Source organism: Equus caballus, chromosome 9 (genome assembly GCF_041296265.1).
Source record: "Equus caballus isolate H_3958 breed thoroughbred chromosome 9, TB-T2T, whole genome shotgun sequence".
NCBI lineage: Eukaryota > Metazoa > Chordata > Mammalia > Perissodactyla > Equidae > Equus > Equus caballus.
In genome coordinates, this window is record NC_091692.1 from 17,617,732 (window position 1) to 18,746,919 (window position 1,129,188).

The 1,129,188-nt window shown below is 38.3% G+C and overlaps 12 protein-coding genes, 5 long non-coding RNA genes and 1 other non-coding gene across 63 annotated transcripts; 13 read left to right on the forward strand and 5 right to left on the reverse strand.

The window, feature by feature from the left end:
* Positions 1-8,190: 8,190 nt before the first annotated feature.
* CPA6 (carboxypeptidase A6) lies at positions 8,191-277,757 on the forward strand. The gene is made up of 11 exons (XM_001494527.5): positions 8,191-8,924; positions 112,475-112,550; positions 192,349-192,473; positions 199,767-199,881; positions 201,811-201,912; positions 204,089-204,193; positions 231,521-231,631; positions 232,123-232,213; positions 269,761-269,963; positions 274,034-274,118; positions 277,218-277,757. Exons 1-11 carry the CDS (start codon positions 8,809-8,811, stop codon positions 277,403-277,405), a joined length of 1,317 nt encoding a protein of 438 aa, XP_001494577.1. The 5' UTR covers positions 8,191-8,808; the 3' UTR covers positions 277,406-277,757.
* Positions 277,758-328,499: 50,742 nt separating this feature from the next.
* ARFGEF1 (ADP ribosylation factor guanine nucleotide exchange factor 1) lies at positions 328,500-477,737 on the forward strand. 2 transcript variants are annotated; one of them, XM_023648500.2, is made up of 39 exons: positions 328,500-328,762; positions 372,387-372,417; positions 373,079-373,235; positions 374,487-374,633; positions 376,354-376,533; positions 382,263-382,539; positions 385,890-386,000; positions 404,176-404,351; positions 405,287-405,420; positions 411,951-412,185; positions 419,699-419,798; positions 419,908-420,047; positions 420,155-420,263; positions 421,225-421,426; positions 425,361-425,472; positions 425,789-425,994; positions 426,268-426,352; positions 430,293-430,464; positions 432,786-432,937; positions 437,148-437,276; positions 438,199-438,357; positions 438,603-438,753; positions 443,428-443,518; positions 451,731-451,771; positions 451,866-452,035; positions 452,400-452,551; positions 452,690-452,862; positions 453,772-453,932; positions 454,864-454,994; positions 456,823-456,952; positions 457,896-458,031; positions 458,114-458,252; positions 459,943-460,015; positions 466,144-466,276; positions 470,469-470,608; positions 472,376-472,544; positions 473,679-473,817; positions 474,815-474,932; positions 476,278-477,737. In XM_023648500.2, exons 1-39 carry the CDS (start codon positions 328,639-328,641, stop codon positions 476,440-476,442), a joined length of 5,550 nt encoding a protein of 1,849 aa, XP_023504268.2. In that variant the 5' UTR covers positions 328,500-328,638; the 3' UTR covers positions 476,443-477,737. The 2 variants fall into 2 exon arrangements, 1 of the variants encoding a protein (XP_023504268.2); XR_011421556.1 differs by lacking the exons at positions 466,144-466,276; positions 470,469-470,608; positions 472,376-472,544; ... (1 more) ...; positions 474,815-474,932; positions 476,278-477,737 and adding an exon at positions 462,523-465,252 and having other exon boundaries at positions 459,943-462,248.
* A 262-nt stretch (positions 477,738-477,999) lies between these two features.
* On the reverse strand, positions 478,000-639,993 carry CSPP1 (centrosome and spindle pole associated protein 1). Of its 11 annotated transcripts, XR_011421173.1 has the most exons (31): positions 637,631-638,002; positions 622,454-622,562; positions 620,486-620,585; positions 596,779-596,882; positions 591,142-591,222; positions 589,463-589,561; positions 588,045-588,484; positions 579,763-579,861; positions 578,012-578,082; positions 571,057-571,150; positions 569,732-569,789; positions 567,829-568,037; positions 565,572-565,693; positions 565,133-565,211; positions 522,876-523,005; positions 521,115-521,262; positions 514,038-514,190; positions 510,897-511,009; positions 510,080-510,229; positions 509,257-509,403; positions 506,270-506,374; positions 504,446-504,512; positions 503,760-503,877; positions 498,847-498,986; positions 496,122-496,262; positions 494,160-494,206; positions 490,325-490,388; positions 484,161-484,270; positions 481,525-481,663; positions 480,255-480,371; positions 478,803-479,668 (listed from the first exon to the last, which is right to left on the reverse strand). XR_011421173.1 is itself a non-coding variant. In XM_070221327.1 (30 exons), the coding sequence occupies exons 3-30, from the start codon at positions 622,550-622,552 to the stop codon at positions 479,457-479,459; spliced, it is 3,540 nt and encodes a 1,179-aa protein (XP_070077428.1). In that variant the 5' UTR covers positions 622,553-622,562; positions 637,631-638,044; positions 639,682-639,993; the 3' UTR covers positions 478,803-479,456.
* LOC111774930 (uncharacterized) lies at positions 600,956-608,280 on the forward strand. Its single transcript, XR_011421559.1, has 2 exons — positions 600,956-601,083; positions 608,093-608,280. It is a non-coding gene; the product is annotated as an uncharacterized lncRNA (long non-coding RNA).
* A 107-nt stretch (positions 639,994-640,100) lies between the features above and the next one.
* COPS5 (COP9 signalosome subunit 5) lies at positions 640,101-656,817 on the forward strand. Of its 3 annotated transcripts, none has more exons than XM_070221213.1 (8): positions 640,101-640,391; positions 642,864-643,098; positions 644,061-644,189; positions 644,851-644,916; positions 645,456-645,541; positions 650,480-650,591; positions 654,028-654,176; positions 656,578-656,817. In XM_070221213.1, exons 1-8 carry the CDS (start codon positions 640,177-640,179, stop codon positions 656,660-656,662), a joined length of 1,077 nt encoding a protein of 358 aa, XP_070077314.1. In that variant the 5' UTR covers positions 640,101-640,176; the 3' UTR covers positions 656,663-656,817.
* LOC111774931 (uncharacterized) lies at positions 648,993-714,088 on the reverse strand. 2 transcript variants are annotated; one of them, XR_011421560.1, is made up of 5 exons: positions 713,817-714,088; positions 697,118-697,224; positions 693,423-693,602; positions 649,918-650,013; positions 648,993-649,163 (listed from the first exon to the last, which is right to left on the reverse strand). It is a non-coding gene; the product is annotated as an uncharacterized lncRNA (long non-coding RNA). The 2 variants fall into 2 exon arrangements; XR_002810270.2 differs by lacking the exons at positions 648,993-649,163; positions 649,918-650,013 and having other exon boundaries at positions 692,664-693,602.
* Positions 668,671-712,920, forward strand: PPP1R42 (protein phosphatase 1 regulatory subunit 42). Of its 11 annotated transcripts, none has more exons than XM_070222180.1 (9): positions 668,821-668,954; positions 671,642-673,143; positions 674,548-674,762; positions 676,678-676,844; positions 677,565-677,703; positions 679,456-679,572; positions 696,042-696,159; positions 700,027-700,228; positions 712,801-712,920. In XM_070222180.1, the coding sequence occupies exons 3-8, from the start codon at positions 674,637-674,639 to the stop codon at positions 700,179-700,181; spliced, it is 822 nt and encodes a 273-aa protein (XP_070078281.1). In that variant the 5' UTR covers positions 668,821-668,954; positions 671,642-673,143; positions 674,548-674,636; the 3' UTR covers positions 700,182-700,228; positions 712,801-712,920. The 11 variants fall into 11 exon arrangements, 10 of the variants coding, with proteins under 10 accessions (XP_014583469.1, XP_070078282.1, XP_070078285.1 ...); XM_070222179.1 differs by having other exon boundaries at positions 668,860-668,954; positions 670,547-673,143; positions 679,441-679,572; XM_070222182.1 differs by having other exon boundaries at positions 668,860-668,954; positions 670,547-673,143; positions 700,027-700,139.
* Positions 714,089-714,204: 116 nt separating the features above from the next.
* Positions 714,205-723,454, forward strand: TCF24 (transcription factor 24). Its single transcript, XM_023648505.2, has 3 exons — positions 714,205-714,479; positions 715,080-715,492; positions 721,007-723,454. Exons 2-3 carry the CDS (start codon positions 715,103-715,105, stop codon positions 721,118-721,120), a joined length of 504 nt encoding a protein of 167 aa, XP_023504273.1. The 5' UTR covers positions 714,205-714,479; positions 715,080-715,102; the 3' UTR covers positions 721,121-723,454.
* A 3,205-nt stretch (positions 723,455-726,659) lies between these two features.
* On the forward strand, positions 726,660-750,946 carry LOC102147707 (uncharacterized). Its single transcript, XM_070222697.1, has 5 exons — positions 726,660-726,734; positions 747,575-748,084; positions 750,164-750,280; positions 750,544-750,657; positions 750,786-750,946. The coding sequence occupies exons 1-3, from the start codon at positions 726,660-726,662 to the stop codon at positions 750,179-750,181; spliced, it is 603 nt and encodes a 200-aa protein (XP_070078798.1). The 3' UTR covers positions 750,182-750,280; positions 750,544-750,657; positions 750,786-750,946.
* LOC111775119 (small nucleolar RNA SNORD87) lies at positions 750,384-750,468 on the forward strand. The gene has a single exon (XR_002810619.1). It is a non-coding gene; the product is annotated as a small nucleolar RNA SNORD87 (small nucleolar RNA).
* MCMDC2 (minichromosome maintenance domain containing 2) lies at positions 750,838-791,732 on the reverse strand. Of its 6 annotated transcripts, XM_070222187.1 has the most exons (16): positions 791,311-791,654; positions 789,654-789,716; positions 789,018-789,209; positions 788,796-788,926; positions 788,658-788,717; positions 787,131-787,326; positions 786,368-786,490; positions 786,144-786,248; positions 783,458-783,583; positions 781,604-781,841; positions 777,517-777,722; positions 771,911-772,077; positions 766,510-766,689; positions 763,046-763,188; positions 758,928-759,037; positions 750,838-753,278 (listed from the first exon to the last, which is right to left on the reverse strand). In XM_070222187.1, exons 3-16 carry the CDS (start codon positions 789,109-789,111, stop codon positions 753,112-753,114), a joined length of 2,046 nt encoding a protein of 681 aa, XP_070078288.1. In that variant the 5' UTR covers positions 789,112-789,209; positions 789,654-789,716; positions 791,311-791,654; the 3' UTR covers positions 750,838-753,111. The 6 variants fall into 6 exon arrangements, 4 of the variants coding, with proteins under 4 accessions (XP_070078288.1, XP_070078287.1, XP_001494482.5 ...); XM_070222186.1 differs by lacking the exons at positions 789,654-789,716; positions 791,311-791,654 and adding an exon at positions 791,690-791,732; XM_001494432.7 differs by lacking the exon at positions 789,654-789,716 and having other exon boundaries at positions 791,642-791,706.
* On the forward strand, positions 776,277-785,331 carry LOC138915514 (uncharacterized). The gene is made up of 2 exons (XR_011421562.1): positions 776,277-776,449; positions 784,695-785,331. It is a non-coding gene; the product is annotated as an uncharacterized lncRNA (long non-coding RNA).
* An 11,502-nt stretch (positions 791,733-803,234) lies between the features above and the next one.
* SGK3 (serum/glucocorticoid regulated kinase family member 3) lies at positions 803,235-922,720 on the reverse strand. Of its 13 annotated transcripts, XM_070222188.1 has the most exons (20): positions 922,567-922,683; positions 918,309-918,509; positions 916,681-916,913; positions 858,526-858,742; positions 853,740-853,823; positions 847,815-847,887; positions 840,277-840,352; positions 834,136-834,223; positions 829,334-829,383; positions 828,504-828,542; positions 826,824-826,881; positions 822,114-822,197; positions 821,872-822,003; positions 818,023-818,135; positions 817,896-817,932; positions 817,200-817,286; positions 815,058-815,153; positions 812,941-813,096; positions 809,168-809,257; positions 803,235-805,091 (listed from the first exon to the last, which is right to left on the reverse strand). In XM_070222188.1, exons 4-20 carry the CDS (start codon positions 858,601-858,603, stop codon positions 804,921-804,923), a joined length of 1,512 nt encoding a protein of 503 aa, XP_070078289.1. In that variant the 5' UTR covers positions 858,604-858,742; positions 916,681-916,913; positions 918,309-918,509; positions 922,567-922,683; the 3' UTR covers positions 803,235-804,920. The 13 variants fall into 13 exon arrangements, with proteins under 13 accessions (XP_070078289.1, XP_070078290.1, XP_070078293.1 ...); XM_070222189.1 differs by lacking the exon at positions 918,309-918,509 and having other exon boundaries at positions 922,567-922,696; XM_070222192.1 differs by lacking the exon at positions 828,504-828,542 and having other exon boundaries at positions 922,567-922,677.
* A 35,065-nt stretch (positions 922,721-957,785) lies between these two features.
* Positions 957,786-985,775, forward strand: VCPIP1 (valosin containing protein interacting protein 1). The gene is made up of 3 exons (XM_005613087.4): positions 957,786-960,952; positions 970,931-971,017; positions 980,845-985,775. Exons 1-3 carry the CDS (start codon positions 958,240-958,242, stop codon positions 981,711-981,713), a joined length of 3,669 nt encoding a protein of 1,222 aa, XP_005613144.1. The 5' UTR covers positions 957,786-958,239; the 3' UTR covers positions 981,714-985,775.
* Positions 985,776-996,925: 11,150 nt separating this feature from the next.
* On the forward strand, positions 996,926-1,031,285 carry MYBL1 (MYB proto-oncogene like 1). Of its 4 annotated transcripts, XM_070222197.1 has the most exons (17): positions 996,926-997,515; positions 1,005,876-1,005,981; positions 1,006,307-1,006,378; positions 1,008,292-1,008,384; positions 1,009,696-1,009,916; positions 1,011,503-1,011,677; positions 1,013,867-1,013,941; positions 1,014,489-1,014,593; positions 1,018,176-1,018,409; positions 1,019,512-1,019,880; positions 1,022,236-1,022,378; positions 1,022,804-1,022,918; positions 1,026,188-1,026,304; positions 1,026,393-1,026,497; positions 1,026,943-1,027,122; positions 1,028,646-1,028,770; positions 1,030,209-1,031,285. In XM_070222197.1, the coding sequence occupies exons 1-17, from the start codon at positions 997,496-997,498 to the stop codon at positions 1,030,219-1,030,221; spliced, it is 2,268 nt and encodes a 755-aa protein (XP_070078298.1). In that variant the 5' UTR covers positions 996,926-997,495; the 3' UTR covers positions 1,030,222-1,031,285. The 4 variants fall into 4 exon arrangements, with proteins under 4 accessions (XP_070078298.1, XP_023504279.1, XP_023504281.1 ...); XM_023648511.2 differs by lacking the exon at positions 1,030,209-1,031,285 and having other exon boundaries at positions 1,028,646-1,028,842; XM_023648513.2 differs by lacking the exons at positions 1,026,943-1,027,122; positions 1,030,209-1,031,285 and having other exon boundaries at positions 1,028,646-1,028,842.
* Positions 1,031,286-1,083,925: 52,640 nt separating this feature from the next.
* LOC111774933 (uncharacterized) lies at positions 1,083,926-1,087,443 on the forward strand. Its single transcript, XR_002810275.2, has 3 exons — positions 1,083,926-1,084,065; positions 1,086,152-1,086,213; positions 1,087,312-1,087,443. It is a non-coding gene; the product is annotated as an uncharacterized lncRNA (long non-coding RNA).
* A 125-nt stretch (positions 1,087,444-1,087,568) lies between these two features.
* LOC138915515 (uncharacterized) lies at positions 1,087,569-1,101,161 on the forward strand. The gene is made up of 2 exons (XR_011421563.1): positions 1,087,569-1,087,846; positions 1,098,894-1,101,161. It is a non-coding gene; the product is annotated as an uncharacterized lncRNA (long non-coding RNA).
* On the reverse strand, positions 1,088,207-1,111,958 carry VXN (vexin). 2 transcript variants are annotated; one of them, XM_023648518.2, is made up of 7 exons: positions 1,111,220-1,111,919; positions 1,106,845-1,106,900; positions 1,099,262-1,099,409; positions 1,095,414-1,095,475; positions 1,095,219-1,095,285; positions 1,092,503-1,092,594; positions 1,088,207-1,090,662 (listed from the first exon to the last, which is right to left on the reverse strand). In XM_023648518.2, the coding sequence occupies exons 1-7, from the start codon at positions 1,111,284-1,111,286 to the stop codon at positions 1,090,636-1,090,638; spliced, it is 519 nt and encodes a 172-aa protein (XP_023504286.1). In that variant the 5' UTR covers positions 1,111,287-1,111,919; the 3' UTR covers positions 1,088,207-1,090,635. The 2 variants fall into 2 exon arrangements, with proteins under 2 accessions (XP_023504286.1, XP_001494799.1); XM_001494749.5 differs by lacking the exon at positions 1,095,219-1,095,285 and having other exon boundaries at positions 1,111,220-1,111,958.
* Positions 1,111,959-1,129,188: the final 17,230 nt, after the last annotated feature.

The following is a 1,129,188-nucleotide window of genomic DNA, read 5'->3' on the forward strand; positions in this document are numbered from 1 at the left end:
AAGTTTTACTTTTTTACTGAAGGTCTGATTTTGGGAAGATAAAAACAACAAAAATATTATCAGAAGAGATTTAGACATTTAATTAAGATAAGATGATGGGTGCCTGGGAAACAATACTTGTTACCTATTTAATTGAAGTGACAAAAAAACAAACATAGAAGGTAACATGATTGCAAAAATGTTAGCTCTTTCAAAAATGAGGACCCTTTGTTCTCTTTTTTGTTGTTGTTTTCTTAAATACCCCAGGATATAATAAAGTCAACAGAAAGTTACTCTGATAAGACAATCTTTGCTATGCAGGCAGATGACACAGAAAGATTAACCTTTCATATTATAAGAGAAAGCAATGAGCAGTAAACCATGGAAGCAATCTCGTCAACACTGAGCAAACTTTGCTAAGCTATTAACGCATTCCATAGCTTTTCAGATTCACGTATTATAAACCAAGACAAAGAAAATTTACATCCCATGCTTAGTCTTTCATTGTGCTCTTTAATATTCTAGAACATACTGGCACTTTAGGATAAATCTGGCAAGGCCGCGAGAAGTAATTTCGTAAGATGTTATTAGCATACAAGGCTTTCATCATTACTACCTTCAAACGAATCGATAAAGACTCAACGTTCTCAGTTTCAGTTTCCAATATAGTCAACACCAGCAGTTAAAACCCACATAAACAACTCTTTGGAATCCTCGATAAGTTTTCAGAGTGTAAGTGGGTCTGAAGAACAAAAAAAGAAGAAAAAAAGAAAAGAAAAAGAACAGAGAAGTATTATTTTCAGAGAAAAGTATTCTTTTCCTTGAAAAATAGAAGCACATATATAGTTATATTTTCTCTGTAACTATTGCTCTTGGTATAGTCTCAACCACCTATATTAATTATAACCTTTAACCAAAGGAACTATTTCTCAGAGAAAACCTGGAGTGGATAACGGAGAACTGTCTGTCACAAATCACCATTTTAGCCAACAAGCAGAACTCCTAAATACACATAACACAACTTTCTACAGGCACATACTTGCTACAGCCTTAGATATCTTCTGAAAGTGGCAAAAATTAACCAAAGATATAACATATTTGTGGCATATTTAAAAAAAGAATATAAACATAAAATTATGCTTAGTAATCCATGTTTCACTAGTCTGTCTGTCTTAGAAATGATTTAGGTATCCAGTGTTTATCCATTAATTAGCTCAATTTGATCAGTCTAAGCTTTCAGTTTCCCTAAAGATCTTTTTTTAATTGAGATGTGAATCTCATACTATAAAATTCATATTTTGACATGACAATTCAGTGGTTTTTAGTATATTCAAGAGATTGTGCAACCATCACCATTATCCAATTCCAGAACATTTTTATCATCCCAAAAAGAAAATCCTGTACTCACTAACTGTTGCTTCCCATTTCCCCGTCTCCCCTACTCTTGGAAACTGCTAATATACTTTGTGTCTATATGTTTTACCTATTTTGGACATTTCATGTAGATGGAATTGTACAACATGTGGCCTTTTGTGTCTGACGCCTTTTGCTTGGCATAATGTTTTCAAGGTTCATCCATGCTGCAGCAAGTGTCAGGATTTCATCCCTTTTTATGGCTAAATAGCATTCCTTTGTATGGATATACCACATTTTGTTTACCTATTGATCAGTTGGTGGACATACGAGTTGTTTCCACTTTTCAGCTATTGAGAAAACGCTGCTATGATCATTTGTATAAAAGTTCTGGTATGAACATATGTTTCGAATTTCCTTGAGTAGAACCTAGGAGTGGAATTTCTGGATCATATGGTAACTCACTATTTAATTTTTGAAGAATTACAAAGCTGTTTTTCCACAGCAGCTGCGATATTTTACATTCATACCAGCAATGTCTAAGGATTCCGATTTCTCTATATTCTCGCTAATACTCATTATTGTCTTTTCTTGATTACAGCCATCCTGGTGTGCACGAAGTGTTATCTCATTGTGGTTTTGATTTGCAATTCCCTAATGACTAATGATGTTGCGCATCCTTTTCATGTACTTATTGACCATTTGTATATCTTCTTTGGGGAATTGTCTATTCAGACCCTTTGCCCATTTTCACTTGGTTATTTGTCTTTTTATTGTTAAGTTCCCTAAAGATCTTGGAAATTACCTTCAAGCTGACATACTACAAAATATGATTCCTATTGAAATAAGTGTTTGTCAAAATAATGATTCAATTTATTTGTACACAAATTCACATTTTTCATAACCAATCACTACACCTGTATAATTTTAGAGAAAGTATGGTCCAAATAAAATAAAAAATGTACTCATGTTATACTTAACATTGACAAATCAGAGAAAATATTGCTGTTGTTTATTATACTAAAATTATTCAACCAGTCTTATTTGCCAAAGGTTTGTCTTAATTATGTGAACTTGGATTCTTAAAATGTTTCTGAGTTAGTTTCTGCAAGAGTCCTTCTTGTTTTTTAATTGTAACACATTGAAAGTATTATTAGTTCAAGTTTCCTATTTTCTTGGAATTTTCAGGACATTCAAAGTACACTTATTTATCTCTATAAGCCAACTGGAACAGAGCTCCTTTATTTTTCTGTTTACTCTTTCTCTGTCCTTAGAACCAAGAGAACATTCTTCTCTCCCCGCCTTTATGAGTGTCAGTGTCTGAAGATGAAACATGACTGCTTGTCTGACTTCTCTCATTCCTCAGAACAGCTTTTCTTTCTCAGGACAGGTTCCATCACCTATTCTTTTGTTCCTTGTTATATCTGAAATTTCCCCTCTATCCAGTCCTTTCTGTGAGTTTGGTTCACATCTGGATCTTTTCTGTCATTACATTGTTTCCATTCTTATTTTTGTCTTTTTTTTTTCATCATCCTGCACTGCCCTAGGAAAATGAATAGGAGAGTCATTCTTCAATCATTTTCTTTAATATTGCTTTTGACTTTATTCTAATCAAACTTCTTAAATGTCTGTCTCATGCTCCATCCATCTCAAATTTCTCTTAATTTTCATTAAAACACTTAACGTCACAAATGGTATAGCATTAAAATACTTAATGTCACAAATGGTGTAGGACATCCTTTCTCTGTCATTTGATATAGTAATTTTTACAGTATTTTTATCTGCTATGTTTTCCCTATCCTATTTCTTCATAAGAGCTTTGGGACAGGTATCAGGAAGGAAGGAAAATGGGAAGGAGACTGGAAGAGAGGAAGGGAGATGTGGGGGGCTGGAATTGGCCAACCCAAGATACCTCTCTTGGGCATGAGGATTATTTTGGGCTGGTTACTTTTAAAAAACTGCAGACAGGAGAGAAATTCGAGAAGTAGAAGTTACCCTTTGTAAGAGACATTTACATTTGCAAGGGAAATCTCCATCTGTAAATGTGCCTCCCTCTCTGTACCAGGAAGAAGGGGGGATGACCTTATCTCTAGAAACTCTTATCAGCGATGAAGGCAAGGACTTAGATCTGCATAATAATCATACTCTTGTTTACTGTGCTTTTCTGGTAATCTCCCATAACTGACTCCCCCCACCCCCAACATCCTCCTTTATCTTTAGCTGAGGACGGTATTTAAGGTGAGAGCTTCCGCCGTTTTGGCAAGTTGCTCAGTTTGCCTGAGTCTCTCCTATGTATACATGTCATAAACCTTTGTTTAATTGTCTCCTGTTATTCTGTCTCATGTGAATTTAATTCATTTTCTGGCCAGAAGGACCCAGAGCAGGTAAAATGTCTTCCTCCCTACAGAGAGAAAGAAGAAACAGCAAAGAGAGGGAGAAGATGAGGAAGTGTCCTCTGCTGCTTTGAATCAGCAGATAGAACTCCTCATTCCCATCTTCCTGCACTAAAATACTTTGGTTTTGCTCCATAAAACATCTTTGTAACATAATTACACGGGCCTAAAAATACAATAATAGGTTTTTCCATCAATAAGCCTTGCTCTTCAAATTGCTCTTTCGTCTGAGTGGGTAAGACTCTTGGTGAGAGACCCGGCCAAGGACAAGCATATAGTCTGGGATTCTGGACAAGGACTCCCCTAACAGCTGAAAGCATCAGCTGAGCACTGGGCTGGAAGTTAAGCCAACAACGTTGTTAGTGGATGTCGACTGTGGACCCAGCAGTCCCCGAGATACTGTGGAATACGAAGATGTACACAGTAGAGTGCCTACCCTCAAGCAGTTTATAATAAATGGTAACATTGGATTACGTGTCAATACATGCTAGAACATAAGAATGGATGTCTCAATTCAGAAAAGGTGAGCACTGTGGACAGAAATGAGCTGGAACAGTTTCATGGAAGACACTGACTTTAAGAGCTGGGTCTTGAAGGGATGGAAGGGTTCGTCTGGATAGAGGATAGGAAGCTGGATAGAGATAGCCATTATTATCAAGGAACCGTGGAAAACAAACCCAGAGGAAGGAAAAAATATGGAGTATTCAGGGGATACTGAAGTAGTTAAGAATGAAAAAGTTTTCATGGGCCTTGAATGCCAAACTGAGGAGACTGAATGTCACTCTTTACCCTGTCTCAACTTAAGGAATTACAGTAAATTCTGAACAGGAGTCCTTTGCATATGCTGTTCCCTGTGCCTGCAATGGTCTTGTCCCCACCCCTCACTCCCTCCACACTCTCACCACCCTTTTCTTGGTGCAGTTGCCTCCCTCTCATATTTGGTTTCAGTGTCTACCTTCTCAGAACACACTACACATGCCATCCACTCCCTCTTAACTTTCTATCACAGTATCTGTGATTTATCTGCATATAATTAATTGAACCACCAAGTGTGGTGATGTTTTTATTCATTTGCCCAACCCCTCCACCAGCATTAAGTGTCACAAAGTCAGGGACCATGTCCTCTGTGTTTGTTTACCATGTTTCCTTGATCATAATGACCATCTCTATCTAGCCTTCCCATCTCTATCCAGCCAAATCCTTCCACCTCTTTCAGACCTAGCTCGTCAATCTCTTCTATGAAACCGTTCCAGCCCATTTCTGTCCTCAGTGCATCAAGAAGAGAGGAGGGCCAAATAAAGACCCCCATAAAACATCCACTTTTTAAGCAGTCAAAAACTAGAGAAGGAACCCTACGAAAGAGAGGAACAGGAGAGGACAATATGGCCAATCCCAGGGGAGAAGAGAGTTTCAAATGGGCTGGTAAACAGCCTAAGAAACTATACAAGGGGCTGGCTTGGTTGTCTAGCAGTTAATTCACAGGCTCCACTTCCATGGCTGGGGTTCACCAGTTCAGATCCCAGGTGCGGACATGGCATGGCTTGGCAAGCCATGCTGTGGCAGGCATCCCACATATAAAGTAAAGGAAGATGAGCATGGATGTTAGCTCAGGGCCAGTCTTCCTCAGCAAAAAGAGGAGGATCGGCAGCAGTTGTTAGCTCAGGGCTAATCTTCCTCAAAACAAACAAAAACAAAAACAAAACCATGCAAATGCAGAGTGGGGTGAGAAAAAAGGGTTTTCCACTTAGAGATCACCATGGATCTTTAAGAGAAAGTTTCATCGAGGTGGTAGGGATGGAAAACAAGTTGTCAGCATTCAAGATTGTGCTTTTGAGAAGCTGGAGAAAGAAAAAGGTAGAGAAGTAGCTTGTGTTTGAGGTTGGGAGAGATATGGATAGTTGACAAGAGAAAGATTAAACACAAAGGGACAAGAAGGGGTAGCTGATGCTGAAGACAGCTGGGAGGGAATGGTTAGCAATGCCTTGTTAAAGGAAGCTTCAGAACATTCCTCAGAGAATTGCCAAGACTGCATAAGGCAGTAACCTAACTTCACATTTGCTATTTTCTCACAAGTTAGAACAACAGCAGAAAGCCATAAAAGAGATCTGACAGGCAATAAGGTGCCTGTTAACGCCGCATTGAGGAACGAGCTCCAAGCCAACTGCACTGGCACGGCTGCCTGTACAGAAAGCCCAGCCACACCCATTTACCTTCTCCTCAAGAGAGCTTTACCAAAATTCATCTACAACGCTCTCACCATATACTTGAGAAGGATTTGCAAAATCTCCCCCCACAGCATCATAGAATTCCAGATCTGAAAGGGACATTAAAAATTATCTAATCACCAACAATGGACCCAAATCAAGGATGACATTTTCCTTTCCCAACGAGTTTCCTTTTTTTCTCTGCAGGATAATATTTCTTTTAATAAAGCTCACTCTTAAAATCTGACAAAGGCATAGGCAATAAATAGAATTTCTCATCTTTCCACCCCCAAACCTCTGAGTTAATAATTCACTCTCAGTGCCTTAAAAATGGGACTTTTATCTTTGAATCCATCTGTAAAACCATTCTCTTCTCCTCCCCACTTGCTAAGTGGACACCATTTATCACTCATTTTATGGGTGCTTATCTACCACAAGAGAAGTTTGATCAGATAACCTGGTCCTTAGAAAAGCAGAGGAAGATTGCTAGGAATGGCTTCTATTGTTTGAGAACCTCTCTTTGATCTGAAATTTTTAGGAAGGTTATAGGATGTCTCCAGGGTCTCTTGCATTTTTGATGGTCCGGGAAATTATTACCTTAGTCTCGGGGGTCTGGAGATCTTTTGTTGAAAATGCTCGCTGGATCTAATCCTGCAGGATGATTTGAGGGTGAGCTTAATCCCCAAGCAGAGACTGAACATTCCTAGTTTAATGTTGTGATATAATGTGACAGATTTATACATTGTTCTGACATAATGAAATGCAAAGAGATGAACTATTTTATTTACAAAGTAACCTCTTATTTCAACAGTTCACTGGCTGTCGTATAGGCTTTCTTGCCCTCTTCAAAAAGGCCTCAGGAAGCACCCCTATGAGCCTTCCAGAGCAGGCTCATCAGTTTACAAAGACCAGAGCGCGAGGCCATGACGTCAGGAAGGAAGAAAACGACGACATAAACAAGAAACAAAACAGGGGACCCCTGGAACGTCCGCTCCTCAAAGGCGTCCATAGAGTTCTCTGCTGCCCAGGTGTCTTTTCCTGTCTCTGGACACAGAAGCCACAGAGTAAATGTTGAATGAATCCCTTCCCAGGTCCGTCATTCACTTAACAAACAGTGTTGATCATTCCTTCAGTGAACATTGCGTTCCCTCTTGGAGACGTAAGGAAGTGCGTACAAAGATGAAATGGATGCAGTCTACATTCACTGAGAAGGCAGCCTTGTGAGGAAACCAGACTTAAATGCGATGTGCTGTGCCCCAGAGGACATGCCAGGTGTTAGGGAAGGCGACACAGAGAAGAGATTAACTAAACTAATCCTGGGGTAGTTAAGTAAACTTCGGAGAACTATTTCAAATGAAAATAATTTCAGCTCTGTTGTCAACCAAACTCCTCTGAGTTTGGTTTAACTCCCCAGGTAGATAACAGAGGGAGAGATTTGGTGCTTTCTCTTCTAACAGGTGCTCTGACTATAATATCGGAGGGTACAGGAGTTCTTGGCTACGACTCTTGAGGAAATTTGAAAAGTAAAAGAGTGAGAGTGATGGAGAGATGTTGCCTCACTCTCTCTCTCCCAGAGCAAGACCAGGCTGTGGCATGAGGGGTAACAAGAGGCACCCTAGATAACAATGTTCTTACTTACTAGAGCAAAGCATATCCCCCTAAAATGGGTTTTCTGGTGTACTGGGGTATAAGTGGATGCAAAGAAGCCTCTTCATCACCAGCGTGGGAAAAACAAGACAGAAATGCTTTGCTCCAAGATTTCCCTCCACTCCTGGTTTTCAGAGAGAGAGAAGCAGCAGACCTCATTCTAGAGTAAAGCCTAGCTACTCAAAGTGTGGCTGGAGGATCAGCAGCACGAGCATCGCCTGGAAGCTTGTTAGAAAGGCAGAACCTCAAGCCCAGCCCCAACCTACTGCCTCAGAAGCTGTAGTTTCACCAGATCCTCAGGTGGTTTGTATACACGTTAAAGAAGCCCCGTGCTAGCCCAGCGTGGCGGCTGAGCGTTGGAATCACCTGAGGAACTTTTGAAACTACGGATCCCACCCCAGGAATTCTGATTTAAATGGTCTGGCTCCCTAAATGATTCCAAATGTGCAGCAGAGGGGGTAAAGCACGGGGAGGCCTCCTGTTCCCTAGAAGAACCTGTGAAATAGCCGCAGGTGTGGATGCTGCTGGTGTGGCATGCACACGGAGGGCTCCCTGAGGCCCGGTGAGCCGACTGTCCCTTCCGCCTATAGGTAGGAGCGGGACTGAGGCTGGCTGTCCGTACCCAGGTGCCCCAGCGTAGCCCTGTGTACATGCTCATCAAGACTATTCCTGAGCATTGCAGGATGTGGAATCCGTGTAGGAATTTATCACAGTAGATCAAAACATTAAGCCTGGAATGTTCTATGCCTGCGTGTTTAAATCACCCTCAAACAAATCATTTGCAATTAGGATAGGGTCCTCTGCTGTAGAAGATAATAGAAGGAGAAAGCTTATCCAAAAAAAGTGAAGGGCCTAAAGTTGGAAAGCAAAAGAAGAGAAACAAAACAGAGAAGAGTTAGCCAAAGGGAGCAGCACCCAGGGAAGCCCTGCCGTGAGTCAGCAGAGGGGAGGCCCAGCCCCTTCTGGGGGAGCCTGATGAAGGAGCAGCCTCGGAGGCTGGGCTGCCTGTGCTGCTGCTTCTCGTCCCAAGACGAAGTCTTCAGAGCAACTTCCCTTCCTTGGCTGCTGAAACGCTTTTTCCCGTGGCTGGAAAGAAGTGTCACATTTTGCTCACTCCCAACTCTTCTCCCCCACACCCTCCCAGAGAACGTGAGCGCGTGTGGAGGGGGTGCAGCAGCCCCCTCCAGCCTCGGGTGACTGCCGTAACTTTCAGCTCCTCTCACTGTAACACGATGAAGTTCCTCAGGGAGCCCAGGAGCCGGACAGCTGCTGCTCTGCCTCTTTGCTTGCTCTTCTTGAAGATTCTGCAACCAGGGCACAGCCACCTTTATAGCAACCGCTATGCTGGGTAAGTGGAGGGATTTTCTTGCCCGGCACGGCTTTTGAGTTGATGAGGGGGCTGGTTTGCTCCTGATCGCGCCTCCTTTTTCTGGTCTGTGGTCTCTGTGTGAATCTGTACACTTTCCTGGTCACCTAAAATAAAATGTGCACACAGCTCCCAGCTCTGTGGTCAGTTCACTGAGAGAATATAGTGGGCGCAAGTCTAGCTTCTCGTACTTATAGGGCGCCAACCTCAGCTGTGGATCAGGGGTGAATGGGGTTCTGTCTTTGGAGTAGCCACAGCCACTATTTGCAGTATTTGTCTTGGTTGATGCTGGGCTGGAAGAATGCTGTTGTACCACGTGAATTATGACCTAAAAACTAAAGCTTCTCCTTTGGAATTGTCTGCAGGAACAGTGGGTTGAAATTCACCAGTGATTAAAAACTAAGTGTGATTTTTTTTAAGTGCTTGTTAGCCTACAGAGTGATTATTAGGTAGTTATTAGAAAGATTTTCAAACCTGAGGGATACAAATGAGTCAATCCAAAAAAAGCAGAATAAAAGTAGCCAACTGTAAAATTATGGGTATTTTGCTGAAGGAAAAAACACCCAAGGGAAAAACAATTCATTTCGTCCCCCTCTGTAGGTTACCACTCTTTGTGTTTGCCTTTCAGAAGCAGGCACAGGGCTGCGTAGGAAGCAGTGTGTGACTCTGCAGGTCTTAGGATGCTGAAGGCTTGCTGTGGAATATATAGCACGTGCCTTGCTCACATTTGTGAGGGTCGTTCTTCGAATGTGGAAATTTTGGCTCTCTTGCATTTTAAAGCTGAGAGAACCTTAAATAGGTCCTGTAGTTCAATTCCTTTCTACAGAGGAGGAAAACTAGTGTCTTAAATTTTTTTAAATAGTCTACTATCCATTCAGTAATTACTAGTTGAGGAAAGCTTTCGTACGGATCTGGATTATGACCAGGCAGTGCCTGGTCAACTTTTATAGCAAAGTTGTTCATTCTAGGAATAGTGTAGAGAAGAATTTGTAAGTGTGACCCTGGAAGAGAGAACTGTTTCCGTTTCTCCTCTGAAGAGTCTGGGCTCTGCTTTTAGAGCTCCCTGAAGACAGTGCTTCCAGAGGAAACTTAAAAACATATCCTCAGTTTTAGGGGGTACAGGATAGGGGTGGAGGCATTGGCTGAGATAAGGGCTAGAGATAGTAAAAAAAAAAAAAAAAAAACCCCAATTTTTTTACTCCGGTTTTCTCCGGAGAAACAGAAAGGAGTTAACCTCTGAGGGCTGCTTCAGACACATGGTCCAGGCTTACATCCTGTCATTTGTCACCGCCTTGAAGATGTGGGTAAGGAAGCTGCATTTAATGACCGATGGTGCAGGCTGAGGTTGTGGAGGACGTCGGGCCGTGTGAGGAACGTAGATCACAGATTTGGACACATCGTGTGACGCAGGACCTCTCCTCCACTCAGCTGTGGCCCTGTCCACGATTATTTCAGTGTGTGGTGCTCCTCGATGACAAGGTACCAGGCTGGCTTCAGCTGAGCAGGTGTGCGCCCTTTCCTAAGCACCAGTTAGCAGAGGTAATGAGGCCGATGGCGGCGCCCTTTTCCTATAGAATTTGCAGCGACTGGCCCCTTTCTGGAGGAAGTTGCGCTACCTTTTCTGTTCTGCACTGAAAGTAGTCGTGGCCATTTCCTCTTTGGCTGCTACATAATAAGTTAGTCCCAAATGCATAAATTACCAGATGTCTGAAAGGTGGAAGAAAAAAAGATGAAATAATGAGAAACTGAAGGGAGCCTTCACTCACAGCAGAAGCCTAGAGCTTCTTTAAAGTCAGAAATATTTCTGAGCCCGCTCACCATCAAAAATGGGGGATTTTAACTCACCTTCATTAGATGTCATTGTCTCATCACCAAAGATAGACATGCTGCTTAGGTTTGGGATTATTTGGCTGTATCTACTCAGGAACTACTTTCTGGGAGTCTAACCCTTCAGCGAACAAGAACCTGAGGGGAAGGCATGCTAGAATAGTACTCGGCATTATTTTTGCTGCTCATCCAAAGTTATAATTCTAACCACCTCATTTTTATCCCTTAAGTGATTTGTTTTCGTTTTGTTGCTAATACTTATGGAGCAGCCATCGCTTGCATTTTTATAAAAATCTTTTTGTTGGTCTTGGATGAATCTCATATGTGATTATCATTTGCGGGACTCTGTGCATGAATAAAAAATAGACACTCAGGGCAGACCAGCATGCCTCCTGAGAGCAGCTCAGCCTTCTTTCTATGTAAACTGGTAACAACTGTGTAGAGCCAATTGGATAATAGATGCTTAGTAAATAAGTAATTTAAGTGTCTCCAAAAAAAAATTGTAGAGAGACTGCAAGGAAATCTTGTTACAAAAGCTGATGCTGCTTTGAATAACTATGTTAAATTCCACGTTTACAAGGGAGATTTAAAAATACACAGAAATGGAATAAAGGGAAGTGTGGAAAATAAGTTGACTTCAAATAATATTCATTGATACCATACTGTCAGAGGGCTTCGAGGGCAGGGCTAGAGATGAAGTCAGACATTTCAGTGATAAACATCAGTCAGAGTGAGACTCCTACACAGGCCAGCATCACTCTGTTCTCTCCTCTTCCCTCATCTCCCGTATTCTTGGAAGCAGACCTACTTATTTACTATCCTGTGATATTGAGGGCAAAACAATGAGGACCTTCTGCATCACATGAAATTAGGGTCGATTTTAATTTTTATTTTATTTTTAGTGATGTTTAGGAATTTAAGATAATGAAGCAATAAATCCTGGCAATGCTGAAGAACTAAAGTGGCTTTGGGTTTTTTTTTTTTTTTTTTTTTTTGAGAACTGCTTGTTCAGTGCCTCCTTCATGCCAGTCCGTGTAGTATAATGTTTATAAGTCTTGAAGTTCAACTGCCTGGGGTTCAATTTCTGCTTGCCCACACTTATTAGCTCTGTTACCTTGGCCAAGTTCCTTAACTTCTCTGAGCCTCAGTATCCTTATCTGGGACACGGAGACAATATTAGAAGCTTCCTCGCCAAGTTGTTGTGAGGATAAATGCAGTAGCGTGGGTATCGCGTGGTTCTTGGCACTTAGCTATTTTACCACCCTGTTAAGTACTTACTAAGACCAATACTATAAACGTTTATAAAAATATTAATAATTTCCTTAGCAATCTTATGCAGTTTTTGGTATCCTCATTTTACAGGTAAGCTAAACAAGGTACAGACAGTGTAACCCAAGTTCAGAGCTAGCTAACGCAGGGTTGCTGTGAGGGCACAGTTGGGATTCTAAACCACCTCTGCCTGACTCCACAGACTCCTCACTCTGCCCCCATTCGGGTATAGGAAGGAATTGTTTTTAAGAAAAACTGAATATTTAATGTTGTTTGGGGAATTAATAGTTTCAGGATAATAAAGGAAAAGTGTAGATTATGTAGGTTAAGAGTTTAATGAGGTTATGGTTACCCTCCCTAGAGGGACAATGAGTCACCGATGGTAAGTCATTATTAGAAAGGCAGGCAGAGACCATAAGGGATAGAAAAGTGGAAGATGGAGGAACTTTAGATTGTCACCAAAAAAAGTAGCACAGGAAGTGGCCATGAGTGTGTGCCTTCAACCAAACATCATTATGAATGCCTACTTGTGCCAAAGCCCCTGATAGCTTGCAGTGTAGTACAGAAAATAGCCCATTAGCACACACTGTATAAGTGCTGCATAGGATGAGTGGACTACTACGAGGATGGATAAGAGAGCTCAATGAACAGAGAAGGGAGGGGTGGAAATCCCTTCCGAGGCCTCACCTATTCTGGTCACCCAGTGTTCCTGTATCTCAGCTTGGGGTGGACAGGGGACTGACTTCCAGCCACCAGGGCTGCTGCTTGGGACTTGAACCCACTGGCATTGGATCTGCCTGCAGAGGCCTCATGGACCCCTCCTTCCTCCCCCAGCCCTGCATTTGTTGAAGACTCCTTTCGTGTCTCAGGACAATTTCTTCCCCTCCGCTTTCTCAGGAGAGCAGCTCCAATGACTCAGCCGTTTCCCATGACCACAGCTCTGTGCAGGGCTGGTGACAGCCAGCCAGCTGGTGCATCTGCTTAGTCAGTGTCCATGCTGTACCCACGCCCCTACCCCCTGTCCTTCACCTGCCAACCCCCACTCCCCAGTCATTTGTCAAGTTCACTAGTCATCCATGGAAATGAGGTATGGAGATTCAGAAATTAGACTTGAAGGAAATAAGATTTTGTTAAAAAAAAAAAAAAAAAAAGGCAGTTTGGTCCTCAATCCTGTAAGCAAAGAGGCCCCAAATTGAGGTGTGACATACTGAAGAGAGGAGGCCTGTGAGAAATACACTGACTCAGTAGAACAGATTCGACTTCAGGGAGATGGCATTTGTTTTCCACTTCACCTCTCTGGCTGTTCCCCTCTGTCTCGCAACAGCAGCTTTTAACTCTTTTTTTCTTCCTCTGATGGTGGCTTCCTTTAATGCTCCAAGCTTTCGGAACCCTGGGACTAGAGTACAAGAGATCAAGCCGGTCATATGAATCTGGGAGTTATCGTCGATGTTGGCAGTGAAAGTCCTTTTCAGACAGGATGGCTGTACATCTCCATTTGCCCAAGAATGGCCGCTTTGCCAGGGACCATCCCATTTTGCACCTGCTGTTCTGGTGGAGTAATCGGCGATGCCCCTTTCAGTCTGAGCAAGGTCCTGATTTGGATGGTAAATTGTGGGTTCAGCCTTTTTACTCTTCACTCTGTTTGCTTCCTTAATGAGCTTTACTTCAAGTCTTCAACTACCCTCTTATTTCATTCTTAAGGAGCAAACTTATCTCTTATTCCTTCCATTTCTGTAAAAAGTATCCTTTTTGTCCTCTCCTCTCTGTCTTGTTACAGCCACCAGCCGTAATCAGCACTTGTTTATCTCAGCCTAGGTTAAGGTAGTTTTCTCCTAACTGAGCCGCCATTCTCTAGTCCTTGCTCATACTGATGGTCTTACTAAAATAAGACTCTTGTTATATTATACCTTTGCTCAAAGAGCTACTTTGGCTTCCTATTGCCAACTACATCAAATCCAGAATCCTCTGCCTGGCTTTCAAGGCCCCTATAATCAGGCTCTCTGGTTCTCCTGCCTCTCTTTCACTCTTCCTCAGCCCCCAAAACCCTCTGTAGTCAGATCGAAGAAATAGAGAGCTCAGTATTGCTGATCTTTAACAAGCAAAGCAGGAAGGCCCAATGCATAATAAGAGCCTAAAGCAAGGAGAAGCCATCTCAAATCATGAAAGATAGGTTGAAATGTGTGAGCTATAGATAGATGTAGGTTTGGGCATTAGGAACTATGAAGGATGTATGCTGGGTTCTAAGGTTGGTATTAAACCTTTCCCCCACAAGTCAGTGTGTGGTTAATGGAATTGTTCTCCAGTGCCTCTGGAAGGTGTTTTTGTTTTTTGTTTATTTTTTTTTTTAGCTCTTGGCCCTTATTAATGGTAGAATATTTTTAGTTTTCCTTACGCACTAGCTCAAAGTGCAACCCCTAAGTGCTGTCTGTTTGTCAACTGATTATACCAAAGCTTTCTTCCCTGTGGAGTGTTCTGTGAGTTGGCGCCTCCTGCTTGGCTTGTTCAAGACGTGCGGTGCTGCAGCCTCTACTCCTCTGACCTGAGCTCACAGGCAGACTGTGCTCCATGGGGACCAGCATTCCCTCTGCCACTGAGCTAGCGGAAGGAGGAGTGTTTCAAATGCTTCTGGGCCACTTTCTCCTTGGAGCCTGATCTGATAATGGAGCCTTTATTTTATGGCGCCTCCATACTTTCTGGGGAATACCATTAAGCGTAATCACTTCCGCCCCCTGGAAAGCAGTGAAGGATGTTAATGTTTCAGAACTTCACAGCTTATATTGTGAGAGCCACAAAAGCATTACATGTTTATCTGTCACCATAAACGGGATTACTAAACAAAAAAAAACTCTTTTGGTGACTTGTTTTAGAGTCTTCATTATGATCAATCAGTAGATAACTGGTTTATAGGATTAGGATTTGCTTTGCCAAATAAATGCCTTCTCAGTCTGTCTCTGGGCAATAGCTTCTTTATGATAAAGTGGAATGCAGAATATGAAGCTTTAGGATCTTGTTCTGGGTAGTAAATTTCCTAAAAATTAATTATTTTATTAAAGGTTGAAGCAAACTTCTAAGTGGTTTTCGTTAACAAAATTACCATTTTTCTTTTTTTTCAGTGTGCTTTGAAAATAGTAAAACATTTTCTTATTTTAGTGTCTATATTATAAAGGATACTAGAAGATTGTTTTGTTTTTGTCTTTTTTGCTTTAAGAAAGAATCCCAAAACTTAATGGGATTTATTAAATTAATTAATTAAACAAGAAATTTTTTTCTCTCTCATAAAAATCCAGAGCAGGTATAGTTGGTGGTACCAAAGACCCAGATTCCCTCTGTCCTATACTTCTGCCATGCTCAACACTCAACTTGCAAATGTGGTTCAAGAAGGAACCTTCTAGGTCTTGCCAGCCAACAGGAAAGTGGAAAGGAATAATCACTCTACTTTCCCTTAAGAGCACAGTCCAGAAGTTCAAATATCACTTCCTACTGGCCATAATCAGTTAGATGGCCTTAGCTGCAAGGGAGGCTGTGAAATAATATCTTTAGCCAGGACAGGGTGGGGCAGATCTGGGACAACATACTGAGATATAACTAGTAATCTGTCTCTCAGTGGTCACTCTGATAGTTAACGATTATCAACCCATTCTCCCCTCCACTTGGTTCTCCTGAAGAAACAATGCATCCTAATAGGCTTTTAGAATTTTGTACCTCAAGCTGATTTAAAGTGTGCATTTTTATTCTGTAAATGGTCTCTTTCAGTCACAGAGTGTCAGAACTGAAGGAGACAGAAATCACAGTCCAATCTCTTTATTTAACAAATAAGGAAGCAAAACTCCCAAAAGGCAAAAGGATTTGCAGAGCTGGTGGTAGAGTTAGGACTAAAACCCAGGTCAGCTGAGTTCACAGCATTCTTTACAGTTGACAACACTATCTTTGGTGAATCCAGGAATCTTCTTACTGTTTCCTATTCCCTAGAGTTGTTGGGGATGAAGTAAAATGATTTGGCAAGGCTGAGCAGTGTTTACTGAGGGAGGATTTAATTTCACTTCTATAAATATTTGTAGGGTACCTGCCCTCTGCTAGTCTGGGACAGCAGAGATAGAAGGGCAATCCATGTGCACAGTGTAATGAGTAACTCAGGCAAGTAAACAAACAATTCCAACTCTGGGATCACTGTGCCCTCCAGAGAAGACCCTTGGTGCCAGTGAGTGCCGGAGAGGGTCACGTAATCCAGACTGAAGGGTGGAGAGAAGTCAAAGAAGGCTTCTTGATCGCAACGTGAGTCTTCAAAGACAAACAGGAATTTGAGTGGATTATTAAATATGCAGGGTATTTTACAGTTTCTTTTAAATGGTTGGTGCTCAAAGAACACGGCCCCTATCTCAGTCAGAAGGAACAAGTAGAAATCAGGTTAAGGCTTTCCAGACACAGGGAATATATTGCCTGTGCCAAGAGCTGCAGTCATGCATTGTCTAACGATGGGGATACATTTTCAGAAATGTGTCTTGAGACAATTTTGTTGTGTGAACATCATAGAAAATACTAAAGGGGAACAAAATTTGCCACCTCAAAATGTGTCTCTTTAACATGAGAATAATTTCAGGCTGATTATTTTTTAAAAAACAAAAGACTCGAAGTTTTTCTTGTTACCTCCCCCTTAACTGCCTAAAAGAATTCAGATTAAAAAAACCTGTCTCAGGAATCAAGCTATCACCTTAGCATAACATGAACCAGGTGGTAGACAGAGAGGAACCTAGAAAAGTCTGTTTATTGGGCTCCCCTCTGTATTCTTCTGTTTCTGTGTGGCCAAACACTTGTTTTCCAAATGTTTGCTCCTTTTCACCTACCTATGAATTGCCTTGCTTCCCTTTGAAGTCCCTGACTCTCTCTACCCCAACATCTTCTTTTGTCTTTAGCTAAGGATAGTATTTAAGGTGAGGAGGGCTTTGGCCATTTTGGCAAGTTATTTGGTTTTCCTGGGTTTCTCTCATGTATAAATCTTATTAAACTTTTGTTTTTCTTCTGTTAGTCTCATATCAATTTCTTAGACCAGCCAGAAGAACCTAGAAGGTCAGAGGAAGATTTCTTCCTCTCCTACAGTACTTACACAAACATGGATGGTACGGCCTACTACACATGTAAGCTATATGGTACTAATCTTATGGGACACCATTATATGCAGTCCATCATTGACCAAAGCATCATTATGCAGTGCATGACTGTACAGGTGAGAAAGCTTGGTCAAGTCTAGAAAATCAGAGCAATGAAGTATGGATAAAATAAAGGGTATTCTCTTGGTGGGAGTAATGAGAGGTGAGGTAAGACTTCAAGGTCATGAAGTACCTTAAGCCCCATAACATGAAGTTCTGGATTCTCCCAAAGGTAAGAGGGTGCTAGTGAAAAATTTTAAGCAGGGAATTTAGATGATTAGGTTTTGTTGTTGTTTTTAAGAAAGCTCCCTTGACCATCCTTGAGAAGGCGAACCTTGGGGGCTGAAGATTTGGAGGCAAGAAGACTGGGATGTTGTGGTGATCATGGTAATACACGAGAGCCTGGGCCAAGCTAGCACCTGGCTTATGGCAGTGACAATCGAAGGAAAGGAGGTAACCAGTTAAAGAGAGATTTAGGAGGTAGATTTTCACAATTAGGTAACCAAATGGAGAGAAGAAAGAGAAAGTAGTGTAAAGTGATGCTCAGGATTGGGTGACAGGACTGGGCTCTTTGCAGAGAAAGTAAGTACTTTTTCAGATATCCCTTGTTTGAGGTGCCTATAAAGTGCACAATTGGCTAGGTGGATCTGAAGCCCAAGAGAAAGATCTAGAATGTGAAATAGATTCCAATAACTGATGTGTAAAGAGAATTTCTTGAAACCTTGGGTGTAGAATGGAGCACCCAGGAAGCACTCATTACTTGAAAAGAATAACCAAAACTTGAATAGAACAGATGGGAAAAGCCAGAGAATAAACTAGTAGAAAGGCCTAGGAAGAGAATAAGAAACCTAGGAAATGTCAGTTAAAGGAAAATAAGACATCCAAAAAAGGAGAGGTCAGTCACATCAAGTTCTGCAAAGTCATACCCATTGGTTTGGCCATTAACAAAATCATTTGCCATCAAAGGTGCTTTTGGCAGGTTGGTGAGTGAAAACTAGACCATGGTAGGTTGAGGAACGAATGAGATGTGAGGAGACTAGCAGCAAGCGTAGACCATAATTTCAAGAAGTTTATCCATGAAAGAAAGATGGTGACGGAGGTGGAGAATCAGTAACTAGAGTTGAAGAAGGGTTTTGTTATTTTCTTTTTACTTCTTGAAATATTACAGATATGGCCATATTTTGTGCCAGGTAGTAGGAATAAGAAAAGAGGGAGAGACTAGAGATAAAGGAGGAGAGTGATGGAGTTAGATCTCTGAAGAGACAGAAAGCTAGCTGGCATCTCTTTTCTCTGTAAAGGAGGAGGAAAGGTCCAGGCCCTATGAAGAGATAATGGACAGGGAACCTGATAAAAAGGGAGATGATTTAAATATAAAATGTTCCTGAAGGGGCTGGCCCTGTGGCCCAGTGGTTAAGTTTGCACACTCCACTTCTTTGGCCCAGGGTTTTGCCGGTTCGGATCCTGGGCGTGGACCTGGCACCACTCATCAGGCCATGCTGAGGCGGTGTCCCACATAGCACAGCCAGAAGGACCACAACTAGAATATACAACTGTGTACTGAGGGGGTTGGGGAGAAGAAGAAGGAAAAAAAAAAAAAAAAGATTGGCAGCAGATGTGGGCTCAGGAGCCAATATAAATAAATAAATTTAAAAACTGTTCCTGAGGGAAATGATTTGAACTTTCAGAAGGACCACCAAGCATTCCTGAGGGTCCAGCAATGGTAGAGATGAGTCTGTAGTCATGAACCCAGCTCCATGATTTTCCTGAGGATCATTCCATGTTGCCTCATGTTGCCTGGAACACGCCACCATTCACAGTTTAACCTATTACAACTTCACAAAAGAGTGAGGACATATCTTTAAATAAGCCCTCAGGAAGCCAAAAAGCAAGTCGATTAAGCTTAATGTCAGAAATCTCCCTATCCCTTCTCTGCCTTTCTCTTCTCTGTGCCTGCAAGGTTGGCCTCTGTGGCCTGTGTCTGGCTCCCTTCCCCAGCAGAAGAATGGAGGGCAGGAGGAGAGAAAGCTAGGGGTATTTCTGTCCCTCCTTCCTGGTTTCTGTGCCACAGTCCCAATAGTAGCTGTTAGCCTCCACAATAATGGCTCCTGCTGGGCAGCCCCTCCTTCAAGGGCCAGCTCTCTCTGCCCTCCAGGAGTGTAATTTCCTTCCTTCCTTTGTCCCTTCAGGCCCAGGAATCACTAATCTCTGGGTGCTTCAGCATCCCTTGTCTGTTCCCTTTCCCTGCCCACATCTCTGTAAATAGTCCCTTTATTAAAGTCTCTTCAGCTGAATCATCTGAGTAGCATTCTGTTTCTGCTGGGACCCTGGCTAGTAGAGAAACCAAGCTGTTATTGAAAGCACATAGAATATGTGTTTAGCTCTGAAGATTTGTGTTAAAGCAATTTCTGGAGCTCAAAATGAAATAGGACAGAAATGAAACAGCAACGGAAGAAAAAATAGGTAGGAAAAGGCTGCCACTAATTTGCATTTCTCTAGCATTGAATGAAAGGATAAAGTACTTTGTAAATCATAATATAATATAAGGTATTATATTAGGTAAATTATTCTGTCCAACATTAGTTGGAAAGGCTGTCATGTAGACACATCCCGTTACAAAATTGATTACCTTTCCATTACCGTCTATCTTCCTGGGGAATTAAGTAAAAGATCTGAGAAAACATCTTAGTGTCGTCTTAACCAAACGAATGGGCCTCCCTTCTCTCCTGTCAGTTACCTGAGAACCAAAGGTACCATCTCCTCTTCCATCTTTCCAGTCCTCCCATCCTCCCTCATTCCGTGAAACTTACTGACCAAGTACCCAGAGTACCAATGACGACCTACTGACCATCATTCCTTATCCCCAGGTAGGGTTAGGAATCTTCAGAGTACAGACAGTGGCAGTGTCTCTGCTTCCTGGGGGCTTATGTTTTAATCCAATGATCTAAACTGGAAAAAACAAATGAAAATACAAATATATTAGGTCAACACAACCCCTTCCTGCTCTTTCTCAACCTTTGTTTTCTTAACACACACATCGTGTATTTTTATAGCATTTCAGTCTTGTATTACCAACTGCTAATGAATGAACCTTCTACAGGATCACACGTTTTGTCACCAGATGAGAATGCTGGTGTATTTTTGCATCTACAGAAACTGTAACCATTTGCACATGTGACCTCATTTGCTGTATTTTCATCTCCATCTACCTTTCAGATTGTCCTCTTCTTATCAGACTAATTCATGAATAACCTAAATGTCTACTAGTTCTTTTTTGTGATTTTTGTGAACGCAGTGAAGACACAAGGTTTCTGATAAGATATGGTTGGGGTCCTATTACATCCTATCAATCATGTTTCCATGGAATGTCTGTAATGTGTGTACAATGTTGTGATAGCAATGTATTTGGCATCAAAATTGCTAAACATATGGAGGATTGGAGACATTTGGGACTGGCCCGTGTAGCAGGATATTTGGAGTAGCTGGAAACTTGCTACTGAAAAAATATTCTCAGCCCTTGACTTATAGGGCAGAAAAGGAGCACACATGGGGGAGGCCTGTTCCCTAAATTTTCAGGTCTCTGTGTGGAAGCAGAGGGAAATGACTCCAGGTGACGAGTAGAAAATCATTTAATATAATATCTGACAGGAAAACCACTTTGGTGTTTCAGAGAGAAACATAGTCTGCCTTATTTCCTCTCCCTAAAATGAGGGTTTCTTTTTTCTCTTTTTCCCTAGAATCCTAGTTGGCTGAGGTAGTTCATTCTTCACAACAGCTCTTCCAAAAAACTCTCCAATGACTTCAAGCCCCTAGTCGACCTAACCCTCCCTACCTCCTACCCTGACCCCAAAACTTTTACTAATCGAAGCATAGAAATATAACTTTTCCTTTACTGATCAGATGGAGGTGATGTGGCATCTGACCTGTTATCTTGGCCTCCATCCTCTCTACTTCAAACTATACAGATCCCTTACCTGCCTCTCTTCTTTCTAAGACACTATCTCACTCATTTTGTCCACGCTATTTATTGAGTGCCTGCAATGTGCCCAACACTATCTTTTTTTTTTTGAGGAAGATTAGTCCTGAGCTAACATCTGCTGCCAATCCTCCTCATTTTTGCTGAGGAAGACTGGCCCTGAGCTCACATCCATGACCATCTTCCTCTACTTTATATGTGGGACACCTGCCACAGCATGGCTTGCCAAGCAGTGCCATGTCCGCACCCAGGATTCGAATCAGCAAACCCCGGGCTGCCAAAGCGGAATATGTGCACTTAACTGCTGAGCCACCAGGCGGGCCCCTCAACACTATTTTAAAGCCTAAGAATACATGGATCTGGGTGCTAGGCACATAGCACTGCTTTAGCCACTAGTAAATAAAGCAGTCTCTCATGGAGCTTACATTCTAATGGAATGACAGGAAATTAATAAACCATAGTGTTAAGTTCTGATAAGGGTTATGAAGCTAAATAAAGCATAAAAAGGGGATAGAGTGTCCAGAGAAGAGAAGAGAGGACTAAAATGAGACCAGGAGCCATGAGACAATCTGAGGGTATAAATTTCCCCACAGGAAACAGCAGGTTGGGTGGGAGCCTGTGTGGCATGTCCCTGACAGTGGTTCTCAGACCAGCAGTATCAGCATCTCCCGGGAACTGGTTAGAATGCTAAATCTCAGGCCACGCCCTCCCCCCCTCCCCCCCCCCCCCCCCGACCCCCAGGAACTCCAGGGCTTTAACCAGCGCTCCTGGTGATGGAAGCTAAAGTTCGAGGACCCCTGTGGAGGACAAGCGCCAAGGTGACATGGCTGGAGTTGAGCCATTGAGGGGAGTGGCCCCTCACCCTGTGTTCCTGCTGCTCCCCTGCATATAGCCCTCTGCTTCCTCTTAACACTGTGAAACGTCTTAAAATCACCTCCACTCCCTTCCTTTCTGCCTTTGTCTAGGTGACACACGTTTCTGGAGAAGCCCTCCCTCCTCCACGCCTGCTTGCCTTTCATGAGCCACTTTAAACGCTACTCCTCCAGCAAGAGTTCCCTGATCCCACCAATCAGCTCTGATTGCTGCCTCCACTGAGAGCCTGCAGCACTCCATCTGTCCTTTATAACCATCAGCACACGCTGCTGGGCATTATAGTTGTTTGTGAATGTCTTATCTTTGCAGTTATAAGCAAGTTGAGAGCAAGGTGCTATATCTTATTCTTATCTGTATTCTCTCAGTCCCCAAATAGTGTCTAGTGTATTCAGCAAAAGTTTAGATGGATGGAGGGAAGGAGAGAGGAAGGCAGGCAAGGAAGGAAACTAATTATGAATCAAACTGCTGACATTTGCAGGCAGTTTTGCCAGACTAGATTTCATCAATAAGTCGTGAGAAATAGAAACCATTTGCCCCTTGCGGCTGCAGGAGGAATGGGGGATCCCTAAAGCTAACACCCCCATGTGCCTAAGCACGGTATTCCTCCTCCTCGTGTCACGGCTGCCTGCTCGATGTGTTTCAGGTGTCATTTGCACAATTATCCACGTTTGGTCTCAGACATTTTACTTATGCAGGCTCCTAAAATTGCTCTGAGCAGCATTCTGCCTTGGGGAGATCTCGGAGGCTAAACCGCTCTTTCCTGGATACTGCCACAATGGGCACCAGCTGGCCAGCGTGCGTATCAGCCGTTGCCTCTTACCAGATTTAGGGACGTGATCCTTGCCTTTTTGTCATTATGAACTCATCTGAGATTATAGAGCACGCCTTAATCATCAGTTCACGTTGAGTTTAACATCTTCTCTAGTCTTTGAATAATTTTTATGAATCAAAGGCCTTCTAAATGATCTCTCAGAACTTTATTGTCCACGTTCTTCCTTTTAGCCCATCTTTTTCTGACTCTTTAGATGTCTTGATGCAATAAGAATATGTTCGCTTACAATTCCTGTACTCAGTTCCCCTACTCAAATTGCCATATAAACTCCAGGGACCCCAGAAACGGAAGGGCCCTGGAGAGTAGAGGTGGGCTGCCTTTGAGCTAACAATAAAAAGCTGAACAGCAGAAGTGATCAAATAGAGCGCTGTGTGGTTCAAAGTGTCCTCAGGCTTACAGCATTTCCTGATTGGAGCTCAGCATGCTTCCCATAGCGACAGTCAAGCTTTAGTAAAATCAGTAAATATCCAGACAAATTGTGTGATATCAGGTGGTCTCCATGAGAAAGGCTTGAAGTCTTAGAAAGCCTTGAGTTAAGGAGTTATGGACGAAGTAGGAGGTGATGAGGACCAGCTGAGAAATAGCAAGAGGAAGGTCCCAAGGTTGGAGAATTACTCCCCAGTTGTGAAACTAATACATAGTTTCTCAAGAACACGTGTGACGTGCCAAAGGACTTGCCACCATCTTGGCCTCTTTTTTGTATGTGAAAAAGCGTTTGTTTTTTCCTTTAATGCAACTTATATAGACAGCATTTAACTCCAGGATGAATAGCTCACCATGGGCCCAGCTATTGGTAGGTTAGTTCTTTCTAGGAAAGGGATCTTAATAAAAAAAAAAGTTAGATAAAATGGTAAAGTGAAATTATCGCGAATTCAAAGCTTCAACTCTCCCCAAATTAAGCATTCTAAACCAACCAGTGGAAAGAGGCAAAATCAACATGATGACCCAGTCTCATTTCTATAATAGCAAATTGCGAGTACTTAAAAGAATGATTTACTGAAAATTTTTATGGTAAATATTTAACAAAGCTTTTGTACTCTTACACATATTGTACAATTTATTTAAAAGTTATTATGCATGGCTTCTGGAAAACATATCATATCTGTAAGTATTAATTATTTGAAATATTCTTCTGTTCATTTCATAGTACAGTGGAAAGCCATTTCTTCATTTCACCCAACTAAAAATATCCATTAACTTCGAAAAATAGAAATGGCTAAATTGGGGCCCATGAGAATAGCACACCCTAAGTAGTAAGACCTGAAACTTTCTTTGCCTTCTATCACTATTAAGAACAACACAGTCATTGCTTTCACAGTTCACGTGGCAATTCCCATCTCCTGTACTTTGTGGAACACCTTCTGTCCTTACCTACTTGTTTTATCAGGCTCTGAGCAGCTGATGAGGATACCCATTTAATAATTTGGCTAAGGTTTGTAAGCTCATCTTTCTTGCTGTTAACAGAAGCAAATAATTGTTTTCCATAGCATTTGTCTTCCAGAACATCACTTAACTTCCTCCTGAGCTCTCAGAACGCCCTTCAGTAGCACTTACCATTTTGTATTATAGCTATCTGTTTAATTGTTTTTCCTGACTAAACTACGCTCTTCAGGGGGAGGAACTGGTCATTCTTCCGTCAAGTCCAATCCCTACACAGACTGTAGTTCACTAAAACTACAAATAAACTGTAAGTTTTATTGTCATTACCCCTCTACCCACTGAAGTTGAACCACAATAAGCTGCCAGTATTTGACTGTTCTTCATCTAAAGTAATAGCAATTTCCTATGGTTCAATGTAATATAAGCTTTAACTAACTCCGAAAAACAAGGACCTTTTTTTCATGCTGTCACAATCCTGGCAGCTTATATGCAGATTTTCCATTAAAGCACCAAACAAAGATCTGTCAAGTTTACAGAATGTGTTTCCAGAGCTTCTCGAACTTTAATGTGCTGACGAATCAGCAGGGGATCTTGTTAACAATTCAGATTCAGTGTCAGGAGGGCTGGGGTGGGGCCTGAGACTCTGCATTTCTTAACAGGCTCCCTGGTGCTGCTGATGCTATGGTTCCCTGGCCAGGCTTAGTAGCAAATTTTTGGATCACAGGCTGAAGAGTCAGGAAATGTAAGTTCTAGATCTACGATTAGCTATCTGTGCGACTCTAGGAAGCCGCTTAATCTTTCTGGGTCTTGCTTTCTGTAGTGTGCAGGGGTTCAATGAGCTGGTCTATTCCTTCAGAGTCCAGTGTTTATGAGCTGCTGGGATCAGGTTTACCCATGTGATCTGAGAGCCCACATAGCAGAAAGGTTAGGAGAACCAGCTCCATCCTCAGACCGCCCGGGTTCACATCCCAGCTTCTCCACTTTCTAGCTAGGTGACCTTGGAGGGACTTCTTCATCTCTCTCTGCCTCAGTTTTCTCATCAGTAAAACTGGACTAATATTGAATTAGTCCGTATATGTGAAGTCCTTAGGACGGAGCCTCACACATATAAACTCAATAAATGTAATCTATTTGCAGCATTAATACTTTCTGTAGTTTCATTTCTGAGAAGCTTTCCTAATGGAATTATCTGAAATGTAGGCAAAGTTTGAGTATATGGAAAGGTATTTATCACCAATTTATTTATCTGTCAACATGTGGGAAGCTACCTGTATGTTCAACAATAAGAGAAAGGTTAATTACAGTGCATATTAAGGAATGTTTTGTGCCCCTTGTAAATGTCTACAAATAATTTTTAATGCTTGAGATACAATATGAAATGGGCAGAAAACAGGATACAGAGCTGTATTCACAGCTCAAGTGTAACTATAATTTCTTATATATGATATAGTGAACTATTTGTTGTTAGTGCCGTCCAGTCAATCTGACTCCTAGCACCTGTGTACAGCAGAGCAGATCCCTGCCTAGTCTTTCTGTGCCATCCTTTCCCCTTCTGGCACTGTATCAGACAATGCTCCGCTGCTGTGCATGGGGTTTTCACAGCTCAGTTTTTCAGAAGCGAGTGGCCAGCTCCTTCTTCCTAGTCTGTCTAGTCTGCAAGCTCTGCTGAATCCTGTCCACCATGGGCAATCCTGCTGGTATGTGAAATACGGGTGGTGTAGCTTTCAGCATCACAGCAACACACAGCTGCTACAGTATGACAACCGACAGATGGGTGGTGTGGTTCCATGACCGGGAAACAAACCCAGGATGTGGCGATGAGAGCACCAAATCTTAACCACTAGACCACCAGGGCTGGTATAGTGAACTATATCTGGGAAAAAAGTGCCCCAAAATATTAAATGATTATTATGACTAACTGATAACATTACAGGTGATTTTTTTCTTCCTCTCTCTACTTTTTTCTACATTTACTAATTCCACATGAAGCATGAACAACTAGTATATTCAGAGAAAAAGTAATTTTTAAACACGTAAAAGTCCACCCCCCCCCCCCAAAAAAAACCTCAACCCTATAGCAAGGACTTCAGCTTCTGTGGTGCCTTATGCCAAAACTGTTCTAGAAGCATTGCAAATAAGAATCAGAAGTCAGTAAATTTAATATAACACTCAGTGCCAAACTATTGACTGAAAACTAAAGCACGTTCATTTTTTATTTCTGAGCAAAAATGAGATTGTTGGGCATGCCAGTGAAGCATTAAATGACCAAAGCGGCTGCCTTGCTGCGTGTCACGTACATACTGGGGAGGCTGCACGAGAGGAGCGGGGCTTAAGGCTTTTCAGCTTAGAATAATACCAGAAACAACCAGCGTCATGCTGATGTGTGTGTTTCAGTAGATGGGTTCTCAAATAGAAATTCTTCGGCGGTCTCAACACTACCATATGATTAAATCTGTATTTAGGTTTTCGTTTAAAAGTTAACACAGTGGGTCAGGAAAAAGCATTTCAAGTGACTGGAAGGAGAATCCATTACACTTTTACATGTATTCCCCTATGACATGTATTTTTCCCAGCCTGAGCTAGCCCATTATATTTTGAGAAGAAATTCAAGAAAAATATTTGCTAGCGGTTTCCCACACCATCAATTTCTCTTTAAAGCTGCCATGATAGTGATAATCAGAACCTAATCCAGGTTGAACATCTTTTGATTTTCCAAAGAAGATTAAGAGCTATTTCATCTTGCCTCTATGGGGCACGGATTGAGAGGAAAGTTTGTAATAAATTCTCTACCACTACTCCACTGCCTGATAAAAATCCCTCATCCTTAATTTTCCTCTGGCTTTTTAGTACTTTGAACTTCTCGCTTTTTGAATAGACATCACCTACGATCTATGAATGCTCTATTCTCTCCCTAACCTGTAACCTCAACCGAAAACTACCAGAAAAAGAACTCCTGGATAAAAACTACTTTTCAATCACTTGCAAATCATTTTTCTTTGCCTCCCTCTCTCATACGTTCTAGAACCTGGATTAAAGAGATTTTTCTCTTAAAACACAAGCTTTTGCTTAAAGACTATTGGAAAAGGTGAGCTTTGCAGCTGCCTTTGTGGCTGATTGTGGTGTAACTGAAGGTGACTCGTTGCCATCCAGGAAAAAATGGTCTCCAAAGTAGGATGCCAAAGAAAACATTATATATCTAACATTTATTTTATCTCATCCTTATTTTAATTTATATTTTTGTATGTTTTATAATACAGACAATATAGCGGTACATTAAATGGTACACGTAAAGGACATTACACATATAGAAATTGGGAGTGCTCACAATGTTCAATCACAGACCTTTGAAACAGAGGTGGTAATGATCTCAAAGTTCCATTAAGTCAGCCAAGAATAGCGTATACTGGGACCTATATTCATTTATTTATCAAATTTTCTTTGAGCACCCATAGGATGTTGGGAATAAATAGCTAGGAATAAGACAGCCAAGCCCCTGTTCTTGTAAAGCTCATGTTTTCATGAGGGAGACAGACAGTTCACAGGTGAACAAACAATAATTTGATTCTTACAACAAGCAGGATATAAATAAGCAAGATGCTGAGACTTTCATTTATTCATTCAACAAATGTTTTAATCATCTGCTATGTACCTAGTAGTATGCTGAGCATCCTGCACAAAATAGATGTGGTCCTTGTTATCATTGAGTTTACACTCAAGCCAAGGTGGCAGATGTTAATTACAACTGTGATTAATGTTATAAAGGAGAAGTAGTACAGAGAGCTACCAGTTCAGAAGGAACTGATGACTAATAAGAGAGGAGATGCCTTTCTGAGGATGTTGTGTACAGCAGATGAGAGTGGCGAGAGATGTGCTGTCTCCAACTAGGGAAAAAGGAGCCAAGGGTATATGATGCTCCCCTAATCACTGATTATTTTTAATCGTGTGCTTTTAAAGGGAAATTTGGCCCAATATGTTACTGTTGCTTGTATGTAATACCTTAGACTTTGCAAAGCACTTTCTCATGGACGATCTCAGCTGCTCCTCATCTGCGCATGTGGCATCCAAGTAAGAGCTTTAAATTCTGATGTGTATGAAAACAGCACGGATGCCTTTCCTAAACTCAGTTTCTAAACTCTGGGACTGAATGTGGTCCTTCCGTTGTAGGGCGCGCCTGAAGTTGTGAAATGGTACTCGCTGGGGCCCTTTGCTTTGTGCACAGAACTTTCTGAATATCAGCCATTGGCTTCAAGAGGCAGTTGGGCTGCTGTGAGTTGGCTGCAGAGTTGAAGGGGAGCTTGGAGGGAAATATCAAGAGGAAAATTCAGATGTGATTCATTAGCTGTGTGAGGCTTGCCAGAGGCAACGGGCCGCGTGAGACAGCAGACCCAAATGCCAAGAAGCTCCACAGGCAGAGAATGGATGTGTATAGGACAAGGTCATGTAGTCAATACTCTGATGTGAACACACACTTTGTCTACATTTTAAGTACAGGAGTCTTCAGAGGCTGTGCGTGAGAGTGGAAAACCATCACTGGATACGTATCCTTAGCTCATTTTTCTTTTTTCCTTTTGCCTTTTTTGTATCAATTTTTTGAGAGAACCATTGTATTAGGGATATTAATTCTTTGTATCATATATACATATAGCACACGGTTTTTTACCAATTATCATGTCTTTTGACTTTTTGTGTAAGGCAAAAGACAATATAAACAGTTTTTTTAAACTGAGTTCATAATAGTTTACATCAATGTGAAATTTTAGTTGTACGTTATTTCGTGACTGTCGCCACATAAGTGCCCCTTCACCCCCTGTGCCCACCCCCATCCCCCTTTCCCCAGTAACCACTGAACTATTTTCTTTGTCCATGTGTTTGTTCATATTCCACATGTGAGTTGAAATCGTCTGGTGTTTCTTTCTCAGTCTGGCTTACTTCGCTTGGTGTTATACCCTCCAGGTCCATCCAAGTGGTTGCAAATGGGATGATTTTGTCTTTTTTCTGGCTGAGTAGTATTCCATTGTGTATATATACCACATACGCTTTATCCAATCATGGGTCAGTGGGCACTTGGATTTTTTCCATGTCTTGGCTATCGTGAATAGTGCTGCAATGAACATAGGGGTGCATTTGTTACTTTGGATTGTTGGCTTCAAGTTGTTTGGGTAGATACCCAGTAGCGGGATAGCTGGGGTCATATGGTAGTTCTATTTTTAGTTTTTTGAGGAATCTCCATACACAGTATTAATGGTTTTAAATTCAAATCTACCCTTAATTTTTTCTCGTTTGTGGCATTTAGATTTATCTTGTTTAAAATGTAAAATATCTCTTCTGCTCAAAGTTATACAAATGTTCTGGGTTGTTTTTTTTCCTTCTGATTTTGTGGTCTTTAGGCCTTTAATCTACCTGGAATTACTTTGTACATGATGTGAGGAAAAAGATAACTTTATTTTATCCTAGAGGGCCATTCACAGAAGAGGATGTGCAAAGAGCCAATACACATGAAAAGATACATTTCGCTCACAGGGAAATGCGAATTAAAGCAATAAAATGTCATTTTGCTTATATCAGCTTAGCAAAACTTTAAAAGATTAAAAATGTTCAGTGCTGGTGAAGGTTTGGAAGAAAGTGGAACTCTCATACAGTGATGGTGGAAATGTGAAATGGCTACACGTTCCTTGGAAAATAATCCAGCAGAATCTAGTAGGAGTTAAGATCCTTGCACCCTTGTGCACAGCAATCCCATTCCTTAGAAAATACTTGTCCAAAATAAAAGAACTAGCATGTGTTACAATGTTTATTTGAGCACTATGTTTAGTGATTAAAAAAAAAACCTGAAAACAGACTGAAAGTCCCTCAAGAACATGAATGATTGGAAAAACTATGATATATCTGTCTAGACCATGGAATATAATGAAGCTATTACAAAGAATGTCTCGGGCACACATCAACCTGGAGGAATGTGTGTGATATATTATTAAATGAAAATAGAAAGTTTTAGAGTAATGTTTATGATCTTATTTTTTGAATTGTGCTAGTTTTTACATTGTAAGGATGTTTCTTTGGGACGTTGTTTGTGCTGATTCTTTTTTTCTGTTTAGGAGGTGAGGAGGAGATGGTGGCTGTGGTATTTCCATGAAGGTAGATTACCTTCTTCCTTTAACATTAAAATGATAGAGTAACAGGAGAGATTGAATTTTATCATGTAATTATGTATTTCATAAGAACTAGACTAGGGTACAGGGCCAGCCCCATGGCTGAGTGGTTAAGTTTGCACTCTCCACTTCAGTGGCCCAGAGTTTCACCAGTTTGGATCCTGGGTGTGGACCTAGCACTGCTCATCAAGCCATGCTGAGGCGGCGTCCCACATAGTAGAACTGGAAGGACCTACAACTAGAATATACAACTATGTACCGGGGGGCTTTGGGGAGAAGAAGAAAAAAAAACAGATTGGCAACAGATGTTAGCTCAAAGCTGATCTTTAAAAAAAAAAAAAAAAAAAAAAAAAGCACTAGACAAGTGTAGAGGAAACTTCAGTTCTGTTTTGATTTCCATGTCTTGGGTATGTCATTGTGTTTCTAATATCTCTTCTTCCAATACATGTGCAGAAAAGAAGGAAATATCAAATGCTTCAAATGCCTCTGAAATAAGGACAAAATAGGGCAAGATGACAATGTTTCCTCCGAAATTTTTACATTTGCTATAGTTAAGACTGAGATTTCCAAGTTCTCAAATTAGTATCTGTTTCAGTCCACTAGAGAAGGGCTATCGTTTTCTCATTTGGGAAGGATACAGTGCCTTGATGCCATACTTAGCACAACGAAAATGTAAGCTCGCCCTGGGTCACAGCCTTTATTTCACAGAATTTTCCAGTCGTAGAATAATACATCTAGAAAGAACCGAGCTGACCTCAAAGCTAATTGCGTCTCAGAATTACCTGCGGATTTAACAAGTGTAAGTACAAATACCCCAAATGTACCCCAAATGTACTAAATCAGAGTATCCAGAAATCTATCTTTAAATGATTACCAAGCGATTCTGATGCATCGCATCTATAGACTAGTGTTTGTGAACTACTGATGAAGTTTATCAAATAAGAAGGTCCAGCTGGCTGCCAAAGGTAACACAGGTGGTGAAGGCAGCATTTGTAAAGCCCCTAAGGAAAAAGTACCTTTCAGTTCTAAGCCCTCTTGCACAGCTGGCAAATTGTGTAAAATTCAGACATATTTGCAAAGTTTCATTTTTTTTCCCACATGCTAGAAGCCATTGATCCTTGAAATGGGGTTTTTGTTAAAGTAACATTCCAGCTTTGCCATAAAAAGTGTCACCCTGAACCTCTGTCGTTAATCTGCACCTGACCCTCTCAGTCAGCGTCGCGATGCTGGTGTGTCCTAGGCTTTAGCCACAATGCATATACTTTGGGTCAAATACTTGAAGTCATCAGGGCAATACTATCCTTTAAAAACTTTACAAAAGTAGAGCTAGTGTGCAAATCTTAGTTGTATATTCCCCTACTTACTTTTTGAGTAATGGACATGTGACTTATCCAAAAGTTGAAAGAAAATCTATTAACACCAGACTTTCTGAAACCCTTGAAGAACATTACCACTAACAGAGAAAGAGAGACCAAGTGGAAATGAAACCTTTCAGAAAGACTGAGACAAAGCAAATGGCACACGTGGTATTTCTCTTTAGCCTCTAAGGCAGTAAAGTACCAGATGTCGTACAACAAAGTCAGAGGGGACCGCGTAACCTAATGGGCGCAGCCAGAGTGCTCAGCCTTAAAAAGCTCTTGTGCTTATGAAAACAAGCAACCTGGCACCATTAACTCCATATGTTAGATTTAAGGCTTTTTTGTTCCAGCCTGCATTTGATTTACTTAAACATTTGTAATGCTTACCTTTTGTATTAAAAGAGAGACTGTAAGTGAATGAAATGTTTGTTCAGCCCCTGATATGGGGCCTTTCACATAGTAGGTTGCTTAGTAAATATTTGGTGACAGTATTACCTGGTACCTTCTAAATGTGCGGTTGGAAAAGGAAAGATCAGCTGAAGTGAAGTTGATCTCTTAAGTTGAATAAGCTACACAAGGTACACATGGACTTCATTCCCTAGTGGTGCAGCCAGGAGAGGACCAACCGGTGAACAAAGCCCAGAGCAAAGCTGTGACTGAGCACAGAGTCCCTAATGCAGACATATTAAAGCGAGCCGTTTGTTAAGTTCAAGGTATACAATGCAGAGAGCTAACTATAAGATTGCCAAGTCCATTCCTTCTTAAGTTCTATTTCTGTGACAGTAGCCAAATATGGCATTGCTGACATCTCTCTGAGCACCTCCTTGGTCTCCATCACTGGATGCCTCTCTGACATGATGCTTAGGTTACCCCTCAGTCTCTGTGAGCACTGTGTTCTCTGTCTCAAAGATGCTGATTGTTTGAATGGCTTTAGTTTTTGCCTGTGTTCTGATGAGTCTCAATCCTTTCTTTCCAGCCCTGGCTTCTTACCCATAATTCAGTCCCACATGTCCACTTGACTGCTGGACACTGACATGTGGGTGCCAACTTCTCTGAAATAGTTCGTCCTTTTATTCTACACACATCTTCCCTGCCTTTTTCCCTATTCTCAGTCAATTGGGAGAAATCCAACCACTCAGGGTCAAAACTGCTGTCGCTTTTCTTTCTCCTGTGGTTCAGTTGCTCACCAAGTCTTATCACTCCTTTTTCCTACAGTCTCTTCTGTTTCATTTCTCTCATGCCACCTTCATTATTTCATGCCTGTGTGACCATAATAACCTCATAATTTGCCTCTCTGCTTCCACTTTCACCCCCTCCAATCCGTTCTGCCCATCAGTACCAAATTAATCTTCCTAAAGTGCCTTTCTATTATATTGCTCTGCTGATCCAGAACACATCAGTAGGCTGTGACATCTCAGGAATCATGTCCAAACTCATTTGTCTGGCATCCAAGGCCCTCTACAGCTTGGCCCTTTCCTTTCCCCATTTTACCTCTTTTTTTCACGTCAAAACAAATCTGTGTTCTGATCAGAGTGGTCTGCCTATTTCCCCAAACATGACCACAGCATGCCACACTCCATTCAGATCACTCGGGATGCTGTCCTTCCCTCTGACCTCCCATCTGAAATGTTGCTACCCTTGCTCTCTGGTCATGATAGAGATGGAACTTTAAACTAAGCAAGCCCACAGAGACTCTCTCTCTTCTAACAGCTTTTGTTTTGGGTTAACTCTAGGCACCTTGAGTGTAAAGCCCATAATATGCCTCTCCTAGTGTTTCATAAACAGTAAATGCTCAAAAAAATTTGTTTTGATTAGATTTAGAATCTGGTGCATTGTCTTGATCATGATTCTCAATTCAACTGCCCAAAACAATGAAGGAAAAGAAAGCCAAAAGAAAATATCGGCAGCTGGACTCAGTTTTATTTACCCCCACCTAAGTTTCAAACAAGAAGATCTGCAAATTGAATTTAACTCTTGTCTCTCTCTTCAAATAATCCACATCTCCTAAAACTGGGCAATCTGTATGTGCTGGGGGGAAAGTATCAGCCCAGATAAAGATGTGGAGGAGAGACTCTTGCCAAAGGAAGTTTTCTGACTTCCCAACTTGATAAAATTCTCGTAGGGGGATTTTCTGACATGCGTATGTACCCCTTACTGCAGCCAGTACATAACCCATGGTCAATCTCTAGGTGAGGGAGGAAATGTGCATAGACCTGAATGGTTTCCCTAAGATTTTGCAAATTCTGTTATCCTGACCCTTATCCAGAAAAATAATGACTTTACCTGGTTGTGTTTTCTTTAGCCCAAACTAGCTTTAAAATATGTATATATCAAAGAAAAACACAATTCTTAAAACCCTTGTATGTTTTCCTAATTGTCCCAAACATGATTGATTAGGACTTAATATATTTTGCTGTGGGGAATTGGGTAGTTTTAAGAATAGGTTAAATATTCTAGAAAATAGGGGCCAGCCGTGGCCAAGTGGTTAAGCTCATGCATTCCGCTTCAGCGGCCCAGGGTTCACTGGTTCGGATCCTGGGTGCGGACCTACACACCACTCATCAAGCCATGCTGTGGCAGCATCTCACATAGAAGAATTAGAATAGCTTACAACTGGGATATACAACTATGTACTGGGGCTCTGGGGAGAATAAAAGAGGAAGATTGGCAATAGATGTTAGCTCAGGGCCAATCTTCCTCACCAAGAAGCATACTTTAAAAAAAAAAACTGGAAATTATGAAACTAAGTTTAAAAAAATTCTATAAAATAGTGGACCCAGAGATTGGATCTGAACCAAAGTAGGCTGGCTTGGGAGAGTGCAAATGTAATTCTTCCAGAAGGCAACAGAACATAATGTTACACACACCCACCTCTTTGTCTTTTAGTGTTCTAGACTCAGTCCCCAAAGCCTGCTTCTGCTAACAGTATACCAACAAGGCTGAAATCAAGGCCTTAGCAAGGCAGCATTCCCTTTGCAGGGTCTAGGGGAAATCCATCCCTTCCTTCCTCCAGCTTCTGGTGACTACCGATTTGTGGCCCCCTCACTCCAAACTCTTCCTCCAGGGTCACATTGCCTTCTCTCCCCTTCTATGTGTGTCAAATCTCTTGCTCTCTCTTGTAAGACACTTGTGATTGCATTTAAGGCCCGCCCAGATAATCCAAGGTAATCTCATATCTCAAGATCCTTAATTTGGTGTCATCTGCAATGTCCTTTTTTGCCACCTAAGGTGATTTTCACAGATCCCAGGGATGAGAATACGGATATCTTTCAGGGGCCCTCATTCAGGCTATCGCAATGATTAACTATTAACATTTTATTTATATCAAATACTACATAATTAAATTTTTAAATTACAAAGCAGCAAGAATATTCTTAGAGGAATACACACCATATGGTTAATGATGCTTCTCTCTTGGGAGTGGCATGATAGGGAATTTTCACTTTCAGTATTATATGCTTTTGAAGCATTTTGCTCTTTTCCAAAGAGCATGTGATTGATATGTTTCTGTTTAGGGATAAAACAATAAGGATTAAAGAGGAAAAAAGATACTTCCGGCAATATTAAAGGAAGCAAATGACGCCCCAATTGGGAATCTTTATTCTTGATCTCATAGCATTTATTTCCAGCACTCCCCCCTTCATCCTGTGCAGCTGCTCTCCTTTCACTCATCTATGCAATTTGGATTGAAAACACACTTCAGGCAATTACATCCAAACTCACATTTGCTCAGCTTCAAAGTCCCTGCTGGTCCCTCTATTGCAGGCTGACTATTTTTCCTAATTTCCTCCTTCAAAGACCAAAGAAAGGAGTTTCCAAAAGGCAGGGGACAAGGAGAAGAATTGGAAGGAATAGAAAATGTATTTTTTTTGATCTGTTCTCTGAGATCTTTTTGTTCTTAGAGTTTTCTTCCCTCAACAAGGGCTGCAGTGTCCTACTTCATGGGGACAAATCGACTCCTCCTTTGTGTCTAAATCCCTACCATTGGTGGAAGAGGTTTTTTTTGCTATACTGCTATGTATCATTCACTCACTTTCTCAACCTATGTTCTTGGTGCAGTTGCTATTTTTCAGGCACTGTAAACAGTCGGCTAAGATGCAATTATGACTAAGATAAAGGCCATGCCTTCAGAAGTCAATTTTTCCACTTTTCCCTCTATCTGCCGCCAAGCTCCAGTGTCACTGGCTCAAGATGCATACAGTTCACTGGTGACTAATAATGTCTTCATCTCTCTCTCCTCTAGCATCCAGTTTCTTTCTAAATGCCTCAGAAGGCCAGAGTCCATATGTCTGATAACCAAACTGAACATTTTCAATTAGATAGCAATGTTGTTTCTTTCTAAAGGAAATTTCATTATGTTAAAGAACAAATTTGGAAACCATAGCTTTTCTATAAGTGTATTAACGAATTATAGTCACTATTATGTTATGTCTATTTGGCCATACCAATAAAGGTATTTGCAGTTTTGTGTGACAGAGGAATTTTCCATTGTTTTGGTAAAATAACCAACTGTTTTAACAAGTATATGTTATCAGGCATTTAATTAAATCAACTTGGTTTATCACTAGGTGCATTTATTGTACTGTCTAATCACAGAGGTAAACACAGCTGGTATGGGCATGTGGTTGGAACACTCTAGAAAATGGAGGTGGGAAATCTGTTAAAAGTTGCCAACAATATCTCCTTTTATTCACTTTAAACTTTGCAGAGAGGGGCTGGTTTTGGTTTTCATTGACAATGAAGGCAGCAGCAGAATAGATACTTTTTGAAAGAAAGGAGAATCATGTAGATAGATGAATCATAGAAAACATGTACAGCTGAGCTTCTCAAACTTAATGTGCAGAGAAATCACCTGGGGATTTTGTGAAACTACAGATTCTGATTTAGTGGAGCTGGGCTGGGGCCTGTGATGCTGCATCTCTAACAAGCCCTCAGGTTATGCTGATGCTCCTGGAGTTGGTGGTATAGACTAGCAAGACCAGGAGGAGGCAGTCAACTTACTTAGGGCCACTGCTTTTGTGAAATCAAGAAAAAAAAATCTACAGTTTGAGATGCGTAAAGTCACCATACCTCCTCTTTTTAGGTGCCAAAACGATGGTATCTTTTTTGGTGACTTAAAGGGGCTCTAACCCAGAGGAGGTGCCTTTCTGATACTGCAAGCCTACGATAGCATCTCAGATCTTGTAGCTGCTTTAAAGATGTATATATTTTTAAATTCCCAAAAGATACTATAAACTCATTGAGAGTAGAAACAGGATCCTGACAATGCTGAATGCATATTAAACATTCAACAGATGTGTCTCTAATTGAATATTATGACGACTCTGTTTCTACGAAGTATTACCAGTAAGTCCAGTCTATGAGCTGCCACTTTTGCCAATAAAACAGCTGAGAAAGCTTAGGAAGGCACTTAATTCTAAGCTTTAAACGTTAACAGGGATTGAAGGCAGATTTTAGGTTAAGGCTCAGTATTAGAATACCGGGAGATCCCCTAAGCTCTCTGGAAGGTTGTCACCACCTGAGCACACCTGTTTTTTCTATCCTCGCCATCAGGATTGCGCTTCTCTTTCAACACCCTTGACATTACTCCTCATTCAGAATGAATTCTCCTTTGCAATCACTTTCCCTTCTGTTTATTTGTATATTCCTAATACTCTACGCGCCCCCCATGGGACAATCCTCTGCATCTTTAGAGTGCAGGTGGGTGAAGAGACCATGGGCAACTTGTGTAACCCAGCACCTGCCATGAGGCATCTTGTTTGTGTACTGTAAGCAGATGTATTTACAGTCAGATTCAAACTTAGAAATATTTTGAATATTCAAATGAGAACCTTCTAAAGAACCCCATTTCTAGACAACAATTTTATCCGTGAGACTTTAAAAATATTTTTGAGATCACGTTATATGAATTTGGAGCATGTATAAAATCTGCAGGATTAAAATTCGTTTGTGGCTAGAACTTGACAATCACCAGAGCACCTGAATTTCAGCTTAGTCCTTGTGCTAAGAGATAGAAGCAGAAAGTAGATAAATAGCAATTGAATGCAGCTATAAATGGGAAATAGATACAGAAGTTAATTTAATACAGAAAACTAAAGTAGTCTTCCACTAGCCAGTATACTGTAAAATCAATCGTCTCTTAGAATTAAAGAAAAACTGAATGAAGCCATTTTAGACTGAGAAGCACTTTAGAAATGCTGATTGTGTCAAATGCCTATGATGGAAACTGCAATTGTAAGTCTGGGTGTCTTAGAAACAACGGATGAAACATTCCCAGGCTGCCTATAAACTTCCCCGGGCACTTACTGTCTGGTGGTTCTTACACAGAATGTGTGTGTGCGGGGTTCCACAAGCTTAATTGCTGGAGTAGGAAGAGATTTTTCCCCTCCTGTATTTTGAAAAGCAGAGCCATGAGCCGATTACATGGAGGAAATGACTTGTTAGGGTCACCCGTAAAAACTTGAAATGAGGACAGGACATGGCTAAGTCTCAGCTGCAGACAAGCTACTTGACCAGGTTCTCTCGATTCAGGCTTGCTTTATTTACCAAAGCAAAACTCCAGGTAACTATCATCTGTCTATTGAAATGGTCAATATGGCTCTTGAAAAATGAGTTGTCCCTAGTGAAGGAGCTAGTCTCTAAAATGAGTTTACTTTTTAGGGAGAAGTCTCTCTGAGTAGCCTAACATCTCCGTTTCAGTGACCACAAGCATGGGCCCTCTCTCTCTGGCCTTCTTGAAGGAACTTTCATAGCCCTTGTGAAGATTCATGCTCCCAGTTTAAGCTTCCCAAAACAAATCTTAGTGGGTCTTTATCTTGCTTCTTGTGAGCAAGACAATGTCCTACTCTATGGTGAATCCACAGGCACTTGAAATGTGTTCCATGTGTCTCTGTGCTTTGTGATAGCGTGGGAAGCCCTGCTGATTCACATGCTTTGCTGATTTCAGTCTCTGACAAATTCTCCCTGCTCCAGCCCCAGGAGAGCTGGCAGTCTGCTGAGGGTGTGCTGGTGTATCCACAGCTTGGACTGGTGGCTCTCCAGGTGCTGCCAGACCCTCCAGGACATAAGACTGCAGCCTCCGTTGTCTAACTTTACTTTCTCTACTCAAGCTGTGCCAAGGCCTGGGTGGGGAGCTCTGCTCCTGATGCATCCCTGCCTCAGCCCTGGAATTATGGATGCTGTTCCCAGCAGCTGAGCCATCTCCATAGGGTTGAGTTGAGATTATCTCCACCACGGCAACTACAGGTGCTAGTCCAAGAGTGCATATCAGTGTGGATTGCTGCACACTTACCAGGCCAAAGGGACTCAGAGAGAGGAATAGAGAAAGAGAGAGATGCTTATGATGGTCTGGGATCTGTCCCAATGCAGGTCAGCTTAGACCCCAAAAGGTTACATGGCTTTGTGAATCTGTCCACTGCTCTGTTTCTCTTTAAGGTAACTAGGCCACAAGGGTGTTTATTGGGGTATCACAAGACTCTTTTTCCCTCAGCCACCACTTCCCATCTGATGTTCGGCTGACTGGCTCATCATCAGACACCCTCTCTCTTTCTCCTGAATTCTCTCCCGTGGGCTCTGACATCGCACTTTGAGAAATGGCTTATGTAGGGTGTCTCCCTATCTTGCAGATAAATGTGTGTCTATGTATGTATGCTGGTGGGGACCACTTCAAACCTGGAGGCTTCTCAGGTTTGAGTCAATGACCTGATGCAAATAGATACTTAGGAGGAGAGATGGTGCCCAATTCCACAAATTGGATTAATCTGAGTGTGATCCCCAGCCCAAACAGAGCCTCTGCTCCTGTCTCTTGGGGCCCTGGAAATGAGTCCTGTTACTTATGTTTGTTTCAAATTCTCCATAGAAACCCTGATGAATCTGATATTTTCTGTGTTATTTATCATAGATAGTCTGGGTTTTCTAACAAATTAGCATTTGAATTGTTGCGTACTTGGTAAGGGTTTATTGTTTGCATGTAACAGAAACCAATTTGATCTACTTTAGACCAAAATGGGAAATTTGTTTCAAGGACTCAAGCAGGGCTCTGGGGACGTCAAGGCACGAACACAGACCTTTCCTTAAAAGCCCTGTGCTCATCTGACCTTTGTTTGCAGTCTCTTTGTATCACAGTTGAAATCCTAAATTCTAGGCAGAAAGAATTGGGTGTCTGTCTGGCCATGATAAAGCCAACTAAGGCCAGGGACACAGTTTCAGGTAATTCAAACCAAACACCTCAGGCCCAGCCCTATAGACAAGGTGCAGAGATGGGAATCTCTGTGGATAAGCCTCTCAAAACTACTCTAAGGAGCATTCATTCATCTTTTTGTTTTTTTATCTTTAAGACAACAAGTAATGATCAAATGACAACAACTCTTTAATGTGTGGTTCACACAAGAATGTTTCAAATGTTTTTCAGAAAGAAAAAAAAACCTTGAAAATAAATCCCGTGGTTCTGAATTTGGGTTCCCTGGACTCATAAAGATGGGTTCTGGATGTTCTTCAACTGCTCCAGTATTTCTGAAAGGCTTTCATTTATTTACCAGGATAAACATGCACGAGATCATTATGACCTTGAGTTCTTTTGATTTTTGACCAAAATGGTATTAACTTGATGTGGTAATACTTGTGTCCTCATGATGAGAAACATTTTTTATATATAATTGTCGTTACCAAATGATGGAGAAATTATTTAAACTTGGTGTAATAATAGCAAACAGTTAGGCGTTTTTGGTGTGCCTGCACTCTCCCAAGTACTGCAGACGTGATCTTTCCAAACCTGGGGTTCACAAAACGGCGGGGGGGGGGGGGGGGGTGTGGGAGGGGCATTTAAGTGCCAGTGAAGACTGGGAGCCACTGACCTACGTCTTCGGTTGCAGTCCAGCATCAGCAGGAATTCTGAGGCAGAAGTAAAAGCATTCCACTCTTAACAGGGAGTTACAGTTCTTCCAGGAAAACTTCTGGAACGAGCCTTCTCTTTCTTGCCACCCCTGAGTTTGGTTCTAGCCACAGTTTACACATCCCTAAGTTAAAGGTTAGCAAGTTATTTTTGGAACTAACAAAATTTACCTGCTAATTCTGGGATATTTTTCTTCCCATGTAATGACATAAAAAATGCAATGCCCTTGAAGTAAAATTATTTTACATTTTCTTTTGTCCATATGTTTAGTTGTGGAGGTTTTATATCATCAAAATATATTTACTGCAAACCCCAACCTAAGTCACTGGAAGGAAAGATGAAGACAGATGACCCAGGTTATAAAAATCATCCTTAGGGTGAAATTGCTCCAACTTTACCCATGCATTTGTTGATTATACACATTGTTTTAAACCTTGGAATTGTAGCTCTAACGATTCATTTGTCTCTGAAAAAATACCGAAAGAATTACAACATCCATTGCCTTGCAAGTCTTTTGCAAACCCAAGAACTACAGAAGACTGTCTGGGGAAATGCCACCCAATGATTGCTGGAGAAAATGGCTATATTGATTCAGAACAATGCTTTATATTAGCTTAGCAAATACAGTTTGAGGTCAATTACCAGAAATAGTAGTTTTTCTTTCAGAGTTTATAAACTCCCTGGTATTTATACAACTGAAAGAATGTATGCTATTCAACTTGTGACCGTGGTTATTCAGGGAGCCACTTTAAGTAAGTATATAAACATCTAGCTCCAGGGACCAGCAAAGATACCACAGTTTCAGGTCTGTAAATAGTGCCACTCTATTAAAGCTGCCATATTACTGTTTAAAGCGAACTAAAAAAATGTCATTTGGAGGAATAGAAAAACCCTGGTTTTGTAAGCCTCATAATTGTATGAATCAAAATATAGTATTTGACCAGAGAGTGATAAACTCCTTTTGAGTTGTAGATTCCCTGTGTGATTGTGATGAATGTTATGTACCTCCTCCTCCAAAATAGAAGTACACACAAAATTTTACATACAATTTCATGGAATTATGTAATAGGCACAAATTAATTAATTTGCCTGTTTTTCTACTTAAACCCTTTTTCATTGCCTTTGTATGGCTACAAGTGCCCAGCAGCCATAATGTTATAGCATTTGGGGAGAGTTGTTCTAGCAGTGTGGCATTTGATACCATGCTATTCTTCTCGGCCTTTCAGTTTTTATTGTTGACTATGTAGTAGCTCGCGTTGCTCACCTTATGTGGAGTGGCCTGCCATGAGCTTCTTGTCTTTCAAGTGTATGGTTTCCTCTAGAAACTTAGTGGAAGCCGTATTCAGGAACTGGACCTAGAAGGTAATAACAGAACTTCTAGGCGCCATTCTTGCCTTTCCCAACTAATTCCATTGTGGTGTCATTTAGCTAAAATAGCCTGTGTATCAATGTCTTTGACTTTCCTGGGCAGTTTCAGCTATCATGTAGGCCCTGTGTGGCACAAAGAACTTAAACAATATACTCCTGTCTCAAGGATCTTACAAATCCAGCTGGAGAGAAGAGACCGCCAAGTAAAACAAGAAAATAGTTACTTATTCAGTATTGACACAGAATAAGGAAAACTAATGATATGTGCTAGTTGATACTAACAGCAAGTATAAAATTAGATCATTATAAACTTAATGAGTATTTCTCAGAGTGTGTTCCAAAACTTATTTGGTCATAACTCCTATTTTATAACACGAATTAATATCCTAAACAGTGTGCTGGGGAACCCTGAACTAGAATTATCATGAAAATTTTCCTGAGGGAGAAAGACCTTGAGAAATAGGTAGGATGTGAGTCAAGTATGGTCCAGAAAAACTTGTACCAGAATCACCAAGGGTTATTTGTTTAAAATAAATTGCTGGGCTCTTTGTCCTATGAAATCATAATTTCTGGTGTGGGGGCCTTGGCTGTGTGCATTTTAACAGCACCTCAGATTATTTTCATGGACTGTCAGGCATGAGAAGCTCCATATGGACACACATAATGAAGAGGGAAAGCATTCATTACCATCTACTCAAATAATATTAAATAAAATACTCTGGGCTCTTTGAGTTTACTCTCAAAACTTGAAAATTTATAAGATTTTGCATATAGTGACTTCTACCAAGCTATCATTTGCTGAGCCTAATAGAATGAACACCTGGTATTTCTGAAACAGTTGTTTGAGTTCCATTTTAGTACAGAGTTTCAAACATTTGTTTACTTCCTGCCAAAAAGCCATGATTCAAATAATGTAAGTTCTTTTGTGTACATGTAAGTTACACACATATATACATAATTTCCTTTGATTTTTATTGAAACTTATGTGAAGTGTCCATAGCTATATATGTCAGACTTCATAGAAATGAAGCAAGGGAAGGAAATAATTATGCAGTAAAATGAGTTTCGGTTACATTTTTTCCATGACTGCAAAATCCTGGGTAGAATTTGAGGACCAGCTAGCTCTAACGCCCAGGAGGGCTCCTGGTGAAAAATTCCTATTTATCTTTCCTCAGTGAAGAGCATTTGTGTGTGTGAGTGTGAGGAAGGTTGGCCTGAGCTGACATCTGTTCCTAATCTTCCTCTTTTTGCTTGAGGAAGATTGTTGCTGAGCTAACATCTATGTCTTCCTCTATTTTATGTGGGATGCTGCCTCAGCGTGGCTTAATGAGTGGTGCTAGGTCTGTGCCTGGGGTCCAGACCTGCAAACCCTGGGCCATGGAAGTGGGGCACACAAACTTAACCACTGCACCACCTGGCTGGCCCCAACATTTTTTTTTAAGTAATCTAAATCCTTCTGGTTATTAAACAGTTGGACTGAGGGCTTTTCCCTCAAGAGGGAAAAGGGAAGGGAATTTACTTTTATTGGGTCTCTACTAAGGGTCTCGTCCTTTATGTCATTTATCTCGTTCAATAGCCAAAACTACTCAATAAGGGAAGTGATATGTCTTTAAGTCATTTTCACAGATTAAGAAATTGAAGCTAAAAAGTTGAATGGCTTGCTTAAGGTTTCATAAGTGTTAAGTGGCAAAGCCAAAATTTTAACCCTTCTCGTGTGCCTTGTTTTTCCCATGAGAGTACATTTCCTTTGAGAACAGCAGAAATCTCTAGACACTGTGTCTCTAGCCCAGGAGTCTTTCTTCACTTCCTTTCCACAGAACTTTCTGTGAAGGGCAGCAGCCCCCAGCAGCTCCAGCTTGGGTGGGTTTTCCTGCCCTGGGAGCTCCCACCAGCATCACGATGTTCCTAGTATCTCCCACACCCCAACAAGCAGTATGGAGCAGTCAATACCAACATGGACTTGGGTTTGACAATGACTAGCTGCTTGATTTTTGGTAAATTACCCAATCTCTCTGAGACTGTCCTCTCAGTTGCACAGTGGGAGTAATGTCTACCTCATAGAATTATGCAGGTTTCTTTAACAGCTTTATTGAGGTATAATTTACATGCAACAAAATCGTTCAATCTAAGCATACAGTTCAATGAACTTGGTAAATGTCTTTAGCTGGGAAAGCACCACCGTAATCTAGTTTTAGAACATTTCCATCACCCCTGAAAGTACCATGGGTCCTTTTTCCAGCCAATCCCCAAACCTACCCTCAGTCCCAGCAACCATTTGTCTGTTTTCTGTCACAATAGTTTTGCCTTTTTCAGAATATCATGTAAATGGAAACATACAGTACGTAGTCTTTTGTGTTGAGTATCTTTCACTTACCATGATGTTCTGTGGTTCATTCATTTTGTTTGTAGCTTGTATCAGTAGTTTAGCCCTACTATTGCCGAGTAGTATTCCATAGAATAGATATACCACATTTTTTCCCTCTCTTTATTGATTGGTATTTGGGCTGTTTCTATTGTTTGGCTATAATGAATAATGCTACTATAAATAATTAAGTATATAAATATTTGTTTAGACATAGGTCTTTATTTCTCTTGGGTAGATACCTACAAGTAGAATTGTTGGGCCATATGATAAGGGTATGTTTAATGTTATAAGATTCTGTCAAACTGTTCAAAGTGGCTATACCATTTTGCATTCTCGCCAACAGTGCACAAGAGTTTCAGTTGCTCAGCATCCTCACCAACACTTGCTGTTGTCGGTCATCTTTCTAATATCAGTTATTCTAGTGGACATGTAGCGGTTTCTCACTGTAGGTTTCATTTTCATTTCCCTAATGGTCAATGACGTTGAGCTTCTTTGTACTTTGTGGGCTATTCATATATCTTCTTCTGAGGAGTGTCTTATTCAAATTACATATCCTCTTTTATGAAGTGTTCATTCAAATGTCTTCTTTTGTGTAAGGTCTGTTCAAATATTTTGCCCAATTTAAAATTGAGTTATTTGTCACATTGTAGTTTGTAAGATCTCTTTATATATTTTGGAAAAACATTTCTTGTTAGATATGTTTTGCAAATATTTTTTCCCAGTCTATAGTTTGTTTTTTATTTCCTTGATGGTATGTCTCAAAGAGCAAAGTTCTTAATTTTGGTGAAATCCAATTTTTCATTTTTTCTTCTATGACACAAGAACAAGTCAGAAAAGAAAAAAATGCTTCTGGTGTCACATATAGGAAATCTTTGCCTAACCCAAGGTCACAAAGATTTGTTTTCACATATTTTCTTCCAGAAGTTTTATAGTTTTAAAATAAGTTCTCACATTTACCTTTATGATCCATTTTGAGTTAATTTTTGTGTATAGTGTGAGGTAAGAGTCAAGGTTCATTTTTTTGCTTGTGGGTAGCCAATTATTCTAGCACTATTTATTGAAAAGAATTTTCCTTACACTATTGGATTACTTGTCCCCTTTGAAAAATTGGCTGAGCATATAAACATGGGTCTCTTTGTAGACTCTCATATTCTTTTCCATTGATCTATATTTCTATTCCTATGCCAATACCAAAGTATTTGATTACGTGATTTTATATTGTCTTGAAATCAGGTAGTATGTCATCTAAATTTGCTCTTCTTAAAAATTGTTTTGATATTCTCAATGTTCTTGCCAGTTTCTCAGAAAAAGCAGACTAGGATTTTGACTGAAATTGCATTGAACCTACGTATCTATTTGAGAAGCGTTGCCATCTTAATTAGCTGTCCAATTCATGAACACAGTGTGTATCTCCATTTGTTTAAGTCTTGTTTAATTTCTCCCAGGGATATTTCATGGTTTTCTGGGAGATTTTGTACATAATTTCTTAAATTTAGTCCTGAGTCTTTCTTTGATGTTATTATAAATGGAATTGCTATCTTTCATTTTTGGAATTTTCACTGCTAGTACATAGAAATAATGTACATTTTTATATTGATCTTTGTTTTGGCTTCCTGTTGCTGCCATAACAAATTATCATAAACTTAGTGGCTTAAAACAGCACAAATCTATCTATTCGCTTACATTTCTAGAGATCAGCAGTCTGGAATCAGTCTCACTGGACTAAAACCAAGGTGTTGGCAGGGCTGGTTCCTTCTGGAGGCTCTCAAGGTGAATCTTTTTCTTTGCCTTTTTCAGCTTTGAGTGACCACCTGTCCTCCTTGGCTTACAGCCCTTTCCTTCATTTTCTAAGCCCACTTTCATCATCACATCACCTTCTCCTCTTCTGTAATCGCACCTCCCTCTGCCTTCCTCTTATAAGGGCACTTGTGATTACATTTAGGATCCACCTAAATAATCTAGAATAATGTCTCCATCTTAAAATTCTTAACTTAATTACATCTGCAAAGTCTCTCTTGCCGTGTAAGGTAAAATTCACAGGTTCCAGATAGAACCTGACTGTCTTTGGGGCCATTACTCAGGCTGCTTTATGACCTCGGTAAATTCACTTAGTAGTTCTAGTGGGTTTATGTAAATCCTTTAGGATTTCTACATGTACATCATGTCATCTCTGAAAAAAGATTTTTACTTCTTCCTTTCCTGCTTGTATGCCTTTTATATCTTTTTCTTATTTGAATAGCTAGAACTTCCAGTAAAATGTTCAATAGAGGTGGTGAGACAAGATACCCTTCCCTTGATACTAGCCAGAAGGCAATCTGTCTTTCACCGTTAAGTATGATGTTATCTCTGAGTTTTTCATAGATGCTCTTTATAAGATTGAGGAATTCCCATCTATTTCTAGTTTGCTAGTTTTTTTTTTTTTTTTTGTCATGAATGAATGCCAATTTAGTCAAATAAGTTTTCTCATCCGTTTGGTGATGACCACAGAGTTCTTCTCCTTTATTGATGTGGTCTATTCCTCTATTGATTTTTTTTTTTCCTATTAAGACAGCCTTTTATGTCTAGAATAAACCCTACTTTGTCACGTGTATTATCCTTTCAAATATTGTTCGATTTAATTTGCCAACTGTTAAAATATTTTTGCGTCTATGTTCAGAAGAGGTATTCATCTATTGTTTCTTTTTTCTTTTATGTCTTCGTCTAGCTTTTATATCCAGGCAATACTTACCTCATTAACATGTTGGGGAATGTCATTTTCTTTTCTGTTTTGTGAAAGTTTATTTAAGGTTGGTATTCTTTTTCTTAAATGTTTGTTTCAAGTCACCAGTGATGCTCTCTAGGCTTTTGCCTTTCTTTATGAGAAGGTTTTAAATTACTAATTTAACTTCTTTATTTGATAAAAGCACATTCAATTTTCCATTTCTTCTTGAAGCAGTTTTGGGAATTTTGGTCTTCTGAGGAATTTTTTCCTTTTCTCTAAATTGTCATACTTGTTTGCATAAAGTTATTCATAAAATTCTTTTATTAGCCTCTTAATGTCTGTAGGATCTATAGTGATATTCCTTCTTTTATTCCTGATACTAGTAGTTTATACCTTTTTTTCCCCTTGATCAGTTTAGCTAAACATTTATCAGGTATTTTTCAAATGTATTTGAAAAAACTTTTTTTTTCAAAACAACTTTTGCTTCATTGACTTTATTTTCTTTTTCATTGATTTTCACTTTGATCATGATTACTTTCTTCCTTCTTAATTTGTATTTGACTTGTTTAGCTTCTTAAGATGTAGTCTTTGATCCCTTATTTCAAACCATTCATCTTTTCTAATATAAGCATTTAAAGTTACAAATTTCCTTCTAAGCATTGTTTTAGGTGTATGACACATATTTTAATGTATTGTTTTTATCTTCATCCAATTCAAGATTATTTCCTAATTCTCCCTGCAATTTATAAAGTTGTTATTAATTTCCAAATATTTGGGCATTTCTTCAGATTTTGTTCTGTCATTGGCTTCTAACTTATTTCCATTGTGGTTAGGAAACAAATTCGGTATGATTTTGGTTCTTCAAAATTTATGGAAAATTTTTTATGGTCCAACATATGGTTATTCCAGTGAATATTCCATATGAACTTCAAAAGAAGGCATGTTCTGCGCTTGGTTTTGCGTAGTGTTCTGTAGCTGTCAAGTTTTTCAATATTGTTATTCAGGTTTTCTCTATTCTTAATGACTTTTCTCTCTACTTGCTCTATCAGTCACTGAGAGGATGGTGTTAATCTCCAACTGTTGATCTGTCTATTTCTCCTTTTAATTCTGGCCGTTTTTGCCTTATGTATAATTGTTATATCTTCCAGCTGTACTGGCCCTTTGAACATTGTGAAATATAACTCTTTGTCTCTAGTACTATTAGTTGCCTTTAAAGTCTATTTTTTCCACTCCAGCTCTTATATATTTGTTTGCCTGTTTTATTTTTTCCATATTTTAAATTTCAACCTATTTGTGACTTTGAAGTGTTTTCATAGACCGCATATACCTGTATCTTGCTTTTTAAATCCCAGTTAACAATCTCTGCCTATTGACTGGAGTGTTTAGTCCATTCCTGCTCATGTAATTGTTGATATGGTTGGATTTAGTTCTATCTATTTTATTGTTTGTCTTCAGTTTCACTCATCACCTTTTTCTTTCTCTATTTCTCTATTCTCTCTGTAAAATATTTTTGGTATGCCATTTTGATTTTTCTATTAAATCTGTGGCTCTATTTCCTTGTCATTACAATATGCATTTTTTGACTTCTAACAATCTGTTTCAAGTTAGTACTGGCTTTTTTACAGTAAAATACAGGAAGTTTGCAGTGGTATAGATCTAGATATCCACTCTTTTTGCTATTGTGTCTAATATACTCCATATATATGTTTTAAAGGCAATAATTCAATTTTATTTTTGCTTTAAGTAGTCGTATATCTTTTTAGAAAGTTAAGAAGTGAAAGAAAAAATCATGTGAGTAGAAGTATAGGTATGCATATGTATGTCTATTTGTACACACACACACACATACATACACACATACGTACTTTTATACACATACACCTATACCTCTGCCTGTATCTATATCTCCATTTCCTGTACCCTTCATCTCCTCCTCTGGATCTAAGTAACCTGTTTTTTTCACTTCCCTTTAGCCTGAAGGCCTTTTTTTTTTTTAACATTTCTTATGGCACAGGTGCCTTAGCAATTAGTTTGCTAAGTTTTTGTTTACCTGGAAGTGGCTTTATTTTACCCTCCTTTCTCTGGAAAGAGAATTCTTGACTGACAGTTTTGTTTTTCTTTCATCACTGTGAATACTGTTCCAGTATCTGTGGTCGCCGTTGTTTCTGATGAGAAGCTGGCCACTACTCGTTTCACCGTTTCCCTGTATTCAATGAGTCATTTTTATCTTGCTACTTTCAAGATTTTTTCTTTCTCTTTTGAGTTAAAAACTTTGACTTTCATATGTCCAGGTACATTTCCTTTGGTTTATCCTACTTTGGATTTACTGAGTTTCTTGGATCTGTAAGTTAATGTTTTTCACCAAATTTGGGTAGATTTGAGCCATTTTTTCCTCAATTTTTTCTAATCTTTTCTTTCCTCTCCTGGTGTTTTAATTACATGTGTTTTGCCATGCTCCACATTGACCCACAAATATTCAAGGCTCTGTTTACTTTTCTTCAATCTTTTTTCTCTCTGTTTTTTGGATTGGATGATTTCTCCTGATCTGTCTTCACACTCATTGGTTGAAAATTAGAAAAAAAACTATAGATAATACTTGTAGTGACTCTGGACTCTTTTGGTCTTTTGAGGGATGTTGGCTTTTTTGTTATCAAGAAGCCTGGAGTCAAAGGGAAATCTCCAACCACTGATTATATTAGTTTCTTTGGTCTGGCTCTCTAGGGGGTCTCCTCTGCACCTGAATAGTTTAGAGTTCAGACAACAATTTGGGTAGAGATTATACTCAGAGACTTCAAGCTAGAAAGACTGTCATCCTCTTCTACTGTATATGGATGGCAGCACACATTCAGAGGGTATAGCAAATTCACAAGCTGCTCTTAAATTGTTTTTTAGCTTCCCTAGAGTATCCAATAAGCATGCATAGTTTAGCAGTCAGCAAGCTGTAAATGGAATGTTTATTGTATCAGCTCTTCTATAGTTCTCTCACATCCAAAATCTCCCTTCAAATTTCTAGCTACTTTGCCACTTCCTCCTAACCAAGTCTGTCACCTTGAGCTGAAAAGCTGTGGATTTTCACTGCCCAAGCTGGGCAGTTGGTGGAGGATGGGAATGATCCCAAACAAAAAAAAAGGGAACTTCAAACCCATAGTTCTTACTCAACACAGTAGCAGTTTCTCATGAGTAAACATTTCTCAAGGCTTGCATACCTTTGGTTAATTTCCAGAAATAATTGTCATTGATAATTTTGTCCAGTGGACAGTCGTTTTCTATGGAGAAGAATCATCTGAACTTCTCACACTGTCATTACCAGGAGTCCATAGGATTATTTTAAGGATGGAAAGAAATAGTGTACATACAATTGGGTACAGTGGCTGGCACATGGTAGGTCCTCAATGAATGACAGCTATTTCTATTATTGTTATTATTACTTAATACAGTCTAGGGTCCTCATTGGGCCCTCAGTATCACTCATTCATCTTCTTCTCTGGAAGAGAGCTTCCAAACTATGTGCTGGGAAATCCATCTCATCAACTCCGGGTGCCTGTCACCCCACCTCATCCAAGATTCCAGATTCCTCAGTTTACCCAAGTGTCTCACACAAAGATTCTTTTCTATATGCGCCATGATATGGAGAGGTTTAGGAAGCATTACTCTACAGGACAGCCCAGAGTAAGGTCCCTGTTGTGTCTTCTAGATGTGCTTTCAAACAGGTCTTTCAGGAACAAGTCTTTTAAGGAACTTTGTCAAAGTTCTCTAGAACAGGAACTCCCCTACTCTAAGAAGTAATTTTGATGACTTGCAATGTGCCAGGCCCCCTCTCCCACCTTCTGCTAATTCCAGGAGTAAACCAGAGGTCCTGACTCCCACGTGGTCCATGGTACGTTCTACATTCTAGGAATGTCCTATTTTTCCTGGTAATTTATGCACTAGGGGATTGGAAATAGCCCAAATTAAGTTTGTTTGATTTACCAAAAATATCTGTGTGTGTATGGGGAGGAGGCAGGGGGAACTCTAGTAATAGTTCTGAAAATGGTATCATTTGTTCCCTAAGATAGCACTACGGAATCGAGGAATGGTGATCCTGGGTCACACAGTTTACAAATGCTGCCTGGAAAACAAAGCAATTTCATTTCACAGTTGCCTTCTGTTTGAGGCCAGTCTTTGCACGGTCGCCAGTGCAGATATTGTTGCAGCCATTGGCCTTACTAACTAGAGATGTACAATGACGGTGGTGTTCTGAGTCATTGTTCACATTTTTGCTCGAGTTCCTATTCTTGCTTGTGTAAATTAGCCCCTCACTAGAGTCCTTTGTGCCTTAGGCTTATGGGTCTGTGCTAATTGATATGACTCAGTATATGTCTACTTTTATGACTCTGGCGTATTATCGGCTAATAAATATTACATGTGACCTACCTTGAGTATTAATTTCCACAGCTTATCTGAGCCCCAGTTTGAAGCAAGGAGATCAACACTTTTACAGAGACCTATGATTTAATGGTGGAGAAGTAGACTAACTTCTGACTAATAGGACCATGTTTGCTGTTGCCACTTAATAAACCCGTTAGTTAAGGGTCAACATTTCCATGTGATACTGCCGTTAATGAAAAACGGCCTAGCATGTCCACTTTTGAAATATAGCTAAGGAAGACGTGATTTACACATAATAAATTATTGTAAGAAAGATAAGCTTCACTGTTAAATAATCTTAATTGAGAGAAAAATGTTTACTATTGGTCATTAAAATGCTTTCCAGAAAAGTTTTAATAAAATAATACAGTGGGGCCAGCCCGGTGGCATAGTAGTTAAGTTCCCAAGCTCCACTTCAGTGGCCCAGGGTTCATGGGTTCAGATCCCAGGCAGCAACCTACACACTGTTCATCAAGCCATGCTGAGGCAGCATCCCACATACAAAATAGAGGAAGCTTGGCACAGATGTTAGCTCAGCGACAATCTTCCCCAAACAAAAAGAGGAAGACTGGCAACAGATGTTAGCTCAGGGCCAATTTTCCTCACCAAAAAAAAAAAAAAAAGAAAGAAAAAAGAATATAGTAGTGAAATGCATTATTTTAGACTTAGAAAAATAAATTATATTTCAAGCAGCTGCCAGCACATAGTTCACACTTGAACAAGCGAAATATGTCTTCATCACACTCATTTCACCACTCCCTTGTTCTTTAAATCTGTTTTTTGTCCCTTCACAGGCAACTGTTAGGACAAAAAGATGATGTGTTAATTAAACAACTCCAGTGTAGTTCATAAGGGAATAATCCTACATCAACCAAAAAAGTTCTGGAGTTGGTACCAAAGCTCTGTTTGGAGTTTCGTTTTAATTTATCAGTTCACATTTGGTCCTTGCAGGTAATATTCTCCTTCTAAAATGGGCCTGTACTAATACTTGGTTATTTTCTCTAAAGGCCAACTTGCTGAAATCTATTCAGCATATCAAAAGTGCCATGTATATACAACATTAGAGAAATTAAAAAACATAAGTCTGTGTAGTAACTTGGTCAAGTATTTAACAGATATTTACATCTTGAATTTAAATATCACAAGCCATCCTAGGCACAGAAATAAACAAGAAGCATTAGAGGTCTGTTTATGGCCCACGACACAGTTTGATGGGGGCTAGGGGTGCCCTGTTTCACAGAGTCACTCAGGGATCCAAGCTCTTTTCACCTTTTCTGCCATCTACTCAGGGCTCAGTCTTGCAATAGGTCCTCTGCACCCAACAGCGAATGAGGAAAGAGAAGCTGAAGAAGATCTCAAAGGAATCTTCAGGGGCCAGGCCTGAAAGAGGCACACATCACTTCCAGCCACATGCCGTTGACCAGACTGGTCACCCAGGGCCTTCTAGATGAAAGGAGCTGAAAGATATAGTCTGTGGTGTGTCAAGGAAGGGCATAAAAACAAAGATATTGAGTACCACTAATCTGAGTTACAGGCATAGAGCTATGCACTTACATAAATCCATAACATGGACTCTGTTTGAACAGATGTATGAGGCCAAAATGTCCTATTTCTAAAAACATGAGACAAATATTTGTTTCTTATGTGAATTTCCTGTTGTTTTCTTTGTTCTTGTAAGGTTCCCTTTTTCATTAAAGGGGAAAAAGAAAAGTGACAAATGCTTGCAGTTTTCAGAATGTAATTTAAGTTAATGTAAGAGTTTTATCCTTCAGGGAATACCGTTTAGTTAGACATGAGTCATTCATTGTTTATTATCGTGTTCATAAAAAAATAATTTGTACAGTAAACCTATTGGAGATAACTTGTGCCACACTAACTACATAATACAGTTAGACTTGCCGTCTCAAGTTTGTATTCATTGGCATTTTGTTGTCTGTTGAAATATATCCCATATTTGAATATGTAATTGACTCCTTGCAACCTATCCAAAAGTTAGATATATATTCAAGTCAAATTTTTAAAAAAATATGTTGGTTCGTTATGGTGTTTTCTGACTTAACATTTTCAACTTAATAAGAATTTCCTTCTATAGTTACCTCTCCTAATGTGTCCTGTATCAATTCCTTAGGTTGATATGGCTCTTTATATTGTTTTTGAGAGTTTAGTAGGACTCAATTTCAGAACTTCTGACTCCTGAATACTAATATTGCTTCACACAGCAATTGTGGTCTACAATAATGTATCTTTGAATAAGCAGTGTGTTCATTTGAATGTGTGACTAAAAATATCACACATATCCAGAAGAATGCTAAAACCAAATTTCTTGACATATTAAGTTTATTTGATGTGATAATTATTCATACCGATTTTTAAACTTCTAATTTTTGATAGTAGTTAATATTCATGTTACTCTAAATTATTTATTTCCATTGCCATTGACAACTTTAGATATATTAACCTCTAATATATTAGCAATTGGTAAGAACATGAGAATATTTTATCAGGACCAGTCCAGTCTCAGGGGTTCTGGAATTTGATCAATATTGAGTACCTATAAGATACAAAGGTTAGTAACAAAAACAACTGTATTTAACAAGTTTACTTCCAAGTTCTGAGTGGGTATGAGAGCTAATATGTGTATATGTACACGTCTATAACCAGAGACCCAGGTATGAGAGTAGCTCCCAAAAATGAAAAGTCTTTGGTGAATTTTAGTAGGTGGAATTTATGGAATGCTTCACAGAGGAGGTGATGTTAAGAGCAAGATCTTCAAAAATAATGAGTAGGCTTGTAATAACTGATAAGATAGTATATTCAAATTTGAGAAAACTATAGTAGCCTACTGGGGCCTCCTTAATCACTGGACATTATACCTCTCTCTATCTCCAGTGTCCAGCACAGTGATCACAAGAGTTTGTTCTAGAAATGGATGGATGGATGAGCAAGCAAACAATGTATGTTAGGGTCATTTATTCTTTTATTCATTGAAAAAAATAAAAAAACAAAACAAAACTAAGGACTGTATAATGTTATGGAAGACGGGATAGGAAAGAATTTCCAGATTGGGGCATGCTCTCAAGTTAACGTCATAAAAGTGTTTTCACTGGGTTAGCCCAGGTGGCCTAGTGGCTAAATTCAGTGCACTCTGCCTTGGTAACCCAGGTTCAGTTCCTGGGCATGGACCTATACCACTCTGTTAGCAGCCATTCTGTGCTGGTGGCCCACATACTAAAAAATAGAGGAAGATTGTCACAGATGTTAGCTCAAGTAAAATCTTCCTCAGCAAAAAAAAAAAAAAAAAAAGTGTTTTCTTTGACACAAACCTCAAAGTTAAGGATATAGACTGCAACTGATTAACACATGCATAAAAGTCCACAGTAAGGTAGCTAGAACTTTGTGAGGTTGTTCACGTTTCTAGGCTTTAAATCATGGGGTAATGAGCTCTGTAGTTCATAGCTGCATTGAGGAGGAGTACTGCCGTATATTTGCCCTAAAACCTGTCTCTTTCAAGAATCAAGGAGTGTTGCTTTTCTTTTCAGGGATTTGGCGAACAATTCTAGAGTTGCACTTCTCATCTCCTTATTTCCTATTTCCCTCCTTGCCTCATCGTCTGGACATCCTACACCTCCTCGGTCCCTCGGGTTTTTTGGTTGCCCTTATCTTAGGCACTCTTCAAATCTGTTTTGTCTTTCCTGAAGTGAAACAACCAGAACTACACACAGCATGCCACATGGTGGTTTTTTTAATAAAAGTAACTGCTTTTATCCATTTCATTTCAGGAAATCCAGTCCCTTGTTCGGCACCAACACAGTAGTATATCTTGAATCCTTGCATTGGAATCATGCTTTACGGCTTATGTTGTCTCATTTGATTTGACAATAACCCTCTGGGACAGGGACAGCTGCTATAGTTATCTTCACTTTACAGATAAGGAAACTGAGGCTTAGGGAAGTCAAATGATTTGCCCAAAGTCATAGTAATAGATGATAAAAGAGCCAGAACCTGCACCCCTGGACTCTAGAGCCCACAACGATGATGATGATGATGATGGTGAGCTACCATCTATTACAACTTATTAAATATGTGGTTCTCAAATACTAGGCATAGCACTAAGTACATTCTATGTTTCCATATTCAATTCTTACAACCCTATTAACACAGCGTTCAAAACAGTTAAATGATTTGCAAAGGGTCACAGGGCTAGTAAACTGCAAATATAGAATCTTAGCGAAAGAATGTCTGCCAGACCCCAAAGCTCCCCTACCTGGCTCAGATCCTTTGACTCTGAGTCTATGGTTTTGTTCTTGGTGCATCAGGCAATGACTTCAGAAAACAGTCCTGGGTCATGTCTGATAACTTGGGGCTTGTCATCCCACAAGTAGATATCTACAGGGTGACAATCATCCCAGTTTTCCCAGGACTGAGGGATTCCAAGATCATGGGGATTTTTGTCCGAAAACTGGAACATCCTGGACAAACCAGGATGACTTGGTCATTGTAATTATCTGGCACTCTTCTGTCCACTAATGCATCTTGTGGAAAATTCCTAGTATTTATCCCAATTAATTTGCTATTTTGTTTCCTGGAAGAGCTAATTTATCACTGGAGTTAAGATGTTGCCTCTAAGAAGCAAGGAAGGAGGAATTTGAGCCCTCACAGGTATAGGTAACTTTGAGTAGACCGTGAGATTCTTTTGGCCTCTGAAGACCCAGAGTGAGACTACATGTGGGTATCCATTAGATAGTAGAATTTAGTTTAATTGGGTTTTGTTCTTCAGAATTGTTTTTCTGAACTCTCTCACACTAACTGTGTAAAAGTCAGTTCTATATATTTTCCCACCCCCTACTGTCTTAAATTTTATGATTTCTTTTATCTTTTTGAGAAGCCGCTCTCAATCTCTTGTGTATTTAACTATGTTCATAAATTTATTCCTTAGCTGATGTGTCCCCTAAGAACAGCCTCAGCACGTAAATGTTCTTTCATACACTTTGAAATTGCAAAAATCCCCGCTCGGAGCACAACCATTAAACATGTAAACACAAAATTGAATAGAGTTCTGTTTTGTTTTATTACAGCTTTACTTGAGAGCCTACAGGCTAAGGCGAAGGCTCGGGCAGTTTTCTTCTGTGATCTAGAGTGGGTCTGTGGACAGCCAGGGCAGAACCCCTAGGCCGAGAAGCTCACAATTCCTTCTATCACACTAGCCTCCTCCCCATTATATGTATGTAATTCCTACTTCCTTTTTGGCTACGCATATATAGGGTCATGTAAATAAAAGATTTTTTATAATGTTAGTGTATACTGGACAAAGTTTTATATCAGAGTTGAGTAATTAAACAACAGATGGGTGGTAACAGCCCAGGCTAAGGGGAAAATGTGACCAAAAAAAACAGATTCTAATGGCTTGATCTTCTGCCATGGTGATATCTCCCAAACAGAGAGTTGAGCTGAGCCACTCCTGCTGGCTACTCATGTGGGTACTGCTTGGTTAGAGAAGTCAGAGTAGAGAGGGATCGTGTAGCGCTCTACTGGCACCAAAGAGATGGAGTATTAACCAGAACATGAGAGAATTTTGCCTCATGAGTTTAAATGAGAGCATGACCAAGGCAAAAAGAGTTCTAGCCATTCATTCATTGAACAAGTATTTATTGAACACCTACTAAGTGCCAGGCATTATTCTAGGCACATAGGCTATATTATGGTGGAGAAGGGATAGACAAATAAATGTATCAGGTGGCTGTAAGTACTGTAATGAAATCCAACAGGGTGAGGAGATAGAAAGTGAAGGGTGGAGGTGGAGTGCTATTTTAGCTGGTGAGGTTGGGGAAGGCCTCTCCGATAAAGTAGTGACTGATTAGAGCTATGAATCAAGTGAGAGAGCAAGTCGTGCCCCTGTCTAGGGGAAGAGTATTCCAGACAGAAAGAATGGTCAAGATAAAGTTCAACACTTTTGGTCACCTCATGATAAGGAGATGGTGATATATACCACAAACTAGGACACAGAGCTAGGAGGTAACCATGAGAATAACGACCATGGATTCTTTTACAGGCACCAGGAGCTGTTATTACATCACAGTAGTTAACAGTTTTAATCGTCAATACAAAAAAGTTAAGAACCACTGGGCTAGCTACATCAGGAGGATGGCTGAGAATCTCCGAATAAAAGACATGGAAAATAAATTCTCTTAGGCTACTGGGAACTGTATGATATATCAGGATACCCAGCCACAAAGGACCCTGCCTTTTGGGCATCCACAGCTCCTGAGAGAAACTGGGCAAGTGCCTGCTCCTTTAGGGTTGAAGCTGCTTGGGACCGGTACTAGAGCCTAGATTCCCAGGCATCAGGTCAGTCTTGAGCTGGGGCAAGGCTGAGGTGTTTATGCTGTTTCATTGGCCTTCAGCCAAGGTTCCTTGGCACTCCTCAGCCTGTTGTAAAATTATCCCACATATAAGCCTACTTGTGATTTGTTCCTAAGGGGAAAGGGTAAAGGAAGGTGAGGACTTAAAAACAACAGTTCCGACAGCTCATCACCCTGAAGGTTTGCAGAGCTGGCAGGTTATCAGGGATAGGAAACTTACATTTGCATTTTTAGTGAGAGAACATGAACAGGTCAGAGAATGACCATGAAATATTTATTAAGCTCCTAGAAGACACCTGACACAGTGATAAGCTTAAGCTTGAGGGTAATGATGTGTAAGACAAGCTTCTGATGTCAAGAAATATATCACCTAGTGAGGAAATATCAGACTTGCCTATCAAAAATTAATTTTTAACAGTGAAAAAAATTTACTCCTGAGCTTTTTTCTGAGAAGATGTTAAGTTACTCAGAAAAATTAAGTTACTTACAAAATTACTGTCTTGGTAGGCAAGACAGTAATTCAGACAACAAAAGCCAAAAACTATAGAAGCTTCATCGACTAGGGTCCTAAAGGATCTGTAAAGGAAGTGGGACTTAAACTCTTTCTTGAAAAACAGATCGAATTTGAATAGGTATACAGGAAAGTATTCCTCATGGGGAGAACATCATAACAGGGCAAAGACACTGTGATGCGCAAGTAGTGTTGGGAAACCCTGTTTAGTTCTACCTGGCTGGAAGAGTAAAATAAGTTTGAAAAGACAAATGGAAGTCAGATTGTGGAAGGTCCTGCATGTCAGACTAAGAATTTGAATTGCATCCTGAAGCCAAAGGAGAGCTTTCACTGGTTTTGAAGAAAGTCGTAGTGTATAAAACTTAGTGTGAGTTAAAGTGAATGAATTGCAAGTAGCAGAGCCTGAGGACAAGGAGAGAAGTTGTTAGAAAAAATTACAATAGTCAATATAGTTGAGGTGTCAGATGACATGATGTGATATATTAGGTGAGTTGTACAAAGATTGACAGAGAGGGTTAAAGAGGCGTGGCAACTTCTACTTTTGACCAAGCTGGAGTAGCAGGGATTGGATAGAACCTAATGCCTAAAACAACTAAGAAAAACAAAATATATGAAACAACGGTTTTCAGATATTAACATCGGACATGACAGGCAGTGATGCAATAGAGTAGGAAAATATAAGCCATAATGAGAAAAATCAATTAATAGAAACAGATCCACAAATGCAACCAACAATAGAATAAGTAGACAAGAACATTGTAACAGCATTCCGTACATTCAAGAAGGTAGATAAAATGTTAGCATGTAAGTAGAGACATTGAAAATATGAAAAAATCAAATTCTAGAGCTGAAAACTATAAGGTCTAAAATGAAAAATACTCTAAGATCCAAGAAGCTCAATGAACCTGGAGCGCAAGAAACATGAAGAAAACTACACCAAGGTAAAACATAATCAAATTGCTTAAAATCAGGGGTAAAGACAAACTCTTAGAAGTTGGAGGAAAAAGATTCATTATATATAGAGGGACAAAATAAGACAGTGGATGTTTTTTCTCCCCAAATTAATCTCTAGAATCACTGCAATCCCAATCAAAATCCTAGCAATTTTTTTAGAAATTGACATGCTAATTCTAAAATTCATATGGAAATGAAAGGACCTAGAAAAACAATTTTTTAAAAGAACAAAGTTGAAGCACTTAATGATACATGATTTGAAAATTTTTTAAAAAGCTATGGTAATCAAGAGGGTATGGTATTGGCATAAAGATAGACAAATAGAACAATGGCTTATTTTGACAGTTCAGAAATAGAACCACACGTATATGGCCAACTGATTTTTTACAAAGGTGCAAAGAAAAGGAATGAACAAAGTCATCAATAAATGGTACTGGACATCCTTATGTAAAAAAAAAAAATCCATACATGATACCATTTACAGTCATGCACTGCATAATGACATTTCAGTCAATGACAGACCGCATATATGATGGTGGTCACATAAGATTATTACCATATAGCCTAGATGTACAGTAGGCTATACCACCTAGGTGTGTAAGTACACTGCATATTCACAAAATCATGATCACCTAACGAGGCATTTCTCGTTGAGATGAGTGACTGTACAAAAATTAAGTCAAAATGGATTATAAGCCTAAATGTAAAACTTAGAACCATAGAACTTTTAGAAGAAAACATAGAAACTTTAGAAAAAAACATAGACAATCTTTACAACCTTGGGTTAAACAAAGATTTCTTAGATCTGATACCAAATACTCTATTAAAAAAAAAAAGTAACTTCATTAAAATTAAAAACTTCTGCTCTTGGAAAAATGCTGTTAAGAAAATAAGACAAGCCACAGACTGGGAGAAGATATTTATAAAGCATATATTTGATAAAGGACTTGTATCAAGAATATATAAAGAACTCTTGAAACTCAATAAGAAAACAAACAACCCAGCAAAAAAAAAAAAAAATGATTTGAACAGACGCTTAACCAAAAAAGATATACAAATGGCTAAATTAGCACATGAAAAAGTGTTCAACGTAATTAGCCATTAGACAAATGCAAATTAAAGCTACACTGAGAGTAAAAGAAGACTTTAAGTTTCGGACTTTGGGGAACTGTAAGATTGATGGTGTATATGATTGCTAAAATAGGAAAGCCAGTTAGGGCTGGAGGTAAAGGATTGAATTTTAGACATCTTCCTTTTGAGTAGAACATTCAGAGTGAAAATGTCTAGCAGACAGATGATACAGGACTAAAACCTGGAAGACAGGTCATGTCTGGATATATAACTATTAAAAATAGAGCATTAAGAAGAATCTTTACCCAAATGATTTCTTTTCTGATGATAGTTGTTTCTATGTATGTGTATGTGTGTGTTTCATTTATGCTCACATGTGTAGTCAAGTGAAAAGCTTATAAGGTTACTGCACAGCCTTGGAAGTAGAAAGCACTCAAATGTTTGTTAGTTAAATTAGGTTCGGTTTGGATGGGAAACAGATGGCATTCTCAACTCTCATCTCTTCCTCTGTTCAGAGTGACATAGAGATAGGAATCCTGGGAAAAATGCATTTTGATACTAATCTTTAGAAAAGGACAATGAACTTCTTTCAGTGCAGCCTGCAGGCAAGAGAGATTTCTATGTATGCCTCATCCTCCATGGTTACCATCAAAAACAACACATAGTGCCTAGCACCCCCCACCTCCAAGTCTGTGTTATGATCACCAGCAACAATTGTTACCAAGTAGTGACATGTTGCACCACTTACAGAGGAAGTGGTGCAACATAAGGAAATGAGACAGTTAAGTCCTAACATCCTTGGATCTAAGCCTAATATTAGATTGAACTAGGTGAGGAAATGCTCTCAGGAGAAGACAGCCGTTGACACAAGAACAAACTAAAACTCAGCAGTATGCTGCTTAATTTGGTGAGGGTGTTTTGGTTAAGCAGTTTTCCTTGCTTGTGACTTCTTATCTACCAAAAGTATGACAGCTATGGGTCCCCCTGGGTGTTTTGCAGCTCAACTACTTTATGTAGACGAAGAGATTTCCACTCTGCCATCCCAAATATCAAACCAATTAGCATAAGCATTTGTTGATCTTTAAGTAGTAAAAAGCATAGTAGTAGTGAAGGCAAGGATATGAAATTGAAAATGTTTAGCTTAGCACATTATCCATAAAAAGGCTTTCAGAGGCATTACAATCCATTCAAAACAGATGCCTAGAAGCATTTTGTCTCAAGAGTGTTTTCTCTTCCAAATATCAAGTAAGATTTTTAACACAGAGTCATATGTTTGATTTGAGCAAAAATGTCCTTTCTATAAAAAGCCAGGGTAACACCAAGGACTGTTTAATGAAAAAGCTTTCGTGGATAGAATACATACAGTATTCGTTTGGTTCTTGGAACATTTGGGGCTATTTTTTTAATGTGAACTTTTTATTGGCATAATATACAAGCATAACATACAAAGTTGAATGACTTTTCAGAAAGTGAACATGTTCACGTAATTGATAACCAGACTAATACACAGAGTATTACCAGCACTTAGAAGTTCCCTTGAGTTCCTCCTGGTCCCTGCCCCTCCCCTCAAGGAAACTGGCCTCCTAACTTTTAACACCATAGATTGGTTTTACCTGTGTCTGAACTTTGTATTAATGGAGTCATTCTCTTTATGTCTGGGTTTCTTTCACTCAACATTATGCTCAGGAGAGGTGTCTGTGTTGGCACATATAGTTGTAGTTTATTCGTTCTCATACCACAATGTACCCATCCTGTTGATAGACCTTGAGTTGTTTCCATTTTGGGGCCATGATAAACATTACTCTATAAACATTCCTGTCCCTGTCTTCTGGTGAACATGTAGATGTATTTCTGTTGGGTATATGGTAGGAATTGCTGAGTCATTGGGTAGCTTTAGTAGATACTACTATAAATTATTTTCTCAAATGGTTGCAATAATTTACACATTCTTCAGCATGCTTTCTAGTTGGTGTACAACTTAGCTAACACTTGGCATTTACCTTTCATTTGAGCCATTCCTGTGAATGTTTGGTGGTGTCGCACTGAGTTTTAATTTGCATTACTCTGATGACTGGTGACGTGCCATTTTATGTTTATTGGCTGTTTTGGATGTCTTCTTTCATAAAGTGCCTATTCAAGTTCTTTGCTCATATGTCTGTTGGACTATTGTTTCTTGTTGAGTTATAGAAGTCCTTTATGTATTTTGGATATGAGATATTTTGGGATATATGTAGTGTAATTATAATTATAATTTATAACAAATTATAAATATCCTCTCATTTTATGGTGTCTTTTGTTAAACAGAATTTCTTCACTTTAATGTAGTTTAATTCATTAGTTTTTCATGTATGGCACTTTTCTGTTCCTTTTAAGAAATATTTGTCTATCCTGAGGATTTGAAGATATTCTCCTGTTTTTTTGAAAAGGCTTTATTGTTTTCTCATTTAGAACTACAGTCCATATGAAATTAATTTTTTTTTTCCTGTGGAAGATTCACCCTGAGCTAACATCTGTGCCAGTCTTCGTCTAGTTTGTATGTGGGTCACTGCCACAGCATGGCCACTGATAAGTGGTATAAGTCTGCCCCAGGAACCGAACTCAGGCTGCTGAAGCAGAGTGTGCTGAACTTAACCACTGGGCCACATGGCCAGCCCCCACATGGAATTAATTTTTGTATATTGTATGAAATAGTCAAGATTTATTTTTTTTCTATATGCCTATTCACTCTTGCCTAGATATTTACCACCCTAAGGATTTGATTATTTCTCTCTAGTAGAGCAAGGACAATAACTCCCAAAGAACAACTTACATATTTATGTATATATACATACACATGTATGTATGTATATCACACATGTATCACACTTATGTAACATAACACACACACACACACACACACAAAGGTGCAGACTGTGCTCCAAACATTCATTTGTGAGTTGGCTTTTTGATGCTTCTATATACATTCAATGTTGTTATTGATAGTTGGTTTCCAGGACAGCTTACAAAAGGCTCCTTGGCTCCTACTGTTCCAAGTACCTCGTACTGGTATAGTGGAAAATGCAGTCAAATTCCAGCTCTGGACCCCACAACATCTTTCCCTTCACTAGCAGAAAGATAGTGCTTTGCGAGTGAATAAAGAGATGGACTTCGACAGGAATAAGTATGAAGGAATGAAGTAGCTGCTGTTGAACAGTAATAACTCATTCATTAATAATTTCTGAATAGCAAAGTTGTCTTCTCTTTTCAAATGTTCTGAATTGAGAAACAGTGAGTACCTCTCACGGAAAGACAGGAATTGGATTGGCAGATTCCAGGCCCTCCCTGTAGAACATTGAAGTTTGTTTCCTCCACAGCTCCTAGGAAGGGGTCCACATTAACGGACCTCAGTGTGGAAGGTACCCGTAGCATTGTGCAGTACAGTTCCGTACAGTGGCCCTGCTGGGATGGAGATTGATATAGCTATAGAGATATGTCATACACATTTTCCAAGATATCAGGGAAGAATTGATGCTAGAATTGGAATGTCAAAATTTGCCTATATAATATCCTTATAAATAGAGATAAGTAAGGATTTCAGCATTCTAAGGCTTTTGTACTGGATGCATTTTAAAGAGCAATATACTTTCATAAAAGAATAGAGTTCATAATAAAGTCTAACACTTCAAGTAATGTAAACTTCTTTTCCTATATCTGGTGCTAAAGTTCCGTGCTCTAAAGGAATGCCCACTAGGCATGTGAAAGCCCGTCTAGGGAAAAGAATTCAAATGAACCTATTATAACTGGTGCCGGTTATTTCCGTGCAATTAATCTATAAAAGTTTTATAGCATAGCTGAGTGTTCAAGTTGAAAGCCAAATGGCAGTACAGTAACCCTCTTCCCAAAACAGAGTGAGCTGACACTCGCTACCTTTTGAAGTTACTGCAGAGTTGCTATCATCAGCTTAAAAAATAAAATCATATCTGACATGTCCCAACAGTCACAGAGAGTAATTAAGACTGGGGGTTTAAAAGAAGATGTAGGCTTGCCTGAGCTTGGCATGTAAGTAAATGAGGTCTGATTTCTTTGACACCTTATTTGCATGAGGGTTAAACCTGATAAATGCAGACTCTGTTGGACGCACTTGCCAGGAAGTGAAAGCACAGCTGCCCCGCTGTATTTATGAACTGTCCGAAAGACTTGTATCTGTGCAGCTTCAATAATAATGTTCTCACATCCCCCCACTAACACTCCGTAACCCTATTAAAAAGCAAACGACCAATAAAATACTCCTCTAATCATACAATTGACGTACAAGTGGAGTGTGTCACACCATTTCTGAAAGCGCTGTAATTTAGGAGTGCGGCTCTTAGCCGAAAAATAAGATTTTGCTGGTCTTAAAATGAACAAGACCTTGACCTCTGCCAAAGGAGCGAATGTGTCTCAAGGCCCGGGTGCTCTGCAGTCTCAGGGTTGTGAGTGGGTAGTGCATCACTGGCTTGATTGGAGAGCTCACACAAAGTCACCTCCCCAGCCCCACAAATGGCTCTCACATCAAATTAGACTCAACTTTCACCACAAAATGTCATTCCAGTGGGCTGAAGGATTGCCTTCTTTTAAGACAAATACCCAAGAAATGGGTCCCTTGGAAATGCTGAGTGAATTAGGCAATCAGATCTTCTCCACTGGGAATTAGTCAGAGTCAGTTTTGATGAGTAGTGGGTGGGTGAAAAGACAAGGTACCAGTATCTTAAGAATTGAATTAGAAGAATTTAACTAGAATATAGATTGTGGGGGATAGTGGGATGAGCAAAAAGAGGGTCAGAACTACCTCCAGCAGGTGCAGGTCATCAGCATCGCTTCCAGGATTGCAGGCAGGCATCCCCTTGGCTGTGGAGAAAGGGAAAGGTCCCAGCAGGAACGAGGAGGGCAACCGAGCTCGCAAAGGGGCAGGCAGTGTCTGGTTGGAAAACATGCCCAGATCCAGGACCACTAAGGTTATCATCTTTGTTTGGGAGCTTTAGCTTTTCAGTGAATCTGCAAAGAGAATCAGTCATACAGTCTCTATCCCAATTCAGAGGACTTTAACCAGAGTCAGATTCCTGCTATGGATTTGACTCTGATCAAGAGCGGTTTTTCAGTTGAGATCCCTTAGACGATAACAGGCTTGCCTTAATTACAGCTGTGGGATTTTAGCATTAAAGCGACCTTGGCGTGCTAGCATAACACTGCGCCCAGAGCAGACATCTTCCCTACGTTGTTCCTGGAAAATGCTCAGGCAGCCTCTGTAGTACAGACTCCCTCCCAGGCTGGAGCCGTGAAATCAGACAGACCTCAGTTCACATCCTGGCTCTCCCACTCACTAGCTGTAGGATATTGAGCTGAACCCCTGTAAGTGTCAGATTTCACAACTATAGGATAGAGTTCGTGCTTCCTGCATCATAGGATTGTTCTAAGAACTAAGTAAAATGGTACATGTAAAATAGCACAGAATATGGTCTATAGAAAACGTCCAACAAATGGTAGCTATTATTATTGTCTACTTGAATATTCTCCTGTTATTTACCTTTGCCTCATAAAGCAATTCTTGCTAGAATGTTTTATGTACAACAATTTTATTAAAAGCTTCTCGAGGGAAAAAGCATTTGTTTGCGTCTTTTTGCCTCTCTATAGTGTCTTTGTTCAACACTGGACTTGCGTTGCCTTGACTAGTGCCTGGTGCACGGGAAGCACTTGATACATCTTTGCTAGATGAATTTTGCTAAATTAAGTCTATTTCATTCCATGGGAATTCTATTATTTTCTAAAGATGAAAATAATCAAACAATTGAAAGATTACAAAATAAAAATAATGCAACTTTGAACACTCAAATTGAAATTTTAAATTTTCTATCCTAGTATCAGAAAATTTAATATCTTTCATTTTGCCCCTTTAGAATCTGATTTTAATGCTGCCAAAAAGAGTAAGAAAAGGGGATAGTTGTAAGAAAAACAAGACCAAAGAATTTAGGCCTGGCGTGATATCCCTGCTTCTGTCGTGAGGCACAAGTTTTTGTCTCCTTTCTGCTTTCTCATCTTTTTATATTTCTCCCTGGGCTGCATTTGATTAGCAGCCCAGTCTACCTACGCCTTCAAATCACATCTAGCTGCGTTGTTCCTTACTGCGGAATTTGCGATAGCTCCCCAGTCACAATCGTCCACAACTTTTGAAACTCCCTTTGTTATATGAAGAATTGATTTTTTTCTAACTTAGTGAAATGATGCCTTCCTAAGTAGTGGCGAAAGTATCCTATTAGCTTAAAGCAAATGAGGCAGTTAGGACTTCTTTGTTCAAAAAAGACTCTGATTTGGCATTTCATAAATTTTAAAAGCAAAACATCATTTTATGGGACTTAGAAAAAAGCATCTTGATTGTGTTCCGAGCAGGACTTCAGACTGGTTTGATGCCTCAGCTAAAGGCCTTCCAACCAGGACACTTTCTAAACGAAATGTAAATTGCTCCGGCTTTTGCCCCTACATGTTCATGTCAGGCCTCAGCTCTCTGCCAAACCTCCTCTTGAGAATCCTGAGGTGCTCGAGACACTTGGATGGATTTGACTTGATGCTGGAGGTAGAGTAAAAAGGACTTGATGATGGATAGGATGAGTGAAGAAGATAAAATAAAGGGTGACTTCTAAGTTACCAGCTTGAGGACCTGGATAGATAGCGATGTCATTTAGTGAGATGGGGAAACAAATGGGAAATGAACTGCCTTGGGTTGCACAGAAGGATACAAGGGTGATCCAGAAGATTTGCAGGTAGTGGGAGAACATTGTGTGCAGGAAGTGGAATGAAAATATGAGTTCAAAGAGAGATAAAGGGATGTAAAATTTCGAACTGTTACACGATATTTGGATTCCTTTTGATACATTTAAAAGTGTGATATATTTTTAATGCCAATATTTACAGTACGCTGAAGGACTATATCCATTGCAGCTACTTAAACTTATGATGAAAAATATTAGATGCCAACTTTAAAACGTTTGAAGAGAGAATTCAATATTCTTTTAGAGTGTATGTAAGCAAAATGTTTGAAGACCACTACCGAAGAAAAACTAGGTAATATTCAAGCCTGCACAAAGAAGTTCTAACATCAAATGGTTTTCTTAGCAATGGAAAAGTAAAAGCTTTTTCTGAAGCCGCCTGCTTCTGCGGCAAACTACACACTAGTGGGTTTCAGATTCAAGGACATCATGTTCTTTAGTCAGTTGGCAGAGCTGGTGCCACAAATATATAAAATATGAGGCCAGAATGAAGGCTGTGAGGAGGCAGCAGTATCCTTCAAGTAGCTCAGCATGATTCTTAATCACTTCTGTTAGCATCACCAATGAACCCTACGGAACGCTAGCTGACATTAAGGAGCCAAAATATTGTCTCCCTGCTAGTATTAGACAGACGTGTACAGCAGTTTGATCCACTGAGAAGGATCTTTGTGAAGAGCGGCTCCTGTCAAGTAAGCTGCTGGCCGGGGGGAGGGGGCACATAAGGAAGGAAGGTAAAAGGATGTCAGGGGGACCCGAGGCCCAGGATGGGGAAAGAGGAGCATAGTTAACAGACAACTGAAAAACCAATGTACCGGCAGATCTTAGTTCCAAGAAATGTTTAATGAGCACCTGTTATGAGCCGGACACCATTGTGGGATATAAGCAAGATTGAGGTGATTGTTTTCAAGGCTGACCACACGATCGATCATTTTTGAAAACAGCTCTGGGCTCCACGGCCACCACAATCACTAGTCAGAATAAGAATTCACATCAAACATAGAAAAATAGTGTTTTTCCTCACCAAATAAAACTGAAGATACCTCCCAAGCCACTATCTTGAATTGAAAAAAAGAGAAAAGTGGCAAAACATATGTGAGTTTGTGTTTGTGTATATAGAGGAGCTATTAACGTACGAGTATGTCCTTTCTCAGGACACTCAGAATCATGACAATGATGTAGGTAACATGTGCATGTTAAAATAACTATTTGATGTTTCGGTCCCATTATGCCCTCCTAGATTCCCCTCCAACTTCCCCTGCCTTTATTTCTGTGTCCGTTCAGGACTCCTTTGGGCTACTTTCCAGCCCACAAAGCAGTTCAGGTAACCTGAAGAAAACAATGCATAAAGACATAGACTTGGTATTGATTCGCTTCCCTGTAAACACACACACGGGTGTGTCTCATACATCATCGCTGGTAGGCAAAGAAAACACCATGGCCCAACTGTTAATAGATACTGTAATTTGCATTGGTTTTTCTAGTAATTGTGATAAACTCGTGTTTTGTTTTACTCTCTTGGACTGTCCCTATTGGGCTCCCAGAGCTCAGGAAGCGCTGCATATGGGGAGGGTGAGGTTTGCTTACACCAGTAATAAATAACTTGTCAGTGATCTAATCTGGAAACAGCTTTGATTTTAAAAGCATTATGTTTAACTCTGCTAATATGTATGTATTTTGTGTCTTAGATAAATAATGGAAGAGATTCCTTGGACCCCTCAAAGAGTGTTATTCCATATGGACTAGTTTTCCAGAAACTGAGAACAGCGTAAACATCAATACTTTTATTTTATCTATTTTAGTAGGAAATCATTCTAAAATGTAACATATCCTAACTGAATAAAAGGCTGATTTTTAACTGTCATCAGTTATTAGAGACTGTTAAGTGCTGAGCTCTCTTGGTTTCCATGTTGCAAGGCTCCCAGATGCTCTGTTTTGTGTCCTTATATCAGTTTTGTATTTCTTTTTTGCTCTTCATTGCCCTAATACAAGCAAGAAGCACCAGATGTCTGTGGTAAACTCTTTAATCCATTTTGAATGTCTGTCCTTCTGTTACTCCAGCCTAGTAACAGGAAATGATAGATGCTCACAGAGAAGGAAAGGGAAGGAGAGAGGGGAGGAAGGAAGTTATTAGCTGAGAAACTAGATTACTAAACTAATTAGAATTGTTTCTAAATTAAATGTAGGTAAATTCCTGGCGAATCCCATTACCTGACCACAGATTCTGTAATATTGCTCTTGGCTGCTTGGAAATGATATTGACTGACTTCTTTTCCCTGGGATGAGTTGTGGAAAGATTCTGTGTATGTTTTTAGATGTATACATGTAACTTGATCAAATTAACCATCTAACCCTTTGTCAACTTGCTCACCTCTTACTCTGCTCAGCCCACGTATGAAGAAACCTCTGATGTCTATATTCAGTTAAATGATATTGTTCTCTTACATAGGAACACGTAAGAACAATCATATTGGTAAGGGGCTCCTTTCAGCCTCTGGTAATAAATACACTCATTTACAAATGTGGTCGTGAATAGCCAATTTGCAATTAGCACAGGAATAAATCAGCTGGTAACTCTAACTATCTTTCCTTGGTGATTTCCTACGTGGTTTTGGCAGTAGATCTTTGGCTAATGGAGGAAGAAAGCTGATAGATAACTATATTGGTTTTCTAGGATCTGCCTTCAATCCATGCTTTCACTGATACTAGAGTGATCTTCCTCCGTGACTCTGACCCACAGATGCCTCCTCCTTTAGCTATCTATAGGCGAGCCTATCAATTCTAGCATTAGTTCAAACACTGCCTCTAAGGTAGGCGTCCCCCATATAAAGTAGAGGAAGATGGGCACGGATGTTAACTCAGGGCCAGTCTACCTCAGCAAAAAGAGGAGGATTGGCAGCAGATGTTAGCTCAGGGCTGGTCTTCCTCAGGAAAAAAAAAAAAAAAGAAACTTTCCTCCCAGGAAGATTGGGGTGCTCTTTTCTCCTTTGCCCCCATGATACTCCATTTTAGCAAACATATTGTAATGTAATTGTGAATTTGCATGTCAGTTTCCTCTCTAAATTATGTGCTTCATTTTTGCATACCTAATACATGGTATAATGCAGTGCGCCCAGTAAACATTTAGAAATATTTTTTGAATGACTGAATATTTGGGGAATTTGTTATCCTAAATCTCCAGAGGAACTTCTGATACAAACAATAAAACACTTTCCAACAGATATCCATTCTTCCTACTAGAGCATATCTCCTGTGGGATATGCTTTCTATCACTGAGATATATTAATTTTGAAATAATAAGTAACTAGAGAGCAGCTACTGTAATATAAAGAAAGAGCTAGTTCTGCATTTATGAACAGTCCTATTATAACTTAGTGAAATTATTTAATTCGTTTTAATTGGAGCGGTTCTTTCACTCTAGCAAAGCAGTAGAGAATTTCCTGTGTGTGTAACTAACGGACGACAGATGAGGAACTGTAGTGTTGAAGTCTTTACTGGGTGTGAGTATATGTTTATAACTCTGACTATATGCTGTCGAAGCGAATATAGAGAATATAGATTAATCCATTTCAAGCTATTGAGATTACTTTGATAAAATATATTTTACCAGTATGTTGCAACAAAAACAATTTCCTAACCATAAAATGAATAAGTTTAAACTTTATAATTGTGAGGGAAAGTATGTTGAGCAAAGCCTTTTTAACTGGATTAACCAATGCCAACTCAATAAATATTGGAGAGCCTTCTGTGTGTGCAGAATAATACCATGTTAATACCGTATAACCACTCCCTTTTGATTTGTGGTCGTAGCAATGACTGACTAGATGTGAGAAGCTATGTCCTCCCAGTAGTCTAGAGGGCTGGAACCATGCTTGTTCATCTTTCTATCCCTAGTACCTAGCACCCAAGGAGCTCCCTCCTAAGAGTGAGCAGCCCATTATGGCAGCCATGGGGGGCTGGGCATCTGGTAATGACCATCACTCCAAGCTGTGTCACGTCATTTAAAGCTGAGATGTATCTTTTCTTCAGTTGGGATTAAGCCAGTTTCAGATTCTCGTACCAAAAGAAATTGGGTAGAGAGTCAGAGGACCAGAAATCTAATCCCAGTTTCACTCCTAACTCTGAAGTTCCCCCTCAGATGAGCCACCTAACCTCCCTGAGCCTCCCTTTTTAAATCCGTAAAATGAGAGGAAATGGGAAGATCGGACCCAGAGTCCTCTAAGGTCTTACGCAGCTTTAAAATTCTTTTACCTGTAACTTTTGGTGGGGAAATTGGAAAGGAAGTTTGGGTGATGTTGGCACGGGGCTTTTTCCCACAGGCTAGGAGTTAGGTTACCTGGGTCCTGCTTCTGGCACTGATAATAATTAGTTTTGTGACACTGGCCTGTTTTAGGAGGACTTTGAGGCTCAGGGTGAGCTCTGAGGTCCTTTCCAGATCTGAGAATAAAGAACCCAGTCGCTAAGCCACCTGTGACATCATCGAACATGAAGCCTTCACTGCTGATCTGAAATATTGGGCACCATCGGACATTCCTTGGCATGCTGAACCATGGTTTCTCTCTCAAAGGTCATCAAAGCAGAAACAGGAGTCCACCATCAATTTCAATTTTTAAAATGCTTGATAAAAAACCATACAAAAGATAGGTTCAAATTCTCCTTGGGCTAGTAGGTGTGGTAATTGATTAATTCATGGTATATAATGATTATTTCATGGTAAATGGTTAGCTCAGGCTATTAAGAAGATTTTATTGGCAGTTAAATATGTCTAATGAAAACAGGAAGCAGATTGCTAATCATTATAGTCTGCTAGACCAAATTTTCCAAAATATAATTTCTTTAAAGGAAACAATAAATAGGGTCTTTAAAAGTGGAAAGGCGATAACCACTAGGCTGAATCATTATGGAGTGGTCCTTGTATAGGAAAGTTAAATAAATTCAGAGCCTGTGTAGTGCCAGATGATCAGTTTTTTGATTCCAGATAATTACACACTTACTGAACATCTTCTGTAGGCCAGGCTCTGCTTGGCACTGGTGACGGTAATAACCACAAGCTTATGTTCAAGGAGCCCACGGCCTGAGAAGAAAGGAAATACAGACTTGTAAACCCTATAATTTATAATACTGTGTAGAGCAGGTATTTGCTCCAGCTCTGCCATCCTGGAGATAGCAGTCGCTAATATTTCTCAGGCCTAAGACCCCAACCAGTAACATGTTTGGGGGACTCAAGAATGATCAAGAGTTTCAACCATTCTTATCAACCCATAGTTCCCATATCCTGTCACCGAGACTTGGCCCTTCCCTTTCTGTCAATTCCCCAGATAGCAGGGCTGCAGTCTTTACCTAGGGCCACTGTGTCAAAGTCGATACACTGTGTAGCCCCTGTCCGCAGTCAGTACTGCACGGAGCCCCCAGCGCCAGGTGCCTCACTGTGCTGCTGCTCTGGGTTCTGGGGTAAAAAGTGTTGCCTAAGAATCCGTCCAAGATCTGCCTCCCGTTGGACCACTAACCCTCCATGTTTCCTTCCTCCTATCCACAATAGCAAGGAGGAGCCAAGGGGACTCTTTGTCTGGGTGGGTTCCAGGGCTGTGAGCTCTCAGGCAAGGTCTGCCTTCTGTCCAGCTTCACTGGCTGCTCCCAGGACCCTCCACTGCTTAGAGTGACCCTCTTTAGCCCTCTGTCACCAATACCTGAGGTCTTTTGGGACCTGCTTTCCTGAGGGAATTGGTAACATCTTACTCTGGAGAGCTTGCTGAAAATCTTCTATCTACTTCTGTGACTCTCCTCACCAAGCAAGGGCTTGCATCCTCTACACTGGGGAAGTGGAACAGAAAAGGATGTACAAAACCAGCACTGAGGAGGGAGTCATCACCTGCATCTGGGCAAGAGGGAGAACTCCTGACGAAGTCATGTCTCAGCTTTGTTCTTTAAAGCTGTGAGTCTGCCATGCTACACAGCAGGAACAGTATAGTGTGTTCACAAAACTCTTAGCAGTTCAGTAGTTCAGTAATGCAAGTTATAAGACTGGGAACAGCAAGAGATGAGCCTATAGGGATGGCGGAAGTGCACAAACTCTAAGACACACGTTTGTTAATAACCTATGGAAGGTTTAATACTTGCCAGGCACTGCCATGAGTTTATCTGTATTAATTCAACTCATCGGTACCACAACCCAATAAGATAGACTCTGTTATACCCATTTTACAGATGAGGAAACTGGAGACTAGAAAGGTTAAGTACCTTGTCTAGAATCACACAGATTGTCAGCGGCAGAGATGGAGCTCAGACTCCAATTTTTTGGATTCTAAAGCTCATACTCAAACTTTATTGCCTACACCCTTGAGAACCATTGCTGTCACAAACAGGGGCCCACTGGCAGTTCTAGAACAAGAAGAATGGTACAATAAAAACAGAGCCATAGAAAGAATAGTGTTGTATATATGGGAAGCTAGAAAAAAGCAAGAAGACCAGAAAGAGGAATATTTCAATGCATTTGGACATTCTGTAGACAATGAGAAATCACAGGTGTACGTGATTAATCTGAATGTCTCCTATTTATAATTTTAGAGGGCTTTCAAAACAGTTGTGTACAAACTGTATTTTCTATCTTTTGTTTTCAAACTTTATAGTTGGAGATATTCACCCTGACTGTTTCTTGAGTGATCTGTTCCTGTGTCACTTTTTCATTCGTTTGGTGTCATGCTATTCAATTTCGGCAGTGGAAATTGAGGTCAGAAAATAGAAGATTACAACTTCATGTAGAGAATCAGTCATGTAAGGTGGAGAAGATCTTAGCTGCACACAGCTGTGCCTATTAAGGAACCCAGGAGAGAAAAGTAATGGAATAAAAGCTTAGCACGCTTTTAATCTGAAGTGTTTTCAGGTGTTATGGTATTTTTTTGTTTGTTTTTTCTTGAGAAGGAATAGAAATCTTGTAGAACAAAGCTGCAAAATTGGTATCGATAGTCTATTTGACCTGTAACAGTGAAGCCTGGTGACCTTGTTTGGGGAAGAATAATAACTTCACAAGTAAGAAGATAGTTGCTTATGATGTCCTGTGTTACTGTGACCATTTTCTTTCTGTTTTTCCCTTCCCTAGGTAGTACCTTGGAAGTTTTTATCTCTTTTGGTTTAGTGTGCAGTAAACTAAGTGTTTGAATATAAGGCTCTTTTTCTATTCTTTAACACATTCTACTAGGCTTTCTAATAGGATGAGCCATAATTACCCAAATACAATCAGAGTAATAATTTTTCTTGGTCTTATAGCTGGTACTACATCTTAATACCTAGATGAGAGGGACCCACGTCCTGGGTATCACTGTCTGGCCCTCCTCCAACTACATCCCCATCCTACTTGAAATGAGCCCTTTCTGTTGACAGTTTTGGGAACCTCGGGGACCTGGAGTCCATGCTAAAACAGCCTCAAGCCCACTTCCAGGGCCCGCAAGAGACTTGCAGCCCTAGGCCCAAGTGGCAAGAAGGGATAGATATTTGTGTGGGCTGTGTCTGGAGCTTGGATATGCAGACTGGTTATTCATAAGCCAAGGCTAGGAGAAGGCAGCAGATGGGCAGCAGGGTAAGGGCCAACTCCCTCTGTGCTGCTCCATTTGGGCACCATACTCCATGAAATCCAAGAATTCTAAATTTGAACCTGGATTTCCAGGCTGTTAGAAAGATATGCTTGTCAAGGTAAGAGGACAGAACATTTTACCATCTTCTTACCTTGATATGTGACTTTTAATATGTACACACTTGGCATGAAGGTTTCCATTTACACTCTTGACTCAGGCCCTACCAGTGTTATGGGTAGGTCTGGGTTGACACCTGGCCCCAAACTATTGAATCAGATTCTCTCACCTTGGAAGGTGGAATTGGGGGGCAGCAGTCTTAGTTCCTGCTGGCCACTTGAGCTGAGAACACCAAACTTAGGAGCTGTGTCATATCAATTGCATGACTGCCACAGCAAATGTCTCTCGACTTTTGGAATGAGAACTTTGGAGGTGCTCTGGTTCCTATTCTATCCAGGACTTGATTGCTCAACTTTTCCTTAAATTCTATAGGATAACCCAGCGCCCTTCCTGTAAAGGCCCTTTCCTGCCACCTTATTTTGAAAAGGGTATCCATTACTTGCTTCACATAATCTGTGTTTCCATCTAGATGGCAAGGATTAATAAATTCATTGCTTACTAGTCTAAAATGTTATGTTGAAGACTTTCAATGCCATTCTTAAAAACTGTACCTGTTTCATCAAGCAGTAGAAAGAGGCTAGTTGGATGGCTCTTATAACTGGCTACTAACAGACGGGCTAAAAGAGTTATACTATCCAGGCTTTACCAAATCGACTACACCTACACATTGTTACTGGAAAGTGACCTTTGCTGGTTTTCGATTATCACTTCTGTTTTATATTTGCCTTGAGATTTAGACCTTATTCTCTGAAGCAGTGCAGTGTATACATTTGGTTTTCATTTTTCAGGTTCTGGATAGAGAACTCTTCATAGAAAGGGCAGGCAGTAGGGGACGGCAGCTCCCTCTTCTAGAGAGGTTTGAAGGGATAGGCTTCGTCACCAACAGTGGCCACCAGACTCACCAGCTGCTTTCTCAGAGGAGAGGCTCCTGGCTGCACCAGTTCTTTTTTTTCCTCCCATCTTTGTCCTGTTGCTTCTTCTCACCTCAGTGTGACTCAGCGGTAATTGAGAATGTCAAGAAACTAATTTTTTCTGAAGATTGGTGGGGGAGAGGAGAGATGTGCTTTTATATTACTGACACCAAATAACTTTCCAAGGTGCTCACTGCATAACTCTGTGTCCCCTTGAGACACACGTTAAAATAACACAACGGAGTACTTTATCATAAAGACAAAATAAGCGGTAAATCTTTAGATGCAGGAGTAATGTTCTCTCCCTCAGAATAGATATGTAGGAGGCATCTCATTTTTTTAGAGGTACATCACAAGTTATGACTTTGTTCCACAAAACCCGGTGATTAGTGTTGGCTCCTACGATGGAGATACAGTTGGAATGGACGTCCCCGGGAGGTTGTGGGTTTCGTCACCTCATGCTTTCTTTGTAGATTAAATTTCCCCTCATGCTCCGAGAAAACATAGAAGCCATCAGCAGAGAACGCTGACACATGCCACCCTCTCTAACTCTAAACTTACAGACAGTGCAGCCATCCTGAACTCCTTCCTCCTCTCAGAGGGAAGAGTAAAACTCCTTGCCTCTGGTTCCAACTACCTGCTTCCTCCGAGACTCTCCCTAAAGTCATTGTCTGAGAAGGTTGTGGTGGCCCAAAGGGATGGCCAAGATGGTGATGCTGGGCTGAAGGAGTAGAATTTAAAAGAGCTTAGGTATATCCATACAATGGAATATTATTGAACCTTAAAAAGAAATGAAATTCTGACACCTGCTACATCATGGATGAACCTTGAAAACATTTTGCTAAGTGAAATAAATTGGACAAAAAAAGACAAACATTATATGATTCCACTTAAATGAGATTCCTGGAGTAGTCATGTTCATAGAGACAGAAAGTAGAATGGTGATTGCCAGGGGCTGGTCGGGGAGGGGAGGATATGGGGAGTTGGTGTTTATTCTCTCTACCCCTGCTTGCTCTGTTTCCAATTTCCCATTTCTCAGAAACTTCTAGAATATATTCCCTGTGCTATGTAATTGACTCTTCTTTTACTCCAGATTCTCTTGTGCTATAATAGAGCAGTCCTCGTGTTGAGATGGGCTATAGTGACATAAAGTTTGCATAAGACCCAAAGCCTTACTGGATGCTTGAGCTTTGAGGGGACTAGCCATGTGGCCAGTCTCCAAGGTGAGCTGCAGAAACTGTAGGAGCAAGATGCTTCCTTCTGTGTGAAAAGGATAACTTTTGAAGAAATCGCTTTAGTCCACTCAGATCACACCATTCCTCTGCTTGAAACTCTCTGGTGACTTCCCCTCTCCCTCAGATTAAGAACCAGAGTCCTTGTACTGCCCTCCAAGGCCCTGCCTCTCTGACTCCTCCTTCTGTTCTCCCCTTGCTCACTGTGCTCCAGCCACACTGGGCTCCTTGTTATTCCTTAATTGCCAGGTGTGCTCCCATATCTGAGCCTTTGCACTTGTTCTTGCCTTTGCTTGGAACTTTCCTCCTCAAAAGGTCCGTGTGGCTTTCTCACTCATCTCTTTCACGTCTTTACTCAAGTTTCACCTTCTCAATTACATGCTCCTTGACCACCATACGTAAGATTAGAAGACCCTCACCTGGTGCTCCATATGAAGCTGTCCCTGCTTTCTAGTCTCCGTAGTGCTCCTCGCCATCTTGCAGACGGTGTAGTTTACTTACTTAACGTGTGTATTTCCTCCCTGACCTTTGTGAGGGATTTTTGCTCATTGCTGTTTCCTCTTTGCTATGAACAGTGTGGCATGTGGTACACACTCCATGAATACTTGAATAAATTATTAAGTACAAGATTGCACTAGCGCTTTGCTTCCCTGAATGTTTAGAAATCATTGAGCCAGACAAGAAGCTCTCTCCCTTTACAATAAAGTTGTAAGTAGAAACTATATAGGTCCACAATAATCTCAAGTTTCTGTGACAAAACTAGGGGATGTTAGTCCAGATTACCAGCAATAGTACTGATACCAAAGTCCATAACCTCTCAAGTGAACCATAATGAAGTAAACCTATATTTTCCAGAAAACCCACGTCCTTCGAGAAATCAATGGAATCAGTCACCATATCAACTGCAACAACTCAATGATATGAATACCAAAGGCAGCTTGGCATTTTTCTTTGTGAATAAGTAAGATCAGGAGAAGGTAGAAAGCTTTGCATCATTACTGTTCATTACAACTGCAATATTTACCCCCTACCACGTGCCAAACACTAAACTGGTAGTTAAGGTCATTTAAATCTCACCATCCTATTAGTAGATGTAATATTTTCCCAGAAACCTGAGGTTCAGAGAAGTTATCTTCCCACGTTTGTGCTGCCAGGTGAATCAAACAGGTTTTCTGGATGCAAAGCCTAAAGCCTTTCCATTATGTTACACTGTCTCCTGAAAGAAGAAAATCAGACCACTTAGGATTTGGTTTTGCTGACCCTGAACTAGATTGAAATTACCAAGCCTCTACAACTGCTTTCTACCTGGATTATTAAAACGCTGATTACAGAGATGAAACTTTTCCGCAGTACAGGGGAATGATATTTTAAAGGTTGCTATCTTTTCCAATACATTTTTTGAAAATCATCTTGGCTTATCACTGGGGAAAACCTCTAAGTGATGAAAGAAATGCTATGAAAAGAAAAGGCAATGTATCATAAAATGTGCTTTGCATCTTGATAACAACATGTGATTCATTTATTGCTTATGATAAATGTGAAAATAAGTTGTTTTGGTGGAATTCATGAATAGGACAGCTTTGGTAATGCGAAGTCTTGCTTCAGCATTCAGCTGGTTGAGTACCTTGTTGAAATGTAGAGTAGAATCTTGGGGCAGTTTTCCCAATATAATTAGTTTTGTAGTTTATTAAAATGTAGATTTGAAGTTCTCCAATATGTAATATATTTTCAGTAATAATCCAAGTGCTGGAAAACTCTCTGAAAGAGGCTTGGAAGAAAGTGATAATGTTTTATTAGTGTGCACCAGAGGAAAAAGACTTACCTATCTTAGAATAGCCATTACAACTTAATCTATTCTGATTTTTCCAACATAAACTGTATTCTCAATGACTCCAGCTAATCTTAACTGAAATAAATGGGTTGGTATATTTCTTTCCCACCTTAGGTGGTGCTCAGTTACACATGTATCACATTGCTTTGTCTCTTAATTAGCAATTTCTCTAGTTTGAATAATGACTGGCAGCCATAATTTAATCGAGGACTCTCAGCATCCCCTGGTAACTGTTATAATCTGAATTTGAACTCTGTTATGTATCTGCTTCCAATCTGTAGGGAGAATTCTGGCCCATTACAAAGCAAAAAGAAAGTGTGTGTGTCTGAAGCATAAAGTGTACGGGAGTGAGGGGTGCAAGAAAAACCTGGAGAGGAGGGCAGGGGCCAACTGGGATAGGGTTTTGCAGGCCATGCTAAGAATTTGAGACGAATCTTATCTTTCATGAATGGGAAGATACTGAAGAGTTTTGAGCAAGGGGGAATGGAATGCCATTTGCATTTTTTAAAAATTGGTTTGCCTGCCTCGTGGAGAGCAGGTTAAAGGCGGGCAAGAGGGTAGCAGAGAAACCAGTTAGGAGGCTGCAATTAGTGGACCAGACAAGAGAGAGCAGAGGAGGAACAGTAGAGATGAAGAAAGCAAGAAAACATCAAGATCTGTATCAGAAATAGAATGTACTAGATTTGGTAATAAATTGGATGTTGGGTTGAGGGAGAAGAAACTTTCAAAGACAAGACTCTGGTTTCTGGCTGAGGGGCGTCTGAATTTTTGGTACCGTTTAACAAAATGGAAAAGTGGCTTTGAAGGAAAGATTAACATCGTTGCTGAATATTATGTTTGAGATGTCTGGGAGATGTCCAGAAAGAGACAATTAATTAGACATACAGTCAGATATGTGAGCGGGAACTAGAAAGAAAGTTTTGATATAGAGATAAATTTGGAGGAGTTATCAACATACAGATGTATTGCCTAGAGAAAGAGTTGTGGAGTGAAAAGAGAATGAGGCCCTGATAAATGACATTTAGAGGCAGGTACAGGAGGAGGGCCTGTGGGGAAGTTGATTTCATACGTTACATCTATGTTGCTATACTTTTAACAAATGCATATTACGCACCTTATCAGGTCCTGGGCATGTCAAGATGCGCTAGAGCTAATCCCTGACCTCAGGAAGCTTCCACTGCAGCCAGGGAGAGTCGTGGAAAGAAAGCATTACAATCCAGTGATGTATATGTCATTACTTGCGTCATACATAAGTGCTGTAGCATTTACGCTATGCAAGGTCCAAAGGTGCCCTCACTCTGGGTTAGATAGTAGAAGATATCAGAGATGCCTTTACAGAAAAGCCCTTTCCTGGGTGTCACAGGATGAAGGAAATTCCTCAGACCAACAAGATGGGGCGGAGTTTTCATTGTAGAGGGAACAACAAAGACAAGAAGGATAAGTCAGCACACCACTCTCAGGAAACAAAAAGAACTCTTGTGTGGCTGAAAAGCTAGCACGTGGGATGGGTAAGGAAGGCAGGAGAGGAGGCTGGTTACCATGTAATTCCATACATGATGGAAAGTGGAAGGGGAACTTAAGAAGCCAGAGTAGTGGCTGGCAGGAGGCAGGAACTCAGTAAATATTGATCTAATGAATACATGGTCAGATTTTATATCTCTTAAAGACACTATTGCTGGCGGCAGAGAGAGTACAGTGGGATGAGGAGAGAGTGGTGTAGGGAGTCCATGTGGAGGGCTCCTGCAGAATCATCTGTCATCAGAGCTTGCATGGAGGGAGGACAGGAGGGAGACAGAGTATATAGAAGAGCTGTTTAGCTATCCTGAGTATTACCATTATTCTACAAAAAAGAAAAAAGAAAAAACACTTCAGACCCTCCAAGGTTTAAAGAAACTTTGATTCAACAAATATTTGCTAGAGGCACACCAGGAAGTGGGAGCAGGGCTGGTTGTCGGAGATACCTGTGAACGCAACACCTCGGGTGTAGACCCAGCCTACCCTTAGGTAGGTACCCCAAGGAAGGTGGGGTGGAACAGTTTACTTTCGCTGTTGACTGATGAAACCAGCTCTTCTGACATAGCTCACCTTTTAGAGAAAGTGAGGAAGGACATTTTTTAAATTGCTTAGTACATTGTGTAGGTGTTTATTTAGTTGCTTGCTTGCTTTTTACTTCTTTGTCTTGTTTAAGAATTCTCTGGCTACATTTACTCTCCAGCAACATGGAATTATTTTGCAGAGAAATATGATAGTTGATTCCAACACAGTCTCAAGTCTGTTATCACAAGACTTGAGGATTTTTTTTTTTTTGGCGCTGTGACTTCCTATCATTAAGTATTTTTAAAAGTTACCTTTTAAATTTATTTTATTTTATTTATTCTTTCTGGAGGGAAATGGAAGAAGAGGCCTCTACTTCTGGCCTTGCTATATCCCCAATCCTTCCTCTCTTTTGTGTCTTCCTTCCCCTCATCCAGATCTGCACTCATGATCTTCTGAGCCACCTCTCCTGTTCTTCCGAGGCTGAACCTGGAGATAGCGTGTGTTTAAGCAAAATAAATCTAATGAGAAGAGGTGGGGAGATGGGAGGTAGGTGTAGAAGGTGGGGTAATAGTCTTTGTTTTTTGGTCTCATATTCGAGAGGAAAGGAGAAAATGGCATCATATTACCTCAGTTTCCCCAACTCAGTTAGCCTTTGAGGTCAAACTACTTGGAAATACTTTGCATAGATCCAGAGGTCTAGACATAGGGACATACTCATTTGGCTCTGGCACCGTGTTCTGGACCATCAAGGAATGCCACCAAACTCATAAAGACCATCCTTACAATCCCAAGGGCTGTAGGTCCAAACAGAACCTCGTTCTTGCATAGCATTTGACCATTTCACAAAGAGCCTTTATTTCCAGTCTCCTTCAGTCCTCCCAAGGCTCTGTTACAGACGCAAGGTTTCACCATTGTTAGGTGGTTGTCTATAATGGACATATATAGATGGACTTCGGGGAAATTAAGTGACTGACGTAAGCCCTGAAGCCCATTTTGATGATCTGAACTCAAGTGCTCTTTCCACCTCAAAACAGATGGCATAATGTCAGGTTTACCACAGGGCGTCACACAGTGATACCACATCACCAGGAGTCCTGAGTTCTTTGTCATAATATGTGCTCGCTAAGCATTAAATTATAAATGACCTAGATTTGGGGCTAACCAGTAATTGCTGTCCTGATCCGTGTTTCCTGTTCTGTGGCATTTGTGGGGATGTTTGGAGGGAGAAGAATGGGATACCGGAAATACAAGAGTCTCAGACAGAAACTACTTCAAACCAGCAGTGTTTAGAGTTATGGTTTCATTACGGGTTTCATGGAAAATTAAAATGGTTTCTGAAGTCAGGGGTGTGAGGAAAAGTCAGCTGTGCCTCTGGGTGATCTGGGCCCGGAAAGGACATCCCAGCCAGCCCTTCTCCTCCAGACTTCTTTTCTCACCCAACCCCCTATATAATCTGGGCAAAGAAGGCAAAAATAAATAAATAGTAACAATAATAATTATTTATTGTTATCATAATAACAAAGTATTGTCATGAGTAATAATAATAATTATTTCTTCAACTGTCTGCCCTTGTTTGCTTCTGCGCCTCCACAGGGACTAGAAGGAGGAGGATTCCAGCACACGCTGAAGCCCATAAGCCTCATGCTAGTGTCAATGTCGGGTATTTTCATCCAGGAGGGTGGGTGGATAAGAAATAACCTCAAGGAAAATAAAGCCAGGGATGAACTAAGGGGAAGATTCTGTTACAAAGAGATTTTTTTAATTTAGAAAGAAAATCCTTTTCAGTTACTTCCTTCCATCTTTGCCACTATGAGCTCCTCAGAGCTGTGTCTCCCTGCCTTCTGATTCACACAGTGGTGTCGTTTGCAGAGATTAAACACTCCTTTTTAACGGTGCCATTACAGTCACATGGGGGCCTCCCTGTCATTTCCAGCGGAGCCCATCCTCTTCTCTTCCAGGAACTTCTGAAGGGCCTCAGAGCCAACCTGTGTGATCTCCCGAGATAGTACATCGAGAAGACAATCCACTTTCTTTTCTTCACAGATCCTGATTAATGCAGAACAAAAGTGTTCCAGCAGAATAAAATGCGATTTTTAAGAGGTTTAGAGTAAAGACTTTAAGTGTGTTTTCTGGCCAACCATAATGGAGTTTTCGAATTAATCTCAAGAGGGACATATATCCTCCTGTCTTTCCATCAAAATCCGTTTCTCCTTATTCCTAACAGTTACATATTTCACAACGGGCATTCTCTCTCTTCAGCTCATTAGAGCAGGTGAAATCACAGAAACCGTGCTAATGGCAAACCTGGATCCCTTTTATCAGAAGTTTAACTGCTATTCCAGTTGGATGATGCAGCCAGAAGACTTGCGTATACTTTTTTCCCAGTATCTAATTTTACAAAATAGAAGCATCTCAGCACTCTGCTTTTTAGAACAATCAAATTGTCTCCCTCTGCAATAAGAATTCCTGTTACATCAAAGAAACCTCAGGCGCGTTGAAGAACGGCACAACTGAAACACTCCAGGCCATTTTAGGTGTTTGAGAGATTAAATAATAATTCACCACTGCGTAACTTTATAATATTGGAAGAGTGCCTGTATATTACCTAATTTGATCCTACTGACGGTGCTAGAATGAAGGGGCAGCATTAGCCACGTCTAATAGAAAGATCACAAGGGTGAAATCATTTGCCCTGAGTATCACAGCTAGGAATAGAAAAGCCAGTACTAGAACCCAAAGTGCAAAACCAGAAAATTAGGTGGATCCGGCTGCCTATTGTTGCATGCCCTTGAGGCCCGGGGTGATGTAGGAAAGGAAGAGGCTAGATTAGATTCGATGTGTCAGAATAATTTCGTGATGTCCACAGCCTCTCAGAGAAGGACGTTGTCACAGAGATTTTATGGATTGGCACCCAACTTGTGCAAAACTCTCCTCATCAGTTGCCCTCAATTCTGTTCCAGCTCACATATTATCAAAGGAAGGGGGCGTGAAGGGGGGCAAGAGGGAAGCCAGTATGGGGATCCGAGGTTTCTGATATTTGCTATCAGGAGCCCAGCCTCCTTTTCATATTCCATGCTGCACAATACGAATAAAGCCATTCACATTCCAGATATCTCCCTCTATTCCAGACTTCCAGAATCTGATAAGATTTTAAATCTGTGTTTCTTCCCAGAATCTGGTAACCATACAGTAAAAGTCTACGTCACGTAGATTTTGTTCACCAAATGGAGAAAATTAAATACCTAGTAAGAAGGCACTAAAAAATTCAGCCTGAAGAAGAAGGTATTGAAAAGTGAAGGCTTTTTATCTAATCACAAAGCCATTTAAGCTTCATGTGAATTCCTTTTGAGGAGACGAAGAAAAGAAATACATTTTAGTTTTTGCCTCTGAACATAGCTGACAACAATTCTTTGACTCTTCAGCTTCTGTGTGGTTAATTTTAGACTGCTAATATTAACATCCCCTTACCAATTATTCTTAATTAAACTTATTCCTGAGCAGCTGTTAAATGCTAAAAATCTGCATCCTCAGAGTATTCTTCCAGAAGGCTTTGGTTCGTAGGAGCCTGACAAGGTTATCCTCCACTCCCACCCCTTCAGGTTGCCACCTCTGTAATTAAAACCTGCCAAATTACCCCCAGCAGACATCCCACCAATCCTCTGTGCAATTTGAGGACAGTTGGACAAGAGCTTTGAAAGCAAGTGCACGTGGGATCACATCTTGGTTTATATGTGAATGTTGTGGATTTCCTCACTGTAAAGCAGCCATGGATTTCTACGGTGACTCCCCTGCCATCGTTGTCTCTCCAGCTGCAGGATTGAGCCTTGATAGCAGGAACCAGTAAGCACATAGCATTCTTTGGCACCATGATTGGTTCAAGGGTGGGCTTGGCATCTTACTTGATCCAAATATAGTGAAGTTTAGGACTCTTTTTCTTTTAGCAGTTGGAAAAGAAAAGTAATCTCTTCTTTTTGAAAATGAGGTGTGTGGATGTAATGCCTGGAACTGCTGCAACCATTTTGTGACGTTAAGGAGAGCTGATTTGAGTGACTAGAGGTATGCAGAGCAAAGAGAACTGTGGAGAAATCAAGCTGGAGCCCTGACCAGACTCTGCTGACCTATTGCTAGACTTTTCATTTAGAAGCAGATAATTTCCCTTTATGCTTCAGTGCAGTCAGAGATGGGTTTTCTGTTAATTTGGAACCAAAAGCACCCTAACTGATGTGGCAATTACACAATCACATTTCTTAACCCCAACAGAAGTGTTCTAGAACTGGTTACATTTATAGAGCCAGAGAGTCCCACTACCAAAAAGGAAAAGCTTGATCTTTTCTCCAGGAAAGAAACTCAAAGGGCTAAGCCACCCAGCTTCATGCATAGAATCACCACATACGTACATACATGCATGTATGCACACACATACATGCACACATGCATTTATTTAATTAAGGTCACATTGGTTTGTAATGTTATGTAAATCTCAGGTGTACATTGTTATGTTTCGATTTCTGTGTGGACTACACCATGTTCACCACTCGAAGTCTAATTGCCCTCTGTCACTGTACACGTGTGTCCTATTACCTTTTTTTCCCTCCTCCCTCCCTCCTCCCTCCCTCCTTCCCCCCTGGTACTCACAAATCATTCTCTGTATCTATGTTTGTGTGTGTTCTTGTTGCTTTATCTTCCATATATGAGTGAAATCATCTGGTATTTGACTTTTTCCATCTGATTTATTTTGCTTAGCATAACACCCTCAAGGTCCATCCATGTTGTCACAAATGGCAAGATTTCACCTTTTTTATGGCTGAGTAGTATTCCTGTGTATGTGTGTGTGTGTGTGTGTGTGTGTGTGTGTGTGTGTGTGTGTGTGTTTTCTTTATCCATTCATTGGTTGATGGGCACTCAAGTTGTTTCCAAGCCTTGGCTATTGTGAATACTGCTTCAATGAACATAGGAGTGAATATGTCTTTTTTAATTAGTGTGTTTGTGTTCTTTGGATAAATACCCAGAAGTGGAATAGCTGGATCATTTGGTATTTCTATTCTTAATTTTTTGAGGAATCTCCAAACTGTTTTCCATAGCGGCTGCACCAGTTTATATTTCCACTGGCAGTGCATGAGGGTTCCCTTTCTCCACATCCTCCCCAACACTTGTTATCTCTTGTCTTTTTAATAGTAGCCATTCTGATGAGAGTGAGGTGATATCTCATTGTAGTTTTGAAGGAAATAAGGGAGGAAAAAAAAGAGGGCAGATCCAGAGTTTGGGGACTTTGCTAGCTCTTCAGTCACACAGGGCAATAACAAAACCCGACTCCCTCACTCTTTACACTTTATTAATTCTGTGTCCTCACTTCCCTTCAACTGGTGCTGTTCCTTCTCGACAGACTGTTTGTGGTTTTGCCTCTTTCTCTTAAGTCTTTGCAGCCACCATTGCGCTTCAGGGAACTTTTTGTCAGACTGAGCTTAAACTTCAAGGTGGTTCTTGTTTCCTAGAAATTTTCAGATTCAAAAGAAGTTACAAGTGCTAGTAGAGACGCAGTTCTCATGTCAACAATTGCTTATAGACATAGTAAACAATTTTGGACAAAGTGCTGACAAAGTGATCCTTCTAAGACACTGAATAACCCTTGACAAAATTCAACCCTAATTCTGAATGCTCCTGTGTATATATAGGTAACTGTTGCCTCAGTTTACTATTTCTTCAAATCCTTAAAAGATAGAAATAATCAAATATACTACCTTAAAATTTAGCCAGGTGCTAAAAAGTGATGAGTTAAATGAGATAATACATTTAAAGTACATAGAAAAATCTTGATAAGAGTAAGATCTCAAAACCTATTGGGCATCATTGTAATTTATTATTGTTGGGATTAAAGGCAATATGTCAAACATTACAAGTGAAAAAGTTCCCTGCAGACTGTTCGATATGGGCAATTACTGTAAACCGAATTATCCTTCACAAAAGCAGACAATTCCATATTGACATTGCATTCAGATGTTTCTGATATGATTCGAAAAAAGTTCTAGATAGCTTTGTCAACATCCCCAAAATGTTTTAAGCAGAGAAAACATAAAAATTTATAGCTATCAAAGTTTTATACAACTATCTTAGTCCCTGCATGAAAAAAATTCAGTGCCTGCACTCTCAATTTTTTTCCAGCTTTATTGAGATATAATCAACATATAACATTGTGTAAGTTTAAAGTGTACAATGTCACGATTTAATGCACGTATATACTGCAAAATGTTTACCACAATAAGATTAGGTAACACATCCTTTACCCTACGTAATTACCATTTGTTGTTGTTGTCATGATGAAAACATTAAAGCTCTACTCTCAGAGCAATTTTTACGTATATAATACGGTATTTTTAATTATAGTCACCAGGCTGTACATTAGATCCTAGAAACATATTCACCTTATAACTGGAAGTTTATACCATTTGACCAATATCTCTCCATTTTTCCCGCCCCTCAGCCCCCAGCAACCACCATTCTACTCTGTTTCTATGAATTTGGCTTTTTTAGATTCTACATACAAGGGACATCATCCAGTATTCATCTTTCTCTGTCTGACTTATTTCATTTAGCATAGTGCCCTCGAGGTCCATCAGTGTTGTCAGAAATGACTGAAGTGCCTTCTTTTTTTATGGCTGAATAATATTCTATTTTTTTTCTTTATCCATTCATCTGTTGAGTGGACATTCAGGTTGTTTCCACATCTTGGCTACTATGAATAATGCTGCAATGAACATGGATCATGCATTCCCAATTTTCCATACTGTGTTAATTGCACATCCACCCAGCACTAAAACAGTCACCTCTAAAAATGTAAAAACCGTTCACATACCACAATGTGAGTGTGTTTACAAAAAAAGAAAAAATCCTCCCTCCCCAAACCAAATTATAATCATCAAAAAAGAAAGTCTTCAAACTGAAAAACACATTTAGCAAGAATATAAACAGATCCTGGTTTGTTTTCCCAGTTTCATTGATTATATGCCCCAGTTCTGTTCTCACAGTCATTTCAGTCAACTCTTATTTTTGGTTAACAAATAAAAGGCTGATTTAGAAAGCCGGTTTCACAGCGTTCAAGGGAGCTTTTTCCTTTAGCTGTTTTATCCCTTTAATATGCTAGAAGAAAAAAAAATTCTGCAGGAAAAATTTCCAAGAAATATTCTTAAAATCTCTTGTAGAATTAAGGCCTCATTAAAAGCCAGTGCCCCCACTTTTTTAACCAATGTGACAGACGCCGCGTTGGCTCCCTGAGCATCTATTCCAGCATCCTTCTTGTGCGCCTTTCTAGCCAGCAGAGGCTACAAAAGCCCAAGCTCCCTTGCAGCGAGGATTCCAGATGTGATTTAAGTTCTGTTTGCTCCAGACTCAAATTTGGAGCTGAGTAAGCAGGGACGGTGTGACACCCAGACAGCCGTCTACGTATGAGGTACGTCCGATGACTTGGCAGCGATGCTGTGCTCTACCCGACTCTAGTGCTGCTTATGATTTCTGCTGGAAACTCAAGTCATAATTTTACAAACAGAACGAAGGAGTAACTAGGAAAAGAGAAAGTCTGGCAAACAGCTTCCAGGAGATCTGCATCCTATTTATGATATTTCCTCTATTCTCTAAACAGCCCGTGCAGCACCATACACAGGCGATACAAGTGAATGAGTATCACAGTCTTAAAACTAACCATATGTTGATGACTCTTAAATTTATACCTCTGGCCCTAACTTCCTACTAAGCCCCAAATTTGTATATCCAACTGAATCCTTAACATCACCCTATCAATGTCTACCATCATCTCAAATTTAACATGTCCAAAAAAAAAAGGAGCTTGCTATTTCCTGCCACGCCGACCTCCAGCCTTCTCAATCTCAGTTAATGGCCAAAATGTAGGAAGCGACTGTGATTTGTCTCTAACCCTCCTGTGGTTGTGTAAATCCAGCGGTGAATCCTGACGGCTCTTCCCTCTAATATGTCCTGGATCTAGCCTCTCTCCCACTTCTTTAGCCACCTCTATCCTAGACCATGGCGGTCATCCTAATGGCCATCTTGTGTTCCCCTTTCTCTTCTCTTCCCCTATTGTCCATCTCCACACAGCAGCCAGGGTGATATTTAAAAGTATAAATCAGATATCGTTCTCCTGGTTAAATCCCTCTAAGAGCTTCTGTTGCACTGAGTGCAAAAGCCGAACTCCTCCCCACGCCAGCAGGGCTCCCTCACGTCATCTGCCCTTGCTCCCTCCCCATCATCGCCACCTTCCTTCACCCCTTCGTCTCTCGGCTGCAGACACACAGACTGTCATCTTGTCCTCAAACAGGCCAAGGGTGTTCTGGCTCAGTGCCTTTGCCCTCGTGTTTTCTTTGCTTAGAGCACTCTTCCACTGAATCTTGTTCTGCTAGCTCATTGTCATTCAGGTTTTAATTCAAAAATTGATTCAGAAGTCCCTTCCTTGGCCACCCAATCTAAAATAGCACCCCACTACTCCAGTTGCTATCTAATTACTCCTTATTTCATTCATAGCTCTCATCACTACATGAAATTAATTTGTTTACCCATTATCTGTCTACCTCACTGTAATGTAAGCTAGTTGACAGCAGAAAATTTCCTGCCTTATTTGTCACTGTATCTCCAGCACCTAGAAAAATGGCAGTAATAAATATTTGCTCAGTGAGCAAATATTTTGCTTCATCCAACAGGTCAATTTTTTTTTTTTTTTGGTGAAGACGTTCACCCTGAGCTAATATCTGTTGCCAATCTTCCTTTTTTTTTTTTTTTTTTTTTTTTGCTTGAGGAAGATTCGCCCTGAGCTAACATCTGTGCCAATCTTCCTCTATTCTGTGTGTGGGATGCCTCCACAGCATGGCTGATGAGTGGAGCAGGTCTGCACCTGGGATCCGAACCCGTGAACCCAGGCCACCAAAGCAGAGTGCACAGAACCTAACCACTTGACCGCAGGGCCGGCCCCCAGTAGATCAAATATTAACATTTTTAAATAATACCTCTGAGCTCTTCTCTCACCTTCTACAAGAATGCTTTTCTTCCCTCCCCAGATTTTCTCCTGAAAACTCCACAACACCTACAGGGAGGCTTGCTCAATCTGAGGAGTTACCATCTTCTCAAACAGAGAACTGGAAACCAGCCCAGATAGCTAAGGAAGCCATCTCCCAACTTCTCCACTCATGTCACCCCCCCATCAAAAAAAATTTCAGAAAATAGTGTATCCTTACCCATTTTTGTTTAACATGGTATCATCTGAAAGACTTGGGAAAATTGAAATATTGTTAACTTCCTTATGTCTATGCCTACATAATATTTGACAGAAAGGTGTTATCACGTTTTAAAATAGAATTTTCTCTAAAACTTTGATGATGCAGATATAGCTCATTTAGGAAGCCATGTGCTCTGTCCTCTAATAGGCAAAGGCAAACTTCATTGTCAAACCAGTCAGTCAAATCAGGCTTAGTTTTTATCAGGAAAGTCTGCCTTCATCCTTGAATTCGTACTTTTGTGTTAGTGCGCAGCCAGTTCACAACACTCTTCCTTATTAGTTTGAATTCTAAGATAAATGAGTAGATAAGATACCAAGCTTAGCCATGAGTTTGTTGCCTGGATAAAATATGTGTCATCATCTTCAGTATGTTTCATGGGTGCTCTCTTTGTTTACTCTTCGGGAACTCTCTTTCAGGAGTGATGTATTTAGTTGTTCATAGGTGATAGAAGCAGCGAGGTTGTTGGATGTAAATTGTCATCACCCCTGTTTCTTACTCTATGACATATCTGGAAATAGACCTTCCCATCCTATTTTTAATTCCCTAATGGTATGGTATGATATCAGAGAAAGGCATGAATCCCTACCATGGGCTTATGGTGCCTTATTTAATTGTTTTATTTGCTATCCCTGAGAATTTTTCACCCTCAGAGCAAAGCACTACAGTAAAATATAGAATGTATTGAAGCTTTGCCTCCATTCTGAAAAGTACAAGGTATGTGGTTGTGAAGGATGGTAGGATGTGAAAGGACAACTAGAATAGCAACTCCTCCTCAACTTTAGCTGTATTCTCAGGCAGATCTGTTTTAGGAAAAGTACACAAAAAGAGTTGGAAATTTATTCCTTTGAAAACATCCATTGACTTGTTCACCTTGGAAAGTCTCCATGTACCCCTAGGGGTGTGAGTATTCAGCTTAAAAACATCTGGGCCAGGAAGCCCTGTTCCTTTTGGCTATTGTTGCCATCACTGCCACATAGTATTACTCCTGACACATGCACTCAAACCAGATTCTGTCCCTTTGTTCACTGCTAGTTGATCTGGGCAAACATCAACCCCAAAACCTGAAAGTCCTCACCATCTGCAATCTCTCTTCAAGTTCTGGTACAGAGACCTGAACTTGGGCATATCTAGCAACAAGAACAAGATTGCAAGAGCTCTGCCTGTGCAAGAGGCACGGAATTTGCCTCAGTTCACAAGGAACCCAAGACTTCACATATCAGAATTACCTTGCTCTTGAGAATTATGCAGGCTCATACATATAACCTGCCATTTATTTTACCCCAGGCATGCTGGCAGTGCCAAGGTGGCTATACTGGAATGGGTTTATAATAGCAACCATGCCTTCCTCAAGATACCACCTCTTCTCTCAATCTGCATCTTGATATGAAGAGTGGATGATGTCACTTTTGCTTAGACTGTTTTCCGTAGTGGCTGCGCTAGTTTGCATTCCCACCAGCATTGTACAAGAGCTCCTTTTCTCCACATCCTCTGCAAAACTTAGCTCTTGTCTTTTTAATAATGGTCATTCTGATGGTTTAACGTGTTTGCATTTCCCTAATAATTGGTGATGTTGAACATCTTTTCACGTGCCTGTTGGCTATCTGTATATCTTCTTTGGGAAAATGTCTGTTCATACCCTCTACCCTTTTTTTTTATTGGACTGTTAGGGTTTTTTTGTTGAGTTGTGTGAGTTCTTTACATGTTTTGGGTATTAACTCCTTATCAGATACATGATTTTCAAATATCTTCTCCCATTTGGTAGGTTGTCTTTTCATTTTGTTGATGGTTTCCTTTGCTATGATTTTAGTTTAACATAGCCTATTTGTTTCTTTTTTCTTTTGTTTCCCTTGCCTGGGGAGACATAATATTCAAAAAGATACTGTTAAGACTGATGTCAAAGATGGTAATGCTTGTGTTTTCTTCTAGGATTTTTATGATTTCAGGTCTTACTTTCAAGTCTTTAATCCATTTTGATTGAATTTTTTAGTATGGTGTAAGATAGTGGTCTATTTTCATTCTTTTGCATGTGGCTATCTAGTTTTCCAAACACCATTTATTGAAGAGACTTTCCTTTCTCCATTGTATGTTCTTGGCTCCTTCATTGAAAATTAGCTGTCTGTAGATGTGTGAGTTTATTTCTAGGCTCTTGATTCTGTTCCATTGATCTGTGTGTCTGTGTTTCTGCTACTATCATGCTGTTTTGATTACTATAGCTTTGTAGTATAATTTGAATTCAGGGAGTGTGATACCTCCAGCTTTGTTCTTTTTTCTTAGGACTGCTTTGGCTATTTGGGGTCTTTTTTTGATCTGTATAAATTTTAGGATTCTTTGTTCCATTTCCGTGAAAAATGTCATTGGGATTCTGATTGGGATTGCACTGGATCTGTAGATTGCTTTAGGTAATAAGGACATTTGAACTCCTAATTCTTCCAATCCGTGAACATGGAATATCTGTCCATTTCTTTGTCATCTTCAATTTCTTTCATCAATATCTTATAGTTTTCAGTGTTTAGGTCTTTCACTTCCTTGTTTAAATTTATTCCTAGGTATTTTATTCTTTTTGTTGCGGTTGTAAATGAGATCGTATTCTTGATTTCTCTTTCTGCTAGTTTGTTGTTAGTGTATAGAAATTCAACTAATTTTTGTACGTTGATTTTGTACCCTGAAACTTTACTGTACTTGTTATTTGTAATAGTTTTTTGGTGGAGTCTTTAGGGTTTTCTATATACAAACTCATCCACAAATAGTGACAGTTATACTTCTTCCTTTCCAATTTGAATCTCTTTTATTTCTTTTTCTTACCTAATTGCTTTGGCTAGAACTTCCAATCCTAGGTTGAATAAGAGTGGTGAGAATGGACATCCTGTCTCATTCCTGTTCTTAGAGAAATAGCCTTTAGTTTTTCACTGTTGGGTATGATATTGGTATGATATATGGCCTTTATTTTGTTGAGGAACTTTCCTTCCATATCCATTTTATTGAGAGTTCTTATCATAAATTGATGTTGAGTCTTGTCAAATGCTTTCTCTGCATCTATTGAGATGACAATGTGATTTTTATTTTTCATTGTGTTAATGTGGTGTATCACATTGCATGGTTTTCAGATGTTGAATCATCCCTGCATCTCTGGAATAAATCTCACTTGATCGTGGTGTATGATCCTTTCAATGCATTGTTGTATTTGATTTGCCAATATTTTGTCGAGGATTTTTGCATCTATGTTCATCAACAATATTGGCCTGTAATTTTCTTTTTTTGTGTTGTCCTTGCCTGGTTTTGGTATCAGGGTAATGTTGGCCTCGTAAAACGAGTTAGAAATCTTCCCCTCCTTTCAGTTTTTTGGAAGAGTTAGAGAAGGATACATATTAAACCTTCTTTGAATGTTTGGTAGAATTCATCAGAGAAGCCTTCTAGCCCTGGACTTTTGGTTTTTGGCAGGGTTTTTTATTATTCTCTCAATCTCTTTACTTGTGATTGGTCTATCCAGATTCTCTTCTTGATTCAGTTTGGGGAGGTTGTATGATTCTAAGAATTTATCCATTTCGTCTGGGCTATCCAATTTGTTGGCATATAGCTTTTCATAGTATTCTCATATCCTTTTGTATTTCTGTGATATCTATTGTAATTTTTTCTCTTTCATTTATGATTTTATTTCTTTGAGTCTTCTTTTTTTCTTAATAAGTCTAGCTAAGGGTTTGTCAGTTTTGTTTATCTTTTCAAAGAGCCAGCTCTTAGTTTCATTGATCTTTTCTATTGTCTTTTTAGTCTCTATTTCATTGATCTCTGCTCTGATTTTTATTATTTTCTTCCTTCTACTGACTTTGGGTTTTATTCTTTTTCTACTTCGTTTAGGTGTAGTGTTAGATTGTTTAATGAGATTCTTCTTGTTTGGTGAATTAAGCCTGTGTTGTTATAAACTTCCCTCTTACTACTGCTTGTGCTGCGTCCAGTAAGTTTAGGTATGTATGTTCTGTATTAGGTCTTTTTCTCCAGGTATTTTTTTATTTCTCCTTTGATTTTTCTTCATTGATCCGATAGTTGTTCAGTAGTGTGTCATTTAGTCTCCACGTATTTGTGACTTTACTGGCTTTTTTCTTGTAGTTGATTTCTATTTTCATAGCATTGTGGTCAGAAAAGATGCTTGATATCATTTCAGTCTTTTTGAGGAGTGCCTTGTTTCACAACATATGGACTATCTTTAAGAATGTTCTATGTGTACTTGAGAATAATATGTATTTTGCTGTTTGAGGATGGAGTATTCTATATGTATCTATTAAGTCCATCTGGTCAGTGTTTCATTTAAGGCCAGTGTTTCCTTGTTGACTCTCTGTCTGGATGATCTATCCATTGATGTAAGTGGGGTTTTAAAGTCCCCTACTCTTAGTGTGTTACTGTCAACTTCTCCCTGTAGGCCTGTTAATAATTCCTTTATGTACGTTGGTGCTCCTATGTAAGGTACATATATATTAATAAATGTTATGTCTTCTTAATGATTTGTCCACTTTATCATTATATAATGTCCATTTTGTCTCTCATTATCTTTTTTATCTTGAAGTCTATTTTGTCTGATGTAAGTATGGCTACACTTGCTTTCCTTTGGTTGCCATTTTCTTAGCGTATCATCTTCCATCCCTTCATTTTGAGCCTATGTTTGTCTTAGAGCTGTGATGGATCTCCTGGTGGCAGCATGTTATTGGGTCTTGTGTTTTACCCCATCCAGCCACTCTGTGTCTTTTAATTGGTGAATTGAATCCACTTACATTTAGGGTGACTATTGATAGATGAGGACTTAATGCTGCCATTTTATCTTTTGTTTTCTGGTTGTTCTATATTTCCATTGTTTCTCTTTCCTTGTGTTTATATCTGCTATTTCAGTTTGGTGGGGTTTGGTGATATGTTTCTCAGTTTCCTCTTTTTTTTGTTTTATGACTCTGCTCTGAGTTTTTGTTTTGCGGTTACCATGATGTTTGTCTAAAAGATCTCAGAGATGAGAGAGTGCTTTTTCTGCTGATAGCATCTTATCTCCATTTGCCCATGCAGATTCCATCCTTTTCCTCTTCCCCTTCTACGTTTTTGTTGTCAAAAATTGTCCCTTTTACTTTTTTTACGATTCACACCTGAGCTAACAACTGTTGCCAGACTTCTTCCCCTCCTGCACCCCCCCATACCCTCCCCTCCCCCCCACCACTTCTTATTCTCCCCAAAGCCCCCCAGTACATAGTTGTATATACTACTTGTGAGTGCCTCTGGTTGTGCCACAGGGAACACCGCCGCAGCATGCCCTGATGAGCAGTGCCGTGTCTGTGCCCAGGATCCAAACCAGTGAAACCCCAGGCCACCAAAACAGAATGTGCAAACTTAACCACTTGGCCACAGGGCTGGCCCCAAAAATTATCCCTTTTTGTGTTGTGAGTTTGTTACCAAACTTGGAGTGGTTATAGTTATTTTTAACACTTTCTTTCTCTTTAGCCTTTATGTTATAATAGTTCACTAACCTGTGCTGGTGTAGAGTTGCAATTTTCTAATTCTAACTGTCTATCACCTTGCTTAAAGCTTTGTATACCCTTGCCTTTTTGTTTCAGGTAGGAGAGCTCTTTTGAAGATTTCTTGTAAGGCAGGTCTAGTGGTGATGAACTCCCTCAGCTTTTTCTTTTTGTGTGTGTGTCTAGGAAAGCCTTTATTTCTCCTTCACATTTGAAAGATAACTTTTCTGGATAGAATATTCTTGTCTGACAAGTTTTATCTTTCTATATTTTAAATATATCATTCCACCCTCTCCTAGTCTGTAGAGTTTCTGCTGAGAAATCTGATAGCCTAATGGGGGTTCCTTTGCAAGTTACTTTCTTCTCTATCTGCCCTTGATAGTCTGTCTTTGTCATTGACTTCTGACAGTTTTAATATAATGTGTCTTGGAGAAGGTCTTTTTGCATAGAGATAATTAAGTGTTCTAGCAACTTAGTGTACTTGTATATTCAGTTCTCTCCCTAGATTTGGGAAGTTCTCAGTTATTATTTCTTTAAGATCTCTGTTCCCTTCTCCCTCTCTTCTCCTTCTGGGATACTCAGTATCCTTATGTTGCTTTTCCTAATTAAGTTGGATATTTCTCACAGAATTTCTCCATTTTTTTAAAATCTAAGTTTTCTCTCCTCTTCACCTGAATCATTTCTAGTTTTCTATCTTTGGGGTCACTACTTCTCTCTTCCTTATGGTCTGCTCTATTTCCAATGTATTCTACTTTATTCTTCATCTCATTTATTGTGTTATTTAGCTCCAGAATTTGTTTGGTTCTTTTTTTAGAGTTTCAGTCTCTGTGGTGAAGTACTTGTTCTGGTCATTAATTTTATTCCTGAGCTCATTGAACTGTCTTTCTGAGTTTTCTTTGTACCTCATTGAATTTCTCTATACCAGCTATTTTGAATTCTCTGTCAGATCACAGTCTTCCATGGCTTCAAGTTTGATTTCTACAGAGTTGTCATTTTCTTTCTGTTCTGCCACATTACTGTAGTTCTTCATGGTGCTTGATGAGTTGTTCCTCTGTCAGCACATTTGTGGTAGTAAACTTTTTATTTAGGAAAGGGTTTGTTTACTTTGATTCTGAGCTGCTTCTGGTTGTATTTGAGAGCCTGCACTTTCCACCCTCCACTGCCTCTGCCAGAGTTGTCAGTGCCTCAGACATTGCTGGTGTCTTGCTGCTTACAATGTCACTGCAGTCATGGGTGTCACCACTGCATTCACCAGGCTGGCGAGCACCTCTACTTCTTCCTGGGTTGCCTGTGTTGTGGGTTCCCCCACTGTGGCATGGAGGAGGGGGAGACTGGGGCACGAGTGGGAGTCACAGGCACCTCTGCTATGTCCAGGTTTGTTAGGTCTGTGGGCACTACAGCAGCACTTGGTGGGGGGCCAAAGTTGCAGGTGTCCCTGCAGCTGGGGGAGACTGGGGTGATGGACTCCACTGTTGCTATTACCTGGCTCTCTGTGGGCTCTCCACAAGCTCGGGTGCTGCTGCTCCTGGGTTATATGGGGGTGCTGACAACACCACTGTCAGGAGCACTGGGTTCACAGGTGTTACCACTGCTGCCAGGTAGGCCAGGGTCATGGGCAACACCACCACTGCTGGGATCAGGGATTCCCTGGGTTGTGAGCCCCACAAGGGTTCCTGAAGCCTCTGGTCTCCAGCACCTATGTTGTTCCTGGAACCTCAGGTCACAGGCACTGCTGTCACTGCTGGGGGTCCAAGGTCTTGTATGCAGCTTCTCCTGCTTGCAGGGCTGGTGTCACTGGTGCTGCCACCAGAGGCTGGGTTGTGGGCATGACTGCAGTTCCTGGAACCTCAGGTCATGGGCACACCTGCCACTGTTGGGGGTATTGGGGTCTTGGATGCAGCCGCCACTGCGGAAGGGCTGTTGTTGGAGGTGCCACTGCTGGTGGAGGTGGATGGGGCTAGGTCGCAGGCACTGCTTCAGTTCCTGAAACCTCAGGTCACAGGCACTACTTGCCACTGCTGCTGGAGGGGGTTAGGCTGAGCTGCCAGTGCCACTGTGGTTCCTGCAGCATCTTGTCTCCAGCACTGGTGCTATTCCTAGAACCCAGGTGATGGGCACTGCTGCTGCTGCCAGGGGTATTGGGGTCTTGGATGCAGCCCCGGTTACTAAGAGGGCCAGGGTTGAAGACTTTGCTGCCAGGGGAGGGGGTGGGGTCACAGGTATCGTCACACTTCCTGGAGCCTTCAGTCAAGGGCCTGTAGTAATTTCTGGTGTCTCTGGGAGTGTGGGCAGTCTAGATTCCTGGTGCCTTCATTTATGGGCATTACCTCAGTTCTTGGGGCCTCTGGTTGCAGATGCAGCCACAGTTCCTGGAACCTCCAGTCTGCAAAGCTGCCACCGCTGCTCCCCTGATTCTACCACCTCCGGGAGGTCCCACTCACCTTCAGAAGATGTCTTGATCTCTGAGGCATTCTGGTGTGGTGTGCAGAGAGTCCTTTGTTGGTCTGTGGATGTCCTATTGGTTTTAACTTAGAGGGGAGAGACAGAGTGAGCAACTTACTCTGCCATGATGCTGACATCACTCTAATGCATCTTGTTCATATTGGTACTAATCTCCTGGTTGATACTTAAATATCTTCTTTCCATTTGTGGCTTGACTTTTTACTTTATTTACAGTATATTTTGATGAAAAGAAGTTCTTAATTTTAATATAATCTTCGCACATGGTTAACCACTTGTCCCAGTTCTGTTTATTAAAGATTCCATCCTTTCCCCACTGATCTCCAACAATACTTCCATTACTGATCAAGTTTCTCTATACATGAGGGTCTATCTCTGATCTCTTTGTCTATCCTCATGCCAATTCCACATTGTCTTTATTGCTATAGTTTTATAATAAGTCTTGATATTTATTACGACAGGTTGCTCACCTAGTTCTTCTCAGGAGAGCCTTACCTATTCCTGACCCTTTCCTCGTTCAGTATTGTTTAGATTCAGCTTATGCAATTCCACACACACAAAAAGTTGAAATTTTGATTAAAATTGCAGAGTCTACAAATAAATTTGAGGTAAAATGATATCTTTACAATATTGTCTCATACAAGAACATGGTATATTTGTTTATTTAGGTCCCCCTTATCTCTTTTACTGAAATTATATAATTTACTCCATAGAATAACTTGCATATCTTTTGTTATATGTATTGGTAAGTACCTTAGATTTTTGTAGATAGTATATCTTTAAATAATATTTTATGTGTTGATAATTTGTAGAAGTTCAAATGAATTTTTGATTTTTAATTATATATTGGTTTACCATGCTAAATCCTCTGACTACTTGTATAACTACAGATTTTTCAAAGTTTTCTATGTGGTTGATAATGTCATCTATGAAAACTGGCCATTTTTTTCTTCTTTCCAATTCCTTACTTTTTATATTTTGTTCTTATTGCACTAATTCTGTTGAACAGAAATGATGATCATAAGCATCCTTCTCTTATTCTTGTGATTTCAAAGAAAAAAAGCCTTGAGCACTTCACTGCTGAGTATGATGTATGCACATTAGAAATATCATAGATCATCTCACTCTGTTACATATCTCTTAACTTTCATATTTTATAACTTTTTTTCTGTACATTTTCAGTAATTTCCTTATATACTTTCTGGTGTCCTAATTCTTCAGCTGCATCTAATATGCTATTTAAACTGTTAAGCTTCCAATTTCATTTACTATATGGTTTAATTCAGGAAGTTTAGTTTGGTCATCTTTGTAGACCCTTGTTTGTTGGTCATATTTTGGATCCCTCTTTCATCTCCTGAGAATATTAAATATGTATATGTGTGTATATATATATTTACTGTATCTCAGGGGTTGGCTAACTATGACCCACAGGCCAAATCCAGCCCTCCAGCTGTTTTTGTAAATAATGTTTTACTGAAATGTGGTCATACCCATTTGCTTCGTATTGCCTTGGTTGTTTTCACCCTATGCTGGTAGAAATGAGTAGTTGCAATAGAGACTGTATGGCCTGCAGGCCTGAAACAGTTACCACCTGGCCCTTTATAGGAAAACTCTTCCAACCCTTGCTCTATCTGATCATTTCAACATCAGTAGGCTCTACAGGTCTTGTTCTGCTCTTGGTTGTTTCTACTGACTTTAGCTCATGGTGGCTTATTTCCTCATGTGCTTTACAATTTTTGATAGTGAGCTCATATTTATTGGAACTTTATTTGTGGAAATTCTCTGAGACTTGGTTTTAATCTAGATTCCTCCAGAAAGGATTTGCATTTTTCTGCTAGGAACCTAGGGACAAGTCATGTCACAAGTGAAGCTCCCCTGGGAAATGAACTCTGAAAGGAAGGTTTTTATGGAAGCACTTTATTGAGGAGTGCTCTCACAAAAATATAAAAATCTATAAGGGAATGGAGGAAGCTAAGGATGGAGGGAGAGTTGAACTGCACTGCAGTTACAACAGATTTCATGGGGATCAGTAAAGCGGAGTTGGCCCTTCAGCAACATCTCAAATTAAGGCCAGGGGATCAGGCCTTTGTACCTTAGCATAAACTAGTGTTTGCATGTGGGCTGCCCCAGAGGAGGCATCTTAATCTTGGGTGAAGCACCTCCCTCCAGCTGAAGGCAATTCCTTAAGATAGGCTCAGCTGTCAGCCATCAGGCAATGCTCTTCTGCTGGAAGAAGGAAGTTTGTAGTTTTTTGGGCCACACAGGTAGTTGACATTTCACTCCTAAGCCTACTAGATGGCTAGCCTGTAGATTTAAATTCTTCATAATGACTATATTTCTCTTCTCTATCCAGAGCCAATTGTAAGACAGGCAAGTGTCCCTACTCTCTCCTTTCACAAGTCATTTTTTTTCTAGTCATCTTTTCATTGAGTTTGTTATCTTTAAGCCTTTCTGTGAGGGTCTCTGATCTGAATTCCTACCATGCTCAGACTCTGGGGCATCAGTGATTATCAGTCATGGTAGCCACTGGTCTCAATCTTAGCTTCTCTCTCATTTTTGGCCTCTTAGGCTTTCTCTTACTCTATTACCACCCAACCCATGCATGTTAAAAAATACATCACACACAAACGTATGTATTCCAGTATTGCTAAGTGCTTTATACTAGAAGGTGATTTCAGAGTATAGTATATTTATTCCAACAAATTATGCTAGCAGATAGATTTCCAGGTGAATTTTAAAAACAGTCACATTTCAAAACCACTAAACTACTGTATGCCAATGGCTGTCAGCTCAGTGGGGCCCAAATCTTCTTAGTTTCAAGCATCAAAGTCCTTCTATATGGTTCTGTGATCATTCCAGCTAAATCTTTTTTATACGTATTTTCTATGTAATTTATAAAACATTGATCACATGCTGTCTTATATTACAATAATAGTATAAAGTATTATTTGTGTCTTTTGTATCCAACTAAATTATACGTCTCAAAAGTTCTTCCCTTACACTTTGTAACTCTTTTCCTTTTTCCTCTCCACCAGGGACTTGCATGGAGTAATTGCTACACTAGATATCTGTCGAACGAATTTTTTGTTCCCCGTTGTGGTAACAGTTATTCTTAAATACTACAAGAAAGACCAAACTGAAGTATCATATAGTGATTTGATACAATATATAGAAAATCCTTGAGATATAATGAAGATAATATCTTACTGTAAGAAATTAATTTAATGACAGGGTTATATTTTATTGCTTTGACCTGTGATAATGAGAGAAAAGGAAATTCTCAAACCTTACAGTGGAAGCCAATTTCAGAAATTTAAAAGACGATGCAGTTTACAAAATGCCAGTTTCAATTCAAGTGTGAGCTACCATGGTAGGTATTGAATCTCTTGAGAAAATTTCTGTTATAAAGTGAAATACATCAGTAAGGCTTTTGAAGGCTGTGTGTTTTTCTTTTCTCTGCTCTTAAAGAACTGCAGCAACAAAAAAAATAAGAAGAAAAAGCAAGTCATCACTTCTCCCCAACTTTAATCCAAGAGTGAAGTCTAAATATTCATGTCCTAAGCAAACTGCCAGAGGGAGCTTCTTCATGTTCTGAGCACTTTATATTGCAACTATAAAGCATGACCAAAGAAGGGAGAATGCATTTAGCGCTCTCGAGTATTCTCTGCCAAGTTGTCTCTTATTTATTGCTTTTTAATGAAATTTTTCATGTGCATCAAAACATAATCTTTCAACAAAGGAAATGCAGCTCTGAGACTTCAGCACTTTATAATAGAGAATCTACATGTGAACATTAATTTTTCTAAATGAGGTTAGCTAATAAATTTCTTTGTGGTTGGGCGTGAGATTTTTTTAAATAGGTGAACATCCTATTATCAACTCTTCCAGGGGATGCAAGCTTTCAGAAAATTCAGCAAATATATTAAACTTTCCTATTTTTCTTGCAGATATGAGATGACGGTTAGCTATTGAGCACCCTACATCCTTCCTTCTGAAAGCACACAGTTTTTTAAGTGACCATCAAAATTAAAGGGATGTTTTAGAGAAAGATGTTCAGAGAGGAAAGACAGAAAGCCAGTATGTGTCTTCCCACCTGTGAAGACTTTGATTTGAAGTAAATTTAGTTATTCCATTGGTTTCCCTTATCTCATTCCTTAAAAATAGCCAAACTAAGTAAAATTACTGTTATCGTGCAGGGTGATTTTGGTTACAAGTAGGAGATAACCTGACTCAAACTGGGCTACCCAATAAAGAATTTTTTTTTTTATCTTACGTAACAGGAAGTCTAGAGGGTAGGACAAGCCTGAAGGCTGATTGATTCAATAAGGGCACTGAAGACCCAGGATGTGTCTCTCCACTCAACGGTCCACAGAATCTGCTTCACCCTAACGCTCACTGCCTGCATAATTACAGGCTGCCAGGCGCAAGGACGGTGACAAACTTCCTTTATATTCAAAAAGAGACTGCATCTTTCTTCTCCCAACCATGGAATAATAATCCTTCCCTTAAATCTGATTATGCCAATTTATAACACATGTCGATGTCCAGACTAGCAAAAGTTGCCACGGAATCTCCAAACTCTGATTGGCTCATGGAGACCCATTCCTTATGTGAGGGTGGGCTGAATATCTGAGTGAATCAGTCCAGTGTGGGTTTAAGAAGGGGACAGTAGATTTGGAGGAGCAGCCCAAAGCATCCATCACAGTCATCTAATCTGATACCTCCTGAAGGACAACGTTAGACACTTTTCTCTACATCTAGGTAAATTGTGTCTTTAGAAGAATTGAAACATGGAGCATGTGTAGCTTGTTCAATAGAGAAAACATGTATACGAAAGTTTCTCCAAAATTATTTTCCCTTTTCAATTTATATAAAAATGTAGGAATAATATGTGTGTTTCTCAGATGCCAAAGAGCTGCCTGAGAGGAGAGGACAAGGTAAGTCCCAAATTAAGAAACTGATCAATGATTAGATCAAATACCTAGGAAAATGTCAAGAAACAAAAACACCAGCAACAACAAAATAAGGTTAAATAGATCCATAACCAAATTGCGTTTTATGTTTCTGATGTTCACAATGAAACGTACTGGGAGAAGCATCTGCTTTCAGTGCTGCAAGTTCTAAAAGAGGAGAAAAATCTGTTCCTGCAGAGGTAACCACAGTGGCCACTATGCGCTGAGAGGCTGTGACAAGTTAGGCATTTCCCAGGCGATATCTCATTGGTGCTGTGACTGTAAGCCCATCACAGGCAGGAATTGCTCTATCCCTAGCACCTGCCACTGTGCTTGGCACATTATATGTGAGCCTGACGAAGGTGCTGAACAAAGCAATTCTCACAAAGTCCTTATGCAACAGTATATTGCTGTTTCCCCGATTTAAAGATGAGAAATGTTTAAGCAATTTGGTCAAGTGGTGAAGCCCAGACTGGAATCCAGCCTTACTCTCTTTCTTCCCTACCTGAAGAAGGAAATGGATCACAGAAGATAAGTCTAGTGACTGGAGACAAGAATGAAAAAATGGAGTATATGAAGTTTAAACGTTCTTAATACTGGTACATTTGTTAGGTTTAAAAAAGACATGCTCCAGTTCCGTCAGATGATAGAAATTTGTTATAAATAAACACAGGGAAGAATGGGGACTGTTTCCAAACCAGGCCCCTGGAGCCTAAAGGCTCATTCACAAAGGGTGATGTGCCCAGTGCCTGCGCTCCCTGCTGGAGAACTTTGCTGTTGTGGTAGCGTGGCTGTTACCTCCGTCAACTGCCACTGCTCCTGATACTGCAAACTAACTAATTTTTTCTTTACGTCTCAAGTGCAAACTGTCCAACAGAGTGAGCCCAACTGGACAGGACTCACTCGGCATTCCGCTGTATTGTCCACTGACTGCCTTTAAGTTAGGTGTCAGTTTAGACGTGGTCCCAAGGGAAGGAGTCACAATATGCCAAGCAAAGACTACCTCAGAGGGAGACTATGGACAGCTCATACATCCTGAGACCATAGTTTCCTCTTGAGAGAATTGCATTCACTCTCCTGTTCAACAGATTAGAATATGACAGAATGTGGAGGACTCAATGGATGCAGTTGGGAATCCTCAAAGTACGAATTTTCAATAAAGTGAAAAATGCTGAAAATGCAAAACTGTCATATCAAACATCTATATTGCCCTATACATACCTGATGCTATGTGTCAGGTGTTATTCTAAGCACTGGACATGCATACTCATTTAATCCTCACAGTAACCCAAGAATTAAGTACCAGTGTCCCCAATCTATAGATAGAAGGACTGAGGCACAGAGAGGTTTAAAACCTTGCCCAAAGTCACACAGCTAGCACAGCAACTTGCCCCCAGAGTATGTGCTTTCACCACCCTGTCATTTGTTTTAGTAGATAAGTGAACTTTGTAGAAAGAAGAGGAAACTTCCCAAATGCCAAACATTTGGGGTAAAAAACAAAGTTAAAGTGGAAAGGAAATCTTATGCACTGTGTTTCTGGGTGTCAGGACTATGAAAAGGGGCCCTCAACCCAAGGCTGGAATTCTAGTTCCTTTAACCAGCAGAAGCAGGGAGCTAGAAGCAAGTCTATATAAAGCAGGGAACCCCAAAGTGTGGAGAAAAACTGTCCCCTCCAGCCGGAGAAATGGAGGGTGGTTTTCATCTATTAGGAATTTGGGGGTAGAAGATGCCTCTGAAAAGTAGCTGCCACAGGCCTCCACCATGTGTGGGTGTGAGCTCCTAATTTGCACTCAGCATGATATGGGAATTGCGGTTAGAAACTTGGCCCTGGACCCCTCGAGACAAGCTCCATGTCACTTTATAGAGACACTTCTACAACCCGGAACTCCCACAGAATAAACCCAAAACGTCTTGAGTTCCTGCTCACACGGAGTTTAGAGCTTAGAGAGAGAGACATTAAACAGATGATTGATGACGAGTGTCGTGGTAGGAAATGAATACCGTATTGGGGGACTTTAGGAACAAGATGACTAAAATCCCCCAGACATCAAGGGATAGCTCCCTGAGGACATAGCCGTTAAGCAGCCATCTTCAGTGTGCGTGCCTTTGCTGGGGCTGTGGTCACAGTACCACTGACTGGGCAACTTAAACCACAGGAATTTATTTCCTCACAGTTCTGGGACTGGACGTCTACGATGAGGGGTTGGCAGGTCTGGTTTCTCTGAGGCCTCTCTCCTTGGCTTGCACATGGCCGTCTCCTCCCTGTGTCTTCATAGTGGCTTCCCTCTGTGCCCAAATTTCCTCCTCTTGTGAGGAAACCAGTCACACTGGATTAGAGCTCACCCTAATGAGCTCATTTTAACTTAATTACCTCTTTGAGACTCTATCTCAAATACACTCACATGCTGAGATCCTAGGGGGTTAGGACTTTCACATATGAATTTGAAAGGGACACAATTCCTATACCCACAGTTAGATGCAACAAAAATTGCAGATGATTTTAACAAAACATGGAGCAAAGAAGGTGGAAAACGTGGGAAGGAGGGTGATCAAAAGATCTTATTAGGATACTATCTTGTTCAAGGGAGGAAATTACAAAGACATTAATTCTAGACATGAGAGAAGAAATACCTGTTAAAGTATGTTTATGAAATTTCTAAGAAAAAAACCACTGAAAAAATAGAAATAAGATGTACAGCTTGCAAACCAGTAGATAAGTAAAAGTTGGCAAAAAACAAATTAACTCCAAGACAGACAAGACAAGGGAAAGAAGAAGGCAACAAAACCCTATAACAAAGAGAAAAAATCATAAAAATAAAGCCACGCATATTAGGTATTACAATTAATGTGAATAAGTAAAATTTGCCCAAGTCAGAAAGTCTCTTACTGGATTTTTAAAAATGTAATCTAGCATTTTGATGTTTGAAATGGAATTCATGGTAAAGAGCATTAAAAGAGCCAAAGAAGGATTTTTCTAAGGACATTTTGTTCAAATAAAAGTTTTATTCCTTCCAGAAGATACAGTAGTCATGAGCTAATATATAGCTATATATCATCAAAATACATGAATTGTAATTTTGAAATTTGAAAATAAATTGACAAATCCAAAATCACAGTAGGTATATTAAATAAAATTCTATCAAAAATTGTCAAATTTAAAAAGGAACAGTTCAGTGGTTACCAGGGGAAGGGGGTGAGGTGTGGGCACAGGGAGTGAGGGAGAGCACGTGTATGGTGATGGACAAGAAATAATGTACAACTAAAACTTCACAGTGATGTAAACTATTATAAACTCAATTAAAAAAGCTTTAAAATTTAGTGGACCAAAAAGGATAGAGAAGATCTAAATAACAGAATTAAACATGTTTAATTAGTGTATGTAGAAGTTTTTAACATTCTTCAAAAAGCAGCTTGGTAAAGAGGAGCTAAAAACTGAAATTGTCAAACAATCTCATTTAAAAATGCATCAAAAGGAATAAAATACATAGGAATATATTTAACCAAGGAGGTGAAAGAACTGTATGTTGAAAACTATAAGACACTAATGAAAGAAATTGAACACAACACAAATAAATGAAGATATTCCATGCCCACAGATTGGAAGAATTAACATTGTTAAAATGTCCATATTACCCAAAGCAATACACAGATTCAATGCAATCCCTATCAAAATTCCAGGGACGTTTTTCACAGAAATAGAACAAAGAATTGTAAAATTTATATGGAACCACAAAAGACCCTGAATAGGTAAAACAATCTTGACAGAGAACAAAGCTGGAGACATCACACTCTCTGATTTCAAGCTATATTACAAAGCTACAGTAATTAAAACAGTATGGTATTGACATAAAAACAGACACATAGATAAATGTAATAGAATAGCCCAGAAATAAACCCCTGCATATACAGTCAATTTATGACAAAAGAGCCAAGAAGATACAATGGGGAAAAAACAGTCACATTAATAAATGATGTTGGTAAAACTGGACAGCCTCATGCAAAAGAATGAAACTGGATTTAACACCATACACAAAAATTAACTCAAAATGGATTAAAAACTTGACATAAAAGTCCTAGAAGAAAACATAGGCAGTAAGCTCTTTGACATCAGTCTTCATGTTGATTTTTTGAATCTGACACCAAAATCAAAAATAAATAAGTGAAATTACATTGAACTAAAAAGCTTCTGCATAGCAAACAAAACCACCAACAAAAGAAAAAGGCAACCAACTGAATGGGAGGAAATATTTGCAAACCACCTATCCAATAAGGGGCGAATATCCAAAATATAGAAAGAGCTCATACAACTCAATAGCAAAGAAAAAGTCTGATTAAAAAATGGGCAGAAGATCTGAATAGACATCTTTTTAAAGAAGACATGCAGATGGTTAACAGGTATGTGAAAAGAAGCTCAACATCATTAATCATCAGGGAAATGCAAATCAAAACCACAATGATATCATGTCACACCTGTTAGAATGGCTATCACAAAAAAAACAAGAGATAACAAATGTTGGCAAGGATGTGAGGAAAAGGGAACCTGTGTGCACTGTTGGTAGGAAAGTAAATTGGTGCAGCCACTGTGGAAAGCAGTGTGGAGTGTCCTCAAAAAATTAGAACTAGAACTACCACACGATCCAGCAATTCCACTTCTAGGGACTTATCCAAAGAAAATGAAAACACTAACTCAAAAATATATATGCACCCCCATGTTCATTACACCATTATTTACAATAGCCAAGATATGGAAACAACCTAAGTGTCCATCAATGGATGAATAAATAAGTTGAAGTTGTGGTATATATATACAGTTATGGGTTGCTTAAGGACGAGGATACTTTCTGAGGAATACAACATGAGGTAATTTCATCTTGCAAACGTCATAGAGTGCACTTACACAGACCTAGATGGTATAACCTACTACTCCCATAGGTTATATGGTACTAAGCTTATGGGACCACTGTCATGTATAGCCCATCGTTGACTGAAACGTCTTTACGCTGCACAGGACTGTACATTGGAATGTTACTCAGCCATAAAAAAGAATAAAATCTTGCCATTTGTGACAACATGGATGGATCTTGCAGGCATTATGCTAAGTGAAGTAAGTGAGATGAAGACAAATACTATATGATCTCTCTTTTATATGGAACCTAAAAAGAACCAAGCTCGTAGATACAGAGAAAGGATTGGTGGTTGCAGATGATGAGAGATGGGAGAAATGGGTTGATTGGTTTTGTTTTTAGTTTAAATAAATTGAATTTTTTAAAAACTGAAATTACCAACTTTTAGTCCTGAACATCAGTGAGAATATTACATATTAAAACATAAATAACAAAGTAGATCTAAAGAAAAAAGTACATATTAATAAAGATAGAGGCAGAAATTAATGATATACATAAACAAAAATATAATAAAAACAAAATGATTCTTTAAACAAATCTTTGGTAAGTCTGATTAAGGAATTTTTTTTAAAAACACAACGTTAGGATATAGAAAGAGGACAAAGCTACAGATAAAAGATGTTTTAAATCATAAGATATTTTAATTAATTTTTAATAGCTTATATTAATATAATTTATATAAATAAGTGAATGGTTTTCCTGGAAGTGTAAATTACCAAAATTAACTCAAAAAGTCCAGCAGAAAACTGAATAGATCAATATCCACCAAAGAATAAAGAAGGTAGATATCTAACCCCTGAAGACCAAAAAAAGGAAGAATTCGTCCCACCTTGAAAAATTTTGAGTGTATTCTACAAAACAATCAGAAACGTAATTCCTGTGTCAAGTTGTCAAAGCATATTACAAAGATGGAAAATTTCCCAATTAATTCCATAAGGCTACTATAATGCTGATGCCAAAATTAGACAAGGGTGATTCCAAATGAACATTTATTTTAAGTTTATTAAAAAAGTCTAAAAGTTTATGCTTTTAGCCAGTTTATTAAAAAAGTATCAAAAAATTATTTTCAAAAAAGCCTTCCTTATGAATATAGGCAAATTTTAAAAATAGTGTTTTAAAGCTAACATAATTGAGTCAAAAATAAAAGCAAATTCATATTATAAAATGCTGCGTGTGACTGTGTACACGTGCAAATACAAAGAAGAGAATCAGGAGTGAAGCACAAATTATTAACAGTAGCTACTAGGGGAAGATTGGAGGTTGCAAGAGAACTGGGAGGGGAACTTTATTATCTGTAATATTTAATTTTTATAAGCATGGATTCATAAACTGGTTCTGTAACTTACAAAGAAATTTAGAGTATGATAACGGAAATAATCATGAAAGGTCATGCCAGGAGCCAGAAGGAAAAATCTGGAGCTTCACATCTATGTCTTTCAAAAGGAGGCTGAGGAGGACTCAAGTTGCCCATAAAACAGAGGTGTTCTTCCATAGGTGTTGCAAAGTCAAGGCACAGCGATGAATATGGAAGGCATCAAACTCAAACACAATCTGAGAACCTTAAAATGAAAAGGCAACTGGGAGTTCCTCTCTCACTCCTTCAACAAGGAAACTGAGGCCCAGAGAGATTGTAAAAAGTTGGAGGTGATGTTCTCTTGCCGAATTCTCTTCTTTGGGTGCATACATTCTCATTACACCTCTAATAATACCTTTCAAATTCATTAAACGTATTTAATATTGTCTCACTCGTGTGGTTGCTACTGTGCATAAGGATTAGTAGTCAAACTTACAACCAAATTTGATGTTGGCATTATAGCAACATAACCTCATTTGTCCTGTAAGGCAAGGGGACAAAATGTGAATATATCATGAGTTAATACATATTAATGATTACGGGGCAATTAGTTATTTGGGATATCCAGCTGCCTCTGTACTACATCCTTAAACTGTAATTAAAAATTCATGTGCTCTGTTTCTCTGACAACTTTATATAGTCTCTCGAGTTAGAAATATCTGGCTTACAAACACAAGTACATATGAGCAGCTGGTTGCCCAGTCATCTCGCTAACCTCAACCCATATTCAGACATTCGATTTTCTCATCTTAATCCCAAAGGGTAGCCAAGGGGTCTTAAATGGATGTTGCCACCTAGCGGTTGAAAAAACGGATAAATTATGAAGGAAACCTCTCATTCACCTTCTCTGATAGTTGTGCCCAGTAGTTTTTCTCTCTAAATTCTAGGAGCTACTTCAATTCCTGTTGGTGGTAGGAGGTTATTGTTCACTACTTCAAAAAAAAAAAAAAAAAAAAAACTAGCTATCAGATCTAGGGAGAGTAAGCTTTCTGTGTGGTGAAACAAATGGGGCATTTGGGGGGCATCTGGTTTTACATGCTAAATAAAGAGCCCTTGTTGGTTTTTGGTTACTGGTTAGTCTACCAATATAATTTATTAGTTTACAAAAAATATAACAGTTCATGAGCTTCCCTAAATAGCTTTCCTTGTTTTCTGTTCTTTGATAAGTAACCACATTTCTCAAGTCACACCTCAGAATTTCCACAAGCTGGGATGCGGTGAACTTTTTGTGATAAAAATGACAAAGCTAGGTTGGAGCAATCACTTTCAGAGTTAAATAATCCCAGGGGTGGTCCCCTTTTATCTTACACTCACAGAAGAGGAACCGATTGCCAGGGTGAATTATCTGTCATTTAAAAATTAAAAAAAAAAAAAACACATCCCAGGGCTGTAAAACAGCTACAGATTGCTGTCTTTGCACTCCTGAGGAGCCGACAGGGCCCCAGATGGAGGTATTTGTCAGCAAGCTGTCAAGGGATCCATCGCTCGCAAACAACCGTATCACCCGGCAGAGTTGTCTTTCTCTGCCAAGAATTATATTGGGTCAGGTGGGAGAGGCTGGGATATGATGAATCTGGGAAAAACAAGGGTCAGAGAATCGTGTCCCAGAAATGAAAAAGAGAAAAGGTGCAATTACGTTTAAGTTCCAAAGGTCATTTTTGGAGTTGTTTTACAGGGACTTGATGATTTTTTTCTCTCCCTCTACTTTCTTTTATTCTTTTCAGAAAAATGGTCTTTGTGACACTGAGAGGTGGTTTTGTGTGATTTTGAGGAACTGAATCTCCAAAGCCACGTTAGGGTAGAGTGTCTAAAGCAGGCTAAATTATCAGCAGCAAGCCAAGGGCGTTGTAATTGACAGGCCTAAAGAAGGTATAACAAGATCATTAACAAAGCTAAAGTGGTTGGAAATGCACACACAGACAGCCCTGAAGAATCATTGTCCCACAAATCTGAGAGTCTTCCTTGGGGTCTAGTGCCCTCCATGTGAATCTTACCTGGTCTTGGAAACTGCCTTTCATCTAGGTAGTAAAACCATGGGAAAGCATGCAAATTCCATCCCTATTTTGGTACCCCTTTGAGGCTGGAGAGAGAAATTTTGGGTGAACTACTAGAGTTTTTGTTTTGTGCTTTATATATATGGTACTAATAATATTCTACTTTACTCACAGTCATTATGAAATGCCATACAGGGTTATGAGAAACATTCATTCCTATTACACTTTATTTAGTTCTTCCTTAGTTTCCCTCTGTAAGTCAATTATTCTCAATGATCTCCTTTATGCGAATCCATGTTAATATTTAATAAGTATCTACTCTACGCAAAATACATTGAGCCGTTGTGATTATTATATACTGGAGGTGTGCTTCCCAACCTGTCCTCATTGTGACTTAACTAGAAAATGGTAATACCCATCTGGCACACCTGGTGGGAGAGGTCACCACTGCAGAGAACTCTCTGGCAGATAGTGTGACACCGCAAGTTGTCTTAGGCAATTCAGAATCTTTGCTGAAAGAACCTTATAGAATATTCAAATATAATTTCAAGTGTGGGAACATCTTAATGGCTGTAAAAATTGATTTTAAATTTTTATCACTTTAAAAATTTTACAGCCATCAGTATCTCATGGCACACCTGTAAACAATTGATGGTCCTCCAGTTTGGACCCACGTGCCAGTTGGGAAGCTGCATACTAGAAAAATAAGATGGCCCATACAGATAGGCTTATCTTGACTGTTCTCAGTGTGGGAAGAAGCCAAACCAGAAATGTTCCACAGTGTATGGATTTCATTGTCCTCTCATTGAAAGTCACATTCTTTTCGGCATTAAGCTAAAAAAGAAGAAAACTTTTATTTTTGCTTCCGTCATTAGGAATTTTCTTTCTTGGTATCTACTCTGAGCTATTCATGAAAGTTCTTGTCCCTGTGGCCGCTGTCCCTGTGTTTTTCGCCTTTCTCTGCTTAAGTGCGAGTTTGTAGTCTTCAAAAGCTGTTGAAAAAACAAATAGTTTTAAGATAGGGAAAAAAGACCAATGCAATCAGAGAATAACAAGAATTGGATAAAATAGCTGTGAGCCAGTCCAAAGTTTTGCTGTTTTTCTTCTTAAATGCAGAGGCAGTTTTTTAAAAGGTAAGAAGATAGAGATGGCTAAATCTTTTTTTTTTTGAAAGGTAAATATCACTTTTTTTTTTCCTTTCTTACAGTGATAAGGTGATAAGACTTATTCCCACTACAGAAGAGGAAGCATATGCACTGAAGAAAATATACCACCAACTCAAGGTAAGAGAGTGTCCGCTCACTTATCAGTATGCTTATAATGTGTTTACAGGGCTTTGCTGACTGGAGTTCAATAATTGGAATTAATTAGCCAAGGGAAGAAAATGCTAAGACAAAACTTGAAAGAGCTTTTAATAGATAGTTAAGGTTACTCAAAATATTATTGTATATCTGACCCATTATCTATTTTCTAGTTCATTTATTTTCCATCTCCCTTAGTAGAATGTAAGCTTCATGAGAGAGCTTGTCTATTTCTGTTCATTGCTATATTCTCAATGAATAGAAACTCAGTAAATGTCTTTTTTAGTGAATGAGTGAATTTAGTTTATAATTTTCCAGGATTTCACTTTTCCTTCTTGAAATCTTCCTGCAGGTCATCTCGACACTTTCCTTCTAATTAAAACTTCAAGAAGAAGTGAGTTGAGGAAAATAAAAGCCAGAAATTCAAGTTAATTAGTTTTGCTATGTTTCAGTGAATCTGATAAGAGAATTTTGCTGGCAAAGGTTGAAGGGCTCTGATTATTCAATCTTTGATGAATTTTATGGATTTTAGAGTTAGAGTTAGTTTCACATCTCCCCATTACTGCATATAATTGAGCGTTAGCTCTAGCTAAAGAGTTGTGATGAGAAGTATAGTGATGAGCTCTTTTCTATGCCTACCAAAAACTGAAGCTGACCCATAAAATATGTGGTGGTTTAGCTCATTTTAATGGATGGCAAAGAGGCCTCGCTAATCTACAAAAGGAGCTAGAAAAACCTGTATCCTACATGACCGAAGTACAATCTACCTGGAGAAGGTGTTAGGTGGGTAAGGGAGGAAGGACAGACTCAGTGCCTTCTGGAGATATTTATAAATATCAAACTTTTGGTCTTTTATTTTTGGTTTGATTTTTCTCTTTGACATCTTCCCTTCAAATATTCCATTTATTTGCAAATGAAGTTTTGAACTTTTAGTTCATCGATTTCCTTTCTTCCTCCTCATTCCTTGCCACTACACATGCACTGTCGAGTTTAAGCTTGGTGTCATTACAAGGACCCGAGGTGAGGATGCAGGAACTCATCCCCAAATTGTGATTTTATCCAATAGCAGAAAGCCTGTCTCACCAGGTATTTCCTAAACCCCTTCTCCTCCACAAAGGAATCTCTGCTTCTGGATACTGACATTAACCTTCCTCTGGTCTTGTGTGATCAGCCTCCTCATGACAGCCTTTTCAGCAGCAATATCTGAATGCTATCTGAACAGCCCACCAGGGACTCAAAAGTTGCAAAGATCAAGGCAAGTTTCAAGTGGAAATTTCCATCTCCATTGAAATTGTGTTTTAGGTATGCCCTTGGAAAAAGAAAATAGCCACTTTACACCTTGGAGTTGAGTATCTCACAGAACAAATATTCTGAACCAGATATTGGAAAAATGATTTGTCGAAGGATTTTTTTCCACTTTGTGAATATATTGACATGGTATGCTTTTCAAAGTTATGAAAATAAAATTGCCTGGTTATATATGTGATGATCACTTACCATTGTCAAAAGCAATAAAATTACATCAGTGAGGACAGTGAGGGTTACTTACAAACTCTTGTAAATCATAATAGATGGAATAAAAGATGTTGAACATGGATAGGACTGCGGACACTGATAGCATTTATACTGTGCCCTTTTTTGTATATACTTAAAGAAAAACATTCCTGCATATTTTTTTCATTTAGTCTTAAGGAAAGGCAATAAGATGGGGGAGGAAATGGTTTGGATGTGAAGGAGCTTAGAGGACAACTTCGAGAAGGGAGGAACAGGGGGCTGGTGAGGAAGAGGGCAGCAGAGTGAGGGAAAGAAAGGGAGTTAATACAGTCCCCAACCTAACGATGGTTTGACTTAAAATTTTTCAACTTTACCACGTTGTCAAAGCCATACGCATTCAGTAGAAACTGTACTCGGAATTTTGCATTTTGATCTTTTCCTGGGCTAGCGATATGTGGGATGATGCTCTTTCACGATGCTGGGCAGCGGCAGTGAGCCACAGCTCCCGGTCAGCCACGAGATCACAAGGGTAGACAACCGAGACACTTACAACCATTCTGCACCCACCAGCCATTCAGTTTTCACTTTCAGTACAGTATTCAATACATTACGTGAGGGATTCAACACTTTACTGTAAAATAGGCTTGTATTGGATGATTTTGCCCAACTGTAGGCTAATGTAAGTATTCTAAGCACATTTAAGGTGGGCTAGGCTGAGCTATGATGTTCTGTAGAAGTATTAAACACATTTTTGACTTACGATATTTTCAACTTACAATGGGTTAGTCAGGATGTAATCCCATCATGAGTCAAGGAAGATGCATATGAGAATGTTGACGATGCTCTAGCAATTCTGTCCACAGAGAATTACGTCCAGCCCCTCTTAGTCCCTGTGTGCCCATCAGAGTGCTACGTGCTTTCTATAAATTGCCTCATTTTAACAATTCTATGAGATGGGTACTATTAGTATTGCTACGTTACAGATGCAGAAACTGGGGGAGACAGACAGAGGTTAGGGTCATGGTGAGGAATTGAAACACAGGCCCTCTGGAACCAAGGTGAGGCCTGCTGCTTGCTTCTGGTCTGTTTACTCTGATAATCTGCATGATGGAGAGGATTAAGGCTGAGTTTGCTGGGCAGTGGAGCCTGGACTCAGTGTGAGCCTTCTCATGCTCTCGTTTACTTTTATTCCTTGAGTCACCAATACCACCCCCAGCTTCGATGATTTGCAGGACCTACTCAACCTATAGTCCTGCTCACAGCTATGATTTATTATAGCAAAAGGACACAAAGCAAAATTAGCAAAGAGAAAAGGCACATGGGTGAAGTCCAGGAGGGAACCAGGCACAAGATTCCAAGAAGTGCCTCCCAGGGGAGTCAGACAGGATGTCCTTAATCCGCCCAGCAGAGAGTGGTGGTAACACGTGTGAAATTGTCTACCAGGGAAGCTCATTATAGACTCAGTGGCCAGGGTTTTTATTGGGGCCTAGTCACGTAGACTGCCTTTGCCTGGCACATACCAAAATTCCAGACTCCCAGAAGGAGAGCAGATGTTCAGCATGAACTATATCATCTGCACAAACAGTTTGGGCACAGGAAGCCACTCTTCCCAGTTAGGGTGTGGGAACCCTTCAGAAATCTAAGTTCCCGGAGGCCAGTCATGGGGCAATCTTGCAAACAGGCTTTTCTAAAGACAGCAGTTCAGGCCTGCTAATTAACTCTTTTCTGCATATGTCTTCATTTCCTTTCCCTGAAGAAATGGTTTCATTGGCCTAAAGTTTGAGGCATTGAGCTTAAATAAATTTCTATCTAAAAGCATCATGTTAACTTGGTTTCACTTTAAATTCAAATGATTTCATCCACTCACACTACTGAAAGCAGCGATTCTGGCCCGGCAGAGAAAGCAGCCTGCAGAGAAGAAAGAATACGACTGTCTGTCACCTTGTGCCCCGTGGAGCTGATGGGACAGAATAGGGGCCGTAGTTAGCAACAACTCACACACCTTGTGCATTGCCTCCGAGGGAAGAGAGAGAGGTTGCCAGGAAGCTTTTAGCTGCCTTCTTTCCCAAAAGCAAAGTATAGTAGGCAGAATTCTAACGTGGCCCCAAGATTTCTGCCCCCTGGTGTACAAGCCTTGCATAATCCCTCCTTTGAGGAGCCTATGAATATGATGGGCCAGATTCCCTTGACAGATTATATTATGGGCAGAAAGGAGATTACCTTGGATGGGCCTGACCTAATCAGATGAGCCCTTTGACAGCAGAGAGTTTTCTCCAGCTGTTTGCAGATGAAGTCAGAGAAGTGCTCCTGATGGTCTCAAAGACAAACCAAACTACTCTGTTGTGAACTCTCTCCGTAGACATGTGATAAGAAATGATAGGGGCATCTAGGAGGTGAGAGCCATCCCCAGCTGATAGGAAATGGAGATGTCAGTCCTACAACCACAGGCAACTGAATTCTGCCACAACTATATGTGCTTGGAAGATGACCCTGAGGTCCAGATGAAATCACAGCCTAGGTGGTGCCTTGGTCTTAGCCCAGTGAGACCCTGAAGAGAAAATCTAGCCAGATGTGCCTGGACTTCTGACCTACAGACTGTGTGATGATAAATGGCTGCTGAGTTAGTGGTAATTTGCTCTGCAGCAATAGAAAACTAGTACACACAGTAAGGTAACAACCCTACATCTTGGGCTTTGATGACTCTTAGTTTAACAGCATGTACAAATGCTTTAAGTTAATTTTTCTGATTTCACTGGCTATAACCAAGCAACTTTGGGAAAGTGACAAGTGATTGGACTACATGCTCAGGCTATAAATTCAGTGTCTTATCTGAAACATGAACAAATGCAAAATGTATGTGCAAAGTTGAATGGAATCCGAGAAGGTCCGGGCAAAGCATAGCTAATTAGACATAGAACTGCTGTTGCAAAGCTGGTTACTTTCCTAATTAAATTTTATGGTTTTGCTGAAGAATTAAAACAAGAAAGTTAAACAGAAAACCATGCCTCCAGAGAACTGGATTGAGAAAGCGCCAACCAATTAAATTGTTAATTAACAGCATAGCCATGATTTAAATAAAGTTATGATGGAAGACAGTTTGCAGGTGAGTAAAATTAGAGTCTGAACACCATGTTCTGCCTACATTTCTTCAAAAATTCTTTGTGCTCTGAAGGAATAGAAATGGCTTTATGTAAGATCACGGTCAAAGTTTCTATTAGAGAATTTGACACATCCTTGTTGAAAGAAAAATTAATGATGCTTCTGTTTCTGGTTTTCTCATAAGAGAGCAATAGAATAAAAAACTGTCCTGTATCCAAAAGTTTTCATTTTTTCAAACTAAAACACAGCCTCAAAAATATCAGATGGCTCGTCAGCTGTCACTGAGTGACACATTAAGAGTCATAAAATTCCATGGGGAAAAACTGCCCTTCGTATGAGGAACACTTCAGCCCTTGTCCTTGGCTCGTGTGTGAAATTCGCTGCTGCCTTTCCCACGTGTGACTCTCCCTCCTCAGCACTGTGCTGTAGTGGGCTGCTCTCTTCTCTCATCCCCCTCGGTGCACTCTCCAGTCCTACAGCTGGACCTACATGAGCTTCAGGACACCTGTGGTCCCCAGGCTCTTACAAGCTCAAACATCCAAATGGGTGGTTTAATTGATTGCGAAACCTGTGAAGAAGAAGATGGGTGATAGATTCATGCTATAGGAGTTATTTCTTCCAAATTTCATTAAAAACTGATGTGCCATTATAGGATCTCTTAATCATGGCTGCAGTAGGCAGAATTTCAAGATGGTTCTCAAGATTCTTAGCCCTGGTGTACCGGCACCTTCTCCGAGGTTTTCCATCAAACGCTAATCTAGGTACTTCTGTAAGAGGACTTTGCAGATGTAAGTAAAGTCTCAAATCAATTGACCTTAAAATAGGCAGATTATCCGGGTGGGCCTGTCTTAATCATGTGAGGCCTTTAAAAACAGTGTTTTCTCCAGCTGATAGCAAGAGGACATCAGAGAGAGGCCCTCCTGCTGGCCTGGAGGAAATCAAATATCCAGGTGAGAACTGCCACATAGGAAGAAATTGCAGGAGGCCTCTAGTTGCTGATATGGGCTGTCCCTAGTTACAAGAAGGGGAACAGGAACCTCACTCCTACAGCTACAAGGAACCACATTTTACCAGCAACTGGTGAGAATGTACGAGGATCCCAAATCCCAGATGAGACTGCAGCCTAAACTGACACCTTGATTTCAGCCCCGTGACACCGGAGCAGAAAATCAAGCCACTTCTGACCCACAGAAATGAACTAATAAATCTGAGCTGCTAAATTTGTGGTAATTTAGCAATCAAAGTCTAATACAAGGGCCTTAAAGAGCAGGTGGCTTGGGAGCTCACTGAAGATACACAGAAGCACTATGAACGATATTGAATGCTAAAAGAGAGGAGACCAAAACTTTAATCTGTCAATGTGTTTGGGGCAGGAAATAGCATTTTCATTTTTTTGTTAAAGGCTTTGTAAAGTAATGAGGCAACCTTACTTTTGCTTTCTCTGGCATGATTTTTAAAAAAGAGAGAAAACTCGTTAAAATCCAGGCAGATTTCCAAATGCAGTTATAGATTAAATTTCAGGAATACAAATTTCAGACATAGAATGCAGTTTCTCCCTCTGTGTGAATATGGTAATTAGTATACTCAATAACAAAATATATTACAAGAAACAATACAATATATCGGAAAAACAAGAATACATTAGAAACATTCTTTCAAAAGTAAGAAAGCCCTCTCTGGTGTTCTGATGATGACTATCCCAGTGAGTCTTTAAGTTGCTCAGCTAGGTTGACAACATGACCTTGGGCTAGTACCATAGTATTTTAAGTTAACCATGTTTCCTTTCTGTTTGTAAGACTTTCTAGTTTTGATGTTTAAGCAACCTGTTTTGAGACTAGTTTTTAAACTTTAAAAGTAATTGTTCTTATTGGACAATATTAACTGCCATTCCTAAAGCACTTGTAGCTGCACAGTGTGAAAGGTCAGGTCCAGCACAGTCTCCCATAGAAGGTGATCTCAACTGGGCTCATTCTTGCATCTGCCATCACCTGTCACTGTCTCACCTGTCTTGTGGTTGGCAGCCTGAGGGCTGGGATGACAAGACAATTGGACCACATTTCTCACATTTCTCTACGTGGCTGGCCTGGGTTTATTTACTCGAGTGTCCAAGAGTAAGAGAGAGCAAACTGACAAAGCTCGTTGAACCAAAGCTTGAAACAGATAACATCACTTCTGCCACATTCAACCAGCCAAAAGAAGTCACAGGGCCAAACCAGATGCAAGGAGTGGAAAAACAGGCTCCAATTCTTGATGACGTAATTGAAAGCTGTGAATACAAACATGAGCAAAATCTGTAGTCATTTTTATATCCACCCCACTCTGTATTTCCCACCCTCTCACCTCCCCACCCCCCCACCCCGAGACATCCATTCCAGTCTGTCACCAGATCCAAAGTAGAAGATGGCAGCTACCTAACTTCTCTGCGCTCTCACTGCCACTTAGTTCTGGCCCTGATCATCTTTAGCCTGAAGTGCACCAGTTTCCCCAATTGCCTTTCTGTCCCTCACGTATGACACCTATTTGTCCTCCATACTGTAGCCAAGGTGATCTTTCTGAAATGAAAAACTGACCATGTCACTTCTCTACTCAAAACCTTTTAAGTGTCCTCCATTGTCAACAGCAGTCAATCCCAGCCCAGATTACACATTGAATCTCCTAGAAAGCTGATATCTGGCCCCACTCCCAGAGATTCTGACTCAATTGCTTGGGTGAAGCTTGGTTATTAGTATATTTTTAAAAGCTCCCTAGGTGATTCCATAGGTAGCCATGGGAGTAAACTACCAGCCTAGGGTATAGACTTCAAACTCTTTGGCATGACACATAGGGCCCTTCAAAACCACACCCTGCCTGCCTCTTGAACATTTCTCAGCATCCATCACTATCTTGGCTCAGTGTTCATCACCCTAGCCCTACTGAACTCGTTGTAGTTTCTCTCCTAAGTGCCTTTTCTCAAGCCATCCCTCCTGTCCAGAATGCTCTTCTCCTCTTTGCCCACCTGGTGAACATCTTTGAAGGCTAAAGCATCCAGGTCTTGAATTCTTTGATCTTCACTGAATTCTACAGACAGTTATATCCTAGCATCTACGTCATTTTGTGCTTATATTATCTTTTCTCCCCCAACCCATCCCCAGAAGAATGAGTTTTTTACAGACCCTGAAACTCAGTGGATCTCTGAATTGTGTACGGTGAATAGGAAGGCATTGAGGAAGAGAAAGGAGGACTCTTCAGCTGATGCTAAAGAGGTTTATGTGCACAGTCAGGCCCTTACCCCCAGGAGCACAGCCCAGCCCAGACTTAGAAGAGACCATCATTCCTTCTTGACCCACCCCTTGGGTTGCACTTTTTTTTCTGTTCTTACAGGACATCCTTTGTATTTATTCTTGTGATTTCACCTGGAAAAATAACAAGAATTGGAGGGTATGATTTGCTCTTTGTCAAATGTGAATTTCTCCTCATTTCTACTTTTAAAGGACATCACCATGTGATCAAAGATATGGAAATGGATGAAGTTCCTTTTCCAAGGGCAGAGACGAGGCTTCTTAATGACTGAGAGGTTTCCTATCAAGTGTACAGAATATACTTTGGTGCCATTTCTTGGACCCGTGAACTTACAGCAACCTTTGCATATTCATCAGCCACAGCCACAAACCTTTTCTTGATTAAAGAAGTTTCCTGTTTTCCATCATATTTTTTTTCTACCTGTATAAATGTGGAGTCATTTCCCCTGCTTTACTTGGTTTTAGAGGTCATTGTTGATGAGAAGGATGGAACATGGACCACAGCCTTTTTTAGAGAAATGGGTTCTGCCCTAATGGCTGATATCAGGGCACAAGCATGTAAATGAGTATCAGTGACCTAAAGGGATTGACTGTCACCATCCAAATGCACTTATTAAATATTTAACCACGTGAGGTCTTGTACAGGTCAAATGTGAAAAGCAATTAGCATCATGATTAATAAGAATTTGACCCCTGGAGTTATACCTCTTGGGTTCATGTCTAGACTCGTCGATATACTAGTTGTATGAGTGTCAGAAAATTACCTAATTTCTCTGTACCTTATTTCCTAATCTATAAAATAGGGAAATCCAGAAAGAGCTGATCATTCCCACATCTGTGCTGAACTGTAGCAGGAACACAGCCATCTCTAGGCTGCAGCTACTCGTTCACATGTTATGTCTCCATTACCAGACAGACCCCTGAGAGCAGACTGCTTACCCTTCTGCTTTGGGTGGAATCAATGTCTGATTCATCTTTGTTTCCCTGGTGCCTGGCAGTAGTAGGCACTCAACAAATCTTGAATGAATGAGCAAATGGAATTCATTCATCCATCTACTTCCCTATAATTATAATAAAACTCTAACTCGGATTCTAATCAAGAACATATGTATGACTGAATAAATTTTAAAAAAGATAAAAAAAACCTAACTATAGGTAGAAATAAGAACTACCGTAGAATGATGGGTTAAGGGAGCGTCAAGGAACAGGCGAGGATGTGAGGTAGGGGTAATTATCCATCTCTTCAATCACTAAAGAAGTTGTATGGAGGAAGTAGGATTTCTGTAAGAGCTTGATGGTAAGTTTCTTGAGAGAACCATCTCTGAGATCTGCAATCTTCCATTAGAGCCTAATGTAACTAAAATTTTGCCTTCGGGTGCTGACTAACTCGGTGAATACAATAATGCTAATTACCAGAAATATTTTAATTTGAAAATCAGAGCTAAGGTGTTCTGCCTAGGAGTCAATTTGTTGTTTTTTATAATCAGAAATGTCTGTATCTCCTTAAGCCTCTGACATACTTGATCAACAAATCCATTCCTTTCTTGTAACCTAAAAACAGCTACTAAGGATGCCTATATGGCAATTCTCTGTGCCCTAAAAAAATTCAGAGCAGCTTCTGCATATTTATCAGCCACAACCACAAAGACTTTGCTTGATTAAAGAAGTTTTCTGTTTTCTACCATTTTGTTTTTCTAGCTGTTGTGATTAAAATTCCCATGGTCGCACAAATATATTTCTTAGATCTTTTCCTGATAATTGCATTTGCTTTGAGGCTCATGAGTGGATTATCAAGAGTGTTATTTTAGTCTCTCACATTTCAGTTACATTTTGAAAATGGACTGTGATCTGGGCTAAGAATCAGCATCGTGTTCTTAAGAAGAAAGGAGAAAATACAGAGCATGACACATAATCTAGCAGGGGGAAAAAACTGACCCAGTGTAGGGATTGGTGATCTTTGAGAAGACTTGCATCACAAGTCTTGATTGTTTATCCCCTTTGAGAGATGACGTTGGGAACAGAGGCAGGAGTGCACCTGTGTTAAGGGACCAGGCTAAGCCTTTCGGTGAAAGTATGATGGATGATATACCAAGGGAGCAAGCCTTGGGCTGTCAGGCAAGGAGTGAATAGATGGAGGATAAACAATGGAAGGGCAGGATATATTCTTCTTCTCTCATTCAACAGTCCCATCCCTCCTAGTCCTAAAACTCCAGCCTCCATACCCAGAGCCTGGCTTAGAGTAGACAGCCCATTCATTTAGTCAACAGACTGTATTGAGCAACAAGATCAATTGAGGTCCCATCAGGCGACAGAAACCACCCCAATAATTTGAACAGAAAAATTTTAATATAAAGCAGTATTAACTAGTAAATGGTGACTAACTTCTAAAAGGGCGTAAGAGAGGAAATTCAAATTCAGAGAGCAGCTGCTACCCCTAGGGATGAGAAAGAGTGCCCAGGAAGTGACTGAGAACTGGACAGAGCCTCTTTCACTGCCCTCTACTCCGCGGCTGAGGTTCAGGCCTTGCTGGAGTCAGCAGCCCTCTGAGTGGTGGAGAAATTTGCTGGGGTGCCATCAAGCTAGAGCTCGTCTCAAGGAAGCTGCATGCTGGGGTGTCAGAAAAACTTGCCAGAGAGTAAGAGTAGCTGGGGCTCCCATGTGCCACCAAAAGCCATGCCATAGGAGGAGAGAAAGCACACTGGAAGCAGAAAAAGCACCTCCTTCCTCTGCTGCGTCTTGCAATGTCTCTCTAAAGCCCTCCCTTGACAAAGCCTCACACTGATCAGCTGTCAAAGCAGAATGTTTACAGGGTCTGGCTCAAGTATCACAAAGCAGGACAAAACAGAGTGGATTTGGAGTTGAGAGGCAATAGATTGAAAACTGATCCCCAGGCATATGGTGGTTAACAAGGTAAATTAAGGCCTTTGTTCTCACTAGCCCTGCCCCTGAAGAGGAATATGGAGAAGAGAAAAGGCCGCAGCAAGGGGTGGGTGTTAAGGGATAACACAAAACCCCTCTCCTCACCCAAAAAGAGAGAGGTAAGAGATTTAACAATGATTATACTTTTACTACGTGCTAGGTACTCTGCTAAGTACCAAATATATATATCGGCTCATGTAATCTCCACAATTTAAAGAGAGGTTGGAATTATTATCCCAGTGTTACAGATGAAAAAATGGAATCGTTCTGTTTTTCCATTCCACAGAAGACTTTTCCAATTTAAGCAGTTCCTTTTGAACATGATTTAAGAAGTTTCACCTGAAATCTTTATCAGCTTTCGAAAGACTTTTGCTGAGATTATTTTCTGGCCAGCTGGGAGTAAGAACAGATGCTGAGAAATGTAGAGGGGTTGAGATGGGGAGTCCAGAGGAGGGAGCTGGGAGCATGGCCCACTTCACAATTTTGTCCAAAATTGGTATGGTCCTGGAGACTCAGCCATCTCTCCTGCCATCTCCGGCAACCTGTCTTGATTTTTTATTTCTTAATAATGTGTTTAAACTATCTAAGCATGTTTTATCTTAGTGTCTTTAAATAATTGACAAAATATTTTCTGGTATAAATATGTGACTAATGGAGCAGGTGCTGAGAGAGTGGGAGAGAAGTAGTGGCAATGAGCATATTTCTATTTAACAAATCTAAAGTTGACTCTAATTATCACAGTTCTTATTGTTTATCATATGTATTTGAAAAATTATTGGGGAAAACAGTTTGCAGGTTAAAAAAGAAAACCACAACATTGATTTGGGAACAGCAAAATCTCTTAGGGTCGTCTAATTTCTTTCAGGAGCATAAGACCCCATTACTGGTCAAGAGGTCAATTGATCAAGGTTGGTCAAGATAAATGACATATACTAACTGTTGGTTTTCACAGAACTTAGGATATTGCCTAATTTATTGCTTAATAAATTGTAAAAACAAAGTCTAGATCATACAACCATAAGTGGATTCAATCTCAGATAATGAATATAAGAGACATAAGCCATAAAAGTTAATTCTATGCCCAGTAATATTCAGCCTTTTTTCTTCATCAAACCTAGGAATAGTGGTCCCTAGGGAATGCCCATGAAGCCAGGATGTGGCATCAATGGATAAGGAGGGAGCAGTTATTTGAGGAGGTTATAATCAGAATTCCAGGTAACTTTAATAAAACAGTAGAAGGTTCAGAAACATAGAAATTAAAGTTCTCTTAAGGACAAGTACAGAGTAATGCTTGCAAATTTTTGGACTATAATTCATACAGAAGGGAAAAATCAACCGTCATAGTGAAATGTGGGCTTATAAACAAACAGTGTAGAGTTACATGTCTCTAAGTTGGTGTGCCTGTTGGGATGCAAGGACTCTGGGCTTTCAGAGATTCCTGGAGTGACCTTTGTATGGCAGACTTGGTTATGCAACGAAATTCTGTCTTCTCTTTTTCCTGGGCGCCATGTTTCCAACCTCCCTTGCAATTACTTAGGGTTAGCCATACGACTAAACGTAGCCAATGGAACATACACAAAAGTGATGTGGGCCATTTCTGGGCCAAGACTTTAAAGGAAGGAAGTTCCCCCTCCATGCCTTCTTTCCTCTTCTGCTGCCTACATGACAGTAATAACAGAGCCCAGGAGGATAGAGGAGACTTGATGGAAAATTTCTGGATCCCTGAATCCCCACATAGAGTAAAGCTGACCACCCACAAGGTATACCCACGTTTGTCTGTTATGTGACCAAAGAACAAACTTCTCTTGTGTTTGAATCATTATTTTGCAGTTGAGCATTGTAGGGAAAGAACAATAGTTTTCCCTCAACCCTTCTAAGTTCTTTGCTGAGACCCCTGCAATAAAAAACAGATTAACAAGAAAAACAAATAGAAGTTTATTAACATGTATGCATGGGAAATACCCAGGGAAAAGTGAGTAACCCCCAAGGGGGCTTAGAATTCAGACTTAAATACCATCTTAATGGACAAAGGAAGAGAGGATGTAGGCCTTTTAGAGGAGAGTGAAGGAATTTTAGGAAAGATGAATGGGCCCTTAGAAGAATAGATGGGAGGCATGATAGTTTGTGACAATATTTGTGTGGGTGTGGTATTAATTTCTGGTCTCCTCTCCTGTGATAAGAGTCCATCTTCCCTGGTTGATAAAACTCCTGGGGAGGGGATTTAGGACACTTGAGTTCCTTTTAGAGGCTGTGTTTTGAAGCAAGTAAGAGAAGTAAAGAGAAAACCTCTCCCTACGTTTGCTGTTTTTCAAGTGCTGACAGCTCAAAATCATCAGCAGCCACAGCAGCACAATTTGAGGTGGCATGTCCTGAACTGCTACATATTTTGAGGTGGCATGTTCTGCTCCCCTTCAGCATCATCACAAATATTACATAAGATGGTACATGAGAGAGGCACCTTAACAAAGACAAAAACATATGACGTTAGTTCAATAGTTGGGCAGTAGGTGGAAGGAACATAGATATCACAATCTGGAAAGAAAGAGACAAGTGTTATGTAGTAAGAAAACGTTTGGTAACGTGTGGTAGAAGTATCAAATGACCACAGAAGCCAAAGAAAGTGCCTATTGATCCTATAGTCCTAAGGAAACTAGTTGCAAGTCCCCAGTCTTAGTATGCGTTGATTCTTCTCATTGCTTACAGAAAGGTACTACAAGAAAGAGCTGAGTTCATGCAGGAATTGACCAGTTTATAAGCATAAATGAAAGGTGGTAGGGGTATAAAAGGGTAGTAAAATCAGACTGATTCTAGATCCTAAATACGAGAAAATAAGACTGAAGAAAGTTTTGAGAAAAAAAAAACTTAAAAAAGGTTTTAAGATTTCTCAGGTTCACCAAGTGACTTTGAGTAAGGGAGTTACTTTTCTACCTTTCCACTCAAACCTACTGCTTCAAAAGCCCTTGTAGTGGCTTCCATTAATTTGGAGAGAGGGGGCAGCGCATGAGGACCGGGAAACAAAACATTATATTCAAACAGATTTAAGAATTATATCTAAGAAAAAGCTTAGGATATGGTTGCTGTCAAACGAAACTTAATGAAAGAAAATATACCAGAAGCCTACCTAGTTTTCTGAGAAAGGGCCCAAAATATCACAGACTTGACCAAAAACAACAACTTTGCTAGATAAAGCCTTATACAACTAGGACCCCAAACTTGAAGAAGCCAGAAGCAGCCTGCAAAAGCTGCCTGCCTTCAAGGGGCGCATACTCGCCAACATCCACTTCAAACGCAGCCTGGAAGAATGAGGGGCCAAAGAAAACCTCCAAGAGAGGGTTGGAGAGAACTGTGACGGGACAGATAGTTCCAGAGAGTGGAGCCTGGGTCCAAGCAAGGACCTTCCTCCACTGCTCCAGAGCAGGGAGTCTTTGTCATGTCCACCCAGATAGATGTCATCATTACATGGGTGCTGGTGATTGCACACACTCCCCATTCTGCCCTGATCAAAAGGAGATGTTATTGTGGATGTCCTGTCTCTACTCACCATTGCACACGAAGCAATAGGAGGTGCGGGGGCAGATAACCTGCCTTTTAATTTGTACATTTCAGAGTATAACGAGCCACATCTGGACCTACTGAAGAACTGTGCTAACGGAAGGGGACTTTGGGTAGTCTCCTCAAGCAAGCACCTAGTGACTGAAAGAAAACACTGACTAGACACCAAAAATCTAATCCTTGTGGTTCATATTTCTTAGCTTCCCTTACAGGTCGGAGTTCCAGCCGGAGGAGAGTAAGCTGAAGTGGAGGATGCTGTCTACAGATAAAGCCTTTGTAGCCCCTCCTCACTTTCTGTCCCTGTCCACTGGCTGTACAAGGACTGTGACAAGGCCTTAGGGTATAGTGGGGCCACGAGAAGAATGGAGCCTGGTCCCTAAATCACTACATGATGGAAAGCTACCCACCAGTAATGAACAACTGTCTCAGAAATGAGGGGAAACTTTTGAGTTCGAGCCAATCTACATTCTGGGTCTATTTGTTGCTGTACCTAGTGTTACTCTGACAGAACTAGTACTTCTTAAACTACCCCATCTCTGGGACTCCTAGCCGTAAGCTCTGTGAATCAACTGACTATTACAGGAGTTTAAATTCCACAAAAGCTGGTATAGCCTGAGAACTTACAAATGTACTCGTTCCCTCAACAGATTTTAATCGCATACCATATGCTGGGCATTGTGTGAATCACACACTGTGCTGTGAGGATACAGCAGTGAATACAAACTGGACCTTCAGACAAGGAGCTCAGGGATATTCATTAGGTCATCCAGAGCAAAAGAGGACAACTTCGTATGAACCTCTACAGATTTATTCCAAATTTATCCATTACACATATTCAAAGATCTAGCCAAACTTGCTTATCCACTGTTCCCCAAATATGTCCCAGTCTCTGGGCCTTGTTTATATAGATATATAAATAGCAATCTAAAATGTATATTCAGTGACTACCATGTGTTGGACGCTCTAAAAACTGAAGGCTACAGTAGTAAACAAGACCAACAATAATCCTTATCCTCATGAAACCTATCTTCTAATGAGGGGAGATTAACCAAAAAAGAGTAAAAAATATAACATATCAGATGGTCATAGTTGTAGGGAAAAGTAAAGCAGGGAAGAAGGTTGAAGGGCATGGAGCATAATTTTAAATAGAATGGTCAGGGAAGACATCCTGAAAAGATGGCGTTTGAGCAAAGGTTTAAAAGAGGGTAGGATGAGTTGTCATTCCTATACCTTCAAGAATACTCACGCCTCCCTCATATACCTGTCAAAAGGGCCAGCCTCAGTTGCTAACTCATCAGAAGCTTTCACCGACTGCCACAACTAGATGTGTCTGTTCTTCCTGAGCCGTTGAAGAACTTTGTTATTCTCTTGTACAATCTGTTCTCAGATTCTGGTTTTCTTGCTCAAACATATGTTCTCATTCACTTGCAAGTTTGGGGGACCAATGAACCAATTTGATTAGGATAACCTAAGGTTAATCGATTTTAGCTCTCTTTGCCTTAACCCCACACAACCTCCAACACCACCCGACATATTTAGATACTGACATTTTCTCAACAAGTTTGCACACTTTCCGACCAAATGGCTGCTCACACACCACTTCCACATACAAATACTACTTTTCATGCCTCATATACAAAAGATACATTTTTTTAAAAAGATGTATAGTACATTTTTTAATCTAAACGACGAAAAATGTTAATAACACCCGTAGGCTTAATAACTTGAGTCAAGGGGAGGGGATGGTGTAGAGACAAAAAGAGACAGATGTGGGAGGCAGTTTGAAGGCAAAAGCAAAGCAACCCAACATTTACAGAGTTCAGGTGCAGTTTGATCTGGGGTTAGTAAGGAGGCTTTAGAGAGAACTTAATGCTTAGCGATTCAAGTACCTTGGTTATTCCAAAAAGAGGGTACAAAGAAAAATCTGATTTTCCTGGGAATAGTCTTCAGACTGTCACATTGAAAATGCACTACCACAACCCCAGGTTACCGCAAAGGAAAACTTAGTAAATACTAACTACAGATCTGAACGTTCGCAATGGTCTTCAATGAATCTATAATTGTTTAATGTTTTTTAACAAAAATTCATGGATATGCTGTAAGGACTGTCAGCTTCATTTAGTATCCACTTTAAATTTATAGATCCTTTCTTCCTTTGAGTAACATCCTTTATTGCCCTTGGAAAACCATAATCCTGAAAGAAGTATAATAAAGTGCAGAATGAACTCTTTCAAGAATAAATGTTTGTGATTTAATGAGAAGTTAAATGAATTTCTAAATTTTTCTCAAAGAATTTTGCAAAAAGAATTGCTAAAATTTAAAAAGTTTGGGAAAATCCTGCACCCATCTCTATTTGGGAGGTAAAGAGTACATGTGTGTAACTGCAAGCTCAAAGGGACCCTCTGTACTTAATTTAGAAACGTTTCAAGAATGCAGTTCTTATGGGATAGAGGGATAATTCATAGAAACAGAATGATTCTTGAAACTGAAAGTGTTCTGTTTAAGTTTGTGTCACACTTAATTTCTTGCTTGTAATGAGAACATTGACTTTTTTTTTAAGATATAGAAAGCACAGGATTATTAAACTATTATATAACATTGCTATCAAGGGATTCCAAACTCTTTGTAAAATGTTACTTAATTTAATTCTCACAGCTCCCCAGGAGGTAAAGAAATGACAGGTGGTGTTTGTGACAGGGTTTTATCTCATTTTCTGCTAGCAAATGTGAGTCACTGTTACTCTTGAAGCTGAAACAGAGCTATAATTTCGTAACATTTGGTTGAGGCACTGACCTGACGTCATTCCACCTCTCTCCAAGTTGGGCAGTGATGTTCCAATTTTGCTCTTATTTCTCTTTTCTAAGGTCTGGCAGTGAACCGTCAGAGACCATGCCTTCGTGTAGAACTGGATGAGAAGAGGGAGAGGAGAAGCCTTTTAGTAGATGGAAACTTCTGTTTCTATTTTAAGAGAAGTAAACATTTAGGGTGTTGGGTCTCAGTACATCAGTGATTCTGCTAATAAATCATTCCTTTTTCTCTTGACACGTGTAGAGTTCAAATGGACTTATAAAAAGTTAATTTATTTTTGAATATGTAACACAATACATTGATAATGTTCAAAATTCAAAACCTTGAGAGAATACACAGAAAAAATCTCCCTCCCACTCTTCTCCTCTAGTCACACAATTCTTCCCACAGAGGCAACCAGCGTTACCAGTTTCTTACAGACATATTTGATACAAGTCCAGGAGGTGAGGAGAGGGAATAGATGAAGATAAATACACAGTGGTCCCTCAGTGTCCACAGGGAATTGGTTCCAGGACCCTCTGCAGACACCAAAATCCTCAGATGCTTGTCTCATAGATAAAATGGCGTAGTATTTGCAAATAACATGTGCATATCCTTCCCTATACTTTAAATTATCTCTAGATTACTTATAATACCTAGTACAATGTAAATGCTATGTAAATAGTTGTTCTACTGTATTGTTTAGGGAATAATGACAAGAAAAAAAGCCTGTGCATGTTCGATGTGGATGCAACCGTCCTAGGCCGTTTGGTCCCTGGTTGGTTGAATCTGTGGATGCAGAACCCATGGATTCAGAGGGCAGATGTATATCAGTATATAGATAATTTCTCCTCCTCCTTTTTCCTAACTTATAACAAAAATATACACACTGTTCATATATGCACTACTTTCTTCACTTAAGACATCTTGGCAATTATTCCATAACAAAACACAAAAAGCTGCCTTATTCTTTCTTAAAGCTACAGTCTTCCTTTGCATAGATAGACAGCGTTTCTTAAGCCAATCTTCTACTAATGATATTAAGATTGCTTCCAATCTTGTGCTAGGGTGAACATTTTGCAATGAAGAACCTGGTAGGAAACTCATTTCACATGTGAATAAGTAGGATAAGTTCTTTAAAAAAAAATGGGATTTCTGGGTCAAAGAGGATGTGTACTTTGATTTATAGATATTTTTCAAATTGCTTTCCATAAAGACTTTATCAATTCACATTCCCACCAGAAATGTCTGAGAATTTCTATTTCTCCACGTTCTTGCCAACATAGTGTACAAACTGTTTAACTCAAAGAGACACTATAAAGTGAATAATCTTTTCCAATTCTCGAAGGAGAAATTTGATGTATCAAAGGATATCTTATGTTTTCATAGGACCACACATTTAAAATAACTTGCACATATCTTGACATAAAATTGCTTAAAAGTACAGGTCATAGCCCATTCAATATGACCATAACTTTGCCAAAACGATTCTGTGTGGCAGATTTCTAAACCTCAGCCAGCTACCAACTTGTTTCAAGAACTACTTAATAGAACACGTTTCCTGTACCATCAAAGAATCTGAACAATACATCGGAGCTTCTTGTACCGTGATTCGGTCACTTTCAGGAAAATGTGGAAATATGTAGCTAGTGAAAAGTACTATTTTATATATGGTATTTAGAAAATATCATTTTATATACAGAAAGGAAAATATTATTTTATATATGGTATTTAAAGTATATATCCACAGAGGGGGTAGGCATTTCAAAAATATCTGTGGGCTGGTGGTTGTGATATTACAAGTTGAACTACAGAGAAGTTGTGCCGAGTGAGAAATTAGTTTTTATGAGATGTTTAAATGTATGTTGCATGTGCCAGCACACGCTGGTTACTACATTATTTATATAGCATTTGCAAAGGTAATTGAGACATCTGATATTCCACATGGGGACTTGTACTCAGCTATAAATTATGTCACAGACGTCGTGTAATAGTTCTCTCCACTTACAGCAATTACTGGAATTCTCAAGATTTTACACACACATGTATGTACACATATGCCCCAGAGCCTCATTGTTCTCCATAGGGAGTCGTGTTTGCCAAAGTTCTAAAGTATTAGAACTTCTTCAGTTATATAAAAATATTTGATAAACACTGTAATATCAGAAAAGGTTAGTATTTATTCATGGACTTCTCTTTAAAATGTTTGTAAAAAAGGAACTATTCTTTTTGGTTATATTAAACTGGAGAGATTAAAACATATCTAAACTATTGGACTACTGGGGGTGAGCATGATGAAGTATACTCGGGAACTGATAAACAATAATGTGCACCCGAAATTACACAATGTTATAAACCATTAAAACCCAATAAAATTACTTTAAAAAAAAGTCTAAACTGGTATTACAAGATGTTCGTATGGCATTAGAAACTGCCTCCCACTTACACCCTTATAATACCAAACACTATTGGACCCCATGTGAACTGGCTACTAAGAGCAAATTGTTCTTTGATGCTCTTAAGAAAAGTGTCCCTAGAAATATTGCCTTGTGCCTTTACTAATTCATTTCGGTTAGCCAGGGTTTGATAACTATTGTTATCAAAATGTGGTTAAGAAGGGATAAGATTAAGTATTTACTCTTGACATATTTTACATAATAATATGACTATAAATGGTAATCCCTGCAGCAGGATTTTGCGGAGGCTCTAGTCTAGCATTTCTCAAAGAATAACGTCATAGCTTTCTCAGGATTGCAATTCTTTCAATATGGTGCCTTAAAATAAACATTTAAACATTCTCCACTTCAATTGGAATGGTTTGACCGTTTCAGAATACTTTGATTTATGAGCAAATCAGCATTGGCTCATAATTGTTTTAATAGGTTTTATTGTTATCTAGGTATGGTGAAGCCAACAGGTCAGCAGATGACTACCATTGAGAAGATAGTTTATTACACTCACAGATCCTGAGAGTACACATTACGCCATTGGGGGTGGTGGTGAAGATAATATGGGGAATCACCAGGATCAGACACAAGGGAGAAGGAGGGTCTATAGGCAAGCACCTTTATTGTGTTTCTGCAGGAAGGAACCGGTAAGGAAGGGTAAACCAGTTTAGGATTGGCGAGTTTGAAGAATTACAGCAGGCTCTGGAGCACAGGGGTGTGTCCCTGATTGTCTGGTACCTGGGCCTGGGGTAACTGGGGCGGTGTAAATCAGTCTGGAGTATGAGAGCCCAAGAAGGGAGGTGGTTGAGGGTGTGGACTCTGGATTGGTTGGTTTGTATTTGAAAAGCATACTCCCAGGGGGAGGACTCCTCCCAAGGGGTAGGAAGGGCAACAAAAGAGGCAGGGGACCAAGGCAAGGTAACTCAGGCATATTATCAGGTTGTCCAGAACAAGGTGTAGCCAGCATATGCATGCAGGGCGGATGTTAAAGCACCAAGTTTAGAGAAACTTGGTAAAAGCATCAAGTTCATAGAACGTGGTTAATGTAATAACGCAGTCACTTTTAGCTGAGCACTACTGGCCTCTTCGCTATGACTGTTTGACCTTTATGGCACTTACCTATTACTCTTAGTATTTTTATATATAATTATATATGTGTATGTAATTATGTGTATATATGTAATACAAGAAATTACACTTTTGTGTATAATGAATCCTTAGTCAAAGCCAAGTAGCATAAAGTACATTGATGTTAAAATACTACAATGTAATATGGAGTATTATAATAATTCAGATAAATGACAATTCTTATAAAAATTCTCTTTGAGATTATTTTCACCAGACCTATAAATTGCACAAATATGATTTTAATGATGTCCTATAATACTTTTCAATGGCCCTAGTACTTTAAAAAAAATAACGTTTAAAAGAGGAAATAGTGTGATAATATTTTCTACTCTTGCTTTTCCTTTTTGTTAATATAGAATACCCACACATTTGATGTGTTAAACGTGGGAAAGGGATTGTAAAGAGTAGCCTGAAACCTCTCAGCTCATCATCTAGAGAAAAGGGTATTTATTTAGAAACAAAAATTATTTTTTAAAAAGCCATTCAGGTGTATGATCCTTTAAATGTATTGTTGAATTCAGTTTGCTAATATTTTGTTGATGATTTTTGCATCTGTGTCTATCAGGGATATTGGCCTGTAATTTTCTTTTCTTGTAATGTCCTTGTCTGGTTTTGGTATCAGGATAATGCTGGCCTCATAAAATGCGTTTGGAAGTCTTCCCTTCTCTTCTATTTTTTTGGAAGCGTTTGAGAAGGATTGGTGTTAGATCTCCTTTAAATGTTTGGTAGAATTCACCAGTGAAGCCATCTGGTCCTAAACTTTTGTTTGTTGGAGGTTTTTGTTACTGATTCAATCTACTTGCTGCTAATCAGTCAGTTCACATTTTCTATTTCTTCATGATTCATTCTTTGTGGGAAATTACCCATTTCTTGTAGGTTGTCCAATTTTGGCGTATGATTATTCATAATACTCTCTTATAATCCTTTGTATTTCTGTGCTATCAGTTTAACAACTCCTTTTTCATTCTTTATTTTATTTACTTGAGCCCTCTCTATTTTTTTCTTGATAAGTCTAGCTAGAGTTTTGTCAATTTTGTTCTTTTCAAAAAAACACAAGTTCTTAGTTTTATTGATCTTTTCTATTGTCCTTTTAGTCTCTATTTCATTTTTTTCTGTTCTGATCTTTGTTATTTCCTTTCTAATAACTTTGAGCTTAGTTTGTTCTTTTTCTAGTTCATTGAACTGTAAAGTTAGCTTGTTTATTTGAGATCTTTCTTATTTATTTTTTTTTAAAGATTGTCCCTGAGCTAACATCTGTTGCCAATCTTCTTTTTCTTCTTCTTCTCCCAAAAGCCCCCCAGTACATAATTGTATATTCTAGTTGTGAGTGCCTCTGGGTGTGCTATGTGGGATGCCACCTCAGCACGGCCTGATGAGCAGTGCCATGTCTGCACCCAGGATCCGAATCAGCAAAACCCTGGGCCAACAAATCAGAGTGCGTGAACTTAATCACTGGGCCACAGGGCCGGCCCCTTTCTTATTTCTTAATGTAGGCCTTTATCACTATGAATTTCCCTCTAAGCTAAGAGAGTATATCTTAAAAGTTTGCATCATAAGAAAAAAAAATTTATAACTATGTGTGGTGTTGGATATTAACTAGACTTATTTGTGATGATCATTTTGCAGTGTATTCATACATCAAATCATTACGTACTGCACTCAAATCTTGTTGTGCACTAGTGTTATATGGCAATTATATCTCAACTTTTATAAAAATCAATTGCTTTTTTAAGTGAAAAATTCAAGAATCTCAAACATCAAGATGTGGAAAAAGTTGTCTATTTTTTTTTTTTTTTGAGGAAGATTAGCCCTGAGCTAACTACTGCCAATCCTCCTCTTTTTGCTGAGGAAGACTGGCCCTGAGCTAACATCCCTGCCCATCTTCCTCTACTTTATATGTGGGACACCTACCATAGCATGGCTTGCCAAGTGGTGCCATATCCGCACCTGGGATCTGAACGGGCAAACCCTGGGCCACTGAAGTGGAACATGCAAACTTAACCACTGCATCACTGGGCCAGCCCCAGTTTTTGTTCATTTTTGATGGCATAACAGGGAGATCAATTTCCATCTATATTTTAATATGCGTTTGGTTCCCAAGTCAAACCCAACATAATATGTTAACTTAAAATATACGTCAACAAATTATTTTGCCCTTATATGAAGCAGCATTTGTTAATTGCTATATAGGAAAGGCAAAGTTTTGTTTTTCCATATTACCAAAGACTGAATTTAAAGTTAATTTTATAATACTGATTTTTTAATATTCTGATCTAAAATAAAATACTTAACCTAAAAAATACTACTTGGGTAATGCACACCAATACTCCTGCTCAAGACAACTAAATCTGCATTAAAAATAAACGTTTTCTTAAAAAGATCAAAAAGCAAATAAGATGATGGGGAATTATTGAGTAGAAGTCCAGGACAAGATGAAAATCCAGAGAGGTAAGACCAAAGTTTGCAGCCACTTTTGCTCAAGACATTTGCTGACCCAGGAGTGACAGCTAAGTCTAAGTGGCCATTTTGACAGTTCACAGAACTTGCCAAGAGTAGAGGCTCTGGTAAAGCATCCTATGCTTTGGGTTGAGATGTTAAAGAACTGCATCCTAGGAGTAAGGGTGAACCAGAAACGAGTAGCCCTGCTTTGAAACATCTGGGCAGTCCAGAAAGTCTCACATCCTGAATTTAAATTAAGGTGATTCCAGATAACTAGTGGCCCTAGAAAACAAACAAAAATCTTCTCTGAAAGATAACACCATTCTCGGCCTCAAATTATTTCTACAAATAACTTTTAAGAAATATTGTCTCCACACAATCAAAAAGAGACAAATATGTGAGGAAATAAGATAGCGTGACTAGGAACCAGAGCAAGGGAGCAAAAATAGATCTACATGGTTCTGATAGTGGTACAGAATTTAAGCTAACTGTGCTCAGAGATAAAAGTTTAGGCTTTAATGTCAGCAAGAAACTGTATAAAATGATAATGAGAACTAAACACAAAAATAGAAAACACAGAACTGAAAAACAGCTGGAATGAAGAACTCAAGGGATAGTTTTAACAGCAGATTAGACACAGCTGAAGAGAGAATTAATGAAATGAAGAACAGAAGAAAATGCCCAGAGAGAAGCATAAATAAACCAAAAGATGAAAATATAAAATACAGAATAAGAAACATAGAAGATACAATGAAAAGACATAATTAATTGGAGTCTCAGAAGGTAAGGAAAAAGGAGGAAAAGCAGTACTTGAAGAGGTAACACATAGTCTCAATTTATGCTCTCACAAGATATTTTTCAATTTCAAAGGCAAAAAATAGTACATTTTCAGTGAAGAAATCAGACACCACATTAACCAGGTAACCATAGTTAACATCACCCTTAGTGGGATAAGTCAACATCATGTGCCTCCTGAAATAATGCACTGAGGGCACAACATCACTTCTGTAATATGCCTGCCAAAAATGGTTAATCTGAATCTAATCATGAGAACATATCAGGCAAACTCACATTCTTCAAAATAATTGACCTGTACTCTTCCAAAATGTCAAAGTCATGAAACAAGGAAAGACTAAGGAACTCTTCCAAATTGAAGGAAACCAAGGAGCGATGTCAAATGAAACTGTGATCCTGGATTGGATTCTGGATCAAAAAAGGATATTAGTGAAATAATTTGCAAAATCTGAATAAGGCATATTGATTAGAGGATAATATTTTATAGACTTTTTTTCTAATTTTTAGAATTGGTTTATAGTTACATAAGAGAATGTCCTTGACTTTGGAAATATAATCTAAAGTATTACGAGGTTATTGGGTATCATGTCTGCAACTTAAAATTCCAAAGCAGGGTTGGAAAAATAAAAAGAAGAAAGAAATTCATACTCAAATATAGTGAAACTACAGAAAAACCAAAGACAAAAAGAAAACTTACAGCAGGAAGAGGTCAACAGAATGGAGTGAGGAGGACAATCTATTTTCATTCAGTGGAGCAAGTGGGTTAATAGCTAATTTCTCAGTAGAAGCAATGAAAGCCAGAAGTCAGCCACATGATAGCTTTAATTGCAAAATAGTCAGGAGTCACTTAACAACTGGGATGCATTCTGAGAAATGCGTCATTTGACAATTTTGTCCTTGTGCAAACATCATTGAGAAACCTAGATGGTATAGCCTATTACACACCTAAGCTATATGGTACTAATCTTATGGGACCTCTGTCATATATGAGGTCCATCATTGACCGAAACGTTATACGGCACATGACTGTAATAAGAACAACTACGACAATAAATGCTGTCAAGTGACAAAACTAAAACAATAAAAAGTTTGATGTCCTTTATTCAAGGAAAAACAATCCATGGGTTAGGGGACTACATTGCCTCACAAGCAGTGTAGCTGGAGCACTCTTCTCAAGCGATTTTGGGAAAGAATAAATTTTATAGTGTTAGAAGAGGCAATGCAGAAATGGACATGACTGGATAGCAGGTCAGGGATTTCCTTAAGGCTAACAGGTCCCATTTCTAGGGTAAGGTCAGCTAGCTAACGCTGAGTTGGAGGGTTGTGATTGGCGTATGTTTGGTTTCCTTGACTGGTGTTTCCCGTAAGTGCAGGCTGACTTATGTTTAGATTAGTGACGTGGGCTGGGACTCTGGGGTGGCCTTTTTTGTGGGTCCCTATATACAAATTAACTTTATCAATGCCAGCCTTTAAGTATATACCCAGCAAAAATATCTCTCAATAATGGAGATCAAATATGTCAGACAAAACTGTGAGAGTTCATCAGCAACACTCGCTAACGAGATGTTAACGAGTGTTCTTCAGGTGAAGGTATAACTTCCAAACCAATGGAGAGAAAAAATAGAACAACAACAAAAAAAAAATCAATCCCAGAAATGACAAGAATACTGAGAAAAAGTATCAAGGAACAGGTGAGGTGATTAGAAAGAACTTGTTAAATAAAAACTACAAATAAAAAACAAAAGTGACTGCTATAAAAAGCAGGAGAGCGATCTCCTGTAAGGGTGCTATGGCGGTTTTAGTTGTTAACCTAGGTGTGGTTACATGGATTTTCACTTTATAATGGTTCTTTAGCTCTATGCTTGCTTTGGTGTTTTATTTTGTAGCAAAATGTCTTTAAGTCTTGACAACACTATCTCAGCCTCTCCTTATCATATACTACATAAAAATAATGAAATGGCCCTTCAAACGCCTGAACGACCTCACAGGGTAGGTTTGAGGATTAGAAAAGCTCTTACCCATCCTCCATTAAAGACCCTACCTGCACCTCCAGGCAGCTGCTTTCGGAGATTCATAAGATCTGATTTTCTGTAAACTGCAGCCCCACAGCCTTTGCTTGGATGTTAAGTTTCTCTCTATATTCTGTTCTCCTCCATGCCACCTCCAACAAGCCTGTGTAGCTGTCTTTCAACAAGGTATATTGTTCATTAGCAAGTGTATAATTTCGTTCACACAAAGTTCTGAAGTGAGGATGCTCTGCTGCCTAGAACTATTTGTTAATGTAGTTTTGATCAAATCCTTTGTGAAAAATAGACTTTTTCATTTAATTTTTTAAAAGGATTTGATCACAACTGCCTCAATAATTTGCTAAATTGTTAAAATGTCCTCACCACCCAAAAATAACTTAAATTACAAAAAGCTAAATTAATAAACAGACCTATAGAAATTTTGAAATAGGCTAAAAAAATGTTGGAAACATTATAAAACTACCACATTCGTAGCTACTGTACCTGAAGTTTCTCTATACACATCCGGATAACTGTGGCATGCCAGCATCCATCTCTAACGTAACTCTGACTTCTAGTCTCCCTCACTCATGATCTTAATAAACCAATTATACTTTGGGCCTGAGCCAAAATGAAAACTCTAAAAGTAAGAGTGACATTTAGACTCAGCAAACAGCTCTATTTTTGAGGACAATTTTCTATTTCAAGGGGCATTTTGAATTTCCTATTCATTGAGCAGTTCTCTTTTTTAAATACAGCTATTTTTGAAATATTGTTTAAGCAATAGAGGGGCTAAAGGATCCCCGCCATGATTTCAGTGTAGTAATTAGGAATTACATTCATTTTAACCCTCAGGCTTATTTTTCCTCTCCATACAGATTTCCCTCTCCGCTCCTGGGTTCTCCTTCCCTCTCTATTTCAAGTACCTTCCCTTACTTTAGTTTGAAGACATTAGATTTAAATTTTCTGGAGGATGAAAACTGGACCCTAAATAATAGTCTGGAGGCATTTCAACAGTTCTTTTCATGAAATTACTGAAAGACAAAGCTAATGGCAACCAAAGGCTCAGAGCTTTTTCTCTTCTCATCTAGATGACACAGTGCTTTGTTAAGACCTCTGGTTCAGAAATGCTGCAGAAGTATTGTTTATGAGGACAGATTATGTGTCCGAATTATAAACTGTGTGAATCAAATATATACCTATATTGCATATTAAAACATATATGCAAATATTGCATGTGTGTAATGATGTGACCGGAAAGGTATAGTTAAAACTTTAAGCTTAAACTCAGGGTTGAGATGCAACCCAGAGAAAGGGTTAGCTGAAATACTTAGTTAAAACCATCTGCCAAGGCAAGAAGAGAAAAATACAGAGGAGAGAGGTGAACAGTGCCATAGTCGGCGAGGAAAGAAAGCAGAATCCCCTACATGTGAGCTGTACAGACGGGCCTGAAAAGTGAGGCCTCTGGCTGTGGATGCCCCTGTCAGACCTCTGCCCAGGAGACAGTTCCCACAGTACTGCCTTCCAAGAACTATGAGAAGCACCCCCACTGCTCCGTGGTTGCCAGCAGCCCTAAGGGGCTGCTCAGACTTGTATCCCTTCGATCATTGTGGGCGGGAGGGGTTGTATGAGGAGAGGGTCTCTGTTCTTATACCAAAACATAATGTTCTGCACTTTCCTTTCCCTTTTTCCTACTCTGAGTCTTTATTGTTTGCTGTTCTCTGGGTAAACAAAAGAGGGAGGACGATAAATAAACTTTTAAAAGAAGCTCTTTGCCCTTGGTCCCCAAATACCCTTCAGGCAAAACTTTCTGCTACAATGATCCTTTGAGTTTTTTAAATTCAACCACAGCATGACTTGTATCTTCTTCTAAAATATGGAGGGTGTGGGGAGGGTGCTATCAAGAAATTCTCTGTAAAGGGCCAGAGAGTAAACAATTTGGGTTTGAGGGCCACATGGTCTCTGTCTTAACCACTCACCTCTGACATCATAGCCCAAAAGCAGCCATAGACAATATTTAAATGAATGAGCATAGCAGTGTTCTTATGAAATTCTGTTTATGGCTGCTGAAATATTTCTTTACTTTTAAGCCATTCTTGGCTTGGGGCCACGCCAAAACAGGCAGCAGGCCAGCTAGGGCACTGGGCCATGTGTAGTTTGCTGATCCTTGACTTAAAAGGTGAGGTCTTTTTACCCCATTTTAATGCTTTAAAATTAAGAATGAGGGTAATTGAATCTTTGGTGATTAGGTTTAGATATAGGTTTTGTAATCGTTGGGACATCTGTATGTGTTTGATATTTATTGTGCCTGTAATATTTAAGAGAATTTGACACGATAGAGAATCTGATGGATTAGTTTAGGGGGATTCCAGTTAAAATGTATAAATTATAGACGTGACTTTAAGTTGAAAGTTGGTAGGGAATTTAACTACACTTATAAACAATAATGGAATGCTTGGAAGAACTTCAGAGTCTCTATAGTCATAAGTTTAATAATTTAAAATTTATAAGTTTAATTTATGTTGTTTAGGTAGAAAGGATTTACTTGCCTACGTAGTAAACTTGCCTGGTCAGGCATTTGAAGTAAAGTTCATTGAATAACTTTCTAAATGCAATGTAAACTATTTAAACGAATTTGATAAACTAAAGGCTGATTATTTAAAGATGTTTATCCTGTGCAACTTAAATTAATCAAACATTAATCAAAAAACAAGGGAACGTAAATCTATTTTAGATATAGATTTATAAATGGAATAATAAGATTGGTATGTCGAACTTAAAAGTTGATGAAAAGAATGTTTTTAATTATGTAACAGTACTAAATCGGTCTTTCTTAAAAATGCACGTAACTGTGGGGCTGGCCCAGTGGTGTAGTTGCTAAGTTCACGCACTCCACTTTAGCAGCCCAGGGTTCGCCGGGTTTGGATCCTGAGCATGGACCTATATATCACTCATCAAGCCATAGTGGCGGCATCCCACATACAAAATAGAAGAAGTTTGTCACAGGTGTCAGCTCAGGGTCAACCTTCCTCACCAAAAAAAAAAAAAAAAAGCAAGTAACACACTAATCCTTTCTGTGCTAAACCTCTTGGACTTAAAACTCATGATAATAAGAGGGACCCACAAGGAGCACAGTGACAGGAGGAGGACACTAGTTACAGCCAAAGTGGCCAGTCTCTCTCTCTCACTTACGGTGAGCCCGCTTGGCTGGTACCAAATTGGCTTGTGCCCATGCTGCTGCATTAGTACTGTGTCTCTATAATACTCGCTCTTGATCCAAAGCAACAGCAAAGCCAATCCAAACCACCAATAGCCAATCAAAAGTTGTGGGTAGGGAAGGTGATAACGTTGCTTTTGAGCACTTGGAGAGAGGAGACCCACAGATGTGTTTTTAATCTTCAGCATGATGCCTGCAAAACAGCTGATAACGGTATCACTGTAATTTGAGAAAAAGCCTCAGCATAGAAATGTACAACAGAAAAGTGATGTCCATCTAAACTTGCCATCAGCTTAATCCTCAGTCTTTTCTGAGCAGATTTTAGAACAGAGATCAGCAAACGACAGTCTGGGACAAAATCTGGCCTGCCACCTATTTTTGTCTAGCCTTCAAACTAAAAATGGTTTTTATGTTTTTTAATAGTTAAAGTCAAAGCAAGAATAGTATTTTGTGACACATGAAAATTATATGCAATTTAAATTTCAGTATCCATAATAACGTTTTGTTGGAACACAGCCACGCCCACTCATTGGCATTTTGTCTGTTGCTGCTTTCACAGTGGCCAAGTTGAGTAGTTGCAACAAAGACCATACGGCCCACAAAACATAAAATACTATTTGATCCTTTGCAGAGAAAGTCTGCCAACCCCTGCTCTAAGTGGAACAACTTTATCATCTCCAGTGACTTGATGTCCTCAGTGGACAATTCACGGCTGCAACATATTTCTTATCCAGGTGGCCAGAGTTGACCTACTGGCCAGAGGTTTGAGGTGGGCTACAGCCCTTGGGACTGCAGACAGGCAGGGTGGCTCTGTCTGCCACACAGGTGCTCTTCATCCCTATTATTTGAGTGGTACTGGTTTCTCCTGGATTGTTACTCTCTCGTGAGAGTTAGATTACGCCTCATCTCTTGCTTTCCTTTTGCTCTCAAAAAATTTTGGTATCTGTTATGACTCACAAGACACTTTAATCCCAACTCTTTGTATCTTGAATACCTCTTACACCTTTGCTCTCTTCAAAGAGGATAAGGAAGACGCCTGTTCTTCAATCAGTATATAGGAGTAACCCATCTTTCCTACGTGGAACCTCCAGATTCTCCGCCAGTCAAGACTTAAGAGACCAGATGCAAAGATAAATTTACTGTAAAACTAATAAGCCCAGGCTTTAGGATGCCTCACCTGGATAGGCCCCTTCCTATGGTTCACATGCTCATGTGTATTGGAAAAGTAAGATTTCTGACTGTCTTGTTTTGAGACCAGTGTCTCATTCTACTTTTTTCCCTCTGTCACTTGCGTCCTCTTGTCTTTGGAAAGGTCGCGAATATTTGGGAGATCTAGCTGGAAGGGGGAATTTGGGATACATTTAGTTGGCTTAAGGGGGATTATATTTATGTGACTTGAAGTTACTTGGTCTGTAGTTACTGCTAGCTGCCTTCTTCCACCAACTATGCCAACACAGTGACTTTGTGGCAAGGGTAGGGGAAACTTAAAGTGATACAAACTCATCCAATAGCGCCCAGTATCAGAAGGAGTGTTAAAGAAACAAAGTTTGAAATGTATGAAGCCAAGCTACACTGTAGAATAGTCTTCACATCATCAGATATGTGGATCTTTTTGTATTATAAGTAAATTGTAAGGAATATATTTGTTTCTTATCACCATCTGGTCAAAACAGACATACTCTGCTGTCAGAAATATGCTTGATAATGAAGCACGTACAATTATAAATGCACCATATGTTTTTTATGGAAATCATGCAAAGTCAATTTCTATGTTTTTAGAATTCGTTTTCAGAGCATAAACCTGTAGCACTTCTGCCAACATCAAGTGTATCTGTGTGAGAGGTCACGTGTTTTCTGCATCCCAATGTATCGTATCAAATCTTACAGTGTGCCCAGCACGTCTTGGCCTGATTAAGTCTGGTGGCCAGATAAAATGCTTTGCAAAACTGCCACTGACTCAGTTCAGTGGTCTGAAGAAACCAGTGTTTCAGAGGCAAAATTATATGCATTCATCAATAAGTCAGTGATTGCTGTATAAGAGTAATTTGATTACACAGCTATATAGTTCAATACAAAGTAGCAGCAATTTAAAACACAGTTGAATTTCTTTTGGGACTGTGTTAATTTTGTATTTTTTAAGACGACACTGCAAAATTGTTTGAGCTTCAGGTCCCACAAGACCTGGATCTGCCCTGGCCAGGCCCACCCATCTGATACCCAGTGTGAGAGAGGAGTTGCACTGGTTTGTCCACTCTCTTTACCCTATTGTCTAAACCATAAATAATAGCACACATTTATGAAGATAGACGTGGGTAGGGGAGACACTCTGCTATTACTATGATTCTTACTCTCTACATGTCTGTTCCTCTTTCAGTCTCTTAAGATGCCAACTAATAAATTATTTGCATTCTTATGTTTCAGGTTACCAGTGCAGGAGGTCTAACTCACCTTTTCATGCCAGGCCACAGTATAGGTTCTTGAACAGCCTATGGAGTGGGCACCCTTTTACTCCAAACAGTGGCCATTCTCACGTAAAGAACAATCTTGTGCCTCCCCAGCACTCGTGGGTGTCTCACTTTAATATCTCCAGTACACTAACACGAAAGAGGGTTGATGGGTAGTATTAAGTGTCCTGCTGAGGTTGGAGATCATGCAGTGGACCAGTGTCCACACTCCCTGCATTTCTCCTGCAGCTCTGCCCCTGTGCGTAGGGATGGGAGGGTGAACTGGAGCATTGGTCTAGAGTTGAGGTTTGGTGGTAAGGGTGCAACAGCAGGGGGTTTTATGATGAGATTGTTTTAAATGCTGTCAACCATAATGTCCAGTGAGTGAAGAAAGAATGAAGGCTAAGAGGGAACTGGAAGTCAGGAGAAAGCAGAGGGATCTAGAGACAGGATATATAAATGAAATTAAAATTCAGAAAGGTGAAAGCATGGCTGGGAATTTGTGGTTCAAGAATGGGAAATTGAAAGTTAGGATTTCAGAGGTATTACAAGGTCTTGTCCTTAAGTGGGTGTCTGAAGTGGGGTGGAGATTTGCGTCACTGAAGTTGAGAAGGTGGAGGTTCAGGTGTCAGATACGGACACTGATAGCTTCTAGGATGTTGTCTGCAGGTAGGGTGCTGACTGCAGACTATGAGGAGGCACCGCATTCCTGTGCATGAGGGAGAGTGACTACAAGGTCAGTACAGGGCAGCAATGAGTCAGGACAGATGGTGGCAAATCCAAATAGCATTATCTTTGGAGGAAGACCCTGTTCTTCTACAGGAAAACTAAAGAGTAGTAGTATCGAAACAACAGAGGGGAGAAGGGAGAATGCCAAGCAGGAGAACAGTAGGAGATAGACTGTTAACTCCCCTGAGATCTGAGCTATTTATCCAGAGATGAGGATGTGCTTTGGCCCTGGAAGGCTCTTCAAAAGCCATTTGTGTGTCTGGCAGAGAAATGAAAATCATAAATCAGCTGTAACCATTTATGAGTGAAATTCTCTCTGAAAATTTAATTCAGTCTTGGCAACAGCAAAGGAAGTGTTCCCTTGTCATGGTGACCCTTGTTATCCGAGTATTTACAGGAGGCCTTCTCCAAAGCGGCACATGGGGAGCCTGGTATTCTTGGAAAAAACTGTCAGAGTGAAGATGATGTTTCAGGGACAGAGCTCATCTCCCTGGGAGTCAGGGTGCCTGAGACAAACCTGCCTTACAAATCAAGCCACATTTTCAGAGTACACTCCCAGGTAGTTGATTGATACCAACTAATGATTTGCTCATTCTATTTTCCCTCGGAAAAAACTAATAGCAATTTGGCAAGTGGCCACCACTGAATTTACAGTCCTCACTGTCAATTCTTTCTTTCTTTCTGAGGAAGATTAGCCCTGAGCTAACATCTGCCAATCCTCCTCTTTTGTCTGAGATGGACTGGCCCTGAGCTAACATCTGTGCCCATCTTCCTCTACTTTATATGTGGGACGCCTACCACAGCATGGCTTGCCAGGCGGTGCCATGTCCACACCTGGGATCCGAACCAGTGAACCCGGGGCCGCCAAAGTGGAACGTGCGAACTTAACCACCGCACCACTGGGCAGGCCCCTCCTGGTCTTTTTCAAAGCCATTCATCCTTTGGAAACAGAGTGCTGTTTGTGTATAAGACTTTTTGGCTCCATGTCCATTAGCTGCTCTGTTGCTCTATTTCCAGAGTGTCTCGTACTAGCCACGCACCTCATGTGTAGAGCAAGGTGCTTCCTTTGATCTATCATGTCAGCAGCAAGGAAGGTTTGTAGCCTAACAGAGGTCTGACTGAAAGGACAGACTTCAAAGTGAATGTCCTTTTCAGAAATAAGCACACTCTACCAGATCCGTATGGGGTTTTTTAATCACATGCTGCCAACAGAATGTTCCTCGTCACTTTTGTTTTTCTATGTCCCTTTATCCTTCCAGTCTTCCCCCTTTGAAGTATTTACACACAAGCTCTACATCCGGGTTTTGAGGGGGATTCTGCAGTGGTCTCAAGCAGACCTAACAAGGGAGCAAGAGCCTCGAAAACCAGACCAGGGCATGGTCCCAGCTCTTCGCTCTAATTGTCTCCCACCTGCTCTCTATTATCCAATGGACTTGTTTTGGAGTCATGCTGATTTAGATATCCATCTCTAGCTTTAATGCAAATAGCGTGACTGATCTGACCAAATGTTACATACTAAATGAGGTTTAGAAGACCATACTGGGATTCTCAATTCGTTTTTCAGTAAATGCTTTTGACATTAAGTAGGATAATCCTTATGAAATTCCTTTAAAGGACAGCACTACTCTTTGTTGTTTACAATGATTGTTCTGATCATTGTTTAATTAGGATGAGCATATTGCCACATTATGGATCATTTTACACTTAAAAATGCAGGTTATATTGGCAACCTTAATCACTAATTAAAATATATTGACATCATACTTAATGTGTAAAACGAGCTGAATTAAGCCTTTTTAACTTAGAAAATTCCCCTTATGCCAGAAGAGTGGTTGGAAAAAGACATTTATCCCTTCTAATGGATAATGATGGCATAAGCATTTTACTGATGTGATGGTTACAGGAACATTCTGTGCATTTGATTCGGCTCTGTGCGGCTCTCCCTATAAACTGGAGAACTCATGTAAGAGAATTCGGTTATGTCAAAGAATGTGTTCTTGAGGCCCAAGTAGGAAGGCTGAATTAAATAAACTCATACCTTAGATGCAGTCTTTTATCTCCAAAACATAAAAAATTTTTAAAAAATACCCAGGAATAGCTTTAACAGCCACAGCTCAGCTTACATCCCAAAGGAAGCACGGGCCACAAAAGAAAAAAAAAAAAAAGCTTGGGAGAGTCATAGGCAGAGAATAGAGAGAGAGATTTGGGTTTGACCACTGCAGACCTTGGCAAGCTTTGCTCCTAGAGCCGGAGACAAATTGCATTGTCTTTTCTTTTTCCTATGAGGACATTTTGTCTCACCAAGAAGATGGTCAACTCTTCTGGGGCAGTTATGTCATTCTGTATGGTAGCAGGTGCCTCTCTGAGTACTAGAGATACAGCTGTGAACAATTTATGCAAAGTCTGCCCTAGGACCTCCTAACTTATATTCGATAGAAGCAATTTGGGCCAATAAAAAGCACAGTAAAATGCTCTTTCAATAACAAACAATCACATAGAGACAGAGATTGGATTGGTGGTTACCAGAGGGGAAGTGGGAGGGAGGAGAGCAAAAGGAGTGATTAGGCACACGTGTGGGGATGGATTGTAGTTAGTCTTTGGGTGCTGAACAAGATGTAATCTACATAGGAATCAAAATATAGTGATGTACACTTTTTATATAATGTTATAAACCAATGTTACTGCAATAAAAAAAGAAAAAATATATTAAATAAATGAAGATAAAAAATAAAATGCTCTTCCATACTCTTGTAAGCAAGACAGCATTGAAGAAATGGCTTGCCAATGAGCTCCCCAACCATCCCCAAAATGTGCAATAGCCTTCCAGGCCAAGAGGATTGCTTCAGTCATGGGAGGGGAAGTGGATCAATTATTCCAATTGTGCCTCAGAGAATGCAGTGGAAATCAGTTAAAATTAACATCAAGGGCAACGTTGAAGGACAGAGGCTAACAAGCAGAATTGCAGCTTTAGAAGGAAAGTGTGGAAACGGAAGTTGGAGAGAAGTGGCCTTACTAGGGGAGAAGAATGAGGTTCTAAGGCTGTGAGTCTCTCATCTTTTTGCACAGCTCGCTCATTCCTGCGCTCCACAGCCTGCTGTGTAGAATGCTAGTCGGGAAAAGGAACTGGATACGGACAATTTCTTCTCCCTACCTGAAGCCCAAATGGGTTACTCCAATAGCAGATTTCTCAGCTGAAGCCTCTTAGAGAATGAGAATGACCTCCCTGAAAGAATTTCAGAGCTATGCATTCCCATTTTCTATCCAAAATTTTTAGGGAAAATTTAATCATAATAGCTAACCTTTCTTGAGTTGTTACTATTTGCCAGGCACTCTATGTTCTTTATATATATGATCTCGTTTAATATAAAAACCTCAGGCAGCAAATGCTACTAATAATTCCAGGATTACAAAGCTAGGAAGCAGCAGGGCAGTGATCCACCTGCAGCTCAGGCAGCTGACCACAAGCCTGTGTTCTCAAACATCACGCTTAATTTCCCCAAGGACGGTTGCCTAGTGTTTTGGCTAACAGCAAAGCATATATTTTTAGAACTCTTTTAATTAAATAAGGAAAGCATGATTTCACATCCTTTTTAGCACTGTTTTTTTCTCTTGTCATCTTTCTAATTTTTGACTCAGTTTTACAAACATCCATTGAGCAACTACTGTGCGCATCACAGTGATCGTTGCTGTGGAAACACAGCATCTGCCCCAGAAGAGCGTGCCCTCTTGTGGGTGAGACAAAAGTATACAGAGGAAACAGAGAGCCATACCACTGTGATATACTGTACCAGCAAATACAAGAAGGTATGGTAGCAGCCGCATGCAGAAGTACAGAACAAATGCAGAATGAGGAGCTGCGTCGAAAGTGGCATCCCTCTCAGAACAGTCACTGGGAAGACTTCGTGTTCTCAACCATCAACACTTGCTCTGGTGCTGGGAAGTGTTTTTTAGGGCTAAGAAAGGTACAAATCTTGAATAAGACCTAAGCAAAGTATAGGACTTTGGGTGTCTGAGTGGAATGTGCAGGGAGGAAGGGACAGAGACATGAGGAAGAAAGAATAAAAGTGCAGAAGGAGGAAAGAAGACATCATAAGCCAAAAGGTGTGTGTCTATACATTTGCTTCCGCTTATGAGGTTAGAAGGACCTAGGTGGGAGAACGGGACTTAGAGCTCTCCTTCATGGAGCCCCAGTAACTTACTGTTTCCCTAACCAGTAATGGCACTGCTCCCCTCTGTCTGCCAGAGACTGCATCTCAGAGCAGTCATTAACCTTCCAGGGATCATCTCGAAATCTAACTTACTGTTTTAAACCTGTAGAATTTGCCCTAACAAACTCTCATCTGCCCAAGTCCTTCCGTGCCAACAACCTTACCCTACTCTCCTCTGGACAATTACAAATAGCTTCCTAACTGCTCTGCCTTCTTTCAGGGTCACTCTGAACCAATCCCAATCCCTTCGACACAATGCAGATTACCTTCCCTGAAGCATAGTTCAGAGCATCACTATTAGCATAGCTTCATCATCATCATCGCGAGCACTGCTACGTGGCAGAAAGTATGCTGAGCCCTATACTTACATAATCTCATTATTTCTCACAAACATCAGCTTTATTCCCATTATACAGATGATGAAACTGAGACTCAAATAGTCGGAGGTCACATAGCTTGTTAAAGACAAAATCAGCATCTGAATCCTGGTCTAACTCCAAAGCCCAATTTAGCCACTTTTGTATTCTGCCTCCCATTTCTGAGTTCAAAAACTTAGTTTGTAAGGCAATGGGAAAGTCCTAAATGTGTTTGAACACACCACTTCTTTACATGGAAAGGTTTCCTCCTAGACATCTCTACCCATCGAAGTTCTCCCCAAATTCTATCTCCTCCGTGAAGACTTTTCTAACCACTAACTACACTTAATACCTTTGCACCCAACCTGATGGTGGTAACATTTCACTTTAAGAAGAAAAGCAGAAAAATACAAGGGAGAGTATATCTTTCTAATAACTCCTTTTATTTTGAAACAATGTTAAACTTACAGAAAACTTGGAAGTATAGTACAAAGGGCTTTTTTCTGAACCATTTGAAAGTAAGTTGCCCCATTACATGGAACGCATCAGAGAGCATTTCCTCCAAACAAGGGCATTCTCCTAATAACCACAATAGGACCCTCAAAATCAGAAATTAACATGCCTTAAATTAATGTGCTTTACTACGATTTAATCTTCAGATCCCACTCAACTTTTGCCAATTCTCCCAAAAATGTCCTTTACAGTAAAAGCATCTGGTACAGAATCACACGATTGGATTAAGTTGTCATATCTCTTTAGTTTCCCTCGGTCTGAAACAAGTCTTTCTGTGACTTTCGTGACCTTGGTACTTTTGAAGATTTCAAGCCAGTTATTTTGTAGAAAGTTTCTCAGTTTGGGTTTGTCTGCTGTTTCCTCGTGACTTGGATCTGATCTGGTTATGCTGCTTTGAGGGAAGATCAGAGAGCGCTGCCATGTCTCACTGCATCCTATTATCTGGCACAAGTTTCAATGTGTCCCGTGGCTGATGACGTTCACAGTGATTCCTTGACTGAGGAGGCATCTGCCAGGCTTCTCAACACTGTTTTTTCTTTACATGCTTCGTCAGGGCACTTTGAAATTATATAATGTCCCACTCCTCATAAAACTTTGAATTCATCTAAGTATGTAGTTACTTATATTAATATGGACTTATAGCTTTCTATTTTTGTTCAATAAATTTAATGTATTATCATGATCTATATTGATGTTAAGTTTGTACTACATTAGGCCAGTGGGAGCCCCTTTAAGTTGGCTCCTGTGTCTTTTTGACGTAGTCCCATCATTTGACTGCTTTCTTTCTGGCACAAGAGGAAGTTTCTAACTCATCTTATACTTTCTTTGTCCCAGCCCTGGAATTAGCCATTTCTCCTCAGAGTCCTGGTTTCTCTTAGTTGGAAAATGGCATTTAGAAGCCAGAGTCTGGGTACCAGTTGTACTCATTGATGTTGGGTGGACAGAGCTGTAGAATATATGCATGCACGTGGTGTGTGTGTATATTTGTGTATATATATGTATATACATACATTCTGATATTTACATGAATATTCTTTTTGTGTCTACTTTTATATTGGAAACCATGGGTTTACGTTAATGTCTATTTTAATTTTTGTTTTATTTTTATTTTGTTCTTTTCCATGCTTGTAATTCCCTTCTTTGGCACTGAGAAACCAGCCTCCCATTATTCGGAATACATTTTACTTATTTGACCAATCTCCCTGTATGTAACCCATTCCCATGATTCCCCTGCCTTTACACACACCCACACCCACACCCCCACCCCCACCCCCACACCCACACACACACACACACACACACACACACCCCAAATACCCTTCTCACCATATCTGGGCTCGAAAACCCTATGCCAGGCTACTGCTACCCCATGTGGAAACTTCTTAATCCACTCAAGCTCTGACCCCCAGGCTGAGTACCCATCCACATGGGCACTCTCCTCACCCTACCTGGGATCTAACACCCTTCACCTGGCCAAACCCTCCATGTGGATGCCCTCATGACCCTTCCCAGGCTCTGACGCCACACACACTCCCCTCGCTCCTCCAGTGTGACACCCTCCTCTAGCCCCTTCCTACGGAGACATCCTCGTCACCCTGCCCAGGTTCGGAGTTTACATACCCCAATTCCAAACAGGGACACCTACCTTGCTCTGCCCTACCTTGTGGCTTTAGGAATGTTCAGGAAGGGAAAGAAAGATGAGGAGGAAGAAAAGGAAACAAACATAGACTTTGAGGTAAAATAAATTTGTCTTTCAGTCTTTACTGCCACTTAAAAGCTTGACAAACGGGCAAGCTACTGACCTTCTCTGAGCTCTTTTTCCCTAAGAAAGCACATGGCACAGTCCAAAGAAGAAAGACTTTGCAGTCAGAGAGACCTGGGTTTGAGACTTTTTTCTGCCACTGTATTAGTCTGTTTAGGCTGCTATAACAAAATACCACAGACTGGGTGACTTATAAACAACGGAAATTTATTTCTCACAGTTGTGGAAACTGGAAATCCAAGATCAGCATGCCAGCATCGTCAGGTTCTGGTGAAGACTGCTGACTTCTCACTGTGTCCTCACTGACAGGAATGGGCCAGGGGAGCTTTCTTGGGCCTCTTTTGTAAGGGCAGTAATCCCATTCATGAGGGCTCCACCCTCCTGACCTAATCATCTTCCAGAAGCCCCATCTCCAAATACCATCACATTGGGTGTTAGGATTTCAACATATGTATTTGGGAGGGGGACACAAACATTCAGAATGTAGCAGCCCCTGACTAGTTCTGTGACCTGAGGCCAATCACTGGCATTCATTTATAAAATGAGAGTTGCTGTGGGGATTCAGTGTGATCATGGATACAAAGTGCCTGGCACTGGCAGAAATTTGGCAACTGCTATTGTTTTCTGCAAATGGAAATACCAACGTCTATGTTATAAGGTTTTGTGAGGATTGGTGATAAGGGATGTGAACAACCTGGCACGCAATAAATGCTTCGCATATAATTGTTGTTATTATTTATGCCTCCTCTGTGGCACATATATTCTGCCTTGTAGTTATCTTTGTACATATATTCTCTCGATTAGGTTGTAAATTCCTTGAAAGCAGGAATCTTATTATGCTCATTTTGTATCCTCAGCAATGCTTAGTGGAGTTCCCAGCACGTGTTTTTTCGCTAAATTAATGGAGGGCTTTAAATCACTAACATTAAAATTTGAGAGTTTTGTTCTATAGGCAATTTGCAGTAATTATAAATTTTGGGGGTATGGTAAAGACATCAAAAGTGTTGTTAAAGAATGCTTAATTGCATAGCCCCATATAAGATGAGTTAGAATAGGAATTGGAAGTGAAGATTTAGAAATTGTCTATTTATTCGGTCAACTATATAGAATCTTCCACATTTGCACATTTATAATACAGTTTCAAATAATCAGGATTTGGTGTGGCAAGCTGCATTTACTCTCCAAACAATAATTATTTGTTTTAAACATGGGTAGGGAAATGTTTTTCTTGGTAATGTCTGGAAGAATGGAGGAGTAGAGAATGGAGCTGAGCAGGGGGCAGCATAGAGGCACTGAGTCACAAAAAAGCTGGGAAAGGGGATCTAAAAGAAAAATGGGAGATTCCTAGCAGTGCATTTCCATTTTGTCTAAGGCCCTGATGTCAGCTGGTATCTCACTTAGGATGCCAATACCCAGGTTAAAAAGTAGAGAACAGTTGAAAAGTCAGCAAACCTCAACCTCCTCCAATTCAACAGCTTTTCCCACATGTGAGCCTTACCTCTAGTGGAAGAAAAGAGTAAGTAAGAGAGAGAATGAGCAGAACAGGGCCCCTCAATCTTGAGCATCTTCCCCTCCCCAATTAACAACATAGTTTATTGCATTATACAAAGGATTTCTCTGTCCACAGAGGCCATTTCTCCGTACCCCAAGGAAGATCAAAGGTCTTGCAGAACACTGTTAACTCGTCTCCTGCTTTTGAAAGCTTTGTTTTTCTTTCTAGCACGTAACTGTACTAAAGATAGGAAGTCTAAAAAGTCCAAGTTTAAGGACGTGTAGCTCTGTCCGTCTGAGGGAGACTGTAGGTCAGGTTAGCAATACTAAATGTCATAAATGATAGAGTCTAGCAAGCCTTTTTAGAGAAGCATTGTTTCTTTTGTAATTACAGTGTTCTCTCCATTTCCTTGTGCCATATTTCAGAACCATAGCCCTGCCAGAAGTCCATCTGGGAAACAGGATTTTTTTTTTTGTCCAGATCATCAGCACTAGGAAGCCCTGGTGTGGAAGGCTGTGTTTATGAGCCTACAGACAAATTTCCCATTTCACCGTCTTCTCTCAATGACAGAGTGTGATGCCTGTGGCTGTAGCTGTGATGTAGAAGGGATTTATGCTAAGGTTTGTCAAGGCCTTAAAAGGTGAGCAGAGTAGAATAAATAAGAAAGAACGCTTGCCTGTATCTCCACACTTGCAAAATTTTAATAGACTTGGGATATTGACAGTGGAGAAAGTCAGTTCTGCCATTCCTGTAATAAAATGAGAGAACATGAGTAGAAATCTGAGGAGTGTATGTTTATAAATCTAAATCCTCTACCTCAGAAGGGAGTAACTATAGGATATCAGGGCCATGGGGCCGTGCAGGGGTTTGTGGACAGCCTGTTATCATTGTCCTGAGGCTGAATTTGAAGATGAGATTTGGCTTGTTCGCTTCTTCCACCCAGTTTCCCCTATGTGTGTGTTTGGGGGAGGAATAATAAATACTTTCAGAGGGAGAATATGAGTCCTGGATGATCTGTCAGTTCGGAAATCACTCCCTGAATAATCTAGATAAAATTTCATATTGATCTTATCAGGTCACGTGTATACAAACACTAAGTGGTTTAGAAACAAACGTCATTGATGGCATAGTTATGTTGCAACAAGAGTGTGCCAATATATGGGGGCAAAGAGAGATGTCAGCTGACTCAATGAAATACAGCTCTCCAAAAGTGCAACGTCTTAAATCGGACCCCAACATTAGTGTCATGACACTGTAATAGTCAACCCTCTGATTCAAGTGGGCCTCAAACGCATTTTGAAAAGCAAGGTGAGTCAGTATTAGATAGGCTGGTAAGACTTCTTGGGCCAATATAATTTGACAGGGCTTTATTAAAAGTAAATGTCATTGATTTCACTGACTCTTGAACTTTGCCTTAAATTTTTGGTTACTTGACAAGATTGCACCTTTTTCCTTTTGAACAAGTGTTCAGGGCATGTTTATAGGCAAACACCTTCAGGCTCGTGATGCAGTGTGACCAGACAGGATGAACACCCATAAGCCTGCAAGATTTAGTGATGTGCGTTTGCTAGGATCAAACCCATTGGTGAACCATTTGCAACAGCTCTTCTCTGCTCTGACCGTGTCTTGCGTTGTCAGAATCTCGCATCAAAACTGTGCTTAACCCCCTTGCTGCTGATCTCTCATCCCAAGATGACTTACTGTAGTGCATGAAGGGTCCATTTATGAAAATAATTGTCTGCTTGTTCTGAGTAGGCTTAGAAGAATAAAAATTTATATTTAAGTACTTTGAGTTTCTGGGTTCCTTTGAAGGATAAAAATAATCAATTTGCATTGATTTGCATATTTTAGTACCAAAAGCTAAATTCATTTTTTATTCAATAGATAGTTAAAGAGATGGGATAATCAACAAGATAGACAAACTCGATGCCCTTAGGGGCTTATATAATAGTCATGGAGAAGAAAACAGGCAAATGAAGAAGTAAACAAAGTAGTTACAGATTGTGGTAGATGCTTTGAAAGAAATAAATGGATTAAATAGAGAGACTGGGTTCTCTGAAAGTTCAGAAAGTTTAAAATGGTGATAATAAGGCTATAAACTGTCATACGAAGGTCTCAAGAGAGAACATTCCAGGCAAGATAATTGTAAGCGTAAAGGCAGGTTTGCCTAGCTGAGCTTAGTTGTTTGATGGACAGAAATAAAGCCAGTGCAGCTGGATTACAGAAACAGAAGGGAGAGCAGTGAGATGTGAGATCTGAGAGGGACAGCCCAGGGCAGGTTCATACAAGGCCTTGGAAGAAAGGATAAAAATTTAGGGGCTCTGTTCTGAGGACAGTGGGAAGCCATTAAAGGTTTTCAAGTAGGGGTTGGCCTGGTTGCATAGTGGTTAAATTTGGGCACTCCGCTTTGGCAGCCCAGGGTTCATGGGTTCAGATCCCAGGGATGGACCTACACACCGTTCATCAAGCCATGCTATGGCAGCATCCCACGTACAAAATAGAGGAAGATTGGCGCAGATGTTAGCTCAGTGACAATCTTGAGGAAGATTGGCAACAGATATTCTCTCAGGGCCAATCTTCCTCACTGAAAACAAAAACAAAAACTTTCTAAGGAGAGATGTAATGTTATCTAAAGAAAAACACTCTTTCTTCCAGGAATGGACAAACTTAACCATAACACAAGACCAGTGTTGAGAGTGGTCTATCCCAAGGTTTAATAACTGTGATGAGAAGCCTAGTTTCTCCTGAAAACTTAGAGCAACCAGTGCTAGTGTCTATTCCATGCTTAATGCTAGACTCATGAACCAAGGGAATACATTAGGGTTACTAGACATCAGAAGGTTGCAGGCAGGCTCCCGCAGAGCCAGGATTCAGACCTCAGAGGAAGGGCACTTCTTGGCTGACAGTGGTGCCCCAGGAGCTCTATGCAGACACCCTGCAGAGCTGAGATGAGACCTCTGAGGATGGAAGGGTTTGCTGGCCAGATGGTGCTGATCTGAACCTGCACAAGGATGCTGATTCTGATAGGGTAAAAAACACTGCAAGTTGAATCCAACCACCACTTCTGGAACCAGCTGATTAAATAACAGATACACAGCAGGCAGCAGGGAAGCAATTTCATTATTGAGTGAAATGGAAGCTGCATGCATCACTTCCACTCATATTCTATTGGTCCAACAAGCATAAACAGGTTTCAGAATAAATACAATTAATTCTTGGTAAGCATGCCATTCAACTGGTTCACAGATGTTCTATAGAGACCCCAACCATTCAACAAGTCTTGGGCACTAGTCAGTTTCCTTTCCAGAGAACATGTAGAATGTCTGTTAATCTGCAATGGGTTAACTGCAGTACAATTCAGTCTGTTCAGGACACTCTCTAACTTCTGGCAGTGTTCAAGCCTTACCCTTTGTCCCTACCTCCAAAAGCAAAGAATCCTATCATGAGCCAAAGATAAAATGTAGCCAACCAAGAGGTACAGTCTCAATGGAACAGGTAAAGAACCACAAATGGGACTGAACAGGAGTAAAAGTTCTTTTTAATTGTCCTCTCTCTCCCCCAACCCTTGCAAGATCTGGCAGGACCAAGGTCAGGAGACACGGAGAGAGGTGGCTGGGTAAAGTTCAGCTTCAGGCCTTAGGAGGAAAGGGCCTTGTTCTCTTTCTACAGTCCAAGTGCTAATCTCAAGGGGCAAGATCAGGCATGATCGTAGGACAAGAAGCCTAAGCAGCAGACTATCAGCCTCTCTTGTCTGGGTCTAGGGCTAAAGGAAGGGAAAGGAGTTTGACATTCACGACGGTCCTCTCGGTCACCAAAGTCTGGGTCCAGAGAGGGAATTGGGAGGAGAGCTCTAGCTTGCAGGAGAGCTCTAGCTTGGAGGAGAGCTCTAGCTTGCAGGAGAGCTCTAGCTTGGAGGAGAGCACGCATTCTTCCTGGAGTGTGCTCACAGCAGTGGTGCTTTTGTATGCATCAGTTTAGCTAAGCTGGAACTGTGCTTCCCAGAATTCCCATCCAATTCTGAGTTGGGATTGGCCACAGAAGAAATGGCCAGAGATAAGCAAGGCCAAGGTAAAGCAGAAGCCAGCTTTCTCTGAGGTCCAAGTCAGGGGCCAAGCACCTGCAGCTCACCCACGTGGTCACTGACCTCCCAGTTCACCGTCACCAGGTCCGTGAGGCAGCAGTCCAGCCCGCAGCTTCTCAGGTCCCTCTAACTCTCCTCCTTCACCTTAAGTTCTGTGCAGGCGCACATGCAGTTCTGTAGCACAGGGTGCCAGCTCTCTCTGCAGGCCCTCACATGGTAGAGGTCAGAGGCAACAGGGGACAGGTATATTCCACTTTGTCCTCCCTCTGCCCCAGCCCTGCTGACCTGCAGTGGCTCCAGGCCCACCAGGAGACCAGAGGCAACACCCTCTGATAGACTTGCTCCCAGCTCCCACAACTACATAAGGTCTAGTTCCCATGCTAAGTCTCTTATTCCGTATCACTTCCACTTGAATACAATAAACTAGATTATGCTGTGGAGGCAAATTGAACCTAAACCTTAACAACAAAGTTTATTTCTTGCTCACAGTCCATCTGCAGCTCTGTCCTGCATCTTCACACTGGGACCCTGGCTGAAGGGGCAGCCTCTGTTTAGAGCATCGCTGGTCATCGTGGCAGATGGAGGAAAGACAGGGAACTACACGCTGCTCTTAAGGCTCTGCCTGGCAAGGACTCACACTACTTCGCCTCTTGCCTCACACTTCCTTGGCCAAAGCAGTTCCAACAAAAATGCCTGAATTCAACAGCAAAATGGGTGAATGTAATATAATGTTCGTGTGGTTTTTTCTGAAACCAAATACATGTTGTTTTTCCACATCAGTTCTGCAATTCTCCAACACCAACTGGGTGTCCAACAGTTTCATTCCGTTCTGATACTGACTACCAGAGTTGGCACAGACCCCATAGGTTAAAGGCTCAGTGCCACCAGACTGCTCCTCCTTCAGCTGCTAGCTGCAAATGGGGTGCCCAGGCTGCCCACATTTCTGCCCAGCCAACTGCAAATTCAGGGGTTCCCATGACCCTCTCCTCAGGTTTAACAATTTGCTAGACTGACTCACAGAACTCAGGAAAATATTACATTTACAAATACCCGGTTTATTATAAAGGATACAACTCAGGAACAGCCAAATGCATAGGACAAGGTATGGAAGAGGTGGCACGGAGCTTCCGTGTCCTCTCTGGGCACACCACCTGCCCAGCACTTCAATATGAACACCAGCTTGGAAGCTCCCCAAACCTCATCATTGAGGAGTTTTTATGGAGGTTTCTTTATGTAGGTATTGAGTAGACCATTGGCCATTGGTGATTGAATTCAATCTCCAGCCCCTCTCCCCCCCACCCCCCCACCCCCGCCAAAGGTCAGGGGATGGGGCAGAAAGTTCTAACTGCCAATCTTTTGGTTGGTTTTTCTGGCCCTACCCTCCATGAGTCATCTTACTGATGTACAAAAGCCAGTCTATTCCAAGGGTTTTAGGAGCTCTGTGCCAGGCACCAGGGACAAAGACCACATATTTATTTTTTATTTTACTATAATACGTCACGATAATAGATAAGTAGACACACACACACACACACACATATATCCTTCAGGAATCCAGCATAGTTTGTAGAAAGTCAAGGAATCAGATTTGCAGATCACCATCGTCTCTCTTGCCGTCACAAACTGTTGTTCACTCGGCAGTACTTTGGGGACCTGAATTGGGCACAAGCGCTATATTTGGGGTTACTTTAAAACCAAGTCTTTATTTTATTTTTAGTAGCTCTCTTTGGGGACTAACATGCTACATTTTACTTCAGCTGCAAGATGATAAAATATTTATTTGAGAAACGAAGGAGTTGAATATCAAGTCATTTCTGAATCTTGAGACCCAAGAGGAAAATGCTTGTTTTTTCCCCTCTAATGTCTCAAAAAGAGACAAACTTTAAAGTGGCTGTGAGGGATCGGTATTGCAAGTGCTTGAGAAATAAATTAAAGGATTGTTACAGGTATTCCCTGTGTGCTCATAAAACTACTTCTGGCTTTTAGCTATGATATAATCAATATCTCTTATAAAATGATGTTACCAGAAGGTTTCTTCTTGTGTTTCAAACAAACAGAAAATTAATTGAGACGTTAGAAGATCATTGCTCTTTACCCATGAAATTATTTATCTATTTTTCTCCTAGAAGGCTACAAACTTATTGAGTATATGGACTGTATCTTGTTCATTTCTGTATACCCAGCAGTTACCTTAGTGCCTGGCATAGAAGAGATGCTCAACATGCTTGTTATATAACTATATTTTATCTATTTTAAGATGCATAGGTTTTTCACGCGCTAACATCTCTGAAATAGGATACATCTTACAATTGATAATGGTTTAAGTCACTGTCAGCCGGCTGTGAAAATCTTCAATTAATACCTCCTGGTAAAATCAAGAAAGCATCAGATTCATAGCAGGTTAAATTTGATGAAGTATGGGTAATTAATAAATTATTAAATATTACCTTCCTAGAGTTGTTTATTATAATATTGAGTCAAACATATTTCATAAAAAGATTTCATGAGTATGACGTTAAGTATCCTTTTACAATTTTACAGCCTCATAAATGATATAATTTAACTCAAAATCTATCATTGTCTTTTTTTTTTAACTTCTTACTTCAAATAAAATTATAACTCTACAAATGGAGCTTATCATTTTAACCAAGTTGATTGCTTTTATCCTGCCATATTGTTAGGTGAGAAATGGGCCCTTCTCTTCAGAGATTTTGTTGTCTTTTCATTCATTCTTTTATAATTTACTCAAAAGTATTAATACATGTTTTACATTAATTTGTGTTTTGTATTAATCGAATTATTAAACGTTGAATACATATAGTGGATAACATATTCTGCTAACAGCCCTGGAGAAGAGGAGTTTTTTCTATCCCTATGCCATCCGAGGCCCTTAAGCCACAGCAAACCTCCACTAAGCAAATAGCATCTATCTTAAGTGAAGTGACAGTCACTACATTGTGACCAACACTCTCCCAAGCTTTAGTAGGTAACCGGCTGCTGGACCTCTTCTATTTATGAATTTTAATTTACTTATATGTGTATGCTGCCTTGTTTGTCTAATTCTCCACTTGGAAGCTTATTTTAATAGCTCAGGGAAAAAAAGATTTCATTATAAACTGCATGAGCGTATTTGTTTAATTTGAAAGGATTTGGAAGAAAGGAAACTAAGAGGCATTTTTTTAAAACAGTGTGTTTGTGTGTTGCAAATGAAGTAGATAGATGAAAGGAAGAAAAAGAAGTCTGATTTTTAAGGCAACAATCTGCTTATTATAGCAGAAGATCAGAAATGCCGACTGAATTCTTCAGTGGACCATTTCATCAGCTGGAGTCATGACAGGCTTTCACATAATCCCAGTGGTCTGTGGATTTACATAAAGGGAACTCCTTATATTATACATAAAAAGAAAATTCAAATGTACCCACTCTTTTCCAATTTTTAAATAAAAGATAGGTTTGTTACATGCTTAGTTGCATGCCAAATATGGAATATAGGTTATTCTCAGCTAAGGGCCAAAGAGGCCTTTTACGAGTAGTGGATATTGCACTCTTGGGCATTTATCCCAGAGAAATGAAAACTTATGTTTACAGCAAAGCCTGTACACAAATGTTCATAGCAGCTTTATTCATAATAGCCCAAAACTGGAAAGACCTCAGTGTCCTTCAGAAGGTGAATGATTAAACAAATTGTTATACATCCATGTCATGGAATGCTACACAGCAATAAAAAGGAACTATTGTTACATGTAACTATTTGGGTATATTTCAAGGGCATTATACTGAGTGGAAAAAAGATGATCCTGGAAGGTTATATACTATATTATTACATTTATGTAGCATTTTTGAAATAACAGAATTATGTAAGTGGGGAACAGATTAGTGGTTTCCAAGGGTTAGGCATTGAGGTGAGGGAGGTTGTTTGTGTGGTTACGAAGGAATAGAACAACACAGCCCTGTGTGGATGAATAGTTCTGTATCCTAGTTGTGATGGTAGTTACACAGATCCACACACGTAATAAAGTTGCATAGAGCTACCTACACAGACACACACCACACACACACACTGGCCACCTGAAAAACTGGTGAAATATGAATTATCCTGGTTGTGACATTGTACTATCATGTACATGTACATTTCAAAATGTAGATATCATATTATGTGTTTTTTACCAGATAAAAAAAAATTATTCTACACCTTAACCTGTGATGAAGGTATATTGTTTCTCTGAGAACCCCTTAATAGCATTTTTGGTCACCTGTCCTTACATCACCTATAAAGTATTTCTCTTGACCTGACCTACCTTTCCCCAACCAATAACTGCGCAAATTGTGACAGATAAAACATGTTATGACCTTGCATCATCAAGCAACCAAAAGACTGTAGTAAAACAGCATTAAAGGAATCAGAGAGCTTGTGTAGGAGCATGGGAGGGAGACCAAAATGGTAGCGGGTGAAGGAAACTTATGAAGAAAGGTGACAGATGAAAAAGCGGACAGGAGAGAAAGTATTTCATCCAAATTGCGCGCACCTGACTCTCCCTGAAATTTCTGTTCTTCCAGGGTTCCCTTTCCTTTGATATCCAAACACAATAACTCAGGCCCAGGGGTAGTCCCCTACAGAATATTCCTGAGAATTCCCAAGGAGGTCTTGCCCCCTCTCCATCTAAACTGACTTGTCCCTAACCATTTTTGGCCACTGTTACCACATTTCCATGATGCAAAATTGTATAAGCCCATTCTCTGGGTCTGTTTTGAGACTGTCATAAAGGAATTAGGATTCAGAAAAGGAAACTTTAATTTGATCAAATCTGTGGAGCTTATCCCAAGACTATTAGATTCACTCTGCCACGGGAATCCTTTACTATTCCTTGTAATCGGTCTCTCCCCTGCAATATGTCGTTGGACCCCAATCTACAACGGATCTGTTTCCAAAGAGTCTGTCCCAGAACAGAGAAGGGAATGGAAGCTTTGATTTTTTTTTTCATTGACTTCTGTGCTCTCATAAGACATCGCCAGAACCAACATAAATACTAATTAATCTTACCCATGAGGTATTCCCTGTTTTACAGACCTGATGTGACCAACCACTCTATTACATGTTCTTAACACTATGAAAATTCAAATTAAGATTTTTAATAATTTTCTTAACACTTTTTTCTGGATCGTGGGCCCCAAGAGTAAATTAGCGTCTATGAATCTGTCAAAAACTTACCTGTAAGCCCCCAATTCCAACAGCAACACCAAGGCCCCTCCTAAAGGGGGAACAAGAGTACTGGGCAAAGTGCCCACTCCCCATGTTCCAGGACCTACCGCGTCTCCCCACAGAGACACACAGCGCAGTAGGAATGTTGGGCAGTCCCTGTCCTTAATCCCTAATAATCTGAAGGCTTCAGGCAAATGAAGAGCATTTACTCCTGGTAGGAAGTTCGGTAATTCCATTTCAAAATGACGCTAGGAGTAAGATTGCCTGAGCTTCAGAATCTTTCAAAGTCTCTTTTTACTTCTTTGTCTCTCCTTTTTCCTTCTTTCTTCTTTTACTCAGAGAACCATCTAAATCTTTAGATAAATAAAAGCAGTGTATTTCTGATTATTTTCTGTAGGCACAAGCATTGTTGCTCTGAATTTTTAAAAGCCTTTTCTTTTTGAAGTACTTTTATTTATAATTTTTTAACATAATGCTCCATTTTGCCTCTACTCTGTCATTTTGCTTTGCTTTTTCAAAATAACATTAGTCCCAGTATCATTGTGTACATCTTAAACACCAGGGAATTTAATATTAAAAATTTATTTTTGCTATCCATATAGAACATTTTTAATGGTACAAACTCATATCATTATGAGTATGAGTCTAATCAAGTGCCCTCTCATAGGTATTCTCCCTTTTTTGTTCTTTGGTTGTTATCTTTGTTATAACAAAAATAATATGTCCTGGTCTAGATCAAGAACCTAGCAACTTTGTTGTTAAACATTTCCCTGAGTACTGTATAGATTATATATAAGGAACAGTCTGAAACTTTATCATTCTATTTTCCTTCCTTCCTTTTAAAACATGATCTAAGAGTGGAGCAACCATGTATTACTAATTCACAAAGTAATATATAGTCACTCAATAAATATTGTTAATTACATTAGTTATTAATGGAGAATTCCATTTTTAAAGACCTGTGTAATTCTATAATTTATTTGTTAGAAGTATAGAAAGTTAAGAATTTATAATATGCTTATCTTAATTCCTTTTCAGTTTTATATGTATATATATACACACACACACATATATGTATTTAAGCACATACTATGAACTAGGAATGTTCTTAGAATGAATGGGGTGTAGTTCCTGTAGAACTTGGCCATCAGCATCGTCTTGGAACTTGTTAAAAATGTAAATCCTCAGACTCCACCCCAGATCTACTGAATCAGGAGCTCTGAGAGTGGGGCCCAGCAATCAGTGGCTTAATAAGCTCTTCAAGCTGGTTCTGATGTGTGCTCGAGTTTGAGGACCATTGATCTACAAGAAACAAAAGCAGTTACCATGCAGTGTTGAAAGTGTCATTGCAAATGTGTCTACACAGCATTCTGAAAAAGGGAAGAAACAGCAAAAAACTGCCTTAGAAAGTTAAGGAAGGCTCTACAGAAGAGGTGATGCTTGAGCCAACCTTAGGAGTGAGTAGGATTTTAGTCTTTAATTGAACAAATCTTTATTGAGCACATACTATCCTAGTTACTCTGCCAGACTGAGAAAGTTTAATAAAGCAATCAACAAAAGTCGTTGAGCAATAACTCCGAGGCAGATTTACAAGGAAGCTAACCAAGCTGAAGCTTCAGCCTCCCTCCCTTGCCTGGGACCCTTCCAATATCCTGTCTCTATTTTTGTCATTATACAAAATTATGAGAATACGTAATTGTGTGCTCTCTTTCTTACACTGAACCCCCCCAAATTGTGTAAGCCTCAGATCCCCCACAGAAACTGGAGCTACTTCACACTTGCTTTGTTTGGGGTAGAAGGGAGATAGTAAGGCAGCAAACAGGACCTTCCAGCAAAGGAAACCATATATGCCAGACGATGGAAGCAGAGAGTGATGAGTTTGTTGGTGTGACTGGAGTGTGGGTGAGTAGAGGGAAATGAGCTGAAAAGGTGCATTACCAGAGGCCTTGGAAGCACTGCCAAGGGATTGGACTTTATCCTCTACACAATAGATAACATTAGAGATTTTTCAGTCAGTGCCTGCATTTCACAAAGGTAACTATAGAAGGAAACAGACTGATGAAGGGAGAGACTAGAGCCAGGAACATCAGTCAGCAGCATAATGAAATAGACCAGGAGGGAAATGTTGAAGGTGTAGGTTCAGGCAATAGGAATGAACCTGGGGACCAATTGGAAGATAGACCAGGAATAGGCATTAAAGGTGACTTTTAGATTTATAGTTTGGATGGTTTGGGTGCATTATAATGTAGATAATAAACCTCTCAAAGAAAAACATGAAAGGAGCAGTGGATTTCATGGAGAAAATAATGAGCTCCATTTTAAACAGTTGGGTTTTTCTACATTATGCTTCTATCATTCTGAAATATATATAATCCTAATAACTACTTTTGAAAAGAGCTGCACATTTGGAAGAAAAATCTCTTATACATAGCCCCAGTGCCTTATAATTATACAATATCATTATTCTAAAAATTGTTATATTTTATAGTCATTAATTAAATCACTCTTTCTTTCTAAAGAACGTGAAATGGGATTTAAGGATGCAGGCAAAAGGCTGTCTTGCTGATAAAATATGAATCAAGCAGCATTTAAAATAATTTGGCACCATCTTTGCTGGCTAGAAAAATGGTTCTAAAATATCTGCAAATAGCTTCTATGATGAAATGGTCAGAAGACTCCCCACTTATGTCATTAAATAAAAGGTAGCAGAACAGGTAAGGTGGAGAGGTAACAGTAAGCTCAGCTTGGATCCAGGTGGAGGTTGGGGGTTAATGGAAGAAAGTGTAAAGTTGCATATCGAAGATAGACGTGACAGAAGCAGTGAATTATATCTGCAATCCACATCAAAGAATCCTGATATCATTATATGGATTAAATATTTAGCAAAGCATGAAACAGCATGATGTCTCAAGAAAAAGGTCATCTAAAATATCCCTAATGGATCGTTCACTGAGATTATTCAGAGAGTGTCAACTCCTCAAGGATGAGGGACATCTGCTTTTGGTGCATGAGCTTTGCAGTGCCTGTTAGACTTCACGACTTATTCATTACCATTTAACAGGAAAGCCATTGGCAGAGCACCCCACTCTTAATTTAGTGCTCTGTTTGCTGGGCCATGGCACTGCTAAACACAACAGAAAGAAGGAGTGGGTGCTCCGGAGTTGCCATGAAAGTCCTTCGGCCAGCTTAACATCCATCAAAGAGTTCCTTGCTGTGAATTCTGAATTGATACACCTGGGATTCTGACAGTATCCTGACCACATTTCTACTCTTAGGATTAGAAATACGTCTCTCTTTTCCTGGATTTATCTCAAACCTGGTTAAAGTTAATTCCCCTAGTTCTCTAAATCTTTTATGACTCTGCAGGCTAAAGGTGATTTGAGGTATTCATACGGTTATCACTTGCTCAAGTGGCACATGGTTAAGAATGTTAAAACATAATAGTGGCGGGAGGAGGAAAGGGAGTTGTTGTTTAATGGGGATAGGTGGAGAGGTTCTAGAGATGAGCTTCACGACAATGTGAATATACCTAACACGACTGAACTGCACACTTTGAAAAATTAAGGTAGTTAAAAAAATAACAGTGGAGTAAAAATTCTCATTCTTATCATGTATTATGCCACAAGAAATCCCAGACTCTTAATGGCTACCTCAGATATTTAAGATTCCCCCAAAGAAATGTACCTCTTCCTTTCCATACTTGTTTTTATAAAGAGTTCCTGGTTTGATTCTTGGGTCTTTAACTGTATATCTGTCAAAGGAAAATTGAACAACATATTCAACTGATAGGCATACAATTTGAATGTGGGTTAAAAGAAGAACTGTGTATCTGTTGCTGTAAGAAGTTGTGTAATTCGTAAAACAAACCCCTTGATGTGGTGCAGAAAAGCAGTTCTTAATGATTCTAAACTCAAAGCAATATCTGTCCATTCTTCAGTATTCCTCTTCATGGAGGAAAAAAAAAAAAAACATGAATGATGTCAAACAGCACATGGATAGAAGATCATTTCTATTTTGTTCAAGAATGTAGGTGGTTTTGCTATAACGCAATATACGCATCCCAGAAAATGTTGCATTCTACTATGAATTGTGTGTTAAAAATAACAGGGCTTTTGAGAAAAATTGGATTAGCGACAGACCACTCAAACCTATGCAACTTTATATACAAAATACAACAATAAGAACATACTAATAAAATGCTAGTATAGTTAAAAAGATATGTTAAATTCCTAGTGGGTAAATACTACGTTAATATAGGTATTTATTGAAGGAAATAACAGTGGCTTGATAGAAAGGAGCAACAGGAGGGTTGAGGCCACTGAGCTTCGTACCAACAAAGACAACATTCAGAAGGACTAGAGAAAACCAAACAAAGGGTTCTTCAAAGGCAGAGCAGTGGACCAGCTGAGCCAAGGGTAAGAATATGGGGTGAATGGCATCTTGAATATTCAACCCTGAATTCCCCTGTGCCTTTCTGTGCTCGTCTGCAGCAGTACACTTTATGTTCAGCTCCTGTTACTTGGATGTATAAAAGATTAACGCACTGGGAAAATCATGTATGGACCAATGCAAATTCAGTATTATTTTGACATTATCCTGCATTACTGCCATGGACTGAATTCCACAGATTGTATGTGTCCTCCAAAATTTGTATGTTGAAACCTAATCCCCAGTGTGATGGTATTAGGAGGTGGGGCTTTGGGGAGGTGATTAGTGAGAAGGATGGAGCCCTCGTAAATGAGATTAGTTACCTTATAAGAGAGGCCCCAGAGAGATCCCTTGTTCCTTCTACCATATGAGGACACAGGAAGAAGACGGCGTTATGAAGCAGGAAGCAAGCTCCTACCAGACACCTAATCTGCTGGAGCATTGATCTTGGACTTCCCAACCTCCAGAATTGTGAGAAATAAATTTCTGTTGTTTATAAGCCACCCAGTCTATGGTATTCTGTTATACCAGCCCGAACAGACGATGGCAATTGCCAATCATGCTGAAGCTACTTTGAATTTTGGAAATGTACATTATACCAGAGTAGACTGTATCTGCATTTGAACATTTTCCTAAAATGCATATAATGTGTAGATTTGTGTCAGGACAAATTGGGAATGGAGTTGGTTCCTACCCCTGCATCAACACCTGTGTGCAAATCCTTTTCTACAGCCAAATAAATGAATTTTCCTCTAAAACTGGTGCAAAAGTTCACTTTTCTCCAAGAGTCACTGAAAATGAGTAGCCGATTGAGTACTACGAAAGGTTTCTTGATGTATAAATTAAGCAGGAAAAACTTGACTGTCTTCAAAACTATAGTTAAATATGGTGTTGTCATTAATGACTACTTGAAGGAGCAGTCCCTAAATGCACAGGACTTTCATAAAGCATAGTCCTCAGACCAACTGCTTTCAGAATTGCCTAGTGGGCTTGTTAAAAAGGCAAATTCCTTTGGGCCAACGCAGGACCCTTGCAATCAGGATATCTGGCAGTAGGTTCCAAGAATCTTCATTTCGTCAAGATATCCAGATGAGTCTGATGCTCTCTAAAGTTTGAGAAGCAATAATATTAGCGTTTCTTACCAGACAATACAAATGGATATAGTATATAATAATTGTCTACCTATATTTTTCAAAGCATGTAGGACTTAGAATCTGAAACTTCCTCGTGACAAGCACCTGTAGGGGGAAGCCATTACAAGAACAGACTTAGGCAAGTGCTACTTGACGCTCTTAAGGGATATTACACCTGAGACACTGGCCTTTGATGTGCATCTATACCCTGACAGGGCATTCAGGTCTTATGTTGAAGTCTTTAATCCATTTTGAGTTGATTTTCCTGTATGGTGTGAGATAAGGATCCAGTTTCATTCTTTTGCGTGCAGCTGTCTAGTTTTCCCAACAACATTTATTGAGGAGACTATCCTTTCCCCATTGTATCTTCTTGGCTCCATTGTCATAAATTAATTGACCACATATTCATGGGTTTATTTCTGGGCTCTCTATTCCATTCCGTTGATCTATGTGTCTGTTTTTATGCCAGTACCATGCTGTTGCAATTACTGTCACTTTAGGGTGAAATCAGAAAGTATGATGCCTCCAGCCTTGTTGTTCTTTGTCAAGATTGCTTTGGCTATTCAGGGTCTTTTGTGGTTGCATACAAATTTTAGGATTATTTGTTCTGTTTCTGTGAAAAATGCCATTGAAATTTTGATAGGGATTGCATTGAAACTGTAAATTGCTTTCGGTAATATGGAAATTTTAACAATATTAATTTTTCCAGTCCATGAGCACAGAATATCTTTCCATTTCTTTGCATCTTCTTCAATTTCTTTCACTAATGTCTTATAGTTTTCAATGTATAGGTCTTTCACCTCCTTGGTTAAATTTATTCCTAGGTATTTTCTTCTTTTTGATGCAATTGTAAACGAGATTATTTTCTTAATTTCTCTTTCTGATAGTTTATTATTATTGTGTAGAAACATAACTGATTTTTGCATATTGATTTTGTGTCCTGCAACTTTATTGAATTTTTTTAATAGCTTTTTTTGGTGGAGTCTTTAGGGTTTTCCATATATAAAAAAGAGACAGTTTTACTTCTTCCATTCTGATTCAGACGCCTTTTATTTCTTTTTCTTACCTAAGCATAACTTTTCAGTATTGCCCAGGGGTTAGATTAGAGTCATGCAAATGAAACTGTCACTTCAGGAATGACTGTTGTTGGTGGCTTAATCTTAATCAGTTGAACATTTGGAAATTTCTAATCCTTTAAAAATTAACAGTTATCTTGAATTTGAAGGAACCACAGTTGGCTGTCAGTGTGTCTAATCTTTCTAATTCTTCCCCTTCTTACAGCTATAGCCATTTTCTTGTCCTAGGCTGATGATCTGATTCCAAGATAAGAGGGGTGGAGTTGAGGTTGTAAGGGCAAGCAGTCACTCTTACCTCCAGTCCCATTCAGGATGTGCAAAATTATATGATTGAATGTTTTTTGTTTCAGTTGAGCTAGAAATAGGATTAACAAAAGCACCACTTCTATTACTACCTAAAGAAAATCTTACCTAAATGAAGCCCATTTCCTATTGAGCCTAGAATAAGTCACTGTTTAGCTAGAAAGAGTACCCAGGAGGGCTAGCACTTATAACATTTAATTATTAAATCCAGTGTATTCAGTCTCAGAAACCTCCAAATGTGCTATGCCCTGGATGCCTGTCTTTCCTCACTCATGAAATTTAGAAAAAAGATCAATAAGAGATGAATTTCATGATACCCATCAGATATAGGAAGGAGGGCAATAAATTATGAATGTAATGATAACCCAGTGAAGTCCAGAACAGCTGATGGGAGCATACATTTATTTAGAGGGATGAAAAGAGAACAGTCATGCACAGTCCCAAAGTCAGTGAGCTAAAAGGAGTATTTAACGCAAGATTCTTTGAATTGTTAGGTGATATCAACAGAGCCGGGTATCCTACTGTTGACTGTGGGCTAAGCCTCAGAGCACTGGATCCACCTCAATATTAGAAGCCTGGTGGGCTACACTGGTGTGTGTCCATCATCATTAGTCCTTCCTGGACCTTAGAGACAATCCAGAGTACAGGAAAGATGAAGTGAGATGTCAGCAACAGCAAGGTAAAAACAGAGCCAGGGCCATACCACTTTGGAAAGCCTTCCATGACCCATTGGAAATATGTATGGTTTACTCAAAAGCAAGAACCCTGGATTCAAAGCTCCAACAACAGAGAAGAAGCAGGAGCTTGGTCAATTAACAAGAAAATCAACATAGAAGAGACATCTAATAGGTACCCAGCTACCTTATGTGGGAAAACCAGATCATCAGGACTATACCGTCTCTTCAAGCCTATGTCCTTCAAATTTAGAAGAATTTCAGGAATATAATAAAAAGTATGCCACAAGTAAGTCTGTCTTCAGATATTTCAGAGAGAATGTATGAGTTGTGCTTTTGAAATTTGTTTTCTAAGGATCCAAATTCACTACATGATCAGTGTACACACACACACACAGTGGAATGGATCTGTATGTATTGACTTGAAAATGTCCTTGATATATTGCCAAGTGAAAACATCTATAACAGTTCTGCTTATTAAGTAGTTAGGTCCAAAGAACTTAACAGTATTATTCTCAAGGTGTTTCCCTGGGAGATTGTAAACATCCCATGGTATCCCTGTGCATTCATTGTGGTGTTCCAGGGCACCTACTGTTTGGGAACCACAGCCCTGGGTTATATACCTATGAGTGGAATTGATGAGTTGAGAAATATATGTTTATTCTTTTCTAGATATTGCCAACTTGCAAACTCCAAAGTGTTTCTACCAGTGTGCCCCAGCGGCAGTGTATGAAATTTCACATTGCTCCAAACTCTGGACTCCATTTGGTGTTGTCAGATGTCTGTCGATCTTATATCTGTGTAGTATTAATTCATTCTGACTTAATTTACATTTTCCTGGTTACTGGTAAGACTGATCATATCCTCTCATAATGTTACCAGTAACCTGTCCCTGATGAGCAGGCAGGTTTCTAACCAGAATGTATACAAGAGTTGAGAGGAAGAAGGAGGAGGTAAAGAACTTCGTAGATGGCAAAGTTAGGCAGCATTCTCTGCCATAAATCAAACATTCTCTTGAAGAATTCAAACAGCTTTGTTTGAATTATGGGTCTTTTTCTTTCCAATTGGTTTTGTATTTACTCCATTTGTTTATGCATATAAATATATATATATATATATATATACATATATATATATATGTTTACTTTTGGAAAAATGGCGTCATACTATACCTACTGTATTTTTTAAGCTTTGTTGAGACATCATTGACATACAAGTTTGTATAAGCTTAAGGTATGCAACATGTTCTTTCGATACACTTATATTTCAAAATGATTACCACCACAGCGTTAGCTAACACCTCCATCATGTCACATAATTGCCATTTCTTTTTTGTGTTGAGAACATTTAAGATCTAGTCTCTTAGCAACTTTGACATATATAATACAGTATTGTTAACTAAAATCACAATGCCATGCGTTAGATACCCGGAACTCATTCATCTTATAACTGGAGGTTTGTACACTTTGACCAACATCTCACCATTTCCCCTACCACTCAGCCCCTGGTACCCACCATTCTACTCTCTGTTTCTATGAGTTTGGCTTTTTTAGAGTCCACATATAAGTGATATCATGCAGTATTTGTCTTTCTCTGTCTGACTTATTTTGTTAAACATAATGCCCTCAAGGTTCATTCATGTTGTCACAAATGGAAGGACTCCCTTGTTTCTCATGGCTGAATAATATCCATTGTATATGTATACACCACACTTTCTTCATCCATTCATCTGTAGATGGACACTTAGGTTTCCATGTCTTGGCTATTGTGAATAATGCCGCAATGAACATGGGGGTGCAGATATCTCTTCAAGTTCCTGTTTTTATTTCCTTGGAAATATACTCAAATCTGGGATTACTGGATCATATGGTAGTTCTATTTTTAATTTTTTGAGGAACCTCCATACTGTTTTCCATAGTGGCTGTACCAATTTATGTTCCCACCAGCAGTGTACATGGGTTCTCTTTTCTCCGCATCCTCACCAATATTATTATCTCATATTTTTTATAATAGTCATTCTGGCAGGTGTGAGATGAGATCTCATTTTGGTTTTGATTTGCATTTTTCTGATGATTAGTGATGTCAAGCACCTTTTCATGTACCTGTTGGCCATTTCTATGTTTTCTTTGGCAAAATGTCTATTCAATTCCTCTGCCCATTTTTTAATCAGATTGTTTGGGATTGGTTTGTTTGTTTGTTTTTTGCTATTGAGTTGTAGGAGTTCTTTATATATTTTGGATATCAATCCCTTTCAATTTGCAAATATTTTCTCCCATTCCATCAGTTGCCTTTTTATTTTGTTGATTGTTTCTTTTGCTGTGCAAATCTTTTTGGTTTGATGTAGTCCCAAGTATTAATTTTTGCTTTTGTTGCTTGTACTTTTGGTGTCATATTCAAAAATTGTTCCCATGACCAATGTAAAGGAGCTTTTTCCCTGTGTTTTTTCTAGGAGGAGTTTTTCAGTTTCCATTCTTATGTTTAAGGCTTTAACCCATTTTGAGTTAATTTTTGTGAGTGGTGTAAGATAGCTGTCCAATTTAATTCTTCTATATGTGGTTATGTAATTTTCCCAGAACCATTTATTAAAAAGACTGTCTTTTCCCCATTGAGCGTTTTTGGCTCATTTGTCAAATATTAGTTGATCATACACGTGAGGGTTTATTTCTGAGCTCTTGACTATGTTCCATTCATCTGTCTTTTTTTTTTTTTTTTTTTAGGAAGATTAGCCCTGAGCTAACATCCACTGCCAATCCTCCTCTTTTCGCTGAGGAAGATTGGCCCTGAGTTAATATCTGTGCCCATCTTCCTCTACTTTATATGTGGGATGCCTCCCACAGCATGGCTTGATAAGCAGTGCATAGGTCCGAGTCCAGGATCTGAACCTGGGAACCGCGGGCCACTGAAGTGGAGTGCGTGAACCTAACCACTACACCACTAGGCTGGCCCCCTCTGTGTCTTTTTTATGCTGATATCATACTTATTGCTATAGCTTTGTAATATAGCTTGAAGTCAGAAAGTGTGATGCCTCCAATTTTGTTCTTCTTTCTCAAGATTACTTCGGCTATTTGGGGTGTTTTGTGGTTCCATAAAAATTTTAGGATTGTTTGCTCTATTTCTGTGAAATGACATTGAGCTTTTGATAGGGACTGCATTGTATCTATAGATGGCTTTGGGTAGTATGGACATTTTAACAATATTAATTCTTGAACACAGGATATCTTTCCATTTGTTTGTCTCTTCATCAAATTCTTTTAGTTTTTGGTGTACAGATCTTACACCTCCTTGGTTTAATTTATTCCTAGGTATTTTATTGTTTTTGTTGTATTTATACATGGGATTGTTTTCTTTTTTCTTTCTTTCTTTTTTTTCCTGAGGAGGATTAACCCTGAGCTAACATCTGTGCCAATCTTCCTCTATGTTGTATGTGGGTCACCGCCACAGCATGGCCGCCACCAGGTGATGTAGGTCCCTGCCCCATGCCCAGGAACCTAACCTGTCTGCCAAAGCAGAGCACACCAAACTTAACCACTAGGCCACAGGGTCAGCCCCTATGGGATTGTTTTCTTAATTTCTCTTCCTAATAGTTCGTTGTTAGTGTATAGAAATGCAACTGATTTTTGTATATTGATTTTCTATCCTGCAACTTTACTGAATTTGTTTATTAGTTCTAATAGAATTTTGGTAGAGTCTTCAGGATTTTCTATATAAGATCATATCATCTGCAAATAGAGACAGTTTTACTTCTTCCTTTCCAATTTGGATGCCTTTTGTTTCTTTTTCTTGACTGATTGCTCTGGCTAGGACTTTCAGTACAATTTTGAATAGGTTGATGAGAACTCATCTTGTTCCTGGTCTTAGAAGGTAAGATGTTGGCTGTGGGTTTGTCATATGTAGCCTTTATCGTGTTGAGGTACATTCTTTCTATACCCAATTTGTTGAGTGTGTTTATCACAAAAGGATGGTGTATTTTGTCAAGTGTTTTTTCTGCATCTATTGAGATGATCATATGATTTTTATCTTTCATTCTATTAACATGGTGTATCACATTAGTTTGCATATATTAAACCATCCTTGCATCCCAGGAATAAATCCCACTTGATCATGGTGTATGATCCTTTTAATGTGCTGTTGAATTTAGTTTGCTAATATTTTCTTGAGAATTTTGCATCTATACTTATCAGGGATATTCATCTGTAGTTCTCTTCTCTTGTAGTATCAGAGTAATGCTGGCCTCGTAAAATGAGTTTGAAAGTATTTCCTCCTCTTCAGTTTTTTGGAACACTTTGAGAAGGATAGGCACTAATTTGTCTTTAAAAGTTTGGTAGAATTCACCAGTGAAATCATCTTGTTCTGGGCTTTTCTGTGTTGGGAGGTTTTGAGTTACAGATTCAATCTCCTTACTCATTGTTGGTCTGTTCAGATTTTTTATTTCTTCATGATTCAGTCTTGGTAGTTTATATGTGTTCTAGGAATTTGTCCATTTCTTCTAGGTTGTCCAATTTTTTGGTGTATAATTGTTCATAGTAGTCTCTTATAATCCTTTGTATTTCTGTTATATGATTTGTAATGTCTCCTCTTTTGTGTCTGATTTTACTTATATGAGTATGTAAATTCTTTTTTTTAGTCTAAAAAAGCTATTTAGACTTCTCCCTTTTTTTCTTAGTTATTCTATCTAAGGGTTTGTCAATTTTGTTTATCTTTTTAAAAAAACAGCTCCTAGTTTCATTAATTTTTGCTATTGTTTTTCTGGTCTCTATTTCACTTATCCACTCTGATCTTTGTTATTTCCTTCCTTCTGTTTACTTTGAGCTTAGTAAGTTCTCCTTCTTCTAGTTTCTTGAGTTATAAAGTTAGGTGGTTTTTTTGAGATATTTCTCCTTTTTTAATGCAGACATTTATCACTATAAATTTCTATTTTAGAAATGTTTTTGCAGCATCCCATAGGTTTTGATATATTGTGTTTCCATCTTTTTTTATTTCAAGATATTTTTTGATTTCCCTTTTGATTTCTTCTTTGACCCTTTGGTTGTTCAGGGGTGTGTTGTTTAATTTCCACATATGTGGGTTTTCCAGTTTTCCTCCTGTTATTGATTTCTGGTTTTATACCATTGTGTTCCAAAAAGATATTTGGTATGATTTCAATCTTCTTGAATTGGTTAAGACTTGTTTGGGGACCTATCACATGATCTATCTTGGAGAATGTTCCATGCGCACTTGAGAAGAATGTGTATTGCACTGCTGTTGAATGGAATGTCTGTGTATGTCCATTTGCTCTAAAGTATGGTTCGAGTTCAATTTTTTCTTGTTGATTTTCTGTCTGGATGATCTATGCACTGTCAAAAGTGGAGTGTTGAAGACCTCTACTATTATTGCATTGTTAACTATTCTCCCTTCAGATCTGTTAGTATTTGCTTAATATATTTAGTTCTGATGTTGGGTGCATATATATTTATGATTGTAATAACTTCTGGATGAATTAACCCCCTTATATTACATGATGACCTTCTTTGTCTCTTGTTACCATTTTTAGGTTAAAGTCTATCTTGTCTGATATAAGCATGGCTAACCCTGCTCTTTTTTGGTTTCCATTTACATAGAATATCTTTTTCCATCCCTCCCCTTTGAGTTATGTGTGTCCTTAAGCTAAAGTGAGTCTCTTGTAGGTAGCATATAATTGGTTCTTGGTTTTTTTCCATTAGCTACTCTCTGTCTTCAGATTGGCAATTTCAATTCATTTACATTTAAAGTAATTATTGATAAATAAGGACTTACTAATGCCATCTTATTAATTGTTTTCTGGCTGTTTTGTGGTTCCATTGTTCCTTTATTCCTCTCTTACTTCATTCCTTTGTGAATTGATGATTTTCCATAGTTGTATGCTTTGATTCCCTTCTCTTTATCTTTTGTAAACCCATTATAGGTTTTTGTTTTGTGGTTACTGTGAAACATTTAAAATGCCAACTTATATCAGCCTATTTTACTCTGATAACAATTTAACTTTGATCATATACAAAAATTCTACCCTTTTGATGTCCAAATTTATATCTTTTTATATTGTGCATCCATTAACAAATTGTTGTAGCTGTAGCCTTCTTTACTACTTTTGTCCTTCAACCTTTATACTAGAGTTAAGTAGTTAACACACCACCACCATTACAGTATTCTGAATCTGACTCTGTTCTTACCTTTACCAGTGTATTGTGTATTTTCATATGTGTTCATGTTTTTCTTTCATTTCAGCTTGAAGAACTTCTTTCAGCATTTCTTGTAAAGCAGGTTTAGTGATGATGAATTCCCTCAGCTTTTGTTTATTATAGAAAGTCTTTATCAGGCCTTCATTTCTTAAGGACAACTTTGCTGGATAAAATTTTCTTAGCTGACAGTTTCTTTCTTTCAGCACTTTGAATTTATCCTCTCATTCTCTTCTGATCTGCAAGTTCTCTGCCAGAAATCTGCTGATAGCCTAATGGGGGGTTCCCTTTTATGAGAGAATTTTTTTTCTTGCTGCTTTAAAATTCTTTGCTTGTCTTTGATTTTAGACAGTTTTGTAACAATGTATCTTGGAGAAGATCACATTAGATTGAAATTATGGAATGATCTATTAGCTCCATGAACTTGGATGTTCAAATCTCTCCCCAGGTCTGGGAAGTTTTCAACCAATTAGTCTTTAAATAAGCTTTCTGCCCCTTTCTCCTCTTCATCTGGGACTCTGATGATGTGTTCATTATTTCTTTTTATGGTATCCCATGAGTTTCATAGGCTGTCTTCATTCCTTTTCATTCTTTTTTCTTTTTGCTCCTCTAATTAGATAATTTCAGTTGACCTGTCTTCTGGGTCACTGATTTTTTCTTACATTTGGTCAAGTCTGATGTTGAAACTCTCTATTGAATTCTTTAGTTCAGTCATTGAATTCTTCAGCTCCAAAATTTCTGTTTGGTTCTTTTTTATGTTTCCTATCTCTTTTTTGAACTTCTTATTTTGTTCTTAATTTGTTTTTCTGATATCATGAAATTGTCTATTTGGGTTCTCTTGTAGCTCTCTGAGCATCTTTAGAATAATTATCTTGACTTCTTTGTGAGGCAGTTCCTGATCTCCATTTCTTTGGGGCCAACTACTGGAGGTTTCTTGTGTTCCTTTGGTGAAGTCATGTCTCCCTAATTCTATGTGATCCCTGTAGCCTTGCTTAGGTGTCTGCGCATTTGAAGAAGCAGTCATTTCTTCCAGAATTTATGGACTGACTTCAGCAAGGGAAGACTTTCACTTGTAGGTGGGGTCATGCTAGAACATGCTGTGACCCTGGGTCTAGTGGTGCAGGGTGCCAAGTGTGGTGGCATGTAGTGGCACCAGGTCCAGGGGGGCATGATGGCTCTCTAGCTCAACTTTAGCTCAACTCTTTAGTTCTTTAGACAATGGTGTGCTCTTTGGCCAGCACTGCAGAGAGTCCACAGTGGCTGCAAGGGCTATTGGGGTCCTCAGCAACACTTCCAGGTCCAATGGCTAGAGATCAGGGCAGGTGGTGCTGGTGGCATGGCACACTCAGCTACAGAGGCCAGCTGCAGGTGCCTCTGTAGTAGCAGGGGCTGGCTGAAGATACACTTGTAGTGGTGGGGGCCAGGACAGGCAGTAAGGCCTGAGGCCAACTACAGTCTCTGCACTGGCAGCTGCAGGGACCATAACTGCTCCGTGGCTGATCCATGGCTGTCAGCATGCTCTCCCTTGGCTGCACAATCTCTCCCTGAGCATGTGCAGTGGAGGCTGGTGACAGGGGTTGGGCTGGGGCATGCATGTGTGCAGCTGGAGAGGCTAGCCATGGTGATGCAGACTGGTGACAAAAGAAGTAGTTACAGGGGCCTAGGCTGTCAGCATGCTCTCCTGTGGCTGCACAATCTCCCTCAAAGTGTACACATTGCAGTGGAAGCTGGTGATGGGTGTCATTTAGGTGTCATACAAGTGCCCAGCTTGAGGGGCAGCCCTGAGTGCACACACAGCAGTGAGGGTCAGCCAGCCACAGTGGGTCTAGGCCAGCATCTTGCACTCACATAGCCACAGGCCGCTGGTGCAGTTCCCAGGCTGGGGGTGGGGGAGGGGCAGTGAAGGAGCAGGGAGGGACTCAGGTGACAAATATCAGCAAATGCAAACGTGTGGGGCAAAAGCTGGTGAAATCTACAGGAGGTCTGTGGCAGCTTTACTACCAGTTGATTCCTTCTTCAGTGGCAGAAGCTGCTGAGTTTATCTGTAGAACAGGTCACTGTGAACCACAGTTGCTCCCATTATGTGGCTGCTATTGGTAGCCCCTGCTTTTCTTACTTATTCCTAGCCATCTCTATATGTCTCGCTTTGCCAGTCTGGGTGGAATGGAAGCTGAAGCAGGAAAAGACTGGAGAAGCTGGCCACTCATCCTCCTTTTCCTTTCCTGGTGAGGGGAAATCTTTCCAGCTGGAAAGTTCCCTCTTGGCACTGAGCAATGCCTTAGGAGATGGAATGACGCAGGCAAAATGCAATTGTCTTCCTTCTCTTCTTGTGCAGTTACTCTCAGGATTTTTGTTCCACAGTGTGGCTAAAATTTCTTAAGTGGCCTCCAGAGCTCTCCCCAAGCTGTTTTTGTTCATAGATATATGTCTAATTGTTGATCTTTGTTGGAAGATGGAGGCTTGGGTCTCTTACGTCATCACCATTTTGGTGGTGTTGCCTATACCTGCTATTCTGTAATCTGCTTTTTCACTTAACGTTATTTTTGTGAAGATATTTCAAGGCCAGTAAATACACATTTACAGTGATGTGTGTATATATATTTACATTGATATTATATCCATAAATGCTGCTGACCTTTGAATTCTCATGGTTTACCTGTATTGGTTCTCTTGGCTTCTCTGCAGACAGCGGTTGGTGAATGACAGTTTTGTTTCTTCCCTTCTAATTCTTAGCCTTTTTAAAAATTTATTCTTTTGCTTTAGCGATGACCATCAGTATGAGTCTATGGAATTGGTGTTACAGTACATTTACTTTGTGTCTGATTTTTAAGTGAACGCTTCTAATACTAACATTACATATAAATGTTTGCTGAAGATTTTTGATAGGTACTCTTTAATAGGTTAAGGAAATAGACATTTGTTACACATTTCTATAGATATTTTATAATTAATAGATGTAGAAATTTGAAAAGTTGTTTTTGAGCGTATTGATATGATCATACGGTTTCTTTTCTTTAATACATTCCTATTAATATGGTTAAATAGCTTAATAGGTTTTACTAATGTTAAACTACAACTGCATTCAGTCACGATTTAAGTACCTTTCTATATTTAGTTTGCTAATATTCATTTTTAAGATTGGTACCTATGTTCATAAGTAAGATTGGCTTATAATTATTTTCCTCATGCTGTCCTTGCCTGGTTTTTCATATCAAAGATTATACAAGGCTAATGAAATCATTTTAGGAGCGTTTCTTCTTTCTCTAAACTCTGCAAGAGTTAAAATAAGGTTGGGATAACATTATGTATTGCGTAAGTGTTAGAGCTCCCCGAGCCTGCCATTTTTTTTTTTTTTTTTTGTCTTGCAGTGTATAGTTTGGGGCATACAGGAGTCGAGAAGGATATAAATTTTAACCACTAATTCAATTTTTTAATCAATAGTAAGTTTATTCAGGTAATTTATCTCTTTTCAGCTAATTTTTTAAGTTACATTGTGGTAAATTACGTTTTCCTAGGAAATTTAAGTTTTCAAATGTATTGGCTTAAGGTCATTTATAGTATTATCCATTTTTTTGTTAATTTGATGAATCTGAGTTTACGTCACTTTCTCACTGCTAATATTTGTCATTTGAATGCCTTTGTTCTTAAGCAGATTTGCTAATAATTTTTCTAGGTAAAATATGTTTCAAAGACTGATTTTTGGTTTTGTTGATGTTTGCCATTACTTTTGCTTTCCATTTCATCGACTTCCCCTCTCGTCTTTAGTACGCCCTGTATTCTACTTTCTTGTAGTTGATACTGTTGTTCTTTTACTAACTTCTTGATTTAGACATATGACTCATCAATTTCTCACCTTTATTCTTCTGCAACATGAGAGTTTAAATCATAAATTTCTCTCTTAGAAATGTTGTATCGACTTTTGATTGGGTTCTGATTCCACTAAAGTGCCTTCTTTAACCCACAAGTTGTTTAAAGTCTGTTTTTAAATTTCTAAATGTAGATAGATTTGTTAGTGCATTCTAAATTTAATTACACTGTAATCAGAGAACATTTGTTTGACATCAATTCTCTGACATCTGTTAAAACTTGTTTTTTAGCCTGATATTGAGTCAATTTTCAAAAAAATTCTATGTGTGCTTGGGAAGGAGGTCTGATCTTTCAGTTACTGAAATATAATGGAGGATTTGTAATTTACAATCCTTAGGATATTGTCCATTTTTACCATATATATTTTGATGCTGTTGTATTGGATGCATTTAGATTAATAGTATTTACACCTTCCTGGTAAATTGAACATTTTAGATGTACACATAGATGTACATATGTATATCTATGTATTGACATACATAGATAGACATATTATACATATACACTATATATAGTGTTATATAAATATTGACATATTATCCCCACAAATTGTTTTGCCCTAAATGCTTTGCTATTAATATAGCTATACTGGCTTTTTTTCTTTAGTATTTGTACAGTATGTCTTTTTCCGTTGTTTTATTTTCAACCTTTCCATTTTATGTCTCTTGTAACCAGCTCTTAGGAGGATATTTTTATTATCCAATATACATGCTCTTTTAACTGGAGAAGGTAATCCTTTTTTATTTACTGTTATTTCCTCGTTGCTTTTTTGATGTTTTTTCTCTCCTTTTCTGCCTTGTAGATACCTTACCTGCCTTGAAGCCCCTTTACCCTTCCCCATTGATAATGTAGTTGTCTTATATATTTTATCTACATACACTGATACCCACATCGAAGTATCTTATCTCAGGTATCGTGAGGTTCCTTCCTTTCTCTTCTGTTCCAGGAACTTCCTCTAGCCATTCTTTTTGATACTGTGAAGACCTTGAGGGCAGAATCCTGCTATGTGTTGGGATATAGTGGCTTTTACTTACAGCAGATTGTCTGCTCGTATGCTTTGTAATATTTTTATCACGAACACTTCTTCAGCAAGACTTCAGACGTAAGAATTCTGAGTGGCCTGGCTGGAGGGCACATCTTTCTCTGTCTGAAGAGGTTTTGCATTTATTACTACAAAGTGCTTCCTGATCAAATTTTACTGGCATGTAGGCTTTTTTTAAATCTCATTCTTTAACTGAGGCTCTTGCCCTTTGAAGCTTTAGTTTTGTGCTAGAATCTCAGTTCCAACTGCCCACTTTGGGCTCCAGATCTCTGTGAGTGACAGACACCCACAATTCTGAACGTGGACTACCATCACCGCCCACATGTGTACAGCTCTAGTTGGCGTTATCTTATTTTAGGCTCCTGAGAATTTCCCTTATGTTTTGGAGAGCTCCACTCTACTTTTAAAGGATGTTGGTTATATTTTATTCAGCATTTTCTAGCTATCTTCTAGCAGGTGAGTGCTGAAGTTATCTAGCTCTCTGTTTGACCAGAAATGTAAGCCCCTTGTCTAGTTTGTCGTTAACATAAACTGTCTAGAAAATTTTGGAATCTTTTTTTCATTCCTGGTATTCTGAAATGTTATGATGATGTAATTTGGTGTGGGTCTATTTTCATTTCTTGTGCACTCAATACCCCTTTTAATCTGGAAATTTATGTTTTCAGTTCTGAAAATTCTTGTATTAATGGTCTGATAATATTCTCCTTTCTACTTTTTCTATTCTTGGTGGCTTTCTTATTCATCAGATGTTAGACTACATGATTTAATTTATTTTCTTATATTTTCTCTATTTTCCATCTTCTTACCATTTTGTTGTACTTTCTGGGGAATTTCCTCAACTTCATTTTCCAATTATTCTATCGTATTTTAAATTTATGCCCTTTTTTATTCTCGAATTATTCCTTTTTCAGAGCATTCTGCTCTTGTTTCTTGAATATAAAATCTCCTCTTAGCTCAGAAACATTCATTGCACTTATTAATTTCTGTTTCTTTGAAATTCTGCTCTCCTTCCTGCATTATCTGCATTTCCTCTGAACTCCTCTTTCCTGTTTTCAAGTATCTCTGTTTCTTGTCAGATGATTTTAGCAAATATCTGGTAAGCCTTGACTACACATTTATAGTAAGAGCTAGGCACTGAAAAGCTGACAGGAAAAGCAAATCAAGACCACAATGCACTGTTGGTGGGAATGTAAATTGTTATAGCCACTATGGAAAGCAGTATGAAGGTTCCTCAAAAGATTAAAAATAGAACTACCATATGATCCAGCAATTCTACTTCTGGGTCTATATCTAAAGGAAATGAAAACAGGATCTCAAAAAGATATTTGCACTTCCATGTTCATTGCAGCATTGTTTACAATAACTGAGATATAGAAACAACCGAAGTATCTGTCAACAGATGAATGGATAAAAAACATATGATATATATTTATATATTTTTTTATATTTGTATAAAATGGAATGTTATTCAGCCATGAGAATGTAGGAAATCTTGCCATTTACCACAACGTGACTGGACCCTGAGGGCATTATGCTAAGTGAAACAAGTCAGACGGAAAAAGACAAATACTATACGATCTCACTTATATGTGGAAATTTAAAAAGCCAAACTCATAGAAACAGAGGGTAGAATAGTAGTATCAGGGGCTGGGGGAAATGGTGAGATGTTGGTCAAAGGGTACAAACTTGAAGTTATAAGATGAATAAGTTCTGGGGATCTAATGCATAGCATTGTGATTATAGTTAACAATACTGTATTATATACCTGAAAGTTACTAAGAGACTAGATCTTAAACGTTCTCACCACAAAAAAGAAATGTTAAATATGTGACATGTTGGAGGTTTCCGCTGACGCAATTGTTTATAAGTGTATCAAAGCAAAATGTTGTACGCCTTAAACTGGCACAATATCATATATCTCCATAAAGCTGGGGTGGGGAGAGCTGCCAGGAAGACTGATGTATGTGAATGGGACTTGTCAAAGAGCAGACTTCATTTCACCCAATGATTAGTTCGAGTACCACTAAGTAACACCATCAAGTCATTTTTTCTTTGGGATGGTATGGTTTCTCCAACCTCCTGCCTGGAATGTATACCCCTCGTTTCCAGAGTCCTTGTTTCGGATAAGAAAAACTAAAATTAGTGTGCAGATTTTTGCTACCCTACGTGTTTTCCATCCAACCTTGTACCCCAGCCTCTTCTGCGTCCTTTATCACTGCTTTAAAGCCCCTCTGTTTCAATTTCTCCAGAAAACACATTTCACTGGGGATATGCGAGGACCATTACCTGAGAGTGGGACTGGTGCAGAGGATTTAGAGTGCTTATCTAGATCTTCTTAAGGTTCCTTTGTGTTTATGTCACCATCTTCTCACTTCCGCCTTTCATACTCCACAGTGACACCAATTCCTGAGACTGTCCAGGGCTTCTGTGAAGCTCATGAACTTGCTTTTCTTTGCTATCCCATACCTCATCCCCAGCTGGTTAGATTTGAACTCTCTGATCAGCTAAGTCATCTACCATTTCTCTATTTGCTTTTCATCTTTATATTTTATTGCTCAGACCCACAGTTAGTTTCACCAAAGGCAAAGTTAGTGTTTCTCATTCCAGTTCTCTTTGTTATTTTGGAGGCGACTGTGTAGGGGCAGTGGAATGGCAACATCTTTATCCCACATGTTGAAACAGGAAATCCTGTCAATAGAGAAGCACATTGGTTAAGTCAGGATCAATTACATGGAAGCTGGTTAAAAGAACTCCTTCTGTGCTTCAAATCATCCAAATAAACCTCAAGCATGCTTTTGTGTAGTATCACCAAATAAAAAACAAATCCAGAGTTAGGTAAGGATATTGCAAATGCAGGAAAAAAAGACTATTGTAACAGAGTGAATGTACAAGTCTCAAAAGTCAGACAGAAAAGGGCTTTTCTTTTATGGAGAAGAGTGAACAAGGCTAGAAAGAACCAGGTGTGGGGAAGTGGGATGAACAGCTGGAAGGGGCCTGATCAGAGAACAGATCAGAGTATGTTGCACCATGAGGTCAGTTGATGCTCAGGACGGGCTGTTACAGAGGGGCTGTATGCTGTGTCAGGCTGAGGGTGGGTAAAAGTTCAGGGCCCTGGTGGGAAGAGAAAGGCTTACCTAATGTTTGGTTGAGTCAAGGAGCAGATATTTTGCCCAGATTGATCAGTGGGGATGAACACTTCAGCTAATTATTTATGAGGCAAAGAATGGGAATCTGAGGGTCTATGTCTGAGCTTGTCGTAAGTAAACAAGGGGGAAATCCATGAGTCTTTTCTAAGTCATATGAGGAGGATGGTTCCTTGCAGTAAGCCATTTCCAGAACACAAAGGGGCAGTGGGATGACTGTAACTGTCATTGTTTTCCAGGATCATAGGGCTTAGGTAAACTTCAACATTGTCATTCTCTCTTTTCCCTTCTGTTCCTGACCCAACCCACCTTGCATGGAAGCCTCTCAATGATGCTTCTTACTCCACTTTCCTTCGCCTTTGCCCGGCTAACTCCTGCTCATCATTCAGTGTTACATAGGCATCACCTCTCCTGGGAAGGTGTCCCAAACTGCCTCCCAAAATGTAGTTAAACAGTCCTCATGGGTCTTCTCTCTGTAGATTAAGCATGTAACTTCTGCTTAGTCTTTGAGGGCCGAGCTGTATCTTACTCATTATCATATCCTTAGCACATAGCTGAGAGCCTGTAGGTGCTCAGTAAACAGTGAACGGATGTGGGGTGGTTACCATAGCTGTGACTTTTGAAAATCAGCCTGTCTCACAGACAGCTGAGAGACAGAACGATCTCCAAATCCTCTAGATTGTTCACAGGATGATGATCCAGTTGCTTGATCATCCAACCCTCCATTTGGATGATTCCTCACTGGTCTTTACCATCAGCTGGCAATTAATGTGAAAGAAAATAATGTGCTGATTTCCATTTCATCTTCTTAGCTGCTTTAGAAAAATGCTTTCTTTACTGAGAATAACTTTAAAAATTGAGTAGTTATTTTGCTTTATATATTATTTTCAATACTGACCTATAGGTCAGTATAACTGATGACTAAAAGGTGACACTAGTGCTAAATTGTCCTGGCCATTTTTTGTTTTTGCCTTTTTAAAAAATTTTATTGAGGTCATATTGGCTTTTAACATTGTGTAAATTTCAGGTGTACACTTTTATATTTCAGTTTCATATAGATTGCTTCGTGTTCACCAATAGTCTAGTTTTTATCTGTCACCATACACTTGCCCCTTTTCCCCTTTCTCCCTCATTCACCCCCTTTTCCTCTAGTAACTACTAATCTATTCTCCTTATCTATGTGTTTATCTTCCACGTATGAGTGAAACCATATAGTATTTGTCTTTCTCTGACTTATTTCGCTTAAGCTAATACCCTCAAGGTCCATCCATGTTGTCGCAAATGGCATGATTTTGTCTTTTTTTATGGCTGGGTAGTGTTCCATTGTATATATATACCACATCTTCTTTATCCATTCATGCATTAATGGGAACTTCAGTTGCTTCCACAACTTGGCTATTGTGAATAATGCTGCAATGAACATAGGTTGCATAAATCTTTTTGAATTCTTGATTTCATATTCTTTGGATAAATACCCAGTAGTGGAATAGCTGCATCATACAGTTTTTCTATTTTTAGTTTTTTGAGAAATCTCCATAATGTTTTCGATAGTTCAGTGCCATAATTTTCTTAATTAAAAAGCAATTGAACTACTTGATTTCCAAGTGCCCCTTAAACTATAATTCTTCCAGATTCAGCATGTCTTTCTGAGTCTAGAAGTTTACATATCCCTGGGAAAATCTTTCTCAAGTTCACCCATATTTTTCTTCTAACTCTGAGAGTCTTTCTGATAGCATTCAATCCCAAGAAAGATCCCAGTTCCTTAAACCTTCCATAAAATCACCTAACACAGGCCCGAATCCCATAAATTCTTTCCAACACCCTCCTTCAGAGATCACCCTTTCCTGCAACAAGCCAATAACCCAAACTTTTTTTTGACTACTGGTATGTTCTGAGAGTCTTTGATGGGCTTCAACAGTCCTTTCAAATTGGTGAATGTACCAATTAATAGTTAGGGAAACGTCAAGAATCTTTCTATTTTCAACATGTGTGCTTTGTTTTGATTTATGAGACTCACTATCCAATTATAACAATCAGCATTCAGCCTTGAAGAGAACCACAGGGAAAACCTAGGCACCAAAGCAAAGCTTTACCAGGCCTTCCCACCTTGACCTAATGTCGTGGGAATAATGCTTTTCTGATGACTAGCACTCAGGCTAGTAGTATGAATTTCTATTATATTAAAATTTATAAGCAATGCTTTCATTTGGACTGAACTAATTTTATTGCACTATTGGGCCTCCACTAATATTTATGACTATTTTAATTCCTAATTAGTTGTTAGTTAATATATTTTCATCTTTAATGGTGAAACAAGAGACTTAGATGCCTAAATTTCTGGAGTCTTTTGTTGGATTTATTGGCGCTGTGCTTTAGGGAAGTGATAACTTGAAAAGTGCTTCTGGGCTTGAAGAGAGAGGATAAGGACTGGGTAAAATTAGCCCCAGAATTTTAACAACTTACCAAATGCCTTTGGTTTACAGGAGATCGTATCCTCTGGCCAAGTTTGCCTTCTAGCAGCTGACCAATATTTGAAATGTTGACAAGTCATAAGAAGCACAAATAATATCATGAAAAATAAGCATTTCTTTAAGTGTGTAGCTGAAGTGGCCACTACAGTCATCAGAAGAGGATGCAATACTGTGACGTAAGAAGCAGCATATGCTAAGATTACACTTAAATGTAATAAAATTTCAAAATTAAGGACTTGTGAGTTGAAAAATGGGATGAGTGGACAAAATTTAAGAGGATCCCCTCACCAATTTCTTGGTGAAAGGAACTAGAATTAGAAATCTAGAAATGCTCTGGAGCAATCTTGGAGAAAGCACATATCTGAGGAAAGAGGAAAATGGGTGATTCATTTATTCCATCTACAAAATATTTCTTCAGTGCCTGTTATGTGTCATGCACGGTTCTAAGCACTGGGATATAGGAAGAGGGGGGAAAAAAGGAATTCCACAGTTTCAACTCTCATGGAAATAATGGAGAAAACAGATATTAACGTGACAATTATAGTGGGTTGAATGGTGGCCCTCCAAAAGATATGTCCATACCCTCACTCTTGGAACCTGTGAATGTGACCTAATTTGAAAAGTCTTTTCAGATGTACTTAAGTTAAGGATCTCAAGATGAGAGCATCCTGGATTACCCAGATTGGCCCTAAATCCAATGACAAGTATCCTTAGGAGACACAGAAGAGGAGAAGACCACACAAAGACAGAGGCAGAGATGGGAGTGATGTGGCCACTAGCCGAGAAATGCCCACAGCCACCAGAGGCTGGAAGAGACAAGGAAGTCTCCTCCCCTAGAGCCTTCAGAGGGAGCATGGCCCTGCCAACACCTGGATTTTGGACTTTTGGCCTCCTGTGAGAAGTAGAGAAAATAAATCTCTGTTGTTTTAACCCATGTGATTTGTTGCAATTTGTTATATTTGCCTTAGGGAACTAATATAATAATTATGGAAATGAGATATAATTAAAAGTTCCATAAAAGCAGATAACAAAAGTACTTGACCTAAACTTGGTGGTCAGAGAAGCCTCCCAAGAGGTCATAGACAAAGATGCTAAAAGAATATTCTAGAAGATAAAATGGGTCCAGACCAAAAAGACAATTTTAGGGGTAAATAAGAGAGGACACTTTTCAGTGCCTTAAGATTTAATGTGTGCTAATATGGAATTAATATGATTATGCAAATTAAATCAAACACTAGTTGACTACAAACTTGGTATCAAGATTTCTTATTCGAAACCCGTTATGTGACACATAAGTGCACTGCCTAACACTTTTCCAAACCAACGAAACTTCAGAGTCACTTAGAGCAGGACTGTCCTCTCCCGTGCTTCTCTGCTACCTCGGGCAGCTGGGAGGCAGGCCATCCGTTGCCGAGTTCAGAAGCACCTCAGGTGTCTTCCCACAGCCACACATAGGACTCACCCTGAAGCTACTGGAGGACACTAATCACCCCTCCAGGGACACCTGAACCAGGTGTGTAATCAGCCCTGGGCCTAAAAGACAGGTGGGGCTTCACAGAGGCCAGACTAGGCCACGAAGTAAGCGCTGCACAGGAACCAAGAGAGCCATGACATTAGTGCCAGACTGAAATAGGAGTTTTTTTAAATTGCAAAGAAATTATTTTTGAATTTTGAATCATTTATTATTTAATGAATTCCTGCTAGTCACCAGGCATAGGTTTAAAGTACTTTATAGATATTAATTTAAGCCTAAGAAATCTGTGAAAAATATACTATTCATAACCCCACTTTACAAATGAGGAAACTGAAGTGCAGAGAGCTAAAGTAAATTGCCAGAAGTCACTCAGCTAATAAGTGGCAGAACTGGGATCAAACTCAGCCTGACTGGTTCTAGAATTCATGCTTTTAATCACTGCATTTTCTATAATCTCTGTAATCCCATAACAATAACAACCGCCACTAACGTTATCAAATACTGATTAACAAGGAAGTGTAATTATCATCTTCATTTTACAGATGGAGAACATGAGGCTCAGAGAGGTTAAGGAATTTGCCATATATCACACAGATGCTACATGGGGGAGCCTGAATTTAATCCTAGGGAGTCAGACTGCAGAGTCCAGGGAATTCACCACCGCACTAGAGTGGCTTCAAATCCGGCTATTGCCTTTGTGCTCGGAAACATTCCAGCTTTGTTCATATTCTTGGTTTATTTATTGCTCCACTCCCCTCCAAAGCCATCTATAGGTTTTAATCTCTTGGAACAAGGGAACAATCTCACCATATTCTTCATTTTAACTAGATACGTGTGAAGTAGAACATTATCTTTCCTGCCTCCATCTTTTCTTTTCATATGCTTTTCAAATAACAATAATAACAAATAGCTAATTTTTCTGAGCTTTTGCTATGCGCCAGACTGTCTTCTATATGCTTTACTTCTATTATTCCAATTAATCCTACCAAAACAAAGCCTTGTTGATAGGTTATCTTCACAGTATGGATAAGGAAACAGGCTCAGAAATGTTAAAACTTCCCCCAAAGTCACACAGCCAATGCTCCCAGAGCCAGCATTCCAGCCAGGGTCATCAGATTCCTCAAGTCCATACTCTTGACCTTTACACTCAACTGCCTCCAGCTCTTAAACGGGTCTGACTATATGTGACTGGTAATCGTATGAGGAAAGAAATACCGCTGGGTTCCAAGGCCAGAGCGCTCTGCAAAGGAACATCCTTTCCTAGAATATCAGAGAGCTGTTGGCAGCAAAGACCTGGGCTGGTTGGCAAACAGCCTTAGGCCATCCTGACGAGGGAGGTAATACTTGGTTTGTCATCATAATCCAGGGTCACCCAGCTTTGCAGTTCAAGACTGTTTATCACTTCATCCACATGCGATCATGCCCTAAGGAAACAGCTGAAGGTGACCTTCCCACAGTGGGTTGATTGGAACTGTGAAATACCTGCATATTGATTTATAAGGCAAATAACCCCTAACAGGAAAGACCAGAGTATGAGACCCACTGGCCAGATCCCCTCAAACACTACATCAGGAAGCTCGAAGTTGCTTATTCTTCTGAGGTAACCTCAGAAGAGCCTGAAGACACTTACCCCATCAGTAAATTATGGGCACCAGAGTTAGGCATATTCTGTTCCACTACTTTATAGCTGTGCATCCTTGGGAAAATGGTCTTGCCTCTGTGATGCTGAGTCTTCTCGTTCACAAATGTATCTACAGTTACCTCCTTTCTCAAGGTGTTATTGAAAAGATTAGAAATATCTATAAGACAGATGGCACTTAAAAAATCTCACATGAGTAGCGTCGTCCCCTATGTCTTGATATAGGCAAGGGCCTGCCACTCAGACTGTTACTTATCCATGTAATATCCAAGCATATCCATGTTACTTATCCATGTAATATCCAAGTAATATCCATGTTACATATCCAAGCATCCTTTTCCCAAAATATTACTGGAGAAAAGCTGATAACTCATTTTAATTTACTTTCCTAATATCACAACAAAATACAATTCCTGATTTTGCAAATTCTTTTTTGTTGGTTTCCTTTAGACCAACTGCTTTTTGATGACATTAGTTTCCGAGGAAGCCTTCTCCAGGTCATGCTGGAGGCTGTGTTACTTCCATGCAACTTTCCTATGGGGAAGCTACTCTTTTCTGTGGGATGAGGATTCTTATTTTAGCATGTGCCCCAGAAAATAGCACTTATGGACTCATCTCCAGAGCGCTTACTCATATTTTTTTAGGTTCGTGTGGCTCTCTACCCTCTGAATACAGCACTATTTCCTCATCTCCACTGGCATTCAGCGATAAACCTTAATATCAAAATCTGTCTCTATACTGGGTTTAGAGACAAGTTCCAAAGATGACTGAAGGATTAGAACATCTAATGTATAAAGAAAAGTGAAAGATACCCATGTGCTTTATCTCGCAAAGGCAAGAAACCAGCCATTGCTCACTGAAGAATGGAACAAGAAAAAATGAAATTGTGCTGCAGTGTAAGGGACTAAGAAAAATGTCTGACAGTCTTGTTAAACGTGCATATGAGTTAAATTAGGATGTTGTCGACTCTCCTCTTTTGGAGACTTAAAAGATGTGGTTTAGATGCAGCTATTGGGGACAGTTTAGTTCAGTCCTAGCTGTACCTTGCCCAAGGGCTGACAGATGGATCAGATGACCTCTCAGCATCCCTTCCAGCCCCACACTTCTGTTCTTCTATGCTTGTTGGACTAGATGTTAGCTGAGTCAGATTTGCCCTTGCAAGGTAGTGGAGGAGTCAGCTACTTGAAAGAAAGCAGGTAGACTTTTTGTCCCCAAAATAAATGCCTCTCTACCCTGTTCCAGATTAAATTATGCCACTAGAGGTGTATTTCCTTGAGTCACAAAGTATTTTTAGCGCTCACAGAATGCAGACACAGACACCCAAGTGAAGAGAAGTAATTAACCCTTATCAGGTAAGGGCTTAGCAGGGATCAAGGCCCTGCAACAGACAAAGACTGGAAATGCAGGAAGAGGGAGTCCCAAAGCAGAGAGAAGACAGAGACATCACTGTACAGACAAACCGCCAAATTGGTAGTGTAATTCTAGACTTGTATAGAAAACAGGGCTCTCCTCCCTCCCAGCTAGATTCGGTCATTCTTCCACTGAATGTAGAGCTCCTACCAGGTGCAGAGCACTAGACAAGGCACTGGGGACACTCCAGTGAGCCAAACAGATGTAGCTCCCGCTTTTCTGAAAAACACTGAACACGTGGTGAACATGTAGTAAATTACTATATGGGTTCTACGTGTATGCAACAAATAATGATTGAGTTGCTGATACGCACAAGGCACCATTCTAGGCACTTGGAGTGGGGTGGTAACCAAATGGACAAATCCTTTGCCCTCATGGAGCTTACATTCTGGTCAGAGGAGGTAATGTAATGAAAGAAGCACAAGGTGCTCTAAGAACAAGGACAAAGAGACCTACCCTAGCTGCCGAGTCCTCCCTGAGAAGGGGATGTTTCTACTGACACGTGAAGGCTGAGTAGGAACTGGTGAAAGGCAGGTACTGGGGAAAGAGGAGGCACCTGCAGAATGTCCCATTTAAAGTAACCAAATGTTGTCAATCTACTGCAGTTTTGCTTGTGTAGTAGGAGGAAGGGTAATTTATATCTTTCTTTTTCTTAGTATTATTCAAATATTTGTGTAATAATGAATTTAAATATTGTTAAAGTCATGCTTAAAACTATTTTATCTCATTTTTACCTTGTGGTTTGAATGTGTTGGTCTTTAAACTATGACTTGTAAATTATGGTCAAATTCTATACGGATGTAATTCAGACACCAAATTCAAAATCAAATAGGCATTTTACCCTGATGAGGCAAGGATTGAGTCTAATTCCAGAATGTGTTTGGTGTTACTGTCTGCAAACAAGATAACGTGTTTGACATTGTGACGTGGATCTTTCCCCACCTACATTGAATATGAATTATAGGTTGGTTCCTGCACTACAGGTGGACCTGTGGCAGCCCAGCAGTATCTCCTATGTCTCAGAGGGAGCAGTTACTGATGTGCATATTCCCCAAAACGGTTCCCAAGCCTTGTTAGCCTTCTTACAGGAAGCCAACATCCAGCACAAGTAAGCATTCTTTATCACTTGCTTAATTCATTTGTACTAAACTGAACTGAATGGTAGCTGTGCTCAGGTTATTTATTGAGTGCCTAGCACAGTGTTTCAGTTATATTTATCTTTGATGAGCTGATTACTATAATGGGGGAGGGGAGGGAGACCACACTGACATATCACTACACCATTAAGTGATCAGTGTAAACATAGAAAGTTTTTTCTATGTGAGAAAAGGAGAGCAGCGTAGCAATGCCTAGAAAGTGGATGGGAAGGCATGAGCAGAAACAGCTTCCTTCAGGAGATGCATTGGTTAGCAAAGGATGAGACTTGGGACATGCAGGTGGAGGGGAGAGTGAGAGCAAGGGGAAGAAGCAGCATAGAATGTGTGCGGGGAACTGATGTAGTTCTGTGTTATTAGTGTACAAAGTACAAGTCAGAAAGTAGAAAGAAAAGATACTGAAGAGGCTGGGGGAGGCCAGGTTGTGGGAAGTTTGATGTATAGTGTAAGGAGCTCAGACCTTATCCTGTGGTTGGTGTTGCACAATTGGAGGATGTAAGCAAGGGAACCACATGTCACTGGGGTGCAGGGACAATAGTAGACTATAATAATAATCCAGGTAACAGCGAGGCCCTGAGTCAGGACCTGAGTAATGGGATCAGGAGAGCACTCAAATAGTTCAGAGGCAAAACCACCTGGACTCGCACTTGGTTGGATGGAGGTAGAAGAGGAAGAAGTCAAGGGTGACTCCAAGTCTTCTAGCTTGGGTGATTGAGTAGACAGAGTCAAACAGATTTGAATATTTTGAGATTTTTGTTTTGTTTTTAGAAATAGTTACGTAGTAATAATGAAGCAAGTGGAAGAAAGTCACAGGAGGCAAAGGAGAAATGAAAAACTTTCAACAGAGGGAACAATAATGGTGCCAAAGGCTGCAATGATATCCAGCAAGAAAAGGACTGACCAGTTTCCTTTGGGTTTGGCAATGGAAACTGTGTTGATAACTGTAATGGTGGGATTAGTTTGTTAGGAGTAGAAGACAGAGAAGTGAACAGGAGGTAAGAACAGACAAGTGTTTTCTCACTATAGAAGCAGGGCAGATTACTGCTCTTAGAAGTTATGATAAAGAGAGCAGGAGAGAATGAGGAGCGACTACAGGGAGATGCAGCATCCATGGCTGTCTGAGATTTGGGATTTGTCTGTGTAGGAGGCAATTTTGGCATGGAGGCTGAGGGGAAGGACCAGGAGGGAAGGAGATAGGAATGAATGTACAGATGGAGGAGTGGGTCTGAACAGTAGGAAGGATAGCTTATCCCACAAGACGGAAGAGGTGAATATGGGCCTATTTAAAATTATAGAGAGGAGAAACAACAAGTTGAAAGAGATCATAACTGACAGCTAAATTTTCTGGATGAAGTAAGAAGCAAAATTATCTACTGAAAGTGAAGAAACGGGGGTTGAAGAGAGTTGCAGAGAAGAGAGAGTGTAACCCTGATACAGAGTTAAGGTTTTGTTGGATAGGACCACAGAAAGGTTAGGGTGGCAAGGAAGTTGAAGTTCCTAGTGAGATACTAGCTCATCCATGGGGTCTAATCTGGGTAGGAGAGAGGAGCATCTATGAAGAACGGTAGGACAAAATGGAAGAATCAAGGAAGGTATGAAGACTTTATATCGAAAACAGATATAGTATGACTGAGGGCAACAAATTGGAAAGGAGGGAGTTTTGGCAAAGCACAGGCTATTAGATATTAAGAGTTACGGTGTAGAACATTTAAGGCTGGTGACAAGATTCAACGAATAGCTGTGGAGGAGAAGGCTGAAGTCAAGTGGAGATCATTGAGGCTGATGTGGTCAAGAATGAGTGGGCTTAACCACCAAAGAATCATCACAGTAGTCTTGACTCTCCTTGGCTGATGGCAAGATTAGAGGTGGAGGGAAGGAATATGCTCCTGGGACCGGAATATCAGGAAGTAGCCAGGAGTTAAAGGTAAGCAACTAGGAATGGCGTGATGCTGAAAGGAGGATGCGCTTTTCCTGGAAGTTGCAAGAGAGATCTGAAAGCACAAAAGGGAGTTCAGGAGAATGCTGACCCCCCTCCCTTCTGACTCCATGGTAGCTGGAGTGGAAGAATAGGAAGCCGCAAAAGAATCTGTGTCCTTGAGTCCAATTTCTGTTTGGGCAAGAATATGAGACGAAAAAGTTCTCTGAAGAAACTGGAGAATTTAGGAAGTTTATTTACAGTGGAAGAGGGATTCCAACAGGCACAAGAGAAAAGAAAGTGGTGGAGAGATGGAGAGTCAATGCAGGATTTGGGGGGAGAAGGGCAGTATAGTGAATTAATGAGAAGCATGATTGTAAATGACTAGCCTCAACTATTCCAACTTTTTAGCAAGTGGTTGTGCTGCCAAAACTGACACAAAGATCCCTGATGATGTTAGGCAAGGCCTGGGGTGGGTTCATGGCTCTGTGAGCCAATGATGTGAGAGCTCTAGTCTCTGTGGAAGCTTGGGCCAAGTGGCACAAAGTGGCGGTGGACCACACAAATACTTCCCTGCCAGAAAGATAACTACAGCCTTATTAAAGTACTGATATGCTCTTTGCAGAAAGGTATTTTATCTGTGCTTCTAGAACAGGGTAGATTCACAGCTGTGCATAAAACTATTGTTCACATTGAACACATTTTAGTCATTCTATAGCTTTGAAGGTGTGCTTTGATTCTTTGAATGCCTGGCAGGAGAGAGCTTGGTAATTACATCTATAGGTGCTCAGTAACAGTTCACATGGTTTATTAATTATTATTCCATAGAAAAGAGTATACCAGTTATTTTAACAAGTCTCTATTTCCTGCCATTAAATATGGGTCATGTGGAACTGATACAGAATAAAATATCACACTTTATGTCACAAAGAATAAAGTCTAAAAAATGAGTGTTTTAAATCAGTTGTCTCCTCATGGAGAATAATCATTTAGAATTATTCATTTTGTTGGTCCCAAGATAATAGCACATAAGAGTCAATTAAATTCCACAGGACCAGTAGGTACAGATCATTTTAATTGACTTTTATTATTGTATCCTGGGGTATTTTCAAAAGATTATCATTTACTCTGTACAGCTATACATAATGTATAGCTATAGTCATTTTTAAAGCAGAGCTAATGTGACCCCAGGTGTCTGGCCCCCAGATAATCAACCTGCTCTCAATGACATGACAGATGAGATGACTCATTCTGCCATAAAAATTTTTAATCATTTTGTAAATTAAAAACCTGTAAAAATTGGTAATGGAATTTTAAGTATTTTGAGCCTCCCCCACCCCACCCTGGAAGCTTTGAGGAGGTGGCTTTGCACTGAGTGATGACGTCACTTGGAAAGTTCTTAATAGTGTTAGTCGCTATTGCAGGAGCACCTATAGTTGGGGTAGGAATAATAATCAGCTGTAAGGAACTAAGAAAATACAACACAGAAATCTTTTTTGAGCTCAATTTCATGGACCTCTCATCAATCTGCTGGTTTTCACTCAACTACATGACAAGGAAAGTGGGGCTAACCTGGCCACATCACAATTATTTATTTTAATTTTCAGGTTGGTCTCCTTGGGCCTGTATTTAGACACAGTCTAAGTTATTGAATGGAGACCCTGTATCAGTCTGCTGGGGCTTCTGTAACAAAGGACCACAGACTGGCTGTTTTAAAAAACAAAAATGTATTGTCTCGTGATTCTGGAGGCTAGAAGGCTGAAATGGAGATGTTGGCAGGGTTGGTTCCTTCTGAGGGCTGTGAAGGAAGGATCTGTTCCAGGCCTCCCTCCTTGCTTTGCACATGGCTGTCTTCTCCTTTTGTCTCCTCATATTGTCTTCCCTTTCTGTGTGTCTATCTTTGTGTCCTAATTTTCTCCTTCTTTTTTTTTTTCAATTGTGGTAAAATATACATAACACAAAGTTTACCATTTTAACCATTTAAACATACGATTCAGTGGCATTGAGTACATTCACATTGTTGTGCAACCACCAGCATCATCCATTTCCAGAACTTTTTCATCTTCCCAGAGTGAACTGATTTCCCCCTTTTTGTAAGGACACCAGTCATATTGGATTAGGGCCCATCCTAGTGACCTCATCTTCACTAATTACACCTGCAATAACCCTATTTCCAAATAAGGTCACATTCTGAGGTACTAGGGGTTAGGACTTCAATGTACGAATTTTGAGGGGGACACAATTCAACCCATGACAGAGCCTAAAACACGATGGCTTAACTGAAATAGTTTACTTCTCCATCATGTGACAGTCCAGAGGTCAGCAAGCTGTTGCTGTGCTACTACTGCCACCACTGTCATTACCATCACCATCTCTCATGCCATGAAGCTGGTGACAGGACACTGGAGTGCTGAGTTCAGCCACCCAACCACCTCTGAAAAGTCACATCTCTGTGATCTCAACATGGTCATAGCAACAGCAGCAGGAGATGGCTTCTGCCTTGCCCTTAACTTCCTATCTTGTCAGAGTTCACAAATTTGTACCTAGAACCCTAGCTGCAAGGGAGTCAAGGCAAAGTAGCTTTCAGCTTCCCAGCCCTTGCAGTACAGGAAATTCCATAAAGTGAGTAGGGATAAATGCTGAGAGGCAGTCGACCATATCCAGCACAGACACTCAAGAGAGGAAAGAGGAAGCAAGGATCAGCCATATTCTAATACTCTCTTCCTTTTTTATTTAACGTGGGATCTGAGACGACTGATAGCCATGAGTTTCCTGATTTAATTAGCCTAAAGTACTGGTTTCTGGATTGTTAGCCTAAATTTGATCCTGACGATATACTAAAATCATCCGTTGAGCTTTTAAAATGGACTGATATCTATCCACAGAGATTCTTTTTAAAGCTCATAGGTGAATTTACAGCAACCCAGCTTGAGAATCACTGGCCTAAATGACTGGATAAATACCAGGGATCCAAAGGCTAGCTCTATTTAGACTTTAAAATATGGAGACTTTAAAATAAGACTGAGAAGCTTAAGAGTTTATTCATCAAAGGAGCTAAGACCCAACCAGAGTGATTCCATACAACCTCAAACCAAAATCTTTATAATTTTCTTACTTTGGTGAAAATACTAGCAAACTTGACTAGAAAATGTAAAATCTTTTGTAAGAGCAATTATCCTTTAGAATTATTTTGACAATTCTCTGGGTATTTCATTATGTGATTAGTAATATGTTATGTCACTTATCAATTGATAGTGATAAATGATAAAGAATCTAATCAATTAAGAAGCATAGTTTTTTGCACTGAACCTCCTGGGAAAGTATTACTTTTCTAAAGGGAACAATGGTTGTTCTATCAAGAGCTGCCAAACAAACAGATGGATCAGCATCAGAACTTCAGAACTTTCCAATGATGAATGCGAGGAATTGCTCTTACCTTGAGTAGAAATGAGTTATCTGCACTTGTTTCTATTTGGAAGGACTGTCCCCTCTGGAAATACTGCAAAAGCAATACACTACAGCACAATTTTGTAAACGTTGTAAAAATTTTTTTAAGCCCTTGAAAACTTTCTATCTTCGTGTTTATGTTTTTTTATCTTTTTAAACTGAGAATTCGGAAAGAGATTCTTATGTAGATTGCTGGCTTTGGCGATCTATTTACATTTGTTTCCCTTAGTTTCCTGGGATAGAGAAAAGTAGCTAGGAGAAATGGATAGATGGTACCAGTGAGGGAAACATATCTGAAGATCTCCTGCGGTAACTGGAAAACATTGACAGCTTGTAACCACCTCCACCATAATCGCACTTCCATCTTTCTTAACCATCCTAGATCTCTCACAACACAGGAAGTTTGGACATTAATATACGGGTTTATTTGGTTCTTAAGACCCATGTTGACAATATTGTAAACTCCTTTAGTCCGTAAAAACCTACTTTCATCTGTAACTTCTTTCCTTGAGGGGAGAAAGAAAGCACTAATACAGATCGTGTTCAGACTGACGATATTTAACACTCCCTGTACATTTTGAGCCACTGCAAGCAACTATCAAGCAAGTTTACCAAGTTTCTGCCATTCCACCTTGTCTTGATATTTAAAGTCAAAAATTGAAACAAAAAGAACAGTAAGCCAATGACCAATTCCTGATTAAGTATTTTGTCCATGATGGATACTCAGTAATAATGAATGAGTAAATCAAAAGGAATGTCCTATGCCCAGCATGACCCTAAGCAAATCTACTTCCTTCATGAACCAAAAAGTGTTTGTTCAGGTAATTCAAGAGAAGTTTTTTAATTAAATGGCTTACAAGGATCAGCCTTGAAAGCATTTAAAGATGCCATTACATGTTCTTTTAATAGCACTTAAACCACTAAGCAACAGGTTCTTTTGGAAGGTAAAATATGAAAGCAAAGCTTTTTGGCTAACTTCCAGCCCAGAAAAATCACTGAGCTGCTCTTGTGCGCTTTAAGTATTCCAAATGAGTGAGCGAGCGCCTGTTACTCTAGTCTACTTAGAAGGGACGGGGGAGTATTGGGGAGACAAGCCTGTATCTAGCTCAGACGTCTCATCCAGAACATGAACGGCTCCAGCAGGAGCTGGTTCTACACATTGCAGTGGCCCTGGAGTCCCGCACCCTGGCCTCAGCCCGCACTTTCCAAATGCATTCACTTTTATTAGCTTGTCTTCTCTTTGGCATTCTTGACACCAGCAGGCAGTGAAATAGCTTTTTCTGACTCTGGGTATTTCTTCAGTTTCCTCTTGAGGACTGTAGCTCTTTCCTCCTTTCCGTTTTCTGAGTTTTGGGTCAGGTGTGCTGGGTGAAGACAGAGAAGTCTCTCAGTGATGAAATGGATGGGAACAGATAGAAGCAGCAGGAAGGGAGGATGTGGCAAGGGAACAGAGGAGCTTGTCTGGTTTCAGTTTTCATAATGTCACATTGGACTTGGAGTCTAGTTATTAACTAGTCTTAGTTATTAACTAAGATTGTGTATGTAAAATACCTAGCAGAGTGCCTAGCAGCTGGTAGGTCCTTAATAAATATAAATGCTCGTACCCATTATTGGTTCTTGTAGCTGCTCAATCAATGGTAGTCGTTATAACTATTATTATTATTATTTGTGAACATCTGCCTATAATTTTACATTTTGTATTCATTACACCATCTATTTAACAGTTTTTCTTTCCTGAAAAAGAATATTTTCCCAACATTCAGTAATTTAGAAATGTCAATCTTTGCTGTCCTTATTTTCATAGATGCATAATTTTCTTTTGATATTGCCTGATTTTTATATTATCACCATTTAATTTTCATTGTGTCTATCATTTCAAATCCAGGATCCTCATAGAAGATCTTCAGAAAGCACTGGAAAAGGGGAGCAGTTGGCGAACCCAGAGAAATCGAAGATCCCTCTCTGAATATAATTATGAAGTTTATCACTCCTTAGAAGAAGTATGTAATCACAAGAGCTTTCAGTGCTTTTTTACAAATGCATCTTTATCATTTAGGTCTAAGGATTGGGAGAGAAGCATAAAGACAGAGGCAGAGGCTACACGAAGAAAAGGTCTAGCTCTTATATTGTGTAGTCACCTCAGTTCAGTTATCTCTTCCATTAAGCTTTTTACTGCTGTAATAAGAAGTAGCAAAATAATTTGAATTTCATATGCTTTACCCAACCCACCTCTACAAAGGACATGGGAAGTACTGGGGAAGAGCGAGGTAATGTTGCTGTAATTGTAGTTGTAAAGACACTAACTAAGAAGCCACGGAAGGTAGAGTTAGCCAGAGTCTGAGGACAACGATTTTGTGAGGGGTAGTGAACTTTCCTCCTTGCCCCACACCCTCTGCAGCTGAGACCTCCAGAGGTCAAGCCTCATTTGTACAACCTGAGGGCCTTTTAACATGCAGTTGTTTATTCTACCTAGAAAATACAGCAACCCCATCCTCACCGCCACATCCTTTACTATTCACCTGGACAACAACTACCTATTCTTCAAATCTCAGCTTAAGCAAGAAGAGAACTGTTTCTACTCTCCCAGACTGGCTCAGAACTCCCCAACCCCAACCACAGCATCTTACATCCATCAATAGCACATGCATGTGACACCTATCATAGTTTTTAATTATGTAATTATATGACTATTTGATTAAGGCCTTTCTCTCCTAATAAGCTGCAAGTTCCATGAGGGCAGGCCATTTCTTTCTTGGTCACCACTATAACCCCAGTGGCAAGCAAATAGATAGCTGTTGACAGACTGAATAAATGAATGAGTACATACATTTTCCATGCTTCCCCTGAACTGAGCAAAGAAATGTCAGACATAGGATTAATGAGATCCTGTTATATTCTTAAGAGAATATATGGTTCTCTTAGTAATAACTTTCTTTTCAAAATTATTTCCACATATTTCATGTTTCAACATACTTTTTAGGAGCTTGAAATTAGAAGCAATGAAAGGTTTTAGATAACTTGGCACATGGGAGTGCTATTAACATGCACTAGAAAACCAATTTTTAAAAATATATCTATATAGATATGTACATACATATATATACACATAGACACACATATCTATATATAGATAGATAGATATCTTGCTCATTAGACTAAAAAAGAGTAGGAAAAAAAGAAAATATGGATGCTATCCAGAATTTATTTTTTTATCACAGACTCTTTCTTGCACATCATGGAACAGTGGGACACTTTTGTGTGACTCCCTTACTCCTTGCAAGCCTTTTTTAAGTCAGAAATGTCATCCATCTTTCTAAGTGCCTTATTCATCCATCTCAAATATACCTTCTCCTGATGACAGATAAGTGTGTATGACTAGATCAATGCAAATGTATTGCTGTTACTGGGGAAATTATTCAGTGTGCCCTCCGATGTGTGGCTCGATAGACTAACCTTTAAATGCAAAAGATAAAGCCTTTTTCTTAGCATCTTCTGTTGAGCGGCAAATTGCAGTATGCGGAACTTGGATAAATACTTTCAAGTAGTTTAGATGGTTTTTCTGAAGCTGATTCATTTCTTTCCTGTTAAAGACTTGGGGGAAAATGGAAATAAATTTTGATTTTCAGAAAGAACTCAGAACACATTGATTAATTTTCTATAAAACTCTGCCATCAAGATATTAATGATAAGTTGTAGTGGAAGGTGTGCTTTGAAAAGGGAACAATATAAAGACATGAAGCTAGTATTTGAAAAGGCAGAAAATGTAATTTTAAGTATCCCGAAGAAAATTAAAAATATTAAATTGATTTTTGTTCAATTTTATACTCTATGTATGCTCTTTGAATTCTGAGATTTATTCTTGTCTTTGTGTTCTCTAAAAGCTCTGTAATTGTGAGAGTCTGACATGCTTTCCATTTATTTACTTTTAGATTCAAAATTGGATGCATCATCTGAATATAACTCATTCAGGCCTCATTCACATGTTCTCTATCGGAAAATCGTATGAGGGAAGACCTCTTTTTGTTTTAAAGGTAAAAATAAGAAATTATTAAATTAATAAGTATTTACTAAACATTCATCCTTTTCAACTTTGACTGATGGGGAAAAGAAATGAAATGGCCTTTCATAGTGTCGCATATTTAACATCTTCTGATAATTTAAGAAAAAATTTTCCCTTAGCTTTTTGAACCATATTTAATTTTTGCCGTTGAGTATTCCAGAGAATACTATTTTAACATATTTAGAGTTATTGGTGCACTTAAAAAATTAATGGCCTTCAAAATTACTTGTGAGTTGGTGCTACTTAAGATGAACCAACGCAAAACTGCACAAATGTTTCAGAAGGTATGTGTCATTCCCAGCCCTTGACCCTGCATTCTCTTCTAGCTGCTCACCTACGGGCCCTCCATTCCTTCTCAGTCAAACATCTAAAAAGATTTACCTATGACTTCCTCCCCTGCCATTCAGACTCACTGAACTTTGCCCCCACGATTCCTCTAAAGCTTCTCTTGCCAAGATCAACAGCGACTCCTAGTCTGTTCTCTCTAGTCTCTAGTCTCTCTGACCATTCCCTCCAGTCTCACTCACTGGCTCCTCTCCCTGTGTCCTTTCCCTAGGTTCTGGTAATCCTAGGATTCTATTGTCAGATGTGGTCTCACTCTACCAACTCTCTACATGGGCACACCCACCCCACACTTTCAACAGTCATTCCAGACTTTTCTATTCAGTGGAGTTCACTCTCTCGAGCTGTAAATTTATTTCATGCCTTCTTGACATTCTCATCTTAATATTCACGAGAACATCTTAAGACTCAGAATGGCACCAGTAGGCTCCCAGTCAAGAAACATGAGCATCACCCTAAATTCCTCTCCTTTATTTTAACCACTTATTTTAAATCTATCACCAAGAACTGACGATTCTTTCTTCTAAACATCTTTTGCATCTGCTCCAACCTCTTCTCTGGTCCTTACTGCTGTTTCCCTAACTTACCTCTGGATCCATTCTCTCTGGACCATTGCAGTAACGGGCTCAGTACTGAACTTCCTGTCCAGTCCTCATCCTCTACCCTTTCATCCTCTAATCTATCTCTACACTGATGTCAACGTGAGCACAGGCTCTCACTCACACATGCGTACATACACACATGTCCCATGAAATACAGGATGAAGCCTTATCTCTATTCGATGGTATCCAGGAATTTCACGTGTCCTTTGCCTCTGTGCCTCCGCCATTTTTCTTCAAATCCCGGAAGCAGTTCCTCAAATATGGTGGGATCAGATTCTCTTCCAAGCTTGAGATGCTTTCTTCCAACTTGTCTGCCAGGCGAGCTTCAAGTCTTGCTCAGCTATCCAAGTGCTCCTCTTCTGAGAAACATTCTTTTCTTCCCCAGGAAAATTAGACATAGCATTCCCATGTTCCCAAAGTAACTTACGCATATTAACATCATAACGATTGATTGCTCATATCGGCCCTCCCCACGAGCATATAAATTCCTTATCTTTTCATCTTTGAATCTCCAGTGCTGAGCACAATGTCTGACATTGAAAAGGATTTTCCTGAAGTATTAGTTGAGTGAATTAATGAATGAATGAAAAGTAGACACACTATAATGTCAAGAGCTACCTATTGATTACTGGGTTAGAAACCACATTTAAGTAATATTGATATAATATGATTGTAAAGAAAAAATCTGTCACTTGATTCTGCAAATCAAGTGGTTTTGTTTTTCCATTTTGTGTTATAATGAAATTTGACTTTGTCATCTATAGAACAAAGCTATTTGTTTAGGAAATATTCCTTGGGAATATTTATGATTCCTTGGGATTCTGATTCTGATTCTCTTGGTGGCAGGGAGCGGCAAGGGAGGGAAGAGGAGAGGAAAAAGGAGGGATGGAGGGGAACTTAGCATTTTACTTAACAGTCACATATTATATTAAAACAGAGAAGCAAACCTATTTAAGGGATTGCCCTTTTCCTTGTGTATTTTCTAGTTCTTTGTTTTGTAATTAGGGTAATAAATTTATTGTTTCTGCATAAACAAGCCTGGACTTCTGAAATAGATAGGAACACTCTTTGTCTTTTTTATGGGTTACCTGATGAACCAAATTATAGTGAAGAATGATGCTGAAATTTGTATTAAATTATGCTGGTCAGTGAAATCTAAAAATAAAAGCCTGAGTTGGTTACTATGAATCGTCTTGTTTTTAGCTGGGCAGAAGATCACGAGCGTACAAAAGAGCCGTCTGGATGGACTGTGGTATTCATGCAAGAGAATGGATCGGTCCTGCCTTTTGTCAGTGGTTTGTAAAAGAAGTAAGTGAAACCCTTTACACAATGCCCATTTCGGCTAATCAGTGCTTCCCATGTGTTTTTATTCTGCTCAAGGAACAAAATTGGGAATTTGAAGCCAGCAATACCTGACTGAATGATAATAACACTTTGATTTTGTGGGTTGCTTTCATGTTTATGAAGACCTCTTCTAAGCCTGGCTCAGTTTATCCTCGCCTCTGCCCTTGGAGGTAGGCGTTACAAAACCTCATTGAAAAGAAAGAACCCGACAAATTAGGAATGAAACATAGTAGCTGATATATGGGGGAAAGCTAAAAATCTAATTTATGGTGTTCCAGAGCAGTTTCTCATAGGATATTCAGCTGGAAAATTCTACATCACTTGTCTTTTCCATTAAAGTGACCTCACATATGCTGTAACAATAAAGAGATGAGCAAGTGCTCGCATTTTGCCCTCCTGCTATGGATCTATAATTTAGATACCAAAGACCTTTAGCATCTGTGGATTTAACATTCTCAGTTTCCATATTTTTCAGTGATTCTAATGGCCAATGACTCATAATGGTTTCCATTTTCTGAAGGCTTCATTTAAATCATAAATCCGAGGCTTAGTGTATCGAGTGGGTTCTATACCAAGAGTGGGCCAACCTCATGGACCAACATCATATCATGTTCTGATATTTTTCTATTCATTGTCAAGAGTGCAATGACTTTCATAGGTTTTTTTTAACCTTGACTTCTTAGTTTTTTATTTTTAAATAAGACTCTTAAAAGAAAACTAACCCTAGTACTGGTAATGAAAGTAAAGAAGTCTGAGGAAATGAAGGTTCTAAGCCAGAAAATAACCCTAAAAATTTCTTATAGAGAACCATTAGGGATACAAAAGATATTTCAGTTGAATTTCACTGTGTTTTATGGAGAAATTATGTGCCCTCCTGAGGTTTGTGATTTTGAGGACTCTCCTAGTATTGGAAAATGTCTCTCACAAATGTCAAGAAAGTACTAAATTTGCAAAATCTGCCTCACTGTCACTCCCAAACCCACAAAAGGATCCTTAATTTTCCAAATATTATGTAATAAAATTTTCAAACTGTTCCCACTCAGTGTGTTGAGCAATTTATAGTCTCTTAAAATACGATTTATTCTGGTAGGACAAATACAAAAGATAATAAGAAATTAATTCTCTTACCTCGTATTAAATATCCATTATATAAATACAAAATATCTGCTGTCTCAACTTCCAAAAAGAAAAGGGAAAGAAATGGTTAAGTACGGAAGATCTATTGTTTATAGACTACGGTCCTGTGTATTATTGAAGGACATAAGCATATATCTCCCAAACACTTTACCTCATCCCTACACGTGCAACTTCTTCTTTATAACACCTAAACTTACTTTATTTGTTCATGTGGTTATTGTCTGTCTTTTCCTGTACCCATGCCAAGGGCAGAGACGCTAATTATCTTGTTCACTGCCAAATCTCCAGCATCTAATTTTCAAATATTTGTAAATGAATGAGAATGAGAATCCAGTGGTAATGATATGGAAAGATTTCTGGGAGATGACTTGTCAAACCATGTCATAGGCTATGAATGGTACCAGCTGGATTTTTGCAGTGCACAATCTGTACAGCCATTTTGGGCAGTCCCTATAACCCAAGCTAAATTTCCAAGAAAGAGGAGACAAAGTGTAACTACAAAAAAAAGAAGAGGCGAGCATAGTGACTGTCAATTGAGGGAAGTTGATTTAGGAGCAAGATTATGTTCCATCTCACCAAAGAGATAAAAGGAAGGGCTTCTCCCTCCTCCCTCCCACAGCAGGCTGTCTTCAAGCAGACAGATGAGTCCAGACATTCTGTGCCTCTGCTGCCCTTTCCACACCTCTCTCACTCTTGCTCTTATGGCTGTCACTTGCCCCTCTACGTTATCACTTACATTTCCCATCTGAGTCAGGGAAGCAACCAGAAATTGAAAAAAGGAGGCCTATGGGTCACTTGTCCCAGTGTCCTTGTGGAAGCAATGGCGCTGCCAAATGTGACAGCCACATGGTAGCAGTGACTGGAGTGAGTCAACATTTACACATTACAGGCTTGTAAGAAATGTTCTCATCTTGCTTGAAAGCCCTGACTACTTGGTGGGGCAGGGGAGGCTGGTGGCAGGGGTGGGGCACAGAAGGAGTAAGGACTTCAAAGATTTAAATAACCTTAAACCCGCCAAGCATTGGAACATAACCTTTTACACACTCAGTCCCTCGTTAAATCTTCAGTCTCCGAAAAAAGGCAGGGGTGGCCGCTCCAAGAGGGGCTCTAGGCAGCGTCCCTTCCACAGGTCATCTCCCCTCTGCCACAGATGTCCCATGACCAGCTCCCGAGCTGTTACCTTATCTAATTTCCATGCCACCTCTGGGAGCCTCTGGGCTCTTTCTCTGCCACTCAGGAGACTGTAGGATGCTGTGTCTGGCCCTCTCTTAGCTGATACATGCCACACTGCCGATTGTCCCTCTGCATTTGCCCCTTTTTGGCATGTGACGATCATGTGAGGCAATGTCATCTCAGACATGCTGGACAGGACAGAGGTCCTCTTTTCTTACATTTTCTACCCCAATCTGTCAGTGGTTTCTGCCATCTCTTGTTTTCCTGGAGTTTTGACCCCAAGAGAAGGGGTGGTGTCAGAAGCCAAAAGTTTGACTTCCTACCTTTGCTTTCTCTCTTTCTTTGGTACTTTTCCCCAAACTCAACCCCTTAAAACAACAAACATTTATTACCAGATAGTTTCTGTGGGTCAGCAATTCAGGCACATCTTAGCCAGGGGCCTCTGCTCAGGCTACAGTAAAGGTCTCAGCTGGAGCTTCGGTCGTCTTGAAGATTGTGTGGGAGGATTTGCTTCTGAGCTCACTTACGTGACTGTTGGCAGCCTCGGGTCCTCCCTGCCTGTGAGCCAGAGACATCAGTTCCTTGCCATGTGGGTCCATCTCCATCGGGCAGCTCACAACACAGCATCTGGCTTCCGTCAGAGCAGAAGAGGGAGAGAATGAGAGAGAGAGCAGACCCAAGATGGGAACCACAGTCTCTTTGTAATCTAATCTCAGAAGTGACCTCCCATCACTTTTACCATGTTCTGTCCATTAGAAGTGATCGCTAGGTCCAGACCGTATTAAAGGAGAGGACATCACACAAGAGCATGGGGACCACCTTAGAGGCTGTCCCCACAGCTACCACTATAATGTTTGCATCATTACTCAAATGTGAACTAAAAGAAAATACATCAAGCCCTTCTGGGATCCTGATAGAATAGCAGATTGCATAGAGATTATGTGCACACATTTAGTAGTCAGACGACAACCCTGGGTTGGAATGCCAGCTGTGTGATCTTGGTGGGCATGTTGTTTAACCTCTCTGAACCTCAGTAATAATAATATGTGACACATTGGGTTATAGGGAGGATTAAACGATATAATGTGCGTAAAAGACTTAATAGAGTGCTTGGCATATAATAAGCACTTAATAAAATCAACTCTTATTAGTAGTATCAGCAATTTGATAATTTTAAATAACCCATGTACAGAGAATAGTTAAAAAGAAAATCAGCAAGGATATGAAAGAACACAACACCATCAACCAATAGGATCCAACAATGTTTATAGATCCTTCCACCAACAACAGTAGAATACACATTTTTTTTCGAGTGCCCATGTAACATATACCAAGATATACCATATTCAGGGCCAAAAAAGAGACCTCACAAATTTAACAGAACTGAAATCATACAGATTGTGTTCTCTGACCACAATAAAATCAAACTAGATATCAATAGCAGAAAGATAAAGGAAAACCTCCAAATGCTTGGAAATTAACATGCTTCTTTGTTTTTGTTTGTTTGTTTGTTTGTTGCTGCAGTAACGTTGGTTTATAACATTATATAAATTTCAGGTGTACATCATTATATTTCGATTCCTGTGTAGATAACATCGTGTTCACCACCCAAAGACTAATTACAATTCATCACCACACACATGTGTCTAATCAGCCCTTTCACCCTCCTCGCTCCCCCCTTCCCCCTCCCCCCTTCCCCTCTGGTAACCACCAATCCAATCTCTGTCTCTGTGTGTTTGTTGTTTTTATCTCCTATTTATGAATGAGATCATATGGTATTTGACTTTCTCCCTCTGACTTATTTCGCTTAACATAATACCCTCAAGGTCCATCCATGTTGTCACAAATAGCAAGATTTCATCCTTTTTTATGCCTGAATAGTATTCCGTTGTGTATATATATCACATCTTCTTTATCTATTCATCCCTTGAAGGGTGCCTAGTTTGCTTCCAAGTCTTGACTATTGAGAATACTGTTGCGATGAACATAGGGGTGCATGTATCTTTACACATTCATATTTTCATGTTCCTTGGATAAATACCCAGCAGTGGCATAGCTGGATCATACGGTAGTTCTATTCTTAATTTTTTGAGGAATCTCCATATTGTTTTCCACAGTGACTGTACCAGTTTGCATTCCCACCAGCAGTGTATGAGAGTTCCCTTTTCTCCACATCCTCTCCAACACTTGTTATTTCCTGTCTTGTTAATTATAGCCATTCTAAAGGGAATGAGTGATATCTCCTTGTAGTTTTGATTTGTATTTCCCTGATAATTAGTGATGTTAAACATCTTTTCGTGTGCCTGTTGGCCATCTGTATATCTTCTTTGGAAAAATGTGTGTTCAGAACTTTTGCCCGTTTTTTAATTGGGTTGTTAGGTTTTTTGTTGTTGAGATGTATGAGTTCTTATTTTGGATATTAACCCCTTTTCAGATATATGGTTTGCAAATATGTTCTCCTAATTGTTAGGTTGTCTTTTCATTTTATTGATAGTTTATTTTGCTGTGCAGAAGATTTTTAGCTTGATGTAGTCCCATTTGTTTATTTTTTCTACTGTTCCTCTTGCCTAGTCAGACACAGGACTTGAAAATATGCTGCTAAAACCAATGTCGAAGAGCATACTGCCTATGTTTTCTTCTAGAAGTTTCATGGTTTCAGGTCTTACATTCAAGTCTTTAGTCCATTTTGATTAATTTTTGTGTACGGTGTAAGATAGTGGTATACTTTCATTCTTTTGCATGTGGCTGTCCAGTTTTCCCAACACCATTTATTGAAGAGGCTTTCCTTTGTCCGTTTTGAAAATTAGTTGTCCATAGATGTGTGGGTTTATTTCTGGGCTCTTGATTCTGTTCCATTGATCTGTGTGTCTTTTTGTGCCAATACCATGCTGTTTTGATTACTATAGCTTTGTAGTATATTTTGAAATCAGGGAGCATGATACCTCCAGCTTTGTTCTTTTTTCTCAGGCTTCCTTTGGCTATTTGGGGTCTTTTGTTGTTCCATATAAATTTTAGGATTCTTTGTTCTATTTCTGTGAAAAATGTCATTGGAACTTTGATAGGGATAGCATTGAATCTGTAGATTGCTTTAGGAAGTAATACATTTTAACTATGTTAATTCTTTCAATTCAAGAGCACAGAATATTTTTTCACTTCTTTGTGTCTTCTTCAACTTCATTCAGCATTGTTTTATAGTTTTCAGTGTACAGGCCTTTCACCTCTTTGGTTAAATTTATTCCTGGGTATTTTATTCTTTTTGTTGCAATTGTAAATGGGATTGTAGTCTTAATTTCTCCTCCTGCTACTTCGTTAGTGTTTAGAAATGAAACTGATTTTTTTTTAATGATTTTATTTTTCCTTTTTCTCCCCAAAGCCCCCCGGTACATAGTTGTGTATTCTCAGTTGTGGGTGCCTCTGGTTGTGCTATGTGGGATGCCACCTCAGCGTGGCCTGACGAGCGATGCCATGTCCGCGCCCAGGATCCAAACCTGTGAAACCCTGGGCTGCCAAAGCGGAGTGCATGAACTTAACCACTTGGCCACAGGGCTGGCCCCCAACAACTGATTTTTTTTAAGATAGGTATCTGAGCTAACATCTGTTGCCAATCTTTTTTCTTCTTCTTCTTCTTCTCCCCAAAGTTCCCCTAGTACACAGTTGTATATTCTAGTTTCAGGTCCTTCTAGTTGTGCTATGTGGGCCACCACCTTAGCATGACCTGATGAGCAGTGCTAGATCTGCGCCCAGGATCGAAACTGGCAAAACTCCAGGCCACCAAGGCGGAGTGTGCGAACTGCAGCACTCAGCCACCGGGTTGGCCCTGCAACTGATTTTTGTATGCTGATTTTGTATCCTGCAACTTTACTGTATGTTTATTTCTAAAAGTTTTTTAGTGGATTCTTTAGAGTTTTCTATATATAAAATCATATCATCTGCAAATAGTGACCGTTTCATTTCTTCCTTTCCCATTTGGATCCCTTTTATTTCTTTTTCTTGCCTGATTGCTCTGGCTAGGACTTCCAATACTGTGTTAAATAAGCGTGGTGAAAGTGGGCATCCTTGTCTGGTTCCTGTTCTTAGAGGGGAATGATATTAGCTGTGGGTTTGTCATATATGGCCTTTATTATGTTGAGATACTTTCCATCTATCCCCATTTTATTCAGAGTTTTTATCATAAATGGATGCTGTATCTCATCAAATGCTTTCTCTGCATCTATTGAGATGATCATGTGATTTTTATTCTTCATTTTGTTAATGTGGTGTATCATGTTGATTGATTTTCAGATGTTGAAACATCCCTGCATGCCTGGAATAAATCCCACTTGATCATGTTGTATGATCATTTTAATGTATTGTTGTATTCTATTTGCTTGCATTTTGTTGAGGATTTTTGCATCAATGTTCATCAGTGATATTGGCCTGTAATTTTCTTTTTTTGTGTTGTTCTTATCTGGTTTTGGCATCAGGATAATGTTGGCTTCATAGAATGAGTTAGGAAGCTTCCCCTACTCTCTAACTTTTTCGAAGAGTTTGGGAAGGACAGGTATTAAGTCTTCTTTGAATGTTTGGTAGAATTCACCAGGGAAGCCGTCTGGTCCTGGACTTTTATTTTTGGAGAGATTTTTGGTAAGTGTTTCAATTTCGTTACTGGTGATTGATCTATTCAAATTCTCTATTTCTTCTTGATTCAGTTTTGGAAGATTGAATGATTCTAAGAATTTATCCATTTCTTCTAGATTATCCAATTTGTTGGCATATAGCTTTTCATAGTATTCTCTCATAATGTTTTGTATTTCTGAGTTACCTGTTGTACTGTCTCCTCTTTCATTTCTGATTTTATTTATTTGAGACTTCTCTCTTTTTTTCTTGGTGAGTCTAGCTCAGGTTTGTCAATTTTGTTTATCTTTTCAAAGAACCAGCTCTTAGTTTCATTGATTTTTTTTCTATTTTTTTTTAAGACTCTGTCATTTATTTCTGCTCTAATTGTTATTATTTCCTTCCTTCTACTGATTTTGGGCTTTCTTTGTTCTTCTTTTTCCAGTTCCTTTAGGTGCACTATTAGATTGTTTTTCTTGAGGTTTTGAAGGTTTTCTTGTTTGTTGAGGTAGGCCTATTTTGCTATAAACTTCCCTCTTGGCACCACTTTTGCTGTATATAGTGTTTTCATTTTCATTTGTCTCCAGGTACTTTTCGATTTCACCTTTGATTTCTTCATTGACCCAATCATTGTTTAGTAGCATTTTGTTTAATCTCTGCATATTTATGACTTTTCCGATTTTCTTCCTGTAGTTGATTTCTAGTTACATGTGACTGTGGTCAGAAAAGATGATTGGTATTATTTCGATCTTCTTAAATTTGTTGAGACTTGTTTTGTGGTCTAATATGTGATCTATCCTGGAGAATATTCCATGTGCATTTGAAAAGAATGTGTATTCTGCAGTTTTTAGATGGAATGTTCTGTATATATCTAAGTCCATCTGGTATAATGTGTCCTTTAAAGCCAATATTTCCTTATTGATGTTCTGTTTGGATGATCTATCCATTGGTGTAAGTGGAGTATCTAACCTCTTTTGTGTGTATGTGTATCCATTACCCTCTTATCATGGAAAGAGATAATTTTAGTACTTTCGTCTTTTGACCTTCATATTAGCTTCATGGGTGGTTGATCTGCTACCTTCATTGTATATTTGCCTTTACCAGTGATTTAATGGGGTTTTTTTTTTTTTGATAACTTTCTTATTCCTATTTGCGGTCTTCTCTTTTCCATTTAAATAAGTCCCTTTAGCATCTCTTGTAAGGCTGGTTTCTTGGTGATAAACTCCTTTAGTTTTTGCTTGTCTTGGAGTCTCTGTATCTCTCCTTCCATTCTGAATGATAACCTTGCCAGGTAGAGTATTCTTGGCTGTAGGTTTTTTCCTTCCAGCACTTTAAATATATTGTGTCACTCCCTTCTAGCCTATAAGGTTTCTGCTAAGAAGTTGGCTGATAGCCTTATGGGGTTTCTTTTGTATGTAACTTGTTGCCTTTCTCTGACAGCTTTTGGCATTCTCTCTTTATCTTTAATCCTTGACATTTTAATTATAATGTGTCTTGGTGTGGGCCTTTTTGGGTTCATCGTGCTTGGTGCTCTCTGTGCTGCTTATACCTGGATGTGTGTTTCCTTCCTTAGTTTAGGAAAGTTGTCAGCTATTATTGCTTTGAATAAATTCTCTGCCCCTTTGTCTCTCTCTTCTCCTTCTAGAACACATATGATACATATGTTAATGCACTTGATGTTGTCCCAGAGGTTCCTTAGACTGTCCTCATTCTTTTTAATTCTTTTTTCTTTTATCTGTTCAGCTTGAGTGATTTCCTCTAATCTGTCATCCAGCTCACTGATCCGTTCTTCTGTATCATCTACTCTGCTATAGAGTCCCTCTAGTGATTTTTCATTTCCAGTATTGTATTCTTCATTTCTGATTGGTTCATACTTATATTTGCCAATTCTTTGTTGAAGTTCTCACCGAGTTCTCCATTATTCTCCCAAGATCAGTGAGAATCCTTATGACTATTAGTTTGTACTCTTTGTCATGTAGATTGTTTATCTCCATTTCATTGGGTTCTTTTTCTGAGGTTTTGTCCTGTTCCTTTACTTGGAATGTATTCCTTTGCTTCCTCATTTTGCCTCTTTCTCTGTGCTTATATCTATGTATTAGGTAGGTCAGCTACATCTCCCAAACTTGGAGAAGTAGTCTTACATAAGAGATGCCTTATGATGCCCAGCAGTGTGCTTCCCTCTCATCACCAGTTCCATATGTTCCAGGAGTGTCCCCTGTGTGGGCCACATGTGTCCTTCTGTTGTGGTAGGGTTGCTCTTCCTGCAGGTGCCTGGGGAGGCTAGGCTGTCCCCCTGGCTGGCTGGTTGTAATGCTCACCTGCTTGTGGCTGCTGTGGTCCCTTCAGTCACTTTGTCAGGTATGGGAAGCCCTAGCACAGTTGGCTGCAAGATCTAATAACACATTCCTGTTGTGGTTTTTCTATTAAGTTCGTAGGCCCCCAGTGTGGCTGGTTGCTAGGCTCAGGGGCTTACAATTGCTGTAGGCCTCTAGCATGCAAGGCTGTTGTCAGCTCTCTCAGGATTGCAGCTGAGTGGGGCCAGCCCCAGGCATGAGAGCACCCAATTGTTTCAGGCTTTGGAAGGTGGGGCCTATCCCCTATGTGGCTATTTGAGAAGCACAAGTCTGCTGCAGCTGATATGCCCCATCACCCACTGAGCCACACACCCTGTCAACACTCTCCTGCCCATGCACATGCCCTGACCTGCTGAAGCAGACCCAGTCACCCACTGCAGAGGCCCCACACACTCTACCAATGCAAGGCCCCTCCCCTTGTGCACATCCTACCCTGCAGAGGCAGACCCACTCATCTGGCTGCAGAGGTTCCAGGCACCCCACCTATGCAGGCCCACAAGTTTCCTGAGGGCTTGCTATTTGATGGGGCCTCTCCCTAGGGCAGGCTGCCTGCCCTGGCTGGGCTGGATTAAATCAGTGCTCTAGTGGGTGGGAAAGACCCCTGTACTAACAGGCCAGGGGAAGAACTGCAATGGCGTCTGCCCAGCATCTGTCTCAGCACGCCTGTACTGGGTCACAATAATGTCTGCCACTAATGTCTCAGTCCCTGGAGAGGTGGTCCAAGCCTCGGGAGGTCTCACCTCTCACTGAGATGTGCCCAGAGCCTCTCAAGTGAGTCTCTTTTCACCAAAGGACTGTCCACCTTTCTTTTTGGTGATTTTAGGTTGCTTTCTGAAATGGGTGAATGTGTGTGCAGGGTCTTTAAGAGCAGGCTTTTTTATCCCCTTATGTCTGGTAGCTTTCCTGGGGGTGTTCCCTATTGTTGTTAATAGCCAGAAAAAGCAGATATTATGACACTTGTCTCACTTGTGCTGAGTCTAAAAGCTGCTTATTGTGGTAACGCTCCCCCACTCAGATCCGCTACTCCTCCAGGGAAGGCTTCATACTTTAGGATTGCTCCCTACTGGCCATGAAGCACTGCGGCTTGCAAAGGTGGATTTTTTTTCTCTCCAGAAAGGAATTTCTGCCTTTTCCACCTCAGTCAGCACTGTCCCTTGTTCTAGAGGTTCTCTTTATCCAGTTTTCAGTTCTCTCCTGGGGGTAATTGTTCCAAGAGTAGTTGTAAATTTGTTGTGTCCTTGCGGAGAGGTGAGTTTAGAGTCTACCTGTGCCGCCATCTTGACACCATCCCCTAACATGCTTCTAAATTATCCATGGGTCAAAGTTTTTTTAAAAAAGTGAACTGAATGAAAATGAAAATACAACATATCGAAATTTGTGGGACATCACTAAAACAATGCTGAGAGGGAAATTTGTAGCACTAAGTCCATACATTAGAAAAGAGAGAAAGTCTCAAAACAGTAATCTAAGCTCTCACCTCAAGAACCTAGAAAAAGAATAGAAAAGAAAACTAAAACAAGCAGAAGAAAGGAAGTAGTATAGATAAGGGCAGAAATCAATGAAATTGAAAACAGAAAATCATTAGGGAAATTAATGAAACAAAGAGCTGATTCTAGAAAAGATCGATGAAATAAACAAAGCTCTAGCAAGAGAGACAAAAAAGACAAAATGCAAATTAACAGTATCAGAAATAAAACAGGGACTGTCACTGCAGAGCCTGCAGATATCAAAAAGATAATAAAAGTATACTATGAATAACTGTATACATATAAATTTGACAGCTTAGACAAAATGGATCAATGAATTGAAAAACACAAACTACCACAACTAATCCATTATAAAACAGATAATTTGGATAATACTATTAAGGACACCGAATGCAGGATTTTTCAATTAAAAAAAAGAAAGAAAGAAATCTCCAGACCCAGATGCTGTCACTGAAGAATTCTACCAAATGTTTAAAGCAAAATTAGCACTAATTCTACAGGATCTCTTTCAGAAAATAGAAGAGAGAACACTTCCAATTCATTTTAAAAAGCTAGTACTACCCTGATACCAAAATCAGATAAAACAGTAAGAAAAAAGACAGCTAGACCAATATCCCTCATGAAAATAGATTCAGAAATCCTTAGCAAAATATTAGCAAATAGAAGTTAGCAATCTATAAAAATAATTATACACTATGACCAGCTGGAGTGTATTTCAAGGACGCAAGCCTGGTTCAGTATTTGAAAGTTAATCAATGTAATCTACTCTAAAGAACAGGCTAAAGAAGAAATAAATCACATAATCTTATCAATTGATGCAGAAAAAGGATTTGACAAAATTCAGCAACACATTCATGACAAAAACTCTCAGAAAAATAGGAATGGAAGGGAACTTTCTCAACTTTATATACAGCATCTATAAAAACCCTACAGCAAACATTGTGCTTAATGGTAAATAGACTAAATGCTTCCCCCTAAGATCAGGAACAAGGTGAGGATATCCACTTGCACCACTCTTAACAAACATAGTGCTGAAAGTTCTATTCAGAACAAAGCAAGAGAAGGAAATAAAAGGCATGCAGATTGGAAAGGAATAAATAAAATTGTCCTATTTGTAGATGACATGATTGTCTACATAGAAAATCCCAAGGGATCTACAGAAATACTCATAGAATAAGTGAGTTCAGTGAGATCACAGGATACAAAAAAACATACAAAAATCTATTGTATTTACATATACTAGCAATGAGCACAGGGATGCTGAAATTAAAAATATAACACCATTCATAATTACTCAAAAAAATGAAATAGGACTAAATCTAACAAAACATGGACAGAAAGGATTTATATTGCTGAAAACTACAAAACAGTGGTGAAAGAAATCAAAGTCTAAATAAATGGAGAGACATAGTGTATTCATGGGTTGGAGGACTCAAAATAGCAAAGACATCAATTCTCCCCAAATTGATTTATAGGTTTAATGCAATTCCTATAAAAATTCCAGCAAGACTGTTTGTAGATATAGGTAAGATTATTTTAAAACATATGAAAAGGCAAAGGAACTAAAAGAGCTAAAACTATTTTGAAAGAGAATAATTCTACCCAATTTCAAGAGATACTATATAACTACAGTAATCAAAAGTGTGTGGTGTTGGTGAAGGGATAGATAGAGACAAATGGAACAGAATAGAGGGCCCACAATTAGACCTATACAAATATGCCCAACTGATTTTCAACAAACGTGCAAAAGTATTCAATGGAGAAAAGATAGCCTTTTCAACAAATGGTGCTGGAGAAAGTAGATGTCCATATGCAAAAAAATGAACCTTGACCTAAGTATCACACCTTATACAAAAATTAATTCAAAACAGATCACAGACTTAAATGTAAAATTAGAAAACTTTTAGAAAAAAAATCAGAAAAAATCTTCAGGATCTAAAGCTGGGAAAGAGTCATCAGATTTGACATCAAACGACTTTCCATAAAAGGAATAGTTGATAAATTGGACATCATCAAATTTAAAATTAAAATTTTTTGCTGTGTGAAAGACCCTGTTAAGAGGATGAAAAAGACAAGCTACAAACTGGGAGAAAATATATGGAAACCACGTATCTAATAAAGGACTCTTATTTGGAGTATATAAACTCCAAATTGACAACAAAAAAGCAAACAAGCCAATCAGAAAATGGGCAAAAGACATAAAAAGAGACATTTCACTTAAGAGTATACAGATGGCCAAAAAACACCCAAATAGATGCCTTTAGGTCAATCCAAATTAAAACCGCAATGAGCCGTCACTATATGCCCATCCAAATGGCTAAAATTAATCATACATATATAAATGGGAGCAGGAGAGGGTGGGAGAGAGAGAGAGACCACCACTGAACGCTGGAGGGGGTATGGAAAAACTGGATCACTTATACTTTGCTGGTGGGAGTGTAAAATGACAAAGCTACTCTTGAAATCGATTAACAGTTTCTTTTAAAACTAGACATGCAACTACCATGTGACCCAGTAATTGCACTCATGGCATCTATCTCAGAGAAATTAAAACTTAGGTTTGCTCAAAAACCTGTACATGAATATTTATAGCAGCTTTATTTATAATAGCCAAAAACTGGAAACAGTCCAGATATCCTTCAATGAGCAAAAGGTTAAGCAAACGAGTAAGTGCATGCTGTGGAAGACTACTCAGCAATAAAAAGGAACAAACTGTGGAAACACAACAACCTGAATGAAACTCCAGAGAATTATGCCAAATGAAAAACCAATCCCAAATAGTTACATACTGTATGATTTCATCTGTACAATGTTCTTGAAGTGATAAAATTATGGAAATAGAGAACAGATTAGTGGTTACTGAGGATTAAGAAGAGGTGGCTGTGGCTATAAAAGGGTATCATGGGGTCCTTGTGGCGATGGGAAGTTTCTGTATCTTGACTGTATCAATGTCAGTACCCTGATTGTGGTGTTACGCTATAGTTTTGCAAGATGTTACCATTGGGGGAAAATGGGTAAGGGGTACACAGGATTTCTCTGTATTAATTCCTATAATTACATGTGAATCTACATTTATCTCAAAATAAAAAAATTGTTATAAAAAACAATAGCCAGGTCTCCATACTCCTGGGTTCTGTTTTCTTTGGAACCAGGTGCTAGGTTCTTGCCAAGAGAATCAGAAAATTTCATCTCTACTCTCTCATCTCTGCTGTATAATCCTCATCATCAACTGCCCCTGACTCTCTACACCATGGAAACCAGAAGTAGCAAGACGTGGCTCTGACTCCATATGGCCCTCACTTCTTTGTCCAGCTTGACTATCCCACGCCATGCCCTGAGAGCCACTTCCACTTCTGCTCCCCATTCCAATTGAGCAGATGCATCCATGAATGTCTTTGACACACAAAGCTCAAAAAACAATGATACAGAAGCACACCACCTGGCTTAAATGACTGATGAGATTGGCTTGATTATTTTGAAAATCACTCAAATGAATTCATAATCTCAACATATAGCTGATAATAGTATTCATTATCTCAACACCTAACTGCTGGTTGGCAGATGTTTTTTAAATGTAAAATATTGGATAAGATTGTGGGCTTTTATCTTTTAAATTGAACATGATTTAATTATGTTGAAAAATATAGAGCCATCACTTGATTTCAGTACTTGCCACCTCTCTCTTTTTTCTAGTATTCATATCTCAAATTTTTGTATCTTGTAAGCAAAATAAATGAAACAAATGAAGGTATGCTTGGATTGCAAAGTCTTTCTCTTGTTAAATGTTTGTTTATACCAGGTTAGCAGAACCATTACTAATGTTATTTTATAGTACTGTGGGGTTTTTTTGGGGGGAGAGGAAAAAAGGGAGTAGACGTGGTAGACTGACTATTGAAATGTGTACCACAGACGCCCCTTCACCATGAAACCGAAAAGGTGCTTTAACAAACAATACTTTGGGTGATAAAGTTTTCTTAAATTTGTCATGGGCCAAGAGGAATGATACAGACACTAAATTCATCAAAGAAAGAAAACTACAATAGATACATAAGGAAAAGAAAACAGATAAATACCTAGAACTTAGAGGTTATTTTTATGCAAAAGTAAACAGGTATTATTTGCAGGAGAGTAAGAGACTTAAATCTGGGGGCAAATAAAGGTCAGGAAACAAAGAAAATAGGCAGCAAGTAGAGTCTTAGGAAAAAGGATACTCACCAAGCTTAAAAATAATGGACTGCAAAATTAAATTACAAAGCAAACTACCAAGTTACAAATAGGGTTAAACACAGTTTAGCAATTCCGCAAAAAGTTAAACATAGAGTAACTATGTGACCCAAAAATTCCACTCCTGTGTATATAACCAAGAGAAATGAAAACATATATCCACACTGAAACTTGTACATAGAATTTCAGAGAATTATTATTCATAATAGCCAAAAAGTGGAAGCAACTCAGATGTCCATCAACTGGTGAATAGAGAAACATAATGTGATATATCCATACAATGGAATATTACTCAGCCATAAAAGGAATGGAGTACAATACAAGCTACAACATGGATGAAACTTGCAAGCGTGCTAAGTTAAATAAGCCAGACTCAAAAGGCCACATATTGTATCAGTCCACTTATATGAAATGTCCAGAATAGGCAAAGCCATAAAAATAGGAAGTAGATTAGTGGTGGCCAGGCAATAAGGGAAGGGGAGTTGGGAGTGACTACGAACAGGTATGATGTTTCTTTTTGGGGTGATAGAAAAGTTCTAGAATCAGGTAGTGATGATGATTGCACAACATTATGAATATACTAAAAACCACTGAACCTGTACACTTTAAAATGGTGAATTTTATGTTATACAAATTACATCTCAATAAAAAAGGAATAAAGTGCTGATACATGCTACAACATTGATGAACCCTGAAAACATTATGCTAAGTGAAAGAAGCCAGTCAAAAAGACCACATATTACACAATTCTGCATATTTATATGCAATGTCCAAAATGGGCCAATTTATGGAAACAGAAAGTAGATTAGTGGTTGCCTATGGCTGGGGGGAGAGGAATGGCTTGGGGAGTTGATACCTAAAGAATATGAGATTCCTTTTTTGGATGATGAAAATATTCTAAAGCTATATAACAAGGTTGGTTGTACAACTCTGTGAATATACTAAAAGCCACTGAATTGTATACTTTAAAAGGATGAATTATAAGATGTGTGAATTATATCCCAATAAAGCTGTTATTTTTTAAATTAAAGTTAAATAGAATTCCCCTAGTAGATATTTATATTAATCAGGCCAACAACTTCCTGTTGATCACTACATTTTCATCACTCTGCTGGTATGATGGGGGTCAGCAGAAATATGTGTCAGGGTCCCTGCACTCAAGGAGTCTATGTCTGCTGGACGAGCAATATTTATGTGCAGGAAACAATAGTAAACAACATAAAGCAGCGTATCTTTGGGGATTAAATTATACTGACTATAGTAGCTGAAGGAATTTAGGAATCAGAAATCCATGAGACTTTGGAAGAAGACAAGGTGTGGGAAAGATTTGAGGAGGCGTGCCTCGTTAAGCCTTGACTGAGGAGTAGGAGTTTGATCGGGGAAGATAAGAGTGTTCCAAGAAAGAAAAAAGACTAATGTTGAGAATATGGTGTGTGTGTGATGGTAGATTCATGAGTCTGTGTGAGTAGATTCTAATGCAATATGAGACCGACTGAAAAATTATAGTTAGCCTTGGAAGCCAAACAGAGTTTGGTCCAATAAAGTAAAATAAGAAAACACTGATAATGTAGTGAAAAGTATATGTCATTGTCAGAGAGTTTAAAGGTGAAAGGCAATGATATATGAATGAAAAAAAGAAGGACAAGTCCAGAGTTAGAGTGACCAAGTAGAAGATTTTAGGGCAGAAATCTACACATGGACAGGAAGAGTGGATGGAAGAATGCAAAGTAAAGAAAGCACATATATAGTTCAAAGGAAAAAATTCATTCACTCTACCAAATGCTTACTGGGAGCTTCTTTTTATGTAAAGGCAGCTTGCTAAGTCCTGTAATGGTACAAGTACTCTACTGGAATGTACGAGACATTAACCCTTCCCTCAATTCATTTACCATTCTGCTGAGGAGATGAGACACAAATACAGAAGGCGGCACCAATAAAGGAAGTCTTTAGGAATTAATAATTGGCTTGATAAGGGGATGAAAGTGCAGGATAGGTCGAAGATGGCAAGATGCCCAAGAGAGTGATGGTGTCATTGAAGTTGAGGGAGCATCAGTTGAAGTGTTGGCAGTATCAATAGTTTGAAGCAAAGAACTCAACACAACACTACATTAAACAGGTCAAATAATTGATTTGTTCAACAAGTAATTACTAAGTGCCTACCATGCACCAGGCCAGGCACCGTGAATGCACTGTGGAGGGAGGGAGAGGAAGAACCATTGAGGACTCTGCTCTCGTGCAACTTGATTCTCATGGACCATAAGAATGAAATACTCTCTAGTGAGAGGTTAAAGAGATTCAGCAAGCAGACAAAATGAGTGAATACCTAATTCACAGGCTTAATTTGGGCAGCAGACATCCAGGAATAAATTCCAAGGATTTTGCCCACAATAACAAAGTTGTCTCTAAGTACTTTTCTTGTCTGTACTACTTAAACTGATAAGAAGAGACAGGAAAAGGATGGAAGGTTGTAGCAGTTCAATGAAGTTCTGGCATAAGTTCAGCAGGAGTAATATTGATATATAGGGGCAGCCAGGAATTTTCAGTAGCAGCCCATTTTTACATCTTTTTATTTTTTAGTTGTGGAAAGGCCACTTAATTCTTTGTTGCCAATACAGATGGAATAGCATTTGCTTCATTTCTCAGAATCATCTCCAATTGAATGAGGCAATTTGGGCTTTGTTCGCTCTTAAAGTTTGAAGTTGTCAATCTCCTGGAGTGAGTGTCTCAAGCCATGGCTGGTGCAAGTTGGCCCAGAGTTATGAATAGCACTTAATTTTTGCCTCAAATAAGTCTACATTGCTGGGGCAAATTTGACCAGAGTTTTTATTCATAGAATACAGTAGTCCCTCCTTATCCGTAGAGGGTAGGTTCCAAGACCCCCAGTGAATACCTGAAACCGCAGATGGTACTGAACCCTATACACTCTATGTTTTTTCCTGTACTAAGCATTTGTCACATACTGTGGCCATAACTTTTGGAGTTTGAGATGCGACAGCAAAATTAGAACAAACTTATTTTCCCTTCATCACAATGGATAAAAGATTCATCCCTGCTGTAGATCTTAGCAACCTCAGCATATGATTTTTTCCCTAAGTCAAGAACTTGCACCTTTCCACCTAAAGGAAGCACTTAAGAAGGCATAAGCCTTCTCTTTGGCATATCTGAATTACCAGCATCACTACTCTTGCACTTTGGGGCCATCATTAAGTAAAATAAGGGTTATTTGAATACAAGCACTGCAATACCGTGACTGATGATCTGATAACCGAGATGGCTACTAAGTGACTAATGCGCAGATAGCATTTACAGTGTGAATACGCTGGACAAAGAGATGATTCACCTTCTGGGCAGGACAGCACAAGATTTCATCACACTACTCAGAACTGCACACAATTTAAAATTGATTGTTTATTTCTGGCATTTTCCATTTAATATCTTCTGACCACGGTTGACCACAGGTAACTGAAACTGTGGAAAGCAAAACCAGGAACAAGACAGGACTGCTGCATTTAGAAAGTAACTCACAGAAATATTTATTTGACTTCCAAGTGAGGAAGATGTTTCCAAGCATAAAAGCAAAGAAGGAAGGCATAAAGGAAATGATTGATAGCCCTGACTTCGTGAAGCATTTTAGAGCCAGATTTAATGATGTGGGAAACTATCCATGACATGCTGCTATATTAAAAAAATAAAAACCAGCGTGGACATCATAATTTCAATGTTGTAAATTACATATCCGAGAAACATATACATGAGAAATACACTAAATGCTAAAAGAATTATGGGTGGTTTTTATTTTCTTCTTTATGTTTTTCTGAATTTTCCAAATTTTCTATATTAAATAGAACCAAAAATGGTATTTTTAAAACAAACTTAACCCAGCCAAAACTGAATACATTACATTCCCCGACTAAACTCTTTTATGCTTGAGTCATATATTCCTACACATATTTTAGAATCAGTGGTTGAATTCTATTTAACTCGGTGGCAGATGAAAGATAAAGCAGGGGTTCATCTTTCTGAGAAGATGATCCACAGGCAAATTGGTGAACGAAAATGGTCTGAAATGGAGAATTCTTCCAGACTTTGAAGAAGTATAATATACAGGTGGATCTAATTTGATCTTGTTAGAGAAAGGCAGCAGATCACAAAACAAAAAAAGAAAAAGAGAAAAGAAAAACTTTCTTAGTTTCCTGGGTGATCCACGGTATTCCTCTGCTGCTACATAATGTGAAACCTCACCCTTGCAGGCCCGGCCTGCGTACACTGGAAAACCACCTCCGTTACGCGTTCCCACCCATCTATGCCTGGCACTAATGACGGCTATTCTTGGTGCCAAAATCCGGCCTGTGATTCAGATGTACTATGGAGATCATCAAATAGCCAAAAATAGGACGAGCAGATGATTCCGAGCAGGGTGAGCAGCAGTGTTTGGAGACTATGGGGGGTTGTGTATAGGACAGAGCTCTAAGGAAGACGTGGAACAGGGGCTGTGAGAGAAGTCCTCCAATTGGGAAGACTTCCCAGAACGGGAAGGCCTTTCTGCCAGGATCCAAGAGCTTTTCCTAAGAAAACTCCTTTGGATAATCATCTCTTTCAGTCTCATTATGCCTTGCTGGTTATTAAAGGTAAAATTATAATATAAACCCTCAAATGTAGGTGTGAAACTCAATCAAAGTTTTGGTTAAGAAATGCATCACTAAAGGTGAAAAACCTTTTAAAGAAGAGAACTTAAACTGTATGTATAAAATGTGGCAAAAGCCAGGGATAAATAAGGAATTGAGAAGCCCAGATCAAATATCTAATGAGTTCAGTTGAGTAAGCAATTAAGTGTTTGCTCTTAATTGCCTAATAAAAAATAGTTCATCATATAAAAATGACCTGCAATTTTTAGATTGTCTCACTTTGTTCACCAGCATTCCAGGTAATTATAATATTTTTATTCGTTTTCTGCCAACCTTTTAGGTCCTTTCACTCTCCATATTCTCCCATCCTTCTCACCCTCCCCCATCTTCTCTTTAAGCCTTTGCATCCTCCAACCTCGCTCTTTCTCCCCTTCTATTCAACTTATAATGCCTTATACACATCAGGATCTATATTAATGTTTGTTCAATCTAATTTAACTGAAATCCGTCACATGCATTGTACTCCACTATCCAATATCTGAGAATGTTCTGCGCATTGTTTATACAGGCAGTCCTTGTGTTCCTGTACGGTTGTGCAGGACTGTAAAGTGACTATGCAAACTGAAGCCATAAAAGTCTATCTTAATAAACAACAGGGAGAATTATGTTTGTTCTATGACCTTGACGTATTTTTGTCAAAAGACTAAAAACTGTCTTACTCTCTTATAAATATGTAGGGAAATAACCAAAAAATAATAAAACTAATACTTATGTATTACACTATAATTATTAGAAATACTGATAATTAAAATGTCATTTCTTTATTGAAAAAACCTTATCATGTATAGTTTGGATAGTGCTTGCCTTCTCCTTATATAACTTACAACATGAAGTGAGCATCTTTTCTATGCCTTGGCAGATAGTCGCAGTCCTTTCTTTATTCGGATCAGCTTCCAATGTTTTTTTCCTTTGTGCTTTCAACGTTGTAAAATATCTACAAGAGTGTCTTTAACGTGAACTGTTGACAACATCATTTCTTATGGAACATCTCCTTTTCATCACAACCACTCTTATTCGCATCAGTCCGTTTGTCCTCTCTAAGTTCCTCTGGCTGTATATCTAGAGTTGAATGGTGGCAGTGTTGACATTCGTGTGGTCAGCTATTTCCTCTATAGCTCTGTTTACATTTGATTCAAATTTCACCTCCACATTATCACTTTTCATTTCTTTGCTGCACTTTAATCTTTGTCAGCCAAGTCCCTCTTACCATCATCCATTTTTGTAAAATGCCACATAGGTTTATTACTGGGAGACAAGGGGACAACACAGCTACACACCTTGCTGTCTACATGTGAAGCGAATAACAGATGCGCAGTGAGCAATCACTCACTGACAGACCTTCAAAGAAGTGGCATAATTGGTTGCAGATCTCGATGGACATCTGTTATTTACATAGTAATTTGTAGACTAAAGATCTAGCAGTGGTAATTGAAATATGGACTGTACTTGTTGAAGGACTCAGGTTATTTAACTAAACCACAGTAACTGAAATGTGTGTATACTGGAGCCGTGCAAAAGAGAGGACGCCTGTACTTTCTTTTTGGTAGTTAAAAGATTTTTACACGGTAGATTTTAATAATGCCACAAAGTTGGTCCTGACCTCCACTCTGTTGTTCCTAAGTAAATATAGTCAACCATTGTTATTAGGCTATCTTGGTGTAAAAGTTCTAGAAATGTGAAGTGGTTTTAGGAAAAAGTAGGGTGGGCATGCATCTAATATATTTTTCCTAGTGACGCAAAACATTTCAAATAATTATATCTCTTATTAGAAGATATAGATTCATATACAACATTTTCAATCACCATCTGCCCTGTTAGTCAATCTCCAGACAGTTCTAAGTATAAACTAAGTATAAAAAATAAATAGAATTTACAAGATTAGCATATAATTTCCCAGTTCTCCATCCTTCATTCACAGAGCCTTTTGCTCACGTTGCTTTCAAACTATTATTTAGTGACCATTTTGTATTTAACAAGCTTCTCATAGTATGATGTCAAATATCTTCATAGATTAAGCTCCCTTTTTTTAAATTTCCCTGGAAATTCTCTCCTACTCTAATTAATTCCCTAGTATTGAATTTTAAATACCTTCTGTGTGTCGAGATGCACCTACTTTGTTGCTACAACTTTTTTCCGTCCTGAATAATTTGACTCCGCTCCAGTCCAGGTGAAGATATTCTTCAGCTTGACTGGCGAGCGTGCCCTTCCTTCGTCTCAGCTGCAACATGCCCAGTTCTCCCACCGTTCCCTTCATTGAATGTGTGGTTATTACTTTTAGGTCCTCTATAGTGATTCTAGAAGAAAATTTAAAATATTGGAAAATATAAAGCTACCTTTTTAAAAGCCGGTAGCACCGATCCTCAAAAAAATGCCCCAACATTCCAGGTTGTCATGGGGCTTTAAGCAACCAACATCCAACCAAGTAAATCCAAAAACAGTGAAAAGGAGCAAAACTCCTGGGCCTAACTTTGTCACACCACACAAAGACTTTACTAATTGCAAAAATTTTCTTCAAATTTAACCAAAGTTTATTCGGTGAATTCTGGTTTATGACATGTATATATTTATGGGGAAGCCAAAATAGCCTTGGTAGGTGGTGAATACCAAATAGATTCATTCTTCGTCTTTCTTAATCCACTTCAGAAATTCCCTAACCTAATACTAAACATATCGTTTTACTAGCAGAAGATAATGCTCAAAACTTTCTCTGATATCTTTTAATTGAAAATAAAAATCCATTTCGTTGACACGCTGATGAAGGTGAGTGTAGTACCCAAAGACTGCCACACTGAGGCGTGTGGTGCATTGTTTTGTGACTGGCTTTCAGGTCACGACTACTTGTCTCCCTCATAAGCAACAATAGTCAAGAAATGAAACTGGTAAAGCCCAGATGGAACTTGATTAGCCGGCATCTCCTTTTCTGTGTGTATGGGTGGTGTGAATTGATTGCTAAAAAGAGTCCTACACATTAGAAGGAAAGCATCTCCTACGTTCTTTATGGTTATCATGTGTTAGAATAATAGGAAATAGTCACATGGTCACCATTTTTTGAGAAACTCCACCTAAACCATAAAAGAGAAATATCTATGTCCTATTACTTAAAGCATTCAAGCAAGGAGGTCTCTCAGTCGTCCCATTCAGTAGAGAACACTCATCACACTGTGATCATTGTCGCTTTGTCTGACCAGATGGAGAATGGCTGCAATTCTCAGAGAGTTATAAAAATCACAAATATAGCATATGCAATACAATGACACCTTGTTTATCAGAGAAAGAACATGTTCTGGCAAGTCTTGGAAATTAAATCCACTCCAGAATAGAATACTAGAGAACAGCTTCCTTATTTAATATATTATTTGGAAATGAAGAACTTTAAAATAAGGCCATGTTAATGGCCTCAACATATATAAAACAAAATTTGACAGAATTATAAGAAAAAGAAATAAATCTAAAATAATGAGAGTTTTTTAACACGACTCTCAGTGATTAAGACAGACAGGCAAAATTTTTAGGAAGAATATAGATGATATAACAATGCAATTAATAATTAATGAACACATATAGAATCCATACGCAATAATTAGAGAATGCATATTATTTTCAAGTACGTTTGGAACATTTGCAAAAATTGACTTTGGGCTAGGCCACAAAGCAAGGTTCAAGAAATACCAAAGAATCTATATCATGTGGACCATATTCTCTGACTGTAATGCAGTTATTAGAAATTATTTCTAAAAATATGACTTAAGAAAACTCACATATTTTAAAATATAAAAATATTTGTAAATACGGTTTAAAGAAATCAAGGCAAATTTTCAAAAATTACAACTGAGTGGATACAAACTATTATATATCAAAACATATAGAATGCAGCTAGTGTAATACTGAAGGGGAAGTTATAGCTTTAAATAAACATATTAGAAAAGAATAAGGTCTCCAAATTAGTGAGCTGAGGTTTCAACTCAAGAAATTAGAAAAGCAAAAAGAGAGTCAACAAAAGAAAGAAACAATAAAGAGCAGAAATCAAAGAAACAGAAAACAAAGATATATCTTCCCTATGGTATCTTTCTTTTATATGTAATTAATTTGTGCTTTAGGCCTAGAAGGTTTATTCCCCAAATAATAATAAAGTAATATAACCCTGATACCAAAACCAAACAAGGACAAAATAAGAAAGGAAATTATAGGCCTATCTCACTCACGAATATAGATGTAAATATTAGCAACCTGAATCCAGCCAATATAATAAGAATACATATCATAACCAAATGGGCTTATCCCAGGAATACAAGGATCATTTAACAATGGAAAATTATTTATTGAAATTGATCATAACAACTATATGATTATGTTAATGAATGAAGAAAGACTATTTGCTAAAATTCAACATCCATTAATCAAAAACTAAACAACAACCTAGTATGGAACAGAACATTTTTAATATGTCTGACCTTGATTTTAAAATTAATGTGAAGGAAGAAGTGTTAAAAATAGCCAAGACAATATTGAAGCAGAACAGCATGCAGAGAGACATCCGACCAGACTCAACAGATTCTATACAAACCATGGTTTGGTTTTGGCGAATGGATACAAACCAAAGTGCATGACAGCAATTCCACCACCAGTGAAAACTTGACAGTGGACAGAGGCGGCGTGCTGACTGACCGGGGAAAAGAGAAACCATCCAAATGAGTACAGTGGAGAAACTGGTCCTCCATAATGGAAAAATAGTTAATAAATCCCAACCTCTCACCATGTAAAACATCATTTCTGGGAGGTTTAAGGCTGACATTTGAAAAATAAAGTTTGAAACAACTTTGTGAAGAAAATACAGTATAATATCTTTATGATCTTAAGGCAGAGATGCGTTCTTAAATTTATATATAAATTTGATAAAATTAAAAATTTGTGTCCAACAAAGACATGATGAAAATAGGAAGCAATAAGCTGCAGAAAGGAAGATGTTTATGATGCCTATAATCAAACAAAGGATTAATATCCAGAATACAAGAAGAATAAAACGAGTTTAATAGAAAAAAGGGTCAAAAATATGAGTGAGCAATTTACAGAATGGCCTATTATTATACAAAAGCTGTTCAATATAAATTGTAATCAGGGAAATGTGAAGTAAAGCAATAAAACACAAGTTCATACCCATTAAATTTTTTTTAATTAAAAGCTTAACAATACCAAGGGTTGGAAAAATTGTAGAGCAATGGGAACTCTCATTCACTGCAGATGAGAGATTTACTGTTTAGAGAGAAAATGGCAACATTTAGTAAAGTGGAAGGCAAGTAAATCAACAACCCATCAAGTCCATTCCTGGATATATATCATAAAGAAACGCTCACACATGTCTAGGAGAAAGGTGCAAAAAGGTTCACTGCAATATTGTAACAATGAAATATCAGAAACAACCTAACTGTTCATCAACAAAACAAGGGCTCGATATCTATGCATTTACCAGAAATGGAATACCATATAGCAGTTAAAATGAATAAATCATCAACTTAATGTGTCAAAAATATTAATATTGGGAAGAAATGCAGACTGAAAATTGACACATCATGATTTCATTTGCATGAAATTTCAAAGCATACACATTATATGTTGTTCATGAATCCATATATATGTAACAAAACATAAAATCACACATGGGAATGATAATGTCAAATTTAGGATAGTGTTTGGTGGAGGAGAGGAAAATGGGATCAGGGATGATAAAAAGGGAGCTTTAGTTTTATCTACAGTGTCTCATTTTTGTGTGTGTGCTATTTGATAAATGTGGCAAGGTGTAGTTGGTGGGCACATAGATGTAATATTCTTCTCTGTACTTTTTCTATTTGCTTAAAATATATTGTAATTTTTTAAAAGGAAGTTAGCAATATTCTTTTAAATACAAAAGTATGGCAGTCACTTGCATTGAAAGAGGAAACGGCAGGATAAGATGAGAACATTCCCATGCAGGTCTCTAGCATAGTCTGGTGCTTAGGTGTTAACATGATCTGTGTTTGGAAAAGGTGAAACTTCCCCAGTTTGCACTGAGACAAATGAGCTACAGTCCCCAACGCTAGGAGGGGAGGGAGAGAAATTACTATGACTTTTTCCTACCCTTTCTTTCCTGCCTTGTTGCCTCAGCTCACTTTCCTTCCATCTCGTCTTTTCCTCTCTAGACTGGCGTGGAAAGCCACAGCTGCCTAACTTTAAGGGAGGAACACAGCTAGCCATACAGCTCTGTCCCTGCCACCCCGAGCAGGAGCCTTCCTCCAAGTCTTGGGGAACCGCCATTTATTAGAGTAAAACAAAATTCCAGAATATGTACAATTGATCACGTACCAGGGATTTTACTCTAGTTGGAGGCATTAAATAGTTAATTAGAAATTCAAGCACATATGAAAGTTCTACTGAAGCTATTTGGCCAACAAATTATTACTGAGCCTTAAATACAGGAGAACAAGAGAGAACTGTATTGATACTTATCAATTTGTGTTAATTCCATAAATATTTAAATTATATTCAACAAAATTATATTTAACTCTTCTCATGTTCTTGGATATATCCCTATATTTTCTCCATTGTTTCTAATAATACATTTTATTATTGGATTGCTCTCTATGAACAGAATTTTTATCATGTAAATACAGAATGCTGCTTATGACAGGTTCAAAAATCCTACTTAACTAGAGGTAAAAGAAGGTTGAAATTTTAAATGTTAAATTTTCCAAGGTAGTATATATATAATTTAATAATTCTTTTATTTTGAATTATGTTTTTAATAAGGTAAAAATTCAAACAATCCTAATAGGTATAAAATGAAAAGTAATTCTCCTTTTCATACATTGTCCCTCAGTCTCCCTCCACAGAAGCAGCCATTGCTACAAATTTCCTATGTATTTCTCTGAGGTACTTTACACATAAACAAATATGCATCAAAAAGAACATTTTTAAAAGTCAGTTCCATAGGTGTGGTATTTCAAAATGTCTATATTCTTATCACATTCAATGATTTTCTATTTGAGGCCAAATCTACAGTGCAGAATCTTTAGATTTGGGGTCAGACATGATATAAGTAAAACCCAATCACAAGAGCAAGACTTCAAAGGAGCCACAGTAAAGATGACAAAGATGTAATATTGTCCGTTAAACTTTTTATAGAAAAGTCAGGAGAGAACAGTGTCCACGCAGTAAGGTCCAAGTCTTGAGTCTGGTACCAACTAGATATAAACAATTAAGTGACATATCTGACTAGCCTGTATTATGATGTATCATGTAAGGATATCAAAATTTAGGTAATTATTTTGTCCACAGTTGAACTTAAAAGGAACTAATTATACAAAAGTATATCTAAATTATTGCTTTCTTAATCAGCCTAACATTTAGCCAGATCTGCAATTCTGCAAGAGGCTACCCAATTAATCTGTTTTTCTACCTTTGCTAAAAGATTATCATTAATAATGAGTTTGAGACAAAAGTCTCAATAAAGAATATATGATGTCAAAGGTTATAGTTCATATTAGCTTCTAACTTTTAACGCAATATATTTGGTATTTCCCATGGATAGAAAGAATCTTTCATGTTTCTTTTCTAAATCTGAATTTGGGATCAATTTGTAAGAAAAATGTCCCCTTTGTCTTTTAGGCTCTTCTAACATATAGGAGTGACCCAACCATGAGAAAAATGTTGAATCATCTGTATTTCTATGTCATGCCTGTGTTTAACGTTGATGGATACCATTTTAGCTGGACCAATGTAAGTCACTTTGCCTATCCAATTGGGAAGAGAGGCTGAAAAAAACAGAAAACAGAACAGGAAGGAAGCTTGGCGATCAGCCCCTAGTGATCCAGAGCTATAAAAGAGAACACCACTCCCCCCCCCCCCCATCGTAGCAGCAACCTTTTGATGTTGTTTATATGTTTGGCTTTGCATAAAATTTCACGTAAATAAAGACTTCTCCTTCCAAATAAATTGAAAAAATCATTAGTTTAGTACAGCTTATTCAATTTTGCCTGTGGAGAAATGAGGCCAATAGAAGGTAAGAGATGGCAAGTTTTTGGCAGAAATTGGAGCATGAACCTGAGTGTCCACTGCTAATCCAGTCCTCTTTCCATTCCCCGGACTTGTCTCTCCCCGGAGGAACTCTCCCCTCAGTGCTGTGGTTCATTCACTGATTGAGCTACTAAAATGCATATGAATAACCTTTTAAGTATTTTTTCTGCACTTATTTTCTTAATTACATCTAGGATCGATTTTGGAGAAAAACAAGGTCAAGGAACTCAAGGTTTCGCTGCCGTGGAGTTGATGCCAATCGTAACTGGAAAGTGAAATGGTGCAGTAAGTCGGGGATTAATTGGGATTCATATCCAAAGGTTTCCACAGCTTTCACTCTCAAAAACGATGAGCCCATTAGGACTCCAACATAAGACTGATGGTTTTCTGTATGTGAAACCTAATACAGAAAAACACAGATATGTATATTGTAGCTATAATTTGCAAAAGAAAATTAAAGGGTTTTTTAAAAATATCAAGGATTTAAATCTGTCAAGCCAATCCAGAAAATTGAAAATTTAAACACAGGTGTAAAAGTGGAAAACTGAGGAATATTTGTCATTCAGAAACTAAAGCAGGAACTGTGGTTTGTAGTATAAATCTGGTTAAACGTTCTTATCCTTTCACTGAGAGTAACACCGATCCTGCCTTCATCTGTCCATGATGATCGAAGCTGCCAGATCCTTGTCTAGAATCTACCAGTCTGCCACTCATACATTGAAGGGTCACATTCCAGGTTTCATTGACACTTACCTTTCAAGAAAGGAGAAGGATGTCATTTTAAGGAACGTAACTCTTTTACAAAGTAAAGAAGCAGGTAGGTGCCCAAAAAGAGACAAAGAGAGAGAAAATTGGCCATAGCTGGTGAAGTAGAGGCAAAAACTCTACCTCTACCCATCTTGGGTTTTCAGCAGAGGCCCTTAAACAAAGAGATTAACAAGAGAAAACCAGTTTGTTAACATGAGCAGACATATCACATGGGAGAAAACTTGTGAAAAGTAACTCCTAGTGGCAACTTAGAACTCTGACTTATGTAGCATCTTCAACAAAGAGCAATAAATTTATAGAGAAATGACAGGACAAAAGAAAGCAATTTTAGGCTTCCAAGGGCAGCAAGCTGTGAGAAGGTAAATATATGGGAGGAAACTAATGGAGTAAGTTTTGTTTGGAGCAAGAACCCTCTGGTTCTGTTTCGGGGCCAAGAGTCTGTCTCCAGTAAAAGGAGAATTTATATCCTACCTTTAGGCAGTAAAAGGGGGGGGGGGGGCGGGGGGGGGGAGAGAACTTTTCCTGCATTTGTTGCTGCTTAATTGCCTTCAGCTCAAAATAATTTTATGTCAAAGAGGCATATTTTGGGGTGGTATATTCTGGTTTCCCTCACTAGTATCTTAATTGGCAACAGGAAGGAGGGAAAAGAGAATTATTATCAAAATGCAGTTGAAAGAAGCTGCCCTTTTGCAGCATCCTTCCTTAGGCCACTCAAAATATAGACTGTTGTGTAATCGAAAGTCTCCCATTAGTCCCTTAGAAGTGAGGCCTATCACAAAGTCTCTCATTCTGTGATGCTTTGGGTTCTGTGTTCAATGCCACTCCTCCCCTCCCCACCAGATTCAGACTGAATAACTAGGCCGGGGCTTGACTCCTTCCGCATATCTCTCCAGGCAGCCTCCTAAGTCAAGTAGAATTGGCAAATAAGAAGATGGTAGAGCAGAAAGAATATGACTCTAGAATATGACAGATATGGTTTGATTCTAACACTATTAGCTAATGATTTGGACGATTTTCTTTGATCTATCAAATTATAATAATAATTCCCATTTCATAGAGTTCCTATAGGAATTAAAGGAATTTACATATGGTTAATGCCTAATTCAATCCTAGCTCCAAACAGGGGTCTAAATATCAGTGACCTTTACCTTTTCCCCTACCCTCCAGAATAGTCAATTCACCTCTGAGCCTCAGGTCAATTGTTTGTAAAACTACAGGCATACCTTGGAGATATTGTGGGTTTGGTTCCAGACTACTGCAACGAAGTCAATTTAGTAATAAGGTGAGCCACATGGATTTTTTTGGTTTCCCAGCGTGTATAAAAGTTATGTTTACACAATACTGTAGTCTACTAAGTGTGCAATAGCATTATGTCTAAAAAAAAATAATGTACATATCTTAATTTAAAAATACTATATTGCAAAAAAATGCTAACCATCATCTGAGCCTTCAGCGAGTCATAATATTTTTGCTGGTGGAGGGTCTTGCCTTGATGTTGATGGCTGCTGACTGATCAGGGTAGTGGTTGCTGAAGGTTGACGTGGCTGTGGCAATTTCTTGAAATAGGACAAATAAAGTTTACTGCATCAATCAACTCTTCCTTTCATAATGATTTCTCTGTAGCATGCGATGCTGTTTGATAGTATCTTGCCCGCAGATCTTCTTTCAAAATTGGAGTCAATCCTCTTAAACCCTGCCACTGCTTTATCAACTAAGTTTATGTAATATTCTAAATTCTTTGTTGTCATTTCAACTATCTTCACAGCATCTTCACCGGGAGTAGATTCCATCTCAAGAAACCACTCTGTTTGCGCATCCATAAGAAGCAACTCTTTATCCATTAAAGTTTTTTCATGAGACTGCAGTAATTCAGTCACATCTTCAGGATCCACTTCTAATTCTAGTTCTTTTCCTATCTCCACCACATCTGCAATTACCTCCTCCACTGAAGTCTTGAACCCCTCAAAGGTATCAAGAAAGTTGGAATCAACTTCTTCCAAACTCCTGTTAATGTTGATATTCTTACCTCTTCCCATGAATCACAAATCTTCTTAATGGCATCCAGATGATGAATCCTTTCCAGAAGGTTTTCAATTTACTTTGCCCAGATCCATCAGAGGAACCACTATTTATGGCAGCTTATAGCTTTATGAAATGTATTTCTTAAAATCAGACTTGAAAGTCAGAATTACTCCTTGATCCATGAACTGCAGAATGGATGTTGTGTTAGCAGACATGAAAACAACATTAATCTCATTGTGCATCTCCATCAGAGCTCTTGGGTGACCAAGTGCATTGTCAAAGAGCAGTAATATTTTGAAAGGAATCTTCTCTTCTGAGCAGTACATCTCAACATCCAGCTTAAAATATTCAGTAAACCATGTTGTAAACAGACGTGCTATCTTCCGGCTTTGTTGTTCCATTTATAGAGCACAGCAAAGTAGAATTAGTATCATTCTTAAGGGCCCTAGGATTTTTGGAATGGTAAATGACCCTTGGCTTTAACTGAAAGTCACCAGCTGCATTAGCCCCTAACCAGAGAGTCAGCCTGTCCTTTGAAGCCAGGCACTGACTTCTCCTCTCTAGCTATGAAAGTCCTAGGTGGCATCTTCTTCCAAGAGAAAGCTATTTTGTCTACATTGAAAATCCATTGTTTAATGTAGCCACCTTCTTCAATGATCTCAGCTAGATCTGGATAACCAGCTGCAGCTTCTCCATCAGCACTTGCTGCTTCATCTTCCACTTCTATGTTATGGAGATGGCTTCTTTCCTTAAACCTCATGAACCAACCTCTGCTGGCTTCAGACTTTTCTTCTGCAGCTTCCTCACCTCTCTCAGCCTTCACAGAATTGAAGAGAATTAGGGCCTTGCTCTGGATTAGGCTTTGGTTTAAGGGAATGTTGTGGCTGGTTTGATCCTCTATCCAGACCACTAAATCTTTCTCCATATCGGCAATAAGGCTGCTTTGCTTTCTTATCATTCCTGTGTTCACTGGAGTAGCATTTTTAATTTCCTTCAAGAACTTTTCCTTTGCATTCACAACTTTACTTTTTGTTGCAAGAGGCCTAGCTTTCAGCCTATCTTGGCTTTCAACATGCCTTTTTCACCAAGCTTAATCATTTCTAGCTTTTGATTTAAAGTGAGAGACATGGGACTCTTCATTTCACTTGAACACTTCACGGCCACTGTAGGCTTATTAATTGGCCTGATTTCAATATTGTTATGTCTCAGGTAAATAGGGAAGACCCTAGGAGAGGTAGAGAGCTGGGGAATGGCTGGTAAGTGGAACAGTCAGAACACACACAACATTTATTAAGTTGCCAGCGTACATGGACATGGTTTGTGGGACCCCAAAACAATTACAACAGGAACATCAAAAATCACTGATCACAGATCACCATAACAAATATAATTATAATGAAAACATTTGAATTATTGCAAGAGTTACCAAAATGTGACACAGAGACACAAACTTAGCAAATACTGTTGGAAAAATGTCCCTGATAGACTTGCTTGACACAGGGTTGCCACAAACCTTCAATTCGTAAAGAATGCAATATCTGCAAAGCACAGTAAAATGACATGTGCCTGTACCTCTTTCCTTCAGGAGAGTGTTGAGATGACGAGCCATAAGGCAATCTTAAAAGTGTTTGCACTTACAAGCAAAGAAAGAGCATTGCATAAATACTACAAAGTGGTATTATTGGTGGCTGCTTAGATACAGAAATTTTTTTCTTCTACCGGGACTGAGACAACAAACTTTTTCACATTAACTTCCTAAGACTACTAATTTTTTAAAAAAATTTTTTTCTCACTCTCTCTGATGGAGCCATTTTGCATGCTTATAACTATGTGTCCCATTTCACTAGTTAGCAAGGACCTGCATCCATACATAGAATGCCCACAATCATCTGAGTGTGTACACCGGATGGGTAACTGAGCTGAGTAACACTAGCAGGGCAGCCAGCTCTGCCCGTGGAAGGTTAGACTCTTGTTTATATCCAATTACAAATAAGTGTCCTGTTTCCCTTTGTTCTTCTTCCTTTACCCAGCTTGTTTCCCTCACACATGTGCCTTCTTTGATTTCTTTCTAGTTTCAACTGCAGTCCCAACTAGAATTTCTTTGCTTCTTCCCATATCTAAATCATTCGGATTCTCCCTGCAAGTTAACACTCAAGATGTACACGGGATTATGTCAAATATAAGTTGCAAAATGAACTTGATAGACCATCATAAGTGTTGTGGAAATGCAGACAGCTTGGCTGGGACCATTTCTTCTCCACCCGCAAGGTCTCCCCAGTGGATTCAGCTGATCTGACAGGGCTTCCTCCCTCACAGCATCACATCCATCTCTCTACAGCTATTTGCTTGGTCAACGTGACAGTGAACCTTAATGAGGGGACCACTCTTAGGTCAAGGGCACTGAAGTAAGTGGAATTCCTAAGAGAACCTTCAAATAAACATCCATAGTATAAACAATATAGAAATTCCCAAGACATGCAAAACACTAGAAAGTCAACACTCAACTGACGAAAACAACCATTTCTTTCTCTTAAGTCAGTGAGTCTCAAACTCAAGGAGTAAAACATGAAACTGCTTTTTACCATGAAAAATCTGTGGACTCCCACATGACAGCAGTACGCTTTAGCGCGTAAATATGGGGAGTAGACAAACAACGTAAAGTGTCACATGGAAACAGGTACACTTTCCAAAACTTCACAGCTCCCCCTGGGGACCATCAGGCCATGAAATGAATATCATTGCTCTGAGAGTCCAGCAGAGGGACTCAACAAGTCAGTGTAGCGGTGGGAACCAAGAATAAACACACAAATTGTATTCATTCATTTGCCAAAGTTAATTGAATTCATACTCTCTGCTAGGCACTGTGGGGTTTTTTTCCTTCTTCTATGCACTCTTTTAAGAGAATGCTGTGAGCACTGCTTTTTCCATATTGGAATAAATCCAAGAGAGAGGCAAAGAGTTTGGATGACATCCATACTTAAGCTTTAATTCCTGAATAATTCAAGTCCTGCCTAAACATAAATTACTATTAGGACAATCTATAGAATGGGAGAACCTTTTGGCAAATCATATATCTGATATGGGACTTGTATTCAGAATATTAAAAGAACTTTTACAACTCAATAATAAAAAGACAACCCAATTTTAAATGTACAAATGATTTGAACAGACATTTCTCCAAAGAAGATATTCAAATGGGAATAAGCACATAGAAAGATGCTCAACATCATTAGCCCTCAGGGAAATGCACATCGGGGTACCACTTCACGCCCACTAAAATGGCTGTAATAACAAAGACACACAAGGGGCTGGCCTCGTGCCATAGTGATTAAGTTCACATGCTCTGCTTCAGCGGCCCAGGGTTCCCAGGTTTGGATCCCAGGCACAGATCTACACGCCACTCATCAAGCCATGCTGTGGCAGCGTCCCACATACAAAATAGAGGAAGATTGGCACAGATGTTAGTTCAGGGACAATCTTCCTCACCAGAACAAAAAAAGACAGACAATTACAAGTCTTGGTGAGGGTGTGGAAAAATTAGAACACTCATACTTGCTGGTGGGAATATAAAAATGATGCCACCACTTTGGAAAACTGTTTCATAGCTCCTCAAAATGTTAAACATAGAGTAACCATACGACCTAGCAATTCCACTCCTAAGTATATACCCAAGAGAAATGAAAACATTTGTCCATATAATGACTTGTACATGAATATTTATGGCAGCATTATTCATAACAGCCAAAAAGTGGAAGCAACCCAAATGTCTATCAACTGATGAGTAGAAAAAATATGGTATATCCATACAGTGGAATATTATTGGGCTATAAAAAAGAAAAAGGACTGACACACAGTGCAACATGGATGAACCTTGAAAACATTATACTAAGTGAAATAATCCAGTCACGAGATACCAAATATTGTATGATTCCATTTACATGAAATGTCCAGAATAGGCAAATCCATGGAGACAGAGAGTAGATTGGCGGTTACCAAGGGCTAGGGAGAGAGGGTATTGGAGAGTGACTGCTATTGGATAAGGGGTTTCTTTTTGGGATGATGAAAATGTTCTGGAATTAGCTAGTGGTGATCATGGTAAATATACTAAAAACCATTGAACCATGGTGAATATACTAAAAACCACTGAACTTCAAAAGAGTGAATTTTATCATACGCAAATTAAAGCTGTTATAAAAAATTTTAATTACCATTTAGGAGCAAATTAGCCACTTACTGAAATATAACTACTCTTTCTAGAACACTCAGTTACCTAATCTTTAAATTAAGTGTAATATGGAGAAAATCCTATTTTTTAGCCAACCAATCACATTTGCCCCTCTCCATATATGCCCTTCTCCTGCCAAACACCCCCTCACTCTATCAAAAGAAAAAGGGCTTGTTTTCATTGAGCAAATATTTTGATAGATCACCTGAGGTGAAAAGGGAAACTACTACATACTGGTTGTTTTCTGCCAGCGCCTGTGTAAGGGCAGTAGATGGTCACTGGCCTGCTTTCTAAGAGGTTAAGTTCCTCCAGCTGAACGCCTTTGGTTTTGAGAAAGCTGCTCGAGCTGAGAAACTGAACTGAATTGCTGTAAAAATATTGGGAACTTCAGACATTAAATTTGGGGCAAGGTGAGAGAAAAAAGAGAAAGGTAATATTGTTAGAATATCTAGAAAGGGACTTTGGAACTTAAAGATGTCTAATGAGGATTTTCGTTAAAATTTGCTATGAAATATGTAAGTTCTCTTCAGCATTTCATAAAAACCACCACTGGGGGGCCGGCCCAAGGGCGCAGCAGATAAGTTCGCACGTTCGGCTTCTCGGCAGCCCTGGGTTTGCCAGTTTGCATCCCGGGTGTGGACATGGCACCTCTTGGCAAAAGCCATGCTGTGGTAGGCGTCCCACGTATAAAGCAGAGGAAGATGGGCATGGATGTTAGCTCAGGGCCAGTCTTCCTCAGCAAACAGAGGAGGATTGGCAGTAGTTAGCTCAGGGCTAATCTTCCTCAAAAAAAAAAAAAAATTAATAAAATTTAAAAACAAAACCCACCATTGGTAATATACAGTACAATCTACTTCACTTACTAAGGCTTTGTGGAATTGAATCTGCTATTTGGGGATATTAGGAAATCCTGAGTCTGGCCTCCAGGTAAACTCAAGGAGAGAACATATAAATATTCAGAAGCATGGAACGCATAACAGGAACACGCTCATGAGACAGTGAATTTACTTGGAGATTTACAGACTAGACTTGGATAACTTTGAGCTAGGAATGATGCATAGATGGGAGTAAACATCAACCAGATGGTCAGACTAGACCCTTAATATCCCTGCCACCTCTGATGGGGTGATTCTAACATGTTATACATTAATCCAATTTTAAATCAAAACGAATGTATTGAGCACATTCTACAGTGCAAGATGATGTAAATTGTATCAGAAAGTCCTGAAAGACTTAATTAGTCCTTATCTAATTCCCAAGGAACTATTTGGGATTCTGGAGAAATGTAAAAGGAAAATCTATTGTCTTATCCTATTTGCTTTAGAACTTCGCTTTAATTTAGTGTAAAAAGATATATTAAGCACCTAAAATCTTCTGTGGAAGTTGGTAGAGAAATTTAAAAATTAGAGAATCAAGGGGCTGGCCCCATGGCCGAGTGGTTAAGTTCACGCGCTCCGTTGCAGGCGGCCCAGAGTTTCATTGGTTTGAATCCTGGGCGCGGACATGGCACTGCTCATCAAACCACGCTGAGGCAGTGTCCCACATGCCACAACTAGAATGACCCACAATGAAGAATATACAACTATGTACCAGGGGGCTTTGGGGAGAAAACGGAAAAAAATAAAATCTTAAAAAAAAAATTAGAGAATCAATGAATTAAATTATCATGCTTAGTTGTGCTTTCTATAAAGAGAGTGAAGGGCATAGAATCCTAGATACTCAAAAATTTAAATCATATGGAGTCTGCTCACTGGTGGTGGTGATATATGGCTAATGTTTATTGAGGACTTACTATGTGCCAAGCATGTGCTAGGTGCTTGAGATGAATTTCTCATTGGTAGATGCTATTATTATCCCTATTTGACTGATGAAGAAACTAGGATTCAGAGAAATTAGGAAACTTGCTCCAGATTATACACAAGTTGAGCCAGAATGGGAAGCCAAGTCTGACTGACTAGTGCCCCTGTTTCTAGCCTTTAGTCTGACCTCTTAGGGGTCAGTTTCCCATGAATGGTCACTCCACTATTAAAGAGTTAAACAATGTGTGGCTATAAAAGAGTAGTTTAAGGATCAAAAGAATAAGGACTGTTTTATCCAAAATTATGAAACACAGACAAGAGAAAGAGACTGAGAATGTATGGCAAGAAGGAGGGAAAGGAAAATTCCCCAGGTGCTATTTCTGATCTTGGGCCACCTCAGACCATACAGCAAGTTTGAATTTACTGTGATGTCAGGCGTGTGATTACGAATTCTCTGGGGAAACTTTTTTCCTCCCAGCCAGAGCTGGGTATCATCTTCCCATGGAGGCAGATTTTTTTTGTAGCCCCCACTTTCATTGAAAGTATCACCCTTTGAGGGTCCTACGTGTATGCCTTAGTCTTGTTCCCCCTTCCTGCATATCCAGGATCCAAATCCTAATCTCCTGCCTCCACCACATGCAGCCATTGAAACGTGCCTGGGAGATGCAGCAAATACCCCAAGAATGGCTGCAACTTCTACTTCAGCTATCCTTGTTCCACCTCCCTCTAAATGTTTGTTCTCTCGGGAACATTTTTGAGAACTCCTCTGTGTATTTCAATTGATTTATTGAACATTTAGAGGTATTTATAGTAGGAGTTTTTGTCGTAGTATCTACCACAATTCTGCCATATTGCCAGAAAGCCCAGATATCATTTTAAACATTAACACAGTTAGAATTCGTGTTGGCCTGACTTCTTGATGATAGTTTTAAGACCTTCTATCATCACCACGGCTGTCTGAAACAACCCTACCTGCACCTGATCACAGAGAACCTACCAATGACAGGCAGCTTTCTTCTTGGCTGGCTCCTACAACTAATAACACCACAGGAGCAATACTCCTACAGTTTCAAAATGAAGGTTTCAAAATAAAAGTCTGTAGCTTTAAGGTATTTCTTACTCTTATTCCAAACGTTGCCTTTTAAATCTTTCTATCATAGTCCTTTTTGCTATTTGGGAGAGAGCTGACGACGAATGTTGAAACTTAAGAAAAACTAGTTCTTATTGATTTTTCTGGTTTTGTTGTTATTTCAGGCATTTTCTTTTTAAGTTTCTCTTGTAATGAAATCTGTAGTGCATGTCATGGATACGCACTCTCCACCCATTCCCATCTCTGTCTAGGGTGCCTTCCTGTACTGCTGAGGCCAAAAGGGGAAAGACTGCATTCCCTAGAACCACTGACAGCTACCGATCTGGGTGTGATTTAGGTTCCACCATTTTGGTGCCCTCACGCGAGACTTACAATGTGGAAGTAAGATGGAGGTGAGCTTCTGTGGCTTCTCTTGTCCCTGCTGGCCAGCACCCTTGTGGAGGTGTGCGGTTTGTCTGAAGCAGCTTCCCCATCTGGGCTCTTCCCTGAGTGTGCTGCTTCCTCATCTTAGAAGAAGCACCAGCTCTCCTGGTGACCTGCATCACGCCTCTTGAAGTCATACACGCAGGCTCGAACTAGAGTGACTCTCCCAATGCCTCTGAAAGATATGTAACACCTTATTTTTGTTTGTTTGTTTGATCCCTCTGCTTAAACTAGCCACAGGGGATTCTGTGAAACTCTAACCAATGGTATTTCTCACAAACGTTTCATTTCCCAATCCACATCTATTACCTTGGCCAAGAATTCTACACTTTCATAAGCTTTTCTCTGACACTCAGTTCAAGTTTTCTTTTGCTTTGTTCTCATTATTGCTACTTATCTCACTTTTTCATATTCAATTACCATCCATACTATTTTGGCCTTTTAAAGTAATGTAGCTATTAGAAATATTAGCAGGCTGTTATCTCCATCTCCTTAGTATGACTTAGCTGAAGATGTATTGTCAGTTCCTTTCAGGGCTCCTCTAACTCCTCAACCTTGAGCATCTATTCTCAAACTTCATTCTTCCCAGGACAGAAGATCACAAGGCTAAACTGAAAATCCTTCTGTTTCTAAGACTTAAAGAAAATACAAAAAGCCTTCATTTTCTTCTCGTGCTCTTCAAACATATATTTTCCAGCTTAATATACCGCTAAAAAGAGCTATTTTATCTTTTGTGAAGATGCTCTTAAATCCTATTTTTCCTAATCCAGATACTGATTATATTCAAAACTCACTCTTTCTCCCTGTTTGATGTTTCATGTTCCTTATGCAAAACAAACCAAATGCTTTTTAAAATGAGCTTCATGTAACCATAGATTAAATAATGTTTAGTACTGATTGTGTATGTGTACACAAAATGATATATTGTTATTTTATTTCTCTGATCATTCTTGTGGGTAAGTAGGTAAGAATTTGCCTGTAAAAGACAATATCTTAGTTTATTTATGACACCCATTCCAGCACTGTGAACAAATATCTTTGATGAAGTTTTTGAAAGCGATGTTACAAAATTTAAAAACCTTTTACAAATAGCTCATTTTTGAAAGTCACTGCATATAAAAATGATATCTTTGAAGTGGGGCATGATGGAGGTGAGAGAATCACTCCCTCGCCTTCTGGGACACGGAGCTGAAGGTTTTTCATTTGGTTGTGATTTTTAAGTCCAGTAATTTCACGGCACCTGTTTTAGCAGGTAACCCTCCCATGCTGCTCAATCTTCAGGAGGCTTCTGGTCTCGCCACGGGTGTACAAATAAGGTTTTTAAAGCTTTTATCTACTAATTCTTTTTCTACTATGCTGATTGCTTTTCAACATTATTGCATTTCTGAGTTCACCAAAAGCAAACTACACCGTCTGATAATTTTCCTCCAGCTGTATCATTTGCATTTGACGAGTCGTGTTATTTTTTATTTTCATAAATTTCATGCATATCTAACTGCTTTGAATTTTTGGTCCTTGTTACTGTTTTTGATATCTCATAAGCATTATAGCATTATGTTCTTTCTCAGTCACTAATATTGTTAAATATTTTACTTGTTCTCAGATTCCCAATTTCCTTTCAATCCATATGCTTATGGATTCAATCCAAACTCCTTTTAAGTAACTTTTCTGTTATTAAGACAATCTCTTTTGAATGCTATTCTTACATGCAGAAATAAGAAAAGAATTATATTCCTTTTACCTACCACTTTTTCTAATTGTTTGAAAAGAGGTGATATGCTGAATAATGACCAGACACATGGGCAGTCACTGTGCCTTTACACTGTCTTCTAGAACATTTCCAAAACTGCACAAAACCCTAGTGAACTGCAGAACCCTTGCAATCTGGGAGAAGTTATTAGGCGCCAAAAAAAAATAACCGTCTTAGGGCCAGCCCGGTGGCATAGCGATTAAGTTCTAACATTCTGCTTCGGTGGCCCAGGGTTCGCCGGTTCGGATCCCAGGTGCAGACATGGCACCACTTGGCAAAAGCCATGCTGTGGTAGGCGTCCGACATATAAAACAGAGGAAGACGGGCATGAATGTTAGCTCAGGGTCAGTCTTCCTCAGCAAAAAGAGAAGGATTGGCAGCAGATGTTAGCTCAAAGCTAATCTTCCTCAAAAAGAAAAAAAAAAGAAACGAACATTTGTTTCTCACAGTTTTAAAGGCTGGAAAGTCCGGGATCATGGTGCCAGCAGATTCAGTGTTTAGTGAGGGCTTCCCAGTTCCTGGACAATGCCTTCTCACTGTGTTCTCACATGGTGGGAGGTGTTAGGGAGCTCTCTAGGGTCTCTTTTCTAAGGTCATTAATCTCATTCATGAGGGCTCCCCCCTCATGACCTAATTATTTCCCAAAGGCCCCACCTCCTAATACCATCACATTGGGCATTTAGATTTCAACATATGAATTGGGGAGGATGCAGTGTTCAAACCATAGCAATAACTGACATTCGTGATGGTAGCTGGGTTTTTTTTTTTCTTTCTGTTTTTTGCTTGAGGAAGACTAGCCCTGAGCTACTGTCTATGCCAAGCTCCCTCTATTTTGTATGTGAGTTGCCACCACAGCATGACTGACAAATGACGTAGGTACAGACCCGCAAGCCGAACCCATGAACCCAGGCCATGGAAGCAGAGTGTGCCAAACTCAATCACCATGCCATAGGGCCAGCCCCTGATGGTAGTATTAAGTTGCAAGAAAAACAAATTTTTTTACAATGTACCAAAAAATACCAAATACATTTTATGTAGTTGTCATCTCAGAGGTTATCAGATGCATGACTAAATTCATTCATTCATTTATTCAACTACTATTTACTGAACTGGTTATTGGGAAAATAGCAATAAACAAAGTCAGGTTGTCATACATGCCATGAAGAAAAATATAATACCGGGGAAGTAATAGAGAGTGTCTGGGGGAAGAGGGTAACTTAGCTGTTTTAGATGGCATAGGGAAGGCCACTGTGATAAGATGAGACTTGAGAGCAAAGGAGGTCTGGGGAAAGAGCAGGTAGAGGGAGCCGTAGTGTAAAGTTAGGAGCATCTTTGATGTGTTTAAGGAAGAGCAAGGAGGGCTACCAGGCTGAAGCTGAGTGAGGGAGGAGACAGGTGGGAGAGGAAGTCAGAGAAGTAGCCAGAGGCAAGAAGATACAGCTCTGGCATCTTAGGAAGGACTTTGAGTTTTGCTCTGAATGCAATGGGAAACCACCAAAGAATTTTGAATTGAGAAGTAGAATGACCTTTTTTTTTAACTATTATTTTATTGAGGTCATAATGGTTTATAACTGTGAAATTTCAGATGGACGTTATTATTTGTCAGTCACCATATAATATGTGCCCCTTTACCCCTTTTGCCCACCTGCCAACACCCTTCCCCTCTGGTAACTATTAATCTGTTCTCTTTATCCAGGTGTTTGTTTATCTTCCACATATGAGTGAAATCATGAGGTGTTTGTCTTTCTCTGTCTGGCTTATTTTGCTTAATGTAGTACCCTCAAGGTCCATCAATGTTGTTGCAAATGGCACAATTTTGTCTTTTTTATGGCTGAGTAGTATTCCATTATATATATACACCACATCTTTTTTATACATTCATCAGTCTACAGGCACTTGAGTTGCTTCCACATCTTGGCTATTGTGAATAATGCTGCAATGAACATAGGGCTGCTTAAGTCTCTTTGAACTGTTGATTTTGAGTTCATTGGATAAATATCCAGTAGTGGGATATCTGGGTCATACGGTGTTTCTTTTCTTTTTCTTTTTAATTTTTTTTTTTTGAGGAAGATTAGCCCTGAGCTAACATCCGCCATCAGTCCTCTTTTTCGCTGAGGAAGACTGGCCCTGAGCTAATATCCATGCCCTTCTTCCTCTACTTTATATGTGGGAAACCTACCACAGCATGGCTTGACAAGCAGCACATAAATCCGCACCCAGGATCTGAACCAGCGAACCCTGGGCTGCTGAAGCAGAACGTGCGAATTTAACCACTACACCACTGGGCTGGCCCCTCATATGGTATTTCAAATTCTTCTTCCTTTTTTTTTTTTGGTGAGGAAGATTGTCCCTGAGCTAACATCTGTGCCAATCTTCCTTTGCTTTGTATGTGGGATACCACCACAGCATGGCTTGATGAGTGGACTGTAGGTCCGTGCCTGGGATCCAAACCTGTGAACCCTAGGCCACTGAAGTGGGGCACACAAACTTAACCACTACACCACCAGGACAGCCTATTTTTAATTTTTTGAGAAATTTCCATACTGTTTTCCATAGTGGCTGTACCAGTTTGCATTCCAATCAGCAGTGTATGAGGGTTCCCTTTTCTCCACATCCTCTCCAACATTTGTCTTGGTAATTATAGCCATTCTAACAGGTATAAGGAGATATCTTATTGTAGTTTTGATTTGCATTTCCCTAATGATTAGGGATGTTAAACATCTTTTCATGTGCCTTTTGACCATCTGTATATCTTCTTTGGAAAAATGTCTTTTCACATAATCTGCCCATTTTTTTATCGAGTTTGTTTTTCTGTTGTTGAGTTGTATGAGTTATATATATATTTTGGAGACTAACCCCTTGTTGAATATATGACTTGCAAACATTTTCTCCCACTTGGTGGGTTGTCTTTTCATTTTGTTTGTGGTTTCCTTTGCGTTGCAGAAGCTCTGTAGTCTGATGTAGTCCCATTTGTTTATTTTTTCTTTTGTTTTCCACGCCTAAGTAGACATGGTATTCGAAAAGATGCTGCTAAGACTGATATCAATGAGTGTACTGCCTATATTTTCTCCTAGGAGTTTTATGGTTTCATGTGTTACTTTCAAGTCTTTAATCCACTTTGAGTTAATTTTTATGTATGGCAAAAGACAGTGGTCTACTTTCATTCTTTTGTACGTGGCTGTCCAGTTTTCCTAGCACCTCTTATTGAAGAGACTTTCCTTTCTCCATTGACTGTTCTTGTCTCCTTTGTCAAAGATTTGCTAACCATAGATGGGTGGTTTTATTTCTGAACTTTCAATTCTGTTCCATTGATCTGTGTGTCTGTCTTTGTACCAGTACCATGCTGTTTTGATTACTGTGGCTTTGTAGTATATCTTGAAGTCAGGGATTGTGATGCCTCCAGTTTTGTTCATTTTTTTTCAGGATTGCTTTAGCTGTTCAGGGTCTTTTGTTGCTCCATATAAATTTTAGGATTCTTTGTTCTGTTCTGTGAAGAATGCGATTGGGATTCTGATTGGGATTGCATTGAATCTGTAGATTGCTTTAGGTAGTATGGACATTTTAACTGTGTTTATTCTTCCCATCCATATGCATGAAATATCTTTCCAATTCTTTATGTAATCTTCGATTTCTTTCAATAATATCTTATAGTTTTCATTGTATAGGTCTTTCACTTCCTTGGTTAAATTTATTCCTAGATTTTTTTTCTTTTTGTTGTGATTGTAAATGGGGTTCTTTTCTTGAGTTCTCTTTCTGTTCGTTTGTTATTAGAGTATAGAAGTGCAACTGATTTTTGTAAGTTTATTTTGTACCCTGCAACTTTGCTATAGTTGTTGATTATTTCTAATAGTTTTCTGATGGATTCTTTAGGGTTTTTTATATATATAGAATGATGTCATCTATAAACAGCAAGTGTTTCACTTCTTCCTTACCAATTTGGATATCTTTTATTTCCTTTTCTTCCCTAATTGCTCTGACCGAAACCTCCAGTACTATGTTGAATAAGAGTGGCAAGAGTGGACACCCTTGTCTTGCTCCTGTTCTGAGAGAGATGGCTTTCAGTTTTTCACAATTGAGTATGGTGTTGGCTGTGGGTTTGTCATATATGGTCTTTATTATGTTTATCTACTTTCCTTCTACACCCACTTTATTGGGAGTTTTTATCATAAGCAAATGTTGGATCTTGTCAAATGCTTTCTCTGCATCTATTGAGATGATCATGGATTTTTATTTCTCATTTGTTTAATGTGGTGTATCACATTGATTGATTTGCAGATGTTGAACCATCCCTGCCTCACTGGTATAAACCTCACTTGATCATGGTGTATGATCCTTTTAATATATTCCTGTATTTGCCTTGCCAATATTTTGTTGAGGATTTTTGCATCTGTGTTCATCAGCGATATTGGCCTATAATCTTCCTTCTTTGTGTTGTCCTTGTCTGGCTTTGAGATCAGGATGATGTTGGCCTCATAGAATGAGTAAGCATTCCGTCTTCTTCAACTTTTTGGAATAGTTTGAAAAGGATACGTATTAAAGCTTCCTTGAATGTTTGGTAGAATTCTCCAGAGAAGCCATCTGGTCCTGGACTCCTATTTTTGGGGAGGTTTTTGATTACTGTTTCAATCTCTTTACTTGTGATTGGTCTATTCAGATTCTCTACGTATTCTTTATTCAGTTTTAGGAGATTAAATGAGTCTAAGGATTTATCCATTTCTTCTAGATTGTCAAATTTGTTGGCATATAGTTTTTTATAGTATTCTCTTATAATCCTTTGTATCGCTGTGGTATCCATTGTAATTTCTCCTCTTTCATTTCTAATTTTATTTATTTGAGGCTTCTCTTTTTTCTTAATGAGTCTGGCTAAGGGTTTGTCAATTTTGTTTATCTTCTCAAAGAACCAGCTCTTAGTTTTATTGATCCTTTCTACTGGTTGTTTTTCCTACTTCATTTATTTCTTCTCTAATTTTTATTATTTCCCTCCTTCTGTTGACTTTGGACTTTGTTTATTCTTCTTTTTCTAGGTATGCCAGGAGTAATTTAAGATTATTTATTTGATATTTTTCTTGTTGTTAAGATGGGCCTGCATTGCTATGAATTCCCCTCTTAGGACCACTTTTGCTGCATCCCATATGAGTTAGTATGATGTATTTTTATTTTCATTTGTCTGCATATATTTTTTAATTTCTCCTTTGATTTCTTCATCGATCCATTGGTTGCTCAGGAACATGTTGTTTAGTCTCCACATATTTGTGACTTTCCCAGATTTTTTCTTGTAGTTGATTTCTAGTTTCATAGCCTTATGGTTGGACATAATGCTTGATATGATTTCAATCTTCTTAAATTTATTGAGGCTTGCCTTGTTTCCCAACATATGGTCTGTCTTTGAGAATGTTCCATGTACCCTTGAGAAGAATGTGTATTCTGCTGTTTTTGGATAGAGTGTTCTATATATATATATATATATATATATATATATCTGTTAAGTACGTCTAGTTTTTTGCTTAATTCCACTACTTCCTTGTGGACTTTCTGTCTGGATTATCTATCCATTGATGTAAGGGTGGTGTTGAGATCCCCTACTATTATTGTGTTGTTGTTAATTTCTCCCTTTAGGTCTGTTAATAGTTGCTTTATGTACTTTGGTGCTCCTGTGTTAGATGCATGTATGCTCATAAGTGTTATGTCCTCTTGGTGAAATGTCCTTTTTATCATTATATACTGCCCCTCTTTGTCTCTCCTTGCCTTTTATATCTGGAAGTCTGCTTTGTCTGCTATAAGTATGGCAACATCTGCTTTATTCTGTCTGTCATTAGCTTGGAGTATCATCTTCACTCTGAGCCTCTGTTTGTCTTTAGAGCTGAGATGTGTTTTCTGTTGGGTCTTGTTTTTTAATCCAGCCAACCACTTTGTGTCTTTTTATTGGAGAATTAAATCCATTTATATTTAGAGTGATTATTCATATATGAGGGCGTAATGCTGCCATTTTATCACTTGTTTTCTGCTTGTTCTTTATTTCCCTTGTTTCTCATCCCATGTGTTTTGGACTGCCAGTTCAGTTTGGTGGTTCTCTATGATGGTTTTCTCAGTTTTCTCTTTATTTATCGTTTGTGTCTCTGTTCTGATGTTTCGTTTAGTCATTACCATGAGGTTTCTATAGAAGATCTCATAGATGAGCTAGTCCATTTTCTGATAGCCTCTTATCTCCTTAGCCTAAGCAGCTTCCATCCCTTTCTTCTTCCCCTTCTACGTTATTGTTGTCACAACTTCTTCTGTTTTGTGTTGTGAGTTTGTGATTAAAATGAAATATTTATATGTACTTTTGATGATTTCCTCCCCTCTATCCTTGATGTTATAATTAAGTCTTTGCTAACCTGTTCTGATAGAGAGCTGCAATTTTCTGATTTGTCTGTCTACTTATCTTCTGGCTCAAGGCTTTGTAATTCTTTTTACTTTCTGTTTGAGGTATGAGGGCCTTCTTGATCATTTCTTGGGGGAGTGGGGTGTCTTGTGGCAATGAACTCCCTCAGCTTTTGTTTATCTGGGAAAGTTTTTATTTCTTCATTGTATCTGAAGGATGGTTTCACTGGATAGAGTATTCTTGGCTGAAAGTTTTTGTCTTTCAGAATTTTGAATGTATCATTCCACTCTCTCCTATCCTGTAAGTTTTCTGCTAAGAAATCCACTGAAAACCTGGCAGGTGTTCCTTTGTAGGTTATTTTCTTCTGCCTTGCTACCCTTAATATTTTTTCTTTGTCATTGACTTTTGCCAGTTTTATTAATATGTGCCTTGGAGAAGGTCCTTTTGCATTGATGTAATTAGAAGTTCTATTGACTTAATTTACTTGTAATTCCAGTTCCTTCCCCAGGTTTGGGAAGTTCTCGACTATTATTTCTTTGAACAAGCTCTCTGCTCCTTTCTCCCTTACTTCTCCCTCTGGAATACCTATAATCCTTATGTTACATTTCCTAATTGAGTTGGTTATTTCTCAGAGAATTTCTTCATTTGTTTTTTTATGTCTTAATTCTCTCTCCTCCACCTGAAGCATTTCTATATTTCTGTCCTCTAAATTACTAATTCTGTCCTCCATATGTCAGCTCTGCTTTTTAAGGATTCTAGATTGTTTTTTGTCTCATTCATTGTGTTTTTCATCCTCAGCATTCTGTTGAGTTTTTTTCTTTAGAGTTGCAGTCTCTTTTGTGAGGACTTTCTTCTGCTCATCAGTTTTATTCCTGAGTTCATTGAACTGTCTTTCTGAGTTTTCTTGTAACTCATTGAGTTTATGATAACTATTTTGAATTCTCTGTCATTTAGATTGTAAATTTCTGTGACTTCAGGATTGGCTGCTTGAGACTTGTCATTTTCCTTCTGCCCTGGAGTGTTAATGTATGTCTTCATGGTGTTTGATGGAGTGGACCTTTGCCAGTTCCTAGTGGTAGTATCTGGTCACAGATTCCACTGCAGGGAGCAGGAGCTGTGTTTTCTGAACCCGCTGCATTTGCTGGAAGTTGTGCTGATAGGGTTCTCTGCATTTGCCTGCTGGCCACGGCTACTTCACATATACAGGTGCAGGCAGTGTGGATCTGCTGCCCCGATCAATCAGCTGAGCTGGTGCTCCAGGCAGAAGGGGAGGGAGCAGTGCTTTCTTTTGTACATGCAATCCTACTCGGCACTCACTGGTGGCCTGCCTGGATTCCTCAGCTTGGTGGGTGCGCCCATGTGGTGTCTGAGCCACTTTGGTGTAGGGCATTCCCACAGGCTGGGAAGCAACTCTGAGAGTGAAAGCTTTCCAGCAGAGAGCTGCCTGTTCCTGCATCTCCTCTCAGAGTTGCTTGCTGGCTGCTGTGTGAGGTCCTGTGCCCTAGATCATTGCCACTGGGGAAGGGGAGGAGACCCACTTTCCTCCTTCCACTGTTTCCCTGCTGCATGGATCTCTCAGATGTCCTGTTGTGCTGTGTGGATGTCCTCTGTTGGTTAATAAATGTCCTTTTCTTTGTATCTTAGTGGAGGAGAGACTAAGGAAACAGTTCACTCTGCCATGATGCTGACGTTACTCCTAACTTTTTAAGATAATTATTCTGGCTACTCTGTACCAGATGGATTATTGAAGGCAGATATTTGGATTCAAATTATACTTTCTCATTTGAAAGCACTCTTTTAAAAATATAATAAAAAGTCTAACCTAAGAATATTATTATCCACATGTTTAGACAGCCATGGCACATACCACAATGAATTCTAAATATAAAGACATCTTTATTACGTAAATAACCAAGTGTTTTTAAAAGGAACAAAAATAAGCAACAATGTGAGAAAAACATCTTAGCAGTAAATAGCAGAGAAAGTTTTACTATCATTTTTATATAAATACCCCAGAATCAAACGTTACAAAATAAAAATAATTTTTAAGAGTCCACATAAAATGTAAAGAAAAACTCCAAGATTCTAGAAGTTAAAATAAAAAATAAAAGCAGAGTCATAATTCATGAAAATAAACCAACATGATAAAATGGGCAACCTCCTAGTAATCCAAAACAATAATAAAAAATAAAACAAGACAACATTTCGTCTATTAAGTTATTGCCCTAAACCATCTAATGTGATAACCTAAGCTGATAGAAATGGTCGAACTGGGATAGCGTGCATCTCTAGGGGATTAGAAAGAAATTTGACCAGCCACATCAAAAATGCCATTCATTCCTCCATTCATTCAAAAAAAAAAAATGTACTGCATCATTCTCCCTGCCACACTGCACTAGGCATTTGGGATGCAGAGACCAATCCAACAGATTCCCTGTCCTTGTGGGGTTTAAAAATCATTGAGGTTGGAGTAGGCAAAGAGAAGGAAGAGAAAGAGGGAAAGAGAAAGAGGAGTGGAGGGGGAGAAAAAGAAAAAAATGAAATGAAATGTTATAGATACTATGTAGAAATATGTATGGTATACAGAGATATATAAATATGGTACAATGGAGATAAAAGGAAGAAGGGACCAGTTCTACTTGATAAAGTCAGAAAAGTCTACATAGAAGAGAAAATAGCCAATTTAAATATTAAAAATATATTTGTCATCAGGTAGACTAAACTCTGGGGCAGAAGGTAAATACAGCAAAGGATTCAGAGTTAAGAGGGCATTCCAGGTATGGGAAACAGATAAATATTTGAGGAAAACATGCAGCATGAAACAGAATGGGGTTAGGTGGCCCTGCATGGCTGGAACAAAGGATGACTGAACAGACTAGTGAGAAATGAGGCAGGAGGATGTCCCAGGGTACAGTTCATGATGGACTTGCTGAGTTTCAGTACTGTGCTGAGCTCTAGGGATTTTGCTCTCAAAGCCGTGCCTTTCAAACTTAACTGCGGTTACATGCATATGAAGTTATGTCACAGAGAAAGTCACATAAAGTCATAGCATACCTTCAGGGCATATCAATTTCATTTGAAGATTTCAGAAGGAGAATTATTTTGTTTTAGAACAAACACAAATACAAAACTAAGTGGACTGGAAAATTCACATGGATTTTTAAGGCAAAACAAAGGTTTCAAAGAAGTTATGGACTTACAGTCTATGTTGACTTTGCCTCGTAGGGGTATGTTGATGGAAAAGTTTGACAAACACTGGATAATTGGGAGCCTTTAACAGTAGGGATAATAAGGAGCTTTTTAAGCTGGGAAGAAAATGACTGAGATCTGAGTGTCACTTGAGGAGGAGTGTCAGCCAAAGGACTGGTTCGTAAATTACAGCAGGATCATAATCCTGGAGGGAGTGGCAAAGATGGAAAAGAAAGGCGCGCACGAGAAACGCGGAAACAGCAGCATTCACTTAGACCCCAGTGAGATGCAGGCAATGACCTTCAGAGGGAAAAGTCTAGGATGAGTCCATTTTTGGCTAGAGTTAGCGGTAGACAGAGGTGTCATCTACCAAGATTTGGCATGTAGTAAGAGGTGAGGATTTGGTGGAAAATACGAGTCCAGTTTTGAGCAGTGGATTTGAAGTGCTTGTGGAACTCTAGGGGAAGATGTGCAGTTGAAAGGGGTCTAGTCTGAACATACAGGGTTGTGGGTCCTTAGCACACAGGCACTAGTGGAAGCTTTGGGGCCAGATCAGATTGTACCCATGAACAGTGAAATGAGACGAGAATCATAGCAGAACCTCAAGCCTGTGCATACCCTGTGGTCTAAGCATTCCATTTTGAAAATACATTATAAGGAAACAGAAAAAGATGCTGACCACAATGTAATTTACAATAATAAAAGACTGAAAACAACCCAAATGTTGAACAACAGGGCTATAGTTAAAGAAATTAATATATATTCATTTGGTAAAATTTTACGAAGCCATAAAAAGGCATAAGAAGTTCATTTAAAAATAATAAAAAAGCTTATGATATAATATCGAGTCTAATTCTAGCTATATAATTTTTTTCACTGTGATTACAAATTCTATAAAATATATGATGATTCTATATGAACATGTGACAGATAAGTGTGCACGATATATGCACATTTATATACTAATACAGAGGGAAAAAGACTGGGAAAAAAATATACCAAAATGCTGGAATTGGAGGACTAGTGATGGTTTTTTTATTCCTTTAAATGTTTTTTAAACTTAATTTTATAATTGCACTTTACGGAAGAAATTTGCCTTCAATAGTGTATATTCTGTATTTATTTATCCCATACAACCTACAATTGATTAGCCAAATGACCGATTAAGCAACATGACTTTTTTTAAAGATGCATATGTTGAAATGAATCCCAGAGATAAATACTATTTAAATATATGATCTTGTTGCCACTATAAGACTTTGTTAGACCACGCTACTATACCACTGAGAATTTAGCAAAATTCAATAGAGCCACAGAAGTCATTCAGCAAATATTTATTGAGCCCCTAATATGTACAGATGCTCTATTTGGATGCTACTTTAGAATGTTTCTTCAGGTTAAGGAAACAGTTTCTCATTTTCTTATTCAAATATATTTTTCCTTACCTATTTTCAAATGATGCTTTTTTTGAAGAACAAGAAGATTAGCCCTGAGCTAACTACTGCCAATCCTCCTCTTTTTGCTGAGGAAGACTGGCCCTGAGCTAACATCTGTGCCCATCTGCCTCTACTTTATATGTGGGACGCCTATCACAGCATGGCGTGCCAAGTGGTGCCATGTCCGCACCCGGGATCCGAACCAGCAAACCCCGGGCCACGGAGAAGCAGAATGTGTGAACTTAACTGCTGCACCACTGGGCTAGCCCCTCAAATGACACTTTACAACACCTTTTCTGACCATCTAACTTGGACCTATTGATAATCTTATAACTTTACTACACACCACAGTTTTATGTGTTAAAAGACAGAGAGAAAGAATAAAAATTTGAAGGATAAGGAAAAACAGGTAATATTATACATTCCTGTTGAGAGTGTGAATAGGGGCAAATCTATGCAAGGGTATTTGGCAATGTCTATCAAGATTAAAAAAGATACATCCGTTTGACAGAGTAGTTAATTCTACTTTTAGGGATTTATCCTACTGCTGTACTCACATATGCGGAAAATGACACATGTACAAGGATAGTCGTTGCAGCACTCTTTATAATAACGAGATTAGAAGCGTTCCAAATGTCTGTCAACAAAGGGCTAATCATGTAAATTAGGCTACAATTATACAGTGAAATAGCTATTTTATGTACTGATATGGAAAAGTCTCCAGAATTACACACACACACACGGTTGAACAAAGCAAGGTTTAAGATTAATGTATAGAAAGAATACTGCTATTTGTGTAAAAAAGTGTCTTTTTCCACAGATATAATAAAACTGGCTTTTTGCTTATAAACACGTAGACTAACCCTGGAATAATACAAGAAAGTAGTAAAAGTTATTGCTTCTGGGGAAAAGAAATGGATGACAAACGAAGGAGAGGGCAGTTTCCATGGCACAGCTATGTACGTTGATTGGCCATTCAAAAAAATTAAAAACGGTAAAAGTAAACCAACATGATTTTCTGAAAAAATTTTGACTAAAATCACGCTCCAGAATCCACTACCACCATTCAAAGCACTTCTTCTCCTTACGTATTAGTTTTTGTTGTTTAGCTTAATTCGTTGTTGTTAATAAAACATGACGGAATGGGACAAAAAAGAGGCAGCTTCTGGGCCTATTATGAAATCATGTTACATATAGTCCTTCCACCACCATTCCTCATTGCCCCACTCACCACCCCAATGAGAAATGGCAAAGTAGAGTTCCCACTTAATTAGATATTATCTAATCTAATACACAGCAAATGCACTGCCCTCTACCCCTTTGGCCTCCCCTAGCATCTCTCTTGATAGTCCCCTAGCATTCCCATATTATTCCCCTTAATATCCTCTAGATGTTGACTGTGAAACAGTTTGAGAGGAAAAGTTAAGTTTTACACTGATTCAAAACATTTTACAAAATTTATCATTTCATTATGTAGAGAAATAGAAAATGCATATCAGCCAAAACCTTTTAATGAACATGACATATTTCATTAGAATACAATAGCTGTTTTCTTATACTGCCATCTATTTCAAATGCGAGTCTGTCATGCCATTCTAGTCTGTGTTATTCTGAGAGAGCAATTCCAGAATGGCCTTCTTAGCAAGTTCCACAACAAAAAAAAAATAGCACTAATTCATCTCATTCACTATCCTTAAATTGGGAAGGTACACTGGCAATAATCAAAGTACTAATATGATTCAAAACTTGATTCCCTTTTCATTTTATTTATTCTCATTCACAAGTATATTCTTATTCTCAGGTATAATTTTATTTGCACATATTTTAAGGGTACGCCAGGGAGCTAGAAAACAACATCATTGTTCAGGCTCTTGTGCAATCTCTTCCCTTTTATTATAACCTTAAATTATAATAAAGCCAACCTTAAAATATAAAACACAAATGGAATTTTGCAGTGATAGACTAAGAGGGACCTTGCTACAGGGCAGATTGATTCACTCAATAAACATTTATTGAGCCCCTGCTACAAGCAAAGCATGATGCCAGGCAAATAGGAATACTGTTCAGTTCTTGTTCTTGGGAACTACCAGTCCAGTGAGGGAGACTGGCGTGTAGACAACCAACTATGCTTTGAGGCCAAGTGAAAGCTGATGAACAGAAGCATGAGCGTCATGCTCACAGAGGACAGAGGAAAGAGAAATTCTGACCGGAGTGAGGGTGAAAAGGCTGCAGACAAAATGGCTTTTGAGCTGAGCCTTCCAGGCATGGAAGGATTTTGACAGGTTTCAGTAGAGAGCTGGACAGTCCAGGCTGACAGAAGAGGAGAGACAAAGGCAAAGAGATGTGGGAAGGGATGACAGGACAGGACCCGGGACGTGAGGGCTGGGGCTGCGACTACAGAAGAGAACATGAGCCTAAAAATGTCCAATCAGCAGGGCGTTGGACACTGTGCTGAGGGGTCGGCACTGATGTTGTTGCCCAGGAGGAGTCAGTGAGAGTTTTGGGGTGGGGCTTGGCAGAATCACGTGATCTGTTTGTGTTTTAGCGGTGATAGCGGTGTGAAGGATAGATTAAGCGTGTGGTGGCAGGGAGACCAGCAGGGAGGCCACGGTGTTGTCCAGGTGAGAGATTACGTATGCCGAAATTAGGATGGAGGCAGGGAAGAGAGAAAGGAGAAGACACTGGCAAGACAGAGTGATGGAGCATGGTGACTGACTGGAGGACAGAGGGAGGGATGGGGACGCTATGGAGTTAAAGAAGACTCTAAGATCTGTAGCCAAAAATAATAACTCCCCCATATGTCCAGTTAAAGGGCTTTGACTCAAAAACCAAACAATGGTAATAGAGAGAAAAGAGAAAAAGAAGAATTGTCTGGAGGCATCCTCTGGTCTGAATCATATTAACAAATTTATTAATTTATTTAATAAATATTTTTAAGGACTGTATGCCAGGCATAGGAGATACAAAGAAGAAAAAGATCTGATTCCTGCCCTCAAGAAGATTGACAGTGTAGTAAAAATACAGTTACATTAAACTGTAATAAATGCTGTGTAGGGATAAATAAAGGATGCTTATAAGAGTGTGTTAGTGTCCTGTTGCTGCACTAACAAATTATCACAAACCTGGTCACTTAAAACAACACAAAATTATTCTCTTACATTTCTAGGCACCAGAAGCCCGAAATGGATTTCACCAGGCTGTAGGTGTAGCGAGACCACATTCCCTCGAGAGGCTCTAGGGGAGAAGCCATTTCCTTACCTCTTCCAGCTTCTAGAGGCACCTATATTCCTTACCTTGTGGCCTCTTCACCCACCTTCAAAGCCAGGGGCATAGCATCTTCTCTCTGACTCGGCTTCCCTCTGCTTCTGTCGCATAGCCTTCTCTTTTGTCTATAATCACATTTCCCTCTTATAGGATACTTGTGATTCCATTTAAGGTCTACTAGATAATCCTGGATAATCTCTCCATTTCAAGATCCTTAATTTATCACACCTGCAAAGACCCTTTTCCATATAAGATAACGTTCACAGATGCCATGGATTAGGACTTGGCAGTCTTTGGTGGCCATACCACAAGGGGTATAGAGGAAAGGCCCCTAATCCAACCCCTTCATCCTCAAGGCTGTGGTAAGCCATTGGAAAGTTTTAGCAGAGGAATTACATGGTAAGATTTGCATTTTAGTAAAATTAATTCAGGACTTCTGAGGCTGCAGACTGAAGAAGAGCTTAGAGTCAGAGAACCCCTACAATTCAGGAGAGTTTTGACTAAGACAGTAGTAGTTGAGTTGGGTGTATTGGAGAGAAATTAAAACAATGGCACCAAAGGCTCCTTGCAGATTGCAGTAAATGATTTCTGGTTTGGGCAGTCAGGTGCCATGCGCCAAGATTTGTAATTCAAGAGGAGAAGCAGATCTGGGAGGAGGTTGGAGGACCTTAGGCGGGGAGGGAAGTTTTTGTGTAAGAAAAAGTATGTTCTGAGAATTAGACAACGTGCTTGAAAACTAAGTTTTAGATTGCAATCCATTCTTGGAGACTGCCTGTAAGAGCCAAAACAGAAATCAATTAAGTAACACAACTCTTATTACTAAATTTTATCCTCACATCCTTAGAACAGAATCTAAAGAAGTTAAGGAAAAGTAAGTACATAATTACATTGGAATTTTTTTTTTTCATCTGGGCTGTAATCATCAACTATCAGTGCTGTAGAATTTTAGCAACCAGTTTCTAATCCCACAGTTCTCAGCCTTTTTTTTCCCACAACCACACAACCAATTGATGATGAAATCACAGTCCTGAGGTTCATTTCAAGCATACCCACTCTAATTTACCTTTTCTCTTCCCTTCTACAAGAGTATATTAGAATAAATTGAGTTATTATAATAACTAAACCTTTTTATTAGTTAAATAATTTTATAACATGTAACTAGCTACTCTGAGACAACCCCCACAACAGATAGCAATACATTGTCACAACACCACATGAGAATCACTGATTCGGGTCCCTAATCCACCCAGGACAAATGCAGCCAGAGAAGTAACATGCATGTCACTGAGCTCAGTGGTCATACAGTTCTGATGGAGCCTGGTCTTGTGATTTTCAGCCCATTGCTGTTTCTAGTTCCCCATCCTTCTCCATTTCTTCTCTAAAGACTATCTTCCACTTCATTTTACCATCCAGAGGGACTAAGGTTCATAGAAGCAACAAAACTTTTTTTTTGGGTGCAGAAGAATCTGTTGCCCATCTTCCTCTTTTTGCTTGAGGAAGACTGTCCCTGGGCTAACATCTGTGCCAACCTTCCTCTATTTCATATGTGGGTCGCCACCACAGCATGGCTTGCTGAGTGGTGTATGTCCGTGCCCAGCATCCAAACCCGCAAACCCAGGCTGCCAAAGTGGAGTACGCCAAACTTAACCACTACACTACTGAGCCAGGCCCAGCAAAACTTTTTTTGTTCTTTAAGTAAAATCATATTTTTTCAAGTTCCATCCATCTTGAATCCCATCAAGTCTCTTTGCCATTACAGCCTCCCCAGGGCTCCTAATCCTCCCTGCTCTCTCTCCTTCCTCTGTGCTCCCATGTGCTTCATCGGCACAGCACACTTTACAATTGTATTATGTCCTACATTGTCTTGTCCTCTAATTTCCTCACATGTGCACGTCGTGTCTCCTTTCTAGATTTATGAGGTCCCTGTAGAGTTTCACATCTCAATACTCAAAAACTAGAGAGGTGATGTATGGTACAGGAGTTAAATTGCCGAAGGGCTCAGAGCAGAGCTGTGTGCTGTTTTATTTGGCAGGACTGGAATCTCTCTGCTCTGCACTGCAGAGACACGTTGTATATTCTGCAGTTGTTCTGCGTGTGATGACGGAAGAGAGAATTTTGTCTCAGCTTCAGAAACAATATATTGGCTCCCGTAAACTAAGGGAAAACCAATAACATTTAGATTCTCATGGTCCTAAAATCTAAAGAGGGATGGGTTTGGTGCTTCCTGTTCCTTTCTCCCAGAAGTCTGTTGTATCATTGTTTCCTGGATATTGACTCCTATTAGGGTGTTTTTTTTCACTTGTTTTCTTGAAATGTTGTGTCCTGGTGCTTTAGCTTTCGCTATCTTGATCTTCTATGGGACAGCAGATATTCTGATCAGAATCTGTGTAATTGAGGCTAGGTCTGGACAGCACTCTTCAAATTGTGTATCCAACACAGCTATTTAAAATCCTATAGGGACTTCCTATTCAATAGTATTTGTGAGCTGTTTCTTTGCATTTTAGTACAGCCTGGATAATGCCCTCAAAAGGCTATAAATAAAATTGTTTTAGTGGTTTTCTTTCCACATGAATTAATTTATTTCCATCTTAGAGGCCCAGCTACTCAGGATTCTATTTTATTTTTTAAAGACAGTTTTGGTAGAGGAGATGAGTAAGGCAAAAATTCAGAGAGAAACACTGGCAGAAAGAATTTTGAATGTGATGTTCTATTCTGCTGTGAATCAATACTTAATCTGTGGTAACAACATTGGCAGGATGCCCATCCATCAAATAAACCATAAAATGCTATAGAATATTCCACTGTCTAACGTGCTTCTCAGGCAAACAGCAGTAAATCAAGGCATGGCTTTTCTTATATTCTTATATATTATACGGTTTAGCTTATGTATGATAATTATGAAATAAAATGCTTTTGCATTTTATTATGTACCCAATACTGGTCAAACACTGGGTCAGGCTCAATCGCGCAGGGAAATGGGTATGCACACAACTTTAACACAGGACACTAAGTTTTATGACAAATGCAGGTAAGGATGTTATAGGCATCTATAGGAGAGTCACCTAACCAAGCCTAAGGACATTGGAGGAGATCCCAAGATGAAGTGGTAACTGAATTGAGCACTGAAGGACAAGTAAAATTAGACTGTGAAGAAGAGAGATGCTTCAGACAAAGGGAACAGCATGCGCAAAGTCATAAAGGCAAGGGAGTATGGAACCTTGGGAAAATAACCAATAGTTTAATAGGAATAAAGGTAGAAGGTTTAAGGTAGCCTGGTAGAAACTAAAATTTTAAGCAGGTCAAGCAAAAACAGATCATGAAGGGCCTTGTCTCATAAGGTCAGAGGGAGGGAGCAGGACCCTCTGACTTCCAAGAAAGCAGAAAACTATGTAACCTTAAACTATTATAGAGCCATGGAAAGTACTAGAAATTATCTAGTAGATGGTAAAATACCAGTCACAGTTCTATTTGTATAGCAACAGGGCAAAAATCACAAGTTGTTTTTTGAGACAGAAAAAACACTCACAAGATAAACTATAATACATACCAATACCAAATTCAGACGTTTGGATCACACTACCTCTGTGGCCATTAAGCCATAGTCAAGATTTCAGAACTTTATCCGGAAGGCAACTTCTGAAAAATTTTAAGCAGCGGAGCAATAAGATCAGATTTATGTGTTTAGGAGATTACAGTAACGCTGTTGAGGAGGTTGAATTCAAGGTAGGCCAGACTGAAGGCAGGGAACTATTCTGATCATGTAGGAGAATAACAATGAGAGCCTGAACTTTGTTGGTAGAAGTAGGCATAGGGAGATTTAGCGGGTAGAATCAACAGAATTTTCTCTCCTATTGGAGGGAGGGATGAGAGAGAAGAAAACCTCTAGGATTGCTTCAGCTAAGTTTCTGACTTAGGCCAGTAGATGAATGAGGGAAACATAAGCTAAGAAACACAGCAAAGACCGATATGGTGGGTAGGAAAGAGAAAGATGATTTCATCTAGGGACACCTTGAGCTTTCAGAGCCTCTGAGACAAGCAGACAGAGATGTCCAGAAGGCTGCTATGTACATGAATTTGAAGCTTGAGATAGAGATTCAAGAGTCATTGACTTGCACTAGTTCCCATCCCCACTTGCCTACCCAAAAATATTGCTCCAGGAATTATCCTATCTCTTTTGTTCTGTTGTCTGCTTGGTTGGTTATGTTTGTTTGTTCTCTGCTGGATTTTTCCCATCAGCATAAAAGCATGCTGCTATTCCTCCCATTTGAAAAAATCCCTCTCCTTTCTGCACTTCTGCCACCAGCCCCATTTCTTTATTCCTTTTTGCAGCGTCTAATTTCTCTCCTTCTTGTCCCTCTTAAGCTCACTCCACACAGTGTTATACCCTTACGAGTCCAGCAAACTGTTGTCCACATTCCTAAGGCAGTGGTCAAATCTCAATATCGTCTTACTTGATTTTTCAGCAGCATTGACAAAGTGGATCGTGCTTTATTTTTCAATATATTTAGCTTCACATAATTCCCAACAATAGGCAGGTGGAAGACTAAGTTATGTTATAACCACAGTAGAATAGAATTTAAACGAATGAATTCAAGTTGATGTAGAAGGAGTTCTACAAAATATGATTGATGGAAAAAAGCAAGAGGCAAAAAACTGTCTGATTATGATCTCGTCGCGTGACCAAAGATAGCTCCTATATATATATACGTGCATATCTATATACCAATATAAAAATACGTATATGCTTGGGTGCATGGATACATATATACATACTTATGTGTGTGTTTGTAACGTATACTAACAACTGTACTCAGTTGTTAATATGGATTACTTGAAGGTAAATTGGTGGTAGGTGATGTAAGCAGAAAAGAAATTTCTAAAAAGCCTACAATTCAAAAAATTTAATGACATGTGATTCCATTTATGTGAAATTTAAAAGCTATAGGAAAAGAAAAAACAAACATTGAAAATGAAAAAATAACCAATGAAAATTTGCCACAATAACTGTGACTTCTCCAGATACTGCCTACTAGAGGACCCACGTTAGATCGATTTCCACGGAGGCCAATTGCTGCAAAACATAAACCCAAATTTGTCTACCTTTTTTCTGTTTTTACTCATTTTCCCTTTAAAAACCTTTTTAAATGTTTCCTTTTTAAAAACTATTTCTCAGATCTCTATTTTTCCTTCTCTCATATACTTTTTTCATATATATAATTGATATGTTATTACAGAAATATGATAGTGGGAAAAATAATTAGCGTATCACCAGCCTAACAAACTACTATCATTCTTTGGTACATTTTTGGTTTTTTTTCTATGGATATTTTTAACCATCCTATTTATTCAAGTGCATGTTCTTTTTTTCCACTAAATATTCATTTATAACCATTTTTTCATGTAGTTATTGAATTAACTCTCCAATGGCTATTCTTAGAGAAGTCAATGATTTTTTTTTAAAACATCCAGCGAGACTAAAGATTACAATATACATATTTTTGCATAAAAATTCCAGTTAGGAGATCAGCCAAGAACTTGGTATGCTCATATTTTTGTATATTATCATATCTTCATTTAGAAAACAACACCTGGACACTGCTGAAGGATTTAAGTTAGATTTCCTCTCTCTCTCTCATTCTTATTTTAAGAGAATTAATATCTTTCTGTACAATTAATTAAAATATTTTAAATTATTGTTTAACTCATCCCCAAACCACTCTTTCTAAATTTTTATTTTTGTATGTCTTATATATTAGCCCACAAAAGAGGTATACAAATTCAAAATAAATATATGTCAGGAATACACCTAAAGTTTCTTACTGATGGTATGAGCAGTCAAAAACATTTGAGATCACTGAAATAAGAAGTTCCATCTACTCTACAAGGCTTATGACTCCACCTGGTTGTTGATCCCACCCATTCACATCCCTTCTAGAATCTTCTCTCATCAAATAGTCTGTTTTTCTAACTTCTTCCTCTATGCTGTTTTCCCCATTTTTTGAATAGACATGCTTAAGTCTTCTCTTCTCTAAAAACATCATCTCTTCCTCTTACTCTCAAGCTTACCTCTGGCCATCATTCTGTATCTTATCTTCCATTGTGAACCATGCTTCTTGAAAAGGATAGTCTGTATTCAGTATCTCCTATTCCTTTCTTCCCGTTCATTCCTCTCAGTGCATATGAAATCTAGTTTTTGCCTCTACCACTCCACTAATTTTTCTATAGCAAAATTCCCAATTACTTTGTTACTATAAAATTAAATATACCTCTTTTCTACATTTTAGATGCAGACCACACCCTCCTTGAAACACTAGTCCCTGGGTTCCTTGACGCCTGCATCAAGAATGGCTCTGCACACATACTTATCCCATTATCAGTCATTGGCTAGGAGCAACCTTGGAGTAATTGTGAGCTTGATGAAAATTCAGTGGCGGATCCAGAGTGCTGGCAGCTGGAGCTATCAGTCAACTATGTTCACTGCAGCAGGAGATCTGAGTGGTGGACTTTTGGCCACCACAGACGTTCTTTACTGCCTACAGGATACTACAAGCTCCTTTGCATAATATATAAGATGTCCCATGAACATCTAATTACCGCTCCAGGCTTATCCACCAAAACTTCCTGACTTGAATTTTATGTTGAACTTTAGTGCTAAATGTTTCTTGCCTTCATACCTTCGTTTATATTGTTCTCTCTACCTGAAACAATCTTCTAACTCATATCTATTATCCTAGATTTTTTTCTTCCAGGAGGCATTATCTCCTCTAAAAAAGCCTTTCCTGAACACCCACACAGGCTTATTGCCCCTTCTCTCTGCTTCCGTAATATCTTCTAACTATATCATAGCATTTACCACATTATATTGATATTATTACTTAACTGTATGTCTTCCAGGTTAATCTATATATTCCTCAACTCAGGGTCTGTGGCTTTGTCATATTTGAATCCCTAGTGCATAATACAGTGTCTACAACAGAAGAATTCAACAAATGTTCAGTTGAATTCAGCTTCAACTGTTAATTAGGAAATATAAGCCCTTTGCATTTACTATTACACACGGTCTGATTTATGTCATCTTCTATACTTGGATTTCTTTAGATATTCTTGTTTTTTTGGTAAAATTGTGATAATAATAGTTATCTACCACATAAGGCTGATATGAAGGTTAAACAAGAACCTGACATAGACTGAGCCCCAATAAACAAGGTGGTGGTGGTAGTAGGTGGAGGCGCGGTCTAGTCACATTGTTGCTGGTAGAACCTGCAGGGAGAAGCTACTTATTTTTCTAATTCTGATTATTACTACTAATGGGAGAACTATAAAAATCCCTACCAATGTTCAAAATATACTTACTTTTTTGAAAATAATTTATTTTAAAACAAATTTGGAAAAGATATTTTCTAACACCCATCATTTTCCCAGAAACTTTTCCTTCCTGTTATTTTTTCTGATATTAGTTTCTAAACCTTCAAAACTTACCTTAATTCTTAATCCATTATACCTTCATTATATATTGTCAAATTTTCAAAGTCCTTCCCTACACCTCCCCTCACACCTTCATATAATCTTCATCAACAAAACTTGTTATTCAAGAACACCAAGTAACCATCCCCACATTCTGTAAGCCCATCCAGAAGGATGATACAAAGGAAAAGGGTTGGAGAAAGCACCTCAAAAAAACCAAACCCTTATAGTTCTTGCTTCCTTACTGTGTTGTTGTTTTTGTTATTTAAATCTTTAAACTGTTTAACATTTACTTTTGTATATTTATGCAGTAAAGATTCAACTCTGTTTTCTCTATATAATGAGCTAGTTTTCTCAACATCATCCACTAAAACACTCTATCATTTCCGTAGTCATTTGTGAGACCCCTTCTATCATTATACCAAATTGCCATCGATTCTGTTCCATTGGTCTACTAGTCTATTCTTGACTCACTATCATACTGTTTCTATTACTATACCTATGTAGTATGTAGTAATGCCTTATAGCACTAAACCATCCTTCTTCTTTGCTCTTCTTTCCTAAGATTTTCCCCCTGAAGAAGTTTAGAGCTCTTTAGTTGAATATTCCCAAAATCCTTCTGCTGGAATTTTTGTTGTTGAATTGAACATGTGTGTGTGTATACACATTTAACATTTCTGATAGTCTTATACATTCTTTGATAGGTTGATTACTAGATATTGTGAACCATATCTTGTTTTCTACTACATATTCTCATTGATAATACTGCTGAGGGTACAATTACATCATTAAATTTCTAAAGTCCATCTTGTATTTGTGTATCTTGGAGCCTCCCCTACTTCTTGCAAGATGAAAAATGCCTCAGAGAATATATCCCATACAGGATCGAGTTGTTCTGCAGAAGGTTGGTCCCTCAGATCACTGTGGTGGGATAAATAGAATCCTCCCAAAATTCAAATCCACCTGGAACTTCACAATATGACCTTATTTGGAAATAGGGTCTTTGCAGAAGTAATTAGTTAAGAAGAGGTTATACTGGATTAAAGTGTGCCCTAAATACAAGGACTGTTGTCCCTATAAGAAAAAGAGAGTACACACACAGAAACACACAGGGAAGATGGCCATGTGAAGATGGAGGCAAAGACTGGAGTGATGCATCGACAAACCACCAAATGCCAAGATTTGCCAGGAGTTACCAGAGGCTAGGCAGTCAAGGAAGGATTCTTCTTCCCCGGGGCATTCAGAGGGAGGATGGGCTGCTGACACCTTAATTTCAGACTTCTAGCCTCAAGAACTGTGAGAGAATAAATTTCAGTTGTTTTAAGCCACTCAATTTGTGATAATTTGTTGTGGCAGCCTTAGGAAACTAATACAAACACCAAGTCTGCTACAATACTAAAAGTAGACATCTGATATGTCCACTCATACCACTTTGTTTTCTGAAGACACAATATTGCTGGATCTTTATTTTTCTATAAGAAAATATCAGTCATTTGATTGGTGAGTTTAACCTCAGCATTCTTCATAATCACTGTTACATTAAGACTTATTTCTGCCATCTTATTTCTTGTTCTCTATTTTCAAATGTTTCTCTTTTTTTTCTTCTTTACTAGTTTCTATTAGGATGGGTCAAAGTTACTTCTGTTAGTTGTGACGCTTGTGTTCATAATTTATTAAGACCCATGCTTAGGTTTGTTTTTTGCCATCAATCTCTAGACTTAATTACTACATATATATATATCCTTTGAAAAAGACACCACTGGTCCCCCGCCCTCTATCCTTTCATGAGTTTGCCATCTTTTAGAATTTGATTCTATATCGTTACAGGTTTTTTTCCTTTGGACATTGCTTATTTTGACAACAGAACCTACTAAGTTGCTAACTCTCCTGTAATTCTCCTATCAAGTAAGTTCTCTGGAGATATTCATCATTTTGTTAGAATACTTTCTCCAAGGGTGTTTTCAAATCACGTCACTGTATAGTATACACTTTGAGGAATTTTATGGCAGAAGACATCTTTATTTCACTCTCACATTTCAATGAGAGTTCAGCTAGATATAAGAGGCTGGATTCAAATTTCCTTTTTAAAAAATACTTTGGAACTATTATTCTAGTGTTGCTATTGAAAAGTCAGACGTGAATCTAATTCTTATTCCTTTATAGATGACCGGCTTTTTTTACTCTGGAATTATCTTTTCTTAAAGTTTACTTTGAAAATTTCACTGCCAAATTGTTGTTTTCCCCCTTTCTTTGTTTGGTATACAATAAGTCCATTCAATCTTTTCTTAATTGTGGGGAAATTTCAATTAGCAATTCTTCAAATATTTAACTTTCCTGTACTTTTTCCTCTCCTTTTAGGGCCCCTATAAAGCAGATATTGACACATTCTATTTTTCATACCCTTTAATTTTTCTCTCATTTTTCCAATTCTTTGTCCCTTTTTCACGCCTTTTAGGAACGTTTCAAAACCTGCTCCATATCATTAACTCATTCATCAATTGTGTTCATTCAACCCAAGAATTAAGGGTTTTTTCTGTTACATCTGATTGGTTCTTTTTAAAATGTCTTGTCCTTGCTTAATGTTTACAATGTCTTCCTATATGCCCTTGAATATTTATTAGGATTATTTCAAATTCTTGTTTTCTCTGGCTCATTAGTTCTGTTCCCTCTGGAATTAGTTATTCAGTTTGTGATCTCTTCTTTCCACTACTTTATATCACTGTTCCTCAAATGTCTCTTTATTTTTCTTATTCCTTTTGGAGTATCAGCTATAGTTTTTATATTATGTTCATAATTCCATCCATATCCCACTTAATTCTTAGGCATCTCAGACTCAAAGGAGGAAAACCACAATTGCTGTAAGTTCCCTATCTGGACTCTCCTCATAGCATAAACTAGACTTAATGTCCTCTGGATTTAGCCTGGTTTGGTACTGCGTCTTTTCATGTTCGGTAGAATTAGACTATGTCATAGAATCACCAAACATTGCCCATTTGTCTGTGGAAAGAGTTAGAGCTTTCTAGGGGTATGGGAATGATAATAGTGGCCCAGACTGGAAAATAACTATAGAAAATGTAATTATTTCCAAAATTTCTTGGAACCTTAATACTTTGTGATTGATATAATGAATCTTATTGTCCTTCCTCCCCTTCATAGACCTGTATGATATAATTTTTTAAATCAAAAATTATTAAAATTTAGTTTTGAGGATTTCTTAACTGAACCCTAACTAACCCCCAAGATAACTGGAGAGGCCTCTTGAGTTTTACAAAACCAGTTTCGATATCGCTGATCTAAAAATATAATAGAAGTTGGTTTGACATGTTCTGTGGAATCATTTCCTTCTGCCTCCACGTTATCAACATATCAATATTTGTATCTTACCAGAAACCTTTACAGATGTCTAGTTCTTTCATTTGATCTGACGTTCACTTGTTCAACAAATATTTGTTGAACACTCGCCACATGTTGTTCTAGTTGCCAGGTACCCAGCAAGAAAGACACAGTCCCCACCTTCACAGAGCATTAAAGTCTAATAAAGAATCCAGATTGAATGTAGCTTCTATTAGAGCAGGGATTTTTTTTTCTCTGTTTTTTTCCAGTGTTTCCCAAGCACATAGAACAGTGTAAATATTGGTTGGATGTTAAGTGAGTAAATATCTGACACTAATTACAAGTTCGTTGAGCATTATGGAGGGAAAGAGCAGGTGTTGTGGATTATATAAACAGGAGGCCCTACCTGCTCTGAGGGATCATACAGAATGAGTTCTCCAGCTGATGGAGCCATCCTAGAATGGTTTATGAGGCTCAGGTGAACAATCAGTACCTATTTCCAATCCAGGTTGCCCTCCTATTATGCATGGAGGCTTGAACGACCTTGGATTTTCAGTATTGATTTCTATAAGAGAGAAGTTAGATGAATTGCTTAGTAATACCATATGTTTATGGAAATAAAAGAAAAATCACTTTAACAATGTTGATTTGTGTTTCTTGCTTCTCGTCTGCCCACTCCTCCACTGCATTTTCTTTTCTAACTTGCAGATGAAGGGGCATCTATGCACCCTTGTGATGATACGTACTGTGGACCTTTCCCAGAATCCGAGCCAGAAGTGAAAGCCGTAGCTAACTTCCTCCGAAAACACAGGAAGCACTTTAGGGCTTACCTCTCCTTTCATGCATATGCTCAGATGTTGCTGTATCCCTACTCTTACAAATATGCGACAATCCCCAATTTTAGCTGTGTGGTAAGTATTTGACCCTGTGCACGTGTGTCAGACATGCTAGTGTTTTTCTAAAGCTAAGATGGTTCTAAGTAGTAATGATAATAGCAAACACATATTCTGTTTATTCTAATAAGCATTTTGTATATTAACTGCTTTATTTTTCATAATCATATAAGGTAGGTAACTATTATTACCCCCATTCTACAGATGAGGAAACTGAAACCTACAGAAATTAAGTAATTAGACTAAGAGCACACAGCTACTGTGTCATAGCCAGGTTTCAGCCCCAAATCCAGCTCCAGCTGTTGCTTTTAACCACTAGGGTATGCTGCTTCTCAAGGGCAATCGTTTCAAACCTATTTGCATTCTTACCACAGGTTATACAGAAAATGTCAGGAGGGATTTGATTAGTATTACAGCTTCGGTCACATATGCAGGGCTGTAATTAACTTTATTGAATAAATAATTGTTCATAAATTATGGTCTGACTCTCATTAATTAAAAGCAAGTTTTAATTTATAAGCGCTATTTGCTTAATGCTACTAAGTCTCTGGGCATGTATCTGACAAGTTAGTGCTAAGAATGAACAGCCTTTCAGGCATAAGATTACTTGAAAGTGAAAAAGCAGAGTTCCTTTCTCTCATCTGGGAAAGCCAACAACCTACTTGCCATAGGACATAATTCCTCGTAAAGTGAGTCTGGCTCAGAACCTACAGCATCTAAAGGCCTGTGAAGTTCAAAACCAGTCCAAACTGAAATATAGTGTTAGAAGTAAGGAGGAGGGAGCAGTGATGGGGAGGGGAGGCACACGAGGGTTTTGGGTTGCTGTTGATCTTCTATTCCTTGACCTGGATGGTGGTGACGTGAGTGTGTTGAATTTGTGATCGTTCATTGAGCTATAAACTTAAAATTTGTATACTCTTCTGTATGTACATTATACTTAAATTCAAAAGTTTTCATAAAAGAGAAGCATCCTTGGGACTGGCCTAGTAGCACAGTGGTTAAGTTCACACGCAGCAGTCCAGGGTTCACGGGTTCAGATCCCAGTGCGGACCTATATACTGCTCATCAAGCCATACTGTGGCAGTGTCCCACATACAAAGAAAATAGAAGATGGTTGGCACAGATGTTAGCTCAGAGCCAATCTTCCTCAGGAAAAAGAAAAAAAGCATCCTCTTTCTCTCTGTACCTTGAACTCCAAATCCTGCACCAGTTGCTTGTGGTTGAAGGAAATCCTGATCTAGATGTCCAGGCCCTGGAAGGAATAGGGAACATGAGGAGATCGGAAGAAGGCCTGGGGAAAGGCTTGTGTTCTGTCCAAAGGAGGAAATTTGCTCTTGGCATTCCAAGCAAGAATTCTGAGCAAATTCTCTCTTGAGAAATATTGCAAAGGTGATAGTTATATTTGATGGTGCTATTTTTCAGATACTCTGTGGGTCAAATAGGCTTGCTGCTGTTGACTTGGCACCCTAACCACTTTGTATCGCTATGTTTCTATAGGCAAATGTTCAGCCCTTTCTAAATTGAGCAACGTGTCTATTTGGAGTCTCAGAACAGATTACATGGGATATGTAATATATTAAAATTATTACACGAGAGTGTTCTCCATATTTTGAATTTACCTTTCCACCAGGAGTTAAGCCTATTTTCCTTTTGTCTTGGATTGAAGGATGTGCTATAAAAAGTAGATCAGTGGTTCACAACCAAGGATGAACTTGCCTCTCAATGGACATTGGGCAATGTTGGAGACATTTTTTATTGTCACAACAAGAGTAGGAGATGCCATTGATATCTAATGGGTAGAGGCCAAGGATGCTACTAAACATCCTACAATGCACAGCCAGCCTCCCACAGCAAAGAATTACTCAGTCCAAACCGTCAGTGGTGCCACTGTTGAGAAATCCTGATAGTGGGTTACATATAAGCTAAATCATTAAAACCAAGATTGCAATTCTCAGAAACTAGATAGTCTCTGAATGTTAACCAGAAACCACTAAATTCTATAAAAATTCTTCAAAAACATTGCACCGATATGTAGGTGTCTGTGTTTCTGCTGACATCTTTTAGGCCTTCCATGAAGTTGCTTTAAATATGGAAATATTTAAATAAAAAATATACTCCTTACTTAGCTGAGGTCCAATAAGCGAGGCCCAGGTCGTTTTGGACATTTGGAAAGAGGAAGCGATGGAGAAAGGAGGAATTGCTTAAACTCTTTCAAACACGTGTCTAGCTGTGCCACCCTGGAAAGTAATTCTTAGAAAATTTGCTGAAGTTTCCGCTTTTTGTAGGAAGATATCTAAACCTCTCATCAACATGCATCTGCACCCGAGTGACAGAAATGCAGTGGGCTCAAAGGGCTAAAACCATGCCCATGTTTTATGTAAACAGGCAAAATGCTTTTTTCTTTTCTTAATAGATATTTTTTCCTCGGGTTTAGTCATCTAAAATAATGAGGAACAAAGGTCTCCTCACCAGCAGAATGCAGTAATCTTCTAAATGTAGAAATTCTGCCCTTGCCATGGAATATTGCCGAGACCGTTGGAGCAAATGTTCAAATCTTAGAATATTCTCCATAAAGATACCTCATTATGGTGTTTACGTTCCTTTTCTGTTGGCTCCTGAGAGGAGAATGTCATCATCAGCGAGATCAATAATAAATTGTCTGCCAGGTTCTGGAGCCTGGTCCCTGAATATCCACAAAGTGTCGTATTTGCTGCAAATGCTTCTTTCTGCATGCTTGAGGTGAAGGAGGACAGCAAGCCGAAGCTGGGTCCAGCACACAGCACCATGTTGCCCATAGTGCTTCCACTGACATATTGAATTATTCATTGGCAAACTGAAATGGGAGAAGTGTATACTGGTTTCAACATACTTCTTTTCCTCTCACTGGTCATACAATACTTCTCTAACTCCTTATTGAAACTAGTGCTTTTATTCCATTTGAAAATGTTTTCAAGGGTAGTCAGTCTCATTCTAGTTCATGTGAGAAGAGTGACCTTTCAGTATTTTGATTGTATTGAGTATTTTTCCTGATTTTTGGCATTGGTAGGAAGAGTTCCACCTCCGAATTTCTACGTCTTAGCAGTACCTTACTGAGCTCAGCCAGAAGTCGTGACGCATTCTGAAACTACTGTTCCCATTCCCAGTAGGGATAAACACACAGCATAAGAGAAGTCATTCTTACTGAATTAAATGTTTTTTTAATTGATCCAAATGTGTTTCAAATATCTTGTATATGGCCACTGAGGTAGGTACTTAAGGATCAATAAGATGATCTTGATACTCTTGCAGATCTATGCTTATCCAACATTCATGCAAGAGACATTGATTAGCCATCTGTTATACCCAGTCGTATTCTAAATACTGCATATGTAGCTATGAGTGAGACTGACATGGGCGCTGCCCTGTCAAAGCATTTTGTAATTTATAAAAATAGCTATCTCTGAACTAAAGTGAAGAGGATAGAACACTAAATCAGTGTCAGAAGATATGGGTACTTATCCCAACTCAACCACTGCTTGCCGTGTAACCCCGCCCTGCCCATTTAACCTTGCTGAGGCTTCTTTTTCTCGTTTGTAAAATAGAAATATTACTGATCACTGGTTTGATGTGAGGATCAAAGGAAATAATATGTTCTAAAACATATTGCAAAATGCAGCATGTGTCAAAGAATAACACATTTTTTTTCCTGAAGATTGGCACCTGAGCCAACAACTGTTGCCAATCTTTTTTTTTTCTGCTTTTTCTCCCCAAAATCCTCCCAGTACATAGTTGTATACTTTAGTTGTGGGTCCTTCTAGTTGTGGCATGTGGGATGCCACCTTAGCATGGCCTAATGAGTGGTGCCATGTCCATGCCCAGGATCCGAACCAGCGAAACCCTGGGCCGCCAGAAGCAGAGCACACTAACTTAACCACTTGTCCAAGGGGCCAACCCCCAACATAATACTATTATTAAATAAAGCTATTAACTAATGTGCCCATCCTTGTTCTCCAAATTGATGACTGATAAGGTTAAAATAACATGCCAGTGTTTCTAAAGGTCTCAATGCAATGATGTCAGTGATATAAATTCTCCATTTTCCCTGACAGGAATCTGCAGCTCATAAAGCTGTGAATGCACTTTGGTCAGTATATGGGGTACGGTATAGATATGGACCTGCCTCCAGCACATTGTGTAAGTTTCCTGTGGATGTTGTGTTAGAATCATCTCCTGAACCAATATCCTACGTAACGACTTCTGTTTAAAAAAAAAAGAGAAAGTGTGTTCCTCCTAAAGTGAAATTTTTGACTGCCAAATTAGCCAAGGAAGATGGAGGGAGTTTATACCTGATTAGTTTTACTCTGCTTGACAGAAATCACTGTACTAAGTTAAATAAATTCTAAGCAGTGAATATTCTAAGCATGTGGTGATGACTACAAGGTTGAATTGAGATCTCATAACAGTAGAAAGTACCACAACGGGCTCCGTAAGCAATTGTAACTACTGTAAGGGTGGAAATGGGCCTTGAGAAGATAATGAAGTAATGTTTCAGCCCTAAAAGAGTTTCCCTTTTATTCCTTTCCGCCGCCATTCTTGTTATGAAATTCTATTTCATAACACCTTCAGCTGAATTTCCCCTAAAAAGTGATTAAAATATTTATATGAAATAAAGAGCAACAGGATATATGGAAAGAACTTGGACAAAGAATCAGGAGACTTGATTCAGTCCTAATTCTGCCACTAGTCAGGTTGTTATCTAGTCAACATATTAATCCTGGGCTTCAGTTTCCAAAACTATTAAATGAGGAATTGGACTAGATCACTTCTCATGACTTTTCAAACTCTAAAAGTTATTGACTAATCGGTTGGAAAATATAGTGAGAAATCATAGTTGAGTGTCCGTGTATGCATTTGAAGGTTTACACACACAAGTGATAGGTATATGTAGGGATAGTAACATCCAATTGTGTTTTTCAGTGAGGTAGCAAATTTCTCCTCGATTTCTTTAATCCATCCATCATTATATTCCTAAACGCTCTCTTTCTTCAGCCTTCAGAAGAAAAGCTTGGTTTGTCAATTAACATTGTTTAACATTATTATCCTAATAATGAGAAAGTCTTAAATATCAGAATTCTTTTCAAAGACTATGATCATTGGTTTCATGACCTTATTAGAGCTGTTTTTCAAGAGAGCCACCCTGAAAGGGGAAATATAGTATTAAAAGAAATCACATTACCAGTTAACACCAACATAATATATACTAACAATTTTAAGACATTAATTTTAATTCTTACAGTTCACATTTTCAGCTTGGAATCAAGGCATAGTCATTGCATTATATTTACCTAGAACAACGTGTTACCATAGAAATGAGTCTGTCACATCACCATGATGTAACTGTTGGCACATATTGTCTCTGACTTCGGCTACTATGACTACTATTTGTAGTTCCAGTGTACTCTAAACCAGAGGGACAATGAAGGCACAGCCTGCCTTCTGTCCTTAGCCTGAGAAACAGCAGAGTCATTTAATTGTCATCTTCACATAATAATTCTATCTCTAGCTTGTCCTGGCAAAAATAGCATAAAAAGAGATATTATTTGAGTAGATGAACGTACTGAGAAAATTTTTTAAAAATGATAATGTTATGTCAAACTGGATCATACAAATTTCAGGAAAAAAGTATAATAAGAGCCTTCTATGAAACATTTATTTATTAAGTAATTATTAAGAGCATGTTAGGTTAAAAATTATATACTAGGCACTTTGGAGTATAAAGATACAAAATAATAATAGCTAATATATCCTGAGCACATTATTTCATTTAATTTTCACAACAGCCCTATGTAGTAGGTATTATCTCTTTTTCTAAAGGAGAAAGTGAGGCACAGAGAAGTCACAATAGGTGGTGAGATCCGATACGACCCAAACCACAGTCTACCTCTAATGCCCTCACCTTCAATTCTGCTGAAAAGCTGGAACGTGTGATGTCAGAGGAACCAGAAGGGGAGCGTTGCCAGAATGGATTGTCAGCTAGATTAAATGCTGTTGAGAGTTTGAAAGTGAGATCTGAGAGAAGAAAAAAACAAAAAAGGAGATTAGGCCTGCTGTCCTTGGTCACCTTCAAGAACAAAGTTTTCATAAACGGATAGAGGCAAGAACCAGAATGAAAGTGGGTGAGGATGTAGAAGCAACATATATAGATTCCCTATTGAGTTACAAAGCAAAACAAAGAAAAAGAGGATGGCCTGTAGCAGGATCAGGAGAAGGAAGCGCTATACGAAAGCAGTGCTTGAAACTTTTGGTCAATGCAGATGCAAGAAAGGGAGATTTAATTAATGAAACGAGGTCTTGGAGAAGGGACCTTCTCACTACAAGAGAAGACAATAAGAAACGGTATCAAAAGATGACACACGTAAAAGGCGAGCGACATTTCTTCCTCTGGGCTAGAAGGAGAAAAGTCAGAGAGCTGTGATGTCAGTAGAGGAGGTGATGGGCTAATTACCCATTATGAGTATGGGGACAGTGGTAAAGTGAGGGACAGGACTAGAAGAGCATGAGAAAGGGTCACCATGTAAAGGTCTAGAAAAAGGAGCCTAGAGCAGCCTTGGGAACAAAGAAAGACTTCAGTGACTAGTGTGAATTTACAGCCAAGACTTTGTTTCTGCTCCCTCACAAGGAGTGCGAGCAGAGAAACTGAGCCAAGGATTGAGAATTAGCAAAACAAAAGCAGAAAAAGGACTGGATAAGGCATTTTAAGAGTCTGGTGAGAAATTCAGTAATTGACCATGGCCAGGTAGACAGTCAAATGAAGTTATAAGAAGGCTGGGAGGAGTCTGGAAACTACAAACTTAAGCAAAGGTAAAGAACAAGTTTGTTAGGAGTGAAAACATAGGGGAAGTAGAAGAAATGAGGAAGTTTTCTGGGAAAAGAATTTCAATATTCTAGACCTTGGAAGTGGCAAAGGACTGAGTGATAAAGTCCAGGTGTGGGTTTGTTTATAGGTAAATAAAGTAAGGGTGGAGATAACTGGAACTGAGGCTGAGAAATTTTGAGGTCATTATCCTGGAAAAGTACCAATACTTAAACTAGATCCTCAAAGATGATAGCAGGCGTGCTTTATAAGTTCCATGAGCCTGATGCCAAGGAACTACTGTTAAATCATTCTTGTTGAAACAGTATTTAATTGGAAGGATTTCGTTTGGCTTAGTAGGCAAGTTCTATATATACATATTTTGGAAAACATACAGACTCTTTAGTGAGACTGAAATTTTTTTTTTCTTCAACTTTTAGATGTGAGCTCTGGTAGCTCAATGGATTGGGCCTACAAAAATGGAATACCCTACACATTTGCTTTTGAACTGCGTGACACTGGGCACTTTGGATTTTTACTCCCAGAGATGCTCATCAAACCCACCTGTACAGAGACCATGCTGGCTGTGAAGAATATCACAATGCACCTACTAAAGAAGTGTCCCTGAGATGGCCCAAGAGTCAGGTCAACTGCCAGAGAAAGAACTGATACTGTGCAAGAGCTATGTGGCAATGGGTGGAAATTGACGTAAAGAGAAAGACAACTGCTTAGAGTGAACATATGTGTGGACTTCAAAAGGACCTTCTCATGCAATTCAACTCTCTGTGGCAATAAAAAATGATTGAAAAAAAGAGAGAGAGAGAGAGCTTAGCCTAGTTTGTTGTAAGAGAAAGCATCCATTTTATATCCCTTTAGAGTCTTATTTGATTAAGGGGGGAGGAGATATTTTTAAATTCTTTTGTCTCAAGAAATGTACAAATTGAGGATTTTGCTTCAATAAATCTCATGTTTTCAATTAAGATCTAGGCTACTAATGATGTTTAATCACTTGGATCTCATTTGAAATGGAAATATTTGAAATGGAAAGAACTATATTGCTTAATATTATAATAAGTATTCAACTTACCAAGACCTCATATTATTCATATCTTTATTCCCTGGCATTAGCGCACCAAATACCTATAGAAATTTAACAAGAAAGAGCACTTATGGCTAGCCTCTGAGAATACCACTTTAAAAAAAAGAGTGATTGAGGTGCCAAATACAGTGCTAAGAGCTTTACACTAATCATCTCACTTATTCTTCAAATACCTGAGGTAGATACTACTATTATCCTCATTTTTCAAATGAGGAAATTGTGGCTTAGAAAGGTAATATAGACTTCCATTTCCAGGAATATGACAGGATAAGTATCTAAACTATAACTTTTGGACAAAATATAATTTTTTAAATCATCTTTAAAACATCAGACAAAAAAGTAAGAAAATCTCAGGCCAGGCATTGAGTAGAGGCAGGAACCTAAAAAGATAAGTGGGACACTGTTATCCTGAGGGCATTAGTTAAACCAGTTGAGTGCAGACCCTGATTTTCACAGCATTTTAGAGAATGAGAACAGAGAACAAAGCCCAGGGCTGCCCCACAGTGGGAAGTCGAATAGCAGAGTCTCCTCCTACCAGAATTCTGGGATCCCAAGGGCTCTAGCTTCAGCGTAAGGGTAAATTACAAATGAAGCCCCATGCTGCCTCCAATGGGCCACAAGGAAAAGTGACTATTTCAAATTTTGGCAAGAATAGAGGGGGAGAAATTGCCACTGAGAATTTGGAACCACAAGTAGCCCTCACTCAGGTCTGTGGCCCTAATTCAGACTATTTAAATGGTCTGATAAACCTCTAGCCAAGAATTTAATTCAGATTAATCCTAGATTGGTTATACCTTCCAAGAATTTGGTAGAAGAAAATACAAATCCTCTCAGAGAATTTATCTGACCAAGACGCATCATGAACACCAGGATGAAAAGAGGAACCTAAAAACTAGAGAGAAAACAAAATGATCACAAAGGAATGAGGACTAGAGTAGCATGAAACTTCTCCACAGCACCACTGAAGCTTGAACAATGGAGAAATGCCTTCAGAGTTTTGAGGAAAAACTCTATCCTAAAAATCTACACCCAGCAAAAAGATCAAAGAATTGTGAGGGTAGAATATAGACATTTTCATAAAATTGAGGTCCTAAACTCTTTACCTTTCTCAGGAAACTCCTGAAGGATATGCGCTACCAAAGTGAGCAAGTAAACCAAGAGAAAGAGATAGGATCCCAGAAAACAGGAAATCCCACATGGGAGGAGGGTCTGGAAAAAATCTCAAGGTAATGGTGAAAGGAAAAGTCCCAGTGACAGCTGTGTGCCAGGCTTAAGGCACAACTAGCCCAGAATAGGGGGAGGAGGACTGGAAGACTCCTGATGAAATGAAACAGAACACTTCAACCTGTTCAGAGGCAAGTTTTACTCATATCAGAAAATTTTACTTATATCACAATTAGTAATAAAAGTACAGAAACGAAGCAAGCAAAAAAAGTGCAATTGTTAACTCTGGTAAAAGCAATGAGTTATACAAAAGAAGAAATATAATCATAGTTTACCATGTGACTTAGCTATAAGTAATAGTTGTATAGTTAAAGTAATTTGACTTAACCAAAAACTGTGATATATGTAAATGTATTGAAGGCTAGGAGGAAGGATGTATGCGAGAGGAGCGCGTATAGGAAACCTAAATCCTCGTCTGCCGTAGTGGGAAGTCCACAGACAACATCTGAAACTGGGAAAAAGAAAAGAAATATCATTATAGGCATGTTACTTAGAAATAAGAAAGAAAATGCTAGAAGAAATAATTTGAAAGATTAAAAGTTATTGGACCAATAGAAGGAATTGTGAGTAAGGAAGGATGCAGCAGAAGATAAGCCTTGTCATGTTATTTGACTGGTTTTATTTTTTTAATTATGAAAACTATCAAACAAAGAGTATATTCCTTTTAAAGGAAGATCTTTATTTAAAACAAACTCCCAACTACTCACCACCAAGTCTTTTTTATGTTTATAAATGTACATTGTTTCAATAAAAAAATAAAATCAAAATTAAAAGAAATGTCAAATGAGATTATATGGAATGCCTAACAGAACCTAAAATATAGTGGACCATCAGGAAATGCTAGTTTGGTCTATGTTTTATGAATCTCACTCATCTTGTTATCTTGTAGTCTCAATTATACATTTGCAGGAATGGTTCTCAGGCAGGTTTGAGGCTCAGTCCTGCAAAGGAACAGTACACCTGGGAATTTACACTGCAATTCATCCCATCTGGCAGGAAATGCTCAGAAATGATCTGGGGGTGGGGAGTTGTTTTATGCTAGTTATTTCTACCCACAGGACAAGCAAAAGCCAAAGTGTCCAGATCAACCAGGAGGGCCAGAGGCTTATGAAGACCCTCAAAAATGGGAAGATGCTGCTACTCAAAGGACCTGACAAAGATACACACAATCAACTGGTGTCATCGGGTGGCCTTCATGGACCCTTGAGGCCAGAAAACTTTTCCCTTTGATTGGGAACCTGCTGCTTAGCCCCTGTCCTGTTAGCTGTCTCTGTCCAGGTCCTTCGCTGGTGTCTATTGATGCCTTTCCATCAAACATTATCACCCCTGTAACAACCAAATAACCAACTCTCGAATGTTCGGGTGGGAAAAAAGGATTTACAGACAACTCTCAAAATTCATTTTTTGTTATATTTTTAATTTTCATCTATTCCATACCCTAAGTAATAAGATCTGTTAGCAAGTTAACACCAAGAGCTTAAATTTATATTATTTTATTGTTCCCTGCCCTTCACATAGTGAAGGTGCTAAAAGTATTTTTTTCAAAGTCAGAATGAGGGCAACAGAAAATATAAAATCTAAATAATCCACAAACTAGCTGGGTATATAGTTTCTTTATCATCCATATATAGATTCAAGATGAAATTTTGCCTTGATGAACCTCATGTAAATTCTTCTCAATGATTACTCTCACATTGCAGTAGCACTGTATATATTTTACAGCTCAAGTTCTATAAGTGGGTATTTTAATATTTATAGGCTATTTTCATTTTTAATCTTTTTAAACTAAGCCACAAAATGTACTGTTGGATGATTTATGTTTAAGGCACCCTGCTAGGTGCTGTGTGTGAAGAGGGGTGCTAGCAACAAAAAGTGTTATATCTGTGTCAATACTTGCTTAGGAATGTGAAAGTTAACTTCAAACTAAAAACAGCACCTGCATTTGGAAGATAGTTTAGCAAGATACTTCCCCCCACACACACTATTATTAAAAATAATTTTATAGATCCTGGTTATGTTGAGTGGTAGTTCTCAAGTTAGTTTTAGTGAATGTTTCATTTCCTAGGTCTGCCATAACAAAGTACCACAAATGTTGATGGCTTAAAACAACAGAAATTTGTTGCCTCACAGTTCTAGAAGCTAGAAGTCTAAAATCAAGGTGTCAGCAGGGCCATGTTCCCTCTGAAACCTGGAGGAGAATCTTGCCTTGCCTTGCCTTAGTTTCTGGTCAGTTGCCAGCAACCTTTAGTGTTCCTTGACTTGTAGCTGCACAACTTCAAACTCAGCCTTCCTCTCACGTGGCCTTCTCCCTGTGTGCCTTTGTGTTGTCACATGGCCACCTTCTTACAAGGACACCAGCAACAATGGAGTAGGGGTTCACCCTACTTCAGTATGACCTCATCTTAACTAATTACATCTGCAATGACCCTATTTCCAAATAAGGTCACATTCTAAACTACTGGGGGAGTTAGAACTTCAACATATCTTTTTTGGAATGGAAAAAACTCAACCCATAAGAACAAACAAATATTATGAGATATTGATGTTAATGACTTTATTTACAAAATCAGAAAGTGGTGAATCTTGCTTGAGTTTAATCTTTTGTTCTCAATGCTAGCTGTTGGGGAATAGACGCAAAAATAAAGCACATTTTTTTAAGTTCTAACACTCCCTGTGAGATTAATAGGCTATTAATGGAAACAGAATGATCTACTCTTTATAGTTTACTTTTTTAAATGATAAAAATTATAGTTCAAATTAGGATTTACTTTTCTTAACATAGGAAATTTGTTAGTTTTAGGTAGTGTCGTATATTACCTTAGCCCTTGATAATTATTTTGGGCTGCTGCATCATAAAAAGTATTTACAGCTAAGTTATACTAGATCAAATCTAATTGATTAAATCAGAATTCTGTGCAATGTTAATTAAAGTATGCTGTAGATTAAGCAAAGTAATTACATGAGCGATTGCATTTAATGGAATATTTTCATGAATCAGAATCAGAATATTGAATAAACCTGAAAACAGCTACATTGAATACCTAATATATTTCATAAAACAAATTATACTGAGAGCTGCTAAGACTTCTGAATAATGCATATGAAAATAAAGGCAACTCGAAGATTCTCTAACGACTCTACCTCCTCATTTCCAATGTGCACTTATGACTTCTAGGACTCATTCTTCTTTCCCCAGTGGATGCCCTGTAGGAGTTTCTGCCCAGGACACCCATTCTTGTTCCACTAGCTCAGGCTAGAGGGAAGCACATCAAATGATAACTCAAGATGTGATAGTGTATAGACTCTGGAGTACTATTTGCCTTATAATTTAGTTGTTGATTAAACTAAGAGGATGGCTTCCCATATAACACTGAAGCAGTGTGTTCTAAGTTTCAGACTGACTCAAGATTAAATGCTTCCCCAGTTAAGAAGAATTAAAAGGTGACAGGAACATCTAGGCCCTCCGTGAAAGTGAGACAGCAGTCCAGCGTACTCGCCCTGGAAGAAATAATTTGCAACAACTGAATGACTGGTGTTAGGCTCAGTTATTGAATTTCTATTGTAGCTACACTTTTGGCAGAAGCAGAGGTCCCTGCTATCCTAGGTGGACTTCTTCAGTAACTTCAAGCTGTATTCAATATTCTAAGGGAGACTATCTGATATCTGCTAAGCAGAAATTTTGTTGCTGGATGTGTTTAGATCCAGCTGTCTATCTCAAGCAATACTGGTCTGAAATATTGTGTAAGTTTTCCATTTGGTAGAGCAGCAAACATGAATAGACACTTTAATGGCTGTGTGCCAGGGTGAACAGAATTTCATAAAAGAATGAATATTTGAAGTGTCACTGCACCTGTCACAAACTATCATGGGAAATACATGAGGATATCCTAAAGAGGTAGCACTGAGCTAACCAGGAGTGTCCAAGAATCAAATAGCTATTTGTGACAATAGTAGTCACAAATATTCACTGAGTAGAATTTACCCTCCAAAGAATAAATTCTGTACTAGGAACTCAAAATCAAATGAATATTCTTTTTAGACTCATAAATATGAAGACTAGCCTTTTTCTTTCCTTTAAAATACTTGGGAGTCTATTCCTTTTTATTTATTATCTTTAGCCACATTCCTTTCATATAGAAGAGGCTTTGAATCACAAGAAACATTTCAACCACAGATCTTATAGCGATCTGCATATTTTGAATTTCGGTTATACTGGGGCACTCCACCTGAGGGCCTCCCTGGCAGGATGGCTGGAGGTGGAGCAGGCATGAGGTGGGGGTCCAGGGGCACTCCACACCAAGGCTGCTCTGGTGGGATGAACATTCCATTCAAAAATTGCAGAATACACATTCTTTTCAAGTGTACCTGGAACATTCTCCAGGATAGATCACATTAGGCCACAAAACAAGTCTCAATAAATTCAAGAAGATTGAAATCACATTAGGCATCTTTCCTAACCACGACGGTATGAAACTAGAAATCAATTACAAGAAGAAAACCATAAAAAAGACAAACACATGGAGACTAAACAACGTGCTACTAAACAACCAATGGGTCAATGAAGAAATCAAAAACTAAGTAAAAAAAATACCTTGAGGCAAGGGGCTGGCCCGGTGGCATAGTGGTTAAGTTTGCACACTCTGCTTCAGTGGCCCAGGGTTCACAGGTCTGGATCCCAGGCATGGACCTACACACCACTCATCAAACCATACTGTGGCAGCATCCCACATACAAAATAGAGGAAGATTGGCACAGATGTTAGCTCAGTGACAATCTTCCTCAAGCAAAGAGAGGAAGATTGGCAAGGGATGTTAACTCAGGGCAAATCTCGCTCACCAAAAAACAAACAAAAACAAAAACAAAAACCTTAAGACAAATGAAAGTGGAAACACAACTTTCCAAAATCTATAGGATGCAGCAAATGTAGTTCCAAGAGGGAAGTTCATCACAATACAGGCCTACTTCAAGAAACAAGAAAAATCTCAAATAGACCATCTAACTTTACACCTAAAGGAACTAGAAAAAGAAGAACAAACAAAGCCCAAAGTCAGTAGAAGGAAGAAAATAATAAAGGTCTGAGCAAAAATAAGTGAAAGAGACACTTATAAAACAATAGAAAAGATCACTGAAACTAAAAGCTGGTTCTTTGAAAAGATGAAAATTTATAAACCTTTAGCCAAACTCCAAGAAAAAAGAGAGGGCCCAAATAAATAAAATTAGAAATGAAAGAGAAGTTGAAACTAACACCACAAAAATACAAAGAATCATAAAAAACTACAATTAGTTATATACCAACAAATTGGAAAACCTAAAAGAAATGGATACATTCCTAGAATCACACAGCACTCCAAGACTGAATCATGAAGAGACAGAAAATCTGAACAGACCAGATACAATTAATGAAATTGAATTAGTGATTTTAAAATTCCCAAAACAGAAAAGTCCCAGACCAGACAGCTTCACTGGTGAATTCTACCAAATTTTTAAACAAGAGTTAAAACCTATCCTTCTCAATTTATTCCAAAAAATTGAAGAAGAAAGAACACTTCCAAACTGATTTTATGAGGCCAACATTACCCCGATAACAAAGCCAAAGACACCAGAAGAAAAGAAAATTACAGGCCAATATACCTGATGAACACAGATGCAAAAGTCCTCAACAAAATAATTAGCGAACCAAATTCAACAATACATTAAGAGACTCACACACCACCATCAAGTGGGATTTATTCCAGGGATGCAAGTATGGTTCAACATCTGCAAATCAGTCAATATGATACACCACATTAACACAATGCAGGATAAAAATCATATGATCATCTCAACAGATAGAGAAAAAGCATTTGACAAAATTGAACATCCATTTATGATAAAAACTCTCAACGAAAGGGGTGGAGAAGAAATGTATCTCAACATAATAAAGGCCACATATGACAAACCCACAGCCAACATCATACTCAGCAGTGAAAAGCTGAAAGAATTTCTGCTAAGATCAAGAATAAGACAAAGATGCTCACTCTCACCACTTTTATTCAACATATTATTGGAAGTCCTAACCACAAAAATTAGACAGGAAATAAAAGTTATCCAAATTGGAAAGGAAGAAGGAAAAATGTCACTATTTGTAGATAACTTGATACTACATACAGGAAACCCTAAAGACTCCACCAAAAAACTATTAGAACTAATAAATGAATTCAGTAAAGTTGCAGGATGCAAAATTAAGATACAGATATTGGTTACATTTCTATACACTAATAATGAGCTATCAGAAATGGAGATTAAGAAAACAATCTCATTTACAATTGCATCAAAAAGAATAAAATACCTAGAAATAAATTTAATCAAGGAAGTGAAAGATCCACACTCTGAAAACTTTAAGACACCGAGGAAAGAAATTGAAGATGACACAAATAAATGGAAAGATATACCATGCTCATGGATTTGAAGAATTAATATTGTTAAAATGTCCATACTATCCAAAGCAATCTAAAAATTCAGTGCAATCCCCATCAAAATACCAATGATATTTTTCACAGAACTAAAACAAATAATCCTAATAAATGAAGTTGAGAAAACTGGACAGCTATATGCAAGAGAATGAAAGTGGACCACTATCTTACACCATATTATACAAAAATAAACTCAAAATGGATTAAAGACTTGAATGTAAGACCTGGAACCATAAAAATCCTAGAAGAAAACATAGGCAGTCAACTCTTTGACATCAGTCTTACCAATATTTTTTTAGACTAATCTCCTCGGGCAAGGGCAACAAAAGCAAAAATAAAGTGGGACTGCATCAAACTAAAAAGCTTTTGCACAGCAAAGGAAATCATCAACAAAACAAAAAGGCAACCTACTGAATGAGAGAAGATATTTGCAAATCATATGTCTGATAAGGGGTTAATATCCAAAATATACAAAGAAGTTACACAACTTCATACCAAAAAACCAAACAACCCAATTAAAAACTGGCAGAGGGTTTAAATACACATTTTTCCAAAGAAGCATACAAATGGGGGCTGGCCCCATGGCTGAGTTAAGTTTGTGCACTCTGCTTCAGCAGCCCAGGGTTTGGCAGGTTTGGATCCTGGGCACAGACTAGCACTGCTCATCAAGCCATGCTGAGGCAGCATCCCACATAGCAGAGCCAGAAGGACCTACAACTAGAATATATACAACTATGTACTTGGGGGCTTTGGGGAGAAGAAGAAGAAAAAAAAAAGGAAGATTGGCAACAGATGTTAGCTCAGGTGACAATCTTTAAAAAAAAAAGGTATGAAGAAAGATGAGTAGGATGATTAAAAAAAAGACATACAAATGGCCAACAGACACATGAAAAGATGCTCAATATCACTAACCATCAGGGAAATGCAAGTCAAAACCACAGTGAAATACCACCTCAGATCTGTCAGAATGGCTATTATCAAAAAGACAAGAAATTACAAATGTTGGCAAGGATATGGGGAAAAGGGAACCCTTGTGCACTGTTGGTGGGAATGTAAATTGGTGCAGCCACTATGTAAAGCAATATGGAGGTTCCTCAAACAATTAAAAATAGAACTACCATATGATCCAGCAATTCCACTTCTGGGTATTTATCCGAAGAAAACAAAAACACTAATTTAAAGAGATATCTGCACCTCTTTGTTCATTGCAGCATTATTTACCATAGCCAAGATATGGAAGCAACCTAAGTGTTCATCAATAGATGAATGGATGAAGAAATTATGGTGTATATATACAATGGAATATTACTCAGCCATAAAAAAGAATGAAATCTCATAAAGAGAGGGCACAATGAGACGAGAAATATGTTTGGCTTTATATTTAGGAAAGAGAAAAAGTTCTGATTAGCAGTCCTGGGTCTCTTAGTCATCCTCCAGAGGAGTCCTCCTTTAGTTTTTATCTGTAAAATAGGGATAACAAGATCTGTACATTGTGAGGATTAAAGGAGGTTTGCTATGTTAGTGCCATGAAGTCGGTTCCAACTCCTAGCAACACTGGGTACGGCAGAGCGGAGCCCTGCCTGGTCTTTTTGTGCCATCCTCTCACCTTCCCATGCTCTCACCTTCTGGTACTATATCAGACAATGTTCTGCTGCTATTCATAGGGGTTTCGTGGTCAATTTTTTCAGAAGTGGGTGGCCAGGTCCTTCTTCCTGGTCTGTGTTAGTCTGGATGCTCAACTGAAACCTGTCCACCATGGGTGACCCTGCTGGTATTGGAAATATTGGTGGCATAACTTTCAGCGTTACATCAGCCACAGTATGACAACCAACAGACAAGAAGTGTGGTTCCCTCACCAGGAAACGAACCAGACCACAGCAGTGAGAGTGCTGAATCTTAACCACTGGACCACCAGAGCTGGCATTAAAGGAGGTAACATCAGAAAAATTTCAGTGAAGGGGCTGAGCCCATTGTCCACCAGAAGCAAAATTTTCTAAGTTTTATAAATACGTAAAAACATAAAGTAGGGGATACAAGCAAATGTTTTTACTGGGGGAAGATATTAATCTAATTAAAGCATGCAGATATCTTCACTGATTACAAGTAAGTGATCATTAGGGTTCCACCTTGATCTACTTTTCTCACACTCAAGCTGCTGGATACCTTTTTTAAAGGAAATTCATTTTTTTTCTATAGCACACTGTTGACAAGTAAGTCAAATTAGAAAAGAAAATTCAATAAATATCTCATCTAAAAGGAGGAGGAAACCATTTAAATATAGTCTTTAATGGAAGCAAATATCCTTATTCAGTGCTCTGGAGTAATAAAGAGTTTATTATTAAAAGCCTAAACTAACAAAACTAAAATAGTTATTAGATACATTTACCATTCTGTGTATATGGCAAACAATCTGCCAGAGAAAATCCACGATCCAAGGAAATTCATGCATTTATCTGAAAGTTTACTGAGCAACCAGTGTGATTCATACTGTCTCCTGCCAATGTAACCCACAAGCAAAACTGTAAGAAGGTAAAGTTGACATCAATGCTTTCTCTCTCGGCAACTTCTCTGTTTCCTTTGGATAACCAGCACTCTGCCGCCTCCCACTGCTCAGGAAATCCCACTACCACCATCACTCTCCCCAGATGAAGCACTCCTCTCTGGCCTTCCTTTCCAAAAAGGTCTCAAATCCAAGATTGCTCTCCATACCTCTTCCTATGAAAACTGACCTCTCTGGTGCACCCTAGAAGGAAGTGCTCTCATCTAACTGTCTGTTGGAGGGTGTATTAATCTGCTCACGCTGCCGTAACAAATTACCACAGGCTGAGTGGCTTAAACAACACATTCATTTTCCCATAGTTCTGGAGGCTGGAAGTCCAAGATTAAGGTTCCAGCCAATTTAGTTCCTAGTAAAGCCTCTCTCCCAGGCTTGCCTTTCTTTCACATGCATGGATCGCGGGAAGGAGAGAAGGGAAGGGAGATGGGGAGAAGAGAGAGAACCAGTGATACAGCTCTGGTGTCTCTTCTCATAAAGACACTAATCCTGTTGGATCAGGGCCCCACCCTTATGACCTCATTTAACTTTCATTGCTTCCTCAGACGCCCCATCTCCAAATACATCTCCAGTAGGAGTTAGGCTTCAATATATGAATGGAGGTGGGGGGAACACAAACGTTTAGTCCATAACAGAGAGGCTACAGTCAGCTCAAACGTACCACACTATGAAAGAATTTTAACCCTCTTTGCATAGAATGCACCTTCTGGCAGGGAATAATTGGTTAATACCCACAGAAACAAATTTCCAATGATTCATGAAGCTAAGTACACCCTACACTTATCATATAGTGTCCATGTATACCTTACTCCACTGGGTGCAAAGCACATTCTCATCCTCATTTGCAAGTGTTTCATTGATCCCATTTCTTTGGTGTCAGTCAGGAATGTGCAGTAAACCACTCCATCCTTGGCCAGGCTCATGGTCACATATTCCAGTCCCTAGAGCTTCAGGCCACAGGCCATTTCTGGCCCTGAAGCATGCCATGGCTTCAAGTCCACAAATAATAAGGGGGACATCATCTCCCCATTCTGGCAGTATGCCACACAACCATGCCAGGATTGTATTCCAAATTTTCTAATCGTTTATGCTTGTGCATACACAGCAACAGACACACAAGCTTGCATATTCTTAACTTTTAAGTTTTTCCTTCTCTATTTACCTGCCTTTTGGGGAATTGACTGCAAAAGTGTCCAAATTAAATTATATCACCATGTAGTAGACACAGATAGTATTTAGAAATCTTAAAGGTTGCTTTGATTTTTCCTCAGAAACACAAAAGGAGCCAAGATGTGTAACATATTACTTTTTTTTCCTGTCCTATTCTCACATAGGAGTCTGAGCAGCTGCTATCTCAGCAGATACCTAACCTAAATATGTATTCTTAAACACACATAAAAACAGGTCTTCAGGAAACTTCATTTACCAAAGATCTGTGCACCAAGCATTTGTACTCAAAGAATTTCAACAATGGATTTTGTGATAATACTTGAAAAGAGGTTTTAGTTTTTTAAAGTATATTATACTTTGCAGTAATCTGACAACATCCCTGAGAATTTAGATAGTAACATCAGAATGCTACCTACACAGTAAGCCTAGCTCAATAATTACTAGCTGATTGATTACTTGCAATATGACCATTTGTAAAAATTAAGGCACAGAATATTGAAGTGCTTTGAATATGATTTCCTATCCACTTAGTGGGAAAGCTGAGAATATAAGCCAACTCCTCAGATTTTAATTTGTAGACATGTTTAAACATACAAAGGTAATATAGTATAATAAACCCCAGGCTCCCATCACCCACTTTCAACAATTATCAACATTTTATTTTGCCAAACTCATTTCACCTTTCCTCCTCCACCATTTTTTGTTGCAGGATTTTAAAGCAAATCCTAGACGTTGTATCCTTTCACCCATGAATACTCAGTACATATCTCTAATAAGGTAGTCCTTAGATTTTACACGTATTTGTGATAGATCAACAATTTCCAAACAGTGGCCAAAGGTCTCAGATAGCCAGCAAAATATTCTAGTACCCTTCTGTTGTTTTTTCCCCTATATATTTCTCTTCCTCAAAAGAGGAAATAGAAATCAATTTTAATAGGCCAATAAATAAAAAAGTAAAAAACAAAAATCAATAATTGTGATAGTAAAAATATAAAATGTCAATTTTAAATTTACTTTAAAACATTTCAGTACGTTTCAGTTTTATGGAAAGCACAAGCGTATCCCTCTTTTATCTTCCTCCAAGAAAATCGGGTCCCTGGAAAAAGTCATGGTGTGGAAATTCAATTTGTTACTGCCCAGGGTGGGTCATCTGCCAGCCTCAAGACACACCAATAGTGGAGAAGGAAGGTGGTAGGAGAGAAAGGGTTTTATTACAGCTTGCCAGCAAGGGGGAAGATGGCTGACTAATGTCTGGAAAAACCATCTCACAGAACAAAGACTACAAGCCAGTTATATAAGAGGCTGGTCTCCAGGTGGGGCAGACATCTGGTCTCAGTTCCTGATAATCTTCTGTTTTACTGGATAAGCATCAGAGACCAGAGCAATGCCTTATACCTGATTTAGTTTAAAGATAACAAGAACAAAATCTTTAATATGTATAGGAAAGATGACTGTTCATGTGAGTGGCGCCGACAACTCCTCACTGTCAATTGTAACCCAACATAATCATATGCTATAAGAGGAACAGGGTCATCCTTGTCTTTCTGACTACTTCCTGCTGATTGGGTCAGTATAGGGGGACCATCAAATGAAATAGAGTCATTTGTGTCTTGCCACCATGACTCTGGAGAGGAAGTTGCCATGTCATTGATGCAGACAGTTGTCATTGATGATGACTATCAGTATGGACCCTCTGCCTGGTCGTCATCACATTCCTAAGGAACTCAAAAGAACAAAGTTATCAACTTATTGCAGCTGGCAGGGTCCATAAAATCTACAGAGTGCGTTTATCTCCTAGCAGGGGTATATCCAGCTGGGTAGGTCAATCAGAGGTCATTCACAGTTACAATATGGTTTCTTTTCTACAATATAGCTTCCCTTATGTCAACCTTGTGTTGAGCCAGTATTACACTTGGGGTACTCCGAAACTCCTGAGGCTGTATGAAGGCTGTGAGTATATGTAATTTGCTATGGAAATTGTGGTGGTATTTAATAAAACATAAATGAAGTTCCTAAGCGTCTCACCTTGTTAAATATTTATTTGGTATATAATTTAACAAAGGTTCTCTGATATTACTGTTACAGGTTTATCGAAATTACAATTTACTCTAATTTTAATATGGAATTTTAATTTCACACTCATTAAAAGACAATCCACTACAGATACAAATAACTTACCTACGGAGTGGCCATACAGTCTGGAAACAGAGGCAAATATACATAATAAGTGATTTATTGATATTATGTGACAATGCATGATATGTTTGATGTGTTGTCCCTTGTTAGTGATGCATAAACTAGTGTGCTGGGCAGAATGGCAACAAACAGGATACATTAACACAGCATTTCCAGCAATCCTTGCACATACATCTGTAATGCCTCACCTCCCATCAGTAGTTCTCAGATGTGATCCCTGGAATCAGCAGAATCAGCAATGCCTGCCTTAGGAATGTTAAAAATGAACATTTCCAGGGCCCTACCCCAGATCCACTGAATCAGAGACTCAATCGTCAATAGTCTATGTTTTAACAAGCCCTGCAGGTGATTGTGATACAAGCTAAAGTTCGAGAACCACAGGCTTAGGTTATTTGTGTCTGATTTTCGCTGAAGAAAAAGGAAAACAAAAAAACCGTGCCCTTTCAGCATACCTCAAGCATAGAGTTGCCAGATTTAGCAAATAAAAATATAGGAGGACATCGGTTAAATTTGAATTTCAGATAAAAAACAAGTTTTTAGTATAATCGTCCCTTGTAGGTATGTCCCATGTATGTATCCCACTTATGCAAGGAATATGTAAGTATCCCTATGCATACTTAAACTAAAAAAGTATTTGTTGCTTATCCGACATTCAAATTGAACTTTTCATCCTGTGTCCCAAATTTTTCTGGCATCCATACGAAAGAGTGTTCTAGCTGGCCAGCATTCAGCATACTCCACAGGCCTACGTCATCACATCCAATTTTAGAAATTATCATCCTACCAGTATCTCCACTCTGGGGTCATGTGGTGGTTGGTCTCAGAGTGACCTTCCCTTGCCTGTCAAGAGCGCACGCTAACTGGTGATCACTTAAGATGGTCAAACCAAGCCACTTCTATTTCCAAACTTTGTGGCCACTCTGTAGGTAGAAATGTTGAGTGTCAGCTGAAGACGAAAATTAAAGAAATGTGTACCAGATCTCATCTAGCTAACTTTAATTTGTGAAATAGGAAAACAATTTTTTTTTCTGTCCAAGTAGCTTTATGTTTCTTGCAAGATTCTGGATTTCTAATAAGAAATAATTAACTATAGATAAAAATGTCTTTATATCCCTTAGCAGAGCTGCACACTGATGGTAGGTCCTTTCCTGCGACTGTCCCTATTTAAGTCAGAAAATTAAAACCAAACAATTTTGAAATCTAAATCTTTCCTGAATTAGTTTTATATAGTCATTTCTTTTTCATGTTGAACTATCACTCTGTTTTCTTTTCAAATTTACATAAAATAAAATGCATAGATTTTAAATACACAGCTCAATGAGTTTTAACAAACATACCCCGACCCCATCAAGATATAGAACATTTCCTACACTCTAGAAAAGATCTTCAAGCCCGTTTCCAGTCAATCTCCCTTCCAGAGGCAACCACTCTTCTGATTCTTATCACAATAGGTTAGGGTTTTTTGTTCTAGAAGTTCCTGTAAATGGAATTGCTTTCATTTTCACATGTTCAAAACATATGTTACTATATGGCAGGAAATTTATAATATATTTTTATTTCCTCTGAAATTGCCTGTAAACCCCAAAGTTAGTGCCCCATCCCTTATCCTCAAGTGGAGAGGAGGGTATTGGATGTTTATCTGGTCTGAGGGCAAGTGACAGGAAAAGGGACTTTAGGTCCATCCCTGGACTGCCCCCTGAGATGAGTCCCCAAGTCAAGAAGCACTCAGGCCAGGGAACCTAGGAAGAGATGGCTGTGAAGGGCACCGCAAGAGCGCCTAGGAACTGTGCCAGACGGAGAACAACTCCAGCACCTCAGCAGGTGCATAAGGCAACCCACCATTGCCTTTCTGGCAACTCCCATCATTGAGCCTCTAGTCATTTAGTGACTGGAGTCATGCCACTGCACGTGTGCTCCAAGATATCTGTAATAAAGACAGATCTCTATAGCATCCCATGATCCTTAGGATGGGAAGAGCTCCTGTATCTGTACTTTGGGGGCAGACAAGACCATAGTGGTACACCCTAAATTAAGAGCAGAGGAGTGTAGATAGCCCTGTTCCAACTAATGTAAGTTAAACATTCAAGTTATTTAATATTCTAGTGCTTTTCAAAGTACCCACCGGAATAGCATCTAATTATCATTTAAAAAGTCTACTACCCAGACAGAACATAGAATTTAAAATGCCAGCAGTATGTAATCTAATAGTATCCTCTATGGAAAAAATATTTCTATGATGTTCCCTTTTGCTCCCATCCCTGGGGGATCCAGGGATGAAAGACCATATAAATCCAAACAGACATTACTAGTATGGTTAATTTATGTAGGTATATACAAATGTTATGAGACAAATCTAGAAAAAAAATACATACAAAGAATAAAATGCATTTAAATTCACCCCAAAATTTTGATGCTCATCACAAATCCTCACCCCTGCCCCGAGTTGTTCTCCAACTTCCAGAATCTCTCAAAGGCGACCTTACCTGCAGATCCTTCAGTGAAGACTCCAAAGTTGCTCTCTCGCTCACTGGACTTGTAGTCCATCCCTATTAGGCTACAGGGACCCTCACCTCCTTCACATCTGAGGAGAAACCTCATGATATTATCACACATGACACAAAGTCTTCCTGTTCCTCTGCTGTTGGAGTTGGATCCACCAGGAGCTGATTCTAACACAGAGTTTAAGGAGCAAGATTTTCATTAAGGATCAACACCTGTGAAGGGAAAAGGGCAGAAGCAGGAGTGAACTGAGGAAGCATTTGAACTGCCATGCAGACCCAACAGACATACCCGGGAGCTCTAGGGTGAGTATTGCCTATAAGAACGTCCCCCACCAGCCTGGATGGCTGTGTCTCTATATCCCTGTCTCACTCAGTCACCAGATGCAGGCAGCTCCAGGAAAGGCATGACCTTGGGCGAGGCGGCTTTTGGGAGATGAGACACACCTGAAGGAGCTGAACAGCTGTAGACTGCTGACCGCACACTGTGCAGCTGGACACCAAGTCCTTCCTTGAAGGGAGGTGTAAGTACCTAGCACAGCTAGTCTCCTCTGATCCTTCCTGCAGAGCCGTATGGATTTCTCTCAATTCCCCAAAGTACCATGTTAGCCCTTATTTTGGAGTGGGTCCACGTGCTTGTAACATTTTCCCCACCCTCTTCACCTGGCTAAATCCTTCCTATTCCTTAGATCTCATCCTTAGGAAGGCCTTCCCTCACCCACTCCGTTATAACACTCATCTCACTTGTAGTTTGAAAATGCCTTTATTCCCTGCTTAAACACCCTCCATGAGAAGAGGGACGATGTCGGACTGGTTTGTGCTGTATCTTCAGTGTTGAACAACGTACCAAGCACAGAGAAAATATTCAGTATTTATTTGATGAATGGATTAGTTAACTTGGTATATGTAGTATTTCAGTTTGGGTTCCCCAGAAGCAGACCCTAAAGCAAGGATTCAAGTGCAAGCATTTTATTTGAGAGGTGATTCCAGGAAACCCTGGTGGGAATGTATGGGAAGTGAGACAGGACAGGCAAGGCAGTCAATTAATTACCCATCACCACTGTGGGCAACGAGCTTCATCCTGCTGGGGAAATCTGAGGACCAGCGTTGAACATGTGCCCTGAAGTTATCCATCCCAAAATGAGGAACCACATATTGTATGATTCCATTTATATGAAATGTCCAGAATAGGCCAATTCATAGAGACAGAAAGTAGATTAGTGGTTGCCAGGGGAGGGGGGTGGGGGAGGATTGGAGTAACTACTAACAGGTATGGGGTTTCTTTGGGGGAGGGTTAGAAATGTGCTGAAATTTGATAGTGGTAATGGTTGTATGACATTGTAAATATACTGAAAATCACTGAATTTTATACTTCAATATGAATTTTACGTTATGTGAATTATATCTCAATAAAACAAATACCAATAAACCAATGAGGGAACTGGGATGTTTATTCACTAGCTCCATTTATTAGTCAGGGCTGCTGGGGGATGGGGGTGTTCATTTCTGCAGCATTTCCAGCCTGTCCTGGGCACAGGCAGAACAGGCTCGGAGACCAAGGCAACCTTCCGGCAAAGAGATGCAGACACCAGCACTTTGCAGTCTGGAGGCGTGATGCATTGGAATGGGAAGGATGTGGGTAGGGCATGCTGCACTTAGAGATGGACCTAGCAAGCCCGCCTGGCATATTCAAAGAGGGACCATTCTGTGGAGAATGAGATTCACTCAGAAGCCTCCAGCTCCAAGAACCTATTTTTCTAAACTTATTCTAGAACGGATCGATAATGGATGACATGTTTAGGGAGCCCAGTTATCTCAGGGGTAACCTCAAATCAAGTAAAGCTGTGGCCAAAGAAAAGAATAGTGGAAAATGGGATTGTGGTAAATTGAACAATGACCCCCCTCGCCCCCCAAATATGAGCATATTCTAATCCTTAGAACCAGTGAGTGTTTCCCTTTAAGGCAAAAGGGACTTTACAGGTGTGATTAGGTTAAAGATTTTGAAATAGGGAAATTAACCTGAATTTCCAGGTGGGCCCAATGTAGCCACACAGTCCTTATAAGAGGCATGAAGGTGGCTCAGAGTCAGAGAAGGAGACTAACAAAAGAAGCAGAGGTCAAAGTGACGTGCTTTGAAGATGGAGCAAGGGGCCACCAGCCAAGGAATACAGGCGCCACTAGAAGGTAAAAAAGGCAACCACACAGAGACTCCCCCTCAGAGCTTCCAGAAGGAACCAGTCCTGCCAACATCCTGACTTTAGCCCAGCGAAAACAACTGGAGACTTCTGACCTCCACAACCGTAGGAGAATAAATTTGTGCTGTTTTAAAAGCCACCAAATTTGTGGTAATTTGTTACAGTGGTAATGAAAAACTAATACCGGGACTGAGAGCTCTTTCCCAGAATGGGTTTAAAAATAATCACCATCATTTCTGCCCCAGAATACATTGCAAAACTTGGAAAAGTCTTAAAATCTCTTACAAAAAAAAAACCCCATTCTGTATCTCGAGTTTCTTATGTTCAATATAGTTAATCTATTTTTTAATCTCTTAAAATATCATACTTCTCTTCATATGATATCTTAGAATAATTAAACATACTATTTGAAACAAAGTATTTTTGTGTTTTTTCTTGATTTTAATTGAGTATCACAATTTACCTTATAGACTTTGGATTTATAAATTACATTATGCCAAGGAAAAGTTTTTACCAGAATATTGACATATGAAGACTACAGTGGATAAATTCCCAGAAAATAACATGTTTACAACTCTAAAAATACTGTAAAGTGCAATAAATTAAACAGAAATGTTCCTACTGTATATCAGCAAATATCTCAAATATCTGAGCATGTTCACTGTGGGTTGAAGGGAGAGGGCTGCCAGGCATGAAGGTGAGTGTGTGAGGTTCCTGAAGGTGAGAATGGGACATAGAGTGGGATGAGGTCTTGGAAAAAAATGCACGGGATTTACAGGACATAAGGAAACGAAGTGTTCCAGGGACACCTGGTAAAAGGCCCAGGTGACTTATTTCTGATTCCAGTCTATTCTCCACATTATGACCTGATAATACATAATAAAATTCAATCATGTCATTCCTCTGCTTAAAATACTCTGAAATTTGTTAGGTTAAAATAAAACAACAAAGCCACACTCCGTGATCTCAATGGCATGCAAAGCCCTTGAGGACCGGATGCCAGCCTACCTAAGAAGCCTTATCGCCACCATTCCAATCATGCCAGATTCTCCATTGTTCCTGAAACATCTCAGCGTCTCTCATGCCTCAGGGCCTTTGCAAATACTGTTCCCTCTGACTAGAATGAGTCCTTCTTGTCCTCATCGAATATCTGTTCATCACAGCCTAAATATCATCTTCTCAGTGAAGTTTCCTCTAGAAGAAATAATCCATCCCAGGCCCTGAGCATCCATTCCCACACATTCTTCAGGGATGCCAAGAACACAAAGCCCTGGCTACTCTTTACCCTGGTCATTTCTCAGCATTGTGCTTACAGAGAGCAATCTTAAAGGAAGAGGTAGCATCTTGCTTGCTGCTCACTGTAAAAATGGTAAATTCCTTCAGCACCATTTTCCTCTCCTATAACACAACACATGGCAGATGCAGGCACTCATCTAGGCCCACCTGCATGCCCCATGGGTTGTGGAGGGTATGGGGACCTGGTGCTGACATCATGCTAGTGCCGCTTGCTATACTGTGAATAATAGTCTTTTGTCTCTGACCTAGGAGTCTCATGTCTTCTGCCAGCATCCATGAAACACTACCAGCCTAGCTTGTTATCTTGCAAGTACAGTAAAATTCCATATTCTTCACAGACATTGATAGTTCCCCTTCCTTCCAGATAGGCTTTGTGTCCTCTTATATCTGTGGTCCCACAATATTTGCTCAAATAAAATGTTATGTTATTATCTGAGGGCATGGGTTATGGCACGTAGGAAATATTCAGAAAAACATTTGTCAAATACAAGAAAATATTTCCAGTTCAGTAAAGGTCTCTGCTCTGATAACCGCTTCATTTTCCCCTGACTAAACCTGGACCCATTTAAATAGAACAGACAAATGAGGCCGTTCTTTCATTGTCAGAAATGACTGAAATGACTAATGCTCTGAAAGCCTTGAAGAATCTAAGAGTGACAATATTAGGCTTTTTCACTTTCCTCATGTCAATTAAATTTGGCCAGCATGATCCTGTTAACAATTCCTAGACTTAAAAAATCAATTTTTAAAGCATTTTTTCTCCAGAGCAGAGGTTTTCTGTCCTTAAGGATTGAAGGTTAAGTCCACATTTCCAGATTTTGAATAAGATTTTTGTCTGAATGTGGTAAGCTGGGGGGAATAAAACTCTCATTAATTATTGATTTTTTTCCCAGTGATTTTAGCATAGTTTTGCAGCCAGGAGGCATAGCGGTACATTAATAAGCTTTAAAAAAAATGAATAAATAGAATCTTACTTGGTTATGAAATCATAAAGAGAAATGGAGAAATTGCAAAGTAGCAAACAGAAGCAGCTGTTGGAAAGCCCCAGAAGTGAGGATACTATAAAACAATAGACATCTCTCTAGGTGAAGGCAATAGGTTGGCTCACAAAATGGAAGCCAGAGTTACCCCGCTAATGAGCTACACAAGAAACATACTTCCTCCTGCCGAAGTGGTAGGGAAAGATAGAAAAACTTATTTTACTCAATTCAAAACTAGTCAAACATGGTATTTAAATTAAGAACAGAACGCAAATTAAAAGCGGATCTCTAATATTTGAGATCAGATTTACATTGATGAAATGTGCATCTCATTTTTCAGATAGTCTTTGCGCGGGGCTGAGTTCCTGCTGGAAATGGACCCTTTTTAAATGGAGGAGACAGACCCTGCCCCTCGTCCCTGGTGATGTGGTGACCTGTGGGGCCGCACCAAGGTTACAGTAATAGAGGTTGGTGCTCCAACAGCGCCATTCACCTCATACCCTGGCTCTTGGGCTCCATCTGTGAGGAAAGTTAAAAAAAAAAAAACGGCCAGGTGTTTTGCCAAAACATTTCAATATTTGGAATGGTTTGAGGGAACATCGCTCATTTTATTTAATCTTAATCTGCTTCCCTGAATTTTATCCTACATTTAAAAGTGGGAAAGCGACCACATGGATAAACCATTAATCAAAGCAACACGAGTAGAGAGGGGAGATGAGACTTCTAATATTTGGAGAAAAGGATAATGAATATCCTCATAATTTTGTCAGCTGTGCTGTCCTGCCCTTATTGTGCCTCTACCACTATTACAGAGGATTGGGAAATGCAGAAATGACAAAGGCTAGGTTCTTACTTCAGCCATTGCCCAGGGCACCCACCTGCCCTTTTTACTGTGAAGCTGGGGCAGTGGGATGCCATCTGCTTTAATCTTTCATGGGCCAATTGTAACTCTCACTCCACCAACACCTGCATGCTAACTCAGGGGCCAGGAAAAATGAAATTGCGTTGAACCATTAACCTTTAATAATTAGATAGTTCATTTAAAGAACTCTGGATTCAGCAGTGAATGAAAGGGAGGAAAGGCTGTTGAAAACAAAAACAACCCAGGAAAAAGAAAGAAAACTTTCTGATCTCACTACTTCCCCTCCCCCATCCGCCTTCCCTATTCTGCAAGGCAGGGTCCTTTGCCTCAGACTCCAAACTCCGCTCACCTTGTAGGTTCCCACTGACAGCAGACCATGAGGGAAGCGTACTTTGATACGTTCTTTGCTGCAACCTGATCTAGAGGTAAGAATGCCAGTGAAATCATCCCCTATGCCTTTTATCTTTTGTACCTGGGTAACAAGATGAGGACCACTGACAAAGACATCATCACAGCACCTCAAGGAAATCTGGAGCTCCTGACTCCAGGTTTATGCATCTTTTACCCAGTCACTCAAGTTTGCACTTGACCCCAGTAAATTGTGAGTTTGGCTTATTCTGGGGGTTTTGCTTCTGTCTTTTCAAATTGAGGAAATAACTAACAAGCGAAAGTTGTTTTTAACTTCCTCATTTGTAGTAAGAGAAATAATAGGGCTCAAAAATTAGAGTCACCTAGTTACCACTCAGCTTCAAGGTTGCCTGCTAGGGGCTGGTACTTTCCGTGCTCTGTACTGCGGGTGTCTACAAATGCCCCACCCCAGGGTGGAAAGGTAGAGGCCACAGAAACAACCTTGCAGAAACTTTCAGTCCAGTTTCTCAGGAGAAAAAGACTCACTAGAATTCCTGGACTGGCAAGTGGTTTAGAGCCATTCCCCATGCCCAGAAGGTAGAGCCCCTAGAATACTCCTTCTTAAGGCCTGTAAGGGTTAGGAACACTTGTATATTAATGGGTTACACAAAAATTGTAGGTCAGCCAGCTTTTAAAAAACAAAATTGCATTTCAAGGGAGTTAAATACAAAACACTAAAAGGCCAAATACACTGAATTACTATATTGGGCAATATTTACTTTCCCCAGCTATTTACTAGAATGATAAGAATATTCTAAAAGCCATCACTAATCTTGGCTGATTTATAACTACCACTTAAAACTCAATTACTCTGAGCCACATTTCTCATGTAATCCCAAATAGCTGTTATTCCTGACTATCCTATTTCTGTTAATGGCACCAATATTCTTTTGTTCACCCATGCATAAAATGTCAGATCCATCTTTGACTCCTCTTCATGACACTCCTTCTCCACCCAATCAATTGCCAGATACCATCTTTCCTTAATAAAGTGGCCCCTAATCTCCCTTTCTACTGAAATCCTAGTTCTGATCCTAGTTCTGGCCTTAACTGGTCTCCCAGCTCCCCGTTTCTCCTCCCTCCAACCCATTTTGCACGTGGCAGTTTGATTAATCTGCCCATATCATCACTTTGGTTATAGGATCCACCTGTTTAAAGTCTTTCAGGATTTTCTAATTCCTACAGCAATGGTTTTCATCTGGTAAGAGACAGCACTTTGTCCCCATATCTTGCATGGTTTGCAAATATCCTACCACCTTTTGATTAATAGGTAAAATTCATTTTTGCTAGCATTCAAAATTATGACAGCAATTTCTGTCACATAGAATGCTGATCTGAGCAACTTGTGGGGTGTTAAACAGAGTACAACTTGCTACAAGTAAGAGGGCTTAGAGTAACATCAAGTCTGTGTCAAGGGAACTATCTTGTGTTTACTGGAACTTGTAAGAACATCGCCTCGGAGTATTCAAGAGCACACTGTCCGGGAGTAAATAGCTGTATTCGAAAAGAAACATGCTGAAGGTCAACCAAGTGAATAGTGTGGGAACTGTGGGTGCTTTTATAGACACTGTGAGACCATAACTATACCACACTATTGCTCGTGCTGTAATTGCTGCTGGGTCGTTTAGTGTTGCCAGACCTTTAGTCCTTTCCATTGTCCTACTAAAAACTCCAGTATTTAAAGGTGCGCCACAAACCCAAAAGACCGAAAATCACTGGCCAATAAGACTAAAGTCCAAATTCCTTACCACAACCTACAAGGTCCTTCTAATTTTGACCCCAACCTTCATTTCCAGCCTCAACTCCCAATACTTGCCCCTTGAGTCACAATGGACCACATTTTGCTCTTTGACTAAGGCAACTCTTTCATGTCTCTGGAACTTTGTATGCAGAAGAAAGATTATGCTCGTGTTTCTTCTGCATTCATTTATCAAGATCCAGTTCAATAGTGTCTCCTCTCTGGTGTTTTCTCTGACTTCACCAGTGAGAGGTAATTATTCCCATATTCTTTTGCACTTATCTTCATGATAGCACGTCGTACCCTTATGTTTTGCAGTCATTGCACTATGCCCATCCCAAGGCATCCAGGATTGTGTATGTCAGTTCCCAAGGGCACAGGCTTTACTTCATTCATCTTTGAAGTCCCACCTCTTGAGATATTACAAGCCCTCAATAAATGCTTGTAGAATTGTTTGTTTTTCCTGAGGTTCAGGCCACCTATAACCCATTGCTAATTAATCTTTCTAAAATTATCTCCCAGAACTCTGCCATGTGCACTTGTTCCTCAAACCAAGCCAGAGTACTTGCTGATCCTGAAATATGACTTACCCTTTCCCACCTCTACAAATGTGCTCATATGATTCAAAGGATTCTTATATTTAGGACACCCACCCTCTCTCCATGCCAGCCACCTAAAAAATCCTACCTGTCCTTTATGACCTAGCACCAATCCATGTTCTCCCAAGAAGTCATCTCTCATACCCAGACTAATTATTTTCCCTGAACTTTTCATATTTTGGTTATATAGTTCTCAAGACATTTAGCACAAACTGCTCTGGATTGTAATCACTTGAGTATATTTTACTTCCCTTAATAGGCTATAATTTCCTTGAAGCAGGAAAGACACCTTATTAATTTTTGTTTTCTCATTAGTGCCTATGCAATAGATTGCCCACAGAAGGTACAGTTGTTCAAATGCATGAATGAATGAAGTGAGGTATATGTCTAGTACATCATACTATTCATCACATGCAATTTACCTATCCTATCATACAATTAAGTTACAGTTTCTGTAACAGTAGCCATTTCAACATTTCCTCGGTACTTTATGCAGTTGTTATCGTGTGTAGCAAATTCTTGTATCACACTCTCAACAGTATTGCAGGCCTGTTTGCTTAATGAGATACATTTTTAAAACCCTACACAGGATGAAGGTGTTAATTAACCTTATTGTGGTAATCACTTCACAGCATATATGTGTATCAAATCATCATATTGTACACCTTAAGCTTACATATGTTATATGTCAATAATATTTCAATAAAGCTGGGAAAAAAACCCTACACAGATATTCTCCTCTTATACGGGAACGTGAAAATTCTAAAATTAGAATTACAGATTAAATTAAAATTAGAATAACACAGAGTAATGATATCTTAGTACTAGTGAATTTCTTTTTTTCCCACCTGCAGGCAAAGTTAGTTTCTCTTTCTTTTTTGCTTCAGTTCACATATCTATTAGAGCAATTATTTCTATTGCTTCGTAATTATATGTTTTCACATTGATCTCCCCTGCTAGATTTTGAGCTTCTCAAGGTTAAGGACTACGTCTTATCTATCCATATCTCTCTATTGATCAATCTAATAATCAGTTTATAAATATGTGTATATATTTTTACTTTATATTTATGCTTATATATAAATATTATGTAAATATATACTTAATATTTATATATAAATGTATAAATTTATATAACAATTTTGCCTGATATTACTCTCCATTGATACATATTATTGAAAGAATGAATGGGCATTTTAAACGGTCAATACTTTTATCACTAACAGTTTCTTTTCAGAACTATGAGAAGGAGAAAAAAATTAAAGGAAAGTTGTTAAGATCCATTGCCCCTAAATAATAATCAGAAATGAATACAAAACACCTATGAAGTAATAATAAAAGCCAATAGTCAAACATGATTCAATTTTCACAGAACTTTCTAGTTTAATAGCATTGGTCCATAGTTTGATATTATTTAGCTACTAGGATAATATTGATCTTCCACTGCAATTTAGAGCAATGTTTCTCAAACTTGAGTAATAAACAGACCCTTTTTTAAATATAAGAATCCTCCAGACTCATAGACTTGCCTTAATATTTATATGATTATTTACATATGTAAAAACTTAAAACGAGTTACAAACATCTTATGTTTATGGCCTTCATGCAATTTTAAATCCAAAATACATTTACAAATTCAAACAAAAACTAGAAAAATGAATAAAACTCAAATTAACCACATTAATGTGATGCATTATGCCCTTTTGCTGAAACGAAATTGCCACTGACAGTGAGGTCGTAGTACCCACACATAAGGTGGGCTGTCTTGGGTTCCTTGTGCCCCTGCCATCTAAATGTGTCTTTCCTCAGAGATCACTCCATTCTCCCACTACCTTTCTCTATTCAAATGTCATTCTTCTTACAAGCACAGAATGACTCATTTGGTCTTTACTTGGCACAAATACATCATTTACTAAGTTAACCACTATTCTTCGTCGTTAGCCCATGAGAATTAGAGTAACCCGGTGCTATTTTACACCTACCCAATATTGAATATGAAAGTAAACATTGCTGTGACATTATTAGACGGTATTCTTGTTCTAAAGTGGTAATCCTGGTGATTCATAATTATGCTTCTGTTAACATTTCAGATTATCATCAAATGGAAACTATCAAATTTGACCTCAGGACCCATCTTCCTCAAGAATATGGAGTTCAAAAACCCAGTTTAACAAACACTATCCCAGGAAATAAATTTTTCCATTGTGAGTTTCTGTTGGAATCCCATTCAGAATAGCATAAAGAACCTGGAAGGTCCTGTGTAAGTTAGCACTTTCAAAGGCAGTGACAAGAGAGCAGCATTCTCCACATGACCCTGTGTCTTCCATTCTCTATGGTTCCTCTCTCTCCTCCCTTCCTCCACTGCCTGTCTTATCCTTCCTACTTTCTTTATTTCCCCATCTGTTTATCTTCTCTTCTCTCTTCCACCTTTCATATTTCTTCTATTTTATCTATCCCCTTTTTCCCATTGTCCTTTAACTGGACATTACGCGAAATTGAAGTATATTTCCAAATTATTCTAGATGTACCCTCTACCTTTGATTGGTCTCATATGGGTCGTAGCCACAAACGGGGGGAAAAAATCTTTCCCATCCCTGGTGGCACAGTGAGATGCACAGCATCTAACATCTGTGTTGGGTAGTGTATGCTCTGTCCCATTTCCCCATTTCAGTAACAGCTTCTCCGAGAAGACTAGCTTGTTTTAATTGTACGCAAAATAAAAGCACATCCTCTTTCTTCTGTCTTCTACATACAGCAGAATTTAGTAGAAATGGCTGAAATCTCCACACGCCTCTTACTGAAGATCCTTATCTTATTTTATCCAGGACTAAATGTTTCCACTTGACAGGCCTGCCTCCCTCCTGCCAACAACTCAAGTTCTTTAACTTCTGCAGGTCATCTAGGCTCAACAGTAGACAAAACAAAAACAAAAACAAAAACCTCCCCTAGATAAAAGTCTGCAAATTCCAAGAAACATCCCTCCTTTCTCTGTCTCTCCACAAATCACAAAGCTATGGGAGGAGAGACCAGAGTGTCCCAGGCTCCAGACAAGCAAGGACTCCTCTGAGGGGGAAATTCTGCTTGAGCTGACAGGCAGGCGGCATACTAAACACAGTGTGACTACAATTAAACGGGATTGATTATCTTGTAACTAAGAAACAGGATCTAGAGACAATTTCTAAAATATTTTGATTACCAGCCACATCATTGGAATGAAAATACAGCCTCCTAAGCAGATCTCTTTGAAGGACAATTCTGTAGTTGTTTTTGTTTTTTGTTTTAATAAGACTGAGATCAAATACCTTGATCTGTCTTGTCAAAATTCATTGTTTTCTCCTCTTTATTTCCATAAATATACCTCTATTGAATATTTTCATTCCACTTCATATTGTGATTAGTTGTTTAAAAATTATTTTATTGCAAGCCTCTCGAAAGCAGCAGTTACCTTTAATCATATTTATATCCCTCAAGTTCCATGCTGGTGCCTACGAATAGAAGGTGTTCAATGCAAGCTTGTCGATTGGACTAAAAACTTGCTTAGTTGTTATATCGGTCACTAACAACTACAATAGCAGTGAGTCTGTCTCACATGGTCTTTAAAACTAGTGATGGCAGGGCTGGCCTGGTGGTGTAGTGGTTAAGTTTGCCCGCTCTGCTTCTGTGGCCCGGGGTTGGTGGGTTCAGATCCTGGGTGCAGACTTACACACCGCTCATTAAGCCATGCTGAGGTGGCATCCCACATACAAAATAGAGGACGATTGGCACAGATGGTAGCTCAGCAACAATCTTCCTCACACACACACAAAAAACGAGTCATAGCAGCAGAGAAGCTAGGCTTTCATGAGGTAATATAGCAGTTGATTTTTTTTTTTTTTACGTATCTATCACCTAGTTTAAGAACGTCTTTGGAACCATTTTATCCATGATGTATGTGAAAGGACTTTGGAAACCATAAAACATTATCAAAATGCTAGTGGCTACTCTTAGGTTCTGAGATGAAGCAAGGGTATAACATTTCTGTAGCTAGGTAGTCTAGTAATATATTTTTTGTTAAATTTGGTTGTTTAAAATAGAATGTTGTATAATAAAACCTCATGACTATGAATAATTCATACTCCACTAAAATAAAAATTCATCATCAGGATCATATGAGCTAAAATGTATCTTTGCTCTACCAATAGCACATGGTTTTGCTAAAAAAAAAAAAAAAGGAAGAAGAACAAGAAAGCAAGCTGTATTCCAAGAGTTTTATAGCCTGCATAAGCAAATTATAATAGAGCAATAGCTGCATTGTAAAAAACTGTTTTTCACAGAGGCAGGTACCAAGGACCTCTACTTGCCAACACTTTGGCCTAATGGAGAGATGTCTCTATGGCTACTCTATCTGAAAGTATTAAAGCTGCCCAGCTTTAAAAATATTTTTTTGGAAAAATGTCTATTTAGTTCTTCTGCCTATTTTTAATCAGATTTTTTAATTAAGTTGTGTTACTTCTTTATATATTTTGAATCTTAATCTTTTATTCAATACGTGGTTTGCAAAAAATTTTCTCCCATTTTGTAGGCTGCCATTTCATTTTGTTGATTGTTTCTTTTGTTATGAAAAAGCTTTTGTGTTTGATGTAGTCCCACTTATTGATTTTTGCTTTTGTTGTTTATGCTTCTTGTGTAATGTCCAAAAACTTATTGCCAAGACCAATATGGATGAGTTTCTTCCCTATGTTTTCTTCTAGGAGTTTTGTGGTATCAGGTCATATGTTTAAGTCTTTGATCCATTTCGAGTTAATTTTTTTGAGTCTATTTCATTGTCTGCATGTGTCTCTCCAGTTTTCCCAGCACCATTTGTTGAAGAGACTATTCTACCCATACTGGGTGCTCTCGGATCCCTTGTCAAACATTAGACCATAAACGCCGGGATTTAATTCTGGGCTCTCTGTTCCATTGGTCTGTTTTTGTGCCAGCACCATACTGTTTTTATTACTATGGCTTTGGAGTATACTTTGAAATCAGGAAGTGTGATACCTCCAGCTTCGTTCTTTTTTCTCAGTGTTTCTTTGGCTATTCATGGTCTTTTGTGGTTCCACACAAATTTTAGGATTGTTTCCTCTATTTCTGTGAAGTATGCCTTTGGTATGGCCAACAGGCACCTGAAAAGATGCTCAACATCAGTAATCATCAGGGGAATGCAAATCAAAACCCCAACGAGATATTATATCACACCTGTTAGAATAGGTATCATCAAGAAGACAAGAGACAACAGGTGCTAGCAAGGCTGTGGTGAAAAAGGAACCCTTATACGCTGTTGACAGAAAAGTAAATTAGTCCAACCACTAGGGAAACAATATGCAGGTCCCTCAAAAAATTAAAAATAGATCCACCATATAATCTAGCAATTTCTCTTCTGGGTATATACCCAAAGGAAATAAAAACAGAATTTCGACGAGATATACGCACTCCCATGTTTAGTGCAGCATTATTCACATAGCCAAGATATGGAAATGACCCAAATGCCCATCAACAGATGAATGCATAAAAAAGATGCAGGATATATACACAATGAAGCACTATTCAGCCATGAGAAAGGAAGATATGCTGCCATTCATGACAACATGGATGAACCTTGGGCATATTATGCTAAGCAAGATAAGTCAAAGACAAGTACCGTATGATATCACTTATAACTGGAATCTAAAAAAGTCAAACCTGTAAAAAAACAGTAAAATAGTGGTTACCAGGGGATGGGGGTGAGGGGATAAGATTGATGATGTTAAAGGGTACAAACTTGTAATGAGTAGTAAATAAGCCATAGAGGTCTAACAGACAGTATAATGAATACAGTTAATAATACTGTACTTTAAGGATATAATGTGATAAATATTGCTTCGATGGCAATCAAACAATATATAAATGTATCAAAGTAACATGCTGTACACTTTAAATTTACAAATTGCAACATGTCAAATTTATCAAATTTTTAAAAATGAGATAAAATTTTAAATTCATCCTTAAAATATAGTTTTTTATTCACACTTTCCCTTTAGCATGATTAGTAAGGTGTATATCTTCTACATAGTTTATTGAAAATTTTTATGGACATGGATGATCAGAGGATCTAGGAAATCTATGTTATTTTATAAAACAGTGACAGAAAATCATTTCAAAAAGACAATAACAAACAATAAGAAACAGCTTCGGTGTTTGCAAGCATACAAGACAAAAACCTGATTATTTTTGCAGCAATCTACTGTTGTAAAATATACGAAACTTAAAATTCAAAGAATTCCTTTGAAATTAACAAAGGGAATTCAGAAAGACCAAGATTGCGGGGAACTTAGCCCACACTGCTACAGTGAGAAAACCATAAACACTGGCCCAGTGACATTTGGCCAAATGTGCCACTGTTATTGAATAGCTAATTTTGAGGGACTTAAAACATCACCCAATGGTGAAAATCTTGAACAAAAAAAATTAAATGTAAGTCTAGAATTATGCAATGCTTTCAGAGCAAAAACAGAGGGACAACAACTCATGAAAGGTATCAGGAGCTCAGATATATCCCATTGAGTCTTAGTTTCCCATTCTTCAAATTATTTTTATTGGAACGTTTAAGTGGAATAATAAATAATAGGAAGGTTTTCTAATCCCGCTAAAAAAAATAAAGCAAGGCAACACAGAAGTGCAATGAAAAGTTGTGACTTAAGTGGGAAACAGTTTCACACTGGGTCTGAGAAAACGTATGATCAAAGGCAATGATACATGCAGGGACAAGAGAAAAACTATGAACTTTAATTTTAAGAAATAATTTGTAATGTGATCACACTTTCAGTTTCTCATTATAAATTATATGGGATATTTGAAATGTGCTGCAAAGTATTCATGTTTTGGAGTGAGATATAAATATAATTCTTGATTAATAAAAATGCCACATGACTGTACTTAAATGTTTTCTCTGTCAGGCCATATTCTAATCTCATGTCTCATTAACTCATTTTTATATTGAAAAATAGTTAAAAAACTAGAAAATATAGGTCAGCACAAAAGAAGAAGAAAATTCTATATTGTCACCACCCAGAGATAAACAATATAAACATTTTTGTTTATGTCCTTTCAGACTAAAGTTCAATATATTCATTACATTGTAACCTGATATTTTTCCCCAATTACTGTAATGTGGATATCTTCCCATGTTAATATATAAACATGCCACCATTTTTAGTGGCTTCATAGCATTTCATTCTACGGATATGTCATAATTTACTTAATCAATTCTGCAGCAATAGATATTTAGGTCATTTACTATAAAACAGTGTGATAAACAATCTATATTCTCTATCCTGCACCCAGAATGATCTTTTAAAACATAGATCAGACAAGGCACTGTCTTAATGAATACCTCATTTTACTCTGGAGAAAAAGACCCTAACTCATCCCATGGCCTACAAAACTCTACCTAAACAGGACCCAGGCTCCACACCAAGAACTTTCTGCCCCTCTTCCTCTCAATATATTTGCTGTAGCTCCACTTGCCTTTCTCTGTGGAAACACAAGCCAACAATGTCATTTCTGCCTCAGGGCCTTTGAACATAACTTTCCTTTAGCTAGACACATTCTTCAGCAAGCTTTTCACCATCCAGGCCTTTGTACCTGGTAAGGCCTTCTCTGATCATCCCCCCTGCCACCTCTTTTCAGTTACTTCACTTCATACCGCCTGAAAACATACTTCTTTCTTTATTTTTTGTGTATTTTCTGTCACTCACTCTAGACTACCTATGAGCTCCATGTACTCTTAGTACAGTACCAGGCACTTAGAAGCCTCTTGATAAGTGTTGAATTGCTTAGGTAATTCAGGACAGAAACTCAACAAATGTTGTCCTTCCTATTTTAGTTGTCTCTTCAGAGGCGGCATTTTCAGAGAAAAGAACATCGGCCTAGGAGTAAACCAGCCTTCTCTAATCCTGGGCAAACTAACCATCACCAAGGAAACCTTCTTTACCCCTCACCCCTCACCCCTCACCTGTTTCTGTAACTACCACGCTCTTCCAAATAATACTCAGAAATTTTCCTTTGTGGTAATGACCACAGTTGCTACTAAATTATTCACATCACTATTTGTTTAAAGCACTTCTGCTTCAGGAGACTGAAACTGCACGAGGACCAGGACTGTGTCTTATACCCTGCGGGGTTCCCAGCTCCGGCAATAATGCCTGGCATAAAATAAGCACACAAAAATCAATTTTTTCCTAAAGCGTATAATTCTGAGATTTTTTTTAAATTGAGATACAATTGACATAACATCTTAATTTCAGGTGTACAGCACAAGATTTGGTTTTCCTGTTTGTTTTTTTTTTTATTAAGGTCATATTGGCTTGTAACATTGTGTAAATTTCAGGTGTACCTTATTATATTTCACTTTCTTTATAGACTGCATCACGTTCACCACTAACAGTCTAGTCTTTATCTGTGACGGTACATATATGCCCTTTTACCCCTTTTGCCCTCCCCCCACTCCTTCTTCTCTGGTAACCACTAATCTGTTCTTCTTATCCATGTGTTTGTTTGTTTATCTTCCACATTTGAGTGAAATCATATGGTATTTCTCTTTCTTTGTCTGACATTTTGCTTAGCGTAATACCCTCCATCCATGTTGTTGCAAATGTCACAATTTTGTCTTTTTTATGGCTAAGTAGTATTTCAGTGTGTGTGTGTATGTGTGTGCGTGTACCACATCTTCTTTATCCATTCATCTGTAAATGGGCACTTGGTTGGCTTCCAAGTCTTGGCTATTGTGAATAATACTACGATGAACATAGGGGTGCATAAATCTTTTTAAATTATTGATTTCACATTCTTTGGATAAATAGCCAATAGTGTAATAGCTAGATCATACGGTATTTCTATTTCTAATTTTTTGAGGAATCTCAATACTGTTTTCTATAGTGGCTGCACCAGTTTCCATTCCCACCAGCACAGTATGAGGGTTCCATTTTCTCCACATCCTCTACAACACTTGTTATTTCTCGACTTGTTAATTATAGCCATTCTGACGGGCGTGAGGTGATATCTTGTTGAATAAAAGAAATATTAGTCTTCTCTGAGCTGAAGACACTGGAATTTAAAAATAAATCGTACAGGTTGAAATTTTTATTATCTTACACAGCTGGCGCCAGGATTCTTCTTAGAAAGGGAAATACCTTGATAAGTCATTTGGAGCACCTGAGGACTACGGGAAGGCGCTGAAGCAACAAAAGAAATATCTGACCAGTTCTGCATGACAAAACAAGAGGAATTTGTTTTGCCTCAGAGAAGAGGGAGGAACCCAGTTGATGACGATATAAAACTGGGGCACCAGGTAAGGGGAGGCGGTGAAAATTCCCTTGGAGAGGTCTCTACTTTCATCTCTCTCTCTCTCACTCAAATCTTCAGTAAAGTTCACTCACCATGCAAACCGTCTTGTGGGAGTGGTGCATGTGAGTGTGTGTGTATGTGTGTGTGTGAAAAACTGGGAAAGAGTCTGAATGTGATATCTGAGTCAATGCATTGCCAAACAGAAACAAAACAGGCAAGACACTGAAGTAATCCATAAACAGAGGAATAAAGATTTGGAGCCAGAGGTGACTTTGAGACTGTAAACTCGTAGGTATTTATAGAAATCAGCCACAAGCCTTGGAATTGGGGGATTGACCTCTAGGGACAGGCCCCAGGTCACAGTGAATGACTCCTCTTACTTGTCACCCCGTCTCTGGCCTTAGTTGCTGCTCATCCTTTCACTAGTTTAGAATTGGGGGTCTAAACAGATGAGAAAAATGAGGAAAGAAAAATAGGGAAATGTTGAAACAGAGACCCTTCTCTCTTATCACCAGATAAGATAAACTTTACCAAAATGTCTCTTCCTATCTCTTTTAACATAGTAATTTAGTCATTTAAAGTCTTTTGGGGAAAGGCGCTCTACAAATAAACAGTATATCCTTTGTAGTTATAATTAAGTTACTCAAAGTAAACTCCAAATAGTTTTCTTGATTTGGCTTGATTATTCAAACAGATTTTGCCATTTGGAAGTTTCTTCAGAGCATGAACTTCTCTGCTGCTTTCAGCTCCCTACCTAGAGAATAGTCTGGAGGACAAGCCTGTAAAAAATCTTCAGTGGTGACTCATATAAGTGACCTGCCAGGAGAAAAATATCTGAGATCAAGGGTACTATTCTTTACATTTGTGTAATCTTGGAACTCTGCAGGAGGAAGGAAATAGTTGCCCAGTCAGACACAAATTATTAGAACATATGTATAAACAGGTTCTCTTTTTCACAGAACTCGGTAGGCTGAAGTGTGATTAATACAAGCTTGTGTTACAAATGTGAACACATCCAGGGTCACCACTGCCAATGGCTCCTGTTTTCACTGGAGCAACCCTGATCCTGGTACTTTCCGGAAAGAAAGTTTTCAAACTTTCTTGCCAAATTCAGTCAACTCATAACTCAACACACACTAACACATTCACTCCATTTCCACCGGCGTCTGAATGGGAAAAGAGAACAGGCGGAGGCACCTTTACTGACTCTTTAGTATCCACTTACTATATTCAAAGTAGCTTTATTGATTATAAACTGAGCTGAAAATGGAGAATGACCTACAGGTTTCCAGTTGTTCAGGAAACTCCATTCCCCACATAGACATTATCCCACTTTAAAGTGGAAAACAGTCTATTACATATAGAACATATTTGCATATATGTAAACTTTACACGGATTAGAAAGTCTTATAATGAAATGTTTGTGATTACCTTTCTGAGTACAGAGATTATGGGTACGATGAATAATGACCGCCTCCCCTAAAGATGTCCATGTCCGAATCCCCAGAGTTTGTGACTATGTTTCGTGACATGGCAAGAGCAATTAGGGTGCAGATGCTAATCAGCAAAAAAGAGACTATCCTTGATTGTCCTGGGTTATTTAGGTAGGCCCAATGTAATCACAAAGGTCCTTAAAAGTAGTAGAAGCAGGCAGAAGAGAGTCAGAGAGAGATGTAACTATGGAGGAATGATGAGAGAGATGCAAAGTTGCAGCCTTTGATGATGAAGGAAGGGGGCCACAAGCAAAAGAATGTGGACTGCCTCAACTAGCTAGAACATGCAAGAAACAGATGCTCCCCTAGGGCCTCCAGAACGAACACGGCCCTGCTGACACCTTAATTTTAGCCCTTTGATACCTGGGTTGGGCATCTGACCTACAGAACTATAGAATACCAAGTGTGAGTTGTTTCAAGGCACTAAATTTGTGGTAATAATTTGTTACAGCAGCAATAGGAAACTAATGCAATGAGTGATTCTGGTTATTGTTTTATGGAGGGTTTTGAAAAGAAGAAAATTTGATATTTTCCAAATTTTACATAATGTATATGTACTACCTTTATAATCAGGAAAATCTCTTGTTTATAATTTTTTTCAAATACTGCTAAAATAATAATGAGGGCTGTGGTAGAAAGTTTTAAGCATTTAGGCTCAAAACTGGCGATGCTCCAATCCTTAAAGTTCTTAATGTCATTTATTCAGAAAATTGATGTACAAAGATTCACACCACAAAAAGTGGCAGAGTTTATTTTAATCAAGAGTTGACAAACAATTAAAACTTACTGTAACAGAGGGGTTGGCCCAGGGTCCTAGCAGTTAAGTTCTCGTGCTCAGCTTCAATGGCCTGGGGTTCACCGGTTCAGATCGTGGGCGTGGACCTACTCACTGCTTATCAAGCCATGCTGTGGCAGGTGTCCCACATATAAAATGGAGGAAGATGGGCACAAATGTGAGCTCAGGGCCAATCTTCCTCAGCAAAAAGAGGAGGATTGGCAGCAGATGTTAGCTCAGGGCTAATCTTCCTCAAAAAATCCCTCAGTGTGGGGCCAGCCCAGTGGCGCAGTGGTTAAGTGTACCCATTCTGCTTCGGCAGCCCAGGGTTCCCCAGTTCAGATCCCAGGTGCGGACACGGCACCGTTTGGCAAGCCATGCTGTGTTAGGCGTCCCACATATAAAGTAGAGGAAGATGGGCATGGATGTGAGCTCAGGGTCAGCCTTCCTCAGCAAAAAGAGGAGGATTGGCAGCAGATATTAGCTCAGGGCTGATCTTCCTAAAAAAACAACAACAAAAAAAAAACAACAACAAAAAACCCTCAGTGTAGTAGATATTTATTGAGGACCTACAGAATACTAGGCACCATCTGGATCCATCAGATGACATGTATCTCTTCTACAGAATTCCTTACCGGACAAAGCATGGCGTTCTCTGGCCAGACAGTGTGCAGCCACTCTCTGACACATTTCCCTTGCATGAGCTTCCTCTGCTGTGCTCAGTGGCTGTGGTGGCAATTCTGGAAGTCAGGGCTGGGGTCGGGGCGAGGATGTTAGACATGGTGAGGCGAAGCTAATGGCGGAAACGGTGGTGGCACTAGAAGAAGGATGAGTAGAAGTGATAGGCTATTTCACAATTCATTAATTAGGACACCGAGGCTCCACAAAGATGTCCTTGTTTGTTGCAACATGTTGATTTCCTTACTCTCCTTTGGTAATTTTTGAGCAGGCCAGGCGGACCAGAGAAAAGTCAATGCTATGTCTGAAGGGAGGAGGTAAAACAACCACCTTTTTCTTCACTTCCTCCAAGCTCCACAGCATGTTACACAAAGCTCCAGTGCCTTGTCCAACATAACTTCTCATGTCCTGTTTTCTTTCTCCAGACACCATTTGCTGGAAGCACACCATGAACCCTTCCTTCCTCCCACCTCACTCCTGAGCCTCAGACTGTCAACTCTCCATCTTCACGCTGTTCCCTCAGCCTGGAATACCCTTCTTTCCATTTTAAAATTGATTTATCCTTCAGAACTCAACTCAAATGCCACCGCTCCTTGCAACAATCTGTGAAACCATGTGCCAAGGACTTTCGTGTATTCTATGTTATTGAATCTGCTCCATTTGAGTCTTGCTTTCACATCTTACAGCGTGTTTATTTGAACCCAGGTTTTGTCCACTGCTGGGTGCTGCTGCATAAGACCTCCATTCAGTTGGGAACTGTGGTCAGTTGCTCTTGTCTCTTTGCCCACTTAGCTCTATGCATAAGTCTCTATATTATCACTTCTTTTGTCCTGCTTCACAATTAGTTACTGTTTTACATGTTTGCATCCTCTCTTCTGACCCAACTGTCAGCTTTTTGAAGACTGATGCTTTGTCTTACATATCCTCCTATGAAGTGTACATCCACAATGTGTAGCATGTAGGGCCTTATGAAAGGCAGACAAGCAGGCCAGTGTGTACACATAAAACATACATATAAACACGTAAAGTTACAGATCAGGGATTTCTTCTCCAACTTCTTCTCCTACTCATGAATACTGACAGAGTCGCAAGGTTTCAAAAAGTTTAGGACTTTTCCTTGACACTACCATGACCTCTTAGTGTGGAAAGTTCATGAGTGGGTCACAGACTGCAGTTAAGAAACATTAGTAAAATTGTTGCTTGCTGCTACTATTTTCTTTAAAGCCTTTAGCTAGCAGGACCCGTTGCTTAATGAACTGGAATAATGATTCTTATAGAAATGGCTCTAGGATTTCAAGGTGGAGTAGTAGATACTATCACTGGAGAGGAAGTACAGGGAAATAATTAACTTCAACAACTGAGCAGAGACCACTCCTGCCCCTCCCACCTGAACTCACCTTTGTCTTACAAAACAAGTTGTGGGGTGTGGGGAGACGGGACAGACTCTGGGAGACTGGTTTAACCTGTTGGCTCCAATACTCAGACCAATAAGGTAATGGTAGTTCAAGCCAGATTTGAGACTCTGCATTCAATTACTGAAGAATTTCAAAGCCCATTAAAAGCAGCATTGACATAAGTAAAAACTAAGTAAATTTCACATGCTTCTGGTCATTTGAAGAGCAAATGGGTCTGATAATTCTTAGAGGAAATAAATTGTTGATGCCTTTCAGGAATGACATCTCCCCAAATTATGTTACTAATTTGCTCCTAAGTGAGGAAGATCCTAGAAACGAATACATGTTTACAAAATAAAAACTCTAATGTAAAATACAAAGGATATCTCTTTTGCCAAAATCTATTTGTTTCAAAGTTGAGAATTAATTTTGATGCTTTGAAAAAATTCTCTCTCTTTGTGTGTGTGTGTGTAAAAGTAAATAGTTTTTCATTTATTTTACCATATCGTGTATTTTGCAAAACTACATAAATATTTATGTATATATATGAATACATGTGTGTGTATATATGTACTCCAGAAGCAGAGATTTCTTCTTGTGGAATATGTTTTTCCATTTGCAAATGAGATGAAGAGATGAATTAAAAGAGCTATAACTGTCTGTTCTGGCTAGAGCAACAAGTAGAAATATGCAGTCATTTTTCCTCTACCCTCTCAATGACCTTTTCTTCTCCATCAGGAAGGAATGATTGTCAGTGTCCCTTGCGTACCTCCTGCTCTCTGGTAGTGAGACGGAAGAGGCTTACAAAGGCCTGGTGCTACATATTCTGGAACCAAACATACTTAATCTTTAACTATAAAAGTAGAATGGAAAGGCAATCACATATAAATACCATCATTTTTCTTCCCCGGTCCTTCTCTCTCAAACATATAACCAATTACAAAAATGTTAGCCTAAGGGAACATTTTAGGATGCTGAGGAATTTTCAAGGGAGGGAGGATGAGAGTCCATTTTATGACCTCTAGATCCTACTCACCCTTTCCAATGGCCAATTTTATCATTGTCATTTAGCAATTGTGTTACAATTTCAAAGATTAATGAAAGTTTCCAAGAGTGTTGGTGGACCAGGAGCCTTCTAGCTCTCATTTTAGAGAAAACAGAGTGGAAAAAAAGGAGGGAGAAAGAGTGGAGCAGGAGTAGGAAATTTTGCAGACACATTCTTTAGGTTAATGTTTACTGACATAACTGGGGTCCAAGCCACAGTTAACTAACCAAGTCCTAATTAAATGTGATGGAGCAAATTTAACCCTCTATAGCAGTAGTGCTCAAACTTTAGTCCATCAGAATTACCACAAAGTCTTGTTAAGGCACAGATTGCTGGGCCCTACCCCAGAGTCTCAAATTCAGTAAGAGCCCAACCACCTGCCTTTCTAACAAGTAAATCAGGTGATGATGATGCTGTTGGTCCAGCATCTTCTAGCAGTTATTTGCAATCCTGACCTTGCATCAGAAGACTCTTCTTTGCAGGTTTTGTAAAATCCTGATACCTGAGCCCCACCCTAGATCCACTGAAACAGAATCTCAGAGGTTGGTCTTGTCAAAGATTGATAAATCTGAACACTATTTAAAGCAGTAAGGATAGATTTTATTCAATAACTAGCTATTGCAGTAGAGAAGAGAGTCCAGCATGAATTGAAATCAACTTTGTGGAAACAAAAGGCAAGATACTTTTTAAAGTTGGGGTATGCTAAGGGAAAGGCATTGAGGAATGTTAAGAGTCTATATGAGTAGGCCATCTGGGTTTGTTAATTGGCACTTACCCTGAGGAGAAACAAAGCTGTCATATCTTTAGAACAGTAGGGAGTGGTGCAAGTTAGAAAACCCTTACCCTCCCACAGGGACTGGGAGCTAGAATAAGAGGTAGCTCCTTGAAGGTTTGCATTTCAAAGAAAGATCCTTGAGATTCTTGAGAAGACAGTTCTGGGTGGTATCGATTTACATCACAAAACGACAAAGAAAGGATTTATAATTGCAAGATTTCTAAAGTAACTACTCTAAGAGGAGGTTTAGGGGCCTATCTGCCCATCCCCAGGTTTTGGCCAGAACAAACAGTAAATTCTTCTGATAGCTTTCTCAGACAGGAATTTAAGGGGGCTAGCATTGTCATCCTAGGCATGCGGCCTTGAGCTATTAGAAGCTACCCTGGAATTTCTTCAAGTCGCTTAGTGTGTGAAGAGGATTGGGTAGGGGAGGGGAATCATTTGTGCTGAGAGTCTGTGGTTTTTACAGGCCAAGGTTGGGATGAGGAGCCTCACTAGAGTTTGGTCGAGGAAAGAGTCTTTGTCAGTCTAGTCATCTGTATATTGAAACTTGTCTACAGAAGATTCTAGCGATCAGGTTTGAAAACCAAGTCCTGCAGGAAGGAGATTTACAATACTAGAAGAGAGTCAAAGTTTGCTTAAATGCATCTCTTTTATAAGTTCTCCTAATACTTACACAACTGGAGAAGCAATTGGCAAACAGGAAAGATTTCTGCACTATTCTATGGTGTGGACATGTAGCATTTCAGAGCAGCTGCAATTACCTTATATTTTATAAAGTAACATTTCATTCAAGTTCCAAGTCAAGGAAGATAAGGGACTGAGAAGTTAACGGTAGCAAAAACCCTGAATTCTTTTTTTTTTGTTAAACTTTTTCAATATTTAACAATATATTTAGGGACATCTGACTGTTGACTGTGAGAGACATAGTGCAAGCCCCTTCCTCTCCATGTCCAGAGCCACTCCTATACATACCCAGGGAAAATCATATCAAATGGCATCCCCTCCCTGCAGCATTTTTGTTCAGGGGAAATTATGTTAAAATAAACTATCAAATGCAGCCTTGAATAAGATAAGAATTAAAAGGGAAATGCAACCTAAGGGAGCAATTTCTTTGCTGATGGGAGAGTGAACTGGTTATGGGATCTGCTATCCTTTGAATTGGGTCCCCCCTGAAACGTTGTTGAAGCCCTAACCCCCATTGTGACTATTTGGAGACAGAGCTTTTAAGAGGTAATTATGATTAAATGAGGTCATAAGGGTGGTATTCTAATTCAATAGGATTAGTGGCCTTGTAAGAGGAAGAGAGAGACATCACTCTCTCCATGTGCACTCACTGAGGAAAGGCCCTGCCAAGACCCAGCGAGAAGGCAGCCATCTGCAGGCCAGGGAGAGGGTCCTCACCAGAAACCAAACCAGCCAGCACCTCAATCTTGGACTTCCAGCTTCCAGAGCTGTGAGAAATAGATTTCTGTTGTTTAAGCCAACCAGTCTATGGTGTTTTGATATGGCAGCCTGAGTAGACTAAAACAGGATCATTTGTTCACTCATTCATTCATTCACTCATTTATTCAACAATTTTTCCTCTTTTAGGCACTGGAGATATGGCAATAATCAAAATAAAGCCCCAGCCTTTGAGGAGCTTGTATTCTAGAGGAGAAAAAAAATCAAAAGAATAAATAGATAGTGTAAGAAATAGTAATCAGTGCTACGGGGGGAAAATAAAGCAGAGTGAGAGGGATACAAGAGCAGGGAGTGGCTATTTTATGTAGCAGAGGCAGGGAAGGCCTCACTTATCAGATGATGCTTCAGCAGAGACCTGAAGGAAGTGAGCCATGGATTGTCTGAAGGAAGAGGATTCTAGGCAGAGGCAGGAAGTACAAAGATCCGGAAGCAGAGCATGTTTGACAACTTCAGGGAATAGCAAGGAGGCAGGTGGCTGGAGCTAAGCAAGCAAAGGAGAGAATAGTTGAGTGACTGTAGCGGGACGTGCATTGCACAGAGACTTGTAGGTCTGCATTAGGACTCTGGCTCTTACTCTGAGTAAAATTGGAAGCCACTGAAGGGCATCAAATGTAGGAGTGACATGATTTGGCTTCCATTTCAGAAGAATCCTTCTTACTGTTGGGTAAATGGTGGTGGGATGGGGGAAAAGTCAGAAGCAGGGAGACTTGATTGAAAGTAGATAGATGCTTATTGGGAGTTTTAGTTTACTTTGGTTTGGCTGTTGAAACAGCTAATGGATGCATCTTTTGGTGGGCCTCCAACAACGATTTTGTTCATATTCTTGGGTTATTAACAGATTAAATAGAAAATATATTGTATTTTTATTTACACCCAGGAGCTAGTATTTCCCTTTTGACCTTAGGTTCTAGGGTGTTTCTAAGATTCCCTTTGGTTCTTCAACAAACTTCACCAAAGCCTGCTCAATGACTTTTCTCTCTCTTCCTTGATAGACCAACAATTTGCCTAATATCTTAGGGCTATGGGCACTGTCTTTATCCAACTCCTTCCTGCCTGTTGGAGCAGTTTTTCTCACACATCAAGGTGCACACAAATCCCCTGGGAGGATCATGTTAAAGTGCTGATTCTGATTTGGCAGGTCTGGGGTGGGGCAAAAGCACTCTGCATTTCTAGCCAGATCCCAATGCTACTGGTCCTTGGACAATACTTTGAATAGCAAAATATTAGAGTATTCACAGGATCCTACATACTTTAGATAGTCTTTTCGTGAAGAAAAAAATATCCAACAAATGTGTACACTGAGAAATTTATTCTTCAGTCCATTTCTATTGAGTGAGAATGTTGGGCCCCAAGAAGGAAACTGAATTATTCTTTCTTCTTTTTCCAGGAAATTAATTCTTTAAAAAAATATGTAGACATTCCTTGTTTGGAAAAGAAAGGGAATAATTTTTATTTCAATTTATTTTTGTAATAGGCAATACATTCACAGGGTTCAAAATATAAAAGATATAAAATAATCCCAGTGATATATCCCAACTCTCACTCCTGAACACCGAATTCCCCATTTCTTCTGTATTTTCCCAGAAATAGTCTAAGCAATTATAGTAAATACACATGTATGTGTGTATTTTTGCACAAATGATAGTATATTATGCCTACTATTCTGAAGTTTTCTTTTTTACATCAATGTATATTAGAGATCATTTCATATCAGTACATTAAAAGCATCCTTCTCTTTATTATGGCGATGTAGTATGCCGTTAAATGGATGTACCATAGTTTAGCCTCAAAAAGTAGTTTTAAATTGATATAATTGGAACTGACAACTCTAAAAACTGTAAATGAAAACAAATTATAATCTAGTTTTCCACCGTGGCAGAAAGATATTTATGCACAAGATAAAGACTAGATTATCATTCCTATAATGAATTAAAAATTTTCCTAAATATTTCAAAAAAATTAAAAGATTTTACTTAGCCACATTTCAGTGGTAATATTTTAAAAAGAAAACAATGTTGACTTTTTCCAGTATTTATGGGATTTCCTTTGGATTAGGAATCATGTGTTAGGAAATTGCAGAAAACCTTTCAGGTTGAAACAATAGTAAACCACTAAAAAGAGCTTTGAAAGTATTTAAGCGTTCACGGACAGTTCCAAAAAATGTAACTTACTGCAGTGGAATCATTCATGCACTTCAAGAGTCTTGCTTACATACAGGTGAGTGGAATTACGTGTAATTATCCAAAAAATTCCATTTGTGGCCTATATGGATGACTTAGCCTCTTTACTAACAGACCCCTCTAGCGTTAATATTATTTATATAATTCTACTGCTTGATATAGCAAACCTATGTTACTTTTGATTACCTGAAAACTTCCAGAATCAGTCAGCTCTCTCTACCTTATATGAGTGGATTCTGATTTAGTAGTCTCATAGAAATATAATTGATATTTGGTCATGTTAAAAGTAGAGGTTTTTTTAAATTATCATAGAATAAAATTGATTTTTTCTTGTGAACAGTTCTATGAATTTTAATACATGTATGTATAGATTCATGTAACTAACTGCCACCATAATCAGGATACAGAACATTTCTACCACTTCAAAAGAAACCTCCCTTTTGCTACCCCTTTATAGACACACATCCTACCTCCACCTACAACAGCTGACAATCATTGACGTTTTTCATCCCTATAGTTTTACCTTTTCGAGAATGTCATAGAGATGGATCAGTCAGTATGAAACCTTTTGAGACTGGCTTCTTTCACACAGCATAATGTCTTTGAGCTTCATCCTTGCTGTTGCATGTATCCATAATTTGTTCTTTTGTATTGCTGAGTACTATTCCATCGTATAGATATACTACTGCTTGTTGAATCTTTTACTCAATCAAAGACATATGAGTTGTTTCTAGTTTTTAGTATGAATAGAGTTTCTATAAACCTATGTTGACAGGTTTTTATGTGAACATGAATTTTAATTTTAATATTCAGGAGTAGGATTTCTGGGTCACATACTGTTTGTTTTATTTTATAAGAAACTATGAAATTGTTTCCCAGAGTTGCTGTGCCATTTTGCGTTTCTGCCAGCAACGTATGAAGGTTCAGATTGCTCCACATCCTCTCTTGCACTTGATATGGTCAGTATTTTTTATTTTTACCACTCTAATAGTTGTGTAGTAGTAGTTCACTGGTTTTAATTTGCGTTTCCTTAGTGTTAATGATGTTAAACATCTTTTCTCATGCCTATTTGCCATTTGTACATCCTCTTTAGTAAAGTGCCTGTTCAAGTTTTTTTACTCGTTTTTTGGCTAGGTTGTTGTTTTGTTTTTCTTTTTACTGTTGAGTTTTGAGAAGTTTTAAAATATGTATTCTGAATACAAGTCATTTGTTAGATATGCGATTTTCAAATATTTTCACCCATTTTGTAGCTTGTCATTTTATTCTCTTAACAGTGTCTTTCACAGAGCGAAAGTTTTAAATTTTGTGAAGTCCAATTTATCAATTTTTTTCTTTTATGGATCATGATTTTGTTGTCATACCTAAAAACTTTTTGCCTAATCCCAGCTCAGGAAGCTTTTATCCTAGGTTTATTTTTGAAAGTTTTATAGCTTTACATTTTACATTGAGATCTATGATCTTACAGGAAAAATTACACAATGTATGCAGGCCAGAAGAGAATAGTACCATGAAGGTAAATATTTTCTACTCCTCTAGGGAATTACATAACTTAAAGATTTTTTTAAGGAAATTTAAGTGCTTATGCTTTCAGTTTTATTATTCTGTAAAACATTAGTGTTTGCTGATTTAAAATTCATGGAAAATTCTATTACTTCCAACTTCCAGCTCTAGATTTGTAATCTTTTTCTGCAACAACATTCTAATTTTTTCGAAACTTTGCTTTTATTATTTATTACATTATAGTCTCTTATTCAATAAAAATTTGCTTGCTTTTGTTATCTTTCCAAATTAAATTCTTCATTCTAGCATGCTCTGTTTACCCTGTCCAATGTATTGATACTTTTCCTGCAGCACAATAAGCAGAACTTCTGAATCTTAAGACACACTTTATTCATTTATTTCCTTAACAAACAAGATGAAAACAAGCAGACTGATAAAAGAGGAACATCAAATTAGCTTGCCAGCTTCTTCATATGAAAAGCAAGAAAGCAGACTTGGAGATGGCTTTTCTTATATTAATCATGTCATCATTGTGGTCTCAGAAAAAATGATTTATTTCTCTGTTTAACCAATGTTTCCCATCTTCTACTAGGTTGCCTGCTTTATCTTTTCTTGTATCTCTAGTTTTCAAAAATTTGCAGTCTGATTAAACACTACTGTGGATATACAATTAGGTATAAAGTATGAGATAGATGATGCTGTAAAAGGACAGAGAAGGGTGGTATTGGTGCTATTGGAGGTAGAAGGAGAAAATTTAGAAGGGGATGAATTTCAAAGAGGCTTTGAAGGTTGGGAAGACTTTGGGGAGAGTAAACAAAAGAAAGGCGGTGGGAGGCACTCTGGATTGCTGGAAGATAAACAAAGGCAGTCAGGTGCAGATAGGCTTGGTGTTTGGATATGTGGTGTGGGGATGCAAGGAAGGAAGAGGGACTCTTGGGGGAGGATTCGGCTGGAACTTGAGTGGTGCATTTCAGGGGAGGCGGGAGGCTGTTTAGAGAGGCAGTCAGTGTGGCTTAGTTGTTTAGAGTATGGGCTCTGGAGCCAGACTTTCCAAACTGTAATCTAGGCTCCACCACTTACTAATTGTATGATCTGGGCAAGTTATCTAAATTCTCTATGTCTCAGTTTCTTCAGTTATAAATCAGAGCTAATAATGGAAACTTCTTCATTTGGCTTGTGTCTGGCTCATAATAAACCCTATATAAATCTTAATTATTATTATTACTACCATTACTAATGAGAAGTTAGATGGAAAGTCAGGGGAGGGTCAGCTTATGGAATGTTTTGAAAGCTAAAAGAATTTAGAGATCATGTGAAAGACTACTTGAGGCGTCATGGTTTTTTTAGGCAAGTGAACATGATGCTATTTTTGATGTTAATATTGGCTTTTAACATCAATCAGATGTATTCAGTATTAATTAAAAATTTATTCAGATTTTATGTAATTTTTATGTTACACTGAACTTATATCTATATTTAAAAGGATGATGATAAAGCACATCAACCGAGATGCTAAAACCCAGACCAAGTCATCTGCTGTTTGATGCTATTTGACTCTTTGGAACCAAAGTGGAAATATTATCCAAAGAGAAAAGTCAAGGTAGCTAATATATAGCAAAGTTATAAATGAAAGGGAAAATGATTAGAGTAATTGGGTGACAGGAAGGTAAGATTGCAGACTGAGAGGTAAAAATAGCTTCAGGAAAGGGCTGGCCCCATGGCCGAGTGGTTAAGATCGTGAGCTCTGCTGCAGGCGGCCCAGTGTTTTGTTAGTTTGAATCCTGGGCGCGGACATGGCACTGCTCATCAAACCACGCTGAGGCGGCGTCCCACATGCCACAACTAGAAGAACCCACAACAAAGAATACACAACTATGTACCTGGGGGCTTTGGGGAGAAAAAGGAAAAAATAAAAAATCTTTAAAAAAAAAAAATAGCTTCAGGAAAGAAAATATATTTTAAAATTTAGAGGATGATAGGCATTTCAGAAACATAGAATTTGAATGTTTTGAAAATAGCAGGGAGTCACATGCAAATGAATACTGAGATTGGATTTCTTATTTAAATAGGTTGGATAAGCACCAAGCAACAACAATAATAAAATTAAAAAATAAAAGGAAACATACATACAGGGAAATATACTCATAATTTCGTGTAAAAATTGCCTGAGCCTGGCACCTCTTTACCCTTTTCCCTTACCCCCTCCCCTATAGTTGTCAATAAAAGACTAAAAATATTATCTTCCCCGAATATCAACTTTATTTTAGAGTTTTACCTTACATTTTGCTCCAGGCAGTTCAGAGTTAATATCTTGAGTTTCAAATTGGGTGAGAGTGTCCACCTCCCAAGGTGGTGCACACCCCCCACCCTCACCCCGCCCCCACCTCCGCCCATCACCACCACCATTTGAATGAAGTGCTAGACTCAGCAAAGGAGGAGAATTGTCCTCTGGGAGATAGGAGGGTAGAGGTCATTCCTTTTGAGAGGGTCAGGTCATATCTCAGAGGAGGTGATTCTTCTAAAACTGAAAGCTGCACCCTCACTGTCAAATCTGCTCTTATCCCAGCTCTGGCTATCTCTTCAAACAGTGTTTCTACTCATTCACTGGCTCTGGTCAGAAACATGGCATTCATTTGTGACCTCTTCCTTTCTTTTACCTTCACTCCAATTCATTATTAAGTCCTGTCCATTCTGCCACCAAAGGATATCTCAAATCTGTCTGCTTTGTTGCATCCGCCCTGCTAGCACTCTGACACTACAGGTCTATCTAATCTTTATGCAAATCAGAAAAAAGAGCCCCTTTCCCTAGGCTGGAGATTATAAACTTTATAATCTCTGGATTAGACAGCCCCATTTGCTGTCTTTCTGGCAGATGTGATCTCCAAAACCTTGTGTGGTGGTCCTGGACCCCAGCTCAAGCCACGCTGCACTGTTGTAATCACCTCCTCACTGTCTTGCCCACATCCACTCTCGTCCTCTTCTAATCCATTCTCCACAGAACAGGGGGATTACTTTTCAATCACCAACTTGATCACTTCACTCCATACTTAACCCTTCTATAGATTTCTATTGCTATTGAGATGAAATCCCAAACCCTTAACATGGCCTACAAGATTACATAAGATCTGGTTTCTAGTGCCCTCTTTATGCTTATGGCACCATTTCCCCATGACAACTTTCAGCCATATTGCCTTCTTCCGGTTGCTGAAACTTGCCAAGTTACCCCCTACCCTGAGACTACCTGGGAAGTTCTTCCTCGACAGTTTGGCTAATTTCCTTCAGGTCTCAGTTTAAATTTACTTCTTCAGGAAGCCATCCCTGAATCCAAAATCTAAAGTAGATCTCCTCATAACGCTCTACTCTTTACTTTAATCACACTTAACACATTTGTAATTATATATTCACTAGTGATTTATTTGTTTAATATTCTTTTCCCTACTATATACTATAAGCTCCACAAGGGCAAGGGTCATGCCTGACTTAGCTCAGTGTCTTTCATTTATTCAAGTTTCTATTCAACAAGTTTATACCAGAGGCCTTCTCTACGCCAGGTACTATGCTAGGCATATAGAAGCAAATAAACGGATGAAGTCCTTGCTCTTATGAAGGAAACAGACAACCAATCAATAAACAAGTAAGCAGACAACATGAACACATATTGTGATATGTATATGTGCTATGCAGTAGACTCTGAGCACTTCAACAGCAAAGATCTCCATCTGTATTATTCATTAATGAATGCCAAGTGTATTGTTTAGGATAAAGCTAGCTGCTAAATATAGCTGAGTTTACTTTGTTCATGTAAAGTCCAAAACAAATATTCCTGATGAATGGATGGCTCTCCCCCAAATGGTAATTCAAGGACCCAGACTCCTAACTTGTGGCTCTGCCATCTTCAGCATGTGACCATAGAAGGGGAAAGAGCATGGAAGATTACTTGTGGAACACTTCTGTTTTTCAATGAGCTAAGCCTGGATGGCTACATCTAACTGCAAAGGGAGGCTGGGGAACACAGTGTACCTCTGTACTGAGAAGAGTAAATGGACTTGGTGATCAGCTAGCACCTTCAACAGCGCCTAGCACAACGCCGGCATTAGGAAGAAATAAGATAAATTAGAAACGGAGCTTGCTCTCAAAAAGTTTATAAAGTTTATAATCCATCAGCGTGTCCATAGAAATCAGTATTGTGTCTGATCTATGAGTAGGCTGAATCTCTAATTTCCAGGAATTTAGAGATAGGCTTTAAAATGAAATTAATGAACTTACAGATTTTCTCAGGACAAGAAAGTTTTAAAAATTAATCTATTTGTCCACTTGAATTCAGGGTCACCTTCAAGGTTTTCATTTTTATTTCTTATGGTTTTTCGCCTGTCCCAAATCTTGTCACTTCACAGTTTCTCCATTCTTAGGTTTGGATAGTTGCATTAGGTCACGTCTGTAGTCAAGGCAATCGAATGGATCAGAACTGCGAGAAACACGTTCTAGCAATTTGGGACCCTGAGTTGACAGAGCCACACAGTAGATTTGAACATAGAGACGTGCTCCTAGAGCACCACGTAAGTAAATTCTTCGCATACATTTTTAGAGTATTCTTTAAAATTTTCTGCTCTGAAGGAAACACTGTAGAAATTTTAATTCTTTGGTATCAAAGCAGACACATGGTCACGTGTGCGTGTGTGATAATCGGTTTGTACTTAGAGCTTTTCCATTCGGAAACTGGTTTTCATGTCCTGCACTGAATCTGAATATTAAAGGCACAGAAACACAGAGCTCTGACGGACCACATCAATCAGCAGCATTCACTTGTTCGCTTAACTCAATTCAGAAATGATCTTAAATCTAGAGTTTACCGATTTATCCTACAGAGATGAAAAAGTGAAACATTCCGGAATCCTTGCTAAACTGGCTTTAGTTTACTCTTCCCAAGAGAGAAGCTTCCCTGAGGTAGTCGGAGGGCACAGTCCCGGATAGCAGTTTCGTGCACCTGGGAAAGAAATTGAGAGTCGAGCGCGGCGGGTGGAAATACAGCCGGGCTGAGTATGGGCGATGCGGGTGTTTCCGCGCCCCCAGGAGCGGAAGGGACTGCACTCCCACCAACGGGACCTCCCGTCAGTCGGAAAAGCGGAGGCAGCGTAGCCGGGAGCGCCGTTCACCCAGCTGGAGCAGGGCTGCCGGGGGCCCTGGGTCCCGCAGCCGCGCCGCCGCAAGGAGCCCGACGAGCCCGGCGCGGCGCCGCAGGACGCCCGCCACGCCCCACACCGCCCTGCAGGCGAACGCGGGAGGCGGCGAGGCCCCGCCGGGCCGCCGTAGCGCTGCGGCTCGGGCAGCTCCTCCAGCGCCGCCCTCCGCCCCCTGCCTCCCGGCGCCGCGGCTGCTCTGGGCAGGCAGCGCCGCCGCCGCCGCTGCCGCCGCCGCTTCCTCCTCTGCAGCCGTTCGGCCGCTGCGTGACGCGTCGTTTCCTCCCAACATGGCGGCCGGGGCAGGTCGGCGGTGATGGAGGCCGGTCCGCTGCCGCGGCGGGTGCTAATCCCCACAGTAGCCAGGGCAGCCCTGCTCTCGCCGGGCCTCTGAGCCGCCGCCGCCGCCGCCTCGGCCCTCGGCCCCCGGCAGCCGGCCTCCCGGGCTGGGCTCCCTCGCCGCCCCCGGGCCGGAGGGGCGAGTGAGGGAGGTGGCCGGGAAGCGACCCCCGGGCCGGGCGAAGCAGAGGTCCGACGGGCGCGGCCCTCCAGGGGCGGCCTCTCGGGGGGCGGTGAAGCTCGCGGCGGGACCGCGGCTGGTCCCGCTCGCCCGCCCGCCCCTTCCTGCTCCTGCCGCTGCCCTCCACGCCTCCTCTCCCCCACCTCCACCCCCTCGCCTTTCTCTCCGCGCTTCCTCCCCTCCTCCTCCCCCCTCCAGCCGCCGGGAGCCGCGGGTCGGACGAGCCGCTGCCGCCTCCTCTGCGTCCATGTATGAGGGCAAGAAGACGAAGAACATGTTCCTGACCCGGGCCCTGGAGAAGATTCTGGCCGACAAGGAAGTGAAGAAGGCGCATCACTCTCAGCTGCGCAAGGCGTGTGAGGTGGCGTTAGGTGAGCGGGGAGGAGGCCCGGGCGGGGGCGGGGGGGCGGCGGGGTCGCCCGGGGGTTCGCCCTGGGCCGGCGCGGCTGACCTCAGGGAGCCCTGGCCGGGCTCTCTGCTGCCCGGCTGGAGTTGACAGTAAGTCGCCTGGCTGTGGGGTAGAGGCAGACTGGAGGAGGAAGGGCAGTTAGCTGGGCTTGGGATCGACTGGAGAGTGAGGAGATTGTGTCGGTGGACCTTGCGGTGCGGACGGGATTCCACCCTTTGTGATGAACTAGAAGACGAGTTGTTGTTTATTAGCTTGGAAATTGAGGTGGAGCTGATTTGTCGGGATTGGGCGTGGGAAGGGTTCCGTATCGTAATTTCGATAACTTTATCGTTTGGCGTGGTACTTTGGGAACAGAGGCTGAAGTTGTTCCCTTGTTGACAGTCTCGAGAAGGGCTTTGCAAGAGGTGCAGCCCGTTCTGACATCTGTCCGCCTCCGCCACAGGAAAAACATAGAGTAATGTTGTATCTGACTGGGCTGACCTGGAAGAACTAGACCGGAGGTTAAGGGGTGGGGGTGGCGATATAAAAGCGGGGAAGGAAAGGACCTTTAGATAAGCTGGTTTTAGTGACGAGGAAGCGGGGGGGTTTTAAATGGGGAAAAGGAAAAAGACAATGACACCCACCAGCCACATGTCTGGACAGGGGCAGCTGCTCTCAAGCTTGAATTGTGATTTCTAGTTTAGACGGAAGAGATGTAGTGTGATGAACCCCATAGAAGGGTCAGTCCAAACAATACCTATAGCGAGGACGGGCAGACGAGGAATTGTTAAAGGGGAAACACTGACAACTCTGTTGCATCCATCAAAGATGAAATCATTTAAGGAGAGACTAGGACGCTTAACACGAAGATGAGTTCCTAATGCTTACACCTTATTTTGTAGCACAGGAAATAGACTCGATCAAATTGATGAGAAAATGAAGCTTGTTAAACGGGCTTTGGAAAACAGCGTTCTTGAGGGGGAAAAGAATCCAGGATAACTCAAATGTATGCTAGAGTAAAGGGTCAAGACAGCTTAAAAGCAACTTTGCCTTTTAATTACTAAAATAAATAGGCTACTTTTTAACTTGCTATAATAAGCTATGCTGTTTTTTCCTTCTTTTTTGGATCCTTAAAAGTGGTGATATGAAAAACATTATTGAAGAAATTTCATTTAAAATTTTTGAATCTGTAGTATAGTTTAGTTTTTTTGACCCCTCGTGGATCAGAAGTTTACCATTTGTTATTCTTGTAGCTAACAAAAGACTGTTCCAGGTGAATGAGAAGACATTGTACAATGGTAAAAATTGAATTTATATCTAGGTCCTGAAAGGAATAGTTATTAAATTGGGGTGGGATGAGGGAGAGAGTGATTTTTAGAATTTTTAAAAGAATTATTGTAGGTTTATGAATAACTTGCAGATTCAAGAACTCAAGAGATTCTCACAAGTTTTAGTTTTTGAGGCCAGATTTTCCATATTAGAGTATATTTTTAATATACTAAATTATAAGTATTAGACTGAAGAAATAAGGTGTGTTGTGTACATGAATTTTTCCTCTCCAAAATGCTAATATAAGTAAATGTATTTTAATGGAAAGCTCACTGGAAGGAGAGTCTGGCATTTTAGGTTCAAATCCCAGTTCTGTTACATTGCAGTATAGGCCCTGGGCCTTAGTTTCCTTCTCTGTCAAATTAGGATATTGGACTTAATGATTGTAAGGCCACCTCCCCTCTAATGTGCCAAGAATGTGAATGCACTATTCTGTTAAGTTGTGCCTTGAATATTCCTGCCCTCTTGATTGGCACCTTTAGAGGGCCTATAGGTTGGTCCTTGCCGTTTTGAGACATAGGAACTACTTGGTAGTGTGTGTGCCAGCGTACCAGGATTCTCTATTCCAGATTTTGCTAGTTTTTACTTTTTTGTTCCTTCTGTATGATTAGCAGAAGCTGAGTGTGAGGAATATGACTACCCAGGCAGGGCCTGGGCACCAGAGTACTTTCTTTACCTGAGATGTATAAGACCTTTTCTCACATTTCATAAAAGTTAGTTTAGCCTCCTACAAAATCTCACTGAGCAATCTTAGGGTAGTTAATTTCTAGTGAACTTTGTTTCTTCCCTTCTGATTGTCCATCTACATTATCACCCAAACATAAGTTGATAGGGAGGGCTCATTTCATCTTTGCAGAAAATATAGTGTCTTGCAGTAAGATGGTATCCCCCAATATGCATTGTCTCTGGAAACTATTGTAGACTTCCCCTTTCCTCTTCACTGCTGAGACCTGGGCCAGGCCCACTTTGGGCTCTTGATAACCCATGTAGCCATCAAGCAGGAGGAGAAAGTAAACTGGAATGACCTGGTTTGATCATCCCTGGTCTGTACGTTGTGAGTGGATAGGAGATGGATGGTGGAGGTACAGAGGTGGGTGTTGTAATCCTTCTAAATAGACTTTCTGAGTAGACCTTCTAAATATACCTGCCTGCATTCATTCTCCCCTTCAAATTTATTGAACACTTACCATGGAGCTGAAGGGAGACGGACAGTAAACAAGAAAATACATAGTATGTCAGACTTTTAATCCTTTGTTTTAAAATCATCTTATTGGCATGTGAGTAGATTTCAGAGCTCTGGTATTCGAAATTAATTCAGTCACCTTTTAACATAATGGCTAATTATAAATAGGTCTTCTGTAAATAATAGTCATGAAATTACAGTTCATCACATATTCTTTAAAAAAACTATTTTTTTTGTTAAAGTATAATTTTTAGGAAACCTTATCTAGATTAGGGGAGATTTTACTTCATTAAAACAGAATCCCTTCTCAAGGACGCTACATAAAGGAACTTTTATTTTCACAAAAAGAAAAATAAATAATAAAACCTTTAAAGGGGATGAAAATTATTTAAAAGTTTTATCAAATACTCTTACATGTCAGACTTTCTTTTGAAGTAAACAATGCTAAAGAAAGAAAAAAAACCTCTCACACTTGCGTTGTTACAATCAGTGTGAAGCCCACGGGCCCAGGACCTGCTCTAGATTGCCCTCTCTTGGTACTTGCCCCTCTACAGCTCTCTGCAGCGAACACTGAACTTTGCAGAGCTTCTAGGCTGCCCTAGCTTAGCTTGATCCATTCCTGCTCTCTAGAATCCTGAATTAAAAATAGTCTGGCCATCTGCTGGCAGCTGAGACAACAGCTGAGCTATTTTTAGTTTCAAAGAATTTAGGATTGTTGCGGGATTGGGCTTGAAGGTAGCATTGTTTGTCTTGGAGTGGGTGCAGTTGAGCCATATTCTGGTCAGGCCTCTAAGTTTCAGGAGTTTCTTTGATGTTAGGGCTGTGACTCCTTTAATTTCTGCTTCTAGCATCAAATATCTATGAAGAGGTTCTGCAAATATTAGGATGAACGAGTTCACGGATGGAGGCTGGCCAGCACTGATACAGAATAGAAGTGAAAGGGGTGACTGGAATAGGAATGAAATGGGTGACCAGAAGAAGGTTTTAGAAGCGTGGGAGGCATACAGAGGCAGCTGTAAGGGTGGTTTCCCAGCAGAGATATGGGAGAATGATGGAGAAAGAAAGGAATTGGTTAGAGAAGTAATTTTTGCAGCAGACAGGGTGTGAATTTGTGGTGTTCATCATATTTTAAAGTGATCTTACTGATTTAGTTTTCTTATGTAAGTGTCCATTACCTATAACTGTAGTCTCCCTCAGAAATGTAAATATAATATTTAGGCTAAAAATTTACAGAACTTGCTTCCTTCTGCACTGCCAATCCCACCCTGATTTTGGTTAACAGTATTATAAAAAAAGGAATATATAGGGGCTGGCCCCGTGGCCGAGTGGTTAAGTTCGCACGCTCTGCTGCAGGCGGCCCAGTGTTTCGTTGGTTTGAATCCTGGGCGCAGACATGGCACTGCTCATCAGACCACGATGAGGCAGCGTCTCACATGCCACAACTAGAGGGACCCACAACGAAGAATATACAACTATGTACTGGGGGGCTTTGGGGAGAAAAAGGAAAAAATAAAATCTTTAAAAAAAAAAAAGGAATATATAGGTGGAGAGGAAATTACTTGAATGCTTTTGGCCTAGGTTTTATGCTGCTTTTGGTAATTTCATTAATTTTTGTCACTCCACCATTTATGAAAAAATAATGACTCACTTCTAAATAATACCCTGCAGACAGTGAACATTTTAATTATTATTTAAATCCATTAGCAGATCTCCTTTTATATCTTCCTTCGTATCTAAAGTAAAGGTGCTTTCAGCAAGCCAGGCTGCCAGAATTTTTGAGATAGCTAGAAAAAAGAGCGTAATGAATGAAATGACTGAAAGAAAGATTCTATTAAGTTTGAGTTGAAAAAAATAAGTTTGGGTTACAGTGTGTACTCTTTCCATTGTGGAGATTTACAATGCAAATTAACATAGTTAAGATTCTGAAAAGTCCTCTAAGAAAAAAACCTGCTTGATTTTGTTTAGTGAAGTTTTTCGCAAATTTATTTGACCCCTTTTAGTATCCGCTAACACTCCTAGGAAACATTGTTCCTTGGAATTTACTTTGGGACACTGTTTAAGATAAAGAAAGGCAGAGCAGATACAACAGCCCAACTACTGATGAGACCATTCTGTAGAAGAATCATGTGTTTTGGGAAAGCAGGAGTCCTGTAGACAGTCTGGGAAGGAGAAGAAGGTCAGAAATAAGGAGCATTTGGGAAGAGTGTTATCAAGATCAGAGGACTGCTTGCTTACTAGCTCTTTCTTTTCTTTCCCATCCTATCTAACGGCAGGCAGCTGATTTGACTCTCCTGATGTTTAACTTGTAGAGAAAGTTTTGTTGGTAATTGTTTTTTCAAAGCAGGACAGAAATTTATTGTGAATGGGAAATAATTTGGGGAATTATTTGTCATAATATTCCTCAAAAAATGGAGCAGGGGATATTTGAAAAGGAAAAGTGCATAAATAAGTTATTATTGTCATTCAAAATTAGATATATTCTTCATTCAGATGGTTGTTGAACTAGTATGTGTCAGATACTGTTCCAGGGCTGGGCGTCCAGCAGTGAACCAAGCATGCTTTCATGGAACTTAAATTCTTTTGGGTTGAGGCTGACAGTAAAAAACAAACTAATATATATTATATTGTCAGATTGTTATTATCTGAAGAAATATTTTAGAAGGGTAAAGGGAGAATGACTGGGAGTGTGACATTAGATAGTGTTGTCAGGAAAGGCCTCTCTTATGAGGTGACATTTCAGCAGAGAAGTGACGGAAGAGATTCATCCTTTCAGATACCTGGATGAAACAGAAACAGAGGCAAAAGCAAGATAGCTGTGTGCTTGGTACATTCCAGGATGAAAGGCGGCTTTTGTGGCTGCGAGGAGAGTGAGAAGAGTGTTGGTAGGAGAGGAGGGCATCTTTGGATTTTATTCTATCTGTGATGGAAGACACTGGAGTTTTGTACAGGGGAATGACATAGTAGATTTGCATTTTAAAAGGCTCACTTTGGCCAGAGATGATGGCGATTTACACTAGGCTGGTAGTAGTAGAGAGAGTGAGAATTGGTTGCATTTGTAATATATTTTAAAGGAGTTCATAGAATTTGCTTATGAGTTGGTTGTCCGACAGCTATCTTGTAGCCAGAGCTTCAGGATGTTTGAAGATAGCATTTACCATGATGGGAAATACCAGGAAAGAAACAGCTTTTGGGAAATAAGTTATACAGTAAAACATTTTCATCCAACCCTTTACATGTATTTTAGATTTTTTTTTTTTGCTGAGGGAGATTCACTCTGAGCTAACATGTGTGCTAGTCTTCCTCTGTTTTGTATGTGGGTCATCATCACAGCATGGCTGCTGACAAGTGGTGTAGGTCTCTGCCTGGGACCTGAACCTGGGTTGCCAAAGTAGAACCTGCTGAACTTAACCACTAGGCAATGGGGCTGGCCCCTACAATTTTTTAACAGTAGAATTTCTTGATAGTATGATAGGATATTTTCTACTGAGAAAAGGACACAATTAAAATGTAAGATATTTATACTGAGAATGCCCAAGACAATTTCAAATTTGAATTGTCAATTTTTTTCCAGTGAGGTTTCTTCCTAAGGGAATAAGCCTTTCACATAGTATTGATTACAGTACACAACTAGTCCTGGCCCCTTTCTGGATTAGGATCTTTGCAGATGTAATTAGTTAAGGTTCTTGAGATGAAATCATCCTGGATTTGGTGTGAGTCTTAAATCCAGTAACGGGTGTTATTGCAAGCAGAGGATGGGACACAGAGACACAGAAAAGAAGGCCATGTGAAATAGAAGCGTAAATTGGAGTTGTGTTGTCATAAGCCAGTGAACACCAAGAGTCATTAGAAGCTAGGAAGAGGCAAGGAAGGGTTCTTTCCTGGAGCCATCAGCAGTGGTATGGCTCAACCAACACCTTGAATTCAGACTTCTGGCCTCCAGAACTGTGAGAGAGCAAATTTCTGTTGTTTCAGCCACCAAGTTTGTGGTAATTTGTTAAGGCAGCCCTAGAAAACTAATAAAAGTTCCCTTTATCCTAATCTTTCAGACCCTGTTTGATTTATTTGAGCTTTCATTTATAAAGTATACCATATAAATGTTTAAATAATCAATACTGTCTTTGGCTGGTCTCTCTTTCATGAATCTAGAAAGTGATTATTCTGAGGCTTTAGTGTGGGTGAGCCTCTTGAAAAACTTGTTGAAAAAGAGTCCTGGGCCCAAGTATTTAAAAGTTTTATGTTCTACTTTTTTTTTTTTTTTTTTTTGAGGAAGATTAGCCCTGAGCTGACATCTGCTGCCAATACTCCTCTTTTTTTTTCCTGAGGAAGTCTGGCCCTGAGCTAACATCCATGCCCATCTTCCTCTACTTTATATGTGGGATGCCTACCACAGCATGGCTTTTGCCAAGCGGTGCCATGTCTGCACCCAGGATCTGAACCAGTAAACCCTGGGCCGCCGAAGCAGAACATGCGAACTTAACCACTGTGCCACCAGGCCAGCCCCTGTGTTCTACTTTTGATATTTTTGTTTGGCTTAGATTTAGACTTGATATAACTAAATTAGTCTATATAGCCTATGTTAGCTTTTCATTTAGGAAAGGTTGTGGAAAACAGTCTTTAAAATATTTCATGTTACTGGGCTGGCCCTGTAGCCTAATGGTTAGGTTCCACACACTCCACTTTGGCAGCCTGGGTTCGGCTCCTGGGCATGGACCTGTACCAGTCAGCGGCCACCATGCTGTCTGTGGTGGTGAACCACATACAAAATAGAGGAAGATTGGCGATGTTAGCTCAGGGTGAATCTTCCTTGAGCAAAAAAAGAAAGATTGACAATGGATGTTAGCTCAGGGCAAATCTTCCTCAGGGGAAAAAAAATCATATCACAATATTACTTCTGGCAGTATCTTAAAAAACTGTGGGACAGTTAATTTTTTTTCTCGCCTTTGAATCTGAAAAGGTGTGTGGTGAGACTTCACTTAATCAGCTGTTTAACAACCCTCGTCAATCCAGAACCTTCCTAAGAAATGAAATAATCAGTAAAATTAGAGGAGAGTCCCTCTGCCTTTACTCAGTCTGTTTACTTTTAATTACACATAAGTCCAACAAATTTGGCAGTTTACTTTTTATTTTTTTAATAAACAAATCCTTTTCTTCAAACCATTTTCAAAAGTAAAACTAGGGGCAACATCATCCATGGCACTGTTTGCTGGAGATAACTATTGTTAACCTTATGAAAAACAACTTTATTGAGGTATAATTTGTGTACTGTAAAATCTGCCCATTTTAAATGTAATGATTTTTAGTAAATTTATTGAGTTGTGCAACCATCACCATAATCCAGTTTAGAACATTTCCATCACCGTAGTAAGGTCCCTAGTGCCCATTTACAGTTAATCCATATTGCCACCCCCAGCTCCAGGTGTCCACTAATCTTCTTTCTGTCTCTAGATTTACCTTTTCTGGACATTTCATATAAGTGCAGTCATACATAAGTTGTCTTTTGTGTCTAGCTTCTTTTCACTAAGTATAATGTTTTTGAGGTTCATTCACATCGTATCAGTATTTCACTTCTTCTTATTGCTGTATTTAGTATTCCATACTGTGGGTGTACTACATTTTGCTTATCTATTCATCGGTTGATGGACATTTGGGTTGAATGAATAATGCTGTTATGAATATTTGTGTGTAAGTCTTTATGTGGACCTAAGTTTATCTTTCTTGCTTTTTTTTTTTTCTGGGAAAGATTTGACCTGAGCTAACATCTGTTGCCATTCTTCCTCTTTTTTTTTTTTCCTCCTCTCCAAAACCCTGGTACATAGTTGTATATTCTAGTTGTAAGTCCTTCTAATTCATCTGTGTGAGCCCCTGCCACAACATGGCTACTGACAGATGAGTCGTGTGGTTCCCTGACCAGGCACTTAACCTGGGACGCTTAAGTGGAGAGCGCCAAACTTTAACCAATAAGCCATCAAGGCTGGCTCCTGAATTTTTTTTCTTTTGGGTAGATGCCTAGGGGTGGAACTGCTGGGTCATATGATAAATTTATGTTTAACTTTTTAAGAAAGTGCTAAGTTGTTTTCCAAAGTGGTTGCACCATTTTATATTCCCACCAGTAACAAATGAGTTTCTCCTACATCCTTGTGAGCCAACAGTTGTTAATTCTTTTATTTTAGCCATCCTAGTTGTTATGAAGTATTATCTCATTGAAGCGTGGTTAAATTTTGAAGTATTTTTTCCCAGACTTTATTCTACACAACATACATGCACACACACGAATATGAACAAGCATATTCTTCAAAAAATTGAGCTATTTAATTTCTAAGGTAATAGGAGGAAAAGAAATAGCTAATGTCTACTGAGTGTTTACTGTATGCCAAGTTCTGTGCCAAGTAAGTACATTCTTGGCTTTATCTCAGTCCTCAAAACAACCCTGTGTGCTTATGTGCTATTATTATTTGTATTTTGCAAATGGAGCAACTGAGGTTTAGAGCTTGTGTTTAGCAGAGTCGGAATATGAGTGCCTTTTGGTGTAACGTGGCTGTCCTGACCTGCACCCCTTAAGGACAAAACTGTTTACAGATAACAAATACAGAAAGAGAGAGAAGGGCTTCTATAGAAAGAGAAAGGGCAGAATACTTAACAAAGAAACAACTGAGGAACAGCAATAAAGGAAAATACGGCTGTGTATATTTCAGTGCGTCTTGAGAGTGTTTATGTACTGTGTGTTCATAATGGCATCCTTGAGTACATCATGCAAAAGATCATTTTATTCTGTGTTCTGCTTAAGAAGTCTTGTAGATTCCTGTTTATTTCTTCTGTCTTTCTAAGATCTTTAACAAAATTTTAAAGTTAAATTTTAATGATTTAAGCCATTTGGAAAATTCAAAATTCAACCCAAGGATTTTGGATAGGCTAGCTTTTATTATACTTGTGTTCTTAATCTTTTAAAAATACTCTCACTTGGTTTTTTTTTTTAAAGATTGGCACCTGGGCTAACAACTGTTGCCAATCTTCCTTTTTTTAAAAAAAAAAAAAGATTGGCACCTGGGCTAACAACCGTTGCCAATCTTTTTTTTTTTTTTCCTGCTTTTTATCTCCCCAACCTCCCCCCCACCCACCCACACACACAGTTGTATATATTAGTTGCAGGTCCTTCTAGTTGTGGGATGTGGGATGCTGCCTCAACGTGGCCTGATGAGCGGCGCCATGTCCGAACCCTGGGCCGCTGCAGCAGAGCGGGCAAACTTAACCACTCAGCCACGGAGCCGGCCCCTCACTTGCTTTTTATCTTAATATTTTGTAGTATTTTCAAATCATTTTAAAAATTGAAATAAAATCTTATTAAAATGTCATAGGAAATTACAAATAAGACTTTGTTACCTAAAAATAACTGGTTGTATATCTCAATGGCTTCTTTTATAAGTATATAAATGTAATTATTGTATAATTTTCATAATTTTCAGTTTTATAGTCTCTCATCATCATTTTATTTTATGTATTTATTTATATTTTTGAGAAAGATTAGCCCTGAGCTGACTGCTGCCAGTCCTCCTTTTTTTGCTGAGGAAGACTGGCCCTGAGCTAACATCCGTGCCCATCTTCCTCTACTTTATGTGTGGGATTCCTGCCACATCATGGTGTGCCAAGCGGTGCCATGTCCGTACCCGGTGTCCGAACCGGCAAACCCTGGGCCACTGAAGCGGGTGTGCGCACTTAACCGCTGTGCCACAGGACCGGCCCCTCCTTATCATTTTATATTTATCTACATGTCTATGTTGTCTTCCTGCCTAGCATTTTAATAATGTGTCATTTGTTTAAATGTTTTTGAGTTTGGGGATATTTACATTTAAATTTTGTTGTGTAGATTTTTCCTTTTTTTTAAATTAATCTCTGGAAAATTCACTGAATGTTTGTTATATATGCAGAATTATTTAAAATAGACTCTAAGATTGAACTTGCTGGATTAGAGTGTGGTCTTTTATGGCTCTTGTTCCTTAGGCAAAACTGCCATAAATGTACCCCCCTGTGCTTGGTGCGAGTGTACATCAGAGTACCTAGGAAAAAGAGACAGGGTATTTGCTCTCTTTAGTTTATTGGCTTTGATCCGTTTTTATGTAACCATTCCCTTTCATCTTTCCTTGGCATTGTTTTTTTGTTTTAAAAGTAGAAAACAGAGACATAAAAGCTCCTCTTTATAGTTACAATAGGTGTACTTTTGTTTTCTATAAGTTTTATTATTTGATTTTTTCATACTTTTTTTCTTGAGTTTTATTAGGATATAGTATGAGGTATGTATTTTATAAGTTCATTTTCTCCCTTTGAATTGATAGTCAGATGTTGAAAAGCAGTTACTAAGTAATTTAGAAAACATTTTACCATATCTTATTCCATCAGTCATTCTCAGTTTGTATTAGAATAGTGCCTAACGTGGCATCTGATAGGATCGATTGGTCCTACATTGCCCCTTATTTATTTTTTTATAATAATGCTTGATTCTTTTTCCAAATAGTTATAGGATTTTCTATTGTGTTCTCTAATGCTTATTCTTAGCATAGTATTAACGTAATAATCAGCGTTTCTTACCTTTTATTCTTATACATCAGATAAAAAGTATTATAGTTGGGAAGAAGTTGATTATTTTGTTTCATCTATTTTTTTGGGTCCTCATACTTCTATTCCTTAAGGGTTAGTTCTTATATGGTAAGTGAGAATGTGTTTAATGCAGTGACAAGCAAAAGCTCATGTGTAATTTCTAATGTGCTTGAATCTGTAGAAGATAAAATGGAACCACATGTATCTTCTAGTAATAGTGAAGAGTAGAAATAAGATTTAGCGTGTTTGATAACAGTTAATACTTAAGTTAACAATTAATAGTTAAGCTTTAAAAAAACCATACCAGTGTCCAAAATAAGTATTTTACAATGATTAGAGAACAGAAGTTTTATAGTAAGTACTAACTGTGTCTGCAACTGTTTTGCTAGAAGATACATGGACAAAAATTAAACTTATATTATCAGAATGTATTTTTTTCCTAAATGCAATAATGAATCCGTGTGTTTGTATATATGAAGTGAAAGTATTTTCTCTTTGTTCCCACACCCAGCCCCTATTTCTGTGGCTATTAGAGAAGACTCTTGAATGGCAGATTAGAAGGAAAGGTACTTTTGTTAATAATGTGTAGCACATGCTTCCCTTAGAGTCAACAAGTATCCCCAAGTGTGTGGTCTTAAACTTTTATACGTGGTTATGTCTTCATTGAGTTATTTTCCTTTTGAAATAGTTAAAACAAAAATTTTTTCAGTTCTTAATTTTCTTTTACATTTCAAAAAGCACAGTTGATTAGGTGATTAATATGCAAAAATCTGGTTTCCCTAAAAAAGAAAGTTAGGCCTTCAAAAATCATCACCATTATAATTCTTTTTGTTTGGTTTTTCCAGGTTTGAATAAAAAATGTCTTTAGGAAAGATTAGTCTTTTCTGTTTTATTACTAAATTAAAAATATATTATGAATAATTAGTGGTTTTAAATTTTATATTATTAAATTGACTATCCCTTGATTTTTTCTTATCTTTTTGTAATGCTCCCCCAAATCACTTCTACCAATTTGGTCTCATTGAAGTTTTCTGTCTTTAACATTTATTTAAGTTATATAATCTTTCATTAATAGCAAATAAGGAGCCTTGTTTGATTTTGCCACTCATGCATGTCTAATGCTGCTCTATGTAATGTCTCCCTAATTAAGATCTCTCTCACTAGTTTGTTTGACTAAAACTTCTTAATGTAAAGGTTTTGTTGATTCAGTAAATTAATGTCCCTAAATATTTTGTCTAGGATAGTCACTGTTAATAATTTGGCTCTCCACGAGATATATAAGAAAATGAAAATATCTTTCACTTTGGAAATTAAGTGTCAGGAATGTTTGCTTTTCCTCACTTTTTCCATTTTTGTTTTTTAAAAAGTTTTATTTTAGTCCTGAATTTTATATTTTAAAAAAAGTTATCACAGTATTTCAGTTTCTTTTTTTGGAACCACTCCTTTTATGTTCATTTCCTACCCAGTTTCCCTTATTGCTCTCCCTTCCTCCTTTTCAAACCCTCAGAGTCTATCAGCATAGATATATGAGAACATTCTTGGTTCATACAGACATATTTTAAAGCAAAGGAATCAATTTAAAAATAATCAGAGGGTAGCCTGACATCTGGTTAACAACCTTCCAAATGACCACTAAGTTGTGGAAACGGAGGAAAATTCACTATGTTGTGGAAAACCAGATGATGGCAGTCTATTACTAGACATTGGAGTAATGAGAAGAAGCTAAAAGGATGAGAGAGAAGAGCTAGGTATGGAGGACAGAAAACAAAGTCGTCTAATATATGTATAATTCTTTTTCCTAAACAAAAACCTTAAAAATTCAAAATTAGGAAAAAAGCAATAATCAAAGACATATTGAAGAAAACCACTGCACTTAAAAAACGCCTGTGTGTACAAACTGCCATATTCCAGGAAGAAAACAACTCGATGTAGAGAGACTCTTAGAAGTCTCAGTCTAGCAATATTGTTTAAAATTAAGGATAAAAAAATCGCACAGATATCTAGGAAGAGAAAATAAGCTTCCAAAGAAGGAATTATTATAGTTCAGTTTCTTGAGAGTGCACGGAAGAGTTTCAGCCTAGGTAAACTTAATAGGAATTCCTGAAAATGATAAAACAGCAACTTTGCTGGTAAACTTAGACGTACTGTTTTACATCTGTTTTTTTTTTAATCTGTCTTATCACACCTCTCTTCTTTTTCCTTTTTTCCTTTCTTTTCTCTCCTTTTTCTGTCTCTTTCATCTATCCACTCTTTTCTCTCATTCCCTTTATTTCGAATTCTACTTATAGAAAATTGTTAGAAAATATTCAGACATGTCCTGAACATATATGTACAAGTTGATTCATCATTGTGCTCTTTATAATTGCTAAATGTTGAAAATAACTCAAATCATCAACAACATGGGATTGGTTAAATAATAGTATGCCCGTACAATGGAATACTACAAAACACTGAGGAGTAATGTGGGGGAAATATATTTATTGATATGGGAAGTTGAGGGAGTGGAAAAAACAGATTATATATTAGTATTTTTCGTAGAACAAATATGTATAGGTATACATACAAAAAATGTTGCAAATACAGGAAATTTTGACAAATATATTGAGACATTTCATTGTCTTGTGGTAGAACTACAATAAAATATTTGTAAGGTTGTTATAAGTGTATGTCACTCGAGTCTATATGCTTCTAAAGAACTTTTCTGTAATGCAAAAATATCTATTTATTTTCTTCCCCAAGCCCGTGGTATTTTTTTTTTAAAGATTTTATTTTTTTTCTTTTTCTCCCCAAAGTCCCCCGGTACATAGTTGTATATTCTTAGTTGTGGGTCCTTCTAGTTGTGGCATGTGGGATGCCGCCTCAGCGTGATTTGAAGAGCAGAGTCATGTCTGCGCCCAGGATTCGAACTTACAAAACACTGGGCCGCCTGCAGTGGAGTGCTCGAACTTAGCCACTCGGCCACGGGGCCTGCCCCCGAGCCTGTGGTATTTAAATGTAGGGTAAGAGAGGAAAAAGGAAAAAAAAAGTAACTCCACAAAGACAAGTAGTGAGCTTCTTATTGAAATAGAAAATAAAACCAAGAAAGATTGCTGACATCAAAGAGAGATGATTGGATGATAGTTACATTTATTTACCAGTAAGTCAGCCTAGTAGTGAACGCAGGGACAATTTAAATGTGTCTTTGGTATTGCTTAGAGTATACCTGTTGTTGGAAATTGATTATACTCTCTGCTTCATTACTCATTAGTTTGTGATAATAGGAAAGAAATTTTGTTTTTCAGGTTTACTATCATGCCTTTTCTGACTTTGATTCTTCAAAATGGGGAGAGAATAACTGGCCTCAACCAAACTTTTGACTAAGAAATATTTATAAATTATGCCTCTGGTAATCTATCTAAAGATTATGTAAGAATTAAGAAGTCTTTTTGAGAGAACCTCATTGGTTGCTGTATCTTCTGAAACACAAAGGAAGCCTTGGTTTGCCCCTCAAATGAACCCTAAGCCAAGAAAAGTATATAGGTTTCATAAGATCTTATTTCCATGTATGTATCTGCTGAGGCCTTCTCAGCACGTTTAGAAAAGGTATGAAAAACTGATTCAGAAGTACAGGTTTTCTTGATGTTGATAGAAAATCCAGTAGTGTTAACTGATAGAGACTTAGTCTTGCAAATTCTTGGTTCTGCATCCTTTGTGGAGTTGAATACCAAGTTCTTTCTAATTATGTAGAACCTACCATTTATCAGATATTTTCCTGTATATTTCATGAGTTGTAGATGTTGTTATGCTCATATTTCGTATTAAGTGCTTGCCTGAAATTAGTGAGCTAAAATTTGTGCTCATTCCATTCTAAATTGTTTACAACTTGGTTAGTCTTGAGTAGATGAACTGTCTTCCTTCTCTTCCTCACCTGTTGGGAAATTTCTTCTCAAAAGTCTTCTCTCGTATTATACCAATTCATTGTGTATTTGCATTTATCATTACCTCTGTATCAAATGCAGGTAATCTTTGGGACTATTGAACATATTAGTTATTCATATATTGGTGCTGTCCTTAGATTTCTGGAGAATGCTTTCTTGTCTTCAACATCTGTCTGAATTGGGCCCTACTGAGAGCATGAGGGATTTGACTGAATAATGGGAGACAATGGATTAATTTTGGAACATGGGACATTACAGGGCATGATAGGACTGACCCAAGGCTGAAAGATGCTCCTTAAAGGATAACATGAAGTTGTGGGTAAGAAAGACAAGAGATAGAAAGGTGCAGAATGGTGAGGTGAGAAAGTATTAAAAATAAGCTTCTTTACTTTGTGGGAACATTATATACTATTTAAAACATGTACGTACTTGTTATAACTTGTTGATGATAGCTTGTTTTGTGTATTTGTGGGATAGTGCACATTAATTACTTGTTTTATGTCAAAAAAGCGATTTAGTGAATTTTGCCTCAATGTGGCTATTTGGGACAACCTACTGTTTTGTAAATTAAATTTTGTTGTTGTGAACTCCGATTCTACCACAGGGTTAAAAACCAATAGAAAGGTTTTTTAGCTTTCATTAACAAACATTTATTGAACATCCTCAGTGTGTTTTAGAATTGTATTAGATACTGTGGATGCTAGAGATCATTCATACATGGTGCCTGCCTTCAAGGAGCTTATATCTCATTGGGGGAAATAGATTGCAATAAATAGATGTTATAAGTGATGAGTAGGTGCTATGGTAGACGTTAATGAAATTGATGGAAATCCAGAGGAAGAATTGATCAGTTCTTTCCTGGAGTAGTTTTTGGTTGGGGGCATGTATCAGCTAACAGCTTTATAGAGGACTTACCTTAGATGTTAGCCTTGGAAGATCACTAGATGATTATGCTGTAGAAGAGTGTTACAGGCAGAACAAGTTGCTTGAGCATAGATGTGTGAGATAATGTGGCTACACTTAGGGAACTGCACGAATGACTGTTCAGTATGACTGTGGGGTATAGTTTGATAGAGTGGATGAGGAGAGAAATACTTCTAGGGGAGACAGCAGAGGCCAAATCACTGAAGACCTTTTATGCCATGCTACGTAGTTTAGACTTTTTCTTATGGACAATAGGATGCTAAACAAAGGAGTGAAATGATGATGTTGCACTTCAGATAGATCACTGTGGGCATTATGAAAGATAGATTGCTGGGATTCGGAATTGTAGGCAGTGAGACTGTTGTATTAATAAACTCTTGCCATAGCCCAGTTTTGAAGAAACAAGGGCTTGAACTTGAGGCACAGGGTGGAGATTTTAGATCTAAGTAAATCAGCAGGATTTCATAACTGTTTGGGTGAGAAATGAGGAAAAAGAAAGGCATTTAGGATAATTCTAAGGTTTCTAATGGAGTGATTTTCAGCTGTTGGGTCTATTCACCAAAAATGGCAGTACAAGAAAATGAGCACATCTGAGATGAAGGGGTTGAGGAAGAAGATGGGCTCAATTATGGTTAAATTGATTTTGAGGTGCATGTGGCACATTTAAGTGAAGATACTTAGTTGACAGTTGTTACAACACGACAGAAGCTTAGGAGAGAGTGAGCCAAGCTGTAGTTAGAGGTTTAGGTGTTATCAGCATACAGTTAGCCACTTAGGACCTTTTAGAGAATAGGAGATGTAAATTAGGTTGCCCAGTAAATTTACTCTCATTTATTGCTTTCTTGAGGAAACATTTGTTAATTACCTATTTGTCCCAGATTTTATGCTAAATCTGAGGAATATAATGATATAAAGAATGGCCTTTGCTGTTAAGGAACATATTGAGGGAGATGGACACATAAAATAATTGCAATATAATAAGGTAAGTGTTGTGATAGTGATAACCAGAAGAGGCTATGGGAATAGAGAAGACATGTAATTATCTTAGCCTGGAAGTTCAGGAGAAGATTTCTTGGAAATGACAGCTGTTTATTCCAGGAAAAGATGGCTAGGAAATTATTTTGGGGAGGGAGGAGCATCATAAGCTAAGGCATGAATAGCTGAAAAAACATAAAATGTTGGAGAGAGTTATCCAGAAGATTGGCATTTTAAGTTTTAAGTGTGGGGCAGGAATGGTAGGAGATGAGGCTTGTGGACAGTATTATAGGTGATGGTGAGCATGGGGATGGAGCATGGAGAATCACTGGAAGATTTTTAGTTGAGAGTGACGTAGAACATGTGACTGAAGCAGTCTTGAAAGGTACCTACCAGGCAAATTGTTAGTAGGGGTAGAATTCCGGGCAGCGGACATAGTTTGAGCAAAAGCCTAGAGGTGTGAAATACCAGGTCACTTCAAGGGATTTAGAGAGTTCTTTTGTTATTTGAGTGTGGAATGCAAGGAAGGGCATGCAGAGAGATGAGAGTGGCAGACAGGCCAATTCTTAGAGGGTCTTGTGTACCCTTGAAGAACTTGAACTTTATCCTGTCAAAGGTCACTCTGGCACTAATGTGGTAGGGCTCAAGAATGGAGATGAGGAGTCAGTAGGCCTGATGAGAGATGAGAGCCTGACCTAAAGAAGTAGCAGAAGGAATGAAGAAATCAGATTCAAGGAATTATAACAGTTCTCATCCTTACACCAAGATAACCTATACACCAAGATAACCTGTGGAGTATCTTAAAAATCCAACCAACTACATCACATAACTGGAGATCCTGATTTGCTAACTCTGGGCATGAGCCTGAGAATCTTGTTTTGCTTTTTTTAGTTTTATATTTTACATTAACTGTATATAGTAAAATTGACCTTTTTTTGGATGTACAGTTTCATGAATTTAACACGTGAGGATTTGTATAACCTCTACCACAATTGGGATACAGAACAGTTTTATCACCCCAAAAAACTCTTGCTGTCTCTTTATAAAAGTCATACTCTTCTCCTCATTTTTTTTTTTAAAGATTTTGTTTTTCTTTTTCTCCCCAAAGCCCCCCGGTACATAGTTGTGTACTTTTAGTTGTGAGTCCTTCTAGTTGTTGCATGTGGGACACCGCCTCAGCATGGCTTGATGAGTGGTGCCATGTGCGTGCTCAGGATCTAAACCAGGGAAACCCTGGGCCGCCGAAGTGGAGCACGCGAACTTAACCACTCGGCCACGGGGCTGGCCCCTCTTCTCCCGATTTTTAACCCCTGGAAATCGCTGCTCTGTTCTGTGTCATTATAGTTTTATCTTTTTGAGAATGTCATATACATCAAGTCATATAGTATGTAAGCTTTTGAGACTGGCTTTTCAGTTGGCATGTCTTTGAGAGTCATCCAAGTTGCATTTATCAATTGTTCCTTTTTATTGCTGAATAATATTCCATTTTATGGCTCTATTACAGTTTGTTTATCCATCATCATTGAAGGACTTTTGAATTGTTTACAGTTTTGGGTAATATGACTAGAGCTGTTACAAACATTCATGTATGGATTTTTATTTGAACGTAAGTTTTCATTTCTCTAGGGTAGGTACCCAGGAATGAGATTGCTGGGTCATATGGTAAGTGTGTGTTTAACATTATAGGAAACTTCCAAACTTTTTTCCAAAGTGACTGTACCATTTGACATTCCCACCAGCAGTGTCTGAGAGTTCCAATTGTTCCACATTCTCACCAACTCTTGGTGTAGTGTCTGTATTTTACCTCTTTTTTTAAAGTATTTTATTAGGTGTGTAGTGGTATCTCATTGTGCTTTTCATTTGCATTTCCTTAATGGCTAATGATGTTGAACATCTTTTCATGTATTTGTTTGCCATGTATATATCCCTTTGGTGAAGTGTCTTAAGTCTTTTGCTCATTTTTAAATTTGGTTATTTTTTCTTACTGTTGAATTTTAAAAAATATGTATATTCTGTATATTCAAAAAATATATATGTGCACAAGTCGTCAGATATGTGATTTGCAAGCATTTTCTATAGCTTACCTTATTTTCTTAACAGTACCTTTCACAGAACAAAAAGTTTTAATCTTGATAAAAGTCAAATTTATTAGCTGTTTTTTGAATGTCTAATTGTTCCAACACTGTTGAAAAGATTATCCTTTCTACATTGAATTGCCACTGCACCTTTGTAAAAAATGAGTTGGGTCCATTTCTGTGGGTATGTATGTGGACTCTGTTCTGTTTATTGGTCTCTGTGTCTGTCCCTTCTCCAATACCACATTGTTTTGATTATTGTAACTTTAAAGTTAAAATTGGATGCTGTGATTCTTCCCACCTCATTCTTTTTCTTTTTCAAGATTGGCGCCTGAGCTAACAACTATTGCCAGTCTTTTCTTTTTCCTGCTTTTTCTCCCCAAATCCCCCCAGTACATAGTTGTGTATTTTAGTTGTGGGTCCCTCTAGCTGTGACATGTGGGACGCCGCCTCAGCACAGCCTGATGAGCAGTGCCATGTCCGTGCCCAGGATCAGAATCAGCAAAACCGTGGGCCGCTGAAGCAGAGCGTGTGAAACCACTCGGCCACAGGGCCAGGCCCCACCACCTTATTCTTTATCAGAATATTTTGTCTATTCTAATTACATTGCTTTTCCTTGTAAGTTTTAGAACCCCCTTAGCTATATACAGAAAATCCTGCTGGAATTGTGATTGGCAGTAGGTTAAATCTGTAGAACAATTAGGGGAGAATTGACATCTTTATTGTTTGGAGTCTTCCAATCCATGAACATGCTATGTCTCTCCGATTCTTTAGTTATTGTTTGGTTTCTTTCAGTATAGATCCTGTACATGTTTTTTTTTTAGGTTTATCCTTAAGAAACTCATTTTGGGGGGAGCTATTATAAATAGTATTGTTTTTTAAGTTTTAGTTTCCAATTGTTTGTTGCTAGTTTATAGAACTGTGAACTAAATGCATTTATAAGTTCTAAGAGTTTTTCTTCTCATAGATTTCTTGGGATTTTTTTTACTTAGACAATCATGTCATCTGTGAATAGGAATAGTTTTATTTCTTCCTTTCTGATCTGCATGCCTTTTATGTCTTTTTCTTGCCTATTGCAAGAAAATGACTGGGACATTCAGTACAAAGTTGAATAGAAATGGTGAGAGTAGACATGCTTGCCTTGTTCCAGATCCTTGGGGGGAAAGCATTCGGTTTTTCACCTTTAAGTTTGGTGTTGACTGTAGGTTTTTTGTAATTACTCTTAAAAGTCAAGAAAATTCCTTTCTCTTTCTAGGTTGTGCAGAGTTTTTATTGTGAATGGATGCTGAATTTTGTCAAATGCTTTTTCTGCATCAATTGATATGATCATATGATTTTTCTTCTTTAGCCTGTTTACGTGGTGGATTACATTGGTTGATTTTTTTGAATATTGAATTAGCCTTGGATTCTTGGAATATACCCCAATTGGTCGTGGTATAGAATTCTTTTTATAGGTTGCTGGATTCTATTTGCTAATATTTTCTTGAGGATTTCTACATCTATATTCAAGTGATACTGGTCTGTATTTTCTTTTTCTGTACTGTTTTTGTCCATGCAATGCAATTCTGACGCTAACCCCCCAGAGTCAGGTCAGGTTTGACAGGTTAAGGGCACAGTCCTCCACAAAACTGCCCTCACTTCAGACATTAGCCCCAAGCTGCGGAGTTTCCAGGCCACCCACACTTCTAACCAACTGGCTACAAATTTTGGGGGTTCCCACTACCCCCTCGGGTTTGCCAGAACAACTCACAGAACTCAGGAAAATGCTATACTTAGGATTACAGTTTTATTGTAAAGGATACAAATCAGGACCATCTAAGAGACGGCAAAGTCTGGGAGAACCCCAACTGCAAAGCTTTCATGTCCTCAGGCTGCATCACCCTCCCAGCACATCAGTGTGTATCACCAACCAGGAAAGCTCACCCTAGCTTTGGGTGCCCACAGTTTTTGTTGGTGTTTCATTACATAGGCATGATTGATTGAATGATTGGCCGCATGATTGAACCCTGTCTCCCATTCCCCTCCCCTCTCTGCGGGTCAAGCTGAGATCATGTGGCTCAAAACCTCAAGTTTCTAATCACATAGTTGTCTTTCCAACATGGTTAGTCCCTATCCTGAAACTACCCTAGAGCTCCATCACGAATAACAAAGACACTCTTATAACTTGGGAAATTTTAAGGGTTTAGAGGCGCTTTCCCAGGACTAGGGACAAGGACCAACCAAATTCTTAATTATACCACAGTCCAGTTTTGTTATCAGGATAATATTGGCCTCATAAAGTGAGCTGAAAAGTGTTCTATACTCTTACATTTTCTGAAGGAGATTTTATAGAATTGATGCTAATTTTTCTATAAACATTTGGTAGAATTCTTTTTATTTATTTTTTTTTGAGCAAGATTAGCCCTGAGGTGACATCTGCTGCCAATCCTCCTCTTTTTCCTGAGGAAGACTGGCCCTGAGCTAACATCCGTGCCCATCTTCCTCTATGTTGTATGTGGGACGCCTGCCACCGCATGGCTTGCCAAGCGGTGCTGTGTCCGCACCCAGGATCCAAACTGGCGAACCCTGGGCCTCCGAAGCGGAACGTGTGAACTTAACCACTGTGCCACTGGGCCAGCCCCTTGGTAGAATTCTTGAGTGAAACCACCTGGTGCTGGAGATTTCATTTTTGATTGTTTTTAAAATATGAATTTAATGTCTTTAATAGTTGTATAACTATTCAAATTATTTCATATTGGGTGAATGTGGTAGTTTGTACTTTTTTGAGGAATTGGTCTGTTTCATCTCAGTTGTCAAATTTATGTGTATAGATTGTTTGTACTAGTTCCATTTAATGTCTGGCGTTCATAGTGATATCTTGTTTTATTTCAGATATTGGTAGTTTGTGTCTTGTGTTTCTTTTTTATCAGTCTTGCTAGAGGTTTGTCAATTTTTTTGATTGTTTCAAACAACCAGTTTTTTGTCATTCATTTTTTTCTGTTTTCAATTTCATTGATTTCTTCTCTTGTCTTTATTATTACCTTCTGCTTGCCTTGGATTTATTCTGCCCTACTTTCTTAAGGTGGGAGCTTAGATTTGAGAACTTTACTCTTCTCTCTTTAAAAAATATTCTGAAATTAATTGTTTGGTGAGAACACTTAAGCTCTACTCTCAGCAAATATCAGTTGTACAGTACAGTGTTATCAAGTGTAGTCACCATGTTACACATCAGATACTCAGACCTTATTCATCTTAATAACTGAAAGTTTGTGCCCTTTACCAGCCTCTCCGTTTCCCTGACACCCCAGTTCCTGGCAACGACCATTCTACTATCTGTGATTTTGACTTTTATTTGTTTAGATTGCACATAGAAGTGATATCATGCAGTGTTTGTCTTTTTCTGTCTGCCTTATTTCACTTAGAATAATGCCCTCCAGGTTCATCCATGTTGTCACAAGGCTGAATAATATTCCATTGTATCTATACCACATCTTCTCTATCCATTTATCTGTTGATGGACACTTAGATTGTTTCCGTATCTTAGCTATTGTGAGTATTGTGAACATAGAGTACAGATATCTCTTGGAATCAATGGTTTTGTTTCCTTTGGGTATATCCCTAGAAGTGGAATTGCTGGATCTTATGGTATTCTATTTTTAATTTCTTGAGGAACCTTTATGCTGTTTTCCATAGTGGCTGTACCAGTGTTCATTCCTGCAAACAGTTTTCAAGGGTTCACTTTTCTCTACGTTCTTGCCAGCTTTTATCTCTTGTCTTTTTGATAATAGACATTCTAACAGGTGTGAGGTGATATCTCATTGTGGTTTTGATTTTCGTTTCTCTAATGATTAGTGATGTTGAGCACTGTGTCATATATTTGTTGGCCATTTGTGTGTCTTCTTTGGAAAAATCTCTGTTTAGGTCTTTTTGCCCATTTTTAATTGGGTTATTTGGTTTTTTGCTATTGAGTTGTATGAGTTTGTTGTGTATCTTGGATATTAACCCCTTATCCAATAAGGGGATGTGTGGTTGCAGATATTTTCTCCCGTTCCATAGGTTGCTTTTTCATTTTGTTGCTAGTTTCCTTTGCTGTGCAGAAACTTTTTAGTTTGATTAGTTGTACGTTTTTGCTTTTATTGCCTTTGCTGTCTTTGTTTTGGTGTCAAATCTAAGAAGTTATTGAGAAGACCAATGTCAAGAAACTTACTCCCTATATTTTCTTGTAGGCGTTTGACAGTTTCAGGGCTAGTGTTTGTCTTTAATCTATTTTGAGTTGATTTTTATGTATGGTATAAGATAGGGGTCCAGTTTCATTCTTTTGCATGTGGATATCGAATTTTCCCAGCACCATTTATTGAAGAAACTATCCTTTCCCCAGTGCATATTCTTGGATCTTTTGTGGAGGATTAACTGACCAAACATGCGTGGGTTTATTTCTGGACTCTCTATTCTGTTTCATTGATCTGTGTGTCTGTTATTATGCCAATACCATACTGTTTTGATTACTATAGCTTTATAATATAGTTTGAAATCAGGAAGTGTGATGACTGCAACTTTGTTGTTCTTTCTCAAGATTGCTTTTTCTATTTGGGGTCTTTTGGGCTTCCATACACATTTCAGGATTGCTTTTTTGGTATCTGTGAAAAATGCCGTTGGAATTTTGTCAGGGATTACATTGAATCTGTAGATTGCTATGGGTGGTATGGACATTTTAGCAATATTAATTCTTTCAATTCCTGAACATGGACTATCTTTTCATTGATTTGTGTTTTCAATTTTTTTCATCAATGTCTTATTGTTTTCAGTGTACAGATCTTTTACCTCCTTGGTTAAATTTATTCCTAAGTATTTTATTCTTTTTGATGCTGTTGTAAATGTGATTGTCTTCTTAGAAAATTTCTTTCTAATGGTTCATTGTTGGTGTGTAGAAACACAACTGATTTTTGTATCCTGCAACTTTACTGAATTTATTAGTTCTAAGAGTTTTTACATGGAATCTTTAGGGTTTTCTATGTATACAATCATGTCATCTGCAAACAGAGATAGTTTTACTTCTTCCTTTCCAAATTTGTTTGCCTTTTCTTTTTTTCTTGCCTAATACCTCTGGCTAGGACTTCCAGTACTATATTGAATGGATATGGCGAGAGTAGGCATCCTTGTCTTGTTCCTGATCTTAGAGGAAATGCTTTCAACCTTTTACCATTGACTAGGATATTAGCTGTGGGCTTGTCATATGTGGCTTTTATTATGTTGACATTATGTTCCTTCCATACTCAATTTTTTGAGAGTTTTTATTATGAAAGTATGCTGAATTTTATCAAATGCTTTTATTGCATCTACTGAGATGATCATATGATTTTTATCCTTCATTTTGTTAATGTGATGTATCATATTGATTGATTTGCATATGTTGAACCACCCTTACAACCCAGGAATACATGCTCTTTTCTAATGTAAGCATTTGCTGCTGTAAATCTCTTTCTCTGCGTGTTTTAGCTGTGTCCCACAAAATTTGTTATGTTGTAGTTTTATTTTTATTCTGTTCCATGTATTTTTTTTTCCCCACTCAGACTTCCTCTTGACCCATGGATTGTTTAGAAGTTATTACTTAATTTCCAAGTGTGGAAATTGTACTGTTATCCCCCTTGATTCCTAGTTTTATTCCATTGCGGCCAGAGGAAACACTCTGTGTGATTTCTGTTCTTTTAAATTGGTTGAAGTTTGTTTTATGGCCTAGGATGTGGACTATCTTGGTGAATATTCATGAGCATTTGAAAAGAATGTATATTCTGTTGTTGAGTGGCGTGTTCTATAAATTTAAATCCTATTGATTGATGGTGTTGTTTAGTTCTGTATCTTTGGTGATATTTTTGTCTAGTAGCTCTATTAATTGTTGTGAGACGGATGTTGAAGTCTTCAACTATAATTGTAGATTTGTCTGTTTCTTCTTTCAGTTCTATCCATTTCTGCTTCATGTGTTTTGAAGCTCTTTTGTTTGTTGCACATACATATAAGATTGTGTGTTTTTGGTGTATTGACCCTTTTATCATTATGTAATGTCCTTCTTTGTACCTGGTCATTTCTTTATTCTACTTTATCTGATATTGATCTAGCCATTCCTGCTTTCTTTTGATTAATGTTTATGTCATATGTCTTTTTCCATTCATTTACTTCCAGTCTACCTGTTTCATTATATTTGAAGTTAGTATCATGTAGCATATAGTTAGTTCATATTTTTTAAGTCTAGTCTGCCAAATTCTGTCTTTTGTTATCCTTAAACCTTTTACATATAATGTAATATTAGTAAGTAAATTCATTTACTTTTGTTTTCTGTCCTTTCTGTTTTTCTTTCTTATGTGTTACTTGCCTATTTGTGGGTTACTTGAACAACTTTTAGAATTAAATTTTGGTTTTTCCATAGAGTTTTTGAGTGTATCTCTGTATTTGATTTTTCAGTGGTTATGCTAGATATTACACTATCTATTCATAACTTATCAGAATATACTGATGTCACCATTTTACCAATTTGAGCAACCTTTAGAAACCTTATCTAGCTCCCTTTAGGTCCCTTTACCTTACCTCTTTATGGTAGTATTGTCTTAAATACTTCCTCTAATACATTAGAAACTACATAAGACAGTTTTATTTTTTTTTACTTCAAATGGCTAGCATAATTTAGAGAAGTCAAGAGGAGAAAGGATAGTGTTGCATTTTTCTGTTTTTACACTTTCTGTTCTTCATTTTTGGTGTTTCAAATTTTTTTCTTTACCATTTCCTTTATGTTTGAAGAACTTCTTTTCTAGCGGTAATCTAATGGTGACAGATTTTTTAAATTTTCCTTCCTCTGAGAGGGTCTTGATTTTACCTTCATTCCTTCAGGATATTTTCACTGGAAATAGAATTCTGGATGACAAATCTTTTCTTTCAGCTTTTGGAAGTGTGCCACTGCCTCCAAATGTTGACCTCCATAGTTACTGATGAGAAATCCACTGTCTTTTGAATCATTGTTCTTCTGTAGTTAATATATCACTTTTTCTTATCTGCTTTCAGGATATTTTCTTTGTTTTAAATTTTCTGAAGTTTGATTGTGATGTGTCTTGGCATTTGTTTCTTTGGATTTCTATTCTGTTTGGTTCATTCAGTTTCTTGAATCTGTAGGTTTGTGTATTTTGCCAGATTTGGGAAGTTTTCAGCTACTTTTCTTTCATATAATCTTTCAGCCCCATACTCACTTTCTCATCTCCTTCTGGGACTCTGTTGATATGAATATTACATCTTTTGTTATTGTTATTGGGTTCTGGAGGTTCTGTTTTTTCCCCCAATAGATTTTCTACCTGTTACTCAGATTGGTTAGTTTTCATTGTTCTATCCTCAAGTTCACTGATTTCTTTCCTCTGTTGTATTTATTTATTCTGCAGTTCAGTCCATCTAGTGAATTTTTAATTTTGTATATTGTATTTTTCAGTTTCAGAATTTTCATTTGGTTCTTCTTTATATCTTCTGTTTCTTGCTAACTTTTTGTTTTTTCATTTGTTTGAAGTGTGTATAATTGTCCATTGAAGTTTGTTTTTTTTTTCAATTTTATGATGGCTGCTTTAAAATCCTTGTTAGGTAATTCTAATATCTGTGTCATCTTTAAGTTGGTATCTGTCACTTCTCTTTGCTTATCGAAGTTGAGATTTTCCTCGTTCTTGGTATGATGGATGATTTTCAGTTGTATGCTGGATATTTTGGGTGTTGTGTTGTAGGATTCTGGATCCTATTTAATACTCATTTTTCAGACAGTCACCCTGTTTAGGTATAGTCCACAGGTTAGGTGGGGGTGGATGTTCATCTCCTTACTGGGCCCTGATGACACCAGGGTAGGTGAAGCAGAGGGCCTACTTGAAGTGCCTAGTTGCTGCTGGGCTGAAGTTCTGTTCCTCCTCACTGGGCCCTGCTGGCACTACCCGTGTAGAAAGGAAGACTGCCAACCAACACCACCTTGCAACACTTCATTCTTCCTCTTTGCTGCCCTGTGGGATTGGAAGTTTAACTGCCCATTTAGCCCCTTTGATATCACCTTGGTGGGGATAGCTCAGGGTCACTTGTCCTGACTTACTGCCACTAGATGGAACTGTAAGTACAGCTCTCCCCTCATCCACACTGACACTATAAGTACAGTTTCTCCTTTAGTCTTTGGCTAGAATCAAAAAAGTTTTCTATTCTGCTAGTCTTTTCCCTGTCCTTCGGCTATAGGGAGATGGCTTTTCTTGAGGCTTTTTTTTTTTTTTGGTCTATGCCTGTTGGTGGTTACAGGTTGGAGGCTTCTCCAGCATGCTCTCCAGGATATATAGGAGGCACAAAGAAAACCCGTGGAATTCACCACTCTGTTATTCTTCGAGTCCCAAGCTCCCAAGGTATTTTGCCTTTCTACCATTCAGCGTCTTCCCAGGTTTGTTTGCTGTGTTACATGCCCTAAGATTTTTTAGTTGTAAGAGGGAGGACTTATAAGAATGGGACTTACTCCATCTTGGCCAAAGCAAATTATCTATGTCTTTTTTTTTTCTTTTTAATTGTGGTAGAATACGTGTACCATAAAATTTATCATTTTAACCATTTTTAAATGTGCATTTTAGTAGTGTCAGGTACATTCACATTGTTGTGCAACCAATCTCCAGAATTCCTTTCAACTTGCAAAACTAAAACTCATTACCCGTTTAACAACTCTCCATTCTCCCCTCCCTGCAACCCTGGCAACAGCTATTCGTTCTACTTTCTGTCTCTATGAATTTAATTACTTTAAGTATTTCCTCTAAGTGGAATCATATAGTATTTGTCTTTTCGTGATTGGTTTATTTCACTTAGCATGTTGTCTTCAAGGTTCATCCATGTTGTAGCATAGGTCAGAATTTCTTTTTAAGGCTGAATAATAGTCCCTTGAATGTATATGTCGCATTTTGTTTATTTATTCATCTGTTGATGGAAACTTGAGTTGCTTCCACCTTCTGGCTATTGTGAATAATGCTGCTATGAACATGAGTGTACAAATATCTCTTCAGGACCTTGCTTTCAGTTCTTTTGAGTACATACTTAGAAGTGAAATTACTGGATCGTGTATATTTAATTTTTTGTGGGATTGCCGTAATGCTTTCAATAGCAATTGCACCATTTTACATTCCCACCAACAGTGCACAAGGATTCCGGTTTCTCTACATCCTCACCAACACTGGTTACTTTTTTTGACAGTAGCCATCCTAATGGCTGTGAAGTAGTAACAGTCGTAGCTCATTGTGGTTTTGATTTGCATTTCTCCTAATGATTAGTAATGTTGAGCATCTTTTTATGTGCTTCTTGGCCATTTGTCTACTTTCTTCGAAGAAATGTCTATTCAAGTCCTTTGCCCATTTTTAAATCAGGTTGTTTTTTTGTTGTTGAGTTTTGAGTTCTTTATATACTCTGAATATTAACTCTTTATGAGATAAATGATATGCAAATATTTTCTTCCATTCCTTAGATTGCCTTTTCACTCTGTTGGTTACATTCTTTCATGCAGTTTTTAATTTTGATGTAGTCTAATTTATTTTTACTTTCTTTTCCCTGTACTCTTGGTGTATTATCTAAGAAATCATTGCCAAATCCAATATTGTTTAGCTTTCCCTCTGTATTTTCTTTTAAGAATTTTGTAGTTTTACCTCTTATGTTTAGGTCGTTGATCCATTTTGAGTTAATTTTTGTATATAGTGTAAGGTAAGAGTCCCTATATGTGTGTCTTTTAACGTAAGCCTCAGTTTTAGAAAGATAAAAAAACTTTCTTAATATTAAAAGTTGTTCATAAATGCATAAAATTTTAAACAAATTTGAGTTCTTTGGTTATTAGACTTCTCTTTTTTTACTTTGGTGACCTCCTAAGGCTTTCTGCAGTATTGCACATACATTTTACTTAAGCTGTTCTTTTATAGAAGTTACATTACTGTTTAAATTGTTTATGTTGTATAAAAAGCAAAAAGAACGAGTAGTCTTAGAATAAGAGAGAAGGACCAGCTTTCTCTTTTCATTTTCTTCATGCTGTTCAGATAGATGCTGTGATATTGTGGAAGAAGCCCTGATAGGTAGTCAGTTTTTTATTCTAATCCTGATTCTACCATTTGCTAGATCAGAGACAAGGAAATTATCGAGTCTCTCTTCATCATCTGTAATACCTACTTCATAGTGTTATTATAAGCTTAAATGAGGCAGTATTATATATAGTTAATAGAAGATGTACAAACCATAAGTATGTACATAATATTGAGAGTTGCTTAAATCATTTGGTTTTTTAAGGTAAAGTGGTAGTTACACAGGTATAATTGCAAAGTTAAATCTATTGAGCTGATACACACTTTCCAGCCTGTATATTATACTTTAATAAGAAGTTTACACTAAAAATTAATGTGCATAGGAAAAATACTATACATTAATATGTTAACTGGAATTATTTCTGTCTGGTGGATTATGGGTGATTTTTTTTTTTCTCCTTTATACATTTCTGTGTTTTCTGAATTCTCTAAAGTGATCGTGGGTTACTTTTATAGTTATTTTTTAAAAGAAATTTTAACAGATAATTTAATATGGAAATATTCATGTATTAAATGGTATGCCTGGAATTTGCTTTAATTGAATTTATTGGAGAGGGGGAGCATGAAGTAGATAAGGGTATAGATGAAACAAGATAATTGTCAAAGGTAAATAATGGGACATCGGGATTCATTAGATTATTTATTCTCCCCTTTTGAATGTGTTTGGAATTTTCTGTAATAAAAGATTTTAAAAGCTGTTAAAAGAGTGCACTGTAAAATGGGAGGTTTAATAAGGACTCAAGTGTAAGGTGATTTTCTTTTTTCTGAGGGGAATACTTTTTGGAGAACAAAAATTTGTCTCCTGATACTGGAGCATGCATGGTTTTTGAAGTTATGGGGACTTTTTTTTTCCTGTGCTTGCAGGCTTCTACATTTTAGCTGAGTCGTTTTAGCTGAGCTACTCAGTAATAGAATATACGTGAAGTGTCATTTTCTTCTGTTACAAATTCTTCATTCCAGTCAAATATATGTCTTTTTTTTGTTTTAATATAACTTGATTGAGGTGTATTTTACATATCATGTAATTCACCTGTTTCAAGTACACAACTCAGTGGGCTTTTTTTTTTTTCTTTTTGAGGAAGATTAGCCCTGAAGTAACATCTGCTGCCACTCCTCCTCTTTTTTGCCCTGAGCAGGAAGAATGGCCCTGAGCTAACATCCGTGCCCATCTTCCTCTACTTTATGTGTGGGACTCTTGCCACAGCATGGCTTGACAGTGATGTGTAGATCCATATCAGGGATCCAAACTGGCAAACCCTGGGGCTGCCGAAGTGGAATGTGCGAACTTAACTCGTGTGCCACCAGGCTGGCCCCCCGAGTGGGTTTTTTTAGTAAATTTGCTGAGTTGTGCAACCATCACCATAAATCAATTTTTGAACATTTCCATCACTTTTATAAAATCTCTCATATCTATTAACCATTAATCCCTCTCCCCACCCCAGCAATCACTTCTCTGCTTTCTGTCTCTATAGATTTGCCTTTTCAGAACCTTTTATGTAAATTGAATCATTCAGCATATAATCTTTAATGTAAGACTTTGTTTTAGAATGTTTTTGAGTTTTATCCAGATCCTAGTATGTGTCACTATTTAGTCCCTTTTAATTGCTGAATAGCATTCCATTGTATGGTATTGATGTGTTTAACCATTCACCCTTTAGTGGACATTTAGATTGTTTCCAGTTTTTGGCAATTATGAGTAATGTTGCTTTCCACATATACATGCGAGTTATTGTGTGGGTATATGTTTTCATTTCTCTTGGATAGATACCAAAGAATGCAATTCTGGGTCATTTGGCAAATTTATGTTTAAGTTTGTAAGGAATTGCCAGTTGTTTTCTGAAGTAGCCACAGCATTTAACTTCCCTCCAGCAATGTGTGAGGGTTCCCTTTTTTCCCTATCCTCACCAACATTTGTTATTGTCTATCTTTTTTTTCTGAGGAATATTGGCCCTGAGCTAAGATCCATGTCCAACTTCCTCCACTTTATATGTGGGACGCCTCCCACAGCATGGCTTGACAAGTGGTGTGTATGTCCACACTCAGGATCTGAACCGGCGAACCCCAGGCTGCCAGAGGGGAACGTGCGAACTTAACCGCTGCTCCACCAAGCTGGCCCAGTTGTGTGTCTTATTGAATTATACCCTTTCTAGTGCTGTGAAGTGACCTTTCATTGCAGTTTTGATTTGCATTTCCCTAGACTATTGATGTTGAACATCTTTTTATGAGCTTATTAGCCATTTGTATATCTTGTTTGGTGTAACATCTATTCACATCTTTTGCCGCATTTTTTGATTGGATTGTTTATCTCATTTATTGAGGGGTATGTATCTTTGCTGACTGAACAACACCTCATGCTTATTCACCTCTTCTCTCTCTTGCTCTCTGTTGTTCCTTTCATTTTCAGTTTCTCATACCTCCCTAAATTCTTTTTGTTCTTCAAGATTTAGCTCAAATACCTCCTTCTTTTGAGGGCCTTCCTGATTATTACTTACCACTTCCCACTCTCTTGGTCTCTTATACTAATTATATTTTGTTCCTTGAAATTTAGTGCTTAATTATTTTAAAAAGTAGGAAGATCTTGGCATCTGTGCACTTAAAATGTACAGTTTGGACTGTTGAGCTGCTTGATATAGATTAGTAAATTCTAATTTTTCTGAGGCATTAATTTGGATCAGGTGTACACTGCTTTTCAAGGCTGGTTGGAGGCAGTAAGTCACTTAGCTAAAAACTGACTTTAGCCACTGCCTAGGAAAATGGCAGCTTTGTTTTCTCCTTGGGAGGCAAATTATTTGCCATGGACGTAGTTATGAGTTTTAGGATTTTTTAAAGATCTGCAAACTGTCCTTTATCAGTGTTGGTGGCTAGAAAGCATCTTGAATTTTTAATGTTTCATGTATCACTTAAATCCTCTACCAGGTTTTATGATCATTCCTTTATTTATTCAGCAATCATTTATTGTGTCCACTATCAGGATGGCAATGCAGTTTTGATAATGTTGGTGCTATTGTTAAGTCTGTGACCTTGGGTGTATCACTTAGGTATCTGTGTCTGTTTCCTCATATATATAGTCAGAACAATAATAGCATCTATCTCAAAGTTGCTGGAGGATCTAATAAGATATTTTAAAGTACCTGCAGTAGTATTTGGTGCTTGGTAACTGCTCAGGAGACAATTAGGAGTGGACTTTGTGTGCAACTTGTGATAAGGACCAAAGATGCATTGGTGAGTAAGACTGAAGGGTCTCTTTTCTTATATAGTTTATAATCTGATAGGAAATACAGACATAGAATGAGTAATTAGATAACTGAAGAGCTACTAAGGAGAACTATAGTGCTCCATAGAAGTATGTAGCAGGGAACGTAACCTAGACTGGATGTGTATGTGAAAGGGAGGTGTCATGGATGGCAGGGAAATTCTGTATTTCTCTGTGTTACTTCACAGGGGAAATGATGGTAATTAAGGGGATAGAGATTGAGGAAATATGGATCAAAATACTAAGGGAAATAGCAAATCAGATTCCTATAATTCCTAGAATTCTTAGATCTCCTACAACCATTCTTTTGGAGAATATATTGGGAGCCTAACAGTATTCATGTGTGTAACTTAGTTGTTTTATTAACTTTTTTGAAAATTGTGCTACAAGAAGTATGGTATCAGTATGCAACTTTGTTCAGTTAGGATATTCAAAAAATAGATTTTCAAAATCTGCAGTGTATTTAGGAATAAAGCATTTGACTTTCTTAGTATTGCAACTTTGTTGTTAAGTGATAAGCCACTCCAAGAGGTGAACTTGATAGTGGTGCCTCTGGAGATTAAAATTGAGTGTATGTGTTTGTGTTTAATAAATTTTGACATACAATTTTGAAAAATGCAAATTTAGTATTTTCATATGTGTTTGTGATGGTTCAAATCTTGATTTGTAAATTGTTTCTCGGTCTGTAGTTTAATCACTTGTATGCTGGACTATAAGAAAATTTAGCGTTTAACTTAAAACATTGAATGCTATATCAGTTATTTAGTTCTTGTTCCTTATACTATTTTAATAAATAAAAATATGTAAATACAGTAATGTGCCACATAATGACGTTTTGGTCAACGATGGACCATATATATGATGGTGGCCCCATAACATTAGTACCATATAGCCTAGGTGTATTGTAGGCTACACCATCTAGGTTTGTGTGAGTACACTGACGTTCGCACAACAACAAAATCACCTAATGATACATTTCTCAGAACGTATCCCTGTCATTAAGCAACACATGACTGTATGTATAAAATTTTGCTGATCTGTGCTAAGATACTTTTGAGATTCTTTAGAAAGATAATTTCATTTGTGTGTATATAACTACTGATAGCACCTTCTGATAAAATATCATAAATGTACGGTTGCATAAGATGCATTTGTGTTTATGACTATTACAAGCATAACTTGTTTATAGACTAGATACATTATTGAGAAATTTCCTGTACTGAAAATATGTAGAGGTTAAATCATTTTCCCTTCATTTTCATTTTAAAATTAAAAGCTTCTTTTATAGGAAAAAATAGTCTACAATATATAAAAATCTCGAGATTTTTATGAGGTAATATTTTTAAGGAGCATTAAAGCTTAAAAGTAATATTTGTGGGTTTAAGATAAATAGATCCCAGCCTTTAATATTGGTCCAAACATAAAATTCACCAGGATCTTCATTGCCTTGTTTGCTTAATTTTTAAATTTAATTTATTTCTCAAAATACTTAAAATATACACAGTGTGAAAATCAAGAAGTATAAAAAGATATATAGAAGATGAAAAATAAGTTTTCCCCTGTCACCTAGTCACTTGATTTCTCCCTTTTAGGCAAGCAGTGTCTCCTTCCAGAGAGGGTTCATGCAGTTTCAAATATATATGCGTATGTATTGCTTTAAGAATTTCCCCTTGTGTCCACTTTAAGTGGAGGCTTTGACTATACCTGTATCCCCAATTTAAGTACTTTCTTTTAATATCCCAAGCTTTTAGCTATTTGTTCTAAAATGCTCTTACATGTAATTGGAAAGAACTAATCGTTTATGAAATGCTTTCATAAAATCAAACTTGGGTGATTGCTTAGTGGGTATTTATCATATTGTTGTTTATACTTTTTCATATTTAAGACTTCTCAAAAAAGAAAATAGATTAAACCCAAAAGGAAGCACTTTCACATCTCTTTGATGCTCCTAATATTCTTATGAGATAGACAATTGGATATCCTCATCTCCATTTCAAAAATCTGTAAACTGAGCCTTAGAAAGGTCACACAGTGGCAGACATGAGGTTTGACTCTCAGTCTTTTCGAGTCTTCATCCCATTTCTTTCTACTGTATTCCACCTGTGCAGCTAAGTCTGAAATAGAACCCAGGGCCCTGATTTATAGTGAAGTATTCTTTCCATGATGCCATAGCTGCTGCTTCTGCATATCTTATGTTGAGTAGAATCTGTGAAATTGTCTAATTGTTTATTTACCAGTAGGGCTGTTAGCACTTAGAACAGTAGCTCTGTTCTTTGTTGGTTGTCACTGTAGTCACTGCGGTTTGTTGATAGTGAACAGTCACTGCATTCTTTTCTATCAAAATATTGTTACATTAAAGGATCATTTTCATAATTCACAATTTCTGTAAATGCTTATTTTTACCTAGTGAGTTTTCTTTAAATTTGATTTACCTATCATTTAATACTTTAATGTCATTAGGCAGGCACTTGATCTGAATTCTATTGCGGGTTTTTTTGTGTATTTAAAATATTTTATACATAAGGTCTGGAATGGAAAAGAAAATTACTGACTTGAAATATTTACTATTCAAATCACATTTCTAGTGATGGTTTTCAAAACAGCAGGATTCCATAGGATTCCTTCTATTTCTAAATTAATAGGCAGCACAGTGTTTTGTTTTTGTTAGAACTTTTATGAGCACATTGGAAAAACTAATTATGATAGCATCATTCTAAAATTGATATTCTCTTTAATTAATAAGTCATTGAAATTCAGCAATTTGATTTAGGCTTGTTTCTTATCAAAATCACACTTGATAAGAATCATTCCCTCTTGTCATCTTGGGTAAGTCACTTCAGGTTTTTTAATTTATAAAATGGGCAAGTTGGTAATACTGTCTGCTGTTCTAAGAATTAATAAGATGGATGTAAAACTGCTTTGTAAATTGTAAAATGCTGCACAAATATGGGATATTTTTGTTTATTAGACTTGATATTCATGTGATTTTGGTGAGCTAATTAACAATTTTCATAATCTTAGGAAATATTTCTCAAGGATCTCAGTATTGCTGATATACCAAATATTCACGAAACAGTTTCAGTCCCTTAGAATTTTTTATTCCTAGTTTTAAATTATTTAATCATGGAAAAATTATATAAATGCATTAGAAAACTTAAATTACACATTACATTATCTTTGGCCAGAGATTAGGGACTAAGTTAAAAAGTTGTGCAGTGCCTTTCTGTTACAAGTAATTTAAAAAATTAAAAATATAAAATTAAATTTGGAAAGTTTAGGTTGAGTTATTTGTAAGTTATCTGTGGTTCTTACATCTAGTTTGAATTTCATTTGAATTCAGTCACTCCCCTTTAGTTGACTTTCGCTGTTTTACAGTGGAAACTTCACTTTTCACCTTTATTCTGAAATTCCGCTGATATTCATGCCTTTCATAGCATAAATAGTAGAATGATTGCTGTCAGAATTTTGCACTCCTTTTTGACACATCCTCTAGGAGCTGGCTTTTCAGGGGAGGAGAAGGAATATTGGCTTTTGAATGAAAATCTTTTCTTTTGCCTTTCTTATTTCAGAAAATAGCCAGCCCAATTTAGCCCTGACTGTGACAAGAAAACGTTTATTGAAATTCAGCAGGAAATTTGGTATTCTAGAGGACTGTTCAACATCTTGCATCTTATGTGCTTGTTTTTTGGGTTTTTTTGACCTAGTAAAAATTAGCATTATGTTTGCTAATAATTTTGGAAATAAGGGATTCTACTGAAAGTGCATATAAAGTAGAGTCTCTTGAGGGAAAATTTCCATAGTTTGGTTTACAGTGCTTGTTTACTTCTATAGAATGCCATAAGGTAAAATTTAGCTTAGCTCAGGGCAAAATGGTTACAAATACATATGTAATAAACTTTCTTTTCTTTTTTTTTTTTTTTAAAGATTGGCGCCTGGGCTAACAACTGTTGCCAATCTTTTTTTTTTTCTTTTCTGCTTTATCTCCCCAACCCCCGCCCCGTACACAGTTGTATATCTTAGTTGCAGGTCCTTCTAGTGGGATGTGGGATGCCGCCTCAACATGGCCTGACGAGCAGTGCCATGTCCACGCCCAGGATCCCAGCCCTGGGCCGCCGCAGCGGAGCGCATGAACTTAACCACTTGGCCACAGAGCCGGCCCCTGTAATAAACTTTCTAAGTGTGTAAAATAATGCTAAGTATTACATTAGTAACTGTGACAGCTTATACTGTAAACCATGGAGATAGTAAACCTCCTAGTATACAGATGTAGATGTTAATGTAAACTTCACCCTAGCGTTGAAGCGTGTTGTGCATTGCACCTTCTTTTTCCAAAATTTTTGAAATTTTTAACAATATCAGAACTTAAGCACTTTTATCAATTCTGCCATCATTTCAGTACCCAGGAACATGTATTAGTTCATATAGTGAATATTCAATGTACAGGCAACTCCTAGTTCATCCCAGCTGAATATTTGTTCCTGTTGCATCTTTTTGCTTCCATAAAACTAAGGGAAGGGAGGTGGAGGCAGTGACAGCAGCAGCATAAGAAAAAGTTCTGTCTTTTTTGGGTGTTTTTCTGGATGCTAAAAAGTAATTTAAGCTGGTATTTTGTTTTAGATTACTTTGTACTTTCATAGAAATAAATTGTTTACATGTGATTTAGTCATAATTTTGCAAACTAATTTTTCAGAGAACCTCCAGATTCTGAGGAGACCAAGTGTGTTAGAAGGAGATTGGTTTAGGGGACAAGTCCTTGCTGCATTTTATTAAGCGCTATACCTCTTAACTATCTGTTTCCTTATCCAAATCCTCAGAACACATTAGAATAACTTTCCATGTTCCTGGCAATCCTTTTGTGTCTCTCAGTTAGCTCTCCCACTTGCCAAGAAGTTATTTCAAACCCCAATCTCCTCAAGCCTTCTTTAACGCTTTCTGTTCCAGTTACTGTGTAATAAAGTACCCCAAGACTTACTGGTGTAGTATAGTGACCATTTTATTATGCTCACAGATTGTGTGTGTCAGGAATTCAGATGGGGATGTTGCTACTCCACAATATGTAGGGCTTCGGCTGGGAAGACTCAAATGACTGGAGGAGACATGCATGACTGGGAACTGGAATTCTCTGGAGGCTTCTTCTCTCACATGTCTCGTGCCTGGGCTGTGATGACTTGAAAGCTGGGTGCAGCTGGGATTGTTGACTGAACCATGTGGCTGGGGCTTCTCACATCAGGAGCACTTCCAAGAGTGGGTGTCTGGAGACTCAGCATTCCACAAGAATCAGGCGGGAGCTGCTTGGCCTTTTCTGACCTAACCTTGGCAGTTGTCCACTGTCACTTTCACTGAATTCTGTTGGTTATAAATGTATCTCTAAGGCCAGCCCAGATTCAAGAACAGAGGAATTAGACTCTGTCTCTTGGTGGAGTTGTGGCAAGGTTATTTTGCAGACGGGCATGTGGGATGGGAGATAATATAGTGACCATTTTGGAAAATATAGTCTGTCACACTATCTCCCCATCATTAAATTTGTATGTCTTGGTGCCTGCTGAATATTGTCTGCTTGAACATCCCATAACTTAAAAATAGCTTTAAAATAGCTTAAAAATTTAAAAACAGCTTAAAACATGACCAGAACTTACCTCTTCTTCACCCCTGCCTCTTCACCCCTGCCCTCACACAGTGAGAACATTGCGTTTTGTGTCTAAGTTAGTAGTACCTCTGTTATTTAGTTATGCAAGCCAGATCTCTTCTTGCTCACGCCTTCCCCTCCTCCCCCAAAGAAATGAGATTGTTTCATTGTTTCTCCTCTAGGACGTCCATGGAATTCACATTTACTCATCCATAGTGTCACAGCTTTAATTCAAGCCATTATCTCTTCCCTGGATATTACTGTAACATTCTATTTAACTCCTCTGTTTTTATTTAATTCTTAACTATATGAAATGTGGTTCTAAAGTCACAATAATTGGCTTTGAAAAAGTAAACCCAGCAGAATATATACATCCAAAGGGATGTTATTTTTCAAAGTAATTCCTTACATTTATGCAGTTTTATAAATGTTTTGTTTAAAATTGCTTGCACGTGTATAGTCATTGTTGATCCAAATCACCATTCTTAATTGATCCCGTGTCATTGTTATAGTTTAGTTACAGGCTTCTTGAGAATCTAATAAAGGTTATGTACTTCTTTTCCTAAACAGTGCCTGCGCACACACAGAATTTGAGATGGTTCACAGAAGCATTGAAGTTAAGAATTTTTTGTTTTGTAGTCATATACCATTCTTCATACTTGGCTCCAAGCCACTTGTGATTAATTGGTGGTTAGAATCTGATTCCCTTTCTAGAGATTTTTCCTTCTGTGAGGTTATTAATTTAAAAAAAAAGGAAGCAGGCAGGAAAGAACTGCAAACAGTGAATTCCACAAATATTTTTGAATACTGGTAGCATTATGATAAATGGATGCACAGCCTCCCACAGTTACTGCTTTGAAGGAGCCAACACTTTGGATGTCTGAGTTCTAATGTGTTTATTAAAAACTATTCATTTGACTTTAAGGTCTTTCCTTAGATCACCAGTTTAATTTGCATTGAGTAGATGTTTTTGATCTGCAAACTATACAAGATATGACAAAAATGATGTCATGAGAGGTAGATATATAAATCATTCATGCGTATAGGTAATAGAATTTGTTGAATCTAAGTATTATTTTAAAGTTTATATTTGTACTGTCAGTGGGAGAAAAGAAAGCTGCTAAACAAATTGATAGTAAAAATGATATGAGAGGAAATATTTAATATACTTAGGAAATCAGGTATATAACTTGCATATAACCAGTTACTTTTTAATAAATCATTCTTTCCTGTTCATTAAAGAAGTCCTGTGCCTTATCAACTGTATTGACTTGGTTCTAGTTATTTAATGTACCTGAAAGGAATAAAACTGTGTTTCTTTCAAAATACTTTTGAAGTCTGTACTTTTTATGTTAATTCACAATGACTCATTTCCTCCAATTTTAATCTTTCCTTCTTTATATAATGCAGTGGTTGTGTTTCTAAGGTTTTTAAAAAATTTATAAAAATAATTCTGAAGGGATAGGGAGTTAATGGCTAAAGAGAAAACTACTGAAAGAATTTCAGTAATAAAGTTTTTTTTTAAGGACTATGCTATATAGTTAAAAAACCCTAAATATCACTAAATAAACAAATGCAGCCTCTGATTTTTATCTTATTTCAGCTCCAGAGTGATGACTTTTCTTATCACATCCGGTATTATCTGTTTGCATTATCTAGTGTTTGCAGAGCAGTGTCAAAAATATTTTGCTGTTTGTGGTCATCCTCGTCTTGGTTCTAACTTTAACAGGGAAGTATTTTACAATTAAGCACCATGTGTTTTTTGTGCTGAGGAAGATTTGCCCTGAGCTAACATCTGTGCCAGTCTTCCTCTATTTTGTATGTGGGTCACCACCATGGTGTGGCTGCTGAGGAGTGGTGTAGGTCTGTGCCTGGGAACTAAACCCTGGCCACTGAAGCGGAGCATGCTGAACTTAATCACTAGGCCATGGGGCTGGTCCGAAGCACTGTGTGGTTTTTAGTTTGAGTATGCTACTTCTTAATTTGATGCTTTAGTTTTTTTTTCTGGGTATTTTTTATTTAATAACTGATAATTAATTAGTTTATTTCTTTATTCTACTGTTGAAGGCTAATCTGAAACAAATTGTTTCCCAGCCCTAATTCATTAAAATGGAGGGGCAGTTTCCTCGAAGACTGTGTTACTGAACATTCATTATAAGTTAAGAAAACTGAAAAGGAATTCCTTTTTAGCATAGGCTCAAACACTAGTTTCAGAAGTCTTACAGGTATGATAAATGGATGTGGACATAGTGGATGAAACCCAAACGTCTTCCACTCATTTCTTTTAACCACTCTATGGCAGTGACTGTTAAATTTGTTTGTATATCAGAATTTCCTTGAAGCCTTGTTAAAACAGATTGTAGGACTCTACACTCAGAGTTTCTGATTCAGTAAGTCTAGTGTGGGGCCTGGTAATGCTGATACTGGTGGTCCTACACTTTGAGAATCACTGCTTTATAGTAAGTTTACCCTGATAATTATAGAATGAATTTTTCCTTTCAATCACATCAATTAATAGAAGATTGCTTAGATATAGTACAATGTGTAGTGGGTAATACAGTTCTTTAGGACTAGAGAAACTAGTTTCTGGATCACTGTTTACCATCTGTCTGACCTTAAAGTCGTTATTTAACTAATCTGATCCATAGTTTCCTTATCTGTAAAATGAAGAAGTGTCCTTTTTAGGATAAGATTAGGTAATGTGTGGGAAAATGTTTTACGCTCTATATTGCTGCACAAATATAAAGTAGTATTCCATATTATTTAAAAATTTTAGCTTGTTTTACAATACTATGGTTCATAATATTGTAATTTTCAGTATTTTGATAAATACTTATTCTCTCTACCTCCCCCCTATGGCCCCTTGTCACTTTAGTCTTGATTACTTTTTAGTGATAGTGTCTTTCAGTTTAAGTGGCCTTGAATGGCTTTGAAAGGAAATATATTTACAATTATTATATTTAAAATTAACACAGGCAGTCTTCGTGGGACTGTAAAACTATAAGCATTTTGCAGGACCGTAAAGATAACTATGCAAGCTGAAAACATCTAAGCTATGTTAATGATCAGTGAGAAAAATTGTGGTTGTTCTGTGACCTTTAAAGGTTTTGTCAAAACATTAAAAACTCTTTTACTGTGGTTTATAAATGTATAGGGAAGTAAAAAAAATAGTAAAACTCCTATTTAGTACAAGGTAATTTAAAACATTAGAAACATTGAGAATTAAAATGTTTTATTTCTTTGTAAAAAAACCTTACCAAATCAGTTTGATCAGTGCTTGCCTTGTGTAACTTATATGGAGATAGGTAGGAAGGTAGATCTATCCATCCATAGATAGAGAATATTATAGTACCATCTGAGTTACCAGAGAAATGTTACATTCAGTATGGCTTGTGTTGAGTGTGTTCTATTAGACCGTTTAAATATGGTCATTTAAATGGAATCATAGAATAAAATGGTAATGTTTTAGGGCAAATATCAGCAAACCTTATCTGTGAAGGGCTTTGTCAGCCAAGAGGAAAAAATCAGGGATATTATGTAAATACTTACGCACCAAGAGGTAACAAATTTACACTAATTTTTTATTGATGACATTCTATATAATAATAATTGAGTATAAAGTTTGTAATACTCCTGGTCTACTGTTGCGAAGAATGGGATTCTTTTAGGGGAGATAGCATTACTCTTCATTGGGCTTCAGAGTTAGTGTTCCCTGTCATCAAATTGATTGGAAATGTTCAACTGTAAAAAAACATTCTTAAACTCATGGGCTGTCTGAAAACAGGTGATGAGCTGGCTTTGGCACATCCGTGTTTTAGAATATAAGGGAGCTTTGCAATCATCTAGTAGTTAGTGAAGTGAGGGTTGTTTCTTAAGGTCACACAGTTCTTGAGTGACAGTTCTCTTTAAAATGTTAGATTACTTCTGATATTCTTAACTAATATATTCTTATTCTTATTTTATTTTTTAATATATTATTTACTTACCCACGATACCCTATTCCCTATCCATTTTATAAATGGAGATTCACCTTGTACAAAAACTGCTGTCTCCCCACTTCCCCCACCTCACATCTTTTTTCTACCTTATATGATTTTTAGTAATACCTCAGCTTCTTAAATAATATTGATAATATTTTTAAACGAAAAATACCACTTTAAAATTTTTTATGAAGGTTTGGGGCAGTTAATACATCACTTTTCCCTCATTTGTACTGTATTTTTAAAAGTGATTTAAATTATTTTAAATTATATGTGTTGATCAACTGTGCAATTTTAGTAGCGAAAATGTGGATCTTAAATATCAGACATTTTGTTAGGTAGTATCTTAAATACCTGCAGATAATATCTTTATGCTGTCCCCCTTCCACTCCTACCACTGGTAAAATGGAAAGAGCTTTGGTGCACAGAGAACGACTCAAATACCAAACATCAAATGCCTGGTACAGACATAGAGTAGGTAATGAACTACTATGTTGTGTGTCTATGATAAAGTGATTTGACAAAGTCACTTTATAAAGGGCTTAATATAGTCTCTGGTACATGGAAGGTACAATGTGTAATAGTTATTAATTATTATTATTAAATTTATAGGCCAGTAGTTGTTTATAATACCCAAATTTAACACATTGTGCTCAATATGTGTAGGTACATCTCTATTATAGAGTGGTTAAAAAATGGAGACCTGGAGTTAAATTACGTCGTTTTGAAACCTGGTGAAATCTGATGAGCACACACCCAAGCCATGCTGCCCTTGGGCCAATTATTCAACCTTTCTGTACCTCGATTTCCTAATCTTTAAAATGAAGATATAATAGTACAGACCTCAGAGGCTTAAATATATTAGTGTATGTAAAGTGTAACAGTTCATGTAAGGTTAGTACATGTAAAATGTAATAGGGCTTGGCACATAGTAAGTTCTTCACAACCGTTGGCTGCAGTAGTAATTATTAATGCTATATTTGAATACTTTTTTCCTGAAGTTTAAATAGGTTTAATCAATTAACCAGATTCCCTAATGTGTCAAATTTAGGGCTCTTCTCTTACAGGTAGGATTTATCTAATTTTTCTCATCTCTTATAGGTATAAACAGTGAAAGGGAAAATTTCACTTAAATTCGGCATATATAGTTTACAATGCCTATATGGTCATAAGTAGAAAAATTGGTTAAATATCAGCACATATGTACATAGTCAAAAAGTTATAGTCCTGGCCTGATAATCTCCTTGAGATAGTCACAAGAGTGGGGCCTTATTGTTTGTTTTTTCCCTCATCTAATATGTGCCTTATATTTTGTGACTTGAGTACAGCATACACAATATTCTATTCTTAATATTAATGCTTCTGGTTAATGTAAATTGCTACTTGACAAAAAAGAGCTAATTTGAGAAAAGGAAATGCTATGGGTCTTAGTAATCTGCAGTTGTGCCTATCCTTATGGTTGTTAATGTATATTCTACATACAGTTTTATCAAATTATGTTATTTGTGTAAATTAACACATTTAACTAAAACAGAATTTTAGTACCTAGTTTTCTTTTGAATTTGCATTCCTTCCAACTTCTTATAGAAGTTACAAACTAGTTTTTAAAACCTATAATCAAATTACTTAATGATTTTCTGTTGTCAAGTTTTCTAATGTATGCTTCTTTTTTCCCCCCAGAGGAAATAAAAGCGGAAACTGAAAAACAGAGGTTTGTGGGATTTCTTTTCTTTAATAAAAATAATTTGCAAACTTGTCAGTCTTGACCAAAATAATAATACAGTCATCTGTATATTTTAGTGTGGCAAATTTTCTGCATGTGATCTTGATAATAAAAAATTGTTTTTAAGAAATATAATTGTAAGCATACTTAAATACAAAAACATCTCCTAAATAAGTATATAAGGATATTTCTGAAATACCATAAGATATGCTTTAAAGTCTTTGCTTAAGGACTTTGATTCCTACTTGGTAAGATTACTAGGTTTCTTTGATAGTGTTAACATCTTTAGGACAGTATGAACTCAAAAGTGCAGTTTGACTTAAGGACAAGTGGAAAGCCCATTGCTTTTTAAGGTATTATGATACGAAATTTAAGTGGCAGTAAAATATTTCTGTAATAGAAACACCTAAAATCTTTGGAAAGAATATTAGAGAAAAATCCTATGTCTTGCATTTAGTTGCAGCTCTAGGCACTGGCTTTTGACGTGTAGCAAATCACTTAACTTCTCTGGGCTTTGGTTTCCTCATGAGATATGGAAAGATGAAGACTGGCATAGCAATGTTCCTTTTAGGACAGAAATTCTCTGTTTTCATATGAGTTCGTCATCAGTATAATAAATGTGATATTCTAATTAGACTCTTTCTTTTAGTCCTCCTCCTGGAGAAGCAAAAGCTGGATCAAGCACCCTTCCACCAGTGAAATCAAAGACCAATTTTATAGAAGCAGACAAGTACTTCCTACCCTTTGAATTGGCATGCCAGTCCAAATGTCCCCGCATAGTTAGTACATCTCTAGATTGTTTACAGGTATGTATAAAATAGCATTCTTTAAAAACCATCTAATTTGAATGCATTTCTAAAACATTACTCAAAATTGATAATTCAGATATTTTCCATGAAAGTCTTGAATATTCTTTTTGTGATAAGAAAGCAAATGGTTGCTTATATCCAAGAGAGACAATAATTATTGCAAAAAGATATTTCTAATTTAATGATAACAAAAATCATTAGCATAGTGAGACACAAAATCTTTAAGGTTATTAATAATGAAAGTTGATTTGGTCTTTTTCACATCAGTGAAATTCAAGAACGATAATACTTTTAACCTACTGCTGACTTTACAGATATCATTATGTAAATGATTTTACTTAATGTCTGCTGTTTTATATAGAGAAATAGGTTAATACTGACAGCTTAATATCTATCATCACTGCTGGACTTTAGCTCTGACCTTCATTTATGTCAGAAATTTCCTCACATCTTTCACTCTGTTTTACTTACATACACACACACACACACACACACACACACACACACACACACACACACATACATACATACACACACAATCCTCTTAGATGTTTGTAAGTCAAAGGTCCAGATAGAGGTGTCCTTCTCTATCTAGGTGTTCTCACTCTTTGGGAATTATACCTATTTAACTAATAATTCAATGGCTAGGAAAAGACCATATCCATATCATATCCCTGTCATATCATATTCATATGATTTGGTTAAGGATAAGTTCATTTGATGTGTGACGTTTTCCCTGACAAATTAGAATTATAATCTCTAAGGCCTTCCTTTCAGGGCTATAATAGTAATGATGAATGAACAAATCTGTGACTTATTTCAGCCAGTGTATTGAAACTGGATGTTTTGCATATTCACAGACCTAATTTGGAAAGAGATTTTGGGTCATTTAAATGTGTTTCACAAAAGCAGTGTCAATAATGTTTACATAGAAAGTAGTAAGCTATTCTAACTCATCAAAGACAAGGTCAGAGGCCTGGCCTTCTCAAAGTGTTGCCTGATGGTTTTGTTCTAGTGGTTGTTCTGTTTTTGTGGTTGTTACAAGTGTAAATAGTTTCATGTTTCTAGCTAATAAAGCTTTCTTCAGGAAAAGTTGGTATAGCTGTGGCTTTGATTATACCTTAATATTTTTATGTAAAAAGTTTAGTATATAGTCAATTGTATATTGTAATTTTAATGAATATTTAATTGGTATATATATATATTAGTTAGCTTAATTAGAATCTTTATTTTCTTTTTCCGTTTCAGAAACTTATTGCTTATGGGCACTTGACTGGCAATGCTCCAGATAGTACAACGCCAGGCAAAAAATTAATTGATAGAATTATTGAAACAATTTGTGGCTGTTTCCAAGGTCCTCAAACAGATGAAGGAGTTCAGTTGCAAATAATAAAGGTACTTAAGTATATAGAGTGAATTTGTAGTTTATAATCTGTATTTTTTAAAATCAGAAGCTTTTACCTTGAAAATATTTGGAGAGGTCATTTTATATGCTTTCCAGCTATAATAGAGGTCACATGAGTGCTTTTTAGAGCCATATCAGGAGATTTCATTGTTGAATGCCAAGAGTTTGTTAGAAGACGACTGTATTTCTAAGTCTCTTATTTTGAAGGTCCCAGTTTAGCTTGGGCTCCCAGAGTCTTCCAGAGTTTTTCAGTTTCTGGCCTGTTTACCATACATATTTTGTCTTTTGAGCTTTAGGTTGCCGTGTGAAAGGTCTGTGACCCCTCTAGTTTCTTCTGTACTATTGGACCGCTTCTAGTCTGCCCTCTCGACCCACGCTTCACCATGTGAACTCCTTGTGAACCAGCTTTTCTAATTCCTTTACACCTGTTCATCTGCTGAACTTGCTCATGTAAACCCTGTCATGGGTTTTGCTAGTGTACCTGGATGGTTAAACTCCTTAAAGAAAAAGCACTCAGTTGTGTTTTTAGCCTGTCGTAGAGTTGTTAATGTTACTGCTAATGATAGTAGTGGTATGTTTATATATCAGTAAAATTTTCACATACTAGTAGTACTTTTGAAATTGTTTATGTGTATAAAGTGTTCCTTTGTGTGTAGAAATAGCCCTTTCTGAGCTTTTCAATTTTATAGCTGTATTTACTTCACAAGTCTTATGATATCTTTATTCTTAAAAAATGACCAATTGTTTGGGCCTATCATTTGCAGTTTCATATAATTCATGGTTTTTTTTAGCCTGTACTTGGCATTGACTCTGCTTAGGATTGTACAACATAAAAAGGACAAAAGCTATGAGTCCTTGCTTTTGAGAAATTGCTAGTAACCTAATGTATGAAAATTCACATCAAGTTGTTCACTTTATTGGAGGATTCACCTTAGGATTATTTTAAATTCTTCATCTAAAACATTTGTAAACATCTTCAACAGTAACAACAGCATATTTATTGAGTCCAGTCTATAAAAAAGATCTCAGAAAAGTTTGGAAGTAAGATATGATGTATATCCTCCAAATTTGACAATCCAGTTCAACAGATATATGAGGCGTATCTGTGCTCTCCTGTGACAGAGTTTCAATGCTGTGCATTTTTTTGTTGGTGCTGGTGCTGAGGAAGATTCGCCTTGAGCTAACATCCATTGCCAATCCTCCTCTTTTTTAAAAACATTTTTCTTGTTTGCGGAAGATTAACCCTGAGCTAACATCTGTGCCAGTCTTCCTCTTTGTTGTATGTGGGTTGTTGCCCCAGCATGGCTGACGAGTGGTATAGGTCCATGCCTGGGATCCGAACCCACAAACCCTGGGCTGCTGAAGTGGAGCACAGCAAACTTAACCACTACGCCTTGGGGCTGGCCCATAAACTATATTAAATAATATTTCTATTAAAATGAAATGTGTTGAAACAAATTAGTTAAACGGTCTTCTAATGTTATGGCATTGGGAGGATAATGTGGAAACCACTGCCAGAATGAGGAAAACAAAATACTGTAACAGTTGATGATATATTCAAGACAGGTAGAAATTCTATGTACGCTCCCAGAAAGTGGTAATGGTATCTGAAAGTTTTAATTCTAATATAAAAATACTCAATATAATTTTGTGCTGAAACTCTGGATGCAGAAAATTGCTTTGACTTTGTCTTTTTTTTCTTTTTTAAAGGCTTTACTTACTGCAGTAACATCTCAACACATAGAGATTCATGAAGGAACTGTACTGCAAGCTGTGAGAACATGTTACAATATCTATCTAGCAAGCAAAAATCTCATCAATCAGACAACAGCCAAAGCTACTCTTACTCAGATGCTAAATGTTATCTTTGCGCGCATGGAAAACCAAGCAGTAAGTATTAAGGAAAGAGAGATTGTGTAGACCACCACAGGCATCACATATAGAAGAGAGGGTACGGAAATCACAGTGAAATCTTTGTGCCTGTAGAGAAGAATGTCTTTCATTTATAGTTCTACTTACTGGAGATCTGTGATACTGTGTTTGTATTTTGTTTTGTTTTGAGGTTTACTGATTTGTTTGACTGTGGACAAAATTTTCTTTTTAGTTCACAAATAGAATGTGAAAGATATTGATTGCCGTCTTCCTCATGAAAGTGTTTATGAATTGGTATTTTTAAATCACTGAAGCTCAGTAGATGAGTGTAATGTAGATATGAAATTACCTAATTTGATCTATTCTGATATAAAATTATTTATTCATTGAGCCTTTAAAAAATAAGTATACATTTCTATATTGATGAAATTTTTCTTTTCAGCAAGAGATTAGCAGCTAGAGAATCATTTATTTATTTACTTTTTAATTGTCTAGGTCTTCATAATTAAAAACCATCTTCTAACTTTTTATTTTGAACTGATTTTAAACTTAACAGAAAAGTTACAAAAATATTACAGAGAGATCCCCTTCACCCTACTTTCCTTAATGCCAGGATCTCACATAACCATACTACAATGATCAGCAGCAGGAATTAACATTGGTACGATACTATTAAGTAAACTACAAACCTTACTTGAATTTCACCAATTTTCCCACTATTGTCCTTTTTCCATTTCAGAATCTGATCCAGAATCCCACGTTGCATTTAATGTGCGTTGTTGTTATGTCTTAGTCTTCTCCACTTTGTGACAGTTTGTCAGTCTTATCTTTCATCACTTTGACGCTTTTGAATGGTACTAATCAGTTATTTTGTTGAATGTCCCTCAATTTGCGTTGTCTAATCTTGTCTCATGATTAGAATGAGGTTGTCCATTTTTATGCTAGAATACCTCTAAAGCAATGGTGTTCTTTTCAGTGCATGATATCAGGAATTCATGATGTTGATGTGTCTTATTACCAGTGATGTTGACCTTGATTACTTGGTTAATGTTGTATCTGCCAGGTTCCTCCATTCTAAAGTTACTAGTTATTCTTTTGCAGTTAATAGATATCTAGGGAGAAATACTTTAAAACTATGCAAATATCCCATTTCCTCCTCATATTCCTCCCATCCCCCCAATTTAAGTATCCATCAGTGGATCTTGTTGGCAACAATTATTGTGGTGTTCTCCTATTGGTGATTTTCTGTTTCTCTCTTCTCTGTTTATTAACTGGAATTATTCTCCTTCTTTCCTATTTATTTAGTTTTTTATGTATATCAGTCTGTATTCATAGATATTTATTTTATTCTGTGAGTTATAATCCAATACTATCATTATTTATTTTGTTGCCCAAATTATTTCAACTTTGACCTTATGTCCTTTGGACAAACTCTCATCCATTTTTGGGCACCTTCTTACTTTCTGGACTCTTAGGATGTTCCAGGCTCTCTTTGAATTGTCTCTGCTTCAGCCCTGGAATCAACCACTTCAACAGGGAGCCTGGCTTCTTCAATTGGAGAATGATGATTAGAAACCAAAATCTGAGTGCTAGGGGTGTTCCTTGCTGCTGGGGTGTTATTATTTCTAGGCCCTCTCAGCAGATAGAACTAGGAAATACATATCTGTATACTCACCCCATCTCCTCACCCCCTGCCCCCCTACACCTGCATGTGACTATCTATCTGTATATGTTAAAAAACTGTGTTCATACTCATACTTCTGATTCTAATCCAACATCACAAGATTCATTTCTGCCTTCTCCCTTTTTAATTTGTAACTTCCTCTCTCTAAACAGTGAGAAATAAAGCTTTCGTTTTCTATCACATGTTATTTGTTCACTCCTATTATGCACCTAAGATAGTTTTAGAATTGCTAACCCATACCACTGTGAGAAGCAAATTTGCTAAGTAGATTACAGCATTTATATTTGGTTCTTTTTGTCTTTAGCCTTATAGTATCCATTCAAAATATTGTTTTCCGAAGTTACTTAGGTTAGTTCTTTTCTTTTCCACATTTGTTATAAAGGAATGTTATTCCTTTATAATAGAATTAGGTTCACTTATCGCTGTCTTTTTTCTATTTCAGTACCCCTGACATCCTTGTTAGTTTTAATTGCTTATTTATTTTTTGAATATGTTAACCATGAATATGCTGTAAGAGTCAGAGCTACACAAAAGTTATGCTCAAGAGGAGTACTGTTCCCTCCTGTTCCTACCACTCCATTCCTCTTCCTCCCTTCTTTACATCCCTTCAGTGTAGCTAATCTCATTTGTTTCTAGTTTATCCTTCCTGCATTTCTTTAGCATAAATAAGCAGATACATGTATAGTTTCATGTATCTTCTTTCTTAGATGAAAGGTAGCATACTATATTAGTTCTCTATCACTGTGTTACAAATACCCGAAACTTCAGCTGCTTATCTCTCACCGTTTCTGAGGGTCCAGAATCCAAGAGTGGCTTAGCTAGGTGGTTGGGCTTGGGTTTTGGATGAGGTTGCAGTTGACTACATGGATCGTGATGGCAACTGGGGCTGCAGTCATTTAAAGGCTTTATTGGGCTAGAGGATGCACTTCTAGGCTCACTCCTTTGGCTGTTAGTGAAAGACCTCTGTTCTTCACTGACTATTGGCCAGAAAGGCTTGAGGTTTTTTTTACCACGTGGGTCTCATAGGGCTGCTAATGACATGGAAGCTGTCTTCCGCGAGGGTAGATGATCTGAGAGAGAGGGCAGTAAGACAGAAGCTGCAATGTCTAGAAGTTGCCACCCAGACCATCCCTGGAACAATGTGGGAGAGAAGTCTACAAAGAAGTGAAAATCAAGAGGTAGAGATCATTGGTGGCCATCTTAAAGGTTGGCTACCTGCATACTATAAGGCTCTTTTGTACTTTGCTCTTTCTACTTAGTATTATGACCTGGAAAGCATTCAAGATCAGTCCTTAGAGATCTTCTTCATTCTTTTTTACAGATGCATAGTACTCTAGGATGTACTGTACTCTATTCCTTCACTCTTCTGTGTATTGACATTGGATTACTTCTGATATTTTGCAACCACAAATAATAGGTTGTTTTTTTAAATATTTTTAAAAAAATTTTTTTCTCCCAAAGCCCCCCAGTGTTTTAGTTGTGGGTCCTTCTAGTTGTGGCGTGTGGGATGCTGCCTCAGCATGGCTTGATGAGCAGTGCCATGTCCGCGCCCAAGATTCAAACTGGTGAAACCCTGGGCTGCTGAAGCAGAGCGTGCGAACTTAACCACTTGGCTTTTTAAAGAAATGAATGAAAATAATTTTATGGCAGAAATATAAGTTTTATTGGTTTGACATGTTCAACAAGGTTTATTTTATCGCTTTTTAGTGGCAGAAATATAAGTTACATTTGTTTGACTTGTTCAACAAGATTTAAGTACATTGCTTATCTAGTCCTGTCACCATTCTAGACCTCAGTTATATGGTGCTGGGCAAACTAACTTGATCACTGCCTTCAAAGATCTTACAAACTGGACATAGAGGGGGGGTAATCACACAAATAAGTGTGTAACTGAATTGTGATAAAGGCTGTGAACATGTTTTGTGTCATGAAGGATATTTAGTTCTGTGCTCTCGATAATTATTGAAAAGTAGGAAGGGGAGAGAAAGGAAATTAGAAGGGGAGCAGACTGATTTAACTTCCACATTTACTAAAATATTCTAAGGTATTAGTCTAATTCATTTATATGTGCTACTGATAGTCCTCTCCCCCTCCCCCATAAAACTCTCTACAAAATGCTCAGTTCTAAAATTACTTCAAAAGAGAAAATGCTAAATTTCTTTTGAACCATGGTTCTCAACTGGAGATGAACCATGGGAGGTTGAAGCCAGATTTGAGACACTTTGGATTGTCATGACTCAGGTGGGGAGGCTGTTACTGGCGTATAATGGGTAGAGGATAAGGATGTTGCTGAACACGCTGTGCCCAGTACAGAGGACAGCCCCCCAGAACAAAGAACTATCCAATCTAAAATGTCAATAGTACTAATGTTGAGAAACCCTATTCTAGAAAGTATGGAAGTGTGTATAAAATGTTTAAAGGCCTATTTTTATGCAATAACATTTCCGTTTTTTTCCTCAAGGATATTTCTGGAGTTTCTATAACTCTGGAATAAGTAGAAAAAGCTAGAATTTGATATAATCCTTGTCTGTAATTGCAAAGCACATGCTTGCCCCACTAAATCATGGTGCGGATTAGCTGTAGTTAGGCTGAGCCTAAGATTGGATTGCATGTCACAGGCTTCTCACTTTAATTTGGAGGTTGACTTTCTCATGAATGGGTTATTAAGTATTGATCTGAGAATTCTGTTCTGATTCCAACTGTGCAACTGGTCATGCCCATCAACGTCTTTATCTTTAAAATAAGGGATTTGGGGGCTGGCCCCGTGGCCGAGTGGTTAAGTTCACGCGCTCCACTGCAGGTGGCCCAGTGTTTTGTTGGTTCGAATCCTGGGCGCGGACATGGCACTGCTCATCAAACCACGCTGAGGCAGCGTCCCACACGCCACAACTAGAAGGACCCACAACGAAGAATATACAACTATGTACCTGGGGGCTTTGGGGAGAAAAAGGAAAAAAATAAAATCTTTAAAAAAAAAAAAAAAAATAAGGGATTCAGACCATGTGGGTTATAAGGCTCTTCCTACCTTTTGGGCATTAAAATCTTTTAGTTCAAATTTGTTTTATAAATTCATATAATTAGTTCTGGCATTTCCACATAACCTGCAATAATATTAGTGAATATGAAATGTTCATGTTTAACATTGTAAGATATTTATCTTTGTGGATATTAATTCTGTGAGAATCATTCTTACTAGGTCATGAGAATGAAAAATGTGTCTAAAAGCAATAAAGTGCTAAAAAATGAAACCCTATGATCCTGATTGTTACTATTTTTAGCATCTTATAAGTGAGCCAGTTTTATAGGTAGTATTATATACATAATAATGACAGATTTCCTAAAACAAAACTTGAACATTTGTAGATTTAATTTTTTCAATCTTATTAAATGACTGGGCAGAGGCATTTAAATACTCTTTGCAATTTTATTTATTAAATGTAGTTTTATTATTTTTTAATTAAAAGACATTTGACAAGGTGTTGTAAGAACATGTTACAGAGAAGTATACACTGAAAAGTTCCTTCTCACTCCTGTTTCCAATTTGGTCACTTTCTAACCTCCGCCTCCAGTAGGTATCCATTATTACTAGTTTTCTTGTGTATCTTCTAGCCTTTGTTTCTCTATGGATAAGTAAAAATCAGTATATGTGTGTGTGTGTGTGTGTGTGTATTTTATTCTCCCATCCACTTCTTTTCTCTCTTAGTAAAACTTTTATTTGATTTTAGGTAAATCCACTACTGGCAACGATCCAATTATTACCCTGAGGCTATTAAAAATTATTTTAGTGGTTTTTTTTATTGTTTTGGTAATACATTCACATCATTCAAACACCAAGAATAATGAAGAGAGGATACATAAAGACTTTCATCTGTGTTCTTGTATACCAGTTTCCATCTTGTTTTTAGTATATTTTATGTTCTTTGTTTCTGATGGACTACAATTTCTAGGCCTAGAGACAAGGTGGCACTTTTTATAAGGGGTTTATAGTTGAGCATAACATTGCTCTTCCAAATTTTAAACAACTTATTTTACTAATACTGGAAATTACTCTATTTCTTTCCAGTTGCAGGAAGCCAAACAAATGGAAAAAGAAAGGCATCGGCAGCATCATCATCTGTTGCAGTCTCCAGTAAGCCATCATGAGCCTGAATCACCTCAACTTAGATACTTGCCACCTCAGACTGTTGATCATATATCCCAAGATCATGAAGGGGACCTTGATTCCCATACAAATGATGTGGATAAAAGCCTTCAGGATGACACAGAGCCTGAAAATGGATCTGATATTTCCAGTGCAGAAAATGAACAGACTGAAGCTGATCAGGCAACTGCAGCTGAAAGTAATCTTTTTAAGAAGGGATTGTCGGGGGCATTGTGTGTGTGTATGTTAAGAGAACAGTGTAGGAATGAGTTTTTTGATAAAGAAATGTGGAAAGGGTAATACTGCTTAGTAGATAGCAGACACATTGTGGTAATTGTGGACTATTTCCATCCTAGCTGGTGAAGTTAATTTCACTTGAAACCACAAAACATCTATTAACGATGCTATGCATTCGCTAGTCTCTCATGAGCAGTGTGATTTATGGACTTACTTTGGAGGAGATATGTGTTACTAAAGAGGATCATAAATGTCTGTTAGCATGTTATATAGGAACTTCAGTTTTCTTAAAGTTAGTTTCATGGCAAACAAGACCTATTTATTTGGTAAGGTTTTCTGGAAAGTGACTAAAAATTTTAGGAAATCATTATATTATTCAGAAAATATTATGGTAAAAAAGTACTGAAATTAAATATAAAAAAATCTTTTGAGTAACCACCTGACATAAAAAATAATTTCATTTATTTTTATATCCCGATGTGTATGAATCACTAAAATTGAGATGTTCTCTGCCAGTATTTTTTCATAAGTAAATCGACTTATAAGAAAAAATTTACAAGGTTACAGAAATTAAATTACACACATTTATTTTACAAATCTGTTTCTGTAAAAATAATCACATGAAGTTGTTTCTCCCCTCAGACATTATTCTCGACTTTAGCCATTCTATAAAACTACCAGGGAATTTGGCTGTTCCCTTTGTTTTTCCTTAGCTTGGTGTCAAAAGATGATGGAAATTCTCTTGCCTATCCAGTATGGTTGTGAAGAATGAGTATGGTTAGGGCTTAGTTACAATTCATCTGAATTCTCCGTTTTTACTTCACTTTGAGGAAAGACTTGAATAATATATTTTCAGCTCTTGATTTTTCTTTTTGTAACACATCTTTTCCATAAGTTAATAGTGGCATGAACATCAGCAGTGGCACGAATAGATGCTGTTTTACTATTTCTGTTTTCTTTTTTTAAGTTTAATTTACTTCACTTTAATTTTTTTTTTGAGGAAGATTAGCCCTGAGCTAACTACTGCCAGTCCTCCTCTTTTTGCTGAGGAAGCCTGGCCCTGAGCTAACATCCATGCCCGTCTTCCTCTACTTTATATGTGGGACACCTACCACAGCATGGCGTGCCAAGTAGTGCCATGTCCGCACCCAGGATCCGAACCGGCGAACCCCGGGCCACCGAGAAGTGGAATGTGTGAATTTAACCGCTGCGCCACCGGGCCGGCCCCACTGTTTTACTATTTTTAATAGTACTTTACTATTTATTTTAAAAAGGATAATTTTGATAAACCCATCATTCACAGTAATCAAGTTGATAGTAAATCTGTACTGCTTATATGATTTATATTTTTCTAGCCTGGTGTTGCCAGAATTTCCCCTGCTTTTACTGTGAGCTTAAAGGGACTGGCTCAAAGGGCTAATCTCTAATAAAGCTGGGACTTTGTATGTTCCTTCATCCGTGCCTTCAGCAAACATTTGTTTAGCATACTGTGACCTCGGTACTTTTGTGCTAGGACTTGGGGTTAAAAAGTAGATAGAGATACAGCCATTGCTCTTAGGGTGCTCATGGTCTGCCCCGATGGTCAGGCGTGTATAAATGAGATGCAATGTGATAAATATTTTTAAAGTGGCATGCATAAGGTGATTCTGCCAAGGACAGTTAGGGAATACCTTTGTAAAGAAAGCAGTGTTTTACTTGAATCTTGATAAATAGGAGTAGGAATTGGTTATCTAGAAAGTTTAGGAAATTTTCTGACAGAAGAAACAAACATGACATGAGACCCAAGGAATGGAAGCATCTGCTGTGTATGAGGTACCACTGTAGGTACCTTATAGGATACAGAATTATAAATAAGACATAATTCCCTATGGCATAGTCATGATTATTTTGGCTTTAAATGTTGTTTTTCTCCCAACAGCTGATATAAATGAAAATTCTTCCTGAGACCCATTGGTTAAGAGTTCATGCTCCGGAGTTAGATTACCTGCTTTGAACCACATCTCTGTCACTTACTAGCTATGTAACTTTGGATATAATAGTTAACTTCTCTACTCATCTCCTATGTGTAATAAATATTATTCACTGTTACTCTGATCCATTTCTGTTAGATAATCTCTAATTGATTCTTGGTGCACTAATCATTTTGTGCACATTTTAGTGACTGTATAGTATGTTGATCCTCTGATTTTCAGATTCTAGGTAATTTTAGCCAACTAGAGCACAGAAATACAAAGCTTAAGAATGGTGGAAAAATTATCTGTCAAGGAATTTATATGTTTTTACTCCACAGAAGAGTCTAAATGCTGCTGTATTTGGATTTTTTTAAAATAAAATAAGGTTACTAATTTGACATGCTTATTTATCAGATTTCCCCTTGTGGCATTCAATATTATGTAGAATGCAGCAAACAATAGATTAGGGGCAGTGAACAATAGGGAGGGCATGCTTCTGGAAACCAGAATTAGAAATATCGATCCTTTATAGAAGTGTGAGTCGGGCAGGGGTGTAGACAGCAGCACTATCAGCTAATATGCAGTCTGATGCCATTTGGTGGAGGGAAGTGGCTCCTAGAACAGGGTCCTGGATCCCAAAGCATCATAAAGTGCTAATTGAGCCTTCCTGAGACATTTTCAGCATTTCAAAAAATCTGGTGGGAATCCTATAAAAGATAGGATAAAAGATAAAAATAAATAGATAAAAATAGTGCAGTAGTTTATACAAGCTAACTGGAATGTCAAGTTTTATCACTTTCTCTTATGCTGTTTGGAAGTTCTGATTGGCAGTTATATGTGTTTTTGATTAAAGTTAAATTGGGGAAGAAATAGTAAGGAAGGGCTAGAAGGCACTGGTGGAGGCCCAGATGGCCCTATCTCTACTTCTTCAAGGAACTTACTATATTAGAGCAGAATAATGAGCTTGCTATTGATGAGCCTAATGAGTCAAAACAAGCTTTAATTAAATTTAATATATTATTTGATAAGTATGTGGGACATGTTAGAAACGTTTCATTCAAAATACTTTTAAAAATTTTGGTTCTTAAAGGAATAATCTAGAAAATTCCCTTAAGTTGGATAATCATTTAATAGCTTGTCAAACGAATCATTAAAATTGACTTAAATTTATAAAATATTTTTAAATTTGATTTGGTTATAAGTTGGAAAGTTTAACATACACTTTCATCTAGTTTCAGATATCTGTCTGATTTTTTTTCTTTTATTCTTAATGTTCTTAGGAAAGTTTTTCATTATCAGTGTTCAGTAGAAGTTTCCAAAAAATTAAAATAATGTTTTCTTGAATTTTTCTTTTTTCAAGCATTATCTAAAAATGATATCTTGTATGATGGAGAAAACCATGACTGTGAGGAAAAGCCACAAGACATTGTACAGAGCATTGTAGAAGAAATGGTGAACATCGTTGTTGGAGGTAGTATTTTGTACTTGAAATTAGGTTATCTTCTCTTAATGGTATTTTATGTGATTAGAGAGACTTTTTTAAAAATTTTATTGAGGTGATCATAGTTTATAACATTGCGAAATTTCAGTGATACGTTATTATTTGTCAGTCACCATATAAATGTGCCCCTTTACCCCTTATGACCACCCCTAAACCCCCTTCCTGTCTGGTAACCACTAAACTGTTATCTTTGTCCATGTGTTTATCTTCCACATATGAGTGAAATCATATGAATGATTGAATGAGTGAATGAGTGTTTGTCTTTCTCTGTCTGGCTTATTTCACTTAACGTAATACCCTCAAGGTCCATCTATGTTGTTGTGAATGGGACAATTTTGTCTTTTTTGATGATTGAGTAATATTCCTCTGTGTGTGTGTGTGTGTGTGTGTGTGTGTGTGTGTGTGTGTGTGTATAACATCTTCTTTATCCAGTCATCAGTCAGTGGGCACTTGGGTTGCTTCCACTTCTTGGCTATTGTGAGTAATGCTGCAGTGAACATAGGGGTGCATAAGTCTTTGAATTGTTGATTTCAAGTTCTTTGGATAAATACCTGGTAGTGGGATAGCTAGGTAACATGGTATTTCTGTTTTTAATTTTTTGAGAAATCTCCATACTGTTTTCCATAGTGGCCACACCAGTTTACATTCCCGCCAGCAGTGTATGAGAGTTCCCTTTTCTCCACATCCTCTCCAACATTTGTTATTTTTTGTCTTAGTGATTATAGCCATCCTAACGGCTGTGAGGTGATATCTTAGAGTAGTTTTGATTTGCATTTCCCTGATGCTTAGTGATGTTCAACATCTTTTCATGTGCCCTTTTGCCATATGTATATCTTCTTTGGAAAAAATGTCTGTTCATATCCTGTGCCCATTTTTTGATCAGGTTGTTTGGTTTTTTGTTGTTGAGTTGTGTGAGTTTTTTATATATATATTTTGGAGATTAACTCCTTGTTGGATATATGATTTTCAAATATTTTCTTCCAGTTGGTAGGTTGTCTTTTCATTTTGTTCCTGGTTTCTTTTGCCTTCCAGAAGCTCTTTAGGCCAGTGAAGTCCCACTTGTTTATTTTTTCTTTTGTTTCTCTTGTCCAAGTAGATATGGTATTTGAAAACATCTCTCTAAGACTGATGGCAAGGAGTATACTGCCTGTATTTTCTTCTAGGAGTTTTATGGTTTCAGGTCTTATCTTCAAGTCTTTGATCCATTTTGAGTCAATTTTTCTGTATGTGAAAAATAGTGATCTACTTTGATGATTTTTTATGTAGCTGTCCAGTTTTCCCAAGACAATTTATTAATGAGACTTGCCTTTCTCCCTTATATGTTCTTAGATCCTTTCTTGAAGATTAGCTGTCTTAAAGGTGTGGTTTTATTTCTGGACTTTCGTTCTGTTCCATTGATCTGAGGTCTGTTTTTGTACCACCGCAATGCTGTTTCGATTACTACAACTTTGTAGTATATTTTGAAGTCAGGGATTGTGATTCCTCCAGCTTTGTTCTTTTTTCTCTGGATTGCTTTAGCTGTTTGGGGTCGTTTGTTGCCGCATATGAATTTTAGGACTCTTTGTTCTATTTCTGTGAAGAATGTCACTGGGATTTTGATTGGGATTGCATTGAATCTTTAAATTGCTTTAGGTAGTAGGGACGTTTTAACTGTATTTATTCTTGCTATCCATTTGCATGGAATATCTTTCCATTTCCTTATGTCATCATTGATTTCTTTCAATAATGTCTTATAGTTTTCATCATATAGATCTTTCACCTCCTTGATTAAGTTTATTCCTAGATATTCTGTTCTTTTTGTTGTGATTATAAATGGGATTCTATTCTGGAGTTCTCTTTCTGCTAGTTGGTTATTAGAATATAGAAATGCAACTGATTTTTGTAAGTTGATTTTGTACCCTGCAGCTTTGTTGTAGTTGTTGATTATTTCTAATAGTGTTCCCATGGATTCTTTAGGGTTTTCTATATAGAAAATCATGTCGTCTGCAAACAGCAAGAGTTTCACTTCTTCATTGCCTGTTTGGATTCCTTTTATTTCTTTTTCTTGCCTAATCTCTCTGGCCAAAACCTCCAGTACTATATTGAATAAAACTGGCAAGAGTGGGCACCCTTGTCTTGTTCCTGTTCTCACAGGGATAGCTTTCAGCTTTTCCCCATTGAATGTGATGTTGGCTGTGGGTTTGTCATATATGGCCTTTATTATGTTGAGATACTTTCCTTAAATACCCATTTTTATTAAGAGCTTTTGTCATAAATGGATGTTGGATCTTGTCAAATGCTTTCTCTACATCTTTTGAAATGATCATGTGCTTTTTATTCTTCATTTTGTTGATGTAGTGTATCATGTTGATTGATTTGCAGATGTGCATTCCTGGTATAAATCCCACTTGATCATGGTGTATGATCTTTTGAGTGTATTACTGTATTCGGTTTGCCAGTATTTTGTTGAGGATTTTTGCATCTATGTTCATCAGCGATATTGGCCTGTAATTTTCTTTCTTTGTGTTGTCCTTGTCTGGCTTTGAGATCAGGGTGATGTTGGCCTTATAAAATGTGTTAGGAAGTGTTCTGTCTTCTTCAGACTTTTGGAATAGTTTGAGAAAGATAGGTATTAAATCTTCTTTGAACATTTGGTAGAATACTCCATAGAAGTCATCTGGTCCTGGACTTCTGGTTTTGCGGAGGTTTTTGATTACTGTTTTAATCTCTTTACTCGTCATTGGTGTATTCAGATTATCTCTTTCTTCTTGATTCAGTTTTGGGATGTTGTGTAAGTCTAAGAATTTACCCATTTCTTCTAGGTTGTCAAATTTGTTGGCATATAGTTTTTCATAATATTCTCTTATAAATCCCTTGTATCTCTGTGGTATCTGTTGTAATTTGTCGTCTTTCATTTCTAATTTTATTTATTTGAGCTCTCTCTCTTTTTTCTTAGTGAGTCTAGCTAAGGGTTTGTCAATTTTGTTTATCTTCTCTAAGAACCACTTCTTTCTTTCATTGATCCTTTCTACAGTGTGTTTTGTTGTTTCAAATTCATTTATTTCTGCCTACTTTTTTATTATTTCCTTCCTTCTGCTGACTTTGGGCTTCGTTAGTTCTTTTTCTAATTCTGTTAGGTATAGTTTAAGATGGCTTATTTGAGATTTTTCTTGTTTGTTTAAGAGTGGCCTTTGTTGCTATGAATTTCCCTCTTAGGACTGCTTTTGCTGCATCCCATATGAGTTGGTATGGTGTATTTTCGTTTTCATTTGTTTCCAGATGCTTTTTGATTTCTCTTTTAATTTCTTCAGTGATCCATTGGTTGTTCAGTAGCATGTTGTTTGGTCTCCACGTATTTGTGACTTTGTCAGCTTTTTTCTTGTAATTGTTTTCTAGCTTCATAGCATTATGGTTGGATAAGATGCTTGATATGACTTCAGTCTTCTTACATTTGTTGGAGCTTGCTTTGTTCCCTGACATATGGTGTAGCCTCAAAAATGTTCCTTGTGCACTTGAGAAGAATGTTTATTATGCTGGTTTTGGATAGAGTGTTCTGCATGTATCTGTTAAGTCCATCTGATCTAGTGTTTTATTTAATTCCACTATTTCCTTGTTGACTTTCTATCCATTGATGTAAGTGGGGTGTTGAGGTCCCCTACTATTATTGTGGTGGTGTTAATTTCTCCCTTTAGGTCTGTTAGTAGCTATGTACTTTATGTACTTGATGCTCCTGTGTTAGGAGCACCCTATCACATTATCCCTTTTATCATTATATACTGCTCCTCTTTGTCTCTCGTTGCCTTCTTTTTTTATCTTGGATTCTGCTTTGTCTGATATAAGTATGGCAACATTTGCTTTCTTCTGTTTGCCATTAGCTTAGAGTATCATCTTGTATACCTTCACTCTGAGCCTTTGTTTGTCTTTAGAGCTGAGATGTGTTTCCTGGAAGCAGCATATTGTTGGGTCTTGTTGTTTTTTTTTTTTTTTTTAAAAAGATTTTATTTTTTTCCTTTTTCACCCCAAAGCCCCCTGGTACATAGTTGTATATTCTTCGTTGTGGGTCCTTCTAGTTGTGGCATGTGGGATGCTGCCTCAGCGTGGTTTGATGAGCAGTGCCATGTCCACGCCCAGGATTCAAACCAACGAAACACTGGGCTGCCTTCAGTGGAGCGCACGAACTTAACCACTCGGCCACAGGGCCAGCCCCTGTTGCGTCTTGTTTTTTAATTCATCCACCCACTCTGTGTCTTTTGATTGGAGAATTCAATCCATTTATATTTAGAGTGATTATCGATATATGAGGGCTTAATGCTGCCATTTTATCACTCTTTTTCTTTTTGTTCTGTATTTCCCTTGTTTCTTGTCCTGTGTATTTTGGACTCCAGTTCAGTTTGGTAGTTCCCTATGGTGATTTTCTCATTTTTCTCTTTATTTATCATTTGTATCTCTATTCTGATTGTTTGTTTAGTGGTTACCATGAGGTTTGTATAAAAAAATCTCGTAGATGAGGTAGTCTATTTTCTGATAGCCTCTTATTTCCTTAGTCTATGCCAGTTCCATCCCTTTACACTTCCCCTTCTAAGCTGTTGTTGTCACAACCTATTCCATCTTGTGTTCTGAGTTTGTGGTTAAAGTGATAAGATTATATTTATTTTTGATGTTTTTGTTCCCTGTATCTTTAACATTGTAATTAACTGTTTGCTAACCTGTTCTGATAGAGAGCTGCAATTTTATGATTTTGTCTGTCTCCTTGCTCAAGGCTTTGTAAACCCTTTCTGTTTTTGTTTTTTGGCTTTTTTTCAGATATGAGGACCTTCTTCATCATTTCTTCTGGGGGGGTTCTTGTGACAATAACTCCTTCAGCTTTTGTTCATCTGAGAAATTCTTTATTTTTCCATCATATCTGAAGGATATTTTCACTGGATAGAGTATTCTTGGCTGAAAGTTTCTGTCTTTCAGAATTTTGAGTATATCATTCCACTCTGTCTTAGCCTGTAAAGTTTCTGCTGAGAAATCCACTGAAAGCCTGATGTGGGTTCCTTTGTAAGTTATTTTCTTCTGCTTTACTGCCCTTAATATTTTTTCTTTATCATTGGCTTTTGCCAGTTTTATTAATATATGCGTTGGAGAAAGTCTTTTTACATTGGTATAATTAGGAGTTCTGTTAGCTTCTTTTACTTGTATTTCCAGCTCCTTCCCCAGGTTTGGAAAGTTCTCAGCCATTATTTCTTTGAGCAAGCTTTCAGTTCCGTTCTTCACCTGGTCTCCCTCTCACTACTTAGAATCCTTATGTTGCATTTCCTGATTGACTCACATATTTCTCACAGAGTTTCTTCATTTCCTTTTACTCTTAGTTCTCTCTCCTCCTCCATCTTAAGCATTGCTATATTTCTGTTCTCCAGACTACTAATTCTGTCCTTCATAAATCAGCTCTGTTTTTCAGAGTGTCCAGATTTTTATTTAACTCCTCCATTTTGTTTTTCATCTCCAACATTTCTGATTGGTTTTTCTTTATAGTTTCAATGTCTTTTGTGAAGAATTCCCTCTGTTCATTAATTTGTTCCTGATTTCATTGAACCGTCTGTATTTTCTTGTGACTCGTTGACTTTCTTTATGATAGTTATTTTGAATTCTCTGTCATTTAGATTGTAAATTTCTGTGCTTTCAGGGTTGACTTCTGGTTGCTTGATATTTATCTTCTGGTCTGGAATATTAATATGTTTCTTTATACTGTTCAATGACGTGGATCTGTGCCTTTGTGTAATGATAGTATCTGGTTGCAGATTCCACCTACCACCACTGGGGGGAGATCATGAGCTGTGTCTTCTGAGCCCACTGCAGTCCCTGGCATCTGTGTCTGTCCTTAGAATCTATGCTAACAGGTCTCATTTGTGATTTCTGGCTTGTTCGCTCACAGCTGCTGCTTTTCTAATGTATGCAGGGGCACTCTGGCCAACTGTCTGAGCTGGAGTGCTGAGTGGTTGTAGGGGCGCTTTCTTTCATGTATGATCTCAGGGATGTTTTTGCTCTGCTCTTACTATCTGCTCTCCTGTGGTGCTGACTTGATGGAGACACCCCTGCAATAGCTTACCCACCCCTGTGTTGGGCCTTCCCACAGGTTGTGATGGAATTTGGAGAGCGAAAGTGTTCCTGTGGCAAGCTGCCCTTCCCCCATCTTTTCTCAGAGTTGCTTGTGGTTGCACCCTAGGTCACTGATGTTGGGGGATGGAGAGGAGATCCCCTTACCTCCTTCCACTTCTTCCTTGGGGGACCAGCACCTCCACCTTCAGACATTTGGCTGTGTGTCTCTCTTAGACATCTTTTGTATTGTATGAATGTCCTCTGTTGGTTTATGAATGTCTTTTTCATTGTATCTTAGGGATGAGAATATGGGAAGAGTTCACTCCCCAATGATGCTGATGTCACTCTGGTCTAGAGGCTGTTTTTATAATGTGTTGCACAAAAAGGACAAAAATATAAGCTCCTTCTCAAATTAGAGAGTATGTGCATAAAAAAATATTTAAGGGAATCTTTGGGTATAGAAGAGTACTCCTTTTTATCTCCAGCTTGAGATATAATTTTTTATAAAAACCTACTGTTTCCCATTAAAAAAGGTTTTATAATCATTTTATTTTTTGTTCTTGTGTTTGGTTGGAGAGGGCTAAGGGTATATTCTCCCAGATATTCCTAAAGGTGCTAAACTTTATGAACTGGAAAATGTTTGGGTTGATTTGGTTTTGAGTATTTCATATCTTTATGGGAAAAATTGTGATTTCTTATGCCTTTATCATCACAACCAAGTCATAGTTGGTATAGGTTCAGATCCTATGTTATGGATTGTATTATAAAAATGTTTTGAGGTCTGTTAGGAATTTCACTCAAGTTTTTCATAAATATTATTATAGATAGGATTAGATTTGAGACCAATCCACTGAAGTTTGTTTTACTCATGGTTTCTTGCACAGGATTAAGCATAGTACCTTGCTACATATACTTCTAGAGGGATGACTTAATGTACAGTATGGCTCTTGAATGATAATTGTACTGTTTCAGCCATACTTAATTCACACAACATTATTTCTAAGGCTGTATTTCCTTCCTTAGTACAACACTAGAATCAGGCATTCATCTGATTGGCCTCCTCATTTTTTCCTTTTTTATTCATCTTTTCATTCAAAAAATCCTTATGAAGTACATACAGTTGTGTGGCATTTTAGGGGCTTACAAAAGTTAATCCAAGATAGAACATGCTCTGGAGGAAAAGGGTTCTGGAATGTATGTATGTAAGACTAATTCAAGGTATAAAATGATAAGTGCCATTAGAATGAAACAGCTAAAATCCTGTTAAAATTCTGAAAATAGAGCGATTATTCCTAACTAAAGTGATTGGGCTGGGCTTCATGTAGGAGATCATGACACTTGAATTTAGACTGTATGGATTCACACAGGTATGGGGAATGGTACTTAAGGTATTGGAATCTCTATTAGCTAAAGTCTAGAGGAGAGAATGACCTGGGAATTAGCAGGTGGTGGTTTGGCTGAAGTATAGAGTATGTAATGTCATTCAATAGAAAATAAGATTAAAGAAGTAGTTTGGAGCTAACCAATGGATGGTTATAAATTCCAGGTTCTGGATATTGGACTTCATTCTATGACAAAATGAGTTACCATTGAAGATTTTAGAACTAAGAAGTGAAATGTTTAGAATTATGTTTTAAGGAGCAAAGTGGGGAAATAGGAAGTCCAGCAGGAGATCAGTTCAGTAATCCAATCCTGAATAGGACAGTAACAGTGGAAATGCAGAGGAAAACTGTGAATGAGAAGTAAGATAATGTATGTTGAATCAAGAAGACTTTGAAACTGATTAAATACCTGAGTGAAAAAGAGAAAATGTACGTCAAAGGTCCCCAAAGTTACCTCAAGGTTTGATGATTCAACAGAAGGACTCACAGGACTCATTATATATAGTAGTTATACTCATCACTATGATTTATTACCATGTAAAGGTACAAGGCAATATCATCAAAGGGAAAAGGTGTATGGGGCAAAGTCTGGAGGAAATCAGGAGCATACTTCCAAGAGTTCTCTCCCAGTGTAGTCACACAGAAAGCTCTTAATTCCTCCCGTATCAAATTATAAAGTGTTGTCTTCCAGGGCAGCTCCTTAGAGACTGGATTCCCAAGGCTTTTATTGGGGGCTGGGCGTGTAGGCACCTTCTACCTGCATGTACCAAAATTCCAGATTCCCAGAAGGAAAGCTGGTATTCAGCATAAAGCACATTATTTGTACAAAGAGTTTAGGCACCGTCAGCCATGCTTACTAGCCCTGGGAATAGTGGGAACCCTTCCAAAATGTAAGTTCCCAGATGCCAAGGGCCAATCCTGCAAGCAAGCGTATTAAGGATAGGCAGTCTCAAGCCTGCTACGTTAACTCTTTTCAGTGCAGGTGGTGTCCCAGTTTTTGAGTCTAAAAGGGGAGGTGGATGGTGGTACTATTAGTAGAATTGAATCGTGTTGGAGAAGTTGGCTTGAGAAAAAAGGTACTAATTTTTATGTTGACATTGAATTGGACCTGCAGGTGCACCATCCATGTGAAAATGTTTATGACATATGTAATGGAAATATAGAACTCTGGCTTAAGAAATATCAAAGGAGGTGCTGTAGATGGGAGCCATTCTGTTAAAATTTGTAATTGAATCCATAAGATTACCAAATAGGAAAGTGTAGAGACTAAAGAAGAGGCTGTGATCTTGGGAAGTATAAATTTTTGAAAACGCCCGTACACTTTCAGTCAGGGAAGAAAGCAAGCATTGTGTGCCTATGCATTCTTTAAAAATCTAATAATTTATATATCAGGGTTTGATACACCCTTTCCATGAGTCAAATGTGGTCCACTGCTTATTTTGTAAATAAAGTTTGTTTTGAACACAGCCATGCTCATTTGTTTGTGTATTGCCTCTAGTGACTGCCTTTGCACTACAAAAGCAGAGTTGAATAGTTGCAACAGAGACCATATTGCCTGTAAAGCCCAAAATGTTTACTCTCTTGGCCTTTTCAGAAAAAAACTTTCCAGTCTCTAATACATGTGAATGCAGAGTGTAAAGTGAAAATTCTCTCATTTTCCTGCAACTTTTTACTTAGAAAATTTTCAAACCTAGAGAAAAGTTCAAAAAACAGTATGATGAACAGCTGTATGCCCTTTCTATAGATTCACTAATTTCCAGCAATTTTGCTACATTTCTTTTATGTCTCTAAATAGACTTACACACATGTTGTATGTCTGTATATGTGTGTGTGTTTTTTTTCTTGTCTTTGCTGAACCATTTGAAAATTGCTTGTATACATCATGACACTTTACCCCTAAATACCTCAGCATGTATCTTCTAAGAATAAGGCCATTTTCATATTTAACCACAATTCCATTTTCACACCTAAGAAAATTAACACTATTTCAAGAATATCTAATATATAAACATTTAAAAATTTAGTTGTCCCAAAATGTGTCTCTCATATCTTTTTTCTTTTCTTTTTTTTTTTGGTGAGGAAGATTATCCCTGAGCTAACTTCTGTTGCCAATCTTCCTCTTTTTTTGCTTGAGAAAGATTGTCCCTGAGTTAACATCCATGCCAGTCTTCCTTTGTTTTTGTCTGTGGGATGCCACCACAGCATGGCTTGATGAGCAGTGTATAGGTCTGCCCCTGGGATCTGAACCCACCAACCCCGGGCCACCGAACCAAAGTGCATGAACTTAACCACTATACCAATGGGATGGTGCCTTCCTTTACTTTTTTAAGTCCAGGACCCAATCTGGGTACACTCACTGCATTTGATTATGTCTCTTTGGTCTCATTTGTTTAGAACAAGTCCTCTTGGTGGTTTTCCCCATCTTTCATATGTTTGTTTTTTTTAAATGTATAAAATTGTTGTCTTGTAGAATGTTCCACATTCTGGACTGACATAATGGTTTCTTGGTTTAGATTAAACATATTTGGCAAGAATATTACATAGGTAATATTAATGCTTCTTGTGTCATTTAAATTGGTACATAATAACAAGTTACCCCCCTGTTGTTGATAATGTTGCTCACTTGGTTAAGATGATGGACCACCAGCCCACTTCGTTGTACAGGAACATGTTTCCCTTTATAATTAATAAGTAAGAGTGATACTTTGAGATCATATGATGATCCATTCACTGAGTGGTTTTAGCATCCATTGACGATACTTGCCTTACCTTAGATATTATATTGTTTGCAGTATAGTGATTTCATAATTCTAACATTAATTGGTATTTTTCTATTGAGAAAAACTCTTCCCTTTTCAAAAAAATTATACTGTGAGCTCATGAATTCTTTTATTATTCAGTGTATTATGATCCTTTACCATTGTTGTTCTTTGTTCCTGATCTGACCAGTAGGAATCCCTTCAAGCCTGCTCATACCTATGTCTTTTTGATGTGATTCCCTTAGTCTTCCAGCATTTCCTTGTTTTCTTGAACAGTCAGATGTTCTAGGTTCACCTTCAGCTTTCCTTTGCCCCAGCCCTAGAATCAGCTAGTTCTCTGAGTCCTTGTTCTTTTTAGTGGGCAATTAATTGTATTTAGAGACCAAGATCTAGGTACTAGGTGTGCTCATTGCTACTGACATATCATATTTCTAGGCCTTTCCAATGGAAAGAGATAGGGAGACATACAACCACAAGTTCATATTGGTAGTTCCAGTTCACATCCAGCGCCACAAGGTTTCTCTTCATCTTCCTGCATTTCATATTTGTATCTCTGTTTTCCAACATTGAAAACCCAGATTGTCAACAACAATATGCCATTACTGACAACAAACCTATTCAAGATTTCAGGGCCGGCCCCGTCGCCGAGGGTTTAAGTTCACACACTCCACTGTGGCAGCCCTGGATTTTGCTGGTTTGGATCCTGGGTACAGACATGGCACCACTCATCAGGCCCTGCTGAGGCGGTGCTGAGGCGGCCTCCTACAAGCCACAACTAGAAGGACCTACAACTAAAATATACAACTATTTTGTACTGGGGGGATTTGGGGAGAAAAAGCAGAAAAAAATATTCAAGATTTCTTTGCAATTATATGTGTACTTAGAATATATCCTACTAAGGATATATTACTTGTGTTAACTACTTTATTGATTTAATTTTGTTTTTTTTTAATTGAAGAACAGTTACATGATTCACAGTTAAAATTACATAAAACATTTACTCAGAGAACTCTTCTATCCACTCTTTCCCTTTCTCACCCACCTTCCTTGGGTAACCACTTGCCTTAGTTTTTAGTTTATCCTTTGTGTGTGTATGTGTGTGTTTCCCTTAGAGAAGTAATAAGCAGATACTTATATTATTTTCCTTTATTTTTGCTAAACCATTGTATATCTTTTGTGTCTCTCTCTTTTTCACCTGATATGTGCTAGAAATCGCTCTATTTCTGTTGACAGAGATTTTTCGTATTCTTTTTTCTCTAGGCTTTCCACATAGTACTCTCTTATGTGGCTGTATCATAGTCTATTTAACCAGTCCCCTATTGACAGGAACTTTGGTTATTTCCAGTGTTTTGCTATCACAAATAATGTTTCAGTGAAAAACCATGTGCATCTGTGTGGTTTCATATTTGTGGAGATTTGTCTTCAGGGCAGATTCATAGAAGTGAGATTACTGGGTTAAGTGGTAAATGAATATGAAGATGTGTTAGCTATTGCTGGATTTCCTTTCATAGGTGTTGTACCATTTTGTACTTCTACACTCCTACTAGCAATGTATGAGAGAGCCTTTTTCTCTGCAGCTCCCAGTGGAGTTTAAGGTTTTGAATTTTGCCACCCTGGTAGGTGAAAAACCTATCTTAGTTTGGTTTTAATTTGCATTTCTGAGTGAAATTAAGTACTTTTTCATATGTGTAAAGGCCATTGTGTATCTTTTTATAAGGAGTCATCTATTCGTGTCTTTTGTTCATTCTATCGTGTTTTTATTCTTTTTTCTCTTAATTTTTAAGATTCTTTTATATATTAGGTTTCTGATGTATTTTAACAAATAGTTTCTCTCAGTTTATTGTTTGCCCAAGTCTTTTGACCTTAATATGGTGTTTTTATCTGCAAAGGTTTTTTTTTTTTTTGCTGAGGAAGATTCACCCTGAGCTACCATCTGTGCCAATCTTCCTCTGTTTTGTATGTGGGTCACTGTCATAGCGTGGCCACTGACCAGTGGTATCGGTCTGCACTCGGGAACTGAACTGGGGCTGCCGAAGCGGAGCACAATGACCTTAACCACAAAGCCACAGGGCTGGCACCAATAAAGAGTTTTTTAAAAAAATTTTTTCATGCATGCCTGTATATATATATATATATATATATATATATATATAAATGGAGCATACTGTACTTAGTGTTTTATAATCTGCTTTTTTCACATACTAAATTATGTTTTCCTTTCATGTCAATTTGTATTTCATCATATTGATGGTCCATAATTTATCTAAATAATTATTAAATAATTTCCTATTAATACTAGCACTTAGGTTATTTCCAGGTTTTTGCTTTTTATAAACACTTGCTCTGATGAGCGTTCTTTTATAGATATCTTTTTGTACTTTTCTTTAGGATAAATTTATTTAAAAAAGGAATACTTTGATCAAGGTATATGGACATTTAAAATTTATATACAATTCTTGGTTTAGTGTCAGTTTGGTAGATGGACTGTTTTATTGTTCTAGTTTATGTTTCTTTGATTATCTGCAGGGTGAAACATAGGAAGCAGTCATTATTTTTGTAGGTCAAGTATTTACAATTTCATGCAGTCCAACTGAGTATCTATGGATTATTTATACTTTTCTGATTTGCCTGTTCATGTCTTTTGTCTGTTTTTCTGTTTAGTGTTTTGATTTTTTGTTATATTAAGAAATTAACCCTTTCTCAGTGTATTGTAAATATCTTTTCCATGCAGTCTTTGTTTTGTTTTACCTTTGCTCATGTTGTTATGGTTCTGAGCAGATATTTGACCACAGAAAAAAATTTAATAGTGTCTTTTCCTCTCTCAAGTCTGTTTTTGTCTTGCTTAGAATGAATTTTACCACCCTAAGATTATAAAAATCTTCTACTATGTGATTTTCTAATACTTTTTTCATTTTTCGAATTTAGATCTTTAATTCTTCTGAAATTTATTTTTCTATATGGTGTGATATTGGATAGCCAATTATAATCTATGGAATAATCCTTCCTTCCCAGTTAATTTGAAATGCCAATTTTATCCCAAATAGTTCTGTTTGAGTTTTCTGTACAATTATTGAGCTATTTTTTCTTACCCAGTGTTGAATTGTTTAAAATATTTTAACTTTGTAGTACATTTTGATCTTTATAGTGCAAGTGCCTCCTCCCCATTTTTAAAAAATATCTATTAAATGTATTCTTCTACATGAACTTAAAACCAATTCGTTAAATTCAAAAATAAGTTTGTTTAGTAATTGGAATTGTGTTGTGTTTAGAAATTAACTTGAGGGAAATATATCTTCTTTGCACTATTGGATCTTCTTATCCAGAAACATGAGTTTGTTTAGTCAAAGCTTTTATGTCGTTCAGTGAAGTTTTATTGTTTTCTTCCTTTGGTTCTTACACATTTCCTTTTAAATTATTTCTAAGTTTTTTGTTTTAGATTTGATAGTATTTTGGACGGGTCTTTTTTCCCCCACTTCCTAATTTATTTGGAGTATGGAAAAACCCTTGTTATTCCATATTTATCTCCTATTTATTCACCTTTTGAACTCTCATATTGTTTCTAAAAGATTTTCATTTTGTTATCTTGGGTTTTTCTAGGTCAATGATGCTATTTTGTCTTTGTTTCTTCCTTTACAGTGTTTATACCTCATTTTTGTTCCCTCATTTTTGTTATATGACATTGGTTTGAACTTCTAGAAAATGTTGAATAGTGTTAATGGTGGCAAGGATCCTCATTTTGTTTTTAACTTTATTGCTATATTTCCCCGTTAAGTTGATAATTGCTACTGTTTTGGGGAAGATACTCTTTTTCAAGTTAAGTAAGTTTTCTTTATTTCTAGTTCATGAAAAGATGCTTTTATCTTTTTATGTATATATGAGTGTGTGCGTGCTTGGGTGTGATTTTACTTTTAACCACTTGGCCATGGGGCCGGCCCCTGCTGTTATTTTTTAAATCAGGACTAGCTGTTGAATGTTTTAACAATTTTTCATCATTCTAGTGATTTTCCTACCCGTCTTTGCTTCCCCTCCATCTTTTCCATTCTTCCCTTCCACATCTCACACTATGTACTTGTTGGGTATTTTGCATCATGTCCTTCATTGCTCTTTCAATCTTTTCTGATTTCCCCTGTTTTGTATTAGGAGTCTACATTCAGAAAGAATGGTACAAGGGGTTTTCCAATTTTAACTACTTTATTCATTAGTGTTCTCTCTACTGCTTTTCCCAGTGTTTTTTATTTCAGTAATTACCTTTTTGTCTCCAAGAACCACCTGTTTTTCTCAGAGCTGCTTTTTTCATAGCACTTTGCCCTTTTTTATTGATTTAGCATTCTTTCATTATCACTCAGAGTATTACTTAGAATTGTTCCAGCTATAGAATTTGTTTCACCAGGAAACCATTTGCTCAGATTACTGAGTTTGTCCTTACGTTTGAGCTGTAGACTTTACATTTCTGCCTACTTATAGAGAAGAAAGACTAGATTTGATCAATATGTAAAGAGCTCTCTCAGTAATTGTGTGCATTTCTTTTCCTTTTCCCACGAGATCTTCCTCTGCAGAGTCTGTGAGGTAACTGCAGTCTAAAGGCAGACCTCATTTCTGAGCTGAGATCTGACTACAAAGCAGATGAATCCCTTGAGCAGGGTGTGGTCTAGTGGTCCTTGGGCTGTGTTTGCTTATCTCACTTACTGTGTTGTCAGTGCAAACCGAAGCCAAGTGAAGTTTTGGATAAATGCTATATGAACATTTTATGTATTTTAGGCTCTGGGGGGTTCTTCAGACATGTTGGCTTGTTTCCACTCTCCCAGCCTTTGCCAGAGAATCTTAGGGCTGCCTTCATTCACTTAGGGCTTTAATTAGCAGTAGTTAAGTAGAAACAGAGTGGGAGCCTAGAACTTGAGATTTTACTGCACTACTCAGTTGGTTTTTCTTCTGTGCTTATTGCAGCATTCCTAGTTACTGCTCTCTCCCCTCCTACTATACTTCTTAGCTTAAGAGACCTACCAAACAAATCCTCCACTTGAATTAGCAGGCAGAGCTCAGATACAGTCTGGATGATCATGGCTGCTAACAGCTCTGTTGGTAGATGTTAGCATGGTTTTCCAAGCTCTTTGATTCACATCTTGCCTCCTACTCCATAGCTCTTGCCATTCTAGGTTTTCGAGTATTTTAGAACCCACATGGTAAAACTCAACCACTGTCAGGCAGACCTGTTTTTCACATGTGTTTAATCACAGGCATTTGAACATTATTGACTTTTCCCTTAATCTGAACCTGTCATTTTCTAGGAACTCCTCCAGGATTTTGGTCCATTGATCATATTCTCCTTAGTCTTCCACTGCTGTTATAAACTTTATCTCTTGGTTATATTTTTCTTAGTAATTTTAGTGGGGATTCATCAAAGAAGAAGGTAAATTAGTTGGGTCAGTTTACCACCTTGAAAACAGAAGTCTGTACTTGTGTTTAGGGGACAATTAGAGGGAGACTTAGAGAAAACATGGAGAATGGTAATATCTAACTCTGTTAAGTACTTTCTATCTATCCCAAGTGATTTTATGTGCTTTAATTGCATTTATTCATTTAATTCTCCCCAATTGCTGGGATATTTAGATACTGTTATTATTCTCTTCTTAAATATAAGAAAATTGAGGCACCAAGAGATTAATTTGTAGGAAGTGCTAAAGTGAAGATTCCAACCCAAGGATGTCTGGCTTCAAAGTCTGAAAATAAAGTCAGAGAATGTTTTCAGTTCCTTTGAGGAATTTCCTAAGGGAAGAAAGAAAGTGTTATCAATGAAATTTGATAAAAAGAGAAAAATGGACAGTAGCTGAGGTGTGGCAAGAGTTGAAGGAAGATTTATTTTTAGAGTAAAGAGATTTGAGTATGTTTGTTGAGTAATGGAGAAGATGTAGTCATGTGCACAGAATTGAAAACATAATTACAAGAAAATACTCAGAGAAGGAAGATACTACTGAAGGCAAGAAGAGATGGATTTGAGGGCAAGTGACTGGTTCACCTTAGAAATGCAAAGAGATACTTTTTCCCCTGAAATGAGAGAGAAGAAAAAGATATTGTTGATGTGAAGGAACTTCATGGTGAGCAAAGGAGAATGAGGAAGCCTATGTTAAATTACCTACTTCTTGGCTAAGTAGAAGGTAGAAGTCCTTTGTTAAAAGAAGCTGGAGGGGTCAGCCTGGTGATGTAATGGTTAAGTTCATGCACTCTGCATCAGCAGCCCGGGGTTTGCAGGTTCGGATCCCTGGCGTGGACCTAGCACTGCTCATCAAGCTGCACTGTGGTGGCATCCCTCATAAAATAGAGGAAGGTTAGCACAGGTGTTAGCTCAATGACAATCTTCCTCAAGCAAAAAGAGGAAGATTGGCAACAGAGGTTAGCTCAGAGCCAGTCTTCCTCACAAAAAAAAAGGAAGGTGGAGGAGGGCAGTTGGGAGGCAATGTAATTGGGTGCAGAGAGGAAAAGGTTTGAAATAAGTGTTTTGGGGAATGATTATCAGTTTCTGATAAACATTATTAAATTTTTTGTGACTTCTTCCAGAGAAGGTAAACATTCTTTATATGTGTAAGATATGTATATATTAAAAGCTATAATAGTATTTAGCATGTCAAACATTATCATATTAAAGCTTCAAGAGGTCTGCTGGCAAAGCAACTGTTTTGTTTGTGTAATGCAGAGTTTCCCAGATATATTCTATCAATGAATATATTTTTCATGTAACACTTGTTAATTGCAAAACATGCTTTGGAATTATTCAGTTAAGTCTACTGAGGGTAATCTAATTTGGTGAGTAGGAAGCAGCTTCAGATGAGTAGGGATACTGGAAGCTGCTACTCCTTTCATTACTTGAATCAGTCGAAAATTGGGAACATGTTATTAGTTATCAACAAAATTAATAATAGCTACCAGTTATTGAGAACGAATTGTGTTCTTTATATATTTCGTGTGTGTATGTGTGTGTGTGTTTTGGTGGTTTCTCATAGACATTATTTTCTTTGTTGCTGATGCAGAAACTGAGGTGAAGAAAAATGAAATTACTTATCGAGTTAAATGGTGGAGACATGATTGAAACACAGGTCTTTCATATTCCAAGATTGTGCTCCTTACAGTACAGTATATTTTCCTCATGAAAGCTTATAGTTTCTTTTAATTGGTAGCATGAAAGGAGCAGTTTCCTACCAGGTAGCCAACCACTGAGTTTTGGCCATAGACATGTATCTGTTCATTTTTTAAAGTAGCATATTATACCTAGACTGTTCTGGGAATTGATGTTATTTGCGTTGTCTATGTTCTATCAGAAGTCATTTATTTCTGTTTATATTAATTATAAGTATGATTACTCAGAGTGACATACTGAAAAATATTCATGGATGTAGGCCATTATTTCCATAGCTGTGTTCCTAAGAATATAGTTATTAGAGGTATTAATAGGTATTCTGAAAAAGGAGAGGGGGGCTCATGGTAAAATAAATTTTGGAAACACTGCATATTGTATATCCCCTTTGGAAAGGGCTCAGTGCATATCAGCAGATTAAAGACTGTAACAAAGAAACAAGTTTCCCAGCATTTTCCTAACCTATTTGATAATGGGATATTTTTTTCAAAGAATTTCTCTTAACATCTTAAGTCATTAGTAGTTCATTTGAACTCAGTTTAGTAAATGCTGATAGAGACTAAAAGCAAGTCTCATTTCTGGCACATCCCTTTCATCAGCTGAGAGTGTTTGATTGCTAGAGCTACTTAAGGATCATATTTGAATGTATTCCAAATGCATACTTACTTACTAGTAAGTATTCTAAACTTTAAATGGAGCCAATGCATCTTACTTCACGTTGCTTTTCTGCCACTGTTTCATTTTAAATACTTGATGCTTTTTTAGTACACTTCAGTTAAGTCAGGTATATTTGCATTTTTTTATTTTTACTATTTTAGATATGGGAGAAAGGACTGCTGTAAATCCAAGTGCAGATGGCAACATTGGAACTATAGAGGATGGTAGCGACAGTGAAAATATTCAAGCAAATGGAATTCCAGGAACACCAATTTCTGTTGCATATACACCATCCTTACCTGACGACAGATTGTCTGTCTCTTCCAATGACACTCAGGTATAAATAGGGGGAAAAAATGTTAATCTTACAAATTTATAGGCTATCAGCACTTTGTGGTGAATATATCCAGTTGATGATGCTGGCTGATTTCATTTTGGGGAAATAAAAACTGGATTTTTTTCTCATTGATATAAATCAAAGTGGTTTATTTCCTTAATATATTGATAGCTATATTTCCAGCTCTGAGGTGTATCTCATGTGTTCACATCTTTCCTACACTCCCCTTTCATTGAAATTACATTTATAAAGAATATTCTTAATCACATATTCATAGGATAATTCTGGTGTCATAGAACAAGAAAGAACTTTTAGAAATCTAGAGAACTTCATCTTACCTTTGTTCAGGGCTACAGTGAAGTCCACACTATGGTAGTGATAGGTCCTCTTCATCCTTCCTACGCTATATTTTGTTTTTATCCTTATCCTTTTAGATAAGGGAGTCCTACTGTAAATCATTGCCCCATACACAGGGGTAAGTTTTCTTGGCTTTGTTGATCTTTGTGAATTAACAACTTTTAAACATTGCTTGATATCTCTCTTGTGTTATGTCTATCTGCTCAGAGTAGATAAAAAATAGGACAAAAACATAATATACCCAGTGACAGATAGTGGAAAGCGTAGTTTAGGCCATGGGTGAGGTATCATGTCAGAGGATGATGTACTAGTTTTTGTGAATTGTAGTATCCACTGGGTAAATTTTAAGTTTATTTGGTGGCAAGGAGGGAATATTTTAAAAGAAAGCATTTTTTAAGGTTTTATTGTTGGGGATGGGAGTAGCATGTCAGATTAAAGAAAAATTGTGGCAAATACCTCGTCTGGTTTCCTTTCCAATAGAACCCCACTTATTACTGAATTGAATAAAATAAATAGAAGGCTGAAATGATTTTACACTGGTAAATATCTTTATTTACATGGTATGTTAACTTCTTTAGGAATCTGGAAATTCTTCAGGACCTTCACCTGGTGCTAAGTTTTCCCACATTTTACAAAAGGATGCCTTTCTAGTATTCAGGTCATTGTGTAAACTGTCAATGAAACCACTGTCAGATGGACCGCCAGATCCAAAGTAAGTCATTAGCTGCTCTGCCTGACAAATACAGTTGTTTGTTTGAGTCTGTCTTACTTTAAGATAGTCTTCGGATTTTATTTTATTCTTCTTCTCCTATAGGACCCTCTGAAATATATTTTAGTGTTATTTTCCTTATTAGAACATGTATTGAAAAACAATGAGTTCCAAAACTACTACAGTAGATACCTTACACTATTTCCCAAAGCATACTGATAGCATTATAGAATTGTGCCTGATGCATAGTAGGTGCTCAATAAATATTGAATGAATTCTTATTTCAATATTGTAAGTAACTTTGGAGCTAATATAGCTCTCCCTGTTTTCCAGCCTCATGCTAGCCTTCTGAAAGCTACCAGTTGAAAGGTAATAAAACCTAAGAGAAATAAATCTTAAAAGTCATAATGAAAGATAATATATACGTTAAGGTCTGAAAAATGCCCTGAGATGATACTTTTCTCTGTGGGGAGCAGGAAGTACTTTGAGGTAGGAGTCACTTACTGACTTCCATCAAATATATTAGTTTAAACCATAGTGAAGTGCCACTTCTGTAAGTCATAAGTTGTCAAATATCTTTTATTTCGTATGATTCAAGTGTAACTAATTCCTGCTTGAGATTGAGTTTAGGAGTTATTAGAGAGGCCTGCCTCTCTAATGTTGCAGCATGATGTAGTGTAGCCTGACAATTTGAGGAAAACTTTCTGGAGAAAGAAACTTTGGAGAAGGCCTGAGTGACTTTGAGAAAGGGATATGAAATAGGGGGAAACGTAAGCAACTCTACTTCATTAAAAAAACTCTAGAGCATTTCAGTTTCTAAGTGTCAACTGAGAAGAAAGACTAGAGACAGTTACAGTAAAAACTTTATAAGTTTTGGAAACCATATTTGTTATATTTTCTATAGTTTTGTTTTGTTTTGTCACATTGTACTGATTTAGTGAGAAACATCTTTTAGGCCTAGAAGCCTAAAATTCTAAAATCTTCTTAGGCCCAAATCCTGAGAGTCAGAAATATAATTTGTTAATTCTTCTGTATTTTGAAAATACAAATTCTACAGAAAAGGGATTAAGGTAGTTCAGATTGCAGTATAAGCTCGATTATACCCTATATATTTTATAAGAATATATTTAAATATTTTTCAATCTTATTCTCATTATGAGGGGAAAAATAACTTTCTCATTAAAAAATTGACAGTTCACATCTCTATGAATTAATGAAGACCTGCTTTAAGGAGGAAATACCCTAAGAATTTGGTGTTATTACTGAAGGCCATTTTTGCCATGATTTTTAAATGTTATTGACCTCAAAAGCCTCAGATATTTAGTTTTCCCAAATCGGTATAAAAAATGGGATTTGAAAACATGCTAGAAACTTTAAAATGGCAAGAATGGAGTGATGTCACCAAGATGGTGACATAGCTTGTTCCTGATTTCATTCCCCTCACAAGAAGACCAACAAACAACTATTCAAGAGCAAGACACCACTGAGAGAATCCTAGAACACATGGGTGAGGCTGAAGCACCCCACTGCACTACAGAGACCAAAAAAAGACTGCATTAGAAGGGTAAGAGAAAAGGCTACATGTTGACTGCCTTGCCCCTCCCCCAGGCCAGTGCAGCACCACGCAGAGGAGTCTCCTCTGAGCCTCTGGTTCCTCCAGTGGGAAAAGGAGAACCCAGGCAGGACAACCAATTCTCCCAGAATTGTGGGTCACCTTGTGGGAGCTGGTACTCTGATCTCACTCCACAGGGATTGTAGAGGAATCTGCAGGGCTGAACCACTAAGAGTCTGTGACAGAGAAGCAGGAGGGGTTTGCAACAACCAGCACATGGATCTTGGCAGACAGAGTTCACACCTATAGTGCCAAGCAGTAATCCCAACCTGTGGCTTTGTTCGTCTGTAAAACCAAGTCATTGGTGCACCATGACCAGGGAACTTAGCAGGATGCAGATCTGCTTGATTTGGATTGTTGGAGAAGGAGTTTTGTCAGCCGTAGACCCTGATTTGCCCATGCTCAGACAAGGAGCTGAGTTGCAGCCCAGCTCACTGTGGAAAGTGTCTGCTGCCCACATCTGACCAGGGGAGCTGGCAGGAACACCTGGAAGCTATGTATGCCAGCACTGCTTGAGATGAGAGGCAGGGTGGGCAGAGCTGATCACCCCCAGAGCAAAATTACTTCTGGGCATGGAAGGTTCCTGTGTTATGCACAGGCAGGAGGATTAACCATAGCCAAGGCTTAGAGTCGCTCTCAGCTTCTCCCAGTGAGAGCCTGCCTGGGAATTTGAGAGTTGCCTGGAGCGGCCTTTCCCCTTGCCACTCAGGCAAGGGAGTTGAGAAGACAGGTCCACCCACCTGCTGTGGCTTCCTGTTCCATTTGAACAAAAGGGCTGGTGAGAACACCTGGAAGTTGTGTGGCCCAGCAGTGCTCAAACCAAGAGAAGGGCAGACAGAGCCAGTAGTTTGCAGAGCAAAGCCAGTGGACCTGTTTGGCCAGGAAACTTGAGGCATGGGTCAGCTTGAGTTAATAACAACAAATAAGGAGCTTTACCGGCCCTAGAGCTGCTTCTCCCACTATGCCCAGGCGGGGAAATGAATTCGTGGCCCTGTTCATTACTGAATACAGCCTCCAGCCTGCCTGACTAGGGAACCCAGCCAGAGCTGATGGGAAGTTGCATAGTCCATCCAATAGCCTTGCTTACAGTGGCACTTGAACAGAGAGCACAGCCTCTGGCTTTCCTTGCCTGTAGAGCAAAATTGGTGGCCTCACCTGACCAGGGAATTCAGTGCATGCTCCTGCCTGAGTCAGGTCCCCAACAATGAGCCCAACAGGCCCTGGGTCCTGTCCTGCTGACCTGCCAGGGCAGGGAAGCGAATTCATAGCCTCATCTACAAATGAGTATAGAACCCAGTCCTAACTATCTACTAATCCTAACCAGAGAATCTGGGCAAGCAGGGAGCCGTTCCTACAGCCTCAGCCTCAGAGGAGTAGGGAACCAAGCCAGCATTCCTATCCAGCTGTTTTTAGCCAGTGGCATTTTCCCCCTTTTCCAACCTCAGAGCTCAAACGGTTTTCTTGCCCCAAAATAGACCATAATAGGGCTGGCCCTGTGGCCGAGTGGTTAAGTTTGCGCGCTCTGCTGCAGGCAGCCCAGTGTTTCGTTGGTTCAAATCCTGGGCACGGACATGGCACTGCTCGTCAGACCACGCTGAGGCAGCGTCCCACATGGTACAACTAGAAGAACCCACAACGAAGAACATACAACTATTTACCTGGGGGCTTTGGGGAGAAAAAGGAAATAATAAAATCTTTAAAAAAAAAAAAAAATAGACCATAATAGCAGGCCTCACCTGCCCAAGGACATTACCAGCAGACATGCCCAGAAACTGAAACTGAGCTGACTGGTGAAGATCCGTCAGCCATAGCAAACTTAGTAAGTCTAGAAGAGAAACCCAGTTACTCAAATGCACAGATACCAACATAAGGACTAAAGATCATGAAAACCAGGTATATATGACACCACCTAAGGAAACTAGTACAGCTCTCATAACTGCTCTTAAAAATATGGGAATCTATGAATTGCCAGACAAAGAATTCAGAATAATCCTCTTAAAGAAGTTTAATGAACTACAAGAACACACAGACAACTAAATGAAATTAGGAATACAGTGCATAAAAGAAATGAGAAGATCTTCAAAGCAATAGACCATCAAAAAAAAAAAAAAACAACAACAAACACATCCTAGAGGTGAAAAATACAGAAATACAGTAACTGAACTGAAGAATTAAATAGAGAGTTTCAAAAGCAGACTTGATGATGCAGAAGGAGGAGCAGCAACGTGGAGGATAGGATGTTAGAAACTATCCAGTCAGAGAAGCAGAGAGAAAAACGAATGGAAAAAAGTGAAGAAAGCCTACGAGACTTATGGGGCATAATGAAAAGAAACAACATTTTCACTATGGGAATTCCAGAAGAAGAGGAAGAGGAATGGGCAGAAAATATATATGAAGCAATGATGGCTGAAAACTTTCCGAACCTGCGGAGAGAGATGGACATTCAGATAGATGATACATGAGGCCCAAAGGACTCCAAATAGGTTGTACCTGCATAGGGCTACACTGAGACACATTATAGTTAAACTGTCAAAAGTGAAAGAAAAAATTTTAAAAGGGGCAAGAGAAAAGAGAGAAGTTACATACAAGGGAACTCCCATAAGATGGTAGATGGATTTCTCAACAGAAATATTTCAGGCCAGGAGAGAATGGGATGATATATTCAAAATATTGAAAGAAAAAAAACTGTCAACCAAGAACACTGTACCTGACAAAGCTATCATCCTTCAGAAATGAAAGGAGGATGACGACTTTCTGAAAAACAAAAACTGAGGGAGTTTGTTACCACTAGACTGCCTTACAAGAAATGCTGAAGGGAGCTCTTGGAGTGAAAGTATACTAATCAACATCATAAAAACATAAAAAGGTGTAGTGCAAAATTCACTGATAGTAGTAAATACATAGTCAAAGTTAGATTCTGTAGGGGCTGGCCTGGGTGTTAGTAGTTAAGTTTATGTGCTCCACTTCAGTGGCTTGGCATTCACAGGTTTGGATCACAGGCACGGACCTGCCACTGGTTGTCAAGCCACAGTGTGGAGGCATCCCACATAAAATAGAGAAAGATTGGCACAGATGTTAGCTCAGTAATAACCTTCCTCAAGCAAAAGGAGGAAGATTGGCAACAGATGTTAGCTCAGAGCCAATCTTCCTCACCAAGAAATAAATATGTGTGTGTGTGTATGTATATATATATATATATATATATATACATACACACACACACTTTATTGTGTCATAAAACAATTTCTTCATTAATTAATAACTTATACATAATAGGTACTTAAAAATGTTCACGAAGAATGCATGAATAAATCCATTAATTATTTTGAGCACGTACTATGTATAAGGCATTTTGTTAGAGGCTGGAGATACAAAGATAAAACATAAAAACTCATGTTAGAGAATGGTAAACTGGAGGTTTCAATTACTATTGGACTTAATCAAAAAGGGTGATAAATGTGAGGTAGACTAGGAAGTATTAATAGTATATAAGCCTTGAAAGGCATTAGCATGAAGGGGAGATACTTGGCCCACTCTGTATTTCCTACTCTCACTGCTTCTAACTTGATTTATCTTTCCTAATACTCTTATTTGCTGCACATATTCTTAGATTCAGAGGCATAGCCATCTTGGAAACATGACTGTGCAAAAATGATCCATAATATTATTGGTTCCAGTTTTGTTTAAAAGATGGTAAATGGGTAAATTCCCATTTACGTGAAATTAAATATTCCTTGTCAGAGATTCTTAGATCCTTGAATTACTTGACACTTAATAACCATAACATTTTTAGGTGGAAATTAGGAGCACTTAAGTTACTATATGGTGTAAATGGGACTGAGTAGGGCATTTTTAATGAAGAAAGAAAAGAACCAGCTGCTAGAGCTTTTAAGTGTGTCCTGCATTTGAAAAGTTGCCTGGAATCAATCACCTTGGTCTTTTGGGCTTTAAGAGGCTTGTTTCAATGGGAGAAAAATTGTATTTGTGAAATCTGATAATTAAAATGCTAGATAGTGATCAGAAACATGGCACAGTATATTGATCAGGAAAAAATTAAGAAATTTAAGCTGACAATGTGTTTTTTAGCTTTTTCTTATAAAAATGTTTAGAATAAATGAGTAAGGTATTAAGAGATATAAATATCCTAAAAAGCCTTTTTGTATGTATTTCAAAAAAGAAAAAAACTTTAAATGGTTACTGAAAAAGTAAGCCTGAAGTAGTGCTATAGCTTGTCAATTTAAGCAAAGCTTTCATTTATTTATTAGGTTTGCTGAGAAAGGTCTACCGTGAGCTAACATCTGTTGCCAGTCTTCCTGCATCGTGTACATGGGTCACGGCCACAGCGTTAGCTGACAAGTGGTGTAGCTCTGCGCCTGGGATCTGAATCCCGCAAACCTGAGCCCCCAAAGCAGAGCGCGCTGAACTTAACCACTACACCATTGGGCTGGCCCCGCAACCAAAACTTTTTATTAGTGTTTAGGATTTTTGAGTGGCATAACTAGGCAAAAAGTACTTTGGAGCTGTTAAACACTAAAAATACCAATTAATTTGAGAAGTTCATGATGATTTCTAAAATATGAAATATGCTTGTGAAAGACAGGAACAAGGCATAAATCTTTAAATTATTTTTCTTGTCTAAAGGAACAGTAGATTGATGTTAAAAATGTGTGAATGATTGTTTTCCCACTTAAAAAGTTCCTGAAATTATGTGGTACAAGAGAACATAAGTAGAACTACCCATTGTTAGTGACTAAGCTTATTCATGTACTGTAGTTTCTTCTTTATATTGTAGGGTTTTTTGTTCCTTTCCCTTTAAAAGTTTGTGAAATTATGTCGTGCCAGGAAATGTCTTTGAAACAACCTATTACCACCATAATGCTAAATCTGCCATATACTCTGCCTTCTTTTTTTTACGTTTTAGGTCTCATGAGTTACGATCCAAGATTCTTTCATTGCAGTTACTTCTATCCATTCTGCAGAATGCAGGACCTGTTTTCAGGACAAATGAGATGTTTATTAATGCTATTAAGCAGTATCTGTGTGTTGCTCTCTCGAAAAACGGAGTCTCATCTGTTCCAGAGGTTTTTGAGCTTTCTCTTTCCATATTTCTTACTTTGTTGTCAAACTTCAAGACGCATCTGAAGATGCAAATTGAGGTATGTTCCACATTTAGGCATTGTTGGATATTTGATTTGTTTCATGTTAAATCAGATTATTAATAGCCTGAGAAGTTTTTCAGAATGTGAAATAATATTTGTGTATTGTCATGTACTTCTTTTTTTCATTCACCTGTTCAACTAACATGTGCCTACAAAGTACTAAGTATACTGGGCAATCACAAAGGATGCAAAATGAAATTAAGACACAGCCTACAAGGAATTTATACTAGTTGAATGAATGATTCTGGTTGTCTTGAATTAATTTGATCCTCACAAAACCTTGCATTGTATATCTGGTATGTAATTGTGAATTTGGTTGTCTTAAAAGAAGGCTCTCTATATACTTTACGTGGTTTTAAGCCATTTAAGTTTTTGGCATATTAAAGAGGTGATCAAGAAGTATTGTATTTTAGGATCTTTGAAAATTTAATTTTTTCTTTGAATTTTTTTTCTATTTTAGGCATTATAGTCCTAAAGTTTTCTTCCAAGGTCTTTGGGAGTAGAATAACAGTTATGTGGTTCTAAAATATTTCCAGAGCCGTAGCGAAACTAAGTTAGGGAATCTGCCAACCGTGTCTGCATGTATCTGCAGATGTACCGATCCTTGATCTTTTGTTTTCACTTTCAAATAATTGAGTATTTGGAAATAGTACTTTATGTTTCATCCATTTAATGGGTGCTTTTTCAAAAAAGCATTTTTCATTTGTTATCTTTGGAAAAATATCTGTTCATATCTTCTGCCCATTTTTTGATCAGGTGGTTGATTTTTTTTGTTGAGTTGTATGAGTTCTTTTTATATTTTGGAAGTTAACCCCTTGTTGGATATGTGATTTGGAAATATTTTCTCCTAATGGTGGGTTGTCTTTTTGTTTTGTTGATGGGTTCGTTTGCTGGGCAGAAGCTTTTTAGTTTGATGTAGTCCCATTTGTTTATTTTTTCTTTTGTTTCCCTCGCGTGAGTAGACATGGTGTTCAAAAAGATACTGCCAAGACCAATGTCAAAAAGTATTCTGCCTGTATTTTCTTCTAGGAGTTTTATGGTTTCAGGTCTTACATTCAAGTCTTTAATCCATTTTGAGTTAATTTTTGTATATGCTGTAACATAATGTTCTACTTTCATTCTTTTGCATGTGGCTGTCCAGTTTTCCCAGCACCACTTATTGAAGAGACTTTCATTTCTCCGTTGTGTGTTCTTAGCTCCTTTGTCAAAGATGAACTGTCCATAGATGTGTGGTTTTATTTCTAGGCTTTCAATCGATTCCATTGATCTTTGTATCTCTTTTTCTGCTAATACCCAGCTGTTTTGATTCCTGTAGCTTTCTAGTATAATTTCAATTCAGGGACTGTGAAACTCCAATTTTGTTCTTTTTTCTCAGGATTGCTTTGGCTATTTGGAGTCTTTTGTTGTCCCATATAAATTTTAGGCTTCTTTGTTCTATTTCTGTGAGAATGTCATTGGGATTCTGATTGGGATTGCATTGAATCTGTAGATTACTTTAGGTCATATGGACTTTTGACTCTGTTTATTCTTTCAGTCCATGACCATGGAATAACTTTCCATTTCTTTATGTCTTCTTTGATTTCTTTCAATACTGTATTATAGTTTTCAGTGTACAGGGCTTTCACCTCCTTGGTTAAATTTATTTCTAGGTATTTTATTCTTTTTGTTCAGATTGTAAATGGGACTGTTTTCTTGACTTCACTTTCTGCTAGTTCGTTATTAGTGTGTAGAATGCAGCTGATTTTTGTATGTTGATTTTGTATCCTGCAGCTTTACTGTATTTGTTGATTATTTCTAGTAGTTTGTTGGTGGATTCTTTAGGATTTTCTGTGTAGTATTATGTTGTTTGCAAATAGTGAGAATTTCACTTTCTCCTTTCCAATTTGGATACATTCTATTTCTTTTTCTTGCCTAAATCCTCTGGCTAAAACTTCCAGTATCATGTTACATAAGAGTGGCAAGAGTGGGCATCCTTGTCTTTTTCTTAATCTCAGAAGGGCTTTCAGTTTTTCTCCATTGAGATGTTGCCTGTGGGTTTGTCATATATGGCCTTTATTATGTTGAGATACTTTCCTTCTATACCCATTTTATTGAGAGAATTTATCATAAATAGATGTTGGATCTTGTCAGTTTTTTTTTTTTTTTGCATCTGTTGAGGTGGTCATGTGGTTTTTATTCCTCAATTTGTTAATATGGTTAATGTGATCATTGATTTATTTGTGGATGTTGAACCATCCCTGCATTCCTGGAATAAATCCCACCTGATCATGGTGTGTGACCATTTTAATGTATTGTTTTCAATTTGCACATTTTGTGAGGATTTTTACATCTATGTTTATCAGTGATATTGGCCTGTAGTTTTCTTTTTTTGTGTTATCCTTGTCTGGTTTTGGTATCAGGGTGATGTTGGCCTCGTGGATTGAGTTTGGTAGCTTTCCCTCCTCTTCAGTTTTTTAGAAGAGTTTGAGAAGGATAGGTATTAAGTCCTCTTTGAATGTTGAATAGAATTCACCAAGGAAGCTGCCAGGTCCTAGACTTTTGTTTTTTCGGAGGTTTTTGATTACTCTTTCAGTCTCTTTGGTTGTGATTGGTCTATTCAAATTCTCTATTTCTTCTTGATTCAGTTTTGGGAGGTTGTATGATTCTAAAAATTTATCCGTTTTTGTCTGTGTTATCCGGTTTGTTGGCGTATAGCTTTTCATAATATTCTCTTATAATCCTTTGTATTTCTGTGGTGTCCATTGTGACTTCTTTTCTTTCATTTCTGATTTTATTTGAGTCTTCTCTTTTCTTAGTCTAGCTAAGGGTTTGTCAGTTTTATCTTCTCAAAAAACCAGCTCTTACTTTCATTGATCCTTTATATTGTTTTTTAGTCTCTGTTTTGTTTATTTCTGATCTGATTTTTACTATATCCTTCCTTCTGCTGACTTTGGGCTTTGGTTGTTCTTCTTTCTCTTATTCTTTTAGGTATAGGGTAAGCTTCTTTATTTGAAATTTTTCTTGTTTGTTGAGGTAGGCTTATATTGTGATGAGGTACTCTAGTACCTTTTTTGTATCCCGTAAGAGTTGGTGTGTTGTAATTTCATTTTCATTTGTCTCTACATATTTTTTCATTTGTCCTTTTGATTTCTTCATTGACCCAGTAGTTGTTGAGTAGCATGCTGTTTGGTTTTCACATATTTGTGACTTTCCTAGCTTTTATCTTGTTGTTGATTTCTAGTTCATAGCACTGTGGTTGGAAAAGATGCTTGATTTGATTTCAGTCTTCTTAAATTTATTGAGACTTGCTTTGTTTCCCAACATATTGTTTATCTTTGAGAATGTTCCCTGTGCACTTGAGAAGAATGTATTTCTGCTGTTTTTGGGTGGAGTGTTTTATGTATATCTCTTAAATCCATCTGGTCTAGTGTTTCATTTAAGTTCACCATTTCTTTGTTGGCTTTCTGGTGGATGATCTATCCGTTGATGTTAAGGTGTTAAGGTTCCCTGCTACTATTGTGTTGCTGTGGATTTCTCCCTTTTGGTCTGTTAATAGTTGCTTTCTATATTTCGGTGTTCCTGTTTTCGGTGCATATATGTTAATGTTAATAAGTATTATGTCTTCTTGGTGGAATATCCCTTTTATCATTATACAATGCCCGTCTTTGGCTTTTATTATCTTTTTTATTTGAACTCCACTCTGTCTGATATAAGTATGGCTACACCTGCTTTGTTTTGTTTGCCATTTGCTTCGAGTATTGTCTTCCATTCCTTCACTCTGAGCCTGTGTTTGTCTTTAGAGCTGAGAGATGTATCCTGGAGGCAGCAAATTGTTGGGTCTTTTTTAATCCATCCTGCCACTCTGTTTCTTTTGATTGGTGAATTCGGTCCGTTTCCATTTAGAGTGATGATTGATATATGAGGGCTGAATATTGCCATGTTATCTTTTGTTTTCTGGTTGTTCTATATTTCCATTGTTTCTTTTCCCTTGTATTTCTGACTGCCACTTCACGCTGGTGGTTTTCTGTGATGGTTTTCTCAATATTCTGTTTTTTATGGTTTGTGACTCTGCTCTGATTTTTTGTTTAGTGGTTACCATGAAGTTTGTATAAAAGATCTCATAGATGAGATGGTCCTTTTTCTGCTGATAGCTTCTTATCTCCATTAGCCTAACCAGGTTCCATCTATTTCTTCTTCCCCTTCTATGTTTTTATTGTCACAAATTACTCTTTTTTGTGTTTTGAGTGTGGGGTTAAATTGAAGCATTTATAGTTATTTTTGATGCGTTCTCTCCCTTTATCTTTTATGTTATTCTTAAGTGTTTGCTAACCTGTTTTGATATAGAGCTGCAATTTTCTGATTTTGTCTGTTTATATCCTTGCTCAAAGCTTTTTCAACCTTTGCCTTTTTGTTTCAGGTAGGAAGGCTCCCTTCATTATTTCTTATAAGACATGTCTAGTGGTGATAAACTCCCTCAGCTTTTGTTTTATCTGGGAAACCTTTTATTTCTTGTCATATCTGAAAGATAATTTCACTAGATAGAGTATGCTTGTCTGATAGTTTTGTATTTCAGCATTTTGAATATATCACTCCATTCTCTCCTAGCCTGTCTGAGGTTTCTGCTGAGAAATTTGCTGAAAGCCTGATGGGGGTTCCTTTGTAGGTTATTTTTGCTTTTCTTGCTGCTGTTAATATTTTTTCTTTGTCATTGACTGTTGACAGTTTTAATATTTCATGTCTTGGAGAAGGTCTTTTTACATTGATGTAATTAGGACTTCTGTTGGCTTCATGTGCTTGTATATCCATTTTCTTCCCTAGGTTCGGGAAGTTCTCGGCCATTATTTCTTTGAACAGGCTCTTGCTCCTTTCACCTTCACTTCTCCCTCTAGAATACCTGTAATCTTTATGTTACCTTTCCTAATTGAGTTGGATATTTCTCAAAGAATTTCTTCATTTTTTAAAAAATCTCAGTTCTTTCTCTTCCTCCACCTGAATCATTTCTACGTTTCTATTTTCATCGCACTAATTCTCTCCTCCATAAGGTCTACTCTGTTTTTTATGCCTTCTGGATTATTTTTTATCTCATTGTGTTCTTTATATCCAGAATTTCTGGGGTTTTTTTTTTCAGAGCTTCAGTCTCTTTGCTGAAGTATTCGTTTTTTTCGTTAATTTTATTCCTGAATTCATTGAATTGTCTTTCTGAGTTTTTTCTCACTCGTTGAGTTTCTTTATGACAGCTATTTTGAATGCTCTCTCAGTTAAATTATAATTTTCTGTGACTTCAAGTTTGGTTTTTGGAGAGTTGTCATTTTCCTTCTGTTCTGCCATGTTACCGTTGTTCTTTATGGTGTTTGATGAATTGATCCTCTGCCGGTGCATTTGTAGTAGTAACCACCTTTCTTACTTGGGTACAGCTTCAGTTACTTTGGTTCTGGTCACCTTAGTCTCATGTTCCTCCACTGTCTCTCTGTGGGCTTGGATGCTGCAGTGCCATGCACCACATGCACTGCTCTTCTTGGCTCATCTTGGGGTTATGATTGCACACTGCTGTCTGGGCTGCTAGGTTCATGAGTGTCACTGTCTCCGGCAGGGGTTTGGGGACCTGGGAACTTGTATGCAGCCTCCGTTGCTGGTGGAGCTGGTGCTGGGGTTGCCACCACTGTGGGCTAGGTCACTGCTTCTGCTGTGGTTCCTGATGCTTCTGGTCACAGGTTCCCCCAGCCACCGCTGGGGCTGGGCACGGGCTGGTTTTTCTCTTCCCACCCCATCTCCTTGTTGTTGTGCCAGTCAGGCTGCTCTGTGATCACAGTGGCCAGGTGGCTGCCACTTGGGAGGCACATTTGCATGGGCAGTGCTGCTGTGGCTTGGTTTGGTGCTCCTGCAAGCCAGGCTACCACCACTCCATGGGTGTTTGCACACAGGCTAGGCTGCCCCTGTCTCCGCTCATGGTCACGCTAGCCCCTGTGTGAGGATATACGTCCTGGATTGCGGCTGCCATGGAGGGGGGAGGTGGCTGCTCCCCTAGTTCCACTGCTTGTTGAGAGTCCAGTTGACCCATCTGAGGATGTATAACTGAATGGATCTCTCAGGTGTTCTGTTGTGCTGTGTAGAGAATCCTCTCTTGGTTTATAGATGTTGTAATTTAGAGAGGCGAGACAAAGGGAACAACTCACTCTACCACGATGCTGATGTCACTCGTTTTATTCTTAAATAGTCAAGTTACTCACTACTGTAACGTATGCTCCTATTGGACACCACACAACTTCTTAGACCTCAGAATCAATTGGGACACTGCCACTCTCATTTTCTATTCTTCATTGATTTTCATGCACTACCTGCTTATTATCATAACAACCACTAAAACCCAGGTTTGCAAAAATAATGATGTGGTTGAATGAAATGTAGTGTGATCCAACTGATCTAATTCTGAAACTGAATGATCTTGCAAGGTATCTAACAGATGTATTTCCCTCTGAATTTTCCCTCAGAAATTCTCATGGCATTCCTCTGAGTTTACTGCAACATTCTAGAGTGCTTTGGTGCAGTGTTTGGGAACTGTGGCCATAAATATTTATTGAATGCCTACGTATGCCATGTGGTGTGGACACAGTTCTTAGCAAGAAAGACCTGGTCCCTTCTCTCTTAGAGCTTACAGTCTTACAGGAAATTCTGACATAAAGCAAGTAATAGAAATTCGTTGAATTTTGTGAGAGAAAAGCTTATTACAAGGGTACCTCACCAAATTTGGGTGAGAAAATGTTAGTCATCTTATATTATAAATATGAATTTCTGGTTTCGTAATACATATGTTCCATAAATGTTTGAATGTTGGTTTTGGTTTTGTTTTCAGTCATCTCCTTAAGTCACAGTCACTTTTCCAAAATAAATTTGCATCTGAAAATTCTGAGCTATTAAATTGAAATTTATTTCATTAGATTGAAAACTCTTTTGTGCTTGACATTATTCAATGTGAAGAATAGTGATAAATAGTTTATAGTTTTTGGACGGTAGAGATTTCCATTTGTGTGACTAATTATAAAAATATAGCAGCATATGAGAATTAGATCCTTATTGTGTGTGCATTACAACATCAGTTACTTTTTAATCTAGGAACAATTAGGCTTGCCCTGTACTATAATATCTGGAAAAAATATAGCTGATGAACAGAGTATACATTCTCTTCTTTTAGAGGGTTAAAAAATGAAGTGTGAGTTATATTAGTTTTGTAAATATATTCAAGAAATTATCACCCAGAGGAACTCCAAATGTTTGCAGATTTCTTTTGTAGTGGCTGTGTGATAGCAAACAAAACACAGCAATGTGAAGTGCAGTGCTCCTATTGCAGGGGCTCGATTAAGTCAACCACCCAAGTTACTTTAGTCCTGACGTCTCAGAGATGGAACTCAAGAGCAATTGAACTCCGGAGGAGCCTGGTCCTAATCTTTGCTCTGCAGCTTTGGGATATTTAAAAAGTGATCACATATGTGAATCATAAACAGTATTTTAAATAGAAATTTTCTCCTAATTGTAGGTGTTCTTTAAAGAAATTTTCCTGTACATTTTGGAAACTTCTACCAGCTCATTTGACCACAAATGGATGGTTATTCAGACGTTGACAAGGATTTGTGCAGGTATTTAAAATTCCTTCTTTATCTTTTTCTTATTATGAGATATTTGAAAGTCCAGATATAGTCATACACTAGAGGCTTTTGTTAAAATTAATATATTGTATTTTTACAGATGCTCAGAGTGTAGTGGATATTTATGTAAACTATGACTGTGACTTAAATGCAGCAAATATATTTGAAAGGCTAGTAAATGATCTATCAAAAATTGCTCAAGGACGTGGCAGTCAAGAACTTGGTATGAGTAATGTTCAGGTAAGAACCTTAAAAACATTTTCAAATTTAAACTATGCCAAGGAAGAGCTATGTGTTTTCCTTAAAACATCTTTCTGTTTTTATTCTTTTTATGAATAATTTTGTAGGAATTGAGCCTGAGGAAAAAAGGTTTAGAATGCCTAGTGTCGATTTTGAAATGTATGGTTGAATGGAGTAAGGATCAATATGTGAATCCCAACTCTCAGACTACTCTTGGTAAGGTGACATTTTGAGTTACAACTTTGTCTTTTTGAGTAAATGTTACTTTGGAGGATAGTTGCAGATGCCATTAAGCCAGTTTCATGACATCTTTATTCATTTAGCTGATGAAGAAGTATTCTCTATGAGTTAAATAACAAACTTTAAAATTATGAATTTCCCCACTTAGTTATCCAAACTTTTTGTTTTCTAAATCTTCCTAAAAATATTTTGAATATTGTTAAAGCGTTTTTATGCAATTTAAAGGATTATGATAGAAGAAAAATGTAAAAACCTATATACTTTGAGAAAATAAAAGCCAGAATGTTTTGAGAAGGTTGAGTTGTTCCTTTGTGTTTGACATTTACTTTTACTCAGAGGACAACTCGTAGCTGCGGGGCTCCCCTGGTGTGATCTTAGGACTTCTTTGAGGGAAGACTGTTCCTCATGAGGCATGAGCTGAGAGCAGAAACCCAGTGAATATACAGCGCTGCAACTGCCGAAAGAACTCCTTTTTTTTTTTTTTTTTTAAAGAGTTTCTTTTTTCTCTTTTTTAATCTTTTTATTTTTTTTTTTTTTCCTGCTTTATCTCCCCAAGCCCGCCCTGTACACAGTTGTATATCTTAGTTGCAGGTCCTTCTAGTTGTGGGATGTGGGATGCCGCCTCAACGTAGCCTGACGAGCGGTGCCATGTCCACGCCCAGGACCCGAACCCTGGGCTGCCGCAGCGGAGCACACGAACTTAACCACTCAGCCACAGAGCTGGCCCCCAAAAGAACTCCTTTTAATGGTGCAAAGTGTACACATACTCATTGCAGTGTTTTAATATCAAAGTATATTGTCTGTTATGGCACCTGATATTTTATTTGTATTAAGTAGATATCTAAATGACATTGAAATATCTTGCCTTATTTGAAATTTTTTTTTTGCCTTTTCCTTTAACAGAATAGTTTACTGTATCAGTTTTTTCTACTTACAGGTCAGGAAAAACCCTCAGAGCAAGAGACGAGTGAAATTAAACAGCCTGAGACAATAAACAGATATGGAAGTTTAAATTCTCTGGAGTCAACATCATCATCAGGAATAGGCAGCTATAGTACACAGATGTCTGGCACTGATAATCCAGAACAATTTGAGGTCCTAAAGCAACAAAAAGAAATAATAGAACAAGGGATAGATTTGTAAGTGTCTGATTTTAAGGAGAAATGTTATTGAATATCCCTCTGCCAGTGCTGTGCCACCCTTGCCCTGGGTTTCTCTACATCTTCAGACTATTTTTATTCCCTTCTTATTACCACCTTTCAGTCAGTGAAATAGGTAGTTCTCCTGGATCCAAGACTTCTAGCAGCTCTCCTTATTCCGCTCCTCTTCTTCACTGCAGTCTAGCCCAAACATACCTTTGTAATACACATTAAATTAATTTTGTACCATATTTTATATGCTGTTGATGAATATCATCTGTGCAGTTTTGCCTTGTTCATTTAGCTCAGTTATAAAATGCCCCATTATATTTCCTAAGCAGGTGACAACTCAAAAATTTAAAGTATGAAACTTCTAATAGCTATCATTGCTCCTTTATAGATTTTATATTTTCTCCAATTGGGTTACAAATGTGCTACTCGTGTTATTGAGCCATTGTTATTGATGTCATTTTTATGTTTTGGTAAAGGTGATAATCTCTTTTCCAGCTTGGCTACCTGCCAGTCCCTGATCTTGTGAAATCAGTTTTCCCACTAAGCTATGTGATGTCAGCCTGCTCCCAGACTATTTCCTGTCTAAACACTGACATGCTACTTTCCTTCCTATCACTCATCTCTTCTTTCAAAGAGATGCTATAAGGAAAAATGAATTTGCTGGCCTTTCTCCATGAATCTAGCACTGTAAACAGTTAAAAATTCCCTTGCATGTTTACTTGGTTTGCTACTTTTGCTGTAAAGCATTTCTTCCTGAATCTTAAGCAGTACCTTTTGGTGATTGTTCAAGTACCCTTTTTTTCAGTGTTGTTAAAAAAAAGTTTTTGTCACAAAATGTACACTTATTCTTTGTTATAAAACCTTGCAAAATTGCATCAGGAAATAGCCATTGATATTCCTTCATTCTGATTTTTCATTCAGTATCTATCAAAGTCTCATCTGTTCTAGACATTATGCAAGGTCCTGTGGAAACTTGATGAATGAAACAGTCCTTGCTTTTAAGGGGCTCATGGTCTAGTATGTGTAAACAGATATTCATATTGAAATTCTGCTGTCACTCAGCAAACACATATTTGGTATTTGGGACTGTGTGCCAAGAACCATGAAGGCACTGGTCATTGTATTCAAGATTACAGTCTAAATATGGGCAAAGTATTTTTTTAAAATACAGTCATGCACCATGTAATTACAAGGATGTTTCCTGAGAAATGCGTTGTCATGCGAACATCGTAAAATGTACTACGCAAACCTAGATGGCATATCCTGCTACACACTTAGGCTATATGGTACCAGTCTTATGGAACCACTGTCACATATGCAGTCCATTGTCGACTGAAACGTTATGTAGCACATGACTGTAGTACTGTGTGAAGTCCATAATAGAGTGTTGATAACTCTATGTGAAGTACTTAGCAGTGAGAGGGAGTCTTCACAGATCTTCAAAGTGGCCGTCATCCTAGCCTCTAGTCCTCCTTTTAGCCACTAGACTCCTTTCTGCTTCATACTTTCATGAGAATGCTTTTGTGTTGCTGTGCTCCCAGTATATCTTCTACAACTGTTCCTTTCATGACAGCACTCTGTCCCGTCCCTCCTACCGTTCTTACCGTGCCGTCTCAGTCTTGTTAGGGGTTCTTTATCCCCTGCATACATCTTAGCATTTCCAGGGTTCTGTCTCTTAGCCCTTTTCTTTGTTTACTTTGTAACTTCCCTTAGATGATCATGCTCGTTTTCATGACTTCAACTACTATCCATGGGCTAACATCTCACAGCTCACAAGTGTTATTTTTAACATAAATACCTCTACTGAAGTCCAGACTCGTGTGTGTAATTGCCTGTTGGACATCACTGGATATTGCAAAGCTTCTCATAATCACCGTGTCAATAACTAAATTTATCAGTCTTCATTCTCTTCATAATCACCTCCCCAGTCGTCCTACCAAAAACAAAAGAAACAGAAAACTGTGATTTCTGTATTTCTTATTTAGGCTAGTAACTCCAGCATGCTACTAAATTTATAAGATAGAATACTGGTAGTTACCTTAGATTTTCTCCTTGTATCTAATCTGTCACTGAATCCTGTTGGTTCTATTTCCTAAATAACTCTGCAATTTATTCTTTTCTCTCCATCTCCCACAGTTCTCTCAAGTCAAATCATCACCATCTCTTGCCATGATTAGTATAATCTTTTAACTGGCTTACCTTTCTTTGGTCTTATTCACTAGTCTTTTCTCACACTTAGCTAGAATAATCTTTCTCAAATGAAAGTCTGCTTCTGTTTCTCCCGTCTCTTGCTTTTGGAGAATAAAGCCACAGCTTCTTGTAATAGCATGTAATACCCTTTGTGATTTGGATCTTCTGGACCCTAAGCTTCATCACTTCTTTATCTCACCTCATTGTTCTAACAGTGCGGAGCTATTTGTTATAATATCATGCTGTTTTATGTTTTCATGTATTATTAGTATGACGTGTACCTTGCTGTCTGGGATGTTTTTTCTTACTGTTTATAAAAGCTGCAATCATTCTTCAAAGATCATTTCCACAGTCACCTTCCCCAGGAAATGTGTCATGACCGCTTCTATTAATTGGTCATTTCCTCTCCTGTGCTATCTTCTTACCTTGTGAATACGTTAATTTGTTGCATTTTTACTGTTATAATTCTTTTAAATCTTGTTTCTTCAATTCCAGTCAGAGCTTCTAAAGAGCAGAGGTTGTGTTTATCTCAGTGAAAAATATTTGATTTTAATTGATATATGTGGTGATGGTTGAGTTAGGACTCGACAGGGGACTCATTAGGAAGACAGAACAGGAAAGGACATTTCAGACAAAGAGAATGGTATGTACAGCAGCACAGAGGAAAGGGAAAACATTTGAGAACTGTTGTTCAGCATGGCAGGGGCAGGGTTTGGGTAATAGCAGGAGGAGAAATGAGAGCCTTAGTTGGGTCCAGATTACAGAAGGCCTTATTATTCTCCATGTGAAGGAGTGTTTGTCTTGTTCCTCTTGGCATTGGCTTACTACTGAAGGATTTTAAGCAGAGAAGCAGCAGCATCAGATTTCTGTTTTGGAAAGATGACTTTGCCAACAGCCTGAAGGATAGATTAGAATGTGAGCAAAACAAGAGAGGGAGACTATTAAGAACTCTTGCAATACCTAGGTGACAGGTGAGGAAGTACCAGAGTAATTATTGGGACAATAGAAGTAGAAGGTAAATGATTTGGAAACAAAGAGGTGACATTTGACTTGGATCTTTAAGTGTGAAGTAAGTTCCCCAGGGAAGGGAGCATGTAAAGGGCATGCAGAGGAAATAGACTCTGCAAGTGCGTTATGTTTAGGGCATGAGATAGGGTGAGCAGGAGTAGATGAGAAAGAAGGGTTGAGAGAGAAACTGGAGCCATATTGAGAAACGTTTTGTCAGTCTATCAGTCTGTCAGTTTGGACTTCATTTTGAAAATGTTGAGTATCTGGAGTTTTTTTTAATAAAGGAAAGAATGCTGTTAGATTGTGGTTAAAACTGTCACCAAAATTCAAGTTCTGTACTTTAAAAGCAGGAAACTTAGAATTAATCAATGGATGTATATAGAATGAGGCAAGATTACTTGAGCATTAAGGAGAATAAATAGATTAAGTATGAGATATTTAATATTCATGTCCTTACTCAAGTAAGGATTTTTCTACTCCATGGCATTATCTGAAATTGTCTGTGAAACGATCACTATCAGTGATAAAGATCGCCTTCCATTTGAAACTCTAAGGAGACAAAAATAAACGTTGCCCAATGTACATTTTTTGTATATTCACACACTGATTATATTAAATAATCTATTTTCTGAGTGCTATTAGAAAATTAATTTACCGTAGTTTAAGATCTTCTTTTCAAATGGTTTTCTATTTCTAATGTTCCTATATCATTAACATCATCTAGATTTAATAAGAAACCAAAGAGAGGAATACAGTACCTCCAAGAACAAGGGATGCTTGGCACTGCATCTGAAGATATTGCCCAATTCTTACATCAAGAGGAAAGATTAGACTCTGTAAGAATACTATTTTATTTCATTTTTTCCATAAAATTTCTTTTCAAGTTAATAATGATACGTATTGTTGCCCCTTTAAAGTGCCCTCCTGCATATGTAAGTAAAACTTAAAGAATAACCTAGATATTCTTAATTTTGCTTTTTAATTTTCTAAACTCAAAAGAATATCCTGATTTTTTTTTAACACATTTAGTATGTTTATCTTTTAGTTTCATGTTTGAAATAGTTAACCCTGTAGTAAAAACTGCTTTTTAAATGACTGTGTGGCAAATGTACCATTCCATTAGGATATTAGTTTCTGTCTTTTATTCTTTAGACTCAAGTGGGTGAGTTCCTGGGAGATAATGATAAATTTAACAAAGAAGTCATGTATGCCTATGTGGACCAACATGACTTTTCAGGAAAGGACTTTGTTTCAGCCCTTCGTATGTTTCTGGAAGGATTCCGTCTTCCAGGGGAAGCTCAAAAAATTGATCGATTGATGGAAAAATTTGCTGCAAGATACTTGGAATGCAACCAAGGGTAAGCAAGGTTCAAATGCAAGTACTTACTGTTTGCTAGCTATGTCCAAGACGCTGTGCTGGGGAGCATCAAGAGACTCATAATCCCTAACCCCAGGGAACTTAGATTGTCTATGATCCTGAAATGATAAGACAATTCCATAAAAAATTGTAATATGAGATAGAACGTGAGTCCTGAAAGAGAAAATTAAAAGTGCTGTGTGGTTTGAGGGATGTGTTTAAATGAAACTGTGAAACAATAAATGTTTATAACGTGATACGTTTATTTTTCCAGACAAACTCTTTTTGCTAGTGCAGATACTGCCTATGTTTTGGCTTACTCGATTATCATGCTGACCACCGATCTTCACAGTCCACAGGTATGTATGTTTTCTTTCAAGCCAGTTTTACAATAAATAGTAAAAATTAAATAAACTCTCTTGAATTCAATAAGTGATAGTTGAATTTTAATCTTATTTAGTTAAACCAGTCACCAAATTTGGGTAATTTGGTGTAGTGTACATTTTACAAGTGCAATTTCTGGTGGTAATTAGACTTGTAAATATCTGTAAAATGTGTATTTGTCTGTCTTAAGTTGACAGCTATATATAGCTGAAGACAAATTTTAATCTAAGAATATGCTTATAGTTCTTCTGCCTATATTTATTACAGCATGAAAAAACATTGTATAATTTCAGACTTAAACAATAGAGTGATTAGTTTAGTGATCCTTTATGTGCCCATCACTCAGCTTCTGCAATTATCAACTTAGGCCAATCTTATTCTATTTATAGTCTTTCTCTTCCCCAGGTCGTTATGAAGGAAATCCCAAGTATCATATCGTTTCATTTGTATTTATTTCAGTATATTTATCCCTGAGAGAAATACTCTATTTAAACATAACCATAATATCATTACACCTAAACATTAACAATAGTTTTTAAATATCAGATATCCAGAAAGTGTACAAATTTCATTGGCCTCATAAAATTCCTAATTCCTTCTTTTTTTTTTTTTTTTGGGGGGGGGGTGGAAATTTCACTTTCTACATAATATATTGCTATAATCGTTTTTTTTTTATTAAGATTATGATAGATTACAACCTTGTGAGATTTCAGTTGTACATTATTGTTAGTCATGTTGTGGGTACACCACTTAGTTTCTAGAAAAATGCCTTGGAATACTTAGGGGAAATTATCTTTATAAAAATTAACCTATTTGCAAGAATTTCTTAGTACTTCTTAGGGATTGGAATCTAATGATATCTATTATTCTTAGGATTTGAAATAAACTATATACTTATTACTAATCTGAGTATTGGAAAAATTAAAATTTGTTTAAAGTTTGAGATTAGCCTTTGCAATATAGGGGTTTTTTGGCGCATTTTAAGATGTTTAAGGCAGGGTTGATATTGGAAAGTTTATACCAAACATATGGTAGAGGGATCATATACAGAGTTACTCCTGGTTTTAAACATCAGAATTCAACAATTATGCATTTACCAGGGATTTACTTGGTTTTATATAGACGTTTTTTAAAAAGTCATTTAAGATTTTGATCTTTTCAAATTTTCCTTTCGCATGTTACATGCGGTGTAGCAAAAGCAGCTCACTTTTAGGGTTTTCGTTATCTAGCATGGTACTTTTTCCATGGTTTTTATAAAGCAGTCTACAGATAGCTTATTTGGGTATCTTCAGAGTTTTCTGTCTGGTTTTTCGGTCTAACCCAAAAGTAGGATTATGTCTTCTACTACCTCCCTTTCGTTTTAGAATGTTACATTTTTAAAGAATTTTGTTCCAGAAATGAATTATCAACGTGTTATATATGCATTTGTGTCATATCTTCCTATACATACGTACCTTCTTGTGTAAGTTATTTTGAATATTAAAACTTCCTTTAATGTTCTTTCATAGTACCCAGATTGTTACAAGTTTCTGAACACATCCCAGTTAGGGAGTATTATCTTGAGAACAGTATCCTGTCTTTGTGGCACGAGTTCCTGTCTGTAGAACATGTGCTTGGAGTCCTAATCTAGCAGTGGTAACTGCTCATAGTCATAGCTCTCCCCCTCAGACTGCTGGCTGACCTCATGTGCTGATAGCAGCCTGCAGCTATAGAACAGCTTATGAGTTCCTGTGAGGCTAACTGGCCTGTTAGAAAATTGAATGCTTAATTGTGACTCCTTAAGATTTATGACTCAGGATCATATGACCTATAACAAATGACATCATTTTTAAAGAAAAAAGCTAACTGTAAACGAATCCTTTAAGACTAATTCTTCTCATTCTTAGTTGTTTTCAAAGTTACAATATAGGTGAATTTTCTGTGTGTGTGAGAGGCAGATTTGCCCCAAGCTGACATCTGTTGCCAATCCTCCTCATTTCTTCTTTTGCTTGTGGAAGATTAGCTCTGAGCTAACTTCTGCACAGTCTTCCTCTACTTTGTTTGTGGGATGCCGCCACAACATGGCTGGTGAGTGGAGTAGGTCTGCGCTTGGGATCCGAACCCATGAACCTGGGGTGCTGAAGTGGAGTGCATGGAACTTTTAACAACTGGGCCACAGGGCTGGCCCCTATATAGATGAACTTTAACAAGACATTTGTGTTCCTTTTTCATCTAGAATATTTATAGTTAGACTACCTTTTATATATAGTGAGAATTAATGATTTTTTTAAATTTGAGGTATATTTAAAACACGTTTAATTTTTTTGCGTATATTAATCTTCATGAGTAGTAACAACTGGCTTTAAATGATTTAAGCACTAAAACTAGGCACAGCTTAATTCAAGCACGTGAGAATAAAAGTCAAGAGTAGAGTGTTCTATGGAAGATGAGCAGGAGAAGAAAAGTAAGATTCTGTTTTATACTACTTCTGGAATCCCATTGTGGCAGAATTATTCTGTTTGAGCAGTACGTTTTTATTTTGGGTACCTGAAATTAATGTATTCCTTACTCCCACTTCCTGGGATCTCCCACCCCTACCTCCCAACCCAGATCTACAAACATACTTTACTATTACTGCATATTTTCTACCAAGACTTTTCTTAGAGGTCTCCAGTTGGCATGATGCTAAACATATGCCATGCTCAAAATTTCCAGGTGACGTTAATCTTCTTTTAGCCTCTTATTGGCAGCACTTGTGTGATCTTTTATTTTGGTATTCCTGGGTCATTGTTTTCTTAGTATTTATCAGAGCTTCAGGTGAAATAGCTTTCTTTTATGTTTTTTTAGTGCCTTGACTCAAAACGAGTTTTTAAAATTATAATATGTTAGAGCTTTTTCCCCTTGAATAGTAATAAATTACATTTGAAAACTTTTATGGTAATATTTGTACATTTTTGTAGGAAAAGTGCTCCTCTCACCCTTTCTGACAAACTAGAAAGATGTTTGCAGAGTAATCTGAACTCAATGAGTGGATGTATCCTGATTATATCCTCTGGACATTCTGGTTTCTCTATAGTTAATTTTGCAAACTTATGATGACTTGCTTAATTATTACTCTATGCACCTTCTTACAAATTTACAGGAGCCTTATTTTTAGAGTTGTCTTAAATTCTTTATGGGAGGAGGTAGGAATATATTTAAATAAGTGTATCTTCAGAGATATCATAAGACTTCTGGGTTTTGTCCACCTGGGTTTTTGGAGATAAAAAGTATAAACGTTTTGGCTGCGCTAGTTCCAAAGTTTAGTGACAGGGCTACACCTTACAAACTGCAAACCCGTACTCCACTAGTTTATCAAGGTGTGCAGTAGGATATTCCTGTTCAGAGTGCTCTTAAACAAGAGAGAACATTCCATGGATACTTTACCCTGATCACCTAATACTCAGTTGCCATGTTGAGTCAGTCAGATTATTATCTGGCTTTAAATAAATTTCAGTTGTTACTCTTGCATCCACTTTTATATAAAATCAGCTGTTAAAGCATTTGCACCACATTTATGTTCTTCTCAACTAAGCTTTGAGTTTTTTTTGGTACCATGTGTTTCTAATAATTGTCGTGGTCCTATTTTAAAGACTGGCTAGAGCTCTTAAACCTTGGCCAAAACCCAATAATTATTGTCTTCCTGTTTTCTTATTGCAAATTATTCACGTGCACATCAGAGCAAGGTGAATTAGTATATGCCAGGATGTGTCTGTTCTACATTGCCTTCATTTTCTATGTCTTCCTTTTTTCATTTTATTGTATGTTTTGTTGAATGTTTTCCACTTCCTGTCCTTAAGTATTTATGAATTTTCTTATATGAATATTCAAATTTTTAACATACGAGTGAACTTTTTATGCTAATTCTTAGGAATTATAACGGTTTTTCATTTCTAGGTTAAAAATAAAATGACAAAGGAACAGTACATTAAGATGAATAGAGGTATCAATGACAGCAAAGACCTTCCTGAAGAGTATCTATCGGCCATCTATAATGAAATAGCTGGGAAAAAGATCTCAATGAAAGAAACGAAGGAACTAACAATCCCTACAAAATCAAGTAAGCAAAGTAAGTATCTGAATCAGTTGAAATCTCATTGTTCAGGAGGAAAAATGTGAGAAAAACTTGATTGTTTTTCACTTGGTCTAGAGTAAATCAAGTGTTGTTTATTCTAATAAGATGTATTATAATGCAGGCATACCTCGTTTTATCACCCTTCGCAGATACTGCATTTTTTTATAGGACCCTCCACCAGCACAAAGATTATGACTTGCTGAAGGCTGAGGCGATAGTTAGCATATTTTAGCAATAAAATATTTTTCAAATAAGATATGTACTTTTTTTAGATGTAATGCTATTACATACTTAATAGACTACAGTATAGCGTAAACATAACTTTTATGTACTCTGGGATGCCAAAAAATCCATATGACTCACTTTATTGTGATATTTGCTTTATTAGGGTGGTCTAGAACTGAACCTACAATACCTCTGAGGTGTGCCTGCATACAGTTTGCTAAACTGTTTGTATTTTTTTCTGAATCCTAAAGAAAGATAGCACTGACTAGTGATTAATGGAAAATGCTACATAATATGTATGGATTAGTATGCGTTTAGTATATACTTGTCCTTTTAGCAGTTAGTCTCAGCATGGATTTAGAGGTCAGAGAGATTGTTTAGGCAACCCCATTAGTCAGACTTCAACTCCCAGTCTTTTTTCTTTTGCTTTCTCATCGTCTACAAACAATATATTTCCATCTGTTCATCTATTGTTACAAATAAAGGGAAACTGGAAGTAGGGGTGATTCAAGGAGATGGGGAAAGTTAGTCATGGGGGAGCTTGTGGAATTGGGAATCACTACTTCAGATGCACCACAAATTACATCACTATAGAGTTCCTAGATCTAGCCAGCATTAGGAGCCAGCTGTGGGCCTCGCTCCATTCTAGACATTCTGTACACTTAGGCAATGGTGATTAAACTAGAGCTAAAATCTGAGTGCAGGAATGAGGTGAGGGTAGTGGCTCAGGAACATAACAATAACATAGAAAGAGGATTCCTGCCATTCTGAGCACTTCCACTTGGAAATGTAATCTCAAGCTTTAGCTAACAAAACAGATTGCAGCAGCAGAGTTCTATTGACAGTAACAGAATTTTGTTGCTATTCTGTGGACAAAAGCAAAAAAGCTCTGTGATATGTATATTTCTAGAAGTTGATGAGGAATTATAAGATGAGAGCCAGGAGCTAGGAAGATAACGTTAGAAGGACTAGTGGAGTATAAACTGGCCTTATCTTTGGCGTAATACAGGGAATGATTCTAAAGAATTTTAGTAAGTTCTCCCTCGTTTTATGGATGAGGAAACTGAAATCCAGAGAGGTTAAGAAACTTAGAATCATAGAATCTGTGAACTGAGTAATGTGTAGATACTTTGATTAAATCTCTACACTAAAAACCCAAAGTGGCAAACCCAAATCTTGAACTTGGCATCCTTGGCTTATTGCAGTCCAGTACCAGTCAGCAGTTTACTTGGTAGTGCTGTTTTCAGCACTTTTGCTTATAACATTGTTACATAGATGGATCAAGACTGTGTATTCACACCTAAGTAAATGCCAATTCTCTGATTCAGTTTTCTTCCTCCTACCCACATTATAACATTTTCATATCCCTCTTTCTCTGGCCTATTTTGTATATGGGGGTAGGAAATCAATGAGAAGCTGGATATGGGAAGGAGATGGTGGTGTGGTGAAATACTAAGATCATCTTGCAGTGTCAGGGCTACTATTTTCTTGTTAACTCAGGAAATGTCTTTCAAGCGTATGTCGTATAAGGATGCCATTGCCTTTTACCTCTTTTTTCTGGTTCTCTTATCCCATATTTGAGTTGTTTCCCTAATACCTTCACTATGACAGATTTGTACCTACTCTCTTCCCTTTTCATGTGTTTTCTGCTTATCCCTAACTCCTAGTTCAGGATTTGTTTTTCTTTTTTGAGGTGAAATTTGTGTAACATAAAATTAACTATTTTGAAGTGAATGATTCCATGGTATTTACTACATTCACACTGTTGTGTAGCCACTACCTCTGTCTAGTTCCAAAACATTTTTATCACCCCAAAATAAATGCCTGTATCCCTTAAGCAGCTACTTCACATTCTCTCCCTCTCCCCAGCCCCTGGCTGCCACCACCAGTCTGCTTTCTGTTTCTATGGATTTACCAGTCCAGATATTTCATATAAATAAAATCATACATTATGTGACCTTTTGTATCTGGCTTGTTAGAACTATTTTTAATTAGTATTAATTTGTGATCTTTGTTATTTTACAGTAAGATATCAAAATAGCATTTTTAAATGCTTTATATTTTAAATGCTAATAGTATTTGTTTTTCAGATGTAGCCAGTGAAAAACAGAGAAGACTTCTGTATAACTTAGAAATGGAACAGATGGCCAAGACAGCTAAAGCGCTCATGGAGGCTGTGAGCCATGTTCAGGCACCTTTTACAAGTGCAACGCATTTGGAGCATGTGAGACCCATGTTTAAGGTAAGAGTTACTAATAACTTTTGGTTGCATTATACATTTATGTATAATTTTGTTCAGCAAATTTTTTTTCCCCCTGAGGAAGATTAGCCTTGAGCTAACATCTGTTGCCAATCATCTTCTTTTTTTTTTCACTTGAGGAAGATTAGCCCTGAGCTAACATCTGTGCCAGTCTTCCTCTATTTTTTTATAGATGGGTCACCACCACAGCATGACTGACAAATAGTGTAGGTCCATGCCCAGGATCCAGACCCATGAACCTGGGCCGCCAAAGTGGAGCGCACCGAACTTAACCACTATGCCATGGGGCCGGCCCCCCAGCATGTTCTTAAATTAAGGAAATAATGTAGCCCATTAATGATAGGCTCTTTAGTGATACAGCCCATTAATGTAGACCCAGAAGCAAAAGCCGTGTTATATAGGACATGGCGTATGTAAATTTTCTCTTAAAGACAATGAGAAAAATTATGCACTTATTAGCAAATAATAGGTGTGTGATCTTAAGAATTAAGAATAGCAAGATTTCAGAGAATGATTGTTAATCCTTGGCCTGGTTTTCTCTAAATGAGTTCTGTTTAAACCTTTGGAGTTACTTAAAATTTCAAAGTGATCTTGAGCTCTTCAGTGCTTCTGGCCCAGAAGGGTTCTGATTATGCCTAGAGGCCAGAAAGTAGAGTAAGGAACAAAAGGGAGCATTATTTACGCTCATAGGTTGATCTAGTAAGAGTGATATAGTAGTCCTCCCTTATCCACAGTTTTGCTTTCCGTGGTTTCAGTTACCTGCACTCAGCCTCCGTATGAAAATATCAAATGGAAAATTCCAGAAATAAACAATTTGTGAGTTTTAAATTGCTCGCAGTTGTGAGTAGCATGATGAAATCCTGCACTGACCCACTGTGTCCTGCCTGGGACATGAGTCATCCCTTTGTCTAGAGTATCCATGCTGTATGCCTTACCCACCTGTTAGTCACGAAGTAGCCTTCTCAGTATGATCAGATCGATTGTTATGGTATCACAGGGCTTACCTTCAAGTAACCCTATTTGAATTAATAATGGCCCCAAAGTGCAAGAGTAGTGATGTTGACAATTTGGATATGCCCAGGAGAAGCTGTAAAGTGCTCAAGGTGAAAGTTCTAGACTTAATAAGGAAAGAAAGAGTGAAAGGTCAAAGTTCTTGACTTAATAAAGAAAGAAAAAAATCATACGCTGAAGTCGCTAAGATCTACAGTAACAACGAATCTTCTGTCTGTGAAATTACAAAAAGGAAAAAGAAATTTGTGCTAATTTTGCTGTTGCACCTCAAATATGTATGTATAGGAAAAAAACATAGTATGTATAAAGTTCAGTACTATTTGTGGTTTCAGGCATCTGCTGGGGGTCTTGGAACATGTCCCCCGTGTATAAGGAGGTCTGCTGTACTTACTGGTTCTTTAAAATTTGATTTCCTAGTCCTTCTTCACCTTCCTATTCTTTTTTTCTATCCTTTCTCCAAATTCCAAAAGAAGCAAGCAGGGCATCATAAGGATTGTAGGGAAGTGGAGGGGACTCTAGTCAAGTTTGAAAAGAGAAACTGGGTAAAGCACATTCCAGTTGTGAGACAGTGTGGTAAGGGTAAGATGGTCTGTGGAGGCTGAAGATCTTAACTGCAGTTAGTATTCACACCTTAACTGCACATATGTGTGGGGAGTAAAAGATGACAGCAAGATTTCTGTGCTTCCTTTTAGCTCTAAAATTTTGCAATTACTTCTACCCCTACTTTAAGGACTTTGTGATAATGATATTCCTAAAAGTTGATGAAGAATTATAGGATGAGAGTAGGGGGCTACGGAGATGTTAGAAGGAATGGTGGAGTATAAGTGGCCTTGTCTTTTGAAATAATATAGAAAATGATGTTGAAATATAAGAAACACTTTCTATCATGACATAAATTTTATAAAGCACCTTTTTGTTTTGTTTTGAATAATTTTATACCTTTATTTTTTTCTTCCTAAATATTTTTGTTAGTGGGGAGGCACGGAATGAAAAAAAAAAAGAATAAGGAAGGAGCCGTAATTCTACCACTCAGAAAAAACTTCTTTTGATGTTTATATACTACTTTTTTATCTTAATTAAGCAGTTGTGATCATACTATGTACAGAATTTTGTATCTTGCTGTTTCTCACGTATTTCCCCATATCATTAAAAATTCTTCATAAATGCCTTTTATGATATATTCTCTGGATTAGTTATAGTTTATTTAAACATCTTCTAAACTAGACTTAGGAATCTTTCTCCTTACTGCCTTTTCCCTCTCTGGACACCCTCATTTCTCACTCTACGGTAGCGTCCTCCTAATTGGCATCTTTATGCCTACTTTTCTGCTCCTCTTATCCATGTACAAAGACCAGAGTGATCGTTTTAAAATACAAAATGAAATGTTACCTTCTTCCTTGAGGCCCTTCATTGACTTTGCATGATATTGTGGGGTATCCTGAAGGTCTGTAGGGTCTGTAGACCATGTGTGGTCTGGCTCCACCTGCCTCTCCAAACTCATCGCTAGATTTCATCTGTCTTTTACTATGCTGCGGTCATACTGGCAATCTTTCAGCTTCTAGAATGTCCTAAATTATTTTCTCTCTAGAGCATTCTTACAAGCTGTGTCCTTTGTCTAGAATGTTCTTTCCTTCTTTCCCCTGACTAAATGACAACTTCTCAGAGTTCTGCCCTGGCCCCTCTAATCCAGATTAGGTCCTTTTTCATGACATGCTGTGCTTTTCCTTCATTGCATTTATAACAATTTGTATTTATACATTTATTTATTTTAAAATTTAAATGTCTATCTCTTTGCTAGACTTTAAGCTCCATGAAGCAAAGGACTACATCTGTTCTGTTCACTTTTCCCAATATCTAGCACAATTCTTGGCTTGTAGTAAGTGCTCAATAAATAAGTATTGATTGGGTAAAGGAATGAGTGAGAGATTCCTAGAATGTGGTATCATATTAAAGGATATAAACATTATTAAGAATCTTTTTACATATGGCCGAATTATATTCTGTGAAGGTTTAAACAGTTATGAGTGGACAATTTCACTGTCCTCTAAATATTATTTAGGTGTAATTTGATAGGAGAAATTGTCCTTAATTCCTAATGGAGTTAAACATTTTTTCTCTGGCTTAAGAACCATTTATACGTCCTCTTTTATAACATATTACACAGGTTTCCAAGTAGACGTGCTGTTTTTTTACCTAGAATGTGTAATTTATTACTTCCGCGTGGCACTTTGTATTTTAAAAGTACTGCACTTCACATACTTCCCACAGCATCTCTCTATAGTGGCAGTCCAGGTATAAAAGAGGAAGAAATGGGGGGTTCAGAGATATTAAATAAATGGCAACATTAGGACTAGAAGTTAGGTACTGTGGCTTATGTGCCCTTTTTTAGGGATTATAAACTTTTACCTCTAAACTTTCTGACATAAGCAAAGCTTTGGTAATTCTGTTTTTCTTAATGCTAAAAGCTTTTTAGATCTTTAAAAAATTTCAGTTGTCATTTCTGTAGCACACTGGTATAAGCATTTTTCATCTGTATGGATACATAGTTTTGCATCATCATGACTTATTAAAAGCAGCAAATTCTCTTGCTTCAGACATTGCAGTTACACGCATACACATGCATATGCCAATATAAGTCTCGTCCAACTTGGAACCAGAGATATCACTGATATCTCAATGTAAAATATTTGGCTACAAAAGAAGTAAGGCTAGATGATGTCTAGGGAGCAGGCTTAAGGAAAAGAGAATAATGTAATTGTTGCAAGTAGGAAAATGACTGAAAGGATTTTCTTGGAAATAAAAAGTCCGTGAAATATTGCAAGAGACAAAGCTTACAGAGAGATGAGTTCTGAAACCAGGGGTAAAACTAATATTTATGAATATTGACTATTCCCATTTTTTATTGATGTGAATAAGTTATAGATGCTGTGCTTAAAATATGCCAGGGTCATCTACTGATTACAGTCTTGCTCTCCCAGTTATTTAAGCCCAGGAAGCATTATATAGTTTTTCCCCTTTGTCTAAGAAAACTTTCCAAATAGCTGCTGAGAAACTCAATGCTTTTTTTCAGAACTTCCTCAAATCATTTATTGTGTGAAAGCTTTGAGAAATATTAATGTAGTATTATTGTAAAATTTAATTATCACTTGACGTCCATGTTTTAAATTTTCAATTTTTGTAGTTGGCTTGGACACCCTTTCTGGCTGCATTCAGTGTGGGTCTACAAGATTGTGACGATACTGAAGTAGCCTCTCTTTGCCTGGAAGGTATAAGATGTGCAATCAGAATTGCATGCATTTTCAGCATTCAGGTAACAAAGAATTTTGCCTTGGTAGCCAGTGTGGAAAATGTAAATTACTTATGCTGTTAACTGTAGTTTAAATTATTTTTTTATGTCTGAATTATTACGAACTAATTTCAAGTTTCTGATGGAATTTAAATGTCTTAATGTTTAAGTTTCCAAAAAGTTGTGACGGGAGTAGTTCTATACCGATGTGTCTAAAATTCATCATCAGAACTTTGGTTTGCAGTTATTTTTCTCTGTAGAATGTTAGCTACATACAAAGTTTCCAAGACTTTGAATTCCTAAATGTTAATTTGAGTAGTGTATTGAAATATATTGCATGTTTGTATTTATTGAATCATATTGTATATTTTTTCATATTTTATTTATATATATATCTCACTTTATAACTTTACCTAAGTCTAAGAACAAATTAAGAGAACCAAGTATCTGGTACACAGTTTTCTTGAAGACAGTCCCTTCTAGTAATTTATATGCTTTCTTTGATAATCAATTTTAGCCAAAGATTGCTTGCTTTCTTTTTTAAAACCCATTTCACATTTCATTATGAATGTTATGTCTTAAAAATAGCACAACGTGGCTGTAGAGAAAAAATGAGCAAATTTATAAATCAGATTTCTGCTCGTCTACACAGTACTTGAGATTTAAGTGCTCTATGAATTTTTTTTTACTATATGAATTCATTTGTTATCACTAAAATCTCATCTTGATTTGACATCTCCATTGGTTTTGGATTTTAGAAATTCATCCTTTGCTGCTTCATTTATCATCTGAAAATTTTAAAAACTGTAGTTTGTGGTATTGTATGTAATTCATGACTTGTCAGTTAAAAACTTGCTAAACAAGTTAACAGAGTTTATCCATAGAGAAGTAGAGATCACTCTCTTGTGTTTACAACCATGTAAATATACTTTCCTCTTTTTTATAGCTGGAAAGAGATGCGTATGTCCAGGCACTAGCACGATTTACCTTACTTACAGTGAGTTCTGGTATTACTGAAATGAAACAGAAGAACATTGACACAATAAAAACACTCATCACAGTGGCTCATACAGATGGAAATTATTTAGGAAATTCATGGCATGAGGTATAAGCACTTTATTTTCAACTTTGCAATTTGCTTCATAAAATGAGCTAATGCTAAATGTTCTATCACTGATATGCCTAAGTGTTTGGGAGAAAATTCATTCAGTACATTCGAAATAAGTACATTTAGCTTTTATAGTGATTTATAATGTAGCCTATGTTTAAATCCTAGCTGCATGCTTTTAAATATTTTTGTAAACATTTCTAACATGGAATTTAATTTTTTTTTTCCTTTTCATAATTCAGATTCTGAAGTGCATCAGTCAGTTGGAGCTTGCACAACTCATAGGAACTGGAGTGAAACCTCGATACATTTCTGGAACAGTGAGAGGTAGAGAAGGATCTCTAACTGGAACAAAAGATCAGGCTCCTGATGAATTTGTGGGTCTGGGTCTGGGTAAGAATTTTTTAAATTATTTTTATAAAGTGTCAAAAATTGTTCTTGACTTGCTCAGTGTATGTAATTTTGTCATAGCAATTAAATGTAATTAGAGAGAGATGATATTATGCCTTTTGGCTAACCTTATGAGGAAAAACATAGATGACTAGAGAACTCAGTCTTTTTCCCTGGTTTAGTTTGCAGTGTTAAATGACCCTTATAGTCTTAATCTCATATTTGGGAGTGAGAGAAGGGTGCAATTTAAAATTACCTGCTTTTAAGACTAAACAAGTAACTTAAATGAGTAAAGGCTTCTATAAGATGATCAATAGTTGGGGTAACTGGAGAAAACATTCACCTTCAGATTTTTTAAAGGCAGTGTGCAGATCTAACCAAACTCTTCAGCCAATATGGACACTTTCCCACGGTTCCCTGTGTGCTCAGTATGGCCAGAAACTTCCAGATTTAACCCAATAGAACAAAGGGAATTATTAGTGAAAATGGATACAGAACAACCAAAGACAGTACATTTTTAGTCATAAATGGGAAGGGTTCCACCAGGGAAGAAGTAAAGGTTAGACTGTCTTTGACTTTGAGTGCTATATTTCTGGGTGTGAATTTTTCTGTGTTTCTTCCTTACTGTGTGCAAGTTATTTTAACTCTCTGACCTTCAGTTTTCTCTTTTGCGTACTAATGGTAATATCTACTTACAGAGTGTTAGGATTAGATAAGAGTATGTATAAATAAGCTTAGTACAGTGGCTGGTATATTAGTGGTGTCTGGATTAGTCTCTATCCATCTTCACCTTACTTCCAACCAAGAAATCTAGAAACAGGGCTTAGAGCAGAAAGGAATACATCTGAGATTTAGTAATATTTACCTTCTAAAGGCTTTGCATTGTAGCATTATATTTCTGGGTATTTTCTATGTTTTTATCTTTTAATGATTTCTCTTATTGTTGCTTGCAATAAAACTTTTTAGGAAATCCAAAAGAATTTCAAGCTTGAAGAATAATCTATAGGGAAAGAAGTAAAGACCAGGACTATGGTGTGGCTTCAAGTTCGACTGGGAACAATTAGTTCCCAGTGGTAACGCAACTGTGGCAGCCTGCAGTGCAGTCTGTACCTCATTTCTGTCTTAGGTGCTGTGGTTCTGGGAGGTGCCGGTGAGGACCTAATAACTTGGTAACCCAGCAGCAGGGTTTAGAACTCCCTGAGTACCTACATGGTGACTTATGCAACCTGAAAATCTAACTCAGCACATTAGAACTATAATTACTCCAGAAAGTAATGTGAGATAAAGATGAATAAATTTACAGGCAAGTGAAATGAATGGGCATTGATAGCTTTTGAAAGCCTTTTTTTCTTTTCTTTTTTTAAAGGCTTAGGGAGTGTTGGAGGGCCAAAATAATGAGAGATGCAAATTTCCAAGGCTCAGTTTTGGCAAGTAACAGAAGTAGGTTACACTAAAAATAAAACACCAGTGGAATATTTTATCTTATAAAAGTTTCAGTCACACAAGAGAAATAATGATACTTGCTGATAACGTTTACTAGTATACTTGAAAGCAAGTTAAAATTAATTTGATCACTCTGCTGTTGTGCTACCTAGGTTGCAAGTATATGAGATGGCCAAGACTGTCTTCTCCCTGCAGGAAAAGGGAATTTACATAAAAATATACACATTTTCAAAGTGGAAATACAACAAAAATTTCAGGCTTCCAAGCCACTCAAGTGACCAGCCATACTCTTCCACCTCTCTTTCATGTGTTATCTAGGCTTTCTCTTATATCATCTACTTCTCTTTTGGGCCTTCTCCATTCTCCACTCACTCCTGATTGATCAAGTCTCATCTTTGAGTCTACATCCTAAAGGGAGCCAGTCTGTTGACTTGGCCCCTGTTAGGCAAAGCCCTCCCTTCAGGCCCTCTCATTGGTTACCAGATAGCCCAATGTGGCAGATGTCTGCTCCTGTCCATCTGTGCCCTGTCATCTACTTAGACAGGAGATGCTTTCTTCAGCAGGACGCTATAGTCAGAATTTAAGCTGGAAGAGGATGTGGTACAGATAATCGAGCTGGTCTAGTCTCTATGTATATGTGTGTGTATGTGTGTATTTTCTAAAATAAGTTAATATCCTGCTTTATTAGCAGCATCCATGCACCAAGTATTCCATGTAACCAAGTTAATAGGGCTGAGTATATATTTATCTGACTTTTTGACTGATAGGATATAAGTCTGTACTTTGACTTTTTTGGAAACATGAAACTTTTAGTTATTAAGAATATGTAGCATGTGATTATTGATTTGAACCATATGCATACTATTCTTTTAAGGTATATATTAAAGGTTAAAAACTCAGTGGCTTGGTCATATAAATCTTAAGTAAATATTCACACCTACATCTTTGGTCTTAGTTAATCTAAATATTTGTGCTTTTGAATAATTTGGTAAAACTGAAATTATTAGCTTATTATGTTATACTGTCATACAGATCTTTGAAAGATTTCACATATTTGTGAAGTAGGTTCTTTGGATTGCTAGACATTTTGTATATTCTTTGATCCCTCTAAATATCTTTATTATTAATGATTAAAAACTAGTATATTTAAATATAAAAGGTATAGAAAGCTCTATAAGAAGATCATTCAGTTGATACTCAAAGGGAGTTATGTGGTGATTGTCGTTATTTTTTCTCACAGATTTTTATTCATTAAATTCCTATAATGTACTACAACTTCATGTTGCTTGACATTATTTCCCTACTACCTCAGCTCTCTGTCATTTATTTCAGGCTTTCATCCATGTTCACTTGTATTATAGAAATAGACTCTTATTTTGTCTCTCTGGCTCCAGTATCTCTTCCTGTTAGTTACTGTGTTCTCCAGATATTACCAGAATTATTTTCCACAGATAGATTGGATCACGTCAGTCTTCTAAACGGTCTAATAGATTTCAAAAGTAGTACATTAAACATGACAGTCAAAGTTTTTCACATTCTATTTCTAGTCTCTTTTCAGCTTCGTCCAGTACTATTGTTCTCTCCCTTCTTCCTTGTCCCCTGCCAAGCCCTCCATTGTGGTGACACCCAAGTTTGTTAAAGCATTGTGTTCACTTCCATACTTCCATTGCTTTGTATATGCTGCTCCTTCTACCTGAATTGCTTTTCCTTCTTCCTCCTTTCCCACATGATGGTCCTTCTACTTCCGATTTGAATTAATCCTTTAGCATATATGTGAGGCCTTTCCAAGAGCTAACACCCACATTCTCCCTTCCCCTATCAAAATTATTTCTGTTTAGCAAAACTTATATGTAATTCATGTCAGCCATGAAATAATCATTACGTTATGTTAAAGTAGGTTGTAAGTCTGTCTCTATTGATAAATTATTAACTCTGTGGGGACAGGGATCACATCTTTTTCACATTGTTCAGTATCTGGAATAGAATTTTAGTTCAGCTGGTTTAAATAACATCATCTATTATGTTTGTGAATGCAAGCATATGAATTAAGGACATTTATTGAGTGTCCACTGAGTCAAGTCAACAAGTATTTGTTGAGCATCTGCTTTGGACTTATTATTGAGTAAGGTAGACGCATACACAAATATGTGTATGACTTGGTTCCTAACGTTAGAGAACTTTTCATCTGGCTGAGAAGGCAACAGTAACACACCTGAAGAAATTTATATGAAACTGTCTGACAGAAATTCTGATTTGAGTAGCACTTATTTAAGTAAATACTTAGTTCAGTGGAAGGTGAGAACAATGGAGAGGAATCCTTCTTTGAGTATTCAAATTGGGTCTTGGTAGGTAAGTTTTAGATAGTTAAGAGATGTGCTGAAAAGAGGCACCTACTGGCTAGAATGTTGAAGGGAACTGCCTTACACACTAGGCTGAAAAGTTTATACTTTGTTTGAAAGTAGTAGTAAGCAAAATGAAAGTGATGATCTAGGAAGATTAATCTGGCAGGAGAATGAAGCAGAGCTTGAAGAGGGGAAAAATAGCGGCAGGGAAAGCATTCAGACAACTGGTAAATACGCCTAATTACAAGAATTGAAACTGAGTAGGAAGGAAAATGAATGAATGATAGGAAAAACAGGTCAAAAGAAAGACTTAGTGACTAATGGAGGAAAGGAAGGATATCAAAGATGTTTGTAAATTAAGTGTTTGAAAACTGGGGTTTCCTGTTGAAAACATGGAACCACTCTTTTGGGGGAAGAGATAAGTGACTCTTGAATGAGAGGATGGTAGACCATACAGGTAGAATTTCCAATAAGCATTTGTAAACAGGGGACTGGAGATTAAATGATAGGGGAGACCTAATTATATGGAATTTGGAATCATCTTAAGAAGGTATCATTGAAACTAGGGGTAGTGCTCTGTTTCTTAAGCATTAAAGAAAATTATGCATAATGTCATTAATTTTGTGATCTAAATTCTCAGTGCCCCTAATTTGTGCAATCTTTGCAAGCACAGTTTATGTCTTTATAACCATGTCTGTTATACGACTTAGTGTAGCTTATTAAGCACATTTGGCCTTGATAAAGGTCACTGATGCCACAAGAATTGTTCACCCAAAGTTTTATTTCTTTCATTAGGAAAATAATTGATTTCAGAAATGTGTTTTAGATTTGTAAGTGTATTCTTCCACTGAATTATTTTCAAACTGAAATGACTTTCTTTTATGTGTGGTAGTTGGAGGAAATGTGGACTGGAAGCAGATAGCAAGTATTCAGGAATCCATTGGAGAAACCAGTTCTCAAAGTGTTGTTGTTGCTGTAGATAGGTAAGGTACTCATTTTATTCCCTTTTCAGATGAATACTATTTTAATTCTATAGCATTTAGATATATTTTCCTCAGTAGTGAAAAGAAAAAATTATTGCCAAAATAACTTCCTTACTATACTGTGATATGCTGTGATTTAGATGATAAGGTACCTATAATTTTTCTTTTTAGATCATAGAATATGGAAGAAGATAAACAGTATAAAATTTAAGTTACAGTAGATATTAATGGGCATTTAAAATAGTAACCTTGATAAAAAAAATACAAATGTTTTATTTCCTTTATATAAAACTTACTCCCCTTATAATCCCTCTTTGAAAATAGAGTATAATTTGTCTTTCTGAGTCCATGATAAAGGACTGCATAATGGTAAAATGAAGAGATTTACTGGCAATTCTCAGTATAAGCTTCTTTGGAAAGGCCTTTAGAATTTATATATTATATGCGTTACTAGGTATTCCTTGTTTTTAGTTTGTTTTCTAAAAGAAAATGCATACTGTGGTTTATTTTACTATGTAATATTTAGTTTATTTCAGATTTTTAAAATCCCAGTATGTAGAACAATATCTAGTGTTCTTGTGGAGATTAGCTTTTTTCATATGAATCCCAGATAATTGAAATTTAACATTTTACATGACTGACATTTTTTACGACTTCTGATGGAAACTTTCAAAAATATAATTTGTACTATAGTCTTTCCTTGGTGCTTGGAGACTCATGCTGATCCATGATTTTACTTTGCTTCAGATAAAGCTTTTTACTCTAAGTACAGACAGAACTAGAGTGTTCAGTGGCTGCTGACCCTGGAAATACTAACTGGAACTTTTTCCTTGAAAGGAATTGTTAATATCCACTTGCTGTCCTTTTTTTTTTTTTTTTTAAAGGGGAAGGAGCTCATTTGTCTTTTTGTTGTGAAGGTTAAAGATTGTGTCATCTTATACCTACTGTATAACTCGAAGGCTTTCCATGTATTACTTCATTAATCCTATCAGCAGCCTCAAGATGGGTTTTATTATTCTCCTCAATTTACAAATGAGGAAACTGAGACAAAGGGTGATTAAATAACTTGCTCATCCCCACAACCAGGCTAATCTTGTCTTGATTATTGCAGTAACCATTTCATTCATAGAGCATTTTGAGGAATGGCCTCAGAACGTGCGCTCAGGCAGCATATCTGAGTGTGAACTCTTAACCTTTCCACTGTAGGCCTGCATGTACGACTCCAGAGCAGTGTCATATCTGCCCTTCTGCTGCCAGGGTAGCTTTCTTCTAAAAGATTTTCTTGCCTTCCCGAAAATCATCTTAACATCATTATGATAATCTGTTCCAGCAAGAATCAACATTTTACCTACTATTTCTGTTTCATAATATACTTTATATGACCATACCCAGTTCTGATTTATTCTGCTATCTGCTGTTTGTTATGGGAAGACATGTCACTCATTGGAACAAATGATATGCCTTTCTGTTTTAAAAATTTCTGCTATGTCAAAGGAATCGTAGCACAAATTCTGTTAGTACTTTGACGTCTCAAACTCATCATCACCAGATACTTCTACAAACATAAATCCAATATAATTTTATACAAAACCTCAATATTTAAATTTTTGCTTATAGTGAAAGAATTAAAAGTTACATCTTTGATTTATTGCAAGATTATATTATTCTTGTGTGGTGTGTTTCACTTTCTCATTAAATTTCTTCTGAATTCCTTTCTGAATGTCTGAGTTTATTGTCATATGTAATATTCTGACTCTAGTCCATAAGCCAACTCAGTGAAATAATCTGGTATTCAAGGCAGTGGTGAGAATATTGTCAGGAATCATCCTGGAAAGTTCTATACTTGTCCAACAAAAATGTTATTTTCCTGTCCTTAGGCCTACTGTTCTCAATAATCTGTTACAAGAAGTTATAGGATCTATACATGAAAAGTAATTCTTGGCTTAATTATTTATAGCTTTTGTTTCTTAACAGAAAAAATGTCATTCTGTTAAAAACTTTAAGATGATGAAGTTTTCTAATTATCTCTACTTTTGTATTAGGAATCCTGTGTAGTAGAATTTAGGAGAATATTGGGCACTTTCATTTTGAGTACCTGATCCTCTACGATTTACTAGGTTAGAATTTGCTAGGCATTGCTAAACTAGACCAATTTCATAAGTATTACTAAACTGTGCAGGGATAGACTTTGTCTAGGAAAGATTTACCTCTAAAAAGTTAAAAAAACAGTTACTTAGCACCATAGTTTTGTTTTATTACAGTTTTTTAGACACACCAGATCTAGCTTTATACTGACTCATTGCATACTTGAGAACATTCACCTATTAGAAAATACGTACAGGGGCCAGCCTGGTGGCACAGTGATTAAATTCACACATTCCGCTTCGGAGGCCCAGGGTTCACCAGTTTGGATCCCAGGTGTGGACATGGCACTGCTTCGCAAGTCATGCTGTGGTACGTGTCCCACGTATAAAGTAGAGGAAGATGGGCATGGATGTTAGCTCAGGGCCAGGCTTCCTCAGCAAAAAGAGGAGGATTGGCAGCAGATGTTAGCTCAGGGCTAATCTTCCTTTCAAAAAAAAAAAAAATACGTACAGCTCCTCTCCAACTGCATTTGCTCATAAATATCTTTCAATTAAGTCTAAGAAGTAAATGTTACCTCTGATACTGTCACTGTGAAAACTTTTTACATATACAATGCTTTAGTCTGCCTATATGTTGCATGCAGTTTAAAGTCTATTTGATCCAGAATCTTTAAGATGTGTCAAGCTTTTTATTTTTTTCCATTACTGCATTGCTATTATGTGGATGAAGCAGTACTCTATCAATTTTTTTTTCCTACCCATGCTTTTCAGGGCATGTGTTTTATTAACACACAAGTTCTCATGCTTCTGTCCTGTGCCTTTCATAGCGGGAGTGTAGAATTCATTTCATAGACTGGTTTTGTGAAACATAGCTCTGTTCCCCTGCCTTTAGTATATTAAGGCTTAACTTTAAATGCTTCCACAGACTGCTGTGCTCTACCATATGGCTTATGTTCAGTGGAACATTACTAGAAATAGAGTGACCCGTCAGAGGCTACCGGAGTGAGTAGGAATTTGACTGCCCTTTCCCAGGGATGCGTGCTTACCCTACCTCCACTGTCACCCTGAGTCTGCAGAACCCGTTTGATTCCTGATGCTACTTCTCTGACCTTGTTGCCTTTGTTCTCTATCTTTTCACTGGCTTCAGAGAATTTCTTGCTTTTTTCCGCTATATTTGCATATAATCTCCATCTCTTCTTTACCCGTTTTACTCTGTGCCATTTGCTTCCTTTTCAGTTAAAAAAAAATTTTGTTGTTTCTTTTGTTCCTTTTCCTGTTGTTTCTCCTGTATTATTAGTTTCACCTCTGTTCAGGGTGTGGCTTTTTAAATATCCATACCTCTCATGAAAATACCTCTAGTTTTGAGAAATCAGTTAATGGCATTTATAATACGTTGTCTAGCAATTTTCGTTTTTGTTTATTTGAGAGTTTTGTAGGCATTGTATATGTTTAATTTCTGGATCCAGTCTAACCACTGGATTAAAGGGGATCTTACCATTATTATTTTTTCCCCCAGATTGTGTTTTCAGCCAGATCTTTGAATTGTTGTTTTGTTCTACTGACAAGAGCAGTATAGAAAATCTCCAGATAGTCTTTCAGCAGATCAGATTCTGAGTTACCATGTTGTCAATTTTTAAGCTGTTTTTCCTGTCGTTTTTGTTACTCATTGCCAGGACACACTGACAGACATTCAAGGGCAGTGAGGTTAAGAAAATCATAATATACTCAGAACATTTAGATTGTGGTAGTAAGAAAAAACTAAAATATGTTTTAAGTGTTGAAATTATGTTTTGCTTTGGTAAGTGTGGGACAGTGTAGTGAAGTGATTAAGAGGGTGGAATCTGGAGTCTGCCGGTCTTGGTTTGAAGCTTGGCTCTAGCACTTACTAGTTCTGTGACTTTGAAGAAGTTATTAAATATCTTCGTGTTTCAGTTTCATGTTTATAAAATTGGGAGTATAATAGTATAGACATACCCCATTTTATTGTGCATTGCTTTATTGAGCTTCACAGATAATTTCATATTTTACAAATTGAAGGTTTGTGACAGCCCTGTGTCGAGCAAGTCTATTGGTGCCATTTTTCCAACAGCATTTCCTCACTTTGTGTCTCTGTGTCACATTTTCATAATTCGCGCAATATTTCCAAATTTTTCATTATCATTATATTTGTTACAGTGATCTTTGATCAGTCATCTTTGATGTTACTATTGTCATTGTTTTGGGATCACCACCAGCCGCACCCATATGAGACAGCGAATTTAATCAATAAATGTTATGTGTGTTCGGACTGCTCACCCACCAGCTGTTCCCCCATCTCTCTCCCTCTCCTCCAGCCTCCTTATTCCCTGAGACACAACAGTATTGAAATTAGGCCAGTTGGAGCTGGCCCCCTGGCCAAGTGGTTAAGTTCATACATTCTGCTTCGGTGGCCCAGGGTTTCACTGATTTGGATCCTGGGCACAGACCTACCACCATTCATCAAGGCATGCTGAGGTGGCTTCCCACATAGCAGAACTAGAAGGACCTACAATTAGAATGTATAACTATGTACTGGGGGGTTTTGGGGAGAAGAAACAAAAAGATTGGTGACAGATGTTAGCTCAGGGCCAATCTTTAAAAAAAAAGAAAGAAAGAAATTAGGCCAAGTAGTAACCCTACAGCAGCCTTTAAGTGTTCAAGTGAAAAGAAGAGTCCCATGTCTCTCACTTTAAATCAAAAGCTAGAAATGATTAAACTTAGTGAGAAAGGCACATCGAAAGCCAAGAAAAGCTGAAAGTTAGGCCTCTGGTTCCAGTTAGCCAAGTTGTGAATGAAAAGGAAAAGTTCTTGAAGGAAATTAAAAGTGCTACTCCAGTGAGCACATGAATGATGAGAAAGCGAAACAGCCTTATTGCTGATATGGAGAGAGTTTTAGTGGTCTAGATAGAAGATCAAACCAGCCACAATGTTCCCTTAAGCCAAAGCCTAATCCAGAACAAAGCCCTAACTCTCTTCAATTCTGTGAAGGCTGAGAGAGGTGAGGAAGCTGCAGAAGAAAAGTCTGAAGCCAGCAGAGGTTGGTTCATGAGGTTTAAGGAAAGCAGCCATCTCCATAATGTGAAAGTACAAGCGGAAGCAGTAGGTGCTGGTGTAGAAGCTGCAGAAAGTTATCTAGAACATCTAGCTAAGATGATTGATGAAAGTGGCTGCACTAAATAACAGATTTTCAATGTAGATGAAACAGCCTCCTATTGGAAGAAGATGCCATCTAGGACTTTCATAGCTAGAAAGGAGAAGTCAGTGCCTGGTTTCAATGCTTCAAAGGACAGGCTGACTCTCTTGTTAGGGGCTCAGTGCAGCTGCTGACTTTAAGTTGAAGCCAGTGCTCATTTACCGTTCCAGAAATCCTAGGATCCTTAAGAATGACAATGTCTACTCTGCCTGTGCTCTATAAATGGGACAGCACATCTGTTTACAACATGGTTTACTGAAATTTTTTTTTCCCCCTGAGGAAGATTAGCCCTGAGCTAACATTTGCCAATCCTCCTCTTTTTTCTTTTTTGTTTCTGAGGAAGACTGGCCCTGAGCTAACATCCGTGCCCATCTTCCTCTCCTTTATATGTGGGACGCCTACCACAGCATAGCTTGCCATGTGGTGCCATGTCTACACCTGGGATCCAAACCTGCGAACCCTGGCCCGCCGAAGTGGAATGTGCGCACTTAACTGCTGTGCCACTGGGCCGGCCCTACTGAACATTTTAAGCCCACTGTTGAGACATACTCCTCAGAGAAAAAGATTCCTTTCAAAATATTACTACTCTTTAACAGTACACCTGCTCTCCCAAGAGCTCTGATGGAGAGGTACAGCGAGATTAATGTTTTCATGCCTGCTAACAGAACATCCATTCTGCAGCCCATGGATCAAGAAGTAGTTTCAACTTTCAAGTCTTATTATTTAAGAAATACATTTTGTAAGGCTATAGCTGCCATAGATAGTGATTCCTCTGATGGACCTGGGCAAAGTAAATCGAAAACTTTCTGGAAAGGATTCACCATTCTAGATGCCATTAAGAACATTCATGATTCATGGGAAGAAGTCAAAATACCAGCATTAACAGGAGTTTGGAAGAAGTTGATTCCAACCCTGATGGATGACTTTGAGGCGTTCAAGACTTCAGTGGGGGGAGTAACTGCAGATTTAGAAATAACAAAAGAACTAGAATTAGAATTGGAGCCTGAAGATGTGACTGAATTGCTACAAACTCATGATAAAACTTTAACGGATGAGGAGTTGCTTCTTATGGGTGAGCAAAGAAAGTGGTTTCTTGAGATGGAAACTACTCCTGCTGAAGATGCTGTGAAGATTGTTGAAATGACAAAAAAGGATTTAGAATATTACATAAATGTAGTTGATAAAGCAGCAGCAGAGATTGAAAGAACTGACTCCAATTTTGAAAGAAGTTCTACTGTGGGTAAAATGCTGTCAAACATCATCGCATGCTACAAAGAAATCATTCATGAAAGGAAGAGTCAATCCATGCTGCAAACTTCATTGTTTTCTTGTTTTAGGAAATTGCCAGGGGCCGGCCCCATGGCTGAGTGGTTAAGTTCACGCGCTCTGCTTGGCGGCCCAGGGTTTCGCCAGTTCAAATCCTGGGCGCAGACATGGCACCGCTCATCAAACCATGCTGAGGTGGCGTCCTGCATGCCACAACTAGAAGGACCCATAACTAAAAATACATGACTGTGTACCAGGGGGCTTTGGAGAGAAAAAGGAAAAATAAAATATTTAAAAAAAAAAAAAAGAAATTGCCATAGCCACCCCAGCCTACAGCAATCACCACTCTAATCCGTCAGCAGCCATCAAAATCAAGGCAAGGCCCTCCACCAGCAGCAAGACTACAACTTGCTGAAGGCTCAGATGATGGTTAGCAATTTTTAGCAATGAAATGTTTATTAATTAAGGTATATACATTGTGTTTTTAAGATATAATACTATTGCACACTTAATAAACTACAGTATAGTGTAAACATAACTTTAATATGCACTGGGAAACCAAAAAATTCATGTCACTCAAAGTTATTGTGATAATTACTTTATTCTGGTGGTCTGGAACCAAACCTGCAGTGTCTTCGAGGTGTGCCTGTATGTACTTCACAGGCTATTTGTGATTGTTAAATGAGGAGATGTATATTAAGCACTTAGAATACTGTGATTGTTGGTAGCTGTTACTGTTACTATGATTACTTTTATTTTTTGTTTTCCGGTAACATTGGTTTATGACATATAAATTTCAGGTGACATCATTATATTTCATTTTTCTGTGTAAGATTATTTTTATTTCTAGGTTTAATCTTTGACCTGCTCCTGCCTTTAAGGTTTCTTTTTTACGATGCAAATGCTATGGTGTACATTTTGAATTAAGAAATATTGATTCATCCTGGAAGTCACATCAAACCCTTGGTTACAAACCTAGAACACGGGTAAAAATGCAGACTTTAAAAAAAAGAGGACTAATATGTTTATGCTGAAACCTTTTGTGAAACTTCTGAAACACTGAAAAAGAGCTCAGTGAAGAAGGCCGGGCAAAGCTGGACAGCACGGCTTAACTCTCAGCACTTGAATGCCCTAAGAAAAGTTGTTCAGCCACTTCTTGGTTAAACTGTTGGAGATTATTTGCAAGGTTCAGTTTAATCACTTGTAATTTAATGTAAATGAACTTCCTAATCAAATGTACATTAATTGTAAAAATAAAGCAGAATTTTTCATTTTAAGAACATGATTAATGCTAGTAGATAGGAAAAATGGAAAAATCTTCTGCTTTATAGTGTGCCAATTATTAGTTTTACAAATAATATTTTTCTTATTCTTAGAGTTTCATAAGTATGTATCTGGTGTTTGTAAACTTACTAATAAAATTACAACAATATATTCTTACTCTAATATATTATTGAATGCAAAGGAAGAGGGGAGAACATCCAAACTCTACTTGTTGCTAAACTGTATGATAAAAATGTATTCATTTGACTACCTGACTTTTTTTTCCCTTAAACAGATAAAGGTAGCTAGTACCCTAGGCCACTTATTTTTGAATTGATGTAACAGAAGTGAGACTTTATAAATTTTTGAATTATGCTTTTTCTTTTAGAATATTTACAGGGTCTACAAGGCTAGATGGAAATGCTATTGGTAAGTATATACATTTATTCCACTTATAAACTGGCTTTTTGTTCAAAAGACTTGGAAGTTAAGCTTAAAAAATATAAATCTATTTATATTATAGTGGATTTCGTCCGTTGGCTCTGTGCTGTGTCTATGGATGAATTACTTTCCACTACACATCCAAGGATGTTTAGTCTACAAAAAATAGTAGAAATATCATATTACAACATGGGAAGAATAAGATTGCAGTGGTCTCGAATTTGGGAAGTTATTGGAGATCATTTTAATAAGGTATTTGAATAATTTTAGAATTTGCTTACATTTGTAATACTTTTTGTTGTTTAAAATTTCCTTCTCATAATCTAATTGAGACTTTTTTCCTTTTCAAAGCAATTTTTCGTTACTTTTTAAATTAAGTTTAGAAAATCCTTTGAATCCTGTCTTTGTTTTTAGAAATGATTGCTCTAGGTTTTAAGAATTTAGTTAAAATACATTTTTTTATTAAGGAATATTGTTAGCACACCTAGTGCCTTTATGGAGAATCAAGATTTACTTATTTATGCTGTTAATTATATACTTTTCCTAAAACGAAAATAAAGAATTACAGATTTTTACTGCTGACATTAAGCGCCCTACATTTCTGTTGCCATTACAGGTTGGCTGTAATCCTAATGAAGATGTAGCTATTTTTGCAGTAGACTCCTTGAGGCAACTGTCAATGAAGTTCTTAGAGAAAGGGGAGCTTGCTAATTTCAGATTCCAGAAGGATTTCTTAAGACCTTTTGAACATATAATGAAACGAAACAGGTATTAGATTTGTTGAATTGCTTAGTATCAGAAAAGTTCCTTATTAGTTTCCAAAGCAGGGGGAAAAAACAGAAGAAGGGAAAAAAACTGATGACTTTAATCTGTATAGGTATCTAAGCAATTATATTAATATTTTAGGTCTCCAACAATTCGAGATATGGTTGTACGGTGTATAGCACAGATGGTTAATTCTCAAGCTGCTAACATTCGGTCTGGATGGAAGAACATTTTCTCTGTGTTTCATCTAGCTGCATCTGATCAAGATGAAAGCATAGTGGAACTTGCGTTTCAAACAACAGGGCACATTGTCAGTGAGTATTCTTTTAGCTATGTTCGTGTTAAAAACAAAAAACAAAAAAACTGTAATGTGTTTAGAAGATAATTTAGGCATAAGATTATGGGCCTATTGTCTTTATGTTTACCAAGTTTTGCCTACAGAAGCAGAGTAAATAATGGTATTATTGTATTATAGTTAACATTTATGGAATGTATCTGTTTTCTTCAATGTTCACAACAGACTCTATGAGATAAGTATCTTTATTATTCCTTTTTCTTAAATAGATTAGGAAACTCAGCCTCAGTGAGGTTAACTAATTTGCCTAAAGGCACAGAACTAGTGAGTGATGGAGTTGAGATTAAACGCCAGGGAGTCTTGAGGCAAACCCTTTGTTTTTGACCACCACACTACACAGCCTCCTTTGACTGTAAGGGAAAATGGAATACTAAAAATGTAAGTTAAGGTTAAAGATGATGACCATCATCAACATCAAGAATAATGACATCATCATAGCTATCATTTATTGAGTGCTTGCTTGAATTAAATATTCTTCTAAGTACTTCCCTTACATTTTATTTAGTGCTTATTAACAATCCTGTGGGTATTATTATCCCCATTATGGATTAAGATGCTGAGATACAAGGGGATTAAATGTAATTTTGTATATTCACTCAGAAACTGTTGTTTCAGTACCTACTGTATACCAGTTCGCTGTATTCATGCTGGGTTTATAGTACAAACAAGACAAAGACCTGTTCCCCTCTCCCCACTACTCAGGAAGTGTCAAGTAAGTGGTAGAGACAGACTAGAACTCATGTCTGTTGGACCTCAAAACTCTTAACCTTTAAGAAGTATGCATTACATCTAGAGGTTGTGTATTTTTGATATAATTAAGAATAATTGAAAAATTATAATTATTTTGATATATTTTCCTCCCTTTTAGCCCTTGTGTTTGAAAAACACTTTCCAGCGACCATTGATTCTTTCCAGGATGCAGTGAAGTGTTTGTCTGAATTTGCGTGCAATGCAGCTTTCCCAGACACAAGTATGGAAGCCATTCGACTTATTCGCCATTGTGCAAAATATGTGTCTGATAGACCGCAGGTATAGCATCATTTAATAAACAAGATCTTACTAAGTATTTATTTCTAGTCTGAGATCTAAGTTTATTTGGGAATTGAGGGGATATATGAAGCATTTATTTTTCAGTAAACCCAAAAATTATCTGAGCTTGATTCTGAGTTAAAATGCTTAGTAATGATACCTAGCATTTATTGACAGTGTTGGCTATTTTTCTGAGTGTTTCACACGTATTAAGTTGTTTAATCTTCATACCAACTTTATAGGATAGGAAATTTTATATCCCCAAACAGATAAGGAATCTGAGGCACAAAGAAGTTAAAACAATGTGCCCATGGTTACAGGCTAGTAAAGGACACCTAGGGTTTGAACACAAGCCTTTGCTTGTAGCCATTACCCTACACTGTTTCTTGTCTGTGGTGCTCTGCAGCACTGAAGCTGACTGTCTTTGGATGAGTGTAGGCTTAGGTACTGAAGTAAAAGATTGAATTGGCAACCTGGCTGTCAACTTTAGCTTGCGTATCTGAATCTGTCTTTGTAACCATCATAAGGAGAAGTGATGCATCACAGATTTGGTAATAAGGTTTTTACTTCATGCTGGCATGGACCTATGGAGTGAGTGCTTAGTACTTTTATATACATCAATTCATTTGACCTTCACACCTCCCCAGTGTGGTTACTGTGGCTGCATGGTGTCATAACCATTTAAATGATGTAAACGGAAACCTGATTTAACCTAACTAATAATGCAGAAAGCTGGTGACAGTTGAAGCTGAAACTAACTTTGGGTTCTAGTCCAGTGCTCTTTATAGGCAATTATAATCTCTATTTTTTTTTTTATAAATTGTTTATCACTTTTGATTTGTAAAGCATTTAAAAGATTTTTGGAGAAATAATATGCTTAATGTACAAGTACTATGTTTTGTATTTAATAAACCTACCTTTCCTCTTGAAGGCTTTCAAGGAATACACAAGTGATGATATGAATGTGGCACCTGAAGACAGGGTGTGGGTGAGAGGATGGTTCCCAATTCTCTTTGAGTTATCCTGTATCATCAATAGATGCAAATTAGATGTAAGAACCAGGTAACAATCAGTATTTGGAATTAAAATTTGAAAGGTTTATTTTGACTTTAATCAAACTAACTTTTCTTATGTGAACACAAGTTTGATAAAGGCCATAAATCGTGTTTTATCAAATTAACAATTATTAGACAGATTTTTAACATATATAGTCAATTTTGTAAAGAGTTAGCTTTATTGGATTTTTTTAAATCAGAAAAAGTAGTACAGATTTGTAACAAACTGATAGAAATGTAATGAAAGAATAATCTCTCCTTCCTCACCTGTGCCAGAATCTCACCCACCCCCAGCCAAGGTTGAGTTTGATTTATGTCTTCAGAAACTTTTCATTTTTATTGTGTTATTTGTTATAACAGAAATTTTTGTGAAATAGATAAATAATACAAAATAGGACTCAAACCTTGGGAATTTGTCGTAGAATTTAGTAATTACGAGAACATTATATACATTTTATTTTGCATTTAGGCATTGAGGATCTTTTTTTTCAGTGGATGTGTTAGGAACTTGATAAAATTCAAAATAGCCCCCAATTCATGTAAATCTATATTATTTAGATGTACAACTTTCACATGTCCAGCAACCTCAGTGGAGCAGGTGACATGTCATGACCGACAAGTCATGTAAACTCAGCACTCCCTCCCTGCTCTTATTTATTTGTAGAAATCTATTTGACAAAGGACCTATCTGCTTTCCTAGCCTCTTACTTAGGCTATCCTTGTCTGGGACGATGCTACCTTGCTTCTTACCGTATCCCATGTTCACGTTATGAATGAGTTCTACTTGTTAAAGAGAAGAGAAAATACATGTTCTAGTTAGTAGAGGAGAGGGAAAAATGAGTGAACTTTGTCTATTGAACTACTGTAATGTTATTTTGCACATTCATTTAACAAATATTTGTTTCAAACCTACTGTGTACCAGGCCTGCACGAGGCCTGCAGTGTACTAGCAGCAGATGAGCTAGACTGTGTACCAGTCCCTGTGGAGCCTTTCAAAGAAAATTTTATTCTGGCTTACCGTCAGACTTTTGGAAATAAAAACTTTTTCTGAATTGAAGGACACCTATATTTTGCTAGAAGAAAGTAACATGTAGAGAAAAGATTCAGCTTTTTATTGGTTACATGAAGGTATTATTATTTCAAGAAAGATAAGAAATCAAGAAGGCAATTTTGAGTTTTAGCTTTACTACTTATTCAAAAGATAGTCAATGTGATACTAAACAGTTTATTCGTTAAACAAGTACTTACTGTGTGCCTCCCAAGTGGCAAGTGCTGCTCTCTGAGATACAGCAGGAAACAGACAGACACAGACCCCTGCCCACATGAATGTTTTAGTGGATTAGTTTTATAAGTCTTTTTGTTTGAGGATATTATATGAACAATTATAGTGTTAGCCAAAAATCCCTATAGCTCTTTGAAAAAGATTTTCCAAAATATAATTTTTATTTGTTCTTAGACTGCTATCGATATGCTTTCTTCCTTGGACACAGTGCCACAAAGTTAATAATCACCCAAATTATGATCTTTCTCAATCTCTAATTCCATTTGCAAATTCAAAATGTTGAAATGATGGGGTGAGAGTGGAGGAGAAGTAAAATAAAGAAGAAATTTTAAGGTCAAGGTCTTGAGAGTGTTTTTCCTAAATGATGCATGCTAAAGAAACCTGTTTTGCAACTTAAATTTCTTCTAACTGTATCATGTGTTAATTTAAAACCAGTTTTAAACTTTGTTTTCAGTAGCTTTGTGAACTATGAAAATTATTTTAGGAGGGGGATTCTGACGTGGCAGGATTTTTTTTGTATTATAGCTTTCCTAATTATGTTTTATCATTTTAGAGGTTTAACAGTGATGTTTGAAATAATGAAAACTTATGGCCACACCTATGAAAAACACTGGTGGCAGGATTTATTTAGAATTGTTTTCAGAATCTTTGACAACATGAAATTGCCAGAACAGCAGACAGAGGTAAGAGAACATAAAATTTTCATTTAAGATAGTCAAGTTAAAAGGTTAATATTTTAATAGTAATATAAATATTAACGTTTTCCCTAATACATTTTATTTAGTATTCATATGTGAATTCTTAATTCTGAATTGAATAAAGAATACATAGTAAAATTTTATTTATTTATTTCAATGTCTTTTACTACAAATGAGTTATAGGATACATTTCAGTAAGTGTATGGAGAGAACTTCAGGTTTTTTTGTTTTATCCCATATAGATGTATTAAATGCAAACTTTGGGGGCTCTCTTACCTGCCTGAAGTTTTACTTTAGATCTGCAGTTTTTAAATCTATAAGTAGACTCTTACTTAAAACATCATCTTAAGTAGACATACGTGTATGCACTAGCACCAAGCTCCAGAGGAATACTCTCAGTCCAGATTAGTCCTTTATGGATTTGAGAAAAATAAAGAAATTACTTACACTTATTTTATATGGCTCTTTTTGCCTTTTATGGTGTGTTCAGGTAATCCTACCTTGATATAAGTCAGTTTTATTTTTAAACCTATGCTAACCCCACTTGGATAAATTCTTCTCATTTCATTCTTCTTTATTTCTCTTTCATGTTCTTAGATATTCTGGAGCAAGTCCAGCTGTTGGTCTTCATGCATATTGTTTCAAAAGTCATAATATTAATAGCAGGACAATGCAGTGATAGGTTTTTATAATCAAAACAAATAATGCAGAAAGTAGTTAAATTATTTTGTAATAGATGGTTATGAGATAATGATGAGAAATAGATATCAGATATTAAGTTGAGGTGAATGTAATATTCTCGAGGGAATTAGTGGTCTGAAAGGAACATGGATAGGCTTACATTTTAAATATGAAAATATATTTCTTTTTTAATTCTAGTAGCTGATAAATGGTCTGACCTTCATTTAATGACTTTCTTTTACCCTAGAAAGCTGAATGGATGACAACAACTTGTAATCATGCACTTTATGCAATCTGTGATGTGTTCACCCAGTATTTAGAAGTACTCAGTGATGTACTTTTGGATGATATTTTTGCCCAGCTATACTGGTGTGTGCAGCAAGGTAAGTCTGTACTGGGTAAGTGACACAAAGTGCTAAATATGGCCCTGGTAATATCTAAATGAATTATTCTTTTCTTTTCTAGACAATGAGCAGTTAGCACGATCTGGTACAAACTGCTTGGAGAATGTTGTCATTCTGAATGGTGAAAAGTTTACCCTAGAAATCTGGGATAAAACTTGTAACTGCACACTGGATATCTTCAAAACCACAATCCCACATGCGTAAGAAGATTTTGTACAACTTTATATTTATATAGTGAATGATGGACATAAAAGATTTGATAGTAACTAGTGATTTCTCCTAGTGGAAATCCTTTTAAAAATATCTTAGTGTTCCATGAATTCATATTTATTACAAATCAAACTATAAGCCATAACAAATACATGAATTAAATTCCTTATAAACCAAACCTTTAGTCTGATCCAAAATTTGGACTATAATGAAACAATTTTATAAGGTTTTATTTATCCAGATTCAACTAAGCAGCGGTTTTGAATTGAAAAAAAAATGTCAACATATATTTCAGTTACTGTAGATTTAGTAATCTAAGGAAAATTTATTTACAGATAGTATATTTTACAGTTGTCATCTTTTAAAAGGAATAAGTTTAGAGTTGAATTGTAGGGGAGTTTTTAACGTTGGGGAAAGTAAGACAGTCTCACTAAACGATGCTTGGTAGCACCTGGATTATTACTTCCCAGCTCAACCTTGGGGCCTCTCTGACCTGCACAAAGTTTTACCTTAGAGCTGTGATTTTTAAATCTCGGTAATAAGATGTTTTAAATCTTACATAAACATATGTGTATGCACTGGCATAAAACTTTATATGAAAATTAAGAGTTATTCCAGATTTTTAAGCATCAAACTTTTTCTTAACATGAGTTAAATATGTTTGCCCCCATATGATCCCTTTGTAAATGTCTTAATCAGTAGGAAATAGGAATTCAAACAGAAGAAACACACCCCTAGGAAAGCAGTCTCTAAGTAGAACTACACTAAAAGGACACACAGTCATCCCTTTGGCCTATTTACAATAATTGGACAATTTTTCTTATTTTTTGGTGCACATTTTGTTGGAACAATGTAACTGACAAGTGATTCCTTTTTGTCAGTTTATCTGTTGCTTCATGTCCAAGATAATATGAATGCTTGCCCAGCTGCTGTCCCTATAAAGTCTTTACAAAAACCAGTCTAGCTGAACATTCTTTTTTCTTAAGAACTGCTTCTGTTTTAATTTATTGAATTACATACTCAGATAATATATATGATCTTAAAGATCATCTAATAAGTATCTCTTAATAGAAAATATCTGTACCAGAGTTCTTTCCATATTGAACTGAAAGGACGTATTTACCCTTTGTCTGCCCTGTTCCCCAGGAGTTCCTACTTCTCAGAAGCAAGAACTTGGGCCTTAATCGTCTTTCTGTCCCAAGCACCTACGCCAGGGGTGGCAAGTTAGCTGCTGCTTTTGGGCCAAATTTTTTTTTTTTTGGGCCAAATTTTATCTCATTTATTTTTATACATTTTTTTGAAAAATAGAATCTAAAGAGTTCTAAGAATTTTTTGAAAAGTCTCAAACTTTTTTCAATCTCACTTTGGAAAATATTTAATAACATTAATACTTTGAAAAGATGAGTTTAAAGTTTTTGAGCTTTCCAGAAGTGGTTTTTTTTACCATAAAATTAATGACCAGAGTACCCTTTTAATTATATTAAATGCTAGTTAATTGTTTTCTGGAAGTACATATTTTACACTTTTTACTATATTTTTTCCAGTAGATTGCTCTTAGCAGTGGGTAAAGAAGGAATGTGTTGTTTTTGGTATATTATGACTTTTGGTGCCTGTTTCAATGCATGTTGGATGTGGCATGTTTCACACTTCAGTGATTGATGTGATTTTGATGTCTTAAAGGCTCTTGACCTGGCGTCCCACTTCTGGAGAAACTGCTCCCCCACCTCCATCTCCCGTGAGTGAAAAACAGTTGGTAAGTTTTAATAAAGCAAGCATATTTTAAATTAATTAATTATTTATAAGTAATTTTACCATTGGCCAAATTCTTTTATATGAGCCCAGCTCTTTTAAAAAGATGGCATGAATGTATTATCCAGAATTCTGAGGTTAAATTTCATGATGGCAAATTTCCCAGGTGCCCAAAATTTGTCTCTGTAAGTGCCATGAAGGAGATATTTTAAATTATTTTATACTATAGATGGTCTGAGACATAGAGTAAAATGATTTCAAAAGTTGTAAGAGACAGGTACCAGATTATGTAAGGATTTCCATGGCAAGCTGAAGATATTATTGGATGTTATTTTATTTTATCCAAACTTTTCATATTGATATAATTTGACCTTAGAGAAAAGTTAGAAAAACAGTATAAAGAATTCTAATATACCTTCTACCCATTATATTTGTTTCCTGGGACTGCCATAACAAATTACCACCAGCTTAGTGGTTTAAAACAACAGAAATGTATTCTCTCACACTTCTGGAGGTGAAAGGTCCAAAATCAAGGCATCTGCAGGGCCACATTCCCTCCAAAGGCTTTAAAGGAGAATCCTTCTTTGCCTTGTCCAGCTTCTCGTGGCTGCTGGCAGCCTTTGGCATTCCTTGGCTTGTACACACATCACTCCCGTCTCTGCCTCCATCTTTACATGGCTGTGTAAAGTCAAATATTGTGTGTGTCAAATCTGCCTCTCCTTTCTCTTAGAAGGGTACTAGTCATTGGATTCAGAGTCTACTCTAAATCCAGAATGATCTCGTCTCAAGATCCTTAATTACATCTTTAAAGACCCTATTTCCAAGTAACCTTCACAAGACCAGAAGTTAAGATCTGGACATACCTTTTTGAGGCCACTTTTCAACCCACTACAGTTTACCTTCTGGTACCCAAAAATTCACGTTCATCTTTCAGGCAAGAGATATTCACCCCATCCTATCATCCCCAAAAGTCTCAATGCATTGCAGCATCAGCACTAAGTCTAAAAATGTCATCTAAATATCATATCAGACGTCCCAAATTTCATCAAGTCATTTAGATCATTTAGTATGTGTCTATTCTGTATCATTTAGTATCATCTTAGTCATTTATTATGTGGTCTATTCTGGGGCAAAATTCCTCTCCATCTGTGGACGTATGAACCTAGAAAACAAATTACCTGCTTGCAAAATACAATGGTGGGACAAGCATAGGATAGACATTCTCATTCCAAAATGGAGAAATTGGAAAGAATAAAAGAGTCACTGATCCTAAGCAAGTTTGAAACCCAGCAGGTCAAATCCCATTAAATTTCAAGCCTAAGTATAATTTTCTGTGGCTTGATGCCCTGCCCTCTAGGCCAATGGCTCCTCCCTCTGGGCCTGCAGCTCTGCCTTCTGAATAAAGGTTAGTACATTTTTGCAGCCAGGTACCACTGTCAGCCCATTTCCTGCCTGTAGAATCCCAGAAGTCTGACAGCCTTCCTTCATTTTATCCCATTTATGTCCCGTTCATTCCAGGTTGGCTGTGTGTCTACTGGTCTATCATTCTCAAAATCCTTGTGGTTCTCTTGTGTATGTCAGGAGAATTCATACCATTAAATAAGAGGGTAATCAACAGATCCATCCTGGATAACTCCATCTCTATTACTAGCTTCTGCTGAGATAATTTGCCTGGATCCATTAGTCGCACATCTAATCTCTTCAGCATTCAGCCATCCAAAGCATGCTTTCATAACAATCAATTTCCCAATTTTAGCATCTTTTGCAAGCTGAATAGGCCAAGAGCCTCCCAAATCAAGTGCAAGTTCCTTTCTGCTTAACAGTCCTTTCCTCAACGCACCTCTTTATTCTCACATTTTTCTATAAGCACCAAGGAGAACATCAGGCCGCACCTTCAACACTGCTTGGAAATCTTCTCAGCTAAATGTTTAAGTTCATCACTTACAAGTTTGCCTTCCACCCATAGTACAACACAGTTCAGCCAAGTTTTTTGCTACTTTATCACAAGGATCACCTTTCTTCTAGTATCCAATAATATGTTCCTGATGTCCTTCTGCGATCTCTCCAGAAGCACCTTTGATGTTCACATTTCTATCAGCATTCTATTCATGACCTTGTATATATTCTTTAGGATTATAAAAGCTTTCTCTACCATGCATTTCACTTCCTTCTGAATCTTCACCAGAATTGTGTTTAGCGTCTATGTTTCTACCAACCATCTCTTCAAGGCGGTCTAGGCTTTTTCTTTTTTTTTTTTTTTTTTTTTTTTTTTTTTTTTTTTTTTTTTAAAGATTTTATTTTATCCCTTTTTCTCCCCAAAGCCCCCCGGTACATAGTTGTATATTCTTTGTTGTGGGTCCTTCTAGTTGTGGCATGTGGGACGCTGCCTCAGCGTGGTCTGATGAGCAGTGCCATGTCCGCGCCCAGGATTCGAACCAACGAAACACTGGGCCGCCTACAGCGGAGCGCGCGAACTTAACCACTCGGCCACGGGGCCAGCCCCCGGTCTAGGCTTTTTCTATCATATGCCTCAAAACTCCACTAGCCTCTACTATTACCCAGTTCCAAAGCCACTTTGACATTTTTAGGTATTTGTTCTATAGCAGCACCCCATTTCATGGTACAGAGATCTGTATCAGTCAGTGTTCTACCAGAGAAATGGAACCAGTAGGAGATAATCTATAGTTATATCTGTATCTGCTTATACATATATATGGGTATGTGTGTGCGTGCGTATTATATGTATATATATATATATGTATCTTTCTTGATTTATTTTGAATTTCGAGGAATTGGCTTATGCAATAGTGGGGGCTGGCAAGTTTGAAACCTGTAGTGCAGGTGGGCAGGCTGGAATCTCTTGGGCTGGAGCCACAGCTGCAGTCCACAGGTAGAACTCCTTCTTCAGGGAAACTTCGCTTTTGCTCTTAAGGCCTTTCAGCTGGTCGGATGAGGCTCTGCCCGTGTTATCGAGGATAATCTCCTTTACTTAAAGTCGACTGACTGTAATGTTCACTACATCTACAAAATACCTTCACAGCAACATTTGGATTAGTGTTTAATTGAGTAACTGGATACTAGAGTCTAGGCTAGTTGATACATAAAACCATCACACCAAGTTTCCCCAAATGTTATCATTTTGCTACGTTTGCTTTATTACTTCCTTCTTCTCTCTTTTTCTCTCACTCCCTCACCTTCACACATCTTTCTGAATGCTTTGAAACTAATTTGAAAATAAGATGCCCTTTTATTCCTAAATTTTTAGTATGTTTTTCCCTTTAAAAAAAGAGATGTCTTACATAATCACACTGCAATTGACAAAATCAGGAAATTACCATTGAAACAATACTATTATCTAATCTGGCCTTACTCAAATTTCTACTGTTCTCCCACTAATATCCTTGAATTCTAAACCCAGGAGGCCAGAGGTAGCAAATTAGTGCCCAGTGATCTGATTTGTACCCCCCAACTTTTAATTTCTTAACTAGTTGTCAATGGCTAAAACTTAGATTTCACAGAAAAGTACTATGAATTTCTCTTGAGGGAATGTGACATCTGGCATATTGGGCCCACATAGCTCCATGACCCTGATCTGCAGGATTTGTCCATTCATCACAGACTCCACCACTTATGAGCCCAGGATGAACTTGCTGTCATTTTTGTTTTTCTTAAATTGCGCCCACTCCCTGCCTTGCCTCGTGGGCTTTTGTTTTTGCTAGCTTGCTGTGTAGTGTAGTAGTTTGCACTGTAGGCTTTGATGCTAGACCCAAAATCAGATCCTTGCTTTGCACTGATTAAGCTCTGTGGCCTCAGCAAGTCACTTAACCTCATGTTAAGGTGAGTCTGGTGATGAGTAATTAGATCAAGTAATGCATGTAAAGTCGTTAGAACAGCGTGTGCCTGCTGCTGGGTTTGGTGGGGTGAGCCAGGTGGTGCCGCTCAGGGCTGGCGCCCAGTCTCTTCCTTGGCTCCTTCTGAGAACTGCAGCTGCCCTGGTTCTGCTTCTAGTTTCTTAATATCTGCCCGTTGTTGCTGCTGCCGCTCCTGATATCTGTCATTTCTTCTTTCACCCTGCTTTCTTTTTCTTTCTCTTCTTCTGTGTACTATTTATATTTTGCCAATGAACTGTGGTATTTTCCTCATTGCCATGCTCAGCTAAATCATTTCTTGCTGTGCACTCAAGGACTACTTTTGAAAAATTAGAAAGAGAAAAATGCCCAATCACTGTAAAACATTTTTGAGCAGTACAGATGAATATAGGGTAAAAAATGCAAGTCGCTTTTTATACGACCCCCTACAATCCTAACTGCAATATTTACTACTATAGTGTATATCCTTTCAGCTGTTTTCTATGTATTTACATATGTCATTAATATTAATTATATGTAGTTTTTTAACAAATGAAATCTTATTTGGAAACTAACTTTTTGTATTTGGAATATCTAAGAGATGTCTGCACATCAGTATGTAGAGATTTCTTTCGTAGGAATTCCTCCTTTTCCACTAAAGAATCTTTTTTAAGGGGACGGATTGGGCATGCTAGTTCTAGTGAAGAGCTGTTGTAAAAAATGCAGAAATTACCAAAAAATCATTCTCATTTACATTAATCAGAAAAATTGAGGAATCAATATACCAAACATGAAAAATTTCTGTAATACAGAGGAGAATTTTCAAACCCCCAAGCATGTTTCATTTTCTGGGGAGAAGCTTCTTAGAAATCGTCAGAATATTCAAAAGACCTAATGACCAAAAAAGTTAAAAAACTAATGTTTTCATTTATCTTCAGTAAGGCAATACATTTCTAATTCTATCAACTGATTAATTTCTCCCTTAAAATATACTTATTAAAATGTGTACTTTATTAAAATGTGCGAGTTAAAAAGACACATTGTATTTTATAGTTAATTTTTACAATAAACATTCCCTTAAAGGATTTATAAATTTACAAGTGTTGCTACATGCATTCTCACATTTAAGTTTTTATTTTCAAATGTATTTTAGTCCATCATGGTCAAATTAATTACCTAAATACTCTATTGTGTTCATATAGTTATTAAAAAGCCTCTTAAATGTTAAACACTGAAAAATACAAAGACGAATAAGAATAATCTTAACAATAATATGGCTTTAGATTTGTGTAGTGCTTCATTGTTTAAAAAATATTTTCACATTTGATTCTTCCAACAGTTTTTTTGAACCAGGTTTGATACATGTTATCCCCATTTTATACAAAACACAAAATGAAAGATCAATAAACTATGACATTTTAAGCCCAAGTTAAAATGTTATTTTGATCAGCACTGTTTCTTAGGAACATAGGCCCTGTCTTCCTTTCAGAAACCCAGGTGAAGTTGCTTCCGGCCTAGGACTGTTATGTGGGAATTCTCAGTTCCTCTTGAAACCAAGTTCTGTCTTCTCTGAGTGTGCTGTACTGCTATAAGAACATAAAGCTAGGATAGTAGTAATGTCAGCTACCATATATTATCTGACACCGTGCTGGTGCTTTGCATGTATTGTCTAATCTTTAACAACCTGCAAGAAAGGTGTCGTCTCCATTTTCAGATCAGAAAACCTCAGCTCAGGAAGATTCATTGCTTTTTCAAGGTTATACTTAATAATACTGGAGCTGAATTCTGCTGTAGCTCTGCTGGACTCGGATGTTTGACTTCCCTTCATGACACCACACTCCTAGTTGGTCAACTTCTCACTGACCTTTCTGGTCCCAGATTCCTTGGGTGACAGAAGGTCTTTCCCTCAACTTGCCCCTGCGAAGCTTGCAGAAATCTCCCATCTCTGCCACGTGTGTGTTCTGTTTGGATTTCATGACACTTCCTGGATGTTGCAGGCTAGTTTTTCCACACAATGAAGCTTAGCATTTTTATCCATTGCTCTTGAGTGGTATCAGGCCTGAGCCCAATGAGGGTCAGAAAGGAAGCTTTTCTCTTAGACTCTCAGCTCTTATCCATGTATAGGGAATTTGAAATAATTTTCTCATTGTGTCTATCATTGCAATGTGTAGGATGTCATTTTCATAGGGACACAATACAATTTTTTTTAAAACGGCATATTAGGAAATATTTACAGCTTTAAGCTTTCTTCACTGTACTTACAATGAATTTCTTATCTTATTAGGATACGATATCACAGAAATCTGTAGATATCCATGATTCTATGCAACCAAGATCTGCAGATAATAGACAGCAGGCACCATTGGCTTCTGTCTCTACTGTGAATGAAGAAGTCAGCAAAATTAAACCTACAGCAAGTGAGTTATTTCTCTTAATGAAAATAAATTGTGTATTTTATTTTATGTAGGAAAGGGATGAAAGTTTTGCTTTTGCTTTTATTATCCACAAACATACATGTAATTGATCGTGTGATCACTTGGTTTCTGTCTTTGCTCCACCTTGGACCTCCCCTGAGAGATAGATGCTCTCTTGCGGATGGTCAGGAACTCTGCTAACACCTGCGGTCCCAGCTTTTTCCACAGTGCTGTCGGCTAATGTTTGTGTCAAGCACATGAGTCTTCCCTCTCCATCCCCTTCTGCGTGTCAGCCCCGTATTCTGTCTGCAAAAGTGGGGCCGATGGGCCTTCCTCTGCCCCTCCGTGAGGGGAGGTGGAGGCGCCAGTGCTTTCTAAGCGGGAGCTCCCAGCTCTCTGAGGAGCAAGCCTTCTTCCTACTCTGCTGCCCCAGGCCCCTGTCTCCTCTGCTCCTCCCCTCACCTTCTTAGTTCTTTCCACAAAGAAGGGGAGCCCCTTCTGTTTTTTACTAAATTGGTTCAATTTTGTTTACTGAAGGAAAATTGTAACACCAAGGAAAGACTACTTTTTCCCTAGAGGAAAACCGGACAGCTTTAATTGCTTTTTTAAATTGAGGTGAAATTCACATAACAAAAGTAACCATTTTAAAGTGAACAATTCAGTGACATTTTGTACATTCACAGTGCCCTGCAATCATCACCTCTACCTAGTTTCAAAATCTTTTTATCACCCCCCAAGGAACTCCATCACCATCGTGCTGTTCCTCCCTATCCCCCTACCCTAGCCCCTAGCAAACATCAGTCTGCTTTCTGTGTCTATGAATTTGCTGTTCTGCACGTTTCATGTAAATGGAATCATACAATATGGAATCTTTTGTGTATGGCTTTTATTTAACATAAAGTTTTCAAGGTCCATCCACATTGTAAAATGGATCAGTAATTCATTCCTTTTCAGGACTGATTGTCATTTGTATGGATATAGCACATTTTGTTTCTCCATTCATCTGTTGATGGACATTTGGGTTTGTTCCACCTTTAGGTTATCATAAGTAATGCTGCTGTGAATGTTCATGTACGATTTTTGTTTGAGTACCTGTTTTTAATTCTTTTGGGTATATACCTAGGAGTGGAGTTGTTGGGTCATATGATAATTCTATGTTAACTTTTTGAGGAACCACTAAAATGCGTTCCACAGTGGCTGCACCATTTTACATTCTACCAGCAATTCCAATTTTTCTGCATCCTCACCAACACTTCTTTTCTTTTTTTTTAAATGATAGCCATCCTAGTAAGTGTGAAGTGGTACCTCATTGTGGATTTGATTTGTAGCTCCTTAATGATTAGTGATGTTGAGCATCTTTTCATGTGCTTATTGGCCATTTGTATATCTTTGGAGAAATATCTATTCAGTCTTTTGCTCATTTTTAATTGGATTGTCTTTTTGTTGTTGAATTTTAAGAGTTTGTTACATACTCTGGGTACTACACCTGTATCAGATGTATGATTTGCACATATTTATTTTCTCCCATTGTAGGTTATCTTTTTATTCTTTGATAATGTTCTCTGATGCACAAAAGCTTTTACTTTTGATCAAGTCCAATTTATCTATTTTTTCTTTTGTCACTCATGCTTTTGGTGTCATAGCTGAGAATCCTTTGCCAGATCTAAGGTTATGGAGATTTTCCCCAATGTTTTCTGCTAAGAGTTTTGTACATTCAGCTCTTATATTTAGGTCATTGATCCTTTTTGAGGTAATTTTTTCAGGGAATTTTTTACTAATCCTGTGTGCTTATATTAGTTCTTGAAAGAAGACAGATTTGGTATCCTACTTGAAAGGAGCTTCTACCTTTAGTCACTGTGTCTTGCTAACTTCTTAAAAGGGAGGTAGGTGGTGATGAGTGGCCCATTTTCATTTTTCATTCCTCTTGCTCTGGAGAACAGCATGGCTCACGCGGGAATCCGTACAGTGTCAGTCTGTACTGGAAGATGCCATGAGGGAAGAAGAGTGGGTGGCTTTTCTCTCTCTCAGCTCCAAGGCTGAACTTAAATATGCTTAGCTTTGTAAAGGAAGGACTTGGTCATCACACATCAGAAAGTTTTTCACTTGGCTGATCTGGGACTATTCCTTTAACTGGAACGAAGCGTGTGTTCCCTGCCACCTTGAGCTAAGGGCTTGGTCTTCTTTCCTTCTACCAGACATCCTCTCTCAGTCTCCGCAGAGCTTTCGAGGAAAAGTTTCACCGTGGAATTGTTGACTCAGCATAGGTGGAGCTGGAGGAAGGACAAATGGTCCCCATGTGCCCTTTCACTAGGTGGACAGGTGTGGTTCCTCGGTTTGAAGAGAATCCCAGCACAGACCTGCGTCCTTTGCCCTGTCCACAGGACAGCCTTCTCATTCTTGTACACACTCTCAGGAAACACCACTGCTCCATCTAGTCTTGACGCCATACCTCCTGCCCACATAGTTAATCTTTGCTGAGCTTTGCTTCCTATCCTTTGGTGACCCAGTGGAGTGGTCGCCTGATAGAACCCTCTCACTGTCAACCCTTTCATGAATAAATTTTGTTCAAATAGGTGTTATCTGCAAATGTGCTGCTGGTCCTTGCTAGTGAGACTGAAGTTAGGACCCTCATCTCTCAGTTCTGAAAGCACATCAGAAAGTGTGGGGAGACCCAGCTTCCCCAGTTCAGTCAGAGTGGAGCCTCGTTGGCCAAACCGAGTTTGCTTTGCCGAAAGCTCTTCACACCGTGGAGCTGCTGAAAGTGCGTCTCCTGAGACCTCAGCCTGCCCCCAGTCCCCTCGGAGTCCTGGGTTGCTGCCGGGACTCACCTGCTCCAGGGACTGAGTGCGCTTTTATGACTTGAGTTAGGGAGGTGAATGGATGACTGGTCCTAGTTGCCTATGACTGTGGTAAAGGACTAGGAAGAAGATGCTTAAGAGAAAGAGACAAGCTTGGGACTTGTGGGTTTCTTTGTTTTCTTTTTTTCTTTGACCTAAGATCTAGTACTAAGAAGTGTTAAATTTCTGAAAACTATCTGGAAAGCCACCTTTATTAATGACCTAAATAGAAATAAATTTAACTAAACAAGTTATTTTGCAACCCCCCAAAATCCGCAAAACATGAATTTAACTTCCACAAATGGTAGCAGATAAAGGAATTTGTAGTAAAAGCAAAAGTAGCATGAAGTGGAAGGATCGTAAGTCACCCAGTGCTGGGGCTATTGCCCTGAGGCTGGGGAACAGACAGCACCCCTTAGCGATCGTCTGCCTCCTAAAAAGTTCCCTGGAAAAGCTTCCCCTGAGAACCCAGGATCAAGGTGTGGCCTTGGGGGGGGCTGCCCGTGCAGCCGTGTGTCAGCGCTGCCCAGCACTCCCGCATCTCGGGAGTTGAGGTGCTTTCCCAGCATTGCACATCTTCGTTTGCTTTCCTGGGGTAATCAGTGATATGGAAAACTCTTCCACAAACAGGTCCTTGCAGGCTGGTGGCTTCTCAGAAGCACCCTGGTGAGCACATTTGTTGAGGCCTGAGGGAGGCAGCTGTGTTACAGCTACAAGGCAATGTGTAGTGCACTGTTGTGACGTTGCAGTTTGGTTACTTTTGTAGTAATGCACTTAGCATAACTTGTTATAGACTTCTTTGTTTATGGATCCATTTGAAAATGAGGTCATTTTAGCTACAACTACTAACCGGGATCCAAAGAAAACATGTGCTGTGATTAACCCACAGCATTGCCTCAATCATCAGAGTTCTTGGCTTGGCTGTCCCTCACTTCCTGTCTCACAGATCCAGTTCCTGTTGTTTTCTTTTGGTATAGGTTTTTATATTACCTAATTTCAAAAGTCAAACTTGGCTTTACAGTAAATACTATTAAAGTTTCAGCTTTTAATCCATTTGTTACATATTATTAATAACCTAAATCGTATTTTAAAATATGTAGTGGAACTTTTTTGAACATATTCACTATTGTAAGTCATTTCGAATATTTTTGTTTGTATAAAAAGTTTATTTTCTAAGTATTGATTAAACTTTTACTGAGTAAAGCTTATGTGTAAAAGCGGTATGTCCTCCTCAGTGTGATATGTGTAACTTATCTTCATACATATTAATGTTTCCTTAGCATTGTAATGTCATAGAAATTATAAAGGATTCAAAATAATTTTTGTTTGCATGTGCATTGGGGTGGGTTTCCTCACAGAATTTCCAGAACAAAAATTGTTTGCTGCCCTGTTGATTAAATGTGTTGTGCAGCTGGAACTCATCCAGACTATCGACAACATCGTGTTCTTCCCCGCCACAAGTAAGAAGGAGGACGCGGAAAACTTAGCTGCGGCACAGGTGAGGAGGCGTGAGGGCGGCTGCTCTTCTGTTGAGTAGGAAGTTAGCTATCATGGTCTGTGCTTCCAAGCAGACGTCAAACTAGAGATTTAATTTGGGGGGGTCTTCATCACATAGATGTCATTTTAAACCATAGGACTGGACGATCTCACCAAGGTTGTGAGTGTGGTCAGAGCTGAGAGGAATGTCAGAAACCAAGCTCTTGGTGATGAGGCAGCTGGTAGAGTCTGAGAACAAGAACTAGTGAGGCAAGAGGAGACCAAGAGACAGTGTTGTTCTGGAAGGAAAAAGAAGAAAATGTTTTGTTTTGGTTTTTTTCCTGCTCTTTTTTTTCTCCCCAAATCCCCCCAGTACATAGTTGTATATATTTTAGTTGTGGGTCCTGCTAGTTGTGGCATGTGGGATGCCGCCGCAACATGGCCTAATGAGCGGTGCCATGTCCGTGCCCAGGATCCAAACCCTGGGCCGCTGAAGTGGAGCGCATGAACTTAACCACTCGGCCACAGGTCTGGCCCCAGAAGAAACTGTTTTAAGAAGGATGTGGTCAACTCTGTCAAAGTGCTGGATAGGTCAAGTAATAGTCCATCTGAGAATTGCCCTCTGGCAATTTGTGGACTTTAGTGACCGTGACGTTGTGTTTAATTATAATGTTAAGGACAAAAGCATTATTGTAATACGTACAAGAGAAGAGAGGAGTTGCAGGCAGCAAATATTGATTACTCTGTGAAGGAGTTTTGCTGTAAAGGGGTACAGAGAAATGGGGTAATAGCTGGAGGAGGATGAGGTGGGTCAAGACAAGGGTGTGCTTGTTTTGTCTCTAATATTGGCAATATCGCAGCATGTTCCCTGGCGAGAGTTCTCCAGGCGAGAGAGAAAAACACTGCAGAGAGGGAGAGTCTGTTGTTAGAGCCGTCTTTTGAGTGAATGGAGACGGTACCTACTGCACAGTCCCTGGGAGGCTGCCTTGAATAGAAGCGCAGACAGTTCAAGCATTGTAACAGGAAGGCAAGCAAAGTGTATGGGTCATAAACCAGGAAGTTTGGTCCGTTTGCTGATGGGAGTCTGTGCGAGATCTCTTCTGATGGCTCCTGGTTTCTAGTTGAGATAGGAAGAAAAGTCGTCCACCGGGTGAGGTTGCAAAGAAAGTTTCAGATCCTTGAGGAGAGAAGTGAAAACATGAACTAGTCCGGGAAAGTGGACTGGGGATGTGCAGGAGGATTGCCGGGCAGCACCCAGTGCCCACTGGATTTAAGAGAAACCCCTCTGTTTTTCTCCAGTCCCATTTATTGTGTGGGTGAGATATGAAGTCGGCAGTTTTGCAGCGAATTACTAAAAAGAGGAGGTGAGGGGTTATGCAAGAGAATAATGATAAGCGCAGTCTGTGGCCTCCAGCCTGGTTAGGAAGAGAAGTGAGGAGCTGACGGGTGAGGAACAGTGCAGGGGAGTGGGAGAAGGGCTGCAGGGCCTGGTGCGGGCAGAGCTCCTGGAGTGAGACATCGTGAGAAGGGAACTGGAGAGACAGGAGGTGGTGCTTGGTGACTAGCATGCATGGAATTGAGATTCTAGAATTTTAATAGCAAAAGATGGACCTTTTCCTATTTTCTATTGAGACAGAACAGATTAAATTCTATGGCTTGTAAAACTGGTTTTTCGGGAACATTGATTTCTACATTTACTAAAATGTGTGACTCTGTGTGTGTGTGTGTGTGTGTGCACACTTGCGTGTGTGTGTGTGCATGTGCACATGCTGTCGTTTATTTTCCAAAGAGAGATGCTGTGGACTTTGACGTTCGAGTTGATACTCAAGACCAAGGAATGTACCGCTTTTTAACATCACAACAACTTTTTAAGCTACTGGACTGCTTATTAGAGTCACATAGATTCGCAAAAGCGTTTAATTCCAACAATGAACAGAGAACTGCTCTGTGGAAAGCAGGTAAGCTGCACAGGTCTCACATTTTAATATTCACTGTTAATGGATGTACAACAGATGTTTAGATTGACCAGAATTTGTTGATTGTATAATTCAGGTCTAACCATTTCACTGTATGAACTTTTACCTTAACAATAATAATAGAAAGGCAGTCTACCAACCAGGTCTTTCTCTGGTCTACAATAAGCCAAATAACTGCCTGAGTGGATTGGTTTCCGTCTTTTTCAGTCAGCCTGTTATTTGGCATGGCCATACGTCAGAATGGAAGTGAACGTTTTGAAGTGGGGTGGTATATTTACTTTAGAACAAGTTAGAAAACGTAAATGAAAAACAAGGTTTGTAATAATTATGCTGACATTGTTAATTTTTTTTAACAATGAAATAGTTCCTCATGCCTATTAGGTACAAAATAGTGCTGAAGAGTGAGATGCAGTGGAATATGGCAGGAAAAAGGAAGAAGGGAGCTGACGCTTATTGAACATCAAGCTCTGTGTCACGTGGAGTGTTGGATGCTTTCCATTTGCATATTTGATTTAATTCAAAGTGTCTATTTAAATTCCGAATTAAGCCCATGGCTTTTGTTCATCTTCTTCCCTTTGCAACCTAACTTCTGAAAAGAGTCGTCTACCTGTTTTTCCCCTTCCTTCAACCCAAGTTGTTGCCACCATTCAACTGGGACTGTCCTTTCTAAGGTCACCAGACTCCTACTTCACATGCGCTGGGCCCTTCTTAGCACTCCTGCTGAAACCGTTTCGTCTGCGCCGTTCGTAGGGGAGCCCTGCTCAGGCTCTGCGGGGCCTTCAAGTGCGGTTTCACTGGAGGAGTCCCACTTTCCCAGGCCAAAAGTTGTTTCGTATTTTGTTCCCCATCTTGAAAAGGAAGTTAGTTCTAAACACAGAAATCGCCTCCCTTGCACAGTCTCAGGGTGTGCCTTCTCCGTGTGACTCCTGTCCCTTTGGGTCACCTCAAGAGTGCTCAGGCCCTGGTCACCAGCACGCTGCTGTGGCTCAGGGCAGCTCTGCTTTGTAAGCAGCAGATGGGACAGCTAAACGCACTCAAAATGTGCCTCCATGCGGGCTATTTTGTCTTTATGCAAGATGCCTTCTGACATTAATCCGAAACTTCCCCTTTCTGCAGGCTTCAAAGGCAAATCCAAACCCAACCTTCTGAAGCAGGAGACGAGCAGCCTGGCATGTGGGCTGCGCATTCTCTTCCGGATGTACATGGACGAGAGCCGGGTTAGTGCCTGGGAGGAGGTCCAGCAAAGGCTTCTAAAGTAAGACTCTTGGCTGAGTTTCTGCCTTTGAGCTGTGCGGCTGACGGTACAGAGCAGGAAAGGGCCACTAGGTTTGCACTGGGGGCAGCGTCCATGTCCCAGCCCCCTGCTTAGAAGCTGCAGGACTAAGCAGATAACTTGGGGCCTGAGGAAGAGATGGTGAAAATTAAATACAGTCTTACAGGCAGTTAGTGACATATGAACAAATCGTGTCTTCTGCTGCTGTTCAGGACAAAGGAGAAAGTTTTATCTCTTAAAATTTAAAAACTTCAAATTGTATAATAGTTTTTAGGCTTTTTTCATGCACAGATAGCTCCATTTTTACAAATCGATCATTTGTGAAAGTGCAAACTTGCCTGCCTGCATTTAGTTTCCAAAACTATTTAGAGTTTTTGTTGGTGTTAGTTTTTTCGCATTTTATTTCTCCTTAATGACAACTTAAGAGTCCGTCCTTCACCGGTTAAACTAATGCTAAGAATGAAACATGCCTTTCAGAAAGAATACTCTTAGCTGCATTGTATTTCTGTGTCTAATTGGAGAATAGAGGTGCTCAGAGACCAAATACATTTTGGAACTTCCAAAGACCACCTCACCTCAGTTTTCCCATTTTACTGATGAGACTATTAAAGCCCAGAAGAGTCTAAACCTTCACAATTAGTGAAAGGAAGAGCCACCCCAGGTTTCAGCCCAGGTCTGGACACCATGCCTGTGCATGTGCTACTACACAGTGGCTTTGAATTCAATGAAATTTAGAAAATTAGGAAAATGTGCGTTTCCTGATAAGTTGCAATGGCTTCTTTTAATATGTTTGGTTTTCTTCCTAATTTGAAAAACATAAATGTTTATATTGATACTCTAGTTACTGTAAGCACATGGAATCTAGCAAGTTCCTAATAGTTAATATTTACTGCCCTCTTTGCCTCAGTTGTTCTTTCTCAATGAACGTGCATACAGCAGGTATGCTAGCACATTTAAGGGGGACCGTTCTCTGTTACAGTGTCTGCAGTGAAGCACTAAGCTACTTCCTTACTCTGACATCAGAAAGTCATCGGGAAGCCTGGACTAATCTGCTGCTTTTGTTTCTAACTAAAGTTCTAAAGATAAGCGATAATAGGGTAAGTATGAGACACTGTCGTCTGAGCAGCACGGTGCCCAAGTGGGAGGCGGGGACGCGCAGCAGCAGACGGCTGCCAGGAGCTCTCAGCAGCGGAGCAGCAAAGCCCAGGCCACCGTGGCCGCACTCTCTCCTCGCTGGCCCGCAGTCTTCTCCGTCCCTACCCCACTTTGTGCTCCAATGAGTGATTCTGTAGGAGATTCAGGAGGGAGGAGTCAGAATCCTTTAGGACACTGGTTCTGCCACACATTGCAATTCCCACTCTGACCCCTGAAGTCTCCCCTTTTGCCCCATTGTGAAAAGTGCGCTCTGCCCCCTACCCAAGGCTATGTCTGGGCTTCAGCCATTCTTTTGGCATTTTTATTGGTTCCATGTGACCAACAGCCCCTTGCAAACAGGCCATAAACTCATTTAAGAATTTTAAACCAGTAGAAATAAAGATAAAATACAAATGCACAGCTGTACATAGACATTTAAAGTCTTCAAAACTACACATTTCACTCTTTAAGAGAAGACAGACACTTACAGCTCACATAAATGGAAACAGGTTGCTGTGATCCCATATTAGGTTTAAAAATGCCTAGTCAGGTGGTATGACGTTTGACACCGGGCCATGGAGGCGTGTGGGACGCCAGAGGGCTGTGCATGCTCTCAGGGCCATACAGAGGTTCATCCCAAGTCACGTGCTTAAGGCCCATGTGCATTTCCATCTGACTCCTGGGCTGGGTAAAGTTAGAAGTGACCTAAGGCGCCAGCAGCCACGTCGCTGGGAAGGACTCCAAACCCAGTCTTACTCCACAGCTTGCTTTCTTGACACAATTTGTCATCCTGCTTCCTTGTACCTTGTGGGGTGCGGAGAGCAGGAAAGTAGAGGAAACAGGCAACTAGTGTTCAGAGATTAAGGAACTACAGCAAAGATACAAAGTATATCAGTTGAAGTATAAGTGTGGAATATTTTCCCTAAAAACTAAAATTTTATTTAACAAATAAAAGATAATTTCAATAACCTATAGCTTATAGAAGCTCAAGTATGCTTGACTTCTTACTTTTGCTTATTACCCAGGAAAAACAATGATAAATCCTAAAAGTTTGTCGTAAGTTTGTCAAGGAAATCTAATAGAAAATGTTTTTCAAAATAAGGCTGTATAACTAAGTGATTAATGTCTGTATTAAGTGAGTCTTCAGTGCTGCGTGGCCTTTCAGTTCCGTAATCAGCACATCACTGCTTCACGCAGACGCCGCTCCTGTACTCAGAGAGCAGCGCGTGCCCCATAGGATTTGGTCTAACGGCAGTGTGAGGTTTGGAATGCAAGCACTACTAACGGAGAAATTCGTTTTCTTCCCAGTTTAAAGCTCATGCATCATTCTACTACCCTCTCCTATGTGAAATTATGCAATTTGACTTGATCCCTGAACTTCGTGCTGTTCTTCGAAGATTTTTTCTGCGAATCGGAGTAGTTTTTCAGATATCACAGCCACCTGAGCAGGAACTTGGAGTAAATCAGCAGTGATGGGAACTTAGTATTTTTCTGTTGGCGTTTACGTCCTCTGCTCTTTAAACGGACCCTGGAGCTGAGGGCTCCTACCGGAAAAATGGTTTCTCTGAATTGCAGTGTCTAAGGGTTACTGGTTAAAGATGCTTAGAACTAGAACTCAGAACTTGGCAGTGCTCCAGTCCCTTCTGATGGACTGTCCGTCATGGGCTCATGTTGAGCAGAAAGCCTGTTTCCACATTGTCAGCTTATGCTCATGTGTCCTTCCCTGTCCTCAGCAACAGGGAGAGCCCCACATATTTTTGGCAGGCGTGGAAGTGAAACTTACCCAAAGAACTATAGATGTAAAGATTTGAACTTCTGCAAGAAGTACAACTCAGGAGAGCTGTATTTTGAAGGATAAAATGTTTATAATTGGGGGGTGGGGGGGAGAAGAAGAAATTATTGTTCATGGTAAAAGATATTTAGCAACTATGGTATTCTTATTCTGAAGATTTTTGCACACTCAGGCTATCTGAGATACTGGTAATCATCCTTCTGTGAAAAATGTACAGAGATGCAGGTCTGTAATATAAAAATCTTAAACATTATATAGTTCTTCCTGCACTGTTTTATTTTATTTCTTTATTTTCTTATTCATTTGCTAAATACCTATAATATTTTGTCAAATGCACTAAACATTTGGGTTGAACTTTCTGTCTTTTTTATTTTGTGGGAATTTTGGTTCTGCCCTTTATTGGGGAGTGGTAATTCTGAGGGTTTAATGTGCCCAGAAGCTGTTGTGGCTGGCACTTGTTACGATCAACAACAACAACAAAAAGGTAGAAAATATCCCTACTGACCTAACTACCTGTAATATATTAGGGCTTTTAAAGATGAGCCATTAAAATAGAAATGATCCTTCATGGACCGAAACTTGAATCACTGCAAAATGAATCTAGTTTGCTGTCACTTTCTTTTCTTTTCTTTTGGGTGGCGGGGCTTGGTGTAGATTTTACTGTATGTACAGAATTTAATGTTGAATATATTAAAATAAATCTGGCATGGTTTGGGGAGGTTAGATTTACTGGAAATGTATTCATACTGTGAATTGTGCTCTGATGGTTAAAAAAACAAGATTGTTAAGCATTCCGTATTAACAGTGGATGTAGAAAATTTTTTCAGATGGATAAAATGTATATGGTACAGATGTAAAGTTTTCTATGTAAAAAATTCTGTACAACTTTCTGTACAATATTGATTCTCATCTGGCATATTCTAATCAGGTTATAGGTCAATAAAGTTTTTGGATTATTTGATCAGTGCAATCAAAACCTGTGTAATCCACAGCCCCATGTTTCATTGATTTTTTTTTCCCTTCACTTTTTCCATTAAAAGCCAAACAATTAGGAAAGGATATTTTTGGCCAGAACTATAAATTCAGTATTCTTTAATTCGGATGTTTTCTTAACAGCTTCTGCCATGAGATCCTCCCCCACACCCTGCTTTCTCAACCATAGGATGTTCATAATATATTGTGCATTTATTAATAACCCAGAATAAGGCTACACTATTTGCTGAAAAAGCTGCAGTCCCCTTCGGGGCAGTTTGCAGTGGCGCATCGTCCATCCCAGGAGTCACTTCAAGTTGTGTGGTACAACAGCATTAAAAAGGCAGATGGAACACACCAAGATCATTTATTTTGAGGGCTGTGTTAAAAAACATGAGAAGTGTTCAGTCTTTGCTCTCACACCTCTCTTGAGAATAAGCAGTTACTGAACAATGCATTTCTAAGTGCACCACCTTTATTACCCCCAAGACGTGGCCCTGTTCATACCCCGCTGGATGCTAGAGCTGGGAGCCACCATGACTTTCTGGCCTAGCTGAGGGAGGGGTAAGTGTCTCAAATGACCTGGCAGTTTGGTGTTTTATGGTATAGCCTCAGGACGCTCCCAAGAGGAGACGAGGCTTTCACCTTACTTTCAGATGACGATATAAGAAAAATCTTTACCGTAAAATAAGCAGTGGTTAGATTTCAAAATTGAGTATAAAATTTACATGCAGCTAAAATTCAGAATATCAGAGAAATTTCACACTTGAGAGAAAAACTTTTCTGGTCTTGTCTGCCATTAATTATGTCAGTGGAACACCAGGGATGTTCTTAGCTGTTGTGCTAAAGACTCTAAATAAGAATTATTATTTCCCAGCATTTGAATTAATCTTTCCTTTTCAAAGGCCCCTCCTGGAGTGATTAGGAAGACTGGCTCACTTATCCGGTGGTCTGTGGTAGTGCAGCAGGGACCCAGTCTCTGTCCTTGACCCTTGGGTGTTCCTGCCTCTCTGACTTCTAAAACAACTTGTCTAGAAACCTCAATTCCAGTTAAAATAAGAAATCGACATTGGCAATAAAAATAATTTATTTCTATCAAGAAGTAGTTAAATCATATAAATCAGTACACTTAATGCCTAGATTGGCACAAAAATAGAGGCAGAAAGTTGTAAGGTTTAGTGCATGGCTCATGGGAATCAAATGAATTACGATTCCCAGCATTCATACTGACACAGGTGCTGTAAATGACAATGGAAATAACTAGCATATTTGATTCTCTCATTACATAGCAACTGGAATTGTCCCAATGTATTTACTAAGAGATCTTGAATAGCGTTAACAATGGCAAACATACATATAACAAGGAGTATTCTGGTTTTACAGTACTGTTAAGACACTTGTGTTTTATTCACCTTATCTTACTGACAAGCAGAATTTAAATTAATGCACATATGGTAGTTGATTCCAAGAGTTCACTGCGACCCTAATTTCTGGCAAAATTGTACAAAAATAATTCTATACAATTCTACATTATATAAATTAATAATCATGGCCTTTTATTTATGTACATCATATACATCATCATGGGAAAAAGATACCTTATCTACAGATGGAACATAAGTAACTTCCAGGTAGGGGCCAAAAGTAGCACATATTATTAAAGGTTCAGATTTAATATTCCTTTCACCTTAAAAGGCACTGCTGGCTCCACTACATCTTTATTTTAACCGTGTGCAGTAGACAGGCCCTGCCAATTGAAAGTGCCTGGTTTTCCAGGAACCTGCTGCTGCTCCTGGCTCAGTTGCTCTGCCATGAATCGTTTCAGCGTTTCTGAGGTGCCCGGGCGGAGCCAGGGCTCAGTTGCAACAGAGTTTGATCTGTCGTCACCTACATGCTTCATGATGTCATCAGGGTCGACCAGTGAACTCTCGTCATCTAAAAGAGGTGAGACAGACATGACTCAGGAAACACAGGTGGCAGGCAGGTGATGCGAACACAGATCTCCTGTAATCTAACCCATTACAGCCTTGCATTTCTCCACAATACTATGTTCTAAACTGTACTATTTTGTCCAGGCCCCTCATTTTAGAGGTAGGAAAGCAAACCCAAGAAAAGGCCAATTTTATGAAACAAAAAACAGTCAAGTAAATAAGGTGACTCCATGGTACCAGAACCCATAGGGATTCCAAGGAAAGCAAAGGAGACTGCGCCAAACATGAAGTTGACCGTGGAAGTGTAGGTGGGCTTACTTGGTGTCACCTTCAGGAATGGATGCCATGCAAAAAACTTTTTTTTAATTTAGCAAAGTTTTAGAAATAGTCCCAACCTCTAACTGTAAGGAAATAATAAATCATTTTAGGAAATTACTTCCATTCTTACACCTAATCTAAGAGGCTGTGTCTACTCCATTAAGCAGTAGCTCTTAATTTGTTTCATTATTAACTAAATTCATTGTACTTAACTTCTATATCTGTGTCTTATTTATTATTAGATACAATATTAGGAAAATCTGTCTTCCTACCCTGTGATGTCAATTTCTTTTTTTTTAAATTACATCTCCTGGTCTGTGAAGGATTAGCCCAGCAAAGGGACATGTGCAATCAATTTAATAATCAATCCACATCGTACCAAAAAGCTCCTGTTTGAAAGGACAATGTTAAAAAAAAAAAGTTTTAGAAAACCTTCTGAAGGAGTAGAGTCTTAAAATGTTCTATCTTCTGTCAATTTAAATATATCCCTGTTAAATATTAATTCAACTTATTCTAAAAGAAATTGAGGAACAGGTAATTCTCAGTATAAATTAAAAGAAAATTCCTTTTAGCTAAAAAAAAAAAAAAGCACTGCTTTCCCCCATTCCCCATTTTTCCAGGCATGCAATGAGAAGTGCTGCTCCCTCACGTTACCATGGTTGCTGGTATTTGGTATGTAATTATAACCATCAGAACAGACGCCTTAACTGCTAGAGATTATATGAGTACAGTTTTAACACAGTATTAAAAGTAGGATCTAAAAAATACCTTAAAATAATTGCCACTAGAAAATTGTTGTAATGTAGTTTAACAGACTAAAGAGAATTGTCCAAATACATCACTCTACAATTTGCTAAGACTAATAATACAGTAGCACTTACTATTATAAAATTGTCCCATTATCCTAATGACTAGTAGCATTGACATAAAAAATGATGGTCTAGGGCTGGCAAAGGAGCCCATTAGTTGCCTAAGGAACCGTGCTGCCTGCCTGTGCTTGGTGAACAAGCTTTAACCAAAGCAATAAGAGACGGTGGAGGCCAACATAATGAGAAGACTAAACTTTGACTTATAAAAACAAGCAAACACTAACCTGCGGCTATTTTGCTTTGTCCATGGTACAGAAAGCCAAATAAAAAGGTAAAAAAAATTTATTTGTAAGTACTACAAACTTATAATAGACATAATCTAAAGAACTCAAAGTTTTAAAGATAATTTCTTAGAATCTCTCACTTCAGTGAGAGAAGTGAGATGCTGATACTAATCAGCATTTTCCCTGCTGAAAGCAAAGCTTGGGTATATTTAATAAGCAAAACCTTCATCTGTTTAGAATCCACTTGAAAATGGTACCCTCTCTGGTAGAAAGAATCTGACGCAAAATTAATCCTGAATCTCCCCGGAGAAGCTACTGTGTTCTAGGCCCCACAACTCAAAGGATTTCCAAACGCCTGCCATCTGCCCCCAGCCTCAGCGAAACTTCCAGTGAGCAGGTGTAAGAGTTCTTACAGAATTTGCTCTAGGCAATTAAACTTGGCCATTTACCTGTATTAATAGGTTTATTCTGAAGTTCATTCAATCTTCGCATTCGTTCCTCATTTCTCATTCTAAGCTGATCAATATTTAAACTGGATACAGATTTTAAAGAGAGACCATCTGGTGGTACATTAGGATGACTTTGTTCCTATAGTTAGAAAACAGAACTTCAGAGAAACGATCATTAACGTAAAATATGTTCAGAGTAAATCAGTGAATCAAAACGTGTTCTTGCCCTTGATAAATGTACAGTGTGATGGACAAAATAAAACAAATGAGGATCTGTAGCGTTTATATTCCAGCTGCCAGTGTTTATCCCTGCAGGCTCAGACTGAAGGTGTAGCATTTGTGGTAACATATAAATGCTGCCAAACTGGATAAAGGTGGGCAATCATAAGACATTAGAGGGAAAAAACCTGAAAGAGCACGGACTAAGAATCAGGCCAACTACAGTAATCAAGACAGGGTGGCAGTGGCCTAAGGAGAGACATACAGATCAACAGAATCGAAATCAGAGTCCAGAGATGAACTCTCGTGTTTATGGACAGAGGAGCGAACAACATTCACTAGGGGAAGGAACAGTCTTTTCAACAAATCGTACTAGAACAGCTGCATGTCCACATGCAAAAGGATGAATTTAGATCCCTACACCTTATGCCATACACAAAAATTAACTCAAAGTGAATCACTGACCTAAATTTAAAGGCAAAAACGGTGAAACTCCTAGAAGTAACTTTCATGATATTGGGTTAGGCAACAGTTTCTTAGATATGACACCAAAAGCATGCTCGATAGAAGATTTGATAAAGTTGGACCTCATCAAAATTAGATGTTTCTGTGCTGCAGTGGACACCATCAAGAAAGTAAAAGACGGGCCGGCCTAGTGATGCAGCAATTAAGTTCACATGCTCCATTTCGGCAGCCCGGGTTTCGCCAGTTCAGACCCCGGATGCGGACATGGCACCGCTTGTCAAGCCATGCGGTGGCAGGCATCCCACATGTAAAGTAGAGGAAGGTGGGCACAGATGTTAGCTGAGGGCCACTGAGGAGGATTGGCAGCAGATATTAGCTCATGGCTAGTCCTCCTAAAAAGAAAACCAGAACTAACAACAACAACAACAAAGCCCACAGAATGAGAGAGAATACTTGCAAATCATACATCTAATATGGGACATGTATCCAGACTATATAAAAAACTTACAACTCAACAATAAAAAGACAATCTGATTTCAAAATGAGCAAAGGATGCGAACAGACATTATCTCCAAAGAAGATATCCAAACGGCTAAGAGGTACATGAAAAGATGATCAACATCATTAGGGAAATACAAATCAAACCCACAAAGAGATACTCCACACTCACTAGGATGGCTATAATAAAAAAGCAACACGTGTTGGCCAAGGTGTAGAGAAACTGGAAGCTTCATACACTGCTGGTGGGAATGTAAAATGGTGTGGCCACTTTGGAAAACAGTCTGGTAGTTCCTCAAAATGCTAAACATAGTTACCATATAACCCAACCATTCTACTCCTAGTTATATATGCAAGAGAAAAGAAAATATCAAAAAACTTGTACATGAATGTTAAAAGCAGCAGTATTCGTAAAAGATAAAAAGGGGAAACAACCCAAATGTCCATCGAATGTTGACTGGATAAACAAAATGTGGACTATCCATACAATAAAATGTTATTCAGCAATAAAAAGGAATTATGCACTGATATGCTATAACTTAGATGACCTTTGGGGATTTAAAAAAAAAAAAAAAGAAGCCAGTAACAAATGACCAAATATTGTATGACCTCATTTATGTGTGTCCAGGAAAAGCAAATCTATAGAGACAGAAGGTAGATGAGTGGTTGCCTAGGGAAACAAGTAAGCATGTTACTGCCACCCGGTAAATAAGGTTGTACATATAATAATGCTAATGACAGCATTCGTCATTTGTTGAGAGCTCCCTGCGTACTTGACTCTATGCTAAGTGCTTCACATATGTCATATAACTATATTTCCATGTCATACATAAGGAACACAGTTTAAGAAATTGCCCAAAGGCGCTTACTCAACAAAGACAGGACATAGTTGGGACATGTACTAAGGACTCCAAAGCCTCCACTTTTTACTGGCTACACTGTAAAGACATTTACACATGTTCTGTGAAAAGAACATGGGTTTGATTATCAGCCTTCCTGCCTATGTGACCTTAGGCAACTTATCTGACCAAATGGAGAAGATGCCTGTATGGTAGACTTAGGTGATAAGGAAGTTATAGCAGATTTTCCAATAAATGGTATTAGTTGCTTCTTGTGCCTTCTCTGAAATCCGTTATGTTCTGCAAGGGGAAGGAGGAATGCTGGGGTGAGGCATTAACATTTATAGGGCAGAGATTCTGTGCCAGGTACTAGGCTTAGACTTACAGCCACCCTAAGAGTTAGGAAAATACTACCTCACAGAAGCCAAAGCACCAGAATTCAGTGCAACAGTCATCCAGCTAATTGGGTGACCCTAGATTGAGACCCCTGTCCACCTCTCTTCCAGAGCAAGTGCCCTTTCTCTATTGGACCACATGAATTTAACATGGGTCAGAACTTGGACCTCTCACTCCTAAAGTGAAAAGGGAAAAAGGAAAAGGATATTTCCTACATACAAAGTCCAGTCCTTTCAACTTGTTCCTCCTGCGCTCCCTTGCAGAGGGCAGCTGTGATGGTGGAGGGAAGGCATCGTCTTCAATGGCAGGATACGTCTCACCATAAGCACCTAGAAGGTCCAGACAAGGGAGAAGTCTTACACATCCACCATTTCAAATCATTTTACTCAGAGCTAAACCAAGACTCTGTCTTTTAATAGCTTTATTAAGATACATATAATAAAATTCACCCACTATAAATATATATAGTTCAATAATTTTTATAGAATTGTGTAATTATCACTAACATTCCTATCACCTCAAAAGGCTTCTTTGTACTCACTGGCAATCATTGCCTACTCCCACCTGCCCAGTCCCATGTAAATACTGATCTGCTTTCAGTCTCAACAGATTTACCTTACCTGAGATTCCATATAAATGGAGTTATACAATGTAATACTTTGTGTCTTTCACTTAGCGTAATGTGTTTGAGGTTCATCTATGCTGTACCATGTATCAGTAGTTCATTCTGTTTTACTGCTGAATAGTACTCCATCATACCACATTTTGTCTATGCATTCACCAGTTGTTGGTCATTTGAACTATTACTAGTTGGTGATTATTAATAATGCTGCTATGAACATTCATGGTCTTTGTGTGACCATATGTTTTCCTTTCTTTGGAATATTCTTAGGAATAAAATTGCCAGATATTATGGTAACTCTAAACTGCCAAACTATTTTCAAAAGTAGTTCTACCATTTTACATTGTAAGAAGGTTCTAGTTTCCTCATCATCAATACTTGGTATTGTCAGTCTTTTTGATCATAGCCCTTCTAGTGGGTCAACAACCTATTTGACCATGGAAGTGAATAGCTTACAATATTTAGAATTTTTTCCCTTACTCTTTATTTTGAAAAAATTAAAACCTAAAGATAAGTTATAATACAATGAATAACTAAAATCACCATTTCTTATTTTGCCACATTTATTTTACTTCTATATAGATTTTGGTGGATTTTTGTTGCTTGTTTTTGCTGAACAAATTGCAGACATCCTGACACTTTGTTCCTAAACACTTCAGCATGTGCCATCTAAGAACAAGGAAATTTTACATTGATACAATACTATCATTTAACATAAAATTGATATTCAAATTTCTGAAAGTTAGTGTACAGCCTTTTTCCTTTTTAAAGCAGCAATAACTACATTTTATTTTATATAAATAAAATTTTATATGGGGTTTTCTAAAACTCCAAAAACACAATTTTCTGACTTCATTATAGTAGTCCCCACCACTAATTCACACTCTCTCTCTTTTTAATAGACTTTATTAGTTTACAGGAGTTTTAAGTTCAGCAAAACTGAGTGGAAAGTACAGAGAATTCCCATATATCTCCTTCCCCCAAAACACTCACAACTTATCCCACTATCAGCAGCCCCCACCAGAGTGGTATATCTGCTAAAACTGATGAACTTACATTGACACATTGGTATCGCCCAAAGTCCATACTTTACATTAGGGTTCACTCTTGGTGTTGAACATTCTATGGGTTTTGACATGTATCCACCAGTATCACACACTAAAAATCCTCTGAGCTCCACCTATTCATTCCTCCCTCTGCTCTAACCCCTGGCAAACATGATCTTTCTACTGCCTCCGTAGTTTTGCCTTTTCCAGGTCATACAGTTGGAATCATACAGTATGTTGCCTATTCAGACTAGCTTTTTTCACTTTTATATACGTTCAAGGTTCCTCCACATCTTTTCATGGCTTTGTAGCTCATTTCTTTTTAGCACTGAATAATATTGCATTGTCTAGATGTACCACGGTATATTTATCCATTCACCTACTGAAGGACATCTTGGTTGCTTCCAGGTTTTGGCACTTATGGATAAAAACTGCTATAACCATCTGTGTACAGGTTTTTGTGTGGACACAAGTTTCAACTCCTTTGGGTAAACACCAAGGAGTGCAGTTTCTGGATTGTATGTAAGAGTATGTTTAGTTTTGTAAGAAAGTGCCAAAGTGGCTGTATTCCCACCAGTGAGTGAGAGCTCCTACTGCTCCACAACCTTGTCAGCATTTGGTGTTATCAGTGTTCTGGGTTTTGGCCATTCTGTTAGGTGTGCAGTGGTATTTCATTGTGTTAATTTGCATTTCCCTGATGACACAGGATGTGGAGAATCTTTTCATATGCTTATTTACCATCTGTATGTCTTCTTTGGTGAAGTGTCTGCTTGGGTCTTTTCCCCACCTTTTAATTGGGTTGTTTTTTTTCTTATTGTTGAGTTTTAAGAGTTCTTTGTATATTTTAGATAAGTCCTTTATTAGATATGTCTTTTGCAAATGTTTTCTTAACATTGTCCTTTGAAGAGTATTAGTTTTTAACTTTAATGAAATCCAGTTTATCGGTTATTTCTCTCACAGATTGTGCCTTTGGTGTCATATCTAAAAGTTATCCCCAAGTTCTTCTAAGTTTTCTATGTTATCTTGTAGAAGTCTTATAGTTTTTCATTTTATATTTAGGTCTATGGTCCATTTTGAGTTGATTTTTGTGAAGGGTGTGTCTAGATTCATTCTTTTGTGCAGGGATGTCCAGTTGTTCTAGTGCCATTTGTTGAAAAGACTGTCTTTTCTCCATTGCACTGCCTTTGCTCTTTTGTCAAAGATCAGTTGACTATACTTGCATGGTTCTATTTCTGGACTCTATTCTGTTCCACTGATCTATTTGTCTATTCTTTCACCAATACCACACTGTCTTGATTAGTATAACTTTATAGTAAGTCTTGAAGTCAGTTAGTGTCATTCTTCTGACTGTTGTTCTTCAATACTGGGTTGGTTATTCTGGGTCTTTTGCCTCACCATGTAAAATTTGGAATCAGTTTGCCAGTATCCACAAAATAACTCATCAGGATTTTGACTGGAATTTCCTTGAATCTATAGATCAAGTTGGGAAGAACTCACATCTTGACAATATTGATTCTCCCAAGCCATGTACATGGACTACTACTCCCTTTATTTCTTTCATGAGAGTTTTATAGTTGTCTTCATAAAGATCTTGTACATATTTTGTAAGATTTATATCTACGTATTTCTTTTTTAACGGGGTGCTAATGTAAACGATATTGTATTTTAAATTTGAAGTTCCACTTGTTCATTGCTGGTATATAGGAAAGTGATTGACTTTTGTGTATTAACTTGGTATCCTGCAACCTTGCTATAATTGCTTATTAGTCCTAGGGGGGGTTTTTTGTTGAATCTTTCAGATTTTCTATAGACAAACGTCATCTGAACACAAAAACAGTATTATTTCTTCCTTCCCAATATATATACCTTTTATTTCCTTTTCTTGCATTACTGCATTAGCTAGGATTTCCATAATGATGTTGAGGACTGGTGAGAGGGGACACCTTTGCCTTGTTCTTGGTCTTAGCAGGAAAGTTTCTAGTTTCTCATCATTAAATATGATGTAGGCTTTTTGTAGATGTTCTTTATCACGTTGAGAAAGTTCCCACATATTCCTAGTTTGCTGAGAGTTATCATGAGTGGGTGTTGAATTTAGTTCAATGCCTTTCCACATCTATTGATAATGATCATGCAATTTTTCTTCTTTAGCCTGTTGATGTGATGGATTGTGGTAATTGATTTGGATGAATTATATTAATTGGATGTAAACCAGCTTTGCATACCGGTAATGTATAATTCTTGGTTGTAGTGTATAATTCTTTTTCAGTTTTTTAAGTATGCTTTTGGGGGAGGGGAGAAGACTGGCCCTGAGCCAACCTCTATTGCCAATCTTCCTTTTTTTTTTTTCTCCCCAAAGCCCCAGTACATAGTTGTATATCCTAGTTGTAGGTCTTTCTAGTTCTTCTATGTGGGATGCCGCTACAGCATGGCTTGATGAGCAGTGTATATGTCCATGCTCAGGATCCAAACCAGCAAACCCCAGGCTGCTGAAGTGGAGTGCACAAACTTAACCACTCATTCACAGGGCCAGCTCATATAATTCTTTTTATACATTGTTGGATTCAATTTGCTAATATTTTGTTGAGAATTTTTGCATGTATGTTCATTAGAAATATTGGTCTGTAGTTTTCTTGTGTTGTCTTTGTTGGTTTGGTATTAGGGTAATGCTGGACACACAATGCGTTAAGAGTATTCCCTCTGCTTCTGTCTTCTGGAAGAAGCTGTAGAGATTTGGTATAATTCTTCCCTGAAGGTTGGGTAGATATCATCAGTGAACCCATCTGGGCCTGAGGTTTTCTGTTTCGGAAGGTTATTAATTATTGATTCAATTTCTTTTTTTTTTTATTGTTCTCATAGTCAATTTGGGTTTTTCCCCCAGCTTTGCTGAGACATAACTGACATATAACACTGTGTAAGTTCAAGGTGTACAATGTGACGATTTGATATACCCATGTATTGTGAAATGTTTACCACAAGAAAGTTAGTTAACACATCCTTCACCTCACATAATTACCATTTTATTGTTGTTATGGTGAAAACATTAAAGCTCTACTCTCATAGCAACTTTCAAATATATTGTTAACTAGTCACCATGCTGCACATGAGATCCCTGGAACTTACTCATCTTATAACTGAAAGTTTGTACCCTTTGACTAACATTTCTCCAGCCTCTCGATTTCTTTAATAGATACAGGCCTATTCGAAGTGCATTTCTTCTTGTGTGCCTTTTGGCAGATGGTGACTTTCAAGGAACTGGTCTATTTCATCTAGGTTATCAAAAAAAAAAGAAAGCATTGAAACTACCAGCCTTACCCACATTCATTAGAACAGTGGTAGCACAGTGGTGACCATAGGATATTTGTGGTGACCATTAATCAGAAAGACAGACTGCTGTATCTTGAGTCTAGAACGATGAAATACTCTAACACACCATCCTGAATGCCCCAGACTGTCTCCACTGTTAGCAAGGACAGGTCACACTTCCCTGATGCCTCCACAGACAAGCTATCTTCCCATCCCTATTTCCTACTGGTTTCTCTATCTTTACTCACTCTCACAATATGACTTCCTTGGAAAGGAAAAACTCATTTAAGAAGAAAAAACTGGAAGACAAATATAGGCTAGTTTAGAATTTTTATCACATGAAATTATAAAGTAATCCACATGAAATATAACTAATATGTAGAAGAGAGAATTCCTTGATGGCCCTAGGATGGCAGAAATGCTTATGATCAGAGTACCTAATTATAAGCATATATCACAATACTTAAAAGATCCCGTGGTACCTTCACATATCTTCTGAAGACTAAGTTATATGCTTACAACTTTTTAAAAGTGAAACAGTAAGATAATTGTAGATTCACGTGGGGTTGTAGGAAATAATAGAGATCCCTTGTACACTTTGCCCAGTTAACCCCAATGGCAACATTTTGCAAAACAAGAGCAACAATCTCACACCCAGGACATTCATACTGTTACAATCCACCAATCTTATTCAAATTTTTCCAGTTTTACTTGTACTCATTCGTGTGTTTGTGTGATTAAGCTCTACAGCATTTTATTGCCTGTTTACATTTGCTTGTCAATCCCTATTGTCAAGATTAAAAACTGCTCCAAAACCACAAAGATCTTCATGTCACCCTTTTATAACTACACACACCTCTCCTTACCCCCTAACCCTGGCAACTGCCAGCCCTTCTTTAAAATTTTGTCATTTCAAAAATGTTATATAAGTGGAATCATACAGAATGTAACTTTTGGGGATTGGATCTTTTTGTTCAGCAATATTTCTCTGGAGAGTCATCCAAGTTATCACGTGTATCAATAGTCTGTTCCTTTCTGGTGCTTAGTATATTCCATGGTATGGACGTACTACAATTTGTTTAACTGCTCACCTGTTGGAGGACATCTGGGCTGATGCCAGTGTTGGCTGTTAGAAGTAAAGCTGTTATGAAAATTCATGTACAGGTTTTTGTGTGAACCATTCCTATGACTTCTAAAGTTCATATTAGTTATTCTAATTTTGAAAACTTTGTAAGTCATATTTGATGATTATCCATTAAGTTAGTAACACAGAATATTCCTTTTTTTTACCACATTTCACAAGAAAGACTAAAGAAAGTATCAATTTTTTAAGTATAGAGAAAAACACTTAAAAGAAACATAAACAATGTTTCACATTTGAACAAACAGATTGGTAAAATAAATATACTCACCAATAAAAGCACTATCAGATTCCAATAATGAATTTTTCAAGAAATCATTAGTGTCACCTCCAGGCTAAAAGAAACATCATATATTAATGACTATTTTTATTAATCCTCTGGAAAAACATCAAATTTGTACTAAGAGGCACAAGTCTTTACACTGTCCGCAATATCAGCAAAAGAGGATGGGGACAGGTAGGCCTGGCTGCTTCCCTCCTACACTGCATTCTGATGCCCAGCAAACACAGGAAAGGCAAAGCATGTAAACTTCCACCAGGGAAGAGAAGACAACAGTAAGACTTGATCTCTCCAGCCTAGAGATTTTGGCAAGCAGACTTCTACTCCCTAACTCCACTCCTTCCTGCCCCCTTGTGGTTGAAGTCAAATAAAAGGCTCACATTGGTGATAAAAACTATTATATTTTCATAGAGTATGAAGCAGTCGACCTAAGTAAACATTAAAAGTCTTTAAACCATTGCCAAGATTCATTCATTCTTTCAATAAATCTGTATAGTACACTTACTATTTCCTCCTTGCTAGGAACTGGAAATACAAAGATGAGTAAGAGCTTCTGCTCTGGAGTAGATCATAGTCCAGTGGCAGAGAGAGGCATGCCCTCAATAATGACAGCCCTCTGTGACAGCTGTCACAAAGGCATAGCAAAGATATAGAAGGACACAGAGTAGGAGAAAAATATAATGCTAGGGTTGGGCTTGTAATGAACTCTCAAATGAGAGGTAACTTAAATTTATAGAGAGAGAATTTTACACTAGGGATAATGTCACCCTATACTTTGGAAGGAACCTAAAGTCACCTAACACCACCTCCATGCACGTCCCCCACAGATTTCTAGGATTTGCTAGAAGACTCCAGTGAAGACCTATCCATTAATTTTTAAGGAAATACATTCCACTGAGACACAGTATTAATAATCAGAAGGTTCCTCTCTTTCACTGAATTCTTCTATATACTGAATTTAAATCTCCTTGTTAATTTACCACCCATTGACTCTACTTCTGCTTTCCAGCATGATAATAGTAGCGTCTAATATTTAACAAATGGTCTGAACCAGCTGTTCTTAGCACTGCACACATATTGCCCAACCTCTCTCCTGCATCACAGTCCTTCACATAACTGAAAGGAGTGATCACAGTCCACCTAAGCCCTGTCTTCTCCATGACAATCTTCCCCAGTTTTATCTTGTGTTTCTCATATAATCCAGTTTTTAGGAAGATGAGGAGCCCAACATTTATTAGCTTTTTTGTAACAGCCATGATAAACTGTTGGCTTATGCTGAGTTTCTACTTGGTGTTATTAATCCAGGATTTTAACCAAAATCCCAGATGTTAAATTTCAGTATCTTTTCACTGAGAAATGTGCCTGCTACATACAAAGAACCTACTGACCTGTAGAGTATTCAGGAATAGGTGTCAATACGTCTCAGGCCATGAAGTACAGGGACAAAGAGGTGCTCCAGAGTCCAGCCTGGGTTCAGATCTGGGCTTTACTGCTCATCAACTGTGTGATCATGGCTAGCAGTTTCCTCTGATGTAAAATCAGGACAACCATACCTTGTTGTGAACTTTAGAGTATATGAATGTCAAGTACCTCCCACAGGTATAGAGTGTGGTCAATAAATGGTAGCTATTAGCAACATCAAATCATCATCACTATTATCAGTTCAAAACCAAGCACAACAGCTACCAACCGGTAAGCCTGGGCACCTAATAGGCTAGCTGAGTCTTACTTTTATAATCTGAAAATGGGAATAATACTGGCTGTCTCTTTAGTGTGTGTGGAGATTAAATTTATTTCCAGCCTTGATCTTTTCCCCTGAACTCGTTCTCTTATCTGTCTACTCATCAGCTCCAATTGTTTGTCTAATAGGCAGCTCAAACTTACCATGGAAACTAAGTTCCTAATCTCTCCCCCCCAAATGTTTCTCCTGCTTCTCTACCTCAGTAAATAGCAACTCCCAACCAAAACCTTGAAGTCCATCTTTGACTCCTCTCATATCCCACATCCAATGTGTCAAAAATCCTTTCAGGTCTCCTTTCAAAATAAATCCAATCACTTCTGACCAAGTCTGTGGCTCCCACCTCAGGCTAAATCACCTTCAGTCTTACCTAGATTATAGCAGTAGCCTCTTGTCCCCCTCAGTCTGTTCTCAACAAACAGTAGTCAGTGATCATGTTAAAACATGAACAAATCGTGCCACTCCTCTGCTCAGAAACTTTGGGAGTTTCTCATCACATTCCCAGCATAAAGGGCAAAGCCCTCTGATGGCCTGCGAGGCTCTGCTCTCCAGCCGTCACCTAACTCATTTGCTCCCACTCGCCCTTGCTCATGGCTGTGCAGCCTCCCCGCCTTCTCACTGTTCCTAGCATGGACCAGGCCTACTCCTGCCCAGGGCCTCTGCCTAGAAGGTTCTTCCTCCAGATGTGTCCCCCGATATTTCACAGGGCCACCTCCCTGATGTCCTTATTCAAATGTGGCCTACTCAGCAAGCCTTCCATGTTCACTGTACTTCAAATTAAACCCTCTCACCCCAGTATTCCCAAACCCCCTTTCCCAGCTATCATTTTCTCCAGAGCCCCACAATTTAACACACTATATATTTTACTTATTTGTTTATTTTCTCTCCCTCTTACCAGAAAGTAAGTCCTCAGAGAGCAGAGATTTTTGTTCCTTTTGTTCACTCCTGTACCCCTACCACCTAGAATAGTATCTGATCCATAGTAAGAATTCAGTAAATATTTGTGGAATGAAAATGGCTCATCCCTTCTCTCCATTGTCTTTGCACAGATGTCACCTCCTAAGGATAAGAGTGACACTCTTGTTGTTGTTAGTGCCATCAAGTCAATTCCAACTCCTAGTGCCCCTGTGGACAGTAGAGCAGAACCCTGCCTGGTCTCTTGCACCATCCTCTCATGAGCTTCTGGTACTGTATCAGACAATGCTCTACTGCTATTCATAGGGTATTCATGATCAATTTTTTCAGAAGTGGACTGCTTATACTGAGAGCAAACATTTAGACTGCACTCATGATGGGCCAGGCCCTATTCTAAGGGCTTTTTTTTTTTTTTTAAATATATTTTCAGCCATCCTTTTTTTTTTTTTTTTTTGGTGAGGAAGATTGGCCCTGAGCTAACATCTATTGCCATTCTTCCTCTTTTTTTCTTCTCTCCCCAAAGCCCCAGTACATAGTTGTATTGTAAGTCATTCTAGTTCTTCTATGTGGGATGCCACCACAACATGGCTTGATGAGCAGTGTCTAGATTCGTGCCCAGGATCTGAACCAGCGAACCCCAGGCCACGGAAATGGAAAGCACAAACTTAACCACTCAGCCATAGGGCCAGCCCCCCAAGGGCCTTTAATATATTATCTCACTTAATCCTCACAACAACCCTTGAGCTATTTTTCATTTCTTTAATAAACATTTATATAGAAATTATTACATGCTAGGCCTGTCCCTAAGTGCCTTGCAAATATAATTAATTTAATCCTTATAACCATCCTCAGAGTTAAGTACTATTATCCCATTTTATAGAGTAGAAAACTGAGGCTCAGAAAGATTATATAATTTTCCTGCAGTCACACAGCTAAAAGCAGACTACCTGGAATAGCCTAGCTCAAGAGTCTTGTTTTTAGCCATTACAGTATGCTCTCTCTACATACTGTACTAATACATCTCTAGTTAGCCACTACACCGATGAGACAAGATTTAAATTCTTTATTAATTCAGTATTCTTGAAGAATTCAAAATTGGAATGCACACTCATCATATTCCTAAAAATTTTACCCCCCGAAAGCTAACTTGAAAAATTATAACTGATTTCTCACCATCCTGTGGTCTCGCACTTTAGCACTTGGGATGGCATCCAAGTCAACTGTAATCAGTGGAGAACAAAAACAAATTAAAAGGTTAGAAAATGTTTAAAAAATAAAAATAAATTTTGGAATATCTTTTGTGACTAGCTTTCTACTGGAAATTACTTTTCAACTATTGTATTTCAGAATGTTTTTAAGATACGACTTGTTTATCAATAAATATAACCCAGCATCCATTCTAGTTGGATAAAATTCTCCCATTCACATTAATGAATATAAAAAGTAAAATCATTGTGAACTTAAAATTAATGCCTACAGAAAAAGAAAACAATGCAGGATTCTTCACCATCTTCTCTCATATGTCTACACTCTGTGTAGAAAGCGGTTGAGTGGAGTTAAACAGGGGACTCCCTCACACGGAATTGAAGGAAGGTAAATGCCAGGCACCTGGTTCCAGGGGCAAAGGTTTTGGATCAGATATCCCAAAGGCTTCTCTGATGTGACCAGTGTTCCTACTTCTGCCTCTGAATAGTGCATTTTGTCCTTTTACATACTGCCTTTGGGAATAAATAGGCTGCCAACAATAGGCTGTTTTCCTACTTAGATATTTTATAGCCATTTTTGTGATTGTTTCTATAAACATAAACCATATTCTTATGAATTAAGTCATCGTAGTGTTTGCTGGAAGTTGAGGGATGGTTGCTATGAGAAATGGATACCCTCAGTGCCAAAATGCACCTGTCTCCACCTGAGGACTATGTTAGGGCTAATCAGCCTCAGTTGCCAAGATCGCATCAGATCAGATCATCAATTGGGTATCCTAAGGAAAAATTCCACCAAAATGGATGTAAAGGTTTAATAATGTACTTGCTTCTCTCTTCTCTCCTGATGATATGCCTACTATTTATCATAGAGTTTGGGTTATTCTGCTGTCAGAAGGTGATCTATGAGACCATTGTTAAAAATTCTGTACAAGTTGGAGGAAAGACTTTCCCTATATACAATTTTTATCAAAGTCTTGACCTGTGATCTGGGCCCAAAGTGGTACACTACTTACTCCTGTGATACTGTCTCATGCCATCAAAAAATGTTCCCCAAATTCTGCCAGCCAGACTAGCCTGCTAAGGTAGGGTCTTAAATACCCCTAAAAATAACTGGTAGGACCATCTCCTCCTCTTCTTGTTACCTGATTGTTGTGTTTTTATAACTCATTTTCCATAGCCACCCACAATGGCCTGAAGGCTGGCCAAGCTAGTGAAATACATGTGAAGGTCACGCAGTACACCCAGGTCAACAGGGCCCATCAATGCTCTCTGAGGCAACTAGCTCCACTCTGCCTCTAGGTGCCTGCCCGCCCACCCCCACCCCCGTTACACACTCCCAAGGGACCCCAGATTTCTCTTTTGTAGCATTTATCACACTTATACCCATTTAGCATCTAACTTCTCTAATCCAGTCTAAGCTCCTTGAGAGAAGTAGCATATTTCATTCATCATCATATCTCCTAGATACGGATCAGCACCTGGGCTCACAGAAAGCACTCAGAAAGTATCTGTTGATTGGCTGATTATACAAGAAGATATTCATAGCCAAGTCTGATGCTTTACAGATTTTTATGCCGTACCAAGATTTAAACAGACACACACACACACAGTAGAGAAATGCCCCGTAGGGCACTGATGTGTTTGCCCAGCATTCCTTCCCTTGGTTCCCAGTTCCTGGTGCAGATGTCACCTGGCCTAGTCAAGGGATTCAGTCCTCTGGCTGTGGTGAATGGCTGGATGCTCCTCATGCATGGATGTATGACCCCAGCCAAGCCAATCAGAGCCCTCTCTTGGACTTGTTCTTTTCTGGGACTACAAGCCAGTGAAGGGAGCCTGCTTGGGAGTGAAATCAAAACAAGAGACGGAGAAAGAAAGCTGACAAAAAAACAACCTATTGATACTATTTGAAACAGTAATGATTATTTCTTACCTTCAGCACCTTCCTGCATTTTTATTCTATTCAGTCTCTTCTGCTGCTCTCTCAGCAGGGCTTGCTGCTGAATCTCTAAGGTGTGACGATCTCTTGGAGGGTCTGGGTACATAAATTTCAGATCAAGTCGTGTTTCTGAATCTGTTGCAAAAAATAAGTTATATAACTAAGTTAAATCTTGTTTTCAAATGAGATTTTATAAAACTTCACTAGAAGTATCATATGAGTAACCTAATGTCAAAATCAAGGAACACTATAAATAATGGGACATCACCAAAGTCAAAGGACATTAAAATCATCATAAAACTAAAGAACATGAACTTAATATTCTTTAAATAAAGCCTTTTCACAAATTTCCCAACATTATAAGGAAGTTCCCAGGACAAGCAGCAGCTTATTGACGGCTTCTCCATCCCTACCTCCCCACACCCCCAAAATGCCCCCCTGAGAATGCGGCAGGGCAACCAAGTACAGGTATATCCAAGTGGCAGTGACATGGCTCTAACTCAGGCAGCCATGAGACAGTGTAATCACAGCCACTCCCTAAAATACACTGGAAAAATGAAAACATAATGTTACTGGCCAAGTAATATTTTAACCCTTGCAAATATCATACAAAAAGCAAGATAAATGCAGGCTGGCTGGAACTTTAGGAGGAATGTCATTACTGGAGGAAATGACAGTCTAAGTAAGAATCCACTATGCTGCGAGTTCAAGAATATCAGTTATCAGAATAAAAATGTTAAACCCTAATTTTTAAATCTCGAGAATAAAAATATAGTTCATACATTTAAAAAACCTTGAAAATATTATTCCCTTTCATCTACTAATTACACTGATGGGGTATAATTTAAAGAAATGATCCTAAGTATATAAAAAGTTTTATGATCAGAAATTATTAAAATAATATAATAGTGAAAAATGGGAAGCATGTCGAATATCTAAGAATTAGAAAATGATTAATAGGAAAGTTAACAGAAGAGACCCCGGATACGTGAACTTGGACTGGACCACTTCCAGACTCAATTTCCTCTCTATAAAAACCAAAGATATCAACAACTAAGTCATATGATGAATGAGGACTAGAGATGGTAATAAAGGGAAACCAATGGCTCGATTTTAGGTCTCAAGACCTCTTTACACTCTTAAAAATTGAGGACCCCAAAGAGCTTTTATTTATGTGTATCTCTCTGTCTCTCTCTCTCACACACACATGCACACACACAACATATTAGCAATTAAAACTAAGAAATTTTTAAAACATGAGAATACACAAGCACATATTCTATTAACTTCAGAACAATGAGGTCATCACATGCCATGTAACCGCTGGAAAATCTGTACACACATGAGAGAATAAAAATGAAAAAGACAAATAATGTCTTAGTTTATAATAAAAACAGTTTTGAAATCACAGGTCCCCTGAGAGGTCCCCATCAAACTCTCAGATCCACTGGCTTAATACAATGCCTGTCATATACTAAGTAATCAATAAATGATAGCATTAAAAAAAACTATAATATATGTAATTGATGACACTTGTAAAGCTAAATGAAAACAAGAGAAAATTAAATAACATAATTATATCTTGTTTTTCTTTGAATTTTTTTCAAGTAGGCTCAGAAGGAAGACCAGAAAACATACAAAATATTAATGGTGTTTATATTTAGGTGGTTTGAGTACAGTGATTTTTCCCCATCTTTCTGTATTTTCAAAACTTTCTATAACAGATATTATTTTTAAAAATAAGAAAAAGAGGAAAAGTTTAAATTCTGGTTTATCTGCTATAGGTCATATGACCACACATATTCGCTTCCTCCACTGCTCTGTAAAGAAAAATACCATATAACACACATTTTGGTTCCTCTACACGTTTTCGGTCTTGCAGCCCTCTATGTACCGTGGCAATCCTATTTCCCTAACAAGCTTTCTCTCCTCCTCCTAAGTGGCTACGTCAAATCTTCTCTACTCTCTTCCTTGCAAAATCCTGTATTTCCTTCTGTCTACTCAGGAACCCTGCTCTCTTCAGTAATCATTTCCTCCCTCTCCTATATCCTAAGCCTCTTCACCCTGTAATAGTTCTTCACATTAGCATCCTAACAAGTTCCTCCAGCTCTGGATCCTTCTCTCGTCCCCTTCCCATCCAAGCTTCTTCCATAGGTGGTCTTATACTTATAGCCTCCAACACTTTGCCTTCTATCCAATCCTCATTCCAAAGTTAACTGGCTTCTGATTCCATAATTTCACCAAAAAAGATCCAGTTGAGGTCACCAGTGACCTCTCATCCAACTGACACTCTCCAATATTCTTCTGACACAATCCCTTCTCCTTGATACACTCTCTTCCCATTTCTCAGGATACTGCATTCTCCTGCTTTTCCTCCAATCACTCTGGCTTTTCCTTCTCAGTCTCTTTCCTTCATGCATCTTACTCTGTCCATCCTCCACAAAATGCCAAGTGCCTCTCTTCACACTGTTTTATGTGATCTAACCCCTCCCGAGGCTTTAACAGCTATATGCTCTCCAAAAGAAAACAGCCAAGCTAAAGTGTCATCTGCCAGATTGGTAAATTGAAGAACTAGAATATAAAGAAGTTTCTTCTGTCATCACTTAAAATAAATATCATGGATGAAACTTTAGAAAAAGGATACAAACGTCTTTAAAACATACTTGAATATGGGTAGAATACTCTTGCTATATCTTTCAAACAGCAGCATTCTACTTACCTCTATCTTTCAGCTCATTAAAGTCATGAATATTCTGAAAAGCAGTAGGGTCTAAGCCCTTAGGTGACTGCCTTCTGACTGGAGCTTGCAACCGATGTCTAGCCATGTCAAATATATCCATAGGATTCCTTTCTCTTTTCCTACAGATAAATGACAAATTATGATAAATATGTTTTATGGGAAGAGAATCTGAGTTCCTATTTAACTCCCTGTAAAAGAAACTTAGCATCTTTCAACACATTACAAAAATTTATTCTAATAGCTGTTATTTCAATCCCCAAATATTTAAAAAATACGTATTACTAAGGTCAATGTTTGTTATCTTTCAAAATGCTCAGATGTAAAGTATCTTATTAGAAGAGTAGAACGGTTTAAGCTTCCCCTTAAGATGTTCATGTAGTAGAAAGATCACAGTCTTTGAGGTCAGAGAAACCAAGATTCAAAGAGCAGCTCTGCTATTTACTAGCGGTTTGACTTTGATTTCATCATCTATGAGATGCAGATAATATCCATCCCTTTTAGTCTTATGAGCATGAGAATTACATGAAGTTATACATTGTAAAGTACCCAGTACAATACTTGACATGTATTAGGTACTTGATAAATGTTACCTTCCCCTCAGCCTAACATAGAAATTATACAGAGAAAGACAGTATTAATATGCTGCCCAATAAAACGGGTCTTATCCACAGTCCCCAACACTGATTTTACAACAGGCTTTCAGGGAACTTGACACCTAATTAGTCAATTAACACTCTAGTCCTGCGGTACCTAGAAAGTTAACATAACAGGCAGGTAGTTTAGTAAGGGGATTTTCTGCTAGGGCTTTCGAGCAGTGATGATAAGAGAGGAGTGGAACAGGGGATGGTATCTCGAGCCCTGAAAACAAAATAAAACCAGTATCTCCTGCTGATTCCCACAGCACTAGCAAGGTCCCCTCTATTTTTGAAAATGCAGCTCTAAGGTATAGATGTAAGAGAGTTGGTGAGACTCCTGCCTTCGTTTCTTTATTCACTAAATCTTCCCTAAGCACTTAGACAGAAATAGCTGGGATTCCAACAAGCAGTGCCCCAGCTCTCAAGGAGTTTCCTTTCAGGGGCAGGACTCACCAGGGCCACAAAACCGCCTTGTCAAGGTCTGATACAGACCCCCCTAAGAGGGAACCGCCTAGGGTGACAGGAACTGCAACGGAGATTCATTAACATGCACAACAAATACTAAAAAGGCCTCTAGAAGGCCATTAAATTGGAATCCTGTCCAGTTTCCATGAACACTAACAGTTAAAGAGGCTGCTGAGTTAGGAATTAGGTTGTTAGATCTTCTTTGCATGTGAGCTGGCTCGTGTTTGTTTTGTGCCTAGCATACAGTAGGAGATCAATAATGTGAAGATTCTTTTTGTGAAACTATTGTAAAAGTGGAACAAAGAACCAACCCTGAGATGTTTCTGATCATAACACATACTAAAATTACCAAGGTAAATCATTAACCAAATTTTGCTACATAATGGTAATTCTAATATATATATCTAACTTCAGGCAGCACATAGAATTTATAAGGTACTTTCAAGTACACACATTTATTTATTCTTCAGTAGAATCTCATGGGGTAGAAATTATTTATGATTTGCAAATGAGAAAACAAAAGGTGCCTAGTTTCTCTTTCTTAAATCATACTGGTTTGCCAAAAGAGAAGCACAGTCTTCAATTTATGAATGAAAATAAAGAAAATGTCAATAATCTATTACATTGAAACAAACATGCTCATTTGCAATATGGAAAGCTGCAATAGTTAAGGCATTTATAACATTCTAAAAGTAAATAAAGAAAAACTATACTGACCTCTCAATTACTTAGAAAAAGGTGACCTACTAAAGAAGAATTATTCATTGAAAATTACCACCTTGGGTTAACATTTCATTATATAGCCTGTCTATATCTTGAAATTTCCCCACCATGTTTACTTAGCCAGAACATGCTTGGAGAATGCCAACAAAAATCTAATTAAAGCATAATTAGGCAAGTTAACATACTGCATTAAAATTCTACCACATACTGGATTAGAGTCAGTGACTTCAGTTTGAATTTAATATACATACAAATTGATGGACATAGGGACAATTAAAGATATGTTTATGACTTAGTATACATACATATATCATCGGTCCATTGAGGACCTAGAAGCAATGACACCCACTAGCAACAAGCATATCCAGCATCCAGAGCTTGGTTTCTAAATACCATTTTCCTAGAGGAATCAGAGTGCCTTGGAGAAATGGCTGATTCTAGGGGTAGGGCAGGGGAAATACAAGATGATCCTGGAACATCTTGTAGCATCAGAAAGTAAGGAAGTGCTCAAAAAACCAAAGGCTGGGGACATGTATCTCTTTGGAGATACAGGAGCCAATCTGAAAGAGCTCTCACTGGCCAAAGCTGCAACAATTTGAAAAACAACATAAATAATGTACTACTGGATTATAACCCAAAGTACAAAATAAATATACATGAGACAACAGTGATATAAAAAAAAGACTGAATAAATAAATAAAGGGAAGAGAAAGGACAAACCTTTCTTACTGAAGAATTCTAACTAATATATGTAGAACACATCCTCTTCAGGAAATAGAGCTTAATCCTACCTCTTCTGCAGTCTTGCAAGTGTGCTAAACTTAGTGATTTGTGTCCAAAGAATAGTAATTTTGCAGTGGAGAAACCTGGCAAATACCACTTTAACCAAATGATGAAGGTTCCCATCCCCAGGGATGTCTTGTGGATGTCACGTACTCCGACATGAAGTGATGAGAAGGGCACCAAGTGCTCGTCTTTCCAAAAACTCTTAACCCGTCTCATCGTGAGAAAACATCAGACAAACCCCCACTGGGGGACATACTACAGGATACCAGGCCTGTTTATGACTTAGTATACATACATATATCATCGGTCCATTGAGGACCTAGAAGCAATGACACCCACTAGCAACAAGCATATCCAGCATCCAGAGCTTGGTTTCTAAGCTCCTCTAGACTGTCACAGTCATGAAAAACAGGAAAGACTGAGAAACTGTCCTGGACCAGAGATGCCTAGGAGACCTGACAACTCAGTACAATGTGGTACTCAGTACTGATTGGATCCTGGAACGGAGAGGACATAGTGGAAAAACTAGAGAAATTTAAAAAGTCTAGAATTTAGTTAGCAGTGACATTCCAATGTCAGCTTCTTAGCTGTGACAAATGTACTCTGGTAATGTAAGATGTTAACACTAGGGAACACTGGGTGAGGAGTATACAGAAACTCTCTGTACTATGTTTGCAACTTTTCTATAATCTAAAATTATGTCAAAATAGACAATTTATTCTTTTAAAAAATAAGCACCTTCTTTAAAGAAAGTGTGGTAGTTGCTACTACATTGATTTTACAACCTACTAAAAGACTGCAATCTGTAGTTTGAAGAACATTGCTTTATAAAATTTAAGGGTCTTTTTGGCAAAAATGATCAGAAATGTTTGGTAATCTGTAAGTTATTTTGCTGGAAAATAGTATTTCAGAAAACAATATATGTTGGAGGAAAACGTAAAAGTTGGCTTTAAAATGTAATTGTCTGTGATTATTCCAAATAATTTTCTGAAATTTTCCATTCCTATATTATTTTCCCCTCAGGAACTAAATTTCTACACCTGATTTTCTAGAAGAAAGGGAAAGTAAAGAGATTATTTTTATAACTGTCTAGTCTGTGCCTTCTTCTAGTCTTGTTTAAACTACCTCTGTCCTATCTTATGCTTCCTCATCACTTACATTAGCTTGAGAAGCAACTTCTGCATCCCCCTGCCTTGTGTACATAAGATCCAGTATTAGTCAATTATTTGTCATTCACTGATTTCTGTAGTGAGACAAACAATCCATCCTAAAGACACAGCTATAAGAATGGCCTGCTTCCAAAACTGACTTTTCCTCTAAGTCTAATCCTATTAAACATTTCACGGTTAGGGACAGTATTTTTGGTTCTCCTTCAAGAAAGTGCTACTTCTAGGGGGCTGGCCCCATGGCCGAGTGGTTAAGTTCACATGCTCCACTTTGACGGCCCAGGCTTCGCTAATTCGGATCCTGGGCGCAGACATACACAACACTCATCAAGCCATGCTGTGGTGGCATCCCACGTAGAAGAACTAAAATGACTTACAACTAAGATATACAGCTATGTACTGGGGCTTTGGGGAGAAAAAAGGAAAAAAAAAGAGGAAGATTAGTAACAGATGTTAGCTCAGGGCCAATCTTCTTCAGAAAAGAAGAGAAAGTGCTACTTCTTCTTTCTTCCTCCCCACTCCCAACCTTCTGTTACTACCACAACCATCATCACCATTGTTATAAATATATTATTGCCAATACAGAAGGACAATTAAAATGCTCAATTTTATATTAAGTTAAATATTCATTAAATAGCTCATTTTCATAGTGAATAAATTCTAAAATTGTGGACAAATGTTTTATGAAGGTAACTTTATCCACATAAAATTGAAGAATGTGAATCAAAAAAGCTTCAGTTAAGAGTTGTTTTGCCATAAAAGAAAAAAAGAAGGAAAAAGAAAACCTACCACATGCTACAAACACAAATAGACTCAAAAATTCATATACTATTTTGGATTAGTTGCAACAAGTCCCTCCACCCAAATATAATTTATTTAGCTAGATTTCTTTGGGGGAGAAAAGGTTATCTCAGTCATCACAATTCCACCAACAATCTCTTAAAAACTTTTTCAAGCGCACAAACTATTCATTCTAACAAAGGTGACTTTACAATAAAGATTAATTAATCCTGTTCCAAAACTACAGAATTACTGGATAAATTCTGATTGACATATGATTCTTTATCCTGAACACAAAAAATTCAAGAACAGACAAAAAATGCAATTCGAAACTTGCCTTATATGAATTTCATCATCAATGTCCATGTGTAGCAATCGCCCTTGTAGACGCCGCTCTTCACTACGAAGCTGTTTTCTCATTTCTGATAATTCCATAATTACATTTTTTTTCTCCTCTGCAAATTATCATTGATAAGTAAAAAATGAGACAGGTATAAGAACAAAAGATTAAATATTAAACATAATCTGATTTATTATAAAGCTAAAATGCTCAGAAATTTTTATGAAACTTATTTTTAATGTTTTACATATATAGATCATATTTATGAATATCATTAAGACCCATAAACACATTTCTGATAAAACAGGAACTTCAAAAGTTCAGGAATATTTTCAGAGTCAGGAGAGTACAACTGTAAAGTGGCAGTACAAGGGGGTTCTTTTGTGGAGATGGAACAGTTCTGTATCTCGATTGTGTGGTAGTGAAACAAATTATACACGATAAAAATGCACAGAACTACACACAAACACACATAAATTAGTGCACATTACAACTGTGAGCAGACCAATGTCAATTTCCTGGTGTGATACTGTACTTTGTAAGATGGTACCACTGAGGGAAGCTGGGGGAGGGTATGGCAGGACCTCTCTGTACTATTTTGCAACAGACTGTGAGTCTATATTTCAAAACAAAAAGTTAAAAAAAGAAACATGCTAGATTGTAGGTTTAATAGTTAACTCTACCTTCTGCACGGAGCTGATTTTTCCTGGCAGGTACCGGAGGAGACTGTGCCCTGGACATGGAACTTTCCTGTTTAACATTCATGACAAAGATACGCTCAGTATGTCTTCCCTACTCAGAAGCTTGAAAGAGTAATTTTTTGAAGTCACTATATGTAAAAGAAACTAAATTCCCCTATCCTACCTATAAACTTACCCTTCCCATCACAATGGGAGAGTCCTTGCCCATCCAAAAATAATTCTTTCACCTTGACTCCCACCTCTTCCATCAATTATCTTTTCTCCACCCTCTGTTTCTCCCCAAACACCTTCCTCTCAGCCTATGATTAAAAAGCTCTCCCTTCTTTAAAAAAATTGTTACCTCACCCATAATCATTCATCTATTGTCCATTCTCTCCTTCCCCTTATAGTCATGCTTCTATAAAGAATGGCAAATGCAGTATGGTGCCAACCTCCTTATTCCCATTCACTCCTCACCACTCAGGTAATGCCTTTGCTTCTACACCTCATCACTCCACTAATGCTGCTCTCACCAAAGTCACCAAGTGATCCCCAAGTGACACATTCAATGAGCATCATAAGTCCTTGTTTCACTTGGACAGTAGCAACTGATATCATTGCCACTCTCTGTCACTTTCCCTATTTCCTCTCTGCTTCTTAAATGTTGGTAATTCTCTAATGTTCCATCCTGAGCCATCTTTACTTCCCCCGAAGTCATCCTAGACAATCGTATTCATTTGACAAGCAACAATTTTAATGGCTTCTAAAACTACAAATTCAGTCCAAAGCTCCTTCCTTAGCACAACCTTTATTTTCAACTGCCTACTCTATATAACCCTCACCAGAAATTTGAAAGTTGTCACTGACTCCTACCCACCACACACAGAGTGAGTAAACACCACTATTTGTGTCTCTTAAATGTATCTTGAAGCATTTCTCAGTTCTTAATGTCACTGCCTTTGCTTAGGTCCTCAAAGTCTCACACCTAGATTTCTGCAAAAGCATAAAACTTGTCTTCATGTTTACAGTCTTGCAAGGCCTCTAAAATCTATCTCCACACCACTGCCCGAGAGAACCTTATGCAAGACAAATATGGCCATGTCATTCTCCCAAGTAAAATATTACAATGAATTCCCATACATTAACTACACAGACTTACCAAATCAGAAACTCAGAGGGTGGGATTCAGGAAGATATTCTAACATATTTCTTTGTCTATTCTTGTAATTAGCCTGTTATTTCACTAGCCTACGAAATAAAGTCAGAACCCCTAGCACTCTGTACAACATTCTGTATATGTTCTGATCTCCATCTCCTCTGCCACCTTGGTCAGGCCAGACCAAACCATATGTTTTTGCCATGTGTGCCATGCAGCTTACACTTCCCTCAATGATTTTGCACACGCTGAAAGTCCCTCACCCTCCTTGTCTTTATGGCAAATTCCTACTCATTCTTCAAGAGTCAACTCAAGGATCAACCCTTCTGGAACATTTTCCCGGCTCTCTTTTGATTGCAGCTCAGTCTAAGGTATAAGGGACTTCATTAGCACAACTATAGCTAGCCAGAAGATATATTATCAAAGAAAAGGCCTTCTTGAGGGGCCTAGACAAGAATCATTTGCTAAATTATGACTTGTCAAAAGAATTTAAACTTTAGGGCATCAAGTACTATCAGTTACAACTGAAGCAGCAAATTACTGTAGACATTATCTATATTTCAGATCTGAAAAAACGTAACCTAACTAAATATGATGAAAGAAAATCTCATTCAATCCCCCCAATCCAATAACTTAGCTAAGATTAACAAATCAAAAGAGCAAGTATATACTTGAATAAAGGAACTTATAATGCTGTCAACTGAAGGAGGTCTTTGGAGTTTGCTTGCAATTTTGTTCTGAAGAGCAGGAACTACAGGAGAAGGATGTCTCAAGCGCTAGGGGGGAGGAAAAAAAAAAAAAATATATATATATATATCTACACACACATACACACACACACACATCCCCAACATATGTACGTATACACACACCCACACACCCCAATAGTTAACAAGACCATCTAAGAAGTTCAGAATACTAGGGCTTTTATTTAATAAAACACTTTTTTACCAAAAAAGAATCAGAAATTCAATTATATAAGATCAAATGTATCAGTTATGATAAACATGTATAGATTTAGATATCCCTATTAAAGAACATAACTCTCAGATTAGGACAAAAAATTTCAACAAACTTAGGTAAAGCAATAGCACAGCAAATATTAGGAAAGCAACAAAAATAAAAATATATAGCCAAAGTAAAAAATCATCTTAATAACAAAAGAAATAGGACAATACAGAAAACAAGCACAAACTCTTTTCTGGAAAACAATGTAAATCAACCTCTAACATCTAGATCCCTTGTCACAAAGAGCATCATGGATGAGGGAATTTTTCAGGTCACAATAGGGTTCTCTGTCTCCATAAGAAAATAAAACAGGTTTCAGTTTATAGTGTAATAAAACTAATAGTTCCCAAGTTCACATTAAAATCTAAATGCTAAAACCATAAAAACTCCCAACAAAAGGCAATGATAATTATCTGGGTAAAAAAACCCCAGAGTATACGTGTGGATGTTAAATTGTTCTTTTTACAGAGTAGAGAATCAAATATTACTTTCACAAGTGACTTTGACAAAATTAGATACATAAAAGAGAAAGCTTTTTTAAAAAAACCTCTAGGTGACCACAAGCAGAATTATAAAGACAATATAAACCTTCTAAAGGACTGCAGATGATGAAGCAAAAAAAAAAGCATAGTCCCATAATAAGAAAACAAGTAACTATCAAGGAAGCAAAACCAAAAATGTCAGAAATTCAATTAATATGATCAAATATGTTCATTATGATAAACAAACGGATTTAGAGATCCCCATTTAAAAGATTATAATTCTCAGATTAAGATAAAAAAACCAAAGTTCAACAAACTAAATAAATATACAAGCTAACTTTTTTAAAAAATAAAAAATAGTGACACAAAAGTAAAAACTAGAAGAGTAGACAAAAATATTTATCAGGCATACATAAATGAAAAACAAACAGCTAGCAAGGCTAATTTCAGAACTGTGGGGAAAATGCTTTAAATGGAACAAAGCTGGTTTAAACCTTTATGGTACTTCACAATTAAACTATAACAGTCATAAAATTATATTTTCCTAAGAAATAGCATTTTTTATTAAACATTATAAGAAATTAGTATAAACACAACTGTGGGAAACTAACCATCTTTCATTCTTAAATAACTGATTTTACAATAAAATACTCTGTGTTTTCTGTTCAATTTTGCTGTAATCCTAAAAAATAAACTTGTCCTAAAAAATAAACTTCATTAATTAAAAATATGAATGATATGACATTTGAATATTTTAAAAGGCTAAACAAATATATACCCAATTTTATATCCTAAGAATGAAGACTATTGCCTAATATTCCCAGAACGTTGAAAATAAACAAAACAAACAAAAATATAGATCTTACTTATAAATTCCCTTTTAAACAATATTTCAGCAAATTCTAATTGTGAACACTTATCAATTCTATCACTATAAAACCTTGGGATGAGAAACCAAAGAGTGTATTTGGACCAATCAGATATGGCTCATGTTAATCGAGAGTAGGTTATATACTGAACCAAACCGTATCATAAACACACCAGAGGAATCCTGCTTAGGAGAAATAATACCTGTATAAATCTAAATTTCTGAAAATAATTTTCTTAAATTAAATTGGGCTAAACATATAAGACATACAGGGTTTTTCAAGATGTAGTCCACAGGCCAACTGCATCCGAACCCAAGGATACCTGTAAAATGCAGATTCCTGGACTGCCTTAGTAAAGCAGACATTTTGTAGATGAGATCCAGGAACATGTATTTGAAACAAGTCCCCAGTGATACTTATGCATAAAAAATTTTAAATGTAGCTTTGACATATAAGCAAGGGTGTGAAGTGTATCCTCATAAGGGCCAAGTGGCTTTCTAGAGAGAAAACCTCTAATAACTTCAATTCATGCACCTAACTGTGAACATCAACCCCTTATCTCAGAAACATGGACTTCAAACTAGTCTGTGGTGAGCCATCAGTTTCTTTTTTTTTTGAGGAAGATTAGCCCTCAGCTAACTACTGCCAGTCCTCCTCTTTTTGCTGAGGAAGCCTGGCTCTGAGCTAACATCCGTGCCCATCTTCCTCTAGTTTATACGTGGGAGGCCTACCACAGCATGGCTGCCAAGCAGTGCCATGTCCGCACCCGGGATCCGAACCAGCGAACCCCGGGCCGCCGAGAAGCGGAACGTGCGAACTTAACCGCTGCGCCACCGGGCCGGCCCCCATCAGTTTCTTTTTTAATTTCCAATCCATCGTGGACAAATGTGTAAAACAGAGTAAGAATGAATTACTAGATAAGTGAAAATTTTTAAAAAGACAGTATACATTTCAAGCCCAACTTTTTATTAGTAGATTCAACACACAAATTGCTACAAAAGTTCCCAAACACTTACTCTCAACTTCTGTACTTACTCTTGTCATGAACAGTTCATAGGGTGCTGACCCACAGGCCATGGGAAGGAGAATAAGAATGGCTAAGGTAAGTAAACCCAGCACATTCACTGGGGCAAACAGCAACAAAGCACAGTAAGGAAGTTCAGTGCACTGCACTCAGACAAAGCAGTAAGATGGAAGGGATGAACACAGGCACCTCCTTCGCTTTTTCTCTTTTGCTAGTAACTCCATAACTCTTATACTGAAAGTAGGCTTTAATTGACATTTTTGTCTGAAACTTACCTTTGTTTCTTCCCCGATTATATTTTCTCTTTCATAGTAGTGTTGAAGTTGTAGGTTGTGTTTTTCTTCTTCTTCTTTCTTCTTTCTTTCTGCTTCTTTTCGTCTTTCTTCAGCTAACCGAATAAGCTCTTCATTTTTTAGCCTTTGCTTTAGAATACAGAGAAAAATATACACTCCATATATACATTCTATAATCCACTCAAAAACCTGCTGCCTTATTTGTGTGAAATAAAGCAATACAATTGAAGATATAGGTGATATTGTGTTCTTTAACTTAAAGATGTTGTCTGCTTAACAATAAAATATTAAGTATTTTTCATAAGATCTTTAATCAGCCTAAACTATTTTTTGGCTTAAAAAAGTCATCATTTCTCTCTTTCTTAACTTAGTCTTCCACTTCAACAAAACAATATCCAGGGGCCAGCCCGGTGGTGTAGCGGTTAAGTTTGTGTGCTCTGCTTCAGCAGCCTAGGATTTGCAGGCTTGGATCCTGGGCATGGACTTAGCTAGCACCACTTGTCAAGCCACGCTGTGGCAGCATCCCACATAAGATAAAGGAAGATTGCTACAGATGTTAGCTCAGCGACAATCTTCCTCAAGCAAAAAGAGAAAGACTGGCAACGTATGTTAGCTCAGGGCCAATCTTCCTCATAAAAAAATAAAAATTAATTAATTAATTAGTAGCCAATGAATGAATATTGACCTGATATTTTCTAAATGTGGTCCAAGGCTGTTCTCCTTTGTAAATAATAAATATCTTTCGAAGTCAAAATAAAGATTTCACTTTCAGACCAAGCAGAAAAAGAGTAGGAAAGAAATGTACCTCCTCCTCTTTCTCTCTTTTCTTTTCCTGTTCCTCTTCATACTCTTGCTGAATTCGTGCCCTCTGTTCTGCAAGCCGTTTTTCTTCTTTTTCCTCTGCAATTCTCAGTTTCTCTCGCTCTGCTTCCTCTCTTTGTTTTTTTTCCTCAATCTAAAGAATTAAACCCAGTTATTACTTTGCAAAAACTACTAAAAAGTTAGAATAACACTTAATTTTTTTTAATAGTATCCTATGACTTCAACATTTATACCCTTCAACATTCATACCTTCTTGCAAGTAAAAATAAGTCCCTAAAATTTTCAATTAAGAAACACTGTCTTCTTTTGGGCATTTCTGCTATTTTAAATGCTATCTGCTTACATACATAAATTGGGAAATAATTGCAAAGTGTGATTACAACTAGTTTCTATTTATTTACAATCTAAACTACTTAGTCAAAAATATCAAATCATGTGAGGAAAAAAATGTTGATTTTCAACTAACACATAAGCATCTAGAAAGATTCATTCTATGCCTATTGGTGAATATTTTATTGTCTTTCAGTTTTAGAAATTTCAGCATTCTTTAATAATTAATGATTTAGTAAAGTTTAGAAATTATTAAGTTGACTGGTATAGCTAATATGTCTCCTTATTCCTTTTTCAGATATAAGTGAAATAATATAATTTTAGTACTATTTATATCTGATATAAATTAGATATTTTAGATAACTGCATGGAATTTTAGAATTTACTTATCCTATGGATAAAATATTTGCAAGTTCAGTTTATTAAAATTCTTACGAAACTTTGAAACTATGATCAAATAAGCAATTCACCTGAAAACGAAGAAAATTCTTGTATAATTCTTGCTGTCTAATCTGAAGTTCAGTTGGAGGCTCACCAAATATATTTCCCCGAGCAAAAGGAGAGCTCTGCGTTTGCATATGACCTTGAAAGGGAAATTTTGAAAAAACATACCATTAGCCAATGCACAGGTTAAAGAATGAAGACTTTGCTAATAAATTCATATTTTGAAAAAATGTGCTAAATTCAGAAGTCCAGAAGTAAAAATCAGAAGACGAAGTCTAAGATTAGACTCAAGACCAAATGAAAAGTAATGAGAGAAAGAAAAATGATGAAACTGAAATAAAACTAATAGTTGAAACATCATTATGTATCTACACCTGAAAGACACCAGGGAAACATTGACGCTAACAGCCTAAACAACTCTCATTGCAGCAAAGGCTTTAAAGCAAAATTCATGGAAAGAAAAATAAGTACATGTTTAAGCTCTTATCTATGTAAATATACTTTTTTAAGAACACTAACTACACATTAAAATGTATTATGTATACATATATCAAAAAATTTCTAGAATTGTTTTAAAAAATCAGTAACTCCAAAAGTCTTCACATCCATCCATGGTTTAAATAAGAGATTAGAAAGTCAGCTCTAAAAACATTTTTAAAAAATTAGAATGACTCTTTTAATCACTGCAATAATTTTTACTTAAAAAGTCTATTGAATTAATGGGATATAAACATGAACAATAAAAATGTTATATAATACCTATAAAATAGTATTATACATTCTGGGAAAGGAAAGAAAATTATTTCACAAAAGCAACTTGAAAAATAATTATACCCCAGAAGTCTCTTTGAATGCAGGAAAAAAAAAACGATATTGGAATTTAAGCCTGACATAAATTTTTATACTATTTTTTAGTTACTGGCTCATTCTTCATACTATCAATCTAAAGTATTTTATTTGTCTCATTCATGTAGTTTGTGTAAGCTGACAGCTTTGCAATTTAGCTGCCATTTAGATCTATTTTGCCTTTGTATTTAAATTTATTAATGCTTACATGAATAGATAAGCAGACAGCCAAATCAACACTTAAACAACAAAATTAAACATCAGTCATTAAGTTTATGCTCTTTTTTGGGAAGGGGTTATGGAAATTTAATTTTTCCAGTGTTTTTACTTGGTAAGCAGAGCTACATGCCTGAAAGTGTTATTAATAAGATAAAGTTCTAGGCTGAGACAGAACTACAAACAATACTGGATGTAGAAGAAAAGCATAGAGAAGGGGTCTGTAGCATTAAGATCTCAATACAGACTACTAGAAGCAGCAGCAAATGAAGAGAAAAATAATGATCATCAGAAAGAGGCCAAAATGCTCTTCAATAATGTGAAAAGCTGTTTTGATGCTCCTGCTGCACATTGAATTATTACAGACTCAGAGTGAGAGCTAAATTAATAATTTCATCAAAATTAAAAGTTCTAATTTTAGTGCTCCAAAAATCAAAACCAGATCCACTGAGTAAAATCTCTTGTGGATCAAATTAAGAAAGCATTTTCTTGTAATCAGAGATCAAACAGTGGTACAGGATGCCCATGGAAACAACAAACAATCCATCTCCTGAAGTGTTCAAAAGGCTGCAGAAACTAGTGCTACCATCAAAGGCTTGAAAGATGTGAGGCTAGTGATTCTAATTACAGCTCCCCATTTAAACTGCCTGTCTGGCCAATAAGTCATACAGGTTAAAAATAAAAAAAATTTTTTAAAGACTATACGATCAGACCAGAATATTTCAGGACTTCCTAATATAAAGTTCTTTTCTAGTCTAAAATCAAAACTTTTGTGAAAGTGCAAAAGCAGAATTTATAGTAAATAAATGGTTACTTCTATAGGCATTAAAAATAGTGGAAGGTGGGGGCCAGCCCTCTGATGCAGCTGTTAAGTTTACATGTTCTGCTTTGGCGGCCCATGTTTGCCAGTTCGGATCCTGGGTGCAGACCTACGTACTGCTTGGCAAGCCATGCTGTAGCAGGCATCCCACATATAAAATGGAGGAAGACAGACACAGATGTTAGCTCAGGGCCTGTCTTCCTCAGCAAAAAGAGGAGGATTGGCAGCAGATGTTAGCTCAGGGCTAATCTTCCTCAAAACAAAAACACAACAAGAACAACAAAAAGAAAAATAGTGCAAGGTGGTGTATTTTTTAACCTTCTTTTGATTTTTAAATATACAACATATTTCCATGTATACTTGATAACGAAAGATGATGACAACTTTTCCTAGCAAGCCATAAAGAAAGATATTAAATAACTTTGAATTTATAGAGCCTTTAATTAAAGGATGCTGTTTAATAGCAAATCAAATACATTTACTTAAGAAAGAGGGATGTGACCAGATATCAAATTAGGTTTGGTTTTGTTTTGTTTTGTTTTGTTTTTTGGTGAGGAAGATTGGCACTGAGCTAACAACTGTTGCCAATCATCTTCTCTTTGCTTGAGGAAGATTGTCCCTGAGCTAACATCTGTGCCAATCGCCCTTTATTTTGTATGTGGGACACTGCCATAGCATGGCTTGATGAGTGGTGTGTAGGTCTGCACCCAGGGTCCAAACCTATAAACCCCAGGCTGCTAAAGCAGAGCATGCAATCTTAATCACTATGCCACCAGACCAAACCCTCAAATTAAATTTTTAACTACTTCATTTCTTTGTACATTATGATTTTATAAGAGATGGCAAATGATTACAAATAAGCAAAAGATGAATTTTGTTGTACAATTTATCATAACCACATCTGATAACATTTTCACTAATTCAAACAGTTATGGGTGTAAGGAGCAAAGTGTGTATGTGTAAAAAGACTACTTGATTTTAAGAAATGTCCTCCCACCAGCAAAACAAAAATGTTAGCAGCAGCTAAAGTATACATAAGCAAGTTACAAAGCTAAGAAAAAATACATACCATTAAGAAGCAAACTATATTTCCCTATTCACTTTTTTCAAAATACCTAAGAAGAAAAGGTACTGAAAGTAGCATGAATAATATGTTATGCTTCCTGACTCAGGATAACCAAATTCTCAAAATCACAGTAAGAACGTTGTCAGAGAACAGAAGAGAAATATTATTGAATGACTTTAGAAATGTTGGGAAAAAAAAAAAAAAAAGGTGATTAAAAACCTGAGTTTTTATTTGCAGAGTCTTCTAGGTTCTCAGCATTTGAAGTGGCTAAATTTTGGTCTAGAGATACAACAGCCCTTTTATCTTCATATGTTCTTGCATCTGGGTTATGGTAGGCATCTACATTTTGTCTGTGCATCATATTCAAATCAGCTGAGAGGGAAAAATAAGCCATTTATTTCAATAAACACATTTCTATAATTAGCATGCTTAACACATTTTCTTAAAGTAGGAAATCGGAGAGAAAAACAATAGGACAGAGCTGGAATAATTCAATGGTATCTTGGTGCCCTGAAAACAGAAACAAAATTATCAAAATTTATAAGACTAAAAACCTTATAAAATAAACTCAAAATCAGTAGAGAACTTAAGAATATATAGCTCTTCGACAATCAATAAAAACCACATTCATAGCTGTTACTTAAGAACTTGGAATCTCTTTAACATAAAACAAACACAGCAACAATTCAAAACAAGTTATAGTGAAATTTACCCAATATCATTAGCACTTCTAACAGAAAAATATAATCATATGGAGTTTTAAAATATATCCACAAATTCTTTGACAATCCTCCCTTCAAAGATGGAGCTCAGTTCCCCTCCCCTTGAGTGTGGGCCAGAGTTAGTAACGCACTTCTTACGAACAGGATGTTGCAAAATGATGGTATATGACTTCCGAAGCTACTTCATAAAAGACATTATGGTTTCCACCTTGCTTAATGTATTTGATTACTCACTCTGAAGAAAGCCTGCTACCAAATGATAAGGACACTAAAGGAGCCCTAGGGAGAGGCCCACATGGTAAGGAAGTGAAGCTTCCTGAGCCATGGGAGGGCACCATCTTGGAAACAGACTCTCAGTCCCAGTCAGGTCTTCACATGACTGTAGCCCTGGCTAACATCGTGAGAGACCCTGAGACAGAACCACCCAGCTAAACCACTCACAAATTACAGACCTACAGAACTGCAAGATAATAAATGTTTGTTATTTTAAAACACTACATGATAGGTAATTTGTTACACAGCAATAGATACTGCATACACATGGCAAAAATCTGAGCATGCAGGACTGGGTAAAACAATCAGTCAAACTTAAAAACAGACCTGAATGATTATGGAACTCAAAAGCTTTAACAAAATAAAAAGTAGTTTTTCTCCACAAAACAACTGAGATAGTACGGGAGCAGTATAAGGGAACTTAAACCTGGATATAAGAAGTATTTATCAGGAAGCTTGTTATGTTCAAGGATGTATTTTGAACATGAATCGCAATTAGAATACCAGATGGAACATAAGAAATAACATGTGAATGTTACCAAAGAAAATGAGAGTTCAGAATCAGGAAGGTTCATATCCTATTACAACATTTAGGAGAGGTTGGACTTAGAAACTGGATAGAAGCTTCACAAGTGAAGATGGGTGGGAAAGCATAATAAAGAAACAAAACAATGTAAGAAACAGCTCCAAGGGGGTAAAACATGAACGGTGTTCTGGTAACAATAAAGTAGTCCAGCTTGACTAGAGCACAAAACACACGTACGTAATAGAGCAATGAGAGGTTAAGAGAGGAAAACGCAGATTGGATGCCTATTCTGCAGTACTCTAGAACACAAGCTTACGGCTCTCTATTCTGGTCCATAGATGATAGTAGAGACAGTTTTAGTAATTATGGAAGTAGTACTAGCAAGAATGGCAGCTAAAACTTAATATTCACCATTTTTATATTCTAGACAATAACCTGCATGGGGTACTACTATTTTCACCCCAGTATTATAGACAAGAAAATCAGACTAAATCTGATCAAAGACCACAAAGCCAGTAAACTGGCAGAGCAAGAATGGGAATTCAGACAGTGAGACTCCAGAGTCCTCAATGATTTTTGAATATGGACTAATACAATTGGTTATACTCTTGATACATATAGCTTGGATGTGAAAAACAAAGGAGAAGAATGACTAAGTAATGAGGAAATGGCAACAGCTCAGGCAAGATATAAGAAATTTCAATTATGGTGGTAGTACGAATGAAAAAGAAGAGAATTCAAGGAACACTGAAGAGACAGAACCTATATAGTATATTATATAGCCTATATTATAACCTATATTATATTATAACCTACGTATAATATTATACGATAATATAGTTACAATAAATTATTATATATTATAATACATAATATTATATAATATATATATTAGGCTTATTAACTGACTAGATATGGGGAGTCAAAAGGACTCCGTATTTTTTAGTTTGAATGATCAGAATTATGACGCATTTACAGAAAAAGACAAAGATGAGCTGGAATTAAAAAGTGAAGTTTAGTTTTGCATGCTAGGTATACATAATCCACTAAACACCAGGTACAGAGATTCAGAAGACAGGTTGGAACTGAAGTGGAGAGTTTTAAAAGTGATCATGGGAAAATAAAGAGATTTGAAGATCATCTGCAGAGAAGGTCTAAAGAGAAACACAGTGGAGGAGATGTGGAAGGAGAGAATGGATGGAGGAAAGAGTATATCTAAGTTAAGGAACACATGATGTCAGAAGACAGTTCTAGAACAAAGACCATGTTCACAAACATAGAAGGGTTTAACCTGGCTCATAATACACACCCAATAACTGTCAGCTGAAGAGAAACCAACATCTGAGAGATGTTGCAACACCAAGAGAATGCACAGGACTTAGAGGAAAGAACTGTCAACCTAGTTCAAAGAGGATGAGTACTGAATAAAAACCATTAAATTGAAAATAGGGACATCAGTTATTTTTGAAAATGTGGCATCAGTAGAGTAGTAGGAGCTGGAAGTCATATTATGAAGCAATAAGAGAGTAGTAAGAACTTACAGCAACAAGCACAGACTACTTTTTGAATATGTTTTATATGACAAGGGAAGTATAGCAAGGTCAAGAGCAGAGTTTTTGTTTGTTTGTGTTTAAGAATACAAGTAACCTAAGTATGTTCAGAGGTGGAAGGCAAGAAATGAGAAGAAAAACTGAAAATGCAAGAAAGAAGGGATTGGTGAAATCACAAAGAAAAGCTGATTGCAAGAAAATTACCAAGTGCCAAGGACTGATAAGGCATGAAGTAGATAGGTGCTCCTGAAATCACCACCAAATCCTGGGATCTAGCTGGATATGGGAAGCAAACAAAGACAGATTAAGTGTTTATATTTCGTTTATGCATTGTATTGGCCCTATTAGATTTATGTTGTTTATTGAGATAATTTGCATACAATGAAGTTCATCCTTTTTAAGTGTATTGTCCAATGTGTTTTGACAACTGATTCTAATAACCACTGCTACAATCAAGATACAGAACATTTCCAATTTTCCAACCCTGTATACTTGCCAACCTCTGATCTGCACTCTGACACGATAGTATTGCCTTTTGTGTTTTACATTTTTCTCTCAGTATAATGTCTTTGAGATTTATCCATGTTGTTGCATGTGTCAATAGTTTATCCCACAAGTGTTTGTCCATTTACCAGTTGATGGAAATTTGGGTTGTTTACAGTTTAAGGCTATTATGAATAAGGCTGTTATAAACATTCACTTACAGGTCTTTGTGTGAACATAAGTTTTCCTTTCTCTTGGGTAAATACCAGGAATGGAATCACTGGGATGTATACTAAGTGTATGTTTAACTGTAAGAAACTGCCAGAACTTTTTCCAAAGAGGTTGTGCCATTTTGCATTCCCACTAGCAAAGCATGAGATTTCCAGTTACTCTAAATCCTCATCGGCACTTGAAATTGTTCATCTTTAATATTTTAGCCATTCTATTAAGTGTGTAGTGATATCTTATTATGTTTTTTAAAAGAAACTTTTTATTTTGAAATAATTTAAGTCTTACGGAAGAGTTGCAAAGATATTATAGAGAGTACCCTTCACCCATTTCCCTTAATGTTAACATCTTACATACTCTTGGCGTAGTAATCAAAATTAGAAATTAAAATTGCTACAATACTATTAATTAAATTGTAAACTTTATTTCCCCCTAATGTCCTTATGCCGTTCCGGACTCTAGTCCAGGACCCCCTGTTGCATTTAGCTGTCATGTCTCTTTAGTCTCCTCCAATCTGACAGTTCCTCTTTCTGTGTCTTTTTTGTGTTTACTACACAGTAGTCCCCCCTTATCCGCGGTTTTGCTTTCTGCAGTTTCAGTTACCTGCGGTCAACTGCTGTCTTAAAATATTAAATGGAAAATTCCATTAAAACCTATGAAAACAATCTATAGATTTTAAACTGCTCACTATTCTGAGTAGTGTGATGAAATCTTGCACCATCCTGCTCCGTCCTGCCCGGGACATGAATCATCCCTTTGTCCAGCATGTCCATGCTGTATATGCTGCCTGCCTGTTAGCCTGTTAGTTAGGAAAAAGCATAGTTTATAAAGGATTCGGTTCTATCTGTGGTTTCAGGCAGCCACTGAAGGTCCTGGAACGTATCCCCTGTGAATACTGGGGAACTAATAAAATAACTTTATTGAGATCTAATTACCATACCACACAATTTACCCACTTAAAATATACAATTTAGTAGTTTTTATTATATTCATAGAGTTGTGCTACAATCACACAATCAATTTTGGAAGATTTTTTACATTGAATTGCTTTGGTACCTTTGTTGAAAATCAACTGACCATAAAATTATTTCTGGACACTCAATTCTGTTCCATTGATCTAGTTGTCTATCCTTTTGCCCATTTCACATTCTCTTGATTACAGCAGCTTTGAAGCAAGTTTTGAAATTAAGTGTGAGTATTCCAACTTTGTTCTTCTTTTTCAAGATTGTTTTGGCAACTTGACTTCCTTTGTATCTTCATATAAATTTTACTATCAGTTTGTCAACCTCAACAAAAAAGTATGGCAGGATTTTCACTGGGACAGTCAAGAAATAATGTACAACTGAAATGTCACAATGACGTAAACTATTATGAACTCAATAAAAAATAAAACTTTAAAATATATAAACATAAAACTTCTGAAACCATCTGAAAAAAAAAGTTTGCTTCAATTCTAAACAATATTTTATAATTCAATAACCTACACTTATCCTACTCACTTCCACCAATTAAACACTTAGAGAACACCATAACTGTATTGTCTGAACTGGAGATAATCTTGGAAAGTTCTTAGAAATAACCCTAGAAAGTTCTAGGAAATTATTCTATTCCAGTGTTTCCCAAAGTTTCAGTCATTTAAGCATCTCCTTTGCAGTAACTGATATGTTTCTATCAATTCATAATTTATATTCACTGTACCAAAGAATGGCTAGATGCTTATCAAGTTGAAGTCCTCTTCCTGGGCATAAAGAAACCGAAACTTCCCAGCCCCCTAAGCAGTTAGGTTAGAACTTATAAGTAGGTCTAGACAATGGAACAAAGACAAAACTGACATTCCTCCACGTCTAGGCCAGGACCCAACAAAATTTTCAACATGTTCTCCCACCCCCTCGACCTTGTCTGCGCGGCTAGAAGTGAAGGACTTCAAAATGGAGGAGTGACACAATGGAAGAGACCCAGATTCCTGAGTCACCTCGTGGAGGAGAACCATCCAAACAGCATCAGAATGTGACATAAGTGAGAAGTAAACTTACGCTGTCTTAAGCCTCTAAGAATTGGAGGTTGCCTGTTTCAGCACCTTTCATTAAATGTCTGGACTAATACCCTTACTTTAAATGGAAATGTTACAGTATTATCCATGAATGGAAAACCAGTTGTTTTTCTAAAATACATTGAAAGAAACATTTAACTTTTTTGTGTGTGTACGAGGAAGACTGGCCGTGAGCTAACATCTGTTGCCAATCTTCCTCTTTTTTTTTTTCCCTTTTTTCTCCCCAAAGCCCCAGTACATAGTTGTATATCCTAGCTGTAGGTCATTCTAGTTCTTCTACGTGGGATGCCACCGCAGCATGGCTTGATGAGCAGTGTGTAGGTCCACACTCAGGATCCGAACTAGTGAACCCTGGGCTGCCAAAGCGGAACATGTGAACTTAACCACTCAGTCCTGGGGTCAGTCCCCATATTTAACTTTTAAAATAAGAAATGTTTATCTATGTATCACCTAAAGCCACCTAGTCTATAGAGAGAGCAAGAGTTCCAGTCTTCAAAACTGTGAGGAAAGTATTTATGAGGTGAGGATAAGAAAGGAACAAATCTTTTGGTAAGAAAAGAGTTACCTTGTTAATTTAACTGAGCCTCAAATATATCTTTTCTAAAAAGCCATTTTTACCAAAGAATCAAAGATACAAAACTAATAACTCAATATCCAAAAAATCATCTGATTTCATCACTCAACTATCCCTACAATAATGTATATCACCTGAAGAACAACATGAAATCTATATTTTAACCATTTTCATGGGTTTCTAATATTCATTTCTCATTTCTAATTACACAATTTTCAAAAACTCATTATCTTTGCTCTACTTTCATTCTTAGCTAAAAGCTAATCAGAGGTCATCCTAATATATATAACAAGTTACATAGAGTCTCTTTTCAAGTGCTTGTTGTGTGATTTTTCTATCAAACATTTTTGAGAGCACATAATAGAAAGATAAATCAATGTAATTCTGCAACCTGCCAGAAAATTTCTTACATGGGTCTTTATTTTTCAAAGGAGTGCTTGCATTGTGCAACTATATGGCATATACGAATTAAACACAACATTGCTTCCCGGCACTACTCCAGATCACTTATTTTAAAGACGTCTCACTAGTTTTTTAAAAAAACTTGTAATAAGGATTTTATTATTTTTACTAGTAAATTTTTCAAAGTTCTAACTACTAGAATTTTAGTTTGGGTAAAAATTTGCTAACTAATATAAGCTTTTCTCTGCGATTGAGTTGTTATCACCAGAGTGGGAAATTTGCAATAAAAATAAATGAATAGTATTCTGAAGAAGAAAGGCTTTCTAACCTGTTATTACATTTATTATCAAAATACCTCTTTTGATTAAGCTACATAAAGAGAGACCTCGCCTTAGTCTATGATTCTCACTTCTTTCTACTCCCCACTCTTTTCAAAAGTTAAAAATAATTTAGTTTCTTTTAAAAACAAGTCAATGGAAATAACATACTTATCAGATTTCCTCTCGCATCTCTGAGAGGAGCACCACCTCCACCTTTCCCCCAGGGGTTATAACTTCTCATTTCAGCTTCTAATTTAGCTTCATATTCTTCTTTTTCTTCACGTTCTTTCTTCCTTCTTTCTTCTCTTTCCCGAATCTTAACAACATAAGAAACATTCATAAGTGCTGACTAGTATTCTAATACAAAAAGCTAGTTTTAATATCAGATTTTATTTTATTTTTCTTATTAGAGAAAAAACTGGAGGGGCTTTTTTTCCGCATGCTTCACAATAAATTTAAAGTTGCAAGTATATGTAATATCCAATTTTAAAAACACTTCGATGGCTGGAATACAGAGATGCTGTTCCCCTCACATCATGCCACTAGAGTCCTTTCCAGCCACTGACGCCACTTTGGACTAAATCAAATCCTACCTCCCACCCACAACTTCTACCTGTGCCATTCTCTCCCTAACCTCACCAGTTCCATGGGAACCACTAAGATCGCCCTACCCTCCTTTTTCATCTCTCCTTTCATGGGACCTGGCCAGTCACAAACTAAACCCTACACTTCACCAGACCTACTCTACCCTGGGCAAATTGCACTCCTATAATTCAAAGAAGTTAAAGGTTCAGAGCTCTTTGGAGAATGGTGGACTACTATACGTAAAATTTTATGAAAGCGTACCAAACAAATACATTCTTACCATCATCAAGTATAAGCACAGGGTTGTTGTCTAGAGACATACGGGTAGGCAATGAACAAGTATTTACATTTTGGAAAGTTACATACAAAAAATAGTGTTGATAATTCTATAACTTAAAAAAAATCCCTTTTCCAAGGAGGTTGTCCACGTAAAAACTGAACAAAAGGAGCTTTAGAAGAAATCCAAGTGGACTTCATAGAAAAGTACCTCATATGGACATATACCTACCCAGAGTTCCAGGGTCCTCTCAGAGATATGAGTATTTCCCCAAAAATATCCATACATTTGACACAGTTACTCTTAAGTAAACTCTTTTCAAACATTACAAACTACAACAGAATCCACTATCTTCCTCCTTCAAAGTTCTACCTCATTTTTTGCCTATCATATGCTCCTAGATTACAACACTCAGAATCATCCACAAGCCTTCTGTTCCTTCTCATTCCTTATGTGTAAGTTCTATCGATAAAACTCCAGGGATTGTCTCTTGGAAGTCCTCCCCATCTTCCCCATCTGGTTCAAGGCCTCATCACCTCCTGGCTGGACTACCTCAATAGTTTACTGAAGGGTTTTTCTGCCACATCTCTTTCCCAACCATCTACATCACAACCAGATATCTTCCTAAAAGCCACATCTGCTCACATCAACTATTTCTTTCACTCTCTGGCTTAAAATTCCCTTCCTTTGGCTGTCTGTAACAGGATGAAACTGAAAACCCCTTATTAGCTATTCCTTCACAATCTAGCACAAACTAACACTGGAGCCCATTCCCCCACATCAATTCCATTTCATGAATACACCAGGAATTTCAAATCTATTCATTGTATACCATGCAGCTCAAATATCAACAACCATATGAAGCCCTCAACTGCCAAGGCAACTATTCTCCCTATCCTCTGCTTCCAACAGCATTCTACTCTGTTTACCTCAAAACTTATCATATTGAATTATAAATAACTCGGGTTTTTCTTCTCCTCTGCCATACTCTTAAGTTCCGAGGGACCACTGTTCTAACAGGTAAGATGTTCAACATTAAATGAGTGAATAAAGGAATGAATGAATACCTGCTGCAGCAAAGCTTCTTGGTAAGACTGAAGTGACTGTTTTGAAGGCTTTGGTTTATCTTCAAAAAACAATCCTGAATTTATTGCTCGATCACTTGTAATTTTCAGTTCATTCTGTCTAACTGTATTCCTACATCAAACACACAATTAATCATTTGAACCCATTTATGACTAAGCAAGAAGAAAATGCAATATTCCAAACAAGAAAAGATATTTCTCTGTAGGTCAAAGAGAAATCCTTAAGTAAACGACCCCTTCCTAAGTTCTTTCCCCTGTGTCTGCTTTCACAATTCATGGAACTTTCAAATTTACTGGATCTACTTCTTGATCTAGATGGCAGTTACATGGGGATGAAAAGACTTTGAGATAATTCATTAAGCAGTATACATATGATGCAGGCACTTTTCTGAATGCATAGAAATAATAATATAGTAGAAGTCCATCAAATAATATCATAACTAATGATTTACTTAAGAAATGTACTCCAGTATAAAATAATAACTTCCTAGCCATTTCAAGAATGAAATAATATATTTACAGTAAAAAGTCTGACTGCCCCAAATAAATAAAAATCTCTGAAAAAACTTACCAGGAAGCAAAAAAGCAAAAATTTAAAACATATTTTGGTTATATAAATCTCAAGCAATAAAGTGCTATTTGTCTTAAATACAAATCATGTTAACGTACAGGAACACAGCCACTTTGAAGAAAACAATACACTTAAAAAATATGAATTATAAAAGATAAACTCTATTAGTTTTATAATAAAATTGCAATTATAAAAAAGAGACTACAAAAGACTTCTCATCTCCAAAAACATCACCATCCCTTAAATAATGAGTTCCCTTTGTATATTTAACTTATCTAATTTATTTACAATTTTTTATTAGGATAAACAGATGTTTGTATATACTGGATTATGAGTGGGCAAAAGGGAAAATGAAGAGAACCAGAGCAAATGGTTCCTAACAGACCTTATACTTTTTCAGAGCAAGCATGTGTAAATGAATAAAGAAACTTGAGACGGCTTATCCAAGTAACTCAATCTCTCAAAACAAATTGGCTATAAATCACATCATGGATAGATTCTCTCTCAGTATCTATTTCACTCATTTTTCTTCCCTATCTCTTACCCCTCACTCAAGGACCTAAATTCTTAGCCTTTATTTATCAACTCCTCCCTGGCCCAAAGAGGATTTAGGGATGTATGTACAGTCAGATCAGAATGGGAGGAAGGAGACAAATGGTAGGGGTGGTAATTATACAGTGCAATAATTTTCAGTAAATTTATGGAGCTGTGCAATCATCACCACAATCCAGTTTTGGAACTTTTTCATAACCCAAAAATATTTCTCATACTCATATGCAACCAATCCCTGTACCCAACCCAGCCACAGGCAATCACAAGTAAGCGGCCTGCTTTCTGTCTCTATAGATTTGCTCTTTCTGGATATTTCATATAAATGGAACCATATGATATAGATAGATTCTTTCACTCATAATATTTTTGAGGTATGTTGTAGCATGTGTCAGCAGTTCATTCCTTTTTATCACTAAATAGTATTTCATTGCATGGATATAATACATTTTGTTTATCCACTTACCAGTTGATAGGCTTTTGAATTATTTATACTTTTTGGCTGTCATGAATAATACTGTTATGAACATTCACAGACAAGTCTGTGTGTGTACATATATTTTCATTTCTCTTAAGCATATGCTAGGATTGGAACTGCAGTGTTTTATGGTAAATATATATTTAACTTTTTAAGAAACTGCCATTTCCTGCAACTGCTTTTTGTATATTGATCTTGTATTCAGCAATTCTGTTAAAACTCCTATTAATTCTAATATTTTATCTGTACATTCTTTTGCAAATAATCAGTTTTTTCTCTTTCTTTCTAATCCTTATACATATCTTTCTTCCTTTCTTTTTTATTTTTGACCTTGCTGCAATTATTGGGCCCCAAAGGAAATGGTGATAATAAGAACACGTCTTATTGTTAATTTCAAAAAAAAAAAAAAAAAAAGAATGTTTTAAACATATCACTTTTAAGTAAACCATATGATGTAGGTTTTTCACGTTTATACTTTCTTAGGTTAAGTAGGCTCCCCCTCACCTATTTTGTTAAGTTTTTAATCACTAATGGATACTGAATTTTATTAATGCTTTCTCTGTATCTATTGAAATGATCATACTGCTTTCTTCTTTATTCTGTTAATATGGCACATTACAGTAACTGATTTTACAATAATAATATTGATATCTAACATCAATTTGTATTTAGTATATATCAGACACTGTTCTAAACACTTTACGTATTTTAATTCATCCAATCGTCAGAAAAACTGTATGAGTTGATACCATTATCATTCCAATTAATAAACAAGGAATATGAAACATTCCTCAAGCTAATTAGTAAAACCAGGATTCAAACCAAGGCACTCTGCCTGCCAAGTCTATACTCGTGACTGATATGCACTACTACACTTAGTCATCCAACTTTCCAGAATAATTCCAAGTTGGGATGAAATATCCTTTTCTACACTATGGGGTTCAGTTTTAGGATTCTTGTATCTATGTCTATGAGTGAAACTGGCCTGTAATTCCCAATTCTCATATTGGCCTTGTCAGATTTAAGTATCAGGATTATGACAGTCTCATAATAGTAGCTGTGCAGTATTCCCTCTTATTCTAGACTATTAGTGTGTGTAAGATTAATTTTTTTCCTTGGATGTTTGGTATAATTTACCAGTCCATCCAAACACGGAGTGTGTAGGCAGATTTGAAAATTATGACCCAATTTTCTTTAACAGTTTTGATATTGTTCAGGTTTTCTATTTCTTCAAGTCAGTTTTAAGTTAAATGTTAATAGCATTTTTTCTTCTTCACTTTAATTTCCAAATTCATTGGCACAAAATTGTTCATAATATATCCTCAGTGTCTTTTTAAGGTTAATTACAACTACAGTGACAATTTTTTCACTCCTAATGTTTCTTATTTATACTTCTCGCTTTTTTTTTTCACGATCAACCTCAACAGAGAACTACTTTACCAGTCTTTTTAAGGAACCTACTTCTTTAGACTCTGTTGATCCTCTATATTGAATGTTTCTATTTCATTAATTTCTGTTCTTTCTTTTTTTCCTTGCTTCTTTGGGTTTACGTTGCTGTTATGTTTCTCACTTTTTAGATGCATGATCATTATTTTATTTTTCATCTCATTTTATGTATTTTCCAATTTGTTCCTTGTTTTCTAATTTCCAATATACTGAGTTTTTAAAGTTATTTTTAAAATGGGTTCCTACTTTAAGTGGTACATAGGATATGAGTCCACTGAAATTTATTAAGACTTCCTTTGGGGCCAGCCCAGTGGTGGAACAATTAAGTTTGCACATTCTGCTTCTTCGGCAGCCCTGGGTTCACCCGTTTGGATCCTGGGTGCAGACCTACACAGTGCTTGTCAAGCCATGCTGTGGCAGGCATCCACATATAAAGTAGAGGAAGATGGACACAGATGTTAGCTCAGGGCCAGTCTTCCTCAGCAAAAAAGAGGAAGATTGGCAGTAGATGTTAGCTCAGGGCTAAACTTCCTCAAAAAAAAAGACTTCCTTTAAGGACTAGGATGTGATCAGTCTCATAAATATTCCTATGAGAGCAACAAAAATATATATTCTGGGGGCTGGCCCCGTGGCTGAGTGGTTAAGGTCACGCGCTCCACTGCAGGCGGCCCAGTGTTTCGTTGGTTCGAATCCTGGGCGCAGACATGGCACTGCTCATCAAACCACGCTGAGGCAGTGTCCCACATGCCACAACTAGAAGGACCCACAACGAAGAATACACAACTATGTACTGGGGGGGCTTTGGGGAGAAAAAGGAAAAAAATAAAATCTTTAAAAAATATATATATATATATATATATTCTGAAGTTTGGGATGCATTTCCATACATTTCCATTAGAGTAAGCTTGTTAATTATGTTAAGTGAATCCTTCTATAACCTTACTGATTATTTTCTGATTTATCTATCACTTATGAAAACAAGTGATAAAGTCTCACACTAGGATTCTGTATTTGTCTACTTTCACCTGTAATTCTTTAAAATTTTGCTTTATATACATTTTGACACTATGTTTTTAGGTGCATAAAATTTTTTATTATATTATCCTGCTAAAATGAACCTTTACTTTTTATAAAAGAATACTTTTTGTCTCAAAAAAGTTTTATAAACTGAAAAACTAATTTTATTTCATCTTAATATAGCTAAACAAACTTCATTTTAATTCATATTCTCCTAGTATATCTGTATCTTTTTACTTTCAACTTTTCTATATCATTTTTTAAACATGTCTTACAAGCAACATGTACCTAGATTTTGCTTTTGTATCTAGTATGCCAAGATTTCTCTTTAAACTTGATACTTAACCATTTACTAATATCAAATTTAAGTTTGTCATTTAATTTGGACTTTTAATCGGGTTAAATAGTTTCCTTAAACCTTTCTATGTTTCTTTTTATCCTCATTTTTTGCCTCCTTTTTGATTTTTTTTCCTTTACTACATTAGTAAGTTGCACCTTTTGTCCATATACTTTTAATGGTTACCCTAGAAATATAATGCCCATATTTAACTTATCAAAGAGTAAAGCTAATCAGAATGCTTACCACCCTCCCAAATGACACAAAAATTTTGAAACACTAACCTCTTCCAAATTATATGCTATTCCTATTAATCACTCAATTTTACTCACTTTTAAACTCATAATAATTTTACACAGATAATGTTTATTGAATTCCATCCACGTATTTATTCGGTTTTTTTCTTTCCACTCCTTCATGCAATGCAGACATTCCCTCTGTGACCCCCTTCCTTCTGCATTTAGAATTGAATTTACTGAGGGTCTGCTAGTGGCAAATTCAGTTGATTCTCTTACAATATTTTTACTTCAATCTCATTCATGAAAAACAACTTCGCTGAATATAGAATGATCTCAACACACTGACAGTATCTTTAGTTATCTTCTGAATTCCTTCCTAGAGTTACTTTGAGAGTAAGGTCTTTTCTCTTTGGCTGATTTTAAGTTCCTCTGCATTTTTTATGTTCTGAAGTTTTACTATGATTGCCTTGGTATGGACTTTTTTTATTTATCCTGTTTGAGAGGTGTTGGGCTTTTAGAATCTATAGATGAGAATCTTTCATCAATTGTAGAACATGTTAAGATATCATCTCTTCAAATATTCCTTTTGTCCCTTTCCTCTTTTGCTAGAATTCTAACTAGATACAGTTAGACCTTTTTAGTTCCATAACTTACCCTCTCTTTCATATTTTCCAAGTCTTTTTCTCTTGTTCTGGATTTCTTCGTATCTGCTAATTCAGAGGTTCCCAAACTTTAGAATACATTAGAATCACCTGGAAAGCTTGCTGAACCAGAAGTTGTTGGGCTCCACCACAGAGTTTCTGATTCATAGGTGGGTGGAGCCTCAGAGTTTTTACATTGTTAACTTGTTCTCAAGATGCTGCTACTCTAGAGACCACACTTTGAAAACCATAGTTCTAGTTCATTAATTCTTGCTTTAGATACGTCAAATCTGCTTTTAAGCCCCATGCATTGAGTTAATACTCTCAATTATTAAAAGATCCTTCTAAAATATCTAGTTACTTCTATTTCAAATCTGATTGATCATTCTTCATAGTTTCTTATGCCCTGATATAAATATGTTCAATATGACCATTTTATATTTTATCTAAGAATTCCTAATCTGAGGTCTTTGTCGGTCTGTTTTTGCAAGCCTATTCCCAACCATGCTTGATTTCCCTGTATATTTTATGAGTTTTGAATGTGAACTTCACACATTCCTTGGAAAATATTTAAAGTCCCTTATCTTCACTTTCTACTTACCAACTGCTTTGGAAATTTCCCTTTTTGTTACTCAGACACTGACAGCTTCCTTAATAATCTCTATACTTTTTTCCCTCCTCCATTAATCAAATCTGTATCACCTTCCTATAATTCTGGCCCTTGTCAATTTTTCAATCATTTTTGCTTAAAGAGTGATATTGCTTTCACAGTACAAGAAGTCTATTTTTAAAAATGTACACAAAGGAAGTACATATAACAAAGAACAAAGATAATCAGCATTCAAAAAATAAAAATAAATGGAAAAAAGACACAAACTTATAGACACTTTCCCCTTTTTTTCCCTGAGTCATTATAGATTTTATTGATGGTATTCATGGAATAAGACTAGTAGAATCTCTAAAACCCTGCTGTTCATGGGGGTCTGCGATGGGAACTATGTCAAAGATGGGAGGTTCTAAGTGTTGGGTAAAGTTAAAGCAGTGCTTCCCCAGCAAATGAAATCTCCTCATTCTCTCTACTTTCCTTCCTTTTTATTTTTCCTTTTTCCCTGGTGATCCAGGGCTCTCACTCCTTAGAAATCATGCAGACCATGAAGTGCACCATATAGACGCTGGGTCAAATTTATTTTCAAGCTTAGAAATGAGTGTGACAAAGTAGTTACTGAGGACAATGCCAATATCAAAGATGAATAGTGATGTCACTGTCAAAGACACAGGAGATAACTTGGTCTTCAGTGTAGCAAGAGATGCCCATCAATGACATTTCCTAATCTTTGGGAGGGGAGTCCTGTCACAGATCCTTTTGAGAATTTGATAAAAACTATCTACTTTCATGGCAAAAACCTGTGTACACAAAAGTTACACATACAATTTCAAGGGACTCAACCTTTCTGAAACCTACACACCTAAGGTTAAGAAATCCCAAAGATCCTTTTCAGCTCTAAAGTTCTATAATTTGATCCTGAATAGACCACACTCAATAAAAAGAGAGTACTTTGTATAAGTGGCAAATTTTAGAAAATAAACATACATATGTTTAGAAAATAAACATATTCATTTTAAAATAATTATAAACTCTCCTATTATTAGCCCACAGGGTCAGCCCCATCATAAAGATTTTTATGCTACCATTTCTTCTAATCAAAAAATGGTCTCAGTGTGGGAATCAGAATGGTATCATACAAAGACTTAAGGCTTTGAAGCCAGACAAAACCACTCTAGATTTCTACCTTCACTGCTTATTGACTGAGGACTTAGGCAAGTCACTTTATACAGCTGAGTCTCAACGTCTTCAACTGCAAATACTGATACATATATTATATATATGTATACATATGTACATATATATTTATAAAGAGCCTGATAGGATAGTGGCACACACTAGGTACGCAGTAGATTTAAACTGCTATTATTATTATTACGACTATTATTACAATTAAAATTCTAAGGTACAAGTCACCAATAAGTGAATACAGGCTTGGGGATATGAGCAGCAGACTTAAGAACCTCTTTCCTATACCATTTCTACCTATGAAATAAGCTGTGTTTAAGTAATAAGACATATAGAAAAGAAGATAGATCATGCATAAACCTAAATTATCAACAGAATCACAAGTTCCTTTCACCTCTAAATAGGTTAAAATGTTAAAATTAATTAAATTAAATTAATTTAATTGAAAAGTGGTTTGAAAGGAATTTAGGGCATCATTCCATTATTTGGCTTTTATTAGTGTATCATAAGTTTACACTTTTTAATGTGGCATTCAAAAAAACTTAACAGAAAAGAGATAACTTAAAAAACAAATACACTGGGACCTTGCTCAGTACCATAGTGGTTAAGTTTGCGTGCTACACTTCGGCGGCCCGGGGTTCACAGGTTCGGATCCTGGGCACACACCTACATACTACTCGTCAAGACATGCTGCGGCAGCATCCCACATACAAAGTAGAGGAAGATTGGCAGTTAGCTCAGTGACAATCGTCCTCAAGCAAAAAGAGGAAGATTGGCAACAGACGTTACAGAGTCAATCTTCCTCACACACAGACACAAAAACCAACTAGACTGGGGATGTGAATTAGGATTAACTATAAATAGGCATAAAGGGTCTTAGTGGAGAGGTGAAAATGTTCTAAAACTGGAAAACACTTCCATAATAGAAAAGTAAGGACCTTTGCAAATCTGCTACTCCATTTAAGTAATGAGAATGCTAAAAATTGCCAAAATCTACTTTTTCTTAATTATGGAAAGTAATGAAAGTCTTGCAACAATCCAAGAAGAGTTTAAAAAAAAAAAAAAAAAAAAGAGGGGCTGGCCCCGTGGCTGAGTGGTTAAGTTCGCGCGCTCCGCTGCAGGCGGCCCAGTGTTTCGTTAGTTCGAATCCTGGGCGCGGACATGGCACTGCTCATCAAACCACGCTGAGGCAGCGTCCCACATGCCACAACTAGAAGAACCCACAACGAAGAATACACAACTATGTACCGGGGGGCTTTGGGGAGAAAAAGGAAAAAATAAAATCTTTAAAAATAAATAAATAAATAACATTAAAAGAAAAAAAAGATTTTCATTAAAAACAGTAATCTTTGTGGCATGTGAACCTGACCTTTCCCACTCGACTTCTCCCCAGCTCCACCAAAGCCTTAAAATTCAACAGTCTCCAAAGACAAGAGCTGTGAAAACCAGCAGCCCAGCTGCCACTGGAGGGGTAGTTCTGGAGCTCCCCAAATACCCAATGTCTAGAAAAATGTCACTTTTGATCTATCTGGCAGCTCCCTGGAAAAGCCCCATTGACAAGGCCTGCCTTTATTTAACACAGACTCAGAACATCCTTATCATGAGGTGTTTGTAGAAAACAATCAGCAGCAATTGTTTAACATCCCAGTTCTCTGAGACAGCAAAATCATTGGGGCAAGCAAAAGGCTGACCAAAAAAATCTAAAGAAAAAATCTAGAAATAACATATCCACAGGGGCTTGAGAAAGTCCACCTATTTCTTTTTTTTTTTTTCTTTCCAAAGCCCCCCAGTACATAGTTGTATATTCTTTGTTGTGGGTCCTTCTAGTTGTGGCACATGGGACGCTGCCTCAGCATGGTTTGATGATGAGTGCCATGTCCACGCCCAGGATTCGAACCAACAAAACACCGGGCCGCCTGCAGCGGAGCGCACAAACTTAACCACTTGGCCATGGGGCCAGCCCCCCAACATATTTCTGAGACTCTAAAAAGCTACATGCATGTGCAGAGTTATGCATATGCCCAGGAAAGCTTTCAGAATACTATAATCTCTCACCTCTGGCTGGCACTGAAGCTCTGTGATAACAGGAAGTGAAGGTTAAAGGTTAAAGCAAAGATGTAAACTGCCAGAGTACTGAAGACATGCCCCAACACAAGTACAGAACACTTGGCAAAGACTGGGAAACTTATTGGTTTAAGCCCTTTAAGAAATCTCTGTCTAATCATGAGCTAACTATTACACTAACCTAACAAAGATGTCAGTGGCTACACATGACAAAAAACATAGACTTCACAGAACTAGTTCAGAGTAGCTACTTTAAAAAGAGCAACAACAACAAACAATAACAAATGACAATAACAATAAGCCCTAGGGAGGGGACAGAATCTAAATGCTTGGTTTCCAGCAAAAAAAATAATCTGCAGGGAAGATACAAAGAAAATAACACAAAAATTATCCTAAAAGAAGAGAATTAAAATGGAATGCTACAAAATATTTAACATAAAAGAACACATTAATGGAGGAAAAGAGAAACAAAAAAGACATAAGACACATATTTTAAAAATAGCATAATGGCTGAAAAAAATCCTACCTTAATAGGAATTACATTAAACATAAATATAGGCAGAGGCTAGCAGAATGGGGTGGCAAGGGGAGACCAGGATACAAATGTATGCTGTCTATACAGAGACTCACTTTATATTCAAAAACACAAAAATATTAATGGCAAAACCTGGAAAATTTGGTTACATGCAAACAGTAACCAGAGAGAACAAGCATAGCAACATTTATAACAGACAAAATACACTTTAAGTCAAAATTGTTACTAGAGACAAAAAAGGATCTTTTATACTGATAAAAGGGTCAATGGATCAGTAAGACATAATTATAAACATATATGTACATAACTGTAGAAATCCAAAACACAGGAAGCAAAAACTGACAGAACTGAAAAGAACCAAATAGAAATTATAGAGTTTAAAAGTACAATGGTGCAATGGTTAAGCTTGCACGTTCCACTCAGGCAGCCTGGGGCTCCCTGATTCAGATCCCAGGTGCGGACCTACGCACTGCTTGTCAAGCCATGCTGTGGCAGGCGTCCCACATATAAAGTAGAGGAAGATGGGCAGGGATGTTAGCTCAGGGCCAGTCTTCCTCAGCAAAAAGAGGAGGATTGGCGGTGGATGTTAGCTCAGGGCTAACTGTCCACAAAAAATAAATAAATAAATAAAAATTTTAAAATATATTTGTTTTTTTCTCTTTTAAAAATTTATTTTTTTTTACTTTTTAAACTTTTTTTGTTGAAAACTAAGACACAAACACACACACATTAGCCTAGGCCTACACAGGATCATCAATATCATTGTCTTCCACCTCCACATCTTGTCCCACTGGAAGGTCTTCAGGGGCAATAACACACATGGAGTTATCATCTTCTGTGATAACACCACCTTCTCCTGGAATACTTCCTGAAGGACCTTCCTGAGGTGTCACTCGCTTCAGAAATATGTCCATGGTGGTTTGCTTGGTTTGTTTCTTTCTTTCATCACAGATTTGCTAGTAAGCAGCTAATGCACAATGAACATTCTCCTCTATTAATGAAAACCTTGCAGTGTTGGAGTCCATGTTTTAAAACTTTTTTCAAGCTTACTGAGGTCTGCAAAGTTTCTGCTAAACCCTTCACTGCGAATTTTCTTGGGGGTTCTTTTTCTTCTCTTGCAGCTTCTTTTTCTGTTGCCTTCTCTTCAGCTATGTGCTCCTGTTCTAGTTCTAAAAATTCCTCATTAGACAGTTCCTCAGAAACCACCTCCAGGAGTTTCTCAAAGTCATCCTCATCCAAACACAGGTTAAAGTTGTTTGCCATCTCAACCACAGCCTTGTTGATTTTTGCCACTTCCTCATCCTTGGCAAATCCTTTGAAGTCATGGACAAACCTGTTGAGCATCTTCTTCCAGATGCCATTCATACACTCCTTGGTGACACCAACCCAAGTCCAAGCAAGGTTCTTGATGCAGTCATAGATGTAATCCAGAATTGCATCAATGTTTTCCTCAGTTGCAGCAATATCCTGGGCAAAGGTTGTCCTTAAGCAGTAAGCCTCACAAGCTGCTTTAACTCCTTGATTTAAGAGGTGGTGTTTGGAGGGAGAAACACCATTTTGATATTGGGATGTAGATCACCAATAAAAGGAGCATGTCTGGGAGCATTATCAACAATAAGCAAACCTTTGAAAGATATGCTATTCTCCAAGCAGTACTTCTCTATTTCACTGGCATAGCAATTCAGGAGGGCCTCTTGGAAGAGGAGCTGGGTCATCCACAACTTCCTGTTGTTTCTGGAGTACACTGGCAGTGTGTGCTTATTGACGTGCTGGAAGGCCCTGGGGATCTCACTGCGCCAGATCACAAAGGGTTTTAATTTGTAGCCTGCAACAATGCTCCAAAGCAAAACTGTTATGCTGTCCTTAAAAGCCATGAAACCTGGCATGACTTGGCCTTCTTATGGGTCAAAGTCCTTTCAGTCAACTATATACACAACAGAGAGGTTTCATCCATACTGAACATTTGCCGCGGCAAATAATTTTCTTCTACAATCAGCTTATCTAAACTTTTCAAGAATTCTTCAGCTGCCTTCACATCAGCACGTGCAGACTCACCACTTGCTTTCACATTATGTAATGAATAATGATTCTTGAATCATTTAAACCACCCAGAGCAAATTCAACATCATAGTCAGGTCTAGCCTCTTCTTTCAACACTGCAAAGAAACTTTTTGCTTTGGTATGATCATTGAGGTACTGAGAAGGATATGCTTCTGTGTGGAATCTTCAATTCAGGTCTTTAAAAGCTTCCCCATGTCTGATATAGGCCCTTCTCAAACTTTTGTTAGTCTCATTGCCTTCAATGAAGCAGACCCTTTAACAGATTCCATCACTTTGTTCTTGTTCTTAGATTTTCGCTATGGTGGAATGGGATATGTTTGAGTGGCAAGCAATAACCATCACTGATTTTTCCATCATGTCGTCCTTAATCACTTTTAATTTTGTTTCCAGGTCAATCACTCTTACTGGCAACATCAGCTGGATTTGGTAGGCTTGGCCACCATGATGAACAAAACAAAACGAATTAAATCAAGCACAAGAGAAAATGATACAACCAAGAAAGGCAATAGGCACAAGATGTATGAGGCTACTGCCAGGGCAACACAGCACACTGTTTTACAGTAAACGTTTGCCTTTTTTTAGGAGTAGAGCTTACCTGTTTTTTTCTGATTCTTTTATTGAGGTCATGATGGTTTATAGCATTGTGTAATTTCAGGTGTACATTATTATTTACCAGTTTCTTTATAGACTGCATTGTGCTCACCACAAATAGTCTAAATTTATTCATCACTATATATATGTACCCCTTTAACCCTTTCACCCACCCTCCAACCCCTTCCCCTCTGGTAACCACTAATCTGTTCTCCTTGTCCTTGTGTTTGTTTATCTTCCACATCTGAGTGGAATCATGCAGTGCTTGTCTTTCTCTGTCTGGCTTATTTCACTTAACATAATACCCTCAACGTCCATCTGTGGTGTTGCCAATGGCAAGATTTTGTCTTGTTTTATGGCTGAGTAGTATTTCATTGTATATACATGAAACATCTTCTTTATCCATTCATCAGTTTATAGCCACTTGGGTTGCTTCCACATCTTCACTATTGCAAATAATACTGCAATGAACAAAGGGGTGCATAATTCTCTTTGATTTGTTGATTTCAAGTTATTTGGGTAAACACCCAGTAGTAGGATAGCTAGGTTGTATGCTATTTCCATTTTTAATTTTTTGAGGAATCTCCATACTGTTTTCCATAGTGCGTGAAGCAGTTTGCATTCCCCTCAGCAGTGTATGAGAGTTCCCTTTTCTCCACATACTCTCCAACACTTGTTATATTTTGTCTTGGTAAGTACAGCCATTCTAACAGGTGCAAGGTGGTATCTCACTGTAGTTTCATTTGCATTTCCCTAATGATTAGGGATGCTGAACATCTTTTCATGTGCCTGTTGGCTATCTGTATATCTTCTTCGGAAAAATGTTTGTTCATATGCTCTGCCCATTTTTTGACCGTGTTGTTTGTTTTTAGATTGCTGAGTTGTATGAGTATTTTATATATTTTGGAGATTAATCCCTTGTCAATATACGATTTGCAAATATTTTCTCCAAGTTGGTGGGCTGATTTTTCATTTTGTTCATGATTTCCTTTGCCTTACAGAAGAAGCTCTTTAGTCTGAAGTAGTCCCATTTGTTTATTTCTCCTTTTGTTTCTCTTGCCTGAGTAGACATGGTATTTGAAAAGATGCTGCTACAACTGATGTCAAAGAACGTACTGTCCCCGCCCTGCTCGCTCCCCGCCGGAGTCCGCCGTCCGTCCGCTCATGGCCTGGGTCGCGGCCAGCGAGCCGCTCTGAGGCGGGCCGCGCGGAGTCGTGGGGCCACCACCGTGGCCCTCGCTGTCGGGGCCTCACCGCCCGCCTGTGGTGCCCGCGCACGCCGGCCGCTGTCCTGCCCGGCTGTCCGCGCCGCGCATTGGAGCTCGGGGGAGCGCGGCAGCCAGGGCCGGCGGAGGCGCGAGAAGCCGGCCGCCGGTGTTGCGGGGGCCATGACCGTGGAGCAGAACGTGCTGCAGCAGAGTGCGGGGCAGAAGCACCAGCAGACATTTTTGAATCAGCTGAGAGAAATTACTGGGATCAACGATGCCCAGATACTACAGCAAGCTTTGAAGCAATGGAAACTTGGAGTTGGCAGTGGCTTTCCTCACTGCAAAGAATGCCAACACCCCTCAGCAGGAGGAGACAACTTACTACCAAACCGCGCTTCCTGGCAATGATAGATACATCAGTGTGGGAAGCCAAGCAGATACGATGACCAACCAGAAGGACAGAGGGAGCCTCAGACTAGGAAGACTGGGCAGCTGTGGGGGCAGTCCCAGGCGTCCCTGCACAGAAGGAAACTTGAAAACAGGAGGAGAGTGGGCCTCACCCAGGGATGGCCCCCACCACTTGCTCTTGTGCACAGAAAGGGACATGGCCTGGCCCTGCTTTGTCCCCTAGGTGTGCTGTAGGGCCAGGTGGGCCTAGACTGGCAGAGCCAGGCTGCCATCAGCCCTGTCCACCTCCCCCAGTGCCTGGAGAAGTGAGACCCCTTCTACTTTCAGAGCTCACTTAGGGGTCTGTTTCCTGGACCCTAGCTGGCCTCCCCTCCCCCAACCGACACACCCTGGTTCTGGCCATCTGTTTACTTTGGAGATGGAACACTCCTCAGGGTTCCGAGCGGTCAGTTGTGGCCCACAGGGCACTGGCACTCAGAGGCACAGCTGTGGAGCTCTCCCCAGCCATGGAGGGCCTGCTGCCTGCCATCGCATCCTCTTTCCAGCTGATCCTGGGGCACCTGTGGTGTGCTCTGCTGGTGATTTCGGAAAGCTTGAGCCAGAGGCCAGGTCTCCCTGCGTTCCCCTGGGAGATCCTGGTATGTACTGTGGTGGTGGCTTTGATAGTAAAGACAGGACATATTTTCAGAAGAGGGAAGTCTCCAGGCGAAAGGTGTTCTGCCTGCGGTGAAGTCAGTGGAGAATGTGGGGAGAATACAGGACCTGAGAACCGAGCTGAGGAAGCCCTTCAGTGCCCTCGGGTGGAGGCCAGTCCTCTCCCGTTACGAACCTTGTGCTTGGCAGCAATGAATACAATGCTGAGCACATCAGCACTTCAGCACACTGTCGACCTTCTGGAAAAGGCTTTGAAGAGCCTGCCTGTTAAAGTCTCCAAAGCAACTGATGCAAACCCCATCTCAAAATCATCAGAGAAGGATGGAGAACAACTTCAGAAGAACACAACGAATGATTTGAATGAAAACACTCCTTTTCCAGCAAGTCCATTAGTGCTCCGCCAAGACATGCCGAGATGGGAGAAGACGGCACAGGAAAAGGAGGAGAAGAACGGAAGGCTGGAGCAGTCGAACACACAAACACTGTCCATCCTGAAAGATCAAGTCGGCCAAATCCTGCCAGCGGTCGCAGTCCCGGTGCACACCATCCCTTTGCCTGACCTCCTTGCCCAGCAAATGGATGACGGGAATGCGGAAGTCCAGCAAAAGAGGGAAGCAGGAAAGGGGGAACCCCCCATCCCTAAGTCAAAAGTTGGTCTGAAGGGGGTCACTGATGATGCTGACCTCAGGGCGCCCCTTCAAAGTCCCGAAGAGGAACATCAAGAAGGAGCCAGACGGTTGTGGCAAGAAAAGCAAATGAAGGAAGAGCTTCCAAGACAAATCCCCTCCTTCCAAACCGAGGAAGCAACTTTGCAGCACGAAAACGCCAAGCTTGAAAGTGAGATTCAGAAGCTGAAGCTCAAACTTCAAATTCTGCATGAGCTACATGATGAAGAAGTTGGGCCACTTTACAGAAAATTCTTTGAGGAGCAAAGGGTCTGCTCCGAGTTGGACAAGAAGCTCCTCAACGTGTGCTGGGAGATGAACTCCACGTACCAGCTTCGCAACCTCTACAAGAAGATGGCTGAAGACCTGGCCCAAGAAGTGAAGACGTGCACTTCCTACTATCACAAGGAGAACCTCTTCCAGATGCAAAGAGCCGAAGAAAGCAAGAGGGCAGCCGTGTTGGCGGAGAGAAAGCTCGAGGAGCTAAGAAGAGAAAATGAGCACAACAGGCAAAGGCTGGCCATGTTGGAGGCCTCGTTCCAGCCTTTGCCGAGAGGCAATTTTCCTCCAGCTGCTCCTCCCACGGTCCCCAGAGGCCCAGAAGTGTGGGGGATCCCCTGGGCCGGTAGGACCCCACAGGAAGGAAGATGGCCCTGCCACGAGGCCTCAGGGGTCTGGGGTCACCTGCAGATTTGACTCAGCATCCACAGCAGCTGGGCCCTTGGCACCCCAGCCACGGCAGGACATCTGCACGGGTGTTCTCTTTTCAAAGGAATTTTGATTTTTCTCTTTTTAGTTTAGCTATTATTACTTAATTGATTATTCTTATTCAAGTACATAAAGCATTCTAATGTGTAAGATATTTTTTCAAATAAAGTTTCATTTAATACCTTTAAAAAAAAAAAAAGAACGTACTGTCTATATTTTCTTCCAGGAGTTTTATGATTTCAGGTCCTACCTTCAAGTAGTTAATCCATTTTGAGTTAATTTTTGTGTATGGTGTAAGATAATGGTCTACTTTTATTCTTTTTGCATGTGGTTGTCCAGTATTCCCAACACCATTTATTGACAAGACTTTCCTTTCACCATTGCATGGTTTGGCTCCTTTATCGAAGATTAGCTGTCCATAGTTGTGTGGTTTTATTTCTGGCCTTTCAATTCTGTTCCACTGACCTATGTGTCTGTTTTTGTGCCAGTACCATGCTGTTTTGATTGCTATAGCTTTGTAGTATATTTTGAAGTCAGGGATTGTGATGCTTCCAGCTTTGTTCTTTTTTCTCAGGATTGCTTTAGCTATTCAAGGTCTTTTGGTGTTCCACATAGATTTTAGAATTCTTTGTTCTATTTCCTTGAAGAATGTCATTGGGATTGCATTGAATTTGTAGTTTTAGGTAATAGAGACATTTTAACAATGTTTATTCTTGCAATCCATGTACATGGAATATCGTTCCATTTCTTTACGTCACCTTCAATTTCTTTCAATAATATCTTATAATTTTCACTGTATAGGTCGTTTGCCTCCTTCGTTAAGTTTACCGCTAGATATTTTACTATTTCTGTTGCAATTGTAAATAGGATTGTAGTCTTGAGTTCCCTTTCTGTTAGTTCATTATTAGTGTATAAAAATGCAACTGATTTTGCACCCTGCAACTCTGCTGTAGTTGTTGATTATTTCTAATAGTTTTCTGGTGGATTCTTTAGGGTTTTCTACATAAAGAATCATGGTGTCGGCAAACAGCAAGAGTTTCACTTCTTCCTATCCCATTTGGATACATTTTATTTCTTTTTCTTGCCTAATTGCTCTGGCCAAAACCTCCAGGACTATGTTGAACAGGTGTGTCAAGAGTGGGCACCCTTGTCTTGTTCCTGTTCTCAGAGGAATGGCTTTCAGTTTTTCACCATTGAGTATAATGTTGGCAGTGGTTTTCTCATAAATGGCCTTTATTATGTCGAGGTACTTTCCTTCCATACCCATTTTATTGAGAGTTTTTTTTAATCAAAAATGGATGTTGGATCTTCTCAAATGCTTTCTCTGTATCTATTGAGACGATCATGTGATTTTTATTCTTTTTTGTTAACATGGTGTATCACATTGATTTGCAGATGCTGAACAATCCATGCATCCCTGGTATAAATCCCACAAGATCATGGTCTATGATTCTTTTCATGTATTGCTGTGTTCGGTTTGCCAATATTTGTTGAGGATTTTTACATCTACGTTCATCAGCGACACTGGCCTGTAATTTTCTTCTTTTGTATTGCCCTTGCCCAGTTTTGGTATCAGGGTGATGTTGGCCTGAAAGAATGAGTTAGGAAGCATTCCATCTTTATCAAATTTTTGGAATACTTTGAGAAGGAGAGGTATTAATTCTTCTTTAAATGTTTTTAGAATTCTCCATAGAAGTCCTCCGGTCCTGGACTTTTGTTTTTTGGAGCTTTCTGATTACTGTTTCAATCTCTTTACTTGTGATTGGTCTATTCAGATTCTCTATTTCCTCTTGGTTCAGTTTTGGGAGGTTGTATGAGTCTAAGAATTTATCCATTTCTTTTAGGTTATCTAATTTGTTGGCATATAGTTTTTCATAGTGTTCTCTTATATTCCTTTGTATTTCTGTGGTATTCATTGAAATTTCTCCTCTTTTATTTCTAATTTTATTTATTTGAGCCTTCTCTCCTTTTTTCTTAGTGAGTCTGACTAAGGCTTTGTCAATTTTGTTTATCTTCTGAAAGAACCAGCTCTTAGTTTCACTGATTCTGTCTACTGTCTCCTTCTGCTGACTCTGGGCCTTGTTTGTTCTTCTTTTTCTAGTTCTGTTAGGTATAGTTTAACATTACTTACTTGAGACTTTTCTTGTTTGTTGAGTTTGGCCTTATTGCTATGAATTTCCCTCTTACAACTGCTTTTGCTGCATCCCAAAATGATTGGTACGTTGTATTTTCACTTTCATTTGTCTCCATATATTTTTTGACTTCTCTTTTGATTTCTTCATTGATCCAATGGTTGTTCAGTTGAATGCTGTTTTCTCTCCATATATTTGTGACTTCCCCAGCTTTCATCTTGTGGTTGATTTCTAATTTCATAGTACTGTGGTCAGAAAAGATACTTGATGTAGTTTCAGTCTTTGTAAATTTATTGAGGCTTGTCTTGTTTCCCAACATATGCTCTATCTTTGAGAATGTTCCATGTGCACTTGAGAAGAATGTGTATTCTGCTCTTTTTGGACGGAATGTTTTATACACATCTATTAAGTCCATCTGGTCTAGTTTTTCATTTAAGTCCACTAGTTCCTTGTTGACTTTCTGTCTGGATCATCTACCATTGATGTAAGTGGGTTGGTGAGGTCCCCTAGTATAACTGTGTTGCTGTTAATTTCTCCCTTTAGGTCTGGTAATAATTGCTTTATATATTTTGGTGATCCTGTGTTAGGTGCATATACATTCAAAAATGTTATGTCCTCTTGGTGGAATGTCCCTTTTATCATTTTATAGTGCCCTTGTTTGTCTCTTATTGCCTTTTTTATCTTGAAGTCTGCTATGTCCGATATAAGTATGGCAACACCTACTTTTGTGGGCCATTAGCTTAGAGTATCATCTTCCATCTCTTCACTCTAAGCCTGAGTTTGTCTTTAGAGCTGAGCTGAGATGTGTTTCCTGGAGGCAGCATATTGCTGGGTCTTGTTATTTTTGGTTTTTTTTTTTAAAGATTTTATTTTTTTCCTTTTTCTCCCCAAAGCCCCCCAGTACATAGCTGTGTATTCTCCATTGTGGGTCCTTCCAGTTGTGGCATGTGGGATGCTGCCTCATTGTGGCTTGATGAGCAGTGCCATGTCCGCGCCCAGGATTCAAACCAACAAAACACTGGGTCACCTGCAGTGGAGCACACGAACTTAACCACTCGGTCACAGGGCAAGCCCCATTGTTGGGTCTTGTTTTTTAATCCATCCAGCCACTCTACGTCTTTTCATTGGAGAATTGAATCCACTTACATTTAGAGTGATTATTGACATACGAGGGCTTAATACTGCCATTTTATCCTTGTATTTCAGTTGTTCTATATTTTCCTGTTTCTCTTCACTTGTACTTCTGATTTCCATTTCAATTTCGTGGTTTTCTAAGATGGTTTTCTCTTTATTTATGATTTGTATCTCTGCTCTTTCTTTTTAGTGGTTACCACGAGGTTTGTATAAAAGATCTCATAGATGACACAGTCCATTTTCTGATAGCCTCTTATCTCCATTAGCCTAGGCAGGTTCCATCCCTTTCTTCTTCCCTGTCTAATTTATTGTTGTTTTGTCTTGAGTTTGTGATTAAAATGAAGTGTTTACAGTTATTTTTGATGCTTTCCTTCCCTTTATCTTTCACGTTATAATTAAGTGTTTGTTAACCTGTTCTGATAGCTGAAATTTTCTGATTTTTGTCTGTTTATCTCCTTGCTCAAGCCTTTGTAAAATTTTACCTTTTTGTTTCAGGTATGAGTGGATCCTTGATCATTTCTTGAAAGGGAGGTCTAGTGGCAAAGAACTCACTCAGCTTTTGTTTATCTGGGAATGATTTTCTTTCTCCACTGTTAAGTGAAGGATAGTTTTGCTGGAGAGTATTCTTGGCTAGAACTTTCTGTCTTTCAACATTTTGAATATATCATTCCAATCTCTTCTAGCCAATAAGGTTTCTGCTGAGAAATGCACTGAAATCCTGATAGGGGTCCCTATAGATCACTGTCTTCTGCCTTGCTGCCCTTAATATTTTTTCTGTCATTGACTTTTGTCAGTTTTACTATTGTATGCCTTGAAAAAGGTCTTTTTGCATTGATGTAACTGCAAGTTCATCTACTGGCTTCATATACTTGCAAGTCCAGTTCCTTCCTCAGGTTTGGGAAGTTCTCAGTCATTATCTCTTTGAACAAGCTCTCTATTCCTTTCTCTCTCTCTTCTACCTCTGGAATTCCTATAATCCTTATGTTGCATTTCCTAATTGAGTCAGGCATTTCTCAAAGAATTTATTCAATTTTTTTTTAAGTCTTAGTTCTCTCTCCTCCTCTACCTGAAGCATTTCTATTTTTCTGCACCCTAAATTATGAATTCTGCCCTCCATAATGTTGGCTCTGTTTTTTATGGTTTCTAGATTGTTTTTTATCTCGTTCATTATGTTCTTCATCTCCAGAATTTCTGTTTGATTTTTTAAGTTTCAATCTCTTTTGTGAAGAATTCCTTTTGGTCATTAATTTTATTCATGAGTTCATTGAACTGAGTTTTCTTGTAACTCACTGAGTTTCTTTATGTCAACTATTTTGAATTCTCTGTCATTTAGATTATAAATTTCTGTGATTTCTTGATTGTTCCTGGAGACTTGTCATTTTCCTTCTGTTCTGGAGTGTTAATATAGTGCTTCATGGTGTTTAATGAACTGATCCTTTGCTGGCGCATAGAGATAGTATCAGGTCGCAGATTCCACCTGCCACGAGTAGGGCATGGGCAGGAGCTGTGTTTTCTGAACCCGCTACATCTACTGGAAGTTGTGCTGATAGGGCTTGCCTGTCTATGCCTGCTGGCTGCAGCTGCTTGGCAGGTCACACATGCACACATAGGTGCTCTGGTGCGGATCCAGTACCTTGGCTGGGGACTGGTCAATCTGCTGCCCTAGGTGGGAGGGGAAGGGTGCTTTCTTTTGTGGGTGCAGGCCTGCTCTGATCTCATAGGTGGTTCACCTGGGCTGCTGTGTGTGGTGGGGGCGCCCATGTAGTGGCTGAGCTGCGCCACTCAGTGTGAAGCATCCCCCAGGGCCAGGCTGCAACTCCAAAAGTGAAAACATTCGTGCACAGGCCTGCCTACTCCCCCACCTCCTCTTACAGTCACATACCAGCTGCTGCATGAGGACCCATGACCTAGATCACTGCCATTGGGTAGTGACCACTCACCTCCTTCCACTGCTTCCCAGGAATCGAGTACCCTCACCTCCAGATCTTTGGCTGTGTGGATCTCTCAGGCACCCTATTGTCCTTTATTGGGAGTCCTCTGTTGGTTAATGAAAGTCTGTTTGGTTGTAACTTAGTGGGGAGAGACTAAGGGAACAGCTCACTCTGCCATAATGCTGACATCACTCTAAACTTTTTTTTATAAGTAGAAAAAGTACATTCTAAAATAACAATAAAAACTACATATAGCAAATAGATAAACCAGTAACGTAGTTATTATCACTATCAAGTATTATGCACTGTAAATAACTGTATATGCAATACTTTTATACAACTGGCAGCCCAGGAGGTTTGTTTACACCAGCCTCACTACAACCACAGGAGTGATGCATTATACTACAACATTATCAGGGTGCCAACATCACTAGGCAATAGGAATTTTTCACCTCCATTACAATCTCATGGGACCATGGTAATATATGCAGTCTGTCATTGACCAAAACATCATTATACAACACATGACTGTAACAAAAAAATCACCCATAAAGAAGAGACAAGGGCCAAGTGGCTTCCTAGTTAATACTATCACACTGAAGGAAGAGTTAACAATCCTTCATAAACTCTCTAATGTAATAAAAAATGAAGGTATATTTCTAACTAATTATGTTATCACCCTGATACCAAAATCAGATAGATATGAAAAGAAAACAAAACCAAAGACCAATATTACTCATGAATATAGAGACAAAAATCCTCAACAAAAAATTAGCAAACTGAATAATCCAGAAACATATAAAACGAATTATACTCCATGGCCAAGTGAAACTTATCAGAGGAATGCAAGGTTGATTTAATATCTGAAACTAATCAAAATAATACATCATGTTAATAGAATAAAGAATAAAAACCATACGATCATCTCAAAAGATGTAGAAAAAGCATTTGACAAAATTCAACTTCCAACTTAGAAATGTGTTGAAAGAATATGCTAAATAACTTTTCCTGATATAAACAATCAATAAAAACTAGAAAGGAACTTCCTCAAGCTGATAAAGGCAATTACAAAAAATCCACAACTAAAAATTATACTTAATGGTTAATGACTAAATGCCTTCCTCCTAAGATCAGAATATAAGGATGCCCACTCTCATAATATCTATTCAACATTAAACTACAGGTTTTAGCCAGGGCAATTAAGCAAGGAAAACAAATAAAAGGGATCAGATTGGAAAGGAAGAAGTAAAACTACCTCTATTCACTGATGACATAATCATGTATATAAGAAATCCACCAAAAACTTGGAAATAATGAGAGTTCAGCTAAGTTGCAGGACACAACATCAATACACAAAGTTCAATTGTTTTTCTACACATGAGTAATGAATAATATGGAAATGAAATGAGAAAACAATTCCATTCACAAAACAATCAAAAAATATTAAACATTTTGTAATAAATTAAACAAAAGTAAACAGTCTGAAGATGTAAAAAATATTGTTCAAAGAAAGTAAAGAACCCTAAATAAACTAAAAGACATCCCAAGAGAGTAAAGCCCTAAACCTGATGGCTTCAATGGTGAATTCTACCAAACATTTAAAGAAGAACTAACACCAACCCTTCTCCAACTTTTCCACAAAAATCCTAACTCATTCTGAAAGGCCAGCACTACCCTGATATCAAAGCCAGACAAAGACACTACAAGAAACTACAGACCAATATCTCTTATGACCACACACGCAGAAAATTTCAACAAAATACTAGCAAACCAAATTCAGCAGCATATTAAAAAGATTAAACACCACAGACAAGTGGGATTTATTAGGGAAATACAAGGATGATTCAACATACAAAAATCATTCAATCTAATACACCACATTAACAGAATGAAGGGGAAAAAAACACATGATCATCTCAATTGATGCAAAAAAGCATTTGACAAAATTCAACAAGCTTTCTTGATTAAAAAACACTCAACAAACTAGAAATAGAAAATTATTACCTCAACATAATTAAAGCCATATATGAAAAACCCAAAGTGAACATAAGATTCAATGGTGAAAGACTGAAAGCTTTTCCTCTAAGATCAGGAATAAGACAAAGGTGCCCACTTCCAGCTCATCTATTCAACACAGTACTGGAAGTTCTAGCCAGAGCAATTAGTCAAGAAAAAGAAATGAAAGAGATCCAAATTGAAAAGGAACAAGTAAAATTACCTCTGTTCACTGATGATATGATCTTTTATATAGAGAATTCTAAATACTCCACAACAAAAAAACTGTTAGTAAAATGACTTCAGCAAAGTAACAGGCTACCAAGTCAACACACAATCATCAGTTTCATGTCCATACAGGAACAATGAACAACCTGGAAAATAAATTTAAAAAGCAATTCTATTTACAATAGCTTCAAAAAGAACAGAATAGTTAGATTTAACTTCACCAAGGCAGTAAAAGATTTGCACATTCAAAACTACAAAATAGTGTTGAATGAAATTAAGGAAGTAAATGGAAATACATCCCCTGTTCATGGATTGGAAGACTTAATATTGTTAATACATCAAGACTACCCAAAGTGATCTACAGACTCAATGCAAGCCCTATTAAAAACCCAATGATGTCTTTTGCAGAAATAGAAAACCTCTTCCTAAAAGTTATATGGAACTAAAGGGACCTCAAATACCTAAGAAAATTTTGAAAAAGAACAAGCTAGTGGACTCACACTTCCTGATTTCAAAACTTACTACAAAGCTACAGTAATCAAAACACCATGGTACTGGCATATAGACCAACTGAATACAATAGAGAGCCAAGAAATAAATCCACACATATAAAGTCAAATGATTTTTGACAAGGGTGCCAAGATCCTACAACAGGGAAAGGACAGTCTTTGCAACAAACAGTGCTAGGAAAATGATACCCATATGCAAAAAATGAAGTTGAACTCTTACTTAACACTGTATACAAAAGTTGACTCAAAATGGATGAAAGTCCTCAACGTAAGACTGAAAACTATAAAATTCTTAGAAAAAAAGTTAGGGCAAAAGCTTCATGATGTTGGACTTGGCAATGATTTCTTGCATATGACACAAAAGACACAAGCAACCAAAGAAAATATAGAGAAACTGGACTTCATGAAAGTTAAAAATCTGTGTGCATCTATAGTATCAATAGATATTATCAAGAGAGAAAGAAGGCAACACACAGAATGGGAGAAACTATTTGCCAATCGTATATCTGATAACGGATTAATATCCACAACATAGAGAGAACTCTTAAAACTCAACAACAAAAAACAAACCACCTGATTCAAAAATGAGCAAAGGACTTGAATAGACATTTCTCCAAAGATGACAAATGGCCAATAGGGACATGAAAAGATGCTCAACATCAGTAATCACTGGGAAATGCAAATCAAAACCACAATAAGATACCACCTGACACCCATTAGGATGGCTACTACCAAAAAAGAAAAAGAAAAGAAGTTTGGTAAGGATGTGGAGGAACTGTGAAATGTGCTCAGCTGATAGAACTGTAAAATGGGACAGCTGCTGTGGAAAACAGTATGATTCCTCAAAAAATTAAAAGTAGAATTACCATATGATCCAGTAATTCTACTTCCGGGTATATATCCGAAATAAGTGAAAGCAGAGTCTAGAAGAGATATTTGTACACCCGTGTTCAGAGCAGCATATCCACAATAGCTAAAACACGGAAGCAACCCAAGTGTCCATCAATGGATGAATGGATAAACAAAATGTGGTACAGTAGTACCCCCTTATCCACAGTTTCACTGACCCTGGTTTCAGTTACCCGTGATCAACCGTTTAAAAATTTTAAATGAAGGGCCATCCTTACAGCTAAGTGGTTAAGTTCACATGCTCCGCATGTTCCATCGGCCCAGGGTTCACTGGTTCGGATCCTGGGCGTGGACCTACACAACACTCATCAAGCCATGCTGTGGTGGCATTGACATAGAAGAACTAGAAGGACCTACAACTAGGATATACAACTATGTACTGGGACTTTGGGGAGAAAAAAGATAAAAAAGAGGAAGATTGGCAACAGATGTTAACTCAGGGCCAATCTTCCTCACAATAAAAAGTACAAAAATATTAAATGCAAAATTCCAGAAATAAATAAATCATCAATTTTAAATTCCATGCCTTTTTGAGTAGTGTGACAGAATCCCTTGCCATCCCACTTCATCCCAGGTGAGATGTGAAAATCCCTTTGTCCAGCATACCCACACTGTATACATGACCTGTCTGTTAGTCACTTAGTAGCTTCTCAGTTATCAGATGAGCTGTCACAGTATCACAGTGCTTATGTTCAAGTAACCCTTATTTTACTTAACAATGGCACCAAGGCACAAGAGTAGTGATGCTGCCAACTCGGATATGCCAAAGAGAAGCTGTAAAGTGATTCCTTTAAGTAAAAAGGTGAAAGTTCTCAGCTTACTAAAAAAAGAAGAAAAATAGTATGCTGAGGTTGCTAAGATCTATGGTCACTGTTATTATAGCATATTATTATTATAGTTATATTTTATTATTAGTTACTGTTGCTAATCTCTTACAGTGCCTAATTCACAAATTAAACTTTATCACAGATATGTATGAATAAGAAAAAATAGCATATACAGGGCTCAGTACGATCCAAGGTTTCAGGCATCCACTGGGGGTCTTGGAATGTATCCTCTGTGAATAAAGGGGGACTACTGTATAGACATACAATCAAATATTATTTAGCCTTATAAAGGAAGGAAATTCTGACATGCCACAACATGGATGAACCTTGAGAACATTATGCTAAGTAAAATAAGCCAGACAGAAAAAGACAAATACTATATGATTCCCCTTTTATGAGGTACCTAAAGTAGTCAAAATCATAGAGACAGAAAGTAGACTAGTGGTTGCAAGGGGCCGGACGGAGGACAGAATAGGGAGATGTTGTTTAATAGGTATGGAGTTTCAGTTTTGCAAGATGAAAAGAATTCTGGAAATGGATGATAGTGATGGTTGCACAACAATATGAATGTACTTAACACCACCGAACAATACACTTACTGTTTAAAATGGTAAATTTTATGTTACATGTAATTTTATTACCACAATAAAAAATATTGAAAAAAAAATTAAGATACTAAACAGATCTAAAGATTCTACATAATCTCTATCAAAATCTCAACTGCAGGAGGTGACGTCAGCAACATGGCGGCGTGAGCTCACCCAGGACTCTCTCCCCTCCAAATTACAACCAAAAAGAGCACCTGCCTTCCAACCAAAAAAAAAAATCCTAATAACAGAAATCGGCAAAGACCCACAGCAGCCAAATGACAGAGGTCAGAGAGGCTGGAGCCACCCTTGGAGGAGCTCGAACGGGATAACAGAGAACTTTGTTCCCTCCCCTAGAGACTGGGATCGCTGCCGTGGGTGAGGGAAGGAGCGGGAGAGGGGCCGCACATCCGGGGATCATCCAGGACTCCAACAGCTGGTGCATTGGAAACCCTCTAACAGGGGAAAGCTTTCGCGTGGAGGAACCCAAGCAAGCCAGGGTCCCGGGAGACCAGAAAGCAAGAGCTGATCCAATCCACGTCAGCATGAGTGAAAGTGCCCCCACCCCCAACCCATGCTGCCTGCCGCCATGGCAGTTGAAGGCAGAGGGCTCAGAATGCAAGGCACCTAGTGGAGACAGGCTGTAACTGCAAGTAAATAATAGCATCTTGCACAAAGACAGTTCCTCTACCATCCAGCAATTTATAAACGCTCCAGTCCAAAAGGAAAACAATAAAAATACAGAAGTACGTCCTGAGGGCTTGGAAATGGGTAAACTAAGTGAAGCTGAGTTCAAAATAGCTATCATCAAAATATTCAATGAGGTAAAGGGAAATATAGAGAAACAAGTCAACAAGTTCTGGAGTTAATTCACAAAAGAGATTGAAATTATAAAGAAGAATCAATTAGAAATACTAGAGATGAAAAATATAATGGATCAGATAAAACAGAATACAGATTCCCTGAATGACCATGTAGACACCACAGAGAAGCGAATTAGCATAATCGAAGATAGACAGGTTGAATGGCTCCAGACAGAGGAAGAAAGAGAACTAAGAATTAAAAAACTGAAGAAAACCTCTGAGAAATAGTTGACTCAATGAGAAAATGCAACTTAAGAATCATCAGAATTCCTGTGGGCATGGAAAAGGAAAATGGAGCAGAAAGTGTGCTCAACGAAGTAATAGAAGAGAACTTCCCAAATCTAGGCATTGAGAGAGAAATGTGTGTGGAGGAAGCTTTCAGATCTCCTAGATTTGTCAATGTAAAAAGACCTACTGCAAGGCATATAGTAGTAAAAATGGCAAAAATGAATGACAAAGAAAGAATACTCAGGGCAGCAAGGCAGAAGAAAACAACCTACAAAGGAACCCCCATCAGACTTTCAGTGGATTTCTCTACAGAAACCTTACAAGCTAGGAGAGATTGGAGTGACATATTCAAAACTTTAAAGGATAAAAATCTTCAGCCAAGAATACTCTATCCAGCAAAAATATCCTTCAGATATGAGGGAGAAATTAAATCTTTTCCAGATAAACAAAAGCTAAGGGACATTGTAGTCACAAGAACTCCACTACAAGAAATCCTCAAGAAGGCTCTCATACCTGAAAAAAGAGAAAAAGGGAGTAAGGGGTCACAAAACACAGAGTAGGGAGACAAATAGATAGAATCTGAATAGGATAGCAAATATTCAACTCTAGCATTAGGATAAAGGGAAAGAAATCACCAAAGCAAAGACAATCTTATCACTCTAACCACAAACTCACAACACAAGTTGGAATAAGAGATGAAAATAATAATTTAGGAGGGGAGGAAGAAAGGGACTGAAACAGTCTAGGCTAAGGAAATAAGACACCACCCAAAAACGGACTATGTTATACACGAGATTCTGAATATAAACTTCAGGGTAGCCACTAAACTAAAAAACAGAACAGAGACACAAAACACAAATAAAGGAAAAACCTAAGAAACCCAGCATAAGAAATTGCGTAAGTCAGTGGGTAGGCTAAAACACACAGGACGAGAAACAAAGGAAACACAGGAAAACCAGAAAACAAGCAACAGAATGACAACATTAAGCCCTCATGCATCAATACTCACCCTCAAAGTAAAAGGATTGAACTCTCCAATAAAAAGACACAGAGTGGCAAAATGGATTAAAGAACAAGATCCAACAATTGGTTGCCTCCAAGAAACACACCTCAGCTCCAAGGACAAAGACAGGCTCAGAGTGAAGAGGTAGAAGACAATACTCCAAGCTAATAGCAAACAAAAGAAAGCAGGTGTCACAATACTTATATGAGACAAAACAGACTTCAAGATAAGGCAGGTAAAGAGAGACATAGAGGGCCAATACAAAATGATCAAAGGGACACTTCATCAAGAAGAAATAACGCTTATAAATATCTATGCACCCAACACAGGAGCACGAAAGTTCATAAAGCAACTATTAACAAACCTAAAAGAAGATATCAAAAATAACACAATAATAGTAGGGGACCTCAACACCCCACTCACATCAATGGACAGATCATCCAGACAGAAAATCAACAAAGAAACAGTGGAGCTAAATGAAAAGCTAAAACACTTGGACTTAATAGACATATATAGAACACGCCATCCGAAAACAGCAGAATACACATTCCTTTCAAGCGCGCATGGAACATTCTCAAGGATAGACCATATGTAGGGAAACAAGGCAAGCCTCTACAAATTTAATAAAATTGAAATAATAACAAGCATCTTCTCCAATCATAATGCTATAAAGCTAGAAATTAATTACAAGAAAAAAGCTGAGAAAGGCACAAGGATGTGGAGACTAAACAATATGATATTGAACAAGCAATGGATCATTGAAGAAATTAAAGAAGAAATCAAAAAATACCTGGAGACAAATGAAAATGATAACATGCCATACCAAATCATATGGGATGCAGCAAAAGTGGTATTAAGAGGAAAGTTCATCACAATTCAGGCACATCTTAACAAACAAGAAAAATCCCAAATCAGCAATATTAAACTACACCTAACTGAATTAGAGAAAGAAGAACAAACAAAGCCCAAAGTCAGCAGAAGGATAGAAATAATAAAAAGCAGAGCAGATATAAATGCTATAGAAACAAAAAAGGCAGTAGAAAGGATCAATGAAACAAAGAACTGGTTCTTCGAGAAGATAAATAAAATTGACAAACCCCTAGCCAGACTTAAAAAGAGAGAAAGCTCAAATAGACAAAATCAGAAGTGAAAGAGGAGTAATAACAACAGACTCTCCAGAAATAAAACAGATTATAAGAGAATACTACAAAAAGCTATATGCCAGCAAAATGGATAACCTAGAGGAAATGTATAAATTCTTGGATTCCTACAATCTCCCAAAGCTCACTCAAGAAGAAGCAGACAATTTGAACAGACCAATCACAAGGAAAGAGATTGAAACAGCAATCAAAAGCATCCCAAAGAATAAAACCCCAGGACCAGATGGCTTTCCTGGGGAATTTTACCAAACTTTCAGAGAGGATTTAATACCTATCCTTTCCAAGCTATTCCAAAAAATTAGGGAGGATGGAACACTTCCTAACACATTCTACGAGGTCAACATCACGCTGACACCAAAGCCTGACAGGGACAGCATGAAAAAGGAGAACTACAGGCCAATATTGCTGATGAACATAGATGCAAAAATTCTCAACAAAATTTTGGCAACCCGAATACAGCAATTCATCAAAAGAATCATACATCAGGATCAGGTGGGATTCATACCAGGGACACAGGGATGGTTCAACATCCGCAAATCAATCAACGTGATACACCACATCAACAAACTGAGGAATAAAAACCACATGATCATCTCAATAGATGCAGAGAAAGCATTTGACAAGATCCAACAGCCATTTATGATAAAAATGCTGAACAAAATGGCCATAGAAGGGAACTACCCCAACATAATAAAGGCCATATATGACAAAGCCACAGCCAACATCATACTCAATGGGCAAAAACTGAACGCCATCCCCCTGAAAACAGGAACAAGACAAGGATGCCCTCTATCACCATTCTTGTTTAACATAGTACTGGAGGTCCTGGCCAGAGCAATCAGGCAAGAAAAAGGAATAAAAGGAATCCAAATAGGGAGGGAAGAAGTGAAACTCTCGCTTTGCAGATGACATGATCTTACATATAGAAAACCCCAAAGAATCCATTGGAAAACTTTTAGAAGTAATCAACAACTACAGCAAAGTTGCAGGGTATAAAATCAATTTACATAAATCAGTAGCATTTCTATACTCTAATAACGAACTAATAGAAAAAGAACTCAAGAACACAATACCATTCATATCGCAACAAAAAAGAATAAAATACCTCGGGGGTGAATTTCACTAAGGAAGTGAAAGATGTACACAATGAAAATTACAAGGTTTTTCTGAAAGAAATGGTTGACAACATAAAGAGATGGAAGACATTCCTTGTACATGGATTAGAAGTATAAACATAGTTAAAATGGGAGGAGAGCCAAGATGGCGCCGTGAGTAGTCCTCTTTGTCTCTCGCCCTTCGAGTCTACAATTATTTGGACACTTATCGCTTGACAAAGGATATCCAGACAGCATCTCAGGACGTCTGAGACACCCACGCGACTATACATCGGAAGGCGGATGGACTTTCCTCCAGGAGGATGTGGAAATAGGTGAAAACTCTCCGACCCCGACGGGCAGCCTAGTACCCGCAAGCGGCTTTCTTCCAACGGACGCCCCCAGAGGATCCACACACATCTAGGGCAGGAGCGAGAACACAACAGAGGAGCGACGGTGGAAACAGGTGACCAGAACCCTACCTAAACCCCCCGCAATTACTCCTAAACGCAGAGGGAAACTTTGGAGTTGCACACCTGAGCCCGCGGGGAGAGTCTCTCCCCGCCATTGGCGGGGAGACCCAGCCTGGTGCTCGGGGCGCCCGGAGGGTCCCAGAGAGAGACACGGAGGGCACGGAGGTCTCCCAGCTGCCGTTGCCCGCCCCGTGGGGCTAGGGATTGCCAGAGATCTCGGAGAGGACCGGAGAGGACCGGGGCGGGGGAACTTTCAAAGGCCGGTTCGGCGACCTGGAGGGGAAGCGCCGGAGCTCCGCCAGGCAGCAGACAAAACTCTCTGTCTGCCATTAGCAGAGGGGCCACGCCCAGCACTCAGGGCTCCCGGCAGAGGCCCGGAGAGAAGCCCAGAGGGTGGGGCGACCCCCAGCTGCCGTTGCCCGCCCCGTGGGACTAGGGATTGCCGGAGATCTCGGAGAGGACCGGGGCTGGGGGAACTTTCAAAGGCCGGTTCTGCGACCCGGAGGGGAAGCGCCGGGGCTCCGCCCGGGCAGCAGACAAAACTCTCTGTCTGCTATTAGCAGAGGGGCCACGCTGAGCACTCACGGCTCCGGGAGAGGCCCGGAGAGAATCCCAGAGGGCGGGGCGACCCCCAGCTGCCGTTGCCCGCCCCGTGGGGCTAGGGATTGCCAGAGATCTCAGAGAGGACCGGGGCGGGGGAACTTTCAAAGGCTGGTTCGGCGACCCGGAGGGGAAGCGCCGGAGCTCAGCCAGGCAGCAGACAAAACTCTCTGTCTGCCATTAGCAGAGGGGCCACGCCCAGCATTCAGGGCTCCCGGCAGAGGCCCGGAGAGAAGCCCAGAGGGCGGGGCGATCCCCAGCTGCCGTTGCCCGCCCCGCGGGGCTAGAGATTGCCAGAGATCTCGGAGAGGACCGGGGCGGGGGGAACGTTCGAAGGCCGGTCCTGCGACCTGGAGGGGAAGCGCCAGAGTTCCGCCAGGCAGCAGACAAAACTCTCTGTCTGCCATTAGCAGAGGGGCCACGCCCAGCATTCAGGGCTCCCGGGAGAGGCCTGGAGAGAAGCCCAGAGGGCGGGGCGACCCCCAGCTGCCGTTGCCCGCCCCGTGGGAATAGGGATTGCCGGAGATCTCGGAGAGGAGAGGACCGGGGCTGGGGGAACTTTCAAAGGCCGGTTCTGCGACCCGGAGGGGAAGTGCTGGAGCTCCGCCCGGGCAGCAGACAAAACTCTCTGTGTGCCGTTAGCAGAGGGGCCACGCTGAGCATTCACGGCTCCGGGAGAGGCCCGGAGAGAATCCCAGAGGGCGGGGCGACCCCCAGCTGCCGTTGCCCACCCCGTGAGGCTAGGGATTGCCGGAGATCTCGGAGAGGACTGGGGCTGGAGAGAGTTCCAGAGACCCAGCTTAGTAGCCTAGGGGGAAACCCTACAGGCTCACAGCAGCCTTAGGGAGAGCCTCTGCACAGCACCAGTAGAAGGCACCCAGCCGCCAGCCACAAGGCTGGAAGACCCCAGGGCAAAAGCAGCATAGCTAGGTGTACTAACCACAGACTGTAGAAGATGCCAATAGCTCTCCTGCGACCCATAGAGGACAAGTGAGATTTGGTGGGTGCCGACAGCAACGGAGCGACAAATATAAGTGATCCCACCCCTGGCCGCTGGAAAAGCCCATAACACCGTTGCAGACCCCAAGGAGAGAGCGCATCTAGGTGGGCAACAACAGTAGGCACCTGCAGCCTGAAGCCCCCCTGTGACGGCCCCCACGGCAGAGGAGGGAATCCAAAGGGCCACTGTGGCTACGAAGAGGGACCCAGGCCCAGTTAGCAACTACGGACAGGGTTCCTGGTTGGTGAAGTATAAACAGCTGCTCCCCCCACCGCAGCAGCTAAAACAAGTGAAAGGAGCAACTAAACTCTATCTCCATGCGGAGGCATAAATCAACAACATCAAGCAATATGAAAAAATACATTAAATCTCCAGAACAGAAAGAAAGTAACAAATACACAGAAAACAATCCCAAGGAAAATGAGATATATAACCTAAATGATGATGACTTCAAAACAGCCATCATTAGGATTCTCAATGAGTTAAGAGAGAATTCTGACCGACAGCTCAACGAGTTCAGGAGCTATGTCACAAAAGAGTTTGATACGATAAAGAAGAACCAAACAGAAATATTGGAAATGAAGAACACAATAGAGGAGATTAAGAAAAATCTAGATGCTCTGAACAGTAGGGCCGATAATATGGAGGAAAGAATTAGCAATTTGGAAGATGGCAATATAGAATTGTTGCAGGCAGAGGAGGAGAGAGAAGCAAGACTTAAAAGAAATGAAGAAACTCTCCGAGAATTATCAGACACAATTAGGAGATGCAACGTAAGGATTATAGGTATACCAGAGGGAGAAGAGAAGGAGAAAGGGGCAGAAAACCTATTCAAAGAAATAATGGCTGAGAACTTCCCAAATCTGGTGAGGGAGATGGATCTTCAGGTGACAGAAGCCAATAGATCTCCAAACTTTATCAATGCAAGAAGACCAACTCCACGGCATATAGTAGTGAAGCTAGCAAAAGTCAACGACAAGGAGAAAATATTAAGGACAGCCAGGCAAAAGAAACTAACCTACAAAGGAACCCCCATCAGGCTATCAGCAGATTTCTCAGCAGAAACTTTACAGGCTAGAAGAGAGTGGAATGATATATTCAAAAATCTGAAGGACAAAAACCTACAGCCGAGAATTCTCTACCCAGCGAAAATATCCTTCAAATACGATGGAGAAATAAAAACTTTCCCAGATAAACAAAAATTAAGGGAGTTCATTGCCACAAAACCTCCTCTTCAGGAAATCCTCAGGAAAACCCTCATTCCTGAAAAATCCAAAAAAGGAAAGGGGCTACAAAACCAAGAGCAGAGGAGATAAGTAGAAGGACAACAACAGAGAATAGCAGCTCTACATCAGAACAGATTAAACCATGGGACGAGAAACAAAGGAAACTGAAGAAAACCGGAAAACAAGACACAAAATGGTAGTGGTAGGCCCCCACGTCTCAATAATCACTCTAAATGTAAATGGATTGAACTCCCCAATCAAAAGACACAGAGTGGCAGGATGGATCAAAGAACAAGATCCAACAATATGCTGCCTCCAGGAAACACACCTCAGCCCCAAAGACAAACACAGACTCAGAGTGAAGGGATGGAGAACAATACTCCAAGCTAATAATGAACAAAAGAAAGCAGGTGTCGCTATACTAATAGACAAGGTAGATTTCAAAGCAAAACAGATAAAGAAAGATAAAGAGGGACAGTATATAATGATAAAAGGGACTCTCCACCAAGAAGACATAACACTTATAAATATATACGCACCCAACACAGGAGCACCAAAATTTGTAAAGCAACTCTTAATAGAACTAAAAGAAGACATCAACAACAATACAATAATAGTAGGGGACCTGAACACACCATTAACACCAATGGACAGAACATCCAGACAGAAAATCAACAAGGAAATAATAGAATTAAATGAAAAATTAGACCAGATGGACTTAATAGATATATATAGAACACTTCATCCTCTTCTCAAGTGCACATGGAACATTCTCAAGGATTGACCATATTTTGGGAACCAAAGCAAACATCAATAAATACAAGAGAGTTGAAATAATATCAAGCATCTTTTCTGATCATAACGCTATTAAACTAGAAATCAACTACAAGAAAAAAGCAGAGAAAGGTGCAAAAATGTGGAGACTAAACAACACGCTTCTCAACAAACAATGGATCATTGAAGAAATTAAAGAAGAAATCAAATATTATCTGGAGACAAATGAAAATGAGAACACGACATACCAAATCATTTGGGATGCAGCAAAAGCAGTCCTAAGAGGGAAATTCATCGCAATACAGGCTCACCTCACTAAACAAGAAAAAGCTCACGTAAGCAACCTCAAACGACACCTAACAGAACTAGAAAAAGAAGAACAAACAAAGCCCAGAGTCAGTAGAAGGAGGGAAATAATAAAAATAAGAGCAGAAATAAACGATATTGAAACAAAAAAGACAATAGAAAGGATCAATGAAACAAAGAGTTGGTTCTTCGAAAGAATTAACAAAATTGACAAACCCCTAGCCAGACTCACCAAGAAAAGAAGAGAGAAATCGCAAATTAATAAAATCAGGAATGACAGAGGAGAAATCACAACAGATACCAATGAAATACAAGAGATCATAAGAGAATACTATGAAAAACTATATGCCAACAAATTGAACAACCTGGAAGAAATGGACAAATTCCTAGACTCCTACAATCTCCCCAAACTGAATCAGGAAGAAATGGAGAATCTGAATAGACCAATCACAAGTAAGGAAATAGAAACGGTAATCAAAAACCTCCCCAAAAACAAGAGTCCAGGACCAGACGGCTTCTCTGGAGAATTCTACCAAACATTCAAAGAAGACTTAATACCTATTCTCCTCAAACTGTTCCAGAAAATTGAGAAAGATGGAGAACTCCCTAACACATTCTATGAAGCCAACATCACTCTGATCCCCAAACCTGACAAGGACAACACAAAGAAGGAGAACTACAGGCCGATATCACTGATGAACATAGATGCAAAAATCCTCAACAAAATTTTGGCAAACCGATTACAGCAATACATCAAAAAGATTATACACCATGATCAAGTGGGATTTATACCAGGGACACAGGGATGGTTCAACATCCGCAAGTCAATCAACGTGATACACTACATCCACAAAATGAAAAACAAAAACCACATGATCATCTCAATAGATGCAGAGAAAGCATTCGACAAGATCCAACACCCATTTATGATAAAAACCCTCAGTAAAATGGGTATAGAAGGAAAGTACCTCAACATAATAAAGGCCATATATGATAGACCCACAGCCAACATCATACTCAATGGACAAAAGCTGAAAGCCATCCCTCTGAGGACAGGAACAAGACAAGGGTGCCCACTTTCACCACTCCTATTCAACATAGTACTGGAGGTGCTGGCCAGAGCAATTCGGCAGGAAAAAGAAATAAAAGGAATCCAAATAGGTAACGAAGAAGTAAAACTCTCGTTGTTTGCAGACGACATGATCTTATACATAGAAAACCCCAAAGAATCCACAGAAAAACTATTAGAAATAATCAACAACTACAGCAAAGTAGCAGGGTATAAAATTAACGTGCATAAATCAGTAGCATTTCTATACACTAACAATAAACTAACAGAAAAAGAACTCAAGAACTCTATCCCATTCACAATCGCAACGAAAAGAATAAAATACCTGGGGATAAACTTAACCAAGGAAGTGAAGGATCTATACAATGAAAACTACAAGACTTTCTTGAAAGAAATAGGCGATGACATAAAGAGATGGAAAAACATTCCTTGTACATGGATTGGAAGAATAAACATAGTTAAAATGTCCATACTACCTAAAGCAATATACAGATTCAATGCTATCCCAATCAGAATCCCAAGAACATTCTTCACAGAAATTGAACAAACAATCCTAAAATTCATATGGGGGAACAAAAGACCGCGAATTGCTAAAGCAATCCTGAGCAAGAAAAACAAAGCCGGCGGAATCACAATCCCCGATTTCAAAACATATTACAAAGCTACAGTGATCAAAACAGCATGGTACTGGTACAAAAACAGGTCCACAGATCAATGGAACAGAATTGAAAGCCCGGAGATAAAATCACACATCTATGGACAGCTAATCTTCGACAAAGGAGCAGAGGGCCTACAATGGAGAAAAGAAAGTCTCTTCAACAAATGGTGCTGGGAAAACTGGACAGCCACATGCAAAAGATTGAAAATTGACCATTCTTTTTCACCACACACCAAAATAAACTCAAAATGGATCAAAGACCTAAAGATTAGGCCTGAGACAATAAGTCTTTTGGAAGAGAATATAGGCAGTACACTCTTTGACATCAGTTTCAAAAGAATCTTTTCGGACACTGTAACTCCTCAGTTGAGGGAAACAATAGAAAGAATAAACAAATGGGACTTCATCAGACTAAAGAGCTTCTTCAAGGCAAGGGAAAACAGAATTGAAACAAAAAAACAGCTCACTAATTGGGAAAAAATATTTACAAGCCACTTATCCGACAAAGGGTTAATCTCCATAATATACAAAGAACTCACACTGCTTAACAACAAAAAAACAAACAACCCGATCAAAAAATGGGCAGAGGACATGAACAGACATTTCTCAAAAGAAGATATGAATATGGCCAATAGACACATGAAAAGATGTTCATCATCGCTAATCATCAGGGAAATGCAAATCAAAACTACACTAAGATATCACCTTACCCCCGGTAGATTGGCAAAAACATCCAAAACCAAGAACGACAAATGTTGGAGAGGTTGTGGAGAAAGAGGAACCCTCATACACTGTTGGTGGGAATGCAAACTGGTACAGCCACTATGGAAAACAGTATGGAGATTTCTCAAAAAGTTAAAAATAGAAATACCCTATGACCCAGCCATCCCATTACTGGGTATCTATCCTAAGAACCTGATAACAGATATCTCAAGAGTCCGTTGCACCCCTATGTTCATCGCAGCATTATTTACAATAGCCAAGACGTGGAACCAGCCTACATGCCCAGAAACTGATGACTGGATAAAGAAGATGTGGTATATATACACAATGGAATACTACTCAGCCATAAAAAAAGACGAAATTGGCCCATTCACAACAACGTGGATGGACCTCGAGGGCATTATGTTAAGCGAAATAAGTCAGTCAGAGAAAGACGATCTCTATATGACTCCACTCATAGGTGGAAATTAGTATATTGAGAAGGAGATCTGATCGGTGGTTACCAGGGAAAAGGGGGGGTGGGGGGAGGGTACGAAGGGGGAAGTGGTGTACCCACAACATGACTAACAAAAATGTACAACTGAAATCTCACAAGGTTGTAATCTATCATAACATTAATAAAAAAAATATATAAATTAAAAAAAAAAAAAAACATAGTTAAAATGTCCATTCTACCTAAAGCAATCTACAGATTCAACGCCATCCCAATCAGAATCCCAATGACGTTCTTTACAGAATTAGAACAAAGAATCCTAAAATTCATATGGGGCAACAAAAGACCCCGAATTGTTAAAGCGATCCTTAGAAAAAAGAACAAAACGGGAGGCATCACAATCCCTGACTTCAAAACATACTACAAAGCTACAGTAATCAAAACAGCATGGTACTGGTACAAAAACAGGTGCACAGATCAATGGAACAGAATTGAAAGCCCAGAAATAAAACCACACATCTATGGACAGCTTATCTTTGAAAAAGGAGCTGAGGGCATACAATGGAGAAAAGAAAGTCTTTTCAACAAATGGTGCTGGGAAAACTGGAAAGCCACATGTAAAAGAATGAAAATTGACCATTCTTTTTCACCATTCACCAAAATAAACTCAAAATGGATCAAAGACCTAAAGCTGAGACCTGAAACCATAAGGCTTCAGGAAGAAAACGTAGGCAGTACACTCTTTGACATCAGTATTAAAAGGATCTTTTTGGACACCATGCCTTCTCAAGAAGGGAAACAATAGAAAGAATAAACAAATGGGACTTCATCAGACTAAAGAGCCTCTTTAAGGCAAGGGAAAACAGGATTGAAACAAAAAAACAACCCACTAACTGGGAAAAAATATTTGCAAATAATACATCCGACAAAGGCTTCATATCCATAATATATAAAGAACTCACACAACTTAACAACAAAAAATTAAACCACCCGATCAAAAAATGGGCAGGAGACATGAAAAGACATTTCTCCAAAGAAGATAGACAGATGGCCAATAGGCACATGAAAAGATGTTCATCAATGCTGTACATCAGGGAAATGCAAATCAAAACTACACTAAGATATCACCTTACACCCATTAGAATGACAAAAATAACTAAAACAAATAGTAACAGATGTTGGACAGGTTGTGGAGAAAAAGGAACCCTCATACACTGCTGCTGGGAATGCAAACTGGTGCAGCCACTATGGAAAACAGTACGGAGATTCCTCAAAAAATTAAAAATAGAACTACCATACGATGCAGCTATCCCACTACTGGGTATTTATCCAAAGAGCTTGAAGTCAGCAATTCCAAAAGTCCCATGCACCCCAATGTTCACTGCAGCATTATTTACAATAGCCAAGACGTGGAAGCAACCTAAGTGCCCATCAACAGATGAATGGATAAAGAAGATGTGGTATATACATACAATGGAATACTACTCAGCCGTAAAAAAGAACAAAATTATCCCATTTGCAACAATGTGGATGGACCTTGAGGGAATTACATTAAGTGAAATAAGCCAGATAGAGAAGGACAATCTCTGTATGACTCCGCTCATATGAGGAATTTAAACATGTGGACAAAGAGAACAGATTAGTGGCTACCAGGGCAAAGGTGGGGTGGGGGTGGGCACAAAGGGTGAAGGGTTGCACCTACAACACGACTGACAGACAATAATGTACAACTGAAATTTCACAAGATTGTAACCTACCATTAACTCAATAAAAAATTTAAAAAAAAGAAAATCTCAACTGCAATTTTGTAGACATTGACAAGCTGATCCTAAAATTCACATGAAAGTGCAAAGGACCTAGAATAGCCAAAACGACCCTGGAAAAGAAAATTTGAAGAACTCATACTTTCCAATTTCAAAACTTACTACAGCACTACAACAATCAAGTGCCACCAGCACTTGGAGCAGAACAGAGAATCCCAGAAACAGAACCACACAAACACACCCAAATAATTTTCACAAAGGTGTAAAAGCAATTCAATAGAGGAAAAATAATCTTGCCAACAAGACACCCAAAGGCAAAAAAAAAAAATAAATAAAGACCTTTAATCTAAGTCTCACATCTTACCCAAAAATTAACTCAAAATGGATCATGAAACTTAAATGTAAAATTATAAAACTTTTACAAAAAAAAAAAAAAAAAACGCAAACAGAAAGAAATCTTTACCATCTAAGTCTAGGAAAAGAGACCCCAGATTTGACACTGAAAGCATGATCCATAAAGAAAAACTGATAAATTGGACTTGATCAAAATTTAAACTTTTGCTCTGTGAAAGGCCCTACTAAAAGACTGAAAAGACAAGCTTTAAACTGACAGAAAATATTTGCAAACCACACATCTGACAAAGAATTAGTGTTTAGGATACATAAAGAATTGTCAAAACTCAGTAGTAATAAAACCTCCAATTAGAAAATGTGCAAAAGACATCAATAGATGTTTCACCAAAGAAGATTTACAGATGGTAAATAAACACATGAAAAGATGTTAAACATCATTATTGTTAGAGAAATGTAAATTAAAACCCTAATGATGCATCATTAACACACCTATCAGAATGGCATAAACAAGTCACAAGATCAAATGCTGGTGAAGATGTGAAGAAACCAGATTCTTTTTTTTTTTTTTTCTTCTTCTTCTTCTCCCCAAAGCCCCCCAGTACATAGTTGTATATTCTAGACGTAGGTCCCTCTGGCTGTGCTATGTGCAACACTGCCTCAGCGTGACCTGATGAGCGTTCCCATGTCCACACTCAGGATCCAAACTGGCAGAAACCCTGGGCATTCGAAGCAGAGCACGTGAACTTAACCACTCAGCCCAGGGCTGGCCCCAGAAACCAGCTTCTTAATACATTACTGATATGAATGTAAAATGATACAGTCTCTCTGAAACCAGATGGGCAGTTTCTTACAAAACTAAACTTATAACTACCATACAACCCAACAATAACATTCCTGGGCAATTATCACAAAGAAAAAAGACTGTTCACCCAAAAACCTGCACGCTAATGTTTATAGCAGCTCTATTTATAATAACTTAGATGTCCTCCAATGAGTGAATAAACTGTGCTACACTCATACCATGGAACACTACCCAGCAATAAAAACAAATGTACTATTTATACATGCAACAACCTGGATAATCTCCCAAGAATTATGCTGATTTTTAAAAGTCAACCTCAAAAGTTTACGTATTATATGATTCCATTTATACAACATTCTTAAAATGATATATAAATGAAGAACAGATAAAGTGCTGCCAGTAGCTAAGGAGGGAGTACAGGCAGGAGGGAACCAGGAGTACAGGCAGGAGGGAACCAGGTCTGGCTATAAAAGGGCACCATAAGAGTTCCTTGTGATGATGGAAGTGTTCTGTAAATGACTGTATCCAATGTCCTCTATCTGGGTTGTGCTATTGTACCATAGTTTTGCAAGATGTTAGCATTGTGAGAAACTGGGTAGAGGGTACACAAGACGTCTCTATATTATTTTTTACAATTCTACCATGGGAACCAACAATTATCTCTAAACAAAAAGTTTAATTTTTAAAAATGATACTATAAAAGTATATTTATTGACATGGAAAAAATATTTATGATATATTGTTAATTTTAAAAACAGGTTATAGAACAATATGTACAATACAGGCATACCTCAAAGATATTTCAGGCTCAATTCCAGACCACTACAATAAAGCAAATATGACAATAAAGCAAGTCACAAGAATTTTTTGATTTCCTAGTGCATATGAAAGTTATGTTTACACTACACTATGGTCTATCACGCATGCAATAGCATTATGTCTAAAACAATGTACATACCTTAATTAAAAAATACTTTAATTCTAAAAAACTCTAACCATCATCTGAGCCTTCAGGGAGTCATAATCTTTTTGCTGCTGGAGGCTCTTGTAAAAAATGCAATATCTGCGAGTGCAATAAAACAAGGTATGCCTGTATAGTACCATTTTGGTGTGTGTTGTGTGTATATTTTTTCTGAGTGTGTGTCTATACATAGACAGATCTAAATATGCATTCAGGAAGTCTTTCTATCTCTGGATGAATAAGATTTTAGGTGATTTCAATTTTTGCCTATATTTGCTGTATTCTTATTTATCAATATTATGCATGCGTGACTCTTCTAATGAGAGGAAGTGAGATTATTCTTAATTTTTAAAATGTGCTTTCTATGAAACATTGACTCAAAAGCAATACTTTGAACACATTGGTTATGCAACAATTAGAAATTAAAACAAGTTACATCTCTTCTGAAGAAAAGAAGAATGAGTTGAATAATCCAGGTTCTATGGAAGACAAATAAATTTTGAAAGAAATTATTATTTTAACTAACGACTTACATAATAGGTTGTGCTGGCTGGTGGGTGACAGGAGCGCTAACATAAGATGTAGGCTGTACTCCCATCATTCCTGAACCATCTTAAAAGAAAATAAACGCATTTATTTCAGAGTATCCATTTAAGAACATTTTAATCCCTAAAGGAAATGTCACATACTAAAAATGTCACCTAAGGAAACAAATCCATATTTCCTTCTGGGCTAGGAGTGAGCAAATAACAATGCAAGAAAACACAAAATAGTTATGTCTTAAATCTAGATAAAAAGGAAATAACTATAAAATATAATTGAGTTTTTAAAAGGCCACCTATTAAATCAATAAATATATAGTATTTGAATTAAATAAAGCTGTGCTTTTCTCATTATACATTTTTACTTGTACAAAGACCAATTTTCCTGACTAAGCACTGGAAAAAAATGTTTACCCTGTAGATAACTTACAGTAAGCAAGACTGGGATCCAAAGTATTCCTGGCCCCATAAAAGTAGTATGCATCATCATAAGGAGTTCTATAGTTAGTAGCCAAAGGTGGTAGAAGGGGAGGTGGAGGCAAAGGCGCAATCCTGCATCAAAAGAAAATTGGAAAATTCTTCTCATCTTTCATTGCAAACTTTTTTAAATCAAGATATTATCCTTTTGCAAAAATGTTACCAAAAATCTAATTGCTGCTTTAGAAAAAGCCACCATCTTGCTTCAACCTTTTATCAATAATTATGACTAAAAGCAAAAACCAGTATAAAATTTCAGAATTTAAGGTATAACACTTACGTAAGACAAAAACTTCAGATAATATTCAATCAATTAATATCTAAGTAGTTACCCTGTGCCAGTATTGAACAAACATGGTCCCTGTGCCTCAGGAATAATACAGAAACAAACAGATAATTATAGCAAAGTATACTAAATGAAACAATACAAGTAGATGCAGGGTGCTGTAGGAACATGGAGCATGGACATTTAAGTCACATAGGGAAGAAGACGAAAGCGTGAGGAAGGCTTTCCAGAAAAGGCAATGCTTCAGCCATGTTGATAAAGTGAGTTACTCACAGAGATGAAGGATTGTACAGGAAGAAAGAGCAAAGAGACGCAAAATGGAATTACTAATAGTTCCATTTGACGGGGGGAAAGGGTGCATTTTTTAACTTTAAAAATGTATTGTTCTTTCAAAGGAAGTCAACCAATGTGAAACAGAAACCATAATATGAAACAGAAACCACTTAAATATCAACAGTAAAGTCTTGACATATTTTTAGCATTTCATAAAGTTAAAACTTCTGAAAACCTCTGTTTTAGCACTTCATTACTGATTAGGAAATATCTCTGTATTTTCACCAAGGCACTATTTTCCAATAGCAAAAATAGAAAAGGCAAATTCCTTTAGGTGAACAGAAAGAGAATGGGAGCATCTTAGAATATTTTCACTTCTGTGTATCTTAACAGGTTCTCCCTTTGTATAATTCAAAATAATTCTGAAGAGCTAAGAAGGCATTAAAGTTTTCTTCAGTTGTGAACATTTTCCACATTTACTAGTCACTCAGTGTGTCTAACCTTGCTATTTTCACTCCATAGACATCAACAAAGTAGTGAAAAACTGCTATGAAAGAGAACTGTCAAATCATTAAATCTTAAATTTTTATGGAAATTTGTGTAAGATTCAATCCTCATGACAACCCTATAATTGTAGATAAGAAAAAAGTATCACTATTCCACTTTTACAAATGAGAAAATTTAAGTTCAATAACAGTGTGGTTTACCCAAAATCCAGACAGTGAAGCCAACTGTTTTAATCCCTAAACCAATGCTGTGACCATCATGCCATATCTGTAATTCTAATCCCACCTCGTCTTTTGAGTCATGAGGATCAAACAAACAAAACATCTGATAAATATAGTAAACAATTCTATAATTTGTTAGTAGTAATAAAAAGGTAAGACTAAGTTCTACTGAAAGAAGAAAGTATAGCCCAGAAAATATCAATGTTAAAAAAGAAAAATATCTGATTAAATACACTCCCATAATTAGTACATTAACAGTAAGAAAAAATTAGCTCAAGTCCTCTGAGAGAAGAAAGCATAGCCCAGGAAAAAACAACGTAAACGACAGGATTTTCTTTATGTATAGTCTAGTATATCACGATGCCTTTTACCTATAGTGATCAAATTTTACCTAAGTTACAAGCTTTATAATCTCAATGACTTTTCATTTCAGGAATGAGAGTTGCATAGCCCATGAGTAATCAGAGAGAACGAGTTGAACAAAACAGAAAGTAAAATAGAGTAATATATACAAAAGAGCCACATTAGAAACATTTTCTGCACAAACTGAAGGAAGCATTCAATGTTTGCCAAGCGGAAATTACCAAATTGAGAAAAAGTATACCTTTTATATTTTAAAAGATATTTTTAAAAAGACATTAAAAAATATGACCTAAAACTAAATTCTAAATGTACTTATTCATTCTAAAAATACTAAAGCATCTTCAAACAATAAAAGAATGTTATAAACATTTCCCTTGTTTTTACAATGAGAGAAAAGATCAACGATGAAAACAAATTTCAAGACAAAGTATTTAACAAAAGCCATTAATTGTATAAAAATCTCTGAAGGATAACGTTATTTGCTTTAGCAAATCCTTCTAAACATAAAATATAATGATACCTTACCTAGTTCCCAAACACAAAACATTTTAAACAAGCACCTGGGAGGCACCATTTCACCAAGGGTGCTGCTGAGTCCGTTGCGCAGATCTTCCCTTTGTGATGGGATGGCCTGAACTGATGGGATGGGTGGGACAGATGGGGCAGATAACGGAGGCAGAGGCGTCTGGAAAGCTACTCTGGGTCTTTCAGGGGGCAGCGTTTCTTCAAAGTGTCTTGGCGCCACACCAAACTGCTTTAGTCTATCAGGCTAAAATAAAGAAAAAAAAATCTGTTTGTTATATACAATCATAAATTTAAAGGTGGAAAGGACCTCAAAAGACCCTCTATCCCAGACTGCCAGCAGGCACCTAAGTTGGTCACAGAATAAAAGAATTTTACAGTTCTACAAAAGACTTTGAAGATCTAATTCTTATTTTATAAATGGAGTAATCAAGGCTCTCTGACAGCACATAAATCACCTCAAGTCTCACCATTAATAAATAATCAAGCAAAGGCTAGAGCCAGATATTAATCTTAAATATAAAACTCTCTATTACACTAGAACACTATGCTGCTTCTCTATCCAATTGCCATTTCTGACATCAAAGTATTCTCTATAGAGTCAACAAACATCTTCTGTAAAGAGCCAGACAGTAAATGTATCAGGCTTTGCAGGCCATATGGTCTCTTCACAACTACTTGACTCAGCCATAGTGCTAAAGTAGCCCAAATCCATATGTAAATAAATTAGAGAGAGTGTGCTACAATAAAACTGTATTTACAAAAATATGGATTTGATGATAGGCTACAGTTTGCTAACCCCCACTCAAGAACATCATTTATGTGTCCTTTTCTAAGATTTGCACAACAAAAGTAAACCCAACCAAAAGTAATGGTCTATTGTCTCTAATATTTTTATTTATTCTCATAAAGCAACTGGACACTGTAAAGCTTGTTTCATTCAAATATAAATAAGAAGATCTGTCAAACACTAATGTAACTATAAATCCAAAGTTTAACGTGCTACCATATTGCATTAAAGAGTTCAAAATTTTTAAAGTTTAAGTTTTTGATTGTGAAAACTATTTCAAAGGTATCAATCGACAGAAGAAAAGAGATTTAGCTTTGGAATTTATCCTCTTTTGTCCATGATGTCTACCTTCCCCAGGAATTTCTAAGATTAATCTAAAAGTTTTATTCTATGAGCAGTCAAGAAGCACACTGAGAGTGATGCTGGTGCTGTATTAAACTTTTTAAAACAGATAATCTATAGGGCCTATAATTAGCATAAGTAAAAGTAAATCAAAAGCTGCCTACAGTTGAATAATTTTAAGTTGTCATATTCTTTTTAAGAATGAATTTTTAATGAAATTAATTAGTTTATTAATTATGATTCAAAGATGAAACAAAAACTTGCCTTAGCAAATAAATTCTCCATATCCAACTACAGAAAAAGCACATTTTGAGAAGAACAGTAAATTATTACCTCCTCTTTACTTAACTGCGGTGATGTAATTCATTCCACTTGATGAGAATTGCAAAATTAAAGCAAAAATAAGGTTCTCTCTCTAGTTTTGCATTAAATAAAAATTACTAAAATGCTTACAAACTTCAGTTTCTTCGCAAATCACTCTAATATCAAAAAAGTGGTCAAGAAAAATATTAACCTCTATTGTAACTTAACCTGAGATAACTTTCCCAGGGAATAGTGCACGTAAACAAAGTAGAAAGGATTAATTCAAAATAAACTAAAAAAATGATGTACACATGAAAAAGTAAAAATTATCAGGGAAATAAATAAGAGTTAGGACTTACGTTTTATGACAACTCAGTTTAGTTTATGACTGTTCAAATTGGTCTACTCTTAAATTTCCCCCAATGTTTTCTATCTCCACCTGCTACCACATTTGAGACTTCTTTGAACCAAAGATTAAACATCAAAAGATGTTAGGGAGCTCTTACCGATTTCTCAGGGTCTTGAGCTCCAGAAGCTGCAACTCTGAGTTCCAAATCTTTTTCTCTAAACAAATTAAAGTTTTATATATAAAAAAGTTACAGTAAACACTATCAAAATCATAATCATTACTGAAACAAATTTACACACCAAGTCTATGCAAAAACATCTCCAAATATAAATAATTCCTGTAACTGACAATAAAAGCCTAAAATAATTCTGAAAACTAAATTTTCTGATCTGATACAAAGTAAATTAGAGTTCACACGAAAACTGACTTGTAATAAGTATCTCTAAACCAGTGGCTGGGGTACTTCAAAGTCTAAGCAATTCACACAGAATAAAGTACAGATGTAGAACAAAATCTTCACTTTGTGAAACAAACAAAAACCTTTTTTCAGAGTACATGTACATTTTCAGTTCACAAAAAGGGTAAAAAATAAAAATTAATACCATACTTGTTTTTTAATCCTTTTAATTTAATTTTATTTTTATGAGGAAGATTCACCCTGAGCGAACATCTGTGCCAATCTTCCTCTATCTTATATGTGGGTCACCACCACAGCATGGCTGCCAATGAGTGGTGTGGGTCTGCACCTGGGAAGTGATCCCAGCCCGCCAAAGCAGAACATGCTGAACTTAACCTCCAGGCCATGGGGCCAGCCCCAATACCACACTTTCAAATAAGAGTTTGTAAGAAAATGATGTTAAAGATGGCTAATATCAGACAGTAGATATTGGCTTTCTCTAAGATAGAGAAAAAAAGGCAAAACTAAAAGACGCTAGATCTCAAATTCTCTAGAACCAAGGTATCTATTCCTAATTCTAAACCATAATTAATATGTCACAGGTATTTCTATAAGAAAGATTACAAACACTGAGACATGTATACAATATAAATACCTGTGGATTTACGATGATTATTTTTATATTGCCTATATGTGTGTACTTACCATTTCACATTGTTAGAAGATAAAATACTTTTATATTTCTTACTATATATGGGATAATATACTGAGCATGTAGATAACAATAAATACTATCCTAAATTAAAAATTGAAGAAATTAATCAAGGTATGTAAAAGGCCTGTTATAGAATATATCCATAGTCTCATTTGTTACCTGTGACAAAGAAAATGAACACTCTCATAGTATTTCTTTTATTGCCCTGGTTGATACAATGTGGAGATTGAAACAGAAATGACTTACAAATACAAAATCACAATAGGAAAAGTATCTCTTTATTTTACTACGTTATAGTTACCATCATGTCACTTTACACAAATGCACTTTAAATTCAAAACACCTCTTTTAAATGCAAACCTTTCATTACCGTCTCTTGTTCTTCTGTTGTTCAGCCATTTGTTCTAGTAATTCTAGTCTATATTTCTCTTTCTTTCTCTGAATAAGTTCTCGATCTTCGCCTCCTAGAAAGTGGTGAAAAAAAAAAAGTAGTCAACTCTTGAACAATGTACTCAACCTCCTTTTTAAAACCTCCATTTTTAATTATATCAAAGAATAATTACTGTATATGTAGAATATACAGAAAGTAAAATTATATGTATCATTACCTCTTCAATTAATTTTATAATTTATATCTACTATGTGTCAAATATAAGATACATTAATCCTTCCAAAACCTCTAAATTTAGTCCAAAATATTCTTATTTAAATAAGAGAATACTTTAATCCCCATCGCCATTTTTCCAATAATCAGGAAAATATCTCCACTAACACTTACCACAAGCTCCTAAATTTAACAAATGTGTCCAAAAGGAACATCTCAAAAGCAACTGCCCCTCTGTTTTCAAACTTCAAAACCTTACTATAACTTGATTGCTCATCATCTCTTGTTCACTTCACAGGAGGACCCTCTCTTCTATTCTCATGGCCATTAACCTTGGATAAGACCTTTCTACATTTCACCTGGACTGCAGCAATAAGCTAACTAGTCTCCCAAACTCCCCCTCTCCCTGCTCCAATCCTATCTATATCCAGCACACTTATGAAAAATTAAGTATCTTAAAATACAACACTAATCAACTGGTGCCCTGCTCAAAAAAACCTCAATTCTACAGAAAAAAATAAAAACCTCTCACTCTGGTATCATTATGTGAAAATCCAATTGTGCAAACATTTCCGATCCACAGAAAATTATTACTGCCTAAGTTAATGACACAAAATAAACTCACTCTAGAAATGCATGATCTGGAACACCACACAAATCACAGGATATCAAAAATGCAACTGAACCAGCAGTTTTTCTAGTAACTTAATTATTAGTCTCCCAACCATTAGTGGACATACAGCATCTGAGTTTGTCTATTAAGCACAGACGTCCGCAGTAGTGAAGCTCCCACAGGGATAACATGAATTATGTTAAGGTTAATAATAATGTTTTATAATCAAAGTATATATATCCATTCTGCTTCCGGTCATGATGGAGTAACAAGCACTGAACTTAACCTCCCACCACAAAAAAATAATAAATTAGGCAAAATACATGAAATAACTGTCTTTCAGACACTAGACACTGGACAACAGGCAGTGCAGGACTGTAATACTTGAGAGAAGGAAAATCACCTGGTTTTCTGCCTGAATGCAATTTTCCAGACCACAGGTAAAGAGATGGAGAACCCAAACAGACCGAAGAAACTAAGCTAAACTGAGCAAAGATCAAAATTCAGGAAGGCTAAAATGGCTGGAAGTTTAGGGCAAAGATCCAAAAAGAGCTTTAGAAATCCGTAGAGGGGTCTCTTCAGACTTTACTGTCCGCTAGTCTGTGCACGCACAGAGCAAAATTCCATCAGCCTGGGCAAAAAACTATGGAGGACATGTAAACTGAGTAATTCTCAGACCTTCTCAAGTAAAGTGGAGAGAAATTCAAGCTCCAGCCAGCTAGTGATCCCCTAGGGTATTCAGAAAAGACCCCAGAAAGGTCACTCTATAATAGTGGGGCTAAACTATCTCTGTGAAAAGAGGCTACTCTACAGGTCCCTAGCTAAGCTTAAAGTCAGACCTCAAAAACAGTGGTCCCTAAGAAACAGAAAAATGTGACTGTGGCAGGCAAAATTCTAAGACAGATCCTATGTTCTCTGGCTTCTGGTGCTGACTCCCTGTATAAACCTCTCTCCTTGAATGTGGGCAGCACCTGATTTGCTTCTAGCTAATAAAATATGGCAAAGGTGAAAGGAATTTGCAGATATAATCAAGGTAGCAAGTCAATTTTGAATTAATTAAAGGGAGATTGTCTTGGGTGGGCCTGATATAGTCAGGTAAAAGCCCTCCCTAAATTTAGAGATTCTCCTTGCTCGCATGATAAAGTGAGCAGCCATGGTGAGGGAGTTCATGTGGCAAGAAACCGTAGAAGGCCTCTAGGGATCGCGAGCTGTCTCCACCTGACATTCAGTAAGAAGTGAGGGCTCTAGTAACATAACCACACGGAAATGAATTCTGCCAACAATCTGAATGGGCTTGGAGGCAAATCCTTCCCCACTCAAGCCTCCAGATGAAAAACGGCCTGGCTGATGCCTTGATTATAGCCTTGTGAGACCAGGAACACAGGACCCAGCTAAGTCATGCCCAGACTCCTGACCCACAGAAACTGTGAGATGATGTGGGATGTTTTGAGCCACTAAGTTTGTGGTAATCTGTGATGCAGCAATAGAAAACTAATACTCACACAGATCAATGGAATGGAACCAGGAGCCCAGAAATAATCCATGGACAGCTAATTTTCAACAAGGGAGCCAAGAACATACAACAGAGAAAGGAAAGTCTCTTCAATAAATGGTGTTGGGAAAACTGAACAGCCACATGCAATAGAATGAAAGTAGACCATTATCTTACACTGTACACAAAAACCAACACAAAATGGATTAAAGATTTGAATATAAGACCGGAAACCATGAAACTTCTAGAAGAAAACATAGGCAGTACACTCTTAGACATAAATCTTAGCAGCATATTTTCAAGTACCATGTCTGACTAGGCAAGGGAAACAATAGAAAAACTAAACAAATGTAGTTTAACTACATCAAACTAAAAGGCTTCTGCATAGCAAAGGAAACAATCAACAAAATGAAAAGACAACATAACAATTGGGAGAAGGTATTTGGAAACAAAATACATCTCAACAAAACAATTTCCAACCCAATTAAAAAATGGGCAAAAGATATGAACAGAGGTTTCTCCAAAGAAGATATACAGACGGCCAACAGGCACATGAAAAGATTTTCAACATCACTAATTATCAGGAAAATGCAAATCAAAACTACAATGAGATATCAATTCACTCTCGTCAGAATGGCTATAATTAACAAGACAGGAAACAAGTGTTGGAGAGGATGGAGTAAAGAGAACTCTCATACACTGCTGGTGGGAGTGCAAACTGGTACAGCCACTATGGAAAACAGTATGGAGATTCCTCAAAAAATTAAGACTAGAACTACCATATCATCCAGCTATTCCACTGCTGGGTATTTATCCAAAGAACATGAAAACACAAATGCACAAAGATATATGCACCCCTATGTTCACTGTAGCATTATTCTTAACAGCTGAGACTTGGAAGCAACCTAGGTGTCCATCAAAGGACGAATGGATAAAGAAGATGTGGTACATATACACAATGGAATACTACTCAGCCAAAAAACCTGATGAAATGTGGCCACTCGTGACAACATGGATGGACCTTGAGGGTATGATGCTAAGTAAAGTAAGTCAGAGAGAGAAAGTCAAATACCATGTGATCTCACTCATAAACAGAAGATAAAATAACCACAAACACACACACAGAGACAGAGACTGGATTGGCGGTTACCAGAGGGAAAGCAGGAAGGGAGGAGGGCAAAAGAGGTGATTAGGCACATGTGTAAGGTGATGGATTGTAATTATCTTTGGGTGGTGAACATGATGTGATCTAAATAGGAATCGAAATATAATGATGTACACCCAAAATTTATATAATGTTATAAACCAATGTTATCACAATAAAAAAAAAAGAAACCTAATACAATAACCCATAACCATCAGAAAAGTTAGTCAATAGAAAAAAATCACAGAGGCCGGCTTGGGGGTATAGGTTAAGTTCACAAACTCCACTTCGGCAGCCTGGGGTTCGCAGGTTTGGATCCCAGGTGCAGACCTAGCACTGCTAGTCAAGCCACGCTGTGGTGGCACCCCACATAAAATAGAGGAAGACTAACACAGATGTTAGCTCAGCAACAATATCCCTCAAGCAAAAGGAGGAAGATTGGCCACAGATGTTGGCTCAGGGCCAATCTTCCTCACACATGCACACAGGCACGTGCGTGCACACACACACACATACAAATCGCATAAAACAACAGAGATGATGGATAACAAATAAGGATGTTAAAATTGCTATCATAACTATTCCCAAGTATTTAAATGAAAATAGGAACACAATGAGGAGGAAATGGAAGCTATTATAAAGAACGAAATGGGGAGTTCTGCTTCTGTTTAGGAAGTGGAAAGCCACCAAAGAACATTGCTCAGACTCGACAATGAGAAAAAGCTTAATCATCTACAAAATCTTAACTTTTAAAAAGCCTATCAGAGAGCTGAGGTTACAAGCAACCACGTTCACTGAATTCCAAAAGGTATAAAAACCAATCCGAAGAAGATGAGACAAGCCAAGTGTTTTATCTTCACCAGAGTATAGAGAAAGGCAGCTGCCTTAAAAAAGCAGGTAAGAAGAAAATACAGTCATGCACCACATAACTAAGTTTCAGTCAACGACGGGCCGCATACACTACGGTAGTCCTATAAGATTAGTATCATACAGCCTAGGAGTGTAGTAAACTATACATACCATCTGGGTTTATGTAAGTACACTCTGTGATGGACCCACAATAACAAAATCGCCTAACGACACCTTATTCCCATCGTTAAGCGACACATGACTGTAACTGAAATTCATAAAGGCATTGTGTAGGGTGGAATAACAATGTAGATTCTCTGGAAGCCCCAGACACAAGAGGAATCTGCACTCACTTGCCCATCTCCACTAGATGCTTACAAGAGAGATCAGAGATGGAGTAATGGAGGAAATCTGAAAGAGACCTTTCTGAGGCAAAAAAAAAACACTGCTCGCTTTCCAGACTCTTCTCTTCTACAAAGCAATAGCCGTAATCCACCTGCTGAAGGGCAGAAAACCTGTCTGGAGCCAGAATTCTGCACTTATACAAAGATCTGTTACTATTAGGGGAAGGGCAGGGAATTCTCCCAGAAGACCCTCCACAGACATAAAGGAGAGTTTGGCTACCACTCCAGGGAGGGCCAGGAACACTGAGGTTAAAGACTCATTTCTGAGAACCAGATGCACAGGACCAGCCTTGCACTAAGGAACAAGGAACAGTAATCCACTGCTGAGGAAGGAGAAGTGTGGAGAGAGAGAGGGACGCCCTCTCTGTCAGGGGCATACAGGTCTTGCTGAAAACTGAGGAAGGTGCAGGAACACTGAGAAAATCCCTCCACCACTCCAGGCCCCATACTAAGAACAAGGCAGTCAGAGAATTTAACTCTTCAAGCAAATGGCAGAAGAAGAGTTAAAAATCAATAAGGATAGTACAAGACATGAGCATCACTATCAATCAAATTGACTTAACTGACATTTATAAATCACTATACTCAACAACCACACAATGTACATTCTTTCAAGTACACACTAAACATTCACCAAGATAGGCCATATTTTGAGCCATTAAAAAAAATGTTTTATTAAAAAACTCAAAGTGAGATTATACAAATTATCTCCTCAGACCATAAAGGAATTAAATAAGCAATCAATAACAAAAAGACAGCATGAAAATCCCCAAATATTTGCAAATTTAAAAACATACTTCTAAAGAACCCATGATTCTGTTATAAACCTCACAATATATTATTTTTGCTCTAAGTGGTCAATTGTTTTAATTTTTCAAATAAAGCAAAAGGCTCCAAATGAGGTCCTTGGGGCAAAATCATAGGAAGACAAATCTCAGTTCAATTGAAATGAGAATATTATAACAATTACAGCCATCTAAAAATGGAACATGCTGCTTCTGGAGAGAGTGAGTTCCCTATGGGTATATACTCATATAGGCTGAGGGGAAAAAAATATAACCATGAGATAAATCACTGGATTAAATGACTTTATTGCTTAGTTCCAAGCATTAGAGTCTATTATCTCACCAAATATTGATCCACAATTTCTGGATTGCATTAATGGTAAGTTCATGCCACTCAATCTTTAAATTTTCAGGGTAGAATAATCCATTTGTTGATAAAATTGTCAGCGGGCACTCAACACAGAAAGCCCATTTCTCCAATTTTTACCATCTTTAACAATATACATCATAAGAATGAATGAAGCCTTTACTCTGACCTACTAATAGGTTAAATTGGTCAATTCCCACTTAAAGACATTATACTGGAATAAAAGTGCTATGCCATTTTTCTCAAACTAGCCATTTCAAGGAAGCAAAGGTTTCAGAATACCATGCAATTACATATCTCTAAGCCAAGATTTAAATAACTGACTGCTTTTAGGTTGAATGAACCTAAACTGTTATCCAATTTCCTCATATATTTCACTGAAACTAAATTTCAGGTAATGTTTTCCAATAGTTTTTTACACCACAGAAGAAACCTCTTTTCTATTTAAAGTTACACACAGGAAGTAAGGCTCTCTTCACACTGTTTCTGAAATTAAATTGTAACAAGTTAATATAACAAATCAACATGCTTATTAAGCAACGACCTTCATTTCTGATAAAATAAATAGAAAATTTGGATTATGACCCTGATTTGAACAAAACACCTCAGAAATTACATGGAAAGAACATGAGAAAGGATGTTTATCAAAGGATAAAAAGGTTTAGTTCAGGGGAATTAAACTAAAATGTAAGACAGTTTTGTGCTAGCTAAAGAAACAAGAAAAAGACTGAAGAAAAAAATTAACATATAAAACAGATTATAAGAAATAGGCACAATACAACAAAGTGCTAATCAAATATGAAATTAAAAGCTTATTACTGAAATTAATATTCATTTATCATCTATAGAAAGCTCATCACTACATAAAAGATATTTAGCTTTAAAATTACACATAGAGCTATAAATACATGTTAAATACTTAGCATAGTGCCTATCATAAAGTAAGCACTAGATAAACATTTTCTACTATTAGCATGGGTAGTATTAATTACAACACTGAGTTCTCACTAAAGACCTTTTATAAAACATTCTGCAAAAGTTTAATCAACTGGCAGTGTTGTACATACCAAAGAGCATCCCCGCAAAAGGACTGCAGATCTCTCGGTTAGTAGTTTTGGATGGTTCATTGTCTCGAGCACTAAAACAAATCAAAAAGAATTAGAACCCAAATAATTTTCAGAAAACAAAAATTTAGAGTAAAATGTAAGTAGGAGTTATTGACCTTCAAAGTACTATGGACACTATTAAAGTTACATATTTTTAAAGTTAGGGTAAAAGCATGGCATTTTCTCTCTTTATACAGTGGGACCCCTATATATTCAGGATCTATAAACATGTAACCTTCTTCTTCAGCCTGCTTCACTGGCTCTACAGATTCCCAATAAAACCCTTTTTCATAAGAACAGTTACCCCAGTAAGGAAAATGAATATAAGTACACATAAATAAATCCTAAAAAAGAAGACAATGGTGATACCTGCACACACACTTGGAAAAAAAGATCATTCCTAAAAAACTCCTTCTTTAAAAGATACGAATGAGGGGCTGGCCCCGTGGCCAGGTGGTTAAGTTCGAGCGCCTGCTTCGGCAGCCCAGGGTTTTGCTGGTTCGGATCCGAGGCGCAGACATGGCACCACTCATCAGGCCACGTTGAGGTGGCATTCCACGTGCCACAACTAGAAGGACTCACAACTCAAATACACAACTACGTACTGGGGGGATATGGGGAGAAAAAGCAGCAGGAAAAAAAGAGAAGATTGGCAACAGTTGTTAGCTCAGGTGCCAATCTTTAAAAGAAAAAAAAGATATGAACGAGGAGAGAAAAGACAACTCCCTCAAAGAAGACTGAACTAATCAGACCCAAACAACAAATTCTCTTATCATTTATACATATATATATAGTTTTCTTCAAAGAAAATAGACACCCTTCCTGCCATATGACAATATTATCTTCACTATACACTATAGGTTTGGAACCATTTATTCTTGTATATGATACAAGAAAGCCTCATAAAAATGATAAAAATTATAAATAGAGAACATGAAAATAAAATACATATAATTTCCTTTCTTTTCAACATGACAGAACTATGCATGAGTACTAATTTTACACAGTAAGCTAAAAGTTATCTACTCAATAAGCTGAAAATAAAAAACAAAGTTTTGAAAGGAAAACTCACATTGCAGAAACACTTTCAATTTATTTCCAGTTATCTCACCCTCATAACTCCCAAGATATTTTAAATTGATTTTTTTTTATAAGAATTTTTTTTTTTAAGATTTTATTTTTTCCTTTTTCTCCCCAAAGCCCCCCGGTACATATTTGTATATTTCTCGTTGTGGGTTCTTCTAGTTGTGGTATGTGGGACGCTGCCTCAGCATGGTTTGATGAGCAGTGCCATGTCCGCGCCCAGGATTCGAACCAACGAAACACTGGGCCGCCTGCAGCAGAGCGCGCGAACTTAACACTCGGCCACGGGGCCAGCCCCTTAAATTGATTTTTAGTCCATTAAATTATATGCTTATTTTTCCTTTCATTATTTCAAACAAATTTATATACTTTATAATGATAGGAACTTATTCAGAATACCTTGGCACACTTTACAACCAAAACTTGTTCTACAAAAGAATGTTGTAAAGTACTAAAAATTTTCCTTTAACACATCTTGATCCTCTCCCTTCTTTTCCCTTTAATTCCTTTCTCACTAATAAGGAGGCTGTTAAAATACTATACCTTTCTACTTCTTCCGTAAGCCAATTTTAGCAGGTGCTTTTCACAGTGAAATCACTAAAGGGCAGAATTTATATTACATACTATACCTTTTATTTCCAGCAGATGAAATTCGTATGTTTGACTGTTCTGTGACATCACCACCACACTCCACAGGAGGCACACTCCCTCGTCTGTTCCCGTACATCCTTAAAAACACATTAGCTTACAGAACTTGTTCCACATACAGTGGATGTTCCTCTATCTCTTTGGTGGTTTTACATTTGATGATGGAAATATTAAAGGGAACAAAATGTTATAATGAATTTTTGCTGTAAACACATTCTAAAATTAATTCCAATGAGATTTGATTCAAGTATGATCTGCTGGTTAATAAGAAACACTAAAAGTTTAGAGTCAATAGTCTTTAAAACAAAAGGAGGTTATTACAAATTACTTCAATATAACTTCTGGAAACTTTTAATTTCAAAACTGTGCAATCGAGGCTGGCCCGGTGGCATAGTGGTTAAATTCGCACGATCCACTTTGGCAGCCCAGGGTTCACAGGTTCAGATTCCACGGGCAGACCTGCACACTGCTCATCAAGCCATGCTGTGGCAGCATCCCACATACAAAACAGAGGAAGACTGGCACCAAGGTTAGCTCAGCAACAATTTTCCTCAAGCAAAAATAAGAAGATTGGCAACAGGTGTTAGTTCAGGGCCAATCTTTCTCACCAAAAAAAAAAACAAAAAAAAAAAAACCTGTTCATATACTGACTTTTTTAATCACTCACTTATTCAAATAGTTACTGAGCACATACTATGTGCCAGCTACTATTCTAGGCATTGGATATATGGACATTGTCCTTGCCCTCATGAAGATTACAGACAAATTTCAAAATGAGATCTTTTTTTAATCTAAATTCATAGGTTCTGGGAATTATTCAACTGCATATACAAACCTTTTTAACTTAAAAATACAGCAGCAGTCTTACCATTAAATTAAATCAAATGTAGCAAGCCACACATCTGCTAACACTAAATGACATGAAAGAGCAAATATTAGCAATAGGAATAGAAAACATTATAAACAAATAGGCTGATACATGAGTAGACGATTAGTTCACATTACTTACAAGGTCAGGAATAACGAAAAGAAAGAGTAGAATGGTTTTTTTCTTCTAATATTTTCAATTAATCTTTCTTTTTTCCATTTGGCAAACACTGATTTCTTTCGCTTAATTTCTCATACCAGAGAAACTAACATGACTTTTCATACCAACATTTATCAGCATCCATGAAAATCAGCATTTCATAAATCATATTTCTTTATGTGGCTGTTGGGTTAACTTATATTGTCTATCAAGAGGAGTATTAGAATGAAATATGGCTGTTAAAGTATTATTCAATACTTTCGGTGAATTTCATTATCACATCAAAAACAGCAATTTTTAGAAGAAAAGGAACTTATCACTCTCCACTAAGCCAGCATATAAAATTCTTTCTTCATTTGTTTCCATCACACAAGCTATTGTCAATACCATCTGTGGAGAAAGGACTATCCAGAAGTGTAACCTTAATAATGTATGACCCGGCATGACACATAAATGGCTTCCATTTTTTCATCCATATCTAAAACAACAAAACTCTCCACAAGCCCTTTTAAAACAGAACTTCAAGTTTCCTTCAATTTATCGAAACACAGCTGACTTCATACCTAAAGCCTAAATAAGTGCTCAAATCTCTCTTTTAAACTAACACATCCGTTTAGTGTCATTTTGTATTTTTACCACTTAAAGAACAGATAAATATAAACTAAAATTCAAATTTGTAATTAACAATATCAGGCAACCAATTTAGTTATGCTGGATCTATATGAACAGCCATGCACAGAAAAAAGTTAACACAGCAGGCCAGAGATTGCCTACCCTTAGCCTGGGCTAGCCTGTTTTCGAGGCTGGCCCTTGGCTGGGACCTGGGAACCTAGATTTGGGGAGGGGTCCTACCATTCTCAGAACTGGCAAGAGTGGCTCACTCTGCCTAAACTGCAAACAATATAATTTACGTTGAACATCTGCTTTCCTTCAGGAAGTCCAGAATTTTGGTACATGCTAGGAAAAGGGTGCCTATGTAACCAGCCCCCAATAAAAACATTGGGCACTGAGTTTCTAACTGAGCTTTCCTGGTAGACATTTCACCGATGTTGTCACAATTCACTGCTGAAGGAATTAAGCCTGTCCTGTGTGACTCCACAGTGAGAGGACTCTTGGAAGCTTGTGCCTGATTTCCTTCAGACTTTGACCCATGCTTCTTTTTCCTTTGCTGACTGTACTTTGTATCCTTTCACTGTAATAAATCATAGCCGTGAATATAACTATATATACAAAGTCCCGTGAGTCCTCCTAGGGAATCACCAAACCTGGGAATGGTGTTGTGAACCCATGACACAAGAGACAAAAGCAAATTAGTTGATGTGGTAAAGTGGTGCCTATATATCAGTGAAAGTTTTCAAATATAGAGAAATTTAAATTCACAAATTATTTAAAACATGACTTGAGATTAAATCAGAATTAACCAGAATTAAAGGCTACTTGGACATACAAAAATCCTTTCTAAAATGTACTGAAGAGTTTGTGACTTGCTGCATTTTCAGTTAAGCTGTCTAAAGACAACATTTGGACTTGCAATTCTAGCTTATCTTTACACAGCTATACTCAAAGTATGCTGGATCCAAAGCATCTACACTACAAAATGTTTTACAGTTTCTTCAATATGTATAGATATCTTAGTAAAGCAAGCACCGTTAAGCACAAAAGTATATTTTCAAAGTTCATTCTGAATTAAAGAAATTTAAGAAATGATTTTATTTATGTATAAGGTCAAAGGTCTCTGCTAAATTCTACAGTAAAATCACAAAGATTTCCTAATGAACTGCCCATATGAAAAATAGTTTAAGGTGTACCCCTTCACTAAAGAAAAAAATTGATTAACGAAATTATAAAAGTCCCCTCTGTCACTGATAATTAAAATAAAATCAAGAGTGGAGACAGGGCCAGCCCAGTGGCGTAGTGGCTAAGTTCACATGCTCTGCTTCGGTGGCCTGGGGTTCGCAGATTCAGATCCTAGGTGCAGACCTAATACCACTCATCAAGCGGCACTGTGGCGGCATCACATAAAATAGAGGAAGATTGGCATAGATGTCAGCTCAGCGACAATCTTCCTCAAGCAAAAAGAGGAAGATTAGCAAGAAATGTTGGCTCAGGGCCAACCTTCCTCACTCCTAAATATGCATTTCACTACAAAGGATAAAATAAAATCTTAAGGCATCCTAATCAATTTATGAAATGACTGATGATATGATTGTTTTTGATATGATGATATGATGCTTACTTTGTTAAATCAAGAAAAAATTACTATATACAAAGAGAGACTCCATAAATATTTTCCCATAAGTTACTAATATAAGATCTTAAAAAAAAAAAAAAAACTAGACAAGAACTTAACAAGCTATGAAGCCAAATTATAGTCTGGAAAGTTAGACACCTTATTTTCTATAAAAATATCCCTATAATTGTAATGGAATTTCCTTCATTTATTGAACTAACTTTCATATTTCTAATAAATTTAGCATTTAGTCACTCAATTATCCCTTTTAGTTTACTTTAACAGCTTTAACGGTGGTCTTACAATTTATTTTAGAAAACTTTACTGAGGAAAATGAAGTCCTATCTGCAGACGGGAATTCATGAAAGCCAGTAGTAGTTTTACTATTGCTCTCTCTTAAATCCTCCCAAGATTAAGGAATGGTACTATCCAGAAGTAATGAACTCTCTAAATGTCTAAGAACAGTCTGATTCTAATCACAGTCCAGGGGTTCAGGTTAGGTCTAGTTTGCCCCTGAGAAGTCCTTTCTGTTTAGCTATAGTTTTAGAACAGATTAAAACTATAGCTGTGACCCAGAATTAATCTATCTAAATACATTTTAAATCCATAGGTTCACTAACCACACCTCAATACATTAGGTTTTGTCAGAAAGGGACAAACCTCATAAAAGAAAGAATCTTCTTCCTTTGACATAGAAAATCAGATTTGATTGAGGGAATGAAATAACTGTAAAATTACTTTACCATCCTACTATCAAAAACAGAAAAGTCAAAAGTATGTTAAATGGAAAAGGCTTTTTCTATTTTCTTGAAGACATGGGTCAATAACTCTAGTTAACTGGATTCAAATCTCAATACTCAAAGAAACTAAGTTTACTCTAAAAATTAACAAGTGTGTTTATCTAAAAATAAAAAATTACTCTCTTACAGAAGAAAACCGAATTGTTTAAAACCACAGGTATTGAGCCACAACTAAAAATATACAACTATGTACCAGGGGGCTTTAGGGAGAAAAAGGAAAAATAAAATCTTAAGAAAAAAAATTGAAAACCACAGGTATTTTCAGCAAACTAATTTAAATCCGAATGAACAACTCCTAAATGATAACGAATAACTTATCTTTTTTCCTTCATAAACCACAGAATCAAACTACTTCAGAAATAAATTTACAATGTTTATGCTATCAAGAATAACACATTATAAAAGTAAAATATTACCATCTAGATATTGGTCCTAGGTTGATACAGCTCAGAGAGAAAGAATCAAATTTATCCTTACTTAAAAGAAAATCATATAATTCATAATAATTGTTACATCATCTTGCTTTCATACCAAGAATTTATCTAATGTGAACGAATTCTGCTATTAGGGATGCTTTCAACTGCCGAAGTTACAAGAAAAATACTGAACTGTTAACTGGGGATCACTATTTTTCTCATTGTTTTCAGTTCTTTCCCAACTTTATATTTACTTTAATTCAATAACAAGTGTTTTTCTAATATCAACCAGATGTTTAAAGTGGGGAAAATAATTAAAATGGCCCTTCCAAAGATAAGTGAAAATTAACTACTATAAGAAAAAAAATAATAAAAAATTAAATAACTCATTGTTCTAACAAGCCACATCTCCTCATTTATGTCTTACATATTAAGCATGCACACTTCTTAGAACATCCTACACTAAGTAAGCAAGCACTCAATCCATGTAGCTAACATACATATTCTCCTTTCAGATAGAGTGTTATTTCAGAATTTTATTAAATAACTGCTGAGATTATAAACTAACAAATATTAGCACTAACTGAATTAATCACATAAAAACTAAAAAACCAGCTTTTTCATGCTAATAATTTCTTTTACTCATTAACATTGGTTATAAAGTAAAACACAATAAGGTAATACATTAACTTCTATACCTCAAGTTAATACATAATAAAGACTAGAATGACTATATTTAAAAAGAACCTATAAATTTCAAGCATTATAAGACACACTATTCCATTCAACTTTAGGAAGCTCCTAAAACATTATAAATTTTACTCAAATTGGTATATGTATTAATAAATAATACACACACAGAGAATGCAACAGTCAAGCAAAGAGCTAACCACTTTGTTAACTAAAACACTCTCAGTGATTAATGATGAGTTTAAGAAAGTAAAATCATTTCCTGGCTTTAGCTTTTCCATATTTCAAGTGGGGAAAATATTTCATTAATAAATACATTGTGGTATATGAAAAAGTCTAAAGGGTAATTAGAAAAGAACTGAGACCAAAAATATAAAAATAAAAAATTATCATAAATCAAAACTAGAATTTATCACATGCTGACTTTTAGAAGAAAAAAGAGAACAAGGGAAATGAAGAATAAAGAAAAATTAATTTTGTACTTCTCACATCAGTTATAACTATTTTTTATCACGAACTTCTGGTTAAGATTACAGTATATAAGAATAAATGGTTAGAGCATGAGACCAAATGCAGTTACACATTTCTTTAGTCTCAAACATTTCACTAACATGTAGTCATTTTTCCTAACAACCACTGCACCTGGTAAATAAAAACGACTGAATGATTGATGTGAAGTCGTTTTTTTTTGCTGGACATAAGGAACCCACATATCTGAAATACAGAAATTCAATTTTAACCTCAACTGCCGTAGAGACAAGGTAAGAGTTTAAACACTGACAACATGGAAGTAACGTATAATAAGGATTTACATTTTGAAGAAACACTTTAAAAAATTTTTAAATGTGTAACAGGAATTATTGTCACTCATCCTCATGTTTAATCTATTCTTAAAATACTACCTGGGGAAGATTATATAGAAAGAGTTCACTTCATTTATGGGATAGATAAGAAAATAAGGTGATTCTCAAATAATTAGGCTGAAATTCATTTGTTAGTTCATGCATAAAATTATCACAGAGTATAATTATAAAACTAATAAAATATATAAAAAACAAAGCAACAACCACCACAGTAAGTTTCTTGAAATTCCAAATTTAAAAGGTATGCATTAGGGGGTTGGCCTGGTGGCATAGTGGTTAAGTCACATGCTCTGCTTCAGCAGCCCAGGGTTTGCAGGTTCAGATGCGGGGCACAGACCTATGCACCACTTATCAAGCCATGCTGTGGTAGGCGTCCCACATATAAAGTAGAGGAAGATGGGCACAGATGTTAGCTCAGGGCCAGTCTTCCTCAGCAAAAAGAGGAGGACTGGCAGCAGATGTTAGCTCAGGGCCAGTTTTGCTCAGCAAAAGGAGGAGAATCGGAGGTATATATTCGCTCAGGGCTAATCTTCCTCACCAAAAAAAATGGTTAAGTATTACATTACACTCTAAAGGTAAACAGACACCATAAAGAAAAAAAAGTTCTCACATACAAAGAAGGCACCAAGAGTCCAAGATTACCTGCAGTTCCCCAATTGAAAGTTCTTTTGGATTAGGCAGTCTTTGACTACCTTCAGATACAAACATTTTCAAATATAACACATTACAGGATTTGGAGCACTTTCTGAAGTACAAACAATTAGATTCAAATCAGAGATAAACTACAAGTGGCACTGCAAAATTCTAATCCTTCACTCAAATTACCTAATTCAAGGAGAATATTAAAAAGATTGGGTGAGCAGAACATAATAGCTACAGAATAAAGAATAGATGGCAAAGAACTGTAAAGGCTTTGTATTATTATTAATGATTAGATTACTGAATGTGCAGTATTATGTCTCAGGAAATTTCCTAAAATAGTAAAAAAGTAATCTATTTGGACTAATAAATGTAAGGGGTCCCATAAACTGCCCAAAATTTAGATTTAACCCTTTCAAGTTAACAATGACAAATAGGGGACCCTGTCATATTTCTAACTTCAAATCAAAAGTTAGATTAAAAAATAGTAAGTTTTAAGTATTAAGATAAATGACAATAAAAGAAGACCCCACTGTGGCACTTAAGAAACTACAAATCATGTCAAAAAAAAAAAAAAAATCATCCCAAGGAACTGAAAAGCAACTGAAAATTTGACCAAAACAATTCAGTGCCATTTTCCTTAAATAAATGTTCGATAAATAACTTAAAAACAACAAAATATATTGATAAAAGTACTTAGTGGAGGGGCCAGCCTGGTGGCACAGTGGTTAAGTGCACACATTCCGCTTCGGCGGCCCGGAGTTTGCCAGTTGGGGTCCCGGGTGTGCACACGGCATCGCTTGTCAAGCCATGCTGTAGTAGACATCCCACATATAAAGTAGAGGAAGATGGGCATGGATGTTAGCTCAGGGTCAGTCTTCCTCAGCAAAAAGAGGAGGATTGGCAGCAGATGTTAGCTCAGGGCTAATCTTCCTCAAAAAATAAATAAATAAATAATTTTTTTAAAAAGTACTTAGAGGAGAGGAACATTAAAGGAATAAACTGTATTTCACCTATTTTAAGGTGTCCTTTTTTCCATATTTTTAACATCTGAAACTGGGACAGCCACCACTCTGGTTTTAAATCAAGTTATTGCAGAGAAAAGTTATTTTTCCCCTGCCAGTCACCTCAGGGCACTATGAATCTGAGAGAACTTTGAATTCTCACCTCGAGCTTTTTTTGGACAATACTGGCAGCATGAATCTGGACTGAAAACTTGAATCAGTACTGGCTTACAGTTCAAATTCTCAGGGAATTTTTTTTTTTTTTTCCTCCCTCAACTCAAGTGCCAACGTTGAGACATGGAAGTTTCTTTTCTGTCCCTTTCTGTGAGAAAGTTTATGTCCTATTTAATTTTACATAAAGGTTGTAGCCTTTCAGTGTCCCAGCTTTACAAGGGAGTTCCTTTCTCCTCATCTTGGGTGTTTTCTTTGTTCCCTCAGTGGCACATAAAATAATTGTGCATCTTAAAACCAACAGCATCTTAGAATTAATCAAATATGTAAATCAAATGAGACTGCTTCTCCCTAATATAATGATAAAAAGTAATAACAGTAATATCAAGCAAATAAAGAAAGTAAAAATGAAGTTGTAAATACCTGTCATTTGTATACACTCTCAAAAGTCTTCTATCAAAATCACTTTCATATCTAAACCTCTCGTCCATTTCTTCACTTCCTTCAGGATCTTGGTCTGGTCTATAATACTGTCTATCAAAAACACGATCCTCATTAAACCTGCGAAATCTTCTATCTGAGATGTCAGCCTTGTTGGCAAAACTTTGATGTTTTTTATTGGAAATGCCCACTTCTTCATTAGTTTTCTGAATGACTCTTCTATTCCTTAATTCAATTTCATCATCTAGTTGTCGATATCTGTCCTCCTCTAGTCGCCTTTGGTTTAGGAGCTCTTCATATGTTTCTGAAGGAGTTAAGATTTCTCTCCTAGGACCCTCTGAATTTTCCCAAGATGTGTGTATTTGTGGAGGTAAATCAGGTTTAACCTGGCTGATAGGTTTTTTATTTCTCTGACTGTTGTGCTGGTCAATTAAAAAAGAAAAAGAGAAACAAATCTTAATGAGATGCTATTTCATAAAAGGTAAGTAAACCCTCAAGTGATGCTTAGTCTATTTATCATCTCAACTCTAAGGCTTAATCACCCATAAGAAATATCTTATCTTTAAAAAAAACTTCAAGGACATATTATCCTTCAATAAAACTTAATAAACATCAAATAGACAGGCAAGAAAAATATGGATAAGTGGCTACAAAAAGAGAGGATAAAGTAAATACAAATTCCTATCCCAGGAGATATTAGGCATATTTTGGCACTTAAATTCTGCTTCAAAATATTCAAATCAGGGGGTCTGCCCAGTAGCATAGCAGTTAAGTTTGTATGCTCTGCTTCCGTGACCTGGGATTTGCCAGTTCGGATCCCGGGCACAGACATATGCACTGTTTATCAAGCCATGCTGTGGCAGGTGTCCCACACATGGCGTAGAAGAAGATGGGCACGGATAAGAGCTCAGGGCCAATCTGCCTTAGCAAAACAAGGAGGATTGGCAGCAGATGTTAGCTCAGGGTTAATCTTCCTCAAAAAGAAAAAATAAACAAATTAAATTTTTTCAACACACAGAATATAGAAGGCAGTAAATTTTTTGGCTCTTGTAACATCAATCATCCTTAAATTGGGGGAAAAAATATACAGCTAGAAATTGTCAATGTAAAAAAAAAATCACTTAAAAATAAAAAATAATCACTTAAAATCAATCTCTAAAATTAAATCTCCCCGTGAAGTTGAAGTTAAAAGATAGAGTAAGTTCTTAAATATGAGATAAAACCACTTACAAAACTAAAAATATATATTTATACATATTACGTATTTGGTTTAATTTGGCTTAATTTTTTAAATATTTACACAAAACCAAGTGAAATGTCTAACACACAAAGCTATTTTCAAGTAAGTATAAAACATTCAAACTGTGGTGTTAAAGATTTACTTTAAAAGCAAAACCTACCTCAGTACTCTTTTCTACCTGTCTGAACTTTTCAAGGGATTCTTCTTTACCCCTCAGAAATTGATTATATTCTTTGTTGCGTTCAAGTTTCAACCTTTCCTTAAAATAGAGACCAAAAGGCAATGTTAACTTTAAGTTGAGGAAAAAGTACCTTAATGTCAAATTGACCCACAAAAATCAGAGATCTTACCCAGAATCCACCTTTCTAACAATTTCAAGTTGCAACGCACAGGAGAAGCAAGAGGTCCAAGACCACCAATGCAATTCCCCACATCCTTTCTTGCCACATTAAAATACGCATTACTACATGCTAAGGTCCAGATTAACAAATGAAGTATCCCCTGTGTTAGAAGAAGGGAGTTGCTTCTGTTGTGAAACATCTCCATTGTATACTCTAGTACTTACAAAGCTTAGATAACATTTTCCAAGGAGCCATGCTCCATAAATCCATAGATTCTAGGTTTGTTACCAGCAGCAATCCTGGACAATCCAGATACACTCTGCCAAAAGCATTCATAAATAAATCTCTCCCACTAGTAAATACATGAAAGTGTTTGCCAGGAGCTCTGTAAGTAGCATGTTTCCAAGAAGATTTGACAGGGTTACCTTCCTTCTTTCCTTCTCAGAGACATCTCCTGCCTCCAACCCCCCACCCCACTCTCAAAAGACCCGCTGCTAGGGGCCAGCCTGGTGGCACAGCACTTAAGCTCGCACATTCCGCTTCGGCAGCCCGGAGTTCGCTGGTTCAGATCCCGGGTGTGCACGTGACACCGCTTGACAAGCCATGCTGTGGCAGGCATCCCACATATAAAGTAAAGGAAGATGGGCACGGATGTTAGCTCAGGGCCAGCATTCCTCAGCAAAAAGACGAGGACTGGCGGCAGTTAGCTCAGGGCTAATCTTCCTCAAAAAAAAAAAAAATCAAATGAAGAATCCTTAAAAAAAAAAAAAAGACCTGCTGCCAAGCATTTCTTTCCCAAGGATAAAGAAGGATCCTTGTTATAGTTTAAACATAGAAAGGTAAAATTATCATGGACACTAAAATATTATAATGTAAATGTTCTCTTAAAACACAAATATATTACATTAGGAAATGTTCTTAAACCCTAATATCTCCAATGTAACTGAAACAGCACAATCTAAAAAACTATTAAAGAAACTAGGTCATCTTTTGAAACTTATTAACTGTCTACTTTGTCTTACATACTATGTCACGATCTCTCATCTAGCTTGGGAATTCTCTACAAGAGGTGTACAGTGCTTTATCGCTACCACCTCTAACAAGTACGTGCATGTACTTGCGGAGTGACAGAAATACACATTCAAATGGCCCCAGACCTCATCCTACATAAAAGCTCAGTATACTCTCACCCCCTAACTGGGTAACTGTGTCACATCATGAACTTTAAATAGCTCAGAAACCAACGCTGAAAAAACTGAATTCTGAATATCCAATTAATCACATATTAAAGAAATATATCACATTACATGGTCACAAATTAACATTCAAAAAAATTTTTAAACAGTACAACTAGAGACTCTACAGATTTTTGAAAAAGAAATACATTCAAGTACGGCAAGTGATGTAATCTATTTGCATTTAAATCAGGACTATGTTCTTTCATGATTTTGATGCCTCATAAAACTGCTACCCACAATAATTACTCATATCCACCTACCTTGGCAGATAACCTCTCACCAATAGGAAGAGAAACTCCCAGAGTAGATGGATCTGTTTCACTCGTAGATAGAAAATTTTTCTGTATATATACACATTAAAAAAATATATTACCTAATTGCCTTCATAAAATGTTTCATAAATATGTCTTTACATTCTATATTCTAAACTATTACATTATGCAAAGCAAAAGAATGAAATGGAGATGACAGAAACTACAAATCTATAGAGATCATACCAAAAGTAATTAGAAAAAAGAGAATTTTCTTCAAATCAACAACTTCCTGAGGAGGAGAATCAGATCTTAATTTTCATTCGCAATTCATATATATCTACTGATTCCAGATGATCAAAACCATGGGAAAAAAGGAAACTCTTTTCCAATTTATATTCCTCTTCTAAGCACATATTCCTCATTCTTAATGCCTTACTGTTCTTTTGTTCTTAAGACAAATTTAAACTTCCTCACAAATATCCTTACGAATGCTGCAATAATGTTTTTTTCTGATTTTCCTGTGATTAAGTGAGTAGATATCTACTCAAGTGCCAGAAGATATATGCTGTGAACATTGATTCTTTATGTGTCCCTCCATTCTTGTTCATCAAATATTTAGTAATGCAGTGTAGTCGACAAAGCATTAGACTAGGAGTCAAAAGACCTGTGCTCTAGGACTATCCTCAGCACTTAGTTGTATAACACTGAACAAGTCACTTACTCTCCCTGACTAGACTTTCTTCTTCCATAAAATGTGAATGGTATCTGTTCTGCCTACCTACCAAAGCTGGTGTAAGGATCAAGGAGGATAAAAAAATGCATCATCTCTTTGAACACTAGAACACAAACACAAGGGATTAGTAAAAAATATACACAATCCCAATAATCAAAACAGCATGGTACTGGTACAAAAACAGACACACAGATCAATGGAACAGAGTTGACAGCCCAGAAATAAAACCACACATCTGTGGAGAGCCAATCTTTGACAAAGGAGCCAAGAACATAAAATGGACAAAGGAAAGTCTCTTCAATAAATGATGTTGGGAAAACTGGACAGCCACATGCAAAAGAATGAAAGTAGACCATTATCTTACACCATACACAAAAATTAACTCAAAATGGATTAAAGACTTAAAGCTAAGACCTAAAACCATAAAACAGTAGAAGAAAATACAGGCAGTACACTCTTTGACACTGGTCTTAGAAGCATCTTTTCGAATACCATGTCTACTCAGGGAAGGAAAACAAAAGAAAAAATAAACAAGTGGAACTTCATCAGACTAAAGAGCTTCTGCAAGGCAAAGGAAACCAGGAACAAAATGAAAAGACAGCCCACCAAGTGGGAGAAAATATTTGGAAATCATATGTCCAACAAGGGGTTAATCTCCAAAATATATCAAGAACTCACACAACTCAACAACAAAAAAACAAACAAGTCGGTCAAAAAATGGGGAGAGGATATAAACAGACATTTTTCCAAAGAAGATATACAGATGGTCAACAGGCACACGAAAAGATGTTCAACATCACTAATCGTTAGGGAAATGCAAATCAAAACTACAATGAGATATCACCTTATTATATCTGTTAGAATGGCAATAATTACCAAGACAAAAAATAACAAATGTTGGAGAGGTTGTGGAGAAAAGGGACTCCTCATACACTGCTGGTGGGAATGCAAACTGGTGCAGCCACTATGGAAAACAGTAGGGAGATTTCTCAAAAAATTAAAAATGGAAATACCATAGGACCCAGCTATCCCACTCCTGGGTATTTATCCAAAGAACTTGAAATCAACAATTCAAAGAGATTTATGCACCCCTACGTTCACTGCAGCATTATTCACAATATCCAAGACATGGAATCAATCCAAATGCCCAGTAACAGACGAATGGATAAAGAAGATGTAATATATACAGATGATGGAATACTACTCAGCCATAAAAAAAGAAAAATTGTCCCATTAGCAACAACATGGATGGACCTTGAGGGTACTATGTTAAGCAAAATAAACTAGACAGAAAAAGACAAACACCGTATGATTTCACTCAGATGTGGAAGATGAACACATGGACAAAGAGAATAGTTCAGTGGTTATTAGAGGGGAATAGGATTGAGGGGTGGGCACAAAGGGTAAAGGGGCACATATATATGGTGACTGACAAATAATAATGTACAACTGAAATTTCACAATGTTATAAACTATTATTACATCAATAAAAATACATATATACACGATCCTCAACTTTCTGGTACTGCTACTTCATAGTCATAGAATCTGAAATAAATTACTTAACTTCTCTGCCTGTTTCTTTGTCTGAAAACAGGGATAATGTCAACCACTAGGTTATGAAGATTAAATCAATCACTACTTGTTAACCTATCTAGCTCCTTGCCTCTTATTTATTCATTAAACAAGCAATTATTGCCCATCTAATACTTTCCAGTTACATTTTTAGGTACAAGAAAAAGATAAGCCTATGTTCCCTATATTCAACTTATAATTCAGTTGGGGCAACAAATACATAAACAAATAACTACAATATAATGCACTAACTTCCACAATAGAGTTATATTCAAAACATTATGGTAAGAGAGTGATTAATAAAACTAAGTGGTTAATAAGGTTTCATTAAATCTGAATTTACAAATATGTTACAAAAGCTAATTTGAAAGTTGTTTATATGGAACTCAATTTATTCGTAAAGGGAAACAATAAGACACACGACTAGATCAAGTCAGTTTAACTTCTATATACCAAAGCACACAATAATCCCGGTCATTTTGTAGGGTTTTACATGTGCACAAAAACATTCAGAATTCTAACCCTGGGAAGACAGAAATATAGCATCCTCGCTCCTTCATTGGGCAATTCCCCACTTCCAACACAGGTCCGGGATGATGTTTGAAATTTTCAATAAAATGAAAAAAATAAATAAACAATAAGGACAATACAGTGAGTTTTTCAACACGCTGAATTTTAGTCATTCACTCATTCATTCAATATTGTGTGCCTACTATGCTTGACACATCCGAGACTCAACAGTGAAGAAAAGGAAGATCCCTGCCTTCCTGGAGCTTACATTCAAACAGGGGAAACTGACAAGAAATAATAAACATAATGAAGAATAATTATATGGTATGTTAGAAGGTGACAAGTGCTGTGATTAAAAAATATAGAACAGGCTACAGATAGTACAGGCTTCTAGGGGATGGGAGTGGCAAGAATGGAAATCTGGAGTTCCCTTTTAGACATGTTCATCATAGGATACTCGTTAGATTTGTAAGTGAAAATGTCAAATAGGCCGCCAAATACAAAAGTCTGAGGTTCAGGAGAGAAGTCTGGGCTGGAAATATAAATTTAGTCATTCAATTTAAAAACTATTCTTCTGAGAACATGTCCTTCCCGCGCTGTTCGATAGTAAAGTGTCTTTTATTCTAAAAATTCAAAGAAAGACGATACTTGTTTGTTTTAATGGCTCTTCTTGGCAAAATCTAAAGATTTCATTTTTGTAAATTAAATATCGACATAATCTAAAAGTCTGGAAGCCACCAAAAACCCAGAAAAAAATGGGACTTGGAAACTGTACATCTTCCAGGTGTCATAAAGGCAATTTCTTCTTATGTCACCACCAATCTTTCTTAAAACATTATACCCATGAAGTAATGGAAAATCCACAAGTGACTATAGTAGATGCCAGAGGAAAACCCCACCCAATAAAGAGTGGTGGAGGAGGAGTGAGGATAATGAGATGCAAGGTCAGGGAGGCAGAATGGCACATGAAACACTTCACGTGCCATGCTAAGGAATTTGAATTTTTATCCTGAAGGCAGTGAGGAGACACTGAAGTATTTAAATCGGTAACGGACAGAATCATTCTGGAAAGTATCACAGAGAATGGACTGAGAATTAATAGAAGGAGATCTGTTAAAAAGCTGTAGCAGTAATTTAAGACAGTAAGATAAGAGTCTCTAACAAGCAGAACTGTCCTAAAACACATGTATCCAGCGGCTCACAAGCTGCACCACACCTACCACACATACCAAGTTAAAAATCTACTGCCTTCTAATCTGACCCCATTCTATATCATTATTTCCTACTACTCTCAAAAAGAATCTACTCTAATTCAGTCAGGCTGGTGAACCTAATATGCCTCATTCATACAAACTTAAAGTCTATCCTCCAACTCCTTCTTCATTCTATGTTCTCCACCTGAAAAGCTTCTTCTCCTCAATTTACCCTCTAGAATATCCAAAAGCTACCTATCCTACATCTTACATTGCCTTGAGGCCTTCCCTGCTCATTATATCCTTCTTGTTTGAGTTACCACTTTCTGAATTGTACAAAGCTTATCTCTACAACTAGATTCTAAGCCCCTTGAAGACAGGGTTCATACCTGATTCATCTTCAAGATAAGTGTTTAAAAGTGTTGATTGAATGATGAATGGATGCGTGAAATTCTTTTTAAAAACAGTTTGTAAAACTCTAAAACTGTTTCCCTTTGTTTTCCAATATAAATTTACAAATGCAATCCACAGGTTTGGGTTAAAAAATATTTCAAAGAAGAAAAATAGTCATGCTGAAAACAAATGGACTTAAAATATCTACAGAACACTTTCTAAAAGATGCATAAGAAAGCAACAAAAACAAATGCAAAGCAGGAATCAAAAAGAATGCTTGATTTTAATGGAAAATTATAAATGTACAGACTCATCTTCCTAAAAGCAAGGATACAAAATGGTACCATTCAAAAGTCTCAAAATCACAGATGAAGCTATTTCTCTTACCGGTTTGAGGACAGCAGTATCATAAATGCAAACAACTGCAAGCTACTAGATCTTAAAAAAATATTAAAGGAGAACATTTTGCAAGCAACCCTACCTTTCTTTTTGCTTGCGCAATACCCTAAAGTCAAGGAAACAAACCGTTGATAAAATGTATTCAAAGTCCTTGCTCCCCATGTGCAAATCAGAATAAATGAGACCATTTATAAATTTGGAACAAACATTATAAAGTAGTAAAAAACTAAAGAATATCTTGGGATGACTAGAAACACCACGATTGTTTAAAATAACTTTATAACCTAAAAAGTAAATTGCATTTTAAAACTTATAATAAATCTTTAGTTTAGCTATTATATAACTTAATGAAATATACTTAAAACAGAGTTCTGCTAAGTAAATAGATTAAATCATAAAGCAAAGACTTTGATGGTTAAATAAATACGTTAAATGAAGTTTTATAAGCTTAGCTCATAGGAAAATAATTGGCAACTAGACCTCCACCTGTCATTTTAACACATGGTTGAGGGGAGTAGAGGACCAGAAAATCATAATTGGGCTATTCTAAACCATGATAACTTTACAGAAAACATGCATAACCAGAATTTACAATCTCACTTAAAACTAAAACCTACTGCCCTACTCCAAAGGTCAAGAGTCTGTGTTATTTCATGGCACCAGTTCTAGCACCAGTTTTCTCTCTATCAATGTCATGTTACATAACTTTCACTATTATACCCCATTGCTAGATACCACTGAAAACCTAAAAATTAACAGACATGACTAAAATCTTAAAAAAACAAATTTAGGAGATGAACTCTGAAGCATAAGACCCAACCAACTAATAGAACTCATTACCTGAGTAAGATAGCGTCTGTAATCTTGCCGCAATTCTTCTTTTAGTTTATGTTTCTTTCGTTCATAGTCTTCTCCAAGTGGTAAACTTAATCCATAATCAATTCCTAGAAAGAAAACAACTTAAGCAATGTAGCTCATTTTCAAACCGATCTCAATTTCAATACAATCTCCTGTCACAAAGCACAGTAGGAAGAAACACAGTCATACTGATCCTGAGACTGGGATCAGGATAATAAATTTTTTATTTAAAATGTTTCAATAGCAATACATCCACATAATGGAAAATATCCCTCCTACCCAGAAACCCCAGCCACCCAGTGTTCCTGCTCAGAACAATCAACATTACTGTTTCTTGTGTCTCCTTCCAAAGACTTATATATCTATAAACAGACACTTTTACATTATCCTGTGTGTGTGTGTGTGTGTGTGTGTGTATTATATTTACTTCTTCCCCCTTTAGATAAATGGTTCTGCATTGTTTGCCATCTTGCTTTTACAAGGACAGCAAAATTAAAGCAAAGCAAACTGAATACCTTTAATTCTTATCTTAATTCTATGGAAACTTCTATACAGATAAATGCCTACAACCATTTTAATGTCTGTTTTCAGTCTGTGAAAATTAATAATGTGATTTTTATAACATGAGAATATGAGAATATCCTTGTTATAACATGTTTGAGAAAAAATTATTAGGGCCATGTGTAGCTCAGGCTGAAATTTCCAAAAACTTTTAAAGTTAAGCCACCAATTCTGATTTCATATAAATGGCCATTAATTTCTATTACAGGAAAATGTACAGAATATAAAATTTACCATTTTAATCATTTTTAAGTGTACAATTCAGTGACATTAAGGACATTCAAAATGTTGTGCAACCATCACCACTATCCATTTCCAGAATTCTTCCATCATCCCAAAGAGAAATTCTGTAAAAGAATGTTAATTTTTTAAGAAAAACTTCAATTCTGAGTAGTGTTTTCTAACAGAGTTCAAACATCAAATAACATTTCCGGGTGATGACAACAGTGATGGCTGCACAACTTGCAAATACATTAAAAACCACAGAATTGTATAAATTAAATGGATAAATTTTATGGTATGTAAATTATATCTTGATAAAGCTGTTAAAATAAATTATATACATTTCCCTTTTTTTTTTTTTTAAAGATTGGCACCTGAGCTAACATCTGTTGCCAATCTTCTTTTTCTTCTTCTCCCCAAAGCCCACCTGGTACATACTTGTATATTCTAGTTGAGAGTGCCTCTGGTTGTGCTACATGGGACACCACCTCAACATGGCCTGATGACCAGCACCATGTCTGTGCACAGGATCCTAACCAGTAAAACCCTGGGCAGCCAAAGTGGAGCATGCGAACTTAACCACTCGGCCATGGGGCCAGCCCTCAAATATTTTTAGTGGTAAAATACTACATCTAGAAGCAGAGATATCAGATGAGTATTGAGATTTCTGAAACCCTTCTCCCCTTAGTCCTATTACGTAACACTTTAGCATAAAAAATTACCATTTCTATGGAAAGATATTCCATGCACATGGATTGGAAGAATAAATATACTTAAAATGTCCATACTACCTAAAGCAATCTACACATTCAATGCCATCCCAATCAGAATCCCAATGACATTCTTCATGGAAATAGAACAAAGAATCCTAAAATTTATATGGGACAACAAAAGACCCCAAATAGCTAAAGCAATCTGGAAAAAAAAAAAAACAAAGCTGGAGGCATCACAACCCCTGAATTCAAAATATACTACAAAGCTATAGTAATCAAAACAGCATGGTACTAGTACAAAAAGGGGCAAAGAGATCAATGGAACAGAATTTAAAGCCCAGGAATAAAACCACAGCTCTACCGACAGCTAATCTTCAATACAGGAGTGAAGAACACACAACGGAGAAAGGAAAGTCTCTTCAATAAATGGTGTTGAGAAAACTGGACAGCCACATGCAAAAGAATGAAAGTGGACCATTATCTTACACCATACACAAAAATTAACTCAAAATGGATTAAAGACTTAAAGCTAAGACCTAAAACCATAAAACAGTAGAAGAAAATACAGGCAGTACACTCTTTGACACTGGTCTTAGAAGCATCTTTTCGAATACCATGTCTACTCAGGGAAGGAAAACAAAAGAAAAAATAAACAAGTGGAACTTCATCAGACTAAAGAGCTTCTGCAAGGCAAAGGAAACCAGGATCAAAACGAAAAGACAGCTCACCAATTGGGAGAAAATATTTGCAAATCATATATCCAACAAGGGGTTAATCTCCAAAATATATAAAGAACTCAAACAATTTAACAACAAAAAAACAAACAAGTCGGTCAAAAAATGGGGAGAGGAGGGGCTGGCCCAGTGGCCGAGTGGTTGAGTTCGCGCGCTCTGCTGCAGGCAGCCCAGTGTTTTGTTGGTTCGAATCCTGGGAGCGGACATGGCACTGCTCATCAAACCACGCTGAGGCGGCGTCCCACATGCCACAACTAGAAGGACCCACAACGAAGAATATACGACTATGTACTGGGGGGCTTTGGGGAGAAAAAGGAAAAAATAAAATCTTAAAAAAAAAAAAAGAAAAAATGGGGAGAGGATATGAATAGACATTTTTCCAAAGAAGATATACAGATAGCCAAGAGACACATGAAAATATGTTCAACATCACCAATCATCAGGGAAATGCAAATCAAAACTACACTGAGATATCACCTCACATCCATTAGAATGGCTATAATAGCCAAGACAAAAAATAACAAAGTTGGAGAGGTTGTGGAGAAAAGGGACTCCTGATACACTGCTGGTGGGAATGCAAACTGGTGCAGCCACTATGGAAAACAGTAGGGAGATTTCTCAAAAAATTAAAAGTAGAAACCAAAGAGACTTATACACCCATATATTCATTGCAGCATTATTCACAATAGCCAAGATGTGGAAACAATCCAAGCACCCATCAACTGATGATTGGATAAAGAAGATGTGGGGTGTGTGTATACACACACACACACACACACACACACACACAATGAGATACTACTCAGCCATAAAAAAGACAAAATCTTGCCATTGGCAACAACACAGATGGACCTTGAGGGTATTACATTAACTGAAAAACCCAGACAGAGAAAGACAAACACCATATGATTTCACTCATATGTGGAAGATGAACAAACACATGGACAAAAAGAACAGTTTAGTGGTTACCAGGGGGAAGGAGGTTGGAGGGTGGGCACAAGGGGTGAAGGGGTTCATTTATATGGTGACTGACAAACAATAATATACAACTGAAATTTCACAATGTTATAAACTATTGTGACCTCAACAAAAAAAATTTTTAATTACCATTTCCAAACAAAATAAAAATTTTCCTTAGAGTGAGCTATAAGGAATATCAATAAAATAATTGACTGCAGTTTATAAAATGACAAGGACATCACCATTTTTGAGCCTTATTCCTCACAATCCAGCTAAATGATGGGAACTTATCATGAATATATCAGATCACTGCTCTATACCATCACTGAAATATTTCAGGGGCAAAAACACCAAAGTAGTATAAATATAAATGGATGTCTATTGGTTTTTATGTAATACTAAATTCTACTTTCTACCATAAACACTATGGAATTCTCTTGGATAAACACTTCTGGCCTACTTAACTCCTATTGATAGACGATATAACAGAGGATTCCTTAGGAACACCTCTCACTCATGCTCCCAAGTCTCTTCCAAAAGAATCCAGAGCATTCCATATGCTTGGAATTTTAAATCATCCTAGAAAGGCATTCTTTCCTCACAAAGGAATCTAAACCTATTTTTAAAGATACATAATTTAAGCGTAAAAAGAGACACAGTTTTGATTCTCACATTCAGAATGGAGTATCATATACAAAACTAAATTATTAAATCCATGACGGTAAGGTCCATGCTTTATGCAATTTTAACGTCTGGCAAAAAAGTTGTATCTAAGAAATGTTCACTGAATAAACATGTGAATGAATATATGAATGAATACCTGAGTAAGAGGAAAAAATAAGAGAAAGAGAGGGGAAAAAACCACTATTGTTAGCATTTCATTTCTGCTTTTAGCAGTCTGATTGCATAGACAGAGGAAGCATAATAACTAGTAACCAAAGTTATGTATCTCTAGTTACACAGGGTCACAATGGACCCTCTATTGTGTCAAGGAGAAAAAGAAGACAATGCTACAAGGATGATGCCTCCCAACACACTCGGTTTCCCCACTCAGGGAACAAGTAATTTACAGCTTTCTGAAAAGTCATGCGTTTAAGGTGGCCTTTACTATTGTTTTCCTTTTCTTTTCTTTTCTTTTTTAAAGATTGGCCCTGAGCTAACATCTGTTGTCAATCTTCTTTTTACTTTTTCTTCTTCTCCTCAAAGCCCCCAAGTACATAGTTGTATATATTCTAGTTGTACGTCCTTCTAGTTCTCTTATGTGGGACAGCTCCTCAGCATGGCTTGATGAATAGTGCTAAGTACGCAGTGAGGATCCGAACCAGCGAAACCCTGGGCCGCTGAAGCGGAGCGCGGGAACATAACAACTCCTCCACAGGGCTGGCCCTACTACTGTTTTTCAATTCTGCTTGGTAGATATATATGAAAGGACAAAGAAAAATGTGATTCATTTCATTTAAAAATTATTGTCCATACTAAGTTCAATTTTATTTATCGAGTATTTGCTTTTTATTATTGATTCAAATAGTATTTGTAATAATTGTCTTAAAAGACAAATAAGAATACATAATACCTTCTGAATTATTTAAAATTAATTAATTTAAGGTTTAGTCAACAAAAAATACTAACTTCTGAATTCTTATTTTAGTCATCCAGTACCAACATTGAATGGCATTAGAGGTAATCACAGAAGTAAAATTAAGAAGTGTATGGAATAATTTAAATATTGATTATTTTAAATAATAATATTTAAGAATATTTTGTATAATATTTTAAACTATGCATTAACAATGGCATCTCAATTGACTTAATGAGCTAAGAAATATGGTAAGACTTACTTATTCAGAGTTGTTGTCTTCTGATGGTTCTAGTGGCAAGTAAAGCATTAGTGTCATCTTAGGGTCATTTGAAGTGATGTCACTTCACCAAGTACAACATCAGTGACTCTAACATAGTTAACATTATAGCCCAGAACTACATCAATTGGAAGTATTTGGTTTCTATAGTGGTTGTGGGTTAAATAAAATATTTAAGTATATAATCTTTTTTTTTTTTTAAAGATTTTATTTTTTCCTTTTTCTCCCCAACGCCCCCTGGTACATAGTTGTGTATTCTTCGTTGTGGGTTCTTCTAGTTGTGGCATGTGGGACGCTGCCTCAGCATGGTCTGATGAGCAGTGCCATGTCCGCGCCCAGGATTCGAACCAACGAAACACTGGGCCGCTTGCAGCGGAGCGCGCGGACTTAACCACTCGGCCACGGGGCCAGCCCCTAAGTATATAATCTTTTCAAAATTAATTTATCTTCTAACATAGCACACTCATAATAAATATTTTATAAAACAAATTACCATGGAACACTTACTTTCTTCTTTTCATTATTATATTACCATAAGAAGCCACTATGTAAAAATAATCAAAGGATAAATTATAGGAAATAATAATAGGCCTTTCCACAAGTGGGTGACTTATCAAGAGATGTCACTACTTTGAGAAGAATACTGTACTCAAACTTCAGCTATAAAGGTATTATTTCAAAGGACTCATTTGGCTTGTACAAACTGAACAAAACAGGCAGAATGTCTGGGATTTAGTTTGTAATAAGAGAAACCTACGATGACATATACTAAAAGGAATGTTAATTAAAAGTACAACTAAAAATTAGTAAAAATATCAACAACTTCCTTTTGTCTATTTTCCAAAGTCTTTAGATTGACTGTAATTTTTTAGCAGTCTAAACTCTAGAGCTTCTCCACAATGCTAATTTCTGCTGTTGCTTCCTTTCTGATAGCATTTTTAAATTACAATGTAATCTTTTTCTTATAATTTTTCTTTTCCAAATTTCCATGAGCATAATTGTATTTCAAATGAATTTTTTAAATCATATCAAATGATTTCTAGCAACAAGAGTAAAATCTCTCACTTTGGTAATCTATAATCTTTTTGCTTGCAAATTTCCAAAATGACTTTGGAGCATGAAAGACAAAATAAATCTAGTGTGTTTTGGAGCCTGAAATGCTGATCAATGACAGATCACCTAGAAATGGTGGATTAAAAACAGCTAGGAAGTACAGACACTGAAGACAGATTCCTGGAGTACCAAAAGTTTAAAAGTGAGGAAGTTGAAAAGGAATCAGAAAAAAAGACTGAAAAGGAATGTGTTGGGAGTCCTCAGCCACCCCCCCCGGTTTGGTAATTCACTAGAAGGATGCAGAAGTCATTATACGCACAATTACGGTTTATTACAGTGAAAGGATATAAAGCAAAATTAGCTAAGGGAAAAGACACACTGGGCAAAGTCCAGAGGAAACCAGGTGATAACTTCCAAGAGGTCTTTCCAGTGGAATCACACAGGACATGCTTAACACCTTAAATGAGCTAAGAATCTAGCACAGCATCGGGCACATAGTAAGCACTCAACATAGGTTAATTGGTAGTAGTAGCAGCAACAGTAACAGCAGCATTAGCAGTAGCAGTCGAAAGAATAGCACAGTGGGCTTTAATATGATTTTTATTGACCTTTCAAACATTAGGATCCTCCTTAATTTCAATTATCTTCATGGTTTCTCTTGTCATACGTATAAGGTACCAGTAAATATAAGTTTTCTGGCAAATCTCAAAAAACCTACTCATTTTGGGGCTGGCCCCGTGGCCGAGTGGTTAAGTTCGCGCGCTCCACTGCAGGCGGCCCAGTGTTTCGTTGGTTCGAATCCTGGGCACGGACATGGCACTGCTCATCAGACCACGCTGAGGCAGCATCCCACATGCCACAACTAGAAGGACCCACAACGAAGAACATACAACTATTTACCTGGGGGCTTTGGGGAGAAAAAGGAAAAAAATAATAAAATCTTTAAAAAAAAAAAAAAAACCTACTCATTTTGAGCACTTTCAATTGTGGAAAGCAAAGCAAACTTTCTCCCATAAGCCCAATTTTTTTAAATTGGGGAATAACATACAGACAGCAGACAGCACAATCTTACACACACTGCTCGATGAATTTGTACATGTGTATGCACTCTTGTAACCACAACCCAGATTTCCAGCATCTCAGAAGGTACACTTATGCCCCTTCCCCATCAATACCCTCTCTCAGAGTTTACAAGGAGATTTCCATCAATGTAGATTGTGTTGGATCTGTTCTTGAACTTCAAATAAAAAGAATCACAGTTTGTACTCTTTAACATCTCACTTCTTTCACTCAATATTACATCTGTGAGATGTAGTTATACACAGCAGTGGTTATTTTTTTCATATATTTTTCCATTGTATGACCATCACAATTTTTTTAATCCATTCTACTATTGATAAGACATCTCAGCAGTTTCGTTCTGTTTGGGGGGAGGGGTGCTATTATGAACAAAGCTCTACTGACATTCTTACACATGTCTTTCGGGGAACACAAACATGTATTTCTCTTGGCTGTACTCCTAGGAGTGGAATTGTTGAGTCACAGGATGAGGTCACAGGGTTTAGGAGACACTGCCAGTTTTTCAAAGTTTTACCATAATACATTCCCACCAGCAATGAATGAGTCCAGGTGATCCACATCCTTGCCCACTCTTGGTATTCTAAGTCCTTTAAATATCAGACATTATATTTGTGTGCAGTGATGTCTCATGTAGTTTCCATCCGCCTTTTCCTAATGACGACTGGTACTAAGCACTTTTTCAAAAGCATTTGGATTTCCTCTTTGGTGAAACGCCTATCCAAGTCTTTTGCCCATTTTTAAAATTGGGTTGTCTTTTTCCTACTGATTTGTAGATGTTATATACATGTGCACAGATATACACATATACATACGGCTGCCTTTTTGCATTATGTCTTTTGATGAACAGTTCTTAATTTTAATGAAATCCATTTAATCAAACTTCTCTTTTGTCAGTTCTTCTCATGTCCTGTTTAAGAAATCTTCATTTACCCCCAAAGCCTCAAAAACATTCTATGTTTTCTCTAAGAGCTTTCTAGTGTTAGGTTTTACATTTAAGTTAATGATTTTTCTTGAGTTAATACTGTATGTAATGTGAGGTTCTGGTTAAGTTGGGGTTTTTTTGGTATAGATTTTTTGTCTAACTGATCCAGCATCACCTATTGGAAAGACCATCCTTTTCCCCACCAAACTTCAGAGTCACCTATGTTATAAATCAGATGTCTGTATATAACTGGGTTTGTTTCTATGCTTTCTATTCTCTTCCAGTGGTCTACTTGTCATACCAAAACTAAACTGTCTTAATTACCAGAATTTTAGACTAAGTTTTTATATATAACACTTTAAGTTCTCCAACTTTGTTCCTTTTCTTGAAGACTGTCGTGGCTATCCAGGTTCTTTTTCTTGCCTTATAAATCTGCTTATCAAGAAGTCTCCGGGTGGTGCACTGAACCTAGAGATACTGAGGAAAGCTGACATCTTAATGATATTGAATCTTATAACGCATGAAAATGGTCTCTCTCTCCATTTATTTAGGTGTCTTTAAATGATCTCAGTAAAGTTTTGTACAGGTCTTGCTCATATTTTGTTAGAATGATATTTCCAATATGACTATAATAATTTTTTTTCAGTCTCTCTTTCCAATAGTTTGTTGCTAGTATTTAGAAATACAGTTGTTTTGTATAGCCTTGTATCTGGTTACCATGCAAAATTGACTACTAATTCTAATAGTCTGTAGATTCTTTTGAATTTTCTACTTAAACAATCATATAATCTGTGAATAATGACACTTCTTACTTCTTCCTTTACCAACTTTATATCTTTTTTATTGCCTTATTGCACTGATTAGTCCTTCTAGTACAATGCTAAACAACAACAAAAGTAGTGATAGAAGATAACCTTGTGTTGTTCTCGAACTCAAGGAAAAAGCAATCAGTGTTTTTTACCATTAAATACGATGTTAGATGTACAGTTTTTTGTAGCCACATTTTATCAGATTAAGGAAACGGCCTTCTATTCCTAGATTGCTGAGAATTTTTATCTTGATGGCACTGAATCTTATCAAATGTTTTTTCTAGATTTTTTGATAGTCATATGACTTTTCCCTTCATTAATATGATGAATTACACTAAATGACTTTTAAATATTAAATGAATCTTGCATTCTTAGAATAAATCCCAATTGGTCATGGTACTGCAGGAGCTTAAAGATTACCATGCAAGCTGAAACCATGCAGCAATCTTAAAAATCAATGGGAAAATTATGACTGTTCTGTAAACTTCATGAACTTTTGTCAAAACATTAAAAACTCCCTATCAGTTATAAACATACAGAGAAATTTAAAAATAGAAAACTAATAATTATTTAGTACAATGAAATTTAAAACATTAGAACACTGAGACTTAAAACATTTTATTTCTTTGTAAAACACCTATCAAGAGTAATCTGAACACTGCTTGACTTCTTGTCATATAGCTTACAGTATGTCACAAGCATCTTTTCTATGCTTTAGCAACCCTGGTAATGTTGGGAGATTTCTACTCCATGAACACAGAATGTCTCTCCATTTATTCAAACATTCTTTAATTTCTCTCAGCCACATTTTGTGGTTTTCTGCATATAAGTCTTGTACTTTTTGTTAAATTTAATCAAGTATTTTACTCTGTTGCTATTATGAATGGAATTGTTTACTTAACATCATTTTCAGACTATTCATTGCTAATATATAGAAATACAATTAATTTTTGTATATTGATCTTCATATCTTGTGAACTTGCTGAACTCATTTATTCTAATGGTTTTTTTGTGGATTCCTTAGGATTTTTTACCAACAGAATCATTTCATGTGCAACGAAGGAGTTTTACTACTTCTTTCCAACTCTGATCCTTTTTATTTATTCCCTCATTGCCCTGGCTAGAACCTTCAGTACAATGTTGAACAGAAGTGGTAAGAACAGACATCCTTATCTTGCTCCTGCTCTTAGGAGGAAAGTATACAGTCGTAACCATTACATATAATGTTGGCTTTAGGTTTTTCCTAGATGTCCTTCTTCAGGATTAAAACATTTCTTCTAATCTTAATCGGTTGACAGTTTTTATCTTGAATGGGTGTTGTCAAATTTTGATTTTGTCAAATGCTTTTTCTGCATCTATTGAGATTATCAAGTACTTTTTTACCTTAACTCTATTCATCTGGTAAGTGTATTACATTAATTTTGAGATGTTAAAACTAAACCAGCATTCCTGTGATAAATCTCACTTGGCCAGATTGTTAGATTCAATTTGCCCATATTTTGTTAAGGATTTCTGCATCTACATTCATGAGGGATACTGGTCTGTAGTTTTCTTGTGAAAACTTCACCTGATTTTGATATCAAGATAATACTAATCTCACAAAATGTGTTGAGAAGTGTACCTTTCTCTTTCTTTTGTTAAGTTTATGAAGGAATAGTATTATTTCTTCCTTAAATGTTTGGTAGAATTCATCAATGAAGCCATCCAGACGTGAGCTTTTCTTTGTGAAAGATTTTTAATGAAGAATTAGATTTCTTTACATGTTATATAGGTCTAGTCAAATTGTCTATTTCTTCTTGAAGCAGTTTCAGTAATTTGGGTCTTCCTAGAAATCTGTCCATTTTGTCTAAGGTGTCAAACTTGTTGGCACAACGCCACACAATATTAGATACATAAGTCAGCAAACACTAAAAATTTATTAGTGTTAATCAGCTACATGAAATTCTACTTGCATTTGATTTTTAATATCATTTCTACCCCACTTATAAAGAAATTCAAAAAAAGAAAAGATTTCCCCTTTGAAAAAAAGAACAATGGACATATTTTTGAGTTAAAAATATATCAAAATACTCAAGATTTTGGTATTCAATATCTGCTTTATAACAGACTAAAGGAATGTACTTATGTAAGAAATAGAACATTTTTTGCATGAAGAATAGAATTTTATTAAAACGTAACAAAAAAAATAGAAAAGATTTCGGTAGTGACTGCGATGGTTAAATTTTATGTGTCAAGTTGGCTGGGCCACAGTCCTCAGATATTTGGTCAAATATTATGGATGTTTCTAAGAGGATGTTTTTTGGATATTAACATTTAAGTCAATGAATTCTGATAAAGCAGACTGCCCTCCATAACATGGGAGGGACTCCTCCACCTCTGTTGACAGAACCAAGACTGACCTCCCCCAGACAACAAGGAATTCTGCCAGTTGACAATCTTCAGACTTGAAATGCAACATCAGCTCTTCCCTGCTGTACCAGCTTTCCAGCCTATCCTGCAGATTTTGGACTTGCAAGCACCCATAATCACGTGAACCAAATCCTTAAAATAAATAAATCTCTCTCCCTCTCTCTATATATGTATGTACGGACATATGTATGTATATATACCACTGGTTCCGTTTCTCTGGAGAACCATAACAAATACAGTGACTTTCTTTTTAATTGCTAGATTTGAATTAAGATTTTTCTAAATTTAGCATCTTTTTCTTCTCACCAAATTAAAAACGAGATTGTGCTTGAAAATGAATAATTTAAAACGATTTTCTGGGGCCGGCCCGGTGGCGCAGGGGTTAAGTACACACGTTCCGCTTCAGCGGCCTGGGGTTCACCAGTTCAGATTGCGGGTGCACACATGGCACCACTTGGCAAACCATGCTGTGGCAGGCGTCCCATATATAAAGTAGAGGAAGATGGGCACGGATGTTAGCTCAGGGCTGATCCTCCTCAAAAAAACAAAAACAATTTCTAATTCCTAAAATTTTATTAAATAACTTATTGAAAATATTAATCAATTTCTTTTTACTGTGAATTTAGTTTTTCAAAATATATTTCAAAATTGCCACATTTAAAAGCCAACTTCTTTTTCCAAGAGGCATACAGACTCAGTGAATCCTCTTTAAGATTTACAGAGCACCACCCATATGCCAGGTACTTTGCTAGCCCTGGGGAAGATAAAGAGATATAAGTCCCTGCCCAAAGGAACAGCATCTAGACAGTAAACAAGCAAGCAAATAATTTCAATGTAACATAGTAAGTGCTATTTGATACCTTCCAAAACCTACTACAATACTGCAAATACCAATCAGTTTGATATACAATAAATTTTCCTTTCACCCACGGATAAGGGCTGGTTTTTAACAGTTTTATGCCAGGTCTAGGTTGCTTTTTTTTTTTTTTTAGGAAGATTAGTCCTCAGCTAACATCTGCTGCCAATCCTCCTCTTTTTGCTCAGGAAGACTGGCCCTGAGCTAACATCCATGCCCATCTTTCTCTACTTTATATGTGGGAGGACTACCACAGGATGGCTTGCCAAACGGTGCCATGTCAGCACCTGGGATCCAAACTGGTGAACCCCAGGCCACGGAAGCAGAACATGTGTACTTAACCACTGAGCCACCGGGCCAGCACCCTAGGCTGCTTTTTTTTTTTTTAACTCAAATTTTACATTCTTTTTTGAAATAAAAAAGGCTCTTCATTGTTTATAACATTATTTCTGAGTTGCAAAAATTCTCTCTCCGTTTCCCGTGTTACCATGTTTTCCTCCTGTATTCCCCCATTCAGTTTTGGCTGCCATAATCAGACAGCCATAAAGGGTGAGGATATTTTCCTTCTCACATCTGTGGTGGAAACCTTAGCAGCAGACAGTAACTGCTCAACAGATGAAGTAGATTGTTTCTTAATCTCAAGAGGTCATGATGACAGAGAACATCTTAATCTCAAATTCATGTGCCTGATGCACAGTATATATAGGTCACTGAGACATCAGTGCTTAGAGATGGAGAAAGGTTTATTCAAATTGGCCAAAACAGAAGGCAGGAGGATATGTTCTCTCAAAATCACCTTAACAAGAGAAAAAAAGAGCTAAGGGGTTGGCAGGGGAGTTTCAGTGAAACAAAGGGATAATCCATGTTTCTTTCACTCCAGATAAGCCCTTGGGCAATCTGACTTCTGGGTGTCAACAGCAGAAGGTGGCTGGTTATCTGGTGATTGTAACTTCCTTGAAGGCATTCTCTTTCTTCTATAAAAGCAGCTCATAAATTCTTGTGACCTCTGAGTCACCCTTCAGGTTAAAGAAGAAAACAGCAAATTGACAAGATCAACTTCTTTTCATGTATGTCTGTGTTGGGAACAAGCTTGAAAGGTCTTAACAAATATTTACAGTAACCCTCAGATACCCAGCTTCATTGGTCATGTTCTTGTACTATAAATCACCAAAGTAGTATCCTCAAATGCAAAACACGATCTACCCTACCATATACAAAGAAGACAAAGGGAGAAGGGTATAAACGTGTGCACAGTCCAGTCATGAAATGATATATAAGAAACTGCTTAACAAAAGAAACTGGAGGAGAAGGTTGGGAGGGTGTAAGATAACAAATAAATATAGATAGACAGATAGACAGACAGACAGATCAATTGATTGATCAATCTCTGCCTCCAGTTCCTGGCACAGAGTTCCTGAAATGCTTGCAATTTTCTAAGTGCCAAGAACATAAGGAGCATCTCTTGTTTGAATATTTGTCTTTGACCCTGTTCCTGTCGCAGGGCTCCTAAAACCCTTGTAAATTCCTAAGTGATAAGAGCACTAGAGCACTAGGAGTATCTTTTGCTCTATTTAAGTGACTGAGTGGGCTCTTAGTTGAGGGCTGGTCACCAGGAAGACCAAGCCATGATTATAAGCTTGGAATTTTCAGCCCCGCCTCCCATTCTCTTGAGAAGGGAGAAGGCTTGAAAATGGAGTTCATGATCAATCATATCAACGTGATGAAGCCTCACTAAACCCAAAAGTACAAAGAGCTTCTGGTTAGCGAACACATGGAGGAGCTGGGAGAGTGGCTCGCCTGGAGAGGGCGTGGAAGCTCCACACCCCTTCCCACATATCTTGCACTAAGCAACTCTTCTATCTAGATGTTCATCTGTATCTTTTATCCTTTAATAAACTGGTACGTATAAGTGTTTCCCTGAGTTCTGTGAGACACTCCAGCAAACTAATCAAACTCAAGGATGGGGTCATTGGAACCTCTGATCTATAGCCAGTTGGTCAGAAGCACAGGTGATAACCTGGGCTTGCAACTGGCATCTAAAGTGAAAGGGTGAGGTAGTCTTGTAGGACTGAACCCTTAACCTGTGGAATCTGATGCTATCCTTGGGTAGATAGTGTCAGAATTGAGTTGAATTGTAGGACACCCAGGTGGTATCCAAGAACTGCTTGTTCATGTGAAGAAAAACCTACACATATTTGGTGACCAGAAGTCTCAGAAGTGAAGTGTTCCATGTAAAAGTAAAAGAGATACACAGGAAATAAAGACATAGTAGGAAAGAACTGGGTTTTTCCCTACACAGGGAGGAAAAAATTGCTAAGTTTTTCCTTTTCAGAGGGTCACAAATTTTCAGGCTATATACTTCTGTACTCTTTATAACTGTTTTGCCGTGTGCATGTTTTTTTAATTTCTTTAATGGGAAATACAAAAGAAAATAACTTCAAACAAAGTAATGATTTTATCCTCATCATTGAGACAGGAACTATATTTCAAAAGTAGTGCAGAAAATTTGCAGATGCTGGGTTAAAATATATGTATACATGAAAAAAATGCTGAAAGCACTGGCTGCATTATTTCATCTATTAAAAATGTCTTCCAGGATATAAAGCATCAAAATCAAACGGATAGTAATGCTCAACCTCTCTACAGGAAAATGCTCAACTTCTCTAAGGAAGAGAAAGAACTAGGAGATGATTTTTTTTAATTGAGTTAATGATAGGTTACAATCTTGTGAAATTTCAGTTGTACATTATTGTCTGTCAGTCGTGTTGTAGGTGCAACCCTTCACCCTTTGTGCCCACCCCCCACCCCACCTTTGCCCTGGTAGCCACTAATCTGTTCTCTTTGTCCACATGTTTAAATTCCTCATATGAGCGGAGTCATACAGAGATTGTCCTTCTCTATCTGGCTTATTTCACTTAATGTAATTCCCTCAAGGTCCATCCACGTTGTTGCAAATGGGATGATTTTGTTCTTTTTTACGGCTGAGTAGTATTCCATTGTATATATGTACCACATCTTCTTTATCCATTCATCTGTTGATGGGCACTTAGGTTGCTTCCACGTCTTGGCTATTGTAAATAATGCTGCAATGAACATTGGGGTGCATGGGACTTTTGGAATTCTTGATTTCAGGTTCTTTGGATAGATACCCAGTAGTGGGATAGCTGCATCATATGGTAGTTCTATTTTTAATTTCTTGAGGAATCTCCATACTGTTTTCCATAGTGGCTGCACCAGTTTGCATTCCCACCAGCAGTGTATGAGGGTTCCTTTTTCTCCACAACCTGTCCAACATTTGCTACTATTTGTTTTAGTTATTTTTGTCATTCTAATGGGTGTAAGGTGATATCTTAGTGTAGTTTTGATTTGCATTTCCCTGATGCACAGCATTGATGAACATCTTTTCATGTGCCTATTGGCCATCTGTATATCTTCTTTGGAGAAATGTCTGTTCATTTCCAGATGATTTTTAACTGAGGTGTGATAGATCTAATTTAAAAAGATTAATGGAAGCATTTCTCAACGTAATGGTTATTAAGCATGAAAATTACTAAGAGAAGTCAAAGAATTTCTTTAATAAAAGAACCACACATATTATGCATAAAAATGGTTGAGAGAGATAGAAGACATCATTTGCCTTTACAGATCATTTTCAGCTGACTCTCACAATTTCATTAAATCTGAGTTATCCTAATAAACTTCTTACCAAGGATATCATTTCATAAGCTTATATGGCCTAAACCATGTACACTCTGTGTATAATAATAAATTTGGCTAGTCTTTGTCTCTCGTTAGTGGGAGGTAACTTCTAAATCCTCAAAATTTTCTAAGCTATGGGAGTGTCTTTGTTATTCATGGAAGGTCCATACAACCATACCTGATAGTTTATACTAATAAGGTGACTCATAGTGAGCCCCTAGTTCATGCTAAAGAGATGACCCAAATGGGGACTAGTCACACCAGAAAGATCAACTATGTGATTAGACAGTTGAACCTCTGAGACATCTGACATCAGCCTGACCTTAGGGGAAAGTAGGCGGTCTGGAGACTGAGCTACATGGGCAATGATTCAGTCATGCCTACAAAATGAAAGCCCATTAAGAACTCTGGACTCCAAAGCTCAGATGAGCATCCTGGTTGGCAATACTCTACAGTGCTAAATTTTGATGTGCCGGGAGGGTGACAACACCCCTGATGCTGATAGAAACTTCATGTTTGGATCCTCCCAAACCGTGCCCTATGCTTCTCTCTCTTTGGCTGGTTCTGATTTGTATCTTTTTGCTATAATAAAACTTTAGTAATAAGTATAGCACTTTCCTGAGTTCTGTGAGTCATTCCAGTGAATTATCAAACTTGAAAGGATAGTGGAAACTCCCATATTTGTACCCAGCTGGTAAGAAGTGAGAATGACCTGTGGACCCCCAAACTTGCAGCTGATGTCTGAGGTAAGAGAAGTCTTGTGGAGGACTATGTCCCTAATCTGTGAAGTTTGGTCCAACTCTGGATAGTTGGTGTCAGAAGTCATTGTAATGCTCCTCAAAATCCTTTTGAGAGAGGATGGTGGAAGAACGAGCCATATAGATAAGCATTATCCAAGATATCATCAGTATCTAAACAGAAATGAATTTACACAATCATAAAAATGTAGTGTTACTTGACAGTTGTATTGTGAACTATCAATAGACTATTTTCATTGGCTAAAATGAATATTAACAGTTTATATATCACTGATAGCTACTATACTTAATTACTCAAAGTGTGGTGTCACAGAGCTTTCATTCAATATATAGTTTCCAAACTTGATGTTTATTAAACCAGTTTGTTTTATAATTCCTAGAAGAGAGCACTTAAGGAAAACTCTCTGTTGGAAAATTATTTTACATTTTTCCTAGTGTCAAAAATTACGTATTTGGCCTAATTTTAAGGCTGCAAATATTCAAGCAAGAAGTCAGTAACAATGTGGATACGATATCAAACTATGTCTTATTCTTTTTTTTCTAATTTTTTTTTTCAGGAAGATTAGCCCTGAGCTAACTACTGCCAATCCTCCTCTTTTGCTGATGAAGACTGGCCCTGAGCTAACATCCGTGCCCATCTTCCTCTACTTTATACGCGGGACGCCTACCACAGCATGGCTTTTGCCAAGTGGTGCCATGTCCACACCCAGGATCCAAACTGGTGAACTCCGGGCCGCCGAGAAGCGGAATGTGCGAATTTAACTGCTGCGCCACTGGGCCGGCCCCTGTATTATTCTTTAACAAGACTCAATGTGCATCAAAAATAATTAATTATTGCTTCAGTTGGCAATAAAAGAAACATTCCATAAATATTAAATTCTAGACACCCAAGAGAATTGTTTATTTTTACAATGGAGACCTTCATTCATTCATTCAAAATATCTTCTCTAAGCACCAAAGTGCCAGGCATCGTGCTAGGCAGCGAATATACAAAGGCAGGCAAGTTAGCATGCCATTGTGGTACAAGAGAGAGCTGAACAAGTTCAAAACTATTCTTCAAGGGGAGATCCAACGCCACAGGAACACAAGGCAGGAATGGCCAACATCATTTGGTAAAAGTAATGAAAGGGTAAAACTATCATACAGAAAACAAGAAGCCATTGAAGGGTTTGAAGCAAAAACTAACATGATCAGATTTGTTTTGTGGAAGGATAACGAGCAGAAAAGAGACTTAGAGAGGACTAGTCGTAAAACACAAACAACACTAGAAAAAAAATCCAAGTAAGAGATAATGTAAGCCTACATAAAATAATGTCTGTGGGAATAGAGAAAAGTAAATTTATTTGAGGTTTAGGCATGAGAATCAACTGGACTTGTATAATTACTTGCTATGGGATCTAAAAGGAAGAGAGGAGTCAAGAATGACTAAACAGCCAGCTCACTGGATCACAAAAATATCTGAGAGGAGTAAGTTAATTTTGTATGTGCTGATTTTGTCCTATGACATCCAAGTACAGATGTCCAGTAGAAAATTAGATATATGGGTCTGGGGGCCATCCCCATGGCCAAGTGGTTAAGTTTGCACGCTCCGCTTCAGCGGCCCAGGGTTTCACTGGTTTGGATCCTGGGCGCGGATATGGCACTGCTCATCAGGCCACGCTGAGGCGGCGTCCCACATGCCACAACTAGAAGGACCCACAACTAAAATATACAACTATGTACTGGGGGGCTTTGGGGAGGAAAAAGCAGAAAAAAAAAAAGGAAGATTGGCAACAGTTGTTAGCTCAGGTGCCAATCTTTAAAAAAAAAAAGAAAATTAGATATATTGGTCTGGAGTTCATAAAAGAAAGTGGGATTGGAATAAAGATTTAGGAGTCATAAATACGCTGATGGAAAATAAAGCTCTGTGAATGGATTAGGTCATTTAGGGAGTGCATGAAATGAAAAACGGGTTTTGGACAGAGCCCTAAGGGATACCAATTAAGGAAAAGAGAGAAGTCATTGACTGTAAGTTAGACTTAAAACTTCCCAACATTTGCGAATGTAAAAATCAAAGAATAATTCTTAAATCTTAATGTAATTCTCAAAAATCAAAAATACACTTTTAAAAAGATATACAAGAGGTCAGGAAATTAACATTTATTGTCCACCAATTATGTGGCAGCCATCTCTTCATATGTATTCAATTATTGCCACAATAACCTTGCAAGATAAATGTCAATTCTTAAGATGAAAAAACATTTTAAATAACTTGTGCCAAGTCACGAGAGGCATGATAGCTACATACAAATCAACTTGTAACCCCAGAATTTCAAAGTGATTCTGTCTACCTCAGTGCTTCAGCGAACCTACTACTAAAGCTTTAAAAAATTACCTTTTGGAATAATCAAATTTTCAATTCATAAAAATTTAGGGATAGAAGATAGTCCAACTTCTTCATGTTACAGGTAAAGAAATTGAGGGCCTTAGAGAGAAATAGAGAATCTGAACACAACAATCACAAGAGATTGAAACAGTAACCAAAAACCTGCCAAAAAATGGGGCGAGCCCAGGGGTGCAGCAATTAAGTTCACGTACTCCACTTCGGTGGCCCGGGGTTTGCCAGTTTGGATCCTGGGCAGGGACCTACGCACCACTTATCAAGCCATGCTGTGGCAGGAATCCTACATATAAAGTAGAGGCAGATGAGCACGGATGTTAGCTCAGGGCCAATCTTTCTCAGCAAAAAGAGGAGGATTGGCAGCAGATGTTAGCTCAGGGCTAATTTTCCTCAAGAAAAAAAGAAAGAAAGAAAAAACAACTGCCAAAAAACAAAAGTCCAGGACCAGACAGCTTCTCTGGTGAATTCTACCAAATATTCAAAGAAGATTTAATACTTATCCTTCTCAAACTCTTCCAAAAAATTGAAGAGGAGGGATGCTTCCTAACTCATTTTACAAGGCCAACATTATCCTAATACCAAAACCAGACGAGAACAATACAAAAAAGAAAATTTCAGGCTAATATCACTGATAAACAATAGACACAAAAATCCTCAATAAAATCAAAGCAAATCAATCAACATGATACACCACATTAACAAGGAAGAATGAAAATCACATGATCATCTGAACAGAATAGAAAGAATTTGACAAGATCCAACATCCATTTATGATTTAAAAAAAAAAAACTCTCAATAAAATAGGTATAGAAGGAAAGTACTTCAATATAATAAAGACCATACGTGACAAACCCACAGTCAACATCCTACTTAACAGTGAAAAACTGAAAGCTATTCCTCTAAGAACAGGAATAAGACAAGAATGCTCACTCTCATCAATCTTATTCAACACAGTACTGGAAGGTTTAGCCAGAGAAATTAGGCAAGAAAAAGAAATAAAAGGCATCCAAATTGGAAAGGAAGCAGTAATACTGTCACTATTTGTGGAGGACATGATTCTATATATAGAAAATTGTGAAGAATCCACCAAAAAACTATTAGAAATAATTTTAAAATACAGTAAAGTTGCAGGTAAAAAAATCAACATACAAAAATCAAGTGCATTTCGGGGCTGGCCCCGTGGCCAAGTGATTAAGTTTGTGCGCTCTGCTGCAGGCGGCCCAGTGTTTCATTGGTTCGAATCCTGGGCGCAGACATGGCACTGCTCATCAAGCCATGCTGAGGCAGCATCCCACATGCCACAACTGGGTGGACCCACAACGAAGAATATACAACTATGTAACGGGGGGCTTTGGGGAGAAAAAGGAAAAAAATAAAATCTTTAAAAAAAAAAATCAAGTGCATTTCTATACACTAATAATGAACTAGCAGAATGAGAATTCAAGAATACAACCCCATTTACAATCCCAACAAAAAGAATAAAATACCTAGGAATAAATTTAACCAAGGAGGTGAAAGACCTTCACACTGAAAACTATAAAACATTATTGAAAGAAATTGAAGAAGACATAAAGAAATAGAAAGATATTCCATGTTCATGGATTGGAAGAATTAACATAGTTAAAATGTCCATATTACTTAAAGGAATCTAAAGAGTCAATGCAATCCTCATCAGAATCGCAATGACATTTTTCATAGAAATAGACAAAGAATCCTAAAATTTATATGGAACAACAAAAGACCCCAAATAGCCAAAGGAATCCTGAGAAAAAAAGAGTAAAGCTGGAGGTATCACACTCTCTGAATTCAAATTATACTACAAAGCTATAGTAATCAAAACAGCATGGTACTGGCAGGGAAAGAGACACAGAGATCAATGGAACAGAATTGAAAGCCCAGAAATAAAACCAGCCATCTATGAACAGCTAATCTTCAACAAGGGAGCCAAGAACATACAATGGACAAAGGAAAGTCTCTTCAATAAATGGGTGCTAGGAAAACTAGATAGCCACAGGCAAAAGAATGAAAAGAATCAAAGCAGACCATTATCTTACTCCATACACAAAAATTAACTCAAAATGGATTAAAGACTTGAATGTAAGACCTGAAATCATAAAACTCCTAGAAGAAAACATAGGCAGTACATTTTTTGACATTGGCCTTAGCAGTATCTTTTCAAATACCATGTCTCCTCAAGCAAGGAAAACAAAAGAAAAAATAAACAAATGGGACTACATCGAACTGAGAAGCTGCTATACGGCAGAGGAAACCATCAACAAAATGAAAAGACAACCCACCAACTGGGAGAAAATATCTGCAAATCATATATCCGACAAGAGGTTAATTTCCAAAATACATAAAGAATTCATACAACTCAAGAACAAAACAATAAACAACCCGACCAAAACTGGGCAGAAGATATGAACAGTCATTTTTCCAAAGAAGATATACAGATGGCCAACAGGTACATAGAAAAGATTTTCAACATCAGTAATCATCAGGGAAATGCAAATCAAAACTACAATGAGATATCACTCATTCCCGTCGGAACAGTTATTATGAAAAAGACAGGGGGGGCCGGCCGTTTGGCTCAGTGGTTGGGTTTGTGCGCTCCGCTGTGGTGGCCCAGGGTTTTGCCGGTTCGGATCCTGGGTGCGGACATGGCACCGCTCCACCAAGCCATGAGGCAGCGTCCCACATAGCACAAGTAGAAGGACCCACAACTAAAAGTACACAGCTATGTACTGGGGGGCTTTGAGAGAGAAAAGGAACAATAAAATCTTTGAAAAAGAAAAAGGACAGGAAAAAACAAGGGTTGGAGAGGATGTGGAGAAAATGGAACCCTCATACACTGCTGGTGGGAGTGTAAACTGGTGCAGCCACTATGCAAAACAGTACGGAGATTTCTCAAAAAATTAAAAATAGAAATATCATATGATCTAGATACTCCACTTCTGGATATTTATTCAAAGAACATGAAAACACTAATTCAAAAAGATATATGTACCCCCACATTCACTGCAGCATTATTCACAATAGCCAAGACTTGGAAGCAACCCAGCGTCCATCAACAGATGAATGGACAAAGAAGATGTGGTATATATACACAATGGAATACTACTCAGCTTAAAAAAAGAAAAAATCGTGCCATTTGCAACAACATGGATGGACCGTGAGGCTATTACGCTAAGCAAAATAAGTTAGACAAAGAAAGACAAATACCATATGATCTCACTCATATGTGGAAGATAAACAAATAAACACAAAGTTAAGGAGAACAGATTGGTGGTTACCAGAGTGGAAGGGGGTAGGGAGAGGGTAAAAGGGGTAAAGGGGTACATACGTATGGTGATGGATAGAAACTAGACTTTTGGTGGTAAACATAATGCAGTCTATACAGAATATGAAATCCAATAATGTACACCTGAAATTTACACAATGTTATAAACCAATGTGACCTCAATAAAATAATATTTTTTTTCTTGGAGGAAGATTAGCCCTGAGCTAACTGCCACCAATCCTCCTCTTTTTGCTGAGGAAAACTGGCCCTGAGCTAACATCATGCCCATCTTCCTCTACTTTATATGTGGGATGCCTACCACAGCATGGCGTGCCAAGCAGTGCCATGTCCACACCCGGGATCCAAACCAGTGAACCCCAGGCCGCTGAAGTGGAACTTGCGCAGTTAACCACTGTGCCACCGGGCCAGCCCACAATAAAATAATTTTAAAAAAAGAAATTGAAGATTAAAGCATTAAAGATTAAGGAACTTAACCAAAATATAATACTTAAGCTCACTAAAGCTGTATTCTAACCAATAATTTATAATAGAATCAGAATTGAATTTATCTATATATCTGATACTAAAAGCACGGCATTCACTTTGAGCTGTTTTTCTTGTAGAGACAAAGAGCCCACTAACTATTCAGTCTGTTGGCCAACATCCCCTTGTACACAGTGGTACACAAACACAAAGCAGTTAACAATCTAGGAGTACACCTGTGGTCATGAAAAATAGTCCACATGAGAACAATGCTAAAACCAAATGAACTCATCATATTCGACTTCCTTTATGTGGAAAAGTTTCAGTCATCATAAATAATGCACAAGATACAACTTTAAAATATTCATACATTTCCTTTTAAAAAAATGTATACCTACCAACAAGCCAAAACATGCCAAAAAGTTTCCAAATATTTTCATACCAAACCATAATCTAAGAATCAGTATAGCTGCAGGTTTAACTTCTTTACAATTCCAATATAGTCATCAATAATTAAAATCATCTTTCACCAAATAGCATTTTGTATCCTTTAAGTATATTTCTTTGATTTTTAAGTAAAAGTAAGTCCACCATTTTTATTAAACAACACACTTTCTCTCTCTCATGCACACACATATTCCATTCAAATTTTTCAATTAAGTTTTAGTTATGTTATATATACTTACTTCTATGATTTCCTTAATTCATAACCAAAGCAGTAACATTTAAAATAAGTACAAGATTCTCAGTATGCATTATACTTCATATGTAGATCGTACTGTCATATGTAACAATACAGAAAAGAAAGAGTAACTAGGATGCCAAAGGCATCTTTTTTTCTGACAAGACAAAGCTCTTTCACAACAGCCTGCTAAGAATATCTTAAACTCAATTTAGCACAGCTAATGACATACCTAAGGAACCCCTGGTCTGTTGACTGTTTGGTGGTATGTTTTCCTTAGCCATGGAGATTAATATTTTACTGTTTTCAGAAAGCTTCTCTGATGCCTCTCCCTGAAAGAGACATAACATTTACAAAAGCAGAAGAAAAAAACCCCACAAAATATACAATTCATCTCAATGCTTTTATTAAACAACTTGATGAAATTAGACAGTTACACTGCAGAAGAAATTTAAGTGTAAGGTTTGAGAATTAACCCAAGGTATTTAATACTGTATTAAATGTTCTAATATTTAGCTCATTCACTTATCAACAAATATTCAGTGAGTTCCTAATGGGTACTGTCCCAGGCACTGGAAATACATAAGAGAAAAACACAAGAATCTCTGCCATCATGGAGCTTATAAAATATTGTAGAGACAAACAATAAACACAATACATCATTAGATTATGTGATGTGTAGACAGTGCTAGGGAAGGGCTATGAAAAAAAACAGAGCAGGGTAAGGAGACCCAGAAGCAATGGGGGAGGGACTGCAAGGCTCACTGAGCAGGTGATACGTGAACTAAGACTTAAAGATTATTATTTATGTACTATTTAATACCAGAAATTATAATAAAGCAGTATTTAAAGCTATGTAATAACTCTTTCCAAACACTGTAAGCTAGTCCAAGTACTGGAGAGTGGTTAAGAGCATAGACTTTGGAGCTGGACACACGAAGGTTCCAATCCTGAATCCACCACTGTGTGTACCTGGACAAATTTCCTTAACCCCTTTAAGCCTCACTTTCCTGATGTGTAAAACAAAAAAATATTCCACCTATTTCACAGGGATATTAAAGTCCTTAACACAACTCCTTGCACATGGCAGGTATTATGAAAGGAAGGCAACCTAGTATGGTGGTTAAGAGAACATGCACTGGATTCAAGTTGCCAGGGATCAAAGCCTAGTTCTAACTCTATCATCTTAGTTTCACTACTTAACTTCCCCATGCCTCAGTTTATTCATTTGGAAAATGACAATAATAACAGTACTTATCTCATGGATTCATGTGAAATATCAGTATAACCTCTTAAGACTACACCTCGTCCATAGTTAGCACACAATAAATGTTAGCTATGTGAGTAAAATTCCTCTATAATTAGGGCGTCCATATTATTTATCATCTCAACCAGAATACTTCTGTCTAGGACAAATGCTATACCAGATGAGACACAGGAACAACAGGTAAACTAGGATTGTCTTGGGCAAACCAGTATATATATGGTTACTCTCATTATGATGGACCATATAGGAGAGATTAATCTACATTCTTTGTTTCATTACATACACTGAGCCCATGAGACAAGGTGCCACATCTGTCTAGATTAGTGCTGTATTCTGAGCCTAGCACAGTAGCTAGCACAGTCTCAATAAATATTTGCTAAATGGATGAATCACTCTCACCAAAACTTTAAGAAAGCTTTAAGAAAGTTTTTTCAGACATTGCTTTCACAAATATTTTAACAAATATATATTCTGAGCAAATATGCAAAATAAAAGAAACGATTCTAATAAATTCACTTTTGTAGATTTCAAAAAATAAAAATTTTTTTGAGATATTGACTCATTTAAAAAAATTGAACTTTTTTACACAGACTACGAGAACTTGCTTTTACACGTATTGTTCATATTCTGAAAGTGCCTTGTACTAGAACTAGTCTCCTAATCCTTTTATGAAGGACATAAATTATTAATTAAAACTCTAATAAGAGAGAGGAGAAGTTGTGAGATACAAAATACTGCAAAAGAAAAACTGCATTCGAAATCACTGAAATCTTGTCCAGAGTCAGGCTCTCAGAGTTAGAATGAAAGCACAGCCAAACTTAAGCATGAAACAGATGATTCTCACTCATAGAAGAGGAGGTTTTGCATTTACACAGGGCTAAGCTTTAACGGCAATCTTAATGTAACATGCTGGGAGAAAATGATTAACTTCACCTTCATTTCCATGTAAGGTGGATCACTTTCCAATTCTGCTTTGTCTTTGGCCAATTTGGCTTTTCGCTCTTCAATAAATTCATCCAAATTATCAGTCATTTTGTAGATACTGAAAGAAAATAAAACAAAACTTTTAAAGAGGACAGTTACATCAGAGGATTTTTAGGCTAATTATTAACATGCAGGCTTAGCCTACATTTAGTATTTCAACTCATTTCCCAAATGGAGAACTTCAAACAAGCTTGACTGAAATGTCTGCCTGCTTTCTCTCCAAACTTCCCAGAAAGACCTACATTTAAAATACCCAAAAAGAAAGAAAAAATAAAATGAACCACCACCACCATCCCCACACACATACCAAAAAAAAAAACTTTGAACTCTAAGTCAAAGCACTTTTTTTCTGTTTTTTTTTTTAACTACTTGGAGGTAATTAGGTAATTGTGAACATACAAAAAAGTTACAATAAAAATAGTACAAAGAACACCTTACTCTTTACCTATTTCCTATTTTTGAGATTTTGCATCATTTGCTTTATCCTTTATGCACATAGTTCATTCTCTCTTTACACACATAATTTTTTCCAAAATTATTCAGAGGGTGAATTACATATATCATGGCCATTTACCCCTAAACATTTCCATGTGTACTAAGTTATTCTCTTACATAACCTCAATATCAGCTTCAGTAACATTGATTTTTTTAATCTACTGTCCATGTTCCAATGTTGTCAAATGACCTATTAGCGTCCTTTACAGCATATTTTTCTCTCTTTCCAGTTCAGGATCCAGTCTATGTTATTCATTGTTATGTCTCTTTAGCCTTCTTTAATTTGGAACATTTCCACCACCTTCCTCTGTCTTTTATGACATTGATATTTTTTCATACATCCCACCCCCACCCACCCTTTTTAATAGAATGGTCTCATTTGGGGTTTGTCTGATGTTTCTTCATAACTAAATTCAGGTTATGCATTCTCAAGAGAAATATTACTTAGGTGGTGATGTGTCCTCTTCAAAGTGTCAATAATTAGAGACACACGATGACCATCTGCCCTTCATTAGTGATGTTATTTCTGATCACCGGGTCAAGCCACTGTCTGATTTCTGCACTACTGTTCCCTTCTAACTATGAGGAGGTATTTTCAGACCACACAAATATCCTGCTTCTGATCAAAATTTCCAAGATTTAGCATCAACTGGTGATTCTTAACAGATCCAATCTTTGATTCTAGATGGCTGTAAAATGCTAATTTTCCAATTCCACCACTCTCTGCATATTTCATTCACCACTTAGCACTTATTCTAAGAACCCTTCCTTTACCCACATTTATCAGCTTATCATCAGTATGTTCTCATGAAAGCCTATATTTTCCAGTAAGCCCTAGAATTGTTTTTAAATTCATAAGCTGTTGTTTTTATTGAAGAATAACTTATATACCATAAAATTCACCCATTTTAGTGAACATTTCCATAAGTTTTAGTAAATTCACACAGTTGTGCAATTTTCCCCACAATCACACCTTATAATGCTTCCATCACCCCAAAAAGGTTCTCTCATGCCCCTGTGTAGTCAATCCTCATTCCCACACCCAACTCAGGCAAACACTGATCTGCTTTCTGCCTCTATAGTTTTGCCTAATGTGGAAATTTCATATAAATGGATCATACAATACATAGTCTTTTGTGTCTGGCTTCTTTCAGTTAATGTTTTTGAGATTCATCCTTGCAGCTATTAGTAAGTAGTTACTGTTTTTTTACTGCTAATTAGTATTCCATTGTATAGAAATGCCACATTTTATTATCTATTCACCCACTGCTGGACATTTGGGTGGTTCCCATTTTTTGGCTATTTATGAATACTGATACTATGAACATTCGTGAACAGGTTTTTGTGGTGGACATATGTTGGCTATTTATGAATACTGATACTATGAACATTCGTGAACAGGTTTTTGTGGTGGACATATGTTTTCAATTCTCTTCAACACACACTTAGTGTGGAATTGCTGAGACATCTGTAACTATGCTTCACATTTGAGGAACTGCTAAACTGTTCCTCTAAGTGTAAAGTGACTGGACCATTGTACATTCCAACCAGCAGTATATGAGGGTTGCAATTTCTATACATCCTCACCAATACTTGGTATCGTCAGTCTTTTTTTTTTTAAAAAAGATTTTATTTTTCCATTTTTTCTCCAAAGCCCCCCCCCCCCCCACCAGTACATAGTTGTGTATTTTTAGTTGTGAGTCCTTCTAGCTGTGGCAGGTGGGATGCCACCTCAGCATGGCCTGATGAGCAGTGCCATGTCCACACCCAGGATCCAAACCAGCGAAACCCTGGGCCTCTGAAGCACAGCATGCAAACTTAACCACTCGGCCACAGGGCCAGCCCCATCTTCACTCTTTTTGATCTTGGTCATTCTATTGGGCATATAATAGTATTCAATGTGGTTTTAATTTGCATTTCTCTAATGACTATGATGTTGACCCTCTTTTCATGTGCTTGTCATTCATGTATCTTTATTATATATATATATAACCACTGGCAAAATGTCTTCCAATCTTCTGTCCATTTTTAAAATTAAGTTGTTTTCTTATTACTGAGTTGTAAGTTTTTTGTTTTTTTGTTAAAGACTGGCACCTGAGCTAACAACTATTGACAATCTTTTTTTTTTAAATTGCTTTTTCTCCCCAAATCTCCCCAGTATATAGTTGTATATTTCAGTTGTGGGTCATTTTAGTTGTGGCATGTGGGATGCCGTCTCAACATGGCCTGATGAGTGGTGCCATATCTGTGCCCAGAATCCTATCCAGTGAAACCCTGGGCCACCAAAGTGGAGCGCATGAACTTAACCACTCGACCATGAAACCGGCCCCAGATTTTTTATATATACTGGATACAAATCCTTTATCAAACATGTCTTGTAAATATTCTCTCTTAGTCTGTGGTTTAAGTTTTCTTAATAATGTCTTCTTTTTTTTAATAGATTTTATTTTTTTAGAGCAGTTTTAATTTCACAGCAAAACTGAGCAGAAGGTATAGATGTCCCATATATCCTCTGCCCTGCTCATGTACAGCCTCCACTATTATCAACATTCCCAACCAGAGTGGTACATTTGTTACAGTCGATGAACCCACATTGATGTATCATTATTACTCAAAGTCCATAGTTTACATTACCATTCATTCTTGCTTTCTACATTCTCTGGGTTTGTACATATGTATAATGACACGTATCCACCATTATAGAATCATACAGAGCAGTTTCTCTGCCCTAAAGGTCCTCTGTACTCCACCTATTCATCCCTCCCTCCTCTCCAACTCCTAGAAACCAATGATCTTTTTACTGTCTCCATAGTTTTGCCTTTCCAGAATATCGTGTACAGGTGGCCCTCCGTATCTGCAGGTTTCACATCCGTGGATTCAATCTACCATGTTTACAATCGCAGTTGGCTGAATCCCTTGGGGATACAGAGGGCCAAATTAAGAGACTTGAGCATCCATGGATTTAGATATCAACCCAGGGTCCTGGAAACAACCCCCACAGACACAGAGGGACTACTGTGGTTGTAATCACACAGTATATAGCCTATTCAGATTAGCTTCTTTCACTTACCAGTATGCATTACTAACTTTTCTCATTGTCTTTTCAACCCTTCATAGTTCATTTCTTTTTAGCACTGAAAAATATTCTAGCGTCTGGATGTACCACAGCTTATTTATCTACTCCATCTACTGAAGGACATCTTGGTTGCCTCCAGGTTTTGACAAGTAGGAATAAAGCTACTATAAACAACTGTGTGACGATGTCTTAAGAACTAAAGTTTTTAATTTTTATGAAGTCCAATTTATCCATTTTTCATCAATTTTTCATCAATTGTTGTGCTTTTCATGTCATGTGTAAGAAGTTTTTGCCTTCCCCAAGATCACAACTATTTTCTTATATGTTTTCTTTAGAAGTTTTATAGTTTCCTCTCTTACATCTAAGACTATGATCTGTTTCAAGTTAATTTTTACAAATGATGTAAAATGAAGGTCAAGGTTCAATTTTTTTTGCACATGGATATAAAATTATTCCACCACCATTTTTTGAAGACTATTCCTTTCCCTACTGAACCTAGAATTTTTTTAAATACATTTTTCAAAAACCCATGAAACTTAGGGACTAATTGGATTATGTGGGAAGAAAGAAGGAGCCACTGATGACCAAAATTTTAATTCCTGGAAACTAAACGTGGACATAATCCTGTACAGAAATAAGTCAGAAGAACCTGGCTGGTTTGGAAAGGTTTGGTTTAGATAGGTTAAGTTAGGGCTAGTAAGACATGCTATTGGAAATTTCCAGCAGATGGTTAGAAATTCAAGACTTAAATTCAAGGAAAAGGACCACATTAGAAATGTTTATTTAAGAGTTAAGTATTTTAAAGATAATATTTGAAGCCAAGATAAATGAGCACAGACAGGAAAAAAAGAGAGATGACCTAGAACTAAATGCTGGGCAATGTACACGTGAAGGGGTGACAGAAGAATTGAAGCTAGAAGAAAATAAAAGAAAGAATAATTTTAAAAAGGATAGAAAGAGGCTGGCCCGGTGGCTGAGTGGTTGGGTTCGCGTGCTCCGCTGCAGGCGGCCCAGTGTTTCGTTGGTTCGAATCCTGGGCACGGACATGGCACTGCTCATCAAACCACGCTGAGGCAGCGTCCCACATACCACAACTAGAAGAACCCACAACGAGAAATATACAAATATGTACCGGGGGGCTTTGGGGAGAAAAAGGAAAAAATAAAATCTTTTAAAAAATAAATAAATAAATAAAAAGGATAGAAAGAAAACCAAGTTGACATACTTTGTGGAAGGAAGAGAGATATAAGAAAGAACCAGTCAATAATATCAAATGTAAGAGTACAAGAAAACAACCATCCACTGAATTTAATCTTTGGGGGACAATGATAATTTGTAAAAATGTAGAGAAGCAAGATTGACTTAAAAGAAATATGTTGAAACTTACATCAGTTTAGTACATAATGTGAATTCAATCTATTATTTATTTCCAAAAAGAACAGATTTTAAAATATAGCTTTAGCAAAATACATTCGAAACCAACAAAAGTTAATATATTTTAATCATTTTTGTTATTTGTCACAAAAGATTTTCCTGGTAAAAATTCAAAACAGCTCAACAGCAAAGGGAAGTTTTTATGTTAAAAAATCACTTCTTGAAGGAAGGGGGCGGAGCAAAATGGCGGGGTGAGCTGACCCGGGATTCTCTCCCCTCCAAAATACAACAAAAGATTGGAAGAACTGAATTTCAGAGAATAAACATAATGCCAGCTCGTTAGAGACCTACAATACCAAGAAGGCGGAGATCATAAACCTTGCTTACACCCTCGGAGGCAGTGGAACGGTAGAGAGAACATCGCTCCCTCCCCCAGAGTCTGCGATCGCTGCGGCGCGGGTCGGGGAGGGGCCACGCGACGGGGGGATCATCCAGGACTCCTGCCGCTGATTCAGTGGAGACCCGCTGAGGAGGGAAAGCTTCCATCCGCAGGGACCCCATGAATCAAGGGCCTTGGGAGACCAGAGAACAGAACTGATCTGAACCCAGACCGGCACATGTGAGTAACAGCCCCTCCCCACTAACAAAGCCAGTGGGCGCAGCCATCTTGCCGCGAAGGCGAAGAGCTCATAACAGGCGGCTCTTGACCCCCATCTAGTGGCGACAGCCTGCAACTGCAACTGAATTCTACCACCATGTGAAAAAACCGCTCCTCTACCATCCAGCAATTTATAAAAGCCCCAGATCAAAAGGAAAACAATAAAAACATAGAATTAAGTCCTGAGGACTTGGAAGTAGGTAAACTAAGTGATAATGAGTTCAGAGAAGCTATAATCAAAAAACTCAATGAGGTAGAGAGAAAGATAGAGAAACAAGCCGAGTTCTGGAGTTACTTCACAAAAGAGATTGAAATCATAAAGAAGAATCAAACAGAATTACTTGAGATGAAAAACACAATGGACCAGATAAAACAGAATATAGATTCCCTGAATGCCCGTGTAGACAACATAGAGGAGAAAATTAGCATAATCGAAGATAGACAGGCTGAATGGCGCTAGACAGAGGAAGAAAGAGAACTAAGAATTTAAAAAAATGAGGAAAATCTCCGAGAGATAATGGATTCAATGAGGAGTAAGAACATAAGGATCATAGGAATTCCCAAGAATATGGAAAAGGAAAATGGAGCAGAAAGTGTGCTTAACGAAATTATTGAAGAGAACTTCCCAAATCTAGGGATCGACGGAGAAATGTGTGTAGACGAGGGTTTTAGATCTCCTAGATTTGTCAATGTAAAAAGACCTACTGCAAGGCACATAGTAGTAAAGTTGGCAAAAAGGAAAGATAAGGAAAGAATAACTCAGGGAAGTAAGAAAAAAAAGAGAATAACCTATAAAGGAGCCCCTATCAGACTGTCAGCGGATTTCTCTACAGAAACCCTGCAAGCTAGGAGAGAATGGAGTAACATATTCAAAGCTTTAAAGGATAAAAACCTTCAGCCAAGAATACTCTATTCAGCAAGAATTTCCTTCAGATATGAGGGAGAAATTAAATCTTTTACAGACAAACAAAAGTTAAGGAAATTTGTAACCAAAAGCCCTCCATTACAAGAAATCCTCAAGAAGGCTCTCATACCTGAAAAAAGAAAAAAGGGAGAAAGGGGACACAATCCACAGACTAGGGAGACCGATGGATAGAACCAGAACAGGATAGCAAATATTCAACAATAGCATTAGGGTAAAGGTAAGGAAACTACCAAAACAAGGACGATCTTAGCACTCTAACTACCAATTAATAAGACGAGTTGGAATGAAAAATGAAAATAATTATTTAGGAGGGGAAGAGCAAAGGGTCTAAATCAGTATTGGTCAAGTAAGTAAGAGACCACCAGAGAATAGACTATATTATACACGAGATTCTAAATACAAACTTCAAGGTAGACACTAAAATAAAGTACAGAACAGAATCACAAATCATAAATAAGGAAAAATCTAAGAAACCCAGCATAAGAAATTGCAGTATTAAATGGGTAGTCTAAAGCACACAGGAAAAGAAACACAGGAAAACAAGATAATGAGCGACAGATTAACAGCACTAAGTCCACATGCATCAATAATCACTCTCAATGTGAACGGATTGAACTCTCCAATAAAAGACACAGAGTGGCAAAATGGATTAAAGAACAAGATCCAACAATTTGTTGCCTCCAGGAAACACACCTCAGCCCCAAGGACAAACAGAGACTCACAGTGAAGGGGTGGAGGACAATACTTCAAGCAAATAGCAAGGAAAAAAAGGCAGGTGTTGCAATTCTCATATCAGACCAAGTGGATTTCAAAATAAGACAGGTAAAGAGAGACACAGAGGGACAATATATAATGATCAAAGGGACACTTCATCAAGAAGAAATAACGCTTATAAATATCTATGCACCCAACACAGGAGCACCAAGATTCATAAAGCAACTATTAACAGACCTAAAGGAAGATGTTAAAAACAACACAATAATAGTAGGGGACCTCAACACCCCACTCACATCAATGGACAGATCATCCAGACAGAAAATCAACAAGGAAATAGTGGAGCTGAATGAAAAACTAAAACAATTGGACTTAATAGACATATATAGATCACTCCACCCTGAAGGAGCTGAATACACATTCTTCTCAAGTGCACATGGAACATTCTCTAGGATAGACCATATGTTGGGAAACAAGGCAAGCCTCTACAAATTTAAAAAAATTGAAATAATAACAAGCATCTTCTCAGATCATAGTGCTATAAGGCTAGAAATTAACTACAAGAAAAAAGCTGAGAAAGGCACAAAGATGTGGAGACTAAACAACACACTACTGAACAAGCAATGGATCATGAAGAAATTAAAGAAGAAATAAAAAAATAACCTGGAAACAAATGAAAATGATAGCATGCCATACCAACTCATATGGGATACAGCAAAAGCTGTATTAAGAGGAAAATTCATCACAATACAGGCACATCTTAACAAACAAGAGAAATCCCAAATAAGCAACCTTAAAGCACACCTAACTGAACTAGAGAAAAAAGAACAAATGAAGCCCAAAGTCAGCAGAAGGAGAGAAATAATAAAAATCAGAGCAGACATACATACTATTGAAACGAAAAAGGCAGTAGAAAGGATCAATGAGACAAAGAGCTGGTTTTTTGAGAAGATAAATAAAATTGACAAACCACTAGCCAGACTTACAAAGAAAAAAAGGGAGAAAGCTCAAATAAACAAAATCAGAAATGAGTGAGGAGAAATAACAACAGACTCTGCAGAAATACAACAGATTATAAGAGAATACTACAAAAAACTATATGCCAACAGAATGGATAACCTAGAGGAAATGGATAAATTCTTGGACTCCTACAATCTCCCAAAGCTCACTCAAGAAGAGGCAGACAATTTGAACAGACCAATCACAAGGAAAGAGATGGAAACAGCAATCAAAAACATCCCAAAGAATAAAACCCCAGGACCAGATGGCTTTCCTGGGGAATTCTACCAAACTTTCAGAGAGGATTTAATACCTATCCTTTCCAAGCTATTCCAAAAAATTAGGGAAGATGGAACACTTCCTAACACATTCTATGAGGCCAACATCACGCTGATACCAAAACCTGACAAGGACACCACGAAAAAAGAGCACTACAGGCCAATATCACTGATGAACATAGATGCAAAAATTCTAAACAAAATCTTGGCAACCAGAATTCAGCAATTCATCAAAAGAATCATACATCAGGATCAGGTGGGATTCATACCAGGGACACAGGGATGGTTCAACATCCGCAAATCAATCAACATAATACACCACATCTACAAACTGAGGAATAAAAACCACATGATCATCTCAATAGATGCAGAGAAGGCATCTGACAAGATCCAACAGCCATTTATGATAAAAACTCTGAACAAAATGGGCATAGAAGGAAACTACCTCAACATAATAAAGGTCATATACGACAAACCAATAGCCAACATCATACTCAATGGGCAAAAACTGAACACCATCCCCCTGAAAACAGGAACGAGACAAGGATGCCCTCTATCACCACTCTTATTTAACATAGTACTGGAGGTCCTGGCCAGAGCAATCAGGCAAGAAAAAGGAATAAAAGGAATCCAAATAGGGAGGGAAGAAGTGAAACTCTCACTGTTTGCAGACGACATGATCTTATATATAGAAAACCCCAAAGAATCCATCGGAAAACTGTTAGAAGTAATCAACAACTACAGCAAAGTTGCAGGGTATAAAATCAATTTGCATAAATCAGTAGCATTTCTATACTCCAGTAATGAAGCAACAGAAAAAGAACTCAAGAATACAATACCATTCACAATCGCAACAAAAAGAATAAAATACCTTGGGGTAAATTTAACTAAGGAAGTGAAGGACCTATATAATGAAAATTACAAGGCCTTTCTGAGAGAATTGGATGACGACATAAGGAGATGGAAAGACATTCCATGTACATGGATTGGAAGAATAAACATAGTTAAAATGTCCGTTCTACCTAAAGCAATCTACAGATTCAACGCCATCCCAATCAGAATCCCAATGACGTTCTTTACAGAATTAGAACAAAGAATCCTAAAATTCATATGGGGCAACAAAAGACCCCGAATTGTTAAAACGATCCTGAGAAAAAATAACAAAACGGGAGGCATCACAATCCCTGACTTCAAAACATACTACAAAGCTACAGTAATCAAAACAGCATGGTACTGGTACAAAAACAGGTGCACAGATCAATGGAACAGAATTGAAAGCCCAGAAATAAAACCACACATCTATGGACAGCTTATCTTTGAAAAGGGAGCTGAGGGCATACAATGGAGAAAAGAAAGTCTTTTCAACAAATGGTGCTGGGAAAACTGGAAAGCCACATGTAAAAGAATGAAAATTGACCATTCTTTTTCACCATTCACCAAAATAAACTCAAAATGGATCAAAGACCTAAAGCTGAGACCTGAAACCATAAGGCTTCTGGAAGAAAATGTAGGCAGTACACTCTTTGACATCAGTATTAAAAGGATCTTTTTGGACACCATGCCTTCTCAGAGAAGGGAAACAATAGAAAGAATAAAAAAATGGACTTCATCGGATTAAAGAGCTTCTTCAAGGCAAATGAAAACAGGATTGAAACAAAAAAACAACCCACTAACTGGGAAAAAATATTTGCAAGTCATATATCTGACAAAGGCTTAATATCCATAATATATAAAGAACTCTCGCAACTCAACAACAAAACATCAAACAACCCAATCAAAAAATGGGCTGGAGACATGAACAGACATTTCTCCAAAGAAGATATACTGATGGCCAATAGGCACATGAAAAGATGCTCATCATCGCTGATCATCAGGGAAATGCAAATCAGAACTACACTAAGATATCACCTTACAACCCGTTAGAATGACAAAAATATCTAAAACTAATAGCAACAAATGTTGGAGAGGTTGTGGAGAAAAAGGAACCCTCATACACTGCTGGTGGAAATGCAAACTGGTGCAGCCACTATGGAAAACAGTATGGAGATTCCTCAAAAAATTAAAAATAGAACTACCATACGATCCAGCCATCCCACTACTGGGTATTTATCCAAAGAGCTTGAAGTCAGCAATCCCAAAAGTCCTATGCACCCCATGTTTATTGCAGCACTGTTTACAATAGCCAAGACGTGGAAGCAACCTAAGTGTCCAGCAACAGACGAATGGATAAAGAAGATGTGGTACATATATACAATGGAATACTACTCAGCTGCAAAACAGAACAAAATCATTCCATTTGCAATAACATGGATGGACCTTGAGGGAATTATGTTAAGTGAAATAAGCCAGCGAGAGAAGGATAACCTGTGTATGACTCCACTCATATGAGGAATTTAAAATTATGGACTAAGAACAGTTTAGTGGATACCAGGGGAAAGGTGGGGTGGGGGGTGGGCACAAAGGGTGAAGTGGTGCACCTACAACATGACTGACAAACATTAATGTACAACTGAAATTTCACAAGATTGTAACCTATCAATAACTCAATAAAAAAAAATCACTTCTTAAAATTTCCTGGTTTTCCTAAGTATTTTATATCTGATAGAAACAAAAGATAACGATGGGATAACACACATTTAATCATATACTTTGCTAGAGGATTTCATGCAGAATTTAAGCAGAAATGTAATTAATCTAAAAAACCAAAAAGTAACAAGCCTCTTTCACTCTGAACTCTCTAAAGTTGTCACATAATTGTTAACAATTATTAATATGTTCTTATGTTGTTCTAACCACTCTTTGAAAGCTCTCTCTCTTTAATTTATAGATACTGAAATTTCCCTTTACTATAACAATTTAACCTCAATTATAAATTCTAGAATTGATTTTATGCAACAGTAACCATTGTAATGAAACACATTTTTAAACAATGATAGTGAGTATACTATACGCCATAGCTAAAGCATGAGATTCATCAGATGTAAGTATATGTTTAATCCTTTCTAATTTTATTCTACTGTCTAATCTGATTAAAACATAGCTCTACTATTAAATTGAAGAGTCAAAGATACTAACAAGCCTTCTCCTGGCAATGCCTTCCAGACAAAGAATGCCAGGAACAATACTGTGGTTAAACTAGTTGGGTTTATCACTCATTGCATCGAGAGATGCCTCAATGCCCACCTTGAGGAACTTTAGAGTATCTTAGTAAGAGGGTGTTAGAAAAGACTTATGGGATTTGGACTTGTGTTAGGTGATTTGGGGGAGGGTTTAAGGAAGCAAAGCCTTGCTCAGGATTGAATGCAGTCAGGAGGTAAGGGTAATTCTATGACTGGACAGCTTAATAAATCTTACCTATAGGATGAGGCTAAAACTGTAACTGGTAAAGAGGCAACAGTCAATCATATGAGCTGGGAGAGGGGATGTTTGGCATTTTGTGGCTTGGACAACATTCATGTTTTACATGTATTTGGACATGATTATAGAGTGGTTTTGTTTTTCTCTTGATCCATCACGGACACAAGCAGCCTTGTTCGACGTTGATGTTCTGTGCAATTGTTTATCTTCAACAGACCAAGCCTAAGCAGTACTGTCAATCCGATTCCTAGGAACACCAAGGCCTTGGTGATAGTACAGGCCAGCTTCCAGCTGTCATGGCCACTTTTCTCTTTCTCACTCCTAAAAGCACATGACAACTTGCATAAAACTACAAAATTATTCAAGAATTACTCAGTGAGTTACAGAGATTGTGTTAACAGATATAGCCTAAGTATAAAACAGAGTAACAATGTTTATAATTTAAAGATTAAGATACAAGAAAGATACCTAAATGGGATTCTTTATCTTCCTTCACCCTACAATGTAAAATCACTCAGAACTTTTTTCAAGATATTATTACCAGGTTTTTTTTCTCCCAGTAGCTGTGAACAACGTATGCAGATGATAAACAGTTTTCAGGAAAACAGTTCAACTGAAAGACCTGGATTTGAAACCCAATTCCATCACTAACACGCCATGTGATTGACCTCAGATACGTTCCTTAACCTCTCTATCCCTCAGTTTCCTCGTTTGTAAAATGGAAATATCTACTCCAGAGTTGTTATGGAGAAAAAATACAATGATGCAAATAAAATGTATGGCACACCTGACACTTAGAAATCAATAAATCACAGCAGTTTTATTAATTCTTGTTGTACTTTCATAATCTTTGTACACATCAGTACTCCCCTTCTTTTAAAAAGCGTCCAAACAAAGTACACTGGTTATCATAATCCAAATCAACATCTCTAAATCTTCAACTTAGGCCCATTGTGTTTATCATATAGAAAGAAATATAAGCAAAACAGAACATTCCCATTCTGCCAAACCTAAGCAAATCTAAAAAACAGAGAGGACACAGAAATAACTGAGTATGCCCAATTCCTTCTTCTAATTTCATCAATCACTAAGAGACAGGAAAACATTGCTTCCATCCTTTTCCCTCTTGACTGAAGTGCAAATTTCCTCCCCACTATGGAAGCATGAGGAATGGAAAATAACTCCCATCCTAAAGGAAGGCACTGTTCTAGATGCTAAGGGGATGAAAAGTATAAGATATAATCCTTGCCCTCAAATAATGCCCCTGACAAGATAATGCCCCGACACAGTGGTTCATAGTCTAGCCAGACTGGAGTTTAGGGACTGAATGTGAGGTACCCATAAAACATCCAGTGGAAGTATCAAGAAAACAATTTGAATATGACTGGAATTCAGAATAGAGCCCAGGTTAGAAAAAAGGGTTTAGCAGTTTTTAAAATGATCATTAAAGCTATAGGAGAAGTGGATGCCTGGAAAAAGAGACCCTAGAGTAAGAGAACAAGACTGAGGACAGAATAGTAGGGAGTGCTAACATATGGGTGTGGGGTGTCAGAAGGAGCCTGTGAAAGAGCCTTAGAAGAAAGAAAGGGAGGCATGAGGTGAACTAGAACAATGTTTCTCACTTCCCATCTATCCAGAGATGTTTCCAACAAATGAAAGGTGCTCAGTCTTTTTCTCCAGGCAGATGACAAGCACATGAGCAACTTACTTCCACAGGCACACCCAAATTTAGACAAATCCCCCTAACTGTTGCTAAGAAATAAATACCATATGGTTGGGGGGAGAGAGGGAGGCTGGGGGTTAGGATATGTAAAGAGAGTGAATACATAAAAGCATTATTAAGTCTGTTAGCAGCTGTTAATAATACCTCATTATACTGACCAAGGACAGTAACATAAATTAGATAGCCTTTGGGTGACGTAAAATTGCCGAAACACAGGGAGAAACGCCTGTGTCTCCCACTCAGGAAAGCAACCAGAATACAAGTCAGAATGATGTTAAAAGGGTAATCTGAAATCTGCTCAAAGTTTGTGAGTTAAATTGCAATTTGTCTGAAAATTTTATTTGAGAAAAACTGTACTGAAAGCATCCTATTTCAATTTACCCTATCTAAAATCATCTGCTCCCTTCCAGAAGGTCATCTTGTACTGCAGGAGACCCCAAATTTCATCACTGGGGAGCATTTCAGCAGATCTTTAACCAGCACTCAGTGTCCTCCTAGGGAGAGAATGATATGCAGAAAAAAAAGCAGCATCTGACTGGTTTCCATGGGATTCCTTTTTGCTTGTCAACATGACAAGCCATTCTTTCATATGAAACAGAACTTCTCTGGTAAGGATAACTGGCTTTTTACAAACTCATATTGGTTGCTATCAGGCTATTGCATTTTCCGATGTGTTTGGAAACTAGGCGGTGGTTTACTTTAGAATTTAGTCTTCCCAGAAACCCAAACTAAACTCTTTAATCCTATAATCTTGAGAGCCAGCCTCTCTCAAAAGATGAGTCCCATGGCTAACATTTACTGAAAACTAGATTCAAATCCCATATAACAATCCTAAAATCAAGGCAGTTACAAAGAGGTTCAAGCTCCAGGAGCCAGGGGGAAACAGGATAACAGGACCCGACCTCACAGGGCTGTGGTGATTTAATAAATTTTACTTGCAAAACAAAGCGGTGGGAACAGCGCCGGGTGCACAAGCACTCAGTAAACGTTAACCATTAACCAGCACCGAGGAAGAGGGCAGGGGCTTCGGGAGGCTCAGCCGCAGAGCGGAGCCCCAGCCGAGGGGGAGGGAAGGCGAACGGGCGTGAAAGCTCAGCTCGTCTCCAGGAGCTGTGGGTGGCGGCCGCGTTAGGAAGCATCCACACGTTGTCAGGCAACCGGGTCTCGACAACCCCCGAGGCGGCGGCGGTGGCTGCGGCCCGGGAGTTCCGACCGGTAACCAGGGCGCCGCCCCTGGGCCGGCCCTGCAGCCGCGAGACCCCCACCACAGGGAACCCTCGGCCCCCGGGAACCGGGCACCGTCCCCAGCCCGGCGGCCGCGAGACCCCACCCAGCAAGGAACCCTGGGCCCCCAACCCCCGTAACCTGGACGCCGCTGCCGGCCCAGCAGCCGCGAGACCTCCGCCCCAAAGAGCTCCCGCCCCCGGCCCGGAGCCGCGAACGCAGCCCTGGGACACAACCCCCGACCCCTGAGCCCCGACCACACCCCGCCAGGCCCGCTCCCCACCCGCGGCGGCGAACACTTACTCAGCAGAGCGGGCTCCCGTCCGGGGAGACTTACAGCGCTCCAAGGAGTCTCTCCGTGGTTCAAAGAGGTGGCGGCAGCCGCCCACCGCGGGAACTATGTGACAGGCCGCCGGGACCGGGCTCCGCCTCTCAGGCCGAGCCCTCCACCCGCCCTTCGTCAACGGCCGAGCGCGGCCCCGCCCCCACTGCGGCCGCGGGGGAAGGCCGCGCGGCTCGGGGCGCCCCCTGCCGCCCGGAGGCCGCACAGCCGCTGGCCGTTCGCAGGGCTCTCCCGCACCCACGCTGGGCGCTCAGGCACCTGGTTTCCCTGCTCCGCCTGGAGGCTTAAACCGTGGGAGCCACTTCCCAGGCTGAGTCGATTCCAGCCCCTCCAAACCCTGCAAGCCCCAGCCAGCCTGGCAACAGGGTCGGAACCTGGAAAGAAAAAAAGAGTAGAGGTGGCAGTGAGAGAAAAGCTGTTCACATAGCTTCTCGGGACATTACTCTTCTTCCAGGAGTCTGGTCAACGTTTTGTCCTGGGCTTTTATTACTTAATTTCAGCATGCTCAGTTCACACCAATATTGAGTGGCCATATGCTACCACCAGAAAAGAGATCTCTAGCTTCCCAGAGAGTAGAACTAAGAGTCCTTCATCCTAAATTACTTCGTAAGAGGCCTTTTTAAAGACAAATTTCTTCAACTGGAAATCAATGTCCAAACCGCATGGGGGATGTGGATTAGATAATTCTAATGTTTTTGTTTGGAATATACGTCACACACGGTACTAGGAGTGGAGGCTACAACTCAGAGCCAAGTGTCCTACATTCTGAATTTTACAGTTAAAAGAAAAACTTTGAAATAAACAAACATATTATTAATATATTAAAAGATATATTATTAAAAGATTAATATGACCTCCCAAGCAGGAAAGTCAGGGGAGAGCATTTTAGCCAATGCTGAGCACATATGCAAAGTTTCAGCATTGACTAAAGAAAGATGAAGCTAGAGAGGTGAGCTGTGATGCTGATGCGGGGTCGGTGAGCCAAGGAGTCAAAAGAAAGATTTCTTGGACTCTCAAGATCTGGCAGTAGTGCTCTTCTATTTAGAGAATAGTGTGGAATAGCATGGGGACAAGACCCATGGGCAGTCAGAGCTGCTGCTGCTGCCCCGAGTTGAGGGTTAGGGCTAATTTTATAAGGCATGGGTATGTGAGTCATCTCTTTACAAGACAAAGGAAAGAACATGAAAAAAAGTTAAAATGGTATCAGTGCAGGTGGGGTCTGGTCACTTGGGTGATCCCATGACTTTTAGACAAGAATCAAATCGGATTAAGTAAAGGTCAGAAGCCACCACCCTAAGTCAGTTACATGAGATTGCCAGACAGCAACCAACCCAAGTTCTTGCCTTCCCCATTAAGAGTTTCTAGGGACAAGGTCACCTCTCTTCTCCTTCCTGGTACAGAGAAGGAGGCACCTTTTACAGATAGAGATTTACCTTACAAACGTAAATATGTCCCAACAAGGGCAAGTTCCATTCCTCAGAGCCTCCTTCCCTGTCCCAGTTTATCAAAAGCAATCAGCCCCATAGAATCCCAGTGCCAAAGAGACATATCCTGGGGTGGCCAATTTCAGGTCCCTACAAGGTCATTCTCCCCTTCCTTCACAAATGCAAATGTCTCTCAAAAGGGCAAGCAAATTCCAGTCCTCGGAGCTTGCTTCTCATCTGCAGTTTTAAAAGTGACCAGCCTAAAATCCTCATCAATGCTATTCTTTTGGTTTTCCCCAGAGCAAAAAATTTATTGACATCTGTGCTAGGTATAGGGATAAAACAAGGAACACAACCTGGTCCTGTGTTTTGGAATTTAGAATCTATTGCAGACTGGCGGAGAGGCAGAGAAGGAAGAATCTCTAAAACAAGCAAATAAGTGAAATAAACGTTGTCTTAACTGTTGGAAGAAAACAAGTATGTTGCTGAGATTAATTGTGCCTTGGGGACAGAGCATTGCTTAAGATTAAACTGTAAACTATTATAAGAACTGGACACTGGACATTTTCAGAATACTAATAACTCACATAGATGTTAATTTTTACAAACACGCCGAACAACATGATGAGAGAGACGTTCACCAGTTTTCACAGCCTCCTCCTAACGCTAGAGAACGCCCATCTGAAAGCGCAGACCCGAACATCGCGAGCCCATAGAATTTTACGCATGTGCAGTGAAGCATCAAGAAGTAAACTACGATGCCATCTTTAGCTTTCAAACAGCATCCAGAACTACTTATATCTCAGTTTTTCCACATACATCCTTGCTTTTTAGTCTTTCAACAAACATTTCACTAAAGGTACCTGCTCCCCCATAAAAACAGCGGCTTTCCCCATCCCACGTTAAGGATCCACCCATTTTCAATATGGCGGAGGACAAGCCTGCGCAGTACGAACAAAGGAGGCCCATTCCAGTTACTGGCATAACGTTAGCATGCCCTTCTTCCGGTGCGGAAGGCTATACCATTCCCGTACCCAACATAGTGTTTGTCCTAATTCACACATATAGTTTTCCAAGATAATATGTTCCCATTTCAGCCACAAGAAGAATCCCCTGTCTCTAACTATTATGAAACTGCTGTTTATATCGTCGCGTCCGCGAAGGGTCCCCGCCATCCTCGAATGGTCTGTACCAACTTCACCTCCGGTTCTAGGTGTCATGGCTGCCTCGAGAGTCTAGTACGAGTTTGCACCTGTGGTGGGGAGGGTCCGAAGCCCACACCCGGAAACCCAGCGAGGTAAAGTTGCGTTTTGGTTGTGGAGGCGACAACTTCTCCGATTCCTCAACGATGACGGCGTCCGGGAGTGGTATGGCCCAGAAAACCTGGGAGTTGGCCAACAACATGCAGGAAGCCCAGAGTATCGATGAAATCTACAAATACGACAAGAAACAGCAGCAGGAAATCCTGGCGGCGAAGCCCTGGACTAAGGAGTGAGGAGGTCCCTGGCGAAACGCAGGGGAGGGAAGGGGTGGCGGGAGTTTAAGAGAGCCGGAGGAGTGGGAGTTGAAGGGGAGGAGAGCCTGTCGTTTCGTGGGCAGGGAGGAGAAGAATATGCGCTTGAGAAATTTTTGTCTACCTTTTATTCCCGCAAGTACAGAGCCTAAGCCCCTCCACTAGGGCTTGCTTCGACTCCCCTTTCTGTTTCTTTAACCCGTTTGCCTCCGGAGGATGGAAGAGGAAAACGGCAAGCGGTGATTTGGATTGTCACTTCTCAACATCCGTATTGTCATATATGCCACCCACTATGCGTTGAATCCTATGTCTGTATACATCTTGTTGGGACCTTTAGCTGCTCCCAGACTGGAGACTGCAGCTGTCTTCAGAAATTGAGTTAGCCCAAGGGTCTCTAAAATAACTATGAGCCATATTTTAGAGATCTATAATTGTTTTTTGATTGCTGGTAATTATTTCAGAAACACAACGAGGCTCCCCCAAAATGTTATTCTGCTAGTTCACATAAACTAGAAATTTTATCAATAGAGCTTAAGGCTCTTTACCTTTTAGCAAAATCCCAGTGTTCCTAGGAGTGATGACGAGTCGAGGTTCTTTAATCATAACGTTTATCCTTTCCTGAGAACAGATTTTGTTAGGGAGAAAGTAAAAAGAGCACACAATCTCTCTAATGAAGAGACAGGAAGGAGAGCGGTGATAAACAAAAAACATCGTACTTCATCTGTCTCAGTTTTTTATGACGCAAGCTTCAACTGCCAGTATTCAGATGTAGCAATGTTTATTGAGTGCTTAATATGGACTGAGCACTGAGCTAGGAGTTTCCATGTCATTTAATCCTCATGACAAAAAAGAATCCTCACTTATTTTTTGCAAATAAGAAAACTAGCAAATACAGTAATTTATTTGATGATCACACTAAGGTAATGAACTCTTAAGTGAGCAATAGTCAGACCTAAGATCAAATCTCACAACTGTCACTAGTTGATTGATCCTAGGAAATTTACTTATCCGTCTTCATTTTTTAATGTGTAAAGTGGAAATAAGACCTACCTATTGGTTATGTTGTAAAGATTAGATGAGGTAATGTATAATAAAGTGTCTAGAATGTATGTAATAGGAGCACAGTAACTGTCTTTTTTTCTTTTCCCCAGTAAATGGAGGAGCTAAGATTTTAATTCATGTCTTGACTCGCAAGACCAGGTCTCCATATTTTTCAGTTGTGACTGAAATCTGTGGGCAGACACCTTAAAAAGGCTTCTCAGAAACACTGACCACTCTATACAGACTGGTTAGTTTGCCTGGTTGTCTCCTTACTTCTGTGGCGGCCTGTGCGTTTTAGGTTGATGTAGCTTATTAAATATGTGGACACTATCAGCTTGCCTCACTGATTGTGGCTCTAATTATATTCATCCTAGCTGTCTTGGGCTGCATCAATGAGACGGAAAATATAATTTTATTCAAGAGCAGTTTAGTCACATCCACAAATGACAAACTCTGAAGTAGTGATCATGGAGAACTAAAGACATTAGGGCTACATTTTCAGTTTTGAAGCTGATAGCACAGAGAGAAACCACACCCTTCAACACACTGTTCTTTGACGGTATTGCAAAAGATAGGTTAATAATCCTAATAAGAGCTAGCACTTATAAAAGTTTTACTATGTGTCAGGCACTAACCTAAGCACTTTGTATGCATTATTTCATTTACTTTATTTCCTTTTAACAACAACTCTATGAAATATCCCTATTTACAGATGAGAAAACTGAGGCACAGACAGTAATTGGTTGTCTCAAGGTCACAGCTAGGACCAGTTCAAGGATTCAGACCTACACAGATGGATGTCAGAGCCCACATTCTTAACCATTAAGCTAGAAGGTTAAGCCTGAGAACAGTTAGGTACAATCATCCAAACAGAGTCAGAATCAGAGATTTGGTGATTCCAAAATTAATGGAGAAAAAGTCTATTAAAGTGGTCATGTAATTCCCTCCTTTCCCCTTGAACAGCATATTTGAAAACTATTTCATACTTTTCCCTTCCCCCAAGGCAAAATACTTTGCAGGACTATGACATGGTTATTATTTCCAGCTCCCTTTAGGAACTCTGTTCTTTCCCACTTGCTTTTTCTTTCCCACATTCTACACTCTTTCTCCCCCTTCCATCACTGTAACAAATTCAATACTTATCTTCACAAAAACTGTCTTTTGAAATTGTACTTTATATAAGAAAGTTAATTACACTGTGCTTTTGTTTTGTAGTCACCATTACTTTAAGTACTGCAAAATCTCAGCATTGGCTCTACTGAAAATGGTGATGCATGCCAGATCAGGAGGCAACTTGGAAGTGATGGGCTTGATGCTGGGAAAAGTGGATGGTGAAACAATGATCATTATGGACAGTTTTGCTTTGCCTGTAGAGGGCACTGAAACCCGAGTAAATGCTCAGGCTGCTGCATATGAGTACATGGCCGCATATATAGAAAATGCCAAACAGGTAAAAATGTTGTTCCTTAAAGTTTAGTAACTGCAAGTTAAGAGTCTCATGGTGACTTTTGGGTTTCTAAACTTAAAACTGTCCTCTTTACATTAAAGTTTATATTTTAAGTTATTTTCAATAATTTTTATATAAAATGTATATGAGATTAGCATGGATTTTTTTAAAATAAATTCTGACACTCAAGAGAGTAGATCTTAAAAATTCTCATCACAAGAAAAAAAATTTGAACTATGTCTGGTGATGGATGTTAGCTACACTTATTATGGTGACCATTTTGCAATATATACATATATTAAATCATTATGTTTTACACCTGAACTAATATAATGTTATATGTCAATTATATCTCAAAAAACTTTTTGAAAATTCTCACACTCATTATCAGATGTGTGTTTAAAATGAAAAAATTGGAAACAACCTAAATGTTCCTGAGTATAAAACTGATTAAGTATGGTATATCCATACAGTGAATTGCTAGCCAGCCTTTAATAAATAAATAAATAAATAGTTAGCTGTATTTTGACTTATATGGAACAAACCGCAGAATCTTTTGTTTGAATGAAAAAGCAAAGTGTAGAACACTGTATGTGGTATGCCATTGTGTGTGTGTTTATTAATCTACATATATGCAAAGAATATATATTCTAGACACAAAGAATATCTCTGGAAGATAGGTGTGTAAGCAACTGGCTATAGTGGTAATATATAGGAGAAACTGGGTAGTTGAGGGGAAGGAGGTGGAAGGGAGACTGAATAACCTTATTGTACTTGTATCTTGTTAATTTTGTGCTTTGGGCATGTATTATCTGTTCAAAATCTCTCTTTTTTTTTTTAACTTGAAAGCAGCATATGCTATGAACTGTTCTGCATACTATTATTTTCCATAAAACATGTAAACAGACAAGTGTCTCTAAGATTAAACAAGAACCTCAAGCTCCTTTGCCCTCTTTATTTGTTAGGTTGGCCGCCTTGAAAATGCAATTGGCTGGTATCATAGCCACCCTGGCTATGGCTGCTGGCTTTCTGGGATTGATGTTAGTACTCAGATGCTCAATCAGCAGTTCCAGGAACCATTCGTAGCAGTGGTAGTAAGTATTTTTACAACCAGTTTTAAGTAAGTTCTTCATGAAGATTTACTAATGCAAGTATACCAAGAAATAAAAACAGTGTGGTAAAGAGCAAGGCTCTCATGTCAGTCTGCTTAGGATTGAATCTGAATTCCAGCTCTTAGAAGCTGGAACTTTGAACAAGTTACTTAATGCCTCTGCATCTCTTTCCCCACTTTGTAAGATGAGGATGCTCACAGCGCCTGTGTCTACATTCCCTGCTCATAGCAGGCATTCAGTCAAAGTTAACTGAATTGAGTAAGTCGGGAATTGCTAGAGCAGCTCTTGCTATACTCAGAGTGTTTTAGATGCAGTGCAGGTTACTATGAGGAAGGTAGAAATTGTTCATCTATTAAAAGAAAAAAAGCAAACTTTTGAAAAAGAGATGAGCAGATCTTCAAATAATATTCTTAAATAGTATAATAACTAGATCTAATCTCTAAATTAACTATGAGACATTTCTACATTTAACCCACTTTATTGAACTTTTATGATTTCTTATGTGCTATTATTTGGTTTTTTTAATTTCTGTGTTGTGTGTATAGTGTTATATGTACATATGTATTTCAAGGTTTATAAAGTTTAAACAAATGGAAGTATATAATTTTATAATCAACAGATATTAAATATATTTTTCTTGTAGATTGACCCAACAAGAACAATATCTGCAGGGAAAGTGAATCTTGGCGCCTTTAGGACTTACCCAAAGGTAATTTTTAAAATTATAAGTCCTTATCATTTTTTAAACTCTAAATATTTGACTTATTTGTAAGGATATATTATGATTAGTGTCTCATTTTGTCCTAAAACAATTTAATAATATTTACGAAAAAGCAGTCAAACTACCACAAATTGTTCTTAGCAAAAGATAATACGTTTGTGCTGTGTGTTAATTTTACTACGAAAGCAATCTTGATTTGTTGTAAGCATCTGTATGCCCATGGCATTCTGACAGGTACTAGAGAAACAAGCTAAATACATCTGTTTCCTTCCCTGCAGTCTGAAATATATTAGCACAAGTGTACATCACCTAAGGACAAGAAAAATGAACCTATAAGCAAAATCCAGCCTTTAGCCACCAAATGGGATTTAGGGAGGGTATAGCAATTACTTTTTTTCTTAGAATGTTTATGTTCAATATTTCGCTCCCCAAAATTAATGTTTCTATAAATAGCTACATAGAAAACAATGTTTTCCCTCTGTTTTTTGTTTTGTTTTTTATCTTCTCTTTTCTTCATTTTTGTTTAGGGCTACAAACCTCCTGATGAAGGACCTTCTGAGTACCAGACTATCCCACTTAATAAAATAGAAGACTTTGGTGTACACTGCAAACAGTAAGTAATTTAAAAATGTTTCTGATGCCAAAATCATCATAAGAAACCTTAGAGATCATCCAGTCCAAGCCCCTAATTTTACAGATGAGAAAAAAAGTTCAGGCAGAATGCATTTTATAATAACTTTTAAAATAATAGTAAGAATATTCAAATTTAGGATAATGTTTGAATTTTTCATTAATAATTGTTTTAATCCAACATGTTACCTGCCTTTCACACAACCATAAACATTTTATCAGTGTACGAGATACTTGGCCTATTAATGAAGTTAACAGTTGAGAGAAGTTGTATTCAGGGCCAGCCTGACACTAGCATGTCTGCAGCCCTCAAAGTACCCAAGTTCACTTAGCAAAAATTTTTCCTAAACATTTTCAGCCTGAAAGTTAAAGAAGCCATACTAAAAACCACTGAACTTCGGGGCTGGCCCCGTGCCGCAGCGGTTAAGTGCATATGTTCCACTTCTCTGCGACCTGGGGTTCACCAGTTCCGATCCCGGGTGCGGACATGGCACTGCGTGGCAAAAAGCCATGCTGTGGCAGGCGTCCCACATATAGAGTAGAGGAAGATGGGCATGGATGTTAGCTCAGGGCCAGTCTTCCTCAGCAAAAAGAGGAGGATTGGTGGTGGTTAGCTCAGGGCTGATCTTCCTCAAAAAAAAAAAAAAAAACGAAAAACCACTGAACTGTATACTTCTTTAAGATAGTGAATCTTATGGTATGTGAATTACATCTCAATTTTTAAAATGTTAAAGAAACCAGTGAGGACAGTTTTCTCCACCTTCTAAATATTTCTTGCCACCTCTCTTATTATCACCTTGACCCAAGCCACCACCATCTGGAGCCTGAACCAAAGCAGTAGCCTTCTAATTAGTCTTCCTCTTTCTGCCCTTCACCCCTTAAACGTCTTTTGTCAGCCAAACTGATTCTGTTAAAATGTAAGTCAGATCACATTCCTCTGTCTCAGAATGTCTTCCCATTTCACCAAGAATAAGATCCATAGTCCTTACCATGGACTCCAAACCCTGTATGGTCTGCCCCCTACAACCTCTGTGAGCTCATCTCCTGTCACTGAACATTTGCTCTCTCCAATCCAACCATAGTGGCCTCCTTGTGGTTTGTCTGATGTGCCAGGCAGGCTCCTGCCTTAGGGCCTTTGCACTGGCTTCTCCCTCTGTCTGGCACATTCTTGCTTATTTCCATGTGGCTCAGTAACTGCTGCAATCATTGAATATCTGTTTAAAGGTCACCTTAGTAGAGACTACCCACTGGTCACCCTATCTAAAATAACACTTTCCTGTCACTCTGTTCCCTTTCCTCACTTTATTTTTCTTCTTAACACTTGTCACCATCTTATGTTTTTGCTCCCTTGTTATTGACCCCATTAGGATGTGAACTTCATGAGAGTACAGTTAATTCATTGCTGTATCCTAACATTTAAAACAGGGCATGACATGTATAAGGGTAGGTACCTTCCCCTTGAAAAATGCTGCTGAAATGAATAAATGATTCTCCATATCTCCTGTCCCAACTTCAAGGAATACTTTGTGGTGCTACTGCTCTTATTTTTCTGCTTAGAAATTCTTAGAAAATTCCAGAATTTCTAAAATTGAGTTTTTAAATATAGGGTTTTCAGTCATCCCTGACATACTTCTGGAAAAAAAAGATTCCATTTTATTTTTCAGTTAGAGGTTTGAGATTAAATCACTTAATTTGCCCTATTGAAAATAATTTAAACCATTCCTGTTTGGGAGAATTGCTCCTAAGCATGGAAAACCTTTGCTGTGATACTTTCATTTTCAGGGTATCAGTACTTTTTTTTCATTTATATTGAGAGTTGTAGTGGTATCAGAAGTTTGATACTCTGCTTTTTTCACCACTGGCCTCAGCTTTTGAAACAAACAAAAAAGACTGAGGTAGTCTATGCTTTCTGTATCCAAATAAACCTACCTTTCCTGTTTTTCTGAAATATGAGCCTATCAGAGAGAAGTAGCTGATTTCTAGCTACCTACATTGCTACAGCCTAGAATTTTGAACCTGGAATTGCTAGGCTATAACATACAAAGATGTTCTCTTACTTAGGATCAATTCCTAAATAAGAAAGAGTAAACTTTTTCATAGGGCAAATAGGTGGCTTGATTTATTTTTATTTCAAATCTTTAATGGAACATAATGCCAAGTTGAGAGGTCTTTTGCATGCTGGTTATAGATCCATTTCCTAAATTATTTGATAATGAGCTATTATTTGCAATTTATATTGACCTTTCTTTTTTCTTTCCTACCTTAAATCCCAGATCATAATACACACCCTAAGTCTGTTTTAAACATAAAATCTAATGTAGATATTAAATATTCTTAAGTTTGAAGAAGCTTAGTGAAAATAGGACACAGTTTTTTTAATTAGCTTGTATGTTAGTGTTATACAAGCATGTAGTTTAAAGAGTCAAATGGTTCTATGAAACTTATGAAAAATAGCAATCTTGTACCATTCCCTTTCCCATCCCCCAGAGGCAGTCACTTAAACTACTATAGTTATTCCTTTAAGTATTTACCCCCATATCTTCAAACAACATGCTGATAGTGCTACTTCTTGATTTTCAGTTCTAGGCAGTATCTATTATTGACTTCCTGTACAGAAGATGAGGATTTAGCTCCACAAGTAATTTTGAATATTCTTCTTGTTTTCAACTCTGCTACTGAGATTTGCAGCTAATCACTACCTGTTAGACCAAAAGTTTCATTGCATCAACCTACGGAATTAAAACAGTAATTACATTAAGGTGATCCATAAATTTTAAAACATAAAAAGTCTATTCTAGACCCTAGAGTTTGAATTCCCTTATTTTCCATCCTCTATAAATTTCCATATCTGTTGCTATGCTCATCCACTCATCTCTTTTTTTCCCTTAAGTATCAGAGGTACAACCCCTCCTTTTTAAAGGTGACCTTTCCTCTTGAGCCCCTGCCTCCTCTCCCGATCCCTAACCCCCTCACTCCTGGAGCCTCACTTCTTAAAGACTCTCTTAAATGTCTACATTCTGGACGTAAAAATAAAAAACTGTAATGTTTTGGTAATAGACATAATTTTTCATATCCTTTTCTCACCACTTAACAGCTATATAGCTTTGAGCAAGGTCTTTACTCTAAATCTGTTTTTTTGTCTGTAGAATGGGAATAATAAATCCTTCCTTGTATGATTGTAAGGACTATTAAATGAAAATGTATGTACAGCACCCAGAACATAATATATGCTCAAGAAATACACTGTTCCATTTCCACGTTTCACTAGCTGTGTCCTTTCCCATCTTCAGATATGCATGGGTATCTTAATCTGGAAAAAGGCTTCACTGAATTCTGATGTGTTTAAATTCTTATTTTTTATTTCTTCATTCTTGAACTTAATCAACAAGCATTTTTTGTTTTGTCCATGTGTCTTTGTCTTTTGCACCACTAACCTGAGTCTGAGCCTTTTTCTCTTCATATCTGCCCTGCCACAGTGGCATCCTCTGTGGTATCCCTGCCTCCAGTTTCTCTCCTCTAACACATCGTACCACAACCAGTTTTCTAAAACACTTCTTTGGCCATATCATTGCTCCACTCAAACACCTTCCATGAGTCCCAAGTACCTAGAAGATAAAGTTTAAATTTCTTAGCCTTTTATGTAATGTCCCCTACCAACTAGACCCTAACATAGTTTCCAGGTTTCCCTCACATAATTCTCCTGCTCTTGTTAAATTGTCCCAGCGAACTAATTTACTTATTCCTTTCATGGCTTTCCTTTTTGTGAGTTGATGCTCTCTGCCTAATGCTCTCCTTGCTCTCAACATATCCACACTATAGACTATGTAAAGGTTCCTCTAAATCCTGCCCTCTCCCTGGGGCTTCTCAGACAGTTCTCTCTAGACTAAGGTGACTCATTATCTCTAACCTTTAATTGGTAGGTGATTAATTTTATATATGCACTGTAGCATCACTTATTGTTATTCAACATATATCATTACATTTAACTTTTTGTGGATTCATACCACATCTCCCATGTAAATGGTAATCTCCTTAAGATAAAGAAGTCCCTTGTGTTTTTTTATCCACTGATGTACAGAACCTAGTGATATATTTAAATATTTACTACTTAATAGTTTTTCAGACAGTTAACCAAATTTTCCTTGCTATCCCTGATTATAAATTAAGCACCTTCAGAAGCAGTAGTAATTCGTATAAGCGCCTTAAGGACCTACTTTAAAATTTGCTTTTCCAGAAAGCAGTAGGTCCTAATTAGAGGATTAGGAAGGGAAGAATGGGGAATCAACATGTCATTTTCAGTATTTTAAAAAGCCTAACAAAAATTATAGTTGACCCTAGAGAGGCAGTTCATTTATATACCGTTGACTGGAATTCATGAACTCAATAACATGGATAAACATATGTCATTCAGAAGTTCTGACTGGTTGTTGATAACTTCTTGGGAATTTCTGGGCTCTACAGAGGGAAGAAATATAACATGAAAGTTTAGTAAACAGCAGATTTGAAACCACACCCCTGAAGAGTAAGGAAACCATGGTTACTTATTGTTCTATTGGACTAGAAACTAAAACATGACTATTTGGATGTAAGATGTAATCATGTAAAATTGGCCGTAACTTTTTTTTTTTTAAAGATTTTATTTTTTTTCCTTTTTCTCCCCAAAGCCCCCTGGTACATAGTTGTATATTCTTCGTTGTGGGTTCTTCTAGTTGTGGCATGTGGGACGCTGCCTCAGTGTGGTTTGATGAGCAGTGCCAGGTCCGCGCCCAGGATTCGAACCAACGAAACACTGGGCCGCCTGCAGCGGAGCGCGCGAACTTAACCACTCGGCCATGGGGCCAGCCCCTAAAATGGGCCATAACTTTTATATGATGTGGTTGAATATATTTTTTACTTATAAGTTTGTGCTTTTGTTTCATAGATATTATGCCTTAGAAGTCTCATATTTCAAATCCTCTTTGGATCGCAAATTGCTTGAGCTTTTGTGGAATAAATACTGGGTGAATACGCTGAGTTCCTCTAGCTTGCTTACTGTAAGTACTGTACTTGCAAGGGATACATTTGAATTTTATCTAAGCTACATAAGTTGTTTAATATCTGAAACTCTTTTTCATGGAAACGCTATACCTGACTTGGCCAGGACACCAGGGCTGGGGTCAGATTCTGCACAATTGGAGCTGGATTGGGATAGTAGGCCAAGCCAAGGCCTATGTCATGTACCATTGAGACCAAGTCTAAATGGCAAATATAGTGGCCAGATGCGGTGAGATCTGCCCCTGCCTTAAAGAGACTTACAGAGGGAAAAACACAAATTCTGTTTTTTGTTGTGTGAAGTGTCTCAGGTAGGACTCTGGTTACAAGTGGCAGAAGACCCAACCAAACTGGCTTAAACAAAAAAGAGAATCATATAAGTTGCAAAGTCCAGGTATAGGGCTTACTTCAGGCACAGCTAAGTTTGCATTCAAACAATATTATGAAGTCTTGGTCTTTTGCTATCAGCTTTGATTTCATGTCAGTTGGCTTCAGTTTCAGGCTTCATGTGAAAGCAAGATGGCAGCATTAGCTCCAGACCTCCCAGCCTCTCAGTTTTATGTTCAAAAGAGATGATCAGGATGCACACACACACATACACACACTCACATCTGCATTTTCCCAGGAAAAGCCTCATTGTGTCTGACTTTTGCTTAGGTCACATGCCCATCTTTAAACCTGCCCTGGGCCAAGGGAATGAATGCCATGAGTGGCTGGGCCAGGGCAAGTGCTTCACTGCTGGGCTGGGGTGGAAGAAACTCTTTCAGTGCACATGGACTAAAAGTGGAGAAGGGGTCATCCCCAGAAGGAGATCAGAATATCATTACCTTAAAGCAGCAGATTCTCGGCAGCAAAAGAAAAAAATTACTGGATATTTTCCAATATATCATTAAAACCTAACATATTTAGAAGGATATTTATTTAACAAGCTTCTCTCTAGAGCTTAGGAACAGTTTTTTTTAAAGTAAGCCACTTCATACAGTATGGTAGAACATAATGGTTAGAACCACAAAATTTGGAATAAAATAAACTTGGTTAAAAAACAGTTCTGCCACTTTACTAGCTGTGTGTGACCTTCACTAAGTCATTTATTAATGTGACTGAGTCTTTCTTGGGCTCAGTGATAATAGTACCTACATCATTAAGTACACTGAGAATTAAATTAAGTACTTTATATAAAGCAATTAGTAAAGTGCCTGGCATATAATAAAGCCTCAATAAATGATTATTATTTTTTTTTGTTTGGTGTGCCTTGTATTCATGGGGAAAGACCTCACTTGAGCATACTTACTATGATTTTAAACACAATTCTGACAAGTTTTCTGTTCTTATTTCTTATCCTCAATGGTCAGAAGTAGCAAATTAGAAGGAAGGAGTGTGGTCATAATAGCAAACATTTATTAAGTGCTTCCTATGTGCCAGACACTGCTAAATACTTTATATGTCTTGTTTCCTTAGAGGCAAGTATACTAATAGCAGCCAGAAGTGACTCCTGATGGCAAGGGGAGAAAACACTAAGACCAGAGCAGTCTGAACCTTTGTGTAAAGGCAAACAGCTCTACCTACTCAGCCTATGGCTGTCCCTGTATTCCAGCACTGCATATATTGAGGACATTAATAATCAAGAAAAGGTTAAATTATATTTCCTCTTTGTAGTTTTACATGTAGTACATTGCAGCATTTTAAGAAAAAGTATATAAATATATGTTCTCCTCATCCCTTTCCCAGCCTAAAGCATGCAACCTAAAAGCTACCAGAAAGAAGTTATTTTCGATTTAAGAAATCAGTTCCCCATATTCATTCTGTGTGTTTGAAATGTAATTGATCTCATTGTATTTCATTTTAACAGCAATAGCGTAACTGTTTCTGCCATCCTGCATTTTTATGGCTTGAGTAGCTATATCTTCTAATTTTGAAGTGATCTATAAACCTTAGGATTTTTCCCAAACCTATGGGGGGAAAAATGTATTTGTGTCCTAAACCATTTAGATCCAGACAATGTGAATATAATTGCATCTTTTAAAAATAGCATAAGTTTCTAAAATCATTGAAAGAGCTGGTAGTATTTTAAAGGGCCCCCTGTAGTAACTAAGATGACAACAAATAACTTGTCATGTTTGGTGGCTGAACTGATACTGTCTTACAGACTGAGCAAAGAGAATAACATTCTAATTGTTGCCAAGTTGTTTATTTAATCTTCACTCTCTTCTATTGAAGACATAGGAAAGAAATGCAATATATGCTTTACAACTCATATTAGTGAAAAAGAAATTTTTTTAGACTAAACCTTTTAAAAAAGATATCCCATGAAAGTCTTTTTAAAATATAGTTAAGTGCATAGACATAACTATTAAATTTTTTCTTTTTAAAAAGTATGAAGTCTTTAAAAGATGAAACGGTACATATATATAATATTCCAGCTTACCAAATGTAGGTGTGCATGTGAGCATAGCAATACTCTAAAATATAACTGTGGTTATATAGCTATGTGGAGGGATTATAGGTGTTTCCCTTTTTTTTTTTTTTAAGATTAACACCTGATCTAACAATGTTGCCAATCATTTTTTTTTTTCTGCTTTTTCTCCCCAAATCTCCCCAGTATATAGTTATATATTTTATTTAGCTGTGAGTCCTTCTAGTTGTAGCATGTGGGACGCCACCTCAACATGGCCTGATGAGTGGTGCCATGTCCGCGCCCAGGATCCAAACCAGCAAAATCCTGGGCCGCTGCAGCAAAGCATGCAAACTTAACCACTCGGCCACGGGGCCAGCCCCTCCTTTTTCTTTATATTGCTCTACATTTTCCAAATTGTCTGTAGTAACAATTAATTTTATAATCAGAAAAGCTAAAACAAATGTTATTTTTAAAATACTGTCATAAGTACTAATTCTGGAAGTTCAACAAGAACAAATAACATTAGCCAACAATTATTAACCTTTACTAGGTGCCATGGACAGTCCTAAGAACTTTATATATGTTACTTAATTTAACCTTCACTATAGCCTTAATGTAGAAATTATTGCCTTCCTCCTCCATTTTCAGAAGAGGACCTGGAGGCACAGAAAAGTGAAGGAGCTCTCCGGAGGCCTCCCAGCCAATCTGCAGCAGGGCCAGAACCAGGACTCAGATCTGTGTACTTCAAAGCCTCTCATAATAACAAATACTAGATTTAAACAGTCAAAAAGAAAAGTTCTAAATTCAATCTCGAAATTATAAAAGGGGATAAACTCTACACTTGAACTACTTGAACTTTGCAATCAGTTTTTGCAAGTATAATTTGACTTCTTACTTCACTGACTATTCACTTAGATTTCATAGTGGAATTCTTTGTAAATGAAATGTTCTATTTAAAAGAAAATTAATTTACATTAAAATATATATTTTCTTTTTTTTTTAATGTAAAGTTGTATACTGACACAATACCATTTTCCCCACAGAATGCAGACTATACCACTGGTCAGGTCTTTGATTTGTCTGAAAAGTTAGAGCAGTCAGAAGCCCAGCTGGGACGAGGGAGTTTCATGTTGGGTTTAGAAACACATGACCGAAAGTCAGAAGACAAACTTGCCAAAGCCACACGAGACAGGTAAGAGCGAGTCTAGTCCTGCTCCTAAGTCTTTTTGTTTCAAGATTTCCAAATAAGCATAGGATTCAACTTCCTTATGGTTCAACTTACTTATAACTTGATCAAATGGTATCTGAATATTAACTTCTTGGGACCTTTAAGAGTTGTCAGACATAGATTTTAAGTTTGAAATTTTAGGAGACATTAGGTAAGGACATTAAAAGCTTAAAGATCTAGGTAATGTTATGAAACACTCCCAGTCACCTTTTCTAGATTCAGCTAGAAAATGTAACAAAGAGGGGCCAGCCCTGGGGCGCAGCAGTTAAGTGAGAATGTTCCACTTTGGCGGCCCGGGGTTCGCCAGTTCAGATCCCGGGTGTGGACATGGCAGTGCTTGGCACACCATGCTGTGGCAGGTGTCCGTTCCATATATAAAGGAGAGGAAGATGGACACAGATGTTAGCTCAGGGCCAGTCTTCCTCAGCAAAGAGAGGAGGATTGGCAGCAGTTAGCTCAGGGCTAATCTTCCTCAAAAAAAAAAAAAAGAAAATGTAACAAAGAAAACTAGTCTATTGCTGGAACTTAAAAAAAAAGGGGGGGGGCTGGCCCCGTGGCCAAGTTGTTAAGTTCCGTGGCCCAGGTTTTTGCCAGTTTGGTTCCTGGGTGTAGACCTAGCACTGCTCATCAAGCCATGCCGAGGTGGTATCCCACATAGCAGAACCAGAAGGACTTACAACTAGAATATACAACTATGTACTGGGAGGCATTGGGGAGAAGAAGAAAAAATAAACAAGGTTGGCAACAGACATTAGCTCAGGTGCCAATCTTTAAAAAAAAAAAAAATTACAAAAGGATGTTCTAACCTATTCTAAATTAGGATTTAAATGAGGATTTCTTAAGTTTATCAAATTTCAAATTTTAATAAATTTTTTTAAAAATGCTTTTTGGCGAGGAAGATTGGCTCTGAGCTAACATCTGTTGCCAATCTTCCTCTTTTGTATTTTTTTTCTCCCCAAGCCCCAGTACATAGTTGTATATCCTAGTTGTAGGTCGTTCTGGTTCTTCTATGGGACGCCGCCACAGCATGGGTTGGTGAGCAGTGTGTAGGTCCGCACCTAGGATCCAAACTGGCAAATCCCAGGCCGCTGAAGCAGAACATGCAAACTTAACCACTCGGCCACAAGGCCAGCCCCATTTTATAAAGTTTTAAACCCCCAAATAGCACAGAAATTATTGTATCTTTCTTAAGTTATTCTTCTGAAATTATCCTTTATACAGTAATTTAGTATCCCAAATTTCTCTACCAAGAATTTGTTAGGAACACACTTGGGATATGTTCTCCAATAACTTAAGAAATAATTATGTGGCCCTTCAGATGCATACAGGATTAAGAACACTACCTACATAACATTTACTTTCACAAAAACTTGAATTTTACTGTGATAATTAGGAGCAAAGGGAGAAGGGAAAACTGTTGACATCTATGTAAACCAATACCTTGGTATCCATTTTAAGAAAAACTGGACTGGTCGATAGGAAAGGGAAGGTGAAATGTATTAGGAGCAGAAGCCATCTTGAGTTAGAATTATCTCATTCCTTTCTTCTCCATGGGTTTTTTAGAAGGTAGAGTTAGTGCCCTGGACAAAAACTAAGTTTTTCTTTGAATTAGGTCCTGTTTTTGTTACTTGCTCTGAGTATGTGTTTTTGCTGATCTGCCTTTATGTCTGTGATTTGTAATTTTATCTACATTTACATCTCACTTAGGAAGCAAAAGTTTCATTATGAGGATGTCTCCAATTATACAGGAAAAAAATAGGAAGGACAAAGTAGTTATATAAAAGTAGAGAATTTTCCTTTTTTGAGTAACTTTATAAGAATTGCATCTCTTCTGAATATTGTTGGGTTTTTATCATATTTTGCTTTTTACTTTTTTAAGTTCTTCACCCATTCACCTAACTTTGACTTTTAATTGTTTGAAGGATATTTGTGATTATTTCAGGAAAAAAAGCATAAGATTCTTTAAAATTATTTTTTTAATTATAGTAAATAATAAACAAGGCATAACAGATCTTAATGTAATATTGAATCACTCTGTAATTATGAATTATATACAATTGCAGTCACCTTCTAAAACAGAACTTTTCCCAAAGCTGCTGACATGTAACAAAATTAACTGTTATGAACTATATCAAGTTTTCCACTGTCATTCTCTTGTAAAGGTGCTAGTAAGTAGTGAAATGGTCAAGAGACATGCAGAAGACTAAAAATCACAAGAGTAAACTATAAATTGGTGTGGTTTGGGGAGTATGAATGAACTAAAAATCATTACTGGGGGTGCAAGGATAGCAATGTCGGGGAACTTGCATCTTTGAAACAGTTTTCAGTTCTTGTGACACTATATGATGTCTTTTTTTCTTTCCAGCTGTAAAACTACCATAGAAGCTATCCATGGATTGATGTCTCAGGTTATTAAGGATAAGCTGTTTAATCAAATTAACATCTCTTAAACAATCACTGAGTAGTGCTTTTGCCTGAAAGCCAGTGTGAGAAAAATACTCAAGTAACACTTTAAAACCAGTTACCAAAAATCTGATTAGAAGTATAAGGTGCTCTGAAGTGTCCTGCATATTAACATCCTATAATAAAACTCTTTAAAGTGAAATTGTTCTTTCATTGTTTCGTGGGGAGGGTTACATTATTTTTCTAGTATCCTTTAATGTTCTTGAATATGAGGGAAAGTAATGTTTATTAGAACCTTTCTATTTTTAAGAGTCTTGCCTATCTAAATTAGTCGAAGAATTTCAGCATTTCAATTGCCGTACTGATTGTCAGAGCCACTTTTCAATTTGCCTATACCTTCTTTTGACAGTCCATTATAAAAATATAATTTAACATAATGTTTTTATGTTCCTACAAAACATTAACCAAGTCATACTATAAATTATTTTCCTGACAATCAAATAACTTATTTGAGACAGAACCTAGCACAGGGTATCTATTCATTCAAATATTCAAGTGCCTTTACTGAACCCAGGCCCAGTTTTATTCTCTGGAGATATTCTGAACAAGATTCTGAACACCATCTTCGCAGAACTTACCATGGAGGCTAAAGCCAAATTAACAAGAACCTAAGTATACTGCTGTACAGGGAGAAATAAAGTGTGCTGGGGAACTCTCAGGAGGAACACTTCCCAGGGAAGAGTCACCCAGGTTAGCTTCCTGAAGGAAGTGACCTGACATTAAGCTGAAATTTGAAAGATAAAAGGACTAGCCACAAAAAGCATAATGGGGAGGCAGTTACTTTTACTGGTAGAGAGTACAGCAATCTGTGGAAGGCCAGAGGCTGAGAGCAGAAACCTAGAATCTTCAAGAACTGAGATTCAGTTAGACTTGAGAGTGTCAAGTAGGATGTGGGGAGTGCCAAGAGATGACTTCAACAGGTAAGATGAGGGTAGATCCTGCAGGGGTCTTTTGAACTTTATCATAACAGCAATGGGGAGTTAAAGAGTTTTAAAGAGCAGAAATGTACTAGATTGATGTCTCTAAGAACACTCTCGTAAGAGATTTTGGGATGAGGGCTGGATGAGAGAGATGAAATGTACTGTGGAAAATAAACAGTGAGAAGAGAGCCCAAGATGAATCACGGAAACATCAAATTTAAAAATGGACAGAAGAAGAGGAGCAGAGAAATAAGAAAACTTTAAGAAGTAATTTACCAGTGACTTCACATGCTGCCAAGAGGTCAGGGAAAACAAAGCCGTTAGATTTGCCAATGAAGACAGTAAGATGAGGAAGACAATTCACATTACATAGTATCCACATATCTTCTTGGACAGTTGATGATATATTAGCATTTTGGTCTCATTTTATATCTCTAAATAAAAGCAGGCATCTCCAAATTCAGATAGCTCAACCTGACCTCCATTTTTATGCCCTTTAAAAAAAAATCATGACTGCCTCCAACAAGCAGCCAAAATCTGTATTTACTGCCACAGCCCTTCAGCAACACCAAAGCCATATTGAGCCATTCAGTTAGGGACACTGACAAGCTTGTTGAGGTTTCTCTGACAGACATGATTGAATGGTTAAGATTTTGACACGAAAGAGTAAGGAGTCATTGAAGTCACCATGAAAACATACTAGCAGTTTTCATTCCAAACTTGAATCTACATTTAATTAGATATTGGTGACCTAATCAATTAAGACATCTTGGTGTGGTGGAAAATGCCTATGCTAACAACAGAGAGAATTACCAGGAAAAAGCTTTTCAGTCCTAACTTCAATGGATTCGTTTTGAGAATTCTCAGTATGTCAGTTATGATGCCTTGGTTTGAAGTAACAACAATAAAAAAAAAAAAAAATAGTTGCTTAAACAAAAAGAATTTGTTGGCTCACCTAACTCCAGAGTCCAGGATCATGTTTGGCTTAGACACAGTTGCATTAGGCTTCCTGGTATGGTTCTCAGCTATGCCCTCCACATATTGACCTCAACCTCAAGCTAAAAACCCCTAAACTGGCTGCACACCACACCATCCAGTTAGGGAGAAAGAGCTGCTCATGATTGTCAAAATAAAGTTACGATTGTTCTAACTTGGGTCATGAGCCCACCCCTGGGATTATAGATAGTGACTGATATAGACCAATTAAGGGCCACCCCTGGAGCTGGGAGTGGGATCAATAACACACAAAATGCATAACTACTACACTCTGAGAGGTTAAAAGATACTACAGAGACAACCAACAATGTCCTTTACTCAACGGTCCAGCCTAGGCAAAAATAGCCCCAGAAAGGAGCATCTGTGTTTTATTGTAAATGTAGTTACTTTATTAATAAAAAGCAAGATCCTTTACAAATATTTTTAGAGTATATCTTTAAATTTTAATGTATTGTCATGATCACTTCTGGCTCCAATTTATAATATTGAGCTTTTAGGAAATCAGGGTTTAATTTGCAGCCATCATTCAGAAACTAACTCATGAATTGAGGTTGCCTTTTCCTGCAAAGTATTATCTTACAGCCTTGAGCTATTCAGGAGCTGAAAAGGTCATTTTCTAAGTGAACTCTGTTTTTTGTTCAGTTTCAAATTTTTTCAGAGATAATTTCTCAAGCTCTTTGGTGATAATATACAGGAAATGTCAGTCATCATAAAAAACTTAATCCCAGTGTCCAAGTAATAAAACTAGAGCTAGAAGCAGAGGCTGGAGCAGAAATGGAGCGAGAAGTCAGTGGTTATGGAATGGGATTGGGACCAGTTAAGGGTACAGTGTGAGATCCCAGAATCAAGGGTGTTCCAAATTTTCCAGATTGTTTTAATATCTCAAGGTCCTAGTTCCATACAACTCAACATTAACATATATATATGTTGGGAATGTAGGCATTTAGTACCATTTTTAGGTTACATTGTCCAGTTATATGAGTACTTCATTCTACATTTTTTTATTTATTAAAATAAGATACCACACAAGTTGTTATTCTGAAATCAGTAGTACTGCCAAGAACAAAGAACCAACAGGAGAAGAGAAACCATTTGTGCTCCATTGTTTCTGAATTTGGAAAATAAGCTCTGAGACCAAAGATCATGTGCTCCATTTGAGGGATAAAGTGTGAAGATTATGTCACAAATTAGTATGACTAGCTGGTATTCGGGATTTTGAAAAATCGCTGCATTGCACAATAGAATAATAAACTGCCCAACAGTGCAGCCACTTGAAAATAAACACAGAAGAGCAGGAGCATAAGTAACTTTACAATGAATCGGAGAAACTGTTTGGGAGTTGGAGTGCTGCATATTGCAGAGGTTGAGTTTCCAAAAACTGTTCTGTGAGTGATGAGGTACAGATGCATAAGTCATGCATGCAGAGAAGAGTTCATTTATATTGCGAAGTCTGCACTGTGTCCACATGTAGCTGAATAAACTGAACTGAACACAGACTGTTGACTTTCCAACATTTCTTTCTATATTTCTGGATTGTTTTAACCATACTCCACAGACATATACATGGGTGAGCAATGTGGATTTTGGGGTTTTTTTTAATATAGGAAATTATACTACCAAGAATGATGGCTCTTATTTTTACTCATCCTTATGACATAAGTAAAAAGATGATTGGTTCAAGTTATGATGAGGGAATTATTTCATTCACTGTTTAATAACTGATATGTCTATGTCACTGTGTTTGCAAAATATTAATTAGAAAATTGAAAATCTAATCGTGTGTCCTCTCATTTTGGCCTATTTTCAATACAAGTTCCAACAGCAAATAAATTTACATTTTGGGGCCAAAATACTAGTTTAAGGACTTCTGGTAACTTCTGAAGTAATCAGTCTGTAAGTTTCTAAAGGTTTCTAAACCTTTTATCCAAATATTAGTAGAATACCATTCAGCTTTGTAAATATAAAGTTATGATCTACTTATTTTACAAAACTAGTAACACGAAACTCAGGTCAACTAAAACCAGATTGGCATACTTAAACTTTTGATCTCAGAAATGAGACTATTACAAAAATAAAATGAGGAACTCTGTCATTTCGGGTCAAATTTGGGGAGGAAACAGCTAAAATCATATCTTAATAACTAACACCAATGATTAATTGCTTTTTCAACATGCGGATTACCTTGGTGCCAAAAATTATGGAACAATTGCCTAACAAATTGGAGAGTCCCTGATGTCAGTACTCATATTTTCTTTGGATTATACTAAGCAATTATACTAAGCTTTCTAATGACTGAGTAAAATGGTATTGCGCCTTGGGGCACATTTTGATGAACTACAGTTGTACTTTTCATAACCTAAGAGGCATATGCATAAAGAAGTATATTGTCTAGAATAGAGCTCTGTGACCTTCATGTTAGATTTCAGAGGATTATAAATATCTATCATATAGCTATGAATGCGTTTACCATTAAAAGTCATTACTTTAAACTACATACCTTCCTGAAAAATTAGTTGGCATATGCTCATCTCCAAATAAGTGTTCAATTTAAATGATTTATTTTTGTTCCCAGAATTTGCTACTTCATATTCCATCCTCATATTCATTTTATTTATTATTTTATTATTAATGATACCAAATAAATCCTTCAAAACATGTGTTTAGCTTTAATCTTTTACTTCAACTCCTATGTAATCCATCTATCATTTCTTGCATGTGTTTCCAGAATACTGGAGGCTATTGTCTTAAGATTCCGGGCTTAAATAAAGTAACAAATTAGACTAAATAAGAAATTAATTTATGATCTTAGATATGAGGACACACCATGTTCCATGTTGAAAAATTACAACCATCTGAAATGTTCCATAGCTTCAGAGAAGTGAATTTAATATGCTCCTGATGTAAGAATGATACATGAACACCACGTTTTAGGGGAGATTATTTTTAAACTTTCTAACTAATCTTAATATTTAAGGTAAAACACTGTATCACTTGGGGTCAGCCCTGTGGTGCAAGCGGTTAAGTTCGCATGTTACGCTTTGGTGGCCCTGGGTTCACCAGCTCAGATTCCAGGGGCAGACCTACGCACTGCTTGTCAAGCCATGCTGTGGCAGGCGTCCCACATATAAAGTAGAGGAAGACGGGCACGGATGTTAGCTCAGGGCCAGTCTTCCTCAGCAAAAAGAGGAGGATTGGTGGCAGATGTTAGCTCAGGGCTAATCTTCCTCCAAAAAAACCCAAAACACTATATCACTTAAAACTAAGGAACTATGGACTATTGAAATGGTAATTCATTTAGACAGACATCAACACTATGGACTTCTAGTTATCCCAAGATGTAAAAATAATTTATTAACAAGCGTTTTACTTATTTCAGTAAAGAACTAAACTGAAACAAAAGCTATATTAAATATGAGATTTTGGAGTGGAAGTAGAAATTATATTTTCTACTACCAGATTTCTAAAAGCTTCTTTGATAATACTATATTCATCACATTAATATCATAATACAAGGACATTACATTTCAATCAAGATTTTGAATTTCAACTCATAATAAAGTAGCAACTGTTCTGTCCTTTAAGCTCTAAATTTAAGAAAGTTTTTCTTATTAATAAAAGGAAAATTTACATTCTGCCCTTTGAGTTAAAGGCTGCTATATATCAAAATCCTAAGGTCTAATGTGGTTCCTGCTTTCCTCTTATTCTATTTTCCTCCTCCTCACTATGTTCCAGCCACACTGTCCTCTGGGTCCTTATGCTCATCCAGCTCTTTCCCCTCTCCAAGCCTTCATACTGGCTGCTTCCTGGCCTGGGACACTTCCTCACAGGCTCTCACAGGCCTGGCTCATCAGGCTGCTCATTCTTTAAGTCTCAGCTCAAATTCTGTCTCCTCAGAGAGGTCTTGCATGTCTCTCTCAGCTCAAGGAAACATCTCTCTCCTCTTCCCTCTTCCTCTCCACGTCTATGCCCCAGTTACACACTGTCGTTTTATCCGATTTATTTCCTTCACTGAATATATCATAATCTGAAATTATCTTGGTCATTGATTTATTTACTTTTTTCACTGTCTGTCTCACCTTACTATAATGTAAGCTCCATGGGGTGGGGACTTAATCTAACTTTTGCATTCTCAGCACCTTAAACAATGGCATATGGTAGATAGGCACTTGGTAAAAATTTGTTCAGTGAAGAAATAAATGCAATGGAAATTTCAATTTGCTTTTAAGAAACATTAACAATATGTGTTCTTATTTCCTTTTTTTGTTTTTGAGGAAGATTAGCCTTGAGCTAACATCGGCTGCCAATCTTCCTCTTTGTGCTGAGGAAAATTGGCCCTGAGCTAACATCCATGCCCATCTTCCTCTGCTTTATATGTGGGACACCTGCCACACAACATGGCTTGAGGAGCAGTGCCTCTGTCTGCTCCTGGGATGTGAACCAACGAACCCCAGGCTGCCTAAGCGGACCACACGAATTTAACTGCTGCACCACTGGGCCAGCCCCAACAATATGTGTTTTTAGAACGAGAAAATTAAATGTGTTCATGCCTTTTTATGGGAAACTGACATTTTGCACCATAAGATTATTATAAAATGAACATCTTTCCCCAAACTTTTTTTTTTTTTTTAAGATTTGCACCTGAGCTAACAACTGTTGCCAATCTGTTTTTTTGCTTTTTCTCCCCAAACCCCCCCAATACATAGTTGTATATTTTGGTTGTGGGTCCTTCTAGTTGTGGCATGTGGGACGCCACCTCAGCATGGCCTGATGAGTGGTGCCATGTCCATGCCCAGGATCCAAACCAGTGAAACCCTGGGCCAGCGAAGCGGAGCGCACAAACTTAACCATTCAGCCACGGGGCCAGCCCCTCCCAAACTTCTTAATAGATTTAAAACTAGAGTGAAAAAAGTTTTTTTTTTAACTTTTCAATCAAGGGTCACTATTGCAGAAATAAGCAAAAGGCCACACACTAGTAAAAAAGCACCAGCCATTTTAAAAAATAAGTGGAAGGGAATGAAACTCTTTTCAAACAAGCTGACTGAAAAACGCAGAAAGAAGCCAAAAAAATAAAGCAATTAAATACAGATATACAAGATGTTTTCATTGATTTTAGCAAATTATTTTGTAAGACACAAGAATAGAGTATAGTACATTGCTGAGTTTTTCTCTTAGCCTCAATCCATCACCAACTAATTAAACTTTTGCTGAACTCATTATTGGCTGATAAACTTAAGCAAAGTCTTGGATCCCTATGAGAATACAGAGGTCCACCCCTGGTTTGAAAGACAATTTATTTTTTAATTCCTAAAACGTAAGCAATGAACTGTTCCTGAAACCTAATCTAAACTTTTTCTAAAATTATACGTCCCTTTCTTGCAAATGCTTCCTGAAAGACTCAAACTAAAGTATTAGACTCTATTGACAATAGATGTTTCAGAAATAAAGATAAAACATTACTTAAATTAGAACATCAGTGGCAATGTTGACAAAAACACTTTTCAGAAAACATTTTCACTATAAGATATATTAACTGTATAATATAAATGTGACTTTAAGGTAATGAAACCGATTTTCAGCTTAGATAGTTTAATCTACAGCCACATCTCACACACGTTATTTTTACAGTCATGTGTCACTTAACAACGGGGATGTGTTCTGTGAAATGCATCATTAGGCAATTTCGTCATTGTGCAAACATCACAGAGTATACTTAGCCAAATCTAGATGGTATAGCCTACTACATACCTAGGCTATATGGTACTAATCTTATGGGACCACTGCCATATATGCAGTCTGTCATTGACCAAAATGTTGTTATACAGCACATGACTATATTACAATTTGACCCTCTGATGAGAGTGGAAGTGAACCATTTTAGAAAAGAGTTTTTTGTATAATAAACATAATGGAACTTTAAACATACAACTTGAGAACGTCTCTGTATATTAAAATTACTAGAACTTTTAAACAATAATAGAACTTGATAAAGTCCTTTCACATCCATTCTTAGGTAGTGATTGGAGCAGTGAAGAGACAGCTGGATTTGAAAGCAGTTTCTGAGCTTATATGAACTTGACTTGGTGACTGAAGGTGGGGGTACTAGAATGTGAGAGAGTACTGAAGATGGTTCTCAAGCTCTACTTTGTGTAGCAAGGTGGACCACGGGCAAGAGAGGAACTGGAGGAGGCAGATCAGATTTGTGCAGGATGGAAATGAGTTCAATTTTTGACAGGTTCAGTTTTCATTGCCTCTAGGATATTCATATCTAGATGGAATGAATGTCTAGCAGGCAGCTGGATGCATAGGTCTGGAACTCAGGCGAAATACCTTGGATTGTCTTGTATAGAACCTATGTGGTAATCATTTACATTTATAGAATAGAACACATTACATAATAGATGACATAAATCAGTTACTAAGTTAAAAAATTACTTATTATTGGTACCCATACTGTGTATGTCATAGCCTTAAAAGGCCATGAAGCTCTCAATAAATGATGATCCCCAGGTTACAGAAATCAAGAGTAATACTTTGAATGGAAACTGCCTCATCTATAAACAAAAGGGCTTCCTTTGTATTGATTCTACAATTTGCAGCTTCTATAAATGGATACTTGTTAAGAAATCTTTTGTTCCTGCTAAGCTACAACCTCCTGTACTCACTTTCATTTCCCTCCTCTGAGCTTCCAGTTAGAATGTCCTATGAAAATGGGAATCATGTCCTAAATCTCTAAGTAAACATTCCCTCTTTAATGCAATTTTCCATTGCTCCCTGTATTAGTTATCTATTGCTGCATAACAAACTACCCTAAAACTTAGTGGCTTAAAACAACATACATTTATTATTTCACAGATTTCATGGGTCAGGAATTTGGGTCCTCTGCTTTGGGGTTTCTCACAAGGCTGCAATCAAGGTGTTGGCCAGGGATAAGGTCTCCTCTGAAAGCTCAACTGGGGAAGGATCGCCTTCCAAGTTTAAACAGTAGCTGTTGGCATTTAGTCTCTCATTGGACTGAGGGTCTCCACTCCTCACTAGCTGTTGGCTAGAGGCCATCCTCAGTTCCTTGCCATGTGGGGCTCTCCTAAATGACAGCTTATTCTATCAAACAGTACAAGCCAAAAGTGCAATAGAGTCTGCTAGCAAGATAGAAGTCATAATCTTCTGTAATCTTATTGTAGAAATGACATCTCATCAACTTTGGCTTATTCTATTGGTTAGAAGAAGTCACTATGTCTATGTCACACTCAATGGGAGGGGATCACACAAGGGCATGAATACCAGGAGCTGAGATCATTTAGACCATCTTAGAAGTCTGCCTACCATACTCACTAACACTTACCAACCTACAGTGTCAAGACAAAAACAGGAGTTAACTCCAATAAATGCTAATTTTTCTGTATGGAGTTATGTGATGATAGACAAGTCTGGGCCCTTTAATTTGCTGGTTTCTCAATAGCAGTAACTAATCATTAAAGTGGTTGCTGGGTAGTATTACTCTGGAAAGTCAGGAAACATATACTGACTGACAAAGATACATAGAACAATACACAAAATAAAAAGTGTGTTTCTGTCTAAAGTTACTTGGAAATTCTAGTTGAGACTTTTTAAAATGTGCTTTTTCGCATATTCTTCCAAAAGTACCTTTTAAAATTATTCTCAAGACCTCACAATTTTTTTTTCACAAATACAAATTTCTCAGTATCTATCAAAGTGTAAATTTTAGAGTATTTTACACTGAACTTACAAATATGGCAGTGAAGACAAGTCTTCCTTGTAGTCTGCCAAACTTCTGGCACACTAGAAAATACACAGATGATTGTTTAATACTATGTGCCACTACACAAGAATTATATTTCACATCTTAATGAGAAAATACTATCTCTTAAACTTGTTGCATTAAAAAAACTAATTAATAATTTGACCATTTTAAACAATTTTAAGGACCAACAGTCACAAAGAGATTTTCAATTCTATGAAAAGTAGAATCCAAAATGAATTTTCAGAATATAATTTTATCATTTTTTTAAACCTATTACTACAAAAAAGGAGAACTAAACAGCATAATCCCACCACCAAAAAATAATCACTATTAAATATTTCGGGATATAGATTTAGATGAGAACACACTCCTTTTTATAATGATATATGAAATTGTTATAAAATAAAAGTTAACAGAGCAACTGGTTTTCAATGAGTCTTGCTAAATATGTTTCTAGCAAAGTAACCTTAGAAGCCAGTTAAGTGACTACTACAAAGAGAAATGGGACAGCCCTGCATACACTGCTTAAGCTATTGCTCCCAAATGAATGACCTATAAAACAGATAAGGGCATCTGATTTGTGCCATAGTGTTTTTACCATATTATTTTGACCATTGTTTTACTTCTTTGTATCCTTCTGTAGCTTTTTATTCTGTTAGTTTCCCCTCAAATTCTTTCCCAGTGTCTGAATCTAAATTACTAGTTTCTGAATCACTGAATTATTATTTGTTCTTCTCACAACAAATCTCACCTCTGATGACTCTTTCTCTGACATCTTAACGAGCTTTGCTTCCTCTTCCATCCAAATTAGTTGGCTATTGACATGCTATTTCTCTTTTCCCCACTTTCTCCCTCACTACCATTTATGGCCTCATGGTTTCAATGATTAGTTCTATCCTGGAAACTATTAAGCCTATCTCACCTCACACTTAACATCTGTAAACCAAACTCATCTACTTCCCCTCAAATTACTTGCCACCTCTCCTCTTTCTCCACTATTGTTCCTTTATCCTAGCTAACACCTGGGAATTATCTTCAACATCTCCCTCCCTTTATCTATTCAATCTCACTCTATTAAATCATGCTTCAAGATGCCTCCTAAATTTGTTCATTCCTTGTCACTTTCTTTGCCTTCACCCTTATCCAGGTCAAGACTGCCTCAAGAACAGACTTTAGCAACTATGTCCTGAATGGAGATAAGAGTTCATCTGTCCCCATCCCCTTGTCCTTGTTTCTAGGCTACTTTTACTGTAACAGTCAGTGAGATATAAGGAAAGGGGACCTGAGCTTGAGGTCAGGAGCCCAAGGGTAAATTCCCTCTCTGCCTACCTCACATGAGACCTTAAGCATATTTCTTCCTCTCTCTCAGCCTGGGAATTTTCTTATCTGCAAAATGGCAAGTTAAACTGTCCACAAGGGCTCTAAGCTGTCTTGTAACTCTAACAAACTTCTGCTCTGATGCTTCCTTGCTCAAGGAATAGCAATAGCAACTTTTCCAGCATAACCTCTCTCCCCCAAGATCACAGCTGTTACTATTTTCCAGCTTCCACTGTCCCTTACATCCAGATTGCTCACTTTACCATATCCCTAATGAGCCCCAGTCCACTTTCCACTGTAAATGTCAATTCCTTTGTTTCATTATTCTTCTCCTTCATTTACAAATTATTCATTTTACAAACACTTATGAGGTGCCTGCTAACATACAAGGCACTTTGCTAGGTCCTGGGAATAGCCAGGTAAAAGACACAATCCTTGTCCTCAAAGAATTTACCGTCTTACTGAAGATATGGGTAAGTAAAAAACATATAATAGTGTGGTAAGTGCTATGCTAAAGAACTTAATATATCCCAGTTTGGGGGGGCAGAAGGGAGCATCACTTAACAAAGCTGAGTATGTAGGAAGTCTTCAGAAAGGATGGGGTAATTCCAAACTGACTCCTTGAATCTTAAAAGGGAAAAAAAGAATTAAGGAGGAAAGAAAGGCTGTCTTATCGCTACCTTGAGGAGCGGAGAGGGGAAATTTTTTTAAAACAGGGCATTTTGCGCCAAATGCTACATTGGAATCCTGGAGTATAGAGGGCAGGAGGCAAGTAGTGAGGGTGTTCACAATGAATGGACCGGGATATCACTGTACGGAATTTGGATTTTATCAGAGGAAAGGGTGGGGTATGGCCTGTACTTTGATTCAGACAATTCGTTTCCCGGTCTTTACTGGGGAGAGGTGGTTATTGGGCCCTGAAAAATTCAAATGCTAATGACAAGCATAATCCAGTAGGGGGAAATGGTGGCCTGCCAAAAATTATTCTGGCTACTGGTTGGTCCACGAAAACGCTGTGACCGATGCCTTAGGGCCTCATCACACTAACCGGACACCACCCGCACCCTGCCTAGGGTGCACCCTCAACCGCTGGCCGCAGCGTCACAGAGAACCCGACCCGCGAGGCAACAGGGGAAAGCGCTTCGGTAGATCTCGCGGGATTTCCCTTGAGCTGCGGCCTGCACAGAAGTGCCTGGTCGCCCGGCAACCGCACCCAGGCTGTTGAGGAACCTGGCGCCGGCGAAATTAACCAAGCCAGAGTTACCGACCCAGCTCATCCCGCAACCGGTGAGGTGCCTTCAGGGAAGAAACATGGGAGCCGGGGAAACCCTAGAGCCATGTTTCTCAAACTTGCCTGCCCGTAAGACTTCCCCGGGACGCTTGTTAAAATGCAGATCCCTAAGCCTTATCTCTAGACGTCTACAATTTCCAGAAAGACAGTCTGGAAGTCTATTATAAACAAATGGCTAGAATCAGGCAAGGTTGGGGAACATCTGCCGTAAAGGAGAGAGACACAGGTGGAGGGGAGGCTGCGGAGCAGAGGGAGCGGGATCTGTGGGCGTGGGTCTGAGTTTGAAAGGGGGAAAGCCTGAGAGCAGGAGCCGAAGATTTAGAGAGTCTGGAAGCCACTGAGCCTGGGGCTAGCTAAGGAAAATACACGAACTGAATCGGAGACGTCCACCGCATCTAGTCTGTAGGAGCCCCAAGAGATGACAGCCAAGGGGTCCGCTACAATGGATTCCCAGAGCGCCTGTAAGGCAGCTGGAAACTCTCCCACTGGCGATCTGAAGAGAGAGAGCTATCCTAGCAAGTGGAGCCTCGCGATAACAAAAGAGATAGCTAGTAAGGAAAAATTATGAAAAAGCAGTTTCTCAAACTTTAGAAAATAATGAATCTCTTTTAGAAGAAAATCAAGGACACCCCACGTGTCTCCTTAATTACGTTGACATTATTTTTATTATACTGTTCTAAAATGTATCCAAATCCAAACTAGGTTTAAACTCCAAAAGCTTATAATTTCTCTAAAATAAACTACAATACTAATGAAGTTTAAATTAAAATTATATTAACAAGATGAAGGGTGGTGTTTTGATGAAACTGAATCCTCTCTTGATTTGACTGCTACAATGCAAGGTCTTTTCAGTTAACAGTCCCTATTATTCTGTTATGGCTTAATTCAATTCTCTCTCTTTCCATATTCAAGTCTTGGAAAGTTGTCCTACAGCTTGCTGATGAGGTTCATCAGCCTTCCCTTGGTTTAATAAATACTTTACTTATATATTACCTTTGCCTCTTTCCTTTTCTAATTATCTGAGAGAATTAAGCTTATTTCTATATAAACACCAATTTGTACACTGGAACCTGGAAACAAAATCCATTTATAGCACGGTCACTGATGAGAATTCAGATGATCCAAAATTTCTCTGTTTTAGCCCAGGTTAGAAAGCAGAACCTGAAGCAAAAAACTCATGTGATAATACTTTTTGGGGGTTGTTATTGCAGGGAAGCAGGAGAGAGAGGAAAAAAGGAATGAGACAGAGATGGAAGGAGAGCAAATATAAGAGAGTATGTAACCCAGAAGACCACAGCATGTTTTCAGAGAGACCTTTTGAAATGGCTGTGTCTCCTAAAAGTCCATGGGGGAAAGAAGGGAGAATAAATCATTAGTGCTTCCTGTCTCCCACTGGTCATGTCCTTCTTAGTACAGGGTTGCTCCAAATGGCCACCTGTAGCGCACGTCTCCTGCCTCAGCTGTAAGAAACCCTTGGGTGTATAATCTCTTTAAGATGTACATTTTCACCACAGTTATCAGTGTAAAAAAGATATTTGAAATTTTCAGAAAAAGTTCTAAAATTTTAATTTTTTTTTTTTTGAGGAAGATTAGCCCTGAGCTAACTGCTGCCAATCCTCCTCTTTTTGCTGAGGAAGACGGGCCCTGAGCTAACATCTATGCCCATCTTCCTCAGCTTTATATGTGGGACACCTGCCACAGCATGGCTTGCCAAGCAGTGCCATGTCCGCACCAGGGATCCAAACCAGCAAACTCCAGGCCACGGAAGCAGAATATGCACACTTCACCGCTGCGCCAATGGGCCAACCCTAAAATTTTAAAATAAGGGCCAAAAAAATAATATTTTAAAAATATTTTGAATATTTTAACTATTTTTTAATACTGCATTTCCACTTATGAGCTATGGAGAATGTAATTCCTAAAAGAATGGTACTTGCAGTATCAACAAAAATATATGATCCCTAAGAGTGACTCTAGAAAAACTTATGCATGGCCTTAATTAGAAGAAAATTATAAAGCTGTTGAAAGTCATTAAAGAAGCACTCCCAATATGGACAGACATAGCATAGTGATGTAAGAGAAGACTCAATATTAGATGTTAGTGCTTCACAAACTGTTTATAAATTCAATGCAATTTCTAACAAAATCCTGACAGGATTTTTTCATGGAACATGACAAGTTGATTTTAAAATGTATACGAAAGACTTAAGGAGAAGCGGATTCTGGGAATATGGGCAGAGTAGGAAGCACCTGTCTCCCCACCGAGACATTAACTGCACTGGCAGACTCTGTCTGGTATAACTGTTTTAGAATGCTGGAGTCTACTGAAGGCTCACAACTCCAGGGGAAGCCTTAAAAAGTACCCTGCCCATTAATTTTGGTCAATTTCAGCTCTTACCTCTACAGCAGCTACCCATCCCCTACACCCAATCCCATGGCAGGAAGCTGTGCAGGGGTTTCTGGAGCACCTTACATACAGCTTGCAAGAGCAAATGTAGACAAAAAGCAAATATCCAAGATCTGTCCTCTGATCACAGAGATGCAGACAAAGAAGTTGCACCTCTCCCCATTGTTACAAGCCACTCCCCCTCCAGCTGAAGTGACTTCCAGGAGATTGAAAGGGCTAGTGTCCTTTTTTCCCCATCTCTGTTCATTTTTCTCTTTTTCCCCTTTTGGAAATCAGGCTTTAAAGACTGAGACATTAAAAAGTAACTGCATATAAAGGGAAAGTTAGAAAGTGACTCTGCATGCCCAAAGAAAAGCTCAGGCTCATAAATGACCTGAGAAGACCTCCAGTTTACATCTCAGGCTGATCCTTAGCACAGAGACAGCCTACATCAATCAAAAGAAGCAAAAACAAAACAAAAAACAGATAACTCTGGGGAAAGAGGAAATGTGATTTTCAGTTACCACATTATCAGTCAAATGTCCAGTTTTCAACAACAACAAAAAAATTAAGACATACAAAAAATGGGAAGGAAAGTATGACATATTCATAGGAAAAAAATAAATGAACAGAAATTGTCCTTGAAAAAGACCTGATGGGGGCCAGCCCCGTGGCCGAGTGGTTAAGTTTGTGTGCTGCACTGCGGCAGCCCAGTGTTTCGTCAGTTCAAATCCTGGGCACAGACATGGCACCACTCACCAAGCCATGCTGAGGCAGCATCCTGCATGCCACAACTAGAAGGACCCACAACTAAGAAAATACAACTATGTACCAGGGGGCTTTGGGGAGAAAAAGGAAAAAAAAAAAATAAAATCTTTAAAAAGAAAGAAAGAAAGAAAGAAAAAGACCTGATGCCAGATACAAGTAGACAAAGAGACTTTAAAACAACTGTTGTAAAGATGTTCAAAAAACTGAAAAAAGACATGGAGAAAGTTAAGAAAACAATGTATGAACAAAACGGAAAAATCAATAAAGAAATGGAAAAGCTAAAAAGAAATTCTAGAGCTGAAAAGTACAATAACTGAAATGAAAAATTCACTAGAGGGATTCAAAGACAGATTATAACAAGCAGAAGAATGAATCAGTGAACTTGAAGATAGGACAATGGAAATTATTGAGTCTAGACACAGACAGAAAAAAGATTGAAGAAAAGTGAACAGAGCCTAAGGGACCTGTGGGATATCATCAAGAAGGTCAACATATACATTGTGGGCGTTGCAGGAGGAGGACAGAGAAAGAGAGAATGGGACAGAGAAAATATTTGAAGAGATAATGGCTGAAAATTTCCCTACCTTGATGAAAGACTTGAATATAAACATGCAAGAAGGTCATCAAACTCTAAGATGTACCCAAAGAGATCACATTGAGACACATTATAATCAAACTTTCAAAGCACAAAGAATCTTGAAAGCAGTGAGAAATGACTCATCACATAAAAGGAATTCTTAATAAGATTATCAGCACATTACTCATCAGAAACTTCAAGGTCAGAAAACAGTGGGCCAATATATTTGAAGTGCTAAGAGAAGAAATGTGCCAATGAAGAATCCTAAATCCTGAAAAACTGTCCTTCAGAAGTGAAGGAGAAATTAAGACATTCCCAGATAGACAAAAGCTGAGGGAGTTTATTACCTCTAGACCTGCCCTGCAAGAAATGCTCAAGGGAGCCCAGCAGGGTAAATGAAAGGACATTGGACAGTGACTTGAAGCCATACAAAGAAATAAAGATCTCAATAAAGGTAAATACATGGGCAATTACAAAAGCTAGTTTTGTTGTAACAATGGTTAGTAATTCCACTTTTTATTTTTCTACATGACTTATGAGACTAATACATTTTAAAAACAATAATGAGTCTAAAATCTAGTATTATTGTAACTTTGGTTTGTAACTCCACATTTTAAAGATTTTATTGTGGCCATTTTACATAATGTAGCCTGGGTAATTATATGCCAAAATGTGAGAACACAAATTTACCTTCTGCTGAATTCATTTTTTCCTCCTAAGCATTGATTTCATGTCCAGAATACTACACAAATTGAGATGTTTGGTTGGTGAAATTCCAGGTACACTGGAATAATAATGATCAATTTTAAACTGTATTTTTGGTTACATTTTTTATAAGAGAATATAAAGCACAATTGGGGAAACTGGTATATTTATCACTTAACTACACTTCCAGGATGATTGAAAAAAAATGAGTTACCTCAAATTTATGGGCCACATACGGATATCTTACACAAAGCAATATTTTATCCATAACATGTTCCCCTTATTTAACAGCTCTAACATATTCCAGGTGAAATGGTGAATAGTGTTCAGCTTATCAGGGAAGAAAACAGTAGTAGAATGCTGATATCAAACATTATCGACCTATGTACCAGGCACGGTGCAGAACACTCTATACACAATTATCTCACGTAATCCTCACAATATCCCTTGGAAGCAGGTACTATTATTATCCTAATTTTAGAAGAAACTGAGGTAACGTGCCCAAGATTGCCTAACCAGTGAGCAGTGGAGCCAAAATTTGAACTCAGGCAGTCTGGATTGAGAAACACTGCGTTATGCTGCCTCTTTATAGATTGCAGTTATAGTAACATAAAATTTCAAGGCCAGCTCCATTTTTAAGTATTTTGCACCACTTTCCTATGTATACACTCGAGGTTTTCATACCATGTGTTCTGATTTGCGGTTTTAGTAAATATGATCACTACGGATACTAAGGAAAAAAGAGCCAGGAGACCTGATCTCATTCTCAACTGCCATTAGCTTGAGTAGTTTGAGACAAATCTCCGGGCCTTAGTTTCTTCACGTGAGAACACTAGATGATGTTCCTTGAGGTTTTTTCGACTCCAAGAGAGAAAAATACTCCTTTAAAAGATGCCCACAATAACAACTCAATATTAGGGAGAGAAAAAGATTTAAAAGTAAAAGTGAATGAGCATTTGTGTATTTAATTTTGGTGTTTTAAATCTTTTTATAAAAAGAAGTGTCTATAAACTTAGAAAATACCTAAATGCTCCTGAAAATGTCTATGAACTACCTTATCAAATAGTTTTATGTAAGAAAATTAAAGTAAATCAAAATAAATTTCCCTAAATTGTTATGTACATAACATTCCTTTTTTTTCTTTAATTTTTAGAAAGTTGGGCATAAAACAATCCCTAAACCTGCTTCTTGGTATGGTATCAGAACAGAGCTATTGCTGAGAGTCTCATTTACAGAGAAATCATGGTTCGACTGACCTTGGATCTGATTGCCAAAAGCAACAATTTTAAACCCCGAAAAGAAACTACTTCACAATACCTGAAGAAAATAACTCATATAAATTTTTCAGACAAAAACATAGATGCAATTGTAAGAACTCTGAAATTATTTCTTATTTTTATATAGTTAAGAATGTGAAGTTTAGAAATGAGTGTCAGGGCATACCTTCTTACTAACTATATTTTGATTAGTCAGCTTTATATTGTGTTTTCATTTTAATGTCCTGCTTGTGTTGATAAACTTATTAAAAGGAAGTCTCTATAAAATATACATTGTGATTGTTGCACATATGTGTTAAATATGTATGTTCCCCTAAAATACTCTATAGGTAGCAAACTAGATTTGAAAACATATATTGTAAAATAATTTCAAAAGCTAATTACTTATGTATAATTCCAGAACCTGGGAATATGAAGTTTTTAACATGTCAAAATATTAACAATTAACTATGAGAGTACCATATTTCAAAACTTTAGCAGTGAAATCTTTTTTGCACATAATTTAACTGGTTATATAAGTGTAGGTTATACTCTGTCAATTATATCAGACAAGATTATGTTTGTGGATATACTCTGAAACTCTTTTCTCTGTGCTAAGCTAATTTTTGGCTCTAATTTGGGAAACTTTAAAAGCAGCAATAACCCATTTAAGCCATCTGTATTAGTATCCATTGTCTACAATAAAATGCTAAAGACTAAGATGAGAGAAATTTTCTTGGAAACAAATAAGCTCCATGAGGGCAGGGATCATGTCTATTTTGTTTGCATCATTCTAAATCCCCCATCCAATACTGTGCCTGACTCATATTAAGTGCTTAATAAATATTTATTGAATGAATGAATGAAAAAACACCAAAGCCCCAGGCAAAATTGTCAGTTAAGACAATCAGGTTTTTTTTGCAGAGACCCTACCTAGCTCTCATTCTATACCCCTTTCAGTTTCCTGGTGATCCTTCTCCCCATGAGTCCAACTGCCGGAACCTCCTGTTTCTACTTTGTTGCCCCAAGCTCTCTACCTCATCATACCACATACAGACTGCTTTGTCCAGAGAGCCTCCATTTAACGTTGTTTTGTCCCCTCACAATCAGTGCTCCTTCAGTGTGGATGACTTTTGTTAGGAGGAAAGCAAACTGGTTAAAGTAATTCATACTAAGATAAGAATAACTTGTAAACTTGAAGTCCCCAAAATGTGGTTGTTTTTTAAAATATCTTGTTTACTTAATGAAGGTCAAGATATTTTTGAGCAGAACTTCACTCTTTTACCTATACTTACTCTAGGCCCACTCTACCACTACACAGGAAATGACAGCTTTTTAAAAATACCTTTAATTATTTTATCTCAAAAGTAATTGATGTTCATTTGTATAAAACACACACACAAAAAAAGAAATTGACTTGTAATCCTACCATGCAGAGAAAACCGCTATTAACATTTCGGTGATATCCTACCAGTCTTTTTTCTAGGCATGTATTCATATAATTTTACAATAGTGGGTCATATTGAATGTACTGTTTTCATTTTATTATGAGACCTACAAGATATTACTAAAGAAACTAAAGGATGTTTATAGGTATATGGTATTCCCTTCAATAGCATAATCATAGTTTCTTTATTAATCCACTGTTCTTGAAAACCTAGATGACTTCCAATTTTCAGTACTATTCTACAGAAACAGTAAGCCCTGATTTATAATATTGGAACAATAATTTCTTAAATGCTTTGACTTTCAAAGGAGCCTAATTGCTTCCAAGGAAAATTGCTTGCACTGGGAAAATCGTCCTTAACAAATACAATTTTATTGATATAGTTACAGAATACTAAAACCTAGAACTAATTTTTTAATCATTCCAGTCTTGTTTTAACTGTGCTAAGAACAGAAAAATACTGTTCTTTTATATTAACCTTAGGGAAATTTGCAGAATGATTAAGTGAAAAACTTTCTTAAAACAAACTTCTAAGTTCTCAGGAGAAATTAAATATGACCTGTTTTTGCTTTCTTTTTAGGAAGACCTCTCTCTTTGCAAAAATCTCAGTGTTTTATATTTGTATGATAATCGTATTAGTCAAATCACTAACTTGAATTATGCCACAAATCTGACTCACCTGTACCTACAAAACAACTGTATTTCATGTATAGAGAACCTCAGGTCATTAAGGAAACTGGAAAAACTGTAAGTGCTTTTATTTTTAAGTAATATAATTGTTTGTCATCATTACAGTAATATTTTTGCATGCACATATTTTTCCATTATCTGCCGTTTTGTGGAACAACCCTCAATTTTTATTCTCTTTTCTCTAAATTGTTATTCTCTTTTCTCTAAATTGTTCTCAATTCTCTAAATTGTTTCAAATGTAATACCTAACAATTTGATTTTATTAAGCCTGATATACTTTTCTTTTGCAGGAAGATGAGTTGTCTTAAGGGCTTACAGGGATACCTAAAATATCTTTTTGTAGGCTCAACTGATGAAAGAAGTTTCCATGGAACCCAAATGAGTTCTGTGCCTTTCAGAATCACACATCTCAAAAGAGCAAGGTCATAGAATTGATAATGTTGATGTAGATTTGATTGTAAAAAGACATTTACTGAGGCCAGCTGCCTGGTGGTACAGCGGTTTAAGTTCGCATGCTCCACTTCAACAGTCCCAGGTTTGCTGGTTCGAATCCCAGGTGTGGACCTACCCACCGCTTGTCAGGCCATGCTGTGGCATGTGTCCCACATAAAGTAGAGGAAGATGGGCACAGATGTTAGCTCAGGGCTGGTCTTCCTCAGCAAAAAGAGGAGGATTGGTGGCAGATGTTAGGTCAGGGCTAATCTCCCTCAAAAAGAAAGAAAGAAAGAAAGAAATCCTCTCAAAAAATAAAATAAAATTATGTTTCATATTTTGCAGGTATCTGGGAGGCAATTACATTGCTGTCATAGAAGGTTTAGAAGGATTAGAAGGACTGAGAGAGCTTCATGTTGAGAGTCAGAGGCTTCCCCTTGGAGAAAAGCTTCTATTTGATCCAAGAACTCTTCATTCTCTGGCAGTAAGGCCACATTTGAGTATTCTAACAAATATAGTGATTAACAGTTATAATGGAACAGGAAAGTGGTGAAAGTATATTTGAACACTGTACATACTCTGCATATTTACATTACCAGTTGAGAGTTTATGGGAGAGCTAAAACTAATTTTCCCTACATAATTTCTCAGAGACTCAGCAGCTATAAAGTGGGGATAATTATTATGCCTGCCTCAAGGGTAACTGGAAGGATCAAAAGAAGGATGTGAAAAGGTTTGTAAAGTATGAAGTTCTAATACAGATGTATTCATTCATAATTTGGACCTTGGTGATTACCATGACTCAAAGTTTAAAATTTTAGGAAAACGCCTAAGGAAAGAGGTGCACAATTATTTGGCAAATTTTAAACCACCTAGAGAATCATTACAATGATAAGTCGTTTTCTCGCTGGATTCTGACTTGATTGTAGAGTGCATTTACATAAGGCTCTGCCTCATCAGAAGCAGGTAGATCTGGGAGCACAGGATTTGATGCTCCAGTTGTCAACTGACAACTGGTCACATGGAAGTATCATAATGAACTGAGAAGCCAGAGGGTGCCACAGAGGCTTTTGCTAATCCTCAAAATGGGCTTTGTTAGGATACACTACTTTCAGTTCTGGGGTAAGGGGTATACATGTTTGTTGTATTTACAAATTTCATTGGTTTTATTTTAGAGGGCCCAGAAACAGAGGGCAGTAGAAGGTTTTTGAACCAAATGTATAACAATTGAGGGGTAGTGCTTTAAATTGGAAAAGAAAGAAGTGACCTGGTTTCTGTCCAACCCCCACCCCAGAATCACCTGTGTCTCAGCTCAACCTCAACTGATCCAAGAAGACTGACCCCACTGTGGGGATAGCTATTTTTATTACAAAATGCCACAGAAGATATTCTTGCTTGTTTAATTTTTACATACATTCAAGCAGATTCTGAAATTCTAAATATAAGGCATAATTTTTTTAGCTGTATTTCAAGTCTTAAAAAACACCAGGAAGTATCTTCTCTAGAGGTTAGCCGTGTGTGGATGCCTCAGTGGGTAGACTCCATCTTGGTAGAGATTCCTGGGCCTTAGATTTTAAGATGGTTTTGATTTAGTGTTGCTCTGTTGTATGTTTATGTCCTCGTTAACAGCTGATGCTGAACTTGTTAATTACTAATTATTATTTTTAAGTGCCTTCTGAACATATAGATTGTCAAGAGAAAACTATATAGAGAGAGATAAAAATAAAAACCAGATATTCTTTCATTCTCAATGTTTCCTATTTAGAAAAACAACCAGAAAAACTATTTCTTCCTATGTAAATACAAATCTTAGTGCCATTTAACACAAAATGATAATTTGCTTAAACTGAAATAAGCATTTTTTCTACATTATGTTATCATTTGTTTATTGAGGCATCTTTTTTCTTTCTTTTCTTTCATGTTTTCTTTCTTTGCTTGATTCTGGGTTTCTTTTTTCTACAAATTCCTCTTATATACTGAAAGAGGAAAATTGAACTTGTGAAAAAAATAGTAAGTTATATCACAATTATGATAATTCTAAAAGTTTCACCTGACATAGAAACAAAATCTCCTTGGCTTTTTATTTTCTTGCCTAATTTATTTTATTTTTCTTGTTTAAGAGCAAAACAGCCTGAACTGATAAATTTTAAATTTTTCACGGATTAGGATTTCTGGTTCCTATATATAGTATTTAATTAGACTATTTACTAATGGTAATTTAGTTATTTTTCTTACAGAAATCCCTCTCTACATTGAATATCAGCAATAATAATATTGATGACATCAGAGACTTAGAAATACTGGAGAATCTTAATCAGCTTATAGCAGTTAACAACCAAGTTCTGCATGTGAAGGTAGCATAAAGAAAAATTGATTTAAAAATATTTACATGAAACTGTGATTGAAAAATACTTATTTCTCTAAATAGCTATAAAATGTATTACTTTAAAAACTGTTCTGGATTTGTTCTATAACTAGCTTATGAATCTCTACTTCTTAATGTATTTATTTGCATAATTCTGCCCTCTTACCTGGTTTTCTCTTTCATACCCCAACGCCTGCATCCCTTACCAACAGAAAAAAGTTTCTCTGAGAAGGAAGTATATGCTTTTTCCTCTCTACATTATTTTTCTATCAAATGGTTCCCTCTGGAGACTAGATTTCTTGTCCCTTAACTCTGATCTCCCAATGAAAGAGCTTCTAGTGACTAGACCCAAACTCTTTCCTGGCTACTCCTCCTTGGGGAAGCACCTGGATTTTGAACTTATTCTAATCTGCCATAGCTATATTCATGTCATGTTATGTCATATCATGCCATATTCATTCATTCAAGCATATATTGGACACCTACATATTTGTCAGGCACTGTAATACACTGTGTAGCACAGAGGAAGGAAGAATACAGTCCTGGGGCTCAACAAACCCATGGCCAACAAGTAACGAGACTACAGTGTGATTCTGTTTTCATAGGTGTTTTGGTAGCACAAACTCAGCCTGGGGCTGGGGAAGGCTTCCTGGAAATAGTCACCCATGAGCTGAGCCATTGCCATGACCTCACAGTTTCTGGTTTGGCAGTGGGGTGGGCTGTAGTATAATTTGTCTACCTGGGACCATTGGAGGAAGAATGAGCTCCTTTGTCCCATAAACAGAGCTCTTGTTTTCAAAACTACTTCCAGACAGCTATCTGCTGACCTAAAAAAGTTACCCCTGGCCTTGTTTCCAAATTCAGATCTATTACCTGGCTCATCCCATAAGTACTGTAAGCAGTAGATAATCATGAAAATAAATATTATGTGTATTCTACTACCAATGAATTCCTCAAAATATCCAAAATGCCACTGAACAACCAGGATGGATGTATAAAATAAAAAGACCAATAAGAAAGCATGACTCAATTAGTTGTCTCAACTTAAAATGTGAAGGATATAACGAGATCATGGGATAAATTCTGCATTCAAAAATATTTTAAATTTTAGAGTACTCCTCTAGATTTTTTCCATTGAGCATTTTGTATTCATAAGAATTACTTAGTTTTCCTATGATTTTGCAGGATCTGTATCAATACTGTCAAATGATTTTGTAATAGATGGGTAGTCTTACATCAGATATACTGTACATATGATCCTATTCAAAGTGACAGAGAGTAGAGTGTAGGTCTTGATTAAGTAGAGAAGACCTGGAATGTGTTCCACATTCACTCCATGGGAAATGGGAACAGAGTGGCCAAGCACAGAAGGTCACCTTTCCTGTGGAGAGAATGATGGAGAATTCCAGTCTCCCAAATTGGTATCAATCTTAAGTGCAGGATAAGTACTTTACCTAAATGTTTTGCAAGCCCAGATTCTAAGCACGATAAATGTTCAGTAATAAGTGATGAATATATGACTATATCTTGAAAGATCTAGTTGGTTATTAATTATCATAATTGCCACAATTCACTTCAGTTACTGTCAGTACTTTTTAAATTTTTTTAAATTTTTTTATTATTTTCGGATGTACATCATCTTTCGAATTCTGTGTACATTACATCATGTTCACCACCCAAAACCTAATTATAGTCCATCCCCTCACATGTGAGCCTAATCACCCCTTTTGCCCCCCTCCTTCCCCCATGGTAACCACCAGTCCAATCTCCAATGCTATGTGTTTTTTTGTCGTTGTTTTTATCTTCTACTTATGATTGAGATCATATGGTATCTGACTTTCTCCCTCTGACTTATTTCACTCAGCATAATACCCTCTGTCAGTACTTTTAAGTCTTACTCTTTTATGCCTTTAACTCTGAACAGAAAAGAAGAGTTTGATCAGATAAAAATGCTAGCCTCCAAATGATCCCAAAGGAAGTTCTTTGGAATGACATTAAGACCAAGCTATTTTGCCCACAGTGATTATTCTTAGGCCATGTTAATAATGCATAACCAGGATAAATGTATAACCAAAATAAAGTCCTTCATTACTGCTTATTATTCAATCTAATGATTAGTGCCTAATTAAACCAAACCCTTATTTTTTAAGACTGAGTTCAATATCGCCTCCTGTGTAGCTTTTCCTGAACCTCGCATCAAGTTAATCTCTTCAAAAATATTTATTATATTCTGTGTGCCAGGCACTGTTCTTGGCCCTTTGGAGAAATACATTCTAGGCACAGGGGATACCATGATAAATAAGACAGACAGGTCTCTACCCTCAAGGAGCTTACGTTACAGTGAGACAAGGGAGGGAATAGTCAGAAAATAAATAAGCAGAGAAGATTGTGAAAAGTGCTATGAAGGAATTAAGAAGGATGATGTAGTAGAAAAGGGGTCAGTGGATATTTTAGATCAGGTTATCAAGAAAGGCCTCTGAGGAAATGACCTTTATGCTGACCAGCCCAAGAGAAAACATCTCCCCATTCTGACATTTAAGGGTTCCAGAGGGAAAATGCCAGCAGCATGTCCAATTGCCCTACAGTGAAACCAATCAGTCAAGAAGCCTGTCTCTCACACAAAGAGCTCTCATTCACTTTCATGAATGAATAGGTAGCTCAAGATTATAGACATCTAAATGCAGCCTCTAAAGTCCAAGAGAGAAAGAAACAAAAAGAACTCTAAAGAAACAAATAAGATGGAAGTAGAAAAATAAAAACTAAAAAAAACAAGCCCACTATAATTAACTTCTTAAGAGAAATAAAAAAGGATTTTATAACCTTGAAATAAAAGATTCTCTTTTTTTTTTTAAAGGAACATTAAGTGAATGAGAGCACTTAGAAATTTAAAATAGGAGAATTAAATATTCAATATAAAGCTTAAATGATAAAATTAGGCAAGTCTCCCAGAAAGAAAAAAAAGAGAAAGAATGAAAAATAAGCAAGCAAAAAAGAAACATAGAGAATTAATTCAGGAGATCCAATATATGACTAATAAGAGTATAAGTATCAGAGAACAAGAAAAAGAAGAGGAAAATAAAATTATATTTAAAAATAATATAATGGGTCATGATGTATTAACCATGCATGACAAGAAGTATTCTCCCACAAAAAAGAAAAGAAAACTAAACAAAATATGTGAAACAACTTTTTCAGACATTGGACAGGACTGTGGTCCATAAGAGAAGGAAAACAAACAAGATGAGCTCTCTATTTATCCCAGCTTTCTGCCTGCAGGCACCTTCCAGGCCACAATGCAGGGAGGGGTACAGCAAACAAGAACCATGAAAATGTAAATCATAACTGGAGAAAAGTTAATCAAGAAAAAACATCCAGAAATGACATGGAGGATGGAGTTAGAAGACAGAACTTTTAAAAAGCTATTACAAATATGCTCTGGAATTTAAAGAAAGCATGAACACAAACAGAAGAAAAATGGAAGATATGAAAAAAAGTCACTTCTGAAGCTGAAAAATATCTAAAATGAAAAACTAACTGGATGGAATTAAAAGCAGATTAGACACTATAGAAGAAAAGATCAGTGAACTTAAAGACATAGCATGAGAACTATAGAAACTGAGGTACAGGGGCCGGCCCGGTGGTGCAGTGCTTAAGTTCGCATGTTCCGCTTCTCAGTGGCCCGGGGTTGGCCGGTATGGATCCCAGGCGCAGACATGGCACCACTTGGCACGCCATGCTATGGTAGGCATCCCACATATAAAGTAGAGGAAGATGGGCACAGATGTTAGCTCAGGGCCAGGCTTCCTCAGCAAAAAGAGGAGGACTGGCAGTAGTTAGCTCAGGGCTAATCTTCCTCAAAAAAAAAAAAAAGGAAAGAAACTGAGGTACAGAAAGAAAAAACACTACAAAATAATGAGCGGAGCCTCAATGGCTTATGGGATACCACAAGCATTCAAAGACGTATGTAAAGGGAGTCCTAGGAGGAGTAGGAGCAATGCTAAGGACTGAACATTTGGGTCCCTCCAAAATTCATAGGTTGAAGCCTAATCTCCAATGTGATGGTATTTGGAGGTGGGGCCTTTGGGAGATAATTAGGTCACCAGGGTGGATCCCTCATGAATGGGATTGGAGTCCTTATAAGGAGAGAAAGAGACTAGAGCTCTCTCTCTTAGCCATGGAAGGATACCATGAGAAGACAGGCATTTGCAAACCAGGGAGAGTGCTCTCACCAGATCATGGTATCTGTCCGCACTTTGATCTTGGACTTCCCAGCTTCCAGAACTGTGAGAAATAAATGTTTGTTGTTTAACCACCCAGACTCTGATATTCTGTGATAACAGCCCGAACTAAGACAGGGGAAGAAAATATTTTTGAAGAAATAGTGGCCTCAAGGTACCCAGAGTAGTCAAAACATTCTTGAAAAGGAACAAAGTTGGAGGACTCACACTTTCCTATTTCAAAACTTACCACAAATCTACCGTAACCAAGACAGTGTGGCACTGTCATAAGTATAATCACACAGATCAATGGAATGAGACTGGGAATCCAGAAATAAACCTTCACATTTATGGTCAACTGATTTTTGACAAGGGTGCTAAGATAATCCAATGGGGAAAGAACAGTTTTTTCAACAAATGGTGCTGAGATATTTGGATAGCTCCATGCAAAAGAATCAAGTTGGATCCCTTCTTTATAACACAAACAAAAATCAATACAAAATGGATCAGAGACTTAAATGTAAGAGATAAAACTATAAAACTCTTACAGGAAAACATAGGGATAAATCTTTATGACCCTGAATTAGGCAAAGCCTTCTTAGATATGACACCAAAAGCATAAGCAAAAAAAAAAAAAAAGACAAATTAGGCTTCAACCAAATTAAAAACTTTTGTGCTTCAAAGAATACCATTAGGAAAGTGAAAAAGACAAACCACAGACTGGGAAAAAATATTTGTAAATCCTATATCTGCTAATAGACTTGTATCCAGACTATATAAAGAACTCTTGCAACTCAACAACAGAAAGGCAAACAATCCAATCTATAAATGGGCAAAGTACTTGAATAGACATTTCTACAAAGAAGATATGCAAGTGGCCAATATGCCCATGAAAAGATACTCAACAGCATTAGTCATTAGGGAAATGCAAATCAAAACCACAATTAAATACCACTTCACACCCAATGAGATAGCTATAATTAAAAAGACAGATAATAACAAGTGTTGGCAATGATATGGAGAAATTAGAACCCTTATACTTTCTGAGGGGAATGTAAATGGTACAGCTGCTTTCAAAAACAGGCAGTCCCTCAAAATTTTAAATACAGAATTACCATATGACATAAAATTCCACTCCTAGGTATACACTAAGAGAAACGAAAATCTATGTCCACATAAAAACTTGTACATGAATGTTCACAGCAACATTATTCATAATAGCCAAAAAGTAGAAACAATTCAAATGTCCATCAACCAACGGTTGGATAAAAGAATGGGTATGTCTATACATATGGGATATTATTTGGCAATAAAAATGAATGAAGGACTGATTCATATTACAACATGGATAAACTATGAAAACATTACACAAAGTGAAAAAAGCCAATCACAAAAGACCAAGTATTATAAGATTTCATTTATATGAAAAGTCCAGAATAGATAAATCTATAGAAATAGAAATAGATTATTGATTGCCTAGGGCTAAGGGATGGGGGGAAGATAAGAAGTGATGTTAATGGGTACAGGGTTTCTTATGGGGGTAATGAAAATATTCTAAAATTCATTGTGGTGATGATTGCACAACTCTGTGAATATACTAAAAATCATTGAATAGTACGCTTTAATGTGTGAATTTATGGTATGTGAATAACATGTCAAGAAAGCTGTTAAAAGATAAAATAAATAACAAAAATATAGTGGCCCAAAATTCCCATATTTCATGAAAATTATAAACCCACACATCCATGAAGTTCAATAAAACCCAAACAAAAAAATCACAAAGAAAATTACACTAAGGTGCACCATAAAAAAAAAATGCTGAAAATCAACGATCATAATATCTTAAAAGCAACTAGAGAAAAAGACATTATGCATATAGAAAGATAAGAATTCTCACAGACTTCTCGTCAAAAGCAGTGCAAGCCAGAAGACAATGAAATAACTTTTAAAGTGTTAAAAGAAAAAAGAAAAACATGTCAACTTGGTATTATGTATCCAGTGAAACTATACTTTAAAAAAATGAAGGCAAAATAAAGATCGTTTTCAGATAAACTTAACTTGAAAGAATTTGTCCCCTGGAGACCAGCACTACAAAAAAAATATTAAAGGAAGTTCTTCAAGGTGAAGGAAAGATGATATCAGCTGGAAACTTTTATCTACACTAAGGAATGAAGAGTATTAAAAATGGTAAGTATAGGGTAAATATAAAATATTTGAACTAAATGAAAATGAAAACATTTGAAAATTTTGGGGATGCAGTAACAGTGCTTAGAGGGAAATTTATAGCTTTAAATGCTTTTATTAGAAAAGAAGAAAAATTATCTAAGCTTTCACCTCAAGAAGAAAGAAAAATAAATGCAAATTAAATTGAAAATAAGTGGAAGGAAGGAAATAAAGATAACAGCAGAAATCAATGAAATAGAAATATAGACAACCACTACAGAAAAATCAATGAAACCAAAAGTTGATTCTTTATAAATATAAATAAAAGTAATAAATTCTAGGTAGACTGACCAAGAAAACAAAGAAAGAAGACGCAAATTAATAATATCAGAAATGAAAAAGATATCATTAAAGGATAATGAAGAAATGTTGTGAAGAACTTTATGCCAATAAAGTTGACAGCTTAGATAAACAGATAAATTCCTTGAAAGACACAATTTACCAAAACTGACATAAGAATAAATAGAAAATCTAAATAGCTCTATATCTATTAAAAAATATTTATAAATAAAAACTCCACGAAGAAAACTCCAAACCCAGATGGGTTCACTGATGAAGAAAATGTAAAACAGTGTGACCTCTTTGGAAAACGGTTTGACAGTTCCTTATACAGTTAAATATGCACTTACCATATGACTCAGCAATCCCATTCTTAGGTATTTACCTAAGTGAAATGAAAACCTATGTTCACACAAATACCTATATGCAAATCTTTACAGTAACTTTATTTGTAATTTTGGAAACAACTAAGTTTCCCTCAAATGAGGAATGGATAAACAAACTGTATTTCACACAATGGAATATCACTGAGCAATAAAAACTAATGAACTACTGATGCACAACACAACATGGACAAATTAAAAAATATTATACTGAGCAAAATAAGCCAGATAAAAAAGAGTACATACCGTATGACTCCATTTTTATGGCACTCTTGAAAAGTAAAAACCAATGCATAAAGTAAGGGCAAATCAATGGGATTGCTTGATGGGAATAAGAAGAGGTTGACTAGAAAGGTCCATGAATGAATTTTTTGAGATGATGAAACATTCTGTCTTGATTATCGTGGTTGTTCTATGTATGTAAATGGTTTGGTCATGTAAATGTATGCCTTTAGCTGTATGTAAATTATAATAAGGTTAATTTAAAAATAATATTAGAAAAATTTTCAGAACCAAAGGACATGAGTTTCCAGATTAAAACTGTCTCCCAAATGCCAGCACAGTGGATAAAAATTTACCCATACCCAGGTCAATCCTTAAAAAGTGTTTAGGACACGAGGAGTAAAGAGCTCCTAAAGCCTTTTACAGGGGAAAAGAAGATCCTAATACAGAGAATCAGGAATCAAAATGGAGTCAGAATTATCAGATTTTTCAATCTGGAAGACAGCAGAATAATATCTTCAAAATTTTGAGGTAAAAGTATTCTCAGTCTAGAATTATATACTCAGTCAATTTTTCAATCAAGTATGAGGTATAAAACATTTTTAATCATGCAAGCTCTCAAAAAATTTATATCCAAAGTGCTTGCTCTTAGGCAGTTCTTGGAAAATGTGTTCCACCTAAACAGGAGAGAAAACTAGAAAAAGGGAAGACATGGGATCTAGGTAACAGGAAAAAGGCCAAGAAAATTCCCAGAATGAATTTGAAGGGAATTTGAAATGAAGGGAAGTCCTAGGAAAGCATCTACCAGCCCAAGTTGCCGTAGGCTAACGTTGTGATAAATACATAGAAAACTAAGCAAATAAATAATCAACCAATTTTTAAAATAAGAAGCAATCATAGTGCATTAAGTGGTTTAGCTTCGCACAATATTTAAGTGAGCTTAATAAAATAGCCAATGAATATTAATCTGATTAACAATTTTAGTATGACTCTCTTGACAGGATGGGGGAAGGGAAGTGTAGTAAGGGTTCAGAGCAGCACTTACGAGAATTAAATCATCATCTTCCATAGTAGGAATTCAGTAGACAAATATCTAAGATTTAAAAGTCAATATTATTTAGCAATGTGGAGGTAAGTATGTATAGAAATAGCTGAAGAAGTTGCAAATGGTTTTATTAAAAGCCCTAAGGTAATCTTTAAATTTTGTTATAAACCCTATGGTCTTATTTGATTTTTTAACTGTGTTGATTACATTGCTTTGATTTTTAAAAATCTAATTTAAAAAAGAGTGAATGGTTGGTAAGGAACAACTGGTTAATATAATTCTGTTATTATATATCACGATATCTCCCATTAGACTGAGAACCTTTAAGAGTAAGCAATTTTTGCTGATTTCAGGATTCCTTAGAGCTCATCCCAGTGCCTGGCACATAGTAGGCACCTACTACATGCTTATAGAATGAATGAATACAGGACCAAAAAAAAAAATTTAACTATCTGGAGAAGGAATATAAACCATTCAGCAAGTTCTAGAGGCTGGGATACGCCAAAAGTTGCTTTTCCCTCCCATAAAGAGAAGATATCCAGGGAGTGAGAATGAAATCTCAAGTTCTTTTACTTCCAGCAAGAAGACACAAGCAATTAAAAATGCCTAGACACAGCTTCTTGGATGTCTGAATACCCACTTGCCCAGGGTTCATCTGAAATGTGCTTTTGTGGTCCATTTATATCATCCTCTGAAGGCTTAGTCAAATGACACGTTGAAGTTTAGCATCAGAATACTAACTTGGTTCTCTGTATGTATTCCTGGGGTCAGAGTCACCTTTTTTGGCTTTAATTTTTTCACATTTAAGCTCATTGATTGAAGTTGCTCAAAAGCTGCTGACATCAAACCCTGTGCTACGGGAGAAAAAGCTCAAGGTGCTATACATAAGGTCACTGACATCCATCCTAAGAGTCTTCAGCAAGAGACAGCTTTGTGCCATAGGGAAAAAGAAGTGGACATCATTAGAGAATCCTAATAAAACTACTATAATTACCTAAGGTATTTAGCACTTAGAGGAGCTGCTTTTATATGGCTAGCCACTGGTTCCTCAAATGCACCTGTGGAAAATACATGAAATAAGATAAAAATGAAAAAATAATGGCCCCTTAGGATTGTTAAATAACTTTGAATCTTCCAACCAAGATTTTGGTTTGAGCAGTGAGAAAGAAAGATATTTAAGAAAAATTAAAGGGAACACATGTAACAAGGAAAAGTACTATCATGGCAACTGAAATCCTGGAACTCTGTGGAAGGAGTAAGAAAAGGAAAAAGAAAAGAGAGAACTGAGTCACTGGGAAATATAGACATTCCTAAACGATGCTGATGCCCTAGCCTAGTAAGAGTCCTAGACCCACAGGGGAGTGGCTACATTAGAGGCCGAGGCACAGGATACAGACCTAGACGAAGCTGGGTAGCCAAGTGGCTTCTGTCCTTCCTGCTGTTTAGGATTTCATTCCCTTCCCTCTCACATCTACATACCCACAGCTGCCAAGGACTCCTTTCCCCAAGGTCCTCTAACCCTGCCTTCATTTCTTCTATTCCCTCGTCCACAGCTGGTTCAGGGCAGAGACTTGGGTGGGGGAGGGGGAGGTGAGGGTGGTGGAGGAATAGAAGAGGATGTAGAAGAAAAGATAAATCCTATCTTTCCTCTTTCTTTGCATGTCTGCGGCCTCGCTAATCAGCAAATTTTCAAAACGGTTCCATATAATTTCTCCTTTATAATTCCTGTCCTCCTTCTAATCTCAGATCCATTCATTCATGGATGCATTCATTCATTTCTTCTTATCCATTCATTCCGAACACCTACCGTGTGGCAGAGCTTGCTAGATAATGGGGGAGACAACAGAGAACAAAAAACAGATAGGGTCCCTGGCCTCCAAGAGCTCTCGGGAGTGAGAGAAAGAGAGATATTAAGTACATAATCACCTCAAAAGAAATGTAAAACTGCTCCTGTGGCAAGTACTACAAAGGAGAAGTATGTGGCTCTGAGAGCCTATAACAGGAGAATTTGTCTTAGTTCCCTTAGGAAGGGATTGCTGAGCTGACCTCTAAGAAAACAGAAGGGCTTACCAGGTAAAGAGAATGGCATGTGCAAAGGCCCTGGGGCAGGTGAGAGCATGGCAAAGATGAGAGATGAGAAGAAGAGAGAGTGAAGGTGCAGCATAGTGCAAATAGAGGCTGGTGGGTAGATGAGCCGCATGGGTCATGATAGTTTTGTCTTTATCCTAATAACAATGGGGAGCCACCTAAGAACAATGGGGAGCTAGGTGTAAAGTAATTATAAACTAGCATTTTGAAAAGATCAGCATGGCTACAGTGTGGAGAACAGATTGGAAGAGGCCAGGCTAATTAAGAAGTGAGAAATGGTGGGAACTTGAATAGGGTTGGTGTGGAAATGAAGTGAGTAGACAGACTGAAGAATTGTTTAGGAAATAAAGTGAACGGGACTTAGTGGTGAGTTAGATAAGAGGGAGTGTGGAAGAGGCAGAGGTCAAAAATGGTTCCCTGACTTCTGCCTTGCACAATAGAAAACAGGGAACTCAAGAGTCAGGTTTGGGGGAGAGGGAAAAGATCATGAGTTTTGGTCATGTAGAGTTCGAGGTGCCTTTGAAATGTTCCAGAGAAAATATCAAGTAGACAATTGGATATATGAGACCAAAACTCAGTGGTCAGAACAATGTGGGAGTCTTCAGCATATTGGTTAAGTGGTCAATGAAACAGCCATCGTGAAAGAGGTCACCTAGATATGGAAGGAGAGTGTATCATGAAATGCTCAACGTGGCTTCCCACAAAATCTGGTTCTTCCTCTCACGTACAGATGACTCCCCCCCCACCCTTTGTTGGTGTAACAGACGTTTTAGTATTTTCATCAATGTGACCATTCTTTTTCTGAAAAGAGTCTGAATATAAATGGAGAAGGTGGTGGGTTACAGGAGAAAGAAGTTTTTCTAGCCATGATTTTACATCCTGCTGTGGTCCAGAGAAGGAAACCAAACACTGTCTGAAAGGAATAAATGTTGATTATAGAAAAGGAAGCAAGTGAACTGACCCCTGACCGTCTGCCACAGGGACACCTGCTCCAGTTCCCCAGAGGGAGCTCTAGTGCTCGGGAAACATGGTGATGCTTCATAGGGAGATTTTACAGCATTGTCGCTGCACAGATATTCTTCAGGCTTTTCCTCAATTAAGTGGGTTATTTTTATGAGCTGACTCAGGCTACAGTCTACCAGGTGTAGCACTGAGGTGTTTTTATGAGGTGTGTTCTCCATTCTCAAAAGCAACTTTTAGAAAACAGCCTGTTTATACATTGAGGATTTCTACGGTCAGAGGTTTGTTACTTGTGGGGTCAGAGATTCATACAGGATCCAGGGAGGCTGTAAGAATGTGGAATCACAAAGCCATAAAGGGAGTGGTCAGTAAGGTAAAGATTTGAGACTGAGATTGGCAATGTACCACTCAGTAACAAGGTTAGCAGTGCCTGTTCAGAAGCACCAGGCTGCAGGAGTGCCAGGTGGTTGAGGAAGCAGAGGTAGTAGCCTAGACCCTTATAACTCCACATGTGGTCCTAGGACCAGCAGCATCAGCATCAGAAATGCAAAATCTCAGCTAACCTAACAAATCAGAACGTGCAATTAAACAAGAGCTCTTGGTGATTCTTAAGCAGATAAAAATTTGAGAAGCACTGGTCTGGAGTGTTTCAAGAAGTGTAGCAATGGTAGGTAAGAGACAGGATAAAAGCCAGAGGAGAGGGAGAGATTGGAAATGTAAATACAAGAGAAAGAAGATCCCAAGAGAAGGAGGGCTGTGGAGAGGGCATGGGACCGAGAGAATTGATTAATTTTGGAAAAGTGGTAGGATTCTTCCTCGAATCCTGGGCGCGGACATGGCACTGCTCATCAAACCACGCTGAGGCAGCGTCCCACATGCCACAACTAGAAGAACCCACAACGAAGAATACACAACTATGTACCGGGGGGCTTTGGGGAGAAAAAGGAAAAAATAAAATCTTTAAAAAAAAAAAAAAAATGAGAAGGAGGAAGTGTAAGACCAAAGACAGATAACTGAGAAAACTCTGGATGGATGACCCAGTTCTCCAGAATAATATTGGTGGCAAAGTCAACCATTGAGGAGGAAGAGAGAGGTTTCAGGCCAAACAATACTCCATAGTTTAAAAATTCCTTTCTTTAACTCACAAGGCTCTAGTTTAAATGATATTTACTTTTGGTTAACATTTCTTTGCATTTTTTCCTGTAACTCCTTTAAATAGGTATGCATCAATGCAGGGATATTTAATAAATATTAAATACTTTAATGACCATTTACAATAAAACTTGTGCATTTCTGCAAGTAGCTTGATGAGCCATGAACTTCACTAGTGCCAACATTATATAGCATGCTGACACTATTGATCAAATAAATATCTTGGTTACAAACTGTATGAAAAAGTGAAAGAACAAAAAAAAATTAAATCTTTGCTTATAGTTTTTATGTCTGCAAAGTTTGCTAAATCAATAAAATGATCTAAAAAGTTCATCTGACAGTCAGATATATTAGTGATTTACTTCATTGGTTTTCTGATCACCATTTATCATGAAGTAAAGCATCTTCAGAATAAATGGTGGAAATGAAAAATCTGACATGCTTGCCTCTTATATAAACTAAATATTTGATTTATAAGACACAAACGAACAAACCACTATGGGCTGTCATGTTTTTCCAGTTTCTAATTTATTCAACCTCTGCTCAATATTGATCCTGACAAGCAGAGTGGCCCAAAGATAAATTTATTCACTCCACAGTTTAGTCAGGAACAAGCCAAAAATTATAGATTTTCCCAGGCAGATGATGACAGGCAGTCAGGGGGATGACAAATGGCTGTCTTTAGATTTAGCTAAGACAGTTGGGCCAGACGTTTCCGATAAAGATTGGAGCACGATGGTCAAATACAGGTTCATCAGTAGCCATTAATTGTAAAGACAGCATAGCCAGTGCTGCAGGGGCCCATAAAGGAGCTTAGGCACCACCCCTGCATGGGAAATAGAATTGGCTCTTCAGTATTTTTCAGCACTCCTCTAAGTGAGAGCATGACATGATCATTTATCAAACAGAGACTGTCCAGAAAAGTGTCTGCTCCCTTTAGTAACTTATTGAAGGGCAGGAAAGTGAAAGCATTTTATTAAAGACAGGAAGGCAATGAACAACCAGAGCATATCCAAAGGGTAATCATATTTCAGCACAGGATTAGTTTAGTCTTAAGTAAACATCCACTGGAGGGAGTATGTCGAGGGTCATTTATCAAGTGAAGAACAATTAACAAAACTCTACAGGACTCTATATAAATTTAAAGTTATTGTTATTCTCCTTTAACTTTTGGATGATGGGCATCATATTCAACACTGTACAAAAATGAAGTGCACAATCCCTTCCTTAGAGGTTTTTTAGGCTAAGAGAAACACAGTGAAACACTCACATAAAATAAGATGATTGTGGCTACATCAAGCGCTGTTGAACAAATGCTGTGGAGAGGGCATAATCCAGGGCCTAGGACTGAAGGATGAAGTTACAAGTTTTGAAGAGAGCTTTCTTCGAAGCAGTCAACTACTTGTCAGTGGGTCAGAAGCTTATTCTTCCTTACAACAATTTTTGTTCTCTGTTGATCAAAATTAAGAGAAAGGGAATTAGCTGAGGGGTGGCAGGGCAGGCAAAGAAGCAGAAAATTAACACATTTATTACTTACCTGCTTTGTTCCAGGCACTTCATATGCCACTGCAACTAATCCTAGTTATCCTCACTTTATAAACGAGAACACAGACTTGCCTAAGGTCAAACAGTAAGCAGCAATGCCAGGAAGTTCAGAATTGCCTGTATATTTTTTAAACAATTCCTTATATTTTACACATAAAATTGTTTATTTGGATACCTCAGAGTCTAGCATATTATTTCCAGAACTGGAAATACTTTTACCACTTTATGGAGGAAGATGTTGGTGTCAGGAAGATAAGGGACCTCCAGGTGCTCTGCAGGAGGTCCTGGACACCCAGCTGTCCTCATAATTATTCCCCAAAGAAAGCATATCTTCAGGTAGATGCAGGCAATTTCTGGATATTCCAAATTTGTTACCACCATGATATGACAGAGTTTTGTGGGGACTTTTAATATGTAGAAGGGAATTGCTGTCAAAGCTTCATGGTAAAAAAGATGATTTTCTGAAATCTAAGCAATAAATGCAGTCTTACTATAAACAAATTTTCTAAAAATGGAAAAATGAACTATCTAAGCAACAGTAAACATGGATTGAGGAAAGAATAAGATAGAAAGTACAAATAGGTTAAATAGATATACAAGACTGAAAGGTAGGCATCAAGCTTTGAAGATGAGGAAATGATACAGGGAATAAAAGTATCAGGCAATGCACTGTCAAGTGATTTCAGCTTTGCAATTAAGAACATGCATGATTTAATCTATAACTTATTTCCCAATTTTCCCTTATACCCTATGATAATTTTGGTCTTGGCTTGAGGAAAACAAATGTAAGAAATATAGGAATTTGCCTGCTGCTCTCCTCTGGAATTTTTGTTAATTTTGTAATCCTCACCCCCATATTCTAAAGAATAGCAATCCCCCTAGATATGTACAAGGTCACATACATGGCAGTGCTCTGCAAACCAGAAAGCTCTCCACAGAATTAGTTATCAGCATTTATTACTATTAGCAGCAAAACATCTGCTTTAAAAGAATGCTTTTGCCCTACTGAAGGTATTTTTCCTTTGGGTTTTTTAAAATTTTTTTTTGGTGAGGAAGATTGGCCCTGAGCTAACATCTGCTGCCAATCTTCCTCTATTTTATTTGTAGGATACCGCCACAGCATGGCTTGATGAGCAGTATGCAGGTCTGCGCCCAGGTCTGAACCCATGAATCCCCAGCTGCCGAAGCAGAGCACACAAACTTAACCACTACACCACGGGGCCAGCCTCATCCGTTCTTTCTTTCTTACCTATAGCCATTGAATTCTTAAAAATCAATTGAAGGCTACAGAGTAGAAAAAGAGTTTTTGCATTACTTGTTTTGAGTAATTCTTTACAGATTAAATTTATCTAATTTTTAAAATAAAAAACAGAACTTTGGAGACATATATAATAAATACTCAAAGTATATTTCACTTCCATTAAATAGCAGAAATAAAATATACATATTTTAAAAATGAGGAGGGGGAAAAAGCAAGGAAAGGAATGACAGAAAGACAGGCATTAGAGAAAAAGATAGTGACACCGGATGGAAAAAGAAACCCAAATAGGGAGAAAGAGGAGATGAAGATGGAAAACTGAGACAGCTGGTTCTTAAACACCATTACTATGTTTTTCTCACATTCATTTGTATTGTAGACCATGGAATAACTTAAATATTCCTTGAAATATCAATTAGCTGATTTTCTTGTAAGCTATAAAAACATGCAAATGTTTATGGTATACATAAAACAAAATTGTACCCACAGTACGAATGACAACTAAAAAAGAAATCCTTATGCTCAAAAAAGAAGACAAGGAGGATATATATTAACATATTTAAAAATGTGATCTTTGGGTGATAAGCATGCAAGTGATTTTTTTTCTCCTTCTATTTTCCCCTTTGATTTTTTTCACAGATTTCTAAAATGAATATGCCTTCTTTATAAAATAAAAAGCAACTATATATTTCTTGCAATGCCAATGGACTGATTACTTACTACTCCTTAATTGCCTTAATCTGTAAACTTCCATAAAGTTCACTAAAAATAGGGCATCGTCTGCAGCATGAAGCAGCCAGAGGGGTAAAAGTGTTTTCTGAGCTGCAGGTTGGCTCCATTTAAGGAAGTGTGACAAAGAACTGTTCTGTGGCCCCCAACTCAGGACCTCACTTTTTGCCTCTTTAACTCCGTCTATTACCAGTATAGACTATTTTATCCAAAAAATATTTATTGTACACTTTCTAAGTACCTGGCACTGAGCTAGAACTCCATGAAAAGCAGTAATTACCTTTAAAAACAGTTAAATGACATGAAAGAAATATTGATAATTATGAAATACTTATGCTTTTTCTTCTCTAATTATAGGATCTGGAGTTTTTACTGAACAAGTTGATAAAGCTATGGAAAATGGATCTAAATGGAAATCCTGTTTGTCTCAGACCAAAATACAGAGACAGACTGATATTGGTGTCCAAATCACTGGGTACACATTTACATTATTTTAATATAATTTTCTTAGAGAAAGAGACTTGGTTAACTTTTTAGTTAATTTATTAGCAAGCCTTCAGACATATAAATATGACATCTGGATCTATGAAAATGGTCAACTTCAAATTGGATATTTTTGAATAAGAGCAAAAGTTAAAACAGAAATAAAGCATGAAAAAATTTGCTGTGCAAAAATAATTAATTAAGGCATCAGATAATTCTCTAAAAAGAAAATGTAGCTGTTACCAACAAAAATGGTTAGTCATAAACACATAGAATTTGGTGACCTTTTGCCAAACTTTCACTGGCACAAATCCTCTGAAGATCCCGAGAGACTCTTTACCTCTTGGTTCTGTAGATAAAATTGATCAAGGTTTTCATTGCTTGACACTAATGGTACCCTAAGAACATATAGGAGTCCCTTTAATTTGAAAGGAGAGCAGGATGGGGAGTCCCTTTCTGAGACCTTACAAATAATAACATTCCTGAATATGCACTAAGCTGGGGGAAATGGAGCAAAGCACTTCAATAGAGACCAAGGTACACAGCATCAGAGACAGGCACTGCCCTCTCACAAAGGAGATTTGTGAGAGAATTTACTGTATCAGAACTTCTGTGACATGCTGTACTTAGGTATAAAAACCATTTCAAAGCTCATAACTCTAGTAAACCTTGATTAATCATAATGCTAGTGCAGTGGTTCTCTTCGAGGAGAGAGGGGTGGACAGAGGGCATACCAGAAAAATTCAAGGTGATTTTTCAAAATACTCATGTGAGGGTCACACCCTGCCCCGATTTTACCCCACCAGCCAAGGGTAGGGAACAGAGAATACACAGGGAGAACAGTCATGTATATTTTTAAAAAGCTCTACAGATCATTCTGCTATGCACCCGCCCCAACTCCATCTCCTCACCTCTCTGCCCACCACACACAAATGTATTCGTCTACTTACCTTAGGAAGCAAAGTAAATACAATTAATGTTTGACGATTAAGAACCTTCTGATGTTCACGGAACCATTTCTGGAAACATTTCTCATGATAGAGTACTGTAGGTAACACTGTAAAAGACGTGGAAATAAGTATACTGATTTCCAAATAAAGAGGATTTATTCAAAGTTTTTAAAAAATCTTTTCTATAACATATTTTATGATTATAAAATTAACACATACTTCTTATAGAGAATGCAGAAAATATAGAAAATAAAATAAATATCATTCATAACCCCACCATAAATCTGCTGTTAACACCTTAGCATACGTCCTTTCAGTCTTTTTCTGTCCATGCATATAGAAAATATGCATACAGGGGCCGGCCCGGTGGTGCAGTGGTGAAGTTCACATGTTCTGCTTCTTGGCGGCCCAGGGTTCACTGGTTCGGATCCCAGGTACGGACATGGCGCTGCTTGGCATGCCATGCTGTAGTAGGCGTCCCACATATAAAGTAGAGGAAGATGGGCACGATGTTAGCTCAGGGCCAGGCTTCCTCAGCAAAAAGAGGAGGACTGGCAGTACTTAACTCAGGGCTAATCTTCCTCAAAAAAAAAAAAAAAGAAAAGAAAAAAAGAAAATATGCATACATATAACAAATTCTCTTTGATTTTAGCTTAGCTTATTCTCATTTCCTTCTTCCTAAATGCAAAACCAAAAAACACAGAGGTAACTGAGGGCCAGGTTTACTGTTGTCCCAGTAAGAAGGACTATGGGAAGCCATTCTATGTCTTGTAACCAATAGAATGAAGTCACCAAATAGAACGAAAATCCACACATTTGGTTTACTGAGCATGAGTGGAAGCAAATTTTGTGTTGACAGCAATTCATTAAAACAACTCTCATAGGTCTCTGATCTTGTATCCCTTACCTGGCTTCCCCTCCTGAACCACTTCTATAACCTAACAACCTCAAATAAGATCTAAAAACAAGATGGAATCAGGTTTACTGAGGCATAGTCTCCTAGTCATTTCTCAGCTCTGTTTGGGACATAAACCTAAGGAAAAAGGGATTATGGTAAGAGACTTGGATTTTTTCATTTGTTATCTTTACGACAGATGTTTTAAAATATGATTGATTTACACATATCATATCCAAAAATATATTAAGAAATTATACAATTATTAATAAAACAGATCTGGAAAGATATCAACAAATATAAGTGGTTGGGAAAACTGAGCATAAGAGAATAACCTTTACTGTAAAGTTATAAGTACTAAGATGTTTGATGATAAGACATGTAGCCAATTTCTTAAAATACAATTTGGAGAGTGCTATTACTCAGTTAAAATAAGTATATGAGACAAGATATGGACACAATTTTACTTCTACAGTTTATGGTTCTAGTTTGTATTTCCAGTCTCATCACTTTATTTTTTACTTTGGGTATAACAGTAATATGGATCATATTTAAGTGGCAATGTTATACTTTCAGTAGTACAATTAATATTTTATCAGGATATTATCATTTTCCCTGTAAGAATATGATCTAAAAAGTTTTACTACATCCTTTCTACATTCTGGGATCCAGAGGAAGACATTATATGGATGATGAGAGAAAATATATATTTAATTTTAAAAACTACTATACAGCAAACTTTGTTAGAAAAGATAGTCTTTTTATTAAATGAAGGCCACCAGTATTCATATGCTTAAAAAGTTAATATAAAATATCATATAATAAGGGAGTAGTTCAATATTTTATAGTTTATCCATATCAGCCATAAAAAGTTGTATTTAAAGAAAGACATGGTAAAATGCTCACAATAAAATATTAAAAAGTAGGATGCAGAATACTCTATAAATAGAGAATTCCAATTTTATATAATATACATAAATATTCACACATACATACACAGAAAACAAAACAAGCTAAGAAATATACTAAAGTGTTATCAATGGTTTTCAATGACTACTTCTGGTTGTGAAATACAGGCAATGTTAAGTGGTTTTTTTTCCAATTTTTTTTGGATTTTCCATATATCTTACAACATACAAAAAGTTATTTGCGTAATTTAGGAAGCTCAATTTTCAAAACTTTTTTAAAGGAACAAAATGTAAAGATAGCTTAAAGCTCACTTCACAGAACCGAGAGGCTAGCTATGTGGGTTGTTCCTATTATTTTATGTCCTAGGATATAATAAGCATTATTTATGTTGTAAGTGCTTTTAAAATATCAAGTTACATATATAAAACTTCTTATTCACTTTAACATAAAATATATTTTGCTTTTTCCTAAGAATAATCATAATATTATTTAAATAAATAGATAATATTTAATTTTTGTTGAGTATGACAAAATTTTGTTTTTAAAAATAACAATATAATTTATATATGGCCCTAAAGGGACCATACATCAAATTGTTTACAATGATTATCTTTGACAGTGATGGGAAGGAGAGGTATGGATAATAATTACGGAGTCTTTTTATGTTTTTTCCATTATGTTCCAGTCGTTCATAATAAAAACATATTCTTTTTGAAGTCAGAAAAAAGTAATTAAAAATAAATAAAAGCTCAACAAAAATACAGAAGTTATGGGGCCGACCCTGTGGCATAGTGGTTAAGTTTGGCACACACTGCTTCGGTGGCCCAGGTTCGGATCCTGGGCATGGGCCTACACTACTTGTCAGCCATGCCGTGGTAGCAACCCACATAGAAAATAGAGAAAGACTGGCACAGATGTTAGCTCAAGACTAATCTTCCTCACCAAAAAAAAAAAAAAAGAGGTTGTGTAATAAGGTATTTTAAGAAGAAATTTATTTTAACCTATGATGTAACTTAAATTCATCTGCCCTAAATCAGAAGTATATATATTTTACCTATATATTTATATTTACATATAGTATTTTTTAACATATGTTTTTCTCTAGAATTTCTTGATGGAAAAGAAATTAAAAATATGGAAAGACAATTCCTAATGAATTGGAAAGCATCCAAAGATGCCAGGAAAATCAGCAAGAAAAGGAACAGTAAAAACGAGGAGGCAAGTAACTCATACACAAGTAAGCAGGCTGTTATTCATTAGCTGACCACTTCTACCAGCAGAGGCAATATTCTACTCAACAAAAAAAGGCAAGAAATAAGGGGTTTTTGTTTAGATTTTTTAAAATTTACTTAGTTGTGCATAAAGATAAACATAATTCCTAGTAAATATTACCTGCAATGTTTATATATGAAAATGGTAGCCACTGTCAACAAAAGCTGTTTTGGTTCATACTGAGTATGACTGTGTCAGTGATGTAAACATAGAGCCAGGAGAGTGGGGGAAAATATGTAATTTTATATCTGGCAAAAGTGCATGATATTCGTTATGTGAATAGTGAAACAACTATCAGCTATGTAAACTGTGCAACCTAAGTCACTAGTATATTGTTTAGCAACAGTACGAAAATCATATTTTTCATCATGATAGAAAATTAAAATGTATCACAACCACATCTGTGGCCTATACTCTGTGGTCTGTCCCTTCTTATGTACACACCACAATACCTGAATGTGTTGATTATAATATGCCTAAGGTTGTGCTACAAAGGACATGCCAACCTCCCTTGCCTAACTAATGCAACTAAATGTAGCTAAATGTAATGTAGAACAATTATCTTTATCATATTGGGGAGCATCCTAAAACTGACTCTTCACAGATTCTATAGTCTCCAACATTGGAATGAGCCCCTTCCTCCATTCCATGAGAGTGTTTGAATGCTAATGGTTTTGTTCCACAGCTAACAGAAGATGGGGGCATAGAAAGAGGTTAAGCCAGGGGAACAGCGAAAGGGAAACTGGAGCAGTATGGTAAGGCTTTATGCTTGGATAGCCTATCCTAGGAGCTCTGTCACTCTAGGACAAGCAGGTTGGGGTGAGGAGGAGCAGAGGTGGAAAGGCATGGAGTTCTGAGGATTCTGCCATATCGTATCCACTGAATACGAACTGTGGAAAATCATTTTGAAGAACGGGACTTTGTGAGCTGACAGTATACCCATGAGTGATACTGTGTTGGCAAGGTGAATTTCTCAACACCTGAAACCTGTAAAATGGACAGAAGGCATTTCTCCTCCTGTGTTTATCCCTGGCTGGCTGCAAAGGGTAGAACTAAACCCAGGGTAAAAATTCCAATATTTTACATATTTTCAGTATTACATCAAAGATGCCAAAGTACCTTGTTAATACTGAAGTACTCATAGAATTCAACACCAGCCCTCACCCAAAAATTGAGCCTATTCTAAACATAAGGTAGTTTCCTTTGTCTTAATAGATTTCAGAAATTCTTCTTAATTCAGGGACAATTAGACCAATTAATTTTTAATTTTTCCAGTGAAATTCAACAAAATAATAATTATAATTGCCTTAAAGTTTACAATTTTTAAAAATTACACTATTTTATTTTCTCAATAAAATCCTTATTAATCTCTTTATAATCTAGTGTGATTCCAACTAATTAACAAAAACAATCTGTAAAGCCATACAGATAACTAACAACAAACTATCTGAAAAGGAAATTAGGAAAACAATCGCATTTACAATAGCACCAAAAAGATTAAAATATCTAGGAATAAACTTAACTAAGGAGGTAAAAGAATTTTATATTGAAAACTACAAAACAGTGATGAAAGAAATTAAAACACCAACGAATGGAAAGACATCATGTGTTCATGGATTTGAAGAATTAATATTGGTAAAATTTCCATAATACCCAAAGTGACCTACAGATTCAATGTAATCCCTTTCAAAATCCCAATGGCATTTTTCACAGAAATAGAAAAAACAACTCTAAAATTCATATGGAACTACAAAACACCATAAATAGCCAAATCAACTTTGAGAAGAAAGAACAAAGCTGGAGGGAGGCATCACACTTCCTGATTTCAAAGCATATTACAAAGCTATGGCAAACAAACAACACAGTACCAGAGCCGGCCCTGGGGCGGGCGTAGTGGTTAAGTTTGTGAGCTCCACTTCCATGGCACGAGGTTTGCTGGTTCAGATCCTGGGCAGGGACACAGCACCACTCATCAAGCCATGCTGTGGTGGCATCCCACATAGAGGAACTAGAAGGACTCACAACTAGGGTAGACAACTATGTACTTTGGCTTTGGGGAGGGACAAAAAAAGGAAGATTGGCAACAGATGTTAGCTCAGGGCCAATCTTCCTCAAAAAAAAAAAATATATATATATATATATATGGTACTGGCATAAGATAGACATACAGACTAATGGAACAGAATAGAGAGGTCAAAAATAAATCCACACATAAATGGTACTAACTGATCTTCAACAAGGTGCCAAGAATACACAATGGAGAAAGGATTGTCTCTTTAACAAATGTTCTTGGGAAAACTGGATTCCACGTGCAAAAGAATCAGATTGGACCCTTATCTTACAACATACACAAAAATCAACTCAAAATGGATTGAAGGCTTGAACATAAGACCCAAAACTCCTAGAAGAAAACATAGGCGAAAAGCTTCATAACATTGGTTTTGGCAATGATTTCATGGATATGTCATCAAAAGCACAGGCAAAAAAACAAAAGTAAACAAGTGGGTCTACATCAAACTAAAAAGCTTCTGCACAGCAAAGGAAACAATCAACAAAGTGAAAAGACAACCTACAGAATGGGAGAAAATATCTGCAAACCATATATCTGATAAGGGGTTAAGCTCCAAAATAGTAACAACTCAATAGTAAAAAATCCTAATAACTGGATTAAAACATTGGCTAGAGACTTAGACATATCTCCAAAGAAGATATACAGATGGCCAACAGGTTGAAAAAACGCTCAACACCCTAATCATCAGGGAAATGCAAATCAAAACCACAATGAGATATCCCATCATACTGGTCAAGATGGCTATTACCAAAAGAACAAAAGACAAGAAGTGTTGATGAGGAAGTGGAGAAATTGGAACCCTCACGCACTGTTGGTGGGAATGCAAAATGGTGCTGCCACTATGGAAAAACAATATGGCAGTGCCTCAAAAAATTAAAAATAGAACTACCATATGATCCAGCAATCCCACTTCTGGGTATTTATCAAAAGAACTGAAATCAGGATCTCAAAGATAGAGACTCCTATGTTGATGCAGTACTAGTCACAATAGCCAAGAAGTAGAAACAACCTAAATGTCCACTGACAGATGAATGGATAAAGAAAATGTAGTAAATACACACAGTAGAATAATATTCAGCCTTAAAGAAAGAATGAAATTCTTCAATAGGTGACAACATGGATGAACTTTGAAGCATTATGCTAAATGAAATAAGGTAGTCAAAGAAAGACAAATACTGCATGATTCCACTTATACGAGGTATCTAAAATAGTCAAATTCATAGAATCAGAGTGGAATGATGGTTGAAGGGGCTGGGGGAAGGAGGAAATGGGAAGTTACTAATCAACAAGCATAAAGTTTCAGTCAAGCAAGATGAATAAGCTCTAGAGATCTGCTCTACAAAGTTGTACCTATAGGCAACCACAGTCTATTGAACAGTCAGAAATTTGTTAACAGGGTAGATATCGTGTTAAGTGTTCTTACCACAATATTTTTTAAAAGTCATATAGAATGTTATAGTATGGAAGCATCATTTCATACCTTGTTGTAGTTACCATTATGATAAGCATTAACAATTTAAAATGGAAAGCACTCCAGTCTAGAAGGGAAAGAAGAAGAGACAAGGAAAGAAGAGAGCTAATATTTACTGTACCAAACATTTCAGATATTTATACATGTTATTGCATTTAATCATTACAATCTGTGGGGCAGATAATTATTATATCCATTTTGCAGATGAGAAAGCTGAGTTTTAGAAAGGTGAAATAACTTGTCTAAGGTCACAACAATAGCAGGCAGCACAGTGATTAATCAAAGTTATCTAACTTCATGAAACACTTTGGCTTCTAGTGACCACTCTAGCGATGACTGGCTGAATTGTGCTTGGCTATAAGGACAATAATGTCTTCTCTACTTAGAAAGTCACTTTGGTTTGGTGGGAATTTAGGAAAATCTGCACATGTATAAATATGTGATATGAAAACAATTTTTATAAATAAAAAAGAATTAGGGAGAAAAATTGGACAATATATTATGAAAGAACTTTGAAAATTTAAAAGTATTCAAATAAACATGATTTACTGTATTGAAAAATAGATTCTAATGTCAATTAGAAAATTATCTGAGTGTTTCTCAGGAGTACTTAGTTGTTCTCCCTTGGCTACTTGTAGACACCCTTCTCCCTCTCCTGCACATTTGCCATCCCCATCCAAACAAATGGCACAGTTCTGAGTCTCTCAGGCTTAAAACGAGTGACATCCCTGGAATACACATATATAACATGCAATAACTCTATCCTTAGGCATGTGGCCAATAACATACACTATGGTCTTTATGCAAAGACTCTGTTATTACTGCTCAAGAGAAATGGAAAGCACGAATTAAAGTCCAGAAAATATATAATGTATTTTTTAAATCTACAATACATCTTCCAGGTTTTTAGAAGAGGTAACAGGAACCTTTTAAAGATACCTCTGTACAACCAAATACATTGTTAAGTGAACAGCAATTCTTAGGAAGATAGTAATTTTTGTATTTCCTAACTTTTCACATATTTCCGATAGCCCTGTAAATTTGGACCTCTTATTGGGGATTATGGTAAGATTACAGGGATTACAACTTCAGACTTCAAGAATCTTATAACAAAAAATCTTGTCCTGGGGCCAGTCTGGTGGCATAGTGGTTAAGTTCACGCATCCTGCTCCGGTGGCCTGGGGTTCGCTGGTTTGGATCCTGGGCATGGATACACATCGCTCATCAAGCCATGCTCTTGCAGCATCCGACATACAAAATAGAGAAAGACTGGCACAGATATGTTAGCTCAGGGACAATCCGCCTCACCAAAAACAAAACAAAAAAATCTTGTCCTAAATATAGGCACATAACTATATAATTCAAAACTGAAAAAAATCAAACACTTTAACAAAATCCAAAACATATTCATATCTTTTAGCATTTATTTTTGTAGTGCTTCAATGGAAACATTTATTGAGCACCTTGAACGTGCCCAGGACTATGCTAAGCATTGGGAATCAGAGGTGAATAAGGCAGTCCCCACTGCTGGAAAGGGAGGAGGATCTGTAAACAGGGAAATAACATGAAATGTTAAGTGCTGAAATAAAGGTATGAACATATTCCAAAAACTATACCTGACTAATCTACTCCCTAAAGCTTAAACACTCTGAAAAAATAAACTCAGAAGAGCAAAATTCAAGGGCAGTTAACATTTATATTAATATTGGTGTACCCATTTGACTCTGAGAGTTGACCGTAAACTTTCCTGTGTAGGTTTTTATATATGAAAGTCTGTGCAATTTTATCTTGGAATATTAATTTTTATTGGTTTTACTGTGGCTCTATTTAACATTACTTAATTCTATTTCATAAAATATAATTTTAGATAGTCCAATTCTGTTATCTGCCATGTTTACAATTTAGTTATTTCACTTCAAAGCAGAATGCTTTTAATTCTTTGCATGCTACAGGTAACTTTGAAACAATGCATCACATAGTTCCTGTTTATTACCCACAGACAAATATGACAAAACCAGTCTTTTTCTCTGCTATACAGAGATATCTTGCAAATGGAAATCCATCTCCAGAAAGCTCCCAAGAAGATAACCCTAAAATTACTGATGAGATGGGATAGGTTCTTTCAAATATTTATGAAATTTATCTTTTTTAGAGGATGGGACACCCTCACTGTCAACAGCAGAGGAAGAGAGGCCCTCTAGCTGTTTCTTAGTTCTCTGTTCTCACTTCTTCTTGGCCCAGTGCACCCCCCCCGCCCCGAAAAAAAAGCTGATTGTTGGTCTGCCCAAAAAGTCATAAAGTTGTGGTGAAAGAGTTGATTCCAGAAGAGCTGGGAGTCATAAACTAGATACACCCACTGACATAGGGCAGGTGACTCAGGAAATTCCAGAAGAGCAAGTAAAGATATCTAAATGAGCAAGGATCATATCAAAGGAGCCTGAGGCCCTGTTGATGACAGGTGGTCCACTAGTGAGTGGATGACTATAACAAGGGCATCTAGGGGCAGAAAGGAGGAGAAGCCCAGAACACTACAGAGGTAGGCTACTTTCACCACTTCTCTAAACGAAAGGTTCTTAATCTGGCATCCCTGAAGGAAACATTAGAAGTTTCATTAGCATCTCAAAAGGGTTTATGATCAAAAAATAGTTTAAGAATCACTATTCTATGGGCTGGCCCCATGGCCTAGTGGTAAAGTTCGGTGTGCCCCACTTCAGCAGCCTGGGTTCAGTTCCCAGGCAAAGACCTATACCACTTGTTGACGGCCATGCTGTGGTGGCAACCCACAAACGAAATAGAGGAAGACTGGCACAGATTTAGCTCAGAGCAGATGTTCCTCAGCAGAAAAAAAAAGAATCACTATTCTAAACTTTGAATAGACTCATAATTTAGCTCCATATGAATCAGCTAAATCATCAGTCTCCTGATGAGAAGAAAATTGATTTTTTGGTTTTAAAAGATGATATTGCTTCAATGTAAAGATAAATCATACTAGAAAATAACTTCATTTATTCATGAAACTAATAGGCACCTGATATATGCTGGACAATATGAACATAAAAACTCAAATGAGATAGTCCTGATCTCAAAGACCTTGCAACAAACTAGTTGGAGAGTCAAATATAATTACTATATAGTGTGATAAGCGCTCTGGGCATTATAACCAGACCCTAACACATCCAATAAATTATACATTAAACTTTTTTTCATTTATAATCAATACAATGATTGCTATATTGATCTTTCCAATCATATCATAGTAGTCATTACAATATAAAGAAGGGCAATAGCATATTTCATTGAGAAAGTAATCAGAGCCAGTGAACACACTTTGGAATAGATTTCCTTTTTCCAGAACTGCCTGCTGAAGGTGGGTTTGTCATGAGGCCCTCTTTGCAGGATCCAATCAAGGGATGGTGACTTAGGATTCCTTAATGGAGCTCACCAGAAGGAGACCCATGAACAACACTGCTGCACTGTGCCACCCATTCCGTAAAGAGTGGCTTAGGGTTGCCAGGATGGAGGCTTAAGGGAGAGAGGGTCCTGAGAGTCTGGAAAATGTTTCGTTTGGAGAAAGGAGAAAGGCTATGTAGGGAGTCCTAGTTTCAGTCTTGCCTCCTTTCCATTCACACATAAAAAACAGAAGCTGTGTGAGAGTTTGCTTTACTTTATAATTTTTATTTTAAGCCTATTGTCATTACCATCAAAACCTTAGCCAGTTTGTCCACAGCACCCCGATAGTTTCTTAAAAATTTACACAACTGGTGTCAATTCCACAACAGTGTTCTTGAGTTTTGTTTCTTTGCCAAGCATTTTGAAAGGTCTTGATAGTATATCATCAAGGTAGAAAATAAAACAATAAAAATGGATACAGCCTCAGAAAACAATATTGGTAAATTCTATACATTGCCACATACGCTAAGATCAGTTGTGAGCTGAGACACATACCACATATTCTACAGCACCAAGCAAAGCTCTAATCACTAGGACAGCACTGAAGAAACAACAAAAAATAATCACTCTATCCTCATTTTCCTAACTACGCACACTAAATACAAAGTTAAATACATTTTTAATTACTACATACTGCAAAGACAGGCTACCTCAAAAGAAGCCAGCAGAATAGAGGGGTTCCTGTGAGAAGAATATACAGAATGTCCTGCTTTTGCCACTGTCAGTGAAGTTGATTATGTTCAATCTTGAGTCTTCAGTTTTATAATGTGAAAAATTACATAAATATTTTGTTTTAAATGTTTTTTATTTCCTCAGGTAACATTTTTACAGAGGGCATGCCAAAATATCACCTTGGTATTGCAAAAGATTTGTCTTCTTAAATGGGGATATCAGTTCCACCTCTCTTTAATAAAAGATGACCACATATATTATGGAATTTCATTAAGCTCTTGATGTAGATTTTTAGGGTGTGCCCACTTCTAACATTTTACTAATTTAGCATAAAGCTAAGAGATAATGAGAATAAAGCTAGAAAGTCAGTAAAGAATTAAAAACAAAATATCCAGCCCAAACACAAAGAACAGATTCTTGGTTTCTAAATGTCTGATTAAAGCAACTCCTTCCCTTACTTCAAGGGGAAGAATGAGCTGGCATCAGCAGACCAGTCCCCTGTAGTCTACATTTAATATGCGAGGTGGGGAACCTGCTCAGAGGTGGAAAGGAGCTTAGAGGGCTTCTTCTAAAATGCTAAAAGTATGTGCCCCACACTCCTTTAAGGTTCTGCACGTTGGGAGCTGTGCCTGTATCCTATGTGGAACACAGTGAAGCAACATCTGTCCAATGACAGGGGAACATTTTCCACCTCCTTTATAAAAGCATGCAGTCTGTACTCATGTATATTTACACAAGCCTGCCCTTCCCTACAGGGAGGAAAAAGTCAGACTCATTGACGTTGTTTTTGACCCTCAAACTGAACCTGATACTATCAATGTACACTTTAATTAAAGATTAGTTTGAAACTATTTTTTATTTAAAGGCTGATTCTGAACAAATGCCTTCACTGTTCAATTAAAAACAATATGGTATTAAACAGGAAAATGTACACACTATTGCTTCTTTCTGTGTTTGTCACAGTAAATACTTCTGACAGATGTTTCCTCTCTTTTCAAACATGCTAGGAGGTGCTTGAGCTTTAGTAATTTTAAAAGACATTAAATGCATTTATATATTGTAAATAAGATCCACAGAGAATACTGTACAACACTGTACAATGAAAAAAGGAAATTGTTACTTGATTATTTAACTATCTTTCAAGCGTAAGCACTGTCAATAGAATCAATCCATCTCTTTTGTTAATGTCAAAATAACTTCTAGCTGGGTTAGAATGCCCTTAGTTTCAGATAATTGAGGAATATGAATCTCTGGAACCTAAAATTCACAGGAAATGTTCACTGTATGTTATTTATTTATAAAATACCTACTATCTTTAGTTAGAATATGGAAGCATTAGATTTCTTTGAGATAAAAAGTGAAAGTTAATAACAGTAAAAATAACTTGCTGTCACCACTGTTAAGGTTATGTTTGAACAGTTGTAACAACAACAGATTTCCTATGTGCTTCAAGAAGAATTTTTAAAACTTAGATAACACTTTTAGTCACAAAAGTCAGGGATGGAGGTTGGCCTGGTGGCGTAGCAGTTAAGTTAGCGTGTTCCACTTTGGTGGTACAGGGTTTGCTGGTTCGGATCCTGAGCACAGACCTACGCACCGCTTATCAAAGCCATGCTGTGGCAGGCGTCCCACATATAAAGTAGAGGAAGATGGGCGCAGATGTTAGCTCACAGCCAATCTTCCTCAGCAAAAAAGAGGAGGATTGGCAGCAGATGTTAGCTCAGAGCTAATCTTCCTCAAAACAAAAACAAACACAAAACTCTGGGATGATCTTATATTAACTCATTTGCATAGCTCTAAATGCCTTTAATTTTGCTTTGTTAAACCTAACCTCTAATTAATTTTATATGCAAAATAAACTTATATGTATCAGTAATGTAGGTATAATACTAACATTTTTATTTGCAGTTCCCAAAGAACCCTTGTGAAATTAGGATACCCTCCCTTCAAAACCAAGTAATAGTTGTAAGCAACATAACATGTTTTTAGAACAGTCTAAGCTAGCTTTTGTGACCTCTAGTCTCAACTATTAATGGCTTACTCTGTGAACAAGAGTTATGTAAGATCTAATTTAAAAGAATTATATTAGGTATTTTCCATTTTAAAATGTCTACTTTTGGGGCTGGCCCTGTGGTGTAGTGGTTAAGTTCGGCACACTCTGCTTCGGCAGCCTGGGTTCATGGGTTCGGATCCCAGGTGCAAACCTACACCACTTGTCAGCCATGCTGTGGCAGTGACCCACATATAAAGTGGAGGAAGACTGGCACAGACTTTAGCTCAGGGCTAATCTTCCTCACGAGAAAAAAGTCTACTTTGAAAGTTGAATCTTCATTACCCCAATTTTTTTCAGCTTTTTTTTGCTGAGGAAGATTTGCCCTGAGCTAAATCTGTTGCCAGTCTTCCCCTTTTTGTTGTTTGCTTGAGGAAGATTCACCCTGAGCTAACATCTGTGCCAGTCTTCCTCTGTTTTGTCTGTGGGTTGCCAACACGTAGTGTAGGTCTGCACCCCAGAACCAAACCCAGGCCTCTGAAGCAGAGCAGACCAAACTTAACCAGTAGGTCATGAGGCCAACCCCAACCAAACAAATTTTTAAAAAACAGTAGAACCCTTTGAGATAAGAACACTATCAGATCCATTTTATGGATGAGGAAAATGAGCATTGGAGAGGCCCAGTCAGAGTGGCCCAAAGTCACGCGGTTGCCATAAGACAGAGCTGGGACTTGAATCAGGTCATTGACTCCAAAGTCAAGCTCTCAACTCTTCTCCAAGGAGGTCTCAAAAACCCCTTCAGGCATAGCTAAAGTAAGTGAGGGAAGCAAGTGAGAATGTGATTGAGGTGAAGTGGAGAGCACATGTCCAACTAAAAGCAACTACAGCTATGCAGCTCCAAAACAGTGTAGCCAGGCAGACATGCTGAACTAGAGAAATCAGACTAGCTGGCAAGTGAGATATCTAGATTGTGAAATCACCTGATTTTAAAACATTGGAACAATTTCTTTTTCTTAAAAAAATATCTATTAAAATGGATAGAAAGAAAAAATCTGGTAATGCTAGCAAGGATATGGAGTAATTGGAACTCTTATGCACTACTGGTGGGAATGCAAAAATAGTACAGCCGCTTTGGAAAATAGTCTGACCTAATTTTATAAAGTTAAACATATTCTTACCACTTCTAGCAGTCCCAGTCCTAGGAATCTTCCCAAGAAACGAAAACCTATACTCACACAAAAATCTGTACCCAAATATTTACAGTGCTTTATTCACAATCACCAAAAACTGGAAGCCCCAAAGGTGTCTCAACTGGGGAATGGATTAACAAAGTGTACTACATCCATACAATGGAATACTACTCACCAATAAAAAGGAATGAACTAGTGATACACGAAACATGAATGGATCCCATAAGAATTATGCTAAACACAAGAAGCCAGACTTAAAGGCTGCACACTGGATGATTCTATGGTATTCTGGCAAAGGCAAAACTATAGAGACAGAAAACATCAGTAGTTGCCAAGGACTAGAGGTTGACTACAAAAGGTCAGCACAAGGGAATTTTGGGAGGTGATGAAATGTTGCATATCTTTATTGTGGTAGTGGTTACCTGACTGAATATGTTTATCAAAACTTGCCGAACTGTATACTCAAAAAAGTGAATTTAACTATGTAAATTATACCTTAATTTAAACAATGAAAGAAACAGGTGAAAGGTGAAAAAAACCTACCAATTATATAAAACCTACTTTTATATATATATATATAAAACAAATATTTTCTTCACTGATATGTGTGGTCATTTTCCATAATAAAGATGAGTTAAGATGAAAAATTATTTGACATATTTAGAAAAAAGACAAGTATAATTTTAAGACCTGCACCGCACTCAGTAAAATAAAATCTACAGTACTCTAAAGCCATATACTTTCTGGAAGACTAGAAAAGAACTCCAAAGACTGATACATTATGAAAATACTATTTGGATTGTTAATAGGGAGTTAAGTTAAAGTAAGCTCTTTATTAAGATAATAGATACAAAAAATGTTTTGCAAATTATGAGGAACTCTACAAATATTACGTAGAATAGTATGGTAAAGAGCACAAGTGTTAGGCTGAATCTGCCTGGCTTGAATCCTGTCTCTGCCACTTAGTAGCTGTGTGACGTGGGACAAGTTACTTAATCCCTCTAATCTTTATTTTCACAAATGTAAAATGCTCAAAAGGTTTTTGTAAAGACTGAAGAAGAAACACTGCTTTTCCATAAAGCACTTAGCACATATAAAGGGTTAAATAAGGTAATAATTTATGTGATTATGAAAATCTTAAGATTTTCTTCTTCTATTTTGAATTTAACTGCAAATACTGGTTTCTTGCAGGAACTGGGACTACTCTAGATTCATCAGAGGATTCAGAGAGGCTGCTTGGAGAGGCAGCAGATAGGACAAGGGGGTGGCTGGCGGTGGTGGGTCTTGTTACATCAGTCCCTTCTTTCCAACCTGACTGCTGGGCACCACAGCTGGCCACCGGCCGGCCCCCGTTAGCAGGGAAGAGCCTCTGTGGCTTCCCTACCTCCACCCCGCCTCCCCCAGCAACAGCAGACTCTAGAGGGCGAGGCTACAGTGAGGCGCGTGAGACGCCACGGGTGCAAAATTTAAGGCGCCTTAGGCACCTAATTTGCCTCGTTCTAGTCCTGGCCCACCTTCTCTTCGATATTCTTATTTCCACACCTCTCTCAACTCACGGATTTTCCACATTCTTCCCTATCCCAGGGGGAAAACCTTTATGTTTCTGCTTCCTTTAAAACCTGGGAAGATTCACACAGTTTGGTGACTAATCATTAGCCTTTACTACTGTTTATTGTGTCCTAGATTCTATATGTTTGCTACCTGTTTTGGATAACTTTCATTTTTGAAATAACTTACTGCTTTTTTTCCCTCTATTAATACAGGACTCTCTCTCTGAAGGAATCTGAAAGCTTGTTGACAAAAAATGACCTACGTGAACCTCCCCGCCTCCATAACCCAAAAGTAAAAGAAAATTTGTAATAAACGAGTAAATTCAGTCTTAAGTGATGTGAAACGTCTGATTTTTTAGCTTTATAGTACTAGGCAACACCATCTTTTGTGTGGTTTTAGCTTTATGCTATCTCATGACACGTATAAGAAAAACTTTTAAGTTCTTGTTTGATTTGCTTCTTTATGGAATCTGAAACACTGATTTCCACTCGCTTTATCCTCATTACATACAACTTACTGGGAAAATAAAGATGAAGATGTGCTTTCTCGTTCACCAAAAGAAAGCAATCCTTTTTGGAACCAATGGCATTTTGGTGCGCTCCTTTCTCAAGTGTAAATCTACTTAGTTACTGAAGGGGAAGGGAGACGAAAGCCTGAGGATTACTGTGATTCACTAACACACCTACGGTGTGGAACGACATTTAAACACAGGGCCACCATTACTATGTGCTACTTGGTAGGTCCAGTTCAAAAATCTACTGTAAACTACGAAATTATGTCGCATACACAAGAGCAGTTTCATCAACGACATTCTAAATTTGATATAGTCTTGACCCCAAAGAAGATTTTAAAACGTCCCGCTCTTCGAATCGCGGGCCTTGCGTCCAGGCTAAGCCGGTTCCGTCGCTGGAAGCTCGCGCGCGCACCCGGACTCGCCCTCTGCCGGCGGCGGCGGGGGCGGCCCGGGGCCCACCAGCGCAAACCACCGCAGGCGACGGAGCCAAATAATGAAACAAAGCGGGGGCCCCGCGGGGCAGCGGAGGCGGCAGGCAGGGTCCCCGGCCGGGGATAGGCGCCCGCCGTCCCAGGGCCGTTCACTCTGGTTTGGGGCACCTCCGAAAGGAGCACAGACGGTGCGAGCAGCCAAGGGGTGCAGGCCAGCTCGTCCCGGAGTCCCGGGGCGGAGGGGCAGCTGCTTTCAGCGCTGAGGACAGCAGGAAACATTTACCTGGCGGTAGTAAAAGGGCAGCGCTTCGACGCGGCACACTCCGCAGTTCCTCACAAAAATTAAGTCACGCTCAACAAGACGGCAGCGTTCCCGCCTCAGCTCGGGCGCAAGCTGCTGCCATGAAGGCGACCGAGCTCAGACTGCGCCCGAGGCGGCACGGCGGCAGCAAAGTGAGGTAACTCGGGAGGCCAAGCTGGGGGGTCCCAGAGCCAGAACCCCAGCTCCGGGCCGCCGCGGCCGGCAGCCCCGCGGGCGCTCGACGTACTGCGCTCGGAGTCCCGCGCGGGGGTAAACTGGACTAGGGCGGGGGCGGGGCTGGGAGGACGCCCCGCCCCTGGCCCCGCCCACCGGACGGTGTGATTAATGACTCTCCCGCGACAGAGGGGGCGGCATCGCGAGGCCGCAGCCTGGGGCAGCCCCTCCAGTGGGTGCGGACCTGGGCCTGTCCTGCTTGCCGTGCCGGACACCGAGCTTGGCCCGCATCACGCCTGGCCGTGGGGACGGCCGCGTAAAAGGCGGGCCCAGCCAGGGCTGGAAGCGGCCGTCGACTTCGGCTAGACCAGGATGGTGTGACCGGCGCGGCCCTGGCCACGCAGACCCGGCTCGACGCTCCTCGCCCGCTCGCGCAGCGGAGCCGAGCCCCACACGGCCGCTCTAGGAGAGGTGAGGGCACGGCCTGATCCCCGCGGCGCTGCGCGGTCCCCGGGCCCGGAGGGGGAGCGGGTGCCTCGGTCTGAGGTGAGGCCAGGGGCCCCCGACTCCTCCCACAGAAACCACCCTGGGCTCCCGCGTCGCCCCGGGGTCCCAGGCCTCGAGAGCGAATGGTGCGAGGGCGGCCGGCGTGGGCACCACGGGCCATGGCGAGGCCAGGGCTTCCCGCCACGCTCGGTGAGAATGACCCGCACCGTCTTCCCTGCGGGACTGGCCGGATAACGTTCTGGAAGCGCGAAGAAGTTCCGAACCGGAGCTGTGCTTCCGAAATCTTCCTTCCCCTGCACAGTAGCCCTTTCGCTTAATTTGTCCGCGAAAAGTAAAACGGGCACCGCGCCGCTGCTCAGCCCTCTGAGCAGCCCCGGAACCCTCAGGCCCCACAACTCTCCCCAGACGCCCGGAGGCAGCCGCGCCCCAGTCCGAACGGACTCCTGTCTGAGAACGCCCCGAGCCACGTCGGACGGCCGGGCCGGCGCCCGGGGAGCGAGGTCAGCCTCCCCGGCGTCAGCCCGCCCGGCGCCCCGGCCTCACCGCGCCTTCGGTCCTTTGCAGGGCGCGCGGCTCGGGAAGCTGCCATGGACCGCGGCGGCCCCGCGGGCAGCCCCCTGGTCGCCAGCAACGAGTCCTCGCCCCCGGCTGCCGCCACCTGCGACTCCAGCCCGGGGCGGACCGGGCCGGGGCCGGCGGGCCCCGGCGGCGGTGCTCGCGCGGGGGGCGGGCGGCCGGCGGCAGCGAACGCGGCGCGGGAGCGCAGCCGCGTGCAGACCCTGCGGCACGCCTTCCTGGAGCTGCAGCGCACGCTGCCGTCGGTGCCGCCCGACACCAAGCTGTCCAAGCTGGACGTGCTGCTGCTGGCCACCACCTACATCGCGCACCTCACCCGCAGCCTGCAGGACGACGCCGAGGCTCCTGCCGACTCCGGGCTTGGCGCCCTGCGCGGCGACGGCTACCTGCACCCTGTTAAGGTAGGCGGTAGGGCGCACTGCGGATCTGTGGCCGGGAGCAGGGCACCTTGACCCGCCCGATCTGCCACCGCTTGCTCCGATGCCACCAAGTTCTCACCCCTGCACTCCCTGGGGGTGAGGCGGGAAACATCTGAAGAAGGAGCTTGGCCAGGGCACCGGTAGCCAGGTTCCCAGTGCAAAAAGCTGCTGCTTAACTGTTCGCAGGGAGTGAGGTTAAACCTGGGGTGGCTTGGGTAGGGGTGTCTCACGCCACCTATAGGAGGCAGCCAAAGGATGCCCTTCCTAGGTGAGAAGTTTCTGGGAGGGTGCCTGGTGCGATGCTTCGTTGCACGTCCTGGGAATTTTTAGTACAGAGTTACATTTATGAGCCTTTGAGAGTTTTTAAGTGTTTTTAATTTACGTAATTATGCTTCCGTTGTGGTTTTTAGCAGATGTTTGAAAAGTCTCAAGAATTAAATGCAGTGATGGGATTATCTGCCCCTAAGTAATGCTAGGAAACCACTGCTGAAAGTTTTTTTGTGAAACTAGTAAGAACGAAATGAGACCGTTCTGTATCTCCATTGAGTAAATTTTCAATCCTTTTAAATAAAGGTTAATTATCGTGGACTAGACAGCTACCAAGAATGTTAGAAAAACTACAATGTGTTTATGTAATTTTCATAATAGCTTGGCATATATGTTGAGTGAGCTGATTAAATACTATATTTCAAATTCGGTAATGTTATTAACCAAGAGAATAATCCATTTTGTATAATCTTTTTACATTACGTGTAGGTAGAATGATCAGGGTTTTCATTTAATATTTTGTGTATGATTATGATTTATTACCTGTATTGCAGTATTTAGACTCTGCATCGTCCTTTTCTCCTAGATTTAATTGCTTTGAAATCCGACATTGGTCTGGCTTTCTGTTCAAAACGCATCGTCTTCCTTATATTTTCTAAACCTAAATTTTCAAAGTTTTAGTTCCACCATTCTGAAGAATTTTGCCACACATACACAAATACAGAATTAGGACAGCCTTAAATATATCCATGTTCAATAAATTATTGAATAATCATATTGAAATGCAGTAAAGCACACCCTCTAATATTAACTGAACTTAAAATTCTGTGATGAGGTTTAACAAAATTTAAGGGGTTTTATATTATAGTGTACATTAGATTGTTATTCAAATATATTATTAATATTAGATTCCTTTTGATTCACATTTCTCATATACTCTAAGAACATTTGTTTTAACTTTAGGTAGACTTTAATACAAAAAGCATCTGTTAAATGCCTCTTTATGGAAGATACAATTCAGATGAGGAATCAAGTTGTTTTTCACGTTAGTTTCTGCAGTGCTTTTTTGAAGGATAATTTTAGAACCATAATTTTCATGTAACAATAAGCTTAACAAGAGTTGTTTTGCACTTGATTCACATACTAAATATTTTTGTAGTCTTAGAACTCTTTTAAGAAAAATTAAATCTCATTTGTCCTCTGAATCAATTATTTTGATTTTAAAAGACAACTCTAGGGATAATGAAATAAAGTCAAAGATTACCTGTTAAACATGAAATTGATGGTGGTTGAACAAGTGACTTTTCTGTTTTAAAATCATTTACTGAGTACTTACTGTGTACAAAGCAGTGTTAGGAGAGTGAATATGATGAAGGATAAGGCTCAATCTCTGCCATAAATGAACACATAATAAAGACAAAGACAAAAATACAAATAACAGAACTTAAGGGAGAATGTTGTATGTGCCATCGGATAGCTTATAACCAGGCGCAGTGGAGGCTCAGAGGAAAAAGATTTTATATACTTGATTGAAATCACCTGTAACACATTATTTTACAGACACTACCAAAATGCTTAAATATTAAGTCTATCTTTGATTAATGCAAAAGGAATAAAAATATTCTGATTTTTTTGTTAACTAAAGGTGTTGTAACCCTTAGTTAAAAAGTGTTCCAAAATGACTTTTTCTGCCTTACAATAAAGTGTTACTAAGTCTTACTTTGATGATCAAGGATCCATTAACCAATATCTGAAGAACATGATTTTGAATCATTGGTCCTTGTTATCAGCATTGGGCATTTAGCATTGTTGGGGATTTACATTAAGAGTATCTCAAATGAAACGGAAAGGTTTAAGAGCCTGGGATCCTGAGGCATAGTCTAAAACAGCAGTTTTTATCCCTTTGAGATGTGAATGATTCTGATCAGCACCAGTGTCCCAAAGGGCAGTGATTCTCCAAGAGAACAGGGGTATATTTCAAATTCTTACATTGGGAGAAAAGTACAGATGACTTTATTAATTGCATAACCCTTTGAGAATCGTTGATAATATAGGTAAACAATAGTTTTAAAAATAAATACAAGATTTTATTATTTTGGGGGTCGACTCCAAAAACCAAGAGTGCATTTTTAAGGTCTTCAGTTCTTGTTAATGATATGCTTCCTAGACTGTTCTAAGCCTAATGAAACTACATAATTTTAAATATACCTTTTTAGTAAAGTAGAGGTCAGAATTGTGTTAATGTACACAATGCTAAAACAGACCATTGAAAACTGAAATGTAAAACAGTCAGCTGGCCTTTTTGGAATGATGCTGACATGCAACCTAACCAGTATTTTATTTACATTTTTATTTCTGACTCTTAAAACTATTTATGTGTCTATATTAAATTCAGTTGAATAAAATCATTAGAAGCCTTTTTGAAAATCCAAGGGTACAAAGTTATTAAAAAGGAAAATTTTATTAAGTCCATGAAACATGAGGCAAAAATCCACATAGACATTTTTAAGTTTGCTTCATTAATTACTTGTCTACTAGCAAGGATTTAAGGAACAGATGCCTTCATTTGTCTCTATGCTTGGCTGCATAATTTCAAGTGATTCTCAATACAGTGGAACCCAGGTAGCACGTGTCAGAACTACAAGGAAGCATTCAGTAGTATTTTGGTTCTACTTGTTTTTAGATGTATTTAATTCACATAGAATTCTCAAATTACATTTGAAGTTTGAGCATGAGATTTTTTAATGCTCATGAAAATGGTGCAGGAGTTTAAAAGATTGAAAAACACTGTTTTATACTCTGCCAAAAATTCTGCACTTGAAATTGACCACACTATTCACTACACATATTAGTCTTCTCAGGCTACAGTAAAAAAATACCACAGACTCGGTGGCTTAAGCAACAGAAATTTATTGTCTCATTGTTCTGGAGGCTGGAAAGTCCAAGATCAAGGTGCCTGCCAGTTCATCCCTGGTGAGAGCTGTCTTCTTCCTGTCTTGCAGTTGGCCGATGTCTCTTTCTCAAAAAAGAGGAGCGCTCTCTTCCTCTTCTTAAAAGGCCACTAATCCTATCATGAGGGACCCACCCTAATGACCTCATCAAGCCCTAATTACCTCCCCAAATACCATCACATTGAGGGTGAGAATATCAATATAGCACTTTTGGGGGGACACAAACATTCACTTCATACCGTAGCATTATGGCACTGGATTCTTCAATATAGTGCAGGATTTAAACCTGATCTACCGATGCAGGTCCTGACATGTTGGAAGAACCCCATGCTAGTTTCTAAAACACTTTAGGTTACCAGTCCATGGCAGGGATCCCAAGAACAGGACCAGTTACAGTAATACACCCAGAATGCATAAGAATGCACATCGGTGATTTAAAAAAAAAAAAATGAGGCCAGCCCAGTGGCCCAGCGGTTAAGTTTGCATGTTCCACTTCGGCGGCCCATGGTTCACCAGTTCGGATCCCGGATGCAGGCTTACCACTGCTCGTCAAGCCATGCTGTGGCAAGCGTCCCAAATAGAGAATAGAAGAAGATGGGCATGGATGTTAGCTCAGGGTCAGTCTTCCTCAGCAAAAAGAGGAGGATTGGAAGCAGGTGTTAGCTCAGGGCTAATCTTCCTCAAAAAACAAACAAGCAAAAGAAAGTAAAAAAAAAAAAAACCATGAAATAGATTTGCAAAAATAAGTGTCAGTCTTATTACTGTATCACACGTAAAATACAAAGTTATTTATAAGAAAGTTATATAGGAGTGGATCATTTTAAACACAAATTTTATATTTTATCTATGTTTAAAGTGTAGATTCCCAGCAGAATGATCTGAATTTAGGACTCTTAAATGACCTATGTTGCATGAAAGCAAATTTACTTATCACATCTGGAGGCATAAATGTTGGATTTTTGTTGGTTGCTAAGAACAGAAACTTTCCAGATAATATCACATGCCTACTTCTGTTCCTTATGGCTACGTTTTACCCCTGGAAAACCAGTTTGGGTGACAGTAACTGTATTGGGAAGTACAGTGAAGGCTTATGTTACTCCAGGTAAGATCTGACTACCTTATGCTCTAACCACTTCTGAAAAAGAGGTCCATTCTGATTTAATTGGTCTGGAATATGACTTGGCCATCAGTATTTTTTAAAACTCTTGGTGTGATTCTAATATGCAGCTTGGGCTGAGAACCCAGAACTCTCATGGTCTTTGGATTGTTAGTAATTGTACCTCTTTTTGAACACTGCAAGTTATCTGCCATGCATTTAAGAACATTCCGTGGTGCTGTGTAAGCAGCAGTCTGCCTGTGAGTGTTTGCTGATGAGATAGCCTGCTGCTCACAGCAGCATTTGCTCTCTGAAGAGTGTGGGGAACCCCATTGCTGACCTTTGAGAGTTGCACTTAGTCTGAAGACTTACCTTTGTATAAACAAAAAGGAGCAATTCTCCGATTAGTATTCCAAGGAAATTAGAACTAAATTGATTATATGCTCCCCCTCCCCCCAAAAAATGTTCATTCTGAAAGTACTATATATGTAGTACATTTTTTCGTCGTCATGCCTATTTGGCAATAAATTATATTGTTTGAGAGGTTGTGTATTATAAAGATGAATTTAGAAAAGTCACAATCAGAATATAAATATGATGATTAGTGAAAGGTTAGAGCTGTGTGATGCCAATACATCCAGACATTTAATCTGGATGTTCTATCTATATAACACCAAACATTCTAACATTTGAAACTTTCAGATACTGCTTTTAGCTAGATAAAATGTTTGGATAGTTGAATTAGTCACTCTTCATTGTAGTTCTTTGACAAGTGTAGACACATAATACTTACCGTGTATACCTTTTCATAATATCTTTAAAGCCAGGGATCTTGTTTTAGGCTTAATTTTGTGTTGGGTTTAGTTTGAAGTTAAAACGTTACGGGTAGATATATTTTCCTACTGTTAACTATATTCGTTCTCCATGATTTCTTGCAGTTCTTGTTCACATGCACACATATTATTTTATACAATTATAATCAAAGTCTGGGTATATTTTTACTTTTATTGTTAGCATTAATAAGCATTTTTTCATGTTCCTTAGGCCCCATAATTACAGTTGTTACTAGCTACATAATATTGCATTTGCATTGAGGTATTTGGAATTTTTAATATTATTACTTCAGATTATATCTGTCATAGATACTAACTTTTGGATTCTTGTTTAAATATTCTTTTTCAGAAATGGCCCATGCGATCAAGATTATACATTGGTGCTACTGGTCAGTTTCTGAAGCATTCTGTCTCTGGAGAAAAAGCAAATCATGGCAATACTCCAACAGATTCACAGCCTTAGGCTCTCCCCTGATGGCGCTGGTAAAAAGTAGTGTCTATTGTTTTTAAATAGTATGAAATCATTCTATATTTATTGCATCAGACATAACAAACGTCATTTCTGAAAGTTTACATATGAATCCATAGTTGGGTGTTTAGATTTACTTGTCTAATCTAAACAAATGTGGAATGAAATAATCAGTCTTGCATAAAACACCCAGCTCATCTACTCAGTGTGAGAGACAGTCACTACTATATAGTGCAGAAGAAACTATCGGGAAAAAAGGGAAAGACACACAAAAGCAAACAATTGTGTATATATTCAGAGAATACACACATTTTCTGTAGTGTATCCGTTACAAACTGGAAAGCTAATATCTATCAATTCAGTCTGCCTAGTTTAAAAAAATAAAAGCTGTGTTTGTAATACACCAGTATTTCGTTTTTGTGAAAACCAGTCTGTGCTTAAAGTTGGTCTAGGAAGCCATTTCACTTGGAAGAGGTGAGATCATTTATTCAGTTTTAACTGAATATGTGTGAAAAGACTGTTGAAGTAATGTGATGATGCAGTAACTTCTATAACTAGTTAATTTTCCCTCTTAGAAAACTGGTTTGGAGTGTTAGAAATGGTTTGCTTCATAAACCAGGGCTTGGCCACCTTCCTAGAGGATTGTTAAATATCTTACTATGTTTCTAAGTTGTGGAAGGCATTGGGAATCCCTACAGTCCAGTGTGAACAGGAGCTGGGGGCGTCCTCCCTGGTCACTCCATATTCACCCCACTCTCTTTCAGGTCGTGGACTAGGTGAGCAGGTGCAGCTGCAGCCACCAGAGAGAGAGTGGCATGTTCAGGCCTCTCCGGGCCCTTGAGTGAAGCCCTTGTGAGCCTCATAGTCGCAGCTCTGGCCAGGCTCCTCTCCCCTTGTCAATTGCTGTTCACAATCTACCTTCTTAGCCATTATGAAATGGGGGCAGTCCTCTGATTTGGGAATTCTGGCACTGATCTGCACCTTGAGCGAGTCTGAGGACAGAGCGGCCATCCTGAGATTCATTAGGCCAGAGCAGACCCCCCTGAATCTGCCCTAATTTGAACCTACAATCAGGGAAGGCCCTCTGCCGTGGGCCTCTCCCGCCACCCTGCACATCATGTGCCCAGGGAGCAGCTGTTCTGCCTGAGTGCACACTTGGTTTCAGTTTTCAACAGGAGCTTGGGGGTTCTAGCCGTGAAGCAGAGGTGTTTCTCAGGGAACGCACTGGATCTCAAAACAACAGGGTGCAAAAGAAATCATCAGTCTCTTTTGTCATGTCTTTGCTGACTTAGATTCTTTATCTCCCTTTCTTGTTTTTCTCCTCCATCTTTACTTCCCGTTTCCAACTGTAAAGTTCATTTATTTCTCAATAATCCACAGTTTTAAAGTTGCTGAATGTGATCCAAAATTAGCAAATAGGAAGTATATTAATGGACTTGGTTGAATTAGTATAGCAGTTGAACTGCCATTTTATTTTCTCCTCACCTCACTCTTCTTCCAGCTTTTGGCAATGAAATGAAGTAAAAGACCGTTTGAAGGCAAACGCTGTCATTCGGTTGATTCAGCGAACGTGGCCATGTTTTGGCTCATATCTGATGGCTAGTTTGTAATTTTTATTTTAATGTGAATATACTCCTTGTAATGTGACCCAAGCATTTCTTTGAAAGAAAAGGCATACAATAAGAGCTGTCTATGTATTAATATGTAGCACAAATGTTTGTACATTTGAATATTGGTGAATATATTTACCCCACTCATATAACATTGAAAGGAATAAAAAGTAAATTGAAATGTGGATTCAGCCATTCGCTATTATAAGTTATTGGCATAAAAAGTGCCAAGAATAATCTTTTACCTTAAGGAATTAAATCAGAACTTTTTTAAAGTTACCTGAAAATGAACTGTAAACACTAAATTTGATAGCAAGAATTTAAGAAAATTGGTTTTCTTGCTAATAATCTATTTGGCTACAGTTTTTAAAGTGTTTAATTGGGGAAAAATGATTTTTGTTGAATGAATTATCGACTTTTCTAAATCATCCTGTTAAGTAGTTAGTTAAACTTTGCTTTTGACAGTATTACTTTTTATTTCTTCTTGTCCAGTTACAAATGTTTTAATGCCAAAGAAGTATATTTCTGTCATATGTTTTCATGACATTTTATTAAAATGCTAAATATTCCAACAGCTTTTGGTAGGTTGGAAAATCTTAAAGGAGAAATTGCATATTTTCACCCAAAGGTTCAAAGGAGTATGCTGTTTTAATTAGTGGTGCATGGTCAGGAAAAGGTGTTTTACTAAAATAAAATAAAGCACTAATCTGAAAATTAATTTAGTCTGTTAAATTTGCCTCTGTGTCTGGATATTTAACAAAAACTGAAAGTGCATTTGAAAATCTTTTCAGAAGATAGATACCTACTTGGCATTGGTTTCTTCACCATGCTGTCCTTCATGGAGTATATAAAAGGACTGGGAAAAGGGTATATTTGGATCACAGCATTTTTCCGTAATCTACAAAGGAAATCCTCAGTTAAATTTCTGTCAATTCACTCACTCTCTCAGTGATATGACATACATTTAAAAATCTCCTATAATGATAATTTGGGAGGATAAGGAAATGCCTTTTTAGAGGCGTAGCCAGTTCCAGCAGACTTCAGAAATATTTGTTGTTGGGGCTGGCCTGTGGCTGAGTGGTTAAGTTCATTCGCTCCACTTGGGCGACCCAGGGTTTCGCCGGTTTGGATCCTGGGCACGGACATGGCACCGCTCATCAGGCCATGCTGAGACAACGTCCCACATAGCAGAACCAGAGAGACCTACAGCTAGAATATGCAGCTATGTACTGGGGGGCCTTGGGGAGAAGAAGAAAAAAGAAAGATTGGCAACAGATGTTAGCTTAGGACCAATCTTAAAAAAAAAAAAAGAAATGGCCAGTTCCAATCCTGCGTATATGGAGATGGAAGGAGACCTACCAACAAGATTCAAGTAAAATATATATATGTATTTGTTGTTTCTTTTTCTGATTATGAAAATACTTATAGTGAAGTTTATTCTGTGTCAATTGTACATCAATAAAGCTGTATTAAAAAACGTATGTGTACCATTTAAAAAAGTAAATTTAATAACAAAAAGGAATGAAGTGGAAAGTAAAAGTCCTACAGTGGGGGTGGTGTTTGGGACAGAGTAAAGGTGGGATATCCCTACTACATGGTACTTGATAATAGAAAGAGTGCTTTTGCGTTTTTACGAGGCTTTTTTGACCCAACTACTTTAATCTACAGAGTTACAGATATCCTAAACAATGGTTTTCTTATCTGTTCATGGAGACTTTATTTAAACTTAGAAGAAGCTGTTTGAAAAGAAAATAAATGCTGATTGACCTCACTGCAATGCATAGTAATTATTTTAGTTGAAATTTCTTCTTAGGTTAAATTATTCAATATTTTCTCTTTCTCTCAAAGGATCTCATTTTGTATTCATGAAAGCAACTAACCAGTTATTATCAATTAAAGAGAAAGTTTTCAGGCTTTAATAAGCGTGCTCTCTCTCTCTCTCTTTTTTTTTTTTTTTTTGAGTGGGGAAAAGTAATATTACATACATTTTCCAGCACGTTATTTAGTCTTTTCTTTAGGTCTCTGTGTATCACAGTGCCATTCTGAGGAAATAAGCCTCTATTGACAAAACATCTCTGCAGTGATCAACGTGGTTCTCTTAGAAATCAACACATGAATTGTATTTGACATCATTATAAGACAGTTCTTGTTGGCTTTATATAAAATTATATTGTTCTTAGCTGGCAGGGAGAAGAAATTATAAGTCAAACAGATGGCTTTTGCTCCAAATTTGTATATTGGATATCTTATTTTGAGAGGATGGCTTAATCTAAATGCTCTTTCCCAATCATATACAGGTTATTGCAAATTATATCAATCATGTGTTTTATTTGAAAAGCTGTGAACTTTGGCTCCTTCAGCACTGGCAGATTCCATCTTACTCTAGAGACAATTTTTTTTTTAATCATTGCTCAAGGATCTGCTAACTACAGTCTCCCAGATGATTTACAACTAGTAGTGTACTATTGCTGTCTTTATGGTACACAGTTTTGATTTTTAGTTGTTTTTGTTGTTATTGTGACATTAAAAATATACAAAAGCTAAGATTCCAAATTTTTAAAAGCACTAGGGGAATATTATAAAGTATATCTCAAAAAAATTACTTTTATTTTGCTGTATACTGGTAGTTGGTGGTCTTATATGTGATATTTTTTTTACTGAAAAAAAATAAATGCCCCTTAAAGCCTATAGATTTGCTTCCCATAAACTTTGAGTATGACACAGATGGTACTGCAGCACAGTTGGGAATGAGGGACATTAAGTATTCTTGCCTAACTACATAAACCCGGGAAGGGCTTCCCTTCCTATGTTTACACAAGTCTTAGTTTCAACCCATAAGAGAAACTAGCTCAGTGAAATATGCCTCAATCACTCATACTTTCATTATAAATTATACCATAGCACTTAGCTGTCAGAAGCTTTTAAATTATAAACTGAAGAATAATCTTAACTATTAGGCTTAAAGATTATGTCAATAGTCATTTCCTGTGCACATGAATGTTACTGAAGAAACTCATGCATTCCCGCCCTCTCAGGACCAAGAAATATGTCTGTGGGGAGCTCTGGGGATGGACTTAAATCACTTGTCTCTGTACTGGGGGCCATTTAAAACAATGTGAGGCCTAAATAAGAATTGATTTTAAACATTCTTATTTTCAAATAGGTTCTGAAATTGCTCAATTTAAAAATTTTAAATGTGTTCTATTATAAGGAACCTCAATACTTTACATAGAGGGGTATATCATGTGGGTCAATTTTTTTTAATTGTTACATTCTTTTTAAAAGGCCTGTGCAAGATTGTTTCTACTCTGTATGCGACACATCTGTGCCTCTTGTTGATCTTAAGACCCTATACCAGAGTTGTCTTGAAACCTGGGCTATAACCAAGTGAAAAAAGTGTGCAATCACAGAAACAGGAGAGTCAAGAGAGGGAAGAAAGATGGGAAGTGGGAAGCTATTTCCAGTTCCTCCTTTCAGAAAGAGGAAGCCTGTTCCACCAGTGTCCGATCATTGGGGTATAGGTGTGAGGTTCTGGGACATACAGGAGACACTGCCTTGACAAGGAGACCTGACTTCAGCTCAAGACCAGAACAAGAAAAAAAGCTGCTTATGCTGTGCCACACCTAGCCTGAGAGGTCCAGAGAGCAGCCACACCGGGTCTCAGGGACAACTAGGCCAGGTGGTTCTGTTTCCCTCTCCAGCCAGACAGCCAATGCCAGAGGCTGGACAATGTCTAGAGTGACGGCGTTGATAGGAATGCCTTGACCCAAGACAGGAAACTTCTTGTCACCTTAAGAACTGCTGATCTCTTTCCCCAGCCCAAGCAAGCCCCACTTAGATTTATGGCCACTCTGGGGACACACACTTGGATTACATTAGTACCCTCCCTTCTCTTGTTGAAAGGAGCAGAGCTTCCTGCGAGAATGAATGGTGAGAGGAAAGAGCTTGTTACTCGAGATCCATGTTTAGTCAAACTTGAGGAGGGGGAAAATGGAGAGGTAAGAAGGGGTGAAGTAAGAGAGAAATTGTGGAAAGAGACCTAGATCCCACTTCCTAGTAGGGGATGAGTTTGGGATCACTTATGTGAGTGAATTTTGTTAGGGGATGCAATAATTTACTAAGGAGAGGAGGGGATCATCTATTTTTAATTATTAAACTGATTCAGTGGCCTAGTCACTGAATTAAGGGCCTCTGGTTAAGGGCACATTGCTCTTAGAATGAAATCATTGTGTACCTTTGAAGTCACAAAACTGACCTTCAGAATCTCTAGCAAGATAATGGACCTAAAATTCAAACTTTATTAAGAGAAGAAATCAAATTCTAAATCCCAAATTTACCCTCTATGTTTAGGAGCCAGATTGGAGGTGTATAGAGTTTTACTCTAAGTGGTAACAGAGAGAGGGAAGGTAGGGTCAGGGTGAGGGGCAGACGGGGAAAGTCTCTGCTGGCATCTGCCTTGGGTACAGTGGGGAAGAGTGGGGCAGGGAGGAATTGGAGACAAGGGCTGGCCTTGCCACGCTTCACTAGGCAGAGCCTGGGAGGCTGCAAACACTCAGAAGAGTTGGATTCTGCCCAGAGCCATGCCAAAGTGGGGGGCCAGGGAGACACCCACATATTGGGTAGTGAGAGGCAATGGCTGAGGGAGGAGACAGGTGGCAGCCCACAAGCTGCCACTGGGTGCAGAAGCTGCTGAGGGTACCCAGGCCAAGATGCCAGGGAAATGGCAGAACACAGGGCCCTCAAAACAGGAGATTGTAATTAGGACAAAGGGCCTCAGCAGTGACACCAGCACGACACCAAGGTAACAAACACATTATTTCAAAGTCAAGTCTAGACCCAGAGGACAGCATGGGAGCCCGCGGTCCCACCTTCTACCTTACGATACATAACTTCTCCCTGCAGCTACCCAAGGATCAAGGGGAAAGGGCAGGTAGGAAGCTCATTGAGAGGGGGAAATAGCCCTGATAGAGTTACAACTTTTACCTGACTGAATACAGGCATACCTCAGAGATAGTGGGGGTTCAGTTCCAGACCACTGCAATAAAGTGAATATTGCAATAAAGTCAGTCACATGAATTTTTTGGTTTCCCAGTGAATATAAAAGTTATGTTTACACTATACTGTAGTCTGTTAAGAGTTCAATAGCATTGTGTCTTAAAAAACAATGTACATACTTTAATTTAAAAATGCTTTATTGCTACCAAAGCCAGAGAAGGACAACACAAAGAAGGAAAGTACAGGCCAATATCATGGATGAACATAGATGCAAAAATACTCAACAAAATATTGGCAAACCAAATACAGCAATGCATTAAAAAGATCATACACCATGATCAAGTGGGATTTATACCAGGGACACAGGGATAGTTCAACATCCACAAATCAATCAGTGCGATACACCACATTAACAAAATAAGGAATGAAAACCACATGATCATCTCAGAAGACTCTGAGAAAGCATTTGACAAGATCTGACATCCATTTATGATAAAAACTCTCAATAAAATCAATATAGAAGGAAAGTACCTCAGCATAATAAAGGCCATAAATGACAAACCCACAGCCAACATCATACTCAATGGGGGAGAACTGAAAGCCATCCCTCCAAGAACAGGAACAAGACAAGGGTGCCCACTCTCACCACTCTTATTCAACATAGTACTGGAATTTTTGGCCAGAGCAATTAGGGAATAAAAAGAAATAAAGGGAATCCAAATAAGCAATGAAGAATTGAAACTCTCACAGTTTGCAGATGACATGATTTTATATCTAGAAAACCCTAAAGAATCCATCAGAAAACTATTAGAAATAATCAACAATTACAGCAAAGTTGCAGGGGACAAAATCAACTTACAAAAATCAGTTGCATTTCTATACTCTAATAAGGAAATAACAGAAAGAGAACTTAAGAACACAATCCCATTTACAATTGTAACAAAAAGAATAAAATATCTAGGGATAAATTCAACCAAGGAGGTGAAAGACTTATACAATGAAAACCCTATAAGACTTTTCTGAAAGAAATCAATGATGATATAAAGAAATGGAAAGATGTTCCAGGCACATGAATTGGAAGAATAAATACAGTTAAAATGTCCCTATTACCTAAAGCAATCTACAGATTCAATGCAATCCCAATCAGAATCCCAATGACATTCTTCATGGAAATAGAACAAAGAATCCTAAAATTCATATGGGGCAACAAAAGACCCCAAACAGCTAAAGCAATCCTGAGAAAAAAGAACAAAGCTGGAAGCATCACGATCCCTGACTTCAAAATGTAGTACAAAGCTATAGTAACCAAAACAGCATGGTACTGGTACAAAAACAGGCACATAGATCAGTGGAACAGAATTGAAAGCCCAGAAATAAAACCATACATCTGTGGACAGCTAATCTTCGACAAAGGTGCTAAGAACATACAGTGGAGAAAGGAAAGTCTCTTCAATAAATGGTGTTGGGAAAACTGGACAGCCACATGCAAAAGAATGAAAGTAGACCGTTATCTTTTGTCATACACAAAAATAAACTCAAAATGGATCAAAGACTTGAAGGTAAGACCTGAAACCATAAAACTTCTAGAAGAAAATATAGTCATTACACTCTTTGACATTGGTCTTAAAACAATTTTTTCAAATACCATGTCTACTCAAAGAAGGAAAACAAAATAAAAAATAAACAAATGGGACTTCTGCAATGCAAGGGAAACCAGGATCAAAACAAAAAGACAACCCACCAACTGCGAGAAAACGTTTGCAAATCATCTATCTGACAAGGGGTTAATCTCCCTAATATATAAAGAACTCATACAACTCAACAACAAAAAATCAAACAACCTGATCAAAAAATGGGCAGAGGATATGAACAGACATTTTTCCAAAGAAGACATACTGATGGCTAATAGGCGCATGAAAAAAATGTTCAACATCACTAATCATCAGGGAAATGCAAATTAAAACTACAATGGGATATCACCTTACTGTTAAAATGGCTATAACCACTAAGACAAAAAATAACAAATGTTGGAGAGGTTGTGGAGAAAAGGGGACCTTCATCCACTGCTGGTGGGAATGCAAACTGATGCAGCCACTATAGAAAACAGTATGGAGATTTCTCAAAAAATTAAAAATAGAAATACCATATGACCCAGCTATCCCACTACTGGGTATTTATCCAAAGATCTTGAAATCAACAATTCAAAGAGACTTAGGCACTCCTATGTTCACTGCAGCATTATTCACAATAGCCAGGACATGGAAACAACCCAAGTGTCCATCGACTGATGAATGGATAAAGAAGATGTGGTACTATAGATACAATGGAATACTACTCAGCCATAAAAAAAAAACAAATTGCCCCATTCACAACAACACAGATGGACCTTGAGGGTATTATGTTAAGCAAAATAAGCCAGACAGAGAAAGGCGAACACCGTATGATTTCACTCATATGTGGACGATAAACAAACACGTGGACAAAGAGAACTGTTTAGTGGTTACCAAGGAGAAGGAGGTTGAGGAGTGGGCACAAGGGGTGAAAGGGTGCACTTACATGGTGACTGACAAATAATAACTTACAACTGAAATTTCACAATGTTGTAAACTATCATGACCTCAATTAAAAAACACACATACACAGTAAGAAAAGTATGAAACTAAATCCAAATCTTTTGCAGGATGAGTTGAAAGAATGTCACAAAAAAAGATTTTTAAACAAACAAAGAGAAAATACTTTATTGCTAACACAGGCTAACTATCATCTGAGTCTTCAGCAAGTTGTAATCTTTTTGCTGGTGGAGGGTCTTGCCTCGATGTTGACTGCTGCGGACTGATCAGGTTGGTGGTTGCTGAAGGTTGGAGTGGCTGCAGCAATATCTTAAAGTGAGATGACAATGAAGTTTGCCGCATCATTGACTATTCCTTTCACAAACAATTTCTCTGTAGCATGTGATGCTGTTTGATAGCATTTTATCCACAGTACAACTTCTTTCAGAAATGAAGTCAATCCTCTCAAATCTTGCCACTGCTTTATTAACTAAGTTTATGTAATATTCTGAGTCCTTTGTTGTCTTTTCCACAATCTTCACAGCATCTTCACCAGGAATAGATTCCATCTCAAGAAACCGCTTTCTTTGCTCACCCATAAGAAGCAACTCCTCATGTATTACTTTTATCATGAGATTTCAGCAATTCAGCCACATCCTCAGGTTCCACTTCTAATTCTAGTTCTCTTGCTATCTCTATCACATCTACCCTTATTTCCTCCGCTGAAATCTTGAACCCTTCAAAGTCATCATGACGGTTGGAATCAACTTCTTCCAAACTCCTGTTAATGTTGATATTTTGACCTCTTCCCATCATGATTGTTCTTAATGGCATCTAGAAGGGTGAGTCTTTTCCAGAAGGTTTTCAATTTAATTTGCCCAGATCCATTGGAGGAATCTATGGCATTTAATATTTCCTAAATAATAAGACTTGAAAGCTGAAATTACTCTTTGATCCGTGGGCTGCAGAATGGATGCTGTGTTAGGAGGCATGGAAACGTTAATTCATTGTGCATCTCCATCAGAGCTTTTGGGTAACCAGGTGCATTGTCAGTGAGCAGTAATATTTTGAAAGGAATCTTTTTCTTCTGAGCAGTAGGTCTCAACAGTAGGCTTAAAATATTCAGTAAACCATGTTGTAAACAGATGTGCTGTCACCTAGGCTTTGTTGTTCCATTTATACAGCACAGGCAGAGTACATTTAGCATCACTATTAAGGGCCCTAGAATTTTCAGAATGGTAAGTGAGCATTGGCTTCAACTTAACCTCACCAGCTGCATTAGCTCCTAACAGGAGAGTCAGCCTGTCCTTTCAAGCTTTGAAGCCAGGCATTTACCTCTCCTCTCTAGCTATGAAAGTCCTAGGTGGCATCTTCTTCCAATAGAAAGCAGTTTCATCTACATTGAAAATCTCTTGTTTAGTGTAGCACCTTCATTAACGATCTCAGCTAGATCTTCTGGCTAACCAGCTGCAGCTTCTACACCAGCACCTACTTCCCCTTGCACTTCTATGTTGTGGAGACGGCTTCTTTCCTTAAACTTCATGAACCAACCTCTGCTTACTTCAAACTTTTCTTCTGCAGCTTCCTCACCTTTCTCAGCCTTCACAGAATTGAAGAGAGTTAGGGCCTTGCTCTGGATTAGGCTTTGGCTTGTAGGAATGTTGTAGCTGATCTGATCCTCTATCTAGACCACTGAAACTTCTCCATATCAGCAATAAAGTTGTTTTGCTTTCTTATCATTTGTGTGTTCACTGGAGTAGCACTTTCAATTTCCTTCAAGAACTTCTCCTTTGCATTCACAACTTGGCTAATTGTTTGACGCAAGAGGCCTAGCTTTTGGCCTGTCTCAGCTTTCGACATGCCTTTCTCACTAAGCTTAATCATGTCTAGCTTTTGATTTAAGGTGAGAGATGTGTGACTGTTCCTTTCACTTGAACACTTAGAGGCCATTGCAGGGTTATTAATTAGCCTAATTTCAATATTGTCGTGTCTCAGGGAATAAGGAGGCCCGAGGAGAGGGAGAGAGATGGGGGAACAGCTGGTCTGTGGAGCCGTCAGAACATGCACAACATTTATTGATTAAGCTTGCTATGTTATATGGGCACGGTTCACGGTGCCCCAAAACAATTACAAAAGTAACATCAACGATCACTGATCACAGATCACCATGACAAATATATCAATAATGAAAAAGTTTGAAATATTGCGAGAATTACCAAAATGTGGCACAAAGACATGAAATGAGTAACTGTTGTTAGAAAAATGACGCCAACAGACTTGCTTGATGCAAGGTTGTCACAAACCTTCAATTTGTAAAAAACACAACGTCTGTGAAGCACGATAAAGCAAAGTGCAATAAAACGAAGTGTGCCTGTATTTAACTGTCTGCCTACTTGGCAGATGTTCTTCCTCTTCAGGGGTGGGGATCCCTGAACAAGATGAGGATGCATACAATATGTAAAGAAAGCTACATTATTTCTCTCACACTTGAGTCATGGTGTGGACATTTTAACCCAATTACACCATTGAGATTGACTATCTGTATTGACAGTTTGCATCTTAATTGTGCAGTATTCCATTTTGTTTGACCTTATAGTTTAGAACACACCTAAATGATTGAATGATGATACTGAGGACATTTATGGACCTTTGCAGATGGATTAGGGAAATTCACAAAATATGAGAAGCTTGCCCATAATTGCCCAGCTAGTCAGTGGCAGAGCAAGGATGCAGACTCGCGCAGGCTCTGAGAATCTGGTTCTCATCCTCTCTGCTAGGCTGCCTGCCCTGGTAGCTGCCTGGGTGTTTCAGGCACTCCAGTTTGCTACCCCCAGTCCACTTGGAAGACATCCTTCTTTGCCACAGCTCTCTCACTGTGATAAGCACTTGGCTCAGTGTCTGCCCTCAATACATTTCCCTTGCTTTTCCTCCCTTTCTCCTCAGCTCACATAGTTGGCGTGAAATAATAGCTGAGAAAGTGAGAAAGCTCAGTGTGGGTCAGGTGTGTCTTCTGGCTGGTTAGCTCTATTAGATGAGCAGTTAGAGATGACAAAGGGAATCACGACACAAGAAGCCATAAAGGAAAAGCTAGGTAATTTTGACTATATAAAAATAAATTCATAAAAGAAAAAAACATAAGGTGAAAAGACAAAAAGAGGATACTAAGGAAAAAAGTCACAACACATATAATAATCACAGTACCAATTTCCTTTATATAAAATTAGCTCTCAGAATTTAAAAAGAAAAAGGCCAGCAACTCAGAAAATTCCACAAATGGTATGAATAAGCAGTTCATAGAAAGAAATCAAACAGCCAATATCTTTATGAAAAGATACACAAACTCACTCATGGTGAAGAAATATAAATTAAAAAGCAATGAAATAACGTGTTTCACTTATCAGAATGATACAAACTATCCAGGTATAAGATATAATACAACATAGTGATTATAGTTAACGATACTATACTATATCGTATATTTGAAAGTTTCTAAGAGAGTAGATCTTAAAAGTTCTCATCACAAAAAAAAAATTTGTAACTATGTGAGGTGATGGATGTTAACTAAAATTATTGTGGTAATCATTTCACAATATAGACAGGTATCAAATCATGTTGTACACTTCAAACTTATACAACATTATATGTCAACTATATGTCAACACAACTAGGATGGGGGAATGGTTAGTTGGACTCAGAGGGTAAGTGATGGTGACTAATTTTTCTGGCATGTTGGAATTAACTTGTTTTAACCAGGCCCATAATGCTTGAGCATGTACGTTTTTGATGAAGCTGAATCTCTGTAATTTTTATCCTCCTGCCTTTTTTTTCCCCTCTCCCAGATAATACTAAATAGAGGAACGTGAAAAAAAAAAGGGATGATCCAAATCTAAAATATCCATTTTTGGTGAGAGTGAGGAAATGAGGACTGTCGCACTGTTGGAGTATAAACTCTTTTAAATACAGTTTGGCAGTATCCCTAAATATTTTCAGTGTACACACTCTGACTTAGCAATTCCAGGTTAAAGAATTCCCCTAAAGATTTACTTACTTTCACAAATGTATGTAAGAATAATTACTATAGCTCTTCATCATCTTTCGCCTCACAATTTGCAGATTTAACAGTTTTCCCTGCCTTGAGAACGGGTGCACCGAAGTACCCTATCAAAAACGCAAACCTGAGGATGTAACACGCTTTCTCAAATCCCTTCAATGGTTCCCCATCATCTGGGAGGATGTCCAACCCCTTAACCCCAACCTATATCACCCCCCTTATTCTCTGCCACTTCCTATTTTACGCTTTAAGTTGTTGTAAACACAGACACACACACACATGCTATTTCATGCCTCGGTGGCTATATCCACCAATCATCAGTTGATCCAGAAATTTTTTTTTTTAATACTATGACATGCATTGTTCATTGCTTTCTATATCAGTTAGGAATTGCATTCAGCCACTAATAAGAAAGACCTAACCATAGTGGCTTAAATAAATTACGACTTTTTTCCTCTCATGTAAAAGAAATCTACAAGCAGGCAGTCCAGGACTGCTAAGATGGCTTCTTAAAGTTATCGGGGTACAAGTCCTCTACTTATTTCTCATTGGCCAGAAGCGGGTCACAAGGTCACTCCGAGGTGTAAGGAGGGTATATCGGTCTTGACTTGGTTGGGGTATTCACTCTAGTTAGCTTAAAAAGAAAGGGGCCTATTATAGGGTATTAGTGACTTGCAGAATCCTTGGGATGAAACAGACTTGGGCTGGATTTATAGGAACAATTTCCGGTCATTCCATGGAACTGGGCTGGAATGACCAAGGCATTCCAAGGCAGCTGGAACTTCTGCCATGATCTGAACTCTGCCTGCCAAATGGGAAGCTGCCCCCACAATGGCAGCCTCCCGAAGCATGCTGCCTTTGCTGCGCACGTCAGCAAAATGGATGCCTTGTGGCCTGCTTTTCTCCCGACATAACTCAATTTAGAATTCAGGTTTTTATTGGCAGGACCTAATTCACATCCAGAATCCTAGCTGCAAGAGACTTTTGGAATATATAATACTTAGCTTTTCATTCTCTAAAGTACAGAAATGCAGATAAAAGGAGGCTGGAATAATTATTGAGTGAGCTAGTCCCCAGGATCCACCGCAGGAGGCAGAGAAAGCAGGAAAACAGATTGAAATAACTGGCTCAGCTCTAGAACTAGGCACATAACACAAACAAAATCAGGTTCCGTTATCAGGGAAGAAGGCTGGGGGTGGCTACCAGACAGCAACAAGCGTGTCTGCCATAGATACGCACAGTCTTAAGATATCAAGGAAGGCTTTCCTGAGAAGGCAAAGAGGGACAAGAACACTCTAGGCATAGGGAAAAGCAAGTGAGAAAAACATGCTGCTTTGAATGAAAGCCTGTGGAGAAGGCGAGAGGGTGGTGAATATATCACGTATATTATTTCATTTAATGCTCACAAAAATCCTGGGAATAAGTACTATAGTATTCCTAATTTTCAAATCAAAGAGGACCTTGAAAGACACATTAAAGGATTTGGATTTAAGAGTAGCCAGAAATGTTTCATAGAAATGCAGTGTTGGGTGTTGGGGAGCTGTTGGAAAGCACAGTAGAGTGTAGACTTCCAAACAACGTAAAACACTGTAAATAAAATTCAAAAATAAAACAGACTGGAAAAAGTTATTTGCAATACATCTAACTGTTAATTGACAAAAGATTAGTATCCAGAATATATAAAGAAATCCTATAAATCAATTTTAAGAATTACAAATAATCCAATAAAAAATTGGGCAAAAGCTGTGAAGCCTATGATTTACAGAAGAGAAAACCTAAATGATTAAAAGTATACCAAATTTTTTTTTGCTGAGGAAGATTATCCCTAACATCTGTGCCAATCTTCTTCTATCTTGTATGTGGGTCGCCACCACAGCATGGTGGCCAATGAGTGGTGTAGGTCCGAGCCCAGGAACCAAACCTGGGCTGCCAAAGTGGAGTGCACTGAACTTAACCACTAAGCCACAGGGCCAGCCCATGAAAAAAGAGTTTTAAGGGAAAAATAAAACATATGTAAAGTTATCTTTTCAATGTCATGGCAAATGCAAATTAAAATAACAATAAATACCATTTCATATTTATCAGATTGACAAAAATGTTTAAATTCTGAAAAGAGCAAGTTTTGACAAGGGTGTAGTACAACCACTTGGAAAGCAATTTGACTATATTAAGTAGGAAGATGCATTTATCCTTCAATCCTTCAACCTAGCAATTCAACTTCTAGGGACAATGGTGTGCTGTGAGAGCCAACTTAACTATTCAAGTATTCAGGTATCTGGTGAGCCAGTTGTTAAACAGTAGCTTGAAATCAGCCATGATGGAAATATTTACATCGTGGAAATCTGCATATGCTACAAATCAGGGTTTGGGGTTTTCTTTTTAGATCTTGTTTACCAAAACACCACTAGACAGAGAGAGAAATTCTCATGCATATGTCCAAGAAGGCGTTGTAGAAGAAACACTCAGAATCTACACTGTTTAAGCTTAATGGGATGTTAATTTCAGGACATGATTTGTATTAGATCATCACTGAGGTACAAATAACATCGTAATTTAACCTTAGTTTGATTTTTTCAGTTACTCCCACATTCTCAACTCCCTATGTAGTCATTCTTAAATAATTTTTTTAAACAGTGAGAAAAGTGTATTATTTCACGTAACAAGAATCCTATGCTGGAGTGGCTCCCTGGCTGGTGACTTTGGTGACTATTTGATGTCTGTAAATCGCTGGTCCCTTCTTTCCACTTTGCCATCTTTACCAAGCTCCCTTCATTTAACAAGAGGGATGCAGCAATGCCAGAAATTCTTTCACAGATGATAATAGCAGGGGAAGAAGAGCTAGTTCTTCCTATATGTGTCTTTTCATCAAAGAAGAAAACTGTCCCTGAAGTCCCTTAGCCGACTTCCCCTCAGTCCCATTGGTCAGCTCAAATAATGTTAGTAACATTCCACTACATTCAGAACTTGTCATAGGATTTAAGTGGTTGTTTTCAAGGCTTACTCTTAACAAAAAGGTTAAATTTTTAAACAGAAAAGGAAAACCCTAGCATCTCATGTTGACAATTAAAGCCACTCATTATTTTAGATCCGGGCAGAAATCATAAGTAATTTAGGTAATTTTCACCAAAATTATCTCAGTAAAGTTCACGTACTTCAAGTGTTTAAGAATCAACTTTCATTCAGATCAGTGCTCTATTTTCTGACAATTTAATGTATTTTTCACAGATTTGGAACTTTAACCTTGACGAGGTGTATAAATGCTATGATTATCTTAATGTCAATATTATGTTTAAAAATAATCTTGCTGAGGTAAAAGGATCTTATACATAAAAGTCATGCATTTCTGACTAAGGTCATTTACATTTCTCTTACATTAACTCTATTTTAACACACTTACTATTGAGCACGAGAAAGCACAGGCATGTGGTTATTATAGCCAACTTCCTTCTAGGTCCAGCCTCATTTTCTCTGCAAACGTCTAGGGAAACTAGGAAGTTCTCAAAATCACTCACTAATATGAAAAAGGACTGAAGGTCAAATGTATTAATTTACTAATGAGATTTACATGTGTCAGTGCAGACTATAGATTCTGACAGCTTATAAGAAAATAATATCCTGGGGCTGGCCCGGTGGTGTAGTGGTTAAGTTTACACACTCCAGTCCAGTGGCCTGGGGTTCACAGATTCAGATCCCGGGCACAGACCTAGCACCACTTGTTGAGCCATGCTGTGGTGGCATCCCACATAAAATAAGGGAAGATTGTACAGGTGTTAGCTCAGCAACAATCATCCTAAGGCAAAAAAAAAAAAAAAAAAGAGGAAGATTGGCAACAAATGTTAGCTCAGGGCCAATCTTCTTCACAAAAAAAAAAGAAAGAAAGAAAGAAAGAAAATAATATCCTATATGCCCTGAATCTACACATATGTCTAGCTACAAAATGTAAACTTTCTAAGATAATCCTAGTTATATTATCAAAGAATAGCTTTTTTTTAAAAGATTACTTTTGATAAACTGCTATATAAGAGTTAAACCATGAAACTTTTCCCTTGAAGTTGTTTTAGTTGTATTTGCAATGGTGAGTGTTGACTCAGTTCAACAACTTAAGACCAGCAACCCCCAGGGATGCGCTCATTGCTGGAAAATACCAAACACTTGTCATACTGCCAGTCAGGGGTAAATGAGAGTGGTGGGCTGAAGGGGCAAATCTTAGGAATGGTCTGTTTTTGCAGTCAGAAGAGAAAATGTACTACTTTAATAATTTTTTAAAATGTAATCTAATTATAAAATTGCATACACATAATAAAAATCCAAACAGTAGAGAACAGTACATGATAAAAATAAATCACTTTCCCCACAAACTCCAAGTTTCTCTCCCTAGAGGCATGCATTGTAAACAGTTTCTTTTGTAACCTTTCAAAAATATTCTACCCACAATCACAGACGTGCGTGTTCTTTTTATTGAACCAAAAATGAGATTTTACTAAGTACCTTCTGCACCTGACTTTTAAAATTTGATATCTTGAAAAATTTTCCAAATCAGCACATACAGATCAATGATTCATTTTATTCATTCAACAGATATTTATTAAGTGCTAAAGACTGTATTAGGTGTTAGGAATAAAAAGGCGGACAAAACAGAAAAGGTCTTTCCTCTCACAGAATGTATATTCCAGTGAGAGCAGCAAGCATATATAAGTTAAAAACAAACTAACAAACAATTTAATTACAGGTTATGAAGGAGACCAGAAGGGAGACGTTTTTATAGTGGGCCCACTTTAGACAGGTGGGGCAAGTGTCGCCTTAATGAGAAATTGACATAGAAGCTGAGATCAAAGAAAGGAAAAAGTCAGCCATTCAAAAATCTGGGTCAATGGGTCCGGCCCCGTGGCCAAGTGGTTGGGTTTGGGTGCTCTGCTTCGGCGGCCCAGGGTTTCGCCAGTTCGAATCCTGGGCGAGGACATGGGACCACTCGTCAGGCCATGCTGTGGCAGCATCCCACATGCCACAGCTGGAGGGACCTACAGCTGAAAGTGCACAGCTATGTGCCGGGGGGCTTTGGGGAGAAAAGGGACAAACAAAATCTTTAAAAAAAAAAAAAATCTAGGTCAAGAGAATTCCAGGCAAGAGCAAAGGCCTTGAGATGTGAAAATTGTTTGGCATGTTCTAAAACTAAGAGGAAGCCAAGTTGACTGGTGTGTAGTAAGAGAGGGGGAAGCAAGAGATGAGGTAGGCCAGGTGAAGGTGTGGATATTTTTTCTCTTTTTTTTGTGAGGAAGATTGGCCCTGAGCTAACATTTGTTGCCAATCTTCCTCTTTTTGCTTGAGGAAGATTGTAGCTGAGCTAACATCTGTGCCCATCTTCCTCCATGTTGTATGTGGGACACCATCACAGCATGATTTGATGAGTGGTGTGCAGGTCTGTGCCCAGGATCTGAACCTGCGAACTCCAGGCCACTGAAGCAGAGTATGCGGATCTAACCATTACGCAACCAGACCAGCCCCCTCTTTTTTCTCTCTTTTTTTTTCCCCCTCCCCAAAGCCCCACTGCGTAGTTGTACATCCTAGTTGTAAGTCGTTCTACTTCTTCTTTGTGGGATGCCACCACAGCATGGCTTGATGAGTGGCATGTAGGTCAGTGCCCAGGATCCAAACCAGTGAACCCAGGCCGCCAAAGCAGAATGTGAGAACTCAACCCCTTGGCCAAGGGCCCGGCCCCTCTTTTTCCTCTTTTTTTTTTTTTTTAAAGATTTTATTTTTTTCCTTTTCTCCCCAAAGCCCCCCGGTACATAGTTGTATATTCTTTGTTGTGAGGCCTCTAGTTGTGGCATGTGGGACACTGCCTCAGCGTGGTTTGATGAGCAGTGCCATGTCCGCACCCAGGATTCGAACCAACGAAACACTGGGCCGCCTACAGCAGAGTGCGCGAACTTAACCACTCAGCCACGGGGACAGCCCCCTCTTTTTCCTCTTTTAAGAATATCTTTTATTTTATTTTTATTGTGGTAAAATACACAACGTAAAAATTACTATTGTAACCACTTTTAAGTGTATGATTCAGTGGCGTTAAGTACATTCACAATCCATTCACAAACCATCACCACTATCCATTTCCAGAGCTTTTTTATCATCCCAAACAGAAACTCTGTACCTATTAAACAATAACCCCCCATCCATTCTTCACCCCAGCCCTTGGTAACCACTCTTCTACTTTGTACCTCCACAAATTGGCCTGTTCTAAATACCTCATAAAAGTGGAATCATATAATATTTTATCCTTTATTTATTTGTATATTTATATACAAATAAATTTATATATTTATATTTATATATTTATATAATTTTTAATAATTTATATATAATATATATTATATGTTGTATATTATATATAATTTATATTATTTATATAATTACATTATATTTATATAATATATATGTTTATATATTTATATATTTGTTTATATATTTATATATTTATATATTTACACATTTATATATTTATTAATATTATTTATTGATATTTATAATTATTTATATTTTATATTTCTATTATATAGAAATATAATATATATTAAATATTTTATTATAATATTTATATTATATTTCTATTTATAATTATTATTTATATTTATTATTTAAATAATATATATTAAATATGTATATTTTTATATAAAATTAAATATTTATGTCATTATATTATATATAATATATACATATTTATATAATATATATAATAAAATATAAACATATTTATATAATATATATAATTTATTTATATATAATATATAATATCCTTTTTTGTTTGGCTTATTTCACGTAGCATAAGGTCCTCAATATTCATCACATTGTAGCATATATCAGAACTTACTTCCTTTTTAAAGCTGAATAATATTCCATTGTATGTATAAAGCACATTTTGTTTATCCATTCATCAATTGAAGGACATTTCGGTCGTTTCTACCTTTCAACTTTCACAAACAATGCTGCTATGAACATTGGCATATAAGTATCTGTTTGAATCTCTGCTTTCAATTCTTTTAGGTGTATATCCTGAAGTGGAATTGCTGGATCATAGGGTAATTCTATGTTTAATTTTTTGAGGAACCGCCATACTATTTTCCACAGTAGCTGCACCATTTTACATTCTCATCAGCAATGTGCAACAGTCTCCATATCTCTGCCGACACTTGTTATTTTGTTGGGGTATTTTTGACAATAGCCATCCTAATGGATATGAAGTGGTATCTCTTTGCAGTTTTGATTTACATTTCACTAGTGGCTAGTTATATTGAGCATCTTTTTCATGTGCTTATTGGCCATTCGTATATCTTCTTTGGAGAAATGTCTATTCATGTCCTTTGTCCATTTTTGAACTGGATTGTTTGGTTTTTTTCATTGTTGAGTAGTAGGAGTTCTTCGTATATTCTAGATAGTAATCTCTTATCAGATATATGCTTTGCAAATATTTTTTTCCATTCTGTGGATTATCTTTTTACTCTCTTGATAGCGTCTTTTTATGCACAAACATTTTTAATTTTGATGAAATCCAATTTATCTATTTTCTCTTTTGTTGCCCGTGCTTTTGGTGTCATATCCAAGAAATCATTGCCAAATCCAATGTGATGAGGATATTATCCTGTGTTTTCTTCTAAGAGTTTTAGAGTTTTAGCTCTTAAGTTTAGGTCTTTGATCTATTTTGAGTTAATTTTTGTATATAGTATCAAGTCAGGGACCAACTTCATTCTTTTGCATGTAGATATCCAGTTTTCCCAGCACCATTTGTTGAAAAGATTGTCCTTTCCCCATTGTATGGTCTTGGCACCCCTGTCAAAAATCAATTGACTTATATGCAAGTGGATATTTTTTAAGTATAATGAGAAGTTATTGACAGTATTAATCAAGGTTATCAGGCACCCCTGAGTTTCTACATTGACTTTCTTAAGTCTCTTTGAAGGTGATAGACTTGTAAGGGAAAGGGGAATTCTAAATTCCAAAAACCCATTACTAATAAAGCAAAGCTTAAAGGAGTAAAAATTAAGTTTTGCATAGGAAGAGGAATCTCAAGAGATGACTTAATGGAAGTTTCCATTAGAGAGGAAGAAGAAATATAAAGGCTTCAATAGAAAAAGAGAAAGAGAGAAGACGAGAATGAAAGGTTAAAAGTCAGAGATACGTTCATTACCTGCCTCCACCCTCAGCATTGGAAATGGTGGTCAGAAAATCCATGAATCTTGACTTCGGAGGTGAGATTTGGGGTGGACATGTAAATTCAAGCAATGTCAATATATGTTTTTATCAAAAGAAGTGGGAATGGATACTGGACAGCCAAAAATGAATAAATAAACTGTATAGAGAAACTAGAACATGTTTGTATGCTGCTGGAATGGTCCAGTGGTAAGGGAGAGATTGATGAGGCAGAAGAGGGGAAACCTGCAGGAGCTAGTCTCTGAGAAGGAGAGAAGGGTCAGGACCAAGCACCTTTGATAGGAGGAGGGATACTTCGGCCAGCAACAGGAGGGCAGAAGGAGGAAGTGGGCCCAGAGGGGTGCGGACTTGATGGTGAGTGCCCATCTGATGGCTGCTATTTTCTCAATGGAGTGAGAGGACAGAATGTGCCAGCTACCACTGTACTGTCTTTCATCTCCAGATTTACTCCTCTTGACCTGCTCTGCTATAATGGAGCTGGACCACGTAAACATTTCTCCTTTGCCAAGGGCACAGTGTTAAGGCTTGTCAGTAGAGGCTGCTGAAGGGAGACTCCAGGAAGAAGGAGCTTCTCTTCCTGGTTCTTGTTTGCTCCTCTTAACAGGTTCCTGCAGTGAACTGTGGCCAGCAGCACGTAGCACCTCCCTGTGGGTAGTTTCCCCTAGCAACTCCAAGGGTGGCTTCCCAGCAAGTTCTGCCAATCGGGCATCTCAGTGAACTTCTCTGCCATTCAGTGAGCCACAAGGTCTGGAGTGACCTCTACCAAATCTGTTTCTGTTAGGTTCTGCCTCAGCTTAGAGACGGGGGGGGCTCCCTATTTCTGCTATTTCCACAGTCTTTAGAATTCTCTTTTTCTCTTAATAGGTAACCTGTTGTTATAGTTAATAATTCTTTATATTAAACTTTTCCTGTTTAAATTACTGTGTGGTTTCTGTCTCGTCAGGGACTCCGACTAATACAATAAGTTATCAGGCAAGAGTGAAGGGGAGAAGAAAGAAGTTTGAGGAGAGAGAGAGGCTGAAGTAGTTTAAAAGAGGGAGTAAATAAATTTCCCAGGCAAGAGTAGGATTTCTATTCCATTGTATGGATGTACTATAATTAATTTTACCAGTGTCTGGACATGTAGGCTGTTTAAAACACACACAAACACACTGTGGATGTCTCCTCTTCTGATCTGTCTACCTGTGCTTTTGGAGACATTTATCTATTCCCTTCTGCCTCTCTCCCTCCTCTTTTTTTCCTTTCCTTTTCTTTCTTTCTTTCTTTCTTTCTTTTTTTTTTTTGACTGCGGATTCTCTGAAAAGACTACCAAAATAACTGTTGGTAAAGCAATGCCAAATTTATCATTTATCACAAAAACTTGTAAAGGAGGGAGGTTATCCCTTATTGGAGAGTAAGAGAGACCACTGCCTTGGCAGGCTAAAAGCATCTCAGATGGGCAGGGCAAAGGCAGGAGATTTATGAGTTTTCTGAGGATCTGGTTCAGGATGACTCTTTCAGTGTTGATGGGGCTTATTGGGTTTGGGAAAATTTCATGACATAATCCACGTAGACCTAGCTGGTGTGGGATTCAAAGAGAATTGTGAATAGTAAATAGTCATAAACCTAGTTGAGTGATCTGTGGTCCCGAAAAGGGCGTGTTTATTCTCCTAAGGGATAATTGAGTAGGTCTATGGTTAGAAAATAAAAAGGCATTTTCTAGAATTTGAATTAGGTAAAGTTCCTCAGATATAAGAGCAAAAGCAAACTTCATATAAGAAAAAATTGATAATTTGGATTTCATCAAAATGGAGAACTTCTCTTTGAATGACACCGTTAAAGGAATGAAAAGACAAGATACAAACTTGGAGAAAATATTTGCAAATCATATCTGACAAAGAACTTGTATCCCAAATATATAAAGAACCCTAGAAACTCAATTATAAAAAGACAAACAACTCAATTTTTAAAATGGGCAAAAGATTTGAATAGACATTTCATCAAAGAAGACATTCAGATAGCAAACAATCATGTAAAAATATGCTTATTATTCTTTAGGGAAATACAAACTAAAAGCACAATGAAATACCATTACACATCTATTTGAATGTGAAACAAAAAGACTGACCACATCACGTGTTGGCAGAAACATGAAGCAGTTGGAGGCCTCAAACATGGCTCATGGGAATGTAAAATGGTATAACCACTTTCGAAAAGAGTTTCTCACAAGGTTACACATACACCTATCATACCATGCAGCCATTCCACTCCTAGCTATTTACCAAGAGAAATAAAAGCACATGTCCATACAAAGACTTATATATGAATGTGCATAGTAGCTTTATTTGTAACAGCCAAACACCGGAAACAATCTAACGTTCATCCGTGGGTCAATGGATAAACAAATTATGGGATATCCATGTATGGGAGTATTACTCAGTGCTAAAAAGGAATTAACTGTTGTTATACACAACAGCACGGATGAATCTCAAAATAATTATGCTGAGTGAAAGAAGCCAGGTATAAAAGAGTACAGACTTATATGAATTCCATTTAAACAAATTACAGAAAATGCAAACTAGTCTACAGTGACAGAAAGCAAGTCAGTGGTTGCGTGGGGATGAGGTTTCAAGGCGGGGTTGGGAGGGGGCATGAAGGAGAAGTTATAAACGGGCAGGAGGAGATGTTTGGGGGTGATGAGTATGTTCTTTATCTTTAGTGTGGTGATGTTTCACAGGCATATACCCATGTCAAAACTTACCAAACTTTTCACTTTAAATATGTGAGATTCTTTGTATATCAATAATGCTGTGTTAAAGAAAAGTTATCTTTGAGGCAGAAGTTAAAGTGAAGTTAAAGAAGTTAAAGTGAAAATCTGTACTCATTCTCACTCTCAGAATTTCCACATCCTCCTTCACGCCCCTGTAATGTTCTCTCTCGTAGAGTAATTAGAAAAGAGTTCGTGAGATTCAGTGATACCCCCAAACCTTAAAGTTAAGACTACCCATTGCGGCAAGCACTGTTGATGGCCCACCCAGCAGCCATCCCCTCTCCTCTTTCTTTTCTGCCACAGCCCAGCTTCTCACGTTATCAGCTGATAATGCCTGGACTTGCAATCTAGGAATGGTCAATGGCACCTGAAGGACATTCTGGGAAAGATTTTCCACCCAGATTAGAAAAGAAACACATGAGGAAAAATGTCCCTCTTTCCTGCCTTTGGATGTTGTAACAAGAAGATGTGATGTTTACAGCTGGGGAGCCTTCTTGCAACCATGAGGGGGAAATCAATCTCAGACAAGTTTGCCACAAACCAACAATATTGTGCTGCTGAATTAACCAACCCTAGAACTAGTTACCTCTGGATTTCTTGTAATGTGGAATAATACACTACTCATTTTTTTTTTTAAAGATTGGCACATCTGTTGCCAATCTTCTTTCCTCCTCCTTCTCTCCTCCTCCTCCTCCTCCTTCTTCTCCCCAAAGCCCCCCAGTACATAGTTGTATATTCTAGTTGTGAGTGCTTCTAGTTGTGGCATGTGGGACGCCGCCTTAACATGGCCTGATGAGCAGTGCCATGTCCGCGTCCAGGATCCCAACTGATGAAACCCCAGGCCACGGAAGCAGAGTGCGCAAACTTAACCACTTGGCCACAGGCTGGCCCTCACTACTCATTTTTTAAAAGCCATTTAATTGCATATCTTCTTACTTGCAGTTGAAAACAGATATTTATTTAATGAATGATATTATTCATCAATTAAAATAACTGACTTAATAATCTGAAAATGAGTGGCTGCAGAGTTTTAGGAACACCTAAATTTTAGTCATGGAATTTAATTATACCTGGTCTGAAAAAAGAACATACTAAGTCATTAAGGCAGTGGCCCCTTCCATATTCTGTCCTCCTAGGTCAGGTATCTCTTGGAAGCAGGGGCTAATGAATGCCATGAGAGCTCCCGCAGAAGGAGGAAAGGAAAACATATAGCAGTTGGGGAGCCATCTTGTAGGGAATTGTGGCAGAAGTGTCCATGCTGGTCTCCAGTTCCTTCTCATATGGCCCTGGGCACTGAAAACTTGCCTAAATTTGATGGGTGCAGCATCCAAGCTCACCCTCCCTACACCATTCAGTAATGGTGGCTCCCACACCTGCCCACCCAGTTGTAGGTGGAGTCAGTTGCCCAGGTTGTAGAAGCAATATTCAGTCAGGAGTCTTTGACAACAGGCTGAGGACCAAGCCACCACTGGGCGGAAAAAACAGTGCCCACTTGGGGCCCCAATCAAACCATTTTAAACCCCTGTAAAGCATTCAACAAAAATTTTATATAGAGAAGAATCCTTCGGTAAAGTGAATATGATCACAATTCATTTTGCTAGGTTTAGATTTTCATACCGCGTTTCTTTGAGGCAAATACATTTCGTACTGGATTTTGTATTAATTCCTTAGAGTTCCAGTTGTTAAAGGAAAGAGGACGTGTCTTTTACTGATTCAGTTGTTTAATTGTATGCTTTCACGTGTATTCTTCCTGGCAACAAGATCATCAACCTGTCTCCTCCAGCACTGGGCCTGGTGCTTTGCAGCCAAGACTCAAGATAGTATAACGACTGAGATAAACAAGAAAAATAAAACACAAAACACGAAAATCAAAAGCAAATTTTATGTTTATAAACAAGCAGGTGACTGCTTTATGAATTTTTTTACCGTTTATTATTATCAATAATTATTATTACCATCAATAAATTATTTTTATTATTATTATCAATTAAAAAAGAGTAACAGTAGCTATTGTTATAGAGGAAATAGCTTCTCTTTCTGGTAACTGGTTCTTGTGTGTGTGTGAAGGAGTCGACTCCAGATACCCTTACTCTAAAGTGGGATGTCCAGTACCACGACTTTTTAAGCACTGAACTGTGAGGGAGTAGACGACCAAATATAACGTACTAGGAACGGGTGATCTTTTCTTTTTAGAGCATCTTCTGCTCGCTTGGATCCACTACAAGCGGGTAGATTAAACACTTGCAGACCCAATGAAATCGCTCTATGGGAGGTCCTCATGAACCTTGAAAGCCTCTACGGAAGTTCCAAAACCCGTCAAAACAAACTTGGGGTGTGCCGCGCCACCCCAGACCGAAACTCCCGGGGAGACACCGACAGTCAAAGCCTCCCCCTCCAGCCACCCGGCTCTCCACCGCGCGGCGCGACCGGCGGGCGGGGCGGGGCCAGGGCCCGGAAGGGGCGGGGCGCGTAAGAGCCTCCGCCGGGGCCGTGCTTTCTTTTCCCCGCGGCCGCCGTCGGAGGCGGGCCTCTCAGGCTCCTTGGGCCATGCGGCCCGGGCGGCGGCGCCTGCCGGCCCCTTCCCAGGCTCGTCCAGGTGGGAGTCCCCGTGGTCTTAGTTCCTCCTCTCTTTCTGCCAGGAACCCGCCTCGGTCCTCGGGGCCCTCCGCCCTCTGGGCCCCGCGCCTCCGTTCGGGCGGCCTCCGTCCGTTGCCCGCGAGGTCGGCCCCGGAGGCAGCCTCCCCGGCCTCCAGTGGACGCGGCCGCGAGCTTTCCTCCTGGCTGCCTGCGCAGTCGCGTTTTGTGAGTAACCGCCTCGAGTCCTAGCTGGCCTTTCTCTTTAGTAAACGCCGATTTCGACTGTTGTTGGCTCGGAAACTAATTAAGGGCCTTGAGTGACTCGGTTCCGCGGCGGCTGGAGGGTCGCCCGGTGCGTCCCGCCCCGCCCGGGCCTTCGCCGCGGCCCCCGCCCGCATCCCCAGTGAAGCTCTGCGTGCGGCCCAGACGGTGCCGGCCTCCCTTCACGGGCGCTCGTTTGTCCTTACGGAGCATTTTATAATGGGGGAAGGGATTCTCTCAGGAATCAAGACAGCCTTTACTTAACTGTACTTTGTGATTGGCTTTTTAAATTGTTAACAGCACAGTTTACCCACTAACTGAGTTGTGGTCTCGACAGGGGAGAGGTATTTGTCGGCCTTTGTTTCTAGGTCTTCTTTGTAAAGATGCTCTAAAGACGTGCCACTGGCGTTGGAGAACAACGTGCACAGTGTAGAATAGGCCGCAAGTGCCCGCTCTCCTTAGATGGTTGTGTTTAACACAGGGACGTGTATTTCTGGACATAACCCAGAAGACACTGGTCAACAGCTGGGAGACTGGAAGAACATGCTGCCTTTCCAAAAACAAGTTATAAATGAAGACCTCATAGATGGGACTTGCTATGGTCATGTGGGGTTTCTTTCTTCCCCAAATTTGAAATACCTTGCTTCATTTAAAGCATCTTCACGGTTAACTGTCAACAGGGCAAATGTGATGGCTTAGTTTTGTTTGGTGTTACAGTCATCCTTATTTTTGAGGCCTAAGTGGTTTGAATCCTATTTTCATTGCTAAGTGTTGGAATTTTTTAAGTTTTACAAATTAAATATTTGATAAAAATATTGATAATGCGGGTAAGCCCTGAAGCATATTAAATACACGAGAGCCCACCAGTCCATTGAAGAAGTGGAATATTTCAGTACCATAGCGTCTGTTGTTTCCCTATCCCATTCCCCTGCCTTCCATCCTGAGGTGCCCGTGACCTAGGAATGTATGTCCAGTCTCTCGGTTTTTTGAAGTGGGTGAGATAGATAGCAGTTTTATTATACATTATTTATCCCTAAACATTCTTTTTCTTGTTTTAGGCTTCACACTAATGGGACTATGCATGTAGTTGTCAGTAGTTCCCATGAATCTTATATTAAACTGAAATTTCCCAAGTTGGAATTAATCATAACCAATACTTTGTCTTCCTAATATTGATTATGTGAAATATTTCAGCATTTCAGGACTTGAAAATGATAAATTGTTTTGCAAGGTCCAGCATTTGATGTGTCCTCATAAATCATTTTCAGTAGCTGCCTAGTTCAATGACTTTCCCTCCTGGGGAGCTGTAGGACATGATCTGTGCCCCTGGCCATGCCCTTTGCAGTCCTTAAATGTGCTTTCAGGCAGCTTGGGACAGTCATTCCACAGGACTGTGTCCAATAATGATGCCAACATAATGTATCTCGGCTCTAAAACTGTTAGATTTGCTGTTGTAATGCTTTTAGTTGGAGGTCTGCACATTTTTAAAAATATATCTAACCTTTAACCTGGCTCATACCTCATCCATGTCAAGCTCTGAGACAGAAAAGCAATGGCTGGGTACTCATTAGGACCATATCATGTCTTAAAATCAATACTGCCACAGTAAAGAACATCATAAATGTATCCACCATTTTTCCTGCCCGTGCTAATGAATCCATTTCCAGCTTGGAAAGATCATTTATGGAATTATTAGGGTCTAATCAATCAAAAGGACTAACACATACTCAAATCTTTATAGATATTTTAAATTGGGGGATTACCAGTTTTGACTACCAGAAAAGTAGAATTAAGCAGTATTTACATTCTTTTGTTCCATTAGAGATGTGTTAAACAACAGATAGAAAATTAACTCCACTATATAGTCTCAATGTTAGTAGTTTTAAAAGTTCCTTGGGAGCCAGGAAGATTGCAAATGTTGTTATGTTTATGGTTCCTGATAAGAATGGAAAAAAATCTTATTGGACCATTCTTTCATATAAGATGCCAAACAAACAGATGGGAGTCCAAATGAGAATTCACAGTGGGATATTTAATTTCCAGGTGCACCAGAGCCTATGAATTTTGAAGATGAATGAAGGTCATGATAAATGTTTTCCAAAAACTTGAGATAGAGGATGGCTTTGAAAAAACCACTAGGAGCACAACAACATGTATAAGGTACCAAGTTAATATTAAATTGTGTGCTTTTTAAAATGTATTTGTGGTATTCTTGAAAAGCAGTACCAAAAATTAATACATTTTTACATAGATAGGTTTAATAACTGGCACAATGATGACTTAACTTTTTGCCGTTTACCCAGCTGAGGGTTTCTTTGAAGACATAATTTTAAGACTGAGATGCCAGTAATCTATATTGATTATGTGAATTACTCAAATATAATGTGGTTTTTTAATTAAAATGAGTGAAATATTCTTTTCAGTTTATAGGTAGCTGCAGATGAATGTCAAAGTCCTTAGCTGTGCTGTTGAAAATTCCTTCATTGCCTCAAGTAATTATGATTTATGAAGCAACTACATCTACTTATAATTCACAGGTATCTGATAAACTCCAAAGGGCTGGGGCCATTTCCTGTTAAAGTTGCCTTTGTGTGTCAGGGTATGATTTTCTTTGAGTTTGAGTCTGGAATGATTTTCACTGTTGGTTTCTTTTTGTTTTTCTGAGGTTACCACATTTTGGAAGGAAAAAATGAAGAATTGGTCAAGACGACATGAAATGATGAAAATTAGTATTTTATTTAACATTGATCACCTCACAGTAAATTATATAGGAAAATAAATGTTTGACTACTTTTGATTGCTGGGCAATAAAGTCTTTAAAACATATCAACTCTTGAAACAGCTATTCTCATAGTCACTAGTCAGACTTGTTTTTTTTTGTTTTTGTTTTTGTTTTGTTTTGTTTTGTTTTTTTTGGAGGAAGATTAGCCCTCAGCTAACTACTGCCAGTCCTCCTCTTTTTGCTGAGGAAGCCTGGCTCTGAGCTAAGATCCGTGCCCGTCTTCCTCTAGTTTATACGTGGGAGGCCTACCACAGCATGGCTGCCAAGCAGTGCCATGTCCGCACCCGGGATCCGAACCAGCGAACCCCGGGCCGCCAAGAAGCGGAACGTGCGAACTTAACCGCTGCGCCACCGGGCCGGCCCCTCAGACTTGTTTTTTAACATACTTTAGGGGTAGTATGTTCTTCACAATAACTAGGGTTTTTGTGGACAATAAGTCTCTGAGGTGGCAGGCAGCTGGGGAGAAATTTCTAGTACCTCCAGTTCTCATACCCTTTCTTGCCTACCTTAGCGGATTCCTGGAGAGGCCCTAATCACTGCATATTCACTATGTGGACTTCCCCTTTAGAACCTGCTATTGGACCTGAAAAACTCCTAAACTCCTTAATGAATTGCCCTTTACAAGTCAAGGTTTCACCTGTGACCTACAGATTTTTTGTAAATTTAAAATTTTTATTAATTTGCTTTCACCTTTGTGAACCAAATAATCCTAATCCTAGTACAAATAATAACAACATGCTATATTAAGGAAGATGGTGACTGGACAGTCTAGTCTGTCCAGGAATGGAGAATTTATAAGAATTCTAAAACTGAGCTGAATTCTTACCTCAGAGAAGACTTAGCTAAATCTTCCTTTTTCCCTGTTGAGGCCTTGCTTTTATCAGGGTTCTAATTTCAGTATGTTAAACCACAGTATAAAATGTGTACAGTGACATCTCTGTAGTCACTTCCCATTAGAGGCAACATTTGAAAACCATTTCCCTGCAGTGTTTGATATTGGTCCTCCTGTTTCAAAAGAACCTTAACACTTCACAATTGTAAAATGGAGGCCATTTTATGGATCCTAGTTTTATAAAATAGAAATGTTTTCCCTTCATCCCATAGAGAACCAGAAAAATAATATATAAGAAGGCATAAAATAAAGTCTTAACTACAGAATTGTAATATGTAAATATTTTGTTTTTAAAAACTAGTTTTGCCTTCTGAAAGCTAACGCTATAGTCTGGCACTAGTGGATATTCAATAAATATTGTTGAGTGAATGACTTGTCAAAAGTTCTATAGAGAGTGAGCTGTCCATGAAGCTGTGTGAAGTATCAGTTTCTGGTACTGTGGTAGTGTCTTGGTTAATAAGGTGGCAATTTTATGATGACATTTCCTTTTAGTAAAATTATCTTTCATTAAAGCTTTGAAAAATAAAAATAAGGATTTTGGGGATTTTACAAGATAAGTATATTTTCTCATGGTATCCTTACCTTTTCAGAACAGATACTTCGCTCCAAAAATGAAGACTGGGTTTGCAAATTGTTTTCTTGTTTTTTTGGTATCTTGTAACCAGTTAGGTTTAAAGAGCCAATCATTGCTCCTTGATTTGATGTAAATTACTTTTTTCTGTGTAACCTGGCTTATAGAAAATGGAAAATTCCAAAGCTTTTTCCTGACTGCGTAATTAGGGCTTCCAAAATGATATATATTCATATAATGGCTATGTCAATATCTAGTTAAGCATGAAAAGTCTTAAATTCAAGGCTGCTGATTATAAAAATTGCTGTTGTTTACTCATCAATTTGTCAAGTTCACAAGCACAAGAAAAAGTGGTTTAAAATAATTGGTAGGTAAATATTCTCATTTAAAGTGTTATTGCCACCTTGTGACAAATGGAGGGAACCATGTAAAAGTTACCAGTTACCAGTTTTTCATTGCTGGGTTTGCAGCATTTATATTTTTATCTGTTGACCACTGGTATACTTGGCTAACCAGAAGTTTTTTTGTAGGATTCTTCTAAGTTTTAAATTTCTGCTCTTGGCTTTGAGGTTTGGATTAGTGTTTATTTCATTAGTAATTAATTTGAAGAGATCATACTATATTTTTCAAGATGGGATTCTAATGTACTCCTACACACAGTATTACCTGAAGCATTACTTCAGGATCACTCACATTTTTTTCCACTGCTTAAGTAGAAATGAAGAAAAAAATTTTCTTCAGATTGCCTATTCATCACTAGCGAAAACAGGAGTCCCAGGTCCATAAGTGGCAATAAACTGTTGGAGTTGTTGTTGGCACTGAGTCAGATACATATCCCTTTGCTCTAAATTTTCTTCATTATACAGTTCAAATGGAAATACTGCATTTGGAGCAACACAAAATACAGTGGCCCCTAAGTGAAAAAAGGAAAAAAATGTAAATGAGGCATACTCCTTGAAATACTAAATAAGAAATCACATTTCAAAATATTCTAGTGAAAGTTTTAAAATTAAGTTCTGACCTACTTAGTAAAGTATTTCAGTAATTATTTAAATCTGACCTTTTTTCTTTTGAGACCCAGGAAATAGGTTCAGTAAATGAAACAAACAGGTACCAGGGCCAATGGAAGAAACATGTTGATGTTCAAATTTTAAAGGTTGGAAACTAGAAATTTATTTATTGAAGTAGTCTTACAGTTTTGAAGCTGAATAGTGACTTGAGGAGGTGGAAAAAGTAGGGATAGAAGGTATTGGAAGGTAGGGAAACACTAATCCTTTTATTCTATAAAGGGTAAGTGGATGATAGACATTATTGTACAATTCTCAGTTATTTAAGAACCATTAACATAAAGACAAACATAAACCTATGGAATGGAATAGAATAGCCCAGAAATAACCCCTTGCATATGTGGTTCAATAATTTTTGACAAGGGTGCCAAGATTCAATGGGGAAAGGACAATCTTTCCAACAAATGGTGCTAGGAAAATGATACCTACGTGCAAAAGAATGAAGTTGGTCCCTTACATTGTATACAAAACCGAATTCAGTGGATCAAAGACCTAAACGTAAGAACTAAAACTATAAAACCCTTAGTGAAAAACATTCGGGAAATGCTTTGTGATGTTGGATTTGGCAATTTCTAGAATATAGTACCAAAGGCACAGGCAACAAAAAAAATAGATCGCATCAAAAGACTATTTTTGTTCATCAAAAGATAACAGTGAAAAGGCAACCCATGGAATGGGAGAAAATATTTGCAAGTCATGTATCTGATAGGGTGTCTACAATGCAACGATGACAACCCGATTAAAAAAGGGCAAAAGATGAACAGACATTTCTCCAAATAAGATAGACAAATTTCCAATAAGCACATGAAAAGATGTTCAACATTACTAATCATTAGAAAAATGCAAATCAAAACCACAATGCGATACCACCTCACACCCCTAAGGATGGCTACCATCAAAAACTAAACAAAAGAAAATAAGAATTGGCAAGGATGTGGAGAAGTTGGAACCCTTGTGCACAGTTGTTGGAAATATAAAATGGTGCGACCCGGATAGAAAACCCTAGAGTTTCATCAAAAAAATTAAACACAATTAACCATATGATCCAGCAATTTCACTTCTGGGTATATACCCAAAATAATTAAAAGCAAGATCTCAGAGAGATTTGTACACTCATGTTCATAGCAGCATTAGTCACAATGGCCAAAGGTGGAAACAACCTAAGTAGCCATTGATGAATGAATGGATAAACAAAATGTGGTATATATACACAATGGAGGAAATTTTAATCCATGCTACAACATGGATGAACCTTGAGGACATTATAATGAGTGAAATAAGCCCAACAAAATAGAATAAATATATGATTCCACTTAGATGAGGTACCTAGAGAAGTCAAATTCATAGAGATAGAAAGTAGAATGGTGGTTGCCAGGGGCTGCGGAAGGGAGAAATGGGGAGTTATGTGTTTATTGGCTATGGCGTTTCGGTTTGGGAAATGTTGAAATGTTATGGAGATGAATGGTGCAACAGTGTGAATGTTGTACATGACGCCACTGAACTGTGTCCTTATAAATAGTTAAAATGGTGAATTTTATGTTATGTATATTTTACCACAATTAAAAGAAACCCTAAAACCCTTGACTATTACTGTAGGAGTTAAGCTCTTAAATTCTGTTTCGTTGAATGATTACCTAACTATGACTAGCCAGGAGTACAACTGCTACCCACACAGACAGTACCTACCTTCCTAGAGCTGTCTGTTGTCAGTAAACACTTAGATAGCCTCAGACTTCTGTGACTGCTCTCTTTACTGCCTTACTCTACCTGAAACCTTGCTGTTCCTTGAGTACGCTGCTTTCCTTGTGGCTCTCTCAAGTGAAGCTGCTTTTTCTCAAACACCCCACATACCTTAGTGTCACAAGAATGAGTCAATGCCTAATTTGCTGCCCCTTTGCAGCTTCCTGACCATTCTTGCCCCTGCTTTCCTTTTGATAAAAATCTCTCCCCATTGATGCCCAGTGCCATCTGGACTTTATCACCCTTTCCACTTCCACAGTGAAGTCAACAACCAGCTCAGCCCTCCGCTATCTTCCTCTCTTTTTTAATACCTGCCATTCAGTGATTTCCAAGTCAATGATCCATTTAACTCGCAACCTCCCTATGTCCTGACCTTTTTCCCTCTGCCTCCACCACACATTCCCAAAGGTCCCAGGAACCTGATAGCCCCAGAAACTTACGTCAAAACCATGAGTTCAAACATCCTGCGCCCCTACACTACTTCCTATGCTTCCAGCTTCCAGGTCTTCTATCTCAGAGACCTCCAATCTACTTCCTTCAGTTCCCTTCCCTCTTAACCAATTTACAAGTCCCTCCTTTGCCAGTCCCCCAACTCCCTTGCCCGTCTGTAACACTGCCACACTCACCTATCAAAACCTCAACTCTGCATGAACTCAGCCTGCATTCAGGCCGCTAGGCAGAAAATCACATAAATGGTATTTCTTTATTTTAAACGAATCACAGAAACCTCAAATGGGAATTTGCACTGCCTGACAACCCTGTTGGGTTTCTCGAGCTCACTTGCTCTGCTATCCCCTACAATGACTATTATATTCCATTCCTCTCCTCAAATCTTTTGTTTTCAGCTGATGACCTTGTGTAGAGTACATGACTAAATCTACAGGCCTGCTTGATTCTGTATCCATTGTCTTTCATCCTATAAAATGAAGTGACTTTTCTATCAGAGACCAATACCTTCATATGGTGCTCTAGATCCCATCCCTTCTCACTTTTTTAAACACTTCACTCCTTTGATCTTCCCCTCTTTCTGTAGTATCATTAGTTTACTCTCTATTGCATATCATTTGATCTATTATCTTCTTTTTTAAAAAATCCCTTCCTCGACCAGACATCCTTTTCCACCTAATACCTTATTTCTTCATCTTCATAGTCAAACATCTCACAGTTGTCTATGTGTGCTATCTCTATATCCTCACTTCCTACCGCACCCAAATCCCCACTCCACTGAAATAGCTCTAATCATGGCCACCTACAACCTCTAGATTGCCAAATCTAACGTCACTCAAACTCAGTAGCACGTGATACAGCTAACCACTCCTCTCCCTTCTTGAAACACTCTCCTTTCTTGGCTTCTATAACGCCACACTTGATTTTCCTTCTACATTCTAGCTGCTGCTTCTCAATCTCCTGTGTTCCTCCTCTTCAAACCCGTTTCTAAATATTGCAATTCTTCAAGGGCAGTCCTGGAGTTCTCTATATAGTCCTTCTCTAGGTGATTTCATCCATTCCATCGCTGTGAGTACAATCTCTGTGCTGATGATTCCTAAATTATATTTCTAGGTTAGAATTCTCTTCTAAATTCCAGATTCTTTTTTTGTTTTCTTTCAAGATTGGCCCTGAGCTATCTGTTGCCAATCTTCCTCTTTTTTTCCTTCTCTCCCCAAAGACCCAGTACATAGTTGTACATCCTAATTGTAGGTCATTCTGTTTCTTCTATGTGGGATGCCACCACAACATGGCTTGATGAGCAGTGTGTAGGTCCATGGCCAGGATCCAAACCCACGAACCCCAGGCCCAAGCAGAGCGTGCAAACTTAACCACTTGGCCACAGAGCCAGCCCCTAAATTCCAGATTCTTACATCTGTCTATTGATATCTCTGTAGCATGTCTCAAACTTATAGCTATAATTTGATTTTTCTCCCAAGCCTTTTTCTCTTTCTTTCCAGTCTTGGTAAATAGCACCATGATCCACTCAGTTGCGCAGGTAGAAACCTGGGAGTTTTCTTTAATTCCTCCCTCTCTCCCCTGCCCTAACTGCTAAATCCAGTTCATGAGCACAAACTATTGGTTTCTGCATCCAAGAAAAATATCCCTGAGTAGAGATCATTTGCCTGCTATATTTAAAGTAACACTTAAGGAGCTCTTAGCATTGTTTTGCTTAAGACTTAAAAATCAATATACCTAACTAAAATTCATTATGAAAACAAAAAAGTAACTAAAGGAAAAAAAAATCCTCACATAGTTTTATTTCCCTTAACAAATGCTTTCTTAAATGCTTCAAGTAAGTCTTGACAAAGTAGTTACCACGTGAAAACAGCCATATTCTACCACAGGAGTCCTTAATATTACGATACCATAGTTTTTCAATTCAAAGACACACATTTTTGTCTTCTTACAGAAATCTAGTTGTATCTTAACAATTCTGATGGCATGTCATAGTAAACTTGGAAGCATTTTTTCTTCATGGTACATAAAATGTCTTATTATTTCCAATTGTGTTTTTACATATAGAATAAAAGAAGAATGTAAAGATAAAGCAAATTAAAAATAAAAACACATAGGGGCTGGCCCCGTGGCCAAGTGGTTAAGTTCGCGCACTCTGCTTTGGCGGCCCAGGGTTTGGATCCTGGGCGCGGACATGGCACTGCTCGTCAGGCCATGTTGAGGCGGCATCCCACATGCCACAACTGGAAGGACCCACAACTAAAATATACAACTATGTACTGGGGGGTTTGGGGAGAAAAAGCAGAAAAAATAAAAAATAAAAACACATATATCCTTCCTCTTATTTAGCATTGGCTGGGAACTAGTGTTTTTCTCTTGGTAAATAAAACTAATTCAGGATGATAATTAACCTCTTCTGGGGGTCATGAACCTCTAAGACATATTTGATAAAACTTACGATTCATCTTCCTAAGCAAAAAGGTATAAAGCACAGACATATACAAATTTACATATAATGTAGGGATTCACAAGCCCCTACGACTCTCTAAGTATCCATGGATCCTAGGTTTAGAATGCTTGATTTAGATAATTATACAACAAAGTTGTAATGTTCTAATGGATCTTTTTGAAAAGGTACTACAAAATAAATTGAATTTAAAGCAAATTTAAGCACTGAACAAATACACACAGAAAAGTCTACATTAATACATCCTTTAAGTCCCAGAGCTGGAACCAAAGTTTGGTTTGAAGGATGGTATATCTCATCAAAATTAATGTCTCATCTAATGCAACAAAGAACTTTGTAAGATTAACTCTCTTTACTCTTACCTTAAGAGCCTTTTTATATTTTTATTAGCAAAACCATAATAAGCCCCATTCATTTCAAACAATTAAATGCTATGGTCATAGTATTATAACTAGCAATTCAGAGAAGGTGATGATGCAAGATAATCACATTTTCTTTGCCTATTTGCCTGACTCCAAAGCTGCTTGACAAATGTTGCATGTTATTTCAAAAGGAAGATAAATTTAAAGTCATTTCATGTGTTATATTAAGCACATTTTCTTTTCAGAATTCTTTAAGCAATGCAAAAGTTCAAGATTAGAAACAGTCATGCACAATAAGGAACTTAATATCAGATAATGATACTTTCTATAAGCAATTAATAAATGTTCAAATTCAAACAGGCATTACCTGATAGAAATTTATGATTCTTTAAAATATATGTAACATTTCAATTTAACAGACTAAGAATATTTAAGTTTAAATATAATTATTTGTAGTGGTCATTAATAATTTAATAGATTACCATATTTCAATGTGAGAGATGTTTCAAATAATAAGGCTGCAATTAATACATCTTCTTTAAGCACTTTATTCCTTAAGTTCAGTCGAGCATGGGCTTCAGATAGGGAAACTCTAAAAAAGAAAACTGATGCCAATCAAAATATGTTGATATTATAAAGATAATATATATTTTGGCAGGAACAAACCAAGACACACATGAACATAAGCCACACCTTAAAGATCAGCATATTCTTACTTTAAAAAAATTTTTAATTTCTTTTCAAAGCATTTTTTTCCTACCAACTTGAATAGACTATTCCAGAATGAGCAAGTATCCTGACTTATCAAAGAGTTGGTTTCCACTCTGGCTTATCTTTATTATTCCATGTCTCCTCCCCTCCCCCCTAAGTTCTATTCAGATAAATACACAGTTGGGAGAATTAACCTAACTATAGACACATCCTTGGTGTTTTCTTCCAGTTCTTCATCTATTTGAAGTCCTCATAGAATCTTGAAACTTCAGTGTAGGAAGAGATCTTGGGGATCAAAGCTCTAACTCCCATCAGATAATTGAATTTTCTCTCCAACATCCCAGGCTACTTATTTTCCAGTCTCTTTTGAACTTTTCCCAGGATTCGCTAGGAATCATGAGGCAATCCATTCCTTTATATTTTTAAACTAGCTTTGATTACCTGAAAAAAATCTCCCTTAGGCATATACAATGTACTTGAATGATTGCTGGACTTGGCAATCAGAAAACCTGGGCTAAGTCTCCAGAATTTACTAGCTGTGTGACTTTGTATAAATCATTTAATTTGAGATTTTTTTGAAGCTCAGTTATGAAATGGGGATAAGAACAATTCACAGGGTTATTGTGCTTTCAAATAAGGCATTTGAAAATTCTGGGACTCACCCACAAAGATTATATAAACGTAAGCTGAAACTGGTTTCACTGCAATTTCCACCCACCAGTCTTCTGGGATTACAGAACAAGTCTAATACTTCTTAAATGTGACAGCTCTTAAAATATTCAAAGACAACTTTTCTAGTTGTCCTATGTTTTCTTTTCTCCAAGATAAGTATTCCTAGTTCCTCACTATGTCATGAGACATAATTTTCAGACCCCTCACCATCCTGGCTACTCTCCTTGTGACCAGATTTGGTTAACATTCCTTTTCAGTACAGTACTACAGGAGTAATTGACCAGCAGAGTAGAGGTGAGGCAGAACTGGCATTTTCTTTCTCTTGATACTATATATATTCTATAATACAACCCCAAATCACAGAAGTATTAACAGCCTTATTACATTGTTTACTCATAAAGAATGAAATAAGTCTTTTCATTTTAAGCCATATCACCCATTTCCTATCCATTCCCGCTTGTACTAGGGAGATTGGGACCTAAGTGAGGGCAGTACATTTATCCTATTAATTTTCTTCTTGTTAGACTAAAATCATCATTTGAGCTTGTGAAGATCTCTCCAGAGTTGTTTATTTACAAATTTAATTATCATGTTCCTGATTTCCTCACCCAAACTCCTTCTAAAAATGTTGACCAGGACAGAATATATATACATATACATATACATATACAGCCTTTCAGAGAGAAGAGAGTATTGTTCAGCTCCACTTCACTAGAAAAGCAAAGATGGTATTATTAGGTTACTATCTATAGAAGCAGGAGAAAAAATCAAGGTTTATGACTCTTCTGAGTAGTGGTTCATTTATTTTGCTATTTCATAAACCTCATCTCCACCTCTAGTGTTTATTTCTACAATGGGAAAAAGTAGAGTTATCATATTAAAATTAATTCTGCTTAATTTTTGGATCAATATAGTCAAATGTAAACTGAAACTGTGTGAGTTTAAATAAAAAATACCTTTTTATACAGAGGAAAAACATATACAGTGGGAGAAATTAACTAAACCTATTTATCTCTTACAGACATAGTTGATATTTCCTGCCAGTCCTTCACTTCTCTTATTTTATATTGCATTTATAACAAGATATTTATTTATTTAATGGATTATTTTACTCCTGGTCCTACTTCATAATTTGTTTGAGATCATACATTAATTAATCTATATCAAAGGAAGTGTAAAGGTCTGTCATTAGGGGCTATTTAAATTATAGTACAGCCACATCAAAACACACTAAAACTGTTAATGCAGCTATTAAAACAGAACGAAGTAATCCTTTATGTGCTGATAATTTTCTTTTTTTTGAGGAAGATTAGCCCTGAGCTAATATCTGCCGCCAATCCTCCTCTTTTTGCTGAGGAAGATTGGCCCTGAGCTAACATCCATGCCCATCTTCCTCTGTTTTATATGTAGGACACCTGCCACAGCATGGCTTGATGAGTGGTGTGTAGGTCCACACCTGGGATCCAAACCAATGAACCCCAGGCTGCCGAAGCAGAACATGCAAACTTAACCGCTGCATCACCAGACCAGCCCCTATGTGCTGATAATATGATATGTATATCATGCATGATTTCATTTGGGCAAGAAGAAAATATCTACCCATATGAATATATATACTTATATTTATCTATTATATATATTTATATATATAAAATGTTTTGTTAAAAAAGAGACAATAAGCCCAAAATGGAGTCACTTGTGCTAAGCCCCACATCAGCAAACCAAGACTTAATATCTCAGCTAATTACAGTTTCACCCTCTCACAAAGTTTCACATCCTCACAAAGGGATGTGATCTTTAAGCAGTCAATCTAGAATTACCTGGTCAGCACTAGTGTGGTAATCTGCCGTTTAGACCCCCCACCCTTATCCCAAAGGAAGATGACCCTGTCTGAAACAATATACTCTTTGTTAGAAACTTCCTTTTCTACCCACTTCTGTCCATAAAATCTTCCATTTTGTATAGCCCTTGGAGTTCCTTTCTATTTGTTAGATGGGATGCTGCCTAATTCATGAATTGTTGAATAAAGCCAATTAGTTCTTCAAATTTACTCAGTTGAATTTTGCTTTTTTAACAGTTTAAATAACACATACATCTAAAAATATATAATATATTCAAATAAAATATATATTTAATATACATCATATATTTAAGTTACATATTTGTATATGCTAGTATTTGAATAGATAATTTCTGGAAGGATATACAAAAACTGTTAACAGTGATTGTCTCTAGAGAGTGGGATAGGAATGGGTAGGGTTAGCAGGACATTTTAGACTTTTCTTTTACTGTGTCCACACTTTACTTTTATAATAAAAATTAGTTTTTTAGAAAAACTTTTAGAGGAATAATAATAGATGAGTCTATTAAAGTATTTTAAAGTAAAATATACTTAAAAAGAATTTTTCTAGATTCAACTACAAAATACCTAGAATGTAAGCAGTCACTTTGTTTTCGTGTGTGTGTGAGGAAGATTCACCCTGAGCTAACATCCGTTGCCAATCCTCCTCCTCTTTTTTTAATTGAGGAAGATTAGCCTTGAGCTAACATCTGTGCCAGTTTTCCTCTACTTTGTATGTGGGATGCCCCCACAGCATGGCTGACAAGTGGAGTAGGTCTGCACCCAGGATCTGAACCTGCGAACCTCTGGCCACTGAAGCAGAGCACGCAGAACTTTAACCACTTGGCCACAGGGCCAGGGCCATAAATAGTCACGTTTTAAAAAACAATCATTTGCATTTGAAATCAGAAATTTTCTCATGCACATGTCATACAGGAGGTCCAATAAAAATTAATTTAGTGAAAAACAAATTATTGGAAGTTCAACTGATGTAACAATATAAAGGGCCGGCCCAGTGGTGTTGTGGTTAAGTTCTTGCCCTCCACTTCAGCAGCCTGGGATTCACCGGTCCAGATCCCAAGCATGGACCTACATGCTGCTCATCAAGTGATGCTATGGTGGCATCCCACATACAAAAAATAGAGGAAGATTGGCAACAGATGTTAGCTTCTGGCATCACCAAAAAAAAAAAAAACCCAAAAAAAAATATAACAAAAGGAGTTAAGTCACTTTAAATTCTGTTGGAACAAGGTAAATTGTAAACCAACCAATGAGGAATCAAATAAACAAAGAAAAAAGTGAAACAGATAAATAAGTTCATTAAAGACATCATTTAAAAGTCAATACTGGCTTTAAGATTTTGCATTGAATACCTACAAATATTTTAATGCAGATGATGACAGTTTTGATCCACATTTAGAATCTGTTCTGATTCTGTGACTTGCTAGATAATAGCCATGAATCATTCTTTCTGCCTCCACGCTGAATTCTACATTCAAATTCTTTGCAAAAGCCAGCAGCTAAATTAAAGTGTGAAAATTTTATGAGATTCAAACTTTATTATAGAATCTATATTACAAAAATCCAAAGTACATTGTCATTTTATTTTTAAAAGTTTGCATGTTTTATTTATATCAAAATTGATTAAATATCTGGGGCCATTCCAAAATCATTGAGCACTTTAAATCATAGTCTTAGGCTTGTAATGAATATTAACGTTTACCCAGAATAATTTCTTCCTCCCTCTTAGAAGTGTTCTGTGCAATGTCTTTGAATGCCTATCAAGTCTTTGTTTCCCCCAGAATAAAGGCTCACTTAGAGCCTTTCAGTGGGAGAGCGGCTTCCTTCAGAGCTCATTTCCCTTTGAATAGCTTTAATCCTTTGACAGTTGAATTCCCTATAACTTTCTCTCATTGGCCCTAGAGCTATTTGCCCTCCTTACTTCCCTTCCTTCCTTTTAAAGAACACAACTGAACACCAGCAATGTGGGAGGTACTGTATAACTACTATGAAGGTGGGCCTTGGAGATTCAGTAAAATTTTGGTTAAAGAATAAGTCTTCAACATAATGATTTTCACTATTTCCTCTGAGTTTTGTGCTTTTTTCTTTCTGAGTGATTCCCAGTTCCTAAGTCCTTATTCCATGACATAATTTCCAGACATTTCACCATCTTAGTGGTTTTCTGCTTTTTCAACTCATAGAACCAAAAGGAACAATTAACAGTAATAAGGTTGTTAACTATAATATTTATATTTTAAATACAACTTTTTTTTAAAGATCTGGATATGTCCTGTCTGCTTTATTCTCTTTATAATCCACGGTTCTCTGCACGCCTTCAAAAGTGAATAATAATACTATTAATAACATCAGTAGCCCTCCCTAGTTCTACCCTATGGAGGCACAGTGATGTGCCACCTCTATTCCCCTTCAGGAAAGGACTTGTTGCCCCACCTACTGGGAGTGCTGTCAGCGTTGGCCTCCAGTTGTCAATTTCTTTAGGGATTGCCTCAGTATAGCCCATATCAAATGGCTGATTGAGGCTGAAGTGGAAGAATGGTGTTATAAAGCCTCTCTATTTCTATCTAAAGCAGGACAACCCTGGTGGGTCTCTTTAGCTCCAGAGCTCTTTGTGGGGCCAGCCAGAAGCTACCTTGGGGCCTGCATCGCAGCTTGACTCCTTCCTTTGCCCAAACCTGCTTCCTTCTCCTTTCCACAGGTATTGACAGAAGAGCACTCTCTAATAAACACTGGCACACTAAACCCCATCTCAGTTGGCCTCCTAGAACCCAGGCTGCAACATATTCCATCAAATCTGTTTTGTGTGACGAACAGATTTATCTTCTGGAGAAATAATTTTCACTATTTCACTAGCCTAGGAACGTCTACAACTGTTCTCTAAACTCTGACAAATCAACTATAAATTCTTTTGCCTGAGCTTTAAGGCTTATTGTAAATTTCCCAAATCCTAATCCCGATGACTCCATAATACAAATTTTGCTCCAGTCAGGCAGGTCTTCTCATAGTTTTCCACGTATACTTATTTCTACTTTTATGTCTTTGCTCTTACATTTTTTTTTTTCTGTCTAGGATGCCCATCCTTCCTGCCATCTACATCTTACCTTTTCTTAAGGTCCAACTAAAGTCTCACCTCCTCCATGAAGCCTTCCCAACTCTTGCATTCTACTTGATATCTCCCTTTCTGAATTCCTAAAATACTTATAATCAGCACCACCCAGCTTAGCACTTCAATTGTCTCTTAATTGTTTCACGTATCTTGTTTTTATCTCAATTAAAGATCAACTATTTAAAGAAGAAAATTTACGTTTCTGTGAGAATATAAAAAAAGAGAAATAGACTCATATATATAAAGCATTTAGTAAATACCTAACTAATTAATACCTCGACAGATTTTTTTGTTTGTTTTTCAGGGAAAAACTAGGCAAAAATATCTCCAGGTCATTAGTGTGTCTAAATATTTAGTACCCTAATTCTTAGAGACTAGCTACTTTATTCTTATATCCTAAAACAAACAAAAAGACCTTATTGTATCATAAATATTGTTCTTTTTCTGTTCTAATCTATGGGAATAAACAATGCTCATAATTCATTTTTAAGTCCACCTCACCTTTCAACCTTTTACCCATGCAATAGGCTTACAAGGAAGGCAGCTATGCAAAAAAAATTTAGACCCATGGATTCCCACTTCCCAATATTTCCTGCCTTTTGTCTATCCAACCTAGGTATTTTAACTCTACTGTGGACAGATTTCTGAATAGTTAAAGTTAAAAAGGCTTTACTTGTAAATACTTGAGTACCTTTAACAGTGGGAAACAAATGGCGAGCAATAGGATATATTAGGGTATATGAGGAAGCCATTTGGTGTAATTCAGCCTGACTTTGTTTTTTGAAAAGGGCCTGACATGGCCGTTGAGCATGCATTGTATGTCTGCTTTAAACATTTGTTACCTCCCAGACAAGAACAAATGGTCTTAAGATAAAGATGCAACTTCCCTCATATTGGCATTTCCTTAGGATAAGCATCTCTCCTTAGGCTAGGAATTGATTGCTGCACCCACCCTGTGACCACCCAACTTGAGACAACAAACGGGCTACCTGCTGTGTCCATCAGTCACTGTGCCGACAGAGCAACCTCGTGACTATTGTAAAAGGGACATTTCAATCATATGTAATACATGCTCTTTGATGGTATATAATCACTCTGTACATCCCCACATCTTTGGTGCCCTTCCTTTCTTGGGGAAGGAAGGCCCGGGGCTAAGCTAGCCCTCAGATCTGGCTCATAATAAACTCATACCAATTTTCATTTATAGAATTCATTATGGATTATTTTTGTCGACAATAGCTATGAGAATCATTACTAAATTTACGTCATCTACTCTCAGGACATGCCAGACATGTTTTTATGTCAGGACACTAAAATGGGTTAGTGACTCATGATAGATATTCCTTAAAGTCAGAATTCTGAATTCATATAAAGGAAATCCCTTTGAATAACTGTATATCTATATAGCCTGTCATCATAATTTTCTGTAGAAATATTATATTTTGGTTTTCTTTTCATTGAGATTATTTAAGCTATAGTGATCTGGACAAGGGTGCAAAGAATAAGTTCAACATTTTAGTATCTATGCCCTTATACAGTTTTTTATTTATAATAATCCTAAATACTTTCTATACAATGTCTTTAAAATGTTTAAAGCTGGAAGCAAACTGGAATAAAGGAAACCTAAATAAAGAAAATTGAATGCTCAAATGGAGTACTATTTAAATTGAGGATCGTTAGCACAAGTATTCTTGGTAATCATTTTTCCTACATTTACCTTTTCAAAATCTTCAGTTGTAAACTGTTTAGAAGCTATATAAAGCAGCCCTTCAGGATCAATGGCTTTCTTTAAAGTATGATGCACAGTAGGAAGAAGTGGGTGGCAAGGAGATGATTCATTGCAGTTAATCAATAATACAAATGCCTCTAACAGATTAGCTGGAATCAAACTGCAATCCTACATCAAATGAAAATGTAAAAGGAAAACATTAAACTCTGGCATTTTCACAAACTTTTTGGAAATAATTATGAGAAGTATGTATAATTATTATTTAAATTATTAATATATTTATATTATAATATTTAATTATATTAAATTATATAAATATAATTATTATTTTATTATTTTTTATTATTAGTTATTACTTATTAAAGTGATTTCTGAATAGCATGGTAAAATTGTGGTAAACAATTTTTTTTAAATGCTCTTTATTATTAGAAAGCATTGGAAATAGAGCAGACCATATGGAAGAGAAAATTAGTGAGCAAACGTATACAAAGCTTTGAGCAAGGTGATAATAGACAGAATCAGAAAATTGCAACTGTATATCAGAATAGATTAATAAACAGTTATAACATAAAGGCCAAAGGGAAAGAAAGCATTAAAAATAACTATAACCACTTCAATTTGGTAACAAACTCACAATACAAAAAGGGATAATTAGTGACAAGAAAAACATAGAAGAGGAAGAGGTAAAGGACCAAAACTGCACAGCAAATGGAGATAAGATGCTATCAGCAGAAAAAGCACATCTCATCTATGAGATCTTTTCTACAAACCTCATGGTAATCACAAAGCAAAAACTCAAAGGACAGTCACAAAACATAAAAAAAGAGGAAATTTAGAAACACATTACAGAAAACCACCAAACTGAAACAGCAGACAGAAACACAGGGAAAAAGAAACAATGGAAATATAGAACAACCAGAAAATAAAAGATAAAATGGCAGTCTTAAGCCCTCAAATATCAATAATCACCCTAAATGTAAATGGATTGAATTCACCAATCAAAAGACACAGAATGGCTGGACTAGAAAACAAGATACAACAATATGCTGCATCCAGGAGACCCATCTCAGCTCTAAAGACAAACACAGGCTCAGAGTGAAGGGGTGGAAGTATGATACTCTAAGCAAATGGCAACAAAAAGGAAGCAGGTGTAGCCATACTTATATTAGACAAAACAGACTTCAAGCCAAAAAAGATAACAAGAGACAAAGAAGGACATTATATAATGATAAAGGGAACATTCCACCAAGAAGACATAACATCTATTAATATATAGGAATCTAATATAGGAGCACCAAAGTATATAAAGCAACGAGTAACAGACCTAGATGGAGAAACTGACAGCTACACAATAATAGTAGAGAACTTTAATACCCCACTAACACCAATGGATAGATCATCCAGACAGAGAGTCAACAAGGAAATATTGACCTTAAATAAAACACTAGACTGGATGTACTTAATAAATATATATACAACATTCCATCTAAAAGAAGCAGCATACACATTCTTTTCAAGTGCCCACAGAACATTCTCAAAGATAGACCATATGTTTGGAAACAAAGCAAGTCTCAATAAATTTAAGAAGTTTGAAATCATATCAAGCATCTTTTCTGACCACAATGATATGAAACTAGAAATCAACTACAAGAAGAAAGCTGGAAAAGTTTCAAATATGTGGAAATAATATGCTACTGAACAACTACTGGATCAATGAAGAAATCAAAAAGTACCTAGACACAAATGAAAATGAAAACACAACATACCAAAACCTATGGGATGTGGGAAAAGCAGTACTAAGAGGGTATATATGGCAATACAGGCCTACCTCAAGAAACAAGAAAAATGTCAAGTTAACAATCTAATACTATACATAAAAGAACTAGAAAAAGGAAAAAAACAAACAGTAGTAGAAGGAAGGGAATAATAAAAATAAGAGCAGAAATAAATGAAATAGAGACTAAAAAGATAATAGAAAAGATCAATGAAACTAAGAGCTGGTCTTTGAAAAGAGAAACAAAACTCACAAATCCTTAGCTAGACTCACTAAGCAAAAAAGAGTGAAAGCTCAATTAAATAAAATCAGAAATGAAAAGAGAAATTACAAAAAAATACAAAGTACTAAAAGAGAAAACTATGAAAAACTGTCTACCAACAAATTGAATACCCTAGAAGAAATGAATAAACTCTTAGAATCATACAATTTCCCAAAACTGAATCAAGAAGAAATAGAGAATGTGAATTGACCAATCACAAGTAAAGAGATTGAAGCAGTAATCAAAAACCTGCTGAGAAACAAAAGTCCAGGACCAGCTGGCTTCTCTGGTGAATTCTACCAAACATTCAAAGAAGATTTAATACTTATCTTTCTCAAACTCTTCCAAAATTGAAGAAGATAGGACGCTTCCTAATTTGTTTTTTGAGACCAACATTACCCTGATACCAAAACCAGACAAGGACAAAACAAAAAAGGAAAATTACAGGCAATATCACTGATGAACATAGATGCAAAAATCCTCAACAAAATATTAGCGAATCTAATACAATACATTAAAAGGATCATACACCATGATCAAGTGGGATTTATTCCAGGGATGCAGGGATGGTTCAACATCTGCAAATCAATCAATGTGATACATCACATTAACAAAATGAATAAAAATCACATGGTCATCTCAATAGATGCAGAGAAAGCATTTAACAAGATTCAACATCCATTTACAATAAAAACTCTCAATAAAATGGGTATAGAAGGAAAGTACCTCAACATAACAAAGGCCATATATAAGAAACCCATAGCCAACATCAGACTCAGGAGTGAAAAACTGAAAGCTATTCCTCTAAGAAGAAGAACAAGACAAGAATGCTCACTCTCACCACTCTTATTCAACATAGTATTGGAAGTCCTAGCCAGAGCAATTAGGCAAGAAAAAGAAATAAAAGGTATCCAAATTGGAAAGGAAGAAATAAAACTGTCACTATTTGCAGATGACATGATTCTATATATAGAAAACCCTAAGAATCCACCAGAAAGCTATTAGAAATAATCAACAACTACAACAAAGTTGCAGACTACAAAATCAACATATAAAAATCAGTTGCATTTCTATACACTACCAATGAACTAGTAGGAAGAGAAATCAAGAATACAATTCCATTGGGGCTGGCCTGGTGGCGCAGCAGTTAAGTTCACACATTCTGCTTCGGCGGCCCTGGTTTGCTGGTTCGGATCCCAGGTGTGGACCTACATACCACTTGGCAAGCCATGCTGTGGCAGGCGTCCCAGACATAAAGTAGAGGAAGATGGGCATGGATGTTAGCTCAGGGCCAATCTTCCTCAGAAAAAAACAAACAAAGAATACAATCCCATTTACAATTACAATAATAACAAAAATTACCTAGGAAGAAATTTAACCAAGCAGACAAAAGACCTTTATGCTGAAAACTGTAAGACATTGTAGAAAGAAACTGAAGAAGACACAAAGAAATGGAACGATATTCCACGCTCATGGATTGGAAGAATTAACATAGTTAAAAGGTCCATATTACCTAAAGCAATCTAAAGACTCAATGCAATCCTCATCAAAATCCCAGTGACATTTTTCATAGAAATAGAACAAAGAATCCTAAAATTTATACGGAATATCAAAAGACCCCCACATTGCCTAAGCAATTCTGAGAAAAAAGAACAAAGCTGGAAGCATCACAATCCCTGACTTCAAAATACGCTACAAAGCTATAGTAATCAAAACAGCATAGTACTGGCAGAAAAACAGGCACACAGATCAATGAAACAGAATTGAGAGCCCAGACATAAACCCACACATCTATGGACAGCTACTTTTCAAGAACAGGGCCAAGAACATACAATGGAAAAAGGAAAGTCTCTTCAATAAATGGTGTTGGGAAAACTGGACAGCCACATGCAAAAGAATTAAAGTAGACCATTGTCTTACACCATACACAAAGCTTAACTCAAAATGCATTAAAGACTTGAATTTAAGATCTGAAACCATAAAACTTCTAGAAGAAAACATAGGCAGTACACTCTTTGACACTGGTCTTAGCGGTGTCTTTTTTAACATCATGTCTCTTCAGGCAAGGGAAACAAAAGAAAAAATAAACTAATGGGACTGCATCAAACTAAAAAGCTTCCGCACTGCAGAAGAAATGATCAACAAAATGAAAAGACAATCTACCAACTGGGAGAAGATATTTATCATATATCTGATAACAAATATCCAAAATATATAAAGAACTCATATACTCAACAACAAGAAAACAACCTGATCAAAAAAAAGGCAGAGGATATAAACAGACATTTTTCCAAAGAAGGTATACAGATGGCCAACAGGCACGTGAAAAGATGTTCAACATCACTAATTATTAAGGAAATGCAAATCAAAACTACAATGAGATATTGCTTCACACCCATCAGAATGGCTATTTCTAAAAAGATAAGAAATAACAAGTGTTGAAGAGGATGTGGGGAAGAGGGAACTCTCATACACTACTGGTGGGAATGTAAATTGGTGCTGCCACTATGGAAAGCAGTATGGAGATTCCTCAAAAAATTAAAAATAGAAATTCCAGCCACTACACTCCTGGGTACTTATCCAAAGAACACAAAAACACTAATTTGAAAAGATATATGCACCCCTATGTTCACTCCAGCATTATTCAAATAGCCAAGACTTGGAAGCAACCTAAGTGCTCATCAATGGATGAATGGATAAAGATGATGTGGTATATTTATATATAATGGAATACTACTCAGTCATAAAAAAAGATGAAATCTTGACATTTGCTACAACATGGTCAGACCTTGAGGGTATTATGCTAAGTGAAGTAAGTCAGATGGAGAAAGACAATTATTGTATGACTTCACTCATATGTAGAAGATAAACACATAGATACAGAGAACAGATTGGTGGTTACTAGAGGGGAAGGGATGGGGGAGGGTGAAAGGGCACATGTGTAAGGTGATGGATGGCAACTAGACTTTGGTGGTGAACATGCAATCTATACACAAGTTGAAATATAATGATATATGTCTGAAATTTATATAATGTTATAAAGCAATGTGACCTCAATAAAAATTTTTTTAAATAAAAAAATTAAAATGCCCTTTATTGAGTATTTTCTTACACATTATTCATTAAAGCCTCCCCCACTACCTATTTAAATTACTAGTCAGCAGACATCTGCTTTGCGTGACTAAAAAACATAAAAATTTTCAAACAATTGCATCATTGTTTGGTTCTAGTCCCTGTTTAAGTATAGAAATGGGTTAATAACAAAACATTAAGAACAACAAAAACATTAACATTAAAACAGTGACTAAATTCTCTGAACAACAGTCTAACAACAAAATATACATATACTTTACCATCTGACCAATCAGAGCATTGGTTTTCTGCATGTTTCTCCTTGAAGATGAATCCATATCAACAAAAGACCAAAAACTGCACTGAACTGGAAAAGTCATTTGTTGATCGATATCATCCCCAAACTTCTTTCCCGGGATGTACACTGTGATGCTTCTGCTTTCTACCACTAAGTCAGAAGACATTACCCATTTGTTATGTAAGTTCATTTTGGTCTATATAGCTACAAATGAATAACAAATATTATTAAATAGAATTTTACTGTCTAAATTTTGGACAGTAAAGACAAAAGTAAATTTGATCGTTTTGTAAGATATGGCTAACTTAGAAGATCTGCCATAAAAAGAACAAGGAAAGAAAAATATTTCAATGTTTATGTGCCCCATGACTTAATGAGAACCAGCAGCCCAAAGGAAGTAGCTGGAATTGTGGTCAGTGTCTGCATGGAATAGGCAGAGGGTTAGGAGATTGGTCATATAGTCCACGCTTACAAGAGAGACTGAAATTAAGCAATGTTCTTTTCTGTGGAAAAAAATAATAAGTGGGCCTCTATCTGGGAGTGAAAGAATAGATTGAGAGAAAATACGAACTACAAGGAGTAGGCAAAAATATATCTCAAATTCAACAAGTTCAAAACCAAATTCATCATTTCTCCTCCACAAGGGGCTCTGTGTGCATTAGTCACTATTAGGGGTATCACCATCCACCCACTTAAAACCAAAACAAAAAAATGTGGAAACTCCTATTCTCCTTTTTATCTTTCCTTCACCTCTTATATCCATTTAATCTATGGATTCAATCCTACTCCTAGGAGTCTTATCTTCCAAATATTTCTCAAATTAGTCTTCTCTCCATTCATGATAACAGAGTCTTTTGTGCACATGTTTAACTTTCTCTTGGGTCATATTGTAAATACGTATTTAATTCTACATAAACTGCTAGAGCAGTTTGCAAATGGTTGTGCTATTAAATACTCTCATCAACAATATATGAGAATTACAGTTTCTCCACATCCTTGGCAACATTTGTTGTTGTCAATCTTTTTAATTTTAGTCATTTTTTGTAGCCAAGGCCAGCTACATAATTTGTGGAGCCCAGTGTAAAAATAAAGTCTAGGCCTTTTATTCAAAAATCAGGGGGAAAACTGCTTTTAAAAGTTGTGATATATAAAGCTTTTTCCTCTAAAAAGTATTTTATTACCTATAAAATGTAATAGGAGTGGATGTGGAGAAATTAGAACCCTCATGAATTACTGGTGAGAATGTAAAACGGTGTAGCCACTGTGGAAAACAGTTTGGTTCCTCATAACGTTAAACATACAATTATCATATGATCTCACAATTCCACTTCTAGGTATATACCCAGAAGAGTTGAAAGCAGGGACTTAAACAGATACTTTTACACCAATGTTCATAACAGCATTATTCAAAATAGCCAAAAAGTATAAATAACACAAGCATCCATCTATAGATGAATGAATTTTTTCAAAAAGTGGTATATACACACAATGGAATATTATTTAGCCATAGAAAGGAATGACATTCTATGAGTAGGCAAATTCACAGAGACACAAAGTAGAATAGAGGTTACCAGGGACTGAAGGTAGGGGGGAGTAGGGAGTTATTGTTTTGTGGGTACAGAGTTTCTGTTGGGGATTACAAAAAAGTTCTGGAAATGGATAGTGATGATGGTTGCACAACATTGTGAATGTACTTAATGCCACTGAATTGTACATTAAAAATGATTTAAGTGGTAAATTTTATGTTATGTGTATTTTATCAGAATGTTTTTTTTAAAAAAGAATGATGTAATGATACCTGCTACAACATGGATGAACCTCAAAAACATTATGGTAAGTGAAAGAAGTCAGGCATGAAAGACCAGATATTGCCTGATTCCCTTGATATAAAATGTCCAGAATAGGCAAATCCACATAGAGACAGAGAGCAGATTAGATTGCCAGGGACTGTGGGGAGGAGGGCTAGAGGGGGAGTCCTAATGAGTATGGTTTTTCCTTTTGAGGTGATGAAAATTTTCTCAAAGTAGATAGTGGTGATGGTTGTACAACTCAGTGAATATTCTAAAAACCACTAAATTGTACACTTTAAGTGGGTGAATTGTATGGTATGCAAATTATATTTCAATAAAGCTGTTACCAAAAAACATAATAGCAGTAATTGGCATCCTAAAATTTAAAATTTTAATTATTGGCATGAATTTTATCACTTATCTTTATATTGTACAATACCAGTCTTAAACACAAATTATGAGCATTTAACTCATATACAGAGTCACTAGTATTTTGTAGCTTGTACATACATATGTATTTTGTTCTTACTAGAATAGTGGAAAAACTGCACAAAACTCTTTATTTTACTTTTTTTTTTTTTGAGGAAGATTAGCCCTGAGCTAACTGCTGCCAATCCTCTTTTCGCTGAGGAAGACTGGCCCCGAGCTAACATCCATGCCCATCTTCCTCTACTTTCTATGTGGGACGCCTACCACAGCATGGCGTGCCAAGCGGTGCCATGTCTGCACCCAGGATCCAAACCGGCGAACCCCGGGCCACCCAGAAACAGAACGTGCACACTTAACCACTGCACCACCAGGCTGGCCCCAATTTTACTTCTTGATATGCACACATTTCACAAATACTCTCTACTTTCAGCTCACTGATGAGTAAGGAAAGACTAAAAGGAAAAGGAACTATGGGTTGCCCTATTTTTCCCTTTCCTCCTATATCATTTTCAGTAACTGGCTGGCAAATACAGGGAAATAACCCAGTAAGAAGGATATGATGGGATTCCTTGGTTATTTGTGTTTCTTAGAATGCTACTGCCTTCTTTCTACATTTAAGAAGTCTGGTTTGAATGGAAAGCCTGGCCTCTTGGGGCTATTAGCTCCCCCTCTTACTCAATTGAAGATGTTGATATGGAACACGAGCACTGAATTGCAGTGTACTCATGATACACAAGAGTTCAGCAAGAATCAAACTGATTACAAATTAAGTATGTTACAGAAGCCACATAGTGATCATAAATGCTATATGAAATAGGGCAGCAAGGAACGGGAGACACATGCATGCATGTATCTCCTCTGCTCATGTGCAAGCTCCACTGTCTTATTTGACTTCCTTACGAAACACAAGTCCTGAGAGAAAATTACTAAAAATTTGAAGATGGTGACAGTAGAGTTTTAACCAAGTGCCAGGCTCTTTTAGGGGGAGGAGGGCCTCTGTGCAACTGTACTTGTTCCGTGTCCATGAAGCAGGCCCTGCTAGTATGTAAGTACTGGTATCTCATTGTAGTTTTTATTTGCATTTCCTGATAATGATATTGAGTAGTCTTTCATGTGCTTATTCGTCATTCTGTATATCTTCCTCTGTGAAGTCACTAGACAAGTCTTTTGCCCATTTTTTGCTGGGTTCTTTGTTTTTTAAATTATTGACTTATAGGAATTGTTTCTATGTTTTAGGTCTATGTCCTATGTCAGATACATGTATTGTAATTATTTTCTTTTTCTTTGCTTGCCTATTTGCTTTTTAAATAGGGCCTTTTAATGTGTGTAACTTTTCAGTTTTGATGAAGTCCAATTTATCAATTATTTTCTGTTTGCTGCTTTCCAGGTTCTAAGAAATCTTTGCCTACCCTAAGGTTGTGAAGATATTCTCCTATGTTTTCTTCCAGTAGCTCTATAGTTTTAGTTTTTACATTTAAGTTTATGACCCATATTTAATTAATTATTGTATATAGTTGTGAGGTATGAGAGAATATTAATTTTTTTCCATATACATAGCTGGATGTTCTGCCATCATTTGTTGAAAAAATTTTTCCTTTCCCCATTTACTTGCTTTGGTGCTGTGGTCAAAAAATCAATTGACCATATTAGCGTGGGTCTATTTCTGCGTTCTCTTGCAGGGAGAGGCAATATGCTAGGTACCCTGAGCATTGCTGCACATTCTTGCTGGTATGCCAAGAAATGCAAGGCCCTGACTGCTCTTTGTCCAGTCCATATCTGTCCATCTCCTTGTTAGTTATAAATATGGTCCAAGCAACATTACTCTAACACCAAAACCAGACAAAAAAATTACAAGAAAAGAAAACTACAGACCAATATCTCTTGTGAACATAGATGCAAAAATTCTCAACGAAATATTAGCAAATTGAGTCCAACAGTGTATAAAAAGAATTATACACTACAGCCAGATGGTATTTATTCTAGGTATGCAAAGCTGGTTCAACATGTGAAAATCAATTAAGATAATCCATAATTTTAGGGTCATTGTGGATATAGTTAATTAAATTAAGATGAGGTCATACTGGAGTAGGGTGAGCCCCTAATTCAATATGCTTGCTGCCCTTATAAAAGGGGAAATTTGGATACACAGACACTCTTGAGGGAAGACCATGTGAAGACACATAGGGAGAAGATGGCCATCTCCAAGCTGAGGAAAAAGGCCTGGAATATATCCCTCCCTCACAGCCCTCAGAAGAAACCAACCCTGTCAACGCTTTGATCTCAGTCTTCTGCTATCCAGAACTGTAAGCAATAAATTTCTGTTGTTTAAGCTAAAAAAAAAAAAAGATAATCCATAATTTCAACAAGCTGCAGAAAAGAAAGGCACAGTATCACATCAATAGATGCACAAAAAGCATTTGATAAAATCCAACACCCATTCATTACTTAAAAACTCTCAGTAGGGGCTGGCCCAGTGGCACAGCAGTTAAGTTCACATGTTCCGCTTTGGCGGCCCAGGGTTCACCAGTTCAGATCCCAGGTGCAGACAAGGCACCACTTGGCAAGCCATGCTGCGGCAGGCATCCCACATATAAAGTAGAGGAAGATGGGCACAGATGTTAGCCCAGGGCCAGTCTTCCTTAGCAAAAAGAGGAGGATTGGCAGCAGATGTTAGCTCAGGGCTAATCTTCCTCAAAAAAAAAAAAAAAGAAAAAAAATCAAACAAACAAACTCTCAGTAGATTAGGAATAGAGGGGAATTCCTTCAACTTGAAAAAGAACATCTACAAAAAACCTATAGCTAACACTATATTTAATGGTGAGAAATTCAAAGTTTTTCTGCTAAGATCAAGAACAAGACAGGGAGGGCCAGTCCTGGTGGCCTAGTGGTTAAGTTCAGAACACTCTGCTTCAGCAGCCTCATCTGTCAGTGGCCATGCTGTGGTGGTGGCTCACATACAAAAAAAAAAGGAAGATTGGCAGTGGATGTTAGCTCAAGGTGAATCTTCCTCAGCAAAAAAACCAAAAAACAAAAAAAAAACCCCAACAAAACAGGGATGTCCATTCTCATCACCACTTTTTGACATCATATTGGAAGTCCTAGCAAATGCAATAAGGCAAGAAAAGGAAATAAATCTGGCCCAATACAAACTCATGTGTTAGCACAACTGAAGGCAAAGGCTAAAACAGTGCATTTGCACATTAAATTCCTCTGTTTTTATTTATAAAGGTAAAATGAGAAATGTCATTTAATATAATTTCTCAATTCCTAAAATGAGTACAATACAATCTTAACTGTTAAGTAGCCCCTTGACATTGATGACACTATAAGTTAAACAGGTGAAAATTAATTTGAAAAAAATATTGTTTACCTGATTGAAGCTGTTCAAGTTTATCTTTTTTGTATGAAGCCAAGTCTCCTATAAAGCAGATACCACCTTTAGCTAGCAATGCAGTGCCAGCTTGAATGCTAACAGCTCCAGTTCCATATTTATTCCTGGATAGAGTAGGAAAAATTTCAGTAGAGACTGGATGATGTATACCACGTGGCACAAGGTTTATACTAAAATTCAAAAGCCTAGGGAAAAAATAAATGATTCATTACTATTATTTAATATTTGATTTTCCAAAGTCATAATGTATAACAGCTACACAATTAAATTTAATTTGATTCAATGTTTACTGAGCACCTGTGCTAGGGATAAAAACATACATGAGACTTAGTCCTTAACTGGGAAAGCCCACAGCTTAGAAAGAGAGACATAAACAAAAAACTAAAACACAAGGTGATAAGTACTAAAATAATGTTGTAAGAACATCCATAAGAGAGTATTATTTCCTCCTGGAATGAAGTGAGAGAAAGCTACAGACAGATGACACTTGAACCGGGCCTTCCTCTTTTTATGGATTGCTTTCTTTTGTTTCTTCAGAATTTTTGCATTTAGACTTGCCAGTAGCCCATCATTACTATCCCTACTGCCTATGTAGCATGCTAACTCCTGATATACCCTTTTGCTTTCTAATCTCTTTGCCAATTGCCTTAGCCCCTTCATTTCTCAAATTTAAATTCTAAGAAAGGAATATGATTATCTTAACTTAGCTTTCAAAGTCTTGCCACAGAAATCATAGCTTGCTAGCTCAATCAACTATGATGAGCAGACAGAGACACGCAGTGCAAAAGAGGGTGAGGCTGTATCCCTCAAATGTGGATAAGTGGATGCTATAAAATGTCTAGAGTACGTGCCATTCTAAGGAATTTGGATATTAGTTTGAAGATACATAAAATAGGGGAGTGAGATTTAGAAAGAAACTTTTGCAAGCTTATAGAGCAGTCATTTTTAACCCTAGCTCACATTAAATTCACCTGGGGAGTTTTTAAAATTTCCAATGCCAAACCCTACCCCAAGACATGTAAATTAGAATCTCTGGGGGTGGGCCACAGTCATAAACTTGTTTTTTTACTTCTCCCAGGTGATTCTAACGTGCAGTCAGACTGAGAACCTACTTATATAGAACAATGGGCTTCAAACTTGGCTGCACATTGGAATTAGCTGAGGAATTAAAAAAAATACTGACACAAGGTCATAGAATTCAAGGTCGAAATACAAAAATCAATTGTATTTCTATATATTTACAGCAAATATTTGAAAAAGGAAATTAATAAAATACTACCATTTTTCATAGCATCAAAAATATCAAATACTTAGAAATCAATTTAACAAAATATGTGCATGACCTTTACAAAATATTGCTGAAAGAAATCACAGAATATTTAAATAAAGGGAGATATACACCATATTCATGGATTGGAAGACACCACATTGTTAAAATGTAAATTCTCCCCCAAATTGATTTATAACATTAAATGCAGTTTTAATCAAAATCCCTAAAGGCTTTTTTGGGGGATTAGGGGAGAAGTTGGTGTTAACATATGGATTCTAAACTTTATAAGAAAATTCAAAGGACCTGGAATAGTGAAAAAAATCTTGGAAATGAAGAATAAAGTTGCATCACCTGATTCAAAACTTAACACAGAGCTATAATAATCAAGGACAAGTGGTATTGGCATAATTATAGACAAATAGGTCAAAATAACAGAAAAGAGAGTTCAAATAGATTTATACCAAGTTCAATTTTATACCTAGTTTTTACCTAGTTCAACTGATTTTCAACAATGGTACTAAAGCAATTCAATCATGAAAGGAAAGTCTTTTCAACAAACTATGAAAAAATTGGATAAATGCATAGGGAAAATATTAACCTTGACTCCTACCTCATACCATATACAAAAATTAACTTGCAATAGATAATAGACCTAATGTAAAAGCTAAAACTATAATGCTTCTAGAAGAAAACATAAAAGAATATCTTCATGACCTTGGGCTAGGCAAAAATTTCTTAAACAGAACCCGGAAAACACTAGACATAAAAGAAAATAATAAATTGGATTTCATCAAAACTAAAAAGTCTGCTCATCAAAGATATCTTTAAGAAAAAAAATACAAGCTTTAGAGTGAGAGAAAAATTTCACGATACATATGTGTGACAAAGGACACGCATCCAGAACGAACAAACCCATTTAAAAGTGAGCAAAAGACACTTCATAAAGAAGATATATGAGCAGCCAATAAGCATATGAAAGAGAGCTCAACCAGTAGTCATCAGGAAAATGCAAATTAGAACCATAATGAGATACCATTTCACACACACTAGAATGGTTAAATTGAGAAAGACTGATAACACCAGATGTTGATGAGGATAGAAAGAACTGGAACCTTACATTGTTGGTAGGAATGTAAAATGGTACACTTTTGAAAACTGTTTGGTAAGTTTCTTATAAAGTTAAATGTATATCTACCTTATGACACAGAAATTCCACTCCTAGGTATTAATCCAAGATAACAAAAACACATGTCCAGAAAAAGACTTGTACAAGAATGTTTAGAGCAGCTTTACTTATACTACTCTAAACCTGTAAAACCTAAATGTCCATCACTAGGAGACTGGATAAACAAATTCTGGTATGTTCATATAATGGAATACTACTCATCAATAAAAACAATGAACTACCGATACACACAACTGGATCAATCTGAATACCATGTTGAGCCAAAAAGCCAGACCTAAAAGAGTATATGCCATATGATTCTACTTATATGAAGTTCAAGAACAGGAAAAACTATCATGACAGAAATCACCTGTGGAGATAGGAACTGATTGGAAGAGGGAATGAAGGAATTTTCTCGGGTGATAGAAATGTTTTCTATTTTATTGTGGTGGTGGCTATAGGAGTGTATACATTTGTCGAAATTCATCAAGTTGTATACATCAGAACTGCTTATTTCACTGTATATAAATTTTACCTAAAAAACAAAACAAAAAGCCAAATCTCTCAAACAGCCCCAAATACCAGAGGAAATGTCAAAGGTTAATGACAAACAGGAAAAGAGACAAAGGCTTTAATTTATAAGAGGTATCACAAATCAGTAAGAAACAACTTAATAGAAACATGGACAGTGGTCAAAGAGGTTCACAGAAAAATTATAAAGGCGTTTAACAAGCTGTAAATGATGCTAAAATTTACTTCTAATTAAAGAAATGCATATTAAAATAAAATACCATTTTCTACCCTTCAGATGGCGAAATTTAAAAGTTTAACAATACCCAGTGTTGGTGAGCCTATGAGGAAACAAATACTCTCATGCTCATTAGTAGAAGATTAAATTGGTGTAATCTGTAGCAGTTAGCACCATATTTACACTGCAATTTAATTTTAATTTAATTTCAGCAAAACACCATCTGTCCAATTAAGTTAAAGTTAATTTGAATTTTATTTTTAAATTTTAAATTCCTTCTATAAATTTGTTTTTGCTTTACAATTGCATACAAGATATTAATATAAGAAGGTTATTCCTAGCTTTATGAACATTTAAGTAACTTTTAAAAAAGGGTACGTGCTAGTGGGGAGCCCCAAAATGCTTTGAGAAGAGGCTTATTCCAAGGTTAGGGGGATACCCCCAAATCAGTAATCTGGGGACTTTTGATTTGAGTGCAGTGAATCAGTCCTATTGAATGGAATCTTGAAGGAAAACAAGAAAATGGCTTGTTGGTTCTTAGGAAGGAGATTATTTAAAAATGAAAATAAAATACAAAAACAGAACACTGAACCAGGGAATGGGGGAAAAGGAAGCCTGTGACGGATGCGTTTATCTGTAAAGGTCTGAGTGGGGAAACAAGGTGAAACTTTGAGTGGTTAGAGTCTCAAAATATTGAAAGCAAATATCCCATTTCTCAATTTACATTTTAAAAGTTTTGAACTTCACTGATAAAAGCTTATATAATATTTATACTACTCAGATAAATTCTAAATATTTGTCTCGTAATAATGCTCACAGAAAGGATTTATGCAAATATGTGTGACCAATTTATAATTTGAAAAATTCATGTGACATATTTTACCTGTCTACAAGTAGAGTATCACTTGTTATAATTAAAATATCCAGGCAATCTTCCAGTTTCTTATTACGGTCACTTGTCTGTACTAGACTCATCAGCAAACACAGCTTGAGCAAGTTGTAAGTCCCAGGAGGAACAATTTGTGATGCAAAACTATTGGCAAGTATTGCTGTAAACTTCCAGCATGAACTGGAAGTCAAAGAAAGGAGACACCTGAAACTGTCGCTAATTCCTGAAGGAACTGAAAGTAAATATAAACACATATATTAAAAAGAGTTTTAAAACAGGAAAATAACATTATAGATATCTAATTCCATTTATCTAAAATATTATCAAATTGCAGTTCTTTTAATGATGCCATATTCAAATTCTTATAATGATATTAAATTATGATTGGAGGTCACTCTGGTCTATCATTTCTATCCCAGGGAATGTAATAAAAGGAAGCAGTCACCCCCCATGTCCACATAGATTGGCTGTGGGTTGCAAGCAAACCCCTCATTCTTCTCCTTTTAAGATTTATGTGAGCAAAGCCAGATCATGGGGCTCCTGTATTGCAGTGTTTGCTTCTATATTTCTACGTCTGAAATAACGTCACCTTTAGTGAGGGCTAAAAAACAGAATGGGAAATACTTGCATGTTGCTATTAAAAGGGAAGATTTATGCTCTACTACTTTGAAAGCACTGTAGTGTATTGTACTGTAACATTCTGGATCTTCTCCACTCCTTCACTCTGTCCAGCTTCTGAAAGCGATGAGTGATTTAATCCAGTTGGTCAGTTTGGGAGGAATAACTGTGCAGGTATAATCCAGTCCTGTTCTCCTTCCTCTTGGGCTGCCATCACAGAGCAATCATTTCTTCTACGCATCCACGCCCATGGACCAAGGGAGGCGACCTTAGTGTAGTTCGTGCCACATTTGGGTGGTTAAATTTGCCTAATTCTGGAGTCCAGCATGAGAAAGCACACTTCTCCACCTACATGTAAGTCATGTTCTGCTACAGAACCAATAAAACTTGAAACACTTCACAGCAGAAAATATTTAAAAGATCACTAAAATGTCTATTGTCCATTAGTGCTTTCTTTCTTCAACATTTTTATTCTTTTAAGAAGCTTTTCTCTTCAAGATAACCAGAGGTATCTAGAATCCAATACATTTAAGTTCAGCTTGGGCCTCTATTATTGCAGATGGTTATCTAAGAATTCCAAAAAAATCTAACTCTATTCAAGAGCTAACTAGCCTTTCCTATACTTAGATATTTGTGTGCCAAGTTAAAAGGGTAAGTCTGCTCTCTCCTTTTGTTTATTTAATGCTTAATTATGTTGGAGTTAGAGGAAATTATCAGGAATAAAGGTGCTATTTTGGCCCTCATCTGCCTTTCTCATTTGTCTTATTTCTTGATTGGTTCAGAACTCAGATGAGGAAAATCATGCTATTTTATTGGGCTCTCTTTTAGACCACAATAGTTACTTAGCTAGAAAATAAATGGTAAGGTAGAAAAACCTTTGACTAATCTCCAACTCTTGGCATTCTGAAACATTTTTCTTGTTGCTAATTATAAAAAATCAAAATAAGGTTTAGCCAAAAAAAGGGAGTCTTTCCTGCGGGCAACATTCTACATTATCCCATTTTATTTCCTTTGTAGCATTTATTATCTGAAATTGTCTTATTGATTAGTTTATAGGTTTACTGACTCTCTACCATATGATCTAAGTCCTGAACCTCAACTGTCCTGATCACAGCTGTATCCCTAGTGCTTAGAAGAATGCCCAGCACATAGGCAACCAATAGTTTTTTCCTGAATAAATGGATTTAAACTTAAATATTTCTTAATATAAGATACCAACATTTTCCTTACCTTTTGGATTGCAAAAAGCGATGCTATTTGCCTCTATACAGACAGCAGTTTGTGAAGTTTTTACACAGGTTGGAATTCCAATAATTTTATACTCATTTCCTATATTCATTTTATTCACTGATTCGTCTAAAATTATTTAACACAAAAGAAAACATGTATTCACTAAACAAAACTTATACATGATCATATGGTTCCAAGAGCTGGTAACTAGTAGATCTAGAACTAGTAACAATTCAGTAGTTGACTTAGTTGTATTTACTTTTGCTTAGTACAATGTCTATATAGAGTGGCACTAATAATGTAAACTGAGGCAATTTTATTGCTGATACATTTGAATACTAATAGGCAATGATGAATCAACTTCAAGAAGCATGTGACAGCAGCTAGATAGTCTCGTATAGTCAAAAGGAAAAAACAAGATCATTCTGCTTAAGATGAAACATCTTTGCATTAAATGACAAGAAATGTTAATAAAAACTACCTTATAAGCAATCATTTTATTTGGGAAGAAAATAATTTTAAAAAGTATTATTCACTGTCTACAATATAGGCAAGATACTTTTACAGACATTATCTGGTTGTAAACTGTAAGATAGATATTGTTATCCTCATTTTATATATGAAGAAACTGAGAGTTTAAATGACTTGCACAAGGCTTTAAATAGTAAGTAGCAGAACTGAAATTCACCTCTAGGTCTGCTGATCTCCAAAGTCTACCCTCTTGCCCTATGGTAGGTTTCTCTCTCACATCTACAGTCTGGGCAAAGTTTTTGTACAAGTTCAAAATTAATTAATTAATTAATTAATTTATTTATTTATTTATTTTTGAGGAAGATTAGCCCTGAGCTAACTGCTGCCATCCTCCTCTTTTTGCTGAGGAAGACTGGCCCTGAGCTAACATCCATGCTCATCTTCCTCTACTTTATACATGGGACGCCTACCACAGCATGGCTTTTGCCAAGCGGTGCCATGTCCGCATCCGGGATCCTAAGTGGCGAATCCCGGGCCGCCAAAGTGGAACGTGCGCACTTAACTGCTGCAACAGCAGGCCGGCCCCTCAAAATTTGTTTAAAAAAAATACACTAAAAATCTTGATCCTCTATTACACAGTTAGAAGATGGGTGGTTATAAAGCTATGAAAGAAGGGCTTACAGAGGAGAGCAAGAATTAACTTCTCTCTGTGAAGATCAAACAGTGATCTCGATTTTTTTCTTCTCTCTCACACTCTTTTTTTCAGCTCCACAGAGCATGTTGGTGTATCCTGTGCACTTACAAGGAAGAATCAGGCTCCAGAATTGAGAAAATAAAAACCCAAAACTAACCAAGCAAACAGAAAACAACAAAAGCAACTAAAGGAAACAGAATGAATTACAAGGGGAATATAAAAATGAATAGTTTTTCAACTGTTCCATGGAATCTTAGAGTTTGGTGGATGTGTCCTGAGGTCAAGGTGTGGACAGTGATAACAAAATGGAGTAACATATGTCAAGGCTTCTAAAATGGGGCTGGGAGGCCATTAAGGAAACGGGGCTTATGTATGCACACCACGTCTCTACCCAGATAAAATGTAACTTTTGAAACTGTGCTTCACTGTTATCATCTTGACCATCTTTCAAGAAATATGCTTACTCCCATAGATAAAAACTTTTTACCTTAGAGATGACCTTAGCAACCAATCATGTGTAGCCAAGAAGCAGCAGTTGTTGCCAGCACCAATCACAAATTTTGCAAAACAGCCTGTGTAATTTCTCTCTTTTTGCCTTTATTAACCCTTGCCTTCTTCGTCTTCCTTGGAGCACATTTTGGGTTTCTGCCTGAATCTGTGTCTCCCAAGTTGCAATACTAATTGCTCAAATAAATATCTGCTGTTTAAACTGTAGTGGATTTTTCCTTGGGGGACAAAGGAAAGGTCAAGAGGAAGGCAAGGAGGCTGGGAAGTCTGGGTATCCCTTCTGATGTCAACCTTAAAGGACTGCTTTTATTTATTTAATTTTTTAAAATTTATTTGGGTTCTATGTAAGAATTTATTTGAAGAAAGGGTTTTCCACTAAAATATAAGTTAGAGAGCCACTTATATTTCTATATTGTAATGTGTGGTTTATATATAGTATATAATAAAATTAAGTAGTTAAAAGCATAGACTTTGAGGCTGGAATGCCTGAGTTTGAATCATGATTGTGCCATGTACTAGCTGTGTACCTTGGACAAGTTACTTAACTTCTCTGTACCTAAGTTTCCACACTGTAAAATGGAGACAACAATAGAACTTACTTGACAGGGTTGCTGTGGCTAAATGAATTAAGATATGTAAGAGTGCCTGGCACATAGTAATTGCTATATAAAAATTATCTATTATCATCTGGGCTTACATGTCTGCCTCATCCCTGTCAGACCACGGTGAAAAGAGTTCCTGTTTGAGTCTCTACTTTGCTAACTCTTAAGTTACCTATACATGGTTGATATCCAAGATCTCTCTTTCTGAATAGTTTAATTCCTCCAATTTTAGCCCAAGAAAAGAGGCTAAGCCCCATTCTTATTTTCACAGTTCTGGCTTCTCAAGAATAAGAAAACCTATGATTCTTAAACCATAGAAGTACCATTTATAATATATAAGCATAAGCAAGTCAATTACACATATTATATATTTTATAGCAATTTGCTTTTAGTTCAAACAGAACTTACTTACCTCTTAGGAAAATTGTAAGAGATTGAAACCTAAATGGCTGGTTGTCAGAATATCCTCGAAAAGCATGAAGTGCTTTTGTGGTAATTATTTCAACTATCTGTTTATCTTAAAGCAAAGAGCAAAACAGAATTTGTTATTAGAATATATATTCAATTTAATTTCCACATTAAAATATCAAACACTATTTTAAAAATTGTAATTACAAAATGTAAATGCATTTTTACCACCAAGTACTCTAAATTTTCTGTCTTCTTGAAGTGGAGATGAACATAGATTACACAAAAAGTCATTTCTTACTGTTGCAGATTCTGTGGCACCAGGCACATGCACTCTTATATACTGAAATCCTGAAACAAAATAGAGGCAAGCTAAATTTGTTTTTGGATTTAACTATCCATTTTCAACCCTTTAAAATTAATCCAATTCGAAATATAATTAATTCAATTTTACATGGGGGGTTCGGAGCACTTCAATTAACATTTATTGAATGGCTATTTCTTGCCAGGCACTGTGCTAAGGTACTGGTGATATGGATACTTAAACATACAATTTCAATAGGTGAAATAAACACAGTTTAATATGTGGTATTCATTTACATAGTGTTCAGAGAGAAGACAGGAGGGGCATCCAACCGGATGAGAGGTGGGGATGAATGGAAAAGATGTCATGGAGAAAGACCAAAGTGAAGTTAAGCCAAAGGGTTGAGAGAGGACATTACATGGAGAAGGAACATCATGAATAGTCATGAAATAATGTGTGAGAAAAACAAGTACTTTAGCAATACATGAGCACCTGTTAAGTTGAGGGGGAGGGGAGGGGAAAAAGAATGCATTTCAAGACTATGCAAAGTAAACTTATCAACATAAGGAGACACCAAATTTTATTCCATTCTTTCTACTCTGTGAATGTGTCATAAATAATTGTAAACATGATTTAGGATTAAACAATAAATTGCTTGACGTTTTGATTTTACATTTTAATAGTTACCTTTTGAAAGAGGGCATGCTTCATCTGAACAAAGAAATCTTGCACCTTGTGTATACTTGGTTACAGTCGTCATTGCAATCACAATTCCTTGCATCATATAAAATCTTTGAGATGTATAATCAAGTGGAAACTCACAAAGATCAAGACTATAACTTGGCAGAGGAGGTAAATGTGTTAACTTCAGCACTATATTAATCTAATAAGAACATAAAAATGATATTAATAAAAACTGCAGATCCAATTGGACTTGCATTACAATATAGTAAGTATATTTGTAGAGTAAATCAAGTAAATGATTTGTTAGTGTTATTAGCAACCAAAATTTTAAGCATAAGAGAAAAGAGATTTAAATATAAAATAAAAGATGCAAAACTCTTATAATCTTAGATTTCAATTGAAAATATCATTACGAACTAATTATTTTTCTTTAAAAATAGACACTTCCTGGCTATAGCCACTGAAGAGACTTATAAAACAATCACAACCCAACAGCAATGAACACTTCTAGTGCCCAGATTGTGATCTCTAAACATAATTTCTTACTAAAAGGAACCAGGGCTCCTTAGGGGAAAAGGTTAATTCCAGGTTTGCAGGGGAAAATATACCACATGGACCTAGTACATTTCCTTGTGCCAGAAACCAAGGGAGCTATAAAAAACTAATGGGATGTGTCAAAAGGACATAGGGGCAAACTGTAAGGGACTCCCAATGACCAAAGGTAGGATAATATAAGCATCAAAAAGAATGACAAAGATTCATTAAAACATATCAGATATATTTAAAAATTCATGAGTTTCTCATAATTTAAAAAAAGGCAAAACAAAAACCAAAAAGTATTGGTCATCATTGAAAGCTGCTAGATTTCAACTCGTTACTCTTTGAAAATTTATAACTGGAAAGAATCAGAGGCTGGCCTCATGGCCGAGTGGTTTCGGTGGCCCAGGGTTCACAGGTTCGGATCCTGGGTGCGGACCTAGCACCGCTCATCAAGCCATGCTGAGGGCTAATCTTCCTTACACACACACAAAAATTGATGCAGGTATGGCAAAATATTGTGAACTATTAAATCTGAGTGATAGATATATGGAAGTTCATTGTATTACTCTATTTTGAGATATATTTGAAATGTTCTATTATAAAAATATTTAACATTATAAGTGATAATATAGGAAGGAAAGATGCGTATGTAAGATATTCCATTGAACTTTGAAAAAAAATGTAGTATCCTTTTTTTTTTTAAGGAAGATTAGCCCTGAGCTAACATCCGTGCCCATCTTCCTCTACTTTGTATGTGGGACGCCTACCACAGCATGGCTTGATAAGTGATGCATGGGTCCATGGCCAGGATCTGAACCTGTGAACCCTGGGCCACAGAATTGGAGCAACAAACTTAACCACTACATCACCAGGCTGGTCCCCTATAGTATCGTTTTAAATGAAAAAACATGAATATAAAAATATTTATTTACAAGTCATCTTGAAAGCACAGTACCTTAGTTTTCTTTGTCAAATTTAACTAAAACTTACTTGAGTTTCAGTCTGTAATTGTCCAATTAATGAGAGAGTCTTAACAGCAATAAAACAGACCTGTGATTTCAAATAAAAAACCAAAAAAGTTACCAAAAAATTCCATGTAGCATAAAATTATTTCTTTTTTTAACTTACTGATTGAAAAACTTGAGCGGCTTTTAAAGGCTGGTGTAAAATGTGATTTCCAAGTTCAGCATCTAATTCAGCAACATCAGAGGGATTTATTAAAATACTGAATCGATAGACAGCATAACTTTGTTTTGAATCTGCAAAAATATACAAATATAAAAATGAAGATAGTTATATGTAGGAATTTATTTTAAAGTTTCTAAAATAAAGTCACTTCTCTGAACATACCATTGTAGTACTTGCAATCATCTAGAAACTTCTGGAGGCCTCCACTTCTGTCAAGATAGATAAGGGCTGCCTCTTTCATTTGTAAATTTGACATTTTCTCCTAGGTAATGATTCTTCTCTATTACAAATGATTAAACCACAATTGCTGGTAAAGACTAAGGATGGTGAAACTCTTAGAAAAGATGAGAACACCTAGAAATAGATTAAAATTACATTTGAAGACCTCTAATGAAACTTTACAAACTATTAAAATTGAGAGTGAAATAAAACAACGTAAAATTTCCCACTTTAAAAAACTCCTACCCAAAGGGAAACAAAACTTTGTTTTCTTTTGCCAAATAACAATTTTATCAACACTAGGTTATGAGATTCTCCACAAGAGTGTAAACTTAAGAACAGGAGCCTCAGATGTCTCTTTACAGAGTAGGTATTCCAAAAAATGCTTGTTGAAATAAAAATTAGATGATGAGGTCCCCTTGCAGGTGTTATTTAAAAAATGAAAGTGGTAGAAGTTGTTTCATAAATTGAATCTGAGTAACAAAGTATAGTTAACCTAAGATATCTGAGAACTTGGTTCTAGACCCAGCACTTCCTAGTTGCTGAGAGGAAATCCCCTGACCTCTCTTGGCTCAGTACCTTCATCTGTAGAAAATGAAGGGGTTGTATTAGATGATAAGGCTTCTTCTGGCTTTAAATCTTCTATCAGTGACCAACATAAAACATTAAACCACAGTAATGAGCAGAGAGTAAAATACGTAAAACTCATTTAAAGACAGCAAACACTAACGGGAAACAATATATGCCAATAATTGCGTTAGGTGCTAGGGATAAAATGAGTAAGATTGGGGGGCCGTGGCACAGTGGTTAAGTGTGCACATTCGGCCTGGGGTTCGCAGGTTCCGATCCCGTGCGGACATGGCACTGCTCATCAAGCCATGCTGTGGCAGGGATCCCACATATAAAGTGGAGGAAGATGTTAGCTCAGGGCCAGTTTTCCTCAGCAAAAAAAGGAGGATTGGCAGCAGATGTTAGCTCCGGGCTAACCTTCCCCCAAAAAAGAAAAAGAGTAAGATTGGATCCTGTCTTCAAGGAGTTGCCAATTTAGAGAAGTCAGAAATAGTGACTGTCACATTTATTCATTACCAAATATTTATTGGGCTTTTACTACTTATTGGATATCAGACTGACTTAGGCACTGAGGATACAAAGATGAGTAAATTATGGGCCCAACTGCTCAGGAAGAGTACGGTGAGGGATGACATATAAAAAATTACAATACAACTTCTATGCTACAAAAGAAATATTAATGTACTAGGGCAGCACGGAAGGAACAATATACATGAAATAGTTCACAAAATTTGGGGTCACCCTTGTGTAGGGGTCATAATATTTTCTATTGTTTTAGGGCATTTTGATTTAATACAGTGGGGTCACAGAAAAGCAGCATGGAGTTCTACTTTAAAGGTGTCCTTTGATAGACAAGGTTTCACTAATTGGAGGAGACGTTTTCCAAAGCCAGGGGTAACCTTCCCCTCCCCCAATTTTCAGACCTACGCGGCTAGTGAATCCATGACCCCCCTCGTCGGAGTTCAGGCTACTTTCCAAAGAAAAGTAAAAGTAATTGAGACTGTCCTTTTCGCTATTATATAGGGGGAAATGTCACAGTTTATTTCCCAATGGCCGTTAAGTACAATGATCTTAAAATGCCTGTCGTGTTCATTAGAACATAAGGTTTCTGGGGCTGAAGGAAGGGAGGCTATTGATAATGAAATGGCTGGCGGAGGCTCAACCAGACTGTGAAAGCTTTTGAAGTCCATGATGATCATACAGGCAAAGGGAAGCCAGCACAGTTTTTGACAGGGGAGTAATTCGGTCAGACTTTAACTTTACAAACCCACGCTTGCCGCCAGCGCATAAAATGGGTTGGAATAGAGAGAGCTGATAGCCAGTTTCCAGCTATTGAAACAGTCCTAAGAGATGGATGGCCCAATCCAGGGCATTAGGAATGAAATGGAGTGAAGGAGACAGATTCTAGACTTTCCAGGGTTTTACACTGGACCTGGTGACCCGCCTGTACGCGAGTTTTCAACACGGGTGTGGACGAACGCTGCTGCTCTAAGGGAAGCACGGAACCCAGGAGAAGGGTAGGAAAATGACACGGTGAAGTTCGAGATATTCTGACTTTGACGGGCTCCTGGGACACCCAGAAAGGCACCGAGCACCAGGGCGACGTAACTCAGGGCCCGGAGTTCACTAGTTTCAAATAACCTAAAGCTAAAGCTCTGGGTATCACCTTGTGTAGAGCGGGGGCCCTGGGAGAGGATGCAATTTCAAGGAAGCGGAAAATGGAAAAGACATGGAAGTCTGTGGAAGAGAACTAAATAAGCGAACGGAGGTAAAATTCTACAAGTCCTCCAAGAGTCTAAAGAACCCAAGTGTTGGTTCGTTCGGAAGAGGCGCGTGGGTCGTGTCTTCTCCCCTTGCCGCGTCAGCAGGGAAAACACCTCACAACCAAAGCTGCCGAAAGCGAATCCGGCCTCACAGCCTGGGACCCAGGACCCCTCCCACCCACAGCGGCCACCTCAGCTCCGGCGGCCCCGAGCCCAGCAGGACGTTACACCCACCCCTGCGCCCACCAAGCTCCGCCGGTCGCGCGGCCTCGCGCCACAGACCTGGGAAGGCTCTTCATGCGCATGCGCGCACCTCCCGGCCGTTGGAGGCGCGGGGGCTGTCGGGACTCCCCAACCCCGCCTCCCAGTCACCCGGCAACTAGTTCCCAGTTCTCCCTACCCTTGGATTTAATCGCTGCCGGTCCTTCCCCGCAGGGCAAAAAAGAGAGAAAACAGAAACGTTTGGTTTTCCTTGTTTTCGTACGCCAAGGGTGTCTATGTTTGTTTAAAAAACTTAACTCTCCTGGTGGGAATGCAAAATTGTGTAGTCAATTTGGAAAACGTTGCCGGACTACCTCAAAGGACTAACCATAGAGTAGTTAGATGACCCAACAATTCCACGCCACGTTGTATATATTATACATCCATAACGAGAGAGAATTTAAAACGTATGTCCACACAAAAACTTGCACACGAATGTTCATAGTGTTCACCATAGGCAAAAAATGGAAGCAAGCGATAAGTGGATAAATAAAATGTAGTGTATCCATACAACGGAACGTTACTTGGCCGTAAGAAGAAATGAGGTACTAATAAATGCAACACGGATGAACCCTGAAAACGCCATGCAAAGTGAGAGAAGCCAGACTCAAAAGGCCAAATATTGTATGATTTCGTTTACATGAAACTGTACAGAGAGAAGGTAGCTTAGTGGTTGCCTAGAGCTTGAGGGGAAATGAAACGGAGAAGGACTGCTAATGGATATGGGGTTTCTTTTCCTTTTTAAAAATTGTAGTAAAATATACATAACAAAATTTACCGTTTTAACCAATTTTATGTACAGTGCAGTGGCAGTAAGTACATCAACGTTGTGTAACCTCATCACCATCCACCTCCAGATCGTTTCCATCTTCCCAAACTGTGAAACTCTGTACCTATTGAAGAACAACTCTTCATCCCTATGAGCCCCTGACAACCACCATCCCGCTTTCTACCTCTGAGAATTTGATTACTCTGTGTACCTCATAGAAGTGGAGTCATAGGGTACTTGTCCTTTTGTGACTGGCTTATTTCACTTAGCAAAATGTCTTCAAGGTTCACTGTGTTGCAGCATGTCAGAACTTCCTTCTTTTTTAAGGCTGAATAATATTCCATTGTATGTGTATACCACACTTTTTTATCCACACATACAGGATTTTTTTGAGGTGATGAAAATGTTCTAAAATTGATTGTGGTAATAGTTGCACAACTCTGAATAAACTAAAAGCCAGTGAATTTTACACATTAAACGGATGAATTGTGTGGTATCTGAATTAAATCTCAATAAAGCTGTTACCAAAAAAACAAACTTAGAACTCGTGCTGACTCCTCCCCCATTAGCATTACTTAGTACAATCGTCAATCCTGCTGTATTGCATGGGCTGGCAGATCGTGGGGGTGGAAGGTTGGACCACTTTCCATGGAAAAGTAATTGAGACCATCTCTTTCAATATTTAACAGGAGTTAAAAAACATCTCAGAGTTTGTTTCTCTTGAGGAATATAATCTACATTAGTGGTGAGGTGAGGAAAATACTCTGCTGGAGTAGAAATTAATTTGCAATAGCAAAGGGCTGTGAAAACTGTCTTGTACCACAATTGTGTGATCATGAATACTATTTTAGATGGAAAGAACTGGGCTATGGTCTGATGATGGGTCTTGTATTTTAAGGTAGAATAAATTCTTCAAAAAGGTATTCATATATTTTAAAGTTTTGATTAATCAGTTATAACTATAACAATTAATTTCCATGCCAAAGTAATAATGGAGTTTTTTTTATCAAGCAAGTCCAGTAAAATCTTCTAAGAGGTTTTATGTGTTTAATACATCCTCTAAAATATGTTAGGCACACAGCATTTACAACCTCAAGTATTCAGTGCATTACTGTACGCTGCAAACTCTCTGAAATGACATGATATCTAGAGTCAAAAGTTTATTGCTTCTTATTGCTACATTGCTGTAAATACTTTATGATTACAGAATGTTTCTGAACATCACTAAGAAATTTTCAATGGTAGGTTGAGAATTAGAAACTTCCCAATAGGTCAAAAATTTTAAGTAGATATCCAATGTGTAAAACTAGTACATCACGCAAGAAGCAACATTTATTTTTAGGTGCATTCATATAGAGTATTTCTTGGCCAGACTTGTAGAGAGGAATACTTTTTTTCTTTTTTAAAGATCGGCACCTGAGCTAACAACTGTTGCCAATCTTTTTTTCTGCTTTTTCTCCCCAAATCCCCCCAGTACATACTTGTATATTCTAGTTTTAGGTCCTTCTGATTGTGCTATGTGGGACACCACCTCAGCATGGCCTGATGAGTGGTGCCATGTCCGCACCCAGGATCCAAACCAGCAAAACCCTGGGCTGCCGAAATGGAGCGCTCGAACTTAACCACTCGACCATGGGGCCAGCACCAAGAGGAATACTTTTTAACTGATAGGTTCATCTTAATTTTTTAACTTAGGGAGTGGGGGTATGAAAGAGGACTGTTTTATGCAAATCAAAGTCCCTTCACATTCCATTTCCATCCCCTCCCCCGTTCTTTCTCTCTTCCAGCAACTACACAGGACCTGCTCACACTTTTTTTTTTTTTTTTTTTTTGGTGAGGAAGATTGGCCCTGAGTTAACATCTGTGCCAATCTTCTTCTATTTTGTATGTGGGACGCCTCAATAGCATGGCTTGATGAGTGGTGTATAGGTCTGTGCCTGGGATCCAAACCTGTGAACCCCAGGCCATGGAAGTGGAGCATGCAAAATTAACCACTATGCCACTGGGCTGGCCCCTCTTTTTTTTTTTTTTTTTTTTAGATTTAAATTTTTAGAGCAGTTTTAGGTTCAGAGCAAAATTAACCAGAAGGTACAGAGAGTTCCCATATACACCCTGCCTCCATACATGCATAGCCTCCTCTATTATCAACACCCTACACTAGAGTGTTACATTTGTTACAACTGATGAACCTACCAATATTGACACATCATCGTCACCCCAAGTCCATAGTTTACATTAGGGTTTACTCTTGGTGTTGTATATTCTATGGGTTTGAACAAATGTATGACATGTATCTACCATTATAGCATCATAGAGAGTACTTTCACTGCTCTAAAAATCTTCTGTATTATGCCTTTTCATTTCTCCCCCAACCAGCCCCTGGCAACCAGTGATCTTTTTACTGTCTCCACAGTATTGCTCTTTCCAGAATGTCACATAGTTGGAATCATACAGTATGTAGCCTTTTAGATAGGCTTCTTTTATTTTGTAATATGCATTTAAGCTTCCTCTATGTATTTTCATGGCTTGACAATTCATTTCTTTTTAGAGCTGAGTAATATTCCATTGTTTGGATGTACCACAGTTCATTTAACCATTCACCTACTGAAGAACATCTTGGTTGCTTCCAAGTTGTTGCACTTATGAATAAAGCTGCTATAAAAATCCATGTGCAGGTTTTTGTGTGAACAAAAGTTTTCAGCTCTTTTGGGTAGATACCAAGGAGCACTATTAGTTGATCATAAGATGAGCATATTTAGTTTTGTAGGAAGCTGCCAAACTGTCTTCCAAAGTGGTTATTCCATTTTATTTTCCCACTAGCAATGAATGAGAGTTTGTGTTGCTCCACATCCTTGTCAGCATTTGGTGGTGTCAGTGTTCTGGATTTCGGCCATTCTAATAGGTGTGTAGTGGTATCTCATGTTTTAATTTGCATTTCCCTGACATGTGATGTGGAGCATCTTTTCATATGCTTATTTGTGATCCGTATATCTTCTTTGGTCAGATGTCTGTTGAGGTCTTTGGCCCATTTTTTAATTGAGTTGATCATTTTCTCATTGTTGAGTTTAAGAGTTCTTTGTATATTTTAGGTAAGAGTCTTTTATCAGCTATGTCTTTGCAAATATTTTCTCCCAGTCTGTGGCTTGTCTTTTCAATTCTCTCGACATTGTCTTTTGCAGAACAGAAGTTTTTAATTTTAATAAAGTCCAGTTTACCATTATTTCTTTCATGGATTATGCCTTTGGTGTTGTATCTAAAAACATCAACATACTCGAGGTTATCTAGATTTTCTTCTATCTTCCAGGAGTTTTAAAGTTTTGCATTTTACATTTAGCTCTGTAATCCATTTTGAGTTAATTTCTGTGAAGGTGTAGGGTCTGTGTCTAGATTCATTTTTGCATGTGTATGTCCAGTTGTTCCAGCACCAGTTGTTGAAAAAATTATCATTGCTCCATTGTATTACCTTTACTCTTTTGTTAAAGATCAGTTGACTACACTTGTGTGGGTCTATTTCTGGGCTCTCTATTCTGCTCCATTGATCTATTTGTCTATTCTTTTGCCAATACCATATTGTCTTAATTACTGTAGCTTTATAGTAAGTCTTGAAGTCAGGTAGTGTCAGTCCTCCAACTTTGTTCTTCTCTTTCAAAATTGTGTTGGCTATTCTGGTCTTTTGTCTGTCCATATAATGTTTAGATTCAGTTTGTTGATATCCACAAAATAACTTGCTGAGATTTTGACTGGAATTGTGTTGAATCTATACATCAAGTTGGGAAGAACTGATATCCTGACAATATTGTCTTCCTTTCCATGAACATGGAATATCTTTCTATTTGTTTAGTTATTTCATTCCCTTTCCTCAGAATTTTGTAGTTTTTCTCATGTAGCTCTTATACATATTTTGTTAGACTTTTACCTAAATATTTAATTTTTGGAGGTGCTAATGTAAATGGAATTGTGTTTTTAACTTCCAATTTCACTTGTTCATTGTTGATGTATAAGAAAGTGATTGACTTTTGTGTATTAACAAAATACATATTTTTATGTTGTATCCTGAAACCTTGCTATAATCACTTATTAGTTCTAGGATTTTTTTTGGTTGATTCTATTGGATTTTCTACATAGATAATTGTAGCATCTGAAAAGACAGTTTTCTTCCTTCCCAAACTATATACCTTTTCTTTTCTTATTGCATTAGCTAGTATTTCCAGTACAATGTTGAAAAGGAGTGGAGAGGAAATAGCCTTACCTTCTTCCTGATCTTACTAAGAAAGCTTCTAGTTTCTCACCATTAAGTATGACGCCAGCTGTAGGATTTTTGCAGGTATTCTTTTCAAGTTGAGGAAGTTCCCTTTTATCCCTAGTTTACTAAATTTTTATCATGAATGGGTATTGGATTTTGTCAAATCCCTTTTCTGCATCTATTTTTAGGATCATGTGATTTTTCTTCTTTAGCCTGTTGATGTGATGACTTACACTAATTTATTTTCCAATGTTACCCCAGCCTTACGTACCTGGCATAAATCCAACCTGGCTGTGTTGTATAACTCTTTTTATACATTGTTGGACTCAATTTGCTAATATTTTGTTGAGGACTTTTGCATCTGTGTTCATGAGAGATATTGGTCTGTAGTTTTCTTTTCTCGTAATCTCTTTTTCTGGTTTTGGTATTAGGGTAATCCTGGCCTTATAGAATGAGTTAGGAAGTTTTTCCTCTGCTTCTATCTTCTAAAAGAGATTGTAGAGAGTTGGTATAATTTCTTCCTTAAATGTTTGGTAGAATCAGCCAGTGAATCTCTAGACCTGGTGCTGTCTGTTTTGGAAGGTTTATTGATTTAGTAGACCTATTCAGATCATCTATTTCTTCTTATATAAAATTTGGCAGATTGTGTCTTTCAAGGAATTGGTCCATTTTATCTAGGTTATCAAATTTGTGGGCACAGAGTTGTTCATATTATCTTTTTAATGTCCATGGGATTTGTAGTGATGTCCTCTCTTTCATTTCTGATATTAGTAATTTGTGTCCTGGCTGTCCTTTTTAGTCTGGCTAGAGACTTTTCGATTTTATTGATCTTTTTACAGAACCAGTTTTGGTTTCATTGATTTTCTCCACTGATTTCCTGTTTTCAATTTCACTGATTTCTTCTCTAATTTTTATTATTTCTTTTCTTCTGCCTACTTTTGATTTAACTTGTGCTTCTTTTTCTAGTTTCTTAAGGTAGAAATTTAGATTACTGATTTTAGATCTTTCTACTTTTTTAATATATGCATTCAATGCTATAAATTTCCCTCTAAGCACTGCTTTCACAACATCCCACAAATTTTGATGTTTTTTTCATTTTCATTTAGTTCAAAATAGTTTTAACTTTCTATTGAGATTTCTTTGACCCATGTGTTATTTAGAAGTGTGTTGTTTAATCTCCACACATTTTGGGATTTTCCAGTTATCTTTCTGTTACTGACTTCTAGTTTATTTCCATTGTGGTTTTAGAGCAGACTTTGCCTGATTTTTTGAAAAATTGAGGTCACATTAGCTTATGATTTCTATTATTTTAAATTTGTTAAGGTGTGTTTTATGGCCTAGAATTTGTTCTGTCTTGGTGAATGTTTCATGTGAGCTAGAGAAGAATGTGTATTCTGCTATTGTTGGATGAAGTAGTCTATAGATGTAAATTAATAATTATATATATAGTTGATTGTTGTTGTTTTGTTCAACTATGTCCTCACTGATTTTCTGCCTGCTACATCTGTCCATTTCTGAGACAAAGGTGTTGAAGTCTCCAACTATGACAGTGGATTCATCTCTCTCTCCTTGCAGTTCTATCACTTTTTGCCTAAAGTAGTTTGATGCTTTGTTGTTAGGTGCATACACATTAAGGACTGCTATTTCTTCTTGGAGAATTGACCCCTTTATCATCATGTAACATCCTTCTTTATCCTTGATAATTTTCCTTACTCTGAAGTCTGCTCTGTCTGAAATTAATATAGCTACTCCTGCTTTCTTTTGATTAGCATGGTATATTTCTCTCCATCCATTAATTAATTAATTTTTGGGGTGAGGAAGATTCACTCTGAGCTAAAATCTGTGCCAATCTTCTTCTATTTTGTATGTGGGTCACCACCACAGCATGGCTTGACAAGTGGTGTAGGTCCACATCTGGGATTTGAACTCACAAACCTGGGCCGCGGAAGCAGAGTGCACTAGACTTAACCACTATGCCACAGGGACAGCACCCTCCATCCATTTACTTTTAATCTGTATGTGTCTTTATATTTAAAGTAGATTTCTTGTAGACAACATATAGTTGCATCTTGTTTTTGGTCCACTCTGACAATCTCTGTCTTTTAGTTGGTGCATTTAGACCATTTATGTTCAAAGTGATTATTGATATAGTTGGATTCATATTTACCATATTTGTTACTGTTTTCCATTTGTTTCCTTTTGTTTCTATTTTTGTCTATTCTTTTTCTGCCTTTTTTTTTTTTTTTAAAGATTTTATTTTTTCCTTTTTCTCCCCAAAGCCCCCCGGTACATAGTTGTGTATTCTTCGTTGTGGGTTCTTCTAGTTGTGGCATGTGGGACACTGCCTCAGCGTGGTCTGATGAGCAGTGCCATGTCCGCATCCAGGATTCGAACTAACAAAGCACTGGGCCGCCTGCAGCGGAGCGCGCGAACTTAACCACTCGGCCACGGGGCCAGCCCCTGCCTTTTGTTGTTTTTAATTGAGCATTTTACATGATACCATTTTCTCTCCTTTCTTACCATATCCGTTAAACTTCCTTTCCTCCCTCTTTGTTTTTTTAGTGATTGCCCTAGAGTTTGCAATATACATTTACAACTAATCCAAGTCCTCTTTCAAATAACAGTACACTGCTTTGCAGTATAGTGAAGTACCTTATAATAACAAAATAATCTTAATTACTTCCTCCTGTCCCTTCTATCATTGGTACTACTCTTTTTACTTATACAAAAGCATTAAGCATATATGATATATACATGAGCATACATAATCAAATATATTGTTGCTATTATTTTGAACAAACTGTTATCTGTTACATCAATTAAGAATAAAGTTTTTATTCTACCTTCACTTATTCCTTCTTTGATGCTCTTCTTTTCTTTATGGAGATCTGAGTTTCTGACCCACATTATTTTCCTTTCCTCTAAAGAACTTCTTTTAACATTTCTTGCAAGCCAGGTCTACTGGCAACACAGTCTCTCAATTTTGTCTGTCTGAGAAAGTCTATTTCTCCTTGATTGTTAAAGGATAATATCACAGGGTACAGAATTCTAGGTTGGTCTTTTTTTTTTTTCCCCCTCAACACTTTAAACATTTCACTCCACTCTCTTCCTGCTTGCATGGTTTCTGAGAAGTCAGATATAATTCTTACCTTTGTTCCTTTATAGGTAATGATTTTTCCTCTGGCTTTTTCAGGCTTTTTTCCTTTGTTTTCTCTAGTGTGGAAATGGTGTGCCTAAGTATAGCTTTTTTCTTTGGCATTTATCCTCTTGGTGTTCTCTCTGAATCTGTGGTTTGACGTCTGACATTAATTTTGGGGATATTCTGTCATTATTGTTTCAAATTTTTCTTCTGTTCCTTTCTCTCTTTCTTCTCCTGGTAATCCCATTATGTTACACCTTTTGTAGTTATCCCACAGTCTTTGGATATTTTGTTCTGTTCTCTTTAGTCTCTGTTTGCTTTTTCAGCCTTAGAGGTTTCTATTGAGAAATCCTTAAGCTCAGAGATACTTTTCTCTGCCGAGTCCCATATACTAAGCCCATCAAAGACATTCTTTATTTCTGTACTGTTTTTTATCTCCAGCATTTCTTTTTTGGTTCTTTCTTAGGATCCCCATCTCTCTGCTTACATGACCTATCTGTTCTTGCATGCGGTCTACTTTATCCATTAGAGCCCTTAACCACAGTAGTTTTAAACTTCTGATCTGATAATTCCAACATCCTTGCCATATCTGGTTCTGATGCTTGCCTTTTGTCTTCAAATTGTTTTTGCCTTTTATTATGGCTTGCAGTTTTTTCTTAGGAGCCAGACATGATGTACTGGGTGAACAGAACTGCTGTAAACAGACCTTTAGAAATGTGGTGATATGGTGATGTGTGGGGGAGGGGAAGAGGCCCATAGTCCTACAACTAGGTCTCAGTCTTTGAGTGAGCCTGTGCCTCTGGACTGTGAACCTAACAAGTGTGTTTCTCAGTTTTTCCCTCTCCCTTTAGGTGGGGCAGGCTGGCTACAGTGGACTTACCATCATTGAGGTATAAGAGAAAAATTCAACACAGCAAGGCTGTATTACCTACCATCTGGAAAGAACTGAAAAAAAGTCCAACATACTGAGATCAAATTTGACCATTTGAGTGAGTCTGTTTTACTGTTTGTAAGCCTTCTAGGTTTCATGAGTTAACTAAAAAAAACACACAAATATTGACAACTCATTGTAGACTTTCCTACAAAGATTTAACTAAAATGAAAGTGGAAAGCTCTGCTCCCTAATACAGTGAATGCTGAAATATGTTAGAAAAAAATAATCCTTGAGATATATTCCTGCAAAAGAGAATTTACAATAAAAACTTATGGGCCAGCCTGGTGGCGCAGCGGTTAAGTGTGCACGTTCCACTTTGGCAGCCCGAGGGTTCGCCGGTTTGGATCGCGGGTGTGTACATGGCACCATTTGGCATGCCATGCTGTGGCAGGTGTCCCACGTATAAAGTAGAGGAAGACGGGCATGGATATTAGCTCAGGGCCAGTCTTCCTCAGCAAAAAGAGGAGGATTGGTGGCAGTTAGCTCAGGGCTAATCTTCCTCAAAACAACAACAACAACAACAACAACAAAACTTATGAGTCACACTTGAACACAAGATTTGTAAAATCACGAAATATGTCTGGTTCTTCCAGGAAGCAGGGTTATGTAGAGTGATGTAATGCTTTGTTTTAAACTATTCTCTTAGGATTCATATGGTGACCTATCATTTTCAGTACAATGTGTAAAAATAACTTTTTATTTACAGAATCCTTTGATTGGCTACTTCACTGCTATAAATCTCACTCTAAATTTGTACTTCTCTATTAGCTTTTTTTGTTTAATATTGCTTTAAATCATTCTCTACTATCTTGCCTTTGGTTAAAATATTAAAAAGTTACATTTCAAGGCAGTTATATTTCTTTGTGATTTAATTACCTCCGTAAAAATAGGTATAATGTAAAGAAACAGTAAAATGAGAAATACTTTTGTGTAGGGGTCCTTTTAACTACTAAGGATATGTTAAAAGGATTACAAATGGCTTATAATACAACATTGGTAAGATACCAAAAATACTAAATAAATGATATGAATCTCCTATTGGAATGCTCTCAGGGAAGTTAGAGAGTAATTTCTCTTAATATTAGGTGAGTAAAGGAGAAGAAAGTGGCAGAGAAGAAACCTAATCTTTCTATAGCCGTGAATCCTTCCGAACATCTGAACAAAGCTACGTGGCACTCCTCACCGCATGCTGACCTCATTGACACACAAAACTTGGCAAACCATTTCAAGATGTTTAAGCCACCTGAAACTCATCTGTATATACTTTGGGGTTTCATATAATGAACCCTGGGATATGGAATGATCTGTCAAAACCAAAAAAGTAAAAATTGCCTTAAAAGGTGAGTGGCAGAAAATTCCCCTTCAAAAACAGAGCTAACTTCCAAACTACATATATGAGGAATTAAGTTATCAATTTTAACATGCTTTATTGAAAAAGTCATTCCATTATCACCAAAAATGCTTCTGCATACCCACTCCCACTTTTCATACAGTATATCATATACAAAAAAATGATTTGTAAAATATCTGTGTAAAGTTTTGTAACATTACATCTATGGATAACATACTAGTTACAGATATGCTAAAAGATATTGGTAATGGTAAATTTCTATAGTGGTAAAATTTTATAGTAATAAATATTTAGAATATTTAAACCATCTTTCAAATGTTTACCATTGCTGAAATTACATCCAAACAGTATTTGTTGGCTCTCTTGGTAAATATCTTAAGTTCAAAAATTATTTTGGCATATAAAAATTTTGAACAGAGCACCTGCTTCCAGTATATACGTCACTCAGCACCTCTCCCTGAATATGCCAAATTTTGTAATTTTCAGTGTTGGCTATGATGTGACAATGGGTAGGAAGCCCTACAGTGTACCATAAGCAATAAAATAAGAGGTATGGGTAACAGGAAGAATTGAGACCTTTGCAGGGGCCGGCCCGATGGCGCAGCGGTTAAGTTTGCACATCCGCTTTGGCGGCCCGGGGTTCACCAGTTTGGATCCTGGGTGTGGACATGGCACTGCTTGGCAAGCCATGCTGTGGCAGGCATCCCACATATAAAGCAGAGGAAGATGGGCACGGATGTTAGCTCAGGGCCAGTCTTCCCTGGCAAAAAAGAGGATGATTGGCAGCAGATGTTAGCTCAGGGCTAATCTTCCTCAAAAAAAAAAAAAAAAGAATTTAGACCTTTGGGTTTCCTTAGGCAATAACCAAGAAATGGTTCAACTTTTAAAAGGGTATATACATTCTTCTACAAGACTTAGCATGCTATAAGAGAAAAGATACACTTGAAACTTGAAAGAGATTTTGTTCCCTAAATATTAAACGTCAGCCTATCATGATCTAGTACTTTTTACAAGTGTCCAAATATTTAGTTAAAAGTTTTTACTTTTCTCCTTCACACATATAAATAATTGACCACTATTGAAACCATGACCAATTTTACTTTAAAATAATGACAGGCACTAGATGATCATTAATCTTTTTGCTAGTTTATTATACCATATAAGATTTGTATTTCTTGTGATCTGAGAAACATCAACATTCTATTTTAAATTTGTTCTTAAAAATATACAATATTGCACTTTAATTTTTGGCAGTTTAATTAAGGATCAGCTGAGTAAAAAAAAATCATACTTGAAACTACAGTTCTTATTTTGCTTTATAATAAGCAAAGAGCTTTGTGTAAAAGCAGAACTTACAGTAGTGCCAAATAAACCATATATTTACAGTGTTGCTATGAAAGTCTTACCTCTAAAGGAAGATTCAGTGTATTGGATGCAAATATTATTAATCTAACAAAAGCACACTCTCCTCCCCCATTCTGCTGAACAATTTTAAGCCAAACAGTATTGGTGTGGAATGCTTTTGCGATTCCTTCAGAGAAAATACACAGAAAGAACGCCTATTCTTGAAGCATCTAAACTGGGTCACTAAACTTTTTCACAATGTTTCCTATATGACTTGAAAAATTTCTACTCTAATAACTGAAATTCCAAGAAAGCATTCTTTCTTAGTTTTTCTGTAGTTATTCTCTTTCACAATTACAAGTACACAAGTTAGTTGGTTTTTAATATGATTTTTAAGGTCAGATTCCTGTACTTTTTCTAGATACTGACTATGCATCTGCCTGAATTATTTTTAACTTTTGTTACATTGTAGTGAAACTGTATAAATTTATACTGACCCAGAATCTGCTATTCTACTTTTTAATCCCCATATTAGGTAAATACTGTAGAAAGTTCAGTATTTTTCACTTATCAACTAGGAAGGTTTTGAAAAGCTTTTTGCAGAAGCAAATACCAAGATTTAGACCTACTTAACAATATATTAAACATTCAAAAGGATCAAAAAGAATATAAATAGAATGTATTTGTAACATAAATACATGACACAGAGACATTCATATTTGGCACCACCTAAAAAAAAATTCAGCAGTACTTTAATTACTCTTCAGATCTTTGGGACTACTTAAAATTTCTAACTATTAAACTTTTACTTTTCCTCCAGAGGAAAAATAATTCACAAATTTGAATTGGTATTTCAAAAGCAAAGAATTTCCTTTCGTTACTTCTTAATGTGATCCGCAGAATAAATGGTTATTCAAAGTGTTAGCTAGCAGCCAATGTGTTAACCATGCTTTTACATTTTAATCCTACCAAGAAGTGATTATGTCAAACACTGATTTATCATGGAAAGATATGGTTTCTTCTTAAATAACCATGTACCAATTGCATAGTTCTGATCTGAGAACAAAGGTCAAAGTAGAGAGTTACAAAGGCATTAATATATGTTAAATGAACTGAAACTGACTGTTGAAAAACAGTCTATCTTGGGTGCATGTTAGTGTAAACTTAGAGGGAAAAAAACAGTCATTAGCAAAAAAGTTTTTTAAAAATAGGTTAATGCTAAGAACAACAGCTTTTAAAATTTCTGTTTAAAAATAAGCTTAATAAACAAGAGTACAAATTTTAATTCAAAACTTAGCTCTTTGAAATGCCCTATTTTCTGGCATACAGCAGAAAATACATTTTTCATAGTTTTTAACATTACATGTAAAAATGAGGCACTAGTTAAACATATTTGAATATATTCACAAACAGGAGTTTCAGTCTCATCCGTAGGCTTATATTTGCTCAACGGTTTCTGGATGACAAAGTGTTCACAAAAATAAGTCTTCTGAAGGAGGTGCGTAAGAGAAACCAAGGAATGCATCATCCGCCTCCAGTACGCTGGCGTTCACTATAGAATAGTCAGAAGACACACACACAGAATACGGAACTGTTTCTTCTGTAAATGCTGCATCAAAGTTCCTGATATCATCTGGTCCTGCCTAAAACATCAAAAGTACACTGTTATTCACCTTAGCTTTTTTCCCCTTAATTCAGTCCTACATTAAAATCCCTTTATGAATTTGTATATTTATTCCTGGCAAGTTTAGATGTCTTCCTACTTCATCATTTCTTCAAAACACTTTCTGCTTTCCTCTCCTGACTTTTATCATTTGGGTGAGGTTATCTGTCCTTCTAACAGTTAAGGCTCTTGATGCTGGGTCGGGGGAGGAGAGGTAAGAGTGAGGAAGGCTAGCGTAACAGAGTCCTTAGCCATGTTAATTTGAATCTCAAGCCCTGCAACTGACTCCCTTTCGCTCTTCCCATCGCCATCTCTAAGTTTAGAGAAGGGGCTCAGGCAGGTTGTTCAGGACAGCATTTTGCATTTGAGCTTCCATAAAATGCCTGCCCATCCAGTTTCTCAATTCTAGGTAGGTGGAGCCTTTTGAATAAGGAATGATGGTCTGTAAGTCAAGTTGCGAAAGGGGCCTCTTCTGGTGCTACAGAGGTCATGAAGGACACCCTCGGCTCCAGAGGCCTAAGGGAACCAGGGACCTGGGAAAGGAAGCGCGGCGGCTGCTTAGGCTTGAAGGCAGCCGTTCTTCATCTTCCTTTATGACTCTCCCACCTTCCAGTGTATTTACAGATAAAAACTGGGATACAAATTCAGGAGATTCACTCTTAAAATCCATCCCTGAAGCTCTAGGTTATCTCTGCTCCAAGGGGAAGAGAATCCTTAAAATGTTCAAGTCGTTAGGTCTCAGGGAGGTAACAGATAAGGATTCAGAGACATTATAAGCCAAGGATACAGTTAGCCTGGTAGGTCTACAAACAGCAGAGACCAGGGAAACCCAGAGTATTAGATCCTTCCATAGGAGATACTCCCCTACAGACGAGAAAGCAAGCTGGAAATTATATTTATATATACATAAAAATTCTTACATATAACCCCAGAAGCCTGTGCTCTGGAATAAGACTAAGGTTTGAATTCTGGCTGTGAAATCTGCTAGCTCTAATTCTTCAGAAAACGGCTCTCGCTCTCTGTGCCCTTGTTTCCTCTTCTGTAAAATAAGAACGCTACCACCTACCTGTTAAGGCTGTAGTGAGGATCTGATGAGTTAATACATAAAATTCCCAGAATCTGACATGTAGATGGTGCTCAAAAATGACGGCAAATGCAACGAGAAGGACCCACAACTAAGAATATACAACTATGTACTGGGGGTCTTTGGGGAGAAAAAGGAAAAAAAATATAAAATCTTTAAAAACAATGATGGCAAATGTTCTTTTACTTGACTTTACGAGTATTTTGGGAATGCCCTCATGGCTCACGGCTAGTACTGACATGGCTAATACCAGATGGCTTATCAAGAGAGAGGGCTCTGTCTTCAAAGTGCCTCAGCTCAAATTCCAGTTTCGCAACCTTAACTACACTTTGGGCAAGTTATTTAACCTTTTCTGTGCCATTCTGTGGAAAATAACAGTAGTATTTCATGGATTGTTGTCAGAGTTAAGTAAAAGGATACAGTATTGAGAACAGTTTATGAGAATATCTACTTTTTCATACTCTAGCTAACTTTCTGACCTTTGTTAATCTGTTAGGTGAAAACTGGTAACCTGTTAGGGTTTATTTTGCATTCTTCAATTATCAGTGAGTTTGAACATCTTTTCTTATATTTAAAAGCCATCTGTATTTATTTTCCTGTGGTTGTACCTTTTCTGTCTTTTATCTATATTTCTACTGGTCTTTGGTCTTTTTTTCCCATTGACTTATAAGAATGTTTTATGTGTAAGGGAATTTCCCCCAGTTTGTTATTTGCAGTGTTTTATTCATGTAGACATTTCAAAATTTTTTTTTAAAAGATTGGCCCTGAGCTAACATCTGTTGCCAATCTTCTTTTTTTTTCCTTCTTCTTCTTCTCCCCAAAGCCCTCCAGTACACAGCTGTATATTCTAGTTGTAGGTCCTTCTGGTTCTGCTATGTGGGACGCCACCTCAGCATGGCTTGATGAGTGGTGCTGCTTTGTGCCCAGGATCCAAACCAGCAAAACCCTGGGCCACTGAAGTGGAGCACATGAACTTAACCACTCAGCCACGGGGCTGGCCCCAACATTTCTAAATTTCACGTGATCAAATTTACCAATTTTTTTCCTCTCATGGTTTCTTGGTTGTGAGTCTTGCTGTAAAGGTTTAATTAACCAGTCACAGAAGAGGAGGGATCCAAACCTGGAGGTATCTGACTCTGAAGTCGACACTGCTTCCATTTCCAAGGTTGCTTAGAAAGAACCCCTAACTCTTTAATATGCCTGATGAAGGTTTATTTCAGGATAACTAAACTCAGTAAGACTCTCAATACAAAGAGAAAAATAAAATAATTCTTAAAGCCCTGGGTTCCTACTGGAAACTCTAGAAATCAGGGACAGAAACTGCCCCTAACAGAGTCACTTCTGAAACAGTCACTTCTGGATGAGCTTCATGAAATAAATCAGTCTACAAATACTGTTACGTTTATAGGTGTACAATATCACACTTATTAATTAATACTAGCTATGAGCTGTGCACTGAAATTAACCTTTAACAAAACCTGAGGAGACTAAATAATACTTACTCTCCTGAAGTGATTTCCTTATCCTGCTCTAATTTACTAAAAAACTATTTCACGAGTTTTACAGCAACAAGAAAAAACTTTAAATAAAAGAAAAACAAATTTACCTATGATCCTGCAAACCCAAATCAATCTTGGTTTATATTCTCTTTCAGTCCTTATCTGTTATTTTTACTGCAATATAATCATAAGTCATGAAAATTATAATTACCATGTTTTCATTTAAGATTATAAGGATTTTCCAAGTGTCGGCTCATTTTTATATTTATTATCATTTACTCAACCAGAAAAGGCAATAGAGCATAATAAAGCATAAAAATAATGATGACTTTGGGATCTGGCACAGATTCGAATCTTTACTCTACTTTTTAATCCAGCTATGTGACATCTCTGACTTTCCATTTCTTCATTTATAAAACATCTATAATAATAAGAATAGTAATAGCAGTAACTTGGTAGCTTATTTGAGGAATAAATTATATATTGCAGTGCATAAAAGTATACATGCCTGTGTATATATAGGAGGCCATCAACAGTAACATCATTACTGGCCTACTGATGACTATTAATTTCTCTATTATTATATATTTATTTCTGAAAATTTTCAACATTGTTAATACTATAAACAGGCTTTTTTTTTTTTAAAGATTGGCACCTGAGCTAACAACTGCTGCCCATCTTTTTTTTTTTCTGCTTTTTTTCCCCAAATCCCCCTAGTGCGTAGTTGTATATTTTAGTTGTGGGTCCTTCTAGTTGTGGCATGTGGGACGCCGCCTCAACATGGCCTGACAAGCGGTGCCATGTCCGTGCCCAGGATCCGAACTAGCGAAACCTTGGGCCGCCAAAGTGGAGCACGCAAACTTAACCACTAGGCCATGGGGCCAGCCGCCTAAACAGACTTTTTGATGTAGCTTTCTGTTTAAAAATAAAAATCTTTAGGTAAAATGTTTCCATCAGTAGATTTAACAAGTTGAGATAATACAAACATTTTTATAATACGGTCTTAATGTTTTCCAAAAAGAATATAACAATTTACATTACATTAATAATGTTCATGGCCCCCAAATAAATAAATAATGTTGCCTGTACTTGGTTTTATATCAATCTAGAAAAAAAATGCGCATTAGTGTTACTTAAAATGTTTATTGATTCATAGGTATGAAAATGATACCTCATAGTTACTTTAATTTGCATCTTTTCTACCTATTGAGCTCATCCCTTTCTTATACATACTCCAAAGAAACCTTCACAATTACTGTGCTGGAAGATATTTTTATCAATCTAACTATAATCTTACTGGTCATCTTGAAGTTATCAGTTGTCCTAGACAACCCTGAGTAACATATTTCACAAATATTTAGGTACTGATTCAATTTCATTCAGGTTAGATTTTGAGATCTATTGCTAAAATTATGATGAGCTACAGTTCTACATTTCACTGTTTTACAAAGAAAGATTTGGATATATACTTACCACATTAGGATTAAACGGTGGTGGAATCCTCTTTTGTACAAGGTCAGTCCAGCTGAGCGATTCAAAAAAAGGATGATTCTGAATTTCAAGCTAGAATATTAAAGAAATATGTATTTTTTATTAACGCTGAAGAATATATTAAGTAGTCACTGAAGAACTTTATGAAGCCAAATCATTATCACTTGTCCCTCAATAATTCTTTTTAGGTACATGTTTATGTTATTCATGTCACACAACAGTTAAGTGGAAAGACTACTACAGCAGACATGAAAGAGCTACTCAGAATGACCTGTTTAAGTTATATCCTCTTCACACAGTTTCTTCATTGGTAAAATGGGGTTAACATTTCTGCCCTGGGTAGTTTTCAGATTGTTTTAAGAATCAGTGGAAAATATGGAAATAAAAGTGGTATAGAAAGAATATAGCATTATAGAGGTACAAAGAATTATCATTATTATTATCTGAATGGGAAAAGTAAAGAAGTTAGGCAAGAGAGTTTTACACAGTGTGGCAGAGGCCAAATCAGGGCGACGAGCTCTACTAGCAAAATGTATTCCACTCTGGTGTTACTTTTATCAAAAGATGGCACCATATTGATTCCAGCTTCTTTTCCTGCAAGGTGCCATAAGTATATAAAGCAGGATCCAACCTAGTTTGGTAAACTTAAAGAGACTTCTTAGAGCCAGCCCTGATGACCTAGTGGTTAAAGTCCGGGGCTCTCCACTTTGGTGGCCTGGGTTTAGTTCCTGGGTACGGAACCACACCACTCCTCTATCAGTAGCCATGCTGTGGTGATGGCTCACATAGAAGAACCAGAAGGACTTACAACTAGAATATACAACTATGTACTGGGCCTTTGGGGAGGAAAAAATAAACATAAAAAACTAAAGAGATTTAGAGAAAATGACGTCTGACCAGAGTTCTGAAACATGAATAACAATTAGCCAGACAAAAGAATGAGGGGAGAACATTCCAGGTAGACTATGAAGGCCCTGAGGTAGCAAAGAGGTTAGGCTGGTCAAGAAAATGAGAGTCCCGGGGCTGGCCCCGTGGCCAAGTGGTTAAGTTCGCGCGCTCCGCTGCAGGGGGCCCAGTGTTTTGTTGGTTCGAATCCTGGGCGTGGACATGGCACTGCTCATCAAACCGTCCCACATGCCACAACTAGAAGGACCCACAACGAAGAATATACAGCTGTGTACTGGGGGGCTTTGGGGAGAAAAAGGAAAAAAAAAAAAGAAAATGAGAGTCCAATATGGCTGCAGTATAGGGAAGGATGGGGATTGTCACACAAAGTGAAACTCAAGAGGTAAAAGAGCTGTATCATATTGGGTCTACATTAAGAATTTTGGATTTTATTCTAGGGTTATGGGAAGTCATCAAGAAATTTTAGGTAGGGGACTGTCACAAATGTGGTGTTTTTTGGTTTGCTTTTTTAGGACCACTCTGACTGTAATGGGGAATGGACTGAAGAATCAAGGGAAAATAGCTACTCCCGTGGCCAAACAAAACATGACAATGCCAGGAAAAGAGCAGCAGCAGTGGGAGTAGAGAGAAGTATCTGGATATGGGAAAGATGTAGGAGGCAAATACAACAGGACCTGGCTGTTTGTTGAATGTGGAAGTAAGAAAGAGAGAAGAGTCAAGAATAACACTCAGATTTCTGACCTGAACAACCAGGTGGACAGTGACGTCATTTAATAAGAAAGGGAGCACAGAGGAAAGAAGCAGGAGTTCAATTCTGAACATGCTGTGTTTAAAGTTCTCTTAAGAAATCCAAGGGGTGGTATTGAACAGGCAAATATTATGAGTCTAGCGTTCACAAGCGGGGTCAGGACTGAAGATATAAATGTGTGAGATGAAGATACACAGATAACCGAAGCCACAGGAGCAACTGAGACAGTCCAGGAAGAGAGCACAGACGAAAAGAGGGTTTAGGACAATCGCAGGAGCGGCAACAGTCTGGATGAAGAAGGGGAGCTTCACAGGAGATTATGGAAGAGGGTCCAGAAATACAGAAAGGAAAGCACGAGACGAGTGTGTGCTCTTGTAGAAGCCTAGGAAATAAGAGTGTTGAAGTTTAAACGCTGCCGAGAACACAAGCTGAGGAATAGAAGTATTCAGCAATTCTAGTAGCTATTTAGTGGTAAATTCAGAAATTGAGAAGAGACTGGGAAAGAGAGAATGAATAAAGAAACTTTTAACAAGTTTCTCTACAAAGGGAAAAAGACAGACTATTGCCGTGCAGGACAGCAGGGTTGAGGGTTTTTTGATTTAAGAAGCAGGAGACTTGATAATGTTTAATTACTGACTGGAAGGAACCAGAACGAAAAGAGCAGTTATCTGTGCAGAAAAAGTATGCACACGGCTCCCTGCAAGGGGTCGAGATCCAGTGCACAGGCAGGAACTGACCTTTTCCACTGCATTGGGAAGAAGGAAATGATCAGAGCAGATGAACGGAGGTCTGAAATCTGATAGGAGAGGCTGAGTTAGTTCTGCTCTGATGATCCCATCTTCCCTATAAAACAGAAGGCAAGAGCATCTGCTAAGGAATCTGGAAATTAGAAGAGAGGGTCTGAAATAGTTAAGACAGAGTAGGAGAGTACGATGGAGAAAGAAACACAGGCGCATTGCCAGGCAGTGGTGGAGCAGAGAGGAGGTTAACGACCATGACTCCGCAGTGCTTCCAATATGCCCAGCTGTGCGACTTTCTTCAGCACTGTTCAGCAGCCCAGAAGATAATTCCGGTCATCCAGTGTTGTGATTTCCGCCAGTGAATTCATAAAAGGACCCAGGGGCAAGGAGGTGTGAAGTATTAGCAAGACTGACTGAAACAACGGACTACGGAATCCAAGCTGGATAGAAAACACGACAGAACTACCTGCTGAACTGGGGAGCGTGGGAGGGGAAAGGCACTAGCAACACGTTTATTATCCACAGCTGAAGTTCAAGATTGATAAATAGCCCACCAAAATTTCCAAGAAATTTAAAAGTTCATGTTCCTCAACAGTTTGTGAATTTACTGACACACTATAACCTTGGTAACTACACTAGCAATTTAAATACTCTGACTTAAAAAAACCCCAAACAAACCTGCAGATTCCATAACTATCTCAAGGGGGTGTGACCAAATTCTCACAAAAAAGTTATTAATGTTAGTTCAAGGCAAAAGGCATTTCTCATGCAGTAAGGAGGCACTTAATAAATTCTTACTAGGTAAAATGATTTAAAAGTTTAGGTAATCAGGGGCCAGCCTGGTGGCACAGTGGTTAAGTTTGAGAGTTCTGCTCCAGCAGCCCAGGGTTCGCCATCTGGATCCCAGGTGCAGACCTATACACTAGTCATCAAGTCATGCTGTGGTGCCCTCCCACATACAAAGCAGAGGAAGACTGGCATGGATGTTAGTTCTGGAACAATCTTCCTCACCAAAAAACAAAAAAGTTTAAGTAATCCAAAAATGTATACAACACATTTCTTAAAAAGGGAGGGGAGGGAAAATTCTTATAAATAATAGGATATGAAAGCTGGATGTGGGGGATGAAGAGAAGAGGATCAAATTGTTATGAAGATCAAATGGAAAAATGCATGTGTACATGCCTTAAACACTATACAGTTTTATACAAACTGGTGAAAATTGATGAGACAAGCATGCTTCTTTTTCATGGTGCTATTCTTTAAGAGATGTATTCATTCCATTAAATATCACATAAAACAAGGATTTCTCTTCAAATTTTAAATAAGTTTAAATATAGCTGGACTGGGAAAGATATACATACAAAGTCTTCTTTGGCACCGAGTCGATTTTGCCTGTCCTTTTCTAGAAGTTCTTCCAGAATGGACCAGGCTGTGAGGCTCACTCCTGGCCTCAAATTTAGGGGCTTGTGAAGAATATTGTCATACATTTCAGCAACATCTCGGCAATAAAAAGGAGGCTAAGAAAAAAAAGCAAAACAAAGTTAGTGCTAACTGACCTATGCCAAAATGTTTGGGTTAAAACAGTTGGCTTTGGCCTTGATCTACAGGGAGCAGGCTGGGTCCAGACAACTGCACAAATACACAGGCCTCTTTGGGTGTGGGGACATCTGCAGTGTTGCCTCTTGATGCGAAGAGATTCTAAAACCCAGCACACTGAAGACCTTAATACATGTTCATTGAATGAATTAGGGCCAGTCTGTTCAATAACACTTTGCAGACAGGTGTAAATAGTATAAAACTTGTGACAGTATCTATTTTGGAGAAAACCACCACCAACCCCATCATAGGCATAATCATAGAATTATTTGACACAAAAATCCAACACAGATCAAACATTAAATAATTTGCTGAGACTTGGGGATAAATTAATTAAAACACGGATTTCTAGTAGCAACGGAAATGTGAAGACAGTGCTCCTTCCTCAGTGCCTAAGGCAGTGACCGCATTACATGTGTACTCTGCAGAATTGAGATTCCATTGTCACAGCCCAAAGACCTGAGGTACAGCTTCAACATGAGAATTAGCCAGTTAATCATCTAGTTATAAGTTTTAAAGTAAAAATAACTTTTAAAGTTAAGGGAGTTACAGGTTTGTCACTTTTCTGTCTTTTTTACAGGAAAGAAAAAACTTTTACTTCTTAAAATCTAATTTTATTTTTAAACAGTTAATGTAAGTGTCATTAATGAAGCCTATGTTTCAAATGTTCCCTTTTGAATCAACTGCATTTTATATACAATAATAATATTTTATACTTTCATAGTCCTCTAAAGAAATTCAAAGGGTTTGAAAATATCAGGATGGCAAATATCCAGCACTTAAAGAACGTAAGGTAAAGTGGCTGCCAGGTGTTGTAAGTCACCAGCATAACCAGACAACTAGATCTTTTTACAAGTGGATCTTGGTCAAGGGCAGAGAAGAGGCAGTGTTGGCATGGCAGGAATCTATCATTCAAACTTAACAACATGAGACAAATGCTGTAAAATGTACATGTGTTGAATTTCATAGAGAGCTCCCCGTTTTCAGGAAAAAGTAAAATACAAAACAAAAAGCAGAACAAAAAAAAAACCCCCAGGCTGCAGCTCAGGTCTCAGCTAACGTGGTACCCAGCTCAGTGGGGCAGCAGCAGGAGGTGTGAGGGCGTCATGCCAGCACGAGGCTGCTGACACTCATGGGACCACAAACAGTCTGGAAATTATTCCAAGGATTTCAAAAAGCTTAGCGAAAAACATATATTATTCCTATAAGAATATGTAAGCTAATTAAAACATTGAAATTGTTTGCTTTTGGCCAGAATGATATTAACTCAATGTAGGAAAACAACTTCACTCGCTTATCAGCTCTGGCTGGCCTTATGTGTGTTCAACTAATAAAAACTGATACATCGTATACATCATTATTCAATGAAATCCTCAAGACATGGTGTTCATGGTGAAGGGAACAGAGGATCCCAGTGATGGAATAAGTGGAACACCAATGTATTAATTAAGGCCTATAAAAATAAAATACAAGGCAAAAACCAAAGGGCATTATTTTCTGATAAATACAAAAATCTTTTTTCTTTCCACCTTTTTGAAATTAGGCAGAAAGATGATTGGAGTAAACTGAATGAAAGTGAACAATGTCCATGTTACAAGCAGATGTCCATTTCTAAAAAATGTGAGTGGGATGAGAACACCTGAAGTAGCGATTAGTATGAAAGAGAAATAATTATATTAAAAAACTAGTAACAAAATAAAAAGCTTTTCTTTTTGTGCATATCCCTAACATGGTTTTGGATTCATTTAACCAGCTTACTCCTGATCTGTTAGTGTTATCTAAGTGTCCACAAGATTATTAAGAGAGAGAGAGAGAGAGAAGAGAGAACACTCAAATCAATTATAATATATTGGAGTAATAATGAAAGAGTAGAAGTACATACCAATCCATACAGCATTTCATACAGAACGGCACCAAGGCACCACCAATCTACAGTATTGTCATAGGGCTGTTTTCTGATTACCTCAGGTGCAAGGTACTACAGAAGAGATTAAATATTAGAGCAACTCCATAAACAACTCAAGACAAAATTTAGAAATAATTGAGAAATTCAACAAATTTTAGGTGTTATTATTACACTAAAAATATTATCTAGATTTTCAATCGGTCGGGTATTTTCATCCTATACCAGCTCCTGGTTTATAGGCAGTGGAACTCTTCAGAATCAACTAGAATAATTTTCAAAATAAACATACTCAAGCATTTCTCCCAGAAACTGTGATGCAGTTAAGACAAAGAGAAGAGGGTAGCAAATGGAGAATCTGTAATACTAAGCAGGTAAAGCAGGTATTTTGGAGAAGTCTTTCATAAGATTAATTTTGGTCATTATTCAAAACTGTTTCTCTTGAAGAAAGAATTCTTAATGTGACAATTGTAATTCATTCTTTTTCTTTTTAAAAGTGAAAGAAAAAAGAATGAATTGCATTATTTGAGAATTACAATAGCAATTCTCTAACATTATTTAGAAAAGTTGTATAACCTTTAGATGGCTATTTATATTTTAATTTGTAAAAAATTCAAATTTAACAAAATTTCACACATATAAGAGGTGAATTTGAATTTTAGATTCCAAAATCTATATTTCCTCTTCCTATACGAAATATATATAAGAAATAAGTTCTTGTTAAGCTTTTATGTGTGATCCAAAAAATGGCAAAATAAATAAAAAGGGTTTAATAATTTCTGATCACATTTAGATTTAAATGACCGAAAAAACTTGTATTCCCTTTCTAAAAACTACAGGACTTAAGAAAGATTTTGTTAACTATGAAATCAATATATATTCAATAAAAAATGTTTCTTCATACACAAACCAAAACAGAAAGGTTACAAACATATACAAAAGCTAGGGTTAGATTAGAGAAAGAAAGAAAAAATACATTTCCAAGCAAATAATTGCTATTTCATGATATTTGCAATTACTCCATGACGATGATGAAATAGTACCTGGCACCTAAGATTACTACAAATACATTAAAATTAGGACAGTTTAAAATTATTAAACTAAACACGTGTGTGTGTGTGAAGTGAGAATAACAAGGCTTTAATATAAATTGTAAGGATTTTACCATTGTCTCAAACAGAAAGCTAACAAGACTAGAGAATGGGATGTTCTGGTTAATAAATTCGGACTTGTGATTTTTCTCCCCCTACATCCCTTACTTTATTTTCTTGTTAAATAAACACAATTTTATTCTAAAATATTTTTTTAGCCACTCAGAAAAATAGAAAAGTAAAATGGAAAACAATAAATCTTCCACCTAAATATAGGCAATGTTAATATTTTGCCACATATGCTTTAACTTATATTTTTAAAAGAATAGTTTTATTACAATATTCACATAGCATGCAATTTATCCATTTAAAGTGTACAATTAAATGGCTGTTAATACAGTCACAGAGTTGTACAAATATTACCACAATTAATTTTAGGACATTTTCATCACTGATTTTGTGATTTTTGTTTTAAAGGATTAGAAATATAATCAAATGCTTAAAGTAGTCTAAGGTAATTTTTTTGTTTGTTTTTGAGGAAGATTAGCCCTGAGCTAACTACTGCCAATCCTCCTCTTTTTGCTGAGGAAGACTGGCCCTGAGCTAACATCCATGCCCATCTTCCTCTACTTTCTATGTGGGACGCCTACCACAGCATAGCTTTCGCCAAGCAGTGCCATGTCCGCACCAGGGATCCGAACTGGTGAACCCCGGGCCGCCAAGAAGCAGAACGTGTGAACTCAACTGCCGTGCCACCAGGACAGGCCCTAAGGCAAACTTTTAACATTAAAAACAAATAAGCATAGCTTATCTTTGCTGGGTTATCTGTGGCATCTCATACTCAGTTAAAAATAACTATCAATAAACTTTAAATGTTCAGAAAGAATAATTAACAGATATTTTAGCTGCCTTGAAGCTGAAACAATTTTTATTCAACTTTTCTGATTTCAAATTTTGTGTATGCAATTTGTGATTCATTTTTGCATTTTATACATGATTATATGAATGATAAATAAGACATATTTCTTACCTCTGGTGTCCCACAAAATGTTGTTGTGGTGTCAGAAATAGCAATTCCTTCTTTACAAAGCCCAAAATCTGTTAAGACAACATGTCCCTGACAAAGATAGGGGCATAGGATAAAACAATGCATGGACATAAATTGATAATTTTTAAAACCATTCTATTTTGAAATAATTATAGACCCACAAGAAATTGCAAAAACAGTACATAGAGTTCCACATACCCCTCACCCAGCTTCCCCCAATGCTGACATGTGATAATCTGTAGTACAATATCAAAATCAGGAAACTAACATTGATACAACACTGTTAACTAGACTGCCAACCCTATTAAGTTTTCACTATTTTTTACATGCATGCATTTGTCCTTGTATACGTATGTGCAGTTCTATGCAATAGAAACATGCAGATTCATGTAACTACCACCACAGTCAAGACAGAGAAGTGTTCATCATCCCACAGGAACAAAGGAACTCCCTCATGCTGTCCCTTTATCTTAGCACCCCCCTATTCCCTCAGTCCCTGTCCCCTTGTAACCACTGATCTGTTCTCCATCTCATTATCCATCTCTATGGTTCTGTCACTTCGAGAATGCCATACAAATGGAATCACACAGTTTGGAGTCTTTGAGGCTGACTTTTTTCCACTAAGCATAACAACAACAAAAATGGAGAACTAGTAGATTTTTAAAACACACTACTTACTACTGAATCCAAAAGAATATTTTCTGGTTTCAAGTCTCTATCAAATCAAAAGGAAAAAAAAAGCAAAACTGAGTATCAGCTGAAATAATAAAAAGACAAATTTGCAAGTAATGTTTTAAAAATTTACCTGTACACTATTTTGATGGAGTGCAAGTAACCCAATGCACTGGCAATTTCAGCAGCATAAAACCTAGCTCTTTGTTCAGGAAAGGACCGTTCTCTTTGTAAGTGAAAAAACAGCTGTAAAATGGAGAAAAAAAAATGCACATTAAGATCATTCACACAGAAAGTGAAACAAATATATTCTATAAACACAAAAATAGGATTTGTTGTTACTTTGAACGTGAGATAAAAATGTGCCAAAGCACAGAACTGTAACTCTCCCTTGTCTGTGTCCCCCACCTAGCAATCCTTCTCTCCCTTCAACCAGGTGTCTGTGTGTACTCATGTTAACTTACTCATCTTCCATTACTCCTCAACCCTCAAGGTGACAGTGTCCTCACCAGTCCAGGCAAATGCTCTGGAAAAGCTTTATTGATGAAGACCAATGATCTTGACACTGCCAGTCATTATCTTACTGGACCTTTTTTGACTGTTCCTTCATTTGGGAAAAAACCCACTATTCATTGATTGGAAACTAGTGCCTGGCAGACCAAAGACAACCCACAGATATAAGCTGTTTGAGCCAAACACTATTTTTAGAAAAATCTAAATTAATTGGTAACTTTTAAGAACTGGGAATTTTTTTTAAATTTATAGTTTGGGATTCCTATGAAAGAAAAGGAAAAAAGGGAAGCTCTGCACCATGAGGCCTAAATTTCACTGTGGTAGCAACTAGCTGGAGCTGAGTGGCAGCTGGCCTCTCCAGTTCATTTCTTACACTTCCTAATTCTTATTTCTTACCTGCCTGACCTGCCTGGGTGAAGTCTGCTGTAGGTCCTTGCTTTAGGGACCTTGGCTTCTAAGACAATAATATCTCCTTGTGTTTCCTTCAACCTTGGAGAGTTCCATCTCTGCTCCTTTCTGGCCCCTTATGCTGCAGGGATAACAGGGTTTCTGTCCTCAGTTTCCCCACTGTTATTCTTTCTCTGAATACTCTGCCCAGGTAACCTAATCCATTCCAAGGATTTTAACCACCACCTTATGTTGACGTCTCTCATGTGGACAACCCCAGCCCAGACCTCTGCTTGGAGCCTCTCCTGCAAAGACCTGATGCCTGCTGCTCTTTCTTGAATATTTCACAAGCCAACAAATTCAACTTGGCTAAACGAGGTCTTCTCTTACCCACTTAACTGCTGCTGTCTTCTCTCCTGTAATATCACTTTCTAGCCAGCCCTCTAAGCCACAGGCGGCAACAAAGTACAGGGGAAAGAGTCAGGTTTTAAAGCTGATCGGACTTAGGTTCAAATCCTGGTTCTTCCCTTTTTATGTGCAATTCATTTAATTCCTCTGATTTTCAAAGATTGCCCAAAAAAATTTCTTAACCTCTTCTGCAAGGTGATGGTGAAGATGAGTTATAACAGACTCGGACAGAGCAGATAAATGGGGACAGACCTGGGGTTCCCCTGTACTGCTCCTTTATCCTCAGCCCCTGCATCCAACCATGAATCAATTCTTCTGTTTTTATCTTTTAATTATTTCTGGAATACTCCCTCTTTTTTACTCCTACCACTGCTTTTATTATTTGAAGTCTACACTACCGTGATATTCTGTTTATTGATCTCCTGATCACATCTGTCCAACATAATACGACTAAAGAAAACTACCCCAAATTAAAATCTGACCATGTCACTAATAATAACTAACAGTGAGTGCTTACTAAACCAAAGGCACTAAGCTAAGGACTTTATATGCTTGTATCATTTAATCCATACAACTATTCTGAGGTAGGAAATTAATGAGGAAGTTGAGGCTCAAAAGGGCTTGCTTATATGCCCAGTATCATAACACTTATTTGTTTATACTCTACCTGGCTCCAAAACACATCTGAAGTAGTAATACAAAGATAAATACCATTTCAAGGTCAAGATGTAAGTGTGAACACTGGGGAGAAACAATAGTAATAATAACAAGAAGCAGCACATGATGAAATTCTCCTCCTGCCTCTCTTTCTGTCCTTCTTCCTCATCTATTCCTCTTCTATCTATTGCCCCATTCAACGCCTCATCCAACCACTCCAACACTTTATTACATTTTCTTTTTTTCCACTATCTTAGCCAAAAGTCAAGCCCGCCTCTTTACACCTTTGCCGCTCAGTTTATGAGCAGTCACTGTGTAAAAAGGGCTCAGAAGCAAAGTCCTAAAACAGCATGAAGAAAGCTCAGATAAAGCAGGAAACGTGAAGGAGCCCATCATCTGCAGTTAGATGTCCTCCATGACATTTCAATAAACACATGGGGTGGTACTTAAGAATGGGCTTTGCATTCGGGATGTCTGGGTTAAATCCAGGGCCTGATACTTTCTTAACGTCACAAAGTGACTTAACCTCTCTGAGCCTTAGTTTCCTTATCTATAAAATGGGCATAAGAGTATTTAACTTAAAGAGTTGTCATCACAACTCTTAACTGAAATAATGCATGTAAAACAATTACAAATTGGCAGGCCTTCAATAAATTCTCACTATATGTTAGCACTCACACACACACAAAATAAAATGACGACCTTCAAGGTGGGAACAATGTGGGGTCATCTAACATCCCTGAATCAGGGTGCCTGAGTGATACATAATCTTGCTTTTACACTGAGGAGCCTTAAGGCATTTTTGTCCTAGATGTAGGGGGTTGAATAATGATTCTTCATACGACCTTCCCCTCAAATAACCTAGGTATATCTGGTCGTCTTTCAGGTTTGCAGAATAGAAATTGATTTCTTTTAGCTCCTTCATTCTATAGTTAAGTGTGCTACAGTAAGCTTCTTTTCCTTTCCCTCTGCTCTGGGATTAGGGGATGGAAGATCTCTTTGTAAGGATATGACAATATTTATCAGTTAAAATAATTTTTAGATATTCACAGGTGAGAGACCAAACAAATCAGAAAGGTGAGGACTGAGAAGCAGAGGGACATGGGGTGGGCAGCTGCCCAGCTCCTGGAATCAGACTGCCTGAGTTCCATTCCAGGTTCCAACACTTACTAACCACACGACTTGAGCAAGTTACCCTTTCTCTGTGTCTCAGTTTGTTTGCCTTATATAAAAGGAAGATAAAATAACACCTACAAAGAGCCAGAGTGTTGGGCACATAAGTATACTTGACAGATGTTAGCTATCACTGTAATTATCATCATAATAGCAGCATTTCTCACAATGTATTTCAACATCCCTCTGATTCAGAGTTTTAGGGAATATTATTAATAGATTTGGTTCAAATGAAAAAAAGGGGACTGTATGGTAAAAGAAATTTCCTTTAAGAACTCCTGGCTTTGTTTAAGGCAGAACTTCTCAAAGTCTTTAACATGCTGAAACGTACTGTGAATCACCAAGAAACACACTGTTAATCACCAAGGGGATACAAAACGAAACATTTTCCAAACTGACTTCACCACAGAACCCTTTATTAGAGGATCACCTCATCTGATTAATAGTTTGCACGTTTTAGAAAATGACAGGCCAGAGTAATATTTATCTGCCACTATTGAAATGATAATGATCTAAGTTACAAATCTTGTTTTATTCTCATGTTTCAGTATATTATTCTTGCTATATTGCTCAGTGACAAAACTACCCATGACAGCTGTAGTTTCATACCAGGGTTCATTTGTGAACCTTTCCACCTACACCATAAGCTGTTTAAGAAAAGAGCTTTGCATCCCACTTCTCCACATCCTGTATTGTGCTTAGCAGCCAGCACCTGAAATACTGCTACTCAACAAATAGCTGTTGATGCTGGACTGTCCTTCCAAAACTTACAAGGAAAGAAAAACTTTGACTTTATTCTATTTTTTCTAAACATTATCAATGTTAGAAAACTAATAAAACTTACCTCCCCTCCATTAACAAAATCCAGAACAAAATAAAGCTTTTCAGTTGTTTGGAAAGAATAATGTAATCCAACCAAAAACGGATGTTTCACATTTTTCAAGAGCACATTACGTTCAGCCATAATATGTTTTTGCTGTAAAAAAAAAAAAAAAAAGGTAAAGGATTAACTTGCATTATACACCAGAAAACAATCCTGTTAACTAAGAAAACGGGTTTAGGAGAAACAAAGCTATTTTATTTTACCTCTTTTCTGTTGAGAACTACTTTTTTCTGTAATACTTTGACAGCATAAAATTTTCCATCCAATTTCCGTTTAGCAAGAAGAACCTGTTGCAGTTAAAGATTGTGCATACTGTTAGAAATTTCAATATTTTGATAGGAATAACTCACTTGTCATTAAATCAATACTTAAATTTTGTAAAAAGAACATCCACGAGAAACCCAGATAATAAGATGTCTTTGTTTTGAAAACTGAAAACTACTGAATTTATTTCTATAATTCCTCTTTTCCTTAAATGTTTTTTTTAATTTTTTAAATTTATTTTTTCTTTATTTTATTTTTTATTGAGGTTATGCTAGTTTACAAGCTTGTGAAATTTCAGTTGTACATTATTGTTTGTCAGTCATGTAGGTACACCACTCCACCCTTCGTGCCACCCCCCAGCTCCCCCGTAACCACTAATCTGTTCTCTTTGTCCACGTGTTCATCTTCCCCTTATGAGTGGAGTCAGACAGAGATTGTCTTTCTCTATCTGGCTTATTCCTTAAATGTTTTAATAAAACAAAAAAGAATGTTGATCATTTGAATAGCCAGGCACCATTTATTTGCTGCTGAATGTCCTGATGTTTGAGATTTTTACTAAATTTAAGTGCCAAAATCTATACTGCCTGAGAACTTTGTGCATGTATGTGTGCGCGTGCGCCAGCCCTGAGTCCTAAAGAGTGTCCTTAGAAAATACTGAAGCTATAAACTTCATAGCCACATTAAAAAAGGAGAAGGAAATGGTTTTTAGGTGATCAAAATGCATTTTTGTCTTAGCATTTAGGTTTCCCTTATAGGTTTCAAATTCAGAAGAGTTCAGAGGAAGAAGCACCATGCACAGCTAAGTTTCTATAATGGGCTGGGTTGCACGTACTTCCAAGGATCTGGCTCCAGCAAAAGGCAAACACCTTCAAGGTTTTGCAAATAATTTTAAGACATTTAAGATACTCCACAAGTTGTCTAACTATTAAATGATACATTCCAAAGCCTTTTGAGACGATCTGACACAGCAACTAACGACACTGTTGGCCTTACTTAACAGTACCTCTGTGGTCTTCCTCACCAAAACCTATAACCCCCGTCTAATCATGAGAAAAACATCAAATTCCAATAGAGGGACAACTTACAATGTACCTAACCAGTACTTCTCAAAACCATCAAGGTCTTCAAAAACAAGGCAAGTATGAGAAACTGTCACAGCTAAGAGGAGCTTAAAGAGACATGACAACTAAATGTACTAAATGTAATGTGCTATTGTGGATGACATCTTGGAGCAGAAAAAGGACATCAGATAAAAACTAAGGAAATCTAAGTAAACAATGGACGTTAGTGAATAATAATATATCAATATTGGTTTATCAATGGGAACAATACTAACTAATCAATGGGAACCATACTAACGTAATATGTTAATAACAGGGCAAACTGTGTGTGGAGTAGGGATGGTTTGGGAATTCTATGAACTTTCTGTATTTTCTCTTTACTCAATTTTTCTGTAAATCTAAAACTATTCTAAAATATAAAGTCTATTAGAAAACTGTTTGTTATTCATAAAGATAGAGTCAAAACATCTTCAGGGTGAAAATATCCTGTGTTCAACAGTTGGAATTTTTCTCATTTCCCATTCTTTTGTTCTCTACAATATTTGACTCTGTTGAACATTCTTTCTTTCTTATATTCTTCCTTTTCTCAACACCTCCCACCTGCCTGACATTTCCTTCTCTATTTTGATTGGTTCGTCTCCAAGTACATTCTGAGAAAATAATTCAGAGAACGTGGCAATTAGGAGGTCCTGATTTCCTCCAAGCAGGCATTTTTTTCCAGTAGATTGGTAGATTTGGAGAACAGGCAGATAGACGGTCAAGAAACAAATGGAAAGTGGAACCAGAACCACTTACTGGAGAAGGGTTTAGAATAAATGTTAGAGTGCCATTATTTATTTTAGTTTACATACATACTTTCCTAAAGATTTTATTTTTCCTTGTTCTCCCCAAAGCCCCCCGGTACATAGTTGTATATTTTTAGTTGTGGGTCCTTCTAGTTGTGCCATGTGGGACGCCACCTCAGCATGGCTTGATGAGCGGTGCCATGTCTGCACCCAGGATCCGAACCGGCGAAGTCATGGGCCACTGAAGCGGAGTGCGAAAACTTAACCACTCGGCCACAGGGCCGGCCCCTAGTTTACATACATATTTTTTTATTTTTCAAATACATTGTGAATTTGCATTTGTTTGCTTTTCCTTCTTTTTGTGTCCTGCTTTTCTTTGTTTTATTGCACTTGATTGGTTTCTAACCATTTTGCAAGATTTTTAAATTTTATTAAATATAACATAAATATAGAATAACTCAGAAATCATCACAGCTCAGTAAGTTACATAATGAACACATTATGTTACCACTATCCAGGTCAAAAAAATAAAACACTGTCAGTAGCCTAAGGCCCCCCTTTTGCCCTATTCCAGAAACTACTCATCCCCATCTTCCTCAGAGGTAACCACTATCTCAACTTGCAATTATACAGGTAAGTTCTGCCTTTTTTTGAATTTTATGCAATTAGAATCACATAGATAAAGTTGTCTCTGTCTGACTTCTTTCACTCTAAATTATGTAACACACATTCATGTTGTGGCACATACTACAGTTTTCATATTTTTACTGCTGTGCAGAATACTGCATTACACAATTTAACCCACTCTTTTGTTGACAGACATTTAGACTGTTTATGAATAAGGATGCTATGAACATTCTGGCACATGCCTTTCCTAGTGTGTACGTGCATGTGTTTCTGTTGGATATTTATTAGGTAGGAGTAGAACCAGCGTACTACAGGTAATGCATATATTCAACTTCAATAATTAACACCAGTTTTCAACAGCATAGAAAACAAAACACATAGGAATAAATTTAAGATGTGTAAAAATTCTAAATGAACAATATAAAACATTATTGAGAAAAATTAAAGATGAACAAAATTAACAAAGAGATATAATACCATGGTCAAGGATTGGAAGACTCAATAATGTAAAGATAATTCTCCTCAATTTATCTACAGATTCAATGCAATCTCAATCAAAATCCAACAAAATCTTGTGGAAATTGACAAGCTAATTCTAAAATTTATATAAATATGCAAAGAATAGCCTCTTGAAGAAGAACAAGGAGGGAGGACTTATTTTGTTGGACATCAAGCTACATTTCTCAAGACATTGTGGTATTGGTGCAAGGTTAGACAAATAGATTAATGAAAAACATAAAATCTAGAAAAAGATTTATAAAACATAAAATCTGGAAGCAGATCCACGCATATACGGACACTGGATATATGATGAAGGTTACTCTGCAGATCAGTGGGGAAAGAATAGTCTTTTCAATAAATTTTGTGGGATCAGTTGGGTACCCACAGGGAAAAAAATGAACTGTGACCCTCTATCTTATATTATATGCAAGAACCAATTCCTGGTAGAATCTAGCTAAACAAGAAGTTTCCAAAAGATAATGCTTTTTGTTTTTAATGACAGATTATCTCTAACATCCCAACAGACTATGAGCATTCTGACAGCAGGGCCCATTTTGAACTTTCTATAGCCCAGCATGTAGCAGGTGGTCAATATATATATTTGCTGAGTTAATAAACACACATGGGTTTAATTGCATGGTCATAGTTTCTAGAATCTAGGGAACTCAGAAAACAAACTAGAGATACCGAAAGCTACGAATACAGCAAACTATAATTAAACACATATATATTTATTTTTATTACAAACAGAAGTATAATGCAAAAAACACAAATATATTAGGGGCTGGCCCCGTGGCCGAGTGGTTAAGTTCGCGAGCTCCGCTGCAGGCGGCCCAGTGTTTCGTTAGTTCGAATCCTGGGCGCGGACATGGCACTGCTCATCAGACCACACTGAGGCAGCGTCCCACATGCCACAACTGGAAGAACCCACAACGAAGAATACACAACTATGTACCAGGGGGCTTTGGGGAGAAAAAGGAAAAAACAAAATCTTTAAAAAAAAAAAAAAAAACACACACAAATATATTTGATTTTTCTGATTACTCCATCTATGACACTTCTGACTTCCTTGGTACAGCTACATTGTCAAGTTATGTGATTTCTCTGACATTCACTGTATCAGAAGCAGGGTCTCTACACAGCCCTTTCTTTCCCCAACTGCTGTTTACACGGCTGCCCATCTTTGTCTTTCTGGCTTCAGCTTAAATAGCACCTCTTCGAAGAAGCCATCCTTGACCAACTTAGCTAAGAAGGGATTTTTCTCCCACTGTCTATTGTCCTCTGTCACTTCACTCTATTCTTTGTTTCTTTCACAGTTCCATTACTATTTGCAATTATTTATCTGACTGCATACTTCTAACTGACTATTTCCCCCACAACACTGGAAGCATCACAAAGGTAGTATCCATGTCAGTTTTGTTCAATATTATCTAACCAAGGCCCAGAATGACACTTGGCACATAGGAAGTCTCATGGAATACTTGTCAAACAAACGAATTCATGTTAGAATTTGAGTAGATGCCTTATCTCCCTAATTATTCTGTCAGTACTCTGAAGGTAGGAAAGCTTCTTAACTCCGACTCCTGCATACCAACAAGCTCTGTGGCCTTCTATATATAAAGCATGCATTCCTGAAGTACTTACTTATCGAATGAGAAAACAAAAACACTCTTACCTTGCCAAAGCTGCCTTTTCCAATAACTTTTAAGAAGTCAAAGTCCGTTGGTTTAGCACTGAAATAAATGAACAATGACAACAATCAGCTTCCTAGAAATTGGAAAGATGTTAACTTTTAAACATTTCTTAGCACCTCACTCTTTAATAAGTAAATGTTGGGTACAAACACTTCAGTATGATGACTCCAGCTTTCACACTATATCTCATCTCATCTTTAATATAATATAGGTAATAACAAATAGTAATAATATCTACTTTCTGATTAGATAAGACATTTTATAACTTTGTTTAAACCTTGCTAAGTTCTCTTTAAGGGGGACTTCAGTAATAGCCCAGTTGGGAGAAAAGGGCATATATATTTCTATCGTTTTGAACTTAATGTAGCTTCTATCTAAACCAATTTTATTATAATACCACAAACCTCACCAAGGCTGTTAATGAGGAAACTAAATAACTACATAAATTAGTGATATATTACGAGAACTATCTAGTCTGGTAATTCTTCTGAAAAGGAAGTTACTAATTAGAACACCTAGTAAAGTCACTAAGAAAAATTTATGATCAAGAAAAGTCAACACAGTGTTTTGCATATGTATCACTTATCGTACATTACAGATAAAAGATCTCCCTGCTTATTCTCACAGGCGGTAATGTAGGAAAGCCAGGAGCAGAGAAGCCAGAGGGAATACTAAGATTGTCATTTTATTTGTATTAACCTAGCAGGTAAAAACAGCATTGGCCGTATGTAGGCAAAAGCATAGGGCAGCAGAAAGTTGCGCTTAAGCATCCAGAAGAGCTGTTTCCTTCAGCACAGTCTCAATTTCTAGCTTGCAATAGGGAGAGGGGAATGACTCCATTCAGATTTTAAATGTCCTTCAATTCATTATTGAAAGAAATAACCAGTTCAGACATAAGAGCAACACCAAGTCTAGGTTAAATAATAACAGGTAAAGATTAGGGAGATAAATACTTAACTAAAGTTAAATATTTTTCTTCTTCAAGAACCTGCTCTTTGGACTAGTTATTTTATTCTCTAATGGTATGCTGAGATACCAAAATAATTTTTTAAACAAATGTAATAGTGAAAAAACAAGCAAATCTCTCAAAAACACTAACTGAAGCCAGACCCAAGGCCCCAATTTAGCTAATGATTCCTAAACTGAAAGCAAATTTCTGCTTTTGTGCTGCCTGACCAACTCAAAGCTATGATGACAGAAAAGAATGCTCAAAACCAAACCTTCTCTTCCAGTTACCAGCCCACTTCTTTGCTTTCCTTTGCAGCGAAACTCCTCAAGTAAGTTGTCTGAACTCATTGTCTATACCTGCTGTCCTCTCTTCGAACCTTTTCCTAAACCCTTTCTCTCTTGAACTCCTTCCTATCAGCGTCTTTGTACCCATCACCTCATTGAACCTGCTCATGAAGGTCATCAATGACTTATCAAATACAGTGGTCAATTCTCAGTCTTCACCTTACTTGCCCTGTCAGCGACACTGAGTTAATTACTCCCTCCTCCAGACACTTCCTTCACCTGATTTTGTGACACCACATTCCGAGTTTTCCTCCTATCTTACTAACTACTCTTTCTGTAGTCTCCTTTTCTGGTTCCTCCTTGACCTCACTATAATGCTGAAGTGTCCCAGGACCCAATCCTTGGGCCATTTATCTGTCTATACTCACTCTTTAAGTGGACCAAAACGGTGAGGGAAGCATAGTGTCCTGGGATAAAAGATAAAATACTTTAGAATTAATCCAGTAAGGCTGCAAGGATAATTAAAAGTAAGGAGGGCAACACTACAGTCCTCCTCTAACCATGGCACATCACTAATCTGTTGGCACTCCTCAAACTGAGGCAAGACGTGGTCTTGGAATTCTTCTTTGTATTCAGTGTTCTAGGCATGCACTTCCCATGAATTGCTGGAGTTGACACTCAAGATGAAGTCTGTATTTGCCACTTCCAGTGTTCCTCAAAATGTTTTTCACCCGGGGTCAAATAAATATGGGACTATGGGAGGAACTGGATAACGAAAATTTAATAGTCATTAATAAGTTAATGTCCATAATGACTTCTGTGGAACAAGATGGCTAACAACTAGGGTTGCCCAACGACACTGAGCACCAGGAGAACATCAATGAGGCCTGCTGAGATGAGGCCTCCTTTGTCAGAGGACCTCCCAGGACTTACAGTTATCAGGGAAATATGGTCCAGTGATTTTACACACACACACACATGCACACACATACACACACATCCCAGAGAAGGGACAAAGGCAAAATAGCAAAACCCAATCAACAGTCTGTGGATTAAAAACTTCTCAGAGCTCTACCAGGGCAAAGCAAAGCTAGAGTAGTAAAGCAGGCAAGCATAGGACAGTACTGCATTCACTGCAACTATGGTTGTATTTCACAGGCTTCCAGTTAAACTGGTCTAATTATGTTTATCTGCATATTCACAAAAAAGATTTTCCTAAAATTTAGTTAAAGGACTGTTTGAAACAAATTAAACCTACTGAGGATTTCCAGATGGTCCCAGATTGATGTTCTGTGAGGTAGAGTGTAACTGTTGGGATGAGAAAAAAAACAGTAACATTTTTATTGGAGCTTCAAAGGTTATCAGTCAATGAATGTTTTTCAAATAAAATATACATAACGTACCACAGATATTTGATGTATTGCCATGTTAAAGAAGTCTGAAGTCCTAATTCTTAAAAAATGTATAGACTTTTCAGGAAACATATGTAATCAACATAAACAATCATTTTTATGATAAGTTTCAAGAGCAGTTTTAAGGAAAAAGCTAAGGCACAAATCAAGCTCAAAGTTGGCAAAGGAATGAAGCAAACTGTGGCAAGCTCCTAGGAAGACGTGGGTATTGAAAACAAAATTTAAGAGGAATCATTTTTACATTTAAAAAATGGTTAAAAGTGGCATTTGTTTTTCAAATTTTGAAATTATAGCTTATTAAAGATAGGAAATGATAATATGATGATGATAAAGACTGCAAATGCTGGATTGAAAGTTTTAAGCTGCTAGAGGTAAACTTACCTCTAAAGTGAATACATACAACCAAGAGTGCTTTTATTTCTAAGTCCACCGCTGTGTAGCATCAAAATTTTAGATAGGCTTTTCTCTTTGCAACAGTTATCATGGTAAATTTAATCCCTGCTATTAATTGAGAAGCAAATCACCTAGTATGCCATAAAGCAATCTGACTAATAAAAGATTCTAGTTCAGTAATAATTAGCTCGAAATTTAACTCAAAATCCTAAAAGATTGATCTCAAGATCCCGTGAGAGTGAGCACTTTCACAAAAGCCAGTGTAAATGAATTCTGCTTCACATAAATTCACTTTGAAATTCTTTACACAGAGAATTAAATCAGTTATACATGTCTCAAATGTGCTTACTTTTACTAGAACCTTATATAATTATATTTTATATAACCTAGCGATATGAAATAAGCGTTTAAAAATTTCTCTTTAAGTTAATCAGAACCAGCAAATTTTATCTAAATGATTTCTTACTAGAGATGTGTCACATATATATCCACTTAAATTCATTTGAAAATTATAGACCATCTCCAGAATACCAGCTATTTTTAAAAATAAAGAACAAAAGTCCTGAAGTATAATAATAAATTTCTTATGAGACACTGCCAACAACTTTTTAGTTACAAATCAAATTTATTTACTACTGATAACTTTACATGAAAAATCTTCATTTTCAATCCCCAGAAGACAGAAATATAAGGAGCCATAGGAGTTTAGCACAAGACAAAAAAAATGTATTCATACTCTCTTCATTAAATGAGATTTGCCCTGTTGTGGCATAATTTTAACAGGGAGTAATCCTTGCCCCCCAGTTTAATTGAGATATAATTGACATACAGCACTAGATAAGTTTAAGGTGTATGGCATAACGATTTGGCTTACATATATAGTGATTATGTTTAAATATTTTGTGTTCTATAGAATCTGATAACGTACTCCAAACTAAGCTGTAATTTCAATACACTTATTCTTTTAATCAATGTGCAGAGAACTGGATCACTTTCCTACTCAATGAACTTTTCTTATATAGAGGAGGGAAGTGAACTAAATAAGATTAAACAAGAACAATTTGTCCCCTAAATAACATTAATAAGTAGTAAGATTTTATTATTTGGCAATGATTTTCCTAATGGAGCACATTTCTGAAATAATATTGAAAATTACTGGGATATATAATTAGATAACACTTTCCTCTGGCTACTATTTTTAAAGATTACATCTAATCACTAAATTGAGGGTGAAGAATAAGATCTTAACAGAATGAACACTAATCAAGAGGGTAGGTTTCTAAACTTCTCTTGGTTTCTAGTTTTCTCTCTATAAACAAGGGGATCCAGATGCCTCTAAGATATTTTCTGACTATTAAATTCATTTAGTTATCCACTTAGAAGTCCTTAATAAATAGGTACAACTGTAAGATGAAGCATGGCTTTCTCTTTTTTGAAGAGATTCTTTTTATCAGTATTTTAAAAACTGTAAGAGATCCTAGTTCAAGTTTCAGATTTTATGTATATAAAAAGAAAAGAAAAAATTAGGAGCCAGCTCTGAGGGCCTAGTGGTTAAAGTTTGGCGCTCTGGGCTTCGGCAGCCTGGGTTCAGTTCCCAGGTGCAGAACCGCATCACTCCTGTCAGTAGCCATGCTGTGGCGGTGGCTCACATAGAAGAACTAGAAGGACTTACAATTAGAATATACAGCTAGGTCCTGGGCTTTGGAGAAGGGAGGAAGAAAAAGAGAGGAACACTGGCAACAGATGTTAGCCTAAGGTAAATTTTTCTCAGCAAAAAAAAAAGAAAAAAATAGATCTAAAATAAACAGTGGCAGAACAGGAGCCAGAACCCAGGAATCTCAGTCTGGTTCTTTCTTGAAAAACCCAGCTGTCTCCTATAGCAAGGCAAGACATTCTTTAAATGACCTAAACTTGCATACTCTCAAGAAGGATTAGCAAACAAAACATGGAAAACCATGGTTACATAGATTTTATTCTTTAAAACGTTTTTTGAATAGTTTCATCTTTTTTAAATTAAAAATATATACTCTTAGTTATAAAATATGGAAAGTATCAGGAAGAAGACGTTTTTAAAAATCCATAACCTTACTAACACATGATTTTTTAAATATTTAATTTCATATAGTCTTTCCATAACTTCTAAAAACTGACTGTAATCACATTGTATGAACCTGCCTATAAAATTTTACACCGTTATTTAATAGTGTGTCAAAACTTAAAATATTATCATCTTCAAAAATATTTTTTAAATGCACATTATTTAGGGATAAATGCTATTTGATGAATATTTAAGCTGACTTTAATTTTTCATTATAAATCATACTAAAATGAACACCTTTGTTTCCTTCCATATGAAGGATTATTTCATTTGTATCAACTCCTAAGTGACATGAATATTTTCATGTTTGATACATATTGCCAAATTGCTTTCCAATAGAGGTGCATACAGTTATGACGACATTAGTAATGCCCAAGGGTGCCCACTGTACCTGACTTACCCTTATCAGTCCCACAGTATTTTATTTACTTTACATTTTTGTTAACTTGGTAGAGGAAAAAAAAATCTCCCATTTAAAAATTTCATTTGCTGGGGCTGGCCCAGGGGCTCAGCAGATAAGTGTGCACGTTCCGCTTTGGTGGCCTGGGGTTTGCCGGTTCGGATCCCAGGTGCGGATATGGCACCTCTTGACAAGCCATGCTGTGGCAGGCGTCCCACATACAAAGTAGAGGAAGATGGGCATGGATGTTAGATCAGGGCCAGTCTTCCTCAGCAATAAAGTGGAGGATTGGCAGCAGATGCTAGCTCAAGGCTAATCTTCCTCAAAAAAATAAAATAAAATAAAAAATAAATAAATAAAAATTTCATTTGCTATTGCTGTTGGCATCAAGGCTGAACAATCTCCCACATACTTGTTTACTAAGAGTATTTCTTCATGTCCTTTTCCTTTTATCTACTGGGGTCTTAAATATCATTATTTTCAGAAACCCACTGTATGAGCTTTTTACACAGATGTATTCCTTCTTATGCCTTATTTGTTACAAATGTTTTCCCAGCTTGTTGTTTCTCTTTTGACCAGTTACACAGATATAAAATAAAAATAAAATTTTACATTGTACTAGGAACAACTGTGTCACAGATGAAAAAGTTAAATCTGTTCTCTTAACTGAGAATCCCCTTGGGGCATTAGATAAAGAAACTCAATAGTTTCCAGTAGTCTCAAAAAAAGAATATGTCTATTTTCCAAATGAAGATTCTACCTGTGAAACAGTAATGTTCCAACTCACGATATTATCTTTTAATTCACAAAAAGAGAACTACGACAAAATTAAAAGACATTATCAAGACAAAAAGGTACTTCAACCCAACACCTCTGATTTTCATTTATGTATTTAACAAGAGTTACAATCAATTTTGAATTATAAAGGTACTACATTTATATAACATTTATAATTGTAATTGCTACTTAATAATCCTTTGAGTCAAACTACTGTAATTTAGCTATCACAGGTAACTTTCTAAAGTAAATGTTGAAAATATTTTCAGAATAAGGCACAAGCTTGTCATATTTATTTAACTGTTTCACAAATAATTTAAAAAAATAAAAATATCTTATTCTTTATTCAGAATGCATACTGATTATGTGTCTATAGCTCAGCAACAAAAGTTAGTTGATGTCAACTGGCACACGTGTATTGATCGCTCTGTGTATTAAAAACCTGACAACACAGAGAAAGAGGTATGTAATCCTTTCAAAGGATTGAAAGGCCTTTCCTGCTGGCCAAAATTCAAACAATAGTTTCAAGCAGGATGGTGATGGTGAAGGTATGTAATGATCAAAAGATAAGATGTAAAGTGAAGAGAGCAGAATACAAAACTGTATATACTATATAATCAAAATTAGATAATTAAAAAAATTCCTATATATTAAAAGAAGATTAGAAAGAAAATCACTAAAATGTTAAAAATTACTAGGTCTAGTTGGTGATAATACGGGTTATACTTCTTACTATTTTCAAAACTTGATTTAACTGACATGTATTACTTTTTATTATACAAAGAACTCATTCTATAAATTTATAAGAAAGAGTAATCAGTAAGAGGGATATGCATTTGTTTCTATGTATTCTACACAGTAGAAAATCTATAATGGATGAAATTACTTCATTTTAAGTAAAGTTGTCCTAGAGTTGCCAATAATTTCATCTTTGGGGAATGGTATTTTTTTCTGTTAAAAAATACAATTCCTCTTACTACCTTCTGAGTACTTCTTTCATCCTCATCTTCAGATGGATCTGACTGATGCTTTGGACTGTCCATTTGAAGAAATGCTCTGACATCTGGACTAAAAACAAAAATTAACTTTATTATGACTTTGTATTTCTACAGCTCTTCTCCCTTTTAACACGAAAATAAAAGTAACTATAGTAGCATTTACAGTAAGAAAGCCAAACACAATCCATTAATATTCATTATTATAAAAAGAATAAGAAAACTAACAAAAAATATACAGAATCCAGAAGACAAATGGGCAAAGCTATAAACAGACAGTTCATAGAAGAAAAAACCCAAATGGTAAGGAAATTTATGAAGATGCCCCACTTCACTAATAATCAGAAAAATACAAATTAAAACAATAATGAGATCTACTTTATGTCCATTAATTGGCAAAAATTAGAAAGATAGGTAATACCAAAAGTTGGTAGGGATATAGGGAAAGGACACCCTCACGTATTACTGGTAAGAAGGTAAAATGAGGCAACTTTTCTGAAAAGCAATCTGGCAATATTTGGTGAAACTGTATGCATTTTCCCTAGGCGCAGAAATTTCAGTTCTGGGAATAAACCCCAGAAAAAATCATGTACAGGTTTAGTGAAAGACATGTAACTAGGATACTCATTGCAATATTCTCTGTAGTAGTGAATCAGAAGCAAACAGCCAGCTACCACTAGGGAAATGAGTAAGCAAGCTCTGGTACCTGCCTACAGAGAATACAGTCAGCAGTCAGAAACAAGGCACTAGAGCACAGTACTATTTATGTATATCTATCAAATACTCACAGATACAAAGCAACAGTCAATAAAGAGATATCCAAAGACATCTAACAAACATATTCAAATGGGTACCAACAACGGGGATGAAAAAACGGGGATGAAGAGAAAAAAATGGACTATTCATTTTAAATAGTTACAAATTTTTTTCTTGTGATGAGAACTTTTAAGACCTACTCTCTTAGCAACTTTCAAATATAAAGTATTATTAACTATAGTCACCATGCTGCACCTTACATCCCATCACTTCTTTATTTTATAACTGAAAGTTTATACCTTTTGATCCCCTTCACCCATTTCACCCACCACCCCTCCGGCAACTACCAATCTGTTCTCTGTATCTATTAACTCTTTTTTTCTTCCTCTTAGATTCCACATATAAGTGAGTTCATATGGTATTCATCTTTCTCTATTTAACTTATTTCACTTAGCATAATGCCCTAAATGTCCATCCATGTTGTCACAAATGACAAGATTTCCAAAATTGTTTTTAATAATTAAATACAAATAATATACACTCGTAAGAAATTCAGAAAGATGAAAAATAATTTTTAAAGAGGGAAGAGAGTGGTAGGAATGTAAAATGGTACAGCCACTGTGGAAAACAGTTAGGCAGTTCCTCGAAAAGTTAAACACTGAGTTAATATATAACGCAGCAATTCCATTCTCAAGTATATACCCAAAAATAAAAACATGTGTTCACATAAAAACTCATAACAAATGTTCATAGCAGCATTATTCATAATAACCAAAAAGTAGATACAACCCAAATGTCCACCAAATGATGAATGGACAAACAAAACGCGGCACATCCACAGAAGGAAATGCTATTCAGCCATGAAAAGGAATGAAGTACTGACACATGCTACAACATGGATGGATCTCAAAAACTCTATGCTAAGTGAACAAAGGAAGATGAAAAAGGTTACACATGTATGATTCCATTTATATGAAATGTCCAGAATAGGCAAATCCGGAGAGACAGAAAGTAGATTAGTGGCTGCCAAGGGTTGGGGGAAAGGGGAAATCTGAAAGTACAGTTTCTTTTTGGGGTGATGTTACTGTTAGATTAGACTTGGGGTGACAGAATAAGATACTGATGGTTATACAGCATTGTGACTATACTGAAAACCACTGAGCTGTTCACTTTAAAATATAGTTAAAATGATGAATTTTATGTAATATGAATTTCATCTCAAGACATTTTTTTAAAGGTAGGAGTGGCAATCTACAATCTTACAATACGGAGGCAACTACTACTAACACTTTGGCATATTTTATTTCAATCTTTTTCCCTGCACAGTTAAGATCATGCTATATTTAAAGTATTTTATTTTACTACTTCTCACTAAAAATTACATCATAAGCACTTCACCATGTTGCTAAAAATTCTTTGTAAACAATCACTTTTGATACACGTACGATGTTGTACAATAGTTCCACTAAAGGTTACTCAATGATTGTTTCACTTTAGGATATATAGATGGCTTCCAACTTTTTACTATGCAATTTTCACTACTATTTAAATAATGTTGCAATTGATAATCATCATGCATAACACTAGAACTGTACCTACGATAATCAGATTTTTAAAAATAAAATTATTTGGTCTGAATTATAAACCAATTTCAGGCTTTAAATACAGTTTCTTAAGCTAATTTCCAGAGAGGCTGTACCAATTTATACTCTCTTAGCAATATATGAACATCCTAAAGACTCTTTCCAGCCTTGGTTAGCATTAAATGTTACAGTTTACATTAGCATCTCTGATGATAAGTGAAAAATAGTACTTTAAAGAGAAGGTACTCAATTTTCTTAGTGATTAGTGAAATGCAAATTAAAACAATAAGATACCACTACCCACTCATCAGAACAGCTAAAATTGAAAAGATTAACAATACTAAATGTTGGTGAGGTCAGCAATGAGACCTCATATACTGATAGTGGAAGTGTAAATTGGTACAATCACTTTGGAAAACTATTTAGCATTAACCACTAAGGTTAAACATATACATACCCTACAACACAGAAATTCTACTCCATTATCCATCAGAAAATGGTTGCACATGCACACCAAAAGATATGTTAATCGCAACTTTATTCATTACAGCCAGAAAACGGAAACAACTCAAATGTCCATGATCAGCAGAATGGATAAACTGTGGTATATTCATACGATGGGATATTATACAGCAATGGAAACGAACAAACTACAGCTATATGCAACAACACAGATGACTCTCACATTGCTGAAAATAAGTCAGAAGAGAATATGTACTGTATGATTCCATTCATATAAAGTTCAAAAACAGGGCACATTAATCTACGCTGCTAAAAATCAAATGAGTAATTACCTTTGGGAAGGAGAGAAAGAAGAGTATTTGAAAGAGGCATGTGAGGGGCTTCAAGGGGGGCTGCTAACGTCTGTTTCTTGGCCTGGGGGATGGCACCTCAGATGCATTCACTTTGTGGTAAGTCATTAAGCTGTACAGTCATGATTTGTGCTCTTTTCTGTATGTGTTATACTACAATAAAGCTAAAATAAGGTATTTTTGCTTCCATTTACATTTCTTAAATAGATAAGGAAATGTCAAGTTTCTCTAATTAATCAGTCATTTGTATCTTCTCTTTTGCAAACTGTTAATGTGCTTTGTCTTTTGGTGTCTTAAATGTGTATCATATGCATGAGTTCTTTCTACACTAAGTATATTTATCTGTTGTCCTCTATCATGGGAAACTTCTTCTACATTTTCCGGTTTTTAATGTTGCTTGTAATTTTTGGAGGTCAAAGTTTTTATTAATCAAATTTGTTACGGTTTTACTTTGTAACAGATTATTCGCTGCCAATATGCTCAGAAAACCTTCTTGTATCCAGAAGTCAGAGAAATACTAACATATTTCATTCCAGTTTTTAAATGATTTGTAAATTCAATTTCAATAAATTCAATTTAAAAATAATCTTTTCCCTGTTGAAGTAAAGCTGTTTTTGAATTACATTTCCCCAGTGTGGTAGTAATAGGCCCACAGTAGGTATTCAGGACACACTTGCTGATTGGCTTGTCTTCTTGCTCTCTTAAACCTACACTATTTCACGAACAGTTTGATGTTCAAATGAAGAGCGTGAACATAAAGTTCCGTTAATAACAGACGAGATCAAGAAAAATACGAAAATATCACTTCTTATTAAAAAGAAAATGTCAGTTAAAAATTAAGTTTAAGAAAACTCTTGGCTATTTATTTTTGCGGTGATAGAAATATCCTCTACTTTAAATGGAATGGTAGTAGTTACAGGATCCATGTGTATGTAACTTGGGTAGTATACTTAAGAATTGTGTATTTTATAGTATAATGTTAAAATTAAAATAATCAAATTGCATTTAGTTGAATTTTAATACTGAATATAACATCCTTATAATACTACACTTCTAGGTCCAGAATGAATATTCAGAATTTAATATATAATATTGGAGATTCTGAGTAACACTGTTAAAAACACCAGGAGAAATTTATTCTATGTGAGGCTCTGTCAAAGGAGGAGACAAATTCAAACTTTCAATGTACGAATTATATTTCAAACAAGCCAGTAACCTGCCAATTTGAAGTAATCTCAAGTGCATACAGCAAAAATTAAAGGTTAGAAGGTAGATCTAAGCTGAAGATAACACAGAATTTGTCCTAGGGAAAAGGCATAATGTTTATAAAAATAATAACACAAAGAGCCAAAGAGTAAAAGTCTCCTTGCTGAGAACCACATCTTATGCAGAAGCCTGAGTTCAAAGATCCTCCCCAATTTTGTGCCTCTCTGCCACCTGCTGGAGGCCCTGAGTGGAAAGGCACCTGCTCTTCAGTGCCCTGGCTAATGCCGGAGTTCCCGAAGGTGCCCCACCTGTCCCCGACCCTTGTTCTACCTGTGAGCATCACGGGAAGCCCAGAGCACTGCGTGGAAGACCTTGGTCAGAGGAGGTCTGGTTCTAGTATTTTACTAGTTTAGTAAATTAAATTAAGTAAGTTAAAAAAGGTCAGAGGACCTGCTCAGAAGGTAGAAGCCCTCTGTAAACTGTAAAGAACTACAGAAATGTTCATCACTGTTTTTAGCACAATTGCTACAAAATACAGTCCTTTAATGTCGTGATTCTGAAAGACTGTTAAAGTGTGTATGTCTGCATCACTGTCTAGAAGGCAACCTTTAGATCTACAGACAGGTGAGCTGTGGAAAAGCTCCCCAGATATTTTGCTTTGTCTCCTTTATTTCTTCTTAAAATACAATACTTTATACAAGTACAAATACTTTATACAAAACAATGTGAGTAGCAGATACGTAAATTACAGATCATAATAAATATCACAAATACCTGTGAACCAAATAACAGACGAAAAAATAAGAAAAACATCTCAAACCACGGATCTACCTAAACGTTCCGAGGAATTTCTGATATGACCTGCTCTCCTCCCTTCACTGGGAGCTGCTGGGCTACAGAAGGAAGTTTAAACTCATTAGCACGAGACATACAGGGACAGGAAAGAACCCGCATCTTAAGTGGCTGCCTGGAATGCTGTTTTGAGAAGCACTGGAAGCCTCGTCTGGGTTGAGGGATAACATCACCCCAGGTGGAACAAGATGTGGTGGCACGTGCGTCCAACCCTTGCCAAACTCCTTCAGCCTCATCTCCTTTCTGAAAACCTGTGTTCCAGTCACCATGAAATGTTAATACTTAAGCGTCCTGAACATTTCAGGCTTTTTGTAGACTCTGTTACACGAACTGCTCCCTTTGCCTCGAATGCTCTTCCTTTTTGGCTTAAGTGACTGCACATCCTTTAAGCCCCATTAAGCCTTTTTTGACCTTCCCCAAGAAGAGCCGGTCACATTTTTCTCTGTAATCTTCTAGCAGCTCTATCATAAAACTTCCCTAGCTTTAACAGCTTGTTTATACATCTGTCTCTCCTCCTAGACTGGGAGCCTATGCCTCTGGAAGGCAGGGACAACACTCCTTTCTCTTTGTATTCTCCATGCACACAACAGGTACTTAATAAATCCTTTTTGAATACATGAATAAATATAACATCAAATAATTAGCAAAATGTTTTAACTGTGTGCTATGCAAATTTCCTTCAAGTTTAATCTACAAAACTAATTCAAGTACAAAGGGAAGAAAGAAAACAACTAGGGCCTTGAGTTACGGAGGGAAAACGAGTGAAGAACACCAAGGGAAAATGCTCGAGGACGATTTTACAAACACACATAGCAAGACAACATTCCATAGAACGTGTAAAATCTGTATCAGTAGCTTAGTCAATATTCTTAGGTTTGGTTTCAGTGCCTCTTTATAATACTATGAGAATTACTTACTGGTTGTAAAGCTCTGGATGCCTAACTAAATTCTGAATGAATTCATTCAGTCCCGCTCTTCTTTGTTTAATAAAATCTGTTAAGAAAGACATAAGCTATTAGGATTATTTGTGTCAGACTACATAATTATGATCAATACAGTTATATAAGAATAGACAAGCACAAAATACTGAATTTTGATTAAGAAGCTACTTCTTAAGTCATGTTTCCTGATATACAATAACGAATACTTAGAAATATCTATTTTTTAAATCCATAAATACGATTATAAAATTAAAATATAGCAGATAACATATCTCCCAAAAGAAAATTCTCCAAAAAAGTGCCTATTTTAGGTTCTAAATAGACTCACTATAAAACTTGCAAGGCATTTTGCTTTGTCCAACTCCTCATGTTCTACCAGGTAATGAATAAAAATTAGCACTATGACACTGATGACTGAAAATCATACTAATCTTTTAAAGACACAAGAATTACTGGAAATCCTTATAACTAGGGAACGGTGATTAACTGGTTAATTGAGTATCAACCACCAAAACTATGCTGCTAAAAAACTCCTGCTGCTAAAAAACCCCTTGAAAAATACACTGGAACACTTTCCTAACAAGTAATTGTCCAGCATCTTCAAAGTGTTTTGAGTGTTGATAACTGAGGCTCACGCAACAGCAGTTTAGCAGTAAAGGTAAAGCACAAAGGTTTCTTAGAATTAGAAAACTTTACTCAAATATCTTGTCTCTGCTACTAACTGACCTTGAACCTTCCTAAGACTTAAATCCTTACTTGTAAAATGAGGATAATAACAACATTTCTACCTCATAGTGCTGTTATAGGACTGAGACAATACATATAAGTTTATAGTAGTACACCTGGTACATGGAAAGAGCACAATCTTTAGCCATTATTATTTTTGTTATCATTATTATTCGTTGTTGGGGGGTCAAAAAGTCATCATCCTAAACCCTAATCCTTAAGAAATATACTCTAAAAATTGAAAAAACAGGAGACTTGAAAGAGTGTCTCAAAATGGTGAACATCTTGATAAAAACCTATAAACGATATTCAACTTAATAGTGACTTTTGGTTTAGCAAAATCATTTCTACTCAATAAAGGTTTTAATGTATTGTGTTTGTCACCAAAATTATGGGTTGTTTCCAGCCATGTAGGTTTTCATTTCTTAAATGTAAGGTATGGCTATAAAAAGACAAACATAGATTAGATCTAGTCTCTTAGATCCAGACGCATATAGTACTTTCTTCTTGTTCAACTGTGAATTTCTTGAAGAATTTCAGGAAGTTACTTTATAAAGCTCTTCCAAGGGCATTCTTTATGTCACCAGACAGTAAAGCATATGTGAGATTTATATTAAAAACTGTACTTGAAAGACAATTATTTTTTAGGAACTGGACTAAGTGAGTAACCTAGGAGGGAGAATTAAAATGAATGACTACATTTGAGAGATTTAAAGAAAATCTAATGATTACACAGAAGCAGCTTTAAATTGTTCTGCAGATACTTACTGAAGGTACATTGTACACTGGGAGATCAGCTGTGAAAAGAGAGTAATTTCCTTTCTTCAGTGAGCTATGCCCTTGCTGCACTAAGTGCTACTAGACTTTCCATTTCATTACTGGCTTTAAACGGTTTGGAAAGCCCTATGGAAAGCCCTATACAAGAAGATAAAGAAAAGAGGTCAGCAACGAAACAAGAAGTCCAGTAGTAGTCAGAATTTAGGGGTAATTCTGAGCTTATTTTTAAATCAGTATTAAGCATGCAAATATCCAAGAAAAATTCCAGGTAAGACTAAAATGCACACCAGCCCATTACAGGATAAATTCCAAGAATTTATATAAGGCTGACATATTATCTTTAAAAATTAAAGTTGGTGATATATATTTTTACAGATCTCTCCAATGAAGAACTTACGTGAATGTATCTGTTGTAATTCAAAAGAAATTTCAATTAGAGACTGAAAAGAATGTAATGCTTGGACAATAAAACAGAAGGTTTAGTCTGCAGAAGGAGTATGAAACTGACCTATACAGATTTCTCTCATTTCATTGCTTCAAGAAAAATCACCCAAGAAGAGACAATCCCCAATACCGTGGGGCAGGGAAAAATCATCAACCTCTGACTCAAGGAGACCTTGGGTTTTAGTCCTAACACTGCTACTGATGGCCAGAGCGACCTGATTCCACTCATAACCAAAGGACATTTAGAGCTTGCAGGGACCACACAGATGTTTTAGTCTTAATCACACCTTTCGGATTAGGATACAGGGTAAGATTTTTGTAATGCTCCAAACAAGTAATTTTAAAATAAAACACACGTAAATGATTGTGAATTTTGTTTTTAAAGGCACCATCCATAAATTAGGCAGTAAAGAGATAAGAGAAGCAAACAAACCTGGATGAGTCTAATTCTGCCACATATTATGTGTGGCTTGGGAGAGTGGCTTAACCTTGCTGAGTCTCTATTTTCCTCATCTATGAAATAAAGCTAAAAGAAACCACCTTATAGTTATGAACTCAACAGCACAGTTACCATCATTACTACTGCCACTATTATTATTACGGTATATTGTATTATTAATTACTATAAATAATTATTAATTATATACTACATTAGAATAGTAGCAGTATTTTAAAAAAAGAGCCTGCTACAGTGAAAGAACACTGGAGTTAGAGTCTAAGATGTAATTCTGAGTCTCACTTGTGCCACTGGCCAGTTTTATAACCGCAAACTCCTCCTTTCTTTCGTCTGTCAAGCAGGGGAAAGGATTAGATGATGTGTAAGGTCTCTTTCCAGCTATAACATTTTGTGATGGTCAGTCAAAAAAGAAGAAAAAAAAAAAGAGCAAGACTAGCTAACAAAATTAACGTGCCTAATTCAGGATCTTCAATTATTTCAAAGTTTAAATTATATGATAAGTGATACTTAATATCTTTAACCTAATATTAAGTAGGCTTTCCAAAATAAATGACTGGTTGAAATGGTGTACATGCATTCATTTGTTCACTCATCATTTGGCAGTGTACAAGGCACCAGAAATGCAAAAACGTTTAATTAAGACAAGGTACCAACCCTCAAGAAGTTCAGATTCTGGTGGAAGACAAATTTAAACAAATAACTACACTCAGGCACACTAAAGGTAGTAACAAAGAGGAATTCACAAGCTGCTATGAGAGCAGAGAAGACTGTTCCTAACTTCACCTAGAGATTAGATCTTAAGAAGAATTTCCTGAGACGGTGCCTGCACCAAGTCTTATAAACAGCTAGGTGGTAGAAAGTCTAGAATAATAACTATTTTATACATAGTAACGATTCTATAATCTAATAATAGAATAAAAGACTAGAATAATAATGCGGAGTTGTCTTTTTATATTGTACAAACCTATTTCTCCTCAATTAGTAAAGGCTAAAACTGAGAAATAAAAGTGCTTTCTATGTGAGCTGTTGAAGGCAAGGATCATGCCCTCAAAAATTTTTTTTCTTGAGCTCTTAACACAATGTCTTGGAAGGTACTTAATTGATGTTTGTGAACAGATAAATAAAACACTGAGCAAGCAATTATACACTCTAGCATTTGTAGTCTCTAAATTTCATATATCCCATCCTATATTTAACTCAAATTGTTTTTATTACTTTGTAATTTTATTTTTCAATAATAAAGATAAAATAATCTTGTTTTTTTAAAACTGCAAAAAAAGTTTATATATTGACCTCAGGATCCTATCAGCAAAAGGTTTGATATTAAACTATTTAGAATATAAAAAGTATAGCTATCTCTGTGTGTATTCTATAGAAAGATCTTTAAATTCAAAATGAAATTTTAACTTCAAAAAGTATAGGCAGAAACAATCCTAAAAATCTGTCTATGTAAAACTTATCTTACAAAGGTTGGCAACAAGAATAAAGAAATGAGAAAAAGAAAGCGAAGACGTGGACTTAAGATGCAGCATAGGAACTCAGAAAGATGTACAGAAACACTCTGCACAACGACTGTCAAACATGAGTGAAGTAAAAAGGGCAATTTCTTTCATCAAGCTCTAACTGGCCCATCCATGGCCAGTGAAAGTCCCATCAACTGGGCTCCTGTGTCCTTTTGATAAAACCTCAGTAATCTTGTACAGCTCCCTTGCTTTCAGTCAAGACATCCTAGGACCATCTTGCACATTTCTTGCTTGGATCTGGAATCATCATTTTTTCATGGAACTCTGATTCCTTTAAGGGGGAAAGGGCATTTAGAGATTACAGCATGGATGCTAGCATGGATGGTGTTCACTGCTACTTACTTCATTACTGTTTTTAGGCTTTTCCAGGGGAGAGTGCTAGGGAATATGTATTGTTTTGGAAAGAGAAAAATAAATATGATTTCATACTATATTTCCAAATCAAGTTAAAAATCATAGGATTTTTACTAAAACTCTTTGGTTTTATATTTCTATTTCTTCCTCTGCTTAAAATCTTAGTTCCCAAGATATTAGCATAATTACAAAATACTAACTCTATATTTTTAACAATAAGACTGTTGAATGCAGTGTAAAATTTCTGTGCACATTTTTGGTCCTTAACATATATCCCATGAGGAATATACAGCTGAAATTCTGTGTTTTAAAGTCATTTAAAATAATTATTCTCCATGTGTTTACACCACCAAACAAAATACAGTTAGGTTTTTTCCTTCAGTTTATTTTCAATTGTTCTAGAGATTGTTTTATTATTGCATTTTATCATTTTTTTTAAATTGTTTAAAATATGTACATGGTTCTAAAGTCAAAGCTATAAACAAGATTCATGTAGGGACATCTAACTTCTACCCCTGTTACCTCCCACCGGCCTCTCCCTCCTCCTCAAAGTCACTAGTTTTTAGTTTTTGATTTACTGTTTCATTATTTCCTTTTGAATCCCCACACTCTTTCCTACACAAAAAAAATATACACTATAGACATCTGCACTTTGTTTTTTCCACGGAACAGTGTATTCTGGAGATCACCCCAAAGTAAGGAACAAAGAGCTTTTTTGTTCCTTTTTACAGCTGCATCATATTCCAATGTTGGAAGGATATTCCAGTTGCTTCCAGTTTTTTCTATTAAAAATAGTGTCACGACAGTTTTGTATGTACATCATTTCATATGCAGTTTATCTTTGGGAAAGACCCTTAGAAATGTGATTTCTTGGTCAAAGTGAAATGCATATATAATTTTGCTGAATATTACCAAATTCCCTTCCGTATGGATTGTACCACTTTGTATTCCCACCAGCAAAATATGAGAATGCCTGTTTCCCCAAAGCCTAATCAAATGAGCATCTTATCAATCTTTGGTTTTTTGAGGATGACTTAGATTCGAATCTATCCCCCCAGTGAAGAGCTTTCTAAGAGCTCTGTGACACGCAGTCTATTTCACTGTTGCCAAGTCACATACAATACACTCAGGATTGATTTCAAATTGTTCTCCAATAAAAATCAATTTTAGTATCAAATTATTAATCCACCAAAACATAAATACCACAGGGCACTGGGTCTGATACTCTGCCTTTAACAATGAAGCAGCAATGGTGCAGGTCTTCATCTCTTGGCCTTCTTCCCTTGATGAAATGATGTCTTTGGGGTTCAACTAAGGGCTCTATGAACTCCAACCTGAGTTCAAGTCTCATATTGTCACTAACACGCAGTCTGATTCCTCTTAAATGTCTTTCTGCCACTTCACATTAACTAATTCTTTCATTCACCGGGCCTGGCACTTCCAATTATTTCTGATTCTCTTCTCTATATGTCTCCTTTACCTAAGCAATCACCAAGATTTCTTACAGATTTTTCATTAAAAGCATTCCTGCATATGGCTCAATCTTTAGCCCCATTTAGCTCTCATTATCTAATGCAAGGACCACTGGAATATTCTTTAACCAGTCTCCCAGTCTCTATCTTATCTCTTCTCTCTGCTATGCCAACTATACATTATACACTGTTGGTTTCACAGCATGTCTTCACTTCACTCAAATGACTCCAAGGCCCACAGGTTTCCCATAAAGATATTTTTCAAACTGTGCTCCACAGACATACTTCACTGCTGTTCCAACGAAGCAGCTCTGTTTTTATGTTTTCTACACACAATATTTCTGCATAATATTTCACTCAGAAGAAAGTGTTCTGTGGCTAAAAACAAAACAAGAGTACAAAAATCACTGGCCTATAGAACCAATTCTATGCAATGTATAATCTGGCTCTGTTGTGCCAACTCAGTCTTTTCTTTATTAATAGATTCACGTATTCAAGTAATATATATTGAGAATCTAGTATTTACCAGGCACCATAAATCAATAAAAAAGACAAAGTACTCATCTTCATAAAATTTACCGTCAGATAAAAGAGACAACAATTACAATGAAGTGTGCTAAATTCTCCCAAGAGAAAAAATTCTACATATAATAGAGGAAGTGAGAACCCTCTCCAATCTCGAGGTTCACAAAGCGTAAATGAATAAAGTCTCTAGTTGAGAGGGCTCCAGGAAATAATCTAGCAGCCTCAGGGGGGAAACTAAGTTTTAATTAAGGCAAGAATATGAAAGAAATATGAAAAAGATAGGATGATAAATAGGAGTTTGTTAATCGTAGGCAGAATTCCACAGGGCACAGTGAAAAGGTTTGGGAGGGAAAGGAATGGTATAAGGTTAGGTTGCAGAGAGGAAGCACAGTCAAGATAAGGGATTTGAGAGCTTACACCTTGAGTAGTGACCAAGAAAGCAGACAAGTAAGGAATCGTTGGTTTAATGGGTTACAAGGTTACAAGCAAATTAGTTAGGGAAGTAATACAGCGAGGAGGGAGAGTGCTCTAGCTTGTCAAGATTCACCCGTGGCACAGATAGATGACTTTTCTGATAGGATTTCTGGTGGATAAGGGGACTTCTGTCTCTCTGTAAGTAGCCATTTGTGACCTAGATAGATTTCTTGGATTCTAGTGAAAAGTTCCAGGCTTGAGGCTTCAGACAAACAGGCTCCAGACCCCTGAGGGTGAACAAGAGGCTCCCCAAGGGTGAACAACAGGGCATTTTCTTGGTATCCCATTCAGAGGTCTGCAGAGTGCTGAGTACAGAGTAAATGTTTAATAAATGTTTCTGGATGTAACAAAGAATGTCCTTCATGGTTAGAAAAGTATCTCAAATTATCCTTAATGATTGATAAATTTATCTGAAGCCAGACTGCTTGAATTTAACTTCCAAACCTGACGTTTATTAGCTGTATATGACACTGGGCAAATTAATTAACCTAACTGTGCCTCAGCTTCCTCATCTATAAAATAGTGATGATAATAATGACACCCACCTCAAAGGGTTTTTGTGAGGAGTGAATGAATTAAAACTTGTAAAATGTTTAAAACAATGCCTGGTACACAGTAAGAACCTTCCTGAGGCATTGTTTCCAAACAGCATGAGTCAAGGAGCTTTGTCAAGTCCTGTGCTACTATACAGCGCAATGAAAGCGTAACTACGCCTTCAAACTTCAATAATCACTTACAGCTGGTCTACACGTTAGCACTTACCGGGGTCAAAATTATCACCAAATATTCTCTTGGCAGGAATCTTCAGGGCCATAGCAGGAAACTGTTTCTTTAACTAGAATTTTAAAAATAACATTATACGAACTTAATTTTATAAGTCTTCTAGTTATGCAGGTACCAAAACAAAATATAATCTGATTTTCAAGAAAATCCATCATAAGACACAATTCTAAATATATCGTGATCAAATGTATATTAAATTAGACCGATAAAATACCATTAGTCTGACTAATCATCCTTTTGTCCCAATAAAACACTTAGGATCTTTGTGACCGTACATAAGTTATTGAACATCTCCATGCTTCAGTTTTCTTGTCTATAAAATGGGGATAATTTTAGCACTTATCTTACAAATTTGTTACGAGGTTTAAAGGAAATATTTATATCTAATAGACTTAGACTAGAATCTGGAGTACAGGTTTTGAATACTTGTTACTCATCATTTATTACCTCAGGAGAAGATGTGATCTTTGTGTTCTCTCTCTATGAGTAGACTGACAATTGTTTTCTAAGAAAGTTGATGAATTTTGCTTTAATACCCTCTGCTCTAGCATTCTGATGCATTTATTTATCAGATTTGCTTATCCCCAGAGAAAGAATCACTTGGCCCTGAAGAAATTAAATTTAGGGCAGTAAAGTCATAAAAACAGATTAATGCCTACAGCAATGCCCCCTATATGCGCGGTTTCACTTTCCATGGTTTCAGTTACCCGAGGTCAACCCCAGTCCAAAAATATTAAATGGAAAATTCCAGAAATGAACAACTTATAGGTTTTAAGTTGCGCTTTGTTCTGAGCAGTGTGATGAAATCTTTTGCTGTCCCGCTCCTTCCCAACCAGGACGTGAATCATCCCTTTGTCAAGTATATCCATGCTGTAGACACTACCTGCCCATCTCATTTATCAGACTGACTGGTGGTAGAGCAGTGCTTGTGTTTAAGTAACCCTTATTTTACTTAATAACATTTCCAAAGCACAAGAGTAGTAATGCTGGCAATTTGGATATGCCAAAGAGAAGTTACCACTGTTAATCTCGTTCTGTGACTAACTTATAAACTAAACTTTATCACAGGTATGTATGTATAGGAAAAAACACAGTATACATAGGGTTTGGTACTATCCAGGGTTTCTGGCATCCATTGAGGGTCTTGGAATGTATCCCCCATGGATAAAGGGGGATTACTGTATTTTTACTATAAACTTGATGCCAAAACCCACACACATACACAAACTATCTATCTAACTATCAAGTGACAAGAAATACAAAGAACAAGGGCCGGCCCAGTGGCGCAGGAGTTAAGTGCGCACGTTCTGCTTTGGCAGCCCAGGGTTCACCAGTTTGGATCCCAGGTGCAGACATGGCAATACTTGTCAAGCCATGCTGTGGGAGGCGTCCCACATATAAAGTAGAGGAAGATGGGCATGGTTGTTAGCTCAGGGCCAGTCTTCCTCAGCAAAAAGAAGAGGATTGGCAGTAGGTATTGGCTCAGGGCTAATCTTCCTCAAACAAAAAAAAAAGAAGAAAGAAATACAAAGAACAGAAGAATGTATTAATCACTCTACATCATGGGCATGCTGTCAGCAAAATCCAGACTGAAAAGTCTGTAGACAAATTACCCTGTTTTTTCAACAAAAAATTGTAAAGGAAAGAAAAGAGAGGCAGAGGGGGAAACTTAGTGATTAAAAAGACACTTCATAGACTTAGCAAGCAGTCATATAAACACCGACTGAATATTTCAAATTAAGACATTATTGTTAATTACTTTTAGATGTGATGATGGTATTGTGTGTGAGTGTATGTGTATGCATTTTTAAAGAATCTTTATCTTTTTAGAGATATATACTAAAATATTTACAGGCAAAATGATATGATGTCTGAAATGTGCTTCCAAATCAGTGAGCTGGGGGCTGACCTAGTTGCTTGGTGGTTAAATTCACATGTTCCGCTTCGGTGCCCCAGGGTTCACCGGTTTGGATCCTAGGCACAGACCTACACACACGCTCATCAAGCCATGGTGTGGCGGCCTCCCATGTAGAAGAACTAGAAGGACTTACAACTAGGATATACAACTATGTACCGGGGCTTCGGGGAGAACAAAATGAAACAGGAAGACTGGCAACAAATGTTAGCTCAGGACCAATCTTCCTCACCAAAAAGCATACTTAAAAAAAAAAAAAAATTACAGGGAGCTAGCTAGGAACAGAAATGAAACAAGAATGCCCATGTATTGGTAATTGTTGAAGCTGGATGGTACACTGTATTATTTTCTGTATTTGTACCATTCCTTCTACTTCTGTATGTATTCAACAATTTCTATAATAAAAAGTCTTAAAATGCAAACTACAGTCATCAAAAACACATTTAAACTGACAATTAAAATGCTTACAAGTTGGAAATTTTACTTTTTGTTTTTTCTTTTATGCTAAAAGGAGCATACGGAAAGAATGTGTGTTTTCAAACTTAGAAAATCCAGTCCAGGTTTAACCTCACTTCTGTAGTTTCAAAATGATACCATTTTCCTGTTTTCTTCTATGCCCCTTGCCACAGGAGGGAGAACTGGAAGTTATATACAAAGAGAGAAGTAGACACAGAAAATGGGGAAATAAGAAAAAGAAAAAAAGGAATAGAAATTCAGGAAAGATGAGGGAGATGGATGACAAAAACTTAACTACATATTAAGAAAAAATTTGCTGCAAAAAGCTTAAGATAGAGTGTTTGATGGGAAGAGAGGGCGAAACTGATCACGGTGAGGGCAGTGCCCCAAACAAGCTTTCCTTCTACCTTTCTACTTATACTCAAATATTAACACTCCACCTAATTAATCTCCAGCTATTTTAATCATGAACCATCACGAGGATGCTAAGCTTTTCACGCATGCACATCTCCAGACTGAGTTTCTAGATGGCATCCCCTACACTCCTTCTTATTATCAGTTCTACAAAAGAAAACATGCTCAGAAGGTAAATCTGGCCCACATAACCTTTTAAGCAAAATACAAAAAGAAATCACAAATTTTCAGTTACTAATAACCCACTGAACAAAATCTGATCTTATCTAAGAAGTTCACATAAACCATCTGTGTGCAGGCGTCCACGTGTTATTTTACCATCCTGTGATTTTTACCTGAGTATACCCAGGTATCCTGACAGGTTTAGTCAGATTTGTACAATTCTCAAAAAAAAGATGATCATGGGGCTGGCCAGGTGGCGCAGTGCTTAAGTGCGCACATTCTGCTTAGGCTGCCCGGGGTTCTCTGGTTTGGATCCTGCGTGTGGACATGGCATCGCTTGGCACCCATGCTGTGGTAGGCGTCCCACATACAGAGTAGAGGAAGGTGGGCATGGATGTTAGCTCAGGGCCAGTCTTCCTCAGCAAAAAGAGGAAGATTGGCAGCAGTTAGCTCAGGACTAATCTTCCTCAAAATAAATAAATAAATAAAATAAAGATAGCCAAAAAACAAAAGATCGGGTATATAATGGTATCCAAGAATTTCAAATAGAGCTAACAGTTCATACCCAGCCTCCAATATAAACCACTTTAAAAAAAAAAACTAAAAAATTACAGAAGATATTCTCATGTACAAATTCACACTGGGTATTACTTTGTTTCAAAAGTGTGACTTCACTTACAGTCAAAAAAAGAGTGTCTCGATATCCTTTGATTAAGCAATATTTAAAACTATCTATAGTAAGTTCACTTGTATGTGCATTCAAGAAAAACTAAAGGACAGAAGAAAATACAGTCAAGTATTACAGTTATCTCTGAGTAGCAACATTATAGATCATTTTTAAGTTTAACCTAGTTTTACTTTCCTCTATTTTCCAGATTTTCTAGAAAATTTTATTGTATTACGTATTAATTTTAGATAGAAAAAAATAAATGCCATTCAAAAAACTGCAGTATTATTTTAAAAGTTCAATTTCAATCAGCAAAGCATTTTTTTTTTCAGCAAAGCATTTTAATATTCTTTGGAACAAATACAAATATAGCGAAACACCAAACAGAGATAAATCAGAAGCCGAACTTTCATGACCTAACAAAACACAGGAAGCTGTGCAGATAGACGTGGCTTCGTTCACTCTGGCCCATTTAGGAAGTAGTTTATCTCTTAAGTGAGATATGCTTAACTTCCTCCATTATTTAAAATATCTTACAAGTGATAACCCACAGACTTGTATACCTATCTAACCCTATTTTTAAAATCAAGGAACACAGTTAAGAAATTTTTTTAAATGACCTTTGTAAATATAAAACATTTTTTCCGGAGGATGTCCAGTCATCTACCATTCATTAAATAATGACACACTGAGATTCCTATTTATTCTCAGATAGAGCAGAAGAAATTGGAACTTGGGAGTTGAGGCACAATTCCTTTTTTTCTTGACTGAAGCAAAGCTTGGAATCCTGAGCTATCTTAATAATCTAGGGTCTCCAACAATCGACTCAGGAGGTGTTCTTTGGCCTCCTAAATATGCATGACCTTAAAGGCAACACCCTCCACAAACCTGGGTCCCTGTGTAAGATCTGGCCTGATGTGTCGTAATGATCATGGCGCTCATGCTTTCTACTTGAGAAAGTATTTGTAACTGCAGACACTGGATTAAGAATAATAACTAAAAGTTATAGACTAATGATCTCTTAGACCTCACCCCCTCAGGTAATATTAGAACTTGTGAAAGTCAATATTCACTTCACCTGTGTTAGCTACTTAAAATCTAGAACCTAAGACTTATTTCTAACTAAGACTGAAACTATGGAAGGAAGACAGCCTTATGACAGACTTTCAGACCTAAAGCTAATAGCTGGGCAATTTAACCAGACATAACATGATGATTAACAATTATCAGAGAGGTAGATAGAAAGAATTTCTTTCTTTCTTTCCTTCTTTCTCTTCTTTAAAGATTTTATTTTTTCCTTTTTTCTCCCCAAAGCCCCCCGGTACATAGTTGTATATTTTCAGTTGTGGGTCCTTCTAGTTGTGGCATGTGGGATGCCACCTCAGCATGGCTTGATGAGTGGTGCCATGTCCGCGCCCAGGATCCAAACCGGTGAAACCCTGGGCCGCCACAGCAGAGCGTGTGAACTTAACCACTCAGCCACGGGGCTGGCCCCAAAAGAATTTATTTCTAATATTCTGTGACAACAAAATGTATTTTAAACTGCACATCTAGTTTTCATATCTTCAATAGTTTATTTGGAACTTCGTGACAGTCCCTATCTACCTTTTTTTTTTTTTTTTTGCAGGAGAAGATTTGCCCTAAGCTGACATCTGTTGCCAATCTTCCTCCTTTTTTCTTCCTTCCCCCCTCAAAACCCCTGTACACAGTTGTAGGTTCTTCTGGCTCTTCTCTGTGAGTCACTGCCACAGAATGGCTAGTGAAAGATGAATGGTGCGGTTGCAGGCCTAGGAACCAAACCCAGGCCACCGAAGCAGAGTGTGCTGAACTTTAACCGCTAGGCCATCAGGGCTGGCTCCCTCTCTCCCCTTTTTGCCAAAAATTCCAAAGTTAGGATGCTTCTGAAGACTCTCTTACTCTTTTCTGCTTGTCTGATATATATATAAATTTAATTTAATCATCTACATAAATCTCTCTTATTTTGGAGTTTTCTCAGCTGTTTTGTCTTTTTTTTTTTTTAAAGATTGGCACCTGAGCTAACAAGTGTTGCCAATCTTTTTTTTTTTTTCTTTTTTTCTGCTTTTTGTCCCCAAATCACCCAAGTACATAGTTGTATATTTTAGTTGTGGGTCCTTCTAGTTGTGGCATGTGAGACGCTGCTTCATCCGCACCCAGGATCCAAACCCGCAAAACCCTGGGCCGCCGAAGCGGAGCACGCAAACATAACCACTTGGCCACAGGGCCGGCCCCTGTTTTGTCTTAAATAACAATCTTGTAGACTATTACTTACAGTATTGTAAAGCTTATCAAACTCTGCATATCTCCTGAAGACAAACCACTCACTCCTGCCCACTGAGACCAGAACTTTATAAACCTGTGGAAATAAAACATAACATAATAAAATTTGATCACAAAAAACCCCATTAGCTATTTAAATATGTGAATAACCTGTTTCCATACTCATGAAAATGGTATTACACATTAATTTTTATGTATGATTCTCCAAGATACACAACTATACCAACAGAAACACTTATTTTATCTTGTCAAAAGGTGATACTTTATTTTTAAAATGTTATGAAATATTTCTGTAATTTACAGAGCTTGACAGAGCGAACACCATACCCATGTACTCATTATTTAGATCTTCTGAATTCTAGCATTTTGCCATTCTTGTTTCAGATTTTTTCCCCAAGAATAAAACATGATAGATTCAATTGATGCTATTCTCCTCTCTTTTTCCCCAGCAATTACCATTACCCTGAATTTATAAAGTATTTTCAAAAGTGATGCTTGGTACATAGTAAACACTCAATTATCAGTTCTCCTCCTTCTGGGTCATCTTTTACAAAGTATTTCTCAAACTAAGAATTTATCAGCAGATTTTCGACTACCATATTACATGTGTTTAGTATTTCCATATACACACAATTTCATATAACCACGGTGAACAATCCTATGCAGTAAGCAGAACAAGTATTACAACCCCCACTATACATATGAGGAAATGACAGCCCAAAAAAGTTAAGTAACCTTCCCAAGTTCACAGACTTAATACAAAACATAAAACTGAGGCTAAAATCTCAATCTTCTAACCCTCCATGCACCAGAACCAGTACCAAATCATCAACAGTTATCATATAGAATTAACTCTCATAATTCATCCCATAGGTACTCTCAGTATAATTCAACACACCAATGTAGAGAAAACAGTCTGGGACCCCAAAGACCTTATATCATTTCTGAAGAGAACAGTAAGAATCCAGGTCTATGAGGAAAGGCTCACCAATGTCTGGCTTGATTATCACTCCCATTATTTTATGGTGAAGATCAGGGGAAAGAGATCTCAGTAGCTTTGGGGTTTACAATACAGCTGCCCACAGTCTGTTAGACAGGTGAGAATAATCCACGTTTATTTTAGAAGTTGGGCACACAAATGTATACAAACTATCCTTTCCCATGAAGGATAGCTAAGCTACACTCACAAGTTCACAGTTAGAAAATAGCAGAAGAAAGCACCTCTCTGATACTGTCAGTGATTATATCGTAAGGACTCTGTAGTATTGTTTAAGACACAGTCATATTAACAGGCTCCCAGTGAGGGGGGACCAGAATGTAAAGCCAGATCCCTCTGTGAGAGAGGGGGTAAGGTCTTACTGGGAAGATGAAGCAAAGCCGCTGGTATCAGTCACTTGGGCAAGAGATGCATTACTCAGACTGAAAGAAAAGAGGGCCTGGGTCCCCTACAATAGCTACAGGGCAGTAACCTGGCTCCTCCGGTTTAAACCAAGAAAGCATCAAGTTGTCTTAGAGGAGGCTATTGGACGGGAGATGCTAGAATTGTTTGTAAGATGATACAACTCACATGCAGAGAGTGCAGAAGTAGAGGGGAAAGAAGCTGGTCAAGGTGCCAGTGAAGGTGGGCCCTGCTTCTAAGAGTGGACTGCAGATTCATCTCATACAGCGCTTAGGATCGGCAGGCCTGAAAGCAGGACTGCTACAAAAGGATTAGAAGCTCAGGTTTACATGATTGTGAGCTTCTTGAATTATCTGTGCTGACTTCCTGGTGAGGAGAATGGGGCTTATAAAGGTAGGGTGGCTTCCCATGGTCCCCCAAGCACAGCCTAGTCTAGAACCCAAGCCTAGGTTTCAGGCTGCAGCAGGTCTGCTGCAAATATATTTTCAGGAACTAAGATGAGGCCTCATGAAGTTATTAATTAGCAGTACGACTTACGAACAAGGGCTTTTAAAGTAAATTCTAATAAAACACCAACAGGCAAAACCAAAAACTCTTCAAATTTTAAAAAATACTTTCATTTGCAAAAAAAGGCAGTATTTCACAGAAAGCAGTATAATACTCGTTACAAATATCTTATTTAGTTTTTAAAAAAATAGTTCCTTATTGTCTGTCTTGCCCCACCAGAATGAAAGTTTCTTGAGAGCAAGGGTTTTACCCCCAGTGCCCAGAACAGTGCCTGGCCTAGCAGAGAAACTCAATGACAATTTGTTGAGTGGGTAAATGAAAGTATAATTTAGACTTGGTTTAAGTTAAGACATCCTAGAATGCAATGCATTTCTCTATTAGAAGCTTCATGGTATAGAGCTATATAAAAGACATGTGAGAACCAGAGTACAAAAATATTATCGAATACTCAGTAACACAATGACTACTTTTGTTCCTAACTATAACACAGGCATCTGGGCCTGCTGAGGCTGGACAGTCTGTGCTGGGTGGGGTGGGGTCTATGTGTGCTAACCAGAACCAAGTTTCTTGAGGACTGAGGACTTCACTGTAGTGACCACAACTAACATGGGAACACAATACTACTTTCCACTCAACAAATACTTCCTGAACATCTATCTCCATTCTCGGTGCTGGTGAAACAACAGTGAGGGGAGTTGCTGCCTCTAAGGACCTTGTACTCTAGTCAGGTAAGGCACACATAAACACACACAAAATACGTCAGGTGATAACTGCTATTAAAAAATTAAATAGGGTAAGCGGGACAGAGAGTGAAAGGCGCAGGGTAGGGGGTGAAGCTGCTATTTTCTATAGGGTGGTCAGACAAAGCCTCTCTAAAAAGGTAACATTTGAGAAACTGAAGGAAGGAAATGAACAAGGGGATGTGGACAGGGCCTTTGAGAACTCGGGGTACAGTGCTGGGAAGAGCTAGGTAAGAGTGATGCTACAGGCCTCTCTGACCCTTTCAGAGGACATGGAGATGCCTCCACCATGAAAAATAAAAGGACACCCGAGGTAACCCACTGCCTATATTTGCTACGTACAAACTTCCATCAAACTTGGAAGGAGGTCACGCCCTTGAAAGAGAGGATGGCCCAAAGGTAAAAACAGGGAGAGGGAAGGAAGGAAAACTTTCATACATTCCACTATTTTATCCATGGTACACTGACCTCTTGTTTACTATCAAGGTGACATTTCCAAAACTTCCTTATACAAATGTGGAATAAATGCACAGTGCTTATGATATTGCTGCAACACAGAGACTGAGGGGAGACAAGTGGCCAGACACACACTGCAATCTCTCTGCTCTGGGCTTCAGTGCAGAGTGTGGGAAGTGTGTTTCTTAAGGAAGGACAACGGAAGACAGAGGACTCCTTCCAGCTCCTTGTCTGGGACTTTGGGAGAAAATCACCATTCGGGGGCCCCAGCCCCACTTAGTTAAGAAGGCAGAGGGGAGTGGTCAAAGGGATTAGTCTAACTCCTCAGCTTTCCTCAACTCCCATGTGACAGGGACTCTGAGTTAAAAGTCACCTGTCATGAGGCTCAACTGGCAGGGGCCAGGGGACTCCCTGGTCAGAGGCCAGGGTAGACCACTTGAGCCAAGAGCAGGTGCAGGAAGTGTCAGAACTTCAGTGGGCTCTCCAGCCATCAAGAGCCAAGGGGAAGCTGGGTCAGCAGTGAGTCGCCACCACCCTAGCCAAGCCAACAAAGAATAGATCACAAGTTGGTTCATTAACTGCAGATGCCAGCAACGGATGCCAAGAAAATGCCCAGGTCTGGATCAGGTCAACCATAGCTGGCTGTTAGCCAGACCAGTCACTCTACATCCTAGAATGGCAAAGATCTAGAGAAACGACAAGGATGCAAGAGGCTTCACCAGGCTACCATGAAGTCAGCCATTGACTCAACAAACACTGTGAAAGGGGACCCCCCCCCATAAACCATGATGTCAAGTTGAAGAATGAGAGTGTGTTCAAGTAAGAGAAAGAGAGCAGAATGAAGACATTCTGGGCATCTTTACTTAAAAGAACTGCTTAAATTTTAGCTCAAACTAAGTGTTAAATAAAACTGGGTTAAATGAATTTCTCCATTCTACTCAGTGGGTGGGGGCTTACAAGGAAGATCAGATCAGTTATAGACAAGACAAATGACATTTTTTTCAGAGGGGAGGAGGGCAGGAGTTCTCTGTATATACTAACAGGACTATTGGAACTAAGTACAATATCATATATTTCACTACACTAATCAGAACAGTGACCCTTCTCCAATAATAGTCACTGATACAATGATTCAGCAAATATTCATTGTGCTTATTCTCTATAAAAGCCTATTGTAGATACTATGGTAATAAAAAGTAAAATTAGAAATGGGCTTTGCTTTTAAGGTAAAAAAAAAGAGATAATACGGGACCAAATATTTTTTAAACTGAGGTAGAAAATGATAAATGTCATAAGAAAGCCGGAAACTTCAAGACAGTAGTTCTTAGTATGGAATCAAGGAGTTCCAAAGTCCATTAAGCCCAACAGCGCACACAAAATTATGTGTGTGTGTTGTAGATCCATGTGCATGCACATTTCTTGGTGAGAGGTTCTATCATATAATTTCATAAGTTTCTCCAAGGGGATAAGTGAACAGGTGAAAACCTGCTCTGAAAAGGAGACTGTGTACCACTGCAGTACATGGGGAAGACGGCTGAGGATATGTCACTTGAAAGGTTAAGGAAATGTGGATATGTGGAGACAGGGGAGGATATTCTAGGTTAAGGAAGAATAAAAGCAGAAATGAAAATATTCCCTTAAAACTTTTTCCCATACGCTTTACATTACGTACTTACAGTAAACCTCTTCTTTTTCTCTCTGTGTTCATCAGAGCTCGGAATGCTTACACTTGGGCAGCTTTCCTTGTAGTCCATGGTATAAGCTCTTTGGGTTTATTGCCTCAAAAGGACATCAAAAAATGAGTCCGAAGAAGTCGTCAGCAGAGGACAAACACAACTAGCTAATCCAAAATGTAAAACTTCTGGAGGTAATGTCCAAATTCCATCATGCAACCTTCACCAACATAAAGAAAAAAAAAACTGATTAGCAAAACAATTTTAAAAATACTCTGATTTGTCATTCCTCGTTCATAGGACCAATTTTATGTTTATTCTGACAGGAATTTCTTTGGATCCTAGGTCACAGCCCAGGTTAGAGATTCAGTCTCTGCCACGTCCCTGTCAATAGCTGAACGAACCACAATCGAACATTTGCATCCCATCTACCTTCCTTACTATGTACTAAGAAATTCGGGAGCTTATACACCACGGCTATGCGGACTATGGGCTAATTCTCACCTAAAAGGGCTCTAGTTTGATGGACTTAGAGCAGGGTTTTTCAAAGTGTGTTTTTCAGACATCCTGCTTCAGATTAGCATCCCATATAGGGGGTAACTATGTTCCCCTGTTTTACAAATGAAGCAACTGAAATACAGACAGATTAACTAACGTGCCCGTCCAAGATTTGAACCCAGGGTGTCTGATTCCAGGGTCCCGACTCCTAACCACTGTGCTATGCTGCAGTTTAACAGCTGTGGACAATTCTTACACACCAGACCCCTGCTCAGAGATGTTACAGCAGACCTTCATACAGAACAAATGCAGTTATGTTAATGTTATCATTCCACCCACGGACAAAGGGCTGGAGACGTCACACTTATGTCACCTTCGCTACACACAGCAGCCTATACTCTCCACTGACACCAAAGAGTACCTTTTAAAGGGTCAGTTTGCCAGTTTCCCTCAATGATTAATTTTAGGAAGTCACTCTGACAGATCTAATAACCGTAAATAAATTATATTCAAGTAATGATTTCAAATATCTATCAGCAGGCAATGAATATTCAGGTATAATGAGTTTTAACCGATTATAAGGGTGCTTCCTTTGAGATGATTCAAAACCTACTTTCCTGGATTTGCTGCTGGAAATGCAGTCAGGAAGGGTTTATATGTGGCTGAATTAGCTGTTAGAAAACAAGAAAATGTAACTGGCCCCCTCCTAAGCTCATGGTGCAGCAGCTGTCTACAAGATAGAACACCCTAGGGGCCAGCCTGGTGGTATTGCAGTTAAGTTCACGCGTTCTGCTTTGGCGGCCCAGGGTTCGCAGGTTTGGATCCTGGGCATGGACCTACTCACCACTTATCAAGCCATGCTGTGGTAGGCGTCCCACATATTAAAAAAAAAGTAGAGAAAAATGGGCACAGATGTTAGCTCAGGGTCAATCTTCCTCAGCAAAAGGACGAGGACTGGCAGTGGATGTTAGCTCAGGGCTAATCTTCCTCAAAAAAAAAAAAGCACCCTAAAACCCCATAAAAACAGCTTCTTCAGCCCTCCATTAGATCAGGGCAGCCACCTGACTAAAGCCTTGCCCTCCAGTCACAGCGCTCTACTGCTAAAGACTCAGAGCAGGTGGAATCCAGAGCTCTTCTAAGGCAAATCAGCCTTGCCCAGGAGCCCCAGGACCCACCTCAGCCCATCCTTCCGCATCTGCAGCAGAAATGACGAGACGCTGAAGGTTGTGGTGTCACACTTTCTACACCTTTCCCTTGAGAATGTGGGATCCGGGGGTGACGGGTCCTGTATTATGTACAAGCTCGAAGGTCTGTTTGTATCTCACTGTGCATGGCTACCAGGGGCAGAACTACAGGAGATCAGGCCTCACGCCTTCCCTTCAGAAGGGACAGTACGATATGACATTAAGCAGCATCAGGAATAGAGGAGGGGGAAAAGAGCTGGGGGGCAGGATAAGTCGCTTCATACAAGGTGCCCAGGGGACATCTAAGCGTGCACCTACAGCAGGCAGTTAAGTGCCAAAGCCCAGCACCCAAATCTGGGCCAGAGATCCCAGTTTGGCAATTGTGCTAGATGGTCTCTATCTGCCCTTCCAGATCCAACACCACTCTTCCCTACCCTGCCACCACAGCCCAGAGGCTGACCTCTACCAGTCTCACACTGAGGCAGCCGGCCTCTCTCCCTTGCCCTCTGGCTTCTAGTTGGATTCAGCCAATGCAAGGAACTAACAGGAGATGGTAGGGTAGAAGGAGTAAGATGCTAAGGTATTTATTCCCCCTGCTCCCTTTCTAACAGGCAGTGTATTCTCTACCTAAGACCATAGTTCCTACCAGGTAGCCCCTCTCTCACAGCTACAGTTGAAGGCCTGAGAGTAATAATGTCCCAAAACTGTTAGTAGAAAGGGTGCTTCTCCCTGCCCTGCTGGTTCTTTTACCCTCCCCACAACAGCTTAGTCAATAGTCCCTCTGTTAGATTCCCTTCAATTACTTTTGAGTGTGTCATGTGACTGATGTGGTAACTGGTACTAAGAATGACCCCAGGAGAAACAGATGCTCAAAAACGGGATGCATGTTTGATGAATGCCCTGATAACCATCCTATGAAGGGAAGGGAGAGGAAACTGATAATCTGGCACACAGTGGTAACATGATCACTCAAATTCCCTCTCATGGTGTCACAGGATGAAGTACAGGTGGTAGGCAAAGGGCTACAAGTCCAAGTGGATGATGAAAATGATTTCAAAGATTTTGACATGGGTTGGGGCTGCTTCTGACAGTCTTTGAGAATCTGCATGAAGTAAAGCCATGAATTCCCAAATACATGAGTGAAAAACCTATGGCCGTTATAAAGGAGTCCTTTTTCTCTTATAGCTGATGAGTTGACAGGAGTAGCATCAAGCCCACAGTTTGATGGTAAGGGTTCCGGAGCTAATTGAACACGCAACCCTGCAAAGTCTCTTATGCTAATATAGGGGTGCTGGATGGAAATAAGAATGATCCTGAATCATGGATGCAGGCACTTGGGCAGACACAAATGAAGCCAAGAATGCTGAACTCCAAGTTCAGGGGAACATCCCTGCTGAAGGCAGCAACCTACACTTCTCTTAAGAGACCCAGCCTCCCAACCCCCCATAAAACGCTTTCAAGATGTTTCACAAGGAGATGCCAACTCGCCTCATGACCTACTCCCATCTCCCCTCATTTCCTCATAACAGGGCTTAGATCCCAAAAGACCCTAGAAAGAAGTTCAAAGCCTAATCCTGGAGGAGATTGCCTTTATACCAAAAAATCTGTAAAATCTTGACAATTTTTACCAGCAGGAGTCTGAGGAGCACATACAGGAATACAATCAAAGGATGTTAGACCAAGGAGGACTAAATATAAGATTTCTGTGACCCTTTACACAGCCAGTGTATCCCCATCAATCTTTCTCTAGACCTTTCCCAAGAGAAATCTACAGCCACTCACAAGGGGACTGTCCACTGGGGAAAGGGAAATGCATAATCCTTCTGAGGGATACTGGACACTAGCTCTGAACTGATGCATATCTCTTGAGACCTAAAATGTGGTCCACCAGTCAGAGCACCCATCTCATTCCAGAGAGGAATTGAGAAATGAAGTCAACCCCGGCATGTCTTGGTGGGGTCAATGGGACCACAGGCCCATTCTGTGGTTATTTCACTAGGTCTAGAATTTTAGTAGAAACAGATACACTTAGTAACCGGACAAATCCCCACATTGTTCCCTGTCCCGTGTCATAAAAGCCATTATAGAAGAACGGGCCACGAAGAGGTCCCAGGAACTCTCCCTGCTCTACCCACTAAGAAAGTAAACCAAAAACTGTACCACATCTCTGGGAAATCAATACCACTATCAAAAACTTGAAGGATGCAGGGGTGTTGATTCCTATTATATCCCCATTTAACTTGCCTGTTTACCAGGACCAAAGCCAGAAAGATCTTGGAACATGACTATGGGTTACTATAAACTTAATAAATTTAATCAGATGGTGATGTCAATCACAGCTGCGATTCCAGATGTGATATTTTTTTGCTGGAGAAAATCAGCATAACCCCTGATATGTGGTAAACAACTACTGACCTGGCAAATGCTTTCTTTTCTATCATCATCAGTAAGGATACTGAGATGCAATTTGTCATCAAGTGGCAGAAACAGCAGTACACCTTCACTGTCTTACCTGAGGGCTGTATCTGCACTGTCATAAGATAATCTGGAGGGACCCTGATCATCTCAGTATCCCACAGATCACCACACTGGTCCATCAGATTGATGGCATTATGCTAACTGGACCTGCTGAACAAGAAATAGCAAGCACCCAGGATGCATTTATAAGACACACAAGCAAATCAGAGGATGGGGGATAAAACCTACAGAAGTTCAAGGATCCACCACATTGCTAGTTTCTACAGTTCCAGAGGTCTGAAGCAGGATACCTCATCTAAAGTGAGAGACATTACTACACCTTGTACCAAGTCCACTGAGAAAGAGGCGAAACGATTGGTGTGCTTCATATTGGGGTATGCTGCTCTGGCCTATTGACTGGGTAACCCATGAGGCTGCCAGTTTTTACTGGGGCCTGATCCAAGAGGAGGTTCTGCAGCAATGAAAGCTGCCCTAACTCTCGGGCCTAGGCCTCAGCACACCCAAGAGTACCAGAAATGACATGGCTGACAGGGATGGGGTAAGGAGCCTCTGACAAGCACTGAAAGAAGAAAAAGAGCTGTAGACCCCTTAGGGTACTGTCAACAGCTACTGTCCACTTTTGGTTTTTTGGCTTGCTACACTAAGCCCAGGTAGAGATTAGACACCTGCCCATGAGAAACCAAGAGACTATGTAACAAGAATAGCCCATCATGAACAGAGCATTATCTGATCCACTAAATTATAAAACTAGACTGTACAGAAGCATTCCCCTTGATATGGGAAAAAGCAAGACTGGGCCTGAGCAGGTCTGGAAGGTACAAGTCAACTGAAGGACTAGGTGACTCCCCTGGGACTTGCTCCTCCTTCCTTGTTGGCTCTCTCTCAACCCATACTCACGGGGAGGATCCTACAACTAGCTAACAGAGGAAGGAAAAGGCATGCCTGTTTATGGATGGACATGCGTGGTGTGCTGGCACTGACCAGAAGTGACAGAATACAGCCCTATTCAGGGATGGTCCTGAAAAAGAGTGGTGAAGGGGAGTCTTCCCAATGGGCAGAATTCTAAGCAGTACACATGGTGGTCCATTTGTGTGTCAGCAGAGATGCATGCCAAAGATACGTATCTATACTGACTCACGGGCAGTGGTTAAGAGATGGCTTGCTGGTCAGGGACTTGGAAAGAACACTGGAAAACCAGTTTCAAAAAAAGGAGGGGGGGCGAGTTGCAGAAGTATGTGGAAGCAGCTTTCAATACAACACATAATGTGACAATATCTATGTCCCGGATAAACGCCCACTACATATCAACCATTGTAGAGAGGCTCTCAATAATCAGATGGTCAAGACGACCTGTCCTATGGATGTCAGTCAGCCTCCTTTCCAATCACCCACTGCGTGCTCAGTGCACCCATAACAAAGTGGCCAAGGCAGTAGGGTTGGAGAGCATACAGAGGCTCAACAACATGGCCTTCCTCTCACTGAGACTGATCTAGCTGTTGCCTACGTGAGTGCCCAACCTCAGCAGCAAAGAACAACACTGGGCTCCACTATGGCATCATCCCACAGCGGAAATCAGACAAGCCACCTGAGGCAGCATCTGACCTCACAGAAGTCAGATTTGCCTTCACTGCCTGAAATATACTTCTGCCAAAACCACCATTCTTGGTTACAGCAAGTCTTATTCATTGTCACAGTATCCTCTACAACATCACATCACACCATGGAACACATTTAGGGCAAAGAAGTGTGGGAATAGGCTCATAACCAGAGAATTCGCTAGTCTTACCATGCATCTCTTCATCTAGAAGCAAATGCTTGATAGAATAGTAGAATGGCTACAGAAGGCTCAGCTCTGGCACCTCCTAGGAGACAATACCCTATTACACTGGTAACTGGACTGCAAGATGTGGTCCATGTGCTACACCAGCAGCCAACATATGTTGCTATCCCCTACAGAGCCAGAATATGTGGGTCAGGAACCAAGAATAGCTCTTCTCAGCATTATCTCTATTAATCCCTTAAGGAATTTTCGCTTTCCTTTGCAACCCTGGGTTTGGTGGAGGAATACTTCCACCAGGGAACAGCCTAGCTCTGTTAAACTGGAAGCTAAGACTACCCACTAGCCATTTGTGACCACTCCACCAACAGTAAGAGAGTAGTCACTGTCCCAGTGAGGTGACTGATCCAGATTTCTAGGAGGAAACTGGGATGTGTAATACACTGGGGGAAGGAGGATCATGGCTGAATTGAAGAGATTCACAAGTAGTATTGGTCACAGACACAGAGACTACCACAGTTTTGTTTTATTTTAGCTTTTCTCTGTTACTTTACATGAAGAACACTGGTAGTGGTTCCAAGTAAGAGTGTGAATGAACTGGATGCAGGGACTGAGAGGACTTTGTTTCCCCTGAGTTAGGAACATGCGTTTTATGCCCAAAGTATAAGAGTGAAAACTAAGGGACAGAAAGGGGAGGACTGTGCTGGACAGTCTCTGTTTGTCTTTTCAGATCCATCTCCATTCTGCTCCGTGCCCCAGGATGCTGACCTCTACAGCCTGCACACCACAGGTTCCCTTGCCCTCGAGCTGCTGGCTGATTTCATCCCGAGAGGCACTGGCAGGATCGGGGATGGGAAGAGAGGGATCAGGGTACCTGTCTCCTCATCCTGCTCCCTCCTGCGAAGCTGCAGCTTGGTAGTCACTGCATTCTTCTCTCTAAGGCCTAAGCTCCTGTCTGCGATCCTCCTGTGACTACAACTCTTACAGGGATGACATGCTACAATTCTCGACCCCGAATCCTTACATGAGTCTAAATCACCTGAGCCCTAGTTTCCTATCTAGAAAATGTGGCTAGCAACACCTACTTCACATGGTTGTTTTAAGGATTCAAAACAAGTGTAAAAGACCCAGCTCTGTATAGGTAGACAATAATTTGGCTCTAATAGCCAACAATCTATGAAATAATCGTTCAAATAAGTTTTTATTCCTTCATTCAACACTTAGGAAGCATTCATTATGCATTAAGAATATAAAGTCAAATATAAGAGAAAATCCTACCTACAAGGAATGTATCTCATGGGGAAGAAGGATAAGCAATATAAAAACTTCAATAGTTGCCTGAGTATGATGTTAGACGTACGCATGGTACACTTTGAGAGCACAGACAAGTGACACAGACACAGACTATCACATATTCTCAGCCTAGCAAAGCCAGGCAGGTATGGGAGGAGAAGTCTGAAAGAGAGCACCCTTGTTTGCCTCAATTTTCTCTGGAAAAAGGAGCTGGAATCATATGTTGGAAATGAAGATGTTGCTGTGAAGAAAAACAGAGAGAGATTAAACCACTTGCCCAAGCTTAAGTATCCAGCGAATAGGTGACAGAGCTACGATTCAAATCCAAATCTGTCCGACCTCAAAATCTGTATGTATTTGTGGGCTATACCACACTGTCTCCCCTTAAAGATTCTCCTTTCCTTCAAGCTGAAACAAACCAGCAACCTAACAATATTTAATACTTGGTAGCTAAGCTTATTACAAGCCAGACTGTGCTTTAAATGTGTTAACCTGGTTGCTCCTCACCACAGCGCCACTGAGAGGAAACCCAGGACAAATGGAAGCATAAAAAGGTGAAGTAAATGGCCTCAGGTGGTTGAGTCAGGATTTGAACAAGGGGTGGTCTAACTTCGGGACCTTCACCCATGATACCACACTGCCTCTATCACATATATATGCTCCAAAGAGTCCTCTGGGAAGCAATGAAGAAGGTTCATAAACTTATTTTTAAGTGGTTAGAGGTGAAATTATGAAAAAGCAAGCCTGCTATTACTGCAAATTTAATGTATATTTATTCTGTAACACTGAAGCAATTAAAATTGTGTAAAATCATCTTATGGCCAGGCAGGCAAATAAAGCAGAACGGGAAGAGGATTGATATTAAGAACCCTCACAACCAAGAAAGAACAGAACAAAAAGCTAGGTTGTTCACACGGGAATAAAAGTTGGAACTTTGGGGGAGGTTCCCAGGTATGCAGGGCTTTCCAAAAGAGGAACAGGAGAAGAATGCCTTCACTCTGCTGGAGAGTCACAAAATAATCTTGCAGATTGGTTCCCAGAGACAGCTGTCTCGCCCTGGGGTAGGTCCCATGGCTCTAATGAGACTAAGTTCAGATACTAACCCAGAATGGAAGAACTAACTTTAACATCCAGCTAGTGAATCAACTCAGACAAGTCCAACAAGACCAAAAGAAGCGGGTCAGATGAGAACAGAACTTCCATCTTAGGAGGAACAGTGATTTGCAAGGGTAACATAATAGCTAGTAAACATATTTATAATGGTCTCATTGGGCAGACACTTGGCAATGTCTGGAGACATTTTTGCTTGTCACAACTTGGGGGTTTGCTCTTGGTTACATGTAAAGGATGATGCTCAACATCCTACAATACACAGAACAGCCACTACTACTATAGAAAACCATCTGGCCCAAAATGTCAATACTGTTGAGGTTGAGAAACTGACATTCACTCAGCACTAATACCAGGCCCTGTTCTAAGCGCTCACATCACTGAATAATCACGGCAGTCCACGAAGTAAGTATCATGATCCCCGTTTTACAGATGAAGAAACCTAGGCTACAAGGAGTACTTCTATATGGCCACACAGCTTTGGGTGGCAGCATTGTGACATGAACACAGCTCTGAGCCAAGAGCCCAGCTTGCACACACCATCCCTTGATTTCTTTCTTTTTTTCTCCCCTAAGATTTTATTTTTCCTTTTTCTCCCCAAAGACCCCCGGTACATAGTTGTATATTTTGAGTTGTGGGTCTTTCTAGTTGTGGCACGTGGGATGCCGCCTCAGCGTGGCTTGATGAGCGGTGCCATGTCCGCATCCAGGATCCGAACCAGCAAAACCCTGGGACGCCAAAGCGGAGTGTGTGAACTTAACCACTCGGCCAGGGGGCTGGACCCTGTCCCTTGACTTCTTATGGTACTGCTCCATGCACCCCCTTCTTCCAAATCATCTTTGGAGATATAGAGTTGAGGAGAAGAGAGCACCAAATGTCCATCAGCAATTGCAGTACAGAAAACAAGCCATGCATAGGAAAAGCAGCTTTCCGATTCTGCCACCAAGAGGGGTCAAGCTTGTGCAGCAGTATGTCAGGAGTGGGCCATCTTCTTGAGACATCACACCGTCAATACCTAACCAAGAGCTTGGCATAGAGAAGGCTCTGAGCATTGGTGCCATCACAAGGACAATCAAGGGCTAAATTATGAAATAAAGAGGACACAAGAAAGAACGCTATCACAGGATATGGTATTTAAAAAAGGAGGGGGGCGAAGGACCAACCTGGTGGCATAGTGGTTAAGTTTGCATGCTTTGCTTCAGCGGCCCAGGGTTCGTGGGTTCAGATCCTGGGCACAGACCTATACACATTGCTCATCAAGCCATGCTGTGGCAGCATCCCACATACAAAATAGAGGAAGACTGGCACTCATGTTATCTCAGGGTCAATCTTCCTCACTTAAAAAAAAAAAATGAGGGGAGGAGTTTGTCTTTTCCAGAAAAAGCATTCATAGATTTAAAATTTTTTCTTGGGGGCTGTAAAAAGTGGAAATATGGATGGAATTCCATGAAAGAAAACTTTTCAAATTCATGTTATATTAAAATTTTGTTGATAAATACTGCTTAAAATAGTTAAGGCTTTTTTTCTTTTTTAAAAAAGTACGGTTTCTTCATCATTCTGACCATCTTTTTGTTCATTGTATTCAATTACTGCCCTGGATCTTGTCCATCTTTGTTTCAGACAACGAAAAAAATTTTTATAAGAAGGTCAAAAGATTCTTCTGCTTTTACCTCTAAAATATAAGCAGAGAGGTTCTGAACTCCATTTCCTCCATACATCGTAAGTGTTTGGTACTGACTAGTGGACCCTACCTAACCTACAAGGTAGACACATTCATAAGTATCACTAGTCACTGAACTAACATGGCAGAGAGGGGTCAGTGATTCACACCAAGACATAAAGGGAACTCAAGAACAAGCCTGTACCCAAAGGAAGGAAGCAGGCCTGGAAGAGCTACAAGTTTTCTTTAGCAAAGGAACAGGACTGGCGCTGGTTGTTTGGGAATAAGGGTTTCAAAAGAGGGAGGTGACAGACCCAGTCAAGGAAGAGACCAAAGAAAATCCACAAACAGACACCGGGCATGGCATGGGAACTGGTTTGGGAAATGGGGACACTCCAAGAGAATAAGAAAAGGAATTGGGAATGAGGATGCAGCATGAATTATTCCAGAGAAGGCAACAAGCCAAGTGGGTGGGTTTCATTTTAAGCTACTTTAAAAACACCTTCCCAGGAAATTCTTACTCCAAACTAACTGGTTACCTTATGGAAAGTCTACTGTAATAATATATAATCTGTATCTGTTTATTTCCGCCTCTCAGAATACTAGCTCCAAAAATATCCAAAATGTTTCCATAGAAACAAAGCACATCTTTGTCACATCTATAAATTAAGCTCATTGCAGAACAGATTAAAAATCTTAACAGGATCTGCCAATGGAAGATACACAGTAACCATCTCCCCACACACATCACAGGATGAATCAGTTACAACCTTTCCTGTTTTCCTTCCTTACTAATATATCCTTCCTCTAATTCCCACCCAACCCCCCTCTTTGATTTTTCCCTCATTCTGTAATCACAAAGCAGTCCTGGTTTTCCCTAGGTTTACCACATCTCTTGTTTGAGGCACCTTTTATTTATCCTGATTCTTGATAAAGACAAGTGATATAAGAATTAAAAAATATGTGCAAAATATGCAATGTTGAACACAATATAGAGTAGTCTGCACCCAACAATTTCATAGGAGTGTCCAAGAACTTCAAAGAAAGTTACACGAGATGGTCATTCCCTGAAACCAGCTCCATTTTATTACATACATTTAAGGAAGGTACTGAGTGAGAAGGTGGAAGTAACTGCTGACAGTTTCCTTGTTTTCTAATACTAGAATCAAAACTGCCAGGATAAGGAGGAAGGCTTTAAATTTACTCCAGCGGGTAACATGTCCCTCTGCTGCTTCCAGAACTGACAGCATAGGGATGGTAACTGTAAGAGCAATGCTCTGCTCTATCCTTCTAAGCCTCCCAAAGCCACCATCTTGTGTTCCTGATCACCAGACTGCCTGCCCTGTTTTCGGCTTCCAAGCTTTTCCATTGGGAGGCACACTCCCAGTGTATCTTCCAGGCAGATGTGAACACAGAACTCCCAAGGATGATTCCTGGAGGACTGTGATCACTGGCAGAGTGATGGGAGGATGGGTGCTTACACAAGGCAAGAGAAAGCGAGGGGAAGATCACACAGAACTAGCAGTGGTAAAATCCTGCAGGCCCTAGGAAGCCTAGGGTAAAGCCAGTTCTGACCGGGGAGGTTAGAAGAATTCAGATTTGAAGAGGCCTGGAATTAGGCCTGGAAGAGCTACAAGTCAAAAAAACAACCAACCAACCAACTGACCAAACAAAACCCCCACAAAGATAACAATTCCATCACATCTCCTAGAACCTCTTGGGAGAACCTCCAACGTGCTTCCATTCTAACCCTCTTCCGATCCACTCTTCCCACAGTAGCCAGAGTGATTTTTTTTCCTGAGGAAAATTAGCCCTGAGTTAACATCTGTTGCCAGTCTCCCTCCATTTTATATGTGGGTCACCACCACAGCATGGCTGATGAGTGGTACAGGTCCACGCCTGGGATCCAAACCCACAGACCTGGGTCGCTGAAGCGGAGCCTGCTGAACTTAACCACGATGCCATGGGCTGGCCCCAGAGTGATTTTTTTAATCACTGTAAATCTGATAATTTCACTCCTTTGCTTAAACCCTTTGCATGGCTTCATATTGCACTTAAAATGAAATCCAAACTCTGAATTACTGCTAAGAGCCTAGCCACACGGCCTAACCTTTTCCTCCCTTTCCAGCTGCATCCCACCAGGGCCGCTTGCCCCTCTAGTCACTAGACTGCCATCAGAACAGCCCCTTCCTTGTTCTCACACACACTGAGCCCTTTCCCTTCCCCAGTCTCTTGTACCTGTGTCTCCTCTGCCTGGAATGCTTTCCCTTCACCACTTCACATTGAGGCCTTTGTTCAAATGTCACTTCCTCCAACAAGCCTTCATGATCACCCCAATGAAAGTGCTCCGTCCCCAAATTAATCTTCTGTGATCATCCTGGCTTTCTCCATTTTAGCATTTATTACCACCTAGGTTTGTATGTTGCTTGTTTATTGAGAACCTCCCTGATTGGAGTGTAGAAACGGTGACTTATTCGCTGCCATGAACTTAGTAGGCCCCAATATACATTTGTTTGTTTTATTTACTCATTCAACAAACAGGTGGAGAGACACACTTGGAAATTCTAATTTGCCAAAGTATGCAAGTGAGATCTTCAAAGCAACCACTGGCTCATCATTCCTTCCTCGGTCTCCCGAATCATCAATTTCTCTCTCTTTACCATGTCAATCCCATTATTATATAAGATATGCTACCTCAATAAAATCCTCCCTAAAAATACAGATTTACTTATTTAACAAATACACAGTGCTTAACCATGTGCTGGGGATATGTAATTAGTCTATGCCCCAACTTTTATTATTTGCATGAATGATGCTATCTGATAACACCCTTAACTAAGGCTTTTTAAAAACAAGGAGAATTTAAGGTAAACACATATGCTTATACAGTGTGATAAAGGAAACTTTACTCCAAAGCAAATATTTGCTTTCAAGATTCTTCTTCTGAAAGTAACACTTTACCGGTTAGCACATTAGAAGAAATTTCCCAAAAGAAAAATTTACAACCACTTACATATTTAAATTAGAGTAAATTTATATATAAATTATAGTACATTAGCTTTAAATCTTAACCTTACTTTAGCTCTGCTCTTAGAAAAGATAATATGCAGAATTTTACACGTAAGTTTTAACATTTCAAAAATTAGGACTTTAATATATGTTTTCCCTACCAACACTTTCCTATTAATAGAAACTGCAGCTCCATCCCAGGAATGGTAAAATAAATTTAGACTCTACCTGTAAGTACTCAAAATCAAGAACAAGAAAATAATTAAGCTAACGCATGCCCCAGAATGGGAAAACCCCAGCTGAGGTTTGAGAGGCAATAGGAGAGAAGAAAAGATAAAATTAAACTGCAGAAGTGTTGACACAAGTTCTGGAAACAAGTTTTAAACTATTAGAAGAAGTCACAAGTAAAATAAAAAGTCATTCAATTGGAATATGTGAGAGGACATGTTTGTAACAAAATGAAGCAAAATACATAAAACCAAATGCTGATATCGAACAATGAAACTAGAAGCTTCAACAACAGACACATTCAAGTATCTTATATCTATCACCTTTCTCTGAAGAACTAAAAGCTTCTGGCACATATCCTCCCCATATATAGATGAAAATAAATTAAGAAAGAAGTATGAATATTTTAGTAGTTAAACAACGAAGGGAAAGCAGGTAGACTACTTCCTGCAGACCAAAAAGAGGACGAGAACATTCAGTCCTACCCAGCTCAGAGAACAAAGCAGAGAGGCAGTGTTACCCATGCTCAGAGACGCAAAAACAAAATAAAGCTTCGGACTAATACCCCACAAGACAATCCAAAGCTGCAGATGTTGCTCCATAAAGTCTACCTTGTGTTTCCTGATTGAGTTTATTGTGTATTTTTTCTAAACTTCTGCCTGTCCAGCTATGTGGTGTTGGGTACGTTTCTGCTCCTACACCTCTGTCCTTCTATGAATCCGTATCTCACTATCTTCATTTGCATCTTTTCATTTAGAACTAAATTTCTCCCTGCCTTCTCCCTTGATTGTCCATATCCTAGAAATGATTGTTGAAGCACAATACATAATGATTTAAAGCCCTATTAAGTATGACTTTAAGTTCATTTGTATTTAAAAAACAGGTAAGTGGATGTGAGTCTTATTTTTCCTTAAAAAAGTGACTGGAATTTGTGTACGCAAGCTTCTTGTCTCCCAGGAGCTTATTTGTAGCAAAAGAGAAAAGACAAATGCCAAAGTATTACAATTCAAAGTAGAATGCGATAAATTCCCTAAGAACGGTATATGGAAAGTCAGCAGAATTCGGAGGAAGGAAAAACCATTTCCAACTGAACTTATCTAGGTATTTGGGGTGGCAGTGATATGTGAGGGAGGTTTGGAAGGCAGGGCACTCAAAACAGAGCAGCCAAAGTCCTCAGGTACAAATAGGGAATAGCCATTAGTTCAGTTTTTCTGAATTCCTGCCCACTTATGGGAAAAGACTCACTCACTAACAAAAACAGAAAGAGAAACTGTCATGAAGCAACATTCACCTTGGAATTTTATAGGGTATTGTCATTAAAGCCTTATTTTACTTTCATATTTACAAGCGTAAGTTGGAAATCACTTTTCTTATACACAGGAGATACAGGCTGGAACAGTGGATCTGAGATCATGTTGCAGAGAACTTTGAATGACAGGCTTCTGGCTCTGGATTTCATTCTGCAGATGAGGATGTGAAGGCATTTGAAAGGGAACTTGAAGGGCTGTAGGTGTAGAGGATGGAATGAAATGGAGGAGGGCTTAAAGAAATAGGGGCTTGGCAACAACAGGAATGGCAGGTTTGCAAAAAACTGACAGAGAAATAAGACAGTAACTATCTGCATGTGGAGTGCAAGGTAGAAAAAGGAATTAACCTTGCCTCAGTTTTATTCCTAGGTAACCAGGAGAAATAACTAGAAACGCGGGGAAAGGAGAGCAAGGCAAGATGACAGGGAATTGGCTTAAGTAATTACTAGCCCTAGCTGGAAATGTCTGCATCAGATCCATGCATCTGACACCTCGTGCCAGGCAGTGTTTGCAGGCACTTAGGATACAGCAGTAAACAAAACTCGGCAAGCACCCCTACCCTCACAGAATTTATCCTCTAGTGGCAGGTAATAGATAATGAACAAGTAAATAGATAAATATACATTATAGGAAGAGTAGGGTCATAAGGAATTTTAAACAGAATGGCCTGACTGAGACGGTAACATCTGAACAAATACCTACCTAGAGGTGAGGGAGTGAACTAGGCAAGGAGCAAGGAAGAGGCAGCAAGGAACACACCACTATCTCCCAACAATTTCACTCCATGATGCTTTTGAAGTGAGCAGCAATTGCAACATCTCTCTTCATTTCCTTGGGCTAGCACTCAGTGTTCCATTTCCTGATTCTATCCTACCCAATCAAGAAAACTTCACCAATAACACAGTGATAACAAACTGCCTAGTAGGTCAATTTGTTTATACTGGCTGTTTACGTTCCCTACATGGCAGAAAAGGACTGCATTTTAAAACAACAAAACCAGAGCACTGTCAGAACATGTTTGTACAAAGCTTAAGAAGACAATCATCTTGTTCTCAAAGCAATCATTGATGTAGCAACTTTGAGACTTGTGATTTAAATCAAAGGCGCTGAAGAATGATTATGAATCATGCAATTAAGCTACCAAGCAGGATGTTGCTGACAGAAAAACCATTCACAGCACCCTAAAATTGTCAAAAAAAAAAAAAAGTTCTGTTATCAAAACGAGAAGCAATATCCTATTTTGATTTTATAATTTGTTGCTCAGCAGAGCTGAATTCTAGTCTAAGCTCTGCCACCTCTCAGTTCTGGGTCTTTAGGTCCCATCCTCATCTGTAAAGGGTAGCTGGTCTGATTTTTTAGATTCAATTCTGAAATTCTATGTGGTAAGTTATGGTTTCTATGACGTTTATTTATGCATTTGGGTACTCTGGTTTACTTCATTTTGCAATAATAGTACAAATAAGCATGCACCTCAAATAGCACAACTTACAAGTTCTGTTTAAAGTGATACGAACTTCTTTTAAACAAATCTACCAGAGCTTGGTGCTTAAAATGAGGCAACACCCATTCTAAAGGTGCTACCTTTCTTCATCTCACTTTTAAAAGGAACAGCCTTCAAGACTGGGGTTTCTGTTATCATTTGAGAGTGGATTTCATTTGGGACAAAGTGGATGATGCACATCAGGTAATAAATACCTCTAGAACGAGAGAAAACCAATGAGACCTTTTCTGGTGGAACTGTCTTTGAAAAATGTTCCAAAGGAATCCCCAGGTATTTCTACCAAAAGCTCTACAGAAAGGTTTTTCTGTGGTGACAACTTGGAGGATTAACGCCCATCTGAATGCCTAATAAAGAAAACAGCCAACGTTATTGTGGACTATGGGCCAGGCACTAAGTATTAACTCATTTAATCCTCATAACAATCCTATGAGGATCGAACTATCATTATCCCCATTTTACATATGCAGAAACAAAGGCATAGAGAAGTTAAGCAAATTGCCCAAGTTTTCACAATTAATAAATAGATTCAAACTCAGGCACTCTGGCTTCAAAGCCTGCGTGCTTAACATCCACAAAACACTGCCTGTGCAAACCCTGGTGTCCTTGTTTAACAGTCACATTACCAGTCACACTGTTCTTGCAAACTGAATAACACGAAGTCAAAACAAAGCCACACCGCAAGTTCCCTATCGAGTTTCTCTTCCAGTCCTGAACCACAAACTAGAAATAGACTATAGAATATAAAGTCTGAAAGTACCTGAGGTCTCTCGAGATCTGAGGAGGAGGTGTGTGTAGCAACGCAAATGCTTTCTGTCCGGTAGCTAATGCCATGAACAAGTGCTGCAGAGCCAGAGCCCGACTGGGTGTCTCCCTCCTTCTGGGGGTTCACTGGCCGCCAGCGCCCCGCGCTGCTACTCTGCGCGGAAGTGGCACCCGGGCGCGTCCGGCTAAACCACACCTGCCTCGGGCGCGCGCGCTGGGTCCCTCCACCTGGCCCGCGCGGCGCGGGGACCCTTGCCCGCACTTACCTTGGGGGATCCACGCCCGGCGCTTGGCGAGCGAGAAGCGCCGCCACAGCTGCGCCACACTCGGCCGGGCTCCACGCCGCGCCTCCCGCCCCCGGCGGCGCCGCCGCGCTCCGCGCCCCAGCCAGACCTCCGGGCCCCGCCCCCCGCGACAGGCCCCCGCCCTCACCAATCAATGGCGCCGTCTTGGCCGCTGGCCCCGCCCAAAACGATGGGGCGGGGCTTCTGTTCATTCAGCTCTGTCCCCGCCCGGCACGCTAGGGGGCGGTGGACCCGAGAGGAGTTGTGGGCACGGTGCAGCCCTGGAGGCCCTAAGTAAATAAAGGGGACTCGTGCCTGCGGGTGCCAGCCCCTGAGGGAGGAACGGCGGGACGCAGGGAGAGGGAAGGGAGAAAAGAAGAGAGACAGCCATAGGGATAAGATGAGGAAAGAGGCCTGGGAAGGGAAAGCGAAGGCACCCTCCCCAGGTTCCAGTTAAGGTGTAGGACTGGGTGAAACATCTCAACAACACGGTTCACTTATTCAGGGTATTGGCATAATCTCATTCTCCGGGCAGGGTGGGAGTCACACATGAATTCAGGGTTCCATGCCTGAGAAGTCACAGGGAATAGGGTTTAGAGGGGCAAAGAAAGGAAGCAATTCCTTGACTAATTTCCACCTGACATCCTTGTTCTTCATTTTAAAAATTTTAGAAAGGACTCCCAGTAAGAATCCTCACCCCAGGCTTAATTTAATGTTAATCATTCCCTCTCCCCTCAAACAGCTCAGGCACTTTGCAAGAAAGCAGACCCGTTACACCCAGTCCAGCTCTGGCATAAATGTCCATACTGTACTACCTCAATGCGACTGCATGTATGGATAAAAGGGAAAAAATCAGACGACGTGGAGGGAATTATTTTAACTATTAATTTCTTTGATTTTGGGAGGTGAAAAATGATTTCAGGAATCAAGTAAGTATCTAGCTGAATTATGGTGGGGAAACACAAGGCTCACTTTGCCAAGAAGGAGAACACAGTAACCTTTGCTACCAGAATTTCAGAAAATAGTGCCACCAGGCCAGCCTAGCTGTGTGGCTTTAAGGAAAGTGACAATACCTAATGCCGTCAATATCCTTATCTGTAAAGTGAAGAGATTAGGTCAGCTGACCTGAAGACCTCTAAACACCCTTGCACACTCCATTTCATCCCACCAGGCTCAACAATTAAAGGAGAAGGCCTACAGGGAAAGCGCTGTCCAGTCAGAAGCCACACTGAGAGATGAGGAATTTTTAGAAAAAGCCTCAAGGATCTCTGGCATCACTTCATTCAAACTCACCTTTCTGACATCTCTATTTGTAATAATAACGCTCTTGTCCTAGCTCAAAACCTTTGACTCTTCTTCCCTCTCAATCCTCACAGAGTCACCAGGTCCTTGGCTTTCTCCATTACAGAGTCTCTTCAATGACCCTTCTCATTTTCACTGCCATCTCTGTATAAAGTACAAATTCAAAGAACTCAGGATCTTCCATCTGACCCTCTCCTACTTTTTCCACCTAATCTCCAACTACTCTCTGTGTGCAATCTGTCTGACAGATTGTCTCCTCACTGTACAGTATCTGCAACATCCAGCCAACATTCCTGCCACTGAACATTTATACCCACTGCTTCCCAGCTCAGAATGCTTCTTCCCAGTCCTAGCTCCCAGTCCAGAATGCAACAGCTTAGCTCAAGGACCTGTCTGTGCAGGACAATGCTATAATACTTGGGGTCTGTACCACTTAACTTGGCACTTAGCAGGGTTGCCTTGTTTTGTTTTCTCTGTTACTTATTTATCTCCAAAACTAAATTGGCAGCTACTTACTGGATGTCCCCAGACACCAGACAATTGAGAAAGAAAAAGCTATTTTCAGTATCTCTAAAAGCCTAAAAGAAATTATATATTCATCTAAAATTTGTCTACTCAGGTTACCTATAACAGCAAGAGTCTCTGTTTTTGTCTGAAATTACATGACACTGAAGTAACACCAGTTACTTCATGCTAACTAAAGCTTTGATGGGCTTTGGTGACATTCAAAAAACAGAAAAATAAATTATTATTAAATAAGACTTGTTTTGAAAACTAAATCCTTGAGATTCATGGAGGTACATAAAAATAAAAATTAGCCTACTCAGTCTTTGTCATCCCATTGTCCAAACAAGTGATATAACCATAGTAAGTGCTTAAAAAAATATTCGCCAGGATATGATTATTTTCAGCTTCCCTTAAGCCCCTCTCTCCTTCGCTGCAATTAAAATACTGGTCTTTTCTTTTTCATGCAAATAAGATCGTAGGAGTTTCCCCTTGTAATTTCAAATAAATTCTCGAGAATAAGATAAACAAGAATCACACAGCACTTCTTGAAGTTGGATTAGAAAAGTTTTTAGTGTTCCAAAAATAAATCCTCAAATCACAGTAAATTGCCTATGTTAGGTGGTCCTATATTATATTATTAAAGATGTTGAGAGAGTAAATTTTCCTTAACTGCAACCTTATCCAGATGAAAAAGTAGAAGCAGAACCAAGTTTGCAGAATGAGTACAAGTAAGAGTGAAAACTGATTTGCAATCTATCAATGGCCCCTTGTGTTTTGAAAATGTCACTGGCATGCTGAAGGGAGGCCTCAGGGCTCTGAAGTCTGGCCCAAACAATCGATAAATCACTACTCACAGCAAACCTTTATAATATTCTGGGATTTAAGAAGTATTAAACTGGCAGACTAAACAACAGTCACGCTTCATTTTATAGAGTGATTCTACCAGAAGCTATTGGTTACAGACTCTTAGAACTTTTCTCATCTTCTCCTCAAAATGTGAGATGACTATTATAAGTATAGCCTTGGGGGAACTTCCAAATCCAGCCAAGATAAAGTAACAAGGACCATATTTACCCTCCCACGTAAACCAACAACAACAACGAAAAGGAGTCAAACAAAATATATACAACAATAGTTTTCAAGATACTGAATATAAGGCAGTGAAGAAGAGTGATCCCTCAGAGACAGGAAATGAACAAGGTTTACCCCAGCTTATTACCTTTGGAGAACCTACAGGCCATGGCATAGGAAGGGGGAATTGCAGGAGGGCCCAGCAGACTCCAAGTTTCTACCAAACATTTAGGGAGGAAATGATACCAAATCTATATAAATATTCCAGAAAACTGAAGAGGAGGGAATACTTCCCAACTAATACCATGAGACCAGTATTACTCTAAAAGTTTTTTTAAAAAAAGATATCACAGGAAAAGAAAACTCCAAACCAATATCCCTCATAAACAGAGATGCAAAAATTGTACACAAAATTTTAGCAAGTTGCATCCAAAAATATATAAAAAGGATACTACACCATGACCAAGTGTGGTTGATCCCAAGAATGCAAGGTTGGTTTAACATTTAAAAATTAATCAATATAATTCACAATATTAACAAACTAATACAGAAAAACCATATGATTATCTCAATAGACACATAACTAGTGCTTGATGAAATCCAATTTCCATTCCTGATAAAAACTCTTGGGAAACTGGAAATAGAAGGGAACTGCCTCAGAAGGGGCATCTATAAAAATCTTACAGATAACATCACACTTAATGTTGAAAGACAACACTTTCTCCCTAAAATTAGGAAGAAAACAAGGATGGCAAACAACAATCAAAAATTGCAATTAAAAAATAATTTACAATAATATCAAATATTAAATACTTAGGAATAAATCTGACAAAAGATGTACAAAAACTCGACACTGGAAACTATAAAATGTTGTAAGAAATTAAAGGATAACTAAAAAAGTGGAGAGCCTATACCTTGTTTATGAGTTGGGAGACCCAAACTGTTAACTTGTTAATTCTCCCAAAGTAATCTATAGATTCACCATAATTCCAATCAAAATCTTATCAGGCTCTTTTGTAGAAACTGACAAGCTGACTCTAAAATTCACAAGGTGTGATAAGCAGAATCATGACCCTCTAGAGATGTCCATGTCCTAATCCTCAAAAACTATGAATATGTTACACTACATGACAAAGGGAATTAAGGTTGCAGATGGAATTAAGGTTGATAATCAGCTAACCTTAAAATAAGGAGATTACCCTGGACTATCTGGGCGATCCAAATATAATCAGAGTGTCTATAAAATGGGAAAGAGGACCAGAAAAAGAGATGACGACAGAAGCAGTGTTGAGGAGATGCTATGTTGCTGGCTTTGAAGATTGAGGAAGGGGGCCACAAGCCAAGGAATGCAGGCAGCCTCCAAGTGATGGGAAGGACAAGAAAACGAGTTCTCTCCTGAAGCCTCCAGAAAGAACACAGCCCTGCTGACACTTTGATTTTAGCCCACTGAGACCCATGTTGGACTTCTAAACAGTGAACTATAAGATAATAAATTTCTGTTGTTTTAACCCACTATGTTTGTGGTGATTTGTTATGGCAGTGATAGAAAACTAATACATATGGAAATGCAAAGAAGCTAGAATAGTCAAAACAATATTTAAAAAGAAGAACAATGTTGAAAGACTTAAACTACCTGATATTTAAGACTTATTGTAAAGCTATAGTAATCAAGACAATGTGGTATTGTCATAAAGCTAGATAAACAGATCATTAGAACGGAATAGACAATCAAATAGAGCTTTGTGACCTTAGAGAAATTACCCAAAGTATCACAACCACTCAACAATAGAGAGAGGACTTAAATCCAGGTCTTCAACTTTAGGTCCTGGGCTCTTTTCACTGTAACTGGCTTTCTCATCCAAGCTCATGTCTTTGATTTTTATCTCCACACAGTTGGCTACCATATACCTACCTGAAGCCTGACTTCTTTCCCAAGCTCCAGTTGCAAAGTTCCAACCACCTACTAAATGTCTTCCCCCTGAAAATGAATGAATTCATGGTTTTCCTTTCAAGCATGCTCTATAAATAGCACCACCGCTTACCCAGTCACCCAAGTTCAAAACCTTGGATTCTTCTTTGACTTCTCCCTAAATTTTCCCTCCCTTCCCTGTTTAGGTTCTCAGAGCCTTTGACAATTTTCTTAGGCTAGAATCTTTCCCTTTTTTCAACCCTCCCATCCCTCACCAGGCTAAGTGCTCATTATTCAGGTCAAGTTTAAATAGCTGCTCCTCAGAGAGGCCTCTCCTATCTAAAGTGGGCCTTCCTCTGTTATATCTATCATAACAGCTTGTTTATTTTCTTCATAACATTGAGCACAGTTTGCTCTTTTTTTCTCTGTTAACTATTCCGCTGTTCCCTACTGGAATGCAAGGTCCATAAAAGCAAAATAACATATCCACCTAGTTCACTATAGCAATTTCAGTGCCTGAGGCATATAATAATGGGGTACAAATCATTAAGTGAATGGACAGATTTCTTCAGTCCTTTCGAGTCTGCCTCCACGATCTCTGGCATTTGTCCCTTCTCCTTCACTCTCACGATCTAGGTCCACGCCTTCCTGTTGTGCTAACTTTTCTAATGGTCTCTCAGTCTCCTCTTTTCCTTTTCCTATCCATCTTGTAGAATGTTGCCTAAGCACAATCTAGTCATATAATTGTCTCTGTTCAAAAACCCATAATAATTGTATTGCAATCTCTATCAAAATTCCAACAGCCTTGTTTTGCAGAAATGGAAAAACTAATCCTCAAATCCATATCGAACTGCATGGGGCCCTATACAGCCAAAAGAATATTGAAAAAGAACAAGGTCTCACATTTCCTGATTTCAAAACTTACCACAAAGATACAGTAATCAAAATAATGTGGTACTAACAGAAGAATAAACCTATAGACAATTGGGATAGACTTAAGAGTCCATAAATAAACCCATACATCCATGGCCAACTCATTTTCAACAAAGGTGCCAAGATTATTCAATGGGGAAAGAATAGTCTCTTCACATGGTGCTTGGTCAACTGGGTATCTACATGCAAAAGAATGAAGTTGGACCCCTACCTCATACCACATAAAAAAATAAACTCAAGATGGATTGATGACCTAAATATAAGAGTTAAAACTAAAAAATTCTTAGACAGAAACTTAGGGATAAATCTTCATGACCTTGGATTTGGTAATGGATATGACACCGAAAACATGTGCAACAAAAAAACCCAGATAAATTAGACTTCACCAAAATTAAAAACTTTTGTGTGTCAAAGGACATTATCAAGAAAGCAGGAGCTGGCCCCGTGGCTGAGTGGTTAAGTTCATGCACTCCACTTTGGCCTAGGGTTTGCCGGTTCGGATGCTGGGTGCAGACCTGGTACCACTCATCAGCCATGCTGAGGTGGCGTCCCCCATAGAGGAACTAGAAGAATCTGCAACTAGGATATACAACTATGTACTGGGGGGCTCTGGGGAGGGAAAAAAAGAAGATTGGCAACAGATGTTAGCTCAGGGCCAATATTCCTAACACAAAAAAAGAAAAAGTAAAAAGGCAACCTATGGAATGGGATATTTGCATTCATATTTGCAAATCATATACCTGATAAGAGTCTAGTATCCAGAATTTATAAAGAACTTGTACAACTCAACAATAAAAAGATAAATAACATAATTAAAAAGTGGGCAAAAGGGGCCAGCCCCATGGCCTAGTGGTTAAGTTCAGTGTGCTCCACTTCAGCAGCCCTGGTTCAGTTCCCAGCACAGACCTGCACCATTTGTCAACAGCCATCCTGTGGCGGTGACCCACATACAAAATAGAGGAAGACTGGCAACAGATGTTAGCTCAGGGCGAATCTTCCTCAGCAGAAAAGAAAAAAAAAAAAAAAGGTGGGTTGAGGACTTAAATACACATTTCTCCAAAGAAGACAGATAAATGGACAAGAGTACATGAAAAGATGCTCCACATCATTATTCATTAGGGAAATGCAAATCAAAACCACAAAGAAATACCACTTTACATGCACTAGGATGGCAATAATCAAAAAAGTGGAAACCAAGTGTTGGTGAGGATGTGGAGAAATTGGAGTCCTTGTACATTGTTGGTAGGAATGCAAAATGCTGCAGCTGCTGTGAAAAACAGTTTGGCAGTTCCTCAAAATGTTAAACATAAAATTACCATATGACTCAGCAATTCCACACCTAGATATATACCAAGAAGAACTGAAAACAGGTACCCAAATAACTCATAAGGAGTAAAAGGGCACATGTGTATGGTGACGGATGGTGATTAGTATTTGGGTGGTGGACATGATGTAGTTTACACAGAAATTGAAATAGAATGATGTACATCTGAAATTTATATAATGTTATAAACCAATGTTACCTCAAGAAAAAAAGTAAAAAAGAAAAATAAACCAAATACATGCACGTTAATAGCAACACTATTCACAGCAGCTAAAAGATGGAAACAATCAAATGTCCACCAACAGATGAATGGATATACAAATTGTGGTACATATAGTCAATGGAATATTATTCAGCCATTAAAAGGAATGAAGTACTGATGCATGCTGCAATGCAGATGAACCTCAAAAACATACTAAGTGAAGGAGGTCAGACATAAGAGGTCGCACCCTGTATGACCCCACTTACATAAAATATTCAGAATAGACAGATCCACAGAAAGAAAACCAGATGGCAGTTGCCAGGGGCTGGAGGGATGAGGAAGTAACTGCTGAATGGGTATGGAGTTTAAGGCAGAGGTGATGAAAATGGTTGAAACTAGACAGAAGCGGTGGTTGCACAACATTTAAATGAACTAAATGTCACGGATTTGTTCACTTTAAAATGGTTAATTTTATGTTATGTGAATTTCACCTTAATTTTAAAAAAACACCACCTAAACAATATTCCACTGATGACTGCATAAGATCTTATCAATCTAACCTCCTAGATCCTCCATACTCTGACCATACTCTGACCATCATTTACCCCCTTCCCCTTCCTGCATCCCACGCTCCAAGCAAAACAAGCCCTTTCCTTTACATGCCACACCCAGCCTCATTCCTCTACATATTTAAGTCTTGCTCATCTTCCAAGGCATTATTCAAATACAAACTCCTTCAAGAACTTTCTCTCATTCTTTTAGGGGGGAATACTCTCTTTCCTATAAGCTCCTATAAGTATTTTATCTGCACATCGTGTTTTCTACCTCAGAGTTATTTATTTATATTTACATGTCCTCTATTAGCCAATAACTGTCAGCAGGACCCATATGTGTTTCAAACTATTTTTCCCAGGGTCATTAGGATACTCTAACACGTAGCAGACACCTAAATATTGAAGGAAAAAGATTAGTGTAAAGTGAATTTCTGCATTTGAATCCTCTTGGCTTTCATTATAAAATTGGAGATGTGCTTTTCTGGGAATATATTTGACTCTAGTATGTCTGAAACCCTTTGAAAATAACATAGATAATATTACAATTTCCTAATGAGGTAATCATAAAAATATTTCTGAACACTAACATAAAGTAACTAGAACTATTTGTATCCTTGACAGTAACAGCTAATGTTCTTAACAGTACGAGTCATAATAATAATAGCTAATAGTTATACACCACTTATGTGTCACACTCTCCAAGCTCTTTACACATATTGATCCTCACAATAAGCCTATGAGGCATGTACAGTTATTACCCCCGTGGTACGGGTGAAGAAACACCTACAAAGCCAAATAACTTGGCCCAGTGTCACTTAGCTAGTAACTGGGGGGACTGAGAGCAGAACCCAGGCACTTCAGTTCCAGAGTCCATGCTCTTAACTATACTGTGCCGCCTCTCTGTAACAACAGCTTAACTGTGTAGAATAAAACGACTTTGAAAGGTCAATGAGTTTCCAAGAGAACATTTCCTAATATTCCAGAGCAGGTTAATGTGAAACTTTCACTGTTTTCTCAGACTTTGTGTCTGGAATTTTGAGATGGCTGATAACTTTTAGAACTTGATTTCATTGTACTGAAGAAATTATATTGACTAAGAAACAGTGGAAGCAGGAACACAACATAAAGCACAATTAAACATAGAATAACAAATGAACTCCTAATAAAGGAACGCAAAAGTTGAAGTACAGCAATGGGACTATACACCAACTGAAATATAAAGAAGCCTGGAAATTTCACAAAGACTTCTGATAACTTAGTTTTTAAAATGTGATTTTCTGCATCTCAAATTCCAATATAACTCTTATATAAAACAGTGCTTATATATCTTTTGCTTAAATTCATATTGGTTTACATAAATATTAATGTTATAGTGAAGGGACCTAACTTCATAAAAAGCGAATTAGTGACCTATGATATAAGTACATTCAAGCCTCACAGAACAGTGGGCCAGAGAAAATAAAATTTAATAAACAACTTGGGGCCGGCCTGGTGGTGCAGCGGCTAAGTGTGCAGTTCCGCTCCAGCAGCCTGAGGTTCGCCAGTTCGGATCCCGGGTGCACACATGGCACCGCTTGGCACGCCATGCTGACGTAGGCATCCCACATATAAAGTAGAGGAAGATGGGCACAGATGTTAGCTCAGGGCCAGTATTCCTCAGCGAAAAGAGGATGATTGGCTGCAGTTAGCTCAGGGCTAATCTTCCTCAAAACATAAATAAATAAATAAATAAATAAAACAATAAATAAATTTGAAAAAAAATTTAATAAACAACAATTAGAGGTTGCTCATCTTGGAGAGAAAACAAAATCTTTGAATTTGACATCCAGTTCAATCCTTTTTTCAACTTTCAAAAATCCATTCTTTTCTATTAATCTTATGTGTAGAAAATCATCTTATTAATGATGTGCTGAGAGTTTTATTTGACAGCGGAATTTGGAATAGGCCTTTGGGTTTAAATTTGTCTAAAATGATTTATATGTTATGGTCAGTAACTTTTAATCCATGATTAATTACCCATATTACTGTTAAAACACTGTCTAATTCAGATTCCACTAACGGAGGCAGCGATTATAAGGATATTTTTCTGCATTCTTTTGTATGCTAAGGGGGAAATTATTTTCCACCATATTTTCATGATTCAATAGACTGTGTCATAAGTAGGTGAAGTTTTTTTGTTTTTTTTTCCAGTTTGGGTCCCAGCGCTCAGCACTAACAGCTTCATTTCTATGAATTTACTTTCTAATATTTTATTGTTGGTTCACCTCTTATCCGATTAAAACACACTCAAGCTCTCTTCCTTTATAACTTTTCTCTATTCACACCAAATTTGCATCACAGTAACTAATATCTTTTAATACTGGAATGATAGAAACATAAAAAGAAGACACAACAATCAAAGTCATTTACATGATATCATGATTTACAGATTACTAATTATCGATTGAGCTAATGCCGCCTTTAATTGAAGACTACCATTTTATTTGGCAAAGAGTATAATGAAAATTCAGTTTAATTCAACAAGTCTTGATTACCCAATATGTACAGCGCTCTCTACTGGACTGCATGCACAGTACATTAAGTGTATAAAAATAAAACACTTTTAATTCCACCATCTACTGTGGATAGAACAAGAAATAAAGGTTATTAAGTACAGAAATCAGAGTAGCCGAAGGAGTGGATAAAGTGGTGACCTTACTACAGTGAGGGGAGAAGGGTATGCTAAGTGAGCTCAAGGCTCACGTGTTCTATTTGTTTGTTCAAAGATAATGTACAAAGTCGACAAAAGTCAAGAAAGAAAGGTAGAAGTTTATTATTTAGAGATATGGAGGGAAATATAACAGGAACCAAAAGCAGAAAAGATTAAAAGTGGCCCTTTCTCAAAATTAAACAAACAGACCTAACTAAACTTATTAGAGAAATTATTTTAAGAGACTTCAAAACAAAATCTATTCCTAGTGGGATAAACTCTTAAGGACAAAAAGAACTGCAAAAATGTCTTAGACTCTATTCAAGTAATCACATTGTTGGTGAGAGTAGTATTATTCTGAGACCGTGTTTGTGTTGTGGAATAAAGAAACTGAGTAATTATCCTAGCGTCTTCAAGAACCAAGAATTCTGATGCAAGAGAAAGGAGATATAAATGAGATTAGGTTTAAACAACAACAAACTATAGTACTGAATTTCAGTTGAAAGTAACATTACAAATATGTTTATTTGACCTTTTTCTTTTTCCTAGCTCTGGCAGAAAAAAGGCCTAAAATCACTGACCATCCCAGTGAAATGGGCACCACCAGCACCTAGATAGTGGTCTCTCAATCTTTCCCACTAAAATGAACCAGGGCGCCTTGTAGGTCTGGGCTAGGAAATGTTCGAGATGGGCCTGGAATGTCTTAACTTCCTTACCTTTTGGTATGATACTAGAGTCAAGTCAAAGCTTCAGAAGCCAATTCAAAGAGTCAAGCAAAGATGAAAAAAATCGCACATAAAAAAGAATAATGACTATGATGAATTGAAATGCATTGAATGTTAAATCCAGGAGTTTACAAAGATACTGAAAAATACAAAACAAACCTCCTGGATTGCCATTGAGTGACGCTAGGGAACTAACTCACTATTCTGAGAACCGGTAAATAAAGGGTAAGAATCAAACCTTTATCCTGCCTTTCCAATACACACCATGCCCCAAGGTAACCAAACAGTTGATGAGGAGAAGTTTGTCTTTACAGAAGAATTCCAGCTAACGAATAAAGAAGAATGGAAGAATAATACTACCTTTTTGCAACCCCTAATGCGTTATCGCATCTAGGCAATGATCATCAATGCTGTTCACTTTATAAAAGGAGAGCCAAGCAGACCTTTTTTGTGCCAGAGCTGGGAAATTTTATGCCTCCTGATGGAAGAATATACCAGCACTATGAAGCATTCTTGCCAAAAATTTTGAACCCAAATCTCATCAGGTTTCTAGCTCTAAGTTCCAATTTATAGGAAATACAGGGGTGAGAGGTATGTGAGAAATGACATTACAGGGATGTGATCAGCAAAATTTAGTGGGAAACTCTACAGAACAAATTATCTCATTTCTTCATTATATAAATTGTAAGGGAAGAAAGGAAGGCAAGAAACATACAGATTAAAAGACTTGAAAAAATATATCAGCTACCAATTGTAATATATGGATATTATTTGGATCTTGATTGGACTAAGCAAACTGAAAAAATTACAAGACAAGTGGGGAAGTTTAAACATGACTGGATATCTGATGACATTAAGAAATCACTGGGGTTTTTAAGGTATGATGATGTAACTGTGTTATGTCTTTTAAAAGAGTTTATGTTTCAGAGATAATAACTGAAATATTTACGGATGAAATGACCTGATGTCTCACGTTTGCTTCAAAATTATGTGTATGGGGGGGGGGAGGGGTTTAGCTGAAATAAGATTTAGCCATAAGTTAGATAACTGTTGAAACTGGGTGACATGTTTATGGAGGTTAATTAGACTATTTTTGCATATGTTTGAAAATTTTCTATAATAAAAAGGGTTTTCCCCTTAAAACAGTGTTTACTTCAAAGGAACAGTGAGGTGAGAGACTGTTGCTTTTCATTTAAGCATTCCTGTACTATATTTTTATTTTTAGATACATGCATATATCTCATTTCTAAGAAAATAGTCCTATTAATGAGATAAGAAAACACATATGTCACAAATCTAATCGGTCTATGATGATTTCATTCTGAACTGAATGGCATACACCAGCAGTTTTCAAAGTATAGTCTGTGGACCCCAGAAGGCCCTAAGACCCTTTTAGGGGGTCTGGGTGGTCAAACTATTTTCATAATAACACTAAGATGTTATCTGCCTTTTCACTGTGTTGACATTTGCACTAAAGATGCAAAAACAATAGTGGCCAGAACTGCTGGTGCCCTGGGAGGAATCAGTGCAGTGGCATTGCAGTGCTGGCAACCGTCGTGTTCTTTACCATCACTCACTTGCACTTTAAAAAGAGAAAAAAGCCAATTCACTTAAGGATGTCTTTGACAAAATTACTAATTTTATTAGATCTTGGCCTTTGAGGACATTTCTTTTTAATATTCTGTGTGACAAAATGGGAAGTATGCCTAAGGCACTTCTGCTGAACACCAAAGTCAAATGATCGTCTGAAGGAAAAGCTCTTCTTTGCGTGATTGATTGAGTTAAAAGCTGAACTAGCTGCTTTTACATAGAAAACCATTTTCAGTCAAAAGGATGACTGACAAATGACGATATTTGCCAAACTTCAGTATTTGGCAGACATTTTCTTGAAAATAAACAAAGTAAGCCTGTCACATCAAGGAAAACAGCTCAATGTATTTGTTGGCAATAAGAAAATTCAAGCTCTCAAGTGAAATTTAGTTTTGGAAAATTTGTTTCTGCCACCATGAGCTTGACTGCTTCCCACCACTGAAAGATTTTTCTGATACACTCAGAGATATTAACAAATGTGATTTCTAAAAATATTGTTAAATGAAATGTGTCAACATTTGGAAGATCTGCATAAATCGGCAAACCAATATTTTCTAAATGACTAATGCATAAAGTTACACAATCATGCATGCATCAAAGATGCATTCAAAATGTAAGATGACTGTGGTGGGTTGAATGGTGCCCTCCTGCCGAAAGAATCACCAGATGAGATCATCTGGATTATCCAGGTGAGCCCTAAATCCAACGACCAGTGTCCTTACAAGAGAGAGAAGAGGGGGCCGGCCTGGTGGCGTAGTGGTCAAGTTCACGTGCTCTGCTTTGGCGGTCCGGGGTTCCCAGGTACAGATCCCAGGCACAGACCTAGCACTGCTCATCAAGCCATGCTGTGGCAGCATCCCACATAAAATAGAGGAAGATTGGCATAAATATTAGCTCAGTGACAATTGTCTTCAATCAAAAAGAGTAAGACCGGCAACAGATGTTAGCTTGGGGCCAATCTTCATCACACACACACACCCACACACACACAAGAGAGACAGAAGAGAAGACACAGAGGAAAAGGCCATGAGAAGATGGAGGCAGACAACTATCAGAAGTTGGAAGAGAAAGAAATGACTGTCCCCAGAATCACAGAGAGACTGTGGCCCTGCTGACACCTTGATTTCAGGTTTCTAGCCTCTAGAACTGTGAGAGAATATATTTCTGCTGTTTTAATCCACCCACTTCGTGTTAATTTGTTATGGCAGCCCTGGGAAGCTAATACAACTCCGAATGGATTTTAATGTAACTGAGTACAAAAGTTTATTAATATAGATTCAGAGTCCACAGTGCATCTAATCTTTTTTTTTAAGATGGGCACCTGAGCTAACATCTGTTGCCAATCTTCTCTTCCTCTTCTTCTTCTTCTTCTTCTTCTCCCCAAAGCCCCCCAGTACATAGTTGTATATTCTAGTTACGAGTGTCTCTGGTTGTGCTATGTGGGACGTCGCCTCAGCATGGCCTGATGAGCGGTGCCATATCCACGCCCAGGATCCGAACTGGTGACAGCCCAGGCAGCTGAAGCAGAGTGTGTGAACTTAACCACTCAGCCACGGGACCGGTCCTGCATGTAGTCTTTAAGATACTATCTGTACGATATATATGAAAGTTAAGAGAGCAAATGCTAAGAATTTTCATCACAAGGAAAAAAATTCTTTTTTCTTTTTCTTCTTATTGTGTCTATATGAGATGATGGATACTAACTAAACTTATTGTGGCAATCATTTTACAACATATTTAAGTCAAACCATTATGCTGAACCTCTTACTCTTACATAGTGATGTATGTCAATTATATCTGAATAAAACTGGACAGGGGCTGTCCTGGTGGCATAGTGATTAAGTTCACGTGCTACACTTCAGCGGCCCAGGGTTCATGGGTTTGGACCCCCGGCGCAGACCTGTATACCACTCATCAAGCCATACTGTGGTGGCATCCCACATACAAAATATAAGAAGATTGGCACAGATGTTAGCTCAGGGACAATCTTCCTCAAGCAGAAAGAGGAAGATTGGCAATAGATGTTAGCTCAGGACCAACCTTCCTCACCAAAAGAAAAAATAAATAATAAATAAATAAATAAACAAATTTAAACAATGGGGGGCTGGCCTGGTGGCATCATGGTTAAGTTTGCATGCTCTACTTTGGCGGCCCAGGCTTCACAGGTTTGGGTCCTGGGCGTGGACCTATAGACTGCTCGTTAAGGCATGCTGTGGTGGCATCCCACATACAATGTAGAGAAAAATTGGCACAGATATTAGCTCAGGGACAATTTTTGTCGAGCAAAAAGAAGAAGATTGGCCACAGATGTTACCTCAGGGCCAATCTTCCTCACCAAAGAAATAAATAAATAAAACTAAATAAAACTGGACAAAAATAGGAAACTACCCCTTGCCAAATCTTTGATATAGAATCGAAGAAGAATTGCCACAATTTTCTGAAAACCTTAAAGTTTCCCTGCTTTTTTCCACTACATATCTTTGTGAAGTGTAATTTTTTTATATACCTCAATCAAAACAACATATTCTAACAGTTTGAATGCAGAAGCAGGTGTAAGGATACAGTTGTCCCCTGTTAAGCCAAAAATTAAAGACATTTGCCAATATGTAAAATATTGCTAATCTTACTCTATTTTTGGTTTTGGGGAAAAAGTTATTTTTCATAAAAAATAGGCTTTCATGTTAAAATGTAATGGGTATATTGTTTTAAATTTAAATAAATATCTTTTAAATTTCTCAGTTTTAACTTCTTACATAGTAAATATCAATAACCCAAATAAATACAAAGTCTTTGGGGGCCTCCATAATTTTTAAGAATGCAAGGAGTTCTGAGACCAGAAAGCTTGAGAACCACTGGTATACATAATCAGTAAAAGAGGACGACAAGGAGGGGCCTGAGGAGTCAGAAAGGTATCACGTACATAAGATTTTGGCTATTTTGAACCATGCATTGATTTTCATGGGCAGGAAGGCAGAGAAAGATCCTTCTGGGCAAAAGAACCACATGAGCATACAATGCACTTAGAAGCAGGTTTATGGATGACAAGGTCAGGGGAGACTGGGCCATCAATAAATACATAATTTTACATATCCAGATTATTATTATCTGTTCTGTGTGTGTGTGTGAGGAAGATTTGCCCTGAGCTAACAGTCATTGCCAATCTTCCTTTATTTTTTCCCTTGAGGAAGATTAGCCCTGAGCTAACATCTGTGCCAATCATCCTCCACTTTGCATGTGAGAGGCCTCCACAGCATGGCTGATGAGTGAAGTAGGTCTGCGCCTGGGATCCGAACCTGCAAACCCAAGCTGCCAAAGCAGAGGGGGGATCTTTAACCACTCAGCCACGGGGCTGGCCCCAAGGTTATTCTTCTCTTTTTAAAAGAGCAGATACATGACTCAATTTCAGGACTCTTTTTAAGTCTTTGGAAATACATAACTTGAAAAGATTTTTGGTTTTGTAAATGTGGATAACATGTTATTCTTCTCCTTATTCCTTGTGCTCCAAGTAGATGGAGTGAGTCCCTTTTAAATACTAAAACTAGCCAACCACAACCCCCCTCTGCGTCTTTATACATTCACTCCACCTAGAACACTCATACCTCTACTTTTTCTTGGTGTGTTAGTTAACTAGGGCTGCCGTAACAAAGTACCACAGGCTGGGCAGCTCAAACAACAGAAATTCATCTTCTCACAGTTCTGGAGGCTGGAAGTCTGTGCTCCAAAGTGGCTGCAGGGTTGGTTTCTCCTGAGTCTTCTCTCCTTGGCTTGTAGATGGCCATCTTCTCCCTGTGTCTTCACAGGGTCTTCCCTCTGTGCGTGTGTATGTGTCTGTGTCTGTGTGTCCTAATTTCTTCTAAGGACAGCAGTCATGTTGGGTTAGGGCCCACCCCTAATGATCTTATTCAACCTTAATTATCTCTTTGAAGACCCTACCTTCAAATACAGTCACATTCTGAGACACTGGGGGTTAGGACTTCAACATATGAATTTGGAGGAAGACAATTTAGTCCATAAAATTGGCTAATTCCTACTCACCAACTGGGATTCAGCCTGAATAGCACTTCCTCGGGAAAGTTTTCTTTGACCCTGGACTTGGGTTAGGGCCCTTGTCATACTCACATAGCACCCAATACTTATCCTACATATCTTTTATCACACAAAGGTAATTAAACACTTGGTGTAATTGTTTTATGACTGTCTCTCCTGCCAAACCCTAAGCATCACAAGGGCAGGGACTGTGTCTGTCATGTTCATATTGGGTCCACAGGATTAATGATAGTGTCTGATACACTAGAGTCGCTCAGCGAGTGAGCAAGGGAAAGATGTATGATGTCACCACATTAGACAGTTTCATCGATGAAAGCTCCAGGTCTGCCACCTGCCGGGGAAGCATTCTGAACACTGAGGCAGCCGTCATCCACAAGAGACACACCAGCAAATCAGTAATCTTGGTGTAAAGTCTCATTGGCTTTTAACCCCACTGGAGCACTAGGTTAAGGGGGTAGGGACTTAACTTTAGTCCTGGCTCAATCATTAACTAGCAGTATAAAAATAAGGCAATGTTCCTTAACTGTGCATTTTCTCTCATTCCTCACCTGTAAATGCAGAAACTATCTAAAGTCAAAACTGGTCACAATTTAATTAGAAAATCCCGGATCTGTGAATATCCCAAACATATAAACCAACTCTAACACATGTTGCTGGGGCCCTTTCTGCCCTTGATGGGAGGGTCACCCCAACCTTTAACAGCCAATTCTGCTGAAGCTCTGGGAGTGCCACCTCCACACTTTTGAGGTTTTCTTTCAAGCCACAACAGGAGGTTGCTAACCAAACAGAGCTTCAAAGAGTCACTACCACTTCCCAAAGACTTAGGGCTCAGAGGGCAATTAGAGTTCAGGGGGTCATAACCACATTTGAAGTTTAGGGCCACTATTAACAATCTTGCAAATTAGTTAGGAGTTAGGAAATGATATCCATGACTTCTAGGGGAAAGTGCATTTGAATTCAAAAAACCAAAACACAAATGAATGGCTGGAATATTTCTGGAGTATGGAGAGGGTAGGATCATATTCTTTTCTTTTGAAGTTGGGAAAGTATGTAATGTGGGGAAAAGAAAAGTCTCAGCAATTTAGTGTCTTTAGTTGTTCTCTCCTATACATTGCCTAACTATATAGCATGACTACCCATGTGACTTTGGACAAGTTTCTACCTTAATTACTGTCCCTCACCTGGGGATAATAATACCACAAGAAGTGGTTGTGACTGTCACGTGAAATCACATGTGGAAATGTATTAAATGCAGAGGTACAGAGTGAAGGGCTCTACAGAACTAACAGAATTGTAGCTCTGCCTCTTAGGAACTGTGTGACCCTGGGCGAGTTTTAACCTCTTTGTGCCTAGGTGTCCTCATCTGTAAAATGGAGAGAGTAATAGTATCTATCTCTTGTGGTTGCTGTGATAATTAAATGCGATAATGTTTGTAAGATACTTAGTGCCTGAAATAAAGGAAGCTCTCAGTAAGTGTTAGCTATTTCTTTTAATGCTTTGTAATTCTCAGAGCTTTTCCAATATCATGACGTCTGATCATCTCAGAAACCTGTGATTTTCCCACTCTCTTCAAACCCCCCACCCTCTTTTTTTCTCTCTCTCCCTCAGCAATGCCCCAGTCCCACTGAAAACAGAGGCCACCAGACTTTATCTCCCTCAACATCCCCCACATCCACAAAACACTGTGATAGAAGACCTGGGTTCCTTTCCCCAGGCCCTTTAGCAACTTCCCCTTCTCTTTCTAGAAGAAACAACTTGTGTTTTTCTAAAAACCACAGGCTGCATGCTCTCTCTGCCTGAATTTTTCTATCCCCCTAGTTTTTGTTGGGGTAACCCCTACTCTTTCTCTGGATTCATTTCACCTTCTCCTTGACAACTTCTTTCTGACCATATTCTGGAAACTGGGGCGTGTAACCTTTTGTGTTCCCACAGCCCCTTAAATTTACTTCTAGCCTAAATTAGCGTATTATATAACAATTTTCCTCTTTGCATGTCTATTTTTCACAACCTCAGAACCTAGCACAGAACCTAGTATGTAGGGTAACCAACTGCTCTTGTTTGCCTGGAACTGTCCTTTTTAACACTGAAAGTCCTGCTTACGCCAGGAAACCCCACAGTCCCGGGCAGTTGGTCGCCCTACTACACACTAAGTTTTACTAAATGAACAGCGTCCACATATGCTGTCTTCTCTTCCTCCTCAGCTGTTGACTCTCCAACCCAGTGACATCAGCTTCCACCCCTGACCTCCCCAAACTGCTCTGGCACATAGCACGGGGCTCTCCTTATGGTCAAATCTACCGGACGTTTTACAGTCCCTCATAGATCAACCTCTCAGTAAATGATATTTAATAATCAGATATTATTCATATGATGTACCTGTTTTTTTCTTACAGTGAAGCAAGCCGGTATTAAAATATTCCCATTAAGTCTATGAGTATATGTGCAGTCAAAGGACCATCCCATGTGCTGTTTACATAGTTCGAAATGCCATGCCATACTTATGATCTCATTAAAATAATCACAAGACGTGATCAATGACTGCTAAATGTTTTCTGAATAAGAAGTTTCCAGAAGTCATGACTCATGGAATTAAAAAAACATTTGAAGCAATGAGAAAAGCAGTTCTCCTTTTTCATAAAATCCAAACAAGAAAACAGAATGGCATTTTGGGAAGCTCATAATAAACGATTTTTCTTTTTCATTTAACTGCTGAAAATAGATGTATAAAAGTTACCTTTAAAAAAGAGCAAGTAAACAAGTTAAATTTATTGAGCATTTATTTTCAATCAAGGATCAGGTTTTAAAAAATATCTTAACAGTGGAGACTTTCTCTCAACCCTTCTTAACCCTAATATGAACCAACCCTTATCAAAGAAAAATTCCTGGGAATTGCTTGTTTACATATCCCTCTCTCACACTGAACGCAAAATTCTTTCAGGGGAGGATTGTACCTCGTTTCTTACCGCGTCTCTAGAACTTAGATAAACAGGTGCCTGGCCCAGGCAGGGGCAAAAATAAATGTCTTAAGTAGGGAGAAAGTGGGGAAGGAAGAAAATCTAAAAAGTGAGTAAATTTTAGATAATTGTAAAACAAGGCTTTTTTAGAAGAGAAGGCATTATATCAGAAATGCACATAAATTTCAATTGTAAAACATTTCCAGATATATACAAAAGAAAGTATTGGCAATAAACACTAATTGTAAAGTTGACAATTATGATAGCCATTATTGACTCCTCTTTTCTTGAATTTGTAGAATTTCTAATATCATGGTGAAAAACTAATTCAGCATCTCACACTCCATCTTACATGCAGACAGTAGAAAATGCACTGAGCCTCAAAAGAGGCTGAATGAATAGAAAATTCCTTTTTTTGTCCCCATATCAAGAAATCTGAAGGCAATTTTTTCACTTCTCATATTCAGAGATTTACACACACACACACACACACACACACTAAAAACTACTTTCAGGAAGTGGCTAATATTCAATTGTTCAATTGGATATACCAGGAGAGTCACCCTGTTTTGTATATATTCAATACAAGCCATTATTGTTAATATTATATTCTGATTCTTAAAATTGACTGACTATGCCTTTATCTCATATTTATATATCTATATCTCTACATCTCTATATAAACACACCTAAATAACCTGGAATCCCTCACTTCCAGACCTTTCTGAATAAATCAATTATCTCTAAATAATTTCAAAAGCAAACTATTTTTCCTAGAAAAATTGCTAAAATTGATACAAAATTATCAAACCACTGATTTGAAATAAATCATCTCAGTCTTAAATCCTCCTTAAATTAAAAAAAAGCAAATTGTATTTTTCATGAAATTCAGAAATTCAGCAATTGGTGTAACAATTCTGCTTTTGCTCATGTGCAACAAGGGACATGTACAAGAAGTCAGTCCTTCTACTAGCCAAAAAATTAGCAATGATGCAAATGTCCATCAAGAGAAGAACAGATAACTAAATTGTGGGATAGGCATATAATGGAATATTATAGAGAAATGAAAATGAATGAACCACATCTGTACACATCAACATGGATGAATGTCACAACACTATGTTAAAAGTAAGTATCAGGATAAATTATTCCATTTGTATAAGATTCAAAAGAAAATTCAACACTTTATTGTTTAGGGATAAATACAAATGTTGCAAAAGCTAGTTTTACAAAAAGACAAAGGAATAATAAATACAAAGTTCTGTCATAGTTACTTGGGGGATGGAGGGAAAGGCACATGGAGAATATAATGTATTGCTAAAATTCTATTTCTTAAACTTAAATTTTTTTCTTAAACTTATTTCTTAAATTTCTTACATGAGTGTTTGTTTTATTGTTATTCTTTATACTATGAACATATGCTATGAATATTCTCTTATATGTTTAAGAATATGTTAAAAAAAGAGTGAATAGTTTACAAAAAATATTTTAAACAATTCAAATTGGAGTCCACTATATCCCTAGAATGTTAAACCTTTTACTTTTTAAATGAAAAAGTGTAAGCGGAGACTTTTGATAAAAAATGTGTCCATAAAGCTATGTAATATTTATCTTCGAAGTTTAGAGTAAGTCTTCCAAATGCAAGAAATAGCCCAGTAATAAAATAATTTTTCTATCAGATAAATCAAATTTTGCCCATTTTGTTATAAGTTGACCAAAGGTAGTTAATTTCAGAAAGTGCATTAAAGAACAATTTTCTGAACAATACAAAATGGATCCAACCCTTACTCCATATCTTCTTCACCATTCTCTCAGATGAGCATTCACACAACTAGAATATCCAGTGAGTTTCACTGGAAATAATTTAATAGCACAATCAGAAGTCCCTAATGGCCAACTCTGACATGACGGGTTTCAAATTGATGAGTCCACCATCTTTGTAAAAGTAACCCAGACAAACTGATGACAATAGTATGCAGGTAGTTTTCAAAATTAAAATTGATGAGCCTGTTCTTTCTACTTGTCAGAGTAGAGAGTTTATTCATCTCAATCTCAGTGGTGTAGAGGGGAATGCAAGTCAGGGCAGGACTGCATTGGTCCTGTGGATCCATAGAGACAGCAGGTATTAAGTCAGGTCCAGGAGGACTGTGATGCTGGTGATGCCAGTAACAACCCAGACAAGTCATGCCCCACAGGTAGGATGCGCCCAGCATATTTATAGTACATTAACATAAAAACGAAGAATCTATCAAGGCTTAACATGTTTATAAATTCTCCTAGGTAATACCCAAAGCCTAAGCAGCTTGGCAAATAAAATATTTAACAAATTCGGAGCTCCCTCCAGCAACTCACTGTTGTTTTTATTGGTTGCTAATTCAGCACAGACAGGATCAACTCTTTAGAAAGCCCTGAGCATAAATAAATAGTCTGTTAGTAGCAGTATCTTTTTGAATTTACCAAAACTATCTCCAAATTAAATCTTCTAAGAATTAGAAGAAAGGATCTGTATTAAAGAACTTTAGTTCTGACTCAGCAGAACATCCTGAGTAAGTAGGAGGGATGTGGGAGGAAAAGGCACTGTGCTAGATGCCTCACATATCTCAACAGAACCAGCAACGTTTATGGAGCCAAGCCCTGGGCCAGGGACTTCACATGCATTCCCTCATGTAATCCCATGTAATAGAAACCCTATGACCCCATTTAACAGATGCAGAAAATGAAACATTAAGTAACTTGTTCAAATTTGCATAGCAATCAGTGGTGCTGGAATTCAAGCCTAGGCCTGTCCAACACTAACACTTGTGTTCTACCTGCCATGCTATGCTGTAAAGCACACTGCATTAATTTTTAATAAAGACTTAGCAAATCAAACAGATTTTTAAAAATTAAATTGCTAAGTGGCTACAAGTTTAAAAGATAAGAGGCTTTTTAGCTTTCTACTAAAATGGCACACACGTCAAAGAATTTTAGAATAACATATAACACTATTCTTCCATAACATGGCACCATACCCGATCTCAGTCTTCTCCAGCTTTCTTACTAGTCTAGACCTGGACTTCCCAAAACAGGCATTCCGTACTATTTGCTCAAAAAACTGTATGGCTCTTTAAACTACTTGAAGATAGTCTTTTATTTGTAAGCAATTACTCTGTTAAGAAATTTTACTCAAGTTACTGAAATGGAAAAACTATAGTCATATGTTCAAAACGAAAAAGAACATTAAAATGAGGTTAGGGAATAAAACAGTCTATTTTAAAAGTAAACTCCACACCTTAATATCAGGAGAACTAAAAACTTTCACAAAGCCACATTCAGTATGTGTCATATTATGAATGGTCTCCTGATGTCATACTCTGGATATTTCAATTGGCCATGAGAGACCAATAAACACTGGCCTGTCAAAATCTAAAGTCACAAAGGGAAAAAAACCTTGTTTTTTTAAAATGGGAAACCATAAAAGGTAATTTCAAATCAATATAGCATTCTCTCTATGCCCTCTGGAAAACGGCATGCCAACTAATACTTACACAAGGATTTCATCTTCAAAAATGCATTAACATTGATTAATTAGGTCTCAACAGCCCTGTGTAGGAGAAACATTAGCATATTCCTTCCATTTTTAATGATGTACATGGAGAAACTTGTGAATTGAAAAGTTCAGGAAAGGATTTCTTCTTTTTTTTTATTTAATTTTTTTTGAGGAAGATAAGCCCTGAGCTAACATCTGCCGCTAATTCTCCTCTTTTTGCTGAGGAAGACTGGCCCTGAGCGAACATCCATGCCCATCTTCCTCTGCTTCATACGTGGGATGCCTGCCACAGCATGGCTTGCCAAGCAGTGCGCAGGTCTGCACCTGGGATCCGAACTGGCAAACCCTGGGCCGCTGAAGCAGAACGTGCGAACTTAACCACTGTGCCACCAGGCTGGCCCAGGATTTCTTATTTTAAAATGTTGATATTAAAGATGTTTCACCCCTTTCTCTCAGAATTCACCCCAAAACAAGAGGAAAAACACAAAACATAACACAATCTCCATACTATACGAAGACAAAGCCTATGGAGGAGTGGGAAATGGACAGAGTGGTAGCAGGTGAAACCTGAGGGCCTGCAAAAGGGACAGTAGGCAGGAACAAAGTGAACGAACATGCAGATTCAGAGAAAAAGCCTAGGACTTGGTGCACGAGGCAAGAGATGTCCTGTAGAAAACAGCTGCTGTTGCTGAAATCTGTGATGGCCCCCATCAAAAAATCTGGTTCACCTCTAGCAAGTTCCACTCAGTTTTTAATGTATTCTTTTAGTGTCTCACAGCAGGCACTTAAAGGACCAAAGTAAAAACAAGATATGAAACAAACAAACTAGAATACATAAAAACAGGAAATAGAATACTAGGAATAGACAAAAGTTTTTACCTACCAAAAAAAAAAATACCTTCATAGAGACAGAAGATAGAAGCATGAAACAAGAACAAGATGTTTTTTAAAAATAAAATAATTTAAAAAGCACAATCAGAGAATAGGAAAGAGCTCACAGAAAGTAACAACAACAGCTAAAAACAAAAAGTTCAATAGCAAGGTTAGATGATAAAGTTGAGAGATTCTTGTAGAAAGTAGAACAAAAATACCAAGAGATATACAACAAGAAAAAAACACTAAGAAAATTAGGGGACTAATCCACAAGAACAAACACACAACTAATTGAAGACGTAGAAAGAGAAAATATTGAGGATGAAATTATCAAAGAATTTTTCTGAGACATGAACAACATAAATTTCAGATTGAAAAGGCACATGCTTACCTGGCACGATAGCTGAAGAGAAGACCTCATAAGGCAGATCATTGTAATATCTCAGAGGAGAAGGTCTAAAAAGAAGATCTTAAGAGCTTCCACAGAGGAAGAAAGAGGTCACATACAAAAGTTCAGGAATAAGATTGGCACAGCTTCTTTTTTTTTTTAAGATTGGCACCTGAGCTAACAACCGTTGCCAATCTTCCTTTTTTTTTTTTCTTTCTACTTTTTCTCCCCAAGTCCCCCCCGGAACATAGTTGTATATTTTAGTTGTGGGTCCTTCCAGTTGTGGTACGTGGGATGCCGCCTCAACGTGGCCTGATGAGCGGTGCCACGTCCGCGTCCAGGATCTGAACCAGCAAAACCCTGTGCCACCGTAGCAGAGAGGGCAATAGTAACCACTCGGCCATGGGGCTGGACCCTGGCACAGCTTCTTAATTGCAACAGTGGAAACTAGAAGACAATGGGGCAATGGCTTTAAAAGTCTGAGGGAAAACTATTTTCAACCAGAGTTCTATAGCCAGCCAAATTATCACTCAAACATGAAGGTAGAATACAGGCATTTTCAGATAACATCAGGTTGAAAAAATTACCTCCCATGTACTCTTTCTCAGGAAGCTACTGGACCACATGCACTACCAAAATAACAGAATAAGCCAAAAAAGCAGCAGCAAGGGATCCCACCCAGGTAAGAGGCACAGAGAATTCACAGAATTATAGCTGTGCAGCAGCAGTCCAGATTGGAACCAGAGAACAGAGGACTGTTAAAGGAAGTTTTCCAGAGCAGGAAAAGGAACTGGGAGATTCCAATCCACGAGACTGAACCGTGTGGGAAATCTGTGACAACGCCGTTTCAGGGTTTAGGAAGAGTTAGAGACAAGTTCAAAGAAAATCACTTTTGATGAACAAAACACCCTAGATACTATATGAAGTGGAGAGGATGGAATATTTAGAGCCTGAGTGAAAAGTCTGTGTCCTAAAGTAACATACAATCTAACTGGGCAGCTAATCCAGTTGGACGGATATGATATGAACCAGTGTTTTTCAAACTTTTCTGACCAAGACTTACAGTAAGAAATATTTCTTACATGATCAGTCAGCACACTCATATATATCTATAACTGCAACGAAAGAACATGGAACAATATTACCTCTTTTTATGTACAACATATTTTAATATTTTCTATTCTGGTCTATTTTATTCCAGGTTTTTAAATGCTGGTCGCAAGCCACTAAACTGACTTCAAAAGTCACTAATGGGGTGCAGCCCACATTTTTTAAGACAGTACAAAAGACTCTGGTATGTTTTATTAAAAAGGAAACACTTCTAGAGTAGAGAATTGGAGGAGCAGGAAGGATAGCAAGAAAATCAGAGACTTGATAAAGTATTTGAACTGAGCTTTCAAGAAAGGATCATAGTTTGACAGGCAGTGAAAGGGAAGAAAGCTATTCCAGGTAAAGGGAAGGTAAGTAAAGACTCAGAAGCAGGAAAACACAGGGTGTGCTAAAGGTATGGTAGAGAAAAGGGTAAGTCTGGATGAAGGAGAGGAGTAGAAAATAGAGGTAGAGAGGTAGGTGGTAGAGACTAACCACGAAAGACTTGACAACTATGCTAAGGAGTCCGATGTTATTCTAACAGCAATGGAAATCCAAGGAGTGGATCCAAGGAAATGTTCCAAGTGGAGGGGGCCAGGGGAGGTGCACTACCAAACTGCAGTGATGTGTACACGATCTCAATATGACATATTAATTTTATATGCATAAAAATTACATGAATTAAAAACAACATAACATTTGACTAGAAGCTGAGTGTCAGCGAAACAACAGAAGCTTATTTTATTCATTCTGATCTTTTTTTCCTCCTGAAACTTTCAAGAAAGAAAGAAATACATTGATTTGAACAATTTAGACCCTGTAGGAAAGAGCAAGCAAGTCCCTGGTAGGACAAAGAGATATCCTTTCTTTTCTTTCATGATCTACTACAGTGGCACAAATCGCTCCTTGTTCCTGACATCCAGGCTTAAGAAATTTCTCTCAATTTCTTGAGGGTACCAGGCTCTCTCCCCACTAGGCTTTGGCACTTGCAGTTCCTGTAACGCACAGCCCATCAACTGCCATCAAGCTAGATGTCACTGAGCCTGAGAAGCCTTCCCTGATTCCACAGCTGGATTAGGTGCCCTTGCTATGGGCTCCTGGGCCACTTGCCCTGTCCTAGCACTTTTTAGCCTGGATTATAATTGTTAATTTGTCTTCACAGTTAGACCAGAATCTCCATGAGGGCAGAGGTTATGTTGATTTTGATTATCACCTAAGCCCACCCACTGGTAAAGTGCCTAACCCGTAGTGAGCACTCAATAAATATTTGATGAACACAAGGTTTTTGTTTAGTGTACCAACATATAACTTTAAAGTTTATACTCTGATGCTAAAGCCAAGATTTGAACAATGGAAATCTGCTCTAAGTAAAAACAATCCTTACTCCTGCCTACTCTGCCCGGTAAGTAAACTGATCTAACTGCACAGACTGATTCTGCAGAACTGCTGCCCAAAGTTAGGCTGAATAGGCAAGATGGGGTGAGGAGTTTGGACTTGAATTAATAAAGAGCAATTGTAGGTTAAGAAAGGTTGGCATGCAATTAAAATAGAGCTTTAAGAAGATTAGTCTCTTCTGGTATGCAGGACAGAATGGGGGGAATTCTTTCCTCCAATGTTTTTAGCCATTTTTTAAGGTGTAAGCAGACGACCAGACTAACATGAGCAATCAACCACAAAGGTTCAGTTTGCACAGATGGAGTTTAGTATTCATTAGCTAAAAAATATTTTTTGAGGTTCTGCTACATTCTATGAGCTGTGCTATGTTACAGTCAAATAACTTCATATTCTGTAACCTGACATTTAATGAAATGGATAAAAATTGTTGAGAGCTGAGCCACAGTAATGTCAGCATTCTGGTACAGTAAATGGAGTCTATGATGCTTAAGTACAAACAGGAAAAAGTCGACATAAAATGTCTGAACTTAATAGTATTTTCATAGAACCAAATCACATTTTTCTTATTCTTGTCTTACTTTGTTAGTGCTCTTGTATCAATAAATAATTTTAATGACAACTATGACTCCCACCCCTGGAAATAATCAGAAGCCCTGTTGAAGGTGTCCCAGGGTACCCAAGACTTCCTCATGGGCTGCAAGAGATAATTCCAACACAGTACTGTATTAGGATAGAAGAATCCAGAGTTTACAGCGGAAGCACAGGGGAGAGGCAAGTGGTTCAGTTTCGGGAGGCAGTGTAGGCAGAAAATGAAGCTTAGGGAAGATGTCCTAAAGAAGGTGGCTCTTGAGCTCACTAATGACAGTTATACAAGTCAGTGAACAATAGAGGGACAGTATTCCAAGCACACAGGGGTGAATTAGCATAATGTGTGTGGAAGTAATTACTATTATTGGAGCTGAGAGCATGAGCCTGGAAATGCCAGTAGATAAATAGAGGTCAGAAGATCACAAAGAGCCTGACAGGCCACGTTAAGGACCTTGGACTTGATATTACAAGAAATGAAGAAGGTACTTACACACAGGAATGACAATGGTCAGACACAGAACAGATGCGACAGATTTGAGAAATATTTAGGAGGTAAAATCAGAAGGACTTTGTAAATGATAGGATGTAGACAGTAAGGGAGAAAAGTCTAGAATGTTCCTCAGGTTTCTGGGTAGGTGGTAAAGAGGGAAAATAAAAAGAAGATGAAACTGTTGAAATGTGGGGGTGGGGCATCAGGAAGCGGGGGGGTAAAGAAGATATATTTTGTTTTGCACATGTTGAATTTGAACCACCTGTATTGTAGCACTATGTGAAGCTAGTTATCTGGTAGTAAGCAATTGGACACATCAGTCTGAAGGACAAAGGATAAAGGTCAGAATAGGAACCGTGGATTTGGAAGTCATCCGCACAAGATGCATGTAAAAGAGGAAGAATAACTCTAATTGCCCATAGAGAGCTAGCGTAACCTAAAAAAGGCAATGGGCTAAAGTCAGACACCTGGGCACACAACATCAGGGGAACGGGGTTATCACCCTAATGCTTAGGTCAGGAATCATCTCTAAAGAATCCTGACTGCTAATCTCCAGATCTCCTCCGTTACAGCTCTTTATTACTTAATGAAGGAAAAGTTGTGGTATAGATCTTTCCCTGAGTTATTAACAAAAGAGAAAGTTAAGGCCATAAAATTTTATCTATTAAGAATATCATTAATTACTGACATTTATTGAGCACCTACTATATCACAAGCACTGTGTTAAGTGTTTTACGAGTATTATTTATCTTAAACTTAATAATAACCCTATGAGTTCTGTCCTATTACCACGCCTATTCTACAGGTGAAGAAACTAATTTATAAGTGATGGACGAACCACTATTTAAACTATGGTCCGGGTAAATTCTGTTAGTATAATCTCTCACAGGAGCTGAAAATAGAGAATATGTCACCAGAGGCAACCTGCTACTTCTATACATAATATTGCCTGTCAATGACATTCGTTCCACTTGTGACCATTTTATAATATAAATTTTATAGAAGTATTCTGTTTTTACATATGATTACACTAAAGTTTGAATAAAGGTTCTATTAAATGCCACAGTCCAAAGACTCAGTCTGCTTTAATTATAAGAGAGAAATATTAAAATTGAAACCTGAGTGGTAAACTTTGATGACAGACATTAAAATAGAAGAAAATTGCTTTTTAAGCTCAAAATGTGATGTCTGTAGTTAACGTCCTCAGATGAAATGAGAAGGTGCTCCTTGCTTTTTCACCTGTAAAAATAAGTCTGAAAGTCAATACTGTCCACTAGGATAGGGTTAGATCTGGTGGGTCCTAGAAAGGCTTAAGAACAAAGAGCTTAAGAGCTGACCAGGGTAATAAAGAATTATCCAACAAATAGTCCTTAACATAATCACTTACCCAGAAACCTTCTCCAAGTGATCCAAGCTCTATATTTTAATGATTAGAAAGTACGTGAGAAGAGAGTTCCATTAAACATATACACCATCCTTTTCATTAAGGATTTGGGAAATCTGTCATTTTTAAGAGAGCTATTCACCCGATAGACCCTTCTACTTCTGTACATACTTACACAATAAACCATAATGACTCATAACCACCATCCGTTACCTAAATTAGTGTTTCGCAACTTGTTTTCCACTTTTCCCTCCTTTAAAAACTGAACTTAAGGCAATGTACACAGAATTATGATAAATAAACTTTAATAGTAAGAGTATAAAATTTAAAAAAGGAAAAACCCATAATACATTTGGATAGGTTGCCTCCTGGTTTCTATGAAACCTCAAACTGATATTTAAAGTATATTCTTTTAATAGAGGTGGAAAAAATTGTTTCGGTTCTCATAATTTTAACAATTTTAAAATAAGGTATACTACTGTGAATTGTGATTTAGATTAATAAATATATGTATTTGGTCTTCGTCCATTTCTGCTACAAAGCTCCTAAAATCCTTGGAATTTCCTAAGTGATAAGAGGGATAAAGATGAAATAGGTGTCTTTTGTTATTCACTTAATAAGCCTCTTTCAATCACACCTGAGTTTCTAAGTTTATGTTATAATCAGGTGACTTTTGGAAAGCCTCTGGGTAATTTAAGGATAGGGGTAGTTGCCAGGGGAACCAATCTGATTAGATTAGACGTTTAGAACTTTCAACTCTACCCTACCCCCACCTCGAGGGAGGGGAGAAAGGCTGGAGGTTGAATCACTCACCAATGGCCAAGGATTTAATCAATCATACCTACATAATGAAACCTCCATTAAAACCCCACAGGATGAGGTTCAGGGAGCTTCTGAGCTGGTGCACATGGAGGTGTGGGGAGAGTGGTGCACCATCAAAAGAGGGCGTGGACGCTCCCTTGTCCCTTCCCATATACGTTGCTCTATGCATATCTTCCATCTGGCTATTCCTGAGTTATATCCTTTTATAATAAACTGTAATCTAGTACATAAACTGTTTTTCTGAGTTCTGTGAGCTGCTCTAGCAAATTAATGGAATTGGAGGAGGAAGTCGTGGGAAACTGATTTACAGTCTGTGGTTCAGAAGCACGGATAACAACCTGGACTTACGATTGGCAGCTGGTGGGGGACAAGTACAGTTATACAGAACTGAGCCCTTAACCTGTGGGATCTCCAGGTAGACAGTGTCAGAGCTGAGTTAAGTTGTAGTATACCCAGCTGGTGTCTCAGAATTGCCCGGTGTGGGAAAAACTACCAAGACATTTGGTGACCAGAGTAGAGAAGTGTTCAGAGTATTGCGTGTAGTGTAAAGGAAAATGAGAGAGTTTCTTCCTTTACAACGGCATGAATATGATTCCATCAGCGTTATTTGTGGCCAGACACTGGCTTCCCTTAAAAACAAAGATGACCAACCACAGTGATTCATTCTCTAACAGTCACACCATACATCGACATTTCAAAATGGTCAAAAGGCTCCTAAAATTTAGATCATCGTCAATTTTTACTAGAATCACACAAAGCCAGAAAACAAATACATCAAAAAGCAGTGACAGGTTCTCCAACAGCTTTGCATGATCTGAGCCACACTTCCAACATGCTTTTCACTGTGATTCCTGCAGTGAATTCCACGAGTACATTTTAGAACTTTTGCAAGTTAAGTTAGAAGTACTTGTTCACCTCAATTCATCTCTGGTGAATGGCTGTGCGGAACTCCAAATTTAAGTACAACTGCATTACTGTTCTCTGATTAGTTGTAGAATAATTCGTGGATTCATGGCAATGCCAGGCTAAATGACACTATGAAGAAACCCTTTGTTTTCAAATAAATCAGTGGTTGGCTTTAGATAATGCTATAAAGAATCTTATTAATGCAGTGTACCCTAGTTAAAATTGTAAAAGTTGAGAACAACTAAAACTTCCACCTCTATTAAAAGAATAATCTTTATTTAAAGCTTTTTTTTTCTATATGAATTTAACAGAACTACAGAATTTTAGAAGTGGAAGGAACTTTGAATAGTTTACAGTCAAAGAAAATCAAGTCACTTGCTAAGCATCACTTAGCAAATTTAACACTATAACCTGGGCCTTCTAAATTCCCTAGCCAAGGCTGTTAAATACTATAGGATATTATGGACAGGTTAATATCAGCCAACATTTATCAAGTGCCTACTTTGTGCCCTTCATTATGCCAAGTATTTCCACATCTATCATCTCTTCCCTAAGTCAGCTCATAAGATTCACTCCTTTGGACAGCCAGTGTTGCCAAGAGAGAACACTGCTACACGATCTAAATGGAAAGAGGTAATTCAATTACTGTAATAGCTACACTCCTGATGAAGATGTGTTCCAACAACATACTTCACTCTCATAAATTCCCCCCCCAAAGGTAGATGCAGATTTAGAAAGCCTAGGAATGCATTTCTGGGTACTGGCCTCTTTGCCAAGGACCTATAAAAACTTCTGCAGCTACCCCTCCTCCTTCACCCACTTCTTTACTTTTTCCACTATCACGTTCTTTTTGATTCTTCTGTAGCTGCTGTTTGTTCTCCAATCTAAACTTTCTCCTGAACTTCCATCCCTTTGATAATCTAGCCATCTAGATAAGTTAGAAATGATGTAGAATTTCTCCTCTACATTCTGACCCATACCCTTATAGTTACCTAAGCCAAATGGCCTTCCAAAATGGTCACTGTTAGATGACAGGATTTATTAAATGAGAGAGCACTCTAATTACAAATACAGTTTTAAAAAAACACTAAAATGTGGGTATTCGCTTTTTAATAATTTCAAAACAACAGTCTGTTTTGTTTTTAAAATACAGAATAATTTCTATGTGTGTTCCAAGGCCAAGTCAAATTATACTGTCTTCACAAACACACGGTGCTAAAATATCCAAATATTTTTAGTTGAGAAAAAGAATGTACTGATATTCCTATGTTGATACATTTTAAAGTGTCTCTACTAACTGGATCACACATGGCTTTTCTATCACTGCGAATCTGGAAATGTGTATTTCATAGAATTCTTACAGGTGCAGATCAAATAACCTTACCATGAAAAACAAGGAAAAAAATTTAACCGTTTCCTAATTCTGGTTAGCATGAAGATGTGGTGCTGTTTGTTACATTGTTTGAAGCTGTTATCTCAACCACACATTAGCAAATAAACTTTCAATTCCTAACAAATAAGTTATCAAATAGGAATGTTAATTTATTTGAGATGAATGTCAATACTGTTTGAGAAAACATTCTAGTGCACTTTGCTAGCATATCCTATCACATAGACACAAAAGAATCGTGGACCTGAGAAAAGAACACTGAACTTAAGTTACATTTAAATTTTAATATTCAAAAGTAATGAAAGTAAATAATCTTCTTTCTTTTTTTTTTTTTTTTGAGGAAGATTAGTCCTGAGCTAACATCGGCTGCCCATGCTCCTCTTCTTGCTGAGGAAGACTGGCCCTGAGTTAACATCTGTGCCCATCTTCCTCTACTTTATATGTGGGATGCCTGCCACAGCATGGCTTGACAAGCGGTGCCATGTCCGCACATGGGATCTGAACTGGCAAACCCTGGGCCACCAAGCAGAATGTGTGAACTTCACCGCTGCACCACCAGGCCGGCCCCAATAATTTTCAAATTTAATTTTGTTTAAATAGCCCGCTAAAACAACATTATAAGTTTGCATTTGAGTCTTTTATCTTGATAGTAAGTTTTCATATTTATATTAATACGAAACATTAAAATAATACTTTAAAAGTATTAAGTGGAACAGCTAGACAAAAGATCAACAAGGAAGGAGAAGACATGAACAACACTATAAACCAGCTAGAGCTAACAGCCATGTACAGAACATTCCTCCCAACAAGAACAAAACACACATTCTCTCATGTCCACACAAAATATTCTCTAGGGTAGCTTATATGGTAGGCCACTAGAAGGCCTCATTACTTGAAAAGGATGGTAATCATACAAAGTTATGTTCTCAGAAAACAATGGATTTAAATTAGAAAGCAATAACAAAAGGACATTGGGTAAATTCACAAATATGTGCAGACTACACAACATATTGTTAAGTAACCAATGGGTCAAAGAAGAAATCACAAGAGAAATTAGGAAATACTTTCAGACAAATGAAAATGAAAACACAATATACCAAAACTTCTAGAATTCAGCTAATGTAATGTTTGGAGGGAATTTTATAGCTGTGAATGCCTGTATTAAACTAACAGCCTAAACTTCTACCTTAAGAAACTAGAAAAAGAAGAGCAAGCTAAACCTAAAGCAAGCAGATGGAATAAAGTAATAATGACTAGAGCAGAAATCAATGAAATAGAGAACAGAAAAACAATATAGAAAATCAATGCAACCAAAAGATGGTTCTTTGGAAAAAATCAACAAAATTGGTAAATCTTTAGCTAGACTGATTAAGAAGAAAAGAGAAGACTCATCACTAAAATAAGGAATGAAAGAGAGAACACCACTACCAAACTCACAAAAGTAAAAGAGAAATTTAAGAGAATACTTTGGACAATTGTACACCAACAAATTAGATAACCTAGATGAAACAGGCAAATTTGTAGGAAGAAAAAAATTACCAAAACTAACACAAGAAGAAATAGAAACTATCTGAACATACATATAACAAGATATTGAATTAGTAAACAAAACAAAACAAACAAAGAAACAAAACTTCCTAGAAAGAAAAGCCCAGGTCCAGATAGCTTCACTGGGGAATTCTACCAAATGTTTAAAGAATTCTTCACAAATAATTCACTAAATCTTCCCCCTTAAAAAAATAAAAATTAAAAAAAAAGGAAAAAACTTATTCAATAAGGCCAGTATTATCCTGACACCAAAACCAAATAAAGGTACCACACACACAAAAAGAAAATTATACATCAACACAGGTGCAAAAATCCTCAACAAAATACTAGCAAACCAAATCCAGCAACATATAAAAAGGATTATATACTACGACCAAATGCTATTTATCCCAGGAATGAAAAGTTGGCTTAACATCTGAAAAGCAATCAATGTAATACACTGTATTAATAGAATAAAAGATAAAAACCACATAATCATCTCAATAGATGCAGAAAAGGAATTTAACAAAATCTAACACCCTTTAATGATAAAAACACAAAAACTAGGAATAGAAGAGAATTTCCCCAAGCTAATAAAGAGCATCTACAAAAAATCTACAGCTAACACCACATGCAATGGTGAAAGACTGAATGCTCTTCCCCCGAGATCAGGAATAAGACCAGGATATGAGCTCTCTTCACTTGTATTCAACATTGTACTGAAGGTTCTGGCCAGAACAACTGGGCAAGAAAAAAAAATTATAAAAGGCATTCAGATTCATAAGGAAGAAGCAGAACTATCTCTATATGCAGACGATATGATCTTGTATATAGAAAATCCTAATGAATCCACCAAAAAACTATTCAAACTAATAAATAAGTTCAGCAAGATTGAAGAATAGAAGACTAATATTCAAAAATCAATTGTACTAATATGTCAATTATATCTTAATAAAAAATCAATTGTATCTCTAAATAGCAGCAATGAGCAGACATTAAATGAATTAAGGAAAGAATTCCATTTTAAAAAGCATCAAAAAGAATAAAACACCTAGGAACAAATTTTAACAAAAGAAGCATAAGACTTATACACTGAAAACTACAAAATATTGTTGAAAGAAATTATAGAAGACCTTAATAAATGGAAAAACAACTCTTGTCGATGGACCTGAAGACTAGTCATCATTAAGATGGCAATACTCTCCAAATTGATCTATAGATTCAATGCAATTCCTATCAAAATTTCAGTTGCCATTTTTTCATAAATTGACAAAATGATCCTAAAATTCAGATGGAAATGAAATAGACCCAAAATAGACCGATCTTGAAAAAGAAGAACAAAGCTGGAGGTCTCAGACTTCCTGATTTCAAAACTTACTACAAAGCCATGCTAAGCTAATTAAGACAGTGTGACCTTAAGATAGATAAATCAATAAACCAGAATTGAAAGTACAGAAATAAACCTTTACACTTACAGTCAATTGTCTTTTGACATGGATGCCAAGATAATCCAATGGAGAACGAACACTCTTTTCAACCATTGGTCCTGGGACAACTGGATATCCACATGCAAAAGAATGAAGTTGGACCCTTATGTCACAAATTAACTCAAAGTAGATCATAGATCTAAAAGTAAGAGCTAAAACTATAAAGCTCTTAGAAGAAAACACAATAGTAAATCTCTGTAACCTTGGGTTAGGCAATAATTTCTTAGATGATAACGACACCAAAAGCACAGGTGACAAAAGAAAAAATAAATTGGACTTCATCAAAATAAAAACTTTTGTGCTTCAAGGGAAATCATAAAGAAAATGAAAAAGAAAACCCACAGAATGGAAGAAATATTTGTAAATCATATATCTAGTAAGTAATGTGCATCCAGAATATATAAAGAACTCCTACAATTCAACAAAAAAGACAAATATCCCAATGAAAAAATGGGCAAAGTATCTGAATAGACATTTGTCCAAAGAAGATATACCAATGGTCAATAAGCACATGAAAGATACTCCACACTACTAGCAATTAGGGAAATGCAAACCAAAACCACAACAAGATACCACTTCACACCCACTAAAGCGATCAAAATCAAAAAAACAGACAAGTGTTAGTGGGGATGTGGAGAAATTTGAACCCTCACACATTACTGGTGCGATTGTAAAACACTGCAAACACTGGAAAACTGGCAATTCCTCAGAAAGTTAAACAGTTACCACAAGACCTAGCAGCAATTCTGCTCCTAGGTATAGACCCAAGAGAAATAAAAACATATATCCACAGAAAAACTTGCATATGGATATTCATAGCAGCATTATTCATAATTTCCAAATAGTGGAAATAACCCAAATATACATTAACAGATGAATGAATAAGGAAAATATGGTATACTGATACAATGGAAAACTTTTCAGCAATAAAAAAAAATGAAGTACCACATGCTACCATGCGAATGAACCTTAAAAACATTATGCTAAATGAAATAAACCAGTCATAAAAGACCACATACTATATGATTCCATTTCTTATGAAATATCCAGAACAGGCAAATCTATATAGAGAAAAAGTAAACTCATGGTTGCCAAGGGCTGGGGGATGAGAGTTACTGCTAAATGAGTCTAGGGTTTCTTTTGGGGATAATGAAAATGTTCTGAAAATAGATAGTGACAATGGCTGCACAACTCTGGGACTAAACCACCGAACTTTACACTTTAAAAGGTGAATTTAATGGCATGTGAATTAAGTCTCAATAAAGCTGTGTTTAGTTGTTTTTTTTTTTTAAGCATTAAGTGTTAAGAGACTCCAGAGTATGCTATGAGTTTATTCTGCCCTCTCCATTCACTATCCATGACCTTTTTAAACTTCTCTAATCATTTGACTTTCCTTAGTATCTTTCTCAACATCTTTGCCCAGAACATAAATACATTTTATTAGATAACAGAATCACGGGAACTCGGACCTAAAATGTTCTTTCATTCTTACTTGGTTAACAAGAGCTCATCCCAGTATCTGCCAAGATACACGATATATCTGCATTAGCTAATATCTAACAAAAATCAGCAAAATGTTGGATTGTACCTGCTGACTGCTCTATTTCCAAGGATTAATATAAGTGGTGCTAGTTATCATCATTAAGGGTTTTTAGAATATGACAACAGCATTTGTTAGAGTTGGCAAAGTTCACTGGACACAGGTTGCTAACAGTCGGAGTCTGACAGCTCTACAGATAACACAAGACATTCAAATTCTGTAGGTTCAGAATTTAACACATTCAGTAATTAAACTTAGAATTTTAAATCCTTTTCTATTAGGCAAGAAATATATGATATTTAACCCAATTTCAGTCAGCTTTCTTCTTGAAATATGGCAGTAGTTTCTAAATTAAAACATTAATATAATACCAGAATAAGAAAGTAAAAATGAAAAGCCAGTTTTCACACTCATTTATCCAGTGCCTCATCAGCAGATGGGCATCTGAGTTATCTGTGAATCAATTCCGTGTGTTCTTTCTGACAAGGGGCTTGAGAGTGGGCCTTTACCAACCCTTCTCAGAGGCTCAGGGCCCTCCCGGTAGATCCAGGTAGACCTGTTCATCAGCCCTGCCCCGTGTTGGCCACACACAGCTACCTTCAAGACCTCACTAAACCCCGATTTTCTCATCTGTAAAATAAAACTACCCACCTACCCCACAGAGTTATTATGAGAAGTTAATAAAATAAAGTCTCTAAACTATCCAGCACATGGTAGGTACTCAATAAATATTAGTTGCTTTCTCTTTGCTCTCCACAGAGTAAAATACAGGTCACAAATGACAAAAACTACAAAAATCCTGATGAAAGAAACTATTTGGTTTAACATGTACTAAAAATAGCAGAATTATCTAAACGCTAAAAGAAAACCAAGCTTTATTTTCTAAAAGCACCAAACTCAGTTAATCCTAAGTAGGTAAATTATAACCATGATGATAAGATAGAAGACACCATGGGGAAAAAAATCAACTAACTTTGTACTAATTGTGCTGGTATTGTCTAACAGTTTTATTAGGAAGCAAGTGAATATCCAGTCAGCAGAATACCGCAGATAATTTCAATCAAACAGCTCTTCCAATAAGCCAACAATTACTTAAGGTTTGGCCGTACTTGCAGTTATCAGAATTTCCTAAGGGAAGCTTCATAATGAATCTTAGTCACAGCACTTGAGCGCGCTGAAGGGGAACGAGGCCAGGTCAGGATGCAGCAAAACACTACTAGTCCTTTGAGACTAGACTACACGTGCATTTTTTTTTTTTAAGATTGGCACCTGAGCTAACATCTGTTGCCAATCTTTTTTCTTCTTCTTCTTCTTCTTCTCCCCAAAGCCCCCCAGTACATAGTTGTATATGCCAGGTCTAAGGCCCTCTGGCTGTGCTATGTGGGACGCTGCCTCAACATGGCCTGAGAGCCCTGCCATGTCTGCACCCAGGATCTGAACCTGTGAAACCCAGGCCACTGAAGGGGAGCGCGCGAACTTAACCACTCGGCCACAGGGCCGGCCCCTGCACATGCATTCTTAAAAAAGGACTTAAAACAACAACTTTTCTAAACACATATGGAAAAGGAACAACAGAATATACAGATCTATTTTTTAAAAGCTAGGGAATCCAAAGACATATTTAAAACAATTTTTACAATAGGTTACATATTCATCTGGTTCAAAAACCAAGAAAATAAAAAGAGAAGTCCACTTCCCATCCAGTCCTCCTCACCCAGTCCCAAATAGATAAACACTGCTAGTTTATGTATCCTCCCAGAGTCTCTTTACACTTATGCAAACACATCAAAAACATATAATTTTTTCCTTGTTTTTCTACACAGAGGTAGCAATTCACAAACATCTTTCTGCATCTCAAAGGCAAATTTTTAATCCTAAAATGTCCAATGGAAGCAACTAATAATTCAATGGGACAGGGACTTTTGTTCACACTTGAGTGGACTTTTAAAGGAGGAACAGAAATAAATGATGTTAATGTTAGTGGGAATCAGAAATAAAGGAAACCTAAAGAGGAAGACAAAATTCAAAGGGAAAAGGGGTCATAGTCTTATAAATCTCTTTAAAACTTTTCTCTGCTAAAACATTGGAATGTCTTACCTTTCATTAATTTAAAAAAAATCATTCCCTTACAGACAAAAAATAGATAAGATAAACTAAATAGTCAAGGTGGCGGGGCGGGGAGGTAAAAGGAGATCAATTAGAAAAGAGAGAAAAGTACTTATGTTGAACTGACCAAAACGTCAACTATGCACAACTATGTACACCCAGAACTACAAAACTAAGAGCCATGTTTTAAAATTGTAGCAAAGTCTTAACTTCTGAATGTTTATTAACAGGAGTCCCAGCTCAAATAAGCAAATAATATGGTACTCTCGTGTTTAAGCCATCATCAATTTTAGTACCATGTTGTTTGGAGGCTGAAAAAAAATGTCTCTTCAAAACCTTTCTCATTAATGTTCGTGAAAAAACAGGCCTTTGCTCCCAGCGTAGTTTAAGCAGCTGTTGGCTCGGTGCGGAGCTCCTCATGCTGTCTGCCGAAGCACCTTCGCAGGTGAGCTGAAGCCGGTGTGAAGTCAGCCCCGTGGGCCTCATCCCCCAGCTCTACCTCCCGTGAGAGTCTCCAGCAGCAAGGCAACCGAACGTTCCTGCAACCAGTACTGCCGCTTCTCCAGCCCCAAGGATGGAAGGCTGATCCATTTTTCTCACCAACGCATATCTCTGCTAATGAAAATGTGGCAGGAAAGGGTTTGGAACCCTAACATACCACTCTCAAAGACTGCTAAGCTTTGGTCTAAGATAGTCTTCTCAGTCTTCAACTTACTTAAAAACAAAGAGGTAAACGAAATATCTAGAATTTCGGATGTATTTTCTGAAGAGAACCGTGGTCTTACCTAGAAGTTAGCTTTGAAGAACAAAACACTCTCTATTCAATGCATAATATGGCTGACATCTTCGATAGGAAAACAAAAAGCAGCACAAAACAATGCAATTGCAATGACGTGATCCAAAAAAAATTATAAATAGTTTTAAATTTTATTGTATATGCCAATACTTAAGGAAAAACAGCTTATTTAGAGAAGAGGAGGTGGGTGGAGACTTCTGCGGAAATTTTGAAAGCAATTACTGGGTATTCTCAAGGGCTTTGAAGGTTGAAACCACTAGTTCTTTTTAATGTCTACCTTTCCTCCTAAACTAAAAGCTTTCCTTTTCTTTATTAAAGGCTTTTTCTTAACTGTATCACCATGATTAGTATCTTTTCTGCTCAAGACCAAAATGAAGACAGTGGGAGAGAGAAAGGACAGGGAGAAATTTTCTTAAAGCAAAAGCTGGAAAAAGAGGAAAAAAGAATACGGTCAAAAGGGGACTAAATTCTCAGAACGGTGGTAAGGCTGCAAAAGGACATAGGAGGAAAGTGTAGGCGACAGCTTGTGCACATGCGCAGTGGGAGAAGAAACAGGGGGTGGAGAGTTGTTAGCCCTGTCTGGAAAAACTGGTGGCGTTAGTAACTGAGGAGTTGTATGCACAAAATTATACTAAGTGTTACTAACTCTGAGACAGCCTCTAATCTAATAGGATCACAAGAAACATCAAGGCCACCTATTCCTACCATTGGTGGGAGCTTTGTCAAACCAATTACTTCAAACAATGTACTTATCTTAGGAAATTATTTCAAAACATGTAAAGTTTAGCTGTTCTAATTTTTAATGAATTCAACACTTTTTTCCTTGGTTCAAGTCTATTATTTCTGCTGCTTCTTTAGTGATCACAATCAATCATATGTGAGTATTCTATCATTGCTCTTCTTAAATATCGTGTACTTTAGCTGTACTTAAAATATAAATATACACTGACCTCCAGTAGAAGAATATATGCTTTATGCTGATTTGGATGGAGTTGTCAGTCCATCCACACACCGTCACCTCACTCCCTTTTATGAGCAGTAGTATAAATTTCCAAGAGTATTATCCAGGTTTGGGGAATGGCAGGTGGCCAGGAAACACAGTAAAATAACTGGTTCAAAGGTGCATGGAATCTATGACGTTCGTTGGCTACATAAACATGATTCTCTAACCAACAAAGCAAGCCTGTATAAGAGAAAAATTTTTTAATGGCATTGAAAATATGGATATGCACACACAAATAAAAGTTTAGAAAGATACACTCTAAAATGCTAAGTGACTATTGAGTGGTAGGTTTACTGGTGATTCTTATTTTCTCTTTTTCTCCTTTTAATTTTTCTTAAAAAATGTATTACTTTGGTGACTTAATATATTTTAAAAGATACAAAAGAGTAAACATACAAATATAGAAAATGGATACATTATTAACTATAAACTGGAATTCCATGCAGCTGTCAAAACTAATGATGTCGATCTACAGATGTCAATGATAAAGTGTTAAATAAAAAACACAAGAACAAATTGTGTAGAATGATTCCTATTTTTTAAAACCTCCATGTACGTTTACAGATACGCAAATTTAAATAAGCATGGGAAAAGATCTAGACGGATATAAAAACTTAGCAGTGGTTATCTTTGTGGGTAAGATTAGAATGGAGAGGACTTAGTTCACACGCTTCTCAACTGCTTGAATTTAAAGGCATGCATGCCTTCATAATTAAAAATAATGCTTAGAAAATATAAGAGACAAACTAAAATAAAAATAGGAAAAAAGTGATGTACAGTGTTTTCTTGAGAAACTAAGGATATGATTCCTGTATTCCCTTGTAGCTACTCCTATGTATAATATACGTGTACATTGGATTATATAGTCTATACACTGGTCTTATATATATGTTTGCATGTGTGGATGCTGAGTTGGAAACCAGATCACTTTAAGTTAACTTTAATCTATTTTTATTTTTTAATTTTATTTTTAAAGATTGGCACCTGAGCTAACAACTGTTGCCAATCTTCTTTCTGCTTTTTCTCCTCAAATCCCCCCAGTACATAGTTGTATATTTTAGTTGTGGGTCTTTCTAGTTGTGGCATGTGGGACAGCACCTCAGCATGGCCTAATCAGCAGTGCCATGTCTGCGCCAAGGATCTGAACTGGGAAACCCTGGGCCCCCGAAGTAGAACATGCACACTTAACCGCTGCGCCACCGGGCCAGCCCCAGTGTCATTTATTTAAAATCACAAAACAGGGGCCAGCCCAAGGCCGAGTGGCTAAGTTCTCATGCTCTCCGTTGGTGGCCCTGGGTTCCCTGGTTCGGATCCTGGGCGCAGACCTGCACACCACTCCTCAAGTCGTGCTATGGCAGCATCCCACACAGAAGAACTAGAATGACCTACAACTAGGATATACAACTATGTACTGGGGCTTTGGGGAGAAAAAATAAATAAAAAGAGGAAGATTGGCAACAGTTGTTAGCTCAGAGCCAATCTTCTTCACCAAAAAAACAAAACAGTGAAAAGAATGACATTATTATTTCAACATTATAGGCATTCTCCAAAAAGAGTAAGCCTTTAAAAAGATACCAAATCCAGGGGCTGGCCCCGTGGCCGAGCGGTTACGTTCGCGCGCTCCGCTGCAGGCGGCCCAGTGTTTCGTTGGTTCGAATCCTGGGCGAATCCTGGGCGCGGACATGGCACTGCTCATCCGACCACGCTGAGGCGGCGTCCCACATGCCACAACTAGAAGAACCCACAACGAAGAATACACAACTATGTACCGGGGGGCTTTGGGGAGAAAAAGGAAAAAATAAAATTAAAAAAAAAAAAAAGATACCAAATCCAGACCTTTACTCAGCCAAAAGCCTGTCAAATCATCCCTACTGTGAAGTTAAAAGCCACCAAACCAGCTCTCTACATTTTAATTATCTCCAAGCAAACTCATTTCGTGGCCTGAAGAAACAGCTACCTATAATGACACTTCTGCACTTGGTAGCACAAAGGAACTCTGCCCGCCAATATCATATGTCAATAGATGTTTCTAATCCTTCCCGGACTTTCTTTGATCCCATATAGGTCTTCCCCACATTTATGCGCCGGTTGGGGGAGGCACAGCAGCTCTCTGCATGAATTCTCCGTCATGAGATCTCACTAACATCTTTTCTTTCACCCACACACCTCCTATGTTCCATTTTACGCATGTATTATCAATCTCTTACCCTACAACAATTCCCCTTATAAAATCACCCTTCTCTCACTCATCCCCCACCTCCACCAAAGAAAAACAGATTTTGGTTTTGAAAAATAGAAGAAATAGTGACTGCAAGGAGACAAACTAAGGCAGGTTTCCCAGACCTGCGGGAAATAGGAAAGGCCCTGAGAAATTGGACAAGGGCAAGGATATGGTACACTGCCCTAATTCCCTTTGAAAACTCCCTGGCTCGGCTGCAGACAGGGTTCAAACCATAAAATTTTACTGGTTGATGCTCTGAATTGGCCCTCAACATCTGATTTCCATATTGTCTTCCTCGGCAATGACAATGAACTCAAAGTCAGTATTGAGTTAAAATTACTTTGACATGAATTACAAGATGTGGAATTAGCACCTCTTAGGTTTTCCTTTTTCCTCCATGAAATAGAAAAAAAAAAGTGAAATGAGAACAAAGACTTCACCATAAGGAATAGAATAGGTAAAGGAAAACAGACAGCGGAGTCCCTTAAAATAATGTGGGAGCTGTTTCTGTCAGGAATAACATGTTACATAATTTGAGTTTCATGAATCAGCAGTTTAGTCAGTAATTTACATGAATTAAAAAAAAGGAGAGAAAAAACATGAGGATTGGAAAAGGTAAAGTGGTTTCCGAAACAAGGCAGGTTTCAAGAGTATTTTATTCCACCCACACACAGAAGAACGTTGACAGGCAGATGACTCAGTCTGGCTTCATTAAGGGTTTCTTACCACTTAATATCCCTCACGGGAAAGGCCACCCCATCTCTCATTTCTCCCTGAAAGTCCTTCTCAATACCTCCCACTAGGTAGTGGCCATATTTTCCTCTCTAATTGAAGGTTATCCGTCTGGAGGTCACATACTTTAGGATACAGAGGGTTATGCTTGAAGGATATAAATAGTTGAGGGGTTTTTGTTTTTCAAAAAAAAGACCCTTTATACTACAGTAATTGCAACATTTCAAAAAACACAGTAGTGATGTCAGACACTTAAAAAAAACACCCCTATGTTCATTGTGTTTGAGTTTGATCATAAATCTAAGTTGCTTAACTGAGTTCATTCACATTGAAAACCTGTAGTGATTTGTCGTCCTTAACATAGACCTTAATGAGTAGGGAGAGACAAGAAAGCTGTCAACACAAATATTAAGACCATGTGTGCAATCCAAGCATTCTCAAAATCAGAGAAAAAAAGCAGGATGTTTGAAAGAGAAAAAAAATAAGCAACCTATTTGCTTTTTCAAAAAACCAGAGATGCTAAATCCTAAGAAATTAGGCTAAAAGGCATTCTCATCTCTTTTGTAGAAAATATGTTGTATCAGATACTGTTTGAAATAAGAGAGAGACACTGGTTTCGGCCTGGAAATCTCAGGTACAAATCAATTATGGTACTTGAGAGGCATAATGTTTTAAAACAGCAAGAAATCTGAAGGCATTTGGAGTCATTCATTTCACAAATGTTTATTACAGGCTGGTACATGCCAGGCACTGTGCACACACCTGCTCTCTATTCAAGCCATGCCCAGCAATCCTGGCTAAAGCACTATAACATTTCCATGCCTCAGTTTCCTCATCTGTAAAAACAGTACTGAAAAATGGCCACCAACCTTACAAAGTCTTTCTGAAGAGCACACGAGTGTGTCTGGAAGCACTCTGTAAACCATGAAAGCGTTAGTTTGGCTGAATTGAATTCGTGAATGCCACTAATGTCTGTTGCACCATCAATTACATGAGAGGAAAGTGAGCCTTCTTGCTTCCAGGAGACACTCCATAATCCTATTAAATAAAGCCTAGAGTCTCATTTAATCATCTCCCTGGAAATTTAAATATATGAAAGACAGAGAAAGAGAAAGCTAGAAAGAGAAAGAAAGCTAGTACGACATGCAGATTTTGACATTAGATTCATAATAGCTACAATGACAAGAACCAAGTCTATTTTATTCACCGTTTTGGGTCTTTATCAATCTGGCCATTAGGCCAAGGCATTCATTTGAAAAGGGCATTTTATTCTGGAAAAATATCCTCTCTATATATCTGCAAATCACAAAATGGACACCTGCAAAGTTGACCCATCAACTCAATGTTACTAACAGAAAATGGCAGTAAGATTGTAAAGCATATGTTATATGAATGTGTACAAATAATAACCTTCTATTTTATAGTACATTTCAAGTTCAATCGGACCCTCAAATCTAAACTACAGTCATATCAATTGTCAAACAGATTAGGAACAAAGCTCATTTTAAAAACAAAATTAGGCTCAATGAAGTGGCAGTTGAAGAAATGGGGAAGTTCTGGTCTCTCCAGAGTTAGCAAACTACCACCCGATGAGAAAAACAATCTTACGGAAGATGCTGGGGATCTGGCCAAAGATCTGCAAGGAAGTCTCATTCCCCAGCTCCAGACTCCTTTCCCCCAGGGAGTGGAGGGCTGGTGGCTTCTCTCACAGCAGTGGTAGCCAAGCGGGCCAGCAGGCACACCCAGTCCTAAAATATGCCTGAAACTTCCTCTAATGTTTCCAGCTCTTGCAGTGACAGTCAGGGAACTGAAGTATGCACAGCCTCTTTATTGCTAGAACCGCTATAATTTAATATTGAGCTAATAATTTGAGTTAATATTTATAAAGCACTTAGAAAGAGCCCAGCACATAGTAAGAGCTATCTAAGTGTTCATTGAATAAATAAGGCACTTTCCAGATTGGTTGGGTGAATTCTTAACCTAGTGACAAAGTACAGAATCAAAATACACAGCAATCTAAATTTTTTTTACCTTGATAAAGATTTAGGAACTGTAGTGCTCTGTATTTATTCCCACATTTCAAGTGTACCCTATATAGTCTCTTGTGCAGGTCTAAAATTCTACTCATGGTTCAGAAATCAATGTGCACAATTAAATAATGAAAGAGTTCAAGTTTCAAGAGATGAATTCTCTTTCCTCTCTCTCCAAGTAACCACCACTAAAAATGACAAACTCTAAAAATCTCAAAGCACTCCTAGATGTACAGCCCAATGCTAAAAGTGTGGGAATAAACAGAGACAAATTCACTTAAAAGAGACGGAAAGGGTTCAAATCACAAGAGAACTTAAGGGGTAACAATGGCATTAAAGTCTCAAGACACCAGGTCCGCTGACAACAGGTTGATTCCCGTGCCCTCCACTCCCGAGGCCTCCTCCATCCCTGATCCTCGCAGGTGACCCGCAGCCACTTTCGACCTCAGGTTGGGGTCTCCCTCCCTCCCCGTTCCCAGCTCCTCTTCGCTCTGAAGGTGCGCACGGGTTAACACTGTCGGTCCACCGACACCACTCGGGCGTTTAGGAATCAAAAAGCAGAATCTGAATCCACCACGGGGAGACAAAGACCACAAACTCTGAGTCGGGTGCTGAGGCGAGGGTATTGCTTTTCCCCTTCCGACCAACTCGGAGGTTTCCGGGCGGAGGTGCGGAGAGCTGCCAGGGGACCCGGGAAAGTCACGTTTGCTCCGTGGAGCGGCGGCAGTCGAGGCCCGTGCACCCCCCGCCGCGCCCCATCTCACCCGCCCGGGGACCTCGGGCTGAGGTCCGGACGCGCGCGGCCCCTGCCGCCCGCCCCCGCCGTGGGTCGCCGCGGCCCCACACCTACCCGGCTCCGCGGGGCTCCTCCCGGCGCGGCGGGCGCGGAGCCGAGCGCACCCGCGCTTCCTCCTTCCCGGCAGGGCCGCCGGGCGCCGGCGTTTCCTCCCTGACGCGTCACGGCGGCAGGCGGCTCCTCCCGCGGAGGGCGCGGGCGGCCCGGAGACCGGCGGTGGGCAGCGCGCGGGGAAGGCGCCCGCCGCGGAAGCCGGCTGTCCGGCCTCTTCCCGGGGGACCCCGCCGAGCCCGGGCCGCAGCGCGAGGGCCGGCCCGCCTCTCCGTGTGCGCGAAGTTCAGGGACGCCGGGGGTCCTGTCTGGAGGCTCAGACTCCTCGGCGTTTCGCGCTGCTCAGTGATAGCGACCTCTGCCCGGGGCCCGAGAGCCGCTTGGGCCAAGGCGCCCGGGGCCGGCCAGTGAAGACGACCCTGGTGTGGGCAAGGAGCAGGAGCGCTGGACCGCCGGAGGGATCCGCGTCGCCCGAGGAATGGCCTGGCGGACATGTGGCTGGGGGTCACCTGGAAACTCAAGAGAAGTGAAATAAGTATCCAGATAATTCAGGGGAACAGCTATGCTTCATTTAGCATTGTTTGAACAGCTTTCTACTTTTTTCATCAGCAGAGTTTTGGCCTTTGGGTTTATAGATAGGAGAGAGCTTTCACAAATTGGCAGATCTGTGTACAGAGAAATTTCCTTTCCACGCATCTTTTTAGGTTTACTAACTTTATTTATTTATTGCATTCCCATTAATCTCCAAGTCAGCACACTTTACAGCTTCCTATTACTCTTTCTTATTCTTTAAATATAGAAGTTGCGTTTTTGACTCCCGTTTCTCTATTTTTTTCCAGATAGGATAAAGAGAGGCACAGAAGGTGAATGGAGAACTAAGAATTGTATGATTCAATGGGTGTGGAGTAAAGTGGTCAAGATTTTGAAGCAGTGTTTTGTTTTGTTTGTTTTTTGCCGCACAACACTACTGTAATTTAAATTTTATCAGATATCACTTGAAGATAGACTCAAACAACTATTTAAAGATTCCTATATGCGTAACGTGCTTCAGATTTTGAGGCAATTGTCTGCTGTACACCATCTGATTCCAGAGAATTTGCTACAAATCTATGAACAAGTAAACTTCCAGAGGTAAGTAGAGGAACTGGGATTTATATGTGGCTTCCCTAAATTCAGGGAACATTTCCTTATATTTTAAAATGATAGTCAAAAATTTAGCTCACAGGTAAAGGTAAGAATATTCATGTTTAATGTCAATTACCACAGTATGGCCTTCTCCTTCTGAAAGAAAATGGTTTGTGAATCCCATATTTTTATACTTCAAAACATAATAATCCTACAGATCTTTCTAAACAATGGTTCTCTGTGGCATATGGAAGTAGATATAAAATGCAGTAGACACAAATCAACACATTGCCAATGGTCCTTTATACATTTTCACTGTGATCCACACACAAAGCAATACACACAATAAGGCACAGAGAATTTCCTTCCTTGTAACAAAATCAACAAGTGGTCAGTGTCTCTCTTAATTAAAGCCATATTCACAGTGCTGAAAAATTCCTCAGACAAAAGGAAGTTTTGTGTCAATGAACTCCAAGTGGAATGACATCATTCTCGTTTTAGAGACAAATACCTGGCTATCAGCACATTTCAACCTTTGTTTCTTTTTTTTTTTTTAAACTAACGTCTGGGAACCATTACATTTCCAAGATAAATTTGTCCTCCAGCTGTGAAGAACACGCATATACACACACACACACGCCACTTCCCACAGATATGAACACAAGCTTTGGAAGAGGTCAGACCCAGGTTTAAATTCTGGCTCTGTCACTTTCTACTTTCTGCAAATTATTTCACCTCTCGAGTACTGGATTCATCAATAACAAGAGGATGATAATAGTACTTTTCCCTCCTCAGTAAAACAGAGATAATAATAGTGCTTATCTCATGAAATTGAGGATTAAATTAACTTATAGAATACTGGAACATAGTATCAATTGACTGCTATTGTCATCATCATTATTATTACCTATAACAGGTAGAAAAATGCCAATATTTTATATTTCATTTGTACTAGTATAAGGAATGATCAAATTTTAGAGTTTTGGTTTTTTTTGTAGAAGTCCTAAAAGTTAACAGGAAAAAAATCATAAAAGAAATACTAAGATATCGTTATGTTCAGAATTTTAGAAAATTGGCCTGGCCGTACTATAAATTGTTGATCCCAATATTAAAACAAAAAAACTACCTAACCAGGTAATAAATGTTTTCTTCTAGACAATATATTCCAATGAGATAAGTGCTTGGTTGTCATCCTCCATTTTTCAAAACGGAAAACCTTTTCTCTAAAATAGTGCCTGATATGGAACCATATGACTTGTCATATAATGATAGGATCCTCTGTTATTTGTAGTTCTTTTATTGTAACTTTCGAGGAGTTAAGGAGCATAACAATACAAGAAATATAACTTCTCTTAGGGAGAAAAATTGACAAATGGCAGCCACAGGACCTGAATAACTTCTATTGATAAGCCAGCTGGTAATGGAAGTGAGGGCAAATATTTGTTAGAATATTGGTTTTATAGCAGATAAATCGCCACTACTAGAGAAGTAAGAATAATGCTACCAACTATATGATTACAAAAGCAAAGATGTTTTTGATTCATATTACTTGCATTGCTTTTATGGCACATTTTCGTTCATTTTACTACAGACTCATCTATTTAAGTGGCTCAGACATCATGAGTTGTTGCTATAGTTTCCAGCTATGTTGATAACACCAACGGCAGCAGCCCACAACTTCGCAAAAAAGAAAACCATTTTTATGAGGGAAGTAGTTTAAGACATGTTCCTAGTCATGAGTTGGCTCAGAAAATAATCAGCAGGAAAAGCCTGCTGTAAAAAATAGGTAGGAATATGGGCATTAAAGTGACCAATTTATTGAATTTTCTGAGGAAAATAATTTAATACAACCCAAAGCAACCCAAGATATAGTTAGAAAAACTCCGAGACTCACAGGAACTGAAATAGAGACGAGTTTATACCGCCTTGACATGAAACCGAATGAACCTGTTTCTTTGATCTGGAAAATGGTTCAGAGAGCGCTCATGTTGTGTGTCGGGGATGGGAGTGGCCCAGGCTCAACATCTTTCTTGCTCCAGATTAGCCATGTTCAAACTCAAACTGAAACGCCTGAAGTTCAGTGCGTTTTGTAATAAAGAGAAAAGTTCTATTTTAAAGCAAGACTACATTAGGGTCAAATGCAAGGCTTTTCAGATCACAGGACTTTCTCACTTTCTATATTAGAGTCGTGAGAAAAACCAAAGGCAAGTGTTAGGAGATCAGAACCCTTAAACTGCTAGCATCAGCTTTTTGATAAAAAGTAGCTAGAAATTACTTTAAATCTTGCTAAGACCATTAATTATGTAAAGTAAAACTATTATCCTTCCCTATTAGGTAAATCTCATTGTCTTCTAATCTAGTTATTATGGGTATCAAGAACAAAATATAAATCGCTCCTTTTTTTCTCTCTCATTTCCTCTTTCTTTTTTCTGTCTCTTGTTTGGATAATCTATTGTGTACGTAAACTATGTCTGTTAATAGTTGACAATAACTTATTTACATAAATTGTGTCAGCAGTTACTATGTTCCTCAGAGAACCTTATTAGGCCTTTGAGCTCAAACCTACTAGGCAGACTTTGAAGATAATAAATATTTTAGTTGCTTATCAGTAGGAAATAATAGCTTTTCTTAAATACTGTTCATTTGGTGACTCAGTTGTTTACTGTCAATTATGTGCAATTAATGATTGAACCCATTTCAAAAGCAAAGGCTTAATAGCCTCTGGCTTAAAGAGGTGCGTTGCTGTGATTTCCTTAACTAATTCTCTAAGGAATCTGTGTCTGGCTCAACCAGATGTGTCAAAGACTTAAATAGACTTTAAGGGATTATAATTCTTCATATACCGGAAGACGCTTAAATTCCCTAGATTTTCTAGAATAAACAATCCCAGTTCTTTTAATATTTTCTCACACTTTTTTTTTTATGTTTTATGACTCTCATGCGAATGCTTTCCAAATTCCCCGCATTCTTCTTTAGATGAAATGCCCAGTAGGAGACATGGACCTCTATAAAGGATTGGGTAAGTCCTTAGCATGGTGAGAGTATTCTCTCTCAGGTCTTCAATTCACATTCCTGTGATGCAACCTAGAATTATTTGTACATTTAAAATTACATTTCATCATTATCAGATTTTAAAATCTGAACTCTATATGCTTGTTTAGCTTACTTATATTTTTCACATTATATTTAATAGGTTGTTTTGATTATCCTATTGAACTCCTCTGCACCTATTTTACTGAAACTGTACTTTTCCTGGGTAATTTTGAGTGTCATAATATCTGTTAAGACAAAAGACATCCAAAGTGGAGGGTGCACATCCTAGGGGTGCACAAGACAATCTACTATAGTCCAGAAAGAAAATATCCCAATGGCTATTTATTTTGTTTTATCTAAAAAGGAAGAAATTAAGCTTAATTATTTAACATGCACATGTTGACACTGGCGCGCTCACACAGTCCTTTGTCAGTCAGCCACACGTATGCTCTGTGAGGTGTCCTGAGAAGGGTGGGCTTCCACTTGAAGGGAAACTCTCCTTCATGCACATTCAGTGTATTGCACTTTTGTGTGGTATAGGAGATCATCGAGGTTAAATTTGTAAAACAAATCCTTTCAATAGAATCTATATAATACTTTGTACTGAGATGGGAAGTAGTTGTGGAAACTCTTTATCTTCCATCAAAGTATTCAAGATACTTGGGGTTAAAAACACAGCTCCTGGATAACGCATTGCCTGGTTCTGACCATAGTTCTGCCATCACCAGCCATGTAACCTTGGGCAAGTTACTTAACATCTCTGGGGTTCAATTTCTTCATCTGTAAAATGGAGATCATAATAGTGTCTACTGCACTGGGTTGTACTGAGGGTGAAGAGAATTAATACATATAAATCTACCACCAAAATAAGCTCTACATAAGCACTAATTGTTACTATAACTTAAAAGAATAGTTAAATATGGAGATGAATGATGCATTTTCCTCTGACAAAAATACAAGGGATCCAAATTTCCCTATCTCATCTGTTAGTACTTTCCTTTAAAGGTAAAGTTTTGGGGGGCTGGCCCTGTGGCCGAGTGGTTAAGTTCGCCCGCTCCGCTGCAGGCGGCCCAGTGTTTTGTTGGTTCGAATCCTGGGCGTGGACATGACACTGCTCATCAAACCACGCTGAGGCAGCATCCCACATGCCACAACTAGAAGGACCCTCAACGAAGAATATACAACTATGTACCGGGGGGCTATGGGGAGAAAAAGGAAAAAATAAAAAAAACTTTAAAAAAAAAAAAAAAAGTAAAGTTTTGGCAACGAGTGAGAGAATAATTCCATCCACCACCCCGCCCCCCTTAAAAAGTGTACATGTGTTTTGAAAGAAGTACTTTGGAGAGAATGTTTTGAAAATGATGCTTGGAAATATTTCCATTAGTATGTAATTTTGTTGCAAAAACCAGTGTGTATGTGTCCTATTAAAACCCTAATATATGCACACCTAAAAATTTTGCAAACATAATTTTCTATTTGTTTAAATATTTTCTAAATAATGAATTTCAGTGGGTCTTAAATTTATCTATTGAAAAGGTAAAATGCAATGCCTTTAAATTAGTTTGCAAGAATTGCTGATTGATAGCAGAGAAAATGGAAATTTACTAGTTGAACTTCAACAAAAACCTTTGCAGAATGGTTGCTGAGAAAATGGGTACTTTTTAATAGGTATGGCCAACAAAAATGCATTTCTTCCATTTAAATCTAAATGTCTTTCTGAAATATCTTTTTCAGCTATGATAGCTATTAAAATAAACTAAACTTAGAACCAGATCTTCAAATCATGATATCACAAAGTGTTAAACTAAGAATTTAAAAAAGTACAAAGTAATAAAGAATCAAATGACAGCAAAAAGGTTCTGACACTATTAATAAAATACCATTAAATTATTTTAAATATATTGATTACTTCATCTTTTTAAATTTGGGGTTTATATTTTACAAGGTGTACAATATATTAGTATAGGAGGTCACAAATACATTATTTATGGGTATATGTTTTGGGTATACAGGAGGTCACAAATATGTAATTTACAGGTGGTTGTGCATGGTGAAACATTTTTAAGAATGGGGTGCATATTCAAAAGCAAGATGTCAGTTATCATCCACTCCCTCTCTTCTTTGGTTTGGTGTCATCTAAGAATTTAATGCCTTTTGTTCTCTTTCTTCTTCATTCAGTAACTATTTGTTGAGTACCTAGTGTGTGTCAGGTACTATGCTAGGCTCAGGGAGGTAGAAGTTAAAAATATGATCCCCACCCACCCTCAGTAGTTTAAATCATTTATGAAACATATAGTAAGGAACTATTCCCTGTGGAGCCTGAACTCCACAGTCTCCCCAGCTTCTCAGCTCCTTCCCCTGCCTCCACTCCCAGGCCTTTACATAGATAGTCATCCGCTGTTGGTTGAGATTTGAATTTGAAACTGGTCATTTGAACACTCACTTCATTTTTATGTGGTTTAAATAAACCATTTATGACTTTTCTCTTCCAGAGATCTGCAATTTGCTTTTAATGTAATCATATGTGAATAGAAATATTGCTGGTTCAACAGACATTTCCTCTGCAAAGCACTGTGTTAAGACAGATGGAAGGTTCGAGGTACAAAGATATACTGTGCTTTCAAGGGGATTTTATATCCTTGATATCACATGAGAAAATGAGAAAAACACCGTAATTTTTTTCTTATGCCCGTTAAATTCCTATTAAATGTATCCCTCAATACACTGCATTTTTAACTATCTTACCACTTTTGCCTTGTGTTGTATTTCTTCAAGCCCTGTACCATACTGTTTGAAAGTATTGCAGGCATGTTATTTGGCTTGAACTAGTTCTTTCAAATTTCATCTTGTTCCTTGTAATTTCAACCCATGACTGGGATAAATTTTTTTAATTGCTACTTATTTGCATTGGAGAAGAATCATATGAAAAATGGGTAGAGGAAAATATTTCTGGAAACTGTGATCATAGAAATTAAAATTCCCTACATGTCTAAAATGGAATCCTATACCATTTCCCTAAATAGCAAGAAAATATGATGATTTGAGGTATTCAAGGTAAGAAACTGGATTGTATGACTTCCCAGGTTCTCCTTTACTTTTTTTTTTTTTTTTTTTGGTGAGAAAGGTTGGCCCTGAACTAACATGTGTTGCCAATCTTCCTCTTTTTGCTGGAGGAAGGTGGTTCCTGAGCTAACATTTGTGCCAGGCTTCCTTTACTTTGTATGTGGGATACCACCATAGCATGGCTTGATGAGCGGTATGAAGGTACGCATCCAAGATCCAAACCGTGAACCCTGGGCCACTGAAGTGGAAAATGCTAACCCGACCACTACACCACCAGGCCAGCCCCTCCTTTACTTTTAAACTCTGTAAATAAGCAAAGTCAAAGCTCACAGCCTTCGAAGGAACTTATACCTGTGTGACTTTTTAAAAGCAAGCAGTACTGATAGTTCAGAAACTTGGGCCATGGTATGAAAAGTCAAAATTAGTTATAAAAGTCTGTGGTAATATAAAATTCAATTTCGAAAAAGTGTAAGTAGCATATCAAGGCAATAAAGAGACAATATCTTTATTTGAATTTTAACTGATACATACTCCTTGGGCTATCCCTCCCACAGAAGAATCTGACTTTCACTATGATAATCATTTTCTTAGAAAATAGAAAGAAAAATACAATTTGAACAAATTTCAGTACACTGTAGTGATTAAGGACATGGCTTTAGAGGAAAACAGCCCTGGGTTTGAATCTCACTCTGCTGCTTACCAGCTCTGGACCCAGGCACATTTCCTAACGCCCTAGCCTCAGCTTTCTCGTTTGTAAAAGTAGTCCCTACTTTGTAGGGTCTTGTGAGGATTAAGTGAGGTAATCACAGAGTAAGAACACAATTCATGATAAAATTTAAAATTATATATCTATATATAAGGTACATAAATTACATATATATTACATGTATAAAATGCATACCCAGTATGATAAGCAGAATGATGGCCCCCCCAAAAACACCCACATCCTAGTCCCTGGAACACGTGAATATGTTACATTTCATGGCAAAGAATTAAGGTTGCAGATAGAATTAAGGTACTAATCAGATGACCTTAAGATAGGAAGAATATCCTGGATTTTCTGGGTAGGTCCAATGTAATCACATGGGTCCCTAAAATTGGAAGAGGGAGGCAATAGAAGAGAGAGAAAGAGATGTGACTATGGAAGAATGGTCAGAGACATGCAACACTGCTAGCTTTGAAGGTGGAGAACGGGGCCATGAGCCAAGGAATGTGGGTGGCCTCTAGAATCTGGAAAGGGCAAGGAAATGGATTCACTCCTAGAGCCTCCAAAAAAGAAGGCAGCCCTCTGACACATGGATTTTAGCCCAGTAGCACTCAAGTCTGACTTCTAACTTACAGAACTGTAAAACAATACGTTTCTGTTGTTTTAAGTGTCCAAATCTGTGATAATTTGTTACAGCAGCAGACAGAAAACAAATTAGCTATTTAGATATTTATCAGGGGCCCTACAAAAGATGCAGATAAGTGTGGGCATATGGAGAATTGTCTTTTTTTCTTCCAGTTTTGGAAAGCATGCTAATTCACACACTTTTTCATTTTTGTGTTCTTTATAGAACTAATTGCAAGAATTTGATTTACCATAAGAGTGTCCTCCAAGCAATGGAGGTGATACTGGCCAACAGCTTAACCCGTTATGATTCCTTGATGATGGCAGCTGACAATTATAGGCAATAAACTTTACTTAAGTACTATCTAGTTTCTTATGATATTCTTATTTGTGTCTAGACACCTGAGAGTATCAGATAAATTATTTATGAGTTGACAACATCTGAGACTAACAGGAGTGGCCCTGTCATCTCCCTGAGAGATGAGATCAGAGGTTGGCAGTGGAGGCTGGCCACACTCACCGAGTACTTCTTGCCTCTTCTCAGCTCTATCAGAAGCACATTATGTACGTTGTTGCCTTTAATCCTCAAATCCATGACATCATTATTGTCACTTTACAGATAAAGAAACACAAGTTCAAGGAAGTGAAACAAACTTACCCAGGACACACAGCAGGAAAGGGGCAGAGCTGAGTCCATTTGATTTGAAGCCCATGATCTTTCTAGAGCATCACAGAGCCTCCAATATCAATAGGTGATGCTGGGAGAAAGATATCAAGGACTAGGGGTAGAAGAGTTTACAAACTCAAATGCCTAAAGTACCTGCAGGGCATCACAGATGCTGAGTGTCAGAAGAGGTGAAAGTGAGATGATAAATGACAGCTGACAATCAGTCTTCCTGAGCAGCAAGAGGTGCACGCCCTCTCTAAAGGAAACGGCTGACAGCTACTACCAGCTGGTTGTTGCTGTGTGAGACCATAGGCCCAATGTTGCCAGATCAATTAATTTTTCAATAAAAGATAACAATATACATTTTAATGCGAAATGGTATGATTGCAAAATGCTAGGAATGAATTCAGATTTTCTTAAAACACTGTAAAGGCCAAATAAGTCCAAATCTGCCCAATGGTCTGGCAAGTTGAGACCACTAGTATAGACCCTAAGGGATCAATACTGACCCACAGAGTGGTCCATAGTCTTGCTAGAAGAGAAGATGTGGAAAGGATTGGACTAGATTTTGATTGAGCTCCTTGAGTGAAGAGGTGCCCTGATCTAAGAACAGGGAGGTTTATTCTAGGGCATTGAGGCATGTCAGAGGAGGGCTATGACTCAGCTTTTCCACCGAATCTTCTCTAAAAAACCTATGTAACCAATAAGTAAAGCAACTCTAAACATATTAAAACACCTGTTATTTTTCCCTTTCCTTTTTGCTAATGCATCTTCATTGATAGATATGCTTATCTGCCATATTTCTATATGTGATAATTAGTAACCAGATTATGTTAATTAATAGAAAACAGCTTAATTAATAATGTAATTAACTCACATTATTCACATTATTAAATTTGAATAGATTCACATTTTATCTATATGCAAAAAAGCTGACATATAATATCTGTAGAGCAGGAATAAATGGCATGAGTTTGAAAATATTTATTTATTTTAAATAGTACAATATCAAAAAAAGAAAACTACAGTTAAAACGTACTGATACACATTTGAAGTAGAAAGCTCTGATTTGAGAAACACAGTTACAGGAAACTCTAAGGGAGGAGCTGATGTCGGAGTCGAGTTGTGTGGTAGACATCATCTTCACCATTGCGACTTTTCTCCAGCAGAGCTCTGCAGCCTGAGTACAGTGTTGGGGGAGGCAGACAGCTGGACTGAACCTGGGCTGAGAAGGACAGTGGAGGAAGAGAGCCCAAGTGGGGGCCATGCCATTTACACTTGCTAAGGAAAGGAGGAGGTGACAGGCAGAAACTCGAGGCCAAGGGCATGGGGGACTGAAACAGGTATAAGGTAAGGTTAACAAAATTTTACTACACATTCTATTAATATAAACATTCTATTAATTCTGCATTTTAAAGTGCACTGAAATTTTCAAAGCATTTTTGAAAACAGACTTTATTTTTTAGAGCGGTTTCAGGTTCATAGCAAAATTGAGCAGAAAGTATGGATAGTTCCCATATCCGCTTGTCCCCACACGTGCACAACTTCCCCCACTACTGGGATCTCCCATTATAGTTTGTTACAATCGGGGAACCCACACTGATACATCATTATCACCCGAAGTCCATAGTTTACATTAGGGTTCATTCTTGGTGTTGTATCTTCTATGGTTTTGGACAAATGTATAATGACATGTATTCACCATGATAGAATCATACAGAGTGGTTTCACTGCCCTAAAATCCTCTGTGCTCTCCCTATTCATCCCTCCCTCCCCTCTAACCCCTGGCAACCACCGATCTTTTTACTGTCTCCATAGTTTTGCCTTTGCCATATTGTCATATAGTTGGAATCATATAGTATATAAACTTTCCAGATTGGCTTCTTTTACTCTGTAATATGCATTTAAGCCCCTACTCCCATCTTTTCATGACTTAATAGCTCATTTCTTTTTCGCATTGAATAATCTTCATTGTATGGCTGTACCACAGTTTATCCATTCACCTACTGAAGGACATCTTGGTTGCTTCCAATTTTGGCAGTTATGAATAAAGCTGCTATAAACTCCATGTGCAGAATTTTTTGTGAACAATGCATTTTTACCTTCATAGTCTGAATATAGAGCAAATTTTCTAAATCATATTCTAACAAATCAGATACAGCACAATAAATCAAAGCATTTATTAATATGACTGGTAGAATTTATCCTTCGAATACACAATGAAAAAACAAAAACTATAACATTGCGGTGTTAGGAATAAAAACTCTAAATGATTTCAATGAATGTTTTAAGGAATTAACTTTCTGTTTTGTCATTTCTCCGTCTTCTCTCTGCCCCATCCCTCCTCAACTCTTAACACAGTTAGCATGATATAGTGGATCAACGGATGCTGTAGCCAGGTTGTTTTTGTTTCTGTTTGAATAACTGGGCTCTGACCCTAATGAGCTGCATGACTTGGAGCAAGTTATTCAACATCTTTGCACCTCTTCTTCCTCATCTGTAAAATAGAGACTTTTAATAGTGCTTACCTCATGGATTAAATGAGCTTATATCCACAAACTCTTAGAATAATACCAGGCACATAAGTGTTTGTCAAATAAAATGAATAACACGTACATGGATCTCTTGTGTGAATGCTGGTCTCACAGGCCCATAAACAATTCTGATGAGGTTGTCCCATTGAGTCAAACTGTCAGGTCTGTGATTTGATTTTATCCTACTTACAAGCCAACAAGTTAGCCTGTTACTGTTTCACAGATGCTGGAAGATGACACCAGACATCTGAGTCAGAGAAAAAGAAGCTTTTATCTCAATGCACAGCATAAAAAGCATGAACATCAGAATGTTTGCATCAATTCCTCTTGCCTCCAAGTTCCACAGGAGTGATGCGAAGGGGCCCGGATAGATGCCACACATGCAGTGGGTTGTGTTGCAGCAAGGAAACAATGAGCTTGGGGAACCCACTGCTTTTCTAGCAAGCAGCAAGCTAAGCCAGCTCTTTGTCCCAGAGGAGATGATACTTCATCTCTCAAGATTGCTTGCTGCAAACAAACCATGAAAAATGGCTTGGGTAAAGAGTGGTGTGGTGGAAAGCCTGGAAGATGGCCCATAATGGTTCTTGCCTCCGGGTATTCACTCTTTTGCAAATCCCCTCCAGTTGACTGTGGGCTGGACTTACCGACTTACTTCTTACTAACTGAATACAGCACAAGTGACAGGATGTTGCTCCTGAGGTGAAGTTATAAACAGACTGTGGCTTCTGTCTTGGGCACCCTCTCATGTTCTCTCACTCACTCACTCTGAGGGAAGACAGCTGTCACGTTGTGAGTTGCCTTATGGAGAGACCAGCATGGCAAGGAAAGGATGTCTTTGGCCAACAGTCAGCAAGGACTTGAGGCCTGCTAACAGCCACATAAGTGAGCTTGGAAGCAGAGTCTCCCCCATTCAAGGCTGGACATGACTGCAGCCCTGCCCTACACCTTATTGCAGCCTTTTCAGAGACCCTGAGTCAGGGGCACCTGGCTAGGCTGCACTCAGCTTCCTAATCCACAGAAACTGTCAGAAAATAAATGTTTATTGTTTTAAACCTATGCAGTTTTGGACTAATCTGTTATGCAGTAATAGATAAGTAATAGAAGTGGTCAGGCCTTGAATTCTTGGCATACTGAGCAAGACATGCAGAGGCATGAGAGACCCATAGATAACCATTTCCCAACAACAGTGTAAAGCTACAACCCAGGGTAGGCAATCCCATCTTCCTTGAAGAGGGTTGACATGCTTAATGTCTACCATCTAGGAAAGAGGCAGATACTGAGACAGGAGACTAGAATTTCAAAGGAAGCCCTGAGCTGAAACTAGCTTTACCAATCTTGGAGCTAGTTTTCCAAGAATTTTCCTTGCTTGAGTACATAATGCAGGGTAGAAAAAAGTGGCTTCTGCTTTGTGCATGCAGTAGGAAGCCAGGTAGGCAGGAATCCTTTTACGGTGTCAAATGTTGAAATGCCTACACCACGTTCAGTGAACCAGATTATCTAGTTGTATATTACTGCCTGTACTCAGTTGCCTTCTGTTCATCTGGACTCCTTTGTAAACTTTTGTTTAAATATTTCCCCTCCGCTTATCTATACCCTGGGGAATTGAGTGAAACGCTTGAGCTACAATATTAAAGAAGATACAGTGCCCCCTGGAGGCCAGAGTGGTAATGCTCAGAGGCCCCCAAGAGGCAGGAGAACCTGGGATAGGCAAGGGGGACGGCAAGGCTCCTTATAAATGCTAATGAAATATTTGATAAAATTAAAAACCTCTTTGATTTAAAGCCTTTAAGAAATTGTTATGAAAATTTGTAACTATGTGTGGTGATGGATGTTAACTAGACTTATTGTGGTGATCATTTCATAATATATACAAATATTGAATCATTATGTTGTATACCTGAAACTAATATAATGTTATGTGTTAATTATATCTCAATTTTTGAAAACTCATTAATTCTAAGTAACTAAAAAATAAAAATAAGGAAAGAAAGAAATTGGTATGGAAGGGTTTTTTCTTAAAATGATGAAGAGCTTTTTTTTTTTTGTAAAGTGAGCATCAACTTTATACATAATGAAGGGTCAGACAGTACTGTCATTTAGTACAACTATGACTATGTTAAAGAGATAACAGTGTTCCATGTAACCACAATTACTTTAATCTACTAGTCTACCTGCTGCTAATAGAATTTTCAGATAAGAATTTACAGAAGACATAAATTAGAATAAATAGAGGAGAGGAAGTCTCAATGGGCAAGAAAACCAAAGAACGTTTGTAAAGTTATGGGAAAAATATAATCTTTAAAAACTTTCTATCCAATATATAAAGAGTTGTTGCAAATATATAATTAACATCACCAGTCTATTGGATCAGTGGTTAAAGAAGATGAAACAATGGTTTAACGAGTATGTTATCAAACAGCCTACTTATTAGTCAAGGAATGCAAAGTAAAACAACTTTCAGGTCTCATATACCTTTTAAAGTTTCAGATGTAAATAGAAAATGAGAAGGTATTGGTGAAGATGTAGGAAGAAGGCATTGACCATGGAACACAACATACGTGACTTTGCCTCTTACCAGCTGCAAATGCAGATACGTTACCCTCCCTCTCTGTGCCTCAGTTTCTTATCTGTACTTACAAGACAGTAACAGCATCTTATAGGCTCATAACTGTGAGGATTAAATGAGAAAAGACGTGGAAAGCCCAGAGCACAATACCTGGCTCTCAACAGAGGGTCTCATCCTCCTCCTCCTCCTCGTCTTCATCATTGTTACTGATGTGCTGATGTTACCACAAGCAGAATTGGAAAGGGGGCTAGCCCTTCGTAAGATTCCTCAGAGTGATATGTAATAAGAGCTATAAAGTTACATATACTTTTTAATCTGTCTTTCCCATTTATGGAAAGAAATTTAAAGGAAAAAAATTACCTCACTAAAGATGTTTATAGCAATGCTAATTGTGACTGTAAAAATTGGAGAACAATCTAATGCCCAGAAACGGAGGAGAGGTTAAGTAAACAAAGTATAGTAATACAAGATATTAAATACAAGAGGAATATACAAAGATCAGCAAGAACCAGTTCAAAAGTATAATGGAAATATTTGTCATTTATAATAACCACAACTATAAAATACCTGGAAATAAAGCTAATAAGAAATGTTCAGAGCCCATTAAAAAACTATAATGTTTTACTGAAGGACATACAAAGATCTTCGTAAATGGAGAGTCCTAGCTGGATAAGAAGTCTCAATATATTTTTTTAAAGCCAATCATCCCCCTATCAGTCTGTAAATTAAATGCAATTTTTATCAAAATCCCAATGGAATTTTTTAAATTTAAAAGTTTATTCTCTAGTTTATCTGGAAGAGTAAACGTCTGAAAATAGCCAAGAAACTTTTGAAAAACAACTGTTAACAAAATAAGACTTGGCCTCCAAGACACTAAAAAGAGCTATAAAACTATGTAGTAAATAGGGCAATGTGGTACTGATAAGGAAAAGACAGCTAGGTCAACAGAGTGGAACAGAGTCCAGAAAATAACCCAGGTTCATATTTATAGGATGTCACACATGCTCAAGGTGGCGTTTCAGACCAGTGGGGGAAGACTATTCAATATAAACGGTACAAGATAACTGGCTTAATTACCTATAAATTACGAGTGGTTTATATATTTAAATGTAAAAAACCAAAATGATAAAACTATTTGTAAAAAATATATAGAAAAATATCTTTACAAACTTTGGGTAGGAAAGAACTTCCTTAGCCTGACACGAAACCTGGAAGCCGTGATGGATTAGATTACATAAAGATTCAACACTTTTGTACAGAGCTCTGCCTTTCCTTATGTTCATCTTTCTCCCCCAGGAATCCCTAGGGGAGCTATAGCACAGGGCGGGAGATGGGAGTTGGGAGGCAGGTAGAGAGAGTCCAGGAAGGGCACCCGGGAGTCTTGTGCTATGCTTTGCTTTGATCCTGGGCATTGCTCCCTGCTCAGATAAGCACAGTGGATTTCCCACTTGGAGGTTTGATATGTTTTTGAAATGCATTCCTAGTTCGTAGTATTTCTAATTTTAAATAAATTTAAAGGAAATAAAAACTCATTTGTACCCTCTCCCAAACACCAACATAACTTCCATATAGTAAAAGTGACCATGAAACACAGAGAAAAAATATTTGCAACATGGGCAACAAAGGGTTATTATTCATAATATATAAAGAGTTCTTTTAAAACAATAAGAAAAAGAAAATAAGCAAAAAAGAAAAACAGGCCAAGGATATGAATAGGCAATTCGGTGAGAAAGAAATACAAATTGCCAGTAAACAAATAAGCATATGTTCAACCTCTCTACTAATCAGAGAAATGCAAATTAAAGCAAGATGTCTTCTTTTGCCTATCAGCAGCGGTATCCCAAGGGGGGATGGGTGGTGTGAGTAGTCAGCAGGAAGGAGGGCAGGAAATAAGGGGGTGCATTGTCTGTAGAAAATTAAAAAAAATAATAATAAAATGTCTCATCTTGCTCCAGCAATTCTAAAATATGTCACTGGTAAAATACTCTTTGCTGCTCCCACTGCCCCCCACCTCAGCAAGTCCCTGTCTATCAGAATAGCAAAAACATAGAAGATGGATAGCATCTCATGTTAGTGTATGACCATACACTGTTAGTGGAGGCATGCAGCTATTTTGGATGGCAAACTGGAAGGACTTAGTAAACATTTTAAATGTGCGTTTTCTTGACTCAGTAATTCCACTTCTTGAAATCTAGAGTACTGAAATATCCCTAAATGTGCCCCAAAGATATATGTACAAAAGAATTCACATAAACTTTGTAAAGGGGACAATTTGGGGCACGACCTATATGTCAACCACTAGCTAAGAAGGTAAATAAATTGTGGGACATGGCAGAACTCCCTGGAACGGTTGGGAAACTGGACTAGATAATTCCTCAGATCTCTTCTGACACATCTGGTTTTATGAACTTCCATTTCATGCTTTTGAAGACAATTCCAAAAGAGGGGCTTCAAAAATAATTAGGGCAATGACAGTGTTAACGGAATAACCATGCAATCCCTTAAGATTATTTAGAAGAAGAAATTAATTTTAAAAAATTTTTACTGTGAAATAATTTTAGATTTAGAGGAGTTTTTAAAAGATAGTACAGAGTTCCCATATATCCTTTATCCAGTTTTCCCTAATGACACCATTTTACAGAACCATGGTATAGTTCTCAAAACTAAGTAATCACATTGGTACAACACTACTAATTCAATCACAGACTCATTCAGATTTCACCAGTTTCCTCTAATGTCCTTTTTCTGTTCCAGGATCCAATCGAAAATACCATCTTACCTTGAGTTGTCATGTCTCCTTAGTATCTTTCAATCTGTGACAGATTCTCAGTCTTTCCTTGCTTTTCAGAACTTTGACACTTTTGAAGAGTACTGGTCAGGTATTTTGTGAAATATCCTTCCATTTGGGTTTGTCTGGTATGTTCTCATGATTAGGCTCTTAAGAAAGACTTTCCCCTTCTGACACATGCTCCAACATGGATGAAGCTTGAGAATGTTATGCTAAGTGAAATAAGCCAGTCACAAAAGGACCATCATACTGTATCTTTCCACTAATACGAGGTACTTAGAGTAGTCAAATTCACAGAAGCAGAAAGTAGAATAATGATTGGCAAGGGCTGGGGGGAGGGCAGAACGGGGAGTTGTTGTTTAATGGGTATAGAGTTTCAGTTTTGCAAGATTAAAAGAATTCTGGATATGGATGGTGGTGATGGTTGCACAACAATGTGAATATACTTAACACTACCGAACTGGATGCTTAAAAATGGTTAAGATAGTAAATTTCACCATAATTAAAAAAAAAAGAATAATGATGGCAATGGATTAAAACACTTCAAATAAGAAAAGAAAAGATTTGCTCCTTCTTCCTCGTTTATTTGGAAGTTAATTTTTGATTGTATCACTTTAGATCAAATGTCAGAGATGCTACAATTAGAATTTTATAATGCATTCACTATTGGCAATAAAGAAAAGTTCTGGCCCTGCATGGTGTGATTTGGGAATCCACCTACTTGGACAGATCAACTCATGTTATTCTGGAGGAAGCAGAGGTGCTGGCTTGTGTGAGGAGGGAAATCTCACGCTCTTCATCAGAAAGATTTTTAAACTTTCATACATCTTGTGAATTATATATTTATAAGCCATTGTGATTCTTATAATCGGTCAATCAGGTTTTCTAATACTTGCTGGGAAGCCTCACTGGTGATCCACTATTGTAGTAATTAACAGACTTGAGTTTAATTTTAGTTCCACTTAGTAGCTATTGACTTTAGGTAAATTGCATAACCTCTTCAAGTTTGTGTCCTCATCTGTAAAGTGAAGTATTGTGAGGGTTCCATTAGATGCAGTAAGCAAAACAACGAGTATGGCATATAGCTGTTATTCAATAAATTATAGTAATTGCATTTAACATTGTAAACTGCTTCCTTTTAGGACTTCTGTGACCTATAAATCCTAACATTGTTCTTTTATTATTAAAAACTATTCCCGAGTCAAACACAATTAAAAGTGTGAACTCCTTGAGCGCAGAGATAATATCTTTGAACCTTTGCATCTGGTCATCAGGCATAGTCCCTGACATACAGCAAGTTCTCAAGAAACGTTTGCTAAATGAATGGATAAGCCAACATTTGATTCAGCTCCTTGTTCCATTATAACACTTAGAATATTATCTGCCAAATGTTAATCTCATTGTTAGTGTGGTTTGGTTTAAGTTGCTTTTGCTATTTTAGAACTATTAATCTTTCCTAATTGAACACTGTATGGTGAGGAGGCCAGCCCTGGTGGTCTAGTGGTTAAGATTTGGTGCTCTCACCACGGCGGCTGGGGTTCATTTCCTGGTCAGGGAACCACACTATTCTTCTGTTGGGTGGCAGTTGTGTGTTGTTGTGAAAGCTATGGCACTGGTGTTTCAAATACCAGAAGTCATCCGTGGTGGACAGGTTTCAGCAGAGCTTCCAGACTAGGAGAGATTAGGAAGAAGGATCTGGCCACCCAGTTCTGAAAAAATTGGCCGTGAAAACCCTAAAACCTTGTGAATAGCAGTGGAGCATTGTCTGATAGAGTGCTGGAAGGTGAGAGGATGGCACAAAAGAGACCTGGCAGGGTTCAGTTCTGCTGTACACAGAGTCACTAGGAGTTGGAATCGAGTCAATGGCACTAATAACAGTGGTGCGGAGACATCAATGTTTTCTGGCCATTTGGATGCCAATTCTTTCTACATTAAAAAGTTCTAGAAGGATGAATAAGATGTGATCCCAGTTCTCCAAGATACTTATATTTTAGTGGAAGGTATATATTTGTATACAAATAAATATAACACAAGGCAGGATATGATAAATCCAAAGAGCTATGGGAACACAAATAAGAGTGACTAATTATCGATGGAGGGCGGGAAAGGTCATCCACTAACCACCCAATTCATCCGGACGTTACGTCGAGGCTCCAGCCCTTATCTATGGCTAGTGTCTGTCTGGCCTGGTCCTCTACACACTTATCTGTTACAGGGATCAAGAGAGGACAGCTGAAGCAGCTGTAGCTAGCTGATTGAGGATTCTAGGATCCTGGCTCCTAGCCCTTTGTCTTTCATCTCAAAGTAACTAATATGTATCTCTGTCAAACACCCATAGTTTAGGGCCTGATCCAACAGACACACCCAGAATTACTAAAGCTACACTTTAAATTCAGTCTCTTTTATTATCCCTAAGTCCCTAGAAATTAAGTAGAGTATGTCCATTTTGCAAGAGAAAACTACGGCTCAACAAAGTTAAATGGTTTCTCTGGCTTGTAAGTGGTAGAGACAGGATTAAGTCCAGAATGTGTGAGCACAGGTTCAATGAAGATAACTGCCTTTTGTTTTGTAGAAGTGAAATAAATATAGTTTTCTGTAAATAAGGTTTACGCTTAATTTGGAATGACATTCTTGCTTTGAATAACGAAACTAGTAATTCAAAATGATTAACATTAGATGGATATTTAAAAATCTTTTTTGCTTTAAATTTGCAATAATATTCATGCACTACAACCTGTTGAAACAACAAAGCCCAGAGAGCCAGTGAACTAATTCTAGTTCCTGCAGGTAATAAGACTCTGCTTCATTGGCAACAGAGGCTAATTATAGCAGAGAAAAATCAGTCATCCTTCCAGGGGAAGACAGACACTGAGGCGAAGAAAACATGTATTGTTAGGCCACTGCTTCTTCTGTGCATCCTTAAAGGGCAACCAAACGTGGCTTTTACTGATGCTACCTCCAGTTCAACTATTTTCAATTTTCTAATTTCTGAAGTGAAGAAGGCTGAGGTTAGCAAACTGAAGCATTATCTTAATTGTTTTTAAAAATGAGAAGCTGTGCTATTTTCAGATTCTGTTAATTTAATAACAGTAGACAAATCACAGTGAGTAAGCAGGTCAAGAACCTGAGAAGACTGAATGATAAAATTAAAACACTAAGCGCAAGCACTCTTACTTAACAGCTTGCATATGCATGCCAAGTGTGGGGAGTGCTTATGGTTCACTGGACTGTACTTTATGCCAGACACTTCAAAGAACATTCCAGAGAGATGGTCTGACTGACTGGAAGTTTAAAGGCTCAAACCCCATATTTTGTCCTGTTTTTTTGTTTGTTTGTTTTTATCATGAAATATTTAGACATTTTATAGGACAACTAATCAAGTTTCTACAAGTCAATGATAACACATTTAAAAAATGGAAAAAAAGAAAAAAGGAGGGGGGAAAAAACCTGTGCCGTGGATTAAAAGAGACTTAAAAGATCTAACAATTAAATGCATTGTGTGGACCTTACTTAGATTTTGATTCGAACAAACCAACTACAAAAAGACATTTTTGAGACATCAAGGAAATTTGGTTATGGAATTGGTATTAGATGTTGGCAATACATTGTTGTTTTGTGAACATGGCTTTGTGGTATGTAAGAAAATGTTCATATTTTAGAGATGGATCCTTAATAAACATAAACAGACAAAACTACATATTTTGGATTTGCTTTTAAATACTTCAGTAAAAGAACAAAAAAAAGTGAAAGATGAAGTAAATGTCAGCAAACTTAATTATCATTGAGTAATTCCCAAGGTAATGGGAATTTAGTGTACTCTTTATGAAAGTTTACATTTTTCAAAATAAAAAGTTTTTACAAAATACCCGCAAAATTTAAATGGGAGTGGGGTTATGGTCACAACTCTAGACTTTCCAGACCTGTCAGGAATCTGTGATGGTCATCATGAACTGCATGGACAATTCTTTACAGATGTAGTTTAAGTCTGTTTGATTTGCCATTGTGGTTTTAGTAAACTCTGACAAGAGGGAAACATACTTTGAGGTCACCAAAAACCTCCATTTGCCGAAGTTGACCTGAATGGTATCCCTGCTTCCACTCTTGATCTTCTAGTCGTTTTCCACCTACTAGCTAGAGTTATACTTAAAAACATAAATCCCGTCATCTCAGTCTCTGCTTAGAACCCTTCAGTGGATTCCAATTTCTGGAATAAAATCAAAAGTTCTAACTGGCTCATACAGCCCTATGTGAGCTAGCCCCTACACGTCTCTCCCGCCTCACGGGCTTCTTTCAGCCCTTCAGTGGCCAAGGTCTGTCTTGGCCCATGACCTTTCCAGAGCTGGTCACTCCTCTTGGAAAATCCTTCCCCAACACTTCTTCACAGTGCAGCCCCCCATTCACTGTTTTCTCCCTTATAGAAACAGTTCTTTCCTCTCTAGCAATTTTCATAATTTATCTGGGTTTGTTTCATGTCTGTTTTTCCCACTCTTCTGAAATCTCCGTGTGTATTCTGTTTACCACTGTACAGCCAACAATATTTAATTTTTATTCACTCAATTAAGAAATATTTCTTCCTAAGCTTCCAGTCCCATAAATATCATATGAATATTAAAATTCAGTTTTGAAATATTGGAAAAAGGGAATTTGGTGAATATTATCCAAAAAGTTGACTTAAACTTCACAGGAATTAGGTCGAGAGACCAGGGGCATTTGAGAGGAGAAATATGAAAGTGTAGCAAGTATGATTAAGTTGCAGAGCAAAACCTTATAAAATCTCCTGAAAGAGGTGTCGACACCGCTGGAATCCTCTGGGATCCTCGGTTTGTTTGAATCCATGAACTTCCATTTCCCTGTGATGTCTTTTCTGCTCAGCCAGTGCCCTGACCTCCGCCCTAGTGCTCTGCTCTGCAGTGAAGTATAGCCCCCACTAACCGAAGGGATCAGGGGATGGGATCCAAACAACTGACCAGGACCTCTCACACCCACGCCAGGCAGCAAAAGTTGGCAGAATATGTGCAAAAATGTATAGCCCCACAATCACAGGAAGATTTTAACCCACTTCTCTAAAAATTGAGAGCTCAAACATACAAAATTTGAAGAAGACAGTTAATGAATGTGAGCTAGTGGACTTATATATAACTGTACATCCATATAATTATTTTTAAAATTTAACACTACATGGTGCTTACCATGTGCCAGGCACTGTTCTAAATGTTTTACAGCCATTAGCTCATTTAAAGAATTAAAGAGTACATATTCTTTCTCGGTTTATATCGACAGCTTGTAAATGTGATCATGTACTGGGTCACAAAGCAAGTCTCAGCAAATAAAGATTTAATATCTATAGATCAAATCACATATGTAGTAAAAGGACAAAAACGTGAGACAGCAGGTTTTCTGACAAAGGCAAGGAGAAGCAGGGTGGAAGAGAAGGGGATGGGAGAAGAGAGGAAGTTTTAGCTCTACCTAAAATGTTTTATTTGAGAGAAGGGAAGGAAGGGAGGGAGGGGGAAAGGAAGGAAAGAAGGGAGGAAGGTAGGAAGGCAAGAAGGAATGACGGAAGGAAGGAAGAAGGAGGGCAATTTCTCTTAAATGGTCCAGAAAAAAAATCTGCATATGTAATACACAGAGACAAAGATAAGAAAATGTGGTAAAATATTAACATTTGGGAAACTGTGAAGGGTGTATGGGAATTTTTTGTAGTAGTTTTTCAATTTTTCTAAAAGTCTAAAATTAAGTCAAAAATTTTAAAAAGTTATAACAATTATGGCAATCTCAATTTATGGGTAAACAAATGTCACATTATTTTCTTTACCTTTTAAGTATTTCATAATTAAAAGATAAAAAGAAAAAATTTAAATCAAGCACAGCAAATTGTTTACAAGAAGAATCCTCATGTCAGAAGAGATGAGGTTGTGTTTCCCCCCACAGAAGGCTGCCTTTGAGTGAAATGAAATAAGCTGTGCTCAGGGGGCCTTCCCAGCAGAGGAGCTGAGAGCTGAGTGCCCACTCTCCTGGGGAGCCAGTGGCCCCCTGTTGGACAGTTGGGCCCTGCCCAATTCTTCAGCCCTGGCTTTGCATCTTATTTATCTACATTTGGCAGTTTTTCTCTATGACAGGATAAATAAATTAATAAACATCAAGACACAACCAAAATTTGTTTACCCATTCTTCAGTTTCTGGGCATGTATGCCAATGTCGTTCAGTCGGTGTTTATAGGATGCTCACTGTAAACAAAGCACTGCACGGGGTACGGTAGAAAAGCATAAAAACAAATATAAGACACGGCCAAACGCTCGCCCCAAACCCCTAATCTGACATAGAAAGGGAAGGCACGAGTGCCTGTGTGTGCTGGAGGTTAGACCGTCCACTTTCATCTTTGCTGCCTCATTTCATTTTCATACCAATTCTCTGAAGATCTCTGTTCCTATTTTATAGATGAGAAAGCTCAGAGAAGTTATTAACTAGCCCCAAATTACACAACTATTAAGTGATGAAGCCAGGAGTTTACCTCAGGTCTTTCTGACTCCAAAGTCCATGTTCTTTCCACATCACCATGTTTATTAAAGTCACAAAAACACAAATACTGTAAAATTTCACTTACTCGACACTCTTGGGGATGAGTCATGCTGGACAGATGAGTAAGTGAAAGGCCAACCTCTAGGAAACATTGTTCAAAAGCTTCCAAGTCAGAGAAGACTCCAGAAGCCTCTGGGGGAGAGGCTTTTACTCCTTGCATTTCTGTTCCCTCTGGGCTGCTGGCGTCTGAAGCCCAGCACCTGTGTCTGACTGACATATTCTCCCTGAAAGCTCCGGCAGCAGGTGGCCAAGGATCCCTTTTTCCTCCTTGCTCCCTCAAAGCACAAATGAGATAGACTGATAATTCAGAAATAATCTTAGTGCATACTAAGGGAGAATAAAACAGGAAGTACTTATGGAAAATATAGCCAGCATAAAAACAGTTGGATTTCCAAAGCAGAGTTTTCTGAAACTAGATTGGGAACCCACCCGATCCTGAATTTAAAACACTGCCCCTTGGTCCTAAAAGGACTCTGCAGGCCTGTTTCCCATCTCATTCCTCAGCATTTTGCTATCTGCTGGCCAGGTGGCTTTCAGTATTTGTATTGTCCTTATTCCTGGAAATGGGTCTAATGATTCATTCTATTCCTTCCATATATAACCTCTCTGAACATTACTTTCCTTATCTGTATAAAAAGGGAATAATAAAAATATCTAACTCATAGAGATCAAGTGGAGAGATGATGTAGGTATATGGCACATGATAAGCACTCACAAGTTATTTTTCTCCTCTTCTCCCATCTCTGCACACGTGCCTAATAACGACAATAATTTACCTAATGGTGGAGCACTTACTATGTCCCAGGCACTATTCTAAGCACTTTACACACATTAATTTAATCTCTACCATAATCTTAAGAGGTAGGTACAATGACCACCTTCATTTTATGAAGACATTGAGGCACCAAGAGAACAAACAAGTTGCCCAAGTTCAAAAGCCCGGAGTCAATCTAGCCCGTCGGGCTCCAGAACCAGTGCTTCTAACCACCGTGCTGCACCACATACACAACGGACCCTGCTGTGTTTAAAGTCAGCCGTTCAGACCTGCATGGATCCCTCCACTCCATCTGCCTTTCCCGTCTGTCTCCATCCCCAACTCCGCCTATAAGTTCACCCTACAGCAAGGAGAAAGAGAATTGAGGGAACATAAAAGAGCCTACAAGTGTATCACTCATATATATAGAGAGATATAATTTATGACTAAAGGTGCAGCTACTTCATAATCTTCAGTATTGTCTGAATTCATACAGCAGGCATTAATATTTCCAAAACCAATAAAAAACATGTGTAGGGACCAGCCCAGGGGTGGAGTGGTTAAGTTCGCGTGCTCCGCTTCAGCAGCCCAGGGTTTCGCCAGTTCGAATCCTGGGAGTGGGTGTGGCACCACTCATCAAGGCATGCTGAGGTGGCATCCCACATGCCACAACGAGAAGGACCCACAACTGAAAATACACAAGTGTGTACAAAGGGAATCTGGGGAGAGAAAGGAAAAATAAAATCTTTAAAAAAAAATAATAAAAAATGTGTAAAGGTAGATTCATTTTGAGGAAAAAATTACCAAGCACAAATAACTTTGGAAAGGAAGAAGGGATTGCAGATAGGAGGGAGTTTTTGTTTGTTGTTTATTTTAATGTCAGTTAAACTGCATTAAAACAATAACCTATCAGTAATAGTGAATATTTTCCTATATCATTAGAATAGTGATTAAGAACATGGGTTAAGAGCAGCTGTGGGTTGAATTCCAGCAACACTACTTTACTAGCTGTTTGAACTTAACTTCTGTGTATTCTCGTTTATAAACAGGAATAATGATCCCTATCATCTAGGGATATTGTTAGGCTTAAGTAAGAAAATGTAATTAAGGTGCTTGGTGTTGTGCCAGATTCATCACAAGTACTCAATAAGATATTTTTCTTTTTATAACATTGCTGTAATGGCTGAAGAGCATCCTATCTCACGGCTGTGCCAGGCTTCATTTAACTAGTCCCACACTGCTAAACATTTGGATCATTTTCAATATTATCAATAGTATAAACAATAGCAAGAATTTTCCATACATTTCTGGTTATTCCTTTAGGGTCAAATCCTACAAGTGATTTGGTAGACCAAAGAATATCAACATTGTACACTTGTGACACATGTTATTAAGTTATTGACCAATATATCATTTTACCAAGTTAATCTTCTTTATATTGAAGGTATTTAGTCAACTCTTGCCAATAGACATCATTTTAAAGAAATATGCTAATTTCACAGGCCCACCCCCACCCCCATGTTGCTGTTTTACTTATTTATTAGATATTTCAATATCTTCTTTTGTTACATTATACAGCTTTTAGGCTCCATAAATGAATCCACATATGAGATTGGCAGAAAAATAGAAAAATAATTGGAATAGGTAGAAATTTTAATGCAGCATACTACAGACATGGCATTTTGTCATTTAAGAGGGGATGACTTTTTCCAATGGTTTTCAAAGTACTCCCTGGAGCCTTCCCTGAGGTGAGGGTGGGAATGGGGGTATGACGTGCTGGCAGGTTGGAATAACTCTCATCCTTTCTCATTACAAGCACATTTATCTGTTTTACATATTGAACTTCTTGTAAGTTGATCTGAAGGGTTCTGGACCTGAAAACAAAACCAAAAACACATTTAATACAAGGTTTTGAGACAACTGGTATTTTGCAATAAAATGAACAGATAAATAAAATAAGCTGAATCTCCTCCTCACATCATATACAAAAATACATATCAGCTGGATTAAAACATTAAATGAAAAGTAACTTCCATAAACTACCAGAAATTATGGGCAAGCATTAATTCCTTTTTAAGCACACTGATAAAAGTGGAAACCATAATGAGAGGCACAATTTGTCTGGGTTGGTATTTCCTAAAACGTGTGCCTCTGATACAGATTCAAAATGTTTTGTAGCCAAAGTGTGGAAATGGTAGATATCAATGATAGTGCCAAGAGGTGGTTTAGGGCACTAATACCCCCATTATCCCTAACAGCATCCCCAGATCACCCCAAAATATACACTCTAAATAAAATAATGTGCAAAGCAAACAAATATAACTGAAGGACACATCCTAGTATCTTGTGCTAGAGGCAGACTCATGACACTAAGCCCTTCTCTCCCTAGACATCCTGGAGCCATCACGGCTGCTCTCTGGAAAGAGTCACAACGTCATCAGCATAGAAAGGCTCTGAGAAAGTCCTACAGCAAAAAAAGAAGAAAACTTAGTTTACTCATATTTCCTAAATGTATTTGACTATAGAACCCTTCTCTCAACATGATACTTATTAATATCCACAGAATTTGTGGAGCACACCTTAGCGAATGCCAGGCTACATGAAAATTAATATTTGAATCAGAAAATGCTGGGCAAGAGGCGTCTTTGTGAAAGATGCACTGTCCATTTATTGCTATTTTTACTAATGCTCAACTTGAGGCGCTCTCCGAGTTGTGATCTGCTGACACCTAGTGCTGATGCTTTTATTTAGTACACAAACATCATTTCCTACAATATGTTGCTGTCCATCTAAATAAAAACCCCTGCCTGCAGGCTGCGTTGGATTTAAATTCTTGTACATCATCAAAATGATGCACTTATATCTTGGAATACTACGAAAGGATTTATGTAAATGAACCCATGGCTAAAAAAAGCATACTGGCTTGTATTTTTGTTCCTCTCTCACCTATTAAAATATGTCTTATGAAATGATACATATGAAAAAGGTGTCAAGTACTACTTGTTCTGACTTCTGATGTCATACTCATGAAAGGAACTAAATTAGACTGTGTTTAGGGGACAGAGCTGGAAGGTTCAGAGAGAGGGGTCAGGGCAATTTACAAAAACTCAAGATTGTTACTGGAATGAAGATACACCAAGTGTTTCTTTTAGTAAACTCTTAAGCTTTATTTTCTTTTACACCAAAAGTACTCTTCAGGTTCTAAATAAAGGGAAAAGAAAAAGCAAGAGGCAGAGGTAATACAACCGCAGTGATGAGCATTCTCCTGCTCCAAGGACAGTGGTTATTTGGTCTGGCCGTTTAAAATTAATGTTAATTTGAATTGCAAAATGTTAGGTTTATGAGCATTGAGATTCAAATTCTGATCCATAGTAAACGTCTCTGTATGTTTACTTTAATAATGTCAATGCAAATGATACCTATTTGCACAAACACACTGTATTTTAACTTCCAGGTTTTTTGCTGCCAATTTTAGATATTCAGATCTCATATTTCAATAAAAATTCTGGTGCTACAAAATCTTGGAATGCCAATTTTAATTGAGTATCACTTGATAATTCTGTAAAGCAGTGTTATTCACTATAAGATAGGATTAGTATTTTTGAATATTTGAATCTGAATTAATTATTGAACTAATCTAATTATTGCTGGGAACCAAAAACCTCACTTGTTTACTAGTTCACTTACAGCTACTAAGTTGTTGCTAATTTAAGTACGTCTATGTGTGTGTGTGTGTTTTGAGCCATTTCTGTTTCTAACTGGAATGTGGCACTGACAGTTAAAGTGCTGGTTCCTGTGAGTTTGGCAATCTAGGCTACTGTATGACATGTGATGACTCAACTCCCTATCAAAATTACTGTGAAATCTTTATCCATACATTTTGTCATAACGTCTTTTGGCTTTCATCTGATACAAACAAAATCCTAAACTCGATGTGAACTCAGGCACTCAAAACTTCATGTTTTAAGGTTCTCATTTGGGAACTCATAAATAACATTACTTTGTTGTAGATTACTATCAAAATGACAACACAAAAAAATTGTTAAATCTTGTAGAGAATTTGTGGATTTTCTATGAACATATGTTTGAATCTCAGGCTGAGAAACTCTGCCATGGATGATCGCCATTCATTCATTCAACGATATTTATTGAGGCGACTGTGTGCCTGGCACAGGGAATCCAACAATCAACAAACCGCCTGCCCTTATGAACAGCCTTACAGTCTAGTGGGGAAGGAGGACAATAGACAAGTAACTATATAATTTCAGATAGTGATTAGCGCTGTAAAGAAAGTGAGCAGGGTAAGGGGTTGGACAGTGAAAAGGACAGGGGTGCTGTTTTAGAGAGGTTGGCAGGAATGGCATCATGTTGGAGCTGACATCTGAATAGACACCTAAGTGAATATTACCTGGGAAAAGAATTTTCCAGGCAGAAGAAGAACAAGGACAAAGGCTTTGAGACAAGAATGTACTTGGAGTGTTTGAGGACCGAGGAGGCCAGCGTGGGTGAAGCATAAGCCAGGGAAACAATGTCAGAGAAGCAGCCAGGGGCCAGATCACAGAGGCTTCTGTAATGTAGTAAGAACTGGTGGTTCTCAGGGAAAAAACGGGATTGCAGAAGCCATGCTTCAGACAGACTAGAGGTGGAACTCCTGTCTCTGGAACTCAACTCTTTTCTTCCTTTTCCTTTTTAAAATCAATGTTATTGAGGTATAATTTATATACAACAAACACTCATTTTAAGAGTACAGTTGGATGAGTTTTGGGGAATGTATATATCCATGTCACCATCACCATACCATAACCAAGATAAAGAATATTTCCATCATCACAAAAACTTCCCGCGTTCTTTTTGCAGTCAGTCCCCATCCGCTAGCCCCAGCAGAGCCAGGGACTCACTGGCATATGGGGACTCATTACTTCTAAAGTGGACTTTGAGGACCTAGATTTGTGCTGTCCAATACAGTAACCACTAGCCAACTGTGGCTACTTAAATTTAATTAAAATTAAACAAAATTAACAATTCAGTTCCTCAGTTTCACTAGCCACATTTCAAGTGCCTAATAGCCACAGGTGGCTAGGGGCTGCCATATTGGATAGGACAGGCACCAGACTTTTCCATCACTGCAGAAAGTTCTACTGGGCAATGCTGAGACGTTACCCTGGTGGAAATTGACCTTCGCCACGTGGAGGTAGGCCAAGTAGCCTGAAAACTGAGTAAGCCATACAAGTCACATTGCCTAGCTTTATGTTACTATCTGTGTTTACTACCTTTATAACCAAGTAATTAATAAAGGTTATGCTTGGGCCAGGGTTTGAAGTGGGAGGAGCACTCACTGGGATGACATGATAATGGCAACGGTAATTATGGAGTTGTTCACTACATAGAAATTCTTCTTCCATTGCTAAGTTTAAAGGATATTCTATTTTTATTAAGGGAAGTGGTGATTTCCCTTATAACTCATAAGGCACAATGTCGTGTTAAGTAAAATTAAACTTCAAAATCATAGTCTTACTAAATCTATAATGTGCTTTTTTTCCCTTTGGAAGGGGAGATTCTGAAGCTACTATGCTGAAATGTTAACATTTGTTAAACCTAGTAGTGGGTACATGAGCATTTTTTATATTATTTTTCTGTACACTTTTGAATGTTTCAAATACTTTAAAAGAAAAATGTAGGCTTTCATTTTAAATGTTTATTTGATGTTATTAAGATTTTTCATGATGTGATTAAGCAATACAGGTTAAAAATAGTATGCACAGTAGTATAGCATAATGGTCAGTACAACGTAAGAGTCAGTACAGCATAACTGTTAAGTGTACAGGCTCTGGAGCCAGACTGCTTGGGTTTTAATCCTAATTATGCCATTTACTAGCAATGAGACACTGAGAAAATTAAGTTACTTAACCTCCCCGTGCCTCAGTTTCCTCATCTGTAAAGTAAGAATGATAATCATAGTACCTAGCTCATAAGGATATCATAAGGACTAAGTAATATAAAGACCCTGGTGCGGAGTAGACACTCAATAAGTATTAATAGCTATGATGATGATGATGATACAATTTTGGTTTTCTAAAAACGTATACACTCTTTTTTTTAATAGAAAAAAAGAACTTGAATGGTCCATCAAACATGTTAACAATTGTAACCTCTAATTGATAACAGACTAATTTTAATTTTCTTCTTTTTTACTTATTTTCTAAACATCCTATGTCAAGCAATTCCTTTTGTAGTTAAAACAAGAGGAACACAGAAACAAAGCCTTGGCTTTAAGCCCGTCCTCAAAAGTGCCCTACAGTCTGGTAAGCAGTGATTTTCAAAGTGTGATCCTTGGGCCAGCAGCATCAGCAGTAACAGAGAATTTGCTAGAAATGCAAATTCTCACGCTCCACCCCAGATAAACTCATTCTGGGGTGAAACCCAGTAATCTGTGTTTTCGTCTTACATTTAATTCTGCTGCTCACTAAAGTTTGAGAACTACCATGCTAAGGCATAACTTGTAGCTCTGTACTTTATATAATGTATATATAACATTGTATGTTTATATAATGATCTCTCTTACCTTTATATAGTGATAAAAAACTGCCAACCATTCTTCCTCAAAGACTCCCTGCAACTCTTGCTTAGGAAGTCCTCCTCCCACCCTTGGACATACATTTTCTGAGAACCTTTTGAGAACAGCTCCTCTCTGTCCCCAGTTACTGTCTGATATAGAAAATGCAAATGCTTTCTGGGGCCAGGCAGATAATTTGTCTCAAGGGGGCCTGGTGTTAGACCTTAAAGAGTGAAGCGCTGGCCACTGTCCAAAGATGTTCACATTAAAAAAAAGTTAAACTGCTCCTGGCCAAACAAAACACATGTAAGCCAGGTTGGGCCACTGGCCACCAGTTTGCACTCACTCCTTGGCTAATTCTCTCTCAAAGCACTAAGCAGCTGTGATGTAGTGGAAAGAGTGAGTGCTGAGCATGGAAGACAACCTTGATTTGAAGCCCACCTCTACTACCTGCTGGCTGGGTGGTGAAAATGATGATAATGTTAACCTCTCAGAGTTAAACCTTCTCATCTGTATAATAAAAACAATACTTCCTATCTCTTGTAAAGGCTCTTTATCTTTTAAAGGTTAAGATAATACACTTAAAAATACCTGCCCTATAATAAGCCCTCAATAAATTTTTCATGGCATTTGTGATATTTATTATCCTGTACTGTTTTGATTATGTGCTTTATTCTACTCGTATTTATGAATAGTTTAGTTTAGCCTATTACTTCTATTAGACTCTGAGCTCCTTTAAGACAGGGATGGCATTCTGCATTCCTTCAAGTTTCTACAATACCTTCTTCAGTAATTAAGTCCCTGTCATGTCCAACCTGAGCTTCAACAAAAGCTGTTACTCCAGGGGCCAGCCTAGCGGCACAGTGGTTAAGTTCTCGTGCTCTGCTTCAGTGGCCTGGGGCTCGTGGGTTTGTATCCCGGGCACGGCTCTACCCGCCACTCATCAAACCATGCAGCAGTGGTGTCCCACATACAAAATAGAGGAAGACCACCACAGATGTTAGTTCAGAGACAATCTTCCTCAAACAAAAAGAGGGAGATTGGCAACAGATGTTAGCTCAGGGCCAGTCTTCCTCACTGGAAAAAAAAATAGGTGTTACTTGAAATTTGATTGTCTGGGTAGGGATCTGGAATAAGAGAGTCAACTCTTCATACAGACATGCATTTCATATGAGAAAGTATGTAGTTGACTTATAACAACTCCCAAAGTTATGATTCTCTTCCTTTTCCAATATGAAAGAGAAAAAACAATGGCTGTTCTATTGTTAAGTGGATGCCTCTTGCTTTTACATTTACCAGGTTTGTTAAAAGCAACAAAGAAAGTACAGAAATTGTGAAAAGGGGTTTCCGCTTTAACTGAATTTTGGCAATTCAGATACAAGTGATGCTGGGGTGATGGTGGTAGAAGACGTGTTTATTCGAGCAGCTAACATCAGGTGCCTAGTTCATTTGTCCCATCTAGAATACTGCGATAAGACAAGAGCTATCATGTATCACACAAAGAACTTGTGAAAGTTACTAGGCAATTAATCATGGAACTTAGGGGGAAGAAGGAAGCATGTGAATCTCACATAAGCAGGTTAGAGGCTTTCTGTACTCCTATGGCCTTATAAGAAACAGTATGTCATATTTTGTCCTAACAAAATTTTGTTTTTCTTACTTTATAGGTACCCATGCTTTCTAAGTGCCTGTAGAGAAATAATTTACATAGTGAACTTGGCATGGTTAATGTCACTGCCCCTTTATTTGTTAGCTTTCTTACTTTCTGAACTTTGCATCAGCAGACTCATTGAATAAGTGATTTTCAGGTTAAATGATTTAATTTAATCCTAGAATTGCTTGAAAACTTATCTTCTCTCCCTTCCCCCAATAACTATGCTTTATACCAGGGTATTTCTATTTTTTCCCTCAAAAGTATAATCCTAAACCTAGGAGAACCATAGTAACAAATGGGTTTAAATATCAAATTTACTTTGGGAAGAATGTTTCTAACTAATCAAGGTTGCATATGGGGAAACGAAGACTGGATCAGTCAAGTGGATTGTGCTTGACAAGCCAGAGAAAAGCTGCTCATTTCTTCAGTAGGGCGGGAAGTGGTTATTTTGTCAAGGTACAATGCAGAATGATATATTCAGTTAATTTAAAAAATCTATTTCACTGTTCATATGTATCATCAATAAGGAAAACTTGGCTAGCTGAGGTTAAGACAGAAGTGCATGACAGTGTTAGTTAGGGTTGCACACGGTTGTCATCTTTCACATGCTCCGAGGCTTTCTTAATTCAATTCTTTGGCTCTGTATGAGAAAAATAAAATTCACTGCAGGTGTAACTTCTCAGTCACAGTAGAAAATAATTTCCACTTAAAGGGTATATCCAATTTCTCAACTTATAAACATTCAATTAAAAATCAGTTTCAAGACCATTTATGTAGTTACCACCAAACTACTGTCAAAATAGAAGTAAACAACTTTTCCTGCATGAATTAATTCTTTAAGAAAAACTTTACTGAAAATTATCCCCTTCAAGATAAGTAACATTACCTATGTTGTATGAAGGTAACATTATTTTTGCATAGGCCAGGTAGAATTGGGCAAAAAAATCATTAACAGTTGAAGGATTTCCCTTTCAAAATATCAATCTTTTTGAAGAAAACTGTAGACGATAAGTAAATGAAAGTCAGTACTAATACACTTTAGGAGTGTCTATCTTACAGATGGTTCATTTCAAAGCATCAAATTCTGTTTACTCAAAAAACCTAACAAGGTAAACAGTTCCCTCCACAGCTACACAGGATTCAAATGACCTCCTGGACTGCACTGATGTATCTATTTTGTGCCAAATGTTTCAGATAATTTGAGGTAGTTCACTTATCCAAGGTTTCAGAAAGCAAGAACTTCCAGAGTAAGTGAAAGAGGCTGACTGTACAATAGTAATTAAAATAATACTAGCTTTAAATTAACATATGACTGTGTTTGCATGAAGAGGCAGTTTCCTAACATGCAAGTAATAAAGCTCTGTTTTCTCTTTAAGGGTAAACATCCTTACAACCCCTTGAGTCACTAAGACCCTGAGGCCTAACAAAGGGTCTGAGCTCAACAGCTCTTTTTTTCTTTTGTAGGAAGTAGTGTAAAAAGCACTCTTTGGGTCTGAGATACATTGGTGATTTGACCTTGGACAAATCACTTAATTCCTTCTAGTCTCTTTCCATAGCTGTAAATGGAGTCAACAATACCTGGGACAGATATTACAGGACTGGTGTGGGGATGAGATGATATATGTGAACGTATTACGTAAACTATAAAGCAATAGTAACCAGTAGTTACTATTTTATGTAATACTGGCCTAACCTTTCCTGCCCAAGTCCCTGCCTATAAAATGGGTACAGATCTAGAATGCCTATCCAGTCACTTATCGGTTGGGTGAATTCGAACAAGTCATTTCCTTTCTGGACGTGTTTCCTAACAAGGTTATTATGAAGAGCAAATGATATCGTGTATAAAATACTGTCACAGACATATATCAAGGACTTAATACATGATAGCTGTTACTACTATCTGAGGGGAGAACCCTAAGGAGCAAACAATATAACACCTAGTTAAAAGGCTTTGTATATGTATATAAAACTCCATACACATCCAAGATATTGTTATTTGTATTGTAAACTGCAAAATCCTACAGGAAAGAAGAAACAAACGGCGCCTCAGCGAACCCCAGCAGAGAGGGGAAAAAAAGGTAGAAAAAGAGGCTCAGGAGCCTCGGTAGATTGGAAAAGCAGTAAGAATGAGACTAGAGAAGTGTGGCACAAAAAAAGACCTAAAGAAACACTCTGAGAATCAACTCACTACTTTCTCTCTTTTCTGTTATGACCTCCAGCCTAGACTAGACCATTTCATTCAACTTCCCAGCCCGCCACATCGCTGGACATTTATTTACTGTACCTTCTTCACCGAGAGCCTTTCATTCACCGCCCCTTCTAGGAGTCGTGAACTTCAGACCCTCCGCTTCCGACACCCCTTCCATTTAACTGTTTTTACCAAGCTTCCCCGTAGTCTTCCCTCCGCCTAAGGGGGAAGTTAGACTGGACGGGCCGCAAGGCATCCTAGGAAATGTGGTCTCTCATACTCCTTCCCTTGGGCCCCAGAGTCGGGAAGACGACGAAAGAAATCCAGTTAAAACTACAACTCCCGGCAGGCAACGTGAGTGACTGTGTTCCTTTCCGCCCCCGTTCCTATTGCCTTCCTCTTCCTCCTTGCCGTGGGCGCTGAACCGCTTGGCCTCACGATATTTGTAGTTCTTTATGGACCCAAGATCTTAGCACTCGATGGCCAGGAGAGCGGCTAGAAGACTCTAATTCCCAGAGGGCAGAGCGGAAGCTGCGCCTGCGCAGTCTCAGTGAGGGCGTGTATGTCTGTGTGTCTGGGAGAGAGCGAGCGAGAGTGAGTGAGTGTGAGTGCGGGGTAGGGTGGTGGCCGTTACGTTCGGGGCAACGGCTACGGCAGTGGAGAAGTAAGAAGAGAAACAACGTCCGGCGCTTCCGGCTTCGCTTAGGAGGAGGAGGAGCTGGTAGGGAAAGGAGAGTGATTCGCCCTGGGCCTGGACTAGACCGAGTCGGCCGGTGGGGGTCTGGGCTATGAGCCTTTGAGGTTCGCTTGGGACGCGGATCGAGACACGAGAGCCGAGCGCTATGTCTCAGCCGCCGCCGCCGCCGCCGCTGCCGCCGCCACCTCCTCCCCCTGAGGCTCCGCAGACTCCGCCGTCCGTGGCAGCAGCGGCGGCGGCTGCTCCGGGGGGCCTGTCGAAGCGGAGAGATCGGAGGATCCTCTCCGGGAGCTGCCCAGATCCGAAGTGCCAGGCGCGTCTGTTCTTCCCGGCCTCCGGTTCTGTCAGCATCGAGTGTACCGAGTGCGGACAGCGGCACGAGCAACAACAGCTGCTGGGGGTAGAGGAGGTGACCGACCCGGACGTAGTGCTACACAACCTGCTGCGGAACGCGCTGCTCGGGGTGACAGGGGCACCCAAGAAGAACACGGAACTGGTAAAGGTGATGGGCCTTTCCAACTACCACTGCAAATTGTTGTCGCCCATATTAGCTCGCTATGGAATGGACAAGCAGACAGGCCGGGCTAAGCTTCTCCGGGATATGAACCAGGGCGAACTGTTCGATTGCGCTTTGCTGGGTGACCGCGCCTTCCTCATAGAACCAGAACATGTTAACACGGTGGGCTACGGCAAGGACCGCTCCGGAAGTCTCCTATATTTGCATGACACTCTTGAGGATATCAAGCGGGCCAATAAAAGTCAGGAATGCCTCATTCCAGTGCATGTGGACGGGGATGGACACTGCCTGGTGCATGCTGTGTCCCGGGCTCTAGTAGGCCGGGAGCTCTTCTGGCATGCCTTGAGAGAGAATCTTAAACAGCACTTTCAGCAGCACCTGGCCCGATATCAAGCCCTGTTCCATGACTTCATTGATGCTGCTGAGTGGGAGGACATTATCAATGAGTGCGACCCTCTGTTTGTACCACCCGAGGGTGTTCCCTTGGGCCTGAGGAACATCCACATATTTGGCCTTGCCAATGTGTTGCATCGCCCTATTATTCTCTTAGATTCTCTCAGTGGCATGAGAAGCTCTGGTGATTATTCAGCCACCTTTCTGCCTGGGCTCATCCCTGCAGAGAAGTGCACTGGGAGGGATGGTCATTTGAACAAACCGATCTGTATTGCATGGAGTAGCTCTGGTAGAAACCATTATATTCCCTTGGTAGGCATAAAAGGGGCTGCTTTGCCCAAACTCCCCATGAATTTGCTTCCTAAAGCTTGGGGTGTGCCTCAGGACCTTATTAAAAAGTACATCAAACTTGAGGAGGATGGTGGTTGTGTTATTGGAGGAGATAGAAGTTTGCAGGATAAATACTTACTTAGGCTTGTTGCTGCTATGGAAGAAGTCTTTATGGACAAACATGGTATCCATCCTAGTTTGGTTGCTGATGTCCATCAGTATTTCTACAGGAGGACTGGAGTGATAGGAGTTCAGCCTGAAGAAGTCACAGCAGCTGCTAAAAAAGCAGTAATGGATAATCGCCTCCACAAATGTTTGCTCTGTGGTGCCCTTTCTGAACTTCATGTTCCTCCAGAGTGGTTGGCTCCAGGAGGGAAACTGTATAACCTGGCAAAAAGTACTCATGGACAGCTGAGGCCTGACAAAAATTATAGCTTTCCCTTGAACAACTTGGTTTGCTCATATGATTCAGTCAAAGATGTTCTGGTACCAGACTATGGATTGAGTAACCTAACAGCTTGTAATTGGTGCCATGGCACATCTGTGCGAAGGGTCAGAGGAGATGGGTCTATTGTGTATTTGGATGGGGACAGAACTAATACTAGGTCCACTGGTGGCAAATGTGGTTGTGGATTCAAACATTTTTGGGATGGTAAAGAATATGACAATCTACCAGAAGCTTTTCCTATTACTTTGGAATGGGGTGGAAGAGTGGTCAGAGAAACAGTATATTGGTTCCAATATGAAAGTGATTCATCTTTGAATAGTAATGTTTATGATGTTGCAATGAAACTTGTTACCAAGCACTTTCCAGGTGAATTTGGGAGTGAAATCCTAGTTCAGAAAGTTGTCCACACTATATTGCATCAGACTGCCAAAAAGAATCCTGACGATTATACTCCTGTAAATATAGATGGTGCTCATGCCCAAAGAGTTGGAGATGTACAGGGACAAGAGTCGGAGTCGCAGCTCCCAACTAAAATTATTCTTACTGGACAGAAAACAAAAACTTTGCACAAGGAGGAGTTAAACATGAGTAAAACTGAAAGAACTATTCAACAGAATATTATGGAACAGGCTTCTGTAATGCAGAAACGGAAAACAGAGAAGTTAAAACAAGAACAAAAAGGACAGCCCAGGACTGTTTCTCCCAGTACCATTCGTGATGGTCCGTCCTCTGCACCTGCTACCCCTACCAAGTCTCCTTATTCACCAACAACTTCTAAGGAGAAGAAGATCCGAATAACAACTAATGATGGACGACAGTCCATGGTTACTCTTAAGTCTTCAACAACCTTTTTTGAACTTCAGGAAAGCATAGCCAGAGAGTTCAACATTCCTCCATATTTGCAGTGTATTCGATATGGCTTTCCTCCCAAAGAGTTAATGCCACCCCAGCCAGGAATGGAAAAGGAGCCAGTTCCTTTACAGCATGGTGACAGAATTACAATAGAGATTCTAAAAAGTAAAGCAGAAGGTGGTCCGTCTGCTGCAGCACACTCAGCCCACACTGTGAAGCAAGAAGAGATTGCTGTTACTGGGAAACTCTCTTCTAAGGAACTTCAGGAGCAAGCTGACAAAGAAATGTACTCCTTGTGTCTTTTAGCAACATTGATGGGTAAGATCAATTTAACTCAGCTGGTATTTTTTAACTTAATTGTGAATATGATAGTTTCTGTGTTATCCTTGTGAAAAAAACAAACAAACTGTGGTCTTCGTAAAAACTATTTGATTATATATTTTAGGAGAAAATTATTTTCTTTAGTTTTTGGACAGTTAATGGATAGACGTTGGTGTGATTCTCTATTGAGTAAATATTAGGGAAACATAAGTAAGAAAGTGAAAGTAATCCCTTAACTGTCACCAGGTTATTTAAATATAACTTATTCTTGTAATTGTTTTTTTAAAAAAGGCTTATAACGTATCCATTTGGAGTCTTTTTTAATTTTTTTCCTCCATTTGGCTGTATTGAGCCTGCCCACTTTGCCCTTTTTCATTTATTTTTAAATTTTATTTTCCTGCATATCATGTGATTTCAGGACTTCCTGTTTGATGAATTGCAGTTTCTGGTGCTTATATTCTCACTGCACTTCCACCTCAGTCTCTCTCCTCCATTTCCTGTTCTCCCTTTCCGAGTTCATCACATTTTTCTTATCTGTACATTAGAATTTGTGTTTAAGTAATTTCCTTGCTCACTGACTCTTTGCCATTGAATGTAATGAACTATTATAACTCATGAGAAATGTAAGAAACAGAGGTAGATGTTAATGGGATTGTTGAAGAAGCATTTCTTTTTAATAATTCAGCATAAATTAAAGGAAAATATATTATCAACCAAATATGTAATTTAAAACTTTAGATGATTTGGGATATGATTCAATGGTGCACTTTTTTTACATCATTTTTATTTGCTTAATCTTTGTTTCTAAATCACTGTTAATATGCTTTATTAAGGCTTAAAGTAGAAGTAAAATTTAGTTATATTACATATTAGAAGGACCTTCTTTTTGCTGAGATTAGAATTTTCAACTAGAAAAGTGATCTGGCTTTTTATTTTGTTTTCTAAGAGTACTAAATATCGGTGAATTGGGCCTTGACCTACCAAAATGAAGATTATTTATTGCTGGCTTGTTAAGTTTGGGGGCCTAGTCATTAACACGAGGTCTAAAAGCCCTGTACAAATTTACAACTTGATATTGCTGATTTTATTTTGGCAGACATAGTCATTGAATTGGAGGATATATTCAGAAATGTACTAAGCACTTTACATATTTCTCTCTCTCAGAGTTTTTAGTTTCTTAGAGACTGCATTGAATAGAGGAAAGATTGTGTGATCTTTGGAGTCAGAAAGACCTAGAATTTGAATCTTGGCTCCACTACTCATTAACTTAGTGATTTCAGGCAAGCTGCTTAACTGCCTAGTATTTCAGTTGCCTCTTCTATCCAAAGTTCCCCTTGTAGTAGATAACACAGGGCAACAGTAAAGTACTCACAGAACTCTGAAAATTAAATAACATCAGCACAGAATGAATAAAATTAGACATACGCAGAAGGCACTTTAAGAAACCAGCAATCTCCTAGGTCAAAAATAAGAAAGACAAAGTCTTCAATAGAAGATGAATTCTTGAGTATGTGGCTCCTATCATTTAACCTTGGTATATCTAGGTTAACCTAGTATAATGACCAGCAGGTAATAGCCGCTTTGAAATGTTTTTTATTGAATTAAATAGGTGACTAACATATCTAAAGAAAGGCTGTGTCAGCAGAAATGGAATGGATGGTCAGCATTGAACATTGAAAAAGAGTTCAAAAGCAGAATTTGGCACTATTTATATACTGCTGTACAAAGGGAAAAGATGCATCATCTGGGGTTCATGAAAATTCTGGTAACTAGAAACGTAATTTCTGTTGAGGGGTAGGAATATTTGATCAGCCCTCGCCGTGGCCTGGCTGAAAGAGCTGTATCCCTTCACTGATTCTGTATCTATCACGTATGTATTCTGATCACTCATTTAACTTCCTGATATAAGTATTGATGTACAAGTGAGAGTGCAGATGAGGATTATGTTCATTTGGAAGGCTGTGTTCTCCATTGTAGATTAATAAATTGGTGTGGGTAAGATTATGATCAGTAGTCTAAAAGTCTGGTCAGCATGATAATATATTTCCTAATGAAAATTAGTAAAGTATAATTCTGGTTTATAACTAGTCACTTTTTGAGTTTGGTTTGAGGTTTCTGGACCTGAATATCTGAGTACTTGACTGTGGACTGCAATGAGTTCACCAAGATAATGTCTTCCTTTTATGATCCCTTCCCTCTTCATCTCCAACATTTATATTGTTGCTGCTACAAACCCACACATTTCTTTAAATCTTCTACTCCCAACACAAACTTTGAACCTAAAGAGAGGGTTTTGCTAATTTTATAGTGGTAGCACTTGAGAGACTTTCTGTTTTAAAGTAGTAAGACAGTGCTTGGCCTGTACTTGTCCCTCTATAAATATTAGTATTCTGTCTCAAATTCTTTTATAACTGTGTCTGAATTATGTAGAAGATTTTCTTAATGAAAAGTGATGTATTTATAAAAAAATCAATTTGGGGATGGTTATATGCACACAACCTTATGTAAGAAGTGCTGGGGAACTACTGATGTTTAGACTGGGGAGGGCTGGAAAATGAAAAGTGACAGGATTTATTTAGAAAATTGCAAATTTTAAAGTGCAGAAATTACCTTGTGAATTACCAAATGTGAGCTAAGCTTCTGCTATGTTTGTTTAGAAAATAACTAATTAAACTTTATGTTGTTCGAGTAGCTGGCTCCTTCTCATTTAGGTTTAGGCTTAAATACCACCTTCTTACAGAGGCTTTCTTCTGATCACCTTATCTAAGGGTTTGAGAGACTTGTTAACCATTCTAAGTAGGTCCCCTCTATCCTTGTACCCTGTTCATTTCCCTCATATACCCATTACAAATTTTCATTATCTTATTTGTTGGTTTACTTATTCATTTGCCTCCCCCACTATATTATAAACTCCACAAAGGCAGAGATGGTAGCCTGTTTTATTCACCCATGCAATACCCTATCACCTAGTACAGGGCCTGACACTTACAAGGTGCCAAATAAATGCTTGTTGAATGAATGAATGCAGATTATTTTCGCAAATTGAATGTCTGCTATGAGTTAGAGACTGTGCTGGAGATACAAAGATGAATGAGACTCAGTCCTTGCCTTTCCTAAACTTACCTGCAGGATTTCAGGTGAGGGCATCCCCTACTTTTATAGCTTTCATCAACAGATTTCCAGCTTTCTTTTCTGTATACATAAAAATTGTAAAAGCCAGGACCGGCCTGTTGGCACAGCGGTTAACTGAGTACGTTCTGTTTCGGCGGCCCAGGGTTCGCCAGTTTGGATCCCAGGTACACAAAAAATTTTACAAAAAATTGTAAAAGCCATATATATGGAATTGTATATCTTCATTAAATAGGGTGACTGCTTGATAGCCAGGGACATGTGTTTTTCTCTTCTTTTGTTTTTAAGTAGAGTATTTATTAAATAGAATTTATATCAACAAGACAGTAAGTTAGTGCATCAGTCTTTTGCTCATTATGAACCATTCATGGAACTAGTCACTTTCAATCTTATGACAGTCGTTTAAAATGAAATAACAATGTTCTACCTGTAGTAGTTCATAGGTTTTAATCTGCTTTATCCAGACCACTTGGAGGTTATTGAACAATTTTTGCAGACTGTAATTTTCATTATTTATGTACTATGTGAGTGACTAACTCTGGCATTGCAAAATATGTTACTAACTTTTCTGGTAGACCAGTTTTTTGTGGATTTTCTTTGTGGTAGATATCCACCATAAATACTAAGCTTATTTCTTTTTTCTTAGTGTTGTATTCCACTAAGTTTCGAATTCATTTTTTTCAAGAGATAAAGACAGATTTGTGAAAAGTGAAATTTGACAGTTTGGAGTTGCTTTAATAGAATTAGGCTACTTGTTATATTTACTCCACTTCACTACAAAAGGTTAGCAGCCTTTCAGGAGTTGAGAAGCTTGTTTGATTTTTATATAGTTTTTATCTTCCTGAAAGAACTGGATGAGTTTTTAATATACATTTTTAAAGTGCACACTATTTTGTAATTTTGTAGTACCTCTTGATGTTGTAACTGCCTTAGAATTTTCCAGAATCGCACTTGAGATTCAAACACTTATTTGTTAGATGACCTTGGGTCTGAATATCATTATTGCATCTTGATTTTTTTCTTCAAATGTTGAGTTAGGGGCTGGCCCAGTGGCATAGCAGTTAAGTTCGCATGTTCCACTTCAGGAGCCTGGAGTTTGCTGGTTCAGATCCCGGGTGTGGACATGGCACTGCGTGTCAAGCCATGCTGAGGCGGCATCCCACATATAAAGAAGTAGAGGGAGGCCGGCCCAGTGGTGCAGTGGTTAAGTGTGCACGTTCCGCTTCTCAGCAGCTCAGGGTTCGCCGGTTTGGATCCTGGGTGTGGATATGGCACCACTTGGCAAAAAGCCATGCTGTGGTAGGTGTCCCACATATAAAATAGAGGAAGATGGGCATGGATGTTAGCTCAGGGCCAGTCTTCCTCAGCAAAAAGAGGAAGATTGGCAGTAGTTAGCTCAGGGCTAATCTTCCTCAAAAAAAAGAAAAGGTGTGAAAGACAGTCTCAAATCTAGATAATACTTAATGTATATGATTATTCTTTAATGCCATCTGATAGGCCTTCTAATTGATTTGTATACAGCATACTGCTAATGGGGAGCAGTCATAAAGTTGAATAAAAAACAATACATATAGATATATCTTAAGATTAATGTGTATGTTGTAAATGGTGATTTTATACTATCATACTTTGAAGGTTAAGTTAAATATTGATTCTATTCCTCTCTGCACTCAGCTACTTTGATACCTTTTATTTTCCTTCATGTTTTTCCAATTACAAGATAATATTTTTAAAAATTCAAAGAATTCCAGTATAAAGTAAAATATGATAGTTCTCTTTAACATTTGCACTCCCTGAGAGAATCAGGCTCTGTGTGTGCGTTTGTGTACACATTTGCACACAGTTAGGTTTGTGTGGGTGTATGATAAATGTATCTTTTAATGCTGATGACACTAAAAGCTGTATGGGGTGGATACACTTACGGGACTGATTATAAGGAGAGAAACAGGCATGCCTTTCTTAGAAATGGGTTTGACTATTGATAAGGTGGATACGTTTTTAGATGGGAGGATCTGCAGGAAGGGTGGAGAGATGGCAGCAATTCTTTCAGCTAATGAATACCTTTAGGATTCCTTCTAGTAGAAACAGTCCATGTTCCTATTTAAATTTACATTTTGGTCAGTTTCTTTTATGGTCATGGATACTTGAGTTCTGAGTTAATTTTAGATATTTTTTGAGGGGGTCTTTAAAAATATATTTCATACAGATCTTAGATTTTTAAATTTACTCTCTTGTTTCATAAATTGCAAAGCAGAAACTTGAAATTGTCTTTTTAAATATCTAAAGTCTGAGAGTTGGAATGATGAGCTTTTAAACTCACTTTTAACCCTATGATTTTATTATTAGTAGAGAAAGTTAGAAAAATATAATGTTTTAAAAAATGTTTCATTTTAACATACTTTTAAAAAATTACTTCTTATTAAAAAGGAAAAAAAAATCAGATAAACCAAAAGAAGAACCATCCATAATACCACTGCCATATATAGCTACTGTTTGGGTAGGAGAATTGAAGACTGTTAGGAGGAAGGATTTGAGGAAGACAAGGTGTGAATAGAGGTTATCTATGATGGTGGTGCAGACTTTCTTCTACATTTACACACACACACAATATATTGAATGTAAGTGTTTTACTGTTGTAGTATAAAGAAACAGTTGAATTATATAGTAAAATTAATTGATGACTAACAGGAAAATGTGAATTAATATACTATTTGCTAAGTGTTTTATCAAACTGTTCCTATTTTCTAGAAGTTTGTTTTCTAATGAAATGGTAGAAAAATAATTCTCCCCCCCACTTCTTTCCTCCTGGGGAAGATTGACCCTGAGCTAACATCTGTGCCCATCTTCATCTATTTTGTATGTGGGACGCCACCACAGCATGGCTTGAAGAATGGTGCGTAGGTCCGCGCCCGAGATCTGAACTTGCTAACCCTGGGCCACCAAAGCAGAGCACATGAACTAAACCACTATGCCACCAGCCCATCCCCCCCTCCACCCTTTTAAGATCTACTCTCTTAGCAACTTTCAAATATGCAATACAGTATTATTAACTCTAGTCACCATGCTGTACATTACATCCCCATGACTTACTTTTATTTTATTTTTTTAAGTTTGTCACCTGAGCTAACAACTGTTGCCAATCTTCCTTTCTTTTTCCTGCTTTTTCTCTCCTAATCCCCCCCATGCATAGTTGTATATCTTAGTTGTGAGTCCCTCCAGTTGGAGCATCTGGGATGCCGCCTCAAGGTGGCCTGACGAGCAATGCCGTGTCTGCGCCCAGGATCTGAACCAGCGAAACCCTGGACCGACAAAGCAGAGCGCACGAACTTAGCCACTTGGCCACGGGGTGGCCCCCAACTTACTTATTTTATAACTGGAAGTTTATACCTAAATGTCATTCCCATTATTTTTTCTATGACTTTCTTTTATTAGAATAATGAAGAGGTACAGATGGTACCATTAGTTGTATTTTATCCATATAACATTGAAGAACAGTTATCACTGTGCTGCTTCAATTAAGTTTTTCTGGGCTTCTTTCAGGTGTTGTTAAAAGGAAAAGCCTCATTTATACTATTCATTCATATAAATTCATTCAGTGAATGCTAAGAGTGCTACTGTCTTTTCAGCACTGTGTCAGGCCCTGGGAATAGAAAGTCAGATAGGCCACTGACCTTTTCCTGAATCTGAAAAGCTTCTAGTCTAGAAGGGAAAACAGAAAAGTAAGCTAAATTAACCTGCAGTGTGATAAGGGCTGTGGTATTCATTTGCGTAGAAGGTACCTACTTAACAACCACTGTGAAGAATCCTAGAGGAAGTGACACCTAAGTTGAGTTTTAACGAATAGACAGCAGTTACTGGCCTTTGGGGAACTGGAGCAGTTTCGTGGTGCTACTTTGTAAAAATCAAGTTAGGGTATGATGAGAAATGTGAGATAGGAGAGAGGGCGAGAGTTCTTAAAATTCCTTGTATGCTGTAAAAAAGGAGCTTGGATTTTACCATATGGTTTTGGTGAACCATTAAAGGTTTAACTCTGAGGGCTGTATGGCGAAGGGAGTTGGGGAAAATAAGATCAGAAGGAAAACTAGTTATGAGGCAGCAGCAGTAATTCTATTCTCAAAACTAGTTATGAGGCAGAGGCAGGAGATGGACCTGAACCAGGGCAGTTGTAGAAGGGATGGAGAAAACTGTGGTGGAGAGCCATATGAGACTGACAGGGGCCTTGTGCAAAGTGTCACAATCCCAGCTTCCTAATCTCTAATCCTTCCTTGGTTCTATTACCAACAAACATGACTTCAGTGGAATTATTTGTATACCAAAGGAAATAATTTGCCTTTTTTTGCTCCCAACCAGCTATTGATGCCATGGAAAAGACTATGGATAGTTTTGTCAAGTTTGTTGTAACCCAGTTTGGTCTCTCGTAGAGGTTTAATATCAGTGGAAAGGTTATAAGCTATACACAGGATTCAAATCCTGGCTCTGCTCCTTACTGTCTGTTTGCTCTTAGAAGAATTATTTAAGCTCCTTGAGCTTGTTTCCTTGTCTGTAAAAGAGGGCTTAGTTGTGATGAGAACTATGAAAATGAAACTGTGTGAAGTGCCTGCTCAGAGCTGGGTAGATAACAGAGGTTTAGATGATAGTTATCCTTCCCTTAAAGCATGTATAGAGCATGCATACTCATTGGGGCCATATCCTCTCTAGGGGATGAAAATTGGTTCTTGGGAAGAGGGAGAAGATGAAAAAAATCTTGCTCTATTTAATGAATAAAGCTCAGATATACGTGTAGTACATGTACAGATAGTGTATCTGTAGTATTCAAACATCATGGTGGAGGCGGATTAGGAAAATGTCTGAAAAGGATCCTTGGGGGAAGGTAATGAAAACAAGGTTGATAAACACTCCAATAGAGTTCTTACTTGGATTTCTGCGTGCTTAAATAAGGAATAGTTAGGTATGTAAAGTACTAAGGAATGCCATTTTTCCTACTAGTAGTTAGGTGGTCAGTTGTGAGGAGTTCACTATTTTGGCACCTGTTCAGATTTTTACCAAAAAAATTGTGCTACCATATAATTTTTTGATATCCTTTCCAAATAAATGATATCCTAGAGTATTTTATAAAATACTAAGTACATTTAAGATAACATTGATAGGGGCCGGCCCCGTGGCCAGTAGTTAAGTTCACGCGCTCCGCTTCGCATCCCGGGGTTTCGCTGGTTGGGATTCTGGACGCGGACCTGGCACCGCTCATCAGGCCATGCTGAAGCGGTGTCCCACATAGCACAACCAGTGGCACTCACAACTAGAATCTACAGCTGTGTACTGGGGGGCTTTGGGGAGAGAAAAAAAGAAGAAGATTGGCAACAGTTGTTAGCTCAGGTGCCGATCTTTAAAAATAAGAAAATCAGTATATTGGGGGGGAAAAGATAACATTGATAATAACTAAATGAAAGGTTATCACCAAAGAAATAATTTATCCAAATGAAGGTTAATAGGTTCAGCAATCAGAACTTCTACCAGAAGTTATTAGCATTATGTATTTGGGGGCTCTTATTTGTATTCAAAATTTAAAATTAAACTTCTGTGAGCCTACCCTTAAATATAGCCATATTTTAGTTGTACTGTATCATTAGCAAATGAAGTGTTTTGTGTAAGTAAATGTTCCAGTTAACTGAAACTTCAAGCGCCAAAGCTTTTACAACTTGTAAACTTTAAACTGATATGCTGAGTGACTTTAGCCAATGCCATGCAAATTCGTATTCCTGTTGATGGATGTAGGGAGAGGTTAGAGCTCTGAGAGATTGTAGGGACATTGTGATTAATTCACATCATCAGTAACCTCCATTCAAAGCTCAGATCCAACAATGTAAACTTCTAGTAGGAAAGATGAAAGTTAACCTTTCTTTGTTAAAATTGACTAAAAAAAAGTCTTGATTATAGAAGTAGTACATATACATTATCAGATTGGAAAATAATAAAAATATAAAGAAACAAAAACAACCATATTTGACAAACCAAAAATAACTTTAATGTTCCTTTCATTCCTTGTCAACTTCTTGGACAGTGGTTATCACCCTTAACTTTTTCTTTGAAACTTCTTATTGAAATAGGCACTGTCAGAGGCTGCTTTTGAAAAAATATTTTTGTGAAATGGTGGTTTGCTTCTGGATATTTTGTGGACTGCTAAAGGTTATTATAAATCTCTTCAACAAGTCATTTCCCCCCTAAATTTCTACTTAAAAAAGTCAACTTTTAAGAACAAAATACAACACTAATTACTTATCTTCAGTCTACCTATTTACTTTTCTCCCTAGCCCCTTCCATCTATTTTTGTTTGGTTTTAACATAAATATAGAATATACAATTTTATATTCTACTTTTTAAAAATATCTTTCTGTAACCCTTTCTGTTGTTCTAGTCCAAGGCTGCAAACTACTTTCCTTTGAACTGGATTGAGTCTTCAGATATGTTTTGTTTAATATGCCCGGTATTGACGCATGCAGTTTTTAAAAGACATTTTTAAATTAGTTCTTACATTTAAAAATTGAGAGAACTCACATTAAAAACCCTGATTTCTAGCTTCTCTTGAAAAGCCGTATGGTCTTGAAACATCAGGCCAACACTCTTCCATCAGAGCACTTGGCAGTGGCTGCCATCTTTGATGGGCTGTGCATTTTCTAGTGTCAAATAGTCCCGTCACTCCATGTCATCTCCCTATATGTTATACCAAACTGCATCACTCATTTAGGAGGTCTGCCTTGCAGTTTCTGTTCGAGGCCAATCCATATTGAAGCAACTCTGGGTTGAACTCATTTGTTTGTTGCTAACACTGTATCTGTTTTTCTCTTACAGGAGAAGATGTATGGTCTTATGCAAAGGGGCTTCCTCACATGTTCCAGCAGGGTGGCGTATTCTACAATATTATGAAGAAAACCATGGGTATAGTTAATTTCTGATTTTATTCTTAGATAAAATATCTCCACTCAAGCTATTAGATAACATATCTCAGTTCAATTATAAGATTAAGAAAGTTCAGATAGTATTCTTCTGAAACTGTTTCCAATGTTAATGTTAGGTATATGGTCTTCTTTGGCAGTTGGCCTAGTTAAAATGGATGATTATCCTGATATGGTCAGCGATGTTTTCTGCTATAATATTAATAAAAATCTTCTGTCACTTTCTTGCTCCTGTTTTCTCACTTAAATTATGTATATGATTTTTAACAACTACAGACAAATTGTGAAGTTAGAAGCACTTCGTTATAATGCTAGTGACTGTCCCAGAACCAGAAGAGATGGTATTTTTGTTGTTGTTGTTGTTGTTGTGTTTTGGCTATGATTATTGTATACCTCAGTGCTTTCTGGGTTTTAGGAAACAGCTCTTTTACATTTATCTTCTTTTCACATTGTGTGTTCATTGTTTGTAAAGATATGTGGAAGTATATAACTGTATCTTCAGAGTTTTAAGATCTTAAGAGAGAGGTTGCTGGAGTGTGTGTTTGGAGTTTTTTCAAAGAATTGATGTGAATGCTTTTAGCCCCAGACTTTATCAGTCTGGCTTATTTTACTTCTTCATCTACCTCTGTAGACATTAAGTACATAATCTCTATTTTATGATTTTTATCACTTCCTCACATACTTTTTTTTCCTTCTTAAAAAAGAAAAATCCCAACTTGGCTGTTGTAGAAATATTCAAACATATGTAAAAGTAGCAAGAATAATATAATGAACCCCTTTTACCCACCACCCACTTCAACAATTATCAGTATGTTTCTACCTCACTTCTCAACTGGACTATTTTAAAACAAATTGCAGACATAATATAATTTCATCTCTAAGAACTTCAGTATGTATCTCTAAAAGTGAGAATTCTTTTTTTTCTTTTTAAAAAATAACCACAGGGGCTGGCCCCGTGGCAGAGTGGTTAGGTTCGCGCGCTCCGCTGCAGGCGGCCCAGTGTTTCGTTGGTTCGAATCCTGGGCGCGGACATGGCACTGCTCATCAAACCACGCTGAGGCAGTGTCCCACATGCCACAACTAGAAGGACCCACAACGAAAAATATACAACTATGAACTGGGGGGCTCTGGGGAGAAAAAGGAAAAACAAATAAAATCTAAAAAATAACCACAATACCATTATCACATCTAAAAAATATGAGCAGTAATTTTTAAAATATCACCAAATATCCAGTCAGTGTTTAAATTTCCTTGATTTTTGATTGTCTTAAGAAACGTTTTTTTCTCTTGGTTCATTTGAATTGGGGACCAAAGGATGGCTGACTGGCTGGCTTCCTTCCATACAGTAAAATTAATCCTTTTTAGGTATACAGGTAGGTGAATTTTGACAAGCATATAAAGTCATGTAACAATCACCACAATCAAGATATAAGATATTTCCATCATTCCAAAAAGTTGCCTTGTGCAGCTTTCTAATTAATCCCTTACCCCTACCCCCAGGCCCTGGCAACCTTTTCCATATCACCATATAAATGGAATCATATAGTGTAACCTTTTGTATCTGGCTTCTTTGGTTTAGCACAGGGGTTGGCAAACTACTGCCTGTGGACCATATCAGGCCTGCTGCCTGTTACATATAAAGTTTTATCGGAATACAGCCACACTCATGTTTACGTATTGTATGTGGCTGCTTTGGCACTACCATGGCAGAGTTGATTAGTTGTGACAGACACTATGTGGTCTGCAAAACCTAAAATATTTACCATGTTTCCCCTTTACAGAAAAAATTTGGCAATTTCTGTTTTAGCCTAGTACTTTTGAGATTCATCTGTCTGGTTGCATGTATTAGTAGTTCATTCCTTTTTATTACTGAGTAGTATTCCATTGTATGGATGTATCACGTTTTTAAAAATCCGTAACCAGTTGAAGGACATTTGAGTTGTTTTCACTTTTCAGCTACTATGAATAAAGCCACTATAAACATTTGTGTACAGGTCTTTATGGGGATGTATGTTTTCAGTTCTCTTTGGTAAGCAGCTAGGAGTGGGATTACTGAGTCATATGGTAAGTATATGCATATCTTTATAACAAACTTCCAAACCATTTTCCAAAGTGGCTGGACCATTTTATATTCCTGTTAGCACTGTTTTACAGTTCCTATTGCTCTGTATCCTTGTCAGCACATGGTAGTAGCAGTTTTTGTTTTTAAAACCATTCTAATAGGTTTACAGTACTCTCTTGTAGTGCTTTTAATTTGCATTTCCCTGATAACTAATGATGTTGAGCATTTTCATGTGCTTGTTTGCTATTTCTTTATTTGCCCATTTTTAAATTGGTTTGAATTTTTTTATAATTGAGTTTTTAGAGTTCTTTATATGTTCTGGCACACATCATTTATCAAATGTGTTTTGCAAATATTTTCTCCCAGTTTGTAACTTGTCTTTTCATTCTGTTAACAGTATCTTTTGAAGAGCAGAGATTTCTAATTTTGACAACCAATTTAACAATTTTTTCTTCTATGATTCATACTTTTTGTGTCCTATCCAAGAAATCTTTGCTTAATCCAAGGTCACAGAAATTTTCTTTTATATTTTCTTCTAGGAGTTTTATAGTGTTATGTTTTGTATTTAAGTTTATGACCCATTTTGAGTTGATTCTTTAATATGTTGCAAGGTATGAGTTGAGGTTCAGTTTTTTAATGTATGGATGTCCAATTATTCCAGCACCATTTGTTGAAAAAGCTATACTTTACCCATTGAATTACTTTGGTATCTTTATAAAAATCAATTGACCATGAATTATACACTTGAAAAGGGTGAATTATATGTAAAATATACATCCATAAAGTTGTTTTTTAGAAATCAGTTGACCATAAATGTATCAGTCTAGTTCTAGAATTTCTTTTCTGTTTTGTTGATCTATATGTCTCTTACCAATACTACAGTCCTGATTACTGTATCTTCATAGTAATTCTTGAAATTGGTTAGAATAAGTCCTCCATCTTTATTCTTTTTCAAAATTGTTTTGGGTATTCTAAGTGCTTTGTTTATCCATATAAATTTTAGAACCAACTTGTCAATTTCTACAAAAATGTCTGCTAGGATTTTTATTATTATTGCGTTGAATGTATAGATCAAATTGAAGACACTTGATATTTTGACAACGTCAAATCTTCTGATTCATGAAAATGTTGTTTCTCTGTTTAAGTCTTCTTTAATTTCTCTCATCGAAACTCTATAATTTTCAGCAGACAATTTTTGCAGCTTTTGTTAGATTTGTACCTAAAGATTTCATGTGTTTGGCATATTATTGTAAAAGATGCTTTTTAAAAATTAGAATTTCCTATTGTTCAATGCTAATGCATAGAAATAAGACTGGTTTTTCTGTATTGACCTTATATCCTGTGACCTTGCTAAACTCAATATTAATTCTAGTAGTTCTTTAGCAGATTCTTTGGGGTTGTCTATGTAGGTCATCATGTCCTTTGCAAATAAAAGACAGTTTTATTTCTTCTTTTTCAATCCGGATGCCTTTTCTTTCTTTCTCTTGCCTTATTGCACTGGCTACAAGTTCGGTGTTGAATAGGACTGGTGAGTGACAGTAGACATCCTTGCCTTGTTCCCGATCTAGGGAGAAGCCTTCAGCCCGTAGATTTTTCAGAAATGCCCTTTATCAGGTTGAGGACATTCCCTTCTATTCTTAGTTTACTGAGAGTTTATACTGTAAGTGGATGTTAAATTTTATCAGGTGCTTTTTTTCTGCATCTACTGAAATGATCTTACGGTTTTTCTCTTTAGTTTGTTGATAGAGTGAATTACATTGATTTTTTTCATGTTGAACCAACTTTGCATGCTGGATTTAAATTGCTAATATTTTGTTGAGTGTCTTTGTGACTGTTAATGAGGGATAATGGTATGTGTAATGACTGTTTAATCAGGGTAACGTTGGCTTCATGAAATAGAGTTGGGAAGTATTCATTCCTCTTTTGTTTTCTGGTAGGTTTTTTAATAGCGTTGATATTATTTCTTTGTTAAATGTTTGGTAGAATTCACCAGTGAAGCCATCTCTGCTTGGAGTTTTCTTCGTTGGACAGTTTTTAACTACAAATTTAATTGCTTTAATAGAGTGCTCTTGAGGTTATCCCTTTCTTCTTGAGTAAGCTTTGTTAGCTTTGTCTTTCAAGAAATCTGTGCATTGCATTTAAGTTATCAATTTTATTGGTATAGAGTTGTTTATAATATTCCTTTACTGTCTATTTAATGTCTGTGAAGTCTATAGCTATTTCATTTCTGATATTGGCAATTTGTGCCTCTCTTATTTTGCTGACCAGTCCAGCTAATGGTTTATCAGTTTTATTGATCTTTTCGAAGAAACAGCTTTTGGTTTTATAGGTTCTCTCTACTGTTTTCTGATTTCAGTTTCATTGATTTGTGCTCTTTATTTTTTCCTTCTTTATGTTTGCTTTGAGTTTAATTTGTACTTTTCTTTCTAGTCTCTTTAAGTAGAAGTTTAGATTATTGATTATAGATTTTTGTTTTCTAACATTAGCATTTGAAGCTATAAATTTCTCTCTGAGCATCCTCCCCCCCCCTTTTTTTGCATCCCTTTCTTTTTAATTTTCCATCTTTCACTTCATTCTAGCTCCTGAAATATATTGATACCAGTTAATGTTTTTTTAGAAAGTTAGTATTTAGTTAGGATTGATTATGGGGATCCCAGTAATTTGGATAATTATGCACTGTCTTTCATGCAATTGAAAATAACTTCTCTCACTTCTTTTTTGTGTGTGGGAGGGTGGTGTGGGTGGTGTGGGGATGACTCTGTTGATTATTTTCTAAATAGTTTTATGTTTCTGGTTTGAAATTATTTTAAAAATGTTGGTTGTGATGCTAAGACAACTTAACGGGGGAAAGAATAGTTTTTTCAACAAGTGGTGCTGGGGCAACTGGATATCCACATGCAAAAGAATGAAATTTGATCAAATACAAAATTAACTCAAAATATATAAAAAACCTGAGTATAAGAGCTAAAACTAGAAAACTCATAGAAGAAAACATAGGCATGAAGCTTCTTGACTTTGGATTTAGGCAAAATCCTCTTAGATATGACAGAAAAAGTACAAGCAACAAAAGGAAAAAGCAGATAGATAAAAAGCAAACTTTCCTGCTGCAAAGGACACCATCAAGAAAGTGAAAAGACAATCTACAGAATGGGAGAAAGCTTTTTGCAAGTTATATATGTTAATAGATTTGTATCTGGAATATAAAGAATTCAGCAATAAAAAGGCAAATAACCCAATTAAAAAATGGGCAAAGGGATCTGAATAGACATTTCTCCAAAGAAAATATATAAATAGCCAATAAGCACATGAACTGATACTCAGCATCATTAACCATCAGGGAAACGCAAATCAAAACCACAATAAAATAGTACTTCACACACTAGGATGGCTGTAATCCGAAAGATAGATAATAAGAACTGTTGGCAAGGATGCAGAGAAATTGGAACCCTCATACACTGCTGGTGGGAATGTAAAATGGTACCCCGCTTGGGAAAACAGTCTGGCAGTTCCTCAAAAGATTTAACATAGAGTTACTATACAATACAGCAGTTCCACTCTTAGGTATATACCCAAGAGAAATGAAAATATGCTCACACAAAGCTTGAATACAATGTTCATAATAGCATTATTCATGATAGTCAAAAGTGGAAACAACCCAAAGGTCTATCAACTGATGATTGGATAAACAAGATGTGGTATAACCATACAATAGAATACTATTTGGCAATAAAAAGGAATGAAGTACTGGTACATGCTACATCATAGATGAACCTTGAAAATATTATGCTACATGAAACAAACTAGTCACAAAAGACCATATATTGTATTATTCCATTTATTTGAAATGTCACAGAATGTGCACACTTAGACAGAGAGTAAATCAGTGGTTGTCTAGAACTGGGAGTAGGGTCAGGGGAGGAAATGGGGGTGACTGCTAATGGGTTTGGGGTTTCTTTTTGGGGTAATGAAAATGTTCTAAAAATGATTGTGGTCATGGTTGCCAACTCTGTGAATATATTAAAAACCATTCAGTTGTACACTTAAAATGGGTGAATTGTATGTGAATTATATCTCAATAGAGCCCTTATGTTTTTTAAAATGTTACCTGTGGTATTTATCCTTATTAGGATTTGGAGCTCTCGAGTAAGAACATCTGAGATCAAATTTTGGTTCTACCACTTACTAACTGAGTGACCTCTAAGTGTCAGTTTCTTTATTTGTAAAATGGGTATGATAATCTCAGGGTTGTTGTTAGGATCAAATGAGATCATGCACATGAAATAGTTAGCAAAAGGCCTGGTGCCTAATAAATACTTAGCTAATGTTTGTTATTGTTATTAGGATTCCAGCTGTTATTTGCAGAATTATTTAAAATTCTTTTGACTATAACACAGCCATTTGAAATGAGTCATCGTCAGGAAATTATCCTACCTTTCAATATACAGTTTCTTCTGTTATTTACAGTAAAATTTTATCTATTTTTAGGATGATTCATGTGACAGATCATTGTTATTCTCCTGTGGTGAAGGAATCAGAGCATGTCAAGCCCTCATCACCCCCAGACATACACCCCTACCCTCCAAAACTTGAGAAAGAATATACTTCTCTTACTTTCTTCAAATCTACCCGAACAGATAGATGGTTACATCTACCTTTGAACAGAAATATTGCCCAATATAACCAAACTAAACAGTTAATACTCTTATTCTTTATATTTGGAAAAGTATTTTAAAAGTAATTTGCTTAAAATATAGTAAGCTTCCTTGCAGGTCTTTATACAGAGATAAATGCAGAGATGAAGGGCAAATTTAGTTTTAACACTTATATAGATATCTTTAACTTTATCATGTTCAGTTTTGCTTGTGTTTGAACTTTATAAAAATGGAATTATGCTGTATACATTCTCTGTCTTGCTGCTTTTATGAAACACTTTTTCGGATTAATTCGTGTTGATGGGTTCAAGTGTAGTTTGTTGATTTTCACTCCTGCGTAGTATTCTATCATATCATTTTAATATAATTCACCCATTGTTGAATTGTTGATATGTAATATAGAATTTTTAATACACTTTGATTCTTAAAATTCAAAGGACTATATAAATTATATAGAACAAATTATGCTTAAAGGGATCACAACAAAGTATTTGTATTGATTTTTTTAATATGTATTTTTAAATTTTTTAATAATGTAAAAAGTCTAGAAACTATAGAAATGGAAACATCACCTATAATTTCTATATATTTGTCTTATGCTTGCATACTTTTGGCATGATTGTAGTTATGGTACTTAGATTTGTTTCTTGCTATTTTACCATCATGCACATTTTACTGTATATATGAGGCATCATAGATTTCTCCTTTATATCAATATTAATAGCTGAAAATTACTTCTGTCAGGTAGATAGACCATAATTTTATTAACCATTCTCTTCTTGTTGAAAGCTTCAGTTGTTTCCAGTGTGTTGTTGTAAATAATACTGAGATGAACATGTGTGAGACTATGGTTCTTTCCAGGGATAGCCAAGGGAAAGCACCACAGAAGCAGCCTGGAAACAATTACAAAACCTTTTTGATCTAATAGAGGAGTTAATTATTGACTGCCTGGGGCCAGCCCTGTGGCATAGTGGTTAAGTACAGTGCATTCCACTTTGGTGGGCCATGTTCACAGGTTCAGATCCCTGGCACGGACCTACACCACTCGTCAAGCCATGCTGGGGCGGCACCCCACATACAAAATAGAGGAAGATTGGCACAGATGTTAGCTCAGGGCTAATCTTCTTCAAGCAAAAAAGAAAAAAAAGAGGAAGATTGGCAATGGATGTTAACTCAGAGCCAATGTTCCTTACCAAAAAAAAAAAAAAATTTGTTGACTGCCTGATTTATATTAGGCACTGTCATATGTGCTTTTGCATGTTTTTTTCATTTAATTCTCAAATAATCAGTGAAATGAGTAGTATACTCATTATTATACTTACCTGATTGTATTATAATGATCTGTTTGCATCTGTCTCCTAAGAATTACATTTTATTTTTGAATCTTCAGGGTCTGTTTCAGGTCCTGGCACAGAGTGAGGCTCAATAGATACTATTTATTGAAATGAATATTTAAAAGCTTTGCCTAGAGCCATCCCTGGCCTTACCATTCAAAATTCTCTTCTTTGCCACCTTTGTCTCCTGAGCCATGGTTTACAGTCTCTGAGGTAGGGGATTGGTAGACAGTAAACTGATTCCAGGGTTGTACCATGAAAGGTACTATTTAGACCAGATCTCTGATTTTAATTTTGTATGTCTGTTTTTGTCAGTTCTCTCTGCCAAAAATGTGGTTCCAAGAGGAAATTCTAGTTGGATTTTTATTAACTGATACTTTACTTACCATTGAAGTGAATGTTTATTTGAAATTCCTGTATGTTATTTATTCACTTGCAGTTTAGTTCTTTTCTCTGGTTATTTGGAATATTCACAATGAGATACATTAGAAGCATTCTATAGCTTTTTTCAGTGGAGGAAGGAACTGTTCTTAATAACCTACAAAACTGGAGACTACTTAAATGCCCACAAAGCATTCCAGAGTTCACGCGTTTTCCCCCTCTCTGAATTTCTATCGCACTTACTAACAATTTCATTCATTTTTAACTAGTTTGCTTTTGCCTTTATATTTTACCATAAACATACCCATATGTACCATGTATTATTAAAAGTTCTACTTCAACTTTTTTTAACATAGCAATCTATGGTTTCATAAAATTTGAAACTCTTATTTTTGCATACTTGGAATATGCTTAGAGTGACAAATTTAAAATGTAAGGATATTGGATAGTTTAAAACACACTTGCAATTCTTTATACCCAGGCTGGAAAAAATGTAAAATTTTGGAATACCATGTAGTGAGACCAAACTCCTCAACTAGAAAGTAAAGAGAAGCCTGCTTTAAAGTTTTTATCCTCTGCTTTGCTCTCGTTGACTATGAGAAGTAATCGCAGTGGGCCATTTGAGGAACATCCATAACTCAGGCTTATTTTGGTGGGTCTGACTTACCAGAGAGGAATAAGAGTAGTAACATGAAATATAAATATTTCAAAGGATTTGAATTGAATATCTTTTTAATTTATTGTGACTGTCAGTTCTTGCAGTTATCCTGAAGTCACAGTGCATTAATCTTAGCTCTCCTAAATGTGCCCCTATAACTACTACTTTAACTATGGAATTTCTTATTTTGAAAGTTCATATTTTTTATATTTGTGAAAAATATACGTCTTTGGCACACTGAGGAAACAACTTATATTCTGGTATTCTGTAATGCAGTAGAATTACTTTTGATTTTTAATTCAACACGCTATGCAACACGTTTGTACAACACTTTGCCTTTATAGTATATTTGTAGTTTATAATTTAAATCTTGGTAAATGAAAGTATATTTTCTTATTGCTTTACTATAAGCAATTGCTTTACTATAAGCAATTGCTAGTGTTTTCCTTATAGCTCAGCTCTTTGTTTCAAGCCCCTTTCCTAACTTTGTAATAGGTTAATCAAATTTTTTTAAAAAACATCCCATGGGGAACTACTTTAAGGTCTGTGGTGATATTTCTTTTTTGTAATAGTATTAAATTCTATAAATTATTTTCTAACTAATTTTGTTTTGAAAGCTATCTGTAAATTATTATTGAAAATTCACTATTTCAACTATGGTTGTCTTTGCTACACTTTTTAAGTACGATTTTAATATGTTAAATGTCTTTTTCCCTTCTTTAGGTATGGCTGATGGCAAACATTGTACTTTTCCACATCTGCCTGGCAAAACCTTTGTCTATAATGCTTCTGAAGATAGACTGGAGTTGTGTGTGGATGCTGCAGGACATTTCCCCATCGGTCCTGATGTTGAAGATTTAGTTAAAGAGGCTGTAAGTCAGGTTCGAGCAGAGGCTACTACAAGAAGTAGGGAATCAAGTCCCTCACATGGGCTGTTAAAACTAGGTAGTGGTGGAGTAGTGAAAAAGAAATCTGAGCAACTGCATAATGTAACTGCCTTTCAGGGAAAAGGTCATTCTCTAGGAACTGCATCCAGTAGCCCACACCTTGATCCAAGAGGTAGGGAAACCCCAGTTGTAAGGAAGCATAGCACAGGGACAGACTTTAGTAGTAGTTCCAGTAAAACAGAGCCTTCTGTATTCCCAGCTGCTCCTAGTAACAGTGAGCTTATTCGAATAGCTCCTGGAGTAGTTACAATGAGAGACAGCAGGCAGCTTGATCCTGATTTGGTTGAGGCCCAGCGAAAAAAATTGCAGGAAATGGTTTCTTCTATTCAGGCTTCGATGGACAAGCACTTGCGGGATCAAAGTACAGAGCAGTCACCATCAGATCTTCCTCAAAGGAAAGTAGAAGGTGTGAGTTCTGTGAAGTCTGGGAGTCTTCAGACTGGCTTACCTGAATCTTTTTCTTTAACTGGTGGCACTGAAAACTTGAATACAGAAACAACTGATAGCTGTGTGGCGGAGGCACTGGGAGCAGCATTTGCCACAAGGTCAAAAGCACAAAAGGGAAATTCCGTGGAGGAGCCTGAAGAGATGGATAGTCAAGATGCTGAGATGACAAACACAACTGAGCCAATGGATCACTCTTGATTTAATTAGAGGCTAATAAAGGCAGAATGTTTATTGTGAATATGTAATATTTGTTGGCTGGGCCACATAACTTGATTAGTCATTAAAAATCTTGTACGTATATAATTCAAAGATTATATCTTGTTATTCAGTGCATGATCGCAGTGTGTGATTGGCAATAGCTTTTAATATACTGCTGCCCAGGCTGGCTCTGAATTCTTATAAATTAGTTAATAGATCTGCTGAGATGAGTTTCTTACATATATGTGGTTCATTGGAAGTTCTTTGTAATTTTAATTCCACGAAAGTCTTAATGTTTCAAACATAAAAATTCTCTTGCTTAAATATGTTTGATTTCTGAGAAGGCTAGAACTGGGGGAGAAAGGAGATTTTGCTAATGTTGATGTCATCAAGGTAACCATCCCACATATGTATTAGAATGACAAAAGAGTTATGTAAATTTGAAGGTTATCTGAACTAAATTGTATCTTAAAATTCATAAAAGGATTTATTAGACTGGGTTCCTGACATTTCTGTGAACGTAAACACATTCATAGAGATATGTATTCTTGGTGAAAATATCTTGAGAATAGAGGGTAATAATATAACATTTTGCTAATTTGAGCAAGGTTAGGGGGAAAATATCTATTCTAGAATGATAAAGTCAATGTGATTCAGTAATGTTGCCGTCTGAGCCAACACAGCCAATTGTGTGCTCTGTTGTTGATAATATGTTACTGTTATTTTTTGAATCCTGGCCTGGTCAATTTTTTTTTTTTTTAATCTTGCAGAAAAGTTGATTGCAAAGTGTGGTAGAAAATATAAAAATAATGGTAGCAGTAGTTAATCTCTAATTTTCAGAGTTTGTCAGATTCACAGAGAATTTATAAATAAGAATTTATCTTTATGAATGGGTTACATTGTTCCACAATTTTGATCAATGGTATTTAAGCTTGTATATGCTAAGTGTCTTTGAGCCCCTTTGAACCAAAAATGTTTCCTTCTTTTCTTAGAGTCCATTAGATTCTCTTTATTTGTTGGCTTTACCTGGATTTGGATGCAAATTTTACTGCATCATACCCTGATCAACTGGGCATTTGCTTAAATAGTGTATTCATCAAATCTTTAGTGCCAGTTTCCTCAAGAAGCACCTTTTCATGCTTACTCCTTAAAGACAAAGAATGTTTATCCCGAGATTGGTATTGCACTATTTTATCCTATTCTGCAAATCTGTATTCTGAAATGTACATTTCAATCCATATTTTTCCCCTGTTCACTGAAATTAAGTTGAATTTGAATGGATGAAAGACAAAATGTATGTTAATACAATCTTATCTAGAGCATTCAAAGCCTGGCTGTCTCTGTTTGCACATGTAACAGATGCAGAACTATGTTTGCATTCTAAGAAAATGTACATCAGAAAGTGTATTATCAGGTGTTTAAAAATCTCAACCTGTTGATTCATGAGGAATACAGACAGTACTTTAACTTGTGTTTCCAAATAGGGGAGGTTTTAGTTTTCTTTCTATGAAAGTATCTCTGACTGAATCTACTTACTAAATGAACTACTGCATTTTGAATAAGGAAAGAATGGAGAATCTAGGCATTTTCCAGGTAATATCTGAGCAAGATGTATATTTGGATTAGTTTCATCACCATATCACATTTTTTAAACCATATTTTGTCTCCATTCTTCTTCTAAATTTACTTTCAAGTGTCTTTCTCTGTATCTAAATAGAAGGAAAATTTAGAACTTTTATATTGTGTACTAGTTTTGCATAAAGAACTGCAGCTACCAAATAATATTTCCCATTTAGTTAGGATAGATGGCTTCTGTGTATTAAACTGAAAATTACAAATATCTCTAACCACTATAATTATTTTTGGCTTTTTCAGCCACTGAAACATGTACCCCCTCCCTTTTTTTTGTTAGTTTAAATACAGGAAAATTGTTTAACAAGCAAATGCACTGCTTTCACGTAAATGATATAATCACTTTTCTTTAACATTTTCTTGACCTGTGGCTTGATAATGTTTAGTTAATAACTGACAATTACACTCTCCTAGCATAATGTAAAAATATCAGAGACAAATAATTTTATCTCCCTATTAAATACTTGCACTTAGTCAAGTTAGAATGCACCTGTGAACATTAAGAGATGGGCTTAATCTCTGACAACACTATTAATTTCTCTTGCCACAGCAATGCTATTTAGAAGCTGGTTAGGTATAAATATTATAATAATAGTTTGGGTTCTCCCTTGATAAGGAATAAAAGACTTGATTCTGAGAATGGTCAGATTTCTTGAAATTAGTTTAAATCAGCTGATCTTTGATGGGGTAATTAATGGTTTTTGAGAAGTGGGCCAGGTATCATCTTCACAAAGACGTTTTAGAGCAGAATTTCTTTAAGTTCTTAAATATCATCCTTTGTCCTTCCATATGACTCTAGAATGATTATTTTTTAGTACTACCATTTGTGATTGCCACAACTTTGAGTCCAAGCTAGAGATCATAAATCAGTTAAAATATTTTTTTAGCCTTAGATGTAACATTATAATTCAATCCTATAATTAAACTGTTTTTAGTGTTTTACTGAAAATCGGAGTAAATTGTAAATTTTTTTCTTCAGTAATCCATTTTATAGTTAATCATACCAAATTTGAATCGATGACTCAAAGTCCAGGTAGAGTTGAAGATGGTGTATGTCTAGAATTCTAGTAGTGAGAAACTGGTTGAAATTGAAGAAAACAAGACATTGCCAAATATTATGAGCTAGAATATAATAAACTTCAAGGGAATGGTTACTCAGGAACTAGTTAAAAGAGCAAGCCTAAGGCCCACTTCCCCCCCCCTTTCACTATGTTTCAGGTATTTTATTGGAAAACGTTAGAATAAAGACCTGAGAAATTTAGCAAATGCTATTGACTGTGAAATTTGCTTTCTATCTTTTGATGATTTTTAGTTTGGTTTTTACAATCAAGCCTAGTGCTTGTAATTAAGATATATATTAACCTGAAATGCATATTCTCAGTCACAGGTCCTTATTGTCATTATTTCTAAGTATCTAACTTCATTGGAAATGAGCAGACTTTTGCATATGGTCTCTTACCTCAGGGAAGATCACTTGCTAGCAAGTCATATACTACTAATGACAGGTTTTTCAGAATTGTACTGACACCACGTTAGCTACTAAATGCAAAATTTATAACAGTATTATTTTATGTAGTTACCTACTTATACTGGCTGCTAGTGAACGTTTCTTTAAAAATTTAGACCTCACTAATAACTAACCTTTAGGTATGAAATAAACTTGTAACTTCTGTCTTTAATTATGCTTTGGTCAGTATAGTGACAATATCATAAAATGTTTATTTCAGAATATCAATAGTTTTGTCTTCATTTTTCAACAGGAATTTTAATTGGCCCCTACTTAAAATACTGCAGAGCAGATTTTGAGAGGTATCATCATTCTCAAAAGAGGGTTTCCATATTAAGATTTTCATAAAAGCCTTGCAAAATCTGATTAAACTCCACTCATCTTAATGTGAATTTAAAATGACCTTTTCTAACAGTGGTTGTGAGATGCATACTCTTAAGTTGGGTAGCCATATCTCACATTTCAAGGTTATCATATAATTTTAAAAAATTGTCCAACCTCAAGGCTCTTCACAATTAATACAATTAATATAAGAACTTAGTTTTTCAAACCACAACTATTCACTTGAAAACATACCATAGTAGAATGTTTACTTAAGAAATAAAATAACAAAAGAGAGCTATGTCACCAATGCAAGATTTATACTTAATTGTAAAGTTCTGCCATTCTTAATACTTCTTGGAGATGCTAAGTGTTTCAATTCATATTTAATGATGCTTAAATCGTGGGAATTTTAACATTTGTTCTAAATAGCAGAAATTGTAAAAATTGTGAATTATTGGAGAAAATGCCATTACTTGTATATCTGACATTTAATTTTTTTAATTATGGAGTCTACATGCTTTTGTAGTATAATATTAATACAATGATTATTCTCTTGTAAAAGAAAACTAGTAAAAGAAAAACCGTTTTAGTTGATGTTATCTGCTTGTGAGTATCAATTACTTAGTATTTAAAATTCAAGGTACTGCATGCGTTTCTTTAGCATGCACAGGTCCCTTCCTGAGCCTTTAATGCCTGAGGTAGAGGAAAAGACTGAAAAGGTTATCAATATTTTCAAGTTTATTTAACTTTAAGAATTAGTGCCGGAGAGTCTACTTTTTGGAGGGAAATGCTATTTAGAATATGTAAAAATAAGTGGTAATAGTGTAAATATTTAGAAGAAATTAAATGGCAAGTGCTTTAAGTGCTCAATAAAATAGTATAGATGTTATATCATCCCTAAGGCACTGGCTGTTACCCATTATTTTCTGACTTTGTGATTGCTGTATACATTACATTTGAGTAATAAATAATTGGTAATAGCATATTATAACTATTTAGTGTTCTACAGCAAACCTCACTGTACAGTATTTGAAGTTCTCTTTTATATCAGTAATAAAACTAAGTTAACATACTGATTTTCCCCTCCTCTTCTACACGTTAGCTTTTTAAAATAATTTTTCATTCTTTAGTTTCCCGAAATTATCCCTTAATATTATAATGCATGAAAATATAGTTCAGTTTTATAAAGGAATTCTTAGGGTAATAAAGTTTTTTTTTTAACTTCTGTAAGTAGGATATCTTATGGGGGCAGTAATTTCTCCGTTTAATGCAGATTTCAATGCAAATGAAAGTGACCTAATTAAAAGAAAGTAAGCAAAATTTCTTTAGACATATTACCTTGTTAGGTCATTTAATGCTTACTGAATATTTAAAGACTTTCTAATAAAGAGAGAACTTGGTTTTGTGCTGGTTTTTAAAAAACACTGGTTAGAGATAATGAGGAAATGAAGGAAAATACAGAAAATAGTACTAAATTACATTTATATAGCTTAGCAATCAACATGACATTTACTTTCTCGTATGTATGCTTAATATCCATTTTGTTAGAGTAGACTGTTTCACTGAGTAGTTAGAGCATAGCCTCAGACTCCAGACTTCCTAGATCTGAGTCCTGGCACACTGCCTACCGTGTGACCTCTCTGTGCTTCAGTTTCCTCTCTGGGAGACTGATAAAGACATCTACTCCAGGGTGGTTGTGAGGATTAAATGACTTAGTACATGCCAGATGATTAGAACAGTGCCTGACATATAGTAAGCTCTCAAATTTTTGCTGTTATTTATAAATTGAAGCTATTCAGTAGTTCAGTTGCCACTTAAATGGCATAAATTCTCATATATAGGGCACCCATTATTTAAATAATTTGTTTCATTACGTTAAAACTTGTATTGTGGTATATAGTTAATGGGCTAAAAACTGAATGGTTGTATGCTCAAATTTTCATGCAAGAACTTTATGACCACATGCAACACTGAACATCTGTCATGTTCACATCACAGCCTGTGCTCTGTGACGAACTGTTCTGTGACCTAAGGCAAGTCATGGAGCCTTTCAAGGTCTCCATTTCTGCTATAACCTTGTGGTTCTATGGTTGTTCCCCTCTGGTTCTGCTGACCATGTCATCATGGTCTCACCTGCTGACAGCACAGTGCTGATGGGACGAGTGACATGGGCGTGAGCCCAAGTAAACTCAAGATAATTAGCTTTGCTTTATGCTTTGGGTACACTTGTCCCAAACTCGGACTTGAGGTCTTGTACATGCATGCCACTGGTCACATACCATATAGTTTGGAGCTCTTGAACACTCTTCAGTAAATAAAATAGATAAACATCCTACTTATGACAGTTCAGCATGGATTTTATTTTTATTGACTGGCTTTTCAGACCCCAGTAACTGCAATTCTGACTGCATAGTTGATTGTTTCTAATCATTAAACATGTATATAGAAAAACTGAAGTAAGTCTTTAATTGATTTTCTAAACCATATATGGTATACTGAGGTGAAAAAAACTCATGGGCTCTTCAAACTTGTACTCTTTCCTTGTTGGAACTAAATCTGTCTTTGGTCCGTTAGTCATACTACATAATTCTTTTTTGTTTTGTTGAGAAAGGTTCACCCTTGAGCTAACATCTGTGCCAGTCTTCCTCTATTTTTTAGTATGTGGGCCACCAGCACAGCATGGCCACTAACAGAACAGGGTAGGTCTGTGCTTGGGAACCGAACCCAGGCTGCTGAGGTGGAGTGCACTGAACTTAACCATTAGGCCACCAGGGCTGGCCCCATACCACATAATTCTTTTTATCTAAAAACAGATAAATTGTGTGAAAATCTGGGGGGATTATTCTGGTTTGTCAGTTCCATATATACAAAGAAACATGTATAGTATAAGGTCTACCTGTAAAATAATGACATTTTTATATTTGATTTATGGAATCAATATACTTGAATCATTCATTCATTTAAAACTGTTTATTAAGCACTGATCAAATGCCAAGCTTCTCTGCTAGGAACCAGAAAAACAGTTCTAAATGAGACAAATTCCATGTGGCTTTTAGAGCTTACATCCTGATGATGGAGGCAAGCAATAAACACATTCATAATACCTACCATTTACTATAACCCGGCAATAGCAAAACATAACATGCAATAATTACTTTAACTCTCAAAACAACTCTTCGTGGTTAAGTATTGTCATTGTCTCCACCTTTCAGGAAACAGGCTCACGTAGGTGAGGTGGTTTACCCAAGGTCCTGGAGTTAACAGGTGGCAGGGCTGGGGCTTAAACCTAGATTTTTATGACTCCAGAGCCTGTGCTCTTAACCTCAGTGCTAAATTCGTAATTTAGCAAAAAAGAGTAAAATTTGGTAGTCACCTAAGTCTTTACAAATATGATTGTTACATCTAGCTTGTTTTCAGGTACACCAACCTGGTTTGAACTGATTTCAATATATAGTACCTGGCTTTAATTTCACTTCCTACAAGTTCCCTTCCTGAACTCCAATCCTCTACCCTAAGTTGTTCCTTCCTTGGGTTTGTTTTCTTGCTTCCTCCAAATGTGGAGGTGCTTTAAGGAAGGGTTTCAGAATTTATTTGATGATTGATCTGGGTAAATTTGAGAATCATTGGTTAGGTAAAAGTCCAATCATCTTATTTCAAGAACCTAAAATAATTATTTTCATTTATTAAGTGGGTCTGTTGTTTTGGTGGGAATGTTCCCCAAATGCTATATTTCTCAAAGTTCATGGGCTACATGCATCTCACCTAGAAAACATTTCAATGGAATCTGTCATGTGCCAGGTACTTTGCTACGTATAAGGAATAATAAAATGGCAAGAAAGACATACCTCCTGCCTTTGTTATGCTTATACTTTTAGTGAAGGAGAGAGACATTTAAATAAGCAAGTGCAAATGTAAGGGGAATACTAGGTGGTGTGGGATTACACTACAGGAGGAACTAACCTGACCTGGTAGTGCTTACACAAGGCTTCCCAAGAGGTGATTAGCTGAGACCTAAAGAATTACCAGGATGTTTAAAAAATCAAATTGGCAGGGCCGGCCCCATGGCCGAGTGGTTAAGTTTGTGCCCTGCACTTCAGCAGCCTGGGGTTCACCGGTTCGGATCCTGGGCGCAGACATGGCACTGCTTGTTAGGCCATGTTGAGGCAGTGTCCCACATGTCACAACTAGAAGAACCCACAACTAAAAATATACAACTATGTACTGGGTGGATTTGGAGAGAAAGAGAAGAAAAAAGAAATCAAATTGGCAAGATTCAGCACCTCCAAAAATGTTTTATTTGCTAGGCCAGTCCATCAAGCAAAATCAAGTGGGATGCTTATGTTTGCCAAACTTTAGACTCCAAATCCTTCCTGTAAGAGGGTGATGATCCAGTTGAATGAATAAGGTGAAAAAGTTTGAGAAAGCTTACACAAGTAGGTTGCTAAGGAAAGGAAAACTAACAGAATGAAATAATAAATTCAGTGTACATAAAACCAACTTCAGAAACATGAGCTTATCCTTTGAAACTAAAAGGTGTCTCTGCTACTGAATATGACCAGTGAAACTTAGATGCATAGATGTGTAACAAAAATGTAAGCAAAACACTGAAGTGAGAATCAAATTAGGACCTAGAAACTCTCATTCTGATTTCTTTCAATATTACCAGGATTATAGCAAGATTAGTTCCATTTTTTCCTCTAGCGTCTCATGGCCCTGCCCAGTATCTGTCACCTTGTCTGTTTCCATTAAACAGCAGTACAATGTATATCTTAAGTTGTGCTTACAATATTGCTTTTCAAGTTAAGATTATCATTTTGTGATCTTTCTTATGGCAAGTGATTTGGCTTTTTCTTTGGTGTAAACTTCACAATGTTGTTAAATTTATTTTTGGTACAGGGAAGTGATTAGAAAAATTAAATCAATATCTGAAAAAGAAGTAATCTGTAAAACTTTTCATTGAAATAGGCCTTGTTTTCCTTTTTAAGTTATTCTCAAAGCAATGCACGTACATAGTTAAAAAAAGAATTTCAAAACTATAGAAAGACACCCAGCTCCCTCATCTCAATTGCTAAATGAACCATTTCTCTTTTGGAGGTTACCTCCATAACAAATGGAGATGCTTACAGGTTTAATCTCTCGATTTATCAACTTTAGACAGTATTTGATTCCTCCATTAAGAAAGATGAGTTCCCTTGCCCTTTTTAGGTTATATTTATATTTTTATATAATATACTTAAGTCTCTATTGAGCCATCAATTTTAGACATTATCTCTTAACTTGCCAGTTTGTAAAATGAGGAAATTAGTATTTCTACACTTTCTAATATCACTTATCTTCCCATTCTACTTCCTTTTATTAGCTATACTATTTTTACATCATCAAGTTTTATGGTATTCAAAATAGGTTCTGAGGCATAATTTAAATGTAGTCTATAGTTTGACTAGGCTAATAAACGGCTAAAGTGGTCCCAAATGTCAAAATGAGAAAGGCTTTTGTTCTGAGACACCAACTAGAAATTGGAGCTTTTCCAAGGCAGATATTGTAATTTAAACAGATTTATGTTTTTAAAGATCCCCCAGGTGGCCAAGTGGAGGACACATTGGATTGGACCAGACTAGAGGACAGGAGAGCAGTTAAAAGACTGGCTGCAACTGGGTGAGGGATGAGAGCTTGAAATGATCCACTGGCAGTGGGGATGGAGAGGAGAGGATAATGGAGAGTAAAAAGGTCAATCCAGACTCTCAGGTTCTGACTTCAGAGGCTGGCTACTGGTGCTACTAATTTGGAATAGGACACACGAGTAATTACATATTGGTAGGTAAGACGTGAATTCCACTATGGCACATGTCGTATTTTGGGTGTTTAGTGCTTCCAGATGGAGAGAGATGGAATTCAGGGGAGGGTTTGGGATTCAAAGTAAAGATTTGTGAATCATAGGATATGACTGAAGTCATAGGAGTGGATGAGATTGCTTAGGAAGAGAATTTAGAGTGAGAAGAGAACTAAAAATGTAGTTTTTAAGTTTTTTTTAGTTTAAATTAGGGAATGCCATCTTTTAAGGAGCAGGCAGAAGAACAGAGGCTTGAAAGAAATCATGGAGGTGATATCACAGAAAACAAGGGATGAAAGTTTCAAATAAAAGGGAGTAATGAAGTCAAATGCTGTAGAAAGTTCGGGTAAAATGAATATTGATTTCTATCTTCAAGTGTCCATGGGATTTAACAGGGTTTCGTGACTTTTGCAGCACAATTTCAATGGCATGGTGGTGGTAAAGGTTAGATTTTGAGAGGACTGAAGACTGATTGGGTAGTAAAGTCAAGACATCTTTGACGAAGTTTGACTCAAAGGGAAGAAGGGAAGACAGCTAATACAGGGTCATGGGAAGAATGGATGAATATATTTAGATCAATATTTTCAACCCTACTGGAGTCAATATCCCCTTTTTATAACATTATATTGTATTCTCCATATCCTACTAAAATGAAATTCAAGATAACTTATATACAATTTTTCAAAAATTAATTTAATGCTTTACCTATAATATGGAGGAGAAACAGAAGAGAATCATAATAAAATCCCCTTCAGGCACTACTAATTCAGCTGATATATCTGTAGAGTCACTTATGAACTCAATAGCTATAAATACAGACAGATATCAGTGGGCTGTATTAGTGTCTTAAAACCTTGAACTGTGTTACCTTCAGGGATGTGATTTTCTAAAATGGAGCAACAACTCTTGGTTAAATCTGAACAAAATAAAATACAGTCTTCCCCTCGTTTACATAGTAGTTGCATTTCTGGAAATAGTCAATGTATTTTAAAACAGTGCAAAAACCCCAACACTTATGCACTGTGTTTATGTGTAAAAGGGAGTTGGTTCTAGGCATAATAATTATAATCAGGTTTTCATTTACATTACTGTCTGGTTGAATGTTGAATGGAACTTAGGATAATTCTTCCTTGTGCAAGACTATCTCAAACATTGCAACAGTCTTATGTTCCTAGAACTGGCACTCTAAATGACAGTGATGACGTTCAATAACCTCAGATTCCCCACTGTTCCCTCTGGGAATGCCTGGAGGTGCTAGGCCAGAAGAGAAGGGGAGCTGAAAAAAAAAAGACAAGATAGATTATTATCTCTGACAAAGTGGAAGGTGATAAAATTGAGAGTAGAGGTAGAAAGGTTAGAATTTAAGAGAAGCACACACATTCATATCTTGGCAGATGTCATGTTTCCCACAGATGAGTGAGAATCCTGCTTTAAGGACTTTGTGGTATGCTGGTATATTATTTCTCTTTTTAATACCCTGAGTACCCTCTCTCTTAACTTGAAGTTCCTATCCTTCATTTTGAACACTCAATTAGTAGGCTCATTTGCTGTAAATAAAGGCTAAATTTTGAACACTGTGAAAGATCACTTTTTGAAGAGAAAGCTCTACTTTTATTGTTATAGGCCATAAATGAAAATTTCAGAGTAGGTATTATTAGTTTCCTATTGCTGCTGTAAATTATCACAAAGTTAGTGGCTTAAAACGATATAAACTTAATACCCTAAGGTTTTGGGGGTCAAAAAGTGCACAAAAGATCTCCCTGGGCTAAAATCAAGGTGTTAGCAGGGTTGTGTTCCCTTCTGGGGGCTCTAGAGGAGCTCCTAGAGGCTGCCTGCATTCTTTGGCTCGTGACGCCTTCCTGCATTTTCAAAGCTAAGAGCATAATATCTTCAAACTTCTCTCAGACGCTCCTGCTTCCCTCTTTCACTCTTAAGGGCACTTGTGATTACATTGGGTCCACTGAATACTCCAAACTAATCTCCCCAAGTCAAGATCTTTAATTTAATCACGTCCACAAAGTCCCTTTTGCCATTAAGGTAAAATACTCACAGGTTCTGGGGGTTAGCACGTGGACATCTTTAAGGGGCCATTATTCTATCTGCCACAAAAGGGTAGAGCAAGGAACAGTGAGTTGAAATAGGGACATTTTAAAACATCTTTTTCTCTTACGGTTTTTTTCTTGCAAGTCAACCACTCTTATTTTTACCTTTAAAAGCCAAAGTGAGAATTCTACAGTTGCTTATGTTAGTATGATTTCCATTTATAATTCCCATCAAATTTAAAATAGCACCCTAAATGTAAAGTAGAGATTAGCAAAATACATTGGTGGTGGGGAGAGAGAGGTTGGAGCAGATGTTTATGTATCCAATATATAGTTCTAAACCTGATTTTTGTTTTCAGATTGAATACATAATATATGGTTTCATCCTTTCTGCCAAAGCATATTTACTTAGCATTATCAATATTGGGACAAGTTTTATATACCATACTTGTGCAATTTCCTTCTAGGATTTTCAGCAATTTTTGGCGTTTAGCATCAACTTTTTTTTTAATTAAAAAATAAAATAAACATACGAATTTATACTTTAAAAAAGTCAAATAATACAAAAGTACATAGGGTAAAAAGTTAAGCCTACTCTGCTCCCATTTCATTTCTTTCTCCAAAGTAAAACACTGTTAAAACAGTTTGGTGTGTATTCTTTATACCATTTTCTAGAACATTAGACACATACCTAGAAACAAATACACCTTGAGTTTTTGTTTACATAAGTGACATCATACTAATCATACAGTTCTGCTACCAGCTCTTTGCACTACACCATACTATCTCTACACTACATCGACACCATACTTGTAGGTGAATGCCCATAGATATTAAGGCGGTACAGTGATTGGGAGCTTGGCTTCTAATTCTATTCTTGATTTTTCCACTGTATGCCCTTGGACAAGCTATCCTTTTGCTGCCCAATTTTCTTTATTTATAAAGTGCCTGAAAATAATAGTATCTACCTCACAGGGTCATTACAATTATAGAAGTTGTGAACATTACTTAAGATGAATGCATGTGAAGCACCTAGAAGGGCCTAGTTGTGTAACAGCCATTTAATGGCATTGCATTAATATTATACTTGTTTGTTTTGTTTTGTTTTGAGGAAGATTAGCGCTGAGCTAACATCTGCCGCCAATCCTCCTCCTTTTGCTGAGAAAGATTGGCCCTGAGCTAACCTCTGTGCCCAACTTCCTCTATTTTACATGTGGGATGCCTACCACAGCAAAGCTTGATAAGTGGTGTGTAGGTCTGCACCAGGATCCGAAACAGAGCGCAGGAACTTAGTGGCATAGTGGTGAAGTTCGCAAGCTCCACTTCAGTGGCGTTCGTATCCCGGACACAGACCTACAGAATGCTCATCAAGCCATGCTGTGGTGGTGTCTCACATATAAAATAGAGGAACATGGGCATAGATGTTAGATCAGGGCCAATCTTCCTCAAGTAAAAAGAGGAAGATTGGCAACAGATGTTAGCTCAGGGCCAATCTTCCTCATCAAAAAAAATTAATTAAAAAAAAGTATGGTCTCTTAGATACTATATTAAACCAGCATGAGCTTTTCAAACTAACATAAGCAAACCTTGGGAGTACTTGGCCTTTGTGGGAGGATAAGAAGAAGTAGAGGCAGCCATGTGAAAGATGAGCACTGTGCACCTTCCTACTCATTTAACACTGATGAAACAATTTATCTAAAGATCTAGAGTAAGAAAGTATATTAGTACATAATTTTTTTTTACCATTTTTATAATTAAAAACTGAATACATTTGTCATGGAGTAGAAAGAAAACTTTACATGAACTTTTAAAGATAAATACTTTTCAAAGAAATTTCCAGCACTTGTCCTGAACCCCTATTCCCCTTGGTATTCAGTCCGTTTACTTCAGTGGAAAAACTTGAGAAGCATGAGCACTGTTCAAAACCAACTCTCAGTTGAGGAGTAAATGTGTGACAATGAGAAGAATGTCCCTTTAAGTGTTTTCAATTTTTAGTGGTTACAAATAAAGCCACTAGAAACATTTGCTTTCCAAGGTGGCTATTCCATTTGCACTCTTACTAGCAATGTGTGAAAGTTGTATTTGCTCAACATCTTCATCTACACCAACACTTGTACAGTCAGTCGTTTTTCCCCCTCATTCTGATAGCTGTGTAGTAGTATCTCATTGTGGTTTTAATTTGCATTTCTCTAAGGATTAATGATGTGAAGCATCTTTTCATGTGGCTTATCTGTCATTTGTATACCTTTTTTTTGGTGAAGCGTCTGTTCTAATCTTTTGCCCACTTTTTTACTGCTTCTTTTTTTCTCATTATTGAGTTTTGAGAGTTCTTTATACACTCAGTAAAAATTCTTCATTAAATATGCTTCGCTAAAAAAACCTCCAACTCTCAGGTTATCATATATTTGAGTATGTGTATTCAAATGACTGTGAGCCACTTTAATTCCACACTTTTTATAACTGATTTAAATCAACTTACAATATTATCTTTCTGAGGAATTTTCTCTATCTCTAAAATGAGGGGGACTGAGTTTGCTGTCAATATCTAAAATACTTGCAGTCAAGCTCAAAAAAAGGTATTGTGTATAAAACTGACTATAGCCTAAAATATAGCAGAAACTCTGCTTCCTGTTAGGATATAAATAAGCAGAGTAATGTATGACCCAGGAGTAAATAAGAAAACAGTGTCTTCAAATGGCATTGCTTTCTAAATTAGGTTTTAAAAAAAGAAAAGTGAAGCAGCAACACAGTAAGAAATGATTGAAAAGATGTTTTACCTTCCCAGAACCCATACCTTGAGAAAAAAGGAACTATAAAAAGGCAGGTGTTTTAAAGTTTTGAGAGTAGTGCTTGCAAGCTCCTCTTTATTCACATTTGCACCTGCACCTGATTTGCAAAAATTGATGCGTAAAATTTCAAAATAGCAAAATGTAAGGCTGTTATAACATTAACATGTGGTTTAATGCCCTATGCAGCAGACCATGGTACCTTGCAAATCTGGGTCCTTCACCATTTCTAATCGTTACGGTAGTTAATCTGCTTTAATGCTACTTGAACTGAGCAGTTTGTAGTTTTTAGACTTGAACCCTCTAGAGTAGTTGCAACCGCTGGAAGCTGCTCCGGTGCAGTTCCCCCCTCCTCCCGACTCTCCTGCGAAGGAAGGTCACCTTCTTCTGTTGACTACCGTCCTCATTTATCTGGGCGAAATTCCCAGTCAGCTCCTGTTCTCCTGCATTGTTCTGGATCAGGGCTCCTTCACCGCGCACATCAGTTATTTCCCGTAGAACGGGATAGGAGATTAAGCACTGCGAAGACCAGCCGCAGACTTGAATTATTTCCCTTTTCCGTTCCAAGCATGTCTCCAGATAAAAATTTTTTCACCTGTCACACTCCTCCTGCTCATTCTTGATATTCAGTTTCCTGCCACAGAATCGTCGCTACTCCAGTAGTTATGTCTGGTCAAAAATAGCTCACATTTTTGCTTAAATAGTAACGGCCGCGCAAATTTTATGGTTAGATTTGTCTCAAGTCCGAAGACTGCGTCTCCTAACTAGTGGGGCGGGATATACCCGAGGAACGAGCTTTGGCCGAGAGAAGACTGGGGGGACTTGCCCCAGCTGGACCGCCCAATCCCCAGGGACACCGTCCAGTCACCCCGTGAAGTTTCAGCTCCCGCAGCTGCTTCCGGACCCGCCTCTCAGGCAGCACTGGAACTCGCTTTCCCAGCAGGCCCCGCGCGGCCCCGGGCGCCCCCGCCCCCTCGCGGTGCGGCGCTCGGCGCGCTCCGGGTTCTGTCGCAGGCAGGCCCGCGAGCCCCGCCTGCGGCCCCGCCCCCTGGCTCCCAGCTCCTTCCCGGACTCCCGCGAGTTCCAGTCCCGGCTTCCAGCTCCCCAGCCCCGCCCTCAGTCGCGCGCGCTCTCCCCGCCCCGCCCCTGTGCCCCCGCGTGCGGCCCCCACAGCCAATGAGGTTCGGGGCCGCGTGCGCAGATTCAAACGGCGGCTCTTGAGGGAGGCTGGGCGCGAGATTCGGCGGTGCGGACAAAACCCTGCAGGAGGCTGCGAGCCCTGCAGAGCTGCTCGCTGCGGGGAGACGGCGGGGGTCGGCGCCTGCGGCGGAGCCGCGCTGAGAGGGCAGCGAGGAGGCTGAGAGGCGTCGGGAGGGGCCGGCGGAGGGCGGGAGCGCGCCTGCTGACATGTTGGGGGCATTCCTGACCGGGCCGGGCCGGGGCTAGGAGCAGCGCTGCGGGCCGGGGGCGGGTCGCGGTCTGCCCCTCCGTCCCTCCGTCCCTCCGTCCTGCCCTGCCGGGGACTTGCGTTCCGTACTCGGTCGCCTCGGAGAGGGAGCGAGGCCAGCGGCGGGAGGGTCAGGGAGAAGGAGCGTTCGCCTGAGGCTGGAGGAGGCTGAACTGCGTCCCCGCCCAGCCCGCGCCTATGCGGTACTTGAAGGATGGCGAAGAGGTCGCGCAGGTGGGTGACATCCCTTTCGCCCAGGCCTGTCGGCAGTCTCGGCTCGGATTCTCTTTCCTTTCCCGCTGCTTCCCCACCGGGCCCTCCCCTCCCGGGGCAGAGGTTGTCCTTCCCGCTGCTCCACAGGCGCTTCGGCCCGGCTGGCCGGAGCGCAGCCGTGACGTGTGGAGAGTTGGGGACCAGTGTGTTTAAGACGCGGAAAGTGGGTGACAGATGCCCAGGCCGCTCCTTGGAGCTCACTCTCCCCACAGCGCGCGTCCAGACTCTTAATCTTTCACGGCAACTTTCCGGTGGGAGTTTGTTGCCAGGTAAGTCTGTGCGCCTTCAGGGCACACGCCGCGCGGATGGAAGAGGTGGGGTCCAGCCCGGGCGACTTGAAAATGCTGCTCAGAGGGACTATTTTTTTTCGGAAATACTGTACCAGTTAAAATAGGAACTGGGTCATAAATCTGGGCCGAGACCCCTCTGCCATGTTTGCTACCTTGGAAAGTACGGAAAATCCTCTGAGGAATAGCTGAGGGGAGAGAACGTATTTGATGTCTTCTGTAATTACCCTACCCGTTTTCGCAACTTTATGTATATGTTTTTAATGTCTTCCACTGGGAAGATGTCACACTGTTACCAGCAGTAGCTCGATCTTAAAATAAAACAATGTATTTGATTTACTTAATATTTTGAGTGTCCATGTTTGGCTCTGACTGTACCTAAGTGTTGCACAGTGGTAGGGCCCATTTGTTTATTGGAAAACTTACTAGGATGAATTTATGCATCTAATTTTGATCTATATATTACTGTAGTTGCTACTCCTAAGTTGTGGGTAGTAATCACTTAGATGGCAAAAAAGGAAGGCGTCTTTTAGTCGTCAATATTGTTAAATAAACCAGAAAAGATGTTTGGCAGAATTTCCAAATAGTTTTATCTGGATCCACAGCCTCAAAGTCTTAACTAGAGATGTATTTCCTAAATTGAAATTTAGTACCAGGATTCATTCATTGCAGATTTCTGTTAAAAATTGGTAATAACTACACATATTTTTCGCTTTATTCATTTATTAGGCACCTGCTGTATGTAAAATGTTTTTGCGGAAATCAGCATAAAATATGATTAAGTCCTCATTAGCTTATTATTTTGTAGCAACTACACATAGGTCAAACTCTTGAGGTGGAACAAATGTACACAAACACACATACACACATAAACCCCCCTCTCTCGAACAGGATTTTCACCCTTGGCACTATCGATATTTTGGATCAGATAATTCTTGGTAGTGGGGGTCTGTCCTATGCTTTGTAGGATGTTTAGCAGCATCCGTGGCCTCTACCCACTAGATGCCAGTAACGCTTTCTACTTGCCCCAGTTGTGACACTCAAAAATCTCTCCAGACGTTACCAAATGTCTCTTAGGCAAAATCACCCAGGTGAGAATCATTGCTCTAGAACGTGGACCAAATTAACCTCTAAATCCTCAGAAAAGGTAGCTATTAAAAGGTCCTGTAATTGTCATTACTGAGGTACTGGTTTAGGCCTTTTGTTTTGAATTTTTAAATATTCAAAATTTAAAAAATAAAATAACTTCCTTAATCAAGGTGACAAGTGATTATGTCACCTCAGTAACAGAAGTTTGTTTATAGTCAGTGTGGCATTATCTAATTATCAGTGTTGGTGTTAATCTTATTTGAAATAGTTTCTTGGCTAATGCTGTCATCAGCACTTAGTTATGGTTAGACATGGGTGCTTGAATATCAGAACCCTGTCTTCTCCAATTGGTTTTCTGTCTATTTCATAATTTGTGTATGCTTTGTAATAATAGACTGAAAAAGAAGAAATGATTTAATGATTAATTTGCTTGTATAAGTCATTTTCTTTTATTGACAATACTATGAGCTTTGAGATCTAAATGTTAATTTTAATGTTGACTTTTATTTCTTGTCAGCCATATAAATTAATTGAAACATGTATTATAGAATGATTAAAGAGTCCTAAGCCTGGGGTAATTAAACGTGGTGGGGTGAAGCTACACTCCCTATGGGAGTAGAAGATGGATGAGAAATTACCATCTCTGAATGGTGTATTACTTAGGGTCTTCATACTTGAATGTTTCGTATTCTAAATTATATTTCTTGTGTCTGTAAATAATCACTTATCCTAGGAGATAATAGAATGTGAAGTGTTTTGTAGGGGAAATAATCTGTTCTTTGGGAAAAGTCTGGATTCATGCCCTTTGGCTAAATATCCTAATAATAAATATGAACCTAATTTGTAATTGAAAAAGAAAGGAAATAATTCGGTCACTTTAAGATCTCCACTGTACAGCCATTTAAGTATTTGAGCAAGCTGTACTTTGCTGTGTAAAAGTTTTGCATGAGACTATAGGCATAAATCCTGTAATATACTTTTTCTGTATGGTCTGAAAAAAAAGAGTAAAAAACTGTTACCTCAGGTGTGAAACAACTGAAGGATGTTGACTCTTTCGATCTGTAAGATAGCTGTAGTATCCCTGACCTATATTTACATAAAGGAAAGGGCTCGTTTAGTGTTGTGACTTTAAATAGTTTTAGATCCCACTGGGGGTTTTGATGACATAATTTACAGGCAATACCAAAATTGTATATTTATTATGAACATGTATTTGATTTTTAATGTATTGTCATTAATTTTAGTTTTTAAAGCCAGTTCTACCCTTAAAAATAAACTTTTAAAAATGTCATGCAGAAGCTAGAAGGTCTGTTTAAGTAGTAGTGGATTCAGGTGTTTACAGTTGCGGCCTGCAACTACACTAAACTGAAAAGATAAAAAGCCAGCTCTTGAACTGGAAGATGTTTTTCAGTGAGGTGTGTTTGTCTGTAGGAAGCACTTTTACTGTTTTGTTTCCAGCAAAATGGATGTTATGGGTGAAAGAGTACTGAAATATGGGAACTGATTTTTTTAATCAGCTTGTCATTAACTGGCAAAATTGTTTTGGGATAGCAAGTAAACTGTGTATCCCAGTTTTTCATCTTTTAAGATAAGGGGTTTGGATTTTATGGTCTGTAAGGTAACTTCCAGCTTTAATATATATCCTATTTTGAACTCTTTTGTAATCATTTCTCGTTAAAAATATACACACACTAATGGAATAAAATAGAAATGTTTTCACGTTGTTTTTGCTTATGGGTAGCTAGGTAGAACTCCCTTCAGTAGTTATTTCAGTTTTGCTATTAATAATGGTCACATGAAGTGAAATTTGTCGTACTGTAATGATGCTAGTTTGCAGTCCCAATTAGGAAATAAAATATTCACGTATGCAGTACATCATATTAACCACTAGGTGGCCTGATTTCACTTTATTAAATCAACCTGGTATGTTTTCATACCTTGAATTCGATTGGACTTAAAATATGCACAATTACCCTAAAGTATAATAAAGACGTATTTTTTGGTTATGATAAAAATTTCAGACGATGTGGTTTGTGATTTAAAATATAATCGAGTTAAAGTGATTTTTATTAGAGGAAATTTTATAGAACTACTGATATTTCTCTAATTTCACACCAGTAGTTTCTTTTCAAATAAAAATAAATTTTAAAAAAATTCTCATTCTTCCTTTGGCTACTTCATTTTACTCTTTTTAGGCTGTATAATTGGTGTCCTTTAAAACTGAACTTCTCTCGAATGTTTTATCTTAATATTGTTGTGTGAATAGTTTGTATATTTTTTTGCAGAGTTATGACTGTCACATCCGTTAGCTTACAGCCCAGTGTAAAGTTACTCTTAACCATTCTCCTTGTCTAATGAGCCATAGTATTTGTGTGTGTGTGTGTGTGTGTGTGTATGTATGTGTGCGTGTGTGTGCTTCATTTTACTGTTTCATAATCACCCTGATCACTTTGTTCATTCATAATCTACAAAACCCTTTCCATGTGAATGTAGTACTTAGGTAATGTATTAGACAGTTATAGAATAAATATTTCCTTTGATTTAAAAAATAAAACTGATGCAGTGTTTCTGGAAACGAAGTCCTGGAAGGAGATTCAGAGACTAAATTCCTCTTCTTTTTTTGCTTTGTGACTGGAGAAATAATTTCGCCTATTTTTGCTGTCTTCTAGATTAGTCACCCAGGCTAGAAATGGTTTATTTATTTACATGGAGGGAGCTGATTTTATTTCATTATTGCATATTACCAGCATTGATTGCTACAGTAGAGTAATGCTAAAAGATGATATAAAGAGCAGAAAAATAGAGCAGATTTGTTTTGATGGTGTCTAACCGTTATTAAGCAGTGGGACCTTTTCATTCTTAAATGGTGAGAGTGGAATATTGATGAGCTTTCTTGTGGGGTTTTATCTTTTCCCTTTTTTCTTGGCAAATTGTAGGTGTTCTCAGGCATTTTTCTTTTGTAGCTAGTGATGTTGATCTTTTTCTGTCACACTTATTTAAAAGTTATATCATCCTTTCAACAATCACTTAAATAATATAGAAATAGCTTAATGTTAAAACCAAGAACTAGCTAGGTAGATAGACTCTAGGAAAGCCTCAGTGGTGGAGAGATGATTCTAAGAATTCTACTTTAATCCTCTCTCATACTCACCCACTCAAAAAACCCAGCTTCCTGAACATTGACTGGGCTTTGTAACTCTATGTGAAACTCATGACCATGCTGATGCAAAACAGAGAATGAAACCTCATGTAGAAATAGAAATTTCTCACAAATCAAGTATGTGGTTAAAAAAGAAGGCGGAATTTTAGAGTTAAAATGAACAAGTTTTCAGGAAAATTACTTCTTGGAAACTAGTCTTTTGACCAAAGTAACATTTTTGGACTCATGTCCTTAACTTAAAATATTTTGGTAAAAACCTTAAGGTGAATTTTGTACAGATTAGATGTATATTTTTTTGTGAATACTCAAGATTTATATGGGCAAGTCCCCAAATTAAAAATTGTTTTGATCTAGAAATAACCTAATTTTTAAAACAGTTTCAAATATGCTGTTGTGGTAGCTGTTGCGATCTGAGAGGAGAGAAGAAAAGTGGGGAACCTGTGAAAAGCATGTCTGAGGGCTGTTTGGAGTGGCAGGAAGTGGTAATGTTTCTGGGGACAGTTCTGGGAAAGATTAGGCAATATTAATAGACACCCCAAAGAACCCCTTCTGTACTGAATATTTTTTATGTTTATTTCAGCAGGTTCTGCTTCTTATATTCTACCACTTGGAGGTGCATTTGGATTTTGAAAGTCTCTTTTAACAAATGGGAATGCCTTTCACTTCCTCCTAGAGGTATTTTCATCTGTTAAAAAAAGTGTTTTCTTTTTCATATCTATTTGTGGTCAGCTGTATTGAGGGAGGTGAAAGTTTTGATTGGGTTGGAAGGGAGTGAGGTGGTTTTGGAATACAGAGTACTTGGAAAAGTAAGGAAGATCATTCATTAATTTTATATATATTTGGCAGGTACTGTGTTTAGTGCTGAGAGGTGAACATATTAGACATGATCTTGGCACTCCTGATCATACTACTTGGTTGGGAAGGATGGCAAGTGGGATAAGCATTAAGAAGGAAGGGTGGATGCCCTGAGTACATACAAATTGAACAGAAAGCTTCAGTGTGGTTTGATCTGATTTAGTAGTTTTCTTGGAAATTTGTGAAGTCATTGGATCCTGAACCTTCTCCAATTTTAACAATTTAATCGTGGCCTATCAGGTGATTTTTCTGATAGCTGAAGATGGCTGCAAATAACAGGTATTTTCTTTAATTAAATCTGTGTTTTTATTTTCTGCATAGTTTGACGAAACAAGCATATATGGAAGTAGGACTGGCAAATTACTGTTACAAGTAGACACTAGCTTTTGGGGAGAGCATTGAAATAGTGAAGTGCATTGAACTAAAGAGACAGTAGATAAATATCATAGTTGGGGGAATAGGGGATCTGGGTGTCTTGCTTGGTCAGATATGAGGAATTTTGGTCTATGGAATTGACAAATTGAGGGAAATTAGAAGTTCCTGCAAAGGGTTTGTAGACAGTACATATTAAATCTAGGCCTTCATTTTTCAGTGTTGTAAGATTGAAACCATATGTAGATATTAGGAATTACCCACATGTTCTTAAATATATTATGGTCAGGTTAAATGCTTGCTTTGATTTCAAATTGTACTTGAGGTTTGTCTTTGGTATCTTCTAGTTTCTCGTTATCCTCTTCCCTGTTTTTCCAGTATGTTGTAGTACTGTGGTTAAGTAGTGGGTTTTGGAGTTCAACCATGCTATATTTGGTGTAACTGTGGGCAAGAAGTTCCTTTCTAAGTCAAAGTTTCCTATTCTGTAAAATGGGAATAATACTAGTCCCCTCAGGTTATTGTGGAGTTTTAAGAGAGAAATTTCATAGACTGCCACAATGTCTTGTACTTAGAAAGTTTAAATGAATATTAGCTTATGTTATTTTCAGATGCTCATGACTTTGTTCAGTCCTCGGGCTACTCAAAATTCTCTAATTCAGTTTATCATAAGGGCCTGCCCTCTTTCCTGGGGCTTTGTGCTCTCATGACTTTAACTGTTCTCTTTATGCTGGTGATTGTCAAAACTGGGTCCACCCACACTTCTTACCTGAGCAGAAAGATCATGTACCCACTTGTCTTCTAGATCTGCTTTGCCCAAAAGAGAGCCACTAACCACATATAGCTGCTGAACTCTTGAAATGTGCCTAGTCTGAATTGTGATGTACTGTTAACTGTAATGACTTTAGTACAAAAAAAGTAATGTAAAATATTCCATGATTATGTTGATTATGTGTTGAAATGATAAACTTTTTGAAATATTGAGTTAAATGATATTTATTCTTAGAATTAATTTCACGTGTTTCTATTTTTTTTTTTTTTACTGTGGCTACTAGGAAATTTTGTGTGGCTTGCATTATATTTCTTTGGGCAGTGTTGTTTTATGTATATCCACCTGTATATTTCTCAAGTGCCTTGAAATCAGCTAGTCCAAAACTGCTTACTCTCTTTGTTCCCTTCTCCCTCCCAAAGTTCTGTTTCTCCTTCTTCTGTTCCTTGTCTCAGTGAATAGCTCTACTTATGCTCCCAAAGCTAGAAATTTTGTAGTCATCCTTGATTCATTCTCCCATGTCTCTTATATCCATCAGTTGTAAAATCCTTTTGTTTCTGCCTTTTTAATATCTCTCAGTTTCATGTGCTTCTTTCTGTTGCCACTGTCATTACCTTAGTTTATTCTTTTATGGTTTCTTGATTTTTGTCACATTTAGATCTCTTCTAGTAAAAGATATAAAAAGTAGAATTCTACCCTGTTTCTTATAGTACTATTATGGTTTCATTTTAAGAAATGTAAAATATTTGCTTCATCTGATTATTTTTTATTTTAAAGTAGAACTTGAGCTTTGTTTTTTAAAATAGCTATGCAGTGTCTTACCATTTATTGAAAAGTCCATCTTTATCCCGTTGATTTGATATGTTACTGTTAGAATTTACCAAATTCCCTTATGGGTTTTCTTTTTTTCTGAATGTTCTGTTCCAGTGATCTGTGTGTCTGCTCACGTGCCAGTACCGTTCTGTTTTGTTCGTTGTTTCTCTGCAGTATATTTTGATATTGGGTAGTGCTGATTCTCCTGTTATTATTTTTGTAGAACTTTCCCGGCTATTATTGCTTGTTTATTTCTCCAAGTGAACTATAGAATCAACCTGTCTAATTCTCTCTGAAAATCTATTGGTATTTTTATTCACTTAACTTCAATTTACGAATTAATTTAGGGAGAATGATGGACATCTGTGGTTTCCGTTCGTTCAAGTCTTCTGTGTCTCACAATAGTGCTTTGTTGTTTACTATACCTTGCTCTTGTACATTCAAGTTATTTCTACATATTTTAACTTTTTCTGTTGGTATTCTTAATGGATCATTTCTTCCGTTGTCTCTTTTAACTGGCTTTGTTTTGTATTTTACCATTACCATTGTCAGGCTCTAATAGTTTCTTACTTGGTTTATTGTGAAAGATTACTAATTGGTCTTCCCTCCTCCATTTCTCCACACTCCTGCCAGTGATTTTTCTGAAACACAAGATATTTGTCTTTCACTCCCTTACTTAAAGTCCTTTAACTCTTTAGGATAAAGATCAAATAAATAATAAATGTCAAACTCCTTAACATGACAAAAAAGGTTATCATTTGGCCCCCGGTGACATATGCAGCCTCATCTCTCTGGTGTCAGTCAGAGCTATAGCTCCTCCCTGTTGTAAGACTCTTAATTTTTTTATACTTTGAATAATCTCATTGATATATGTCTTTTAGTCTGAGTGGCTTCTTTAATTTTATCTGTATACACAGATTCAATGATTGAATTCACAAATTTAAATTAAATTCTTGATTTCATGATTGTGTTTTTTCAGTGAGGATGAGGATGATGACCTTCAGTATGCTGATCATGATTATGAAGTACCACAACAAAAAGGATTGAAGAAACTCTGGAACAGAGTAAAATGGACAAGAGATGAGGTATAAGGTTTACTAATTTCATACTTATATTTACATATTGATTAATAATATTGTAGATATGAAAACTATTTAAAAACAAAACGTGAGAAAAGTTATCCATCAGCTAACTTGCACGTTATTTTTCTTCAACCAGACACATGAAGGGCAGGTTGATGTTGAGACTGACAGAAACAGTAGTAAATGGGAGAACCTGTATTATAATGTCTTCAGTCTGTCTAAAAATGGCCACCAGATATGACATTAAAGAATTGGAGAGTTATCTCTCTTCAAGGATAGAAGAACAGAGTGGGGGAAAGCTTTCTAATTTTCATACCTGTTTTAATAGGATGATAAGTTAAAGAAGTTGGTTGAACAACATGGAACTGATGATTGGACTCTAATTGCTAGTCATCTACAAGTAAGTGAAACATTATATTTCTTACATGAGTGATTTAGGCCATTGGGTTAAATTTACTGTTTTTCAAAAATGTGTCTACATTATTTTAGATTTAGGTTTCCTTCCTAAAAACATCTCTTGTTCTGGTCTTCCTGTAGTTGCCAGTGGCTTAGAAAGTCTGATTTTCTAGTAGTCAGTCTATCCAGGGGCCTAAAGAAGATTACAAATCTAAAACAAAAATGATATTAAGTTTAAGTAAGGCTTTATAAATATTTGCTGATAAATGTTAAATCATTTTGAGAGAAGTTAAATATATTGAAATATTTTGATAGCTAATAAAATTAGAAAAAGTGTGTTGAAAAGTTTGTCATAAAATGCTTACATTTTAAAGTGTCACTGATTTTTAAAAAAAATTATACTTGCTGTTCACCATACTACTATTCACATACTGTTCATTAGCATGTAATTTTATAATTTACGAAGTATTTTCACATATACTCTTATTTGTTCCTACTACATTGTAGGTTGTGAGGCAAAATATTCATATTTGAATTTCTGTTTTGGCTACTTTGGGTTTCAGAAGCCATGCTACCTATGTTCTTTCTATATTGTTATGATGCCTTTCAACATAACCTGAAATTTGAGACCAAATAATGAAAAGAGCATAAGTTTTGGAGTCAGTCTGAATTGTGTTTAAATGTCAACTCTAATGGTTGTTTGGTTTTAGAAAAATTACTTAACCTCTTTGATCTTGTCCTTGTCTATAATATGTAAATAATAGTACTTGTTTTTGTAGCATTGTTGTGAGACTTAGAAATAACATATAGGATGTTTGGCATGGTTCCTGACATCTAGCAGCTGTCCAATAAATGGAAGCTAAATTAGAAAAGTTATTTACATTAGATTTATCAGTTTAATGTCAGTGGTTTAACAGCAATTGAAGTGAGCAGAGAAATGCTACAAGGACATTCAGGAATAACTTGATTATTTTGAAGAAAGTGATAGCCTTAAAATGGATCAGCATTGATGTACAGAAGCCATAAATGAAGAAGCTAAGTTTGAACAAAAATAATTTGAAGTCCATCAGGCACAAAGACAGAGATATTAGTAAACAAAGTATTTGTATCTATCCCTTTATATACTTCTAAATTATCTGTAATCCTGTATATGAACTAATATCCTTGTAAACTGTGAATGACTAGTGAGAAGTTAACTATTATTTATTGTTATTATTGTTATCATCATCATTGTAATACATAGGAGTTACTAGGTTATGAATTGACTAAAGTAAGAATTGATTTATTAATCATTTTTGGAGTTTGAGATGTTTCTACATAAAGTTTTCTTATCTTGGTAAAGTGAATTTTCCTTTTAAGATTCAACACAAATAATTTAACTGATATGTAATGAACATCTTCCATATAGATATAATTAGTTTTTTCTTGATAACTTGGGGATCATCATTTATGAACATCCTTTCAATACTGTGCAATAGTCTAGTCATGCTTTTAGGGTTTTTTTAATTAGGTAGAGTTATGTGCTGCTGTGCTGTATGAATCCACACTGCTGTGCTGAGTTCTTATATCTACTTTGTATAGTTTTCTGCCTATTCCCTTTTATTTCCCAATCTTAGATACGCTTCTTTATGTCAGTGTCTGTGCTTGGCTCCTTGCTGTGTTATGAGGCGTAGTGTAGAGACACCTACTTTAATTTCAAATATATATTGTTTTTATTTGTAGTTTAAGCTCTGCCAACAACTTTAGTTAAAAGAAGAATTGGGACACAGGCATGTAAAATAAATATTGCATGTTTAAAGAATGCTATTGAATACATTATTCTTAAAGACTTTTTTCTTGAGGTGGTGAGAGATAAGTTTGGGCTGATTTGCTTTCTGGAAGACAATTGTTCAATAACAAAGCCATCTCTTCTTTCAGAATCGTTCTGATTTTCAGTGCCAGCATCGATGGCAGAAAGTTTTAAATCCAGAATTGATAAAGGGTCCCTGGACTAAAGAAGAAGATCAGAGGGTAATGTGTTCATATTCTTTATTTTCACTGTGTAGGTGGACTAGCTTTTTTTCTTTCTAATACATTGTCTTGACCCATAAAGTATATGTTTAAATCACTTTGATTCTTTCCTCTGGGTGCTGCTTGCATTAGAATTGAAAGTTGAGTGTCTTGGCATGTAGTTTTTGATGACTTGAATATAACCAAGTATAATATCTATAGCCTTTTCTTTCTGAGAGTTTGGTTTGCAGAAGGAAAGAATACTGTCAGCTTAGTCACCTTGTTTAGAGCTTGGGTTAGCAACATTTAGGGTATAGTTTCTTGTTGAAAATTAACATTTTAAAAACAATTTAATTTAATTTTTTATTTTATCTGATAACATGATATATAAGAAAGGCATTCTTAACTTTCCCTCTTGACCTATAATGAGCCTTAAAATAAGATAGATATCAGTGTGTCATGTTTCCAGAGGGTTGGATGATTTAAAAACCAAGGTAATTCTTTGTGTTACAAAAGTCTGAGAAGAATGGGAGAGTTTCTGTCCTCCACTCGTAATTGCCCTTTAGTTCATGTTCTTTATGGCATCAAAATTGTTACTGTAGTTGGCGAATTAGAGCATTCTTATTGTCACTCAAAGCAAAAAAGGAAAACAGTTACTTCATTAAGCTCAGAGCTGATATAATTTACTTGATAGCCAATGATAACTTTTAAAATGTGTGATCTGTATCCTTTCAGTTTGAGAAAGAAAGAAATGAAAAGACAGTAACTCTGTAGATCCTTCTTGGTTCCAAACGATTTATTTGGCTTTCAGCTGAAGCTTTTTTTTTTTAATTTTTTTTTGTGAGGAAGATTGGCCCGGGGCGAACATCTGTTGCCAATCTTCCTCTATTTTATGTGTAATGCCACCACAGCCGGGCTTGACGAACAGTGCTAGGTCTGCTCCTGGGATCTGAACCCCCGCAAACTCCCGGCCGCCAAAGCGGAGCATGCAGACTTAACCACTCTGCCACTGGGCCAGCCCCTGAAGCTTTTTTCTTAAAGATGTGAAAATAGAAAATGCATAAGTCTCAACATTTTTACTGTTACTTTAAATTAATTTTGTATGAAAACAATTGAACTTAACAAGTCACTTTATTAGCACCTTGTATTTTAGCTAAGTTTGGGGTCAGTTTTTGAACTTGGCAAATACTGAAGGGTTTATTGGTAAAATTGTTTTTTGAAAGTTTTAGTTATGGTTTGGATTTAATACATTAAAAAAATCGTATTCTTGAGATGTGTTTTAAAATTCTGGCAAGGTAGTGCTTTTTTAAACTTTGTTTTTCTGTTTCTTAGGTTATTGAATTAGTTCAGAAATATGGGCCAAAAAGATGGTCTTTAATTGCAAAACATTTAAAAGGAAGAATAGGCAAGCAGTGTAGAGAAAGATGGCACAATCATCTAAATCCTGAGGTAAAGAAATCTTCCTGGACAGAAGAGGAGGACAGGATCATCTATGAAGCACATAAGCGGTTGGGAAATCGTTGGGCAGAAATTGCCAAACTACTTCCTGGAAGGTGCTTATATAAATGTATATACATTTTTCTGTACTTAAACTTGATCTTTATTATATTACTATTAAATATATTTGCAAGTACCCCATGACTTTTATTTGTAATTAAGATTTAGACTGCATAATACAAGCAACCCTTTGGGACTATTTGTTATAAATTCTGTGGTAAGGGATGTAATTACTTTTTTAATGAAATATTTTGTAGCAGTAATTTTTACAATAAAATGATAGACCTTTAGATTACCAACATTTAATGCACTTCCCAAATCATGTTTACATATCAGTGCCGGTCAGGTAGACATTCTTGTACAAACTCGGTTGGAGTAGAATTTAAAACGAAGAGATTTCTTTTGTATTGGAATCTGTGCATAAGACTCAGAGAATAACAAATACACTGGCTGAAATAAACTGCTATGAAAGTGCATTAGAGAAAATTCTCTTCTTAATGAATTATGATATGATTCAAATCATGAGAGTAGTGTATATATCTGTGTGGCTAAAATACAGAATTCCCCTCAGGCAGTGATGTGCTAAGTACACTGTACATTGCACTGGTTCAAATGTTTCGTGATCATCTGTAGTGCAGTAGACCAACCACCTTGGGAAAATCCATACTTCACTCAGAAGATATGTGTTTGTTTTTTTATTTCTGTAATCTCTATCTGTATGGTACTTCCTAGTTTATAAAGTGCATTTACATATATTCTTAATTAATCTTCATATACTTGTGAAATATACAGAGCAAACATAGCTATCTTTGTTTTATAGATAAGGGACTTAAAACATAATGTTAAGTTTTTTACTCAAGTTACTGAAACTGGTCTGGGAACTTCTGATGTTTTCAGTCTCATACATCTTTTTACTGTCCATAGAACCTAACTTAGTGCCTTAACATAAAGTAGGTTCTCAGTACATGTTTGTATATTTTATGATGGATGGAATTTATGCTACAAGAAGCTGTAGATTGAAGATTTATGTTTCTATAAAGGGAACTTAGGTAAAAAGGGAGACAATGAATTCTTTCTTCCATAGATATTTTGTCCTTTGAAGTGAAAAAGAATGCTGGGATTCTGTAGTTCGTGGTTTGCTTTTCATGACCATGTTTGTTCCTGGCTTCAAGGCCTTTGTCCTCCCTATGCCCTCTATCTGGAATGTTCTTTTTTCTATTCTCGTATGGCTGGTTCATTCTTGCCATTCAGATCTTAGCTTCACTGTCACCTCACAGAGGCCATCCTGGACTACCTAATCAAAATTACGCTGGTTTCTCTTTTCTTATCCTACTTTAATGATCTGCACTGCACTGACATTTTTCTTCTTTATTTTTTTGTTTTTCTGTTCTTCCCTCCTTCCCTGCTGCCACATTTCCAATGAGAATGTAAGTTCTATGAGAGCCTTTCTTTGTCTTATTTGCTTCTGTATCTCCAGTGCTTAGAACTGTGCCTGACATGTAGACATACAGTTTATCTTTTTAATTTAAAAAGTATCTAATTTCAGCATTTGTAAAAATTTGTTTTAAGCACTTTGTACACTTTGTATTAAAATTTGTGGAATCCTCTTTTTCTTTTTAAATTATACACTCTCATTTCTTAGGACTGATAATTCTATCAAAAACCATTGGAATTCTACTATGCGAAGAAAAGTGGAACAGGAGGGCTACTTACAAGATGGAATAAAATCAGAACGATCTTCATCTAAACTTCAACACAAACCTTGTGCGACTATGGACCATTTGCAAACCCAGAATCAGTTTTACATACCTGTTCAGGCACATACTTTTAATACCTTTATTATTTTTGAAATTTCTTTAGTTTGTTATATTGGAAGGTGTTTGGTTTCTTAATAGAACAAATACAATGTATATTAAGGGGAATAGATATTTAAATTTCCAAATGAAAAAAATATGCCATAACTAGCTGTAAAGCCATTAGTGGAGGTTTATCTCTACTTGTTTTGCTTGATAAATATTTGGGGAACAACTCATTAACATGTTTCCTTTTGTATGTAATTTTTATATTATCTAGTTAAGAAACTTAGTATGTATGTTTCCTAATACTATCATTCTTTGAATCTTTATTTGTGATTCAAAGCTAATGGTCATCTGTGCTTTAACATCTATTGTAGTTTTAAAAAAAATTGTGTAATTGTAGTATTGCTTATCTCTAAGAGGTAAGTGTATATAAAATGGTTTAAAGGAGAAAATAGTAGAAAACCATTCAAGCCATCATTTTGGGGTGTGTGGTAAATAATTGGTTCTTTGATGGCATTCAACTTTGCTTTTCTCCCTAATAACCAGTTAGTTGAGTAACTTCAGTCTTTGTTTAGACAATTTCCTTAGAGTGGATGTTACCCAAGTTGTAATAGGGCAAGCTCTGTTTTCCTTACCATGCATTTTCCTACCTGCAAGAAATTAGTTTAGGAGTTTTCATAATGTTTGTTTTACATTTCCCTGTCTATCTGTCTGTCATGCCATTTTTCATGTTGAGCAATTCTTGGTTCTTGCCATATAAAATGTAAAGATTAAGTCAGGAGTTAATAGTGTCTATCAAAAGATAAAATTTGGCTAAGTGTTAAAAATTTGTGGTTAGTATGCCTCAGATTTGATTTTATTCAATTAAATGGACATTTTTTAAAGACGTAATTTTAAAAGAACCACTTAAAAAAAGTAATGACATCTTAATTTACAAATAGGAAAACATGTGAAGACAGTATATGTAATTTTCTGCTGATACTCAATACCTTAAAGTTTTTGTTGTCTGTTTCTTTACGTTTTTCTTTAGAGTCCTAGATTTCAGTAGCATAAACTGAAACATTCTGCTTGTATCTTAGAAAGGTTATCATTTAAATTTATTTTTTTAACTCATAGAAAGATAATTTTTAAAATTATTTGGGGCCAAAGGAGTATTTAACAGTCTGAATCAAAATATATTGGAAAGATAAGGATATTTCTTGTACTCTAAGAATTGTTTAATTCTTGAAAGATTTATGTTTTCATAGTTAAGTTCATTTAAACTGCCAAAAAGATAATTCTAGTTTTGACTTGAAAGAAAAAAATGGATTGGTTTGAAATAGTATTGCAGATTTTAATGAAAAGTTGAGGAAGATAAGTTTCTAATTCATTGGAGTTATCAAGTTGAGCAATAACTGATATTACCAAGTATTGTGAAAATTAAGTTCTATGCTAGAAGTTATGTGTAATGATTCTGCATTGTAGTGATTTAAATAGGCCATTATGGAAAAAAGACAATTTCATATTTATACTTACTAGATTTAAAAATTTTTAAAACTGCCTTCTCTCATATTTCTTCTCACCACTGCACACAGAATTTATATGCAACTTCAGTGTTCTTCTTACAGATACTTTAGAAAAGAAGTAGAATAATTCTTTAGTCTGTTGTCAGAGTATTAAAAAGTACATGAGTGATTCTGATTGTTTTTCTAAGACAAATAATAGAAGACGACTCTGTTTACGTATCTTTCTACCCAGAGATTGGCATGGGTGGTGCTAGGGGTAGGAGATAGGAATACTGAAAAACTTGCTTTAGTCTCCATCTTTCTGAGTGCTTCATATAGACTAGCCCCTTCCTCTGAAAGACAGGAACACAATTACTTTGTTTTCTCCAGGAGATAGAGCAATCCTTCTAATAGCAAACTTAAAAAAATATTTGGTGGATATTATAGGTAATAGATGGACTGCTTGGCTGATAAATCTAGGCCAAGTAATTCTAATGTTTCATCTAGGAGAATATAGTTCTTTCCTAAGTGTTAAGATGTTTAATCAGTAGATTCTAAGAGACGTAGTTATTAGATAAACTGTTGTAGGTATGAATATTTAAAGTTAACAGATGCTGAGTTTTTATTGTTGATGTTTTATCAAGAGTTTTTGTGCTTTGCCTCAGATTTTAAAAATTTAGCTAGTGTTATTTGTACAATATTAATGTTTTAATTACTTTTTAGATCCCGGGCTATCAGTATGTGTCACCTGAAGGCAATTGTGTAGAACATGTTCAGACTTCTTCTGGCTTTATTCAGGTAAATTTTTATTTATAACAGAAACAAAACAAAAGAAATGCTTTCAAACATATATTTGAAAGTCTAATAGTGTCTGTTTCTTCATCTATAAAACTAGAACAAAAACAATACTATGTGTTCTACTTACTTTGAGTGCTATAATATTAGAGGAGAAAGTTTATAAGTGGGTTTGAGAAATATAAACTGTACAAATGTAAGGTGGCTGGTAACACCAGTTAGGTGGTCCTTTCCTTTTTGCAACTTAAAGCATTCAGGTTGTGATTGCACATATTAGTTCAAACATAGTCCAGACGTAAATTTTTAAATTGATATAGATGATACAATATTTTTTTTTGTGCATTTGAATTTCCCAAATCTTTTCTGTTAAGTTGAAAATAGTTATCAGCACTTTTTTAGATACCAGAGGAATTGTCATGTTGAGTACTTGGGATTTAGTAGTATTAAGCTTTACTAGTGAAAAATAGATTTTATGCTGTGTAGAAGAAAATAAAAATTAGAGCACTAATAATAATAAAACAATTATGTAAGTAGCCTGTTTAATTTTTAGCAACCCTTTGTTGATGAAGATCCTGATAAGGAAAAAAAAATAAAGGAACTTGAGTTGCTTCTTATGTCAGCTGAGAATGAAGTTAGAAGAAAGCGAGTTTCATCGGTAAGAAATAAGCTTCAGTGTTTAGATTTTATTGTTAGGATCCGTTACATGCTTAAATGCTTTTATAATGTTCATCAGCATTGACTTTCATATGGCAACAAGTGGAAAGCATATTCAGTATGACTTCAGATTTTAATATGGTCTGAAAATAGTTTCTCTAATTTGCAGCTTTGAGGTTGCCTGATTTTGATTATGCATCTCTGCGTATATTTTACAATATCTTCATTAAATGCTTCTTGAGTCAAAATGTCAAGCAGACTTAAAGTATCATCTTTGATACACATATTTGTAAAAATGATGTATGGGTTAGATTAGGCTTTGGTTTTATTTTAGACATTCCGTGTAATGATGGTTTTAATAGAAAAAAAATAAAGCTTAAAAAATAAAGAATCAAATAGATGTGTAGAGCTTTATGTACTCCAAAATTATTTTTATTCTGTCTTTGAAATTTTTTTCTGTTTACTATGTTTACAATGTGAATTCAAATTCAGTAAGTTGGAAAAAGTAATAACATTAAAAATATGAGGAAAGGGAACATTTAGATTTTATGCTCTCTAGAGAAATTTCTATATGGATGTTGGGTTTTGGTTACAAGGTGTGAAAACTATTGTCTGAGATTTGGTTGATGATAACAACTAGGAGTATTCAATTAGGATAAATGATAATCATTCTAGCTAAGTTAAATAGCCTATGTTAGATGGATTAAAAGAAAAAAAATTTATACTTAATCGACAGTTTAAAAAGTTTAATTTCCTGAGACTTTTTACGTTTAGGAAAGAATATGAGGGGACAATACATTTAGAGTGATTGGAAACTAATACCAAATTACTAAATAGAGTAACCTGAGATTTTGAAATAGTATTATGAGGCAACTAGTGATGTCTTCATGCTGTTTAAGAAAGTATTAATAAAAGTGACATCTGTTAATTGTAATAGATGAGATATATACCATAGGAAAAGTACTTTTTGTTTTGAAACTGCAAAAATCATGGGAAATAGGAAGATCTGAAGTGTACTTATCTTAAAGTTAATTTAGGTTTTATTAAAAAGATGCAAATAAATAGTTATGGTTAGAGAGTCCACATCTATAGGTAATTATATCATGTTTAAACCGTTTTTTATTTTTTTGATAGTAGTCTATCATTTTTAATTTAGCAAGAAAATATAAGTAGCTAAAAGAAGTGGAATTTTGCATTAGAAAGAGAGAAAGTTATTAATTTTTCTTTTAGAACTTGCTATCTCATAAAGATCTAGTTGAATAAAGAGATTGGAGATTCTAGATTCTAGAGGAAACTTGCTGCACCCAGTAGAACAGACTCCATACACATATAAAGTATTTATTCTTAACAGTTACGTGATAGTGATGACTGCCGTTTTACTGAGTATTCATTCTGTTCCACTGTTGTAGATGTGTTATGTGTATTCTTGGTAATCCTTATATTAATTCTGTGAAGTAGGTAGTTTATTGTTAGGGATTCAGATTCAGGTGTGTATGATTCCAACCATATGGCTTTTCCAGTGGGCACAGCAACCTCTCTCTGAATCTTTTTCCCAGCTGCAAAATCAATTGAAATGCATATGGTTTAGAAGCTGTCTTTAGAAAGTGATTGTAAACTCCGTGGTAATGAAGTAAGATTAATTTCTTTTATTTTTAGGAAACTTTAAAACAGATGGAACTTGTTTTGCAACAATGTTGAAAACTTGTTTTTTCACCTTAGTTAACTTGAAACTTAGCATTTTGTTATTGTGAATCTCTAGCACATTTTAATAGTAACAGGTACCATTTACTGGGTGTTTCCTATGGACTTGGCAATGTGCTCTCTAAAATAGGGTAGTTACTAGCCACATTTAATTTTAAATAAAATTTAAAAATCTAGCTCTTGGGGTGCACTAGCCACATTTGGGTTGCTCATATGGCTAGTGGCTCCCATATTGAGCAGCTTCAGATGTAGAACATTTTTATCACCTCAGAAAGTTCTGTTGGGCAGTGCTACACATTTACGTATTGTTTCTTTTTTCTCCAGTTTTACCGAGATATAATTAACTTACAGCACCTTATAAGGTGTACAGCATAATGATTTGATGTATTTTTGTTGTGAGATAGTTACCACAATAAGTATAGTTAACATCCATTGTCTCCCGTAGGTAGCAAAAAGAAAAAAACAAAAAGAGAAAAAAAACTTTTTCCTTGTGCTAAGTACTCTTAGGATCTACTCTGTTAACAACTCTCAGATTACGTATTGTTTCTTAATCGTGACTCTTCAAGGTCTCTTTTCTTGTTTTTTTTTTTTTTTTTAAGATTTTATATTTTGGGGGCCGGCTGTGTGGCTAAGTGGTTAAGTTCGCGCGCTCCGCTGCGGCGGCCCAGGGTTCGGATCCTGGGCGCGGACGTGGCACCGCTCGTCAGGCCACGTTGAAGTGGCGTCCCACGTCCCACAACTAGAAGGACCTGCAACTAAGATGTACAACTGTGTACAGGGGGGGTTTGGGGAGATAAAGCAGAAAAAAAAAATTTTTTATTATTCCTTTTTCTCCCCAAAGCCCCCTGGTACATAGTTGTGTACTTTTAGTTGTGGGTCCTCGTTGTGGCATGTGGGATGCCACCTCAACATGGCTTGATGAGCTGTGCCATGTCCGCACCCAGGATTTGAACTGGTGAAACCCTGGGCCGCTGAAGCAGAGCTCACGAACTTAACCACTCGGCCACGGGGCCGGCCCCCTCTTTCCTTGTTTTTTATTATGAGACCATAGGAACCTAGACTGAAAAGATAAGTAAATTGCCCAATGGACATCTCTAGAGAGAGAAAGAAAAATGACACAGTTGCTGACTTCAAAGGGTTTACTCTGCAGTGGGGACACAAACAAGAAACAGAATATAGTATGATAAAATAAGTCACAAAGTTTTATGGGAGCACATGGGAGAGTTGCCTCATTGAGATTTAGGTAGTCAGGGAAGGGTTCCTGGAAGAAGTCCTGTTTGAGCTCAGTCTTGAAAGACAGGTGCTGACAGTAGTTGAATTAGGACATTAGTATAAATGGAACAGGCAAAATTGTATAATCAGATGGAGTACTTTACAGTATTTGGACTGTATCTTAAGTGAGGAATAGGGGTTTTCCCTGGTCTGTAGGTTGGGGAGCATTCTAGATAAAGGGACCAGCAGTACATGCAAAGGCACTCCAGGGTAAAAGACTAACTCCTCAGGGAATTGCAGATACTATAGTTGGGAATTCCTGGGAGGAGGGCTTGAGAGTGGAAGTGTTGGGAGATGAAGTGTGAAAGGTAGAGGCCAGATTCTGGGAGTTTGCACTTTACATTTTAGATTGCTAAAACATTAGATTGTTTTATCTCACTATGACTTTATGAATTAAAAAAAATTTTAGTTAGGAAAAAGAAATATAGTCAAGATATGAGGTTTAGTCAAAGAAATTTTATATCAGTTTTGAGGAAAGACAGTATATTTGCTACTATACTTCTAGCTGAAATGTTGTGAAGTATGTTGTTCTAGAAAAAACTCTTAAAATCCAAATTTATGCTTAGGTTGAGAATGACAAGTAATATTCAAATTTCTTTTGTACTTTTAGCAGCCTGGAAGCTTTTCTAGCTGGTCTGGTAGTTTCCTCATGGATGATAGCATGTCTAATACTCTAAATAGCCTCGAGGAGCACACTAGTGAGTTTTACAGTACGGATGAAAATCAGACTGTGTCTGCTCAGCAGAATTCACCCACAAAGTTCCTGACTGTAGAGGCAAATGCTGTGCTGTCCTCTCTACAGACCATCCCAGAATTTGCAGAGACTCTAGAGCTTATTGAATCTGTAAGTTTGAAATTGTGAGATTATCCAAAGCTCAATTTTAGTTACATCATTTCATGTTCAGAAACTCAGTTTGATGGACACTGACCAGTTTTACGTTAAGCATTACTTTGTATGTTATGCTAAATTTTGTTCTGATATGTTGCAGTGACTTCTGGCAAAAAAAAAAAAAAATGTATATATATATATATATATATATACACACACACATACACACATATATCTTTCTCAAGTATGTACCTTGTATAGAATTTTTAAAAATTAAAAATTTAACAGTTCATTTTTTTGTTATACAACTTGTGTATGAGAGAGAGTTGAAAACTAGAGAAAACTATAAAGAAGAAAATTAAAATTCTCCATAAACCCAGAGTTAATAATTTGAGGTATTTTCTCTTAGGCTGTTTTCTATACATATAAAACACACATATTCATATATTTTTAAACCCAAATATATACTTATGTATTTTGTTTGTGGATTTTTTTTCCACATTATATCATGAGCATGTCTTTGTTAATTTTTTTAAACTTGAATTTTAATTCTATCATATGGACATAACAAAATTTATTTACCCAATGTACTATCATTGTTGGACGTTTAGGTGGTGTCCAGTTTTTCAGTATTACAAATTACAGAATGTATTATGTAAAGCTTTGTGCAAAATCGTGATTATGTTTTTAGGTTAAATTGAATTTCTAGATCAAAGTGTTTGATCATTTTGAAGATGTTCCATACACGTCACCAAATTCCGTAAAATTTGATAGTATTTTTCTGATGTGGAATAGAGGATGAAGTTTTATGATGAATTGTACTCTTTGATAATAACTTAAAATAATTTGTTCCTTTTATTTAAAATACTTTGACATTAAGCATCAGCTACCGAATTAGGTGAAATATTATTTTGTGATGTTCCAAACTGGAGTTGCAGTAAAACCATAATCTGTTCCTTTCAAATGGTCTTGCTTAAAAACAAGATAAAGAAGGAAAGCCTATTTCTACTGATAAAAATGAGTGGTTAACTAACTGTGGAAATCATCATCCTGTGTTCAAGATTAGATTTAACTAGGATATAGCATTGACTTTAGTTGAGAATTTAATTTATTGCAGGATCCTGTAGCATGGAGTGATGTTACCAGTTTTGATCTTTCTGATGCTGCTGCTTCTCCTGTCAAGTCCACCCCAGTTAAACTAATGCGAATTCAACACAACGAAGGAGCCATGGAATGTCAATTTAACGTCAGTCTTGTGCTTGAAGGGAAAAAAAATGGTTGTAACAGTGCAGACAGTGAAGCCGTTCCTGTAACATCCCCAAATGTGGCCAAGTTTAGCACTCCACCAACCATCCTCAGAAAGAAGAGAAGAATGCGAGTGGGTCAGTCCCTAGGCAGCGAACTTAGTGATGGCTCATTCAATGATGGCGGTAATACAGCACTAAAACACACACCGGTGAAAACACTACCATTTTCTCCTTCACAGGTAGTCGTGTGGTTTTGTTTATGTTTCCAAATGTTAATGAGCTAGATTAGATCATTAATATTCTTACTAGCAGTTCGTTGCTTTGATATCACATAAAAATGGATAATATATTTAAATGTATACATGAGAGTGCTAAGATCTGATAAATCAGAATGTATCTCACAAAGTGTAGTAGTTGCATATAGTATCTTACAATTTTTAGAGCTAAAAGGGATGTTTTAGATATGTAGTTCCACGTCTTTATGGGACTTAGCAGGAAACAGGCCCAGAAAGGTAAAATGATTTGCCTAAAGTTATCTAACGGCAGAGCTGAGACTGAGGTCCAGATTCCTGACTAACTCTTCAGCAGATATGAAGTACATATCTATAGATAGCTGCTAACTGTAAGACTTTCATGTGACAGAAGGTTTTCTGGGAATGTCAGGAACCACCTGCTTCCTCCTGTAGTTATGCACCTGGGCGGCAGATATTTATATTAGGTCAAACTGTACGTCTTATTTTATAATAGTATCTTGCTTTCTTTTTTTTCTTTTTGCTGAGAAAGATTTGCCCTGAGCTAACATCTGTTGCTAATCTTCCTCTTTTTGCTTGAGGAAGATCTGCCCTGATCTAACATATGTGCCAGTCTTCCTCTATTTTGTATGTGGGTCGCTGCCACAGCATGGCTCCTGACAAATGGTGTAGGTCAGGTCCATGCCTGGGAACCAAACCCGGGCCGCCAAAGCGGAGCATGCATTACTTAACCACTAGGCCACGGGGCTGGGCTCATAATACTGTCTTTCTTAATGAACACTGTGTTCCAGGCTGCTAAACATTTTTCTTACAGCATCTCAGTTAATCCTCTTTCAAAAAACCGTAGGAGGTTGGCAGAATGAAATTCAGAAGTTAAGCAATTTGTCCAAGGTCAGTTAGTAAGAGGTGGAGCTGGTATTTGCTTGAAAGTGTCTTGACAGAGGTTAAAAAGTTTTATGGGGTCCCAGCCCTGGTGGCCTAGTGGTTAAGTCTGGTGCGCTCTGCTTCAGCGGCCCAGGTTTGGTTCCCAGGCATGGGCCTACACCACTCATCTGTCAGTGGCCATGTGTGGCAGTGGCTCACATTACAAAAAGAAGAAGATTGATAGTGGATATTAGCTCAGGGCCAATCTTCCTCAGCAAAAATAAAAAATAACTTTTATGGGAGAAGGAAATTTAATGGACAAATAAACTTGGAGGATGCTGGGATATTATTGGAGCTATTTTCACTCTGGGAAGATGGGGAGGGTCTGGCAGTACACAACCACTGTATTCTCTGAAAATTGTGTCCTCAAGCTTCAGGGGATGCCATTTACATAGTCTGCAGTGTGCATAGTGCACCCCCTCCCTGACCCCAGCCCTCAGAGTTACAAAGCATCCTGAGGAAGGGGAAACTGACTTGGGCACATTAGCAATTTTCTATTTTTGGAGTTTTGCACACTAGTAATTTTTGTTGAAGTGTAAATTCCAGTGGAAAGTGGCTGAGAAGGTGAGGCATGATTATAAAGACCTTATATCCCATGGCAGAAAGCTCAGATTTTATCCTATAATTAATAGGTGTCACTGCAGGGTTTTAAGAGTACTGACTGCTAGTCTTAGGGCTAAGTATATTATAGCACATATTAGGAGCCACAAGTGATAGAGCTAGAATTCATTTCCGGTTATATGTAGCCTTGAAGCAATTTCCACTTCTTACAACTGCTTCTAATCTGTTGGCTACAAAAATAAATTAGTATTTCACACTTGTATGTAAGTTAAGATCCAATGAGTAAATTGTGTCATTCGGAAAATGGACTCCGTGATACCAAGTTTGGCTGTTCAAAGGTTCTGAGCTATGTTCTAAATAGGCAAATTTACCAGAAAGCTGCATTTCTTATCAGCAAAGCATTATTATTATATTCTGAATTCAAACTATTCTCATAGAAAAGGATACTTAAGATTGTTTATTAATAAAATAATAAAACATTTTTTTCAGTTATACTGTTGTAGAAAAGTGTTACATTTAAAACAGCAGCTGTTTATGGTTTGTATAGATTCCTATTTAATAATATACTATTCTAAAATTTTTGCTGTGTTTTGTAACTTTTGAATATTTGTTAAACTACTATTTCTTGAATGCCTTTTATGTACTGAAAACTCTTCTAAGAGCTGGGGAGGCAGCAATGAACAAAACAAAAATTCATGCCCTCATGGAGCTTAATTTTCATGGACTGGAATGTAAATGTAGTATTATTGATAATCCTTTCCTAAGAGGAATGGGAAAGTAATTTGAAAATCTTAGCAGTTTAATATTTGTGTAGGAATTTTGACATTCTGGAATTGTTTTTAAACTTTTTTTTTTTAGTTTTTCAACACATGCCCTGGAAATGAACAAATTAATATAGAAAATCCTTCATTTACATCAACCCCTATTTGTGGGCAGAAAGTTCTCATTACAGCTCCTCTTCATAAAGAAACAACCCCCAAAGATCAAAAGGAAAATGTAGGGTAAGTAGGTATTAAATAATTGTGTTAGAGAAAATGGGAAGCATAATTTCAGGGGCAGATGAGCTTTTTGTCCATTTATACATATATCATAATCCCTATTCATATGGGACATAAGAATTTTTTTAAAAATCATGATTTATCCCCAGGAGACTGAAAACTAGATAAATGTAGTGTAAAACTTTGATCTCAAGCAAAATATCATTTTTAGTCCTTTTTTCTACATTAGTCCTTTTTTCTATTTTAAGATCATTGATTAGAATAAGAATTAGTTTAGGCAGGCATACTTTAAAATAGTCTTGGAATGTTTAATAAAGCATGCGTATATGCAAGAAAAATTTAGGATGTGATTTTATCATGGCTTTGCTTTCTTAATTCGTATGAAGTCAAATTTTGACTATAATACAAATATTTAAATGATTGGATAGGTTCAGAACACCTACTATTAGAAGGTCTATACTGGGTACCACACCAAGAACTCCTACGCCTTTTAAAAATGCACTTGCTGCTCAGGAGAAAAAATATGGACCTCTTAAAATTGTGGTATGTATACTCTTTTCTTTTTAAGAATTTTCCTAATCTTAGTAAAATGCGAATTTTGATTTTTATCCTTGATTTTTAACATTTTAAAAAAGATGTTCACTGAGACTGATAAAAAATTTTATACTTTGGTTTATGAGTTTGAATTTATGTTAATCTTTTTCCTTGACTTGTGTAAATAAACCTTTACTTGGCTTATTTTGAATTCTTATTCTCTTTATATTAATATCATCTAGAGAAATCAAATCAAATGTCAACAGAACCCTTTTCTTAATACTAAAGTCCACCTTGTAGTAGTTTCAATAGTGGATACCTGCAGTAGAATAAAATAATTGTAATATTTTGATATACATAAGTAGTTTCCTTATAATATTTATGAAACTGATTGATCAGTATACCTCTTTAAGGCTCAGTTTCCTCTTCTATTCAATGGAGATCATAAAACACATCCCAAAGGGTTATTTGTGAAGATAAAAGAGGTAATAGAAATAAAGGGACTGGTACTAAGTTTCAAGTAGTACTGTATGTGCTCAGTTGCTACTATTATTATTTTAATAATAGTGGTAGCAAGAGTAGTTCATGAGTGGAGGTGGGTGGTGTTATCTGTGGTTTCATATATATTGTCAACCTTGAAGTACCTTAAATGAGCCATGGGCATTCTCATTCTAGGCAGATATAGATTTATGACAAGTTAGGTTATTAGAAATAAACGTTGATTTTTAAAATATTGGTCGCTTATAATGTTGATCACTTTAATTCTGTTCTTCTATTTTTAGTCACATTTTGGGTAGATTCATTAATAACTTCTGTTTGCTTGATTTAATCAATTTTCTACCAAAAGGCATGTCACACTCTAAAATCTTCAGGTCTTTTCCTTTTCTTTGAAATACTGTTTTATAGGGAACATAGTAGGATTGATTGAGTCTTTTTGACATTATATTCTCTGTAGAGCGCTCTAGAATTTTTATGTATGCATAGACACATAACAAAAGTGAGATCACACTTTATGTACTATTTTGTAGTCTTTTTAAATTTAATTATGTTAATGAATATATATTTATCCCATAGTTTTTAATGTTTGTATAATATTCCATTGTATGGAATTACCTAATTGATTTAAGTAATATGTTTCAGTATTTTGCTATTCATTTTTAAGATTCGTCATTCACTGAACAAATATTGAGTGCCTAATAGGTGCCGGGCACTGGGCTAGGCTTTGGGGATGTAATTGAACACGTCAGGTATTGTTCCTGCCTTCATAGGAATGTAGAGCCTGATTGGGAGTTAGGCAAATAAACAATGATTGGAAGACATTTAAAAATTCTGTAGTGCCTCAGGGTCATTTGGTCAACATGTAAGTTGAATAAAAAGCATCATTTTAATATTAGTGCATGAGAAATTAGGTTTAAAGTGACCTAGAATTCCTGTCAGTTTGTTCATATTTGGGAAGAATTTACCCATTGCAAAAACAGATCATTTTCATCAACAACTTAAGAAAAAAGGAAGATAATGATTTAGTAATTAACATTTCTAAAATGTCATATAGAGTCCTACATTTCTTTGCGGCAAACTGACTTTTCATTCTTCCTGCTCCTCCTCCAGTTTACTGAGTACCTGCTATATGCTGGCCACTTAGCTTTCTGGTGTATCTTACTGTGAGTCAAATGCGCTTCTCAGAGATTGCCTTAAATATCTGTTGCCTTCTTAATAAACATTGATTCTTCTAATGTTTATTGAAAGTTACTTAAAAGACTAAAATCCGTGGAATAGTGCTTTAAATATAAACCCGTTAATGTTGGTAGCATCAAACCTGAGAAGTGTTAAATGCAGCGGTTCTTCTTTTTGTCACGTTAGGACAGGTCAGAGAATAATTCTCGGTGGTGAGTGACTTCTGTATCTTAGCCACTTCTCTAGGGCATTTGTATTCTTAAGGGCTGGGGGAACAGATGCTAGATTTCTTTTTAAGAACACCTAATGTGTGTTCTTTATGAAATGTAATCCTTAAAACAAAAGCTCTTGGAACAATGAACAGAAATACTGACATAATTCCTGCATGTCTCAGGCTGTAAATAAGAGCACTTTTAAATTCTATTTCCATTTTTAAAGTTTTTGTAAGTGCTGTGAAATATCATTTATATATGAAAGCTATTCTCCCTGGCTTCATTGACTGAGAACATGAGCTGCTGGTCATCATGTGCTGCCAGTTTGTTCTTTTATTTAGTGGAGCTTTGATGATTATGATGATGATGATGATTTTGCTGAGGAAGATTAACCCTGAGCTGACATCTATTGCCAATCTTCCTCTTTTTTTTGCTTGAGGAAGATTAGCCCTGAGCTAACATCTGTGCCAGTCTTTCTCTACTTTATATGTGGGTTGCCACCACAGCATAACTGATGAGCAGTGTAGATCCGTGCCCAGGATCCAAATGCGTGAACCCAGGCAGCTGGAGTGGAGCATTCCAAGCTTAACCACAAGGCCATGGGGCTGGCCCCTGATTACCTTCTTTTTTTTTTTTTAAAGCAGATCTTGGTTATGGTAGGTGTTAAGTTTGGTGTAATTAAATTTTTTTTTCTGAGGTCTACAGTATGCTTAGCTATTTGATAGAAAGCTAGATGAATAATATTTTGAGACTATTTTATTATTCAGCCTACACTCGAGTATCTTTCTGTATCCTGCCCTCCCACACTCCATGCTCACATAGACATGCACCCTCCTGTACTCCAACCAACACTCACACACACGCTTCTTGAACAGCGTTCTCAGCTCTAAGCTTAAGGCTAGGTGTATAAAGATGCATATAAAGAGGAAAAAGATGTGATTGCTGCTATTAAGTAGCTCACACATTTAGTGGTAAGAGAAGCATGTTAACTAGTAATTGCACACTATATAATAAGCACAGTAAAAGTAGAAGGAGAGCTAGTTCTACAGTTCCTATTTTTATATAAAGATATTTGGGGATTAATTTCTTTCTTTTCTGTTTAATTCTGAGGATTCTGATTGAAGCAGGAGCTACAAGTTCCCCAAAACGATGATTTTTGTTTCATAGCCTAAAGTGAAGAAAGTGCTACACTTGATTCAGTGCTTGCAATGTGCAATATTATTTTTGCCATAAATCTGATTAGTTAATTAATTTATTCAACTTAGGTATCTATAGAGACTGGGAGAAAATTATGCCAATAATGAAAAAGTATAAAAGATGGGTTTCTATATATGGGGAGAAAAAGGAATTGCTATGAAAGACTTTCTAAAAACCCTTCTAAAAACAATTTAGTCACAGCCACTTGCCTTCTTGGAAGAAGATATTCGGGAAGTGTTAAAAGAAGAAACTGGAACAGACATATTCCTCAAAGAGGAAGATGAACCTGCTTGCAAAAGCTGTAAACAAGAGGTGATCCTTTAATATTATTGTTAATAAAAGTCTTATTGTGTCCAAGTGACTTTCCCATAACGTTTCTATTGTAAATCATTCATTCTAGCATACTGCTTCTGTGAAGAAAGTCAGAAAATCACTGGTTTTAGATAACTGGGAAAAAGAAGAACCAGGTACTCAACTATTGACTGAAGACATTTCAGACATGCAGGTGTGTAAAGAATTTTTTTTGACTAAAATGGTTGTTTTAAGTCCTAGTGGTTCTTGTTTCTTACTCATTGTGTGGTCAGTTCATTAGAAATTCATAGAAAGTTTCCTTTAGTAGTATTCTGCTTAATTCAGAGAGAAACTATTAACTATAGAAAATATTTTATTTACTTCCTTGCTTTTTGTATTTGTTTTGTTTTGAGAGGAGTTGGCTCTCTTAAGTATGATGTCAAAAAATGGTAGTTCTCAAAACTTTAAATTTCAGTATTTATCTTTGGTTCATTTATGAAATATTTAATTTTACTACATACTAGAAGTTTCATCAGAGCCAAAAGCTTTCTTGGAGGGAAATGAACAGGGCTTCCACTACCACTTACTCAGTAGTCCCTCTATTCGTCTCCATTTTTGAATTAGTTATTTTATTTTCCTCTTTCTTTTTTCTCTCTTAGTCAGAAAATATATTTACAACATCTTTATTAATGATACCATTATTGGAAATACACGACAATAGGTGCAACTTGACTCCTGAAAAACAAGATATAAATTCAACCAACAAAACATATACACTTAATAAAAAGAAACCAAACCCTAACACTTCCAAAGTTGTCACATTGGAAAAGAATCTTCAGGTATGAATTTATAAATTTCTTTTAGTGATTTTTGTTGTGGTTTATTCAATTATCACTTTGGGCTTACTGATTACAAATTATACTTTTTCTTTTTAAATTTGAAATCGACAGTAACTAAAAATTCACCATTATTTTGTCATTCAAACTACGTTTGGGTTTTTGAGAGACTCATTCATCAGAACACATATAAACTAAACAATTGGAGTTGTAGCCAAAGACTCTTCTGGTGATTTCTTAAGCACTGTTTCCTTTTTAAACTAAAGATATCTAAATCCACTTTTGACACCTCTTCTCCCATGACAAATATGTATAGCCCTAATTGTTATCTTGAAAGGGTAAGTGGTTGGAAGCAATTTCAGCTTGATTTTGTTGGTATAATGGTTTCCAGTGAACTTTTTGGCTCAGAAGTTGAAAAACAAAATTATTTTTTCTGTTTCTATGCAACCATTATGTAGCTGCAAATGAAGGCTGGAAAAATTTGTACTACATTCTTAAAAATTCAGTCCAGAGAATTTCAGAGTTCATTGCAGAGGAAGCTTTCTTCTCTACACTTGTAGCAATGACTGCAGCACGGGTGTTCGGTCAAATATGCCCATTAAATATGGCCACCTCATCTCTGTCTTGAGCTGCTGCTCTTCAAAGAACCATGTAGCACATTTGCTTAATCCATTTTAAATGATTTGACTTGCTAGTGTTTAACACAGATTTTTTCAAAAAAATTTATCACAAAGTAGCTCATCCCTATAATGTAGTAACCTTTACTCTATAATAAGGGAAAAAACAAATGAAACAAATGTAAACTTGACTTTGTTTTATGAATATATTTCCTAATTTTCAAGACATAAAGGATTCTTGGCTCATTTTTTGACATTACATACTCTCTTTAAATCATTTGCAAAGTTTTGAAACAATAAAGACTGACATTTTCTCCATGTTAAGACTGATTTGATTTGATGGGGAGTTGTGGGAACAAAACTTCGAAACTGCCTCCACAGCCCTGTAAACAATATAGACAACTGAAAAACTGACTTTTTAAAAAGTTGATCATAAATATTTCAGTATGTATTTTTAAAACATAGCATCATTATTTAAGAAGAATCACAATGCCATTATCAAAACATTTTTACAATAATTACTTATCATCAAATATCCAATCAATTAAAATGATAGACTTTTAGGGACTGGCCCGGTGGCGTGGCGGTTAAGTACACACGTTCCACTGTGGCAGCCTGGGGTTCGCCAGTTTGGATCCTGGGTGTGAACATGGCGCCACTTGACAAGCCATGCTGTGGTAGGCGTCCCACATATAAAGTAGAGGAAGATGGGCACAGATGTTAGCTCAGGGTCAGTCTTCCTCAGTGAAAAGAGGAGTACTGGCAGCAGTTAGCTCAGGGCTAATCTTCCTCAAAAAAAAAAAAACCGAAAAAATAAATAAAATAATAGACTTTTAAAAGTCTAATTGTGAAGTAGTATGGATAGTTATTTTAGTAATTTTCACATCACTATTATTATTTTCGTTCTAGTCAAACTGTGAATGGGAAACAGTGGTTTATGGGAAGACAGAAGATCAGCTTATCATGACTGAACAAGCAAGAAGATATTTGAGTACTTATACAGCTACCAGCAGCACGTCAAGAGCTCTCATACTGTAATTGTTACTAAAACTGATGAAATGCCCACTCCCTCACTATATTCTATACTAAATTAGGTTGCAATGAAATTTTTGTCAATTAATTGTTTTTAAAGTTTTAATACAGCCCTAGAACAGTTTGCACCTTTTTTCATGTTGGGCAGGCAGAAAGCTAAGCCACTTAGGTCAGGCGTAGGCAATTTCATAGTTTATTTTTTAAGAGCTGAGATTTTTAAAAATTGTTTTTAAAGAACAAGATGGGAAAATCATATCAGAATGTTCATGGATATTCCAACGGTGAATTCTCACATATTTTCTTCAGAAGATATATGTTGCTACTCTCTTGATGCTGCAGTTTTGTTTTAGATAGGTTTATGAGTATATATGATTTCTGAAATTAGTCTATGTATGGGAAGCACACACGGTTTTATGAAGTACTTTTTGCCCTTGTGCTAATTTCCTTAGGCTACCATTTACAAAGAAACACAGTGGAAAGGAATTTAAAGGAAGGATAGAAAGTTGCACTACTAATTTTTGGTATTTTTCAAAAATGGTAAAATTAACTACAGTGTTAAATGTATTTATTTGAGCATAGTACTAAAAACAAAAACATTGAAAAAGTTTTTTACTTATTAGTGAAGAGACAGTATTTTCTTCTTAAATCTCAGAAGAGCTGAGAGTTTTGTTGAATGTATTGTACAGTATGTAGGAGCAGGAAAACTTTGTAAATTGGAAAAAAGTCTGTTTTTATAATTTATTTTCATTTTTAAAGCTTAAATGTAGATATTTATACCTATACAGGGTGTCTAGAAGCTAATGTTGTTTCCTGTTATTACAGCTAACACAGTAAAGAACAATTTCGACTTTTAAGTATGAAACAGTAATGTTATAGCTGCAAAGAATACAATATCTATACTGTTTGTCACATCTGCCTAAATATTGCACTATGCCCTTTAAATCATGTTGGTTATAAAGTAGTTCTAAAAATGTACTAAATAATATTTTTAATATTTTCTTTTTAAATTATATGGGGGGGTCATATAAATTAATCTGGTGATTTGTATATGTGTTTGAAAATTTTGCATTTTGTTTAAAAAGTAATATGGTACTTTGGTCCCTAAAAACAGTCTGCACTTAGAAGTTTATTATATTTACTCCATGTTTCAGAAGTAGAGAACATTCTCTTTTATTTATAAAAATATTTTGTCCTTTTATAAATGTTGTGTTTCTCTACAGGTTACAACAGTTGCTTCAGTTGCCTGTTTTAGGTGTTTGCACTTATTTTATTTCTTCCTGAAAGAATGTCTTTATTTGCTTTTGTGTAGAGATTTTATGTAATTTTTTTGAGACATATAATGGTGTGCTGTCAACTTAAACACTGACAGGTAAATAGAATTGTACACTGTAGTTTTAATTATTTATAATTGACACACTCTCTCCCTCTCCACTCCTGAAGTATGCTGCTATAGAAAGTAGCAGGATCGGCTTGCTGCTATGAGAGAAGGAAAGAGCGACCACCACTTGCACTGTGTGAAAAGATGAAAAGCAAATGATGGCAAGTTCTCAAGTTAACTTAATGGAATCAACCATTACCAGACAAATTCTTGCAAATACCAAAATACTATGTCTTAAAACAAAAACAGTTTAAGATTTTTTGATGTTTTTATGTTAATAGAAATGGAAATGGAAAAAGTTCTTTTCATGCCTAGCTCTTGAACAGTCAGACTTAAAAGGGTTTTAAGCTATTTAAATCCACCTGCTTGTTTTTGCATATTATATGTAGTGAGAAGTGAAGAAAATGTATGGTACTAAGATTATGCCTTGTTGATAACCAATAGATGAACCAATTTGAATCTTCTTAGCATGTTTGTTAAGTATGTTGATTGCTTCCTGATTAATGAACTTCTCACAGAAATTTCACTTTGTAAAACCAATGATTGTAGCAAAATCATACTGCATCATTTCAATTTCAGTTACCTTGAACTAATAGCACATAATAGTTTTTTGTTTTGTTTTGTTTTGTTTAGTTTAGCCCTTAGCTGGTTTGGATGTACATAGTCTCCGATCATCGAAGTATACTATCTTGAAAGAGCTATATTTTTTTAAAGCATAGTTTTTCTTGAGCATTAAATTATCCCAAATATTGCAGATAAGCCCGGTCTTATTTGACATAGTACATACGTGGGTTGGTATTGGTTGAATCCTCCAGTTAACTGCTCTGTTGCTTTTTGCAAGAAGATTTTTAATCTTAAACATGTCAGGCATCTTAAGTCACCTTTATACTGTTATGTTCATTTGAATTTCTTTCAGTATGTTATAAAATTGCCAGACATACATGTAGCAGCCATACTTGCATGGAAACTGACTACACATATATAATACTGCATTTTGTTGTAAGGTTTTCACATTAATACAGCAATTACCCTGACTAAATTGAGTTTTTTGATGTATGGGAAAACTTTCCATTGTGAGAGAATCTTGCATTCAATGTTGACTATTAACATCCAAAATAAAGCGTCTGTGTACAAGCTGACTTGGCATCACTCATTTCACTTTGGTTTTGTGTTTTATGGTATTGATTGAATCCTTAAAGACTTAACATTCTATTCTTAGACCTTTTTTCTCCTTTAGAAATCCCTTTACAGGTGATTTTATCTGTTAACACAACTTGGCCTCTTTACTCTTTTCTTTTTCTTTTTTTTTTTATAGATTGGCACCTGGGCTAACAACTGTTGCCAATCTTTTTTTTTTTTCCTGCTTTATCTCCCCAAACGCCCCCTGTACGTAGTTGTATATCTTAGTTGCACATCCTTCTAGTTGTAGGATGTGGGACGCCGCCTCAACGTGGCCTGATGAGCAGTGCCATGTCCGTGCCCAGGATCCAAACCCTGGGCTGCCGCAGCGGAGCACGCGAACTTAACCACTCGGCCACGGAGCCAGCCCCCTTTACTCTTTTCTTGAACCACATTCAGAGTCATATTTTCAACTACCTTTAGATATTTTCATATGACTGTTCTGGCAACACCTTAAATGCATCATATCTTCTTTTTCCCAACTTGTACCTGCCCTTACTTTGTTCTAGCTGTAAGTGGTGTTGCCTTCCCTCCCATCATCCACTGAGAAATCTCTTGCCCACCCTTCACCCCTCATGTTGAAATCTGTTGTAAATTCTTGGCCTGCGTAAGGCCACTGCTCTGATTTCATCCCTTCATTTCTTACTTGGATTATTGCACTAATCACTCTGATCTCCAGTCTATAGAAATAGCAAGAAACTGTGTGGTGACATCAGGGTGTCACCCAGGCAAGGCCAACTGGTCATCCAGTCAGGTCTGTGCAGTATTACATTGCCCCAGGGAATTCCTCACCATCCGCATTTTACCTTTAGCCTTCTGGGCTCGGAAATCTGATGGATTAACCCGTCAAAAATGAGTTTACCTGGTACAACTGAAATCTCACAAGGTTGTAATCTATCATAACATTAATAAAAAAAAAATGAGTTTACCTGTCAGAATGCTTATATCAATTGTGTGAGACTGACACACAAAACCATAATGCCAATCTATTAATTTACAGTGTGAAATATAACTGCTGAGAGGATGAGGCACATTCTCCTTCTGTGTAAGCATAAAGAAATATAGAAAACAGATCTGATCACATCTTTTCTATTCAAAGATCTTCCATAGTTGTCTGTTGTCTAAATAATAGTAATTCTCCATTGCCTCCTAATCTGGACCTGGGGACTTAGATCTTCCAGGAACATATATACGCACACTCCTGTCTGCGTGCCTGTGTTTGCAGGGTGCTCTGCATGAATCTTTTCTTTGTCTCCCAGCCCGTTAAAATCTTACTCAGCCTTCAAGGCACAGGTCTGTGAATCATTTCCTGATTATCCTAGTGCTTCCATAAAACTTTCCCACTAGACTTTATGTTTTGAAGAGCAGGGATTGCTATTTATAACTTCTGTGTCTAGTGTAGTGCTTAGAAAATCTAAGTGTTAAATTGACAGAATTTTTAAAAATTAGTCATGGCTCTCTCAGGGAAAATTAACCATGCTTATTTTGTGCAACAGATTATAAATAGCTTTGGTTTCTTAGTTATCTGCATGAAACCAGTTTTGCTTTACGGTCAATAAACTATTATTTCAGTAAAATATTTTAGCTCATTTTATAACCATGGAATTCCCTGCTTGATTTATCCAGTTATAGAATGATAGGCCTGCAAGCCAATCAGACCTTTAATTGTAATCTAAATCAGATGGTAGTTTTTCAAGAGGTACTTCCCACTCTGTAAGAAGATTTATTTTTAATTAGGTAGTGGAGGATAAAATGAGCCACGTGGAATTCCATCAGGACATTACACTTTCCCCTTCCCGGCGTTTTTTGGGTTTTTTTAAATGACTAGATATGGTCAAGAATATGTGAAATATATTGGTAGAAAAGCAAGATAAAATGTACCAGGAAAAAAGTTACTCATCACTGACAAGTGTTGGGAAGAGAGTGTTTTTGAAGACTGTTTAGTATCTTGGCATTAGTATATTGAAAGCTGTTGAATTTGAGCAAACTCAGTCTTAAAAACAGTGTAGTATACTGCCCTTATTTCCGAAGGTCTCAGACCTGGTGTGCTTATTCAATTTCCAAGTACAGAATGTACTGAGTTTCAGTGGATTTTCCAGGCCAGCACAGGGAAAGAGGGAGGGAGATTGACTTTACTCTGATTTTACTGCTGTAATTTTGCCACTCATAGCTCAAAAGACTGGGTCAGATTCTGACATAATTTCCTAAGCCCCAATACAGTTAGCACTTATTTATTCGTTCAAGTAGCAACCAATACTTAACTGAGTGCCTACAGTACGTGGTGCTAGGTACTGGCAATACTATGGTAAACAGGACATGACCTTCCTTAAGGAAGCTGATATTCTAGAAGGGGAGATAGATAAGTATGTAACAGAAATCGCATGTCTTCTTTTTGGCGGCAAGTCAGATGAATCGAGAAGCCCTGTTTCCTATTTTATTTGTAGATGCTCATTTGAGAATAGGGAATGGTTAGTCACTGCATAGTGGGGATTTCGGAGAGATGGTCGGGCTAGCATCACCCAGGGGTCTTGCACCACCCAGGAAGTTCATAGAGTAAAAGTTTGGGTACAGTGTTGCAGCTGCAGCCATGTGCCAGTCACATACATTATGTCATTTAATCCTCCCAACAACTCTATTAGGTAAACATTGTTATAATCTGCTTTTACGAATATGGAAACAGGCTGAGGTTCAGAGGCTTGTCCAAACTCACACAGTACAGTGCTGAGCCGGGAGTCATTCAATCATCTGAGATTTGGGTTGATTCTTTAAAATTAAGTATAGGGCACAAAAGAGTACATCGTATATGATTCCATTTCTAAAAAGAGTGCAAAAACAAATGTATGCTATGAGAAGTCAGGATAGTGGTTACCCAGGGTGGGAGGGTTGTTGAAAGGAGCCTTGAGGAGGGCGTCTGGGAGGCTGTGAAGCTCCATTTCCTGCTCTGGGTGCTGATGTTATGGATGTGTTTAACTTCGTACAAATTCAAGCTCTATTATTATGTGCACTTTTCAGTATGTATGTACATTATGCTTCAATAACAAGTTTTTAAAAATTAAGCCTATGTTGCATGGTAGAGGAAAATAAAAATGTTCTGCCAAAGGAAAGTGTAATGAATTACTATTCTTGCTCTATTCCATTCATACACTTAAAACATGTAAGAGTCTGCAAAGCTAGCACTCAGCTACGAACTTCTCACCATTATTCTCTTGTATATGTTGTGCCCATTTCTTCTGGTAAATTTATGCTCAATTTCTGCATGAAATAAGTGAATATTTCCTATGGCTGTATATACCAAATTTTTATGTGTAAGAGGTTGCTCTCTTCCGCTGCATGAGCCCTTTACTCAAGAGAAACTAGTCAGAGTTCCCCAGAAACACTCCATGATTACATCTCGGAACCTTCGCTCAGCCCCTTGCCTCCACCTGCCATCCCGCTGAAATATCCATGTTCACCAAAATTACTTGTCACTAGATGTTCATCTATCTAATATGGTCCACTGGTTACTTTGTACCTCTATAGCACAATGTGTTATTATCTTGTTTATTTAGTGTTGATGTTCTCTTAACCAACAGTCACTTAATTCACTCATCTCACTGATTCTTCGTTCCCAAGTTCCCTGTTCACCCGGGGCTAGTAGGCGATAGCCTTCTCCAGTTTTTTGAACATTTTTGCTCAATTAACAATGAGTGCAAATGATATCAGATAAGAGGGCTTTACTACACTTTTAAAAAGTTAAATAATGCGTTTCATTTAACCCAATATATCCAAAATATTATCATTTTAACATGTGATCGATAGCATTATTAAGGTACTTTCCATTGTTTTTTTTTTTTCCTTTTTAAGTCTTTGAAATTCAATGAGCATTTTACACTTACAGCACATCTCGATTCAGACCAGCCACATTTCAAGGGCTCAGCAGCCACATGTGGTGAGTGGCTACTGCACTGGGCAGAGCAGTTCTAAATCACTAGGAATTCACAGAGAAGATGTTTTGTAATTCAGAAGAAACACTACCTATTTCAGGCCACATCAGAACAATTTAGGAAGTTACGGTTGTAATCTTTCCTCCCTCCCTCCCTCCCTTCCTTTTTCCCCCAAGCCTTTGGAGTTCTCAGTTCTTCTTGCCCATCACAAGCTTCAGTTTCCTTATTGGTAGAGTGGAGATCTGCTACATTCGTTAACCGTCTCTCTCAGTGGATTGTAAGCTCCCTGAGGGAATGTGTCCAGCATTTGGCCGACCACCTGGAACTATGCAGACACAAAAGCTGTGATAGCAAAAATAAGCAGCCCTGCCAGCATGCTTAAATTCCGTGAGGGGAGATAGACAGAACTCTAAGTGCTGTGAAGGGGAGAAATATGGTCCTGCGAGAGGTTATGACGAAGGAAACTGATCTGTTTTTCTCAGGAGAAAGTTATGTTTCAAGTAAGATCTCACAGATGGATAGGCATGAGGTAACTAGGTGAAGAAGGTTGGGGAATAGCGAGTAAAGGCCCCATGGAGGGAGCGAGCATTCCATCTTCAAAGATCCTAAGGTCAGAGCGACTGAAGTGGTGAGTGGAGGAGGAGGCGGTGCAGGGAAGGCTCCTGAAGAAGAGGGCCCAGACCTGGTACGCCTGCGTATTCCCAGGGAAGCAGACTCTGCGATGGAGATCAGCATTCAGGAAAAGTGTTAGGGAGCGCTCTTGGAATCAACACTTGAGGGAGGGAAGGAAGCAGGAGTGGGCAGAGGAGAAGTTGGGCTGCTGTGCAGTCTCAGTGAAGGCCTCGGCCGACTCCATGGGGTGCTCTGAGGCTGGGATGGCGCTTCGAGTTGTCCCAAGGACACCAGGTCTTTACAGCCTTTGGTGTGTCATGGGAAGTGGGCTGCCCCAGGAAGGCGGCCTGCCCTTGGATGAGGGGCTCTCCTCAGCAGAGGCAATTCTTTGACTTTAGTTTCTTTGTGGAGTAAGAGGCAGGGTTGTCTACTGAGAGAGAAAAGGAGGAAGTGTTGGTGTGGGAGGCATTGTCCGAGATCTGAGGAGAATGAAGAATCTTTGAAACAGTCCTTGAGCAGAACGGGGAGGGGATTTGATCAGGGAAAGAGTAGAACTGCCAGGCGGCAGTGAGGGCTTGTTTTAGGTTGGAGAGCGTGAGTTCAGGCCCTCTGCTAGGTACCTAATGACACTTTTGCTTTTAACAGCTGGGTTCAGGACCACAGGCAGGGGCCCAGTGGCGATACATAGTGATACATGCCTGCCCTGTGCTTGTCATCTGCCACCAGGGCCCATTGATCCGGTGCAGCAGCAGAGGCAGCAGACAGCATATCCGTTTGCCAAATGGATGCGACAAAAGGACTGAAGGGCAAGGGAGTATGGAATATTATTAAGAAAGGTGGTTCATGAGATGAGGCAGGATAACCACAACTGGAAGCTACTTTTTCTTCTGAATTCCCATTGCACTTTGTCCCTCACTTGTGGTTGTCATTACTTCTAGCTTTTATTACAGTTTTTTATGAGGAGGTTTTAAAGAGGAGCTTAGCTCCTCTGCTGGATTTGTAGCTCTTTCTGAAGAGTTCCAACTCCCATTGGGCCCTCAACAAATGTTTTCTAAATGTTCTGGAGTGTTGTCCTCTGGTTTTTGACTCACCTACATTGACTTTATTTATAGCTTAGTAAAGTATTTGTTAGGGGGGGAGGAGGGGAGCCTGAATCCACACCCTAGTTTCCTCATTCATTCATTCACTCAACAAATATTGATCATGTCCTGCCATAAACTAGTAGGGATAGATCAGGCCTGGTTCCAATCTTACAGGGTTTCATATTTGGCGGGGAGAGAGACACACAAACAAATGACCACCCTAATGCATATATAACTACAACCCATAATAAGCATTCTGAAAGAAAGGAATACAGTGTGTTATGGACATCTATAATGAAGGAATCCAACTAGATGCATAGTCAGGCAGGAAGGTTTCCCTAGGGAAATGATGCTTGAGCCGAATCCCCATCTGTGGAAGAGGTCAAGAGAGAGGGAGATAAAATACAAGAATATGAATGAAACAAGGCTAAAATTATTTACTGGCTGGCGTTTGCTGTCCAGGCTCTATGCTGAACACATCTCCAGTCTGTGCAACCCTTCAGCAAGGCAGGCTTTCCAGGCTTCTACTGCATCTACTGAAGCAACACCTTCTAAGATTGGAGGCCACAGCTGCAAGACGTGTAGGGTGCGTGCCTGGACGTGACCTCCGCATTTTTCAAAGTTTCAGTAGGATGCAAGAACTATGGCACCTGGTTGGGGAGTGTTGGAAGAAGAAATGCCGGCTCCTAGGATAAGCCCTTTGACCCCCTGGTGCTTAATTACCAACTATGGCTACTTCTGGCAGAACCTTCTTCTGCAATGTACAATCTGTTACTATAACTATATTGAATCTAGAAAAATCAAACCCAACGTATACTATTAGGGCCTCATCAGTTGTAATTGTCAACATATTGTGTTTACTATTATTAAGTCCTGCAGGACTCTAGAGTTTATTGAAAAGGTATTTTTTTAAAAACTTGAAATGACTTGAAAGGCATACAAAGGCTGTTATTGGGTAAATTAAAAACAACAACATAATAAATAGTCTACATTGGATGATGCTTATGGATTTTCCTTAGACATTTTTAACTTCTAGGTTGGTTGGTTTCCTATCAGCCACCCGGCTCTTGTCTGTAATCTTGTCATTCCTGCTCAAAGAGTACCAACTCATCTTATTCAAGTCACGGTGCTCAATGATTTTGGATCAGAGAAGTCTGAAATAGAAAGATCTTAGATATCTCTCTGTAAAATGAGAATTATTACACTATCTCTACTGTATTACTTTCCTATTGCTGCTGTAACAAATTACCACAGCTTTAGTGGCTTAAAACACAAATTTATTATCTTACAGTCTGGAAGTAAGAAATTAGAAGTCAGTTTTAATGGGTTCAAATCAAGGTGAGAGGGCTGCATTCCTTCTGGAAGATCCAGGGGAGAATCCTTTTCCTTGCATTTTCTAGCTCCTAGAGGCTGCCTGCATTCCTTGGCTCATGGCCCCTTCTTCCATCTTCAAAGCCAGTGACGGTTGGTGGAGACATCCTCATGTTCCATCCCTCTGACATTCCTCTTTCTAGTCAAATCTTCTGTCTCCTTTGTGATTACATGGAGCCCACCTGGATAATCCGGGCTATTCTCGCCACGTCAAGATTAATTTATTCACATCTGCCAAGTCATTTTTACCACATGAGGTAACACATTTACAGGTTCTGGGGATTCTCATGTTGACATCTTTAGGATCATTATTCAGCCTCCCACATTAGGCTATTATAATAGTGTGAACTATTGCATTTGTCCACGGACAAATTTTGAATAATGGAGTAAATATAACATTAATTACGTAATGCTCAGAAGTTGTAGTCAATGAAAAGAAGCTATCCAGATAGCCCCTTATAAGATGAACTTTGTCTTAAATGCTCTTTATTCCAAGTACATTATTTTAGTTTCATTCTTAACTTTTTTTTAAGGATGGAAGAGTGTTTCTCTACTAATCATTCATTTATCCAATAAACACACATCCGTGTATGTGGGTGGGGGAAACATTCTCCCCAAGCAGAGGGCTGGGCATACTCTCCTTATTAGGAATTATCATTCATCAAGTTACATTGATGTTACCGAAAAAAAGAAAAACTCAGCTCAGCCTAATGTTTGAAGAATATAGAAGCCAAAATTCAAGATGTGGAGAAGCCTGGGTTGAAGCTTAGGGAAGAGCAATAGTAAGACTTAGTACAAATCTCTCATGCCTTTAGACTGGGGTGTAAATAGGTGGGCCAAATGTCTTGAGAAGTGGAATCATGAAGTTTACGTTAGAATCAAAAGTGAATTAATCAAAGCAGATATGTTTCCCCACGTTTATAAATTTAATTTAAAATTGGAGGTCAATTTTATCTCTTGCTAGAATGTATCATTACTAGACATTTACTTTTAGTATTTAAGGAAATTTGCTTATAAATATTCAATTATCTCCAAGGATTTTAAACGTATACTCTTTTTTAAATATGAAAAAGAAAACAATAGACTTAGTAAGAGAAACCTGGATAAGCAATGGCTACGTCTCACCACGCACTCTTTAAAATTAGCATATTCGTTTCTTGTTTCTCTCTCCAGTTAATCGGAGGTTGTTCATGGCTCATTCTCCCGCCCCTCAGTGTCAGATCCGCTTGTGAGATGGGGCCAAGCCTCCTTTTTAGTTTCCTCTCTCCCGTCTACCTCGCCGTTCTCCCTCTCCATTCCTATTTCTGTTATTATATAAGGTAAGTAACTGAGCTGATGCTGGACTGGTTGTAATTGCAGAAGCATTTCTTTCACAAAGGCGGGACTAAAACCTAGGTTAACAGTTTAAAATGGAATGAGACTCTTGGCATCCCCTGCCTGTTGGGGTATCAGCACATTTTCCCAGGTTGTGGATTATTTTACAGTACCTAATTAGTGTTTGTCAGAGGCTGTAGGATATCAGGTAAAATGCAGCCACATGGAAATGGTCCTTGGAGGGATTTATGTTGTAAATTGTGGAATAAATGACTTACGGACAACTTTCAGGGGTCACCTTAGACTTTTCACAGCATTTTGGAAAAATCGCCGCAGAAGAGGGTACCTTCTTGGTGAGGAAGCAGGAACAGGAAATAGTTCATTGAAACTTCTGTGGGTTACTTACAAGACAAAAACGATGGTGGCAGAGTTCCAGTGGTATGAAGGAAAGCATTTATGAGTCGCCTAAAGTGGATTTCCCTGTAGTGATTTGTAAAAACCAATTTGCTGAGGGTGGCGAGTCCCTCCGATGAATACAGGCCACCAGAGAAGCTGGTTCCAAGCAGTGTGCATCTCCAACGGGGCGTGAAACAGACACATCTCCAGGCTTTTGTTCCATACGCAGGCCAACTTGGGCAGGAAATTCATCTGAGACTGCTCTGAATTGGAAACTACAGAGTTATGAATGGCCCGTCTGCTCACAGGCCAGAGCCGTTGAATCTCTTGAGTCCTCTAACCTTTTTCTAATTGCTTCAGTGCATCCAAAAAAAAAAAAAAAAAAAAAAATCAGATTATATTAGGCCTTGTTTTCAGAAGAAATAATTCAGGGAAGACCCAGATAAAGTGTTGCTTTACCTAATTCCTAATTTAGCTCTAAATTGCTAAAGAAAGGTTTGTAAAAACTAACAAAATCTACTGGTCTAAAAATTCATTAAAAATGACATAAGAAAGGAAGGCAAGGACTGTTTGTTGAAAAATGACAATAATCTAATGGGAAGGGAAGTGGTCTCTACAAGGAGTGGAGCAGTGTAGGGTGTTCCCCACGCAGCCTCCACCTCCGGATCATTGGCTTTACAGAGATAATAACCAGGCTGTGTGATGCCCCATGGGTTCCAACACTGGTTTCTGCATTATTTCATTTGTTCCTCACAGCAACCTCTGCAGGTAGCTATTATGATTCCATTTTATAGATAAACAAACTGAGGACCAGAGAAGTTATGCGACCTGCCCAGGATCATAGTGGCAGACGTGGGTTGACCACAAAGCAAACGAAACTCAAACTTCAGGGCCCCCACTTGCACAGGCCCCTGTGAATGTAGGAGTCACGTGGTGTCGGGGGTGGGATGGGAAGCCAGATTGCCACCAGACAGCATTTCTGTATAAGGATTTCTGATAAATTACCTAAAGAGATCTCAGAAGAAAAGATTGAAATCTCCAAATCTCCAGAAATGTGTTGTGATTTCCTTTTTCATACCAAAGAAATATTCAGTTCTGCTCTCAATTTTGTAATCTTAAAGAGGGGGCCCCCAAATTGTAAAAGCTTTGGGTCCCATAAGACTACATCTGCCTTTGTAGATACGGGTTAAGTGGTAGAGCTGGGTTTTGAACTCAAGTCTTCTGATTTCAAGACCTGTTCTATTTTCTGACTATTTAGAAACATAGAAAAGTATAAATAGAACATTAGGTGCAAAAATAAAAGCAGAGCATGAGATCTATAATTGTAATAACGTAAAACTTTTGTGTTTGATAAAAGACTGAAAGTAGACACTTTCAAGCTAGCAGTGGTTATGCTAGAATTTGTGGATTTTGAGAGTTTTTTTTCCAAATTTTCTGAAACGTTAAGTTACTTTAAAAGTATAAGACAGAACTGAAGATACAGAAGGATTACTTGCATTTGAATTTTCTGTTGGCTTAACAAATTATGATATTAGTTGTTTAAGTTTTAGCTATTTATAAAGCAAGGCCAAATTACCAATAATTGAACTTATGAATTCAAATAAATTCCAGCAAATAGCTTATTTTGTCTCAAGGCATTGACATGTGATTTATGTTATTTTGGTGGAAGAAGTAACATTGAATTTTATTTCCAAATACCACTAGGTTGCATTTGTTTTGCAGCATATCCTGGCTTCCACTGTGCCTTAAGGAGTTTTCTCATTTATAAAGTAGAGCTAATACTGCTTATCCCTCCTGCACATGTGGTTTCTGGAGGTAGTGAAATTGGACAGGGGGTCAGAAGGCCAGGATCCTCATCCTAGATTTGACCCCATCTAGGTCAGTTAACTTAACCTCTCCGAATTTCATTCTCGTCTTTCATAAGATGGGAACAGGCATACATTTGTTACTAATCTCTGAGTTAGGATGAAATGAGATAATGAATGTGTATGTGTCTATCAACTCTGGAATATCTACCAGTGAGGCCTTATTGTTGGCCAAATGACCAACTTTTGTATTATTACACCAAGAAAACAAACCATTCTTAAATAGAAACCCTGCTCAAATTCTCAGGGTAGACAGCCCAACTAGTAGCGGCAAGGAGGATGATGAAGGCAGGAAATCATAGCTGTCTCCTTCATTGCTGTATGCACGCAGTACGGTACCTGCAATATAGTAGGTGTTCAATAAATATCTGTGGAATAAATGTATACATGCGTATGTGGAAGAACAGTTGAATTTTGCTCTACTCCCATGTTGGGCTCAAATGCCAGAGGGTCGTTTTGACCACTGATGATGGAGGAATTACACTTTAGGCAGAAAGAACAAGATTGAGTAAAAGATAGAGAATGGAAAACTAAGGACATCCATAGGGAATAAGAAGTGGCCCACTTTGGTTCAAGTGTGGAGTGAATAGTAAAAAATAATACAGTGGAAATGCACATTAAGCCAGATCCTGAAGAGCCTTTAAAATGCTGGTAAGAAGTTAAAATTTATCCTGGAGGAATTTGGGAGCTTATATGTCTCTGAGCATAATGAAGGAATTATTTTTAAAAACTAGAGCATACAAGTGAATAAGATATGAGTATGTATTATTCCCATTGAACAATGGGAAAATTTGTCCTGTTTGACGAGACGCCACCGAGGTAGTTCACTTAGTGACGGTTGGCCTCAAGCCATAATGCAGATAGTAATTAAAGCTTATTTCCATTCAATCACTCAACAAATATTCATTCAGGACCTCCTGTGTGCAAGACCCTGCGTGGGCCATGTGTTGCAATCACAGATGTGCAAGACAAAAGCAAAGATTCATTTTGCTTAAAGCTTCCCGAGAGAAATGGACATATACATGTTAAAAATTTACCAAAAACACATGGCGGTTCCTTCTGTGAACCAAAGGAAGGAGTTTAGACAATGTGCTTTAAGAGTTCTGGGAAGATTGGATGCTGGGCCAGAAAAAAATTGCTATAAAATAGGACATTACTGGACCGTTAGCGTATTAATCTGCTTGAGTTGCTGTAATGAAATACCATACAGTGGGCAGCTCAACAACAGAAATTTATTATCTCACAGTTTTGGATGCTGGAAAATCCAAGATCAAGGTGCCTGCAAATCCAGTTTCTGATGAGGGCCCTCTTCCTGGTTTGTAGGAGGCTGCCTTCTGGCCATGTCCTCACACGGCCTTTGATCTGAGCTCCTGCTCAGAGAGAGAGAGGGAGCTCTCTAGAGTCTCTTCTTCTAAGGACACCACTCTTATTGGATCAAGGCCCAACCCTTATGACCTCATTTAACCTTAATTACTTCCGTGGAGGCCCCAGCTCCAAATATAATCACAAGGGGGACTCAGGGCTTCAACATATGAATTGTGGGGAGACACATTCAGTCCACAACAATTAGCAACACTTGAATAAAATTCGTAGAGTAGATAATAGTACTGTGTCAATGTTAAATTTCATGATTGTGATTATTGTACTACGGTTGTTAGTGAGTATCTTTGTTCTAGCAAACACTCACTGAAGTATTTAGAAATAAAGGGGCATGATGTCTGCAACTCTTAGTTCAAGGAAAAAGTGTGTGTATGCACACATGCAGAGAGAGAAGGAAAGAGAGAGCAATACACAAATGTGGTTGTTGGTGTCAGCAGCTGGTGAACCTGGTTCAAAGGGCTAAATGGAAGTTCCTTGTGCTACTCTTGCTACTTTTCTCTTAGTGTGAAATCATTTCAAAATGAAAAGTTAAACAAAAAAGTTTGGGGAATCAAAAGAAGGCTGGGATTGTGGAAGAGACAGGAACAAATACTTTCCTCCCTGTTGTTCCCAGACCTTGTGCTCCAGCCCCAGCCCTCGACGACGGCTCTGGGGACCCAGGGTTTGCGTCCATGCCCCTTAGCTCCTGCCCTCAGAGACAGCTGGGGATTCCTCTCTGTCCTCTCACGGGACCTGGGGTCGTGGGCGGCACACTAGTTCGTGGTTGATAAACCTCATTTAATCAATTTAAAGTAGTAAATGTAATTCACACTTTTGCATATGGTTTACTGTTCATTTTCCAAAGGAGAAAGTATCTGATGTCCCCAGGATATCATAACTGGATCTGGGGAGTAGGTGTGATGATTACATCTAAATTTACTGCGATTGCTGAGCACTTGTCATCTAGAGGTAGCTTATTTGTGTGGTTTTGAGTCCTTTAATCGGTTTCTCTCACTGTAACTTTTTACAACGTGGTTCCAAAGGTGAATGTTTTCTCAGCTCTGCTGATGGAGAAAGAGTGGCATAGGAAATGATTTCCCTAGGCCACAATACAAATTAGGGGGTTGAAGGGGGCAGGATAAGAACATAGAATCGCTGGAATTTGTTAGACCTTTGCAGCCCCATATTTTATTGCCTGAATTCTAGCATTCAGTTTCGGATTGTTTTTATCAATCATTTGATCTGGGTAAAGAATTAGAAACAAATGTTTCTCTAACTCCATTATCTATATGAAAGACAATTCTGTTTTGGGTGAGGATATGCTCCTATTCGAGGAAGATGGGTGGGCACAATAAGTTTTCAAGTAAAACAAAATTTAATTAACCTATAGAATAGTCATTTATTCTGAGAACATGCTTTTTGTATTTTGGGGGTGCTCAAACAATAATCTTTCTTTTTAAAACAATGAAGGTATCCTTATTTGACAAAATGTGCCAGACTCCAAACCTATCATTTCTCCAAACCCCCAATATTTTTGAAATCTTACAGGTCCACAAAATCTACAAGTTTGGGAATCACTCCTGGGACTCTTGAATAAGAAACTCCATCTCCACAGTGTTTTGCTGGAAGGTTCTAGAAAGATCTCTGACTTTTCCAAGTACTTTGTATTGTTGATGTTCTTGTGTTCTGTGGCCACTGAATGAGGGCCTCAGGCTTGATGAGAAGTTGGAATTTAGCCCTTGCTGCTGTTAAGTGTTCTTGGCACATTGATACCAGAAACTATACTCGTATTAATTGGCAGGTATTTGATTTTATAACATAAAATGTATGAGAACATGGTCCTGGTAGATTTCAGTGCCACTGTGATGGTGTCTTTTCAGGTTTTGTGGTGAAAGAGAAATTGATCAGCAATTTTCAACCTGGAATCTCATGGAGAATGTTGAGCTGTGGTAAAGAACAAAGGGGCTCACGGAAAACAAGGCCCACTGCATCCTAGCAGCTGGATGGATTTTCTCCTCATGTAACCCAGAGAAAATGGCTTTAAATGACAAGGCAGGATGTCTACTTAGTCATCACCACAAAGCGCAAGTAGTTGGCTGAGGCGTCTAATGCTTGGGTGAAAGTGATGAGAAGAACCCTTGAGGCAGAACTTCTCTGGGCTGTGTAATTAAATCATCAGATGTCAGCTATCGTCTTTCTCCTACATTGTAAGGAGAGAGCTCTCTTCTCATTTATGATTATATTTTCCCCCTTTTCATGAAAACATAAGATGGGGTGTGTCTTGGAAAAAAATACTAAAGTGTTATCATGCTCGAGAATATAATCATTATTTTATAATTCCTATCTATTTTTTAAGAGTTGATATGAAGTCATTTCCTGAGGCAAATAAAAATTACTACAAATTGAAAGAGAGAGAGAGAGAGCTAGGGAGTGTATGTTTGGGGATGGGGTTGTATGCATTAAATCCTGTTAGCAGAAGGCTCAAGATGTGCATGATTTAAATAAATTAAATATGCATGATATAAATAAAATTAATCCAATTATTGTTGTCTTGGTTGCAAACTCTGTGAATTTACTAAAAATTGTTGAGTTGAACACATAAAACAAGAAAATTTTATGGTATATAAATTACACTTCAAAAGAGCTCTTAAAAATTAATTCAGTTTCATTTGGTATGTATAACCAATAAAGTAGTGACAAAATAAGGAAATGGGAACAAAACTTTTTTTTTTTTTTTTTTTTTTAAATTCTAAGGACTTTTTTTTTTTTTTTTTTTAAGATTTTATTTTTTCCTTTTTCTCCCCAAAGCCCCCCGGTACATAGTTGTGTATTCTTCGTTGTGGGTTCCTCTAGTTGTGGCATGTGGGACGCTGCCTCAGCGTGGTCTGACGAGCAGTGCCATGTCCGCGCCCAGGATTCGAACCGACGAAACACTGGGTCGCCTGCAGCGGAGCGCGCGAACTTAACCACTCGGCCACGGGGCCAGCCCCAGGAACAAAACATTTTTAAAAGATATAGTTCAGGTCACACTCATCTGTAATACTGAAAGCTGTAGAGAGTCAAAACTGAGAATCTGATACCAAACGTCATGAAAATATGAAAATGTTTTGAATTTTCAGTTGCAGATTGTTCTGAATCCTTTGAACCAAGTAACTACCCTCGGTCTGTCCACTGATGACCACATTTGGGTTCTGAGGTGCCGACAGGGGAGTTTTCAGGGGAGAATGACTTAGGGGGCCTTTGGTGACTCGAGAGTAGCTATAACTGCGGTGACCATATAATTTATCATCTAAACCAGGGACAGTTTGGAGCTTGAAATGTGGTGCTATTATTAATTACACTGGGACAATAAGCATAAGCAAATTATCTTCAAGGTCCCTGTAGCTCTAACCATGTGTCTGATAATATAACAAACATGATATGTAACTCTTGGCTGGTTCTATAAGCTGGTTTGGAATCAGAAGACCTATGTTTACCTTTCTGAGCTTTGATTTCCTCAATTGGAAAATGGAGAAACTTCTTCCTCCTTTCCTTCCTCTCCCCTCCTTCTTCGCTTCCTCACTTCCTTCCTTCAACACATACTTATTGAGTGTCTACTACTTTTTGAGTTCTGTACTAAGTCTTCAGGAGACAGAGATAAAGATAACCCATTCCTAGCCTTTAAGGAACTCCTAGTTTAATGTTGGAAACAGATACAGGTACCTAATTGCGATTCATGTGCTTCTGACAGCACATCCCTCAGCTTCTTGGAGGGACCGACCCCTGAGTTAAGTCAAAGTCAGGATACGCTTTCGCAAGATTGGAAGAAGTACTTCTAGCAAGGGGCTGAAGCATATCAGGAACAAAGGTTCCGAGGCGAGAAGCTCTCCGAGGGGCAGCCTTCTCAAGGTCTCTGGTCATCTCTGCATCACCCTGGGCAGGTCTGCTCCCTCACAGAGCACTGGACGGTGGCTAGAGGCAAGCACACAACCTCGCCGATTGACTGATGTGCAATGCACATGGACGCCACAATCCTACCCATGACCCTGGACAGCTGACTTCCCTCTCTGAGAGGATCAGTCTCACTTTCTCCTCTCTCCTCCGACTTGTGTTCACTCTGAGCTTCTCCGTTTTTGGGAAAAACTAGTGACAATCAGCCTAGAAATACCTTGTCTTCCCCCGGCCACACCTGCCAAGCTGACTGCAGTGGTGCCCACCTATACTCTGCTGTCTTTCTCCTAAAGGGGGTGAACTGTCGCCCTCGTTCTTGGTCCACCCCTCCTGGGAGCTGCACCCCAGCCTCCCACCCACACAGGCTTGCTGCCCTCGCAACCCTCCCTTCTTTCCCCAGCAGCCCTCCCTACTTGATCTTTACTCCTTCTTTCCTTGATCATTCTCATCATCCCACAACAGGGTTGAACATCTCCCATCTTATACAAACAGCTCTCACTTGACTGACCCCACTCTCCACATCTCCCATTTCTCTGTTGCTGTCATGGCAAAACTCCACTTTCTCCCCTTCCCTCTTATTTTGAGAAAATTCCATTGTGCCAAACCAATGCCCAATTTGCTCTCCTAATCTTATTATCTGACCTCTTAGGGACGTGTGACAGAGTCAGCCCTCCCTTCTGTCTGACCCACTTCTTTCACCTGGCCTCTGGGATCCTTCTGGTTTTTCTGCTTTTTTACTGGCTGCCCCTTCTTGGTTTCATTTCCTGTCTCCTCCTCCTCCCAAGTCCAACTTCTAAACACTGGAGTCCCCAGACCTCTGCCCTGGAGCCCCTTCTCTTCGCTCTGTTTTCCCTCACATGACCTCATCTAGTCCATGCTTTTAAATAATATCTATAAGTAAATAAGAGAGCTGTCTCCAGCGTTCATTTTCTAAAATTTCTTTTTTTATGATCCAAGTAACACGTTATTTAATCAATTATTAAAAACATGTAAAAATCAGAAACTACAGATAATCAAAAATAGGAAGACAAAATCAGTCATAACCTCAATACCCAGGAACAATCAGGTCATGACTTGGTGTATATACTTTTTCTTCATACATACATATATACATGTATATAAATTTATATATATATATATAAATTTATAGATGTATTTTATAACAAAATGGAATCACATTGTACTTATTATTTTGCCACTTGCTTTTTAAATTTAAGAGTGTTTTTGTGGATAACCTTTGATGCCAACATACACAGGTCCCCAGCATCATCTTTAATCTACATAGTGTTTTGTAGTGCGGCTATTTGCACAATTTATGTAACCCAACCATTTTTAATTGTTAAAGCTGTTTCCAAATTTTTGCTATTGCACAAAAAGGCGGTGCTGCGAATGCTTGGCAGCTTTGTCTCTGGGCCCTTCTGAATTGCAGCCCAGGATGTGTTCCTAAGAGCTGTGAACTGCTGAGTCAGAGGTGCACATTTTAATACATGTTGTCAACGCTCGATGGGGTCCTAGGACTCATACATTCACTTTCTGTGGCTGAGGGCCAGTCCACAACATCACTTGTCAGTCCTTGTGCTGACAAAATGTCCTCGGTGCCTACCCCGGAGCGTGGGGGGACCCAGGCCCTCCAGCCTGGGCGCGGCCTTTTGTCTTCCTGCCCTGAGCAACGGTCCAGTAACTGCGATGGCCCTTGGTCTGGCGCCTGCCAGCAGTGTGCCCTGTTGAGCCTGGCGGGGTGCGGCCGCAGCCTGTGCCGCACAAATGCACAAGGTGGCCTGGAGAAAGGCCGGGGGCGGGGCTGGGCCTTTGTGTGTGCCAGACACCAGATGGGATGCAATTAGGGGACGTGCCGAGCAGGTCAGATGGCAGGCTCTCCCTGGACCTGCTGCTGCTGCTGGTACAGACATTTTGGCGGGAAGAAAACTTCTTAAAAAAACAAACAAAATTTTTCCTCTGTGACAGGCCTTTTGGACAAATGTCTTTTTGACTGTTTGTGTGTTTGGGGGCGGGGTTGCAGCTCAGAACTGGGCTCTTTCCTCCTGAGATAAAAGCCTTTTGCTCTGTCAGATGTGGGCCAACAAGTGAGAGGAGTTTCTGTGCAGCCTTTCAGGGAGCAGAGAGCAGAGAGCAGAGCGTTGTCTGCACTCCGGCGAGCACCGGCTGCCCATTGTTAGGGGGACCCTGAATGCAAAGGATGCCAGTGAGGGATGGATTTGTGCTGGGTCTGGGTGTGTGCACGTGCAGAGAGAAAGGATGGTGGTGAGGAGGGAGGGATTCTGGGACCCCCTCCCCTGAAATCCCCTAATTTACATCTCAGCCCAGTGTTCGTGGGCAGAGCCAGATCTAGCAGGTAGGCTTCCTGACCAGGTGTTGATTGTTGATTTGTAATGTGTGTGTGTGTGGACGTGTGGATATGTGTTTGTGTGTGGGGGGGTTGGTAGGAGATAGGCAGGCAGAGCCGTATTCCATCTGTAGCCACATGCCCCACGGTCTCAGCCTCCTGGGGTGACCCTTTATCCAGCTCTGCTTCAGAACTGGTTATAGTAAACATGACTTATTCGGGCCTGAGGCTTGGGCACCATTTAGCGAAGCGGTAAATGCCCTGTTGTTTGGATTGAATGGAGCATTCAGTTCTAGAACACCACTGTCCTGGACCAGCAGACGTGAAGGGAGACTGCATGAAAGCCCTTCTCTAGCTTCTGAACATCTGCTCCACTGACTGGCCCTCTTCACGTCTAGGTGTTCTCTCCAGAAGGCCCCTATTGTATCTGCAGGGGTGACCCTGAGTCTGACACATCAGCACACCTTATCACTTAAGCAGAGAGTGGGGCATGCAGGTAACGACATTCAGCCCAAATGCGCCATGTGGACGCGAGGAGCTGGGAAAGTCTGCCGTGAGTGTGAGAGAGAGGACAGACAGACAAGGTGAGAGCACAGCAGAGGGTCCCAAAGCAGGGGGGCAGTGAAGAGAGAAGATACTCCAAGGGGACCTGAAGAGCCACTTCTGACATGTTTGCCCAGAGCCAGCCTGCTTGAATCCCACCTTCCCAGCTAACCCCACATTTCTAAGAAAGCATCCTGGATAACATGCTCAGATGTCCATCTGTGTTGGGGTAGTGCCTTATTGGTGTTCTAAAAAGAGAGTGAAATCCATGTGGGGCCAGACAGGATGAAGTCACAGAGAGTCCTCTGGAGTTTCAGGAATTGCCCCCTGGAAGCCGGGCTCTTCCAGAGCACTGCATGGCCAGCACAAGGAGTCAGGAATCCTGGGCTTGAATCCCACATCCACTTCTCCTTCATGGTGTGACCTTGGACCAGCTCTTAGTCCACTGACCCTGTTTCCTTATTGCTAATCAGGAGAGAATAATACTCTTTACAGGGCCACGGTGAAGATGGAACAAACTCTGTAAAGACTATGCTGGTGATGACAATGATATTCTTTTCAATACTTACAGTGGCATCTTCCCAGAGAACCAGTCCACCTCTTCCCCTACTAGAATACTGGTGTCCTTAAATTATCTTTTTCATTTATTTTTAATTCTCTGACTCTGAGAGGTTCAACACAGTAGCCATTAACCACGTGTGGCCATTCATCACTTGAAATGTGGCTGGTTTGAATTGAGATGTGCTCTAAGTGTAAAATACACATCAGATTTTGAAGACTTAGGACAAAAGAAAATGTAAAATATCTTGCTAATAATTGTTATATTGGCTACATGTTGAAATTATTTTGGCTACATTGGGCTAAATAAAAATATTGAAATTAATTTCTCTGTTTCTTTTTGCTTACGTGTGGCTTCTAGAAAAATTAAAAATACATATGTGGAATGCATTATATTCCAGTGGACACTGCTGACATAACTGTTGGGAGGAAGACTACCTCCTCACCATCCAGCCCTGGTCTCGCTCAGCAGGCAGGCTGGTTGGGTGACTGAATGCTCTGATCTGTCTTTATCTTACTCTCAGGAAGTCCAGTCTCTCCAGCTTCAGTGTTTTGTTTTCTGACATGAGGTTGTTTTGAGGCTGTGAATCTTGCCTTGTTCCTATAAGTCAGGAGGCAAAGCAAGGCTCTGCCCTCGTGTTGGCCGGCACTGTTCTGGAAACGGGAGCTGTGACTCCTACACCTTATGTTTCGGGTGATTAGAGAAAGCCCAAGTCAAAGGAAAATCTGCCAAGGACTTCCAGTGTTTGATGCCTTAACTGGCCATCTCCTTTCTCCTTTGTAAGTTTAAGCCAAAGCACACGGCTGTTAAGGCCTGAAGGGATATTTTGATAAGGTGAGTCCTGTGGCCTCGACTTGGCAGAGGTGTCGTTCTTTCCTTCTTCGAGCAGTGGCAAGCCCTGAACACTTCGTCGGGAGGGACTTTACCCACCACGTAGAGTCGTTCTCCAGAAGAACTGCAGAGAGAGAAGGACTCCTTCTCACCTCCCCTGGGAAGCAACTGAGCGTGTCTCACTTAGTTCCCATTGAGGAAGTGATTTCACACCAACCTCTTTGTATTTTGGTCTAGGCCAAGCAGAATACGTTGCATTTTCTTAACTTATTCTCTTCCAAACAGTTTAAAATTCCGTTACATTTCTGTTTTTAAGAGTGAAGACAGGCTCTCTGCACACTGGATGGGAGTCAGGCCAAGGGTGGAGACATCCAGGCGGCGTCCTGCGGTGGGTCGCCTGCTTCTGCGGTCGGAGGTTCTATGGACCCTGGCACCTGGTGTGAAGGCCCTCTCCTGCTGGCCTGCAGCCCAGAATGAGGCTGGAACTGGGCTTTTCTGGTCTTGCAACAGCCTTGTAGACAAGGGTGACAGAGAAGTCCCTTCTTCTGAGTGAGAGGATGCTAGGGATCCTCCAGCTTTTATAGTTTATATATTTTTAAAAGGCTCTACTCTAGCTTGACCTACTGCAGTTGGACAAGTCATTCAGCCTCTCCATTAAATAAGGGAATTGGCAAAAGGGCTCTACACTTCCATCCACTTCCCAATTCTGCGATGCTAATGTGAGAATGAAGAAACAGCTGGCTCACAGGAATCAGGTTCACAGAAAAAGGGACTGAATGTTTCTTCTTAGAACAGCATGTACTCAGAAACAAGTACACGTGAAAGGAGATTATTGTCAAATGGGGTTTCTTATCTGATCATGCTCTCTTTTCTGATGATAAACATGCCCAATGATAATCATCACAACCCCAGACTTTGATAAATTGGTGCTTTAATACTCACCATCATAACACATTGTGCTCTGTGGCTATCTTCCTGGGAACAGGGCTTGGGCCACTTCCCAACCCTCAGACAAGGCCCCCGTGGGGGCTGGCCCCCAATCCAGCCTCTGTTCACTTTGAGATGCTGGGCATCTGTTGATGCATGGTTGGCAGGAGGGTGGGTGCGTGGGGAGATGGAAGAACATGAAAGAGGATAGTACCTAAGTCTTCAACAGAGGATTGTAGCACACAAGAGGAGGCTCATGACTTCTTACCCTTTCCCACTTACTCGCTCACCCGCCAGGAGGGTCTGGTGTACAAGAACTCCAAAGCACACGTATAGTCATGGCATTGCTCTACTCAAAAATCTCGGTGACTTCCTGCTGCCCACATTTGGGCATTTGCGACCATCTATGACCTAAATCCAAGCCTTCCTTTCTAGCTTGTTCTCTCACACTCCTCAACCAAATTCTCTCATCTCCTTGGAGAAACTCTTCATCCTGCCACCTCTATACTTCTTCTGGGCTAGACACTCTTTCTAAAATGCTCTAATCCCAAATCTGCCTCTTGAAACCCTAATCATCATTTAAGGCCCCGCTGGTTCTGCTGCCTCCTTCATGAAGCCTTCCTGCATTTCCCGAGCCAGGAATTTTCTCTCCTTTATCTGAACAGTTGTGGTCTTCGGTTTGTATCTCTCTTTTGGTACCACTTGCTTTCTACCTATTCTTATAATTATTTCTACACATTTTTGGCCGCGCCTTTACATACCTGAGAGCGTTTAGATCATGTTATGCACTTAACCGGTACTCAACACATGTTTCTTGACCCACATATGAAGCGAAACTAGCACAAAAATGCATGCGTTGGTCCTGATGAGGCAGCACGCAGGGCAGCTGCGGGGCAAGGTGAAATGGAGATCTAAGGACAAAGGGTCTCAGACCACCTCAAACCACAAAGACTTTATTTTCTAGAACTGAATCTGCTGGTAGCTTGCCAGCCCTGTCTGCCTCCCAGAGAGGACCTATTTTTTCCCCTTCTCTTTTCTTTTTTTGAGCCCCACACACCTGCATCCCTCTCAGATTGAATAAAAGGAGAATTGGAAATATGAGATGCACTTCAGGAATATATAATTTTGAAGGATTTTGTTGTGGTTTGACTAATCTCACCATACAGGGAGTTGGCGTTTTGATCACTTTCTGCTAATGGTTTACTTAAGAAGACAAACAAACCATATTTCGAGCAAGATTTATGGCCTTATAGGCTCTAAACCAGTGCTTCTCAAACTTCAGTGTGCATACTCACCACCAGAGGATCTTAGTAAAACACAGATTTGGTTCAGTAAATCTGGGTGGAGTCCATGATTTTGCATTTCTAACAAGCTCCCAGGGGATGCCTATGCTCTGGTTGTGTGGGTCACACCTGGAGAAACAAGGATCAATACATAATTTTCAAATTGTGTGCAGTGACTAAGTTTCTGAAATCACCTTTCTCACTTAGAATCCCCATAACATCTTTTTTCTGCTGTCCTTAAGGCCCAGTTAGCAGATTTTATTTTATTAGAGCTATGCTATACATTAGAAGGAATCTCCTGGAAGACAGGAGCCATCTCTTCCTTGTCTCTACATTTTTCCTTATAACCCTTGTACTGCTAGCACATAGTAGGTCTTCACAAATGTTCATTAAATGAATAAATGAGTGAATTAATGGGCAAAGCAAAATGATAAGACTACAATTCAAGGCATGGTTGTGTCCTTCAGAGTAAGCTGAGTCCAGGAAAAGAAATCAAGTGTTCTAGGGAAACTTAGCCCCCTTCAGGAGCTGACCTCATCGCCTAAGGAGAGTGGTCATTTTGAATTGATGGGACCATATGGCCTTTTGGGTGCTGTCCACTCCCTGTCACACTTGGAATGTGCCACTAGAAAGGACGCACCAGGTATCAAATGGAAGTCACCATACTCTGGGTTTTAGTGTTGTGATCCTCTGGGAACTTCTCACTGTAATCCATGTAATTATTCAAAGGCTAATTATAGATCGGTGGAGTATCCAGGCTCTCAGCCTTCCTTTCCGATTTCCCCTTCCCTGTTTCTTTTCGGTTGCTTTCCAACATATTGGCACTATCCGTCATGTCACACACAGAGCCAGTGAGAGCTTTCTGTAACAGAGGCCTCTTCAGAACACTCTTCTTTCTGGGGGCTTCATGCCTCCCTACTGCCAACCAGAATCAAAAACATACGCTGAGCACGGCGTTCTAGGCCCGAGCTGCCTGACCTGTGCCCCCTTTCCACTTTTGCTGTTTTGCTTTGCCTAAAATGGCTTCTCTCCACCCAGCAACCTCATCCTCCTGGCCCTGTCCAGTCCCACCTTCCCCTGGGGTCCTCGTGACATCCCAGAAAGAGCAGTAAGTCCTCTTCTGGGGCCTCTGCCTCTTTGCTCCTCCTCTGTTTCCGCATTTATCCCATTGCGTTATCAACATTCCTCTGTCTCTGTCCCATTTGCCTTCTCCTCTGTGTCTTCGGTATCCAGTGGGCACTCAGTTCATGGTTATTGAAGACGTGAAGTCAACAGGCAAGTTAAATCACCTGCCTTAGAGCTTTATGAAGATTTTGTCTACAGTCTTGGGGCCCAGAATTTAGCCATATGCTAAAAATTGGGGCTCTGGAAGCCCAAGTCCCATCAAGTATGCCCTGAAAATGTGCGCCTCCACAGCAAGGCTGATTGGCTGGGCAGGGAGTCTGTCAGCAGCATCTGAGTCACTCATTCCTGAAACAAGACTTCAGCTGTTGAACGGAATTTCCCCTCTTTCCCGGCCCTGGCACATTCATATGACTCAAGAGGAGGGCATAGTGAGTAGGGAGCTCACCAACTTGGTAGGTATGACATTGAGGGTGGGGCAAAATTTCTTAACCACAAGTAGCCAAATTATTTCCCCTTCCAAGAGGGCTTATTGCTGGTCATGCTCATGTAGCCATCATTTGAAAACATTTTCAAGAGGTATTTTCCTTTTTCCGTTAAATTTAAAGACCAGTGATTTCATTCTTGCTTGTCCAGTTCTTCTGCGGCTGTGGGGTAATGGACCCGTCCATTATTACTGTGATGCAGACACAAACACACAGAGAATCTTTGTGACCTCGGGCAAGTTGCTGAACCTCTCTGAGCCACTGCTTCCTCATTTAGAAAATGGGATTGCTTCCAGGACTACCTGAGAGCACGTATTTGTGAAGACAGCTGCTGAGCCTATAATAGCTGCTCACAAATGTTTGCAGAACCTGAAGTCCCAGCTCACCGAGTCTTTCCCAACACTTCTCTTCCATCGCAATCCTGCTCAGGCATTGAAGCGCTTAAGCAATTCTAGAAACAGGTTGGATATAAATTACATGCAAATATGCAAAGATGTATCTGAATAGTTAAATAAGGGTGCCCTTTGGGATTCTATTTCCTCTCCAGAAAAATGTGGGCCACAGGGAAATGAAGTGAAGGTGAAATAAAGGTGAAAGAAAATCACTCCGTCACTGAGGGTTTACAGCCAACTGGACCACCAGCAGCTGAATCCCCTGGGTTGTTTTTGAATGCCCCGCCCTAACCTATGATCATCTCTGGTGAGGGGTCCAGGAATCTGCCTGGACCTCTCTTGGGCCTGGAGTTTGGGTGGGTATCAAGAAACGAGATGGAGCTTTACAAACTCAGCAGGTGATTCCTATAAGGATTAAGACTTCAGGGTGACTCAACTGCTTTCTTAATCGAGTAAAATTTACTAACAAAAGGTGCTGTGCTGGAGAGCCACTGTCCGCTCTGATCACAGCTCTTCCTTCAGGAGACCTCAGACCCACGTCCGGCATTTGTCATACCCCTTTTGTTTCCTGCAGACAACCCTTCTAAAGCTGAGGATGGTTAACTGACATGCATTTTGTAAGGAAGATCATGGAGAAATTAGAATCAAACTCTAATCACTGTTAGTGCTTGCAGCACTGGGGTTTTAAATCACAGCGTGTCATTAAAAGCAAGCAAGAAGATTGATTTTGATCATTCTGGCATTGATATCTGGCACTGATTTAGATAATTCAGAAATTCTGATAGTCTCTCCAGGAAATACAAAATGAAAGAATCTGCTCTGTGATGGTGGAGAGCATTTAATCCAGGGAAACTGGTTTATATAAAACACAACATGTATTGTACAGGCCACTGTACCTGGGTTGGTGGCACTGGATGGTCCCTGCCCCCTGTGCCTGCCTCCATTTCCTCTCCTTGGAGCAGGAGGTGCACTAGCATTCATTAAGTTGGGGAGGGCACATGGCGTTTTGACATTGTTTTAACACAAGCACTTTGGTACAGCCTTAAAAAAGAAACCTAAAACAGCCTTTACAGAAAACCTCTTATTTTTCAGCTGTTTTATTATCAAATACAGTTAAGACAAAGAGCTTCATCCATTGCAAGCCCATTCAGTCCCTGAACATCCCCTCCATGCTAGTCCTCTGGAACTCCCCTGACATGGGGATTGGGACTAAGTTGGGGAGCAGGGGTGTGTCAGGTCACCAGGGCAGGTGGTAGCTGATAGAAGACAGTAACAACCACAAATAACATATACAGTGGCATGTTTACCTGGTGTATGATCTCAGGAAGGGCACTGTCATCCTTATTTTGTGGTCTCTTTTCTGAGAATCCACGTGGCTCCCTAGAGTTCGATCTCTTATGTCTTCTGATTTTGCTCTTTCAGTTGCAACAACCGTATTCATGACATTCAATTAATAACAAATTTGGAAATACCTCTGCTTTGTGTAATTTCTCGATTATATCAACTGAATTATTTTTTAGACACTAAAAGAGGCAGAGGGAGAGGAGGGGAGGACATTTGGGATACAATATGATCCTTTTTCCTCAGCAACAGGCTGTCAGGAAAATGGCCATTTATGTTTCTAATAACTTTCTCAACACACATTTTATACAGGATTCTTCAGTATTGTTAAATTTCCTTATGATGACAGTTTGGAGGGGGGGTCCCCAGAGAAGTTAGCTCAGTTTGAATAGACTTTTCAAAAATATTTTTACAGTTTTAAAAATAATTATTTTATTAGGGTCATAATAGTTTATAACATTGTGACATTTCAGTTGTATGTTATTATTTGTCAGTCACCATTGTGCCCCTTTACGCCTTATGCCCACCCCCAACCCCTTCCCTTCTGGTAACTGCTAGTCTGTTCTCTTTGTCCATGTTTTTGTTTATCTTCCACATATGAGTGAAATCGTGCAGTGTTTATCTTTCTCTGTCTGGCTTATTTCACTTAACATAATACCCTCAAGTTTTGTCCATATTGTTGCAAATGGGACAATTTTGCCTTTTTTATGACTGAGTAGTATTCCATATATATATATATATTTTATCCCATCATTAGTCGATGGGCACTTGGGTTGCTTCCATTTCTTAGCTATTGTGAATAATGCTGCAATGAACATAGGGGTGCATAAGTCTCTTTGAATTGTTGATTTCAAGTTCTTTGGATAAATACCCAGTAGTGGGATGACTGGGTCATATGGTATTTCTATTTTTAATTTTTTGAGAAATCTCCATACTGTTTTCCATAGTGGCTGCACCAGTTTGCATTCCCACCAGCAGTGTATGAGGGTTCCCTTTTCTCCACATCCTCTCCAACGTTTGTTATTTTTTGTCTTGGTAATTATAGCCATTCTAATGGGTGTAAGGTGATATCCCATTGCAGTTTTGATTTGCATTTCCCCAATGATTAGTGACGTCGAACATCTTTTCATGTGCCTATTGGCCATCTGTATATCTTCTTTGGAAAAATATATGTTCATATCCTCTGCCCATTTTTTGATCAGGTTGTTTGTTTTTTAGTTGTTGAGTGGTATGAGTTCTTTATGTATTTTGGAGATTAACCCCTTGTCAAATGTATGATTTGCAAAAATTTTTTCCCAGTTGGTGGGTTGTCTTTTCATTTTGTTCCTGGTTTCCTTTGCCTTGTAGAAGCTCTTTAGTCTGATGTAGGCCCATTTGTTTATTTTTTTCTTTTGTTTCCCTTGCCTGAGTGGACATGGTATTCGAAAAGATGCTTCTAAGACTGATGTCAAAGAGTATACTGCCTATATTTTCTTCTAGGAGTTTTATGCTTTCAGGTCTTACCTTCAAGTCTTTAATCCATTTTGAGTTAATTCCTGTGTGTGGTGTAAGATAATAGTCTACTTTCATTCTTTTGCATGTGGCTGTCCAAATTTCCCAACACAATTTATTGAAGAGACTTTCCTTTCTCCGTTGTCTGTTCTTGGCTCCATTGTCGAAGATTAGCTGTCTGTAGATGTGTGGTTTTATTTCTGGGCTTTCAATTCTGTTCCATTGATCTGTGTGTGTATTTTTGTACCAGTACCATGCTGTTTTGATTACTATAGCTTTGTAGTATATTTTGAAGTCAGGGATTGTGATGCCTCCAGCTTTGTTCTTTTTTCTTGGGATTGCTTTAGCTATTTGGGATCCTTTGTTGTCCCATATGAATTTTAGGATGCTTCGTTCTATTTCCATGAAGAATGCCATTGGGATTCTGATTGGGATTGCACAGAATCTGTAGATTGCTTTAGGTAGTATGGACATTTTCAGTATGTTTATTCTTCCAATCCATGTGCATGGAATATCTTTCCATTTCCTTATGTCACCATCTATTTCTTTCAATAATGTCTTATAGTTTTCATTGTATAGGTCTTTCACCTCCTTGGGTAAATTTATTCCTAGATATTTTATTCTTTTTGTTGGAATTGTAAATGGGATTGTATTCTTGAGTTCTCTTTCTGTTAGTTCATTATTAGAGTATAGAAATGCAACTGATTTTTATAAGTTTATTTTGTACTCTGCAATTTTGCTGTAGTTGACTATTTCTAATAGTTTTCTGATGGATTCTTAAGGGTTTTCTATATATGTATATAATCACGTTATCTGCAAACAGTGAGAGTTTCACTTCTTCCTTGCCAATTTGGATGCCTTTTATTTCTTTTTCTTGCCCGCTTACTCTTGCCAAAACCTTCAGTACTATGTTGAATAGGAGTGGTAAGAGTGGACATTCTTGTCTTTTTCCTGTTCTTAGATGGGTGGCTTTTAGCTTTACACCATTGAGTGTGATGTTGGCTGTGGGTTTGTCATATATGGCCTTTACTACACTGAGATAATTTCCTTCTATACCCATTTTATTGAGAGTTTTTATCATATAGATGGATGTCGGATCTTGTCAAATGCTTTCTTTGCAACTATTGAGATGATCATGTGGTTTTTATTCCTCATTTTGTTAATGTCGTGTATCAGATTGATTGATTTGCAGATGTTGAACCATCCCTGCATCCCTGGAATAAATCTCACTTGATCATGGTGTATGATCCTTTTAAAGTACTGCTGTATTTGGTTTGCCAATATTTTGTTGAGGATTTTTGCATCTATGTTCATCAGCGATATTGGTCTGTAATTTTCTTTCTCTGTGTTGGTCCCTGACTAGCTTTGGGTGATGTTGGCCTCATTGAATGAGTTAGTAAGTGTTCTGTCTTCTTCAATTTTTTGGAATAGTTTGAGAAGGATAGGTATTAAATCTTCTTTGAACGTTTGGTAGAATTCTCCAGAGAAGCCATCTGGTCCTGGACTCTTGTGTTTTGGGAGGCTTTTGATTACCATTTCAATCTCTTTACTTGTGATTGGTCTATTCAGATTCTCTATTTCTTCTTGATCCAGTTTTGGGAGGTTATTTGAGTGTAAGAATTTATCCATTTCTTTTAGATTGACCAATTTGTTGGCATGTAGTTTTTCAAAGTATTCTCTTATAATCCTTTGTATTTCTGTGGTATCCGTTGTTACTGCTCCTCTTTCATTTCTAATTATATTTATTTGCGCCTTCTCCCTTTTTTCTTAGTGAGTCTGACTAAGGATTTGCCAATTTCATTTATCTTCTTAAAGAACCAGTTGTTTGTTTCATTGATCCTTTCTACTGTTTTTTTGGTTTCTATTTCATTTATTTTTTCTCTAATTTTTATGATTTCCTCCTTCTTCTGACTTTGGGCTTTGTTTGTTGTTTTTTCTAGTTCTGTTTCATGTAGTTTAAGATTACTTATTTGAGATTTTTCTTATTTGTTAAGGTGGGCCTGTGTTGCTATGAATTTCCCTCTTAGGAGTACTTTTGCTGCATCCTATATGAGTTGGTATGATGTATTTTCGTTTTCATTTGTCTACAGATATTTTTTGATTTCTCCTTTAATTTCTTCAGTGATCCATTGGTTGTTCAGTAGTATGTTATTTAGTCTCCACATATTTGTCACTTTCCCAGCTTTTTTCTTGGAGTTGATTTCTAGTTTCATGGCATTATGGTTGGAAAAGATGCTGGATATGATTTTAATCTTCTTAAATTTGTTGAGGCTTTCCTTGTTTCCCAACATATGGTTTATCTTTGAGAATGTTCCATGTGCACTTGAGAAGAATGTGTATTCTGCTGATATTGGATGGAGTGTTCTATATATATCTATTAAGTCCATCTGGTCTAGTTTTTCATTTAATTCCACCATTTCCTTGTTGACTTTCCATCTGGATGATCTATCCATTGATGTAAGCAGGGTGTTGATGTCCCCTACTATTATTGTATTGCTGTTAATTTTTCCTTTTAGGTCTGTTAATAGTTACTTTGTGTACTTTGGTGCTCCTGTGTGAGGTGCATATATATTTATAAGCGTTATGTCCTTTTGGAGGAGTGTTCCTTATATCATTATATACTGCCCCTATTTTTCTCTCATTGCATTCAAGGTGGGATGCTGCCCACCTTGAAGTCTACTTTATCTGATATAAGTATTGCAACATCTGATTTCTTTTGTTTCCTGTTAGCTTGGAGTATCATCTTCCATCCTTTCACTCTGAGCCTGTGTTTTTCTTTGGAGCTGAGATGTGTTTCCTGGAGGCAGCATATTGTTGGGTCTTATTTTTAATCCAGCCAGCCATTGTGTGTCTTTTTTTTTTTTTTTTTTTTGAGGAAGATTAGCCCTGAGCTGACATCTGCTGCCAATCCTCCTCTTTTTGCTGAGGAAGGGTGGCCCTGAGCTAACATCTGTGCCCATCTTCCTCTATTTTATATATGGGACATCTGTCACAGTGTAACTTGATAAGCAGTGTGTAGGTTGACATCCAGGATCCAAACCAGTGAACCCTGGGCTGCCAAAGCAAAGCATACAAACCTAACCACTACACCACTGGGCCAGCCCCTACTCTGTGTCTTTTGATTGGAAAATTCAATCCATTTACATTTAGAATGATTACTGATACATGAGGGCTTAATACTGCCATTTTATCACTTGTTTTCCGGTTGTTCTCTATTTCCCTTGTTTCTCATCTCATGTATTTCCAACTGCCAATTCAGTTTGGTGATTCTCTATGATGATTTTCTCTTTATTTATCATTTGTGTCTCTGTTCTGATTTTTTGTTTAGTGGTTACCATGATATTTGTATAAAAGATCTCATAGATGAGATAGTCCATTTTCTGATAGCCTCTCATCTCCTTAGACTAAGCAGGTTCTATCCCTTTCCCCTTCTGCATCTAAGTTATTGTTGTCATACCTTATTCTGTTTTGTGTTGCAAGTTTGTGATTAAAATAAAGTGATTATAGTTATTTTTGATGCTTCCCTTCCCTTTATGTTTAATGTTATAATTGTTTGTTAACCTATTCTGATAGAGAGCTGTGATTTTCTGATTTTGTCTGTCTATTTATCTCCTTGCTCAAGGCTTTGTAAACCCTTTCTTTTTTTTTCAGGTATGAGGGCCTTCTTGATCACATCTTATGGGGGGGTCTTGTGGAGATAAACTTCCTCAGCTTTTGTTTATCTGGGAAAGGTTGTATTTCTCCACCATATCTGAAGGATAGTTTCACTGGATAGAGTATTCTTGGCTGAAAGTTTTTGTCTTTTAGTATTTTGAATATATCATTCCACTCTCTCCTAGCCTGTAAGGATTCTGCTGAGAAGCCTGATAGGGGTTCCACTGTAGACTATTTTCTTCTGCCTGGCTACCCTTAATATTTTTTCTTCATCATTGACTTTTGCCAGTTTTACTAATATATGACTTGGAGAAGGTCTTTTTACATTGATGTAATTAGGAGATCTATGAGCTTCTTTTACATGTTATTCCAGCTCTTTCCCCAGCTTTGGGAAGTTCTCAGCTATTATTTCTGTGAACAAACTCTCTGCTCCTTTCTCCCTCTCTTCTCCCTCTTGAATACGTATAATCCTTATGTTGAATTTCCCAGTTGAGTCAGATGTTTCTCAGAAAATTTCTTCGTTTCTTTTTAGTCTTAGTTCTCTCTCCCCCTCCACCTGAAACATTTCTAAATTTCTGTCCTCTAAATTACTAATTCTGTGCTCCATAATATCAGCTCTGTTAGTTGAGGACTCCAGATTTTTAAAATCTCATTCATTGTGTTTTTCTTCTCCAACATCAAATCAAATTCTGATTTTTTAAATAGTTTCAATCTCTTTTGTGATGCATTCCCTCTGCTCATTAATTTTATTCCTGAGTTCATTGAACTGTTTTTCTGAGTTCTCTTGTAACTCATTGAGTTTCTTTATGATAACTATTTTGAATTTCCTGTCCTTTAGATTGCAAATTTCTGTGACTTCAGGATAGGTTTCTGGGTATTTTCCTTCTGGTCTGGAGTGTTGATATATTTCTTCATTCTGTTTGATGGAGTGGACTTTTGCTGTTGCATAGTGGTAGTATCTGGTTGCAGATTCCACCTGCCACCACTGTGGGTGGGGGGCAGGAACTGTGTTTTCTGAGCCCTCTGTGACCCCTGGCCATTGTGCCTGTCTGTTAGAAGTTATGCTGATAGAGCTCTCTGCCTCTGGCCACTGCTGCTTTATACACCTAGGTGCAGGTGCTCTGGTGGGGATCCCCTGCCCTGGCCAACTGATCTAGCTGATACTCCAGGTGGGATGGTGGGGAGGGCAGGGGCACCTTCTTTCCTGCCCACACTACCACTCTGCACTCCCTGGCTGCCCACCTGGGCTGCTTGGCCTGGTGAGGGCACCCCCATGGTTGCTTAGCTGCCTCAGTGTGGAGTGTACCCATGGGCTGGGAGGCAACTCTGAGGGCGAAACCATTCCTGCAGAGGGCTGCCTTTCCCCTCTTCTCCTCTCAGAGTTGTGCATGGGCCGTTGTGCAAGGTCCCATGCCCTAGATCACTGCCACTGGGAAGGGAGAGGAGATCCACTTATTTCCTTTCCCTGCCTCCCGGGGGGGTCCAGCACCCCCACCTTCAGACGTATGGCTGTGTGTCTCTCTCAGAGATCTATTATGTTGTGTGAATGTCCTCTGTTGATTTATGAATGTCCTTTTCATTGTATCTTATGGGGAGAGACTAAGGGAAGAGCTCACTCCACCATGACGCTGACATCCCTCTCTTTAAAGTGGTTTTTGAAAAATATGTAAAAAATAGATACACATGTCAAAAAAAATCAGAGGCAAAACTATGGAAACTGAAATGATGAGTGGTTGCCAGGGGCTTGGAGGGGGGGTGGTGGGGATGAATAAGTGGAGCACAGGGGATGCTGAAGGCAGTGAAACTATTGTGTATGACCCTACAAGGGCAGATACATGTCATCATACATTTGTGAAAACCCATAGAATGTACAACCTCAGGTGAGCCCTGATGTAAACTGTGGATACTCTTGTTAATTAATTAAACTCTTGTTAATAATAATGTCTCAATATTGGCTTATCAATTGTAAGAAATGTACCATCTCAGTGTGGAAGGGAGTCTACGGGAACTCCCTGTACTTTCTGCCCATTTTTTCTGTAAACTAGAAACTGTTTAAAAATAAATTTTAAAAATGATTTTTAAAAATAAGTAAAAGATACGTATGGAAAAAATACTCAAAGAGTTCAAAAGGTTATCTTGTGTGGAATGAGTTCTCCCCCTTCCTGATCCTGAGTCCCCTACCTCCCACCCCAGAGACAGTGATGATGGCCAGTTTAAAAAATATCCTCCCAGAGATGTTTGCTCCAAGCACAAGCACATATAAATATGATCACCTACTTTTCTTTCTTTCTTTTTTTTTTTTACAAACATTGCTTGTTATATATACTTTTCATTTAAAAAGAAATGCATTATAAGACTAATACAGAACAGAAAGCAATAGAGTAAGCAAAAATCCTCTGTAAATGGTGGTGGCCTGGGATGGAGCAAGCATCAGGGGTGCACGTGGGGTTTGGTCATCCCAGAAAGGAGGTTGCATTTGATGAGGTGGTTTTGATGCAGCTCTCAAGATAGTGGTCCTATCAAAATAGCTGCCCCACAAAAGCTGCATAAAAACAGCCTGCTTCTGTCTCTGATTAGACAGTTGTATGAAGTATGAAAGCTGTGTATTCCAATGAGTTCTCTTCAAGACCTTGGCAAGCAGTCCATTCATTCCAGTGACATCATCTCCCAAATATTTTTGGACCCTCTCCTTTGTAACTGTCCTTCAGAGTCTGTGGGGCAATTTGTCTTCTTGCATTTTTTAATGTCAAGAAAGGGAGTTATCAGATGACACTGTGCCCTGAGAGTGTGAGCCTTGTGACACCTGGTAGAGTTGCCTGTGGACCTGAATTTTCCAATGTGGTCATCCTGGTGTTTGCTTTTTGTACAAGAGTAAAAGCAAACAAACCTGCAACCCAGCCTACTCCCGCCACCTGTGTTGCAGTTTGAAAATATGGATGCAGTGGGCTGCTTTGCATCTGAGAAAATGAATACTGTTATGGCAGCTTGATTTGTTTATGACATTTTTTCCATATTAAATTAAATGAAGTCCAGTGAGTGAAGATATTAGACCTGCACTGTCTAATATGAGAGCTACAAGCCACGTGAGGCTGTTGAGTACTTACCAGTTATCAATATGCTATATACAACTTACTTATTTATTAGTTTATTGTTCAGTGTCTGTCTCTCTTTGCCCCTGCCTCATCTCCTCACCTCATCACACTAAAAATATAACTCTATGAAGTCAGGGATCTTTATTTTGTCTACTTATGTATCTAAAACAGCATTTGCACATAGTAGGCCCTCAGTAAATGTTTGTTGATTGAATCAATAAAAGACCTCATCTCCATGCTTGAAGAGCATTCACTTTGGTTGAGAAGGGAGCAGAGGTACATACATAAAATGTGGAGAAGAACATAGGATATATATATATATATATATATACACACACACACACATATACATATATATGTATATCTAATCGAATTTCAGATTGTGTGGTGTGGGTTATACATGCTATTAGAATTTACAGAAAGAAAATAGTGAGGTCTAGAGACAGACTTGAGCTGAAACTTGAAGAAAGTATAACAATCAGGCCTGAAGTTGGGGTGGGTGTCAAGAAAGGAGATGTAACTTCAGTTAGATGGATAGTAGGTAATCCTCCAAGAGGGTAATTGTAAAGAGGGGGAGCAAAGGGCTGAGGCCTCAGTTTTGGGGGATGCCTACAGTTACAGCCTGGGAGGAGGAGGAGAAAGCAGTCAGGAAGACAGGAAAGAGAAAGTCAAGGAGATAAGGAGAAGCCAGGAGTGCTCTGCAGCCAGAAGCCTAGGAAGCAGAATTTGAAGAATATGTGATGATGAGGGTTCCATGCAGGAGCAGGTGTGGATATGCACAGAGAGTGAGAGGCAATGTTGACCTGAGGGGAGTTACTATTTATTATCACTTACTAGATTTTGAATTGCCAGGCTGGTTCTTGGTGTAGTTCTTACAATTTGTATAGTTGCCAGTAGGTGCCGCCTTGCTTAGGTTCGATTGGTTCATGAATGTAAGAACAAGATCACCCGACAACCCAGTCTCTTAACATTTTCCTCTAAAATATATATCTTCTTTGTAAAACAAGCTATTATTTATTTATGCCTATAAAGAAAGCAATACATAATTTAGAGTAAGTAAACATAGGTTAAATTCCATTGTTGTTAAACTCAATTATTATTAATGGCTGCCTAGTTAAATGTTGACTTTCTTTTTCTTTTTCTTTAATTTAAAGGAAACATTACATTTTCTTCCACTTATTAGAGTAAAACCATGGGTCCAGCCTTGCTTGAGACGGTCCCTGATTGTGCCTCTTATTCTGGCATCCCGTCTCGCTTAGCATTTGTCCCAGATTTCCCTTTTTGGAGGAGGTACTGTTGTTACTGGTACAGAGATAAGCAGGGATGGGTTTGCTGGCCTCTACTTTCAGCTTCCGGTCTTGGCAAGTAGTGTGTGAGACGCTGAGAAGCAGCCAGAGTTCTCCCTTCAACACGTGGTGGAATCTGAAAGACGGTTAAGCTTTCCAGTCTCTTTCCTTGAAACTTTCCAGATGCCACACAACCAGCACCTTCTTTTCAAGGACAGCATGGACTGTGTTTCCTGATAAGATGAAGCACTCTTGGACAGGAGCAGCTAGCGATAACTAACGCCCTCTGGTCCCAGGTGGTGGTAGTTGATGCTGCTGTACCAGCTGTTGATCGCTGTTGGGGCATGGTGTACCAGCTAGCTGTGCTGGGATTCATGCTCTGGCCTGTGGGATGCCAGGCTGCCAGTCAACAGGGTCAATGGGAAATGCAGTGAGATATAGGCTAGGTGTACTTGGGATATGTTCAGGAAATAGAGGCTAAGAAGTTCTACCTCAGAGCACATGGGAAGTTTCTGGAAGCTCCTGCTACACTGGTTGTGTCGTTTACTGTATTGTGTAAATCTACACTTGATTTTATATTGCTTAGTGTGGTAGGCTGAATAATGTCCCTTTTCCCCCAAAGATGTTCATGTCCTAACCCCCAGAACCTGTGAATATACTGCCTCACTTGTCAAAGGGAATTTTGGAGATGAGACTAAATTAAAGATCTTGAGATAGGGACAGTATTCTGGATTAGCCAGGCAGGCCCGATGTGCTCAAAGGTCCTTAGATGACGGAGGCAGGAGCTCAGAGTCAGTAGTAGATGTTACCACCAAACCAAGAGGTTGGAGTAGTATGAGGAAGGGGTTGTGAGCCAAGGAATGGAAGTGGACTCCAGAAATTGAAAAAGGCGAGGAAACGGATTCTCCCCTTAAAACCTCCAGAAGGAACCAGCTTTACTGACATTTTGACTTGAGCTCAGTGATACTGATTTTGGGCTTCTGACCTCCAGAATTGTAGGATAATATATTCATGTTGTTTTAAGCCACTGAGTTTGCGGTAATTTGTTACAGCAGCAATGGGAAACACACACTTAGAACGCTTTTTTTATTTTGCGATAAATCTTTCTGCCAACAATCAGCCAAAAAACCCCTAAAAATTCATATTTAATGAAAAATTATTCAAATTTCTGTCTCAAGATAGCTGATAATGAACATGAAACTTGAACAAAGTGTTTGCCAACATTTATTGTCCACAGTGAGGGGCTAAGGTGACATCACTGACCAGAGGAAATGCAGGAGACACATCTGCTGAGGCCCCACCCACCTGCTTTAAAAGTTTCCTGCAATTTTAAGAAGACTGGGCAGAAAGATGATGTAGCTGCAGAAAGTGCATTCACATGTCACTCAGTAAAGCATGACTTTTCATTTAGATCAATCGCTATTTCTTCCAGATTAATTTCACTCATTTTCAATTCCCAGTTTTCTTGTATAAGTACACAAAGTGAAGCAATTAATATGAACATGGCGGCTTCAGTAATAGCACCAGTAACTTTTTGATCTAATCCAGTCTTCTGATTGTATTTCGATTAAAATCAGTTTCAAATGTTTAATCAGAGTATTCAATGCATGAAGGGCCAAAAAACCTTAGCTTGGAAGCTTCTTAAAAATTGCAGCTATTGAAAACAAAGTTGCAAAAGGAAAGAGAGTGAAATTTATCCCTACAAAGACAAAGGAGAAATTGAACAATGAAACATTGAAGACTCTCATGTTGTATGAGATTTAATTTTAAAAATCTATAATTGTGCTTATGCTTTGGAGGTTATTGACTTGTGGGCTCTTTTGACAGAACTCCTACTTTTAATTGAAAAAATTTAGATTCTGAAGTGGAATGGATGGCTTACAGTCTTGTAACATTTAAATTTGGCAAAATATTAAAAAGAACCATAAGTAGAGACAACTTATTTGACCAGGTTTATCTTATAAAAATATTTGTTAAAGAAATGTACCTTGAGGGGCCAGCCCTGTGGTGTGGTGGTGAAGTTCACACACTCTGCTTCGGCTGCTCAGGGTCTGCGGGTTTGGATCCCAGGCGTGGACCTACACACCACTCATCAAGCCATCTTGTGGAGGCGTGCCACATATAAAATAGCAGAAGACTGGCACAGATGTCAGTTCAGGGACAATCTTCCTCACCAAAAAAAAAAAAAAAAAAAAAAAGAAGGAAATGTACTTTGACCTTAGGAAAGAAGATAAGAAACCATGAAAATATTTGGTCTGAATTGTCTACACTTTTCAATGTAGAAAATGTTAGAATTTTGACAGCCTTCTATTTAGCAGAGTTTGTTTTTAATTTACCCAGTGCTTTAGCACTTGTAGAGAGTATTTTCCCAACTAAAAATATTGTGGTCTATAGGGAATCAATTGAAGATGTACAGCCTACAATTTATTAATTGTAAAAGGCAACTTTGCAGAAAATTGCAGGCAATTTCATGAAATAATTAAAACTTATAAGAGTACAATAGGGGCCGGCCTGGTGGCACAGCAGTTAAGTGCGCACGTTCCACTTCAGTGGGCCGGGGTTTGGTGGTTTGGATCCTGGTTGCGGACATGGCACTGCTTGGCAAGCCATGCTGTGGTAGGCGCCCCACATATAAAGTAGAGGAAGATGGGCATGGATGTTAGCTCAGGGCCAGCCTTCCTCAGCAAAAAGAGGAGGATTGGCAGCAGTTAGCTCAGGGGGAAACTTCCTAAAAAAAAAAAAACATAAGAGTACAATAAAAAATACTCTTCAAAATATTCCCATAAGAAAGATATGACTAAGTAATTGATTAAATTACACAAGTATCTACCAAGAATGATTTTACTTATTTTTAATCTTCAGTTAATCTATGTATTTTTTTCTTATTTAGCTCTAATACACATGCATATCGACTACTTTTAAAGAAAGAATTTTACTTTTGAAAATAACTTTGGAATAGAACTATTTTGTAGGTCCACTAATATAATAATTCCAATTTGTCCACTGAAAATACATATTTCAAAATTTATATAATTTAAATTGATTTTTGTGTCCCCTTTCACTTTCAGAAGTGTGCAGGTTTGTGAGATAATTACATGGCTAGCCTGCTTGTGGTTTTTCTCATTGTCTGTAAGTCCTGAGCCATTGGCTGCCTGTTGACCTCTCTGCAGCTCACATGGATCTGTGTCTTCACGTCACTGTGCTTGAAAATCGCTAACGTCCTGCCTGCTTCATGATTGCCCGTGAAGTTTGGCTTCCTCCAACCAGCTCATACTACTCTTGATAAAACTGCTTTGCTCATCTCAAGGAAGCCCTTAAATTCGCTTCCCCTAGGTGTGGTGCTGCTTCACATTTCCTCTTCCGGAGGAGAACACGGACACACACACACTCACACTCACAAAGAGCCTAAATCTTGGCTTCGCTCTGATGACTGCCTTTTTTTTTCTTAAGCAAAATTGATTTCTTTGGAATTCAAATTTCTACTAATTTTGGCATCTGTTTCCCGTGAAAGTTGTTTTGCATCACATCACTCATTGCTCACGTAGCCCAGCAATGACCAGTTCTCTAAAATACGTAAAAGAAGTTTTATCTCTCCCTTCCTCCTGCTGAATATTAAAAACATATTTAACAAAGTGGAGTAATTTTAAGATAAAATTTCACAAAATTCTATGTGGCCTTGAGAAGAACTGTTCCAGTGAATCGACAGGAGAGAAGCCAATCATTGGAAAATGATACAAGTTTAGATAGATCTTTTGAATAATGTTTGACCAAATGCATGTTTATCTACTTGTTAATTTGGGTATTCTAAATTCCGTTGCTTAGTTTTATGGTCAATGTGGCTAAAATAAATTTTGTGTTAAAAATAGCACTTGCCATGCACTGTGTTAGTGATCTCATTTAATCCTCAAAACATCCTTGGAGGAAGGTGCAGTTATTAGTTGCAAAGAAAGAGGCTGATATTTAGAAAGCTCAAGCAACTTCTCGAGCTTATGTGGGAAATAATGGGACTGAAATCTTGTCTCAGTGTCGTCTGATTCAACCACGTGTTCTAACTACTACTTTATGACAAGATGGCTATGATAAATCCAGAGGCAGCCCTAGCCAAAACCAAATGTCATCACCATCTTCAATAATAAAACCAGGTAACATTTGACTGTTGTTCTTGTCTCCATTTACACTCCCCAACTTATCTCAAACTCCTCCTCCTCTTTTTTGAACTTTCCTGACAGCACCCAATAGCAGCCTTGTGATCCTTTCTTCTTTCACGGTCCTCCAACTTTGTTCTCCACCTGAGTTTACTTTTTCTGGGCTAATGTCCACCTTATGAATAAACGTTTCTCAAACTGGAGATCCACAGAGACATCAATGAGAGTTTTTAAATACTTGCTCTCATTTGTGATAATCTAGCATCCTTTTGGTGATCTGGGTATTCACCAGGTTACTGAAGTTACAGACATTCTTTCCAGTGTCAGGATTTTGCTGATGATGCTTACAATGGCATAGGCGTCAAGTAGATAAGAATATCTTTAATTGTCTAATAGAAAAAGGACGGAGGAGGGTGGAATATGTAAATGATGTATTGGAACCCATAGAAGGCCGGATTGGACAGTGGCTGGGACACTGGAGGTTTCGTGGGAGTTCACACAGAAGGAATGTGATGGGAGAGCTGCGTTCTCACCCTTCTCCAACACGATAGCTTTGCTGCTGTGGTCACTACTACATCTCTGTTGAATTAACTTCAGCAAAACAGTTCAACTTGTCACATTAAAGTAATAGAGTGATTTGGGTTTTATTGGTATTTAAGTTTTCCATATTCAACATACAGCATTTCCATATGGTAAGCTTGTTTTTCTACCTAATTTTGTGTCTGTACATATTTAAGTTGCCTTAGAATAACAATAAATTGAATTACTACTGGGGATACAAGTGATTTTTTTTCCTTTAAAGAGGTCTGTGTATTGTTCATGCTTGAGAAGAACTGTTGTAGATACTATTCAGCTTCTTTTTTTAAAATTATTTTATTGAGGTCATATTGGTTTATAACATTGTATAATTTAAGGTGTACATTATTATGATTAATAATACTATTATTTTGGTGAGGAAGATTGTCCCTGAGCTAACATCCATTGCCAATCTTCCTCTTTTTGCTTAAGGAAGATTGCCTCAGTTGTACTTTACTATGTATCAGTTTTTGTGCAGACTGCATCATGCTCATCACCAATAATCTAGTTTTTATCTCTCACCATACATATGTGCCCCTTTATCCCTTTTGCCCACCCTCAACCCCCTTCCCCTCTGGTAACCGCTAATCTGTTCTCTTTATCCATGTGTTTGTTTATCTTCTACGGCTGAGTGAAATCATACGGTGGTTTGTCTTTCTCTGTCTGACTGATTTTGCTTAACATGGTACCCTCAAGGTCCATCCTTGTTGTTGCAAATGGGATGATTTTGTCTTTTTTATGGCTGAGTGGTATTCTATTGCATGTGTTCCACATCTTCTTTATCCATTCATCAGTTGATGGGCACTTGGGTTGCTTCCACATCTTGGCTATCATGAATACTACTACTCAACTTCTTCCTTGTATCAAAACATGCAAGGCCTGCATCTCAGTCCCTTGGGACTCTACTCCTGCTGAGTGCTAACATGCTAATGGATTACAAACTGTTACCCTTGGATTCTCCCATAGATGACACCTGACCCTAAGGGTGGCCTCTGGCGGTGGGGATTTGAGGCCTTCCTGTGGGATGAAATAAGAGGTCGTTTTGGCTGGAGGATTTTGGGACCATTTATGTTACACAGTGGATGCAAAATTTGCCTAAGAGTGAGCTGTGTTCTGTGCAAACCTTTGATGTGTTTCATAAGAGACGAGGTGACCATGGCCTTGTGAAGCGCCATGAATGGACACAGGCCTCATTTCCCTGGACCACTAATATTAATGTCTAGAAAACTTCTCTGTGGCCTCCAATGCAGGCACCACCCCAGGCCATGGTGTTGAATTCCCTGCTCCCCCCTAGCCTGCTGGGCACCCATTCCATTCTGTATGAGTATTTGTGCCATGGACTCAAGGAGACAGAAGGACAAATCACTGTGGCTCAGGTCTTTACCAGGGCCCCCTTTTTTCTAGGTGCAATCTGCAAGGGAATGAGCTTAAATTCCATTCACAGTGTCTCAGTGAGCAACAGCTCTGGATGCTCAAACACAACAAGCAAGACAAAATACAATGCCTCATCTTTTATCTTATAATAATAAGAATACACGTTATTGTGGGAGATACAGAAAACACTGATATGAAAGCAATAAAAGTGAAATCATGATTAATCCCACATCCAAAGATAATCTCTAGGAATGTTTTGGTGTCAATCTTTTATATATTTCTAAACATAAAATTAGATCACATCCTCTTTCTACTTTTCACTCACATGTCCAGCAAATACTTATTGGGAGACCCCTATGTGCTCTTGTTCACAGCAGAACAAGACACAGTCCTGGCCTCTCAAGAATTACGGTTTGTTAGGGGAGATGAGACATTTCCAAGATATCCAACCCTGATTTCAACAGCTCCCAAAGCAGCTGGCATGATGCTCTCTGCAGGGTCGTTGGACGCCCACCCACTTCACAAACAGGTAGTGTGCTGGGGGATGTTGGCCTGGAGAGAGAATATCTATGCAGGCGGGATTAATTTGCCAGGGCTGCCGAGCAAAACAGACTGAGTGGCTTAAACAACAGGAATTTATTTTCTCACAATCCTGGAGGCTAAAAGTCTCAAATCAAAGTGTCGACAGGTTTGCTTTCTCCTGAGGCCTCTCTTGTTGGCTAGAAGATGGCCGCCCTCTCGTTGTGTCCTCACATTGCCTTTCTTCTGGGCTCTTGCCTTCCTGGTGTCTTTCTCCTCTTATAAGGACACAAGTCCTATTGAATTAGGGCCTTGGCCTTATGATCTCATTTAACTTTAATCACGTCTTTAAAGATCCTATCTCCAAATACGGTTACATTCTGAGGTACTGGGTGTTAAGACTTGAACATGTGAATTTTGGGGGAACACAATTCAGCCCATAACACATGGGGTACTTAAAAAATTATTTATCTATCTACTTATTTATTCCGCTAAACCAAGCCTGTGAATCTACCACAAAATAGACACAGTGAATATGGAGGTGGACAGTCACACATGGTGAGCCTGCCCATCTCCATCCCAAACATCACTTCCATAGCCTCCTACTTGCTCAGAGCTTCAAATTTGACTACAGGCCTGGAGCCCTTGGGGAAGCTATCAGTTTCTTAATTTCTAGAAGATTCTCTGCAGAGGAACAGAGAAGTTGTTTCCTCAGGGACATACCAGCTTTACTGCACAATCCAGGTGTCCCTGTGATTCTACAGTTCCTGGGGCTTTTCACCAATGTCCACCCACTGGCATTGCTTTATGGTGACACAGAATCTTCACGGAATATAAATTCTTTAGGATAGTTTTCCTCAAAGTGAGGTTCCCAAGATCTCCACAAGAATTTTTAAATTCTGTGATTTTATTTCAATGAATAATTTTAAAGAATCAATACAGAGAACATTTGGTTTTGATTTTATAGTTCTGCAAGAGCAAAAGTATAAGTTTATGCTTGATTTTATGTTTACAACTATTTAAGTATTTAAGTTACATTTAAAAAGTAACTTAAATTGTCACAGGGGTGGGGTGTGGAACAGGAGAATTTCCCCCCTCCCTTAAAGGGTGTCTATACACTATTGAAATGTGAGAAACTCTGCTTGAAGGGGGCCGTGGTGGAGAATGGAGTAGGGTGGGCATCTGTATTAGTTTGCTGGGGCTGCTGCAACAAAATACTGCAGAGTGGGTGCCTTAAACAACAGATGTTGATTGTCTCACAGTTCCGGAGGCTGGAAGTCTGAAATCAAGGTATCAGTAGGGTTGGTTCCTTTTAAGGGCTGTGAGGGAAGGATCTGTTCCAGGCTTCTCTCCTTGGCTTGTAGATGGCCGTCTTCTCCCTACATCTCTTCACATCCTCTTCCCTCCAAGAGTCTAAATTTCTCCTTCTTACAAAGACACCAGTCATATCGGAGTAGGGCCCACCCTAATGACTTCATTTTAACTTCATTATCTCTGTAAAGACCTTATCCTCAAATAAGGTCACATTCTGAGGTACTAGGGGTTGGGGACTTCAATATGTGACCTTTTGGGGGGACACAGTTCAGCCCATAATAGCATCATTCTTGTCATGTCCCTTGCCCAGAGTTTCTTCTACCAAGAGGCAACAACCAGCAGTGGGGGCACATTTATTCCTGGGCCACAGGTGCCACAGAGCTCAGTGCTCTGGGCAAGAGCCTCCATCACAGTTACGAGCTCCACACCTCCCAGCCATCTGCTCCTCCGCTCAGGAATGACCTTGGCAGTCATGTGGGGATGGGTCGTCATCTGCCTCTGCTTCTCAGGGATGGAGCTGGAGGTGATGGCTGGCCGTGGGGCCACCATCAATGCCTCTCCTGCTGCTCCCTTCACACAGTTGGTGAGATGGGAGTGTTGAAAGGGCTTTTCTTCTCTCTTTTAGAGAGCACAGCGCCAACCCCACCTTCTTAGGCATTCTAGTTCCCAGGAAAGGGATGGATTATCTCGATTTCTCGGGTAAACTGATCTAGGGTGGTTAACTTCTAATTCGATGAATGTTTATTGAGTTTCTATTTTAAAAAAATTATCATTTAGTGAATGCCCCCAAAAAACCATCTGGATGATTTGCTATCCTTACCATACATATATTCTTGCTGTAACTTTGCAGACTAGCAATTATTATCCCTATTTTGTTGGTAGGTAATCCGAGGTGAAAGTATATATGCAAAGTATAATCAAGACCTTTCTCTCTCTCTTCCCCTGCCCATCATCCCCTTGAGTTCAGACTGACCTGTATTGCCATTTCCCAAACCTCTTGCCAAAGGGTCCAGATGTCTTGTCCAGGGATGCTCCCTGTTCTCTTTCTCAGTGAGAGAAATCTCCCTGAGCTGGTTTCGCGGCATCTTTCCTTCAAGTCCTTCCTAACTGACTTATCTTTGGAATGCCCTCAGATGCTTTCCCTTTTCTTTCATTTTTTATTGAGGACACATCGGTTTGTAACTTTACATAAATTTCAAGTGTACATCATTATATTTCAACTTCTATACAGACTGCATCATGTTCACCTCTAAAAGTCTAGTTGCCATCTGTCACCATATACATGTGCCCCTCCACTCCTTTTGCCCTCCTCTCACCCCCTTTCACTCTGGTAATCACCAATCTCTTCTCTGTATCTATGTGTTTTTTTTGTTTCTTTATATTCCACGTGAGTGAAGTCATATGGTAATTGTCTTTCTCCATTTGATTTATTTCGCTTTGTATAATACCTTCAAGGTCCATCCATGTTGTCCCAAATGGAAAGATTTCATCTTTTTTTTCTGGCTGAGTAGTATTCCATTGTATATAAATACACCGCATCTTCTTTATCCATTCATCTGTTGATGGGCACTTAGGTTGCTTCCAAGTCTTGGCTATTGTGAATAATGCTGCAATGAACTTAGGGGTGCATCTCTCTTTTTGAATTAGTGTTTTCATGTTCTTTAGATAAATACCAAGAAGTGGAAGAGCTGGATCATATGGTAGTTCTATTTTTAATTTTTTGAGGAATCTCCATACTGTTTTCCTTAGTGGCTCCACCAATTTACATTCCTACCAGCAGTGTACAACGGTTCCTTTTTCTCCACATCCTCTCCAACACTTGTTTCTTGTCTTTCTAATTTCTTTTCTTGTCTTGTCTTAGCCATTCTGACAGGCATGAGGTGATATCTCACTGTAGTTTGATGTGCATTTCCCTAATAATTAGTGATGTTGAACATCTTTTCAAGTGCCTGTTGGCCAACTGTATATCTTCTTTGGAAAAACGTCTGTTCATATCCTCTGCCCATTTGTTGATCAGGTTGCTCATTTTTTTGTTGTTGAGGTATGATGTTGGCTGTGGGTTTCTCATATATGGTGTTTATTATGTTGAGGTACTCTCTTTTGATATGCATTTTATTCAGAGTTTTTATCATGAATGGATGCTGTATCTTGTCAGATACTTTCTCTGTGTCTGTTGAGATGATCATGTGATTTTTACTCTTCATTTTTTTAATGTGGTGTATCACACTGGTTAATTTGCAGATGTTGAACATCCATGCATCCCTGGAATAAATCCCACTTGATCATGGTGTATGAGCCTTTCAATATATTGTTGTACTCGATGTGCAAATATTTTGTTAAGAATTTTTTCATCTATGTTCATCAGTGATATTGGCCAGTAATTTTCCTTTTTCGTGTTGTCCTTGTCTGGTTTTGGTATCAGGGCAATGTTGGACTTATAAAATGAATTAAGGAGCATCCTGTCCTCTTCAATTTTTTGGAAAGTTTGAGAATGATAGGTATTAAATCTTCTTTGAATGTTTGGTAGAATTCACCACAGAAGCTGTCTGACTTGCTTTTTGGCAGATTTTCGATTACTGTTTCAATCTCTTTAATTGTGATTGGTCTATTCAGATTCTCTATTTCTTCTTGCTTTAGTTTTGGAAGGTTTTATGAATCTAATAATTTATCCAGTTCTTCTAGGTTATCCAACTTGTTGAAGTGTAGCTTTTCATACTATTCTCTTATAATCCTTTGTAGTTCTGTGGTATCCATTGTGTTTTCTTCCCTTTCCTTTCTGATTTTATTTATTTGAGCTTTCTCTCTTTTTTTTCTTAGTGAGTCTAGCTAAAGGTTTGTCAATTTTGTTATCTTTTCAAAGAAGCAGCTCTTAGTTTCATTGATCTTTTCTATTGTCTTTTTAGTCTCCTTCATTTATTTCTACTATGATTTTTGTTATTTCCTTCTTTCTACTGACTTTGGGCTTCGTTTGTTCTTCTTTCTCTAGTTCTTTTAGGTGTAGTGTTAGATTGTTTGAGACTTTTCTTGTTTCTTGAGGTAGGCCTGTATTGGCACATACTTCCCTCTTAGACCACTTTTGCTGAATCCCATAAGTTTTGGAATGTCGTATTTTCATTTTCATTTGTCTCCAGATATTTTTTGATTTCTTCTTAGTCTGATAAATGTTTAGTAGTATGTTGTTTAGTCTCCACATATTTACAACTTTTCCAGCTTTCTTCTTGTAGTTGATTTCTAGTTTCATACCACTGTGGTTGGAAAAGATGTTTGATGTGATTTCAATCTTCTTAAATATATTGAGGCTTGTTTTGTGTCCCAATAAATGGTCTATCTTTGAGAATGTTCCATGTGTACTTGAGAAGAATGTGTATTCTGCAGCTTTTGGGTGGAACGTTCTATATGTATCTATTAAGTCCATCTGGCTTAGTGTTTCATTTAAGGCCATTGTTTCCCTGTTGATTTTCTGTCTGGATGATCTGTCTGTTGATGTAAGTGGGGTGTTAAAAGTCCCCTACTATTATAGTGTTGCTGTCAATTTCTCCCTTTAGGTCTGTTAGAAGTTACTTTATACACTTTGATGCTCCCTATGTTGGATGCATGTATATTAAGCATTATGTCTTCTTGATGGATTGTCCCCTTTACCATTATATTATATCCATCTTTGTCTCTTGCTATCTTTTTTGGCTTGAAGTCTGTTTTGTCTGATATAAGTATGACTGTACCCATTTTCTTTTGGTTGCCCTTTGCTTGGAGTATTGTCTTTCATCTCTTCACTCTAAGCCTATGTTTGTCTTTAGAGCTGAGGTGTGTCTCCTGGAGGCAGCATATTGTTGGGTCCTGTTTTTTTTAATTCATCCAGCTACTCTGTGTCTTTTGATGTGAATTCAGTCCATTTACATTTAGAGTGATTATTGACATATAATGACTTAGTACTACCATTTAATCTTTTGTTTTCTGGTTGTTCTATATTTCTACTCTTTCTTTTTCCTTGTGTTTCTGTTTGCCATATCAGTTTGGTGGTTTCCTGTGATGTTTCTCAATTTCCTCTTTTTTTTTATGTTTTATGACCCTGCTCTGAATTTTTGTTTTGTGGTTACCATGAGGTTTGTATAAAAAATCTCATAGATGAGATAGTCCTTTTTGTGCTGATAGCATCTTTCCTCTGTATGTTTATGCAGATTCCCTCCTTTTCCTCTTCCCCTCTTATGTTTTTGTTGTCACAAATTATCCCTTTTTGTGTTGCGAGTTTGTTACCAAATTGAAGCGGTTATAGTTGTTTTTAATGCTTTCTTTCTCTTTAGTGTTTACTAACCTATGCTGGTATAGAGTTGCAATGTTCTAAGTGTCTCTCACCTTGCTCAAAGCTGTGTATACCTTTGCCTTTTTGTTTCAGGTAGGAGAGCTCTTTTCAATATTCCTTGAAATGCAGGTCTAGTGGCAATGAACTCCCTCAGCTTTTATTTGTCTTGGAAAGCCTTTATTTCTCCTTCACAGCAAAAGGATAACTTTGGGTAGAGTATTCTTGGCTGACAGCTTTTATCTTTCAGTATTTTGAATATATAATTCCGCTCTCTCCTAACCTGTAGAGTTTCTGGTGAGAAATCTGCTCATAACCTAATGTGGGCTCCTTTGTAAGCTATTTTCCTCTCTCTGGCCACCCTTAATGTTCTTTCCTTGGCACTGACTTTTGACAGTTTTAATATAATGTGTCTTCGAGAAGGTCTTTTGGTGTTACTGCTGCAGGCACCACCTGTGCTGCTGCTCATGGGTTATCTGGGGGTGCTGGCGATGCCACTGCTGTGGGTGCTGGGCTTACAGATGTTGCTGCCACTTCTAGGTGGGCCAGGGTCATGGGTGACACTGCCACTGCCACAGCGGGAGGGATACCTTGGTTGTGAGCACTGCCAGGGCTCCTGAAGCCTCTGGTTTCTGGAGCCTACATAGTTTCTGGGAACTCAGGCCACAGGCATCAGTGCTGCTGCCAGGAGCCAGGGTCTTGCAAGCAGTTCCCACTGCTGCAGGGCTGGTGTGGGGGGTGCCACTTCCAGGGGCTAGGTCCTGGGCACTCCTGTGGTTCCAGAAGCCTCAGGTTGTGGACACCACCTACCACTGCTGAGGGGTGTTGGGTGTGTTGCTGACCCACGAGTGCTGCTGTAGCTCCTGCAGCCTCTGGTCTTGGGTGCTGGCACAACTCCTGGAATCTCAGTTCATGGGCACTGCTGCTGCTGCTGGGGCTACTGGGGTCTTGGATGCAGCCCCTGCTGCTGGAAGGGCTGATGTTGGAGGCTCTGCCACTGGAGAAGTGGGAGGGGGGCAGTTCTCGAGTACCACTGCATTTCCTGCAGCCTCTGGTCTCTGGTTGCTGTGGCTTTTCAGAACCTCAGGTCACTGGTACCACTGCTGCTGCCCGGGATATTGGGGTCTTGGATGCAGCCCCCACTGCTGGAAGGACCAGTGTCAGAGGCACCACTGCAGACGAAGTGGGACGGGGCTGGGTCACAGGTATCTTGCAGTTCTTGGAGCCTCTGGTTGCGGGTGAGGCCCACAGTGGATTCCTGGTGCCTTTAGGGCCACAGCTGTCTGGATTCCTACAGCCTCTGTTTGTGTGTGTTACCTGAGATCCTGGAACCTCCAGTCTCGGGAGCTGCCACCTCTGCTCTTCTAGTTCCACTGCCTCCAAGAGGTCCAGTCCACCCCCCTTCAGATGTATAGATGTACGGATCTCTCAGGTGTTCTCGTGTGCTATGCAGAGAGTCCTTTGTTGGTCTAAGGATGTCCTACTGGTTGTAACCTAGAGGAGAGAGACAAAGGGAACAACTCCCTCTGCCATGATGCTGACATCACTCCCCTTTCCCTTTTCTTGGCAAAACTGGTACTCATCTTTCAATACCCAGCTCAAATGTCCCTGACTCCCCCAGTCAGATGATCACTCCTTTATTTTCCCTTAGCAGCCTGTAAATGCCTCAATTGTAACACAGATCACATGGTTTCCTAATTTGTTTATGTTGGTGTCTTCCACTAGACTGTTGCACTTTTCAAAAGAAAGGACTATTTTTTCATTTTTGCCTTCCCAGAGTCCAGCACAGTTTTCTGAGTAGTCAGTTTATCCTGTCTGAAATATCCTGGTTTCTGATTCTAAGCTTCTTTAAGTTCTTTCTCTTTTCTCTTTTTCTTTCTCCCATCTCAGATTCTCACATCTGATTCCCAGCTCACTTCTGCTAGCTCGTATTTCCTAACCTCTGCTTCCTCTTGCTTGCCCCTTAATTCCAATTTAGGCACTGTTAAATTCAGTGTTTCCCCAAGATAACTTTTGCTTTTTGGTGTCTTATGGGGAAGGCAGGGATTGCATTTCAAAACACAATGTTAAATTTGGAGGACAGTGTGTTTCATAAATCCTGTCAGAAATCCAGGCTTCTCGGTGGGGGCGGGGCTCTCCTTCTGGAGTTCACCAGCAGTACATGAATTTCTTGGGTGGGAATTAGGCCCATGGGTTTTTATTAACTGCATTTCCAGTCAAAGTGGGCAGCCTAGAAATGTTCCAAGCCTGGAGAAATGTTCTCACATCAAGAAACCTACTTGTTTTTTTCTGCGCCCTACCCCCTCCCAGCACACACGATGCAGGGGTTTTATGTGAGGGAGCCCAGGCCACTGACCTGTACACCTCCACACTGTTTGTGCTGTTGCCCTGGACTCTGGGATGACAACCACTGTCTTTTGCAATCGGCTCACCTGCTGAGTAATGAGCTGGCTGAGGGCCTGACTTGCTTCTCCTGCCTCCCTGGAGCATCAGGCAGCATTTCCTCCCTCTGAAAATTAGCTATGTTTCTGGTCAGGAACACTGAGGGCGTTTCTACACTTCTCTTGGTCCTTAGAATGAAAGACTATCCAACAGAAACAGTTAGATTATTGGAAATGCAGAAAATATCCTTGTCGTTTGTCCTGAGCCCAGAGAAGCAGGTAGGCGCAGCCTTCAAGGTACAGAAGTTGTGTAGGGACAACACTCTGAGAGCCTGGACATTCCCAGGCTGTGGATGCCACCCTCAGGCTTGGCACTTTCTCACATCACCCTCCCTCCCACAACATTTCTCCATCAGCATTATAATAGTGCCGGAAAAGTGCCTGCCTTGTGGAGAGGGAACCCAGAGTACAAGGACCATTTCTTCCGTTAGAGTGATTTTCTGTTGCAATCAACAAAGTGTGATGAGACTTTGCAGCCATTTTTGCTCTGGGAGTGCTGGGTGGGAGTGGAGAGTGGTGGGTGTGAGCATCTAGACGGTGGAGAACCTGCAGTCCCTGGCGTTGCCCCTTATGTCATCTTTTCTGCTGAACTCCCAAGTGAAGGTGGGAGGATGTGAGCAGCCCCGGGGAGCGTAGATCCACCAGGAAGGAACCCTCAACTCCGGGGGGAGCTCAGAGTACCTGGTATTTCCAGACAGCTTGGCTTGGGTGTGGCTGGACTTCCCAAACATTTTCACTTTAGTGCTTCTAATGGCAGAAGACCATGAAGATATACCTGGGGGTTTCGAACCTAAGAGAAAATTTTTTTTCACGGCTTATGTTTTGTGTGTGTGTGCTTTTTTTTTGAGGAAAATTAGCCCTGAGCTAACATCTGCTGCCAATCCTACTCTTTTTGCTGAGGAAGGCTGGCCCTGAGCTAACATCCGTGCCCATCTTCCTCCCCTTTATATGTGGGACATGTGCCACAGCATGGCTTGACAAGTGGTGCCATGTCTGCACCCGGGATCCAAACTGGCAAACCCCAGGCCGCTGAAGCGGAGTGCGCACTTAACCACTGCGCCACCGGGCTGGCCCCTGTGTGTGTTTGCTTTTTAATTAAAAAAATTTTTGAAACAATCCCAAACGTACAGAGAAATTGCAAGTGCAGTGCAGAGAACATTTTTTCTCCTGAACTACTTAAAAGTAAATTGCCTATATATTTGTTTTATTCCCCAAAAGCAACCTATATTTTACTAACATTTTGTGACTTTAACAACCAATGTAATGAAAGCTTAACAACAGTGTTTCTTTTTTATGGTGAGAATTAAAATCTTAAAAAAAAATTGTTGACAATTTTATTTTTTCCAGTTTTATTGATATATAATTGACTTACAACACCGTGTTAGTTTAAGGGGCACAACATAATGATTTGATATGTGTGTGTATATTGTGAAATGATCACCACAATAAGTTTAGTTAACATCCATCGTCTCACATGGTTACAGCTTTTTTTGCTTGTGATGAAAACTTTGAAGATCTACTCTCTTAGCTATATATTTGTATTCTATAAAGACACCACCTCAAGGATAGTGGTGACTTCTGAAAAAAGGACTTAGACTGAAGGGGAGAGGAGAAGACTTAAATTTTTTAATGAATAGCTTCTGTGTTGCTTGATATTTTTTACAATGAGAATATATACAATACATTGCTAGTTTGTTTTAAAAGTAAGTGAAAAGGTAAAAGTAATAATGAAAAAAATTTAAGGGTAAGTTGCTGGCATGATGCCCTCCACATAAAGACATCCCCTACGTAACCCTGACAGACCCCTCCAATCAGGAAACTTGCCTGGATCATGGCTGCCATCTATCCGCACACCCCACTCAAGTTTCTCCAATTGTCCCACTAATGTCCTTTATCTCAAAAGGATCCAGCCCTCCTCCCCTCTATGTCACTGTGGTTCTGTCCCCTCCCCCTGCCTGGATGCCTAGCTTGCTTTGCCAGGCCAGACTGCTTTAGGACTGAGTTGTTTAAGAAGAAAAAGATTTATCTATAAATAATATTTTATATATATGATTTATTGTTGTTTTGGTACAACACCTCCAGAGAGAGCCTCAGGCTATGTGAGTGAAGTTTGCCCCTCTGGGACTCTGCCCCTTCAGGGCAAGCTGACCGTGTCTTTGTGTGGAGAAAGCCCCTGTGTCAGGGCACATGGCACTTGCCCCTGGTAGGGCCTCTTGGGGCACTGTACAAAGTGGGCATCTACACGCAGTGGCTCCAGAGTCAGACTGTCCGGGTTCATCTCCAGGCCTGCCACCAACTGCTGTGTGGCCTCAGACAAGCTATTGAACTCTCGAAGCCTCTATCAATGAAGGGGGTAAAGGAAAGAACTATCTCACAGCCTTGTTTGGAGGGTTGCAAGAGCTAAAGGCACTTTAAGCACTTAGCACAGTGCCTGTCGCATGGTAAATACCCAATAAATGTCGGCTCCTGTCAATATAGAGGCATTTCTCTTAGTGTAACCAAGTCTACCACACCCCAGCTGGAGGGCCCAGGAAGATGTGCTACCTGTGGCTTCAGGTAGCCCCTGGCACACAGCCCTGCGTCCTGGGGTGTGTTTATTCAGTTTCAAACGCAGGGATGGTTTTCTGCCCTTCCTCTCCTCAGGCTGAAGGAGCAGGGAATAAACAGCCAGAACATCCAGGCACCCCTTCTCCTCCCTGCTTGCTACTTCCTTCCCCAGTCCCCACCTCTCCCACGTCCTGAGGAAGAACAAAGCAGCAGATGGGCGAAATGAAACAGGACCAGGCCGAGCGGTTTCACAACAGCACCCAGCTCCCAGCGGTGGCCGAGGCGGCCTGCTGACGCCGAGAGCTGGCCAGCGCCCTAGGGAGCAGAGGTGACCAACAGCTTTGCCTTTGTTCTGGATTCTTTACGTTGTGGCAAGAGGGCAGGACCCTGGAGCTGAAAAGCCCCCCATGCCCTAGCTCTCTCCCTTGGGGCGGGGCTCCTCCGCAGCAGGAGGAAAGGTCCACCCCCCCCACCCCCCACCCCCCACCCCCCACCCCCCACCCCCGCTCTAAACCCGCCACCTGCTCCTTCCGCGGGGCAGTGCCTCTCGGGAGTTTTTCGTGACAGACTGAGTTGGCCGGGTTGTTTGGGGATGTGGGGTTTGTGTGTGAGACTGGGCAGCCTGCTTTCCCGATGAGGTCACTGTTCCCTGAGTTATTACCTTGCTTTCCTTGGCCTGAGCAAGCGGCAGGAATGCTTTGGAGCTGTGTTTGTTTGTGAAACATCGAGTCCCTGCCTGGTTACACCCACGCAGGCCAGCTTGCCTCCAGACCTCGATCCCTCGGCAGTTCTTCAGTCTGTAGTCCTGTGGGCACCCGTGTCCGCTACCTGCCTCAGAACAAAAGGGCCAGAGCCCGGCCGAGGCAGGGTGGGCAGGGGCCAGCTTCCCTCCTCGCGGCTGGAGCATGCGGGCAGGACCTGTGGTCTCCGGGCCAGCGTACTTTGTACATTTCATCTGAGGGCTGGTTCTGCTGGTAGGGAATGTGGGCAGGAGGCCAGGGGAGTATTTGGCAGTGGGCAGGCAGCTCCTGGGTAGGGAAAGCCGTTTGAATTCCCAGTGAAGTCAAAGGAGTGGTCTCCTCCCTCTGCTTCCTGCCTGTGAGCCCAGGGCTGTTGGCCTGCACTGACCTGGCTGGGCGTGCGGCCACCTCAGACTGCAGGCGCTGGCCCCACAGGCCACACCCGGGGGGAGCAGGTAGCCTGGGGCCTGGTCAGCCTGGAGCCCCTGATCCCAGCCACTGACAGGCCTGGCCCCAGGAGTCTGGCCCAGGGCTCTGAAAACGACTCTATTTTTGGTCCCTGACTAGCTCTTCAGCCCCTACACTGTCTTGAGCTTCCTGAGTCACTTCTCCCCACTCCCAGCTCCACTGCTTTCTGAATGGAGTGGATTATCATATCACCATATGTTAGAAGGGCGATTCACAATTTACAAAGCCTTTTATGCACCAGCTCCCTTCTGATCTTTCATCGGCCTGTAGGTCCACCAGCCAGGTGATTCGACCCATGTTTCACAGATGACAATGGAGGATCAAAAAAACTCAAACAGCTGGACCAATGAGACACACACAATACACACGCACACACACTCACAGGCACACCGCAAGTCAGTGTAGGGTTGAGTCTTAGACCCAGTCTTCCTGCCTTGAGTCTGGTGCTCATCCCCACCACCCTACACGTCCAGGTGTCACAGTGTCCGGTACTGGTGAGTGGGACCCTGCAGGACCACCTGTGGTGGCCGTTTCCTTTCTCCTTCATGGAGCATGTTTGCTTCTGCGGAGTATTGCACTTTGAACCCAAGGAATTTAAAATGCTGGTGGGGGATAAGCAGGACTCTAGACAAAGTGAAGAAAGTAGCCTGAATTTGCTTTCCCTTTGGGCCCTTTCAACTCTCCCTTTCCTCAGCATTTCACCCTACCTCCTGGTCCCTAAGAAAATCTCTCCATTCCTTCACTCACCTACTCTAAGGCGTAAATGACTGATAACAGTTTAAAGGGTTACCTCTCCAAACCTTATAGCCCACCTTACAATTATGTGGTCTATGTCTCAACTTATAAGACAGGCACGTTCCAATGCATTGTCTCCAGGAGGAAAGGACAAATTTTTAACAACTGGTGTAGCATAGGCAGAAGACCAATGAGAACAAACGCCAGCCATAGCACTGAGTGGGTCCTGAAGGCCTCCCTACCCCCCCCCCCCCCATAGTGCCAGGCATTACCCACAGCTGCTGATCCATGGGGCGGTCTGCAAGAATCCCTGGGGAGGGGCTGGGCCGGGCTGAGGGCCGCTTCAGGGAGCTCTGGGCATTGGCCATTACAGACACTCTGAAAGCACTCCGACATTTTCACACATGCACCGCCATACTGGCGCGTACCGGTTGCATGTTGATGCCAATTATTTCGTTTCATCTTTTCTAGGACATTTGGAGGAAGATACTACATTTTCTTTTCAACTTCTGAGAAAACAGAGTCTCCACGAGGTTCAACAGCTTCTCAAGCTCTCCTAGCTGATGAGTTTCTGGCAGTTGGGAAAGTTCAGAGCATGGGGTTCCCAAGACGGGGGGTCCTGTGTGGGCAGAGGATACCATGAGGGCTCAGGCCCCACTAGAGGTCAAGGAGCAGGGTGTGGGGAAATGAACAGGAAAAAAAGGGGTGTGTGTCTGTTTATGCTGATTGGAAGGATGGCTGGGCTGGGGGTGGGCAGACACTAAGAACAAGCCTGCCCTCACCATCATTTTGCTGTGGCCAGGACTAGTCCCGAGTGAAACAAAGAAGTTATTTCCACTGTTTGCAGTGCCTCTTGCCCTATAGCTGAATGTTGTCCCCCGGAGAATGTGATCACACTTGGAACACTGGCTGTGGCACTTGATTTTAGAAATAGCTGTGTCTTGTTCATCAGGGGCTGCTGATTAACTCCTGATGGCCTCCCGCACACCCTCCCCACAAAATTTCTGGGCTGGGTAGAATCTGAGGTCTGCGGAGTCCGATATGAGCAAAGGCCGGTTGATGTTGAAGGTGGGGGGGTGGTGTCTCTCCCTGAAGAGTGTTGGCCCAAGTGGCCAAAGTGAAGGAAACTCAATTTGCTCTTCTGTGGTTGGAGTCCGCAACGTTGGTCAGCACTTGCTCAGAATTCCAGGTACCCCAATTTGGGGCTGGGCAGGATCCAGATCCCCCTGTCCTTTCTGGAAAAGTCCAGGCCCCTCTGAGGCTGACAGGCAAAGGCCTGGCTGTTTGCCCCTGGGGAAGAGGGTTTAGCCTCATGCAACCTGTGCTCCAGGGGGCCAGCCCCGGACTTCTGAGGTCTCCAGGAAGGTGAGGGGTGTGGGAAGGGCCTGTAATGGGAGACGATGTGAGCCTCTCTACTTGTCTCCCCCACAGACCCCAACGAGGGGCTGGGACCCAGGTTGGCACAGGCCCAGCCGCCCTCATGAACGAGTCACGTGTCAAGTTCCTTCTGCTGCCAGTCTCTTGGCAGCACACCCCTTTTCCCAACCTACATGCTCCCTCCCAACAAAGGATATTAATAGGTGTGAGTCTTGTCCCACATCCAAAGTGACCAAAAAAAATTTTTTTTCTAGGCACGTGGTCTGGTCTGCAGAGTGAGATTTCTCTCCCTGTGCACTGTGGCAATGCATTCACCACAAACCCCTCAACAGAGGCTGACATTCTTATAAGAAGTTAAAAACGAAATGCAATTCTAATCCTTAGGAGAGTCATCTTTTTGTCTGTGTTTTTCCTTGCTTGTCTCTAGGTCTCTGCCAATTTAGAGTCAGAGACAATATGTCACATGATTCCTTTTAAAGTTGGGCTCTGGCTGCTGCTGCTGTTCCTACCCACTGCCCATCTGCCTGCTCTGAAGGCAACCCAAGGATGGGGCAGGGTGGGGGACTGCCACAGAGAGCACACAGTAAGAACTGAAATATTTGACTGGACTTGGTCCTAACAGAGGCAAGTTTATTACCCTAAATGTCCTGGAAACCTTGTTGCCTCTGGCTCGAGAAGACTCCAGGCTCCGTCATTCCCGGAGAGCCGTCTGCAGCTAGCCTTGGCGTCCCTCTGCAAGTGGCTGTAACGTGAGTCACGGGGGCAGTCTCCAGTGAGGCTGAACATGAGGTGGGTACAGAGGAGAAAGGCTGCGCCTCCCCCAGCTTCGGGGCTGAAAGGCCAGCAGGCTGGGCATGGCCAATGGGCCCCCTGGGGTTTCTCGTGGGGCTGAGGGGTCAAGCATCAGCAGGGAGGAGAGGGAGCTCAGAGAGGACAGGTCATGCCAGGCCAGGCCCTGTGAGAAATGGCTCTGGTGTGGACTGCTGGGCAGACCCATAATATCAAAACCAGATATTGCCTTAGGATGGAAAGAACACGCTGGGTTCTTTCTCACAATCCTTTTCATTTAGGTAAAGGAGCAATGAGGTCCAGATGCACAATTCTTTCCCTTTGTGAAAGCCTTCTCACACTCAATGAGGGAGCCTCAGGCACACTCTTGCGGTGGTTTATTAATGTCACGAACAAAGCGTACTTTATGTTTATTTGAATTGGCCAATCAAAATGTTCTATACAAAGCAAACTTCATCATGAAATATTTAAATTAAAAATAAATTAGTTCCATCCTACAGAAATCTCCAGCTGCCATATACAAATAAAGAATGTCAGTTATAAATTAAATAAGTTAAAATAAATAATCTTAGGATACTCCGATAGGTCCAGCATATATCATCTGTTTGCTCCCTAACTTTGCTCTGGGCCCTGCTGTCTGTACTATGTAAGACTATTAGACGGTCCAGTGAGACGAGGCCCTCACTGAAGGAACACTTGACGCCCAAGTCTCCAAATCATGTTCTGATGTGAGGATTGGGTGTTCAGAGTTAAAACAACTGTTGAAGGGCAGACATCAGCAGGGTGAGAGCCCAGAAGCCTGGTCCTCTTATCCCCCCATGCCTTCTTACGTTCACCTGGAGATATGGAAACAGGCAACTTAGCAAAAAAGCAACACGTGGCCACAGAGCAGCAGCATATGACTAACAGTTGAGTCGGAGACCAGTAATGCAGCCAAGTTCTTCTTTGCACCAAGACATGGCAATTTCCAACCTAGTCTTAGATTAAATTTCACCATGGAGTCTCCAGTTATTAAATTGGTTGGATTAATTTAAGCTTCTGAATTAGAAAACAAGCCTTCTGGGCAGAATTGAGGCTACAGATGACAAATACACAGGCGCATGCCACTCATCCCCTCCACAAACAGGCATTACCAGTTGATCCCTCAGGCCTGTATCTCAGATTCCATCTCCACACGGCACTCCAGGCAGCCTCTGCCAAGCAACCGTGTTTAGCATTTGAGATGAAAATTATTTCCTAACCTTGATCTTTCTCTATATTCTGAACTACACTGTGTGAGAGAGTAAATATAACACGGGCATTGAAGCCTGCTGCCCATATGGGTTATGTGTCTTCAGACTAATTGTTTAACCACTTTAAACTGTTGTCTATTAAATGGGTAAGACCACCTAACTCAGTTGTTAGAAAGATTGGGACAATGTATGTAAAGTGCTCAGTGTCATGCCTGGCACATAGTAGGCATTTAATAAACAGTAGCTATCATTACCATATTGTCATTGTAAGGCTACTGATGTTGACAATGGAATTTATGATGACATTTCCATTGAAAGAGGAAAGCATAATATTATACATTAGGTTGAACCATATGAATTTGACAATCAATTGTTTTTGACTTACAAAAACAGCAATTTCTTCTGGTTCAACCAAATACATAATGATGTATTTTATTCAAGTCACTTACTTGTTCCAACTTTATCAAATTCTTCCCTTCAAAGATTTCCCCCAGAGACATACTCCTACCCCTCCAAACCTTCGTCGAATCCCTGCTAGAGTAAGCAAAGCAAGGAGTCTGTAAGGAAGTTGAGGACCCGGTATCTCATTCCACTGTCTGGTATCTAGTCACATGACCTCTTAAGGCCTTGGCTTCCCCATCTGAAGATAGGGAATAATTGTGCTTTCTTTAATAGGGACTTTTTGAAAATAAGAGATAGTGGAAGGGAAAGCACTTCTGGAAGTTAAAATCATTATACCAAAATAAGGTGGTATTAATTCCACTAGACTATGCCACTTCAGAAAACATTAGCATACAACATTCAATTTTTAATCATGTTTTTCTACAGAAAAGCTGCATGTAAAAGAATCGAGAATTCATGCAATCATGCCAAATGAATAAAACTGACCTTAACAATACTCTCAAGGGGATATTAGAACTGCTAAGTAAACATATAGTGCTTTGTCATTAAAAACCAGACCTCCTGAAGATGAAATAAATGTGATAACAGAATAGTAAGTGCCTCAAACATCAAGCTCTTACATTTATGCCAGAAATCACACACATTAGAACGACTCACAAGGAAGACTGAGGAATTGCCTGCTTCCTTCCTTGGAGGTTTTTAAAATGGGTCAAGTTTGATTTTGGTGTGGTTTTGCTTATAGATAGGGATATAAACTTTATGACCTCCCAAGTCACTTTCAGACCAATGGCTTTATCGATTCTAAGAAGGTACAGTTTCTTTCGCCTTCGAGGGAAGTTCCTGCCCTGCATCCTAAGCCAGGGTGATTGGTTAAGAAGGGAGGATGATGTGTTTGGACCAGCTACTAGCAGAGGTGAATGTGGCTCAGCTCCAATCTGGAAGTTTTCTCCCTTTGTGCAGTGAACTTTGCCCAACGCCAGGCACCTGGAGGGTCACCTTTAGTCGGCTTCAAAGGCGCTGTTGGTAGCTCCCACATATTCAGACTTCTTCTTGTGCCTTGTCCACATTTTCCGGAGGATGCTGGGGACACCGCAGGAGGCACTTCCTGTCAGCGGCAGGGAGGCTTCTGCTCCCTGGGGAAGGGTTGGATACTCCTCAGTCATCTTCTTGAGATGTCTGGATCTATAGAAAAGCCAGGGATGGGTGGGGAGGCAGTCACTTCATTGAGCCAGACTTTTAATTTTTGCCCTTGAGAAGAGTAGCCAGACTTCTCACTCCAACTCTGCTCACACATCCTGTGACCAGGCTGGAGGGTCACTGTTGGGACCCTCGCAGGAATGACGCCCTGGGGGATCCTCACATGGGTGAAGGAAGGAGGTGGCTCTGGGTACACTGGTTCATGGATCTCAAGTTCTGCTCTTGTCCCAAGTTCTCTTTTACCACCTCTCCCACCTTTACATGAACAATCTTGCTGGAAAGGGCAGATGTCCCAAAGCATCAGCTACTGAAAGAACATGAGCTCTGGGACTGAATCCTGCTCCGCAGCTACTGTGTGACCTCAGCAAGTGACTTAATCTCGACCAGCCTCAGTTCCCTCATGTGCAAAATGGGGATAATTTCAACTAGTTCACAGGGCATTTGTGAAGAGGAAAATGAGATAATAAAGCCTCCAGCAATAAATGTTCATTTTTCTCCTCATTTGTTCCCTAGTGAAAGAGATGGCCTTCCTTTTCAATAGCCAGGGTCCAGGAACAAATTGAAATGAGAATGCCTGAACTTAGAGACAAAGGAACCATTTAGAACCCTTCGCAACACAGTGATGTGGATCAGAAAGGTTGACCTCTATTGAGGCACAGTAAGTTTTTGCTGGCTTGCTCAGCAGTCAGCAACAGCTATTGCTGCTCAGAACAATTTGCTACTAGAACTTAATACAATCTAAGCGATTTTCTTACTTTTCTCCAATTAGGTTCCAACATATTGAGTGACTTCGCTTTTATACTTCTTTCTACATGACTTTCTCTTATCTAGAAGGGCTTCACACTGGTGTAGTCCTCCCTGTACTCTCACAGTTTTCAAGCTGTGCACCACTTGGTTTGATATTCTAGCCCGTGGTCCTGCACATGTGCATAGCTGACATGTTCCCAAGTAGTGTCTTTCCAATTACTAGATTGTAAGTTTCTTGAAAAATGATAGCAACAGTTAGTGCTAAGCTCCTCACACATGATCTCATTCAATTCTCACAACCACCCATCAAGAGGGGTACTATTATCATCCTCATGTTTTGGTTTTGTTTTTAAATAAATGAGGACATGGAGGTCTGAATAACTTGCCTCAAGTCATAGCTATCAGTGGCAGTGCCAGGCAAGCAAGAGATCTGAGTCAAGAGCCCAGAGCCTTCCTCATCTCCTAAACCACTTTCCTGCTAGCTGCAGTACGGAGGGTGGTGGCAGAGGAACAAAGGCACATACTGAATTGAGTCTGAGACTCTTGCCTGCCATCTTCTCAGTGCAACATGGAAGGCAATGAGGGGGTCGCTGGGCGATTATCCACTCCTGCTGCTCTAGCTGCTGGTTCTAGACCAGAATGAACAGCAACATGGGGCTTATAAATTTGGTTTGAAACTTTTCTGTCTTAAGCACTTCCGTACCTTTGGGGAGGGATCCTTAACCTAATTCATGAGGCATCTCTGACACCAGTGTGGGAGGCTCTGAATAAGGCCTGTGATTACATTTATCTAATTAACCAAAACCCCTCCCAAATGACACTTCTCCAAGTCTAAAGAGTGGTGTTAACGAAGTGGAAACCATCAGAAACACTTCAGCCTAATCCTAGGGAAACAGCTGATGAGGCGCGCCAGGGACCCAGGATTATTGCCCTCATTAAAAGGTAATTTACAGCTGGCATGGATTTTATTTTAGCATCTTGAGAGTCTGTAAACCAGGCCACCTGTTACTCTTCTGCCGCAGGACCAGAGCAGGCAGGGAGCCCCGCAGGCGGCAGGGCTGGGAGGCACAGCACTTACCCTCTTGTCAGAACAGCTCCATTCTCTGGGCCTGTGGCTGCCACCTCCAGGACGGTGGGGGCTTTCACTGAGATCCGGGCCACCGGAGGAATCTGGGTGGTGGGGAAGGGGAAGGGAATATGAGCTGTAGCCATGTTCCCAACTCTGGCACTGACTGGAGCCATTTGAAAGGGGGATGGCTAAATGGAACCACCCCCAACCTAGGGCAACAGTCCTTACGCTTTGGCGGGCACCAGCCTCCTCTGCAGGGCTTGTTAACACAGTGCTGGGCCCACCCCAGTTTCTGATTCAGTAGTTCTGGTGTGGGCCTGAGAATGTGCATTTCTAACAAGTTCTGAGGTGCTGCTAGTCCCGGGACCCCACTTTGACAACCACCAACCTAGAGAAACTTGAGACAGAGCAACTCAATCTGAGAACACACCCCCACTAGCTGTGTCCACTTTGTCATCGAATCCTGCAGATTCTTGCTTGGAAATACTGACTAGATTAGTGCCATCCTCTCCATTTCCTCTGCTGCAGCCTTCAGGGCCAGTCACCGGGACCTCCGTGTTTCTGACCAGACCCGCCACATTCCCTAGGCCTTCCTGGACTCGAGCACTGCAGGGCCTCCCCACTGCAGGGCAGGCAGAGGCCAACTGCAGCCTGCTCTTCAAGGCCCTTCAAACCCAGACTCTCCCTCATCTATGCAGCTCCACCCCTATGCAGTACACCCCACGTGTACCAACAGTTCCAGTCCCAGCAGGCCTGTTCCTGCCCTTCCTAATGCTCACGCACAACTCCGCATCTTCACTCAGCTTTTCCTTCACTCTCCACATTGAGCCTCATCTCTGCTTGCCCTTCAAGGCCACTTCTTACAGGAAGCCTTCCCTAAGGCTGGTGGCCAAAGTTGATTTTTCTCTGTCCTCACGTCCCCACTGCACTGATTACCTGTGTGACATCCCACCAGTTCTATCTTTTTCGGTTTTCTACTTGTTTCCTGTTTGTCCAGTCTCTGAGTCCCCAGGAGGCTGTGTACTGTGTGGCAGGGACTGGGATTAACCCCTTTGGTGGTCCTCCTCAGCTCTCCTAAAGGAGGTGGTGAGTGCTCAAGAAAACATGGGCTGAATTGAAAAGTAACCGGTGGCCTAACCAGGGCTGAGTCCAGCGTTTGCTCAGTCCATAGACACATGTTATGCTTTGTTTCTCTGCCCCAAGTCCCACTGAAGGTTTAAGGTCACCACATTCCTGGAATTGCTGGGAAATTCCAGGTCAAGGACACTATGATTCACCACCCCCTTCTCTCTCGAGCTGGCCAAAGGTTGTGGGCAGAGCTACTGTGCCACCTTGTGGCCTCTTGGGAGCTCTCCCTCCCCATTGTGTCAAGGGCCCCAGGAACATACAGCCCCTCCTTCTCCACTGTCCTTAGTCTGATCTCCAGTGCATTTCAGCATTGAATCAGATTTAGCCGTGTGAGCTCTGCACTGCCGTGACAGGCCACCGATGAGCTGCAGGACCCCAGCCCCACCGTCTCAGGCCCAGGCCCAGAGGAAGGGGCAGTCAAGCTGCCTCTTCGTCCTCCGCATTATTATTGGCCCCTCCTGTGTAACTGTGTCCCCATCACCACCCTATCCCATCACAACTTTGGCCTCCCGGCTGCAGCTACCTCTCTGCCAACAGCACTGAGCCCAGCCCAGGGCCCGGGGGCAGGTAATCCAAGGCTGTGAGCTGTCCTCTTCCCCTTGGCTTTAGTCTTCCTCTGGGCTCAGCTGAGGGCAGCTGTTTGAGCTGTCACAGCCCGACAACCTCCACTCTGTGGAAGCGGCCCAGCCATCTTCAGTTTCCCCTGAGTACTAGGTTGGGGCAAGGGGCTCCTGACAAAACAGCCTGTCCCATGCCTGCCCCATATGTGGTTTTCCTAATACACCTAAATGAGATACTTGGATTAGATTTCCTACTCAGACCAGGAGTGAAGTGCTCAGATCTCTGTCCGACTTGTCCCATAAGGATGAAGAGACTGGCCCAGACAATCCTGGGTCTCTTCTAGTTCTCACATGGCACAGTTGATGAATCTTGAGAGCTGATGTTCACAGAGCTCAGGATGCTCGAGCCCATCTCACCTCCATCCATGACTCCACCCCTACCATGCTAACCCAGAGGGTACCCACATTCATGCCCAGAAGATGGAGATGTATTTTTGTCAGGGTGATGCTGAGCTAGACCTGCACATGTGCCACCTGAGCCCCCTTCAGGGAGGAATACGCTGCCCAGCTGCAGGAAGACAAGCAGCAGAGGGCCTCATCTAAGGTCACGCGCTCCTGGGGCAGCCCACATGCCGTGCAGAACAAGGAGGAAACATAAAAGCTTGGCCATTTGGGTCCAACTTGGGGCCCCCTGGATGGGCAACACTTACCCCGGACCTCCCACCAGGAGGTGTCAGGCCTGCCGGGTGGTTCAGCGTTCCCTGTGCCCAAGTCTGCCTCCCTTCTGCTGTCACAGGTATTGATCCCTAATACACATCTCAAACCCCAAACCTCCACGCCTGCTCCAGGTGCAGTGCCCTCAGAGGTGTCCCGTCCTGAGATGACTGGTGTTTTGGGTTTTCACGATGCTTGAGACCCTGGCATCTCTTTATTCCCGTAGCTGTCCCAGGAAATTAGTCAGGTATTTCCACCTGGCAGAGGCCTACCATGGAAACCACTTATTGCTCCCCATGTTTGAAATGTTTGCTAGGTAATACCTTCTTCTGTTTGCCTAAGAGCTGAACTTCTGGCCGGAGAGAGCAGCAGCCAGGGGCGTGCCACAAGCTGATGGAGAGAAAGGGGAAAGAACCCTCAGGCCTGGAACAAAGGACACTGAGTCTCTCTTCATGGCGCAGTCAGGGCAAGAAGTTTAAAGCACAACAGATACAACTAGCCAGGCTTATTGTACTTACCAAAGATTTTCCATATGCTCTACTGCCGCACAGATTTGCAGATTTGGGTTCAGAAATCCCCACTGCAAAGTTGAACAGAGGAGACGTTACCCAGGGGCTCTGTGTTCTACGTCTCCCTGGTTCAGCATCAATTATCTCGTTAGCTAATCAATCACAAGCAGGGAATTTCTAAAAGGCTTTGTACCAAGCAGCAAACTCAGGCAGTAGGGTCAGGCAAGGGGGCACCTGTCAAGGGTCACTTGCATGCCTAGCTCTCTTCCAGCGGCCAGAACTAAGGTCTCACAAGAGCACGTGTGTGGAAGCATTTAGCACCATGTCTGTGCACAGTAGGTGCTCAGAGAATGTGCCCTCAGCTCCTCTTCCCTTCCTAAGGCCCCAGATCACAAGGGGTTATCAGGAGTTAAGTCTTCACAGCTGGGATCAATTACCCAACCAGGACACCTCTCTAGGAAGATGAGCCGAGAAGTCCTGCCTGGGGACGGGGGAAGTAGAGCCTCAGAACATGGAAGGACTGGAGTCTGTCAGCGTCCTGAGACACCAGCCACGTGAGATAGATGAACATGAGAATCTCTTGCTATGCCTTTGTTCCTGAGGCCCGACCTACTTCTCAGTAATTTCTACCCTGAAGCCTGCAGCTTCTGAGAATCCAGGTGTTGAGCTGAGGCAGCAGCAATAGGTGGGGGAAGTTAGCTTTCAACATGGTCCTCTCCTGGGGCAGATGTTCCAGAATGAGCCCCATCCTATCACATTACAGCACACCAAAATGCAACACTCCCACTCCCTGGAAAAAATCTCAATGCCAAGAAAATAAAAAATGACCAGACTATCAAGATCAACCATAATGTGCAATACTTTGGCATAAGTAACAGCTCATATTTCAGTATCTACTGTGTGTCAGGCACCATGCTGAGTGTAAAACATGAATACAGTTTCATTCAATCCTCACCTAACATGATACCTACCTGTTAGGTATCATGATAGTCCCTACTTTCTAGATGAGGAAACCAGGGCTTTAGAGAAACACGACAATTAAAATGAAGCCAGGTAAGGACAATCTAGGGAATGGCAAACTGACCTCTTTGGTGAACTTTCAGGGTTGGGGAACTTGACTGAGGGACCCCCCCAACCCAGTCTGGGAGGACTTTGCCAGGTGGAAAGAGACAGGGAGGGCAATCCATAGAGGGAGCGGTGTCAGCGAAGGAAACAGAATATAATATAGTAGTCAGAGAATTCCACTGCGGCTCAGGGTTGCTCTGTGTATGGACAGAAGATGGTCCTAGGGAGGTCAGCAGAGGATGGGTCTTGGACGGCCTTGGACATGGTCTGGAGGGTGGTCAGGGGTGGGGAGGACACAGTGTTAAAAGAGTGATAGCAGAGGCAGATTTCTGCTTTAGAAGACCCCTCTGGTAGCCTTGTCGAGAAAGGGGGACTGGTGGCTGAGGGCCAGGGTTGGCTGCAACACAGATGAAGGGAGTCTGAGCCCAGGGCCTGAGGTAGGTACCAGGAAGGAGAGACGAGACATAGCTAGGAGCTGACGCTGTCAGTGCTAATGTGTGAAGTGGTGGGTGGAGTGTGGTTGGGGCAGGACAAGGGAGTGTTAGGGAAAACATCCCAGTGGCTTGCTGGAAAGATGGATGAAGGCCTCAGCAGAGAAAGGAACAGAAATTTGAAGGAGGAAGATGAGTTCCCTTTGAACAAATTGATTCTGAGGTGCCCAGGGACAACTTGGTGGAGAGATTCTGCAGGCAGCCCCTTCTCCCAGGCCCAGGAGGGGGGCTGTCCCCTTTCCAGGGACTGAAGGCCCACCTGCTCAAGGCTCATGGTGAGACTTTCTCAGCCGGGCCTCTGCCTTCAGAGTCCCTGCAATTTCCAAGATTCCTCGGAGAATCTTTCTCCCACGTGGGAAGACTACAATATCTGGGAGCCTTCTCCTATAGCTCAGAAAAGAAACAAGTCCCCAGATCTGAGACCCCTGGAGACACACGCCCTTCTGACAGGAGGATGGAAGACTTGATGCCAGGCCTTTCGTGTGGAGAGCTCTGGGGTCTAGCTTTGACTCAGAAACCCTCCTGTTGTCCCACCCCCTCTGGAATCTATCAGATTGGGGAAGCTGAAGAAATTGAATCAATGCCCAGCTCAATCGCTTTTTTTTAAACCTGACTAGCACATTCCCTGCATGAGCTGACTGTCACATGTTGGGCAGATTCTCTCCATTTCATAACTTACTGTTCTCCTCTTTCAGAACAAAAGACTGCCTTGGGCAATCCAGGCTTCTACAAACTACTTCGAAAGGGAAGAAAGTGGCCCCTAATACTAGACAGTAGGGAAGACATTATTCTCCCAGGGGGAAGAGGCATTAGCTAGGAAATCAGGAGACCCAAGATTTAATCTCAGTTCCATTACTAATGAGCAGTGTGACCTTGGATAGGTCAAATAGTGTCTATGGTTTCAGTTTCCTCTTCTGTAAATCAGCAGGGGGTGGTTGCCAGCAAGTTCTCAGGAGATTCTGCTGCTCTGGGGACCCCACTTTGAGAAACACCCATTAGATCATCTCTAAATCCCTGCTAATCAATATGTTGTCCTCAGACCAACATCATTAGCATCATTTGGAAGCTAATTAGAAACAAAACCTGGGGCCCTACTCAGTCCCATTGAATTAGAATCTGCATAAAAACAAGATATCCAGGTGAACCTTCTGCACACTAAAATTTGAGAAACATGGCTCTAAATTCACTTTATGATTCTGAAGCGAAGATATTCTTTCTACACACACATGCACCCACCCACCTGCCTATATATAGACACAGAAAAATTTATCTCTTCTTAATTTGCAAGGCAGATTGTGGTTTTCCTAATGCTTTCACTCTACGTACATATGTGTATATGTAATCACTTAACTAGAGAATATAGCTTGATTTATGTATTCTTATAAAGAGGATCGTAAAACCAGGTTAGGGCGTTAGCGATCATAAGACATCTTAGAGATCCAGTCTGGCATCTATGAAGCAGCAAAGAGAAGCTGGATGGATGAAAGGACATCATAGAGTCTTATTTCAGCTCTTGTAACACAAAATTAACACCAAAAAAGCTTTGAGAAGGACATCCCAGACTTGCCATTGTATATTTTTGGAATTAAAATATGAATAACTTTAGGCTGTGGGCATAACAGAAATAAAGTAAACCAGCCATTAAAGGCAAAATACCAGCACAGACTTCAGCAGGCTGGATGCAGACTCCTGTTTAACTGCTTGGGGTGGAAGCCATTTTCAAAAATAATGTTGAAGGTAAGACTATGTTTCCAGTTTTCAAAACAAATTTGTCCCTAAATTCTTTTCATGGATTGTTGAAATAGGCTAAGTCATTCAAGTTTAAAATGGTGAGATTTTAAGAGGGCATAACTAACACACACGGCTGTAAAATAAATAATGTTGGCTTCTTTTGCTTCATGAGTCATGTCTGCACTGGCTTTCTCTTCCCCAGAACAGAATGATTTTCATCTCTTCCTGAATCCGGCAGGGCTTCCTGTGGAGCAAGATGGTAGATGAAAGCATCTTTGCTCCTTACCCACACCCAGAAGCGAGTGTTTTACAGGTGAAGGTGTTTTTATGGTGCTGCTGTAGGTGCGGCCCAAGAGCAGGTGCATTCAGAGGAGGAACAGCATGGACCTGGGAAAAGCCGTAGTCCCCACGCCACAGGTGCTGCGCTCACCTGGCGTGACGGAGGACGCCCGAGAGGACTACAACACGGGGGGACAAAACACACGCGAGGACGCACACACTGCGGCTGCTGCTCTACATGCGTCACTGCCCCCCCAGGGCGGGTCCCCGGCCTCGGCCGGACGCACGTACCGGGTCTGGCCGGGGTCTTCGCCGGCTGGGCGCCGGGCGGCCGCGCGGTCTGCAGCCGGCCCGACCTGCGGCCCTCGTCCCGGCGGTCGCTGCGGTGCGGCAGCAGCTCCAGGGCCCGGGGCGTGTGGAGGTCCGACTCGATCACCACCTGCCGGGAGGAGGAAGGACAGTCAGCTTGTTCTCCCCCGGATCCCAGGACCCACGGCGAGGCCCAGGCCGGCAGCTTTGCAGGTGGACGTCGTGCTGGCAAGGAATGATCAGAGCCTCCTTCCTCCGGCGAGTGCTAGGGGCAGTGAGAAAACCTGGGTAAACTGGCCTGAATCAGTTAACTGTTTTATTTAACTTCAGCGTCTCAGATGGTGCCATGGTGCAGGAAATGAGGGTTCTGGGGGTTCTTCACGAGCAGTCCCTTCACAGAGGCAGGAGCCTGGGCCATGAGGCCAAAAATCCGGGCTAGTCACCTGCTCTGTGGCCTGATGTACTTTGACAACAGGACAGGCTATTTGAGATACGGACAGTCCTGGAAATCGGCATGTGACAGTCTTTGCAGCCATGTGGATGCCCTTGTTCATGCAGAGGGAATACCTAGGGAGAGGACTCCGGGCCCAACTGATTCCCAGGTTTTAAAAAGAAAGAGGCTGCTGGCAAGACAGAGCACGCACACTTCCCCTCCCCCCTACAGAATGCCTAGGGCGGAGGTCCGGGAGGAGCTGGGAGATGGATTTCCACAGGGGTGGTTCAGTAAGTGGAGATCTCCTGAACCAGAACAGGGTGAGAAATGCTGAGGCCTTTTTGGTAATGGTCACCTGCTGAATAGTTATTCTGAGAAGTCCATTAAGGGGAAATACCCCTTTAATCAGAGCCCACCAAAAAGGGCCTTAAAGCTTATAATAAAAAAGCTTAAATCATTGTAATAATTTAAATGTAAAAACGTGAGACAAATATTGTATTTTATCTTACGACCAAGAGGGATGAAGGGAATTTTAGCAGTCTTTGCTGCATATCCTGCATGTTTCTATACATATCCAGGACACGGGGGTCTTCATTCTGAATGTCTTCACTCCCCCACAGCTGTGGGAACCTCCAACGTTACATGGCAGCTGCCCTGAGGTTGGCATTCACTGGCTCGCTCCTTCCTTCTGCAGAAATCCTGCAAAGGCACGTTCTGTGCCAGATCCTGGGCACACAGCGCATCTGTGAGTGAGGTGGCCCCATCTCAGCCCTTACCATCTGGCTTCTGACAGATCCCTCTCAGTTGTCTGAATATAACAATTGTATTACTTTTGGAGGATGCTGAAGCAAAAAAGACTGATTTTGTGTGTGTGTGTGTGTGTGTGTGTGTGTGTGAGGAAGATTGACCCTGAGCTAATACCTGTGCCAATCTTCCTCTATTTTATGTGGGATGCCGTCACACATGGCTTGATGAGCGGCACTCAGTCTCCGCCCAGCATCCAAACTGGCAAACCTTGGGCTGCTGAAGTGGAGCGTGTGAACTTAACCACTACGACACTGGGCTGGCCCCAAGACTGAATTTTTAAATATCGTAATGGGGTGATACTTCAATTGAGTGGAGAAAAATTGGACCTTAATAAATATTGTTGTCAGGCCCTGGGGGAAATAGATCCCTGTCCACACTTCTCATACCAAAATGAATACTAGAGCAAAGATGCATGTTAAAAAAAACCAAAAAACAAACTCTAGAATAGAATATGGCTCAATATAACATGTGTTACATATAATGGGGAATTATCCTTATGGACGTAGAACTCTTACAAATCAATAAAGAAGAAGAACAATAGAAAAATGGGGCAAAAAACATGATTCAGCAATTGACGGTAGAAATACAAATGGCTAGTAAACATGAAAAGACACTGAACAATTGTAATTAAATAAATGCAAATTAAAATAAGAATTGGTCAATGATGAAGCAGTTAACTCATTTGGATTGAGGCAGACCTGAGTTCAAACCCCAATTTTAACTCTTGGTGGTTATGTGGAAAGGGCATATTCTGTCTGCCTGGCTGTTTGGGGGCAGCGTAAACGCCTGTCGTTAGTAGAGATTTTCGTAGCACAGCTTGCTGTTTTTCTTCATGCCACATATTTATCTACTGCATCTGAGAACGGTTCATGTCTCCCACAGAGGAAAATAAGAGGAGCTGTCACTCTGCTTCAGCTCACCACAGGTAGTCCTTTGCTTAGAAAATTAAGAGCCCAAATTTGGTCTTTTCTGGGTTAGGAAATTCACTCTTCTTAGGCCCATTTTAGGACCCAGACTCATGCATTCTTTGGGGAAAACTGATAATTCAGGAATGTGTAGGATTTGTCCCCTTTCTCCTCAGGGCCCTGCAGAAGGAGGTGTTTCTGTTTTCAGCACGCCTTCAGCGAGGCTCGGGGCAGCACCCGTCCACCCCGCGCCAGCCGTGAGACGCAGCCGTGGGTGGTGTGGCACTCAGCTCCCTGCACATGCGTCCCCTCTGCTCTCCGCCTTTCCTTCCTTCCTCTTAGCACTGCACTCTGCATGCTGCTGCGAGGCCACCAGAATACTTGAACTTCCTGGATTAGTGGAAATTTGGAGCCCCGTTCCCCTGGACACGTGTGCTGTTTGGTCTAAGGGCCCTCCCCTGGAATGTGAGTCTTCAGGTTGAACAGGAAAGACCTGAGTCTCATGACTTGACACTCAGTAGTGTCTTTGCTGTTGACCTCCCATCACAGGTATTCCTGATTTTATCTTCATTCTCTCAGCATTCCTCTAAGGGAGGAGGAGCGAGGACTGGTGTGTTTTCAGACCCACTTTGTAGAAGGAGAAAGTGAGGCAGGATGTGAAAGCCTGAGTCGTCCCTGGGGGAGACCTAGCATTTTCTCTTCTGAATGGGAAGCAAGTGCTCCTTTCAGGAATGAGAAGTGCCACCTCTGCAACCCCTTCTCTGCAGTTGGAGGCAGAGAGGAGAAGAGAATGGGAAGGGAGAGAGTGGAGTGGCATTAGCTGCTCAGCCTCGGCTGGGTTTAGGAGGTTTGCTGGGCTGGAGATGAGGCTGCTTAGTTCCCAGGTCATGACTTAGGGCCCACTGCCTCTTCAGGGTGTATTCTCCAGTCCCCCAATGGATGCCAATAGCAAGAAAGGAAAGAGGAGAGGGACCCATCTCAGGAGATTTCCCTCTCATAGCTGGCCTTCTACTTGGTTCTTATTTCCCACAATAACAGAGGCTCTGAGAGGGCTCCAGAGCAGTGCGTTAGGCCCACACCAGGGGGTGGACAGCTGAATGGATGGTTGTGGCCTCCTGAGAGCCCGGTTTATTTTCTGGTCTGTAGGACACAGTCTGGGCTTGCTGCTGCTGCTGGTCTTAGAACAAACTGGCCTGAGAGTAGGCTCTTTAGCACCCTGAGTACAGGGATAAGATCGGGGAACTGAGGGGGTAGAGGGGTGGATATTAACAGGGAGAGAGAAGGAGAGACAAGGGTTTAATGTTGGATTTTTCTTTCCTAGGTCAGCAAACTGCCTGCTGAAAGCAGGGGAATGTACTAGTCAACAAGCTTTACTACAGTAAATTGAGGCTTCCCTGCTGGTCTTAGGTCAGTGATGGGAAGAACAGAGCACATGGGCTAGCACACAAGCCCCAGGATTCCATCCACTGATGCCTTCAGTTCGCACTTGTTTGTTTGCCAGCCTAGGGGGCTGGTAGGGAGTTAGAAAGACAGGGGAGACAGAGGGGATGGAGAAGCATCATGATTTTGGGCTAATGGGATCCGTAGCAATGTTCTATTCCAACTCCCTAATTTTACACATAGGGAAACTGAGGCCAAGAGAGGCTATTTGTCTTCAAGGTCACAGAGCTATAAGGGGCAGAGCCAGGATGAGAACCACGGTTTCATGATTCCTAAATGAGTGCTCTTTGTAAGACCCACAGAAATGCCTACATCCAGATAAGGATCTTCAAGTGTAATTGATTGCTCAGTGCATTTTGACAAATCAGATGACCGGACAAATCCCTCCTCCACAAGGCTGCAGTCTGGGGAGAATGTGACATTTACAGTCTCATTTCTTCATCTTTCCTGATGACGGCCCTGCTGCTTATTAGGAAGGGGCTCTGAAGCACAGTGGCAGTGGCTCCGTTGTACTGGGAGGCCTAACCGACCTGCACCTTAGAGTGAATTTATTCCTTTGAGCTACTCTTAGGATGTTGGTGGCATCAGGATGATCAGGATGTCAATAAAATTGCCTAACAATCCAAGACTGGGGAGATCAGAGAGACTGTCTAGAGAAGGAACATTGTGTGGCTGCCCTGGGTTCAGAAGAAAAGGTAACTTAGGAAGAGTCCAGAGAGGGAGGAAACTGGGACACTAAGCATGATTCAGAGAGGACAGAGATATTTGTCATGGTAGCCCAGGGAGGGAGAATAGACACAAATAAGAATTTCAGGACAAAGAAAGTTGTAAACATTGGTACATTAGAGCAGTTGCAAAATATGAATAATTTTCTTGGGAATTTAAAGGGAAGCCAAGGGCCAGTTGAATGAGGAAACAAGAGATCAGAGACAAGTCTTTGTTTTTTGGACTCAGTTTCCCCATCTTAGGTGGACTAAGGGACCTTTCCTGTCTGTTCTAATTTGAATGTTCTGTACGGCTGGGGCTGAATTTTACAAGCAAATGATGAGTCAGGCTGTTAGAGGAAATCAGACATTCAGAGGAAAGCTCAAAGGCCAGAGGGTGTTTTTAAGGTTCTGGCTTGGGCTTTATTAAGTTGTCTGGAGGAGGATTGCATATTTGAAGACAAGACCCTAGCTTTTGATTTTTTTGGGGGGATCAAAAGCAATTTTTATATGTATTCATAGACGAGTCATTTTTTTTTTTTCTCTGAGTAAAACTACTTTTGAAAGGGAAAGTTCCACAGTGCCTGGCTCACGTTGATTGGATATTCCAAGAGGTTGTGCCCCCGTTTTGGTGGTTTTGTGTCTCATGCCCATGTGGCTTCGCCTCCACCATTGAGAATAGTCTCCTTTGTTTAGGTCCTAAATCTCCTGGGAAGTTTCTTCCCTAGAACCCTATTTAACTACTAGAAAGTATAATGATTTGGTTTCCACTTTAAAACCTTTTGTAACCACCATCTGTCCTTATAAAGCCAGTAGGTATTGGTGTAAGGGGTGATTCAAACAGGAACCTTGTTTAAGGCTGGAAATTTAAGGCAAGAGCTCAGTTAAGAACTAAATATTCCAATTCCAGGGGATCTTCCCTGAGTCAGGAATGATTTGTGGCTCCTTCGAATCCAGAGTGATGCCGAATTCAGACTGAAAGTTCTGTTGTGAAACTTTTCGTAAACTTTACCTGCAAACAACGCTTTCCATTTCCATTTTTGGTAACACCCACTGCTCCTTGAAAGTTGGGAGCATTTTCTTTCTAGACTGTGGGCTTAAGTTTTCAGGGACCACGAAAGATGGGAATCTTTTGCCCCACAACAGAGAAATTTTCCATCCATTAAAAGCCCTTTGCTTTCTTAATATGTGAAATATTCTCAAAAGTCACTAAAAATAGGGGCATACAATTGACAGAAAAATGGGCAAAAGACTTGAGTGAAGAACCTGTTGGGAAAAAATATCAAAATCTATGAAAAGATGAATAATAATATTAATAATTCAAGAAATGCAAATTAAAACAGTAAGATATTTTCACCTATAAGATTGTCATGGATTAACAACATTGGCACCATATACTATTGGCTCAGAAGTTTGGTTTAAGGTACTTTAAAACACAGTTGCTACAAGTTTTTCAATGTTTATATCTTTTGAGCATTTTCATTTTTTAAATTGAGGAATAATTGACATAAAACATTGTGTAAATTTAAGAAGTACGACGTGTTGATTTGATAACACAGCATTTTCATATCTATGAATTTATCCTCAAAAACATTTGCATAAGAGCATAAAAAAAATGTTGAAGAATATTTCTTGTGGCATTGTTTTAGTGGAAAAAAATGGAGAAACCTCTTTATTGATGATTTGGTTACATAATTTAGAAAACTTCAGATTTTGTTTGGGTTGAAAAGTATAGTATATTCATACAGTGGCATACTCTGCAGCCTCTATAAGGGGTAGGGGATATCTATACTTATTCACTGGCATGTAAAGATGTTAAAGATTTATTGTTTCGTGAAAAAAACAAATTGCAAAACAGTGTGTTATTGAGCAATAAAGCATAATAATTATATGTTAGTGTATGGGAAATTTTCACTTAAAAAAACACCAGTACTTACTGAATGCTCAGTATGTGTCAGGCTCTGGACCAAGCACTTTACATGTATTAAATCATTTGCTCCTTCCAATGGTTCTTGAGATATGTGCTCTTGTCATCCCCGTTTTAAAGCTAAGGAAGCTGAGTCCCAGAATGGTTGGGCAACTTGCCCAAGGTCACAGAGCTAGAAACGGATAGAACTGGGACAGAAGCCCAGGCAGTTTGACTCTAAGTCTGCATGCCTAACACTATGTCCTACAGCTTCTCAGGACCTTCCAATGCTATAGTTTGTATTTTTGTAATGTTTCAAATTTTATAATGGGCATATACTGCTTTGGGAATTTTAAAAACACTAAATGTATATAAAAACAATGACTAAAACCCCATCTCACTCTCAGGACACTTAAAATTTTCTTTTTTAAATGGAGAATACGCTTTTAAAAATGGAAATACTTAGAAAATCAAAATGATGTTCTACGAAAAATTGTGACAGATATGCTAGAAACTCCAGTATAACCAAAAGGAAACAATTAGCAGTTGAAATAAGCCTTTTAAAGTGCAAAGATGTATTGACAGCTTTATATAAAGAAACCTGTAAGTAAAATGAGAAATTCACAGCATCATTAGGCTCTAAAGACATGTAAACTAGTTTTAAGGTAATGTATATGCTTATTAAAGTACCAAAAGATAATACTGAAAAATGAAAGCTAGTGTTGGTGAGGTAAATGGAAAAGCATTGCGGGAAGTCTGGCAATTGTTCAGAATTCCTGGTAATGTGTGACAAACTGTAAACAGAAATCATTTTTTAAAAATCACTATTATTTTCCACATCTAGCACAGTGTCTCTTACACGCAGTAGGAATGCAAATATTTGATGAATGGATGGATGGGTGGAACTGTTCTAATCCTTTTACTTGTTAATTCTACTTTGAGGCCTATGCACCACGGAATTAATCCAAAAGAATAGTATTTTGTACAAATAAATTCATTGCACTATTTATAATAGTGAAAAAATGGAATATTGCAAATGCCAAAAATAGGAGAATACCTAGGCCAGGGATGAAATACCCACATCGTGGTGGATTCTGTTTAAATAAGAAAAAAATGTGTATATGAAATGAGATTTACACTTTGCGTCTGGGGAAAATGACAGAATAGGGGGATCCCATTCAAAGCTGTTTGTTGTCTGGTTGACGTTTGTCATTTACTTTGGTTAAGTGGAGGATGGAGAATGCAACAGCGACAACTTGGGATCTAGAAAACCTTCCCGGTTTTTGAGAGCAGGGGAGAGACAGAGAAGAAGCTAGATATTGCTTTTTTAATGAAAGTCAATCAAAGGGATCAAAATGAAGTTTCCTTACATTCTTGGTCAAGAGGTGTTGAGAGCTTTTGACTCTTCTTCTGGCTGGACTGGACACTGGAAAGAGAGAGAAAAGAATGGTTTTAGAGAACACTGTGAGGCTGATGTAGCTACAGTAACAATACCGAGAGGCTTCGCACCTGGAGTGGGGCAGGGGCACAGAGGAGGGGGAATGGGAAGAAGAGGCAGATTGCAATTTTGATTTTAGATGTTATTTTGTTGAGTGCACCAGAGTTCATAGCAGCATTATTCACAATAGCCAAAAGGTGGAAACAACCCAAATGCCCATCAGTGGCAGAATGGATAAACAAAAAGCGGTATATACGTACAATGGAATATTATTCAGCCTTAAAAAGGAATGAAAGTCTGATACATGCTACAACATGGAGAAACTTTGGAAACATTAAGCTAAGTGAAGTAAGCCAGACATGAAAGGACAAATATTATATGAGTCCGCTTATGAGATACCCAGAGTAGTCAAATTCATAGCGACAGAAAGTAGAGTAGAGGTTACCAGGGGCTGGGGGAAGAAGGGAATGGGGAGTCGTTATTTCATGGGTACAGAGTTTCTGTTAGGGGTGATGAAAAAATTCTGGAAATGGACAGTCATGGTGGTTGCCAAACAATGTGAATGTGCTTAATGCCACAGAACTGTATACTTAAAAATGGCTAAATGGTAAATTTTATGTTGTGTATATTTTACTACAGTAAAAAAAAGCTTAAAAATCAATTAAACATAAAAAAAAAAACTTGCTTGGGAAAAGATGTGTTTTGTTGAAAATGGAGATACTCAGGCATCTCTTTTCCACACTGCTGCCAGAATGATTTACCAGGAACTGAAATCCCGCCGTGTCACCACCCTGCCTAGAACTGAAACGACTTCTTGTCGTATATCAGATAAGGGATCAGATGAGGGCTGTGCTGTTATTCTCTGCAAAGCGCTTGCAGCCCTGAAACCAGGAGTGCAGCGTGCTGGTTAATAGCCAGGGCTGCCAGTTCCTTTCACTTGTGTGTGAATCCAAACTTGACCGCTTGCCAGTTACGTGACTGGGGCAGATTACTCACTCTCTTGAAGCCTCACTTTCCTCATCTGTAAGAACAGGGTAATAATAGCACCTACCTCAGAGGGCTGTGGCAAGGATTACATGAACAAATCTTTATAAAGCCCTTGGCCCAGCACCTGGCAAAGGATAAGTTCCCAGGAATTAGCGGTGGTTATTCCGATTTTCCTCTTTCTCTGCAAGATGAGGGCAGGTGGAAGGAACAGGTGATAATGTCTAGAGCATTCCATTAGGATTTCTCTTTCTGGAGTTGTCTCCATTCCCCCTGATGTTTTCCGATTCCCCTTGCTAACCCTCCCTGTTGTTGCTTTTCCCCAAGAGAATTATTTTGAATGCTGTGCTACTGTTTACCCTTTGAATTAAACCCGCTCTCGTGTAGCTCAGGAAATAACTTCTGGTACATCTTCTTGGTAAAACCACATCTTTTATCTTTTGCATTTACTGTGAATTGTGTCTATGAAATCTTTCCCTTAAATGGCTTATTTCCTCTCTAGAAAGTAAAAATACACATTTGTCCTCTATTACAGACTTGATCTATGTCCTGTGCCTTTAAAATATGTAAGAAACACAGTAACATTTGCTGTTGCCGTATTTTCATGAGATATTAAGATGGCTCAGCTAAAAAAATATATAGGTATTAGGTTACACCCAATACATGTTTGTATATGTGTGTGTTGGAAAGAGGGATATAAAACAACAATAATAAATGTAATAATAGTTCACATTGAGCTTGACCAGGTGATGGCTTGACTTATTTCATTCACTCCTCCCAGCAACTCGATGAGGCAGGTACTCTTCATCAACTCCATTTTATAGATGAGGAATCTGAGGCTTAGGGGGTCACACAGTTGATGGTGGAAGAAGGCCTACACTCTTAACAGCTAGGCAACACTGCCCCTGCGCTGAACTTGAGCTCATAAAATGTTTTGGTCATTGCGCATTGAATAAACATGGCTGAACAGTAGCATCTGGAATAGGGCATACCAGGGAGGACTGTAACGCTCACGAGTTAAAGTCAAAGCTGCCTGTGTTTCTGCAGTTAGGGAAGGTGGGGATGCAATGGAGAGTTACCAGTCTCTCTCATCAGCAGTGACTCAAGAAGAACTAGCACCGTCTTCTCTCAGAGAGTCCTCTGTTTGATGGCTTTGGAGAAGGCAAGACGTACAAGGAGGCATACTTCTTCCGTTTGCGGTCTAATATAAAATTGCAAATGCTCCTTTTCTAGAGAACAACTTCCTGAGCAGTGAAATGTCCATCAACGCTAATGAATACTTGGTTTAATACCAGGAGGTGGCCATGAATGAACATGGCAAGAAAGGAATATAGCTTAAATGTTTATCTTTGAACATATTCATTGCTCTAAATATGGAATAAAAATCGAAATCACTTTGTAAGTGATGTATTTAATGGTGCTTACCACATGCCAGGTACCGTTCTAGATGCTTTTTGTATTTATCTATATCTCATTTTTTCCCCCGTAATTACCCTGGAAGGTAAGTTCTAGTTCTCCCTTTTACAAAAATAGAAACTCAGGCACAGAGAGGTTAATCAGTCTGCCCAAGGTCACACAGTACAGAAGTGGCAGCAGTCTCTTGACCACTATGCTCAGCAAATGGAGTCAAGGTCCTGTTTTGAATGATTTTATTCAGGTGAAGTTGCTCCTGAATTGCATACAAAGGTTTTAATTAAAAAGGGCCATTTGGCTTTGCACTTTTTTCTCCTTTTAAAAATTTTTAAAGGGAAAAAAATGACAGGAAATAGATATATTTTAACATTTTCATATTTGCTTCCGATTTGTTTCCTTCTCATATAAGATAAATTAAAAGTGAGAGGATGAGTTTAGGTCCCTTTCTAGCCTCCCCTAAGTCCTCTTCCCTCCCTCCCTAGGGCTCCTAAAATCACTCATTTTATCTGTGTCTTTCCAGCCTATGTTTTCATACTTTTCTGTGGACATGTATCCATAAGCAATATACAGTATTGTTTTGTATTTCCAAATTTAATAATTGTTATCCTACATATATAATTTTTCAGCCTGCTTTGTTTTCGCTCAACATTATGCTTTTGAGCTCTGTCTGTGTTCGTACACAGAGATCTAGTTCATCCCTGTTGACTACTGTGGAGTATTCCAGAGGATGATGACACCACACTTCGTCCCTTCCCCTCTTCAAGGACGCTTAGGTTATTTTCAATTTTGCCCTCCTAGAATCAATGCTACCGTGAGCATCCACGTGTGAGAGTATTTACCGGGAAGTGGAACTGCCGGGTCAGAGGGTCAGCTTTGACTTTCTAGGTACCTTTCAGAGTCTCCAGAGAGAGTTCCAATTCATACACGTGGGCAGACTCCTAGCTCTTTTTTTCTATCTGGCAGTGGATGTCTAAAGCTTAATTTATGTTCTGCGGGCTGTCTCTCTGTGGCCAGGCTGAGTCTCTCCCTTCCCCCCTGAGCAATGGCCCCGTCGGTGGCTGACACGGGAAGAAGAAAGGAATTGTTTGAACAGGAGGTCATAACACCAGCAAACATCCACCCCCCTTCATTCAAGTCTGACAATGAGAGCAGGGGCTAAGCCGGAGTCCTGGGCTCTCCCAGCAAGACAGGGGCTGCAGGGAGAGAAGAGAGGCAGCAGGAGAGAGGGCCAAGCTTTGGAGAGGGCAAGGGAACTGTCCAGTAACCAGACACCTGGAGCTCTGACACAAAGCCCTTCCTGGGACTTGACACCATTCACCTCCGAGTACAAGGACTTTCAAAGTCACACTTTTTGGCAGTACTAGTTCTAGGTTGAGTTTGGGGGCATGGCCCGGGGGTGGGTGTAGAGGCCACCCCCCAGGTCAAGCATTATATGACCATTTCACTAGCCTTCAGGCCACCGTGGGGGATATTTCTCCTGGCATTTCACAGCACAGTTAGAAATCATTCTTTTGAGCCAGCTGGTTCTCATTTCAGAACCCACCTGCTCACTGGAGAAGAGGAAAGAATCTATCTAGCTGCCCTGGGAATTTTGTTTTCATCTCTGTTTCTGCAAACAATGGCTTGCTGTCACTTTCCTCTGGCATGTTGGGTTGCCGGTATTGAGTTAAGTGGAGCAGGGGATATTTAACTGCCCTCATTTCCCCCTGGTTGGATTGTTTCTCCACGATTGATGTTTATCCACATGCCTCCTTCTAAGAAATAATAACAACAACAAATACCATCAAAACGGAGAACCCATCAGACCTCGGAGAGCGGAGGGTAAATCATAGTAAACCAGCACGTGATTGCCCTCACCCTCCTGCATACGGCGCCACGGTCAGGAAACATTCAAGGGCAATTTTACTCACCCTTGGAAGGAATCACAGTGGTGAAAACTTCTATATTTTCGTCACTGCAGCTGTAAATCTGATGCATCGTTTCAGCCTTCTCTCCCCAAAAGTGCGTGCGAACCGGAGGCCCCTCTCTGAACCCCTAGTCGCGAGGTTTCCTAATCCACTCTGGCTCCGGGATCATTGTGCAGGTCCACAAAAGACAGGCTGGGGCTGTGAGCTCATCTCATTCCAGAGTCTTCACTGCAACATTTTCTAATCCCATCTGTCTTTTCTTTTCTTTCTTTCTTTTTTTTTTTTATGAATCCTATTATTGCAAACCTTTGATTGCGTGTGGAGGCTTCAGTCCCCTCCCAGCCAGGACGTATTTAACATTTTTATTTTGCCGTGTCTGCGGCAGTGAATTTGGAAGTCTTTTGTGAAGTGATGATGAAGTGAAATCGCCTACTCGGTTAGCGCCGGGCTTGGCTGGAGAATTTCACCGAAAAGGAAACGTGAATTTTAGTCCCAGCGATTCCCCTTTTCATTTCAGAAATAAAGGGGCTTTTTTTCTTTCCTCCAGAAGAACTGGATATTCAGTAATTTGTCATGTGTTAGTCTGGCTTCCTTCAAAGTTGCTATTTTAAACAAAAGGACTATTTCTCCAGAGCGTTCTCGCCTCATGCCAGTACAAGACAAGGCTGACATTTCTAGAGAGCTGTGTGCTTAGCGTCTCCTTGCACAACCTTCAAGTGCTGGCAAGGACGTGGTAACAAGCAGTGCCCCGACACTCCAGGTGCCCAATTACAGGAAGGTTATATTTTTATTACCTTAAATATCCTAATATATCTTATCCTATATATATATAGGATATGTATATCTCCTATATGTTAGTCTATATATACATACACAAAAACAAGATATGGTTGAGATACATGTGTATTATGTCAAACCCACTACCTTTCATTATACCATTACAGATTTACTTATTCATGTTGATAATGATGATGATAATTGATAGTTGATAATAATGTTAATAGTGTTAGTTGGCATTGGTTAAATGCTTGTTAAGAGCTAGGAAGCCTGATATATAAATCTCATTTAATGTCTACAACCATCAAATAAGACTATTATTTTTGCCCTCTTATAGGTGAGAAAACTGACGCATGCAGAGACTTGAGCAACTTGCCCAAGATTAAAATACCTAGTTCATGACAGAATTAGGATTAGATCCCTAACTTGGCTCCAATGTCCTTGACCACTAAATTATACTCCATTCTTCACCTCTGAAGCTGTCCTATCCCCCCTACTTGGAACTTGGGGGACCTGAGCCATAATCTCTTAGGCCTGGACTTGCCATCTATTGATATTCTATAGTAGACAAATTTGGGGCATTTGCTCATCAGGTAGTTGTCAATGTTATACCTGTGTCTCTGAGAATTGCACCCAGCCACCGAGGATGGCTCTGGAAAGCCATGTTTGTTGCACCTGAATTTGTCCCTTTGGCCACATTTGATTGAACCAGGGTGGACACCTAACACAAACTGCTGCCTCCTGGAGACAGAAATTGGGCCAAAGGGAAGATATTAACTCTGAATATCCGGGGTGGCTCTCAGGGTCAATGGGGCTGAAGGTGAGAGGAAGCTGGTGGAAGTCAATGGAACTGCTGCTCTGGAAGGGACCTGAGGCCTGAATGCCAATCCAAGGTAAAGAGTTTTAGCTGGGGAAGAGGAGCAGGTACTTTCACCTTGGCCCACACTTGATGGGTCTGTGGTTATGCACACACTCGTGAGGGCCAGTGGGAGGGACAGGGGCTTGGGGTCAGGGTAGTGTTGGGAGAGTGAGGGGTGGGCATGGGGGATTGGGAAAGACAGAGCATAAAGAGGCAGAGATGAGGGAGGGAATGGACATTGCCCAGGCTTGATGGTTTCCCATTTCTGGCCTTGTCTCTCTCAGGCCTGGTGCCATTCCTGTCTTGTGGTCAGTGAGATACCTAAGTCTCCATCTGATAAATTTCTTTTTTGCTTAAGTAGGTTTTGGTCATTTTCAGCTAAAAAGAGTACCATCTAAAAGACATGGCTATAAGTTTTATAACCTCAGCACTGATTAAATTTTTAGATAATATAAAATTTAGAGGAATATCTTGTGTAATAGAAAACAAGATCCAAAATCATATTAACAGACTGAAATTCTGTTAACAGACTGTAGGTAATAAAATCTAAAAGATGAAATTTGACAAATCTAAATGAAAACGTCTACTTTTACTTTAAAAAAATTATTTAAATACAGAATTGGGGTGACCTGGTTTAGCAGCAATTTATTAAAAAGAAATCTAGAGTTTTGGTTAACCACATGCTTCCTAAGAGGCAACATTAAAAGGGCAGGACCTAAAAGACACAACTGTTGTCTCAAGGACCTGATACTAAACCAAAATTAAGAACATTTGGGGCTCCCAGAAGCCAATCAGGGTTACCTGGATTTAATCTTAAGGGGTCCGGCTGGATTAGGGTTTTTCTAAGAAAGCCCAAACTTAATCAATTACACTGTATTGTAGCATGTCTAATGAATAAGCCTGAAACACAAAACTAAGTAGGCTACTATAAGGAGACACACCAGGAGAAAAACAGTTCTTAAGTCATTTTTACCTGTTTGAAATATATTTTAAATAAAATAATACATATTTATTACAACAAATTCAAGAATTGAAGATAGGTATACAGAAAAAGTGAAATATACTTCCCCCATTCTAGTCTCACTTCCTAAAAGCAATCATTGTCTACAGATTGGTAGGTGTATTTCTAGATTTTTCTCATGTATATGTATATTTATATACATGTTTATAAATATAAATATAAATATAATTTTATAAAAATAGAAGTGGAGTCATATTGCACATTTACACTCATGCATGCACTCATTCACCTGTGAACATGTATACTTCCTCTTCTTTATTTAGATGTGCAGCATATCACTGTATTATAAGAATTTATCCACTTCTTTCTTGATAGACCTACAGCTTATTTCCACTTTTTAAAATTAGAAACAATGCTGCAAAGAACGTCTTTATATATTTATCTTTATATGTGTCTTCCAGTATTTTTGCAGACTGCGTTTCTACTCGTGGGAATGTGGGTCATAGCATATGCATGTTTAAAATTTTGAGGGATTTTTCTGAATTGCCTTCCAAAAATTCTGCATCCGTTGACACTTTCACTGACACTTTTTTTTTTTAAAGATTTTATTTTTTTTTCCTTTTTCTCCCCGAAGCCCCCTGGTACGTAGTTGTATATTCTTAGTTGTGGGTCCTTCTAGTTGTGGCATGTGGGACGCTGCCTCAGCGTGGCTCAATGGATGGTGCCATGTCTGCGCCCAGGATTTGAACCGCCGAAACGCTGGGCCGCTTGCAGCAGAGCACGCGAATTTAACCATTCGGCCACGGGGCAGGCCGCATTGACACTTTGACAACTGGATATGAGGGGCTTATCGTACACCCTTGGCAATACTTGATATTATTAATCTTTTAATTTTTTGGCAACGTGATCCTATTTGGCTTTTGTGCTCTGAGCGCGGAATCTTGATCACATAGACTGTCAGGGCTCTCTAGCCCAGGTTCCTTATAATCTGTGGAGGGATAGATGGCTGAGTTCTCATTTTGGAATACAAACCCTATAATCGATATGCGACAGTAGTATATGCCACACCTATGAGTACTGGTGGTGACCCCTGTTTAGGACCAGGCTCAGCCCAAGTAAGGCAGAGTCTGTCCTGGTCTGGGGTCCTCTTCTCCAAGGGTCTGGAAAGTCACTGCTGAGGGTTCTACACTTTTGGCACGTGGATGCCCACTTATTTCCATTTTAAAATTTTACTTCTATGCTTACTCAAAGAGCAGTCAATTAATGTCAACGGAAGACTTTGTTTCTGCTCTGCGCACTCTGCAAAATGTTGGCTACCTGTTTGGCTAATGGGAAGGGCTGAGTGTCACTACCTTTGTGCTCTCTCTCCTCCTGAGAGCTCTGGAGATCCACCCTGGCAGAGGTGCTGGGAGAAGCCCCCTCTGAGGGAGTTCCATTTAGGTTAAAACCTAAGCAGCACTTCTTAGACAGTGTGCACAGTAATCACCAGGGGCTCTTGTTAAAATGCAGATTCTGATTCCACAGGGCTGGGGTAGGGCCTGAGAGACTGAAGTTCTAAGGAGCCCTGGGGCACACTTTGGGGTTAGAGCAGAGGGTCGCTTGAGGAGAACAGACATTCCTGATTTGGACGCATTAGAATTATGAGGAGCTGAGGTCCCCCAGCAGACTATTTAAATACAATTCTCTATGGCCCAGGCACAGGTATTTAAAAACTGCCCTGGTGATTATAATATGCAGCTGGGGTTTGGATGGAGCGAGATGGTTCTCAAATTGTCCCCAGACCACAGCATCACCATCACCGGGGAACTTGTTAGACATGCAAATTCTCAGGCCCGTCCTGCCGACTAAATCAGAAACTCTGGGGTGGAGCCCAGAAATCTGTGTTTTAACAAGCTCTCCAGGGCTTCTGATCTTTGCTAAAGTTTGGCAACCTCTGATGAACAAAAGAAAGAAGAGGTTTCTCCTCCAGGGTTTGGATCTGAGGTTCTCGGCCCCGGCTGCACATCAGACCTGCTGAGCAGCTTGATAAACCTCTGCAGGCCTGGGACCCTCGCACTCTTTCTGACTCCAGAGTTCTGGAGTGGGTCCCAGGAGTGTGCGGCTTTAAAAGCACCGGAGGGATGTGGATTTACCGGCTGAACAGAGAAGGGGCAGCCCCCTAAAATGAATGTGGTCTATGACCTCCTGGCTCACGCTGGACAGCATTCTTTCGTTCATTCCACATTTATCAAGCCCTGTCATGTGCTGGACGCCATGCGGATGAGATCACCGTTGAACACCTGTTATGGACCAGGCACTTTATACACTAGCCCTACAACAACCCCACAAGGTGGACCCTACTACAGTCCTCACCACGGTCAGTCATGACTCGGAAACCTGGACTCCGCACCACACCACTCCCCACCACAGCACCAATCTTGACACACTTGAGGGGCAGCAGACCGCGGGCCTCTGAGAAGCCTCTGTGTTTAACCTTCAGTGGCTTATTTTGTGAAATTGGAGATATAATTGTAACTTTAGCAGAGCTACCATTCTCCTTTCAGTTCCTCTGAGAGAGGGAGAGAGATGGTTTCAATCTTTAATTTATGCAAAGTGATGTCCTCTGTGTATGAAGAAGACTCTTGTTATCAGGGGGTAGGTGCTTGGAGCGTGAGTGGTCAGATAAAATATAGGCTACCCAGTTAAGTGTTAATTTAAGAAAAATAGCAAATAGTTTTTCTAGTATAAGTATGTCACAAATATTGCATCAGGCACACTTACACTAAAAATTATTTGTTGTTTACTGAAATTCAAATCTAACTAGGTATCCTGTATTTTTATTTGCTAAATCAGGCAAGTCTGTTGGAATGGGTTTTCTGGCCCCGGTGATGAACTTGCTCCACCTCCTTGTGACCAGGGATATTCCTGTGTTGGAAGCTTGCAGTTGGGGCTTGAATAGGGGCAGAAGACAACTTCACCCGGTCTTAATGGTTCTGCAATAATCAAGATAATCAGGCACAGGCTTAACCTAATACTTAAAAAATATAATGCTTAATATATGACAAGCACTGTGTTATGAGCCATCTGCTCACTGTTTTATGTAATCTCACAAAACTATAAGTAGGCCCAGTACTAGCATCTCCATTTTACAGATGAGAAAACTAAGGCCCCGAACAGCTAAGTGATTGGTCTAAGGCAGGGTGTCTCATTCAGCATTATCAACACCTGGGACCAGGTAATTCTTTATTGTGGGGACTGTCCTATGCATTGTAGGATGTTTAGTGGCATCCCTGGCCTTTACCCATTAGCTGCCAGTAGCATTCCCTCAGTTGTAACAACCAAGCTTGTCTTCAGACATTATTATCAAAATGGCGCCTGGGGAGCAAATTCACCTCTGGTTGGGAACCACTGGTGGAAGATTTTATAGCTGTTAAGATGTTGAGGCAGGACCAGAACCTGCCTTCCCCAAGCCCTGTGCTCTCAGACACTGCAACATTTCATCCAGGGGAGAGTTTAGGAAGGAAGGGGAATCTGTAATATTACATTTATTTGGAAGAAAATCGTTTGAAAATGACGTGCAGAGCTTTGGCATGACCCATGGTGGCGGCTTGATTTCCTCTTTAGGTGCTGGCACAGAGCTCTCTAGGGTTCCGAGTGGGTGATGCCTGGGACCTCATAGACATTTGATGTGGTTGTTGAATTACGGCATGAATGAGAAGACCCAGGCTTGCTATGGAGCGGGTTCTCCCTGCCTTGTAAATAGAATGGGCTTTGACACAAGTGGTTCTCAGGCTTGTCCTGCTGTGGCCTCACCGAGGAATCCCAGACACCCCTACCACTCCCCACTCTGTGCCAAAGATAACAAAGCCCCAACACTGCCAGACTCTCTGCTCCATAACTGCTCATTCATTCATTTTTGCTTTTTTTTTATTGAGGTAAAATTCACATAACACAAAATTAACCAATTTAAAGTGTACATTCCAGTGGTATTTAGTGCATTCACCATGTGGTGTTACCATCACCGCCATCACCACTACCTAGTTGCAAAACATTTTCATCACCCCAAAAGGCAGAAGCAGTGGGGAGAGTTGGGAGGCCACTGCAATAGCCCAGGGGAGAGACGACGGGGGCTTGGATCAGGGTGGTGGTGGAAGAGGTGGTGAGAACTCGTCAAAGATTTCTGACCAATACTCTGTGGGTGTGAGAGAAAGAGAAGAGTTAAGGCTGGCACCAGGTGAAGACTGAAAGAGGAAGAGATTGCGGGGAAGATCATGATGCAGGTCAAGTTCCCAGGAAGCCAACTGGGAGGTGAAATTTGCATACAGGAAGTTTGCTGGCCAGCACTCACAGAATCAACACCTGGGGGAGAAGTGAAGGAAGCATATACGGCAGAGGATGTTGCTGGGCTGCTATGCAGTCCCAACAAGGAACTCAGCCAACCCCATGAAGGAACTCTGAAGCTGGGAATCCTTCAGAGTTATCCAAATTGGGCCAGGTGGTTGGTTGGGTGTCCTAATTGACCTCCTACTTGACTGGCACTGGATGGAGGCCACCTTGGGAAGGGGTGTGATCTTGGACAAGGCGATTCTCCTCAGTGGAGGGCAAGCCATGCGGGGAACTTGGCTGTGAGCTGTCAGTCTCCAACACTCAGCAGTTGGGGGAGGAGTGCCGGGTCCTGGAGAATCTGGTGGCGACTACAGCATGCACTATGGATCAGTTGGACCTATGAAATTTGATATTCAAGGGGAGATGTTAAGTGACTCTTGTCTCTTTTCTGCTGTCACCAGGGGCCTGCACAGTCCCCTTCAAGATGGCTCTCCCCCAGCTCATGCTGGACCACTGGAGTAGTCCTGTCCCACAGAAACAGAATGCTAGCTACCCATCTAATTAATAATGTTGTAGTAGTCACACTTAAAAAGTTCAAAGAAACAGGTGAATTTAATTTTAATGACATTTCATTTAACCAAATAGATCCAAACTATTATCATTTTAATGTATAATCAATTAAAACTCAGTGAGATATTTGTCTTTTTTCATGCTAAGTCTTCAAAACCTGGTGTGTATTTTACATTTACCTTACAGCACATTTTAATGTGGATAGTCACATTTCAAGGGCTCAATAGCCACATGTGGCTAGTGGCTGCCGTATGGGACAGCTCAGTTCTAGAAGTTCTTCAGCCTGCCAGATCTCTCCATTGGCTCTGTCTCAGACTTTGCGCTTGACATTCTCAGTTCCAGCATCATTTCTGCTGGAAGATTTTCAAGGCAGCTCAGGGGCCCGTACTCCATTGTGGCTTATGTATTTGTCTGCCCACTCCCAAAAGGCTGTGTGCCCTATTCAGTGTGGTAACCCCAGTGCCTGGCACAGTGTTGGTCACAGAGTAGGTACTCAGTGATTTTATCCTGAGTAAATTATAGCAACACTCTATTTGTCTATAATTTGAGGGTGGGGAGGCTGATAGGGGCACGTCTTTTCCTTCTCCCCTCAAGCCTTCAAATAACATCAGCATTAATGAAGACATGCTTAGAGCTTCCTCTGGGGATTCCAGCTGAACTTGAAACAAAGTGCCCTGGGTGGCAGGAAGAGGATTTATGTAGCAGAAATGCACTGAACAGGTCCTTTGCACAAGGCATCGGCACTTTCCTTTTGTTATTTTTCCTTCCCATTGTTCTTTCATTTTCCATTTCTTTGACAACAGCCCATAAGTTAAAGCACCTAAAACTGAACATCCAGGAAAAGAAGCCACAAAATGCGGACGTGATGGCAAAGCTTGGTGACTCACTGCGGTGGAAAATACAAAGAGAGGGGGTGGGGGTCTGTTTAGGCTTCCCAAGCACGGTAATCCCCTGGCCTTAGGGCTTGGGCTGTGGGTGATGTGGGTTCCTGAAAAACCACAGTAGATGTTGCCTGATCCTCTCTCTCTGAAGTGTGTTGCTTTCTTGTTTGGTGGTGATGCTTATTTGCCTTGTTAAATGCTTGAACTGTTGTGTGAACATGATATTTTTCTTTTTCTTTTTTTTTGAGGAAGATTAGCTTGAGCTGCCACCAACCCTCCCCTTTCTGCTGAGGAAGACTGGCCCTGAGCTAACATCTGTGTCCATCTTCCCCTGCTTTATATGTGGGATGCCACAACATGGCTTGACAAGCGGTGCATAGGTCCGCAGCTGGGATCCAAACCAGTGAACCCCAGGCTGCTGAAGTGGAACGTGTGAACTTAACCACTGTGCCACTGGGCTGGCCCCCATTTTTCTTTTTCTTTAAGAAAAGATACAATTAGGCAAAAAACACTTATGCTAAACAATGGAAGCTCCCATTTTTCAGTTATCTTCAACTTTTTTTTTTAACTTTTCATTATTAATAATTTTAAATATATACAAAAGTGAAGAATATAGTATAATGAACCCCCAGGTTCATGACTTAGCTTTAACAATGATCAACTCACGGCTGTTCTCTTTCATCTATAACTCTACCCACTCCCTCATCCCGTTTTGTTTTGAAACCAATTCCAGACATCAAATATCATATATTTCAGCTGCAAATATTTGAGCATGCACCTGAAAGAGTTTTTTTTAATTTAGGAAAATGATTTTTGACTTCCCTTGCTACCTCTGGTTTCTTGGTGAGATCAGAATTGCAAAACAGATCTCTAGGCTCAATGTTATGGTAAATTCTTAGCTATTTTAATGGCTGGCGAGTTAATGACATGAGCAACCAGAGATGCTATTAGCTCTTGATTTATGAAGCCACATGTTCAGCTTATATGATGGATGTCATTAACGTCAGGCGTTGTGGGCTCATTCATCTGTCTCTGCCCAGCGCTCCTCAGTCATGAACGCACTCAACAGATGGGGAATTTCATGGCCACAAATGGAATTGTTTATCCTCTCATTGTTCCCGTGTCAGCAATCAAACTAAATCCATTACCCACCAATAAAAAGATCAGCCTGCTGCCAGTTCAGCCGTGGAAGGAGCCCAAGCTAAGTTGAGGGGATTTAGAGTTTTAGAGAGGATAAAAAAGTAATAAGAAGCCACATAAAAATTAAGACCCAAGAGAAGAGTTTGTCTCTTTCTAAAGCTGAAGGTTTTAAGGGATTTAAAAGGGAAGGCCTAGTAATACAATCTTTTCTTTAACATATTCTATACCCTAGAGACCCCTGATTATAAATATTGCTTAGCTTTTATTGTGTGTTGATGGCTTTATTATTTCATTTAAAAAAATCAAAAGCACTCAAATTTGGCTTTGAAGAAGAAGGAAATGTCAGATTCATAATGGAAAAGCTGCTAAGATGTTAATGGCATTACAATTGGTAGGAAGATTTTCTTTTGTGTGGATAAATAGTTGTCTGTTCTTTATAAAGCTGTCCCTCACTGGATCAACTATGGGGTCTCTGTGCATTCATCTGTAAGGGGAGGCTCCTGAGTTCTGTGGATCCCCCAGGCTGCCCCTCCAACATTTTCCATAGACCAGGACTTTAAAAAGTGGATCCTAGAACACTTTTTGCTTTTTGTCAGCTTGTTTTCACGTCAGAATATAATAAGCAAAAGATGTCAGCTTCCCTGCTCTTTGGTTATAGCTGAGGATCCAGGGCACGCAAGTTTTTCATTTATTCACTTGAAAAGTTTGAGACCTTGCCCAATGAAAAATCACATTGACTGAGTAGGAAAAAATCAGACTGGCTGTTTCATTTTCTCCTTTCCACTGTATTCTGCCAATACTTATTGATAACTTAGTGCTGTATATGCAAGCTATTATTCTGGGTGATAAGGGTCTAGAAATGATTAAGACAAAGTCTTTTACCCTCTGTTAACAGATCAGAGGGGAAGATAGACAAGAAAATAAAGACTGCACGCAGGATAAGACGTATGTACAACAGAGTGGTAAGTAGAGGCACACGGAGGATGTTATGAGAGCTCAGAGACCTCAAATGAGGGTCCCTTGACTCCCCAGGGAGAAGGGCGAGCCTGTGGTGAAGGGTTTGTGTGGATGCAGGAGCCTGGGCAGGGAGGCAGGAGCAAGATCATGACAGCCCTGCCTGTTTGCTATGGGTGTGTGCCTTCTCTTGAAGGTCATGATAAGCCACTGAAGGATTTTAATTAAAGGAAAGACGTAGTCAAACAATTTGTATTTTATCAAACCATCCTGGGGTTAGTGTAGAGAATGGATTGCAAGGGATTAAGAAAACGAGGCAAGGAAACCATTAAGAAGGTGACTGCAGTAATCCAGGTGAGAGGTGGTGGGGGTGAACCAAGGGGTGTGTGTGTGTCTGTGTGTGTGTGTTTGGGGTGAAGAGCAAGGTGTAATAATAACTCATAAAGTTGCTGAAATTATAACAGTGAAAAATATGTAAAGTGCTTAGAATAGAACTTGTTGCACAAAGTACACTCCATTAATGTTGACTCATATTTCTTTTCTTCCTCTTTGAGATTGAGTAGTTTCCAGTGGTCATAACATAGCGCAAAAGAAAAATAGGAAGAGGAGTAAATGGATAGGGATAATTAGAGGATGGGAAGGGAGAAAGGACATGGTGGGGAGGGCAGAGCATCCTCCCCAATGTCTCCTAGAGTCTCTGCCCTGCAGGAAACCTCACCTGCAGATGGAACTCTATGAAGAAGGAGAGGTGAGCTTGGTGTTGGAGGCCTCCTGAGACGGTGGGAGTTTGGGGAGCACTGAGGTCAAGTTACTTGGACAACAAAGCCTGCCCCGGGCAGTAGTTGTGGCTGAGCCTGCCTATTCCATGGAGCTGTGTGTGAAGGATTTGCTCTTCTTTCTGGATGACCAGTTCCTGCCATTTTTTCTATTCTGATATTCCATGATATTGCAGTTTATTTCTTGAGACTTGATCGTTTTCAGTCATTTTTGCCCAGCAAAATTGTGCAAACTGACCAGGCTGGCTAGAGGCAGGCAGATGATTGTGTTTAAGAAATTCTTTCTGGGCTGGCCTGGTGACGCAGCAGTTAAGTGCACATGTTCCACTTCGGTGGCCCGGGATTCCCTGTTCGGATCCTGGGTGCGGACATGGCACTGCTTGGCAAGCCACGTTGTGGTGGGCGTCCCACATATAAAGTGGAGGAAGATGGGCATGAATGTTAGCTCAGGGCCAGTCTTCCTCAGCAAAAGGGAGGATTGGGAGCAGATGTTAGCTCAGGGATAATCTTCCTAAAAAAAACCACAAAACTTTCCATTTCTAGAAAGTAGAAAGTACTTTCTACTAGAAGGAACTACTTTCTACATAAGATACAAATAAAATTTGTCCAGAAAGCCAGAATAATGGCTCCCTCCCTTCTTTCCCTCCTTCCTTCCATTTAACCATTCAGTCAACAACTATCATTGAGTTGCTCTAATATTGGTGAGATATCTTACCAACTGGGGCTGTGGCTCCTTCAGGAACCAAGCTACAAATATGCCCATTTGTTTCTCCTGCTGGATTGTGAGCTCCTGCAGGGGAGGACTGTCTCTTATCCATCTTTGTATTCCCAGAACCTGGCAGAGGAGTTGGCACTGGGTGGTTGTCAAGAGCAAGTTCTGTGTCTACATCCAAATTAGTTGGTACCACTTGCTAGCAATGTGACTTTGGTTAATTACACGTCCTCTCTAAGGCTTCATATTATTATCTTTAAAATGGGGATGGTAGTAATATCTGCCTTATCAGGCTGTTTTGGTACCTTAACAGGATTATAATGGAAATGGAAAAGATTGCTTTGTCCTTTGATTACAAAAATAACCTAATTCCAGTAGGTTATCTAAGCATAAACATCAGAGAGTAATAAAATCTACTATGTTATATTTTTGAAAGATAACATAGATTCTTTAATTTCATAAAGAGCATCTATAAAAACCCTATAGCTAACATCATAGTTAATATGGAAGACTGAATGCTTTCCTCCTAGGATGAGGAACAAGGCAAGGATATCTGCTCTCACCACTCTCATTCAACACAGTACTGGGAGTTCTAGCAAGTGCAATAAGTCAGGAAAAGGAAATAAAAGGCACATATATTGGAAATGAAGAAATCAAAGTGTCTCTATTTTAGATGACCTAATTGTCTACACAGTAAATCTCAAGGAAGGCACATGAAAAGATGTTCAGTATCTCTAATCATTAGGGAAATACAATCAAAACCACGAGATATCACCTCATGCCTGTCAGAAAGGCTATTGTTAAAAAGACAAGAAATAACAAGTGTTGGAGAGGATGTGGAGAAAAAGGAACCCAAATACACTGCTGGTGGGAGAGTAAACTGGTGCAGCCACTATGGAAAACAACATGAAGGTTCCTCAAAAAATTAAAAAATAGAACTACCACATAATCTAGCTATTCCACTTCTGAGTATTTATCCAAAGAAAATGAAAACACTAATTTCAAAAGATATGCGCACCCCTATGTTCATTGCAGCATTATTCACAATAGCCAAGACTTGGAGACAACCTAAGAGCCCATCAATGGATGAATAGATAGAGAAGGTGTGGTATATATACCCTATGGAATACTACTGAGCCATAAAAAAGATGAAATCTTGCCATTTGTGACGACATGGATGGACCTTGGGGGTATTATGCTAAGTGAAATAAGCCAGATGGAGAAAGACAAATACCATATGATTTCACTCATACATGGAAGATAAACAAACACAAAGATACAGAGAAGAGATTGTTGGTTACCAGAGGGGAAGAGGGTAGGGGAGGGTGAAAGGGGTAAAGGGACACATGTGTATGGTGATGGATGGCAACTAAACTTTTGGTGGTGAATGTGATGCAGTCTATACAGAAGTCAAAATATAATGATGTACACCTGACATTTATATAATGTTATAAACCAATGTTACCTCCATATAAAAAAAGAATAAAATCCCAAGGAATCTACAAAAAAACTTGTAAAAATTAATAAGTGAGTTCAGCAAGCTAGCAGGATACAAGATAAACATTCAAAAATGAACTGCGTTTCTGTATACTGACAATGAACAAGTGGAAACAGAAATTAAAAACATATCATTTACGATTGATTGCAAAGAAAATGAAAGACTTAGGTATAAATGTAATAAAACACGTCTACAATCGGTGTCCTGAAAACTATAAATGCTGATGAAAGAATATCTAAATAAATGGAGAGATACACTACATTTGTGGGTTGGAAGACTCAACATCCTACAGGTGTCGTTTCTCCCCAAATTATCAGTAGGTTTAATGCAACTCATGTTAAGCCCCAGCAAGGTTTTTTGTTGAGATAGACAAGCTTACTGTAAAATTTATATTGACAGGTACAGGACCTAGAATAGCTCTAATAATTTTGAAAAAGAGGGATAAAATAGGAATAATTTTAACCACTATTAAGGCCAACTGTAAGGCTACATTAATCAAAACTGTGGGATTGATGGAGAGATAGGTGTATAGATCAACGGAACAGGATAAAGAACCCAGAAGTAGACTCACACAAATATGCCAACTGATTTTTGACAAAGGTGAAAAAATCTCAATGGAGGAAAGATTGTCTTTTCAGCAAATGGTGCTGGAGAAAACAGACACGCTTAGGAAAAAGAAAAAAAGATCCTCAACCTAAGTCTCATACCTTATAAGACTTATACCTAAGTCTTATACCTTAACTCAAAATGGGTCGTGGACTTAAATGTAAAACTAAAACTTTTAGGAAACAACTTAGGATAAAATCTTAGCGATCTATGGCTAGTCAGAGTTCTTTGACTTGACACCAAAAGCATGATGCATAAAAGGAAAAAGTGATAAACTGGACCTCATCAAATGAAAAACTTTTGCTCTGTAGAAAAGCATCCTATGATAGGATGAAAAGATAAGCAACAGACTGGGAGAAAATAGTTGCAAACCACGTATTTGACAAAGGACTTGTATCTGGAATATATGAAGAATTTTCAGAACTCAACAGTAAAAAAAATAAACAATCTGATTAGAAAACAGGCAAAAGACATGAACAGACATTTCACCAAAGAGGATATACAGATGGCAAATTAGCACAGGAAAAGATGTTCCACATCATTAGCCATTAGAGAAATGCAAATTGAAACCGCAATGAGAGCTCACTACAGACCTACCAGAATGGCTAAAATTAAAAACAGTGATAATACCAAATGCTGATGAGGATGTGAGGAGGTGGGAATGGAACATGGTGCAGCCTCCCTGAAACAGTTCGGCAGTTTCTTACATAACTAAATAAGTGTTTACCATTTTGGCGCTTTTAGACATTTAACCAGAGAAATGAAAACGTATGTTCACACAGAAACCTGTAGACAATTGTTCACAGCAGCTTTATTCATAATAACCGAAAACTGGAATTGACCAAAATGCCCTTCAATGACTGAATGGTTCAACAAACTGTGGCACATCCACACCATGGAATACGACTCAGTAATACAAAGAAAGAACTGTTAGTACACACAACAACCTGGATAAATCGCCAGAGAAGTACGCCAAGTGGAAAAAAAGCCAACTGCAAAATGTTTCATACTTAAAATGTACAAAATTATAGAAGTGGGGAAGAGACTCGTAGTTGGCAGGGATTGCAGATGGCGGGGAGCAGCTACGTCTCTAAAAGTGGAGCACGGGCATCATTGTAGTGGAACTGTTCTGTGTCTGGACTGCGGTGGTCACATGAATCTGCACGTGAGAAAATTTCACAGAACTACGTACACACACACATGTAAGCCAGTGCACATAAAATTGGTGAAACTGAACAAGGTGGATGGATTGTGTCAATGTCAATTTCCTGGTGGTGATATTATACTCTGGTTGTGCAAGATGTTACCATTGAGGGAAACTGGGTGTAGGTATATAGATCTCTTTGTGTTATTTCTTTTAATTGCATGTGAAACTACAATTATTTCAAAATAAAAATGAAAAAACATACAGAGAAAGATGAAATGTTAGCTTTCTTATAATTATTTTTGTTATTCCATAATTGTTCTCAGTCACTACTTAATCTAACATCTGGTCCAAGTGACTGATTGACAACACAGATCTGTCTCTGGCACCCCAGCCCATCCCCGATGGTTTGCTGCACTTTTCTAGACACGTTCCAAGTTCCAATAAGGCACCAGGCTTGGCCCGTGTTTACTTCTCCAGTCTCAACTTGCTACCTCTTGCCTTTCATGTGACACTCCAGCAATACTGAACTGTTGAAAACTCTTTACACACACCATGTTTTTACTCTGTGCTATGGTTTGCTGTTCATTCTATCTGGAATGTCTCCCCGATTTCCCACCTCCCATCTAACTTCACCTTTCCTTCAAGATTCAACCCAGGAGTAACATCTCCTTCATGAATCCTTCCCCAACTTGGTTTTTTATCAATATACTTGCTATATTGTTTTAAAATTATAACCTTAACTCTCCTTAACTTGGAGCCAGTCTTGGTTTGGTGTTGCATTCAGCAAAAGTCTGACATGCAGAAATAATTTTAAAATAATCTACATCATTGTTGCCATCTTCTAAGAACCTTCAAAGGGAGTTCCATTCATAGCATAGAATAAATCTTTAAAAACCAAGCCAAACGTCTCATCCCCTATTTATCTTCCAGTGCCCCGCTTGCAAAGCTGTGCCTAATCTCTCCCTCTCTCCTCACTTCCCCCAAGACTCCACACTTAGCTTGCTGCCAGTGGCTCTTAGCCCTTTCTGATGTAAATCCTTCAAGACTGACCCTCACTTGCTAGCAAACTCCAGGTTGCTAGGGTTACCATAACAAAATACCACAGACTGGAGGCTTCAACAACAGAAATTTATTTCCTCCCAGTTCTGGAGGCTGGAAGTCCAAGATCAGGGTGTCAGCAGGTTTGGTTTCTCCTGAGGCCTCTCTCCTTGGCCCACCTGTTAATGCAGGCCCTCCAGGGCCAGTTCAGCTGACCCCATCCCTTATTAACAGAGTGATTAAGAACTGTCTTTCAGAAAAACTGCAAAGTCACATAGACAGGGCATGCACAAAAGAAGAAATCGTGACCTGAAATGACTGCAGAACCAAAGATTTTCCTCCCCATGGAACCCAAGGAAGGGGACATGACCGAAACCTGAAAGTTGAACTCTTATCAGAAGCGAGGGGTCCCTTATTCAGGAAGATCTGGTGTCAAAGGTCCTTCCTCACCTCATCGAAAATGCTTAGAACCTCATCATAAATGTTTAGAACCCTGTCATAAATGTTTAAAACCTGACCATAAATGCTTGAAGGCCGCCAACCATGTCCCACCAGTGTTTCTGCATGCCAGCCTATTTTCCCTAACAGGCTAAATTTCACACCATCCTGAATCGGGGAGACAGATCTAAGGGCACACGCCCTCTGTCTCCCTGCAGATCGATCTTGCAGAATAAAAGCTGATTTCTCCCCCCCAAAGGCTGATGCCATAATTAATTGACTTGTTTACGTGCATGGGGCAGAGAACCCCGATTTTGGGCGGTAACACACCTTCTTGCTGTGTCCTCACATAGTCTTTCCTCTGTGTGCATGCATCTCTGGTGTTTCTTTTGTGTTTAAATTTCCTCTTCTTATAAAGACACCAGTCAGATTGGATTAGCGTCCACCCATATGACTTCATTTAACCATGTACCTCTCCAGGCCCTATCTCCAAACACAGACATATGCTGAGGTACTGGGGTTAGGGCTTCAATATACGAATGCTGGAGAAACATAATTCAGTCCACCATACTAGGTATCCCGGTTCCACCCAAAGAAGGCTGGGGACCCAAGCCAGCAAAAACAAAATTCCTTGTATCCGCCAGGCTGGGGAGAGGCTGTGAGTGCTCATCCACTCATGGTATTTCCTCTATCATGTAACTTTCTGTGTTAGAGCCTCTTGAGTGGGGAGGCTGTCTTGCTTATGCAGCAGCTCCATCACAGTGCATGGGCACAGCGGGCATTCAGTGAAAGTTTGAGAGCTGCTCCATCGCTCCCCCTCCACGAACTTAGGGAATATCCTTTTCTTTCTACTGAGTTTTAAGTCCAAATTCTTAAATCTATGGATTCTGGTGTTTCAGTATCATGACAAGAGACCAGCCCTCCCAGCTTCTGCTCATTTCTGGTGGGAGCATCTGAATCCCCTTATCGAGGGCATGTGTTAGTTAACTGATGCTTCAGCTCAGGAGGACGAGTCAGAACAGAGAACCAAGTGCCTCTGAGTGAACAGCAGGACACCTGGGTCGTCCTCTTCTAACTGGATGTGGTGTGTCTTTTTCTAACTCTTCACCTTGGCTTTTTGGTCCGTGAAGCACAGCTTGTTTTATTCTAATTTGTATGCAATGATTCTTTACCAATAATTACATGCATAACTATATACATATTCGCTCTTTCTACAACCACTTTCCAGCTAAAATTGAAACTTTCCACAACATAACTTTTTAAACAGGACCATAATGAGGATTTTTGTTTTCTTTTTTAAACAATGAGTG

Bases quoted from the DNA above. Each gene is read 5' to 3' on its own strand.
- CPA6 (XM_001494527.5), top strand. From the start codon at position 8,809: ATGAAGTTCCTCAGGGAGCCCAGGAGCCGGACAGCTGCTGCTCTGCCT. The intron at 199,882-201,810 runs GTATGTAATCAC...ATTTACTTTTAG, and splicing joins TTTATCACTCCTTAGAAGAA to ATTCAAAATTGGATGCATCA. The intron at 201,913-204,088 runs GTAAAAATAAGA...TCTTGTTTTTAG, and splicing joins GACCTCTTTTTGTTTTAAAG to CTGGGCAGAAGATCACGAGC.
- VCPIP1 (XM_005613087.4), top strand. From the start codon at position 958,240: ATGTCTCAGCCGCCGCCGCCGCCGCCGCTGCCGCCGCCACCTCCTCCC. The intron at 960,953-970,930 runs GTAAGATCAATT...TTTCTCTTACAG, and splicing joins TCTTTTAGCAACATTGATGG to GAGAAGATGTATGGTCTTAT. The intron at 971,018-980,844 runs GTATAGTTAATT...TCCCTTCTTTAG, and splicing joins TATTATGAAGAAAACCATGG to GTATGGCTGATGGCAAACAT.
- VXN (XM_001494749.5), bottom strand. From the start codon at position 1,111,286: ATGCATCAGATTTACAGCTGCAGTGACGAAAATATAGAAGTTTTCACC. The intron at 1,106,901-1,111,219 runs GTGAGTAAAATT...CTCTCTTTCCAG, and splicing joins CACTGTGATTCCTTCCAAGG to TGTCCAGTCCAGCCAGAAGA. The intron at 1,099,410-1,106,844 runs GTAAGGAAACTT...TCCTCCCGGCAG, and splicing joins AACACCTCTTGACCAAGAAT to GTGGTGATCGAGTCGGACCT.
- LOC102147707 (XM_070222697.1), top strand. From the start codon at position 726,660: ATGAATGGTGAGAGGAAAGAGCTTGTTACTCGAGATCCATGTTTAGTC. The intron at 726,735-747,574 runs GTAAGAAGGGGT...GAACCTTGAAAG, and splicing joins AGGAGGGGGAAAATGGAGAG to CCTCTACGGAAGTTCCAAAA.
- SGK3 (XM_023648507.2), bottom strand. From the start codon at position 858,603: ATGGACTACAAGGAAAGCTGCCCAAGTGTAAGCATTCCGAGCTCTGAT. The intron at 829,384-834,135 runs GTAGTAAGAGGA...TCATCCCAACAG, and splicing joins ATGAAAGAAGTACTCAGAAG to TTACACTCTACCTCACAGAA. The intron at 822,198-826,823 runs GTAAGAGTGTTT...TAACTGCAACAG, and splicing joins GAAAAGGCAGCTTTGGCAAG to GTTCTTCTTGCTAAACGGAA.
- CSPP1 (XM_014727882.3), bottom strand. From the start codon at position 622,552: ATGACTGATAATTTGGATGAATTTATTGAAGAGCGAAAAGCCAAATTG. The intron at 578,083-579,762 runs GTATAGTATGTA...GATTTGTTTTAG, and splicing joins TCATCTGCTGGAAATAAAAG to TGCTCGAGACAATGAACCAT. The intron at 521,263-522,875 runs GTATTCATTCAT...TATGTTGTTAAG, and splicing joins AAGAAGCTTTGCTGCAGCAG to ATTCGGGAAAGAGAAGAAAG.
- MCMDC2 (XM_070222186.1), bottom strand. From the start codon at position 789,111: ATGTCAAATTTACAAATGAAAGAGGCAGCCCTTATCTATCTTGACAGA. The intron at 788,718-788,795 runs GTAAGTTAAAAA...TTGAAATCACAG, and splicing joins CCGCTCAAGTTTTTCAATCA to GTCTGTTTTATTGCTGTTAA. The intron at 766,690-771,910 runs GTAAAGTATATG...CATTTGATGTAG, and splicing joins ATGCTCTGATTGGTCAGATG to GATTGCAGTTTGATTCCAGC.
- PPP1R42 (XM_023648501.2), top strand. From the start codon at position 674,637: ATGGTTCGACTGACCTTGGATCTGATTGCCAAAAGCAACAATTTTAAA. The intron at 674,763-676,677 runs GTAAGAACTCTG...CTTTCTTTTTAG, and splicing joins ACAAAAACATAGATGCAATT to GAAGACCTCTCTCTTTGCAA. The intron at 696,160-700,026 runs GTACACATTTAC...GTTTTTCTCTAG, and splicing joins ATTGGTGTCCAAATCACTGG to AATTTCTTGATGGAAAAGAA.
- TCF24 (XM_023648505.2), top strand. From the start codon at position 715,103: ATGGACCGCGGCGGCCCCGCGGGCAGCCCCCTGGTCGCCAGCAACGAG. The intron at 715,493-721,006 runs GTAGGCGGTAGG...ATTCTTTTTCAG, and splicing joins GCTACCTGCACCCTGTTAAG to AAATGGCCCATGCGATCAAG.
- MYBL1 (XM_070222197.1), top strand. From the start codon at position 997,496: ATGGCGAAGAGGTCGCGCAG. The intron at 1,019,881-1,022,235 runs GTAGTCGTGTGG...TTTTTTTTTTAG, and splicing joins TACCATTTTCTCCTTCACAG to TTTTTCAACACATGCCCTGG. The intron at 1,022,919-1,026,187 runs GTATGTATACTC...AAAACAATTTAG, and splicing joins ATGGACCTCTTAAAATTGTG to TCACAGCCACTTGCCTTCTT.
- ARFGEF1 (XM_023648500.2), top strand. From the start codon at position 328,639: ATGTATGAGGGCAAGAAGACGAAGAACATGTTCCTGACCCGGGCCCTG. The intron at 405,421-411,950 runs GTAAGTCATTAG...TTTACGTTTTAG, and splicing joins GATGGACCGCCAGATCCAAA to GTCTCATGAGTTACGATCCA. The intron at 419,799-419,907 runs GTATTTAAAATT...GTATTTTTACAG, and splicing joins GTTGACAAGGATTTGTGCAG to ATGCTCAGAGTGTAGTGGAT.
- COPS5 (XM_070221213.1), top strand. From the start codon at position 640,177: ATGTTCCCATTTCAGCCACAAGAAGAATCCCCTGTCTCTAACTATTAT. The intron at 644,190-644,850 runs GTAAGTATTTTT...TTTTTCTTGTAG, and splicing joins AACCATTCGTAGCAGTGGTA to ATTGACCCAACAAGAACAAT. The intron at 650,592-654,027 runs GTAAGTACTGTA...TTTTCCCCACAG, and splicing joins GTTCCTCTAGCTTGCTTACT to AATGCAGACTATACCACTGG.